At 45.1% G+C, this 966,471-nt stretch overlaps 2 protein-coding genes across 8 annotated transcripts; one reads left to right on the forward strand and one right to left on the reverse strand.

The window, feature by feature from the left end:
• Positions 1–26,448: 26,448 nt before the first annotated feature.
• Positions 26,449–35,249, reverse strand: POLR2L (RNA polymerase II, I and III subunit L). Of its 2 annotated transcripts, none has more exons than XM_014604191.3 (3): positions 35,090–35,249; positions 32,433–32,540; positions 26,449–26,894 (listed from the first exon to the last, which is right to left on the reverse strand). In XM_014604191.3, exons 2-3 carry the CDS (start codon positions 32,525–32,527, stop codon positions 26,786–26,788), a joined length of 204 nt encoding a protein of 67 aa, XP_014459677.1. In that variant the 5' UTR covers positions 32,528–32,540; positions 35,090–35,249; the 3' UTR covers positions 26,449–26,785. The 2 variants fall into 2 exon arrangements, with proteins under 2 accessions (XP_014459677.1, XP_014459676.1); XM_014604190.3 differs by having other exon boundaries at positions 35,138–35,245.
• Positions 35,250–35,404: 155 nt separating this feature from the next.
• On the forward strand, positions 35,405–913,426 carry TSPAN4 (tetraspanin 4). 6 transcript variants are annotated; one of them, XM_059722559.1, is made up of 11 exons: positions 35,405–35,445; positions 66,037–66,129; positions 196,959–197,046; positions 353,498–353,577; positions 527,995–528,074; positions 771,198–771,389; positions 811,838–811,912; positions 885,068–885,169; positions 901,195–901,326; positions 904,469–904,552; positions 908,216–913,426. In XM_059722559.1, exons 4-11 carry the CDS (start codon positions 353,553–353,555, stop codon positions 908,282–908,284), a joined length of 759 nt encoding a protein of 252 aa, XP_059578542.1. In that variant the 5' UTR covers positions 35,405–35,445; positions 66,037–66,129; positions 196,959–197,046; positions 353,498–353,552; the 3' UTR covers positions 908,285–913,426. The 6 variants fall into 6 exon arrangements, with proteins under 6 accessions (XP_059578542.1, XP_059578544.1, XP_059578541.1 ...); XM_059722561.1 differs by lacking the exon at positions 353,498–353,577 and adding an exon at positions 443,834–443,881; XM_059722558.1 differs by lacking the exons at positions 35,405–35,445; positions 66,037–66,129; positions 196,959–197,046 and adding an exon at positions 292,041–292,135.
• The last annotated feature ends 53,045 nt before the right edge of the window (positions 913,427–966,471 follow it).

A 966,471-nucleotide genomic window follows, 5' to 3' on the forward strand; every position in this document is an offset into this window, starting at 1 on the left:
CTGACACCCTGCTGCCGCTGTGAAGTGTTTAAGACCATGGTGGGAGGAATAGTAGCAATGATGATGATGATACCTTCCAGGTTGCTATAACCATAACATCAGAAGTGGCATCAGATCTTCTCAGACTCTGACAAGTTTTCAACCTGACCCACCCCAGGGCCCATGTTCTTCATATTCCAGCGGGGAAAGCAGGCTATGGCAGCAACACACAAGTGCCATGCTGGCTGGAGAGGTGGGCAGGCAGGGGAGGGGAGAGATGTCAGTAGCGGAAGCAGCACAACTCAGGGACTATTATAGGCTGGCATTGTATTTCCTAATTTGCTCAGAATTGCCTGACCAATTTTCCCTCTAAAGTAAAGCTTGTCATCATAGAAAACTGCTTGGCTTCACAGACTTGCTGCCCCTGGCTGGGAAACAGACAATCCTCTACACTAGTTCCCTGGGAGTTTGGGCTGACCTTTCCTTACACCCCAGCCATGGCAGTGCTTCTATCCAAGATGCCTACACCATGAACAAGGGCAGATACAGGATTTGGCAAAAGGGATGTGCAGGGGCAGTCACCCATGCTGCAGGGGTAGCTGTACTCCACTCCCAGCCTCCTCCCCTGACCCTCCATCCACTGGTGTGGGCAGATCCTGACACTGGAGCCTCTGGGAACATTTTTTAGGTCCCCAAAGCAAGTAAGAATCCCTGCCTTTCCATTGGTACTCAGAGAAAGGGGGAAGCCCGGTTGCCCATTGCCTTTACTGCTGTCACTTTTCTTAGCTGAGCCCACCCCAGTATAGCATAGCTGTAGTGGGCAGGAATGACTTTGAAGTTTCCCAGGCCCCTGGAACAGTGTAAAAAGCAGTAGCAGCTTGTGGGGGGAGGAGGGGGGGGAGGGGAACCTGCCTCTGAGAAGGGACGGGAAGAAGAGGGATTCTTACATACTTTGGAGACTTTAAAAAAGCCCCTGGGGCTCCTGGGGCGTGATCCAATCAACTAGGGCCACTGCATCCCTCTGGATCCATCCCTCACTGTGAATATCCAGGCACCTGGGCAGCTTATTCCTCTGCACAGAGTTGCCCTGAATACATCCACTTTTGGATTAAAACCATTGCTCTCATTATTCTCAAGCCCTATAAATAATTTGGCCAATACTTTCATATTGACACCTCTCTCATGTTGGCAGGCAGGTAATCACAGCATTGTGCTTCCATAACCTCTATGCCTGGGAGGGTTTCAGAGTAATTCATCAGCTGCTACTGAGGCTCACAACAGCTTTATTACTTGTATTTGAAAATGGGGAAACTGAGGCACAGAGTGAGCAAGGATATTATCCAGGATCACCCTACATGTCAGTAGCAAAACGTGGAATAGATACCAGAGATCCTAACTCCCCACTGGGTCCAGGTTTTTTTTATAGGGACTGTTTCTACAGATTTCTGGAATCTAATTACTGGCTCTAAGTCCCTCTATGCTCCTGCTACAGCATCCTAAGTAGTCATAAAGCTTCACATTCTTCCTCTTCCTTTTCTTCCTCCGTGACCTGCATACTTAATCACTGGAGAATCCTTGTCTCCTAACTGTCTCATCACTGTTTTGGATACTCCAGTTTATCAATGTCCTTTCTGGAAAGTGGGTCCACCAAACTGTAGGATGTGAGGAAAGATGGTTTGATGGGTAAGGACCCAGGCTGAGATGTAAGACAGATGAGTTCAGTTCCTTCCTCTGTCACCTCTGCTGCCCAAATGACCTTGGCTGAGTCACTTAGTTTCTGGTTACTTTAGTTCTCCCATCTGTAAAGGGGTTAATGCACAGTCAAGGTTATAGAAAGAGCAATTCAATCTACAATTGCCCTTGTTTTTTATACATCATAGAAGGGAATTTGCTTTTTCTGGAGCTGTGCCATACTGCAGCCTCTTGGCCAGATTTAACCATTGTTTTTTCCTCCATACACACACCAAATCCTTTACTGTTCTTTACTGCTACTAATTTTTCCCAGGACTCCCTTATTTTATTTGCTTATACTGGCCACTGTCAGGTACTATTTCACATTTTGCTATATCAAATCTCACCCCATTTAAATATTCCCACCTTGTTAAAAATCTCCCACTCACTCTCTTAATTCCCCTGCTTTTTGCACTCCTGTCTAGTCTGGCTTAATCCAGAGATGTGATCTATATTGTAATTTCTTTCCTCTTCCCCTGGCCTTTAATGAAGGTTTTTAATAGTACCCAGTTCAAGACTGACCTGGTGTTTCTTTTGTTTAGTACCTTTTGCTCTGTTGGGGACTGGGGGGAGAAGGGGGGGAAAGTGGGTCCCACTAATGATTCACCTGTCCAGTCTGTTTTATGCCCAGGTGACAATGTGCTCCAAAGGAACATTGCAGTGATTTGTCCAAATTTCAGAATCACGCTATACTGAACCATGAAGGAAGGAGCTGGGCTTTTGTGTTTCAACCAATATTTCTTTAGCCTGGTCCCTTCAAACAGGTTTTATTTAGCTCTGGTTAAGGCACAGGATAGGAATTCAGGACAGCTGAGTTAATTTCCCAGCTCTGTCATGGATTTGGCCAGGTCATTTGTCATAAGATTTTCCCAAATTCAGCTCCCACTTAGGCATCTAGAAGAAATGGCCAGATATTAAAATGTGCTTGACACTCACTGTGTTCTCAGGGGGAGATGAAGAGCATTTAGCACTTAGGAAAATTTGTGCTGAAGTGCCTAGTAAGAGCTGAGCTCTTCTGAAAATCTGGTCTCACTTGTTGATGCTGTCGAGCACTTTGGAAAGATTGAATGATTAATCTCTGAGCCTCCTTCCCCATTCTGTACCAATATGTGGTTAACAATATTTCCTTTGTCTCATCCATTGAGATTGCAAGCTTTCTTTTACCATTTTGTTTCTAAGTTGTGCCTGGCCCAAATGGGGTCCTAATTTCAGTCAGGGCATCTAAGGGTTCCTACAATATTAATAATATTACTCTGAGACAATTATGATCCTGTGAAAATGCTGGACTTTGGTGGCACATTTATTATACTGAATGGTGTGGGGAATGTAGAGCTACTTCTGAATACTTCACATAGATCGGCTTTAGCAAAATTTTTCATTTTTTGTTCTGTGGCAAACATACTCTTCTGTGAACTCAGCTCAATTCTGGTTGCATTATGAATAAGCAGCTCTTGGAACTTGGATGCTCACGTGTATAAACTGTGATCTCTACACCCCTGAAATAGGCCGGCCTGTTTACTGCTTTAGCACTGAGAAGTCTCACTGTGTTAGGTGCTGCATATGCCTACTGTAGCACACTGCTATCTTCTGGATCCTGCAAGTACTTGACAGGAAATAGGTTAGAGGGGAAACAATTTAGGGTTTTTCTGAAGAAGACACTGAATCCATTTTCATCTATCATATTATGGTAGGTGCTAATTTTCATCTATCATATTATGGCTGCAATACGATAGAAGAACAACTTTTCACTGCAACCTGTTTTCTTGAAGCCAGAGGAGAAAGCCATTCCAAACAATTCACTCCCCATGTGAGTTCCTCTGTAGTGTTTCCCCTTTATTTAAACAGAGACTAATTCTTTCCTGGGAGGAAAGAAAAAATTTCCCTACCTGCTTGAATACAAGCTGATGAGCATAATATCCCAGTTGTGGCCTATTCAGGTCACTATCTTGTTTTAAATACTGATGGGTGTTTAGGTCTCCATGTTGCTTACACTGGTTTATTGAAGGGTTAGGGTCTTAGTCTGGAGAAGGGAGAAAGAGAAGTGAGTAAACATACAGGGTAGTCAACTGACCCACTATTTCTGTAGTAGATAGGAGTCCTGTGGAGGGAGAAGAGAAGTAGAAAGGAAAGGGACAATGAAAGTGGGAGGTGATAGATGTAGTTAGCCATGTTAGTCTGAACGCAAGTAGAAGACAAGGTTAATTTGCACCTTATAGCTAGCTAGCTAGAGTGTGTGAGTGTATAGCACACTCAAGTACACTCCTATATATAGCACATGCTTTCAGGAGCTGAAGTCCACTTCAGATGCTGAGAAAGGCCATGCACAGAGCAGCATATAAAGAGATAGAAAATGACAGGCAAGAGAGTAAGAGAGAAGAGGAGAGGGGGAAGGAGGGTCTGTGCTGGGAAAGACAAACAAACAAGCAGTAAACCCATAGGGGGGAAAAAGGAGTCACAAAAACTAATCCAGGTAATGGGATAAGAATCCATAGTCCCTGTGGGAGGTGATGCCAAACTAGCTGTGAGATTTGAACCAACAGTGAGATGTACCTGTGAGGAGAGAAACAGTGTATTGACTCCCCTTGTGAAAACAGTTTGATTATTCTCGGGGTAGGTGCTAATTATGATTTCCCTTCTGATGCCAAGGCAGAGACAGAAAAGAATGGTTCTAATATCTCAGGAAAACATTTCTTGTACAAGGTAAGTGCTATGTAACCAACTCTATTTAAAACAGGGTGTCGGAGAAGCTTTCCTCCGTAGTTGCCTCTCTGTGGTGACTTTGCAGCCAGCCCCTCCTGCAGAAGTGATGAAACTTGCACTGGAATCTTTTATTAAGAATTTATCTATTTCTATGAATATTTCTTCCTCCAGCACTTGATAAAGGGAAACTCTGATGTTTTCTGATTAGAAGAAAACTCATCTCAACCTGTTATCATTCCAAGAGGGACTGTGCCTAAAGCCTGTCTGCATCTAGCTATATTAAATTTATTGCATTCCCTTTGTCAGCTAAATCTGCAATTTTGTCAAAGGAGGTGATCAGGTTTGTCTGGTACAATCTGTTCTTTATGAACCTGAGTTGCTATCTCTCACTGTGTTGTTCTTTCATGAGGTGCTGACATATTGATTCCCTCACTATAGTAGCAGGGCTTGAAAATGCCAGTTGCTCTCAACAAGAGAGTAAAACTGATGGGTAGTTTAGTGGAGCCTCAGTAGTCCTTGCTTGAAGGATATTGGCAGGGAGAAGAGAGCACAGTTTATATGTGAAGCAGGAGGTTTTGCCTCTTACAAACTAAGGAATGAACTGGCTTAGCCTTTGAGAACAAATTGTCATGATCTGTAGTGGTGGGAGGAGAAAAAGACTCTATGACGTGACTTTCTCTTGCAGGGTAAATAGACAGGCAGGAGGGGGAAGGCTTCTCCCTCACCCAGAACTTTGGCAGTGAAAAAAAGCAGAGTGTTTTTTAAATATGCTGGCTCTGCCCCCAAAGAGATGAACTTCCACATGGCTCAAGTTCTAGCTTTGTCTTCTCTGTTTACCAGGGATAAAAGAAGGGGTCTGATTAAAAGCCTGTGCTCATTAATTGCTCGCTTGACCAGGCTGTCTGTTCCCAATAAGGAGAATAGATCCTGCTTGGTATACAGCCATTATGCCTTAAAGAAACCAGATGTTCTGACTTGGAAAAAAAAATAGAACCTGAGCTATTGCAGATGTGTCCAAAGAACTGACTGGGGTCATGTTAGGATAGCCAAATTGTTAATAGACCCCAGTGATCTTAGCTCTATAGTAAGAAAGCCCTGCTCAGGCACACTGAGTCTGAAGCAGGTATTTGGTAGAAGTGCTGCCTTTAGTCCAGAGGCGGGCAATTATTCTGGGCAGAGGGCTGCTTACTGAGTTTTGGCAAGCCATCGAGGGCCGCATGACAGAAAGCCAGGGGCAGATAAATATTAATTTTCTAAATTTTTTGTAGGGGCCCCGCGGGCTGGATAGAGTGGCCTGGCTGGCTGCATCTGGCCTGCGGGCCACATTTTGCCCACCCCTGCTTTAGTCAGTGCTCTGGCCAATCAACGTCTTGATGAAAGGCTCTGAAGCCCCTTCATTGCCTTGTATCAATTACTACCTGGCTGCTCTAAGTAGGTATGCGAGATAGGAAAAAAGGAACAGTTCTCTCTTGAATAGCTTTACCCTACTCCTTCCTTGTTTCTTCTTAGTCTGACCCCAGGGACTACCCTGGGAAAACGAAGACAGTCCAACTGTGCTCAGGGAGAAATGTTCCTAGTACAATTCTATGTGAAAATGTCATTTACAGGCTACTGTGAGTTATGCATCCTCCTGCTAAGCCCAGTCAACAGGGGAGAAGTGCCTTTTGCAGTCCTGCAAACCTCAAAGATTCAAGATTCCAGCTCCAGAAGCTTCCAGTACCATTCCTGATGCCTGCCAAGATGCTAGTGGTCACATAAATGAGGGTTCTTCTGGAATTGGGACTGTGGTAGGGCTCCAATCCTTAGGATGAGCTTCTTTGTAAGGAAGCATGCATCCCCCGGTCAGCATGCATGCCTCTGCATCCCCCTGAAGCGATGGTGTGATAACCCCCAGGTACAGTATCTGGGTCCTTAACTCAAGCTATACAGAGTCAGGATTCAGGAGCAGATTTAGACTAGACATTAGGAAGAACTTCACAGTAAGGGTGGGCAGAATTTGGAACAGGCTTCCAAGGGAGGTGGTGCTCTCCCCTATCCTGGGGATCTTTAAGAGAAGGCTGGACAGGCATCTGGCTGGGGTCATCTAACCCCAGTGCTCTTTCCTGCCTAGGCAAGGGGTTGGACTTGATGATCTGTTGAGGTTCCTTCTGACCCTATCGTCTATGAATCTATGATTTTTGCTCTGGGCATATTGGCCAAGATGGCAGGTTGCAATGCACTAAGATCTGAACTTGACAGCCACTTGACAAACTAGCTATAGAAAAGAGCTGTAATTTTAAAGAGCCCTATGCAGTCCTTATGCCCTTGATTCAGTTACATCTTGTGCTCTTATCTAAAGCAAGTTCCTTGTACAGTGGGGAAAAGGTGGAAGCTATCCAGTCACTATGTTGTGTGGGCTGGTAAAGGGGACACTAGTGGGTATAACTTTACTCCTATGCCATGTTTTCTAGACCTCTAACACTTTTTGTTGCTCTCCTCTACCCCTTCTCCAATTTGTCTTTGGGCAAGGCTCTAAATCATTCATCCCATCCCTGCCCTGGCTTTCATTTTCTAGGGCCTACCCAAGAGTGTCCAGCATGTACAATGCAATGTGGAGGTACCAGAGCCAGCTCAGGTACAGGTAGCAGTGTAGATATGTTAGCCTGGAGCTGGGGCCAATAATGACTACCTGTTTGTGGTGCTTCCCATGAGTAAAGTGAAACTAGGAGTCAGTACTAAGGCAATCAGTCTTTCAACTTTTCCAATTTTGATATACTAACTACAGGATAAGCCAGAGCAACCTCTCCTATTTACGAAGGGAAAGCTTGACTGTACTTCAAATTAATGTTGAGGCTATACCATGCTCAAGCAATTGGTGCTAGAAGGCATCACCAGGGAAATAAAACCACATGCAGTCCTTCTACAACAGAGGTCTCCAACCTTTTTAAGTACAAGATCACTTTTTAAATTAAAGTTCAGCCCAGGATCTACTGCACAGCCCCTGCACCCCAGTCCAGCAGGTCATTCTGTGGGGCAGGGAAGGGGGAGGGGAGGGGCAGGTGGAGCACAGTAGATCCTGGGTTGCACTTTAATTTAAAAAATGATCTCCCTGCTTCTGCATTGAGGGAGGGAGTGGGGCAGAGATGGGGCAGAGGTCAGTGGGGCCTTGGCCAGGCTGGGTAGTGGGAAGATTGGAGCCTGGGTGGCTTTGCCAGGTGTGCAGGGGGACTCCTGCTGCTGCACACACCTTGGCAGAGGCCCAAGGGGCATGTGCCTCCTGATCTGTGCACGGGGCAGAGGCAGCTGCCGCTGTGCTTTGCACCTCGAGCCTCGTTGCAGCTGGCCTGGGAGTGGCCCATTGCCACGAGCATCCCGCCACTGGGCTGAGCTGTGCCCTCTTCCTGCCTGGCGGCAATATGCAAGTGGCATCGGACCCCGGCCTGGCTGGGTGCTGGGACAATTGACTTGTCCAGGGGGTGGGGGGGGTGGGGGATGGGACTCCTACCATTGTGCAGCTCCACGAAGGCCTGAGGGGCACGTGCCCCCCAATCTGTGCGTGGGATGGAGGTGGCTGCCACTGCACTTTGCATCCTGAGCCCTGCTACAGCCGGCCCAGGAGTAATGCAATGCCACATGCATCTTGCTACTCCTGGGGCAGCTGCACTGGGGCTTGGGGTGCAAAGCTCAGTGCGCAGCAGCAGCCACCTCTGCCCTGCACACAGATTGGGGGGGAACATGCCCGCTTGGCTTCTGCTGGGGTGCGCACAGCAGCAGGAGCTCCCCCTGCTCCCATGGATGAGCGGCCCAGGCTCCAATCCTCCCACCATCTGGTGTGGCTGGGGCCCCACTCACCTCAGTCCCTGCTCCTGCCTCTGCTGCACTCCCTCCCTCACCGCAGGGGCCTTGATCTGGCCCCCACCTCTTTCTTCCCTCACAGACTGACCTGCTGGGCTGGGAGGGGGGCAGTGTGCATGCGCATGTGTGAGCATGCTCAACCCCCGTGTCCCAGAGTGCAATAGAATAGAGCACTGTCCAGGTCAATGGTATAATAATCACCAGTATATACCAGCTACCTTCTGCTGTGTTGTCAATCATATCCCTGCCTATTTACAACTAGATGACCTTATATACAGGTGTCTTCAACTGTCAGCATCAAGATTGGGGATACTCTGTTAACAGTAGCAATGGAGACAGTCTTTGTCTTTGGGGAAGCCTGAATGCTGTAAACCTCCATATATAACCTGAAGGAGTCCATATACCTTCAATTCTGGATACTGGAACATTCAGACAAACCCAGATCTTGCCTGGTGGAAGGGCCACTTGAGTAAAATACCAATAAGAAAAGTTTCTATCATTCCAGCACAGGCCCTCATTCATCAGCACTGACAACATGATCTTTCAGCCCACACCATTTAGAACAACTTCAAGATGGAACTTTAGGAAGGTGGACTGGCAGAAATACCGAAGGCTGACCAACAAGAAAGCAAACCAATTAGAGGATCCATCAGAATCCAACACAGGTCAAGGCTACAATACATCTACAAACTGTCTAACTGAATTAGCCTCTAGGTACGCAGAGTTTGGCTACAAAAGCCATTATGTGTCATGCTGGGATGAACAATGTGAACAGCTCTTTAACATCATCAAGCAATGCAATGACCCTGCAACTGTAAAAAGAACTACAGAACAGCTGGCTACCACATTAAACAATATCAAAAAGAAGAGATGGTTTACTACTGAAGAAGGATTGGATATGACCCACTTCAGCAGACAATCCTGGTGTACGACTACCCACCTTACAGGTAAAGGCACCAAAAAACATTATTTCCCTGTGTTGGCAAACTTCATTGCAAAAATACTGTATAACAACAGCAAGTACAGTAACCCAAACAAGCAACACAGAAATGATTAAACAGTGACATCTGACCTATGAACAACTTAAATCATCTAGCATTAATCTTAATTTAACTGCCCCCATCTCTGAGAATGAGTTCAACATGACTAGCAAAGTGATGAAGACTGGCAAAGCTATTAGACCAGATACAATATTTCAAGAATCCATTACCAAGCTTGAAACCACAATGAAAAAATGGCTTCATAACTTCATGTATAAGTGTCTAGAAAACAACAGCCTGCCAAAAATCTGGAGAAAAGCTGACATCATTGCTATCCTGAAACCCAATAAATTACCAGAGTATCCAAAGAGCTACTGACCCATCTTGCTACTCCGTGCATAATCCTTAATAAAATACAGAACATCATTAATCCCCAACTCCCAAAAGAACAAGCTGGCTTTTGGTGTACCACTGACCAAATTATGTTACTTACATGCTGACAAAAACAGATTTGAAATGAAGCAAAACAGACGCGGTCTTTGTCAAACTTACAGCCACCTATGACACTGAATGGCACCAGAGCCTCAAATATAAACTGCACTTTATGATACCTGAGTGCAAGCTATGTGCTTTAATCATAAACATGATCTCCAGCAAATCATTCAAACTTATTACTAGCCAAGGAGAAAAAAAGAGAGTATGAACTCTGAAGAATGGAGTCCCCCAGGGGCCAATGCTAGCGCCAACACTTTTCAATGTATATACCTCTCACTTCCTGCATACATCTAAGTGATACATGTACACTGACAAAGTTGCCGTAGTAGCCCAAGGAATAGATATGACAGAATTGGAAAAGATACTGACATGAAACTCATTGCTGACTATCTCCACAAGTGCTGCTTCACATTGAGTGTCAGTAAATCGATATAAACACCCTTCCACCTAGAAAATCGTCAAGCCAAGAGCATGCTGCATATCAAAGTGGGCAACCACATCTTTCCCCATAAGCAAACCCCAACCTACCTAGGAGTCGCATTAGACTGTTCCCTTGCCTATACACATCACATTCAGAAATTTTCTAATTTTCTCTGAAGTTCTTCTGCATAGCTGTGAGGCATATTTGGAGTTGTGTGTAGTAGTCAGGGGATTGTAGATGTTTAGTCCTCTGGGAATGAAGTTGCGTTTCTTGCAAAGGCTTAGAAAATATATGTCGCTGTTGAGTTTGGCTTCTTTCTTTTTCATGTTGTACAGTTTCCATTTCAGACGGCTGAATTCGATATCTTCCATGTTGCAGGGGTGTAGGTTTTAGCAGAATATTGCACTCCTGTATGGTCCAGAAGTTGTCACACTAAATAGCTCAACACTGTACTTAACAGTGCACTGACACCCATGTCAGGCTGCACAGCTTACACACAGATACACTCCCTGTACCCTTGGGCATTAAATCAAGTCATATCAGAGGGCGGACCCTAACATCATTACCGACAATAGAGGCAAACGATGATGAAAATCACCTGTTTCATCAACTGTTAAGTGCAGACCCAAACAGATGGAGGCTTAAGAGGCTTAGAAGTCATAAACTGTATATGCAGGAAGTCCACAGGCTCTTTGGAAGAAATTGGGGATGCCAAACTAGCCTATGGGATGCAACTGAGTGGCCTGACCACTAAGAAAGTTCAGATTTACTCCTAAAGCACCTTATACCAGCACCAAACAAGTCCCCCATTAGGCACAACCTTAACAGAGAAGCATGGGTCAAGCTGAAAGACTAAGATCTGGATATGGATGCTTCTAAACAACATTTCATAAGATGAACATCTTGGACAGCCCACTGTGTGAATGTAGCATCCAACAAACCACACAGCACTTAATTGAAAGCTGCAATCTCTTCAAATGCCTGGATGGGGCAAATGGAACCCGCACACTAAGCAATAATACTAGACAGTGGTTCAAAGATGTGGAAGTTGATATCTGATGCCTTACGAAAGAGAGAGCCTAGAGCTCAGCCCTGCTTCTCAGCAGGGTAAATTAACCCACGTGAAGATGAATGTTGCTTCCAGTACCTTAGCTAGCCTAGGTGTCTCTGCACCACACTGTCCCCAGGGGAGACTGTACCTGGACTCATTAAAACAGAGAATCAAACCTCTTCTTGGTGACAAGTCTTACCCTGTTGTTTCTTCTGCTTGTTAATCAGCAAATTTGCTGGTAATTAACACCTTCTGTGAGCAGCACCTCTGAGACCAGGTGTTATTAAGGTACCTCCTGTTTAGCTTCCTCTTCCCTTTGTGGCTTACAGGGGGATGTTAACTGTTAATTCTCTTCCCTTTTGTCTCTGTTCTTCTGTGCTGTCATTTTCAATCTATATTTTGTTGCCAGTGTAAATATTTCTCATATATTAGGTTTCCCTGCTCCCTTGTCCTGTTTTATGGAGTGAGAGCTGCAGTCTAAAAAACCAAGCAGCAGGCTCAATTTACAACCTATTGCTGGCTACGATGAGAAACTTTACAGCTGAGGCAACATCTGCAACTGAATTATTAAAGCAGAAGTAAGCCTTCTAGCATGTGTAACTCAGTCATTTGTAATCATAATGCCTTGGCACTGCAAGAAGCTGCTGAACATGCTGGAGCTAGGCTTTTACAAGGGTTTAGCATGGTTGGTGCTGCCCTTCCTTGTATCGCATCCCAATAAAAGCTGCTGAGTGCAGAGGTCTGTTAAATCCAGTTGTTAGTTAGATACCTAGAATGGAGGTTGGTTTCTTCTGAAAACCTCATTCCAATGTTGGGGTGAGCCAGCTTTTGGCAATTTGCCCCTCTAAACACACATGCTGAATAAGGAACTGTTCCTGTCTCTGAGGTAAATAGTTGTCTTCCCTCTGTGAAGCCTGGAGAAGTTAAGGCAGAGCTAGGTAAAGGGATGTGCTCAAAGCAACATAATAGCAGAGGCTGCAGCTGAATACAGGAATTGCTACTCCCACCCTCAGTCTGTTCCCTTCACCTGCTGCATCTTATGGGCAATTTAACACATTTATTTTTGTTAGGACTGCCTTTTCCCCACCTCACCCCTTCCCCCAATCAGCAACGATCGGATACTGGAAAATGTACTACCTAATTTGGTCCTAGCAGCTCCATTGGATTAAATCCAATCTGTAAAACATCTGTCTACAAGTGTCCCAGGGCTCAGTCACATCCTAAAGTAACATTTCCCCATGCTGGTGTAACTCGGTCACTGGCATGACTTTAATACAACTCTTTTTAAGTATGCATTTGTTTCCAGTAAGCCCTTGAGTACAGTCAAGTCCTTTTTATATTGAAATCCAGGATCCTCAATAACATTTGATTATGAGGCTTGCTATTTTTGGAGTCCCTGTTACTCTGTTATGAGCAGGGTACATAACATCTCTTGATATGAAATCATTAAGGGCACAGTAGAGTTCATTACAGGGGCATTTCACTGTATTAAGAACAAATCAATACCACATACTAATATAGCAGCATGATACCTGGCTTGGGTTATGAATAGTACATCTAGAAATGGAGAATGTATTCTCTTGGCCTTTGTGCTCCTCTTCCAATATCTTATCTGTTGGTTTTTCCCCCCTGGTGGTTGTGATGGATTTATGTTAACATGATCCAAAGGATAGTGTGTTTTTCATGATATCACTACATTTTTAAAAAAATATGAAAAAAATGTAGCTAACATACATTTTGGATTTTGCAATGCCCTAGATAGATCCCCATGGACTCCAATGGAGTTTCATAGAAGGGCTCCCATAAAGGGAGGTCAGTGTGGGGTCAGAGTCTAAAGTGCCTTATGGCTAATGCATACACATAGCTAATGCAACTTTCCTTAAGCAAATTAATGTATTCAGGGCTCAGAAAAACCAAGAGTGATCATTCCAGGAGAATGGGTTGCTGCGTTTTTTTTTTCAGGGACGAGGAGAGAAGACAGGTTATAAAATTACTTTAAGTGGCAGAGGATTGCCAGGAGAGCGTTCTCCAGAAGGGTTGCGTTTTTGGAACCACCTGTACCAGAACAAGATCTGTTATTAACTTGAATTCATTGTCTGGCTGGGCAGGCTACATATCCTACCTGTTGGAGCAGGAGGGTGAGCTTTCTAATGGGAAGGTGCTGAGATGGGGATACTGGATATGTGACTGGAAACTGCACAATGAGCAGAACTTACTTTCTGTTGAAATCCATAGTAGAGCTGGGCCCATGACAGCAATAGACTCTTGGCTGTCCTTTGGCTTCCAGCACTTCGCTTTGAACAATGTGTGCCTGCTTGTACCTCTTGAGACATCTGCATACTGGAGCTGAAAACATGGTCTCCATCTCGCTTCTCAAGCTTATCATGGCACACATGACACAAATGTCTTCAGCACCAATTTGTCTGACATAAGCTATGGAGGATGATGGTGTATTTCTACTCTCTTCCCCCACCCCTGAAAACAATTACCCTGCAGTAGAGTTTAATTATATTTGCCTTTTGAAATTTTGCTTAATGGAAAAGAACAGCTATTTGTCAGGGTCATGCTTAACACTGAGCAGCACCAAGGGGGTTGCTTATAGCTAGGCTGACAATAAAAAAATATCAAGCAAGCAAAGTCTGGAGCTGTGGGCCTTCTTCATAATGATCTGAAGCACTCAAGCCATTATTAACTTAATGCTCTCATTTACTAGATTATTCCTGGAGAATGCCCTCCTGGTCATACTACTATTGCAAGTTCAAAAAAGTAAAGTTAATAATAGCTGGAGCTGCACAGCTCATTACTGGGAAAGGCCTACAGCTCTGAATGGTGCTAATTCTGTTTTGTGTAAGGTGGTTTTTTTTTATTAAGTTTCCAGCATAAATTTTAAGCAGAGCCTCTTGTTTTACATTTCTAGTCCAAACATGATTTCATTTACTGTGTATAAAGTCTGTAGGCTTCATGAAAAATGTTACTGGGTTACCAGTTCCCCAGGATGTGGTTAGCTGTGGAGCTTTTCTCTGTTGCTGAATGTTAGCGTGTTGAAACACAACTGGGAAGTGTCATTAGCTGAGATGGTGCTGATGGTCAGTGTAGACAAGTCATTTTTCAGTAGCCCAGGGTTGAACTGATAGTAATGAATGTAACTTGCACTCTTCTTGGTCAACCAGACTGTAATGAGAAGATGAGGCACTAAGCATAATCATTTGAGCAAAGATAACATTTGGTAACCAAGACAAACCTAAGGATAAACACCAAGAACCAAATCATGACAAAACCCTCATGCACCTGCTTTTATAACATGCTGCAATGCCATGTTAGTTTTCAGACCTGTCTCAAAAAACAGTGAGGAGCAGGAGGACAACACATTCACCTTTGCTAACAGTTTCTTGGGGGACTTGTGTCCACTTAGGTGCCTAATGGGTGGAATAGAGTCTGGCCCCAGCAGCTTGTTAACTCGGCTGCCTGCAAGTTAATAACTGGAGAAAGCTAGATGGCAATTTAAGTCTCATCAGTGACTCATAGTTTTTTAGAACCTGGGACTATCACTAGATCTGAACTCTTGCATCTCACAAGACATGGATATTCCAATCCAGTTCCTGTATCGTGCCAACAACTTCTGGCTGAACTTGAGTATGTCTTGTCGACTGTCATCCATTCTTGACTTGGGGACTCTACCGAAGGGCAATCTTTAGTAAGGGAGGTAAGGGAGCCTATGGATAGGGCTTTACTTAAAGTTAAGCCAACTGTTGAACCTACCTGCTGCACTTCTGGGTTGTGTGCACCAATGAACTTCATTGATAAAGTTTTTGTTTCATTGAGCAGGAAGGCATGAGGGACTGTTCAAGGGCTAACCACAACCCAGAGAACTTTGACTTACAATTGCATATGAAGGAAGACCACGTTTAATATTTATTCAGTCTTCTTTGATTCCATGATGGTGCCCTAGGCTTCTGGTTGTGTGCTCCTTTGCCATGTGTCTGCACCACTGCTCTGCAGTCACACTGAGGTGAAGGACAGACCGAATGTCTGCATTTTGTATCCAGGCTGCAAACAAGCTGCTGTAAATAGCATGGGAATGACCTGCCTCTTTCTCATACCCATTGCCATTCTGCAAGGACTTAGCCCTTTTATGCTTATTGGTGCCACCATCAGCCCTGCATGTAACAAGTTGCTTTTTCTTACCCATTAGAGCTCTCTGTATGTTTTTGAGGGTGGTGGCATGTCTCCAATTTTCTGGAGGGGTCAGATGAATTAGCATATAGTTATTACCAGTAAATTCACAACGTGTGGTCAAGATGGCTCATAAAAATGGAATAGCTGTATTTGTTTCTAAACCTATAAGACGTATGGGTCAGCTTCTCTGCTGGACTGCTGGGGCCTCCTTGGGAGCAGTGTAAAGCAAAACAAACATGGACAAGATCCAAATACAAACACTAAAAGCGTGTGCTTCCTGTCTATCATGTCCCTAGAATTGCCATATGAATCTGAAGCAGGTCTGCTTATTTCAAGTGAACTCCAGTCTTCAAAAGGCTGCTTCTATTTATTAAGCCCAAGACATGAATGCAAGCAGATTTTAGAGCTGTTAAATAATTCATATTTCTACCCCTGTGGCACCTGAGAATCCTATATAAGCCTTTGCCACAGGAGGGAGGTATCATTACGTCTGTGTTACAGGTGGGAAAACAGAGGCACCAAGACCCCAAGCGATAACATGAAGCTTGCTTAGGAAATCTGATCTCTGCTCTGTCACTGACTCCCAGCCCAGTGCCCTCCAGTGTTTCCTGCCTCAGGCTGCCCATTTGAACATAGGGAGTTGATGTTGAACAAAGTCTGGATCAATGTTTGGTGGCTTGGACCTTATCTGAAAGCCACAGGCCTAAACATTTTCCAAAGCAACTTAAGATGTTGAGTGCTAGCCTTGCAACTCTAATTTTTCATAGCGTAGGTATTTAGCACTTCCATAGATTTCATAGATATTGGGGCTGGAAGGGACCTCGGAAGATCATCGAGTCCAGGCCCCCTTCCCCAAGGGCAGGAAGTCAGCTAGGGTCAAAGTATCCCAGCAAGATAAGAGTCCAAATGTTTCTTAAAAGTGTTCAGAGTAGGTGCTTGCACCACCTCTGGAGGGAGTCTATTCTGGGCCTTGGGAACTTGGACAGTAAAGAAGTTTTTCCTTATGTCCAGCCTAAAACAGTCTTGGAGGAGTTTGTGACTGTTAGATCTTGTCATCCCTTGCGGTGCTATGGTGAACAGGTGTTCCCCCAGATCCTGATGAACACCCCTGATGTACTTACAGGATATCACCAGGTCACCCCTGAGCCTGTGCTTTTCCAGGCTGAAGAGTCCTGTGGCTCTCAGCCTCTTATAAGGCTTATTCTCTTGCCCTCTGATCATGTGTGTGGCTCTCCTCTGGACTGTCTCAAGCTTCTCCACATTCTTCTTGAATTGCGGAGCCCAGAACTGGATGCAGTACTCCATCTGCAGCCTCACCAAGGCCGAGTACAGCGGGAGGATGACATCCTGGGATTTACTTGAGAAGCATCTACGGATGCAAGCCAGAATTTGGTTTGCTTTAACACCTGTGACATCACATTGATTGCTTATGTTCATCTTGTGGTCAATCATGACCCTCAGGTCTCTTTTGGCTACGGTGCTAGCGAGCATAGCACTGACAAGCCTATAAGTGTGCTGCAGGTTTTTTCCCCCCAAGGTGGAGTACCTTGCATTTGTCAGTATTGAATGTCATCAGGTTTGTATGAGCCCAGTCTACTAAGCTTATTCAAGTCAGCCTGGATCACCAGCCTATCTTCAGGTGTGGATGCTCTAGCTCAAAGTCTGGTGTCATCGACAAACTTGACCAGTCCATTTCTGATGCCAGTATCCACATCGTTGATAAAGATGTTAAACAGAACAGGTCCAAGGACGGAGCCTTGGGGGATGCTACTGGTCACGGAGCGCCGTGATGATTCACTTCCATCAACCATCTCTCTGGGTCTACCGTCAGAGCCAATTCCCCAACCATCAGACTGTGATGTAGCCAAGGCCACAGTTGGCCAGTTTTTCCATGTGGAGATCATAGGACACCAGATCAAAGGCATTTTTGAAATCCAGATATATGATGTCAATCTCTTCTCCCTTGTCCAGGTGATGTGTCACTTGGTCATAGAAGGAGATGAGATTGGTCAGGCAAGACCTACCCGCAAGAAACCCATGCTGGCTGTCTCTCATGCTGTTGCCATCAGCCAGCTTGTCAAGAGTGGTCTCTTTGATAATTTTTTCCAGTATCTTTCCAGGGATTGAGGTCAAGCTGATTGGCCTGTAGTTCCCTGGATCTATTTTCCTCCCTTTCTTGAAGATGGGCACCACACTGGCCTGCTTCCAATCTTCAGGTATTTCACCTGAGCACCAGGAATTTTTTAATATCTTTGCCAGTGACTGAGCTATTACTCCTGCCAGCTCCTTAAGTACTCTGGGGTGCAATCTATCAGGACCAGCAGACTTCAAGGTGTCCAGCCTCTCAAGGTGTTCCTTTACAAGGTCTATACTGATGCTAGGTATAAATTCACCCTTGCCCTGGCCGTCCCGCATCATGCTAGGCAAGGTTCCTTTGGGTTGATGAAAAACTGATGTGAAGTACCCATTAAGCAGGCTAGCTTTTTCCTGGGTGTTGTTTGTCAGTTGTCTCATCTGGTTTAGCAGGGGTCCAATGTTACCTTTGCTTTTCTTACGATTCCCCACATATCTGAAAAAAGATATCTTATATCTGGAGTCTCCAGTTGGGCATCCAAAATTGTTACTGGCTAAGAAATTGTGGTCATAGCCTTTTACAAACACTCTTTTATGCAAGGCAGCTGATAACAAGATCTATTCCTAATGTTTCTAAAAGTACATGAGTGCAACAGCTGATGAAATATTTCCTTTGATCACTATCTGTTCCTGCTCCTGAAAACAGAAAAGAACAGACCATTTTTATTAAAGCATTTACTCTAGTATTCCAGAGGGATAAATGAAGGATTTTCTAGCATAGATTTTTAATTTGGCTCTTAGAAGGTATTATGATGATGTCCAGCACAGCATGTACAGGGTAGGGAAAATAAAAAGTGTCAAGTTATGGAAATCCTGTGTACTATTCTGTGCTGCTGCATCATAGACTTAATTGTATAGAAGGACATTATGAAAGGAGTCATTGGACTGACTGAAGGATCTTATTGTGCACATCCCTTGTTCAAAAGCAGCAGGCCAGATTCACAGCTGGTATAAACTTCTCTACAAAAAGTGTGGTGTGTTTAAAAAAAAAAAAAAGTAAGCCTAGGAATGTTTTCATATTCATCTGTCTTGGAGCAAAGGCAAAGATCTTTAGTAAAAAAGGACTATTTTATATTTTCATTCATCCAAAGTATATGGGGGAAGAGAGACTACACTCTGATCCAGGGGCAGGCAATTATTTTGGGCGGAGTGCTGCTTACTGAGTTTTGGCAAGCCATTGAGGGCCACATGACAGGCATCCAGGGGCAGATAAATATTAATTTTCTAAATTTTTAGGGGCCCCGCAGGCCGGATGGAATGTCCTGGTGGGCCGTATCCGGCCCGCGGGCCCTATTTTGCCCACCCCTGCTCTGATCCCATGTAGTTGGGTGCCCTAGAAATACATCCTTTAGATAAGAAGCATATGTTTGGGGAATTGAAGTCAGAATTAGGCCAGCCATACCTGATTTCCAGCTTGGTTCTATACTTCATGTATAGTTTTATAGGAGAGTGTCAAGAAGGAAGAGAAATGGGGGTTGCAATGAGAAGTAAATGTTGCATGGTCTGTGAGTTGTGGTCTGAAGTGCAAGCATGGGCCCTGAAGCTTTTCCTAGGTGGCCTGTTGGGGGACCATCTTTCTGAATCTCAAGTCAAGAGACAATAACAGAAGTAGAGGTGGAAAAAAGTCCAAGTCTGTACCTACTAAGCATCTGTGTGGAAAAGCTGTTCAAGGTCACCAGACTTCTAATAAGACAGTTTAATTTTGGAGGTTCCATAAGGCTTGAAGTCCAAGGCTCCACATCTTCTGAGCCCAATTTTTAACTCCTACTGCAGCTGATGAAAAGACTCCCACAGATTTAAGTGGCAGTCAAATTGCTATAGAATAGTACTTTAAAGCTGAATTCTCAAGGAATGCCTTAATGTCTCCGTTATGCCAGTCATATTGAGCAAACCCCCCCACAAATTTATCTTCTTATACAAAGAATCAGAAATGGCATAACAGGATCTGGGAACTATAGTGTAAACAAATGAAAGGGAAGTCGAGGAGGGAAAACAAAAACAAAACCAATATCCTTATGACAGCCCATTTAAGACACCCTATCCTAATAGTTCCACTGTTATTACTGTTCCAGTGCTATTACTGTGTCTCATTCAGTGGTAACTGATGTTCAGAACATTAGAAGTGTGCTTCTCCTCCTCTGCTCACACTTGTAGAGAGGCAGTTAGACGGGCCAAAGCTACCACGGAGCTGAGGATGGCATCCCAAGGAAAGGATAACAAAAAATTGTTTTTTAGATATATAGGGAGTAAAAGGAAGGCCCAGGGAGGAATAGGACCCCTGCTAAATGGGCAGAAACAATTGGTGATGGACAGGGGGGACAAGGCTGAACTCCTCAACGAGTTCTTGGCCCCAGTGTTCCTAAGTGAGGGGCACGACAAGTCTCTCACTGGGGTTGTAGAGAGGCAGCAGCAAGGCTCCAGACTACCATGCGTAGACCCTGAGGTGGTACAGAGTCACTTGGAAGAACTGGATGCCTTTAAGTCGGCAGGTGTGGACGAGCTCCATCCAAGGGTACTGAGGGCACTGGCTGATGTCATTGCACAGCCACTGGCGGGAATATTTGAACACTCGTGGCACACGGGCCAGGTCCCGGAGGACTGGAAAAGGGCCAATGTGGTCCCCATTTTCAAGAAGGGAAGGAAGGAGGACCCGGGCAACTATAGGCCAGTCAGTCTCACCTCCATCCTAGGCAAAGTCTTTGAAAAAATTATCAAGGCTTACATTTGCGAGAGCCCGGCAGGACAAATTATGCTGAGGGGAAACCAGCACGGGTTTGTAGCAGGTAGATCGTGCCTGACCAATCTAGTCTCTTTTTATGACCAGGTCACAAAATGCCTGGACGCAGGAGGAGGGGTAGATGTCGTATACTTAGACTTCAGGAAGGCCTTTGATACGGTATCCCACCCCATACTGGTGAACAAGTTGAGGCTGTGACTTGGATGACTACACAGTCCGGTGGGTGGCGAATTGGCTGGAGGGTCGCACCCAGAGAGTCGTGATGAATGGGTCAGCTTCGACCTGGAAGGGTGTGGGCAGCTGGGTCCCGCAGGACTCGGTCCTTGGACCGATACTCTTTAATGTTTTCATCAGCAACTTGAACAAGGGAGTGAAGTGTACTCTGTCCAAATTTGCAGATGACACAAAAATAGGTGGAGAAGTAGACACACTGGAGGGCAGGGAACAACTACAAGCAGACCTGGACAGGTTGGACATATGGGTGGAAAACAATAGAATGCAGTTCAACAAGGAGAAATGCAAAGTGCTGCACCTAGGGAGGAAAAATGTCCAGCATACCTACTGCCTAGGGAATGACCTGCTGGGTGGCACGGAAGCGGAAAGGGATCTTGGAGTCCTAGTGGACTCCAAGATGAACATGAGTCGACAGTGTGACGAAGCCATCAGAAAAGCTAATGGCACTTTATCGTGCATCAGCAGATGCATGATGAACAGATCCAAGGAGGTGATACTTCCCCTCTATTGGGCGCTGGTCAGACCGCAGTTGGAATACTGCATGCAGTTTTGGGCGCCACACTTCAAGAGGGATGTGGATAACCTGGAGAGGGTCCAGAGAAGGGCCACTCATATGGTTAGGGGCTTGCAGGCCAGGCCCTATGAGGAGAAACTGGGGCACCTGGACCCCTTCAGCCTCCGCAAGAGAAGGTTGAGAGGCGACCTTGTGGCTGCCTATAAAGTTCATCACGGGGGCACAGAAGGGAACTGGTGAGGTTTTATCAACCAAGGCACCCCCAGGGGTCACAAGAAATAATGGCCAGAAGCTAGCAGAGAGCAGATTTAGATTGGACATTAGGAAGAACTTCTTCACAGTTCGAGTGGCCAAGGTCTGGAATGGGCTCCCAAGGGAGGTGGTGCTCTCCCCTACCCTGGGGTCTTCAAGAGGAGGTTAGATAAGCATCTCGCTGGGGTCATCTGAACCCAGCACTCTTTCCTGCCTATGCAGGGGGTCGGACTCGATGATCTATTGAGGTCCCTTCCAACCCTAGCATCTATGAATCCTACTCTGAAAAAGGACTTTAGGGAAATGAAAGTTTCTTACTCATTGGATTAACACTCTGAGCTTGAACTGCAGTAAAATCTACTGGCATTACCGAGGCAAAAGAAAACATTTTGTTGTTATTGAAACTAAGAAGGTGATCTGGATTCTTTTCCTATGGGTACCTTATCAACAGAGGCATACAGCTGCAACAGAAGTTATAATCTGTCTGCAGGGTGTTCTTTTGTTTTTGGGAAGGGTTTCTTGAGTTTATCGTGATGAGGCATAAGAAGGGAAAGAAGCCAACTTGACTATCAACTCCCAGGCTGCATTTGCAGGATTGTTAACTGGGGAAAAAATCACGTAAACTAAGCATACCTGGAGTTGCTGACATCATATGTAGACCCTTTCAATACAATGTTTACCAGTCCTGTTTTGCAGAGTAGAACTGCATTTGAAGGGCTGAGGTTACAGATGTAGTGCAGATGTATACTACAAGTATTTTGATTAGCTGCAGATGGGCTAAGTACTGAAATCAAGACTCCTCTTTAACCTCCCCTCTTTTCAAAATAAAGTACACGTGTGTGTGTGCGCGTGCACACATGCTTGCTCTCATGATTTCTCTCTGCTCCTCTCCCTCAACCTTTGGACAATAACCTTTGATGCCTTACTCAAAGGAGAGAGCCATAGTGCTAGTTTGTGTACAAATACCTAGGATGACACTGTCCCTGCCCTGAACAATGTGCAAAGATTTTTCCCTCTGTGATGATGGCAAAAAAGATACTAATCAAGGATCCACAGTGCCTAAAGGAAACTTAAGTTACTGCTGAATGTTTCTTTTTTATTTTGATTCTAGTTTGAGGTTAGTAGTGTCTCATGTGCATCCTTCCACCACCTACTGCCAAAGTTCACTTGAAAACAGGCAGGTAGGTGACTTTACCTGGTGAAATCTTTGTGTTCTTGATGAGTCCTCCTGCTGACAGATTTCTGCATTTAATTTAGGGCTGCAGACACAGTCCACTGATTCCTCTCTCCTTCTCTTTCTTTTTCTACGTTATGTACCTTTCAGTTGGTTAAGCTGAGGTGAAAAGCTTTTTCTTTTTTTTTTTGCTTTTAGGATTCTGGGCTGAAAAAAGTTGATGGCCTTTTTTTTAAGTTTAGCTTTAAAGGTACATATTTCAGCTGTTCTTCTGAGCATCATTCTGGCTCTCCTCAGATAGATTAAATGGCCCAGAAAGTGTAAGTAATATGCTGATGTCTGTGTGTAGCATCTTGCTTAAGCAACAGCTGAGTGATGACTATAGCAAGAAAACCACATTCATGGTTACAAGTGTGTGTGGTGAGAGAGATCTTGGCATTGCTGGGTTCCATGGAAGATTCTTATTGACTTCCCCAGGGTCAAGGTTTCTGGTCTTTTTCTCATTGTCGGGGCCCAACCTTCTTCCAGAGATTTTTTAATGGCAGTAACTAGTATTCAGAAGGATTATTTGCTTAAGCATTTAAAAAAAATCTTGCTTCATGATTGTTTTGTGTTGTCAGACTCCTGGGAGAAAGACAAACAGATTATATGATGCATGACTTCAATTAAAGTAAGTGGAAGCTCCTTATGACAAAGTGACATGATTCCTTTCAGCTCAAAATACTTTCTACAAGACCCCCAAGTGCTCAACACTTTATTTTGCCTCTGGGTAATGACAGTATGCAACAGCCCAATATAAATACGATATACAATAATGATGATGTGCAGGATATTGAAGGTCTTGTAAACACAAAGCTGTCTGCTAAGGCTGATTCTACAAAGAGCACCACATTGTCGATCTGCCTGTGTGGAACACCATCAATGATCATAGCTTTTGCACACATCTGCAATGCTTTGCAATCAGTTATCTGACCAGAGCCAAATGCTTCACTGTTGAATGAATGCAACCTAATGAAATCCAAAGGGTGGCATCTACCAGCCCAGAAGCAGAAATTTCTATCCTGCACCCAGCAGTGGATTTAAAACTGTATTGGAAGAAAGCTTCTCTAAGAAGCACCTTTTTTAAAATAGGAGACAACACTGGACTTATTAAAATCTGTGCTTTCTAAACTGAAGTATTGCTTTGTCCATATGGCTTACATTAAGATTAGTTTATACAGCAGTACAGAAGTCATAGGGGTGTGTTCTGCTTGGCTTTTTAAAATGGCCTCTTTTATATTTTTAGAAATAAGAAGCATGCCTTCAAATGCATAAAATTGATTCTATTGCTTTAACAAAATGAACCAAAGCTGGTTTAGAAACCTATTACATATACAAAACATCCAGAATGATTTTTTTTCTTCTTGCCAGAACAGTTGTATTAGCGATTCAGAGGGTTAGCCGACGTTGTGTCAGAACTCCTAGGCACGTGTGGTCTGTGCTTTTCCACAGGCTTCAGTCCTCTACATACCTAATTTTCTTTTTAGTCTTGAGGCTTCCTCTCTTGCTGTACATTGACATAGCTTCCTTAGTTTGTGGACGTGGGCCAATTTCTGTTAGCTGAAGCTCCATCCCCGACTACCCTATGGCATAATCTTACAATCTGCTGCTGCCTTATGTTGTTGTCTTTCTGTCCTCAGGTGTTTAGCTTCTACTGTACCTTTTGCCTGGGTACAATGCAGGCCTTAACTTTCCTCACAAAAGCTTTCCTTCAGAGGAAAAGGCTACTAACAAAATAGAACATATGCTACTCATCTCTCCGAGTGGTTGAAAACCTATTACAGGACCTTCTTAGATTGTGTATTAAAAGCAGTACAAAAAACTATCTGCAGCTGAAAAGCTGGAGATCTCTATTTTTTCCGCTGCTTATGGATCTAGCCGTATTTCTTAAATACTCCGTGAGATCAGATTATGGGATTAGCCCCATGCTATGAGAATCCAGACTTCTAGATAACTGGCACAATTGTATCCTTCCTCAACCTTAATCCCAAAGTATACAAAGTATAGGCCTGAGATGGAGTTAACATGTTCATTGTGTGCTTAAATACCTACCTGCTCTCTTCCCCCATAATCCATTTGTGTCCCCCTTTTCTGTACCTTCCCGTCACTTGAGCATGAGTGCTAAAGAAAGTGCAAGCCTGTTCTAGTGCATCAAGTGAGGTCATTGTCTCAAGGGTACTCTTCATCATCTGATCTCAAGATATTTGTATCTAGAATGCTACAGAGAGGCCAGAAGACTGATATGGATCAACTGACTGATATGGCATGATCTTTTTGATGTCTGATCATGTGACTTACCATTTCTACCAGTGTTTCCTACAGAATAACCATCCGACAGGATGATACTCATCCTTGAAGCCTTGAGGCAGAACATTCAAAAGATCTAATACCACAGTAGAGCTAGAGAAGCATGTCTGGTAACCCACCAACCCTTCTTCCTTCCAGCCTTTTGAAATAGTTCTATAGCCATAAGAAAAAAAATCACTTCTTCCATTGTTAGTTACAGAAGCTGTATTAGCTTTTACCAAGCAACCTGTAAACAACCATGTGTTTAAATATATTTCCTTTCAGAACAGATCTCAGTTATTCCAAGGTGGGAGTGCATGTGGATAAGAAGTATTTAAAATGGTTCACTTCATAATAGGAGTTAGAAACCAGAAGTAAAACTTTAGTGACTCATACAGTCAACCCCTTTAAACACTGATGCATGATTCTTCTTTATGGGCAGAGTCCACCTTTGACAAGGTACTTTATGTACTTGACAGTATTCCTTTAAAACCATAGCCCAAATAAGTGTTTTTCATGCATTTGCCCAGATAACATGGCAGGCATGCAGAACTTAAGCTATTCAACCAACTGTGAAACAAATGATAGAATTTAATCACTTAATGCCCTTTGTATTAGGAAAAGCATGTAGTTTGAAATACAACAGAGCAGTTTTAAATAAACTGCTGAATATGGGAAAACTTATCTACTGTGTCTGGGTAATAAAGTGAAAAGGATGCTTAACATGTATAGATCTGTGTGACTGATAGTTCTAACTAGAGGCTTAGCATCTTTTCTGTATCTTTAAAGAATTTAAAGGGATATCAGCAAAAATGTAGAGAGGAACTTGGGCCCAGTAACAGCCCTACTTATCAAACAACCTAAATCTGAAAACAAGATTTTATTTAACTCAAATTCTTTGCAGTTTTGAATGTGGGAGAAGAATCTCTCAAACTGTGCCTTATCCTGACAGCTGAAATGCAAGTGCCAAGTGAATTTTGCCAAGGAAAAATGGGACTTTAAATTGATGGATTCTCCTCATTCCCAGTTTGTTTTCTAGGAGCTTGCTGGGCTGTGGGTGGGGGGAGGGAGGGGAGCTGTGTGGTATTTTTTCTTTTGGACCTATATTTACATACAGAATGAAGTTGCATTCAAGGTAGGACCTGCTGGCCCTCTAACTCTTAGTTCTAGGGCATGGTTGGTGCGCAAAGAACTGTTAGGTTTCCAGTCAGTAGTGGATACAGGTACCAGATGTGGCAAAGAATACAGTATGAAGAGTCCTTTGGTTCCAGGAATCAATCCAAGCTCCTTTTGATATTATCTGCTAGTTATGGACTCAAGAATCTTCTGGTCTTGTGGTAGGAAGTCCTGACCACTGCTCAGTCTTTCCATCCTAAAAGTTGCCATGCATTTTGGCCCTGACCTAGCAGAACAATTAGGTATGTTAGCAATACTAAGCATGCTAATAATAATCCCATTGATTTCCGTTACTTTTGCTTGTTTTGCTAGAGAGGCACAGAGTGCTCAGCATGCTGAAGGATCAAGTCCGTAAGTTTAGATTCTCCCCAAACTAATATTGATGCATAACATCTTTTTCTCCTAAGCAATGGGAAAAGAGAAATGCAAGTAACTTGGTGTGAACGTAGCCCTGTCTCTCAACTGAAATAGGATTATGTAGATATCATCCCCCTCTTCCTCCTCCTAAAGTCCTGGAATAAGTTAATGCAGGCTGATTATTTTTTATAACAAAATTTATTCAGAAGCTTATTGCCAGGAAAAGTATTAAAAGTACAGAAAACAACTTCTAGAAGCTGCCTGCTTGACCCTCTGGGATTACTGTAAACAACTGCCATTCAGACTTTAATTAAACTCCAGTTCTTGACTAATGGGATTTCATCTTTCACTGGTTTCCTTGGAAGAGGTTAGTGACTGGGGCAGAACCGTGGCCAGAAAGTGAAATCCCTCCCTGGCTGGTATACAGGTGGCTTGTATATCTTTAACCCCCATAGTCCCATTTCAGGCTTGCTGGTGAAGCTCTGGTCCATTTTGGGTCCAACTACTACTTGCTGTTCATTTCTCCAGAGGGGCATAATTCAAGAGCTTCTCGATTAGATCCACATGGGCCAGCAGCATTCTGCGGCAGCAGTATCTCTTTAAGCCCAGGGCATCAAGGGCATCCCTGAAAGCAAACAAAACACCAACTATTTATACAGTAATAACATTTTTTAAAACAGTTGTATATAATGCACTGATAACTTCTGAACTTGAAAGTAACATGAAGAGAAACTTTAGAGAAACTGGGCTGTTGATTTAAACATTCCAGTTTAGCTATATCTACTGGGTTCAATTCAAATTGTAGTTTTCTTTTCCCTAGTTGCTGTTGACCAGGATGCATAACTAAAACACGCTTCTCTGAGATTAATTCAGCAGCAGGATACAATGCTTTTCGTGGAACTGTGGAATCAAAATGACATGGATGCTCTCTACATAGTTAGTACGGGGTAAGTTTGTTTCATTCTCATGGGGACACAACAGTAATAATTTATACAAACGTAAATATTCAGAAATGCATAATTCTGAAAGTTTCTCTACAGTCTATGAACAATAAATATGAAATGCTGACCCCAGTTATTAATGCACTTGGGTACCCCTTGACAAATGAGCATTCCCTATGGTTGCAAATAAAATTTAGGATATGCCCATGCTGCAATTGTAAGGACCACCTATGCTGTTATTGAAACCAGGTTCCTTTCCTCAACATTGCAATTTGTACAGAGGTAAACCTATGCACAAATCTATCCTCTTTAAAAATAAAGGCACTCAAGCCTTGATAAAAGGGATGGTGTTTTGAAGTTAATACTGTAATAGCATCCATACTACTGTTGGAAGCTTTTGGTATCAGATACTGAACAGTTTAAGTAAGATTATGGTGAAGGAAAGAAGTCTTGTTTACAGCATTAACTTGGGCTGATTCTGGATTAGTTTCCCAGCTCTCCCTATACTTCCTGGTTCAGCTTTATATCTATATAACAGCAGATAAGACTGCCTACCTCACAGATGCTAGAGGGCAAATTAATTAAAGTCTGTGAAAGGTATTAATTTACAAAGATGTGTGACCAAAAATAATGTAGAAACATAGATGAAATCTCAAGCATGAGCTAGTCTTCCACCAAATGCTAGTTCTGGCATATATGAACCCTTAATTCTAAAGACAGTATCCATGAGTTGAACATTACCACAAGCAAATGGATCTAGAAAGACATTCATAAAAGTAACTTGTTTAACTTTCTCCCATACCACCTTACTCAGTGGTATGAGAAGTTCTAGTTTAAATTTAGTTGTAGCTCATGATCTGAAGCCTTTATTCTACCATAAATTCTCATACACATTTTACAAGATTAGCTACAGCATCTGAACTTTGTAGCACCAACCACAGATCTTAACTGTAGCCCAACCCCCTTTCAGAACTACTTTAGCAGCACTAAATATGGACTGATCCTATTAAATGTGACAGACTGTTAGCCTTGCATTATTTAGTGCTGTAACAATTCAGCATTATATTCCAAAATAAACTTCAAACAATGTGATACTGAACAGCAAGCGGAGGGTAATTTGATTTGAGAGTGCTTCTAATCGTTCACATTTTATGAACAGAAGGAAGACTAGAAAGTCAAGTTTCAGTTATCTTGGCTGGATGCAGCAGAACCTGAATAACTCTAAAACTGCAGAAGTTCTGTTAAGTCAGGTAGTCAGTCCTATCTAGCAACAGGATGGCTCCTAAAGGTTCTGTTAATACATCACTGTGTTTTACTACTTTCACAAAACAAAAGCCATTTTCACACAAATGGTATGCTTGAAGTCTGAGGGACAACATCTATTTTTGGAAAGTTCTGACCTCCTGAGTTAAACTGTCCTTTTACAGTCAGAGCTGCAGGATACAAAAATTAGCTAAACTGGCAAATCTGAACACTGTAAGCTCAGTGGAAATAGTATTCAGAAACACTAAGGCCTCAGTTGTTTCCCTCTCTTTCCCTAAACTTCCAACACCTTTGTGAGAGAGGAGTAATTTTTAAATAACATAAAGCAGTTTCTGCCACTATCAACTTTCGGGAACTGATCTGATTGTTCCATTTTTCCAATAAATGTGTCAGATGCAGTTAAAATCATTATCTGGCCAGAAAATTGTAAGAAGGCAGCAAGTAAGTTGGAATTTTATGGTTTCACTGCTGGTGGCACACTGGAGGTGAGTTCACAGAAACCCTCCTTGCAACTGAGCCTCATAAAGGCTAGGCAGTGAAACAGCATGTAAATCGCTGTGCACCAGGGTTCTGTACTAGTTCAGGGTACCTTTATCATCCAAATACAGTATTAAGGCTTCACTTAACTCAAGATTCTGGGTCAATATGCCCTGCTTTTGATCTTAAAATGGTGTTAAGTTGGGGTCAGCAACCTATGGCCCACTGCATAAATCAGCAGCAAGGATAAGGGACAGCTGGGGGGGGGGGTTAAGGCAGCAGCCCTTGGCACAGCAGGCGAATTCAGTGGAAAAGGGGTTGCTGGCCCAGGGCACAAACCTTTACTAGTTATGCCTTTGGAGCAGCCTACCTTTAGGGTGAGCGGTGCTAATTTTGCCCACCACCCCTAAAAGAGTGTAGACCCCTGGTGTAAGTCAATTCACTTCAATAGGGTTGCTCTGAATTATATCGGTGCAAGAGTAGAATCAAGACCACAGTACTGAGCAGAAAACTATCCTGTCAAAACATCACATACATATCTCTGCCTCTGCCAAAATGACAAATGAAAGAGCTATGAAACTGAAGAATTATAATTCAGGATGCTGTCTAGAAGCTGAATGACAATAAGCCGAGTGCCACTGCAAATAGTTATGATGATAAACAGGTAATAAACAGCATTACTAAAAAAATTATTTGAAACTATAATGGTCTTTTCAGGGGCCCTGTAAAGTTTAAACTGGCTAAACTAACAAAATTCATTAGCAATGTTTCTACAAGCCCAAACCCCAAGAAAGCAACAGGATTTACAAAGAACATTGTATGGGTTTCACTACATGTTTATATGCTTACAAAATGAAATGATCTGAATTGCAGGAAAAAAAGTCTTTCTTACAACTGTAGCAATAAACACTGAAGAGGCCAAAGGGTTGGGCTAAGAATTCCTATGGGCTAAGCAAGGGAAGTAGGGTTGAGTTCTTAAAACAAGCTGAAAGCTTCATAGTCTGTCAGAACTAGAACTCCTAAACCTTAAGCCCTACAGACAAATCTTATAAGTTTCTTCATGCTCCTTTTAAAGGGAAACAGTGAAAGTGACAAGATGAAGATTGTTTATATTGTACTTGTGCCAAAACCCTAAGTATCTTTCTCTGATCTTTCATATCTACACCTACTATGCAATGTATCCTGGTAGGTTTTAATATAGAGAAATGTGCTTTCCTGTCCATAAAGATGCTTTCAATGCAGAATACAACACTTCTCACCAGTGTCCAAATAGACATTAGGGAACAGTTGGAATAATTGAGATTTATCATGGAATAACTTTAGAGAAGCCTGCTTAAATTTAAAGGATACTTCTAGTTACCAAGCATACGTGTAAATCAACCAGCAGTAGGATTATGGGCTACATAGGGACACATACTTAATGAGTCATTTAATCTGACCAGTAATACTATATTCTCACCCAGGAATTTGAGATGATGTACAATACTGAGTGCCCACCCTGAGATGCCTTTTAAGAGGCCCAAAGTGGATGCTTGGGCATCCAGCCTTACTAGTCACTTCGGACCATTTTGTCTCCAGCTGTAGTCTCCTCCTGTCTCTCAACACAATTTTTCTGTTGCAGATCCAATATAACCAGCTGGCAAAGTTGAATTTACTCCCTGCCCCATGAATAGTTCAATGAGTAAAATCTGTTCAAGGTCCCAACTTAAGCCTAGAACTATTTCTTGTGTTACATCATCAAAAGTATTATTGAGATGACCTATGGTTTAGCTACTGGATTTCTATCAGACTACAGTTGGGGCTTTTGCCTTGTGATTTTCTCAAGTAGCTGTAAACATATTTGGTCAGGGTGGATTTGATTTAAATCAAATCAATTGAAATCACTGTGCAGGAAGCCTTGAGTTAATCATTGTTTTCTACAAAAAGTGCATTCTTGTTGTTTGATATGACCCTAATACATATTATTCACAACTCAGAGATAGATGTAAGTTTCATTTTAGAAGGCATTTATTTTAAAGCATTGGTTTATTTAGATATTTTGATTTTTTTCAGATTAATTTTTCAGCTGTGTCAGAAAACAGAATTATGATTTAGTTATTTTATTTACCAAAGCTAACTGAAGCAGATACCTGTAAAGTCATTGGGAGGTGAACTACTTCAAATTCACTAGATGAATCATGCATATTTAGGGGATATTTTTGCCACGCAATATTAGGAGAACAAAACCATCACCAAAAACAACAAGTTTATGTATTCTGAATATTTTTCTTCAACAAACATATACAAAACAAGCATATGTATTTTTGAATTTTTAACAATTTTAGTTATAAATGTGAAATGTATTTTTTAACAAAAATTAAATAGATTATTTCAGCCAGGTCAACATGAGAAACTTAAAATATTGGGTTATGCAGCAAACTCAGTCTTCATCTTCCTCTTAGAATTATAGAAACCTTTATAGACTGGAAAAGACAAGCTCAGTTCACAGAGATGCTTAATGGGAACTTCTAGACTAAGCACTGAGTCCCATTGGGTAGAGTGGTTTTCTTTAATCTTTACTAATCTATAAAAAAGCCTCTAGGAACCCCATAAGATTGGGTCCCTAATCTAGTCCATGGCCTGTTGTGACCTATTTATACATTTTTTCTAAAAAGGTTACATGAATATATTGTCTCAAATAGTATGTAATTAGAATTTATAATCCCTATTCCATGATGATATCTTTGAGGTTTAAGAGATCTTAAAGTAAAACTATCTTTATATAGGTTTATTTTTTTAAACTTAACAAAACATTAAAAATATGATTAAATAAAAAAATTTGATTTAAATTTTTAAAAGTCCAATTTTGATTTTTTTTAATCCACCCTGGACTTAGTGCAATTATCTCCAGAATGTCTTGCAGCTTTGATAAACATTAAGGGTGTAACAGGACAGTCTGCAATATAGCCTCCCGTCACATAATAGGAAAAGTTAGGTACAGAGCAGTAACGCTGGGTTACTGAACATTTTTTTATTTCATTAAGTGGGAGTGTCTTGGTACCTCTGGAAAATATCCAGCCATGCGTGCCCTTGTTCACTTTGTAGAGAAGTGAGAGTGGAGTGAGACTGGTGAAAACTACATATCTGGGAAAGATGCAACAGAAGTAGTCAAATAGCCAACTAGCATTCTGATCCTGCAAATACTTGGCTTTACTTGCTGTGTTCAGTCCTGCTAAAGTCAATGCATAAGCACTATAAATCAGTAGAGGCCAACCTCTTTTGCAGGCATACCACAAATTTAAACTCCACACTCCCCCTGAGCAGCACTCTGATACCCTTCACCTGCTTGATCGACTGCTCTACTTTTTGTTCCTTGCATAATCTGCCACTACTATGTGCCCCACACAGAGGTTGTCTGTGCCACAGGATGGACACCTAGGAGGTACATCACTGCAGGATCAGAGCCAAAAAGAGGGTTTTGGTTTTTTTTAAAACAAACTTACCCTTCTGTATATTCTGCTTGCAACAGTCCAAGATATGCCTCCCACTTATTTCCAACTATTTTGCCACAGGTGAAGCATCTGACTGGGATAATCATTCTCCTGCAGGAACTGTCAAAACATATAAAATACTATGAAAATTCAAAGCTGGAATGCAGTTGATGAACCTATACAAATTAACTCTGTGCCTTATTCATGTGTGACAAAAGGGAAGTGGGAAATTCAAGAGAGTCTACTCCACAACGCAAATACAAAAGGAAAAAGAAAAAAAAGCAGGCAGGTGGGGGGGGGGATTTAGTACTGTTACTGTGAAGTCCACTGTCTATTACAGTAGAACAGAAGTACTTTATACTGCATCATCATCAAAACTGATGGCTAAACACAGACAACCATTGAAATTTGGCAGGTTCATCATCTGGGTTATGACTGGCATCAACATAGATTTAGCACAGGCATTTACACGCAAGGTTTAAATGGCAATTAATGAGAATTAGTTGCGACTTCAGAGGCAAAGCATTCATTTGGCTAATCTATAGGTACTTCACATGGGACAATGAGTCTATCCATCTGTCAGGTCTGGGGTAGATTAAAATCTGAATCAAGACTAGGATTAGTGGTTTGAGAGATTATTTCTAGTTCTAGTTCAGAAGCAGTGCTCACTCAAGTGGGGCCAAGTGGAAGAAAGCTGCCAGTTAGGGAAACAATGCAGCAGGCATCCAGCTCAAAGGCTTTTGGTTTCTCGAAAGGAACACGAGGGCACTTTACCCCTGGCTTGTCTCTACCTTCAGGACAGAAGAAGAGTTTTCATAACACTTTTGACATCTCCAATAAAAAGTTTGCAAAGTAGATAGGGATTTATGAAGTACTCTCTTGCACAAAATGAGAACAAGGGGTCACTTGTAGATGAAACTAGTAGGCCGCAAGTTAAAAAGGACTTCCTTGTGTTAGTTTTACACCTGGCATTTCACTCAAGCGTGGAACGTGTTGCCACCAGATAGATGCTGTGGTAGCTGCCAGTTCAGCCAGATTCATGAGGATGAGACAAACTCTTGGAGGAAAGGGGGAGCAAGAGCTAGTGAGCACAGGCATCAGGGATATAGCCGCTGCCTCCAAGCTTCCTCTATCTGAAATGCTGGAGGCTGCAAGTGAGAGAAGAACAGTGGGAACAAAACCCTGGTCATGCCCAGCTCCCTGTCCCTTTCAGCATCTTCTCTCTGCCCCTGTGTGAAACAGGCTTATTTAATGTGCTGTAAGCAAAGGCACTGACTTCGTTTTTTGCCAGTGGGTGCTTTCAGGTGTTAAGGAAAAAAAAGCAGCACTTAAATTTAACTCAGTGCATTCCTGTGCTGAGCCCAGCACAGGTCCAAGAGGCAGCTCGTTACTTCAACCCGGCTCTGCAGTGTCTGTATATAGCCCTTTAGTGGGGCTTTTTTGGCACTTTATCTGATAGCCCAGGGGTGGGCAATTATTTTGGGTGGAGGGCCACTTACTGAGTTTTGTCAAGCCATCAAGGGCCACATGACAGGCAACCAGAGGCAGATAAATATTAATTTTCTAAATTTTTTAGGGGCTTCACAGGCCGCATCTGGCCCATGGGCCGCATCTTGCCCACCCCTGTGATAGCTGATTGAATCAGCTTTAGCTAAAAGCACCAAAAAGCCCTGCTGAAGTGCCTGATCTTTACAAATGCTGCAGAGCCAGGTTGAAGTAATGCGCTGCTGCTTCTGGTTAAGCATTTTTTCTTTTTGGTGTGTGCTTGAACCCTGGAGCACCCAGAGTCAGTGCCTATGGCTGTAAGAGCACGGGCTTCAGCCCATCATGAATTGCTATAAGCTGCCCTTAATAAGGCCAATGCAAGCACATGAGCTGATTTCTTGGGACAAATAAAAAGAAAACAGGAAGGGGGAGTGAGGTTTTAGGTTAACAAGGGAGTGGGAAGGGGATGCCAAGCAGAGCCCACTGGACTGTGCCCGCTGTCCCCAAACAAGTCAGAGCCACTTGTGGATGCTGAGCAGTGAAACTCTGCCCACAGATGTGAGCAGACGATGCCCCGCACATGCCTGCGGTTCTCCCCCACCAGAGCCTCCTTCCTGGTTGTGTAGATGGCCAGCGATCCTGGGGCTTGTCAGGGCCACAAACAGGAGGTTGCAACAAAACGAAGCGGGGAGGGGTAGATGCACAACCAGGCATCAGTGCCAGGGTCTCCCTCTGCCCGGGCGGGGGGCATGAGCCCACTTATAACATTTGCAAAGACACTGCACAAGCGACACGGGCTCCACGCTAAGTGCTCAGCGAAAAAGGAGGATGCTGAAAGTCCGCTACTGGTGCATGTGGCCCGGTGCTGCCAGGGTGCGATGGGAAGTAAAGAACAGGGTTTATCTGCATGCACGGTTTTGCAGCCAACGCAATCGTTTTGAGCTTCCCATTAGATCGTTTCCTACTGAGACCGGGGCAAAGCTGGCATGGCCTCACACCCCGTCCGCAGGGGCAGAGGGCGCTGCGGCCGGGCGGGGCCCAGGCCATGGCAGCAGTTGTGAGCACAGAAGGGCGGTGCAGAGACCCCCTCCCCCCACGCGCCCCCGCGTCTAACGGCCCGCGCTGGCCGGTCCCGTCCCCCCCTCGCGCTGGGGAGGGGAAGGGAGCGGCGGTTGTCCCCTCACCCTTCCCCTCTCCGCCACCATGGGAAGCGGCTCGAGGCGGCCCGTTACCTCGGCGGGACTCGTGCCGCCACGCGCCGCTCCAACCGCCGCGGCCCTTCCCCGGGCCGTACCACTTCCCCGCGGGACGAGGGGGAGGAGGGGAGGAAGGTGAGTTCGCTCGGCCGCCGCGCAAGAGGAGGGCGGGGAAAACGAACGTCTCACTGTCTCTGCTCCTCCCCGTGCCTCGAGATGGTTCATTCCGGGCGGACGGCGTCCCGGCGGGCTCAAGACAGCGGCGCTCGGGGCGGGTTCGCGTTTCGCGTGCGCGGCGGGGCTCGGAGGCTGGGAAGCGGCGGCGGAGGCAGCAGCAGCGCCAGGTACCTGCTCCTCGCGCGCTTGTTGCTGCTGTGCTGCGCTGCCCCGGACTCCGCGCGCGGCAACTGGTGTCTGCAGTGCCGGGAGCCCCCGCGGGCGGGGGTAGCGGGGGCGCGCCCCCATTTCACAGGCGGGAAAGTTGTGCTGCCCCCTCAGCTTCGTCTGCACTCGCGGGGACGGAGGAGGAGGGAGCGGGAGGAAAGGGGTATCGCGAGTGCGGGGCAGCGGAGCCGGCCGGGCTGGAGGATGCAAGTTTCGGGGGTGCCGGCGGGTGCAGTCGTGTTGGGCGAAGGCAGCGCCTGTCGGCTGCGCACCACCGATGTAAAACGCGGCAGCCTTAAGTCCCACCAGCACATTTTTCAGCTCAACCTGAAGCAGGTTTTTGTCATCTCGAGTAATGCCGATGCATCTGCGAACGCGACCCTACCGCTGACGGGGGGTCTGCACCATTGGTGGTGTGCGCACGGTAGGCTGGGAACCGCTGGTCGAAGGGCATTGGCAGACCAGGGTCTGTGGGTCAGTCAGAGACCTTTTTTATTAGACCAGCTCCGAGAGGCAGAAAAATGTTTGTTTCTAAGCTTTTGGGCACAAACGCCCTTCGTCAGGCAGCTGAAGAAAGATCTGTGCTTGAAAGCTGCCAACGAAGAATTTTTCCAACTCTTGGAGTCGGTCTAATACAAGGTATCGGACTGACCCTCAGACCCTGGTCTGGAGGCTGCGAGTGGGGGAGGAAAGCCCTGGGTACCCCCAGCTCCCTCTGCCCGCCAGCGTTGGCGCTCTGCCTCTGTGTGGTGAAGGGCTGGGATGAGCTGTTGCAGGAGAGGGGCATTGGGAGCTCCTGAGCATGGGAGTTAGGGGCACAGCTGCTGAACTGGAGCTTCGTAGACATGAAATGCTGGACGTTTCCAGTGAGAGGAGTTGGCGGCAGGGTGAGGGAGCCCTGGTGATCTCCAGCCCATTCTCCCTTTCCAGCTTCCTCTCTCTGCCCCAGTGTAATGAAGGGATGGGACAAGCTCTTGGAGGAAAGGGAAGTAGCTATTGAACAGGGGAGTTGGGGATAGAGCTTCTGACTACGAACTTCCTTGGTCCTAAAGGCTGGAGGCTGCAAGTGAGGGGGTAGGGAGAGAGGGGAGCCTGGGTCATCCCCAGTTCACTTTCCTGTGCAGCATCTACTCTCTGCCCCTGTGTGATGAAGGGTTGGGACAAGCTCTTACAGGAAAGGGACATTTAGAGCTACTGAGCACGAGAGTTAGGGGCACAGCCTCTGAACTGGGGCTCCCTAGACCTGAAATGCTGGGATATTTCCAGTGAGAGAGGAGCTGTAGGGGGGAAAAAGCTCTGGTCATCCCCAGTTCACTTTTCCTTTTGGCATCCACTCTCTGCCCTTGCTTTTTCTTTAGATTTAACTTCATTTCCAGGGTCAAATCTGTTCTGAATTCAGCTGCAAATTTTGACTGAGCACAGCTCAATCGTTCAAGTCTGTGTGGGTGAGGCAGGGATGGGACAAACTCTTGCAGGAAAGGGGCATCAGGAGCTATTGAACATTGGAATCTGGGATATAGCCTCTGACTTGAACTTCCTGGATCCTAAATGCTGGAGGCTGCAAGTGATTGTGGGGGGGGCAGAGCCTGGGTCATCCCTAGCTCACTCTCCCATGCAGCTTCTAGTCTCTGTCCCTGTGGGATGGGACAGGCTCTTACAGGAGAGGGACACTGGGAGTGACTGAGCATGGGAGTTAGGGGCACAGCCTCTGAATTGGAGTTTCCTAGACCTAAAATGCTGAAGGTTTCCAGCAGGAGGAAAAATTAAGGGTGGGGGGGGTGGGAATGGGGAAGCTCTGGTCTTCCCCTGCATACTTATTTTCAGCATCCACTCTCTGCACCTGTGTGATGCAGGGACAGGAAACACTCTTGGAGGAAAGGGGCATCAGGAGCTATTGAGCATGGAAGTTAAGGGCACAACCTCTGAACTGGAGCTTTTTCCACCTGAAATGCTGGAGGCTGCCAGTGAGAGAGGAGCTGTGAGAAGAAAACCCTGGTCATCCCCTGCAGTTCCCTCTCCCTTTTAGCATCCACTCTCTGCCCCTGTGTGACACGGGAGACCGGGTAGGATGGAGCTCTGGTCTGACCCAGGAAATGGCAGTTCTTATGAAAATCAGACTGTTGTTTCACTTTGGTTTATAGTCAGATTCATTTTTCCAATGTTGGCACTGAATGTCCGGCCCTTGGCAGGTGGGGAATACTGACTTGTTTAAAACAGTTGGTTGGACTGTAATGTAACCCAGATGCAGCCACTTCTAATGATTTCAGCTTTATGGAACTAAAACCAGACCATCAGTTTGATCTGGTCTTGATTTTTTTTTTTTTTTTTTTTTTTTTTGTTCCAGATTTAATTGGCATCAAACCAGGGGTGGGACAATATGTGGCAATTAACTCCAATTAGCCATTCCCAAGAAAAGTGTTAATTGGGAAACTTCAGGGTTGTTGGTCGTAGTGGTGTTGGTTTAAGGACATAGGCAGACCAGGTTCTTTGGGTAGATGAGATATCTTTTATTAGACCAACTAAATAGTTGGAAAGATTGTTCTTTGCAAACTTTCAGACACAAACACCCTTCTTCAGGCATAGTTGTCTGGCATTGTTTTGTGTTTGGGAAACTTCACAGGCTCTTAATGTGGGACAATGGGCTTGCCCCTCTGTCAGGGTTTGCTGCCAGAGGAGACCTGCATATCTGAATCAAGCTGGCCCTCTCCTTTTAGCTCTGAGAGACTTTCCTTTTGATCCGATTCAGACTAGGGTGGTATATTGCTCCACAAGGTCCCGGTAAAGTCCTGCTTGATGTTACTGAAAAGCAAGAGGCAGCTGAAGCACGGGGCTTCCAATTTAGCACTGGTCCACACTGTTCCTGACTTGTTTCCTTGTGCCTAGATGCTGTGGCTCCATCAGACACTAATTGGAAACCCTTATAATATATGGGGGGGGGAGAAACCCAAAGTAATAAATAGAGGTGCAATGATATATTGGACCGGCACTAATGAAAAGAAAATTGCCGTTATTGGCAAATAGCTTTTTTTTGGCTGGTGCAGTCAATAATGTCACTGATAAATGCCTCATGCATGCATGCAGCCACCATGTGTGGCCAGGGATGCAGCCTGGCAGCTTCAAGAGCAGCATCTGGTTGGTAAGTCTGTGAGGGGGGGAAGGGTTGAGGTGGGCAGATTGAGGCCCCCATGGTGAGGGAGGGAATGGGGCTGGGGCAGGGTCAGGCACTGTGCAGCCAAGGCAGGATGTGGGATTGTGCTCAGGGTGGGCGGGGATGGGGTAGGCAGTGGCAGCACTAGGAGGGGGGCTACAGGCTGGGCTACAGTCTCCTGCTGGGAAGAGGCTGGTGCAGCCCGTGGCCTTGAGCCTGCAATGGGCAGCCTGCCCTTGGCCACGCACAAATCCAGGGGGCACATGCCTGCCATGCCTCTTATGGGGGTTTGGATGGTGGTGGGGAGTTGTCATCCCTCCCTGCTCCTTGCGCCCCCACGGACAAGCCTCCCATGGCTCTGTCCTGCACCCTGCCCCGCCCTGGCTGGGCAGCACCTGCCCCTGCCCCATTCTGTTCCTTACCATGGGGGCCTTAATCTCTCCCCCCCACCACAGACTTACCAGCTGGATGCTGCTCCCCAAGCATCTGGGCTGCACATCAGCAATCGGATCAGAAACAGCCATATCGGCCAATATATAATTAGCCAAATAATCATCACTTTTGGCCAAAAGAATCTTTATCGGTTCACCTCTAGCAAAAAAAAACTAAACACGGAGAGAATACTACTGTCCGTTAGGGACTTCAGGACTGGTGTAGTCAAAGCAACAAATCCATCTCATTGTGTACCCCCAACCTTGGAGCCTGTTGGCATTAGATAAAATGCATGCAAAATTGTTGATTTGTTTGTGGATGATGTTTCCTTACACCAAGTTAAAGGCTGGCAGAGAAGTATTGGGAGCAGTGGATCTGTGTTTAGGAAATGCACATAGGCAGCTATCACTGCCAAATCCAGGGGTACATCCTACTTTTTTTTTTTTTTTTCAGGGGGTGGTGTTTCTGGGACAAAAACTGTTGACAGTCCTTGTTTGTTTGCTTGCTGCAACATTAATGAGAGTCAGATTCTGAAAACATTTCCTTTTCTGCCAAAGTGTCAGAAAATTGCTGCAATGCACTGAGCAGAGCTATTAGTTCCCAGCATATAAATACTTGTGACTTAATGCTGATCTTATGTTAATATGCCTTTTCCATTTGTTTTTTTTTTTTAAACCTGCATTATTGACCCTATACATAGACCCTCCAGACCCCCCTTGATCTCTATAAGAGCAAAGACTTCCATTAAAACAAATGGGGGTTTGATATTTGTTTCAAAGTGGTTTTACAATTCTCAGTGCTAATGAAGAGACTATTATTTTGCAGTCCCAGAGCAATAATTATCTTTAGCTGTGAACAGAATGACTTGACTTGGCATTGACAATAGCTCAAAATGCTGTGAGTGGTAGATTTTATGCCAACAGGAACTGTTGTTTTTTCTCCTTTTTAGTTTTTTAGTTTATTTATTGACTTATTGGTGAACTTAAAGACTATGTATTGATACTTTTTTCAGCTCTTTGTCCCCAGAATCATTCTTGTGCTGAACTGTGCAGTGAAAAGTGTTTGCAGTTGGAGATGGAAATCTTGAATTAGAAGTGAGCAAGGAGGGGCTGTTGTTGGGGGTTCATGACAGAGACCCACCATTAAAGGTAGATCAAGATTTTATAATTAAATGGAGGGAATGAAAATGCAGCTGCATATTAACTTGATGGTAACTTTTGGACCTAATTCTCTGGTATTACTTGGGTTTATTACTACTCTGTAGATAGTATTGCTTTAACATCTGTTGTGTACCCCAGGTATAGCCTGTTTTGGTAGGGGAAATAGGTGTAATGATCTAATAGGTCCATCACATATCTCCCTTCCTTGATGCTATGAAATTTAAGGACTTTTACAATCTTTGAACGATAAAGGTTGCAGCATATTGAGACATCCTGCACTGTGTGAGTCCTTTGTTAGGTTAGTATATTTGCCTGCCAAACCTCAACAGGCTGTTTAGAAGATTTGCATGTGTGCAGCATCATAGTTGGTTTATTATGGTCCTTGGCATTTCTTGTTATAGTGATTGTACTTGTTACTGCATGGGGATGAATAACGATGCTGCTTGGAATTTCTGACTTCTAGCTGTCCCCTGCAGTAGTTTGGATATTGCTGACACAACTACTACTCTTTGGCACCAACTTGTGAGGTCTTGTTAACTGGCCTGTTTTGCAGCTACTATAGACCTCTGTGATCTTAGAAGGGCATGTTTCCTGGAAGTGTTTGGTTCTGTCTTGCATGCAACACGTTTTTACACTGTTCTGTTCCCGTCTTCACTTGCAATAAGTTGCAGTCTCCTGGTCTTGGGGACTTTTAAGTTCTTGGACTGTCATGGAAAAGTAGAGGTTGCTTCAGATGGCTTGCGATCAGTGAACCTATCAAAAGGCTCCTTAATGGTGTTACTTAGTTGGTGCAGATTGGGCAGTAGTAAGCTAGCTCCTGATTTTTATATTTTTTTAACTTTATTTTGATCTGGGTATAAAGCTGTTTCTATTTTGGTAAAAGAGCATGAGACTCACTCTTCCAAAAATGTATTGGGGAGGAGTCTGCTAAAGGAAAACACTTCCTTGTTCTTTCTTCCTTTGTGGTATTTTGGTGTGAGATTGCATTTATCCCAATAACTAGCTCACTGATTCGTGTACAGGGTTATATTGATTCTCCTCAAGACATTCACAGCTTTGAAATGCTACTTGTCTTTATCTACTTGTGGGGTTATGTACATCTTGAGGACTGCAGATCTGTGAAGTGCGTCTAGGTTTAGGCATTGAAAATCACTCCTCCCAAAGAGCATTGACACTTCATGCTTGTGTTGAAATGGCAAGTCCTCCTTTCTCCTCTTTTTCCTGGAGTTCTTTTGGCCCTTCCTTCCTTTTCATGTCCTCGTGACAAGGAATTTAGCAGAATTTACAGATTTGTTGGAATGTGACGGGGCCTCACCATGAGCACTTCTGCTATGGCCTGTTCTCTACCTGATCCTGTCTGTGATTCCATTCCTGATATTGAGGGGCTGCTAAGGCCCCTTTTTCATTTGCTCATAGAATGCCGTGGTTTGAGGTCCTAATAGCCACACCATCGACCCAGGGCACTTGTGCTCATCAAAATGAATGTTAGGATTATTCAGCCAATTAAGTGACCTGATTGATTGAACCTTCCCTTTAAGTGTTTTTATGATGCAGAAAGTAATTTTTCCTCTTGCATTTAGACGTGCTGAAAGGCCGTGTCTTTCACGACCTCTTCTGCTTGTAATTTGTGCTGTGGGATGATTTTTAATAAATCCATGCTCTTCCTGCTGCTAATGGTTGAGATGCTGAAGGCCTGTATCTTTGATCTCTTTCCTTTTTTTTTTAATCTCCACTGACTGTGTCTGGGTGTGTTGTCATGCTCCTCTGGGCAAGTGGAGTCTAATCACCATTATTTTGCCTCTTATGGTGGTGTACACCCCTTGCCATCATTTTACACAGATGTAAATGACCACTAGAGGGATGTGGTGGCATGTTAGTTTCTGATGTGTCTCTCTGCTCTGGACTCAAGCCAAAGGCACCCCCTCTCCCCCTACCCCCCATTCTGCATGTGCGTGCATGCATGCATGCATGCACAGTCACATTGCTCCATTGTGTGTTGCTGGCTACAGAAACTGGTGCACCTTAACTACATAGCCTGAAGGATGCTTGACTGAACCCAAAATGACCATTGGTAGTGAGCAGTGGTAAATGCAGTCTACTATGACCTGATTTACCTTGTTGGGCAATTTGGGTCATATATCCATTGCAGCTCCCTTTTTAGAAGAGCTCATTGCCATTTAGATTGGGGTGAAAGGGTTTGTTTTTTTTTAAATGATCCTTTTGGGTTAGATGAAATTTTTGACCTGTTACTCTTGACTGGCCACTAGTTTTTAAAAAGGAGTCAGTCAACTCCTTTTCTAGTTCCGTTTTGAGGCAGGAGATCTGCTTCCTTCCTGCTTCTCTGCTTGTGGTCACTTGAAGGAGCGTCCTTTTTTTGAGGCATCTGGCCTGTCTCTGGGAAACTTAGTGCAGCAGACAAGTCAACCTGAGATGTTAAACATTCATGGTATCTGCTCTGTGCTGTGCTGCTGCCTGTTAAATGGAATGAGGGAGAGTGAGAAATTCTAAAAAGGAAAAATGGGTGTGAATTTTATAACAAAGGATATTTAGAGTAGTGGTGGGGACCTGAAAGGTGACATGAAAAATCTAATGGATAAGACCTGGGGGATGAACCTGTTGCAGAGGGAAGGAATTAAATATTGGTAATATTGGTGGCTGCTGCTTTCACCCCCCTCCCCCCCCAAATGCACAGCCTAAATTCTTTTTAATCCCAGTTATTTTCTAGAGGTTCTTTTACATGCCATGCATCTCCCTGCCTGTCATCCCATCTATGGCATGTGTTTTTCCTCTGAAGTCAGCCAGTGTTGCTGTGCAGAGGTCCAGAAATGTTGCTGTTCCTCTGCCTTTTTTGGTCCTATAAAGCCATTCTGCTTCCTGTTGGTTAAGGAGTGAAGGATTGAGCTGAATGTTTGGCTGCCCCTCTAATGCTGGAGTGGATATCTCAGCCCTGCTTCCCTCCACTTGATGCACCTCCTTGGCCTGACAATGAGGCAGTGGAAGGAAGAGTGGTCTGTCTTCTCTGCTTTGCTTTACATTGGCTAATACCTCTCCTTCCCACCTCCAGTCTGTGCTGTTTAATAGCTGTCCAGGGCACTGGATTTAGAGAAACAAATGTAGAAGCTGCTAAACCAGTGGAAATGTGCCTGTGAGCTAGGGATTGTGATTGCAGCTTTCGCAGTATTACAGATAGGACCAATACTGTTGATTTCATTAAAAGCAGTGCTTGCTGCCTCAAAGCAGGGTTTAATACTTACTGTATTTAAAAAAAAATGTTGACCTTATCTGGTAAGCTGTAATATTTGTTGCAATAAAGAGCAGCTGTTGAATAAATACATACATAATATCTATTGCCAATTCTGAGAGCTATGCTGAGACCTTGACTTGTTTGAAGTGGAGCTGCTATTAAAGGCAGGTGGCAGGCTGTTTATTCTACACCTTGTTAATTGCTTGTTTTTCGCTGTGTAATTGGCTTCCTAATGGGGGCAGAATGAGCTCAGTTTTGCACACCAAGCTTCATTAGTGACCACCGATGGAAAGGATTCAAAGAATTGCACTTATATCAAAATAGATATTGAGTAACAGATGTTCCCTTAAACTTCAATGTTTTGCTAAGATAAAACATGTGGTAGTCCCACAAAGTGCATCCCCAAATGCAAAATAGTTCATCATGTTGCCTTTTAAAATGTCAGATTGGGGGCCACATTTGTATGTGATGTTTTGGTAGGGAAAGGGTGTGTGTGTGTGTTTTTTATGAAGCATAAGGTACCTAAAGCAGGGACTGTCTCCTTGGTCTTGTGTTTAAGTAGTACCTAGCACAGTGGTCTGCTAGTCCATGACTGGGGCTTCTTGGTGCCAGTGTAACTGTATTTATTTTTTTAAAAAGAGTCCTTTGGAGCCTGAATAGAATTGCTGCCCACCTGGTCTTTTTAGTCGGCTTGTGGAGACAAAGCTCCTGGTTGGGTCAGGAGCACAGGTGGGAAACAAGTGGTGGCATCAAGCCATGCCTTAGGCCTGTGAGAGCCTTATCTGCCCCTGGTGTAAAACAGGACTGCTCCAGTACTTCCATAATTCATGCTCTGACCCTCAAGATTTGTATGTGCTTTGGGAAGGGAAGAATGTCTTATGAGGTTGTGATCTGCATAAGGGCTGGACAGCACAGTTGGAGCCAGCCCCTGTGAGCTGGTTTCTGCAGCTTTTCAGAGTTGACATCTTGGCCAGGCCCTGCAGGAAACTGGCTAAGCTGATCATGCTCCCCTTGACTGCATGGTACAGGCTGTAGAAAAAAGGGAGGTGGAACTCTATTGCCTGAATAGCTTGCAGGCTGTGTAACTTCAGTGTTAAAAAGCAGTAACATTCTGATGCAGTGTTTTAATTGGAGTGGTCACTGGATTTGCCAACCAACTCTGCTCCATCCTGCAAGTGTCCTCAGAGGCATTGTGGTCTCTTGGGGGTGATATCTTGGATTCCTACATCATTTTTCCTCCAAGAGGACCCCAAAGTGTGTAGCAAAACATGGTCTTGATCCTCCATGCATAACTAAGAATCCAACCCTATGAACCCTTAGTGCTTTACCCTTCTTCCTCCTTATATCAATAGCAAGTGCAAGAAACTTCTCATACAGAAGTCCTTACCAAGCTTACTGGCACATATAGTACAAAGGGGACAGGGAGGGCAAACATTACTCTTTTTCAAACAGCCACCTTGGCTTTCTGGCCTCATTAAAGTCCAGGGGGAGGAGCAGGGCCTTTGAATTTCTTTGACAGTATTACCTTTGACATTACCCATGCATAATGAGAGCACATCTCAAGAATGAGTTGATCTGACTGATGATGTATTTTGGGCTTTCAGGGAAGACTTGTGATGGTATTGCAAACCTGGTGCATATACATACCTTTTATACTGTGTTCAAATTTTCCAGGAATAGTTTGTCTTGTTCCATTCAATGCTGGATGGTAGTGTTAGAACTGGGAACTCTAATTAGAAGCCAGAGTAAATTATTCTTGTATCCAAGAACTAGTGGAAGGCTATGTTTGGATTCAGGTCACCATGGGTTTTGGGAATTCTGCTAGATGTTATTGCTGTGGTCTGATCAAGGGACTCAGGAAGAGATAGCATTGGTAGGGCCCAAAGCCAGGAATGATTGGGTTTTGTTTTTTTTTCTCTTGGGGAAAAAGGTGTCCACTGGGGCCCTTTGAGTTTGTTGATGTTGGTTGGCTAGAATCCAGGCCACACTGAGTCCTCTTCTACATCTCACTGGAAGGGAAAGGGAACACTGTTCCTCTTGTTAAAACAGCTTATTTCATGGAAGCAAGCAATTCACCTTGTTAAATGTGCACTTGTCCTGCCTAGCTTCAGAAGCTGCATGGAAGCTAGATATTCCAAAGCCACCCAGAATCCTTCCCATTTTTCTATGCAAGGGTATTGACACAACCCTATGATGGGCAGTCTTCTTTCTGAGCTGCCCCTGTTGGTAAGCACAGTCTGAAATCTCCTGATGGAGAGATTGTAGCAATATGCAGGAGGAGAAGGGGGAGAATTTTAAATGCAGAGAATATGATGATATCTCTCAGCTGAAATGGGCTGTTGCATTACCCAGTGTTGTTTCCATCCATAAGGAGCTTTCAGTTTCTATGTTTGAGTGGCTGTTTTTTCTTTAATTAAAAAAAACAAAAAAAACACCCCACCTCCCCAACCAAATGATTCATAAAATATTAACAGGCACTGTTTGGTGCTTCTTGGCTGCTTAAGCGTGTCGCCTTGTGTGTCCTCAGGGTGATAAAGCTGCTCAGCTTGGTGCTTCTCTCACCTTAAGGATGCATTAAAGTAACACGCTTGGCATCACAGGAGATGCTGAACCGATTGCCCAGCACAGCCAGGATCCGTAGGGGTCCCACACTTGGAGCACAGCTCTTCTAATGAAATTTTGCAGAAGGATAGGCAGTTGTAAGGCTGAATCCCTTTTATTATATTAATTTTTTTTAAATTTAACTTTAGTGTACAAAAGTGATGGCTGTACATGCACAGTAAGTGCTGTGCCACAGGATTTTTATTGCACTATGTTCTGTGATGAACCAGGAACAGTAATGTTTTAATGGGTAAGAGAAAAAAGCCTCTAAACCCTTCCAACACCTTTATGAATATGGATTTGGAAGCTGTTTTAGCCTCTAGTGAGACTTGTTTTTTTCTTTTCTCCCTCCCCCTACACCTTTAACGTGCCACTGCCAGCATTTTATTTGCATCAGAATACCAGCACTGGAATAACAGAGGTTTGCAGGTCCAGATATAAGGTGCTGTGGTTGGGCTATGGGGTTGGTATTTATATCTTTGGCTGTAGGAGGGGTCATCCCAGCATGGAGAGTGAGGGGGAGAATACTATAGCTTGAGTAGCATTTGGGGTTGCAGGGCTGGAATAGCAGAGGGCTTTGCAGCATGTATTGAAAGACGCTATCTGCTACGGAAGGGGTGCTTTTACAGGACTTGACTTCACCCTGTGATACAAGCATATTAATGAGAATGTGTGGGACTGGGAAGGTGCTGAGGTATTTATGGTGCTGGTAGTACGTGTGTGTTGTAGCATCCTAGAACACTTAGCCATGGATTGTAAAGAAACTTTTGCCTTGTGAAGTGAATTCAGAACAGAGTTTTAACTTTGAATTTCCTGGTTGCTGTTGGTGTGTCACCCCTTTGAACATAAGTAGCAGTATGTACGACATGTTATAAGTCTTGCATTCCCAGGGTGTGTGATTAAGTCACATACAGCAGCACATCAGGGAACAGTTATTCAAGAGTTTGTTCTGAAGGACAACAGTGACTGTGTCTGATCAGATATGCTGCTCTGACTACACATGCCTGTGGTGAGAGGGAATAATAAAATAAAGTCTTCAATCATACAACCTGATCAGAGCATTGTCTGTAATGATTGATAAGCTCTTTCAGAACAATCGGCTGATAACTAGTTGGGTTGTGCCCTGGAGCTGGGTGTTTTTTTTTTTTTTTTTTTGTTTTGTTTTTCCCTTGCATTCATTTCGAGTCTGAATAAACATAAATTTGAACAAGGTTGCAATTTTGTCTGCTAGCTGCCTTTTTAAATCTGTGCCTGACCAAAAATGATGCAAAGCCTGGATCTCTTTCTTCTCCAAAAGATTTAAAAAATGCTCTTTCAGTTTCACTGAGGTATATTTTCTCCATGTCCTTTGGGACATACCTGGCATTTTGAGGTCCCCTGAAATTTTGATGTTTTAATCTAGCACAAATTGATTATCATTACAAGGCAGTTGTAGGGAGACAGAAATATAGAGGTGGCTCGCTCGCTGAGCAGTCAGATGAATTAGGCACTGGACTGGGAATCGGGATGCCTGGGTTTTGGTCCCAGCCCCGTCACTGACCTGTTGTATTAACTTAGGCAAGTTGCTTCGCTACTTCATCTTAGGTACCACTTTGGAATGATGACATTTCAGATGCTTAGATCTCAACCTTTTTCAGAATCACTAAATAAATACCCATCTTTATATAAAGAGAAGGGTTTTTTGTGTTTGCATTACAAGAAAAAAATCAATGAGAATGCTTGGGTTCCTTCTGTTTATTATTCTCAGATTAAATACAGCCCTAACTGTGACTAGCTGAGCTGTGCAGCAGGTTCCTCCACAGTGTGGCGTGAGAAGGGTTTTCTGGTAAATGCCTGTCAGTCACGTGCGGAGGGTATGCAATAGGATGGGACCTCATTGCAGCTGAAGTGCATGGGGTGTACGTTCTTGCTGGATTAGATTTGAAGTAGACTGGGGAAAAAAGAACAACAAGGTCTTGGGGGTTGGGATTTGTTTTAAGGCAGTGACTCTGTCAACCTGTTTTGGGCACTGTCTGATGAACTACAGATTGTTCCATATCCCACAGTCCTTTGGCTGCAGAAGAATATGGGATTTTGGTCAGAGAATGGTTTTGTTTTTAGTTGTTTTTGGATGGGCAGCTGGCTTTGTACCACAGAGAAGAGAGAGAGGACTGCTGAACAGAGATGTTTCTTTCATAGTACACAGTTCCAGATCACCCAAAGAGTCCAGATACAGGGCTTCATTACTCCTTGGAGCACTGCTTCTGCTCCAGAGCTAAAAGAGAGGGATGTATGGCAGGGCTGTAGTGCACCTTTCTCCTGGGACCCCAGTATTGTGCCCCTGGGTGGGGTGGCCAGACTCCCCTCCGTGCCACTTGTTGCAAGTTGAGCAAACGGCACTAATGCCAAGTGGGGAGTTGGTCATGTGTTGGGTTATGTTTTGTTGTTTTTCCTTTGCAGTGTTTGCATGTTGGAAAGTTTCAGACTGGGCTAAGAGGGTTCTGCTCGAGGATCCCACTTACGCTTTGCTAAAGGGTGGTAGCTGTAGACACTGGGTATCTCATCCACAGTTCCTTAAAATGGTAGCTTTTTCAAGGGGGGGACTACAAAAGGCCACTGGGGAATCCTTAAGGAGCCCAAGGAAAGCATGGGACAGAGGTCAGACTCCCATATGTTCATGGGGCAGCGCTCATAATCCCCATGACAGTGGCTGCTGTGTTATAGGCAGGTCCTTTTCTCAAAATGGCAGCCACAATGAGCCCTTAGCTGTCACAGTGGGTCAGACCTATGCAACATGCTAGGTATTATACAAATGCAGGATAAATGGATATTCCCTTCTTCTATGATATAATTAAGTAAATACTGTTTGTTTTCCTGATACCTTCTTTGTCCCTCCAGTTCACCTGACCCAGGCAAATTATTTATGGATCTTATGTATTGCTATGACATTCAGTACAGTTGGGCAAGTGGAGGCCCTTTTTGTTACAGGAGGTGTTGATTCTGAAGCGGACCAAGACTATACACCAGAGCCGTCTACATGTATTGGTTTACTTGTTTTTTGAAGGCGTGGTAGATATTCACCTTTAGACTAACTAAATATAAAGTGACGTAGCTGTTTATCAGTGTGAAGACTGACACACTTGAAGTCTTTTCTTTTTTGCATTGTTCTCCTTTTGTTCTGTTTAGCAGCTTCCCTCTGTAGGTTTCTATGAGTCGATGTTCACAACTTCTGTGGAGCTTGGCTTGGACCCCAGCCGTTTGGACTGCGTCTTCAAAGTCGCTCCTAGTGCGTTGTTTGCTCATCTGTCTCTCGCCAGTGGGGTGAAGTCATAACTGAGCTCTCTGTCATGGCTGTTAGGAGGAAAAGAGAGGACACAGTAGGGTTTTCTTGCTGCCTGCTTGGGGCTGCCCTCATTGGCATGTTGGATAATGTTTTGTTTTGTTTAGTCTAATTTGGAACAGCCAGAGACGAGGCTTCCACTTTCCTCTGCAGGATGGTTCCCCACCCTAATGGATTTCACTCTTCAGTTGATAAATCATTTTTGGTATCCAGTTCCAATTTGCCTTTCCTTCATGCTTTCTACCACCCATAGTTAAAATCATGGAGGAGCACATGTGGATTAAACCCCCTCCACAAACTAACAATCCCATTACCCCTTGCTTCCCACCCCTCCCCCCCCAACCCTGCAATACCACAGCACATATCATATTTAGGGTGGTTTGAATACCTCATTTTTTAATTTTTAATTTTATAAGCTGGCGCACTGGAATTGCGTGGTTCCATCTTCTCCCTCCATGTGGAGACTTGACTGACTGAGCTGGGATCAAATCCAAGCAAAGCAATGTGAGCTTCCTGGAGGGGAAAAGTGCAGTGTAAATTGGTGGTAGATAAGTCAGCTAAAGCTTTAATCTAGCTTTGACTTTGCTGTCTCTGAATGTGTGCCAGCCATGGGTGAATGGCACTGTGACAAATATTTTAGGTGCTGCTGCACAGGCCAGGGAAGAAAGGTACAGGCCCAAAAAATGCACAACAGCTGCTGTCTGGGGATTGGGGAAAAATTGTGTTTCTGACACAAGGAGGTCATTTCAACCCAGGATTTCACCAACCCTGTGAGTCTCATTTGGACCGTGGGCTCAGTTCTGACTGCTACTTTTCTGCCTTGCCTGCCTCAAAGGTGACAACCAACAAAGGGTTGCTGTGAAATGTTGATGTTTTGTAGCAGTCATTTGAAACATTTAAGTTCAGAAACCTTGTTTTGATTGCAAGAGTTTGAATGCTAGCTTTCCACTTAGGGTCACCATGGAGATAAAGGAAGCATTTGATCCTTTAAATGAATGTCAGTAGCAAAGCCATAGGATACAGAGTTGGCTTCCTGTTGGCTTCCTGTATAAAGCACCGGTGTGTGAGGCACAGATTGAGAACAGGAAATAGCAAAAAAACACTTGGGAAGTCTATCATAGAAATAAGCCCATGTTATCTATGAAATCTGAGGGGATGCTGTGTGTACTGTGGAAATATTGGGGATAGGGCAGGAAAGGGAAGAGGGAATTGAAAGTTGTGGAGAATGCACCAAACCAGCCTTTAATTGTTCCCTGTGGGTATGTGCATGCAAACAATAAGAGCAGAGTGCGTGCTTTGCTTTAAAAAGCCTGGATCCTAACTGGGACAGTCTTGTGCTATTTGGCTCGCAGTCGGCATGGCTTAGAAGGGGGGAGAATACTGCTGCTCACCTGCCTTTCCCTGACTTGCATGGGGACCTTTGAGCTGTAAAGCTAGTGTGTTTTACTGGAGTGCAGTGCATTTTGATCTCATTCCTTTTAGCCCCTAATATGCTTTCTATGCATCATCAAATGGGCCAGGAGGAAGTGGCATAGTGCCAGCTTTCCATCAGCAGAGAATCCGCTGCATGGCTTGGGAAAATGCCATGCCTGCTTAGGACAGAAAAAGTTTGTTTAGGACCAACAAAAGGAACTCTGTGATGGTCTGTTGGGCAAAATACCCATAGTGGGGCTAGGATTTGGCCTGGTTTAGAAACCCAGCTGGGACTACCTGATTCAAGCTTTCTCAGGGAACTGTGGAGGCTGGCTGGTTTTAATAATCTGAGGGTGCCAAGAAGGTGCAGTGCAAAACAGGAAACCTCCTGTCTGAGGGCATCCTATACTGCCAATGGGGCTGGTGGGGAAATTGCCCTCTCTCAAGTGTTCCGCTGTCAGGGAGGAGATTGGAGTAGTGTTTCCTTCTCAGTTTATACCAACAGAAAGAGATGCTGACAAGTCGTCTTCCCCACCAAGGACTTGTGTGGTGCCATCTACTATATAAGGCTGTTGGTCAGTGCTGTTAAAAAGCAATCCCCTTCCATAATATTGGAGAAGTTGGGAATGGCATGAAAGCTGGTTGGTAGGGGCAGCAGAATTGAGAAATTTCTGTAACTCAGCCTTGTTGAAGGAGATCTTCCACCTCCCTTCATCACATTTCCACTCCCCATCCCCCCGGCAGGGACAGCACATCCCCCATGCCTCCCCTGTAGCATGTGCAGCTTGGAGACCATCTGTGGTTTTTTTTCCATTGGGGAAAGTGGTATTTTCCCTGCTCTACTGGAGACAAACAATGCAAAGAACAGGGCTCTGGTGAGGTGTTTGTATTAAAAAGTTTTCTTCTGGCCTCTTCTTTACTGCCTGCATTCCACTGGCACGCATGTGCTTGTGTATGTGTGTGTCTCCGTGCTGCAGCTCCGAACAAGTGCCTTAACTTTGAGTCACGATGGGATGTTGATAGAGGTGACTCAATGGAGGCCAAGCCAAGGAAGTAAACAGAGCACGGAGGAATGGGAGCAGTGAACAGCTGGAAAGGGAAGAGCTGGGCCAATCTAATCTCAGACCCTGTGTATTTGTGCTGTGCTCTCAGGAACTGCAAAAGCAGATTGGGTGTGTGATATAGGAGGGTTGAAAGGAGATGATCTCTCAAATGCCGTCTCGTCTTGCTTCAGAGAAGACTCCCTGTTAAGTGACCTCAAGAGGTCTGGGTTGGTTGTTTATGTTTTCTCTGCCATCCTGCTTTGGAGTCATGTGTTCACTTGTCATGATGTAGCTTGTTTTTTAGTTTCTTTCCTTTTTTTTCCTCCCCTCTGCTTCAGTGGCCCCTCCTCCTCTGTATTTTCTTGGATTTATACAGTTGGTGTGAGTTTTCTTCAGAACCCTGTACTCTTTCTTCCCTAGCAGAGGCGAAATGAGTTTGTACAGGGAAGAGACGTAAAATCCCCAGTGATTTATCTTTGTTGTCAGCCAGGCTTGGTCAGTTCATGCATTAAATGATGATCCCCACCTTTTTATATAGGACTTCTCACCCATGGATCAAAGCATTTTGCAAAGAGAGGCAGTATCATCATCCCATTCTGTCTACCTTGTGTGGTAGCTCACTTATTTCCTTGTGATATGTGAGTTAACAGTGGGATGAATGCAAACAAAATACTGTGGTGTTTTGGGGTTACTGAAGATATTGTACTGTTCAGCTTTCTGGCAGGAAATGAAACCATTCTTAAATCTTCTGATAGAAGGATCACAGCAAGGTCACTGATTCCCATGGTTGTCTTTGTTCTTTAACTCAAATGTTTATCCCTCACTGTGATGCAGTTGCTGTTCCCAAAAATGCCACTTCCCTGGGGAAGTGACCTTTCAGTGCTGGAAAATGTGAGTTTTCATTGGTGAAACTTGGCTACAGGTCAGATTTGCCTCCAGATAGATGGCTCAGGCTTAAAACAAAGAATGCTTTTGCTTGCAGACAAGAAAAAGCTGCAAAGGGTATTTGGAACATGTAAGGTACTTCTGTGCTTATCTGAAGGTGAATGGGAATGACCAGGGCAGAAAAATCTGAGCAGAGAGCAGGGTCATTTGGGCTTAACTAAATACCCAGTCTTAGTATTTCCGTGTTATGTTGGTAGGTTGCATGCAGTCTAGCCACTCTAAGGCACATTGGGCTTGATACCGAAAAGTACTTTAACACCTACTCATCCCAGGAGTGGCCATCTCATCCTCCTGGTGGCTACTCAGCCCCTGCTTCTCAGGCTTGCTCCACTTCACCCTGCCTACCACACCTTGTTGTTCTTAGATCTTCAGAAAAGGGGGCTGCCCCAGGGATCCCCTATCTCAAGTTGGCATCCAGATGTCTCTACTTTTGCCTTAGGGGCTTATAATGTGGCTACAGCTACCCCTTACACCATGGCCATGCCTTCAGATGTTGTCGATCATATTGATCATCAATCCCCTTGGGCCATGGCTTCAGTCCCTATGACTGGGCCTTCTTGCCCTGGCATTTCACCTAGCTTGACTGCTCCTGAGTGTAGCTTCCAGACTTGCCTTCTCACCTGGACACTTTGCCTCTTGCAGCTACTCCTTAGTGCAGCATCTCAGCCTGCACTCCCCACCTGTGCACTTTGTCTTAGTGCAGGGGAGCTCTGCCATGAGGCCCCAGTGGCCCCAACAGAAGCTGCTACTGCTGGTGAGTGCAGGGCTTTTTTGAGTCCTGGACTGCTGGGGCCATTTGGGGGAGGCAGTGAGGGGTGGTGCTCTGCCACATGGCCCCAGAGCCACCATAGCCACTGCTATTGCTGGTGAGCACAGGGCTTTTTTTTTCCCTTTTCTTTTTTTTTTTTTAAAGTGCTGGGAGGCTGGGGCTGAGTCAGGCAGCCATCAGGGGTTTGGAGGTGCAAGTGGGGGCTGAGTGATCTTCTGTTTTAGTTGTGGAGGAACATAGATTTTTTTTATCAGGGATTTTTCAGTTTTCAAACAGGGAACACCAGAATTCCTGCTAGGGAGGCAAGTGGCAGGACCCAGGCATAGGAGCCTGCTTAGAGCTGGCACCTTGGACCCAGCTGTAGGTGGCTGACCTCCTGGCCAGTTGGGGCCAGGAGGACATGCTTTGACAGTTCAAAGCAGGCCACCACACTGGGAACATCTTCTGGGTGATAGCTGCCCAGATAGCCCGGTGTGGGGCACACATGGGTTATAGGGGTGGGCCAATGAGAACAGGATGGGGTTCAACACTGACAAAGGCAGGGTAATGCACCTGGGGAGGAAGAACCAGTGGCACACCTACAGACTGGGGAACTCCCTTCTCGCCAAAGTTGAGACACAAAAGGATCTTGGAGTCACTGTTGATGCCACAATGAACATGGGCTGACAAAGTGGGAATGCGATCAGGAAGGCCAACCATACCTTGTTGTGCATCCACAGATGCATCTCAAGCAGGTCCAAGGAGGTGATCCTCCCCCTCTATGCGACACTGGTCAGGCCGCAGCTGGAGTACTTCATCCAGTTCTGGGCACTGCACTTCAGGAGGGATGTGGCTAATATGGAGAGGGTCCAAAGGAGGGCCACCCTCATGATCAGGGGTCAGCAAGGCAGGCCCTACGAGGAGAGGCTGAGGGACCTGAACCTGTTCAGCCTCCAAAACAGAAGGCTGAGAGGGGATCTAGTGGCAGTCTACAAACTGGTCAAGGGGGACCAGCAGGCATTGGGAGAGTCCCTGTTCCCCCAAGCACTCTTGGAAGTTGCAAGAAACAACGGGCACAAGCTAGCGGAGGGTAGTTTCAGGCTAGACATTTAGGAGGCACTATTTCACTGTCAGGGCAGCTAGGACCTGGAACCAAATTCCAAAAGAAGTGGTGCTGGCTCCTACCCTGGGGGTCTTTTAAAAAAAAAAAAAAAAAAAAGCTGGACGAACATCTGGCTGGGGTCGTTTGACCCCAGTACTTTTTCCTGCCATTGCAGGGGGTTGGACTAGATGATCTCTTCAGGTCCCTTCCGACCCTACCAACTATGAAACATGGCAGTAGTGCTGCACAAAGGCCAACTCTGCAGCCACTGGCAGCTGGCCCAGAGGGGCAGATGCTTCTACTGGCTGTGCAGTCCCATCCAGGTCTGGCAGGTGTGCAGCCTTGGGGCCACATGCTGTTGCAGGTGGCAGCAGGTCACAGCCAGGCAGCAGCCCCCACTGCCAGACTACTGCAGTGGGTAGAGGGTGCAGCAGGGGTGGGCAAAATGCAGCCCATGAGCTGGATGTAGCCTACCAGGCCATTCTGTCTGGCCCATGGGGCCCCTAAAAAATTTAGAAAATTAATATTTATCTGCCCCTGGCTGCCTGTCATGTGGTCCTCTATGGCTTGCCAAAACGCAGTAAGTGGCCCTCCACCTGAAATAATTGCCTACTCCTGGGGTGCAGGGAACTCTCAGGGCTGCCTCAGCAGATCAGCTGGCACAGGGGGTAGTGTCCCCAGGTACCAATTGGCTGAGCCCCAGAAGCTCCTTAGAGTGAGTAGCCCTGAGCTACTTGCCAAGGCAGCTTTTTGTACTGATGAGGCCAGGGCAGGGCAGCTTGCTAGCCTCAGGCCCTAGCTCCCCAGCCTGGCAGATCTGGGAGGAGTTGGGCAGGGTTATTTTGCCCCAAGTGGCACAACTTGCACCACACCAAAGGTGTATGTCTGGGCTCACGTGGTGAGGCAAAAAGCTCCACCTGAAATTTGCATTGCTTCTATTTCAGCTGCTGCAAGTGCATGTGCCTGCATGTGTGGACATGCCCCAAAGCTCCAATCTCTGCCCCTGCTGGGCTTCAGGCCCATGGCCCAGATCTCTGGGCTTCCTTGCTCTGTCAACACCACTCTCTGGACTACAGGTCCTCTGACCCCCTCGGTCTCTAGCAGTGGTCCCTGACCTTCTGTCTCTTCAGACCCTGGCCTTGTTCCTAGGCCAGTTGAGACTATGGGCATCCAGCTTGCTTTGCTTCCCAGCTCTCTGGCATTTTGCTCTCTTGCCCCTCTCTGGGCTACTGCCTCTCTAGCCCTATCTCCCAGGCCTCTCTGTCCTTTCCCTGCCCTATTTCCAAGCTCTGGACTTTCTCCCAGACCTCACTATTCTGCCTCTGCCCTGTTCCCAGGCTTATTGGGACCTCCTTTTCACTTTCGGAACTTCTTTAAACCCCCACAGTTATTTACCCTAGCTCAGATGTTAATCAGGAGCCCGACTGTAGCCCTGCTGTTTAGGAGCTCCTCTCTGTAGCTCTCAGAGTTAGCCTGCCTGACCAGCTCTTATATGCTTCAAACCCAGCCCTCTTCTGGTCAGGTGACTTTCTAATTGGCCCCTGCTACACCTGCAAAGCACCCTGTCACAAATACAAAGGTGTAACTTAGGGTGTGGACACAATTACTGTGGAGTAATTTACTGCTGGAGTAAACTTACCTGTAATGGAGCGGGCACGCTACCACCTCTTGCGAACCCCCTGCCTATGTAGACACTCTTATAGTGCCAGGCTGCTAGGTGGTTGGTTTGCAATGAGCAACCCCCCCAGGATAAAATTATCCAGAGCAGTGTCACTCAATGTTCTGGCCTCATGGGTTTAAACAGTGATGCAGTCTGGCCCTGTATGACCCCGATCCAGCATGCTGGGCCACGTTATCCAGTTTGAAGGGTTCCTCATGGGTCCGTTGGATATTTGGCAGCTGGAGCGTGGCAATTAACAATGCTACTGTCCCTCTGCTGCCAATTTTCTTGGACCCTTGGGAAGCTTCACAGGCCAAATGTTATGGCTCAGTGGGCCAGATCTGGCCTGCAGGCCAGGGTTTAAGTACCCCTGATCTAGGGGAGTCTACACACAACTGGCACAGAACATAACTAACAGCCACATGTGAGTTACCCCTCACTTTGAGCTATAACTTTTTATCCTAAAATTAAGTGATGTTCATCTATGCCAGGCTGTACATCATCTGCCCACTCAATTTTTATTGAGGTAAGCCTGATTTACTCTGATAAATGTAATATACATCCACCCTTAATTTAGGTGCCCAAGTCCAAAAGCAAGAGCTACAAAAACCTTACCTATTGCCTAGCCACCTGTAGGTTTTGCCTATAATACCTCTGTAGTGATCCCTAGACTGCTCCTGGGAAATCATGTCTGCTTTCCATGCAACGGATGGTGCTCTGAATTTCAGAGTATAGAATGGGAGCAGGTGAGACTTGGTAGAGGAGTTATTTCAGGCACCTGCAATACCTATAAGACCTCTGTGGTGATTAGTAGGTTGTCACAGTGAAGTAACATGGTTGCCTAAAGCTCCACCACTGCAGATGCTCACAGGTGCTGCCATCCTGGCTGAGCAAAATATCTTGGTGCCTATCTTGCACCTAAGCTCAAAGTACCATGAAGGGCCCAACCATGCACATTCTAGCCAGGTCTGCTAAACATGTATCACTTGAGTGCATTCAGCATTGAATTTGGCATGAGGCACAGCAGCCGTATGCACTTTCCTACAAAACACAGCTGGTAGAACAGTTGAGGTAGTCATGGTGCTCACCTTATTACCAGTATATAATAGTCTAGGTGGGGAGCGGCTGGAGCCGGCAGTGCTCAGCGACAGTGGCAGAGCTGGTGGTGCTCGGCAGAGGTGGTGGGGCCTGTACAGCACTGTCCACAGGGCCCCACAAAGCGTGAACCCTGGGGCAGTTGCCCCAATTTGCTGCCCCCCCCCCCCCCCCCCCGGGGGGGATGGCCCTGCATATAAGAAACCTGGCTTCTAGACCTACCTACAACAAGAGAGTGCCTTAACCTCTGGATTCCAAACTAGATTGGATGGGGCAGTCTCTGCTCCTCCAGTGCATCAGTGTAGCCAAAAATGCAAGAATTTTCACTTGTGAGGAGAGGGAGCATGACTTTATTGCAGTAATAGGGACACTTTGGGGTGGGGGGGGTAGAGTCCTGGTTTCCTGTCTCTACTTCTAGGACTATTTTTGTTTTATCCTATGACTATATAATAAAATAGTCCTGGGAACATGGACCAGAAGTCAAGATTTGTTTTCCCTCTTGGCCTCTGTCCCTGATGTGTTTTGCCCCTGAATTACCACATCTTCCTCCTCTTCCCCCAGCAGAGAAGGCATAAGATGGCAATGAGGTGATGGGGGAAGGGGGGGATTGCAAGTAAATATACAGCAAACTGTAGCATTCCATTGTTTCACAGGAGAGGAGGAGCATGTGTCTAGATGTCCTAGACCTCCCAGCTCCAGAAAACAGAACTGTGCTAGACCAACCCCAGAAAGTTGCTCACTATGCCACTCAGGGAAATGTCCCAAACTCATCAAAACGTTACTAGACAACAGGGCTGGGCCAAGCTTTGGACAGAGCTTCGGATCTGTAGAAGCTTCAGATGCTTCGGGGTCTGAAGCAGCACACTCGGGTCAAAGCGCTGGCCTCGTTTGGCTTCCTGAAGTGGTTTGGAGCTCCCAAAGGGCTTTGGAGCTGCCTGGGAGATCTGGCCATAGGGTATAATGGGGAAACAATAAAATATCTATAACTTTGTTTTTTGTCCGTTTTGGATGAAATTTTCAGGGGTGGTAGGTTCTGCAGAGAGGATGAAGCCTACCAAGTTTCAGGAAGATCAGTGCAGGGGTTTGGAGGGAATGGCACCCCAATTCTTGAAAGCAATACTCATGTCAAGTCTAGACGTTACAACATAGTGGGGTGAAAACTGCAGGGGTGGTAGCTCTTACTGAGGCCACAAAGCCTGCCAAGTTTCAAGAAAATTGGTGTAGGGGGTTGGGAGGAACAGCACCCTGAATTCTTGAAACCAAAACTCCTGTCATGTTTATGTGTCATAACTGCAGGGGTGGTAGCTCTTACTGAGGCCACAAAGCCTGCCAAGTCTCAAGAAGATCTGTGCAGGGGTTTGGGGGGAACTGCCCCTCAAGCTGCGGACAAGCAAAACTGGTGCCATGGGTGCTGTGGGACTGACTGTCTCTGTCTTGGGGCGGGGAGGGGGGAGACTGCTGCAGGCCTGGCTGTTAAGCTACTGTGTTACCAGTTACCAATCTGTCAATCATGATTCACTCAGGGACCAGGGACTCAGGACCAGCTCAATACACAGGACCTAGCTACTACATAACAACTTAACGAGCATCAATTAGCACCTACAAAACCAGGCTAAGGAGAGGAAAGACTCAATACAGACAATCCAACTGCCCCAAGACAGACACAGCCTTGGCAGGAGTTTTGTCCATCAGCAGCTAGGGGTGCAGGGCCCCAGAACCCTCCTGCACCAATCTCCTTGACACCTGGCAGTCATCACAGCAGGGATCACCATTGCTGCAGCTGTCACCCTGCTACTCCTTAATACACACAGTGTCACCCATGGCACGAGTTTTGCTTGTCCACAGCTTGAGGTGCAGTTCCCCACAAGCCCCTGCACCAATCTCCTTGAAACTTGGCAGGCTTTGTGGCCTCAGTAAGAGCTACTCTACCAGCGCTGCAGTTTTGACCCCGCTGTGTTATTATACACAGCTGTGATGAGTTTGGCTTTCAAGAATTTGGGGTACAATTCCCCCCAACCCCCTGCACCGATCTTTCTGAAACTTGGCAGGTTTCATGCTCTCAGCAGAGGCTACCATCTCTGCAAGTTTAATCCAAATTGGACAAAAAAAACAATGTTATAGATATTTCATTGATTCCCCATTATACCCTATGGCCGGATCTCCGAGGCAGCTCCAAACCTTCAGAGCTGCTTCGGCCAGATCAAGGTGGAAACCCGGTCCAGAGCTCTGGATCAGATCGCTGCCTACTCGCACAGGCCTACTTACTTGATAACTTATCAGGTATTGCATGTGGGAAACTGCTACAGGCTTTTAAATGGATGTTTTAATGTTGGGAACCACAAGACAAAGTCATTAGATGTGATGAAAAAAATCTCATTTGGTATGACTGGTAGGTGGGGATGGAAGAGGTGGGTGAGGGTCCTTAGACCCTGCTCTTCAATTATGTTTTATACACTTCAACCACTAGGTGGCTCTCCACTGTCTATAGCTCCACCGGGCTGTAGTGCCTGGTAAACTGGGGCTCCTGGCATTTGGAAAACTTTGTGGCTGATTCATAGATTCATAGATGCTAGGTTTGGAAGGGACCTCAACAAATCATTGAGTCTGACCCCCTGCCTGGGCAGGAAAGAGTGCTGGGGTCAGATGGTTGTTTTGTTTAATAAGCGCCTCCTGTTTAAGAAAGTCCCTTATTCTGTATATTGCAACCTCTACCCTAGAAGCCCAATGTGGCTCCAAGTATTTCCCCATTGCATGGCAGGGGCTGGGATAGCTGGGGCTGAGCAAATAACCACCCAGCCCTGGACATTCTGAATCTGTCCACTTTCCTAGCTCTGTTGAGAGGAACACGTATTGCTGTGCCTTGGCTTGGCTTTATTGTAATTTCTGAAAACAATACAGACTTCTAGCATGAAGGACTGCTGAAGGGCCAAGACAGTGGAGGGTGAGCACAGTGCATCTGCTACCTTGCTCTAATTGATTGGCTCTTTTCTTTCTCTTTAAGCTGTGACAAGCTTACTATTGCATGCAGACCCAAGTAGATAATTAATCTTTCTTTCTCAACAGGGCTCAGTTGGCCACATTATTTTCCTTGATTGCCTGGAAAGCGAGAGAGGCATTTCTTTTTTCTTTCTTTCTTTTTTTTTTTTTTTTTTTTTTTTTCCATCACAGAGTAGAAGGCTGCCTGTTACAAATGTCCTATTCTGTGCCTTAAAAGTGCCACAGTGGAGACTGAAGCTTTTGCTACAGATGCCTGGCTGAGTTTGCACACTTAAGGCAAATATCACATGCACTGAACTGCAGCTAATTTCTCATTAAAGATGGGGGAAGGAGTCTAGCTGGAACTGGCATTGTTTTTGTGTTCCTGTGTTCAATCAGTGCTGTTTCCTGTTGTGCAAAGTGTACAAGGAAGAGTTTGATTCTCGTCTCTTTGCTTGCCAGGAGGAGCTAAGGTGAAATCTCCCACCTGTGCTGTAGGCTCTTTCACTCTGATTTATGTAGATGTTTCAGGGCACGTTCACCATAACTGCAGAATGAACCTCGGTACTTTTAAGCATCCACGTTGGTGGCTTTTTCTGCTAGTAGTACTTGTGAATTAACACCTAGCATCTTGCCTAACATTTGCTGCAGCAGTTCATTCTGGGAAGATCAGGGCTGTTCCCTCACAGCGCCTCTATTGAAAATAGAATCCCTGTAGGAGATGTACAGTGGATCCAGGAGTCCAGTCTAAGTTGTCATTGGGAGAGTCTGTCTGAGATATCAGAAGAGGTGTGCAGGGCTGATGACAGAACTTGGGCAGATCTTTTTTAGATTCATTGGTAAGAGAGATACAGGCATCATGGTTCCAGAGTTCCCATGGCAATATGCAGCCACATGCATGCTTTAGTTTTGGCCATGTCAGTAGCTTGCTGCCAACACAGTGAAAAATTGTTCTGTGAACAGAGTCAAACTGTTTGGATTGGATAAGTGACTGCATGGCTTAAGTGTTGCTTTTCTGTCTTTATCTGGGTGTGGAACAGACTCGCAACATGGCGCAAATAACTATATGCTAGGGGTTGTCATTCCCCTGTTGCTCCCACGTTACACAATGAGGAGGAGGAATGTTCCTGCCTATGTGAGGTTGGAGTGCTTCTGAGCTAGTAGAGGTTGGCTAATACATTGGTCCTATATTGGATCAGCACCAATGTAAGGATAATTGACATTATCAGCAGTTAGTCTTTTCTGGCTGATGTGGCTTATAATGTTGCCGATAAATGCCCTGTGCATGCTTGCAGGCAGCCAGGAGTGCAGCCTGGCAGCATGGAGAGAATCCGGGTCCAGCTGGTAAGTCTGTGAGGGAAGGGGTGTGGTGTGTGGGGTGGGAGCAGATAGAGGCCCCTGTGGTGAGGGAGGGAATGGGGCAGGGGCAGGTGCTGCACAGATGGGGCGGGGTGTGGGATGGAGCTGTGGCTCATCCAGGGAGTGCAGGGGGGGATGGTGGCTCCCACTGCTGCGTGCACCCTGGGGGGGTCGGCTCCATGTGCCCCCAGATCGACATGCAGAGTGAGGGTGGGTTTCCACTGTGGGCTGGGATCGGCACAGGGCTCTTCCTAACGGAGGATTAGGCTGGGTTGCACTTAAGGTGGGCAGCATTGGCACTGGGAAAGGGGGTATGGGGGGGGGACTGCAGCCACACCAAAATTTGCCATAGCTCCTCCTCCCAGTGCCACCGTTGCCTGCACTAAGCACAACCTGCCCTTCCCTGCGCACAGATCCAGGGGCATATGCCCTTCATGCCTCCCCTGGGCTGTATGCAGTGGTGGGAGCCACCCCCCTTTCCTGCCCCGGCTGTGCAGCACCTGCTCCTGCCCACTCCCTCCCTCCCTCACCACGGGGCTTCCTTCTTCCCCCACAACAGACTTGCCAGCCAGATGCTGCTCTCCAAGCTGCCGGGTTGCATATCAGCAGTCGGATTGGTATCGGCTGACTATCTCTCGTTAAAAATTGGCCATCAGTATTGGCTCAAATCTGTTGGTGCACCCCCTAGTTAAAACGACTGGCCAAAAACAATGTCCCTCAAACTTATTTCCTTTTCACTGTGGACAAAGGTCTTGTTGTGGATTCCTTTTAATCAGGGTTCCTGCCAATCTGTGCCCGTGTGTGGCCACGCACGCTTTAAACCATGCCGTGCACAAACTTATTAATGTCGTGTACCCTCCCGGAGAGGAGCTGGGCTGTGGCTTCCTCAAGAGGAGCTGGGCAGTGAGCTGGGCACGTAGCATGGTGGAGGCACCAGGGTTGGTGTGGGATGCTTACCGGAGGTAAGTTCAGGCAGTGGCTCCTCCCCGAGGCCATGTGGTCCCGGAGCTGAGGTGGGGACAGGGGCATGGGGGCTGGTGCTGGAAAACTGCTTTGCTTCCCAGCCCTGACGCCATGTGCCTTCTCATTCCCAGAGGCATGGCGAGGCGGGGACAGGGGCTGGGGGCTGGTGTGGGCTGCGCCAGCTCCAGGGAACTCCTCCGCCAGCTTAGGGGAACTACCCCACGCCCCCGCATCATCTCGGGCAGTGAGAAGGCACATGGCATCAGGGCTGGGGAGCAGAGCAGTTCCCTCAACCTGGCAGAGCCCACAGAGCAGTTCCCTGGAGCCTGTGCCAGCCCCTGCCTTGCCTTGCCTTGGTGATGAGCTGCTGCCTGCCCCATGTAAGGACAGAGGAGCTTACCTTTGGTAAGTGTCCCACGCCGGCCCCAGTGCCTCCCTTCCAGTTCTGTTAATTGATTGTGTCTGGCCCATGGCTGCCCCACAGCACTCCACTGTGCTGCTCTGGGCAGCAGTTAGCATGGAGAAGGGTGGTGGGTGGGGCCCACAGTGCTCCATGTAGGGCCAAACCCTGCCCACTCCCACCTGGACACTTACTGTGGGACACTTACTGGCGGACTGGGCTGAAGGGGGGAGGCAGGACTGAAGCGGTGTGCTCACAGACTGCTACTCCTTAGAGGGAACATTGCTTTTAATCTTTGTCGCATACATTTCAGGAGGGCCAACTTCTGTAAGCTAAGAAGGTTAGTAGGAGAGGCATTGGGGTCTCAGAGCTTCAATGAGATGGGAGTCCAAGACGGGTGGTTGTTCCTCAAGGAGACGATCCTCCAAGCTCAAAGGGAATCAGTCCTGATGTGCATCAAGGGGGGCAGGAGTGCCAAAAGCCCCCATGGCTCGGCAGAGACATCCAGGGATGCCTGATGGCAAAAAAGGAGGCGTACAAACAGTGGAAGCAAGGGGCTATCACCAAGGAGGATTACACCTCTGTTGCTCATGACTGTAGGGAGGCTGTTAGGAAGGCCAAGGCAGAGATGGAGCTAGGGCTAGCGACCAGAATTACGGATAATAAAAAGTCCTTTTTCAAATACATAGGTAGTAAGAAGGCACTGAGGAATGTGGGGCCCCTACAGGATGGGCCTGGCAATCTGGTGATTGCGGCAAATGAAAAAGCTGATCTCTTTAGCAAATTCTTTGCCTCCATATTCCTGAACAGTGTTCGGGACATCTCTCCCACTAGAACTGCGGATAGACCCAGGGGAGGCACCACCATACCTAGGGTCAGGGACGACCTAGTTAGGGGACGTTTGGAGGTGCTGGATGTGTTTAAATCAGTAGGTCCAGATGCTCTTCATCTGAGGGTGCTGAGGGAATTGGTGGGAGTCATAGCGGGGCACTCATGGGGCACTGGCCAGGTACCAGAGGATTGGAAAAGTACCAATATGGTCCCCATTTACAAGAAGGTGAGAAAGGAGGACCCTCAGAATTATAGTCCAGTTAGTCTCACCTTGGTCCTTGGGAAGACCTTTGAGAAAATTACCAAGGAGCACATCTACAAGTGCCCAGCAGGGGAGGTAATGCTCAGGGGCAACCAACATGGGTTCATTGAGGGCAGATCCTGCCTGACCTAATTTCCTTTTATGATCAGGTCACAAAGTCCTTGGATGTGGGTGTTGGGGTGGATGTCCTCTTCCTGGACTTTAAGAAGGTCTTTGACACGGTTTCCCCCTACGTTCTCTTAAAAAAAAAACTAGATGACTGAGGCATTGATGCCTACACAGTCAGATGGGTGGAAAATTGGCTAGATGGTTGCACCCAGAGAGTGGTGGTGGATGGGTCATTTTTCCACTGGAGGGATGTGGGCAGTGGAGTCCCCCAGGGCTTGGTCCTGGGGCCTGTGCTATTCAACATCTTTATCGGTGATTTGGAGTTGGGTATGGAAAGCACGCTGTCCAAATTCACTGGTGACACCAAGATGTGGGGTGAGGTGGGCACACTGGTGGGGAGGGACAGAATCCAGCTAGATCTAGACAGGTTACAGAGGTGGGCAGATGAGAATAGGATGGTATTCAGCACAGACAAGTGCAGGGTGCTGCATCTAGGGAGAAGGAACCAACAACACACCTATAGGCTGGGGAACACACCCCTCTTGTCAAAACAGTGGCAGAAAGGGATCTTGGAGTCTCTGTTGACTCCAGGATGGACATGAGCTGCCAATGTGAGGAAGTGGTCAGTAAGGATAACCACACCTTGATGCATCTGTAGATGCACGACACAAGTAGGTCTAGGAAGGTGACCCTTCCCCTCTATGAGGTGTTGGTCAGGTCGCAGTTGGTGGAGTACTGCATCCAGTTCTGGGTGCCGCACTTCAAGAGGGATGTGGCTAGCATTGAGAGGGTCCAGAGGAGGGCCATTTGCATGGTCAAGGGGCAGCGGGGCAGGCCCTACAAAGAGAGGCTAAAGGGCCTGAACCTATTCAGCCTCCACAAGAGAAGGCTGAGGGGATCTGGTGGCCATTTAAAACTCACTGGGGGGACCAGCAGGAATTGGGGGAGGCTCTGTTTCCCCAGGCACCACCTGGGGTTACTAGGAATAAAGGCCACAAATTGTTAGAGAGCAGGTTCAGACTGGACATCAGGAGACATTACTTTAAAGTTAGGGCTGCCAGGCTCTGGAATGGGCTCCTAAGTGAGGTGGTACTCTCTCCTACCCTGGGGGTCTTCAAGAGGAGGCTGGACAGATATTTGGCTGGGGTGATATGACTCCGGCACCTGTTCCTGCCTGGGGCAGGGGGTCAGACCTGATGATCTGTTTAGGTCCCTTCTGACCCTAAGCACTATGATACTATGATACCTTTGCTATGGAAAATCTTTACAACTGATTGCACAATTGGTTGCAGAATGTCTTGCATTAGAGGTTTTCAAGAAGAAGCTGGACCATTCATTTGGGATGGTTTAGGGATGGTATGTTCTTTCTGTGCAGGGGATTGGACTAGATCAGAGCTGTCCAACTTGCAGCCTGGGAGGGAATAATTTGTGGCTCCCAAGTTCCTGATCTGCCTGCTGCACCTTCTCTCTCCCCTCAGCTTCTCCATCTTCTGCTTCCTGTCCCCACTTCTGGGGCCAGGGTGGTACAGTGTAGCCAGGGAGCTCACAGCTTGAGGGAGTCTGGGGCCCTTGTGCATCTGGGGGCTCTTGTGAAATGTAGTTTGAGGCATCTGTGCAGCATAGCTTGGTTGGGGGGACCAGCAGCATGGTGGGGGAGTCTGTGGCCTAGGGTCCCCCTACTGCTCTAAAGTTGGACAGCTCTGCACTAGATGATGATGACCAAATTCCCTTTTCAACCCCAGGATCCTGTGAAGCAATGATAGCTGGGCTGAAAGTGACTTGCTTGGTTTCCTTCTCTCCTCATTTTGAATCTGCACTGGTTATCGCCTTACTAGGTATGAAAGATATATTAAAACTTTATTAGTGAATGTTAAATGTTACACTAGATCCAAGTCTCTCTGTCTGTACATGTTGACCAGTCTGAAGTGCAATATTTATAAATAACTGTGTGTCACTACTGTCTCAACTAAAGAAGTATTTCTGCCATTGAAAAGTGTGTTGAAAGCTTGTTAAAATGTTGGGTTTGTTTAGGTGGTTGGAACACATTACCTTGTGAAAAGAGATTTTTATAGCACAATCCCCTCACCCTCCTCAATTGATTCTTGCAGCACCTGTCAGATGCACAATGACAGTAACGGAGCTGAAATGTTTGTGTATGTATGGAGATTCAATGCAACCACCTTAGCCTATACTGAGACAGAAAGAAGGAAGCAGCAAGGTGGAGGACAAAGGAAAGGTGGTGGTTTTCTAGTTGTCAGGGTGCAGTAGATAAGGATTCCACATACAACAGAACCAGCTGAAAAAGTCTTTCAACTGTTCTATCACATGTGCTTTTATCCATCCCTATCTAGCAAAACACTTCAGGCTATGTTTTTAAAGGTGTTTTAAGTGTCTCAAGATACAGCTAGAGGCCAGTAGGATTTTTCTAAAAGAGCCTAAGCAGGTTGAGTGCCTAACTCCTACCGGAGTTGATGAAAATTAGGTGTTCAAACTGCTTTGATTCTTTTGATGATTTTTTTTTTTTCTAGGCACCTGTCTTCATCTTACCTTTTGTCAGGCTGGTCTGTAAATACATGCTAGCATCAGTCCATGGGTGTGGACACAGGAAGACTTGGAGCCCATTCAGAATGGGGGAAAAGGGGAATGTTTCACAAGGGCAGCAGCTGGTACATCTAATTGTTGTGTGTGAATGAGCTGAGCTGAGAACACTTCAAATGCAGCATGCTTACTCCAGCTTTAACACTCCAATCTCATCCAGGGTTGAAGTTGGAGCTGGCTTGCTGCTTTTGAATCTTCTCAGCTGGTTCACACACAATTAGAACCTACCAGCTGCTGCCCTTCCCCTTTTTGAGAGGACTCTAAGCCTTTGTGTTCACATCCCATCTGTAGCATTTCAGCAGGTGCTGAAACATTTTTCTGAGTGGGGACCCACCTGGGCAAGAAGTTCAGTCCACAGATTGCAAAAAGAGAAAGAGCTATAAGTAAATGGGGTCCTTAGTTTCACTGTGCCCTTCATTGTCCACATAGAGAAAATAACGGGATTTTAACAACTGGTCCATTATTTTGCCAGATAAGGCTGGACTACTGAATCAGGGTCCTGGAGCCCAATCTAAAGTCCTGACTGGGCTTTGGATCAGGCCCAGGGGGCTGGTATTCTTCAAAGCACTTGTTTTGGTACAATGCGCGATATCATGGGGCACCTTTAATGATTGATTTCTGTTGTTATGTTTTAAGCCTGGATGAAGAGGGAGGTGCTTGGTGGATGACATAGTGCATTTCTGAGTAGCGTCTGTCTTGTTGTGGAGCAGAGCAGGTACAAATGCTTCAGATCGCATCCGAATAGTCTTAGCTGGTGAAAATTTCTGTTTTATTCTTCTCTCCACTGTTTTCTTCTAAACTTAGTTGGTCTGTTTACTTCATCAGTCACGTACACTTAATGACAGCTTGTAGGTTTGTACTGCCAGCACCTTCTTTCAGTAGGTGCTGCTGGTTACTTTGGACTGCAGTGATACCCAGAGGTCTCACCTAAGATGAGGCACTGGATTCCCTGCTCTTGAGACTACAGTCTTTGAGACAGAAGGGAAACAGAGGCACAGAGAGATGATGTGACTGACTGGTAGAACTGGGAATGGAACCCAGGACATGCAATTCTTAGTCCAATGCTCCATCCAGTACCCAGTGCTGCTAAGTATCTGAGGCATTCACAACTGTTAACCGGGAGTTATGGACAAGGTACTGGGGTAAGGTTGCCACTTCTGCTGAAGTCATTCCTAATAATCATCCAACCTGAAAATTGTCTTGGGCGGCCCTAAAGCCAAGCTGAGTGCAGCATTCACCTGGGAACTGCTCCTCCTGCAGGAAACTGGAGTGCTGCAGGCATCTGTGCCCCTAGGGCTGGTTCAGCATTTGCACTGAAGATGTTGCCCTGTCACTGCTGTCTGTCACTCGTCCCTGGCACCAGCCCCAGCAGCTCTGCAACCAAGCTGGAGCCTGAGTCCCTCCTCCAGCTGAGTGCTAGGGTCCAGTTCCTGTTATCGTGCATTTGGGTCAGGTGTCCAACCAGACTCCACACAAAGAACCCCGATTCCCAGGTTGTTTGAGTGACAACAAGATGGGTAGCAACCTTATGTTAAGGGTCATCTTGCTGGTGGCAGTCGCCAGCCAGATGAGCTTGGGTCTCTGCCCTTTTTTTATATTCTCACTCTCAGTGGGTGTCTCATGGCCATGAACACTTTGTGGGAATGAGCAAGAAGATTGGTGAGCCAGGGTCTGCAAATAAGAGTTAAAATAAATAAGACTTGATATTACTTCAGGTCATTTCTAGAACCTGGGCTTTTATCCAGATGCTTGTGGGCGTTCTAAGAGTTCACATGAACAAAGTTTTGAGGAGAAATGTTTACAAATGTCCTGCTGAGATTTCAAGAAATGTGGTAAGCTACAGATCTGGTTGCACTTAAGAAATGCCTTTCTGCATTTACTTCCCATACAGAAGGGTCATTAGGGCAGCTGAAGTCCATTTACCTCAAATCATGTAATTAGGGTGAAGAAAACCGGATCAGTTCTATAACATGGAGAGAGAGATCATTTCACTTTGCTTGTTTGACCAATGACCATTTTTCTGAAAAGCATTAGCAAGGCATTTGGGATCAGTCACTTATCCCAAGATGGGAGGTCTTGCTGCTGCTGGGTTTTATTGCTGGATGAGGCCACCTGGAAACAGCTTTTATCAGGAGCATCTGCTCCTTTTGCTGACAGTTGGGCTTCTCCACCATCTCTCAAGGGTGACTTGCAGCTATCCTTATATGAGGGACTTAGAGCTTTGGGTAACAGGGGGTGTGTTCATCCAGCAGTACTTCATGTATATTCTGGGATCCCACTGTCTCTTAAAAATTAAAATAGAAAGCATCGTTTGCATCTGAGGCACACTGGGCAAGAAATTCTAAAGAGCCATGTGCCTAGTTAAACACCAAAGTGGATGGAAGAGCTTTGTAAGATTGGTTAACTGTGCTGTTTTGGAAACCTGGCCATGATGGTTGTGATATTGGGCACTGAGCACTTTTGAACATTGTGGTGTAATTACCTGTTTACCAACTGTGTAACACCCTGGAGCAGATTCTTTCCATGGATTTTTCATTGGCATTAAACCTGGCTGAGATTATTCAGGCTAGTTTTGGAAACTTTAAAAAAACATTTTGCTTTCATTTTTGGGGTTTTTTAATAGGCAGTGCCTTCATTTTTATTTGATCAAAACATGAATAAGAACCCAGCCTTGGCTTAAAATAACAAGCCATTTTTGGCAGTTTGTCCTGTAAAGAGCCCAAGCAATGCATCCAGTCAGACAGCAGCCAGAAGACCAGATTAGTCTCCATGTATATGAGAACACAAGTCTTTTGTGCTTTGTGACTAACACATCAGAGACCGGGGACCAAACGCTTATTTTTATTCAGCCCATTTTTTGCTCACTCATCTCTAGGCAGTTGAAAAGGACATGCTTAGGTAAGAATTGTCTTTCTCAAACATACTTTTTCATGTTTGGTACCATTTATGTAAATTGTTTCCTGAGCTTGGACAGTAAAGCTATATTAATCATTTTAACTTTTCATGGTCATTCTTAGAAGAAATGTACAACCTCTTGTGGCTTAGCTAGAGGTCAGTCTAAAGCATTGGTGATGAGCATGAAATTTCCAGCGGTGGCCAGTTCTCCTACGCGTGCCTCCTGTCTTTCCCCTTTCTCTGTGGCATCTGGTTTTGGCTGCTGTTCAAGACTGGAATGCTGCACTAACTGGATTGTGGCTCTGATGGCAATCCCTGTATCCACTACTGGCTGCAATGAGCTGTCAGAGGACTGCAGTGTCTTTGCTATCACTTCAGGGCAATGCTTAAGCATAACAGTTTGTTTTTTGCATTCATATAATTTTTTAAAATAATTATGTTGGGGATAAGTTTTAATTAAAACCTTACAAAGTGTATAAGCTACATATGTATGCCAGAAAGAATCATTGCTACACTGAAGCCAAGATATCAAGAGTTTTATTTAGTGTGCATGTTTACATTTTCTTTTAACATGCACTTTTTTGCCTAAAACAAACATACAAGAAAATCGCTAAGTTAATATAGGCCATGATTTTACAGTGAGCCTCTGAGGTTGTGGCTCCTTTTCCAAAATGAAGCTTGAGGCATCAACTTGATATAGCAGGTGTCTTGGATTTAGTAGGCAGTGATGAGAGAGAGAGGGGAGAGTATGCTGTGTGAGCATTATTGCAGTAGGAATGTCTTCATAACTGTTAATCAGAAATTAAGAGGCAAAACATTCTTATATCTCCATAGCAGCGTTTCTCACTGAGAATTACCACCTCACTGCAGTTTTTTAGCAGGAAGACCTATCTAATTTTAGATCAAAGAAATTCTTCTCTGGGGTCAAAAGTATGAAAGGGGCTTGAGGACTCTCATGGCTGATGAGATAAAAAGGAAAAACATCCAGCTTCATGAGTGTTTAGAAAGGTCGTGATAGGCCAAAATGCTTTTATTGGTGATGTATGAGGTCATCAATAATAAGGTCTTTGCTTTGTTAACAAATCATATAATCTGTGCAATTTTTTGTATCTTGAATAGCTGCAGTAGAATTCACCCACTGAGTCAGAGTATATGCAAATCTCTTCTTCCTGGCTCGCTCCTCAGAAGTGAATAATGTATTTTCTGTTGGGAGCCTACAGCTCCCATGAACTATCACGGATTCCTTCATTAATAGCACTGTTTCCAAATTATTTTTATTCAAATAAAATTAAATGGTGTGTTTCAGGGAGGAGAGACCTAGCTGAAGGCTTTAGGACTGTATTTGTGGGCCAAATGATCTTGTCTGTTACACCATATAATTTAGGCTTACACAAATGAAACTGAGAAGAATTTGGTCCATTAACTTGTTACATCCAGTGTTCTGATATCTGTAGTTTCTTCAGCTAATGTGAGTTTCCAGATCACAGGCCCTGGTTCTCATGGGGTACTTCAGTCTCTCTGAGAAGGCTGATGGGGGATTTATTAGCAGATTTCCACTACCTGAAGTGTGGTTACGAAGAGGGACAGAGCTTGCCTGTTCTCAGTGGTGGCAGATGACAGAACGTGGAACAATGGTCTCGGGTTGCAGCAAGGGAGGTTTAGGCTAGATATTAGGAAAAACCTTGTTATTAGGAGGGTAGTAAAAGTACCCAGAGAGGGTGTGGAATCTCCATCCTTGGAGTTTTTTTATGACCTGGGTACATGAAGCCTTGGGTGGGATGATTTGGATGGGGATGGTCCTGCTTTGAGCAGGGGGATGGACCAGATAAACTCCTGAATACCTCTTCAACCCTAATTTTCTGTGATTCTATGAAAATACATGTTTAGGGTTTGTGTACATGTGCATTGGTTCTCTGATCTAGATGGAACAAGCGGATCTATATAGTCTGTTACCTTTTTTTTTAAATCTTTCTGCTCATGAATTTAGACCTAGAGATGTGGGGCAAAGTAGCAGAGAGGCATAATAATATACAAGATGCCATGTAGGATCAGGCTACAGGGCCATCTAACCCAGTATCCTATATCTCACACTGGCTAAGAGCAGATGCTAAGAGCAAGAGTATTTATGCAGGGGCTACCCAGCCTGATCTGTTCCCCGCCCCTCTGTTTTTGTCCATCTGCCCCTTCCTGCTGTTTTATTTAAATGAAATTGAAGTCTCTTTGTAATCACCCATGGTTCTGGGATAAAAGTAATCCAGCACGAACACAATTGCTTTCTGATTAAGTGATGTGTTGCTTGACTTGCATGGGGCCAGTTAAACCGCACAAGTCATACATCTTTCACCTTCTTGCAGCTCTTCATCCAGGTGGTACTTTCTTGCCCTCAGTAATATCGCTTGGTCTCGAAATACAGCTCCAGCCTTAGTGCGTAGAAGTCAATCCTTCACTGAGCTATTGGGCACTGCATTTTTAATCCCTTTTTAGTACTGTACATATAAAAAGGCTAGGCCTGGGGCACTTAAAACATTTATAGATGTTCTCTGTGGGGCGCTTCAGTTAGCAAGCTGCACTAATTAAAAACATCCACGCATCACATGTATTGCCGTCCCCACTCTGAAAAATGGCAGCGGGGTGCTTTGAACTAAAAGTCATCAAAGCAGCTTTAGTTCAAAGCACTCTGCTGCCACTTTTTCCGTGCGGGGATGCTGATGCATGTGATGCTGAAGCGTGTTAATTTCCAGGCTTCAGCAGACTCGATTAATCAAGTCTGTTCCGATGCACTGGATTTACAGCACATCGGAGCAGGCTTGCTCCATGTCTATGAGAGAGACCTGGAGTGTGGTGAGGACTTTGAGCCTGTACCTAGGTTGTGGGGGAGGTGTCAGACACTTTCCCTTGAGACTCCAGCTTGTTGTATTCAGCTGGGCCTTAACTTTTTTTTTTTAAGTTTTTTAATTTTAAGACTGCTCAGTTGGAGAATGCAGGACCCAGATCTGGGAAATTAAAATTGGTACATAGTGAAAGAGCCTTTGTATTTGAGGGTATCCTGCAAAGGAAAACAAGTAGGGCTTTTGCACTCCTTTTTTTCATGATGAGATTCTTTCAGACTTCTAACACTTTGAAAAATTAAGAAGCAAGTCTTTTCTTGCCTGTTTCTTCTTGGAAGCCTCTATAGATTTTTATAGATGACAGGAAAATCATTAGAATTTAAAACTGGAGAGGCAATGCAAATGGTATCTTATTAATTGGAAGAGGAAGTGATCTTTATGTTAGGTTCTTCAAAATGGTTTGGTTTTTATTAACATCTGTTTTCCCTCTAGTGCCTGAGGAATGCTTAAGAGAAGAAATTTCATTGTTAAAGATTTAATATCACTGCCTCTTCAGTTGAGAGATCAGAGGGCTTCCGACTTGCATCTCTGAGACCTCCAGTAATATCATAGGAGAAGAAACTTGACACTGCTGATATTTTTAAGGTGAAAAATGAGTGGGAATTTTTTTCTTAAAAGAAGCCTGAAGTCTTAAAGGATCAAAAAAGGCCCAAGTCCAATTTCTTTCCATCTGTCAAGTGTACAGGGGGGCTATGTGGTTGTGGGTCATTATTTCCAGGGGGTACCAAAGTATACTTTAAGGACATGCACCTTTGAAGAACTACAAAAAATATCCTGGTAGACAGGAATTTTTTGCTTGATAATTTGACCCTCTTTTGGTGATGGAAAATAAGGAGCTATGGAACTTGAAGAGTGCAATTTCAAGTCAGTTTAGTGCAAATGAAGGTGGCCAACCGCTTTATCCTCTTATGCTGCCATGAGATAATGGGGATGGAGCAATGTTAATACCCACTGTCATTTACAGTCTCCATTGTTTAAAGTAATTTTTAATGTGCATGGTCACTGGAGCTCATAATTAGAAAATAGGTTCCTTTTTAGGAGCATGGTATAAAGCAGTACAAAATTTTAACATTCCTGGAAGGTGTCATTCTGTGTACCAGTTAAACAAATATGAGGAGTTGGCCATTGTTTACTTTTTCTTACAGTGATTGTTTGCTATTGTGCTGTTGTTCACCCAGTGGCCCCTTTAAATTGTCAGCCTGAATTTGACCCTTGTAAATGACGTGTCAGGACTGCAAAGATGAATTGAGTAATGCTAATGTTTTATGCTATGAAAAGCATTTAGTTTCTTAAGCTGATCTCTCTTTAAAGGACCCAATGTGCTCATTCTAGTGGCTTGAGCCAGCAGGGATCATTTTGTGCAGAATGAAAATGAGCCAGTTTAACGTTCTCATTTCGATTAACCTGCTGTGTAAAGATGGATACCAGAATGCAGCATGTTGTTCCTCCCTCCTTCCTCTTCTGTTTACCATCTTTTAATAATGTGACATGTGCTTTAGTGACCAACTCAATGACATAAGTGGTGATGGGTGCTCAGGGGCAGCTGTTATCTTGTTGGTTTTGTACATGGCGGGCCTGTTGAGTTTGTTTCCATTTACCTTGGTACTTCCATACAAATATGCTGGATTTTTTTTCCACTCCCAACATCTCCATTGCCTCCACTGAACAGAGCCAAAGATGTCACAAGGGACTTGCTGGTATGAAAGGATTTTTAACTTCCTATTGTAGGACTGCTCATAGGCTGTTCCCCTCGCTTCCAATGATGGCAAAAGACCAGGTTTATTTTAAGGCTTCACTGGTCAATTAATTTTTTCTTTTTTCTTTTTAAATTGGAAGCTAATTGAGTGCTTGCAAAGAGCACCCGATTAAATTCTTTGTCTCTGCTTAGATTGCCAATGAGGATGCTTCCTCCTCCACCCCCCTTTCAGTGTTGCATCTGCCTGTGAGGAGCAGGACAAACTTAAAGCTATTTGAATTTTTTTATCGAGATCACTGTCCAAATCTTGACTTTTGCTTTAAAGGAGATCCCAAAAATTCTGCAAAAGCTTCTGTGTGTTTTAAGGGAAGAGGATTCAACAGCTTTTATATTAACTGGAATTTTTCCACAGGTTTGAGTTTTAATAAACTACTAAAATCACACGTGTGCATTTATTTACTTTAGTGGACTGACTGACTGACTGCTGCTCAAAGCCTCTGTACAGTAGCTGCTAAATGGCTGTTCAACAATGCCTTGTAGTTATTCACTCAGTCTGGTGACTCCCTGTCCCATTAGCACTCTTCAGAGCCAGTGTCCTCTGCAATGTGTTGGAACGTGGGTTAGAGCTGGAGAGGAGCTCTAGCTCATGGGCTAGATTTCATAGACATTAGGGCTGGAAGGGACCTCGGAAGATCATTGAGTCCAGCCCCCCACCCAAAGGGCAGGAAGTCAGCTGGGGTCATAGGATCCCAGCAAGATAAGCATCCAGTTTCATCTTGAAGGTATTCAATGAAGGCGCTTGAATGACCTCCGGTGGCAGGCTGTTCCAGACCTTGGGGGCTCGGACAGTAAAGAAATTCTTCCTTATGTCCAGCCTGAAATGATCTTGTAGTAGTTTGTGACCATTTGACCTCATCATCCCTTGGGGCGCTCTGGTGAACAAACGTTCCCCCAGATACTGGTGGTCACCCCTGATTAACTTGTAGGTGGCCATCAGATCACCCCTGAGCCTGCGCTTTTCCAGGCTAAAGAGCCCCAGGGCTCTCAGCCTGTCATCGTAGGGTCTGCTTCCCTGACTTCTGATCATGCGCGTGGCTCTTCTCTGGACTCTCTCAAGCTTCTCCGCATCCTTTTTGAATTGTGGAGCCCAAAACTGGATGCAGTACTCCAGCTGCGGCCTCACTAAGGCCGAGTACAGGGGGAGAATGACGTCCCGGGATTTGCTTGAGAAGCATCTATGGATGCAAGCCAGCGTTTTGGTCGCTTTACTAGCCGCAGCATCGCATTGCAGGCTCATGTTCATCTTGTGGTCAATGATGACCCCCAAGTCTCTTTCTTCCATAGTGCTAGCCAATGTAGCACTGCCGAGCCTATAAGGATGCTGCGGGTTTTTTTTCCCCAAGGTGGAGAACCTTGCATTTATCGGCGTTGAACACCATCAGATTCTCCATCCGCCCACTTGCTGAGCCTGTCCAGGTCAGCCTGGATCATCCGCCTGTCTTCTGGTGTGGATGCTTTGCCCCAAAGTTTGGTGTCATCTGCGAACTTGGCCAGTCCGCTTCTGACTCCAGTGTCCACATCATTAATGAAGATGTTGAACAGTATGGGTCCAAGGACAGAGCCCTGGGGGACCCCACTAGTCACAGGACACCATGATGAGTGACTTCCATCAATTACTACCCTCTGGGTCCGACCCCGGAGCCAAGTTTCCAGCCAGTGGATCATGGAGGACCCAAGGCGACAATTGGCCAGTTTCTCCAAGAGACGATCATGGGACACCAGATCGAAGGCTTTTTTGAAGTCAAGATATATGACATCAATCTCATCTCCCTTGTCCAGGTGATAGGTCACCTGGTCGTAGAAGGAAATGAGATTGGTCAAGCAAGACCTACCCGCAACAAACCCGTGCTGGCTATCCCTTAAGATGTTGGCGTTGGCCAGTCCATTAAGGATGGCCTCTTTAATAAACTTTTCTAAGATCTTCCCCGGGATAGAAGTCAGGCTGATGGGCCTATAGTTAGCCGGATCCACTTTCCTCCCTTTCTTGAAGATAGGCACCACATTGGCCTTCTTCCAGTCTTCAGGCACTACACCAGAGCGCCAAGAGTTTTCAAAGATCCGCGCTAGAGGCTGGGCTATGATGCTCGCCAGCTCCTTGAGTACCCTGGGGTGAAGATTGTCAGGGCCGGCTGACTTGAAGGTATCCAGCTTCTCAAGATGTTCCTTCACAAAGTCAGCATTAATGGAGGGCAGGGGATCACCCTCACCCGGACTTCCCGGCCCTGTAGCGGGCATGGGCGTCCCATGGGGCTGATGAAAGACCGACGCAAAGTACCTATTTAATAGGTTGGCTTTTTCCTGGGCATCAGTTGTCAGTTGCCCCATCTGGTTCAGCAGGGGTCCAACGTTGCCCCTGCTTTTCCTCCGGCTCCCCACGTACCTGAAAAAGGACTTTTTATTGTCCTTGATGCTCAAAGCTAGCTGGATTTCAGTTGCAGCCTTGGCTTTCCTGGTCAGCTCCCTACAGGACCGGACCAGTGCAGAATAATCCTCCATCCTTTGTAGGCCTTTGTTTTTAGCCTCAGGAGGTCTGCTAGGTCCCTGGAGAGCCAGGGGGGCTGCTGTGCCCTCTTGCTGCCTTTCCTCCCAGATGGAATAGACTTAGTTTGTGCATTGAGGATCGCTCCCTTGAGGAGCAACCACTCTTCTTGAACTCCCCTCTCCCTGTGGTCACAGTCCCTTAGGGCCTCACTGACAAGCCTCCTGACCTTGTTAAAGTCGGCTTTCCTGAAGTCAAGGACTTCCGTGTTGCTGACTGACTTTCCAGCTTTTCGGCAGATGGTGAAGGTGATCAGCTTGTGGTCGCTGTCACCCAGCTTCCCATCGATCACTAGGTTGCTGACTAGGTCATCCCCAGTAGCCAGTACCAGGTCGAGCAGCGCTTTGCCTCTCGTTGGCCCATAGACCTCTTGAGTCAGGTAGAGGTCATCCACGCACGAGAGGAAGCTCTGCGACTGCTCAGATTTTGCTGAGCGATCCTCCCACGAGATGTCCGGGTAATTGAAGTCACCCATGACAACCATGGTCCTGGAGCAAGCCGCCTCAGCCAGTTCCCGGGCAAACTCCTGGTCAAGCTCAGGACTTTGGGTGGGAGGTCTGTAATAGACTCCCACCATTGTGTCCCCTGTGCCATGTTCCCCACAGATTTTAACCCAGAGGGTCTCCAGCCGTCCACCCTGGTCGCCAATATCGGCTTGCAGGGACGCATAGCTTTCCTTAACATAGAGAGCTACACCCCCGCCCCTTTTCTCTACACGATCCCTCCTGTACAGGGTATAGCCATCTATCCCCGTGGTCCAGTCATGGGTGGAGTCCCACCAGGTCTCTGTTATCCCTATGACATCGTAATTGTTTGCACTGAGCAGGAGAATTAGTTCCTCCTGCTTATTCCCCAGGCTCCTGGCATTAGTGTACAGGCAGGCAAGTGCCCCCTGGGGGGCTCCTTCCTTGCCCACAGATTTTACCAGGGCTGGGGCTGGGGTGGGCTCCCTTGAGTGCCGTGATCCGCTGGCTTTGCAAGGATTGCTCAGCGGGCCAGCAGTGGCGGTAGTCCCCCTGTCCCCCAACGGGCTTAGTTTAAAGCCCTGTGGAGCAGGTCAGCCAGTCTGGCTAAGAAGAGCCTCCTCCCTAGGGGAGAGAGATGGAGACCATCTCTTCTCAGCAGCTCGCTGCCTCTCTCGCCAAAGAGCGGGCTGTGGTCATGAAAGCCAAAGCCTTCCTGACGACACCAGCGCCGCAGTCTTTGGTTGACCACATAGATCCTCCTGTCCCTTCTCAGCCCATAGCCTGAGACTGGGAGGATCACCGAGAACACCACCTGTGCCCCCAGACCCTTTAGCCCCACTCCCAAATCCCTGTAGCGCCTCATGACCCAGCTGGGAGTGCTCCGAGCCGTGTCATTGGTGCCCACATGAATAAGGAGCATGGGATAGTGGTCTGTGGGTTTGAGGAGCTTGGGGATCCTCTTAGCAATGTCCCGGATGCGGGCCCCTGGGAAGCAGCAGACTTGCCGGGCTAAGGGGTTGGGGTGGCAGATTGGCCCCTCCGTCCCCCTCAGGAGGGAGTCTCCCACAACAAACACCTTACGTTTTGTCTTGGGGAGAGCAGGGGCGGGAGCTGCAGTTGGGCCCATGTTGCCTGTGGGAGCTGGCAACTCAGCAGACTCTGCTGGGGCGGCAAGAGGTGTGTACCTGTTGCTCAGTTCTGGTGGGGGAGGGGCCTTGGTGCGGCGGGCCTTAGGGCCCTTGACCACCTTGGTCCATGCCCCTGGCTGGACAGAGCGGGAGGTCCCCGAGTCCTCCTTTGGCCTGGAGGGAAACTGTGGTCTACCCTCCGCCTCCCGGGGGAGAAGGGCCTGGCAGTAGGAGTCTATCTCCTGCTCGCAGTCCCTGATGGCACGCAGTCTCTGGACTGTGGCCTGGAGCTCCTCCAGCTGGTGCACCAGAGACCCCAAAAGGGAGCAGACCCCACAAGGGGAGGTCGCCATGCTCCCAGGCCCCAGAGCCTGAAAAAGGGACAGGCAGCCCCCGCAGCCGAGAGCCAGGGGCTCCGTCTGTGTGGAGCCCGGAACCAGGGGCTCCGTCTGGGTGGCCGTCTCTGAGGTGCCGGGGGGGGGGGGGGGGGGGCCGTGGAGCCCTCGGGGTGCGGCGTGTGCCCATCCGTGTCATGCCTCTGGTAGGCTGGCTACGGCTGGGGCTGTCTACCCTGGGGGGTGCGCAGGCAGGGTCCGGCTACCTCCCGCACACCCTCCTGCGCAAACTCCATGCTAACTCACGCGCCGGCAGAGAAGCGTGCCTGTTTGCGCAGCCTGTTCGCACGGCTCCGGTCGCGTGGCTCCCTGGGGGGCTGGGCGAAGTAGGGGCCTGGGCGGGGCTTGACCCGGCCCGGCTCCACTCAGCCGCCGCCGCTGCCTCACACACACACACACACACACACACACACACACACACACACTAAGGGGTTAGCCCCCTCTCTCCACGGGCCCCGCTTACCCCGGCTGTGCTGGGGGTCAGTGGGGGGCTCCGTGGCTGCTGGAGGGTTTCTGGGGGGCTTCGGGGGAGCGGGGCGCAGCGAGCTTTCACCTGCGCGTCTCTCACCACTCCCGCGTCTCACTGGGCTTTTTCCCGGTCGGCGGGCCCTTTTAAACTGGGGGGCCCTTTAAAGATGAAGACTTTTAGTTCATTTTTGCTTGTTTACTGGGGTGAAGATGAATAATTCCAGACAGCATTAGCATACCACAGCAGGCTAGTGAAAACCAATACTCTGTTTTATTATAAATGAGCTCCAGAATGAATTCTGCAATAATGAATAAAGTTTGGAGGGCATTTTAGTTAAGTGACAATGACATGTTTAGCAAGTGTCAGCCTTCCCCTCCCCCAGAGTAAAGAATGGAGTTTCTTTTCTTCAGAGGTTCTCTGATCTGCATGTATTCCAGCCCTTGGAGCAGGGGAGGACAAAATATGGCCTGCAGGTTGGATTTGGTCAGGCAGGCAATTTTCTTTCTTCTTTTTATCTGGCCTGTGGATGGATGACTACCAATTCACTGTGTCTGGCTCAGCCCTTGGCCTCCCCTGCTGTGCTTGCGTGGGGCTGAGTCTCGTTCACTCCTGCAGGGGCAGCGTGCGCTGTGCTCCTACTCTCACCTGCAGGACGGCTCTGACCCTTGCCCTGCAGGTATGAAAGCGGTGGCGAGCAGAGCAAGTGGCAGGGCGGGCAGTTGGGAAGGTAGGGAAGCAGCAGGGGAAGTGGCGGCAGGGTCAAGGGGGTTGGTGGTAGGTGGGGGGGGGGTGGTGGTAGGCAGGACTGAAGTGGGAGCACAGGGTTGGGCCAGGGTGGCAGGTGTGCAGAGCTTGGGCCAGTGAAGGTGTAGGGTATACCTGGCTCCATTGCACAGGCTTGCATGCAGTTCCCAGGTTCTCCACCCAAGCTGCGCGGTGGGGAGCCCTGTGCGATGGAACTAGTGTCCTGGCCCTACTCACTGCTATGTGTAGGTCATGGGGAACAACAGGGAGCTCCACACTATGGAGTGGTTCAGGTTTGCCCCTCTCCCTGCTGCCCTGGCCCAGCCCCATGACCTGCACCCCTGGCTTCATTGCATGGGGCTGGGTGGTAGGTCAATTGGAGCCCAGGCAGCTTGTCGGGGGGGGGGGGGGGGGAGGGAATCCTGCCACTGCGCACCCTGACAGAGGCCCAGGGGGCATGTACCCCCTGATCTGTGTGAGGGGCTGAGGCGGCTGCCGCTGTATACCGGGCTCTGCATGCTGCTGCCAGTGCCACTGGCCCGGAAGTGGCATGATGCCATGTGCGTCCCGCTGCTGCTGGGCTATGTTGTACCCCCCTGTCCCACCATCTGGCCTGGCTGGGGCCCTATTCACCCCTGCCTCACCGCAGGGGTTTTGACTTGCCCTCCCCCCAGAGACTTACCTGCTGGGTGGGGGGAAGGTGCACATGTATGTGTGTGCACACACTCAGCCCCCCCACCCAAATCATTTTTTCTCCCTCTGCCTATTCTGCTACCTGCCTCCCTGCCCCCCGCCCCCCCAGGTGTGCCTGATGAAGTTGGTGCAGTAGGGCACTGGAGTGGAGGCAGCAGGGTTAAGGAGTTTAGCAGTGCAGAGTTGAGTAAGGGTAGGACACTGCTGAGAGGAGGTGTTGCCTCCAAGAACCAGGTTAATCCTTCCTTGCCCTGCAATCATCATAATATTATATACCTAGCAAGGATCCAAAAACCTTAATTTGACAGCAGCTGTGGAGTTGAGGAAGTCTTAGCCTGGCTCTTGGTAGTGGCACTTTCTCTTGCAGAAGTGTCTTGCTGCCTCTCCACTCAATCTGACCAGAATCTTGAGCCCCAGAGCCTCCATTCTAGCATTCCCTTTACTGAAGGCAGGGTAGATATGCACCTTTTATAGAGTAACTAAATAAGGTATTGGAGCATAAGCTTTTGTGAACCTGAGTTCACTTCATCAGATGCTGTGAATGGAGATGCAGAAAGCAGGGTTTAAGGAGGAGAGAGGAATTAGAATACAAAAAACAGGAGAGAGAGATTGGGGGGGGGCGGTGCTGTAAGGTAGTGCTAGGAGAAAAAAGCAAATATGAGTAGTAAACCCACAGGAATGAAGTGGGTGGGTCACAAAAGCTAATCCAGGTAATAGGATGCGAATCCATAGTCCTTGTTTAAACCGTACTTAACACCATCTAGTTTTGTGGATGACGTCTTGTTCCACAGTCTCCTGTTCAAATCTGTTGTGAAATGTTTTTTATCTAAGAACAGAAATCCTGAGGTCAGTGATGAAGTGTCCAGGGACTCTGAAGTGTCCTGCCACAGGCTTCTGTGTCTGGCTTCAGCTGATTGTCAGATCAGTGTTGATTCACTACACATAGAAAGTGAGAGTCAACAGTCCAGTCTGTCCAGCAGACACAGAAGAGGGGCATTGTAAGCAGGTGATGGTGTGTAAAACACTGGTAGACCCCTTTTACTGAGCACCCAGGGCTCACATGCCATACACAGCAGCTGCCTGTGGCAGCTCTGTTTTATTGTTTTGCATAGCTTGGGTTAAATATTGGAAAGAAAAATGAAGTAAAAGAATTTCTTGTAAATATTTTAAAGAAATGTGGAAAGCAGAGCTGTGCCCTAGTCCTGAAGGAGAGGTTTTGGTGAGGGAATTGGGGTGGGGGGGGGGAGAGGGAATCCATGTTCTTTATCAGCTGGGATAGCTTTATCTTATATCCATAGCTGTAACACATCTTTAGAAGGCAAGATAGATTTACGTCTTTTATAGACTAACCAAAATGTGTGTGTTTGGGGGGGGGGAAGGGGAGGGAATGAAATAAAAGTATATACAATTTCAAGCTTTTGTAGGCTGAGGTTCACTTATTCAGATGTTTTGAAAAGATAAGTACAAAAGCATTGTATAAGGAGAGAGAAATATGAATACAAAAGGGAGGAGGGAGAGGGGCAGTGTTGGGATTAGAAAAACAAGAAAGCAATATACCCATAGGAGCATTGGATTCACCAAAGCTAATTCAGGTAATGGGATAAGAATCCATAGTCCTGTTTTTTGGTTTTTGTTTTTAAACCATATTTAACACAATCCAGTCTGGATGATTTCTGGTTCTGAGTTTTCCATTCAAATCAACTTAAAGATTTGTTGCCTAAGGACAAGTGTCTTCAGCCTGTGTCACCCTTAGCTGAGGCACCCTGTGAGGCTGTTTCTAAACATATTCTCAGTGATGGGTTTGCCATGTATCCAGTGACTGCTTCAAGGGCTCATATTTCCCATGGGACAGAAGAAGCAGGGCCCTGCCTTCCTGACAGGGTGCTGCCTTCAGCACAGTATGCTGTCTACCAGGTGGTGCCTCCATGTCAGGTTGGAGCAGCACTCAAATCTGCAGAACCTCATGAGATGGCACCTTCAGACCTTAACACTGACAGAGCACCTTGCAAAACTGTCTGCCAGAAGATGCCCACATGGTGTCATTGGACTCCTTTGGTGCAATCTGTTTTTCTTCCCCTTGCCCCCCACTACTGGACAGCCCTTTCAGTGGAAATTTTCTTAATTGGGGTTGCCCTCTGTCGCACCCTGAGGGCCCACCTGGGTGGCATCCTCAGGGTCTGGGTCAGGAACAGGCAGCCCCTGGCATACGTGGCATACAGAGACATTTTGCTTGGCATGCATGCCTCAGGGGTAGCCAGTGGGGGAGCTGCAAGGGGCTTGATGCTGGTTGTGGCAGTGTAGCTCCAGTCCCTTCCCCACTGTCTGCCTCAAGGTGTGTGTGCACCGGCCACTGGCAACTGGGGCTCCACAGACCCTGGTGCAGCTGCTTGCAGCCTCCTTGCCACTTGCTGTAAGCAGCCTGGGCTCCATAGCGGGCATCAGGCCTGCTCAGAGTCGGCTGGCTATGCAAGTGGCTGCATCATGGTCTGTGGAGCCCTGGCCCAGCTCGTTGCTAGCAGCGGGTGTACACGCAACTCAGGGCAGATGGTGGGGAAGGGGTCTGGGGTGCCCTGCTATAACAAGGATTGAGCCCCTCATGGTTCCCCTGCCACCTGCCCCTGGCACACCAACATCTTCCAAGATGAGGCTGCAGGTGTTTTTTGGCACTCTGCCCAAAAATGTTGCCGACCCCTGGTCTGGGTGGTTGCATGGGGCAGTAGGATAAGGTGTGCTCAAGTGCTGGCTTTGGGGCAGTGCTACCCCATGGCCTCCTGGAGTTGACTTCTTGCGGGGCAGTAATGTTGTAGAAGAAAGCCCCCTTTTGTACATTTCCCTTCTGGACATTGATATAACAGAAGCCCCTTCTTGCCTGCAACCCTCCATTTTGTGCATTTCTTTTTCTTTCTAAGTATCGGCAGAGACCTAGCACACTCATTGCATGGGTGTGGCAGGGCTCAGAGCAAGCCAGAAAGCTCAAGTGGCTTTCTGCAGGAGAAACCTACAAACTACATCTACATATATATCAATTAAGCCCGCTCAGTGCAACTAAAGAAAACAAAAGAACTAAAATATCCCCTTCAAAGACTGTAAATATATCCTGGTGCTAACCTAACTCACTCACTGTCCCCAGTAGCCTTTGATCCTCACTTTACTTTTCATTCCATCCAGGAAGAGCACACACCAACTGCAGAAACTTGCTCAGTCTGACGAAGGGTTTTTGAACCCCAAAGCTTGCCTAAAAAAATATTTTTCCAACTATTTAAGTTGGTCTAATAAAAGAGATCAGATTCACCCAAAGAACCTGGTCTACCTACTACCTCACATTGCATTTTTATATATTTCTCACAGTGTATTTTTATATTTCATCTGTCTCATCTTTACCATGGCATTTTGTATTTTATATTTTATACTTTTACCCTTAAGGAATGTACTTCCTGTAGAACGAAGTTACACCCTGGACCATTGTTAAAAACTGTATTGAAATTGTAATTGTAAAGTGATAAAATCTGCTATATTGGGCTGGTGCCCCTTGAGTAAATGTGAGTATGTATGATGATCAGTAGGTAATTAAATGACAATAGCCTAGCCAGAGGAATTTACTATTACACAACTCTATGCTACAAGCCATTTTAGGCTAATCAAGCCAAGGAACTGATTCCTGGGACTGAGCACCCACCCTATTGACTATTCCTGCAATCTTTAACAATACCATTGTTAATTAATCAAAATCACAAACTGACTTCTGAAACTGCACTATGGGCAGGCAAGACTCCTGTGACTAACAGCTGTCAGGCAGTACTCAAGACCCACGTGGGACAGCGACCTCTGGATTGGGCAGCCAGAATGATGCTGAGAGATTACACAAGTCTACCAGAAAGGGATAAAAGGCAGTGAAATATGACTCTCAGTGGTGCCCTCTCATCCAGCACCTGACCTACAGAGACAAAAGGACAAGCAGGCGAAGCTGACCATCCACAGCAGACTCCAGGGCCTTGGATAGATTCACCAGTGCTCTCACAATCGCCACAGCAGCTACTATACTCTATGCTACGTGGGTATGAATGAACGAATGAGTGTGAGTGTTAAGGTGACCAGTACACCTCATAACTCAATGTTTGCATTTATGGGTTTTATTGGTAACTTCACATCCTGTACAATAAATTATAATTTATTATGATCCTGTGAGTTAGTTCTTTGTAGCCAACAATGTTGGAATCCTGAGTCTGGGTGTAACTGGGGTGCCAAGGACAGAAGGCTCGGTGCAGAGCATTAGCAAGGCACATAGGGCTGCATGATGGGTACCATGCCATGCTTCTGGGGACACCTATCATGGAGGGTATGGCAAGGGGCAATGACAAGGCCAGTCTCATTCATTCTGGGCTCTTTGCACTTGGATTGTATTCTGGGCAAGCAGATCTTGGTCTGGGACTGCCAGGCCAGATTGGGTGAGGGCAGGGGTATAACTAACAAGTTCTGCACCCTGGGCAGCTCCCTTCTTCCCCCTCTCCCTGTCCTGGGGTGGTGCATGCTGAGTGGGTGGAAGGAAGGAGGATGGTCAGTCTTACCTGTTTGGAGGAAGCAAAGACTCTAGCTGCTGCTGTGTCTTGTACCCAGTTCCTCTGGGCAGCTTGGGGCAGTTCCTACCTGGCTTCTGTGGCTGGGCTATGTTCTCCACAGTGCAGATGAGTGGGGTGAAGTGGGTAGGACAAGCCCTGCCACCCTGGGCATTGCAGGCCTACCAGCCAGGGCAATATAGGTCTGGCAAATGGCAACCCTCTCCCTCCAGGCCTTCTCCATCCCTCCCTTCTGCTCCCCTCTTGCTTAGTCTGGCCCCAAGTTCTGCACTTACCCTGCTTCCAACCTTCTCTTCTTCATCCTACCAGTCCTCACATGCCACGTACACCATATCTGCTGCTTTCCACGTGCACGTCCCAGGTTGGGCTCTCCTCTCCTAGATATTGCGGCTGCTTCCATTCAGTCTTTAGTGAGCTCTCTGTTGAAAAGTCTTCTGAGTTTAAGGGCATGTTACTATGGGACCAGAATTCAATCACTTCTGAAACAGAAATGTAACTTTCTTTCTTGTTCTTCCTTTCTAATGTTATCATCCATTCCTCTTTTTAGTTCTGACTGTCAATTCTCTGGAAGAAGGAAGAAAACATGGCTAGATTTTTTTTCAGGATCTAAAGGGTTGATGGAAAAAGATTTTCTCTTCTTTCCCCAGCACCACCATTTTGTGCATATATTCAGTCTCCTACAATGAGGGCTGTCGAATTACACTATGGATCTCAGGAGACATGCAACAATTAGATTCCTTTATGCAGTATTTTCTCTCTTTCCCCACTAGCTGCATAATTTTAAAATTTTAATCTTTTTTGCCTGTGTGCTAGATAGGAAGTCAGGACTTCTATTTTTTGCTGTATCTGATGGAAAGCATTAACTCTATTGAATGTTTTATGATTACTTTATAAAAAGTTTGAAAAGATTTCTGCAGTTACTTTTTGCTTTGGGATGAAACCTGTGAGCCTGGATGAAAAGGACCAGCATCATCACATCCTTCTTGCAAATCTACACCAATTGCTACACCATCACCTCCCCACCAAAACCGTAGTTTTTAACAAAATAGTTATACTGAGTTTCCTTCTCCTGCATACCCTAAAAATTTCTGGGCTCTACCTCCGGTTCATAGATTCATAGATGCTAGGGTCAGAAGGGACCTCAATAGATCATCGAGTCCGACCCCCTGCATAGGCAGGAAAGAGTGCTGGGTCTAGATGACCCCAGTTAGATGCCTATCTAACCTCCTCTTGAAGACCCCCAGGGTAGGGGAGAGCACCACCTCCCTTGGGAGCCCGTTCCAGACCTTGGCCACTCGAACTGTGAAGAAGTTCTTCCTAATGTCCAGTCTAAATCTGCTCTCTGCTAGCTTGTGGCCATTATTTCTTGTAACCCCCGGGGGCGCCTTGGTGAATAAAACCTCACCAATTCCCTTCTGTGCCCCCGTGATGAACTTTATAAGCAGCCACAAGGTCGCCTCTCAACCTTCTCTTGCGGAGGCTGAAGCAGTCCAGGTGCCCCAGTCTCTTCTCATAGGGCTTGGCCTGCAAGCCCCTAACCATACGAGTGGCCCTTCTCTGGACCCTCTCCAGGTTATCCACATCTCTCTTGAAGTGTGGCGCACAAAATTGAACGCAGTATTCCAACTGCGGTCTGACCAACGCCTGATAGAGGGGAAGTATCACCTCCTTGGATTTGTTCATCATGTATCTGCTGATGCACAATAAAGTGCTATTAGCTTTTCTGATGGCTTCGTCACACTGCCGACTCATGTTCATCTTGGAGTCCCCTAGGACTCCGAGATCCCTTTCCACTTCCGTTCCACCAAGCAGGTCATTTCCTAGGCAGCAGGTATGCTGGACATTTTTCCTCCCTAGGTGCAGCACTTTGCATTTCTCGTTGAATTGCATTCTGTTGTTTTCTGCCCACTTGTCCAACCTGTCCAGGTCTGCTTGTAATTGTTCCCTGCCCTCCAGCGTGTCTACTTCTCCACCTATTTTTGTGTCATCAGCAAACTTGGACAGAGTACACTTCACTCCCTTGTTCAAGTTGCTGATGAAAACATTAAAGAGTATCGGTCCAAGGACCGAGTCCTGCGGGACCCAGCTGCCCACACCCTTCCAGGTCGAAGCTGACCCATTCATCACGACTCTCTGGGTGCGACCCTCCAGCCAATTCGCCACCCACCGGACTGTGTAGTCATCCAAGTCACAGCCTCAACTTGTTCACCAGTATGGGGTGGGATACCGTATCGAAGGCCTTCCTGAAGTCTAGTATATGACATCCACCCCTCCTCCTGTGTCCAGGCGTTTTGTAACCTGGTCATAAAAAGAGACTAGATTGGTCAGGCACGATCTGCCTGCCACGAACCCGTGCTGGTTTCCCCTCAGCATAATTTGTCCTGCCGGGCTCTCGCATATGTGAGCCTTGATAATTTTTTCAAAGACTTTGCCAAGGATGGAGGGGAGACTGACTGGCCTATAGTTGCCCGGGTCCTCCTTCCTCCCCTTCTTGAAAATGGGGACTACGTTGGCCCTTTTCCAGTCCTCCGGGACTTGGCCCGTGCACCACGAGTGTTCAAATATTCCTGCCAGTGGCTCTGCAATGATGTCGGCCAGTGCCTTCAGCACCCTCGGATGGAGCTCATCTGGGCCTGCCGACTTAAAGGCATCCAGTTCTTCCAAATGACTCTGCACCATCTCAGGGTCTACGCATGGTAGTCTGGCGCCTTGCTGCTGCCTCTCTACAACCCCAGTGAGAGACTTGTCGTGTCCCTCACTTAGGAACACTGAGGCAAAGAACTCATTGAGGAGTTCAGCCTTGTCCTCCCTGTCTGTCACCAATTGTTTCTGCCCATTTAGCAGGGGTCCTATTCCTCCCTGGGCCTTCCTTTTACTCCCTATATATCTAAAAAACAATTTCTTCTTGTCCTTTACTTGGGTTGCCATCCTCAGCTCCATGGTAGCTTTGGCCCATCTAACTGCCTCCCTACAAGCACGAGCAGAGGAGGTATATTCGTCTTTGGTGATCTCTCCCTGTTTCCACTTTGTATGTGCTCCCCTTTTGGCCCTTAGGCTGCCCTGGATTTCTGCGGTCAGCCAGGGAAGCCTCCTGGCCCCTTTCCCTCTTTTACCCCGCACGGGGATTGTCTCGCTTTGTGCCCGAAGTATCGTTTCCTTAAGGCACAGCCACCCTTCTTGGGCTCCCATCATTTCAAAACTCCTACTCTGCAGTGCGTCCTTGACTAATCGCCTGAGTTCATTGAAATCAGCTTTCCTAAAGTCTAGCACTTTCACCCTACTAGTTACCTTACCCACTTGACGTCTTATGGTGAATTCTTTTATTAGGTGATCACTGTCCCCTAGATGGCTACCAATCTGTAGGTCCCCTACCGTGTCATCCCCCGTTGCCAATACCAGATCCAGTATGGCATTCCCCTTAGTGAGACCATGTACCTCCTGTGTCAGGTGGAGGTCCTGTACACAGGTTAGAAACCTGTGTGAGCGGTGGGACTTTGCTTTCTGTGACTCCCAGCAGATGTCCGGGTAAGTTAGGTCCCCCATGACTACCGCCTATTTCTTCCCCTTGATGTGGGGTCTGTAGCAGACCCCTACCACCTAATCCCTTTCTCCTTGCCCCCCATGTAGCCTAACCCACAATCCTTCTACTTCCTCATCCTTGGATTCCGTCTTGATGAGGGTTGACATATATTGCTCATTGACACAGAGCGCAACCCCTCCCCATTTTTTCCCCACCCTGCCCTTTCTGTACAATCTATAACTCTCAATATGTACTGCCCAGTCGTGGGACGAATCCCACCAGGTTTCCGTTAGCCCTACTAAGTCATAGGTGTTTTGTGCAAGCAGGAGTGCTAGTTCATCCTGCTTGTTTCCCATGCTCCTAGCATTAGTATATAGGCACTTGAGCCCTGTGACAGGTCCCTTTGCTGCCCCCTCGCTCTGAGTCCCAAGGGGCCCCTTATTTCTTACCTTCTTGTTTCTTACCTGTGCTGTAGTGCTGGTCGCCCCATGTCTTGCAGGTTCCCAATGTTCTCTTTCTTCAGGCTGGGCTGTCCTTGTGGGTGCCACATGGTTTGGTGGTTCACAGCTTCCCCCGCCCTCATCTTCCCCTCCCCCTGGCGAGCCTAGTTTAAAGCCCACTGGAGGAGATCCACCAACCTAGAAGAAGACACACGCTTACCTTTGGGGGACAGGTGAAGCCCATCCCAACTGAGCATGTCCCTCGTCGTGATGTGCGGGTCGTTGTCCAGGAAGCCGAAGCCTGCCTTGAGACACCACTGCCGAAGCCGCCATTTGGTCTCTCGGATGCAGTTCTCATGCCGTCTTCCTCATCCGTTCACTGGTAGGATGGAAGAGAATACCACCTGTGCACCGAACTCCCTCAGCACGCTGCCCAGAGCACTGTAGCCCACCATCAGGTGATCGGGGGTTCTCCTGGCCACATCATTAGTACCCACATGGACTAGGACCATGGGGTAGTAATCAGTGGGCTTGATCCTGGCCTGGATTACCTCCATCACATCCCGAATCTTTGCTCCAGGCAGGCAGCATACCTCTCGTGTTGAGGGGTCCTGGCGACAGATGGGCCCTTCCGTACCTCTCAGGATGGAGTCGCCTATGACGAGCGCTCGTCGCCTCCTCCTCTGGGTCCGCTTGGATCTCTTGATCTGTTCGGAGCGTGAAGAATGTGGTGTTTCTTCCTGCCCAAGGGTTTCCTCCTCCCCTTCCATCTCCTGCAGGGTCGCCAGGGCCTCGTACCTGTTCTCCAGTTGGACTGGAGGAGCTGGTACCTGTTCGCTGTGAGCAGCTCCAGTCCTGGATGTGACCGTCTGCCACTCTGCTGTGGAGGGCATTCCCCGGTCTGCTTCTTCCTTGGGTGCCTGGGCCTGCAGGGAAAGGAAATAACTGTCAATTTCATCTTCCAACTCCCTGATCCCCCTCAGCCTGCTAACCTCCTCCCGGAGCTCCCTCACTTCAGGATGAACTAGCAGGAGTGCTAGTTCATCCTGCTTGCTCCCCATGCTCCTAGCATTAGTATATAGGCCTAGCATTAGTATATAGATTATGACCTTGGGCTTTGGAGTACTAGGTTCCCCTCTGCCTACGCAACCAGTGAATTTCTATCTTTGCCTCCCAGTATGTTCTGGGCACCTCACATCTTTTAAGTTAAATTCTGGACTCTTCCTCTTCCTCCTCCTTCTAGGGATGCACTGAAAGGCCCCATCCTTGCTATTAATGAATACCTCTTTGCAGGTCACTTCTTGCTGGCTGCCATTCTGAGCTCACAGAAAGGGTCCTAGCACATAGGCCACTTTTCTCAATTTTCTTTTCTCCTGGGGAAAGCAGTTGTGGCACATACTTCCTTTTTTCCTTTGTTTCCCTCCCACCCCTCCTCTCCTGAAACTGCTAGTCTTTCTGCTGCTTACAGGGGCAAAAGGAGAGAATCTTGTGGAAAAAAGCTGAACTCTTGGCATTGTTAGGGGTTGGTTTGTATGTCTGGCACCATTTTGTTGAGGAACAGAAATTCTGCTCTCAAAGGTTGGTCCCACAGGGAGTGGGTTCACTGGTCACACTATTAGTTAGCAAGAGACTGACTTTCTTTCTTTGCCTAGGTCTGCTTTTTGGTCCCTTTTTCTAAAGCAGATGTAGAACAGCTCCTTATACTCCTCCCTGTTAAAGGAGCAGGAAGCTGAGCAGTTCTATTGTTTGGTTTGTTTTTTCTTTCAAGGGCCTAGAGCACCACATATATAATTTCTCTTTTTAGAAGAGGAGAAGAAGTATTAGAACTGCCCAACTTGTGGGGAGTACTGCAAAGGGGCTACAACATGACTTCAGTGAGGGAGGAATGGATGAATGTTTGTTTGGTAAAAAGGAGTCTGCTCCATTAGCTCATTGGCAGGAGACTGCTTCAGAGGAAACTGTTTCCTAACGTGACCCAAGATAAGTCAAGAGTTGCAAGGGACTTTGCCATCTGGACCAGAATAGAGAAGGTTTTCTGGAGAAGTTGACAGCATGAGGCAAACTGAGAACATGATAGAGAAATAGACCTTCTTTCATAGATTTCATAGACATTTGGGCTGGAAGGGACCTTGGGAGATCATTGAGTCCAGCCCCCTGCCCCAAGGGCAGGAAGTCAGCTAAGGTCAAAGGATTCCAGCCAGATAAGCGTCCAAACGCTTCTTAAAGGAGTCCAGAGTAGGTGCTAGCAGCACCTCTGGAGGGAGACTATTCCAGGCCTTGGGGGCTCAGAGAGTAAAGAAGTCTTTCCTTATGTCCAGCCTAAAACAGTCTTGGAGGAGGTTGTGACCGTTAGTCCTTGTCATCCCTTGGGGCGCTCTGGAGAACAGGCGTTCCCCCAGATAAGGCCTATTCTTCTGCCCTCTGATCATGCATGTAGCTCTCCTCTGGACTCTCTGAAGCTTCTCCACATCCTTGTTGAATTGTGGAGCCCAAAACTGGATGCAGTACTCCAGCTGCGGCCTCACAAGGCCCAGTACAGTGGGAGGATGACATCCTGAGATTTATTTGAGAAGCATCTATGGATGCAAGTCAGGGTTTGGTTTGCTTTACCAGCTGTGACATCTCATTGATGGCTCATGTTCATCTTGTGGTCAGTCATGACCCCCAGGTTTCTTTTGGTTATGGTGCTAGTGAGCATAGCACAGCTAAGTCTATAAGTATGCTGCGAGTTTCTTTTCCCCAAGGTGGAGTACCTTACATTTGTCGGTATTGAATGTCATCTGGTTTGTATCTGCCCACTTTTTCAGCCTATCCAAGTTAGCCTGGATTACCAGCCTATCCTCAGGTATGGATGCTCTACCCCAAAGTTTGCTGTCATCAGCAAACTTGGCCAGTCCACTTCTGACACCAGTATCCATGTCATTGATAAAGACGTTAAAGAGAACAAGTTCAAGGATGGAGCCTTGGGGGACACCTCTGGTCACTTCCGTTAACCACCTTTCTGGGTCCGGCCTCTTCTATATCTCTAATTTCTTTGTTCAGTCTATATGACTTGCAGCATGCAAGAGTTCACTTGTTCCTTCTCTTCATTTGACAACTGCATTCCTCCTTCTCCATTTGTGATAGCGCAGTTGGAGACAGCAAGCAAAGGTATTGGGTGATAATGTTAAACATAGATGCATGATGGCTGATCCTGGGTCGCCATCCCCATGTAATATTGACGCTGCAGAATAGCATTTTTTTTTATTTCCTTGGGGCAATATTTATTGTAGTGACTAGCAGCTTGTTTATAAAGACTTTTACCGACACATTCTTAGATCCCTCTAGCCAGCTGTTTTACATTTTAGTGGTTTTATTAGGTCAAACACCACATTCTTGTATTCTCTCAGTTGCACCTGAGTAAACTCAATGGAAGTAACTAGAGCTGCAACTGTGTAACTGAGGTCAGAATTTGGCCACATTGTATGTAATGCTTTGTCTCCTGTGGGGAATTATGGTTATGTCAAGAACAGGAATCCTGAACAGAATGGCTAGTGTTTGTACTAACATAATGTTTAGCTTCATGGTTATTCTCCCAGACAAGCTACTGTATGCAGTCTGACCACTAACTCAGCAGGGGAAGCTTTGTTGATAAGTTATTGATAGCTATAGAGAGGAAGACCTTGTCAGTTGCATTGAATTATAACCCCAAGGATGGAAAAACTTGTGTCTTAATATACATGATGTGGGCCTGGCTACCCCTACTAATGCAACTGAGGTTACAATGGCACCACAAAAATGAATGCTGGTTGAGGGTGAAAGATATGAAACTAGAGCCTGACTTCACTGGAGCTCTTCATGTACTTAAGGACTCTGTGCATATAATCGTATTGCTGAATAACAAGGGAAGAGGACTCCAGGAAAGCCAGAGCAGAAATGGAAACATACATTTCCCAGTTTTAAAAGATTTGCTTCTAGGAATAAAATAATATAAGATTTACCAATAAAGCAGGAGAGATGTTCAGAACCTCATTTTAATTGTCCTAGTCTCTGAGTCATGGACCCATTATAAAAGGGACCCATGTCCTCTCGGTTGTTAAGCAGTCTGAAATCCTTTGCTTGCTTGCATTCATAGGAACCATATGTAAATATACTTGTTGCTCTTACAGTTTGAGGTGCTTAGCTGCAAAGTATTCCCAAGGGTGGTTAATACTAATGGTAAGTATGTATGTTAGATATAACACAGTATGCATATCTGAAAAATACAAGGAATCAAATGAAATGCTTTTTTTTAAAAAAAGGAAAAAAAAGAAAAGGGCTTGATTTGCCAAGGTCACTTTTATCCTGAGGTGAGAAGTGTATCTCCATTTTCTTAAACCTGCAAAATGTTTGTTGCTTTCCTTGTGGCTTTCTTTTTAGTTATTCTCCTGTTTTTGGTCTGTATTTCTGGAGCCCAAGCCTATAAATTGTGATATTGCAACAAACTACAGAGAAATAAATTACATTTGGGGTCATAACCTTGTCTTTCCTTCAAGTGGTTGGCTGAGAAAATTACATTTCTAGGGATGGTTACCTGAAACTGCAGGAAGGCTCTTATTTTTTTGGCCTGGCTTCTTTTGAAGCCATAGTGTCTGTAGAGGGAAAACATTGTTTTTTTCCAACAGATTATTCCTGAAACTTGTAGGTAATTTCATTTCCCCTGATCCAGCGGATTAATGTGATAATCATTCTATGGAATCATTACTAACCAGAGGGCTTGGATTTTGCTCTTATGTCTTCCCTTTAAAAAAAAAAAAAAAAAGCTGCGTTGGTGTCCACATCATTCACAGTGAAGTGGTTTAAAAGAGTACTTAATTTTCCAGGTGTGTTTTTGAAACATTTCAAGCTGTTTAAACAGGCTTACAGAATTGTATGCCTGTCCAGTAGGGCTGTGCAAAACGGCTATGTTTTGATTCAGTTTCAGATTTGGTCATTTCGGGGGACGGTGATTCGTTCTGGTGTTTCAGATAAAGTGTCCCATTTTGTTTTTGCCCAAGTCCGTTTTGGAGATTTGGCTCTGCCAAATCTCCTCCAAATCTGTTTCAAATGGGCTGCAAGGGAAGCTTTGCACAGCCCTACTGCCCAGCCAGCCGGGCTTGGGGCCCCAGTGGGGAGCAGCACAGGGCTGGGGGTGGCTCATCGGGGGGAGGGGAAGAGCTGTTCCATGCAGGTGAGGAGCCCCCCATGCAGATCTTTGATCCCTGTCACACAGGGTTGTGGGGCATGCAAGCAGCACAGAGTGGTGAGCAAGCCTGCTGGTCCCTGCTGCACAACTTGGCTTTGCGGGGAGCTGAGATTTGTGCCGGAGGTCTCCTCACCGCTTCTGCCCACCCCACGCTGCCCCCGTGACGGGGGGCTGTGTGGGGTGGGCAGCGGTAGCAAGGAGACCCTGACATTGATCTCTGCTCCCTGTGGAGCCAGGTCACATGGCATGGATTCCCCAGCCCCATTTGATTCCCCAGCTCTCTGATCATTCCCCCAGCTCTTCCTGGGGGGTGCAGGCCCCCAGATGTGCACGCCAGGTTTCAGTAGGCTGCTGCTGCAGGCTGGGGCCAGCGGCAGCACAGTAGTTTTTCTGGCGCTGGGTGCAGGCTGCGTCAAGTGGCTGCTGCTGACCCCAGCCTGCAGCGGCAGCCTGCTGAAACCCCGGGTGCAGATCGAGGGCCTGTGCCCCCTGGGAAGAGCTGGCAAAATGATCAGACAGCTGGGGGAAGCAATCAGAGAGCTGAGGAATCAAACTGGGAGCTAGATGTCGATATCAGAGCAGTCCTTCCTTTGCCCACTTTCTTAGTTTTTGTTTCTAGGCAAGTCCTGCTCTGAAACTCCAATATTCTCCAAAATGTTTCTGAAATGTTTCAGAGCCTTCCGATTCATTTTGGAACTGTTTCAGAGACTTCCGTTTAGATTTGGTGTTTCAGGTGCCAAAATGGCCTGAAACACCTCCAAAATGAATGGCTGCCAAAATTTCGAATAGCCCTACTGCCCACTCCAGGTTTAAACTGCATTTAAACTCATCTGGGTGTCACTTGTGTCCGTACTCACAGATGCATGTGTTTAAGCTGCTGTGGCTTTTTTTAAATAGTTTGATAGTATCCCTGAAAATGATCCAAGGAAAATGCTTGTCCCGTTTACATGATAATACAGCTTCTCACTTTGCAAAGTGTTTTGTGTGTAGAGCACTACTGGAACCCAACTTCTCATGCAGTGACAAGCAACAACCAACTAACTAGATTTTAGCCCAGTAGTGATTGAACCAAAAGGACTTCGATCCAGAGTACCAAGGTTACATTTCTGGCCTGCTTCCTGCATAGACAATGCTGGTTAAATCTCATTTTACACATAGGGAAGGGAGGGACCTCCTGCATCATCACACCCAGCCCCCTGGCTATTGCAGGTACCTCATCATATAATCCATTTCACAGACTTACCATTCTCTATCTTAAAAACAGTTGGGCTTTTATTTTTTGCGCTCTACCATTGTGCAAGCCATTCCAAAACCAAATTGTTCAGATGGTTAGGAGCAGCCTTATAAATTTCTTCAGTTCATGCCCATTTGCTTATGCCAACATAGTCCTTTAGTTTTAAGTAGCTCTTCTCTCTTCATATTGTTTACCCCTAATGAATACATAGATGGCAAGCACGTTCCCCCTGTCTTAATTTTGCTAAGCTAAACAAGCCAAAGTGTTCTGTCTTTTACCTTTCAACTGAAAGGCAGGTCAGCATGACATAAATTCATAGATGTTTGAGTCAGAAGGGACCTCAGCAGATTATCGAGTTTGATTTCCTGCCCCGGCCAGGAAAGAGCACTGGGGTCAGATGACCCTAGCCAGGTGCTTGTCCAGTCTCCTCTTAAAGACTCCCAAGGTAGGGGAGAGCACCACCTCCCTTGGAAGCCCATTCCAGATTCTGGCAACCTTTACCATAAACAAGTTTTTCCTGATGGCTAACCTGAATCTGCTCTCTGTCAGTGTGTGGCCATTATTTCTAGTTACTCCAAGGGGTGCCCTGGTAAACACAGCAAGGCATAGGAGTTGCTCTCCCCCACTGATGAATTCATAGATGGTCACAAGATCACCTCTCAGCCTTCTCTTGCGGAGGCTGAAGAAATTCAGGTCCCTCAATCTTTCCTTGTAGGGCCTTACCTGCAGGCCTCATACCATACGAGTGGCCGTCCTCTGGACCCTCTCAAGGTTATCCACATCCCTGTTGAAGTATGGTGCCCAAAACTGGACGCAGTACTCTAGTTGCAGCCTCACCACTGCTGCATAGATGGGAAGTATCGCCTCCCTAGAGCTGTTTGTGATGCACCTGCTAATGCATGATAAAGTGTGGTTAGCTTTACTGATCACTTCATCACATTAACTCATGTTCATCTTGGAGTCAACTCTCACTTCAAGATCCCTTTCTGCTACAGTGCTGCTGGTGTGCTATAGACTGAGAGGCATGAGCTGTATAGCCCCCATGTCCCTCAATGTTTGTTTGTCCCCTTCAACTTACCTTTGTCTCTCAGAAGTGGCCCCTCTTTTCCCTATCCACTGTGTTTAAATTACCTTATCATTGTATTTGGTACCCCTGCCCTCTGCAAATCCATTCATAGCATCTGATCAAGGGAGAGTTCATGCTTCTGAATAAGTTAGTCCCTAAAGTGCCACATTGCCTGACTTCAGACTAGCATGGCTAACTACCCTTTTCTTCTGGTATAATAGGCTCTCCATTCCTCTCATTATCTCTGTAGCCCTTCCCTGTGCCTACTCGTTTCATTAATTTTTCTTGAACTTTACAAAATAATCCTAATGGGGTCTTGCAGATGCCTTATACAATGGCATCAATACAAGCACTTCCCTATCTCTACTGGAAATACATCACCTGATATATCTTAAGACCATGTTGGCCTTTTTCATGGCTCCATCATGTAGGCAGCTCATCCTCGTTCTGTGACCACTCAGCTAGTACATTGAGTGCCTTGCAGCCAACTGATAAGCTCTGAGCTTAAAATGTAAGTTATTGGTTGCCAAGTATGTATTTGTATTTTATACTATTAAATTTCAACCTATTTCTATTGCTCTAATCCTTACAATCATCCTGTTCTTTCTCTGACTTCCCTAACTTCCTCTGTGTAGAAAGTTGAGGGGAATCTGCACATTTTCTCAACCACCTGTACTCTATTTGTGCCATGTCTGTTAATAAGGGGGCAGGGTGGGGGGAGGGGGAAATGGTTGGTCCTAAGAGTGATTCTTAAATGCCCCTCTAGCCTGCCACTTCCTCCTCCATCCTAGTCATTGCCATCTTCCCTTGAACAAAGCTCTACGTAACTCTTTACAATTCCTTTATTAATTCCTATCTTTTCTAGCCGAACTAACAGTTTCCCATGTGATGTTGTATTAAATACTTTACTGTAGTCCAGGTAGAGAAGTTCCCAACACTTGAATGCCTTGCTGATGCAGGCAGCCGTTAGTCAGGAAAATGGTGCTAGTAGTGATTTGCAATTCTTGTAGATTTGTGGGTGTGGCCTTACCTTGTTAAACCTGCTACCTATTTTGGGCAGACTAAATTATTGGTACTTTGCTCTAGAGCAGGGGCCTGGCTTGTGCTACTTCAGGGCTGGCCAACCTGCAGCACCGGTGCCACAAGTGGCATGGGCAACCTCTGTGTGTAGCACACAGTAGATCAGGGAGCCCAGTGGTAGATAGGCAGGGAGCAGAAAGCAGAGCTACAGATCAGGCAAGGCAAGGGGATTAGAGTGGCACTCAGGAAGGGTGTGAGGCTAATTTGTGGTATGCCTATCAAAAAGATTGTCCCCCTCATCCCATTGTGCTACTTTATTCCCCTCCTTACCTCTGTTTTACTTTTAGTGACCTTATTAATTGACTTGGTAAAGGAGTAATTACAGCAGTTTCCTTGTTTTAGTTTGGCTTAGTCTGTATAGCAATCATTTGTTTTTACTGTCCGCTTCACATAGTGGCCTTATAGTCATTAACTCAATGGTTCCATTCTAAGCTGAGAGGACTGTACTGCATTTCCTTTGAGTAGAAAATTAGTTATCTGATTAGGCTGGCATGATTTACTTTTGGTAACTGTTTCATTTTATACTATTTTCAGTTTGCCTCCATGTCTTTAATTAAATCCTGTCCTGCAGGGTTTGTTCTAAAATCTTACATGCTATTGAGGTCAGGTATACAGGTCTATCGTTGTCTAGATCACTTTTTTTTCTCTCTCCCTTCTTATATATATTTATCATTCTCTAATCATGTGGTAACACCTTTCACTTGAAAATTTGATTTAAAATGCCTGAGAGTGCACTTGTAATTTTCCTGTGCCAGGTCTTTTGAAATTCTGGGATAGGGAAGTTCTGGTGCCCTTGGCTTGACTCCATTAAGCTTCTTGAGTGTGCTTCCATCCCAGTTGTGATTTATTTCCATTTCCTCTTTGCCCTTATGAAAATCATTGGGCATTATTGAAAATTAGGGGATCTCTTCCAACCTCAAGTTCAGAGCTGAGATCGTTGCTGCTGGCAAACAGCACCTGGAGCTATTCTTTGGATCCACTCTAGTGACAGCCCATCTTTTAAGAAAACAGGGAGTCCCTACAGACTCGCCTGCTCGTGGGATTGGTGAGGACTCTGTCCTTTCCCTTCTGTGGATAGATCCTCCTTTCTGTTCATTCTCATGGTCTTTGGCATGTTGTCCTGGTTCCTCTTTGGGCTCTGATCCCTGGCCATGTCTGCTGTTTGTTTCCTTTCTCCTCTGGGAGCTAGCTGTTCTGCTTTGCTTGTTACACGTCATCATCTTCTGCCTCTTTCTCATCTTCATTCTCCAGTGCAGCAAACATGTTCTTCAGCTGTTTTTCTTCTACTAGCCAGACTCCTCCTCTGACATACCCTCCTGGTCCTGTACTTCCCTGGCCTACTTTCCTTGTCTAGGGATGTACTGTCCCAACCCTCTTGTTCAGTAAATCCTCAGTTTGCACATCCTTACCTATCTACACTTTGATTGTTTCCCCTTCTGAGCTCCAGCTTTGTTGCCAGCTGCTGCTTTGATTCTTGGTGCATTTCTTCAGAAAGCTCTGTCAAAGAAGATTTTGTGTGTACCCAATCATCATCACGTTCCCACTCCAGGATACTGTTATTCCAAAGCTGCTGCTTTCAGCCGTTTTTGTGATCTCTGCTGTTCTTTGGGTCTCCTTCATTGCTATTGCAGTTACCTCCGTTAACTCCCTTGCAGTCTTCCTCAGATTGCTGTATCATTCACAGGCTTCCTGTTTTTATTGCCTGCTTGGCTTTTTACCAGATTAATCTCTGTCCCCTTATTAGACTCGGGTGAGCCCTGAATTAGCAAGATTTCTATCACACTTGCATTACACTACACTCCCGCTCACCCAGACACCACAAACTGCACCTAAAACACCCATCAGATGGCAGATGTGCAGGCTTGCTATCTGCCTGAGCCCCTGATGAACAAGAGTGCCCCTTCTTCATGAAGGACATCTGACAAATGTCCCAGTTTGCTGCCCTGCCTTAAAATTAACTTGATTTCATATATGAGCTACACTTACTTGGATCAAAATTATAGGAGAATTATCTTCATATATTAGTCTTCACTTTCTTCTCCATCTTTCTGAATGTGCTACCTGCCTCCCTCTTACCCCTTGCCCTCACTACAGTCTTTTACAGCAGCCTCAGCCAAGACAAGCTTGGAAGGCCTCCTCCTCATGAATGGTAGAGGCATTTGCAAGTGCAGCACACAATGGGCTCATTTTGTCATCCATGAAAAATCAGATGGTTACTCACGCTGGACCCCTGTCATGTAGAACATCTGCTTCCCACCAGAGCTGGTTCGGTGCCTCTTTGAGTTTAACAGCTCCGGGCAGAGTTCTTGGCCTTCAAGATCTCCAGCTGTTTCTGCTGACGAAGCTAGTGACATTCACAGCATCTTCACCTGCATCTTCACAGTGAGAGCAGATGTGGTTTGGTGGACATTTTGTTTTGAAGTTGAGTCAAGTCTTTACATTTTTAATGCCCATGTGTTCTTTTAAGGAAGTGTCCTATCTCTAAAACTGCATATGGAGTTCAAAATGTATCCTTTTTCGGAGCATGGTTGGGGTGGTGAAGTAGCTGTAATGGTGAGGAAATACGAGAGGCAAGGGTTTTTTTGGTGATTGTCTTTGTGAGTATAGCCTAAAACGTTTTGAAGAACCTTCTTACAGGTTCCAATGTAGAATGACATGCAACAACCGGGGGTGGGGGTTTTCTTTTTATATTGTAGTCAGTTAATGTGAGATATTTAGGTGATTCATTCAAAGACACTGTTTTTCAGCTGGACTGTCCTTGCTGGATATAGGTAGTTTTCAGGTTGTTGAGGTGGATGTCACAAGTAGTCTCCTTGGAGCAGAGCCAGTCTGGCAGGGTCTAATATGCACTCTGTACCATGGACAGTGCCCACAGTACAGGTTTCCTTCGCTTTATGTGGGTTCTGTATGTGCGAACTCACTGTTATGTGATGACACTTTTTATACCAAAAATTTGTTATATGCAAGGTAAATTCACTCTTTTGCATTCGGTGTTATGGACTCCTGCAGTCTGCTGCTTTGTGCGGTGCATTGTGGGAGTGACGTGCACCAAAATATAGTCTCCCATGTGGATCTCTGCTCCTCGCTCATTGTCTGCGACACGTGTGTCTGTAGTTGTCATCCTCATTATGACAGTAGCCTATGCTAGTGTGTGCTGTCTGCTGTTGGTGAGTACCAAAATTGTCTTGTAAAAGTGGTAGAAATGGGTCTGGGGGTCAGTACAGTCAAAGTCTTGGAACGTATCCCTATTTCTTAAATTGTAAAGTGCTTTCCCTTTATGTGAATTCAAATTATGTGCCGTTTTCCAGGAACACATGTACAGCATAAGCGAGGGAAACCTGTACAGGGTCTGGCCTGCAGGCTGCAGGCAGTGCAAGCCCTGGAGTGGGGCCAGCATGTGCTGCATGGAGCAAGCAGGTTGGATCTGGCACTGGTGGTGCTGCATGCAGCACAGGAGGCCCGCACAGAGTGTGCACTGCATGCTGTACCCCTGGACCATCCCTGTGTGCTGGCTTCAGCATGACTTGATCCAGCCTAACCCCAGAAGTCAGGCTGCAAGGTGGTCCAGTGTAGATACCACATCCAGCACATGCCCCAGACCATCTCCCCATGCCATGTGCAGCACCTGCAGCACTGGTTTCAACCTGTGTGCCAGGCTGGCTCCATGTGCCTCATGGGTCCAAGACCTGTGAGTCAGATATTACAGCATCACAGGCTGGATGTGGCCTACAGGCACGTGACAGCCCTGATCTGGTACATCTACTTGATGCTTGCAGGAGCTTTTCACAGGCTGTCATTTTCAGGGCTGGGAAAACCTAAATAGTCAAGAAGTGGTTAACATATACTTTTTTCCCTAGGGTAAAATTTAGATGTTTTCATTGAAAATTGAAAATGCTGGGTTGGAGGCAGGAAACTTTTGATGTTTGACTGTACACCAGAATATTTTTGGTGTTTTGTTTGTGTTTTTTTTCTCTTTTTTAAGAGAAAAAAAAACCCTTTTCCATGGAAAACAGACTCTCTGTGAAAATGTTTTAGTAAAAAATCCAATATTCTATTGAAAGACTACTTAGACCTGTGGTTTTCAGCCTTTTTAGACTCAAGGCACCCCTTGTTAGACTCAAGGCACCCCTTGGAAAATGCTAGCTCTTAGCTTTTGCTTGGTTTTTGAGTATGGAAAAAATAACAGAGCAATTGTATTACAAAAAACTCAGCCCACAGCAGGTCAGAATGTTTTTGATGCTATGGATTCTTATTTGAAATCTCTTGGTTTATCTTGTGAATTACCTAGGTGTTTGTACACCTAGCAGTGCTAATATTGGGCAGCACCCTGCAGCATGCTGGGTCTCATGGCACCTTGGTTGAAAATACTGGCTTAGATGGAAAATATTTGCTCTTTTCTACTGCTCGTTTATTGAGAAGACTTGTCTTGTGCACATCAGCAGCACAGGTACTAAGAGCAGTTTGGCCACATCACTCATTGCCAGTGTTAAGAAACATTTACAAGCTCTTCAGAACCAGCTGTTCTGTTTTCATAGAGCCAAAATGAATTTCCATTAAGGTTTTTAAGCAAGCAGCCTTATGGCAGTGCAGTTTCCATTTTTCAAACTTTTTATTCTTTTACTTGCTATTCTGAGGATTTTAGTGCAAAGACCCATCGAAAACCCAGGCTTGCGTGCACAGCCTAGGACACAATCAAACACTTCTTTCAAGTTTTAAGAAGCATTATATGCTTGTCTGCCTCAAGCATGGGTAAGAATGTGAGCAGACAGGATGCTGAGATGAAGGTGGATAAAAGACAATATTGCAGAGGAGGTGGGAGGAGGAAGGTTCTCAGTCAATGAGAATGGCCAAGTTTGGTGCCTGTGAGAGGGGAGTGGAGTAGAGGAGTTGGAGAGTTTATAGATGCGAAATTAGTTTTGTTGTAGATCATGGGGAGCCAACCTGTCACAGGTGCCACAAGTGGCACAGTCAGCCAGTGTGTGCGGCATGCAGCAGACTGAGGAGGGGATAGGCAGCACAGCAACAGACAGGGTAGGAAGTGGGTAGGAGATCAGGCAGGGAGTGCAGAGCAGAAAGCAGCGTGCCAGAACAGGCAGGGGAAGGGGGTAAGACTGGCACTCGGGGAGGATGAGGGGCTAAATTGGGGTACACCTGCCAAAAATATTGGTCCCCACTGTTATAGAATATTTCCCTAGCCCCTTCTATTCAAGGATCCCAAATCACTTTGTAAGCCCTTTATAAACATGGAGCGTTTTGTACTACATCATCCACGCGTAGAGAGAGGTAGTTAGCAGTGTTCGTCTTAAGTCAGGCAAAAGGCAAGGCAGCTTACGGACTAACTGGTTCAGAGCGGCATAAGCTTTTGTAGGTGCCAGTGAACTTCATCAGATACTAATGAAGTAGATCCAAGGAAGCAGGTTGTCGCTTACGAAAGCTTATGTTTCTCTGAACTGGTTAGTCTCAATGATGCCATATGGCCTTGCCTTCTGCCTGTGCTAAAGTAAAGTTGCAGGGGGAGAGCTATGGCTGACATCTCTGCTTTTTGAGCCCAATGGAACGTTTACCACAAGTGTCAAGCATGTCTCAATAGCAGACAGTGCATTCTTGGACAGGGCTAGGCTCTTCGTAGAAGAAACTGAGGGCATATCTCACCAGGGACCCTTCTTTTGACCGTCTTTCTAATGGAAGCATAAGGCAGTTTGTACCTTTAAAACCACAAAACTTTTTCAAAACTTCGTGTCACTTTGCAGACAGTCCTTCATCACCAGGAGAGGGAAACATGCAGATACCTGTTGGGGCCGAGGGGCTGTGGCCAGCAGCCCAGGCATGTGGGCTGGGGAAAAGGTTGGCACGGCGAACTAGAATTAGGCACTGACACGTAGAGGTTGATTAAAGATTATTTTACTTACACCGTAGGTGGTCGCGGTGCAGGCAGGAAAACTTTCTTGAGTTGTAGTTACAAAAAAAACCACACGTGGAGTTTGCTAGGCTCCACAAAACGAACACAAACAGAGCTCTGGATACACACTCACGGAGTTTGCTAGGCTCCGTGGACCGACCAAAATGAGAGTCCGAAAGGTGATTCTCCACGAGTGCGCAGGGTAGGGTACGTCGAGGGATCCTGCGGCGACGGGGAGAGGCTAGAGGTTGATCCGGCCCCTGTATCCTCCTCTAAGGCACACGCGGAGTTTGTTAGGCTCCACAGCGCGCTTAGAGTTCTTCACGAGATGGATGTGAAGTCCTCCAACTTGGGCGGAAACTGCTCAAGCCTCTTATACGGCTAGCAAGCCAATCGCTAGCCGCCACATGGGAATAATTTAGAAACAGCCAATAGTGGGAAACAAATTTATATACGGGTGGCGGGAACTCCTTTGCACCAGGGTTTTCTCTATGCAACTGAGAATTGCACCCTGCAAAGAAAGCTCCTTGTGGCGGGAAATAATTCTGCAGTGCCGAAGCACACACAAAATCGTACCCTTTGGGTCATGACAATACTCTCTGCCCTGCCCCCTCCTCTGCCCCCCAGATATTAGCCACTGGGCTTGATGTATCCACTGGAAGGTGTTTGGATACTACAATGATGTGGGCTGTATGAAAAACTTGGTGAAACAGAATACAGATTTTGAGCCAGCGGGTAATAGGATCTGATTGTTATGTATGGTATACCTCTAAAGCAAGTGTTGGCAGCCTACAGCCTGTGGAGCCTTTGGATCTAGCAGTGTTTGGCAGCAGAAGGGAGTATGGCGGTGGGGGGGCTTTGCCTGTGCTGCACCATGGCTTAGTGACTAGAATTGGAGGCAACCAAGGTGCACCTTAGGCCTGAGTTGGGTTGTTCTGGCCCGCCACTGGAAAACATTTGCTGACCCCTGCTGTAAAGCACAGATGCATGTAATCCCTGGAGCAAGGCACCTATGCTCAACAACCTGCATCTTCTCTGGGTATGTTTTTTCAGCTCAGAAGTAGGGCAAAACTTGTAGGCATTAAATCACAGGGAAGAAGAGAGAGTTGGTTGCAAAGTACCCCTAAACAGGTAACACGAGCATAAGCAGACTGACATAGTGCTGCCCTCCCCATCATGTATAATTGTCTCTTACCTGTTATTTTCTGTGCCTAAAACTACATTTCCTTGCTTTAAAGGAGCCTGTGGGAATTAGGCACCCAAATTCCACTGACTTTCCTTGGCGTTTGAACACTTGGGTTTTGAAAATCCTAGCCATCACAATTTAATGGTGTAATATCTCTTCTATAGCATTTTTTTCATTTTAAAGGCCTTGGAATGCCGTAAAAGCTCTTCAGGAAGCCGAAGTTTTAAGAAAGATATATAGCTCACTTCACCTATTGCTGAAATGTTGTTTTTTCTTTAGTTGGCTATAGCAGCTGAGCAACAGTTTAGAATAAACGCTGAAAAAGACTATATCTAAATTGGGGCAGGAAGACTTGTGTATGCAGAACCTAATGACTAGGGCTGGAATTTGTCCACGATGGTGAAGATAACATCTCTTTATAATAATACTCCAAGATTTTGAGTGATCACAGGTGGTCAGGACCTGTTCTCTGTTGAGTGGATTGTTGTGTAGTTATCTTGGATAATGTTTGCATATTTAAATTAAAACAAATTGTAGTTCTGCATGTATCATAGTTTTCTATGCTTGTTTTGCCAAACCAGCTCCACCACATTTAATGGTTGCTTGTATTTTAAATCAGTTTTAAACCTGGTTTCTTGATTCTGGGCTTAAGTGTTATTTTTTTTTTATATTGTAACAGTAACGGCCTGATAGTTCAAAAGTACTGTGTGTCTTCCGTTTCCATTTTTAAGTTGGTGGATTTGACTTGCTCAGTGCATTTGGAAAAAATGGCCATAACTGTGTTTGCCCAAGCAGCATTTATATATTACTTATATAACTGCTGCTCCGAACATTTTTGAAGGTGCCATTTACGTAGGTCCTTTACAGAATGTTGAACATATGCCATCTTTGCCCATGAACTGTGATTGTGACCTACCTGCTGATACCTAGGCTGTGTTGGTTCATATCCGTTTATCACATCTGTTCCATCTGAGCTTCTTGTGGCGTGTAAGGGCCCAGACTTGCTGTCATAAATCAGGTACAGAAAGAAGAAATCCCCCAGTACTCTTTCTACAGTGACGTTTTGTCTGTCTCTGGTCTCCTAAAATGCAATGGCAGTTTGGTTCCTTTCCTGATTGGCTTCCAAGGGCTTGTGTTTATGAATAAATTGTCATGGTGAAAGCAGATGGGGAATTACTAGGCATCAGCTGCTCTGCAGTAAATGCCCATGTGCACACCCATACTCTGCAGTTAAATCAAAGTTGTAGTTTGCTTGTAGTGCAGTGATGATCAATGAATGTGTCAGTGCCATGAGATCCTTTTAAGGATGCTGTGGGGTGCTACTTAGTATTAGCTCTGACAGGTGTTTAAATGCATACACTTTATTCACAAGATAAGCCTAGAGATTTCAAACTGGAACATAGCATCAAAAGGATTCTAACCTGTTGTGGTTTTTTTGAGCTCCTTTCAACAGGAAAATGGCACTATTTTTCCATAATTAAAAAATGAATGAAAGCTGAGAGCTGGCATTTTCCAAGGGGTGTGCCTTGAGCTTAGTGAGGGATGCCTTTAGTATAAAAAGGCTGAGAACAACTGCCCTAGTGAAAAAGGGTGAAGCCAAGGCAGTTTCTTTTTTCATTTACAACAGGGTAAGAATATGCCCATGGGCAGTAAGTTAGCACTTGATGGGCTCATCTACACGAGATGTTTACTGTGGAGCTGCCTAATTAGCTCTATAATAAATGTCTCTGGGTCTACCCCTCTGAGGACACATGGAACTAATAAACTCTGGAGTAGGCTAGTACTTGTAAATACAAGTACTAGCCTGCTTCGGAGTTCTTTTGCACGCAACAGCTCACTTATAGATGTTGCCTGACGGGCTGGGGCATGAGGGTGCTTCAGTGTGGGGACTGCCTGCTGGGTAGCCCCATGCTGAAGCACCTTCATGGCCCAGCCAGCCCCACCACAGCACACTTGAGCACAGTTGGAGCTGGGGCTGCTCCAGTCGGGCTCAAATGTGCTGTGAATGAATAAGCTCAGGAGTTTATTTGTGCACATTCATTCCATGTGTAGACACCCCTGATGTGTGCTACATCCCCCTTTGACTGTGTGGTGATTTTGTTTTTGGGTAACACCTTACAAGCGAACATACGGTGCAGTTTTTGTGGCCAGAAGTTGAGATTTTAGGACAGTAATCCTGCCTTTACCAACAAAAAAACCCCCAGTGGGCTTTGGGCCAGTCATGTTACCCCCCTGTGCTGCCTCTTTCCCCTGTCACTCCTTTGTCTCTCTAGTCTTGCCCTGAAGAGCTTTCAGTACAAACAGAAGTTGCTTTTACATACGTGTACGAACAAGGCTGAATACAATGGGATCCTGATCCCAGACCCTCCAGTAATACAAATGTAGTAATGGTGTCTCAGCAGTTCTGAATTATTGAAAGGTCTTTAAACTACCAACCAGTCCCCCTTCTTCCTCCACCATATATGTAGAAAGAAGGCAACAATATAGATCTTAACTACTTTCTGCTTTGTGTGCCCCCTTTTTTATGGAACTCCTTATTTAAAGGTCATGGTCATGAATTCGGGCTGGGAAATATGGAAAGCTGCTGTGCTATACTGAACCACAGAATAAAAATGACAAAAGTGGCAAGATGACACAGGGTGAATGAGCTCCAGAAGCAATAACTGGTAAATCTTTATATAAGATTTCAAGCGTTAAAAAAAAAAAGGAAAATCATTGTGACAAAGAATAGAGTTCTTTTTTTAAAAAGTGAATGGAGAATTATGTTGGTAATTTTTATAACCAAGTAAAATATCACGCTATGCCAAAAATGGAGTGTCAGACATAACTGCCGCCTCCTATCTAAATTGGCATCTGTTCTTAGTCACCAAGAGAAACAATGTTTGAGGGTGTTGTTTATATGGATTGCTTTTTTATCATTTGAGAACAAAGTGGTGTTTTGAAAACCTCAGTGATCCATAATGAGACAAACAAGGTAATTCCAGAATAAACTCAGCTCTCTAGAGATCAAGGGAATATTCCATATTACTATTTATTATTTGTACAGAGGTAGCTGTAGAAACCATCGTCCCATCCTTCTAGAGCAGTGGTTCCCAACCTCAGGTCACAACCCAAGTGAGGGTCATAGGGGAATACTGGCAGCGCTGCACACAAAGGATGAGCCGCACCATGTGCCAGGAGCTCCCCTGCACCCAGGCCATCATGGCAAAAAAAGGTTGGGAACAACTGTTCTAGAGCATAAAGAGCCCAAACAATCCATCAAATACTTTTTGAATCCAGAATCTGAGAGTCACTTTTCCGGAAGAAAAGTCTTGTTCTTTATGGAAAAAATCAAATAATTTTCAGCAGAACTGTGACTCTTCATTCTTTGTCCAATGGACTCTCTGAAGGTAGCAGGTTATCAAACACTGGCTCATGGGGGCCAATCCACTATTGGGGTTACCATGTTTGAGGGCCAGAGCTTCAGAGACAGGGCTGCAGAGCTTCAGAGCTGAAAGTCAAGATCAGGGTTTAGTGAGCAGAGTCCCAGAGCAGGCTGGGTCAGGAGACAAGGTACTGGCAGGAGCACAGCAAAGGCTGAGGAAGAGCCCTGTATTGTCTTGCTTGCTTCCTGTTCTTCTATCTTCCCTTAAATTGAGGCAGTGGGTGGTCAGATTCGCTGGTTGGCCAAGTGCCTACCAAGGAGAGGCCAGAGCCTCATATACTAAGTGGGGGCTTAGGCAGGTTCTGTGTACTGGCTCATAGCTATAGTCAGGAGGCAGGCCTTGGGAAGTTGTTGCTCTGGGAAGACCCACAGTCTCAAGTTCAAGTCTGGAGTGCTAATACATTTCAGGTTTTGTGCATAGGAGATACCCTACTGCCGCAGAACACATTCAAGCTACTACAGAGTATAACACCCCAAAAGCAACTAGATTGCTGCTCCTCTACCATAGCTGTATGGATTGTCTCAATGGTTTGGCCTTTTACAGCAATCACCTCCCATCTCAGTATAGTGGCGTAAAGAGTGTCATGTGAATTAATGATGTGTTCCAACTAAACTGTCCCCATCATATCTGGATCCTTCCCTATAAGAGCTGTTTGAATTTAATGCTTTTTTGATTTTTCCAGTGACTCTACCCCTACCCCCATGGAATTTTTTGCATGACCAGACTTTTTTTCAATGTGCAACTGAAAAATCATGAGAACAAATTATTAAGATTTCAGGTGCAGTTCTCTACTCTGCCACAAATTTAGTATGTAATCCTGAGCAAATCATTGCATGTCTGCCTCATTTCCCCATTAGTAAAATGAACGTGATTATCCTTAAAAGACTCTAGGGATTAATACAAGAGATTGTGAAGTGCTCAGACACTCTGTTCCTGTGGAGGGGGCGAAAGTGTAGGAGTCCATGTGAAAGACATATATAGGGTATTTGAGTAACAAAAATGGTCAACCCACTGTTGTGGTAGCTGCACAAAAACCGAGACATGATATGGAATAAACAGCCAGCTGTCCACTTAGTCCATTTTTAAAAATAATTAAAGTTTCAGTTGGAAACATTTGAAAAGCACAAATATTTTTTCCCTTCCTTTCAAGTACAGATCAGCTTTCAGTTTCTAGGTCCCCACCATCTGCTGGGCTGCTGAAGGATTGGGAGGAGGATAAGGGAAGGGACACCAGGAGAAAGAGGGGGAAGTAGCTTATTCTTCCATTTCACAACTCAGTCTGCATTTCCCAGTTGTAGTTATAAGAGGGTGGGCAAAATAATGCCTGTGGGCCAGATCCTGGCCCACTTGGCCATTCTGTCTGACCTGTGGGGCCCCTAAAAAATTTAGAAAATTAATATTTATCTGCTCCTGGCTGCCTGTCAAAGATAACAGGAGACAGGGGCAGTAGGACCCAGGGGGAGCTGTCAGGACCCAGCAACAAGGCTGTCCTGGCCCGGCCCCTCCCCTCCCCTCCCCTCCCCTTCCCTCCCCTCCACCCCCCCCAACCAGAAACCTCTGCCTGCCCCAGCTTTCATTGCTTCCCTGCATGCCTGCTCCAGCACCATGCAGCCCAGGGGCACATCGCCAGTACCCTGGGGCCTGGAGAAGGAGGGTGCGTGTGTGTGTGTGTGTGCACGTGCGTGCGTGCAGTGAGGGAGGGAGGGAGAGACAGAGTGTGTTCATAGGGCGAGTCCCACAAGTACACCCTGTCATACATGCAGAACCTCACCCCACACCCCCTCACACACCCCAGCCACCCTTCCCCCACACCCCACATATCCACACACACACATGCTCTCTCACCCCACACCCTCCCTGACACCCCCACATATTCACCCCCCCCCACAGTATACAAGGGTAAGACTTCATTTTAAACTATTGTGCAATCACCTCTATGCACACTGCACAAATGCATGTAAATCTGGACAAAAATATTTTTTGAAATCAATTTAATGAATGTTGTAGCTGTTTGATTTTTAGAATAGAATTTGGAATTTTTCTGGTTCTAAGATGGCAAAACCACTTCCTGAAAGAAGTACTAACAGGGGAAAGGGGAGGGACTTCTGGTAGCAAAGGTCAGGGGTTAGTGGGTGGGACTGCCCATCCCAAGATGGTGACCAAGGGGTGGGGCACCTGTCAGGGTGTGGGGCTACCCATTGGCTCTTGGCAGCTTGCAAAAACTTGGTAAGTGGCCCTCTGCCCAAAATAATTGCCCACCCCGGGGCAATGTGTCATGGAGTGCAAGGGAATTGTCATTTTGTACAGTGGCAGTGCAGTTTGCTGCTGGGGGAGAACTGACCCTCACTTTTTGCTGCTGAAATCAGCGTTTCTTTTTTTATCCTTCAACACAGACTGCAGAGGCAAAAAAGTGGGATAAACACTTCTACCCCCTGACCCTGCTCCCCTACCCCACCCCACCCCACCCCACCCCACCCTACCTATTCCAGCAGCAGCAAATTCCATTGTGACAATACCTCCCACTCCATGATGCACATTGTCTGTGTGCCTGTTTGCTGCTACTTCTGCTTCTGAGTTTTGTATAGTGGTGGAAGGATGGGAGAGGACTGAGAACTGCTCCAAGCACTTTTCTCACTGTTAAGTCCCTGGGAGCAGGGAGTTCCCCTAGGAATGCTTACTGACCTAGGACACAGAGCAGCAAAGAATAGTCAGGGTGGTGGGTGGGTGGGGGTGTGTGTGTGTGTGCATGGCAAGGAGAAAAGGGAGATTGGACTCCCTCTCAGTTAGCCTTAGCAAATCAGTTGCTCCAATGAATCATGGTTAATTCCACCTGGAGCCCCAAGTGCCTGTTTGACTTATGGAAAGCATTGCACACAAGTGGCTTCGAATCTTGTACAGGGCATGCAAGCCAGTGATTCTCAGGCAAGGTCCTGTTACACCTTGAGTTGCCTTGAGATTGTTTCAAGGATTCCACAGAGTGCCATGTAGTGTTACCACTGTTAGGTGTGCAAACATAATTCACAAGATAAACCCAGATATTTCAAATGGGAACCTATAGCATTAAAAACATTTTGACTTGTTGCAATCTTTTGAGTTTTTTGCAACAGGAAAAATAGTGCTGCTATCTTTCTGTAGTAAAAAAAAAAAAAAGTGAAAACTAAGAACTGGCATTTTCCAAGGAATGCCTGTAGTATAACAAGGTTGAGAACCACTGATGTAAGCACTGCAAAGAGCCTTGATGGAGCACAGAGTAACTCGAGTTCAGTACAAAAATTGCCAGAAATGTGATTTATTTTCTGAGTGTCTAAGATAAAGCTTCCTTCCTCCTCCACTTGTTTTTGATGGATGAATTGGATTTCCAGAGAGCTTCTCAACCCAGGCCCATAACTGTCCAAGCCTGTCCTTCTGCTTGTAGATGGTGCCTTTCAATCTCTAAAGGGCTAATTCTGCTTCTCTTGTAGATAAGTTGTGCTGAAGCTGCTCTTGGTTACCAGCTCTGATTTCCACAGGGGAATGGTTATTAATGTGCTCTCATTTTTAAGCTTATTATAACTCCTTCAGTTTGATTAATTTCATTGTGAAGCCTTTTATTATTTTTGCTCTGCATAAGATTCAAGTATGATTGGTACAAACACTTCTGTTGTCTCCCTTGCTCTCCTTCAGGGGATTGAGGCTAAAGGACTATTGATTATATGTAAAACTGAACCTGAGCCTTAAACTAGGGCCTGATCCAAAGTTTGTTGATCTCAAGTTTTAGCACCATAAACACACTTTTAAGCAGCACTTTGGACATCTAGTTTGATATATCACAAACTATAAATGAGAGTAATCCAAAACCCAAAGGCTTGTGATCTACCATACAGTTCATTGGGCTGGGCCCTACCTGAGGCAACAGCATTTCAAGCCATGGTGATCCCATAGGTCAGCATTGCTCAGTATGTGTGTGTACTCCAGATACTCCCCGCAGAAGACCCATATGCTAATTATGCTGCTGCTCATGACCGGAACTGGGTGTTCTTATCATGAGTGCTGGGGCGCTCCAAAAAATTATATGTAAATGAAGTGCAGAGCAACCTGGTTGGGCTGCACCTCACAGAGGGCAGTACCACACTAATCATATGCACCAGGCTGAGACAGGGGGTAGCAGAGGGATTTTGGGTGAACTGTTTGGAGCCTTGTTTCATGATGTTTGCTAGGCATTTAAGTCTGGTGAAGACATGAGAATAATTGAAAATGAAAGAAAGGCACATCTCGGCTATGGGAATGAAGAGGATGTCAAGCTGTATGCAGCATTGTGGCTCACCATGACTTGAAAGAGTCGACAATGAGGGGGACTGCACTTAATGAACGCTACCCTAAGTTTTATTCAGTTGGCCTTTACTACCCTGTTTTCAGTAGGTTCCCTTCAGCATGTTTGCCCAGTATGGGCCATGTGTTTTAGTAAGGTGAGTTTTGACATTATTAAATCAACTTCATAATTGGTTTCCACTGCTGAGCCCATAGTGCTTTTGGTAGCACTTTAATGATAAATAACCTATTTAGTTAGTTTTCCTTGTATGTGATTATAAGACAAGGGGCTTCCCCCCACATTGATGGGTGGAGGGGGAAACTTTGTCTTTTATTTAAGTAAATATAGTATGTGTGTTTAAAGAAATTAGCTTCTTGTCTCTGCAGGCTTTTTAATGAGCCTGCTTTTGAGGCATTAATAATATATAATAATCCCCAGGGATCATTGTATGGAAACTGGGACGAGGGGGACACTTGATGAGTAGTGACATGGAAGTAAATTTGAGGTCTAAAATGAATGACCTAACTCATAGTAAGGACATGCACCTTTGTAATTATCTGCTGCAAGATGGACCAGTGCAAAACATTCCTGATTTCTTTATTTCCTCCTTATGTCCTCTGATTTAAACAGTGTCCCAGATCAACTAGGGATTGGTTGTTTCCCTAATAATGAATCATTTGAGCAGTGCTTCAGGGTTGTATCTTTCTTAGGCGTATCTGGGCCACAGAGGTAAGCTTTATCTGAGTAGACCACTGTTACCATCCTGTGCCTCCAGGACTTACCTTGTTAGCTTCTTCCTGCGGAATGTAGACACCAGGTTCTTAGCTGGAACAAGTTGTCATAACTTCATTTAAAGTCAGTGGAGCTGTGTTGATATCTGTCAGGTGAGGATTTCCACAGGAGTTAGGGAAAAGTTTTTTATATAAGATCTCAGGTGTTTGGAGAACTTGTGATATGTATATAAAACTTGGATAAGTGTGTGTGTGTGTGTGTGTGTATTAAAATTACAGGTGTTTAAGACCTTTGTAAGCCTGATCATCATCTCCATGTAGAGACTAAATATGAGAAGATACTAAAATTTGAGATCTGGAGTTTTATACCGTCGATGTTGTTCCTCAGACTTGGCACACTCTCAGAATAGTTTGCATTCAGTTTCTAGAGAATGGGCATAAAGAACAGTTTGTCTTACATTATACAGTACACTTTTTATAAGCTAAGGGAACCAAGTGCTCATACACAGCATCACTGATAAATGGAAGTAGGCTTGCTATGAAATTATTTATCCATTACCTTTTGCTTAAAGAATATTCTTGCTTTCTTACTCACACTCTCTCTCACAAAATTGCATATAATTTTGTTCAGAGTAATACTGAACATGTAATTATGTAAATAGCTTTGGAACAGTGGACAGAATAGGGCTTTGAGGTTGGTTTTCAGTGGTGTCCTACTTGTTCCTGTAATACCCACTAAGTGCATGCAGGTTTAATATTATTCTTCATACTTGTCTGTGTGAATTCCATTTACTAACCTCAAGGAGACACTCTGGGCAGTGGATTTTTGAGGGTCTTACCCTTTCTGAAGAGGCTATAGTTATTCCAGATACCAGTGTCTTGCCTTTTATAACAACCTGGAGTCTTTTTCTAAGTGTGCAAAATGCACTAAATGTAGCATGGTATTGTTTGTTTAAAAAGCACTTAAGACTGTTCAGCAACTTGATGGATAGTCCATTGAAACCTGTCATTAGTTAGATGAAATGAGAGTCTGCAATGAGAGCTGCTGCTGGGAGTGAACTGGGGAAGGGGACGAGTGGGACCTCACCCCAGAACGTTTTAGCTATGTGTTGCCTGTCATGCGTTGCCCAAGCTCACAGTAGCTGTTCAGGTGTGATCATTTTGGGCTTTTGAAGGCTATCAGTTTCTTCAGCTTGGCTCGTCTTCCATGAGGTTTGGCTACAGGCTTTCATAGGATCCTTGGCCATGTTTCTAGATGGAAAAAGACAAATAATGTGGGTGGTCTGTCCCTGGCACCATCCATCTGTAGCATCAAAATGAGGGCTCACAGCATGTTTTGTAGATGTGAGGCCCCTTCTCCTTTCTTATGTGAGGAATGATATAGTTGGTGATGGTGACATATATTTACATTAACGTTATTAAACATTATTAACAATTATCTAATTGAAATGAATGGGACGGTTCATCTCTGGGTGCTTTTGTTTCTGCCTTTTTGTAGCCTCTGGTAGATACCTCTGCATTGCTTTACATTCAGCTCACAATTTTGCAGTTACAAAAAAGCCCTTCAAAAGCTAGTGACTATTTCGTCCTCTTCAGTAGGCTTAGACTCCTGAAAGCTTGAAAGAGGTAGCTGGTTATGCTGATTTCTCCCCCTTCTCTCCTCTCCTGCCTCCACCAGTCCCCCCAGGATGGGGTAATTTGAGCTCTGAGTTAGAAATTAAGGGCCAAAATTACAGAAGCTTTTACAAAGACAGTTGTGTAGGTGAGATGCAGACACTTGGCTTATCAGCGTAGTTTTTAAGAGTGTATCTTGTGGGATCACCAGATGAACCTATGGGTATGCACAAACAAGTGGGCTGTAGGGAGAGCTCACAGCAGCCTCTCTGCAGAACTGTGCAGTTGCTCTGCAAAGTTTATTTTCTTGCAGGAGAAACCAAGTGGAAACCTGCAGATGCCCTTTGTGCTGAACTACTGGAGTCAGGCAGCCCCAGCTGTGTTGGGGAGGGACTGAGGAGCAAGCAGCAATGCTTAGCTCCTGGAGAGCAGTGAAGCAGGCCTTCCTGGGGACCTGGTGCTGTGTCTGGTCTCAGGATCTCTTTCATAGCCCCCTTCAGTTACCTGAATGAATCATATGGCCTGCATTAAGATTCACTTCATCTCTGAACATGCTGGCAGAGTACAGCACTGGAAGCCTTCCTAGCTAGAAAACTACTGTATCTCACTTCATCCTGAGGCACACAAGACATCAGGGGGTCGCTGAATATATATTAGTCAAGCTGGCTGGCTGCCAGGTGAGTGCTGCCAAATACCATTTACTATTAAATACAGTTGTATAAATATTTCTGTGTTGCTAACTGGGCTCCTTTCACTCACTGAATATAGACAGAGGCTTCTTCATACTCCCCTTGCTCATGACCCCTTATAGTCAAACCCTAGGTCTTCTTTCCACTGGAAGAAACTTCAGCTGCTTTATGAACTACCAGTTCAGTGAGGGAAGGAGCACTGGCATGCAGAAGACGCAAGGCAGCTCCCAGCTGGCCTACATGTGGCACTATTTTCTACTGCAGTCACTGCAATGCCTGGCATCCTCTTAGTGTTCCTATAGTCTATATTGATATGTGATGGTTTTGTGTGACCAGGGCCAGCTTGCACATGGTAATTTAGAATATGTAAATGTGACAGAAAATGTTGTAGCTGAGAAATCTTGAAAAAACAGAAAAAAATACTTGGCTTGTCAACAGCTGCAAAATACCATCATCCCAAGCAACCTTGTAGCACTGTCTACTTTGAAGTAAAATGGTAGCGTGTCTCTCCACTGTACCTGTGTGTGAGAACCCTGTCCTTATCCTCAGAAGACATCCCCTGGGCAAAACCTGGTTGAGCAGAGACTTGTTTGGGAAGAGGCACATGGGAAGAAGGATTGGACTTTATTTGTAGATCACCAGCCAGGCGGGCTTGACTGATTATGTGCCCTGAGGGAGGTGTTATCATTTCATAATACAGAATGAGGAGCCCTAACTAGTGCATCATATTGAGAGGCTTGGAGTCAGGTGTGCTGCATGCTGCCTTGTCTGTAGTGCTGACCCAAAAAATGTGGTCCACAAATGGCACTTATATCCAGCTACTAGTACAAAGGGTTGGAGGTGGGGAATAGCTGAAAGTAAGGGACTGAAACAGTGGCTAAGCCAGCATAATTCATTGTCAGGGCAGCAGAGTACTCCCCAACATAGACCTGTAAAGAAGCCAGAAAGGACCTAGGCAGCCTGCTGCTACCACTATTACCCCATGCAAACTCTTCTGGACTCTGGGTTGTCAGCAGACATAGTTTATAAGAAAAGTTCTAATGCAGCAGTTTTCAACCAGGTTGCTATAGCACCCTAAGGTGCCTTGAGGTCTTTTCAAGAGTGCTGTGGGGTGCCACTGTTAGGTGAGCAAACATGGTTCACAAGATTAAACCCAGAGATTTCAAACAGAAATCCAGTCTTTGGGGTTTTTCTGAGTTCTTTGCAACAGAAAACACTGCTCTATTCCTTTTCTGTAGTAAACAGAAGTGAAAACTAAGAGCTGGCATTTTTCCAAGGGGTGGCTCAAGTCTGTCCAGAGTGCTGAGAGTACTTTGAGTCTCTCCAATCACTTGAGTCTAAAAAGGTTGAGAGCGACTGTTCTTGTGCAAAGCTACTAGGTTGTTTGTGGACCTGAGTGAGGGCAGCATGACTCAGAAACACAGTGCCAGACACAACTGTGGTGTTTCAGGTGTGTATCATGTGTCTGAAGGATAACATAGCCTCCATTTCTACCAAATCCTATTACAAAGATTTACAACATCTCCCTTGTTCACACATGTGTCAGTTATGCTGTTGAACACCCATTCTAGAGGCTGTGAGACTAATATGAAGTTTAGAGGTAAGTGCACATGAACTGATAGTAGAGAGGTATGTTGTAATAAGGCACATCTAGCCTGGCTCTTTTCCACCTTTTAGGACTTACAACTTTCAAATCTGCATATGATTAAACTTGATTTGAATATCTTAATTTTTCTTCCCCCTCTACCACCTCCTTCTGGGTGGTGAGATGCTGCCGCCACCACCAGCACCACTCCTGCCACCATCCCTTTCTCAGGATAATAAGTCACTAGAGAAAGAGAAGGTGGGCCCACCAGCATGGGTGGGAAGGAGTGTTTTTAGCTGAAGGGAACTCAGAAACCTCTTCTCTCACCCTCATGCATTGTGTGCAGCCAAAATCTCTGAGAGTGCCTGCAGAGTTGCTACGCTCTGTTCTGGCTTAGTTTTCCAGTTATCAAAGGGTGCACACAGCTCTTTAAAAAATAGATTTAGTCCTGTAAGGTCTGGTGTGAGCTGTGGTAAGGTTCTTGGATAATTTGGCCCCAAGTGACTTGGCTAAGGTCAAGGCAAGTCAGTGGCAGAGCTAGGAATAGAATCCAGGTTGTCTGACTCCCAGTCCTCTCTCTGCTAAACCATATATTCATGAAATCTTTGCCAGTCAGCTTATGAATCTATACATTTACTTGGCATTTGGATAAGTCTGAGAAACATTTACCTGTGGCTTACAGCATTCATACATCATTTGTAATACAGAAAAGAAACAAACATGGGAAACCTTATAAATATATGATCAATGTTTTCCCTTATACTTAATACCTGCCATCTAAGCAACACTTCTTTTTAAGAATAGTATTATTCTTTCAAGCATTTAATGACTAGTATTGAATTAAGTTATATAGTAGCAGAGATCCTCTTTTTCCCTACTCTCCTACTGTTTACAATGGACATCTATTTGCCGTGGAAATGTGCTTGAGAACAGTGTTGCAAATCAGTGTTTATGATGATGGTATGCTTGTTTAAAAATGGGAAGTGGAGAAAAGGAAACCACAACATTCTTGTTTTGTTTAGTTTTTTTTTGTTTGTTTCCTTTCCCCTATCTTTTCTTTAACTTGGGGATAAAATGACTTTTTCCGTGTACAACCTTTCCATTATTTTATGTGCCAACTTTTCTATGATATAAGTATTAATGAAACTCTGCAAATATTTCTTGGAATCATGTGATTGTCAAAATCAATTTGTAGGTAATGGTTCCTGAATACTAATGTAGTTTTATAGCTATTTTTGTAGTGCAAATGTAAGAAACTTCAAAATATATTCAAGAGCATCATGGTCAGGACATTATCTTAGAAAGACAATGTCAAAATTAAAGGCAATATATTTTTAAAAACATCCAAAAAACCTTAGCTTTCTTTCCAATAACTCCTTAGTTTCTACAGAGTTTGAACTAAAGCTCATTAAATACAATAGAAAAATTTATCCACTTCATTTTTTTTTCAATCAGGCCCTAACATAGGAATGCTATTTGCGCTATTTGTCATCTCATTCATTTTGGACAGTGAAATCACATAGGTCAGTTGAACTTTTTAAAAACAAATGTGCTTTGTGTAAAAACCTTCTCTTTTTCAGGCTGAAGAGACCCAAGTCCCTCAGCCTTTCCTCATATGGTTTGCTTTGCAAGTCTCTGATCATACGGGTGGCTCTTCTTTGGAGTCTCTCAAGCTTTTCCACGTCCTTGTTGAAGTGCAGCACCCAGAACTGGACGCAGTACTCCAGCTACGGTCTCACCAGTGCTGAGTAGAGCGGAAGAATCACCTCCTTGGTTTTGCTGGAGATAAATTGTTTGATGCATGCCAGAGTATTGTTTGCCCTACTGGCTACAGCATTGCACTGATAGCTCATGTTCATACTGTGGTCTGTTATTACCCCTAGGTCCCTTTCAGCCATGGTGCTGGTCAGCTTGGCACCACCAAGCCTACAAGTATGTTGGGGATTGTTTGTCCCCAGATGGAGCACTTCTCAATGTTGAACTTCGTCTGGTTCTGATCTACCCAACTTGCCAGCCTGTCTAGGTCCAGTGAGTTCTTCACCCCCCCCCAATCATTGATAAAGATGTTGAAAAGCACTGGACCAAGCATGGATCCTAAGATTTCTCATACTCACTGGGAACCCATAGCCCTACATCCAGCCTTGAACTCACAACCTTTGCTGTGACAGCTCAGTAAACAAACCTCTGAGCCAGGAAACAAGGTCAAACCTATAATCAAGCTCAATAAAAACACTTTTTTGGTTATTTGTACTGGGGGGGAGAAAGGTGGGGGGGAAGAAAGGTGTAGCATTAGAAGTTGTTATAATTTAAGAACGGTGCCTAACTAAGGAGACCTTACCTGCATAGCTTGTGTGGATCTTCTTTTTAGAAAGCTCCTGACCATGGGATCACCTGTAGGAAGTAAGCAAAAGACTTCTACTTTACCTGGTTAGGGAAGATACCATTAGAATAATGTGCACTAAATGATGTCCCAGTTGAGCCATGCCCTTAGATGTCTGCTTAATTATGAAAATAAAATGCTTTACTGAAGTGAGACCTAAATGACTGATTACATTATCTGGCAGACTTTATGGAAGTCTTAAGGACCTGTTGGATCTGTTAAATGGAGACCGGTTACCTTTTGGGTTCAACGACAGTCTTATTTGTAGGAAAAAAAGATCAAAGATGAAGTCTTGGCTCCATTAAAATCAACAGAAGCTTTTTCTATTGACTTCATTGGGGCCAGGATTTCACTGGTACTATTTTTTTCAAAACGTGTGTGCGCTGGCTTACTGTATAGGTTAACATATCAGTCATATCATCAGTCTCTGAGCTTATTCCAATCATGCATAAGGATGATAGTTTAATCCAATTTGAAAGGGGATTGGAAGCATTCACAGGGAAAAGACACACCAGTAGACACTGACCACGGTAGAGAGGGATGCATCCTTTTAATCAGAATCTGCTAAACGTTTGAATGATGTCAGCTGCAGTAGGAGAGAAACGGGTGAAACTGTGGACATGCTCTGTTTACCCTCTTTCTTAACATCCATTCTCTACAACTTGTGAAATGGGATATTGGATTAGATGAACCTATGGCCTGACCTAGCAAATGGCAGTTCTTACCTTCTTAAGCAGTGTGGTTTAGTATGTACTGCTTATGGTTTGTGCTGTTGTCTTTGCTGTCTGAAGTTAATAGCAGATAGGGCATGTAGCTCCTTGGACCTCACAGTGCTGATTGCTGGTGTCCCCTCTAGCATTTGCTTACCTTCTCCCCATGACTGACCTTGTGTTTAAAAAAAACAAACCTCAGAACTCCTCAGGGGAGGCAAGAATGTCAGCAGTGTAGAGTTAGTATTCCCAACAGGGACCAAAAAAAAGTGGAAGTATACCTTGTGAACTTCTTAGAGCGTGTAAACATATCTTTGAACATTGGAGATTATATTTTGTTTCTGTTGTACATCGGAGGTGAACATGACCTTTTTGTGAATAAGTGAGCTTGAATGCTTGTCCTAAGCATCTGATCACTTCATATCTCTATAGCTGACATTTAATTTAAATGCAACTCCATAGATCTAGCATAAGCAGTTGCACACCTGCTTAATTTTAAGAGAGTGTGCATGTGTGTGCTGATGGGCTTTAGTGTTTTATTCTGTGAGGAAGTGGCTCTACTTATTCAATTTAAATTCTCCCGGGAACTTTGGTAAGCCTGTGTGAAGAATTGATTTCTTTTGGCATTTTAATTATTTAACATCCATTGTAGCAGGGATAGAGTGGCCTACATATTTGGCTTATTAAATCTGTCTTTTTATCTTGGTGAATATGATTTTTTTTCTTTTTTGGGGGCAGAATATACCAGTTTCAACAGGAGTGACTAAGATCCAGAATACTGTGAGTGGCTCAGTTGTCAGTGTCCACTCCTAGGAGGCAGAAAACCAAGTAAGATATCTGTGCTGAATCCGACAGAGAGGGGGTTTGAACCCATGTTTCGTACATTCCTGTTGAATGTCCTAAGTGTGGTGCTGTACAGTAGGGGGGGGCAACCTGCTGCACACATGGTATGTGGGGCGCGGGCGGTCTCTGGGTGGCGCACAGAGGGGACTGGCAGCACAGCAGCTGATGAGGCAGGGAGCAGAAAGAAGACTAGCACACTAGGTGGGGAACACAGGGCAGAGCTGATCAGCAGATTGGGCAGAGAGCACGGGGAAGGAAGCAGAGCAGCAGATTGATCAGGGACAAGGGATTGGAGTGGCACTTGGGGAGGATGTGAGGCTTATTTGTGACATACCTGCTAAAAAAGTTTGCCCCCACTGTTATAGGGCATGTGGGGAGACACTGCCTCTTCCACCTCTAGTGAACTGTTTTAACCTTCCTGCATTTTCTTCTATTTTTTTTATTGTTTCTTCAATCAAAATTGTTTGGCAAATCCAGCACACATTGCAGTACCTATTGGTTGACCCAATAACTTTTTTTTTTGGCAAGCAGTTTATTATTAACTGAAGAAGAAAAATTCTTTCAGCTTTAAACTTAAGATGTTAAATAACATCTTCAATGCAGACTAAAAAGCTGCAGTGGAGGGAGTGATTGTCAGGGAAGACACAAGGGAAATAAATCGAAGTAACAGGAACCCTTATCTTTAGCTTTTGATGTAGACGGTTGAGGCTTTTCTCTTTCTTCATGAGAGATGGTGGAAGCTAATCTAGACAAGCAAGGGAACTGACAGATGTGCTTGAAGGTGTGAAAGATAATACCTATGTAAACACACATATATATCATACTTAACTTATTCTAATAAAAGTATAACAATAATAAAGTGAAGAAAAAGTGTCTTTGCTCTGGAAGCAGAGTTACTTTTCCCTAAAAAGTGAAGATAACTTGCAACTTTTTGACAGAATGACCCCATCTGGATGGGTGGCTGTGTGTGTAGTGGGAAGGAAGGGTGTTGTAGCATTGGAGTTTTTAAATTCAGGAATAAAGCTATTTTATTTCTGCTTTTGGAATATGTGAGAATTTACAGATTTAGCAAGCTGCCCTGACCTGTATTGAAGGGTCTGGAGTAATGCTTGAGTAAGATAAATTGAGCTTGTCCAAATGTCTAAGAAAGCATTTCTCTGCACTGCTTTCTTTTCTTTTTTCTTTAATCTCAAAGAAGAACGTTGGCATCTGTGGTAGGGAGCTGGCAAACCTCTCCCTGTGAACAACTCCCCACGGATCTTTGCTTCTAGAGAAGGCATCAATTCTGATGTTCTCTCTCATGAATGAAATGGGCAGCAAGGGTATGTTTCCTTTATATCTGGCTGGCCATCCACTATGTTTTTTCTAATTGGTTAAGGCAAGACAATATTGTGCTATTGCTTGACACATGTGTACCTGGTAGATATGAAAATTGTTCAGTGTTTTCCAAATTCCACATCAGTTTTCTTAAAGTGACAAGAAATCGATAAGTCCTAACTGTTGAGAGTCTTGCTATTGCTTCTTAGAGAACAAACACTACTTCCCACTGTTAGAGGAGAGGCTAGCTGTAGTGTTTGGGTTGAAATACAGCTCAGTCAGCCAGGGTAGACTTCTAACTGACTTCCTCAGCAGGATAGTGATGGATGGAACTGGCAGGGGGAAGCAGCAACAGTGCAATGAGATTTTTCTTTTGGCTGATTTTAGTTGCTGATGAAGAAACGCACCATGAACAGCCAACCCCTTCTCAGAGCAGACCAAGAACTTTTCTAGGTCAAAGACCCACAGTGTGCATCTTGGCAATATAAAGAGCAAGATGAGCAATTCAAAGCTAGAGAAATAGGGTCAAAATATTGGGTGGTATAAATTGACACATCCCTTTGAAAACCAATGGAAATTACAATACTTTAACCAAGGATCTGGCCTGCATTTTGGATTTAATGAAAAAAGGACCCTAACCTCTAGGTACTGTTTCTCTTTTTTAATCTTTTCCTCTTTACAAATCCAAGATTGAATTTAATGGCAGTGATTACCTAGGTCAGTCAGCTTTTTGACACTATAGTAGTTGTATCTGTTGCTAATGAAATCTGGAGCAAAAAACATATTTTTAATTTTTATTTTTTAAAGGAGCCTGTTTTCAACAGCACCCACCGCTGCTATAACATTAATTTAAGCTCTCTAAGCCTTTGTGCAGAACATAGGCTGGTAGGTTTCTTGTCAGTGCTTATTAGATGAGAACAGCTGGGTATCTGAGAACACAATTTGTTACCAGGGCTTCTCTAAGTGGTGAAAGGCTATGACTGTGCCCCTTGGCTTCAGTGAAGTTCATTACCAAACCAGACATTGTTATATAATATGCACAAGAACAATCTTAAAGAGGAAGAGATCATTTCCAGATCATTAACCATCTTCCCCATTGCTACTCTTCAGGGTGACAAAATTTTTTCAGGAGACTGGAAGCCAAGCATAGTGGGTTCTGATCCAGGCTGATAGAGCTCTGGCCTTACAGCACATCATTGGTGCCTATATTAACGCAGCTGGAAAAGAAACAGCAAGACCAGTGCTGTAAGACATTTTCTTCACTGGAGTTGAGCTCTGTCAATAGATTCATTTACCAGAATAACTCCCAAACACTTTAAACCAGGGGTGGGCAATTGTTTTGGGCAGAGGGCTGCTTACTGAGTTTTGGCAAGGCATTGAGGGCTGCATGATAGGCAGCCAGGGGCAGATAGATATTAATTTTCTAAATTTTTTAGGGGCCCCGCGGGCTGGATAGAATGGCCTGGCGGGCTGCATCCGGCCCCCGGGCTGCATTTTGCCCTCCTCTGCTTTAAACTATGCTTTCTGCCAGAGGTTCTTTCTGGTATGATTGTTTTAACAAGGTTTTCTCTTGGATTTTGGCCAAACTTGGTACTGTCGAATGACGAAAGTTTCTTGGACCTTCTTGGGGAGCAGTTGTACAGGCCTAGACAAGGATGTCCATTGGTCTCATCCCATATGGCATTTCCCATGTTCCTATGAGCTGAAAGGGGTAGTTAGCTATGTTAATATTAAGTCAGTCAGAAGGCAGGGTAGATATGCACCTTTGTAGACTAACTATCAATAATGAACTGAATAAGGTGTATATATATAAATAATATATCTTAGTTTATAAAGGTGCATTTATATATATAAGAGAGACAGCGAGCGCATTTATCAGAGCATGTGCACACGTTTTCATGAGCTCTGAAGCTCACTTCATGAAATGCTGTGAAAGGATTTACAGAAAGCAGTGTATAAGGAGAGAGAAATTAGAATACAAAAGGCAAGGGATTGGGGGAATAGAAACAGATGGACAGAGGCCCCCACACTTTCCCTGCCCTGCATGCAAATATAAGGGGGCATGTGCCTCCTGTGCACCCCCACCCCCCAGGGGGGTGCGTGCAGCGGGGAGCCACTCCCCTTTCCCCCAAACCCCCACTCCACATACCCCCTGACTGAGCCACCTGTGGCTTCATCCCGCTCCACACCCTGGGCCCTGGTTGCATGTGCTGCCCAGGCTGGGTAGCACCTCCACTCCCTCCCTCACCATGGGTGCCTCAAACTGCACCCCCCATACCCTCTCTCCTCTCCCAGGGAGCTGCTCTCCACACTGCCTGGCTGTATTCCTGGCCACGTGCATGTGTGCAGGCACGCACGTACAGGTGGCACCTCCCGTGTGTCCTGCTTTTGGCAGCCCCATGAAGCCCCTTGCAGGCTAGAATGCTGCCAGTCTGCAAGTGGAAACTTGCCATTTCCTGATCCCTGCACAACACTACGAATCTGGGACAAACGCTGTCCTGGAGTCATGCAGCCCATGACTGGGACTTGTGGTTCCCATTCTGGGACTTTACCCCCCCCACACACACACACAGTAAGGATGGATGTTGTGAAGAAATCCCCCAGGCTTGAGGGTGTTCCAGGAAGTGGGACAGCTGGCTATAGGCCCTCCCAGGGGAAACTCCTGAAGTGTGGTTTTGGGTCTGGCACAGTGAGGCACGTGGCTCTGTGTAGTATGGGGTGGGAAAAATATGGCTGACGGGCCAGATGCAGCCTGCCAGGACATTCCATCCGGCCTGCGGGGCCTCTAAAAATTTTGGAAAATTTATATTAATTTACCCCTGGCTGCCTGTCATGTGGCCCTTGATGGCTTGCCAAAACTCAGTAAGTGGCCCTTGGCCCAAAATAATTGCCTGCCCTAGCATAGTAGCACTCTCTACTGTGCTGCCATATGGTCAGCCTGCTTTCCTGCCTGCTCCCTGCCCCCCGCCCCCCCGGGTGCTGTCTCGAGCAGTTGCAAGGATGGGGAGCGTGACCCCCGGCCACTGCTGGTGCTGCAGTTCCTAGTGAGTGCAGCCCCCAAGCTCCTGTCTACTCCGGCTGGGCTACTTGGGAGCTGTACTCATTAGGAACTGTAGCAACAGCAGAGGCCAGTGGTGATGGTCTGGTTACATACCCTTCCTGCACCTGCTCCTGGGCTGGCAGAGAACACTTGGGGAGAGTAGACAGGGATGGGGAAATGCGCCTGCCTATTGTCAGAATCCTGAGCTGAGCACAGCTCTCAGGCAGTCCAGCTGGAGTGGGTAGGAGCTCCCCTCCCCTCCCCTCCCTTCCTCCATATCCTCCCAGTGGCAGATAGTCGGGGAAGAAAGGGGAGGGGACATGTCTTTTAGTACAGAGGGGAAGGGAGGTGGGGAAATGCTGACCTTCTTTGAGACTTAAATCCTTGACTGCTTATCTAGCAGCATGGTCAGAAATGGGGTGTAGGTGTGCCACTGCACCCTCTCTGGATCTGCCCTTGGATTGGCATTTATTCATTCTTATATGCAGAGATCACCCTGTCTGTCTGATGTAGACAGTAGAGGGGCATTGTAAGCAGGTGATGGCATATTCGATGTTGGTAGAGTTGCGGGTGAATGACCCTTGAATGTTGTTCTCCTTGTTATTAGATCCAGCGATGATGTGGTCTGTAATGATGTGGGGGCACACCAGGCATTTGGGTACATTGCAAAGCCTGGTGCCTCATTGAAGACAGGAGTTCATTAGTCTGTTTGAGATGCACCATTTGAGGCTGGGGCGCTCTCTGTAAGCCCACATTCCTAATCGCACCAGATGATAGTGATGGGTAGAAAGCAGGAAGGACAACCTAGAATGGATGGAGGGTCTTCCCTACCTCTTTTGGTAACAGTGTGTGCCCCACGCTTGTCCAGGGCAAGGAACCTATTTAAGTTTTTATTTTTTTTATTTCTTGCTACCCAGAATTTTATTGAGCCAACATGTGAATTCATTCTTGCTAGTGCCTTCACTATAGGGCTGCCACTTTCCTGTATGACTTCTTTTTTCCTTTGAATGACACACTTGCATTGCAATGCTGCAAGTGTACCTGAAATTCACCTCCTCATATCAGCACGGGATGCTGTCTGCTTTGTCATGACAAGTGTTGCTGGTTGACACCACATCAGTATCAATGTCATCCTGTTGTTGTGGTGTTTAATGAAGGGTAACACGAACTCTGGACTTACATACCATGACTTGCAGGACATGGGGAAGTCCTGCGAACATTGGAACCAACTAGCCAGGAATTTTAATTTAAAATGACTAAGTTTCAATGGAGGCAGTCACTTCTCTGTAGCTCTTGGTCTTTATGATCTCTGGGATCTGGCTCACCTGTTCCTCCCATATGGTGCTGGCTTGCAGTCCCACTGAGTGCATCTCTCTGGTAATGTTTTTAGTTTAGTATTTCACAAAGCTCGTTCATTCCTCAGTCCTGCAGGTTACTGTACATGGGCGCCAGGGTCTGCCTGTTCTGTGGAGTGTGCAGGATGGGGACCTAAATAAAGCTGGGGGTGAATTCATGATACAGTATTAAACAGAATTGGGTCCTTGTTTAACATGATCACAAAGCTTGGTAACACGGCTGTGACATGCATTTTGTGCTGGATGAATTCAAGAAAATCATAAGTTTCTCTCGTGCTTTGCTGCAATCACATTTTGTTGCATGCTCCCAGCACGCACCCAATAACATAATGGCTGGAATTACTTGGGCCTTTGATGGGATTAAAGTTGCTTTAATATTGCAGGATTTCTTCCACTGTGTTTGCGCTAATGCGCATCAGCACAAAAGGTCCTGGCTGAAAGGCTGTTATTGCTGTCCTAAGGCCTGTGTAGATTGAGGCATGAAAGTTGTTATAAATATGATTTAGTATGCTAACAGCAGGAGCTCCCCAGTCACTCCAGTATTGTTAATAAATAAATAAATGAACAAAGCCCCTCTAAGGGAACTTAGGAATGATGTATATACAGTGCAGGCGGATTTTGTGCTTGGCGTACACTTAGATTGATCTGATTCTCCACATCCTCAAAATTCCTTTAAAAATACTGGCTTTATTTATGAATGTTATTAAAGTGCTTGCTTTGGAATGTTTGAATGAATGTGCAGTTTAATTTAATTAACCTTCAACAGTCTTTCCCTCTGCATGAAAGGATGACCTTTATAAAATGCCAAATACACAACCCTGGAGCCTGCCACTTCTGGTTTTTGTGTTAAAAAGGGGGAACATTTAACCAGGCAGTTATTACCCCACTGTGTGCACGTCAAGGCTGTGTAGCTGAGTGCTTGGTGCTGCCCACAGGTCTACATAGGGAAAAATGTGTGTCCAACAGAAGCTCAGATCTTCAAAATATCTCTTGATCAAATGTACAGCAGAAGTGGGGAGAGAATTGGGGGTGTGGCTTGAAAGCCCAGGCTTACATCTCTTGGGGTCCAGAAGTCTTAGGGCACACCAGAGCCAAATGTGCTAGTCATTCTGTGTGCATGCATGTACAAGTGCACATGCTTGTACATGTACACTTTTCTCCAAGGTTTGAACTTGGGATTTTCATATTAAGAGATTGACATGCTGCCTGCTGTGCTAACAAAGCAGCTAAACAGGCTGTCACTTGGACAGGAAGTTGCACCTTGGACCCTCAGATTAAAGTCTGAATCTCTGTTGACTGAGCTATCTGGCTTAGGTTAGATTATGAGATTTTTTGACTTTTTAAATCTTTATTATACAAATATTAAAAACAAAAGGCAACAGTGTTAAGGTAACACTTGTTAGTGACAAAAACTGCCATGTCACTGGAGATTTGAAGTCCCCTCTCCCATGCCTCTTATGGGGTTACACATGTAGGACCAGCTGTCCATCCTCCACCTTGTAGAGGGCCCTCTTGATGGTCTTGTGTGATGCAAACTGGTCCATAATTTGCTGCAAGGTGAAGTGTCTAAATCCAAATGTGACACATTCCTGGACCAAGAAGCAGAAGAGTTGGAGGACATCATAAGTGTGGAAGAGTCTTTTCTACCACCTCAGAGAAAGGCCAGGCCGCCAATGCCACCAGTTCCAAGTGGTAGACAAATGTGCCTGTCACTATAGCCCCATGCAGCAGCCAGTCACCAGTTCTTTGCAATAGGCAGCTTGTACAGGGCATACCAGACTTGTTCTGGTGTTGTTGCCACCAGGGCTTTGCCTCCGAGTGGTGTAAGGGAAGTGATGAGGACATAGACATGATGCACTTTGACTGTCCATGTGTACAGTGCTTTTCCAGACAGGATCTTAAAGCAGACTACGCCACTGTTCTTGTTGGGCAAAGAGAGGCACAGCAGGGGTACTGAGCCTATCGCAGTCATTATTTTCCATGGCGGACAGAGTGCAGGCCCAGCTGGTCAGCTAGGGCTTTGACTGAGTCAGGCAGACGAAGCTAGGTCAAAGAGGTGGGACAGCTTGATGATTATGCAACCAGACCAAGTAAGCAGTGAGGCTTAGGGAGGGTCAGATTGCTGCCCCTTGCTGCAAGGCCAAATTATGGACCAAGGGCTTCTGCAGCAGCTATGGAAATTGCAGGTGCCTTCTTTGAGGTCTTGGTCAGAAGTAGGCCTGCCAGGCCCAGGAAAGGATGTGATAGAAAGGCAGCAAGATGTCCCAGCCGAAGTGATTTGGATCTGATGGGAAAAGTTCCTGATCAAGATTGATATTCCCCATCCAGTGCAGGAAGACAAAGACCAGACATTGCTGGGGAAAGAGTTCACCAGCAAAGAGCAGGCCCTGAAGGTCTTGCAGCTGGAAGGCAGCCCCCCTGTTTGACAGGTTGATCAGATCCTGATCGTGCTCTCCTTCCACTCTCCTGCCCTGTTGGTCAGCAGGTAAAGGACAGCTGGCTGCAGCCAGTGGTCTCCATTCCAGAAGAAGTCCATGAGGAGCTTCTGGAGCTTTTTGAGCAGGGTCAATGGTGTGTTCAAGATGACACACCTGTGCCACAGAGTAGCACTTGCCAGGTTGTTGATGACCAGGACCTGGCTACGGTAGGAGCAACATTACTGTAGTCATGCCTCAACATTTTCACTGACCCTTTCCAGTTTTTGGCTGGATAGGTCAATGGGCATAAGGAAATGCCTAGGGCTTTATGCCAACACAGCACCGGGACAAACCTCCAGGCAGGTCTGAGAGTTGGGTGTTGATGCAGTGAGATCTTTTTCCAAAGGGCTTATAATCTAATGAGACCAAACAGACAAAAAAGAGGTGAAATGGAGGCATGGAGAAATATGGTGCCTGGCTCCAAAGTCATGCCACTTGGTGGCAGAGCTGGACGTTCAACTTTTTCTCTTGAGTCTCAGTTGACGGGCTTTTTGTGGCGTCTTTGCTCCTGGATTAACCAGTGACTCCTATGTGTGGTTTTCCCTGAATAGTTTATCCTGGGGACTTTTCTCAGCTAAGATATGGGAGTATGATAATGCTACTTCCTTAGCTCAGAATGGTCCATAGTACCTGTTAAGTGTTCCCTATATAGAAATGGGCTCACAGTTCGATTTCAACTGTATTTAGGTGCTTGAAAATGCCAATAGGTGTCTAACATAGTTTTCAGAAGCCCTTAAATACTTGGGATCCTTTGAAACCTCTTCTTGGGGTGAGTCTGTCTGCAAACAGACATTGCTTTTGTGTTCAACAATTTCTGAGGTGGCACAAAGCAAAAGCAAACGGATCTTTGTGACCTTCATTGCACCATAAATACCCAAATTTGACTGCAATGACAAGTGGTGTAAATTGATGCCACTATTTTCTGGCGGATTCCTGTTTTAATGTGTCCTGAGCAGGCACAGGGAAATTTCTGGGGCATGTAGGATCTGGCCTCTGAAGCCCTGGGAAGGCCTGTCCAGATTTCCCCACTTGCAGAGGTATGCCTGGTGACTCTGACTGGGGGTACAGGGAAACATAGGGTTTCCCTGTTTGTAGAGGTGCATCCTGAGTGTTATCCTGCAGGATCAGGCCTCTGAAGCCCTGGGAGCAGCAGGGGCCCCAATCCTGCCAGATAATGGGTGTTGTCTTTTAAACCCAATGAATCACATCAGCAGTGGACACATCCTGGCACAGCTGATCCACTTCATTTGCCAATGTCTGTTTATAGCTTGTGTGTCACCTGATGTCTAGACAAGGTTCCTTGGGTGAATTTGATATCTTTTATTAGACCAACCCAAATGGTTGGAGAATAGTTATTAAGCAAGCTTACGGGTTCAAAAACCCTTCGTCAGGCTAACCTGATGTCTAAATATTTCTCCAAATTCTTAGAGCAAGTTGTATGAAGTTCTGAGCCTGGCTGTCCTCAAGTGGGATCAGAGACCTCTGCTGCCTTCCGCTCTTACTGTCTGTAGTTTTGGATCTGTGTGCTTTCATGTGTGCGTTTGTTTTACTCTGTTTAATTTAAAGTAAGCAAGCCTTTACTAATGCAGTAGCATGGAATTCTCAGTGCACCTTTGGTTTGAATGTGGCCTTTTTTTGTCAATATCTACCCTGGTGAGGAGAGGAAATCTCTTGGCATTCCCTGTTGAGAACTTCCCTTCTTCAGGTTCTCTGATATGACAAACACTTACTACAATGTTTTGAAGCAATTCCACTGGTTTTGGACTCATACTTTTTATGCACTTATGGCTTCATTTCCTTCAGTCAGTTGCAGGGGAAATGTGGTCACTGGAAACATATTAATATGCTTAAATGTGATATTATAAGTTGGGTATTTCTCTCTCCCTGCATCTCTAGACCCATGAGTATAAATAACTGATGTTGGAGTGCGATTGCAGAGCTGGTATCAAAACTGCACTAATCCATCTTTGAAAACAACCCACCCATGACCTGCAAAGAGCTGATCTTGCCAGGTGGGGAAGCTAGATTGCCCTGTGTCTGCTAAAATAACAGCTCAGCACTGAGTTTGTGGCACACAATGTGCTATTAATAAGTTCAGGTGGAAGAGCTGGGTGATTTCTTTTTTCCCCACAGTGAGGGTTCAGTTTGACTACCTTATTTTACGTGTGTTTGAACTGCTCCTTTTTAGAACCTCACCCAAAAATTGTTGTTTTCTATAGGTTTTGGATAAGACCATTTAGAAGTCCATGAGAAAACATGGAAAAGAGAGTACTGCAAGGGAAGTAAACATACTGAAGTTTGATCTGTTAGCTGGTAAACTGGTCTTTTACATTATGAAGCAATAAGGAAGACACATCTCATCTTAGAAGCAGCACCATAGCTAAGTTGCCTCCCTTATTACTTAATACAAAATGATTTTCTTTCTCCTTCAATAAATTAATGAGGATGAGGTCATCCTACTAGGGACACTGAGAGAATTTAAACATATACATTTGTTTAGAGCATGTTTGAGGGGGTGTCCAGCTGTGAACTGCAGAGTGATTTCATTTATTTATTTATTTTAAATGGTGGCATTAAAGTCTGAGATGTCAAACAGCAGTTTTTGTGTACATAAATCTACTTTAGAAAGATAATCCACCAATTCAATTTTGCTTCAAGAACCGGTTATATTGTGTTTTTGTTTTTGCATTTCACTGGGGTTTATATATGCAGTGAAGAAAATAGCCATCAAAGCCATGCAATAAAACCCTGCAAATGATAAAATGATTGCTGCGAAATAATTGCCAATGAAATTTGTACTATTAGTTAATTGTATTGTTTGTGACATTTGCTCCATCATGGCTTGGGAGCATTTTTTGCTGGAATGAAATTTAAACCAAGTCGCTTACACTAAAAAGTAATGTCATCTCTTGTCTAGAATATGTGTAATTACCAGAGGAGGAGCCTTTTCATGGAGATTGAGTTGAGTGACACTTGAACCTTTATTATTACCAAAATATGAACCCCTCATTGTTGAAGGGGAGCACCACTATCTTCCTCACAATTTTGCCAGTATGTCCTAACCCAGGGGTGTCCAACCTTTTTGAATGTGGGGCCAGATCATGAACTTTTTATCACCCAGTGGGCTGGCAAGCCATATTCAAAGACCTCACAGGAAGCGGTATCACGTCAGGAAGTGATGTCACGTGACCTTTGACACCAGTGAAGTAAGTGACAATGAAATGGGTCTGGAAATGTGGTTTAAAGTCCAAAATAAAAACAATATACAAGCAACAATGAAATAATACCAAACAGTTGACTAAAATAAATATTTTTGCTTCTACTCATGTGTCAATGAATGAAAGAAGCATAATGCAGACTTGCCCTGGGACACCTGGGCGTACAGCACCAGGTAGAGGAAGCTGTGGAGGAGCAGCAGGCTGTTGGCCTCCAGCAGCAGCAGTGAGGAGGAGGAGGAGGAGAAGCAGCGCCTCAGGATGCTGCCCGGCTCCATTGGGGACAAGGAGCCCGGTCTTCACACATGGCCACACGCGTGCAGCCCACCTCCCTCCTCGCCCCTGGCTCCCATGGAGGAGGAGGAGCAGAAAGGTGCGAGTGTGACCTTGTGCTTCCTCCTCATAAACACATGCACGTGTGTGGCACCCCCGCGTGGGCTCCTCAGCATCCCACCTGGGGACGTGGCACTGCTAACAGCTGGGCAGCCATGTTTCACGCTCACACACTCATCCCGTCACCGGACCATGCTGCCCCTTCTTGGCCCCAGCATGGGGCTTAAAGGAGCCGTGTGATGGGGGCGGAGGGGCACCTGGGTCCGGGGCCTGGGACCCGCCTGGTGCGAGCTCATCTGCCCCAGCCTCCATCCATGGCTGCGGTCAGGGGAGCTGAGAGAGGAGAGGGTCAGCAGTCACCGGGCAGCCAACTTGCCTCGTAGTCCATGTTCACCGGTCACCTGCTGAGGGGCTGGGGGAAGGACAAGGGTTGGGAACAAAAGTAAACAGTGTTTAATTTTGTTTCCCATCGCAGCACCTCAGGCCTCAGAAAACAGCTTGGAGGGCTGCATGGTGGCCCGTGGGCCGCATGTTGGACAAGCCAGTCCTAACCTTATTGTGCCTTAGAAGGAAGAACATCTCTGCAGATAGGCTTGCTAACCTAGTGAGGAGGGCTTTAAACTCAGTTTGCTGGGGGATGGAGACCAAAGCCCCGAGGTAAATGGGGAATTGGGTGACCTGGAGGAAGCAGAAGCAGGAGGGGACAACAAGGGAGGCTTCATTGTTCCTGAGAAGGTGGGGCAATTGGCTAGTCACCTGAGGTGTCTGTACATGAATGCATGGAACATGGGAAATGAGAAGGAAGAATTGAAAGTCCTTGCACAGTTAAGAAACTATGACATGCTTGGAATAACAGATTTGGTAGGATAGCTTGCATGACTGGAGCACTATCACAGATGGGTAGAAACTGTTCAGGAAGGACAGACAGGGGAGAAGAGGAGGAAGAGCTATGCCGAATGTAAAAGAGCCGTATGATTGCTCAGAGCTCCAATATAAAACTGGAGATAGGCCTGATGAAAGTCTCTGGGCTAGGGTCAGAGGGGAGAGCACCAAGGATGATGATGATGTGGTGGGTGTCTGCTACAGACCACCAGACCTGGAAGAAGAGGTGGATGGGGATTTCTTCAAACAGCTAGTGCAAGTTTCCTGATCACAGGCCCTGGTTCTCATGGGGCACTGCAAGCACCCTGACATCTGGTAGGAGAGCAATACAGCAGTGCACAGGTAATCCAGGAAGTTTTTAGAGAGTGTTGAGGGCAGCTTCCTGGTGCAAGTGTTGGAGAGGCCAACTAGAGACCATGTTTTTTTCTACCTGCTGCTCACAAACAGGGAAGAATTGGTGGGGAATGTAGTAGTGGATGGCAACATGGGTAGCAGTGACCATGATATGATTGAGTTCAGTAATCTGAGGAAAGGAAGGAAAGCAGCAGAGTAAGGATCCTGGACTTCAGAAAAGCAGACTTGGATTTACTCAGGTAACTAATGGGCAGGATCCCCTGGGAGGCCAGAATGAGGAGGAAAGGAGTCCAATCGAGCTGGCTGTACTTTAAAGCAACCTTATTGAGGGTACAAGAACAAATCATCCCTATGTGCAGGAAGACTAGCAAGTATGGCAGAAGACCAGCTTGCCTTAGCAGGGAACTCTTCAATGAGTTAAAACACAAAAAAGGAAGCTTACAAGAAGTGGAAACTTTGACAAACAACTAGGGAGGAATATATGAGTATTGCTCGGGCATGCAGGAATGAAATCAGGAAGGCCAAAGCACGCTTGGAGTTGCAGCTAGTAAGGGATGTTTAGAGTAGCAAGAACGGTTTCTACAAGCATGTCAGCAACAAGATGAGGTTCAAGGAAAGTGTCAGTGCCTTATTAAATGGGGGAGGCAACCTAGTGACAGAGGATACAGGAATGGCTGTAGTACTTGATACCTCTTTCACCTCACTCTTCACAGGCAAGGTCAGCTCCCAGACTACTGCACCTGGCAGCTCAGTTTGGGGAGGAGGTGAGCAGCCAACAGTGGTGAAAGAACAGATTAGGGACTATTTAGAAAAGCTGGATGTGCACAATTCCAAGGGGCCTGAGGGAGTTGGCCGATGAGATTGCATAGCCACTGGCCATCTTCTTTGAAAAACTCCTGGCGATTGGGAGAGTCCCCAGATGATTGGAAAAGGGAAAATATAGTGTCTATCTTTAAGAAAGGGAAGAAGAATGATCCAGAGAACTATAGATTAGTCAGCCTTACCTCAGTCCCTTGAAAAATCATGGAGGAGGTCCTCAAGGAATCTGTTTCTAAGTACTTAAGGGGAAGAAGGTGATGAAGAACAGTCAGCATGGATTCACCAAAGGCAAGCCATGCCTGATCAATTGCCTTCTATGATGAGTTAACTGGCTCTGTGGATGTGGGGAAAGCAATGAGTGTAATATACTTTGACTTTAGCAAGGCTTTTGATGCCATCTCCCACAGCTTACTTGCAAGCAAGCTGAGGAAGTATGAGTTGGATGAATGGAGTGTAAGGTGGATAGGAGCTGGCTGGATTGTCAGACTCAATTGGTAGTAATCAATGGCTCCATGTCTAGCTGGCAGCCAGTATCAAGTGGAGTGTCCCAGGGGTTGGTCCTGGGGTTGGTTTTGTTCAATATCTTCATTAATGATCTGGAAGATAGGATGGATTACATCCTTAAGAAGTTCACAGATGACACCAAGCTGGGGGGTGTATTAGATACTGGAGAATAGGGCTAGGATATAGAGCAACCTAGATAAATTGGAGAATTGGGTCAAAAGAAATCTCATGAGGTTCAACAAGGACAAGTGCAAAGTCCTGCACTTAGGATGGAAGAATCCCATGCACTGATACAGCTTGGGGACTGACTGAGTAAGCAGCAGCTCTGCTGAAAAAGACCTGGGGGTTACAGTGGACAATAAGATAGGTATGAGTGAGCTGTATGCTCTTGTTGCCAAGAAGGCTAAGAGCATACTGAGCTGCATTAGTAGGTGTGTTGTCAGCAGATCAAGTGTTCATAATTATTCCACTCTATTCTGCACTGGTGAGGTTGCATCTGGAATAGTGTGTCCAGTTTTGGCCGCCCGCCCCCCCCCCCCCCCCCCCCCGAAAGGATGTGGACAAGTTAGGGAGAGTCCCGTGGCGAGCACTGAAAATGGCTAAGGGGCTGGGGCACATGACTTCTTAGAGGCTGAGGGAACTGGGTTTATTTAGTCTGCAGAAGAGAAGACTGAGGGGGGATTTAACAGCAGCCTTTAACTACCTGAAGGGTGGTTCCGAAGAGGGTGGAGCTAGACTGTTCTCAATGGTGACAACGACAGTGAGGAGCAATGGTCTCAGGTTGCATCAGTGGGGGGGTTAGGTTGGATATTAGGAAAAACTTTCTCACTAGGAGGGTGCTGAAGCACTGGAACAAGATACCTAGAGAGGTGGTGTAATCTCCATCCCTGGAAGTTTTCAAGGCCTGGCTTGACAAAGCCCAGGCTGGAATGATCTAGTTGGGGATGGTCCTGCTTTAAGCAAGGGGTTGGACTACATGACCACCTGAGATCCCTTCCAACCATAATTTTCTATGATTGTCCCTCACCTTCTGGTACCTTGCGTCATTGGAGACGGAAGTCTGCTACTTGTGCCATTGCCTGAAAGCCAGTGCTTATTGCACTATCGTTTCATCAATTTCAGTGAGCTCTGGCATAAGACCTAGGGTAAAGTACAGTTAGTCAAAAAGCCTGAGGTTGAATTGATTCGATCTTTGTAGGTTAGTTTAAGCTGTGTAGATTGAACCAATAAGCAAGTGAACGGACATTAATTTTTTATTCCAGAAATGCAGCCACATGCCTGCGTGAGGTCAGGCTAGAAGTTGGGGTTGTAGGGGCATGCCTCTCTGGTCAGCTAGAACAGACAGCGTGGGCTAAAGTTAGTGATGAGGGTTTTGTGAGGGAGGTGCAAAGCATCCTGGGATGCTGAGGGGCTGTGAGTTGATTTGAATCTGGAGCGGGTCTGCGACAGAAGTTCAGTAATCAGATTTAACCTAAATCAGTTATGTCTGATACTATATCCATCCAGGCTTATCTTAAACTGGTTTCAGCCTGTGGCAGAAATGCCACCGTCGGTGCCCCTCTCCAGAGATCTGTCTCCACCAGCCTGTGAGCCTGGTGTTGAATCCCTCAGGGCGGGGATCTCCCACCTTGTCTACATGACAAAAGCCTGGTGCCTGGGAGGCGGATGCTCTGGTCACCTGGACAGGGGGGAAAGACCTGGCCCTGTGCGGGCCCAGGTAGCCACGGATGCTTGGGAGATTGGTCGGCTTGTGGCCAGTATTGGCAGCTTCGATTGGACCGGGCTGCTGAGGTCAGAGAGGTTATTTAAGGGCTTGGTCCAGGAAGAAGTCAGTGATTAGCCATGCTGTCATCCAGGTGAATCTGAACCTGGCTCTCTCCTCATCACTGCATGCTCCAAGAGTGCCCTGCCTCCAGAGGAAACAACAACCACCTCTGGATGATGTGAGTGAGTAAGCTACCAGAGATCCGATTAGATATTTAGCTTCAGTAACTCAGATGCATGTTTAAACGGCTACCTCAGCCACCCTGGTTTGCTCTATGGATTCCTTTGATATTCCTGTAATATTTCTATGATATTGCTCTACCTTTTACCCTGTTTCCGCCCTACCCTGTAATCAATAAAGTTCTCCTTTGTGACCGGTGTGGGAGACTTATTGAGGGGTGGGTCTAAATTATGCCAAGGAGGCCCCTTAGGTCTGTGGACTAAGGGAGGCTTCCTAATAAGCCCCTGACTTGGGGAAGTGCCCCAAGTGCTGGTATTGGGTCTAGGACCCATTGGACGATCAGGCCTGTGTTTTCCAAGGTGCGCAGAGCCAGAAGTGAGTCCAGAGCCTTGGATGGTGGCAGCGGGAACCCCAGGCTAGCGGCTGTGCTCCAGGGAAGGGGTTGGCCAGACGGGAGGCACCCCAGGGAGGCACTTGGAGCCTGGAAGGTGGTCGGGCGCAGGGAGGTGGGCGGCTCAACGCAGGAGCGCCCCCTACTGGCCCGCCACACAGCCACTTTAAAAGCAGTTTATGTGCATTAAACTTCTGTTGTGTTACAGATTTGAACCAGTTTCTGATCACTTTATACCAGTTTATATGCAACTTCTGTCCCTAGCCTTCAAATGGAAACTAGAATGAGGCTATCGTACTCATTTTGGACTTGTTATGGGATGTATAACTTGAACCTCTTCCTCAATGATTCTCAACCAGGGTGCTTTGAGGGGTGAGGAGATAAGTGCAAGCTCAGGTTCTTCTCTGTGTGGCTGCTGCCCTGCCCTCACTGAGCAGCCCCTCTGCAAGGAGGTAAGCACTGTAATAAATTTCATTTTTGAAATTTTAATGTTGTCCAATCTACATGTTATGAAGTCAGTGAAGGATGCCTCAAGTCTAAAAAAGTTGAGATCCACTGGTCTAGCTCCTGATGTGAATGTGTTCTCTGTTACCCTCTGTTGCTACTGAATGTGTTCTCTGCCACCCAACCCTTGCTACTGAACTATAAGCTAAATAAAACAAACCGATTTAGCCTTGTATGTATGTTAAAACATGTGACTGTTCCTCGAGATGACCGGGATTAAATGTAGGAAGCTATGGTTTTTAATCTGGTGGGAAGGAAGGGCCTTAATATATACCAACAGAGTGAGGACTACAATTTGGGAGACAGGGTAAATATTAACATACAAGATAATTGGGTCCTATCAATGTTGTGCAGGTATGTCCGTGTCTTTAAGCTGCTCTACTATTTCACTGAGGTGAAGGGCACTACTGGTATTTTCTTTGTGACCACAGTTCAAGAGATCACTGTAGTCTTCACTTGTTTCTGGAGTGTAGGTTGCAGCTGTGTTGGTTTGAGGACATAGGTGAACAAGGTTCTTCGGGTAAGCTTGCTAAGAAGAATTTTTCCAACTATTTGAGTTGGTCTAATAAAAGATATTGGATTTATCTAAAGACCTGTGTTCATTTGTTTATGGCACTTTGGGTAAGCTGCCTTTTGTGGTGCTAGCAGTGTCCTGGGTTTTCGTTAGTAAGAAATTTTTGTGCTGCAAGCAGGCGTTGGTCATTGAGAGACTTGTTTGGCTAGAGCTTGAAAAGGCCTATTGAGTCATCTAGTATTTACAGTTGCCAGTGCAATTCTTTCTCCTTGCTTGTTTTCTTACTCTTCCAGTCTTATTTTAAGCAGCTCAGGTGATGGACCTTCTACTTGGATGCTGCTTTCAGTCTCTGGGGCTAGGGACAGACTCTACACATAAACCAATTTAAGTGATCAGAAACTGGTTTAAACCTGTAGCAGAACAGACGTTCAGTATACATGAACCAGTTTGAAAATGGCTGAAACCAGTTTCAGATAAACCTGGTTGAATGTACTGAATGAACTGATTTGGGTCAAACCAGTTTATGCAATGTCTGTCCCAGACCCCTTCCTGGTTTAAGTTAAACCAGACTCTCCCAGCATGCTCTTTGGGCTGGGCAGAGTTCTGCTCCACGGCAGAGCTGGTCCCTCCCCTCTGCTCCCTGCCTGCAGCTCTGGCAGAGACTGCAGGCATCTGCTTGGCTTCCCTCTGCTCTCCCACCTCCCCTCACCACTCCCTGCTTAGACCACATGCTGGCTACGGCCTGTGGTGTGGGAGACTGGGCTGTTAGCTTAGGGCTTTTTGGAGCTAATCAACAGGTAGTTGGTAACCATCCCTCTATTCCTTCCTTGGAAAAAGTTGTTTAAGAAGAGCTTGAACTAATAGAGAAGAACATTTGTTTTCTTCGTTTTCTTAATGGGCTGATAAACACTGAGTTAGGCGTGATATAAACACTGTATTATCAACTGCCTGCGGGGCTGCTTGGCGGGGGGGGGGGGGGGAGGGGGTTGGGGGGGAGACCTCTCCCTAATCAGAGGGTCCTGCTGGGGCCTGGCCATGCCCCCACCCCCAGCCTGAGCCACTACGGGCATGTACCTGCATTTCTGGGATGTCTGTATGGCTACAAACCGGTTTAACCTAGCCAGGTTAGACTAACCTGCAAAGATTGAATCAATTCAGGCTCAGGCTTTTTGAATGTCTGTCCCTAGCCCAAGAGCAAGTACCCTGTAGTCTGTGTCTGTTTTCTACTGTTGACTCTTTTCCATTCCAGCTCTGCCACTGACCTACTGGGTGAGCTTGAGCAGGTTGTTTTGCTTCTCTCTGTCTCTGTTCCTCCACTCACCATCTTCTCTACAGCCAACTAGAGGAGCCCCCTTTCTTGCATTTTAAATTCCAACTTTACATCCATTTCACACAAGATTTGTGTTGATCCTGTGTTTTCTTCAGTAATAGGCATTTTGCATCTTTTTATTCTCATGCTCCCTGCTGTGTTGTTTTTGTTGTAAGATACAATTGAAAGCCAAACCCCTAAATCCTCATGCGTTAGGCTAGTTGCACAGTTGTCTTGTTTCCTTTTATGATGGGCTGTGTCTTAAAGCAATAAAGAAGCATGTGGTGCTTATTAAATATTTCTCAATAGGTCAACAACAGTCCAGATTCTCTTGAGAACTGTGGTAACAAATGGACCTTGTCAAATTATTGGTGGCTGACAAAGCTTGAACTGTTTGTAGAGCGAGAAGGAGCCAGCTTCTCCTGCGCAATGAAAAATTCAGTCTGCTTTAGTGCCTGATTTTAAAAAGTACCGGTGATTGAACCTCATCAGAGCCCTGTCTATCCTTCCCTTCAGCAAAAAGTTGCTGGCTGCAGTGCAGAGCAGAGGTCAGTATTTCAAATCGAAGTGTTTGTAAAATGGCAAGTTTAATTGTAATCCAAATCAGCAAGCAGGAAACTGGCTTTCAGTAATCCAATTTCATGTTGGTCTGGATATATACTTCATAGTTTTGTTTTTCCTAAAAAGGTTCATTCTCACAGGTTGATATAACAATTAAAAATGTATTATCTGCAACCGAAGAAAGCCTTTGGTACTACTTCCTGTCAACATATTTGTGCACATTTATTTTAGTAGTTAGGTAGTTTAATAGGTGTTCACTGAGATTCTTAATTTTTTAGTTCTATTAAAAATGTAGAATTACTCATTTATTAGCCGATATTGTTGGTATTTTTTTACTTGTAATTTGAGACCAGATGCATTTGGATGAAAATTGGAATTCAATTAAAATGCCCCAAACCATTATTTTAAAATTGTTGTTTATTACATTTAAAAAAACCAACAACTTTAAATATGCTGAATACATAAAACTCTTTTGTATTTAAATATAAAAGATTTAATACCTGATATGTTTAATAAGTGCAGCTAGTAAACAGACCTCACTGTTCCAGAACACCCTAGGACAGAGATTGAAAGGCGGCAAGTGGCATGAGCACCTGAAGACACAGATAGGTATGTATCTAGAAATCTAGTCCCATGTCCTTCAGTCTTTTAGAATTAGTAGATCATGGCCTGTCCTACCTTTTTATTTGCAGACTGTAAAAGGAAAACAATCTTATCTCCATTTTTAGTTCTGAATTTGTCATCTGATGCACTGATGCTTGAAAAACTGTAAATATAAGCATGTGGTCCACTGTAAAGGTTGGAAATTTTAAAGGGATTAAATGCAGTACTTGACATTATGCCATGTTGATGCAACTTGACTTTACCTGGAAAGCTAAGATAATTTCACCCCCCTCCTCACCTCTACAACTACCCTTTTGCAACATCCTTAAACATTTAAACTTAATAAAGGATCCTTGAGGCAATATACCTTTTACTTTTATTTAAATAAATGTAATAGATTATAGTAAAATTAGGGTGTAACATTAGGTTGACTTGACTTGATGCCAGTTTAATAGCAAAAAGCTTAATTTTTAAAAAGTATATATATTGTATTTAAATTTTATCAAGTTTGGTTTGAATTAACGGTAGGGATGGTGATGGGAACCAATGCATTAATGAGCTGATGATGAATGCCTCATATTTAAAAGCTTGTCTAGCTGTATCCCAACCATGTGGCTGGTCCAAAAAAAGATATAACCCACAAAAATCCTGACCTTTCAAAACATGTTAGATGTGGAACTTCAGAATGTTCTACTGCTGCAAAGCCAGTAGGGGGAATGCAAGTTAACTAATGAAATACAGAAGTTGCCGCTGATTTTTCTGCAAACAAGGAAGTAAAGGGAATATGGCAGCATTCAGCTTGCTTACTGAAGACTTTGAGGTACCTAGGATATGAAAGAAATGGTATGTTAGTAAATTCAGGAGAAGTCTCCTGTATTTTCAGATTCTGTTATGAAGCACGGGAAAAATCCAAAACTGCAGTGTGTGCATTAGTGGTAAAAGGGTATCGGTTGTAGCCGTGTTGGTCTAAGGACATAGGCAGACAAGGTTCTTTGGGTAAATCTGCAGATGCTTCCTCAGCCTGACCAAGGGTATTTGTACCCAAAAGCTTGCAAAGAAGAGTTTTTCCAACTATTTCAATGGTACAAGGCACTCAGTAGGGAAGGAGTTTCTCCTCCAGGCTTCTGAAAGCACATCAGAAACCATCGCTTTGGCTGCAAGTGGCATGAGCAAGTGGTTTGTACTGTTCCTTTAATGGAACACCTTTTAAAGGAATGCCACTAGGGTTTGTTTAACAGGTGTATGCTTTAGTCTAAACCTCTGTTCCTTGAGTTCTTCCAGCTATTGCTTAAGTCCAAGAGAGCAAAAGCTTAGCTTCTTTTGAAGGGTTTGTTTTGTGATGACCATGTAAAACCTCTAGTTCCCTAAGATGGTGGAGCAGCTGGAAACCTGGTAGTAGTGTGAAGTAAAGGTGTACTAATACATCAGTCTGATATCGGTTTGGTACCGATACAAAGCAAATTGACTGTATCAGAAATTGGCCTAATGTGGCTGATAAATGGCCTGTGCATGTGTGTAGCCACAGCGCAGCATGTATGAGGCCAGGAGCAGAGCCTGGCAGTTTGGAGAGCTGTGTGCAGCTGGTAAGTCTATTGTGGTGTAAAGGGAAGGGGAGGAGGAAGGGAAGGGGCATGGGGGGCAGATCAAGACCCCCATGGTGAGGGAGGGAGTGGGTCTGGGGCGGGGTGTGGGATGGAGCCATGGCTCATCCCAGGGAAGCGGGGAGGAGGGGCAGCTCCCACCACTGCACACACCCCAGGAGGGCACATGAGGGGAGGCTATGCGCAGGGCCCCCCAGGTCTATGCACAGGGCTGGCTATGGGCTGGGGCCAAGGCTGCACTGGGCTCTTCCTGGCAGGGGCTGGGCTGCCCCCCCGCACCCTCCGGACAAGCTGCGGCTTTGTCCTGTGTCCCAACCTAGCGCCTGCCTCAGCCCCTCACCGCAGAGCCCTTGATTGCCCCTTCCCTCCCTCCCCCACCACAGACCTACCAGCTACATGCAGCTCTCCATGCTGCCGGGCTGCGTATCGGAATTCAGATTGGTATTGGCCGATATGCCTCCTTAAAAATAGGCTATCAGTATTGACCCCAAAAATCTCTATCAGTGCATCCGTAGCGTGAAGTGAAAGAATCTCAGTTAAAAGTCATATTCTGCATTCACCTGTGTGGCTGCTGTCCATTTTATTGGAGCTACCCAATTATATGGAAAGAAGTACTGTAGACTCTTGACCTTCTGAATCAGGGCATTTGCTTCAGCAATGCTTTCTGTACAAAGTATGAAAAGGAGAGTCAAGAGAGGCTTTAGAAAATAGAGAGATGGGGTCCGTTCTGTTATACAAGGCATACCTGGCAGCATAGTCTGTGCTTAATTGGGCTGAGGTTTCCTCCGCTGAATCAGACCTGGAAATTATCAGTCTTACCAGATGTGTGAAAATGCAGCAAAGCATTGTTGAAAAGGTGCTGGCTTCAATCATCAACGCTTTCTTTGATCCCAAGCGTCATAGCACTAACTTCATCCCACCTGGCACCAGAAATAACTGTGTTATGTGGAAGTGAGATTAAGCAGAGATGGGCATAGACATCTCCAGAATGAGGCTAAAACATGATTGGAAGAACAGTAGTAGCAGAGGAGCAATTGGTTAAAAGCCAGATGCAAACATACCCTCTGCTGATGGCTCAGCTGCCTCCAGCAGCCCAGCCACTGATGGTGTCCTGCGTGTTGCCACTGCCCAGGGTACAGACATATACCTCTGGGGTTGTTATCCCATTTGCTGCCTGTTGATCAGTGGGGAATTTGCTTTTGATGATGACTTGGGGGAGTTTAGAAGGCTGCCTGAAAACCAGGGGCAAATGTGCTAGGAATATTTTTTCTCAAGGTCTGATCGTTTTCAACTATAGGCTGTAAATGTGTTATGATCCTTCTTATTGCTTGAAGTGTGGGGTGGTTGATGACAACCAAGGGTCTGTGGTCAGGAAAGGTTTTCTGTTTGTGTTGTAGTAGGTTGCTGTGGGATATTTGAGTGGCTATTTCAAAGTTAAGATCTATTCTCTGCTGGTATGTCCTTCCTGGATAAAGGCAATTTTCACCTTGGTGAGGTATTTTTTGGGGGGGGGGGGTAGTGGAGGGCTGTGGTCATGGCAGCTAACTTCTTTGGGGCTCAGGGCACCACTTATAAAAGTGGAAAAGTTGGGTTTGCACCAGAAGTGAGATTGTAAGCCAGCCAGGACCAGAAACAGGAGCCCAGAAAGTTTGGGAACTGCTACTTTAGAGGCTTCAACCAAGATTCAGTTTCCCATTATGCCCAGCACTGGGCATATACATAGAGGCAGTCCCTGCTTGGCCTAGAAGAGCAGAGATGCAAAAGGTGCGAGAAAGGGGTTATGATCTGTACTGAGGGGATGAGGAATGGAAGGATAGGGAGATGGAGGCCTGGTACATGGTAGATGCGCAGAAAGCGCTCTACAGCAGTAACTGAACAGATGGTCAGGGCAATAGAGCACTGTAAAAATGGTGGATCCCACTCCAAGATAACCCTGTATGGATGTGGTACCAGACATCAGTGCTGTAATGAACATCTGTACCACATCCTATCCTGACTTGCAGTTGGTCGCATTCTGCTAACATCCCGTGGAGCATTGTGGCAACCCACTCATCCCTCCCTCCGCTCCCTCTTGTCTCAGGGCAGTGGTTTAGCCTAGGCCACAGCTAATCTCCTCTGCCCAAGCGCCGGGCCAGCCCCACTCCCAGGCTGTCACTGATAAGAGTCAGAGAAGCCTCTGCCCCAGGCCTATCCACATCCTCCCTCAAGGTAGCATAGATCCATCCGCACAAAGAAAACTGCTTATTTGTGAGTTTCTCTTATTACATATTGTCATAGGTGCAGGTGAGCAAGTGCTGAATGTCAGTCTGCTGCTATTTTCTTTCTCCTCAAGAACTGATTGATCTGCACTGATTTCTGGCAATGGGCAAGTTCCCTAATAGAAGTAAAAAATGTACTTGCACATGCCCAAAATCTATATCAGCACACCTACACATAATAATATGCAGCATTACTGCTTTCTGACTTGCCTGGGAAAATCAAATGCATGTGTAAAATGTATATTGTGAGAAGCACTTATACCACCTATACTAAGTACAGGATGCAGGACCAAAAACCCATGAATCCAGCTCACAGACACGAAGTCCCAGAAACCTTGGATGCGTTCAGTGGCCCATAAAGAAGCACAGAGCATTTCTCTGTTCTCATGTCTTAAAGCCAATTTCTAATAATCCCGATCACTTGAGTAATGGTTTAGGCCCATGTGTCCTTGATAAAGCTGGTTCAGACAGACTGTTACAGAGTTTGAGGTATGCTGCTAGGAGTCCCATAGATATGTACGTAGGGAAGCTAGCTTTATTTTTGTCTAGCTCCCAACAGTTACCGTTGTTCAGTTGTCATTTTTTCCTGGCTACATGAATAATAATATACAATGGTCTTGCAAGCTTTAATGTAGTGTTCCTTCCTAGAGCAATACTCCCCACCTCCTCCTCCCGCCCTCCCTTCAAAAAAAAAAAAAAAAAAAAAGCCACCTCTGGAGCACAGCGTCTATGATGTTCCCTTTGAGGAAAAAAAACTAACGTTCTTCAATGAGAGGAGAGGAAACTCTTTCCCTACCTTTCCAGTCTGCTGCCTGAAAAAGAAGCAGTGATTTAATCTCCCCCCACCTCCCCCCCAACCCAGGAGACTTCCTAAAATGTGTATAGAATTTTGCAAGCCACCAGACAAACAGGGTCACTCTTCTGAAAGCCCTAGTGAGTAGAGGTAGTCGCATCCCATTTACTGGATCATGCCCCAGAAAGGATGACTTAAGATCACCAGGTACTTGGTACTGTCAGGTTTCCATCAGTTCTTTTTTTAATTGTCCAATTAGCTGGAGCCCTAACATTACCAGCCACTCAAAGGCATTGTGTATTTGCAGGCCAGGCAGTGGAGCCTTGATCTCAGGGCCCAGGATGATGCATTGTTTACCAAGAAATTGTTCAAAGGTTTTAAAAAAGCATTGAATGTTTGTACTCAGGGCAATTACACTTTCAGGTGTGTGTTTTCTAAAGTGGTCTAATAGATAATGCAGTGAACTTGGGGGAGGGGGATTTTTTTTTCGGTTTTTAAAGTTTATCACACAGTCCTTCAGTCACATGCACGCTTTTGAAATATAGTAACACTGAAATCTGAAATTGGGGTAACTTTCCCTGGATTTCAATTGGAGCAGGATTTGCGTCTTTGTTACTGTACCGTTTTACTCTGTAGCCTGCCCCTGTTTTATCTCCTTACAGTGTATTAGAGAAATTGCATAAAGTGGGTTATCACCAAGAGCAGTTACAAGTATGCAACAATTTTACAGTTTGAGGGAAGGGGGAAGAGGGAAGACAGCTCATTTAGGGATGAACGAAGCTAACTAAGGCTTATCAGGTGAAGGTGCTGAGTTCTATACAGCTGTAAAGAAAATAAGAATAAGAGCCAGTTGTGTGCGTGGGTGTAGGAAGCGAGATCTTGCTTGAAATATGTGAATAGCACTCCACTTTCTTCCTCCTTCTGAAGGCTTTTGTGGGGAAAAAAAATAACCAAAAAAATTGTATTTCTTGTTTTTGGTACCTACAATCCATTATATCTACTTTTACCATCTTGCATTCTCCAAAGTGATTTCAGACGCATCTGATGCAGTAAGTGTCTGCTTACACTCAGGAGTATTTTGTAATGTCTTGGTGCCAACAGTGTCTTGTCAAACCAAGTTTGTTTGCCTGAAACTTTGGTTGGTTCTCAACTCTGAACCAAGAACTCCCTGGACTTGCCTAGTTCATTCAAAAATTACTTCCACATAAAGGAGGGCGTCTCAGGGGGACACAAACGGAGGTCCTTCAGCACCATCTCACGGCGGGACCCGAGGCAGGACTGAGCTGCCTGAAGAAAGGAAAAGCCAGCGGCAGGGAAACAGGGATGGGGGCAGCCATGCTGGAGCCAGAAGGTGAAGCTGCTCCCCAGGCTGCACAGTAGCAGGGTTGTCAGTGCAGCAGGGGGCCAGACGAGGACCCACAGGAAGGGTCCTGGCTTCCCTAAAAGGAATACCCATCCAGCTTGGCAGGGCAGCCGGGTCAAGGAGGATGGCGTCGAGAGATCCTGACCGTGCACGCAGGATCTGTGCGTGGCGCAGGCTGAGGACCATACCCCGACTGTTTTTTTTCTTTTCTCTTCTTTTCTTTTATCATTTTTGGAGGGCACACAGAGCCCAAACCGGGGAAAGCATCCCCAAGTGCCCTTCTAGGTCAAGAGGAGGAGCGGAGTCAACACCATGGACAGTGACGCCTCAAAAGGGGAGAGAGCAGGTGATGAGGCGAAGACAGCCCCGTTATCACCTGGGGTAAAAAGACATTGAGGGACGGGCAAGAAGGGATGAGAGCAGGAAGGAACACCAGAGAGACAGGCCAGCAGTCCATCATCTGGTTTTCCTGAGGGCTGACATATGGATGACGTGTAGGGGAGGAGGAGCCCCAAGAATGCCCACAAAGGGCAGCGTCCAATCTGCGAGATTCCGCAAGGGGCAGCCCCACCACCGAAGAAAGGAAGATCAAGTTGTGGCAGGTGTGTGTCGGGGCCTCCCTCAGGGGTGAACACAGCCCAACCTACACCCCGTAACCAGAACCGGGCATGCGCTCTTAGGTAGCTAAAGAGAGCCTATATGAGACCAGATGGGTGCAAAGGGATAAAATCTTAAATATGAAATTTCAGTTTAGGTGCATGGAGGAGTGTTTGCATTAGAGTCTTGGATCTGAGCCTGGCATATGATTTTGGTTCCAGCACTGGAATAGTTCTGCTTATGTCTCTTCTTGAAGGCTTACAGGTCTGGATGATGGAAAGTAATGAGAGGAGATTATTTCTCTTTTTCTGTGTCACAGACCTCCTCTGTAATCTTCTTCCTTTTAAAATCACATGGCTTTCTATACCACATCTGCCACCACAAGTCATCCCAACTTTCTACATTGATCTGGTTTATGAACTACATATCTAGAAGTATCTATTTATTTTTTTAAATATAGGAATACATTTGTAATAATGTAAAACAACCACTGGACAGTATGGTTGTGGCCTTGTTCCTTTTCACTTGTGACATCTATGTTTATATTGAAATTTCTTCAAAACAGGGACTTTTTACAGTACCAGTTATGGGATGGGGAAATAAAGGTGAAAATGAAAAACTGAAATCTAATAAAATTTGGCAACTACTATTTGGGGTTGAAATTCGTAACATGCCAGTAATCGAATCCACTACACTAAAGTCCTCCATATTATAATGTTGTAGTAAGGGTGGTTGAGTTGGGCCCTAAATATTTGCCACCTCCCTCCCCCTTTTTTTTCCTCTTGGAAGGAAGGCTCCTGCTATATCTTTCATTCTCATTCAATGCAGATTGACTCCCCCTCTTCTTGATCACTGATCAGATAGCTAGTAGACTATCAACTAGCTTGAGTGCATGGGGGATGTCATGGGGAGGCACTGAATCTCCAAGCCAGGGTAAGCAGACAAGCACCCCTGGAACCTTCAGGAGTATGTGGGACGTGGCCAGCCATTCCCTTGATTGGGGGATGAGGGCCCTTGAATTTTATAGCTTGGGTGGGGTGTGTGGCATTGCAGAATCTTGGGGCACATGCTTGAAAGCCCCTGGGAATTTTAAAATTGTGGAGGTGGCCTCTAGCAGCTAACACAAGTGAAGCAGGAATAGAGGTCACAAGCCTCTGAAGTGAGAGTGAAAGTCATGCACTCTGAACCACACCTTCGCATCTACCGCTGGTTCCACCCATCCACTTATCCATCCATCCATCCAACCTTCCAGCCTTCTACCAACCCACTTTCAGCCAGACCATCACCTACCCACAGAAACCAAGACCTCAACAGAAATTGCCATGGATCATTCACTGCCACCAGCCAAACCCAGGCACAGAACTGGCCCTATGGAGAAATAAAAGGTCTCATTGCCATGTGAAGTGAGGAGGACATCCAATGCCAACTCCAGATAGTGCATCGAAGCAGAGATGTCTTCAAGTGCATCGCCTGGCAGGTGCAGGCAGGGGGTCACAACAGAGACTAGGAGCAGTGCCTCGCCAAGACCACATCAGTGAGGAGGCATTGTGACCACATACTTGATGCGTGGTCTGAGGGCCGAGGGCAGACCGTGCTGTTCTACAAGGGCCTGTCCCATACCCTTGTCAAGAACAGGATAGACTCCACCCCCCTCCCTTCTGCCTTCCCCTCTACCTCCTGCCTACAGGACCAGGGGTCTTCTGGAGGAGTTGCTCACAAGGAACCCACATGAGGAGGCAGAGGCAGGTCCTATGACACTGTTCCCCACACAGGGGCAGCTGCTGTGGACCAAGTCCTCTCACAGGTCTCAGCCTCCCCAGTACCAGTGCAGTGACCACTGCACTGGCATGACCTGCAGGACCCATGACTACTGATGAGTCAGGTCACATGTACAAATGCAATGCAATCTGTGATGGCAAGGTTCACCCCAGGTCCACACAACCATGAGGGGGACACAGGCCCTGGGGGAAATGCAGAGTCCCCAGGGGGAAAATGAAGGGGGAGAAGAAAGGGGTGGCAGGGGCAGCAAAGGCCACCATGGGTCACCCACTCTGGCCAGAGCCCTCTCAGGCCATTATGGCCAAGAAGCCCGCTGAGGGTTGGGGCTGGATGGCGGTGAGGCTAGAAAGCTGGGGCATAAGGGGAGGGCAAATCTCCTGCTTTCCCCCCACTGCCGCCCCCCTTCCCTAAGCCTGGAGCCCAGTTAAAGCACCAGTTTTGTGACAACTCACTCCACCCCACTTGATTCACAGAAGTTTAGGGCTGGAAGGGACCTTGTGAAATCATTGGGTCCAGCCCCTCTGCCCTGGGCAGGAAAGACTGCTGGGGTTAAATAACCCCAGCAAGGTGTGCGTCCAGTCTCCTTTTGAAGATCTGTAGGGTAGGTGCTTGTACCACCCCCGCTGGGAGTCTATTCCAGAATATGGTCACACAAACCATGAAGAAGTTTTTCCTTATATCCAGTCTGAAACCTTCTAGGAGATTATGACTGTTGCTTCGGGTTTTCCCAGGGGCGCTTTGGTGAATAGTTTTTGCCTAGACCCTGATGCTCACCCTGATATATTCGTAAGCTGCCACAAAATCCCTGCCCCCTGCAAGTCTTCTCTTTTCTAGGCTGAACAGTCCCATATCTGTCAGCCTTTCCTTGTATGCCTTGCTCTTCAGGCCTCTAATCATACGAGTGGCTCTTCTCTGGACTCTCTCAAGTTTCTCCACATCCTTCTTGAAGTGTGGCGCCTAGAACTGGACACAGTACTCCAGCTGCAGCCTCACCAATGATGAGTAGAGTGGGAGAAATAGCTTCTTTAGTTTTGCTTGTGATGTGTCGGTTGATGCATGTGAGCATATTGTTTGCTCTGCTAACTGTAGCATCACATTGGTGGCTCATATTCATTTTATGGTCAGTTATGACCCCCCAGGTCCCTTTCAGACATGGTGCTAGCTAGCATAGCGCTACTGAGCCTGTAAATTTGTTGAGGATTTTTCCTTCCCAGATGGAGCACTTTACACTTCTCACTGTTGAACAGCATCTGGTTCTGGTCCACCCAGCTAACAAATCTGTCTAGGTCTGCCTGGATCATCGGGCTACCCTGATGTGTGGCCACATTTCCCTACAGCTTAGTGTCATCAGCGAACTTTGCCAGTGCTTTTCATCCCTGCATCCAGATCATTGATGAAGATGTTGTGCCCATGACACCCCGGGGGGGGGGGGAGTGGGGTGGAAGGTGCCCTTGTGTTTGTGCTCAAGCAGGACACAGAGTGGGCATGTGGGTGACTCATGGTCACGAGGGTGCATTCCATGAAGTGCTGCTGCTTTATCGGATTCAGGTGGGTGGCTGTGATGTTGCTGCCAGCCAGTCAGGGACAGTTTGGTTGTTCAGCTCTGCTCAGGAGTCTTTGGCAGCCCAGGGAGTCTGCAGGACACCAGGTCACACTGGGAGGCATGCAGGAGCCCCCTCCAACCTGCTGGGCTTGGGCCGTGCTTGTAGGCCAGTTCCAAGGGGCCCCTCCCTTCCATCCCTGCCCCCCTCCACAAGGGCTTCCTCCTGACCTAACCTTGGGTGCTTAGAGTAAAGCTTGAAAGTTAGAGCGCTTCCACTGTGGGCTTTTTGAATGCTTGTACAGGCAGTCCTCAATTTAAGACGTTTCGAGTTGCAACGAACAGCATTTATGACGTTTATAAATTGACACTCTGTTTTGACTTTCTGGCGTCAGTTTCGACTTTATGACGCTTGATCTGATGCGACGCCACACCAGTGAACAAGTTCACTGTGTCACCCATGTCCCTGGAGAACATCTGTCCAAATTTCCTTGGACAATTTCTTTAAGAAAGCAGTGAAGACTCCAGAAAAACCTGCAGCTAAGACTCCTATGACTCCAGTCAAGTACCCTTCAAAAAGTCCAGGCAAGAGCCCTTCAAAAAGTCCAGCAAAGTCACCTCAAAGAAGTCCTTCCAAATCAGTATGATTGCTGTTTACAATATAAATACTTTAATGTAGCTATATTCCTCATCTATAATTGATTGAGTACAAAATTCTGGGTTATTTCTGGTGAAAATATGGTATCGGGCCTTGGTTCAGGAACCAATCCCCGATTCATTTATAACATTGTTCCTATGGGAAAATCGGTTCCGAGTCATGACGTTTTGACTTAAGGCATGGTTTTCAGGAACTAATTGTGTTGTAAGTCTGAGGACTGCCTGTAGTTAGCCTAAGTGAACCAGGATTTGCTGAATCTGAGTTTGGAACCTTTTCAGAGCTGCTTCCCTCTTTGAGCCTGTGGGCTGGAGAAGGTTGGATCTATCTTCTTCCTTTCTTAACTTGTCTTCTTTTGGTCCCTGCTCAAACAAGAGGTTTTTTGGGTTTTTTTTAAGGTCTTAGGTAGAGCAAACCTTTCTTGCCCTTTGCCTTTCATGGGATAAAAAAGGATCTTGTTCTCTTGCTTTTGGTGTAAAATTAGTGCTGGAGAAGTCTGTGATACTTCCAAAACTAATACAGTTTTAAAATGGTGTGTAAACGCTGAGCTCCATAGGGAAATCCCATGATGACCAATAACACTATTAATACTAGCGAGTCCATCAGGATTCATGTTATTACCATAAATACTAGAGGAATTAATCATGATTAGGTCATTATTTTATAGTTGCTGCTGCGCCTAATAGGTTATTGATGTGAATAGAAGGGAGACTGTTAAAGGTGGTGGATAAAAAGTATGCCTTATTTCTGAAAGTTTCACAAACCTGTTCAGAATGTCTAACTAATCCCTTGAACAGTATGTGTGCGAGTCCTTTTTTTTTTTTTTTTTTAAAGTGTCAAGCTTCAACTGTGACTTCCAAAACAGAATATTGTCTAGCACTAACAAATCAGCACACAGTGTAGATCTCTGTTTGTCATCTCCACCAAATGGTTCTTACTGTACACCTGGATTTTGAGGCAGGGACTGTCCTTGTTTTTCAGGGATATGTAGAGGAAGGATGATCAAGTAGTAAGCGTTTTAATCTGGGACTCTGAAGCAGTGCTAGCTTTAAGGATACTTATCCAAAGCAGTATCCTGGAGGCCCCACTAAGCTGTGGTAGATCACAGCTACACAGTGGCAGCACAGGTGAGGAAAAAGATTTTAGCCATGCCTTCGCTTCTGCCCAGACCCCTTGTGGGTCAGACATCAGTTCCTCTTAGCTCTGTTCAAGTTACTGCTGCAATACAGACTCCCCGTGTGACCTTGGACAAGTCAGTCAGTGCCAGATCCTATCCTGTCTATTGGGCTCCTAAATGGACAGTAGACATCTACATGTAATCCAGTTCCATCCTGCTGCAGTCCCTGAAAAATTGTTCAAGTGAAAACTGGGTGGATCCTTCTCTTGCTTACTTTTTTAAGGCTCGGATGATAGTATGGTACAACACGCCCCCCGGGCGAAAAACAAACAGATGCAGCGATGGGTATTCAGGGGTTCCAGCAGGGTGGAACAGGGCTGCATTTAGGTGTCTAAATAGGTGGAGTGGGATATAGCCCTCAGTCAGTGTTCCTCAGTTCCCCAGCTTTAAAGTGAAGATAATAGATCTGTCCTACCTCACAGGGCTGTTGTGAGGAAAAAGTAGAATAAGGTTCTGAGTCACCGTAGTACCATGGTCATGGGGTGGGAGGTCTTATGAATGCCACTGATAAGCATCATGCTTACCACGAGGAGACCCTGACTGGGACCTCTAAGCAGTACTGCAGTACAGACCATCAGTGTTAGTTAGGTTGTATATAACAGCACCCCAGTTCCTCATTCCCATCTCGTTGTACTGATCTTCTTTACTCTTGTAACAAAAATAAAATGATAGAGATTGAATATTAAGAATTAAAAACTGGGCTCCCCGTGGTACATCACACTTTGTGTCCATTTAATTTATCAGTGGAGCAGCCCCAGGACCTTGTTATTTTTGCTAAATGTTGTATAGACAGAAGAGATGACAATAGCTCTCCTCACTGGATCTGTTCTGAGTCGATTTTTTACACAAGTGGGTATATCATACATGCAAGGTCCATATGAGAACCTCTAATTATATGATACAGATTGATTTTAAAGTATCCCTTGTTCAGTTAGGGAGTAAGTGAATAGTCCCACAAATAGGTTTTCCCATTATTCCTCATTTCTACAGCTATCCATTCAAAAAAGAGTTATCTGGGAACCATGCTATAATATGTATACAGGTACTCTCTGGATGCCCAACATATATACTGTAATACAATGGAAATAAAAACAAAAAACCCCATCTGCACAACAAAAAGTGTTTCATGAGAGATAAGTTATTAAACCACTTGAAAAGACCATTTGGGTCTCCAGAGGGGAGGAAAGTCAATTTCGACTTCACCGTGACTTCACTTATTGATCTTACAAGGGAAGTGTTAACAGAAAAGAGAAATTAATCTATAATGGAATTAGGCTTTCTGTCTAGTGGAATGTACCCCTACAACAGCGGTTTTCAACCTGTGGTTTGCAGACTCCTGGGGGTCCACAGACTATGCCTAAGGGGCTTACAAAAGATGACTATGACCAATCGAAAGTATATGAATACACTTACAATTCAGAGGGGTTCGCACCTCCATTCAAAATGTTTTAAGGGTCCACAAATGAAAAAAGGTTGAAAACTACTGCCCTACAATGATTCAGTGAGGGATGCATGGTTTGTTTGTTTGTTTGGTTTGATTCCTTGTTTGTTTTTAAGGGGAACTAAGCCTGTAGGCAGAAAACAGGTTACCATGTTGTAATCTAGGGCAGCGTTTCTCAACCCGTGGGTCGTGACCCAAAAGTGGATCACAAGAATATATGAAAGGGTGGTGAACAAACTTTAAAAATGGATTCTCCTTTAAAGGAGAAAAATGTGGGAAACCGCAGCTTTTCCTTTGCAGGCTGGCAGAGTGCAAGGGGCTGCTTGGGGTCTTCTCTGCCCCACACACTGGGGAGCTGGGACTTGTGGGTGAGGGGCAGGGGGTCAGGAGTGAGGGGCACTGGGTCAGGACTGGCTACTGCTGTTTACAAATGGGTCCTGGTACAAAAAAGGTTGAGAACCACTGATCTATGGTGTGAATTTAGATTGTCATCTAGTCCATCATAACGGTCGGTAGGCATTCTCCCACCCTGCTGTAAATACGATGTGGGTTCTCTCTCCAACCAAGTGGAGTAAGCCATTGCTTATTTACTGCAGAGTAAGGGTACGTGTGGGCAGTTACCATGGGTGGCTGTGCTGTAAATTCACACCCTAGTTTACCTCATGGTAACTTATTCATATGTCCACATCCTGAGGTATACCACTCTTACCTTCCTGTTTGGGGAGTGTAGCTGTTCAGCATTCATTTGGCTTACCCTGAACACTTCAGAACATGGTGCTGGTGGTTATATCCGTGATGTATCACTGTGTTTTATTCTTTATGAAATGGGTGCTGCAGAGCCTCACTTGGGCTCTGCAGCACCTATTTCACAAAAGCTGTGCAGCTCTTGCCAAGGTCAGTGCACCTATGTACCCATGTATCTTAGTCACTAGGGAAAGATTAAGCTTATACTGGCATAAAGCATTTTTATTTTTGTATAACCGTGCCTATACAAAGGGTTGTAACTATAACCTTTTTCTATTTTCTGTAAAAAAAAAAATAAATAAAAATAAAACAAATTACTCACCCTAACTTGCATAGTTGGACTTCTACAAAAATGTGTGTGTAGAGGATGCCTTGCCAATTGTGTATGTAATTGGAGGTATTGCAGTCTTGTTGTCCTGGTTAAGCTCACTAGGGAATACTTTAATGGAAGAGCCAGCAATTAGGTGGAGGAAAGGGGAAGTTTTTCCTATTTGTTAAATGTCACCCCGTTGAGCCCTTCCATTTTATTCCTCTTTCTCTAGTTGTGAGCAGATGCTTTTTATACAATCTATCATGTGTCTCCTACCACATGGAGTTAATTGCTGTAACCAACAAAGTTAGGAAAGTGTTCTCCCTTGTTCCTCAGCAAATCTGGCCAAGACCAGCTCCCTTCTGTGTTAATTCCCTGCCAGGCACTGGTGAGCAAACTAAAAAAAAAATTCTGTTTTATTTTATAATTGAAAAGTGGAAGAAGCCAGTAAACTGGTCTCTGTATTATTCTGTGTCCTCAGATTGGTTTGTAAATAGGAGTCTGTGTGCTTTGGGCCATGGGCAAACCTTTTTCCCAGCATGAAAAGCTAGTGTACAGGGGCTCAAGGGCTTTTTCACAGAAGAAAACCAGCTCTTCCATGAAAAAATGATAGCACTTAGTACCAGCAACCTTTTTTTTGGAAAAGTTTTCTAGTGTCACCCTGAAGGGCTGTACACTTCTCTTAAGGGCCTCAGTATCCCACAGTCCTCTACTCTGCCTCCTCCTTCCAAGGAAGATGGAAGGAGGGAGGGAGAGCATTGGCTCTCTGATGGCTCGCCTGGTGGTAGGACTCTGTGGCTGTGCTTGAACAATGCATGCATAGGCTGTTCAAGCTGCAGGAGTGATTCCTGCCATCACTTGAGCACTCCTGGAGAATCCTAGGACTGTTCATGTGTTGGCACTGATGCTCCCAGCCACTGAACAAACCTTGGTCCCTGTAATGGGGGCCTTCTCGGGGCCAATCTACCAATGTCCCGCCCACCTGTTCTTAGCCAACCACCTGCCTTCTCATCTGCCACGCCTTGACAATATTTAAGTAAGTTGTTAATTAGGCAGGAGGCTGCCCATTTCTTGCCCTGATGCCAGGGGGCGCTATTTGCAGCTCCGTTCCTCCCCTACACCGCAGCCCAAGCCTCACAGATGGCATCTATAGATGTTAACCTCACCGGCTCCACATTGGGCCCCAGAATCCTGCCGTCCGGACCCCAACCAGATCCTTCCACTCAGGCAGCCTACTCTGCCTTCATTCGGGGCTGCCTAGCTCCCTGAACCATTTCCCCTCTCGGGCATGGTCCCCCCAGGACGTTTGGCCACACAGGCCCTGACCTCGCCTCCAAGGCCAGTTGGGAACCCCAGGCTCTGGGTGTCCCTCACGGTGGGCCCCCAGCCCTTTTGACCGTTCTGGTCCTGGCCCCAGCATTGACCAGTAGAGGGTTCTCTAAGTCAGGCCTCTCAGCCTCTAACCCACTCTCTCTCTTGGTCTGCCTTCTTGGCCCTACTAGGTGTAACCCACCCGGTTGTGAGAGCTGGGATTATTAAGGTGCCCTGACCCAACTTTCACCGGGGTGGTAACTGGCCTGGTATTTCCTGGAGGCTCCTGTGCCACTGAGAGCCCCACCAGGCCACCCACTCCCAGCAGGGTGCAGTTTTAGGTCATGCCAAGGACCAGGAGCCTCCAAACCATCCCCTACAGCTCCTGTCCTTACCTCCAGATGTTACATGCAGCCTTGCAGCCAGGTGATATTACTGCCTGGCCTGCCAGCAGCAAATTGCTCTGTTTATATAGTACTGTCTTACAGAGGAGTTAGTTAACTGACAGTGGCCTAATATAGACGTGTAGACGGTAACACTTTGCTGTAGAGTGAATTAGTCAACTTTGCAGTGAAGCACACATGGTCTGTTTAAGTATGAAAGGTATTCTCCTTCCCCCGGGAGATGCAAGACACTCTTTCATATGGCGGCACTAGTGTCCCCACTACTTCCTGCACACATCTTTTCCCCTTGCTTATGCTCTGTCAATCAGTAGAGCAAGCAGGCATAGGGTAGGTGGGTTTAAGGTTGAGGAATAACCCCTGTCACTTCGCAAGCCCTAGCAAGAGCTGCGAGATGGAAGGGGTGGGAAGAGCAGTTCTCGTTGCCCCTGCTATCTCTACAGGGTAAGGAGCTGGCCTTGTCAGCTGTTGTTTTTCTGCAGCTTTCAGCTGCTTATTGACAGCCTGCCCCTTTTCCCCAGCAGGGGAGAGGGGAGGCTGTCAATCATTCAGCTCACCTAGGGGTTGGAAATCCAAGGAGCAACTCTCTAGACTCCTGGCTGGAGAGGTTTTCTTTGAGGCATCTGTGTAGCTCTCCAGCCAGAGGCCTGGACTGCCTGTACACTGCCAACACCAGCCTATTTTTACAATGCTAACGATCTCCTTGAAAATCTTAGTGCTAGAGCTCAATGACTCTCCATAGCTTGGGTGTGAGGGTCAGGACAAGAAAAATCTGAATTTAGTTCAGACCCCTGGATGAAACAAAGGAGAAATTGTGTAGTGGCATGTGATGTGTAAACATTCTGCTTTATCACTTGTTTTCCTGAAAGAGAAAGATGTTGAATGAGAACCTGGTATAGCTAACCCCTTGCCATAAGCACCCATTGAGAGGCTAGCAAGGAGACCAGAGTTGTCCCATCCATCCTCTTTTTGCAACCTGATCCATATACTCTTTTCTTTAAAAAATGTCTCTGTCTTTCTCATCTGTATGCAGGTACAGAGAGAGCAATACTCAAATACCAAAGTGAGGAGCACATTACAATGTGTCTCAATAGTTTAGAGGTAGAAAGGTGGCAGTGTCCAGGGTGCTTTGAAGAGAAGTGCCTACTTCAAGGGTGGGCAATTATTTGGGACCAAGGGCCACATAAGCTGTTTTGGTGAGCTGTCATGGGCCAGGTCAGCACCCTGTACCCCTCCTGCACCCCTCCCTCCACAACAACTTGCCAAAACTTTGCATGTGGGATGGGGCCCCAGACAGCAGTGTTCAGAAGCAGGATGGGCAGCCATGGGTTCTGTAGGCAGGGGCATGTAGGGAACAGATAGCATCTCTGCCCTGCCCTGGCCCTGCGCTATCACTGCCCCACGATCCTGGTCCCTGCACACCTGTGCATCCCACCTGTGCAGCTCCTCAGTGGTGGCGCCAGGGCCTGGATCTTGGGGCAGTGACAGGGCAGAGCTGGAAGCCTCTGCTGGGCCTTGCTAGGGTGCCGCAGCACCCACGAGGGGGAAAGGAGGGCTGCAAGTCCCATGTAGGGCACTCAGAAGGCCAAGTGGGAGAGGCAGGGGCAGGGGATGACCACGTGTCACTGCTGAGCACACCAAACTGGGGGAAAATTACCTTCTCTCCCTCCACCCCTTGCCTGTCCCCTCCCCCAGCCCGGGGTGCACAGCCTGCAGGTAGGGCAGGAGGGAGGTGGGTGGACCTGGTGGACCATGCACAGCTGGGCAGGGAGCAATGCCTCCATGGAGACTGGGCTCTGGCTGCAGACACAGTGCCCTCTCTGTAGCTCTTGCTGCAGCCCCCACACCACTCCAGGCTGAGCTGGCAGGGCTGGGGACTGCCACCGCTGCTGTGCAAGCAACCTGGATCCTACTGTGGGCTGACATAGGATGGGGTGCCCCAGTGTTGCCTGCCTCCTGGCTGCTGTTTCTGTAGCTCCCTGCATGGCCTCCATGAAGACTGGCCCATTTCCCTGGTCCTGGCCCGAGCCCCAGACTCAGTACCCTCACTGGGGCTCTCACTGCTGCTGCTGCCATTACTCTGTTTCACCCCATGCTGAGCTGTTGGGGCTCAGTGTCCCAGTGCTACCCAGCAGGGCTGAGCAAAATCACTCCATGGGCTGGATCCAGCCCATGGGTCATATTTTGGCTATCCCTGGCCTACTCCATTGAAGCAGGCTGCTCTGCTTACATGATGCCCCTGTTAAAAACATTGTTGGCACAGCAGTGAGGAACCAGAGCTTCAGTTGAAACACCTCGTCCCTCTTGCAGCTTTTAACCTTGCACAGGTATTTTGGTAATGGAAGCCTCTTCTTAAGCAACTGACATTTGGCACAATCTGAAATGGAGCAAATGCTTACTCAACTCTATATCCTATACCAGTAAAGTAGCTTTGGTCTCATAAGGATCATGCAGCTTCCTGTTACATCTGTACTAGCAGCCTAATCTAACAGATGCTCAGGTTTATTTTCTTGCTTTCTGTATTCTTCATCCAAGATGTTATAATGCCTGCATATTGTTTTGGCTTCTGCATAAATCCAGTACTTGCTTTCCAATATTATCTCCATCTCTACCTCTGTCTGTCTGGGCATGGGGGGGCAGGGGTTGTCTTTTGACTCTGGGGTTATTGTATTTTGTAAAAACACAGTAGCAGCAGAATTTCCTTGGGTGGGTGGGGGTGGGGGGAAGGGGGTTATCAGTCAGGGACCATTCTCTCCTTCCATCTCCCATCCACGTTCTTTGGTATATTTAGAGCAGTGGTTCTCAACCTTTTTAGATTCAAGGCACCCCTCAGGAAATGTCAGCTCTTGCCTTTCACTCATTTTTTGCCTATGGAAAAATACTAGAGCAGTCAGTCTGTTGGAAAGAACTCAGAACGACCACAACAGGTCTGAATGGCACAATGGATTCCTACTGGAAATCTCAGGATTTAGCTTTTGAATCATGTGGAGGTGTTGGTATGCCATGCATGGCACAGTGTGGCACCCTGGTTTGAGACTCACTGGTCTAAAGGAATGTAGATCAATGTGCAACTCTAGTCCATTAACTCATACCACAGAGAAACAGTGAAAATTGGAAGGTCTGTGACTTCTTTGTGAAGGCAGGAAGTTTTTTGCACTAAACTAATCCTCTGGAGGCCTTTTTACTGTCAGTCTGTCTTCGATACAAGTGAATCAACTACTTAGTTTATTGCTGTGGTGTGCATTTGTCCTGCATTGTCGTAGGAGGGTGTAATATGGGGACCCAGACCCTGTTACTTGGGTGTAAGAGAAGGGGAGGAGAACTGTGGCAGGGAGCCAGGAGGCTCCTGCCAGTCTAAGAGGATGTGGCAGGCTCAGCCGGTTATGTGGGGATACATCTGTGGGGGGTCAGGCTGGCCCTTCGCTGACAAGGGGAAACCTTGTGCAGACCTTGGGGTGACCAAAAACGGGCATGGTTCCAGGTTTATAAGCCCAGGACCTGAGTCAAAGCAGGCAGTCTAGTCCTGCATGTTGAAGGGAGAGGAACTCCTAAGCTCCTGTAGCAGGTGGACTAAGTTGTTCCCTGGAGCTGCCCAGAGGGAAATTAGGGGGAACTGCTGGCCTGAATGAGGGGACAACCGAGAGCTGGGTTGGCTTTTAGTTGGGGAAACAGTGTCTTGCATTTATGTTGTAATTTAAACTTTAGACGAGTGGAATGGGCATGGCTATAATGGGTGAAGCGGAGACCACACAGGAGTTACAGGGGCAGCCCATGGAAAGCCTTGTCTGGGGTCAAGGATGCCAGGGGCACCTGAGGTGAACAGGAAATAGTCTTGCATTGGGTCAGGGCCACCAGGGTGGCTGGGCAGAACAGAGAGCAGCCTGGCCCTGGGTCATGAATGCCAGGGGGGCTGGCAGAAGGTAGCAGCCTTGCTCTAGATCAGGGATGCCAGGGAGGTGGTGCCAAACCATGGGAACTTTTACCTTGGGCCAGGGATGTTTGGGTGGTGGGGGGGTGCTGTGGCAAGCCACAAGATGGAGCCAAGGGGCCCCAGAGGTACAGAGAACAGTCAAAGTTGAGGCCAAGAGCTCTGGGCCTGAATCAGGGCCAGGCCTGGAGGCCTGCAGCCAGAGGGAAGGGAGGCTAAAGCCAAGAGGGCTGAGACCTCTAGAAGAGACACAGTGGTATACAGAGTAACATCTCCAAGACATGGGTGTGGTTGTAGGGGTGGAAGTAGGCCATGAAGGCATGTGGGACTGGAGAGACCCCACACATGCCAGGGAGGTGTGGGGCTGGAGAGAGCAAATACAAAGATAGGGTGGAAGGGGACAGAGAGAGAGCGTACACCTAGGTTCACCAGCCTCCAAGGGCAGCCTCTCCTCATTACTCCACTCCTCATTAGTCCTTATTGCCTTTTACAACAAGGCATGGCAGGCAAGGAAGCAGGACAAGACCCCAGGGGGCTGGAGTGAGAGCTTGGTGGGACTGATGTGGCCACTAGGGGCATCACAGCAGCCCTCAGGCACCTCACCTGTTATAGAGGGATATGAAGAGTTTTATATTTTCCTGATACTTTAGGGGGGAGAAATTGTCCTGATTTATGTGTATTTATGTAGTGTATCTAGAGGCAATAGCATAATAGCTCAAAATATAGTCTTACTCTTGTATATTGTGTGGGGGGGGAGGGTAAGAGGGTGTATGTGGTGGGGTGGTTGGGGAGTATGTGTGTGTGGGAGGGGTGGAAGGATGTGTGGGGGCTGTGGGAGGGTGTGAGGGTATGTAGGGTTATGAAAGGGGGTGTGGTATGTGGGATGGTGCAGGGGTGTTCTTGTGTGAGGGAGTGGGACTTGCACCCTGGAGTGTGTGAGTTCCTGGATCTGCATGTGGTGGGAGCTATTGGGGGCCAGCCCCGCCCAGCCCCATAGCGTGCAGCTTCCTGCGCTCCTGCAACATGCAGGGCAAGCCCAACATGGTCCTATAATATGTTGGCTCCCCACATTCCCGGCCACTTTTCCCTCAGTGGGAGTCCCTGGCCCCAGCCCAGTGGGACCTATACCTGAATTCCCAGGCTTACATGTAGTGGGGCTGGGAACAGCCATGGGGTGACCAGGTGCAAGCTCTGCCTAGCAGAGGCTTCTTATCTCCACTGCCCCCTGGCTCGGGGCTGGGGCGGGTCAGGCCAGGCTGGGGTTAGGGTGTGGTTTATGAGCCACTAGAGCTACACCTCCTGCATGGAGGCGCTGGCTTGCAGAGGGGCAGTGAGGGCCAGGGCTTAGAGATCTTATGGAAGGGCCGTGCAGACTGGACGGAATTGCTCGGTGGGCTGGATGCGGCCCATGGACTGTATTTTGCTCACCAATTCCTTAAGTGGTAAAGGATTTGGAAGCATCTGAAGCCCCAGGTTGGGATGGAGGATGTTTGCTGGTAGTAGGGCCACATTTGGTTCATGAATGACTCACGGATTTGGAATGAATTTGGCTACACACAAAATTTTCCTTAAAAGAAACAAAAACAAAAAACCCCCCAAAAGACAACTGGTACAGCTCAACTATAGTACAATGTCATGTAGACTTATGATCCTGTTTTTCCTCTGTAGTTCAGACTAAACTCAAGGAAGACATGCTAGTCTCATAATTCATCTCTGAGATATGAAAAGCCCATTATTTTCACCTTTGAGTTAATAAAAAGACTGTTTTGTTATGCATTAAGCTACATCAGGGGACCACAGTCTTAAGTTTTATCTTGGACAGGGGGCCTTTTTTGGTTCTGGCATTGTAGCCTGAGTCACAGCATTGACCTGCATGCTTTCTCTGTGGTCTAAGGTTCAGTGGAAATCAGGGCCTGTTGAATAGCCTGCCTTCATATGTTCTCATTACAGCAGTTTGCCCAAGCATTGTAAAACACTGAGAGGCATTTTGTTTTCATTAGGACTTTGTGTGTGTGCAAGTTTTAATGAACAGGCATTAACCAAGCATTCTGTTTGCAAGACAGCAGGGCACTCACTATACCCAGTTAATCTCAACAATCAGCCCAAGGAGATTCAAACAGAGAAGCTTTTTTGGAACAGAGTAAGGGTGAGTCAGTCTGGAGATAAAACGGGGAGGAAAAGGCAAATGACAGAAACTGCTTGGGGGCCAGCTCTGTTGCAAGAACTGTAGAGGTGGCCAGGAGTTAACAAGAAACACACTATCTCACAATACTGCTATTAAAATACCAGATGACCAGTGAGTGGCCCTTATCCTTTCATCTTAATCTCTACTCACATTGTCTCATCTCCTTGGCTTGCACTTCAGTGCTCAAAGCAAGCCCTCAAGATGAAAGACAAATAGAGAGATGCAATGCTTTATTTATCTATTTAACTTGGATTGTTTTGAGAGAGCAACCACTTTTCCTTGATTCTTGGCACTGTGCATTTTCATCAGTCTTGGGCATTGTGTTGATAGCTCTCCCTTTAGTTTCTGGAGCCCTCAAAGGGATTTTTCCTTTTTTGTCACATACAGATGGAGTGGATTCCTATTTGCTCTTTTTCTCTCCCTCCATTTATTACAACCATTTACTTTTATTTTTGAATTTGATTTACAGTAGTATCTAGAACCCTGCAACTGACATCAGAGGCTTATTTTGCTAGGCAGCATTCATACATGTAAGGAGAAACAGCCCCTACCCCAAAGAATTCACAACCTTGGTCTCACTCCGGACACAGGCATTATCCCTGTTTCATAAGTGGGAAAGTGAAGCACAAAAAGATTAAGGCTGTGGTTCTTATTTGGACTGCTCTGGCAATAGAAGAAGGTCTTATAGGAGGCGCGTGTTTACACCTAATTTTTGGGTGTTCTAGGTGACTAGTGCAATGGCCTTTATATAAATGGGATTTAGAGTCAAGCTTTACGAAGAAGAATCCAAGCGTATTAAGGATTCAGGATCCTAAGCCCTTTTTAGATACCTTTTGCAAGTGTTATGTTCAGCCCCCAAGTGACTTGTCTGGATGTCCGTGATCTCATGGCTTTGAGTCAGCAACTTAACATCCATCTGCAGAGTTCCCAGTCTGGTGCCTTAGGTCTCAAACCAGTCTACCTCTCTCTAATTAAATGTTGGGACCCATGGCTCTAGCCTCTTTTCCTGCCTGACTGAAGAGGACCTCTTTGGTTTCCTTGTGACCTCAGTGATGATAAATATGCCATGAGAGCACATCTGTAAATATTTTTTCCAGCGTGGGAGTTACTATTAACACATCTGTTTTGGGACAGCAGGTGATGTGGCAGTGTTGCATGCAGCCACTTTAGAATATTGATACTGACCAAGATGCTGCTTTGGGGATTGTAAGTATGGAAATTGTTGTTGATTCTGTTTGGAAGATGATAGTCTGATATCTCCAGAGGCCCAAATACATTTCTTGTTATCCTTCTCAGCCATCTACAGCGAGAGCCATTTGTCTTATTGCAGCTGACCATGTGTTTGGGAAGTGAGAGTTACCCAAGGCAACCAGACTTTTACAAACCTTGAAGAGGAAATGGTGACAAGATAGCTAAGTCCAGGGAACATGCTGTAACCAGAGGAATAATTGCATGGCCTAGGGGGGTTAGCTAGGAGCAACCTGAACTTGTCTGCACTTCCCAAAAGAAGGTCATGAGGCCTTAGGGCTTACAAAAGTGCCTGGTGGTGGTGATTACCAGACCGTCAGATTGTTGCTATCATGATGCTGGCTAGCACTGCTTTGACTTGGCAGAGGCTTGCAATAAAGTGTGTATTTATTTCCCACGGGAGTATAATAGAAATCTGTGGATGAATCAAATTGATTGGTGAAAGCTTTAAGAACCTGGGGGTTGGGGAGAGGAGGTGGCTGCACAGGGCCCCTGAAAACAGCAGCTCAGGCACAAAATTGACTTAACTGAAGCTAAGGGCCTGATCTAGTGCCACTTCATCTGTGGCAAAATTCTCATTGGCTTCAGAGCTGGCCCTTTGGCAAAGCATCATTTGTTTCTTCATTATCATGAAGCCTGTCAAAATTTCAGTCCCTTCAGGCAAATAACACTAAGGTAGGTTGGCGTAAAAGGCATTAAGGGGTAGTTTTCAGTGGGGCTGAGTATCCATACCTCCCGTTGATGTGAGCTGGAGTTATGGGTGTTCAGTACTTCTGACAGTCAGGAGACATGCACTGTTCCATACCATGGACCCTCTTGGGGTCCCATAGGCATATCTTACTCTGTACTATTTGTTACTGTTACAGGATTAACTCTAACTTCACCTTTGACCCTAGCTAGTCCCTTTGACTGCAACTTTCTTTTTTAATCTCAGGCTCCCAGCTGTCTTTGAATGAAACTGTGCGGTTCTCCCACTCCGTACTGGGCAATAATTGCAGCCTTCTAGGATTACTTCAGCAGACCTGAGAGGTGCAGTTTCCATCCAGGAGCAATGACAGGGGAGTCCTGTAACTACATATCAAAGTGTTGGTTAAAACAAAAGCATTCCAGAGAAAACCCATTGTAAAACAATACATCGGCCCATATGCTTGTCTGCTTTTCCCCCGGAGGTGTGCCATTCTCTGAATTAGAGATGTCCTCTGACAAGCGTCTCTATATCCTGAATAACTCCTCAGAATTGCCACTTTCCCTCCCCTGAAGGCAGTTTTAAGTGTTTATTGATCTTTAGGTTCCCTGCCTTTTGTTTGGAGATGATACAGGATCCTCAAAGCTAATAACTGCTTTTCCCTTGTCTTTCAAGTTGTGTTTTGGAGATTGCTTTAGCTAGAGAGCTAACATGTTGCTTTCCTGCTTGTTCTTTCTACAGCACCTCTCTTGCATTAGAGCCGGGGTAGGCAATTATTTTGGCTGGAACACTGCTTAACGAGTTTTGGTGAGCTGTTGAGACTCGCAAGGGTACGCCCCCTGTCAACTGCTAAGCCTTGTCCCTTGTCAGGTGCCTTGCCCCATTTTCATCTTGGGACCAGAAGTCAAACCCCTGACTTCTGCCACCAGAAGTCTCCTGCCTTGCCCCAGACTACTCCTTTTGGGAGGGGGGGTGGTTTGCCATCTTGAAACTGGAAGTCTCAGCCCGTCACATGGTCCATGACATAAGGAGGTCCACCTCTTGACTGAGAAACACGGCTCATCCACAGGGCCTGCACTCTTGGTGCATGGCCAGAAATTCTGCCCTCTGGGCCACAAGATGTCAGATTGAGGAGCTCCAGGCCACAGTCCAGAGACTGCATGCCATCAGGCATGGTGAGCAGGAGATAGACTCCTACTGCCAGGCCCTTCACCCCCTGGAGGCAGAGGGGTAGACCAAGGTCATCTTCCAGGACAAGGGAGGACTTGGGGATCTCCTGTACTGTGCAGCCACGGGGTTGGACCAAGGTGGTCAGGGGCCCCAAGGCCTGCTGCATCAAGGTCCTCTCCCCTCTGGGGCTTTGCAACAGGTACGAACCTCTTGCAGTCCCAGTAGAGCCTGCAGAGATGCCAGCTCCTGCAGGCAAGGGAGGATCACCCACACCTACTCTCCCTAAGACGAAACGCAGAGTGGTTGTCATGGGAGACTCCCTCCTGAGAGGGACTGAGGGGGCAATCTTCAACCTTGACCCCCTAGCCCAGGAGGTCTGCTACTTCCCAGGGGCCCGCATCTGGGATATAGCAGAGAAGATCCCAAAGATTCTCCAGTCCTCTGACCACTACCGTATGGCTCCTTATCCATGTGGGCACGAATAACATGGCTTGGAGCAATCCCAGCCAGGTCATGTGAGACTACAGGGCTCTGGGAGTGGGGTTTAGGGGATTGGGGGCACAGGTGGTCTTTTCCTCGCTCCTCCCAGTTGTGGGTCATGGGCTGAGGAGGGAGAGATGGGTCAAGGTAGTCAACTAACTACTGCAGCACTGGTGTCATCATGAAGGCTTCAGCTTCCACAATCACAGTCTGCTCTTTGGTGAGAGAGGTGGTGGTCTGCTGGGGAGAGACAGCCTCCACCTCACTCTGCTGGAGAGGAGGCTCTTCTCAGCCAGACTGGCTGATCTGCTCGACTGGGCTTTAAACTGAGCCTGCCGGGGATTGGGGGGATTACTGCCACTGCAAGCCCGCTGGGCAACCCTTGTAAATCCAGCAGCCTAAGGTACTTAAGGGAACCCACCCCTACCCTAGCCCCAGAACAATCTGTGGGGAAGGCAATGGCCCTCAATGGGACACTTGCCTGCCTGTATACCAATGCCAGGAGCTTGGGGAATAAACAGGAGGAACTGGTCCTCCTGCTAAACAAGAATGACTACGACATCATAGGGATAACAGAGACCTGGTGGGACTCCACCTATGACTGGGCCACAGGTATAGATGGCTATACCCTGTACAGGCATGATCGTGCAGATAAAAGGGGTGGGGGTGTAGCTCTCTCTGTCAAGGACTGCTACACATTCCTGCAAATTGACATTGGCACCTAGGAAGGACTACTGGAGTCTCTCTGGGTTAAAATACGTGGGGAACGTGGCACAGGGGACATCATGGTAGGAGTTTACTACAGAACTCCTAACCAGAAACAGGAGCTGGACCAGGAATTCTCCAGGGAACTGGCTGAGGCTGCACGCTCTCAGTGCATGGTTGTCATGGGAGATTTTAACTACCCAGACATCTCATGGGAAGAGCACTCTGCCAAATCCAGTCAGTCACAAAGCTTCCTCACGTGTGTGGATGAGCTCTACCTGACCCAAGAAGTCTATGGGCCGATGAGAGATAAAGTGTTGCTGGACCTGGTACTGGCCAGAGGGGATGATCTAGTCGGTGACCTAAGAATCAATGGAAAGCTGGATGACAGTGACCATGAGCTTATCACCTTTACTATCCATCGCAAAGCTGGCAAGTCAGTCAGCAATACAGAAGTCCTTGACTTCAGGAAAGCTGACTTTGACAAGCTCATGAGGCTCACTGTCGAGGCCCTAAGGGACCATGACTTGACAGGAAGAAGAGTCCAAGAGGAGTGCTTGCTCCTCAAGGGGGCAATCCTGACAGCACAAGGGATGGCCATCCCATCTCAGAGGAAGGGTAGCAAAAGGGCACAGCAACCCCCTTGGCTCAGCAGGGAACTTGTGGACCTCCTATGCCTCAAAAGAGAGACTTATAAAGGATGGAAGGATGGAAGTACCACCAAGGAGGTGTACTCAGCGCTGATCTGTAATTGCAGGGAGTGGATCAGGAAAGCTAAGGCTGTAACCAAGCTCTATCTGGCTTCACATATCAAGGATAACCAAAAGTCTTTTTTCAGATATGTAGGGAGTCGGAAAAGAAGCAAGGGTAACATTGGATCCCTGCTGAACCAAACGAGACAGCTGATAACCAACACTCAGGAAAAGGCCAAGATGCTCAATGGGTACTTTGCATCAGTCTTTCATCAGTCCAATGGGACAACCCTGCCTAGTGAGATGCAGGATGACCAGGGTGAGGGCGTATTTATACCCAGCATCAGTGTTGATCTAGTAAAGGATCACCTTGAGAGGCTGGGCACCTTCAAGTGAGCTGGAGCTGACAGATTATACCCTAGAGTACTCAAGGAGTTGGTAGGTGTCATAGCTCAACCATTGGCAAAAATATTTGAAAATTCGTGGTGCTTAGGTGAAGACTGGAAGAAGGCCAGTGTGGTACCCATCTTCAAGAAAGGGCAGAAAGTTGATCCCGGGAATTACAGGCTAATCAACTTGACCTCAATTCCCGGTAAGGTCCTGGAGAAAATTATCAAGGAGACTGTTCTGGATAAGCTGGCTGAAGGTAACATCCTGAGTGATAGCCAGCATGGGTTTGTCATGGGTAGGTCTTGCCTGACCATTCTCATCTCCTTCTATGACCAGGTGACATATCACCTGGACAAGGGAGAAGAGATTTATGTCATATATCTGGACTTTAAAAGAGCTTTTGATCTGATGTCCCATGACCTCCTCATGGAAAAATTGGCCAACTGTGGCCTCAGTTTCACCACAGTCCGATGGCTGGGTGATTGGCTCTGAGGTCAGACCCAGAGAGTAGTGGTTGATGATAGCGAATCATCAAGGCACTCTGTGACCAGTGGCATCCCCCAAGGCTCTGTCCTTGGACTGGTTCTTTTTAACATCTTTATCAATGATGTGGACATTGGTGTCAGAAGTGCACTGGCTAAGTTCACAGATGACACTAAATTTTGGGGCATAGTGTCCACACTGGAGGACAGGCTAGTGATCCAGGCTGACCTGGATAAACTTAGTAAGTGGGCGGATACAAAACTGATGACGTTCAATATAGATAGGTATAAGGTACTCCACCTCAGGAGAATCCCCCCCCAGCATGCTTATATGCTTGGCAGTGCTACGCTTGCTAGCACCACTGCTGAAAGAGACCTGCAGGACTGTTCTGGGGATGGCACATGCGGGTGCTGTGTGTGAAGCGGTGGGGGAGTGTGTGGTGTCACTGGGCACAACTCTGGTGGTTCTGAAGCTGCTGTTGCAGGCCCAGTTTGGGGGGGTTAAGCCCCGTTAGCCCTGGCCTTCTGTCACCTATGGTTGTAACCCCTCTAACAACCTGCCCCATCACCCTCAATCAATCAATCGGTGAGGGTGGAAGTTGGTTGGGAGCTGGAGCTGGAGCCAGAGCCCTACACACTGGGGTAGGAGCTGCCTGCCTGCAGCTTCCCCCTTACCTGCTGCTGCTTCCCCACCCTGCCTGCTGCCTGGAGTGCTGCAGCAGAGACAGGAGGAGGAGCTGCTGGAGGCAGTGGAAGCCAGCATTTTCCCTAGGTAGCTGCAGCAGCAGCTGCCCCAGGAAGTTGTGTGTGCTGGCCATATTTTGCCCACCCCTGTGTTAGAGCAATACAATCATGCAGAAAGTTCTAATAACCACAGTAATTTTACCTCAGTAACCAGGATGTACGTACTATTCACATGCCACTATTATGCACTGGTGTTTTTAGATTGTTGTATAGCAGCTCCACACCCATCATGCCATTTATCAGACAGCCATCGTCATAACTGAGGTGACATGCGATTCTAGCCTGGAGAGAGATGTTTTTCCAAATAGGTGTCCAATGGGGTAGTATGTGATAGTGCATCACACAGCCCTACAGGATGCCATTCGCTCTTTGAGCAGGTGGGGTCAGAGTCATGAAGAACTCTCCCCCATTGGTTTTGGGGAAGTGGGATCTCTCTGCCTTGTGTTGTTACTGTGGCAGCTTATGCTGGCTCATCTTGGAGGTTGGCAGTAAGGGTGTGTGAAGCGGGCCATATTTGATTCAGATTCAGCCCAAATCAGGGACAGTGATTCAATTTGTTGATTTGGATCACTGTCCCCGCTTCAATTCGGCTGAATCTGAATCTGAAGATTAGATGCTGATTCGGAGAATCAGAGATTCAGACATAGACATAGCTTTAAATGTTTTTTCTACATACCTCAAAGTACCAGGCACGGCTCGTGAACACTGCAATACTGGGGTGGATGGAGCATCCCACAGGAGCATGGAGGGGGCCCACGTGCTCGGAGGTGAACTCAGATGTGGCAGAAGTACTTTCAGCCCACTTCTGGGTCAGCTGGGGAGTGCACAGGGGGCCCCCTTATGCCCCCCTGGCTCGTTGATCGGTCGTGGGGGGACCCTGGATGCCTCCCCAGACCCAGGAGGCACCAGTCACCGAGCCGGGGGGGGCCCCTGTGCGCTCCCTGGCAGACCTGAAAGTGGACCAGAAATGGTTCTGGTCCACTTCTGGGTCTGCTGCCAAGCATGCTGGGGAGGCACCCATGCTCCTGTGGGATGCTCCATGCACCCCAGCATCGCAGCGTTCATGAGCCGCCTGCTGCCTAGAGGTATATAGAAAAAACATTTCAAGCTGTGACTATGTCCGAATCTCTCTGAATCAATTTGTAGGGTTCCGATCCGATTTGGAGAGATTAAAGAGTCTCCTGATTCGATTTGGATTTAGAGATTCGGTCACCGAATCGGGCCGAATCTCCACCAACTCGAATCAGGGACCGAAGCTTCTCACAGCCCTAGTTGGCAGGTTTCTGTATTGCTCCATCAAGCTGGAGGTATGCTGCTAGGTGCCATATCTCTGCAGCAAGGATGGAGATAGAACAGTCTTTGCCTTGCTCCCTTTCCCCAGGGGGTGTGCATGCATGCGTGCACGTGTGTGGCCACTACTGAAAATCACTTCAGTGCAGTTCACCACTACCAGGAGCTTTCTGTCCTGATAGGTAGTCTCTTTGTACTTGATTTGCTGCTCTAGATACAGTGGGACAATACCTGTGCTCAGTTTAATATGAGAAATGGTTTGTAAAGGTAGAAATCTTGTCTATCAATATCTTTGGGAGGTTAAATTCATAGAGGGCAACATACTGTCTTAGCTCAGGGGGACCAGAGGAATTAGGTGTCTTCACTGGAGATCAGGGGAAGTCCCCATAATTTAAGCTCTCTTTTACCCCTCTGTAAGTGTCTCAAATTGCACCTGTTCAGAGCTCTGTGTAGTCACTTTTCCTGTGTGGCGATATGTAGTTTAGTTAGCTGATTTCTGGTAATTTTATAAGAGCCTGATATCTGGCTGTAAAGGAATGAAGAAGTAGCTGCCTGCATGCCACTCTTTTGGGCTCTTACTGTCAGGTTTCTTGTTTCATAAACATCTGTGTTCACAAGGCTGAGACAGAGTAGTGTCAATTAAAGATACAAGTGGGAGGAGGTTCTTGGCTTGGTTTAAATTTATTTTCTTTAGGGTGACAAACAATCCTCATATTTTGCTCATCATGCACATTCAAGTAATTTTAGATATGCAAATCCTGGATTACAGTTTGAGATTTTTCCTTCCCCTCTCCCCTTTCTCCCCACCCTCCCCCACCGAATCGAAAATCATAAATTAGCCTCAACTAACATGCAAAGTCTGGAAAACTTGGTAATGCATTCAGCAAGCCTGGGTTGAAATGTATTTTTTTTAAAAGAAACAAGCTAACAAAAAAACATGTAATGACTCCCAAAGCCAGGAAGGACCACATTGATTATCTGTTCTAACTTCCTGCATAAAACAGACCATAGCTAGCATGCAGCCATGCCTTTACTGATCTCCCAAACTTGTGGATGAGCTAGTTGAGAGGAAGGAAGGCTCAATTTTAGGGTGGTAGGCTGGGACTTTGGGAGATGAATTCTACTTCCTTGTTCTGCCACAGACTTTGCAACTTCAGGCAAGTGTATTAAGCCTGCACTTGCAAAATTGTTTAGGTGCCTAATTAAATGAAATCAGTCAGCCTCTGGGGATGAAGACCTTAGTCCCTTTCTGCCTCAGTTCCCTCTCTGTAGTGCAGGTTCATTATACTTCCCAATCTCTTCCCAGGGGAAGGAACACCTGGAGAGGCTGGACACCTTCAAGTCAGCTGACCATGACAATTTACACCCTAGAGTACTCAAGGAGCATCATAGCATGGATCCTGGCATGGATCTTTGAGAGCTCCTGGTGCTCTGGTGAAGTGCCCAATGATTGGAAGAAGGCCAGCGTGGTGCCTAATTTCAAGAAAGGGAGGGAAGTGGATCTGGCAAAGTACAGGCCCATCAGCCTGACCTCTATCCTGGGGAAGGTCTTAGAAAAGATTATCAAAGAGGCCATTCTTAACGGACTGGCTGATGGCAACATCCTGAGGGATAGCCAGCAGGGGTTTGTTGTGGGTAGGTCATGCTTGACCAAGCTCATTTTCTTTTATGACCAGGTGACCTATCACCTGGACAAGGGAGAAGAGATTGATATCTTGACTTTAAAAAAGCCTTCGATCTGGTATCCCATGATCACCTCCTGGCAAAACTGGCCAACTGCGGCCTTGGGTCTACCATGATCCGCTGGCTGGGGAATTGGCTCCGTGTTCAGACCCAGAGGGTAGTGGTTGATGGAAGTCAATCGTCGTGGTGCCCTGTGACCAGTGGGGTCCCTCACTGCTCTGTCCTTGGACCTATTTTGTTCAACCTCTTCATTAATGATGTAGACATTGGAGTTGGAAGCAGACTGGCCAAGTTCGCTGATGACACCAAACTTTGAGGTAAAGCATCCACACCTGAGGACAGGAGGGCAACACAGGTTGACCTTGATGGGCTCAGGAAATGGGCAGATGAGAACCTGATGGTGTTTAACACTGAAAAATGCAAGGTTCTCCACCTTGGGAGGAAAAACCCGCAGCATGTCTATAGACTCGGCAGTGCTACGCTGGCTAGTACTATGGACGAGAGGGACTTGGGGGTCAGGATTGACCACAAGATGAACATGAACCTTCAGTGTGATACTGCGGCTAGTAAAGTGAGCAAAATGCTGGCTTGCATCCATAGATGCTTCTCAAGCAAATCCTGGGATGTCATTCTCCCCTTGTACTCGGCCTTGGTGATGCCGCAGCTGGAGTACTGTGTCCAGTTTTGGGCTCTGCAATTCAAAAAGTATGTGGAGAAGCTTGAGAAAGTCCAGAGAAAAGCCACGTGCATGATCAGAGGTCAGGAAAACAGACCTTACAACAAGAGGCTGAGGGCCATGGGACTCTTCAGCTTGGAAAAGCGCAGGCTCAGGGGCGATCTGGTAGCCACCTATAAGTTTATAAGGGGTGTTCACCAGGATCTGGGGGAACATCTGTTCACCAGAGCGCCCCAAGGGATGACAAGGTTGAACAGTTATAAACTCCTGCAAGACCATTTTAGGCTGGACATAGGGAAGAACTTCTTTACTGTCTGATCCCCCAAGGTCTGGAATAGCCTTCCACCGGAGGTGGTTCAAGCACATACTCTGAGCACCTTCAAGAGAAACCTGGACGTTTTTCTTGCTGGGATCCTATGACCCAGGGGGGCAGGGGGCTGGACTCGAAGATCTTCCGAGGTCCCTTTCAGCCCTAATGTTTATGAAATCTATGAAATCTCACAGAGTTGTTATGGTATTAAATGTATTAAAGGTTGAAAAGTACTCTGTTACTATAGAATTGGGCCTTATTTTAGACGATTTACAATAAGAACCTATTTTTTAGGAAGACATTCTCCCTTGTAAAGCCTTGCTAAGTGATGGATAACTTAAGTCCAATGGTGCCCTGTTTCAGGCAATCGAGTTACTTTTGTTGTTTTTGGGAGGGGGATCCCTCCATCCATTTCAGTCCTGCTGCACTACCTGGAAACTTCCCAGTCCCACTTGCCAGCTACACCTTGCTGGAAAAAAAGTTAATTTGGGAGGTATCTTTCCTCTGCCCAAAGCAGAAAGTGGAAGGAATCCTAGGGCAAGGTTTCACTGCCTGGTGGGGCTCTTGCTGTCTTTTGGTTCTCCAGTTTTCTGTTCTGGTTGTCATCTCAATGGAGCCCTGGCTGCTCCAAGCCTTATTTCTGGGGCTTCCCAAACCACTGTCTGTCTTTCTCTCTCAGTCCATTCCGTCTTGGGCTCTGAGCTGTTCCCAGGCTTCTGCTCCTCCAGTGCTAGAACTCAGGGCCTTGGGCTTTGCAGCTGGTCTTTCCAATGCCTTATGGTACCAGCGCAGGTGCTTTGGCCCTGACCCTACATTGGGTCCCTGCCCTTGGATTATCTTGCCTGTGGCTCTGGCTTTCCCTGTAGGAAGGATAATAGGCCAGGTTCTGGGACACCCTGTTATGCAACCTACACATCTCCCCTTACAACCGCTGCCAGTCCACCAGGTACCTGTTAGGGGTGCACCGATAAAGGTTTTTTAGGTCGATATTGATGACTGATTTATTCACAGATTCACAGAAGTTTAGGGCTGGAGGGGACCTCATGAGATCATCAGATCCAGCCCCCCTGCTCTGGGCAGGAAAGACTGCTGGGGTCAAATAACCCCAGCAAGGTGTGCATCCAGTCTCCTTTCGAAGGTCTCCAGGGTAGGTGCCTGCAAAACCCCTGCTGGGAGTCTATGCAGAGTCTGGTCTCACAAACCATGAAGAAGTTTTTCCTTATATCCAGTTTGAAACCTTCTTCTAGGAGTGTATGATCGTTGCTCCTGGTTTTCCCCTTGGGCACTTTGTTTGCCTAGCCCCTGATGCTGTCCCCAGATATATGTAAGCTGCCACCAAATCCACCCCCCCCCTAAAGTCTTCCCTTTCCTAGTATGAACAGTCCCATATTTGTCAGCCTTTCTTTGTATGACTTGTTCTTCAGGCCTCTAATCATACCAGTGGCTCTTCTCTGGACTCTCTCAAGCTTCTTCACATCCTTCTTGGAAGTGTGGCGCCCAGAACTGGACACAGTACTCCAGCTGTGGCCTCACCAATGCCAAGTAGAGCAAGAGAATAACTTCCTTAGTTTTGCTTGAGATGCATTGGTTGATGCATGCCAGTGTATTGTTTGCTCTGCTAACTGTAGCATCACACTGGTGGCTCATATTCATTTTCTGGTCAATTATGACCCCCAGGCCCCTTTCGGACATGGTGCTAGGTAGCATAGCACCACCAAGACTGTAAGTTTGTTGCAGATTTTTCCTCTCCAGATGTTGTACTTTACACTTCTCAGTGTTGAACAGCATCTGGTTCTGGTCCACCCAGCTAACTAATCTGTCTAGGTCTGCCTGGATCATCAGCCTACCCTGATGCGTGGCCGCATTTCCTCAGAGCTTAGTGTCATCAGCAGACTTTGCTTTTTACCCCCACATCCAGAGCATTGATGAAGATGTTGAAAAGCACTGGTCCAAGTACCAAACCCTGGGGGACCTCACTGGCCACTTTCCTCCAGGTCGACACAGATCCGTCTATTAGTACTCTCTGGGTCTGGTCCTGCAGCCAGTTTCCCACCCATCTGACCATTGAATTGTTGAGCCCATGGTCCCCTAGTTTTACCTTGAGAGCCTCATGGGGCCCCAAGTCAAAGGCCTTCCTAAAGTCCAAGTAAATGACGTTGACCTCATCTCCCTTATCCAGGTGCTGAGTAACCTGGTCGTAGAAGGAGATGATTTTAGTCAGACATGACCTACCTGTGACAAAACCATGCTGGCTGTCACTTAGAATTTTGCCTTCTACTAGCTTATTGCATATGGACTCCTTGAGGAAGTTTTTGAGGATTTTTCCTGGGATTGAGGTCAGGCTGATTAGCCTGTAGTTCCCTGGGTCCTCTCTCCTCCCCTTCTTGAAGATGGGCACAACATTGGCCCTTTTCCAGTCTTCTGGGACCTCTCCTGAGCACCACAAATTCTCAAAGCGGTTTGTGATGACTTCGGCTAGTTTATTCAGCACTCTTGGATGGAGTTCATCCAGTCCTGCTGACTTATAGATATCCAGCCTCTCTAGCTATTCTTCCACCAGCTCTACATTGGCTGTTGGTAGGTGATTATCCCTACTGTGACTATTCTGTGTCATATTTGCATTCGGAGGGCTATCGCTCTTAGACAGGTGGAATACAGATGCAAAATACTCGTGCAGGGGTTCAGTTTTCTCCTTGGTGTTGGTGATCAGTTGACGAGATGTATTGAGCGACGGTCCCATGTTTCTACTGGTTTTCCTCCTGTTATTTACATAACTATAGAAGGACTTCTTGTCTTTGATTTTGGTTGCTAACCTGAATTTGGTCACCGCCTTTGCTTTTCCAATCTGCCTCTTACAGGTGTGGGCCAATCTTATGTTGTTCTCCTTGGAGTCTATTCCTAGCTTCCATCATTAGTAAGCCTCCCTTTTTTTCCCCCCAAAGATCTGCGACTTCCCTGTTGAGCCAAGATGGCCTCCTGGCTCCTATGCCACCTTTTTTGCATACAGGTATGGACAGCTTCTGTGCACCAAGGGTCATGTCCCTGAGGAATGACTGCTCTTCATGCATACTCTTTCCCTATGGTCCATGATCCCATAGGGCATTGCTCACTAAAGTCCTTAGCTTATTGAAGTCAGCTTTTTTAAACTCAAGATTTTGTACCTTCCTGACAGATTTTCCAGCCCTATGACAGACAGTGAAAGTGATAGTGTCGTGGTCACTGTCACTTAGGTTACCCTCTATTGTTAGATCACTCACCAGGTCAGCCCCCTTGGCCAAAACTAAATCTAGGAGGGCATTTCCTCTGGTTGGCCCATATACTTCCTGAGACAAGTAGAGCTCGTCGATACAAGCCAGGAATCTATGCAACTGATCAGATATGGCTAATTGTTCTTCCCAGGAGATGTCTGAGTAGTTAAAGTCCCCCATGATGACCATATCCTGTGCTCTCACAGCCTCTTCCAGTTGTCTGGAGAATTCCAGATCTAGCTCCTCATCTTGATTTGGAGGTCTGTAATATATTCCTACAGTTAGGTCCCTTTTGCTGTGTCCCCCCAGTATCTTGACCCAAGGGGTCTCAAGTCGCCCTTCCTTAGTACCAATTTCAGGTTCCAAGGAGGTGTACAGGCAACTCCCACTTAACGCTGTTTCGCTTAGCACTATTTTGCTATACCGCTCATTTTAAATCGATACCTGATTCCACTTAGTGCTCAGTGAGTTTCATTATAACGCTCATGGTCACCATGTTTGGTTATTAAAAACACTTGCAGTTGACATCTTGGGTTGTCAAAAATGTTCGTTTCGCTTAACGCTAGTTTCGCTTAACATTCGGTTTTTCAGGAACCAATTAAGAGCGCTAAGTGGGGGTTGCCTGTACTGCTTCTTTACATATAGAGCAACACCTACACTCTTTTTCCCTATGAGATCCCTCCTATGCAGGGTGTAGCCTTCTATAACTGTGGTCCAATTGTGGGTAGAGTCCCACCAAGCCTCTGTTATCCCTCCGATATCATAGTCCCTTCTGGAAAGCAGGAAGGCCAGTTCCTCCTCTTTGTTCCCCATGCTCCTGACATTTGTATATAGGCATTTGAGCCCGCTGCTGAAGGTCTTCAGTTTCCTGTCATGTTGAGGGAGCTGCATTCCATATTAACAAGCCGTATCGGCCAATACCAGTCCAACCGCCGATATGCAGCCCAGCAGCTTGGAGAGCAGCATCCGGCTGGAAAGTCTGCTGGGGGGAAGGGGCGTAGGGGATGAAGGGGTATGGGGAGGGGCAGATCAAGGCCCCGTGGTGAAGGAGGGTGTGAGGTGGGGGCAGGGGCAGGCACTGCCCAGCCAGGGTGGGGCGTGACAGGGTGTGGGATAGAGCTGCAGGCAGTGTGTCTGGGGGTTGCAGCTCCCGCTGCTGCACTCACCCCAAGGGAGGTAAGGTGGGCATGTTCCCCCCCTGGATCTATGTACAGGGCAAGGGTGGACTGCCTGCTGCATGCTCGGGGCCAGGGGCTGTGCCAGCCTCTTCCTAGCAGAGGGGCTAGGCCGGGGCTGCATTTGGGATGGGTAGTGGTGGGGTGGGTGGCAGCACTTGGAGGGGGAAGTTGGGGGCAGGGCTACAGCCAGCCCAAAATTCGTTGTAACCCCCCTACCCCCTTCCTGCACTATCGCCACCCTCCCCAAGTGCATGCCTGGCCCAGCCCACCCCCCACCAGGAAGAGGCTTATGCTGCCCCCAGCCCCAAGCCCACAGTTGGCAGTCCACCTTCACCTCATGCACAAATCCAGGGGGCACATGCTCTCCATGCCTTGTCGGGGGTGCACCGCCCGGCAGGAGCTGCCCTGCACCCCCATGCCACCCAGATGAGCTGCCCACAGCTCCGTCCCATGCTCCACCCCACCCCAGCTGGGCAGCCTCAGCCCCATGTCCTCCCTCAGTGTGGGGGCCTCAATCTGCCCCCCACATGTCCCTTTCCCCCCACCGGCTTACTGGCCAGATGCTGCTCTCCAAGCTGCCCAGCTGCGTTCCTGGCCATGTGCATGCTGCATGCTTTAGTACTTTTGGAAATACTAAAGCATGGCTCAGTAATTGCCCGTACTGCTCTGTACACACAGTGCATGATTACTTTTAGCTGCTACTTTGCCATAGTGGTGCGCTAAAAGAGGGGAGAGTACTGCTATAGGAAAGTAGCTGGTAGTAATGTGTAGATGCACATGATTGCTATGAGGTAGCACATTGCTACAGGTCTTTACTGACCCTCTCCCTCTTCTAGGTAAGATTTTATCTATCTGGGCCACTTCCACCTTCTGGTGTTCTGGGCTACTCAGCTGCACCTGGCCCAAAAGGTCTTGGGTTTAAAGGGGTCAGGTCCATTTTTCATCCTTTTTTCCCCATTCTTCGTAACAGGGGCTCAACTCCCTGTTATAGGAGGCAGATGGGAGGCGGGAGGGAGAAGGAAGAAGGACAGGGTTTAAGTCCTTAGTACCAGGGCTGCTGATGATATAGAAATGTATATATTTTAACTGGCAACAGATTGGAAAGGCCATATTAATTATAAGGTGAAAAAAGTTGATGCAACTTAGAAACTATACCATTTTTTGCTTTACAAATTTAATTTTATCATAGAATCATAGAAGAGTAGGGCTGGAAGGGACCTCCAAGGGTCATCTAGTTCAGCCCCCTGCTTGTTGCAGGATAATCCCTGTTCAAATCATCCAGTACAAATCCATAATCTAAACTCTACATAAGACTACTGTCAACCTGGACACAACACAGACCTAACACCCTAACCTGCCACAGGTAAAGCAGGGGAGCCATGGCAACCAAGGTCCTGCTTCTATGAAATATTGTCAATATACGCTCAACAGGTCCTGGGTAGAGGGCCATGCCCCCTGCTACAGAGGAAGGCAAAAATGCCCACAGTCCATACCAATCTGACCACAGGGTAAAATTCCTTCCTGACCCCAAATATGTTTTTTGGTTTGTTTGGGGGTTTGTTTTTTTTAGTGTGACAACTTCATATTATGGTATACACTTACTATAATCTAATTTAAGTAATTACATTATACCAATTTGTTTGCTGGCAAATCATTTTTAAAAAGTAAAATGATTGAATTAGTAAATTAACTGGAATGAGAGTGCTGCTGAAGTGCCCACCTTGTTTTTGACAACAGTAGCCTGTGCTGCAGGGATGGTGAGAATATCATCCTGGATGAATCCAGAATGGCAGCTACGGGGCTGTGGGTAGCTCCTTGCACATGCTTCACACAGCTGAAGAGGATGTGGCTGCAGCTTCTTGCTATGATCCTGGTTGCCAGTGAGGTCTTGGAGCTCACTGGCATGTCTGGCCAGCTCCTGCCAGAGCTCTGTGTGCAATATGAATTCACAGCCAGCCTAGAGCCCTGGCTTTCAGCTCTGGAGCCTGCTGCTGTTTACTCCGTGCACTTCCCACCTCCCAAATTCAGCAGCAGGGGGAAAGAGGGGATGAGTGGTGGTTGCTGGTCCCATGGCTCCCTCAAAGCAAGGGTGAGCATCCTTGCTGCTGCTGTTCCTCCTCCCTTCTTTTCTCCTGCTGCTGAATTAGGGGTGAGGGGGTGGGGTGAGAAGGCAGGGGGAGACCAAACAGCAGCAAACTCTGGAGCTGCTTGAAATCAAGGATTTTGGGCAGACTCACCTGGGTGAGCACATAAAACTTGCCGTATGTGTAGAGCTTCCAGCAGGAGCTACGCTGACACGCTGGTGAAGTCTGAGAACTCGCTGTGCACACAGCATACAGCCAAAGCGGGGTGCAACTATGCCACCATATCCTTGCTGAATCAGCCCCTGAATATCACCCTAATTTCCATTTTTTTTCAACAGGATCAATTGAATAGTTGGCACTCATTCAAAGCTGAGAAACCAGTTGGGAGCTTAAAAAGTAGGAAATCTTGTTTCCCTTCTCTAACCTGTGAGATCTACCAGTTGTGAAGTCTAAAAGGACACAGAAATGATAAATAATCAGATTAGTCATCTCAATATAGGTAACATTTCCTGTCATAAATCTGTTTTACATGCAAAGCATATTTTGATAAGCCTTTTGTTTTCCTCGTATGTCCAGCATATTATAGGTAGCTAGTTAACCTATAAATAATTTCATAATGCTCTATTCTGTGGGTTTTTAATTGAATTCTCAAATACATCCAACAGGACTTGACATATCACAAGACAAAAATAAACCTGTACAGTTATTTTAAAAATAAACTGTAAAAATTAGGAATCAGAATGAATCTTAAATTTTATACATGAATTTAGATAAGCAATTATATTAGTGTATTCTTCTGGTTAGTAAAATATGCCAAATCTACTGTAAAGGCTATATTTAGTTGATAGTCAACATGTTTTAATGGTTTCCATCCACTGAGAATCAACCCTTCTTGGAGGTCTACATTGATTATTTAAGTCACTCTGATTTTTTTTATAATGAATACAAACTGATTAATCGTGAAAGGTAAAGCTATGAATTAGTTATGCAATCCATCATCTCAACCACTATAACCTGTATATTACCCTATGCCATCATGTAGTCTGTCTGGGCTGTTTTTAAAGAACAGCTGCTTTTGCCGGTTCTTTCTTTGTAACCACACGGCATAGAAAACAAGGCTCCCTCAGTTCTATGAATCCAAATGTACTGGCCCCAGGGCAGAGAGAAAAATGATTCCTAATACTGTTTGGAAACTTTTGGAAACAACTTAGAGCACAGTCACAGGACTGTGACTGTTAAGATTATTTAACAATTTCTGGCCCCAAAGTGGCCCTGTTTTTCCCATTACCCTCACTGGTTTCCCTGGTTTCCTGATTTGGATGAAAAGAGAAGGGTGGCCTCTCCAAGGCTGATGAGAGAAAACAAAGGTCTGATACAGACAGGAGAGAACCTAACATTCCTCAGAGCCTATGCTATGCTTTCTTATCAGCTAAAAGAACTTTTCTATTCCATTGTATTAGAGCTGCTTAAATCCGGCCCAAAGGAGATTTCTGGGATAGTAAACCTGTTCACCCATCTGGAGGGGCTCCAATACTGCATCTGAACCAAGCACCATAGGGTGAAAAAAGCCTACCATCCTACTTGACAGAAAAGATTACTTAAATTTGGGGAAGGCTTTCTCAAAGACCACAGTTCCAAGAGTATGGATGCTAGCAAACTGACAGTTTACCCGTGTCCAAAACTCAGTGTATTTGCTCATTCCAAAGCCCTGAGTATCTTACAAGGACCTTGACCTAACACTTATACATCTAATCCATTCCCTTTCTAGCTTGTAAAAAAGGGTCATAAACAGTTGACAATAGACAAGGAATCATTTGCAGAAGGAATCTTCTCCAAACATACAGTCTAGCCAACACTGAGGGAACTACTGCTGATGCTTTGGTTTTAGCTGGCCATTGCTAGTGTCACCCCTTCCATTCCTGAGCTGTCGATTTAGGGGAGCTAGCTAAAGGCTAGAAGCACTTCCAACTGAAGCTAATTGTCTAGATCAGGACTTTCCAGCTTTCAAGCAGCCAAGGGCCACGTGCCTTGTGGGCTGCACAACAGCAAGCCCTGGGCAACATGGGTTCCCTTCTGCTACCATGTGCACCTGTGCAGGCTGCTTTCACCCTCTCCCTGCTCACATCACATGCTCTTGCAGCCCAGGATTCACCCTTCATTTCCTGTGCTGTGTGCTGTACTATCCCCTCGGGTAGGGATAAAAAGTAGAAGCCAAAGGAAGGAGGAGGCCGGAGGCCCCCACTGCTATTGCTGCTGGAGAGGGATGGGGGGAGCAGCAGCTGAGCAAGGGCTTGGGGACCACAACTTAATCCCTCATGGGCCACTTGCAGCCAACATGCTGCCAATTGGACAGCCCTGGTCTAGACCTAGCATAATCTGGATCCAGGATAATCTGGATACCTCTGTATGGTAAGGGTAAGGCTCGTCTGTGCAGGAGATGGGACTTGCTTGGGGGGTAACTCTGAGGCTGTGTAATAACTTCTCCTCCCTGAGCACTGAAGGCCATCAGCAATCTCCTCACCTTAGTCTTCAACTGTAAAACACTTTTTTGTCCTCTAACATAAATAGAAAGCCAGGGAAAAAATTCCCTGCATTTTAGCAAACCAAGACACTTCAATACATATGACTCTCTGGAGAGATGATGAACAAAAGGTATGTGAAAAATGTTAGTAACCTTGGTTAATTCACTGAGGGAAGGCACTGAGATCTGCTGGGTGATGATGAATAAGTATCTATATGGAATAGCAGTAGAAGGTCAGATATCCAGCAATCTATCATGGATGTCGCTCTGTCTTGGGCTAGCTGCTTTTGAATAAGCGGCAACAGTAATCCATTCATATACTTCTGTCACTACATTGCAATAAAGGAAGGCTGGAAGAAGAATATTCCTTAAAAACTATTGTGGCAGACTGTAACAGGTGAGGTGCCACGGGTTGCTATAATGCCCCCTACTGGTTGCCTCTGCCCTGTCTGGCTCTTCCCACCCTGGATCTTTGCCTGTCACAACTTATTTTAAAACTTGATGAAGGGAGGCTGCCATCAGAGGCTGGTGAGCCTAAGGTGCTTTTTCTGTCTCCATACCAGTTTCTTATGCCTTACTCGCTTTAAGGGATAAATTTGTGGCCTCCTTCTGTCCCTGGAGCCATGCCCATGCTTTGCAGATGTTATTCTGTACATCGTTCTATCCCTTGTAGAGGCACCAGCCCTCCTGGCTTTAGCCTCCCTTTCCTCTGGCTGCAGACCTCCAGTCCTGGCCCACTGATTTGGGCCCAGCTCTGTTTAGTTCCCTCTCAGCAGTTCCAGAGAACAAATCAGGCACTTGCTAGTTTATTCACTGCAGGCGTCTTGTTCAGGAGCTCCTCACAATTCAGCATGCAGGGCCTGACTGTCTGCTTTTGCTCAGGTCCTGGGTTTATATACCTAGAAGCCATGCCCTTTTTTGGTCATGTGCCTTCCCCAGCTTTGCACAGGGTTTTCCCTGCCAATCAAGGGCCAGCCTGCCCTCCTGCAGCTGTGGCCACAAAGCCAGCTGAACCTGCTGCATCTTCTAGGGGCAGGAGCTTCCTGGCTCCCTCCCACAGTTCCCTCTCCTCCCCTTCCCTTACACCCAGGTAACAGGGTTTGGGTCATGTGCTACAGTGTCAGAGTTGCACATTTTATTACATGTAGATTTCCCCCAAACACGTTATGGTTATACTGTGCTCATAACTACATGAAATAGAGAGGCAGTCATGATTTTGGGGAGGTAGCTGTGAATTTCAGGAACCTTATTAAATGGACTGTTTCCTAGTGTCTTCATCTAGTGCCTGTTGAAATCAATGAAAGGTCTTTCCATTGCCTTTGTGGATGTTAGACTGAGCTCCTACTTCACATGGTTGTATACAGTGCAAGTGAGTACTCACTGCAGATCAATACTTTGAGCAGTCATCAGCTGTTGGCACCAAAACTTTAACTCCACTTCTACTTTGAACTATAGCAGTATTCCTGCATGCAGCGAAAGATCACCGACTTGTTAGTTGTGAAGTTCAACAATCTGGAGGCCTTTGGAGACGCTGATGAAACAGGTGTGGATGGAATCCAATACTTTCAGTGCTGGAGCAGATGAGGACAGAATGTGAAAAACAAGAGTTCAGAAAGTCCAGGACATTGTGAAAGATGAAAGCATCCTGAAGGCTAAAGATTGGAGAACCCTAGGGAATTATTTGAGTGTTCAATCTGGAGCGAGACGTCAGTGAGAGACGGCTCATCTGCCAGCTTTGGTGCCAGTTCTGTAGTGCATGCTGATGGGGAAGGATTGTCAGGTAGTAAAATGTGTGCGTGTCTTAACCTTTTGCTGGAGGGAGGTGACATTTTGCAGTAGGTAACTTTTAAATAAATGAGATGGAACCAAAAGAATGTCGTTTGAAAAATATGTGCAGACAGCAACATGTCCCATAAAATCAATGAAGTTTTTGGTGGACTTCCCTTAAAATAAAAAAAGAAAATCACGTCATCAGATTATCTGTACATTCCTCTCAACTCCGTTTAGCAGGGCTTCCCAGAATATGCTTTCACGTATGCTCCACGCACTGTCTCCTGCAGGTTGCTAGGGGTCTGTGCCCAAATTTTCTCCCATGTGTTAATATAAACATACTTGGACAACACATCAGGGCAGAGTCCAAAATGTGGTTGTGGCAACAAAGCTGGACACAAACTGAATCACACTACTTGCAACTAGCCAAGATGTCTGTGCCTGATCTAGGGATAAAAGATTACATGTGTGTGTGCATACGTGTGTGCATGTAAAATTTGATCATTCTACCCATTAGCTTGCCCTACAGATTATCTTTGCTGACCTGGTATTTAGGCCAGTAGGTGTATAGTAACTGTCAATCCCTGTTCAAAATCCTGGGAAGGAACTTTGCTTTACAAAGTTTGGGCCAAGACATGCTCTGTGAAGCAGTAAGTGAGTGCATTAGCTCTCCCCTCCCCTCCTTCTGGGGTCACCACTAAATGCTTTTGGTGATCTCATCTTGGTCAGTAATGGATTTTTGCTTCCTAAAATCTCCACCCAAATGGGTGCAACTTGTTTATTTTCAGGCAAGGCCAGAGACTGTAATAGCTGGGAGGATGAGGTTATTTGCTAGTCAAGATTAGAATGCATTGCCAGAACTCAGTGTAAGGGAATCTTGCCCAGCACAAGCATGTGCTATGTCTGGCTTTTAATCATTGCCAAGTTCACCCCTTGCTTTAAGCAGTCCACTAAACAGCAGCAAACTACTGGATGGTGCTGGAGATCATTAAATTGTGCCGCAGTTGGAAACCATGCTGTTCATCACAGGATAAAACAATCAAAGATTTTTCAAAGAAAGGGAAAGAAAAAAGACAGGTAGTAAGAATCTGTGTCTAGTTCCAGGTGCCCCAGTTCCCTGAGAACTGTTGTCCGTGACAAGTTTGTAATCTGCTGGCTTGAATTAAGGTGCTGGTGCTCTATTTACCATCTGACTCCAAGATGTAATTCCCCACTCCTGATCAGGTCAGGGAATAAATAAGTGAATAAGTAAATGCCTGTGAAGTGAGCCTAAAGGACTCTGCCAAACAATTTGGGATTGTTAGCGGTTTTTTTCCATTAGAGGGACTGTAGTTCATCTGCAGTACATGCCAGAAAGAACCCAGGAAGCTTTCTAAAACAGGCCAGGACCAAAAAATAAAGTACTGCTAGTCTATAGAGTGAGCTGCATAATATTGATAGACTATGCAAAAAACTCTATAGCATCAATCTGAGTTATTGCACAGTTAACGTTCTTCATGATACTAGCAGTGTTATAGAAGCATTTGGAGACTACCTTGTTTTGAGCTACCGTATAAGTATATAATAAGAGCAGAAAGGAAAAAGGTAGGTGGGAAAACAGAGGCATGGTGAGATGAAGCCTCTAGTTCAGACTCCTGTGGCAAATTATTACTAGAGCTGGCTGTGGAACTTGTGTCTCCTTACTGTAAACCCCAGAAATTTATTTCTAAGACCCATTGCCTTTCTGATGGACACAGCCATAGCTACTGCAAGATACCCTCTGGCACTGTGTCTAAATTCAGCAAAGCAAACTATGATGGCAAGTGCCTTCACAGAAAATGGTCCCAAAATGGCTTACAGGCTTTAGCAAGAGGTTTAAGAACAATTATTGAAATCAAGGTTCTTACCATAGACAGGCTGCCACCTCAGGAATAAGTACTGCACCACAGGGGAATACGAGAAACAATGGACACAAACTGCTTGAAGTTTGCTTCAGATCGGACATAAGGAAAAATTCTTTTATGATTTGAGTGCCTAGGGTCTGGAACAGATTCCCCAGTATAGTCACCTACCCTGGAGATCTTTAAAAAATGACTTGATGCGCAACTTGCTGGGGTCATCTGATCCCAGTAGTTTTTCCTGCCCAAGTGCAGGGGGGCTGGGCCCTATGATCTCATCTGGTCCCTTCCATCTCCTAATATATATGCATCTATCAATTTTGTTTGGAATAAGTGGGGCCAAAGCGTCAAAGGTGTCAACATGACCCTGTTATTCTACAGCAGGGGTGTCAAACATATGACCTGTGGTCTATGGGGCTCCTAGAGGGGTCAGGAATTTGGGGAGGAGGGGAAGGGGGGAGGAGTCTGAGTGAGGGCAGGGTCCACTGCTAAAATCCAGGATACAGAGCTCCATTGGGAGATGCATGTCAGTGGCGGGGGGTGAGTGATGGCCATATTAACACCTGTGGCTCCCTGATGCTGTTTGCCACTTTGCTGCCATGTCCACATTTGGCCTGTGAGGAGCCCTGTGATCTGGATCTGGCTGAGAAGACTGGGTAAATTTACCCCTTCTGAACAACAATCAACTGATAAAGAAGGTTCAGGGTCTCAAGTACAGAGACCACAGCTTGTCTCTGCCAAGTCACCTGAAAAATCTTTTATTAAGTTACAGAAAAAGGAGGAAAAAAACCCTTATGAAACATTTAAAATATAAAGTATTAAGTAAGTCTTTCATTTTTAACAATATCTCTTATTCCCTTTAGGGACAGAGGTTTTTAAAAGGAAAAAAAAGTATTTTGTTTGACAGTCTTTTGAAAGGCATTAAAGTTGGTAATAACTATTCTTTCTGAGGAGAAGACATGAGTTAATTGAGATGGGCTGGAAATTTTACAGCAGGATTTGATTCTGTTAAAGACAAAATAAGACACAGTGAGAGCAAGTGAGAGAGAAGAACAGAAAAGATAGAAAATGCAGCTTTAGTTTGCTGCTGTCTCTTGCCGGCAAGCTCACTGCTAGAGAGAGAGCCACTCTTGAGAGTTGGCTAACTTGTACCGGCTTCGATTTTAGAGCATTTGAGATGTTTCTTTTAGCTGCCTTTCTGGTCATGGGCAGTTATGTAAAAGTTGCAGTCTTAGCTGGCTAAGCTTAGACTAAACAGAAGACAAAAAGACAGAGAGGAAAAGAGAAGAAATAAGGGAAGGAAAGAAAAGGACACAGGAGGGAAGAGGGAGAACAGGAAAAGAGTCCTCCCATTCTGGGTAGTGGTTTGAATCTAGCTGAAGATGTTGGGGTTGGGAGCCATGATGTTGAAGCTTGTTCCCCTTAGTCCATCTCTTTTCCTGGCATCATTGTCAATTTTTTTTTCTTCCTGGCTGGATCACCAAATTAAGACATCTTCCCTCCCTCCATCAAAAAGACTATGGCCTGAATAGTTCATTGGCACCTTGTATGTTCCCTGATTAGGCCTAATTTCCAGTACACAAATTTTGGTCTGTTGATTTCCACTCTTTTTCAATTCTTGCATCCAGCCATGATTTTGAATACCATCCTTGGTATGTACTAGGAGACCACTCTTGTTAGGGATAATTCAGTCTTTTTATTGTTTGTTGATGTTTTATAAACAGCTTTATGTACGAGACTGAGGTGGACTTTAATTACTGTGAACAACTTAGTGTGTGAGCTTGTTCAGAGTAAGGATTGGGCTAAAAGAAATCTAATGAGGTTCAACAAGGGCAAGTGCAAAGTCCTGCACTTAGGACAGAAGAATTCCCGTGCACTGCTAAGGCTTGGGACCAACTGGCTAAGCAGTAGCTCTGCAGAAAAGGACCTGGGGGTTATAGTAGACAATAAGCTGAATATGAGTCAACACTGTGCCCTTTTTGTGAAAAAGCCTAACAGCATACTGGGCTGCATTAGTATGAGCGTTGCCAGCAGATTGAGGGAAGTGATAATTTCCCTCTCTCATGCATTGGTGAGGCCACATCTGGAGTACTGTGTCCTGTTTTGGGCCCCCCACAATAGAAAGCATGTGGACAAGTTGGAGAGAGTGCAGCACAGGGCAACAAAAATGGTTCGGGGGCTGGGGCACATGATTTCTGAGGAGAGGCTGAGGAAACTGAGTTTATTTAGTCTGCAGGGCCAGGGACAGAAGTTGCACATAAACCTGGTCTAGTAATCAGAAACTGGTTTAAAACTATAACAGAATAGAAGTTCAACTCAAAATCGCTGAAACCAGTTTAAGATAAACCTGGTTGAATGTAGTATCAGACTTAACTGATTTGGGTCAAGACTGACCCGATTCAGCCTCGGACTATTATACTTAGCCCAGAAGAGGAGGCTGAGAGGGGAGTCGATAGCAGTCTTTAAGTACCTGAAGGAGGGTTCCAAAGAAGATGGAGCTAGACTGTTCTCAGTGGTGACAGACAAACCTCCCTTGCTGCAACTTGAGTCTACTGCTCCTTGTTGTTAAGTTGGATATTAGGAAAAACTTTCTCACTAGGAGGGTAGTAAAACTCTGAAACAGGTTACCCAGAGAGGTTGTGGACTCTCCATCCTTGGAGGTTTTTAATGCCCGGCTCAACAATGATCTAGTTGGAGATGGTCCTGCTTTGAGCAGGGGGTTGGACCAGAACAACATTTCTCAACCCATGGGTCGCAACCCAAAAGTAGGTTGGAAGAATATATGAAAGGGTTGTGAACAAACTTTAAAAATGGATCAACAAACTTTAAAAATGGATTCTCCTTTACAGTAGAAAAACATAAGAAACCCTGCCTTTTCCTTTGCAGGCTGGCAGAGCTCCAGCCTGCAAGAGGAGGTGGGGGGATGGGGCCTGTGGGTGGGGGGCAGTAGGTCAGGAGTGAGGGGCACTTGGTTGGGACTAGCCATTGATGTTTACAAATGGATCTTGGTATTGAAAGGTTGAGAACCAGTGGACTAGATGACTTCCTGAGGTCCCTTCCAACCCTAATTTTCTATGATCCTAAGCAGTGCACAGAAGGTGAAGCCTCAGTGCAGCTGGAGAAAGAATTCTGGTTTGCAATGATATCACTGTATAGGGTATGGAGAGATGCTGATGTGGTTTGGAAATTGTTGTTGTGAACTTTCTTTTGGGACTCATTTCCAGCACCAGTCTTTTGTAGTAACAACTCTGAGATACTTAGGGTGTGTTGTGGGGAGCCTTTGGCTCTGAGAGAGATTGTGGAGACAGGAAGGTGTGATATAAAATGTGTTATATGTGTAGGATGCCCATAAGTATCTGAAAACTGGGACTGCTGAGGTTCTGGAGGTGTACTCTAATGTCCCTGTCAGTTTATTTTTTTTTAAGTCCTTGATGGTTTTTTTAACCTTTGGGTTGCTCTAGCTACCAGAAGGTGTTCTTAGAGAGCAGGCTGGTGACATCAGCAGGCTGGATGAATGCAAGTGGGTCTTGCAGACTTCCCCCACCAAGCCTGTGTCCTATGACAACATACTCCATTCTTTACAGGTCTATTAGGGGGGCCCCCATTGCACCACCCATGTCCTTGAGATGTCCCTTCCAGCATGAGTGTGAAGTAGGGCTGTGTGAAATTTCGACAAGTGTTTCTTTCGAAGCTGTTTCAACACATTTCAAGCTTGAAACAGTGAAATTGAAATGAAACAAAAGGCTTCAAAAAAGCTTCAAAATGAAATGAGGGCACTTGAAATGTTTCAAACCGTTTAGAGTTTCAAAGCCATCCGGTGGCAGGAGGTGGGGGAGAGCCAGGGCTGCGCTCTGAGCGGCTCCACCAGCCCCACAGAGCTCAGCCCGGCAACAGGAGATGGAGCGCAGCCCTGGCTCTCCCTGCCTTCCACTGCCAGGCTGAGCTGTGAGCGGCTCTGCCAGCCCCATGGAGATGAGCCTGGTGGTGGGAGGCAGGGGAGAGCCACTGGCCAGGGCTGCACTCCAAGCAGCTCTGCCACTGGCTCTCCCACTGCCAGGCTCAGCTCCGTGGGGCTGGCAGAGCTGCTCAGAGTGCAGCCTGGCAGTGGGAGGCAGGGAGAGCCCGGGCTGTGCTCCAAGCAGCTCCACCAGCCCCATGGAGCTCAACTTGCCCTCCCAGTGCTGCTGGACTCCTCCTGGGGACACGGGCCCCCAGATCTGCATATGGGATGACAGGAGGCTGCTGCTGCTGCCTGGGGCCAGCGGCGGTACTAGTCTTCCTGGCATGGGGTGCAGGCTGCGCCCAGTGCCGGTCCCAAGCGGCAGCGGTAGCCTCCTGTCATCCCAAGCACAGATTCGGGGGCCTGCATTCCTGGGAGGAGTCCGGCACAATTCCACAGCCCTCCCAGGGGTGTGGGCCCCCAGATCTGCATGTGGGATGACAGGAGGCTGCCGCTGCCAGCAAGTGACACGAGTTCTGCATATCAGCACCTTGGGGTGCAGTTTCCAAGAAACCCCTGCATCTATCTCTCTGAAACTTGGCAGGTTTCATGCCCTTGAAGGGGCTACCACCACTGCAATTTGCATCTGAATCAGGCAAGAAATGACAAAGTTATAGGCATTTTCATGATTCCCTATGATAGCCTATGGGTGAAACGTCAAAATGCATTGAAACAGCAAAACAGTTTTGATGAAACTAAATGAAATGATGAAACGAAACACTGTCCCTTCGAAACAGCAAAACCTAAGTCAAAACAAAATGGTGCTGTTTTGCACAGCCCTAGTGTGAGATCCACAGGGAGATGCAGAAGCCACTTTACTGAAGGAAAGGGAGGAGTAGACCCATATTCCTTCACTGTCCCAGGATTTTTTCTTTGTCTTTTACACTGCACTGTGCACCCTTTGCTGTCCCATCCCCCTCACCAGTCTTAAAAGATGTGCAGTAGGGTTGGCCTGCTCATTCACTTGCAAGAGTTCAATACAGTAGCATCAATACTAATTTACACTCTTCTGAAGAAAGAATTGGGTGCAGTGTGTTCATGAGCTAATTCATAGATTCATAGATTGTAAGGCCAGAAAGGACCTCAGAAGATCATTGGGTCCGGCCCTCTGCACCAAGCAGGAAACATAACTGGGGGTCAGGTGACCCCAGCAAGGTGACTGTCTGGCAGCATCCTCTTGAAGATTCCCAGGGTAGGTGATTGTACCACCTCTGGAGGGAGCTTCTTTCACAGTCTGGACACCCTGACTCTGAAGAAGTTTTTCCTAATGTTGAGCCTGAATCAATCTTCCAGAAGTTTGTGGTCATTACTCTTGGCTTTTCCCTTGGGTGCCCTGGTGAACAGTTGCTCACCAAGCTCTTGATGTACTCCCCTAGTGTAGTGGTAAGCTGTTACCAGGTCCCCTCTCAGCCTTCTTTTCCTCAGGCTGAAGAGTCCAACATCCCTCAGCCTTTCCTCGTATGGCTTGCCTTTTAAGACTCTGATCATATGGGTGGCTCTTCTTTGGACTTTCTCAAGCTTGTTCATGTCCTTGTTGAAGTGTGGTGCCCAGAACTGGACACAGTACTCTAGCTGTGGTCTCACCAGTGCTGAGTAGAGCGGATGAATCACCTCCTTCGTTTTGCTGGAGATGCATTGATTGATGCATGCCAGAGTATTATTTTCCCTACTGGTTACAGCATCGCACTGCCAGCATTCATACTGTGGTCTGTTATTACCCCCAGGTCCCTTTCATTTGTGGTGATTGTCAGTTTGGTGCTACCAAGCCAGTAGGTGCATTGGGGGTTGCTCGTCCCGAGGTGGAGCACTGTGCATTTCTCAACGTTAAAATTCATCAGATTCCGATCCGCCCAACTTGCTAGCCTGTCTAGGTCCGCCTGTAACTGTAGCCTATCTTCAAGCATGACCACGCTTCCCCATAACTTGGTGTTGTCTATGAAGTTGGCCAATGAGCTCTTCACCCCTACATCCAAATTGTTAATAAAGGTGTTGAAAAGTACTAGACCGAGCACCGACCCCTGCGGGATACCACTGCCCACTTCTTGCCAGGATGACACAGATCCATTCACTGTGACTCTGGGTCCTATCCTGCAGCCAGTTTCTCCCTACCTGACTGTCTTGGAGTTAAGCCCACAATCTTCCAATTTTCTCATGAGGACATCATGGGATATTAGATCAAAGACCTTTTGGAAGTCTAGGTATACAATGTCAACCTGCTCTCTCGTGTCCAGGTGGTGAGTTACCTGGTCATAGAAGAAGATGAGGTTGATAAGACAAGACCTACCCATGATGAAGCCATGCTGGCTGTCATTCAGAATCTTACCTTCTGCAAACTTATTGCAGATAGACTGCTTGATGAACTTTTCTAGGATTTTTCCTAGGATGAAAATTAGGCTGACTGGCCTATATTTACCTGGGTTCTCCCTCCTGTCCTTCTTGTAGATGGGCACAACACTGGTCCTCTTCTAGTCCTCAGGGACTTCTCCAGAGCTCCACGAGTTGTGGAAGAGCCAGGGGTTCCACAATGACTTCGGCTAGGTCCTTCAGCACTCTTGGATGAAGATCATCTGGTCCCGCTGACTTGTATATGTCTACTTTTTTAAATTGGTCATACACCAATTCTATAGCAATAGTAGGACAGCGATTATTCCTACCGTGCTTATCCTGTACTGTACCTGGCATGGTTTTCCCCTTGGTCCGGTGAAAGACCAAGGTGAAGTAGTCATTCAGGAGTTCAGCTTTTTCCTGAGTGCCAGTAACCAGCTCTCCTGAGTTGCTGAGCAGTGGGTCCACACTCCCATTTGTTTTTCTCCTGTTCCCTATGGTTCTAAAGAAGGACTTCTTGTTGTCCTTGATTCCCGTTGCTAATCTAAATTTGGTTGTCACTTTAGCGTACCTTATCTGTTCCCTGCAAATGTGTGCCATCGTGGAATAGTCCTCCTTGGGGCCTGCCCCAAGGTTCCATTGTTTATAAGCCTCTTTCTTAAGAGGACCATGATTTCCCTGTTTAGTCAAGAGGCCTTCCCAGCCCTTCTGTTACCTTTTCTCCGCATGGGAAGGGACTTCCTTTGTGCTTCAAGGATTGTGTCCTTAAGGAACACCACTCTTTGTGCACACCTTTTGCCTTCAGTCCCTGCTCCTGTACCACTTGCTGTACTAGTGACTTAAGCTTGTTGAAATTTGCATTTTTCAAGTTCAAGACTTCAATCCTGCTATCCGATTTGTCTGCTTGACGTCGGACAGCGAACATGATGGTATCATGGTCGCTGTCCCCCAGACTTCCCTCTATATTTAAGTTGGTCACCAGGTCATCTCCTTTGGTCAGGACCAAGTCTAGCAGAGCATCACCTCTGGATGGCCCATGAACCTCCTGAGTCAGGAAGAGCTCCTCAACACAGGTCAGGAAGGATTGCAACTGATCCAACTTGGCCAAGTGTTCCTCTCAGAAGATGTCTGGATAATTAAAATCATCCATGATGACCATGTCATGTGTACGTGTGGCCTGAGTCAATTATTAGGTGAACTCCAGATTGAGTTCTTCCCCCTGGTTTGGTGGTCTGTTGTATACACCTACAGTTAGGTCTAGCTTCACCTTCCCCGCCCCCCCGCAACTTGACCCCAAGGGTTTCAAGCTGTCCATTTTTGGAGCCAACGTCGGCCTCCAAGCACGTGTACTGCTCTTTTGCATAGAGAACAATGCCTCCACCTTGTCCTGAGAAAGATCCATCCTGGGTTTGTTGCTTTTGAAAAAGTGGGGGCAGAATTAAGGTGGCCCTGGCACTCCCATTTAAAAATAAATAAAAGCAAGGAGGAAGACATTACTGCATATAGGACTCCGATGACACTGTCCTTGTTCTGTGGGTAGAGATCCCATTTACCAGGAACCCAGGGTATGTAACTGGGTACCTAATCCTTCCCTGATTACTGTGCCTCTGCAATGGCTGTACCTACCCACACTGTAGTTCCTTTTCAGTTCACAGCACTGAGAGTTGCAGTAACTGCCCCTCCGGAAGGGGGTGCAAGAAGGAAGATACAGAGAGAGGTGCAAGCTTTACTGCTGAGCCTTGACAGCGCATCCAACTTTGTCTGTGTTCATTTAAAGCTGCCCTTCACAGGGACAAAGTCCTCCTCTAGATACCTAAAATGTTGTAAAAAGAAGGAATTTTTTTCTTAGCCCTCATTATAAAGGCCTTGAACTCCTTCTTGCTGTCATTTAGTTTGTTTTTACAGCAAGGCACTCTGCCGTTATGACTCATGCAGGCTTAAAGCTTAGACTTGGTGTTCAGCTGCCTTCTGCCTTAAAAGGTGATGCTGCTCCTGGTTTTTGTCATTTTAGGATATATTTTTTTTTCTTTTAAATTTTCCTAAAACTTGTCAGACAGCTCTATCTTCTCAGGAAACACTTTATCAACTGTGCTAATTCTCAGTTTCAAAACTAAAATAAAGCAGCCTGTGTGGAAAGTATTACTGATTCTCCTCTGGGCCAAGTTGATTTATGTGCCAGTAAAATGTCAGACAGAAGCACTCCTTCACATAAGGAGGATCTGAGCACTGCCTGCTTTCCGTTGTGTTGGTTTCTAGACCATCTGGAAATTATTGGATTTCGGCACTTGGAGCCACTAGTTGCAAGTGTGGGTTCACTTCTGCTTAAACCAGCCTCAGTGGTTTGCAAAACAGCTGTCTGTTAAACAAGATGGTATATCACAATTTTAACCGCTTGTGGCCAGTGAAGTTGCTGTGGTATTTTTATAGGCATTTTGACCTTGAGCAGATTATAGTGAAGCTGAATGCTTGCATTTAACTTAAATCCTGCTGCAGCTCCAAATGCTAGGGCAGGCATGTACACTGGTAGTGTTCTTGGCCAGGTGTATAATTCACTACCTGTTATAGCAATGATGGAAACTTTAATGTAGAAACAAGCAATGGGGAATTTTGCCAAGCCCTGCCTATAATGAAGTTCCTATTGCTGTTGCCATAGGTATAACTCTAACAATGGTGAATTATACGTGCAATTATTTTTGTAACATCAGGTGCAGCTTTCCTACCCTTAAATGCTGTTAAGTGTCACTATACAACTGTTGCCATATTTTGTACAGAGAATGACTGTATTTCATTAGTGCATATTCTCTGTGAAACCTACTCACACTTTGCAGGCTTAATTTACTGATGACAGGAGTAGATCCAGGGGTGTGTGGCAGGGTAGTCTACCCCCCTTGGTTGCATGCTGCATGCACAGTGAGCTTTCTGATCCCACCAGCATGGCAGCGTGGGCTCCTGCTGGGAACTCCATGTGTGCTGTGGGCCCTGATCTCACCAGCTGGGTATTGCAGGTGCTGGCTGGAGACCTTGCTTTCACACAGCTCTGGAACACAGATTAGCACTGCTGATGTTTTGTCATTCCTTCTTTCTCCTGCTGAATATCAGCCTGGACTCGGGAACAATGTGAAAACAGGAACTTGTGTTAGCCCCTGTGCTGGCCAGCTGGTGAGCTCAGAGAGTTCACTGGCATCCAGATCACAGACAGCAGGTGAGGCCGCATGCACAGTGGATAGCACTCACTAGGGTGATTAGCTTTAGAGAGACTGGAATAGCAGTCATTTGGAAAACTTGAAACAGTTATTGTGATTGGCCTTGATTGTTCCCCTAGAAGGGAAATCATTTTATACTTGGGCTTCCCTAGAGGGTTTTTTTTTTTTTAATCTAATATTTCCTGGGAACAGGGGACACTCATGTTTTGGAAGGAGGGCAGAGAAAAGTCTATGGCATGACTTCTGTGTTCAGGGGTACACACCTGTTACCTCCCTCTAATCCACACCCCTTTCTGTCATTGCCATAGTTCCATGATAGCTTTCTTATTTTCTTTGAGATTTCCCTAGAGAATACTGCTGTCTTCCCCCTGACTGATAATCTAGAAGAAGAGACCTTTCTTCCATCCACTTGACCCAACATGACTTTATCATATTAATTTGACACTTGTTGTTTTGTTTTAGTAACATACTTTTCAAAGACTTTTAAGGACATGAGGATCAGGGCAAAGATCAACGGTGGGGATTATTTGGCAGGGCTTTATGGCTCTGGAAGGTCTGGATTACAATTTCATTTCTCTCACTTCCATTATTCCTGAAGTGTCTTCTGAATCATCTTCTGTTGTGTTTGCTGATAAATGTGGTATTTGTCTATTTTACAGTGGCAGCACTGAAGGACCATTATTGCTGTGCGACATCCAAGCCATATCCTGGTCCATCCTTGTACCGTCAGTGAAACCTCCAGCCACAGTGAGTTTCTAATTTTGGGATCTTTTTCTTCCACGAGGATTCACGAAGCGGAAAACATTTTTGTTCAAACAGCCTCTTCTTGGCTATTCCATATGGAATAACTGGGTACAAATTCCATCAGTTGGTTTCTGTATAAAAAAATTGTTCAGTTTACTGATCCAATGCTCAACATGATGTTTAAAATGCCTACATTGTGTTCTTTTCTGACCACGGCTACATTTTGCATTGAGGCCACTTCAGAGTGGGGTGCGGGGGGGGGATTGAGAGTTTAATCACTCTTGCTGGCAAAGACCAGCATCAGTCAGGAAACTTTTCATCCTGAGTAATGCCTTTATCTTGCTCCATGAGATGCATTTTAACTGATTTGAGGAGAAGAGAACATTGGTGGGAAGAACTGTGATCAGATGCCTCATGATACTGCTTTAAGCATAGATTGGATCAAGCACTAGGGAAGATATTGGAGGAGAATAACACAAGATGTGTAGGGAGGGCCTAGATGTTCCAGTAGGGGTTTCTCATTTGACATTCCTATACTTGAGTTAATGCTTTTGAAATTGCAGACTGAGATATTCAAAGGAGCCTAAGGGAGGTAGTTGATTCAAAGGGGGTTGGATACCAGTCTCACTCCCTTTAGATTCTCTTTTTTTCTGGCAATCCCAGCTAACAACACAATGAATAAAAAAAAAACTTGATTTTTTTTCTTTTAAATCTCCGTTGTCAGTGGAAATGTTCCATTGGCTTTGTTGCAAATATTTTTGTTCTCTGCCATCAATAATCCAATAGGACATGCTCAGCTAAACATGGCATTTAATACTTTAAAAAAATATATTGTGTAATGATTATTTGCAATGGTGTCTCTCAGAGTTAGTAAATTAGATACCTGCATCTCCTATGTTATTCCAGCTGGGAGAACTCAATACACCTTTTGCGAATGACTCATTATACCTTGTGCACCCGTGTTAGGGGCAGAGGCAGAGCTAGAAGAAGCCTGTGCTTGCCTAAATGTTTGGGGTTTTTTTAGGTAGGACTGGAGAACTTCACAGGTAAAAGAATGGATGCTTTAGAGGAGATAAATGCCACTGAATTTAAATGGGACTCGGATACTAATATCTGGACCTTCTTTTTGGGGTCATGGCCAAGAGAATGGAAAGAATCTGTGTTCAGAAAGCTGTTGAGCATTCCCTAAGTAAATGCAATAAATTAGGTAGGAAGGGATTGAGGGAACCCTTGGCTTTGCACCCTTAAGCCAAGAAATCTAAATTGGAAAGATGCTGAATAAAAGCACAGGTGCACTACATATTTCTAGCTTTGGCTAGTATTGCTAATACATAAGTAATGTATGAATTATGGAAGCAAAAGGAGATGGCTTTTGCAAATGGCTGACATCTCTAGTGGGGAGAGAGTGAGTTGTGGAGTATGTGGCAGAGGATGATGCCATACCTGTCACAAAGGCCTTATTGAGTGAAAGTAATTGCTTTAATCATGAGTAGTTAAAACAGACACACAGGGGGAAAAGCAGTGCAGCTCTCCAGCTTGAAAGCTGGTTCCAGGGTCATGCACAGAGCTCAGAGCCAATATGTTATGGATATGAGGAATATTGATCTGGGCTATGGCTGCTTGCAGTGTTTCACCCTTTTTCCCAATCATCATGACTGGGATTTCTGACCTCTTTAACCACTACCATTTCCTTTTCTTTCACAGTCTCTTATGTTATAACGTGATGTGTGCAGGAGTGAGGGCTTGGGTGGAGGGAGGGGCTTATTGTTGTGTGTATGGCACTGGGAGCTGTTTATCTGGGCACTTGCTTCCTTTGACTTCATCTTGAACAACAGTAATTGCTTTATCCACAAGGCATTGAAAAGGAGGCTCAGGCTTTGTTTCCTGTCAAGCACTCTTTGAGCTCCTCTAGTATGCACAGAATCCTCCCTTGACATCCTCTAGTTATGCACATGGGTTTTGCCTTTGCAGGAGACAACAGATTCTTGTCATGGATGCTTCCTTTTCTTCCCTCCTTGTCTAATCTCTCAAATTCAAGTCCTTTCCTGCAGAAAATTCATTATGAATAAATGGAGGTTACTGTGGATCCTGTGGTTAGGTTGGGTGTGATCCAGCAAGTGAGGAGAAGGGTATGAATGAGAAGGATCCTTTTGCAGAAGATGTCTCCTGGGGCAGAGGTTTTCTCACTTCAATAACCAGCTCCTCATTTAGTGTAAATGAGTGCTGGTCCATCTGCTTCAGTGGAGTGATGCCAGCTTCCGTCATCTGAGGATACGGCCCACAATTGGTAGCTGTCCAGAAGTGCTCTAAAGAAAACTCAGAATAGATGGAGATTGTGATCATTTACAGGCTGAAGCGTGAGGGGATGTGCTATATCAATACTGGTTACTGATTTGCTACTCCCTCCTGACTAAAAGCCTTCAGCTGGTTTTTGATGTTGGGTGGCTGTGTGGCTTCCAGTACAGACAGCATTTTCACTGCTTCGTGGTTAGCTTTGTGCAACAATTGCCCTCCTGGGGGCCCTGCCCTTGGAACCTGTTTCCTTCTGCACCAGGATGGTGAGGTTTTGGGAAGCTGTTGTCATCACATGTGATGCATATTTGACAAAAAACCACCCCTGGAGCCAAGAGCTTGGAGGTGATGGGAGCCAAGAGCACAGGCCCAGTCTGTGCTGTCAGGTCTACCTCTGCTAGCCCTGTGAGGAGGCATGCACATATTGCATGAAATCATTTCCCACTGGGAATAGACACAGAATGGTACATGCTCTGAGCAGAGCTCCTTCCTCTGGCAGCTGGCAAAAGTATGGTGCTAAAGAGGCCAGCACGAGCTGTTTCAGCAGTTGTGTCAGTGGTGGCTGGTCCTACCAGTGACCCAGAGTGTGTTGGATTACTCTTCTGTGCTTGAGTTTTCATTGTTCCCCTGCCCTAGTGGCAGGTAGTCACAGAGGAGTGATAAAGTAGCTGGATGCCCAGGGCAGCAGTGATGTGCGGAGGCAGCAGGGACTGCCAGCTGCTACTGTGCTGCGTGTGTGGCCATTTTCCACCCCCACCATGTTGGTGCTTTGAGCTGCTGCCCTCATCACCCCACCTTAGTTATGCTACGGACTAGTCATATGACTGCTCCGTGAAAGTATAAGCTGGGCTGTTTGTATACAGAGCAAGAGGGTGGCACACTGGTTAGGGGATGTTGGAGACCTGGCTTCAATTCCCTGCTCTTCCTGTGTGAGCATGGGTAAGTCATTTAGCCTCAGTCTTCCCATCTGAAGAATGGGGATAATAGCACTTCCCTTACTCTGAAGTGCTGTGAGAATAAATGTGTTAAAGGCTGTGAGAGGCTTGGATATGGTGATACTGTGGCTGTGTAAGTGCTGTGGGTGGAGTATGCTTTTTCATCCTGTTCTGCTTCTATAACAATTTGCTGTGCTGCACTGTTGGTTTCCCAAGCTGTTTTTGGATCATGTCTCCAAAGAACCCTTTGTTTGAGCAGTGCCTCAAGCTGGCTGAGAAAAGGTAAACGGATCTGGGGCAATGAGGAAATACAAATATCCTAGCTTTGTATTACTTGGCTGATGCCTTGCATGTGGTTCTCTTGCATCGCTTTGCTTCGTGCAGTCAGGCTTTCTTATTCAGCTGGCCTGTTTATTTTGTATTGGCCTTCAGTATTGGGCAGTTTGTCAAGGTGTCATCATGGGGATCAATTTTACTAATATTCCAAACATCATGGGGCTAATCTCCTCTGTTCTGTGCATGATTAGGGTGCTGTAGCATAAGCTCCCTTGAAAAAGCCACTTGTTTCAGGAAGGTGGGTGCATAGTACCTTCTCAGGGTTTCAGATGTGAAATTTTGTCTTGGCCGTGAGGAAAGCAATGTCTTTCCCCCTTTCCTCCTAATTGCTCAACTGCTGCAGCGCCCACCCATGACATGTCTTTTAACTAAGTGATACATAACACCAGAGTGGTAACTCTGTAGCACAACAGAATAGCACCTTTTGCTGCATCAAGGTCTGGGAACCTGCGAGTAAACACAGACAAAAATGTACTCAAGGTAAATGTCACTAGCTTTCTTCTATTCTAGATAAAATAGCACTAGTAAATCTTCTGCTATTATTTGAGTTCTGGCTGTGGTTAGCCTTGTGGGAAGGGAGCAGAGGGAAGTCAAGTTAGGGCTTGAATATTCAGATTCCAGTGGTATTCTCTGGGATTTAGCAATGAAACAGGTTGAGTACATCACTCAGGGGACTAAATTAATAGAAGAAAGTACATTTGGCTCCATGCTGCAAAGAAATCTCACTTCGGATTCCAGCTGAGATATAGCTGTATAACTGATCACCTCTTCCTTGATGTCCCGTTTATGTCTGGGGAGAAATATAATGGTTGTGGGCACTCTTAGTGGGACTGAAGGAGATTACACTGTCTCAGTTTCTCAAGTTAAAGAAGCAAGGGAATGAAACATAAATGGAGACCTATTCCCCTTGTCTAGTTTGTGTGTTGGCTCAGGGACATAGGGGGGTCACCAAAAGGATCTTGTACTTTGAAATGTAGGAATGGCAACATGTGGTCCTTCCAGTCTAGTATTCTGTCTGACAGTGGTTAGTGCCACCTGTCTCCAGGGCACAATGCAGGGAACCCTACAGTTGTGGAGATAACCTATCCCTAGGGAATGCTCCTGCCTGCTTAGTAGTTATAAAATGTTATTAAAAAACTGCACAGAGAAGCTCCATAGAGGCTCAGTGGTTAGATTAATAGCATTTTTGTTTCACATAGTTTATTCAAAGCTTTGACTCTTTAGAGGGAAAAGGACTTTTGAAAAGGACTTTTATTTAGCTTTATATTAACCCCAAATGCATTTCCATTTGGGGAATAAATCGGGTTTGGAGGAAGGAAAAAAGGCACAGATATTAGTTCAGTAAATCACTTTTAAGATGATCAATACATAATTCTGCTCTTAGATGCAGTCCTGAATGCCCCAGAATGTGATTGTCTCCCCATTCACTTTCCCGAGAGGGGGAAGAATTGTGCTGCTGAGATCTCAGGGCTCCTATACACGTGTGTGGAGCCTGCTCTGACATGCTGGAATTGATTAATCGAGTCTGTTGGAGCACAGAAATTGATGCACTCTGGCAGCCTTCCACGTCACGTGTATCAGTGTCCCAGCACGCCTCTGCGCTGAGAAAATGGCTGTTAGGGGCCAAAATCAATTTAATTTAACTTTTAATCCAATGTTAGCCACCCCACGGATGATGGGCAGGGAAGAGCTGGAGGATTGGACCCAAGATCTGGCATCTATCAACCAGACACCCAGACCCTTCCTAAATGAGGGACTACACACGCTGTTTAAGGATGAACGAATCTAACAGTTTATTTAACATCTGACAGCCAGTTACTAGAAAATCAAAATACCTAATCCTAAAAGAACACTATACTATAGTACATATACATTGTGGTGGTATCGCTTATGTTGGAGGTCTTATTTTATCCCTTATTTCTCAGATTGTCTAGCCTTGTGACTCCTGCAGTATATTCTGTCTCTCCTGCCACGTCTTGATTAATTTGGATGTTATTAGTTGGGAAGTGTTACTTAAATTTCTTTTCCACAGTCGGACACTGGCAATCCATGTACAGATTTATCTGGGTTATCAACTCTCCTGTACCTCTCTTGGCTAATACTCACAAATCATGTCATCAATTGAATCAAAGTCTTATTTGAGTTATGTGGTTTTCTTTTATTTATTTATTTACATCTATAAACAGTTCACAGTCAGACACATCGCGGTTATTTCCCACTGGTGCGTACAACTCTTAATTTTTGCTTTAGGAATACTTCATTGGATCTAGATTCAGATGACATACTTTTTAGGGTAAAGGTAACTGAAAAGTTCAAACGCAACCAGGATATTTTTTCTTTTTCGTATCTGTAGTTTCCTTAGAATTCCCTCTATATCCAGGTATGATCTGTTCTCATTAACTCCCTTGGAACATTCTCGTTTGTTTGTTTGTTTTTGTGGGGTTTTTTTTTTTAAGGGTTAGGGATTAGCCGTCACTCAGGCTCTTTCTCTCCTCAAGTCCCTTAGAGCCCGATTGGCTCAGCTCAATGTTCAAAAATACACGAAAAGAAACAACAGGGCCAATTTTCACTCAGACCTGATGGATAGCTGCTGTTCCTCCTTCTCGCAGCTTTGGCTGACGTGCTTTTTTTCTGCAGAGTATTTTTTTTTAATGAACTTACTTCACCATTGTCTTTGTAATGGTATCCAGTTGAGTCCTCTTTTCCACCTGGGTCAGGTTCCAGGGATTCTTCGCTCCCAGCCATCCTTTCCAGTTTTTTTTCTTCTCAGGCATCTCTCCGCATGCCGCGCCACCCCTCTCAGGGTTTCTCCATCTTAAAGGAGCAGCAGCTCTGGAAGCATCGTTCTCCCGCTCTCGTCACATCTCTGCTCCATTCAGTCCCTTTCCCTGCGGTAAGTATTTTATTTATGACCTGTCCCTCATCACATACATACAATTAAGTTGCCTACTACTTACAACACTATATAACATGTGGGTACATACAGACATAAAACACAAGGAAAGAGGGGTGATATTTACCTATAGGGACTGCTGGGTCATGCTACTGGGGAAAGGTAGGGACAGATAAACCAGAACGACCCTCACACAGTTTCCCTCTCTGCAGTATGCTAGTAGTGTTGATCTATTTTGTATCAGTGGTGGGAAACTTCAGCTTCAAGTAAGTATCCTTTGTTTTTCAGCCTCACAGGCTCCATGTCTCAGGCACACTCCCAACCAGAAATCCCCTTAATTTACCACCTCCCAGGTGCTCCAGACTCACTACACACTCAAGAGCTCTCACAACCACCTCCCAGGCACACCAATTGAACTCCAGATACTCAGGCACTCCCCAGGCACGCACCAGCTCTGAGGGGAAAAATTCCTTTTATATTCTGTCTGCACACCACACTTACTCTTACACACGGCACTCGTACAGGTAACTTCCACACGGCACCCAGGTATTTTCCACATGTCACACCAGATTTCTTCGCATGGCACTCTAATCTTTCCAAGGGGTATGCTACTCTCCTATACCTGCTGGCCGCAGGGTCACTTAAAGTGCAAACCAGGTTCTCAGTCTTACATGGCAGTGGGGTGCTTTGAAATAAAACATGTTCCATGAGCTTTAGTTCAAAGTGCCTTGCCACCATTTTTTCAGCCCAAGGACGCTGTTACACATGATGCAATTTTAATTAGTGTGGCTCACTAATTAAAGCACCTGGCACTTCATCCCACAACACACGTAAAAATGCCCTCAGTGAGGTTGAGTTCTCTCCTTCCTTGCCTTTGCTTGCTACCTGCATTAGCACTTGTTCAGTTCTTCCTGTGGATGTTCAGTGTCCCGCCAGGGAGGGTTTGCTTTCTCCTTGTGTGACGCTTGAGATAACCATGAGGGAACTCCAACTCCCTGAGTGCACATCATATTCCAGGATGCAGAAAGGATGGCATTAGTTATTTGTAGCATAATAATGTCTAAAGGTCCTGCCTGAGATACCCATAATGCTAGGCTCATATACTGACCTTAGCAACAATAACAAGGGGTGGAGGAGAGATGGGGGAACAGTACTATGAAGGGACTTGCTCAAGTTCACAAAGCAGGATAAGGGCAGAGTGGGGGAAGGAACTCAGTGCAATGCCTTATCTGCTAAGCCAAGGGTTGTCAACCTACAGCTCATGGGCTGAACCCAGCCTGCTGAGCCACTGGATCTGGCCCATGGAGTTGGACTTTTGGTGTTATTAGGCAGCTCGGGGCTTCTTCCTGTGCCAAAGCAGTAGAAAGCAGTGGCGGTCAGCACTTCCCCCTGCACTGTGGCAAGGAGAAGGGGTTCTAGTGCCTGCCCACCTCATGTAAGCAAATTGTCCTGATTGTAGTGGGATGAATGATCCTAGTTTTCCCTGATAAAAAAAATCACAAATTCTCTTATAAAAAAATCGCAGCTCCTTTGATAAAAACCCCAGAATCCACAATTAAAATGAAAACCACTATAAATATAGATATCAATTAAACACAATGTTTTATTGATATATTTACAATTTTAAAGCAATTTGGAAGCCTATCAGTGTCTCAATCACTATAGTAAAATAAATAAAGTACCTATAAATTTTTGTATTTGATTTTGGACTTTTAACATGGAAAATCAGCTCCCCCCTGCCCCCTTAGCTCACTAGGATGCAGGTCCAGGCTCCTCACTCCCAAGCCACAGCCCCCTGGCCCTGCTGGAGCCCTAGGTGCCAGGGCTATGGGGCCAGGGACCTGGGTCCACAGCCTCCAGCCCCCTGCAGCAGCACCCAAACCTGGCTTCTCCCCGTGCCCTGTGGGCTGTATGGCTGGAGCAGAGCCCATGGGGAGGCAGGTGTGGGCTGCCTGCTGTGGGCTGGTGTGGGGGCAGGGTCTGGCTCCCCGCTGCTGTGCGCACTCAAATGGGGGGCAGGGGGACCTGTGCCCCCTGGATCTGTATGCAGGGTCAGGGGCAGGCTGCCTGCTGCAGGCTCAGGCTCCCCACCCTGCTGCCCTCCCCTGGGGCCTCCACAGCCTGGCGGGTGGGACCCTGTGCAGCAGAGCAAAGCGGGGTCACATGGGGAAGCTTCTTGCTGCTACTGCAAGCCCTGTGCTGCCCTGGTGAGGTGTCTTCTGCCTGCCTGGCAGCAGTGGGGTCAGCAGCTCAGGGTTTTGCCCCTTGCTGCTGCCAGGTACGTGTCGCCAGCATGGTGCAGGGCTCACAGTGGCAGTAGTGAGCTTCCCTGCCTGACCCTGCTCTGTCCTGCTGTGCCAGGCCTCACTTGCCAGCCCCGGGGGAGGGCAGCAGGGCAGGGAACCCAAACCTGCAGTGTGCAGCTTACTTCCGCCTCATGCACAGATCTGGGGGCACATGCTCCCCTGCCCTCCTGGGAGTGTGCATAGAGGTGGAGAGCAGCTCCTGCCCCCACCCCCCGATGATCTGCCTGTGGCCCCATCCCTCTCCCTGCCAGGGCCCTGTGGCTGTGCATTGCACCGCCCAGCTGGGTAGCAGCCCCAGCCCCAGCCTTGCACTGCCCAACTCCTTCCCTCCCTATGGGGGCCTCAATTCGCCCCCCCGCCCCACGACTTACCTGCAGGAGCTGCTCACCAGGCTGCCTGGCAGCCATGTGCATGTACATGCATACAGTGCCCCCTGCCTGACTGCGCTCCTCCCGCTCCCCTCAGCACCCTGCAGGCTGGAACTCTGCCAGCCTGCAGATAGTGCTTTGCAAAAGAGCAAAATCTGCCTGTTTCTCTGTTAAAATGAAAAATCTGCGTTTTTCTTGGGTAGAAGGAGAACCCGCTGTTTTTTATGTTTTCCCGTGCAAAATGGAAAACCCAAATCCCTGATGATTACATTGCAATGTGCCCTGTGCAAAGGGCAGCATGTAGTTTGGGGTCAGAGCAGAGACAAACATGCTGAACTCTTCCTGCACCTTATACTACTCGGAGGCCTTCAGTTGGAGTATAGTTTCCACTCTGTGCTGGCTCAGTTGAAGTGTGGGAAAGGCTCTGGCCTCCCTTACGTAGGCATAGGAGGGAGAGAAGGAACCTTTCCGGTTGACACTTTTCTCTTCTATGTTGTGACCTGCCATTCAGGAAAGCCATGCAGGAGACTAGAGAGGCTTCTCACAGTCTGCTTTCTGGGTCCATAGGTCTACTCTGGGTGGAGCTCAGAGTGATTTCTGCTTCCTTCCTTCCTGCCCAATTCCCCGCTCTGTGCTCTGCTGGTGCCATCTGATGACCTCAGGTGAAGAATTCTTATATGTTCATGAAATAAAACGCTGCTGCTGTTTAAAAAAAAAAAAAAAAAAAATCCATCAAAAACAAAACACCAACCCACCCCAAAAACCTAAGAAAATCCTAAAACAAATTAAGAAAACAAACAAACAACACCCCCAACCTCCCCAAAAAACCAAAAAACACCCCTCTACCTTCATTAGTGTTCTTCCTTTTTCCTTGTTGGCTGCAAAGTTTGTGTTTTTTATATATCAGGAAGAGCTGTTGTGATTATGCACTATCCTCCTACCATGATACAAGCCAGGGTATCTCGCTTGATAACTTCTGCCCCAAACCTGTAACTTCGAGTTGAGTTACAGCGTGTTGTTAAGAAAAATCATCTCCTCTTGCTTTCACAAATGAATGCTGAAGAAGCCATCTCCACCCTTGGAAAGTTGTTGCAATGGTTCAATTACCCTCACTGTTAGAAATCCCACTGTTAGACATGTTTTGGCTGTGAATTTGTGTAGTGTAGCTTTTAGTAAGCCTTTGTTGGCCAGTTTGAGGAGCCTTCTCCTAGACATCTTGTCGCTATGTAGACACTGTTCGGTTAGCAGAATACACGAAGCAAGATGATAAATATATAGCTGAGGTTTTTAGAACGACTAGTGATATTTTGAGATCTGCATCACTTCCCTCAACTGCCCTGTTCTAAGAACTGAATCTTTCTGTCACCTTGGGCATGTTCTTAAGGGCCTTGGGAATAACAAGCATTTAGAAAATTCTCCTGTTATTGGTCTGATCCCAGCCTAACTCCCAAAGTGCTAGTGAATGAGGGGATGCACTCATAGTTAAGCTACTGGCCTGGAGTGCAAGAGAGAGGGGTTCAATGCCCAGGTCTGCCACAGGCTTTCTGTGTGACCTAGGATGCATTTTTTAGCCTTTCTATACTGTTCTTTGCCTGCCCTGCATATCCAGACTGTGAATATTTCAGGCCAGGCATTGTCTATGTACAGTGCCTAGCACAGCCAAGGCTCCTAGGTAGGGCTCTGCGAAATTTCGGCAGCTGTTTCATTTCGGAGGTGTTTCAGCCCAAAATACCAAATCCGAAACGAAATGGAAGGCTTGAAAACATCTTTGAAATGAAATGAAACCATCTGAAATGTTTCAGAATGTTTTGGAGGTGCCCCCCAGGAATAATCTAGCACAGTGCCGCAGCCCTCTTTTTAAAGTGCCAGGAGGCTGGGGCCAGGCAGCCATGGGGGCTTCTCCCACGGCTTCCCTGCTGGGGCAGAGGCAGGCACAGCCAGAGGAGCCATGGGAGAAGCCCCCATGGCTGCCCTGCCTGGCTTCATCCCCTGCCCAGCCCCAGCCTCCCAGCATTAAAAAAAAAAAAAAAAAGCAAAAAAAAAAGCCCCACATTCACCGGCTGCAGTAGCAGCAACTGGGGCCTCTGGGGGCTTGTGGCAGAGCCCCCCAACACAGTGGGGGGCAGCAGGCATTGTCCCTCCTGCTTGGCACGCATGCGGCAGCTGCTCCATGGCGTAGGTGCAGTGAGGCTTGGCAGGGCACTGCATGCTGTCTGGGAGCAGGGGCCGCTGAGGCAGAGCGGTGCCAGGCTCTGGCTGACTGCTGGAGCCACCCTAGCTCCCAGACAATGTGCGGCACCCTGCCGAGCCATGCTGCACCTGCGCCATGGGGCAGCTGCCGCATGGCTGCCAAGAGGGGGTGGGGTGGGAGGCAATCCCTACAGCCCCCCACTGCCCCATGCTGCATGGAGGGGCTCTGCCATGAGCCCCCAGAAGCCCCGATTGCCGCTACTGCAGCCAGTGAGTGTGGGGCTGTTTTTTGTAAGTGCCAGGACTAGGCTGGGGCTGGGCAGGGGCTGGGGCCAGGCAGGGCTGGTATGGAGGCTTCTTCTGTGGCTCCCCCACCAGGGCAGAGGCAGGCACAGCTGGAGAAGCCACGGGAGAACCTGCAGCCTTCCGGCTGTCTCTGCCTCTCCCCGGCCGATCCAAATTGCCGAATCAGCACCGAAACTCCAAAACAGATTCGGCTGAATCGAAACGGAATAGTGATTTGAAACACTGAAATGAATCACTGTCCTCTGAAACAGCTGAATCTGAAACCAAAATAAAATGTAGTCGTTTCACACAACCCTGCTTCTAAGCACCACTGTAATAGCTGGACAGGTAGTGAAGGCAATCTGCTGAAAGTAAAAATGCTTGTGTTGTGTGTAGCCTGTGGCCAGCAGCCAAGTTACATGAGCGTCTGTTATCTTAGCTAATATCACTTCTTTGTTACTTCTGCTTTTCCAGTCTGAATTCACCCGTTTTATTCACTAGACTGTCAGCTCTTTCCACAAAGGCTCTCTGTATTATGCCTGTACAGCGCCCAGCATAGCAGAGTCCTGGTGTGGGCTCTTATGCCCACACTTATGCTCTTAATGTTCTTAAGACCTGGGCTTTTATGCCTTAAAATAATTATGCAAAATAATTAATTCTAGGCCAACAGGGCAATAAATCGTCTGTATTCTCCATGTAAATGTACCTTTACTGCTGGGGGCAGGGAATGCAAATGAGCCGCGTCCAAAATTTCAGCTCAAAAAATGTAGCTGAAAAACAAACTACTTTATCCTTCTCCCTTGGTTGGAGCTATAATCTAGGGCTAAATACTTATGGCAAATTGCTGTTTAAGGAATTTAACTTCCATACTTGTAATTTCATTCTTATTAATTAAAAGCCCCCTCTCAGTTGCAGTTTGCTCGACTGACAGCCAACTCTGGGTTGCTGCACATCCTGCATATATATTTTAACAAGCATGCACATCCTTAAATTTTACTTTACTTATTTATTTAGCTTTTATGAGAATAGCATCTAGCCATCTGCTCTGGCACCTTTGTATCATTTAAAATATGTCCTAAAAGCAGCAATCAGAATAACTTGCCACAAGTCTTCCCTTCCCCACCTTGAATAATTCTCCACCCCTTCAATTACAGTTCCTTTTACCCAATCTAGTTTCAAGTGTCTCCTAGGGGGAAAAAAAAGCTTCTATTTGAAATGTAGATTTTTTTCTGTTAGGTAAATGCCTTGCATACAGTGTATTCAAACTGACATGTCTGTCATTTTTATTTCAGTGGGCCCACTTTTTTATATGTCTTGCTCTGTCCCCAAATCAGGAAAGTGTGGAAATTCTTGTCCTAGTCGTCGTCATCATCATCATTGGCAATCCCTTGCAGTCTAGGTTGATTTATTTTTCCCCGTGATTGCCATATCTATGGGTCTGAAGATGGCTGACAAGGCCAAATCAGGATTGATGGGTTCTATTGCAACTGGGGTATGTGTTTCCATGAGAGGTGGGTGGCTCTGAGTTCTTGGTTTGGTCCATGACATGCTGTTTCTGCCACTCCCACCTTTCCATCTGCTGTTGGCATGAGATTTCAAAATACTGAGATCCTTGCAGCAGACTCTTCCTCCATTCGGAGTGGTCCTGGGCATTAGTTGATGTCAATGTTGCATGAGTTGATGTCGACGTTGCATTTTTTCAAGTTGGACTTGAGGACGTCCTTGAAGTGCTTTCTCTGCCCTCTTCTTGAGCATATGCCTTGACTGAGCTGGGAGAATAAAACTTGCTTCAGGAATCTGGAGTCAGACATCCTCTAGAAAGACATGGGCAGCCCAGCAAAGTTGATGTTAGCTGATCGTTGCCTTGATGCTCATGGTGTTTCTGTTTTGAGAGGATGCTAATGTTGGTGCATCTGTCTTCCCACTGGATTTGAAGGATCTTCCACAGGTAGGAAGGTACTTCTTCAGCGACTTGAGGTGTCTCTTGTATTTTATCCACATCTCAGCTCCATTCAGTAAGGTAGTGATTGTAACTGCTTGATAAACCATGAGTTTGGTTTTGAGTCTGATGTCGCGATCTTCAAATACCCATTTCCTCAGGTGTCTGAAGGCTGCACTTGCACATTTGATGCAACGTTGGATTTCTTTGTGGATGTCAGCCTTCTGTGAGAGATGGCTGAAACAGCAAAGCTGTGCTGCTATCCAGTGCATCCATAGGTGGTGGATACTGGAATGACCTGCAGGGAAAGTTAGGTCTGAAATAAGCAGGGGTGACGCTGATGACTAAGTAGTTGTGAACCTTTTCTAGTACTCCATACTTTATTCAAGGCATATAGCAGATATGGAAAGTATGAGTGATTTGTTTAAAAAAGTGAAAAGTGAAAAATGTTGTGTAGTTTTACCATCCAAGATATTCCTGGGGTCCTATGACCCTTAATTGGGAAGGGCTGGCTTCAGAAGGTAAGAATGTAAGGTAATAAGTTACTGCTTTCAAATCCTGCATGAAGAGACTTTCTTGTCATCTGGTCTCTTACTAACCTTTGTATACATAAACATACATTTGGGACAGCTAATGATCTCTTATTCAGAGGAACCTTGATTTTAGTCATTATCATCATGGTGGAAAATGGTGGCATCCAGGTCCCTTGGTTACAGATCAGAACAGGGCCTTGCCATGTTAAGTGCTCTGCAAGCCTAGAAGGCTGCAGAGAGCCACAAGCCTCAGAGAGAGCAGGCAGTTTAATGAGGTCAAATTCACCACTGGTGTAAGAGAATTGCACTTCTCTTTTAGCAGAGGACCTGCACTATCAACTTCTGTATAAGCAAGGACAAAATGGATCCTTTTTTCCAAAAAAATAATTAAGTATCCAAAGCTCTGTTTTCAGCAAATTAGTGTTTGTATCTAATTTCTTTCTCCGTCTCGAATGCCAATGCATTCTACTGAGGCCGGTCACAAGCTGAGAGCTGGGGAATGGCTCAGTCAGTATGAATGTCCCAACCCTGAATCCAGAGCAGTGAAATATGGTTAGTTTGAAGCTGAGAATCTTGTTAACTTTTTCTGTTGTAGCTTGTTGGAAGCTCTGAATGGCATTACTGAAGCTTACCTGTCTTCAAACTCAGGAGGCCAGCCTTGCATCAGCTCTTACATTTAGGTTAAGAAGGTTATCAACACAGCTATAAGGATTAATTTGTAATTCATTTTGCCTGGAAGCATAAATGCTGTAGCTATCAATGTCTAAGATACATACTTGACCAGGGAGAGTTTTTCATGCGTTGTAGGTGAGTAGTTTTTCCAAGCCTGCTTCTGTCTTCTGAACTCAAAGAAGGCTCTAGGACCCAAAGTGCTTCCAGTTGTTTGAATTACTCTTCCAGAGCAGTCTATAGCAAGTGGCTGAGTTTCATTACCTTTATGAAGTGAGGAAGAAGGTAGGGCGGGGGAGCACCTTAGAGATTATTCGATTTAGAGAGTCATGAGCTTCTGTAGGCAATGCCTTGTTGTGTCAGATGTTATGTTCCATGAAGTGTTTTCTATCTCTAACTTTTATTTTCCCCCTCCTTTTATTAATTTATCTCTCTGTGGTTCAGTCAGTCAGTACTGATGCTGCAGAGAACAGGAGCACCTTTAATGTAGCAATAACTTTCCTCCATTCTTCCTAGTCTTTTGCAATCCTTGTACAATCAATCAGTTTTAATCCTGTCCAGTCTTTGATATTGGTGGTCCAGCTTGTCCTAGGTCTTCCTCTTCTTGGTCTGTCCACAGCACCTTGCAGGATGGTGTTGATAAGGGTGCTGGGCCTTCTTGTTACATATCCAAATCTGACCTGTGGCAGGATAAATCTTGACCTGACAGGGACATGTCTAAACTTGACTTGTAGTTTGGACATGTCCCTGTCAGATCAAGGTTTATCCTGCCACTGGTACCATGTAGCCAGGTTGCACTGGTCTCATGGTTGGGTCATCAATGACTAAACCGGCACCCCTGCTTGGTCTGATAGGTGAGGAGGGTGTATGGAGACCCAGCAGGACTAAAAACAAAACCTGTTGTAACCTGGGAACGCCCAAGGGCATGCTCGTTTTCAATTGGAAGGGATAGATGAGGCAGGTGACAGTGCTGTGAGAGGGACACTGGTGATTTGAGCTCGGGTCCCTCTTTCCTCTATAGAGTCAACTCCATGCCAATGCTCTTTACTATTTCCAGTTTATTGAATTATAATATACATATTATTCTTATCCAATATATATATATATATATATATATATATATAGGTAAGTATCCTAATAGGTATCAAAGGAAAGCTTCCCAAAAGTATTCTTAATGATATCTTTTAACAACACCAAAGGTATACAGATAAATATTTACAATATAAGCCAGAACCCATTATACAAAACTAACCCAGTTCCATAACACATTGTACAACATATTTATAATTATGATAACCATTACACAAAATATGAGGCACAGTTTTACATGGCATAAGGCACGTTTACCCCTGGATCCCAGCTAGCAAGGAATGCTTCCCCTCCTGTGGGTCTAGCCGGGAGGGAAACTTTCACTCGGGGCTTCCCTCTGGGGCGGTGGGGGGAGGATGCCTTGTTTCAGGGATGCCTTCCCTGTGGTACCTGACTCTGCCAGCAACTTACAGTTTCCTTTGAGGAGTCGTTGACCGGGCCTCAGGGCCCTCTGCTCAATCAGAGGCCCCCCCGACGCTGTCTGCTTCACACGAGACCTCCCCTCCTGGCCCCGTGTCCTGCTTTGGGCACCGAGGTTCTTCTAGCTCTCGGGGTGGTGGTGGTGGAAATCTAGCTGCTGCTGGCTGGGTTTACCTAGCCTTATGCCTGGGTCTCCCCTTCCCCGGGCCCTGCTCTAGGATCCAGGGCTCTTTTAGTTTAATGCGGAGGTACACTGAGGGCTCTGGTTACTCAGCCTAGAGCCCGAGCTAACTTGAGCAGACTTGAGCAGCTCCCAGGGCTGACTCTCCATTCACTGACCTGCGCACCATGTGGGGACCGAGCAGCCTTGAGCTGCTCCCAGGGCCAGCTCTCCGTGTGTCAGACTGCACACCCTGTGGGGCCTGAGCAGCTTCAAGTTGCTCCCAGGGCTGGCTTTCCATGTGCCGATCTGCACACTGCTTTGTTCAGTCCTCTGCTGGAGATGCAGGCTTGAGCTGTCTCAACGTGGCTCCCAGAGCCTGAGCCCCGTGCGCTGGTCTGCACGCTGCTGGGGCAAAGAAGGGATCCTGGTGGAGGCTCTTCCCTCTCCAACATCCCTTGCCTTGCCACCCCATGCGGCTCATGCTGCTCCTCTTATACTCTCAGGGGCTCCATCCCCTGAAGTCCAACAGACCTAAAGCTTGCAGGTCCAAACTTGGTCCAGGGCTCCTCGCCCCCTCCCTGTGGGAAAGGGGTGGCGCCAGCTCCTCCTCACTCTTCTCTGATTGGTGGATGGGCTCCACCAATCAGCATTGAGAATTCTCAAGCCCGGGGTGCACCAGGACTGGAGCATGTAAGTCTGCCACACTGTCAAAGGGTAGATGAGCTTACGAGTCAATGGTCAACCACACCTGGAGAGGAGGTATGGGCAGCACCAGGTTATTTCTGCCCGAAGAATCACCAATGGTGCAAAGTTACTCTGTGTTTGTTTTGTGGAAATTCTTATACCATGATAGCCATTTTGTCCTTTTAGAAATCTCTTTATCTCTACACTTACTGCTGTATCTTTCCACCAGCGTCAGTGCTTTGCTTATCCATCTTAAAGCTAGATTAACTTCAGAAAGCCAAAGAATGCCTTGCGTGGAACTGCAAGGCACATTTATTTCTTTGACCAGTAAATCGGTATTATTGTTCCCTGGGGACTGAGGTAGAGGTATTATTCTGGAGTCTCTGATTCCAGGTCTACTTTTGTGAGCACTAAATTTTCAAAGAAAAATATAAATCTTGTGTTGCAAAGGAGAAACTGTATGAAACACATATTTCTTGGCCCTTGTTTTTTTGCGCATAGGCTTTATGCCCCCCAAGATCTATACAATAGACACTGTTACTTTTTTGTAGAAGTGTAGCTTCTTTTTTGCTTTATGGAACAAATTTGTATTCAGGAGAATCTTTATCCTGTCTCAAAGCCAATATTTTGCTGCTTTGTAATGCTAACCTTCCTGGAACTCTCTAGCTAATATTTTTTTCTTTCTGTTTTATTGAAACTGTGTAGTGCATTGTTCAGTATTTTCTGCCTCCCCTCCAGCCCCCCAGTAATTTTTTTCTAGTTTTGCATTTTATGTTCCAGCTTTATTCATGACCGAGTCACACATTTTATGGAGAGATGAAATCCACTTTAATAAGAAAGTGAAGGTCAATGCAGGGGATGCAAGGGAAGTGACAGGAGGAAGGCTTGAGGTTCTCAATTTTTTCAGGAACATTTTGTAGAGAAGGCTTAACATGTGATGGAGAGAGAGATAATTGTGTAATTCTACCATCATGGGGAACAAGATGCAAAAACACAGCTTCATCTGCAGAGGGTTTCTTGAATGGAGCTAAAGCATGCTAGAGGCAGTGATGTTTGGTGTATGGTGCATTGGATTAAGAATCAGGAGAGAAAGGTTCAGTGCCTGGCCCCGACCTGCTCTGTGACTCGAAGCAAGTCATATTGATTCTGTATGCTTCTGTTTCCCCACCCATTGCTTATCCATTTAGATTGTAAGCCCTTTGGGGCAGGGAGGATTTTCTGGGTATATGAACAGAACCTTGTACAATGGGGACCTGATCTTGGTTGTGTTGCTCGCCACACTATTTGCAGGGAAGGTGACACAGCAGTATTAGAAAAGGTGTGTGAGTGCATGCAATGATCTCCATACTTTCCCTACTACTGTTCTACAGGCCTTTTCCCCTACCCCAGCTCCAGAACCCTCCATATTTCTGCTGCTCATAGATTACCCAGACATCAGAGAGACTTATTTGGCTGGGTTTTTTTTAAAGTAGCAGGGCAATGGAGGCAGTTCCACTTCGGCAGTATCCGAGAAGGAGGACAAACAGCAGCAGAGTCATTACTTCTCTTCCTTTTTCCTTCCCTACAACTGCTGCTGTTTCTAACATTATGAACAGCAAAAGAATACGGTGAAAGCTAAGAGAAAGGCAGAGCTGGTCGCACAAATGTTTTATTGTTCTCACAGGGGAAAAATCATTACAAAATGAAAAATAGTTTTCATCTTAATATTCCTGGGAAAAAATAATTTATTTTTGGTTGGAGATTGTTTTGGCCCACACTCCCAAAAATTTGCCTTGGAAGATTTTGTTGCAGTGCTTATGGGGATTGCAATTTGAATGCCTTGTGCCTCCATTCTTTACTACAGACTGGTTGGTCTATGTCTGCAGTGACATACCAAGTTCCCCTCTCTGCAAGAAGGAAGTTAGTGCATCATGGAAATTGGAGACCAAACAAGGAGCCCAACCCACAAAGGACAGCTGCAGTACTCAAACTATGTTTCCTATGAGACACTGTTGCAGCACTTCCAGTTTTAAATATTTTGGGCTTTGGGCTATTCAGCTTTCAATGATGACTCCATGTTTTCTGCAGAAATCGGACACTTGGTATATTTTTGGTCAAAAGCTCAATTTTCCAGGGGTGGGGATGGGTTGGGTGGAAATTTTTTTGTTGAGCCCTACAATTAAAAAATCCCTGTCCTGAAACAGCTCTGTGTTATAGTCCCTGCATGTTTCCCTGGCAGGAGAAAGAGAAGGCAGCTGATTTGGTGGCTTCCTTGCTTGATCCAGTTTTATGCTCTGCAGTCTGAGCTTTTAGGTGGGAGCTGGGGACTTGTTTCAAGGCTGCCAGGGTGTCTGGATTCAACAACCTGGTGCTCAGTGTTATACGGATTCAATGTGACCTATTAAAGGGATTGTTGTTGGGAGGAAGTATGTTAGTAGTAGCCATGGTCTCAAGTTGCAGCAAGGAAGTTTTTCTCACAGGGTAGTAAAACACTGGAACAGGTTACCCAGAAGAGGTGGGGGAAGCTCCATCCTTGGAGGCTTTTAAGACCTGGCAGACAAAGCTTTGGCTGGGATGATCTAGAGGGCCTGGTCTTGCTTTGAGCAGGGGGTTGGACTAGATGACTCCTGAGGTCCCTTCCAACCCTAGTTTTCTATGATTCTGTCTTTCTTTCTATGGGAGTGAAGGGAATGGAAGAGTTCTGAGTTTTTTTAATCTCTGCCAAAGCACCTCGGTTGTGACCAACGTTCAGCCATATATGCTTTTTGTTTATGAGGTTGATCTAAAAGAAGTGCAGAATTATAAGTGCTCAGAGCTTGGTGATGCTTTCATTCATTGTGTATTTTCTCTGCTTAAACTTATTAAAGGAAGTGTGGAGGGGGACAAGTAGCAGAGTGGCAGGGGAGTTAAGGCTTTACAATGAGGTCACCAAACTTGCTGTCACTTGGGACCCAAGCGAGAATTTTTACTCAGCTTTTATAAAGCAAATTGCTGGTTTTGATAACAAGTTTGGCCCCAAAGACAAGAAAGCTTGTCTCCCCCCTCCCCCCAGCCCAGAGGTCTAGCTTTGCTGCTGGTGTGAATCTGTGAACTGATGGAGTGCAGGTCTCTGCTGACTTGCACCAGCTGAAGGGCTGGGCAAAGTCTCTCAGAGTAGGATCCTGGCTTCTTTGAGAGAGAGAGACTCACACCATTGGCTTGCATTTCCCACCCAGTCATGTATCAGGAAGAGCAGCATCCCAACTGCTTTTGTGTGGTTGTGTAGGATAGAGATTTCATTCACCCCAGCAAGTCTTAACAAGGCTCTCTGCAGCTGCTCAGGATTCAGACAGCCTTCCAAGCTGTCAGGCATATTGATCCTCTGCGGGCTCATCTTCCTTGCTAAAAAAGCTGTGCGTTTTACCTCGGGGTAACTACCACATGTCTACTATCCTGCGGTGAAAACACGGTGACAATAAAGCCCTTTTGTCTTACCGCGAGGTAAACTTGCTGAGGTCAACTCAACAAGCTTGCCTCATGGTAAAACGAGACTGAAGTGCCTTGTCTTCACCGTGTTTTTACCTCAGGATAGTGCGCACATGCTCAGCTTTTCTAGCAGTGAGGACAAGCGGAGAGAGAGAGAAGGTGGGAATAGGGAAAAGTGAAAAGTTGATCTTTTTAGAAGAGGCTTTAATTTCTGTAGGGTACAGAAAAAGGAAAGAGGAGCAGAGATTGGAAACAAGTCATGAAGATCCTGGGAAGAGGGAAGGAGAGTAATGCTAAACATGACCAGCAAAATAATCTGCTTCATGAACAAATTCCATTTAAATGTAAATTACCCCAAATGATTTTTTTTTCCAAGTAGAATTTTTAGCAGTGTGGTAGAGGAAAAAAGTAGTCTTTTTCTTCCTGTTTAAATGTGTGATGCAGACGTATAGCTGCAGATAGCTATAAACATCCCTCTGCCTCTCTGTCTCCTTACACCTACTGCTTTCCTATAGGCTCCTTGGAGCTGTTCCCTGCAGCAATGCCTCCAGGTGGTGACAGCAAGGCTGTTGGCTTCAGTCACCAGAGCTCCATCAGTGACAATTAGCATCCTAATGACTGGCGCGTACCATCTTGATAACGTTCAGCACGCTCTTCCCACCAGGGAAGAACCCATCTTTAAGAATCCATCCCTCTGACCCACATCAGCTCTGTAGACCTGATACATTTTTTTTCCCCAGGGAACTAAAAAATCTCTATATATAAAAAACGAAAAAGTCATTCCCTCTTCTGAGTGTTGGTAGTTTCTGCACAGAGAATATACAGAATCCTTCCCTTTCACTGAAAAATGAAAAAGCATTAAACGGTGGGGGGTGAGGGCTCTACTGCATGTCTCTGGTGATCCATAATGGAGGCTCCGGGGTCTGAGCATCAGCGGATGATGATCATAGCAGCTCTGATGATTTTGGTAGAGTTGCACTAAATTAGACCAGCATTTAACCTCTTAGATGCTGGTCCAAGTTGCAGTCAGGTTTCTGGTGTTCTAAAGTTACTGCCATGTGTTGTTGCCTGTTCATTGCAAAATCAATTTGGTCTTAATCCATTTTCTTGTGGACAGCATTGCTAACTGGTACTTAATGGGGATCCCCCCCTTTGTCAGTACTGGGTCAGTCAAAGGTTTGAATGAGCTCGGCCCATAGGAGCATAGGACTGGAAGGGGCTTCCTGGGCCATCAAGTGAAGCCCCTGCATTCCCAGAAAGTCCCCTAAATTGGGAGTGCTCAGCCTCCAGCTCACAGACCAAATGCAACCTGCAGGGTAATGGCATCCATCCCTATGTGTTGGGAAGTTTGGTGTCTGGGGAGTGGTGGCAGTTAATACTGCAACCCTCCACCACTGCCAAGCCCTGTGCCATGGGTTAGGGCTGGGCCATACCCCCTCCCCCTCTGTGGCTGGAGTGGGGCTGGCCATGTTCCCTCCACCCCAATCTGTTGGATTGGGCTGGCCATGCAGCCCCTTCCCTCCCACAGCTGGACTGAAGTCAGGCCCTTCCTCCCTGTAGCTAGATCAGGGCCAGGCCACACCACCTCTCCCCCTCCACCCCCCACCATGCAGTTGGGTTGTGGCTGGGTCAAGCCTCCCTGTCTCTCCCCCTCCCCTCCCCTTATCCCCTGCCCACAGGGATGAGTTGGGGTTAGGCCACACCCCTTTCCCCCATGCATAGTTGGGTAGGGCCCTGCAAGGACCACCCCAGATACCAGGTCAGGACCATTGGCCAGATCTGGCCTGCTGATGGACCAGGTGCTGCCCATCCAGCCGGCTGGCCAAAAAAAGTTGAGCAGTACTGCCCAGACCACCATTTTAAACCCTGCACTATGAGTACAAGGAAGAATGTTTGGAGGGAGTATTGGAGAAACGTCCCAAAGGAGCATGATGTGCAATATGGAGGTAGGCAAAAATCCCACAGTCTGTGCTAGTCTGATCAAAGGGAAATATTTTCTTCCTGAGACCAGTTTTTGTGATTTATGTGACCCTGGGTGAAACAGCAACACCCTCTAGCCAGGAGCTGTTGGGATTTCTAGGTATTGGCTGGAGCATTGACTCACCTCAGTTGCAAACACCCAGCCTTAGATGGGGCCAGTGTCCCAGGACCTTAGAGGCAGAAGAAGAACCTCCCCCCTCACCCCACTGCAAGTCTAAAGCCCGTATCAGTCATAGAGAAAATATTCCTTCCTGGCCTCAAATGATGACCAGCAAAAACCATTAATTAAGCCCTTTTTGCATTAAGAGATCATTTCTGCAAGAGGATGTTAGGCACAGTGTTGAAGAGGTGTAGGGAAGCTTTCACTGATGCTCTGTGTATTCAGTGAATAATTTGGACTCTAGAGGTGTCAATTCATCAGTCATACACCTTTCTTTATAATTAGAGTTCTCACAGACCTGCACCCTGTCACTGCTGAACTGGAGGAGGAGTGCTGGGCTCCATCTCTTTGTGATGAAATTCACTGCGACTCCCTATCTGTGGTGTAAACACCCCATGGAACTGCCAGTGCTTTTCTTCTTTTCTTTTAATGGCAGGAACGGGACAGACGTCTTAAAGCAGGTCATTAGCAAATCCCAGCCTTTACTCCAAAAAAAGCGTAGTCTCTCCTTGCTGTAGAATCCTTGATGCCTTGCCCTGCCCTGACTACTTATGGCTCATGTAGGTATGAGTAGGGTATTGTCAGTCTCATTCCAGTTGTCCATTGTCTTACAGCTGCATTGGACATCCTCATGGGTGGATCCAGGATTTTGTGAAGTGGGGTGCAGTGGAGGAGCAGCAGCTGGTGCTGCAGAAGTGGTTGCACCTCTGCTTCCAGCTCCCTACTCCCTCCATCACTTACTAAAGCAAGCAAAGTGGGGACTTTTTTAATACCTTAAATTGGGTAAGAGTTCTCTTCCCCTCCCCTCCATCCTCAGCACCATTTCTCCTCCTTTCCCATTTCCCCCCTCCCCTGCCTGCCAGTGTCCCCAGCTGATGGAGCAGGAGGAGTGTTCAGGAGCCACTCCTGCCCTACTCCAGCTGGGAGCAGTGGCAGCACTGGTGGCAGTAGGTGGGTTCTTCTTCTCTGCCTGGTTCCCCAGGTGCTCCCATGCAAGCCCAGGAGCCAGCCCAGGGTGCGCAAACCCACCTGTCACCACTGCTGTTGTCCCCTGCTGAGCCTGGCTGCAGCAGCCCTATAACTTCTCCCAGCTGAGAAATTAATTGGGAGGGCTGTGAGGGGAAGAGATGTAGAGTCACTGTAGTTCGGCTCAGCAAGGGACAACGATGGCAGTGGCGGGTGACTTCCCCCATCCTTGCATTTGCTCCTGGGCTGGTAGGGAATATCTGGGGAGATGGAGATGAAGCAGGAAAGAGAAACATGCCTACTGCCTCTGCTGTTCCAAGCTGCAGCAGGGCAGGAGCAGCTCTGGAGCACCCCAACCCCATCGGTTGGGGACATCTGAAGCAGTGGGTGGGGAGGGAGGGACGGAATGGAAGAGGAGGCAATGTGCTGCTGAGGATGTATGGGAAGGGAAGGTGTGCCAAGAGCAGCCTGGGTTGGGGGGGTGGGATGGGGATGCAATTCTTAACCTGCTTTAGGGGCTTAAAAAAAAAGTCCCTGGCTGCTGTTCCCATGGTGTCTGAAAGGGGAGTGCATCTGTGCCCCTACACCTCCTGTGGAACCACTCCTGGATACCTTCACCAGCTATCTAAACAGAGGGGCCAAAGAATTGTTCTGCAGGATTGCAAGGGGAAGATGGACTGAGTCATTGTAAAACAGGTCACTGACCTGTTGGACTGCAGAGTGCAGGAAGCCAGAGCTGTGTCTGTTTATGATTAAACAAGGGAATTTAGTCTCCAGAGCGGTCAAAGTGGCACCTTTTACTGGCACTACATTAACATTAAAATATGTAATGTTTGAAAGGATACTGTCAGGATATTTAAGGCAAAAAATATTATCTTCCTTGTAAGGGAAGGTAAATCCCAAGTGTTAATCCAAGAGGCAGAGAGAGCAAGTTTTTTGTTTTTTTTTAAAAGAATTTAACAGGTTTATTTTAAATATGATCTGACTTTGAAATAAAGGTCTGGGAGACTTTAGCTGTTAAATATATAAAGCATTTTATAAATAGACCATGCACTTTGCAGACAGGTTAGCATTACTGTGAGGCCCTTAGATTTCATTCTTTTCTACTTTTTGTGTATGTGTTTTCACATTAGCTGTCTTAATGTTGTAATAACCCTGTCATTGCTTTTTAATTGTATTGTTACGTGTTTTGATGGGATCTTTTATGAGGACATAAACCAACGGTGGTTGTAAAAATTGCCGGTATAGTTCTGACAGGAATACTGTTGTTCACAAACTGGCTAGGCAAACTGTGCATTTCTCTTATGACTTTTGAACCATGCCATTTCGCCCTTATATCTTATCATTTTTGGGTGGCATTTTTGTCCTTGTTAGGATGATATCTTCTGGAGGCTGAAACTCTCATCTATCCTACTAATGCTGCCCCAAGCATTCTGAAACCAGGAATTAGGGATCCCAAAACTGTGACATTTAAAAGCAAATTAGGGATTCTTTTTTTGCCTAATGGTTTCTGTGTCTTTTAAATGTGCATTCACATTTTCAAGTTTTCAGTTTCTATGTTGCAAACATGAAGGCTGGAATCTTGCATTGTTTTAAATGAAAGGTAACATTTCTCTATAATGATTTTTCTCAAAGAACTGGGGATTTAAGTAAAACATCAACCACAGACAAACTTGTGAAAAAATTGCAAAACTTGGCAGCAGTGGTATAAACAGATGGGCAACAACAGGACATGTTTCTTCACATTACTCTGCTGATGTGACCAATGCTAACCTAGAGTTACTTCCTTGCCTCTCTAGGGGAAGAAGGAAGTGCAGTCTCTCTAGGCTATTTAATATCTTGGACTCCTCCTGCAGCTGTCAGAAAATATCCCAAGTGTTACAACAGCTTTCTTAATGTAGAATTTGTTTGCTATGAACAGGCTAAACGAAGATCTTCATCCTGAAGCAGTCATTTGGTAAAAGCATTCAGAGAAGGGATGGTTTCATATTCAAGAGACTGGGCTAGTGAACAGTTCTGGGTTTTTTCCCTGCCCTTGCCACAGGTTCTTTGGATGACTTTGTGGATGTCTATATGCTTTATTCAGTGGTATTTGGGCATCTAACTCCAAATGATGTCAATGGGAATGGTGCAGGTAAATAGGAGTTAGGTATCTAAAATACTGCTGTAGACCAGTCTTAGTGTCAGTATATGATCACCATCTGTAAATGAGGATAATAATTCTTCCTTTCTGCATATTTTTCTTTTGGCTGTTTAGAAGAGCAATGGGTTTTTTCTACGAGTTTGTACAGAATTCAGAATAATGGGATCCTGATCTCAGAAAGCACTGTATCATAATGCAAATAATACCTATTTACCTGTGTTAAATTTGAAGTTAAACCCATTTTCTGTCATCAGCATCTTACATTCTCTGTACAAACAAGTGTTAAAAAGTTCTGGCTGTCAGAGAGACTGTAACTCAAAATAATGTGCGGTCAAGTGAGTAATGTGAGCAATCTGTAGTTTTTTAGTGCCTAACAGTTTCTGGAAAAGGATGAAAATTTGAAATTCTTTCCAAGGGAAGCAAAACCTGATGCTGTCTGATGCAGTCAGACATTTCAAATGGTTATGCAAAGACCTGCAAATAAATGTTTTCAAAGCATAAATTTTCCATGCAGCACAGATCCTAACTAAATGATGAATTACTTTAAATTGGAAAGTGAAGTGAACTGCTCTCCCAGTGTCAAGATGGATTGTAATCTTAAAGGTGACTTGCAAAAAAACCCCCAAACCAAACAAAAAACCTAACAACGACAACATGCTGGCTTTTTGTCTCCCACCTCCTCCTCCTTTTTATGACATAAAAAGAGATCCTTAAAAATATTGTTTTAAATGAGACTTATAGCTTGGGGGATATTCTGTGACTGTAAAATTAGTGCAACACCAATGTCCACAAGAGCCATGTATTTCAAATTTGAGCAGTTTTTAGAGGGAGTGGGATTTCTTTCTGTCCCTCCCTCCCTAGTTTGCATCTATTTTAATTAACACTTTAGTGAAAGACCTCTTTACGTAAAGATATAACATCCCCTTCCCTTCCAGTTAATGTATAAAAACTCTCAATAAACATCCTGAGAGGCACAACCACTAGGAAAGTTTTCAGGTATCAGAGGAAAGTTAAAAAGCTAGGAAATTTAGCAGTTAGGTTTAAACTTAAAATTCATCCACACTCTTGAAAGCAAGCTGCCAGCCATCCAACTATCCAGTTTCCAGGGTCAGGTTAACCCAATAGCATATAGTCATGGATCTATACAATCTACAATCTGCTTATTACCCAACTTCATTACTATAAGTTAAAATTACAAACCACATAGCACCTTACTTGCATAGAATTAATCTTTTTTGTTCTTTTTTTCTGCTATGCAGATGACCTTCTGTTCTCCAGCTATTCTATAGCATGTATGCAAAGGACACAGCTGAGGAATCCTTATTAAGCTATACATATTAAAATTGTGCAGATAAGGCATAACAGAATGAGGGTTACATAATCATACCTCTATGAATGAACTGTAGGGTAAACAGGGAGGCAATAACTGATATTCTGGGTTATATAATCATATTTACCTGAATCCAGGATGACTTCAAATTTAAGACAACCCCCCAATAACTAGATTCTACATATGGAAAGTGTATGAATTTGTGATAATTTTTCATGCATTGCATCTAATTATCAGACGGTCATCTTAAATGCTACAGCAGAGAAAGCAGCAACAGGTGGGCATGTAATGGTAGGGGCTGGAGGCCCCCTTGTCTCCTGTTCCCTGACCAGTTGCCCTTCCCGCAGCCTGCCCCCTCCATTGGCACCTGAACTATCTGCACCCCCTTTGATGCCTGCCCCAGCTCCTGCTTCCTGCAGCCTCTGTTCTCCATCCTCCCCTGAGTGTGATGCCTACCTGCCCCTGCCTTGTGCTGCCTGGGCCCTCTCATCAATGCCCTAAAGCCTCTGCCTCCCACAGCTATAAAGACTGCACAGAGCACTGAAGTGGACTGTTATGTTTTTGACTGTGGAAGGCTAAGGCTTAACCTACTATGGAACCTCTGTGGTCCGTAGTTAAGTCTCTGGCTGATACTGCAGATCAGGGCTGTCCAACTGGCAGTCCATGGGCCCACAAGGGGTTAATTTGCAGCCCCCGAGCTCCCACTTAGCTGCCCTACTCCCTGTTGGTCCAGATGCAGGAGCAGCTGGGGTCTCTAAGTTCACTCTTCCTCCTTTGGCTTCGTGCCCCCACACTAGAAGGTTAGTTAGTGCGGTGTAGCACAGTCCACGGTGCTGTGGGAGTTTGAGAGACGGTGCCGGGGTGGCACAGTGCAGCTGAGGAGCCCATGGCCAGGAAGCTGAATGTGGGGGCTGGAATGCCCAGGTGCACAGTGCTTAGAAGCTGGACAGCCATGCTGTAGGCTATAAATACTGCCAAAGGCTATAAATCTTGCCATAGCTGCAGGGGAAGTAAAATTAAAAAAAAAAAAGGGCTGTATTGAATCAAATAAGTGTCACAGCCAACAAAATAGCCCCTGTATGTTATTTCTTATGGTCTTAAACTCCACTGACTTTACCCGCTGGCTTTGCTACCTTCACTTTTCAGTTATTCATGTACAAATCTTCAGAAGAGTCCAGTGCAAAGGCTTGTGGGTGTGTGTTTAGGTATGTGTGGTGGTGGGAGAAGTGGGCAGTCAAAGGGAGGACAGGTTGGGGATACTGGAACCTTAAGTAGGCACACTGGTGGTAGGATTGGTACGTGACCTGGATGTTTCTGCTGTAAGGCCCCACGGTAAAATGGTTAGCAGCATTGCATGTAAATCCCAGTCTTTTGATTTCCATGTTAATCACCATTTAGGTGGGACTACTACAGCAGATTCTTCTTTTCCTTTTTTGCACCCTTTGTGCTATCTAATGACCCTAGTGGGGACTCCTGTGGCATGGGGGAAAGTACCTCCTCTGCCTCCTGAAGCCCCAGTGCACCTATAGAGTAGAGCAGCTTCAGGTAAGAGAAATGGACAGAAAATGACCCTCAAGGACCATAGTCAGAGGGATTCTTATCCTAATCGTCTGTCTGCTTGTTTCCTGGGGTGCAGCTCCAGCTGACAAGATCTGCTTGGGTCTCAGGTATGTACCCGTCTTACGTGCTACAGGTCATTCTGCACAAGGTGTAGAACTTGACTGTAGACCGTCTTCATTGGATTGGCGTTCCCACGGTACCCTGTTCCTACATTGTCTGCTCCATCTGCACACTTTTCTCTCACTCCCTTCCCCACTCAATGGAAGCTGAATAGCACTTTGTATTGCCTCACTTCTCCTTGTGAGCTGCTCCAGAATTCTAGTTAACTCCTGCTCTCCCAAGCCAAGGAATTGGCTGGTCCGTGTGTGCTTGGCTGGCTAGAGACCTACGACTTAGTAGGGCTAACGGAAACCTGGTGGGATTCGTCCCACGACTGGGTGGTACATATTGAGGGTTATAGATTGTACAGAAAGGACAGGGTGGGGAAAAAGGGGGGAGGGGTTGCGCTCTATGTCAATGAGCAATATACGTCAACCCTCATCAAGACGGAATCCAAGGATGAGGAAGTAGAAGGATTGTGGGTTAGGCTACATGGGGGGCAAGGTGAAAGGGATTTGGTGGTATGGGTCTGCTACAGACCCCCACATCAAGGGGAAGAAATAGATGTGGGGCTTCTGAGGCAGCTCTCGGAGACCATAAAAGCTAAAGAGGCGGTAGTCATGGGGGACCTAAACTACCCAGACATCTGCTGGGAGACACAGACGGCAAAGTCCCACCGCTCACGCAGGTTTCTAACCTGTGTACAGGACCTCCACCTGACACAGGAGGTGCATGGTCCCACTAGGGGGAATGCCATACTGGATCTGGTATTGGCAACGGGGGATGACATGGTAGGGGACCTACAGATCGGTAGCCATCTGGGGGACAGTGATCACCTAATAATAGAATTCGCCATAAGACGGCGAGTGGGTAAGGTAACTAGTAGGGTGAAAGTGCTAGACTTTAGGAAAGCTGATTTCAATTAACTCAGGCGATTAGTCACGGACGCACTGCAGAGTAGGAGTTTTGAAGGGATGGGAGCCCAAGAAGGGGGGCTGTGCCTTAAGGAAACGATCCTTCGGGCACAAAGCGAGATGATCCCCGTGCGGGGTAAAAGAGGGAAAGGGGCCAGGAGGCTTCCCTGGCTGACCGCAGAAATCCAGGGCAGCCTAAGGGCCAAAAGGGGAGCACATAAAAAGTGGAAACAGGGAGAGATCACCAAAGACGAATATACCTCCTCTGCTCGTGCTTGTAGGGAGGCAGTTAGACGGGCCAAAGCTACCATGGAGCTGAGGATGGCATCCCAAGTAGAGGACAAGAAGAAATTGTTTTTTAGATATATAGGGAGTAAAAGGAAGGCCCAGGGAGGAATAGGACCCCTGCTAAATGGGCAGAAACAATTAGTGACGGACAGGGGGGACAAGGCTGAACTCCTCAACGAGTTCTTTGCCTCAGTGTTCCTAAGTGAGGGGCGCGACAAGTCTCTCACTGGGGTTGTAGAGAGGCAGCAGCAAGGCGCCAGACTACCATGCGTAGACCCGGAGATGGTGCAGAGTCACTTGGAAGAACTGGATGCCTTTAAGTCGGCAGGCCCGGATGAGCTCCATCCGAGGGTGCTGAAGGCACTGGCCGACATCATTGCAGAGCCACTGGCGGGAATATTTGAACGCTTGTGGCGCACGGACCAAGTCCCGGAGGACTGGAAAAGGGCCAATGTGGTCCCCATTTTCAAGAAGGGGAGGAAAGAGGACCCGGGCAACTATAGGCCAGTCAGTCTCCACTCCATCCTTGGCAAAGTCTGAAAAAATTATCAAGGCTCACATATGCGAGAGCCCAGCAGGACAAATTATGCTGAGGGGAAACCAGCACGGGTTCGTGGCAGGCAGATCGTGCCTGACCAATCTAGTCTCTTTTTATGACCAGGTTACGAAATGCCTGGACACAGGAGGAGGGGTGGATGTCATATACTTAGACTTCAGGAAGGCCTTCGATACGGTATCCCACCCCATACTGGTGAACAAGTTAAGAGGCTGTGACTTGGATGACTACACATTCCGGTGGGTGGCGAATTGGCTGGAGTGTCGCACCCAGAGAGTCGTGGTGGATGGGTCGGCTTCGACCTGGAAGGGTGTGGGCAGTGGGGTCCCGCAGGGCTCAGTCCTTGGACCGATACTCTTTAATGTCTTCATCAGCGACTTGGACGAGGGAGTGAAATGTACTCTGTCCAAGTTTGCAGATGACACAAAGCTATGGGGAGATGTGGACACGCTGGAGGGCAGGGAACAGCTGCAGGCAGACCTGGATAGGCTGGACAAGTGGGCAGAAAACAACAGGATGCAGTTCAACAAGGAGAAATGCAAAGTGCTGCACCTAGGGAGGAAAAATGTCCAGCACACCTACAGCCTAGGGAATGACCTGCTGGGTGGTGCGGAATTGGAAAGGGATCTTGGAGTCCTAGTGGACTCTAAGATGAACGTGAGTCGGCAGTGTGACGAAGCCATCAGAAAAGCCAATGGCACTTTATCATGCATCAGCAGATGCATGACGAATAGGTCCAAGGAGGTGATACTTCCCCTCTATCAGGCGCTGGTCAGACCGCAGTTGGAGTACTGTGTGCAATTCTGGGTGCCGCAATTCAAGAGGGATGCGGATAACCTGGAGGGGGTCCAGAGAAGGGCCACTCGTATGGTTAAGGGCCTGCAGACCAAGCCCTACGAGGAGAGACTAGAGAACCTGGACCTCTTCAGCCTCCGCAAGAGAAGGTTGAGAGGCGACCTTGTGGCTGCCTATAAGTTCATCAAGGGGGCACAGAAGGGAATTGGTGAGGATTTATTCACTAAGGCGCCCCCGGGGGCTACAAGAAATAATGGCCACAAGCTAGCAGAGAGAAGATTTAGATTGGACATTAGGAAGAACTTCCTCACAGTTTGAGTGGCCAAGGTCTGGAACGGGCTCCTAAGGGAGGTGGTGCTCTCTCCTACCCTGGGGGTCTTCAAGAGGAGGTTAGATAACCATCTAGCTGGGGTCATCTAGACCCAGCACTCTTTCCTGCCTATGCAGGGGGTCGGACTCGATGATCTATTGAGGTCCCTTCCGGCCCTAACATCTATGAATCTATGAATCTAAGAAGCTTGTATGCACTAGTAGTGAATAACTGGAGTGAGTGAACCCAGAAACCAGTTTTTTTTCTGCAGTGCCAGGAGCATGCTTGGCACCTCAAGTCCTCCCAGTGGAAGTTAAGAAATGGAAGTCAGGTCTAGTGATACCTGTGCTTCATGGAGCTCAGCAGGGTTCAACATTTCCCAAGATGCAAGACCCACTGCCCATTCTTATAGGGGATTGCCTTTGCAAAGAGGAAGAAGCAGAGAAAATTCTTGTGGAGAGTTCCTAGTGCCAGCAAAACCCTCTTCAAGCTCCTGATCAGGCACAGACCTCTGCATAGCCACAAATAAGCATGTCTTCCCCCACAAGTTCTTAATCAAACACAAAGGACTTAGCTGGTCATAGAATCATAGAAGTAGGGTCGGAAGGGACCTTGTAGATCTTCAAGTCTGACCCCCTGCCTGGGCAGGAGAGAAACTGGGCTTAAGTGACCCCAGCCAGGTAGGCATGAAGCCGCTTCTTAAAGACCCCCAGAGTAGGGGCCAGCACCACTTCCCTTGGAAGTTGGTTCCAGATCCTAGCGGCCCTAACTGTGAAGTAGTTCCTACAGATGTGTAATCTGAACCTACTCTCCAACAACTTGTGGCCATTATTTCTTGTTATCCCGGGGGGCACTGGGGGAAACAAAGTCTCCCCCAAACCAGGGGAGTCCTTGCTCCCCTACCTTCTCCAGCACGCTATCACAAACCGCAGCATATTCTGGAGGTGGAATGATCAGTTGCTCCTTGGGACTTGGACAGCTCCAGCCACTGAGAGGGACTAGCTGCCCATATTCAGGCAATCAAACCCTACACAGTACATCAGACCAACAAAAAGAGGCAGGATAAGAACAGGAGCAGCTGCTGTTACCACTGAAGCTACTGCAGGTATGGCTTTTTCTTTTCACTTCAGCTGTATTTTTTAATATGTACTTTGTTTTTCAGATTGCATCTTCCAAATGTGCTTTTTATAACTGTGAAGCATCTCATTGGCAGTCAGCAGGTCTTGCTGTAGTATCTTTAATTTTTTTCTGGATGCTTGGATTTTTTTTTAAATAAAGTTTTGTGTTTGGGTTAAATTTTTGTTGCTGTTGACTTTAAGCGTAAGAAGCGAGTAACTGCAGCTATGCTAAACAGTTTTATTCAAGTGTCAACCCCCCCCCAGCAAGCAATCTACACAAGCCAATTAAGTGGCACCTTGCATTATGAAAGAAACAAGCACAGAAGGTTACACTTAAATTGATATTTTATTTGGTAAAGGAACTAACACTCATCCAGTGCAAGCCAAAAAAAAAAAAAAAAAAAGAATTGAATTGGGCACAAGGTTTACCCCATACAGAGCAACAGTCCTATCGTTCTAGTAGTTTAAAAAGAAAAAGCACAACAAGCTCTTTAAAATCCTGTAACAGTATGCCTGTTTCACAATCCACAGAACAAGCCATTCATTAGCAGTCGATTTATGGTCCATAGGGTATTCCTAATTTTCCTCGTCTCCCTTGAGCCTAGGACAGTTCTCATAGAATCATGGAAAAATAGGGCTGGCAGGGAACTCGGGAGGTTATCTATTCCAACCTGCTGCACAGGGCACGACTGACTGTATCTAAACTGTTCCAGACAAGTGTTTGTCTAACCTGTTCTGAAAAACTTCTGAATGATGAAGATTCTACAACCTCTCAAAATAACCTGCTTTTTTTTTTGCTTATGGGGAGCATTTTCCAGTAGTACATATCAGCCAGGGATTTTCTCTTTGCCCATGATCTGTTCTTTTGGTAAATACTCACCTTGCTTCTTGCTGCCTTGGGGTTCTGCAAGGGAGTAGCAGGGTGCAATTGGGCATACAGAAGCTACAATATTTGCATCTAAATGGTTTTGGAGGCAGTGCCCTCTGGCCTTTAGCCATCCCAATGCATGCTCCACCAACAGTCTGAAACTGCTAGCATGCAAGAGGCTTTTCTGTTTGGCCCAATGTTGTTTCTGGGTATTGACTTCATAAGCTATGGGATCTTTTCAGAATGCTGGCATCATGTATATTGCCAGTGCTTTTCTCATTGATATTAATGAGCCAGCTCTGCAGAGCAAAGGAATAGTACTACTTACAGTTTCCTGGCTCCCTCAGGGGCATAAGCTATGGGCACTGCTATCAAGGGCTTCAGTGCAACTTGGAAATCTCTTTCACTAAAAGCCAGCTATTATTTCAGGCACATCCCTGTTGCATGCAGCCTACAGATAAACAACTTTAATAAAACCTCCAGAAGCATCCACAGCAGCAGCCCAACAAATGACTTGCTAATGCCAGACTGGTGAGCTGTGGACCTGTAGCAGTTAAAGATAGCTTTTTTTTTTTTTTTTTGACGATAATAGCAACCTGCTTCTGTACCAACATGGGCTTGCTAATTTGCTTCTGAGGTGCTAGAATATATAGTTGTGGCATGTGCCTTGCCCAGGCCCTTGAAGGTCTACTAGCTCACACAGACATTCTGGAGCCACTGTTAGTCATCCTAGGTCTGCAAAATATGATCTTACCTGGAGGTGTTTTCCAGGAAAAACTGTGTGCTCATGGGGAGTAAGGTGGAAACAACAATACTGGCCACTTTTTTCTCTCTCTGTCTTGTATACTTCTTCCATGTGTAAGCACTTTAGTGTATTTCTGTAATTCCTAGGAGGATCTCTGTCATCTCTCTGAATGACTGTTTGACTTTATTAACAGTTGGGTGGCAGTCAGGAAGAGCTCTAAAACATCCCTGGGTCTGATCACCACTGAAAATCCACAAAATTGAGCAGTGTGCCGAGTCAACAAAACTGCATGCAAAATATCTGGTAATGGAGCCATTAGGAAAGCCAAGTTGTCCAAAAGGCACTACAGAACAATACCCAGAATGGCTCAGCTCTCTAGGGCTAGGGGCAGATGTTACACATAAACCTGTTTAAGTGATCAGAAACTGGTTTAAACCTGTAACAGAGCAGAAGCTCAGTGCACATAAACCAGTGTCAAAATGACTGAAACTGGTTTAAACTTGGCTGAATGTAGTATCAGACTTAACTGATTTGGGTCAAACCAGTTTATAAAACTTCTGTCCCAGACCCCTTCCTGGTTCAAGTAAAACCAAAGTCCCCCAGCATGCTTTCTAGCCCTGGGCTGGGCTGTCTGCTCCAGAGAGCAGGGCTGGCTCTACCCCTCTGCTCCCTAGCTGGAGCAGTGAGGGCTGACTGACAAGGGGGTGGGATGGGGGCAAGCCCAGCTGGGGATGTAGCCCAGTCTGCAGGGCGGGGGCTGCCCCCCAGCAAACCCCGGCTGGGGCTGGGGAAAGGGGTTAAACACTCCTTCTTCCACTCAAACTTACTGTTGGCTGCAATTGTGGACTATAAATCCCAGAGGCACCTGGAAGAAGGAAGAAGAAGTGATGAGCAACCCTGCAGAGTCCTGCTGCTGCAATTCTGGACTGTGAATCCCAGAGACCTTGGGGGCAGCAGGAAGAGGAAGTGAACACACAGACAGAGAGCCATGCTCTAGCGCTGTCCTACCCAAGCTTGCGGCCTGAGCTACTGTAGGCATGGGGCTGCATTTCCTGAATCAAAGGTAAATGTCTGTTCATTTCTGTTTCAATTTAATCTGTGCAGTTTAGACGAACCTGCAAAGACTGAACCGATTCAGCCTTGGGTTTTTTGACTGTCTGCACCTCGCCTAGTTCACCAGTGAATTTGAGAGATGCCACCACAACTTGTAGTGGTGCATATGAGTATCAGTGAATGTGGCATGGATATAGCTAACCAAGGCTTGGAACACACTGGGCAAAACAACATGGGCAGTGGAAAAGCAGTTCACCTTTCTTGTTGTTTGCTGGTAGACATATATAGTTTTGATACACAAAGGGACACCATTAACTTGGGGAATAAAACTATCAGTAGGATAGATGGGAGCAGGGGGAATTTGCCCTTTTCAAGGACTTTGCTCCAGACTTTCTGTTTGCATGCATAGGTAGACAACGCTGCATTATTTTATGCTTGGAGTTGCATCTAGAACAGGGGTGGGCAAAATACGGCCCGCGAGGCCATTCTATCTGGAAAATTAATTTAAATTAAATTTCTATTTAGAAAATTAATATTTATTTGCCCTTGGTTCCCATAAAAAATTACAGGACCCAGGGGCAGTAGGACCCAGGGGAAGCCCTGGTGGGTTCCTGCAACAGCAGGGCCCACCCGACCCGGCCCCAGACCCCCGGCCGGAAGCCCCAGCAGGGGCTTCTGGCCTGGGACCATGTGGCTGCACCATGCCAGAAACTCAGGTAAGTGGGGGGAGGGCATGGGAGGACCCCAGGGAAAAGCTGAGCATGGGGAAAAGTGGCCTTTCCCCTGCCCCATTGCTGGTGTTCCCTGCTGCAGCTGCTTGCAGCCTGCATGGGGTTGCCCTGAGCAGGCACAGGCACTCCATGTGGGCTGTGAGCAGCTGCAGCATGGGGCGCCAGCCATGGGGTGGGGGGGGGCCGCGCTTCCCCCCCTGCACTCAGCACCAGTTTATAACCCGCCCCCACTGCCAGCCTGGGCCCTGCATTGGCTCCAGGCTTGCCTGTCGGGGCTGTGTGTGGCAGCAGCAGCTGCGGCCTCCTGGCTTGATGCGCCGGGCAGGGTTTGCTGCTGATGCCCGCTCAGAGCTCATGTGCTGGGCAGCACAGAGGCGGTGGTGGCAAACACTGGCCGGCGCAGCAAGCAGGGGGGGCCGTTTTCCTCCGCACCAAGCAGCTGCTGCCACGGTGCGCAGCCCCGATAGGCAAGCCTGGAGCTGGCATCAAGCCCAGGCTGGCAGTGGGGTGGGTTACAAGCTGGTGCTGACTGCAGGGGGGGAAAAGTGGCCCCTCGCCTGCCCCATGGCCTGTACCGTAGGGCTGGTGGGCACTAGGAGTGAGTGGGCGGGGAGCCAGCAGGAGCACAGGGCCTGCACCAGTGTCCTGGGGCTAGCACTGGTGGGACCCAGAGCAGGGCGGCAGGGGTACAGGGTCCTGGCTGGCAGGGGATCTATGGAAGCAGGCCAGCTCCCCTTCTCTCTGCTGGTGCAGCCCAGCCTGGCTCCACAGACCCCTGCCAGCCTAACCCCTGCTTTGGGCCCCACCGGTGCTGGCCCTGGGACATTGGTCCCAAGATGGTGACCAGGGGGCAGGGCACCTGTCAAGGGGCGGACCTACCCATGTGGCCCTCGACAGCTTGCTAAAACTGGGTGAGCAGCCCTCTGCCCAAAATAATTGCCTGCCCCTGATCTAGAAGGATTTTTGGGCAATCAAGTTGCCTACTTCTTTTGTGTTAGAGAAAGCTTGCTCTAGTGCACAACCTGAATATTCTATGTGGGACACATTAATATATTTAGGACCTGAATGCAGCCAGTGGACCAAGTGTTTCATACAGAAAGATGGCTTAAAATATTAAATCTTCTGAGGAGAGATTATAATTTATCTTGCTTGGTATTTCATATTGCCTTTTCTCACTTGAAAATTGAATCTGCAAATATTTAATAGACTAATTGATGTTTCCTAGCTGCTTTGGCTTTGGTCATAATATGACAGATATTCAAAATCATGAATCAGACTCTCAAAATCATAAGATTTGGTTTTTAAGAATAATGTGGCTTGGCTTCTTTTTAGTTGACTTTTTGAGGGGTTTGAGCCTCTGGACATAATATTTTCAATCTTTCCTTAGCAATCAGGATAGCTGTAAACTTAGTTGTACATGTTACTGTAAAAGAAAGCTGAAACTCTCAGGTAATCAAATGATTCCAATGGCTTGAGTTCAGCACCGTACCTAGACTCCTGGCAGCAGCCTCAAGTGAACTTTTAGTATTGGGCCCCCTTTGCCAGAGATAATGGTAATAATAATAAAAAAATTACAATTTTTGTGCCCCCTTTCTGTCCGGGCACTGAGCGGCTGCCCGGTTTGCCCATGGCTGTGTCCAGCCCTGCTTGAGCTTTAAGAACACAACATGTTGTAATAGGACTCCTGATAAAAATCACACAAGTTGACTGACCACCTGTAAATGTCTCGGTATATTTTGTTTCAAGTCTGATTTGAAACACCCTTAAGAAAAGAGCTCCCAGTGAATTGCAGTGCATATCAATCACTCCAATTACTCGGAGCAATTATACTTACAAAACGCGTTTCTCCCAACTTTTTTGAAGGCTGGAGGCAAAACAACCCAAGAAACAGTTTTACGCTAGGATTAGAGCAGTCTGCATGTTGATTGTAACACATTTGGATCTTAAATATGCAGGGATTCAGGGTTCAAGAATTTGAAGAGCAGTCCTGCTAAAACCTTGGAAACAACTTCCGGTGCACCAATTACTCCATAATCACCATATCAACATTTTTTGCATTTTTCTGTAAATCATTTAATACCAACTACTTCTGAGGGAAGAAGGCAGTGTGTAGGGATGAAATTAGAGCCTCAATGTGCTAGGCATTCTACAAACACGGTGCTTGCTTTACACTCGGTATCTAGTTTATTGTTTTGTGTAAGTTTATATACTTGGGAAGTATTACCAGCAGGGTAATAAACGACTGAGCAAAATGTTATACATACAAGTATATATTTTTGTCTGGATTTTTTTCTCCAGGTCTCTTTATGGCTGTATCTTGCTGTTGTTGTTGTTGTTATGAACTGGCATTTTGAGGCATCTTAATTCCGAGGAGAAACCCACCAAGATGCAGTAATAAGAGTCTCCACTAGTTGTCACTCAACCCCTATTTTAAAGCCAGTTTTGTTTAGGAAAGGTTGAAGTTCTTTTTAGCTTCTGCAAAGCAGTGCTCAGACTCAGAAGAAAAAATCTCTCTCACAAAAGTTGTTATCAGGCCTTTCCGAAATGGGTCTAGGAGGTGGGACAGCTCTGGTTCCAAGATGTCAGTTTCTGCTTAGTCTTGTCTCTAAGGTTCTGGGTTGCTGGATATTCACGTTAATTTATGTTTGTTCCAGTAGTGCCTCTGGAGCGGGCAAGACTAGGGCTCTCTCTAAATGCAGAGCAAGAGACAGTCCTGTCAGTAAGTAGATGACAATCTAAATAGACAAGACAGATTGAGAGAAGGGGAACGAGATTGAACATACAAGCAGAACGATCAGTCTGATAGCTTTCAAATGTCTTTATGATAGGGCTGCCAACTCTGACTGAAGCTATTCCGGGAGATTTTTTCCCCCAACATGACAAAATGTCATTAATTGTACTGTTCAACCCATTCACAATATCAATCTCCTGGGTTGCTTTCAATAGTCACTGGGAAATCAATGCCGAATCTGGTAGGTGCCCGGCCAATCCGGGAGGGTTGGCAACCCTACTTTACGATGCCATGGTTTTGTTGTTGTTGTTGTTGTTAGGTTTTGGGTGAAGTTTTGTTGGAAGAGGAGGAAAGAGAGGATGTGGAAGGGAAGGGATAGGAAGAACAGAGTAGTAGGGAGTAGATAGTTGGTTCACACTGTTCTTTCTCTGTTTTTCTCATGAACATTATATATTCACTATATGTATTAACTACTATATGTATTAATGATTCACTTTATTAACTGCTGCTGCTGCTACTACTACTACTACTACTATTACAGTAGAGTGGTTTCTTTGGGTGAATATGGTATCTTTTATTAGACCAACTTAAATAGTTGGGAAAAAAATGTATAGCAAGCTTTTGGGTTTAAAAACCCTTCATCAGGCTGAGGAAGTCTCTGTAGTTGGTGTGTGCTCTTCCTGGATGGAGTGAATAGTAAAGAAGCCAGAGGCTGGGCTGGTATGCAGGCAAGACAGGCAGTCAGTGAAGATGTAGATTGAGGAGTCAGTGGGTGAGAGACAGGCGGAGGGGAAGGGGGGGATGAAGGTAGCAGTTAAATAGTGGAGAGGTACCTGGAGAATCAGATGTCAGGCAGGTTAAAATGTGCTATAAATCCAATGTCTATATTGAGTCCATGGTTTTTTGTATCCAGGAGGTTGATGAAGTGGAGTTCATAAGCTTGTCTACTATTACTGTTGCATTTATGTCTGAACTCTGACAATGTAACCAAAAATAACAGTTTGCATTTAAAAAACAACTTAATAGTTGTGGTAAGCTTTGGGAGTGCTGAAGGTCATCAGTCAATATCTGCATCCTGTTGTGTGACGCATCCTAAGGATAGAGCAGGAGCCTCCTGCTGTGACCAGCTTACAGTTTAGGTTGGCAATATTTTCTGGCTGCAAGCTGGAATGACCCAGTTTGGGTTGATGATCCCCTTTACTTTTTCTGCAAAGTCTGTAGGTCTGACAGGGCCTGTGCTATCCCTTCAGTACCATATGGTTGCAGGGACTGCTGGCATTTCTTCAGAGAGCAAGTAGGTAATGGGCAGATATCATTGAGCAGAGCCAGGCCCTACAACATGAAATCAGTACATAGTCAAGATGTGGTCTCTGTCTGAAGCCATCTGCATACTACCTGCTCCTAAATATTATTGTGTGTGTTGAGCCACCCATTTCAGTCCCAAACACACAGTAGGAAAATAAATCCCCACCCCCCTATCTTACATCTGAAAAGACTTGGAATATTTTTTTGGACTTTTGTTGCAAGCCTCAGAGATAGGGGGGATGGAGGGGTTGTTTTTTAAAAAAGATATTTTTCCTGGATTTTTGAAAAAGTATTTAGATTTTGTTTTCACATTTCATTTCCCATGCATATTTTTTATTTAAAAGAGGTTTGGGGTTTTTCAAAAGGAAAGCATTTAATGAAATTTAAGAAAAAATTTAAAAAATCATTTGATAAAATATTGGTTTAATGTAAATCATGCATCTATCATTAAAAGATTTAACCTTCTCTAAAAAGAATTACTTTGTTTCTACAAGAGGTCCCTCCACTACTGTCCTGAGGGACATGGATAGGGAATTCTTGTACTCTTCTCCTTTGGTTCCCTGCAAAATGAGTGTTGGAAGAACTGTTAGAGCAAAACCCCATGGAGAGGACTATGGGATGATGGGAACAGATAGCACATTGAGTTCACATCAGTGTGCAGAGCATGTGTGCTCATATCCCACTACTTACCAGGATTCATTCACTTCCCAGTCTCAAATTGATTGAGACAGGAATTTTATCAGCTCTTTTATGAACTGTTTTGCATTAAAAATATATGCTGCAACTTATAAATCTGTCATACCATGCCATTATTTGCTTTCTTTGATGACAATTTACTGCACATTGTTTATTGCTTGTCCTATGTTTTGCTTGTTCTTTATTTTTTTCAAAGCCAGTAACCTTCCCCAACCCTAGTCCTATAATAAGGTGTTTTTTTTTTTAAATGTGAAAAGATCAGAAATAAGCAGTAATGCTCTTAAAGGGCTTGTTACATTTCTGCACTTAATTAAGTTTTAATATTCCCCATAAAGAACATCTTTCAGGAAGGATTTTAATAAACCTTTCACAAGCAGTTGTCGGTACATTATGAAACTCTAGGTAGGTACTACTTTGGCAAAGAACATTTTCATTATGCAAGTAAATGGCACAGGACATGGTTTGCTGCTATGCTTGCATATATGCAAGCCTTGGGGAAGCTGTGGAGCAAAAGAGGGAAAGCCAGGTGTAGGCACCATCTAGGAAACACGTTCATGGTGCCAGAGCAGCACAGCCTGGAGGAGATTACCGAGCTCATGAAATGACTGTTTTAATATCTCCTGCTTACATAGCTGAGAACGTTTAACAACCAACTGGACGGTTTCCTTGATCCAAGCCATTTTATAAATAAGACATACTAGCCAGTGACTTTTTTAAGTGCTTAAAGATCATGCCTCCTGTGCTGGTACATGGTTTGAGATGGCGGTTCAGTACTTTGTATTGCATAATGCATTTTAAACAGCATTATCCTCAAGGATGAGAGGAAAATGGGGAAAGATGGGCACTAGAATTGGACTATGGAGATCTGGGTGAAGTTCTGACCCTCATCTTCTGTAAAGTGGACATGCTGCTTCCTTTCTCTTACCCTTCACTTGCCTTTGCTCTTTGGTTTTTGAAGCTTTTCAGGACAGAGACCATCTTTCACTGTGCTTGTGTTGAGGGCATACACAGTGGAATGCCTTCATACTTTACCAGGATACAAATCATAAGGTATATGGCTCATCACAATCTATAACAAGACAAACTGGGAAATTTCATCTGAGGCAAAGTTAAAAGATAGCTGCTTAACTGAGACTTCGAAACAGATTGTATTTCGGACTAGGCAGTTTAAGGAGCAGTGAAGTTGCACGAGTGAGGCATATAAGAAGAGAAACTAGTTATATCAGGTATCAGTAGGATGGGTTTCAGTTTGGGCTGCACCGGCCCACCCCAGGACCCTGGACGTTTATTTGATATTTGAAGCATAGGATAACAGGCTTTGTTGCTATCAGTAACTGAAGTAGCTAGATTAAAGCTGGCTTTGGTATTTGTATGTGGGCTTCAATTACACTTCCAATTTCAGCATAGGCTCTTCAATCGATAAGACAGGCTAAATTATTGGTATGTATTAGAAGATGATACTAGATGTGCTTTAAATTAAGTAATGACCCAAATAACTGGCATAGTTGAAAAGACTAGAATGGGCATGATAGTACATGTGGGATGTTTCAGTAACTCAACTCACAAAGTACTTCAGAATATAAATGAAAACAGCCATCCTTGCTTTAAGTCTGTCTGAATTGTGTATTGGAAGCCAGCACAAACATCCCAAGACTGGAGTTGTACACGGTGCTATCTCAGCCCTAGTTGATATTCCTGGTATTCAATTATGAATAAGCTAGAGTCTGCCAATCTGTTCATCAGGGAGTCTAGCAAATGAGGAACTACAGTAATTAAATGTTGATGTTGTGCAGTCCTTTTGAAAATGCATACTGTCTTTCATCCAAGCATCTCAAAGTATTTTACAAACATTTAAATTTCCCAGTTATCTACCCAGTTTGTATCCTAGGCAAGTAGCATTATCTCATATCTTACAGATGTAGAAATTGAAATATGAGTGGCCAAATGACTTTCTTCAAAGTTGCATATGGTGAGTTGTGGTAAAAGATGCAGATGACAGTACCTTCTCACATACAGAAGCATTTTATGTAGTGATAAAAATTTCAATTTAGAGATACTCCCTAATTTAAAAAAGTTGGGGATTGGGAGATGGCCCCTCAGTTAGTTGGAGAGAGACAAAGGGTCTGCAGAGGGTTGTCTGCTGTTTCTCAATAAAGTTGTTATTTAGTTCTTCTCGTTCATGTCTGACTCTTAATGGAACCGAACCCACTGATCACTACTCTTTATTCCAAGACCAGCCTTATGGACATCAGTGATCGTGTTGTTGGGCACCTGTACATGTGTTGGGCCTCTCTTGTATGTGCACCTATACATGTGCCTGATGCTTGCTCTGACACGTTCTAATTAGAACGTGTGATTAATTAAGTCTGCTGGAGTGTGCTAATTAGCACACTTCATGGCCTCAATGTCAAACGAACTATAGTTAAAGTGCTTCTACCGCCAGTTTGAAGCGCAGGACGCTGAATACACAAGATGCTACAGGTGCGTTAATTAATTACAGTGGCTCTTGGGAGCCTATCTAAAGTGCCACCTCCTCTACTCCAACCCCATTTAAAGATGCCTGTAATGAGCAGGGGAGAAAGGGCCAGCCAGCCATGAGAAACCAAAGAACTTACTGCTGCCACAAAAGGCAAAACTGCTTTGGATATAAATGCACCTGTTCCTGACACAGGAGTTTTCAAAGAGGGAGAGCAGAACTGATGCAGGTAGGCTTTTGAGGGGAGAAGACTTTCTGAATCAGAACAATGAGGACATTTTTGTTTTTGAAGGTAGGGTAAATCTTTGCTTAGGGAGCACTTATGCCCTACTGTACTGTATAGTTTATTGGAGAAGAAAGGTGTTTGTAAGTGGCAAGGCCAGTAATATACTGTAATAGACCAAGCTCTGATGGAAAGTGGTAAAATAATGGCAACATATTGTAAAATATTATGGGGTGTTCCAAGTTATTGTAACAACCTGGAGTTCTTGTTTATGCTCTGGTGCAGCTCAGAAGTTAAATAAAACATCCAGCCAAAGCAACTGAAGGCCTGCCTTTATTCTATTGAACCCTAGCTTTGCAAAACTCAATTGCAGTATTATTATAGAATGTATAAAATTGCTATATTGAACTTCCAGCAAGTTGTGTCTCAAGATGAAAGCTCATAGCTAATGCCCTGAAATGTAATATTTTTTCTTCAGCCAGGAAATTGTTTGTGATATACCTATACACACAGCCCTTGTACAATTGCATATTACATATATCAACTGACAACTATCAGTATTTTCTATTCATTGGGATTCTGAAAGAAATATAGCATTTGGTTACCCCAGAATGGAAAGGCAGTCCCCTCTGAGGTGGACCTTGATGGATATTTAAATACGTATAGCAAAAGTTCACAGCAGGTTGTCTCAGGAAGTGGAGATGATTATAACTATTTGTAACTGCAAGAAGTATTTTGGTGCAATATATCTGATGTACTATGCATGACACATGCAGCAGTCTGACTAGGAAACCAGTGAGGTCACCTGTATTATTATAAATAAGGTGTGGGTGTATGGGTGTGTGTAAATACATGGGTCCAGCTCAGTTTTTAGTCTCCTTTTAATCCCTGACCCATGTATTCACACATGCACACATTTACACACGAGTGAGCATTTACACAAACATACTAACATATGTAAGTCATACAAAAGTCATACAAAAACTCCTAGATGGTTGACTATAAAGAGATTTCTCTTGCCCTTTAAAGTGTTTGGTATGGAAATGAGGAAATGTGTGACCAGGATCCATTAAGTATAGTAGCTACCTGAAAGTTTTTGACAGATTCAGTCGGGCTTTGAGACTTAGTAGCATTTTTCTTAACTGCAGGTCAACATCCTTTCCATCTTGGCTGAGCTATCTCCTTTCACTAAGTAACAATTGGTGCCAGACCAGTCATTCAGAAATGATACCAATTTTGATATCAGTGGTGAGAAAGTGTTTATTTTCTTGTATCTGATGGGACTTAGTAATGTTTCCTGCAGACCTGAAAGGCTTAGGTTGGGAGCCCTCTGCTGAATTTGGTGACCACCTTAGAATGATTGGATACTTTATCCTCCCCAAATATTGCTTTTCATAACACAAGAGAATTTGTTGCTCATGAAAGTGGAAACACTCATGGCATTTCCTGTCTGGGGGCTAGTGCAGGCAGTCACCTGCCCTGCACATGTCTCTGGCTTGGACCTCCTGCCTTGAGCCTCACTGGAGTCAGTATGGCTCCATGAAGGTTGCAGAGTCTGGTTTGCATGCTGAGAGCCAAAAGCCTGTGCATTCCCTCCTCAGCTGTCTAGCAGAGGGATCTCCTCTTCCTGTGCTGAAATATCATTTGCTATTGCAGAACTTGCCTCCCTTTCTCACAGGGTTTTTAATACACTTCTTTTAATGGGTCTGCTTTCTGGCTAGTGAGTACTTACTCCATTACAACTCTGCCAGTGCATCTTAGTACTGAAGTCCTTATGTAATTCTGATAGTCCTCCTCCTGTTATTTTCACAGCTTCCTGCTGTTGTGGTTCTGAGGTGGTTCACTGCTTTACAAGTGCTTCTTGGCTCTCTCCTCCACCTCCCAGCTTCATGCTTATGGAGATGTCTATGTGTAATCACAGAGTGGGTAATATATCAACAGTAGCAGTATAACAGGAGTGTCAAACTCATTTGGCCTGAGTGGTGTGGAACCACATTGCAGGACGGATTGGGTCTATAAGCCCGCCCCACAAGCCAGATCCAGTCTGTAGTGCCTGGTAGTGCGAGCACTGCACGCAGCATGCAAGGCTGTTCTTCTTCAGCAATCCCTCCCAGTCAAGGATGATTGTCTTTGAATGATTATCTGTGGGTCTGAAGATGGCTGATGAGGCTGATATGGGATCAATAAACTCTGCTGCAACTTGGGCATATACTTCTGTGTGTGGTGGGTGGCTCTGGATTCCTCATTTGGTTCACGGCACGCTGTCACTGCCACTCCCAGTTTTCCATCTTCTATTATCATCATGAGGTTTCAAAGTACTGAGATCCTTGCAACAGACTCTTCCTCTGTTTGGGACGGACCTGGGCGATAGTCTCGGGCGAGTTGAAAAAAATGCAACATCAAGGACATCCTCAAGGTCAACATGATGTTGAAGTGCTTTCTTTGCCCTCGTCTTGAGCATATGCCTTGACTGAGCTGGGAGAATAAAACTTGCTTTGGGAATTTGGAGTTAGAAATCCAGAAGATGTGGCCAGCCCAGCAATGTCAGATGATCATTGCCTCAATGCTTGCGGTGTTTGCTTGTGAGAGGATGCTAACATTGATATATCTGCCTTCCCACTGGATTTGAAGGATCTTTTGCAGGCGGCATTGATGGTACTTCTCCAGTAGCTTCATACGTCTCCTGCATGTTGTCCACATCTGAGCTCCATATAGTAAGGTGGGGGATTACAACTGCTTGATAAACAATGAGCTTGATTTCGGATCTGATATCATGATCTTTGAACACCCATTTCCTCAGGCCTCTGAAGGTTGGACTTGCACATTTAAGGCAATGCTGGATTTCTTTATGTCAAATTTCTGTGAAGATGGCCTGCGAAGCACAGAAAATACTCAGCGTGCTTCAGAGTCTTACCGTGAATCTGAATGACCGGAGTTGGAAACGACTCATTAAGAGCTTGTTGATAGAGGACCTTCGTCTTCTGAGTGTTAAGCATCGGTCACATTTTGTTGCATGCCATGGCAAAGCTGTTAGCAATTTCCTGAAGGTCTTCTTCCAAGTGAGCATAGACTACAGCATCATCAGCATACTAGAGCTTGATGATTGAGGTCAAGGTGGTCTTGGTTTTGGCTCAAGGTCAGCTGAGATTAAACAGTTTACCATCCATTTGATAGTTTAGCTCCACTCCGGCTGGAAGCTTGTTGGTGGTCAGATGTAGCATTTTGATAAGGAAGATCAAGAAGAGTAACTGAGTGATGAGACAGCCTTGCTTAATTCCCGTCTTAACCTCAAAGAGATCTGAGAGAGATCCATTACTGAGGACTAGCACTCTCATACCGTCATGGAGCACACAAAGAATGGTGAGGAATTTCAGTGAGCATCTACCAAAGGATAGTGCACGAGGCTTGTCGGCTGACTGTTGAGGACTTTCAGGAGGTCAAAGAAGGCCATATAGAGAGGTTTATGCTGTTCCTGGCATTTTTCCTGCAGCTGGTGAGCTGTAGAGATCATGTCAGTTGTGCCTCTTGATGCCCTAAACTCGCACTAAGATTCCAGGAGGAGCTCTTCAGCAAGTGGAAGGGGAGATGGTTCAGGAGCGTTCTTGCAATGATCTTTGCTGTGGTGGACAAGAAGACGATTGTGACACTGGGAGCCACAGGCTCTCTTCCTTTAAGCAACAGAGCAGCCCAGTGAGGGGGCACTGCAGGCCAGGCAGGGTGCAGCAGCTGCAGGCTGCTGGAGCAACAGGCCAATGAGGTTGATTAGCAAGCACCTGGAAGCAGCTCAGGCAGTCTGCTGACTGGAAGGGGGCAGGGTCCTGAGAGGATGTAAGCCTGAGGCTCAGGCTGCAGCTAGTCTCTCCATGGCTGTCACAGGGTGGAGAGCTCCCAGCAGCAAGGCTCCTGGAGGGACGCATGGATCCCCAGTGAGGCTAGGGGAACTTGCTAGGATATAGCCCAGGGCTGGGAGGCTGTCCTAGCTGAGTGGTGAGGGAAAGTGTACCCTCTTAAAGGGCCAGAGGGCTGCTTCCCCTTTGTGTTTGTTATAGCTTGGGCTGTGCAGAACAGCACCGTTTCATTTCAACTTCTGTTTCGATGGGACAGTTTTTCATTTTGAGTTTCATTTAGTTTCAAAGCACTGTTCTGTTTCATTTTGTTGAAACTGGTTTGCTGTTTCAGCACTGTTCTGAGGTTTCACCCATAGGCTATAATGGGGAAGCACGAAACCACCTATAACTGTCATTTTTTGCCAGACTTGGATGAAAGCAGCAGGGATGGTAGCCTGCCAAGTTTCAAGGAGATAGGTGCAGGGGTTTCTGGGAAACGGCACCTCAAAGTCCTGAAAGCAAAACTCACGTCACTTGTAAGTGTGAAGGCATGGGGGGTGAAAACAGCAGGGATGGTAGCCCCTGCTGAGGCCACAAAGCCTGCCAAGTTTCAAGGAGATAGGCATAGGGGTTTCTGGGAAACTGCACCTCAAGCTGGTTACAAGCAAAACTTGTGTCACATCTGTGTGTTAAGGTACAGCAGGGTAAAAACTGCAGGCATGGTAACCCCTGCTGAGGCCACGAAGCCTGCCAGCTTTCAAGGAGATAGGTGCAGGGGTTTCTAGGAAACTGCACCTCAAACTACAGACAAGCAAAACTGGTGACGTGCGACTGTGCGTGTGTTAAGGCGTGCCCTCTACGTGACCTGGTAGTGTGCCCCAATGAAGCCTCCTCCTCCCCTACAACATCAGCCTGGTCCACCACTTTAAATGACAACAGGTAAAATAATAACTTAGTGACCAGCAGCACAGTAGCACTATCAGCATCCTGGGCAGCCAAACTGTGACAGAGCCCTTCTTTTCTCTCCTACAGGAGCTGCTTCTCCAGCGCGTGTGTAAAGGCATGCCCTCAGTGTATCCTTCCCCACTCTTTCCATTCCCTCTCCTTGCTTTCTGTTTCTCTGTAAGCAAGCCTAGCTTCAGCTTCAAAACTTGAAATATTTCAAAGCTTTTGAAATGTTTAGACTGCCCTCATTTCGTTTTGAGACTGTTTCAAAACCCTTCTTTTCATTTCGATGTCACTGTTTCAAGCTTGAAACAAGTCAAAACAGCATCGAAATGAAACAGCCGGCAAAATTTTGCATAACCCTAGTCATAGCCTGCGGGCTTATTGTTTATGTTACAGTTTACACCAGTGGTTTGGGTTGGGACTATAGGAGCAGTATACGGAGGTCCCATTAGTGCCTGAGGGGCATGCGATTGCCTTGGGTGCTTCCAGCAGCAGGCTCAAGGCTTGAGTGACTTTTGAGTACAGAGAGGGGCAAGGTGTGAGGCCACAGAGTCAGCCAGGGGCCCGTCACTCAAGAGAGGCATAGCCATATGGGCCAGGGGCCCAGTGCCTCAAAGGGCCAAATCAGAACTAGTGCTTTAAAGCCAGGTCCAACGTAGTGGGTCCAGGCTAGAAGGCCTAGCTAGAATAAAGGGGTAGAGGCCAAGGAGCCCAAAGCCCTGACAGGAGAATATCATTATTGTAACACCTGCAAGGCTTGGAGTGTGATGTAGGGCGTGATTGGAGCCACATAATTAGCCCCTAAGGCTTTAGGTGTCCTGCAGGGGCACAGTCATAGAGAAGACCAGCAAGGGGCCTGGGAGCAGTAGAGGTCACTGGGGGTCCAGGTGAACTGGGGCCACACAAAGCCTGTGGGCAGCCTCCCTATTTATTATTATTACATCAAGGTGTGGAGGGTGAGAAGGGAAGGCGTTCTAGGGCTGGAGTGGGGCACAGTCACGGAGTCACCATGGTGCATCATGGCCTCCCCTGGGACCCTGACATGCTACAACGATTCCTCTGTAATTTCCACAGTCAGACTTGTCTCCTTTCCTGAAGATTGTCATAATCAATCAAGGGCTGTTCTGGCGCAGTTCCTGCATGCAGCATGCAGGGCTGTCTAGTGCAGGCAATGCAGGGCAGCTTTGCACAGTGCACGCACTGCATGCAGCTCACACCCTGGACCAGCCCGCATGCTGCTTGCAGTGTGTGCTGGGTTCACCCTCGCGCATTGCGTGTAGCATGCATAAGCCCCAGGCTCTGCATATGGGGCCAGGCCCGGACATACTCTGCATGTGGAGCCCCCACCAGACTGGTCCTGTACTCAGGATCCAACACATGTGGCCAGTCTATGATCTGGACCAGCCCCAAATCCAGCATGCTTCATGCCCTGGACCCCAGCCCCAGCCCCTATGCCATGTGTTGCCTGTCTCAAGGTCCATGTGCTGCGTGCAGCATGTGGGGCCAGGGCTGGGGCCAGCACAGCACATGCTGCATGGATCTGTGGCAATCTGCAGCCCACAGGCATCACTGTGGGCTAGATGATAGAGCTCCACAGGCTGGATCCGACCCACAGGCCTTATCTTGTTGCACAGGATTCCCACAGAGTATCAGTAGCATTTCTGAGCCTTGTTTTATGGGAGCTACCTCTGTGATGTAAATCACAGCTCACTTTTCATCCTTTTAATCCTTGATCCATGTGGTGAGAACAGAAATTAAAATGGATATTCCTGTGATGTGACACAACCTTGTATTGGGAGAATATTTTGCATAGGTCTCCTGGTGAGAATACTTTTACTTACGTATTGGCAATAAGCTATGTTTAGACTTACATAAGGTGAATGACCTCTTATCTCATGACTAACCTCCTGTGCAGTCCTTCCAGCACTCATTTTTAGGTTGGTTTTTTTTGCTTAAAATAAATCTTGCAAAATAACATAAATTTGCAGAAGGCTCAAGCCAAAGAATGTGTCTTCTCACAGAGCCCACAGCAAACATGAGGCATCTCACCAGACACCCTCAGGAATTAGCAATTGATTAATTGTCTCTAGTAATTATCTTTTCAGCCATCCAAAGTAAAAAAAAATGATTTGGTGTTGATGACTGGAGTTATTTAAAGAAACTGTGTTTAAAACACTAAGCCTTTGGGGATTGTGTTGATTAAGAGGGAAAATTGCCAGCTGTTTCAGGTACAGTAGATGTCGAGAAGGGATTAATTAATATTTTGGATAAATATGTATTTTCCAGAAGCAAAGCCCCCATATACTGAAAAGTCAACAATTCCTAGTGTGAAGGGTTAGAAAGAGAAAGCGTTGCTGAAAATATTATTAATGACTTCAGCCAGCGCCAGATTTCTCACACCAGCACATAGTGAGTGAGTTTTCAGGGAATCCTGTAAAATGGCCTGATGTTTCCCTGTGTTATTTCCTGTTCTGTCTACCTAAAGTACTTGTATGGTCCCTGGTTGACAGTTTGACAGTACTATTTGTTCCTTAGTGCAGTTGTGCTCAACCTTTTGGCTCTATGGGCAAGATAAGTGGCGCGGGGCGAGTATGTGGGCTAGATCGAGCTCCGTATTCCAGGATTGGAGCCTGGGGGCCTGGCACTGCCCCCTCCAGCCCTGCACACCAGGATTGGGCTCTGAGAGCCTGGCGTCACCCCCTCCCACCCCCGCCTGCTGGCACGGAGTCTCGAGCCAAGCACTGCCTACTCTTGTCCTTGTGCACTGGGATTGGGTCCTTAGGCCTGGTGCCACCACTGACCAGTCCTGAGCTCTGGTATTAGGTGCCCAATCCAGTGCACTGGACCCAGGGATCCCCATGGATCCAGAAATTTAACACTAGGGGAGCAGGGCCCCATTCTTCTGCAGGCCAGTTGATGTGGCTCCATGGGCTGCATCTACCTGCAGGCCAGCAGTTGAGCACCCCTGCCTCTGTGCATTATTCCTGCAATGCCCCAAGAAGGTAGGAAAGTATAGTTGTGCATATTTTATAGATGGGGAAGTGAGGCACAAAACGCAAGAGGCTTATCTCAGGTCACACAGGAGGTTTATGGTGGATCAGAGACTTGGTTCTAGATTTCCCAAGTCCCAGAGTATTCCTCTAACTACGCTGTCCTCCTAAGTTTATTTTGGGGCATGTCATGATGGCCTGTACTGCCTCCTGATATCCCTTTCCATCCCCATTAGTTGGGTTCTGGCGTGGACTCGGAGAAATGGATTTTTGCACATGCTGTGTTTGAGGCAGGCAGCCTTTTGGATGGCTGCTATGTTTCTGTATAGACAGTTGAGGAATTTGTGGTCATGCAGAGTAGCTGTGATTTAAAATGTGCTGCTAGAGCATTCACCAGGAGCAATCTCTGGGATAGAGGGACTGCTGTAGGACACTAGCAAAGACATCTGAACTTTAAATCCAGTAGATAAGCTTACCTAGTATTTTTTTTAAATCTATCTTCTTCTATGTGAAGCATTCTCATTTCACAGTTGCCAGCTTTGTTTATCTTGTTAAACGTGACGTTCTTCCTCTGAGCTTTCACAGTCTGTTCAGGTCTGGGAAAGTAGTACATGGGCCCTCTTAGGCTTTTGAGTCTAAACCATACCTCTTTTGTATGAGGTATCTTGTATATATTACTTCCTTGAGTCCAGTGATACCATTTAGTAAAAAAATCATCCTTTGATAGTAGATTTCCCAAAAGCTACCTCAGTGACCTTTAGAAGCTGGCATTACGTCCCGTCTCTTTGTCTCTCTCTCTCTTTGCCTTGAGTAAAATGACACAAGGGAATATTAACTAAAGCTGTGCAATGGATAAAAATACCATTTCACACAGGATTTTGAAAATTGGCTCCATGCCACATCAGAACAAAACCTGAAACTCATGAAATTCTCTGCAAGCAAAAATTATATGTGTAGTTCGGAGCAGGGGGGAAGAAGTGTTAGCTTTTGGTTGCAATCAAGACGTTTGTTTTCAATTCTGACCTTTTAGAACATTTTGTAAATGAAAAAAAATTATTCGGAAAATGAATTTGCCAAGGCTGGTATGAAAGAGGGTCAATGACATCTATGCTTAGTAACTTATCTTTCTATCTGGCTTATTGTTCCAGGCCAGAACTTGGCAGTTTTAGTTGTACTTGGCTTTGATTCTCTCACCTGAGAGTCATAAGGCTATTATTTTGATTTGTCTGCCAGTAGTGGGGATGGCAGGGATAAGGCTGAGTTAAGCTCCTCAGAGTAGAGGACCATCATCTCAAGCATGCTTAATAGTTACTGTCTTTTCAAAACATTACAACTTGTTGAGCACTGTCTGTCTTGACTCTGAAAAGAGGCACTGAGAGGGACTGCATGGGTTTCTTCCACCTTTGGGAAATTATCACGAGCGCTGAGGTACATTGGTTGTGTCAGCGTAACACTACTTTTACATGGACTGCTGAAACTGTACGTTCTATGGAGACAGAAGACATCAGTCTCCAGGAATTATCTGTCTGGCATCCTTCTGCATTACAAAACCTTATTCAGCTGCTGGAGTTTTTTTCCCCCGTATGAAAAGCTTATCTGACCTGGACTTTCATACATGTCTAGCTGTTTTTGTTAAGCAGAAGGCAGCACGACACCTTATAGGCTAACTCATTCAGAGAGGCATGAGCTGTGGCCTGTGAAAGGAGTTAGTCTGTAAGATGCCACATTGCCCTGACTTCTACTTAACTTCAGACTAACACGGTTAACTACTTCTCTCTCATTTTTGCTAGGCATAGTTTGGGATGTGGTTGTGGCTGTACTTGTAAATATGGAACAAATGATGTTTTATTTAGGTTCCAAAAACTGCTTTTGCTTGGGGCTCAGTGTGGAACTTGCAAATGTGGAGAAGTTGATTGAGGTCTAGGCCAGAGAAGTAATGTTCAAATAGGGAAATAACTTGAGTTTTGATCGCTCATAACTTTTGGAAACATAGCATTCAACTTCTGTTTGCTTATGCAAGTGTTCCTACAGTGAGAAAGTGCTCTAGGTGTTAACCTATGCCAAGCTGAAATATTTTTACATCATATGCAAATAGGTAAGAAAAGTCTTGCTTGGAGATCAGATTTTTCAAAGGAAAATGTAAACTGCACCAGAACTAACCAGCCCTCCCTCTTTTCACGGATGTTGGTCCATACCAAATGTAGGTGTAAAACCCAATTAATGCACAACATTGCAGAATAACATCCCACTGCAGGTGCACTAACCTCACTACAGATAGTGAAAACATTATGCCCTGAAAGACAATTCGTAACCCTTATAATTTTTAGCTTAGCTGGAATAACTGTGGCTGCTTTTCTTATTCATATAAATGTTACATGCCACCAAAAGAATTATGTGGTGTCATAAATATATACTTTTGGGCAGCTATGGTTACTCATTGTATAATCATGTAGAACTGTAACAATTTGTATACAACCTTATAATCACTATTTCCAAACTCTGCCGCTGTGACGGACCTACCTATAATAGAATTGCTTTCTTTGTGTTCCCTGAGATGTGTACAGAAGGGTTCTGCTAGGAGCATGCTAAATTGCTAAATAGCACTCCATGAGCTAAATACAGTTGCTGTACTTGCTGACACACTTAACTAGAAGCATTTACATGATGCCTGATTTTAATAGTGTCTTGCACATTTTCCATCCCCGTTTTTAATAAGTGTCAGTTTGTTGTTGCTGTTGTTGTTGAAAGTGCTTTGGAGTTTTATAGCATTGTCAAATTGACTCTGACTGGGTGTGTTGGTGAAGGTCTCTTAATGCAATTAGAATTAATTGCAAAATGATCAGGGAAGCAGATTCCTGGAATACCCAAATAGTCCTAAAGGTACAATTCTTAATATAAGAAGGCCTAATTTCATTGTAGCTCTTAGGGACTGTTCTATCATAACTTCAGTTGAATATTATTAGTATTTACATTATACTATGTTGGAGGAACAGTCAATCTTGTTGTTTTGAGCTCTGCATAAACATTTAGGTAGGAACCCCAACTCCTTTGGTCTATAAAGAAAAGACAGAAAGTATTAGCTTCTTCCTTTTACCAATGAGGAACTGAGGCACAGAGTCATTAAGACACTTTGCCAAGGTCAAGTTTGTGGCAGGGGTAGAAATGAGACCCCAGACCTCATGAGTCCCAAGCTGAGCCCTTACCCACAAGACCAGGTAATAGCACAAAGGTGTGTGGTAGAAGATTTTGCAAACGAATCATGGGTACCTCATTGAACATGACTGACCAGTGATTAATAACTGATTACTGTTGTTGGTTTGGTTGGGGCCTTAATGATAAGACTAATGACTTGTGTTTAGTGTAAGTGAGAATGAAGGAAGGAAGGTGCAGAAGGTGATGTGATTGAAACAGCAACCCAGGTAATGATCCTTGTGACAGCATGTTGACAAGATGGGACATAATAGCATTTGCCAAGGCTAGAGAGAAGTAGATAGCAGTAATTGAAACACACACACAGTAGACAGTTAGACCTTTGCCAGGTAAGTGTGCAGATATGTGCCTTTTTGTGCAAAGAAAAGTGTATTGCCTCCATAAGTTGAATTATTTTAGCTGTCAGTGAATGCTTAATAATATAGCGATCTGTGCTCTGGAGATTCTCTCTTCATATTAGTGTTCTATTGCCTTCAATGTTGAGGCTAGACAGAACTACTCATCTTCACCTTGCAGTCCCTTATGGACTAACTTAACTTGCTCATGAGTGGGCAATTAAATAAGAAGAGAGATCTTGTCAGCTGGAAGCATTAATATAAATCTCAGTGTTCTGTAATACATTTACACGCCTCCCTAAGGGTCCCTCTAGGTTTATAATAGACTCTCATTCATAGCTTCTCTGGGATACAACTTCTCAGTTTTGCTTCACAGTCTCTTGAATAAGAGCTTGGCCTGTGAGAAACTGCGATACAGTTTTGCTGACAGGCATTCAAACATAGACACCATCATCACCTGGTTTATCAGGGGTGGGCAATTAATTGGGCTGGCAAGCCACCTAATGAGTTTGGTGACCTCTTGAGGGTGTACCTCTCTCTCCATCTCCTCATCCCCTCCCTTCCTCCTGGCGTTGTGACCAGCATGGAAGCCTGAACCTGCCCACAACTTTAGCATGCTCCCTCCCACCCTACTGTGGCCAGAGTCCACCTGTCCACAGCCTTAGCGTGCTCTGCCAGCCCTGCTCCCCCACCCCCAGTCTTGACCTAGCAGCTACTGGCTGCATCCACAGCTGCCCAAATGTGGCTGGCAGCTTCCAGGTTGAGGGGTATGCTACACCTGCAGGCTGCGACCAGTGCAGAAGCCTGAACCCACTGACAGCTGTAATGTGCCCTGTTCTGCAAACCTCCCCACGCCCCCCCCAAAGCCCCAACCCAGGGCGTGCTACAGCTGCAGGTCAGTTCATGCTTCCACTTCCATGCTAGTGGCAGCCTTGGCTCAGAGAGAGAGCGCATGGCATGCCGGGAGCACATGGCATACTAGGTCAGACCAATGGTCCATCTAGGCCTGGCTGCCCAGCACCACACAGCTGCTGGAGCCGCCACCCACCCATGGGTCAGATCCATTCACTTTGCCTGCCTGTGGGCCAGATCCAATCAGTTGGTGGGCCAGATACAGCCTGCGGGCCATGTATTTTTCCCACCCCTGTGGTATATACACACTGTTGCCTCACTTCCCACGTGAAATGCCAGTATTTCAGGTAGGGGAATAATGAATCATACAATAGAATGGGTTTTGGAGTCCTTTGTTCAGAAGGATATCACTTGGATTGCAATTAAAAATTCACTAATGGATAGCTCTCAGAATAGCTTCAGTCAGAGTTGGCAACCCTATTTGGGGTAAAAGCTCTACCAGTTTAGCTCTCTTGTATGATTATAGGAGCATGCACACATAACAGCTGATATATGCTCCTGAATGGCAACTTGTCCTCCCCTTTTAAAGTGGTTGTGGGTTACATCTGTCCACTGCCTCAGTTACCCCTCATTCATTAAAAAAGGTTCCTCCAGCTCAATATGCAGATACATTGAAGGGGAAAAGCAAAGGGAAGATTGTACTTGCTACGACTTGCATCCTAGTCTTAACATAGATAAGCAGCAGGCTTCTGTCTTCAGAGGTGGCAAAGCACTGCCATTAACTAGCACTAAATTGTTTGTTTAAAAATAAGCGGAGGCTGATAAAGAAGCCTGGCTTAAGACTGATGAGTGGGGTTTTTTTTCTGAACGTTAGGAATCACACATGTACAATCTGTCAGCCAGCTCAGTCTCTTCATTGCTAAAGAATGAGATTTCCTTCTCCATCATTATGGAGCAGAGCCATTCAATCAATTTCTCTTCCTGTTTCCCTCATGTTATTAAGAAGGCACCAGGGGTTAATGTTACAAACAGCAAGAGGTAGAGAAAGAGGGGCCAAGTTTTGACCCCAGCTCTTCAGTGAGGTAGCATATTTTGCTGCTGGTGCACTGATAGATGGGCCTTCTGCTATTCATTTTTTAAAGCAGACTTTGCTTTTAAGACTTTTTGTCCCTAAAAGTGGATATCTTGGTATGATCCACCCAGCAGAGCATGTATGTGACCACATACATGCATTTTAGTGAAGCTGGCTTGTGAAATCAAAATGGGTTTAAGGGATAATGTCAGCAGAATTGAATATTGTCAGAGGATAATATCCCTGCAGCTAGATAAAAGCCATTGCAAAGCTTCAGTGTTTATTTTTAAAGCAGGAGGCATTGATCCTGTGACAGCATTCTAGTAAGGTGACTTTATTTCTATTATACCAAATGACTGGTGCACACTTCTTCATTTCAGCTGATGAATGCTGGTGCAGGGTAAGAGCCTTCCCACTCTATCCTCATTGATCTGCTCTGTTCAGACAAGTTTTGAGAGCAAACTTATGGCAAGCTGCAGCCAGTTACCGACTTAGCTGATCATGGCAGCATAAGCTCCCAAGATATATGGGAGAGAGTCAGCTCCTGATGGGTTTTTAAATGTAACTTTTATCAGTGACTCAATGGTCAGACATCCATCATTCTGTGCAGCTGGCGCATACAGTCTATATCCCCGTGGGTTAAGTTCTGCCCTGGCTGTATGCACAGTTCACTAGCAAGCTTGAGAGTGGTGTAAGAGCAGGATTGCCCCTCAGATTTGAGCTAAAATTTACTCTGTGCTGAATGGGGGCAGCTAGTGATTTAATGGGAATGGCCTCAATTGCCTGGATTCTATTACCAGAATCGCTTTGAGTTTGGTATGTCCCCTCATCCCCCTGCATCGATTCCAACTGGAATAGTGATAGAAGTGCCACATATGATCTGTTAAAGCTTTTTCAGAGAAAGTGAGAGTGGGAGAGAGAGGAAGGGAGAAATTGAAGAGACTGCAATATAAATTTGGGGCACAGCATCAAAGCCGGAGACTGTGCCAGTTGATAGAAGATGTATGTGTGTGTGTGTGTATATATTATATATCTATATTCTATATATAAAGATAGATGGATGTAGCTTGATGGATTGGTATTTGTTTTCTATGCAGTTTGGCGGGTGTGCAAAAAATAGCTTCTGTTTCTGTTGCTGCCTAGACAATATTTACATCTGAAAACCTTTAATATAACAAATCTGTAATCAGACAAGGTTTCATGGCGTTGCTTGATACTTCCTTCCACAATTGCATGGTAGTCCCAGGAATAACACTCTTTCTTTTGCTTAAATAACTAATGCTTTAGGTCAACTGGGATCTATTTGGATTGTATCAGGCCTCTGATACACTGTTAAACAACCAAATCTTTGAATTTTGTCTGCTGTTTTATCATACCTTCCCTCCTTCCACCCCATGAAGCTCTTTTCTTTTCCTTTGTGTGAGTTGTGATCTTTATGCTTAATTTTTTCTTACATAGGGACCACTTGTGCCCTGAGAACAGTGATTCTTGCCCAGGGTACTGGGGTACCCTGGGGTAATGTCAAATCCTTTTGAAGGGTGCCTCACGGTACAAGGAGATAAGCAGATAAGCGCAGGCCCAGGCTCATCCCTGCCTGGCTGCTGCTCCCCACCCCCACTGCCCAGGCCCTCTGCAAGGAGGTAAGCACTGTAATAAATAAGTTTGTTTTTGAAGTGGGGTGCTGCTTAGTTCTAAAACTTATGGATAAGTGTCCTGAAAAGTTGAGAACCACTGCCTTAGAGTTTGGACAGTGGAGCTGCAGGTTGCATTGAAGTTCCAGTGATACTGTGCTACTTCTACTTGCATAAGGTGATCTTGGTTTCTAATTGGAGGTGCTTTCAAATGCTGGATTATAGTGGATTCTTGTATATTGGAACATAAGAAGTGCCATACTAGGTCAGACCAATGGTCCATGTAGGCCAGTAACCCGTCTTTGACAGGCTATCTGGCCTATAAGTAACCCTAACCTCAATATAAAAAAAGGTTCAACTCAGGTTAATGTGAACTGTTAACTAAAATATGCATGGAACATGGAACATAATTTGTATCTGAAGAAATAAGAAAGCCTATAATCTTTGACTTGCTGTCTGAAGATGTACAATGGAAGAGGGTTGGGTGGTCCCATGGCATGTGATGCCCTCTAAACATCCCAAGCAGCTGTGTATCTGCTAGCACCTGCCATAAGTTTCTTAAAGAATAACGCTTGCTTGTCTGCCTTGGAGCTCTGTGGCTGCATTTCCTGAATCAAAAGTGAATGTCTGTTCGTTTGCTTCTTGGTTCAATCTTTGCAGCTTAGACTAACCTGCCAAGACTGAATCAATTCAGCCTCGGGCTTTTTAACTGCTTGTACTTAGCTTAAAAGACCATTATTAAAGTTGAAAAATGGAGCCCTTGGCCGTTAAGAAGTGCCAGAATTAAAGTTAGCTATGGTGCCTTACGCACATGCACAGTGATGCAACTTAATGACACAATCCCAAACTGCTGTTTCCAGAAGCTGTTGCCTCATTCATTTCACAGAATAGATGGGATTCACTTAGTGTATGTTTGCTGGCAGTCAGGAGGAGAGACTGCAGCCCATGTAGGCGTACATGAGCTCACTTTCATGTAGTTCCCTTAGAGAATTATACCAGTAAAGATGGGTCCTTGTGAGCTTCAGGGCAGGCTGTACAAGTCTGAACATGCACAGGATAGCTACCCTGCTTTGCCAGCCGTAGCTCATGTTACTGTGTTAACTAGATTACAGTTAGCCAGAGTTTGTCTACTGTCCTGCAGCCACACCTTTGGTTGCTCTATGCAGACAGCCTGTTAGGGAGCAGTGGTTTGATCTTTATTTTCTCTTTACTGTTTAATATGTGCCCCGTGCCTGCCTTACCACATGCTATTCAATCCCTGCTCTACAAGACCAAATGATCAGTTTCCTCCTGGGTTTTATAGGGGGTTCATCACAGCATCTGAATGCTTCACAAACCTTTGTCATTTACGGACTCTGATTTACATGCTGAGCATCCTCTAATGAAGCGTTGGGAGAGGCAAAGATAGAATCCACTTCTCTAGGGTACCATTGACCTGCCTTGACTGACCAACCTTTCTTTTCCTGCAGTCCTGTCCCTCATTCACTCTAAACCTTTCAGCTTAGTTAGCAAATAAAGCAGAGTCTTACAGGCGAAGTCTGCTTCATTATATTGCCTCAAGTCATCTGGAAGGCAGGTCCACCCTAGCCACTCAATGCATCTGGGTCCTGGAAAACAGTATATAACCAGGTAATTAAAGGCTGTGTCATAATACATATGCACAAAGGGACCAAGAAGGTTGCATAAATCATTTTACCGCTGACATTTCCTGGCTTTTGAAGGCTTGAACTTGCAACCATAAGGATCTTTAGACATGGAGGTGTTTACTCATGTGAGGTTGGGGGGTGGGGGAGGTGAGTGGTTTCCTGGATTAAAAAAAAAAGCAAATTGAATAAATGATGATTTCATTCTATAGCATCTTATTGACACCCACATGGTTCTTTAGACAGGTTGAAAGCTGTGCCTTTACCACACACACTTCTGTCACTTGAGCAAATGGAGTACTTGATAGCAGTAGCAGGTTGTCATCCTCTATCGATCAGCCCTAGGAGAGGATGAGACAGTTGCCAGAGGGTTTTCTAGATGCTCGTTGAGAGCATAGCAATGGTGAGACCCAAGTACCATAGGTTCCACTCCATGCTGCACAGGGAAGTGTATTCTTGTGGTGGACCTTTTTGCCTGTTACCTCCCTTTCTGCCCCCCTCTCTCCCTCCCCACAAAGTGCAGTCCCTTCTGTCCTGGCTCTGTAACCCTGTTCTGCTTGTCCTAGTCTCATTCTCATCACTCCCAGTTTTCAAGCATTGGGCTTCTCATTACAGTCTCTTGCTCAGGCCCCTGCCTCCTTGTATATGTTTGGATCCTCTCTCACCCTGTACTCTGGTTACTTATCCTCAGTTGTCATGCTAAACTGGCCCCATTTCCCATGCCTCCAGCTCCTCACTTAATATGTGTTTTTCGCCTTCAGCCAACCTCTTGTCTACATGCCTCATCTCTATGTCCTGAGAAGTGTCAATCTCAGCAACAGATATTGCTACCAGCCTGTATTGCAAAAAATCAGGATGGTCTTATAATTAAGGGGCTGGGCTGGAGGTGCCTTATGGTGAATTTCTGTGCATCTCACAAGCTTTCTTAGTAGCTCTGACTCACATATTTCTTCATTTCTTACATCTAATATAGTGGTGAAAACTTTGATGGGTTCTTGGGGGTGCTCCAACATTATGGAAGTGAAGAAGACCACAAATGTACATGGAGAGTGTGAATAAAAACCTTAACTCAGTCCCCATTTCTGTTCTTCTTTCCTTGCTGTTCTGCACCATATCTGTTCCTCCACTTGGAGTACTGCACCCTCCTTCCTCACGGCACATTTCTGGTCCTAAAGTCAACTCTTTGCTTCACACTTCCATTAAAGAAAACATAAATTCAGAAGCATATATGCACTATATTGATGCTGGAACAGCACAGTACATCACTAACTTTTGAAGCCATTAGCAGTGAGCCTTGGAACCCATTATCTCCTTCCCTTTACCAGCTGGGAAACTGAGGCATAGAGCGGTGAAGAAATTTTGCCCATGATCACAGAATTTTTTTCTTCTCCCTTTTTTTCACTACAGTTAAATGAGGTGATGGCATGCTAGCCATTCTGCTGCAAGTGATGACCAATGCAAGGCTGGGCTCAATAGTTAGATCTGCCAGGGACAGCTGAGCAGGAGGAGCTTTGAGAGTTTAAAAAAGAAAAACCCTAAAACTGGTGAACAGAGCTTACAAGAATAAATTAGGGAGCAGGGGAAAGGGTAGGTTTTGGGGGTTTTTTTGTTTTTTTTGCAGCTGGCAAGAAGGATAAGCATTCCATGTCACCCCACTGCCCTTTCTGTACTCTGGTAAGGGATGCAAAATCAGAAACAAATTTTTGCATCCCTGGCTCAGATTCAGGCTTATTCAAGATGCAGGGACGAAAAATCAGATCCGTAGCTAACGTCCTGCTGATTTACTGTAGGGCTTGTCCCTCAAGAGTTGAGGATTTAGTTTTGGAGCAGGAGTACCTGATCTATTCCACGTGGTATTATTTCACGTGCAGGTCTACCAGAGCAGCACCGAATCTCAACAGACATGTGTTACTGACCAGCAGGCAGTTCTACGCTGAAGACTGTTTGTTCTTTATTATTACAACCAGAAGTATTTCTCCCGCAGATTCCTCAGCTGAGTGAGTCAACAGTGACCCTTGGTGGTTAAAAAGATTCAATGCCTGCTGGTTTTCCCTGAACAGCCTTTCCTTTATTTTCAGCCTGTATCTCTCCCTCACAGGAGTCCTATTACTACAAACACTAGTTCCAGCACTGATCATTTTGTTTCATAACAGATCCAGGCTCAGACTGAGGATTTAAAAAAAATCCCTGCCCCACTCTAGTTTATGATAAAGAGCTCAATTTTCCAATGAGGTCATCCTAAGTGGACACTTAAAACTTGCTTTTGGACATTGAGAGCAGAATGTTGCAATATAAATGGCCTTTGTGCTAACCTAAGCAGAGATGCACAGCTTATGTCCCACAAGAAAGACTTTATATTTGAAAACCATCTCTAATACCACAATAAATATTCCCGATCAAAAAAAAAAAAAAGTAACATGCAAGGGTTTAGAAAGAGACTTGCACCGTTCTCCTTAGCGCACGTGTTAATTAGGAGCGATGAGGTCCTGAAAGTGCAGCATCCACCTGCACCCTATTGTCATATGCAGCATGCTTTATATCGCTCCTGGTGCTGCACCATGCATTTTCCTGTCTCTGAGTCTAGATGAAACTGAAAACCATAGCTCATGATGAGAAATTATGATGATTGGTATAATTGATGGTGATGATGTGGTGTTTTTATGGTTCAGCCTGCATTTGTATGTGTACTTGAATGAGGGCCATGATTCAAAATAGGATTAAAAGTGGAGTCGCCACCTGTTCATTTTTCAGCCAGACAGTCTGTTTTTTCGTGTTTTTGTTTTTTAATAAAAAAGCTCATCAGCAGAAGTCAATTTGTTTCTCTGGCTGGTGTCCGACTGCAGCCCCGTTTTCCAGCCAAGTGATAGCTCCTCTTTGGATTTTTGCTTCCAGCTGTTCCTTGTAAGGTTGAGGGTATGAAGTGGCATCGCTGGAAGCTGTGTGTAAGTCATTAGGGGCAAATCAGAGCAGTATAAGAACTAGACTAGTTTTAAGGAGATGGAGGGGAAATGTATATTAATGAAATAAATCATCAACTTTATCCCTTCTTCTGGCTTTTTGCTAAAATAAATTGTTAATATATCCCATAGCATATGCATTTCATAAGCATACATACTCACGTGCATATATGAACATGCACATATGTACTGCCTAATTTTCAAAATGACGGATTATCCTAAGTGACTCTGTTTTTGGGTGCTCAAATAGTCAAGGGGCTTGATTTGCAGATAGTGCTGAGCATCTCATCCCTTCAAAAATCCACCCACCAAAATGTGGCCCCTTTTAAGGTGTTTCAAAGTGGGTACCCCAAACCACTAATCACTTTTGAAAACACAGGCCGTATTGTGCTAATATGTACTTTGGGAGGGGGCTGGACAGGGTGATCTCATAGGTCTCATCCACTCTTAGCTTATCCACCTGATTCTGTGGCTGAAATGGTTATATATCAACTCTTGATTGATATAAAAACAAGTATGGACACGTGTGAGAGTAAGAGAGAGGTGTTTAAAAACTACTTTGAGGCAGGTGGCTATTAGAGTAATGTTTTACAGAGGTCTCCCTGGGTCTTCTTAGGCCCTAGGGCCTTGGCACTTTATAATTTGCACTGGCCTCTATTATTTCTGTTTGCATGGTTTCTCAGTCTAAATTGTCTCTGCTGGAACTGGCTGCAGTAGATTGATTGCTGGAGAAAATTATGAGTTTGGGGATTGGTTTCTTGAGATTTGTATAGCTAGCTGCTGTTTACAGCACCCCATAAAACACAGGCCTATTTCATGTGACTCTGAAGTGGTGGTCTGCAGAGGGCTCTGCACATGTAGGGTCCTGTGTTGCGTCTCAAACTGTGCTTTCCAGCCTAGTCACTTGGAGGTTATAAATATTTTTTTATTTATGTGATGCTGTCCATATAATAGGAAAACACTTGCCCCTTGCTGAATGCTTTCAAATATATCACCTCAGAGAGGTGGCACAGGAGTGGAATTAAGATGGGCACGAAATAATGTGCTTTCTCTTGAAATTAAAGAAGATGAAATTTAAAAACCCCACAGGTGGCATCAGATGAATGCTCCCTGTGTGCCACAGAGACATCATTGTCATGTTGTGATGCGAAAAAAGCTGTTATGAAAGGATGCAATATGTTGTTAATCCCTTGAATTTAAACCGCAGCTGTGGTCTGGGGATCTATAGGCACTTCACAAAGGTGTTGAAGTATTATTACCCCCATTTTACAGAGGGGAAAGGGAAACAGCAGCAGGCTGTACCTTGCCCAGGTTCACACAGCAAGTCAGCAATGGAGTTGGGGCAGTCAGTTCATCTGATTTGGCTCCTTACTTTGAATGGTATCTTAGATTCACCTGACATCAATGGTTTGTGTTCCCCTGCCACAGTACCTCCCCAGCTATAAAACGAATCCATTTAGGAGCTCTGGTTATGAGTGAGCAAGTAGCCAATGTAACATATGTCAAATGGGATGTTTAACCTTCAGACACCTATGTGTCTCATCCTGGAGCTTTTGAGGATCCGGATGAATGGCTTTGCAAATCATACAGTTGAGGAAAAATCACTAAGCTGACCTCCCACATCCAGAATCTAATGCATGAACTGAGGAGCACTACTGTAAAATAGATAGTGCCCTTGAGAGGTCACTGAACTTGAGGATGAGAGGACTTGAAGGGTTCCTGTTGACTCCCAAGGTCTTCAAAACGAACATGGCTGGAAGAGATATGGATTAACTAGAAGTCCCTTAGGGCACCATTTATGTTTATTGCAAAGTACTGAAGTATGAAATAACAGTATTATAATAATCTGTAAGTGAATTGCATACTTAGGTGAACATTCATAAGCATTTTATAACAGGAGACATGACCTATAAGATTGCTCCTGATCAAAATAAAGCAATAATCCACAAGACATTATTGTTTTTTGGCCCAGATTTTCACAAATGATTTGCAGTTTTGGATTCCTTGGTTTTTGAGGGCCCAGCCGGAGACACTTTTTAAAGGATCCACTCTTTAAAGATCTGGCCCTTTTCAGGTTTCTTAAGGTAGGCACTCAAAATCATTGATGCTAGCTCCTGAGGAAGATATAGGACTTTCATCTTTACATGCTGTGACTTATTAAATGTTGGGATATAAACTAGATTTCCTTGAAAATAAAGATGTAAATGAATTATATCCAACCATTCCATAAACATAGAACCGGGCTGGATCTGACAGCCATCCATTAGCATATCTGGCTACAAGAATGAGGTGTAGAATAAAGAACTAAGAGGAGAAGGTAGTGTGTGGGAAGGAAATAATCAGCACTCTGTCTAAAAAAGCATTATTCAGTGTACCAACTGAAGTGATCATCATACAGCTAAGTGCCATTCTCAGCTCATTGCTCCTGAGCCATTTGTTGTTGCACTGACCCACTAAGAGGAAGAGAGAGGCACAAGAGAGCATCCAGCAGTGTAACTTCTAATTAGCATGTTGATGCGTCAGAAATGGTGGTTACACTGGTTGTTCTGGACACTTAAGAAAGGATATCACAATATCAAGAATGGAAAAGGAAAGCCGAACAAAGCAACCACACGTCGCTGTACTGCATCCCCCTAATGAATTAGCCCTTCCATGATGGAACAAAGCAGCATTTCTCTTTCTCTGGCCCTTTGCGCTTTTCTGTCCACCCCCAATGCACATATGATAAACTAAACTCTTTTGTCCACGCTCATGCCTGCTGATCCAACATATCTTTTCTTTGTCAGCAACTATAGCATTCTGTGTATGCTGTTGCACTGCAGCACACCTTTACTTGTCCCTTTGTGGAGCTGAAGTCTTTATTCGTGGTTTCAGAAGCTCAGAATACACACCCAAATCTTTTCCTTCTAATGTCCCCTTGGCTCTTAATCTCCTTCACCTACCCAAACTTTGATTTCACCGCAGCCAACTCAGAAACCCCTTTTTCCCATTCCCTAATTTCCAGCCAGCAGAAAAGATCTCATCTCTTTACCTCAGAACCCCCTGCTCTTCCTCCAGGCTCAGAACCTACCTTGCATATTTGTAGACCTGGAAAAGGAAGAGCAGAGGCAGCTAGAAGGACTGTATTAGGGAAACACATGCAGGGAGTCCTATGTCCCATCTCCATAGGCTGTTCTGAACTTCACCTTATGGAGACCTGGACAACTCACTCTTACTGCTCCATCCTCGATCTGCAGCCCATGCACTGCAAAAACTCCAATAGGGGTATAGAAGTGCTCTGGCCTTCTGGGCCAAGTACAGACAGCCAAAAAGCCCGAGGCTGAATCAATTCAGTCTTTTCAGTTTAGTTTAAGATGCAGAGATTAAACCAGGGGTGGGCAAAATGCAGCCTGCGGGCCAGATGCAGTCTGCCAGGCCATTTTATTCGGCCTGCAGGGCCCCTAAAAAATTTAGGAAGTTAATATGTATCTGCCCCTGGCTGCCTGCCTGTCATGCAGCCCTTGATGGCTAACCAAACCTCAGTAAGCGGCCCTCCACCCGAAATAATTGCCCACCCCTGGATTAAACTGAGAAACTTCTGGACAGACATTCACTTTTGATTCAGGAAATGCAGCTACATGCCTGCAGTGGCTCAGTCCAGAAGCCGGGGGGGGAGGCAGTGCTAGACCCTGGCTTTCTGGCACGCAGCCAGCATAAGCTATGCGTTCGCTTCCTCTTCCTGCTGCCCCCAAGATCTCTGGGATTTGCAGTCCAGAATCACAGCAGTGGGACTGTGCAGGGTTGCTCTTCACTTCCTCTTCCTGCTTTCAGGTGCCTTTGGGATTTGTAGTCCACAGTCGCAGCCAGCAGTAAGTTTTTAGCAGGGCAGGGGAGGGCAGGGCAGCTCTGTACTCGGGGGAAGGGAAATTTAACCCCCCTTCCCTGGCCCCAGACCCCAGCCAGGGTTTGCCTGGGGGGGAAGCCCTGCCTCTCTCTCTCTCCCCCCCCCCACCCCCCAACCCTTCTCTGCTAGAGCAGATAGGACAGCCCAGTCCAGGGCTGGAAAGCATGTTGGGATGATGGGGGACTGTGATTTAACTTGACCCAGGAAGGGGTCTGAGACAGAAGTTTCATAAGCTGATTTGACCCAAATCAGTTAAGTCTGATACTACATTCGGCTAGGTTTATCTTAAACCAGTTTCAGTCATTTTGAAACTGGTTTATGTGCACTGAGTTTCTGTTCTGTTACAGGTTTAAATCAGTTTCTGATCACTTAAACTGGTTTGCGTGTAATGTATGTCCCTCGCCCCAGTGGCAGCCTAGTGTACTGCACCCACTGTGATGCCCAAGGATAAGAGAAGCTCCAGCTCATGCTGAACTGAACCCAGTTCTCACACCTCCTAAATTATCTTAGTTTCTGATCCACTTACAGATGTGCTTTGGACCATGAGATTAGGATTTGCCACATGAGGTCAATCTTTCTCTCTGCCTCTCTTCAACGTGGGAATTTGTGTATGGATTTTTTTATTATTATTATTTCTGTCTTCCTTTTACATTTACTATGTGGCATATATACTACATTGCATATTTATGGTAGCAGAGGCAAGAAAAGGAAAGTGCACTTTCATTCACAGTGCAAGGTCCAAAGCCAGTGTTAATTGTACTCATGATCATGCTGACTGCTTGGCGTCTGGCTCCCGAGCATCAGTCATTTCAGTGGAACTATGGGAGAGTCTTACTTTTCATCTGCCCGCTCAGTGCCTGACTCTCACCTACACTCATTGTTTCTTCATTGCTAAATTCTTTCAAGAATGCTAAGACAGAAAGGGTGATGGTGATTGTGGTGGTGGAAGGTTGCAATGCCTTTAAGCAAGTGAATTCCCTACAGTAGCATTAGATTTATTACTGCTGGAGCGTCTCAAAGAGAATGTAAGTCAGAGCAAGGTTGCTGAAGACGAATAAATCAACCAGTGACACTGGAATTTATGGTCCACCACAGAATACAGAATGGGAACCATGATTTATATATTTATTTACTTTAATAAATAAAAAAAATAAAGTGTGACATTATTTATAGGGGGCTCTGGCAGTGAGCGATGACAGTTCAATTTGTTCCTGTCTACCCAGTAGACAAGTCTTTCCCAGGAAGGAGCTCTCATACAATGGGCAGCATTTTAAACAGACAGTTTGTCTAAAATATTTTGTGCCTCTATGTGTGACCGTGTATGTACACACACACGTGCATGTGCCTGTGTGTGTGAGAATGTGTTCCGAAGGAGGAAGTGTGAGTGAGAGGCAGGACCAGGCTGGATCTTGAGATAAGTCTGTCTGTTGCTCGGATGTGAGCGTGGCTGGCCCCCTACCTTCTGTGTCTGCTGGTCCCTTAAACTCCTAAAACACAGAATTGAGTCACTTAAGTAGCACATGCATGTCTAATTAATGACAAAGCAAAGGGTTATTGGGAAACCATACCAAGGACAATGCCTGCTTTGCCAGTTACCACAAGAACGTCAACTCTGTTCAGGAGCTACCACACACATTTTTTATGATGTGCACCAGCCATGGTAGAGAAGAGAAGAGATTAGGCCATGGTGCATGGCATGGCAGTATTATAGTAGTTGTGATGTGTCATAGGAAGATGTGCTCCTCTTTGCAGAGGACCAAACAGTACGTGCTGTGAAATGGCTGAACTCTTTAGTTTTCTTGCTTTTGTCTCGAGTGTATTATGTGGGCAGCAAACTTGACTGTTATACACAGGAGCTTTTGTATTTGACTTCTTGTAGAAGACAGTCAACAAGAAGGCCAGTAGTATGTTGCCTGGCTTTCCTTATCACCAGGCTATGATTGGAGGAATCTGGATGATATTGTACCATATCACCAGTAGACAACTGCAGTTGTCTTTTGGTGATTAGCATTTTAGAAAGCTATTTCTTTCATATCCTCTTCCAATTTTGTTTTGCAATCAGCGGATTCAGCAACTCTGTACTGTATCTTTCCAATTGCCACCTATGTGCTATAGTTAATTTAACTTCTGATACCCAGGTAGCACAGCAAAGATTACTAGAGGTGCACCAATACATCAGTCCGATATCGGATCGGCACCAATATAAAGAAAATTTACTATATTGGAAATTGGCCATATCAGGCTGATAATTTGGCTGATAAATGGCCTGTGCGTGCACACAGCCACAGCACAGCTCAGGCAGCGAGGAGTATAGCCCGGCAGCATGGAGAGCTGCCTCTAGCTGGTAAGTCTGGTGTGGTGGAAGGGGAAGGGCGGGGGGGGGCGTAGATCAACCCCCACTGCGATGAGGGAGGCGTGGGGCTGGAGCTGGGGCTGGGGCAAGTGCTGCCCAGCTGGGGGAGGACAGGCGTGGGACAGGGATGAGGCTTATAAGGTGGGAACATGGGGGCAGCTCCCACTGCTGTGTGCCGTTCAGCCAGGAGCCACTGGTTTGGTGGCTTATCGGGCACTCGCCTGCTCATCCTGTGGCTCCTGCTGCTGCTTCTGCCACTTGTCCGGGTGGCCCAGATCTGTGTGGGGCAGGGTGGGGCGGGCTGGGCTAAGGCTGTGCCAAGTTCATTCCCCGTCTCACCTCAGCCCCTGCCAGGAAGACCTTGGTGCAGCCGCGGTCCCAGCCCACCCCACACAGATCTGGAGGCAAATGTTCCCCCACTGCACCCTCCCAGACGAGCAATGGGAGCAGTGGCTGGAGCCACAGGACAGGCAGGCGAGTGTTGGATGAGCTGATGGACCAGCGGCTCCTAGCCGAGTGGCGTGCAGCCATGAGAGCTGCCTGCCCCCCCTCTCGCACCCCCCGAATGAGCCACAGCTCTGTCCCATGCCCGCCCTGGCTGGGCAGCCCCTGCCCCAGCCCCAGCCCCATGCCTCCCTCACCTCAGGAGCCTTGATCTGCACCCCCAATGCCCTTTCCCCTCCCTCCCTTCCCTTTCCCCTTTCCCCTTCCTCCTCCCCCACCTTCCTCCACACCAGACTTACCAGCTGGAGACCGCGCTCCATGCTGCCAGGCTGGTAATGGAAATCGGATCAGTATCGGCCGATATGCCTTCTTAAAAATCAGCTATTGGACGCAAAAATCTCTATTGGTGCACCCCTAAAGATTACTTAGTACAAGTTTTCCTATTTGCTATAGCTGACTTTACTTCTGATACCCAGGTAGCACAGTAAAGATTACTTAGCACAAGTTTTCTGAGCTATTTGCTGTACTAATAGGCAGGAGGCTGTAGCATTTCTTTTTCCTAATCCATCTTCATGTCTCTTGTCTCAGAGACATAGGGGAAGGTTGAGGAGGACCAAAGCTGCATAAAGCAGTGGGATCTTGGGCCTGAAGCTCAGCTGGTGTAAATCAGCATAGCTTCTTTGAAGTCAGTGAAGTGACGTTTTTTTATACCAGTTGGCAATCTGGTCCCTTAGGGTTAAAGAATACAAGTATCTCTGTCCCTCTAATGGCGTGGCTCTTTTGATTGAAGCAGGAAAGGTTGAGAACTTAGGGTGCTTGTACACGTGTGTGACAGCTGAAAAGTGTGCCTGTGTGATAAAGGTGCTTGCTGAAGGCTCTATGAAGATTAGACCAAGTGTTTTTCTGTTTTTGTTTAGATATTAAGCTATATGTTGTTGCTAAAAGCCTAATTCAAGTTTAAGATGTAGTGAGGCCTTGTATAATGTAAGGCCTAGTAAATTTAGCAAAGCCTAGATGTAGTAAGGCCCTGCGGCGCAGTTAAAATTACTTTATCAAAGGAATGCAAGGCTTGTACTGCTAATTGGTCAGTCTAAGAACAGTTGAAGTAGAAGGAATCTGAGTGGTCATTCGTTATCAGTATCATTCAGAAGCTGTAAATGAGCTGGAATATTTGGAAACCATTCGGAAGGAAGGTACAGCTCTGTGAAAAGGATTAATTAGCTGTTGCCTGGATCAGCGGGCCCGTGGACCTTTAGGAGCCCAAGGACTGCATTCCAGGGTCCTTCATGGCACCCTTTGGACAGTGTCGTTCAGGGACGCCTGACTTCGCTGAACTTTGTGGAAAAGAAGCTTGTTGTGTATCAGGCATCAGAGGGGACTGCCGATAAGTTGCCGATGCGAAATCTTTTGTCTGTCATTGTTTGTTTTGTTACTACACGTAGTTGTGTTTTTGTTAAGCCAATAAATCTTTCTTACCTTTCTACCCCCGACCATACTCTCAATCCCGAACCCTCCACAGGCTGTGGCTGGGACACACGTGACGCCATTACCATGTATACAAGACAAAAATATCACTTTGTGTGTTTTAATGATGTCACATTGCACACATGTAAGAGTTTTGGGGGTTTTAAATAAGTTTGCATCATCGCAAACTAAGTTACATCCCGATGTAGTTTAGTTTGCAGCACTGCAAACTGCAACGATGCAGCTATCAGCTCGCTCTCCGGCCATGGGAGAGGCAGGCAGCTTCTGCAGAAAAAAATGATCAGGCCCCTCTCCATTCCTGCGGCCAGCAGGACAGCTGGGGCTGCCAACGATAGGGCTGGCTTGCTCCTGGGGCAGTGCGGGAATGCGACATGAGGGCAGCTGGGTTTTCTGGTGGCTAGAGAAGGCAGCAGGGATGTTGCACAGGGCACTGGAAGGAAGAATCCACAAGGAAGAATAGAAGAATCCACAAGGAAGAATATCATAGGGATTCTGCCTCCAACAAGGAAAGCCAGGCAACATACTACTGGCTTTCTTGTTGACTGTCTTCTACAAGGAGTGGGTTGCTAGTTGTCTGGGTGCTGCCCAAGCTCGGAGGCGCCTGATCCAATGCTTGCAGTCACCTTCCTGCCACCTTCTTGTACTGTCCGAGGAGCAAGCCAGCCCATTCTTGGACAGCCCCAGTTTTCCTGCCAGCCATAGGAGCCTGCTAAAGGCAGAAGCAGTGAGGAAACTGATCCTTTTTTTTTTTTCCCGGCAGTGCCTGTCTGCCTCTACTGTGACTAGGGGATGAGTTTCTGGTGGGGTGAGCAGCCCCTGAGCTGCGGGTGACCCTGGTCCTTCCCTCCATGGTGGTGGCACCTCCTGTGGCTGTCTGGGTGGGCTGCTAGCAGGCCGAGGGCTGTCCCAGCTCAGAGGCAACATCCAGCCTGATCCAATTGCCCTGAGCCCATCCGCTGGAAGCCTTCCGGGTATTGCTCCCTGGGCAGGCTCAGAGAAAAGTTGGATTGGGCCGGGTGCTGCCTCCAAGCTGAGACAGCACCTGGCCTGCTAGCAGCTTGCCCTTGAGACTCCGGGGGGTGCCACCGCCACAGAGGGAAGGACCAGGACCCCCTGCAGCTCAGGGGCCATTCAAAAATTGAAATGGTGAGTTTCAATGAAAAACCTACCATTTCTATTTAGGGGGCATAAAATAAAACCCTGAGGACTAAACCCTTAGTCATGTGTACAAGCGCCCTTGGTGTCTTTGGCTAGGAGCAGTCTCCCCCTTTGACTTTTATTTTCAGGCAGTGAGCACAGCAATCCCCTTTGAGCTGTTTTCATGTGGCCCTTCTCAGAGAGCTGCTCATTATGGGTGATTTTCCTCTGAGTGTCTTTAAGCAGAGAAATGAAATAGAGTAACATGTGTAGAGACTTTGCAATCCTCCAGTTGCTAATACTCTGCTGATATGGTTCAGTGGCAGGGCTGATATAATACTTAGCCCCATGTCTCATTCAGAACATGCAGCAGGGGAAATGCAGCTGTTAATTAGCAAACAAGAAGGAGGGATTGATACTTGGAGAAGAAACCATCTTGTGGGGGTGCCTTCTTTCAATTCTGAGTCAGACTCCTAGCCCTTGTATGCCAGCAGCAGGAACAACACTGGCTTTATCACAACACTCTGTTTAATGCGTGCAAGAGATTAATGTCTCTGGCGTTTTTTCCCTTATATTTTTCCTCTATTGCCTCTCAGTGTTCTTTTTCTCCAGCACTAGGCACTGCTTGACTTGTTGGCACCTCTTGAGCTGAAAGGGAGAAATCTCCATTTCCTGTTCCTCTTGGATAAAAGGCATTCATAGAAGAGGTCGTTTCCTTTACATTGGCAGGAGCACAGTTGAAGGAGGCGAGATGACAATATGTGATGCTCACTGAATTGTCACCTTTTCTTAAGCTGAGTGACTCCTGTGAGATGTTAAACTTATGGCACAGACAAAAGTTAACAATGAGGACACATCCATCCTTTCTGTCCATGCCCAGGCTGATTGTACTGCCTCTTTCTTGCTCTACATTTTCTGATTACCAGTTGTTATTGCTCTCATAACTAGTAAGGCAGTTGGTAATTAGAAAACAGTCCTGTAATCCTTTTTAGGGCATAGGTATTTTATTACATATTTGACTAATTTGCGTAGGGAGAGGGAGAGAGAAAAGGACACCAGAGTAGTGCCCATATTCAGGCAGCTTAAAGTCAGAGCTCAGCAAATTTCTGAAAATCCTTTAAGGTGCTCTTCTACCCTGACCAGCCTAGCCTCAAATCAGTGAATGTAAAATTTTAGGCCCTCTTCCTGACACTGAAGTGCATGGGTCATTTTACTCATTGGAGTAGTCTTGTGGAAGTATATGTGATGCAAGAGACATGCTTAAGTGCTGGTAGGATTCAGGTGTTTGTGGCCAAAAGCTTGCAAAGAACAATTTTTCCAATTATTTAGTTGGTTTACTAAAAGATATCACATCTACCCAAAGAACCTTGTCTGCCTATGTCTTTAAACTAACACAACTACATGAGCCTGCAGTGCGATGCTGCGGCTAGTAAAGCGACCAAAACGCTGGCTTGCATCCATAGATGCTTCTCAAGCAAATCCCAGGACGTCATTCTCCCCTTGTACTCGGCCTTAATGAGGCTGCAGCTGGAGTACTGCGTCCAGTTTTGGGCTCCACAATTCAAAAAGGATGTGGAGAAGCTTGAGAGAGTCCAGAGAAGAGCCACGCGCATGATCAGAGGTCAGGGAAGCAGACCCTACGAAGACAGGCTGAGAGCCCTGGGGCTCTTTAGCCTGGAAAAGCGCAGGCTCGGGGTGATCTGATGGCCACCTATAAGTTTATCAGGGGTGACCACCAGTATCTGGAGGAACGTTTGTTCACCAGAGCGCCCCAAGGGATGACGACTAGGTCGAATGGTCATAAACTACTACAAGACCGTTTCAGGCTGGACATAAGGAAGAATTTCTTTACTGTCCGAGCCCCCAAGGTCTGGAACAGCCTGCCACCGGAGGTGGTTCAAGCGCCTACATTGAACACCTTCAGGAGCAAACTGGATGCTCATCTTGCTGGGATCCTATGAACCCAGCTGACTTCCTGCCCTTTGGGCAGGGGGCTGGACTCGATGATCTTCCGAGGTCCCTTCCAGCCCTAATGTCTATGAAATCTATGAAACTACAACCAACAACCCTAAGGCACGTGCCTCTACACTTTACTCCTTTCCTGCCTGCTTTAGCATCTTCTACGTTGTTCAAAAGGTGGCTTTTAAAGCACATTTTCTTTTGTGATGCAGTTTGGAATACACTTATTCTTTTTTAAATTTAAATCTTCCTCATTCAGATGTTCACAGCTTGACAGCCTTGCTCCAGGCCAAAAACCACTGTAAAAGCTTAAGTAAACTTAGTGTAAGACAAATTGGCTTCCTGTCTGGTGACGGATGCGGCCTTTATATGTTGGAATAGCGAACACAGTCTAAGATCCTTGTTGCCTTCAGGCATCTCTTCCAGATCTTCCATTTTCTTCTCTTCTCCTCTGTATGGTGCCCATCCTTGCTGTCATCATAGCTTGAAGTATTGGGTAACTCCTTTATGCCTGAGGGTGGGAACCCCTTTGTTTAAGGATTTATCTGTTTTCACTACCAGCCCTGGGCCAGGTGGCAAAGATCATACATTCCTTACATTTATGGTATAAAGCATTATGAACTATGAGAGAGGTTACTGCAATCAGAACCTCTTTTTAATGAGTACTGTCCCAGGGATCTTGCCACCAGATAAGGTCCACCAGTCTGAATACCTGATTCATGTTGCCATTAAGATTGGTTGAGGTAGGAGGGTGAGAAAAAATTGAGGTGCTTTTCAAACCATGGAAATAGTCTAGAGACTGTTTTAATCTTTCTTCCATTTAACCATCATCTTATTCAGACCCTTATGGGAAAGTTCTGTGGAATTAAATAGGGTCGACTCTTATATGGTTCTTTAGAAATAACTCTAATCGCTCCAAATCACTGATCAGTAATGAAAACCTTGGCCAGTGTTTTTAAATAGTAATTACTCTAATTGCTCCAAATCACTAATCACTAATGAAAATCTTGGCCAGGGTTTTTAAATCATAGTAATCATCCCTTCCTGCTCTCCCTACGTTCACAAAATAATCCATTGTATAAGATTATGCCGTACTCTAAAATTTTACACTTTTCTTTTACGTACTTTATACACCTTTATTTTACAAATGCATGGCCTGTGGCATTTTTATAGCACCTCAGGGTGCTCTTGAGAAAGCTGGCAGCTGTCTTTGAATTATTTTAAATAACTGAACAGATGCACCACTTTGCTGTGTGTCAGCTTGTCCCTGCTGCATGGCATAAACTTGGAGACTGTGGGGATAAAGCCTAACACAAGACCTTTCCTCCTCCTCTTCATCTTTGCTAAATTCTACTCACCCAGAGAGAACAACATTTTGATAGGTGAATAAAGTATCATTAACTTTCTCATCATCATCAATCACTGTGACAAAGGAGGGCACATAGTCTTTGTACCTGGCTCAAATGTTTTGCCCCTCATGTAGTCAGCTATGCCAGTGCAAAGGAGGTGCATAATGCATCAATATAGCAGTCTGTATGTGTGGATAATATCAAGGCAGTGGGAAGTAGAGGTGTGTTGTCAGCATCCAAATTTTCTTGGTAGTTTCTTTATTACTGTTACTATCTCTCCCCTTCCCTCAAAAGCAGAATTGTCTGTGTGTAGAATCTGCTATCCACAGTATTTACAGAGAAATTGTAAAAAGGTGGTGGGCAATATGTGATTTATCCAAGGTCCTACAGCCTGATGGTGGAATCATTAGGAATTGAATCCTGACCTCCTGATTTATAGTTGCGTGCCTTAAAAAAAAAAAAGCCCTTTTGTGCAGTCAGCTAACCTCAGGGATTCCCCAAATAGGTTTTCTCTCTGGCTTTTAGCTTTCAGGAAATCAGTGTGAATGTAGGATTTTGAAGCCTGGCCTTTCTCAGGGAGCAATGTGCACATACATGCAAAGAGAAGCATTTCACCCTTTCAGCCCTGACTTAATATTTTCCTCCTGAGCAACCATCTCACTTTGCTCTTAGTGCAGCTTTGTCTTCAGGAAACCATGACAGTGACAACTGAACATTTATTGCAGTGGTATTTGCTACTCCTCCCTTGGAGGCAGTTTGACCGCTCGCTCCTTGGAGTGATCACCGAGTGATGATAACATTCAATCTGGTAGAAAAACAAAATGTCACGCTTCCTCAAATTTCCTCCTAGGCAGCATTATTTGTGCTTCTCAAGACTATTAATGTGCACAAATACTTAAGAGCCCATGTGGCAGAAAGAGCTTTTTAAGATACCTTTTTCTCAAGAATATGTTAGGTTTCTGGGCACGTTTCGATGACCAACTGCAACACACTCATGCCCTTAGCAAGGAGTCACTGTTTTTCCAGGCACATGAGCTGCTTTTAACTGTGACTGCAGCCTTTTTCTGTGCTAAAGGCCACATGTGAAAAGACATCTTTCCATAGTAGCTGGGAAAATTTTGTAGAGCAAACCTGGAAAGGGTGAAGGAGAAGGAGTGTGATCCAGACGAAGGAAACGATGAATGGTGTGGAGAAACTAAACTGGAAACCGCTGATTACCATGATCATCTGATCTCAGCAGTCTTTCCTGCCCAAGTGCAGGGGAGTTGGACCCGATGATCTGTAAGGTCCCTTCCAGCCTGTATCAACTATGATCTTCTAACCCAAGGAGAACGGGATAGACTATGAAATCAAAAGGTGACAAATGTGAGGATAATAGAAGAGGATACATGGTCATGAAATGTGCCATGGGCCCACAAAGCCTTGGTACAGGACGGCACAGAACTCACGTGCTATGCAGGAGTCCAAAAGGGTTTAGACATGTGGCTAACAAGGACATCCAGGCCAAGTCACTATGGTAAAGTGCCCTCTGGGAAGCAGGGCACTTTACCATAGTGACTTGGCCTGGAAGCAGCACCTTCAAGCATTCTGCATTGCTCAGGATGTGGGCTGTCTTCAAGCTGGGAGTGGTGTAGCTGTGTCTACACAGTGCCACAGGTATGCTCATTTATCTGGGGATGGCCAATTGGTTCTGTCACCCAGAAGGCCTAATTAATCCTCCTGCAGCGCCATGCAGGGTCAGCTACCCTGCTTCTAGTTTTGGAGGCAGCTGGAGCAGCATAGTGTGCTTGAGGACAGCCTGGCACAGTAAGTTTACGCTGTGTAGCTATCAGCAAATTCGATAATAATTGCAAGATTGTGGAAAGAGTATAAATGTTCACACACCAGGGCTTAAGCCAAATTCCTGCTGTTGTGGATGAGACTCATAGAAAAGAAAGGGCTGGAAGTCCAGAGGTATTCTAGTCCAACCGCCTGCATGAGGCAGATTTATTCCTAATTACTATTTTATTAGGAGGGAATTTATCCTGAGAACAGATTATCTATCCCACCACCACTGTCACATGGTTTCTAAAGTAATTAGTGCTGGCCACAGGCAGAGATGAGATGTTGCACCGTAGGACTGGCCACACGGCATCAGAGCAGCAGGGTGGCCATTCCTACAGTCCTATGTCTGTCAGCACAGGTGAGCAACAGCATGGATACACCTGGGAATACCTCTCACCTTTGCCCAATGCTGACTGCTGGAATCTGGCACGTTGTGCTGGATGCTGCCAGCATTCCCTTTCTGTTGGTCTCTATCTGCTGCTCAAGCTCTCTTACGACTTGCTAATAAACCAGCTGAGGCTCACTAGAGCTACCAGACTAGATCAGGACAGTGCAGTATCCTGCCTCTAACAGCAACCAGCACTTGCAGCTTGTGAAGAAAGTTCAAGGAGCCTTGCACTTGGTAGTTATTGAGTTACCTGCCCCATGAAAAGTTCCCTCTGAGTTCCCTAAGAGTTGATTTACACCATAAAACTAGAGCAGGGGTGGGCAAAATGCAGCCCGCTGGTCAGATGTGGCCCACCAGGCCATTCTATCCAGCCCGCAGGGCCCCTAAAAAATTTAGAAAATTAATATGCATCTGCCCCTGGCTGCCTGTCATGTGGCCCTCAATAGCTTGCCAAAACCCAGTAAGCGGCCCTCTGCCTGAAATAATTGCCCACCCCTGAACTAGAGGGTTTACATCCCTTATTCTGTGTATGTCAGCCTTGGAAATGATCCTTGGCATCAAGGATCTCTTGAGCATGCCAGAAAACCAGGTCTTTCTTGACCACGGTGTCCAGGGGTGCCCCCAGGACATCTTCCCCACCTCACTTCTGAGGAGGAGCCCGTGCTGCAGATGGGCAAGTGTGTGTCTTGTTGCTCCATGGGGAGATCTTGTCACCGCTGTCTAAACAAAACCTGTGAGGTAGGAGGGGAGTGGGAGAGAGATCATTTGATCTGTTTTAAATTTGCCTCCTTTCATTATCATTTGGTGTCTCCTTATTCCTGGGTATGGCTAATTTGACTTGCTGCCCTTATCAGTTTGTTGCTGCTGTTTTATGACTGAATGTTGATACTGAGGGAATATTTAAAAGCTAGGGCTCCATTGTGATAGATGCCTTACATACATACAGAAAATGGCAGCCCTGGCCAGAGATGTGGGTTTTCCAGAAAACTTTGAATTGGAAAAGTTTCTGGACAATTTTCCAAAGCCCTAAATAGCTCATGATCTGATTTAGCATGTTTATTTGACTTATATTTAGTAATCAAAACTAAAAAAGTACCCCTATGTTAATTTTATGTCCCAGTAGCCACAGCTATTTGAACTGAAATATTTTTTCCTAATCAAATGAAATACAGCACACTTAATATGGTTTAAATGTTAAATTCAAACAAATTCAAAGCTTTATGTGGAAAGAAATTATTTTTATTGGAATACTTGTAAAAATGCAAAGACAACGCACAATAGCATGTACTTCCCTTACATTGTTTGTTTAAATTTAAGAAAAAAAAGGCACTGAAAACTGTTGACACACTAATGTTAGCACACTCAAAGAACTGTGCATGATATGCCATGGTTGTCTACTCATCTACTTCAACAGAGTTTAACTCTCTTCCACTGAGGTCATTGCGGCACCTCCAGTTTCACTGTCACTATCTGTGGAATCGCTTGCACCACTTGTTAGTTCCACTTCAGATTCAGATTGAGACGAATATGATTCATAACTATTTGAGCCACATTCTCTTTTGCTAAAGGATGGTTTTACCAATGAGTCTATGGGCAAGGGCAACTTATTATCACACTGCATCTTCTTCACTAGTTGTGCTTCTGAGTGATTCTCCAGAAGCAAGAGATTTTGAGAAACAAGTAGGGATGTGCGAAACGTGCTGTATCCGATTCAGATTCGGATTCAGCCCACATCGGGGACAGTGATTCGAATTGTTGATTCAGATCACTGTCCCTGATTTGATTTGGTTGAATCGAAACCTGAAGATTCAATGCTAATTCAGAGAATCAGTGATTTGGACATAGACATTGCTTTAAATGTTTTTTCTACATACCTTGAGGTACCATGTGTGGCTCATGAACGCTGTGATGCTGGGATGGATGGAGCATCCCACAGGAGTGCGGGGGTGGAGCCTACCGTGTGCTCGGTGGCGAACCTGGAAGTGGACTGGAAGTACTTCTGGTCTACTTCTGGGTTTGCCAGGGAGTGTGCGGGCCCCATACCCTCCCCCTGGCTCAGTAATCGGCCACGGGGGACCCCTGGTGCCCCTCCAAACCCAGGAGGCACCAGTTGCCAAGCCAAGGAACACAGGGGGGCCCCCTGTGCGCTTCCCCGCGGACCCGGAAGTGGACTGGAAGTGCTTCTGGTCCACTTCCAGGTCTGCTGCCAAGCTTGGCGGGAACCCCGCCATGCTCCTGTGGGATGCTCCATCTGCCCCAGCATCACAGCGTTCACAAGCTGTGCCTCGTACCTTGAGGTATGTAGAAAAAACATTTAAAGCTGTGTCTATGTCCAAATCTCCGAATCTCTCCAAATTAATTCAGAGGGTTCCGATTTGATTCAGAGAGATTAAAGGGTCTCTTGATTCGATTTGGATTCGGAGATTCGGCCCCCGAATCGGGCCAAATCTCTGCTGAATTGAATAGGGGACCGAAGTTTCACGCAGCCCTAGAAACAAGCTTAGTGGTGAGTTCATTTGTTAATCTATTCCTCTTTTTTGTGTTGATTGAGGTGAAAGCCTTCAAGTTCCATTCATTGTTACTAATGAATTTTATGAAACAATAAATTATTAGAAATGGAAAATTTCTCATGGAAAAATAAAGCACTAGAAAATTTTCTGTGGAAAATTTTCCACCTCGCATCTCTGGTCCTCACTGAAAAGGGGAGTAGGGCAGGGGGAAGCCAGGCAGAACCTGCCAGCAGACTCTGCTGTTCCTGCAAGTCTCTGCCAGAGATGCAGCTAGGGAGCAGAGGGGAGGAGCCAGCCCTGCTGTGGAGCAGAGAGCCCTGCCCAGCCCAGAGAGCATGCCAGGATGCTGGGGGAGTCTGGTTTAACTTAAACCAGCAAGGGGTCTGGGACAGACATTGCATAAACTGGTTTGACCCAAATCAGTTAAGTCTGATACTACATTCAACCAGGTTTATCTCAAACTGGTTTCAGCCATTTTCAAACTGGTTTATGTGCACTGACCATCTTTTCTGTTATAGGTTTAGACCAGTTTTTGATCATTTAAACTGGTTTATGTGTAACGTCTGTCCCTAGCCTTTGAGATTTATTTCCCTCTTCTTGCAGCTGTCCCCCAGAATTCCCCTGCAGCTCTCTACAACTGCTGCATCTCTCTTGCAGTATGTCAGTCAGCTATGTCCTTCCAGAACAACTCTCTGTTCCCCAGTTCTGCTAACTCAGGCTTTTTTTTATGAGAACTGATTAAAAAAAATGAGGGAGGAAACCTATTTGCCTCTGGAAATTACTGTTGTCTATAAAAAGAATACGTGAATAATTGTGGCTGAAAACAGAGGCCCAAGAGATCTGTAATTGCCTGCAGAGTGTTAATTGTGGAGCTAACTAGTGCACATATTTAAATTCATGTTTTTTCCTAACATTAGATGGTAAACTTGGGGGAGTTATCTGTTGCTTTTATGTCAGGATGACATGTAAAAGCAGCACACCAGATCCTGAAATGAGTAGCATTGGAGTAAAGGCAGAATAATTATATTCAGACCAGTAGAGATACCTTACTAGAAATGATCTGAAAATATAGCCATGTATATTATGACCAACATTTTGAATTTTGAGTGCCCAAATTAGGCACTGACTCTATCAGGAGCAATGACTGCTTAGCACCTTTGAAAAATTAAGCTACGGATTTAAGTGCCTAAATATGGAGTTGAGGACCTAATTGCAGGCACCTGAGTTTAGACATTCTGACCCATCTTTCTGCATCATACTGTGGAAAATAAATATCCCGCGGTCCATTTCTTCTATGACAGCAAACTCTGGTTCATGCAGCAAATCATGCAAGGCAAAATACATGATGTACTCTCAATATGTGTCATGACAGAGTTTTGCTGATGCAGATCAGTATAATCGGCCTTTCAGGACCTTGCTTTCCTCTGGTATAACGGAGTTTAATACACAGCAGAGAAGAACTAGTTTCTCAAAAACAATTCGAAGGAAAAATATTGGCCTCACTGGAGGTACATGTTCAGTGATTGCAGTCATGGCTTAGACTGGATATCTGTTTAGCCCTTTCTATGTGTGCACCGGGGGAAGGCTTGGCAATGGTTTTCCTGCATTGAGATTCTGGACCAGGCTCACAGCAGTTGCAAATGGATGATCCTAGTCTCTGTCTGTGCTGGCAATGATGAATTGAAGCCCTTGAGATATGAGACTGAGCAAATTCAAGTGACCTTAACTGACACAAAAATGAAGCCTTATCTGCATCAAAAGGGGATGCTCAGCTTGTCATCCTCTGTTGTTGTATGACAAGAGAAGAAGAGAGAGCCAGAGAAACTAGCACAGGTAAAGGATGGTGCCAGAAAGCAGCTATGACAATGCCTGACCAATCATTTATTTGGGCACCATCAAATATTTAAAATGTCACAGTAACTGCTGAGTACTTGCTTATTGTTCTATCAGGCATCCTCTCCTTATGGATATGCTGTTTGGGCCATGATTCACATGCTTGGGTTTTGCACTTTCCTTGTCTTCTTCTTTACTCCTCTGCACTTTCCAGTAGTTGCATTTGCATTGTATTCTCCTTTAACCTTAGTATTCATTTGGGACATGCTCTGAAATCCATTTGTGATTGGAAGAAGCCATGGGCATTTATCCTGTAGCCTAAGTGATTGGTCAATTAATGCTGAAAGCTGAGGACTGCCTTTTCTTCATAGCCTTGAGAAAACAAACTACCCTCTGCCACTTTGTACTTACTTTTACAGGTCCCATTTGGAATTCATGTCTTTTCAGAGCCTTGGGAACTGATAGATAGTGCTTGAGCTCTAGAAGTGATGTTGTATTAGAAATAATAAGAACCAATAAAGCTGCCATCTCATTATTATGGGCTTGAATAATGTTCTTCTCTGAGATTCAGCTGGTTTTGTAGTGTAGAAGAGTATGTGCAGCAAGGCCGAATTTTAGGAGGGAGAATAGTTAGGCTTATGATGAAGGCAATGGATTGGGATTTGGGAGACCTGGATACAAGTTCTTCCTCTTATCCTGGGCACTCTGTCAGAGTCCTTTAATTCCTACTCCCCCATCAATTCTGTGTCTGTTAGAAGAGACTAGCAGAACTTCCTTTCTCTCACCCTTTTGTCTGTTTTAGCTATTTAGGGTGTGTCTGGACAGTGCCACAGAGTGGTGGTATGAAAATGCCCCCTGCCCATTTGCCTCTCTCCCATGTGTGCTGCAGGCATGTCATGTTGCTGCTTTTTATCTCCCTCCCAGGGCAGGTCTAACAGCACACTTGGTCTCAATCATGCTTCTGAGAACAGTGCTGGAGGGGACCAGTGCCCCTCTAATGGTGTCTGCATGACTTTTTATTTTATTTTAGCCCATGGACAAGTGGGACTGAGTAGGCAAGGGGATTTTTTTTGGTGATACCTCCTAGCACTGTCCTAAGTGGTATGGAGAGACCCTTGGATGGGAAGCTCTTCAGGGCAGGAATACTTTCTTGCTTTACATTTACAGCAGAATATAAAGCTGATCTTGGTGGGAGACTGTAGGTACTAAGGTAATAAACCCACAAATAGTATCATCAATTAGGCCAGGGTCCAGGTCTGTTGCTAATCATGGCCCACGTGTTTCTAGATTTGAAGCTCTTTTTTCCTCCATTGCATACTACCGTTAAGCCTACAGGGAACTGAATTAGGGAGGTGGGCCTTTCATCAAAACAACCAAGAATTACTGATGATTAATGCTTTAGTTCCTTTGCGTGTACGTGATGGAAGGAGCATTATCCAAATATAAACCCCTGGAAGGAGCATTATCCAAATATAAACCCCTGCACTGTTAACTCTAGGTAGCCCCATGACCTGACTCAAGTCTTTTTGTGTGCTTGTAAGTAAGGACAGACATAAGTGTTTGCAGGAACGGGCCTTTATTTAATGCTCATGGTGGAAAGGCGCAGTTTAATTTGTACGTAGATCCATAGCCCCTGTGGCTACAGCAGAGCAGTGTTTCTTTCCTTGATAGCAGTGGCACAAACAGTGCTTTCTTGTGTTTTCTTGATTGATTGGCCTAACTGCCAAGCATTTCTGTGTAGAAATACACAGAATACATAGATTGGCCCTGTAAAATAAGGGTTTATTTTTTTCTCTCTCTGGAATGGGCTGTACCCAGAAGCCAACTGTGGTTTCCAGCTAAAGGCTGGGGGATGGGAGAAAAATTAGAAGTGAACAAAACTGTGCTTGAAATTTAAAATGTTGTGGGAATGTAAGTGTTAGGGAAAAAAAACACTGTTTCCCCCAATGATTGATTATTCTCCAGAGCAGAAAATCCAAGGACTGCATCTCCTTCCTATAATAGTGGCACTGTGCACCATGACAATACCTTTTATCTGGGGATCTCAAAGTCTGGTGAGCATACGAAGAAACTAAACCTCCCTCATGGGGGAGCTAGTGTCTTTTAGATGGGGAACCGAGGCAGTGAAGTTCAGGGGCTTCTTCGAAAACAATTTGATTGAGGCAGGACTGGAGCAGGAAAGCTGACTTCCTGGCGTGTGCCTACCAGAAGCTCCTAGTGAAATCAACTGGAGCAGCGGGAGCTCAGCTTTTGTGACTATCAGACCCCTGAAATGTGAAGGATACTATATGATGATCACTTATGACAGGCTTTTAATCCATTTGGTGTCTCTCTTAAAGAAAGGTTACAGTGTAATAAAGAGAAACATGATGCTGTCATTGCAGGAAGTAGGTTTTAAGATATGCTGTGGGAGAGGAGAGGAGGGTCTTGGTGAGCATTAGAAAGGACATTTAGGTGGCATAAAACCAGGATCAGACAAAAATGATAGGCAGCAGTTGGGGGAGAAGCTTGAGTGGAGCATAGGGAGAGAACTGGGAAAGGAGATAAAGATGATGAAAGATGCAAGCAGGGTATTTATGGAGGGGAGAAGTTAGGCCTTAGTAGAGAAGAGAGAAAGAAGCCAGTGTAGAGATTCAGGAAGCGGGAAAGGAAGGCAGTTGCAAGCAGCAAGGATGAAGTAAGAAGGAGTTTAAGAGGTGGCTTGGCCTTAGGGATAGGCTAGGAAACTGGGAATTTGAAGACCCGGGATTTTTTCATCCGTCTGCCTGCCACTGACCTGCCGTATCATTTTGGACAAGTCCCTTAGCCTTTCAGTGCACAGCGCAGTGGGGGAGGGAAGGGGCTGATCTCAGCTGAGTTCTTTTGCTGCTGCTGTAATGATAGTAATTTCCTGTAATCACTAAGCAGCCAGCTAGAGTCAAGATTAGATTTACCCAACATCCTTTTCAATTGGAGATAAAACATTTAATCAACATCAACAGATGATGTGCCAAGCACATGTTTTAAATAGCAGGGTGTGTATTGTTACTGAGTGACAGGGCTTTGGCTCAGAAGGTGGTTTGCCATTGTCAGTGGTACAAAAAACAATAACTTTTTGGTGATTATCTTTTACTTGACCACCTGCAATAGTCAGGAGAGAGGTTTGACAAGTTTGGGGGCACAAAGTGCCCTTCTGTGTCATCTAGACCAGTGATTCTCAACCTTTTTTGTACCAGGATCCATTTGTAAACATCGATGGGCAGTCCTGAATCAGTAAATAGTTTAAGTAGACAACAGCCCCCTGGCCCTGCTAGTGCCCCTCACTCCCAGACCACAGCCCCCCACCCCCAGCCTTGCTGTTGCCCCTCACTCCTGACCTGTTGACCCCATCCCCAGGATACAACCCCCGCACTGTATGGGGTGGAGGGGGGTATGGGGCACACAGGATCATGTACCCTCCCAGTTTTGTGCACCCACAGCAAGCCTGGGGCTAAAGCCTAGCTGGACCAGCATGAGCAGAAGCCACCTCCATGGCCCAGTGGGCAGGACCTGGCATGGCATGGGAGAATGGAGCGTGGTGGTGAGACTTATTGTTGCCCCTGCTGCCACCAGGACCCCCGAGTCAGCCTTGTCACCAGCAGTGCAAGGAGTATTGGATGGGGGTGGGCTGTACTGCCCTCATCTCTTCCTGCCACCAGCCACTCATGTGTCAGGCCGCAGCTCTACCCCATCTGTGCTGATCCATACCCTCCCCATACCCTCCCATTCATTACCATCACCTGTGCCCCCAGCCCCTCCAATACATCATCTACGCCTCCACTCCCCCGTCCTATACACTTACCTGCGGGGAACTGCAGGAGCTGCTCTCCATGCTGCCTGGCTGCCATATGCATATGTGATTGCATTTGTACGTGGAATGTACATTGTAACAGGGATGGTCCCCAGACACCTGAAGAGATTGATGCCCCGCCTCCCCCATTTAGGGCAGTCTGCCATGCTCTTGCCTGTCATACCTTTTATGTCAAATGAATAGATTCAATGCAGGAGGCTGCCCCCTTTGCGGCCCTGGTACACTGGGCCAAACACACAGCTCCAAGTTGCTCCTACATTGTGTCCCATGACTTGCAGATGGCATCCAAATCCACTACTCCCCTGGCCCTTTACTGGGCCCCTCTTGGCCTCTGGCCCACTCGGGCCTCAGGCCCCAGTCAGTGGACCTTGCCCCTTGGCCCCTTGCTGGGCCACACTCCGACCCCTCACTGGGCCACACTTTAGTCTCTGTAGACCTCAGGTCCCTCCCAGTGGACCTTGGCCCCAAGCCGTTCTCCTCTATGGGGTGATTCACAAGGCAGTGTGGGCTGAGGCTTTCTGGCACCCCATCCTCACTTTTCACTGGGGAGGCACAGGTGTGGCATTTCCTGGGGGCTGCCCCGCCACTGGCAGTCCCGCCACACCAACCAACCCCAGCAGGTGCAGTTTCAGGTCCTACCCAGGACCAAAAGGAACCTCCTCCATCCCCATAGTTCCTATCCTATCCTCCAGGTGTTATAGGAGTGCAGTCTTCAAACTGTGCAATGTTCATTTGCAACCCTTTCATATATTCTTGCCACCCACTTTTGGGTTGCAACCCACAGGTTGAGAAATCCTGATCTAGACTAGGGATCCTTTTATAGCTCTTGTGACCTCTGACTGTGTTGTGGCACTGCAGGACCTCTAGCCGTTCCCAACCGATGTCCAGACCTAGGAAGAAGCTTGCTGAGGGGCCAGAGTGATAACATCATCTTACAGCTCTGTAGGGTTTGACGCAAGATGGACAAAATATTTAAATCGATTGATTCTTTCTGGTGAAAGAACAGACTCTGGGGGATGTGGAGAAGAAAAGAGAGCAAAGGTTGTACGATACAAGAACTGAGTGGAAGCATTTTGTCTGTAAAGGTTTTTACAATCAAAGTTTTACCCCAAGAGCAATACAGAAACGAATCTTTGTCAACTAACATAAGTTACAGCAAAGAGTTGCATGCAACTTAGGCTGAAGGAGAAAGGGTGGCCTAATGGGTAGGTGCTGGCTTAGAATGCAGGGGATCTGGATTCAAGTCCCAGCTTTACTCTATAATCTTGAGGGAGTTGTTTTAACTGTCTGTGCCTCAACCTGCCCATCTGTAAAATGGAGATAACAACATATGGGGATTGCATGACCTGGCAACAGGGATTGTAGAAGCACTTTATCAAGATGTGTGTGCCCTGCCGTCACTAAACAGGATGTCTGGAGCTGGCAGAAAGGCCTCTGGAAGAAGAATATGGAGTATTCCTGCCTTATTCAGATCTATGCACATGTTCTCATCCTTAAAAATGTAGATGGAGCTCATGTACTATGGTTTCACTTCTAGATATGTGGGTTCAAATGACAGCACTGTTTGCTGTGTCATCAGGATGATAGTCAGGAATCTGGAATGGCAATCAGGAGCATGGGCGACTGCTGCCTCCTGGCTCTGGGGGGGGCACCAGCTGCCAATCGCCGAAGATGGTGGGGGTCCCCTAGTGGCCAATCGCTGCCACTGGTGGAAGTGCTGGTGGCAAACCAGAAGCTCTGGCAGCAAACCAGAAGTGCCACTGGCGCTTCTCGGGGGGGGCGGTACCAGCCGGCGCTCCCCACTGCCCGGCTGGCAAGGGCCAATTTTGGGGGCACATCCCCCCCTCCCCTGTGACCCTCCTGCACATCGCCTATGACTGGAAGTGTCAAAGGTCTGTGTGTGTACAGACTCACACAGAAATATATATTATCTGTTTAGAGTGTAGGCTGTAGGAGCAGGGAGGACTGTGTTTTTATACAGCACCTAGCACACTGGGGTCTTGATTTCAGCAAGGGTCTCCAAACATTTCTCTCTTACCAGTAATGATAGGAAGAAAGGAAAAAGAAGCCTCTCCCTACTTTTGAGTTATTCATGTACTGTGTTCCCCCCGCCCCTTTGTTTGAAAAGGAAAAGTAAGTTGGTATCTTTTATTCTTTTCAAAAGAAATGAGGCTTGACAGGTCTGGAAATCAGTTTCCTGCAGTTATTCAGTGCACACAAGGGCCATGCAGTCTCATTTATACACCCACATGCTCCACAGCCCAGACGTTTCATTAGCTCGGCGTATGTCTTTTGTATGCTGTGACAGACACTTGAAAGTACAACAGGAATGGGGACTGGGATAGACAGCAGGGAGGGAAATGTTGCCTCTTGAAAATCCCTGTCTGAATGTTTTCTTCCCTAACTATTCTGAACAAACAGAATCCATTATTCTCCTCTTTACTCTTATTCTTGTTTGTTTATGGTTCCTCTCATGTGGGAGATGCTAGTACAGCCTGAGATGGTTTTTCCCCCAGCAAACAGGCTGTGGCTTGGGCTGGTGATTGTGCTGTTTTAGCAGGTTTCTCTCATTTTCTCAAGAGGAGGAGAAGGGGGAGGCCAAGGAGTTAGTAATAAGCAGGGGATCATCCTGCAGGCCAGGAAGTGGAGTGTGCCTGAGAGATGATGTTAAATGGGAAGTGTTTGTTCAAGCCCCCATAACTTTAAGGCCCCGACTTCCCATTTTTCCAGTAGCTGGGCTTGTGGCAGAGATGTGGAGGGAGGGAGTAAAAAAGGGAGGGTGCATAGCTTCACATCATGTTTGTACCTTTCTATTCCACGTTTGCAGACCTGCTGTAAATAGAGCAGTCTTGAGACTTTTCTGACTCGTACACTGTTTCCAGTAGCCTGCTCTGTGTCCTGGGGACCAAGGGGCCCTTATATCTTGCAGACAAAGGCATAACATGAATCAATGGCAGAAAGCTGAACCTGGACCCATTCAAATGGGAAATAAGGTAGAAATCTTTGACAGTGAAGGTGTTTGATTAGAACCAACTGCCAAGGGAAGGCAACTTCTTCACATTTTGATATCTTCAAAGCAAGGCTTATATGCCTTTTTGGTAGATGTGCTTTAATCCACATCCTTTCCTGCCCATGGCAGGGGGTCGGACTTGATGATCTGCTTAGGTCCCTTCTGACCCTACCAACTGTGGAACTATGAAAACAAGTTATTGGGTTCAAAAAAGGGATGGCTGGGTAAAATTGAGTGTCCTGTGGTATACAGGTCAGACTAGATGGTCCAGTGGTCCCTTCTGACCATGAAGTCCATAAATCAATGAGAGCAAGTTATTTTATTCCACTCTGATCACATAAAGGGGTCCTTGACATGGATAGAAACAGTTCCCTGAGAACCCTCCTTTTACAGGGCTCATCTGCTGCTAGAGTATGCTGAGTATAAGGGTTGTGTGTCTGCCTAGATGGGGCATGCTGGGATAGATCAAGACTTAGGGGTAGGTAGATTGTAGCATTTGCTTTCTTAGTTCCTTTTTCTTCTGTTGCTCTCTTCATATCCTCCTGACTGCTCTAGCTAGGCTCCAAATGAGAAGCTTTCTTCTAGGATGTGAGAATCTGTGGGGCTGGAAGCAAAGTGCTCCTGTCTCGTCCTTGTCCCGTCTGCCCCTGAACATGTACTTTTCAACTTGGCCACTTATCCACTTAGGTGAGGAAGACCTTCTGCCACCTGCCAGCTCCTCCACTATGAACTTGATGCCTCTGTAGCAGGAGCAGTCTGCTGGGGAGCGTGCATGTGAGCGATCTGAATTGCAACTGATTTAAAAAACTGAATAATAGATTCACCCCCGCCTCCCCACTCCTGGCCTTTCACTTCCTGCCATCCTGACCTGGCTCCCATGGGTTCTTCATTCCCAGTGTCCTTTGAGGTCACTGCCTCACTGACAGAAACCTGACTAGTCACTGATGGTGGAAAAGCAGTGTTGGTGTTGGTTTTTCCTTCCATAGTTTCCTGTGCTGTGCGAGTTTATCTCCCAAGAGCCTGAGTGGCTTGAGTCTCTAAGAACATCTTGGAACAGCTGTGGCTGTCATCCCTGACCTGCTCACCCTTGTCATACGCATCCCCCTTGCTTAGCTGAGAATGCAGTCTGTCAGAGCTAGGCCTGTTGCCAGTGCCCTTGCCCTGCTCCCTTTTCTCAGGCAAGCCCTCAGGTCCATCAGGCAGAAGCTAACAGATGTTTTGAGCTTTTGCTTCTGTCCTTACACTGCTGTCCTGGATATGCAGGGGGGAGGCAGGGGTTGTGGGATGGGTAAAACATAAAATGAGGGGCCACATGGAAAATAGCAGTGCTCCTCCATCCCTGTCCCACCCCAATCTGAGATGCTGCAGTGTGGTGCCCATGGGCGACTGGTGCCACCTTAGTTGGGGGGGCACATGCCCCCCCTGTGACCAGTCCCATTGACCGGGGAGGGAGGTCCACCCACAGCCAATCTCTTTGCCCGGGGGAGGGCCCTCTGCAGCCGATCCCTTGACAGCTGATCCCTGCAGCTGCTTCCGGAGCGACAGCAGCGATCTGCTAGTGCTTGCAGGGGGGGCACTGGTGCTCCTGCCTACCCTCCCTGTCCATTGCCTATGTGGCAAGTGCGGCCAGTTGGGGATGCACTAGTGCTCTCAGGGGGTGCATGTGCTCCCCCGTGCAGCCTGTATGCATCACCACTCATGGTGGTGCCACAGTATGTCAGGCAGATCATCCTTGTGCCACCTGCCTTGCATGCTGTGTACATGTTGGCACTAACTCATTATCCTGCCCCCTCTTGTATGCTGTGATGAGTCATGAAATAGTTCATAGCGCTCAACTTTTAAACAGTCATCTTTAGGCTTCAGGGTCAACCCATCACCGAGAGGAGCTGGGATAACGTGCACTTCTCATGGTCATTGGGATGATGGCCATCTTGGTTAGCATTCAGAGCTGACCATCCAGAGCTGAAGTGTCGTTCCCCTGCAGCTTGAGTGAGAAAGCTGTTTTGTGGCAGAGATTTGAAATCATTCCCTGGATTGGGCTCATAGGGGGAGAGGTGACATGCGTTGGTTCACACCAACTTGAAGGTTATTTGGTGCCATTGTTTTGTTGCCTTGAAGTGTGGAGTCTGGGTTCTGAGCCAGTGGGGTGACCTGGGACTGCGTTTTCTGCTGTCCTAGTCCCTCCTCCTGTTAACAGCAGAGCTTTGCATTTTTTTTAATCTTGCACCAATACGGGAATTAATAGATTTGTTATATGTGCAGTGCCACAGATTATTTAAAGTGGTAATGCCTATTTAAAACCATTGGTTAATTGAATGCCAGAGAGAGTTATAGGTCTGATATGCCATCCTCAAACAGTTTAATGGTTTTTCTTTATTTTGCTGGTTTAGATCTCTGCCTCTAGTAGCATTTATTGGTTTAGTGACTCAGTTTTTTTACATGTGGTAGTTAATTCCCTTTACTACACTGACAGCAGTAGGGACAGGGGGATTTTTAAAATACCCCTTCCCCACACTGTCTCTCTCCTCTTGTGGCTACCAGAACTCCTTATTTTCTCCGTTAAAATCATTGCTGCAGAAAAAGCATGTGCTGAAGATTTTAGGCTCTGCTGGGTTGTACAGCTGCCTTTTTGTACTTTTTCCTCTTTTGAGTACTTAAACCTGTGCATCAAGGAGAGATTTTCAAAAGCACTTACATGATTTAAGAGCACAAACTCCATTGGCTCTCAATCAAGCTAGTGGTTTTCTGTCTTTTCAGGTGTTTGTGAAGCTGTTCCCTTCTGCCATGTGTTTTTCTGCATCTTTTTTAGGTATTTACATGTCCCCCATTACCATCATACCCCAATGCCTCACAGCCTGTCATGTATTTAACACCACAACACCTCTGAAAGACAGGGAGGAGCTGTATCTCAAATTCATAGACTGGGAGCTGAAGCACAAAGAGTAGAGGTGCACCGATACATCGGTTTGATATCAGATCAGTACTGACATAAAGAAAACTGGCTGTATCAGATATCGGCCCAATAAATGCCCATGCTGTGTGCAGCCACAGCACAGCACGCAGGCAGGCAGCAAGGAGCACTGTCGGCTTGTGGGGGTGAGGAGGAGGCTCCTGCTGCTGCTTGCATCCCAGGAGGGCACGAGTGGGCATGTGCCCCCTGGATCTGCGTGGGGCTTGTCTTGGCAGGGGCTGGGCTTGGAGCGGGTGCCAGCAGCGCTGGGAGGATGCTGCATCCACCCCGAATTTTGCTGCTGCTCTGCTCCCAGTGCTTCCCCGGCTCTTTCCAACATGTGGGTGGAGGCGGGGCATTGAGCCAGGCCTACAGCTGGCAGCGGCAGTGCTGGGAGCGGAGGCAAAATTTCAGGTGGATGCAGCCCAGTGCTGCCGGCGCCCACTCTGAGACCAGCTTTTGCCAAGAAGAGCCCCACGTAGTCCCAGCTGCAGCCCGACCCACCCAGATCTGAGGGCACATGCCTCCCCTGCCACACAGTCCCAGGGTGCAAGCAGTGTCAGGAGCCATTCCCCCCAAGAGCTGTGGCTTCGGCCCCAGCCCAACCCACCTGGGCAGTGCCTGTCCCTGCCTCTTCCCTCACTGCGGGGAGCATTGATCAGCCTCCCCGACCCCAGGCCCCTTCCCTCCCCTCTCCCCTTCCACACCACACAGCTGGATGCACCTGTATCGGAAATCAATCGGTATCGGCCGATATGCCTCCTTAAAAATCGGCTATCAGTATCAGCTTAAAAAAATCTCTATTGGTGCAACCCTAGCAGAGAGACTTGATCAAAGTTATGTGGGGTGTTCTGAGGTAGTAGGGACTTTAAGTGAGTCCTGAGCCCATTCCCCTAATGCACTGGATCACTCTGCCTCTGGAGGAGCTGAATGAAATACGTTCTGAAGTGCTCTGCTGGATTGAGACCCTACTCTACCTAGCAGCATTACTCTTTAGGCAAGTGGCTGCCAATATGCCTGTGTTATTTTGTTACAAACAAAAATGATGAAAGCGGAAGTGCTGTGGGACTGGATTCTGATCAGTTCTTTACTGTCCTGAGAGAAGGGACATGAGGCACAGACAGAGCAAATTCATCATAATGTCATGCTTCACATCTGCCATTCATTGCTTGACATGAGATGTCCTATGTAAAGAGTAAACACATGTATAGTACAAAATCCTGCTGATATTAAGCTGATTTTCTTAAATCTTGAGAGTGACTGAAGAGGGATGCATTAGAGTATCTTCACCAACTTATTTCCAGGTTTGTAATGTGGCTTTGGATGTGAGTCAGTGAGTGGGCAGCTAGGGAACAGTATGGCTTCTGTTATGCTGTTGTAGACATACCCCAGGTGGGCACAAAAGTCCACATGCACGGGGAAGCTGTAGGATAAGGGCCCTAATAGAGTAAGAGGGGCAATTTGAGGGATTTCATATAAGCAATGAATCACAGAATCATAGAAAATGGGGGCTGGAAGGGACCACAGGAGGTCATCTAGTCCAACCCCCTGCTCAAAGCAGAACCATCCCCAGCTAGATCATCCCAGCCAAGGCTTTGCTTAGCCGGGTCTTAAAAACCTCCAAGGATGGAGATTCCACCGCCTCTCTGGGGAACCTGTTCCAGCACTTCACCACCCTCCTAGTGAGAAAGTTTCTCCTAATATCTAACTTAACCATTGCTCCTTGTTCTGTCATCTGTCACCACTGAAAACAGACTAGCTCCATCCTCTTTGGAACCATGCTTCAGCTAGTTAAAGACTGCTATCAAATCCTGTCTTCTCTTCTGCAGACTAAATAAGCTCAGTTCCCTCAGCCACTTCTCAGATGTTATGTGCCCCAGCCCCCAAACCATTTTTGTTGGTCTGTGCTGGACTCTCCCCAACTTGTCCACATCTTTTCTATAGTGGGGGACCCAAAATAGGACACAGCGCTCCAGATGTGGCCTCACCAGCACTGAATAGAGGGGAAGAATCACTTCCCTCGATCTACTTCTACCAATGCAGCCCAGTATGCCGTTAGCCTTCTTTGCAACAAGGGCACACTGTTGGCTCATACTCAGCTTATTGTCCACTGTAACCCCCAGGCCCAGTCACCAGCGTGCAGTGCGTGGAATTATTCTGTCCTATGTGGAAGACTTTCACTTGTCCTTATTTGAACCTCATGAGATTTCTTTTGGTCCAGTCTTTGAATTTGTCTGTCTTTCTGAATCCTAGCCCTGCCCTCCAGCCTATCTAGTACTTCAGTAGTCAGTTAGAAGATCTTTCTCCTGGAAGGTATAGTCAGTCAGTCCCCAGGCTGTAGCAGTGCATGGGATTCTTCCATCCTAAGTGCAGGACTTTGCATTTGTCCTTGTTGAACTTCATGGCTAGGGACAGAAGTTACACATAAAGTGGTTTAAGTGATCAGAAACTGGTTTAAACCTGTAACAGAACAGAAGCTCAGGGCACATAAACCAGTTTCAAAATGGCTGAAACTGGTGTAAAATAAACCTGGTAGCCTGTAGTATTAGACTTAACTAATTTAGAATTTATGAAACTTCTGTCCCGGACCCCTTCCTGGCTCAAGTTAAATCAGAGTCCCCCACTATCCCAGGATTTTGCAGCCCTGGGTTGGGCTGGGCTGGGTGTGCTGTCTGCTCCCAGCTCCTTTGCTCCCTAGCTGGAGCAGTGAGGTCTGGCTGACAAGTGGGGAGGGGGACAAGCTCAGCTAGGGATGCAGACCAGTCTGTAGGGGGGACTGCCACTCCCCCCCTGGCAAAACCCATCTGGGGTCGGGGGGGGGGGGTTAAACATCCCTTCCCCCGCTCAAACGTATTGCTGACTGCAACTGTGGACTACAAATCCCAGAGGCACCTGGAAGCAGGAAGAGGAAGTGATGATGAGCAGCCCTGCAGAGTTGTCCTGATTTTAGCCTGCAAATCCCAGAGACTTTGGGGGCAGAAGAAGAGGAAGTGAACACACAGCCAGGAAGCCATTCTCTAGTGCCCCCAGCTTCTGTCCTGAGCCACTGCAGGCATGTGGCTGCATTACCTGAATCAAAGGTAAATGTCTGTTCACTTCTGTTTCAGCTTAATCTGTGCATTTTAGACGAACCTGAAAAGACTGAATCGATTCAGCCTCAGGCTTTTTCACTGTCTGTACTTAGGCCATGAAATTTCTTTCGGTACAATCCTTCAGTTTATCTAGGTCACTCTGAATCGTAGCCCTACCTTCCAGTGCATCTATTACATCCCCCAGCTTTCTGTCTTCCATAAACTTGCTGAGGGTGCAATCCATCCCATCTCCCAAATCATTTATGAAAATATTTCATAGATTTCATAGACATTAAGGCTGGAAGGGACCTCGGAAGATCATCGAGTCCAGCCCCCTGCCCCAGGGGCAGGAAGTCAGCTGGGGTCATAGGAACCCAGCCAGATAGACATCCAAATGTCTCTTGAAGGTGTTCAAAGTAGATGCTTGAACCATCGCCTGTGGCAGGCTATTCCAAACCTTGGGGGCTTGGACAGTAAAGTTCTTCCTTATGTCCAGCCTGAAATGGTTTTTCAGGAGTTTATAACTGTTTGACCTTGTCATCCCTTGGGGTGCTCTGGTGAACAAACATTCCCCCAGATCCTGGTGAACACCCCTCATAAACTTATAGGTGGCCATCAGATCGCCCCTGAGCCTGCGCTTTTCCAGGCTGAAGAGTCCCATAGCTCTCAGCCTCTCATCGTAAGGTCTGTTTTCCTGACCTCTGATCATGCATGTGGCTCTTCTCTGGACTCTCTCAAGCTTCTCCACATCCTTTTTAAATTGTGGAGCCCAAAACTGGATGCAGTACTCCAGCTGTGGCCTCACCAAGGCCAAGTACAATGGGAGAATGACGTCCTGGGATTTGCTTGAGAAGCATTTATGGATGCAAGCCAGCATTTTGCTCGCTTTACTAGCTGCAGCATCACATTGAAGGCTCATGTTCATCCTGTGGCCAGTCATGACCCCAAGTCCCTTTCATCCATAGTGCTAGCCAGCGTAGCACTGCCGAGCCTATAAGGATGCTGCAGGGTTTTTTTTCCCAAGGTGGAGAAACTTGCATTTTTTGGTGTTAAACACCATCAGGTTTTCATCTGCCAATTTCCTGAGCCTGTCAAGGTCAGCCTGGATCACCTGGATCACCGGTATTAAGGAAAACCAGCCCCAGGACTGACCCCTGGGGCACTCCAATTGATACTGGCTCCCAGCTAAACATTGAGCCTTTGACTACTACCCATTGAGCCCGACAGTCCAGCCAGCTTTCTATCAACCTTACAGTACATTCATCAAACTCCTACTTACTCAGGTTGCTTGCAAGAATTCTGTGGGAGACGGTATCGAAAGGCTGGCTAAAGTCAAGGTATAGTACGTCCACTGGTTTCCCTGCATCCACAGAGCCAGATATCTCATTATAGAAGTCAGTCAAGTTGGTCAGGCATGACTTGCCCTAGGTGAATCCGTGCTGACTGTTCCTAATCAACTTCTCCTCCAAGTGCTTAGAAATGGATTATTTGAGGACCTGCTCCATGATTTTTCCAGGGATTGAGGTGAGGCTGACTGGTCTGTACTTCCCTGGATCCTCCTTCTTCCCTATTTTAAAGATGGGCACTATATTTGCCATTTTTTAATCATCTGGGACCTATCCTGATTGCCAACAGTTTTCAAAGATAATGGCCAATGGCTCTGCAATCATATCAGCCAACTCCCTCAGGACCCTTGGATGCATTGCATCTGACCCCATGGACTTGTACACATCCAGCTTTTCTAAATAGTCCCTAACCGGTTCTTTCATTGCTGCTCACCTCCTGCCCAAACTATGCTGCCTAGTGCAATAATCTGGGAACTGACCCCGCCTGTGAAGACTGAGGCAAAAAAGGCATTGAGCACTTCAGTCTTTTCTGCATCCTCTGTCACAAGGTTGCCTCCCCATTCAGTAAGGGACCTGCACTTTCCCCGATCCTTCTCATGCTACTGACGTACTTGTAGAAATCCTTCTTGTTACCCTTCATGTCCCTTGCTAGCTGCAACTTCAGTTCTCCTTTGGTCTTCCTGACTTCATCCCTGCATGCCCAAGGAATATTGTTATACTCCTCCCAACTTGTTTGTCCAAGCTTCCACTTCTTGTAAGCTTCCATTTTGTGTTTAAGCTCACTGAAGAGTTCTCTGCTAAGCCAAGCTGATCACTTGTCACATTTGCTATTTTCATGCATATCAGGATGATTTGTTCCTGGTCCCTTTGTAAGGTTTCTTTAAAATACAGTCAGCTCTCCTGGACTCCTTTCCCCCTCAGCCTGATCTCTCAGGGGATCCTGCCCATGAGTTCCCTCAGTGAGTCGAAGTCTGCTTTTCTGAAGTCCAGGGTTCATGCTCTGCTGCTCGCCTTTCTTCCTTTTGTCAGGATCCTGAACTCAATCTTCTTGTGTTCACTACTACACAACTTGCCATTCACGTCTACATCCCCCACCAATTCTTCCCTGTTTGTGAGCAGCAGGTCAAGAAGAGCGTGGCCCTTAGTTGGTCTCTCCAGCACTTGCACCAGGAAGTTGTCTCCAGAACTCTCAAAAAACCTCCTGGGCTGCCTACACACTGCTGTACTGCCCTCCCAGCAGATGTCAAAGTGATTGAAGTCTCCAATGAGAACCAGGGCCTATGATCTGGATTCTGCTAGTTGTCTGAAGAAAACCACATCTATTTCATCCTCCTGCTCTGGCTATTTAAAGCAGAGCCCTGCCACAAGATCACCTTTGTTGCTCTCCCCTCTATCTCCAGTTTCATAGTGGAGCTCTAAGCATTCCTGCAGTTCTTTTACATACAGCAAATCTCCTCCTCCTCTTCACCCCTGCCCATCCTTCCTGAACAGTTTATACCCATCCATGACAGTGCTGCAGTCATGCGAGCTCCCACCAAGTCTCTGTTATTTCAATCATGTCATAGTTCCTTAACTGTGCAAGGACTTCCAATTCTTCCTGCTCATTTCCCAGCTCTGTGTGTTCATGTACAGACACCTGAGGTAACAGGCCAATTGCCCTACTTTCTCAGGAAGAATGAGACCTCTCCTATTGCCCCCTCCTGCTTCTTCTTTCTTCAGATCCCCCACTTCCCCACTTACCTGAGGGCTTACTTTCTCAGGAAGAATGAGACCTCTCCTATTGCCCCCTCCTGCTTCTTCTTTCTCCATATCCCCCACTTTCCGCCACTTGCCAGAGACACCCATCCCCTGACAAACCTAGTTTAAATGCTCCTCACTAGGTTAATGAGCCTATCCACCAAGATGCTCTTCCCTCTCTTTGTCAGGTGGATCTTGCTAGCAATCCTTCTTGGAACAATACCCCATGGTCAAAGAAGCTGAATCTCCACTGGTGACATCACCTGTGCAGCCATGCATTGATTTTCAGGATGTGTCTGCTCATGCCAGAGCCCTTCCCTTTTGACCAGAAGGATTGAGAACACCACCTGTGCCTCTGTCCCCTTCACCCTTGTACCCAGAGCCCTGTAGTCACTCTTGATCTGTTCAGGGTCTCCCCTGGCGGTATCATTGGTGCCCATATGGATGAGCAGCATGGGATAGTAGTCAGAGAGTCAGACGAATTTCAGTAATCCTTCCGTGACATCTCAGATCCAGGCTCCAGGCAAGCAGCACCAGGTCAGGCTGGCAGATGGATCCCTCTCTCCCTCCCAGGACAACAGGTCAAGCTGGTAGATAGATCCCTCTGTCCCCTGCAGAAGGGAGTCTCCAACCACCACCACCTCTCGCTTCCTCTTCATGGCAGTGGTCTTGATCCTCCCCACCATGGGGATTCCTGGCCTCTTCCACCAATAGACTGTGCTCTTTCTTCCTGCTCGGTTGCTAGCACTCCATATCTGTTCTCCAGATATGGCACTTCATTCCCATCTCCAGGCAAACCACTGCATGTGGGGATGATGACTTCTTCTTGCTGCCAGAAGATGCAAGCTTCTGGCTTCCACCTTACTGAGAGTCCATGCTGTCTTCCTTTTCAAACACCACATCTGGCAGTCCTTCCTCCATGGTCCTTCTCCAGCATGGAATTGATGAAGTCCTCATGGAGGATGCTTTGTAGCCTTGCTATTTCCTCTTGTAGCTATCTTGCTGTCTCCCTGAGAGGCACCCCCAGAAGGTACCCCTCACATTGCAGGCACTCACCTACCTGCCTGATGCTGGACAGAGTCGGCAAGCCTCCGTCTATACAGCACCAAACCAGGACCTAAGTGGAAGCCTCAGCGGTGTGTGGTCCTGCCTGGACAGACACCTCCCAGGTGGAAGCAGAGGAAGAGCTGGAAGTGGCAGTGGCTCTGGGATTAGGACATCTTTCAGCTATGTATCTGGGTCTTCTAATCTGCTGCCTCTCACTTTGTGCCTGTTTTTCTAAGTGGACCTTCCTTAGCAAACTCCTCTGTTGCTGGCCTGTTTGCTCTTCCTTGATCTAAAGGGTTCCCTTTTCCTTGCAGCCTCTTCCCTCTCAGCAAGCTTACAGTGGAAAAATGGGAGAGAGAGTTTTCAAGCAAACTCTCCCTGGTTCTGGACTCAAGGTAAACAAGGGACTTAAAACTCAGCAGCTAGACCAAGACTTAGCTACTAAAAAAACACTATGTAATTAGTCAGTCTTAATTACATATAAAAAAAGGGATCTTGCCTCTCAGGCTCCCCTTCAAAGAGAAGGGCAGCAAACCCACCTGTGAACTGAGTAGTGAACTGCTTGCATACTGTCCTGATAATTATTTTTTGTAATTGCAAAATGCGTCCTCCCACCTCGAAGCAGAAAAAAGGGGCAACCCCCCCCCAAAACCAACCTCTACCTCCCCCCCAAATCCCACAACATTTTGGAAAAGTAATTATTTTCAGAGGGGTTTTTTTTCCAACCATGAATGAAAAGTTTAGCCATTCAGATGTTAATTTTTATTTTTTGATCAGTGATGCTTTCTTCTTATTTGTCTGTCTTGGTCTTCTGTGTTCAGTCATGCTTTCGTGTTCTTTTCTCTCTTGTCATTGGTCAGATGTTTTGTTTTGCATTAGCTTGTCATAGTCATGTGTCACAGGGTTCATGTGATTCATAAGAAAAGTAGCATAGTGGAACAGGCCAAAGGTCTATCCAGTTTCCTGTCTCCAACAGTAACAAGCAGTGGCTGCTCTAAAGCAGGGGTGGCCAACCTGTGGCATGCATGCCACAAGTGGCGTGGACAGTCACTGTATTTGGCATGCTGCAGATTGGGGAGGGGGTAGGAAGTAGGGGGCAGAGTGGCACTTGGAGAGGGTAAGACTTAATTTGTGGAATGCTTGGACTTTAACTTGTGGCACACCTGTCAAAATGGCTGGCCACCACTGCTTTAGCAGAAGCATAGAAGACACACAGGGGCATGTTCTGACTGATCCATTCTGCCTCATAACTTCCCAGTTGTCAGCAGTCACAAGTTTACGGGATGTCCTGAGCCTGAGGTTATATGTCTGATTGTTGTGTTTAATGGTGTCACAACCCAAGGGTGTGATTTTTGTTTGTGTGTGCTTCGGCACTGCTAAATTATTTCCCGCCACTCGGAGCTTTCTTTGCAGGGTGCATTTCTTGGTTGCAAAAAGAAAGATGCACGCTGCAAGGAGTTCCCACCATTTGTATTTAAATTTGTGCCCCACTATTGGCTGTTTCTAAATTATTCCCACGTGGTGGCTAGCGATTGGTTTGCTAGCCGTATAAGAGGCTTGAGTGGTTTCCGCCCAAGTTGGAGGACTCCACAACTATCAGGAGGAGGAGACTTCACGTCTCGTGAAGATCTCTAAGCACTGCGGAGCCTATTGGACCTAGCGTGTATATCAAGAAGGCTACAGGGGTCTGATCAGCCTCTCGCCTCTCCCCGTCGCCGCCTAATCCCTCGACGTACCCTTCCCTGTGTGCAAGTTCCTAGCAAACTTCGTGTGAGTGAATCCAGAGCTCTGTCCGAGTCTTTAAACTGGGACTTAAGTGAAGTTTTCCTGGAAGTTTTCCAGCCTGCACCGCGACCATCTACGGTGTAAATAAACAATCTTAAATCAACCATTAAGCGTCCGTGCCTAATTCTAGCGTGCCGCCTGCCTTCTCTGACCCGGCGTGTCTGGGCTGCTGGCCACAGCCCGCCGCGCGAAAAAAGGGCCTCGGACCGCTCCCGGCCCACACATGGCGATGAGGATGGGATCAGGGGAAAGTACGCTGGAGCTAGAATTAGTTAAGAACTGCCCTTGGCGCAGTGGAAAACGCCAAGTAGAAAACTTTATGGAACTGGAGGCGCATATCACTTATCACCAGGCGGGCGGAATGGGTGAGAGATTTATCAGCGGACGCCTTTCGCTGAAGGGAGAAGAGGGAGCTTCCGAAGATGGAGCCCAGAAAGAGAGGGAAGTGTATCTGCACCCCGTGGCATTCAGGTGTATGATGAGCGATGAGTGGGTCCTGTTCAGGCCCCTCGACACTGTGTTCCTCGCCAGAGTCAACCCGGCAGGCGCAGTAAACCCGACCCTCACCCGGGAGTGTGCCCGTTGCCTAAGATATGCTCGGGGGAGTGAAGAACCGGTGCCAATCGGCCGGTTCTCCCCCTTCATGGTGGCGTCTAGACTAAGGGGTCACGAGCTTCCATCCGAGCTCCGTGAAGATCTGGAGATGGAGGAACGCACCACAGATGAGAGGGTGGCCCCACAATACGACAAAGGGGGAGTGCTAACTGCAACTTTTCGCACTGTAACCGATCTAATGCAAAAAAATGTAAGTTTGAAAGCCCAGCTGCGTATGGCTGTTCGAGCGGTCAAAGAAGCGGCTGAGAAAAAGAATCCTGAAACGCCATCCCAAGATGGCGCTGAGCAAGAGGGAGACCGCGTAGAAGAACTGGAAGAGAAGGGTGGAGCTTCGGAGAAACCCACGAGAGTTCGGTCAGCGACTCCGCCCACCGACGCAGCGTCGTTTCCGGCAACCCCGCCCACTGACACAGTGTCGCTTTCAGCAACCACGCCTTCTTGCCGACGAAGGGGAGAATCGAGCGGAGGAGTGCATCCGCCCCTCCTGCCTGAAGCAATAACAGCAGCGCAGCAGCAGTCCAGCCTACAATAACAACTAACTGAGTTGCTACTGCCTACTATGCTCACACCAGAACTGAACTACAGGATTTGTGCAGAGAGTCAAGAATCCAACCTGAAGAAACTCTAGCTGTACGGTTGGGACGTTTGGTCATGGAACTTGGATCCGACCTGCTGAACCAGGAAGAAGCAAGCTTCTTAGTCAGACAAGCTTCGTGGAGTAGAGGACATGTCACTGACATCGACATGATAGCAGTTAACATTCACTGGCCTATTCCACTGCCAGCGCTTGTTGCAGGACTAATTGGTCAGAAAGCCCACGTATGGCATGACTGATGGCCAGAACATACCGGCGCAGAACATCTCATGCTAGCAATCATTGGAGTCTCGTACTGTGCCTGGAACCCCAGAGCATGTGCGCTGGGACTGACATCACTCCAGCGAATAAGACCATGGCCTCACCGTCATCTATGAGATCCTGGAACCGTTCCAGTAACCATTCACAGCATAGATAGTTGTCTTGAGGTTTATGGGCGAAAGAACATCGCTGTCCTCCTGATTCTGCTCAACCCAATGATGAACCAACCTGTGAGTAACCTCCTTCGTCAGTTGTCCCGACTGCGTATCCTGATGGAGCCAAGATTTATCCGGTGATCGGGAACGTCGACACCCGACCGAAATTCAAGGCACAAGACATCACAAATCCGATCTTCCATCATTGCCACAGAGAACACCAGAAGAGCGATACATGTTTGGATTTCTCCTACAGTGTTCGGGACTCAATAAGCGGCAACTTCGGATTTTACGGGACGCAGGCCAATGGCAACTGTCCTATGAGTTAGGTTTTCATTATCTAGAAGAATTAGACGACGGCTCCTCGATGATTTCATCTAGTTGAGTGTGCAAGAGAGGGTAGTTTAAAGTAGCAAACACTTGTATTATATAGAAATAATAGTATAGTTCCATGGAAATTTTGTAAATATTTTGAGATAAGTTAACTCATTTTTTTTTGAGAGTTTTATTTACAGATCCGGAACTCAGAGTGCGTGGTGAAGAGAAGCCCCAAGAAGGATAACATCATCGAGAAGTGAGGGCTTGACACGCGACTTCGCCATGACACCCACTGAAGCCCTGATCGTGCAGCTTTTTGTTATGAATCTGATTATGTGTATATGTATTTGTGTTGGTTATTATTTGATTCGATCCCTAGAGGACGAACTTCTTATGTTAGCGAATTTTGTGTTTACCCGTTTAGTTCGACGACCTGTGATAAGAGCTCTTGATCACTCGAGTGATGAGCGTGCAGCATAATTCAGCTGTGCCTTCAGCAAGGGGGGATGTCACAACCCAAGGGTGTGATTTTTGTTTGTGTGTGCTTCGACACTGCTAAATTATTTCCCGCCACTCGGAGCTTTCTTTGCAGGGTGCATTTCTTGGTTGCAAAAAGAGAGATGCACGCTGCAAGGAGTTCCCGCCATTTGTATTTAAATTTGTGCCCCACTATTGGCTGTTTCTAAATTATTCCCACGTGGTGGCTAGCGATTGGTTTGCTAGCCGTATAAGAGGCTTGAGTGGTTTCCGCCCAAGTTGGAGGACTCCATGACTATCAGGAGGAGGAGACTTCACGTCTCATGAAGATCTCTAAGCGCTGCGGAGCCTATTGGACCCAGTGTGTATATCAAGAAGGCTACAGGGGTCTGATCAGCCTCTCGCCTCTCCCCGTCGCCGCCTAATCCCTCGACGTACCCTTCCCTGTGTGCAAGTTCCTAGCAAACTTCGTGTGAGTGAATCCAGAGCTCTGTCCGAGTCTTTAAACTGGGACTTAAGTGAAGTTTTCCTGGAAGTTTTCCAGCCTGCACCGCGACCATCTACGGTGTAAATAAACAATCTTAAATCAACCATTAAGCGTCCGTGCCTAATTCTAGCGTGCCGCCTGCCTTCCCCGACCTGGCGTGTCCGGGCTGCTGGCCACAGCCCGCTGCGCAAAAAAAGGGCCTCGGACCGCTCCCGGCCCGCACAAATGGTTCCTGGTGTACCTGCCTCCATAAACTTGTCTAGTTTTTTGGGGGCCTCCACAACACCCCGGTGCAATGAGTTCCACAAGAATGAGTTGTGGAGAAAGGTGCTTCCTTTCATTTCATTTTTGCCGTGTTGCTAAGAGTTGTTTTGGGTGCCTCCTACTTCCTGTGCTATGAGAAATAGTGAATAACAGTCCTCTATTCATTATCTTTCCACCCTTCATGATTTTATGGATTTCTATCATATCTCCCCTCACTCATCTCTTTTCCCTTTTTGGTCCCTTTCCTATTTCTATTATATCCATTGAGTCAGGGCTGCCAAAGGTACCCATGGTACTCGAGCCATGGGTGCACTGTAGATTTACATGCTAGCAAAATTATGTTTTGTTCTTTGATTCCAACCTCTCAAAATGATTCCAACCTTCTGTTTGCCTCTGACTGCCCCTGCACATTAAGCCAATATTTCCCTGAGAAATTTCCACAATCACCCTAAGCCTCTTTTCCTGAGTGGTAATGGTTAATTCAGAGCCCATCACTGTGGATATATAGTTGGGGTAATATTTTTCCCTGTGCATTTTCGCACGTATCAGTGTTGAATTTCACCTATCACTTTTATTGCCTACTCAGTCAGTTATGTGAGATCATTCTCTAACTCTTCACTGTCTGCTTTGGGTTGGACTGTCTGGAATAATTTTGCATTATCTGGAAACTTTGCCACTGTTCAATACCCTCTGTTTTCCAGAACACTTATAAACATGTTGAACAGTGCAGGTCTCAGCACATGTACTTGTGTGACCTCGTGATATACAGTAAATTCACAGAAGTTTAGAGGCTGGAAGGGACCTGGTGAGATCATGAGCTCCAGCCCCCCTGCTCTGGCAGGAACTTTTCTTAAAAAGTACTTTCCACTATTGTGGAGGAATGACCCTGTAGTTCTTCCCTTTGTATTTTTACCTTTTAACCAATTTTAACTAGCCTAGATAGATTCATTTTTCTTGGGCTTTTTGGGGGGCCAGAGGTGTGGGGGAGGAGAGGGCAATAGGGATTGGGTGGTGGCAGTGGGTTGTTGTCTTTAAGATTGCAAATGCTGACTGTATACTTGGATGGTGGGATATTTTCCAAGTTAAAAGTGTTTGTTTGTTTTTTTAAATTACAATCAAAACTTTTCATTTTTTCAATCACTGATTTTGAAACAGAAAGCAACTGTGATAACAATTCAGCTGAAGTAATAAAACTGTAGTCTTTTCAAAGAGCCAAAATACTTTTGCTATGTTAAAACCCCTCAGAATGGTGTTTTTTTCCCCCACAATCAGCTCTGCGTTAGTTAGTTCAGACACAGAGCACAGCTGTCTGGTGGCAATGACTTTTGCTTACATCAGACTGGGTGGGACTTGCTCAGATACACCTATGCCAACTAGCTTTAAATGATTTATCTCAGGTATTGCTAGCAGTGCAGCTGTAGTGGAAGTCTCAAAACAAGTGTACGCCTACCTTTTTCAGATAAGTTTTGCAGCCTGCACTGAGCTGTTATGCTGCTGCAACTAAATTCATAGTAATGCCCAAACTAGCTCATTTACTGCTCACCCAAGTATGTCTACATGAACTGCTATCATGGCAGCGACTTCAGTGTAGATGTGAAAAGTTTTGTATCTCACTGAGCCAAACAGTCCTTTTTTCTCATGAATCTTCTGCGCAACTCACTCTAAATATGGGTTATCACAGGAGACATAACTGCTGACAAAGCACTACAAACACAATAGACAGAGGTAAGAGGGTGTAATAAGTAGGTAAGAATGGGGAAAAGGAAACAATCCAGAAATTGGACACACTGAATGAGTGGGGGATGTGGCAGAAATTGCTGGTGATGGCTTTAATAGAAATAGCGTTCTCTTCACTTAGGAAATTAGTCTGAATTGTGCCCATCTGGATGGAAACCTAGTGCTTTTACTTGCGTTCCCAGTGAGGCATCCATTTGAAGCTTATAGTTCTTAAGCTTTTACTTTGCCTTCAATTTTACAGACTGCATACATGAGGTGAAACCTCCAGCATGCCAGCTCCTCTCCAGGCATGTTTAAACAGCTTGTTCAAAAAGGTATTTGAGATGGAGAGCAAAAGGACCATCAGTTTGTTGTATTTATTAAAGCCAAAGCTGCTTTTATTCCTCAGCACAGAAAATTGGGAAAAAATTACAAAAAGAGGAGAGTATTTTCAGAGCATTTGGATTTAATGTCTATCATTGCAGTTGGGAACCAGAGCTCCTTAAATGTTTCCTGGTTACTTTAAAAAAGAGATTTCTGGCTCTCCCCACATACAAGGAGAAATATTATAAAAGGCAAATGAAGAAAATAAGTAGTCCAGGGTCTGGCGCACAGCCATCCCATGCCTGATTGTCAGGATCAGATAGGGGGAATAGCTCTGAGTCTGAACCAGGACTGGGACTGCCTGGTGCTGAATCCTGACACTCAGCTGAGCACTGGGGTCTGGCACAGAGCAACCCTGGAGCCTGGTACAAAGCCACCTCCTGCCCCGTTGATGGGATTGGACTGGGAGTAGCTCTGGATCCTGAACCAAGATGCCCCCTGCTCTATCCCAGAGGGTGTGAGGCATGCAAGTAGGGAAGAGGTAGCTTCTCTCATTCCAGCTGCAAGTGCTGGTTTAGAGAGGTACCCTGCACAAGCAATGGGGGATGGGAGAAGCTCCCTTATCCTCAGCTGCTTGTGCTGAGCGGCTTTTTAAATGGGGGAGTGTACTAGTCTCCCTATGTTTGAAGAAGGGTGTTTGTTCCTGAAAGCTTGCAAAGCACATTTTTTCCAACTATTTAGTTAGTCTAATAAACCATATCACATCTACCCAAAAGAAGCTTTCCCCATGCCTGTCTGCACATCCCCTTTAGAAAGGGGGGATGTGCCCCTCATGAGCAGCTGGGGAATGGGGAGCTTCCCCAGCACATGCCCAACATGTGCAGGGGGGATAGGGAAAGATCCCCTATCCCCAGCTGCACTCACCGATTTAAAGAGCTGCCTGGTGCTAGCAGCTGGGAATCAGGGAGCTTTCCCATCGCTTGCTGCTTGTGTGGGCTCCTCTTTACACTAGTATGTGCAGTGGAGGATGGGCGAGCTCTCCCATCCCCAAATGCACCATGGGGGGCACCCTGTGCCTGATATCAGAGAGCCTATCTCTGATGCCAGGCTTACAGTAAGTGCTCTGGAGCATAAGCAAGCAGGCAGGTATTCAACCAGGACTTCCAGCTGTACACTCGCTTTTTAATGATCCAAGGCACTGTGTGCCCGATATCAGGGAAAGGCTCCCTGATATTGGGCTTATGGCACCCTAGACCTTTAAAAAAGTGGGAATGCAGCTGAGAGCCCCACCTGAACACCCACCCACTTTTTTATGTTCCTGGGTTCCCTTGAAAGTGTCACCTGTGGGGTGGGAAGCTCCCAGCCCCCTAGATGCTGCTTCCACATTTGCAGGGGGTGCAACTGGGGAGCAGAGAGTCCCTAGCTGCAGGTGCTACCTGGGCTGGTAGCTGGAAGATGTCCAATTGGAATCTCAGGAATTTTATGCCCCATTCCCAGAACTGCACAATCTGCTGTGCATGCCTGGCATGGCAGATCATGTGATTTGGGGAATGAGATGTAAAATCCTGGGACCCCAAGTACATGACTGCCTTGATGTCTGCCAGCAGCCATAGAATTCTTTTAGTTCTGTGCAGAGAGAGTCTTGTCCCTGAAGAGCTTAGAGTTTGTTTGCATGGCAAAATGAAATGCTGTGTGGGCTACCTAGCTTGGGGGGTAGCTGTGTTAACACTTCATTCCACTTGGTGTGTTAAATGAGCCTGGGTATCTGTATGTGGTATTGCACATCTGAAACCTTGGGCTTTACTAACTATCATAGAGCGGTTCAGCCATGAAGCCAGGTTTCTTTAAACCCAATTCAAGGTCTAGGCCATTAAAACAGTGGTTCTCAACCTTTTTAGACTCAAGACACCACTGTTAGACACAATGAACCTCTTGAAAGATGCCAGCTCTTTCATTTTTTTTTGTGTTTTACTATGGAAAAACTAAGCAATTCCATTGCTGCAAAGAACTCAAAGACCACAATAGGTCAGAATATTTCTAATGCTTTGGTTTCTGTTTGAAATCTCTGAATTTATCTTGTGAATCATATGTAGGTATCTGCACGCCTAACAGTTCTAATACTGCGTGGCATCTTTAAAAGGATTGTAGAGCACCCCAGGGTACTACAGCACCTTAGTGAAAATCACTGCACAAGGCTACAGAGCCACTCAGCCAGGATTGTCTCCGAACTCCTAAAGCCATCAGTTACCCAAAGAATTTGGGAGTGACCTGATCACATGGTGCTTCCTGGTTTCCATCTGAGAGATGAGATGGGGACATACAAGTATTGTCCTGTTGTTTTTAATTTCTCCCCACTGCCAAGCAAGACTCAGTACTTCATGTTGAAGATAGCTCAATCCTCATTAAACATTTTCCTAATTTTGATTTTCCAGATGCACTTTGGCATTATACTAATTATCTGTTTTGCTCTGTTACCTGAGCATTGTGAGATAATAATGATGCTTGGGCAGGTGAAATGCAAATAAACAGCGTACCAGATTTGTTGTGGAAGATTTGGTTGAATGTTATTGATTTATAAAGATGCACTTAATTAGTAGATCCTGTCAATTTATAAAAATCTATTTCTATAACAATCGATTTCTCTGTCTCTTAATTACTAATGTATGGAATATAACATTCTTTTGGCAGTAATGTAACCTTTGGGGTGAAGAATATACATCAAAATGTTATGGGCTGGTCCTTACTTGACGTAAATCCATATAGCTCCATTGACTTTCATAGAGCTGTGCTAACTTACGTCAACCAAGAGTCTGGTCCTTTCAGCTGAAGTTTACTCACCCTATAATTTTAAAAACAGAACCAGATATAATAGATTTCAAGCCCAATAGAATCCCATTACAACCCACTATTCTGACTTGCTGCGTAATGCAGGCACTAGATTTTCACCCCGCAGTTGCTGTAATAAGTCTGTAATTTCTGGTTCTGCTCCAGTGCATCTGTTAGAAAGGCATTTTTTCCTAAGGTAAAGATTTCACATCTACTGTCTCCCCTGGTAATTTGTTGCAATGGTTAATTACCTTCACTATTAAAAAAAAAAAAAAAGAAAAAAAAAGGTGTCTTTTTCATTCTCAGTGTATCTGGCTTTAATTTCCAGTCATTGGTTCTTGTTATGTCTTTTCTGCTAATTTAAAGAGCTCTTTGAGCAGAAGTCTTCTGCCCATATAGTTACTTCCTTGCTGTAAGGTAGGCAGTTTTTACCATCTCCAACAGAATGTAGCAAAGGATATAGAAACAGAAGTCCCATTGATTTCCAGGGGAACTGGTAATATTTAAAGCCTTTCAGATACTTTTGGAAGCATCTCCCTTTGGCTTCAGGTGAGGTGGACTACTTGAATTCTGTTTCTGTGGATTTGAAGGTCATTTTTTACCTCCCCCTGGAGACTCAACTGAGACTGGAGCAATTATCCACCCACAGCATATGTGGCCATTAGGGAAGTAATGCTGACTGAGCACCCCTGGTTTTGCTCAGCATAGCCACTATTGCTGGAGGCTATTGAGGATAAAGCACCCTAGGTGCCATGATATTTAATGGTCTGGCTATTTTCAAGCCTTTGTGTGCAGACAATATTCCAGGTCTGCTCTTTCCAAATGGAAGCAGATATATGGATGGGAACTGTGGGATGGAAAATAAATCTCTTCAACTCCACATGCCCCATTCTGTGCTGGGAACTTCCTTAGTTATTTAAAGTCATAAAGCCTGACAGCTTATTATATCATGTAGAGTCTTCTCTGTCTTTGCTTCCTCCTCCTCCCCCCTCCCCCATGTGACATTTTATAATTATTACCTTCCCTGGAAAACTAACAAATGTCACCTGGTTTCCTTCACAGTCTCTATTAACTGTCAATGCAATGCAGTCTCACTTAGAGTGAGAAATCTATTCCAAAGGGAATATGAGCTTCTTTAGTCTGGCATTGTTTTTTCCTTGTAACCCAAGACTTCAAAGTGGACATATTCATGTTGTTTGCCCCAATCTGTCAGTGCTGCAGAGATGCTTAGGAAAGCAGAGCAGACAAGTGGTGAGATTGCTGGAAACTGACATTTTGTACTAGAAAATAGGCATAACCAATGCCAGGTGGAAAATTTTGGATGGGATGGGAAGGAGGTTTAGATCTAGGTTCTCAACCATGACTGAGCTCCGGTTTGGAGCAGAGAAGTGCAAGGGGGCAGATTACAGAGGATCTAACTATGGCTGGTTCTGGTGGAAGTTAAAATGCCTGAGAGGCTGCTCCAACTCTGCCGTCAAAGAATGAGTATGGCCAGCCTCCACTCCACTATGACTTTAGTCTACCCTTGCCGGCACTCTTCCCTTTGCATCTGACAAGTTATGCTTTGACTGGTTCAGGAGTAGATTCTCCCAGCTTTATGCCAGCAGAAAGTTCTCCCATGGCTGGTTACTGCCAGAATTCTCCAGTTTTCAAGTATCTAATAAATGTGGTATCTTCATTTTTGGTTGCCCAGTATCTGAAACCTATAAAGCTAATGCCTATATTTTAGAAATACTGAGCACCCATGATTCCATAAGTCCATGATAATTGCAGGTGCCCTCAATGCATAAAAAGCTGGGCACCCCAAAATTGAGACTCTGAACTTTAGCACATGCTTCTTTTAAATTTTGACCCAAACTCTTCTGAGCTTTTGTGTTGAAGTTCTATTTGTAAATAAGGAGAAATAGGAAAATGATGCTCCCAGCTTAGGGCTGATAAGAAAGGAGAGAAATGTATTAGTCAGACATCTGGGGTATTCAGCAGCATTTTCGTTAGTCTTCATTTTGCCCACAGCAAGATATATTTTGCTGTTGCACTGGAAGTCTGATAAGATTCCTATCCTGGAGAGTAGAACTTCCACTTAATTCACACCTTGGATTAGAAGTCTTGGTTTGATTAGCTGGCCAGTGAGGCAGCAAGAAATGTAGAACATTTTGTTTTTGAAAACCGGTGTTGAAACTGTTACATATCTCCTAACCTCTTTGAGTGCCAACTCCCAGTTTAATGCTGATTATGGAGAGGTGAACAACACTGGGATTCTTATTGTTATTCTTATTCTTAATTAGAAATAGCTACATGAGTAGGAAAATTCTGGTGAAATTCAGATGCCTTATTATGTTTTTAAAGCCCTTTTGGGAAAGGAAGCAAAATGTACTTCCCTGATATTTGTGTTGGGGAAGCAGGCACAGGCCACAGGTGTGATGGATGTAAGCTCCATTGTGCTAGGTGCTGTCTAAATGCATACTAAAGAGATATATATGTCTCCACCTGGAAGAGCTTATAGACTAAGGCAGGGGTTGGCAACATACAGACTAGGGAGCAGCTGCACCAGGGCTGGGAAGCTGGATGCTGTGCCCACATCACTGCCTGTTCTTTCCAGTCCCTCATGCGGCATCCCCAGGGCAGCAGTGTGAGCACAGCTTCCAGCTGTAGCAGAGCTGTGCCATGACCATGCTGTCTTGGGGAGAAGTGGCAGCAATGTGGAAGCAGGTTCTAGGTCTTAGGCCCCAGGGTAGGTAGCTTTCCTCTGGTGAAAGTTGCACTCTCACTCCAGCCAAGGAGCAGGGGGTTGAGAGAAGGGGTGGCAGTGCAGGTGTAGCTCCCAGTGACATGCTCTGGTGGAAACACAGGGAAAGCGCACCTGCCACTGATGTGCCAGTGAAGCCACCAGGTCCATGCTGGACTGGGGCTGGGTTGTTTCTTAGCCCATGGCTTGAAAAAATGTTGCTGGCCTCTGGTCTAAAATTCTAATTTAGAAAGTACTTGGTAGCCATGTTGGTCTGAGGCAAAAAGACATACAAAAAGCTAGAACGCTTGGCTCCAAAATGATACCTTTTATTAGACCAACTGGAAAACGGCAAGTAAATTGTCCTTTTCTACAAGCTTTAGGGATCAAAGTCCCTTCGTCCCTGCCTGCCATCTGACACCTCCAGGGAAGGAATTCTACCTGATCAACACATCAAAGAGCTACTCAGCACAGCTCACAAAGACACTCTCCCGGACCCAGAGGGACAGCCTTCCATCTTCAGCTCCCTCTGTGCAAAAATGAAGTTTATTCCCTACCTATGAGGACTTTTTACCGTCTTGTACCATCTACACTTTTCCCAGAGCCTGACAAAGGGACTTTGATCCCGAAAGCATGCAGAAAAGGACAATTTTCTTGCCATTTTCCAGTTGGTCTAATAAAAGGTATCATTTTGGAACCAAGAGTTCTAGCTTTTTGTATGCCTAATTTAGAAAAGCACTTAAAGCACTTGCTTAAATCGATCTCTACAATTTTAAACAAATCCTTAACAGATGCCCTAGACAGGGATGCTTCCCTAAACTGGTGCCTGCACAGGCAAGGGAGGGAGGGTTTTCAGAAGCACAGAGTCATGCAATAGGTGAAAATGGTGGGACTGGAACTGAGGATTCTTGCATCCCAGTAAAATATACTGTCCATTGTACCATGTTGCCCTTCATTGGCACACAGCCTGCACTGCCCATCCAGGCACACAGCCTGCACTGCATACCTTTCAAGGGGTAGAGGGTGCCTGTATCCCAGACTCAGGGGCTGCCTCCTACCTGGTAAGCTGTGTCCTAGACCCTCCTGAACATATATGTCCTCTGTCCCTTGAACAGCAATGTGGTACAGCCATACATTGGGGAATCTGTTCTTCCCCAGCAGTTGCAGAGGTACGATGGAATTTGAATAATTTTATCCGGGATCCTCATGCACTTCTGGCATGGCAGGATGCCTATTTTTGGAGATCTGAGATAAAATTTCATAGATCCGCTCCTGTGATTAAATTAACACACAGGACCCTTATTTTGTAACAGGGAGAGCTTTTGAAAGGGTAGTAGAGAGAGAAGGGGCTTGCCATCTGGCATGGTGCTGCAGAGGCAGCATGCTTAGAGGACACTCCTTAGAAAATAAGCCTTACTGGTGGAGTGGGTGAGAGAAGAATGAGAATTAGGTAGCAAAGTTCATAGAAGATTTCAATGCCTGGATAAGACCTTTCATAGGTTTCTCTCCCTTTCTCCCACTGGAGAATGAGCACCAAAGGGTAGCTGGGTTAAACATTTCTTAATCTTTCTTCCTCTTAAGGGGGTTGGAATCCTCACTGCCCTATTAAGACCCACATTTAACTTCCTATCTAAGAGTTTTAGTTACAGCAACAGCAGGAGGAGCAGTAATGGTTCATTTCGTTCTGCCGAATGGATTTAGCATTAGATTGACAGTCCCTGTCAGCATGTAATTGCAGATTAATAGGATGCAGTATGTCATGGCAGCTCAATAGCACGAGTTGTGGAGCTGCACAAAAGTACTCTGTTTCATTTCTCATTGGGTTGGATCACTTTGACCAGGCTGAGACCTGCATTTTCACAACCCTTCCTTAGAGCTGTGGTGAGGAAGAATAACACATTTACAGCACAGATACTCAGTGGTGGTAGGAATATGTTGCATGAACAGACAGTGTGATTTAAGAAGAATCAGGATGAAACCGAAATTGGAGTGACAGAATCAAATAATTCACTGTGAGGTGTCAAATGCATTCAAACCGTTTCTTGTTTCAAGAGGCTTATCATTTTGATATGTAACTTCCTTTGGTAGATGCAGGGCTTCAGGTTATTATTGTTTTTATCCATGATAAATAGCGTAGAGTAATTTGGGAACTTTGAGTTGTGCAGACTGGATCATTTAGCCAGCAGAGGGATCAGATCGACACATCAGCAACTGAAGACACTTCACAAGTGGATACCAGTTAGTGGTTTATATTTTGATTGTGGAGTGGAGCTGCATTTGTAGGGCTGTGCTCTTTGCATTGCATGACACTTAACATGTTGCCCTCTTGTTGCTGCAGTTGGGAATCTAGGTCAAGAGGGTTCAGCTCGCTTTGTGCACCAGCCTGGATGCAGTTGGGCCCCGAGTGGTGGCCACTACAGTGGCAGATACAGTAGTAGCAGCGGCAGTGGCCACTGGGGTGGTGGCGGGCATAGCAGTGATGGTGCCCACGGTGGCCATTACAGCTGTTTGCTGTGGTAGAGAGCACAAATGGCTGCAGGCCAAGAAGCTACTGGGCAAGCGAGGGCTAAGCCTGCACAGACCTCTCCTGCCTGCCTTCTGGGTCCTCAGGACGGAAGATTCTGCAGCAGATCTTACTCTCAAAATCTCTGGACCACTTGTATCCTGGTGGGCTGGACTGAGAGGCTCCATGAGCCAGACCTGGCCTGTGGGCCATATGTTGGATACCCCAGTCAAGATGATTCAGAGCTGATGGAGTCTTTGTTTATCTTCCACCCTTTGGTACATCCCTGTCCTGCATTTCCCAAGTGGTTGTTGTAGCCCCCCTCTCTTTTCAAAATCTTACTTTAAATGATTCTGGGTTTGAACTGGTGAATATAGGTACATGTGGCTAGAAAGGGCCTCTTGGGCCATCAAATCTAGTCCCCTGCATTTTCAGGCAGTCATTAACCAAAGGTTAACTCATAAACCCTAAGCTGCTGTTTCAGCTTTTTTGTGATTCTAAGCCAGTGATTTTATACTTCACATAGTATGGTTAGAGTTTAATCTAGACCTAGCTGATGGGGGGGGGGGGGGGGGGGGTTGTTTTTGTTTTTTTAAGGAAGTTTTTTTGTGTCCCAAGTCAAATCAGCCAAATTGATTCCAAATCTGTGAGTCATTCAAAAACTGTATGTGTCCTTTCTACTGGCAAACATCCTCCACCCCTGCCTGGCGCTTCAGATGCTTCCAAATGTTTGGGCGGACATCCTATGTGCAGGCCTAAGCCCGGAGGCTTGGGGTTTGGATGCCCCCAAATTTTGCTTGTCCTTAGCTGTATGGCCACAGAAGCAAGCAAAGGAGGAGCCTCCTATTTCCATAAAGTTGGCATATAGCCAAGAGCTTACACTGATAGTGAAAGTGGGAGATTAACTATCCCTTACCTCGGTCAAGGTACTATCCCCTGCCAAGACAGTGGTTTTCCCCTGCCAGTAGGAAAAAAACACCTTAGTGGCTGATTTTGAGGGTGTTCTTGGTAGGGGCCAGATTAAGGCATCTTTATTAAGGTGAAATATCACTGTACATCAGGGGCCGTCTCACTGAAGTCAACAACAGTTAGTGGTGAGCAAGAGATTACTTATCACCAATAACTGGTATTTACTCCCTAGATGAGGAACAGGGTAATTCTTCTTTCACATGCAGCAGTTTCTGTAAGACATTTCATTGACACCTCATGGCTCTGGAGTGTAATAGGACCCCACTAAAACCAGGCTTTGGTCTTTATTTTCCCATTGTTTTTTGGAGAGCAACTCTCTGGTGATGTACTGAAGAAGGTTGGACCCAGTGCATCCTTGAGAGCAATGTGCTTTGGGTGACCCCATTGCTGACCAGTTGATAATTCTCATTGGTTTGCATGATTGTTAGGCAGGAATCATTGCTAGGATGTGCCTCCAGAAGCAGAAAGGGTTCATTCAGGTTGCATTTACAATCTTGGCAACTGTTATGACCCTCCCCAGTTGTGGCATTGACAAAACAATAGGCCCACCATGTATTGGTTTGGGGGTCAAAAAGAGAGCTCCCTGTGCTCCATGCAGTCATGTTTCCTGATCACAGTGATCTCTTGGTCCCTAGTCGCTCACGTCCCTCTTCTGGAAAATCTCCATGGCTAAGAAATAGTGAGGTATCAGTAAAGTCATATACACCAGAGTTGAGATGGGGCAGCAAGGAGCAGAATTTCAAATATTGAGCAAGCTTTGTTTTAATGTAGATGTTTAAAATTTGATATAATCTTTAAAAAATGATAGAACTTCCTCACCTGTCCAGAAGTTTTTGTTGTATTTCAGTTTATTAAATAGTTGTTTCAATTCAGTTGACTCCCATGCAGTTTGGAAAAGGCAATCAGGACTCATCGTAGAGATGATATCTTTTATTAGACCAACAAGATTTATGCAAATATTTTTTTTAATTGCAAGCTTTTGGGCACAAATACCCTTTATCAGGCATTGGAGAAAAGATTGCAAAAGTTCTCCTGGGTAGAAATGAATGCCCAATGAAGGGTGTTTGTGCCGGAAAGCTTGCAATTAAAGAACATTTTTTGCATAAATCTTGTTGGTCTAATAAAAGGTATCATCTCTAGTACGAGTCCTGATTGCCTTTTCCTCCAGACCAGTACAGCTACAATTTGGCTGCAGTTTGGAAGCAGTTTACACAAACTCCTAAAAACAGTGAAGCTAAAAACAGAAGATTGGTTTATCTGGGGAGGGAAGGAGGTGAGTGGGTGGGGGGAGACTTTTATCCTGTGATCCTACAGATCTACAAGCTCATTGTCCTACTTTAAGTACCTGTGAAGTATCCAAATTAACACTTGGCCCTGGGGACAATCAAGGTTAATTGGAATTAATTGCCATTCACACTGCCTATGTAAATGATTGTCCCAGCCTGTTCTGATTCAAATCAAAACTCAGGACAATCACCCCTTGATTGTCTGTTTTTAGCCTGGGAGACCTATAAAGAACAAGGTCTAGCTTTGGTAGCAGACTAACTATTCTTGCCCTGCCTTGACCAGCTGTTTGTCTAGGCCTTCTCGCAGCACCTCTACTTTCTTCCATTGTTGCTCTGCCTTGTCCAGGAAAACCCATCATAAATCAAAATTCATAGCACTGCCAACATGTCCTTGATTAAATCCTTCCATAAAAGTTACCTGTACCATGATGCCTACAGATTGCTCCCCATAGTATTAGTTGAGGCATGGGGTGAACTCAGCCTCCTGCTCAGATGCATTTGTTTTGCTGTTGCTTTTTCCTGACACCTCATCCCTTCCTTGTCTATTTTGTCCACCCATTTTCCAGGCTAACATATATATTTCTCCTTCAAAACAGTTCTGTGAGAGCAACGGAAGATACTCAAATGGGGTGGGGAAAGAATGGAAACCTGTTCTTCAAAGTTTTGTGCCTCGACACAATAGCATCTTCAATACTGCTTCACTGTGGATCCAGCCAGCTTGATCCAAATATGAGAGAGAGAGAGAGAGAGAGAGTGTGAGAGTAGTTCATGGAATGCAAGATGAAATAAAATGGAATCTCTTCTCTAATGAGGTAGAAAAAAATATCTAAAGTGGAATTGTACAGAGAGGATATTTATATATCTTAGTTTGATCTGGTTTGAGTGGAGGAAATATTGGGTTTCATAGGATGAAAGAAACAGATTTTATTTTATACAATGGCCAGCTCAGGACTATATCTTCCTTGACAAGTTTCAATGTGGCAGTTATTACACTGGTGGAAAAAAATTGAGAAAAAAGTAAGAGTGTCTGTAGCTGGGACTTTCAAATTTACACAACAGATCCTTGGGGAACTTTTCCTCTTGTTGTAAAAATGTATGGTCCTTGCCATGCTTGCTTGTGATGTAATGGTTATTTATACACTCTTCCTGATGGTGGCATAGCCACTGGGATAACTATTTTATATCTGAGAATGACAAGAAGAGATATGTTCTCTTTCATTGAAAACTGGATGCTGGTAGATTTAACTAACATTTACCTAGATCAGAGGTGGGCAAAATATGGCCTACAGGCTGAATCTAGCATGTTGCAGGACTTTGTCTGGCCCATGGCAGTCCTGTGGTCCAACCTAGCCCAGGTGCCTTCCAGGCCATGGCACAACCTGCTGCCCCCAGGCACACAGTGGGGCTGGAGTGACTCCATGGCTAGACTCCATTTCAAGGCAGCCCAGGTGGTGGGAAGCTCCTTCCAGTTGCTGTTGCTGCTGCCGCCAGCCCCATCCCCATGGAGACTGGTGGGGGCCCATGTGCATAGCCCTGGCCCGTTCCATGCCCACTCTGGACCTACCCTGACTACAGCAGACCAGCTCTGGAACAGGCGGGACAGCCCTGGCCCCAGGCCACCTCATGCCCGCTTCAGACCCACCCGCCCACATTGAGCAGCAGCAGCGGTGATAGATGCTGTGGCAACTGGGCAGAAGCTGCTGCTGGGCATGGAAGAAGAGCAGCTACCTCCTCCTCACCACTGCTGGGCCCTTCTTGCTGCAGCTGTCTGGAGCCTGCCCCTGGGATGCCCTTTGGCTCCTGTCCACCACCGTCACCAGCGGCACCATCGTTGGCTCCAAGCTGCCCAGAGGAGCAGTGGTGGCAGTGGAGAGGATCCACAGGGCAGCCCAGGCATAGGCTCTGGGCAGCTGCAGCAAGAAGGGCCTGGAAGTGGTGAGGGGGAGGTGGCCACTTTTCCCCCATGCCCAGCAGCAGCTTCTGCCTGGCTGCTGCTGCTGCCACCACTGCTTATTGTGGGTAGGCTGGTCTGGAGCAGGTGGAGGGTGGCCTGGGCCAACTGGGGTTGTGTATGTGGGTCCCAGCTGGTTCACTCTGGCTGGGGTGAGTCCAGAGTGGGCGTGGGGAGGGCTGGGGCCAAGGCTGGGGTTGTGTGCTCAGCTGCTGCTGGGTGCTATTGGCAGTGGCATGGAGGAGCTGCAGGGCACACAGGCTCCAGGCTGTAGCAGGGTGGGGTGCTGACTGGCCTGCGACAGCTCCCTAGAACTGCCCATGTAGCCCATGGGCCCAAATAATTGCCCACATCTGACCTAGAGAATACCAAACCTGTTGCTGATAATGCTGAGTTAGAGAAGCTTGAATTACTTGCAGGCAGCAGAAATCACCTTCTGGGGTACTAATGGGTCAGCCTGTGGTCCTGGCTGCACTAGAGAAGATAAGGAGCCTTCTGCTCTCATATAAGACAAATGTATCCCCAAGAGCAAGGGTGGGCAAAATAAGGCCTGCGGCCCAGATCCAACCTGTGGCAGGTCTCTCTCCAGCCCAAAGAGGGTCCCTCAGTCTCCTGGCCCAGGTACAGTCCTGAAGTGGTGCATCCTGCCACCCCCTGGGCACTCAGTGGGGCTGGGGGGACTCGGCAGCTGGATTGCCTTTCTAGACAGCCCAGGTGGCAGGCGCCCTCTTCCAGCTGCCGCTGCTGCCAGCCCCAGCCCCACAGTACCAGCAGGAACCCGCACTGCACAGCCCTGACCCTGCATGCCTCATGCTTGCTGCAGGCTTGCCCACCCAGGTTCAGCAACAGCGGTGCAGGCAAAATATGTTGCTCAGTGTGGGGGGAAAGCGGCCCCTCCCCCCTCCTGCTGCCAGCAGTTCCTTGCTGTAGCTGCACAGAGCCCACGCAGGGCTGCCCTGCATCTCCGCTGCCATCACTGCTGCCTCCGGGCTGCCCCATGGGGCAGTGGTGGCAGTGCAGAGCAGCCGCAGGGCAGCATGATGCAAGATCTGAGTGTCTGCAGCAGGGAGCTGCCAGCAGTGGGAGGGGGAGGGGTCACTTCCCCCCGCACTGAGCAACAGCTTCTGTCCCTCATCACCGCTGCTGAGCCCTGGCAGATGAGCCCGGAGCAGGCGTGGGACACGTGGGGTCACGACTGTAGTGCAGGTCCCCACTGGTACCGCGGGGCTGGGGCTGGCAGGAGCCAGCTAGAAAGGCAGTCCAGTGTAGAGCTGCCCCAGCCCTGCTGCCTGCCCAGGGGGTGGCAGGACATGCCACGGGTGGTCAGTGTGGAGCACGTGTGGGGCGGGCTAGGTCAGGGCTGTGTGCAGGTTCCCATAGGGGTGAGTCTGGAGTGGGCGCATGGTGGGCTGGGGCTGCGCGCTGCTGGCGGTGGCGGGAAGGCACCATGGGGTTCATAGGATCCAGGCTGTTGCGGGGCAGGGGTGAGTGCCGACTGGCTTGGGGGTGTGTGTGCTGTGGTCCCATGCTCATCCTACCATACCCACAAACCCTCCCCCGTAAACCCTACAACCATACCCTCCCCAACACACAATCACACACCTGACAAATACCTGCCCCCACAAACCCCACACCCTCTGCCACATGCACCCCCCCCACGCAACCATATGCCTCTGGGGGAGCCCTGCTCATAGTTACGTGCACACACCCCACCACACACAGACCCACACCTCCCCACGCACACCCCACACTCAATCCCCCACACTCCCCCAGCAGCCCTCCCCCTTCACACACCCCACAAACCCCATACCCACCCACACACTTCCCCACAAACACTTCCCCCCACAGATCCGCCATACCCACCTACCCACATCGACATCCTCCCCCATGCCCCCCCACACCCCACATCCACACATGCACATCCCCCCACAGACTCCATACCCACCCCTCCATACCCCCACACCTCCACCCTCCCCTACAATATGCAAGAGTAAGACTTAATTTTGAGCTATTGTGCAATCACCACACAAATCAGGACAAAAATAGTTTAAAAAATAAAAACTTAAAAAAAAATTAAAATATGTTATTGTCAATGTTTGATATTTAGCATATAACTTGTTTTTTGTCTGGTTTCAAATGGCAAACTCCCTTCCCAAGAGGAGGACTTCTGGAGACAAGGGGAGGTACTTCTGGTGGCAAAAGTCAGGGGTTAAGGGATAGGACTTCCAGTCCTAAGATGGTGATCAGGGGGTGGGGCACTTGTGAAGGGGCAGGGCTACCCTTGCAGTCCTCAACAGCTTGCCAAAACTCATTAAGTGGCCCTCCACCTGAAATAATTGCCTGCCCCTGCCCCAGAGCATCACAGTGGGAGAAGGTCATTTTTGAAGCTTCTGTTTTCTGTTTTACACATGGGCATGGAGAGAGGGCAGACCACAGGGTGACATGTGATAGCTAAGACTCCTCTCTTTCCTTGCTGGCCTACACATCTATACTGGTTCACTGAGAAAAACATGCTGGGGTACGAATCTGTCTGATGTGATTTCTCCTGTCTTTTTGGAGGATGGTGGGTGCATCTATACGTGCGCTTTAATGCACAGTAGCCTATTTTACTGCACATTAAAGCACCACCTAAAAAAACATGCAATTATACTAATGTACAGTTGTCTACTGTGCATTAAGCATTACTTAAAAGGTGTGCTTTCAGTACTGTGGGTTATGGCTGCCTAATGCACATTTATTTAGTACCTTATATTGGAGGTACTAAATTTAATGCACATTAGGAAAAGTGCATTAATGCATGTGTAGGCATGCCCAGTGCATAACTTTACATTGGTTTTGTACACTGGCGTAAATTAAACCACTGTCTGAAGCAGACAGATGACTAGCTATTCTCCGGGAGGTGCCCACTGTAAATGCTATTAAGGTGCTTCAGCCCTACGTGGTATAAGCACTGGTAATAGCTTAATTCTCATTGAACAAAGAACTACCCCAAGATTAAATTAATTGGATTGGCACAGTGTAAATTTGTTGTGTGTCCATACATTGAAATTCATTTTTAATATTTATTCTCTCTTCATCTGTGTTCTGCCTTTTACTTGGGGCACGGGACAAAACTATGATCGAGCTCAGTACTTGTGCATATATAGCACTGCTTCTCTGAGTAGAAGCTATTTACTTTCAAATAGATCAGTATGAGGACACTAAAGAGTAAGTGAGCTACTTAGAGAAAGAATTGCGCAAAGCTAATAATCTCTCCACTTAAAGGGGACAAGGAACAGATTCATCTTTAGAATTGAGGAAAGTATTTATCATTAGTATCATGCTGCCAGAGTTAATACGATGAAAATAACGCAAACACTGTCATCTGTAATGCAAATGTTGACATCTGACTAATAGAGAAAATAACACGAGCAATTAATCCACTGGGGAATAGATCATTATAAATGCAAATTAGATCATCAAAGGATAATCCACACAGAAATAAAACTACCCAAAAACATGATTAATTATTGAAATCCCAGTAAAAAAAAAACGGCTTTAACAATAGGTTCCTTGGGGGACAGTGTCATGTGCTTCATCAAAATTCTGAGCAAGGTTATCTCAGAATCCAAAATTGATTAGCTTCATTATAGATATAATGGAGACATTTATCTCGCCCAAGATAGCATGTCATTTTAAGGAATGGAACACAGCTCTAGCACTAAAATGACTCAGATCTGACGTCACACTCAGTTTTTCTTATTGGGTCAGGTTTTGCTTAGATAAGTCAGCAAATGTCTGAATGCATTTTTAGGAAGAATATGTAGACTATATTAATATTTCTTTTGGGTTAAATATTATTTTAGTCTTCTAAGGGTATAGAGGAAGGGTTGTCTTGTGGGGCATAGAACTGAGTATCAGACTTGGATTTTTGTTCCTGGTTTTAAACTTCTTGAGTGACCTTAGACAGGCCACATTACCTCTTTGCATTTTAACTTCTCCATCAAAGGAAACTAAAAGCCAAGATGTTTCAAAAAATTACAGGTGATTTTTGAATTTCTGGGTGTCAGAGTGAAAGACTTCTTAAAAAGGGGCCTGCTTTTCAGATCATGCTGGAAACCTACCTTTGTTTTAAGGCACATCATTAGTCACTTTTAAAAATAGCAACTGTAGATTTGTTAGGAAATAAACTATCTATGGTCAAAATTTTTAAAGTAAAAATATTGCATTAAAAGAACACTTGAACCCATTTTCAGTTACTCCTAATGGAGACAACTGATATGGCCCCAAATATTAGCCTAACTGCTTGGGTTAAAAAGGGGGAATAGCGTGAAGCTTACCTGATCTTAGACGTAGCTTTTGTGTCTTGTCAAACAGGGACGATCTCTTCATAACACCAGTTAGTGTGTATAGCACCTAGTGCAATAGGTCCCAGTCCCTGATGAGGGTCTCTAGGTATTATTTCAGTGTAAGTTATAATAGTACCATTCATCTATAGCTGCTTCTTTTCTATGGCCTGATCCAGTGCCATTCAAATCAACTGGAGACTTTCCTATTCAGGATACCTGCTACTGTATTTTACGGTGTATAGGTTGACATGGTGTTTAAGTTGACCACATTTTTCTGATCCAAAAAGTTAAGCATTTCATAGATCCGGTGTACAAGTGAACTTAACTTTTTGGATCAGAAATGTGGGGTTGACTTATAGCAGCCCGTGTGTGCCCTCACTGCAGGCGAGGCACCTGGGGGTGGACATGTGCCACAGTGCTGCTCACAGGGGCTTGGCTCAGTGGGAAATGGGGCCCAGCTTGGTGCTCAGTTAGCGCAGCCTTATCCAGTGCGAGTGGCACTGCCTGGGCCATGCCAGCCAAGCACCAAGCCTGGCACTGTTCACAGGGGTTGGGACTGTACCAGCCGAGTACTGAGCTTGGCCCTCTTTGCTGCAAGTGGCACTGCTGAGCCCCGTCCCCAGTAAGTGGTGCTGGGCTTGGCGTATGGCTGGCATGGCCAGGCTTAGTGCTTGGCAGTGCCGCTTGTAGTGGGTGGGGCCAGGCTAGGCACTCAGCTGGTGCGGCACAGACAGTGCCACTTACAGGAGATGGGGCTGTGCCAACCGAGTGCTAAGTCCAGCCCCGTCCCTGGCCCCGTCTCCATTGCTGTCCCCTGTGAGCAGCGCTGGACATAGAGAGGGCATAGCTGATTGTGACCAGCCCTTGCCCTGCCACCTGGGGAGGAACTGCCCCTGAGCCTATTCACCCTCTATGACTTTGGTGTTCCCGGTACCTCTGTGATTTTGCTCAATGGTTCTTACCACCTTAAGAGCACTTTACTTGGTGCATCTTCTGTGGGTCTCGTCCTCCCCTACACCCCACCCCTTTCCACTCAGATGTTATCACAGATCCCAGGCTGTGCCTTGATGTCATCACAGGCTGTTTTATGTGCCAGTGGGATGAAGCACAAGTGTCACAGGAGCTTTCCACAGTTGTGTCACGCTTTGAGAAAAAGGCTAACACAAGAAACAATGAAACTCAATGTCGCTCAGCCTAAGTGGTGGGCAGGGCACCATTGCCCCTGCACCAAGCTGCTCGATCTTGAGCTCTGGGACTTAAGGGTCTGCTTCCCCAATACTTCCTTCTCCCTCTTTTACTTGGCCTTTTTTCCCCCCTGCTTTTTCTGGTGGTCTCTTGGCCAGGTGTCCTAGGGGCTCCTGTGTTCCCTGCTGGGCTTGCTTGTGACCAAATGTGGTTGATGCCCCTTGACAGCGCACTTTGGGCATGTAGTTGGATTTCAGGGAGGCTTGGGGGGTTGCGGGCCATCCTTCCATAGTTCCCCCATGTTAGGTGCCCTCAGGGCCCACCCGTACTGCTCTCTCCCATCTCTGAGCAGGGACTGGGTCTGGTTCTAGTTCTGGCTCTAGTGCCTGGACACTTTCCCCTGGCTTCTGGCCTCCAGGGCACTTCTTTGCATGCAGCTGCGAGGCTCCGGGCCAATCTGGAATAGACCCTTTGGTCGTGGCATGCCAGCTATACTGGTTGTGGCCCAGCCACCTGGGCTCCAGTGCCAAAATAAGCCAGGCAGGGGTCTGTCGCACTCATTTTAATCATCCAGATTTCCAGAGAACTTCTAACACTGCAGTTACATATGAGACTCAGCATCTCAGTCATGGTCTGGAGATTTTCTCCAAAAGTTTGCTGCATTTCAGATCAGATCTTATTTGTTTTTATTGCTTCAGAGCAGTACTTCCATTTATGTGGGTTCACCTTCTGTAGTTCACACTGCAGATACCCTTGTGCTTGCTTTGTGGGACTCTGTGACAGAGGAGACTGCTCAGCATTAAGTATTTCTGCTTTTTCCTACTCTCAGATGGCTTTTGTCTTAAGCTTTCTTTGCAGGAATTCAGTGGAACATTGTATTGCACACCTTTGCTCATTTGGGACTTACCAGCTAGATTTAACCGCTGTTGAACATACAGAGATCCTAAAAAACGAGAACAAAATTCCTACCCTGAAAAGGGAGCCAAACATGCTCGAGTCAGTTCTGGATCCTGTAGCATCTTACAGAGGCTAGCCCTCTGGTTTAGTCCTTGGGTTCAGTGCTGCCCTAAAGGGAGATGTAAGTTTGACTTCTGACGACGGCTTCTTATTCTGAGCATCTGGGCCGTGGGGGTGCGACTGAAATACTTCACCTCCTGGAGTACCTAACTTTAAAGAGTGACCCTTATATCTTCTTACAGAGAGAACCCCTCTAAGTTGGCCTTAGCTTGAAGGGTGGCTGGTGCAGTTCAACATCCTCACAGCCTGGCAGTCAAAAGAGAGGGGAAATGATGTGTTTTCGCTTGGTTCTCTTAGGACTGTACAGAACCCCCTTGGGGGAAAAAGGCAGCCAGGAGGGAATGAATCTCAGGAAACAGCACTAAAAACTGGCAGAGAGGGAGATATATTAGTGCTGGATAGATACACCTGTTAAGTGAAGGAACAAGCTGTGAACCCAATTTATGTCTGTGCCATGAGGAATGAAACGAGAAAGGTGGCACTCGATAGATTCCCCCAGCTCCTCGTAAATTTCAAAGTGGCTGCGTTTCCTTTTTTTAGTAGGCTGTAAAATATAATCCTGGGACCATTAGAAGATGCTCTGGTGAAGGTGATAGGAAATGGGAGAAGAAATTTCCCGGCCTTCCTTCCCCAGATTCTTAATGACTTCTCAGTCAATTAACTGGAGGTCAGATGTATCTGGAGGCTGTTAAAGCATCACACTCCAGTAAACTATGTTATCAAACCCTTCTGGTCCATGTCTGTGGAAAGAGGGGATGGGTGGCAATGATTTTTTGGAGGGGTGATGTCATGTTGTGGGTTACTGACCTCCGAGTCATGATCTATGTAGAAAGATCCCTCTTCTTTTTAATTAATACATTTTTTTAAAATATAGCTGCTGGGAGCAGTTGCTGTTAAAAAAATAAAATGAAGCTGACTAATTCCTGGAAATCAGCTTCAATTAGAGGGGAAAAGAGAAAAGGAAATGGATCAGTTCTTCAGTGTTCCCACTGTGATCAACTGAATGAGTGGCTAGGCCAGCTGGTGTGTTGTGATGCTGCTTGTGACTCTTATCATAACGATCACAAACACTGTCCCCTTGGTCTGCAAAGGCTTTAGGGCTAGGGCCATCTTTTAACCAGTTGAGCACACTAGGGTCCTGATTTCTGACTGAGGATTCTAGGTGCTTCTGCAAAGCAGGGAATGAGTAATACCCATAAGCTACTCCTAGGCACAAGCAGTTGCTTCCCAAAGCTTTGCTAATCCTAGAAAGATCAAATTACTCTCCAGGCTATTCACCAGTATATTTTTCCTTCTTGTTTGCAGCCCTATAAACACTTTGATCTAGATTCATCCTTGGGAAGTCTAATTGATTTTTAGTGGAGTTACCCCAAGGCCAAATATGGCCTCTTGCTTTTGCAAGGTAGCTCTGCCCCTTTGTTGCCAGAAGTCCCACCCCTAACCTTTGACCTTTGCCAATAGAAGTCCCTCCCCTTGCCCCCTGGAAGTATTCCTATTGGGAGGGAGGGTTGCCATCTTGGAACCAGAAAAAAACCAAATCATATGCTAAAAGTCATTATAACATATTTAATTTTATTACAAACAATATTTTTGTCATAATTTGTGTTTGCGTAGTGTATATAGAGGTGATTACATAATCAAAAATATAGTCTTACTCTTGTATCTTGGGCGGGGTTTAGTGTGTGGTTGGTGTGTGTGTGTGTGTGTGTGTGTGTGTGTGTGTATGGTGGGGGGTGTGTGTGGGGAGGTTGTGAGGAGCTGTGGCTGTGTGTGTGTGTGTGTGTGTGTGTGTGTGTGTGTGTGGCAATAGGGTATGTTGTAGGGTGTGTGTATATGTAGGGAGGTTGTGGGAGCGGGGTGTGGGTGTGTGGCATTTGTGGGGTGTGAGTAGAGGTGTGGGGACCCCTCACACACTCCCCTCATAGTGCACAGCCTCCACTAGTGGTGGCAGCAGCAGGCGACAGTCTTCCTACCTTTCCTCACACCCACACCCTGCCCATCCGAGCTCTATGCTCCTGCCACCCCCCTGGGTGCAGTCTCCATGCTGCCACCAGCTTCAGCCTCATGCTCTGTGCTCCCACCCAACTGCAGCTCCCCCACTCCCTGCTCCTGCCACCCCCCCCTGCCAGTTGTGCCAAGAGCAAGCAGGACTTCTGGGAAGGCGAGCAGGTTCCCCAATGGCTGCAGCAGTGATAGCAGCCCTGCCTGGAAGTTGCGTGCTGTATGGGCTCGGCTTTTCCACTTACAAGGGTGGGAGAGAGGCACGTGAGCTGGGTGGGGTACAGTTAGGTGGTGGGTGCCCACAGGCCAGATGAAATCGCCTGTTGGGCCATAATTTACCCAGCCCTGATTTATAATGTATACGTACCCTGGCAACTTGAGTGTGATTACCTTTAGCCACTCTTCACATTCGAGTTAGAGGAGTCCTTAGCTTTTGAGATCCTCTTCCCATATTGTCATCGCTTGTTTTAGGAAACCGTTTTACCTAAAAGCCTCTTGTAAATGGTTTCTGCTAGCCCAGTCCTACGAGGCATACTTATCTACACTGGGTAGCAGAGATTGTTTTTTTAAAAGCCTGAATTGAAAGTAATTCCCTAACATGAGGGGAAAATGAAGTGGAATCATTCAGGAATGGATCCAGAGGACATGTGGTGACACATTCACATCCCCGCCATTTGGACCTTGCCCTGGGTGCAGCATCCAGGAACTTTACATCGCCAAAGCATATAAGAGTCCTTCTTTTTCCCTCTGTGCTCAGCAGCACACCCTCTCCTCCCCCATTGCCCCTTCCTGCACCGACTGCTGCTGCTGATCCCAGGGGAGAGAGCTCTAGAGCTGCTTTTGCCCCTCTCCAGCCTGGGCTGTGCAGGAGCTGGGGACAGCAGCAGCGGTGGGCAGTGGATGGGTTCTTTCTCCTTGTCTGGTTTGCTTGGGTATTCTCTACCAGCCTGGGAGCAGGCTCAGTGAGGGGGGGACCTGGCCACTGTTACTGCCACTGTCCCTTGGCTGGACTCAGCCGGAGTAGGGCAGGAGCAGTTCTGAAGCTGCTCAGCATGGAGGGGAAAGGAGAGGGTGCTGAGAGGCAGGAGACATTCCTACCTGCTTTGGGGACTTAAAAAAAAAAGTCCCATGCTGTTGCTCCTGTAGTGCTGTCTGCCCACCCTGTTGGGCAAGGGGAAAGGTGGGAGCAGGGATTCAGCAACCTCTGTAGTGCCAGTCGCTACTCCCGCAGCTCCTGTACAAAATCCTGGACCCTCCCAGAGAAACGTTGCCTGAATGCTGTTGGCAACAGTTTGAGCCAGTCAACTTTTTGTTATAATAATAGCTCTATGCTGTTGTGTTTGTGAAACTATATTGGTTCCGCTTCTGACTGTGGAGAGGCACAGACAATGGCACTACATGGTATTTGAGGTATTGGATCAAAACCCAGGTCCCACTGAAGTCAACAACAAAACTCCTATTATTTTCAGAAAAGGAAGAATTAGTTCTACATGCTGTTATTTTGCCCCAACCATGAATTGTTTGTGGGGGTCTCTTTTAGTGCTCTGTGGCATGCTTTGCTTCACTCAGGAGACCGTTTTGCCTATACCATGAGGAACAAAATGAGAAAGGTGGTGCTCAATAGATTCCCCCAGCTCCTTCACAGGCTGGCATCTGGGAGCTCAGTGGGAAAGAGAACAGAGTCATTTTCATGTTATTTGCTTAAGGAAGAACATGTACATTTGCCATGTAAGTGCCAATATGTGTTGTAATTGTAAGCAGAGGACTGCCCAGAATAGTGTTGACAAGAGCTTTGGAACATGACAGATTTGGATGTGATCTTGTGAGCTGAAAACAAAAGAATAAAGCTCATCTGAAAAAGATCAGATATCAATAGCAATGTGCACAAAGGCTGGACATTCTGGAGATTAGCCCAGAATAATCAGAGCTTATCTAATGTTAACAGCAAAAGTATGTAAGCGAATAAATAAAGTTTGGCAGGCCTGGAAATTAAACTAGTTTGTTTAGCTCTAGGATAGGTACCGTACATGTGCCAAGAGCACAAGTTTCTCTTACTCCCCTTCCCATGTTCCTTGGCTACTCAGGAGTTTGGCTGATTTTATCATTGTTGTCTTTGCCAAATGCCAACAAGGATGGTATGGCAGGGCTGGCTTCCACTGTGCCCCCTTGTGGCCTGTTGTGTCACTATTTGCCCTACCTCAGGGCTTGTCTATCATGTAGGAAAATTAATCTGAATTAATTTTTAAAGTGGATTAGATAAACGCATCAAACCAGTGTGTGGACACTAGGGATGTGAAAGTTTAAATAATAAGTATATTTATACAGGCAGTGCCTTACCAAGTGGCTCAAGTTGGTACTTGGATGACTACACAGTCCGGTGGGTGGCGAATTGGCTGGAGGGTCGCACCCAGAGAGTCGTGGTGGATGGGTCTGTTTCGACCTGGAAGGGTGTGGGCAGTGGGGTCCCACAGGGCTCGGTCCTTGGACAGATACTCTTTAATGTCTTCATCAGCGACTTGGACGAGGGAGTGAAGTGTACTCTGTCCAAGTTTGTGGATGACACAAAACTGTGGGGAGAAGTGGGCACGCCGGAGGGCAGGGAACAGCTGCAAGCAGACCTGGACAGGTTGGACAAGCGGCAGAAAACAACAGAATGCAATTCAACAAGGAGAAATGCAAAGTGCTGCACCTAGGGAGGAAAAATGTCCAGCACACCTACTGCCTAGGAAATGACCTGCTGGGTGGCGTGGAAGTGGAAAGGGATCTTGGAGTCCTAGTGGACTCCAAGATGAACATGAGTCGTCAGTGTGACGAAGCCATCAGAAAAGCCAATGGCACTTTATCATGCATCAGCAGATGCATGACGAATAGATCCAAAGAGGTGATACTCCCCCTCTATCGGGCGCTGGTCAGACTGCAGTTGGAGTCCTGCGTGCAATTCTGGGCACCACACTTCAAGAGGGATGTGGATAACCTGGAGAGAGTCCAGAGAAGGGCCGCTCGTATGGTTAAGGGCTTGCAGACCAAGCCCTATGAGGAGAGACTGGGGCACCTGGACCTCTTCAGCCTCCGCAAGAGAAGGTTGAGTGGCGACCTTGTGGCTGCCTATAAGTTCATCACGGGGGCACAGAAGGGAACTGGTGAGGTTTTATTCACCAAGGCGCCCCCAGGGGTCACAAGAAATAATGGCCAGAAGCTAGCAGAGAGCAGATTTAGACTGGACATTAGGAAGAACTTCTTCACAGTTCGAGTGGCCAAGGTCTGGAACGGGCTTCCGAGGGAGGTGGTGCTCTTCCCTACCCTGGGGGTCTTCAAGAGGAGGTTGGATATGCATCTAGCTGGGGTCATCTAGACCCAACACTCTTTCCTGCCTATGCAGGGGGTCGGACTCAATGATCTATTGAGGTCCCTTCCGACCCTAACATCTATGAATCTATGAAGGACTGACTGACCTGTGAGAGGCATTCCTTCAGTGGAGCCAACTGTTTCCAGATACCAAATCACAACATGCAGTACAGACTGAATACGGGTACTGAATGCAGGTTACCCATGTATGAAAGGCTCAAACACTAATCCCCATGCAACGGAGGCTGGAATGGATGCAGTACAAATAGAGTTACATTATGGTCATGTCTTATGGCAGAAACAAACCAACCAAAAAGGTGAAGTTGGGCACATTCTTCCTCCAAGTGAGGGCTTCCCATTCCTCTCAGTAAGAAATATAAATACTGCATGGATGAGTAGCTGTGCAGGGAATCCAGATGCCATATTATATTACAGTTCACGACTGACAGACATGAGGTGCTTTTGTTAATAAGTTACATACATTGCAGTCTGTGCCCATTGTGGGTGTTCCTGCCTAAGGGAAATCTCATCCAGAGAAGATCTTATTAACTGGATACAACAGTCTTGTGTTTATGCCTCACCAGATCTACTTCCATTATGGAACATCTCTGTGTTTCATGGATTTTTCTGGATGTTATTAGATGGAGATTGTCCCTCATTTGGGGATGAGAAGAAACTCATCTATGTAAACTCTTCTATGAGTTTCTTCTCATAGAAGAAGACGCCTCTATGCCTTCCGACCTTAACATCTAGAAGACCCCCTCTATGCCTTCCGACCCTAACATCTATGAATCTATGAATGCCACAGGAATAGAAAGGCAGCAGGGCAGGCAGGAGGGAGAAAGAGAGTGGAAGGAGCCAGGAGAGACTAGTACTCATAGCTTATGAGGTCGAAGAGAAAAACAGCAGGCGGCCTAATGACTTGTGAATTAAGCAATTAGGTGTTCTTTCCCACATGTTCCCTCCCAGTCTGCCTGTAGCTGCAGCAGGCTGGGAAAACCCCTCTCCTGCTGCTGACCCCCCACAGCTTCATGTGGGCTGTATTGCCTGGTGGGGCTTGCCACTGCCGCTTTCTCTCCCTGTCAGAGGCCCTGGGGAATAGCTCCTAGCAACAGCCATGTCTCAGCTGCTTTGTTGAGCAGTTAACCATTTAACCGATATAATTAGAGGAAGCTAAACAGGTAATGTTTTTAAATGATATTTACATCCCTAGTGGACATTCTTATTCAGAATGAAAGTGGACTTGATTTGCTTTTGCTCATTTCCTTTCCAAAATGAAACAAGTTAAGTTGAATTAAGGTCACTTAGGTTAGGGGCAGACATTACACATAAACCGGTTTAAGTGATCAGAAACTGATTTAAACCTGTAATAGAACAGATGTTCAGTGTACATAAACCATTTTGAAAATGGCTGAAACCAGTTTGAGATGAACCTGGTTGAATGTCGTATTAGATTTAATGGATTTGGCTCACACTGGTTTACGCAATGGCTGTCCCAGACCCCTTGCTGGTTTAAGATAAACCAGACATCCTGGCATGCTCTCTGGGCTGGGCGGGGCTCTCTGTTCCACAGCAGGGCAGGCCCCTCCCCTCTGCTCCCTGCCTGCAGTTCTGCACAGACATCAGTGTCTGCCTGGCTTTTCCCTGCTAAGCAGGGATTATTCCCTCCTCCCCTCTGCCTTACGCAGACACCTCAGCATTAGCTAGCAGACCACACGCTGGCTAAGGTCTGTGCTGTGGGAGAGGACCAAGGCAGACAGACTTTTTGGAGCTAATCACCAGATGGCTTACTGTCCTTCCTTGGAAAAGCTGTTTAAGAAGGGCTGTTTGCTCCCACCCTCCTCACCACTTCCTGCTAAGTAGGAATTCCCCCCTCCCTTCTGCCCTGTGGAGAGGTGTCTGTGTATTAGCTAGCAGACCACATGTTGGCTATGGTCTGTGCTGAATCAACAGGCAGAAACAACAGGTAGCTGGTAATGTCCCTCTATTTACTTAATGGGGTGATAAACACTGAGTTAGGGGTTATAAATACCGTTATAAATTCTCTGCTGGGCTAATCAGAGCATCCTGCCGCGCCTGGCCATGCCACCCCTTAGCTCAGTGCTGTACAAGGAAAGTGAGGCTGCGCTAGTGTCCTCCCCAGCTTCTAGCCTTAGCCACTGCAGGCATGTGCCCACATGTCTGGGATGTCTGTACAGGTACAAAGTGACTTAACCTAGCCAGGTTAGACTAACCTGCAAAGATTGCATCAATTCAGGCTCAGGCTTTTTGAATGTCTGTACCTAGCCTTAGAGCCTGACTGTATGAACAGGTTACTACTACAAGTTAGGTTAGGATGCAAATTTATAGCATGTTGATTAGTCTGCTGTAACTGCATCTGTGCATATGCTTACTCTAGGGTAACTGTAATAGATGACCCACATTCACCGAGGGATAAGCTACCTTATATTTACCATGGGATAAAAGCATGCACTTCAGCTGTTACAGTGGAGTAGCTGCTGTGGTATAACTCCATAACCAAACTTAACTCAAGGTAACTTGTTTTTGTAGCCATATTCTTGAATTCAGCATATGAGTTTTCACACACACGGGTTTAACTAATCCATTTTAAATTAATAGTTTATGATTAATTTACATTGATTGTCTGCAGTATCTTTATATAGGTGATCTCTCAGTTTCTCTCAGGGCCTTCAAATAACCTTTTTGTGGGTCAGAGTACTTATAGTAACATTCCCCCTTTGATCTTGTTATTAAGTTTTTACTAATTACAGTCTGTTTTGGCCCATGTAAATTTCCTGGTACTCTACTGCTACTCCCATTCCTCCTCCTCTTCCTTCTATTACTTCTTCAGTTATGCCATTTTATATTAGTTGTGGAGATGGGGGTGGTTTTCAGTGAAGTGGTGAGCCCACTGAGCCTACTTCATGCAAATGCAGATCTTTTAAAGCTGTAAAAGTTAGCCCATTCAACTTTAATGCACCAACCCCTTAACTTTTTGAAGGTGAAAGTCTTGCACTGCTTGGAGATTTTTATGTTGAACTTTTAATAGTTTTGTAATGAGGTCTTGTAAAATTCATCAGGTAATTGATCTGTGCACAGCCCAAAATGTCCCTAGCAGGGTATATAGGTGAACAACAATCACTACTAATTAAATGATTGTTTCCTTGAAATCAAGTATAATGAATAGAACACAGATGATATAGTGAAGAGATAATTTGCAAGTTAAGTTAACCACTTGTGGGACTTGATGCAAGTTCCAGGTGGTAAAGAAATAATGATGATGAGCTCCTAGCAAGCACCACAGATGCAGATGGGTGTCCTGTAGTTGGCTGCTGTAGGTATTTTTATCACAACTGCATGTGTAGGTGAACATTATTCTAGTGATGAGATCTTGTTGCATCCCTTGAAGGTCATGGGATGGGGTGTAGTTTGAGCTGGTAGGAAATGGTTTCCCCATTCTGGAAAACTTTGAGGATAAGAATTTCCCTTGCTGAAGCCAAGACTTTTGAAAGGTTCCCTCAGAAACCAAGAGACCAACCTTAGATTAGCTATAGTCTGTTGGTTAGGGCAGTGTCTGTGTTATTGGACAGGCAAGTCAATTTCCTGCTCTGACTCATTCAGACCTGGGACTTAAAACTGGATCTCCCAGTTCCCAGGTGAGTGCACTGATTAACAGGCTATTGTTTATTCTGGGATGAGTTTGCTTTCTTAGTCTCGTTTTGACCCAAAATTCCAGGCTGGAACTGCAGAAATTTTGTTGAAACCGGCATGTTCCCAGTTTCAAGTTTCAACAAATCCATGTTTTCTGACCAAAAAAAAAAATTTTTGCTGAAAAATTCTCAACTGGCAATAGTCATGGTGTATCATCATTGGAAATTGTGATGACAATAAGCCTGCAGATGTTCACTGCAATTCTACATCCCATAAAAATGGCATTAAATTGTATCTCAAAGCTCTTCTCCACTTTTCCCATGCATGGACTACAATATCCTCACCATCTAGTCTACCTTTTTTTTTTTTTTGAATGGTGTTGTAAGCCTTAGGGCATGGACAAATGAACACAAACCCTGTTTTAATTTCCATCAAATTTGTACATTGATGCAAATTTCACTGGGAAGTGGAATGGATAGGTGTGTAGTATGTGGAGGTAGCTATTACTGTCTGTTGTTGCTATGCAGCATGGGGGGAAGTAGTAGCCTGTTTGCTTTTAGGAAATGACTACCCCAAAACTTAAACTGGTGTAACTTACACTGGAAGAGTTACCCTTCACTGTTTTACGGGTAGTTCTCCATTGAATTGGTCAGAATGAACCTAGTTTCAGGTTTGCACCAAGTGTCTGCTACTTTATTCTATGGTGTTGCAGTGCCAATTAGGGTCTAGTTATACATTAACAATTAGCACATGCTAACTTTTAGGAATGTTAGCCTGAGTTAAAGTTAGCACATCCTGTGAGCAGTTGCACATTAAGGGTTAATTCCCTCTCTAACATGCACTGCTTTGAGCTGCCTGTAGAGGGCTGGCAAGCAAGGGTGTCCCTGCTCTCCTGGGACAGCACCCCAGGAAAGCAGGTAGGGGGGACTTGGGGCACATAGGATGGAGGGTGAGTTGTGAGAGCTGTGGGGGTGGAGTATGAGCCCAGACAGGGTGAGGCAGGAACCCCAAGGGATGAGGGAGGATCAGGGTGAACCCTGAGTCATGGGTAGGGACAGGGGGAGCTGCAGGGGGATGGTAGACACGTGGAATGAGCCCAGAATGGGAGCAGAGGGGAAAGCGGCAATTATTATTTTTAGGGCTCCTCCGGTTGTCCGCTCCTCTTGTCGCTGTCACTCTGGGGGAAGACAGAGCGTCTACCTGGGGATGGCTGGGAGCAGTGCCTCCTGGGGTGCTGGAGGACCACTCACAGCTTGTCTTGGCCCTGTGAAGCATCCTAATGGGACTGCAACACTAGCTGCCCAGGAGAAGATAGAGGTAATCCTCACTGGAAGAGGATTTTCCCTGAGAGGCTCACAGGACACTTAGTTTGTTTTCCTGCCCTAATGGGTGGACACTACTATTGTTTTAAGAGCCCTTAACACATCTGAAGAGTAATGTGTAACAACACTCTTACAGTGGTGTAAACATTTCATCTGTCTGTGTCCCTAGGCAAAAATACATTGTCACAACCTATCTGATCAAATGTTTTAAGCTTGAAATGGTGGTATCCACTCTTAGTGTGTACAAAAAACACCCTCAAAAGTCCAGCAAGTAAGCCAGGGGTTGTTTGCAGTTCTTAGAGTAGAAGTGAACCTTTGTCTCAAGTTTGGCTGAACTAGTGCAGTCTACAAGAATGTCTTTCCAGTGCTGAGATCTGCTTTCTGTTTGGAGAATTATGTAAAATACTTGCTGTGGACTGTTATCCTGGGTACTATCGGCTAGATACCTCAGAATGTATTGGTGCCATCACTGATGTACGTGGCCTCCTATAGATGTGTGGGGAGCCTGCGCCGACATGCTGGAAATCTAGCACATCAGAGCAGACTCAATTAATCGAATCTGCTGGAGCACAGAAATTGAGATGCTCCAGCAGCCTTCCGCGTCATTGTGTATCAGCATCCCCGTGAGTCCCTGTGCTGAAAAAATGGTGGTGGGGCGCTTTGAAATAAAACGCATTCAATGAGCTTTAGTTCAGAGTGCCCCACTGCCATTTTTTCAGTGTGGGAATGTGGATACACATGACGTGCAGGCGCTTTTAATTAGTGCAGCTTGCTAATTAAAGCACCCGGTGCCACGTCCCAAAACGCATGTAAAAATGCCCACAGAGTTTAGTTGTACCAAAAGGGTTTCTGTGTGGAGACTCCAAATCAGTGTTGGGAGAAGAGGTGAATCTTTCTACACTGGTTTTCTTACTTAGGTTTTCCTATATATTTCTGTCTTTGGTTGGCAGTCTGAAATCCCAAAGATGGGGCAAGTCTTGTCTGCCTTACCTGCTCATTCCAGACTGCTTTTAAACATCAACTAACGTCTATGCTAGATAAACGCTAAAGTCTGCACTAAATCAATCAGTAGTACTGGCTAAGCAATAGCAAGGAATGGAATTGCTTTGACATTTTATAATCTTTGTGTTTGCAAATGTCTAATCCTTAAAATATATTGCAAAAGACTCTTGTCATTTTTCAGATGATTGTTCAGCTGCCGCAGTGAAGCATGCTGCAGTTATTCAGGGAGCAGTATCTTAGGTTGCTTGCAGATTCATTTCTGTATCTGGTCCCCTGACCTTCAGGGTGTGTGATATAAGGTTCTTTTTCTCTCAGGACTGTGCTGGCTCCTGGCTGTTTGGGCATCTGTCTAGGGAATATGAAAAGATCAAATAAGGTTTAATTTTCTGAAACTGCTCATCAACATGAGATGTGTAAGGAGAGAGCTGAGTGACTTCTGAGTAGGCCTAATTAGCCATTTTTGTTTATCAAGCTATAGTTCTTCTTTATTTGAAGGAAGAAAGAAGTAGTTAGCCATGTTAGTCTGAAATTGGAAAGAAGGCGGGGGGGCAGGGGGTGGCACCTAACTGGTTCAGTGAGGTATAAGCTTTTATAGGGCACATCTGACAAAGCAGGCTACTAAAGCTTATGCCTTGCTGAAAACAGTCTCTAAATTGCCATCTTGTCCTGGCTTCTGTTTGAAGGACTTTATTGTTTGTGCATTGAATTTGGCAGCCTCAGTTTTAAACTTGCTTAGTTGTCAATAGCCTACAGACATGTTTCAGGACCAAACTGCTATCTGGAGGAAGGGAAAATGATGGTTGGGATTAGCTTGGCAATGGCACCACTCATGTTTTCACCCACTGTGTTTCACTGAGAGAGCAGATACTGGGCTAGGTTGACCAAGGTGGCATTTATGTTCTTGGCAGTTTTTAACAGCTTTGTAAGATGGTTATTGCAAAAGAAAGCTTGCAGCTTGGCCTTGTGATGTCATGGAAGGTGAGAAATGTGTCATTGCTTTCTGTAATCTCTTTGTATGACTCAAAGGAGTATTTCAAGAGCTCTGTTGTGCCAGCTTGTGCATTTCTCCTCTGATTCTTCCCTATATCTAAGATGAGTTGGATGCAGGTTCTGGCTACAGCTCCCCAGTCTGTGGTCTCTGGGTCATAGATTCATAGATGTTAGGGTTGGAAGGGACCTCAATAGATCATCGAGTCCGACCCCCTGCATAAGCAGGAAAGAGTGCTGGGTCTAGATGACCCCAGCTAGATGCTCATCCAACCTCCTCTTGAAGACCCCCAGGGTAGGGGAGAGCACCACCTCCCTTGGGAGCCCGTTCCAGACCTTGGCCACTCGAACTGTGAAGAAGTTCTTCCTAATGTCCAGTCTAAATCTGCTCTCTGCTAGCTTGTGGCCATTGTTTCTTGTAACCCCCGGGGGCGCCTTGGTGAATAAATACTCACCAATTCCCTTCTGTGCCCCCGTGATGAACTTATAGGCAGCCACAAGGTCGCCTCTCAACCTTCTCTTGCGGAGGCTGAAAAGGTCCAGTTTCTCTAGTCTCTCCTCGTAGGGCTTGGTCTGCAGGCCCTTGACCATACGAGTTGCCCTTCTCTGGACCCTCTCCAGGTTATCCGCATCCTTCTTGAAGTGTGGCGCCCAGAATTGCACACAGTACTCCAACTGCAGTCTGACCAGCGCCCTATAGAGGGGAAGTATCACCTCCTTGGACCTATTTGTCATGCATCTGCTGATGCACGATAAAGTGCCATTGGCTTTTTTGATGGCTTCGTCACACTGCCGGCTCATGTTCATCTTGGAGTCCACTAGGACTCCAAGATCCCTTTCCACCTCTGTGCCACCCAGCAGGTCATTCCCTAGGCTGTAGGTGTGCTGGACATTTTTCCTCCCTAAGTGCAGCACTTTGCATTTCTCCTTGTTGAACTGCATCCTGTTGTTTTCTGCCCACTTGTCCAACCTATCCAGGTCTGCCTGCAGCTGTTCCCTGCCCTCCGGCGTGTCCACTTCTCCCCATAGCTTTGTGTCATCTGCAAACTTGGACAGAGTACATTTCACTCCCTCGTCCAAGTCGCTGATGAAGACATTAAAGAGTATCGGTCCAAGGACCGAGCCCTGCGGGACCCCACTGCCCACACCCTTCCAGGTCGAGACCGACCCATCCACCACGACTCTTTGGGTGCGACCCTCTAGCCAATTTGCCACCCACCGGACTGTGCAGTCATCCACGTCACAGCCTCTTAACTTGTTCACCAGTATGGGGTGGGATACCGTATCGAAGGCCTTCCTGAAGTCTAAGTATACGACATCCACTCCTCCTCCTGTGTCCAGGCGTTTCATAACCTGGTCATAGAAAGAGACTAGGTTGGTCAGGCACGATCTGCCCGCCACAAACCCGTGCTGGTTTCCCCTCAGCATAATTTGCCCTGCCGGGCTCTCACAAATGTGAGCCTTGATAATTTTTTCAAAGACTTTACCAAGGATGGAGGTGAGACTGACTGGCCTATAGTTGCCCGGGTCCTCCTTCCTCTCCTTTTTGAAAATGGGGACCACGTTAGCCCTTTTCCAGTCCTCCGGGACTTGGCCCGTGTGCCACAAGCGTTCGAATATTCCCGCCAGTGGCTCTGCAATGATGTCGGCCAGTGCCTTCAGCACCCTCGGATGGAGCCCATCCGGGCCTGCCGATTTAAAGGCATCCAGTTCTTCCAAGTGACTCTGCACCACCTCAGGATCTACGTATGGAAGTCTGGCTCCTTGCTGCTGCCTCTCTACAACCCCAGTGAGAGACTTGTTGTGCCCCTCGCTTAGGAACACTGAGGCAAAGAACTCGTTGAGGAGTTCAGCCTTGTCCCCCCTATCTGTCACCAATTGTTTCTGCCCATTTAGCAGTGGTCCTATTCCTCCCTGGGCCTTCCTTTTATTCCCAATATATCTAAAAAACAATTTCTTGTTGTCTTTTACTTGGGTTGCCATCCTCAGCTCCATGGTAGCTTTGGCCCGCCTAACTGCCTCCCTACAAGCACGAGCAGAGGAGGTATATTCATCTTTAGTGATCTCACCCTGTTTCCACTTTTTATGTGCTCCCCTTTTGGCCCTTAGGCTGCCCTGGATTTCTCTGGTCAGCCCTGGAAGCCTCCTGGCCCCTTTCCCTTTTTTGCCTCGCTCGGGGATTGTCTTGCAGAAGTTAGAGGTACATGGGGACTATAACCTCTTGCACTGACATATGGCTCATAACAGCCTTTATATCACTAGAAGAGCGGGTAGGTAGGAACTCTGTTCTACTATGTTCCCTCCTGTCTGCTTAGTGCTCCCCATGCATGTTCTCTCTTATGCTGGGGGTGGTGAAGGATGTGGCTGGCACAGGAGGCGGTGGAGAACTCTGTTGGCTTTCTCTGCTATACATCTCCGATGCACTTAATGTGCATTGGCAGACCAGCATTCAGCGTCTTTATGCTTGTGTGTGTAGGAAAGTAACTTTACAAAGATTCCTGATATGAACCCCCTGGCCAGTCTTTAACCTCTCTTTTCAGGGGGCAGGGGAGGAAGAGAGATTGATTTAAGACTTTGTGTAATTCTAGGTTCAATTGAATTTGTGATACCTCAGGCTTTAAACTGTTTCCTGGTCCAGAAATAGCACTGGCTGATATAGATGCTGCTGCTCCTGGCAATAGGCAACATGGTATAGCTTTTATAACAAACATTCACCCTCCTTCAGTGCCAATGCCCATCAGGTTCTTCCATCAAAAATGGTCTTTTTTTGGAAACGGATTATTTTATTCTTGAGAAAATGCACAATATTTTAATTGGATGTTCATTCAAAATGATAATGAGCTTCTGCAATGAGAAGCTTTTTTATTGACCAAAAAGGCCTGGTTTTCAATAAAACAGCAGGAACAGCAACCATAGTAGAAAACGTTTCACAAAAATGGATCAATTTTATAATCTATGAAAATAAAGCAACTTGGAAATTACAGGTTTTTTCACAAAATGGTTTTGCGTTTTGACCAGTTCTACCCTGGAGATGGATGTTAGTTGTGTTTCTATAGAATACGCCCTGTTCTTTGAGATGCATGGAAGCCTTGACTCTGTTCAAACCACATTAGGTTGCTGTGGTCTTAAGTGGACTACCATGAAAATAAATCCAGAGGCTGCAGCTATCACTTTTTGCTACCTTCAGTAGGAATAGCAGTGTTTGTTGTATCTGTTTTCTATGGCTTATGAATAATCCCTATACAGTATATAGGAATTGATCTTTTTTCATCTGTTGGAATGGTTCCAGGGTGCTGTGAGTTCTTCCTTTGTGGGAGACACATTTTCAGAATAAGTGTTTGCTTAGTTGTAGATCTGAAGTGGTCTGTTCTTTATTTTGGTTTCAGTATTGTTAAAATTTTACTATATACCCCGTGGACTCTGATTCATTAAAGTGCCTAAACGTAGGCTTAAAATGCCTATCAAGGGGCACTTTTTCAAGATGTATAAAATTATACCTTTCAATCCATTTGTCAAGTCACCTAGTACTCACATTTCAAGATAAGCAAGCCTGTAATAAACACCACGCAACTTAACCTGATCATACAGGCACTTACATTTAAGTTTACCTTTACTGACTGGTGTCATTTCTTTGGTTTCATCTGGGCCCACCCTCAAATGCTAAGGTAGGCAATTAATTGCAGGAACTGGGCCTCAGTTTGGATTGAGAATATCTGTAATACAAGTTTGAAAATGAACACTGTGATCGTCAAAGGTGCTGAACCTAAGCAGCTCCCACCGACTTCAAAGCTGGGCAGAACTCAAGTGTTTACATTTCCCAAGTGCCAGACTATTTATCAGTCTACTCTGGAGTGGGGCTTACACCTGGATAGACAGTTTTTACACTTTATTATGGTGGTTCTACTTTGTTTCTCTCCCTTTTATCAGGCATCCCCTCCTGTGTTTTGAAAAGTCTCTGCTTTATTCCTTTATCAAACCAAGGGCAGATTTTGCAAAAGTGCAGCACAAAGCTTATACTATGAAGACCTATTCTGAGAACTTAAGTGGGTCTTGAGACTTGCGTAGGTGGCTTTGATTTGGCTCTTTGCATAGGGGTGAATTTGACCCTTGGTAGGCTGCCCCAGGGCTTCCCAAATTGCTGGTGATCCCTGCCTTATGGGCTAATTGCATGGCTCCCTTTCTTCCCTACACCAAGCCCCATTGGCTTCCTTTTATATTCCTAGTTTATCAAAACCTCAGCCCAGAGTTGCTGATGGTCAACATTTGGATGCCCTTCCCTGGTCCTCTGACCTAAAGGCTCCACTTGTACTGTTGTTGAACCCGTCTCTGTTTGCTGAAGAGAATCTTGTTGCAAACAGACCTGGCTTCTTGGCTTGGCCCCCACAGCCTTTGAGCCCAATACTGTCATGCTTTATTATTAGCTGAAATATCCAAAGGTAGGCAAAGACTGCCTAGATCGTCAGTGGTTCACTCTTTCCTCTCAAAGATTATAGGACCTTTTAATATTGCACTGTACTTAAATTGTTTTGACTATCCAATGGACTTTCTCTCTCATTGAGAATGTATTAAATAAGGAGAATGTCCATATTTTATCCATCTGTCTGCCTAATTTAATTAAGATATGTTTGATAGTATCTTTTATTGGACCAGCTGTATAATTAGACAAGCTTTTGGGCAGAAAATGCTCTTTCTCAAGTCTGGGAAATAAGCAGATGCAGCCTGAGCTAATCTGTTTCTTTCCCAGACTTGAGAGAAAGGACTTTGTGCCTGAAAGCCTGGCCCCAGGCAGATATTATACTTAAGACATGCTTAACCTGTTAGTTGTGTCTTAAATTGTAACCTGACCATATGTTCAGGCAATTAATGGCACTACAAAATGTACAAGCAGCCACAAAATTATTCACCAAATGTGTAATAATTTTTCTGGCTGGATTCCATTGTGCCTTAAATTGAATGCTGGCAGAGTCCCCACTATGCAGCTGGATGCTGTCTGCACAAAGGAGCTTGGTTGACAGCTCCCCCAGCCCTGGGACTGCAGTGGAGCCTCGAGCAGCTCCCATGCAGTCCTGATGCTTAGACTACAATCAATTTTATTGTTGGTCCGAATTTCTAGCCCAGCAGCAGGCTGGGCAGGGAAATGGGAAAGCAAAGGTCTTCCCCTGCTGGGGACCATAGACTTCATGCCGGGCAGTTCTGGCATGGGGGGGAAGCCTTTGACTTCCTCTGCTGCAGATTTTAAACCCTGCATTAGGCAATTGTGGCCAGGCTGCAACATGCCCAGAGCTGTCTGGCACAAGGCTTAAAGTCCTTGGCAGAGGAAGCTGAAGGCTTCCTCCTGCCAGGAGCCTCTGGTCCCCTGTGCTGGGCAACCCAATCAGAGCTGCCCAATGGGTGGTTTTAACAGTTAGCTGATTGTCTGCCCTAACAACCCTGGATGAAACAGACATGGGCCCCACTTGGATTGCCAAGCAGTAATGGTGCTATCGGGATCCGAGTCCCAGTCCCAAAATCATGCTTCCTGCCAGGAAAGTGTGGTATGGCAGAAGGTGCATTTGTTGGGATTGGGGATCAGATCCCATCATGCCAGTAAATGAACATGTAGCAGGGACCCATGTCTATTTCTCCCAGCTATAAGGTTGTCCAATAAAAGGTATTACCAAGAAAACCTCATTTTTTGCATATTCCCTGGACCATTGCAGCTCCAATAATACTACCAACCTACTACAAACCTATTAATTTATGTAATAAATACAGTAATTGTAACATACTGGCCTTTTCCCTAAAAGTAAGAGATGGTTGTCATTCTAAGTGGTTTTCTTTCTTCTGTGGAGCTCATCTGTTTTGAACAAAAGATCTCCAGTGTTGGAGTCCTCCTCAGTTAAGAGAGATATTTTAAGTTCACACTTCCATGTGACTTTGAACTGAAAACAAGGAACATCTGAGGCCTTCAGGGTTCCTAAAAGAGTTAAATCTCATGGTCTCCCTTGTTACAGAGAGGCTGTTAGGTTAAAGCTTCTTTTTTTTTTTTTTGAGGATTAGCCTGAATTCTTAATAGTTCATTATTGATGGCTTCTATCACCCTGAGTGCTCTAATCTTCCTCTGTACAATAACCATGGTGTCAAGCAGTATGTTTGCACTAATTTCTCAGCCTTTCATGCCACTATCCTTTAATGTTTTTCTATGAGAAACTTTCATTTCTAAGTGCTATGCTTCCTCCATAAATAGGGGAGTAAGGTTTAAGGAAGTCAAGGATTGCTATTGCTTAGGCTCAGCCATTGATAAATCCCTGATTTATTCTTGTGTGGTTCTTGTGACCACATCATCTTGTCTAGTGAGAGGATGGTAGGGTCACTAGGTCCTGTTCATATTAAGTCTTGCAGCTAACAGGTCTGTGGAAGATTGATCCCAGGCTTTCTGAAGTCTTTTCAAGAGATATCATCAACAAGCAACACCAAATGTTGTCCAGTATGTGAAATATCATTGATATTTTTCCCTATATTCTACCAACAACTGAGCATGTGTGGGTGTAATGTCTGTCTGTCTGTCTAGCTAGAAACACATACTGATAGCTAGACAGACTGATAATTGTAACAGTCAGGCTGTCTAGCTATCAGTCTTTGTAAAGTATATGTACATATGAATATAACGTGTGCCTATATATCATAAAAACCCCAAAATAATAACAATTGTGTGTTTAAGTATGAATATATTTATGTACCTGGGCAATTAGAAGATGAGAGGTAAAGTATATGACTGAGGTTTTTAGATGGCCTTTAAACTTGACATCTTATTTAAAAATGGTTTGCTTATTTGCTTTTGTATTTTTGTGATATTCTTTGTGTTGTGTGTACAAAGAAAAAAGAGAGATGGTATGCACCACTCATAGCAAGGGGAGTGGTATGTGCAGGGGAGAAGGGTTTGGTTGTACACACAGATATGTTTGAGAGAGAGTGTAAGGCATACATATTTATCTGCAGAAATAATAATAAAAAGTGTCTACTAATACAAAGCACCACAAACCTTGAGGTGTGTGATTTTTTTTTCCCTTCATCAGAAGAGGGATTGAAACACAATATTGCCTGAAACGTCTCTATTCCGTGGGTAGAACAATTCATCACTAGTGCATAAAACACCTTTTATTTATTGAACTACACCCACGCATTTTGCTCATTTTTATCCTAGCTGCTTCAAGGAATATTTTTCACCTCCCGCCCTCCTGCAGTTACTTTGACTTTGTGAAGTTTGCAGTTTGTTCTCCTCTTAACCCCCCATACACTTCATACAGTTATGCTTCCCTTCTGCACAGTACCTTCTCAGCATTACCAATGCCTGTGGTTCTCTGAAAATCTGACATTTGTATCTTTTAAGAGCCCTCACACCTGGAATCCTGCATCTTTTGTTTCTGAGTATATCAGCTTTCTTTAAATAAAAAGAAAGTTTACAGCATGTATGATTGTGGGAAGAAGCTGCAAAAGACCCCCAAAGGGCTCAAAATCAGAAAACAAATAACAGAATACAACAATTATTATTTTTGAAAAAAATCTCTTATCTTTTGGGGACCCTACTCACAACGCTTGAATGTTCTGGGTTGGCAGTTTGTTGTCCGTGGCAGTATTGACTGCTTCTTTTTGGAGGACCAAAGCCTTTATTCAGATTGATGGTTTAATACAAATAAATCTGATAACAGTTTAGATTTTACCTATAGTCTATCTAACCTATGTAAAGTATGATTAAGCTTACGCAGAGCAGCTGCCCACTTCAGGGCAGCGTGTGAATGTCTGCTTTCCTTTTGAGCATGTAGGGTGATATTTTCAAAAGCACGAGCAGGGCCAAGGAGTTCAGCCCTATTGAAAGCCATTAGAAGAGTAAAAGTCTGTAGCGGGTTGGTTCTTTATTTTTCCTGGGCCAAACTTGTCGTCCCAAGGAAAACAACACCCACAACAAAGCAAGTACTGAAACAAACAACCATACAATCAACAAAGGGTTAACTCAGAGAGGAGAGAGGACATTGCAGCTTATCTCCTGCACACCACCCTCTTCTCTCTCTCCCTGAAGCTCTACTTCCTGGGAGCTTTTAACTTCCTCTGGGCCAGACATTGGCTACTGTCAACTGGCTCCCTGCTGCGCATACCGGCTATCACTTTTAACCAACCAAAGCTGTGCTCCTGTCCCTGAACCTTGCACCCAGTTACACATCCCCCCCTTCTAAGCATGGAGTTGGGGACATACTCTTCTTTCCTTTCTTCAATCCCCATCCCTCTCCAGAGAAGTAGTTCACACTTGTGCGAGCAGATCCAGACCCGGTGCACTATCATAAAATCAGAGGTTTGCAGAGACAGCTACCACATTGTCAACTGGGGGTTAGTCTTTCTCATGGTATTGAGCCATGGCAGTGGGGTATGATCAGTAACCAAACAAAACCAGGCCCCTGGGAGATAGGAGTGGAGGGCCTCAACTTCCCACAGAATTGCTAGGCACTCCTTTTCAATGACTGCATTTTTCTGTTTCCAGAGAAGGAACTTCATATGAGATAAAGGATGGGGTGTTCCACATCCTCAAACTCTTGGGAGAGAACCTCCTCTGAGCCTTACTCTGAGGCATCGGTTTGCAACATGAATTCTTTTGTTAAGTCTGGGCTACGTAGGATCAGTTTACTACAAAGTAGTTGTTTTACTGTCCCAAATGCTGCCTCACCTGGGTGCCCACTGGACCATTTGCAGCATTCCCTTCCACAGCAGGTCCATTAGTGGGGCAGTGATGGCAGTGAATTGAGTAGAAATTCATGCCAGACAAGAAAGCTGATATTTTTAACAGTTTCTTTGCCTCTGTTTTCTTGAACAGGGACCGGGATATCCCACCTACCAGAAGTAGGGACAATCTTGGGGATAGCTCTATCAAGCCTTCAGTCAGCGCAGATGTAGTTAGGGATCTTCTGGAAGGGCTAGACATTTTTAAATCTGCAGGTCCAGATGCCCTCCACCCAAGGGTGTTGAGGGAGCTGGCAGAGGTCATCGTGGAGCCCTTGGCCTGGCTGTATGAGCATTTGTGATCATCTGGCCAGGTGTCGGGGGATTGGAAACTGGCTAATGTGGTTGCAATTTTCAAGAAGGGGAGGAAGGAGGACCCAAGTAACTATAGGCCTGTAAGCCTCACCTTGATGCTCGGGAAGATCTTGGAGAGAATCATTATGCTCAGGGGCAATCAGCATGGGTTCATCAAAGGCAGGTCCTGCCAGACCAACCTGATTGCCTTTTATGACCAAGTAACTAAATCCTGGGATGATGGTGTTGCTGTGGACGTAGTCTTTCTAGACTTTAAGAAGGCCTTTGACACTGTCTCTCACCCCATCCTCATCAATAAATTAAGCGACTGCGGCATTACTGCCTGCACAGTTGGATGGGTAAAAAATTGGCTGATGGGGCGCACCCAGAGAGTAGTGCTGGATGGGTTGTACTCAACCTGGTGAAATGTGAGCTGTGGGGTACCCCAGGGCTCGGTCCTGGGGCCCGCACTGTTTAACGTCTTCATCAGCGACTTGGACGAGGGGGTGGAAAGCACATTGTCCAAGTTTGCTGATGACACTAAGATGTGGGGCGAGGTGGACACACTTGAATCCATAGCATACATACAGGCTGGGGAGTTCCCTTCTTGAAAGCACAGAGGCAGAAAGGGATCTTGGAGTCATTATTGACTCCAAGATGAACATGAGCCGCCAATGCCAGACCGCAGCCAGCAAGGCCAGCCATACCTTGTCATGCATCCAAAGGTGCATCTCAAGCTGGTCCAGAGAGGTGATACTCCCCCTCTATGCGACTTTGGTCAGGCTGCAGTTGGAGTACTGCGTCCAGTACTGGGCACTGCACTTCAAAAGGGATGTGGCCAGCCTGGAGAGGGTTCAGAGGAGGGCTACCTGCCTGGTGAGAGGGCAGCAGGACAGGCCCTACGACAAGAGACTGAAGGACCTGAACCTGTTCAGCCTCAGGAAGAGGAGTCTGAGGGGGGACCTGGTGGCTGCCTACAAGCTCATCAGGGGAGATCAACAGCAAATAGGCAGAGTCCTTTTCTTCCCAGCACCACCTGGGGTGACAAGGAACAATAGTAATAAGCTGATGGAGAATAGGTTTAGGTTAGAGATCAGGAGGCAATATTTTACAGTTAGGGTGGCCAAAATCTGGAACCAGCTTCCCAGGGAAGTGGTCCTCGCCCCTACGTTGGGCAAATTCAAGAGGAGGTTGGATGATCACCTGTCTGGGGTCTTATGAAACCAGCATTCATTCCTGCCTGCGGCAGGGGGTCAGGCTAGATGATCTGTTTATCTGTTCAGGTCCCTCCTGACCCTAGCTACTATGAAACTATGAGTAATAAACTGCTGATAATAGCTTGCTAAGCACAGAAATGATTTCACCTGTCTTTTGGTTGTGGGCACTGGTGATTCCACCAAAGCCTTCACTTTCATAGAACTATAGAAAATTAGGGTTGGAAGGGACCTCAGGAGGTCATCTAGTCCAACCCCCTGCTCTAAGCAAGACCATCCCCAACTAGATCATCCCAGCCAAGGCTTTGTTTGGCTGGGTCTTTAAAACTTGCAAGAATGGAGAATCCAAAGGTTCTCTGGGTAGCCTGTTTCACTGCTTTACTTACTACCCTTCTAGTGAGATAATTTTTCCTAATATCTAACCTAAACTTCCTTTGCTGAAACTTAAGACCATTGCTTCTTCTTCTGTTGTCTGTCACCACTGAGAACAGTTTAGCTCCATCCTCTTTGGAACCACCCTTCAGGTAGCTGAAGGCTGCTATTAAATGCCCCCTCAGTCTTATCTTCTCCAGACTAAAAAAGCCTGGTTTCCTCAGCCTTTCCTCATAAGTCATGGTTCCCAGCCCCCCAACCATTTTTGTTGGCTTCTGCTGGACTCTCTCCAATTTGTCTAAATCCTTGGGCCCTTTGAAGGGCCCAAATCTGGACACAGTACCCCAGATGTGGATTCATCACTGCTGAATAGAGGGGAGGAATCACTTCCCTCCATCTGCTGACAGTGCTCCTACTAGTGCAGCCCAGTATGCCATTAGCCTTTGTGGTAACAAGGGCGTACTGTTGGCTCACATTCAGCTTATTGTCTACTGTAACCCCTAGGTTCTTTTCTGCAGAGCTGTTGCTTAGTCAATCCATCCCCAGCCTGTATTGGTGCATGGGATTGTTCCATCCCAAGTGCAGAACTTTGCACTTGTCCTGGTTGAACCTCATAAGATTCCTTTTAGTTCAATCCTCCAATCTGTTGAAGTATCTCTAAATCCTAGCCCTATCTTGCAGTGTATCTACTACTCCCCCCAGCTTGGTGTCATCTGCAAACTTGCTGAGTGTGAATGCCATCCAATCTTCTAGGTCCTTGATGAAGATATTGAACAAAACCAGCCCCAGGTTCGAGCCTGGAGTACTCCACTTTACACTGGCTGACAACTAGACATCGTGCCATTGACTACTGCCCTCTAACCCTGATGATCCAGTCAGTGTTCTATCCACCTTATGGACCATTCATCCAACCTGTAGTGTCTTATCTTGCTTGTGAGAATGTTGTGGAATACTATATGTTGTGGGGGTTGGTCAGGCAGGACTTGTCCTTGGTGAATCCATGCTGACTGTTCCTAATCACCTTCTTCTCCTCCAGATGCTTAGAAATGGATTCCTTGAAGACCACTGCATGATTTTTTCAGGAACTGAGGTGAGGCTGACCAGTCTGTAGTTTCCTGGATCCTCCTTCTTCCCTTTCTTGAAGATGGGCGCTATATTTGCCTTTTCCAGTCATCTGCAACCTCTTCCAATTGCCATGAGTTTTCAAAGAGGATGGCCAGCGGCTCTGCAGTCACATCGGCATCTTTGGGTTGATTGCATCCAGCCCCATGGACTTGTTAACGTCCAGCTTTTCTAAATAGTCCCTAACCTGTTCTTTTGCTACTGTTGGCTGCTCACCTCCTCTCCAAACTGTGCTGTCAGGCTCAGTAGTCTGGGAGCAAACCTTGTCTGTGAAGACTAAGGTGAAAAAGGCATTGAGTACTTTAGTCTTTTCTGCATCCTCTGTCACTAGGTTGCCTCCCCCATTTAATAAAGGACCCACATTTTCCCTGATCCTCCTCTTGTTGCTGTCATGCGTGTAGAAACCCTTCTTGTTACCCTTCACGTCCCTTGTTAGTTGCAACTCCAGGTGCACTTTGGCCTACTTGATTTCATCCTTGTAGGCTCGAGCAGTACTCATATACTCCTCCCTAGTTGTTTGTTCAAGTTTCCACTTCTTGTAAACTCTTTCTGTGTTTTAGCTTACTGAAGAATTCCCTGCTAAGCCAAGCTGGTCTTCTGCTGTACTTGATAGTCTTCCTGTACATTGGGATGGTTTGTTCCTGCGGCCTCAGTAAGGTTTACTTAAAGTACAGCCATCTCTCCTGGACTCCTTTCCCTTTCAGACTGGCCTCCCAGGGGAACCTGCCCATCATAGATTCATAGATTCATAGATGTTAGGGTCGGAAGGGACCTCAATAGGTCATTGAGTCCGACCCCCTGCATAAGCAGGAAAGAGTGCTGGGTCTAGATGACCCCAGCTAGATGCTCATCTAACCTCCTCTTGAAGACCCCCAGGGTAGGGGAGAGCACCACCTCCCTTGGGAGCCCGTTCCAGACCTTGGCCACTCGAACTGTGAAGAAGTTCTTCCTAATGTCCAGTCTAAATCTTCTCTCTGCTAGCTTGTGGCCATTGTTTCTTGTAACCCCCGGGGGCGCCTTGGTGAATAAAAACTCACCAGTTCCCTTCTGTGCCCCCGTGATGAACTTAAAGGCAGCCACAAGGTCGCCTTTCAACCTTCTCTTGCAGAGGCTGAAAAGGTCCAGTTTCTCTAGTCTCTCCTCGTAGGGCTTGGTCTGCAGGCCCTTGACCATACGAGTTGCCCTTCTCTGGACCCTCTCCAGGTTATCCGCATCCTTCTTGAAGTGTGGCGCCCAGAATTGCACGCAGTACTCCAACTGCAGTCTGACCAGCGCCCTATAGAGGGGAAGTATCACCTCCTTGGACCTATTTGTCATGCATCTGCTGATGCACGATAAAGTGCCATTGGCTTTTTTGATGGCTTCGTCACACTGCCGGCTCATGTTCATCTTGGAGTCCACTAGTTCCCTGAGAGAGTCAGAGTCTGCTTTTCTGAAGTCCAGGATCCATACTCTGCTTGTTCTTCTTCTTTCTTTTTCTCAGAATCCTGAACTCAGTCATCTCATGGTCACTGGTGCCCAAGTTGCCATCCACTACTATATTCCCCACCAATTCTTCCCTGTTTGTGAGCAGTGGGTCAAGAAGAGCATGGCCTCTAGTTGGTTCTCCAACACTTGCACCAGGAAGTTGTCCTTAACAGTTTCCAAAAACTTCCTGGATTTCCTGTGCATTGCTCTACCAGCAGATGTCAGAGTGATTGAAGTCTCTCATGAGAACCAGGTCCTGTGGTCAGGAAACATTTGCTAGCTGTTTGAAGAAATCTTCATCTTGTTCTGGTGGTCTTTAGCGGACACCCACCATGATGTCACCCTTGGTGCTTTCCCCTCTGACCCTAACCCAAAGACTTTCAACAGGCTTTTCTCCAGTCATATAGCTCTTTTACCTAAAGAGCAATTCCCCTTTCTTTTCTCCTCCACCTGTCCTTCCTGAACAGTTTATCGCCATCCATGACATTATTCCAGTTATGCAAGCTATCCCACCAAGTCACTGTTATTCCAATCATGTCATATTCTGGGACTTTGCAAGGACTTCCAATTCTTTCTGCTTGCTTCCCAGGCTCCAGGCATTCATGTACAGACACCTGAAGTAACTAGCTAATTGCCCCACTTTGTCAGGAAAGAATGAGAAGGCTTCCTCTGTTGCCACCTCATGTTTGCATTTCCTCCAGGTCACTCACTTCCCCTCTTACCTCAGGGCTTTGGTCTCTATCCCCCAGCAAACCTAGCTTAAAGCCCTCCTTACCAGGTTAGCATGCCTGTCTGTGAAGATGCTGTTCCCTCTCTTTGTCAGGTATATCCCATCCTAGCAGTCCTTCTTGGAACAACATCCTGTGGTCGAAGAAGCCTGCACATTGATCTTCAGGATGCTTCTCCTCCTGCCTGTGCCCTTCCCCTTGACTGGAAGGATCAAGGAGAACACCACCTGAGCCCCCGCCCCCTTGCACCCAGAGCCCTGTAGTCACTTTTGATCTGCTCAGGGTCTTCCTTGGCAATATCATTGGTGTCCACATGGATGAGCAGCATGGGGTAGTAGTCAGAGAGCCAGATGAGTCCATGACATCTCAGATCTGGGCTCTGGGCAAGCAGCAGAACTTTCAAGGCAACAGGTCAGGCCAACAAACGGATGTCTCTGTTCCCCATAGAAGGAAGTCTCCAACCACTATGACTTTGTCTACTAGTGACCTGATTTTTCCAGTGCCTAGGACATATCCCAGATATTTTGTTTCTGTGTAACCCTGTTGTCATTTAGCCAGGTTAGCTCTGAGACCCTCTACTTGTACTGATTGCAATGTCTCCTTTTTCTGCAGCAGGTGGTCTGCCCATGTGTTGGTAAATATTACCACATTGTCTAGATAGGTAGTAGCATATACCTGGTACAGACAGCAGACTTTATCCATTTAATGTTGGAAAGTTGCTGGGGCACTGTGTAAACCATTAAGAGACAAAAAAGTAAGGTCCTGAAGTGATGTAGTCCCTAGGATGTTGTGAAGGCTGTGATTTTCTGGGACACTGGGTCCAAAGGAATCTACCAATATGCTTTGGTCAAGTCCTGGATGATTAAATACCTGGCATTCCCGATTCTCTCCACCACTAATCTATTCTGAGCATAGTTATGTATCACATTTTGAAGCTGTGTTGATTTTGCAAAAGTCCCTGCAAAACTCAGACAGACTGGTCAGGCTTTGGCACCAACACAGTTGGGCTACTCCACTCACTGGCTGATTCCTCAATTACCTGCAAGTCTAATATTTTAATCACTTCTTGTAACACTTCTTTAAAGTCTTCCAAGAGGTTTTAGATCTCAGGCCATTGAGTTGGGGTCAAATTCTCCCCCAGCATGAAGCCAGTTATTGGATTTTGGAGGTGATCTGTACTTCCCTAGTCAACTCCCAGTGAATGTGTAGAAACCAGACGGGCCTCACAGATAATTTGTGAGCCTGACATTTTACCACTAAGTGGACTTCATAATTCATCTGGCCAGCTGTCCACAGGATCTCAAAATGACACTGCCACTTTGCCAGTAACTTAGGAGCAACAGTAGGACCAAGTCTCCTGGCTGATAGACCTGGAGTCGAGCATTTTTGTTATATTGTTGCTCTTGCTCCTGTTGGGCTACCTCAATTTTTCCTTTTGAGGGCCCCCACTAGGTCTAACCTTTCCCTCAGCTTCAGTACATACTAAACTATGTTTTGGGTTGTTATCCCCTGGTCCTACCAGGACTCTTGAAGGAGGTATAACACACCCCAGGGTTGCCTCCTGTATAGTAACTCGAAAGGAAAAAAGCCTGTGGAGGCCCAGGGTTGTGGTTCTCTCATAGGCTGAACAGTAGGTAGGATAGCAGTTGGTTCCAGTTTTGAAGTTCCTCAGAGGCAGACTTCCTCAGCATCCCCTTCAGTGTTTGATTAAATCAGGGGCATGCAAAATCTGGTCCATGGGCCGGTTTGGGCCCCCACAGGTTCCATTTCCCAGCAGTCTCTGCCCACATTGTTGCACCTAGTTTCCATGCAGACCCTGGCAGCGCTGTGATAGCGCTGGGCCAGGCATTCCATGTAGACTGGCCCCAGCAGTACTGGGAAGGCATGTGGCTGGGCGGGGAACTGCTTCAGGACTGGGATTTTGTGGCAGTGACAGCATGGTCTGGAGCCATGACAGAGCTGTGATCTGCTGCTCGCATGCAGGCAGCGGATTGCATGTGTGCCCCGACTCCAGACCATGCTGTCACAACTGCAGGATCCTAGCCCTGACTCTGGAGCAGTTCTCTGCCCAGTGATGTGTCCTGCCAGTGCTGCTGAGGCTAGTCTCTATGGAAAGCTTGGCCCCACACTATCACAGTGCTGCCACTGCTGAGGTCTTCATGGTAAGCAGCCACAGCAGCGCAGGCAGGGGCTCCTGGGAAATGCTGTCCATCCACCAGCCAGAACCACCATTTTGCCCACCCCTGGTTTAAATGGTTTGACCAGTCCATTAATTTGGGGATGGTACACTGAAGTCCCTACAGAATGAACTTTCAGTAAGTCCCAGACCTCCTGTAGCAACCAAGACATGAAAGTCGTACTCTGGTCCATTAAAACCTCTCTAGGGATGCCCACCTGGGAGAAAATCTGTAGCAGCTCTGTGGCCACCGTTTGTGCTGATGCTGAGCAGATTGTAGCAACTTCAGGGTAGCAGGTAGCATAGTCTACCAGGATCAGTATAAACCTTTGTCCTCTTGCACTGGGCTCTAGTCCCAGCAAGTCCACCCCAGCCTGCTCAAATGGTATGCTAACCACAGGGAAGGGCACCAGTGGGGCCATATGGCTGAGCTGCATCCCAACTAGCTGGCACTCAGGCAGGGCACACAATATTATTTAACTTTCAGATATATCCCAGGCCAAAAAACCTCACTAGTATTCTATCTTGGGTCTTTTCCACCCCTAAATGGCTCCCCCGATGTGTCATGTGCTAGTTTCAACACCTGGTGGTGGTATTGTTTCAGGGCCAACAGTTGGGATCTCAAGGTTGTCTTTGGTCACCTTCATCAGGAGGACCCCATGTAGATCAAAATGGGGGTCTTGAGCTGCTAAATGGGCATCTATTATAGCCCCATTGGCCCATCCCAACTGGCCATCCAGAGGGGCATATACCAGATCCTCTCTTTGATCCCAGATGATCTTTTAGCCTTCTCACTGATCTAATCTGCTCTCCTGGTGAGTGCCAGAGGTTTCCTGATCCTTTACTTCCTTTGAAGGAGGTTTAAGATCACACTGCACCCTGACCACTTTTCTGGAGCATTTCTTCTGGCTGGTGAGGGCCTCTCACCTGATTTGCTGCTGATATTGATGTGATCAGGGTTGTGGTCCAAAAAATCTTGGTGTGAGCAGGGAAATAGCTCCTCTAGTTCCGGCTCTGCAAGACTGGGGTCCCCTAGAGGCTTATCCATTCTCTGGGCCAGTTGGATTAACTTGGCCGTTGAGCCCCAGTCTCGTGCCACCACCATGGGGTAGGCTAAATGCAGGCCATTGCTGCTGGTATGTGCCCCTCCTGTCCCCTGATGGTCAGGCTCTTGTTGGCTATGGGGTAGGATTGGGTGTTCCCACGAATACATGTGATGTATGCTGTGATGTATTCACCTACTGGGATGTTTGCTGGACTCACCAACTGCTCATATACAAATACTTTACTGGAGCCCAAGTCTGAGTCTGAGTCCCACCACTTGGATATCCCTTATCTTTACAGGGACCACATATCCTCTCTGGTCTGGGTTCTCCTGTCTTGCCTTTGAGACCAATGCATGGGAATATTCACAGTCCATCTGTGGGCATTCCCAATATCTGTGCCCTTTCTCCCCATGTTGGAAACATGTCATCTGCACCCCCCTTTCTCCACCTGGGCTGTGCAGATGTCTTAGATCAACAGCTCTCCTCCTGCCTGAGGCCTATGGGAAGACTAAGGTAATACCTCTATCCAAGACCTCCCTAGACCACTGGCTGATTTACCCTGGAGCCCTGGCTTCCTCGGGCCTGTAGGCTGCCAGCTTCCCTGGGGTTCCTGGCAGTCTAATTTTGCCTTCAGGAAGTCTTCTACTGTGTATGTGGATTCTTCCAGGCTAGCCACCCAGGCAGTACACTGACCTCTGGGCTTTTATTGGGAGGAGGGTGCTGAATTATTCCAATGCAACTAGTTTCACCTCTTCAGCTGACCAGGAGTCCAGATTTAGCCACCAAGTACATATGTCTTTTAGCCTCTGGGCCTTAACCTGGTGCCACACATTCACGTTCCAAATCTCCATATGGAACTGGCAATGATGATAAGCCTCCCCCCATAAATCTCAGCTTGTCCAGTATGGCTGCTTTGAAGGACCTATAGTACTGAGCTGGTACTAGTCGGCTCCCATGGCCCAGGAAGTGGCCTGGGCCTCCCCAGTGAACAGGAGGGCCACCCTCACAGCCCATGTGCCCCATGATCACTGATACCTCTGACACCCATTCAGACATGGCAAGAAAAGCCTCCAGAACATCTGTCAGTCCCATCTCTGTGAAGGCTTCTCTGTCTAAACTCTGGGAAGCTGGTGACTCACCCATGTGGGAAGGGGTCCATCTTACATACAGTTGCTGTTTCAGGAACTCCTGCTGTTGTCACTGAAACTGCTGTAGTTGTTGCTGCTCTCTATGGAACTCCTGCTGCTTGGTTTGGAGCTGCTGAAATAGCTGCTACTGTTGCTGCAGCCATGCAGCTCCTCTAGCTGTTTTAACAGGGTCCAGGTCTCCATGGCAGACACTGGGTTTTAGACTGCCCACATTCTCCACCACATGTGGAAGGTTATCACTCAGTTCTTTATTTTTCCTGGGGCAAACTTGTCCTCCCAAGGAAAACAGCTTCCATAACAAAGCAAGTTCCTAAACAAACATACAATCAACAAAGTGTTAACTCACAGCTATGATCCTTCCTCAGACCTAGAGAAAGGACACTGTGGCTTATTTCCTGCACACTGCCCTCTTCCCTCTCTCCTCAACAGCTCAGCTCCCTGGGAACTTTTAACTTCCTCCAGGCCAGACACTGACTACTGTCAGCTGGACCCTTGCTGAGCATGCAGGCTATTGCTTTTAACCACCCACAGCTGTGCTTCTGTCCCTGAGTCTTGCATCCAGTTACAGTCTTCCATTGACTTCAGTGCAACTTGGTACAGGCAGGAGTGTTATGATGAACTGGCCAAATGAGTGCTTTTGTCTCATAGAGGAACTTTTGTGAAAACCTTTTTCAAGGTTGTTTATCTAGAGGAGCTTGATCCAATGAAGTCAGTGGGAGTTGCCCACTGGGGCACTGGACTGCAGTCCCAGTCCTTCCTTTCCAACATGGAATCGTTAGAGGTTGGGTAGCTTTCCTGTTTTTCAAATTTCACCTTGCTTCTCTTTTGCAGAGTGTCTGTCAGACCAGCTTTCAGGCAACCTCATCCTTGCGAATCTCGTCAGTTCATGCCAGCTTGGATCCCTGTGTCAGGTACTGTTTGTGTATAATTTACAGGTCTAGACTGCATTCTATGTGGGTACCTGTGTCTGGACTGCAACAAAAATGAAGTTTTCTAAAGAGGGAAACTTCAATCCCCATAAAGCCATTAAAATTCATATCATGGGTCAGGCTAGTAAGTTAGTGTCACCGTCCACTGCTATTCTAGAGGGGCCGAGCATTGATTTTCTGTCCTGGATGCTCTCTGCCTGAGCTGGATAGTGCTTGTTAGTACAAAGAAGGCAGTGTGGTCAATGCTTTGAGCAAGTGAGGGCTGGCTGAGTGGCACCTCACAGCACTCAACTATGATTAAAAGATGGGTCACAAAAGGGGTGGCATGGAATTGTCATGAAAAGTGATGACAGCTGCAACAGGGTCCGAATGTTGGAGTGCTTAAAATACAGCAATATTCTGGACCTCAGTAGATATACAAATACCCCACCCCCAAAATTCCCCTTCTGCCCTCAAAATGTAGTATTGTTTCTAGACAGAATGGCAAAATCGTGCAAGCTGCAGTTCTACTCTGTGGTGGAAAGTAGGAGTTCCTGCTCTTTGTGGGGAGGGATCCAGTGGGAACCTAAGATTCTATTCCTTCACCTCCTCAGCAGTTCTGGCAGAGGTTTAACATTAGCCCTAGCAGACAATCTATTACAGATAATGTTGTTTTAGGGGAAAAGAGGATTCTGGGGGCAAGTGGTACTTTTATACATGCAAAAGTCAGGAGGTGTCTGCAGTTAAATATGAAAGGAAGTGCGAGCTTTGGCTGAAAAGTTTGCACAGAAAAAAAATCTCCCATCAAGCCCCCATCTTATTTCTTGGGCTGGAAGAGAGATCATGTACACCTCACTCAGAGGTGATGTTAACCAACCAGAAAATCCCAGCGCTTGGTTAAGAAAAAGGAAGAACTAAAGAGTCAAAATAGTGGGTATGGTGGCAGGTGGGAACTCAGAAGACCACACAGGCAGGTAACAGGGAACATCTCTTCCCCATTCTCAATGTAGAGTATTTACTCAGGGGACACGTGTTGTTGCTTGTTAGTAGAAGAACACATACAGTCTGCCTAATTTATCCCATCCAAACTCGAAAATGTGGACTCCATTAGTGCTGAGAAAACACACACCAAAGGAAAAACAAAACTAGGGATTTAGTGGCATGACTACCATTTTAAATATCCATGCAACTCTTCTGCCCAGCAGCCTAAGCCTTTGAAAAATGATGCTTCTTAATATTCCATTGCAATGAAAAACTTACAATTAATGCTGCCTAGAAATAGATGCATGAGTATTATCCTTTCTGAGGGTCTTTATGATTTATACATCGTACCCTATCCACCTCATTGTTTTCCTTCTTTTCCTTCTTTAATCTTATAGATTAAACATGAATGAAATAACATATATTAAATAGAGAAAAATCTAATCAAATCCAAACAGTCATGTGATTAGAAAGGTAGCAGAAGTCAAAGGGAGCAACACTGTAGTTGTGGAAGGGTAAACAAATTAAAAGTGAGATGTTGTTGGTATCCAGCAGAGTTGCTATAAGCCTCCTGTTGATCTTGTTGTGATAGGCAACTATGGTGGCTGTTTGTATGTAGAGTAATCTTATGGAGCAAGAGGTTAGACAATGAAGTTTACATTTAGTCCTCTCCAGTATTCTCTAGGTCAATGAGTCTCAACCAGGGTGTTGTAAGATCCTCCTAAGGGTGTAGGGGGATGCCACACAATATTAGCACTGAAAGGTGTGCAAACATCTACACGATTTGCAAGATAAACTTACAGATTTCCAATAGGAATCCATGGCATCAAGGCCATCTTAACTTGCTGTGGTCTTTTTGAGGTCTTTGCAACAGAAGAATTGCGCTATTATTTTTCTGTAGTCAAAAAATGAGTGAAAGCTAAGAGCTGGCACTTTATAAAGAGGACCTTGAGTCTAACAAGCAGCATGTTGAGTGTGAAAAGCCTAAACTCCACTGCTGTAGGTAAAAATATTCATCAGTGTTCTAAATGAATAATACTAGAAAGTAGTTGGTGAAACTCTCAACTAGAAAGATCTGAGCAACGTGACCTGTAGAGAGAGAATAATATTAGTCTTCCTCCTTTCTGTATTAAAATAAATGTTTCATACTCTGCTCTTCCTTAAATGTTCTCAAAGGATATGCTGACCAGACAATAGGCTCCAGGTTAAGGATAGATTTTACCAATGCTCTTGAAGGGATTGCTGAGAAAATTTGCAGTGGAATGGAAATGACAATGAGGACAGAAATGAGAAGGAATGATCTAAGTCACTGAGAAGAAATGATTTGGTTCACTTGGTAAACTAGTCAGAATTCAACCATGCATGGTTTAATTGGGTGACTCCTAAGGACATTCATTTAGGAACAACAAACATAAACCATGCTTACTGAATGGGAGATTGTGTTCTGGAAGGCTGAAAATGACATAGAGGTCATTGTAAAGAACCAGCTGAACATGAGTTCCCTGTGCAGAGCTGTAGTGATATGGTGCCAGTGCCTTGATAGGGACATATTCAAAGGTGTTGGTGAGCTTCAAGTGTGATTTGTGATCTAGAAAACTTGCTGCATAGTGATAAACTAAAGGATCTCAACGTATGTAGCATGTCAAAGTTTAACACATCACTGGTCATAACTGGTAAATACACAGGCTAAACATACCTGATCTTAATAGGTGCTTGTCCACATAATTGGAATTTACCCACTAAAAATCTTCCTGGTTTAATTTTCCTTTCTTAGTGTATGATGGTTAAATAAATAACATGGAAGTGATCGACCATGTAAGGGCTTATTATGCTATAACTAGTAAAATGCACTAGGGGACACATCAGAACAATTTTACACTCCTGCCCTTTCAGTACTACTTTACTGCCAAATGGCACTTTAGGACAAGAAATGCCCTGCCACAGCATTTCTGCCACTCGCTTTTCCTACGTGCAAGTTGCACAGGGTACTCAGGGGTCTGGGGCATGAAATCTTTCTGTGCAAAGCCCTTCAGGGTACATAAGCAATGCACATATTCAAGGTGTGGGGGGGTACCCTTAGGGCTGCACAATGTTTCCACCAGGCTCTGGGTGCAGGGTACCCTTTGGGCTACCCAAGCATCACCTCCTGCCCTAGCTTGGTGGCCCTTGCTTTTCCTGGGTGCAAGTTGCAAGTTGCATGCTTTTCCTTGGTGCAAGTTGCATGGGGTGCTCGGGGGTCTGGGGCATGCAGTCTCTCCATGCAAAGCCCCACAGCGCTCCCCAAGTGTACACAAGCATCGCACATACCCAAGGCTGGCCAGGGGGGTGGGGGGCAGGGGAAGAGGGTTTGGGGTCCGTACAACTCTGGGAAGGAGCAGGATAAAAAGTTGAGGGTGACCAGGGCCAGTGGCAGTGGGGGGTGGGGGGGAAATCATATGCCACTGTAGGGAGAAGAGAGTTGCACGCTCTTGGAGAGGCTTGAGTCCTGCAATGCACCCAGCTCTGGGTTGTAATGGCCACATATAACAGTGTATGGTGCAGGCTGTGCTAAACTGTTATATGTGGTTGCTCTACCCAGCGCTGGGGTGTATCTCAGCCCTCCCCATATACTATTATATGCAGCTGTTACACCCCAGAGCTAGGGCCACCCTGAGAGTAGTGAAGGGGGTGAGGGGCACGGGCAGAGCTAGGGGGCAGTGGCTTGGCTGTAAAGCATGATCATGTTTTCTGTGTGCTTGTTGTATATTGTGCCTCCTGTAGGACTGGAGAGGACCATTTCCAATCCCCCCTCAGACCATTACCTTAAGATTCCTCAACAGGATCTGTAAAACCAATTGAGTGACTCTGGCCAAATCCTGGAGTGGTGACCTCCTTTGACCACCTGTAACCTGAGATCCTGCTGCTGCCTTTGTCTATGGTAATTTGCATCGCCACAACCTCACAGAAGACCTGAGGCTTTTCACTGCAGGTCAGGTTACAGCTCTCTCCTCACCAGTCTGTGCCTTGAGGCAGACCTCAGAACCTGGCTTTTCAGGAGCTTGAACAGACACCAGCCCAGTTCAGTAAACCATATAATTTCCTCTGCTAGAAGCAGATTTCTGTGATGTGACTCTTCTAGAGCCACCAATATTATTGTTTTCTTGTCGCTTGCCCCATTAGGAATAGAGGAAGCCATGCCCTAGCAAGCAGTCCACAGAGACAGATCCCCATTCCAGCATTACTCTCTGGTATGCCAAAGGCCTATTCCATGATTAATTACTCAGAGCTACCCGACCTCTACCACATAGACCCAATGCTACAGGTTAGAGTTTTCTCCCAGAACTGGCAAAAGCATGCTTAGCTGTGACTTTATTTGCTCTGTTCATCAGTCAGCCACCCCCCACATTTCTGAGGTCCCAGGAACATTTCACTTGCAAAATTCCCTGCCAGTCCCCCCTCTGCCCGGGCCTGGGGCTGTTGGGGACTCCCTGCTTGCAGTGAGTGACCTGCTCTCACCATCCACTGTTTTGGGGACTCTCCTGGACACCTCTGCCCAGAGTCTTGCATGGCCCAAAGCGTAGCCTGATTGACAGCCCCATGCACACTGTAATAAGTATATAGGCTCAAATAAGGAATTTCTTTTGGGCTGGGATTAGAGACGGAAATCCTTCTTAGGCCCCCCTACACCATGACTCTCTAACACTGGGAGACTCTCCCAGACATCTCTGACTAGAGTCTTGCCTGGCCCAATGTGCTGTTTGTTCATACCAGGCTGCCAACTCACAGCCCCCCCATGCACACTATACTAAGTATATGGGCTTGAATAAGGAACTGGTTTTTGGGCTGGGATGACAGCTGGAAATTCTTCCTGGGCCAGCCCACAAGATCAGGGGTGTCCAGGAGAGTCCCCAGTGCCAGAGGCAAGGCATGGGGTGGCCCTAGCTCTGGGGTATAATGGCCACATATAACAGTGTATGGGGAGGGCTGAGATACACTCCAGAGCTAGGTGCAATGGCCACATATAACATTTCATCAGAGCCTTCACCATACACAGTTAGACATGGCCCTTACACTCCAGACATACCTGAGTTAGTCCTGGGTCAACACGGTTGTGTCCGGAGAGATGAAACAGTACCATAGTCTGCTACTGTGGTCAGTGTCAGGGGGAGCTGTCCTGGCAATGAGGGAATTGCCTGGGTGACCAGTGAGGCCACCCTAAAACCAGCACCCCAGCAAGGCTGATAGATGAGGTGTGAAACCCCTGGTGTGCACCCTCATTGGAAAGCCCAATGGGTTGCAAGGTGCTAAAGGGTGCGGGGGCAGTGCTGGCATGGGCAGCTTCCCTGTCACCTAGCAATGTTGGCAATTCCATTAATCTCCAAAGTCTGTGAGGGAGCAAGAGTGCCTAGCTTGAAAAGAACCCCATTTTGGGGCTTTAAAATAGGTGCTGTCAAAAGGGGGGTGGGAGGGCAGGCAAGAAAGACCGGAGAAAGACTAGGCTTGGCAATGGTTTGGTGGCCAGCCAGGGCAGGGTGCACCCCCAACTTCCTGTCCATGCCACTACGGGACTGTCCCAAAGAACCCTGGCCACAGTCCTGCCTGGCCCAAAGTGTGGTTTGTGCATGCTAGGCTGCCAGCTGACAGCTCCCGCATGGGCACTGTACTAAGTTTATGGGCTCGAATTAGGAACTGGCTTTTGGGCTGAGATTACAGATTGAAACCCTTTCTGGGCCATCTGACACCATGCCTGTGTGCCACCAGGGGACTCTCCTGGACATTCCCGGCCCAAAACACAGCTTGGCTGTGCCAGGCTGCTAACTGACAGCACCCCAGCCACAGTGCTAAGCATATGGACCCAAATAAGGAACTGGATTTGGAGCTGGGAGTATGGCTAGAAATCCTTCTTGGGCCCACCCCATGGGATACCTCTGTGGCACTGGGGGACTCTCCTGGACATCTCTGGCCAGAGTCTTGCCCAGCCCAAAGTGTAGATTGTGTGTGCCAGGCTGCCAAATGTCAGTCCCCCCATGCCTACTGTACTAAGTATACGAGCTCAAATAAGAATTTTTTTTGGGCTGAGATTAAAGATCAAAATCTTTCTTGGGCCACCCCATGCCATGTCTCTGTGGTTTTTCTAGTTTTCTGGTTTTCTTGGAACTGAGCTACGTGGGAGATCTGGGTTTGATTTCCAGCCAGGTCACCAGAGGGTTGAGTTACCTGCAAAAGGGAATCCCCAGCGGGGAGGTGGGTTCCCCTCACCTCTTTTACCCCACCCCACCGGGTGCCTGTGCCTCAAATTTTGTGGGATCTGCACCTCATATTTTGGGAAACCCTGCATCTTATATTTTGTGAACCCTGTGCCTCAAAATCTGTTGTTGATTTGTCTCTGTTATATGTGTATGTTCACCTAAAATCCCTTTGACTCCCCTGCTTCCCTGGTCCCCCCTCCCCCAGGTGCCTGTGTCCCCTTGCCCCCCGTGTATGTGTTATATTCTACCCTGATCTTTCCCTATTAAACCCATATATGGTTAAGTTGCAGTTGGTCTCAGCTCTACTCTATAGGGGATAGGAAGAGAGTTGCTCCCCCATAAGCGGCTACCCCTCCCATAGTGCAATAACACCTGTTAAATCCCTTCAACTGGAGAGGGGGTACCTCATGTGAGTACCACCTGGGTTACATTTACCACCTGGGTTACCCCTACCCTCCCAGCTCTGCTGGTCCCCCTCACTCCTGACCTGCCCCGCCAGCCCTGTCAAACCAAAAACCCAGTCCAACAAAAAGTAATTTTAATTAACCTGAGTCTTAAACTGCCTGATCCATAACAATTTGATCTTTGCCACAAAGTGCATGCGAACACAGGGAACAATTTTTTTTGGAATCCAAAAAAGTTGTATTTTTCATTCATCTGAACCTTGAACTAAATCACCAGGAAAAATGTGTAAGATTAGCACCTGGAGTTTTGTTGAAGTATTGCAATAGAGATTCAATGGTTTCCATGGATTACCGAGTGAACCCAGGTGGCACCTGGTGGTGTAATAGTTGGAAAGCAGAGAAAATCACGTTTTCTGGCGTAAGTCAGATCCACGTTGAAAAATTAAAATGATAAAAAAAACCCTTGTGGAAGAAATTCAAGAGCTAAAAATAAAACATGTTGGTGTTTTAAATTACCACGATAAAAAAAAGTCTAAAATGATAAAACCAGCTGACAGTGTGGATACACAGATGCTATTTAGCTAGCTTAATGGTGATTTTTGTCATGTGAACACAGGAAAAGTGTAACGTAGTAACAGGAGAGGTATAACGTGGACAAGCGCCCAAAGAGTTCTTTAATTCATCAGACAAAGGCATAACTAAATCTAGAGACCTGAAGTTGAAGTAATCAAAGTTCAAACTAGAAATAAGATGCCAATTTTTAACAGTGACGGTAATTAACTGTTGGAACTGATTGCAACAGAATGTGGTAAACATACTATCACTGGGAGTCTTTGAATCACAATTAGTTGTCTTTCTCTGAGAGAGACTGTAGTTCAATCATGAGTTATTGGTCTTGAAGTAGCAATTGCTGGATACAATTTTATGTTTTGCGAGGGAACTTGGGTGCCTTCTAATGCTCCAGCCACCAATATGTTTCTGTCCATTATTGGAGAAAAGAGCTTCTCTGAGCTGTTTTAATGAGGTTCTCAGTTTCAGTGTAATCTGGCTCATAGCATACTTCCAGACTGGGGCTTTTTCAAAACAGAGCCTTTGTACTTAACTGTTCTGTATATACCTTCTGAGAACAGTAATTACAGGTAAGTGATTTTCTTTTACCTCCTTTGTCAGGGTGTTGTGAGAGCTAATTAGTTAATCTTGTAAAGTGTTTTGAAATGAAAAGGGACTTATGAGTGCTAGGCATTGCTATTATATAATATTCCATTGCAATTGTCTGTGTCAAATAAAGTATACTTCATCTAAAGTGAAGTTAGGCATTTTCAGTGAATATTTTTTTTGGAAGCAACATTCAAACAGTGCTTGTATAATAAAGCAGTTGGCACTTCATTTGCTCAAAGCGTGAGATTGCCACAGCTTTTCAGCATTTACAAGTACTTTTTTTCTTTAGAATACAAATTCTTGTTCTGTTATGTAAACTGTTAGCACTTGGACCTAACACTTAGTTGCTGTAGATCAGGGGTGGGCAAAATACAGCCTGCGGGCTGGATCCAGCCTGCCAGGCCATTCTACCTGGCCCAAGAGGCCCCTACATTTTTTTTTTAAATTAATATTTATCTGCCTTTGACTGCCTGTCAAAGATGATAGGAACCAGTGGCAGTAAGACCCAGGAGGAGCTCAGTGGCAGGACCCAGTGGCAGAAGCAGCAAAGCCCACTTGGCCCCAGCCCACCCGCAGCTTCCAGCCAGAAGCTTCTGCCCTAGCAGAGGCTTCTGGCCTGGGACCTGAGGCTGGTCCCCACCTCCCTCCACCCAAGAGGGAAATTCACGTAAGAATGGGTGGAGGATGGGGAGTCCCAACACAACCGACATTGGCATACAATGCAGAGCCCCTGTGATAGAGGTGGCTGGGTAGGCTGTGCTCCTTGCCCCCGTGCACAGCACTGCCCAGAGCTGCACCCGGCCGGGCGCCAGTGCCTGCACCAGGCACACGCTCCTTGAGTGCTCCTGCCTGCTGCTGCTGCTGGCAGCAGGGGCTGCATGCCATATGCTGGGGTCTCCACATCCCACAAATCTCACACACCTACACCCTGCCGCCACAACCCCCATCGACATATACACACACCCCAACATACCCTGTGTCCCCTCACCCCCCACCATATACCCCCACATGTACAATATAAAAGAGTGAGACTTTATTTTTGAGTTATTATGCAACCCCCTCTATATACAGTACACAAACATGTCATGACAAATATTTTTTGTAATAAAATTAAAATATATTATAGTAGGTGTTTGACTTCTATTGTAGGATGTGTTTTTTTTCTGGTTCTAAGATGGCAACCCCCCTCCCAAAAAGAGTATTTATGGGGGGCAAGGGGAGGGACTTCTGGTGACAAAGGTCAGGGGTTAGGGGGCAGGACTTCTGGTCCCAATATGGCAACTAGGGGTGGGGCAACTATCAAGGGGTGGAGCTACCCATGCAGTCCTCGGCAGCTCACCAAAACTTGTAAAGCGGCCCTCCAGTCAATATAATTGCCCACCCCTGCTGTAGATCACCATAACTTCATTGTCTTCCGCAGATCTATGCCAACACACATCAGCTGAGGATTTGACCAGTGATTTCCCATTACCATCTGTAGTCATTAGTGGATTTGAGATCCTGTACTTCAAATTAAACATGGCTTGTGAGCGAGAGTTAGAAGAACTAGGAGTAATAGGTCTGAAGCAGAGAAGACTGAGAGGCAGATTTGGTAACATTCTTCAAATATCTGAATAGTGCTTATAAAGGATGGTGGGACTAGATGACTTGCTTGAGGTCCTTGCAGCCCTTTCTGCCTAGGATTCTAAGATATGTGGCCTTGTCTTCTCACTTAGTTGTTCTCTCACTTTCTGTAGTTGGTGGGTATCATGAATGTATCAACCACCACATCCTGGTTTCTTCAGTAGGCCCAGTTATCAGGAACTGTAAGTCTAGTAACTAGAGGAACATTCTCCTTCATTTGTATTTGCCATTTCCATGTTGGCTGCAATGGGAATTAAGCCTTGCAGGAGTTCTGCAGTCTGCAGCTGAAGCTGTTGTGTCCCAAATGAGCCGTATTTTCTGAGATGATCCTTATATTCTGCTGTTACCAAAGCTTCATCTGTGGAATACAGAAAGATTAGGGCCCCTCAGATCTCCTAGCATAAGTAGACATTGTCATAGTCCAGTAGTTTAATGGCAAATGAAGCAATGGGACGAAGGAAAGCCAAGCTTCTGTTCTTTTCTCTGTATGGGCTGGTTAGAAGGGCGGCATAAATTCTTATAACTTTCAGTTTTAGTCTTTGGGCAACTGCACCAACCATTTCTGCAGGTTGCTCAAGTTGACCTGTTGCCTTTTGTAAATTACAGGCAAAGCATTTGGGCCTGTAAATGCGGATTGGGAGATTTGCTAACAATATGTTCCCTTTACATGTGGCTTCTCTTTTCATTAATTTTCCATTGTTTCTGGGAGGCATGTTATTTTTGGGTGCCTCAGAGCTTTGAGACTTCTGTTCAGCAACTCCATGGCAACCTGGGAATACAGGTTCTGCGAATCTTTTGGGTTAGCAGCAAAGCTGTCTGAAGTCAGTCCCCAGCTGAGAGCTGTATAAAATGGTTGTGTGAAATGGTTCTGACTTGCTGGTTGGAGTTTGGACAGGAAGTCGCACCAAAAAAGGATGTTTTTTCCTTGCTCCTAACCTGCAAACAAAGTAGGAAGAAACAAAGATCTTCTCAAGAGCGTGAATTCAGGTACAGTTATTCCTCTCATTAGGCATCAGGGTGAACATTGGATAATTCTCCAAGGCATTGGAAGAGAATACATGTTGCAGTCTCTTGAGGGCACCAAGTCTAGGTAAGACTTCTGTTAGCCATAGGTGATTGTAAGTAGCAATCATTTGTATCTAGCAGGCAACTAAGTAAACAAAGTATTTATTACGTGTTTTATGCAGGAAATAGTGTTCTTTTGATTTTTCAGTTCCATCTTTGTTGTACTTATTTATCCCAAAGACCTATGTTAAAAAATAACATTGCATCATTTCATCTCTCTTTACTTCGCAGTGGCTCTTAAAGGTAAGAAGTATGGTATACTGCAATCACTTTCTCTTTGAGTTCCTTGCAACTGCACTGTACAGTCAAACAAGATAAGGGTTAATTTGTCGATATAACTTAGGCTTTGACAAAAGCAGAATTTGTGTTTAACTTACGCTTTAACAAAATCCCTGAAAATTCTCCTTAGTAAATTTGGCTTCAGAGTCTGAAAAAGAAGGGCCACAGCCTTCTGAAGCAGAGAGATTGCAGAAGCTCAGAATGGGTTTCTTTCTTAAAGTTGATAGCTGAAGCAGAGCTGCCATTTCAGGAAACGTATGCCATTAAAGCTTTGATTTTGTTTTCTAAATTACTTATCAAATTAAAAGCAGTTTTGCCTTCTCTTCTGAAACGGATGGTAGCTTTTTGGCTAAAGAGCTGCGGTCTTTCAGTGCACGGACTGACCCAATTTTCTGTGTTGGAAGCGGATGTTTTGTTGTTGTTTTTATGTGATTATATGCTTAATTCAAGCTGAGCCTTTGCCAACCAGCAAAAATACGGGAGGCTCTAAGAAGCTGGCTCTGGCGAATGTGACTGAGCAGGGTGACCATTTCCATGTCATGCACGCACACAGTCCTCTCCTGGGGGGATATTACAGAGCAGTGGTTTTTGGAACTTGTACATAAGGCCATGTGAGAGCTCCCCCTCCCTTTTCTTAAGGCTCAACCAGGCATCTTGCCATCAGAATACAATGGCAGCAATTTCAAGCTTTCCAGCTCGGAGGGGTAAAAAGTCATGTTCCCTCACCCCATTTCTGTAAAATTAAAGCTGATAGTCTAATGAAATCGTACAGGCTTACATACCTGGTGTCCTAGACAGGTGTCAGAAGGACCAGATGAAGGCATAGGCATTGAGTTCAAAGAAAAATATTTTCTATCTTCTGCCAGGGATTGTCTTTATTTTTGACATTTTCCATTTGTTCACGTACAGAAAAGATCAGAAAATGGGAGTGTAGGGATTTGAAGCAGCTTCACTCAGTAGAAATGAGAAGCATTTGAGAGGCACATTTTAAACCCTACCATAAATATCACAGTACCATGGTTTAGATATTCTTCAGTCTAGACACTTGGTGTGAATCATCATTCTTTAATGAGAGATAAAGCTTATGATTCAGGCATGGGTGCAACTAAATGGCTGAAGAGCATTCCACATAGTTATTTCCTGTGGCAAATTCCAGTGTTAAAACCCAGAATAAATTATACTGTCCACTTATTTTTCTACCATCCACATCATATGCTGTTTGAATACAAGTATGGATCAATTTATAATTGTGTCAAAGGCTTCTAGTGTTAGGATGCAGGCACCTAGATTGAACATCCAGATCCTGCATATGGCTGTCAAACAGGCATTTAGATATTCCAACACTTGTCTTAGAAGCTTGATCCAGTGCCCAATGAAGTCAATGGAAAGGTGGTTTTTGCTCTAAAGTGAAACTGGATCTTTCTTCCTGGTGTCAAGTACTCCTTTGAGCACTCTCATATGGTATTTAGAAGCTGAATTCAAGTTTGAAAATTGGATTCTCTGTGTATCTGAGTTTTCCTCTTACCTTTCCTTAGCAGCTTGGGACCCTTTAGAAGACTAGGAAAAAATTGCTGTTTTAGTAACACTTGGTAGAAAAAAAGTTATTCCCAGTAAGGAGAAATCTCTCCCTCGCCTTCTGTGGATTACTGTTCCTTCTTGTTGCATCTTCTTTTCAGTTAAGGCACAAATTAAAAGTTAAGAACTGTCTCTTTGACAGATCTTGAAAAATAATTGTCAGTAGGGGAGGTTTTTCTAGTGAGCAGGAGTGATTAAACCCAAACCTATTCAACATTTTCAGTTTGGATTCCTTTTTGAAATCTCTGGACTTATCTTGTGAATCATGTTGGCACACCTAGCAGTACTAACATTGTGTGGCACCCTACAGAACCCTTGAAAAGATCTTGAGGCACTGGGTCACTGGACTAGATGATCTAAGGATCCCTTCTAGTCTTAAATTCTATATGTCCCCATGAAATTAAGCACTGTATTTCAGCAGGTAAGGATAAATCTTATCGGTTTCACTGGAATGGAACTACTTATGTGGGCAAGTTTATATAGCTACTTAAGACTTCTGATTTGCAAGCACTTATCACTTCCATTGATCTCCAAAGATCTTCCTTTGATTTGGGTTCTTAGATTATAAGCTTGTTGTGTTTGTGCAGTGCCTACCCTGAACAGGGTATACCATAATACAGGAAAAATAATGAATTGCAACAAAAGCTACATGGTTAATACAAGAGTTTCAAGTATTTGATTTCACCTGATGAGATTTTAGCAAAAGAGAGAATTTAACGCTTTGGAGGTTTGGTTTATTTTATTATAGTAAATTACTCTTTAACTTTACTGTCTAGTTCAGATCTGAAGCATTCTGGACTAGAGCCCAGAATGCTTACTTGTCTTTCCAGCATTGTGCTAATCAATACTTCTGTATAAAATATATGTGAGGATAGATAATCTGTGAGAAATTTTTCTAAAAAAAAAAAAGACATTTATTTCCAGGCTTCCTGAAACTATTGTCCTAACAAGCTTAGCAGAAATACTTTTTCATCATTGGTATCAGGGGCCATTTAGGAATTAGAGATCTATATCAAAGTTCTGTGTGAGGCCATAGTGCATTCAACCAGTGATCTGCTCCCTGCACATTACTTCCCAAACTGGGAGGAGTATATAGTTGTATCTGTGATACATTGCAGGTAGGCTAATTAGCGATGCTCAGAGACCATGCTAATTAGTCCAGTACTACACAAACACAGTTACACTGTTTCTGGTTTGGGAGGTAGCTTGTGTGGAGCAATGCTAAGTGGCTTGATCGTGATGTTACCTAGCATAAGCTTCCAGTGCCTAGACTGGAACATCTTAAGTGAAAGATCAGGACACTTCTTTGGGTTGATGGTAGATGTAACTGAGATTGAATTATGCAAATGTTCCTAGATTGAACTTTGACATGTGAAATTTGTTTCAGAGAGAGAGCAAGCGAGCGTTCCAAAGAGGATACTATTATTGGACACAGGCAGTATATAATTTCCCCTCAAATGTTACAAGAGATACAGTTTACCTAAAATGGTCAGAGAATGCCATGGAGATAATGGAATAAGAATTAGAAGGGACAGGTGAAAAATAGACACTTTTTGGAGAGGGTGTGAATTTTTATTTTCTTTCTTTGGGAAGGTGTGCATGAGAGAGAGGAAGAGAGTACCCAATGCTTAAGCACAAATAAGCAACCTAAACTAGCAACTGCCAAGGTATACTGTACCTATTAGAGCTTAAGTGGGTCTTGGGAATGTATAGAGACCTTCTGCCCACGTGTAGGAGTGATGAGAGTGGAAGCTCATTGTCGTGGAAACACACACAGAGTACTTTTGGGTCAGGTCAGCAGAAGCTTTTATTCAAAAGAAACTACAGCTGTAGGGGGAGTTCCAAAGTGACATGGATTTCCCAAGCACTTGGAAGGGGTCCCCCCCCAAAAGCAAAATCAGGAGGCTTATATACTTTTTAACAGTTGCTTACAACTCACGTGATCATATAGTGAAATTAGCATGAAAAGCGGCTATAATATTACTTCATTATTTCTTTGCTGTTATCAGGATGGGAATTATGGGGGAGATAGGGTTAGTTCACAAACCTCCTTCTTGCACCTAGAAATCTACTTTGTACATACTTTTTTTTTTTTTACCTTCAAGGCCGCGGTGAGCGAAGCATTTGCAGAAGAGTTACAAAGAACAAACACTTGCCCTTATCTGTTCTACTGTACCGAGCCAGCAATTCTACACAAAGCGGTTATGTCATCTTATAACTAAAATAATCAAAGTTTAAGGCATATATTTTTTCTGATTCCACACTCATTTTGCAAGGAAGCGATCTGCTGCTCTCCCACTGTTTCTCGCTTCTCTAGCCCTTCCTGTCCCACTCTCTAGCTGCTGTTGACAGGCTAAATGCCTTGTGGCTGACAGGATGGAGGGATTTGCAGGCTCATTTGACAGCAGCAATCAATAAGAAGCAAAAATCTCACTTGACAATCCTTTTTCAGTTTAGAAAGGAAAACAAAAACTTGGGAAGGTGAAATACTGATTGGAGAGAACACTGAAAATATATGAGCTGCAATTTGAATCCAGGTAAAAGCTTTGAGAAGTAATTGTTGCTCTCTGCTTTTCAGCAGAGCATTTTGGTGCCTCCTGAACCACACATATATTGCCATAAACACTAAATACTATTAATATAATGTTTTATTGGACCAATTCTATAGTTGGGAGAGCTGTTGGACATTTTTTGGGCCATTGAGTACCTTTCCTCAGTTCTCAGAGCACTTGATGCCTGAAAGCTTTTGCAACCACTCTCTTAACTATCCAGTTGGTCAAATAAGAGGTACCAGAAAACCTCATTTAGTCCAACCTCCTGATCAAGGCCGGGTCATCCCTATCCAAATCCTCCCAGCCAGGTGTTTGTTTAACTTACTCTTAAAGGCTGGTTGGAGTTTCCTCTCCAACCACCTCCCTGGATAGAGATTTCACAGCTGCTGTAGCTAGTCTGTTCCAGTGTTAAGAGACCTTTATCATGGGGAAGTTCTTCCTTGTTGGCGACTGTTCTTGCTTTTCCTGCCCCTGTGACCACAATGAATAGTTTATCACTAGCCTCTATCTCACCACCCTTCAAGTATGGTTACATGCTTCATTGACTATGACAGAGCATCCTCTTGGGAAGGTCCTAATGTTGCCCCAGAAAAAACATTGAGCACCTTCAGCTTGCATAGAAGACAGTGAGAAAGGAGGAATCGTTTCCTTAAACTTTACAGCTTTAGTATGCAACAGAGTGAACAGAGTTAACTTTTTAGCCTAACAAAAGTACATATGCCTGCTTTATTTATTTTTAGGAACAAATAAATTAATCATTTCCACAGAAGAAAATAGTTATTCTTTTCTGAATAGATTTCATTGCCAGCATGTCTTTATAGAAAATGAGAATAACAACTTTTAATTATGATTAAGGATGGACTGAAATTCCCATAGCACCTGTTTAATCAAAAGTAGATGTTCTCTGTGCAGTGCAGTGTTTTCATGCTGCGCTACAGTGACAAAAGCAAGTTATTAACAAAACATAATAGGAAAAGTTGTGTCTAACTGATACATTCTTGTTTCACGAGGTTACAAGGTTGACTAGCTATTGGTATTGGCTCATATTATCATCTTTCTGCTGTAATAAGCAATCAAATAGAATAAACGTGACTGCATCTCATACTGCTGCTATCCCCACTTTTCAGCCTCCAGTTTGGTTGTGGCTAAATTCTGTTACCATATACTCTGCATGTTTTCGGGTACAATCACAGGCTGGTTCATAATGATGAAAACACCTAACTCTTGCATAGGCAGACAACCTACATCCCTGCAACTCTTGCATAGCACTCTTCCCTGATAAACTTCAAGGTGTTTCAAAAAACACTACCAACCTCCTTGTTCCTTATTGCAACTGGGGCATGAAGGGGTACACTTGTCCACTGTTGCACAAAAGAATAGACCTCAAGCTGGGAATAGAGCTTGAATCTTCTGCGCCCCAGCCCAGTGCTCTTAGCTGCTAGAAGACTTGCCTCTATTTGGGGTTCATTAATTAAGCTGTTCCTTGTGCTTTTTGCTCTGTTGATGTGCAAAGGGTATTAGCTTCCAGTGACGACAACCAGGCACCTTTTTTGTCAGCACGCAATTCATTTCAAATTTGAGATATAAAAACATAGGATTTTTTTATATTGTTATCATACTGTTCCAAGTAGCATTTCTTTTACATGAATAAAAATAGGCAATTAATGACAGCCATAAGAATTATTCTATTATGCTATTTTGATTTGAAAGTAGATTGACATTTTATTTGCTTGTCTTACCTTTGTAAGGTACCTTACCTTACCTTACCTATATTTTGTTTTATTACCCTCAAGGAGAGTGTTAAGTAAGAAATATATGTTAAGTAAGAAATATGAAACCTTCTTTCATTACTCTTTTTCATAAAATGTCAACTTCTGGACTGAAGTGTTAGGTCTGTTTTGGAGTATAAATTTGGTCTTGCAGCTGAGGGACAGGGAAGGTGGAGAGGCAATGTAGATTTAATGGTTGGCTTTGGCCATGATCAGGTTGGTTCTGGCCATGATCAGGCATTCCCCAAGCCTGCTCCTTGCCCCTGGCAATTTTTAAATCACTGGTCCACTGCCCAGGTGGGCAGTGGGGGCAGCAAAGGGAAGCCAGCAGAGCTAGGAAACAGGATTGGGGATAATCTCCCTGAGCCCACTTCCTGGATCCTCCATGGCTCTCCCTGCCATCCACCTGGCAGTCCCTGGTTTGGGAAAGTGGTGGGGAGCAGAAGCAGCTCCTCCTCTCTCCTCCTCCCCTGCACTGGTCTAGGAGGGAAGAGGAGCAGTGGGGCAGAGACACCAGCCCCTTCCCCAAGCCAGTCTGGGAAGTGTGGGGAGCATGGCCACGCTTGCTTGCCTCCTTTCCCGGACCAGGCCAGGAAGAAAGCATACAAGTATTCATTCAGGTGAGAATTTCTCTCATAAAGGAGATAGAATCATAGAAAACTGGGGTTGGAAGTGACATCAGGAGGTCATCTAGTCCAACCCCCTGCTCAAACCAGGACCACCCCCAACTAGATCATCTCATTTGAGGCTTTGTCTAACTGGTTCTTAAAAACCTTGAAGGATGGATATTTCACAACTTCTCTAGTTTCAGTGCTTCACTACCCTCCTTGTGAGAGAGTTTTTCCTAATATCTAATCTAAATGTCCCTTGCTGCAACTTGAGAGCATTGCTCCTTGTTCTGTCATCTGCCAGCCTTCACCTAGTTCAGTGGTTGTCAGCCGGGGGTACATGTACCCCTGGGGGTACTTTGAAAGGTCCCAGGGGGCACGCGGGGTGGGCAAGGATAGAGTGCTGACACCCCATGCCACTGCCTCACAGGAGCAGGGCCGGACTGGGGTAAAAGCAGGGCCACACAGATGCTGTGCTTCCATCGCTTGCCATGCCCCTGCTCCGCATCTGGCCACTCACCACGCCTCCCCACTCTCAACATCTGGCCGCTCGCGCCCCCCCCCGGTACACTTATTAAAAAAGGTTGAAAACCCCTGACCTAGTTGAACATTGTTCTTGAATCCCCTCTCAGTCTTCTCTTCTCCAGACTAACTAAGCCCAATTCCCTCAGCTTCTCCTCAGAAGTCATGTGCCCTAGCCCCCTTACCATTTTCATTGCCCTCAGTTGGACTCCTTCCAACTTGTCTAAATCCTTTCTGTAGTGGGGGGCCCAAAACAGGACACAACACTCCAGATGTGGCCTTGCCATTGCTGAATAGAGGGGAAGAATCACTTCCCTTGATCTGCTGGCAGTGCTTCTGCCAGTGCAGCCCAGGATGCCACTAGCTTTCTTTGCAACAAGGGCACACTGTTGGCTCACACTCGGCTTATTGTCCACAGTAACCCCCAAGTCCAGTCCCCAGCCTAAACTGGTACATGGGATTATTCTGTCTGTTATGGGAATGTTTGGGAAAAGCACCCAATTTGTTGAGAACTTTCTGTCTGACCCGTGAAACTGGGCAACATATTGACTGTTCGCCCATCCAGGATGCTAAATATCTGCTATGGACTTTGGCGAAGTGCCCATTACTTGCTGACCATGATGAGGTGCTCAAGCAGATTGAGATAACTAAAGTCTTAATTGCCAATTAAGTCTTCCCAGCTGGTAATGGACAACCGGAGATTGACAACAGCCGAGTGGAAACATTGTATAAAGGACTGTCTGTGCGATCACCTTTTCCCTGGAAGGGGAAGAGGAGCTGAGGCTTTAGATGCCAGAGACGGCAAGCAGCCTGCACGGAGGCGCAGGCGATGACAGAGAGATTTGCCAAGAACTTCCTGTTGAAGTGGTGAGTGTTGGGCATCCGACCTTGTTGGAAGATGAGTTGCTGATTCAGCTGGATGATTGCAGCTCCATCCGGATCTGTGACAGGGACTTTGCTGCTGTGAACTGATAAGTGGGGTGGGCTTGCAAATGCCCACCCGCTGAGTGTTTATTGTGGGACTGATGCATGAATTGGGAACGTATAGGGAGAGCCAGCTGAGGGACCTACAGCTGGCAGCTAGCCGAGTTGCACTCCTTGTGAGCGGGCATTGTTGATGCTCGTTATTGAAACTAAATGAGCACTCTTCTCGTGAGGTGTACCCCCTTTAATCACTCCCATCAAAGTTGTGGCAGGCAAGATTGACACCGAAACAAGGGAAAACGATACTATAACATCTTGTTGTGTGTCTTAGAAGAAGAACACGCTCACACTGTCCTACATGGAAGACTTTGCACTTGTTCTTATTTGAACCTCATGAGATTTCTTTTGGTCCAGTCTTTGAATTTGTCTGTCTTTCTGAATCCTAGCCCTGTCCTCCAGCCTGTCTAGTACTTCCGTAGTCAGCTGGATGATCTTTCTCCTGGAAGGTGTATGTTTCCCTCAGGAGAAATTGAATGACTGCTTATACACTTGTAGCTTCTATTGGTAGAGGCAGACAAGGTTATTTGGGTAAATCTGATATCTTTTATTAGACCAACTCAACTAATTGGAAAAATTCTTCCAACTAGTTGAATTGATCTAATAAAAGATATCAGATTTACCCAAAGAACATTGTCTGCTTCTGTCCTTAGACGAACATGGCTACAACCTATACTACTGGGAGGAGGGTCATTTCTCCTGGTAAAAACGTAATGCCTGTATGTGGCTTCTGTCACTGACTCTCCTTGCTAAAAGCAGGATAGATTTGTAGTTTATAGAAGAACCCAAGTAGGCATGGGTGAGTATACAATCCCTGCTCTGTATACCAAAGTATCTGTGTGTGCGTGTCTGTGTGTGTGCCTACACATACATATTTACACTTGTACCTACTTTTGTGTAGGAAGCAGGGATTTTGAGATGTGAAAGAGAGAGAGAGCAAGAGAGAGAGAAAACAAACTTTCATGGCGTGAAGCTCACTTCATCAGATGCTGTGAAAGGACATACCCTGCAAAAAGCAGAGTGTAAGAAGAAAAAAACCACAACACCAAAGATGAGAGACGGAGAGGCAGGAGAGAGAGGAGTGGACAGTGCTGGGAGAGACAAGCAAACAAGCAGTAAACCCATAGGAGCAATGGAATCACAAAAGTTAATCCAGGTTATGGATTAGGAATCCAAAATCACTGTTTAAAACATATTTAACAGAATCCCGTCTGCAGATGATTTCTTGTTCTGCGGTTTTCCATTCCATTCAAATCTATTTTTAAAAGTTTTCTGTCTGACAACAGCTACCCTCAGATCAGTGATGGAGTATCCTGGGAGATTGAAGTCTTCTGCCACAGGCTTGCATGTCTTTGGGTAGCTTATGTCAGAGCGGTATTCATTCATTCTGTCATGTAGGGATTGCCCAGTCTGTCCAGTGTAGACAGCAGAGGACACTGGAAGCAGATGATGGGGTATATGACATTGGTGGAGTTACAGGTGAATGAACCTCAGATATTATAAACCATTTTATCTGAGCCAGTGATTCATAGATTCATAGATGTTAGGGTCGGAAGGGACCTCAATAGATCATCGAGTCCGACCCCCTGCATATGCAGGAAAGAGTGCTGGGTCTAGATGACCCCAGCTAGATGCTCATCTAACCTCCTCTTGAAGACCCCCAGGGTAGGGGAGAGCACCACCTCCCTTGGGAGCTTGTTCCAGACCCTGGCCACTCGAACTGTGAAGAAGTTCTTCCTAATGTCCAATCTAAATCTGCTCTCTGCTAGCTTGTGGCCATTATTTCTTGTAGCCCCCAGGGGCGCCTTGGTGAATAAATACTCACCAATTCCCTTCTGTGCCCCCGTGATGAACTTATAGGCAGCCACAAGGTCGCCTCTCAACCTTCTCTTGCGGAGGCTGAAAAGATCCAGTTTCTCTAGTCTCTCCTCGTAGGGCTTGGTCTGCAGGCCCTTAACCATACGTGTGGCCCTTCTCTGGACCCTCTCCAGGTTATCCGCATCCCTCTTGAATTGCAGCGCCCAGAATTGCACGCAGTACTCCAACTGTGGTCTGACCAGCGCCCTATAGAGGGGAAGTATCACCTTCTTGGACCTATTCGTCATGCATCTGCTGATGCATGATAAAGTGCCATTGGCTTTGTTGATGGCTTTGTCACACTGTCAACTCATGTTCATCTTGGAGTCCACTAGGACTCCAAGATCCCTTTCCACCTCTGTGCCACCCAGCAGGTCATTCCCTAGGCTGTAGGTGTGCTGGACATTCTTCCTCCCTAGGTGCAGCACTTTGCATTTCTCCTTGTTGAACTGCATTCTGTTGTTTTCTGCCCACTTGTCCAACCTATCCAGGTCTGCCTGCAGCTGTTCCCTGCCCTCCAGTGTGTCCACTTCTCCCCATAGCTTTGTGTCATCTGCAAACTTGGACAGAGTACATTTCACTCCCTCGTCCAAGTCACTGATGAAGACATTAAACAGTATCGGTCCAAGGACCGAGCCCTGCGGGACCCCACTGCCCACACCCTTCCAGGTCGAAGCCGACCCATCCACCATGACTCTTTGGGTGCGACCCTCCAGCCAATTCGCCGCCCACTGGACTGTGTAGTCATCCAAGTCACAGCCTCTTAACTTGTTCACCAGTATGGGGTGGGATACTGTATCGAAGGCCTTCCTGAAGTCTAAGTATACGACATCCACCCCTCCTCCTGTGTCCAGGCATTTCGTAACCTGGTCATAAAAAGAAACTAGATTGGTCAGGCACGATCTGCCCGCCACAAACCCGTGCTGGTTTCCCCTCAGCATAATTTTTCCTGCTGGGCTCTCGCAAATGTGAGCCTTGATAATTTTTTCAAAGACTTTACCAAGGATGGAGGTGAGACTGACAGGTCTATAGTTGCCCGGGTCCTCCTTCCTCTCCCTTTTGAAAATGGGGACCACGTTGGCCCTTTTCCAGTCCTCCGGGACTTGGCCCGTGCGCCACGAGCTTTCAAATATTCCCGCCAGTGGCTCTGCAATGATGTCGGCCAGTGCCTTCAGCACCCTCAGATGGAGCTCATCCGGGCCTGCCAACTTAAAGGCATCCAGTTCTTCCAAATGACTCTGCACCATCTCAGGATCTACGCATGGAAGTCTGGCGCCTTGCTGCTGCCTCTCTACAATCCCAGTGAGAGACTTGTCGTGTCCCTCTCTTAGGAACACTGAGGCAAAGAACTCATTGAGGAGTTCAGCCTTGTCCCCCCTGTCCGTCGCTAATTGTTTCTGCCCATTTAGCAGGGGTCCTATTCCTCCCTGGGCCTTCCTTTTACTCCCTATATATCTAAAAAACAATTTCTTGTTGTCTTTTACTTGGGTTGCCATCCTCAGCTCCATGGTAGCTTTGGCCTGTCTAACTGCCTCCCTACAATCACGAGCAGAGGAGGTATATTCATCTTTGGTGATCTCTCCCTGTTTCCACTTTTTATGTGCTTCCCTTTTGGCCCTTAGGCTGCTCTGGATTTCTCTGGTCAGCCAAGGAAGCCTCCTGGCCCCTTTCCCTCTTTTGCCTCGCTCGGGGATCGTCTTGCTTTGTGACCGAAGGATCGTTTCCTTAAGGCACAGCCACCCTTCTTGGGCTTCCATCTCTTCAAATCTCCTACTCTGCAGTGCGTCCTTGACTAATCGCCTGAGTTCATTGAAATCAGCTTTCCTAAATTCTAGCACTTTCACCCTACTAGTTACTTTACCCACTCGCCGTCTTATGGCGAATTCTATTATTAGGTGATCACTGTCCCCCAGATGGCTACCGTGATGATGTGGTCTGTATTAATATTGGGACATGGAAGGCATTTGCCTCCATTGCAAGGCTTGGTGCTTTGGTGAGGCTGGTAATTAAGTAGCCTGTTGCTTGAAAGGTGTCTTTTGAGGTTGGGGGAGCTGCTTGGAAGCCAGGACTGGTTTATCCTCCATGATTACTTTGAGATGGTCATCCGTTTCCAGGAGGGGTTGGGGGTCTTTAATGATATGTCTGAGGTGTTCAAGCTGGGTACTGTAGGTGACAACCAAAGGGACTCTGATTGTAATGGTCCAGATAAAACACAAGGAAAAGTGGACTTTGAGATCAAACCACATGGAGTCTTAGAGATCAAAACCACCAATTTGAATTGCAGCATGAAACAGTTTGGAAGCTGTGGCAGTCTACCAATAGCAGGTTTTTGTTTGACATTAGGTGAAGTTTCCAAGTGAAGTTGATAGGGTGCCTGTGATCTTCAAGGAGACTGCTCAGTAATCCGATCTGTGAGTGACAAAAACATTCAATAGGAGAGGTCATGAGCTGGCTTCCTTAGTAAATGACAAATGAGCTCTTGGGTATGTCAGTTTCCTTGGAATTCAGGCTTCTGTATCAAATCTGTTTAGAGTACAGACCATAGCCAGATTTTCCAAATTAGAAGCCTAATGTTTAGCTTTTCAATCTACAATCAGGTATTTAATTTTGTGGCCTGGTTTTTAAGTCTGCTGAAAGGGGAAGTTGCAAAGTTTTTGAAGTTGATCAGTAATTTTCTAGCTGATAGTTTTGTCTCATGATATGCATGATCCTGACAATGCCACCGTTTAGCAGACCTAGCAGTGCAAACGTGGTTGTACATAGGATGATGAAATCATTCCAATTTTAGGTGATAGGCTCTAAGACTCCCCAAGGCAGTGTTTCACAGACTTTTGATACCTGGGGGACACTTTCTTCTGAACTAAAATTTGTGGCATACTTCACTCTTATACTCAAAAAGGGTGGGGGTGGGGAGGTGTATGTGCTTGTTCAAAATGTATAACATACTACATTCCCCAGCCAGAGGAAATCAAACCAGTACCGTTAAAAAGCTGACACCAAATACATCGGTCTGTAAATGAAGGATTAGTCTCTATACCAGTGGTTCTTAACCTTTTTAGTCTGAGGCTTCTGTCCATAACTCTTCTGAATTGTATGGCACCGGGTTGAAAATTGTTGAGATAAATTTAAATTCTGAAAAGATATTGGGCGGTGGTGGGGGCTTGATGCTAAAAAAGTTGAGAATTCCTGATGTAGCTGATGGGGGCAGGACCTCACCCTGTTGCGCCCTGCTCTTTTCAATGTCTGCCACTTCCCAGCCCCTGGTGTACAACTCAGGATCCCCCTGACACTCAGCCTCCCCCTGACCCTTCCCCCCACCCCTGCTGAGGCTGTACCTGCAGGGTGTCATGCTGGTGACCACCCCCAGGTATGCTGACCCTGGAAATGTGGGAGGAATGGAGGAGATGAGCCAGGCTGCCAATGGTGGCTCCATCTGCGCATCCACCTGCCTGCCCACTCATAGCAATGTGTGAAGAGGGCTGGTCCAGAGGCTGGCCCGGGGACAGGGAAGAGCAGAGGAAAGCAGCAGCAGCAGTCCCTAGAGGAGCAGGTGCAAGCATGTAGTAGCTGCACCCTGTGCCTGCTGCAGTAGCTGGGGCAGGCACAGGGTGCCAGATGATGGAGAAGAGCATTTACCTCCACTTACAGGGGGATCTCATGCTGTGGCACACCCTCTGGGAATCACTGCTGTAAGGGAAAAATGGTTGTACCACTGAAATTCAGCTAGACAGCATTAACTAACAGGACATCTGATGAAGAAAAATCTGTAATAGGGGGCCCTGCTTAAGTGAATACTTATTAGAACTCCCCTCCCTCTTCCTCTCCACTCCACTTTTCGGATAACTTTGAGGACTCAGTTCTCATGCTGTGCCCATCACTACGGTGTCTAGGTGCTTTATAGTAGTGTAATGTGACTAGCATCTCTCATGTGAGGTTATTTCCTTTCTTCCTTCTTACTGTGGGAAATTCCACATGTGAAGAGAAATATTTCTCTCTCTCTCTCTCCACATGTGAAATTTCCCACAGTAAACATATTATTAGAGTCATTATTTTCAGGGTTCTTTTTTAAATGTACACATCCTGCACTATGTGCTCTTATCTCTTATTAACAGAGGCTGGATTGTTATGGTGTTTCTTGGGTCCTGCGATACTATGGGGATCTTGAACCAGCTCCCAAGAACATGAGGAGCATAGCTTTATGATTGGAAACTGCCAGATGAATAAGACAGACATCACTCAAATGCAGAGGGCACATATTTCCTAATTACTGATGTTATAAAAGAATAAATTCCCATAATTGAGCAAGCAAGATTGACTTGGTGAAGTTCTGCCAAGATGCACACTTCATCTTGTGAATTACTAGCATATCATTAAAGGAGCTTTTATGCCCTGATCCTGCAAAATAATTTTGCATTTTCCTGACTTGACTACATGCCTCCACTATGGTTACTCACCTGTCTAACTTGAAGTATACACTTGTTGAGTTGGGAATTTTGTTCCCATTTCTTTTTTGTATTGATCCCCTCAGCACTACTGCTTCTATGCAATTCTCCACATATACCTTTACCTACCAACCATTGCCTTGGAACTAGGAATGCTTTTTTGTTTTCTTTTCCTTTTTAATCCAGACCTATTTCAACAGCCCTTTTCTGGGTCAACTGATTTCATTACAGACTTGTTCATCACAGTCAGACTGTCTTTCAGGAGTGGTGATAAAATGAAGATGGACTCAGGCTTTAGATTGCCATGGTGACAGACAGTTTTGGCACTTGGAGAATAAAGAGATTGGAGACAGAGACACTTTATATTGTCAGAGATGATAGTAAACACCTGCTTTCTGTCCCTCATTCCTGCCTTTCTCCTTTTAGGTCTGAAAAAAACCTGTGCGTTTAAGGAAAGTCCATAGAAGAAAGAAACAGAAATTAGCAACCCAGTTCACGGCTGAGCTGTCTGCAGATCTGCTGATCCAGAAGTTGTGCCGTGCCTACAAAGCTTTAACAAGTTTAAACTGCATCACACTTTTTTTCATGTAGCTAGAAAATCATTTAGTCAACAGGTGTAGGTCCTGGTTGTCCATTCACATGCTGTGGTGTAAATCTAGAGTCACTTGAGTGAAGTAATTAGTGATATAAATCCAATGTCAGTGAGAAAAGTATGAGTCTCCAAGGGCCAGATTTTCACAGGACCTCAGCATGCGCCTAAATATGTGGGCAGATTTTCCAGGTGTTGAGTTTACTTCTGGGTGCTTGAAAATATCTAGTTATTGGTGTCCTCAAAGCAGCTGCAGGGTACTAAGACCAGTTGGAAACCTGTCTCTTAGTGAAATGTCCAGGTGGCAGCTGAACTTTTCTCAAAATCCAGCCCCATTTGTGAGGGATGAGCTGTTTGAAAAACATACGCTGTGGTGCTGAGATGCAGGATGGGAGGGCACTGAAAGGCAGGCTTCCAAAACCTCACTTTCCCAGACATATATCAGTTTGTCTGGGCTAACATGGCCCCATTTGTTATTCTTGTTATCTCCCCACCATTCAAATTCTACATATCCTCCTCTGCTGTGTGTTGGCACTAATACACCAGCTACCAGGTGGTGGTTTAGGGCAGACTTTGAATTAAAGTAACTCCATTGTAGCTGCAGTGTGGTCTCACATTGGTACTACAGCACAACAATTGATATGTGCTAATCCTCTGAGCCTCCTCCACAATCATCCTTTCCCCCTCATCCTCTTACCCTCTGCTTCCCTCTACTCCCCAGAAGTTACCTGTCCCTCATATATGGGATATATGATATATGGGAGATTATATCTGTCTCTGATACTTCATGTAGGCTGCAATGGGCATGCTTACAACCCTGACAGCCATATTGTGAAAAGATTTCCATTCTATTGAATGCAGAGGCTGATTTAGCTCAGTGTTTTTCAGCACATGGATTGCAATCTCTGGCATGGTTGTGAAAGGTAACAAGGGGGATTACAATGCAATGGAAAATTTATTTCAATCTGAAGCAAAGAAAATCGATCCCTGTATATCCTAACACTTCGAGGTCAACCCTTTTCTCCCATCTGTTCAACACAGACAACAGTAAATTAGGCAGTCTAATTGCTGCTATTGTTGATAATGTCTTATGTTTAATTTTATGGCAAAAAATAGGGGGAGGATTGTTTCAAACAAGGAGTTGCAATCTGGACAAGGCTGAGAAATGCTGCTTCAGCTTAATGGGTCTAAAAGTACTGACATAACCACTGTGCTAGTGGGTTTCCCACTTTCTGAATTCAGTAAAGTATCAGAGCTATGAGATAAAGAACCTTGTCCATATGGAGAAAAATGACATCAAGTGTTTGTCATCTGGTAGAAGGAAACAAGCTATCAAGAGGTGCTTATTAGAATGACCTGTCTTTCTCTTTTGAAGCAGCTGATCTGTATTCCTTCTTTCCTGCAGTTTATTGGCAGTTGCCTTGGTTTGAGTTTGTAAAGGTGGTATTCAAGATGAGAAGGTTTTCTTTACAAGATAAGACATTAATTAATGTGTTGCTGTCCTGGTACAAGTAAGTAGAAGAGAGTTCCTGCTCTCAGCTCATTGGATTCCCAGACTGGAAGTGGGAATGGCCTGCTAATGGAAGATGGGAAGGAAACGTCAGCCTTCTTTTCTCTTTGACAGTCTGCATTGACTGCACAGCTGTGGAGAGGAACCTGTCTAGGGGCCCAGTGCAAGCTCCACTGGAATCAATCAACTATCTCGTCTTCAAAGGGTTTTGAGTCAGGTCAGCTCCTGTCAAACCAGAGTGTTATGTTTGCCCAGGCATTCACAAATAAATGACTCCAGCCACAGGCGTAGGGCAGTGCTCTCAGACTGGCAGGCACAAAATATACTGTACACAGGAAGTAAAACTATATGTGGATTGGCATTAGCCAATTCAACAGAGAGAAACTTAAGATTCACACAAGCAGATTCATCGCATTCACATCTCTCTCACACTGCACAACATCATTGCCTGGTGAGTCTAGAACAAAAGAATTTTTAAAGTGACTTGAGCGTGGTCAGTGCCAGTCTGTTTTTTACATGTAGGATCATTAGAAAAATGCTTAGTGGATTCTGGTTTCATATGGGCAAGTGCTGTTGTCAGGTCATTGGTTAATGCAAGAGCCAGTGAGGTACAACTCATAGAGAGAAATCCCTGACCTCTTCTTGGCTTGGGTAAGCAGTGTCACCTTATTACTCCCTATCTTCTATGACTGGTATGGTGAGACTCTCTCCACCCCTCACTTCCCACTTCAGCCTACTTTGACCACTGTATAGTGCCACTGTAGATGGTATTTGGGGAAGCAAAACTGCATGAGTCCTATTGCTAGGCTGACCATGAGGACATCTGGGACGTTCCCCCCCCCCCCATGCTCTCACAAGTTGGTGGGGGTGGGGCGGGGAAAGTTTGCTGGGCAGGCAGTGGTGCCTGCCTGTCTACCTGCCTACAAGGGGCTCCTCACCTCTCCAAATCCCCGTCAGATGGTTCCCTGCACCCCTGCATTTCCGGGATGCTCATTATAATTCTCTGAAGCTAGTTGGGACCATCCTCGGAAATCTAGGACTGGCTTAACTAAACTGGGACATATGGTTACCTTACCTATTGCTCATTCCCCACAACAGACACTTCTGTTGCACTGTTTTTTCTCTGTGGCATTAAGAATATGTGATGTAACACAGACTACACTAATAGGTAGCAAACACTGGGAAGCTGCAGGTAGTTTTGAACCATGCTGCAGGCAAAGAGAATTGATTTTTGGAGGGGGGGAAGTTCTATACGTAATAGGCCAAATCCTAAGGTCTCACCTGCGCTTGCAGATTTACCAAACTAGGTATTCTGGAAACAGGGAAAACTGAAGCAGAGAATTGCAGAGCCACGTAACTAGTCCACAGCAGAACCAGGACCATGTTAGTGTAAGTCCCCCACACAGAATAACTGTATCCTCACCAGGCTTGTCCTGGAATAATTATTTCTAAATAATTTTTCTACAGCAGCTGTCTTTGCATATTTCCATGCCTGGACAAGACAGAAACTGGTGTAAACTGGCATTGTTTCCATTGGGACTGTCTCACTAGGTTCCTAATCCTTCCCAATCCCTTTATTTGAGGTTGGCAGGAACAAAGAATCCTTCCTCCCCACCCCCCAGTACACAAACTAACAGTTTTAAACACTCCTTGCCTTTCTGTGACCCTCTCCCAAGCTTCCACTCAAGTTTTCAGCCCATTCACAACAGTGTTGTTTAAAAACAAGACTGTCTCCTGAATCAGACAAGGATCTTCTGGTTTGTGAGATTAAAGAGGTAGAGGGCAATGAGTTACATGAAGCAGAATGAAAAGGGGTGTGATGTGTGTAATGGAAAAGAATGGAAAGGGGTGGAGATAAAAGAATCAGACAAGGGAAGAATACAAAAGAAACCAGGAGAAGAGAGGGAGTGAATTAAGAGAAAAGGCAGAACCATGGCTGAAAGGTCCTGATGAAATAGAAAAAAGGTCACTTTTAATACATGGGAATGCCATGTGAGATCTGATGGGCACAACACTCTGTTGGTAAAAATGTATGGAAGGAAATCTATTGACTCTCAGTACAATGTTGTCATTTGACATCAGCAGGGAATTTGGACCTTTTCTTATTTTGCTGCTGCAGCCTATTGTAGATGGTCACTTGTCTGTTTTCTGTGTGTTTGCGTGAGTACACATGCACGCTATTGGCACATTCTTTTTCTGTAGAACTGAACACCTCCTGATGCATGTTTCTTTATAGAGAAAGCTGGAATGGGTTATTCATTCCTGGGTTGTTTTTTTGTTGTTCTGCTGAATTGCTTTGGCTTTCATGAATGCTTCCCTTTTCACTCACTGAATAGCACATCAACAGCAATAGTTTCCTAAGCTTGAGGGCTCAGCTGTGCATTCAGGATGGATATCTCACCCTGTCCTTGCCTGAGGGAAGCTCAGTAATGTTACCAGCTTAAAGGAGGTCCTTTGGGTTGCTTGGTGTAGCTGATGCTCTTCTTTTGGTTTGTAGCAAGCATCAGAGTAGTGGTATATGTAGCTGAAAAAAATAAGAGCTATTTTTTCCTCACTTCCCTCATGCCCTTCATGCAAGGATCTGTGAGAACTTCACAGGGTTGTTAATACATTAATGCTTGCAGTACCACTGTGAGGTAGGTCACCATTATTGCTGTCATTTTCTAGGTGGGGACAAGGAGGTGGAATGAGACAGACAATAAATAAATGTCAGAGCCAGGAACAGGGTTCCCCATCCCTCTGTCCCATCCATTGAACCGCACTCCCCTGTGCTAGTCTCTAAATGTTACTACACACCAAAGGATCCACTATTTGTTAGCCGGCCTGAGCTGATAAGCAACATTGCTTTCACAGTGTGTTATGCTGTGACTTCCCTCGCCTTCCAGAGGCATTGCTGCTTTCTCCCACCTCATTGCTTCCAGTTCTGCTGAACCAGCCAAGTTCTGTTAAACTAGAGCTGAATGGGCTCGTGGCTTTGGTGGTACCTGTATCTGAAACCGAGTGGACCTGCTATAACTCCAGACAATAGTGCCCTCTACCCAGAGAGCTGGGCTTGAGTCATATGTGCTTGTCCTGGAGAGGATCATGATGGTATCAGAAATGGTGGTGCCTTTAGACTTCAGTGGCAGCAGGGTTCAGCCAAGTACCTCATCCCTTTCTGTCTCTTCCTTCCCTCTTCCTACCATCTGCTAACTTCATCCTGGAGAAGAAGTCAGGTACTCTCTCCCTCTTGACTTGGGGGGTAATAATTTTGGTAGCTTTGTTTACTGGCCTGTCACCCATAAAAGTCTTGTGCGTTCTGTGATTGGCATCTTACTTGTGAGATGAGCAGGATCTCAGAGCATGGGGGATTTTGGAGCTTCACTACTGGTGATTATTACCTAGTGTAAAATCAGATGTCATCTATGGCCTTACTGCCTGGACAGAAGAGAGTAAGGAGAAAAATAGATCTGCTTTTGTGCATTCCCAGTAATTTCGAGGAGCTGCAAAGATACTATGATGATGGGTGTGATATGAAGACCTGCAGTGTAGGTAGGAAGTGTTAACATGCTAGGAAGTCTGGTTGTCACACCAGATGACAAAGCTAACTTATTTAACAATTTCTTTGCCTCCATTTTCCTGAGAAGGGATCGGGTCACCCCTCCCCCCCCCACCGGGACCCCCATAGGCCCCCGGGGAGGTGCACCCAGACCTAGGGTCAGTGAGGTTCTAGTCAGGGAACTTCTGGAGGGACTGGACATATTTAAATCAGCTGGTCCTGGCGACCTCCACCCGAGTGCTGAGGGAATTAGCAGAAGTCATTGCGGGACCCCTGGCATGGCTTTACGAGCACTCGTGGTGCTCTGGTGTGGTGCCAGAGGACTGGAAAAGGGCCAATGTGGTTCCCATTTTCAAAAAAGGGAGGAAGGAGGACCCAGGAAACTATAGGCCAGTTAGTCTTACCTCAGTCCTGGGTAAGCTTTTTGAGAGAATTATCCTGGCACGTGTCCACGAGGGACCACAGGGGAGGTTATGCTTAGGGGCAACCAACACGGGTTCATTAGAGGCAGGTCCTGTCAGACCAACCTGGTGGCCTTCTACGACCAGGTCACAAAATCCTTAGACACAGGAGTAGCAGTGGACATAGTCTTTCTGGGCTTTAGGAAGGCCTTCAACACTGTCTCTCACCCCATTCTCATTAAAAAAATAGGGGACTGTGGCGTCGACACCTACACAGTCAGATGGGTCACTAACTGGCTAGAGGGCCGCACCCAGAGAGTGGTGGTGGATGGGTCTTATTCAACCTGGAGGGATGTGGGCAGTGGGGTACCCCAGGGCTCGGTCCTTGGGCCCATGCTGTTCAACATCTTCATCAGTAACTTGGATGAGGGGATAAAAAGCACCTTGTTCAAATTTGCTGATGACATTAAGATGTGGGGGGGATGTGGGCACACTAGAAGGGAGAAATAGGCTGCAATTGGACCTAGACAGGTTACAGGGGTGGGTGGATGAGAACAGGGTGGGTTTCAACACTGACAAGTGCAAGGTGCTGCACCTGGGGAGGAAGAACCCGCAGCATACCTACAGGCTGGGGAACTCCCTTCTTGTCAGTGCAGAGACAGAAAAGGATCTTGGAGTCATTATTGACGCCAAAATGAACATGGGCCGACAGTGTGGGGACGCGGTCAGGAAGGCCAACCACACCTTGTCATGCATCCATAGATGCATCTTGAGCAGGCCCAAGGAGGTGATCCTCCCCCTCTATGCGACACTGGTCAGGCTGCAGCTGGAGTACTGCGTCCAGTTCTGAACGCTGCACTTCAGGAGGGATGTGCACAGCATGGAGAGGGTCCAGAGGAGGGCCACTTGCATGATCGGGGTCAGCAGGGCAGGCCCTACAAGGAGAGGCTAAGGGACCTGAACCTGTTCAGCCTCCACAAGAGAAGGCTGAGGGGGATCTAGTGGCCATTTACAAACTAGTCAGCGGGGACCAGCAGGCACTGTGGAGTCCCTGTTCCCCTGAGCACTACCAGGAGTGACGAGAAATAACGGTCACAAGCTGGCAGAGGGTGGATTCAGACTAGACATCAGGAGGCGCTACTTCACAGTCAGGGTGGCTAGGACCTGGAACCAACTTCCAAGCGAAATGGTGCTGGCTCCTACCCTGGGGGTCTTTAAGAGGGGGCTAGATGAACACCTTGCTGTGTCATTTGACCCCAGTGCTCTTTACTGCCGTGGCAGGGGGTCGGACTTGATGATCTGCTCAGGTCCCTTCCGACCCTACCAACTATGAAACAATGAAACTATGAAACAAGCTATGAATGGGTGCATCAGATCTCAAACTTTTGGTTGCAATTCGTGGCTTAGCTTAACCTCATCACAGGAATGCTATAGGATATGGCAGTATGGGTACAGGAGTGCTGCAACAGCTGTGAAACAGTTAAGTGGATAATTACAAACTTGGATGACTTCACCCTCACCTTTCCCTTATGCTAATGCTGAGCTATGATACATATGTCACAACGTGTAATACTGATGAAAATAACTATAGCACTTCACACCCAATGATCCAATCTGATGAAAGTGCCAATCTGTTTAAATTATGTTTTCGCTGTGGAACTAATCCTCTAAAATTGAAACAATGCAACTGCCAATAAAATAATCAGATCAAGTTATGGTTATAGATCACTAGCTCTGCAAGGCCAGTTGCTAAACTGGGAGAAGATGGCATTGCTTCATTGAAGTCAATAGAGCAATACTATTTTATACCATCTTATGAACTTACTCATAATTTAAAACACAAAGAATAAAATCATACATAATATCAAAATACTAAAACCTCTCTTACTGTAACACTGCAGCAGGGGAAATTTAGTTTGGAGATTCGGAGGAACTTTTTGACTATGAGGATGGTCAAGCATTGGAACAAGCTATCTAGAGAAGTTGTGGAGTTTTCATCCTTGGAGGGTTTCAGGAGCTGGTTAGACAGGCACTTGGCTGGGATAGTTTAGTCAGAGAAGACCCCTCCTCAAGTAGGAGCCTGGACTAGATGACCTTGTGAGATCCCTTCCAGCCCTATTTTCCTATGATCCTCCTATGGAGGTAAGGAAGGGCACTAGAGATAAGCCAGGAGCCAATTGCATTTCCATTATTTTCTAAGTTCATGTCCACCATATTATTAAAGAAAGTTAATGGGCTGGTAATCAGCCCATTAACTATCAGTCCAAAGTGTGAGTGAGTGTTACATTGCTAGTTACTTTTAACAGCAGTTAACTAAGTAAAAGTGTGAATAACCCATCCACTTACAATTCCATGCACTGGCTTAGATGGAGCTTTCACACAGCTGTGGCTGACCTGTACATCTGTCCAAATTCTGTGAGGTCTTTATTCAGTTCTCATCAAAATTCACTGAAGATGCCAAGACCTCTGTTTTCAAAAGCAGTTAGAGAAATTGGAAGGGAATGTACAAAACCAGTTTGTTTGGTGCATGTTATAGAGAAAGTGATTTTGGGGTGTTCAGTTTGTTTTAACATACTTGATTATCAGAAAGTGTTTTCAGGAGCCCCTCCATTTGAAGTTCCTCAGGCTGAATACCCCAAACCAGTAGTTACTCTGGGAAATATAACCCCCTGTCACTTTAGTGGGAATTGACTCAAGCTCAAAGTTGCTATTGCCAATCAACAAATCCCAATTCAGCCTTGGTTTAAATGAATGTGACTCCTCATGAAGTCATTGTAAGTTAAAGCAACTGAAAAACGACTCGCTGTTTGCTTGCCAACCCTACTTTTTAATCTTGCTGTGTTATTATATCCGGTGCTGAATATCTTCGGTGCAACCTTTGTAAAGAACTACAGGGAATGCACCGTATGCAACTGTTGTTTTTTCTTTTTTAATTGTGTATGAGTGAGAATTTTTAAATGAGATGGAGAGTTATCTTGAGTTTGAGCATGTTTTAAATTTTATCAAGGCTTTGTTACAAATTTTGTCTAGCAAAGATTAAATCTTTGCTGTTTTGTATTCCTTTAAGTCTAGTAGTTTCTTTCAGCTTTAACATGTACTAAATCTAAAGAAGCAAGCATGTCACTGTAAAATTGAAGCAGAGACAAGGAATAGGCATTTGTCATTTGGTAGAATTTCAGCAAGTTTTATTTCATGCATCTCTTTTAAAAGCAGACTTCTGAGATGAACAGCAGCAGATGCATTTTACTTAACAGTTGCTGACCTCTTTCTCTCTCTCTTTTTTAAAATTTTTGTAAAAAAGAAATGTAATGTTCAGATCTGAATACACACAAACTGCGAGCTTGTTGAGAAGCTCTTTGTTATAAATAGTATTATATAAACCATGCTAAGGAGCAGGGTCCAGTTTAGTGCAGCCACTCTTTCTGTTATACAGTTTTGTAGCAAATTCATGGGTAGGGGGGAGAGAACCACACGTGGCAGATGTTAGTCCTGTCACTGCACTTTTGAAAAGTGCTGAGCCCTTGCAGTCATGGACCTGAATTCAGGTAGCCATTGTCTATCCTGTGGCATGTTGGTGGTCATCGTGCTGTGCATGCCATGACTGTTCATGTCTGCATGCTGACACCAGGGAGAGAGCTCAGAACCCACTACTCTGCTTTTTAGTTGCTACTAGTTGTCAATATAATACAAATTATATCTGGAAGCCCTCCGCTCCGCTACTCTGAGCTCTGGGGATACCAGTGGTGCTATACAAGCTCCTGTCCCAAAAAGCTTGCAGACCAAAGCTGCAGGGACACAAAAGGGTTTGCCTAAGTTTTACACTGCATGGCAATTGCAGAGCTGGGAATAGAGTCCTGTCCATTATACCATGGTGTATCTTATCTACAAGAAAGGGCTGGACAGAGGGATGACACAAAACTGGGAAGGATTGTGAGGACACTGGAGAACAGGAGTGTAATTCAGAAGGATCTTGACAGATTGGAAAGCTGGGCCGGAGCCAACAGGTTGAAGTTCAACGCTGACAAATGCAAGTACTACAGTTCAAGAACAATAATAAAAAACACAAAATGGGTGACAACTGGCTTGATGGTGTCACAACCCAAAGTTGTGATTTTTTGTTTGTGTGTGCTTCGGCACCGCTAAATTATTTTTCCCGCTAAATTGCAGCTTTCTTGCATGGTGGAGTTTTCTGCTGCAGAAGAGAACCCCGGTGCAATGGAGAATTTCCCGCCAATTTGAAGCTTTCTTTGCATGGTGCATTTCTTTTGCATCCAAGAAAAGCATGGTGCAAAGGAGTTCCCGCCATTTGTATGAAGATTTGTGCCACATTATTGGCCAATTCTAATACATGCACACGTGGCGGCTAGCAATTGGCTTGCTAGCCGTATAAAGAGCTTGGGTGGTTTCCGCCCAAGTTGGAGAGAAATGAGTTGGAGAGAGAGCAATTGGAGTTCGAGGGGGAGAGCGTGAAGATCTCTAAGTGCTGTGGATCCTTACGGACCCAACGCATTTCTTAAAAAGGCAACAGAGGCCTGAACAGCCTCTAGCCTCTCCCCGTCACCGATAAATTCCTAGACGTATCCCTTCCTTCATATTAAAGATACGAACCCGCGGAGCTTCAACAACTCCGGGGCCAGAGAACCGAACTGAACCCACGGAGCTTCGACAACTCCGTGGGAGAGAAATTACCGAACCCGCGGAGCTTTAACAACTCCGGGGCAACAGAACCGAATTTGTCGTAGTCCTCCAACGAGGATTTAAGCGGAGCTGCACCTGGAAACTGTCCAGCCTACACCACGACCATCTTGGGTGTAAGTAAATAATCTTTCAATCAACCATTACGCCTCTGTGACTAATTCTAGCTCGTGCCCGGGCTGCTGGCCACAGCCCATGTGCGCAAAGACGGGCCCGGCTTGCCCCTGGCCCGCACAGATGGCAGCACTGCAGCAAAGGTTCTAGGAGTCTTGGTGGATCACAAACTTAGTATGAGTCTGCAGTGTGAAGCAGCCCCACAGAAGGTAAACGCTGTTTTGAGCTGCATCAATAGGACCATTAGGTATAAGGAAAGTGATAGTGCCTCTACTCAGCGCTAGTTATGTTTAGGCCTCATTTAAAGTATAACTTTTAAAAGGACATGGAGAAGTCAGAGTGGGTTCAGAGGCAGCCAACAAAAATTATAAAGTCCATACAGAAGTTGCTTTTTTTGCTATTTAAAGTGCGTTATTGCTGTGATGTACCAGAAGCGCACAGCTTTACTGCCCTTTAAAAATGGTTACGGTGCTTTAAATTAATTGTTGTTAAATGATGTATTAAATTTGAAGCATTGTATTTTACAGCACTTTATCAACCTACAGCACTTTAAATTACTTGTGCATGCTGGTAAGATTTCTGGCAATTCCGCCAGTATCCCCATGGCTTTGTGAGCTGGTGCCCAGCCCCGTGGCAGACGGTGCCTGTTCACGGGGTTGGGGGGGGGGGGGGGGGAGAAAGGGTCATGCTGCAGGTGAAATGGCCACATGCACACGTGCACCCACACACGTGTGCACACACGCACATGCACACACCCTGAGACCCTGTGTGGCTCCAGGGACCAGACGCTTGGATAAGCATGTGCATGTGTGTGCATACATACACACATCACACACACACTCTCTGAGACCCTGCATGGCTGGGGGAGACCAGATGCTTGGACATGCCACAGGTGGGACTCACACACAGCCCCCCTGAGACACTCTGCATGGCTGGGGACCAGATGTTTGGAGCTGGGCTATCAGACTGGGTGAGAGCTGCCTTCTTCACTGGTCTGCTGTTGTCCACAGTGTATTGCAGCTCAAAGAGGCTATGGATTGGAGCACCCCCTGCTCCCTAGCCTGGAAAGTGTAGGGAGGCTCAGAGGCACCTCCCCCACCCCCACACTGCACTTCTGGCATGTTTAAAAGCGCTGTAAGTTTATAGTGCAATAAAAAGTGCTCTAAATTACAATGCTGTAAAACGTGCACGGAGCACTTCTGTATACACCTATAAAGGTCTTGGAAGTCAAGTCATATGAGGAGAAGTTAAAGGAAATAGGTATGTTCAGCTTATAGACATAGGCACACAAGACATGATAGCAGTCTTGAAATATTTGAAGGGTTGGCATAAAAATATGGGGGAACACCTTTTCTCTCTAGCTATACAGAGTAGGATGTGGACCTGTGGCTTGAAGTTGCAGCAACGTAGATTTAGATTGAATACCAGGAAGAGCTTCTTCACTGCTAAAACAGCGTGGCAGTGGAATAGACTGCCTAGGGAAGTTGTGGAATCTCCATCATTGGAGGTGTTCATAAAGAGGTTGGATAAGCATTGATCAGGGATGATGTAGGAGCAGCTAGGCCTATCCTTAACTATGGATATTTCTCATTCTTCTGGGCTTTATCGGTTGCTGCATGGGGCTGGGAAGCAATTTTCCCTCCTATTGCTACATGTATCAGGGGCTGCGGGATGGGGGTTGCCTTCTTCAGAAGCACTGGGTGTTAGCCATAGTTAAGACTGGAAAGTTTGACAGGGGTATGCCAGTGCTCCTGCTGGGACCAGGTCACCCATGTAGTTTTAGTAATAGGTTAGACAAAGATTAGACAAAGATTTGCTTGGCATGGTTTTGATAGGGACGATCCTGTCTTAGGCAAAGAATGTTGGACTAGATGACCTCCTGACCTCCCATCCAGCCCTACTTTTCTATGATTCTAGGTCTGACTCCATCCAGTAGCAGGCAATACTTTACATACAAGTCAGTCAGTTCTTCGTGACACTTTTGCATAGCACTCCAAAAAAGGTCAAAATAAGAGGTGAAGAGTATGCACAATATCCATAATGATTTTTTTCCATATAGCAGCCAGTTTCATTGTCTTCCTTGGGCTTAAGGAAGTGACACCTTACCACATAAGAAACGCCTACCGTTCTTACTTCTTTCTGAAAAATGAAACACCATAACCAGAATGAAATATGACTTCATCCTGCTTGCTACCAAACAACGGCGAGGTAAACAGACTATTCCAACTTTTTGCTGAGCCTAATCTGCATATAAAATGGACTGTTCCAAACAGGAGATTTTACCACACCTTCAACTCTCCTATGAAATATGAACTTTCATTTCTACCCAGGAGAACTTTTACAACCTTTTCTCCTATGCCTGAAGACGGGTGTTTGTGCCTGAAAGCTTGCAATTAAAGATTAATTTTTTTTTTGCAAATGAGTCCTGATTCCTTTTATGTATATATTATACATTTATAAGGTTTGCATATTCCCTGTAAAATATATAAAGCATTTTCCCAGCACAGAAGTGTTTGAGGTTCTGAACACCAACCCTAAAACAATTTCTCATGAACTAAAAGTACCCCTATTTCAATTGGAAAAAGATTGGCAAGCAAAAACAACAAAAGAAGCAATGCAGCAACAGTAGTAGCAATTTAATGGTACCACTGGAAAAATAAGCATTGAAATGCTTTTTGGAAATGGAGATAGAGAAAGTGAGTTGGATTTTGGAGGAAAGTAAGGTTTACCTTGATTGGGCCACCACAGCAAAAGCTCAGTCAGCAAAAGCTCAGTCACCTCCTGACTTCACACATGACGGTGATTAATATGGGAGTTTCTGGGGGAGACTCTAGAAAGTGGTCTTGAGATAATCAGAGCTGGTTCCATTCAGAGTTTTATATGTTAGTCCTGCTAAATTAAATTTAATCTGCCTCATTGTCAGCAGAACTTAAAATTGTTAGCTAACTTAAAAATATGCATAGGAAGCTGAAGATGAGGATGACAGCTTACACCTTTTTGTACCACCTGCATTGTGAAAAAGCTGCATGCTGTGGATCAGCCTTTCCAGTAAAGCAACCAAAGGGGAATTGTGGCAGTTGAGCTTAAAGGAGATAAGAAAGTAGATCAGTTCAACTTGTCAAAATGATCCTGGTTCAACTACAACAGGTTTGTCTTCCCAGGGTTGAGGGGTGCCTCAAAGCATCCACATCTTACTTTTCACCAAGCTGCATGTCATTTGGTTTCATTTTAATTGCACAAGAGAACTCTGATGCATCCAGATTTTGCAGTATTGGTCAGAAATTCCTCCAGAACTGAGGCTGAACTCACAGATTCCACCTATAAGATGTATAGCTGAGTATCACAACTTACTGATGGCACCTCATGCCTATTTGATGATGGCCCCAAGATTCATCTTATGCACACTAAATAACAGGTGACAAGAGATCAACCCTGGTGTAGGCCATACCTTATGTCCCTTGGTGATGAGAGGCAATCGTCCATCATCACTCTTGGACACTGCTCTTTCAAGTAGGACCAGAACCACTGAACAGGAGTTCCAGGTGCACCAAACACTTCTCCCTCCTGGTAAAACAGTGTCCCAGGACCAGCCATATCAAGAAGACAGTGGAAGGTATGGTACGATGAAAATAGCCTCTCTGCAATAATCTAACATAAGCAGGAAATCCTTCAGCCTAGTCCTGATTCTAGAGGAAGACTGAAAACCCAGACTGAAACCTACCCAGAATTACATTTAAGGTCAGACACCTCTGAAATTGTGGGACTGCCAGCTACTCCATTTCCTTCCTCAAAAATGGAATTAATAATAAATGGAATAATAAAAAATACTTCTCAAACTGAACAATAATTGGCACCCCAGTATCAAGAAAGGTATTCATGAAGAGTGGGTAAACTTCCAAACATTTCTGAACGGTTAGTACCCTCTCCTTGCTAAGCAGGCATTGATAATGGCCATCAGCCATGACTACCATATCTGAGGTTTTTCTTAAATATCCATGATAGATGGGAGTTAGGACTGAAGATGATCAACCTTGGGGAATCCAGAGAGTTGAAGACATTCCCATCAGGGACTAATTGCAACTCAGCCAAAATGTAGCAGCCCATCAGTATCTTATGGCTCTCGCATTGCCTTACTAGCATGGATATTCTGCTTAAAAGAGTTTCTTCTCATCCCCAAATGAGGGACAATCTCCATCTAATAACATCCAGAAAAATCCATGAAACACAGAGATGTTCCATAATGGAAGTAGGTCCTGTGAGGCATAAACACAAGACTGTTGTATCCAGTTAATAAGATCTTCTTTGGATGAGATTTCCCTTAGGCAGGAACACCCACAATGGGCACAGACTGCAATGTATGCAACTTATTAACAAAAGCACCTCATGTCTGTCAGTGGTGAACTGTAATATAATATGGCATCTGGATTCCCTGCACAGCTACTCATCCATGCAGTATTTATATTTCTTACTGAGAGGAATGGGAAGCCCTCACTTGGAGGGAGAATGTGCCCAACTTCACCTTTTTGGTTGGTTTGTTTCTGCCATAAGACATGACCATAATGTAACTCTATTTGTACTGCATCCATTCCAGCCTCTGTTGCATGGGGATTAGTGTTTGAGCCTTTCATACATGGGTAACCTGCATTCAGTACCCGTATTCAGTCTGTACTGCATGTTGTGATTTGGTATCTGGAAACAGTTGGCTCCACTGAAGGAATGCCTCTCACAGGTCAGTCAGTTCTTCATGCAGCACAGCTACCAACTTGGATTTGCATTTCTGGTTCTCCAGTTGATATGACATCTCTATGGGTTAAAGCTACAGGTGCATATCACCTCTTAATATCACCTCTACCATAAGTAGAGGTGTTATATCGGTCACATATTGGATCGGTACTGATATAAGGAAAATTGACTATATTGGCAATTAGCCTTTTTGACTGATGTGGCTGATAATGCGACTGATAAATGATCCATGCATGCATGCAGTCAGAGCACAGCATGCAGGCGGCCAGGAGTACAGCCCGGCAGCATGGAAAGCAGCCTGGTCTGGCTGGTAAGTCTAATGTGAGGGAAGGGGTGGGGGTGGGGGGCAGATCAAGGCCGTTGCGGTGAGGGAGGGAATGGGACTGATGCAGTGGCAGGCACTGCACAGCCAGGGAGGCGTGTGGGATGGAGTGCAGCCTGGCCCAGCCCCCTTGCTGGGAAGAGCCTGGCGCAGCCCCTGGCCCTAGCCCGCAGCAGCAGCCTGCCCTTGCCCCACATGCAGATCTGGGGGGCACATCCCCCCCATGCCCTCCCAGGGTACATGCAGCAGCAGCAGGAGCTGCCTCTCCCCCCCGCCATGCCTCCCAGATGAGCCACTCACCTCTCCATCCTGCACCCTGCCCTGGCTGTGCAGCACCTGTCCCTGCCCCACTCCCTCCCTCACCCCTTCCCTCACAGCAGACTTACCAGCCAGACGCTGCTCTGAAAGATACCAGGCTGCATATTGGCTCTTGGATAGGTATCAGCCCAGAAAATCTCTATCGGTGTGCACTCCAAGTTAAATCCCCGATTTAATCAAAACACCATGAACAAGTACATAACTGTAACCATGGGCTTAAGCCTACCCTTATTCAGCAAAGCATATAGACATGAGTTGAACTTTAAGAACATACTTAAGTTTCCTTGATCTCGAACTTAAATGTGTGCTTCAGTGTTTAGTTGAATCAGGACTCCAATTTAGAGATTTGGAGTGTCTTTGATTTTCACTGGCTTCGGCATCACTGTTCTAAAAGTGCTTTGTTTTTTTTTGTTGCCATTTTAATTGAAACATTATACATTTCAAAATGCTCCCCATGCTAGAAAATTTCTGCTTTTTTTAAATGGCTCTACCTTATGTTGCATTTAATTTTGCTCTCTGAGGGAAGGGTAACTTTTACATCTTCCACTGCAGGCTTTAGACTATAATGACAGAATCCTTTAGTCACAGTGAAGTATTGGCAATTTAGTTCCTAGCTCTTGTATTCTCCTCATGTCCTGTTGTGCTCAATACTCTGGATAGTGCAGAAGCTGCAGTATAAATCCTTGACTTGGCAACAGAAATTCCATCCAATTATCTCACTGACTGGTCTTTATTACACTTCATCTAGTTTTCTGATTTCATTTCAGATTTGCTAACATCTGGTCTGCAAGTGGTAATGACAGGCATAGGTATTTATAGCTGTACTAATACGTGTGTGTGTGTGTATATGTGTGTGTATGCACACGTGCGTGTGTATAAAAATGTATGCACATGCTTACGTTAAGTACATATTCATGAATATTTTATTGTGTGCCTCATATCTCTGGGAGTGGGCTCCCACTGCTTTTCTATTGTACCAGTTCACAAGGGGGCTAAAATAAATAAATAAATGAAAATAAATTGATTCAGAAAGCATACATTCCTGCGATCGTTCAGAAGTGAACCGGTTGACTTGACAAGTTCAATTCTGAAAGCAATCTTTTTCAGGGTACGGAAAGATAACAAGTGAGAAATCCTGCACAGGAAACAAAGGAGACTCAATTTACCAACTGTCAGACACATGGCATTAACTTTGAGCAAAACGAACACCAAATCCTCTCATGGTTGAGGTTTCAGTGGAACCAAAAGTCAGGTGCATGTGATGGGAGGACAGAAAGGAGAGCCTAGAGGTTGTCAGATTGTGATGATCTCCTTTAAAGAAATCCCTCATAAAGATGACTTTTCTCTCCCAGAAAAATTTACAGCCTAGACAATTGAAACAAACTTGTTAGAAACTGTGGTAGGTAATGAAGCTTAACTAAAGACATTTCTCTTTCTCTTGCTAAAACCTCCTAGTGAACTGAAAGCCTGTTTTGGTCTAAATACCATTCCCTTCAGAGAAAGCTTACATTTGCTAATTTCTTCTGGCTCTCTTTGGTGGGGAAGAGGTGGTGTTCTTTGTTACAGTTCTTCTCTGGTTTACCGTTTTCAGTTCCTTGAATATGAAAGGTCTGAAGAAAAGTTGGCAAGATTCACAAAACGGGTAAGCTGCTCTTAGGCTTAAGTACAGGTTTCACTGCATGAAACAATTAGACCAAGAACTGGTAGGAAAAAAATAGTGATGGAAGTTTACAAAGCAGTCCTGTGGGATCAGGATGCATCTTTCATTAACTTTACTAGGAGATAATGCATTTACCTCAAAAATCTCATTCAGCAGTGCTAATTCTGCTGACTGCATCCCTTGGGGGACAATATTCACAAAGAACTATATAAAGTAGTATGATATTTACACATGCAGGGCCAGGCTCCTACCTGCTGTTAAGTCGGCATTATATTTATTTATTTATTTATTTATTTATTTATAAATAGCCCAGTGATTGGACTGTTTATATTAGTCCGGTGATTGGATGTCATTTTATACTAGCTGAAGATCTGGTCTGAAAACTCTAAGAGCTGGGATGCTACTATCCATATATAAATGAACCGGTCCTTTTACCCACAGTACGCATACCTTTGGTTTGAACTTGGATAATGGTTTGAAAGTGGCATTTCTAAAGTTTAGTAGATTTTTGTCCCAAAAGGTAGGGAAATAAAGAGAGCAAGGAGAAGAGGCATTAAACGAAGGCTGAGATTTCACCCAAACTGAAAACTTCGGGTGTAGACCTGAATATCATTTGAAGTGCTTCAGAGGATGAGCAGACAGATGTACATACCAGTTGAAGCACTCCTAAAATAACCCTGTAGGCAACACCTACTATTTAGAAGTGCTTCAAAATATAGTGTTTACTTACGTGTGCACAATATACGGAGCATGGCAGTGGAGGGCCCTGTCCTCCAGCATCCCCCCAACGCTTTATTTTCCCCATCCCCATGGAAGGAGGGGTGGGAGAATGGAGCAGACATCTGTCACTCCTATATGCTCTGCCTCCACTCTCCCAAAGTGCTCCTCTCTTCCTTCTCCCCCTGCCACTAGAACTGAGAGACTGGATGCCCTGTGTCCCCACCAGAGTGGAGAGACCCCAGAATCAAGAGACCAGAGCCCCTTGTGCCTCTCCTGGTTCCAGCGAGGGATGTATGTGCCTCTAAGAGAGCAAAGGCAGAGCTTATAGGAGAGCTCTCACTGACAGTTGGCTCCACTTCTCCACCCATCCATGGGGTGGGGGAGAGAGTGGAGCCACATGAGACCAGCAGTAGGCTGGGAGAATGGGGGGATGCCGAGTGGTGGGGTGCACTCCAGGAGAGTGGAGACAGAGCGTACAGGGGACCACTCATTGCAGAATAAGGCCCACAGAGACTGTTCATAGACACATAGATTGTTAGGTGCTGGAAGAGACCTTGGAATATCATCAGGTCCAGCCCCCCTGCACGAGGCAGGAAAGACAGTTGGGGTCAGGTGACCCCAGCGAGGTGACTGTCCAGTCTCCTCTTGAGGATTTCCAGGGTAGGTGATTGTACCACCTCGGGAAGGAGCTTATTCCATGGTTTGGACATGCTAACTGTGAAGAAGTTTTCACTGATGATGTGCTCTGCTCCCCTGGCCCTGGTGGAGGCAGGAAAGCAGAGCCACCAGGCACAGCAGCCTTCTTTCATGCCATCTGATTGAAGAGCACACCACAGCATGCAGCTGAGAGTTTTTGAAGCACTCCATCTGAGGGGTGTGTCAGCGGCTAAAGACTGTCCTCAGCTGAAGCACTCCATTTTTGAAGGGCTTGAAAGCACAGCTGCAAACGGTTATGCCTGTCCCTACCCTTAGGCAGCTGTTCTCACTGGGGAAACCTTCCTATTCACAGTGGAGGGAAGCATTTTTCAAACCTTTCACTGCATGTTGTCAATCTACGCCAGGCAGCATTATGGAAATTGCTGGAAACTGCAATGGGATGGAGAAAAAAAATTACATAGGTGAGACTCATCTGTTCCAGTGAGCAACGTACAAAACCAAAATGACATGCAGCTTGGTGAAAAGTAAGATGTGGATGCTTTGAGGCACCCCTCGATCTCCTCTGCAGCAGAGATTATTCCTCAAATCCCTGAACTTCTGCATCCAGTCATATTGCATGGATTTTTGTTCCTCTTAGCATTTAACAGCAACAACAGATTGTGCATCTCCTCAGCACAATAGCTATTTCCTGCTTTGGTGCAGAGGCACAAATTACAGGACTGGGTTGTTGGATATGTGTTAGGGAGGCAGGATGAGGGGAAGAGGAGGAGAGTTATTCATTTGTAATAAGCGGAGAGTGGTTTAAAGAGTACTGTGAGAGGCGATTCACAAGCAGTTATTTATTTATTTATTTCCCAGGAAGTCTGCTCTACACTGCCAGGATAGGGAGCAGCCAGAACAAATCAGTGATGAATTCACAGCAAGATGAAAAAAGTTCATTTTTTTTTCTGCCCACTTCTTAATACAGGTTTGAGTGAAACACTGCAGTAAGTGGAAGAGCAGGAGTTTGGAGTTTAGGCAAACAGCGGTAACTCAAGGAGCATGCCATTTCGAAGAGCTGCTGTTGATATTTGCATATGGTGTTGCTGGAAAAAATCCTGGGTTGGCAGGGAGAAGAACAGGAGTGTAGGCTAGGAACCTATATACAAACTAGAGGTTCTTTCCTCATGCACAGCCTTTGTGTCATGGTAGCACTCAGCTCCCAGCTGAAAATAAGACCCTTGTACTATAGGCTAGCTACTCTACAGAGAAAGAGAGTCCCCTCTCCAAAGATCTTACAGTTGAAGCTTTTTCAAGCTTTTACAGTTGAAGCTCTTACAGCTTACCCAGAGAGGTGGTAGAAGCTCCATCCTTGGATGTTTTCAAAACCCAGCTGGACAAAGCTTTGGCTGGGATGATCTAGTTGGTGCTGGTCCTGCTTTGAGCAGGGGATTGGACTAGATGACAGATGACCTCCTATAGTCCCTTCCAACCCTAACTTTCTATGACTCTATGAAATAGGCCAGGGGCATTCAACCTTTTTTAATAAGTGTACCCTGTCGCAGGGCACCTTAGTGCCTGCTCCTAAGAGAGGAGAAACTGCCAGGGAGAGAGAGCCCTGGCCTGACATAACAAGCCCAGCTGAGGCTTGCTCAGGTAATGAGCGCAGCTGCGGGTTGCCGGAGCAACCAAGCGGAGCCAGCTGCCTGTAGGGGGCAGGGCCTGGCCCTTATAAAGCTCAGGGCTGAGGCCAGGCTGGTAGTTCTCTGCCAGCAGCCGGAGAGGCAGGAGCTCCCTCAGCTGAGATATGGAAAGGAGCATGACTCGCAAGTACAGCTCGTGATAGCCCTGAGAGGATGGGCACTATGGTTTAGCCAGGGGGCTTTAGGTTTGTGTTATAGCCAGGAGGCTCTAGTTTACGTTTGGCTCTGTATATTACACCCGGAGGTTTGGGTGAGGCTGTAGGGGTGGAGGAGGCCTCAATTATAGGGACCCCAGAGAGTGTGGGGTGCCCTAGCGCCAAGAGGGCGCGTTATTGTTATAGTGCTAGGGAAGGCGCAGCTCGCACGCCAGTGCGTGAGCAACTGGCGGCGAGGAGCGCGGCCAGTGGGTCGCGGGCGCAACCCATAGGTTGCGGACGGGGACCGAGACCCCAGGTTGCGTGTGGGGGAACATAGCCCCCGGCCACAGGAAAGGGGCGGTATTACTGAGTAGCCCAGTGTGGGCACAGCGAGCCCCAGAGAGGGGGGAACGCCCTTGTACAGTATTGAGTAGCCCAGTGTGGGCGCGGCGAGCCCCAGAGAGGGGGAACGCCATTGTGCTTTGTTGAGTAGCCCAGTGTGGGCGCATGGGCATAGTGAGCCTGGCCGCAGGCTAGTGCGGCAATCCCCCTCAGACCAAGGCAGGGCACTGCGGTTGCCCCTGAGAAGACAAGGAGTAGCAGCGCGGTGAGCCAGAGTCAGGAAGGGTATCCGTGCGGTTGGCCCATAGGACCGGAGGCCCGCTAGAGAGTCCCGAAGCAGAACCACACCGGCAGGGGAGGCCCAGAGTGGGCTAGATGAGTCCCAGCAAGAGGCTGGGCATGAGAGAGGGAGCCCAGGGTGGGCCACATTAGAGAGACAGACCGGACAACGTCCATTACATCTGCGAGGCTTGGGGCGTGGTATTAGGGGCTGGTAGGAGCCACGCATAGCCCATAAGGCTAGGGCGCTTGGGTAGCGCTCATTGTACGGGGAGACCCACGAGGGGTCCAGGAGCTGACAGGCCCGAGGAAACGCAAGGTAGCCTCCCTATTAGATATTCCATCAAGACGTGGCAGGCGAGAATGGAGGGTGCCCTCGGGCCGGAGTAGCGCGGTGAGAGGGCCTCGAGGAGATCACGGCCCTCCGTGAGGACCCCGCCGTGACATACCCCTTCCCGTGGCCGGATGCGGGGTGGGGGGTGCTCGTAGATGGGGGAGGAGGGCAGCTCGCACATGGCGACTGCCGTCACCTACCACCCCTTGCTGTTGTGCCCTGCTTTCCCATGGCCAGTCACATGTGTGGCTTTGTGGGTTGCTCACAGGCCTTGTGCCTAGCCAATTGCGTGCTGACCATTAGCAGCCTGCAAAGCTGCCAGCCTGATGGCACCTGTGTGGCCCATAGAGGGACGCCACTGCCCTCAACCCCCCAGCCCCTGCCCTGCTTCTGGGAGATGGTGGTGGGTAGCGGTGGCAGTTGCCACGTGCGAGTCCCCCTGCCCTACGTCCGTCTGCAGAGGGGCACCGCTGCCCTCACCACCCCCTGCCCTGCTCCATCCCCACCTGCCCATGCATACCCCCTATCACCTTTCCAAGTACCCCTAGGGGTACGCGTGCCCCCAGTTGACACCCCCTGAAATAGAGAAAGGTAACATTTTCAAAAGTGAGGAAATTTCATTGGCTTTTAGTGTGCTTTTGGCTCTGAGGTACCTTTTGAAAATCAGAGCTGTTCTCCTAAATCAGCTGGTAGTTCTGAAATTTTTACCATTAATCTGAGAGAAATGAAAGCACAGAGAAGCAGAATGATGTGCATAACGTCATGTGGCACTTAAGCAGAAGAGGCAAAAGCATGAGAGCCCACTTCAGCCTTCCTTTTCTCCTCCCCCCTAATTTTCATGTAGGTAATATGAAATATTGGAGCTTCTGGGATGAGGGGCTATGGTAATCCATTTTCAATGCTGTGTTGTGCAGCCAAAGTTTCAGTTCAGCCATTATGCTCTGTCCTTCCCTCCCCTTTTCCTCTCATTTATTTTAAAAGCTATCCTGTTTGAGAGAGAGGGAGAGTCCATGGCTCACTCAGCCCCATGTTGCAGCCATGCATAGAAACCTGATGATATATATTGCCACAAAGGAGAGGGAAAAACTGTGGAAGCTGACAGTCACACTGAGGTGTGAAAGCACCTCCATGCCTCATAAATATAGGATTATTATTAGCTGGCCGAGTTAGATTGCAAAGTGTCACCTGAGGAAACTGGAGAGTCATTTCACCGTAATCCTTCTTTGCTTTCCCAGGTTAAAAACAGAACCAAACGAAATAGGGGCTGATCAACAGTTTTGTTTAATGACTAATTTATTCATTGTTTTTTTAAAGAAACAAAGAGTAGGATGTAGAGAAAAAATGCATTGTCATGCTAGTATAAAAGTGAACAAGACTGTACCAAGGTCAGCTAAAGAGATTTTTGTTGTTGTTAATGTTTATCAACATTATAGAAGTAAAAGAAATCCTAGCATAGACATCAAGATAGAAGAGTGCAAAGTCACTGTTGAGGTGAGAAGTTATATGTGTTTGGTATACATTGGCTCAGGATCCACAGTTTTCTTTGTTTGGCTTTCAGACCAAAGACCCTTTTCTTTTTTCCATTAAATGAACGTGGCTAGTGTGTGACAATTTTGACATTGTTTGGTGAAGTATAGCTCTCCGACTTCTAACCTTGTCTGTGATGGGGAGGAAAAAAAAAATCCTGCCTGATTTATGTAAAGAGAGCCTTAAGCGGTAGGTGACATTAGCAATGAAAATGTCAAGCTCTGTAGCGTGTAATACATGAATGTGCTGCAATTTCACTGTATTTAATGTTATAGGACAATAACCAGGGCTTGTGCACTTCTGCATAGCCATTTGCAAAACACAGATTTTGTAAGATGTGCTGAAGCTTGGTTTTCATAGAGAACAAAGCCTCACCTCTGTGACGTTTGTCTTCTATTCTTGGGCTTCAAGAGTCAACAGGACTTTCTCAGTTCTTGTAGGATACCTCTAAATGTATGGAGTTCTCCTTCCAAAACATTAATTTGATGGTTTCAGCATAGGCCCCCTTAGGAGATTTGTTCTCAGTATCTTTGGTCAATGACCTACTGGAAGTATCTCTTGTGCAGGGTTGCCAAACTAAGAAAAAAGTATTTTACTGACACTCTGCAAGCTTTTTACTAATAGCCAAATTATGTAACTATAATTATTCTGCCAGGCTCTGCCCTGCTGCTAGGCCCCAGTTAGAAGGGCTGACCTGAAATTTAGTGATTTAAAATCAACCATAGTTTTAAAAAAAAAGTTAAAAAAATTGGTTGTCAGTAAAAAGCTTGCAGCACATGGCTGAGAGAACACCAGGTGGTGCTGCTGTGCTTTGTGTGCTAGAGCCTCGATCAAGCTGAATCTGCTTTCAGTTTTTACTGATGGCTAAAGTTTTTTTTAATACCTTAACTGACAGCTATTTTTAACTTGATTTTTTTTACTGATAGTCAGTAAATTTACTGACAGTTGACAACCCTGCTCCTATGTCCCTCTTTTCCAGGGACATCACTCAATTTAATCCAAAAGTTACCTGTATTCTGTACAAATGTGTTATGCTTCCCTTTTTATTGCCAAAAAATTTGCACATTTTGATTCTTTCATTTCTCTTATGCCTTTGCAGGCTGAGGGGTAGGCTTCTAAGTATTCCTGGTAACATCCAGCTGAGATTCATCTTTTGAGCAAAGCAAATCTATGTTTCTGCTTGAAAGCACTCTGTGTTCCTCAGCAAACTCTTTTTCTATGAAAATTTGGAATACCTGGCATAGAGATAGACAATGCAGTCCTTCATAAGTTTTATAGAAGACCATGATTGAATCCTGTATGCTTCAGCTATTTTGCTTCTGGAATTAATTCCAGAAAAGCTGGGCATATTCAGTAGAAAGCTAGTTCTTTATCTGCAGTATTGAGGGTCAGGCCTTCAAGTGGTATAACCTGGTATAGATCCATGGAAGACCATGAGGCCAGAAGTGCTTTTTTTTAAAGCTTAATAGCTCATTTTGTCTCTTCAAGATGTTCTTTACACATCACTAACCCAGATCCAGAAAAGAGAAATCTGGAGGTAGTGTAGTCACATGATTTTCTTCAAGCTCAAAAACAAGGCAGATGCTCTGGAAAATAATCCTTTTAAGAACTTTAACTGCATCAATTAGGCCTTGTCTACATGAAAAGCTTATTTGTGGGGGATTGGTTTTTTTTTTGGGGGGGTGGGATGGTTTCCATAATAAGTTTCAATGTGTACATAAGTAAATGGGATTTTTTGCTTTATCTTTTCTCATATTCAATTATAAATCATCTGCTGTGAAAGCAACATAACTATTTTGGAATGAATTATACCACAATAAAATTCATGTTCATATATCCCCTTTCAGATTAACTGTTCTTCTCAAGTTCTTCCTATCTAGATTGATTTGGTGAGGCTTAGGTCTGTAAGACTTCTCCATTGTTCTGGGGTCATCTTAACCAGATATTCTTCCTTTATTTAAACCAGTGGCTCTCAACCTTTTTTAGACTAAAAATGACCTCAGAAAATATCGAGCACTTGAATTTCACTCGTTCAGCCAACTAGAAGAACATAAAATGTGTTTTCATTTCCAGAAAATAATTGATGCCTGCTATGTAGATTTGCATCTCCTTCTAATCCACCTTTAAAAAAATGGATTACCATTTTAACTGCTACAATTTATGAGCGCTCAGGCTGAAGTAACTTAATGGTACTTGATATTTAGAAAGTGGTTAGTGCCTAAACTATGTAAATCTGGCTCTGGTAAGGTGTCTCAACTCAAAGCCACTAGTCAGTTTTGAAAACATTAGTCTCTGAAGGATTTTCTACATCTGCTGTGCTTCTGGTACTGTTTTTTTTTTCCATCTTCTGGGCTAAACTATATTTACTATGATTCCCTTGAACCAAGAGTCATTACTTATGGCAATAAAGTATGTGAATGTGCACAATCTGCTGTAGATAGAAAACTTAACAAAATTAACATTTTTCCTTAAAACCAAAACTATAAAAATGTCTTGGGTAAGAAATGAAAGTCCTTTACATGCAAGAGCTCCATGTTGTTTTCCTTTGTGATTACCCTCACTGCATTTCATGCGCACTTTCACCCCCAGGCTCACTTGCAGCTCACCCAGCCATGCCACGCCACAGTGCCCTTCTTCCCAGGTGGGGAGCCTGTAGACTCCAGCTGTTGTTGCTGTTAGAGCAGTGTAGGGAGTGGTGCCTGCATGGGGGTTTGGGGGCCATGACGTAATCCTTAATGGGCTACATGAGGCCCATGTGCCTCTAGTTGGACAGTCCTGTACTAGAGAAAGATTTGCTCATAATTTTGAGCCTTGAGACACATTTTGTCATGGAATAGGAATTCATCAGAGGACATTAAAATATTATAATATTAATTAAATACAATATAATATTAATTATTAATTATTAATATTAAAGGTAATATTAATTAAATCAAATATAATTAAAATATTATAATATATCAATATTAAAATATTATAATATATAATAAATATTATAATATATATCAGAGGACATTAAAATATATCTGTCCTAGAGAAATATGGGGCCAAATTCACACAGGAATAAATAGGTACTACCTCTATGGAAATTTCTATGTCAATTCCAGGGATAACCTAAAAATGGTGTAAACTGTAGGCCATGGGGAGGTTGATCAGAATATTGCTGCAAGTGGCAAAGTAGTCTTAGTTGTATTTGCTTTCATTGGGTGGACAAAATAAAGTACCATCCTACTTATTGGTGAGGCAGAAGGGGTGCAAGAAGCACACTCCCACAAAAGTATAAATTAATACAGGGAATTCTTGTTTTAAATTGTATCTGTACCAAACCTCTTGATTCTAGGGTAAAGTCATTCTTGGCTTGCTCGGCCACCATCCCAGGAACTCCAGATGCCAGCAGCTGCAGGCTCCCTCAATGTTTGGGACCTATACCATCCTGACTTGAAATGAATTGTGCCCAGTGGGTAGTAGATGCCATCTAAGTTCGTCATACTGTTTTGCAACTCTGAACACTTTTCTGGCCAACTCAGACCCAGCATGTAACTTTCACCATCATTAGGGTTGAAGTGCTGTTGTAGTTGTGATGGTCCAGGAAATGTTTGAGAGGCAAGGTGACCTGAGGGATGAGAGTTTGTGCCCATTGCCTGTCCAGCTTCTCTTTCAACTATACAATTGGTCCTATTAAAGATATCACCAAAATAAAGCAAACACTAAGCATCGTTAGTGTCATCAGTGACTTTGGGTCACTGTCACCTAAAACCAACAGGGGTTGGAAAGGTGTAGCTCTTATTTAAAAGAAAAAAAAAAAACCCAGCCTGTTGAATATGTGGAAGTTCCTAGTTAAGATGAAAGTGTTGTTTTTGTTTCCCACTGCTCTAGAAAATTCTAAAAGAAGATAGTGAGGACTTTTTGGCTAGGGACAGACATTCAAAAAGCCTGAGGCTGAATTGATTCAATCTTTGCAGGTTAGCCTAACCTGGCTAGGCTGAATCAGTTTGTAACTGCACAGACATCCCAGAAATGCAGGCACATGCTTGCAGTGGCTTAGGCTAGAAGCTGGGTAGCACTAGAGCAGCCCTCCCTTCACTTTACAGTGCTGAGCTGAGGGCGCGTGTAGCCAGGCCCTGGCAGGACACTCTGATTAGAGAGGGGTCCCCCCTCCCCCTTCTGAACAGCCCAGTAGGGAATTGATAACAGTGTTTATCACCCCTAACTCAGTGTTTATCACCCCATTAAGAAAACAATGGAGGGACATTAATCAACAGAGGGACCTGTTGATTCTGCCTTTGTCCCATCTGCCACAGCAGGACCATAGCCAGCATGTGGTCTGCTAGCTAATTTTGAGAGGTGTCCGTGTAAAGCAGAGGGGATGTGGCAATCCCTGATTAGCAGGGAGAGGAGGAGGGAAGCAGGGGAAGCCAGGCAGACCCCCGCAGTCTCTGCTGGAGGTCTGGCCAGGGAGCAGAGGGGAGGGGCCAGCCCTGCTGTGGAGCAGACAGCCCCGCTCAACCCAAAGAGCATGCCAGGATACTGGGGGAATGTGGTTTAACCAGCAAGGGGTCTGGGACAGACGTTGCATAAATCGGTTTGAGCCAAATCAGTTAAGTCTGATACTACATTCAACCAGGTTTATCTCAAACCAGTTTCAGCCATTTTCAAACTGGTTTATGTGCACTGAACATCTGTTCTGTTACTGGTTTAAATCAGTCTCTGATCACTTAAATCGGTTTATGTGTAATATCTGTCCCTAGCCTATGAGCCTGGATCTGGCCTAATTCTGCTTGGTGCATAGTACACAGTCAGGGCATAATATAACCCAGGGCTGTCTAACTTTGGCATGGCTGGGGACACATGGAGAAACACTGTGAGGGTCATCCTCTGGGATCCTCCCTTGCTATGCAGGCTGTGGTGGTGGTGGTGAGTGGTGCCCCTTCCCCCCCAGGTTCTCCCTCACTGTGCAGCAATAGGAAAGGCAGCTGCAGGGATCTTCAAGGCCATCTGTTAAGTGCTGTACAGCTCTGGGACACATTCTGCACAGGCCCCATGTCCCCTGACCCCCCAGCCATGGGCTCCCTCAGCCCCATAGGCCTTGTCACACCATGCTGCCTCCAAGTGCAGGAAGAGACAATGGAAAATGGTGGCAACAGCAGGAGAATGATGGGTTAAGCGGTGCCTGGGTGGAGTTTTATTGTGCAGGAGCTGCTCTGTGGTAACTGCCCATGTGCACACTGTTATCTTGTGGTGCTTAAAAGCTTATGTGGGGCTATTAAACCCTCTTTTATGGAAGGTGTATCTGTTATGGGAAGTAACTGTGGAGTAGCTGGAGAGAAATGAACTGCTGCCTTCCTTTGCCTCTCAGTAACTTGTTTGCTTGCCTATGACATGTAACAGTCAGTAGTGTCTCTTTAGGGCATTGTCTAGGGCTATATAACTACTCTAGGAAGGTTCAGCCAGGCTCATTTTAAAATTTCTTTTATTAAGGAAGCATTCTGTGTCACTGTTAGATTTGTTTTTTATTCCCATCTCTCATTTGTATATTAAAACATCAAAATGCTCCTTTAGTTCTTTGTATTCATTAAATGCAAATAAAAGCCGGGGGCTCAATTCTTCCCTGGCACAGTAGTGAGCTTGGAGGGGAAAAACAACTTAGAAACCAATTTGTTTCAAGCAGCCAGAGGACTATCATTAAAAAGAGGAATTAATAAGGAATGAAAAATGACTTGATGATTCCAAGTACATAACATTTTCATGAGTGTTCAAGTGACTCAAGTGCCCAAGTCCTATTTTTCCAAAATGAATGGAGGCCAGATTTAGAAAAGGTGTTTAGTGTCCTGCAGCTGAAAATAGGTTTCTAGTAAGATCTGCAAAGATGTCAGTGTTGTTGAAAATCAATGGAATATATGGCCAAGATTTAAAAAAAAAGATTTAGTAATTTGGGCTCCTGTGACTCTTTAAATCAAGGGGGCCAACTTTTTGCAGGAGTGCCACAAACTAGCCTCAAACCTTCCCCAGGCACCACTCTGAGCCTGTGCCACTTGTAGCACACCTGTTAAGGTTGGCCACCCCTGCTTTAAAGAGTGTGCATGGCATTTTCTGAAATCAAGTTCCATTCAGTTTGATGCTAATTAGAGGGTGTGAGCTTTAAAAGGGGAAGGGAACTGCTGCTCACTGAGTATATCGGGTGTTATGGTCTAATTCAGGGATGGGCAAAATGTGGCCCACGGGACAGGTGCGGCCCACCAAGCCATTCTATCTGGCCTGCAGGGCCCCTAAAATATTTAGAAAATTAATATTAATCTGCTCTGGGCTTCCTGTCATGTGGCCCTTGATGGCTTGCCAAAACTCAGTAAGCGTCCTCCACCCAAAATAATTGCCCACCCCTGGACTCTAATTGCTATGTCTGCACAATCCTGTAGTAATATATGCTAGTTATAGCACCTAAGTTTTGACCCTGCACTTGTATCACTATGGTTATGAAGATGTAAAACAGTTGTATTATTAACAACTTGTATTGGTATCCTTTGATATTGATTAAATTGTTATCTCTGCCAATACCACCAGCTCATCCTTTTTAGACCCCAAGCACCCCTTGGAAAGTGCCAGCTCTTAGCTTTCACTTGTTTCTTGACTGGCAAAAAAATAGAACAATTCTTTTGTCGCAGAAAGCTCATGAAGACCACAGCAGATCAGGATGTTTTTGACACTATGGATTCCTATTTGAGATCTCTGGGTTTATTTTGTAAATCACGTGTAAGTGTTTGCATACCTAGCAGTGCTAATATGGCATGGCAAATGTTGTGGTATCCTGTTTGCTTGTCACTAGTCTATACCCTAACTTATTTTTTAAAGTGAGATTTATGGTCTTAAAGCACGTAAGCACATTTGAAAAATTTTACCCCAGGACTTTAACAGGACCAGGCTTAATCTCAAGGGGAAAACTCCCATTGATGTCAAGGTACCTGTGAGCTTCAGATACTGGTGAGACTGCCTCAGCCTTCTGCCTCTAGAATGCTTCAGTTTTCATTACATGAAAGCAAGTGGTTTTTTTTAATTGACTGAAGTGAAAGATTGAGAGCTTTTTCTTTTTAGCTCAGAATAAGCAGCAGAGTTTCCTAAAAGTGAGTAGAACAATATAAATGAAAGAGGGCCCTGTTTTCCCTGCAAAAAAAATCCAGTCATCTCTAAGTAGTAAAAAAAAAAAAGAAAAAAAAGAAAGAGAAAGAAATAAAGGAGATTTGAGAGGTTCACTGGAGCATCCAACAGTGAAAACCAATCAGTTTGAACCAGGCTCATAATATAAAAACAAACCATCAAATTTTAGAGGGAAGTAAAACAGAAGCTGCAACATTTGCAGAGAGGAAGGGGAAATTGGGGGGAGGGAGGACGGGGAAGTACGAGTAGATTCATGGGAACATTTTAATGTGATTTTTCTTTTTTTTTTTTTGTCTATGTGTGCATATGCTTTCATTGCCAGAGTAAATCCAGTCTATGAAAATTAAATTTATATTACCCTGTAGTAGTGAAACTGCAAACCATATAGAGGGAATTGTCTGGTGGGGAAAAAAAAAAAAAAAAGAAAGAAGACACAGATAAGAAGTTGACATGGCTGTGTTTTGTTTCTAAGGAGGCCGTTTACATGCTATGTGGTTACGAGCAAATCACATAGGGTTAGATCCAAAAAGTGACCTAGTCATTTGGTGACTGAGGAACTTCTGACAAGAACAGAAGAAGAATCAGGTTGAACAATGAAACGTCTGTCAGTTTAGGTGCTTTGGCATTCTGCAGCACCTGAGCAGGGGTTTTCAGAATCACATTTTGGGATTTAGGTACCTAGAGTGTCTGTACATGTGCTCTGGGGGTGGGTTGTGGGGGGGAGGGTGCTTTAATTAGAGCATCTTTGAGACCCACTCTAATTAAAGCACTCAGAGCGTCCCATATATCAGCGCCCCCAAACTTCAAAATGGTGGCGGGGGCGCTTTATCCAAAGCTCATTTGATGAGCTTTAGATAAAATGCCCCCACTACCATTTTGAAGCTTGGGGATGCTGATACATGAGATGTGGAGGTTGGTTGGAGTGCAGTAATTAATCAAGTCTGCTCTGACATGCTATATTTACAGTTCATAGAAGCAGCTTTCATGCTCGTGTACAGCCACCCCATAATTCTACTCATGCCCAAATTTCTGTGCTTAAATACTTACTGGATCTGTCCCTTAACATTTCTGTTCCAAAGTTTACCTTACTGTTTAGTGGTGGTGGATAATCCTTAAATAGGGCTGGATCCATAGCCCATTGCAGTCAGTAGAAAGATTCCCAATGGCTTCAAGAGGCTTTGAATCAGTTACTTAGTTGAGAAGACCTTAACACAAATTAATTGAAAAGCTTCTACAGATTAGGATAAGGATTTAGGATCTATAAAGCACGTTGAGATCATCAGAGCTAAGTACAGGCAGTCAAAAAGCTCGAGACTGAACTGATTCAATCTTCGCAGACTAGTCTAAGCTGCGTAGATTGAACTGTTAGCAAGCGAATAGACATTCACTTTTGATTCCGGAAATGTAGCCACATGCCTGCGGTGGTCCAGCCCAGAAGCTGGGGGTGCTAGATATGCTTCCCTGCGGGGCTGGAGCAGACAGCTTGGGCCAAGGCTATCCCAGCCACCCTGGGGGGGTAAGGGAGTGGTTGTGAAGGAGTGCAAAGCATCCTGGGATCTGGGGATCTGGGACAGAAGTTCAATAAGCTGATTTAACCTAAATTAGTTAAGTCTGATGCTACATCCATCCAGGTTTATCTTAAACTGATTCTGGCCATTTTGAAAAAGGTTTATGAGCACTGAACTTCTGTTGTGTTACAGATTTGAACCAGTTTCTGATCATATGTACCCATTTATGTGTCATTTCTGTCATTAGCCCAGATGACAGGTGTTTTCTAGGGCTGTGTGAGCCTAGTTGGGCTGACTCTCTGCCCTGCGTCCAAATGCAGTGTGGGGGGTGAGGGAGTGAGCCCAGTTGGGCTAACTTTCCACCCCCACACCCGATCGCAGCGCAGGGGGGTGGGAGTGAGCCCAGCTGGGCTGACTCTCCACCCCAACCCCTGCTGGATCGCAGTGCCCCCCCGATAGATTGTAGCGCTAGGGTGGGGAACTGAGCCCAGGCTCAGTTCCCTTCCCCTGCACTGTTATCGGCTTCTGGCAGCAGGAGACTGGGAGAGCCAGGTCTCTGCTTCCGGTTGGTGCTGGGAGCACAGCCCTGGTTCTCCCCTGTCTCTCACTGCTAGCTTCGAAACTTGAAACATTTCAAAACTTTTGAAATGTTTCAACTAGCCTTGTTTTGTTTCAAGGCTGTTTCTAAGCCCTTCATTTCGATTCAATCTCACTGTTTTGAGTTTGCAATTAGTTGAAACAGTGTTGAATCAAAGCAACAGGCAAAATTTCGCACAGCCCTAGTGTTTCCATGCAGCATGGCTGTAATATCCTCCTGTTATTATTTTTGCTGTCAAATGAATAGAGATGCATGATCCTATGGGAAACCAACTTTAACAAACCAGTGGGAAATCCACTTGAGTTCCTGGCAGAATTCAACACAGTAAAATGTATAGTCCATATAGCAGTCTCTCTGTTGAGGAACCCTTTGCTTCCTCCTCCAACCAGGGTTCAGAAGCTTAGACAGCCTGTCCCTCAACCTGATGCAAGTCATAGCTAGTTACTGCCAGAAATCCAAGCTCCTGTTTGTTCCCTGTTGAGAAGCATCATGCACAAACTTCCCAGTCACAAGGCTCTTTGGGAATATAGCATGGATATTTCAGCTGTGCCTTACCTGTCATTAATAAACCCTCAAAGGCAGCCCGTCAGCCATATTGCTGTCAGACTCAAGCTTCTCTGTTTTCTGAGATCAGTTGGATTCTTTAATAAAACCCATCTGAGAAGTATTTCTTCACTTACATCTGGAGTTACAGGGATAACTGACTCTTTTTACTTGATTCCAGTGGGACTTCATTTAATGAGTAGTATTCATTAACTAAGGACCTACTGAATGTTTGCCTTGTAGTAATTCTTAGACTATTAGCATTTGTGCTAGAAAACATTTAGTGCACATCTTTAAAAGCTAGGCATTATATCTTAAAGAACTAAATTTAACCCATTGTCTACATGTCTAGGTACTATAGTGATTATTGCTTTCAATAGGTTCACTCAGATAAATTCACAGTAAATTGTGTACCTTCCTTTCCTCTCCTACATGAGGAATGAAATGGTTAACTTTGTCACTTAAATTATAATCACTAGTTAACCCCTCACTGAAAGAGACTGGAGAAGTGGACACCTCTGTGAGTTCTTGTTTCAAGTTGTCTGTAGATCCATCTTTACATTCAACTCACATTTTAGAGTATTTTTCCACAATAACAACAGCTAGGTCCCCTCTACACATGCAGGAGGCCTGGCTGTGTGCATAATGCATTAGACCCAATCACGCCCTATTGCCGGTGTAGGGGAAGCCAAATCCTGGGCTCCCCCTGCATCAACAAGAAGTAGGCACCCACAGCTGGGGAGCCCCCTTTGCTGAGGGGACTCCCAGCTACAGAGGCCATGTACAGTCAGGATTGAGAAGAGTCCTGCATCTGATAAGGCTCTCCATCTCAGCAATGCCACATGGGCAAGTGAAACCAAGAGCCCTGTCAGATGTGGGATTCTTGGTCCTGGTAGCCCCTGTGACAGCCAGAACTAAGAGTTCAACCAGGTGTGGGACTCTTGGTCTTGGCTGCTTTTGTGGGCCTGGGGGTTCACATCAGAGGTTGTGAAGGTACTACAAGAATTGTGGATTTGAATCTTCTTCTAGGCTAAGTACAGCCAATGGGTGAATCAGTTAAATCTTTGAAGGTTAGTCTAAGCTGCATAGAATGAACTGATAAACAAGTGAACAGACATTCACTTTTGATTCTGGAAATACAGCCACATACACGCAGTGGCTCAGACCAGAAGCTGGGGGGCACTAGAGCACACCTTCCTGCTCAGCTGGAGCAGGCAGTTTGGGTCAAGGCTAGTTTGTCAACCCACTGGGGGAGGTGGGGGGAGTTTGTGCGGGAGATGCAAAGCATACTGGAGTGCTAGGGGACTGTGAGTTAACTTCAGTCTGGATGGGATCTGGGACACATGGTGGCCCAGTTGGTGCTGGTAGCAGGCAGCCTGCCTTCTCCACCCTCTTCCCAGGGCAGGACAGGCCAGGCACATGGTAGCACCTGCTGCCATTGCTCCAGGCCTCGCTCCTCCCACTTTGTCCTTGAAGGCCAGCTGCTCTGCTGCACTGCTCCCCAGCCCATGGCATCTGGGCTCAGAGGGCACGGGACTCCCGGATAACTGGGGTGAGGGGCTGGCTGCATCTCCACCCTTCCCTCTCCAGGGAGGTGCCATGGGGCCAGCTGCTTATGGCACCATTGCTGTACCCTGAGCATGCCCTTGCTGCATGTGCCCTGGGCAATGCATGATGAGCTGTTTGTGCAGGTGGAGGAGTACCCGAACCACTATGCCCTGCTGCTGCTGATCTTTCTGGTGCCCTGGGCACACCTGCACTCCTGGTTTGGGACCCCGAGCTGTGACAGTGCAGGGGGCAAGACCAGGGTGCCCCACAACCTTGAATGCCACCTGGAGGGCTACCTGTGGTGCACTACACACCTCTGCCCCCCACTGCTGAGAAGGACATTGACACCTTCCTCAGCATGTGAGAGGCCTGTGGTCACGCAGCTGCAGGGGCACAGGCTGCTGAATAAAGTTCTAAACTGTGTTCTACCTCCCTGTGTGCTGTGTAGGGGCAGGGATTAGGTGCTGGGGCCAGGGGCAGGGGCGGGGCCTGGGGGGACCCTCCTCCAGTATGGGACTTGGCATGTGTCCAGGGCTAGCGAAGCTGGCAGCTTGGCACAGGCCTCCCTGTCGGCTTTGGTGTCCAGCTGCTCCTGGTGTCCGCAGCTCGTGGTGAGTGGTGGGCTAGTGCCCAGCTAGGACTCTCCCCCGCACAGGGCTCCCTGAGCTGCCAGTGAATGTAGCAGCCAGGAACGATGGCAGAGAGGGGCACTGAAGGCCTGAGATCCCCCTTTCCAGTGACATGTCATTGGAGGTGTCTGGGTGGGGTGGTGCTTGGGCAGGCCACTCCTGCTGGTGCCACTTGCAGGGGTGCTGTCTGTCTCCCAAGGCACCAAAATGTGGGCTTCCGCATAAAGACCATGAACTTTTGGGCATGACCAGACCAGTGTTTCAAGTCAGTCACAGCCATCCACTGTGCTCACAAGGCCTTGACCTTTATGCAGCGCTGCCATGCTGGCCAGGAGTGCCCTTGCTTCTGCATCCCGCCTGACAAGGCCTCATAAACATGGGCATTTGAGCACCCACCCTGCATGATCTGCCTCTGCATATTGGCACAGCCCCAGAGTGCTATGAGGTCACTCAGATCTTCCTGGATCTAGTTAGGTGCTTGGTCAGTTGGGATAGGTGTGGGCACACTTGTGGGGCTGGGGCTTGGTGGGGAGGAGGACAAGGATGACATATTCATTCCATGCCAGCTCTCTGGGCCCACATGTGACTGTCCCTCTGTGGCTGGCCCTGGATGGCTGCCAGCAGCATTCAGGACAGGGGCACAGTCAGGGACTGGGAGCTGCGTGGCAGAGGCACTTCACCACAGCACCTGGGGGTAAGCAGCAGCAGGGAGCAGGTGCTGGCCCGGCTGCCAGAGGCAGCCAAGCAGCAGCCCTGGGGCTGCACTCAGGGCGGCCCCCTAGTGGCAGGGCAGACCTGGCACTAATATTAGTACTGGGTCGTGTCTACATGTATGTTACCATGCATTAATTAATTGCAACTAAATTTGATACCTGCATTTGCAGATGCAGCCATATTGTGCATAAATTTAGCCTAATGCGCATTAACTTGTCTTGTATAGACGAGCTCGGTAACTATTAATTTGGGATGCCTCTGTTTTTGGGTGCCCTATGTGAGATGCTTTTCACAGGCTTGACTTTCAGAGGGCCAGTGCTCCATACGTCCTGAAAAACAGAAAAATTCTTTCAGATGAATACACAATATTGTCAGTTATTTTTGTTCTTTATGTTGCAACTACCTATGTTGCAACTATGTACAGCCACATAGCTTATGTTTTTGGTTCACATTGAACATGAGTGATACAGTTTTGTGGTTGAGTATTAGGTGAAGCTAGTGGACAGATGGACGTTGATAGCTATTCAGAGTTTAATTTTTCTAAGGTAATTATTAGAAACCAGGTAAGTCAGAGTTTATGATTTCACAACCAAGTTTCTTTCAACTTAGCTTTTAAATGTGTTCATGGGGGTTTTGGGGGTTTTTTGTTTTGGTAATTATGCTGTTTTAATAATGTTGTTTTACTTGAACTGTCATCCATTTTCAAGCATCTATATTTCCAGGAAGATTCTTGTTTTAGAATATGATAAAAGTCTGTAATAAACAGGAAGTGTTGTTAGCCAGTATTGAGTATCTCTCACAACACTGAAAATATGAAACTTGTGAGTCCTGAGAATTGTCTTTGCATCATGTCATTATTAATGCCTTATTCTTGCATACAGTTTTAATGGGAAAGATTTGTGTTTTCTTAGAGCCGATATTTCAGTTTCTGTTCGTACATTTTCCATTGCCTGAAGCAGTTAAATACCCTGACTGGAGGCTCATAGTGCTACTTATCGGCAATATTGGAGAAATCCTGTAGTTCTGTTTAGGTAAACACAATACCAATTGCCTTTGAATGCCTTGGCAATCTGTCAGATCTAGGTAAATAAACTAACTACATTAATTGCTGCCGAGTCTCCTGAGTGCCTCCACTCACTGGGATGTGCAGTAATGTTAATGTACTATAATCCATTACTATCTGCAAAATTAAAATTTTCTTCTGGTGCATCAAGTTGCCACAACTAATTCAGAACTTGTAGTAAATGCATTAAGAAGGAAGTAATAAGCAAAAGGAGGGTTTCTCTGGGACAATATAATGCCAGTTTTCCTTATGCCACTTTTTTGGTGGGTTGGAAGAAGACTTAGCGATATATGTATATAAAAGACCACGTGGCCGAAGGAAGTCACTGAGGTAAGGTAAAGTTGTAGTAGCTGTTGTCCTTAGGTTTAGGAGAGTAGGAAGGATAACTGCAGTGATGAATGGAGGTCATGCATTGACATTCCTCCTAACTAGTGGGCTTTGTCTGTGTTTGAACAAAGACCTACTTAGTGGGGGATGTTGGATTAATCATTCCAGCAGTCAGAAGACTAGGTAAGGAGAGAGAGAGCCCCAAGAGCAGAGGGATACACCTGGAGTAAGGAAAGAGGGACTATCAAAGGGCTAGATGTGTAAGAGGCCTGAGACCTGTTATGCACAGCTCCCCAAAGTTGGCTTGAGAGGAAAGCAGCAGCTGTATCACCATTGTGGAGTTGACCACTCTGTGCTTGTCTGTACTGCATCAGAGCCCAGAGCAGCCTGACTAGTGACCTGGGGCAATTGAAGCATGTCAGGAGCATAGGTAAGCAGGATGTGTTTAGCCAGATCCTCCCTGAGACCTGGTACTGATGTGGCCCTGCAAAGTCCCATCTCTCCCTGCTGCATCTGGATGCCAGAGGGCAAGAGCAGGGAGCCAGCCCTGTGCTCATGCTAGGGCACTTAGCTGAATTAGTTCCCGGTAATTGACTTAATTAGTAGGGAGAAGGGAGTGTGAGGGAGAGAATAAAATATGACTAGGAATACAGGGCATAAATCCAAATCAAGGCATGAGAAGCAAGGAGGGAAAACGTGGAACGAAAGGACGGGGGAAAGATAACAGAGACCCAAGGGTATGTGGTAGGGAAAGCAGGACAGGGGAAAACAGTCAATAGAAAAGGGAAGGTGTGAAGAGCTGGCAATCCTATTTGAAACCATTTCTCTTTGGGCAAGGAGGGACTTTGACAAGAGAGGTTAGGCAGAAGGCAGGCTATGATAGCATATGTACTAACTTGTTCAGAGAGGCATGATGCTTCATCGGCTATAGCCTGCTTCGTCAGATGCTATCATTGGCAGATTAGAGAGAGGGGGTGAAAGCAAAAGGCAAAAGAATAAGAGAAGGAAATTAAGAACCTAAAAGAAAGTCACAAGGAGAGGAGTGTATCACTGACGGGAGGTGGTATGTTTTATTAACCTGTGTTTATATCTTTCTAGGGAAACCTACAGAAATCTGTCAGTTTGGTTTGAGGAAGGTGATAGTTCTTCAGCACCTTACAGCCAATGAGACTTTAACATAATTAGAAATATTCCTGCTGTCCTCTTTTGTTTTCTCCCCTCTCCCCCTACAAGGTCTCAGTTTCCAGTGTACTTCCCAGAAAGATGTGGAGCCCTAAAGCAGGACATCCAAGTGTCCCCTGTTCTACTCAGCAGTTTCTCTATCAAAATCCTGAAGTTGCACATCCTGCCATAGATGTGTGGCACGGCAGGGGACACAATGGTTGGTACTCTGGATCAAATCCCATCACACCATTAAATGAACATGTGCCAAGGGCATGTGTGTGAGAGCTAGTCAGAGAGGGTTGTCCTTTAGTTTGGATGTTTACACATGCAAGAGTGCCTTGATTTGGGTTGCTGTCCATTAGCCGAGAGAGAGGTAGCTAACCTTGTTAGTGTAAAGTCAGGCAGAAGGCAAGGTAGAATTGCACCTTATAGCCTAACTCAATCAGAAATGCATAAGGTTTTGTAAGCAGCGGCTTACTCCACCAGATGCTAAGAAAGGACTGAAAGAAGCAGAGCTTCTAAATTGAAAGCAGTGACAGTCTTCACATTGGTCAGGGACTCTGCCTCTAGCATGCTTTCTAGAAAGGGACTATTCAAATCTAGAACTCTTGGAATACCTTCACAGCCTTTGACAAAAATGTAACAGACTGGTACAATTTTTCTGCAACACTGAAACAGTTGTAATGAAAGAATAGAAGTTCTTTAGTTACAGAGACCTAGAGATTACCTGTTTCTAGGTGGGTAGGGATCCCAGTTGATTTTGTTACTGTCACAACCCAAAGTTGTGATTTGTTGTTTGTGTGTGCTTTGGCAACGCTAAATTATGTTCCCGCTAAAATTACAGCTTCCTTGCATGATTGAGTTCTCTGCCACAGGAGAGAACTCCGGTGCAACGGGGAATTTCCCGCCAATTTGCAGCTTCTTTGCACGGTGCATTTCTTTTGCATCTCAGAGATGCACGGTGCAAAGGAGTTCCCGCCATTTGTATTTAGATTCGCGCCACATTATTGGGCGGTTCTGAATGAAGGCATACATGGCGGCTACCTATTGGCTTGCTAGCTGTACAAAAGGCTTGGGTAGTTTCTGCCCAAGTTGGAGAGAGAGGAAAACTGGAGAGAGAGAGAACTCGCCAGGAGGAGGAGACTTTGTGCTGTGTGAAGATCTCTAAGCGATGTGGACCCTTGCGGACCCAACGCGCCTTTCTTAAGCAGGCAACAGAGGTCTAAACAGCCTCTGGCCTCTCCCCATCGCCGAGCGCAATCCTAGATGTATCCCTATCCTATATACCCAGTTTTCGAACCCACAGAGTCTTAACAGCTCCGGGGGCCTAGGAACCGAACAGAACCCACGGAGCTTCAACAACTCCGTGAGGAAAGAATTGCCGAACCCGCAGAGCCTTAACAACTCCGGGGCCAAAGAACCGAATTTGTCAGAGTCCTCCAACGAGGATTTAAGCGGAGCTGCACCTGGAAAACTGTCCAGCCTACACTGTGACCATCTTGGGTGTAAGTAAATAATCTTTTAAATCAACCACTACGCCTCTGTGACTAATTCTAGCCCGCGCGTGCCTTGCTGCCGTGCGGTTTTCTCCGGCCCCGCGTGCCCGGGCTGCTGGCCACAGTTCGCGTGTGCAAAGACAGGCCCGGCTCACCCCCGGCCCGCACAGTTACAACACGAACATTTTGTTCAACAACATTTAACCTTGTTGCTTCATTGAAATCTGTTATGGGAAGGGTTTGGGATAATTATCCACAAGCGCTTATGGTATCTATTGGTTCAAGCAGGCAGTAAACCCTTATGAGTTACTTGAATGAAAAATTGTATGCAGAGCAGTCATTTATGTCCTGCTTTTTATAAGTTGATTTGTTCATCTTGTGCATATGTTGGATTTAAGGCTGTGTTGTAGTTTGTCAGACTTTGGGAGAGTGAGTTGTGGAAGGAGGCCAATATCAGATAAGAGTAGTAAGTTTTGTACTGACATAGGTTTAAAAAAGGAGGAGTGTTTGTTGATTTAGACTGGATATTTGTCAGCTTTTCATCATTTAAGAAAAATGGGATTGAAATAGAATAATTTTAAGTAACAATAAACAAAGTTTATCTGTATGAATAAGGTAAATATCTGAAAACAAATAGACTGTAATGATGCTCAAAAAGTGTTGATACAAAAATATACACACATTTTGCTATTTATGTCCTGCATTCATAAAAACATCAAGTGTTGCTGGTGCACTGTCATGAACATCTGTTTCCTGAGATTTCATTAGCAGATGCTGATCCACATTTAGTTATTTTATCGTATGTCTCACTTCCAGAAACATTAGATTTCTGCTCCTTTGAAGAATGAACCAGCAATGCTTTTGATTTCAGCTCTGTGCTGTGCAGTTCAACACTCGTCTCTCCACCATCCATCCCCCTGTTGCGTATACTGGAAAATTAGTCCCACATGCAACAGCTATGCTTGGTTAATATATTATATAACCTACATAATGCATATATAGCTATGCATATATGCATATCTACATATATATAATCTACAGAAATCTGCATAATTGTGTGTGTGTGTTTAGATTTTTGTAGGTAGAGGAAAAGCATAAGAAAAAAGAGGTTCTAATTCGCAAAGTGACTTCTAAAAAATGATATCCAGGACTTCATGTTTATTATTTGTCAGTGACTTCTCGGTTTCTACCAAAGACATTGGGCTTGATTCTCTACCGTGCCACTGTTTTGCCAGCATAACTTCATGGAATTGAGCAGTGTTATATTGGCTTAAAGTTAGTGCAACATGGTGGAGAATGAGACCTATTGTTACTGTGTACCAACCCAGGAAGAGTAATATGCAGTCTCAGTGGAAGTACATACATGAGACACTTTACTGTGTATTGGACTATTCTAAAGTGATCTACACATCTACATGTGTGGAGCAATTACTGAGCATTAGATTAGTCTAATGCACCATTTGCTAATACCAATACATACAGGTACTAGAAAAACAGTGCATTAACTAATATTTGGTCTCGCCTTCATTGCCAGTGCCCCCGCAGGGTTGCTCCAGGGGAAGTGATTTCCCACTTGATCAACTCCCCTCCCTAGGGGATGCCACGGAGTGCAGGGCCCACCCTGGCCTGCACTCATGAACAACAAAAAAAAAAACCCCTTTGCAGAAACACAGCATATAGCATGGCGGCACCTGAGTGTTCATAGCAGCGAGGCCCTTGGAAGGTGGCAGAGCTTCAGCAGTTGCACGGCTGGAGGTGCTGGGGGAGGGAGATCCCTGATTGCTTTTGCCCCTTGCTCTTGCATGGCAGTGAACCTTGTAAGCTGGGACTTGCCCTCCTCCCGCCAGCCACAGAGCAGATCATGTCAGAGGTGAGTGCACATCAAAGGGCAGAAAATTCAGGTGCATTAATTGCACATGTAGTTGCGCCTGGTGTCAGGTTGGCCTCAGCCTGGTTTACTAACCACAAAGATTCTACAGTTGATTACATGCAAGATGGACTAGGATACAGCATGTTCTCCCATAGCTGTGAGGGTGCTACAGGGGTAACAGGAATAAAACCCAATTTTAACTTGATAAAGTCAGTAAATGCAACAGTGAATTCAGAACAGAGATCTGTTTTTTCCCAATAAGATGGGACTATATTTAGATAGTCACTTTTCAAATAGACTCAAACTTTAATTTTTTTTTTTTTTTTTTAGAGTGCACAGTTTGTTTCAGCCTAGAATCCATTTTGGATGCTGTCTGCTATATTGAGCAAATATGCTCATTTTTCACTGCTGAAATATAGTTATTTAAAAAAAAATGATCAAGAAAAAGTGCAGAAAACTGTTCACAGGATCTTTGGTGAAACGTCATTTAACCCTTTTTCTTGCATCATGGAGATTTCAAATAAATATAAATTTGCCAGGGGCACCTACAGTGACACATTTTCAGTCAGAAGTGATCTCAGTGTAGCACAAAAAATAGACTAATTCTGAATTTACCATCCCATGCAAACATGTTTAATTTTTAAAAATTTTGCATGAAGTTCTGCTCCTATTCAAGTAGGTGATAAAAATCTCATTGACTTCAGCTGAACTAAGATTTGGTTTCAACCCTGGACTTGGATACAAATGAAAATTCAGATTGGTTTCCATTCAGTCCCCTAGGACCAATTTTTAAATATGTATACAAGTTTTAAACTAATGCAAAATTAACATAACTTCTTTGGCTTTGTTGGAGCTGCACAGATGCGACATTTGCATAGTGTATTGAAGAATTAGACACTTATATGACAAGTTATAAAACGACTTTGGTGTATATATCATTGATGTTACTATAGAACATAAAATCATCATGACAGCGGGCACTAATTGAATGTCACCACTTTCTGCGTAGTCTCAGAATAAGGCAAGAAATGAACTTAATAGGTTGAATAGCCTTGAACCCCCAGAGGAGTCCTTTGAGGTCATGGTTGAGACCATGTTTCTAGGGTGGAATGAGGGCATTTAAAATATTCTTCCAGTGTTATATATATTAGGTGGATAAATAGGATAATTTTTCTTGAGAGTTGTCTTCAACTGCAGAAAAGTATCTCTCAAGATAAATGAATTCATTTTCTAAAGGATGGCTAGAACATATAAAACCATCTTAGGTTGTTTCACTTGGTGCATTTTATTTGCTGGTGTGGGTTGGGATTTTGCTGGGTTATGTGCAACATTCCATAACCAGGAGATAGATCCGCTAGTGTATTAAATCCTGTTGTGTTCCTATGTTGATACGCATTTTATCTACGGTACAAAAGTTTGGCTTTTAAAAATACCATGAGAGAGAGAAGGAGGAGGAGAAGGAAACTGTGTATTTGCAGATCTCATCCTTTGGTCATGTATTGCTTTGGGTCCTGATCAGTATTTTGTCTGGGTGTATCTCATCCCAGAAAACACTTGGTCCAAACCTACTCTAGAAATGTGTCAATATAGTAGAGTTGGTTACAGGGGTGATTTTTATTTTTTAATTAAAAAAAAAAAAATTATACTGGTAAAAGCCCTAGTATAGATGAAGCTATGCTAGCAAAACTGTTTTTGACTTGCTGAACTGGTATAAGTTATATGGGAAAAGCTGGTATAAGCTGTATCTACAGTAGAAATCTTCCTGGTATAGCTGCACTAGTAAAATGCTACTGGTATAGCTGTCCTGGCAGGTCATTGGGAGTACAGACCTTGCCTGAGGCATGTACTCAGTTTATGTTTGGTGGATAGTTCCTCTCACTTCAGAAATTACCATAGGTAAAATTCTGATGACATTAATCGCCCTGAATTTAACCTGTTTTACAAATAGGAAGAAAACCTATAAAATATTGCTTAAAGTCCTATATCTGCTCTTTTCTCTTGTCACTCCCCCATCCCCACCCAGCTTCTTCCTTTTGCTGTTCCAGTGGTGCCAGGCCTGCTGCTTAGTTTTGTTTTTCTCCTGTTTTCCTCTTTCATTTCTTCACTGTATAACTAGTCCCTGGAAGTCCTAGTCATAGACTTAGGACCCTTCTGTTCTAGGTGCTGTTCAAAGACTGAACCAAAAGATGATCTCTGCTCCCAATACATTTATACAAACAATACAGGAATCAACAGGCTGATAAGAGCACCCAAGGAAACAGTATGGGTCATCATGATGGGCTGCAGTCACTGTACATTAGCAGGCTAATTGTTGTCAAGGTCTTTTCTACATGTTACAGAGAAGAGGAGATTTAAGGAATGGTATGCAAGATGATATTGAGGTAGCTTGGAGGACTTTTACAAGGACATTCTCCCAAGCATGAGAGGTAGCAGGTAGGAAACAGGAAAGGCCTTGCTTGAAAAGCTGCCAAGTGAATGATGAAGGCTGGTAGCCAATCAGAGGTGGGTGCTGTCTGATCTGAGACTGAATGAGAGAAGATGGGTAATGTTGGGGTTAGGCTATGAAGGGCAAAATAAGGGGTGGCAGCTTATGTCTGCAGTAATAGAGAAGTTGAAGCCAGTGCAACAAGGAGAGAAACAGTGTAGTCGGAGCAATGGGTTAGGAGAACACAGCTGCAATCTGCATGGCTACCTGCAGGGCAAGGTTTCATCCGTAGAGAATTGAGATGGGAGTTGATAAGAGCTCAGCGAATGTTTTAGCTGCATGTCTGGTTGGAAGGGCTCTGCCTTAGAGACGCTTATGCATAAACTAACTACAAGACTGTGGCACAGTCTATAAATGAAGACTAGGGAGTAGTAAGAAATGAAGATGGTACCCAAATCAAGGACCTGAATGGCAGGCAGGATGATGATGTCCATGGAGGGTAGATCTTCCAGTAGAAAATTAAGAGCTATCTCTCTTTGGCCATGTTGAGCCTGAGAGAGCCAACTATGAACAGATATAGGCAGCTAGGCCAATATTTTAGTTTAGACAGAGGGCAAGAGGTCTGGAGTAGTCAGGTCAATTTGTGAGTCTTAAGTGTAGAGAAGGTAGTTGAATTTGTGTTTGTAGATAAGAGAGAAAAAAAGAAAATTAAGGGCAGAGCCCTGTGGGGTTCCCCCTCAGAAACCCTGCAGGAGCAACAAAGAGTATGCATAAAAAACATATGGAAAGAGCAATTAGAGAGACAAGAGGGTGATCCAGGAGTTGAGCATGTCACAGAAGCTGACTCTGCCTGGCTAATAGTATTGAAAGAGGATGACAAATCAAGGATGATAAGGGTAGTGAACCAGTCTGTGATTGGCTAAGAGATCATTGTATGCCATGGCAAAAGCAGTTTCATCAGAGTGCAAAGGGCAGAAACTAAATTAGAGAAGGGTCTAGGTAGGATGAAGTTGGAGGAGAAGAAGTTGGAGAGGGTAACAAGGAACAACGGCCATAAGTTGACTGAGAGTAGATTCAGGCTAGATATCAGGGGGCATTACTTCACAGTCAGGGAGGCTAGGAGCTGGAACAAACTTCCAAGAGAAGTGGTGCTTGCCCCGACCTTGGGGGTCTTCAAAAAGAGTCTAGACAGTCACCTAGCTGGGGTCATTGACCCCAGCATCCTTTCCTGCCCATGGCAGGGGGTTGGACTTGATAATCTGCTCAGGTCCCTTCCAACCCTACCAACTATGAAACCCCAGCTAACCAATTGTAGACAAAGCATCCAGAGAGTTAAGAGATGACACATGGAAGAGAGATAGGGTGGTTGTCTGAGAGGCAAGTGGAGACCAAGATGGGGAGTTCTTTCAGAATAACAGAGATTTTTAAAAAAAGTGTAATATGAGGGGGAAAAACCAGAGGAGTGTGAGAGATTCAGAGGAAGAGTAAGGGAGGGGAAGAGAGTAGGTGTGAGGGATGTCTGGGAACGGAATGGGATAAAGTCACTGGAACAAGTAGTGGGATGAAAGGAGGAAAGCAGACAAGAAATCTGTATCTGTGACAGGGAGGGGAAGGAGAGAGGTGTAGGAGATGAAGGGAAGACAAGCTGAGAGGAGGGCAAAGGCCACATTGTTTTTTATTGCTTTTTCTCTTGGAAGAAATGACAAGGTTCTTGGTGGAAAGGGAGGTAAAATGAACCTCCTGTTCCAGTGTGGAAAACTGCTGTAGATAAAAACCTTTCCTGAAAGTTCATTCAGTTTGAGATGCTTATATATCATAATCCCTGGTAATTCCGTGCTATTCACCATTCCATTTTAAACAAAACCCAGAAGTTTGGAGTTACCGCCAGCCTCTGTCTCCTACTGTGTTCTGATGTGATTGCCATCTGGCTGCTAAGACTTGGTCCTTGGGGTGAGGCCGTGTCCTTTCTTTACTTTGCATAGCTCCCAGCACACTCTGAGCAGCTGTTTATCAGCTAAAAAGCCTGTCATTTACTGTCTTAGAGGTGCTTTATTCCCTAACAGTCTGAGTTTTACAGCAAGTTGTACAAATAAGAAAGCTGGAGTGAAAAGAGAATAAGCTTCAAGTGTAAGATTAGTGCACAAACTGTGCACATCTACATGTATGGGAGACATGTGCAGTACTGGCTTATGAAAGGGATGCATGTATGAACCTAGTTTCCCAAGACGTCTCTTTCAATCCTCTGTTTGATTTATAGTAGAGGCATACAACTTTGGTGAAAAGCTACAGCATTAAATATAACTTAAAGTGACTAAATGCACCAGTAATGATAATAAAGTCTTATAGTGTATTCTATGTTTTACCATTTTAAAATGTGATGATGTAGTCTTTAAAAAAATGAACCTGCAACACACCTCTGACTAGTATGTAAAGATGCCAGGACAGAAGATTGAATAAAAAAATGTTTGATGCTACAAGCCAAACTCTGAGGTAAGATAAATGTAGCTCCTGGGACTTCAGATTATATCCAACGAGGATCTGGCCCTATGAACCTCAATCCTTTGCATGCTCTATTTTGAGAAAATGCTCATACTGGTAGTTGGAATGGATGGTAGAAATGTACCCTTGAGCCTTGGGGTGGAAGAGGGGTTAGAGCATAGATGTCATCCATCACATATCAGATAGGGCTTTCTGAGCTGCTGTAAATGCCACCAAGAGCTAACCCATCTGGGAGTCATTCCATTCCTCTCTGGTAGCTGAGGCATGCATTCCTGCCTTAGGAAAGCATGCTGGCCCTGCATCTCAGAGGACATGTGCTCTTGAGCCTTCTCAGTTAGTTTCACACAATCTCTCTGTTACTGTATCTTTGTTGCAAATTGTATTAGTTTTTCTTTTTTTGGTCATCCCATTTTTGATTTCACAGTTATTTAGTCATTGATCTCACCACCTCCTAATTTATTCAGCTTGCCTTATTTGTACATGCCAGCTGAGGCATGAATTAATACTGATACAGATGGGGACTTGTTGAATGATGTTATAATGCAAGTAGTTTCAGCTAATTGGCACCTGTGTTTTCTGTTCCATTTCATTTTCTCCAAGTGAATGCCATAATGGACTGTCTCCGAAGGTGAAGCAGGGAGAATTAAACAGTGAGTGCCTCCCTCCTCTGCGTCCTGGTGTGAAAATGCAGTGGCTCAGTTCTGCTCTTGTTGTGCATGTTCAACTCCCATTAGCATTAATGGGAGATAGCCATGTGTCTGCTCGTGTGAGCACTGTGCTCAGAGTACAATGTACCCCATAGCCTCTGGGTAATAGAAGCCTTATCTTTCATTTCCATATTGCCAGTGTGGAACAAAAAGGCATTGTAAAACAAATCCATCCTTTTCCTCCATGGGTGTTTTCCCTTGCTCACTTCTCTCTGGATGAGAACTAATTTATAATGAGGCAAACCAGGGCTAACAGAGGAGATGCGTTGTGAATTTTCTGTCCACTGAGAGAGAGGAATAGGCTTCACATCCCTCACACCACCATCTGGATCCCTTCCGGTTTTATCTCCCTCATCTGCAGAGTCCATAGCGTAAAACATCAGCTATCCTGAAGACTCCGTATGGTTTCTGTATAATGAACGTGCCTGTCTGGATTAGATCACTGGTTCTCAGTTTATGGAAACTTTGCCTAATATAGCTTATTTCAGAGTATTCTATATTCTGCAGGGCTTTCATGTGTTAGTGAGCATTGGGAAGAACAGAAACGTGACTGTAACATAATGCTACATAGTTCTATGGAGCAATACTAATGGCATCCTAAACTGCAGGGCCTCCTGAACTGAGGACTGTGTACCAGTAGTTCCTAGAGACAGATTTACCGTATTTACTTGATTCCAAGATGAGGGTTTTTTGCCCCTGTTTGGCCTAGTGGAAAAGCCCTTTGTCTTGGAATCAGGTACAAAGTGATTTTGTGAGGCATGCAGCTGCTGTGGCTAGGGGTCAAGGCAGATACTGCAACTGCAGCCTGCTCCCCCATGGCCTCTACACCCCCTCCCTCTCCCCACTGCAGCCTTGGTCCCCTGACTCCCCTCCTGCATCTCCTGCTCATTCCTCTTCTCCCCCATGTCACTTTTGCCCTCCCCCCACAACCTCAAGACCCCTGTCCCCTTCTCCTATCTTCCCCGTGACAGCCTCTGCCCCCCATTCCCCTTTCCCCCTCCCCTTTCAATGCCCCCAGCTGCTTACTCTTGCTTCGGCAGCAGCAAACCCCTGTCCCTGCTTCGGCCTGGGGCTTGGCCCCAGTATGGAATGCAGAGTCTTTTGGCACCGGAGCAAGGGTAAGCAGCTGGGGGGATGAGGGGACAGGTGGGGGTGGGAGACAGACTGTGTTGGACAAAGAAGGTGGGAAGGTGTTCAGGGGCCTGAGACGGTTGGACCCAGAAGTGGAGTGGAGGAGAGGGGGTGGCAGACATGGGGCAGAGGCTATGGGGTGTGAGTAGAGGTGATGGGGTGGGGGGAAACAGGCAGCAGGGGTCAAGCTTCCTGCCCCCCACCCTGTGCCCTGCCTGCCTCCTCACTGCTTGCCCTTCCACTGTCTTTCTAACCAGATGCCTTCCCATTAGCCTCTACCATTTGCCCCCTTACTGCTTCCCCCACCACTGCTTTCCCCACTGCAGTGGTAGGGATGAATTTAAGGCAATCCTCCAATAATTAGATTCTGTTCATAGAAAATTATAACAACTTTATAAATTTTCCATGTATAGAATGTAATTATTGGGAGGGGAGGGGGTTATTTAAATTCAAAGTTGTCTTGAATTTGAATAAATGTGGTAAAACCCTAGTCTTGAACAGTATTTTCTTTGTTCATTAAAACCCAGCCTCTTCTTTTGGCTTCATGATGTTTTGAGTACCTTATTAGGTTACTGTTGCAATAGGTCTGTGTGCCCCCTAGTGGTCACAGTGAGACAATCCCATTATATCGACAAAGGTCCCTGGCAGTCATGCATGGCACCTTTAAGACCACAGGTCCTCATAATGCCTTGTCCCTATAACTTTGCTTTAGGTAGGTTGTGAACTCTTCCTCTCCAGGACCTAAATCCTGAATAGCTATTGGGGACATACAGGCAGTACGTTTCCCCTTGTGTAATGTTAAGACATGAATCAAAATGATAGTTTATATAACAGCTATTTAGTTAAGAAAGGAGGGAGAGAAACAAAGAAAATGATTTACTCTTATGCCTTTGTGCATATCTCTGTGGGAAACAGCTGTATAATGGATAATAAAATATAAGTTAAAAAGGCTAAATGGTGGTAGCTATAGTCTCATATGCAAATCCACCAATTTGCATTCTGCTTGGGTCTTTTGCAGCCTTCCAATTCATAGGAAACTGTTCTGGGAGGATCAGGGTTTTCTAATCTCCCCAAACACCAGTCATTAAGCCCTATCTATATGAAAGTTGCTTTCTATTTATTTTGTTCTTCTTGTTGTTTTCCCCTTGGAACCTTCTGCTCTTGGTCTCACAGTGAATTATCTCTAATTCATGTTATGCAAGCATGTCTGGGGGTGCCTGTAGACGTGTGGGATGTCTGCCCTGATGCACTGTAATAACAGCGTGTTAGAGCAAATGTGATTAATTTAATCTATTAGAGCATGCTAATTAACATGCTCCAGCAGCCTTGGCATCACAGACATTTAGCATCCCCACTCAAAATGGTGGTGGGGGCACTTTAACTAAAGCTTGTTGAACAAGCTTTAGTTAAAGTGCCCCCACCACCATTGTGAAGCACAGGACACTGAATACATGAACTTTGCTATGAGCTATTTTACTAATAAATTGGAGGGGTTTTTTCAAAGCAGACTCTCTAAGGGTATGAAGGTGAGAAGGAACAAATTCAGGATATCTAAACATGCTCTGGAGGTGGGATGGTGGGGCAGGGAGTTTTAAGCTACTGGAATTAAAGTGCCCACAGTGTCACATGTAGTCAGTGTCCTGTGCTTCACAATGGTGGGAGAGGCGCTTTAACTAATGCTCGTTCAACAAGCTTTAGTTAAAGTGCCCCCACTGCTATTTTGAGTGGGGATGCTAAATATATGAGAGCTGCAAAGTTCATGAGGTTGTGAGTATGCAGACAATGCCAATTTATGTGTTTTAGTTGTATCCATCCATGATGGATACCTTAACAAGTCAAGAGGATGTACATCTCCAGCAGTTGTCTATGAGAGTGTAGACTGCTTCTTAAATGCATGTCAGTTGTCCTGCATGTACTCTTTCTGCAGCGGTGCCAGTTTTTATGATTTCATTGCAAATCTTACAGTGTTGAATATTTCATTTATATTCCCAGGTCGTGGATATAGCAGATTGCATGAGATACTCATATTATACCTACAACCCCCCCCCACACACTCCCAAACCAAAAAACAACAGTCAAAGCCTTTTATTATGGCTAATTAAACAAACCCAGAATTTCTTTTTATGATTCTAGGGATCCTAACTCATGATTTTTCTTAATGTTGGGTAGGGAGGGGAGCAAAATAACCAATGAACTGCTTGTAAACAACAACATAGTGCCCACCTTCCAACTTTAAATTTTTAGCATCAGGGTCTATCCTTCATTACATATGAGTGTGTGTACACGTTACCGAACAGAATATGATTCCGGTCCCTGACTGATGTCACTGATATACAATAATATATGGCAGTGGTCACCAACCAGTGGATCTTGATCCAGCAGTAGATCTTGGAGCCTCTTGCAGTAGATCTCAGAGCCTCTTGGAGTCGATCCGAGGCTGGGGTGGGAGGCTGAGTGCCCGCGTGGATGCATGCACATACTCTGGCCCAGCAGGTCAGCCCATGAGGATGGGAAGGGGTGGAGGCTAGATCAAGCCCACCGTGGTGAGGGACAGTGCTGCAGAGGTAGGAGCAGGGGTAAGTTGAATGGGGCCCTGACTAGGTGGGGCTTACTTGCTGGGGAGGTGCGCCCCCAAATAATTTTTTCTCCCTCTGCCTTGATCTGCCCTCTACCTTCCCTCCCCACAGACTTACCCCCTGGGGGGTGGGGAGGAGGATGGCAGCGGCGCACGATAGATCTTGGTTGCTTTTAAATGCCAAAGGTGATCTCCTACTTTAAAAGTTTGGAGACCATTGATATATGGCAATAATAATCCTATCCACATATAACAGTGTGTGCATGGACCGCACCTAATACAATTGGGCCCTGATAGGAGCAACTGGTGCTTACTGTGGTAAAATAATAATTATAATATTTAAGAATAATGGGTGGTGTTTTTAAGTATAGATTTGCACAGCACTGTTGTTTGTAACAGCACATCTCTTGGGAATATTAATGTAGCTGCAACCTGTAAATCTTGAGAAGTGCCTTCTTCATGGAAGACCTGTAAAAAAAAAAAAACAAAAAAAAACAAACAAACAAAAAAACACAAACAAACCAACCCCTCCCCAAAAAACCCAAAACCCCCCCAAAAAAACAACAAACCACTAAGGGGATTTTTCCTGAAAAACAAATTACAGTAAAAGCTCTGTTATCCAGCATCCCCTGAGAATGGGGGATGCCAGATAACAAAATATGCCCGTTAATTGAGTGGCCCTGGCCGCCGCTTCTCCTGCCATGTCTGGGCTGTTCCTCTGCATTGCTGCCCCTCCCGCAGGCCCTGTGGGACAGGGAGGTGGGCCTCACACAGCCTGTTGTGCCCCCAGGTCGTGGTGGCTCGGCAGCACAGCCTGCTTTGCCCCGAGCCATGGGGCCTCGGAGAAACCAGAAGTGCCACAGTGGGCACATCTGGTTTCACTTTATCTTACAAGCCAGCAATGCCAGATAACAAAACTTTTACTCTATTTTATTTTTTGCTTCATCTCCAAATGTTATTGCTATGTTTGCAGTGACTGAAGACTGGCTCTGTAATTACAAGTTCACGGCCCAGTGGAATTGGAACATTAGCGGTAGATTCCATCTTTCCTCTTCCCACTTCTACATTTGCCTGCCTAGCTACACTGCTTAGCTGCTTATCCTTCTTCAGGGTTCTTTGCAACTATTTTAGGATGTTTCCACCTTTGAGTTAAGAAACCTGTTGCGAATCAGAAGATGCCACCTTACTGCTTTTCTATAGGTGTTTGGCAATCTTTGTCAGAAGGAACTTAAAATTGATGGAGTAAAGGGAGAATACTTCAGTGGCAGAGTAACTTATTCAGGCAGGTTTAGGGAAATTAGAATATAGATGATCAGTGCTGTAGCAACAAAGTTTGGCGCCTGGGGCAAAGCCCACAGTGGCAACATGTCCTCACCCTGTGCACAAATCCAGGGGTACCTGCCCCTGTGCTTGTCCAGGAGTGTACGCAGTGGTGGGAGTTGCCTTACCCCTGTCCCCGCACCCCCCAAAATGAGCCTCTCGTGGCTCCATCCTGAGCCCCACCCCAGCTGGGCAGAGCCTGTTGGCACCCCTTCACTCTAGCACCTGGGGTGGTTGCCCCACTCACCCTCCCTTTGCTATGGCACTGTAGATGATTGGGTTTTAAACAAATGGCAATCCTCTCCTCAGCCCACCGAGCCACAGCAGATTCTGTAATAAGGTCCTAATACAGAATGTGCAATTAGATCAAAATGATGAATTTGAGCAACTGTATGTGCTATCAGAGATGCAAATTTGGGAGGACCCTTGCAGAGTAAAAGGGGTAAAGTCTTTGGGTACTGAGTATTAATATTGAATTATTTGTAGTACAGTAGTGCCACAAGACCCCAGCGAAGAACTTGGGCTCCATTATGCTAAGTGCTCTACATTCATCTAGAGCAGACAAGGTTCTTTGGGTAAATCTGATATCTTTTATTAGAACAACATCTGTTTACTACATTCTTCTATTAAGGCCCTGGCAGACATTATACTTAGTATGATTAATTTGCTAATGGAGCAATAAACTGTATCATGACATACATTCAAGGACCTCTTCCTTGTGAGAGCCAGTGAAAACGAACACTCAACATGACATGCTTTACTTGCACACAATAAGAATGTGTTGGGAAGAGAGGAAAAGCACATACAAGATGAAGAGAAAGGAAAAATATGTATAGAAAATCATTGCCTAAGGTGTCCTGAAGGGGGGTTTGAGTTTCACTCTTTGCATGGACCTTCCCTGCTCTGTGTAAGGGGTGAGAGAGCAATTCCTTCACCCAGGGGGAGCTGAGCTGGTAAGCTCAGAGCTCACCTTTCATTAGCAGTACAGCTGAATGCAGGATGTGGGAATGGGGCATGACAGCTCCTGCCAGCAGCTCTTCAGCTCCACTTGCTGGTGAGAGCTGTCAGAGCAAGTTTGCAGGGTGCTTTTTTTCTGCTCTGGTCTGGTTAGCTTATCCTGTGGACAGGAACCAGGACTGTCACGTGGAGTGACAGTTTCCATCAAGTACTATTTCCTGTTGCTTGATGGAAATAACATCTGTCAGGGGCCCAAAGGACTGCCTCTGATCTGAAAAAGCATACAGTGCAGATAGCCGAACAAGGGATAAGTGTACATCACAGACTGCAGTGTAGTGTGCAGGTATCTGACTTAACTTTTAAATACACTACCTGACAAACTGGAAGCCCCCTAGCCACAGCAACATGAAGGGCAATTTAGCCCACATAGAGTTCTGTTGCTGCCATGAGTCACCTGCTTGTGATACTAGAAAAAGTTTTGGCTTAATCTGTGTTTTGCTGCAATCACACCCAAGGTGTGTGAGAAAGGAAGTAACATTGTCCTCAAATTGACTTGCCCTGGCTCACTTGGGAAGCATATCAGAGCCAGTCATTGAACCCAGATCTATTGTCTTAATTGTTCTCTCTCTCTCTTAAATAGGAGAAACTTTTGTTCAAACAGGAAGGGCATTAATAATGATAATTGTAGTAATAGTAGTCATAATAGCAATAATAGTCATAATGATGACATAGGGGAACTCTGACTGACCAGGTAAATAGAGCTATGAGTAGTTTTTATTTTGAGGCTTGTTCCCCTGAGTGCCAGTAGTTGTGAACATTCTCTTTCATTAAACTTCTACTTAGTTTCTTAATTAAAAGTTGTTATCTCAAACTTTGCAGCACTCCCACATTTCTCCTGACAGCCTGGGCTGAGAGGCAAAGACAAGTTAGGATGTCTTCAAATGTCAGAAAGTGCTTTTCGTGTGTGTGTGTGTGTGTGTGTGCACGCACATATATATATCCAGACCTTCAGGCAATTGTCAGTGTCTTTACTGAGTCATACAAGAAAATGGGACTGATGCTTAACATTCAGAAGACTAAGGTCCTCCGTCAACAAGCTCTTAATGAGTGTGACAGGGGGCCTCCTGGGGCCGACCTCAGTGGCCCGCCCGCCTGTCACCGTGACAGCAGGCCTACTCAGGACCGAGCTCTTCATGGCCCGCCCACCTGTCTCTGGGCAGCCACCCGCTCATCTTGCCCACCATGCCTTTGATGATAATGAGTTCAATTAGGATGTTAATTAAGCAGGAGGCTGCCCTTCGACTGTCCCAATGCCCAGGGGCGCTCTGCGGCTCCGACCTCCCCTAATACCGCAGCCCAAGCCTTGCAGATGGCATCGTGGTGTTCAACATCTCACCAGCCCCACACTGGGCCCCAGAATCTTCTACGCGACCCCACTATGGTCTTCCCTACTCAGGCGGCCACTCCGCCGTCATCTGGGCTACCTCACCCCCCCGAAGCCTTGTTCCCCTCTCGGGTGTGGTTCCCCCGGAACCTTCGGCTACCTAGCCCTGGCCCACCTCAAGGCCAGTCAGAACCCCAGGCCCCCGGCTCTTGGGCACCCCTCGCGGTGGGCCCCCAGCCCTTTTGACCCTCACTGGTCCTGGCCCCAGCATGGGCCAGTCGAGGGGACTCTCCCCTTCGGGCTGGGTCTCTCTAGCCACTCACTAACACCAGGCCTCACCGTGCCACTACTCCCTTCCTCCTAGGAGGAACTGCGGCACCTCGCCCACATCACTCCCACTCTCGGGGTCCGCCCTCTCTGGGCCCCTCACCAACACAGGCCCTCTCGGCCCTCATAACCCTGACCCTCTCGGCCCTCATCCAACTCAGGGGTCACCCACCCGGTGGTGGTGGGAGCTAGGGGTTAAGGCACCCCAACTCACCTTTCACCGGGGTGATAACTGGCCTGGCATTTCCTGGGGGCTCCCATGCCACTGAGAGCCCCACCAGACCACCCACTCCCGGCAGGGTGCAGTTTCAGGTCATGCCCAGGACCAGGAGCCTCCTGCCAACCCCTTGCAGCTCCCCTTTACCTCCAGGTCATACACAGCAGCCCTAAGGCCAGGTGATATTGCTGCCTCACCTCCTGCAGCCAAACTGCCTGGTTTATATAGGCCTCAAAATGGCTGCCCTAATCAGGCACCTGGAGGCTGCCAGCTCCAGGCCCTTAAAGTGGCAGGAGCACCCTGTGCTCTGCCACAATGAGCAATTGCCAGCTCCGGTAATTTAGATTCATGGTGAGACTCTGGAGAACGTTGAGTATTTCCTGTACCTCAGAAGCCATCTCTTGCAGAAGGCTAACATCAATGAAGAAACCCAACATTGCCTCAAATGTGCAAATGCAGCTTTCCAGACGCCTGAGGAAATGGGTGTTTGAAGATTGCAACATCACATCTAAAACCAAGTTCATAGTTTATCAAGCAATTGTGATCCCCACCTTACTGTATGGAGCTGAGATGTGGACAGTATACAGGAGACACAAGTCATTGAAGAAGTACCATCAACACTGTCTGCAGAAGATCCTTTGAATACTATGAGGAGACAGACACTAGGGCTGTGTGAAGCTTCAGTCCTTGATTCAATTCGGTGGAGATTCGGTCCAATTCTGTGGCCAAATCCCCAAATACGAATTGAATCAGAGGACCCTTTAATTTCTCTGAATCGAGTTGGAGAGATTCAGAAAGATTCAGCGATTCAGACATAGACACAGCTTTAAATGTTTTTTCTACATACCTCTAAGCAACAGGCAGCTCATGAGTGCTGCGATGCTGGGGGTGTGTGGAGCGTCCCACAGAAATGCAAGGGGCTCCTCAGAGTGCTCAGCAGCAGACCCAGAAGTGGACCAGAACTACTTCTGGTCCACTTCTGGGTCCCCTGGGGAGCACGTGGGGGGCCCCTCTCCCCAGCTCAGCAACTGGTGCCTCCTGGGTCGGGGGGGGTACCCAGGGTCTCCCCATGGCCGATCGGTGAGCCAGGGGGCACGCGCCGCCCTCCCCCCCGGCACTCCTCAACAGACCTGGAAGTGGGCCAGAAGTATTTCCAGTCTGCTTTCAGGATCGCCTCTGAGCACATGGAGCTGAGCCTGCCCCCCACCGTGGGACACTCTACACGCCCCAGCATCACAGCATTCACAAGCCGTGCTGGCATCTTGAGGTATGTAACAAAAATATTTAAAGCTGTGTCTATGTCCAACTCGCTGATTCTCTGAATCAGCATTGAATCTTCAGATTCGGATTTGGCCGAATTGAATCGGGGACAGTGATCCAAGTCAAAAAATCGAATCACTGCCCCTGATTCAGGCCGAATCCAAATCTGAATTGAATAGGGCCCACTTTGCACACCCCTAATAGACACACTGACATTAGTGTCCTCTCAAGCAAACACCATGAGCATCGAGGCGATGATCATCCGACATCAACTTCTCTGGGCTGGCCATGTCATCCAGATGTCTGACTCCAGACTTTCAAAGCAAGATTTCTTCCCCTAGCTCAGTCAAGATGTATGCTCAAGAGGAGGGCAAAGAAAACGCTTCAAGGGTGTCCTCAAAGTCAACTTGAAAAAATGCAACATCAACTCGTAGGAGACTATCAGGACCACCCCAAATGGAGAAAGAGGCTGCTGCAAGAATCTCAGTACTTTGAAATCTTATGACAAAAACAGGTGATACAAGCAGGAGCAGCAAAACAGTGCGTCTCAGACTGAACTGAGAATCTGGAGCCACCCACTCTGCATGGAAACACGTGCCCTAGTTGCAGCAGAGTCTGTTGATTCCAGATTGTCACAACCCAAAGTTGTGATTTTTGTTTTGTGTGCGCTTCGGCACTGCTAAATTATTTTCCCGCTAAATTGCAGCTTCTTTGCACGGTGGAGTTTTCTGCTGCAGAAGAGAACCCTGGTGCAACGGAGAATTTCCCGCCAATTTGTAGCTTTCTTTGCATGGTGCATTTCTTTTTGCATCTAAGAAATGCTCAGTGCAAAGAGTTCCCACCATTTGTATTCAAATTCGAGCCACGTTATTGGTTCACGTTAAATTATGCATACGTGGCGGCTAGCAATTGGCTTGCTAGCTGTATAAAGAGCTTGGGTGGTTTCCGCCCAAGTTGGAGAGAAATCGGAGCGAGAGAAAGAAAGAAAAACCTTCACCTTGTGTGAAAATCTCTAAGCGCTGCGGATCCTTATGGACCCAACGTATTTCTTAAAAGGCAACAGAGGCCTAACCAGCCTCTAGCCTCTCCCCATCGCCGATAGATTCCTAGACGTATCCCTTCCTGCACGAGAAAGAGACGAACCCACGGAGCTTCAACAACTCCGTGGGAGAGAGCAAACTTGTCGTAATCCTCTAACAAGGATTTAAGCGGAGCTGTGCCTGGAAAACTGTCCAGCCTACACCACGACCACCTTTGGTGTAAGTAAACAATCTTTAAATCAACCACTACGCGTCCGTGACTAATTCTAGCTCGCCCCCGGTTTTCTCTGACCCCGCGTGCCCGGGCTGCTGGCCACGGCCCGCGTGCACAAAAGGGCCCGGATCGCTCCCGGCCTGCACACAGATAAGCCTCATAAATCATCTTCAGACCCACAGATAAGGTAATCATGGAAGACAATCGTCCTCGATTGTGAGGGATCGCCGAAGAAGGATATGTCAGTGTATTATCAAGTAAAATAAAATTCGGCAATGTGATAGAATAGATTTCTTTAATTGCCTTCACTCTTTAAGATGAATTTATGACTGTCAAGGGAGATTTGCACTTTCAGGAATGCCAGAAATCTGAATCATCCTGTCTGAAAGGAAGGCTTTTCCAGCCCTTGGTCTACCAACCTGTGGTACATGTTTTGGAAAATTGCTGGTTGTAGCAGGATTTGCTGTGGAATGTGTTATCTTGCCTAGTTAATTATGTATGAGGAATTAGTTCATTCAGTCCTTTATTTCTCCCTGTTTTTTTGTCTTGCCATTGTGATGCAATGGTTATAGAAATAAAGGACTGATATCTAGGATTAGTGATAACAGTAGTGTCCCAGGCTCTGTGCATTTTTCCCGTTCACAATGCATCTACTGATCTCTACATACTTATGTGGCACCCAACACTACTGTATTTCGTTATCATGAGTAGGGAGAGGTAGTTAGCTATGTTAGCCTGAAGTCAAGCAGAAGGCAGAGCAGGGGTGGCACCTTAGAGACTAACTGGGAGACTGTGTATCATGAATATACAAATGAATATATCTTTACCCTTTTAGGGGTGTAAGTTGTAGCTGTCTGTGTTGGTCTAAGGACATCAAGGCAGACAAGGTTCTTTGGGTGAATCTGATATCTTTTGTTTAGACCAACTTAAATAGTTGGAAACAAATTTATTAGCAAGCTTTTGGGTTTAAAAACCCTTTGTCAGGCTGAGGAAGTATCTGCAGTTGGTGTGTGCTCTTGCTGGATGGAATGAATAGTAGAGAAGCCAGAGGCCGGTATGCATGCAAGAAAGGCAGTCAATGGAGATGTTCTTCATCCTTTTGACACAGGGAAGCCTTGTTATCCCTATTTCAGAGATGGGGAACCAAGATAACCAAGGCCTTTCTTAGACTAGGATTTTGAAGGTGTTACCAAGACTCTGTTAATAGCCTGGACCATTTTATCACTTGATAAAGACACTCTACAGTAGGTTGTTAATGTATGTTATTTAATCCCTGCCAAATCCTGGCCAAGACAAGGACGCTAAATAACCTGTCCAAGGAAGTAGGTGACAACTGAGAAATTGGACCAAATCTCTTGATCCCTGTCTCTAGTTCCTTTCATACAGTCCAGGTTTCCTCAGTCCTACCGTGATATAGCCCCTGGTATTTAAGTCCCAATGAGCAGAGAGAGGTACTTAGCCATTTTAGTCTGAAGTCAGTCAGAAGGCATGGTAGATTAGCACCTCATGGGCATGTCCAGATGAGTAAGAAATTGTGTTGCCTGGGGAGGTGCCCATGCCTTGCATGCTTTGGCATGTGGCAGGTTACCCTGGGTGGAGTAGGGGAGGCTGGGGCCGGCAATTATGCTGCCCCAGCAACCTTGCTTGGCATCCTGGGGGGCCTCAGGGAGCTGCAGCCATGCCACTCCTGCATCAGGAAGTGTGGCCAGCAGCTGGAGTGTAGCTCCAGCTGGCCAGGCTGTGGTTTTGGGTGGTGTGCGCTGCCACCACATGCGTGATCCCACTTTTTTTTGGCATGGATTTTTTTTTACCCTGGGATCTCCCAGAGTCAACCTCCCCCTCCCTTCCGCCACGGCTCCCTTGCTGCAAAGTAGCAGCGCAGGAAACGCCTGCATGTCCAGTGTGTGGCACCATAGATGGGTCTGCGACGCCACATACCAGACGTCCATGCTCATTGTGGGGCTCCCCAATCATTCCCCCAGCTCGTCTGGCTGCTCTCCTGGCTGCCCCCCTGCCAGGGTGAGGCAGGCAGTGCTGGCAGCCCTGGGAGAAGCCACGGGACCTGGGGGAATGATTGGGGAGCTGGGGGATTGAACCAGGATCTGGGAAATCAAACTGGGAGCTGGGGGGAATGATTAGGGACTGGGGGAATGAACAGGGGCTTCCCCCCAGGTCCCGGTATGATCCCCCAGCTCCCAATCACTCCCCCAGCTCTCTGATCATTTCCCCCAGACCCTGTGGCTTCTTCTGCAGCTGTCAGCACTGCCTGCCTTGCCCTAGCAGGGGGGTAGCTGGGGGAGCAGCTGGACGAGCCGCGGCTTCTTCTGGGGCTGCCAGCTCAAGCTGGGGCTCGTCTGGCGGCTCTCCCAGCTGCTGTCACCAGCACTGCCTAGTGCCTGCCTGTACAGTTTGTGGCCAGATTTCCAAATCTCTCCAAATCTCTCTGAATCAAATTTGGAGAGATTAATGGGCCTCCTGATTTGATTCGGATTCAGAGATTTGGCCGCTAGCTTGGGCCAAATCTTCTCTGAATCGAATTGGCTACCAAAGCTTCGCACAGCGCTACTATTAGTCTATCCTGACCTTTTCATTACAGTCCCAAGCCAAGGTTCCCAACTGTGCAGAGTCTGTATAGCTAATGTTTCTTTTGAGGCATAATAATGTTCATTGGGACTAAGCTAATTTTCCTTTGTGACCAGGGATATGGATTTGAATCCAGGCTTCTAGAGGGCAAAGGGTAGCATATCAACTCCCTCATCTCCAGTAAATTACATTCCCTAATATTCTTTAAGGGGACACTGCCATTTAGTATAAATACAACCCTCCCCCTGCTCCAACAGTTTGAATTCAATGGGTTATAATATCAGAGTATAATTATATTTTTGCATCTATGGTTTTAGCACCTGCTATGGATATTAAGAACAGAACAATATCCTACATTCAGATGGGACCTGTATAAAAACAGATGACTTAAAGCACTGGCTATATTAGAAAACCTAATATTTGCTGAATAAGAAAGGCCAAAACAAATAAGTATGTCATTTATGTTCAGGCATTTTAGAGGGTAATAAAACAATAAAAACAGAATGGCAAAAACAAACAATAAAGTGCAGGTAATGTCTATTCAATATTTAATCAATTCAGTTATTTTTACACTAGCCAGAATGAAGAGGTGGGTTTCAAGTCTAACTTGCTGGCAGTTGTGTGGGCATAGGGGTATATGGTAGGAGAAGCTCCATCGTAGTGTGAAAATGAACGTATTGAGGATTAAAAAGGTAGAAGGTGCAGATTTATCAATCTTGCAGTGCCAATATATGTTTTAGTTGTATTGGGGAAGCCTCTGTGACAGCACTTCTTTATTCCACATTATAGTTGCTCTATAATTTGAGGCTATCTCATGAAACAGTCATTTCTCCTACTCTTTACTACTGGGTTTGGCAACACCCCTCCCCAACCCTCCTCCCCAAACCAACACCTTTCCCCCTTCTGTTACTGTTGCTTTAGCATTGTTTTGCATATTGTGTATTGCATATAGTGTAAGAGTGACGCTGTAGCCATGATGGTCCAGAAATTGTGAGCAGCAAGAATTCTTAATGGTAGACTCTTTGCTGGATTCTCTCCCTGCATTAATAATGATGATTATTGGGCGGAGGTGTTATTGCAATGCTCAAGTTGTGGATCCACCGGTCTCCCAGGAACCTGAGCAGAAGAAAGTAACAGTGTGCTAGAGCAGCTTCTTGGTTTAAAGAGTGCAGGGTCTTATGAAATATTTGTTAAACAAAAGAGCTGTTACTGGTATTTTCTTAAGTGAAGGGCTGGAGAGTGGTATTGCCAGCATGCCACTTTGACCTCCTTTTTTTTTAAATAAACAGTATTTTCGATGAAATTCCAAAGTCTCCTCGGTGATTGAGAAATCGTTTGGAATTGGGTATATGAACGAACCAGGTAGCTTTGAAGATCCCAGTCTTTGTAAGAAAAGTACCCTGGGTACTGTCACTAGTTTCTCTGTAGGGGAATACCAAGCTGCTGCAGTGCCCAAAAACATTGCAGTAGCATGTAGAGAACTTAAACATGTCCAGCCCCATTGTGCTAGGAGCTGTACAAACATAAAGCAGACAACAGGCCCTGACAGCTTGAAAATAACATCCAAGAGGCAGATGAAATGAACACAAGGGCTGATGAGAGAAAGAGAGGCAACTAACACAAGTGAAAGTGTGTTTTATCAGAGATTACTTTGCCCATTGCTTTGAAAGCTCATGGCTTGGGTTTCTACACACCTGCCCAAGGCCAGAGTAGAAATACGGAACATAAAGCATTGCAGCAGTAGCCACCAATAAAGGCTTTGTTTTTGCAGGTGGCCAGGGTTATGATGGGCTTGAGGTTTCATCAGGCATCAGGAGAGCAGGGGTAGTTGATAAAGACACTCCTTTGCCAGATGCGATCATCAGCTGGTATTTCTGACTTACCATCTTGGAAACAGTTTCAGGGAGGAATTTTATAGATTCTTAATCAGAGCATTGTGACTGGAATGATGAAATACTTTGGTCTTTTTGTTGCTCTACACTGTTGTGAATTGGACAGCAGTACTCTATCTGAGCCAGTGGCCAGACAGATCTTTTGATGAACCAAAGACATGATGGTAGATGTGGGGGTTGTAAGCTTTATTGATGAACATTATCTATGATGGCCCTGTTTCTGCATTTTTGTTCTTGTTTTACTAGTGATCTATCTTCCCCTTAACCAAGCTGTCATCTCCAGAGTCCTTTTCCTGGTGTTTCAATCAATCTGGGTCCAGGAGATCCTGCAATACAGCAGGGTCTATATCAGAGCTGATGTAACACCCCACCCCTGCCTTTCCCTCCAGTCACCAAAACAAGACACTTAGGCTCCATTTGGACAAAAGACAACATTATTCTTCACAAACTAGTGCAATCTTACTCTCTAAATGGCTACCAGTCTGTTGCAAAAGGATCCAACTGTTGGATCTTCATCTGGGTCTCAGGCACAGTCGGCAAGCATAGACCCTGTATCTGGCCCATTTGAGGAGTACAGACATTGTAGTCCAGTGACATTGACCTTAGAAGCAGTTCCACATCCTTCCTAAGCTCTTCCATTTGTTCAGTTGTGTTCTCCCTCAGTGTTCACTGGCTGAGGAAACTTTTATATATACCTTCCAAGGACCATGCAAAGGTACTTAAACATATTTACTTAAATCAGCAGCACAAGATACTGAGAGATCTAAAAGCAAAATCCATGAAGGTAGTTCACTTCCACAGACCCCCTCATCCTTCCTGAGTGTGTTTTAGGGTTTGGTTACTGTCTTTCAAAGGGACTAGGACCCCCTTCCTGCTTAGACTTCTAATTTTGGTCACAAGGCAATCCCCCTGCCTTCATTAGAGTATGTGTCTTAAAAGCAGTCTGTATTACTTTTTCCTGCTTCTTATACTGGGATTTTCTAGGATTCAGTCATGGCAGAAGGACTGATGGCAGCAAAATGTTTTGAGTCAGTAGCTCTGTCTGTATCCCAGCCTCCATTTCATGCACCAGGAAGGAACTGTTCAAAAAGGGATGGCTTTTTGGTGGCTTTCTTAAGAGTGTTGTTGCAATCCAGCATGGCAGCTACAGTATGCAGGGAAGAACATAAACGGGGTTACCCTTTCAATCAGGGGTGGGCAAAATATGGCCCGTGGGCCAGATCCAGCTTGTCAAGGAATTTTGTCTGGCTCATGATGGGTCTCTTGGCCCTGCCTGGCCCAGGCTTGGGGGGCAGCTTGTGCCAGGGTGTTTTTGCAGCTGGTTCTGCCACCCCCTGGTGCACAGCAGGGCTGCTAGACTTGTTTCTTGGCAGCCCGGCAGTGGCAGATTCTTCCATCTACCACCGGTGCTGGACTGGCTCTGCTGCTTGGACACCCCTGCCTGTCCACCTGGCACCCACCACCAAGGATCCACACAGGTAGGGTGTTCAGCTGGGTAGATGGGATGAGGCGGTGGGAGAACGAGGAGCAGTATCCAGGAGTGGGATGAGTGGGCTGGCCTGGGATCACAGGGTGGGATCTTGGGGTAGTGACAGTGTGGGGCCAGGGCTCAGGGAAGAGCTGTGATCCATTCCCTGTATGTCCCTGCAATGGGCTCTGGTTCTGTGGGCAGGGGCATGCGGGAGCAGATTGTGGCTCTGCCCCAGGACCCAGGCCCACGCTGTCACCACCGCAAGATCCTGGTCCCATCCACTTATCCCGCTCCTGGATGCAGCTCCCTGCCTGCTCCCGGCCCCATTCTGATTGCATGCCTTGCGTGCATGGGTCCCGGCCCATCTCCATGGGGACCCAAGGATCACGGGGAGGTGACAGTGCAAGGCCAGGGCCTGGCTCAGAACCGTGTCCTGCTCCCCGCACATCCCTGCCCTGGCTGTCACAGGGATGTGTGGGGAGCAGATCATGGCTCTGCTCCAGGCCCTGGCCCCACACTGTCAGCACCTCGAGACCCGACACCGTGATCCTGGCCTTGTTTGCACGCCCTGCTCCCAGACACTGGTTCCCGCTCTCCTGCAGCCCCATCCCATCTGAGCGCTGAGCAGAGCCACTTAGAGAGTTTTGGTGAGCTGTTGGGGTCTGGGATAGTGCAGACCCAGCCCATGACAGCTCACCAAACTCCCTAAGTGACCCTTGGGTCCAAATAGTTTCCCACCCCTGCTTTAAATGGAGGCTGAACTATAAGGCCCTTTTAATATAATACATCATAATATGGTAAATTGTGATTTATCTCCATGGGACCTCTTCTCTGAATAACAATAATTATCCTCACGTTTGACCTTCTGTGGGCTAAATTCCTTTTTAGGAATGGTATTTATTGTGCCTGTGGAATTTGAGATCACTTTCTAGGCATTCTTTTCATGTCTGAAATATATATTATTTTTGTTCTCTTATAGCATTTTCATTTTGTAATGCCAAAATTTGGATAATATTCCCCTCTCCTTCCCAACCAGGTTTTCCCAAGGCACATTGAAAGATACATACAAGCAACATAAGTCCAGGTGAGTGTCTTCTCTTTTCATTGATGATATATTCTTTTCAAATCCCGTTTTATTTTTGGACTGCTTTTCATTGGTACTCATCTGACATAAAGCACTGCACCAGCATCTCATATATTGTGATAAACCAGTGTAATGTAAAATCTGTCTTGTAAGGCCAATTTGAAAATGTAAGATAAGATCTGAAAATACACATCTCCCATGTACTAGGCACCTGTAAATAATGTGGAATATACTTTGTTTCCACAGCATGTTTATCTTAATCAGGAATCCATGGTTACAGGAAAGCAATCAGTGAGGTAGGCATGGCTGTTCCCTTAATTGCAGTCTGTAGATGATGTCATAGTTATGGGAACACAGTGGATAACCATTGCCATTATTTAGGGCTGACATTCATAATAGGAAAATTGGACTGTACATCCAAATACAATGGTATATTGTGCAAGATCTACATAAATCCATAACCTCAGTAAAAGGCCTCACAGTTAGGCTCTGCAGTACTGGAGGTAATGGACTGGTAATGAGTAGAGCTAAAGCAGTATGCAGAGAAGCAGTATGTGTAGTGTCATTGCTGTGCTTTTGTCAAACCTTGATAATACCGTGTGCACTGGACTGAAAGAAGCTTGTGATAGTAAGCAGAGCTGACAACAGCAGGGGTTGTGCATCAGGTGGAGGCATGAGATTAAGGAGCAATTTCACAAGATGCCCTCAAGTGCTAAAAGACAGCTTTTATTCTGAGTGTGTATTGTGCCCAGGTATCTGCACAACTCACACCCACTTGAGTTCCAATCACTTTGTGGAGGGTGGTGGCATAGCTATGAATTTGGAAGAGCTAAAATTTCTGCTCTGTGCCTTTGTATATTTCTGTGAGCTTGTGCAGCGTCCGACTGGGCCATCTGTTTAATATGTGGCAGAGGAAATGATGTAAAAACCATAAATATAATGCTGTGGTAAAAAATTGTAGACTGATCAGTTGAAGGGAAGAGAGCCTATATTGCTGCACAAAAAGCTAAGAGTGCTGAAGCCCTTTTAACGCCCCTTCCCTACCCAGTGCTGCTTCACCTGAACTTCACCCATTTTCTGGGCCTTTTTGTTAAATGTTTTGTCTTTCTACATCAGTTTCTTCAAAAAGGCAAATAACTTTGCTGATAATGGTCTGCTAACCAATTCAATCTTGGAATAGCCGTTGATGATTCTGATATTAAGAGGTACATTTTCCAGCAGAGATGACTTAAGCTGATGTTGAGTGGTTTGTGACAATGTCTAGAGTGACAATAAATGGAGGGTTTTCTGTGTATTTTTACATATGGAAGCCAATCGTTGATGGTGAAACCTGTGGTACTAAGTGGAGTGTGATAGGAAGAGGAGTGATATTATCAGGTTTGACTGTACATAACATTATAGGAAAAGCATGGGAAAGGAAGCTGTGTGACATACAGAGGCAAGTTAAAGCTACAGCGAGATTGCTTATCTCTTTTTTAAATATTGTTATATTAATAAGCAATGTCTGGCCCAGAAAAACATTGTCTATACTGCCTGTTGTTCTAGATAATTTTTCTACTTCTCTTTGTGATATTTTCTTTTATTTATTACTTGGTATCCTCTTGTATACTACTTATAGCTGAAACTACACCAGCGTTGGTCACAAGAGAAGAGACCAGAACATCAGCTCTGACACTAATTTCTTCTACCAGTTTGGTGTGAAAAAGCTCAAAGCTCTTCTCAGTCTTAGCTCTCTCAGTGCCACTGTTTGGTTACCAGTATAGTTACAAAATTATTGTAGCTTTTGCTCCAGGGTAAGGGAGAAGATCTTTGAATGGCAGCTGTAGATTTTATAGTAACACGACTGCAACATCTTTTCAAAGTTCTTTGTAGTTAGAACTTTTTGAGCTAGCCATTTCCCCAGCTAATCAGTTTTCCAGGTAGAAACTTCTTTAGAAGTAGAAGCTATGAAACAAATGACAGCTTTAGAGTGTCTTAAGTTTGCGCTGTGCTTATATAGGGGTGACCTGTTATACCTTTGTTCTCTTCCATAATTAAATAAGAGATCACCTCTGATTAAAATGCAGCCAGAACTACAGATGCTGTAATAATAATAATGACGTTGGCCTCTACAAAAATAGATGTCAAATGGGGAGTAAAAAACTTTTCGCATTTGCTTGAAATGGAATGAAAATGGAGCTGTCCAGTATATAATGCTAATGAGCGACTGTAACTCTAATATTTTACAATGCACTGGGTTTATTTAGTGTAAGGGAGCTGAATGTTGGAACAGTTTAATATAAACTTTAGGAAGCTTTAAAAGTGACAGAGCATAAGATAAAATGTTTTCACTTATTCTGTGTGCAGGAAGCTCTTTGGCAACTTTCTTTACATTATTCCTGTGATAATTTCCTATGTTTTGGCCTGGTACCTAGCTGTCCCAAGAAACATGGTTTTGCTGCAGGAATTACTGATTGAAAATAAATGAGCCAAATCCTCAGCAGGTTCAAACAGGTTGAGCTCCATAGAAATGAATTTATGCCTGCCATGGACCTGATCTTATGAACCTACCCTGTATCATTTACGTTAATCATTGGCCTTATAATATCAGGTATCTACAAGGAATCTGGAGCATATAAGTTAGCACTGAACTATAAAGAAAGGCCAAATGCTGTAGTGTGCCCTTTTTAAGAGATTTTAAGTCATTCTAAGGAAATTTGAAATATATACCAACCTCTGTGATAATGATGAAAGAATATCAATTTTGAGAACACACAACACTTTTTTTTTCTTTCTCAAGGTAAAATGATGAGGCTTGATGACCCAGGGTACACACAGTTGGAAGGCAGGTTCATCACAATGCAATCATGATCTCAATTTGCATTGTGGCTATCTAGCAGAGGCTTTAGTACTGATGCCTCAAACTTTCAATAATTGTGGACACCCTTTTTTCCCTCTCATTTCTGACAAATAAAGGAGCTTCAATTCCTTGCCATACTTCCACTTCCAATCTTTCATGTACTTCAGATGTGAATGGACAGATGAGTATGGATATTTGTTTGCTGGTCTAGGAAATTTTTGTTTTCCTTTTATGCTACCAAGCTCTGGCCAGAATTGTAATCTGAGGAAAGAAACTAATTTTAATGAAATGAAGAACTACAGGGAAACCAGGGTCTCCTGTGTCTGAGCTTCATCCAGAACTGAGCTACTGAGTTACTAAGAGTTCTGGGTGCCCCTACAGTACAAGGCCCAAATAATCTTTCTATCACTTGATCTAGAGGAGACTCTTTTTTGGCAATCATTTTGATAAGATGCAATATCCTCCTTCATAATTTTGGATATTCATATTTAATTTGGGAGGACAAATTGCTCCTTATGTAAGACTTGAACAGAGGGGCTCCCGTCTCTGGCCCTTTTCTAGCAAAGTTTTTTAGCATGTGCTTAAAATAGAGCTATTCATGTGCTTAGTTAAGTATATGCTTATGTGCCTTGCTGAATCCAGATCTAAACTTACTAAAGCTTTGTAAAAACTTGATACATTCTAAATTTCCCTGGAAAATATCCCTTTCCAGAGGAGACCAGACTGTATCCAGTCAAAGCAATTAAGAGTGTATTTATAGGCACTGACAGACATGCAGCTTCCTGGTCTAACTCATGGCACTTTATAGAAAGCGCCATGAGTTAAACTGGCCCTCCCGAACCAACAAATGTTTGCTCTTGGATTGGGGGGTGGGTGATTGAGCTTCATTTCAAGCTGATTCGGAGAGAGAGGCTACAGGTCTGCAGCATCTGTTTCCTATCCCTGGCCCCCTCTCCAAGTTCTCATGCTGTGTTTGGATGGGAGCGGGGGGAAGGCAGAGGAGGGAGATCCATTTGGGGCTTTCCCCAGCCTGCTCTGGAGTTGGGGGAAAGGTTGGAGCCCCTACCTTGGGGGGCTCCAGTCCATCCAACCCCACCCTCCAGTGTTGGCTGGGCACCCCCAAACTGAACTCATTCCCTTCTCCCCCTCCCATTTTGAAGACAAGGCCAGGAGCACAGCTGGGCTATGGCAGCCTAGTTCTGCTCTCGCCTTGTACTGACGGACGTTTATGAACACACTGTACTTTGGAGCACCTTCATCTGAATCCTCATGTAATGAAGGTTCAGATAGTCGCACAATTGAACATTTTTCTCAGTGCATAGCTGTAGAGTGCTTTTGGTGGCCAATTGCATGAAAAACCATCATGTCTGTCAGTGCCCAATTTCACTAAACACTGACCATTGGATTTTCAAACATGTCTAAGTGGGTTACAGGGATACAGCCCATTGTTTAAAATCTGTTCCTCAAATGATTATGTTGCAGACAATGAATGCTTGGAAGATGAGAGGGGAGCAGGCAATTACATGCAAATATGCAAAAAGAACTTTCAGCCTTAAGCCAGTTTACGCAATTACATCTAACTGGGGACTGATTCTCATACACATAGAAAACAGTTTCTGTTTCTTTCTCTGTCGTCCCTGGAGGTGTTGAAAAATGTCTTATCGAGGGCAATGGTTTCTGAGGTAAATTTTGTGATAAAGGAGACACATGCTGCTATTCATTTGTATAACCAAAGAGGCTCTTCTTTTACACAATGTTCAAAATATAATTAAAAAATCAGAGAAAGTAAGGGGAAATTATTTTGCTGTTGTTGAATGCTGTTTTGTGCAATTCCATTTAGCAGCTTTAAAATACTGAACATCTGCATTTAAGTCTAGTAGATGTAATGTATGATCATCCTGTTTCTACTAGTTTGTTTACTAAGGGATCTGACTGGGAATTTTTACATTACTCTAGGAACGCAGAGATTATATCTTTCAATAGCTGCCATGATATGATTTATTTATGTTGCTGTGCAAGTTACTGCCATTTCAAAACCATGAATAGAGATAAATTTGAATTTCCTTTTCATGCTAACAGCAAAGTCTGTCTGAGGTTTAGTGATCACTAATGTTTACCAAGGGATTCTCAGGGCAAAGGCCAAGGTAGGATTCTTGATATTTTGGCTTCTTAGGGGAGCTTGACCTATACAATAAGTCAGTAAGTAGTAAGTGGCACAGCTGATTTGTTGTGTATTTCTGGTGCCAGAACCTAGAGAGGAACAAAGAAACCCTGGGCATAGGATGCTATACTTCTTCTTGAGTTACATTGCAATGGGCATGGCTTAGGCATCATGACTGAATAAATTAGGAGGCCAGATACATCCAGAAATTGGCCTGAGGCATGTTGGACAACCACCCGTGCTCCTGTATTACTTGAGGACACAGTCCTCCCATTCTGTCATCATTCCTGTTCTGGTCACATGCCTTCAGGCCTCATTGAATCTTTTCTGGAGATCCTACCTTTACCTGCAGATAAATGGTAACCTCTGGGTGGAATCTACAAATGCTATTGCCTCTTCCTGCCCTGGTAATTCTTTGTGTCCAGTAAATTTTTCTCACTGAATGTGGTGTGAGTGCATCACAGAGCACAAAAAAAATGAACCTTGGATGCAGGACTGTGACAATCAGAATGGATGAGGAGAGAGAACAATGAGGGGAGAGGTGAGTTAGGTTGAGGAAGAGCATATCTGAAAGAATGTGTGAAGAAATCCCAGTTTTCACTGCATGTCACATTATCTGATGAACAATACTCAGTGATAGGAGGAGGTCAAAATTGAAGGCAAACCCACTGGGAGTAGAGTTATGTTTGAGTGTGAAACCTAAACTTTTGGGATTCTTTTGAGGCTGATTCCCCAGATCTAACATTACATTAAGGCTAGGATTTTGGTGCTTTTGTTCTACATGTAATAGAAAACTTTGTCAAGTATATGGGTTCATATACTGCATCTGCAGACACAATCCTTAGATTTTCATTAAGGATAAATGTTTTAGTGCGCAAAGAATGTTTTGCCTATGATATTGCAGAAGCAATTATTAATGATTAAGCATCTGCTTGCACCTTCAAAATAGAGAAATTTAAATTCCAAATGACTCTGATCTTGCAAGGATTTAAGAATATTCTGAGAGGTATTGAGTATTTCATCTGTATTTGGCATTTAGTGGCAGTGGCCAGCACCCAGTTTGATGGCATCAATATAAAATGAAATGCTGGTTAAAAGAGAAACAATTTTCAACTTTCATCCTTTTAAGAAATGAAGCTTGCTCAATGGGAGTTCAATTTCCCCCTTTCTTTGCCTATGCTGCAAGTGACCTTCAGTTGAAGTACACCTATTCCTGGTTGAATCGGGGCTAACTCCAGATAGACAAAATCTTTTAGAAGTCATTTGAGAGCTGAGGGTATTCAGTCTTTTTTGGACTGGATTCAGTAATTACACCTTTGCAGGCACAAATGCCTATGGCGCTTAGGCAGTCCAAGGGCCTGATTGCATATTTGGTCCCTTGTGTGTGTGTTTCTTATTCTATTATGCATAATTTTTAGATTGGCATTGGGTCTTGAGTACACCATCCATATAGGAAAATGAGAAATAAGTACCTGTTCATGTGTTCTTACTCATGTTTTACATTTGCATGCTGATGGAAAGCAAAGAAATAACAAAACAATTAACTTGGGGACTGAGCATGGAATAAACCACCTGTGTTGGATTCTGTTGTAAGTGTACGTTCCTATGGGAGATTCTTATGCCATCTCCTCTGGGCACTGCCAGCAAGAGGTGGGAATTAGGGCAGCTGTCAGATCTTCCTTCATTTCTCCCTTATAGGCAGAACCACAGTTTTGCAGTGCATCTTAAAGAGTAAAAAAACCCAACTGAACAACTCTCAGTGTTGTGGTATTTAGTAGGCGTACACCAATAAAGATTTTTTTTTGGTCGATAACAATGGATTATTAACCAGGCTTATCTGCTGATACCGATCTGATAGCCAATATGCAGTCCCGCAGCTTAGAGAGCAACATCCAGCTGGTAAGTCTGTGGGGGAGAAGGAGCATGGGGGAGGGGGAGGGAAGAGGCGTGGGGGTGCAGATCGAGGACCCTGCGGTGAGGGAGGGAGCAGGGCAGGGGCAAGGCCAGGCACTGCCCAGCCAGGGTGGGGTGGGGTGCGGAACAGAGCCATGGGCTCATCTAGGAGGCATGTGGATGTGGCTCCCGCCTTTGTGTGCATCTCTGGGGGAGGCATGGGGAGGATGTGCCCCCTGGATTTATGTGCGGGGCAAGGGTGGGCTGTCCAATGCAGGCTCGGGGCCAGGTGCTGCACTGGCCTCTTCCTGGGGGGGGCTGGGCTGGGGCTGTGCTTGGGGTGGGCAGCAGTACCGCTGGGAGAGGTGGCTACAGGAGGGGCTACACCCACCACAAAATTTGCTGTAGTTCCCCTATGACCCCCCCCTCTCAGTGCTGCTTCAACCTGCCCTGCCCTCGCCCACCCTGAGTGCAGCTCTGACCGAACCCCCACACTGGGAAGAGGTTGGCACCACCCCCAGCCCTGAGCCCACAGTGAACAGCCTGCCCTTGCCCCATGCACTAATCTGGGGGCCACATGCCCCCTACCTTCCCCGGGGGTGCACAAAGAGGTGGGAGCACCCCCTCCTTCTGCCTCTGCGCCTCCTGGATGAGCCGCCTGCCCCATTCCCTCCCTCGCCATGGAGGCCTCGACCTGCCTCCCCACACTTCTTCCCCCCCCCGCCACAGGCTTACTGGCCAGACGCTGCACTCCAAGCTGTTTAGCTGCACTCCTGGCTGCATGCATACTGTGGCTGCATGCATGCACAGGGCATTTATCAGTGACATTATCAGCCATATCGCCCAAAAAAAGCCAATTGCTGATAATGTCAATTTTGCTTTTATTGGTGATGATCCAATATGGACTGATTTATTGGTGCACCTCTAATATTTACATTATGTTGTAATGGCTGAAGTTTGCATTGCACACAGAAAATTAGTAAATCCATCTGAAATTCTCAGTATGTGGCTTCCTATTTGTCCCTAAATCAGTGATGTTCACAGTTTTGGCCTCAATGGACAGGTGAATGGCAGCAGGGCTGGTTTTCAGGCTGGATTAGGCTGCATACCAGGCCCAGGCCCCAAGGCCCTGTTCTGCCTCTGCTCAGCCAGAGCCCAGTTATGTTTGGGTGGGGACAGTGTGGGGCTTCCAGAGCTCAGTTCTGGCCAGGTCCCATGCTGCCCCCATCCGGTTGGGATCGGACTCTGGGGAGATCACGCTGCCCCTGCTCAGCCCTGTGGGTCCCATGCTTCCCCTGCCTTGCAAGGATTGGGTCTTGCCACCACCCTGTGCATTTCATCTAACACACAGGACCATCCCCTGTAGGACTCCCCACAGATCTGTGGGCAGCACTGTACCTAGACTCTTGGTGGCCCCAGGCGAACATTTAGTATTGGGCCACCCTTCACCAGAGATGATGATGATGATAATCATTATTTGCACCATTTTTAGGCCCCCTTTCTGTCCAGGCCCCAGGTGGCTACCTAGTTCGCCCATGCTTGTCTCCTGCCCTGTCTGTGGGGAGCCCTGCAGGCTAGATGACACAGCTCTGGGGGCCAGATCTTGCCGATAGGCCAGGAGCTGAGCACTCCTGCCCTGAATGAATAATGGTTATTACAGAATATTTTATAAGGAAGATGCACTGTTTCATCATATGTCTCCCCTCATAAATCATTATACAGACAACATTTTTCAAAAGTTTCTAGTGATATTGAATGCCTCCGTTTTTTGGTACCCAACTTGAGAGGCCCTAAAAGGACACAATTTCCTGAAAAAAATAGATCCCTTTCAGGTGTCTGGAGTTAGGCCCCCAAGTTACTTATTTCCCCTTAGGCATTTACCCTACTATATTACAGTCTTCTTCAGAAATCGTCTTACTGAATTATGTTTGGTGATTTGTCCCTCTTTATTTGGAGACTTAAAAGCTTAGGGAAGATGTTGTGTGTGGGGAGTTGCACATCTGAGGGCTTTTTGTAAACCTTGCTTCTAAATCTTTGCTCTCTAGTGCTTGGATTCCAGATAAGTTCTTGGTGAAATGAGCTGGAATAATAACTGTATTTCACTAATACACCTAAGCACTACTTCATTTTTAGTAAGGTATAAAATCTGCAAGGGGAAAAGATTTGCTTTTAACTTGTAATATGTAACATAGTACTTTTACTTTTCATTTAGAAACTGATAAACTTTGGGAACAGCTTGTCTGTGAAAGCCACAGGAAAGCTAAAACCACCATTGGTTTCACCCTACCCTCCTACTGCAGGGAATATGATGGACAAATGTTCTCTAGGGCAAATTGCTCTTGAGTACCTTGTTGGTTTAGTGCTTAGCCATCATAATACATTCTTTGCTGCTATCTCTTAACACTTTCCCTGCTTTGCTGCTGTTTATTTTTTGGATTCATAGCTTTGCACACAAGCAATCTTAAGTGAGAAGTTAAGTCTCAATCCTGCAGTGGGAGCTGCTTGCAAAGAACACTTTGTCCATGTGGGAACTCAATGGGATTTTGGAGGTTTGAATTTCAACCAATTTTAAGATGTCACTACAACAAAAATTATGGTTCCTGGTCAATGGGTGCTGCAGAGGTCATGGATTAGACATATTATCATTGCATTGAGCTATTCAGAGGGTGGGGCAGGAGGAAAGAGGAACAGGGTTTCCACTAAAGTATTTCTGCATTTCTTGGTGGGGGGCTGGGGAGAAAGGAGGTGAGGCGGGCAGGTATCCTTTATGTATTGCTGGAAGTATACAAAATTTAGCCACTAATTTAGCCATGCTATGTGATGTCTCAGAATTTTCTCATGGTAAAACTAAAATGCTAACTGTACCTGGGTATCTCTAAATATCTCCAGAGGGGAGATATTAATATAGGGATTCATTCATCACTGCTTAATCCAGTAATGTCTCAATAGTACTTCATCAGTTTAAATGGGGTTACACCGGGGTCTGATACACAGCCCATTGAAATTCATTGGTTCACTTTCAGAGGACTGAATTAGACCAAGAGATTAAATCAGACTAGCCAATTGCTTTTTCTTTGCCACATTAGAGTGAAGTGCCAGCTCTGCAATAGTTAAGGTTGAGAGCCCATTTCTATTTATAGGCCAATTCTTCATTCTCTAAAATCCACCTTTGCTCTCTAATTAGGTCTGCCTAGTGGTGCAGGTTGGGGTTGCTGTTCCAGATTTGGTTCCACTGAAGCAAGGTGTTGCTTAGATACAGGCCCCTTCCCCTCACCGCCTGCTTTCCCCCAACAGCTTTTCTTGAGATTGATAGATCTTAAGTTTTTTTTCTAGCGTGGTTTGTCCCTCTCTCCCCAGACCTGGGGTCATGGCCCAGTTTGTGCCCAAAATGCTCTCTAGCAGCTTGCCATTCACCCCTTGGCATCTTTCAAGAAACAACACTGAAGGAATAGTCGAGCAAGAGCTTGCCTCACAGTATATGTGTGACTCTAATGCAGATAGATCACATGCTACATGCACATGGGGAGTAGCCAGAAGCATGTCCAGTTTTCACCTTGGGTTGCATAGCTCAAGGAGATATGCAGCCGCCATGATGCTATTCTCTGTTCAGTTAGCATTAATTTGAACCCGTGACAAAAATCTAGATGGGAAGGAGAGGAGAATCTGCCTCTAAAAGCTTTTATGTATTTATTTTATTTGGGGAGACTGTAATCTGAGCATAGCAGAAAACCCACAAGGAGTAGGAAGAGGACAAGGGGGCAGGTCAAAGGGAAGGATAGGAATTAGGAGCAGTTTGAGAAGGCAGAGGCGGTGTGTGGTGTGCAGACAGGTAAATTGGCAGGATTAGGAAGAAGGGGGACCTGTCAGTCCCACATTCTCCTTACCTGTATCCATTAAGATTTAAGGGTTCCCTTTTCTGTGGGAGGATATAATCCCTATTATTGTTCTCCTTCATGAAAGCTGGTGTGTGAGGGATTTATCTCCCCATCATGGACTGATCTGCAGTCTCTGTTCCCACCCTGTGAGCTATCCTCTGCTTCTGAGTGCTGACCGAAGAATAAAGTGTGCTGGGAGCCTGCGCCCACTGTGCTGAAAGTTGGGTGAGAGGTGGAAAGTGGGCATGTGATGCACATAAGAGGCTCTCAGACACTGGGTCCTGAAGGCGGTGGGAGCTGGGAGGACGAGAACACCCATGGTGATGAGTGGAGCAGTGTGTAACTCAGAACGATTCCTCTCCATGGGGAGTCTTCATTCCACTGAGAACTTCACACTGAAGTTAACAGGTCATTTCACATCTTTCTGAAGAACCCCTTTTCTGTTTGAAGATTGCCTTTCTAAGCACTCTTAAATCCATGTGTGGACTCTGATTGCCTTGAAATATGCTGTGGAGAGTGTAGAAGGGAAGAGTCGGTTAGCTACATGTGGGCTCATTTGAGCCAGAGGGTCCTGAGATTCAGTTTTTCCCCCTCCATAACTCTCCCCTGACTGTTTCTTAAAGGCAACAGATCCTATCATTGCTGTGTTGTATATTTTCGTGTATAGCCGAGGAATTGAACCATGGCTTCGATTGGGATCCAGAGGGCTTGTCTGTACTATTTCAGTGACATTAAGGAGGAGTGTCTGAAAACACCTAGCCCACCCAGATCAGTCCATCTACGTGCCTCATCACCAGAAACTGTGAGGCTGCTCTCCCACCTGCTCTCTGGCCTGCTGCATACCAAGAGCACAAGAGTGGCCATGGTGTTGAGTGTGGGGCAGCCCTACTGGCTGAAGAACTAGAAGAAGGCACAGAGAAAGGCAACAAGGATGATTAATGGTATGGAGGGGCTTTCATACGAGGAGAGACTAAAGTGGCTAGTTCTATTCAGTTTATAAAAGAGACGCTTTGGCAGGACATGATAAGGCTTTACAAAATACTGAATGGGGAAGAGAAAGTTTGTTTATTATTTAGTACCTCTCACAATACAAGGCCTAGGGGGTCATAAAATGAAACTAGTAGGTAGTATGTTTAAAACAAACAAAAGAAAGGTAGTTTTTCCCCCCACACAGTATGTAATTCAAGTGTGGAATTCATTACCACAAGATGTTGTGGAAGCTGACATTTGGGCCAGATTCAGAAAGGGATGGGGCAAATTCTTGGAGGAAAGATACATCAGTAGCTATTGAACATGAAAGTTAGGGGCGCAGCTTCTGAATCTGAACTTTCTAGACCTTAAATGCTGGAAACTGCAAGTGAGAGAAGAAAAGTAGAAAAAACCCTGGTCATACCCTGTGAACTTTCTCTTTCAACATCCACTGCCTGCCACTGTGACACAGGATACTGAGCAAGATGGACCTATGGTCTGACCTAGTAAATGGCAATTCTTATATTCTGATTTCTGGCTCTGGACTTTTCAGCGGACATGGGCATAGGGGTTGTGTGGGCAGGTTCCTCCTCCTAGGGACCCAACACCAATGTAGTGTAGACAGGCTCAAAGAGTCTGGTTTGAGTTACTTAGTGGTTACCCCAGTTAGTGCACAGCAACCTCTGCTCATTAGGGGAAGTGCTGTTGGGCTATATGATATTGAACATAGTATTCAAAAAAAAGTTAAGCTCTATAGATAGGCAGGAACCATCTCCACAACTATCATATCCAGGATCTCTGAAGGCCTTGCTCTTCTGGAAAGCCTAAGTTCTACTCCCTGCCTTCTGTGTATGTGCTGGTATCTAGGAAGACCATGCTCCCTTAGTGTGGTACAAGCAACTCTTCCAACCCCCTCTGCTGTGCTAGTGTGGGGTCAAGAAGGGTAAAGGTAACTTAGATTTAAATCTTTTACAAATGCATACAAACTTAATGCACATGCCACCCTTCTGTATGATGGAGATGGTGGAGGAGCTAATAGAGGTGTGGAAAAGGGTAAGCTTAGGGGGATGACTAAGTAGATCAAGACCATGACTGGAGAAAAAAAACAGGAGAAGAGAGACCAACTGGATGGGTCATATAATGTGGCATGACACATGGCTCAGTATACAGCTCAGGCTACATAATCAAGGAAGCACGCAACCATACAGTAAGCAAGCTGCTGCTTGAGTTGCATGTACAAGGCAGCAGCAGGCACCATCCAACAAGGAACAATGTTTTACATGTTAAAGCCTTCTGAAATATTACTGGCTAAATGGGATGAGAAGGGGAGAGTGATCAGAAAAGGGTAGCAAGATAGGGAATAAGTTGTGAGAGTCACTGAAAGAGAGAGGTGGAAGAGAAGGACCCACCGGTTGTCCCTCACATGCTTCAAGTCACTGTAACTCTTGTTTTAATTAAACTGTTTTGATTATGGGGTCTAGGCCATGCCTGTGATTCCTTTTACTGGCCCTTATCACACTACATACTTCAAACTTTTCAAAGTATAACCGCAATCCCCATTCCACTATAACAGTGGTGCTCTACCTTTTTGTTTCATGGGCTGGATTAGGCCCAGGTGCCAGGATCAGCCCACATGCTGTCTCATCAGGATTGGGCTCTGCACTGCCTCCACCAGGCCCAGTGTGTACCAGGATCAGGTCAGACTGCCTCCACCTGGTCCAACGCATGCTGGGATTTGGCTTGCATTGTCTCTGCCAGGCTCTGTGTGCCCAATGTAGCACACAGGGCCATGAAACATGTCCTGCAGGGTTCCCCACTAGTCAGGAAATTTGGTAGCAGGGGAGTGGCAATTGCTGCCACTGCTGTTCCACTGCCGAGTTTCCGGACTTATGGAAAGCCCCATGAGCTGGATGACAATGTTTCTTGAGCACCCCTGCACTATAACACAGTGTACAGAAGTCTGTCCAACCCATCTCACAGGCCCTTCACCCTTATGTACATAAGGCCATCTAACATTATATTTCCATTTGCCCTTCATGAAACCACAAACCACACTCATCTCCACCTAACTGCTGTCATTCTCTGTCAAGAAGATCTCTTTACCCTGCTACTGACATAACAACACAACACATCACCAAAACAAGATATAGTGAGCCTCTCAAGGTATATAGACACTGTTATTTTGATCACAGTCATACATTGGCCTTTCCAGATCACATCACATTATATAAAGAGCACTGTCTGTCTTCCCCAGCTAATAACTCCATGACTTATTACAGCTAGACCTAGCACAATAAATGCAGCTGTGAAGAGCTTGCATAAAACTCATTGTTTCTAGCCAGCTGCAGTGGGGTGGGAAGGGGCAGAATTAAGTTGCGTGCATATGTACCTTAACTCTTCCTCTCCGCCCCCCACTCCCAAGTTTTCAAACATCTGAATGTTATTGAACTCGCTATTCTTGTTAGGGTAAGATACCACCAGATGGCATGAGCTCTATGGGTGCAGACAGATGTTAGGGCTACAGATGCTAGGGTTCTGCTCTAACTTATGTTGCTGTACATAAAGCACCATGAGTTAGTGTTCCCATCCACCTGCGACCCAACAGACATTCACCTGTTGTGGCGAGAGGGTGAGGAGCTGGAGCCAGCCTACACAGGCCCAGGCCAACAGGTGGGGGCACTCCAGCAGCCTCCTAGGAGGCTGCCAAACCACCCTTCTCCCCCCCCCCCCCCCCAGCTCTAGGGCTGTCAGCAAGACAGGAGGGCAGGGCAGGGCAGGGCAGGGCGTTCCCAGCTGCTGAATGGCCAGAGGTGAGGGGGGGAGGCAGGAAACAGGTTCCTTTCGCCTCATGGCCCCCCAGCTACCCTGGCTGGGGTATTGGGGGGAGCCAGGTTAGGCCTTCAAGGCGAGGGAGCTCCATTTCCCAACCCCCACCCCCTCAGGTTTGGCCATTCAGCAGCTGGGAGCAGCCAGCACAGAGCTCTGGGTTGTTGAGTGGTCAGATCTGAGGGCAAAGGGGTGGGAAATGGGGCCCCCTTGCCTTGCGCTACCCCAACTGGAGTATTGGGGGGGCCTGGGCAGGCCCATGAGGTGAGGGGGCTCTGTTCCACACCCCTCTGCCCCCCAACTCTGGCCATTCAGCAGCCCAGATCTGGGAGGGCATGGAATGGAGCCCCTTGCCTCAGGGGCCCGACCTGGCTCCCCCCAGTACCCCAGCCAGGGTAGCTGGGGGGGGGGGCATGAGATGAGGGGACCCCATTCTCCATCATCTTCCCCGCAGCTCTGGCCATTCAGCAGCTGGGAGTTCCCTCTTTCCTCCTGCCACCCCTGGGGAGAGGGGGACAGCCCAGCCCAGCCCAGCTCCCACATGAAAAATTAACCCTGGAGGAAACACAAGTTCCCTAAGGCACTCTTCTTTTGAGTGGCTTAATGTAATACCTGATTTAACCAGGGTTAATTTTTCACATGATTGGCTATTTAAAAAGTGCTCTGTAGCTGTGCGCTGTGGTATAGCATGGCTGCAGAGCACTTTCAAGGGCCTAGTTGCTCAAAAAATGTCACCTTTGTCTGCACCCTGTGTTAACATTTTAGAACCCCAAAGATGCTGCAGGATAGAAATTGGTTTTGTTTTATGGTCTTTTAAAAAACTTCATATTAGTTGTAAAAAGCCAATAATTAGAGATGCTGTTTATGACATCAAGAAAACCTATGTAGTAGCTGAATACTAAGAAGCCTAATAATTCTAACACAAAGTATAGAGAGGTGGAGGTTATTGTAAAGCTAGGCATGTAAAGTCTTTTTGTCAGCCAAATGTATACACCTCTGGAATTCTGCAGCTCATTGGGTTTCTGGGGGTTCATTGCAATTTAGAGTGAGTTCTGGAGAGTCAGCTCATTCATTGCAGAAATAGCACCAGTGGGCTCACTGGGAATCATCCCTCATGGAAACACAAATTTACAGTAACAGCATTTCTTCCACTTTATTTTCCACAGCACTAGGTTAAAACAGCTCAGGCTTCAGGACAGAGCTATCTCATATTGTTTCTTTATTTATACAGCATGTTTTTCCGAGCTCCAGGTCCTTGAAGTCAGGTCCAGGGCATACTTAAGGTATGGCTCATGTTCTCAGCAACAAAGCTTGATTGCGGTGCGTTCATTCCCTGAGGTGCCGCCTGTCCTGCTCTCTCGTATGCCCGCTCTGTACTTCCTTAAAAACATTCTGGAAACACACAGTGCTGGCGTATAGCATTCCTGCGGTAGACCTGTGTACAATGGACACGTCTTTCTTAGCTGCAGACTCATTTGATCTGGTGCTTGAGATAACCTGCTGAAGAGCCAAGAGGGGCATCCTTTTGAGACAAAGCATTATTCTTTTACATTTTCATAACTGGATTGTCTTGCAAAGTTTCCATTTCCCTGTGTTGAGTTAAGGCTGCATTATAATGCTGTGGGATAGCTTTCCATATCTTTACAACAGGGCAGTGTGGGTCACATTGCAGCTGCTTGTTGAAGGGACCCATTAGGGTTGTGGCACTTAAAATTGACGGAGAAAGCTGGTGGTTTGTGACAGCTGCTTATTAACGCTAATCACAATTGCCCCTCTATTAACTTGTGCTTTCCGCTTTCTGTTGGTTGTATCCATCCCCATCTTTCATCCTATTAAAAGCAATAAGAAGGGTTTTTTTCTAACCTGTACGTAATACAGTTGAGGTCTGACCTCTTACTGGGGTCTCCAGATGTTTCCATAGTAGAAAATACTAGTGTTAATTTAATAATAATTGATCTTTACTGATAAACATCTCACAGGCTTGCATTTCATCTTACACATTTTAACTGTACATTCCTCATAAAATGCCTACAGATGTTTACCATTGCCTAAAACTATACAGGAGCAAATCCTGTCCTTTGAGTTATTGGGCTCCTGGTGGTGAGTTTGGCCCACTATGCGTGTGTGTCCAGTTGTGCACTTGCCTGTTCATACACTATCTTTTGCTGAAGTACTTGTGCACTGGTTTGATTATAGTAAAGTTTGCCATAAGTTAGGTATTAGCTTTCCTTTCTTCTGTATTTCCCTCTACAGCCAAGGTATTTTATTTTTATTTTTAGTATCTATTTACAGTCATGCAGGTTATACTAGCTACCAATGTATACTCTTAGAAATGGTCAGGGAAATCTTTATGCCCTTGTAAAATCCAGGTCTGAAGGGGGGTAGATACTGATCATTTGGGACAGTCCACTATAGTCAGTAACTTTCCACATAAAAAGACTGGTGAATTCGTGGTTCTCGCCTCATTTTTATTGGATTCATATGGGCCTCATGGCTGGGTTTTCCTTAAGAACAGAGCTAAGACATGGAGTGCTTTCATCTGAGACTAGAATCTGACAGTCAGACATAGTTGTTAGTACATATTTGGAAAATGCAGACCATGTGCTTGGTGATGTACAAGACAAACAGTATAAGGCAGTCCCTACTGCAAGTTAATCTTATCTCCTGAAGTGAAGCATTGCTGAGGAATTTCTAATTTTGACAAATGGGATCAAATGTTTGACTTCTGAGCGCTGACAATAATGCTGGGGTGTGAACTGCTTTTTCCTGTCAATAGCAACTGTGCAGCATAAAAGCCACAGTAAATGCCAGGAAGCCATAGGTCTAGAGTTAGGGTGTGTGTGTGTGCACGCTCTTAGGGAAAGGCTTTATCTTTCGAAATCTTTATAGAACAAAAATCCTGTGGCTGGTCAAGGATAAAAATAGGCCTGGGTTTTCTGTGACTGCATTCCATGGCTGAAGCCTGAAATCCATGTATCAGGGCTCAATGATCAATCTGTGTGAGACCAATCAAGAGAACTCTTCAGCCAGAGGGAGAAGGAGTTGCAGCTAGCTGAGATGAATCTGACCCCAGCACCACTGATACTTTGGGAGGGACCTGTATTGCTCGTACAGTCCCCACAAGGTACTGTATATAAAGATCTTGGATTCTGGTGCCTGAATTGCCTGACTGTCGAAGCACAGGTTAAGCACAATTAAAATTGTGCTTAGCCACACAGAATTTTTGTTGAAAAGAGACAGCAATTTTTAAACGCTATTCTTGTGTGAGAATTCAGTCTGTGTGAGACCTGTCGCTACTCATCTTAAAGGTGCCTGGCGGTTTGGTTACTATGCCATTCCCATCAGGTGAGTATTGGTGGGTATTTATTCACCAAGGCACCCCCAGGGGTTACAAGAAATAATGGCCACAAGCTAGCAGAGAGCAGATTTAGATTGGACATTAGGTAGAACTTCTTCACAGTTCGAGTGGCCAAGGTCTGGAACGGGCTCCCAAGGGAGGTGGTGCTCTCCCCTACCCTGGGGGTCTTCAAGAGGAGGTTAGATAGGCATCTAGCTGGGGTCATCTAGACCCAGCACTCTTTCCTGCTTATGCAGGGGGTCGGACTCGATGATCTATTGAGGTCTCTTCCGACCCTAACATCTATGAATCTATGAATCTATGAATCAGAATATAATTTTGATCGCATATATGTGCCTGTGGCATTTGGGCATATTCTTTTTTGCTGGGCTTCAGATTTTTCCAAATACCATTCCTTGAAAGTGCTCCTGTAATGATGCCCACTCAAGGACCTTCTTTAAAGACTAAAATTCTGTGATGTCGCCATATATGATTTATATGTGTGGTCCATGCTTGATTTTGCCTGTTCTGTAGAAAATATTAAACTCATTAAACAGGAAGGTTGATGTTCTCAGAGAAAGTGCTATTCATTCATTACAAAGGCTGCAAAGGTCAAAAGCAACTTACACTGAGGTAAACAAGGTCAGAGTTTTGCATCACTGGACCTGCCTGTGTGTATCCACTTATCCCACGGTAAGTGAAAGCTAACCTGTGCCAACTTACCCCATGCCCTAAGATGCTACTTAAGTTTTAGTCTTGAACATGTTGTATGTGAAAGCTCTTTTTCTTTATGAGATGTTTAACTCACATGCCATCTAAAATAAAATATCTGTGTTTAAGTTTGCTATAGTGCCAGGTGTTTGTAAATGTCCTCTGTTGTTTTAGTACCACGGAGAAAGCCATGAAAATCTATTATCCACTAGCATAGCAGACAAGCAAAACAGCTAGGTAATTTAAGTGCATTATCTTCTTACTTTCTAGTCCCCTTGATACAGTTGTGCACCTGTCTGATACCTTAGGTACATATGTTCATGCCTACCTTCTCTGTGCTAGGCTTGTATTCCACGTACATTTGTTCACAGGAACCTTCTACATATCTGACTCTAATATGTTAAGGGCATGTCTACACGTGCCGATTTAAAGTGCATTAACCATTTTTAAGGCGCATTAAAAGTGCAGGTCTACAAGTGCACACCCTTAACGTGCCTTAAAAATGGTGATTTTAGGCTATTTGCACCTAAATTTAATACCTGCAAATGCAGGTATCTAATTTATGCACGAATAGCTAAAGCACCTTAACGCATGTGCAGATGCATTAAGACACATTAATGCTGTGTATGTCGACTGACTTGGGACTAACTTGAGTCCCAAGTTGCTTTGCACACTGCTTTAATGCACCTTAGTACACGCATGTGTGGAAGCGTGCCTAAATTGCCTTACTGTACATTAGGCAAATGTGCATTAAGTAAGCACATGTAGACACCTCTTAAGAGTAGCTTTTTGCCAGCCATGGTCCCATGGGAGTTCACTTTGGGTTTGTTTCTGGGTCTGTCTTAACTGGGTTCATGGTGTTTTGCTGCTTGTTAGCTTGGAAATATGGTGGAAACTGTTGGTAGGTAGGCTAGAGTAATAAAAGTGAGCAAATAATCAGAATCAAACCGAGACATGAGTTACCTTCCCATCGTCTCAAAATGTGTGCGCGAGTCGGTGTTCCCTCTAAGCTGTGCATGTGCACAGCTGTGCACAATAAAAAATGCCACACAATAATTTTTTAATGCTGTGCACACAGTGGCTTACCAACGGCGGTGTGGGGTTGGGGGGCCATGACCCCTGGGCACTGGCCTGGGGGGGGGGGGACACCCAGTGCTGTAGCAAGGCGGTGCCACCACTCCTCCTGCTGCCACTGGCTTGGCATCCGTCCGCTCACCACCCGCCCCAGCCCAGCCACAGGCTGCTGCAGGAATGGGGACAGGTGCGCACACTGAGATACCCGCACATTCCCACCCAGCCAGGATTGGTCACAGATCGCTAAACCTTAGGGGGAACATTGGTGTGTGTGTTTCTTAGGTTGGTTCCAGCCAGCATTACATTGGGAAGTAGCAACTCTCTACGTGGTTATGGATCATGAGCTAAATCCATCATGTGAGACACACCATGATATGTTTAAATACAAGGCTGGCAAGTAGAGGACCTTGTTCCGAGGTGAAATGCCCAGAAGTGAATATTAAAAAGCAGCCAAATATTTCTTTTCTCATCATAGATAGTTTTCCCTGTTGGCAGGTGAGTTAATGGAATTTTAAGTTGGAAGAGAGGAGCTTTTGTTGTGAGACGGTGGATAATAATGGTGCTGTGGTGAATCAATCATATTTCAGTTTTTGGTTGCAAGGAAAATTGAAAGTTGACATCATTTTGTGAAAATTTGAGGCAGGTTCCTCTCAAATTGGGATGCTCAATAATCAGATCCGTTCAAATGAAAGATTTTACTGCTGTGAAAGATCTGTCGGAACAAATGTGGTGGCTTGGTTTTCTTGTTCTTTTTGATTTATCATCTGTTTAAAGTATACTACATTTCCATTCAAAATTAATTATGGGAACTGGCTTTTAAAATTCAAATGTAAATACATTCTTCCCCATTCTCCCTGTTTGAATACTGTAATATTCTACAAGGACATTTTGATCTTTTTTGTTTTTTAAGCTGCTCTGAAAGTATATAATGCAAAGCAAGTGAGAGGAAAAGTGTGCCTGTGGCACTTCATAGAGCGATGCTTTTTAGTTCACCTTGTACATCTGTATCCTTAGCAGCAGGTGCCTCTGCCAGACAGCTGATCTATGTTGGTGTGATTTCTGAGATGCACCAAAGGTACTTTCTGTCCCCTCATTGCTGTGGGAAGGGTGCTGAAAAAGCACACCAGAACAGGGGAGAGCAGATCACACTGACAGTTAAGCTGGAAAGATGGACCCTTCAACTTCACATGTTGAGGAATAAACACAAAAAGACAAAAAAGTGTCTCCACTTCAGCTCACTATAGGGAGTCAGTGCAGGACACCTTGTATCAGAAAGAGACAGGAACACAAGTTCACAGTGGAAGAGGGCCATCTGGTAACTGTTTTAAAATAAAAAGAAGGAAGGGATAGGGGAGAGGAGTGAATAGGGACTATTCCAATTGAGAGGCTGTCAACTTAGCCACACTGTCAGCAGAGATTGTATGTTTGAGAGATTTTATTGTATGTTCTTTCCTTAGCAAGCATCATCAGCTTTAAAAAAATACAGTGCGCCTGGTTCTTGAACTATATCAGGCAACCATGCCAGTACATCCAGCTAAGACTTTGGTTTTTACACACAGTGTCATTGGCTCCTCTTAATGGGTAAGCATTCTAAGCCAGGGATATCAAACATATCTGGCCTGTGGAGTTTCTCTATTTAGCCCACTGGGTTATCAGTGGGCCACCGAAAGTTTTGGGAGGTGAGGGGGGCATGTCCAGCTGTGTAATTCCAGTGGCCCTGTTGGCCACTAACATCAGCAGCGAGCACTGTCACCACTTCTGGACTAATTACCATTGTTGGACCCTTCCCACTGTTGGTAGTAGACTCTGGACTTGTTGCTGAACCCCAGGCCCATTCCTTCAAGACCCCTTACTACTGCTATTGCTGGACCCTCCACTGCTGTCACCACAGTAACCAGCTGTGTGCCCTGGTCTGGATCTGGCCCACAAGGAGTCCTGTAGTTTGGATCTGACCTGTGGCCCAGGTGAGTTTGACACTCTTGCTCTAAGTGATCCAAGGCATATATTTTTCCAAATGACAGTCTCACATTTGGAGACCAAGATCCATGGTAAATTAGATTATGCTAAATTGCATCCCAGCGAAAGCAAGATGGCAGATTCAGTTATTCAAATTCCTGGTGTATTTGTATGGGGAATATATGCACCAGTGCCAGAAAGTCACTATTATAATACAAACAACTGTTGCTTTGTTGCTATCAATGTGGTAAGCAAAGTGTGCCTTCTTTTGTCCAGGATATGGTAATATGTTAGGGAGGGAAGAAAAAAGAAAACAACCAAAATTATCAAAGCAAGTAACTAAGAGGAACAGCGATTAATTAGATGGAATTATTAACTAACTGTTTCTCCTACAGCTAGTTCAGGGAACCAACATCAAAAGATGGTATTATTGATAATTGTTGTGTTTATTCAGTCACAAAGATGCCTTTTCTTATGCTTGAGAAGACACCACCAATATAATAATAATAAAAAAAAACGACTTGGACAAATAGGATTTTTAAGTAGTTAAGATAACAAATGGAAAGCATTAAAATTAACGAGTCAGTAGAGATTGGGCAAATTAGTTATACCACATAAAAGGAAAGGTAAAATAAATGAGAAACACTATGTAGTAGGTCTGAAATGCTGATCGTCCAAGAAATGCAGTGCATTGATACTTAGAAAGTAATATTTTAATAAATTGGGTGGACTGAGCTGTTGGCAGTCAGACTATGTGGAATATACTAGGTCAGGAGGTCACAGGTGGCTGTTGTCTGCTCTGGACTTAAAAAAACTTAAACAGGTAGAGCCCTTGTCTTGTAGCCTTTATAGATTACTCTGATTACGTCTAGCTGAACCAAAGTTTATTACATAGGGAAGATGCTATTCAATTGTTTAAAAAGGGGCCAGCAACCTACATCTCACAGAGCCATTGGACTCAGCCCACAGAGCTGTGAGCCTTCAGCAGTATTCATGGTGGGGTGGGGGGCTTTGCCCACACTGCAGTGTTATCAGCAGGGAGTAGTGGGTTCCAGTGTAGCTGCTTTGGGCACAAGGTAGGTCATTTTGGTTCACTGCCGGAAAATGTTGCCCATTGTTGACTTAAAGCACACAAACATTAAAGTATGTTTTCATTCAGTTGAGCTAGGTGGCTGTTTAAGCCTCATTAAGACAATTCAGTAACTACTTAAGGAAATAGTACCAACTGCACTATAGAAAACCTACCAACTGAAGTAAAATGGACACAAATAACAGGACAGCTTTGGCTAGAAGATCCCTTAAACTGAAGAAAACAGTCAAAATATGAATTGGTAAAGTAGATAGGGCAATAAGCCATGGTATCCCAACAAAGCTATGTAAACTGACTCTTAAGTCCTCTTTGTACCATCATGGGAAATGGTGTTTCTAGGACTAAACAAAGAGAGAAGCTTTAAAATCAGTGACAACTCAAGGTTATACAGTATCCACATAGACATCCCTAGCTGAAGACTGTTAACAGCAAGGTAAAAGAAATGAAAGAAAAGTGTGTTCAATAACCATTTACAATATGATTGTTACCTTAGCAGTGCAGACCAGAGTAGGGTAGCTCTGTTCTGATATGGAGCTGGCATAAATTTAAAACGGTGAAAGGAAAGAAGGCGGTTCAGTCAAGTAGCATATAAACTGAAAGGTAAAATTGTGTAATGTGAACAGCAGAAAGATCTTACTTGGATGTAGTAAGATGCTTATTTCATCCAAGTTCATCTGCACAGCATGTTTTTCTCTCTCTATTTTTTAAACAAAACATCTACCAAAGTACAGTGTAAACAATGGCAAAGCACAATGCTCTTGATATTTAATCCAGATAAAAGGTAAGGTGTTTAAATTAACCAGCTTGCCTGCTGCTGTCTATCAGTTATCTAGGAGCATGGTCCAGAAAAGCTTTGTGTTAGGTGCTGTACAAAGCAAAAAGCTGATCCTGTCCCAGAGAACTTCTAATTAAAGTATAAGATGGAACAATAGAGGAATACACATAATAGATGGTTACTGACAGATGGAAAGAACAAATAATTGTTGAAACTATACTAATCAACATAATAATAACCACGGTCAAGTTCTTTTGTAGGTAGTATGGTAGAGGGGAATTTTAAAGAGGAGTTTGAAGTAGAACAAAGAGCTTTGTGGATAAGTAAGGGTGCTCTTTCCAAGTATGAGAGGTAGCATGGAAGAAAATATAAAGGGACTTGTTATGTGGGAACAGTCCTCTGGCTATTAAGTGAGAGGTGATAGAGGTAGAATAAAAATATGCTATGAAGAACTTTGAAAGTGATGACAAGTATCTTCTATTTGATTCAATGGAGAAAAGGGAGTCGGTGGAAAGGGAAAGAGTGAAATGGTCAAAGCAAGACAAGGTTCTTGGGTAGATGTGATATCTTTTTTTAAACCAACTAAATAGTTGGAAAAATTGTTATTTGTAAGCTTTCGGGCACAAACATTCTTCTTCAGGCATACAGAGAGTCTGCTGGTGAATTGTGCGATGTCATGGGTAGAATAGAAGCCAAAATGCAAAATGCAGGTCTGCAAAAATGCAAATGCCTGGCAGAGAGGATCAGAGGGGTGGAAGACAATAGGTGACCAGCAGACTCTCTATATGCCTGAAGAAGGAAGTTTGTGCCTGAAATTCTGTTCCATCTTGGAGGAAAGGCAGCAAGAGGGCACAGCAGCCCCCCTGGCTTTCCAGGGATCTAGCAGACCTCCTGAGGCTAAAAAGTAAGGCCTACAAGGGATGGAGGATGGGATTTACCTCCAAGGAGGAATATTCTGCACTGGTCTGGTCCTGCAGGGAACAAACCAGGAAAGCCAAGGCTGCAGCTGAACTCCAACTAGCTTTGAGCATCAGGGACAATAAAAAGTCCTTTTCAGATATGTGTGGAGCCGGAGGAAAAGCAAGGGCAACATTGGACCCCTGCTGAACCAGATGGGACAACTGACGCCGAGGATAAAACCAGCCTATTAAATGGGTACTTTGCATCGGTCTTTCATCAGTCCCATGGGACGCCCATGCCCGCTACAGGACAGGGAGGTCTTGGTGAGGGAGCTCCCTTACCCTCCATCAATGCTGACCTCATAAAGGAACACCTTGAGAGGCTGGATACCTTCAAGTCAGCCAGCCCTGACAATCTACACCCCAGGGTACTCAAGGAGCTGGTGAGCATCATAGCCCAGCCTCTGGCACAGATCTTTGAGAACTCCTGGTGCTCTGGTGTAGTGCCCGAAGACTGGAAGAAGGCCAATGTGGTGCCTATCTTCAAGAAAGGGAGGAAAGTGGATCCGGTAAACTATAGGCACATCAGCCTGACTTCTATCCTGGGGAACAGCTTAGAAAAATTTATTAAAGAGGCCATCCTTAATGGACTAGTCAATGCCAACATCCTGAGGGATAGCCAGCATGGGTTTTTGCAGGTAGGTCTTGCTCGACCAATCTCATTTCACTTTATGACCAGGTGACCTATCACTTGGACAGTCATATATCTTGACTTCAAAAAAGCCTTCGATCTGGTATCCCGTGATCACCTCTTGGCGAATCGTGGCCTTGGGTCCACCTCGATCCGCTGGCTGGGAAATTGGCTCCGTGGTCAGACCCAGAGGGTGGTGGTTGACGCAAGTCAATCATCATGGTGCCCTGTGACCAGTGGGGTTCCCCAAGGCTCTGTCCTTGGACCCATATTGTTCAACATCTTCATTAATGATGTGGACACTGGAGTCAGAAGTGGACTGGCCAAGTTTGCTGATGACACCAAACTTTGGGGCAAAGTATCCACACCTGAAGACAGGAGGGCGATCCAGGCTAACCTGGACAGGCTCAGCAAATGGGCCGACGAGAACCTGATGGTGTTTAACACCAAAAAATGCAAGGTTCTCCACCTTGGGAGGAAAAACCTGCAGCATCCTTATAGGCTTGGCAGTCCTATTCTGGCTAGTACTATGGAAGAAAGAGACTTGGGGGTCATCATTAACCACAGGATGAACATGAGCCTGCAATGTGATGCTGCAGCTAGTAAAGCGACCAAAACACTGGCTTGCATCCATAGATGCTTCTCAAGTAAATCCCGGGACATCATTTTCCCGTTGAACTCGGCCTTGGTGAGGCTGTAACTGGAGTACTGCATCCAGTTTTGGGCCCCAGAATACAAAAAGGATATGGAGAAGCTTGAGAGAGTCCAGAGGAGAGCCATGCACATGATCAGAGGTCAGGAAAATGACTGACGATGACAGGCTGAGATCTATGAGGCTCTTTAGCCTGGAAAGGCGCAGGCTCAGGGGTGATCTGATGGCCACCTATAAGTTTATCAGGGGTGACCATCAGTATCTGGAGGAACGTTTGTTCACCAGAGCGCCCCAAGGGATGACAAGGTCAAACAGTTATAAACTCCTGAAAGACTGTTTCAGGCTGGACATAAGGAAGAATTTCTTTACTGTCCAAGCCCCCGAGGTCTGGAATAGCCTGCCATCGGAGGTGGTTCAAGCACCTACATTGAACACCTTCATGAGTAAATTGGATGCTTATCTTGCTGGGATCCTATGACCCCAGCTGACTTCCTGCCCTTTGGGCAGGGGGCTGGACTCGATGATCTTCCGAGGTCCCCTCTAGCCCTAATGTCTATGAAATCTATTAAATCTATTTGGACAGAGCCTACATGTCCTAAAAGGAGGGTGAGTTGAAGGTGATACTATGAGCATGGGCCTGAGTGACAGGCAGGAGTGTGATGGTGTCTACTGTGATTGAGAAAGAGGACAATGAGTGGGAAAAGATCAAGAACCCTTTTTTAGTCATGTTGAGGTTGGAATGGCAGTGATAGAGCTATAATTAGATGCAAGAGAGAGAGAGGGGGAGGCTAAAACTGGACAAAAGCAAGCAGTTCTGGAATAGGGAGGGCAGTAGGTCTTTGAGTCATCAGCACAGAAATAATATCTAAGTTGTTTGTGGATGATGTTACAAAGAGGTAAGGTGCACAAGGAAAAGAGAAACAGGCCAAGGACTGAGCTCTGCAAGATCACAACAGAAACTGGGGGGAGGAGAGAAGAGTCAGAGGTTCAGGGATCAGAGTAAGTGTGATGAAGATGAGGCAATGGCATAGAGTTAGCAGGGCAATTGAAGGATTTGGAGGAGGAAAGCTCATGAAAAATTTATTTGTTTATAAGTGGGGAGAGTAACGGGTGGATCCAGGATTTGCTAAAGGTGGGTATGGCACTGCCTCTGTGTGCTGCTTCCTCGGTCCCCACCGAAACCAGTTACCTATTCAGCAGCTCCCTGCATCCCATAGCTGGAGTGGCTATGGGGCTCCAAGTGCATGTGAGACCCAGGGACAGCAGGGATGGCAGTGGGTTCTTTCTTCCAGTGCCTGCTCCCAGCCAGTGAGGAACTTCTTTGTGGGTGGCAGGAAGCAGGTATAGAAAGAGGAAACTCACCCACTGCTGCCAGTGTCCCCAACCAAACCCAGCAACCCATGCAGCTACAGCCTGCAGCTCGAGTGGGACAGGAACAGCTCTAGTGCTCTCCCAGCTTCTGGGTTAGTCAGGAGGAGTGGTGGTGGCTGCACACCCCTGAATCCACCCCTGGGGAGAGGGAAGTGAGAGCTTTAGTAACAAAGGGGAAGGGAAGGTGAACATTGGAAGAAACTGGTGCAATCTCATTTGGAGAGAGAACCAGAAGGACAGAGTCAAAGAGGGCGAGAACGTGACTGGTATGGCTAGCGTGGGATTCAATTACATTGGAGGCAGAGCAGTACAAAGCCAGAGAGATGGCAGAATCGAAAGAGGAGAGAACTGATTGAAGTGAAGAAAATCAGCAGCTGCTGGGTGGTGTTGAATGAGACCAGCTGATGGGAGAGAGGGGAACTGAGCAATAGAAAGACTAGAGCTATAGCAGCATCTGATTTATTCAAAGAGAACAAAACTTTGCCAATAGAGAATGACAATTTGTTTACTTCAAGCATTAACTAGAGCTATGTGAACTCAGCTTTAGTTGATAAGCATCATTTATGACCTATCCATGTGTGCTTTTAACCATCTGTGAAAGCACGTCTTGTTTGAGTTGGTGCAGAAAGGCTTGATTTACAGCAGCCTGCTTTAGTGGGTGTCTGTGTATCTCTGCAGAAGATGAATTAAACCATCAGTTTTGAAATTAAACATATCTTGAGATGTTTGGTGGGTTACAGCTTATTTAAAGTTTTATTAAGGTGTTAGTTCAATAACAGAACTCTCTGAAGTGCGCAAGGGGAAGTTTGACAAAGTAAAGGAGGTGGAAAAAATAGATTGCCCTTTGTTTTTCAAGTAATTGGAATGCTTTTAAGGCATCACAGAAAACATTTGCCTGTTCTCCCTCCCAGCAATATATTTCTCTCTGTGAAAGTGACAGATAAGACTCACCTAGTTATAAGGTCTGTAGCTCAAGATGTAGGAAAAACATAAAAAAACTAAGAGTAGGAGCATTCAGAGTTCATCTGCAAACAACCTTGCTTTAGAAGATCCGGTTCTTTTTTTCAGTTCAGTAGAAAAACATGGACTCCAAATCTGTTTCTTAATACAGCTGTCTTTACCTTCCAACTAAAACAATATACACATTGCAGGATCAGAGCTCAAAAAAAGTCAGTTCAGGTCCTACAGAAGCCAGAAAGGGAGTGGTAAGCTCTTCTCCCAGACACACAACAACTATGCAGACCAGCTGTATAATTCACTCTTCCTCTTATTCTCACAGCTCTTGTCAAAGGCTTGGCCCTGAGAGGAACGCAGAAGCTAAAACCACCAGTTATGTAAAGGATTTGGACACATCAGTTAAATCCCTCATTCTCACTAATTGAAATTGATGACTGGAAATAGTGGAATGGCAATCAACACATTCAGAGGGCAACAAGTGAAACAGAGTTTGGAGATTTAAGTTAATTTCTCTAGTAATTTTTTAAAAAAGAATGCATAAACCAACAGCCAAGCCCCACAATCTAGTTCACATGAGCCCAGCAGATGTTTGGCAGGATTCAGCAAGGCGGGCATTCAGTCTGTGCTTATCATAGACCCAGGGCTGTATGCATCAATGCCACATTCTTCAATTTCCCTTCATCTCAGGGAAACTAATCTTGTCAAGAAAAGGAAAGTAGGAGGAGGAAATGTATCATTCCGACACACACTGGATAGAGTTCTGGTGCTTGATGTTTGTTAGCATAGGGGAAGGCTGGAAGAATGCCTTATATCTTGCAGACAGCCTATTACAGATATGAATTTCAATATGTCTGGTTTTATTTTTTTTGTACATATGTATGAATTATAGGGCTGTTTTCCTCTACGCACCAGAAACTGAGATGTTTGAATTCCAAGCCTCACATCTTTTGTTCAGGGTACCTTTAAGCCACTTATTAACTGCCTGGCCATGACTTCCCTTTCATCCTAAACAAAGGAGAGAAGAGGGAACATTTGGACACAACCTGAAACAGGCTGTTCTGCCCCTTTAAAATGGAAATGACAGCATGAAAGCATTGGCTGTGGAAGTGGTTTTCATGTAGCTCTTCCTTTTAAATGAAAGTGTTTGAATCTGGACAATAAAGTGACATAGTGAGCATTAGTACAGACAGTGTGACTTTTTTGCTACTCCTTGCTATATATATATATCTGGATGAATTGCTGGGGTGATTGGGGTAAATGGTAAATCTTTTCTTCCTATCAGAAAGACTGGGCATGGAAAGAGTGTGTGCGCAAAATGCTTTAGTAGAGTGCTGTGGAGGAAAGGTGGACCTCCATCCATCTGCAGAATGATTCCGACTTGAATCTAGGATGAAGTGTAGGAAGTTTATTGTTGATATTACAATGGACAGGCTGACACAATGGTCATGTTGTGTGCCAGTGAGGCTCTTAGGTACTCACTTGAGAGGGAAGGTTTAGTTGTAAAAAAAATCCAAAAAAACTCGAAATGAAAAAGTAATGTTCTGCTACATTCAGTGGCTATTGGAATGACTGAGTATGTGGAACTCACAGTTGGGATTTTCGTATGGTTTTTGTCATTGTCCTAACTCTTCTCTCATTGAAATCAGTACTAAAACTCCCATTAAATTCAGTGCTGAGGATTTTGGAAATTCTGCTTCTTAGAAATTTTGGCTCATATCACCGTATCATCTATGACCAAAAGTAAAAAATAAATCAAGTAAACAAACCATTGTTACATTCCTTGGCTCTGAATGTGGAGGAGACTATCTGAGCCAGTAGGAACAAGGGAGGACTCTTTTGTAAAACCTGAAATACTTTGTTTTTTGAAATGAAAGTTTTCCACATCCTATCCATTTATTTTATATCTTTACCAAGTTGCAACCACTCCATTCCATGAGGCTTAACAGAAAGACTTAACTTTTCAGAAAATTAAACTCTTCAGTATTGCTGTGGTAGCTGTCAGGGTTTCATTACAGGAGCAGGCTTATAGCCTATGTAATGTAGTAACTACCTCTTGCCCTTCTGTGGATTTTCTAATCATTGACTAGCCTCAGGAGACCAGTTAACTGCTCAGGTGTTACCTGTAGAGCCATGGTGTGTAGAAGGGTGAACAGTCTGAGTGCAAGGCTCCACTGCCTATGCAAAGTTCCCCTCCTGGCATGTAGAAAAGTGATCTTGATATCAGACAGGCAGGTGAGGATGACTTGTTTATGTAAATTTAGTAGGAGCCTTGGGCTTCTGGGAAATAGCCTATGCAATCTTTTGTGCCCCCAAAGTTTGGTGTCTTTTGTGATGCACTAGAGGCATTAACAGAAGCTTATCTTGACTATTGAGTTAGCAGTCTCATGTGTCAGGGCCCCTGGCAGTTTCATTGTATCAGAGCTCCACCTTCAGCATTGCATCTCCGAGTCTAATGCATCAGTGGTTCTTGCCGCAGCGGTACTGAGTCCCTGAGGCTACTGAATGAGCCTACCTGCAGTGATTTGAATGCCTGATTAAAACTTGATTTGAGACCGCTATTTGATCTGAAGATTTAGCTAAGAATCCAAAAAGCCCTGGTGGACTGATAGGATGGAGGATATTTCTAAAGGGGAGGGAAAAAAGGCAGCTGTCAAAGTGCCCATCTCTTCACAGCAACTTGGAATTGCTGCTTAAATTTACTATAATTTCCAACCTTAGAATAATCTTTTGCACAACTAAGATTAAGCAATAGTTTCTGTGTAGTTGGGAAGAGTATTGCCTTTGAAAGAGATGTCATCATTTTTGAGTGGATGGAAAGGAAGTTGTGCTGTGGGTTCAGAATGAGAGATGGCAAGAACTGGGTAATACACAAAGCTACAGCACCGGGATATTTTAAAAAATAAATATAATGATCCTTTTTATTTAGAAATGTTTTAACCTACTAGGCTTGATGGCACAATTTCTTGACTTTGTTTCCTCTCAGGTGGAAGTAGATTTGTTGTATTTTATATTATTTTCCCAAGATAATGTTATTTGTATTGATTTTTGAATGTAGAATACAAAGAGAGTTTTGTATTTAATATTAAAAAGACACTGTCAGGTTCAAATCATACATTAAAAAAAAACCTAATTCCATTATTTTGCTACTAGTAACCCAACACATTGATTCAGTACTAAGACACTTTCAAAATCTAAATTTTCTCATGACTTTTAGATAAAGAGCTTGGTCCTGTTCTCAATCACACCAAAGCCTCTTTCTTCTGACGGAAAGGGCCTTTGAATAGTGTATAGTCCATAGCCATTTTCACTTTCTGACTCATTCTTTACTGCAGCATTGCAATGTTGGGGGTGCAAACATCCAAACAGGTCAAAAGAAAACTCTTTTCTTTGATTTTTTTAAAAAGAAAAAAAAAGCCATGAAAACATTTCTGGAGGTTTTAAAATTTATAGACTTGTGAGTGTTCATTCTGCCTTCTCTCAGAATGAACATTAGAAATGGATAGAGGTGAAAAGACAAATCCTCAAACTTCCCAACAGAAGCAAAACAGGAAAGACAGAGTGAGGGCTCAAGGGGGCTTCCAGGTGTGCACAGAGGAAGGGAAGAGTTTAGATCAGGGGAGGGCAAAATATGGCCTGTAGGCCGGATGCAGTCCGCAGCAGGTCTCTCAGTCCCCTGCCCCAGGCACAGTCCAGCCATGGCATGTCCTGCTGCCCCCTGGGCACACAGCAGGGCTTGGATGGCTCCGCAGTGGAACTGCCTTTCTAGGCAGCCCAGGTGGCAGGCGGCTTCTTCTAGCTGTCCCGCTGTCACTGGCCCCAGCCCTGCGGTACCAGCGGGGACCCATGCATGCAGCCCTGACCTTGCACGCCCCATGCCTGCTCTGGGCTCGCCCAGCCAGGCTCAGCAGTGGTGGCATGGCACAAAAGCTGTTGTTCAGTGCAGGGGGGAAGGAAATAGCTCCTTCTTCTCCTGCTACTGGCAGTTCCCTGCTTCAGCTTCCTGGAGCCCGTGTGGAGCCGCCCCAGCCTGGCTGTGTGCTCAGGGGGCAGCAGGACACGCCACGGGAGGGTGGTGCAGAGCAGATGCGGCTCGGAGCGGGCCAGGTTGGCGCTTGTCACAGAGCACTGAGGTGCCCTGCTCCCAAAGAGGGGGAAAACTGCTAGGGAGGAAGCCCTAGCAGGAAATAAGGAGCCCAGCTGTGGGTTGCCGGGGCAACCAGGGAAGGTCAGCTGACCAGACAGGGCAGGGCCTGGCTCCCTTATAAACCCTAAGGGCAGGGGCTAGAGGCAGTTCCCTGCCAGCTGCCAAAAAGGAAGGAGCTCTCTGCCCTGGGAGAGAGGGGAAATCTGATGCAGGGCCTGCATCTGAGAGTTAAAGGGTCACTGGTAGGACCGAATGTTGTTTGGGCTGGTTGGCTTCTGTTTTTTGTTATAGCCGAAGGGCTTGTGTTTATGTTGTTGTTTGTGACTGGTGGTTTGGGAGAGGCTATTAGGGGTTGGAGGAGGCCTCATAGGGAACTCACAGAGGAGTGTGAGGACCCCAGTGCCAGGGAGGGGGCAGTGTTCGGTGTGCATAGACCGCAGCCCTAGAGAAGGGCAGTTGAGAATCCCCAGAGAAGGGGCATTTACTGAGAGGCCCCAGTGAAGGCCTGGTGAGCCCCAGAGAGGGGGCAGCCTTATTGAGAAGCCCAGTGCGGGCATGTTGAGCCCAGAGTGGGCGGCTTGACAGAGAAGACCCAGAGAGGGGGCAGCAGTATTGAGGAGCGCCCTGAGAGGGGGCAAAAGCCCAGAGAAGGGGGCAGTTACTGAGAAGCCCCAGTGCAGGTGTGGTGAGCCCTGGAGAGGGGGCTCCACTACCGGGGAGCCCCAGAGAGGGGGCAGTTGCCGAGAAGCCCCAGAGGAGGGGGCATTATTGGGGGAGCCCCAGAGAGGGGGTGGTGTAACTGAGGAGGCTCAGAGAAGACAAAAAGAGCATAATTAGGAACATCTATTCCATCGGCAAGGTGTGGACTGTGGTGTAGGGGAGGAAATGGAGCCGCAGATAGCGCCCCTTGGCAGCGGGGCAGTACAAGGGCAGCCTCCTGCTAATTAACACCAATTAATTAATTAAAAACAAGGCATGGCAGGCAAGTAGGCGGGCAGTTGCCCCCCAGGAACAGGTGTGCGGGCCACGTTTACGTTTTCCCAGATCGTGTACCTGTCACCGTGCTGTACATGGGTTCTGACTGATCCTCTCTGGCGGGGGTGAATTTTGAGCAGGCACTGGGCACACTGGGGTTGTGTGCTACTGGCGGTGGTGGGGAGGCACCGCAGGGTGTGTGGGCTCTGGGCTATTTCATGGTGGGGGCGGGTGCTCACTGGCTCAGGGGGGTGCACATAGGGGTCCCATGCACACCCCACCATACCCACATACCCTCCCCTGCAAGTCCCACAACCCCACCCTCACCCACACACAGTCACAAACCCCACAAACACTACACCCATCTACACCCTCCCCCACAAGGCCCACACCCCCACACGCATCTCCCCCTCACACACACACACACACACACACACACACACACACACACACACACACACACACACACACTCATTCCTCTGGAGAGAGCCCTGCTCGCTGTTATGCAAACACACCCCACCACACCCACACCCACACCTCCCAAAGCATACCTCACACCCACCCCGTCACCCTTCCCCTCCACATACCCCACAAACCCCTACCCACCCACACACACACCCACACTTCCCAACACCCCCCCATAACCACCCATGCACATCCAGACACACCCCACATATACACAAATCCACACACACAGCCCCCCACAAGCCCCATATCCACCCCTCCATACACCACCACCCCTCCACACTCCCCTACAATCTACAAGAGTAAGACCTCATTTTGAGCTATTATGCAATCACCTCTATATATAGTGCACACACAGACATACACACACAAATCAGGACAAAACATCTTTTAAAAATAAAATTAATATAAATTATTGTCAATATTTGATTTTTAGTATATACAGTAAAAGTTCTGTTAACCAGCATCTTACAAGCCTCTTACTTAGCTTCAGGTTAGAGGAGGGTCGGGCAGAGGCACTATGGGTCAAACTACAAGGTGGGTGTGGCGAAAGGGACCTTACAGTGGGGTGTCTACTACAGACCACCCAACCAGGAGGAAGAGCTGGACCAGGACTTCTCCAGTCAGCTTATGGAGGCGGTTAGGTTAAGGGATGTTATTGTTATGGGTGACCTAAACTACCCAGACATTTGCTGGGAGAAGCAGACAGCCAGGTCTGACCGCTCGCATAGGTTCCTGGCTGTATTACAGGACCTTCACCTTATCCAGGAAGTGCACAGCCCCACTAGGGGTAATGCCTTGCTGAACCTGGTCCTGGCCACGGGGGATAACCTGGTGAGGGGGCTGCAGGTCCTTGACAACCTGGGCATATAGCGATCATCACCTGCTGGATTTCACTATCCAACGCAGGGTGTCAAGGGCTTACACTAAGGCTAAAGCCCTTGACTTCAGAAGGGCCAACTTCAATGAGCTTAAGAGACTAGTGGGGGAGGTAGTGAGGACCCAGAAGGTAGAGGAGATGGGAGTCCACGAGGGATGGTCGTACCTTAAGGGGGCGATCCTCCAGGCCCAAAGGATAACAGTCCCTGAGAGAAGCAAGAGGGGTAAGAGTGCTCAGAAACCCCCTTGGCTCTGCAAGGGCATTCAGCAATGCCTGAGGACTAAAAGGGGGGCATACAACCAGTGGAAGGGAGGAACTATCACCAAGGAGGAGTACTCCTCCTCGGCCCGTGAATATAGGAGGGCTATTAGGAAGGCCAAGGCAGAGATGGAACTCAGGCTAGCATCCAGGATTAAGGACAACAAAAAGTCCTTTTTCAAGTACATTGGGAGCAAGAAGAGGGCATCAGGCAATGTAGGGCCCCTGCAAGATGCAAAGGGTAATCTTGTGGCTACGCCAGACAAGAAAGCTGATATTTTTAACAGTTTATTTGCCTCTGTTTTCTTGAACAGGGACCGGGACATCCCACCTACCAGAGGTAGGGACAATCCTGGGGATAGCTCTATCAAGCCTTCAGTCAGTGCAGATGTAGTTCGATCTTCTGGAAGGGCTAGACATTTTTAAATCTGCAGGTTCAGATGCCCTCCACCCAAGGGTGTTGAGGGAGCTGGCAGGGCTCATCGCGGAGCCCTTGGCCCAGCTGTATGAGCATTCGTGATCATCTGGCCAGGTGCCGGGGGATTGGAAACTGGCTAATGCGGTCCCAGTTTTCAAGAAAGGGAGGAAGGAGGACCCAAGTAACTATAAGCCTGTAAGCCTCACCTCGGTGCTCGGGAAGATCTTGGAGAGAATCATCAAGGAGCACATCTGTGGGGGGCCTGCAGGGGAGATCATGCTCAGGGACAATCAGCATGGGTTCACCAAAGGCAGGTCCTGCCTGACCAACCTGGTTGCCTTTTATGACCAAGTAACTAAATCCTTGGATGACGGTGTCGCTGTGGACGTAGTCTTTCTAGACTTTAAGAAGAACTTTGACACTGTCTCTTACCCCATCCTCATCAGTAAATTAGGCGACTGTGGCATTGATGCCTACACAGTTGGATGGGCAAAAAATTGGCTGATGGGGCGGGCCCAGAGAGTAGTGGTGGACAGGTTGTACTCAACCTGGCCAGATGTGAGCAGTGGGGTACCCCAGGGCTCGGTCCTTGGGCCCGCACCATTTAACATCTTCATCAGTGACATGGATGAGGGGGTGGAAAGCACGCTGGCCAAGTTTGCTGATGACACTAAGATGTGGGGTGAGGTAGACACACTTGAAGGGAGAGAGAGGCTGCAACTAGATTTAGACAGACTACAAAAGTGGGGAGATGAGAATAGGATGGGGTTCAACATAGACAAATGCAGGGTGCTGCACCTTGGGAGAAGGAATCCACAGCATACATACAGGCTGGGGAGTTCCTTTCTTGAAAGCACAGAGGCGGAAAGGGATCTTGGAGTCATTATTGACTCCAAGATGAACATGAGCTGCCAATGCCAGACCGCAGCCAGCAAGGCCTGCCATACCTTGTCATGCATCCAAAGATGCATCTCAAGCCGGTCCAGAGAGGTGATACTCCCCCTCTATGCGACTTTGGTCAGGCTGCAGTTGGAGTACTGTGTCCAGTACTGGGCACTGCACTTCAAAAGGGATGTGGCCAGCCTGGAGAGGGTTCAGAGGAGGGCCACTTGCTTCGTGAGAGGGCAGCAGGACAGGCCCTATGAGGAGAGACTGAGGGACCTGAACCTGCTCAGCCTCAGCAAGAGGAGGCTGAGGGGGGACCTGGTGGCTGCCTACAAACTCACCAGGGGAGATCAACAGCAAATAGGTAGAGCCCTTTTCTCCCCAGCACCACCTGGGGTGACAAGGAGCAATAGTAATAAGCTGATGGAGAACAGGGTTAGGTTAGAGATCAGAAGGCAGTATTTTACAGTTAGGGTGGCCAAAATCTGGAACCAACTTCCCAGGGAAGTTGTCCTCGCCCCTACCTTGGGCAAATTCAAGAGGAGGTTGGACGATCACCTGTCTGGGGTCTTGTGAACCCAGCATTCATTCCTGCCTGTGGCAAGGGGTCAGGCTAGATTATCTGTTCAGGTCCCTCCTGACCCTAGCTACTATGATACTATGAAGCCGGGATGCTCAATTAACCACATGCCAGCTTGTAAGATAAAGTGAAACTGGAAGTGCCCATCATGGCACTTCCAGTTTCTCCAAGCCCCATGGCCAAGGGCAAAGCAGCCGCGCTGCTGAGCCCCCACAGCCTGGGGGCATAACAGGCTGCGCAGGGCTGTTCGGAGCCCGCCTCCCTGTCCTGCAGGGCCGGTGGAAGGGCGGCGATGGTGTGGGAGGGGCGCGGGACACCCCAGACGCGGCGGGAGAAGCGGTGGCCTGAGCCACTCAATTAACTGGCAGATTTTGTAATCTGGCATCCCCCATTCCCGGGGGATACCAGATAACAGAGCTTTTACTGTGATTTGGTTTGTTTTCTGGTCCCGAGATGGCAAACTCCCTTCCCAAAAGGAATACTTCTGGGGGTAAGGGGAGGGACTACTGGTGGCAAAAGTCAGGGGTTAGGGGCAGGACTTCCAGCCTGAAGATGGTGACCAGGGTCAGAACACCTGTCAAGGGGCAGGGCTACCCTTGTGACCCTTGACAGCTCACCAAACCTCGTTAGGCAGCCCTCCAGCAAAAATACTTGCCCGCCCCTGGTTTAGATGCTGAATGGGGGAATGAAGAAAAGGAGCATGGGGTCAGGAGAGTTGGTAATGGAACGGATGGGAGGAGGCAGTTGGTGTGCTCAGCTGTGAAGACCAGGGAGCTGCATTAACAGAGAAGTCTCCCATGTCACTAGCATCTGTGATTCTGTAAGTGTGGAGCTGAGGGGAAGCTGGTGAGGGGTCTGGAGATGGGATTCCAGGAGAGTAGCAGGAGCAGAAAGTGGGAGGTGTAGATTAGCCTGCACTGTTGAGGTATAGGCAGCCAGCATGTCTTGCAATATGTTTGCTTGCCCTCAGCATGATGCACTGACCCCAGTCCTAATTTTCCTTTCCCCTCTGTCCATCCCTTCCTCTTTGCAAATGGGAGCCCACTCTCATTTTTCTTCAACACACCCAGAAGCTCAGATGCTACTTTTTCCTTCTGCCATAGCTAAACAAAACAGGACCCTTTCCCACCTCTCAGTGAGAAGAGGGCAGCTGCCAGCAACTGCAAAGGGCTGGCTTTGCCCTGGGTGCCTGAAAACGACAGGCTCAGTGCCATTTCCTTTGATCTTAGCTGCTGATGTGCATACGTGCCACCTCCCACTCTGGCACTGGACCATGCTACAAAAGCAGCTGCCCATAGCTCTGAATTGCAAACAGGAGCTCTTCTGTCCTCCCATCTTCTTCACAAACCAGGACACCCTACATGGAAGCCCCAAGCCTGGAGGCCTTGGAGTTCAGATGCCTATTAGTCTTGCTTGCCCCTAGCCAAAAGGCTGAAGGAGCAAGCTAGGGGAAAGCCCAGAAGCAATCCCCCATCTCCATAAATTGTGTAGCCAAGACTCTCACATTTGGAGGCATTTGTAGACTCTCACAGGGATCAGCCTACCTGCAATGCAAAGGACAGGCCTTCGCTCTCTAACTACACTTGAGTCATTCAAGGCTGAGAAGATGGTATCTCCTCTGCATATCTGAAGTCCCAGACTGATGAGTCTGGGAGGTAGGATACTTGCCAGTAGTAGTGCCACACAGACTTGAACAGTTGAGCTCTGTTTGGTTGAAATTTGGAACTTAATTTGGAACTGATTTGGCTCTGGAAACAACATTTTATTTAAAAGAAAAGGGAGGGGACTCGGCTTTCTACTCTCTAGTACAAGGCAACAGCCGAGTTAAGTTAACACTATCCCTTAGGCGCGGTTGGGACCTGACAGCAGGAGGAAGCAGATGTTGCTAAAAGATCTGTGGTGCAGAAGGAGACAGGGCTGGCTGGGCTTTGTTGATCCCAAAGAGCCTGCAGTCCAGTGAGCCCTGCTCCTTAACGCTGCACCCAAGAGTGGGCCTCCCCAAACCCAGTGGAAATTGAGCTGTTGCCCCAGTGGCAGACATCCAGCAAGGGACAAGTTTCTGCTGAGTTAAAAGGAAAGTTGGAACATTACTCATGGTGTGTTGTTTGTGAGGAAAGCACTGTACTTCAAAGATTCATCATAATGTTGTTGTGGAAAAAAATGCCAGGCCTTTGAAGCTGATATTGGGGAGCAAACAGTTAGATAACTTGTATCTTTACAACCTATGCAGTTCAGGCCATGACAGCCCCAGTTCTTTAGTCTTTTTATGCCAAAGCACTTTCTGAGTATTGGCTCCCAGGTCCCTCCTATTCAGTCTGCTGTAGCCAAAAGATAATACTGCCAGAAATTCAGTAAGCTGGAGCTGAACAACCCCCCTGCATATGGCTGGCGGAAAGGGCTACGGCTCTAGGTGAAATTCTATGACACCATTAGCAGTGAGCCGAGAACACAGTGTCCAAGCTGTGATACTGTTAGCTTTCCAGAGCCTGGGGGCAAGGCCAGTAATTCACTGCTGAGGATGAATTAGTGACATTTGGCAAAGCCTACTCCAAGGGTCATGTCAAACATGATGATCCCTGATAGCCTGTACTGGAATATCTCAGCCAGCAGGGCTGAGAGTTTCTGTTTCCCCTAGGAACTTAAAGCACAGTTCTCTTGTACAATGTGGCACTGTGGCTTTAGGCACTAAAGGGTCATCATCATACCTTGTCATGGCCTTGCAGTGCAAGAGCAAGGACAAAGAGTGCATTGATGGCATAGATGAGCCAAGAGGCTATTTCCTTAACTCCTGCTGGTCCCTTCCAATGTGTCCCTTTGCTTCCATCAGGTGGTGAAAGTAGCAGATGGGCTGCCCTGCTGATGACACATGGTTGCTGGCAGGAAAGTGGAACTCTTGCTCCGAGTCCCTGGCGGGAGCACTGCCACTGCTAGCAGGCAGGCAGCTCTGTCTCTTGGCAGCAAGCCTCCAAGAGCAGATTACTTTGTCCTTGTTCTTAGCTCTACTTGCCAGGTTCCCTTCTGATTGCCAGACTGGTAATGCATGGGGGAGATAACCCTGGTTCATTGAGCAGCAATTCAGGCTGTCATTAAACTGGAAATGCTCAGGCAAAATTCACAGAGCCATGTGCTCAGCTAATTTGGTACCAGGTTTGTGGGTGATTTTATTTATTTTTCTGGGAGATATTTAAGCTGGAACTCTTTCCATCCCTGCTGTACTGGTTCACAAGGGAAAAGAAGACAAGCTCCCCAGGCCTGCTCCTTGCACCTCATCTACAAAACAGGCTTCTTGCTTCTGTTCTCACGTGCAGCAGAGCATCCCAACTGATTGAGTTCTTCCTCCCCCTTGGTCCCCAAGTGTTGGAAAACTGCTTGTGCTCCCATTGCTGTGGCTTGCTATGAGATTCATAGATGTTAGGGTCAGAAGGGACCTCAATAGGTCATCAAGTCTGACCCCCTGCATAGGCATGAAAGAGTGCTAGGTTCAGATGACCCCAGCCAGATGCCTATCTAACCTCCTCTTGAAGACCCCCATTTTGGGGTGCTCTTTGCTTTTCTTCCCCATCTCATGTGGTGGGCAAAAGAGATGATGTATATGATAGTTGTGAATTGGCACACCTCATAGGTGTGGCCCCACGTTCAAGAGGGGGAAGCGCCTTCTACCACCTGTGTCCCATCTACTTGGACCTCTCACCTTCCTGAGCTTGCTAGTGATCCTGGCTAGGCCTGTGAGCAGCTGCTGGTACCAGTATGTTTAATTCCCCAAGAATCTGGACTTAAATTACCCAGGATGGATTTGTGTATTTCTTCTGACCTGTATCTGTCAGGTCTTTTGGCATCCAGGAAAGCAATTACTGTGCCCTGCAGGTGCTGTTAGACTTCAGCAGTCTTAGGAGCAGATTTCTGCAGGCTTTATTAATTTAATAATTTGATTTATATGCAGCCCTCCCTAAAAAAAAAAAAAAAAAAAAAAGGCTCAGGGTGGCTTACAATAAAAACAACATAAATTATTAAAACAGATAAAACATAACAATAACATAGTAGGTCATGAAATAGCTCCCCAAACGATGCCCCAGCAATACCCCAAAACCTAACCCAACTAGCTAAAAGCCTATCCCAAGAAAAAGGTTTTACACTGCTCTCAGAAGATGTTCAGGCTTGGGCTCTGATGGCTTCAAGGCAGGAAGGAGTTCTGGAGCTGAGGAACCATCTCCCACCTATTTTCAACAAACTTGGCACAGAGGGTATTTGCAGGTCATTACTATCAGCTGGCCAGAGATATCATGATGGAGTGCAAAGGAGGAGGCAGTCCCTTAGATATGTAGAGCCCAGGCCCTTTAGTTTTAATCCCAAATATAACCCCAAGCCTTTTAAAGAGGGATTTCTGAACCTATCCAGCTGAGCAGGGCCAGCTCAGTGCCTGCGCCTTCCTTTTGATCACCATGTGTAAGGCACTGATTGTTCCTTGTCTTCCTATGGCAAATACCAAATGCCTAATGTTTATGTAGTATTCCTTTTATGAAAAAAAAAAAAGGGTTCAGTACATACTCGCCCTCCGTCCAACCTGGCAAATGCAGCATGTGGTACAAAGGCTAACTCATACTTACAATGCAGTTAAAATATATTACCTGATTAATGAACTGATTATTATCTTGCTGGGCAGATTACTCAGTACAACCAGCATGAAAAGATGTAGAATAACCATGATAGCAGCACATCAGGGGTTTACAGTACAGTCAGTATATAAAGAAGCATGTTTCTCTCTTTTTCCAGTGGTTTGGTTGAAAATCCAAGATACACATTTTCACTGGCATTCCACTTTAAGATGCTGTTTAGCCAAGTTTAAGTTCCTGAAGCAGAGATCTTTCTTTCACCCCTCAGCCTGAGGTCTGAAAATCCTCATCTGGCATATCAGTACTGACTGCTGGAACATGACACGTACACTTGTTCCATCACAGTAACTGGCCTCAGTAGCATTCAGTGAGTTCATGTCATAGACTCCTCATCCACCACTTACAATGCTTGTTTGTAGATGTCCAGGTCTAGCAGTTGATTTACCAGGGGTGTGCTCAGAGTAGAAAAGAGCAAATGAAGGACATAGCATGATGGGTCTGTGGAAGAAATCAAACTTCGCGTTGTGGTTGTATTAGAATTGTCAGAGTCATCTAGGTTTATTTAAAACTATACAAGTGATCACAGGGAGAGCTCTTAAAGGAACTCTGACCTCTACAAGTTTACAAGCATATTTATACTTTAGACAGCGAAAAAAGATGCAGGGTTCAGACAAAGCAACCTTGAGAGAAACAGAAAGATGTTGATCATTTGTTTGTCACACGTAAGCAGTCTACTTATTTAAAAAACCCCCACTATGTTTTGGGAACAGTTATCAGCTTCTAGTTTGGCGGAAAGGAGAAGGTTAACATCTGCACACAGACAAAACAAGGCATGAAGGTTTTTTCCTTATCTTAGAACATTTTGAAACACATAGCACCAGCATCTTCTTCTCTTCTCTTTCTCTCTTTGTCTCTCTTCCTAGCCAAGTAAGAGGCCTGGTTAAACTTACTTCCACAGGTCTAAAATGTTTGTAATGGCTACACCAGGTGACAGGCAGGAGCGGGTCTCCAGAAAGAGATGGTTATACCATTGCAGCTGCCAATTGCATCCTCCCAGAGAATCCAAAGCAGGGTAGAAAACTCCCAGTGCCCTTTACCCTCATGGCTGCTGAATTTAAAAAGGCAACACAATCAGTCACTTTTTAAAATATGCCTACCATGTATATAGGGATACATGACGTTACTCATACAGTATTTCTGTATCAAAGCATCTTTTGCCCATACAGCTCTCCATGCATTGACAGCCTAATAGTTATTCTTTTTGTAACTGTTTCATACTGGGTAATTGAGATTTTCTGGTGCTGTTAGCAGCAGGATCCTCAGACACACTGGTCGCATCCAGATGAGCGCAGCTGTGCGATATGTGGCACTGCAGACATGTCTGGGGTGCCACATACTGCACATTCAGCTAGTTTTCACATTGCAAGGAAGCAGCATGGGGTTTGTTGTTTTTTTTTTGAACCCTGGACATTCAGGGATCAAAAAATCTCTCACAAAAAAAAAAAAATGGAGTGGCGCTTGCAGGGGCAGTGCATGCTGCTCAAAACCGGAGCATGGCCAGCCGGAGCTGCACTCCAGCTGCCGGCGAAGCTCCAAGCAGCAGGATCACCACTGCTGCAGCACCAGGAGGCCCTCAGGACCCCAGGTAAGGCTGCTGGGCCCAGCCTCCTCTACTGCACCTGGGGTAACCTGCCACGCACAGAGGGCGCATGGCACAGGCATTCTCCAGGGTCAGCTAGCAGCAGCACAAGGTGTACTACTGCTAGTTGTCCCTGGGGAATCAAATGTCCACGGTTGTGTGACATGGCCACTGGGATCATGAGTTTTCACTCCACCCTCCATCTAGTAGGCATTACCCTCATATACCCAATACACAGTGATACATAATAAAATTCCCCTTGGGAACAGGATCCCTTTTAGCCAGTGACTTTGCTGTTTAGGCTCAAAAACAAATGTAGCAAATGAACCAGAATCCTCTCCTGAAGCATTGGCTATATTGGCTCCTGGTGGCAGAGCTGTACTGCTAGCCAGCACATCCACAGGTGGGAAGACAGATGCACCAACATTAGCATCCTCTCACAAGCAAACATCAGGACCGTTGAGATCTCAGTACTTTGAGACCATATGGCAACAACAGGAGATGGAAAAATGGGAGCAGCAGAAACAACATCACAATCCATAGCCACCCGCCTCACGTGGAAATGTGTGCCTGAGTTGCAACACTGTCAGTCCTGGATCAGACTCATCAGTCATCTTTGGACCCACAGTTAAAGCAATAGTGAAAGACAACCATCCTCAACTGTGAGGGATTGCTGATGATATTTGGCTCTTATTAATGCATAAGAAAAATACTGACCACTCGAAGCCGGATTGAGCAGAGTCTGCAGAATGCTATTTTATCTTATAAAAGTGGACATTTATGTATGTTGTATAGTGTTGATTTGATTAATTCCAGTCAGAGAAACCCCAGAGCACTGGAGTCCTCAGGCTGGAGAAATTGGGTGTTCTCACCTTTGTCAGTAATGGTTTGTTTTCCCTCAAGTAACTTGCTATCTGTTATCCCTTGAAGCTACTGTTGATTTGCTGTCTCCATCAAGCTATTCAAGGGTGACATAGACCTATCGTTTTGACAATGACCTTAATCTGTTTGTGCATCTCAAAAGAAAGTCTCTGTCTGTGGAAATGGATGGGCTCAGTCAGTTGATAATGAGATATGGAGCCTTTCATTTCAGCTGGTTTGGATCCAATACAGATCAGCAATGGCTGAAAGTTGTTACATCTAATAGCTTTTCAGAGGCACATATGAAATAAGGTTAGGAGTTTCAGACCAGTGTCCAGTGAACTTGACTTCACATCACAAGACCTAATATTCTGGGCCCCCTTTTGGGCACTTGCAGCAAACAAACCAAGGACTGAATAAGCCAGGCTTTAACTTGCTTCTCATTAAGCAGGCTTGTAGCAAGTTATTAGATGTTTTAGTGGGCAGGAAGTTTACCCCGTACCTGTCTGCACTGTCTCTTTTTTCTTCGTAAACACAGAAACTAGCTGTGTTACGTCTGAACTCGCACCTTTACAGTACTGCTCTGAGCTGTGTTAGGTGGACAGGGTAGTTAAAGGATAGTTTATAATAGTTCTTCCACTGCTGCTTCAACTGGTGAAGCTGCCTCCCTGGTACTGACTGCAGTGTTGGAGAATGTGATGAAAATGCTAATCAAATCCAGGGCTGTCATTCTGACATCTTTCAACAACAATGCATTGAAATTAAGTGATTACAAAGCCTGACCTTTTCATTAAGTAGCAGGGACTTGGAGGAGAGGCAGGGTGAGTAGGGGAATTAATATTCAGAAGGCTGCAATACCATTAAATTGGGTAAGGGAATGTCACAGTTTGACTTTCATTGTTGTTCATTGTCTGCAGCACCTAAGCTCTATAGGTCGATGTTTCTTGTTCCTCAGACAACAATTATTTCGAAACAGGCATCCCCATAGCACCAACTACCTTGGAACCAAGATGTAGGGTTCAGTGCAAATACAGAGAGACACTAATAAAAGGCAGAATCCATCATGGAAGGTAGTTATGGACGCTTCAGAAAGTGGCAATCTGCAGGTACCTCAACGCACAAGATTTGTCTCACCTGCAGGTACTATTGGCAAAATCAGCTTTGTGTTTTCCTTCCAGATTTCTCTGAAGGCCCAGGTTATTGCCATACCCTGTAGGATACCCAGTTTACTGGCCCAGTGACCTGATGCAGTCTGACAAGCAGTACTGACCCCAAATCACACCAGCTTGCTTCCTGGCTTTGACATGTAAAGATAGGACTTCCTGACAAATTGCCCAATTGGGCTTATTTCATCAGAGTGCTTGAGGGCCAAGCTCTGATAGAAAATACTCTTAATTACATATAGGCTTTTGAAGGCTTCATTTAAATCACACCCTTATGTAGTAATGGTCTGCTTTCCTGTTTTCATTTCACCCTTTTGACTTTAGCCATTAGACTTTTACAGCATTTCTCTTCCCATTGATGTTATATCAAGCAGCTGCTGTCCTTCACAGGAATGTGAACACATCATCTTCCCAGCTATTTATCTTCCTGTAGTAACACTGAAAGAGAAGATAGCTGTGGCCCTTCCTAGATGCCACAAACCATCCAAGAGTTCTCTTCATGGTGATGACCCTGGAGCTGCAGGGCTGGCTGCACATGTTATGGTGATTTTTAGATAGAGGGTGATTCTAAGATGTATTAAATTAAACAGAGTATGCAGTCATGTACACAAACACCCAGTGTCCTCCTAGTCCTTTGTTTGGCTTCTTGACTTCAAAGAAGTCATGTGTTAAATAAAAAAATCCCTACTGTGGGAAGAGAGTACAGTTGACTGGTGCACCTCCTCTCCCTAGTAAATTCTCCTTCTCTTCAAATGCTAAAACTCCAAAACATCCCTATGCTCTTCCCTTGTTGGCTCAAACTGTGTTCAATAATTTGAATGTGGGATGAAGCCCTGGCCTGGACTTCTTTACAGTAAGCTACTAGTATTTGTTTTGAAGAGTCTACATTTTCCCCTAGTTCAGATTGTTAATTCTTTAATCAGCAATGACGCAGTGGATGCAAATGCTGTGAATGGCACAATCTTCTTAATAGTCACCTTTCTGCCTACCTGCATCAACTCCTATGTCACTTAAAAGTTAAGTTCTCCAGTCAAAGTCATCTTGCCTGTAACAATAACAGTGTCCTTGTGGAGTGTCTATTATTTTCTTCTCTCATCAAAGCAGAGAGGACTTCTTGTGAGTAGCTCCTGCTAGTATCTTGAAAGCTGCTTATGTAAATGGACCATGCTTTGATGGGGGAGTAGATCTTAATCAGAGGAAAGCATCTGCTTTGTCTCATGAACTTGAGAAGATCCTGATATACCATGGAGGTGGCACTCAGAAACGGCAGGTATTGGGGTTATAGAGAAATCTGCAGGTTGAATGAACCTTATTATCCACACTTTTCACCCTCCCCACCTCCAAACTACAGCAGTTCATGTTGTGTCACATGCCCCTTTTGAGTTTATTGTACTGCTGGGTACTCCTATAATTCTCTGTTATGGATAATAAAAACATAAGAGAGCAGTCTCCAAATTCAGGAATACAATTTAATGTCTTTTTAAAGGTTCTGCTTCTTTTTTGAGCTTTACAAGTAAAGCTATCCAATTGATGAAACTTTTTATGTGCATATTGCTAGTAAATGCACAAAACAAAATAAAGACTACTGTAAACGTGTTTCATTAATCTACTTCATTTAGATGCTGTAATGATAGGAAATGCAGACTTTTGGATAAAATGACATTTTGAGGTTGTCGTCCACTTGCAGAAATCCCACAAACATTCAAAAGCATGGAAATCTGCAGATAATACAAATTCAATCTTAATTTTACCTCTACAATGTGGTAATAGAGATAGGTGAAGACATTTCTTGGATAACTTCATTCTTGCAATATTTTTTCTTCAATGACAAAGTGAACTGTTTTAAATTTGTGTAACTATAATTGCCCCATTTTCAGCATCTTCTGTGTGCTGTTACCCTTTTCACAGGAGGCATTTAACCAATTTCTGATTGTCCAGATATCATGCTAAAAGCAGTTGTTCCTGTCTTTAGTATTTCACATGCCACCAGTTACTGAAGTCTTGTTAGACACATAAGGTTCTAAATGTCCTAACCATAGATCTATAATGATTATGGTGTTTTCATGAAAGAATAAAGATTAGTGTGGCAGCTGGTTTTATAGTAAATTTTGGAGAGCTTTATTTGCTAGGTTAGCTATAAAAATTCTATTTGACATCCTGTTTGCAGTTCAGAATGCATTGTCATCCCTTATCCTCTGTCATGGTGTTCTAGCTTGGCTCCCTATGCCTGTGTAGTATCTTGTTGAGTGCTAGTGTGACCCATATATCCACAAGCTTATACTTTCAGCTCGCAATAAAGATTGGGTCTCTAAAATCTGTATTCTCAGGATGAAATCCTGCTCCCACCAGAGTCAGTGGGGATTTTATCATTGACCTTAACAGAGTCAGTTTCACCCTTTGTCTAAAATACTCTAAGGCCCCATCTATGTTACACTTAAGGCATGATTAACTGGTTAATCACATCTTAAATTGTGACCCAGCCCCATGTTCCATCAATTAATGGTATGACAAAAAAAGGAATAAACCACAGAGTTATTCCACAAAATGTGGAATTGCGTGGCCAGGTGCTTCTCTGTGGCTGGGAGGCTCATCAGCTGATGAGGCTCCCAGCTGCGAGCCCTGCAGCTGACAAGGCTTGCAGCCAAGGGAACTCATGGAATGCTGCCCCCACTGCAAGCCTCGTCAGCTATGGGGCTTACAGCTGTGGGAGCTTGTTACCTGCTGGTTCAGGAGGAGCCTGGGATCATAATCCCAGATTCCCCTGCACTGGCAGTAAGGTGAGACTGGATCTGATGCTGGATCCCATAATCACGCCTTCCATGTGGCATGGGAAGAGGCATGATTGTGCGGATCATACATCAGATCCTATCTGAGGTGATACTTCCCCTCTATCGGGCGCTGGTCAGACTGCAGTTGGAGTACTGCGTGCAATTCTGGGCACCACACTTCAAGAGGGATGCGGATAACCTGGAGAGGGTCCAGAGAAGGGCCACTCGTATGCTTAAGGGCTTGCAGGCCAAGCCCTATGAGGAGAGACTAGAGAACCTGGACCTTTTCAGCCTCCACAAGAGAAGGTTGAGAGGCGACCTTGTGGCTGCCTATAAATTAATCACGGGGGCACAGAAGGGAATTGGTGAGGTTTTATTTACCAAGGCGCCCCCACGGGTTACAAGAAATAATGGCCACAAGCTAGCAGAGAGCAGATTTAGACTGGACATTAGGAAGAACTTCTTCACAGTTCGAGTGGCCAAGGTCTGGAACGGGCTCTCAAGGGAGGTGGTGCTCTCCCCTACCCTGGGGGTCTTCAAGAGGAGGTTGGATATGCATCTAGCTGGGGTCATCTAGACCCAGCACTCTTTCCTGCCTATGCAGGGGGTCAGACTCGATGATCTATTGAGGTCCCTTCTGACCCTAACATCTATGAATCTATAACACTTTATGTCATGACACTGTTGCTGTGTCTTCTTCAACAACCTAAGAGATATTTTAAGTTGCTCTTTTCATCTTTCCTCTCCACATCTTTTTCCCCATTTCCACCTCTTACTTCTCCATTCCTTCCTTTCACATATCCTTTAGCAGTTTACAGCATACCCCTAGGCTGCACATGCCCCTGTGTGAGAAATAGTGTAGTAAATCACTTCCTCATGCAGGCTGGAAGCCCCTGAGTGTACATTTTAGATTGCATTGGAGCTAGAGACCATATCACCCTGTCACCTGATACACACTCAGCGTGCTCTTTAAGTTTGCAGGGCACCACTCCATGCTGCTGGACAGCTGGACTGAACTGTAAGTTCTTTTCCCTCAAACCCTACTGATGAAGGGGCAGAGTAGACTGGCTTAGGAGTGTTCAGGCTCCTGTATGCTTAAGATCAGATCTTCATACACAGATATTACATTTTTTTTTCTTTTCTGGGCATGTGGTGTAAAGGGCTGGGCAGGAAGAAAGACCCAACAACCACTATAGAGATGACATTCCCCACACTTGCAGGGAACAGATAAGAAAGGCTAAAGTGGCGACTGAACTTAGATTAGCAATGAGAATCAAGGACAACAAGAAGTCCTTTAGGTACACAAGGAACTGAAGGAAAACAAATGGGAGTATGGGGCCATTGCTCAACAATTCAGGAGAGCTGGTTACCAGCACTCAGGAGAAAGCTGAACTCCTGAAGGACTACTTCACCTTGGTCTTTCACCGGACCAAGGGGAAAACCATGCCAGGTAGAGTACAAGATGAGCACGGTAGGAATAATCACTGTCCTACTATTGCCATAGAATTGGTATATGACCATTTAAAAAAATTAGACATATACAAGTCAGCGAGACCAGATGATTTTCATCCGAGAGTGCTGAAGGACCTGTCTGAAGTCATTGCGGAACCCCTGGTGAAACTCTTCCACAACTTGTGGCGCTCTGGAGAAGTCCCTGAGGACTGGAAGAGGGCTAATGTTGTTCCCATCCACAAGATGGGCAGGAGGGAGAACCCAGGTAACTATAGGCCAATCAGCCTAACTTCCATCCTAGGGAAAGTTCTAGAAAACTTCATCAAGGAGTCTATGTGCGATAAACTTACAGAAGGTAAGATTCTGAATGACAGCCAGCATGGCTTCATTGCAGACAGGTCTTGCTTTACCAACCTCATCTTCTTCTATGGCCAGGTAACTCACCACCTGGACATGAGAGAACAGGTTGACTTTGTATACCTACACTCCCAAAAGGTCTTTGATCTAGTACCCCATGATGTCCTCGTGAGAACATTGGAGGATTGTGGGCTTAACTCTGAGACAGTCAGGTGGGTGAGAAACTGGCTGCAGGATAGGACCCAGAAAGTCATAGTGAACGGATCTGTGTCATCCTGGTGATAAGTGGGCAGCGGTGTCCCACAGGGGTTGGTGCTTGTTCCAGTACTTTTCAACATCTTTATTAATGATTTGGATGTGGGGGTGAAGAGCTCACTGGCCAAGTTTGCAGACAACACCAAGTTATGAGGGAGCGTGGTCATGCTTGAAGATAGGCTAGATACAAACAGACCTAGACAGGCCAGCAAGTTGGGTGGATCGAAACCTGATGAAATTCAATGTTGAGAAATGTAAAGTGCTCCACCTCAGGATGAGCAGCTCCCAATACACCTACAGACTTGGCAGCACCAAAGTGACTAGGACCATGAATGAAAGGGACCTGGGGGTAATAACAGACCACAGTATGAATATGAGCCAGCAGTGCGATGCTGTAGCCAGTAGAGCAAATATTATTCTCACGTGCATCAATCAGTGCATCTCGAGCAAAACCAAGGAGGTGATTCTTCCGCTGTACTCAGCGCTGGTGAGACCACAGCTGGAGTACTGCGTCCAGTTCTGGGCACCACACTTTAATAAGGACATGGACAAGTTTGAGAGAGTCCAAAGAAGAGCCACCCGTATGATCAGAGTCTTAAAAGGCAAGCCATACGAGGAAGGGCTGAGGGATTTGAGACTCTTCAGCCTGAAGAAAAGAAGGCTGAGAGGGGACTTGATAGCAGCTTATAGATGTACACTCGGGATGTACATCAAGGGCTTGGTGAACAACTGTTCACCAGGGCACCCAAGGGGAAAGCCAGGAGTAATGGCCACAAACTCCTGGAAGATCAATTGAGGTTCAATATTAGGAAAAACTTCTTCACAGTCAGGGTGTCCAGACTGGGGAATAAGCTCCTTCCAGAGGTGGTGCAATTGCTTACCCTGGAATTCTTCAAGAGGAGACTGGACGGTCACCTTGCCAGGGTCACCCGACCCTCAGTTATCTTTCCTGCTTGGTGCATAGGGCTGGACCCGATGATCTTCTGAGGTCCCTTCTGGCCTTACAATCTATGAATCTATGAATGACTACATCAGGCCCCTTCCCCCGAAGAACACAGAAGGAGAAGAGGGGCTGTGCTGCACTGATAACACTTTCTTTAGTGCATGGGACCCCATTGGTCATACAGCAGCCAGGCCCAGGCAGTAGCATGTTAATTTGGGTTATAAAGGGAGGGGGGAAAGTGTGTTTATTGCTCTGGCTACTAGGGAGCCTTTTGCTATCAAACACGTGGTAGTCCCTCTAAGGAGGGCAGCAGGTGGGGGTACAAGTATGGTGATGGGTGCTTGGATATGCGGCGTGAACTGTGTAATGGGTTTTTAGTGTGCTTTGAGCTCCCAAGTGAACCACAGGGGCCACTTGGCAGAGTGTTGGAGGTGCAGATATATATATATATATATAACCTGTTCTCTCATGTCCAGGTGGTGAGTTACCTGGCCATAGAAGAAGATGAGGTTGGTAAAGCAAGACCTGTCTGCAATGAAGCCATGCTGGCTGTCATTCAGAATCTTACCTTCTGCAAGTTTATCGCAGATAGACTCCTTGATGAAGTTTTCTAGGATTTTCCCTAGGATGGAAGTTAGGCTGATTGGCCTATATATATATATTTATATATATATATATAAATGTTTTTGCAAAAAAACCAAAAACCAAAAAGACTTGATGAGCAGCAGTGATGAAAAATGTCCACAATCAAGTGGGAGACAGCACAGTGAAGCTTGGTTGAAATGGCAGTTCTGAAGAGCCCCAAGGATGTTTCTGTCTGCCTCCATCTGCTTTGTCGTGTGATGATTGATTAAACTGAGCATGGCCTGCTTCCAGGCCACTGGATGGGGACACAGAAAACATGGATTTAGTTCCCATCTCTATTATTGGTTTCCCAACTGCTGTCAGGGACCTCACTGTGCCTCAGTTTCTTCATCTGTAAAAGGGGGATAATGTTATTGGCCTTCTTTTGTAAAGGTGTTTGAGGTATATGGATGAAAAGTGCTATATGAGACCAGACCACCACAGGCCAACGATCCAGTGTGCAGTCTCATATTTTTCTTATAGCAAATAAGGTATGTACTTCAAAGGGCGATCTCCAAGAGGTATTTAGAGGGTTGATTCAGAGAAGTACTCAAAGTTTGTCACATAAATCTTTACAGTGAATTAGTTTGTTTTTTTAGGAGGGGGGTGGACCTCAGTGTTTGGGCAGCCACCTTGGGCCACCTTAAAGTTGTCAGCAACATGTGGGTGGCACAGTGTAGAATTTCATCCTAAATTTTACTGTTTCTTACTTCTGTTTCAACTCATGGTTCATTCAGGGAATTTATATTAAATTCTGTTCTGTTATTTCTGAACAAAACCGTGGAAGGTTTTGCAGGTGTAACTATAATTTGGCCTGTGGAATCTTTTATAACCAGCAGTGAGGTTATAGGAAAGAAGCAACACAGCTTGGCACTTAGAAAACCACTGTCAATTTGCAGGAGTTTATTCTTGCAAACTGGTTACATTCTAGTTGGAATTCTTCTAACAACAAGAAGCACAGAACCCCTTGATGCTGCTTTTAGAGTAATTTTTCAGAACCACACTTTAAGTGAACTTTAAAAAAAAGGGTTTGGTTTAGGGTCTTATTTTTTGGAATAGCTCTAGATCACTGGTTCTCAACTTTTTTAGACTCGTGGGAACCCACATTAGACATGTGACATCCTCAGCAAATGCCAGCGCTTAATTTTCACTCTTTTTTGATTATGGAAAAATATAAGACCAGTTCTTCTGTTGCAAAGAGCTCAGAAAGATCACAACAGATCAGAATGTTTTTAACACTATGGATTCTTATTTGAAATCCCAGGGTTTATCTCATGTTCCCATGCCTAACAATGCTAGCATTGCATATCATCCTGCATCATCCTTGAAAGATCAAGACACCCCAGGGTGCCACTCTTCCAGATCTATGCATTGAATGTAGTGTTTCACTCGTTATTCCAGGAATCTATTGTGAGGAAACCCAGGAGAAGCTTTAGCGGTTTGAGAAAAGTTTGACAGTGTAATAGCATTGCAGCTGAGGAAGATCTTGTTGATTTGTATTAGAGGGTTTCTTAGAAGATGATATTCTCTTGCTTCACCAGTACCTCACTTACTAAAAGGGAAATGGTTCATAAGTGCCTTGCTCTTCTTCTATTTAGGCATCAATTTCTTCTTTGCTTCCCCATTTTTTTTGTTAGAAAGCAACTGCTTTCCAAGAGTGATGCTAATGGCTGATGATTATAGGGAGTATACAGAGAAGCTGGAGTGGAAGCAGAATTAGGTTGGTCACTGTGGGGCATCAGGGCCTCCTTCAGGGGCTAATCCTGGTACACTCCCAACTATAAAATTGGTCCAATAAAAGATATCAATGGGGAAACAGTCCTTGCCTCTTGTATATTTCCTGGAGCATCAGGGCCACAATAACAGTTCAGCGCACACGCACACACATGAAGGAGGCTCTATCTTTTTAGCAGGTCAGGCTTCTTTTGCATTCTCCCTTTGGGAGATACCCTGAAGTAAGGCAGCTTGAAAACTATTATCTTCCTCCAATCTATGTGTTTCCACCAAGCCTTATCTTGAATGCTAAGACTAGGGATAGAAGTTACACATAAACCAGTTTAAGTGATCAGAAATTGGTTTAAACCTGTAACAGAACAGAAGTTCAGTGTATATAAACCAGTTTCAAAATGGCGGAAGCTGGTTTACGATAAACCTAGTTGAACGTGGTATCAGACTTGATTGATTTAGGTCAGACTGGTTTATGAAACTTCTGCCCCAGACCCCTTCCTGGTTCAAGTTAAATCACAGTCCCCCAGCATCTCAGCATGCTTTGCAGCCCTGGGTTGGGCTGTGTTGTCTGCTAGAGCAGAGCAGGGTGAGACGTGTCCCTCTGCTCCCTATCTGGAGTAGTGAGGGCTGGCAGATGTGGGGGTAGGGGTGAGAAACCCAGCTCTCCACTCAAGCTGCAAACCCTGAACTCTCCTGCTAGCTACAGTAGCAAGTTAGATTCATTACTCACATTCAGAGAAAATAGTTCACTGTATCTTTTGTTCCATCCAGCCCAAAGGTTTTCCCTTCAGATATTCTCCCCTTCAAAGCCATTCCCTTCTCCAGTGTTACTTATTCTTTTCTCTGCCCTCATTCACCTCTTTTCCAGCAGGTTCCCTTTTTCCTGTTGTGTTTCAGCTTTCTGTCTCCACTCTTACTTGAACTGGCATCAAGCAATCGGATCCCAGTGCCTTGTCCACCCACAGAGGCAGAGTGTGAGAGGCAGCTTTGGTTCTTTGGGTAGATGTGATGTCTTTTATGAGAACAACTAAATTGGAAAAATGGTTCTTTGCAAGCTTTAGGGCATTGGGGGAGTTTGTTGGTGTTTGTGTGCTCTTCTGGGTAGAATAGAAACCAATATGCAAAACACAGATCTGTGAAAATGCAAATGCGTGGCAGCGAGGACCAGAGGGAATGAGAGACAATAGGTGTGAGACAGGTAGGTGATATGGGGGAAAGGGAGAATGTTGACCTGGTGCTATAATATAGTTGGTAAAGTGCAGACTGGTTACCTGGGGTTATCAGATAGTAGCCTTCCCCTGCTTTAAAGGGACAGGCACATTGCAAAGGCCGCAGCCCCTCAACAGCGTCAAGTCTACCAGAGCACATGAACACAGCTGACAGCCCCGGGGCCAGTGCACTGAGTCAAGGAAGGGTGGAGAGGGGTCAGACCCCCTTCCTGGCCCCAGACCCCAGCTGGGGTTTGCAGTCCCTCTCAGGCTGTTGCCCCCACTTACCCAGTCCCTGTTTGAGGGGGTGTGGCCATGCCCCCTCCCAGTGAGCAGGGAGGGGGGAAAAGCCTTGGAGCTTCAGTCCCTCCTCTTTGGCAGTGGCTGGCAGGCTGGGAGGCATGCTCTGTGCTCCTCATCCCAGCTTCTGGCCTGAGCCACTGCAGGCATATGGCTGCATTGCCTGAATCAGAAGTGAATGTCTGTTCACTTGTTTCTCAGTTTAATTTCTGCAGCTTAGACTAACCTGCAAAGACTGAAATGATTCAGCCTTGGGCTTTTTGACTGTCTGTACTAGGGTTACTGTATTTCCAGGTCCAAAAAAGAGGACACCTGTCACAGGCAGGGGGTAGGGGGAATTTGATTGTCGGTGGGGTGGGGGTGGGGGGGCAGTGACATGCTGGTGCCCTGCCCCTGCCCATTCTGTTGTCCCTCACTGACAAGCCACATCTTGTCCCCCACCCCTCAGCCCTGCTGCTGTCCCTCACTCCAGACCCTGCCCCAGCCCTGCGGGTGCCCCTCAGTCCCGACCTGAAGTCCCCTGCTCGGCCCTGCCCCCCAGCCTTGTCAGTGTCCCTCATTCCCAACCTGCAGCCCCTGCCCCTCAGCCCTGCCAGTGTCCTGCACTCTGGACCCGCAGACCCCTGGCCCTGCCAGCCCTGCTGCCCAAGCAGCTCCCGCATTGTGTATGCGCAGGCTCGCTCGCTCGCTCGCTCTCTCTCTCTCTCTCTCTCTCATCTAGGAGCTTCCCAGAGCCCCGGTGGGGAGCATGTGATCCCTGACAGCCAATCACTTTGGGAGAGCATGTGACCCCCCCCAACAGCCAATCACATTGCCTGCTGCTCCCAGCACCAGGCAGCCAGCCAGCCTGGGAGAGCAGAAAACGGGAACATTTGCTCTTATTTTAAAAACCCACTGGCGCAGCACAGGGGGCCAAAAAAGAGGACATATCTGGGAAAACCTGTATATATGGTAACCCTATAAACTCAGCCCAAATGCCTGAGGTGGGGGAGAAGGCCAAAGGGGGTCCAGAAGGAAGGGGGGTAGAATGTCTTTTCAGCATGTCCTGAGCTGCTTTGGACCATGCATATGAACAGAGGGCTCCTCGCAGAAAATACTCTGACAGCAGACTCACCTCATTTATACCAGTGGAGCTTCAGTTCATGTGCATCATCTGATATCATTTTGTGGTGCAATGGTATGAGTGTGGAGAGGCAGTTGCTGAAGATAAGTAGTTTGTAAGCCATAGTTATGGTGCCAGGCTGCACTTCGGGCTATTACAGCAATGTTTTAATGACTGTGCTGCAGGTCCATGTTCAGTGACATTATGCAATAGCCCATCACTGTAGCAGGTTTCTACAGCACATCTTTCTTTTTTCAGTAAAGCTCAGCAGTAGCTGCAAGCCATTGCTGGGTCTCACCACAGGGTGGTGACTAACTTGCCTTCCTGTTGCTGGTAAGAAGGCAGACAAAGCACCTGCATGGAAAGCAAGAGGCCAAAAAAATATAATTTTGGTATTGATCCTAAGGGATTCACAAAGGTTAAGACTTTATCTGGCTCCCTCCCCAGTGAACCATACATACATGCATACTATCTCTGTCTGTAATTCACCTGCTTGTGTAGGGACCTGGTAGGGTCTGGACTTTTGCAATTATTGCTTAAAATAACAAAGGCAGTGAGGATAAGCCAGGGTGGAAACAATAGGTGTTAGAAAGAGTATCAAAACTGATTGTCCTCAAAATGATGCATCTTTCTGTGCCAATTTCCTTATGGAGAGTTAGCACCAGGACAGAATTCATAAGTAGACCAATAGGTGCCAGCAATGGGCTTTTAAAAAAACCTGACTTAGCTATTCATTTGTCTTTGTAGCAGTTGGAGCTTTATATATAATTACTGTGCAAAACTAATGTCAGCCAATCAGATTGCTAGCTTTGTAATATTCTGATGCAAGTCTACAGACAAAAAAAACCTAATTAAAAACTGACATTAACAGCCAAAATCCAGGTGCTGAACTGAAGTGCAGAGTATCATTAATAAAATCTTCCTTTCCAAAGGTTTATGCATGGTAGAAGAACTGGGCAAGTGAATGTATAGATCAGTCAGAATGGAATTGGAGGGAAGTTTGTCGTAGCAATTTGAGTAATAGGCAGAGGAGAAATAGGTAAGAAATCCCTACCTGCTCCTTTCATTCTGTCAGTGCTTGTTGACATTGATCAGCGATGACCCTTGGTAGTCTAAAAGGCAGGATCGGTGCCCTTTAAAGTGTGTGCCTCAATCTTCCCCCATCACAACCACCCACACAGTTTTTTCCAGTGGACATAACCTCTGATCTCTACTGTGCTCTGTGTACTACAGCCCTTTCCTACTATTCCCATCATGGCTTCAAGCATAGCTATAGCAGGGAACTGTAGCCCAGCCCTGCAGTCCCTCTACACTCTGCTCCTGTCCTGTACTCCTTTATAACTTCATCAGTGGTCTTCTTGATCCTGAACATATTCCATACCAGAGCCTCTCCTGAGCAGAACTTGATAGTTGGGCCATAATATGTGTTGACTTGTAAAATAGGATAAATGTCCAGTAGGGTCACCTGGACCTTTTGGCCCACGATATGTCACTCATATGAGACTCAACTCAGTTGCTTCTGAGCGAATCAGTATTGTTTTTAATAGGATATTTCAGGGTACTGTGTATTACCTGTACCCTCACAGATTCAAGTTTGCGCTGGTGTTAGAAGAAATATTAGCTGAGTGCACAAATGTTCAGCAGACAAAATTCTCATTATAGGAATGCTTGGATATTGTAAAAATATCCACATATAGGCTATGTACTAAAGGTTATAGTAGAAAGTAGATCCTTAATTCTCAAAAATTTCTGGGAGAGCTATTGAAAAAGGTAGTGTTGGTTACTGGGTAAATGCTCAAATGAAATAGAAAAGGGGTGTCAAACATATAGCCTGCCAGCTAGATCCAGCCCACAGAGGTGGGTCATCCAACTTGTGGACTGGATGACCTACCTTCAAGGGCCAGATTTGGCCTATGGGGCTTGTTGCTGCAGCTGCTTGTGGCCACCTTCACACCCTGGCTTCCAGAACTGTGCTGATTCAGTGGCTTCAGCAGCTGCAGGGGTTAGTGCTGCCACCACCACCACCAGTTACAGGTCATCTGGCCCACAAAAAAGTCCTGTGATTCTAGTCTGTCCTATGGGGCTAAATGAGTTTAATACCCCTGCAGTAAATCATAAGAGCATCCATACGGTAGTTGCAATTCTGGGGTCCAAGCCACAGTCAATGGGTGTCTTTCCACCTGCTGTTGAAGCCAGTGGATAGCTTTCATCCAATTTCACTGGATTTTCAGTCAGCCCTTTATATTGTTTTCCCACTGAGGATCTCAAAGTGCATGAAAGATGGTGAATATGTCTCAGAATGACTCAGTAAAGTCTAATGGTATTGGACTTGAGTAAGACTGGTTTACCACTTGCTGCTTCAGTTGCACAGACTATTCAGCTCCATTTGGAGAGTAGTTCCTATTTTACCTCCCCCATGTAAATCAGATTTGTGGTCAGATAAGATTTATGCTGTCAACTATGATTTATTAATGAGGGTTGATATAGTAGATAGAACAAAATGTTTTTGGAGCCAAGTACATATTGATTTATAATATAAGTGTCAGAAGCAAAGAAGAAAAAGATGAGCTGAAGGGTACATTTTAGTGACGTATCTTTCATGTATATTCTGTCTGCCACAATACCTACTAACACAATCTGCCAGGGATCTGCTTCTATTTCAGTGGACTCCTGTGACAGAACCTTTCTGTGGCTTTTTGAAAGTGCAGGCTTGTTAGCAAATGGTGGTTGGTACTATAGCACGTGTACTTTGTTGGTGCATGCACTCAGAGTGTGCTAGCCTCAGATTAAATACTTTGCAGATCTTGCAGTCCTAAGCTTAGTTACAGATATCCAGGTAGTGGAATTTGGGTGGGTGGGGTTGCTCAGTAGCATAACTAGGGGTGGACAAGTGGGGCACCAGCCCTGGGCACTGATTTAGAGTGGGTGCTAGACTGGCAGCACCAGCCAGCAATGTGCAAGAAGCCCATGTTATGGCATCAGCAGCTCAGCACCTCTCCTGCTCCTGCCAAGGGCACTGGAAATGCTGGTTACATCTCTGTGAGTGTGGTATAAATCTTCATGAGGCATACACAGGGAAGCCCTTTTTCCATCAAGATTTCAAATAGCATCGGCATGCCTGCATATTCCCCCGTTTTAATGTGTATAGAAAGGCTGCTCAGAGATCTCTCCATGTGGTGACTTGCTTTCACATTTTGTAGGAGGAAGTAGGTGAGAGTGAGAAGAGGGATGGTGATGGGAGAAGGCTGTGGGGGGAGGAGGGAGGAGAGTGTAAAAGAAGGATGAGGAGCAAGGTATTTTCTTCTGTCCCCTGGGCAGAGGCCAGATGCTTTCTCTTTCTCCAGCCAGTTCCTCTTCCTCTTCATTTTATTTTTCTATACCAGGGCTGCCCAACTTTTCAGTAGCTGAGGGCGATGCTCATGAGCAAGTGCATGGACTGTCTGGCTGGCCCTCAGGACTTCTCCCTTTGTGTTTGCAGCAAGTTGCCCCCCCCCAACATATTCCCCCCTGTCTTCCTTCTGTACTACACGGGTTGTGGGCTCCTGGGGCCACCTCTCACTGCACTGCCCCACAGAATATAGAGGAGGGGAGGGAGAGCCTGAAGACCCTGGTGCCACAGCAGTAGGAGCAGTGGTGGCATCCAGGTGGGAGCCTGCAGGCTGTGATTTAATACGTTGTGAGCCACATGCAGCTGTAGGCCACCAGTTGGACAGTCCCATCCTATGCCATCTTTATTCAGAAGTGGGATCATTCTTCCCACTGCACGGCTAAGATGATTTAGAGCAGTGCCAGGACTACCAGCACTGTAGAAGGCCTTTGTTTCCATTAGCTGATTTGTCCCAAAAGGATTGGGTCAAGGGGTATGTTGTAGGTCATGTCATTCAAGTAGGGATGAACTTTCATCCAGTTTTTTCTGCTGCTCCAGTCAGTGTACTGGACAAGTACAAAGTAATTAATGTTGGGGTTACACGCAACATGAAATTGCTCTCCTGGTGAAATCACCAAGCGCTGTGATTAAGGCTGTTACTCATTATAATGGCAATTAACAGTGAAGCTGACCTTTGGCTCAGGAAAGCCCTTTCCTGGCACCTGTTGGTACTATTAAAAACCATAGCTTCAGAATGCTGTTTTCCACTGGCAATTTGCCTGCATGATGTTTGTGACTCAGGACATTTGGTTCTGCGCCTACACTAAAATTCCAGGTTCCTAATGGTCCTTACTATTATTAATGATATTATAGTAGTGCACAAACTACAAAAGACTGTGCATATTATACAAATGCAAAGAGAGAGACAGCATTGTTGCATTCACACAGGGGGTTGGGCCAGATGATCCTTGAGGTTTCATCCAACCCTATGATTTTAACCTCAGCCTCTGGTTTCTGGATATTCCCCAGGATAGAGTGCACAAGAGAATTCTCATTGATGATCTGGCCTGCTGTCCATTTATAGCGAGGGATTTCAAATGTGAGAGGTGACAGAGACTCCACTATTAGCTTTAGGCTTGCAGAGTTTCCTTCTTCACAGGGTTTTGATTATGATTCAAATTAATGGTGTCGCTTTCTATGTTATCTGGCCCAAGTATGAAGGCACTCCTCTCTAGGAAGGCATATTGCTTGTGCCAACTCTTGGGACGTGAGTGTGAAGCTTGTAATATTTTGGGTTTCTCGAAGTCTGAATTCCCATTTCTTTTAAAGTAAGTTTCAGAGAAAGGATGAAAAACAAAAAGGCATATGGAAAAGTATCCAAAATGTATTGTCAAGAAAAAAAAACATCTTGAAGCCAGTCTGGTGGTGATTTTTTGGGGAAGGGGGGAGGGACAGGAAAACTGACTCATGATGGTTGAACTCTTGGTATAGCAATGCTGCAGATCATAGAAAAGTAGGGGTAGAAGGGACCTCTGGAGATCATTTAGTCTAATCCCCCACTCCAAGAAGGATCTTTCCTATCCAAACCTCCCCATACAAGTGCTTGTTTATCCTGTTCTTAAAACTATACAATCAACCTTGTTGCATAACTACAAGGCATGTTGTTATAGACCAGGAGTGCTTAACCTCTGGCCCATGGGTCAATGCAGCCTGCAGAGCCTTGGAATCCAGCCTACAGGGCTCTGTATGGGTTGGGAGATTTGGCAGTAGGGGATCAGTGGCAGGACTGCTGCTCCAACACTCTGCCAAAATTTCAAGCCCTGTAGGGCAGGTCATAAGTGGGCCATGACCCTCCCCACAACATGGCCAGATTGGAGCCAAGCTGCTCCCCCTTCCCTCCAGGAGGCTTGGCTGTCCCCTTTCTCTCTGAGGGGCTGGGCCATGTCCCCTTCCCTTCATCCAGCCAGGTTGGGGGCAGGATACACCCCCTGTACTGGGGGGCTGGATTAGGGCTGTGCCATGCCCCCTTTCCCCATGGGGCTGGATTGGGGCAGGTTGTGGTCCTTCCCCCCACAAAGCCAGGTTGGGGCCAGCCCAAGCCCCTTTCTACCACGTAGCTGGGTCAGGGCCAGATTGCCCCCCTTCTTCCTCTGGGCAGCCAGATGGGGCTCTGCTGGATCTGGCCTGCCAAAGGATCAGGCACTGCCCATCTATCCCAACAACCAAGAAGGTTGAGCACCACTCTCGTAGACGATGGCACACCATTAAGAAAGAGAAGCAGAACTAAATTAGGATGGTCTTGCTACAGGCAATACATTACCTAAGATTATTTGTGATTGTATTTGTAAAGGGAAATCCTAAGGCATGGGCTTTTTTACATATATCTCAAAAGTCGCTTAAGGTTGTGAAAAATTTTGTGGTAAAATTCTGATAGGTATCAGTGGATGGAGGATCAGGCCCACACATATATTGAAAAACAGATTATTGGTTGCATTCTGAAATAGATTCTTCTCCAGTGAACGCTGCAGCTTTTTCACAGCCATGAGTTCCTCTGTCTTTGCTTCATGAAGCCACCATGTTCCCTTCATTCTCTCCCTCTTATCTGCCTTCCTCTGGCCGCAACCCGGTACCACATTCCAGTGCTCATCCCATCTGGGTCTCTCTTATGGAGGCTTTTGCTCCAGAAGGTATTATCCCTTCCCCCTACAACCTCCCCCCCAGCCCCCCAAAAAAGTATGAACAGCTGAAAATCCTGACATAGAATAAGTGGAGTGTTTGGTAGTGAGAGAGAGGATACAATAAAAAATGTGTTTAGCAGTGGTGTCCTGCTTCCCATTGCTGCCTAGAAAGAAACAGAAAATATAAAACGTATCTTCTGTAATGCAGCTGGCTTGCACTGTATGGATTGGCAGGCAGGAGGTAAGTGAGGTGACCTCTGTCTCCATTGGTTGCTTGCCCTGAGGAAGGAGAGGGCCAAACTTGGTCAGAGTTGCAGCACAGGAAGAGGAATGAGTCAGGAGTCTCACAGGGAGCCATCTGATGTTCCTTTGGATCTGTTAAAGCGGAATGAAATGTTGCTGCTGTGAGGCTGGCTGAAGTCTGAATCCTTAGCCAGAAAGGTGGCAGCACACAGGAATGATGCCTCACCTGTCTCTTCTATAGCAGTGCAAATTGTGCAAGTCAAGCCTTGGCACACGCAGCTAAATTGAATCAGGGAATCCAAAGGAAGAGAAAAGTCTAAATGAATCCCAAACTACCATAAAGAAATGCTGCTGCAGATGCTTCTCAAAGTAGTAGCAGGAATGAAAAAGTGTACACAGGGAAATATGTGTTTGCAGGATTGTTGTTACCTGCATTGCTAAAGCCTGAGCAAATTGAAAGGCCACTAACTAGATCCTCATCATGTATAAAACTGCGAAGGTCCTTGGATGCCCATGGAGGAGTTGTTATGCATCTGCTCAGGACCTGGCCTATAAGCCAGAATCAGATCTGGGAAATGTGTGCTTCTGAGCAGTTTCAATGCTTGATGTTGAATCAACCTTTGGAACTAAATGCAGATCAGATTGAAGTGAGCGCCACTCCTCTGAAGTCTACCATCCCTTCAGATTGGTACTTGGTCCCCATGATGGTAGTGTCAAGAGATGACCATTTATTTTGGTCTATATCTCCAGTGAAAGTCAACACTCTGCCTTGCGCAGACTCACAAATACATTTTATTCCTTTTTACAAATGTGTCAGTGAAATTCTGTTCATGAGAATGCCTATATGTATTTACAAAAGTATTTGTGCTGAAAATATTCACATGGTCATTTTGAAACCTCCTGATGGGTTAGAGAGCTGGCCAATTTGAGAATAGGGAAAAGATAACTATGTAACGTCAATGATCCTCTGAGGTAAGAAGAACAAATTGGAAACCGAGATTTGAAACACCACTCCCTGTGGGACTGAAATTTGTCCAGAATTGACCATTAATCAAATAGAGGGAGTTGTCAGAGATGCAAAGGTCAAATTGGCACTCAGCTCCCACTGAGACCAATGCAAGTTGGGCATCTAACTCCCACTTCTGCAGTTGGAAGCCTTTCCAAATAATTTTTAGTAACAGTACATATTAAAAAAGCTCAACATTGCCCACACGTGATTTTCAAGCCCCAACAGAAGATACATTTATTGTCTGAATTAAAGGTCCACTTAGGGTATGGACAGGCGTGCATTTGAAGCACTCCAAATCCTGGAGTGCTTCAAATTTGGTGTGCTTCAGCAACATGGCAATATGCTTCTTTGCTCTGCAGTCAGGGGCCAGCGAGCAAAAATCCTTACATGCCTTTTGGCCTCTAGTCTCTGGAAGTTCCCAAGGGTAGAGTGCACAGGAGAAGGCTCATTGTCTGCCCCACTGCCTCTTTCCTTGTCCTTTGGAGTGGGGTGGGGAGGAGAGCGCTCTGAGATGCCAGAAGCCCCCTGGAACATTTGTATCATTCAGGGAGGGCTTTCAAATGAAGTGCTTCAGTGATGTTCCTCTTTTTTTTTAAAGGTCAGTCTTGAGGTTCTTCAGACATTTTTAAGTGCTTCTTTTGCCATTTAACATCCACACCCTCATTATTTGGAGGGCTTCAAAGGCCCTTTCATGTGTTTCAAACAGCACATCTGCCCATGGCTTAAATTGTAGAATCAATTCATCTTTATTTTTCTCTTTTATTTTGCACATCAAAACTTCCTCTCTTCTTCTGTGCCCCCCACAAAACAAGTGTAATGACAAGGTTCACTTTTTACATTCTGTATGTTTAAGTCCATTTGGGGATTTTCATCCCGTCTTTCTTGTCACTTGGTATCTGCTTCCTTTGCATGGAAGAAAAGTTTTTTGAGAGAATGTGGGAGTTGTTTTCTTCAACAAAGATGCCAGGTTTATGAGACTAAAGTATTGATTTCTACTAGCATTTCTGCTCTGCTCAGCCAAAGAGGGATTTCTGTGTACTCTGTGGTTACTGCTAAAGTTATTTGCCAAAAGTCTATTAGTTGCAGCAGGGAAATAGCAGCACCTCTGGCTATTGCTGCTAATGGACATTGAACAAACTATCACAGCTGTTTTTGAGAGGAGTCAACAAAGTTTCCTCTAAAGCTACAAGTAATGGGAGATTTGGAAGTGAGCCTATGGCAGGGTGGGTTGGGGAGCATGGTGATTGCAGAGTGATATGCTTCATGTGAAAGATGTCCCCAAAGTCTGTGGTATTATGAATGTTTACTTATGTACCCTAGCCTGTACAGATCTGCTGCAGGCAAAAAAAAACCAGATAGAAAATGAGGTTTTAACCCCCTGCAGAACTGTTTGAGAGCCAAGTTCAGCCCCAGTGCAAGCTAGTGCTTCCACTGATTTCCATAGAGTTGCAGTTGCTTATACCAGGGATCAATGTGGACTGGGACAGAAGGGGAAGGAGGTGGAATTTGGGCATATTTAAACCTCTCCTTTCTCTACTGATTTTTTTTCATTGTTGTTGCTATCACTGGGCATCTAATATCTCTTTCTGGTGATCTTTTAAAACCCAAGCTCCTAGACAGTTTTCTTAGCTATTAGCACTTATCACATCACTTAATTTTTGGAAGGTTCAGACAGAGCTGGGACAAGGGATATTGGCCTGTATAGATTCAGTGGAGGAATCCCTTGGGTCTATATCACCCTGCTGCAAGATGGTCCTCTGGGCTAGGGACAGAAGTTGCACATAAATCAGTTTAAGTGATCATAAACTGGTTTGAACCTGTAACAGAGGAGAAGTTCAGTGCACATAAACCAGTTTCAAAATGGCTGAAACTGGTTTAAGGCAAAACTGGTTGAATGTATTATCAGACTTAAGTGACTGAGATCAAACCAGTTTATGAAACTTTTGTCCCAGACCCCTTCCTGGTTCAAGTTAAATCACAGTCCCCCAGCATCCCAGCATGCTTTGCAGCCCTGGGGTGGGCTGTCTGCTCCAGACAGCAGGGTTGGTCCCACCTCTCTGCTTCCTAGCTGAAGCAGTGGTATTAAAAGCTGGCTGACAAGGGGGTGGGAAACCTAGCTGGGGACCTAGCCCCTGTCATACTTTTCCCCACTGGAGGAGGCAGGAGCAGGGCATGGGGTTGGGGGGGCAACAGCCTGGGAGGGATGCCCCCTGGCAAACCCCAGCTGGCAGTCTGACTGCTCAAGGGTAAGAGCTGGGTCCTTCTGCTCATCCAGCTGGGTGGGTGGGGGTGTGTGTGTGGAGGAGTGCGGAGGAGGTGTGGGTGTAAGTGTGTTGGGGGGGTGGTGTGTGCATCCAAGTGTGGGTTGTAGGGTTACCATATTTCCAATTTCCAAAAATGGGCACCTATGGTGGGGGGGGGTATATGATTGTGGGGGTGGAAATGATATCCCCCTCTGCCCTGCTGGTGCCCCTCACTTCGAACCCGCAGCTCCTTTCCCTCATACCTGCTGGCTGGTGCTCCTCGCTCCCGACCCGCAGCTCCCTGCTCCCCTCCGGTGCCCCTCACTCCTGAGCCACAGCCCCTATCCTCCCAGCCCTGCTAGTGCCCTCTCTCCCAACCCACAGCCCCTTTCCCACACACCTGCTGGCTGGTGCTCCTCACTCTTGACCCACATCTCCTTGCCTCCCAGCACTGTTGGTGCCCCACAATTCTGACCCCCAGCCATTGCTCCCTCCCAGCCCTGCTGGCCAAGCAGCTTGCTCACACACACACACACACACACACACACACACACACACACACACCTTCCAGTAGCTGCTGGGGCCCGAGCAAAGAGCATGTGATCCCCTGATAGCGAATCAGCTTCCCCGCTGCCCCCAGCCCCAAGCAAAAGCAGAGGGAAAGCAAAAACCCGGACATTTTCTTTCATTTTAAAAAACCTGCCCGGGCGGAGGACAAGGGGCCAAAAAAGAGGACATGTCTGGGAAAACCCGGATGTATGGTAACCCTAGCCTAGAGGCATGTGTGTAAATGCGTGTCCAAGCGTGGGTATGGAGGGGTGTGTGTGCTTGCATGTGTATATCCACACCCACTCACATGGCTGAAGTTGGCAGCATTCCCTTTTTAACAGTGTTCGACATGGAGGAGCAGCTGAGGCCAGGGAAAGATCATGCCAGGACTCCTAGCACTGATAATTGTATTGGAGTTGTGGAGGTAAAAATCCTTAGAGCTGTTTTCCTTGGGAATGCATGGATGGCAGAATTTGGGCCCTAGGTATGTTGATCCAAAGGAGTATCGCTATATCAGAGCAAACTTTATCCTATGAAGTTTTTTTATTGTTTAGGTCAGGGGTGTCAAAATTCCAGTGTGATATAGGTCACAGAGCTGATAGAGGAGCAGAATATGTGGGGAAGGGGCTTTCTGCCAAAATCCAGGGCATGGAGCCCCATTCACAAGGTGTGTTAGTGGCACAGGGTGAGCAATGACTGCATTGACCTCCCTGGCCCTGGCTGTGTCTCCATCTGGATCATCTGGATCCAGCCTGCAAAGTGCTCTGTGGTCTGGATCTGGCTGTATGGGGAAGGGTGTTTGACTCCCTAGTTTAGGTGATTTTTTTAAAGGGTTTGTTTCTTGTGGCTGTCTTGCAGGGCAAGAAGTCATGATAGCACATTCTCTTACATCTGGCAGAAAGGGGAGGGGAGCCTATAGGGCTCCTCTGGGACTGTTGTCAGTTCCACACTGTTGGCAAGCCAGCAAAGGGTACTCACAGAAAACAGTAAGGATTTCAACCCCTTCTCCCCTTTTAACTGTCTGGTTTAAAAACCTGTCACATCTGTCAGGTCTGTCTGATCTTCACTAGTCTTATACACAAGCCTCATACCACAGAAGGCAGTGGAGCCCCGAGACTCATTCCCTTTGTCTCTCTGTCATACTCAGAGGAAAACTTTTGTGGTGGGTGGCTTGCATTTAGTCTGTGCTTAAGTGGAAATTTTGGGAGTAGATCATGGGCAGGCCCAGTGAGACAAAGAATGCAGCTTCCATTCATAACCATTTAACTCCAGAGGAACCATTAGGGTCTTGTGGCTGTTATTAATCTAATTTTACACTCCAGCAGTTGAATCCCAGTCTATGTTTATCCCATGCCACTCACGGTGGTACCCAAATGAGTATCACTGATGTCATAAAAAACCATGGAGGTTCTTCTAATGTAACTGAGCTAAGTGGATGGCACACATGCAACTGAGGGTAGACTTGAACACGAAGGTAAATTGAAAGCCTTCTACTAACTTCAGTCCTTTTTTCATCGGTTGGATAGCACAGCATGCTGTTTGCTTTCTGCAACTATCACAAATAAAACATTTGCTTGGCTTTTTTTGCTCCCTCCTACTCTATCTTGGTCCTAGATTCTTGAGAAAACAGAAAAGGTACATTCCTGGCATCACTGTAACTGGCTTCTGTGAGAAGTGGAAGTAGGGAGGAAGTCTTGTATGCTGATGTTTTGCCTTGCTTGTTTCCAAATGAGAAGGAGGCAAACAAAGATGAATGTATGCTGTTTCCAGATGGAGTTTGGCCAAGGAATTCCCATCCTACTGGTACTATCTTTAGTACTGTGTCTCCTAAAAATGCTTTCAGCTTTCAACATAACAGATCTCCTTCCATGGATTGGAGACAGCTGTAGTTTTATAGTAATTTACAGTTGCCCAAGATAAAGTGGGTTGACATTAACAAATAGTAATTTAAAATAAGCGTGTCTTTCTCCAAGCACATGTTGGGACAACACTCATAAAAGGCTATAAGGCATTCTAATTAAAGATTAATAGGTTTGCAATTATACACCATTTTAGAGAAATAGTAGTAGTAATATTATTAGTAGACCTGTGTAGCAATTTAGCATAGCTTTCAAATGTCTGCAAATGGCTATACATATTAAGCATTCCCACAGAGGTCTTTTTCCCTTCAGAATGAGAGATCCTGTCTCACCCAAATGAAAATGCAAGGGGGCACAGTAATAAGATAATTAAAAAGGTGTGTTGTTCATCTGTAATAGAAATCACTATCTTGGTGCCTATAGTTCATAAACCAGATGGACATTTTAGATACTCTTTTTAGATCATTCAGAATTTTATGCCCCCACCTTCATTAACTTCAGATTAATTCCTCCAAAGTGCTTGAGCTGAGGAGTTGTGGGACAGAGGTAGCTCTACAACCATCTTTCCATTTTCTTAATCCTGGGGCCAGTCAGAAGGTGAAAGGCCCCCTGGCATACACTAGAGCAGCTGGCAGGCTGCTATACTTAATGTTGACAGGAATTGCAGTTATGAGCCATGTTTGACAGAGGATCAGCTGGAACACTGTGTATTCTGGCCTTTCTTCTGCCCTTGTCACATGTTACACTTAGGACATGTTAACTGCATTTAAAATGCCAGCATCCATGCATTCAAGCAGTAAAACATGCTAAGTGCCATCATATTGTAGCAAAGTTAGTACTTTTCACAAGAAAAGTATCTCACATGGTATTGGTATTAAGTAACATGTGTTCAGCTATTTTGGGACTGCTCCACAGACATAGTATGAGTGGTTCTCACCAGCTCCAGTGTGGTGTCGGCATTCCCAGCCATGGCACCACATTAGAGCTGCTTCAAGACTCTGGTGGGGGCTGGGACTGACAAACAGCTGTTTGTTGACTGCACAGCTGCTTCCAGGGCAGTCCAGATTATAGTAAGCATTACCATGAAACTACTCTGAGCAACTTCTAACTCACAGTACTGTTTACTATGATGTAAATAACTTCTTTCCACTTACCCACACCCCTGATACATTTATGCCAGGACATAAGAAAGTAAGTGGCCTAGAATAAGCTTTGCCATCTTAAGAAGTTCCCACAAGGGTGAATTTTTGCAGTCCTAACAGCACAGTATAAATTGATGTGATGTCACAGGGTGGCAGTTTTGTCCCACAAGGAAAGGGGAGAATGTTCCTTCAACTAGTGGTCCAACTGGCTGAGTGCATCTAGCCCAGGGGTGGGTAATTATTTTGGGCAGAGGGCTGCTTACTGAGTTTTGGCAAGCCATCGAGGGCCGCATGACAGGCAGTCCAGGGCAGATAAATATTAATTATCTAAATTTTTCAGGGGCCCTGCGGGCCGGATAGAATGGCCTGGCGGGCTGCATCTGGCCCCCAGGCCACATTTTACCCACCCCTGATCTAGCTGTATGGTGCGCAGACAGAAGTGCAGCTCCCTGGATGTAAATCATGGTGCTTTGCAGGAAGCTGTTTGCTGTTGGTTCAGCTGTTCGATGTTCGCTGTTGGGTCCCGGGGATTGAGAGATCAAGCTGCAGTTTTGAGTGCCTGTGTCTTTGCAGGGGTTTAGGTTGTAGCCGTGTTGGTCTACGGATATAGGCAGACAAGGTTCCTTGGGTGAATTTGATATCTTTTATTAGACCAACCCAAATGGTTGGAGAATAGTTATTAAGCAAGCTTTTGGGTTCAAAAACCCTTCATCAGGCTAAGGACGCTGCAGCAGTTGGTGTGTGCTCTTCCTGGATGGAATGAAAAGTAAACAAGCCAGGGGCTGGGCTGGGCTGGGGAGTCAGTTGCCAGGCCAATTGTAATGTATCAAAAATCCAATGTCTATGTTTAGTCCCTGATCTCTAGTATCCAGCAGGTTGATGAAATGGAGCTCATAGGCTCGTCTCTGGGATGTGTTGTGTAAATTTCCCTTGAGGATCAGGACTGAGAGATTGGAGAGAGAGTGGCCCTCCTGTGAGAAATGTGCCCCCACCGGTAATTGGGTGTTTCTGTCTTTGATGGATTTCTGGTGTGCGTTCATTCTAGTGCGCAGTTGTTGTCTGGTCTGTCTTTGCAGCCACTCTTCCCCAGCCTCACCCCTCTCCCCTTCTAGCCCCAGTGCTGCCTTCAGGATGGGAGGGGAGAAGGGAGAAGAGGGAGCTCCAGTCCACCTGCCCCACCCTCCAACGCTGGCTTGGCAACCCCCAGAACAAGCTCCCTCTGCTCCCTTTCCCCCTCCTCCTGTTCTGAAGACAGTGCAGGGAGCAGGGCTGGGCTGTGTCAGCCGAGCCCTGTTCCCAACTTCACTGATAGGTGTTAATGGAGGTGCTCCGCTTTTTGGAGCATCTTCATCTGAACCCTCATATAATGAGGGTTCAGAATGTCATGTGATTGGGCATTTTTAAAGCGCTCTGCAGCGGTGCACTTCTGTCGGTGCATGGTTGTAGAGTGCTTTCAGTGGCCAATTGTGTGACAGACCGTCATGTCTGTCAGTACCCTTTGTTTTAAAACCTTAGGCTCTAGGAAAAACCAACTTCCAAGCACAAGCAAATGCAGAAAAATCTTAGACTTAGGTTCTTTGAAGATCTTAAAAGTTCTTTAAAGATCTTTAAAAATCTTAGGACACTTTCAAGACACACTTGGATGCTATCTTGCTGGGATCATTTAATCCCAGCTGACTTCCTGCCCCTTGGGCAGGGGGCTGGACCCGATGATCTTGTGAGGTCCCTTCCAGCCCTAATGTCTATGTAATCTATGAAATCTTTGGGTCAAAATCATGAGGAATCATGGAATCAGTTATGCCATCTTGCACCAGAGGTAGATCTGACCATGTAAGTTTTAGAGCACTACAACACTGTCTTGGGTGTATATCTTTCTGTGGGAATATTGGGAGGCTTCATAAATAATTGATATTAAAAGGAAAGGACAAATGTTAAACATTAAAGAAGTAAAGGATGGTCACTGCGTTCTTCAGTCTCCATTTCCTGCCAACCATGAAAATGAAAAGTAAATACAATGGGCCAGATTCCAGTCCACCTGTTAGGCATCTAAGTGGTCTTAGGTGACTAAATGCAATTCTATTCCTGCCCTGTTCAAATATCCAAAAATTGATTTTTGTAACACACTGTAATCTGACCCTTAAGATCAACTTGCATAAAAGCAGCAACAAGGCAGAGGACCCACACACCTTCTGCATTAACTTCTTTCCAGGGACTCATGCAGGCTTAATTAGAGTCTCATTTAGAGTAGAAATAGATATCACCACATGATCAGCTGTACCAAGGTATGTTCAATGAAACACAAGATGCCTGTTTTCCTTCCCGTTGATGCTCTACGCCAGGGCAACAGATAACATGTTCTCCCAGGGCTTGAGGGACCTGTTCCTACACTCCCTGGGATTTCCCACATAGGATTGGGACCCTCAGTTCCAGGGAACGCTTGCTTAGCTTTTCCCACATACCTAGATGCACCCCTGGTATCTCCAGGGCACCTTTCAGGAAGCAGGGAAGCCCTAGATCCCAGTGGATGCATCTCAGTAGTGGAGAGAGCTGGACAGCTGTTTCCAGGACTTGAGGGGCCTGATCCTGCCTGGGAATTTCTGGGGTGCACAGGATCAGGCCTCTCCAGCCCCTGGAGCACCTGCCCAGGGCAGCTGGAGATCATGGGCAGCTCCAGACTGCCCATACGTTTGCACCATAAATTAAACAGATATTCTCTGCTAAATACCAGCACAAATTAATACCTCTTTTGTAGGCCACTATTTATGGTGTGACAAAGGGTATGAACATCTGCTGGCTTGGCCATTAAAAAATTTATGGCAGCACAAGGGCAACAAAAGACAACATATTTCCACCCTTAGACACCCAAGTGCATTTCCATGCCTAATAGATGGAATAGAATATTTCCCAGTATGTCATTCTTATGGGAATAACCCTAAGCATCTCATTTGACTGAATGATCTGAGGAAGAAAGGGTTAAAAATATCTACATACAATGGCATGAGGGTTGGAATGTGATTGTGAGATTGTAGAGGTTTAAATTAAATACATTGTGTGGTTTCTATCCAAATCCAGAATTTCTGCAAATACACAAAGCAGAGGACCACCTTTAAAATCTATAAATGGGTACTTTTTTGTGACTATTTGTTAAATAGTCTATCCTTCTTCATCAAAGTATTAACCTACCTGATTTAATCTCATTGATGTCTATTGAATGTAAGGTCACATTTAAGCACATGCTTAAATGTTTTGGTGAATGTGGAATTAGGTTTGTTTAAGATTCTGTGCTAGCATAAACACTTGTATGCAGATTCTTTGATTTCAATGGAGCTGGGCCCATTTATTCTAGCAGAGAACTTGGTTCCTATTAAATACCTTTACCACAGCTAAAAAAAAAGTCTCTTATGAATGTTAATGTTTGCTTTTAAGGCACTTACTGTGTGTAATGACCTGCAACATTTTATGACAAAGTTTCTCTTGATCCTACTCCTCACAATAGATCTGAGATCTCATTGTTCTTGTATTTCGCAGTGGCAAGTGAGAAGACAAAGGTTTATGCCCAACCTTGCACAAAAGATCTCACAAGTAGCAGAATTGTCCCCCTCCCTCCCGCCCTCATTTAGCTTTAGTACGCTACAGAGATGTCAAAGAAAAAGAAGCATTGCTGTTTACTGTTGGTTTATAGGATGATATAAGCCCCCATGGTTTCTTATAACATCAAGAAGAAAGGATAATGGCTGCTGATGAAGCGTAAATCTGGCCAGGCACATTTTTCTTGAACAGGTGCATTCCCTTTTCATCTGATTATTTCAGAGTCACCTCATGTTTTTCTTTATAATTCCCTATGAAATACTCTCTTTAAGCCATTTAATTTGCTGCTGTCTGTTTCATATTTCAGTTTTAATTTTAAGTGCTCTCTGGTGAAGCTTGCTTTATAAGGATTATATTTTGCATACACACTGCAGAGACTCTGTGGCTTAATTTATTATAAAAAGTAATGTTCTTTTGCCTGGCCTTTGAAATTATCATCTTTTAAATATTTTTTTAAAACCCCAAAACAGACTTGAACAAAACTGCTGCCTGCCCCCCTGTCCATCTGTCCGTCTGTCCGTCCCCCCGCCCTACTGATATTTGTGTTTGGTCTTTTTCAAAAACAGGCATTTTTGTCTGTATTGGCTGGGATTTTCAAAGGGACCTAAGGGAATTAGGTGCCAGTTGAGCTCTTCAAATAATCTCAACCATCAACCCCTAAATATGGCTCTGAGCCAGTAAAGGATTTCATTATGTGCTTGGCTTTAAGTACGTAAGTCCCAATGAATTACAAATTAAGTGCCTATACTGAATTAGGGCCTAAGTGACATGGTTTTCAGAAGTGCTGAACACTTGGTTGCTCCTGCTGAAATCAGTGAGAACTGCCAAGGACTCATAACTTCTGCAACTTATCCTAAACACAGATGTAGAAACTTACCTGTAGGCTTTTATTTTTGAGAATCTTGGCTCCAGTTTGTAAAGACATGAAAAATAAAGCAAAGGTCCATTTTGAAGTGATCATTTTGAAGCTGCAATATAGAGATTTCCAACAAAAATCAGAAACCTGATATTATAAATGTGTTATAGAATCACAGGAGCTCAGGAAGCCATCTGGTGCAGCCAGGGTGAGCCTCATCTAAACCATCCTAGACAAGTGTTTGTCTAACCTGCTCTTAAACTCTTCCAATGATGGAGATTCCACAACCTCTGTAGGCATATTTGTTCTTGTAACACCTCCACACACTTGGGGTTGTTGTATATTTTGTTTTTATGTAGGCAGGATGGCCCTTGATGTTCTGGCCATGTGCTCAAACACATGACAAGTGGGTACCTAGATTTGGGCAAAAAGTGTAAAATCCTCTGGATTGACTGGCCAGAGGAAGCAGAAAATCCTCCAGGTAGATTGGTTGGGAGAAGGATTGGACTGTGGCACCCCCTCCCTGGACAAGGCTAGGGTGATGTCATGCAGGGGGATATAATGTGAGGTAGGCTGGTTTGGGGAGGGGGAGAAGCTGCTAGGGGCTGCTGAAGTCTCCTTCAAGGAGAAGGAATTTGCAGATAGCAAAAAGGGAAACTCGGGTAGAGGAGAAAGTGAGAGAGAACTGGCCCAGTGTCTGGGAACTCTTCTCTCCCCATTTTCTCCTCCTCCCTCTCCCCCTCCCCCCCCCCCCTTTTTTTTTTTTTTTTTTTGGTTTTAAGAGATTAATACCGGGGAAGAGACTAGTATTCCTAGTAGTAGGAATTAGGCCTGGCAGTTTTAAACAGGGTGGAAACCTGAGTTTCTGATCCTGCCAGTTTTGGTCCGGGGTTGAAGTTTGCAACTTTTTGCTCCCAGTGCAGCTGTGGTCCTAAACTACCTGCAGCCTTGGCCTTAGAGGGCAGGCCTGGCTTTTCCCCTTTGCATGTATACCCTATGTGCATGTTCTAAGTGTATAATTTTTAACCTCAGCAGATATCACAGGTTGGAGGATGCAAGCTAATTTTAAGAGATCTTGCAAATAAATTGCACTGACCCTGCAAAGAGCTGCTGGCAGTGCATAGAAATGACTGATAACGATACTCTTTGGGCAACAACTCGGCTTATACACAGCACTGAGCAAGTTCTTCATTTCTGTTTCTTTGTTTTCTGTTACTGAAGGCAGTGGCAGAAGAACAGGACTTCCGCTTCTAAAGAGTTCATTTGCTCAGTGGGCCTGTTTATTCCTCATCTGAAGCAATAATTGTCTCTGCTCAGGACTCAAAAAATAAAACACTGATTTCTAGGTAAATTGTGGGAGTCCCTTTGCTTGGCTCAATTAATATGAGAAAGAATGAAGCAGTACAAAACATAGATTAAATATCCCCCATTAGCAGAAAAGTGGGTAACAAGAACTGAAAGGGCCCAGTATGGAAAAGGAGTTCTCTAGTTGTACACGCAGAATTCTGGGCCTAAACCAAAGTCCTCTGTCAAGGAGACTTATTTCACTGATTTCAGAGGATTTGCACATATACACACCTATGTATATATTTTCATTGTACTGCCGTTTAGGTGTGCTGCTGCTAGGGTATCTGGGAGCAAATCCCATAGGCTCTGTTGGGTCTTATGGAGGTAAATTCTATCACAAGTGAATGTGCCTGATAGGTTCCTCTGCTTGTAGGTGGCTGTACACAGAAAACAGGAAGGTTTCTGAATGTACAACTTTTGCACACATGTAAGTAAAGGTCACTATAAATCATGCCCTGATATCTCTCCTCTCTCTGATTCTGTTATTTCCATAGCAACTAACTATGCTATGAACCAAAGATCATGACTTTAGGTGACATGTAAGCAGAATAAGATGAGCTATTAAGCAGCAAAGATCCTTTTTCATGCAAATTTCCTTATCAGGAAAAAAAAAAAAAAAGGAAAGGGATTAAAGAAAATATGTCTGGAATTGTGTCTCAATGGAATATTAACTCTTTAAATAAAAAATGGATAAGGCTGTGGACAGCAAAAGGCCTATGAATTCAGTAAATTGGGCAAATCCCTACTGTTTATTGGCTGCCCTTCCCTCCTTATCTCCCTCTGTCATAGTATCATTTGAGTTCCTATATCCTGGTGCTCAGTCCCAACTGAGTGTAGTCTTTAAAGTTGCTGAAATTGCTAATGCCAAAACAAAGACCCTTGAAAATAAAATGGGAAGGACTGTGTTCAATTGGACTAAACCAATTTAAGGCAAATCCCTAAGACCTTCTCATTTAACTTTGAATCCAGTTTTTCATTGAAGTACTACACTGGTTTTAAGCGTTTTTGGTGTTTTTTCAGTGGTAAAATGCTTTTAAAATAATCCTCATTTAAGATGTCACCTCAATGGTGATAATCCAAAACAATGCTCCTTAAGCAGAGGAAGCCTATGGTGACAGCCCAGAACAAAATGAAGAGGTAGTTGTGTTTGCATGCCCACCTCATCTTGGGCTTTTTGGCTGTATCTCACTTGTAATCAGGTATTATATGTGTGTATATGAATACCATAACCAGACTCAGGCTACTTTTGTATGGAGCTCTGGACCTGATAACCACCGCTGACTTCTGCTACTTCATTCCCATTCCTTCCTTAGGGGGAGGAGTTACAGGGAGGACTCAGGATTCAGGGGCAAGAAGGCAAATCGCTTGATCTCAGTCTTTCACCAAATTCTTAGGATTTTACCTCATCAGGTTCAGCTTACATTTTCTACCATTGGGACTTTTCCAACCCCCATCTCCATTTGGTGTGGAGTGTCTTGAAACCAAGAAGAACAGCATGGGCAGTGGGGTGGGAAGGACTACTGGAGGCTGGCTTGTTGATGGTCAAGGTAGCAGACAGTGACAGTGACTCATCAGATCGTCTGCTCATCTTGTGGGTAGGAGTGCTGCTCTGCAAAGGCATGCAGTTAATAACCATTTAGCTTTCTGTCAGCGCTCCAGAATTGTTCCATGCTCATGTTTAAAGACAGCTGTCTGCTTTTTTGAACAAAGAAACGCCTGTTTCACAATTCCAGCATGACACCATCAAGCTAAATCATAGGCCTGATGCTGTCTTGCTATACTCATTTACACCCATGCAAAATGAGTGTGAAATGTTACCAGATCAGAATATATACTTTGGTGCAAAAATCATGTCAAAGATTCTTGACTGTATCATTAATTGCTAATGAAAATGAACCCCTGGGCCCAATCCTTTGTTTTATCACACGAATCAAATGAGATAACATTTCTGTTTATCTAGGCATTTTTGTGTTCTTCAGTTGCAAGTGTTGTGGAGAAAGGGTAAAAAGAGTGCTTACTAGTTAGGTAGCTGAGGAAAGGGATAAGTAGTACAATCAGTTTAAGGGGTATAGGTTGTAGCCATGTTGGTCTAAGGACACAGACAAACAAGGTTCTTCGGGTAAATCTGATATCTTTTATTGAATTGGTCTAATAAAAGATATCAGATTTACCCAAAGAACCTTGTCTGCCACAATCAATTTAATGCTTTTATGTAGAAGTCTCTGTACATGTATTTAATTAAAATGTTAAAGGATTTGGTATATATTAATGAACCTATAATTGTTGATTTATTGTAATCCTCCCGTATGGAACAGTCATGTTAACTCTAGAAACAGTTACACTCCTGTAATAGTATGAGGTCATATACTTTCTGTAGTTTGCAGCCAGCCGCTGTAAGACAGGGTGAATTCTCACACAAGCATACTCTTAAGAGCACACACGTGTGTACTCTTTAGCAGGTGTCATATTACAGCCAGCAGAGTGCAGTGTTGCACATTCCCATGTTGGAAGAAGTGTGTGACACATAAATATAGACTATTTATTGTGCTGTGTCTCCTTTATTATATATTTTTTCTTCCCTGTGACTATCTTGCAATCAGTACCACAACATAAAAACATTTTGGCAAGAAAGAGCATGGAAGGCACCTTATAGATGAAAAAAGGAATTTTGGAATATATCATGTATAAGAGGCAGTGTGGAAAAGTTTGTGAGAAGCTCACAATCAGGCTGTTGAGGGTAGGGACATTTGCAAAGCAGGTGGCAGGTAATGCAAAATGGAACCTCTTGATTAGGTATGGAAAGATCCTTACAAAGAGCTTTGAAGATGGTGATGAGAAGTGCAGTCTGGCACCAGGGAAATTACTCAAAGATCAAACTGATGGAGGAAAAGGATGAGTTAAGCAGGTGACTTTTGTCTGCAAAGAAGGGGTTGATGGTAGGGGTCATGAGAGATCATGGTGGAGGAGGAAGCAATAATCAAGGTAGACATAATGCGGGCCTAATACAAGGCACTTTGAACTGAAGCCCACTGATTCCACTTGATATCAAGTCAGGCGTGGACAGATTTGGATACAGTAGTGGGGTTGCGTGGGAAGGAGAGCAGACCTTGGAGCTGTTGCGGAGGTTGACTTAGTAGAATCTGAACACATCCTGGACGAGTGGAATAGTAGAGAGGGAGAGGCCAAAATTAACCCCAGACTACAGGCTGAAGTGGCAAGGGGGAATGGTAGGAAAAAGTTTGGAGGTAGGGGGAGTTGAACAACACTGGGGGAAGAGTATAAGGAGTTTGTTTTTTTTCTTGCTAAGGGAAGCTGAAGATGAAATGGTAAGGCAAAAATGTCAGAGACAGGCCAAGCTAGTGTTGGATGGAAGGAGGCGGGTCAGGAGTGAAGAGGTAGATTTGTGAGCCATCATCATGGAGATGATTGCTAAAGCCCTGTGAATGGATGGGATTGCTCTGAGAGAGGATATAAAGGGATAATGGACTTGTTAGAAATCTGCCTTTAATATCAAAACCTGTTACAGTCTCGATCTGGTGTCAAGGCTTAGCTCGGCTTTATTACTTCGCAATCTCTTCTGTTCCATAGGTCAGATTTTGTTCAGCATATGTACTGTATCATGACATGATACTTGCATTCACACTCCTGAATAGGGCTGTTACAACATAAATTGAGCGTGGAACTAATATCTACACAAATGAAGCTTCTCTTAGTGAGAGCGCATGGTGCTTGCTTTTTTACTTATGGGAATCCAAGGGAACTGGCCACAGGCTAGGAGTGTACAGGTGTGGTTGGGAATGTGGAAAATGGATGATGGGCAATAAAGATAAATGGGGCCTCATTTGTGAATATAGGCTCAACTGTTAGCAAATGGGTGCATACCAGCTGTGATATCTTTCCAGAAGCCTCTGGGAGCGCTGTGACTTGCAGATACCATTTCTTCTCTGTTCTTTCTATACTCCTGGGGAGCATTCATGTATTGTTGGCCTGTCTAGTACTGGTTCAGTTGCACTGTCTGATGATCTGGTTCTACCCACTTTTTGAACCCTTCTCTCCCTCCTTCTCTAGGAAGGCAGAAAGTGGGTAAATAGTTTTGCTTACTTGTATACACTGGGGCATACAACCCAGGTAACCCTTATAGAGATGCCAGAGAGGTTCTTACTCTAATGTGCATATATACATTTTCCAAGTCAGTATTTAGCCCTGTGGTACAACACTGTTTCAAGGGCTTGGCGTTTAAGCATGCCAAAAACTTCCTCCCCTTCCCCCTTTCTTATGAAACAGTTTTTAATTTAGAGCATTAATGATTGATGATTTTAAAAGAGGTGGATTTTGAGGGTGAATCTTACCAGCAGCTCAAATTATTATATATCACAAATTAGCTCTTCATAGATATGAAAGAGAGATTTACTATGAAGCTCCTTGCTAAAAGATGCCCATTAGGGAATTGGCATTACTACAAGATATATACCACAGGTGAGGTGTTGAAAGGCCTCTGCCTCTCTTCTTCCCTCTCCCAGTATAGATATCCTGTTGTCTGAAAGGTAGACACTACACATTGTTGTTTATTATTCATTCTGGAGCCACTTTAAGGCATTCCTTTCTTCTGCTTCACTTTATAAATAAATCTACCCTTTGCATTGAGGACTGAGTTTCTAGCAAGTTTAAATAATTTTGCACTTCCATCCTCTCAACTGTCAGGTTACTTCTGGTTCCTTATGATCTTCAGTGCAGGTGGTTGAAATGAAAAAGAGGAAGTAAGGCAAAAGAAAACTGAGAATTCACTGCTTATTTTCAGTGGGAATTGATGATTTGCTACCTTAAGAGAGCATCAGATCTGGTGCTTCTGCCTCTTCCTTCATCTGGATGCCGGCAAATATGGATTAGTTGTAGGACCCTCAGGAACAGGATTTACAATGGAAATGCTGAATTGGCCTCTGTTTTACTTCAGCAACACTGTAGAGCACCACAGTTAATACCAAGTGGTCAACTGACACTATTTCAACATTGTCTATGTGCAACATTGTCCACCAATTAATGTATGCTCATGGGCATGGGCATTTTTATATGCTCACAAAGGGTGTTTTACAAACATGATTCACCACCCACACAGATTATACATCCTGAAGATACAAAGGAATTATGTTGGCACCCGAGAAATGTCCTGCTGGTTATCCATTTAGTAATACTACTCTATTATTTCATTTCACCAGTTCTTTCTCTGCAGAGATATAGCCTGCAGTATCTGAGTGTTTTGAATCAAAACTAGTGACAAAGGTGATACCTTTTATTAGACCAACTAGATATTTGCAAAAAAAATGGCTTTATCTGCAAGCTTTTGGGCACAGGCACCCTTCACCAGGCATAGGAGATTGCAAAGATTGTAAAAGTTCTCCTAGGTAGAAATGAAAATTTATATTTCATATTGAGTATTTTGAAGGCATCAATGAGTTTAATCTCACAGTACCCCTAACTGGTAGTGTTGTTACCCTCATTTTACTAGACATAAAGGCTAAAACCACCAAATTTCTCCAGGGACAAAACCTTCTACTCTAGAATCCTACAGAGGGAAGAGCCCATTGTTCTACTTTTAAGTACCTGTGAAGTACAAAGAAAACTGTCTCTCTGCCCCCCTTCTGGACTATCTGGTCTAAGTGGAGTTAATTGCCTTTCAAGCATGTAAGTGACTGTCCTACACCCATTTTGATGGAGTGAAAGCCCCAGACAATCATACTGGAGATAAAGCTGACATCTGCTTTTAGCCAAAAAGATGCTTTAAGGCAAGGCTGTTCAGGGAGTCTATGATAGATTAGGTGGGAACTCATATGCCTCTATTTCCCAGGCACAGGGAGGAATCAGAGCGGGGAAGTGACAGTCACAGGAAAAGTAAAGGGTGAATCAGAAGCCCAGGAATTCTGTTTGTTTGGGACAGTGCTTGTACCCTGGAAGACAAGGACTTTATTTTTGGGACTGGGTTTGTACATCAGAGAAAAGGGAGGGAGCAGATAGCAGGTGTGGATTGTAAGAGCCCACCTTGTGAAAAATGCCTCTTTAAACAGAATGAGGAAACTGAGGGATGGGTGAGTTGTAGCTCACCCAAGGCTCAGAGGCAAGTGGGATCAGAGCCACACTTAGAATCTGGGAGTGCATAGTTTTTCTTCCTAATGGGAGATAGGCTGCAAAAAAAAAAAAAAGGGGGGGGGGGGGGGAGACAGGCTGCACTAACCCACTGTGGGGAAGATATTTCATCATGACCAGGGGGAACATCATGACCATTAAGGCAGTTTTCCTACTTGCAGGGGAAAACCACTTTCTTGGTGGGGGTAGGACCTTGTCCAAGGTAATGTATAGTTGACCTCCCACTTTCTCTTCCAGTGGGAAGGTCTTGGCTTTACACCCGCTTTATGGAAATGGAAGACTCCTTCTGTGGCCATATGGCTGAGGGCAAATTGAAACTCAGGGGCATCTGAACCCCAAGTCTCTAGGATTGGACCTGCATATAGGATACTTGCCAAAGGATTTAGAAGCATCTGAAGCCCCAGGCAGGGGTGGAGGATGTCTGCTGGTAGCAGGGCCACATATGGTTCTTGAATGACTCACGGATTTGGAATTGATTTGGCTTGGAAGATGAAAAATTTTCCTTTAAAAAAAAAGAAAAAAGGAGACTCCTCCCTAGTTTGCTTCAGGCATACGGCTGAGGGCATGTAAAACTCAGGGCATCTGAACCCCAAGCCTCTAGGTTTGGGCTTGCACATAGAACACCTGCCAAAGGATTTGGAAGTATCTGAAGCTCCAGGCGGGGGTGGAGGATACTTGCTGGTAGCAGGGTCTCATATGGTTCTTGAATGATTCACACAGATTTGGAATTGATTTGGCTGATTTGACTTCGGACACAAAATTTTTTCCATAAAAAAAAGATGCTAACAGCCTGTGTCTGGTGAATTCTTATCCTGGAGAGAAGATGAATGAGAACCATTAGACTCTAGCATAGCAGTTTATAAATGAACTGAGTGAGAGGATGGTTTGCGAGAATGAACCATGTGAAACCACCACATCTCACTTTCTCTAATTTGCTCTCTAATTAATTGATGTCTGTGTCTGTGTTGATTTGTGTTGGTGCCGCTGTGATGGCTCTTATGAGAGACCTGGTTTCAACTTGATTGTTTCTTTACCTGAGCAAGCCATTTAAAAACACCAGCTAGCTAGTAGCTACCTCTTCACCCTGCCCCAGGGAAACAGTCAGTGACAGTTGCTGCCTCCCAACCCTACAATCCAAATTAACATGACATTTAAAGGAGGGGAGAAAGGAGATAATAATGTTCCTATTTTACAAATGGGGGTGTGAGGCACAGGGGGAAGACTAAAGACTTGTCCAAGGTCATATAAGAAACATACAGCAGAGAAGGGAATTGAGCCTAGCTCTTCTGAGGCTCAGCCTATGCATGTAACCATAGTCCCAGGCTCCCTTTCTGAAGAAGTTCTACTGCAATGGGGGCTAAAAAAAAATCATAGGAAATGAGGGATGGAAGGGACCTTAGGAGGTCATCTAGTCCACCTCCCTGCTCAAAGCAGGACCATCCCCAACTAGATATTTTGTGGCAGGCATGTCACAAATTAACCCCACATTTTCTCTGAGTATAACTCTGATCCCCTCCTTCTGCCAGATCATCTGTTCTGCTTTCTGCTCCCTGACCAATCTGCTGCTCTGTTTTGTGCTCCCTGTCTTGTCTGACACTGCGCTGTTTGCCCCCTCCCTGGTTTGACAAGTGCCACACAGAGGCTGCCCATACCACTTCGGCATCCCTGACACAGTTTGGCCACCCCTGTTTGACTGCATGAGAGATTGTAGACTGCTTGGTGAAAAGGTGGTTGAAATGTCAGTGTGGTAGCAGCCAGTTTGAGAATGTGATACCCCCACATGTCAGTCTAGCAGGCTACAGGACAAAGACAGAGACAGGTATGTTGGCAGAGAGGCAAATGAACTGACAGAACTTTACACTGAGTAGTGTAACAATATAACAGGAGAGTGCCCCCCTCCTTGATAGACTTAGTACACAGGTTGAGCTAGCCTTTTTGACAGACTTTCCTACAAAACACATGTGCAAAGGATGCATGATTTTTTTGGTCAAAATTCTGATTGTCCTATGTGATCAACACTCCCTGTACGAGTGTGAATATTTCAGTCTGTCATATAGACATACTCAGTCCTTTTAAGACCGATTGCATTTCAGACTACATCTGAATTCAGTTGCTCCTTGCTAAAAACTAAATCTCAGGAGCTGCTAGCAGCTGGGATGATTAAAACTCACCCCATGTTCCAGTGTATATTGGACTGGTGGAGAATAGAATTATCCAAGGGAACGGACCTGGTGAAATCTAAAATACATGCTGTGGTCCCTCCACCTGCACGCTGATTGGTTAAAAGCAGCTCATGCTGGATTTGCTAAGAAGAAACCAAGGGGAGGTTTTATTTTAAAGAAGGTGGGGGTGAGAGAGTAATATTGTCTGAGGATAATTTTGATTGGCTGGGGGAGGGCAGGAGCCAGCGAGAGTGCTGAGCCTGCATTCATGAGATACAGTAAGAAAGCTCATTCTCTCTGCCTCTCGCTTCAGATGCAGGGATGGACCACAGAGCTGTGACTGTATACTAGCAGAGAGCATGATTGGACTGGAGTCTCAGAGGAGTGTCAGCAGCACTGTGAATGAAGCTCCGTGGCTCACTTACCATAGGCTCTGTCTGTGTGAGAGGAAACAGGGATCATTAAAGTGAGCGGAGCATCTCAGGGCAGAGCAATGTGGCTAAGAGCAACGGGGCATGGGATCTGTTCACCTTTTGGATAATTTCTGTTCTCGCCCACAAAGCTGTGCAGCGTCCCCTATGCAAGTGGGTGGCATGTGGAGCCAAGGTTTTATATGGCATTTGTGATAAATGCAAGATCCAACTTTTTTCTAAATTTTGTTGCTTTGGGTACAGTGTCTCTCTCTCTCTTTTTCGTTTTTGGTAGCGGGCCGGGCCGGGGGGGAAAGTGTGACACCGGAGGGAATGTTTTCTTGTTCAGAAATCTCTCTCACGCGGAAGCACGCTGTTCCCTTACTCCTGGCTAAGCAGACTTCAGTTCACCAACTTGCACGCTTAACTCCTTGACAGAATGGCAGGCCAAAGAACAGCTGTTGCAAAGCAATAGGGGGATAAGGAAAGAGGAAAATAATTAATAAGCCTATCGCCCCCGCCGCCAACACTCAGCAACTACTGCATCACTACTAACCACGGACCGCTCGGAAGTCACCATGCGCAGGTCTAGCACCGATGAATCGACCTATCACAGGAGCCCTTCTTTGGACAGCAAGGATTACAGTTTTCCAAATGGCGCCTTCCGTCGCTACAGCAGCATGTACGGTGGCCAGTTTGGAGCTGCCAGCAACTCATTTTTTGGATTCCACACCAACCCAGGCCCTAAGGCCACCAAGGCTAAGTACACGTCCCCCAAGGGAAACAAGTACGTTGTCTTTTACCTGGATCTCTCATTTATTTTTCTCCTAGAACTGAAGAGGTGCAGCATGGCTCACAACTGTCTCCAGTGCATCAAGTACCTAATGTTTGTCTTCAACCTTCTCTTCTGGGTGAGTACATGCTACAAACCACAAGATGTTTGCATTTGTGTTTATTAAGTTTGTGGTGGTTTGTAAAGTTGTTTGTGGTGCTTTATAAGGTTATTGTTTCTTTTACGCTTCCTAACAGCTGAAAATCGCATGTAAGTGAGGTCTAGGCCAGTCCTCCTTTGGCTATGCTTAGATGGAGCCAAGATAATATGCGTGGTTCTACAACCCAAACAGTAAGACCCTGATATAGGGCAAAATACACTGTATGCAAGGTCACTTGTATAGATGTTCTTTGGTACCTGGAAGTTGTATGTTCACTGCATGGCCTTGATTCTTCACTAGTTCAATCTACACCTAACTTTGAGTATGTGAATGGTCTCATTGGAATCAGTAGGACTATTGTGTGCTTAAAAATAAGCAAGTGCTGAAGTGCTCTGCTAGACTTAGGACAATGTGCTAAGTATCTTACACTATTCAGTTGGTTATGAGGAATCTGCAGATAATTTTTCTTCCCCATCATTGCTGGCTCCCTGTGTAAGTATTTCCTCTCAGAGTTGTATATCTAAACTGAAATCCAGTGCCTGTCTCACCTAGTTTGAATTATTTGAGGTGGTTATTTCATGGCCTGAATTCACCCGAATAGGAGGTACTCATGGGCCACCACGGCACACAGGACAGGACGTATCTGCATGCATCTCTATGTCATTTTAATAGATTAAGCAGTTGGCAAAAGCAGGCAGGTGGGTATTTCTCTGCAGTGAGGGTCCTGAATGCTGTGATCCATGTTAAAATGAAATAACTTGATTGGTAAGATGGTAGAGAAAGGGAGTTCTTGTTGAAGGTAGCCCACTGCAGTTCCCAGTGTGGGAGGCTCTCTTAATAGGGGCCTGTCTTCAGTTACTTCATTTGTGTTGCCCCCAATGTGGACCATCAGTGTGCTAAGGCAGAAGGGAGTGTCCTGGCAGCTCTATATTGGTACAAGAAAGGACATGGGGTAGGGGGGAGTGTATTGTAGCTGAAATTCCTTGCTTGCTTACTACAGATTCTCTATGCTATCATGCCTTGCCAGAGGTGAAAGAAAAGGATGTGTGCACTAAACTGAAAGAGTATTTTTCCCCCTTGTATTAAGCACTAGAGTACAGCTGCTAAAGCCATGCATGCTGCAGTGTCTTGTGCATCAGAAAGCACTACATGTAGGTAAGTTCCACTGGTATGAGTAACACCCCAATGCCAAGGGGTCAGGATGTAATAAACTAATATGCATCCACTGAGTGTCCTGGTTCAAAGAAGGGATATAAAAAAACAGGGAGGGGGGCCTTTTAAAGCCCCAGATAAGCTGATAGAAAGTGTCTCCATGGGACTGCAGCTTGTCTTCCAGCTCTGATTTTCACATGCTGCTGGGGTCCCATAAGTCGCCTGATGTTTATCCCAGCTTATTCCAAAGCTTCCTGAAAAAGAAAGGGATGCTGGTTCTTGCTCTTTTAAGCCTTTTGCTTCCTCTTAGACAATCAGCCGCCTCTGACCAAGATTATGGAGCAGTCGGCAATCTGAATGGTGTGCTAGAGAAATCCGATGGAGTTCTGGCATAAATAGCCCTTTTAAAAACTATGTTTGGCGGTGCCACAAAGACTGTTCTCCCTATGCTGCTTCCTTTTATTCCATTCAGCCTGAACCGAAGCTTATGCATATGTTTAAAAATGTATTGCTGCGTGCAATGTGCATGCATTTACAATGGGAAGATGCCAGGCTATTTCCTCAGAGTGTTTCACAGTGGCAAAGCTGTAACAGTTTTTCAGTAGCAGGGGTGAGGGTTGGAGGGGGAGATTTTCTTCCACTGAAACCATGAACGCTTGTCCCAAGCATTTGGGGGGAAAGGGCTGGTTAAAATGAAAGAAAATATGCATCATAACAGTGCAGGCACAGGGAACGGGTGGTGTCAAGTGCTGCAGCACGGTCTCTACTTTGTTTCCCTTTGACATGCTTCGTGCACAGCAGGAATGATTGATGATGATCGTGTCCAAATGAGGTTTGCACGGTGTGTAGCTGGAACGGACGTGGATCTTCACCTTCTCACATGGCAGAGAGTAAATCCAAAGAAGTTATTCGAAGGTACTGGCTTAAGTGGATCCACATTAAAGAAAAATACAAAGGACTTATTTCTAATGCTTGGATCATACTTTGGGGTTTTGTTTTTGCTTTTAAAAAGTTGCTGCCAGTCACCTGGCTTGTAATATTGGCTGAGAAATGAAAGGAAAAGAGTTTATAGAGTGCTCAGGAGAAGCAGGGTTCTTCTTTGACTGAATACCTGCCAAAGTATTTTGCTGTCCTCTTATCCTGTTCTAACTCTGTACCCTGCCCAACCTTTCCAGATGACAAAAGAAAGCAAAAGGAGAAACAGTTTTTTTCTAGCCTATGCCTTCTAAATACAAACAACAGAAGTTGTCCGTCCCCCCCATAATGAGCAATCATTACATTAAATGTGAGAGAGCCCCTGCTCCCACAGCCTCTTTTTGCTTTGTGCCTGGTTATGAACAAATGTTTGGATTTTCTTTTCACAAAATGTAGTTCTCTTTTGCTCTGCCTCCCCTATTGAACAGCTTCATGTATATTTGTGGGCTTCTTCAGCCCATTTCTGTGCATGGATAGCTCTCCCTCATCTAAAAAGGGGGGACATCAGCATACTCCACCGAGGACTAGCTCCTGTGGGTGGGTCACTGCTGCATTTCTGAGGAAAAATCTTGGCTACAAGTATGGTAAATTTATAAGTGACACAATCCCAAAGGCCTTGATTTTAAACATTTCTGGCAGGCTTTATTGCTTTAGGTGTTGTACTTGTATTGTAAAATTTTTACAAGCTGTCATGCAGCTTGTGAAATTAGAGCAAAAATATCCTCCATTGTCTTGCAGCTGGGTCAAACACAAAGAGTTTTTGCAGCCGTCAGTGGCTGAGGTATCTGACCAAATGCAGATCTATCCCCTGGTAATGCATGCCATAAGTCACTGGCTTAGGGCAAGATTCTCATCACTTTCTATTCCTTGAGTAGCTCCCTGCTCCCTAAAGAGTCCTGTTTGAATTCATTATTCACTCTTGGAGTAGCGTGCTCCTCAACTCAAGTATGAATATCAGAATGTGGCCCATAATTGTTAGAAGGCAGCACTGTATGTCTAACGGGACTTGTCACAGAGATGTCATTTCCCGGAGAGTCACCATATGCAATATTCATTGTATTGCTATGTTGGCTCATCAGCTCCCTAAAAGACTTCCTTTGCCTGATGTATAAGGCGTGCCTAGGATTGTTCAGTTATACAGCCTTTGATTTTCTTATGCTGAATCCCTCTAACTCTGGAGATCTCCTCACCTGATCACTAAGCAGATATTCTCCTTGAGAAATACCCAGGGAACACAACCAGATTCTTTCTACCTTCCATTGTCTTTACACGCACAGTTTCCTTGAAACAGTCGCTGAAATTAACAACTTTATTTTTGTGCAGAGAACTTCAGGCTCTGCTGAGCCTACTTTTGTTGGTGGGGGTGGCACTTTACCAAAGTAGGATTAAGGTCCCAAAGGCAGCATGAGTGTTACACAAAGGTAAAGAGCAACTCTTTGTTTTACCTTCTATATTTTCCCAGATTTATCTATATGCTCCCACGTTCTTTGACTGTTAATTCAAGAACCACCTTTCTAAAATACAGAAAAAGGAAACAAGGTAGATCATACTTGTGTTTCCTTTATCTCTTTCTTTCTCACAGAACCGTGTGCTGGAAGAAGCAGGAAATTAGTTATTAACTCTTACAGGTTTTTTTTTTTTAAAGGACATTTGTTTGACACATCAGATAATGAAATAACCAACAGAAAATATGAAAAAGGAAACAATCTCCTGAGCGGTGATACCCTAAGGAACAGATACTGAAAACTGAAGAGGGCACAAGAGGCAAAGTAGAGCAGTTCAGTCCAGTGGCAGATCCCAAGGGCGGGAGTGCAGTGGTGCAGTTGCACCCCACTTTGATTTCTGCTGCACCCGAAGTTTAAAAACTGCCTAGCCATGGCAGCAGCATTTCTATTTAGGCAGCAGTGAGGAAATCAATTGACTTCATGGCTCATTGTAATCTACCTAATTCCTTCTAAACTCTTTATTCCACAGTTGTTAATGATCCTCACTCATTTTTAATGATCTTGATGTTCCACTAATTAAGCTATTTTTCTTTCTGCCATTATGCTGTCTGCTACTGGGTCCTGGTAGTGGACCTCCTATTTCACAGTCCTGTAGACTTTTTTTTAAGTCTGGCTAGAAGTGTTAACTCAAGTGAACATTAACTCAGGTGTGGAAATAACTTTCAGTGAAGCATTGCATCCACTTCCAATATGTTTAAGAAGGCTAGGTTTTGTTTTATGAATTTGAAAAAGAGATGTATATTTATTGCTAATGGCTGCAGAGCTAATGAAACAACTTTTGATTATGTTTGCCTCGTTTGTTTTCTTATGAGATGATATAGCAAATTAATGCACCTTTCAGTAAAGTTATATTTGTTTTTGTTTCAATCTCATTAGTTAAACTTCTCATTTCTTTTTAACAGGAGAAAAGTATATATTGTGTTACATGTGATGATGCACCCACTAACAGCACCCTCCTCCCTTTCAAAATCCTAGATCTGCCCGTGGTTGGGTTAATTCTCATTGCTCATCTCTATACAAATGTTGTCTTCTCAATATTAAAACATATTAAAATGGTTTTTAATGTTAGCACGTCAAGCCTTGGAAGGGATCTGTGAACATATTCTTTTGTGTTGATGAAATCACTGGTTGAAAAGGGGGAAAAATTGTCACTCATGGCTTTTTGATTTGCCAGGTGCCATCTGCTTCGTATGTCAGATGTAGGATGAGTAACCAAGAAGGCTACTTTCTTCCGTGCTGGTCTTAGAGCCAATGTTGCATAAACTCTCCTGTTGTTTCATCTTTCAGCCTGTATAAAATTCTTGACAGCTCTGAAGTGTGACACTGCTGCACCTTGGCTTCCAAGGCAGCTCTTTTACAGGCTCAGCTGCAACAATCTGAAATACAGGTTCTAAGGTTTGGTGTACAGACATTGGGCATTAGCATGGTGTGGGAGGCAGGAAGATGTTCTCTACAAAAAAGAAAGAAAACCATGTTTTAAGAAAGGAAATAAATATTGGTTAAAAGTTTTAGGATGGTACCACCTATCTCTCTTTGCTGGGTTATTACTTATAAACATTTTTCCTTTGAATAGATGAGATCATAATTTATATCATAAGTACAAAAAATACTTGACATCAGCACCTCGTGCTTAGGGGATGATACCCCAGGTCATCAGTAAACAGGATTTAAGGCCAGTATGTGACACTGGCTGTGCTTCTGCATTAAGTTTTAAGATCTTTCCCTCAGTCCTCTGTGCAGGGTATCTGGAGTTTGGCCCTGGGCATCCATAAGTAAAGTGCAGTACATGCTTGGAACTCTCCCTTTTTTTCCCACACACATGCATACATACTGGAAGTTAGGGAATGGGCAGGAAGAGGCAGAGAACAGGTGAAGGCTTGGTTCTGTCTTCAGAAATGCATTAGTCAGCCTGGTGAGTTGGTGCACCAGAGGCATTGCCAGTACTGAACTGCAACTCTCTGGAAATAATTGAGGGGAAGGGAGTGGGAATCATTGTTCTCTGAGAGATAGTTCCTCCATGTGCTGCTCTTAGAGACACAGTGGTACATCACCTCTCATTAAAGGCTGTATCCTAAAGCCAAAAAATCCAGCCTTTGGCATGCAAATTCTAAAAGAGGAAAAGACTCCCAGTGCACTGACTCTGCAATGTACTCCAAACAGCAGGCATGAGGCACAGGCTAATCTTAACGTGTCATTGGGCAGCTGCTTCATGAATGATTCAGTCCTTGCATGCTGACCTCCCCTCATTATGACCACTGGGTGGGGGTAGAGGGACATCTCTCACCTTCTTATCACCCCAGCCAAACCTGCGGAACCAATTAACTATTGAAGAAGAGCTTCTGTCTGACCACATGTTTGTTCCTATAAAAGTGAATATTTGTGGGGGGCAGGGATGGTAGGAGGAACCTGATGATTTTGTTGAAGCAGTTTCATCCCCCTTCATATGCATCAGTTTACTAGATTGGTCTGAATACATCTGGCAAGAAATCTCATTGAGTGTAAATGGCTGAGGATTGTCATCCTAGTTGTTCAAGGGATCAAACATTTAATCAGTAGAGACAACACTTCAGTAGGTCACTGAACTGGTCAAAAAGTTCCCCCTTCCCTCAGCAACTTCAGTTTAGACCTGGTGCCAGGGCCAGATTAATGCATAGGCAGAATAGACACATGTCTAGGTCCCCAAGTGAAGAAAGCACCCAGTTGTGCTTATTTTACATACTATAATTATTGAGTGGACACACATACACACACACACACACACACACTCACACACACACACACAGTATTGAGTAGGGGCCCATGTGTTTGTTTGCCTAGGGCCAACTAAAGGGTTAATCCAGTCCTGTTTGGTGCCTCTATTCTCTTTCCTGTAGTACTAAAAGAGGAAAAATGGTGCTACCTCTGCCCTTGAGTGGCTAAAGAAGCAAAACGTGGTGCATACTAGTTTCTTCTGCCTGCATTTCTGAAGTGAGGATGGAGGTAACAGGAGCGGGTAGGAAACTAAGGGCTGAACTGTGGAACCCCCTCCTCACTTTCACAAACCCTTATCTAAGAAGGCCCACTGGCTTCAGTATCCTGCTTTGTGCAAGTGCTCATTTGGAAGTGTTGTGTATCCAGGACCCTGTTATCAGTTAGGACCATGCCTTCTCTCTTGGAAGGGACTTGGATGTACAGGCAGTTCTCGACTGACAACATTTCGAGTTACAACGTTTCACACCTACAACGTTTATAAATTGACATCCTGGTTCAACTTTATGACATCAGTTTTAGGTTTACAACGCTTGATCTGATGCAATGCCACACCAGTGAACAAGTTTGCTGCATCACCCATCTCCCTGGAGAACATCTGTTCAAACTTCCTTGGACGTTTCTTTAAGAAAGCAGACAAGACTCCAGAAAAACCTGCAGCCAAGACTCCTGAGAAGACTGCAGCCAAGAACCCTTCAAAAAGTCCAACCAAGAGCCTTTGAAAAAGTCCAGCAAAGTCACCTCAAGGAAGTCCTTCCAAATCAATATGATTGCTATTTACAGTATAAATACATTAATGTAGCTACATTACTCATCTATAACTGATTGAGCACAACATTCGGGGGTATTTTGGGTGAAAATAGGGTATCGGGCCTTGGTTCAGGAGCCAATCTTCCATTTATAACATTGTTTCTTATGAGAAAATTGGTTCCAGGTTACAACGTTTCGACTTAAGACGCAGTTTTCAGGAACCAATTGTGTCGTAAGTCTGAGGACTGCCTATATATTTATCACCTACCCAAAAGGGAGACTTTAGGATAAAAAATAATTAGAAACAAACCAAGCTTTTAATAGAAAAGAAAAATGCATCTCAGACTAATTTTTGTCAGGTGCCTTCTCTATATGCCGAACAGCTGATGGAATGAACCCATAGAATATGGTGCGTTTTGGTCATGAAGAAAATTACATTCCTAAAACACTTAGTACAGTCATAACTGAGTGTTCCTTGTTTGGGCCAGTGGAAGATGATAAATTCAAAATAGTCATACCCCAGTATTGCATCATTTCTAATACCTTCTCCCTGGCATTTTAACTTGAAGAGTTTAAAGGTTTGCCTATCCTTGCTTCTCTTGCATGACTCACCATCAGTAGAGCTTGTGATCCATTTGAGAGCAACTAATGCGATGTAATTCATTTCATTTGTGTGTCATGTCTCTTTCCCCTGCCATGTGTCTCTTTGGATTATTAGCTCTTTAGGGCAAGGATTGCCTGCTATTCTGTATTCATGCAGTGCCTTGCACAATAGGTCCTATTTTCAGATGGCCCTTAAAATTAGTAATTAGTTAATAATAGCATTGAACTGTGATTACTTTCTTTTTATTGAACATAACTTCTGGAACAGAAAGGAAATTTGTGTAGGACACAATGGCTGCATAAGACACTCCTGAATTGAGCTAAGCTGATAATATAAGCACTGTTTGGTCTGCAAAAAATGAAAATGTAGAGTTGTATAGTAAAGCTATCAAATGAGGAATGCTCATGGGGGTTTCAGCTGGCAGATTATATTTCTTAGCACTGTCCTGTAATTGTTTCTCCTGAAAATGGTAAGCCATCACAAGATGCTACAGAAATAAATGTAATTGACTTGCAATCTGTAATTGGACTGTCATACTATAATGCATCTAGAAATCTCTCCTCAATAAAGAAAAAATACTACTTTGAAATGTACTTGTACAACTAGATCATACGCTTCAACATAATTCAAAACAATTGGCCGAGGCTTTCTCTGGAGACACAGTGTACTTGAAATAGAAAGGGTAGGGGGCCAGGGGGCTGGTATGTTAGCACTGAAGAGCTGTGATTTAACTTTAGGCATTTCTTCAGTACAGTGGCACCTATACATGTGCTCCAAGGTTGGGGGGGCAGGAAGTTTTAATTAGAGCCGCTCTTGAATGCTGTTGTAATTAAAATGCCCACAGTGTCTCGTGTAATCAGCATCCTGCATTTCAAAATGGCGGTGGGGCGCTTTAACTAAAGCTCATTTAACAAGCTTTAGTTAAGGTGCCCCAGCCACCATTTGAAATATGGGGACACTGAATACATGAGATGTTGCAGCATGCTGGAGCGTTCTGATTAGAATGCTCCAGCAGATTCAATTAATTGTGTAAAAGTGCCTATTAATGTTTCAGGCAATCTGACCTTTCCTTTTTACCCACTCTCCAAGTACTGTTGCATCTGAACTATGATTCTGCACAGTGACCTTGCCTCCTTTCAAGTCTATTCAAAATATTGCTGCTAAAAACATCTGGCTCACTGCTTTCTCCACTTCAGATACCAGCTTCTTCTTGTCCTTACCTGCAAGAGCCTTCCTGATTCAGACACACCCAGCCTATCTATCTTTTCTGTTATTTTCTTGCAATATCAACTCTTGTCTACTCTCTGGCCTTGATCTGCCACTTTTTTCATGAGCATACATTAATTTTTATTTTTATCTCATCTCTCATGGGGAAATGTCTCCATCAGACTCCCCTCCCTGTAACTTTGCCCTGTCTATCCCTCTTTAAGACTTACCTCTGCTGTAGTGCCAAGTGCTACCATGTTTCAACAATATCGCTACTGATAGTGCATTTATCATGCACATTGGTTGCACATACTGATAATCTGTGCTAATTCGTGTTATTTGCACCTTGCTCTCTCTTCTCCTGCAGCTCTCACTTTGTTCCATGTTGCTTGCTGATTGTAGACTTTTCCAGGCAGGGTCACTCTTTTCTCTGTATATCCTTCCTGTACCAACCCTTACAGAACTCCAACATTGCTGAGGCCTCTAGGCATTACAGTAATACAAACAGCATTGCAGCAAACTCACACTTTGTTGCTTCTCATTTGGCGCTCACAGTCAGTGTAGTTAGCTCTTGGCTTTCATTAATACTAAATTCACATGCACGAAGTGCTTCTGTTGAAATAAATGAGTCTTTCCTCTGACATCAATAGGATTTGGTTCCCTTGGGCTTTGAGGCCAAGAAAAAAATAACATGGGGGGGATACTTAGAAGGGGAGGGGGGTGTTACACACTCCTAGGTATTAGAGAGGTAGTTAGCTATGTTAGCCTCAAGTTACAGAAGGCAGGTCAGGGTGGTACCTTATAGACTAACTCATTCCTACGTACTAGTTATCATACCGTGGACAAAAGGTAATGCTTTTTTAAAGCAATGCCCTAAATCCTATTTTTCACAACAGATGCAGGGACTTAGGAGCCCACATGTCACAAAGATTTAGAAGCTATCTAAGACTTAGGAGGTGCTTGAGATGATTATTACAATGTGTAGCTGTCCAGGGGCTGGTTTTGAACTAGCTAGATTGAGGACAGAGAACAGTGTAACCACTGCTTTTGGTCCTCAATCTAGCTAGTTGAGAACCAGCCCCTGAACAGCTACATGTGGAGGCAGGGACTGTAGCAACCCTGTGTATTCAGGGTTCTGGCAGGGAATAAAGCTTGTTCTGCCACAGGTTCCCTGCTATCAGAATCTGAGCTAGCTAATTTAAAAATATTTTTACACAAGATGCAGCCACACCTCTGGATTAAAGAGTTACCCTTGACCTCCCTAACAGTAACTAAAAAATGGAAATTACCAGTACATGCTTAAAAAAAAAAGTCATCCAATACCTTCAGCTGCTTAATGTTTACACTCTGCTATGTGCTTTTTAAGTACTCAGGAACCTTGTAACACCCAGGTAAGGCATTCAGTTATGTTACTAAACTTATCACAAATGCAGGCCAACGTTTTTTTAAATGTGTCCGAAACCTTTGCAATCTTTTTCTGAGTTTGTATCCAAGCTGGGATTCGAACTCAGGAGTCCCTGGCTCCCAGTTTTGTGCTTACACCACTGTGTCTGTTAACAGTAGTTTTTTAAAAATGGGAATACAATTATGAAAGATCACACTCTACTTCTTAAAAAATTAAATGTTTATATAAAAATGTTAAGGACTTGTGTGTTACTGTTTACAAGTGTAAGACTAGGTCTATACTAGAATCTCTTTCTGGGATAATGAAGTCAGGTGGGAGTATGATTTGTTACAATACTTTTATACCATCAAAAAGCTGTTCTGTATGTATAGCATCCATGGCAAAATTATCCTTTTCCAGTAGGAGTTTCATTCAGAGAACTGATAAATTATGCTGGCAAAAGAAATCTTTTGCCAGTACAAACTGTCTTTCAATTAAGGGGATTTGCTATAACTACTAGCAAAAACTTTCTAGCATAGACAAAACCTAAAAAACACCAATGCTATCTTTATGCCTTCTGAGCAGCCCTGAATTTGAAGAAATAAACTGGAGCAGGTTGTGTGGGGTGCAATTGGTGATATGTTTATGCTGTCTTGATTTGCTTGATGTTGAAGAAGGATTCTTTTCTGTGAATGTAAAACTCTGGTCTGGTCTTCTGCCAAGGCCACTTTGAGCCCTTGGAGGTTTTTGCATATCTGAAACTTGGAAGTGTGACTTTAGGAGTTATAAATTAATAGGGCACATCCAGACAATCAGGAACATGCAGTGTGTGGTGCCGCAGCCCTGTCTGTGGTGCTACATACTGCATGCACTGCTTATTCAGGCATTCCCTACGCTGCTAATCTGTAGCACGGGGGTGTTTTTAAACAATGAGAAACCCGTACCCAAAAAAACCAGGGTAGCGCATGTGGCAGCAGCACACGCTGACTGAAACTGGAACCTGGCTGGCTGGAGCCACACTCTAGCTGTGGCCAAGCCTCCTGCTGCTGGGGGCAGAGAAACCTGCAAAATTAAAGGTGCTGCTGTGCACACGGTCAGGAGCATAGCCAGGCAGCCAGCTCTCTGCAGGTAAGGCTAATGGGGGGAGAAAGTGGGGAAGGGGCGCAGATGGAGGCCCCCACAGTGAGTGAGAGTGGGGCAGGGGCTGAGGCAGGGGCAGGTGTTGCTCAATCAGGGCAGTGAATGTGACCCCGGGGCAGGAGTGGGATGGGGCCATGGATGGCTCATTCAGGGGATACAGGAAGGTACGGGGCGGGGGGGGGGCAGCTCTCCATCACTGTGTGCACCCCCAGGGGAGGGGGGACTGGGCCAGGGCTGGACTTGGGGTGGGCTCAGCTGCACAGGGTGGGTGGCATTGGTGGCACTGGGAGGATTTTGGGGGGCTATAGCCACCCCAAAATTCCCCATAGTCCCCCGGTAGACAACTTCTCTAGACAGTCTATTCCACTGCCTCGCTATTCTAACAGTGAAGAAGTTCTGGATAGCCAGTCTAAACTGTGCTGCAACTTCAAGCCACAGGTCCACATCCTCCTCTTTGCAGCAAGAAAGAAAAGGTGCTCTCCCTCTTCTTTATGGCATCCCTTCAAGAATTTGAAGACTGCTGTCATGTCTCCTCTTAATTTTTTTTTCCACAAGCTGAACACACCCAGTTCTTTTAGCGTCTCTTCGTATGACTTGCCTTCCAAGCCCTTGATCATCTTTGTTGCCCACCTCTGGACCATCTCTAACTTTTCCATAACCTTTTTAAAATGTGGAGCCCAGAATTTCCCACACTACTCCATAGTTTCATAGTATCATAGCTGGTAGGGTCAGAAGGGACCTGAGCAGATCAAGTCCGACCCCCTGCCATGGACAGGAAAGAATCCTGGGGTCAAACGACCCCAGCAAGGTGTCTATCTAGCCTCCTTTTGAAGACCCCCAGGGTAGGAGCGAGCACCACTTCCCTTGGAAGTTGTTTCCAGATCCTAGCTGCCCTGACTGTGAAGTAGTGCCTCCTGATATCTAGCCTGAATTGACTCTCAGTCACCTTATGGCCGTTATTCCTTGTTACTCCCAGTAGCGCTCGGGGGAACAGGGACTCCCCATTGCCTGCTGGTCTCCCTTGACCAATTTGTAGACAGTCATCAGATCTCCCCCCCTTCTCTTGCAAAGGCTGAACAGGTTCAGGTCCCGTAGTCTCTCCTCGTAGGGCCTGCCCTGCTGTCCCCGGATCATGCGGGTGGCCCTCCTCTGGACCCTCTGAATGCTGTGCACATCCCTCCTGAAGTGCAGCGCCCAGAACTGCACGTAGTACTCCAACTGTGGCCTGATCAGCGTCACGTAGAGGGGGAGGATCACCTCCTCTGTGGATGCATGACAAGGTGCGGTTGGCCTTCCTGACTGTCCCCACACTGTCGGCCCATGTTCATCTTGGAATCAATAATGACTCCAAGATCCTTTTCTGTCTCTGCACTGACAAGAAAGGAGTTCCCCAGCCTGTAGGTATGCTGCTGGTTCTTCCTCTCCAGGTGCAGTACCTTGCACTTGTCCGTATTGAAACCCATCTTATTCTCATCCTCCCACCCCTGTAACCTGTCCAGATCTAGTTGCAGCCTGTCCCTGTCCTCCAGCGTGCCCAGTTCTCCCCACATCTTGGTGTCATCTGTGAATTTGAACAAGGTGCTTTTCACCCCATCATCCAAGTCACTGATGAAGATGTTGAACAGTGCGGGCCCGAGGACCGAGCCCTGGGGAACCCCACTGCCCACATCCCTCCAGGTTGAATAAGACCCATCCACCTCCGCTCTCTGGGTTCGGCCCTCCAGCCAATTTGCGATCCATTTGACAGTGTAGGTATCGACACCACAGTTGCTTAATTTCTTAATGAGAATGGGGTGAGAGATGGTGTCGAAGGCCTTCCTAAAGTCCAGAAAGACTTTGTCCACTGTGACACCTGCATCCAAGGCTTTGTGACCTGGTCATAGAAGGCCACCAGGTTGGTTTGACAGGACCTGCCTCTAATGAGCCCTTGTTGATTGCCCCTAAGCATAATCTGCCCTGCTGGTCCCTCCCAGATGTGTTCCTGGATAATTTTCTCAAGAAGCTTCCCCAGGACCAAGGTAAGACTAATGGGCCTGTAGTTTCCTGGGTCTTCCTTCCTCCATTTTTTGAAAATAGGGACCGCACTGACCCTTTTCCAGTTCTTCGGCACCTTGCCAGTGCACCACGAGTGCTTGTAAAGCTGTGCCAGGGGTCCCGCAATGACCTCTGCCAGTTCCCTCAGCACTCTGGGGTGGAGAACATCAGAACATGCTGATTTGAACATGTCTAGTCCCTCCAGAAGTTCCCTGACTAGGTCCTCACTGACCCTGGGCCTGGCAGCGCCTCCCCTGGGTCTGTCGGTGATACCGGTAGGGGGGATGCTCTGGTACCTGCTCAAAAAATGAAGGCAAAGAAATTGTTAAAGAGGTCATCTTTGTCATCTGGTGAGACCACCAGATTTCCTAGTGTGTCCTGCAGAGGCCCTACGTTACCCGGTAGGCCTCCAGATGAGGCCTACCCAGTGTCAAGTAGAGAAGTACTGTCACCTCCCGTGTTGCGACTTGGTGGCTTTGGCTTTGAATACTGGCTACATAAAATGAAAGAGGGTGTGTTGTTTTTGTTAGGTGCTTGTATGTTTAAATTATTATGCAACAGCAGTAGGTGGCACTACAAACTGAGCCATCAGCACAGATGCCTTTCCGAGTTTCTGGCTGACAGTTAAAACTCTACAGAATGATACTAGCTGATGGCTGAAGCAAAATGAGGTAATGGCACCAGAAAAACTGCAAAGATTTGTATATACGGAGGAGGGGTGAGAGGCAGAGGTCTGATTTCTTTTCTGACTCCTGAGCTGCAGGAGATTTTTGAAGTGGACATATGATCCGTTTGCAATGAAAAGACAGTGTTGAAGAGGCCTTCAGGCACAGCTGTAGCACAAAACAATTTACTTTCTTGGCAGCCCCAACCAAGCCCCAAACATCCCATTTTTATTGTTTTGCTAAAAGTGAAAAACTTGACACTCAATTTTTCACCACTTTCTGACACTGGCCTTTGCTTCTTAACAAACACTCCACAAAACCTTTTTTTTTTTCCAAGGCAAAAAGCTATTTTATTAGTCTAAAGTAGTATTGTTCCAACTACATTGATTTTTGTGAGCAGAAGGAAATACAATGATAATCTAGTCTGGGCTTCTGTGTCAAACGGGCCGTAGAATTTCATTCAGTGACTCCTGCAGTGGAGGGAATTATTTTTTCCTGCTCTGTTATGAAGCCCAATAACTTGTTGATTGAACTCATTTGTTTAATTAACAATTATTGTGTCCTCACAGTCTGCACAACATTAAGAATATGAGGAAAGTTCACAGGAGCAGTTGGATTCCAGATAACCGTGTTTATTAACTACATGCAAGTATCCAAGACCTGACTGTGTGTGTGCACGGTTATTCTGGGTGAGCTGCTGATGGTTTCTGCAGTAGGAAGTTTCTGCTCCACTTTTTAAGAAGAGTAGGAAGTCCACTAGAGCAGTGGTCCTCAACCTTTTTTGTACTGGGACCCATTTGTTAACATTGGCCAGTCCTGACTCAGCGCCCTTCACTCCCAACCCGCTGCCCCCATGCCCCAGCATCCCAGTGTGTGGGGCAGGGGAGGCCCCAAGCAGCCCCTTAAAGGCTGGATTTGTGCCAGCCTGCAAGGGAAAAGCCACAGTTTCCCATGTTTTTCTCTTTTAAAGTTTCTTGATAGATTTTTAAGGTTTGTTCCATGCCCTTTCAGATATATTCTTGCGTCCTACTTTTGGGTTGTGACCCACGGGTTGAGAAACACTGCACTAGAGGGATCCCAGACTACTTAAAGGGGCATAGCTTCTATCTGTAGATTATTCAATTATCCTACTTTAGTTTGAAAGGGTCTACAGAAAATTACAAATAGATTACTATTATAACTATAAATAATTCACCGTATCGTGCTCATTAAGTCTGAGGGATGGTTTACATCTTCATTCTGGGCAACAGCTTATAAGCATCACTGCAGTATCTGGAACAGTACCTGCAGTTTCTGATATTTCCAAATCACCAATGTCTTCCTGCTTTGTAGCACTGAGGTCATTTATAGCAGAATCAGGGAGAAGGGCTCACTATCACTATTGGAAGTCACTGTCTAGGCTGTATTGTAGGCTCAGTATTTTCAGTAGACCTCCGTGTTAGAACTTATTGTTGCTCTCATGCTCAGAAGCTTGCTTATGTGTTTGCAAGGAATCATAAAAAATGAGGGTTGGAAGGGACCTCAGGTGGTCATCTCATCCAACCCCCTGCTCAAGGCAGAACCAACAAGATTGTCCCAGTCAAAGCAAGGTATAGCCGGGTCTTAAAAACCTCCAAGGAAGGAGATTGCACCACCTCTCTGGGTAACCTGTTCCAGTGTTTTACTGCCCTCCTAGTGAGAAAATTCTTCCTACTATGTAACCTAAACTTCCCCTGGTTCAACTTGAGACCATTGCTCCTTGTTCTGTCATCTGCCACCACTGACAACAGTCTAGCTCCATCTTCTTTTGAACCCTGTTTCAGGAGTTGAAGGCTGCTATTAAATCCCCTCTCGGTTTCCTCTTCTCCAGACTAAATAAGCCGTTCCCTCAGTCTTTCCTCCTAAGTCATGTCCCCCAGCCCCCTCACCATTTTGGTTGCCCTCTGCTGGACTCTCCCCAATTTCTCTACATCCTTTCTGTAGCGGGGGAAGGAGGGCAACTTTTTCTCTAGCCTTGGGTGCTGCTGCCTCTGTCTAATAAAATGGAGCACTGGTCTGTGATGTAATCACTTCAGGTTTCCATGCTCTAATTTGGGAATCATTTAGTAAGACTTCTTTTCCATCCTACATGAAACTGCACTGTCAGGCATGGCTCTCTCTAGCCATTTGCCAGTTTCTTTCTAATGCCCTTCTGCAGGTTGGGATTTAAGAAATCTGGGCAAGACTTTAAATTATACTCCATAAGCAGTGTCTCTGGCATCTGATTCATAGCGGCATAGAATGCATTCCTATAGGTAGACAGAAAAATTGCAATCTTGTGTTGTAAGCTACATTGGTCTGGGGTTGTAGTGCAAATTGCTTCTTTGAATGCCTGAATAAATCTTTCTACTAATCCATTTGTGGCAGGAGCTGATATGACATGTTTGATATAATTTTGTTTAACAAACAACTGTAACTCTTCAGATGTGAATTGAGTTCTGTTGTCACTTACAATCTGTTCAGGAATTCCAGTGCTTGAAAACCAGAGTCTAAACACACCCACAAGCTGTGTGCTGAACTAGTTGGGTTCACACAGAATACCATGGGTCATTTAGAACAAGTATCTACTGCTCTCAAAACCAGATGCCCCATAAGTAGCCAAGCAGAGTTCCTAGACCAGTGGTTTTCAACCTGTGGGCCCCTTGGGGTCTGCAGACTATGTCAAAGGGGTCTGTGAAAGATGACTTTGACCAATCAAAACTTTATGACTACCCACACTTACAGTTCAACGGGGTCCATATCTCCATTCAAAATTTCCACAGAGATTTGCACTTCCATTTTAAAGGTCTGCAGATGAAAAAAGGTTGAAAACCACTGTCCTAGAGATTTACTGCCACTCTCAATGATTCGGTAGAGCATGTTTAGGCATGTGCTGCGTCATTGACAACTTTGCCATGGTGTCGCTGTTTCTGTTACAAGTGTACAAGTCACTGGTGACTCTGCACAGTTCCTGGCCAGAGCTTTCATTTTTCAGTTCCCAAATGACATTCATATAGTTAGTAGAATATGCAGGACTGAGCTTCATGGAATAATGATCCTTATGCTACACGTTAAGCAACCTTGATAGACTTTTAGCTGTTCTTCTCCAGTAAAGAAACCTGGAAACAGTTGTTTGTGTGCATGAATCCATCCATACATTGTAATGCCATATCCTTCAGCCAGCACAGGTTTCTTTTTAGATTTGCAGTGTGCCGTGGCCTTTGGCAGTTGCAAGGGTTCAGATTTTACTACATAGAACATATTGACAGTCTCTGGTTCCACTTTAGTGTCCTCATCTGCCTCTTTTGGCAGTAGACTTAATAAACCTACATTTGATTGGTACGTTTGAGTTCATTATCATAGTAGTATGTATCCAAGAATATTGCTCCTCTCTGTAACTCAGCTGCAGCCATTGCTGATGCCCCTTTCTTTGAGTTAAAATTTGAAACTAGAGCTTGACAATCTCTTATCAAACTAAATTGCTTCCCACAGAGGTAGTGGTGAAACTTTTTAACTCCCCAGACAACAACTCAGAACTTCTCTGTCTTTTTGGACATAGCTATATTCTGTCGAGGTAAGATATCTGGTAGCAAAGCCAACAGACCTTTCACCTTGATATTCTATTACACGTGAAATTACTGCCCCCATTCTGTATGGGGAAGTATCATGAGTTAACTTTTATAGGCATTGTTGTGTGCAATGATCCGTGCAGATGATACGAGTTTCCAGGCTTCATCAAAAGGGTCATTGCACTGTGTAGGCCAGCACCATTTCTGAATGCTGTGTGAAACTCATTCAGGAGCTGTAAATCTGTTGCTGTGTTAGGTAGGTGCTTATGGCAATAAGTGACCAGTCCCCAAAAGGAGGATAATTGTGGCATATATTGTGGTGGGGATGGCTTCACTTTTTTTCAGGTATTTAATGCAAAGCATTTTGTTAATGATGTAGTCATAGGACAGTTGAACCCTGGAAAAAATCAAATTTTCCAATTTGCTCTAAGACCATATTTGGTTATCTGTGTGAGTCTATTCAAGTGTTCCTCATCACTAACTCTCATGGCCAAAATACTATTCAAGTAACAGCAGGTGCCAGGAGTGCCCTGTGATACCCTGTTCTTGTTGCCAAATGGGAGATGCAAATGCTATTGCAAATGCTAGGCCTTTGTATTGAAACAAGCCTTTGTGTGTGCACTAATTGTGAAGCACCAGTAGCACAGCTCAGAGGGTGGGGCGATTGGGGCAGTACTGACTTAGACAGGGTGTCAGTTAGTATGGCTCCATTCCCCCAGAAGTCTTTACCACAGCAGGGGCAGCCCTGCTGGCTGTAGGAGCAGAGCAAGCACAGCTCCATGCCCAGTATAGTGTAAAAATTGAGGAAGAGAGGGGTGGAATGATGCCCCCTGGAAGGCCTTGTTATGGGAGGCACAGGCCTGTCCTGGGGGATGGCAGGGAGTGAACAGGGCACCAGGAGCAGCCGCTGGGGAGCCTGCACCTCTGTCTGTCCTCCTAGCACCAGCAGCCCAAGCCTGCGCTGCTGAAACAGCAGCCACTGCAGTTAGAAGAGCCTCTCTCCTGAACCCTTCCTCTCTCTCCACTGACTAGCATTATCTCCTTCCTCCCCCACTTCTGCCACAGGCACTGGAGGAGCTGGCCATTCTTTTACAAAGCACTTCTTGTCACTATCCTTAATTTCCATTTGTAGATAGGCTTAAACTCCATCAAACTTGGAGAAATGCTTACACCCTGTACTAAGGCAAGCAGATCCTCTATTCTAGGTTCCTCCTTTGTGATCCTGAGTTGCTAGTAGCTCTGAAATCACCACAAATACAGACTGCCCCATTTGATTTAATCAGTAGTGATTGGTAGGGGGTCCATTTACTCCAGTTAACATTGGCTATAATTTCAGAGTCCTATACATTTTTTTTTTTACCTTTGGCTGTATCCCAAAGCTTGGTAAGCTTTGCAGAATTTAGTAATTAATAATTAATTGTCCTCTTCAAGCATAATTTTCTCTTTTATATGTTTCCTGTGTTTCTGATATGATCCTAAAAGATACCAGCTGCCAGGTCCAAAAGTTCACTAATTTTTGCTTTTGTCTGGAAACATTACTTTATTTTGAAGCTTTCAGGCACCTTATGCTTTGCAGGTCCAGCTTAAAATCTGTTTCAGCCATTCTCTCCCCAAAAGTACGTGACCTCTTGTTTCATAACATAGCAATTTAGCAGAAGCTGATAGAGTTATATGTCATCTTTCCTGTAATATTACCTGAGGGAGTGCGGATTTCCCTAGTTTGTTTTCAGAAGTGCTGAAGTTTTCTGACACTTCACCTTTTAACTGTCTCCCACAACATTCTCATCAGTAAGATAAAGAAATATGGTCTACAGCATGAAACTACAAATGCATAACTATAAAATGGGAAATGACTGGCTAGACTGCAATACTACAGAAGAGGATTTGCGGATTATAGTGGACCACAAGATGAATGTAAGTCAACAGTGTAATATTGTTGCAGAAACACTATTAGATTTCTGGGATGTATTAATAGAAGAATCACATACAGATCACAGGAAGTACATTTTCTATTATATTTGGCCCTGGTGATGCCTCACCTAATGTATTGTGTCCAGTTTTAAATAATACGCTTGCAAGAAAAAAACAGATAAATTGGAAGGAGTTCATAGGAGATCAACAAAAAATGCTTAGAGGTCTTGAAAACATGACAGTTGAAATAATTGTGATTATTTAATCTGGAAGAAAGAAGTCTGATGGGGGATCTGGTAACAGTCTTTGCATACCAAAAGGGCCGTGATAAAGAATTTAGCAATCACTTGTTCTCTGGGTCTTTATGGAACAGGTTAAGAAGTAATGAGATTTTGATTGAATAGTCTATGAGTATGGCTAACTACTTGATATGGTATGCTAGTGAGGTAATGGGATATTTGACATTAGAAGTTATTAACAGCAGGTTAGACAAACATTAGACTGGAATGGTGTAGACATGGATGATCCTTCCTTGAGCAAAGAGCTGGACTATATAACCTGAGGTCATTTCCAACCCTATTTTTTCTATGATTTTATAAGTACTCTGTAAATCCCAATATGACATTACAGAAATAGTAGATCTGTATCAAACTTCCCTTTAAGTCTCATTTTTTCGCTTGTAAATTAATCCAAACAGTTGCTAGTATTTATTGCAGACATCATGGGTGCTGACAGATATGCAGATCCCCACTGTAAATCATGGCACTTTCCCCAGAGTGGAGGGAGCTTGGCCTGGGGTTTGCCCAGCCTACACTGGAGAATGGGGTGGGTGAATGGGACCCTACCCCCACCTCGAGGTGGGTGGATTGGAGACCACCACCTCGGATGGAGGCGGGAGTGGGGGGCTCCAATCCACACACCCTACACCTTGCGCAAAACGGGCAAACCCCAGACGAAAATCCCTCCCCTTCCTTTTTCCCCCTCCCATTCTGAAGATAGCACTGGGGGTAGGGATGAGCTGCTTCAGCCCAGCCCTGCTCCTGGCACACTCTGACAGATGTTAATGAATGCCCTCTGCTTCATATCACTTTCATCTGAACCCTCATTGAATGAGGGTTCAGATTGTCGCGCGATCCGGCATTTTTAAAGCACTCTTCAGCTGTGTACTTCTGTCAGGGCATGACTACAGAGCGCTTTCAGAGGGCCGATCGCACAACAAACTGTCACTTTTGGACAAACTGCTCATCATGGTGCTCTGACAACTGTTTACCATCTTTAGTTGCAGTCTCCATTGGTACAATAATTTCCAGTACACAGTTTAAGGTTAAATCAGCTACAGTCAATAATTGTTTTTTGGATTGCTTCAGTTTATATTCCACAAGCTAATCAGCTCCTTTAGTGCATCTTTTAAACTTTCGCCAAACTGGCAATGCTCTGTTAATTTCCTTAATCCAGCCGCATGTTTAGGATTTGTTTATTTTCTCTTTGATTACATCTGTAAAAGCGGGATCTCTTTTCAATCAAAAGTAGCTTTGGGGATAGGTGACTATGCAGAATTTCCACACTGTCAGCAAGCACTTTGTCTACTGGTTTAATAGGAACTATTAGTTACAGTGCACACCATAGGTGGTAGTCCTCATTACACCTGGTAACACCATCACCCTGATCACTGATATCAATAGCTATTATATACTGTTCTAGCCACTTGGCACAGGTGACAAAGTCCTTAACTGAGCAACCTAGGAAATCCAGTTTTCTCAAACTGCAAACTATTTTTAACCCTGTTTCTGTCCATAGGTGGTTATTCTCAGTCCCAGTACTGCATGCTGTAATTGCAGTTGTACTTTTCCTGAGATCTCTGTAGTAACACTCCACTATATTTCTGGACTAAGATTCCTTTCTTGTCACCAGTTGTTGTGCCCTTTCTCTCTATACCAGCGATTCTCAACTATGGTGCCATGGCACTCTGGGGTTCTCCAGGAGTACCACAGGGCGCTATGCAACTTTAGCATTGTTAAGTGTGGAAAAATGATTAATAAAATAAACTCAGAAGATTGCACATAGGAATCTACCATGTCAAAATCATTCAGATCACTATTGTCATCTTTCTGAGCTCTTTGCAACAGAAGAATTGCTCTGTTATTTTTCTGTAGTCAAAGAATGAGTGAAAATGAAGAACTGGCATTTTCCAAAGGGTGCCTCAAGTCTATCTTGTGGTTCCTTAAGCCCGTTGAGCGGTAATCTGTGTCTAAAAAGGCTGAGAAACACTGCAATATATACTATGGGGAGAACGCTCAACCACGCCACAGTTCAATTCCAGATAATAACTTATATTAACTACATTCTAGTATTTAAGACTTATTATCTATGCGGTGTTGCTCTGGTGGGGTCCTGAAGTCATCTGCAATACGACGCCCGTGAGAGGAGCCGTAACTGTTTAAAGGGATATTACCAAATTTCCATATGCTGCAGAAATCACCAGCCCTTCAAAAGGAGTTTGTGCCTTTTGGAAATAAGGCATTCTTACAGCATTGACGTTAGGAGGCCGGATATTGCTTCTAAGAAGCTGACTGTAGCAGCAATGCAAGAAGAGCAGAGACAAATGAAATTTCCTATTTGTAGATGTGCCCAACTAATGAAATTAAACCAGCTGTAAAATATACTTGCCTTCTTGTGCCCCATAGGAGCACCATCCTAGGCCTCCCTTTTTTTCATCCTCTCTAGGCAAAGCAGGGAGAACAGAAAAAGGTCTGCTTAGACACAGTGGAGACTCCAGGGTCCTTTGGCTGACACAGCTGAGATCAGAGCACTTTGTTCTGAGCCTGGAGCTGAATTTGCCTTTCCCGCTCAAGAGGCTTGATTCATTTCATTGATTTGACAAATGGTTTGGGAAGAGAGTACTGTTCCATCCTAACTCCAAATAGGACAGAGAGCCTGCTGAGCTAAGCTTGCTGACCAGGCTCCTGGAAGCTACTGCCCTTGTCAGTAAGTATCAGTGCAATCAAGGGGCAGAGCTGTCATGGTTTGCAGGGGATTACTGAAGTAGTCAAGGCAAGAAAGGAAGAGTAGACAATAAAACCAATTTGGAAAGACAGCACAATGGAAGGAGCCTTGATCTAACGTCCCGCAGAGGCCAGATGCATTTCAGTAAGCAGCTATGTTTTCCATGCTCTGACTCAAACCTTTTAGCATGCCACCCCTCCTTTTCAGTAGTGGTGCCAGCCTCAGCTACCTCCAGACCAGTTCGCCCTCACACTTCCTTGCTGTCTCTAATGTAACACTCCCTGATGCATGGGATTGGTTCCTTTAATTGATCCCAAACATCCTCAAATTACATTGTACCTAACCTTGTGTGCGTGTATCCCTTTTCCTCACTATCTGTCTGCTTAGATCATGTGTTCCACACTACTTCTGCCTGTGTTGCTGTAACAGGGTGCCATCTTCAGGGGTGGCCACGAAGCCCCTGGAGGCTGAGCAAATTCCTTAGACCCTGTTTCTGGGGCAGTCCATCCTTCTTTTCCCCACCATGCCTTGATGTAAATGGTTATTAAAGCATGGGAGCAGCATAGGATACACCAATGATCTATGGGTGTTTGGGGTCACGCCATCTTAAGGGCTAAGTGTGTGGCTCCATTCCTCCCCTACACCATGCCCCATGGTGATATCACTGATATCAATAGCTATTATATACTGTTCTAGCCACTTGGCACAGGTGACAAAGTCCTTAACTGAGCAACCTAGGAAATCCAGTTTTCTCAAACTGCAAACTATTTTTAACCCTGTTTTTGTCCATAGGTGGTTATTCTCAGTCCCAATACTGCATGCTGTAATTGCAGTTGTACTTTTCCTGAGATCTCTGTAGTAACACTCCATTCCACTATATTCCTGGATTAAGATCCCTTTCTTGTCACCAGTTGTTGTGCCCTTTCTCTCTATACCAGCGATTCTCAACTATGGTGCCATGGCACTCTGGGGTTCACAGAGTTTGAGTCACCCATCAGATGGGGCACTTCTATCTTTGTTTCCAGGGCTCTCCTTTAACCCCTGCTCTGTTGGCTGCTCGTGCTATAAAAACTCCCCTTAAAGGGGCCACCCTGCTCTCCAGTAACAGAGCCAGGGCTCCCTGTTACTGTTGCATATACAGTCATCACTGGCAATTCCTTGAATCAAGGATGTTCTCTACCACAACTCACTAATGGGTCTTGAGATGACTTAAGAGTCCAGTCCTTGAGCCATAGATCTATCCAGAGAAGTTGCAGGTCTTTCTGCAGGAGAGAGTAGGCTGCATGCTGGGATTCTTCTTCTTTTCCTTCCTTTGCTCTTTCTTCTCTGCTTCAACAGCAAGATGCTTTGCCTTGAAACAGGCTGCTTGCTGCTTGGTTGAAGTTCATAGATTTCATAGATTTCATAGACATTAGGGCTGGAAGGGACCTCAGAAAATCATTGAGTCCAGCCCCTTGCCCCAGGGGCATGAAGTCAGCTGGGGTCATAGGATCCCAGCAAGAAAAATGTCCAGGTTTCTCTTGAAGGCATTCAAAGTAGGTGCTTGAACCACCTCTGGCGGCCGGCTATTCCAGACCTTGGGGGCTCGGACAGTAAAGAAGTTCTTCCTTATGTCCAGCCTGAAACAGTCTTGCAGGAGTTTATAACCATTCAACCATGTAATCCCTCGGGGTGCTCTGGTGAACAAATGTTTCCCTAGGTCCTGGTGAACACCCCTGATAAACTTATAGGTGGCTGTCAGGTTGCCTCTGAGCCTGAACTTTTCCAGGCTGAGAAGTCCCATGGCTCTCAGCCTCTCATCATAAGGTCTGTTTTCCTGACCTCTGATCATGCATGTGGCTCTTCTCTGGACTCTCTCAAGGTTCTCCACATCCTTTTTGAATTGTGGAGCCCAAAACTGGACGCAGTACTCCAGCTGTGGCCTCACCAAGGTTGAGTACAACGGAAGAATGACGTCCCGGGATTTCCTTGAAAAACATCTATGGATGCAAGCCAGCATTTTGCTCACTTTACTGGCTGTGGCATCCCATTGCAGGCTCACGTTCATCTTGTCGTCAATCCTGACTCTGAAGTCGCTCTCATCTGTAGTGCTAGTCAGCGTAGCACTGCTGAGCCTATAGACGTGCTGCAGGTTTTTCCTCCCAAGGTGGAGAACCTTGCATTTTTCCGTGTTAAACACCATCAGTTTCTTGTCCGCCCATTTACTGAGCCTGAGCCTGTGGTGCCATTGGAGCTGATTGGCAGCCAGTTTCTCCCAATTCCTGATGTCAACAGCCATTTTCTTTAGTTATGCCTTCAATATGTATTTATGGTAGTTCTTCTGGCTACCAGGAGATCTCAGTCCATTGCTAAGCTAGGAGTAGATCACTTGTTTTGAGAGCTGAGAGTTGGGCATCTGCACACAATGACTGACTCAATGCTGGGAACATTGGCTTCAACAAGGATGCTTGTGTTTGTGTGGCAGTCTTCCTAGTTGATGTGAAGGACTTTCTGGAGCCATCGTTGGTGGTACCTCTCTTGACTCTTGAGATGATGACAGTAGGTCACACACATTGCACATCTGTAGAGTGTGGGGATGATGACTGCATTGTAGACCTGGATCTTGGTGTCTTTCTAGATATCACTATGAACAAAGACACACTGAAGCAATTTTGCAAAGGAGGCACTTGTACAGCAGATCCTATGCTGGATCTCATCGTTAATATTCACTCTCTGAAAGAGGTGGCTACCAAGGTATGGGAAGTGCTTACCTACCTCCAAGGTCTTTCCCTTGATGGTAATTTGGGGAGTGAGGTTACATCCATGGCCTGGGCAGGCTGATAGAGCATTTTAGTCTTCTCAAGTGTTGAAAGTAAATGGTACATAGCTCAGTGAAGCTGTGTAGGTCCAAACTGAAGCTTCTGGATGCCATTGATAAGCAAATGGTAGTTTGCCCCCACCTATAGAGAGAAGACCCTGGGTGCTTGCTCTATTTTCATATAATTCAGTGACATCCATCACCAGTGTAAGACTCCATTTGGGTGCAAACTCACCCAACCTGCTCCTTCTGTGCAAACAGCACATTTGGCCTCATGGATGGTAGCACAGAGTATTTTCAAGAGCTTGTTGCCATTTGAGTACCTGATCCAAAGCCTAGTGAAAGTCCTTTGGAAGGCTGCTTTTGCACCCAACCCCAGAATGTATTGGAAGGGATATAAATGTGTGTGTCAGTGGGCACTGGGTAATTTGAAAATGTACTAGGTTGGTGTACTTGCATGTGGAGGTATATTACTATGTGCCCGCAGGTATACTGGGGTAAAGCTGTAATATGTAATAATTTGAAATAATGGGCAACATTTGAAAGGTTTTCAGAGGCTTGGAGTCTCGTTTTAGAACTTGTTGGAACCTCTTGAATCTGCCAAATTTCTGTGGAAACTGAGCCAGGGCAGGCTTTCTTATTTTTCTGCTTTTGGTTGTCTCCAGAGCCAAGAATAGCAGAAGCCTTAAAAAAAGAAAAAAAATCAGATTTTAAAAAGAAGTGGGGTTCAACTTGGCTGTTTTTGTGTCTTATGCAAACCACAGGGTCAGTTGGTTGTTTTATCGAAATGGTTTTATCACTTGTGTATGAGAGAGAACTTGGTTTTTGTGAGTGGGTGTTCAATTTTGGCTACCAAGGTTCTGTTTCAATTAGAATTCTAAATAACAAGTGACAGCTGTAGGGCTTAGAAATGTGCCAAGTTTGGAAGTTATAAGATTACATAAGAACAGTAAGTGAATATATTGAACAGGATTATTTTATCCCAGGGGAAAAATACATACATCATATTGCATGAATATTTAGGGACTTGAAAAACAGGTTCATTTATTCTGCCAGATAAATATAGCTAGGTAAGAGGCACAAGTTGAAAGACACGCTGTACAAAGAGTAACTTAATGAAAATCATTAAATCTTCCAAGATCCCTGGATCATAAAATAGAAAACTCTGTTGACTTTTTTCCCCAAGATATCAGTTGGAGAGATAATTCGTCAATCAGACTGTTTATCTTTTGCAGAACTCTATTTGAAAACTTTTTTTTGATAAATAGAACATCTCTAATATTGTTGGGGAGCTCTGGAAAAATCTGAAATCCAATGACTAAAAATCTGAAATCCTTTAACTATCCAGTGAAAAAAAACCAAACTCAGAAGTAAACTCATTTGTGCTCAGAAACCCACTTGAGCATCCAAACAGTAGCATTAAACAAGCCCTCTTTTTCATGCACCTATTTTATCTCAAATTCTTTAGGGCAAGGTCCTGGTTGAGATTGTATTGGCAGAGTTGTATACGTATAGTTACACTTCATACAGCAGAATGCATTGTATAGGCCTGTATATCTGGTCCTAGCTCAGGCTGCAACAAGAGTCTTGCTGAAAATTTACTGTACTAAGAGCTCCTACTTCAGAGGTCAAACTCACTGTTTTTGTCACACAAGGTGCATGTATGTCTGAGAGAAAGTATCTTTTTATGCCATTTTATTTATTTAGCTTTCTTCTAAGCAATGCAAGCATGAAGTAGAAGGATTTAAGGCCATTTTGTGTGAGCCCTGCATAATAATAGGGACAGTAGTTACTGGAATGAATAATCTGGTGGAATAAATTAATGGAAATCCATGAGATTATTTCTGTATGTGAGTGCCCACTAGTGGAAGCAATGGAGTCATGCTGTGACCTTTTAATTTAAGGGGATTTGTGTGTGCATGCACTTATAAGCAAGCTTCATGTTCTCTGTCACAGACTATGGTGTGAGGTTGACTTCTGACATGATATAAATGGGTTCAGTTTTTAAAGGGATTGCAAATGACTGAGATATATCATCCATTCTAACTTGATCCTGCTCCTGTTCAAGTCAACATGGGGATTCATCATTGGCTTCAATGAGAGTGAGATCATACACTTAATTTGGATGGTAGCTTTATTGGGAAGTAGCCCAAATACAGTACTGCCTCATTATAACGAGCTCCCATGGGACCAGGAGGAAAGTTTGTCAAAAGATGATGTTCAGTGTGATAGTGTTAGTCAATTTGCTGCATTATAATAATGAAAACTTAGGCTTTGGCTTTTGGGAGTGTTAAAAGTAGGGGTTTCTTAGAAATTAGTTTTGCTACAATGAGATAGAACTATGCAAAATGCAGCTTAAAGGGACTTCAGGCTGTCAGCCTAGAAGTTGTTCTCCTGTCTAAAACTTTTTTTAGTATCTGTGGTTATAATCAACACTGAATTTTACTGTTAGTAAAAAATTGGGGGAAAATATGTTTTTTCTCTGTCTTTTTTTTTACCTAAGGCATTTGTCAGCAGTGTGTGTACAGACAGTTTTGCTATTTTGTACTGTGTTGTAGTCTGTTATTTTCCTTTGATGCTTACATGACTCTTTTATACAGCAACAGCAGAGAAAACTATTAAATAAAAGAAAGCTGTGATTGTAAAAGAAGCAATAATTGACAGAGAGGCCATAGGGCAGGGGTAGTAGCTGAAATTACTGGTGAATGACCTTGTTTGATGCCCCAAACTCCAATTTCACAGTTGTTTTACAAAATGGGACTTAACAGCCTGGGTGCATTGGAAAATTTTAACTTTTTGTATATAATTCAGCCACATTCTAAGCTAGTATTCTGCTAATGAGAGTGAATGATCACTTCTTAATTAGGACAGTGTTAACAAGAGTACCATGTAATGGGCCTACATTTAACCCATATCCGTAGATGAGGTGGCATTTAATTGCATGTGAAATAATGTCAGATTCTGCAATCTCATCTTCTGATATGAAAATTACTAAGAGGAGGGAAAAAGTGGTGGTGGGTGTGTGAAGAAATAAAGATTAAATGTAATGTATAACATTTTTATTTTCCACATCTCTTTCTTCAGTTAAATCTTACAGGCCTTTTTAAAAATAGCCTTTTCTCTTGATTCTGCTGATCAGGGCATTACCATGGGGTTTTTGTTTTTGGGTGTCTGTAATTAACAAGATTCTACCCTTCAAAGTAGCTACTGCAAAGGAATACTAATGCATTTTAATAACATATTTAAGTGTGCATTTTGTAAACTCATCCTAGCTATAAGATGTGCTATTAAACAGCTGTTATAGCCTTTTAATAAACAATAATTCTTTACATATATATTTATCTAATTTATGCCATTCCAGGCTATTAAGTACTTAATAAGTACTTTAGAAGGCAAAATCCTTCCAGATACATGTTAGCTGGTGGGTGAATGAATTTGGAAGAAGCTGTGTCTTGGGTCCCTAGGATAAACAATGCACATTTCTATATTCGGGGAACAATGGAGTAGGTTAGATAGCCAGGATGTTTGGTAATAGGAATATGGATCTTCAATCTCTAGTTACCACTTAAAATATATCAGGCCGATGGTGACCAAGCCACCTGTGCTGATGTAAGTACTTAGGTTTTTTAAAGTCCTTAAAGCTGGAGGTATCAAGGGAACCAAAACATCTTTGGTATCCACCCTCCCCTCCTTGAATTTCAGTGGGAGTTGGGCATCTAACTCCTTTCATTTAGGCTCCTTGGAAAATCCCACCCTGAACTATACAAGTATTTCCCCCTGTATATTCTTGAAACAGTTACAGTGTCTTCCAATATGTGGTATCTGGCTTTGTCCACAGGCACTCTGAAAAGCCATTGTGCTCTGAAAGGGGCTGGTGAGATGGATGCAGGGGTTAGTGTCTGTGCCTTAGTCTCTGAGCCAAATTATTCTCTTAGCAAATGTAGAGTTGGAGCAGAAAAAAAGTAATCATGCTATATACAGTGTTATAAATTATAAATTAAATCATGCAATATGCAGTGTATAAATTAGGTGGAAGGCAGGAGGTTGAGATGGTTTCAATAACCTAACTCTAGATTTGTCTGTAGTCATCCGGGTAAGTGAAGCCTCAGCAATGACAATCCATGGCATGACTTTGTATAGTGCTGCAATAATCTTTCTGTAAATTGCATTCAGTTTGTTTGTCTGCTGGCCCTGGAAGTGCTACAACACCTTCTTATGTGCCGAGTTTTCTTTATAAGAACAGGGAGAGAGATATTTGCTATAAGAATGCCCGCTTACGTTTTCAGCCATGTCTTTGCATATCTGGAATAATTTTAGCTACATCTTTCTAATATAGAGAAACCACTCTGAGATCAACATAATAGTTTTTTAAATTGACTGGAGATTTTTTTGGTGCCACAATTTTTAGGGCCCAAGTACAGACATCATAATAGGACCAGAATTTCAGAAAATGTTGAGTACCTACCCTCTGAAAATCATACTATCAGGCACTGAAAATCACTCGTTGCTTCTAAAAATAGATGCCTGACTTTTTTTTTTAAACAAGGACCCAGGCATGAGGCATCCACAGAATCTTCCACATTTGTTTTCCCTTTCTGACAGTCTTGCGAAAGACTTATGATTCATTTTTCTTTTAAATCTAGCATACAAGGAATTAATTTGCTATGTTATAACGTGTGTGTGTATATGTAAAAAGTTTGGAACTGAAGTCTACTTCATGATAGGGTAGACTGAGCTCTTTAACTCTGATCAGCAGCCGACTTAGGAGCCACAGCCCCAGGAAATGGACAAATGGGTGATCTCCTTTGCTCGGACAGCTCCTGCAGCCAAGCTGGTTCCAAACGTACTGGCGCTTACTTTTCCTTCGGGTTGAACCAGCGAGGCTGAAATGGACTTCAGCTTTATCCTTCAAGCAAGGATTATGTTCAGTGAGCTGATGTTTCGGTGTAATTCTATGGTCTCACGAGACAGACAGATGCCTACTTCTACAGGGAATTGCACTGATCAGCCAGGTTTATCGTCAGAAATGAAATGAGTTGCTGTTTTCAAACTCTGTTCCTAAATAAGATGAGACAATGAAGATTCAAGTTTAACACCTTCAGAAGATGAAGTGCAATGATGCAACATAGACATTGCAGGATCTTTCTTGAATACTTTTTCTCTGCTTTCTGGCAGTGCTTTTAACCCTTTCTGAATATTTTGTTTAAAAGTTACTGATGCTGTCCAGATAGTTAACTCTGGCCTTCGGTGTCAGGGCTGGCCTGGGCAAGTCTGGTACCTCTAATACAGAAAGGAATGGGCCAGGAGTTCTACTGTGTGAAAGCCATGGTGAGAAGAGCACGGCACCTGGAGCCCTCCTGTGAGACAAACACTGTTCCAGTTTAGTTCCACCAGGGTATTGGGAGAGGATATGGTCTCATCCATTTCTTCACATGGTTCAATACTTTATCCATGAAGATAAGATAAATCCTGCCCACAGCTGTATTTGCACTTATACCTCCTTGTATGGCCCATCCCCTTTTCTGTGGCTTATTTTGTCACATGGAAGTTCTTACTATTTTGGTAAGAGTAAGCCCTTTTGCCCAAAAAAGACAGCACTGTTTTCACTTCTTGTTATGTCCCTGGAATCCCAACCTTTAAATGCTGTCTGTTAGTGAATGTAGCATTTTGGTGGAGTTTCTTTTTTCCATTCTTTTTATTTGCCCTGCGTTTACCTTCTCTGCATTTTGATAAGGCTTTCAGAGTAAGGGGTCACGTGAGCAATGGACAGGCATATCCTCAGAGAGATTTAGCTCCAAGAAAACATTTTAATGAGTTGTCTCCAGGTGTCTATGTCTGGTTGATCTTACTCAGCTGCACCTGCCTCTTGACTGGTGGCTGCTCATTTTGGGAAGTCCTGTTTTCTAACAGCACACAGTTGTTTGCCTTCTTTGGAAACTTTGTTAATTAGGTATGGTGTCTTTGTGCTGCTTTGAACTTTGTAGCTACCCTTCGTTGTTTGGAGGGTGTATGCAGTGACCTGACCATTGTTTATATGGAGCAATGTTTTGTGCTTAATAATCCTTGAATCTGGATTTTTGGCTGTTCTCTCTAATAAGATGCTCTGTGAGCTTGACAAAATGACCATATCACCAGGAGAGCTGATTTTCCTTCTGTCAGACAGAGCTGAACAAGCTGTTAGGGCTGTTTGCTCATGTATTATGACCAATTTCATAAAATTTGAAAGTAGCTTTATATTTGCGTGGGGAAGGTCAGACTAGCATTCGTTTAGCAAACTCATTCCCCGCTGCCCACTTCAAATGCAGTGTTTCCAAGGGTAGCTGTTTGCAAAATAATCTGCCATTGAATTGATGTTCCTAGTCTGCTGAAGCTGGTGAAAGATCAGAGGAAGCAGCCTTGCTGTATCTAGTACTAGTATCTCTAATGGATGGTCAACCTTGACCCCTCAGCAGCTCTTGACCTGGCAGACAACAGGCTGTCTGGTGCTTCTGCAACCGAAGAGAGTTGGTAGTGACTGTAATTATAACACCCACAGCCCCTGGTAGGCACACTAACTGCAGGAAGAGAAGAATCGATTGCTTGTGGTGGATTACTGTTCGTCACTGCCAGGGGATTAAAATACAGATTCCCTTAATTTTCTCCTTGGCTGCCTTATGGCTCTGAAGTTTCTATGAGGGACTGTCCAGACAAGAACATCAATTGAGCTGTGATACATAACTGGATCACTTCAGCTCCTTGGAACCTGCACATCTGGCCTCTGGTATGGGAGAAGCTATCACTGTCTGGGGTTGCTGGGGCTGCTTTGTCCCCAGCAATGGTAAAAGGAGAAGGCTCATCACTGGGGAGGGATTGTGAGTAGGAGGCCACTACTTCCTTGCCAAAGGGATACATTTGGAGTTAGTGAGTCAGGATAAGAAAGCCAATGCCACTTTTTAATCAAAATCTATGGGTATCAGCAGGGATCCTGGTTTCCTTTTTTAAAAAGCACAAATTCTCTAATTAAAAAAAATATTGGACGCTGGTCCCTCAATCACTATAATAAAATAAATTCTAAATACCTATAATTTTGGTATTTGATTTGGGGGTTTTTATTATGAAAAATCAGAGCTCCTCTTGCCCCCTTTGCTCACCAGGATGTGGGTGCAGCTGAGGCTGTCCCCCACACCTCCTGCTTTGTGGCACTGAGCAGCCCTGATATGCCAATTCCCTGCCCATGCCCTTGTCCCTCACTCCTGATCTACATCCCCCAATGCTGCTGGTGCCCCTACTCCAGCGCACCACTCAGTCGTGGTGCTGAGCTTCCCTGTCCCACTCTGCCCTGCGTGCTGCGTCCTGCCTGCTGGGCCGCAGAGGGCCTGGGGGGAGGGCAGCATGGTGGGGAGCCTAAGCTCATACCTGCCCCCTCCCCACATACAAATCTGGAGGGTACGTGCCCCACATTCCCCCCCAGGAGTGAACACTGCGGTGCAGAGCCAGTCCCCCTACCATCCCCTGATTTCCAACACAAGAAATAGCATCCTGGATCAAACAAATGGCTTGTCTAGTGTAATGCCCAGTGCCTAGGAATAGATAGTACCAGATACCTCAGCAAAAGATGCTGGTCGTTCTTCCAGTTCAGATATTGTTAGTGCTCTGTCTTGGCTACTGGCTACACAGTTAGATTTTAATTACTGTTTTTTTGAGATTTAGAAGGTGTTTGCTAATGTTGAGCAGGACCCAGATGGCTTTGTCAGAGATGATGCTTTATCAATAAAAAGCATCATCTCTGTCCACATGTTTTGATCTGCTTCTACCTGGCCACTAGAAGCTATCCCCTGTGTTAGTAGATATTTCATCAACCCCTAACTGGCCACCTGTTTTTTATCAGGCCCAGAAGCTGGTATCTGAGGTAAGAAGGTAGCAGGCACACATGCTGTTTGATTTTATTAATCATAAGGTGCCTGACCTCTAGACTGAAGATTTGAGACCTGTTTTGTAGTGAACTCTGCAGACTTGGGATTTAAATTTAGAAAGATTTTTTTACTCCTCTCAGGGAGGACAATCCTACTTTTCCAGGCTTCACAACTAGCTACAGCAGATGTTCTATCTGGATCAGCACCACTATCTGTGTCACCTGGTGTCGTCTTTACCAGAGGTATCTTGTCTCTACATTTACTGGTCTAAGAGTCATTTTTTAAAATGCATACCTGACCCTATTGTCATCAGAAGCAATTTTCTTTGCCCTAATCTGTAAAAGTAAAAATATTGTTGTAGCATTTTTTAATCCAAGCACTGATGATGTGTTTGGTGCTAGGAAGTAATTAAAAGCGGCTTCTACACAAGTTACTTAAAATCTAGCGAAGCCACTTGTACACTGTGTTATCACCCAGCTACATACATCTCCAAGTCCCTCCCTTAAACAAGTATTGCCCATGTTTACCCACCTCAGCATATATCCTATTAAGTATGTTCAGTGAAGTTTCATATTTGGTAAGGAAATGAATTGCTAATAAAGCACAGAGGTGTGAATCTCTGCAAAGCTCCAAGTCACAAGAAGGCGACGAGTCCCTGTAACAGCAACCCACATTCTCATTATAGCCAGATGCCTTCTGTCTGATGCTTCTGCAGTCCCAAAGTGCAACTCTAGAGCCTCTTTCATTTTGCCAGTGGCAGTCATCATTGTACCTCAGCCTGTCATGCATGTGAGAAACTTGGGCTCCAGAGTGCACAGGAATATTAGGAGGAATGTTTGAAATTTTACAGGGCAAATAAATCCCATTAGCAGTAGAGCCATCTGTAACCTTGACAGGCTGAATAATTAAGGGTCCCCCTTGGGTGTTGCATTCTTGTTGCTTTCTCCACAGCAGCAACACCTCTTCATAAGAAAGTTTAGTCCTCTTTCAGACATTTCTTACTTACATATTCCCAGCAAGGTACAGCTGCATGCCACCTACTCTATTAAAATATGCCATAAATGTATAAATCCCAGATGAAGCGTCATAGTAAGAATTTGACTTCATTTGTGGGGCTCAGTGCTGCATGCTTATTCTTTCAATGTTTATGCTTGTGCATAAAACAGATAGCATTTCACGTGCACTACTGTAAAAACTCAGTTTGCATGGAAGACACACAGGATTAATCCTTGTTTACCAGGAATGTGTTTTACGAGATCCAGGAAAAAGCTATCCTCTCCTTTTCCTCAGCTTAATATCTGCAAGATGACCCAAGAAAAAACTACCAGATGCTTGCTCCATTAAATAAAGAGCTTTCTCTGTGCATTTAAATCACCTATTGCACACTTTTTATGATTCAGTAGTGAGTTATGTTCATTTTACCTTTTGTAATTAGAGGGCGGAACAGATGGCAGAGCCTCTATTTAAAGTGATGTGCCCATTAAAATAACCCACGGTGCAAGCTACTTGGTGTCTGCTCAGTAGGATTTGCAAGTTTTTCTCTCCTGAAATTCTTTAGAGAGAAACACAGATGAGGAAAATGCTTACACAACCTCAGTTAGCACGGTACTACTGTGTCCTCCTCCAGCTCCTACCTTGTCTTACAGTCTTATCATGTGTCCTAGGTAGGGTGGCTGTCATAGAGGACATTCTGGTTTTCTGTTACTCTGTCCTCTGTCCTCTATTGATACAAAACCCAACACCTTTATGTCCTCTATTTTTTTCTTCAAGAGAAAAATAGAGGACATAAAGACGTCCAGTTTCATATCAATAGAGGACAGAGGACAACCGGACTGTCCTCTATGATGGCCACCCTAGTCCCAGGTTCAACAGGGTTTGGGCTAGGTGAGGAGAACTTTCAGGAACATCTGGATGCTGGTAAAGGTGATAAAGTGGGAGGTACTGTTCTTCCTTCTAAGATGATGCTGAACCACTGGCTTAGCCTGGCATTAAGGCAGTGATTCTCAGCCAGAGTGCTGAGGTACTTTGGAGTGCCATGGGATCCTTTGAAGGGTGCCATGTGGTGTGAAAAGATAAGCCAGGTGTGAGGAGATGAGCAGAGAAGCACTAACTCGGGCTTGTCCCTGCCTGCCCATTTCCTTGCCCTCACTAGCCAGCCCCACTGCAAAGAAGTAATCATTGTAATTAAATACCAGTAAGTTAGTTTTTGTCAATTCACAAAAGTTATGGAGGTGTGCTTTGAATCCAGTGATGGGTGCCTTGAGCCTAAAAAGGTTGCGAACCACTGCATTAGGGACGGCTGTGCTGCTGGAGGTGAACTCTTGCAGATGAGACTGGGAACAAAGTTTCAGAGCATTTGGAGTCACCAAAAATTTGATGACGCTTTTAGTAACAGAACAGTGTCAACCCTGGTAACTTGGTTACATTTCAAGTCACAGTAATTAGTCAGCCTGCTTACGATTTCCCCTGCTGTTTCAGATGGATATGGTATTCTTCATTCTTGCTTCGTGCTACTGAGCTGTGTATTGCTTTGTGTCAAAATGTCATTGGTTGGGAACTGGTTCAGGGTGCAGACACATGTAACATCTGAACCATTCCCAAATGCCACTGATTAAGAACCGGTTCACAGTTGCATAAAAAGTGCTATAGCTCTGACACCAAGGGGTGAGAGTGAGCAGCTAGCCCAGCATGCCTTGTGGAGGGCAGTGCCTGTAGCCATGCTTTGTGGGTATCGGGGGGGGGGGGTAGGTGACTTGTGGGTGGGGTGCATTGTCACTTTTCTGCTTTCCCTTTTTTCTTAAACAGGAGTTCAATAAACTTCAATAGCCTGCTATCAACCATTGTCTGCAGGATTGCTTGCCTGGCCCCATGCATTTTTGTTCCCAGGGCCTGGGAAGGGGTGCAATCAAATAGGGAGTAAGGACACACAGCTAGTTGTTAGAAAGATTGCTTTTATTGAACATCCAGGGAAAAGGTAGCAAAACTGCCAGCTAGATAGGTTTTCAGATAATACCTACATGTTTTTCCATTTAGACTAATCAGGAAAAGGGTGTGGAAAATAAGTGGAAAGTACATCTGCTGTAGACTTCTTTGTGGGATTTCTCTCACACATCAGCCATTCTGGGAGAATTTATCTGACTTTTGCCCCTGGTCTGGACAAGTGCAGTCACCAGCTGAGAGGCAGAAATCATTACCGATGACACTCATGCATTCAGAGTTCACCTGTGGGACGCAATGAAGTACAGTGCAGAGCTCTGCTCTTTCTGTCTCTTTGAATTCTTTAGTTTTTCCTGCCTGTCCTAACATTAATTTGACTGTTTTACCAATCACCCACCTATTCCCTTGTCTATGCACTTTGGTTTTCTCAGCAGCTGCAGTTCTTTAAAACACATATAGGAGCCAGGATGAGAATTCAGAATGAACCAATGCTATTTTCTTCTAATTTTTTCTTCTCTTTCACGTTGCTGCTCCTTCGTTAGTTTATCTTTCCTTTTTTGCCTCCTCCTCCTTTCCCCACCATGCTTTCAGTTTTTTATTCTTTAAGAAAAGTTTGCATCCACTGAAGATAATTCATTTTTCTTATCAAGTCTATCACAAAAAATGTATCTGTCAAGGTCTCCTAACAGTGGTAATGACTATCCCACTATATTTAGCAGGATTTACATTTTTAAGTTACCATACTGCTGGCAGTAGAGACATTTTTTAGAGCTACCTGAAGAGTTCAAGCCCAACTCATGTATTTATTTAACATACATAACCCCCTAGCACAGCTGCAGATCCTTGATGAAGCATGATGTGAGCATCGTTGGCTTTTGTCACCATGGTACTGGTTTTCTTTCCATTGTGGTGTCCTTTGTTTATATCTCTGGCCAAAATTTAGTCCAGACAGCATTGGCATTATGAGTTCTGACTCATCCAGAATCAGAAATTATGATGACATTGACTTGTCTTTCAGCCACAGGCCCATACACTTACTCATACTGGGCATGGCATGTCTACACGTGCATTAATGCACTTTTCCTAATGCACATTAAATTTAGTACTGCCAATGTGAGGTACTAAATAAATGTGCATTAAGCTGCCCTAATGCACAGTACCAAAAGCACATTTTTAAATTGCTAAAAGTGCAATAGCATAATAGCACAATTTTTTATGCGATGCTTTAATGTGCAGTAAAATAGGATATTGCGCATTAAAGTGCACATGTAGACGCACCCACTGGGTTGCAGTCCACCTGTTAGGCAGTCCTATTGATTTTAGTGTATTTTCTTATGGAATAAACTACTAATCAATGAAGAAAGGTCTTAAGTTCAGCACTGAGAGTGGTGAGGGCTCCTTTTTCCATGGAACCAAAGCGTAACAGTGTTTCCCTCTAGTTCTCATTTCTTTGCCTCCCCCCAAACCCAAAATGCTCACCATGGCTGTGGTTATGACTCTCCAAAAGAATTCTCAGCCAAACACAACTCATTCTTGTTACTTTACATTCACATGCTACTAATTTAGCACCACTGTTGTCCTATAACAATCTGTCCTCAAATACTGCTTTACCTTTGGACAGAAACCTTCAGGAAGACACTTCTGAAAGTGAATATACACTGTATTGGAGTAAGTTGATTGACCCCATGCTCCCCTGCCCAGCAGGACTGCAATATAAATGCCTCGGTCCTGTGCCTGTGTGTTCCTGTGTTGTGCTGCTATTGCCAATCAGATATGCTTTTCCCCAGCATCCTTGCATTTACTGTCCTTTCTCTATTTTCTGGTGTAGCAAGGGAAAAAGATTATAGTAGCATTTCAGACTCACATTCAGGCTGCCTTAAGAACTATGTTTTGTCAACTATTCTCTGAGCTCCAATCTTTTTACATAACAAATCCTCAGGTTAGAGGCTGAGGGAGAGAAGAGTATGTCAATGAGTAATACCACTGTTGGACACCTGAATGTCAGATCCTAACTGCAGATGAGATAAAAAAAATAATCCTCTGCTTTTAAAAGAAGAATAAGAAGGAAGAGTTAGAGCAGCTTTCTGCAGGATTCCCCTAAGGGCTGGGGGCTGAGTATTTAGGTGTCTGTCAGTGCAGGTGTGTGCCTACTGGGATGTTTAAGCACATCTTCAGGCATCAAAACAATTTTAAAATCAGGGTGGTTTAATTTTTTTTTCATTTTAATTCTTTTGGAAGCAGTTTATACTGTTTAGTTGCCAAATAATTTGGTGGTGCTTTTGGCTTAAGAGAAAGCTACTTCCCGGAGTAGGAAAGAATTGTCAGCAATCTCTGATTATTGCTATTAAAGCAGCATCACAAAAATCCGGATGCTGACAGTAAGTCCATCCCTGAGCTATGTTAATCCGCATTGCACCAGTAAAATCAGTGGAGCTCTCTGCCTGTGTTTGCTGAGGCCCTTGCACACAGCACTAGTGAAAGGAAGAGATCTGTCCAAAATGACACCTTGCAGAAATATGACAGCTTTGTTTTATATACTTTTTGTGGGTGTGAGTAGAGGACCAGAGAGATAGGAAGCAACTGACAGGTTCACATTTCCTTTGTACCTTGGCAGATTCTCTAGCAGTAAGAGAAGAGGGTGAATTTGTGAACTCCTAGAATCGTACTGCTTCCCTTGGCAAACCAGCAGATCTCTTCACTTAGCCTCCTGCACATACACACATCTCTACACATGTGCTTTACTGCAGAGCTGACTAATTAGTTCCTCAGAAAAGTGTCACTGTCTACATGTGCGCCAGTATTAGGGCGCAGTAAATTAATTAACTATGCTGTAAGATAGTACTGGTGGGGACGGTACTATCCTATGGCAGAGTAATCACATGCACTGAAATACACGTGTAGATAGTGACAGGGGCTGGCTGGAGCACAAGGGTGCACTTTAGCACCCTCGTGCTCCAGTCAGCCCCTCCGCTGTCCTCCACTGCCACCCAGAGCCTGGGGCTGACCTCCCTGAGTCCCCTGTCAGCCAGGGGCTGTTTCACCCTGCTCAAACTGCTGTGGTCTGGGGCTCATACAGACACTGCATCTGGGAGAGCTGACTGGTGTGAACTGCCCCAGAGTTTATCATGTTACCTTAATGACATATGTAGATGCACCCTCACAGTGTGGAATCTAATTCCTAAGCCCTAATCCTTTTCTTAGGTACATCAGTGTAAATCCAGGGTAACTCTTTTGGGGTTATTAGAGCCACTCCATATTTCCATCAATGTAAATGGGAAGATAATGTGTCCCCCTTACACTGCTTTAGTTCTGCTTATACTTACTGGGCATGTGTACTAGTGAAACTTAAATGTGAAGGACCGGGGAGGAGCGATAAACTAAAACAGGTAGGACAGTATTTTAACAAAAACCTCCTCCTCTGTCAGTATGAAGCTATACCAGTTTATAGTCAGGAGACAGGTGTAAGAAGCAGTAAGGGGAGCAGAGTAAAATGATATTATTTATGTGGCCATACATATATCATCCCTAAACTGGATTCAGAGTGGAATTTATTTAACCAATATGCATAGTTTCATTTTCCATTCTAATTCTTCCTTTAGTTTTGGACTGGCTCCCTGGGTTAATAGGCAGTGTTACTAGAAAGAAAAGGAAATGCAGAAACAAGGGGAAAAATAGGATGTGTGACATGAACCCAGTTACAGCCTACATACTTCAGTGTTTCTCCTGTGGCCTCTCTCCCTAGGACACTGCTGTTTAGATGAAGCTGAGCTGCCAGACTTAGGATAGCAAACCTCCAAACAAGTTCTCAAACCTTTGGCAGAGAGTTTGCAATTTGTTCGTTTCTTTTTCCCTTTTGTGTGTTGTTCATTTCTTTTTCCCTTTTAATAGCATAGCTAATCTTTGCATATCATCAAGCTGTAATACACTTAGGAGTTTCTGTTTCCCCATTCCACACCCATACAGAGCTGTTCACAGGTGGGAATAGCAAAACTGCTATTTCTGCAGCTTTGAATGTACACAGATGTACAAGCTGCCCAGTTATCTGGAAAGCCACAGTTCTGTGCCTCATTAATTCATTAAACTTCACTGTAGACCCTGCGCTCCTGCAGCAACACTACAGAATCAATACCATCCTGCATATCCTCTGCTAAGATTCATCTTCTGAGCTCTGGCTCACATATAGGGTAACACTGACCTCATCCTATGGGGGAAGAGATAATTAACCAACCCCTTCTCTATCCTACCTTCTCCACCCCTTCTCATGAAAAAAAATATTTGCAGGTTAAAAAACAAATGTAAATGGCATTTCTCTTGGGAATTCAGCTGCTGGAAATTGGGATGGGAACAGACTTTTATTTAACCTAGCCTCGCTGCATGTGGAATGCTGGACTTCTTGATTTGTTAGGGCTCAGGCCTGGCATTATCCCAGTATTCATCCTTTCAAGCACCAAACCTCATATATAACTGGAAAGCTCTTCATTGCCATGATAAATAATATGGCCCACAGGCTAGAGTTTTTCCCTCTCTATCTAATAAGCAATCTCTTACTGCTGATGACAGAAAAGCTGCCTACAGAAATTGATTGCTGATGTGTGCACCCTTCTTCAGATGAAGGCAGCAGCAAATACAAAGGAAAAGGGTGGGATTTCCCTGCAGGGAGAGCGGTCTTTGATGTGGAGGGAATTTATAGTGGGCATGAAATGGACATGTGCACCTAGAAAAGAACTGACTTGACAGATGTTATATGCAGTTTAATCTTAGTAGGTGGAAGGGGAGGAGAGTAAAGCAAATATAAGAGGACAATGTTGGCTTGAGTATTTTACCAGTATATAGATGATGCCATATTTTATTTGGGGGTCTTAAGTTGCAAGTTGGTATCTGTACTTGTGTCAGTGTAAGGGCTACCTGAGGTCATTGTTGAAGTTACTTTTTGGCTGCTCTAGCAGGATAGCTGCCAGCTCTTAACCTGTTGACCCATTTATCTCCAGGGTGTGGTTGTCTGTATAAGCAACAGCCCTTTCAATGTTCGAGAGGCTACTTAATAGGCGTGTGTGAAGTGGCTAGTATTTGCTTAGGATTCGGATTTGGCTGATTTGGGGGACAGTAAATTGATTTGGTGATTCGAATCACTGTCCTGAATCAATTCAGCCGAATCTGATTTGGAGTTTCGGCCGCAGCCAAATTGGCTGAATCTCTGAATCGGCCCCATCCCCTGCCTGTTCTCCCAGCCCTGTCAATGGCTGCCCCATCCAGCCCCAGCTCCCAGCACTTAGAAAAAAAAAGCCTGGCACTCACTGGCTGCTGCCAGATGGGGGGGCGATCCCTGCTGCCCCATGCCAAGTGGGGGGCTCTGCCACAAGCCCCCTGACCCCTGCCTGCTCTCTCAGCCCCCACCCCACCATAGCTGCCTTGCTTGGTCCAGCTCCTGGCTCTTAAAATTAAAAAAAAAAAAAAAAAAAGGCACCTTGATTCACCGGCTGCTGCCAGGCAGGGGACGATCCCCGCTGCCCCCCACTGCCCCATGCTGTGTGGGGGGGTTCTCCCATGAGCCCCCAGAAGCCCTAAGGTTACTGCAGCAGCTGATGAGTGGGGGCTTTTTTTTTTTTTTAAAGAGCTGGGAGCTGGTGTGGGCAGGGCAGCCATGGAGGGGGGGAGTGGATGGGGGCTGGGGGGCTCATGGCAGAGCCCCCCATGCAGGGTGGGGCAGTGGGGATTGCCCCCCCCACCTAGCAGCAGCTGGTGAGTGGGGGCGGGTGGGGCACCCATTGATGTGACTGGGAGAACAGTCATGAGTCGGGAGGCATACAGGGTGGCTGTGGAAGCAGGCAGGGGATGGGGCCTGGCAGGGGTCCCCCCATGGTCTCCTCCTCCAGCGCCCCCTCCCCTGCCCCCTACTTATGGGGTTTGGGTCCAGCTCCCTGCTGCAGCCAGCCGGGACTGCCCAAATTACCAAAGCTCTCTGAATCTTTTCCAAATTGATTCGTAGAGCTTAGAATTGATTCGGACCTTTTAATTGGTTTCCTGATTTGATTTGGATTCGGAGATTTGTCCGCCGAATCGAGACGAATCTCCTCTGAATCGAATTAGCACCTGAAACTCGCACAGCCCTACTACTCAACACAGATCCTTACTCAGCACAAATCCTTCCCTCGATAGCTACTCTGTACCTAGCCATGCTCCAGTTAGAAGCCAGGAGTAGGGAAGCAAGGATCTGGACTTCCTGTTTCTTGACTGCTGACTCCTCTCTCCGGACTCCAGTCCAGGAAGGTATTGAGTTTGAACCTGAGGAAGTACAGTCCTTTATTTTTAACTGTGGTATTCAAAACATTAAAGATCTAAATGTTAATATATTGTGGCCTTTACAAATCTGTGATATCTATTGAAATAATAGTTCAGTACTGTTAAGCTGTAGTCTGAGAAGCAACCTTCAGCTCCAATTGGGTTATTTCTATTGATACTCTAGTTATTTCATTATTTCTGACTGCTTGAACATTTATTATTGTAATAGGGGAGAGCCCTTTATTTCTAGCTTTCTGTTCTCCATGGAAAGATGTACTCAAATGTGCTTCCCTTTGAAATGATCCCCATCTGTACCTCCTACTACTCCAATCTCTACTTCTTTTTGTTCCCCTTCCCTTGTGGCTTTGTGTCTCTTTCCCATTATTTCTAGTGTTTTCTTCCTTCTCATCTCCGAGCCATTTCCTTTCTGCTCATCATGCCTAAAAACGTTATTGTCCCCTTAAGTAATGATTGACTTTCTTACAGCTAAATGTTTTGTAATACTCCACAATGAGGATGTTCTATAAAATTAATTGTATTTTGTACTACAGTGTGATTTTGTGTGTGTGTGTCCCTACAACTTCTTTTTTCCTTCACCTTTTCACCTATTCTGTTGTAGAGAAATAAACACCCATGTGAATACTCCACTCCAGATAAGATAATGTGGAATTTCTTTATCTCCTACAAACTATTGTTTCTTTCTTTCTTTCTTTGCAATGTGGATTGATTTTATTATCTTTCACTTGTCTTCTAGACTCCACCTTGACTTTGGGATCAATCTTATCTCCTATACCTTTTCTGGTACTCTATATTTTTTTCTAGGAGTTTGATTAGATCTGACTAGGGCATTGTTCTACAGTGATGCACTGTAATTCCATACTTTTTTCAGACACAGCATAATTTCCTGTGAGATCTTGCAAGTGGTTGCCTTGCTGTGAGCCAGTAATTCATCTGGAAGTAAGAATGCCCCAGGGCTACTTTAATTCACAGCAGTGCATATTTTAACTACCAGAAGGTCTCCTGATGAACAGAAAATTTTCATAGAAATTTCATCAGATCTATCTTAGATTTTCATTTTGTCTTGCTGGCTGTGATAGTAGACATAAATATTTCCAACCACCTTGCAATAAGCTGGTGCATGAACATATGGTATGATTGCAATATTAGGGTTATCATATTTCCAGTTTTAAAAAAGAGGACACCAACTGGGGGATATATAATTGTGGGGGGGGAGCGATATGCAGGTGCCCTGCCCTTGCCCATGCCATTGCCCCTCACTCTTAGGCCACAGCCCCGCTCAGCCCTGCTGCTGCCCTTCACTCCCAACCTGCAGACCCCTGTCGGGGCCCCTCACTCCTGACCCACAATATCCTGCCCCCCTGAGCCATGCTGGTGCCTCTCACTCCCAAACCACAGCCCCACATCCCTGCTGGTGCCCTTCGCTCCTGACTTGCAGCCCCCTGGCATTGCCAGTGCCCCACACTCCCAACCCACAATCCCCTACCCCTCCTGGTGTCCCCCGCTCTCAAGCCACAGCCCCCCCAGCCCTGCCAGTTCCCTTCACTTCCAACCTGCAGCCCCTTGCTCCCCGCAACACTCCAGTGTCTCCTTGCTGCCCTGCCCTTGCCCCTGCCTCTGCCCCTGGGAGCAAGGGCAACAGGCCCAGTACCACCAGCCCAGCCACACAGTTCCCTGCTGCTCCTGAAAGGCCCCCTGCACCCCTTCCCCTAATGGAGGGGTAGGTGCCTCTTCCCCTATGACCCCTTGCCCTGCTGCAGCCCCAGCTCCTGGACAGCTTCCCTCAGCACTGGCAGGCACTTGCCCCATCTCACACCCCATCTCCTCCACACACCCCTGCAACACACACACAAACTCACATTCACATACACACACACGTGCATACAGACTCACATGCCCCACACAGCCCCCCTGGACAGTCCCCAAGCTCTGGCCCTCCAACCTCCGCTTCCATAGACTTACCTGCATCCAGCTGCTAGGGCTGTTCCTATCACCCTGCCTGGCTGCATGTTAGCCACATGTGTGTGTGTGTGTGTGTGTGCACATGCATGTGGCATCCCCTATCTCTAATCACCCTCCCCTGGCTTCCCCCAGCTCCAATCAGCTCCTTGCTAGGACAAGCTGGGAAATGCTGGGAAAAAACATTGAGGCTGAGCAGAGCAAAATCCTGGACATTTGTTCCTTTTTCGAAAAACTGCCTGGACAGAGATCAGAGGGGCTACGGGACCTTAACCTGTTCAGCCTTCGCAAGACAAGGCTGAGGGGGGACCTGGTGGCTATCTATAAACTCACCGGGGGGACCAGCAGGGTTTGGGAGAAACCTTGTTCCGCCTAGCGCCCCCTGGGGTAACAAGGAATAACGACCACAAATTGTTAGAGAGTAGGTTTAGACTAGACATCAGGAGGCGCTACTTCACAGTCAGGGCGGCTAGGATCTGGAATCAACTTCCAAGGGCAGTGGTGATGGCTCCTACCCTGGGGGTTGTTAAGAGGAGGCTTGGCGTCTACCTGGCTGGGGTCATTTGAACCCGGTTTTCTCTCCTGCCCAGGGCAGGGGTCAGACTTGATGACCTACAAGGTCCCTTCCGACCCTACTTCTATGAATCTATGACCCAAAAAGAGGATATGTCTGGGAAAACCTGGACATATGGTAACCCTATGCAATATGGGTTTAGTGACTGGAAATAGTTTGGGCTGGGATATCAGGTTACATAAAGTGTTTAAGGCGGTTTTAAGTTGAGATGCATGGGGCCCTCAGGTTTGGCTGTGTTGTGTTTGGCTCAGATGATAAGAAGTGCTGAGGAGCATGTATTCCTTGTTAGATCATTCTTTCATTCTTGCCAGGGGTATGACTTAGTCATGGGCCATCAGGGCTTGACACTAGAGTTACTAGTCAGGGATTCAGGAGAAGGCAAAGTTGGGAAGCAAGGTTTTGAACTAGAGTCACAAATCAGGGAGTCAGGAGCTAGAAGCCAGGATCCAGACTGGAGTCACAAGCTGGGAGCTAGGAACCAGGAGCCAGTGGTTTGGAAACTGGACTGGAGTCAAGAGCAAGGAATTATCAGTCAGGAAAAAAAGATCCCAATTGGGACATGGCTAGGTACAGAATAACTGCCCAGAGAGGCATCTCTGTTATTGAATAGCCCCTTGAGCACTGAATGGGCTGCTGCTTATACAGATAGCCATACCCATGCAGCTAATTAGGCCAGCTAGATATAGTCAGGCTCATTCAGGTAGTCAGGGCCAGCTGACTGTTAGTCAGCCTGTCTGTTGTCCTGACTCCTAATAGTTCTCAAAGCTCCTCTAAAGAGGGTACACTCGGCTGACAGGGGTTCTCCTGAAGGACTAGAGCAGTGGTCTCCAACCTTTTTAAGTAGATCACCTTTAGCATCCCAAGATCTGCCATGCGCTGCTGGCACCCGCTCCCCACCTTATTGCTCAGCAGGTAAGTATGTGGGGAGGGAAAAGGGGGGTAGATTGAGGCAGAAAAATTATTTGGGGGTACACCTCTGCAGCGGGTAAGTCCCATCCAGCTGGGGCCCCACTCAACTTACCCCTGTTCCTGTCTCTGTGGCACTGTCCCTCACTGCGGGGGCCTCAATCTAGCCCCCTTCCCTTCCCCACAGACTGACCTGCTGGGCTGGGGCTCACACGTGCATGCATGTGGGCACTCAGCCCTCCACCCCAGCCTCGGATTGATTCCAAGAGGCTCCGAGATCTACTGGTGGATCAAGATCCACTGGTTGGTGACCACTGGTTTAGAGCATAGCCATACTCCCTCTAGCAACACTCCCTTCTCCTTGGCCACACCCCTTTTTGCATAGGGGAAACAGGAAATATCATGGCAATAAATGACCTTTCTATTCTTTTCTAAGTGATTATCATGACACCCATTTCAAGAAAGGTGATAGCAATAATGTTCTTCAAAATAGAGACCATCTGCTACTCTTGCATTTGTCCAGTCCCCAGCACCATGAGGCCTGGGTTTGGTTAGTCCCAAGGCATTGCTGTCACAGATATGATTATTAATAACCCCATTGTAGGTTGGAAAGACACTAATTCATTTCAGTAGCTTTGGATCAGACCTTTCTTCTGAATCCAGAACTCTAAGTAAAAAGCTTGGGAGGAAGGGACCAAACAGTGCAGTGGTTCCTCTCATTTCCTCTCTTTTCCTTTGACAGCTCTTTGTGATAGTAGGACTATTTAGTTCTCTAATCCTGACATTACCTTCAGAATTATTTACTGGTCATGTGCTCTGCTAGGTTCTTTAACTACCTAAACTAGGCTTGGAATAGCTTGCCATATCTGCTATGCACCTGGACTGTGACGCAACAGTAGCTCCCATGAGAGAAGTTTCTGGGAGTAAACGTCCTTGCTTTCCCTCTTGCTGATGTCATGCTGCAAACCCTGCACCAAAGACCTGTATTTGTTACACTGGTTTCTCAAGTAAAGGAATCCTTCTCCCCTTTTTTATTTTTGTGTCAAATCACTGGCTGAAACTCTATCTAGCAAGTCAGTGCAGTACTGAAGTATTTGGGTAAAATGGATACCGAAGGAAATGTTGTAGAGCCTAATCCTGCATTGATGAAATCAATGAGAGGTTTACTTTGGTTTCAGAGAGAGCAGATACAGGCATTAGCTCCTGATTCACTATTACTCTGCACTGGAGGGGTCATTTACACAAAGTAGATGTAAAATGCTACCAACTCCACATGGCAATGGTTGATGTTCATTTTGTAGTGACATGAATGGCTACACCCAGTGTTGAGCAGGGTTCGAATTACACTTTGACTTTTGTTGAGGGGGGTGGGGGCCTGCAAAAAAACCCAGTTCATTGATTAAGAAGTCCACCTAAGTCAGGGGCGGGCAATTATTTTGGGTGGAGGGCTGCTTACCAAGTTTTGGCAACCTGTTGAAGGGCGCAAGGGTAGCTCCACCCCTTGACAGGTGTCCTGCCCCCTTGTCACTATCTTGGGACCAGAAGTCCCACCCCCTAGGCCCTAACCATTGCCACCGGATGTTCCTCCGTTTGCCCCCGCTCCTCCCTGAAGTACTCCTTTCAGCAAGGGTTTGCCATCTTGGAACCAGAAAAATAACAAATTATATTCTAAAAGTCAAACATCTATTACAACATTCATTAATTTGATTTCAATTTTTTGGTCCTAATTTACATGTTTTTGTGTAGTGTACATAGAAATGATTGTATAATAGCTTAAAATGAAGTCTTACTTTTGTATATTGTGGGGGGGTGGGGGGTATGGGAAGTGAGCATAGGTTTGTGAGGAGCTGTAGGTGTGTGGGGGAGGGTGTGGGTGTGTGGGGGGTTTGTGGGGTGATGGATAGTGTGGGGTGTGTGGGTGTATGTGGGGTGGGGAGCATGTGGATGTGTGTGGATATGGGGGTTGTGGGGAGCTATGAGTGTGTGGAGGGGAGGGTGTCTGGGAGCATTGTGGCATGTGTGGAGTGGGAGGGTTTTCCCCACAGCGTCCCTCTTCCCCTGCCCCCCCCCCCATGGCAGGCAGAGCCCCTGCCAGCGCTCCTGCTAGCCTGGGTTTTGCTCTCCTGCTGCTCCTGGCCCTGGGGCACCAATGTAGCCCTGTGCTTCTGCTCGTAGCTATTTCCCCCTCCATCTGCCACTGCTGCCCTTCTGCCACTTCCCCATTCCTCCCTGCCACTCGCTGCTCCAGCACCACATCCCAGCTGCATGGCCAACACTGCAGGATGCAGCAGGAGCTGAACTGGCCTGGCTGGCACCTCATGGAGCCAGCCAAGAATCAAAGAGGCTCCTGCTGACTCCTGTGGCCTAGTGCTGCAGCCAGGAAAATATAGTGCTGGAGCAGTGGGTGGTGGGGAGTGGAGTGGAGCAGCAGCAGTGGCAGGCAAATGGCTGTGGCAGGCAGGGGGGAGTGGGAACAAGCGGGCACATGGAGCACAGCAACACCTGGGTGGGAGTGCAGGTCCAGGCCCATGCACCAGAGCCAGCGCCGGTGGGGTCCAGAGCAAGGTGGTGGGAGCATGGGGCACAGGTCAGCAGGTGCTCTATGGAGCTGGGTTGGGCTGTGCCAGCAGAGAGAGGGAGGAGCTGACTTGGCTCCAGAGCCCCTGCCGGTCTGGGCCCCATGCTTCTGCCACCCCACTCTGGGCCTCAGCTGGCTCTGCTCCTGGCACACTGGTGTGGGCCCTGAGCTGCTGCTCACCTGTTGTTATGCTCCATGTGCCCACTCGCTGCCCTTCCCCCCCCCCACCTGCTGCTGCTTTCATTGCTTCCCTGCCTGTGGCTACCACCACTCCTCTCCATACCCTTGCTCGCCACTCTGGCACCACATGGTTCCTGGCTGCAGTGCTGGGACCGCAGCAGCTGACCAGACCCTGAGGACTGGGGTGATAGCTCACAGTCCTCCCCTGCCTCCCCCCCGCTTCTTATCTGAGTTTCCCTCTCCAGTGGATGGAGGCAGGAACAGCATCAGTGTTCCAGGCCAGAAGCCTCTGCTAGGTACAGGCTTCCATTGGGCAGGAGCCTGGTGGGCCTTGCTGCCATGGCTTGGTCCTGTTGCTGGCTCCCCCTGGGTCTTACTGTCGCTGCCTCCTGTCATTCTTGACAGGCAGCCAGGGGTAGATAAATATTAATTTTCTAAATTTTTTAGGGGCCCTGAAGACTAGATAGAGTGGCCTGGCAGGATGGATTCAGCCTGTGGGCCATATTTTGCCCTCCCCTCACCTAAGTGAAGAAACAATCTGATTGGAGACCCCCCTGGGTTATGATTTTAAAATCTTACAGGGGGCTATTGTCTCTTATGGAGGAGCTCCGTATCCCTGAGCTTCCCCTTAATTCACACCCTGCTGTTGGGTGATAGAAGACCAAGCATTTAAGGAATATTTGGGGTGGGATTTGCAGAAGCGCTGTGTTGGGCTCAACCATGTTGCCATTAAATTCATTGGTAAGGGCAAGGTCAGTGTTGAATGATTTTGAAAAATTTGAGCTCCTCCCTCCTTTCTCCCAGCATGGATACATTTAGGACTAGATTCTATTCCACTTCTGGGGTCTCTGTGTGGGCTTTGTCTAAGGGCAATTCTGTTCCACCCTATTCAGGTCACTAAAAACCATATTGCATCTACTTTTGCAACACATCATCATCTGATCCTTAAGACTATATCATAAAAAAGCAGTGAGGAAGAGGAGGACCCACCTATCTTTTGTATTAGCAGTTTTTCAGGGACTTAAGCAGAGTGGAATAAAAGCACACGTTACATGTCCTAGGGGTTGGGGGGGGGGGGGGACACTTTAACTAGAGCGGCTCTGAGAGTTGCTCTAATTAAAGTGCTCACAGCATCTTGTGTATCAGCATCCTTGTACTTCAAAACGGCAGTGGGGTTGCTTTAACTAGAACTTATCAAATGAGCTTTAGTTAAAGCACCCCTGCCGCCATCATGAAGTCTGGGGGTGCTGGAAGCCCATTCCAAATTTTGGCCACCCGTACTGTGAAGGAGTTTTTCCTGATATCTAGCCTAAATCTGCTCTCTGTCAGTTTGTGTCTATTGTTCCTTGTTACCCCAGGAGGCGCCCTAGTGAACAGAGCATCTCCAGTTCCTTGCTGCACACCGCTAATGAATTGATAGGCAGCCACAAGATCACCTCTCAGTCTTCTCTTGTGGAGGCTGAAGAGGTCCAGGTCCCTCAGTCTCTCCTCATAGAGCTTGTCCTGTAAGCCCCTAACCATACGAGTGGCCCTCCTCTGCACCCTCTCAAGTCTATCAATATCCTTCTTGAAGTACGGTGCCCAGAACTGGACTCAGTACTCCAACACTCGGTCTGACCAATGCTGCATAGAGGGGAAGTATCACCTCCTTGGTTCTATTTGGCCTGCATCTGCTGATTCATGATAAAGTGCGGTTAGCTTTGCTGATTATTTCGTCACATTGACGACTCATGTTCATCTTGAAGTCCACTATGACTCCGAGATCCCTTTCCGCTTATGTGCTGCTGAGACGGTCACTTCCCAGCCAGTAAGCGTGCTGCATATTTTTGTGCACTAGGTGCAGTACTCTGCACTTGTCCTTGTTGTACTGCGTCCTATTGTGTACTGTCCACTTTTCTAACCTGTCCAGGCCTGCCTGCAATCATCCCCTACCCTCTGGAGTGTGCATTTCACCCCACAATTTAGTATCACCCACAAACTTGGACAGAGTACACTTCACACCCACATCCAAGTCACTGATGAAGATATTGAAGAGTAGAGGTCCAAGACTGAATCCTGCAGAACCCCACCCCCCACATCCTTCCAGGTTGATACCGACCCATCTACTACCACTCTCTGGGTGCTGCCAATAAGCCAATTTGCCACCCACCGGACCATGTAAACATCTATGCTGCATTATTTTTCCCACTGGACTCCCACAAACATGATCCTTCATAATCTTTTCAAAGACCTTTCCAAGGATGGAGGTCAGACTGGCTGGCCTGTAATTACTTGGATCCTCCTTCCTCCACTTCTTGAAAATAGGGACCACATTGGCTTTTTTACAATCCTCCGGGTCCTGACCCGAGCGCCACGAGCGCTCAAACAGCCATGGCAATGGCTCTGCTATGACACCGGCCAATTCCTTTAGTACTCTTGGATGCAGCTCATCCGGGCCTGCTGACTTGAATACACCCAGTCCATCCAAGTGACTCTGTATCAAGTCAGTGTCGACATTTGGTGGGCTGGTGTCCCTCTGATGCCCATCTAAGAACCCATTAGGAGACTTATCTTGACCCCTGTTCAGGAACACTGAGGCAAAAAACTCATTGAATAGCTCAGCCTTGTCCCCCCTGTCTGTCACTAATTGCTCCTTCTTGTTCAGTAGGGGTCCTATGCTGCCCTGCACCATCCTTTTACTCCCTACATATCTAAAAAAAGACATTTTGGTATCTTTAGTTTGTGTTGCCAGCCTCAGCTCTGTAGTTGCTTTGGCTTTTCTAACTGCCTCCCTGCAACTGTGGGCCATTCATAGATGCTAGGGTTGGAAGGGACCTCAAAGGATCATCAGGTCTGACCCCCTGCCAGTGGCAGGAAAAAGTGCTGGGGTCATGTGACAAGCCAGGTGCTTGTCTAGTCTCCTTTTGAAGACCCTCAAGGTAGGGGAGAGAGCACCATCTCCCTTGGAAGCACATTCCAGATTCTGGCAACTGTAACCATGAAGAAGTTCTTTTTGATGTCCAACCTAAATCTACTCTCTACCATCTTGTGACCATTGTTTCTGGTTATTCCAAGGGGTGCTCCTCATTCCAAGATGAGGAGGCTGGTTGGAGCATGCTAATTAGCATGCTCCAGCAGACTCTGCCGAGTCTGCTCTGATGTGCTGTAATTACAGTGCATCAGAGCAGCCTCTCAGCACGTTTACAGGCACCCTACAGGCACCTGAATCTACTTATATGCCTAATAGGTAGAATAGACTCTGACCCTTAATGTCAGATCATCAGCTTGTGTAATGAGGCTGTGCCAGTTTACACTCACTGAGAATCTGACCTTTGGTTTGCTTCACATAGGTACAACATATCAAATAGGGAAATAGCATTTACGGTTATCTACGTGGCTGACCCAATGTGTATTGCCACTGAAAAATTTAAAATGAAATGCTTGGGATGGAAGTGTCAGTTTATTTCAGATCTAGTAAAGAGCTAGGATGCAAGTTGTTTTCAGTGGTTTGCTTTTAGCTTGTTTCTCTTTTTTTTCCCTGACTTTTTCATGTATTTCTATTTAGTGTCTAAATCACTTCCCATCACATTTGCTCAGTACTAAGTTTTTCCAACATCTGGTTTGGTAAAAACCACCTTGCAGTTGACAGTCTGGCCGTATTCTTCTTCAGTGCATTATGCTTGGAAGCATTCTTTTTATCACCATTGCTGTGTGTGGTGCTTTGTGCTTGGAAGCCCCAAGATCTCTGCTTTGTTGCTTGGACATGCAGCACAGGAGTTTCAGTTCAGTGGGGCTTATGGTGTCGTCTCATGTGTGGTCATGCCCAAGGGACATGTATCAGAGGTAAAGCAGTCTTACTGAACAATTCAGAATCTATCCCCCTGGCACCTCTTAATAGATTCATAGATTCATAGATGTTAGGGTCGGAAGGAACCTCAATAGATCATCGAGTCTGACCCCCTGCATAAGCTCTCTAATACTAAAGCTCACAAGAGAGTCCTCAAGATAAACCCTACAGCTGTGTTCTTCCATAGTGTCTGTGCTTGGGGACTCCTTCCCTGGCTGAATTTAGTCTCCTTTTATGCCAGTCAAACCCTTCCTGAATGTAGAAGCATCTACATAAAGATCTAACCCCTGCCTTGGAGACTTGGAGACAAGTTACATTATATTCTGCTATGGCTATTTCCCAGGTGTCTGGGTGTTTCTGGTTGCTGCATTGGGCTGGGAGGGAATTCTCCCCCTCTCCCTTCGCCCCCCCCTCAATACATGTCAGGGGTTGTTTTAAGCCTTCCTCAAAGACACAGGGTGTTGGCTGCAGCCAAGGATGCAGATTATGTGTTGGGGTGTGCCATTTCTACTGCTGGGACTTAAATCCAGAGGTTCCTGGTTAGCAGGTCCTGCCCCTTTCTGCTCAGGATCAGACTAGTCATCATGTCTGCGGGCAAATTTTACTCCATGGTCTGATTGGTATGGGCTGTGGGGGTTTTTGCCTTCCTCTGTAGTGGGGGGAGCAGTGTAGTGGGGGATGGCCCTTCTTGGGATCTCTTGAGCATGCATTAACAACCTTTACAGCAGCAGAACGTTGGCCTCTGTCATCCCCCTGCTTTACCTGTGGCAGATCAGGGTGTTATGTCTTGAGCTGTGTCAGGGTTGACTGTATAGTTTTGCCAAGTGATTAGACAATGGTTTTGTATAAAATGGTTTGGATAGGGATGATCCTGCCTCAGGCAGGGGTCTGGACTATATGACCTAAGAAGGTCCCTTCCCGCCTGACTTCTCTATGATTCTGTAAGTGTTAAGGGTATCAACAGGTATAACAACTGTACTGCTACCAAAGGATATCAACACAAGCTGTTACACTGGAGCTGCTACCGCTAAATGATTCTATAGGGAACAAATGAAGCAAAATTCTCCAACTTTAACCCTGCTTTGTCCAGGGTCAGCTAGGGCTATTTATCTCACTTGTATGGCTACAGGCTCATGCAGATATAATAGTGATGGCATAACAGTTGCTGTCTGCTCCTGAGCAGCAGCTCCTTCTCCTCCCCTTGTGAAGCCTCTACAAATGTACATTTGTTCTTACCCTTTGTAATAAAGAATGGGGAGGAGGGGTGCAAGAGTAATAGGATCATTTTGTGTACACACATTTTGATGACTCCCCTGTTGTTGCAGTTTTACTTAGATGGTTCTATTCAAACAATAATAGTAATAAGGATGCTGCAGTCAACTCAGCTGATAATCTGTTGGTGATATGTGAGGCAGTGGAAAATCCACTTTACTCTTTGATAGCTGTACTTAGCTGTGTGGTGCTAATAAATAAGGATTTGCTTGTGTCAGGGAAGTAAGCATATATGCTTTAAAGACACATGGAACAGCTATGTGGAGTGGTTTCTAAGAGTAACTGTGAAGAAACTCTCCAGTGAAAAATGTGTATGATAATGATTTTCAGAATAGAGAATTGCATGCTTATTAGAAGAGTATTAGCACTCTAGGGGCAAATTTCTATACCCGTACTCATGTAGGGTAATACCAACTGTAAAATAAGTCTTATAAATTTTAATGGGCCTTGTGGATATTTAATCGGAAGCTTTTGTAGGCAGTAGCACCATAGCATGACAAAGTAGGCTGTTGCCTGAGATAGCTTATCTCTCTCTGAACAAGTTTTCTCTAAGGCACTGCTCCATCCTGTTTTCTAGATGTGTTTTGGGACATAAGAGAAGGACACCTGATGAACATTAACACAATTTTAGCTCTGCTAGAAATGCTCCACTGCCGACAGGTACAGTAGAAGGCTGTTGTAGATAAGCTAAGTGAATGTTTTCTCTGCTACCTGAGGACTAGTTCAGAGATCCTAAATATGACCAAGAGTTCCCTTAACAAGAAAGGATGACTGAAGAAATAGCTATGGAAGAGTTGTCTTAGAATTACTGCTAACAGTCTTTGGCTGTAGGTAGATCTAAACCAAAATTTTCCAAGGTTTCCATCAAATTCCCAGGGGCTGTTGTGACTGCTTAAAATAAGGTAAAATCAGGTTAATATGCACTGTGCATAAGTTTTAAACACCTAATTGCAATACATGCTTAGGGTGAAGTTGCACATTACACTTAGACCATACTAAATCTGTGAAAGGTTAAATGCTGTTCAACTTCGAACGTGCTGTGAGCAGTCATGCCTTAAGGCAGGGGCAGGCAATTATTGTGTCTGGAGGGCCGGTTAACGCGTTTTGGTTAGCTGTCAAGGGCAGCATGGATAGCCCCACCCCTTAATAGTTGCCCTGCCCCTGGTCACTATCTTGAGAATGGAAGTCCCACCCCTAACCCCTGACCTTTGCCACTGGAAGTCCCACCCCTTGGTCCCCAGAAATACTCCTTTCGGGAGGAAAGGGGTTGCCACCTTAGAACGAGAAAAAAACCAAATCATACACTAAAAGTCGAACACCTACTATAACATACTATAATTTTATTACAAAAAATATTTTTGTCATGATTTGTGTTTGTGTACTATATATAGAGGTAATTGCATAATAACTCAAAAATACATTTTTAGTCTTGTATATTGAGTGGGAGGGGTGTGGTTTGGTGTGTGTGTGTGTATAGCGGCGGGTGTATGTGTGTGGTGGGGTACAGGGGAGTGTGGCGGGGTGTAACTTCATTCTTACTTACACTCCCCTCCCCCCGCCAAGATGGGGCTGTAATGGACAAGTTTGATCAGCTTTAGTTTTCTGTGGAATTTCTTTTTGGAACACCAGGCATCCAGTGGATCCTAAAGGACAGGGTTAAAGGGTATGAGTGTGATCAACAGGAAAGACAGGAGTGGTAGGCCTAGGCAGGGGAGGCTGTTGATTGGTAGCCTCTGCTAAAAGAAGCCTGTGGAGTGAATACTGCTTGTAGATGGGCAGGAGCCTTTTCACATAAAGGAAGCCCTCATCCTGCTGCTTAGAAACAACAAATTGTGTCTCTTTCAGGGACTTGCTGATGGAAGTTAATTATACCACTGCATAAAATGGAATGAAAAAACTCCTCTTAAGTGGACTTGTTTGCTGGCAATTTGCTTTGAAATCAAGGGACCAACAACAGCTGATTACACATTTTTCTTTTGAGGGGTTTTCTTTACTTTTAAAAGATTAGGAATGACGAAATGCATAATATAGATTTCTGGCATCATTAGCTCCTTCAGCTTTATTTTCCTTGTCACTCTCTAAGGCATAATGAACTAGGCTACTATTAAATCCGGCTTAACAAGCTTCTGCTTTTTAAATTGCCATTGTTGCAGTGCGTCTCTCTCTCTCTCCCCCATACATATATTTAGTAATTTTAAATAAATCCCATTTTTGCAGCTGCCTTCCTGCTTCCCAGTAAACCTTGCCTAACATTTGCATTCACACCACTTGAAGACTTTGCAAAGACATGCTGATTAGACCCTGTGTGTTACCTCATTCCATCACTCCAGAGTAAAAGGCATTCTAGAAAATTAAAGGGCAGGAAATGTAGAATCAATGAAAGGAGATACTGTTCAATGCAGCACGTTGTCAGTCTGTGACAATCACTGCTGCATGAAGTTATGGAGTTAAAGCTTCTAGTAATATTTTAATTGTGAAAGCTAGAATAGCAATAAGGATAAGCAGTACCATCAGGCATAGAGGGAAGAAGGATTGCCACTGCTTTGACTTCTGTGCAATTGTCTGGAAAGATTAGATAGGGTTTGTTTACTCTCCTTCAAATTTCTCTCTGGTAGTTGTGCACTGGGGTACTGAACCATTGGTCTTAGCAGTGGGGAGGTCTATTCTGAGATGAGTGATGCAGATTAGTAGAGTCACAAGAAGATGTTGGGGAAAAGTAAACATGGCATATGGAGACTGCTTCGATTGTAGAGGCGATTAATAAGAGGGGCACATAGTGGAAGGAGAGGGTTATTAGGGTCTCCTGTTTACTGTTTCTCATAACACAAAGGCAAGGCACATTCAGTAAAACTGAAGTATCACATTTGTACCCAGTAAAAGGAAGTGCCTACTACATGCTTGTGATCAACCCATGCAACTCATTGCTGTAAAATATCAACAAGGTCAAAGGTCACAGTTTTGAAGGTGCCCGTGTAACTTAGGAGCTTGCATCCTAATTTCAAAAGACCCTAAGGAACTGAGGGCTTCTCAGTTTCAAAGTCACTTTCAGAAGTTCGGCATGGGTATTTTTGAAGCTTTTATTTCCAGATCTCTTCAAGTTCCACAGTTGCAGGCAAAAGAACTCTTACAAAGTTACGGATAAAGCTAAAAAATTTCCTGTTTCACATCTTAAAATAATCATGGAGGTTGGGAAGAAGTTTCTTGTCTGAAGCATGTCTTTTTATAATTGTCCACTCTGTGTTTTTTGGTACCTTCTTCAAGCATCTGGATTAGTGTCAGAGACAGAGCTAAGGGATTTGTCTGATCTGATACCTCATGTTCCTATCTAAATTAGTTATAACAAGAGTATGAAAAATCTTTAATCTGCTGTGTATCTGTCATTCAGTCTCATGTAAGGCTTGGTGCATTCATGGCCAAGACTTTCAAAAGTGACTAATGATTTTGGGTGCTTCCATTTTTTACATGCATAAATTGAGCCCTTTTATAGAGGCCTCGTTTTCAGAACTTGTGGAGCTCCCACCTTCTTGTAATTCAACCTGCATGTGGTGTCTCAAGTCAGACATGCAAACCTGAAACCTTTCAGATCTTGATCCTAAGATTGTAAAAGGTCAGATCTCGAATCCAGATCTCGAATCTTTATCCACCTTGAGCAACACCTTTCTAGTAGGATAGATCAGGAAGCAAGCTATTACTTGACATGAGGACAGGTATCAGAATATGGACCCTAATCTGGGCAGAAAAATAGAATAGTTTATGCTAAATAACAGTGTGACATGAGTGGCATCATCTTGTTCTCCATATGAGCATATGAACAATCTCACCTAAAAACAGTTTTATATGATAGAGCTGAATGGTTTCAAAGAGGAGTCATTACAGTTCACTGAGGAAATAATACTCATTTAGAGAGAAAAATCAGAGCTTGAATCGATATTACCTGATGGTTTACTACCTGTAGGCAGAGGAGTGCTTATTCTGTCAGGCTGCCGGCATTTCTGTCAGATTACATTTTTTTTCTATACATACTTAAGTGATCAGATTGAAGACTTTGCACAAAAGAGCTCTTGCAGGTTGAGGTATTTGTGTGCTCTCTGATGCCACATCACACTTCAGTAGAAATATTTTTTGAGATATTTTTACTGTCTTCAAAATATTTACAGCAGAAATGTTTTCTTTTCACATACAAAGACAAACATGAAAGAGGAGGGTTTGGGTTGTTGTTGTCATTTGAGAATTTCCTGGGATCCCTTTCCATGCTAACCATTAGTCTCTCGTAGTTGAATATTGAGTCTAGTATTGAGCAGCCTAAACCAGTAGTGCTCATCCTCCAGCCCATGGGCCAGATTTGGCTTGCAGGGTTGTGTTATCTGGCCTGTGAGGCTCCCCAGGGGTCCAAAAATTTGGCAGTGGGCTAAGCAGTGGCAGTATTAATTGCCACAGCTTGTAGACCTAGCTGTGGGAACTAATACTTCCTCTGCTACCCCGCCACCAAATTTCCAGGTCCCTGTGGAGCCCTGTGGACCAGGTGATACAGCTTTGTGTGCTGAATCATGCCACTGTGCAGGGTCATTCTGCATCCATATCCGGCAGGGCTGAGCCGGGACACTGGATTACATTCACAGACCCCACACTACATTAGGCCCACAGATCCTGCCCATAGACCAGCCCCATGCCACACATCTAGCCTGTAGGTCTGGAAGTTTGAGCACCACTGTCCAAAATGACAATCCAGATGTCTAGTGTCTGTATTCAAGGCTGCTCAGAAACAGCAGTGCTGGGGAAAAAGGTGCTTTGACTGAAGGTTTCCTCAAGGTGGTAGGTCTTTGCTGCTGCTAAGACTTCACTTTTCAAGGAGGACAGGGTAATAAAAAACTTTTAGCAGATACCTGAGCCTTTTGTGTTTTGATTTGATTAGTGGGAGTATAGTATCCCAGTGCTGCATTGTGTGTAAAGAGGCTGTGAAGGTTAAAAACTTATGTAAACTGGTTTATAGCTATTTATTGTTATTATAGTAAAAGTGACATATTTTGACAGTGATTTGGGGACCCACTGTGCTAGGTGCTGTCCAAAGAGAGAGTCTCTGCCCAGAATGTATGTTCAAAATGACAACAAAAGCAAAATTGGGTCCTGAAAATAGCGTCTTGAGTCTGAACATAACTTGGAACCTATTTTTCCCATAGGAAACAATATTATGAATGGAGGATTGGTTCCTGAACCAAAGCCCAATACCTTATTTTCACCAAAAGTAACCCAGAATTTTGTACTCAATCAATTATGGATGAGTAAAGTAGCTACATTAATGTATTTATATTGTAAATAGCAATCATACTGATTTGGAAGGACTTCTTTGAGGTGATTTTGGTCGATTTTTTTGAAGGGTTCTTGGCTGGAGTCTTCTCAGGAGTCTTGGCTGCAGGTTTTTCTGGAGTCTTGTCTGCGTTCTTACAGAAAGTATTCAAGGAAGTTTGGACAGATGTTCTCCAGGGAGATGGGCGACACAACAAACTTGTTTGCTGGCGTGATATCGCATCGGATCAAGCGTTGTAAAGTTGAAACTGACATCATAAAGTTGAAATAGGGTGTCAATTTATAAACATTGTAAGTGTGAAACGTTGTAAGTCGAGGACTGCCTGTAATTAAGAGCTAGATTTTATACAATGTATACTCAACAGAAAGCAAAGGCAAGTTCTTCTTGTTAAACATTAGGCATTTGTGTGCAGATAGTACTGGGCTTTTACCTTTCTAAGGACCTGAATTCCTCGGCTGATCACAAATGGTGAGCTCTGCTCAGAACTCCCAAGCATGGAATAGCAGGAGTTGCAGCAATTCTGGGTCAAGGCACATCCCCAGCACTATGGGGAGAAGGCAAATGCTTCCCAAAGCCCCGAGCGAGTCCCATCAGTGCAATCAGCCTGTAACTTTCCAGACGCAAGTGCTCACCTCAGCAACACACAGGTGCTGCCAAAACAAAAAAATATATATGTAAAACAACCAAGAATGACAAAAATATTTTAGCTTGGAGGCTGCCATGTTGCTGGCAGAAACAGTCTAAAAAAATTTCTAGGCCATGTTAGATTGAATGCAAAAGTGCAATCATGCCTCTGCGGGATAACAGTGAGAGCAGTCTGTTGTGTTGCTGCCCAGGGAATGCAGGAATGCTGCTGCCACAGGAAGCTTGAGATGCACCCCAGGTTCATGATGAATCCTCCGGTCCTTGTTAGGCTGCATCTGCTGTACTGTAATTATAGAGCAAGCTTTCAGTGTTTTTCTACCCCTCACAGTCTCCCATTGTCACAGGGTTTCATTGGCTTTTATGTTTATTGACTTCTGTACTGTGCAAACATTTAGATGTTGGTGCACTCACTTCACCATGCTGCTGTCCCCAATGAGTTACTTGCTATATTTCCATGGGTTTTAAAGCCCTGGAATATACATTTTAGAGGGAGTTTTTGGTAAAAGAAATTACTCCTTTTGGTAAGAGAAACAACTCCAACCTTATTCCAGAACCCACGCCAAGTGTGCTTTCAGTTCATCTGTTTATTTTAACAAATACAGGTCTTTACACTGCTTCTCCCGGCAGAGCCCATAAAACTGTGGAAGAATGACCTGGATTCTTTTATGCATTGCATGTCTTCTAAGTTAAATCATCAGCTGAGTCCTCAATGTGGGATCATGGAGTCTTTATTGCTTAAGGTGCTGTGTGAGGCAGGAGGATTGTGGCATGTTTATTTTTTCCAGTTGTAAGGTTACACAGCATGACTTTTATATACTCCCTTTACTGTTTGCTCAGTGGTGCTTTGGGGACGCAAAGATGGAGATTGGCAGTGCAGGTGCTGCAACCAAAGCCCAAAGCACTGTATTGTCCTTGTGTAACTTGTTTGCAGTGTTTGCTATGGCTCTGCAATCTTCCTGCTCCTGTGGTCAGGACAAGTAGGCCTTACCCTTATGTCAGTGCTTGGGAGAAGCGAGAGAAGCAAGATCCCCCTTGTGCTTTTTCTTCATTCCCACCATGCTGGAGACTATTTCAAATGAGGGTTTTGGTTCAGATTGCTGTAGACGGAAGGCACATTTATAACATGCTGATGTAGCTTCTTAGCCCACTCGTACATCTTAGGGGAGCGCGATCTGTGCTTCTGATTTGGATCCACCTTAGCTTTCTGTGAGGGCCAGGATGCTTTGTTCTGTGTGAACAGCAAACTAGTTTAGGGCCAACAGCATGTTTAAGGCCATAGCTGCCTGAGATTTTAATGACAAGCACTTGCTCTAATTCAGCACAATGCTGCTTTAGGAGCTACTTGTCCTGGAGACTTAATGGAGACTGGGAAAGGAAAGGTTATGAAGTCATAAATCTCGTTTTCAAGCAGAGGAAACTCTAGACTAATTGGGTGTTTATACATGTGCTCCAGGAGGTGGAGGGGGGGGCAGGGAAGAGAAGGGAGTGCTTTAATTAGAGTGGTTCCAAGAGCCTCTCTAACCTCTCTAATTAAAGCACTCGGAGCGTCACATGTATCACTGTCCTGGCATTGAAAAATGGTGGTGGGGGTGCTTTAACTAAAACTTGCAAAACGAGTTTTAGTTAAAGCATCCCCACCACCATTTTTCAGTGCGGAGAGGCTGATACACGTGTTGCTGGAGTCTGCTGCAGCATGGTAATTAATTGAGCGTGGTTAATTGAGGCTGCTCCAACATGCTGTAATTACAGTGCATTTGAACAGCCTCGATGCATGTGTACAGGTGCCCGTTGAGAGTATCTGGTGTTGGGATGTTAGGGCAAAGCAGTGTGAGGTGAACATAGAGAGGGGCTGCTTATTTTATTTTTACCTATCTGGTTACTTCTGCTTTGTTGGCCTACTGGATCACAAGCTTCTCAGTTCTACAACGGATTGGCAAAAAACATATTGGTTTGGCAGCTCAATTAACATCTTGCCCACCTTTCCAGTGCAGAGGTTGGCAGCTACCACACCAGAGGCAAGCTGGGTTTAATGCCATGCTCGTTTGTTAGGATTTCTCAGCACTTTTTCAGAGAGTCTGCAGACATGCCCAACAGACCCGTTAGGTTTCAGAACAGGAGTGAAGTTGACTCAGTGCTTCTGATTTAAAGAAACATCGGAAGAAAGGGAATTGATTTAGGTTTGCATTAGCTTTTAGCAGTGAAATGCAAAAGTGGATACAATCACAAGGATTGGGCTTCCACAGATGAGATTCCTCCTTTCCCCCTTGCTTTTTTCTCTTCTATTCCACTGAACCAATGCTATACAAGGGAGTTTTCTAGAGCTGGTCAGGGAACAACCTTCTCCCCTGGAAAAAAATCAGCAAAACCAGAATTTTCTTCATGCTTCTGCTGAAATTTTTTGTGATTCTGATAAAAAACAGACTATTTCTGGGTGTTAGCAGAACCCTTTTTTTGCGGGGGGGGGGGAAGGAGGTGGTAACAGTCACTAAAAATTTAAAAGTATTTGGGAGTTTTGGGCCCTAAATATTTGGGTTTCTTTTGAAATTTTCATGATGATGTAAGGGTATTTTAGTCCAGAAAATTCAAATGAAAAGTTTTTATCATCTTAAGGCAAATCCCAGTCCCATGGCTATACTGTCACTTCTAATGGAGCAGAAGTACTGGCAGTGTTTAGGAGCTGAAAAAGTCATGAGTTGGGGCCATCCCAAATTATGGGTTTGGGTTTGAAAGACAGAGTTACCAATAATTAGTTTCTTTTTGGCTGAGTTATGGTGCCTGAGCCTTGAGGGTACACATTAGCTACATTTTCAAGCTTCATTCTACAACCAATAACTACTCAAAATGAGAAAGGGAGGGAGAGGGAGAGGGAAAGGGAGGGAAAGTCTCATGTAGTCACAGGATTCTGGGAGCTGGGACTTTGAGAAGCATCCCAATGATCTTGAGACTCGTGATAAAAGCAGAAGAAATTGGCAGTATTGTTGAACTAAACATGGAAAACACAGACCTTAATGAAGTGTGATGCTGAGATTCTGCCAGAATCACCAGAGTATTACTTTAGAAGATTATTATTGTCATTTGGAGATGCTGCTTAAGTGCAAGAGATTTGGCGTGGGATAAATGAAGTTAGTCAATGGGGACTCCATTTTATTATAGTGCAGGAATAAAATGTCAGAGAAAATCGTACAGTCAGATGCACGCTTGTAAATGTATGCTTGTATTCTCACTCACTAACACACCCACCTTCATATGAATCCATCCACCTACATATATCGACAAACTATGGAAGTTAAAAAGCAGGGAAGCCCATGAGGCTAGCAAGTTAAATAAATATAAAATCAAACTGCTCTTTATTTCTTTACCCTTACTTACAAAGTTACAAGACCAGCAAAGCATTTAGGCATGTGCTCATCTTTCAGCACTTACGTTCTTTGCTGATTTAGGATACTGGGTATATATCATATGTTCTCTACAATTTCTCTCCTTTACCAATGTTAACATACTCTATTGCCTTAATACTCTTACCTCTGTATTTTTATGAACACATGCCCATCTCCTGTACTTATATAAATGCATGACTTATGCAGACTCCAAACCATACCTTACACTTGATAATCCCTTCGTCCACACTCTGCCTCAGGGAGATACTTTAAAAAAACCCGTCCCCAGAAGGAGGATAACATTCCACTGGCAGGTCTCCAGTCTCTTGCAATCATTAGTGCTAGTTCAACAAAGCAACCTGTTCTTCACTGATGCCAATAAACGCTATTAAACTTCTGAAAAGAGGGAAGATAAAAATGGAGGCCAAGGTTTTCCAAAGGGGCTTCTGATGTTGGGTGCTCAATTAAATATAACTTAAGCTTGATTGTTCACAGCCCCAAACACCTGCTATTCCCATTTGCTTCTTTGGGAGTTACAGATACTTGACCTTTTGGGCCCTTTATGTGTCAGTTTTAGTACTCCAGATATGCAGCTATTTTTTACTATTCTGACCCATTAATATCCTGTGGTTAATGGGATAACCATTTCAAGGGTTAAAGAAAAGAGTCCCATGCTCAGATCCTTTCAAAAGCAGCTACATCGAAAGCCTTTCCTGTCTGGTGCTTTGCCGATCGATTCCATCTTCTTATGCTGAATGACACCAGGTTAATTGATGTAGTGATATGGTAGACCTTCCAGGAACACTGTTTAAAAACAGAGAACACCATCCCCAAGGCATATAAAGGCCATAGAAGTCTCATATTCTCATAAAAAGAGTCTGTATCTTATCAAAGGGATGCCTATGGACCCATTCTCATTATATCTCTATTCATTAACATTTTTATTCTCACAACACAGTTCCACTATCTTGGTTTTACTGGTGGGGAATGGAAGTACAGACAGATTAAACAACCTGCACAAGGCAACAACTCTTTAGAAAAGCAGGGCACTGAACATGAGGCTCCCAAGGCCACGTCTAACACCCTAAGCCACAGGCCCATTCATGCTTTCTATAGACTTTGCCTTCTTGCTATATCCCATTGTAACATGGTCAAGTAAAATGCATAGGCCTGCTTCAGTAAGGAAAAAAATGAACTTGAAAGAGGCTGTGGAGGTAGCCTTTGGGTGAATAAGTGGATGCAGGTTGCCTCTGCATCATCAGTATATGCACAGTTTTAGAGTAATACTTACCTCATTTTGTTAAATCCAGGAAGTGGGCATGACAGCAAGTCATGCAGCTTGCCTTGGGGAATTGACTAAACATTTGAATGAGCTTTCTGGGTTGACTTACCTCTTGACTATGGAAGACAAAGTGATCTTTGACGGGACATACTCATATTGTGTGATAAGTATTTCAGGCAACTTTGGCAGATGGTCTCTGGAAAGAAGTCAGTGACACCTCTTGCTTCCTGAAGATACTGGGGTGGGATGCTCAGTCCCACTGGCCTCTCAGGCAGGTTGTTGGTACAAGATGGACAGAAGGGGCAGGATTATCTTTAATGTGTGAAGGGTTGTACCTGGGAATTCAGATTGGTGCTAACATCTGTCTAACTTAATGAATGCCAAAATACCATGTACTCTTCCTAGCTTTTAATTATATATACCCCACTGAGAGGAGGGGATGGTAGGGGAGAAATGAAGCATACCTGTGCCACTGCTAGAGAAAAACCTGATAGCCATAGTTCAGTATATTTACATACACAAACAAAATTATAATTAGCAAAATTTGTCTAAAGGAAGGACTTTCCCTGAGTAGGATCCATTTTTTTTCATCCATTTGGAGATGGATGGTATCATTTGAAAGCCAGTAACATGGCAATGTTCATTACTTCAGTTGGGGGACTTCAAGCACTTTCCTCATCTGTGGACATACCTGTATCTTGCTTTGCTTTGTTGCTTTCTCTCCAGTCTGCTTTCTTAGCCTGCAGCATCAGCTTAGATGTTACAATCCCATTTCCTGAACAGTGAGCTGAGCTGTTCATAGTGAGGGGAGAATCAGAGAGAGAGTTGAAACACTAGAGGGACAGTGGCTGCTGGGAATACCTGAATTTTATCACTGGCACCAGGTACTATATTTTTGCCGGTTTAAGGTTTCAGTCTTATTCTTAGGAGGCTGATATTATAAAACCAAAAAAGCAGGGTATCCTTATTTGTTTGTTTTTTAGAAAGTATCAGCCAATTTAATGGCAAAATTAACTGAAGTCTCTTTCTTGCCATTATTGTGTATTAATTATTATTGGATTATTTTACATTGTTATATCTTGGTAACATCTAGAAGCCTCAGTCCCGTATCAGCATACCTAAGTTGCTGGGAGCTGAGTACACATGTAACGAATAGACCTGCCAACTTAACTCAGAGGTTACAGACAAGAAAACAGGGGGATATGACAACTAGATGGGAGAGTGTGCAAAGCAACAGTGCAACAATTAAAATTAGCATAATAAGCAAAGCATTGGGATTACTGTAATGCTTAGTAATTACAACCAAGTAAGAGACTGATAGGTGGTGAATTTTATTTTCTGCTGGGAAAATTATAGTGTTTTTTCTTCCTGTGGCTCTCTGCTGCCTACATGCAAAAAAGTATTCATCTGTGGAGGCATTTTCAAAGCCCCCCTCCCCCTCTAATTTTCTGTGCCTCACAGTTTGGTCTTGATTTCCAGAGATGCTAACTACCCAGCTTAGTAACAGCCTAGCTGTACCTTCCCAACTTAATAATGGCTTGAGCTCTCTCAGTGACCAGAGGAAATACTACAAGGACACATTGAAGACAGACCTGAAGAAAATGGATGCTGACATCAGGAGTTGGGAGGAGATGACTGCGGGCTGATTCCAATGGCATTGTAACAAAAACCAAGCAGCAACCTGTTTGGCAATAAAGTATCTTGTCCTCAGATCAGCGAAGAGAAAGCAGTAGAAGGAAGAGGCGAGCAATCCCAGCCTGTAGCCTACTGTCCCCTGTGGAAAGACCTGAAACTTCTGCAAGGTGGATCTGTGGCTCAAGGATTGGACTTATCTCAAGGTCATCTCAAGACCCATCAGTGAGCCATGGTAGAGATCATCCTTGAACTGAGGGAATGCTGCTGCTGACAGGCCATAATTTTTTTCATGCTCCTCATTCTAATAATTTAGCAGTAGTGTAGCTAAAGGGGGGTGACTGGGGCACCTGCCCCAGCTGCTGATTTTGGAGTGGGCACAAATAGCAGCCTCTACCACTGTTCTCCTGGCCACTGTGCCACTGCCAGCAGTCCTGCTAGAGTCGCTGTCCTGCATAATACTTCTGTCCTGGGCACAGAACTACCTAGCTATGCCTCTTTAATTTAGTAATGGTAAATCCATGAGCCCTTATTCCAACTGACTAAATAGGTAATCATCAAAGCTGCAGTGGGCAGCAGGTCCATGCTGCATGGTTTATGTGTAATCTTTCCCTCTCATTAATATTCTGGTGTCTCGGTTCTGGGTAAGTAGGACAGTGCTCAGGTTTCAGTTGGATTAAAAAAGAAAGAAAGGGACACATTTTATATGTAAAATTCAAATAAGAAGCTATAGGCAAGGAGTGCTGACTGACACTAGAAGTTGGTAGGGAAAAGGTCTATCTACCTGTGCACTTTAGTTTACAGAGCCGATTAATTTTCTGTAGAAGAGAAAAGCATCCATCAAAAGTTTTTCAATAATCTGGAAAGCGTGGTTAAACTACTTAGATGATTAAAGCAGCTGAACCCACTGCTGAAATGTTGAAGGTCTTATCATACTTGCAGACAGGCAGCGTTAAATAGACATTAACCAGAAACCCTATCATGTCAGGTAACCAGGGCCGCATCCAAATCACATTGAAGTAATTGGATAAGGCTTCTTTGGATTTCAGTGGTTCTTGGAATCAGGCTTCTTATGTCCCATCCCTATTCTCCTCTGCAACATGTTATGAAATATGAACCTATAGATGGAAGGCCAGGTTGGAGCTAGTCTAACTTCATTAAAGTCAATAGCATCTGATAAAGTAGGCTGTTGCTAATAAAACCTTATGCCTTTCTCAATTAGTCTGTCAGGTGCCACCCTGCCCTGCCTTCTGCCAGATCTGTACTGGTTTGCAGCAATGGAGAATCTGACCCCAGATACTTTTGGCTATTCAAGGTATATAGCATATAGCTTTCTAGTATGACACGCTGCATAAGAGTTGTCACTTTTAGCCTTTTTATTTTTGATTGCACTCTTGTACAGTTGGCTAATAAGTCCCAACTTGTGCAATTATTATACCAGAGACCCACACAGCTGGAACCTCTGACAGCCATTCAGATTCTGCTCTTCAGAAAAAGGAACATTTTCTAAAGTTCAGGAAAGCCTTAGGGACCGCAGGGGATCTGTAATGAAGCCACATTGTCTCCAAGGCAAAAGTGATTTTTTTTGTATGTTGCTAGCATTAGAATTGGCCTTGACTACAGCCTCATCAGTTCTTTCCAGCCCGAATGCTGGAGATTTCTTTGTTGAGTGGTCCAGCAGTAGATGCATCTCAGGACAGAGTTATGCTAAACTTTTCTACTAAAGCAGAATTCTCCTGCTTGTTTCAAACACGAATGCCTCTCCCCCTTTCACTACAAATCTCTGTTGTCTATTCAGCTTATGGAAATCTCATGGGTTTAGAGAAAATCAGGACCCAATTTACCTTGGCAAAACTACATCCCAAAATGGAGTCTTTGTACTGCCTTTGTACCAGTATAAATGACTATATGAAGCTTGATGCAAAAGAAAACCAGGGCAGAGCAGCAGAGAAGAGCACATAAGAGAATAAAAATTTTGCATCCTGAACTGAAAGATATTCCTGTGTGTGATTTGTCTGTTCATCATAATTTCAAGGAAAGAGAAGTAGAGGGGCCCTTTTTCTCTGTTTATATTTTCTATTCAAAACTCTTCATGTGAACCTTGCTCTAAGCCAGACAAAGTCAACCTTGTAAAAGAGGTGACTGCTTTACTGCTGGAACACTTATGGGGAAAAATGTGCTGTATTTTGTTGCATATAGTATGTGATGGAATATAATAAGCAACCTGTTTTTGAAAGGCAGAATGAAGAGAAGATTTTTCAAGAGGTATGGGACAGGGCTTAATCTTCAGCTGACTCACCCTCCCTTTCTGCTTAGACTTTGAAATAGGAGGGGACAGACCAGGAACATCAAGCAGACAGCAGATTTCCCTATGAAAGCTTAACTTGATTAGTGAGACATTAAAACTATTAAAAAGGAAAGATTATAAACACCTGTGAAGTGAAGAACAATAAGCCCTTAAGTCAATTGACTCTTTTAGCTGCCTAAATCTAAATGCCACTGCTGCTGCATTGTTAAACAGGAATCATAGGAGGGTGCTTCTCTCTCAGGGAACAAATCAGTTTCCCTGCTTACATGTACCCCAATTTTGGGGGGTTAATTTTGGGGGAAAGGCTATGTGCTGTATGCGACAAAATATGGCATTTATATTCTTGCAATGAATGGGAGATTAAGCTCCAAGGTACCCCCTTCCTTTCCATCCCCCAAATTCTGAATCATGGTGCTTGTGCCAGTTGGCTTTGAAGACTGACAGGTTTTAAATGAGCCATCCTACCAAATCACAGTTCTTCAAAGCATTCTGCGTCCTCTGGGCTTATAAATGCACTCCAGTTCCCCAGAGTTTTATAGATCTTTGAGGAGGAATTGGCTGTGAATTGCCTGATTTGTTCAGTGTAAACTTTTTGAACCAGCTTGGAAGAGCAGGGTTGGGTGTAGAGAGTGAGGAGCAAGGGAGCATGCTGTAGAGTTATTGCAGCAAGGAGACACCTCGCCCTTTTCAAGACTAAAATGCCAGCTTGCATTTAGTTCTACATCATTCAGGAGCTACCTGCATGACTTGCAAGTACACTGAGGGGAAGAAAGCTGCTGGCAGACAGCTGACCTTGAGAGGGTCAGGTGAACATCTCTCTTCACCCTTGCCAACTTCAAGTTTGTTGCTGGATCACAATTCCGTCTTATCCTTAAGAATAAAACCTATTTTCAAAGGGTCACCCACAGCCTTGAATTGGCCTTGAATGCTGTCTCTGAGAGTGGATGAGCAATGTCTAGGAGAAGCTAACCACTCTGTCTCCATCTGTCTAGCTACCGAAGTGTGGAGGGCAATTTGATCATTGAGTAACGTTAGAACCAGCAAACTTACTTAGCCTAAACCAAGTGATGTCCCTCATGAAATGACACCAGTGAACAATGACATAATATACCAGATCCTCAACTGGTGTAAATTCTGCTTTAATTAAAATGGATCTACCTGTGCTAAATGACACTGCTGAGCATCTGGCTAATTTCTATGTGTCTGTGTTATCTGAAGTTCTTGCATGGTGGCTACGCACAGAGTTCACAGGGTAAGTGACCTATAATAATAAAGCTATTTAGATTAATTTAAACTTTAAAAAGCTTGTCTGCTCACTGGGGTGTTCTGGGTCCTAGCAGGAGCCATGAAATTCTCTTTTTCTCTTGCTGTTTATTTTCCATGCATCAGAGTTACTGCTCACAGCCAGCCAAGGAGAGCCAGAGTGTATTGAAAGTATTGCATCACAGCAGCAGTCTGCCACCAGTATAAGTGTTTTGATTTATGCAAGCCTTAAGGAACAGTAGAGCCAATACAGTCTTCTACCAAATGCCAGCACCCTCCTCTCCATCTCTCCCCATTAAAAATACTTAAAAAAAGATACTGCTAAGGAGTAGTTTTTAAACCAGGGGTGTCAAACTCACCCCAGGCCTCTGGCCAGATCTGGACCAGAGGGCAACACCTAGGCCTGATCTTGGGGACCAGCGGCCACTGCAGCACGTCCAGTGATGGCCCCAGAAAGAGTCTTGCAGCTCTCCAGGGGCAGAGATGGGGCTCCAGTATTGCAGCCATTGCTCATCCCCTTGCTACCAATGGCCATATATATCAGATCGCAAGGGGTCCATATTCTGTGGCTAGCCACATCCTCCAACGTCCATGAGCCTGGTGGGACAGATATAAATTTGACGTCCCGGTTTTCAGCCCTCTATCAGTATTTCCCACCCTCCTCATATGCATGTGTGAGCACACACATCTCAGCCTTTTTCTGTAAAGTTGGTTAGAGATGCTGGGATCCTGAGGTTCCTTGTTTGTCTGGTGTTTTTTATCCGTAAAGAAAAGAAATGTTGAATGATGCATTTTAAAAATGAATTGAATCCCTCAGAGAATTAGCACGCATGCTCTGGCAGGGTGAGAATTAAATAACCTCCTTACAAATCCCATGTCATTTGGGTGGATCTAAAACTGCTGTTAAAAGGGTGACTGTCACTATTCTTTCAATAGTTAAGTAAGGGCTCAGGGCTTTTGTGGTGCTCTCTGTCCATTGGCCATAAAGCTTCTTATAAAAAACTTTGTTGCCTGTGGTTTACAGATGGGGAGATCCAGGGCAAATCAGGGTGAAAGGAGTTGCTCCAAGTCACCTAGTATATCAGTGGCAGAGACTGGAATAGATTGCATTCCCCCCCCCGGTACCCTGTCCCATGCTTTATCCACTGGGATGTACTTCTTGAAGAAGCTGTACCCAGTACCAAGTTTATAATCTTTTAGCCCCTAGTACTTTTGCTGAAACTTCCATCAGGGTTGCTGTAATGGGTTTTGCGATGTGGACCCTTGTCAGGTAGAAACCTGACCCAAACCAGCAAGTCCTTTCCTGTGCAAAGCACTGCAGTTGTCACCTGTAAATAACAGACACACATCGTCCAGGGTGTATGGGTGCTTGTTTCCTCTTTCAGTGCCTAACTTCCCCTGACAGCTACGGAAGTTAAATTCTTATGTACCACTTGAGATATGGGTCTTCATCCCTACCATTGCAGACTGCATCCTAATTATTGAAACCTGTGAGGACAAACTCAAGGCTTGGGAGTTTGCCCATTAATATTTGTGAGGCCAGGATTTCACCTTTAGTCTCTCATCACTAGTATCCAGTCCCTGTGAACATAACCTTCCTATTATAGTGGACTTACTATCTTAGGGGAGAAGTTGCCCTTGATGAGAGTTACCTTCAGAAATAGGTTTCGCTAAACCTAAATACTTCTTTCCGTAGTCTAATTTGGTTTTGATTAGATATGAAGGCAGAACAATATTATCCCTTTACACAGTAAAAATTAATTCCAAACTGCATGTGGGGAGAGTTTGAGTAAGGATGGGTTTATACTGTCTGTATTCCATCAAGCCTGTAGCTCTTTCTTGGCCAGCTAAGTAATTCCTTTGGAGTTTGCTTTTATCATGGGTTCATGCTTCCAAATGGCTAACTGTTGCACGCCTGTTGGCTTTAAATTGCCTGATTGAGGATGGCAGACAGGCTCTTCAATGTCCTCACTCACCATCCTGGGAACAGATTGACTCTAGACTTTAGTTTATTAGGAATTTTTGTTGCTAACAGACTATTTTGCTGTGCTAGCTTTTACCTAAGGAGAAAATCAAGATGCCCTTTCCCCAGGGGCACATTTTACCCTTGTCCACTAAGATGATAGAAGTTCGAAAGGAGAATGCTTTTGACACACTCAAATGCAAGGATTTTAGATGACCGTCTTCCCTCTGATATCTGAAATAAACAAAGGAAAGATTAAAAGAAGACAAAAAAATTTTGAGTAGCTGCCAAAGAAGGTGCTGCTCCCCTTGGTAAAGTGTAGGCATTCTGTGTTTACGGGGGTCTCCACAGGTATAAAATTAAGTAGGTTCAGCCTTTGGTTTTGGAAGCAGAAGTAGTAGTGGGGCTTATCAGTAGAAAGGCTGCATCATTGGAAAAAAAAACCCTTCTTTAATGCCTCAATGATACTGCAAAACACATATTAGACAGTGGCTGCTGTGGTGTGGTCTTTCCTACTTTGTAGCATGTCATGTTAAATTGGATGTTGAATTCTTGACCAAACGTATGGGGATGTTTCTGTGACATGTCCACCACTGCAATAACTATTAATATCACTATGGAAAATGACTCATTTTATGCATGGATTGCTATGAAGGTGGCTTAAGGTTTCCCTCACCTTATACAACGGAGGTGTTAAGCTGTCTCTGATGAAGTAGGTTGTTGCTTGTGAAAACTCATGCCTCTCTGAATCACTTAGTCTCCAAGGTGCCACCCTCCCATACCTTCTGTTTCACTTTATATGGGGAAGGGCAAGCTACCATGGTTGTTCTGCAATGGCCCTTGGTGCCTGGAGCCAGTTTCTGGGAGGAAAAGAAAGAGACAATGTTATGCTGTGTTTAGACATTTTTGCTTGCAGCGTCAAGGAAGCTACGTCTCTAAAATCATGGACTGAGATATAACATTAATTTCCACTTCAGACTCTGTCCTGCCTGCTACTGAGTGCTCTGGTCCCATCCAGTAAAGCGTTTTAACCTAAAGTGAATGAATGGTCCTGAAGAAGTCATTGTCACCACTCTCATGGATATAGTTAAGCAAATGATGTATTGTGAGGGCTAGAGGGTTTGGCCCCTTATAGATTTCAAGCTTGCATCAAATTCCCATCAGACAAGGGCTTCAGAACTCTTCATAAATATTAACTAAGGCCCACAAGATCCTTGTGAAGTAAATCTTATGGATGAGTAAACTGAAGGACAGCGAGGCCTTAGAGACTTGGTGACAGAGCTGTAAATGTGACCGGTTCCAACTTCCATTTTCCCCTTTCTGGCCCGTAGGAAATAACTGGAAGAAGGGGCTTTTAGCAACACCACTGGAATAAAGAGCTTGGTGAAATATAGGAAAGGGACATTTAGCTGTTCAAGGTGATTCTTTGAATCAATCTGTGGACAGCACGAAGATTTGTTTCCTTCTTGGCATCCTTCCCCTGTTTAGTTGACACACTCAAGGTCATTGCTGCCTGCCGGATGAAACGTTATTAAAAACCACTCGGATATAAATAGAGCACAATGAGCCAAGACTCCCTCTGTTCATCTAACAGTGTGCCCTACTTCCACCTCTCACTGGCAGCTGTCCTTTTCCTTTTAATTAAAACTTTTTTTCTCCCATGGATTTCATTTCCATACCACAAAGCTGAATTTCTTCTGGGCTTGTAAAAATAAAGAGTTATTTGCTGGTGCATAGTGATTTCCAGTGGCCTTGATGAACTGCAGTCAAGGTCTGATGTATTTGCTGAAGTTTCTGTGCCTTTGTTGTGTTCCTGGAAAGTTGTTCCAAGAAACTATGTACGTGGTTCACAGGGAAGAGTTAATACAATTCCTCTTTTTGCATTACCTCTATTACTTAGCATGTAGTGAGAGGTGATGTCATCAGCCAGTTACACTAGTAATGCACTGTAACAAAAAATTACCTGGTTTAACAAAAATAAACAGGACTTTCTCAGCTATAGCAAATAGTCTTAGCTCAATTGACTTTAATGGACTATACAAGTACTTCAGGTCTTTTAGGTGGTATCAAAAACAAGACATTGGGATTGTAACATGCTGTATCTGTCTTGCAGCTAAATGCTTGGTACAGCACCTCAGGCAGGCTTATCTGCAAAATTAATTGTAATTCGTTTGCATGTGAATGTGGTCACTTGGACTGAGAACTGGCCACAGAACCAGTTGAAATAATAAATTTCCATTGCCTTCAATAATATTTTTTACCAAAGACTTCTGGCAGTGATTCTCAAACAGGGTGCCTTGAGATCCTTTCAAGGGCTCTGTGGTTTGACAGGGTCAGCTCTGTTAGGTGGGCAAACATCATTCACAAGATAAACCCAGGTATTTCAAACTTCATAGCTGTCAAAGCATTCTGCCCTGTTGTGGTCTTTCTGAGTTCTTTGCAACAGAAGAATTGTTCTATTATTTTCCTGTAATAAAAACTACTGAAAACAAGTGAAAACCTAGAGCTGGCAGTTTCCAAGGGATGCCTTCAGCAGGGTGCCTTGAATCTAAAATGAAGGGTGTCTTGACTTAGGATGTAGACACATGTAACAATTGAACCATTCCAAAAACATCATTGATTGGTTGCCAGTTCACGGCTGTCATGGGACACTGAGGGTATTTATACACACGCTCTGGGAGTGGGGCATTTTTCAGTGCGAGGATGCTAATACATAAGACACTGATGTCTGCTGGAGCGCAGTAATTACTGTGCTCCAGCAGACTCAGTTAATCGAGTCTGCAATGATATGATGTAATTACAGCATGTCAGAGCAGCCTTGTTGCATGTTTATAGGTGCCAGGACTTAGGATGCCACAAAGATTGGTCTTAAGGCATTGTCTTGTCTCATACCTTTGTTAGTTAATTACAAGAAAGAGGCAGTAAATATAATATTAATTTAAATTTTCATTTGATACTTGGAGCTTGTCAATACAGTTCATGAAAATGATTCTGAATTAACTAAGAAGTGCATTTATTAAGAGTGTCCACATAGAGGACGCACACTTATTCAGAATTTAAATGGCATTGATTTGATATAGTTTAATTCACTTCGGAAGTGAAGTGAGAGAAACTGAATTTAGGCTTCTATAATACTAAATAAGTGGTGACTATACAAGGGTTTAATGCAGTTTTACTGGTCCACTTAAAATTTGTGCCTTTTGTTAATTTGGATTAATTTTCTTGACTGCCCCTGAATAAACAAGCCCTAAATTGTGAGGTATTGTAAATTCCAGTAGAGACAGAGAAAAATGAAGGAGGAACCTAAAGAGGTTAGATGTAGGAGTCAGAAGTAAAACAAAGTTCAAGCTTAATATAGCTAAGCTTCTTCTTTCTTTATATAATTCACACTGGTATTTGATGGTAGGAAAGCATTTGGAAAGCTGTTGCACTGGAGCGAGACTGGTCCACATCAGATTATGTATGTTAGCAGCTGATCTAGTAGTAGAAGTGCCAGCGTGAGTTGGACCTTTGTCTTATACTGGATGTCAGGAAAATGGCAGTGTCTTGCACATATAACTCAAATCTGACCATACTGATGCATCACATTTGGAAACTGAATTTGAGTGGATTCAAGTCATGTACACAAAACAGGAGGAAGCAATCAAACGTGCACACCTGCAGGTGTGAAAACAGACTGCAAATATCTCAAGAGCCCAGTTACAAAAGAGGAGGAGGATTTTTTTTTTTTTTACAAGTAAATGAATGACATCAAGGAAAGACCCATTGCCCATCAGGAAAGGTTTCCATTTTTAAGTGGTAGAAGTCCTGTTGCGTGAGACACAGCACATAACTTTAGACTGGACCATTAGGAAAGAAAGCATCCATGGATGAGCCATCCTGTGATAGCTGGGGAGTCATTTTGAACAGGGGTATCAACTATACAGCTCATGGGCTGGATTCAGCTCACAGAGCCTCTCTTTTGGCCCACCGGTCTACTAACAGTTGCGGAGCATGACCTGCAACAGAATGCAGGGACATTTGTCCCTACTGGCCATGGCTGTTATCAGCAAGCCTGGCTTGCTGCTGCATCAAACCCTGAACCCTCATTATGCCTGCAGACTCCCACTACTGCAGGAATCTTGTCCATGGCCTCCTTGCCATCTCCAGACCTGCTGCTACCAGACCCTTCACTGCCTCTGGACCCACTGCCATGGTTGCCACCACTATGGTGCCCACAGCAACTGCTCCCTTCCTTGTGTGCATCTGTCCCATGAGGAGCCTAACAATCTTAATCCGGTCCAGGTCCCAGGTGAGTTTAACACCCCTGATCTAAATAAAGGGTGTTAAACTCATCAGACCTTGCAAGGCAGATGAGTGGTGCAGGGCCAGTTCATGGTCCAGATTGGGCTATAGACTGGCTTTGCACATTGAATTCAGCACACAGGGCCATTTGATTCAGTCTTTCAAATATGCATTTTGAAAGTACAGTAAAGGGATTAAAGCATTAGGACATGTGGCTACATAGAGATGAAGGATGTCTGAAATTTTGTATTGCTTCCTACTGAGAAAAACTGGCTCTGCTTTCAAACAAAGTCCTGAATTTGACTTTGGACCATAGTTTTGCCTTTTTTTTTAACAGGCGGTAGTAATAATTGTGTAAGATTCACTAACTGGTCTTTAAAATCCAGTCCTTTCTTCCACTCTGGCATGTTCTTCAACCACTTTGTTTAGATTTGACAGTTTAAAATGACTTTCTTTATTGTGGGGGTTTTTTTTGGTACTGTCCTTGGCTAGGAGTGTAAAGCCCCCATAAGAGATTCTTGTTGACAGACTAGATGCAGCATGTTAGTACTTGCATTGATCTGGAGCACTGACAAATTTTAATGCACTGGAAAGTATCTAAGGAGGTGTCTTTGTACTGCAAGCTAAAAAAATAAAAATCCTCTTTAATAAAAATAGATGATGTGTTCCAGCTTTGCTTCAGTGATAAACTTGCCTTTCATGTTTCCTTGTTAGTGTTATTTACAATGAGTGCAAAGAGAAGTAATAGGATTTGCCATTTTGTCGTTATGCCCTCTGTGGAGATGCTTTTATGTTTATAATATTCCATCTAATTTTCCTTCTCTCATGTACAAAGAGCAAAATCCTGCATTCTGCTTTAGACACTGTGTCCTAAGAAGGAAATAAGGATGGCGTAAGAAATTTACATTTTGGGGCTTGATACATATAGTAAATGGAGGGGGTATGATTACGTGGCACAAAGCAGTGATGGATAAAGGATACCTCTGAAGAAACTGACTTCATAGCTTCATAGTTGGTAGGGTCAGAAGCGACCTGAGCAGATCATCAAGTCCGACCCCTGCCATGGCAGGAAAGAGTACTGGGTTAAAACGACCCTGGCAAGGTGTTCATCCAGCCTCCTTTTAAAGACCCCCAGGGTAGGAGCCAGTACCACTTCTCTTGAAGTTTGTTCCAGATCCTAGCTGCCCTGACTGTGAAGTAGTGCTTCCTGATGTCTAGCCTAAATCTACCCTCTGCCAGCTTGTGACCGTTATTTCTTGTCACTCCTGGTAGTGTTGGGGGGAACAGGGACTCCCCCAATGCCTGCTGGTCCCCGCTGACCAGTTTGTAAACGGCCACTAGATCCCCCTCAGCCTTCTCTTATGGAGGCTGAACAGGTTCAGGTCCCTTGGCTCCCAGGTTCAGGCTGAACAGGTTCAGGTCCCTGGGAGCCAAGTCCCAGGAGCTCCCTTGGCTCCCAGGAGCAGTGTAGTTCCATGGTTGATATCCATAGAACTATGTCAGTGTCTACCAGCTGATGATCCAGGCTACTGTGTTAAAAATGAATGCTGTATAAAAATGCTTATTAAAAAAAAACAAAGTTACCTACATTTTAAATAGTGAATTTTCTGCTGTATAGTGTTGCCTTGTATGAAACCAAGGTTTTTTTTGTACCTATGACATATCCTCGTGTTAACTGCCCCAGGCATTATTTTTTTGAACTTGCAGTAGGAAGATCATACATTTAATATCTATGGATACAGCAGACACATGTAACAGTTGAACTATTCCCAAATGCCACAGGTTGAGACCTGGTTCATAGTTACGTAAAGTGCTGTGGCTCCATCACCAGGATGTGGGAGTGAGCACCCAGCTTAACATGCCTTGAAGTCGGCAGGTCAGGGGAGGAATGCTTTCACGCATGCTTTGAAAGTCCCAGGGGGTAGGTGACCTGTGGCTGGGAGCATTTTTGTATGCTTTCCATTCTTCCTAAACTTGAGTTCAGTAAACTTCAATAGCTTACATTTGACTGAATTCTGCAGTATGATGGCATGTCTTGTTGGGGGTGAGATGGGGGAGTGCTTGGACCCATGCTTTTGGGTTCCCAGAGGCTGGGAGAACATGATGAGGGGCTGCAGTGAAGTAGAGAGTGAAGACACAGCTGGCTGTTAGAAAGATAGCATTGCAAGGAGTTTGTTGATTAAAAAGTTTCAACAAACAGGGAAAAAAGGGGTGCAGTAGAGTTCTGCCTATGTACCAGAGCAAGCAGTTGAAATACTTGGGGCAGGTGGTAAAGAGCAATGCAGTATGGGATGCCTGGAGAACCCACCAGACCTGTGCCATGGAACACTTGGTGTGCACATGCAACAGTGAACCAGTACACAGTGAACTGGTTCAGAATAATAGCTGATTTTCCAGGTACATTTTTAAAACATTCTAGGCAGTTTTAAACTGCTTCAACAGGCTTGTACATCTGTTGCTTTAGGTTTAAATCACATTTAAACTGGTCCAAGTGTTATATGTTCTCATTCCCTACTATTATAAAAGCCCCAGCATCTCTCAGGGCTAGCGCATTGAGAGTCTGACACAAGGAGGAGCTTGTTTTAATGATTAATGAAACCAGCTTCTTTCTTGCCTTTCTATGGGGGCTGTTTTGGGCTCTATTTGTCTATCAAATCACTGAAAGTTTTGCTGTTGATTACAGTGGCAGCAAATTGCATTTTTTTTTTTAAATTTAGGGGCAAAACCCAGGTTCAAAATGAAATCATCAATAGAGTGTTCATTGATAGCAGTGGATCCAGAAATGAGCTTTGAAAGAATCAGGTAACCTCAAGGCCTCGTTCAATGCAAGCCACTGCTGTGCTTGTCTCCAGCAAGTAACTGCACTGCCATCATCAAGCTGATTGCTTAGGGAAGGCATACTTTAGGTTACCTTGGATATGAAAAGAACAATATAACGTAATCAAATTATGTTCTGTTCCTGTTCTGTAAATGCACAGGAATAAAAAGTGATACTGGCAGGGAAATTTGCTCCAAGATATCTGAAAGCCTAAATGAGAATGGATTGACTTTTCTCCCTCTCATCATTTTCTGTTAAAAAACAAAAAGTAACAAGCTGGCTAGGAGGCATTGGGAAATGTCAGAATATTATTACCTTAAGTAACTTGTTGCTGTGACTTATCTTTCTCTGTCATATCATTTGATGAGGGTGAGAGAATAGGCTTGAAAGATGTTTATAGTCAACATTTTTCTTTCCCTCCCCCAAAAATAAATTAATGCTAGGAAGAATGGAAGCGTGTTTTTAGGCTAATGGAGGTGAGAGACATCCTATTCTTAATCCTTCCAGGAAGTCCTGTGTCAATTTAGGCAAGTCAGTTTAATTCTCTATGCCTTAGTTACCTCATAGATGAACAAGTCTTGTTGAGGGTCTTGTGAAGATTACCTTGTTAATCATATATTAATAGAATTTAAGGAAGAGACCATTAGACGAGTCAGTCTGAACTGTACATCACAAGTCTGAGAATTTCACCCAGGAAAAACTGCATTTAAGCTTAATATCTCACTTTTGACTTTGAGTTAGTTGTGAAGTGTCTTGAATAGTATGGTTGAAATCACTGTAGAAGTTCTAAATACTCATAGCTTTAAAACTTACCTGGGGGTGGTTGGAGACTCCCTCCTGCGGATGACACAGGCATCCATCTGCTGGCCTGACCTCTTGTCTCAGGAGGTCTGCTGCTTGCCTGGAGTCTGGATCCGAGATGTCTTGGAATGAGACTCATGTTACTGAGACTCATCCAGCCCTCTGACTACTACCCCACGCTTCTTATCCATGTGGGCACCAACGATACTACCAGGGGAGACCCTGCATGGATAAAAAGTGACTACAGGGCTTTCGGTGTGAGGGTGAAGGGGACGGGGGCTTCTGTGATAGTCTTCTCGATCCTTCCAGTCAAGGGAAAGGGCCTGGGCAGAAGCAGGCACATTCTGCAGATCAATGCATGGCTGTGCAGGTGGTGTTGCCAGTAGGGCTTTGGTTTCTTTGACCACAGGATTATGTTTCAAGAAGGATTGCTAGGAAGAGATAGGATCCATCTGACAAAGACAGGGAAGAGCATCTTCACAGACGGCCTTGCTAACCTAGTGAGGAGGGCTTTAAACTAGGTTCACTTGGAAATGGAGACCAAAGCCCTGAGGTAAGTGGGGAAGCGGGGGACCTGGAGGAAGCACAAACAGGAGGGGGCAACAGGGGAGACCTTCTCATTCTTCCTGACAAAGTAGGGCAATCAGCTAGTTACCTCAGGTGTCTGTACATGAATGCATGGAGCCTGGGAAACAAGAAGGAAGAATAGGAAGTCCTTGCATAGTCAAGGAACTATGACATAATTGAAATAACAAAGACTTGGTGGGATACTTGCATGCCTGGAGAACTGTCATGGATGTGTTCAGGAAACTGTTCAGGAATGACAGGCAAGGGAGAAAAGGAGGAGGAATTGCTCCTTATGAAAAAGAACTGTATGATTGCTTAGAGCTCCAGTGTGAAACTGGACACAGACCTGTTGAAAGTCTCTGGGTTAGGGTCAGAGGGGAGAGCACAAAGGGTGACATCATGGTGAGTGTCTGCTTTAGACCACCAGACCAGGAGGATGAGATGGATGAGGATTTTTTCAAACAGCTAGCACAAGTTTCCTGATCACAGGCCCTGGTTCTCATGGGGGACTTCAGTCATCCTGACATGTATTGGGAGGGCAATACAGCAGGGTGTAGGCAATCAAAGAAGCTTTTGGAGAGTACTGGGGACAACTTCCTGCAGCAAGTTCCGGGGCAGCCAACTAGGGGCTATGCTCTTTTTGACCTACTACTCACAAAGAGGGAAGAATTGGAGGGGAATGTAATAGGAGATGACAACTTGGGCAGCAGCGACCACATGATGATTGAGTTCAGGATCCTGAGGAAAGGAAGGAAGGAGAGTAGCAGACTAAGGACCCTGAACTTCAGAAAAGCAGACTTTGACTTGCTTAGGGAACTCATGGGCAGGATCCCCTGGGAGGCCAGTCTGAGGGGGAGAGGAGTCCAGGAAAGCTGGCTGTACTTTAAAGAAGCCTTACTGAGAGTGCAGGAACAAACCATCTTGATGTGTAGGAAGACCAGCAAGTATGGCAGAGGACCAGCTTGGCTTAGCAGGGAACTCTTCAGTAAGCTAAATCATAAAAAGGAAGCTTATGAGAAATGGAAACATGGACAAGCAACTAGGGAGGAGTATAAGAATATTGCCTTGGCATGCAGGGATGAAGTCGGGAAGGCCAAAGTGCAATTGGAGTTGCAGTTAGCAAGGGACATGAAGGGTTACAAGAAGGGTTTCTACAAGTATATTAACAGCAAGAGGAAGATCAGGGAAAATGTGGGTCCCTTACTGAATGAGGGAGGCAACTTAGTGACAGAGGATGCAGAAAAAGGTTGAAGTACTCAATGCCTTTTTCACCTCACTCTTCCTAGGCAAGGTCAGCTCCCAGACTATTGAACCTGGACAGCACAGCTTGAGGAGGAGGTGAGCAGCCAACAGTGCTGAAAGAATAGGTTAGGAACTATTTAGAAAAGCTGGACATATAAAAGTCCATGGGGCCAGATGGAATGCACCCAAGAGTGCTGAGGGAGTTTCATAGTTGGTAGGGTCGGAAGGGACCTGAGCAGATCATCTAGTCCGACCCCCTGCCATGGGCAGGAAAGGATGCTGGGGTCAGACGCCCCTGGCTAGGTGTCTATCTAGCCTCCTCTTAAAGACCCCCTGGGTAGGAGCTAGTACCACTTCCCTTGGAAGTTGGTTCCAGATCCTAGCCACCCTAACTGTGAAGTAGTGCCTCCTGATATCCAGCCTGAATCTGCTCTCAGTCAGCTTATGGTCGTTGTTCCGTGTTATTCCTGGTAGTGCTTGGGGGAACAGGGACTCTCCCATTGCCTCTTGGTCTCCCTTGGCCAATTTATAGATGGCCACCAGATCCCCACTCAGCCTCCTCTTGTGGAGGCTGAACAGGTTCAGGTCCCTTAGCCTCTCCTCGTAGGGCCTGCCCTGCTGCCCCCTGATCATGCGAGTGGTCCTCCTCTGGACCCTCTCAATGCTGTCCACATCCTTCCTGAAGTGCGACACCCAGAACTGGATTCAGTACTCCAACTGGGGCCTGATCAGTGTCGCATAGAGGGGGAGGATCACCTCCTTGGACCTGCTTGTGATGCATCTGTGGATGTAATTGCAAATATAGTGCCCATCTTTAAGAAAGAAAAAAAGGAGGATCCAGGAAACTAAAGACTGGCCAGCCTCACCTCAGTTGCTGGAAAAATCATGGAGCATATCCTCAAGGAATCCATTTTTAAGCACTCGGAGGAAGAGAAGGTGATTAGGAACAGTCAGCATGGTTTCACCAAGGACAAGTGATGCCTGACCAAACTGATTGCCTTCTATGATGAGGTGTCTGTTTCTTTGGATGTAGGGAGACCAGTAGATGTGATATAACTTGACTTTAGCAAGGCTTTTGATATGGTCTTCTACAACATTCTCACAGGCAAACTAAGGAATTATGGGTTTGATGAATAGACTGTAAGGTAGATAGAAACCTGGCTGGATCATCGGGCTCAGAGTGTAGTAATCAATGGCTCAATGTCTAGTCGGCAGACAGTATCAAGTGGAGTGCCCCAAGGGTTGGTTCTGGGGCCAGTTTTGTTCAATATCTTTATCAATGACCTGGATGATGGCATAGAGTGCATCCTCAGCAAGTTTGCAGATGATACCAAGCTGGGGGGAGTAGTAGATATGCTGGAGGGTAGGGCTAGGATTCAGAGGGACCTAGAGATATTGGAGGATTGGATCAAAACAAATTCTTAAGAGGTTCAATAAGGACAAGTACAAAGTCCTGCACTTAGGACAAAACAATCCCATGCACCAGCTCTGTAGCAGCTCTGCAGAAAAGGACTTGGGAGTTACAGTGGTCAATAAGGTGAATATGAGCCAGTGGTATGCCCTTGTTGCCAAGAAAGCTAACAGCATACTGGGCTGCATTGGTAGGAGTGTTGCCAGCAGCTCAAGGATTATTCCCCTCTATTTAGCGTTGGTGAGGCCACATTCGGAGTAGTGTGTCCAGTTTTGGGCCCCCACCACAGAAAGGATGTGGACAAATTGGAGAGATTTCAGCAGAGGGCAATAAAAATGGTTAGATGTCTGGGGCACATGACTTCTGAGAAGAGACTGAGGGAACTGGGCTTATTTAGTTCAGAGAAGAGAAGACTGAGGGGGGATTTGATAGCAGCCTTTAACTACCTGAAGGCGGTTCCAAAGAGGATGGAGTTAGACTGTTCTCAGTGGTGACAGATGACAGAACAAGGAGCAATGGTCTCAAGTTGCAGCAAGGGAAGTTTAGGTTAAATATTAGGAAAAACTTTCCCATGAGGAAGGTAGTGAAGCACTGGAACAGGTTACCCAGAGAGGTGGTGGAATCTCCATCCTTGGAGGTTTTTAAGACCCAGATAGACAAAGCTTTAGCTGGGATGATCTAATTGGGGATTGGATTAGGTGACCTCCTGAAGTCCTTTCCAACCCTAATTTTCTATGATTCTATGATTTTTCTGGGACATCTTTAGAACGCCAGGTGTATGTCATCTCCTAAGATCCTAAATACAATGAGCATTTTGTTTTTCTTGCCCCTCTGCGCCCAAAGCTAACTCTCTTTGGAAATGTTTTAAAGTAGATTTCATCCCTGGCCCTTCCATGTTTATCTTTCAGAGTTTGCTGGCGATTTGGGTTCAACATACAAAATTTTTCTTTAGCTCTAAAACTGGACTATTTAATTGAGAAAGGGCGAAGACTGTTTTTATGGATTCAAATGCAGGACTAATTACATGTGCATGATTTTTCATACTTTTGGTAAACTCTCAGTTTGACAGGGACTTGAGGCTTAAGGTACTGGCTTAAGAGAGATATGCCTATACAGATGCCTAATAATACCAGTTTCTGACAGGTAACATAAGACATACATGTGCCATCTGTCACCATGATTCTGGTTAAGAAATGGGAGACAGAAAAGCTGGTGACGTGCCCTGCTAATACTCAAACAAACTTTAGGTACCAAGTGTTTCACTGTTTGGTATGGGAAGAGGATTCAGAGAGTGATGTGAATAAAAAAAGGAAGACTTTAATTACAACTGCAAGCAAAACAAGCAAACAAAAAACCCTTGAGCCTGTCTCTATTTGATCTCTCTTGAAGAGCCCGCCCCCCACCCCTCCCCTGAATTTAATTTCTAGGATTCCTTACCTTCTGCATGATGAGGTTTTTTTCCCTGAGATTTATGTTTAAAATTAGCTTTTGCTTGTTTCCCCGTGTGTATTCAGAGAAGAAAAGATATTTAATGTCATGGCTGCTGATATTTGATCATGGTGAGGATTCAGAAATCTTTATGTAGTTGGTCTGATTTTTTTTTCCGGTGCCTTTTCTCAAATAATGTCAAATTCTCATACCTACAGGCACACAATATGTTGGTGAATGGGAGGTTTCACCAGGGATCACGATGGAATAGGATCAAATTCTGCATGCTAAAGATCCACTGTACTGCAGCTCAGTTAGCTGAAACACTAGGGTAATTCAAATTCAGATCCGTTTTCCTGTCCCGGCCACCAAAGGTAATGAGAGAGAAGATGGCAAAATAGATTTTATAACAGGTCTGTGCCTCTAGCTCGTGTAGCTTCTTGGAAGTTGGTTATATTCTGAAGAGCAGCTATATAAAAATAGCACTGCTTTAGTTCTCTGGATTGCTCCTTGTGCATATTCAGAGCCTGATACACTGAACCAAGGGCAATTAGACTTTCCTTTTTGCTCCTGTTTGCTCTAGAGACCTTGTATAAAGAAACAGTTGCTGTATCTACACAAGATGCTGAGTGCACAGTAACTTGCATTACTGCACAGTAGTGCCGACAGATGGCTTTTTTGTGACACTGACTGCACAGTAGCCTGAGACTACTGTGCAGTAGCATCACATCACGGTTTCTGCCACATGACACTACTGTGCAGTAGTCTCCGACTCAGTAAGGGGAAGTCAGAGCTGTGTGTAGACCCTATGGCATTGGGGCATTAAATGGGCAGCCTCCCATTTATTTCATCTTGTATTACTGATCAGAAAGTCGTGACAGGTGAGACAGAGCTGCACTGCAACTGGCCATGTGATCTTCCCCCTGTCACAATGTCCCTAGTAAGGGTATGTCTTGTGTATGTGTGTGTGTATTCCTCTTTTACTATGTAATACAATCAACATACTCCTTAGTAAACATGCTGTGTCCATACCCTGAACCTTGTAGGCACACAAATGACAATTTAGTCATTAGGGCTGCTTGCAGACATTCATAAAAAACAAAAACAAAATGGCACTTTACCTTAAACTCCATGAGCTTCTGTGCCAAGTCCAGCACATGCCCACAAGAGGCAGCATGTTAGTTGGACTGGGCTTGACCAATGTCTGTACAGATTGAATGCTTTAGTGGGGCTTTTTTGGTACTTTTATCTAATAGCTGATTGAATTGGCTTTAGCTAATAGTGCCAAAAAGCCTCACTGAAGCACCCAATCTATACAGATGCTGTAGAGCTGGGCCAAAGTAGAGTACATTTCTCTTCTCTTCTCTTCTCTTCTCTTCTCTTCTCTTCTCTTCTCTTCTCTTCTCTTCTCCTGGTAGAGTACATTTTTTTTGGTTTTTTGGGTTTTTTTAACGTCTGCAAGCAGCTGATGTGCATATGTCAATGCACAATTTTTTACCCATATTTCAAAAACCGGACTTTGTAAACACTAGTCTGCAGTATGCAAGTAGATGTCAGATCAGGTTTAAGCTAATAGCAAACTACTTAAATGCAAAGCTGCTTAATAGAAAACTCAAGTTATTGTGTAGTTACAGTGAATCATTTGGCACTAATTTACAGGCATCATTATGACTGTCATAATTATCCATGGACATTGACACATCTTTGCATTACTATATTTGAAATGTTTTTTTTTCCCATTTTAAATAGTTACAGTTTTATCCTGGCTAACTTCATGCCCATAATGTTTTGTTGCCTCATTAAATTTCATGAAATGGTATATTGAACAAATGGGAGAGAGCCTCCTGCAAATCTGCCTTTGTTTAAAAGTAGGCCTATATTCACAGAAAACCTTGTCAATGTTAAACCACAATTTCATATTATTTGGCTAGGAAGTGGATCTGAAAATGGCTTATTTTCAAAAGGAAAAACAGAATAACAATGTTTAGTGTATTTTGTGAAATGGGGTGTTTTTCAATTATATAGTAGGATGTAAGCAACGCATGTTTTGTAGATATTTTCAGCTTCTTTGTAAGAATGTTGCACAGCTCTATTGGATAAATACATGCTTTCAGTATTGCCCCATCCAACAGGGAACTTAAGCATTTCTATAATTTTAACCTGCAGCTGGTCTGGTCCCAGGGCTACATGTTCAAAGACCCCTGGTCAGTGTTTTGCTGGGTCAGGTTTCTAATTTCTCACTTATGGGCAGGGTGGTACTTTAGAGACTAATGGGTTCAGAGGCATTGGTCTTCATAGGCAACAGCTAATACATTTCTGAACCAGGTAGTCTCTAAAGCTAAATACAGACAGTCAAAAAGTCCAAGGCTGTATAGATTCAATCTTTACAGGTTAATCTAAACTGTGTAGATTGAACCAATAAACAAGTGAACAGACATTCACTTTTGATTCTGGAAATGCAGCCACATGCCTGCAGTGGCCCAAGCCAGATGTCAGGGGGCATTAGGGGGCATTAGATGTCAGGGGGCATCAGGGGGCATTAGAGCACACCTCCCTGCTGGGCTGGAGGTGGGAGGGGGGAGGGGGGTGCGGGAGAGGTGCAAAGCATCCTGGGACGCTGGGGGACTGTATTTAACTTGAATCTGGAGGCGATCTGGGATGGAAGTTCAGTAAACCAATTTAACCTAAATCAGTTAAGTCTGATACTACATCCATCCAGACTTATTGTAAACTGGTTTTGTCTGTTTTGAAAACAGTTTATGTGTACTGAACTTCTGTTGTGTTACAGATTTAAACTGGTTTCTGATTACTTATACCTGTTTATGTGTAATTTCTGTCCCTAGCCCTAGATGCTGACCCTGTCCTGCCCCTGCCTGGCTTCAGACTAATGCAGCTAGCTACCTCTTTCTGTTCCTTCTTTTTCTTCTGCTAATCTGTTTGTTCCATTTATAGTTAACCAGAGACATCCTTTATGTTTCATCCTGTGAGCGGGCAGTATGCCTTTTATACTTGATTTTTCTTGACTTTAGCCACATTCGAATTAAACCACATAATAAACTTTGTCCTGCCTCTCCTTTTCTACCATGTGCTCTCTGGCTCAGGGTGAAGTGTCCCAGAGCTGTTTTTGATCTCAGAGAGAATGGTTTGGATCCCTGAAAGTCATTAAAACAAATTAATCTCTTGGATTAACAACATGCCTTGTTGCTTTTGTCCTGCCTCAACTAACAAGTTTTGACAAGCAAATTATTGGGTCAGTAGCCCTTGTAAGATGGGGTTGGTTTGGAAAACTAGAAGCTGCTGTGAAGCACAAATGGTTTATTGTCACAAGAAACAGAGCAGATCTGCAGGGACGCTGAACCCAATTATCCATACTCTCCTTGGGTAATGCCAAGCTGTTGCAGGCTAATTACCCAGAGTTTGGGCCAATCTGTGTATGAATTTTGTCTAGTTCTAATGAACTTTTTTCATTGGCTTTGCTAGTCTCAAATGCAGTGAATTTCACTTCTGAGCTAGCGTTGTTTTTTGTTTTAATTACATTGCACCAGACTAATTGGCTGGCTCGGGACTGGATGATTAATAACTTGATATTGCATGTTATTAGTGCTGTCATTTTGCTTTAGGGGATAAGGAACTGTTGTTACTAAGCAGTTGGCTTTTGGCATTTATTCATCAAAGAGAATGTCACTTGGGTCTCCCCAGCTTTTCCTCAAGTCTCATGTCACTTTGTGCCTGATCCAGCTCTGTATAAATTCTTTAGAAAGACCCACTAATTGGAACAGGGGCTTTTACAAAGACAGATTTGGATCCAAGTCTAGCAAAGCACTTAAGTACATGTTTAAACTGCTTTTCAGATCAGTTGGACTTAAGAATGTGCTTAAAATTAAACATACGTTTGGGTGTTTTTGTTAGAATGCATCTTAGAATGCATCAGATATTCAAGAATTCTTATTAGGAAAAGGGTTTTTTCTTACAAACAAAAAAGACAAGGTAACCTTGTCATAAGTAGATAATAAATACTTCTGGGAAGAGTGGGCTTCCATTGTGGTCTTGTATCTGCTTGCTGTTCATCATCTCCACTCTTGCTGGAAGTAGCGATTAGGTGAACATCACAAGTTCACTTGCAGCTTGAAACCACTTCATCTTCCATTATCTTGCATTCCTTGGGCCTGCTTCTCTGAGAAAAAACTTTACGATAGTTTTGCACCCATAGAATGATGTTTCAGTCTCTTGGATTGAAAGGCAGTTTTGTCATTTATTTTAGTCATGCCAAAGTTACCAGTTTCCCTGGAATTGTTGCTGACATCTGTTGAAAGCAGAATAGGGCCACTTTGAACAATCAGTCCTGTAATGTGCAAAGCTACTTGCTTCTGTGGAAGGTTGTCTTCAGCAAAGCAGTTACACTTAGGGTGGCTAGGATCTGGAACCAACTTCCTAGGGAAGTGGTCCTCGTTCCTACCTTGGGTAAATTAAAAAAGAGGTTGGATGAAGACCTGTCTGGGGTCATGTGATACCAGCATGTGCTCCAGCCAGTGGCAGGAGGTCAGACTAGATGATCTATTTAGGTCCTTTCTGACCCTAACTACTATGAAACTATAATTATGCGAAAAATGAAACACATAAGCAACTCCATAGAATCCAATGGGACTATTCACATGCTAAATGGGAAGCACTTGTTGAAGTGTCTTGCTAGATGGGGCCAAGTACTTAACTCTTGGAAGAGCTATGTTCCAAACCTGTAAAATAGTTTGGTAATTGCCTGGGAGTAGGCCTTCGCCTGACAATCCTGATTCTTGCTACTTCTAGTCAAATGCATAATCAAACTTTAACCAAATGTTTTCATACCTTGAGCTGTAGTTTGTTCTCACTTTTAGCTTTAAGTGGTGGAGGTTCTTCCCCATGCTTGGTCAACCTAAACTATTTCTGCTGTCCTGTGCCTCAGTCAAAGTTTTCCTCACTTACCAATAAGATCCAAATATTATTTACACTGGCTTTGTTTAGCCTTGTGGCTTATGGAACTCTTTGTGCAATCCACCTTGTTCAGAGAGCATTCAGACTTGGAAAAATCCCTGGGCTCTATTCCAGTCAGTTAACCTGCATCTCACATGATTTGTCAGACAAACCTTTTCTCCCATCCCCACCCTGGCACTCAAGTTCCTTCTCTTAGGCTAGGGACAGACATTCAAAAAGCCTGAGCCGGCATTGATTCAGTCTTTGCGGGTTAGTCTAACCTGCAAAGCTTGAACTGATTTGGAGGTGGATAGACATTCCCTTTTCATTCCAGAAATGCAGGCGCATGCTTGCAGTGGCTCAGGCTAGAATCCAGGGGGCACTAGAGCAGCTCTCCCTTCCCTTCCACAGAGCTGAGCTATGGGGGGGTGTGACCAAGCCTGGCAGGATGCTCTGACTAGCTAGGGAGCCAGCAGGGAGTTGCACAGCATTTACTTACACAGCAGGGAGTTACACAGTATTTATCAGCTGATCAGCAAAGCCAAAGGCTGTATCGTTAGTTCAAGCTCTTTTTAAACTACTTTTCCCCAGGAAAGGATGGAGGGACATTACCAGCTACCTGTTGATTAGCTCCAAAGAGCCCTAAGCCAACAGTGTCCTGTCTGCCTTTGTCCTGTCTCCCACAGCACGGACTCTATTCAGCATGCGGTCTGCTAGCTAATGGTGAGAGGTGTCTGTGTAAGGTTGGGGAGGTAGGGAGGAATTCCTGCTTGAGCTGGAAGTGGTGAGGGGGATGGGGGGAGCAGGAGGAAGCCAGGCAGACCCCGCTATACCTGCAGTCTTGCCGGAGCTGCAGCCAGGGAGCAGAGGGGCGGGGCCAGCCCTGGTGGGCTGAAGCAGAGAGCAGAGCCCTGCCCAGAATTGCAAAGCATCTGGGCTGCTGGAGGATGCTGACTTAACTTAAGCCAGGAAGGTGTCTGGGACAGACATTGCATAAACTGGTTTGAGCCAAATCAGCTAAGTTTGATACTACATTCAACCAGGTTTATCTCAAACCAGTCTTAGCCATTTTCAAACTGGTTTATGCACACTGAACATCTGATATGTTACAGGTTTAAACCAGTTTCTGATCACTTGAACCAATTTATGTGTAATGTCTTTCCCTAGCCCTCAGGTCTTTATTTTTTTGGTAGTATTTTCATTCCTGAGTCAGTGAATTATGTAACACTGCTTTATATTAAACCAGCTAAAATAAATTCTGCATGTAGTTCTTTTAGGACAGTAGTTTTTAACTAAAAGGAGTAGTATAATAACAATGCTCTGTTAGGCCAAATCATACAGTGCAATGTTGTGGATCTACATCACATCCAGGGCAGTATCATAATTAATATTTGGCATTCAGTTGCTCTCTTTTGAATTCATTTGCAATCATATTTGTGCTTGGGAACTGCATTTTAAATCTCCTGCAGGATTTTGCTGATTTATATGGATGTTGTGAAGATAAAAATCATTTAGTTAAATTCCAGGATCATGATCCGAATGACTGGGGTTATTACAGGTTATTAGGTTATTACAGCAGAAAGCTGTTCCTGCTGTTATTTTCACACTTTCAGTATTTGGTCTAAGATGAGAGTGTAAAATGAATCTATTTCTCAGTACTGTTTTGTGGATTATTTAAAAAAAACCCTGTAAGAGAAAAAAGAAGGAAGTTTCTCTTCTCACTAAGATGCTTACAATTTCTCTTAGATCCTCACCTGCAGCTCTCAGTGCAGGATACAGGTTGAAACCTAGCAGCATACAAAGCAGGTTTTTGACATTCTCTGTGCTCTTCCACTCCTTGACATAAGCTAAATTTTTACCTAAATGATCCCCATCATATGTGACCAATGCTTTAATTTATACTGGTTGCATTTGGATCAGTTTTGCCAAGGGTTCAGAACTCGAGTCTGGACCATTGAAACTATGAGACCTTAAAAATAATAAATGGGTGGAGGTATTCCCCTCTGATTTCATTCTTTTAACTTTAAAATTCTCCCTTTCAAGCTTGTCTCTGAAACCATGAGGACAAACAATTTACATTTTTTTAGAAACCAAAATTTTCATGCTTTTACCTGACTCCAGGAGCTTTAGAAAAGCAACAGGTTGCATGGGACCTGAAATAAAATCATGCGAGCTGGCAATACTGAGGAGCCCCAAATGATTGTAATGCCTTGGAACTGGAAGGGCATAAGGACATCTCTCATATACCAGCTGATGTCTGTTTGAAGACTTGCATCGAAAGTACTACACTAGGGCTTAGTACACTGAGGTGACTCTTCTGTGGCTGTTTACACTGGTATTAGGGCTGCTTTCTGTAAGTGATATGACCTGAATACAAGAAAGAATGTGGAGCTTTTATTTGCAAGCATACGTTTGGGACATACACTACTTGATAATATCCTTTTCATGCAATAATCATAATGGAGCGTGTAAATAAGGCAGGCTTGCAGACACCTGCAGGTGCTTCCATTCTCATCTCCAGCTTCCCATGATCAGATGATGCTACAATAAAAAAGCAATTGCACCAAGCTGCCCCCAGAATGGTGATTGAGCATTAAAGATGATGATTTAGCATTGTTTTTTAATTCCTCACAGAAGTGCATAAGAATCTGGTGAAAACGAAATGTAGTGGTGCACTGCAGAGTTACTTGTAATAGGAGGAAATGGGAAAGATCAATTAAAAATACATAGCCAAAATGGGCTTCTCAGACATCTCTCAACAGGATTCATCAGTAAGAGTGCAAATAAATTTGGGTTAACTGGTAATCCGTAGATGATTGTATGGGGCACGGAGCAAATTTATAATGTAGGAAGGAAGCAACTGCAAACCCACAAACATCCAGCTGTTAAACTTCCAGGAAGCTGTTAGTTCAGTGTTGGGTAATTACATGAACAAAGGGGCAGTTAAGCACTCAGGTACAAGCGACCTGTAACAACTGTTTGTCGGTATCAGAAAAACTATTGCACCCAGTATACCCAAGGCTAAAAACAGGGCTATTATGTGTTAAATTGTAAAGCTATACTGGCTGCCAGTTCCACAAGAGTTAAGGTTGAAAAGGACTAACTTTTCCAAGGGTGTCTTCTAAATGCTGTCAGATCTTCAATAAGCAGATTGCCATGATATTTGGTGGGACTCATTGGTTTGTGAGTTAGTGATCCAAATTTTAGACCAGTGAAATTAGTGGTTCCTAAAGTACAGATCCCCTGGAAAAATGGACGTTATACCAATACTTTTGTGTGCACAGCTGGGTCTTAAAACCATGGCTCTGACTGCTCCCCAGCAGATCTCAGTTCCTTAACATTTATTACAGATAGTATACAGGGCCCACAGCCCCTTTAAGGCAGCAATATTGGAAGTGTGATTTAAAAAGGATCTGTGCCCTCTGTGTTGGTGCATGCTTGAGGCCCTCTCTGCACATGCAGGTAAAGGCACAATAGGATCTAATGCTCAAATAGCAGGAGGTGCAATTGTGGGATTGTGCAGTAGATCCCATCTTACCACATTGCTGGTGGAGGGGGAGCCTGATCCTGATCCCAGACTCCCCCTGCAGCAGCAAGAAGCAAGCTTCCAGGGCTGGGAACCCCATGCACCCCAGCTGAAGGGTTCCCAGCTGCAGGGATTTCACACACCCCAGACTGGGGAATCACCCCTGAAGCAATCCTTGTGCCCTGGCTGTCCACATGCACACCCAGGATGGGGAGATTGCCACAGTGGCAATCCTCTGACCCCAGGGGTTTGCCAAGAGGCATACTGCAGGGACCCAGCCTCTTCAGCACTGGGACTGAGTCCTCAGCAGCTGTGCAACTCATAGCCTGAGCTGAGTAAAGTTCGTCCCTGAGGCTGAGAGCCCTGTCAGCTGACAGGGCTCCCAGCCACAGGGGAGACCCTGCTACATATACAAATTAAAGCTCAATAGCAACCAGCTATAAAGTTCATACATATTTTTGAGGTCTAACTTATAGATGGTTGGAGCTTTTTATTGTGTGATAACTTCTTTGCATGAGTAGCTGATCTCAAGGTAATTGCAGAAGTAACCAGTTAGTTGTACAATACATGTAACATGTAGAGGGGACCTGACACTCCCATATCAAATGGGATATAATGAGGATGTGCAGAAAGACTAGCCAAGAGGGTTTCTAGTCAGTTAGGTTTCATATGACCTGGTTGTTCAAGGGGAACAACCTCCCTCTCTTCCTCTTCCCTTGTATTTGACACCTTCACCCCTATGAGGTTTTGCCCAGGGAACAAATCTTGCTAGTTACACATGTGGATGAAGTGTTGTGTCTAGATGAACATAAGACTATAACAGAATCAGGATTATGAATGACTCCAATCTCCTGAGTTCTGGGTGAGCCCCTTAACTACACAACCATACTTCCTATCACTGCAGTTTGCTTTTTGTTGGGTAGAAAACTTCAGGAGCACTCGCCGTGTTAGCAGAATGTATCATCAGTGGGAGAGGAATCTCCCAGATTTTTCTTTGTTGTTGTTTAGTATCTCTCAAAGTATAGTGTTCTGAAAAAGCAAGGATAACTTTCACAGTGACTGCAAATTCACTCCTATTGTTTTATATTTTATTCAACCATAATTACTAGTAAACTGGGGGGTGGGAATCAAACCCTCTTCCTACCTTTATATTTTTTACTTTACAATCCAAACAGCAGTAGCAAGTGTAATACATATGCATTGGCATTGGTATTACAAAAAATCATTTTTGAAACAAATAAGCCACCAGGGATTTCATGCTGGACTGCCAATTCTATAATTCTGAGGCTGCAGTTATTCTAAATTAAGTCAGGTTTGTTCATGGGGCTTATTAAAGTAAAATATAGAATTGGCCTTCTGTGCAGCCTCCATAGCTTGCTACTGTTTAAGAGGCAGAGTAATTATGGCCATAAATATTACAGGTGATCCTACGGTGTGTGAAAGGAATAAGGAAGGGTCAAAAAGAAAAGGTTTTCAAAGTATTAAGGGATGAAACCAGTTATGATTTGGAGACTGAGGTTCTAATCCCAAACCTAGTCAAATCAACCTAAAAGCTTTCACCATCTTCAGTGCATTTCAGATCACAGACCTCGAAAGCAAAAACCTAAATTGTATTGAATCTAATTGTTATATTGTTGTTCCTTCAAGTTTTGGGGGTTGGTTTTGGCAGCAATAATTTCTTTGGCTGGCAGTAACAAGAGCTTCTGATTTAACATTTTTAGTACCAGCATCTAACCAGATGATTAGAACTAAAAAGAGACTTTGGTCCATTGGATGCAGTGGCAATATAGTTATTTGTGAGATCTGCATTGAGATCAAAAATTAAGTTTTATGCTCCAGGCCAGTTGGCACAGAGAGTGCTGGGGAGCTGTGTGATTAATTTAGGGAAGCTTTTTGGAGCGGTGGAAACAGCTGCTGTCCAAATCTGTGCCTAAAAGAGCAATGATTCTCCTGTTCTGAAGTAAACACATTCTATCCTTTATTTGACAGAGAGAAGTTCACTGCAACATGCTTAATTTAAAGATGTGGCAAGAAAGACTGGGAAAAATAAATCCTAGGTCTTTTGGGATTGTTCTTTAATAGAATGAACACATTTATCATCTAGCAAAATAGTAGAGAAGAAATGTGATACTGATGGACTGAATTGTCTGTTGTGTCCAGACATAGCATATGTTAGGGAGTGATGTGTAAAAGAATCATGCATTTCCTTAGTGTTCCACCATGACCCAGGAGCTGCTCTGTGCGTGGTCATTCTCCCTGCACAATATTAGAGCATTCTGAATGAGATCCAATGTGAGAGGTGTTGAAACACCTCTGGAAGATGACTTGCATTCAAGAATGATCCTTGCTGCACAAATTTAAAGTCAAATTATTCTGGAGGACCTGGCTGTATAAATAAAAAATTACAGCAGATTGGATGACCCAGATGAGGGAGGTCTTGGATTCCTTACTTGTTTCCCATTTCAAATCCAGCCTAGGTCATTGGGGATCATAAGATGGATGTTAATTGAAATGGGTTAGTGGTCTCAGTTCAATTGATATTTCACTCTAGTGGAGCCAGGTTAAGTCTCCTTCTCCCATGCAGCTGGATCAGGGTGGGGCTGCTCCCCCACCTCATCCTCATGCTCATCCTCATCCTCAATGACCAAATGGGGTTGTGTCGCACCCCCCCCCCCCCCACCAGGTACCAGACCAGGACCACAGAGTGATGGATGGACTGGGTACTGCTTATCTGGCCTGCTGGGCAAAAAAGGTTGAGTACCACTGGACTAATACATGACTAGTTGAAATGGGTTTATTGTTGATGTTTTTGGCCAAAATAAAAATTTTTGTCAAAAGACACCTTTGTCTCTAAAACAAAATTTTACCATTTTAATACGCATTTTACAAAAATTGGGGTGCCTTTTTATTAAACTTTATTGAAAACATTTTTTTTTACCAAACACTAGAATTTTAACAGATGAAAGTTTTTAATACTATTTATATGATTTTTTTTTTTTAGTATTGGCTAAAAAAACTGTAGAGTAAGGGGCAGCATTCCTTAGTGAATAGGACTGAGAATCAGGAAACATTGGCCTGCTGGGTGGTCGTAAGAAAGTTGCTTTATCTCTCTGCACCTCAATTTTCTGCTTACATTAAACAGGGATAATAATATTGATCTCCTCTGTGATGCTTTTAAATATCCAACTAATGAAAAGTGCCTGTGGCAGGGCATTGTTGGTGCCTGCCACTTTAAGGGCTGGAGCTGACAGCATCTAGGTGCTTGATTGTGGTGGCCATGTTGAGACACAGGCTATATAGGGGAAGCAGCAGTTTGCTGCTGCCTGCTGAGAGAGACATCAGCTGGCAGAGCTGAGGCCAGGAACAGCTTGGAGGTCTGTGGGCTGGGGCTGGGACTGGGACTAGAGGAGGCTTCAGGTCCTGGGCATGACCTAAAACTGCACCACTGCTTCATGGGTGGCCTGGTGAGACTGCCAGTGGTGCAACAGCCCCATGAAAGGCCAGGCCAGTTGTTACAGTGCTATATAAAAACATGTATTATTAAATACATCAAAACATCAAGATATTTAGATAAAAACAGGCTCATTTCAAATACTTTGAAGTGCAAGCAAATGAAAAATTCGAGTATTTTTCACAAAATGGTATTTCTGGCCAGCTCTGTCCATGCCACACATTTGCAGATAATCCCTCTGTGATTACACTGAGCTCTTCTTGGGAGCTGAGACATGTTTGGCTTTTGATGGGTTTCCAAATATAGTGTCACATACTGGAAATGACATAATAACAGATGGATGATGCTGGTGCTCTACAGTAGGGCTGTGTGAAACTTTGGTCACTGCTTCGATTTGCCAGAGATTCATCTTGATTCGATGGCCGAATCTCTGAATCCGAATCAAATCGGGAGACCCTTTAATCTCTCTGAATTGAATTGGAAACTTCTGAATTGATTCCAAGAGATTTGGAAAGATTCGATGATTCAGACATAGACACAGCTTTAAATGTTTTTTCTACATACCTCAAGGTACCAGGCAGTTCATGAATGCTGAGATGCTGGGATGGATAGAGTATCCCACGGGAGCATGGGGGGGGGGGTCCCCAGCGCACTTGGCAGCAGACCCAGAAGTAGACCAGAAGCAGTTCTGGTCCACTTCCAGGTTCACCATGGACTGCACAGACCCCTCTTCCCCCTCCCCCCCGGTTTGGCATCTGGGGACGCACCTGAGGTCCCCCTGCATTTGATTGCCGAGCTGGGGAGGGGCAGGGGGGTCCTCCATGTGCTCAGCAGTGGACCTGGAAATGAACCGGAAGTATACACTTCTGGGTTCGCCGCCAAGCATGTGCCCCCCCCCTTCCCCTCCCACACGCTCCTGTGGGACACTCCATCTGCCCCACCATTGCAGCATTCACAAAGCATGCCTGATACCTCGAGGTATGTAGAAAAAACATTTAAAGCTGTGTCTATGGCCGAATCGATGATTCTCCAAATCAGCATCGAATCTTAAGATCTGGATAGGGCCAAGTCAAATTGGGACAGTGGTCCGAATCAACGAATCGAATCACTGTCCCTGATTTGGAACAAATCTGAATCCGAATTGAATACGGCCTGTTTCGCACACCCCTTACTCTACAGTGTAATATCATCTTCAGGAAAGCAAACACCTCATTCAGACATAGCTGATGGCAACAAGTGGAAGTACAGAGCAACTAATCCAATAACTACATTTTGCTGTAGTTACTTTTGTTGTCAAATTTTGAACAGATTTTCCCAACAAATGGTAACACATGTAAAAGTAACCCCCAGAAACTTTGGTCTTACTCTAATAATAAAATGGGAAGTAATTTTAAAGTGTCTTCCCCCCCTCCCCGCCCCCCCCAGCCCAGGCTTTACCTGAATTCTCTAACTAAAACTTCCAGGGTGCTATGTGTCCATGTGTGTATTATTGTTAATAGCTCAAAAAAACCTGCTGGAATTAACTAACCAAAGTTCACCTTTGTAAGGCTCAATGAAAATCAAGTTTAGAATATGTTAGTTGAACATGTTTGCAGATGGGACTGTATATATACTTCCAAGACACAAATTTTTAAAAATTGGCTTCAAATCAGGTGGGGTTAATGTTGCTTTTGTGTTCAGCCTCACTTTCTGCTCACCAGTTGGTAGAAGTGCTTATAGAACCAAAGATCTTTATCGCTTGAAGGTACCAAGTGCTGTCATTGTTCTTCATGCTATTCAACTGCACCAGATGCTTTGCTCTGATGCTATTGATTGATTTCAGAAGAAAGCTTTGTACATCCAGTTGCCACACACACAGGAGGAGGCCCTTTTTCTTGGGTCTAGGAGCATCTATGGCATGGCCTGCCAGGCGGCCCTCTAGACCCCTTATCATAATTGTGTCTGATTGTTGGAGAAGGAGCAGTTTGTCTTTATGGGTTTTTATTTTCTTGTTCTGTTGTTCATGTAGTTTTGCTGTAGCTGGACTTTAACAGCAGTATCATTGCATGTACCTTACTCCTACATTAAAGATGCTTTAGTTTGAGTAGTTAGTTTGACAGGAAGCAAAGGCTCTGCATATTACTAATATAATATGGGAAGTCAAGGAAATTGAGAGGGAGAAAAATCCAGCCCCCTCAACATGCCTGCTGTGTTTTGGTTTATTTTAATACCAACCTCCGGCTTCTTCACTAGGATTCTGATCCAAAGCCCGCTGAATTTAATGACTTCAGTGAGCTTTGAATCAAGCATTATCTACTCATTTAACTAAACTGTGCCTATTCATCTCCCTAGTTTTTCTTTAAAGTGTTCTTTCAGACCCGCTTCCTTAGTAACTTCATGTGTGTTTATTGCTGTCTGCAATGCAGGAGAACATTTTTGGCCTGTTCCTTTTTTTGTTTGCTTATAGCACATCTTGTGAACTGAAACAAAAACCCACCCCCTAGTTGAGTCTCACTCACAACAATCATGTTGACTTGTTGTTCATGTTCCCTACCCCATGTTCTTTTCAAAGCAAAGATAGATATTAGGAGATGTTTTGGCAGTTTCTAAGCTGTGGAAGGAATATTTTGGCCACAATTGAGATACCTCAGTGCTCAGTTTTTAGTATATTGGGAGATTAAACACTTCCCTCTTTTTATTTGCTTGGACTCTGGAAGATGTAAGGTGTAGCATTCTCTTCATCTGAGTTCAGAGAGTTGTCCCCATTTTTTGCTTATTTGCTCTGTTACTCCTAGGTCTCTTGGATGAGAGACTGAGCTTCTCTTCTTGAGTTAAATAGGCATAGTGTAGGCTAGGGTAGGCAACTCCTAGTATGTGTGCCAGAGCATGGCACATAGAGGCATTTTGCTAAGCATGCATGCCTCTACAAAGGTGGTAGAGTTGTGCTGCCACAACAAGGGTTGGGGCCCTCGCAGCTTGCCCACCGTCCACTCCTGGCATGCTAATATCTTAAAAGCTGAAGTTGTGGGTGTTTTTGGCAGTCTGCCCAAAAACATTGCTGACCTCTGGAGTAAGCAGAAACTGGTCAGGCTTTCCCCAGAGGTTTCCTTCCAGGATGCATCCAATTTACTTTCAAGGTTCTAGTAGGACCCTTCAGTCTGCTCATTTAGAGCCTGATTCAAACCCCATTGAAGTCGAAAGAAAAACTCCTGTTGGTTTCAGTAGCTTTTTGATCAGGATTAATCTCTGGTAGCCAGACTGCAAACAAAGGTGCTCATTTTCTTTCTTTTAATCCTTTCATGTGGAGCTTACATGCATTGATAGTGGATGCCTCTGAGATGAGGTTAACTTACTGCCAGTAAAACAATGTGATGCCAGGTCTCTTAAGAACTGAATCCACCAATTCATTTCACATAGATTGCTAAATACCCTTCAGCGGATAATGACTTTCAGCCACTATGGAGCAGAGCTGGTTTTGAACTGGTGACCTAAAGATGAAGGACTTCTACTTCCCTTAGTTTGATTCATCCAGTCCCCTTAGGCGTTTTCTAAAAGTGATAGAGCCACCTGTCCTTTTTGCTCTTTCTGATTGAATGCCTCCAGCTTCAGCTTGTTGATTCTCTAATCCTCTGCTGACTGATGAGACCATATTGTGCTGGATGTTTTTGCCTAAAGATATATGTGGCTAACAGTAAATAGCTAAGTTATAAAAGCAAGTAAATAGAGAATTACCAAAACAATGCTCTGTCTTGCCATGTTTTTCGAGAACCAACTGCAGATATCTCCAAATATCAGCAGATATTTACAAAGAGGAACTTTCCATGTAGCCATTCAGATCCCAAAAGAGAAATGTCCCTGAACCAAAGCAAAAATCTTCCATAAGCTGCTGTGTGGCAAATTGTTAGTGACATTGTCCTGTCCCTGAAAACTTGTTTCAAAGTACACACCTTTGAAGGGCAACTTCTTCAAGGCATAAGAAGGTGAACAGCTAGAATTCTAGTTCGGAGGCTTTGTTCTTCTATAGGGCCAAGTACCACTATTTAGGTCTGACCAGGCCAGCATCTTACTGGGGCCCAAAATGTTTTGGTTTTTATATCTGAAAATGCAAATGACTGCCAAGGATTTTCTGTGAGATGCCCTTATGGGCATGAGCTAGCTCTGACAGTGGTCTCTCATATATCCAGCAGAGAGCCTATTGGTTGCCTGGGGCAAAGTGAGGTCATGAATAAAAGCAAGCCAAAACTCCATTTTTTTCCTCTGCTTCTTTCCAGGTGTCCTGTAGTTGCTGAGGAAATGCTGGTTGCTGGGTCCATCAGGTTACTGCTGACAGGGACATATGAGGGATGTAAGGGAACATGAAGAGTGCAGTGTAGGGTCACCTCAAGCCCCATTCCTTCTCAAGCCATCATCTCCCGATGTCTATTTTTACTTGAACCCCTGCGAAGGTCTGAAGCTTATTCTCCATTTTCAGTCTTGGATGGTCTATCCAGTCTAGCTAAGCTCTGCATGCCCAGTAACAGATGCCTCTATCTTGCTAACTGTGGACTGTTTTTAGTTATATGTACTTTCCTATCCCATCAGTAGCTGGTCTGCACGAACCTTGTCTCTAGTGCACAAGAAAGAGGAGAACAAACTCCTTTGCTCTGATAAAATGGGCTGCCATAAACGTTCCAAGAAATACTGGATTAAGTACTGAACAGCCCAGGGTTTTAAAGCATCACCCCATGAAAGCAAGAAATGCTAGCACTTATATTTTAAGTGACCTAACATCAAACTTGTCACCTTTAGAACGCTAGTGGAACTAACAGAGATGGAGAAAGAGCAGTTAACCCAGTGTTTGGGAGTATCAGCATGAAAGACATGGTCCAACAGAGCTCTCTGGTCTTTGCCTAAAAGAAAAATCAGAGGCTGTCTCTGGAAATAATGGAATCCAACCAGTTCAGTCGTCCTCCTGGGAACTTTTATTTCATGCTGAAGAACCTTGTGCTATTAGTTGTGTGAAGTGCGGAAAAGATGCGTTACTAGCCTGGGGAGCCGGCATCTCTTGTTGCTTGCCTGGGAGATGCATAATGTCATTTTCCTCCCTGAAATCAGCATTTAAATGTTTCATTAGGAACAGTCAGAGCTTGCCATGCTCTGAGCAGCTCCCCACAGCCACTGTCCTCTGCGTAGCTGTTTGTGCTTGATTGCCTGTCATGGTTACAGATTTACTCAGACCAAGTCAGTGGCATATGGATTGAATACATGCATATACCCAGGGCAAAAGGGCAAGGACTTCCTTCCTGATTCACAAAGGGTGGAAAATGATTTTGTGTGCCAGTGAGTGGTAGTGCATGGACCGTTCGTAACATAATAGGGGAGAAAAAGACGAGATGGCAGAGTGGTTTTACTCAGAGGTGACAGAAAGATTTGTCTCCTCTGCAGATCAAAGTAAAGTATGTCTTCCTGATTTTCAAATTCAAGTGCCTAGTTGGGCATGGGGTTCAATGTTTATAAATCCAAATGTAGAATTTCCTAAAGACGGATGTGGCATGTCTCCCTTCAGACTACGGCGGGGATGTGTGGGTAAGGCTTGGCTGGAACTGGTGGGGGACACTAGGGAGCTGCACAGGAAGCAGGCACAGGAAGGGGGTGGTACCCACTAGGGGTGTGCAAAACCCTATTCAATTTGGATTTGGATTCATCCCAAATCAGGGACAGTGATTTGATTTATTGATTCAGATCCCTGTCCCCAGTTTGATTCAGCTGAATCCGAATGTGAAGATTTGATGCTGATTTGGAGAATCATTGATTTGGTCATAGACAAAGGCTTAAATGTTTTCTCTCAAGGTACCAGGTGCAGCTCATGAATGCTGCAATGTTGGGATGGATGGAGCATCCTATGGGAGCATTTGGGGGGGGGGGGGGGGATTTGTTCAGTGGCGAATCTGGAAGTGGACTGGAAATACTTCCAGTCCACTTTCAGGTTCTCTGGGGAACACACAGGGCCCCCCCCCCCCCCCCCCCACGCCCCCTTGGCTCGGCGATTGGCCGCAGGGGGACCCCAGGTGCCCCCCCAGACCCTGGAGGCACCAGTCACCAAGCCGGGGGGGCGCAGTGCTTCTGGTCCACTTCCGGGTCTGCTGCTGAGCGCGCTGGGGAGCCCCTCACTCTCCTGTGGGATGCTCCATCTGCCCGACCATCACAGCATTCACGAGCCGCCTGCTACCTAGAAGAATGTCGAAGAAACATTTAATGCTGTGTCTATATCCGAATCACCAAATCTATTTGGAGGGTTGCAATTCAATTTAAAGAGATTAAAGGGTCCTCTGATTCGATTTTGACTTGGAGATTCGGCGACTGAATCGGGCTGAATCTGCACCAGATCAAATCAGGGACTGAAGCTTCGCACAGCCCTCGTACCCACCCATTGCTGCTGCTTTTGCCTGCTGACTTGGGCACAAGGTGTGGAGGGAGCCCCAGAGCTGCTCCTTCTCCACTCCAGCTGTGGGCAGTGGATTGTGGGATGCTGTGTTCAAGCATGGATGGTTGTGGTGGTTCTTTCCAGTGCCTGCTCTCTACCTCTACCTTATTCCTCCCACAAGAGCCTTTCGCTGACTGGGAACAGGCAGTGGCAGGAGGAACCTGCTGGCCACTGCTACTTTCTCTGGATGAGCCCCAGCATCCTGCACAGCTGCTCCCCACAGCTGGAGCTTGGGCCAGAAGCAGCTCTGAGGCTCCCCTCCTGCTTATATTAGCTGGGAACAGTGGCAGCAGGGGGCCAGTTTCTCCTTCCAAAATCTGTTCTCAGCCAGCAGGGATAGTGGTTGGGGAGTGGAGAGGAACAAGCACTGGAAGGATGAAACCTACTTTCTGCTGCTGCTGTTCCCGGTAGAGCCTGGCATTCTGCACACCATCTCCCTGCATTCTGCTGCTGGAGTGAGACAGGAGCAGGCAAGCAGCCCTGGGGCTCCTCCTGCACTGGGTGACCAGCAGGAGTGCAACTGTATCACCAAACCTCCATAGATCAGCTCCTGAACCCAAATTAAAATGGCCTGAATTGTTTTCTAATGAAGTTGATTGTCCTCTGACCTCAACCTGTCTAAAATGTATTTAGATGCTTAAATAAGGGATGGAACCCAGATTTGGCTTGGTGGTTTGGGGAAAATTGAAAGAAACAGGTAACACCTTTGTGCTCTGTGATTCCAGGGTTGACTTCAAAAGTAAAGAAATCACCAGAGGGACAAATTGGGGACAGAAAATGGTAATGATTCATACTAAGCAAAATTCTGAATTTCCAGCCTGGGGGAAAATTTGGTTTCCTCTCAAATTCCGATGACATTTTGATACTTTGAAGGTGTTTGGGGAGTAGATATCCAAAAACATTCATTTTTTTTTTCATTATCAGTCAAAATAAAACATATTGATAATATTTTGTTCCAGTTTATGGTTCTGACATGAAATGCTTCATTTTGGGTCAGTTTAGTGCTAGACTGCATTTTCACATAGTGATGCCTTACCTAATGCAGGAGGAGAGTGGTAGTTCGGGAGATCAATGTCCCATTCCCCTGACATTGCAAACTGCTTGGCTGATCACATAATGTCCCTAATCACATACTTTCATGCTATACCTTGCAAATCAGTTGAGAGTGAGATGTGAACGTGATGAAGGGAGATGTTCATGATGTTTTGCTGCTGGAAATATGGTAACCCTAACTAACCTATGGCAGAATTATTTACTCTGCTGTAAAGCACTGGTCGATGCTGACAGGGCTTGCTGGGGCATGAGGGTGCTTCAGTGCAGGGGTTGCCTGCTGGCTAGCCCTGCACTAGAGCACCCTTGTGCCCCAGCCAGCCTCTCTGCATTGCATTTAGCTGGATTGGAGCATCCCCAGGCTGGCAGGCAAAGAGCAGGCAGCCTAGAAAGGACCTGTTTGGGCTTCTTATGGCTTCTAGGTCATATTAACCTTACTAAGAGCTTCACATGGTCATTAGAAAAGTCACTCATATACCAGACCCATAGGGAAGAATCTGCAGACATCTTACTTGGGAACAATTACTTAGACACTTTTGGATGGTAACAAGCTGATGGAGAATAGGTTAGAGATCAGAAGACAATATTTTACAGTTAGGGTGGCCAAAATCTGGAACCAACTTTCCAGGGAAGTGGTCCTCGCCCCTACCTTGGGCAAATTCAAGAGGAGGTTGGATGATCACCTGTCTGGGTTCTTGTGAAACCAGCATTCATTCCTGCCTGTGGCAGGGGGTCAGGCTAGATGACCTGTTCAGGTCCCTCCTGACCCTTGCTACTATGAAACTATGAAATTCCAGTCTTGCTATCTATTATTAAACAGGATAGTAGTCATTACATGGGCAGAGGGTGGTGAATAGAAATCTTAAGGGTGCCTTTCAGACTGTAGTAAGTGATTAGGATGATGCTTCCTCTAACTAGCTGCTATATCCTGGCAGCAGTCTGAAGCAAGAACCCTTTTTCTGAAACTAGTTTGCCAATGACAGCATAAGAGAGCTTTACATTGAACTTCAGGGGTGTAGGTTGTAGCCATGCTGGTCTAAGGACATAGGCAGACAAAGTTCTTTGGGTAAATCTGATATCTTTCATTAGACCAACTTAAATAGTTGGAAAAAAGTGCTCTTAGCAAGCTTTCGGGTTTAAAAACCCTTCGTCAGGCTGAGGAAGTCTCTGCAGTTGGTATTCCATCCAGGAAGAGCACACACCAACTGCAGAGGCTTCCTCAGCCTGACGAAGGGTTTTTAAACCCAAAAGCTTGCTAAATTTTTTTTTCCAACTATTTAAGTTGTTCTAATAAAAGATATCAGTTTCACCCATTCAACATTGACATTCTGCATTGTAGTCAGTGCAGACTCCCTGCTTTGTCAGTCCTGTCTCTATTCTAGAAATATGAGCTCCAGTAATGCCTCCCAGTGACTGCTATGTGACAGGTGTCCTTACACTTTGTGGCTAGTTACTTTATTTCAAAGTTATTCAAGGTCACTATTTTCATAGATCAGCTCAAGTTTTCCTCTTTCCTCTCTTCTCCTCCCTTTCTCCATTTCTCTGTCTGCCTTAGGAAAGATAATAAGTGTCTTCCAGGGTCCACAGTCTGGGTGGCAGGAGCATAGCAGGAAACAGAGGTTTTGCCACATTGCATTAGATGGTTGGTTTATGCAGGGCATGTCCCTACCGTTCCAGCATAGTTCCAGGGATCGCCATGCAGAGACACAGCATGCTGCTGTGCATGTGTGACTTTCTGAAACGGAAATAGTACTGCAGCCAATTTATTCTGGTGCTGTGCACAATAAGCTGTGCCTCTCAGGAAAGATGGAAGGAGAGTTTGATGTGGTGGTGAAACACTTGGAGCTGGGGACCTTCAGAAATGGAACTAATGCTTTTCAGTGCATGTTTTCGATACTGTCTGTATAAGTTATACGAGTACAATGCCTCCTCTAAACTCAAGATGTCTTAAGACTTTTTTAAAGCTTTATGGAAAGACATAGAAGATGGGAGGATGTTTATGGTATGACTAGAGAACTAGTACAGTGTATAGAGCAGGGGCAGGCAACGTTTTTTGGTGGGAGTGCCGAAAACCCCCACAATGCCGACCTTGGAAGGTGCCAGAGTGCTGGTATGCCAGAAAAACAACATGAGGGCAGGGGGTAATATGGCAGGATGCTCTGTGTGTGCCCCCTGCCCCCCACCCAAAGCCCCTGCCCCCCAGCCCTGCTGCACCTGCCCCCCAGCCCAGGCTCTGTAGTTGTCAGCAGCTACCCTGGCTCTGGATAGCTGCTGGAGCCTGAGCTGCTCCCAGCAGGGCTTGTAGCATTCCAGCTGCCTGCTGGGAGCAGCCTGGGCTCCCGGCTGGAGACTGCAAACAGCTGTGCCGGGCTCCGGAGCCCTGGCATCAGCTCTGTACCGGCGCATGCACTTGTGCATTAGAGCAGGCGGTGGGGGAGGGGCCTGAGGCAGTGCAACCCCGGTCTCTCCCGTGCTCCCAGCACAGAACTGGTGGCTGGGCTCCAGAGCCCGGCACAGCTGTTTGTAGCCAGCCTGGGCTCAGGGCAGCTGCAGCAAGCAGCGGGCAGGCTGCAAATAGATGTGCTGGGCTCCACAGCTCTGGCATCAGCTCTGTGCTGTTAGAAAAAGTCCCTGAGTCCAAATTAGCATGGCCTGCAAAACAGATATGATGCAAACAAAGAAGAGAATGCTAGGGCCTGGTGTTGCTGCAGTGACAGTTAAATGTGTCTTTGTCTGGGGAAATTGGAGCAATTCCTTAGTGACACATATTTTGGTTGCTCTTAAATGTAGCCTTAATTCCGAATTTTCTAACAGCTATGGGTTATTTTGGTAATTTTAAATGGTTTTGTGCATTTAACCCTCTTAAATTAGCATACTGTTAATCTGTCATTCCAAATCAGTTAAGGCTTCTTGTTTTGTCTTTAAAATGTGAATAATAATAGTTTGCACTTCTGTAATCTGAGAATGTTAAAGTGCTTTCCAAACAGAGATTAAGTGTCCTGTGTAGCTATTATATTACATTTATAAATGAATAAATAGAGAGACAACAAATAAAAGACTCATGCAGGGTGACACAGGACTAGATCCACAGGAGACAGGTGCCTAAGTTCTTCCTAATTACTACTTCAGTTGAAAATTTAGATCCTCTAAACCAAGGTTTTTCAACCTTTTAAAATAAGTGTACCCCTTCTGACTCAAAGTTTCAATTCCTGTACCCCCTTCTATTTTGTTCTTGTTTTTAAGTGGGGGGGTGCAGATTGAGACCCTCACAGTGAAAGAGGGAGTGGGGGCAGGTGCTGCACAGCTGGGGTGGGGCGGGGTGTGGGACAGAGCCACGAGTGTCTTATCTGGGAGATGTGGGGAGGGGGGGCGGCTCCCACTGCTGAGCGCACCCTGGGAGGGGCATAGGAGGCATGTGCCCCTGGATCTGCATGTGGGGTGGGGTGGGATGCCCCAGCAGTGGGGGAGGGAGTGGGACTGAGGCAGGGGTAGGGGCTGCCCAGCCGGGGAGGGCAGCTTCTGTCACTGTGTGCACCCCTTAGAGAGCATGGGGACAGGGGGCATGTGCCCCTGGATCTGTGTGCGGGGCAGGTCAGGCTGCTGGCTGTGGCCGAGGCCACCCTGGACTCTTCCCGGCAGGGGCTCGGCCAGGCTGTGCTTGGGGCAGGCAGCAGCAGCAGCAACAGTGGAAGCAGGGTTTGAGGGGGCTATGGCAAATTTTAGAATGACTGTAGCCCCCTCCCCATAGCCCTGCTCCTATAGGCCCCTGTGGTGAGGGAGGGTATGGGGCAGGGACAGGCACTGAACAGCCAGGTGGAATGTGGGACGGAGCTGTGAGCTGCTCATCTGGGAGTTGTGGGGCGGGGGGTGGTTCCCACTGTTGTGCACACCCCGGGAGGGTATGGGGGATGCGTGCCCCTGGATCTGCACATGAGGCAGACTGGGGCAGGGGCAACAGTGGGCTCTTCCCAGTGGGGGGGCCGGGTAGGGTTGCGCTTGGGGTAGGTAGTGGCGGTGCTGGGAGGGGGGCTATGGGAGGGTCTGCAGCTACTCCAGAATTCACTGTAGCCCCCCACAACTCCCCTCCCAGTGCTGCTGCCACCCACCCTGAGCACAGCACGGCTCAACCCTCTGCTGGCAAGAGCCCAGCACAGCCCCGGCACCAGCCCACAGCAGCAACCTGGCCGGCCCCTCACAGATCTCGGGGCACATGCCCCTCATGCCCTCCCACGAGTGCACGTAGTAGCGGTGCTGGGCAAGGGGCTGAACAAGGGGTAGAGGGCTTGCACGTTGTGGCCACTGCTGCTGCCTCCGCTTGGCCACTCACTGCCCCGCTTTACTATGGCTGGTTGCACATGTGGCTCTGTGGGCTGCTGATGGGCCTCCTGCCTGGCCAATCGTGTGCCACCGGGGTTGGGCACAGAACACACTTCCTCCTCCACCATTCAGACCCTCGTGACTCTGCGGGAAGGGGGTGGCTGTGGCGCCTCCTCACTGTCTGCTATTGGCTGCGGGTAGCGGCCCAGCAGCCAGTCAGGACAGCAAGGTTGGGTGGGAGGTGGGGAGGCGCCATGATGTGCTGTGTGGGGTTGGCGGTGCCTAGAGTGTCCCTCCTCCGGGTAAGAAGCTAAGTGTGGGAACGTGTCGGGAGAGATGCCACCACCACGCCCCGGGGTGTGCTCTGTCCCCACCCACCCACCCGCCCACGCATATGCCCTATGACCTTCTTAAGTACCCATAGGGGTACGTGTACCCCTGGTTGACAGCCCCCCTGCTCTAAACTCCCACCTAGTTGCTGTCTTACCTTAGAGCAGTGATTTTCAGCTATGGTGCTGCAACAGTCTGGAGTACCATGAGATGCTTTTAAGGGTGTCATCCAATATTAGCATTGTTAAAAGTGCAAACAGTTAGTTACACATGATTGACAAGATAAACCCAGAGGCCACATCCCCATGAATGGGAATGTGTTTCTCTGGGGACAAATAGCAATGGTACACTTTATACCGCTGCTACTTGTCCCTGGGAAACACAAGTGCCACACATACTCCTGTGTGCAGCAGGTTACCCTGGGTCAAGTAGGGGAGGCTGGGGCCAGCAACTGTGCTGGCCCCAGCAGCCTTACCTGGGATCCTGGGGGGCTTGGGGAGCTGCAGGTGAGGCACTCCAGCAGGTGCAAGAAGAGGAAACCTGCTTGTTGCTACTGCTATCCACTACATAGTTGGCATCCCACACAGCCACAGCCCCTAGCTGGAGGGGGCAGGAGCAGCTCTGAGCCCCTCCCTGTGTCTCATAGTTTCATAGTTGGTAGGGTCGGAAGGGACCTGAGCAGATCATCAAGTCTGACCCCCTGCCATGGCAAGAAAAAGTACTGGGGTCAAATGACCCCAGCAAGGTGTTCATCTAACCTCCTCTTAAAGACCCCCAGGGCAGGAGCCAGCACCATTTCGCTTGGAAGTTGGTTCCAGATCCTAGCTGCCCTGACTGTGAAGTAGCGCCTCCTGATGTCTAGTCTAAATCTACCCTCTGCCAGCTTGTGACCATTATTTCTAGACAATCCTGGTAGTGCTTGGGGGAACAGGGACTCCCCCAATGCCTGCTGGTCCCCGCTGACTAGTTTGTAACAGGCCACTAGATCCCCCTCAGCCTTCTCTTGTGGAGGCTGAACAGGTTCAGGTCCCGTAGCCTCTCCTCGTAGGGCTTGCCCTGCTGACCCCGATCATGTGGGTGGCCCTCCTCTGGACCCTCTCAATGATGTCCACATCCCTCTTGAAGTGCCGCACCCAGAACTGGATGCAGTACTCCAACTGCAGCCTCACCAGTGTCGCATAGAGGGGGTGGATCACCTCCTTGGACCTGCTCGAGATGCATCTGTGGATGCATGACAAGGTGTGGTTGGCCTTCCTGACCGCGTCCCCACACTGCCAGCCCATGTTCATTTTGGCATCAGTAATGACTCCAAGATCCTTTTCTGCCTCTGCACTGACAAGAAGGGAGTTCCCCAGCCTGTTGGTCTGCTGCTGGTTCTTCCTCCCCAGGTGAAGTACCTTGCACTTGTCAGTGTTAAAACCCATCCTGTTCTCATCCGCCCACCTCTGTAACCTGTTTAGGTCCAATTGCAGCCTATTCCTCCCTTCTAGCATGCCCACATCCCCCCCACATCTTAGTGTCATCAGCAAATTTGAACAGAGTGCTTTTTACCCCCTCATCCAAGTCACTGATGAAGATGTTGAACAGCGCGGGTCCGAGGACCAAGCCCTGGGGGACCCCACTGCCCACATCCCTCCAGGTTGAAAATGACCCGTCCACCACCACTCTCTGGGTGCGGCCCTCCAGCCAGTTAGCGACCCATTTGACTGTGTAGGTGTCGATACCACAGTCCCCTAGTTTTTTAAGGAGAATGGGGTGAGAGACAGTGCTGAAGGCCTTCCTGAAGTCCAGAAAGACTACGTTCACTGCTACCCTGCGTCTAAGGATTTTGTGACCTGGTCATAGAAGGCCACCAGGTTGGTCTGACAGGACCTGCCTCTAATGAACCTGTGTTGGTTGCCCCTAAGCATAACCTCCCCTGCAGGCCCCTCGTGGACATGCGCCAGGATAACTCTCTCAAAAAGCTTACCCAGGATTGAGGTAAGACTAACTGGCCTATAGTTTCCTGGGTCCTCCTTCCTCCCTTTTTTGAAAATGGGAACCACGTTGGCCCTTTTCCAGTCCTCTGGCACCACACCAGAGCACCATGAGTGCTTGTAGAGCCATGCCAGGGGTCCCGCAATGACCTCTGCTAATTCCCTCAGCACTCTGGGGTGGGTTGTCAGGACCAGCCGATTTAAATACGTCCAGTCCCTCCAGAAGTTCCCTGACTAGATCCTCAGTGACCCTAGGCCTGGGTGTGCCTCCCCTGGGGCCTGAGGGGGTCCCAGGGGGTGGGCTGGTCTAGTCCCTGCTCAGGAAAATGGAGGCAAAGAAATCGTTAAATAAGTTAGCCTTGTCTGGTGCGACAACCAGATTTCCTCATGCCTCAGTGAGTCTCCCCTGTGCCTCAATCAGCAGTGATGGAAGGGAAGATGCAAACACACCACCATACACTGCTGGATCTGCCCCTGCCTCCAGTGTCCTTTTAGTGATGTAGCCCATGGTGACTGAATAAGAGGCACAGCCAGAAGAACCCAAGCATCCTAAACTCAAGCCCTCGTGTTCTAATGGTCACCTTGGCTGACCATGTGTCTGTACGTTCTGTACGTTGTGTAGTACTGTTTCAGTCTTTTTTCTGGTCAATAAAGAGGGGTGGGAGTGAAAGAGAGAGTTCATGTAAGAGTGCTACTGTAATTTAGGTAGGAAAAAAGAGATTAATAGCAGAACCTTAGCAACACCCCTTTTGAATCAGCAAGCTTGTTGGTAGTATAGGAGCTTTAGAAATGATTATTTCTAAGTGGTTACTTACATTTAATGCTTTGTGCTAATTTATCATCTCTGTTATGGAAAACTGATTATTAAATTGAAATCTTGCTCATCTCTTCTCCATCACCACCTTTCTGCAGCACAGGGCTTGAAACAAAGACCTCTTGCAAGATTAGAATCCTGTTCTCGGTTAAAGAATTCTGAACAATATCTTGGCAATAATTGTGGTTTCCAAAAAGAGAAGTAGCAGAGCACAATTTCACAGGTCTCTGAAGCTATTCCGTTCTGTTTTGTCCTCTCCAGTGTGTACAAGTAGCTTCTCATAAGACTATATCCTGTTATCACAGACATAATCCTTCTGTGCTTGATTGGTACAGTGGATGTGTGCGTATGTATGAATGAACACACTGTAACCCACAGTATAACAATCAAGCCACAAGAGGGAATATGCCTGTGACAACAGTATATTGTCTTGTGCTAAGTTATTTGCATTCAGTGGCATACACTGGAGAATACATATATCTGCTTAATGCTGTAAGCTGCAAGTCCCAAATTTAATGTGCTTTTATTAAGCTGGCATTTTGTGTTGGGTAAGTACTCCTGCCAACTGGCCATGAAAGACTGGATATTCGGGGAATCGTTTTCTAAAAATCCATGGGGAAGGAGTGGAAAGAGGGCATAACTGGTTTCATTTTCCTGAAGTGGGGACATAGTTGTTCAAAGTTCAGGAAGCACTCTGCTGATCTCTGCTCCTGAGGTCTTGTTGGACATTTTCCCTTTGATGTATATATTAAAAAAAGGAGCTAATAGGATGTCTTAAGTAACAACACATATTTCAGCCTTTTATTTCTCTGCCTCAGCCCTAAGTTTTGTCACACAATTATGACTCATCTAAATTAGAGATTTTGGCCTTTCGTTTCTTGTGAGTTTGCTGATGTTTACAGTCTTCAGTAGCCTCGGGCATGCATGGTTGTGCCACAGCTCTATTCCTGGGATGGCCAGAGACACAGGGCAGACTCTGAGACTAATTTTATGTCACACATCTCCTGCTGTGTACTTCTAACATGCTCCTATTCAGCCAAGAGTGACCCTTGTTGTTAATGCTAAACCCTAGCCCCTCCCTTCCTCTTTTCCTCCATCTGAAAGCTGTTTAAAATGCCTCTCATCTGTTGCTTCTGACAAGCATCTCTGACACCTTAAGGCATCATCTTCTGAGAGAGAGAGGTTCAGGTGCAGCTGTCTCTAGCATCTGACTAATAGCAACATAAACTTGATACAAACCCTGGAAAGATAGCAACCATCTTCCCATCTCCCGTTCTTTCCCTCCCCTCAGTCCGTTCACCAATACCTCCCTCTCATCCCCTGCAGCTTTCTTACTGTTTTATGGAGCACTGGATCTAACCAGAAAGGGCCTCTGTGCAATTACTGAAACTCAATTGCTCTTCTCTAATCCAATCCTATTTTGATTTGATTTAGCTGTGATAGTAATGGGGAACAATAGCTTTAACAGTAGGGAAGCATTTGGCTCCTAGCCACCTCTGCCCATCATTGCTGTCCTGAGGAGGAATGACTTTGGAATATTCCAAGGGATGAACATTTTCCCTCTAGTTTTTACATACTGTGACTTGTACATAATGGAGAATGAAAGGGCTCCTATGCTAGGAGCATGCATGGCCTTTTTCCTGGGACATGGTTTGCCCCTGTTTGTCTCAGAGCAGAAATATCCCAGGATTGGTGTGTACACACTTCACCCTTCTAAGCAGGATTGAATGAGTTACTGAATGCACTGTGGCTTTTTTGCTATTGATTCAATGATGCAATCCTGGGATTGCTGTTCAGATGTACTTTGCAATATCCCAGGATAGGCTGTTAGAACTTATCCTATGACTCTTTTTAGGATTTATCCCAGGACAACAGACATGGACAGCTGAATGATTGCTAGATAAATGCAGCATCTGTTTATAGACTTTGTTTGTGGAGCATGGTTGAGATAGCAATGAAGGACTGTGTTTTTGGCTATAATAGAAACGGTATCTCGGCGTATATCTATTCTCTGACAGCACCTACCTCTGAGAGGTTCCTCTGTCATGCAGCCAATGAACAACTGAGTCTTTGCAGTGGCAGTTTCTAGAGTGTAACTTTTGCTGTGCCTGCAGAGCTGTCTTAGCTCACCCCTTCATGCCGTTATAGGGCCTCTCTATTATTATTAAGATATATTTTTACTGTGGAATAAGATAGAAAAACCAATAGAAACCTCATTATGCTAGCATCTATAGTGGGATGTAGGTTCATATAGTAAAAGAGAGGCAGACAAGAAGACAAGATAGTCTAGGTTCCAGCAGGATTATTTTAACAGGACTTTTAAAATTGCATTTTATCTTGCATGCTATAACACCTTAAAAGTGATATGGGCCAGATTTTCAAAGGTCTCCAAAACTGTGCCTGTATTGCTGTTGCTATTGTTTATGCTAGCATCCAGAGACTCCAGTCAAAGTGTCCCATTGTGCTAGGTTGTAGACAAAGGCCTGTTCCTTGGCCATAAGAATTTGAGGCAACACAACAATGCAAGTAAAGTGTCTATGATGATCGTGAGTTCATGTCTTGTTATTTTAACTTAATTTGTGATGGTGACAGGGGTTGGGTGAAAGACGCAATGGGGTAGGCAGATGGGAACAAGACTATAGTAAAAAGGAAGACTGAGGCAAAAATCAATCAATCAATCAATAGAAGTTGATGTCCTATGTCAGTGGCTCCCAACCTTTTTTTTCCTGCGGACTGGCATGGGAGCAAGACGGGGTGCACGGAGCCGGCTGCCTCCCTCCAGGGGCTCCCCTCCCACCCAGCATGTGATTGCTGCTCACCTGGAAGCTGCTTACCCAGGCGGACAGATAGGGGTCCGTGCGGAGGGGCTCGTGCCATGACCAACTCTTCGTGGCCCAGTTGTTGGGAACCTCTGTCCTATGTGATCAAGCAAATAAGAGTCTTTCAACATGGTCTCATGCATTATCCTGTTGTGGTGTCTGTGGCCTTATGGGTGATACGGCTTGTCAGTAAGGTAGCCCCTCCCCTCAACTTTCCTGCCACAACTTTGCTGTTAAATTATCAAGAGAGGGTTTCAGTGGAGATCTTCTCAGAAGGGGCTTCCCGACAACGGCTGTACTCACAGTTGTTAGGCACGATGTTCCACGGGGCTCCACCTCCCCTACACCCCGTCCACTCACCAACCGCTTATGTGTTGGACTGATCTTGGCCTTGGCCTTGCGGGCTTGCCCGCAGTCTGCTTCGGGTGGAGGGAAGAGCACTCAGCTGAATGGCTCTGTCGGCTCGTGTCCCTTCTTTCTATCCCTTGGACTTTCCTCCGTTCTTTTTTTCTGTCTTTCTGTAGTCTTCAGAAATAATATTCTTCTGGGGAGGAGCGGGATCTGGAGCCGCCTCCTCTTCCCCAGCTGTCTACAGGGGTTCAAAACCCCTCCCCTGCTCTACCTCTTCCAGGGGGTGCGTCTGCCTCTCCTGGTCAGCCTCTCGCAGGGAGTGGCAGTACTTCCCCTGCTCTGTCTTGGGCGGGGGCTCAAAGTTTTCCCTTACCCCTCTTGCCGGTGCTGCGCCGGCTACATTGTGCCTGTTCCCAGCGGGAGCCTCAGCACGCCAGACGTGCTGCCTGCCAACTCTCTCTCCCTCTGGCTCCTTCTCCTCCCTGCAGGTTCTGTCGGGGCTTTTAAACTTCCCCACAGCTGCCATGCCGGTCACCGCGATTGGTCCAGCTGCTCCCTGCGCTGGGAACAGCTGCTTAAACAACTGGCATAATGCTGGCTTGTGCAGCTGCAGCTGTGACTGCGGCTGCCACCACGGTCCTGGCTCCTGCGCTGCCGAACTGGATGGAGGTAAGTCCCTCCCTCGGGGGGTCTGTCTCTGGGTTTTGGGCCCCCCGGTGTTCTCCCTCACCTTTCGAGCCTGTGGGGGTGTGTCGCCGCCACACCTATGAAGGTTGATTTATGTTAAAGGAGCTTCATGGAGTGTAAATATTCGGCTCTGGCTGTATTTGGGTACATTGTTCCCTTATCTTCTTTGGAAATCTTAGTCCTGAGCAAGAACTTTGATTTGCAAACCCTCAGTAGTCTCACTTTGAACAACACTTCCACAGCATATGTATCTTATATCATTGTTTGGTAGTGATTTTATTCCTGCTGGTTCAAATGTGCATATGTTATATGACCTACATGTTGGTCTGTGTTGATTGTTGAAATCAAAATAACTTTCTTCAGGATGAAATGCAAATTTCTGCAAGGCAAATGGCCTCTTCAAAAGACAAACAACTAAATCTAGTGAACCTACCATAGATTAATTATGGTATTGCAAAAAACAGACGTTTTGTTTTATATTGATGCTGAATGTCCTTCCCATTTTTGTCTTCAGTCTCCTTAACTAGATTGCTAGACAAAGAAATACAACTTGAGCAATTTACTTTGCAAAATGAGACATTAGCAATTTACTTGATTAATGACGTGCTACTTTTTGCTCAACACCTGAAATACTTACCGTATAAAGAATTTTATCTCTTTTTACAATTAGTCCTTAAATAACAAAGGAAGCTAAACCAGAAGAATTTATCCTGTGTTGCTGGGAGTAGGAGGGTCAAAGCAAGTCATGTGGTTTCTGCTTCGGTCCAATTTAACTGATGGGATCTGCTAAGCACAGTGTATTCCTACTCTGTGATAAAGTGGCTGCTTTTTTACATGCTTGTTTTCATGATAGAAAACATCACTATCATTTTGTTGATTTCTTGGATGCTGATGGACTTTCCCCACTATTGAGTTCAGTGATAAAGACTCACAAAGAAAGAAGATTGTCCATGTTATTAAGCTCACATTTGTGTAGTTTTCATAGGGATTTTACTTCCTCCATCCTCTTTGCATCCCAAGGATCTCTAATCGGCAAATAAGACAAAGCAGGAAAAACTTAGAACATACTATTTTACATATATAAACATCACACTGAAAATACATATGGCTTCAAAAATACCCCAGTGTTTTCTGCCAACCCTCAGTTTCCCAGGTGGAAACCTTGGGTGCCTACTTCTAAGAATCAGGCAGAAGTGGGTACATGCCTATTGGTTTGCCATATAGCAATGAAAATAGCATTGGGTTGATTTTTTTCCCCTTAGATGCACTTCTGTTATTTTTCTTAGTTAGGACACATTCCAATTTTTCAAATTGCAAGGCAGCATTCTGGAAGAAAAAGCTTAGTTTTAACAAAGGAGGGATTTTACTATTATGAAGACAAATGTTTTATCAATTCCTTATGAGAGGGACCTGTATTTTCCCTTGTTAAAACCAGTTCTAGCTGTTAGCTAGTTTTTCCTAGCTCTCTCTATCTCAGGCCATACACTCTTATGGACAGGACTGGGTCAGAGGCTGTTTGTTTCTGCTGTTGCTAAAGATGTATTGCATGACTGTGGGCCAGTCATTTCTTTGCTCTGTGACCTTTTCTTCATCCCTCCCATTCCCTCAAAACAGTTAGTCTTTCCTTTATGTTTAAACTGTAATCCCATTGGCTGAGTCCATATAAGCATGGCTGTGCAATATGTGGTGTCAGACATGTCCATGGCGCCACATGCCACACATTCAGTTGTTCTCCATACTGCAAAGGAGCAATGTAGAGCTTGTTTTTTGAGGGTTTTTTTGATCCCTGGATAGTTTTAAAAAAAAAAAAAAAAAGCAGGGTTGTGCATGTGCGGAAAGTGGACACCACTTAAAACTGGAGCCTGGCCAGCTGGAAGCCACGCTTTAGCTGCTGGCCAAGCTCCACACAGCAGGATTACTACTGCTGCAGCCCTGGGAGGTCCCCAGGACCCCAGGTAAGGCTTCTGGAGCCAGCCCAGTGCTGGCCCCAGCCTCCCCTACTCCACCTGTAGTAACCTGCTGTGTGCCAGAGCACGTGTGGCACAGGCATTCTCCAGGGACAACTAGCGGCGGCAAAAGGTGGGCCACTTCTAGTTGTTCCTGGGGAACCAAACATCCGTGCACATGTGGACGTGGCCTTTGAGGCTGTCTTTTACTGTGCCTTCCTATAGCGTCTCCCACAGTTGGCACTACTGTAACGCAAATAATAACTATCAAGGAGAAAATTTTTCAAGAACAGGAGTATTGGATAACAGAAAACTATAGCTTCAGAGTTAGAAGCCAAAGCAGCAGTCAGGGTTGATGAGTAGAGTTCAGGAGCTAGCCCTGTGAGGAACCAGATAGTAAGGGAAAAAAATGACTTGTAGGAGCACAATCAAGGCTCAGAAGGAGCCCTTTAGTTGCCTGTCTTACTTCCTGTTCCCCTTCATAGCATTAAATCAGAGAAGTGGACCATCAAGGATGGCTGGTCAACAGAGTGGAGCTCGGCATGCTAATGTAGAGCTTAGACAGGTCCTGTCCATCAGCTGGTAGCTGCAAATGGGAAGGCAATCCTGGGAAAGCTCTAGGAAGATTAAGGCCTCAGGTTCAAGATTGCAATCCAGGTGTAATTGATCAAGAAGAAATTCTGCTACTATTTACTGGTTTTAAGTAGTCCTGTATTCTGTGAGTGGTACCTTTGAGGTCTATGAGGATAGCTGGCAGGATTTGGTCTCTAATGTCTAGAAAAATCCGTTCTGCAAGAAGAATTGCCAGGGTAGCTGTCCCAGTTTTTACCCCTACATATTTGCTTTTTTTAATGTCTAATATAACGTAATTCCCACAGGATTTGCATTCCAGTTTTAAAATCCTCCTTCTTCATCCCAACCATTCAGAAAAATATAAAGTCCTTTTTTTCTAATGCTTTAGTTATCTTTGAAAAGTCCTAGAGCTCCCTAGGTCTTTGAACTTACCAAGGAACCTCCATCTCACAAACAAATAAAAGCACCATTGCTTAGCAAGGTGTGGCAGAGTACAAGTTGTGTCTGCCACCTTAAGAGGTTTAAGCAGGCTGTGGAGTAGCTGGCAGGTGGGGTTAGGCCCAGTTAGGTGGTAACATGACCCCAAGGGGACCACTGGATTGGATGAGGATTGAGTAGCCAAGGTATAAGCCCAGGCCCTAGGAGTTGAGCAGCAGTTGCATCTAGGAAGCCAGTGGAGCAGCATTACCCAGCCTGAGGAGAGTAGCTCCTGGAACACCTGGAGGTCAGGGTAGGAACTATGGGGATGGAGGAGGTTCCTGGTCCTGGGTAAGACCTGAAACTGCACCTGCTGGTCTGAGGCTGCCTGTGGTGGGGCAGTCTCCAAGAAATGCCACACCTGTCTCCCCGCAGTGAAAGGCGAGGATAGGGTTCCATAAAGCCTCAGTCCCTGATGCCTTGTGGGTACCCTGTGGAGGGGAAAGGCTAGAGGAGCACACCCCAACAGAAAAGCGCAGGGTCCAGGCCCATAGAGTGAGGCCTGAGGCAAGGTCCAGGCCCATAGAGCAGAGCCTGAGATAGTGGCCAAGGCCCACTGAGTGGGGCTTGAAGTCCAAGGGGCATACAGCCCTAGGAGTAGTGGCCCCAGTGACGGAGTAGAGGCCCATTAAGGGGCAGAGGGTTGCCTGAAGGTCTGCACAGGCTCAGGCCTGTGTGTGTGGAGGATGTAACCCAAAGGTCTGTGCAGAGCAGGGCCTGGGTGGTCCTGAAGGACTATGTAGAGTAGGGTGGAATAGTGTGGTCTAGAGAAGAGGCCAGGAGGTCCAGACCCACAGAACAGGGCCTGAGGCCATGTTTGGGCCATAGGCTGAGTATTGGATGCCATCTGCGAGGCATGGGACACAGTGTAGGGATGGTTCAAAGCTGTGTATTTGGCCCAGCATGCCAGGACTGCAATTAGGGCAGCCTCCCACATGTAATGATTGTTATGGTAAAATCAAAGGTGTGGTAGACGAGGCAGGGTGGACTGCCCTGGGCAGGGGGCAGGTCAATGATATGTGTGGCCCGAGGACAGAGCTTTTAGTCACCCCCCTGTCACAGAGAGCTTTATAATAATGTGTCCAAGAGATGGCACCTTTAATATTACTAAATTCTGTATCTCTTTAACTTTATCTGTGGTGGAAATGGCTTGCGTTTTTTGTTTCGGGTGGCTTTTTTTCTCCTTTTTTGTCATTCATTTTAATGACAAAATGTCCTTTCAGCAAAGTAAGACAAACTAAGTGCCTCCACTCTGAAAATCAATAGCAAATCTTGAATCTCATCAGTGAGAGGCTGCTGTTGCTCAAATCACTTTTATTTTCACCTTTAATGAGGTAGAAAGTAATTCAATTGATATATTGTGACCTGGCCTTCTCACAGTAATTGACCTGGCCATTCCTTAATAAATCTGTTGTTTGAAGGATGGGGGGAAAAAGAAAATTTGTTTGGTCTAGATCCGTTTTTATTTCCCTGGACTCCCTCACTGGTAATTTCAAGGGCCTTTGTGACATTTTTGGTTCTTTGTTGGCTGCGTAGTTCAAAAGAGTGACCAAGGTATCATTTTATTTGACATCGGAATGTCTTTCTGTACACGTATTGTCATTTAAGACCAGCCTGAAATGATATCTTGATGGTGTTGTGAAGACCCTTGTCCTTCCCATGTAAAGCCATATATGGGAGAGGAGTTCCCCTTAAATATATATATTCTTTAGGCATTTTCCATGCACATAGAATTTGTAGCCCTGATTGCAGCACTCCTTATAGAAGACAACATTTTGGTCCATGCTGCCCTGACCAAGAATTCAGATGGGTTCAGGGGCCATTTGCATTTTTCTGAAATGATCTTTGTTTAGTTTGGGTCACAGTCTCAAGTCATCTGGGCTGTGATGAGCCATGCTTTAGGAAGATGAGAGAAGCCACATTGGAAATGTAATTGATCCAAGGACTACATTTTGTTCTGGTTTGGACTGTTGGTCTGGGAAACAGCAAATCTTTCCCTGTCCCTCAGCAAGGAGTAGCATTTTCTCTCATAAATGCTATACAGGCAGTCCTCAGACTTACGACACAACTGGTTCCTGAAAACCGGATCTTAAGTCGAAATGTTGTAACTCGGAACCAATTTTCTCATAAGAAACACTGTTATAAATGGGGGATTTGTTCCTGAACCAAGGCCCAATACCCTATTTTCACCAAAAATACCCCAGAATTTTGTACTCGATCAATTATAGATGAGTAATATAGCTACATTAATATATTTATATTGTAAATAGCAATCGTATTGATTTGGAAGGCCTTCTTTGAGGTGACTTTGCTGGACTTTTTGAAGGGCTCTTGGTTGGACTTTTTGAAGGGTTCTCAGGTGGAGTCTTCTCAGGAGTCTTGGCTGTAGGTTTTTCTGGAGTCTTGTCTGCTTTCTTAAAGAAAGTGTCCAAGGAAGTTTGAACAGATGTTCTCCAGGGAGATGAGCGACACAGCGAACTTGTTCGCTGGCATGGCATTGCATCGGATCAAGTGTTGTAAGCCGAAACTGGCATTGTAAAGTTGAAACAGGGCATCAATTTATAAACATTGTAAGTGCGAAACGTTGTGACTCGAAACATTGTAAGTCGAGGACTGCCTGTACTCAAATAACCAAAACTATCCTACTAAGGGAAAATAAATTGTTGAGAAATCAGACATCTGAATAGGAGTTGTAGAGGTCTTAGAACTTTTGAAAATCAAGCCAGTCACCTTGAGATAGCTATATTATCTTGAGATATCTATATTTGATCTAAAGAGTGTAAACTGTAGGTAAAAATTACAAAAGTGCCTGTCACTGAGGGACTGACATCATTCATACTTAAAAAAAAAATTCCTCTCATTTTTAAAATCCTTACTGTATGCGTGTTCATTTGTGCATGTAGTCTTTCTAGGTGTATGATGTTAGAACATGGCTGTTCATGAAAAGTCAAGTGCTGAAAAATTAACTCAGTGCACTTGCAAGTGCTCATATATTCCGAGACCATATATGCCCTCAGAAACCCAGGAGAGATTCAACAACTGCAGCGAAGTCAGAAGCTTGGTCTGTGGAACTCTAGTGCTCTTTAAGTCCCTTCTGAAAGCTAGCATCAGTAAGTCTACTGTATTTTTTTAAGCAAATGTATAAAAGACAATTACAGGATATGACATTTTTATTGTTTCACACTTTCTGCTTTTATAATAGCTTTCTGCAGTTGTCTTTTGTAGCAGCTCTAGGTGTAAAAACACTGAGCGTCTGAGTGCATGTGGCTACTGGCCAGCACTCTGGAGGAATCAGGCACCAGACACTGCCAGATGAGTTTGACACACGCTTTCAAATTCTATGCATGTAAGGAAGAGACCTGAGATCTCCTGAGTCTCCAGCTAGTGTTGAAATCACCGGGCCATCCTTCCTATGTTCAGTTAGTTTTTCAGATTTGATGAGATCCAGAACACTACTGACATGCAGATTTTTAGGTGATGCTCCACAACATAATATTAGACCAAAAATCCTCTAATTAGCACAATAAAGCTCCACATGAATAATGTAAATCTTGATGTATCACTTACACATACATGAAAGATGTATTAAGGTAGTAAATTCAAGCACTCAAAAGATAGGAAATGCCAGAATTAATGTTGTCTTTGTCACAACCCAAAGTTGTGATTTTTTGTTTGTGTGCGCTTCGGCACTGCTAAATTATTTTTCCCGCTAAATTGCAGCTTCTTTGCACGGTGGAGTTTTCTGCTGCAGAAGAGAACCCCGGTGCAACGGAGAATTTCCCGCCAATTTGAAGCTTTCTTTGCATGGTGCATTTGTTTTGCATCTAAGAAATGCTCGGTGCAAAGAGTTCCCGCCATTTGTATGAGAATTCGTGCCACATTATTGGCCAGTTCTAAAATACGCACACGTGGCGGCTAGCGATTGGCTTGCTAGCCGTATAAAGAGCTTGGGTGGTTTCCGCCCAAGTCAGAGTGAGAGAGAGAAAGAAAACCTTCGCCTTGCGTGAAGATCTCTAAGCGCTGTGGATCCTTACGGACCCAACGCATTTCATAAAAGGCAACAGAGGCCTGAACAGCCTCTAGCCTCTCCCCGTCGCCGATAGATTCCTAGACGTATCCCTTCCTGCACGAGAAACTACCAAACCCACGGAGCTTCAACAACTCCGTAGGAAAGAACGAATTTGTCGTAGTCCTCTAACGAGGATTTAAGTGGAGCTGTGCCTGGAAAACTGTCCAGCCTACACCATGACCACCTTTGGTGTAAGTAAACAATCTTTAAATCAACCACTACACGTCCGTGACTAATTTCAGCTTGCCTCCGGTCTTCTCCGACCCCGCGTGCCCAGGCTGCTGGCCACGGCCCGCGTGCACAAAAGGGCCCAGGTCGCTCCCGGCCCACACATGGCGATGAGGATGGGATCAGGAGAGGACACGTTAGAGCTAGAATTGGTTAAGAACTGCCCTTGGCGCGATAACCAACGCCAAGTGAAAAGCTTTGAGGAACTGGAAGCGTGTATCGCTTACCACCAGGCAGGCGGAACGGGTGAAAGATTTGTAAGCGGACGCCTGTCGCTAAAGGGAGAAGAGAGAGTCTCCGAAAACGGAGCCCCGAGAGAGAGGGAAGTGTATTTGCTCCCCGCGGCGTTCGGGTGTATAATGAGAGATGAGTGGGTCCTGTTCAGGCCCCTCGATACTGTGTCCCTCGCCGGAGTTAACCCGGTGGGTGAAGCGAACCCGACCTTCACCTGGGAGTGTGCCCGATGCCTATGATATGCTCGGGAGAGTGAAGAATCGGTGCCAATCGGCTGGTTCCCTCCCCTCTTGGCGGCTAGATTAAGGGGTCGCGAGCTTCCATCCGATCTCCACGAAGATCTGGAGACAGAGGAACGTGCCGCAGATGAGAGGGTAGCCCCGCGGTACGACAAGGGGGGAGAGTTAAGTGCAACTTTTCGTACGATTACTAATTTAATGTACAAGAATTTAAGTTTAAAAGCCCAGCTGCAGATGGCTGTTCAAGCGGTCAAAGAAGCGGCTGAGAGAAAGGAGCCTGAAACGCCAGCCCAAGATGGCGCCGAACAAGAGGGAGACCGCGTGGAAGAACCGGAAAAGAAGGGTGGAGCTTCGGAGGAACCCGCAAGAGTCCGGTCAGCGACTCCGCCCACCGACGCAGCGTCGTCTCCGGCAACCCCGCCTAGCGACGCAGCGACGCCCCTACCGACCACGCCTTCCTGCCGACGAAGGAGAGAGTCAAGCGGAGGAGTGCATCCGCCCCTCCTGCCTGAAGCAGCAACAGCAGCAGTGACTCCCGCGGCAGCAGTTCAGCCTATAATAACATCAACTCCCGAAAGAGCAGCTTTCCCTACAACAACGACTAATCGAATTGCTACTGCCTACTATGCTCGCACCAGAGCTGAGTTGCAGGATTTGTGTAGAGCATCAAGAATCCAGCCTGAAGAAACTCTAGCTATATGGTTAGGACGTTTGGTCATGGAACTTGGATCCGATCTGCTGAACCAGGAAGAAGCAAGCTTCCTCGTTAGACAAGCTTCGTGGAGTAGAGGACATGTCACTGACATCGACATGATAGCGGTCAACGTTCACTGGCCTATTTCACTGCCAGCTCTTGTTGCAGGACTGATTAGTCAAAAAGCCCACGTATGGCATGAAGGACGGCCAGAATATACCGGCACAGAGCATCTCATGCTAGCAATTATTGGAGTCTCATACTGTGCCTGGAACCCCAGAGCATGTGCGCTGGGACTGACATCACTCCAGCGAATAAGACCATGGCCTCACCGTCATCTACGAGATCCTGGAACCGTTCCAGTAACCGTTCACAGCTTAGACAGTTGCCTCGAGATTTATGGGCGAAAAAACATCGTCGTCCTCTGAATTCTGCTCAGCCCAATGGTGAACCAACCTGTGAGTAATCTTCTTTGTCAGTTGTCACGACTGCGTATCCTGATGGAGCCAAGATTATCTCTTGATCGGGACTGTCGACACCCGACCGGACTTCAAGGCACCAGACGTCATGAATCCGATCTTCCACCACTGCCACGAGAACCCTAGAGGAGCAATACATGTTTGGATTTCTCCTATAGCGTTCTGGACTCAACAAGCGGCAGCTTCGGATTTTAGGGGACGCAGGCCAATGGCAATTGGCCTATGAGTTAGGTTTCCATTATTTAGAGGAGCCAGATGATGGATCCTCAACGATTTTGTCCAATTGAGAATATAAGCCATGAAAATTTTGTAAATCTGTTGAAGATGTGTTAACCTATTTTTTTGAGAGTTTTTGTTTACAGATCCGAGATTCAGAGTGCGTGGCGAAGAGGAGCCCTGAGAGGGATGACATCACCGAAAGAAGTGAGGGCCTGACGTACAACTTCGCCATGATGCCCACTGAAGCCCTGATCGTGCAGTTTTGTTATGAATCAGATTATGTGTTTGTGTTGATTATTGTTTCTTGATTATTATGTAACTCAATCCCAGGACAGAGAATTTTATGTTTGTTTATTTGTTTGTTCGCTTATCTGTTCGTTTGACGACTTACGACAAAGCTCTGGATAAGTGTATAGCATAATTTAGCTATGCCCTCAGCAAGGGGGGATGTCACAACCCAAAGTTGTGATTTTTTGTTTGTGTGTGCTTCGGCACTGCTAAATTATTTTTCCCGCTAAATTGCAGCTTCTTTGCACGGTGGAGTTTTCTGCTGCAGAAGAGAACCCCGGTGCAATGGAGAATTTCCCGCCAATTTGAAGCTTTCTTTGCATGGTGCATTTGTTTTGCATCTAAGAAATGCTCGGTGCAAGGAGTTCCCGCCATTTGTATGAGAATTCGTGCCACATTATTGGCCAGTTCTAAAATACGCACACGTGGCGGCTAGCGATTGGCTTGCTAGCCGTATAAAGAGCTTGGGTGTTTTCCGCCCAAGTCGGAGTGAGAGAGAGAAAGAAAACCTTCGCCTTGCGTGAAGATCTCTAAGTGCTGCGGATCCTTACGGACCCAATGCATTTCATAAAAGGCAACAGAGGCCTGAACAGCCTCTAGCCTCTCCCCGTCGCCGATAGATTCCTAGACATATCCCTTCCTGCACGAGAAACTACCGAACCCACGGAGCTTCAACAACTCCGTAGGAAAGAACGAATTTGTCGTAGTCCTCTAATGAGGATTTAAGTGGAGCTGTGCCTGGAAAACTGTCCAGCCTACACCATGACCACCTTTGGTGTAAGTAAACAATCTTTAAATCAACCACTACACGTCCGTGACTAATTCCAGCTCGCCTCCGGTCTTCTCCGACCCCGCGTGCCCAGGCTGCTGGCCACAGCCCGCGTGCACAAAAGGGCCCGGATCGCTCCCGGCCCACACAGTCTTTACAACAATGTTGTGGCTTCCATATATATGTATCAATTCAGTAAAAGTCTTTAATGACACGATTACACGTTATCTTGTTGGCAGGATATCTGCCTCCTTCAGTGCATAGGCTGAACGCAAGGGCTGCGCGAGGCTTTGGACCGTTTTTCGGATCCGGAGAAGCTTCAGACACTTTGGCATCTGAAGCATCATGTCCGGATCAAAGCGTTGGCTTTAAGCTTTCCGAAGAGGTTTGGAGCTTCCAAACTGCTTTAGAGCTCCTTCGGAGATCTGGCCATAGGGTATTATGGGGTATCAATGAAATATCTATAACTTCGGTTTTTTTGTATGATTTGGATGAAACATGCAGGGGTGGTAGCCTCAACTAAGAGCATGAAGTCTGCCATGTTTCAAGACGATCGGTGCAGGGGTTCGGGGGAAACTGCACCCCAAATTCCTGAAAGCAAAACTCATGTTACACGTATGTATTACACCACAGGGGGGTGAAAACTGCAGGAGTGGTGGCCCCTGGTGAGGCCACAAAGTCTGCCAAATTTCAAGAAGATAGGAACAAGTGGCAGCAGCAATTTCCTTTGGTGCTGGGTGCAGCCTGTGCCCATTGCTGGTCCCAGGTGACAGAGGCAGCCTTCTCATGATTCCCCATTATAGCCTATGGGCAAAAGGTCAAAATGCGTTGAAATAGCGGAATAGTTTTGATGCAACAAAATGGGACAGTGCTTCAAAATGAAATGAAACGACGAATCGAAACACTGTCCCTTTGAAACAGCAAAACAGACATTGAAACGAAACGATGGTGTTTCACACAGCCTACCCCCCCCCCCCGCACACACTTAAAAGTATTATAATTTTTGCATGCAACAAGCACCTTTTCCACCAGAACCAGACCCCAGAATTGGGATGTGCATTAGGTGGGGAAATTGCTTCCTTCGCTAGAAAAGAAGCACAACTGGAGACAATGTATATGTAATGCAGTTGCCAAGATGGCTGCCACTTGTGTCTGACTTAGCAAGCTGAAGGGACAGAGCCCCATGTTACCTGTCACAGCCATAGCTATTGGCTGAGCACTGTAGCTTGTGTCTGCAGTAGGAAGTGAGATGCTGGGAACATCTTGTTGAGGCTTGTGATGCAGAAGCACTTTATTTACAGGAACTTACCTAAAGAACTACTTATAGTAAAGAGCTAACAGTCTTGCTCCTACCCTTGCAGAGGTCTGGGGCCTAACTTTGCATGACACAGAGTATGTCCTCCTAGGAACACTGAGTGTACAAGAGGTTTGCAATCCCAGGAGAGAGTCTGAGAGAGGGAGCAGGAATTTCCTGCCACACCCAGCAGGATGTCGCACAGTCAGCCAGGAGTGGAAAAATCTCTTTTTCTACATTCCACCTTCCAAAAATAAGCGAGTTTTATTTGCAGGGGATATTGTATGTGAGAAAATACAATATATGATTTTGATGCTTTTAAAGTGAAGGACTAATATTACTAACTCGATATATAGACCGATATTACAAATTTATCAATAGTAAAAGAATAGGATACTAATATAAGTGTAACTGCTTTATCTACATGATTGTTGTAGTACAAGTGTAGCAAAACTTCTGCAACTTTAACTGTTTCATTGAGGGCTGTAGTTGGAGCAGTTTAATTCACTAATGTCAGTATAGGTGCATCTACTTGTTGCCCTACAGTGATGTAGCCATGCGCTACATCGCCATACAGCGCTCTACGGTGATGTAGCGATCATGTGGATCTACATGTGATCATCAACTATGTCACCGTAGCAACGCAGTCCCCTGTTCTAGTGCACTGCTACAGTGACGTAGCAGCAAATCTAATCTAACACGTGGTTCAGTATAGGCAGTTACTGTGCTGTGCTTTACTACTTCCAAAAGGAAGTACTAAAGCACGGTGCCGTACCAACGTTGCCATGTGGCGATGTGTAGATGCGCCCTACAAGAACCACAAACATGTAACTGATTAGATTGTAAGATTTAATGCAAGCTCCCAGGCAGCAGCTCCTTCTCCTCTTTTAAAGCAGTTAAAATGTGTCCATATGCCCAGGGTTCTTTGGCAATCCCTCGCAGTCGTGGATGGTTGTCTTCCATGGTTGTCTTATTCATGTGTCTGAAGATAGCTGATGAGGCCTATCTAGGATTGACAGACTCTACTGCAGTTTGGGCATGTGTTTCCATATGGTGTGGGTGGCACTGGATTCCTGATTTGCTCTGTAACATACTGTTTCTGCTGCTGCCACTTTTCCATCTCCTGTTGTTGTTGTGAGGTTTCAAAATACTGAGATCCCTACAGCTGACTCTTCCTCCATTTGATGTGGTCCTGGGCAATAATCTCCGTTGACATCAATGTTGCATTTTTTTAAGTTGGCCTTTAGGATGTCCCTGAAGCACTTTCCCTGCCGTCCTCTTGAGCGTATGCCTTGGCTGAGCTGGGAGAATAAAGCTTTCTTTGGGAGCCTGGAGTCAGACAACTGAATGACATGCCCAGCCCAATGAAGTTGATGCTAGATGCTCATTGTCTCAATAGTCATGGTATTTGCTTTTAAGAGGACACTAATGTTGGTGCATCTGTCTTTCCGCTGGGTTCAGATGTTCTTCTGTGACCAGCATTGATGGTATTCTCCAACAACTTTAGATGTCTCCTGTATTTTGTCTGTGTCTGAGCTCTGTACAGCAAGGTGGAGATCATGATGACTGCTTGATAAACCATGAGCTTGGTTTCAGATCTCTTGTCACAAGCTTCGAGCACCCGTTTCTTCAGGCATCCAAAGACTGTGCTTGCATATTTGAGGCGATGTTAGATTTCTTCACTGATGTCAACTTTATGTGAGAGATGGCTTCCAAGGTACAGGAAATACTCAATGTTCTCCAGAGTCTTACCATGGATCTGGATTACTGGAGCTAGGGACTGTTCATTCAGAGCTTGTTGGTGGAGGACCATAGTCTTCTGAATGTTAAGTATCAGTCCCATTTTCTTGTATGCCTTGGTAAAGACATCAAGAATTGCTTGAAGGTCTGCTTCTTAGTGAACACACAGTGTAGCAGCATCAGTGTACTGGATCCAATAATTGAGGTCAGAGTAGTCTTGATTTTGGTTTGGAGTTGGCATGGAAACTCTTAGATACCCAGACCTGAACTACACCCTGATTCTTTCTGCTTTTTCTTGGTTCTTCTGGACACATTACTGATGCCAGTTATCTTGAGAGTCAGCTTGCTAGTGCAGACATAGCTTAATGAAGCTGAATGGGTTTTAGGTAAAGTTGTTACTTATCCTTCTGCATGCCTCTCTCAGTATCTGAGGCTAAATATCACATTACATTTTTAGAAAAAAGCTATCGTTTTGGCCTTTATAAGTTCTTTGTTCCCAGGAACATTTGCTTAGCACTTGACAGGCTGAAGGTCTAATAGAGGGCATGGGCAGTCAGTCTGGAATGAAAAGGCAATATTCCAACCAAAGTGCACCATTCATAATGGATTAGTGCTGATGGTTTTTAGGGGTTTTTACACAGGACACTTAGTGCACATTTTATGTAGATTACGGTCAGTATTAGCATGTCATATTAAAAGTTAGAATGTGTTCTGAGCAGTTGCACATAATGTTTACAACAGTTTCTAAGTGTAATGTGTGATACAGTGGAAGACTGCATAGAATCAGTTCTAGGCTGCATAGAATTAGTGCTATGCAGGGGTTGGGCCAACAATCAGTTGATTTTTGGTCCCAGTTCTAGCACTGCACCAGAGCCAGTTCAAGACTCCAGTGTGATGCCAGGGCTGTGGCAACAAACAGCAGCCTAGGTTGGGACCAGCAACCAGCATTATCTCCATGGAGCAATTAAATAGGGTAACTATACGTCCAGGTTTTCCTGGACATGTCCTTTTTTCTGCCCCCCTGTCCTCATATCTGGGTGGGTTTTTAAAATGCAAGCAAATATCCAGGTTTTTGCTCTGCTGCTGCTTTTCTGGGCTGGCTGCTTGGGGCTGAGAGCAGTGGGCAAGGTGATTGGGTGTCTGGGGTCACATGCTCCATGTGCAGGCCCCAGCAAACTCCCAGGTAAAGAGACACTCTGTGTGTGTGTGTGTGTGTGTGTGTGTGTGTGTGTGTGCAGGCAAGCATGCACACGGGAGCTGCATGGGCAGCAGGGCTGGGGGGCAGGGGGCTGTGGGCTGGGAGTGAGGGGCACCAACAGGGCTGGGGAGCAGAGGGCTGCAGGTCAGGAGTGAGGGACCCTGGCAGGTCTGGAGTGGCAAGGGCTTAGGAGTGAGGGGCAGAGGTAAGGCATGGGCATATCACTGCCCCCATCATATACCACTCCCCCTCACAGGTGTCCTCTTTTTTGATACTGGAAATATGGTAACCCTAAATTTAATGATGACTGAACACTTATTACTTAATACAGATTGGAGATGCTTCCTTCCCAAAAAGTCCTATCTTTTCTACAGTATGATCATGTTTATCACAATACAGTTGCACTTAGCATTTTTACTCCTTGAATGAATGGACACTTGCATTTTATGTGCAGTTAACACATTCTAAGTGTAACATGTGACAAAGCCCTTAGATACCAAAGCTCTAAGCTAGTGAAAGGACAATCATAACTATTAAGAAACAAATTAATGTTCTTACTACCTTTCCACTCACTTTATCCATGCATAGAACTACATTCTCTCTGGTTCTTTCCCTCTCCCAAGCATTGCATTCCAGTAACTTTGTCTATCTCCTGTTCTCCTTCTGGTCTTTTGAGAGTCTTAGGCTTCACTCATCTCCAAGGGATCTGGCTTATACAGTGATATGTTTCATTAGGGAATTTAACTTTTGTTATATTAGTATTCATTCTTAAAATTCAGCTCTAGTGGGGTTTTTTCTTATAAAATGCTCTGAGACTTTCATATGAAAGAACCAGTAGAATATACATGTTAAGGAAAGGAGATAGTATTTGTGGGAGCCTTTTGGTAGCAGAAAGTTATAAGTTCACACTGTTCATCAAGAGTAGGGCTCGTAGCCATGTTTATCTTTCTAGCAGAATCCTGAGTGCCTCTTTGGGCTGCACCCTTGCTTGAGAGTAACAGTTTTCAATTATACCAGTCAGTGTGGTAGAGGCGATATCTTTTATTAGACCAACTCAGTAGTGTAGCTGTGTTGGTCTAAAAAGCGAAAGGAATCAGTGGGGTAGAGGCAAGCTTTTTCAGCTATGTCATTTATCAAAACAATAAAGAAATTACCTAGAATCTATCCTCACAAATGCTTCTCGACTCTCAAGGAAAAAAAAATTCCCATTAACATCAGAATCTTCTATATGGTTCCTTTGAATTCAGCTGAATTAATTTCTGTGAAGTGGGTTAACAAGTCCTCAAAACAGATATTATCTGGGATTTGGTGGTTTATAAGTCTTGTGTTGGCTCTTCTGCAGAGGAGTGGATTCTTTTTTCATGAATTGAGGATGTAACATAAGAAACGCATAAGAGGTAGCACAAACAGAACCAAAGGTGTACAAATGGTACTGTAGATGATGCTGGGTCATTTAAATGCTGTGTAAAATGGCTACCACTGACCTTTACTCCCAGTTCTCTGCTTTGGCTCACAGAAGGTTGCATAACAACATTATTTCCAATACTTCCAATGGAATTTGTATTGAAACACCAGACTGGTTAAAGCAACCTTGTGGAGCAGTAATGTTTATAAAACGGTATCCATGAGGTGGTAAGAACAATATCACAGGGAAAGTAAATCATAGCTGGGATGTATTGTGGGGAAAATCCATAGTTAAATGGCTGTTAGAAACTCTATTGTATATGGACAGAGAAATCCTAGATAGATTTAAGGCCCCTGGCAGACATTACATTTAGCCAATTAATCACATCTTAAAATACTAACCCAGCCACATGTTCGTTCAATTAATGGCAGGATAAAACAGAATAAACCACAACATTATTACATAAAAAACATATAATGGCCATGGGAGTACATGGAGCCCCTTGGCTCCTTCGAGACTCCCATGACTGGGAGTTCCCATGACTGAGTTCCCATGACTGGGAGCACCAGTCAGCTGATGGGGGCTCCCAGCCACTGGAGCACTTGGACCCTTGGCTCTGATGTGGCTGGAAATGCATCAGATCCCAGGTCTCCACCTGCTTCCATGGCTGGGAGCCCCCATCAGCTGACCAGCACTCCCAGCTGTGGAAGCACTGTTTGCTAGTATAGGGGGAGCCTAGGATCGTGATCCTGCACTTTGTTTGCACCGGCAATCTGCATCTGATCCATGAGCCCACAGTAACGCCTCCTGCTATACATGTATGACAATTATTGGGATCAAATCCTATTATGTATTTAATTGAATGTCTGTCAGCAGCCTAAGGCTGACTATAGACGTGCTTGTTTGTGTTCTAATTAGAATGCAAATGAGCAGGCTTGATTAATAAAGTCTGCTCTGTGTTTTAATTAGAATGTGAACTAGTTGCCTTGCTGTCATATGTGTTAACCCCGCCCTGTATTTTAAAATGGCCATGGAGGCACTTTAACTAAAGCTCATTGAATAAGCTTTAGTTAAAGTGCCCTCATGGTCATTTAAAAATGTGTGTGTGGGGGGGGGGAGGGGTCTTAATACACGTGACAGTGAGCTGTTTTAATCAGAGTGGCCATTGGGGAACCACTCTAATAAAATGAGCCCTTCTCACCCCTGAGCAGGTGTATAGGCACCCTAAGTGATTGTGACCGCAGCATGCCAATGTAAATGCTGCACAAATTTAAATGGAAGATTTTTATTGTTACTCCTCTAAAAGAGATATAATATCATGATTATTAGGCCTGTGCAAAGCGGCTAGCGTTCACTTTGGATTTGGCTGATTCGGGGAACAGTGATTTGATTCGGTGATTCGAATCACTGTCCCGAATCAATTCGGTTGAATCTGATTCAGAGATTTGGCTGCTGCCGAATCAGCCAAATCTCTGAATTGGACAGGTCCCATCCCCCACCCGCTCTCCCAGCCCTGTCAATGGCTGCCCTGCCCAGCCTCAGCCTCCTGGCTCTTTAAATAAAAAAGCTTGGCACTCACCAGCTGCTGCCAGGCCGGGGGGGGGCAATCCCTGCTGCCTCCTCCTGCCCTACGCTGTGTGGGAAGCTCTGCCATGAGCCCCCAGAAGCTGCAAGGCTGCTGCAGTAGCCAGTGAGTGGGGGCTTTGTTGTTTTTTAAAGAACCAGCAGCTGGGGAGGGCGGGGCAGCCATGGTGGGGGCTGGGAGAGCAGGCAGGGGATGGGGGCTCGTGGAAGAGCGTGGGGGAATGTGGGGGGCAGTGGGGATCCCCCCTCCCCCCTGGCAGCAGCTGGTGAGTGGGGACTTTTTTTTTTTTTAAATAGCTGGGAGCTGGGGCCAGGCAGGGCAGCCCTGGGTGGGGGGCTGGGAGAGTGGGCAGGGGTCAGGGGGCACTCAGGGAGGTTGGGGGAGCAGGCAGGGGATGGGGCCTGGTGAGGGTCCCCCCCCATGATCCCCTCCCCGCTTCTCCAGCCCTCCTGCCCCCACCCCCTACTTACTAGCATGGAGTCCAGGTCCAGCTTCCTGTGGTAACGAGCTGGGACTGCCCAAATCTCTGAAGATCTCTGAATCTTTTTCGAATTGATTCAGAGAGCTTTGAATCAATTTAGACCTTTTATTGGTCTCCTGATTCAATTTGGATTTGGAGTTTTGGACACCAAATCTGGCTGAATCACCTCCGAATCAAATCAGCACCCAAAGCTTTGCATAGCCCTAATGATTATACTGCTTTGGCAGAAGTCATGTTTTTATAGTCCTTTGGCTATAGCATTCAGTTTCCAGGGAAAACCAAGGTTGTTCTTTAGATAAAGAGAAAGATATACAGGTTTCCTTTAGTTACAGATTTGTATTGCTTCTTCTGTTTATAGGCAGTAGTTGCTGTTTCTAAGAGGCATCCTCTCAATATTTTATAACTTTTTCTTAAGAATTAATGCAAGGTAACAGATTTCTTCAAATAAATTATTAAATAAATATTTATGTAATAAATAAATAAAATAAAATCTTTCTTAAAATAAGAAAATATTGTTTATGAGAAATAATTAAAAGTAATCAGTCTCTAGAGCTCAAGAATGTAAAATATGAGATTATTTTTATATGCTGCTTTTCTTCATAACAACGGGAGCATCCTTAATCTACATTATCAGTTGAATCCAAATTCTAAATACTTTTCAACTGCTTTTTTTAAACATGAGGATTACTCTGTGTTTTGTTATTTCATTTTTCAGTTTATTTTCTTCTCTCTGCTTCCCGACATTCCAGATAATGCTGGAGACAAGGGAGGGAGCCAGAGTCTCAGCTTGTGTCCAGTTGTAAATGTTTTATAACAATTATTACTTTGCTGAATAATAGCACATAGCCTGTTTTGGGGTAATGAAGGCAGTTTTGTGGCATCATTGCCTATGTAACATGTGGGCACACAGTCTTCATAAGCCATCAACGTGTTCTCAGCTGGATTTTGCCCATTTTGTAGTAAATATGCTGTACATGAACGTTTTCATAAAACTGAATAGGCTTGTTTTGGGAAATAAATATGAAATTTACAGTGTTATGTGAATCTACATTTTAAAAGTCAGTATGCTAGTGATTTATAACCAGGGCCTTCGATTAGTGTTTCATACATTTAGTTTATTTATATTTGTATGATATCTGTGTATTGGTAATTTACTAATTCAAAGTCTGAATTAAGTACAAAAATGTTAAATAATAAACTATGGATTTTCAGTATGCTAATGCTGTTAGTCAGATTGTGGATTTTTGCATGTGTTAGCACTAGGGCAGTAAAGGGAGGGCAGTAAAGATTTTGCTCACTGCATCGCCTGTACATTAGAGATGATGATACCTCCCCACTTTGCAAGGATGCTGAGTACAAACTAACCAAGATATATGAAGTGCTCAAATTATGACAAGGATGAGAGCGATATAGAATCCTAAATGTTTTCTACAGAGTAAGGGTTGAATAGTGGGGAAATAAATGATTTCAAAGGTTATGTGTTGAACAGTGATGATTAATAGAAATATTAATCAACTGCCTAGCTTACACAGCTTAGGGCCTTGTTACATGGTAATTTTGAGCATCTGTAACACCTGGACTATCTTCAAATTAACACTTGAGACTAGTTTCAAATAGGGATGCACCAGTAAAGTTTTTTGGCCGATACCAAAGGCCGATTATTAATGAGTCATATTGGCCAATACTGATCTGATAGCCAATATGTAGCCTAGCAGCTCAGAGAGCAGCATCTGGTCAGTAAGTCTGTGGGAGGAAGGGGCATAGGAGGAGGGAAGGGGCATGTGGGGGGGAGATAAAAGCCCCCATGGTGAGGGAGTGAGTGGGACTAGGGCAGGGCAGACACTCAGATTTGTGCACGGCTTGAGGGTGGGCTGCCCGCTGTAGGCTCAAAGCCAGAGGCTGTGCCAGCCTCTTCTCAATGGGTGGGATTGGGCTAGGGCTGTGCTCCAGGCAGGTGGGGGTGGGGCAGGCAGCAGCAGTGCTGGAAGTGGGGCTACAGGGCAGGCTACAACCACCCCAAAATTCAATGTAGTCACCCTGTAGCCCCCCTCCCAGCACCACCACTGCCTGCCCCACCCTGCCAGAGAGCACAACCCTGGCCCAGCGCCCCCAACAGGAAGAGGCTGGCACAGCCCCCAGCCCTGAGCTTGCACCGGGCAGCTTGTCCTCACATAGTGCACAAATCTGGGGGTCACACATACCCCATCCCCTTCCTGCTCTCCCCCCATGCCCTCCAGATGAACTGCCCACAGCTCCCTCCTGCACCCTGCCCTGGCTGGGCAGCGCCTGCCCCAGCCTCATTCCCTCCCTCACCGTGGGGGCCTCTATCTGCCCCCTGCCCCACACCACTTCCACCCCCCCTCCACAGACTTACCAGCTGAATGCTGCTCTCCCAGCTGCCAGGCTGCATTCCTGGCCATGTGTGTGCTATGGCTGTGCACATGCACATGGCATTTATCGGTAACATTATCAGGTACATCGGTCAAAAAAAGCCGGGTGCCAATAATGTCCATTTTCCTTTTATTGGTGCCATTCCAATATGGACCAAGGTATCAACGCACCTCTGGTTTTGAGCACTTGTTATGCAGCTCAAAGTTATGCCATACCAGGGTAGGATTATTTCTCATCCATGTTATCCAGCTTGTGTACACTGAGGTATAGCCACCGTAGGCTACACCTTAGTGTAAAACCAGACAGCAGGAAAGTTAACTCTTTCCTGCCTTCTCCCATGGGACAGACAGCACAGGCAGCCACAAGTAAGCAGGGAGAGGGGGAAATGGGTAGGAGGGAACCCAGGGGCAGAGAGAGGGAAAGGGGGAAACTCAAGGGGCAAGGTGGAGCCCTGCGGGGCAGGTTGGAAGCCTGGAGTCGGAATGGGAGGGATTCTTACCTTTCAGTCTTCCCCTGCTGGCCTGAATGTGTGACTGCTCCAAACTTGAGCTAGCACTAATGCCCATCAACATTTGTGCAGCTCAGTGTTTGGTATAACAAGTCCCTTCATTTATTTGCTGCACTGAATGAGGGAGAGGTCCTGCAAGAAGCATAGCACCTAGTAATTTCATAAAAATCTACTGCAGTGTATGTGCACAACAGGACCATTTCAGCCTAGTACAGGCAAGTTTCACTTTTTCATGTTCTTGCCTTCAAGGGCTTCACCTTGTAACCACAACATTCCTTAAATGTTTTGTATGGAATTTATATGTTTGCTCAAGTCATGGCTTACATTGTGCTGTTGTAGTAGTGTTAGAGTGATGTTGTAGCCAGGATAGTCCAGGAATTATGCGAGAGGCAAGGAATTTTGGGTGGTAACTTTTATTGGACCTGAAGAAGAATGCTTTGCAGTTGAAAGCTTGTCTAATTTTATCTCAGTTATACAGTTGGTCCAATAAAAGATATCACCCCCGAAAATCCTTCCCTCTCATATTATTGTGTCATGTGATTTTGAGCTTGCTTGTGCAGCCACAAAAGTTTACTCTAAGAGAATATTTTGTAGTTATTTATGCTATCTCCCTCTTACAGAGTGTCTCACCATTCAGTTCTGTGAATATAGTTTAAACTAGGGCCAGAGGGTTGTTTTTTTTAAAGCTGATTTCATGTCATTGTTTAAGATTAGCAATGGGGTTCCTTATGGAGCCCCAAAAGGGCATTTAAAATCCACTTACTTCAGACGTCCATCTTCACTAATGCTGATTTTGATTAAGAAGACAAATAGTCCTTAAAGTAGATGCTTTCTTTGTGAACCTTATTAATTGTACCCTGTTTACACAGCTTATCCTGTCACTTTTTGGAAGCAATTTTGCCTACCTTTGGTTAACTCTGGAATGTATTTATTTATTTATTTGAACTAATGTATTAACAACAAGACTGTCTACGCAGGACCATATACATCTGTCAATGACAAACTATACCATTAGACAGAACAAGGGCACTAACAGCTGCATTTGGCTTCAGCATCACCTTTCAAGGTGATAAATAAATGGTCCCTTTGGAATGTGATGGTAACGCTGGAATTGCCCCTTCCAAGTCATACATTATCTAGATGGATGGCTTTAGGCACTTGAAAAGCTTATCCAGTTCAGAATGAACCATTTCTCCCCTGCCTTGTGCCCCCTCAACAAGAGAAGTTGTATTCTTTTTGGCCGCATTCCCTAAAGACCTATTATTCAACATTGGTGGGGCTGCATAATGGCAATGCTGTAAGACCTATGTTCATGTTATAGAATGCCTTTGGCTGGTGCAGGATCCTTAGTGGTTGTTAAAATATCTCCTTCTGCTCACTATGTTGTATACCTTAGGTAATATTGTCCCTGAAGAAAATGCCCTTTGCAAATATACCCGCATATTCTGAGAGAGAAACTGAAAGTAATGTGAAAAAATGGTAAAGAGTTGTTTCCATCCCAGAGCATAGTTACCTTAGCATGCACTATCCCTGTTACCTTTTATCTGAATTAAACTACAGGGTGTTTGACTTTCTACCTTTCATCGAGACTCCAAGCAACAAGGATGAGACCCTTTCTGAGGTTCTGTGGCCTTGCCTAGGAGCAGAGGTACATAACAAATTCCCTCTCTCAAGGCACTAGAGACCAACCTGTTCTGAAAGACCTGTTTGCAGGAAAGATAACCAGGGCATCTCCATGGTAAAGAAGCCCTGTTTAATGGTACTGTTTCAGCAGTTTTTGTGCATTAGTATTTTTATTGCACTATTTCATGAAGTAAGTGCATTAGTGTGGATCAGCAGTTTTCAGTAATACTTGTGTTTTATGGGGGTTATCAAGTCAATGTGTTGAAAGCCTGGTTGATCTGGATCAGCAAGTCAGTGTATCAGTGGTTCGTGCAAACACCTAACCTCTAGAATCCAGAGAAACTAGTAAAGCGTTGCTGTGCATCATCAATCTGAGGATTATTTTCAGCCACTTGTTTGAAGTCGAGGTTCTGAACCTGATGGTTATTGATTATCGGGCAAAAAGTTATTTTCTGTGTAATGTGTTTGATAGAGAAAGAAGAAGAGAGAGGGCAATGAGCTAGTTTTTTCTTTTCCTTTGAAATTTAATTTATTAAGCAGAGAAACTTTTTTGAGGAGGGTAGAATTGAGTTCAAATTGTGGCTATAAAATTCCACTCAGCTTCTAATGACCAATATATTGCACAGTTTCAACTCTAATGCAGAACAACCCATACAAGGAAGTGGTGTTTACAGGCAAGCAAAGAAGCAGTATGGAATAAATTAACTCCTGGTGCTTATCTCTATTGTCTGGCATTTTTGGCTGTACACTACAAAGTTCCCTTCCTCCCCCAGCCCTGTGAGGGGTTGCCATAAGCACAATAGGAGACATCTTGGCTAGGGACAGACATTACATATAAACCAGTTTAAGTGATCAGAAACCAGTTTAAACCTGTAATAGAGCAGATGTTCAGTGCACATAAACTGGTTTGAAAATGGTTGAAACTGGTTTGAGATAAACCTGGTTGAATGTAATATCAGACTTAACTGATTTGCATCAAAGAGGTTTATTGAATGTCTGTCCCAGACCCCTTCCTGGTTTAAGTTAAATCAGAGCCCTCAGATGCTTTGGTTCCCTGTGCTCCCTGGCTGCAGCTCTGGCAGAGACTGCGGATCCAGGGCATCTGCCTGGCTTCCTCCTGCTCCTCTCCCCCATCCCCAATCACCACTCCCTGCTCAAGTAGGGATCCCTGCTCCCATCTGCTATACATAGAGACCTCTCAGCATTAGCTAGCATACCACATGCTCGCTACTTCCATGCTGTGGAAGACGGGACAAAGGCAAACAGGACAGTGGCTTAGGGCTCTTTGGAGCTAATCAACAGATAGCTGGCAATGTCCCTCTGTTCCTTCCTTGGAAAAAGTTGTTTAAGAAGAGCTTGAACTAATGAGGGATCCTTTTGTTTTGCTGATGGGGTGATAAGTGCTGTGTAAATCCCTGCTAGCTCCCTCGCTTACCAGTGAGGGGGAAGGGGGAACACCTCCCTAATTGGAGCATTCTACTGGGGCCTAGCCACAGCTCAGCACTGAGGAAGGGCAGGGAGGGCCGTTCTAGTGCCCCCCCGGCTTCTAGCCTGAGCCACTGCAGGCATGTGTCTGCATTTTTTTCAGTCCAGAGGGGATGTCTGTGCCGTTACAAACTGATTCCACCTAGGCAGGTTAGGCTAACCTGCAAAAATTGAATCAATTCAGGATCAAGCTTTTTGAATGTTTGTCCCTAGCCCAAGAAGCACAAGTCTCTTTGTTTAGCTGTTCAGATTTATGTCTTCTGACTTTTCTTGGTGCAGCCACATTTTCATGTCTCACTAGAGGTCAAGGGTGTGTCAGAAGAGTCACTGAACAGCAGCAAAATATTGGGTCCAAGTGGTAATGTTTTCAGCTTCTCTGATTTGGGTATTATTATCTTGTGGGGGTGGGGGTTGGAGTAAGAGAGAGGCTCTGCTCAGGGTTCAAAGGGGCACAGAGCAGGAGTGAAAAGTGAGAGCAGAGAAGGTTCTTTTTTACTATCTGAACATGTCAACAAGTGGGGAATTAGAGGAGATGAGGCTGAAGGCCTCAGAAGGGAGAGAAAATCAGTAAAAGAAAAGAGAGAGAAGTTTTTAAGTTTGGCAGGAAGGACATGCATAATTAGAAAAGAGGTTAAACCTTGGGGATGAGCAGTTTAAAGGTGTCAGGAAAGGCAGAAGAGAAGAAATTTTCTGAAGCTGGGGGAGTGGTGAGATGACAGGGAGAAATGGGTCTCATCTAGACAGGCTCTAAAGAGCCCTGCTTTGATTCACACCTAGGATGTGATAATTTTCTGATTCCACAATTTGTGATCTTTTCTCTATTTTCAAATATTACAAATAAACCTATGAAGAGAGGGGCAGAAGGTTGCAGCCTCTTCGGTCCATGTATATTGTCTAATATAAGAGGTATGATGCATTAAAAAAAAAATAATTCAGCAATGTGCAAAGCTAAATTCTGTCACTGGATGTAGACATGCAGATCCTATTGAATGGAACACCCTTATACAAGAATGACCCATAGGTAATTAAAATTACTTCATATTGGCACCATGTATCACTTCAGAGTAATGAAGTCAACTAAAAGGTCACTTATCATAAGTAGAATTTTAAAATATTGGCAGGTAAGAATATTAGAATTTTGAAGAACAGCCAGCCGTGTGCTTTGCTAGGTTATTTTCCATTTATATTTTCCTGAATGAAATCTTCACACTGAATTTGTTTCTAAGAACATTTTTGGGCATGCTGTATCTAGATCCAAGCTGGACCAAGCCTTTAAAATCTCAACATTAACTATCATCACTAAAAAAGTAAGTTTTCTACTTATTAAATGCCATTGCATTCCTGTTTTTCAGCCAGCTCTATTATCCTGTCATACAGATAATATATAATAAAATATAATATATAATAAAATACTGTCCATACAGTGATAGTTAACTTAAGTCACATTTCACTTTCACAACATAGCAGTAGGCCCTAAATCAACAAATCATTTGAACATGTGCTTAAATCCCACTGAAGTTATGAGATTGAAGTAAGAGTTTAAATTTAGCCATGTCCTTTAGTATTTAGCTGGATTGGAGCCTTATTTAGCTGCCCCCCTAAATATTTCTTTCCCTTAGTTACTCTTATTTCCTTACTTCCCTTCAGAACCTAGGCAGAATGGTACATACTGTTTCACCTGTTGTTTGTCCATATCCCTTGATGTAGACAGATATCAATGCTCTGATTTGTCCGCTGATACAAGTAAAATGAAATTTTTGAAGAAGACAACAGAGAAATCAAATAGGACATATCTTGAAATGTCTGGGTCAATAGTGATAACTCTTTTGCAGGGTCTGATCCCTACAGCTACTAACTGACTTCATGAACCATCAAATAATCAGTCAACTATAAATTCACCAGTTTTACTGGGAAATGGGTATATAAGGTACTTTAGTTTACCTGGATCACTCAGCAATTTGCTCATTCTGATGCCTTGGGATTTCAATGCTTTGTGTCTTTCTGGGCTGCAGAATATGGATCCATATCTTCACTTGAGAACTCCAAGTGACTGTCATTTTGTGTGCTGTTACTTGCCTTAGTTATCACTAACCATGATGAGCAGCTGTGATAGAGCAGCAACAGCAGCATCACTTAGTCTCCTTTCTCACACACCCTTTTTGCTATGCCTGAATTTTTTTTTGAGAGGTGTATTGGGGAATGGAAAAGGACAATATTGCTGTTGGCTTTGTATTACCCAAAGGCAAGCTGATCCGAGAGACTTTCCTCTCTGTAATCTGTATCAGTTGGTTGCCTTTTCTCAAGATGAGTGGAATAAAGAAAACAGTTTTATCACCTTCTCTTGTTTTCTTTCACAGCTGTTAAAGCTTATATAAAAGCCCAGTCAAAGTGACTGATCACAACACTAATTATTTTAACTTGTTGGTAAATTCTTTCCATCAGCCTGAAAGCCTGCCTATTGGACCATGCTAGGAAGCACTTCACTGAAGTACAGTCCACCAATTCCCCATACTATGCCTTAAACCAGTATAGAATAGCCACATCATGTTGCTATGGCACTGCCAGTAAGCATATCCAAGGCAGTGAGTGTGTGCACATATGCTCAGTGCTGTACTAAAATGGTTATGCTACAGACACTTGAGGGTGTAGAGAGCATGGAGTGGATGCTCCACATACCCATTGTACCTATCACAGGTTCTTGGATTGGTGATGTCATGTGTGAATAGAGCTGTGTTCCTGCCTTGTGTAGAGGAAGGGAGAGAACTGGGCCAGAGAAAAGGCTTTCTAAACACTATTTTAACAATTGCGGAATGGGGATAACGCTCCCTAGGAAAATTATGTCCAACAGTTCCCATCATTTGTCAGTAGCCAACAGCTTGCCTGAAAAAATTAATTGTGTGGTGGGATCAAGACAATATTCTTATCCATTCTAAAACACTCTAGTAAAAAACAGACAAACAAGGATATCTGGTGACACAACCAGTTGCTATTGTGGAAGGCTGTAGCAAACATTGCACCCTATTTGTGATTGCATGGCAGAGTAAACAGGGATGGTTTGGGAGGTCTGTCCAGTGGTTTCCTTTCTGGGAGAGCTATTTACACCTGCATTCACCGCCTGGGATTTACACACCACCTGGAAGAAGGAAATATGTCTGATTTTTTTTTTTTAACCTAGTGCAGTGGTTTTCCATCTGTGGTCTGCAGACACCTGGCCTGTGGATAGACATTCAAAAAGCCTGAGCCTGAATTGATTAAATCTTTGCAGTTTAGTCTAACCTGGGCAGGCTGAACTGGATTGAAACTGGACAGACATTCTCTGGACTGAGGAAATTCAGGCACATGCCTGCAGTGGCTCAGGATAGAAGCAGTGTGTCTCAGGCTAGAAGCAGAGCAGCCCTCCCTTCCTTTTGGCAGGGAGCTGAGCTGAGGGGGACATGGCCAGGCCCCAACAGGACTCTCTCATTAGGGAGATCTGCCTGCATTGTCCCAGGCTTTTCCTTGCTGGCTTCTCAAGGGGTGGAGTGTTGGCAGACCTCAGCCCTGGCCTAGCACTCTGAGGCAAAGTGGGGCAGTGCATTCATCTGTTGATGATACAGAGCTTTTCAATCTCCTTCCCTGCTTTTGTCATACTATCTGCAGCAATCTCCTTCCCTGCTTTTGTCATACTGCAGCATACTACCATAAGCCAGCTGCGGGGGTGGGGTGGGGGGGCTGATAACAGTTTTTATCACCCGATTAGCAAAACAGTAGCCTCTATTAGTTCCAAAAGCCCTAAGCGGTCACTGTTCAGTTTGTCTATCCCAGTGAAATGGGACACGCACACAGACACCTCTCGGTATTAGCTAGCTTACCACATGCTGGCTATGGTCCGTGCTGTGGCAGAGAGGAGGAAGGGATCTCTGCTTAAGCAGTGAATGGTGAGGAGGGGGGCAGGGGGAAGCCAGCAGACCCTGCTGTGCCTGCAAGTCTGTGTCGAGCTCCAGCCAGGGAGCAGAGGGAGGGTTCAGCCCTGCTGTGGAGCAGAGAGCCCTGCTGAGCCCAGAGAGCATGCCAGGATACTGGGGGTGTCTGGTTTAACTTAAACCAGCAAAGGGTCTGGGACAGACATTGTGTAAACTGGTTTGACCCAAATCAGTTAAGTCTCATACTACATTGAACCAGGTTTATCTCAAACTGATTTTAGCCATTTTCAAACTGGTTTATATGCACTGAACATCTGTTCTGTTACAGGTCTAAACCAGTTTCTGATCACTTAAACTGGGTTATGTGTAATGTCTGTCCCTAGCCCAGAGGTGGTCCACAGACTATGTTTAAGGGGTCCACAAAAGATGAGTATGATCAATCAAAAGTATGTAAATACTCACATTTACAATTCAATTCAACTGGGAGGCAGTGGTGCTCTGTACCCACCCACATACCCCCTAGGACCAGTCCGAGTACCCCCGGGGGTACACATATTCCCATTGACAACCCCTGCCCTAAGGCATAGAAATGACTTTTCTTTGTTGCCACCCCATAACACACTGCAGTCCTCAAAATGCCATTTCCTTCATTTATTTTTCATGCACAAATTTATGTTGCACAATTTCATGACTCAGTTTCTTCATTTGTACAGTGAGAGGTGGTTACTGCTAAGTAGCTTCATGATTGAAATCATGGTCTCATTAATTGATCCACATCATCCCAGGGGTAGCTGGGAATGGGGGAAGGATGGGGATCTAAATGAGTCTATGATAGTGAAAGCCAGTGGAGGGAAAGAACATGGAGTGACTGGGAAGGGAATGAGGAAGTAAGGCTTTGTGGTTACTAGAAGCCAGTGCAAAGAGGGACACATGCCAGTGCATGTAGAGTCACAGGCCTGGAGAGAGCCTGCAACTTGAATGCTGAGTGTCAACACTTTAGCAAGAATCCTTCTTTAGAGTAAGATCCCAAAACAGATTACCTAGAGAAGTGGCCCAATCTATGTTACTAGACATTTTTAAGTGCAGGTAAGACAAACATTTGTTTGGGATGGTTTTGACAGGGATGCTCTTGCCTTGAGCCAGAGTGGGGTTTGACTAGATGAGCTCCTAGGGCCTTTCCTTCTTTACTTTTCTGCTTCCATGAAAATGGGCTAGGGAGAGGGAAACCTGAAAACACAGGTCTGTGGACTGGAGGTAGTCCAACCTGGGAAAGTCCTGGACAAGAGTTACATACTCCAAATAAAACCAACCAGAATCAAATCTCAGTTGTGCAGCTCTGGTGTCACTTCTTACATCTACACTTGTGGTTTAGAAATAGAAAATGCGGTGTGTCCTATGGCTCAGGGAAGTTTTGCAGGCACTAGTTGGTGGATATTTAACTTACCTAGCTTTGTAGTTTATCTTTGCTACCATCTGTATCCTGGGTTCTTTCTCCCTACCTAGTTTCTGATGAGGAAGAGTTTTGCCTCTTGTAGCAGATAACCCACTATTTCTGGAAAAGCTGATCCCCATCCTGTGCTGGGTGACTCGCCTGCGTTTCTGACACTGTAGAAATGTCAGCATTGCAAAAGGCACTCTCTGGAGAGCTCTCAAGGGAGAGAGATCCTGCTGCCCAGCCTCTTTGAGGGGAGATTGCTGCCAGGCACTTTGTCACAAGGGAAATTGTGGCGCACAAAAACGTTCTTTATAAGAACGCACATCAAAAGAAGTTGGCAGCTCGACAAAACGTGCATGAAAAGCGACACTTTAGGCTGTTTCTTTACTGCATTAAATTTATCTGCACAACTCCTTTTTCACTCCCCATCTGGCTTCTCTGTGAGAGTTTTGTGTTGTTTATTTTGGCCCTATATGGAATACAATACACCCAGCTGTCAATCAGATCACCAGCCTGATGTAAGGGAATTGTGCATGCATGTGTGTGCATACATATGTGCACACAAGTGCATACGCACACATGCACACTTGCAAAAAAGATAAAAATAAAGCTCAAGGTCGTAGCAAAGGATTTTATAAGGGCAAAGAAGAGTTCATCACTGCCAATAGATCAAAGATTGCTGTCATGCTGCAGCCTGCTGGTAGTGGTTCTGACCACATGCTACTCTAGAACAACAGCCTGTATAATTGTGTGGGCCTGACAGACCCGTGTAGGGAGCCAGAGTTGGCATTCATGGGCTAAAGAAATTAATATTGATCTTCAGCTTCTTTAATTCTGATTTCTTCTTACATTTATCTCTAACTGACAGAGGAGGATAATATTCCCCTGCAGATTTTTGCAAAACTTAAATCTTGAAGCAATGGACCCTTAGAGCATGAACTAGAATCTTTCCTAATCTCACACAAAGTAGGCTGCCTCTACTCCAAGCAATGGTTAAAGGCTCGGGTACGGCTGAAATAGCTCTGCCTCAGCAGAGTCTCTTGTCTTTTCTCAGTATTGTCAGTCAGCAGTAAATTGACCTTTAGAACTGAAGCAGGCAGAGACACCGTTACAAAGAGCTTAACAAATTGAAACACAGCTTCAGAATTGCTCTCAATGCTCCAGAAACCCTGGCTCTGCTATAAAGGAAAAGGTGTTTTCAAGAAATATTACCATAACTAATTTCATCCTTTGTGTATTATGGAGCATTCATTTTATCAGGCATTACAAGTTGAATACATTCTCATGGCGATGATGGGTCATCCTTGTGTCAAATTATTTGAATTATTTTTAACTGTTTTGTTGTTTCTTAGAGTCTCAGAGCAGAAGGGATCATCCAATCTAAACTCCCGTAGACTGCCAGATTTCACCCAGCTATCCGTATGTTGAGCCCAGTGCCTATAGATCGGGAGCAGGCAATTACTTCAGGCGGAGGGCTGCTCACTGAGTTTTGACAAGCCATCGAGGGCCACATGACAGGCAGCCAGGGGCAGATAAATATAAATTTTCTACATTTTTTAGGGGCCCCGTGAGCTGGATAGAATGGCCTGGCGAGCTGCATCCAGCCCACAGGTCACATTTTGCCCACCTCTGCTATAGATAGACTAAGGCCCCAGGCACATGTTTTATTTCTGGCAGGATTAGAGTGTTAATTATGCCAGAAATAGCAACTGACCACAAGTTCATGCAGTTTATGGTACCATAAAATCACAAACCAGCCACAAAGATATTACCCCCAAAAAGTGTAACATCTTTGGCTGGTTTGTACAGCACCATAAATTGAACATGTGGTATGCCATCATCTGATTGTTGGCATAGGCATATAGATTTGCCGGAGCCTGGCACCTTAAAAGAGACTGAAGATCAGAGAGGGGACAGGTCTGGATCTGAATTGGGATAGAGCTGCCTAGTGCCAAATCCTGACCTCCACCTCAATGTCAGAGTCTGACATGAGGTAGCCCTGGGGCTGGGACAAAGGCACCCCTGCCCAATGGAATTGGGTTGGGGCAGCTCCAAGTTTCAAATCCAGCTGCTCCCTGCTCTGTTTCCAGAGGGTACCGGGGACACCATGAGCTCAACACTGGGGAACTGATGACAGGCTCTTGGTGCTTGGGACTGTAAAAAAGCAGGCAGGTGTTCAACCAGGACTTCCAACAGCACACCTGCTTTTTAAAGATCTGGGGCACTGTAAGCCCAACTGTGCCCCAGACTGTTAAAAGGCTAGTGTGCAGCTGGGAGCCCTATCTTCATGCCCTTTTTTTAACATTTCCAGTTACCAATGGAAGCTGCACCTGGAGAGTGGGAAGCAAAGTGAAGTGTTTGCAGCCTTTGATTCTGCCTGCAATGTTTCAGAGTACTGCATCCTCTTTTGGCAACAACCAGGGGGTCCTAGAGCAGGCTGCTGTGATGGGAAGTAGAGGTAGAGGGGGAGGGAGGTGTCAGGGGCTCCCTAGCCCTGCCAATGGGAATCTGACTGGGGGACTGGGGCTGCAGTGCCCAGTGGCAGGGGACCCCAGGATTTATCAGGAGCCTGCCAAGTGGGCAGTGGTGGGGTTGAGTCTGGCAGGGATGGGGGTCCCAGCTGGGACCTAGCAGCACACCAGAAACTGGAGCAGGATCCAGTAGTTGGACAGCAAGAAGGCTGCCCATGCCATTCTCCCTCCCTCCCTCCCCCTGCCCAGATACTCCAAAATAGCACTTTGTGTAAACAGGTTACTATTTTGGAATGTATTATAGAGCATTTCAGAGGGCTTGTGCATGTGTCTAGCTGGCCCTTTAAAACAAGATATTTCCAAGATATTTGAAGTGGTTTAATTGTTATGTGTGTCTTCAGCATTTGTCTCACTTCACCTTCCTGCCTTTGGATCTTGTTCTGCCTTTTTCAGCAAGATTGAAAAACTTCCCCATCACTATTGTTTCCATATGCTGTTATCTCTGTACAGTGATCAGGTCACCTCTCTACCTTCTCTTTGACACACTGTATAGAGCAAGTATTTTAAACGTCACATTCTAAAACTTGTTTTTCAGTCTCTGGATCCCTTCTGTGGTCCTCCTTTGCATACTCTCTAGGTTTTCCATCTCCTCCTTGAGGTGTGGACACCAAAACTGGACACATGATCCTAGTTATCACTGAGGTGCACAGAGGCCAGATAACTTCCTTCCTTGTGCCTGACATTCCCCTTTGTATAATCTCAGAATTTCCATTAAATCATTTTGCCCGGGTCTGGGCAAACAACTTTGGTCTGGGAGGTCATGTGGAAGCAGTTATCTAAAACAATCTCTACATCTTTCTCTGAATCACTAGTTTCTGAGAGTCTCCCTTCCTGTTGTATTTACAGCCTGTATTTTTGTTTCCACATATGCTGCCCTGCATTTAATTATATTCAAATGCCTTTTATTGGATTGTGGCTCAGTTCACTCTATAAATGGTTTTCTCTATATTCTTTCTATATGGAATTCATTAAATAAAATAAAACACCAATGTGTATGTTGTTCTAGGTCCTACATATGAAGAAATCTGTATTTTATAATGATTAGGAAAACTGTTTTCTAGGCTTTGCCTTTTAATTAATCTTTCAAAAATGGGTAAAATAGTGTGAAAAGGTTGGATGAAAATCCATAACCATTCTTTTTAAAATGAAATATTTCCAGATGTAATTGGTAGGGGAAATAATCAATTCTTGCACTGACACTGGAATTTAATAGTGGCCAGTGAAAGGAAACTGCTGATTTTTCTGGTTCTTCTAAAAAGTGGCTGCATAACCTGGTGTGATTATCTGCAATAAAATCTTGTTGGGAATGAGGTTTTATTGGATATTAGGTCAAATGACAATGAATAGTAGATGAGCATTGGCATAGATTTCACTGTGTTTCTGCATGCTCCTGCAGCCTATGTTCCACTCTGCTTCTTTCCTCAGGGAACAGCCCATGAATGAGATAGCAGAGGCTGCAGAGTCCTCTGACTGAAACAGGGGAATTGGTCATCTTTTCAGGAATGCTGAACATCAATTAGGCATGTGGAATTTGGGTGAAAATTAGGTTTAACTTGAAAGGGTTTATATTTGGGGGGCAACTGAACCCACTAACCTATGGCAGAGGGTTAAAGGATGCAGGTTGAACAGGGGATCTTAAGCCCAAATCAGCCTATTAGGATTGTGACTTGCTGTAAATTAATGCCAAAGAGAAGGCAGGGTATAGTTGTACCTTACAGATTAACTAAAGTAGGTATACATACCAGTATATAGCACAGGGATGTACTTGGTAGTCATGTTGGTCTGAGACAAAAAGACATACAAAAAACTAGAACTCTTGGTTCCAAAATGATACCTTTTATTAAACCAACTGGAAAATGGCAAGAAAATTGTCCTTTTGTGCAAGCTTTTGGGAGCAAAGTCCCTTCGTCAGGCTCTGGGAAAAGTGTAGATGGTACAAGACGGTAAAAAGTCCTCATAGGTAGGGAATAAACTTCATTTTTGCACAGAGGGAGCTGAAGACAGAAGGCTGTCCCTCTGGGTCCATGAGTGTCTTTGAGCTGTGCTGAGTAGCTCTTTGATGTGTTGATCAGGTAGAATTCCTTCTCTGAAGGTGTCAGATGGCTGTCAGGGAGGCAAAAAAACTTCCTTGTTGTTCTGCAGTGAAGTTTTAAATCCAAAATCGGCTAAAATTCGGCATCTTCCATGTTTCAGGGGTGTACTTGGTAGCTGTGTTGGTCTGAGACAAAAAGACATACAAAAAACTAGAACTCTTGGTTCCAAAATGATACCTTTTATTAGACCAACTAGAAAATGGCAAGAAAATTGTCCTTTTCTGCAAGTATATAGCACAAGCTTTCATGAGCTAATGTTCAGATCATCAGATGCTGCTGCTGATTATATGGCATTAGGGGCTTTGTGGTCTCCTTCCAAGTCCTCCTTTTTTCCACCATACCACTGCCACTCAGTGTTTACATGCAAGTGTGTAAGATTCTGCCTTGATTCTAGACTTGAGATCTTTCTGCCCCTGTATCACATGATGGAGATATCAGGAAAAAAAGGATTTCTAAGTTAGGGACATATGCTTTTACAGGGACCAGAAGAGAGGTATTTTAGTTCATAATGGGAGCTCTCTCCCTACTTCAACCCAAATAGTATGCATTTATTTAGAGTGGATTGTACTACCAGGGCTGTCCAACAGTTGCTTTTTAAAAGGCCCTGTTTCCAATGTCTAGAATTTAGCAAAACTTCTAACTACCATATTTACTTGATTCTAAGATGAGGTCCCCTCCCCCCCACATAGGGGGAAAGCCTTTCATCTTAGAATCACATATAGGGGGGAAGGCGGCTGCTCTGGATTGGGCTTCAGCCCCTACCTGGGGTTGGGGCCATAGCCACAACTGCTGCTTGCCCCCACCCCACCTCTGCACCCTGCCATCTCCCCCCACCACACAGCCTCTGCTCCCCCACCTGCCCCTCTCCCTACCCCCTTACCTTTGCTGTATGTCGGTAGGCTCTATCTACTCTGCAGCCTGGGACACTGAGCATGGCCCTAGCCTGGCCTGTAGTAGTAGCGTGCAGCCCACATAGATGCTACAGAGGTTGGGCTGAAGGCATGCTCTGTGCTCCAGGCTAGAATGGGGATAGAGCTTGCCAGTGTAGAGCAGAGACTGCTGGGAAGGAGGGAGCAAAGGCTAGTGGGGAAATAGGGACCAGAGGCTGGGGGGAGAGCAGGTTGGGGGCAGAGGTGGCAGGGGGAGAGACCCAAGCAGGGGCAAGCTGCTTGACCACCTGTTCCCCACTGCCTGGCCTTCCTGCAAAAGTGGGAGGGATGAATTAAAGTTGATCCTCCAATATTTAGATTCTATCTATGCAGCATTATAACAGATTTATAATTTTTCCATGTATAGGATCTAATTATTTAGGGGGGGTGTCTCAATTTCAGGGTCATCTTAGATTTGAGTAAATGTGATATTTGGGGCAAAAATCTTCCATGGTGGGCATTTGCCTAAGGCTGTTTTCGTGTTTCAGATAAAATGGTTCCACCATTTTAGAGCATGAAGTTAGGGAATGATTTTTTGTTTTATCCATGATAAGAAGTATAGAACCACTTCATTGTGAAGCTTTGGTACCTCTGAGTATTGCACCAGGGATGTGTAATGAATCCCAGGGACACCTTGATTTGCCCATTGTTGTTCCTGTAAAAAATTGTCCAAATTCAGCAAGTTGTATAAGGAGTGTTATTCAAAGAAATGCATCCATGACTGTGACACACACAGATGCTATTATGAAAATCACATAAAGAGGGGCACATGCAGAGTGTAGAAGGTGAAATGAAATATTGATTAACTGTACATTCACTAAATGAGGCGTGAATTCTGTGGAAAATGTAGTGTGTGACAATGTACCATATAAAGCACATGCACTATAACAGTGGTGCTCAACGTTTTGGCCCTGTGGGCCAGATGAGTGAAGCGGGGCTGGTCCATGGGCTAAACTGAGCCCCACATGTCAAGATCTGGCCCTGAGCCTGGCAATGCTTCCTCCTGCCTTTGTGTGCCAAGATTGGTCTCCAGGGGCTGAGCAGTGCCCCCTCCTGCCCCAGTGCCCTGGGATTGGTCCCCAGGGACTTGGTACCATCCTGTCCCATCGTCTTGGTCCCCAGGGGCCTAACACCACCCCTTCCTACCACAGCATGCTGGGATTAGGTCCAAGAGGCCTGGTACCACCTGCTTTTGACCTTCATGTGCTGGGATTGGGCCCTGGGGACTGGCACCACCCCGACCTGGCCCTGTATACTGGTATCTGGTACCTGATCCAGCACACAGGACCAAGAGCTCCCCACAGGTCCAGAAATTTGGGGGATCACTGCCATTGCTTTCCCATCTCCAAAATTTTGGACCCACACCATAGGCTGTATCTGGCCTGTGGGCAGGGGTTTGAGCATCCCTGAACTAGAAGGCAAATTAAGGTTGCATAGACAACCTAAGTCGTTCTTGGCTTTGGGACTTTAATATTCATTTAGTGCAAGGGTTTTGTTTGGGGGGGAGGGTTCATTTTAATATAATAAAAATATTGCGGCTCAAATTCATTATTTGACAGGAAGCAAAGACAATTATGTGATTGGTGCCTGAGGCAGGCCAGGTGCAGCTGGAAAAAGGTGTTATTTCTTTATAAACATAAAAAGTCATCAAGGGAGATTACTATACCTAGTGTCATTCAGCATCAGTGCTGCTGCCTGATGGAATGAATAACACTATTTATATCAATAAGATTAGAAGCAGATAGGCTCAGTGTTTATTAATAGCATTATTAGCAAATCTGAATTTGTATCAACATTGTGGTTATCTTCCACATTAGTACGTCATTAAAGCTGTTGCTGTTATCAATTGGGTGTCTGGTGCTGATTCAGTGAAACATCTGCCTCCCTATGTAGTTAGTTAACCAGCTGCATTTAAGCTTACAAGTGGACCGTTTTCTTTGTCTGATTTTTAGTTTGCTTTATTAAGACACTTTTTTGGGACAGTGCTACACAATTTTGATAAGATGAACCAGATTTCCACTGGAATCACCTACCTCCTGTACCTTTTACCTGTTTGGCCATTAGGGTGACTGGAACATTGCTTGAGGTGATTGAATCCTAGGGCAACATGATTATTACATAGTACAAAGTACTAAGGTTTAAGGTAGAATGATGTTTTAATGCAGGACAAACAGCAAAAAGCTGCAACTGCAGAAAAGGGATATTGCTTATAGATATGAAGGTAAGATGAAAAGAGAAGAGAAAGTAAACATCTTATTCATTTAGAACCCAGTCCAGCAAGTGTGCGTTTAAACAATTTAAACACCTGCTTAAATTTGAATATACATTTGAGTGGTTAATTGAAGAAGGTACATTGAAGCCTATACTTAAATGTTTGGTTGAATTAAGACCCTAATGCCTTCTTCCATCTGATATAAGGAGTGGAAAAGGCACAAGTGTCAGAGGATATTGCCTGTGCTGTGTTTGTGGCGTAAGCTAAGAAGATGTAATGGCAGCCACTACAGATGGCACAACTTGGGAGAGAGAAGGAACCTGTGTAAATAGCCTATGCTGGAAGAAGGAGAGGCATTCCTCAAATACTAGAGTTCTGCATGCAAGGTATAGGACCAGAAAAAGGTCACTTGGATTGTCTAGTCTGGTGCCAAGGATTTTATTCCCTGCATCTTTCCCACTAATATATGATTTTACCTGTTCTTGAATATCTGCAATAAGGGTGCCTAGGTTACTTCCTCTGACAGTCTGTTTCCCTTTCCTATTACCGTTTTCCTAATTTTCCTTTCACCTTACCTACTAACTCCTGAGACCTAAATAATTCCCTTCTTTCATTTATACATTTATGTTGTTGCCTTGAAGATATTTATTGACTGTGATCATATTCCCCTTGAGTTCTCTTTTTCCTAGACTACACACATTGAATTATTTCAACTTCCCCTCATATATCTGTTATTTATCTAGTTTTCTGGGACAGTGAAAGAGGACAGGAAAGACTGTAAAAGGTGTACACAGCATGGGTCCAATTTTGTTAAGACACGGCTGTGAGATAACAGGGTTATTGTCACAATTTCCACACCCATTAAAATTGACAGGAAGACTGTCAGTGACTTTAGTGGCCATTGATTCAGGTCTATAAGTCTTAATTTAGTAAAGAAAATAATTATTCAGTTAGGACTTTGAACACATGCTTAAAGTTTTCTTATTCAGCAAAGCACTTACGCCCATAGTATTAAATGGGTGATTAAGTTCTATTTGAAATGCTTTGCTGAATAGAAGTGCACTTAAGCTCATCCTTATGACTTCAATTCAGCAAAGTTTCTTAAACACATGACTGATTTTAAGATTTACCCTTTGATTTTAGGGTATGTCTGTACTCAAGTGATAGAAGGTATTGTAGCATAGGACAGACATATTAAAACTAGCTAGATTGGATATCAGGTACTAGTCTGTCATGTTGCAGCTTAAACCTAAACGTAGACTAACTACTTTGAAGCATAGGCACACTCTTGGGCACGTGGTTAGTATCTTGTTGAACTGGGAGACTGAATGCTTTTCTGACCAGGGATATTATTCTGGTGGAGATAGAAGGAGATTAATTACCTTGGGAAAAATTCAATTTGATGAGCACATACTCATCAAATGTCTTTACTGAACTAATCTGATGCACCCCTCAGTAGATGTGTCTACATGAGACAATTTACTGCACAGTAAACTAATATACTACATGCAAAGGAGCTAATGTGTAGTAGATTAGTCTACTGCATGGTTCTCTGCTGCCTGTAAATACAGGTAGTAGATTCACCATGCAATAGCTACCGCAAAGTAGTGCGTGGTCACATAGCTTCTGGTCAGCCCAGGCAGCAAGGGCTGGAAGAACTCTCTCCTCCCACAGCCAGCTACCTGCTTCCCAGGTTGGACATTGTCCCTTGTCCCCAGCAGCTGCCTGCAGCTGGGGCTGGCTCCAATCATGGAGCCCAGAAAGAGACAATGTCCCCTTGCCCCTACAGCAGGCAGCTTCTCGCCCCAGCTTTGAGATCAGAACTGGGGCTTGGACATTGTCTCCTGCCCCTAGCAAGTGACTGCTTTTGGGGCTGGTTCTGATTGCGGAACTCAGGCAGGGACAATGTCTTTTTGCCCCGCACCAGGCAGCTCCCAGCCGTGGCTGCAAGATCAGAGCCAGGTCTTGGACATTATCCCCTGCTCCAGGCAACTGCTGGCTGCTGGGGCCAGCCCCAATCTTAGAGCCAGGTCCGGGAGCTGACTGCTGCAGGGGCAAGGAGACATTGTCTCTTCCGGGGTTCTGAGATTGGAGCCCATCCACCAGCAGGCAACTTCCCGGGGCAGGGGTGCAGAGGGAGACAGCTGCCTCAAGGCAGGACAGCTCCCCCTGCCTCCTGGAGCCCAGGCCTGACCCTGGTACTCCTGCCAGTCCAGGGCTGGCATCCAAGGGAGCCTAGAGCCATATGGTAGGAGGATACCCCTGCCCTGAATTGCTCCTGTTGGGAGCAGATTTGCTCCCAGTGTGCTCACATATAGACATGTTCTCAAGGAAAGCTTACTGTGCAGTATTTTACTGTGCGGTAAGCTTTCTGTGCACTAATTGCATGTGTAGACGCACCTAGTATCTCCTCCATTGCATTCCTGTACACCCTTCCAAATCCTTCCAAATGGAATAAAAAGAAAGCTAACTTTGTTGTCCTTTAATAATAATTAAATGAATGCCAAGGAAATAGAACAAACAGTATATATATCAGAAATGCCATTCCTGCTGGATTATGTGGATCTGTATTTGTCAGAACCTGTCCAGTTTCTGGGTAGCTATGGGGTATCATATATCATGAATTTTCCTTAGGTTGGTGAATTCCAGTTTTGTGTATATCCTTACACGGTGCTGCTCGGGCAAATGCAACAGTATAGTATGATGGCACAAAGGAGATGAATCTCTTTTGGGATACTACTGGACAAATTCCTGCTGTAAATCAGATGTATTTTTTGCAACCCTCCCTACTTTACCTTCCCTCCTATTTTCCTTAGTTCTAATCTGCCTCTGCAATACAGTCAAGCAGTAGTTTATCAGACAAGTAACAGCTCATGGTGCACACTCAGTCATGCTGTGCTTTCAAAATGGCTGACTCAGCACATGGGGCTTTGTTTAAGAGAAATCTCCAAGTAATATTTACTTCATATTTATAGCAGAGGGTGAAATAACTTCTTGATCCATGGCTGTGCAAACCAATTCTTGCGCTGCAGAAGAGTTATCTCAGTTGTGTAATAATCAGCTTTGGGCATTATGGGGTATCATAATCTCAGTAGTTACAGTATCCCTCAGGCAAAAACAGCTATCGCTGTCAAAATCACTCACAATCTGCAATACGTACGTAGAATAATAAGTGTTTAGTAACTGCCCCAATAAACTATAAGGAAATTGTTTAATGGCTGCAATTTAAAATAAAAGACCAAGACTCAACATGCTGAAATAAACACAGTTGATTTTGTCATCTACTTATTTTACCACTTTGCAGGTCCTTGGTATTTTGGCAGACAGGCCTTTCCCTCCCCCACCTGCTCTTATGGCCTCATGACTCAGTGAAAGTCCAGAAAGGGACAAATTTCTCTATCTGTACAGCTGTTGTGATTGGTGTTTTATAACTTCAGGTAGAAGGAGGGGAGAGGGTATATATAAAACAGAACAAAAGCAAGAGTCCTGCTAGTATACCGTCAATGCAGGGATGTCAGATATGATTCAGTGAGAAGAGAGTTGGGATTTCAGCAGGTATAGAGAGGTACTTACAGAAACTACAGTGAAACTAGAGAACCTCTTGATTCATTAATCAAAGTACTAGCTATTCCCACTTCAAGGCAGGTGTGACACTGTAATCCTGAGCCAGGAAAATCAATCTGCATCTCCAAAACTGGTAATAAATAGGATGCTGCAAAGAAGAACTACCTTATATCCTCTTGAACAATCTTGTAATAGAGCTTAGTTTTAACTGAAGCACTGATCATCATTTATTTAGGGTACACAAGCATGGGCAAGTGCAACTGCAACTGCCAGTGTTGTCATAAGCACATCACTGAACATAATGAAAATGGTATCCAAAGCATACATCCAAAACAAGCGTAACAGTTGTCCTCTAGACTTCCTCTATCCAGAACACATTCCTTTTCTCTGCTCCGGTACTGATTACAGATGATACCTCATAGTAGTTCTTCCTTAGGAAAGGGATCAAGGGTGACAGGATGCCGCAGAAAAAGTCCTACTAGCAACACACAAAAGAACAAGCCCCCCTTACCCTCTGAGCATGTGTAACACAATATAATGTAACGTGTTGCTCTATAACGATATGAGGGGCAAGGATTTTTAGCATTATCTCTGTATAATGATATTCATACAAAAGTGTCACAACTCTTCAAAGGTGATTAGGTTTTGTGCCAGCATTTTTTTTTTAATTTATATCTTTTTTTAAAAAAGCTGTAGTTTTATGAGGATTTTAATCCTTCTACTTACCTCTTAAAATACATCAGCAAATAATACCAGTATTAAAAGTTCACACATTTTGGTCTCACCTAATCAGGATTAATATAAGACTACCATCTCTTTAGCACCCCTCCTTTATTCTCAGAAGTACAGGAAAATAGGTTTTGTGGCATGATTCCGATTCTCTAGCACAGGGGCTGGCAAAGTCCAGCTTGTGGGCCAGACTGGGCCAGGTTTTCCATGAAGACTGACCCAAGAAGTGCTAGGAGGGCACGTGGCTGGGCAAGGAGCTACTCCAGGGCCAGGGCCAGGGCTGGGGCTGGGATTTTGCCGCGGTGCCAGCATGGGCTGGAGCCAGGGCAGAGTTGTGATCTGCTGCCCACATACCCTGGGCAGGGGCATGCAGGCAGCAGATCATGGCTCTGCCCTGGCTCTGGACCACACTGTTACCACTGCAAGATCCCAGTCCTGGAGCAGCCCACTGCCCAGCTGCATGCCCTGCCAGTGCTGCTTGGACCAGTCTCCATGGAAATCCTGGATCCCCGCTGTCAAGGTCCTGGTGCTCCTGGGATGTCCATAGAAACCAGCCACAGTAATGTGGGCAGGGGCTGCTGGGAAATCAAGTCCAGCCACCAGCTGGATCCACCATTTTGCCCACCCCTGCTTTAGCATTACGGTCAATCCTAGCTTCTGCAGTCTGAGATGAGGAGAGCAGTTATCTTTAATGTTGCTTGTAAGCAAAGTGCTTGGGGTGTTATACTTCCAAACTATTCTGCATCCAAACTATTCACCTAGAGCACAGGTGTAATGGGTTCCATGCAGAAGCACACTAACTAGCCAGCAATTTCTTTCTTAATGAATGGAAATCTCTGAATAGTTTTCATGTACCACTATCGGAGGTCCTAATGAGCAGCCTAGCCCTGGCTAATTACCTAGGCAACCACACCTACCTAGAGTCGCTAGCTGATGAGCCATGCCCCAGCGAATTAACTGGTTGGCTTTCTGATTGGCTGCTGGGAACACAGCCTACCTATTTAGTCCCAGCTGTGGCAGTAGACTCCAGCTCAGCCAGCAGTTCTGACAGTGTGGGCTGGAGCCAGGGCACAGCTCCTCAGTGCTTTGGTTAGCCTCCTTGATCTGGTACTCCTGGTTTTTGACCATAGCTTGGGTCTGTTCCTGGACTCTGGCTTTGGATTTCCCCTTGGATCTGTTTCCTGCCCCTGCTTGGCTCACTTATTGGACTTTGGCATCTGATTCCCAGGCTCTGACTCTGGCCTGTGTTTTGGACCCTGCCCCTGGATTCTTCTTTGGATCTGGTAATTTGACTTTCTAATCCTAACTCACCTCCTGGTCCCTGCCTTCCTTGAGTGCCCTAAGTACTTAGCCAGACTACCCATGACCTAGTCCCTTACAGCTGCACAATGCAAGAATACATTCTTGTAGTTCGCTTGCTTACATTGGACTGCATGCCAGGAGTATTGCATGTGTGGAATAGCAAGGAGTACAAAGGTCAGTGCTCCTGGAGAATGCCTGACTACTTGAGAAGCTACGGAGATGGCTAAAACAATGGTCAACCCTGAAAAATTCACATCATGTATGAAGCAAATGTGTACTTTGGAGGATTGTGTACTTTGCACAAATGTAGGCCATTCTGGTATTTATCAAGGACTGCATCTAATTTCCATATAATGATGCAAGTTGTCCAAGTTGCAGCAGGTCTCACTTTTAATGTGAAGGCACAGTCTGAGGGCAGGCAATATTCCACAGCACGATGTTTCATTTTGATTTAAGAAGGACAAGAAACTTGGATTCACATAAAGCACTTCAAGTTGGAAGTGCCACACCAGTCCCAAGATGCCTAAGGGGAGACCTCAGATAATAGTAACACACAGTGGCTGCACTGATTGAGCTGTGACATATTGGTAATAAACCTCATACGCACAACACCAACCCAATGATCTGCATTGCTGCAGTCACCCTCATTCCTAAAAAATGATCCCCATGTGTTATAGCCAAGGAGACAGGGCTACTGATAAGGACCAGGTGAATAAATATTTGGAAAATGTGAACATCCAAATCAGTCATTCTAAATGCTATATATGCATTGCTGGACATGCGACCTAGAATTCTCAGCTACATCATACCAATGAACAGTGAAACCAGGTACCATTGCTATCTGATGTCGGAGATATGAATGATATTTATACTTAGTGATTCCTAGAAATCTAAGACAGAAAAAATGAGAGTGGTCCATTTTTTGAATGCACATTCACAGCAGCTTTCAACATTTTGGTGACCTTTCTAGTGCTGAGTCTTCAGGCCACAAAATCCAACACTCTGCTGGAAAATAAGAGTACAGACAATGTGAAAAATTAAGACCTCTGTGTATATATAGGTTTGGGTAGAACAATGTCAGGTGCATTCTGCTTTGTTAGGGCTGACTAGGAGAGGCAAAGAGTTTTAAGTTTAGTATTGATACTGCATAATAGACAAAAAATTAAAAAAGATACAAATACTTTTATGCCATCTCCACAATCACATGCCCATGAGCACTTGAGGGCTGTCTGTCTATCATTCCTCTGGTTTGTACATAATTTATAGATAAGGTAATGAATTGGAAAGAGAGTGTTCTTGTGAGCTGAGAGCACTTTTATGGCTCAGTTTATCTTTAGAGGGCACTGGCTTCTGTTGGATTATGTCAGGATTTGGTGCCCTCACCTCTTCTGAAACAGGTTGCAACAGTACAAAGTACTTGCCAAAACTGGGTGGAGGCTGATGGGTGCAGCAATAAAATGAGGAGTGTTGGCTGCAAAGGAGGTTATTTAGGAGGTCCCTAGACAGGATGTGCCATTTCTGTGTGGTCTGCATGTAGACTATTAACTCCTAGACTCAGTTGAAAGTATCTTTGCCTTGACAGTAGCTCTGACAATAGTCAGAGCAGTAAGCCAGCCACATGTACATGCACTCTGCCAGAAGACATGAATTAAGGCTGTTTGTTTTCCAAGCAGATGAAACTGTTTGGCCACTTTGTCACTTTGTTCCTGCTGCCTGGTCCAGAATTGCCCTTGTTTTCATACAGCCCAGTGTTAATGTTTCCCAGAGTTGCACCTTACACAGAGAAATACCCTGCAGTACATTAGCAGCATCAGTGTATAACACTAAGTAGCTGTATACATAATACAACACGGTCATTAGCCAGCTGTGTGTATATAGCATCAAGTGGTGGCAGAGGATGCAAACCCAGGGTCTTGGCTCCAAAGGCAGAAACTTCTGCACAATGGGCTAAAGAAATGACTCTCCTGTCCAATCTGTTATAATGCAAAGCACTGCGACATGGGCCTATCCATTCCAAGAGTATTTTATCCTGGCTCAAATGTCTATAAGCCACAGTCTAGCACTGTAAGAACAAACTAATTGCATAGCAGGCAACAGCTCTTGTGTGATAATCGCAGATCCTTTGGCCATAACAATTTTAAACCCCCTTGACTTACTGCTAGTTGGATTTTGACTGGTTTATGTCTTGTAATGCATCTAACTTAAAAATAGAACTCTCTCATAGTGATATCTTATGTCTAGATCTACCGGTTCATCATATTATTTTATTTCTAGATAATTAGAGCAAGAGAATATTTGATGGTATAGTATTAAAGGTTTTTATTGGCAAAAGTTTTATGGCCATGACTTTTATTGGCAAAAGTTTTATGACTATATCAAGTTATGTATATCATCCCAAACAAGTGCTGAAAAAACCTTTATTCAGTACTATAGTACCCTATCATGTATTCAGTACATACCTCGTATTTTATTGGGGAATCATTTTAGAACTCTGAGCCAAAAAGGGTCCTTTTTCATGTAACTGGACCCACAAATACTGGGACCATAAATAGCATGAATCAAACTATACAGACCTGAACTTGGCCCATCCCTCTGTGCCCTGGTCTGGTAAGAAAAGACCTCGGAAATATCTGATGACAATTTGGTTGCTCAGTTCTGAAAGGCAGACAACACTTCCAGCCTATTCATTTTACAACTAGTCTCAGACCCTAAACAAAGATAGCAGGTGGGTTTCTCTCCAAACTTCCTCCCCAAGACCACGGCCTTTCCTGTACTGTCTGTGTCTCTTCATCCAGTCATTTCTTTAGGGGAAACACCTGACATGGGACTAGTAGTTGCTTTAAATGATTCCCTTAATGGCTGGTCCATTACTCCTTTTTGACAATTCCAGATGCCCCATCATCAGCAAGTATAAGTTCTTCCTTTGCTGGTTGATGATAGCTTTTGGAGAATAAGTTGAATTGCCTTAGAATAGAAAATCAAAATGCTCACTGAAATAACCAATCAGAGTGCTCTGCACAGACAGACACACAGACAGATGGGTGGACACGGGGTGGGGGATTTCTTGGAACTCTCAAGCTTGGAGGTGGCAGCTGTGCGGGACGCTGGCCGAGCGGGATGGAGGGGTAAGCTTCTCCCCAACCCTCTCCTGGGAGGCAGCAGCGGTGGTGCAGGGTGGTAGGTGGCAGCGCTCCATTTCCCCTTTCCCCCCCAGTCATTCTTGATGGGCAATTCACTAGCATGTATATAATCCTCATGGAAGTCTCAACTCTGGTCACTCAAGCTCTGTTGACAAGCCTGATTCTCGGCAGGTGCTGAGTATCCACAGTTCTTCTCAACTGCTGTTGGAGTTATGAATGCTCAACATTTTAGGAAATCATGTCCAGGTTGTCTGTTCCTATGAGAAGACAGAGAAGGAAAATGCAAAATTTTCAGACAAATTCTCCTGATTGCTTGCAAAAGATATAAGTACTGGCAGTACTTAAAGACCTTTCCACCTTATACCAGTCTTGTAGACCCATGTGTTGTTTTTTTTTCCCCATTTTCTTCCTCTGTCTGTGATGCATGGTCTGCAGTAGCTTGCAGTGAAACTAGTTTCATAAGTGAAGAACTGTTCATGAAGTGAAGCATCTGGGAAATTACATGTGTGTTGCAGAGAGAAAAAGAATACTTGCTATTTCTCCCACGTCCTTGTACTTTACAAACAAAGAGCAGTGTAATAACAATAATTAATGGTAGGAGTTATTAATTTTAATACATGCAAAGAGTGGTAGGAGTTAATTAATGTTAGGAATTACAGACATTATTATTACTTTGTGTTGTATTGGTCAACATGGCTGATGGTCCATTACAGTGTGATAATCTTTTATTGTCTCACTGAGTTGGAGCATCTTCTGTTGAAGCATTATTAATATAATACCAGGATCTTTTTCTTATGGTTTCATTTTCTTTATTTTGTTGATAGGGAAGAAATTCTTTCTAAGCTTTATGAGAAGAGATGCCCAAGGATTTGGGTTTATTGTAGTATCATAATATTAGCTGGTAGGTTTTTGTTACTGTTGTAGATGAATAAGTATTTATGCCTTGATCCTGCAAGCCTGTAAGAACACAATAATACTACTGGCACTTAATAGAAAGTGTTTTTTTGTGTTTAGAGTTCATAATGCATTACAAAAGTCCGTATCATTCCACCGTCCCCCCAACTTACAAATTGGAAACTGAGGCATGGTGAGGGTAGTGACTTACTCAAAGTCACCCAATAGGCCACTGACAGAGTTGGGAATTGATAACAAGGTCTAACGGCCATAAAATCCAGGAAGGCTGATTTAGACCAGACATAAGAAAAATGTTATTTACAGTTCATGTGCCCAGGGTGTGGACAAACTCCCCCCAGAGGTGGTGCAAGCACCTACTCTGGACTCTTTCAGAAAATAGGTGGATATATTTCTTGCTGGGGTCATCTGGTCCCAGCTGACTTCCTGCCTATGGTGGGGGGGCTGGACCCAATGATCTCATGAGGTGCCTTCCAGACCCTAATGTCTATGAAATCTATGAACCCAGGCATTCCGAGTTGCAAGCCAGCGCACCACTATCTCTGTATGTGAATAGCCCAATCAAGTTTGAGGGACAACTCACTTACATACAGGTATGAACATGTGTGGGTGCTTGCTGATTCTAGGGCTTAGATTGCTTTAATTTTGTTACATATTTTAATTCAGGTAAGGGATGCTTAAAGGAAAGGTTCCTTTTTAAAAGCACTTATAAATCTACATAAGCAAGTATTTGAATTGGTACATGGGATGCGAGCAGAATCTGGTTTGTGTGCTCCTGCAGCTTTTAATTGAGGTGCTAATGCACTGCGGTTGGGCTCTCACTCATTTGTTTCTGTAGCATTACTATCATAACCAGAATGTGATGCTTCCCATTGAGAGAAGTCATGGAAGGAGTTGTGTGGTGGAAAGGACTGAGGGAAGCAGCCAGTGACAGGAAAGAATGGCCTTTAGCTACTTACCACAGTGCCTGTGGACTGGGCCTAGAGGAGAGGGTGAGCCTGGCTTTCCCTTTCTGTTCCTGAAATATAAGTGAGGTTCCTAGTATTATACAGTCAAGGACTAGTGAGCTTATGGAGGGGTCCAGGACTCAAGTGTACAGTACTCTCTGGACTTGGAGGCTTGAATTAAACTTCCCAGGTAACCCAGGAGGGGTGATCCCTTATAGTAGTCAGACAGAGACAGGTATGAGCAAAAGAAGAACTGTTATGGGAGGGCATGGATGCTGGCTGAGATTTTTGATAGCACATGTTTTTTAACTATGTATTAGTTACAGTGGACAATAAGCTGAATATGAACCAGCAGTGTACCCTTGTTGCAAAGAAGGCTAATGGCATACTGGGCTGTATTGGTAGGTGTGTTGTCAGTAGGTCAAGGGAAGTGATTATCCCCCTCTATTCAGCACCGGTGAGGCCACATCTGGAGTACTGTGTCCAGTTTTGGGCCCCCCACTACAGAAAGGATGTGGATAAATTGGAGAGAGTCCATTAGAGGGCGACAAAAATGGTGAGGTGCCTGGGGGATATGACTGAGGAAACTGGGGTTATTTAGTCTAGAAAAGAGGAGACTGAGGGGGGACTTAATAGCAGCCTTCAACTACCTGAAGTGGGGGTCAAAAGAGGATGGAGCTGGACTGTTCTCAGTGGTGACAGATGACAGAACAAGGAGCAATGGTCTCAAGTTGCAGCAAGTGAAGCTTAGGTTAGATATTAGGAAGAATTTTCTCACTAGGAGGGTAGTAAAACACTGAAACAGGTTACCCAGAGAAGTGGTTGAAGCTCCATCCTTGGAGGTTTTCAAAACCTGATTAGACAAAGTCTTGGCTGGGATGATCTAGTTGGGGATGGTCCTACTTTGAGCAGGGGGTTGGACTAGATGACTGCCTGAAGTCCCTTCCAACCCTAAAATTCTATGAGTCTATGATATTTCTCGCTGCTTAGAACCCAATTAGACCACTGTTGCACAGTTTAAGTACTTTATTGCCAGTATAACTAGTAAAAAACAGGAGGGATAGGTGCACCCGGGGGGGGGGGGGGGGGATGCAGGAATGGGTTCTTCATACATGTGTATAAGCAATAATGGTGGACAAAATTCTTTGTGGAAGTGGAAGGTTACTGCAGTACTGCAGTGCAAAGGGCTGAAAAGTCACTGAAGGCATATGGTATAAAGGAGTGACAGTGATTTGATGGGATCTGGGATCTTGCCCATAGTGGGTAACGATTACAGCTAAAACACTGTAAACTAGACAGTAGTCTAAGTAGCAAACTTCAGATCTAGGGCTCTGATAGCTTGGAACTTCTTCCACACTCCTCTTTGTTGCATCATGATATGTTGGTTTATATGAAGGGTGGAAAAACCACAATAGGAAGTAGAATGGCATGAAACGTAGCAAGGAATAACAGTCTGCCATATGAGTATTCCAACACTGCAGGTGCTTCTCTTCAAAATTTGAAGGATCAGCTGTTAGAAAAGCTTGTTGGGAAAAGTTCTAAAACAGAGGAAATCCATGATAAGAGGTTTTTTTGCAATAGCCGTGTCTTTAGGTTGACAACTATGTTTCTTTAATAAAAACTGATGCAACTTTTATCTTAAGTATGTATTGTAGTTAGCAACCCATCTTTATATCCCACTTATATATTGCTCCATTTTAGCTTGATCTTATGAAAGATTTGTGCATAATGTCCCTAATAGCTGCATAGAAGCCTGGAATGAAGTGTACTAGGTTCTCACTTTATTTTCAAGTCAGCCATCTCTTCCCTAAAAAAATTAAAATAATGCAGGCAGCAGAAAACAGCTTTATGGTAGGATAGCTGCTGTGCATGCATAATGACAGAAGAGAAAGGCAATCAGTAAGGGAGGAAATTGGTTTTGACTTTAAGCTTGCAACGTGGTTGTTATGAGCAGCAGCAAGTAAAGAAAAGTTATTTTAAAATAATGAACACGGCGTTCTTTGATAACTAGAATCGTTTTACAAAAAGAATGTTTCCAAGTTGAATATGAATATTCCCCATGGAATGTACATGACTAAGATTTAGGCAGAGGTTTCAGCTCTCAGGAGTTTGTACAATTTTTATTTATTTATTTATTTATTTATTTTACTATTGCTGCTTTATTTCATTGCCTGCCCTAACCTTTCTTCCCCCATCTGAGCTTTTTGTTTCATTTGAGAATAAAAACTCCAATTTGTGACCAAATCTGAACAACCAAACACAAATCCATTGTACATAGTGATAAATCAGCCCAAGTCCTTTCTGTTGGCTTGTTAGGTCTTGTAGATTTAAGTAAAAATTCCAAGCCTTGAAATGAACCCAGAAAATGAGGTTCTTGAAAATTCTTCTATATTCAAATTACTCTTTTCTTCTTTTTTCACCAAAGTATTAAGCAGGAGATCCCTATCAAAGCAGAACTAATCAGTATGTTACTTTTAATCATTTTGAATTTAAATCATTCCTAAGTGGAAGGTTCTATAGGCTCTTATCCTCCCCTTCCAGAAGGGAAAGTTTGTCTATAAGAAACCTATTGCAGTAGAACTTATCTGGTAAGATAGGGATTTTGAAGGTGCCTGGACTCTATGCCCCTCATTGAACCAGGTCCTCAAAGGAGCACCTAAAGGAGGACAAAGAGGAGGAACAGCCAGGATGGATTCACCAAGAGAAGGTCAGGCCTGAGCAACCTGATTTCCTTCTATGATAAGGTGACAGACTCTGTGAATGGGGGGGAGAGCAGTGAATGAAACCTTTACTTTTACAAGGCTTTTGACCTGGTCTCCCATGACATTAAAAGCTAAGTAAATGCAGACTGGACAAAAGTCCTGTAACATAGGTGGATCATTATGCTCAACAAGTAGTCCTCAATGGATCAATGTCTAGTTGGCACTTGCAGGAGGTATCAGGTGGGGTTCCCCAGTAGCCTCAGCCTGGTATTATTTAATATCTTCATTAATAATTTAGATGATGGCACTGAATATGCTTAGCAATTTGTGGATGATACCAATTTGGGTATAGTAGGCACACAATGGAGGGCAGAGCTAGGATCCAGGATGACCCAGAGAGACTTAAAATATAGTCTGCAATCAATCTGATGAGATTCAGTGGGGACAAGTGCAAAATTCTGTACTTGGAATAGGGATAATTGCATAAGCAAGTATAGACTGAGAATGAGTGGCTAGGCTGCAGTACTGGAGAGAAGGACTTGGGTGTTACAGTTGGTCATAAGCTGAATATAAGCTAATAGCGTGTTCTTGCTGCAAAAAAGAAGCCACCAGCCTATTGGACTGCATCAACAGGAGTGTCACTTCCAAATCAAGGGAAGTGATTTTTCCACTCTATTCTTCTCTGCTGAGGCGTCACCTGGAGTACTGCATCCAGTTTTGGGCCCTACGCTTCAAGAAGCATGTGGACAGATTGGAAAGAGTCCAGTGCGGAATGACAAAAATAATTAGGGCCTGGGAAATGAGACTTATGAGAAAAGGCTGAGAGGACTAGGGTTATTTAGTCTGGAGTAGAGAAGACTGAAGGGGGATTTGTTAACAGTCTTCAAATACCTGAAGGGTGATTGTAGAGAGGATGGAGGTGGGCTTTCCTCTGTGGCTGTAGAGGACAGGACTAGAAGCAATAGCCTCAAGTTCCAGTGGAGGAAATTTAAATTGGGAAGAGAAGGACCTTAATGAAATCTTCATCCTTGGAGATTTTCAAGAGCAGGTTGGACAGAAACTTGGCTGGGTTTGTTTATTCGGGAACTATCCTGCCCTGAGCAGGGACCTGGTCTAGATAACCTCATGAGTTCCCTTCCAGGTCTACTTCCCGATGATTCTCTTATTAAGATAACATTATAGTTAGTGACTGGGGAGATGAAGACCCTGGAGCTTCTTCAAGCATAGCAAATCTAAAGCTGCAAAAGTTTTGTCTCTTTTTGAAAGAAGAAGGGAAATAACTCAGCCAGGATTTTGTTAGGCATCCCATTGGAATAGCCTCTGAAAAAAGGGACTGTAGAGGCAACTAGTACAGGAGGTGAGACTTCAAAGGAAAAACCATGTTCAAAAGGCACGTAATTCATTTATTTACCCAGTATCCAACCACTAAAGGATAAAAAGGTCTCTTGTAGCCCTGAATAGAAATGTGACAGGGAGAACACCCCTCTGTTTCTTCTCAAGCCCGCAGAGTCTGTTAATTCCTTCCTGGACACTGGTTACACTTCTCCAAGCGAACCAGCTGCTGCTAGTGTTTCAGCTTATTAACATTGTTCCATGCAGACTGTATATACATTGCACGCTTACTTCTGGTTCTTACTCAGGTTTCTGAAGTCCTCTGACCCTTGTCACTTATTCCTAAGCTTATAGGAGCTTTGAACCCAAGCTCACTTGCATGGCTCAAGGTGTGGCCTAAAGCCCAGATTTCTCTTCAAGGCAGCCTCTGATCTGCCCACTTCACAGCGAGGACTTGTTTAATATCTGGGAAGCAGACCTGAGCTTTGCATGGTCCTGCTGAGGTATCCCACAGTTTGAACTGGACTTCTATCCACTTGCCTCTTACATACACAAGCTGGCTTATAGACACATCTGGTCAGTGTTTATCTCATCATTTCATCTGCTGCTCCATTTCTGTAGTATTCAGCTCAATGCTTCCAAACAACGTTGGATGATGTTGTCCCAGTATATTGTTATTTAGCCATAAGAGTGCACCGGGGTTCTGGTTAACCATTAAGGAACATCTCTTTTAGACCCACTGCCACCTTCTGAGTGTTAGAAATTGGATTTGATATGCTCTCCAGTGTCTTCCATACCATTTTACTGTATCTTATATAAAAAATAGTGCAGCCACAATCGAGAGCAGCTCATTCACTCATGTTGGATCCATAGCTTGGAATGGACAGAAGTTATGAGTGTCTCAGTTAAATGTGTTGGCAAATTTAGAACAGTTTTGCAGAGCAGCCCAAGAAGAATAGACATGTCCCGCAACACACAAGGAACCAGATTCCAGAGAGGTTCAAATTAGTCAAGTGCTAAGGTCAATTTGGCTATGCCTGAAAAAATCATCATAATGCCAAACGTCTAACTACAGCATCAATATGGAGGTGACTCTGAAAGTTTAGTTGTATGTGGCTCTGCTTTGTCAAGACTGAGAGGCAGACTGAAAGCTTGTATAACCCTTCTGCTGGGCACTGGTTGGCAGCAACAAGGTCTGGGTTCAAATTTCAAGGTGCTAAATAAGCTTTCACTGTGGTTCAAGTCCTCACCCAGAAATCCAGGATCACTGAATTTGGCTGGGGTGTCCCGCATATACAAAACCCCCTTCTTGCAAGCAGAATAAATGCAGAAAACAGATTTATTATAGGAAACAAAGGCAAGGAAAACAAAGGAAAACACAAAATGCAATTTAAAACATGACCAACTACAATGTACAGTCTCTAGTTTGACCCCTTTTGGGGAGACTCCACCCATGCCCAGACAGTCTGAGACATGGGGAGGAGCTCACCCAAAGGGTTAGTTCCTGGGGGCCTGTACCCCTATACCTGCTACTCAGCAGGAGAGTCCTATAAACTGCTCCTTGGATCTCACTGTGTCTCGGGGACCTGCTAGTGAGTGTGGATCCTTCTGCTGTGCAAGGGACCCCTCATTGCTCCCTGGGAGCTATAGAGTGGCAATCTCCATTTCTACATAGTGGCTTTGGGGAGGAGGGTGACCGCACCCAGAATTAAGGGCCATTGCCCAGTTTAACCAGCTGGGATAGGGGTCTGATGCCTCCTGCTTATGTGACTGACACCCCCTATGCCCTTTTATTTATAGTACATAACAGGGAAATCCACAGACAATAGGTCTAACAAAAGCCACAGGTATCTGCCTACGGGCAGTATCTCCTGTCCCTTCCCAGCTTCCCCAAGAAAGGGAGAGAAAACAAGGTACTCAAATATAGAAAACATGGGTACATGCAGCAGGAAATATATATATAACAATTATATTTAACTAAAACCATATGCAACAACACACTTTGCAATACAAAATGACTTGTACATATTGTGTGGGTTATGCCTGGGTGTGCTGGCCCAGGGGTCTGGGTATAGGGACACTGCATTTGTAGATTCCCTGTACTTTAATTACCATGGATGGAGCTCCATCCTTTTGCCACCCTGGCAGCCCTTGCAGAGCTACCTGGCTATAAAGAACCAGAGGTTCTAGCATCCTATTAATCAGGTACTCTGTGAGATCAAAATAACCCTTGTAAATAGGCAGAAAGCTAGTTTGTAATTCAAACTAGCTGGTGAGTTCTGGCCAATGCACCTTGTGTCCCAGGGCTTCTTTTCACTTCAATATTAACTCAAGTATTGCCCCAAACTTGAGTTCAGGTTACATACAGAAAGTCTTAACTCAGTGGTTGCATTTTTAGTTGAACTGACTGGCCCTTCAGGAGGTATAGGTTAAAACTTGAATTAGCACAACCTGTCAGCCACCAGCAGTCACTGCAGTAATCTAATTGCTCAGTCAAGCTTGAGTATTAGTTCTGAGTTAGGATGCTCTGATGTACTAGGCTAATTCAAAAGGAGTTGTCTCATGTAAACTCTGTAAGGAAAACACATAGCCTCAGTGGAGATGACAGTCCTCGGGCTAGCATTATCGCTATAATGCGGTGTTGTGAAAATGGTCACATACAAAACAGCATGCAGACAAGAACTGCATTGGAGTCAAGGTTGAGCACAGATGAACTTCAGTGACTTAGGGCAGAATAGGTTAGAAACATTGCAATTATCTTCCAGTGCAAGCATTATAAAGAGTCATTATGGTTGAACATAAGTTAACATATTTGCATTTATCTTATGGAAATGCATTAAGTGTTAGGAACCCAGGAAATCCTAAATGTATTACTGCAAGGTGCTTTTTGTGGGGAAGATTGTCTGACAGCTTCAGGGGTGGATCACCAGGAGCAGGTAACTCCAGTATTCCAAGGTCTGCAGTGGCTCCCAATAGGTTTCTGGGTGCAATTTAAGGGGCTGGCTTGGGCCCCAAGTGTCTGCCTTCTTCCTTACACCACATCACAATCCCTTAGGTCAGCTGAGAGCAACCTTTTTGAAGTACCATGAATTCTCCAAGTCTGCTTAGTGAAAACACAGGAGAAATTATTTTCAGTTGCTTCCCACCTCTGGAACTCCTTCCCTCTTGAGGCCACATAGAGCCCAAGCTTGGACCATAGTAAGTGCTGTAAAATCTTCCTATCTGGACAGGGATTTAGCAAACAAAGCCAGGTTGAGAAATGTGTGTGGAAGTGGCGGTGTCTCTGCTTCATGCTATATTCAAATTCCTATTGAAGTTGTTTTGTTGTTCTCTTGTTTCGTAAGTATTCTGTTTCTCTTATTGTAAGTTGCCTTGAGCCTTATTGGGAAGGGTGGTATATAAATCAAATAAATAAATAAATAAAAATGTCTTCATAGTAAGGGCACCTTGAATAAACTGATTGAGGAATTATAGTATTTGTAGTATCAGATTAGATCAAACTGAACTTGTAGAGATTTTTAAGTGGTGTCACTGCAAGGCACATCCTTCCGTCCCGTAGTAATGCTGTTGAGTTTCTACACAGAAAGCTCTGAAAAAAAGAAAAAACATACTTTATAGTGGTAGGATTTCTAAAAACACAGGGGACAGGTAGAAGAACTTGGCTGTCTGTTTGCCATTTGTGCCTTTGAAAATGTATCCTTAGAAAAGATAATACATTTTCTATGGATTTTGCCATACGGGCCAGACTCTATAGTTCTGAAACTGTCCCAGAACAGTGTTTTGTGCTTCTCCAGCTGATGCTACAGGAGCATTGACTAAATTCAGCACAGACCTTTTGTAATCGGAGGTGCCAGTGTGAACCAAAGCAGCCTGGCAAATTTCAAATTCTGATTTTGTGGGGTACAGGAGCAAACTTGGTGAAGCCTTATTTTTTTCAATCTGTTTAGGGGCTCAAAACACATGTTTAGGTCCTCCCTTGATTAGAATGAGAGGGAAGGAAAAGGCTCAATGTGAGAAATGAAAATAGGTACGATTATACCTAGGATAAAGAAACTAGGTCTTCAAAGCTCTGACTACCAGGATCCATGTATGTTATAGCCCTCTTGGAAAACATTGAACAGGGAGTCTTTAAGGGCTCCTACAGATGTGCGGGAAGCCTGCCCTGATCCGCTGGAAATCTAGCATGTCAGAGCAGGCTCAATTTAAAAAAAAAACGATGTGCCTTCCACGTCATGTGTATCAGTGTCCCCACGCTTAACAAATGGCAACAGGATGCTTTGAAATAAAACACATTCAATGAGCTTTAGTTCAGAGCATGCCACCACCATTTTTTCAGTGTGGGGACACTGATACATGTGATGCGCGGGTGCTTTTAATTAGCGTGGCTCACTAATTAAAGTGCCTGGTGCCAAGTCCCAAAGCACGTGTAAAATGCCCATGGGGTAAGTCACAACGGACAAGTGCTTGGAAGGCTTTAGTAACTGAGATGTGATTCCTGAACTTGTTGTTTAAGGAAAAACCAATGCAGAGGCTTAGTGCTGGCACTTTGTCTTCTACAGATGTAATAAAAACAATCTATAATCTCAGTTATCCATGCCATTCCTGAGGCGAGTTAGCTGACAGTGTTTTGTTTTAAAGCAGCCTTCATCAAATCTATGGTTTCTGATGAGAACCAGAATGTGTTTAGACAGATAGGCCTTTGTCATTAAATCAAGTTCTGCATGAACAGGGACCTATCAGTCTTGATTGAATGAATAGTCTCCTTTTTAAGAATTATGACTGTTACACCATGTCATGTTCCTCCTCTGATATAGTGCCAATGCACAGGGTTTCTTTTCTGCACTTATACCAGGAATAGTGTTTCTGTAGCTGCAGAGAAAAACCTTTCTGTGTTCTGTTAGCACTTTTAATTTGACCCTCTGGGAATGACAGAGGCAGTATTCACATACTTTCAAAGATTCACAAAGTATGGGGCTTCTGTTCTGTTCTGTTTTGTTTCAGAGCAATGAAAAGCAAAGGATAAAACTATTGCTAAGACAGACTTCATCTGCAGGCATAACCTCAATGAGCAATTCATATCAAATGGACCTTTAAATCTTATAATGCCAGATATGCGGGGGGGGGGGGGGGGGGGGGGACAGAGGCTGAAGGCGAGATGAAATGTCCAACATTTTAGATGTTACAGCATCCTATGTTTCATTTTCTTTTCAGAAATGTTCTTGTTCTAAACGTGACCAAACTTTTTTTTTCCAGTAAGTTCATGGATGAATGAATATAGAGTTATACAAATAACTGAGAATTCAGAATCAATGTATATCTGTAAACAAAGACCAATTGCACTGCATATGTTAGTGTATTAAATGATTTGATTTCCCTATCTTTCCATTGCAAATTCTGTATAGTGTTAGAGGGTCTGATCAGAAGTCCGTGAACATTAGTGAAAATACTCATGTTGGCATACATGGGATTTAAATCAGGAAATACATAAAGGACCAGCAATGCTGAATAACCCCCAATATATATGGAATGAGTTTTAAACATTGGAGGAAAGGAGACTGATAGAGGATAAGTGTTCTCCTTCACTATTTCCTTCGTGGGGTGCCTATCCACAGCTGGGTCAAAAGTGAGTAACCTGTGCCAAAAGTGACATGGGCAGCTTCTGTGTGTGAAACATGGCTGATGGAGGGGACAGGCAGCATAGTAGCAGAGCAGGCAGGGAGCAGAGGGCAGAAAGCTAAGCAGCTGCTTGGTCAGGGAACATAGGGAATGGAGCAGAAAGCAGAGCAGCAATTTGGGCAGGGGCAGGGGATCAGAGTGGCACTTGAGGAAAGTGTAGGGTTAATTTTGCCAAAAAGGTAAATTGGATTAGACAACAACTAGGCAGTTGGTATACTGAGACGTGCCTTTTTTGCTGACCCAGTCTGTCGGTCTGTATATTGTCTGTGTTGCCTTCTTGCCTTTTAGTTAGATTTTAAATGCTTTGGGGCAAGGGCCATCTTCTATTCTGTGTTTGCACAGCCAGCCCCCAGCGGGGGGGAAGGGAGGGCAGGGCGGACATAAAGGGGGAAGAGGGGAGCAGGGTTCTAGCCCATGACTCATACTCCTGAGTGTTGCCACAAATATAAATAATTAAGTGGAAGTATAGAAGGTCTAACTGGCACATTCAGGAAACAGTGGAGGTGGCAATAGCAGCTAGGAACAGTGTAGAGTAATAGCACTCAGTAGTCATGTTCAGCAAAATAGAAGATCCAGACTGACATTTCCAGTTGCTCTCATTTTGTAGTGATCTCACGTTCCCATTCATTGGGTTCCTGCAGTAATGCAGGAAGATTCTTTTAAAAAGAGCTACTGATGCTGATTCTTTCTCTCTCCTCTCTCTCTCTCTCTCTCTCTTTCTCTCTCTCTCTCTCTCTCTCTCTCTCTTCCCCCAGTCTCCCTTTTCAGGATATGTTCCTTGCCTGTTCTAAGTAGGTCTAGTTTAATTGACAACATCAATGGGGAAACTAGCTACAGTAGAAAGAAGAGTGCATCCATAGAGCAGCAAGGGCTTTTTTTTGCTTGGCACCAATGCACAGGAGATAAGATACAGGGAACTATTATAGTCTTATAGGAGTCTAGCAATAAATATCTCTTTAGGATATTGTTTTTTATGGGATGTGAGGGGGAAAGATTATGCTGTAATAGCTGGCTAAGTCATTTCAGAGATGGGGGAGGGAGAAATCTTTATCCCAGCGGCCTTGTTACATATTGATTTTAGGCAGCTCCTGGAGCTCTTAACCCTGGATTATCCACACACCAACACCTGAAATTAGTTTTAAGTACACTTTAAGTGACTTAAAATTACACCATGCCAGGGCAGGTTTATCTCTGATCTGTGTTACCTAGCTTGTGTTCCATTAATGTGTGACCATTCCCCACAGATGAGCCACCCAAGTTGCAGTCCTCCAGTATCCCAGGATGCAGTGTCCCCTCCCCTACCCTCTTGTTTTATGTGGACAAACTTTTCACCCACTGAACCCTACTGCCCAGGGGGCAGTTCTGGCACCAAGCCAACCCCCCTGCTCCCATCTCCAGAAATGTGACCTTCACACCCCCAGGGGTAAAATCCCTTGCAAAAAACTTGAAGAGCATATGCTGACTAGCCAGGTTGCAGGAAGTCCCAGAAAAACCCGCAAAAGCTCAGGTTTCCCCTTGTAGGCTGGCATCCCTGCTTGGGATGATTGGAGGCAGTGGGCACATGTGCATTTGTGCATGCAGATGCACATGGCCAGCATACAGCAAGGCCAGGTTGTGGGAGCAGCCCCAACTGCTGGACGCTGGTAAGTGTATGGGGAGTGGGGGATGGAAGTCCAAGGGACTGTCTGGAGGGGCATGTATGTGTGTGCACATGGGTGCTGGGGATGGTGGCCAGATGCAGGGCTGCAGCAGGGCAGGGGGAGTGGTGAGGAGAAGGCATCTGTCCCTTCAGCAGGGGAAGGAGGTGGGGGTGGTTCTTCACAGTGGGGAGCTGTGTGTCTAGGTGGGTGGCACAGGGCCTATGCCCATACATGCCGGGGCCCACACCCACTGCTCATGCTCCAGCCCAAGCAGGATGGGGGCAGGTAGCGGACTGCAGATCAGGAGTGAGGGGCACCAGCATGGCCCGGGGGGAATGGGGGACAGGGCGCTGTGGCTTGGGGGTGAAGGGTGCCAGCAGGGCCAAGGAGCTGTAGCTTGGGGGTGAGGGGTGCTGCCAAGGGACTGTGGATCAGGTACCAGCAGGGCCAGGGGGCGTCTGGGTTGGTACAAGCCATTGATCTTGGCAAATGGGTCCTAGATCAAAAAAGGTGGGGAACCACTGCTCTAGTGGCAAGTCACAGCTGTGTATGTGCGAGAACAATTAGAGAAGGTTTTTAGCCTTAAGGTGCGACTGCTCCAAACTCCAGCTAGCATGAATACTGATCAACTTTTGAGAAGCTCAAAGTGGACTGTATAACAAGGCTTCCTCTTGGATCTATGAATGAGGGCATAAGGCTTTTCAGTGTGTGTACTCTTATGTTAACAGTGTGAAAATGAGTCCTGTGAATAATGTTTAACATTGCAAGCAGCAGCATATGCTCTTGTTGCAGTACACAGGAAGGCGCTCGCATGTGAGAGTGCTATTTTTTAAGAGGAATTGCCTTGAAAGCCCAAGGTTGTCCTTGTAAATTGTGCATTTACTGAGACACATGACTGATGCACCTTGCATGATGAATATTTAAAATGACATATATAGAATCCTTTGGCGGCTTCACTTAGACTGCAGATGGGCTTAGAAGTGCCTTTGAGTTAAAGTACCCTCCCCAACTGTGGCACACAGCATTACAGAGTACCAAACCACTGATAAAATACCAAACCCAGTGACAGAAAATTTTTGCCCCTAGTCACTTACTGGTTTTGTGTAATGTGAGTAAAATCCAATCTTCCTTCCTCCTCACCCATTAAAATGTTCAGAGTTACAACAATAACAGAGGTGACTGGGTAAGACTAGTCACTGGAACATGCCAAAGATCTCGCTATGGCACCTGCCACATTTTATACTTCAGGCATGATTAACCAGTTAATCATATCTTAAGTTGTGACCCCGCCATACATTCAATGTATGGTATCATCACCTGAGGAATAAGCCACAAAATTATTCCACAAAAAACATGTAATAACTTTCGTGGATGGTTTCTATCACACCATTGACTGGTGTGTCTCTGTGTCTGGGAGCCCCCTCAGTTTACTACTTGCTGGTGCACGGGGAGCCTGAGACCATGATCCTAGGCTCCCCCTGGACCAGCAATAAGGGATGATGGGATCTGAAGCATAATCCCACAATCACACCTCCTGCCACACAAGTGTGGCTTGGAAGGAAGTGTGACTGTCTGGATTGCACATAAAATCCAATCATGCCATTTTACCTGCATGTCTGGCAGGGGCCTATGTCCCTGAGAGCTGGTGAAAACAATAATGCCTGGCAGTTGTGAAAGAGTTGTTCCTGGAGTTTTTATGAATAAATTAGTCATACACTTGTCTAGGATGATTTAGACAAGGAGGATAGTGCCTTGAGCAGGTGGTTAGGCTAGATCATCTCCTGAGGTCCCTTCCAGCCCTGGTTTTCCATGATTCTATAAGTTCATTAAACTTTAAGTATGTGCAAAATGCTTTGTAGTGGTAGGGGTCAAAGTGCTCACGTTGCTACAGAATCTCACCCGTAGCCCTTCAGGTTTAGACACTCACTGCAGCAACCTTGATACCCCACACTCAGAAGAAACAATACTGCAATGAGGCAGGGTCCAACACTGTAGCTGGTGGGGTCTGAACAGGTATCCTTTAGATCAAGGGTGGACAAATATTTCAGCTGGAGGGCCACTTAACGAGCTTTGGTGACCTGTTGAGGGGAGCATGGGTGGCCCCACACCTTGCTGTTTGCCCCGCGCCCTGGTCACCAACTTGGGACCAGAAGTCCCACCCCTGACCTTTGCCACCAGAAGTTCCTCCCCTTGCCCCCCAAAAATACTCCTTTTGGGAGGGGAGGGTTGCCATCTTGGAACCAGAAAAACCCAAATCATACACTAAAAGTCAAATGCCTACTATAACATATTTTAGTTTTATTACAAAAAATATTTTTGTTGCGATTTGTGTTTGCATAGTGTATATAGAGGTGATTGCATAATGACTCAAAAATAAAGTCTTACTCTTGTATATTGTATGTGTGATGGAATGTACGGTGGAATGTGGCTTCTGGCTTATATGGTGGAGTGTGGTAGTGGGTGGTGTGTATGGTGGAGTTTGGCTTCTGGTAGCCCAAGATCAAGGTCATGAATTATACTGCATGCTGGTAAACCAATGGAGAAGGCCACGCTAATTGGACTGAAACACTTGGTCAGCTGTATTTGGAGATTAAACAAGCCTTATCGATTATTTATTTGGATTTTTGGTGATCTTCATAATTTGACAGTCTTTATAAGCCACAATAATAAATAAACCTATCAGGACGCTGTGGGAGGAGTTGGGGCTGATCCCACAATGATTTAATTATAACTTTGATTTTATGCTACATTCAGCTGAAGTATAGGGACTGCATGTCATTGGGACTATTTGTAGGGTGCAGAGTTAAGTACATGTGTAAGTCATTGCAGGATCAGGAGCACTGAGGATGGAAAGGCTACCATGGTGTTATAGGATCAAGACTTGAGTGAAAACCCTAGTAATCTTCCTATTGTTAAGGAGTATACTGGCCAGACACACATCTAAGGTTTCAATGTACTTTTGGAGCTGCTGGCACTGCCATCATTTGGGAAGAGTTCTCTGCACTGTGCTCTTATTAAGGAGCTTGATTATATCCCATTTGTTTCATGGAAACACTAAATGTTGTAGATACGAGAGAAACTAATTCAGATTTAAAATGCAAATGTATTAATACGTGCTAAGTCTACATAATACAGACAAGATTCTTTGGGTAAATGTGATACCATTATATTAGAGCAATGAAATAGTTGGAAAAATAGTTCATTTCAAGCTTTCGGGCACAAACACCCTTCTTCAGGCATAGGGAGTGTTGGCTGTTGTTTTGTGTTCTCCTGGATGGAATGGAATCCAGTATGTAAATTCAGGTCTGTGAAAATGGAGTAGATTTATGAAGTGAAGTTCATAGGCTTGTCTACAAAAGGTGTTTTGTAAATTCCCTTTGAGGATTAGAATGGGGATTGGAGAGAGAGTGTTGAGAAGTGTGCACCCATGGGTAATTGGGTATTCTTGTCTTTGATAGATTTTCAGCGTGCATTCATTCTAGTACACAGTTGTTTGGTTTCTCCTACATATTTTCCGTGAGGGCATTTAGTGCACTGAGTGAAATATAGTCCATTTCTGGAGATGCAGGTGTAAGATTCAGGAATGGTGATGGTTCTGTTGTGGGGTGTACTTATTGTGGGAGTGGTACAGATTTGTTGGCAGGTTTTGTATTTCTTGTCATGGTATGGTCTGGATCCATTCAGTGGGCCATAGGATGTTTGCTTCTGTTGATGAGGTTAGCAAGGTTCGGTGCTTGTTTGAAGGCTAGGATGGATGGTTCTGGGAAGCTCTCTTTAAGAACTGGATCTTCTTCTAGTATGGGTTGCAATTGTTTGAAGCTTTTCTGTATAGGTTTCAGGGAGGGGGTGATATGTCATAACTAAAGGTGTGCATTTCATGGGGATTTTCTTTTTGTACTGCAGCAGTTCTTCACGTTATATCCGGATGGCTCTTTCAAAAGTGTGATCTATCTCTCTGGAAGAGTGTCCTTGTTGAGTGAAAATCCTTTTGAGATTTGTGAGAAGATGATTACAGGCGTATTCCTCAGTGTAAATTTGGTTGTATCAGAGGGCTTGGCTGTATATTACAGCTTTCTTGGTATGTTTAGGGTGATTGCTGGTTCTGTGTAGATATGTCTGTTGGTCCATGGGTTTCTTGTATATGGTGGTTTGTATTTTACCATTCTGGATATTGATCATGGTGTCTAAAAAGGAAATGTTGGTGCTGCAGTATTCAAGCGATAGTTCAGTTCTTTCCTATGGCTGATTTGGGAACTTAAGAGTTGGTTTTGCGGATGGGGGAGATCAAACTTTTACGGTTTCCTTTTCTGTTTTCCTTCCCCTAAACTCCCACCTGTAGGGGAGATTTCCATCCTGCTCAGAGATCTTCTGGTTCTCTGATCTACTGTGACATAAAAAGGAGTGTAGCTGTTTTCAGTAAGTCCCATGAGACAGAACAGAGCACTTAGACTGCAAAGTTGTGCTGTTTTAAATTAAGGCAAAAAGCCAAGTTAAACTGACAGTTTAAGTGCTGAGAAAATAATAAACTAAATGTAGATTCTGCATCCAACCTTCTCCTGCTTTTGGTCTCCAGTGCGACACATTGTTCCAATGCCCTTGTTCCATTTGACTTTGTAGCAGGGGAACTGGAAAGCATCCAACATTTTAAATTACCTCAGCTTTAATTTATCCTGCTTTTGATGTTCATGCCACCACATATCTCATGTGCCACAAGTCTTTTTCCTGCTTTTTGAGACTATAATTTACCTGCCAAAGTGTCTTAAATGCAGCCAAAGCTTACCTTATGTATAATTTTAATATCCATTTGTTTTTAAAACATATGAAGTTTGAGGGGTTAGATGGGGAAAGGGAATGATATATGTTTCATGAGTATTTCCAGTCATTTTAAAAGACAAATAAATTTCGCTGTGACAGGGGTGTATTTTTAGCAGAAAGGCTGCAAGGCATTCAGCATACTTAATGTAACCTATGCTTGGCTAAAAATGAACAATCTACTCTGCCTTAGGATACAATAACAAGCTCACAGAAATGGACATTATCCAACTAAATGCCTTCCATCTTTATGAAACAATTTTTAAAGGAAGGAACTTTTGGGGCAGAGGCAGGGGAAGAGAAAGGGATATGAATTAAGATATTCAGGATTTTAAAACGTCAGAATTTAGAAAAGGGAGTGTAAGAGTGATATTGAAGCAATATATTTTACCTGACCCCTGAGTTCTTTCCATATACAAGAGATGAGAATGACCCTCCTCCTTTTTGATAGGCCTTGATCTCCTAGTAATTGGCTTCTTTTCTTCTGCTAATTGTGTGTCTGCTACCCCTGGGAATTTGTCTCACCCCCTCCCACAACTGTTTACTATGCTGTGTCTGGTTTATTCTACTCATACCTGACAAAGGCATCTTTACATATGCTCCAGGGGTGGGGGGGCATTTTAATTAGAGCAGCTCTTGGGAGCCACTGTAATTAAAGTGCCTGCAGTGTCTCATGTATTCAGTGTCCCATGCTTCAAAATGGTGGTGGGGGCAACCTTGCCGGGGTCGTTTGACCCCAGTACTCTTTCCTGCCATGGCAGGGGGTCGGACTTGATGATCTGCTCAGGTCCCTTCTGAAACTATGAAACAATTCAATGAGCTTTAGTTAAAGTGCCTCAGCCACCATTTTGAAATGCAGGGACACTGAATACATGAGACACTGAGGCTGCTAAGCACACTCCAGCAGACTCAAATAATCAAGTCTGCTCCTACACACTATAATTACAGCACACCAGAGTTGGCATTCCACACGTCTACAGGTACACAGAGTGTCTTGCATTTGAAAGCTTGTCTAACTCCATCCCAGCCATACAGTTGATCCAATAAAAGGTATCACCCTAAGAACTCTTTGTCTTTTGTGGGATTTAGAAACATCAGAGCTGGTTCTTGTTTCTATAAAGACACTTTTACGCTATCTTGGCATTATAAAGGGAATTTTAGTGGGAGAAAAATACAGCTCAGAGAGACAAATCTGAACATGTCCTGTAGATTGTAGTGCTTTGAAATGGAGCCACCATCCAGGACTTGTTACTTCTTTGCTGACTTGTTGGGTTTTGTGGCTTTCCCTGACCATCTGTTGAAAGCAATCTCTTCCTACATCTACCAATAGTGTAACAAGCTGTGGGTAACCAGGGTACCAGCCCTGGGTGCCCACTTAGAGGGTTAATGAATGGTAGCTAACACCAGCACAGTCACTACTGCCACCCCTGTTGATGCTGCCACCCAGGGCACAGACCCAGCTATTATACCTCTGGTATCCATGCATAGTATCATCTCCACATGCTCTTTCTATTATCTAGGACAGTGGTCACTAACCAGTCGATCGAGATCGACTGGTCAATTGCACGCATGCACGCATGCATGCACACACTTCCCCTTCAGGTCAGCAGGTCAGTCTGTGGGGGAGGGAAGGGGCAGGGGCCAGATTGAGGCCCCCGCAGTGAGGGAGCGACTGGGGCACAGGCAGGAGCAGGGGCTGGGGGGATTGGGGCCCTGGCTGGGCCAGGTGGTGGACAAATGGGGGTCTGGGGGGCATGTGCCCCCCCAATCTGTGCGTGGGGCAGAGGCAACTGCCACTGTGTTCTGGGCTTTGAGCTCCACTGCCCCAAGAGCTGTGCAATACCACATGTATCTCACTGCTGGGCAGACAGGGGGCACAGGGCAGCTGCAGCAGGGAGCAAAGCCCAGTGTGCGGTGGCAGCCACCTCTCCCCAGCGCACAAATCTGGGGGCATGTGCCACCCAGGCCTCCGCTTGTCCCACCACCTGGCCTGGCCATGGCCCCACTCATCCTAGCCCCTGATCCTGCTTGCGCCCCACTCCCTCCCTCACCACTGGGGCCTTGATCTGTGCCCCCACCATGGCCCTTTCCCCTCTCCCTGCCCCTTTTCCCACAGACTTAGCTGCTGGGGGGAAGGTGTGGACACACATGAATAATTTCCCCCTCAAATAATTTTTTCTTCCTCTGCCCTTATCTGCCCTCCCCTTTCCTCCCAACAGACTGACCTGCTGGGCAGGGGGAGGGGGTAGTGTGCAGTAGATCCTGGGTTAGACTTTAATTTAAAAAGTTATTTGGTACTTAAGAAGGTTGGAAACCACTGATCTAGGACTTACAAAGAACAACCTCAATTGAAAAGATTAGCCAGCCATCTGTAAAGCATGCTGATATTGCTCTTCCCACCCATCTACCACTTTTAAAGAAGCTCATCTTTCCTTACCTTCACCTACAAGAACACACATAGGCAAAGCTGAATATTTTCCTGCATACAACACACCTTTTTTCCTTGGGGTGCACATTATAAACAAAGATATACAGTAACAGCAGTTTCTACCACTTAAGCTTCTGCCAGTTAAAGCAAAAGTAACTCTGCATGTGATGCATGAAGTGTGGAACAATGATCAGACTTGGCTTCCTAGCTGCTGATATTCAGTTGCAACAAGGAAAGATTTGTATTCCTTCATTCTGCCTTCCAAAAACAAAGTACATCTCTTATTCTGGGGCATGTTGTATGCAAAAAAATGGTATTTATTTATTAGATTTCTGTACCGTCCTCCCCAGAAAAGGCTTAAGGCAGCTTACAATAAACAAAAAATTATAAAACGGATAAAATATTAAAATATAATAATATGTGATAAGAAACAAACTCACCAAACAGTGCCCCAAAGCTTCAACCCTTCTGCTGAAATCCTACCCAGATAAAAAGATGGAGATGTCTAGGCTTAAGGCTCTGACAGGCCTGAAGTGGGAGAGTTCCAAAGCTGAGAAGTGACTATCAAAATATAATTCCTTAAAATCAAGGGAGTCATACAGATTTGCACTGAAGATCTAGCCTATAGGCAGAAATAGAGTGGAAATAAGTGAATCCAAGACTGCCGAATAACTGAAGCACAACTCTGTAAAAGAATGAAGACCATATTTTATCCAAAACTCCAGTCTGTGACTTGATGCAATCAGTTAATCCAGAGACAGAGAGGACTGACTTCTCTTTATTGTCCATAAACAATGACTTTTTTTAAGCGAATGGACGTGCAGAAAAAAGTATCCATGCCTCTTCTGAAAGTATGAGTCTCATAGCCTAAGGAATCATTGCAGATATAATAACATCCAATGTAATGCTTATGTCTCTCTACTGGGTCTGTTGTCGATTTCATCTTCCTGCTCCTTATTCTCTTTACAAAACAGGAGATGATTTAGATAAACTCCTGTTCTCTTATGCTATTCTCTCCTGTTCTCCCACACTACACCTATGAGACAGATTCTCTGATAGGTGTAGTGTGGTGGGGATTTCCTTGTCTACAAGGTACTGCAGACTGTTCTCCACACTGCAAGGGAGCAGCGTGATTGGGGTGGAGGGAAGGGGAGTGGCAGGGATTGACCCCTGGATATCTGCTGCTTCTTGTCCCCAGGGAAGCAAACGTCCATGTTTGTGTGGAGGTGGCTATGGAGTTCAACCTCCATCAGTCACAGGTAGCTACAATGGTTCCTCCAGCCTCAACTCTTCAATCCCAGATTCAGGCACATCCTTTCATATGAGCAGCAGCTCATTCTTATTCTACTAAGCATCATAAAGATCGCATACTCAGGTCACTCCCTAGGCCCAGCCCAAGCTCAGGCCCCTAGATCATAGTAACAAGATGTGGCTTCTGCAGAGGTATGGCCTCTTCTGAAGTGGCATCTGCATTTTCCTATTGTAAGACAGCAAGCAGCAACAAGTGAGAGGCTCTAGCAGATGTAGGTTATCAGTACTCAGCAGGACTGAGAAGGCCCTTTCTTTTTCTGCGTCCATGCCCAACTAGGCAGGGGTCAGGAGGAAGATAAGGTGCCATGATGCAGCTAATACTTGTATGTTAGCCTATGCCTCACAGCAAGCACCATAAGGGCTGTGACATCTGCACTCTATTCACCAGAGATATGCCAATGCCTGGCTAAATTTTCCAGATGTTTCTTATGGGTTTGATTGTATATACACCAATCCTCCATATTCCTTTTAGGAATGGGGTGCCTAGAAAGGGTTACTAGAGAGTCTAAGACAGACTGGGGCAGCAGGTGGTGGGGCTGGAGATTGCTCTGGGGAGGCTTTAGAGCCACAGGGTGAGACACACTATGGAAGGAGTGATGTGAGGGGAAAGGCTGGCAAGCAGGGAAGGTAGGACAGCTGAGGAAAGTATGGAGAGGAAAGAACACTCCTCAGGTGCTTAACATGGGGCCCCTGGGGTGGACCTCCATGGGGAAGGTAGGACTGGCTTTCCCTATCTCCTCTGTCCTAAGGAGGAAGAAGTGTCAGCCCTGGAAGTTACAGGGGCATGGAGTAATGACACCCAGATGGAGGAAAGACCCAAAGCTTAGGTCTTTGGATTTTGGGATATGATTTCAGATTCTGTTCACTTGAGAAAGTGAGACCTTTAAGCTGCCTGCACAGAAAGGATGTGCTGTGCCATGCAACAGTACTGTGCTAGCCTGCCATTCTCATTTTTGCTCTCTCTATGAGCTAGCTCAGGTACAGGAGGCAGGATAACTGATCATTCAGTTGGGCTCATCCTGCTTCTCTGAAAGGCTTTATGAACCTGGGTAGAGTACCATCCTATACTGTTTCTGATACCAAGTTAACCCTGATTTCTCTGCATGGCACTGCACTGAGCTGTGTAGACGTATACAAATGATCATGGGAGTCAGTGGAAGAGAGAGGAGTAGAGCCCAGCTTTCTTAACTCCTAGTCCCATGCTCTTCCTGGACAAGCAACTGCTGATGGAGTTTTATATATTATCCCTAAGCATATAATAGGGATAGCTAGCGTAACACCATTCATGATGCATCTCATTGGGTATTAATAAATTAAGTATAGACTGAGTTCTCAACTGGACATACAGGGAGGAAAAAAGTTAGGTTTTCATGGTCAGCTTCCAAGTTGAAGTGCTTCTATTGTTCTCTTAAAAACTAGGGTAAAGGCTCTTGCTGTTTCAGTAAGCAGAGAAACTAATTGCAAAATATTTTCTACTTGGGCTTGTGTACAGTCAAGCGTGTGCTGCTTGTTTTGTTCAATTCGTATTAGTTCTTAATTGTTTCATTACCGTTAAATAAATGTCACATTATTTTTGTTGCTGACAGCATTGGTGTTCCCTGCGTTATAGGAACATTTCTTTCAAGTGCTCACCCAAATGACAAACACATAAAGTGACACAGTGTGCCAGGCAGAAATTGAGATATTGTCTCTATGTGGGGTCAGTTTTGCTTCTTCTCACTAGTGGCCAGTAACAAATAGATCTGAAGCAGTACAAACCTTAAGTGTAAACACAGAAAGATTTTTTTCTCTTTTTTTTATACCCATGGAGACTGTTTCTTATTTCTTATGGAGCTTTATATTTGCGGAGCTTATTTCAATTTTTGGCAAGATGAACTGGAGAACATTGCTGCTTTCCATGTTTATTGTTGTTAAAGACAGTGGCACTTGCTGAGTACCAGTGGTTGAGTCTCAAATGTAGAGAAAGCCATAGTGTATGGACAGGATGATTACAGTGCTTTCTTATATTCTTTCACCTGGGAAATGCTGTTTGATTTCTGGAATTATACTAGAGGCTTTTCTAGCTTTCAGATGTGCTAGTTCAAGTCAATTTGCAAATCTGGTGATACTTTGGAAGCCATTTTAGTTTTCTGCAATAAAGTTACCAAGTTTCTCTAAATCCTTAGGAGACAGAGTTTCTTTAAATTCTTAGAAATGTTATGTCTCTCTTTCTTGCATTCAAAGTCATAGATTACATTATGATACAGCCTTTAATTACACAACCATTTACTAGTATTTTCCTCACTGGACCTGTCTCTCAGTCATTCAGCACATAGAATACACCTTTTCTGGGGCTGAATCAGGAATGTTGTGAAGGAGACTGTGGGTGCATTTACACATGCACCTGGCTGCACAGTTGTTACTGCACAGTCATTTAATACTTGATTTAGCAAGTACTAAATGGCTGTGCAGTAACTGCCAATACTGCGCAATCCTGGTGCTGCATGGGTCATTTCCGACCCTACTGTGCAGTAGCGGCTGTGTCACGGTTCATGCCCACTACAGTGATGTAGCATCTTGTATAGACATGCCCTGTCTGTAGAGCCCTTGTCTCTCTTTTTGCAGAGTTGGAAGTTGTGAAATGGGTGGGGAAGGGTTTATAGGAAAAGAAAAAGCAGTCCCATGGGTAAGGTAGGTGTGTTGTGGCCAGGAGAACTGGATTTTGTCATTGTCTCTGTCCCAGTATTCTTATGTAATACTGGGCAGGTCACTGAGGCCATACTATTCATATATGATTACAAATATATTTGTTTTCCTAATTTCCTGGGTGTCTAATCTGAGATTCAAGGATATGGTTGGCAAAACTGCTGACCTGTCATGATTGCAAATCAAGTTGATGGAAGTCATGCTTTGACTAGAGAAACTGCTACATGACCTCTGAAAAATCAAGTTCTGTGCCCCAAATGGGGCATCCAAAAGTAGTTAATACGCTTGACCTTAATTTCTCCGTGCCTTACCTTGCATCTGTAAAATGAGGATAATAGTACCTCTTTGTCTTATAGGAGTGTGCTGAAAATAAAATAATTAATGTAATGTCCTGAGTCACTATACTGATGAAAACTGTGGAACAGGCAAGGAGGAAATGAATAATTTCTTATCTGAGCATGGTTTGAATAGTATATGGTAAATAAGCCATGGGACTGTGCTTTAAACAATGAAGAGAAATCAAAACCCTGAATAGCTGTTCACTGAATGAGGCAGGAGTCTTGTGGAAAAAAATTATTAACTGATCACATAATTAAAAACTATTGTAAAGCAGAGACACAATCAGAATGACTTCGAGCCTTGTTACACATTAATTTTAGGTGGCTCTTGGAGCTCTTAACCCCTGGACTGTCCACACATTAACACCTGAAGCTAGTTTAAAGCTCACTTTAGGCAGCTTGAAGTTATACTATTCCAAGGCAGGCTTATCTCTGATCCATGTTATCCAGCTCATGTTTCATTAACATGTGGCTGCTCCCCACAGATGAGCTGCCCAAGTTGCATCCTCGGATGCTGAAAGACTGCAGTGTCCCCTCCCCCACCCTACTGTTTTGTATGGACAAACTTTCCACCCCATGAACACTACTGCCCAGTGGGTGGTTTTGGCACCAAGCTAAATCCCCCTCCCACTCCTGAGTGTATGACCTATGTCAGAACTGGATTTATTATGCAGATAGCTTGTTCCAAGCAGACCCAAACCCTCAGACCAACCACATTTCTCCATTCAATAATAGGCTAATTCTATTGATACACAGTGATAGCAGATAAGAATAATGCAAAAAATTCTATATCTACCAGTCCTAGAGTTGTTATCAGAGGGAAGGTACATCTGGCAAGTACACATGCTTGACCCTGAGGTTCTTTCTTGAATGTCAGATATCAAGGGCCGAGACCCACCCCTCCAATAGTGGGGTGAGTTAGATGGGTTGGTGGTGTGCCCTCTGTCCATGGTGGTCTTGGATTCCCCTATTGGAGACCCTTTTCTACTCTGAAATCCCTCCTTTTTTGTATTCTTTCTCCCCTCTGATATCTCTTCATACCAGGCATTGTTGATTGGTTTCCCTGTGGTCAGCATACTGTCCACAATCTGTTCTGTCAGCGTATTTCTTTGCTTCGTACAAATCCATCATGTATACACATCTTAATTTAGTTATTTACTGGTGTCTTAATTTGGTCTGATCACCAAAACCAGAAATCCTAAGGGCTCTGCAGTTGGGCATTGTGACCTTATGCCACCTTACCTCATGTCATGGAACAGTGTGGTATATGCCTTTAATTTTCCAGCCTACATGTCTGCTGGCTTCCGACACAGTGGAACTGGAGGGAAACTTTCTCACAAACAGGCTTTTAAAAACCAAGTAACCCTTACCATTCCCCCAGGCCATTGTTCTAATGCAATATCTACTTTACCTACAAGCCACTTCCTAAAAGCAAACATCTAAATATCATTTTTTAGCCATCAACCGAGTTGGCACACGCCAACTAGCCAGGTTGCAGAACATGAATGGATGCATGACTGAGGTCAGGGAAGTATAGAGGGGGAACAAGGTAAGGAGCTGGATTGGGTCCCCATTAGCTGGGGCTTCCTTTCTGGGCCAGGGGCAAGAGTAGTACCTCTCCCAAAAGCACCTTCCCCCACTGCTTTCACATCCTAGCCACCCTGGGAAGCATGACTAGTACCCCACACCTCAATTTGTTAAAACATGGAACATTCTTTAATTTACTTCCTCTTTTATTTCTTATTAAATTATTTTCTTTATTTACTTTTTATTTTACCCTCCAGTGGCTGACTTCTTTCACTTCACCACCCTACCCCTAACCTCCATTTCCTTTCCACCTTCCATTTCATTACCTGCTCCGATCCCATTAACTTTCCACCTCCAAGCTTCACATTCTTGTTCCCTTCCCAGCCCATCTGTTACACCAACACCTAGAGTAGGGATAGAGGCCTATCCTGGCTCACCAGCCCTGTACTGCCAACTCACCTCTAGCTCCTAGTCTGGTCTCTGTTTGACAGCCCTCTAGTGGCAAGCCACAGCTCTGCAAGTATGGGGACAGTCAGATAAATTTTTATCCTGAAGGTGTGACTGATCCAAACTCCAGCTAGCACTGACACTGATCAACATTTGAGCAGCTCAAAGTGCAACATGTAACAAGGCCATTAATGCAGCACAGACTACCTTAATTCTGGCATTCCCTGACTGTTGAGGAACTGATTTTGCAGCCCTTTGTTTTTTTGTGTGTATAGACCAATAAACTCTCAATTATAAATAACAATTAGCATCAATTGCCTTCCACACACAGGGTATGTCTACACAAAACACAACATCACCTTAGTGATGAGCTACTGCACAGTAGGGTCAGAAACAACCTGTGCGGCACTGGGACTGTGAAGTACTGATGGTTATTGCACGGTCATGTAGTACTTGCAAAAACAAGTACTGCGCAGTAACAACTGCACCATCGGGCTCATCTGTAGATGCACCAACAGGCTACAGACAGACATTGCATTTGTCCTGGAAGAAGCCTGGGGCAAAGTGTAATCATTCAGATGTCCATGTCTTTTGTCCCAGGACAAAACCTGAAGAAACTCATAGGATATGACATACTAATGATTTGTCCTGGGACATTTCAAAGTTCATCTGAACAGTTGTTACAGGATTTCTTCATTGAATCGATGGCAGAAAAGTGGCAGTGTATTCAACCATTCACTAAAACCTTATTGGAAGGGCACACATGTACATGCCAAACTCATATCCTCCTCAATGAAACTGATATTTCTTGGCAAGGTATCAATGAGACTAAAACATAGGACAAATAATTTTATCCTGGGGCCCGTCATAGGTACATTCTTATTGTTCCATTTATAGTACCTGTGAAGTATCCAAATTAACACTTTGTCCTAAGACAATCAAAGATCATGGGAGGTAATTGCCATTTAAGCTGAATGTGTAAACAATTGCCAGGGGCCTGTTTTGATGCAAGTCAAAACCTAGGCCCATCAGCCCTGGATTAAACTAGTCCTCTGTTTTTAGCCTGAAATATTTGAAAAAGAAAACAGTGATTTTGTGTATTACTTCATAGAGGTGGTCTACTTACGTGGGGCAACTTGGGGGGAAAAGAGTGAAAATGTTATTGTAAAAAGAGACAAACAGGGAAAAGGAATCTAATCTGGCATGGCATGCAGAATTCATTAGCTTCCATGGTTTGGTTGGGTTTGTTTTGAAGTCGGAAGGGACCATTATTACCAGCTAATCCAATGACCTGTATAAAGAAAGCTACCAAAACCATCCAGCATTGGTGACACATAGTGGGTACATGTGGGTGTACATACACCCCCTGAGCATGGTGGTGCACCCCCCAAAAAGGCACCGCCAACACTGCTGGCGGTGCCTGCAGGTGGTCGACCCCCGCACCAGCGACACTACTGGCGGCGTCTGCAAGTAGTCGGTGACTGCTGGTTGGCACTTGCCCCCTTGCCGCTGACACTGCCGTGGCCACCTGTGGGAGCTCCCCACTTGCCACCGCCAATCTCCCACTGCCAACAGCACTTCCGCCATCTGTGGAAGCTCGTCATGCCCCCCCAGCCACTGGGGGCATGCAGCATTCATGCCACCTAGTAATGGCTTTCCTCCAGCTGCTCCAAAATGGCTGGTTAATAAGGCACAGGTGGTATTATTCCTACAATCTAAACTATAGTAGGCACTTTGGTCCATATATGCAGATAAGGGGCCTGACAGATCCACTGACAAGACACCCAGCTGCAGGAACACATGCTGCAGCTCCCAACACCTGGGTTTCCCCTGTGCCAGCAGTAAGGTGTAATGGGATTTGATGTTTGATCCTGTCATTACCCAAAGGTCTGATTTTTGTGTGTGCTTCGGCACTAAGAATTATCCCCGTGGGATTACAGCTTCATTGCACGGTGGAGTTCTGCTGCACAGAGAACCCGCGTGCAAAGGAGAGAGTTCCTGCCACTTTGCAGCTGTCTTTGCAGGATGCATTTTCTTTGCAACACAGAAATGCACGGTGCAAAGGAGTTCCCGCTCTTCGTATGCAAATTCGTGTCCCGCTATTGGCTAGTGCTAAATTATTCCCACGTGGCGGCTAGCGATTGGCCTGCTAGCCGTATAAGAGGCTTGAGCAGTTTCCGCCCAAGCCGAAGAGGACTCCACATCCATCTCGTGGGGACTCTGGGTGCGCGGCAGGGTCATAGATGCCCTGTGTGTTATTCAGAGGAGTTTGGCGGCCTGATCCACTGCCCACCTCTTCCCGTCTTCGAGCGGAACCTTCTATAAGACGTATCGACGAGTTTTATGCGCGCTTGTCCTGGACATCCGGAGTTCTGTCTGCGTGGAGCCTAGCAAACTCCACGTGATTGTTCGTGTTTTCTGTTTGTAACTGCAACTCAAGCAAGTTCTCAGCCTGCACCGCGACCATCTCGGTGTAAGTAAACAATCTTAAAACCAACCGTTAAGTGTCTGTGCCTAATTCTAGCTCAGCGCCCACCCTCTCCGACCTGGCCTGCCCGGGCTGCCGGCCACAGCCCGCATGCAGAGCGACGAAAGGGCCCGGGTTCTGGCTCGGCCCGCACATGGCGACGAGGATGGGATCAGGAGAGGTCTCGCTAGAGTTAGAATTAGTTGAGAACTGCCCTTGGAGAAGTGGGAGGCGCAGCGTAGCAAGCATTGCAGAACTGGAGGCGCACATCGCGTACCATCAGGCGGGCGGAACGGGCCGGAGATGTGTCCGTGGACACCTTTCACTAAGGGGAGAAGAAGGAGCTTCCGAAGTCGGAGCCCTAGAAGGGAAAGAAGTATATTTTCACCCCGCGGCGTTCGGGTGTATCATGGGTGATGAGCGGGTCCTGTATAGGCCCCTCAATGCTGTAACCCTTGCCGAAGTCGACCCAGCGAGCGCAGTAAGCCCGACCCCCACCCGGGAGTGTGTCTGTTGCTCGCGGTGTGCCCGGGAGATGGGAGAGCTGATGCCGATCGGATGGCTTTCTCCTTGCATGGTAATACCCAGACTGAGGGGTCGTGATCGTCCGTCTGAGCTCCGCGAAAACCCGGAGACGGAGGACCACGCCGTAGATGAGAGAGTGGTCCTACGGTGCGACAAGGGGGGAGAATTAAATGCAACTTTTCAGTCTATGACAGATCTGATGAATAAAACTTTAAGTTTGAAAACGCAGCTGCGTATGGCCATTCGGGCGGTTGGAGAAGCAGCTGAGAGAGGGGATCTTAAACTGCCCCAACAAGATGGCGCTGAGCAGAGGGAAGACCGCGTGGAGAAGCCGGAAGAGAGGGATGGAGCTTCGGAAGAGCCCGCGAGGGTTCGGCCGGTGACTCCGCCCAGCGACGCAGCGTCGATTCTGCCGACCACGCCCCTCTGCCAAAGGGAGGGGGAGTCAAGCAGAGGAGTGCATCCGCCCCTCCCGCCTGAAACAACAACAACCCCCACTGTAACAATGACTACAGCTCCGACAGAAACAGCAACAGCAACAACAACTCACAAAGAAATTGATCAGCCTGCAGCATCAAGCAGCCAAGTCTTCAGTCCGCAGAGTGCAGTTCATGCTACCACCTATTACGCTCGCTCCAGAGCCGAACTGCAGAATTTGTGTAGAGAATCCAGGATCCGACCCGAAGAAACTCTGGCTGTGTGGTTGGGACATCTGGTCGTGGAACTTGGGTCCAATCTCCTGGACCAGGAAGAAGCAAGCTTCTTGGTGAGACAAGCTTCATGGAGTAGGCGACATGTCACCGACATCGACATGGTGGCGTTCAGTGTCCACTGGCCTATTCCAATTCCAGCGCTTGTGGCAGGAGTGATCGAACAGAAGGCCCACGCATGGCACGACGGACGACCAGAGCACACCGGTGCAGAACAGCTTTTACTGGCTATTATCGGAGTTTCGTATTGCGCCTGGAACCCATGAATATGTACGTTGGGACTAACACCGCTCCAACGAATGCGACCGTGGCCTCACCGTCACCTGCGAGACCCTGGAACCGTTCCAGTGACTCTCGACAGCATAGATAGTTGTCTTAAAGTCTACGGGCAACGAAACATCGTGGTTTTGCGAATTGTGCTGAACCCACTGGTCGATCATCCTGTGAGTAGTCTCCTTCATCAGTTGTCAAGACTGCGCGTCCTAATGGAGCCAAGACTGTCCAGTGATCAGGAATGTCAACGCCCGACTGAGGCTCAGAACACAAGATGCCGCGAATCCGAACGTCCAGTATTACGCCAGAGAACGCAAGAGGAGCGATACATGTTTGGATTCCTCCTACAGTGTTCTGGACTTAATAAACGACATCTTCGGATTTTGGGAGACGCGGGACAATGGCAGCTAGCCTACGAGTTAGGTTTTCACTTTCTAGAAGAAGGCGACGATGACTCCTCGACGATTTCGTCGAGTTGCTGAGTGTGAAAAGAGAAAGAACTGTCCAGTATAGAATCGTGTTTACATATTTGTATTTAATAAGTGATAATAAGTTTAATCGACTGCATTATCGTGCGGTCCTGTGTGATTTTGTAAATAGTAGTGGAATAACCATTTTAAGAGAGTTCTTTTACAGATCAGGGATTCGGAGTGTGTGGTGGAGAGAGGCTCCGAGAGGGACAACATCACCGAAAGGAGCGAAGGCCTGACGCGCGATTCCACCATGACGCCCACTGAAGCCATGATCGTCCAGTTTTTTGTTATGGATGTGATTCTGTGTATATGTGTGTGTGCTGGCTATTATTTGATTCGATCCCTTGAGGACAAACTTTTATTGTTAGCTGATTTTGTTTTTGCTCGTTTAGTTTTGCGAACCATTGACAGAGCTGTTAATAACCCGGATGATAGGTTTGACGTATAATTCTATTGTGCCTTCAGCAAGGGGGGATGTCATGACCCAAAGGTCTGATTTTTGTGTGTGCTTCGGCACTAAGAATTATCCCCGTGGGATTACAGCTTCATTGCACGGTGGAGTTCTGCTGCACAGAGAACCCGCGTGCAAAGGAGAGAGTTCCCGCCACTTTGCAGCTGTCTTTGCAGGGTGCATTTTCTTTGCAACACAGAAATGCACGGTGCAAAGGAGTTCCCGCTCTTCGTATGCAAATTTGTGTCCCACTATTGGCTAGTGCTAAATTATTCCCACGTGGCGGCTAGCGATTGGCCTGCTAGCCGTATAAGAGGCTTGAGCAGTTTCCGCCCAAGCCGAAGAGGACTCCACATCCATCTCGTGGGGACTCTGGGTGCGCGGCAGGGTCATAGATGCCCTGTGTGTTATTCAGAGGAGTTTGATGGCCTGATCCACCGCCCACCTCTTCCCGTCTTCGAGCAGAACCTTCTATAAGACGTATCGACGAGCTTTATGCGCGCTTGTCCTGGACATCCGGAGTTCTGTCTGCGTGGAGCCTAGCAAACTCCACGTGATTGTTCGTGTTTTCTGTTTGTAACCGCAACTCAAGCAAGTTTTCAGCCTGCACCGCAACCATCTCGGTGTAAGTAAACAATCTTAAAACCAACCATTAAGTGTCTGTGCCTAATTCTAGCTCGGCGCCCGCCCTCTCCGACCCGGCCTGCCCGGGCTGCCGGCCACAGCCCGCCTGCAGAGCGACGAAAGGGCCCGGGTTCTGACTCGGCCCGCACAGATCCCACAGTCTCATCTCCTGTGATGGCAGGAAGCACGATTATGTGGATCATGCTTAAGAACCTATTGTGCCTTTACTTGCATATCTGGCACGAGCTTATTAAAGCTAAAAGTAAAACTAAGAGGTGGTTATAAATCTGTGGTACTCTTCCTGAGTGCATGGGCCTGGTTCTGTATGTGTCTGGCAACATCAGATTTCAGACAAGGCATCTTCTCAAAACATCATTTGCAACCAAACAACCACCATGCATTACAGCTTCGGCTGCCCAATGCTGTGTCATTCATTCTTATTTCTCGTCTGTCCCCTGTCATTCTGCCTTCACCCTGGCCTTTCACCTTACAATTGCCAGGACACACCCTGCCCCCTAACGCATTTGTTGAAATTGGAAATTGAGGTAGCCAGTGAGCTCCTTAAAATGCAGTTATCCTATTCACTTTTCATGGGGAACTTGTATTTTATGGCTAACTTTTATGTAGAGAAAAGAACTAGGGAAGAGAGCTTTGCACATTAGGGAACCTGATGAATTATGCATGAGGCACAGCAGTCTGGTACCAGCAGTGCCTTTTTTATGAGAGAAAGAGAGAGAGATTAACAATTTGCACCATGCACTTGCTCTAATTTTTCATAGTGAAGCAGTAACATTGACTGGTAGGCTGAGAAGAGCAAAGTTTCTCCTCCTTTTTTGGTCCCCTAGGGGCCAAGAAAAGGTATTTGGCAGCAGGGAACAAAAGACCTGTTTAAGCATTAAGTGGAGGAAGTGAACAGGATGCATTGGTAAGTCATTGACAGAGCTATGCTAACGGGCAATAAAGTTCAAACCATAGTGACAGATCGGTGCATGCGTGTATTAATTCCATTCGTTCAATGGGCCATGAGGCTGACAAATCAGCACATAGATATGCTAAATTCGCCCATGTCTATCAGACCTGAAAGGCAAAGCAGAGGCAATAAAAAGGAGGGAGAGAGGAAGCAACTGCTAATAGGGGTCATTACAGGGGATGTCAATTTAAAGAAAACCAAATTGAGAAAACTCTATAGAGATTTTCTTTGGTAGCCATGATCTTGTGTGTGATGACCCAATTGCTGGCAGATCCTGGCTGCTATGGAGTTTGTTCCTTATGGAAGATGGTGAGATGCTCCCCTAAGGTGAAGCTCTAGGAGTGTAACTATTCTAGAAAATATACCAGAAGATGGCTGCAAGTTCTCTAGTCCTTTGTTGCCCAAGTCTCTTGTGGCTCCAATTCTATCAGTTTGTGACAACCTCTTGGTTAGCCCAAAGAGAACCTTAATGAAATGACCCTCTTGAACAGCTGTTACCTGTCAGGCAAGTTTTACTGAGAAATGCTTCCTAAGTTAAATCAGTTTAGCTATACAGATGATTGCAGAGCATTCATATATGCAATTGTATGTGGACTTTTCTTGTGGTGCTTTTTGTAGGACATGTCTAAAGCCAATTTCTAATTTTAACAAAGTCTTCACCCTTCTAGTGGCATCACTTAACATTTTCATATAGGGAACAGCACTGGTGGTGTCACAAGTCCCCTGCTTTGACATTCCAGAGCTGTGGTCTCCTCTTCTGCTTACTCTCCATCCCTACCTAAACCACAAGGAGCAATTCATCAGTGAGAAGGTGCAGTGTCTTCCAAACCAAACGGCTAATTTACAAGTCTTTCAGCAAACTGCCAGGCTGCACCTTGCCACATGATAGGCATTGTTTATGATAATGTTGACAGCAAACCAGAACACTTCTTACCAGGTCTTGTTTGGTTTATGGGAAATGAACCTACCTACCAAACTTACAGCCTGTTGCCAGTACAAGTGGGCGTGAATGTAATTTTCCATGTAATTTTTCTTGTGTCTGTTCCATGAAGGCAAGCTCCTGTCATCATTTACCTTATGGATACTTCTAACCAGTGGTATATCTTTTGGGGAAGGGCAGTTCTTGGTGTTCAAAGAAGTTTTTGCCATTGAATTGCACCTATGTATTTCGGTGATAATTACTTGGTACTTTCATAGTAGCTCAAAATGCTTTACACACAGTAGTTGAGCTTCAATCTGCCCTTCATGGCAGTGGAATATAATTAAATTCAGCATATAGGTGGGGAGACTATCATGTAAAGTTGAAGGCCAAGGCTTTGAAAAGCATTAACTGATTCTTTTAGAAGCTACAGGTTTTTAAGGCACCTCAAGCTAGGTATGTAAAGGCCTAGTTTTCACGTTCCATTGCCTTTAACTGAAATGCCTGACACTGAGAAAGCAGAAAATGTCCGACTTTGGGTACATGAAACATAAGCCAGGCAAAAGTCAGAGGCTGTTCTTGAACACATTGGCATAGGTGGACTTCTGCAAGCCAAGGTAATGGATGGCAACGCTGGACACTGTTCTGCTTCCTCCTCCCTGCTCTAACTGATACAATTCAAATTGTCCTTTATAAATGCTATAATATTCAGTATGGCATATTTCCTACATAATGAACATTGTGTATATTCCATTCTCCACTATCTCTACCTGTGTTCCTTCTACTTACTATGGGAAGTTGGGTATTAGTATGTGTCTTCATGCTTTGTAAGAATTGTTCTAACTACTAAAGTCCTGAATGGCACAAAATTGATCAGGTTTCCTTTGGTTTCATACATGACACCCTGATGCAGGGAAGAAAAAACCTGTGAAGAAACAATCACAGTCATAAAGTGCTCTTTGGTTTTATTTGGGTTCTTGCAGAATTGTAATGTGTAGCCTACCTTAATATTAAATTTCTGATTAGAATTATTATGAACTGATTAAGAACATTCATCCAATTAGAGCACTTTATTGGCTTTGAGTTAGGAAACCTTTGATTCAGGGATATAAAGTGCTTCATTATTGTATTTCCAACCCAGGCTCCCTGAATTGTTTCACTTTACATTTACTGGCACATATGTATGTGAAGAATTAAACCAGCCTCCTTAATTATAAACAGTAAACTACATATTGTTCTGTAATTGTTTTTCATTTTGGCAAAATGACTTTATAATATAATTAGGCATGTACCCACGGGTATGTGGGATTGAATTATAGGGTGTCTGTTTCCCAACTCTCCCACCTCTACTCAGACATACCCTAATTCAATTATATATACCGCATGGGATTGACACAATTATATAAGTGTAAGAATGCAAAAGTTATTTCAAGATGCATACTTACCTCCAGAGCTGTTTTCTTTGTCAGCTTTTTTCACTTCTTTCCAAGACTGAAGTAATCTAAATCCTATGAATATAGATACCAGTTTCCTCTGAAGTCTATTACTAATATAACCTCCTTCTTCACACCAAAACTAGAGAGACAGAATTTGTGAATATTGTTCCTATGGGTAGTGAATCACCTGTTCTGTGCCAGCAAGCTGGGGAGGGAGTGGGAAGAGCATGGAAACGTTAGCTAAAATGAAAACTGTAATGTCTGTGCAGAGATTAAGGGCTCTTTTAATATTCAACAAATCACCTTCTTTGTTTGAGTGTGGTGTATGGTTGTGTGTCTTTCTTTAAATTTCTGCATCACTGTATAAAGGACTCAAAATGTGTGTGTGGGTGTGCGTGCGTGCGTGCATGCGTGTGTGTGTGTGTGTGTGTGTGTGTGTGGCATCCTAATATAAATAGTTTCTTCCAGAGTAGAAACTAAATCTTAGGTCACATACAAAGGTGTCACAGTTTAACCAGAAGCATGGTTTTTTTTAATTAAATTAAGCAGAGGAAGAACTCTGCTTGGGCTCCCTCTATTCAATTCAGAAGATGTGACTTATGCAGGCATTTATAAGCAAAGCTTAGAGATAGTGGGCACTTATACACGTGACAAAAATTGACCGTTTTTGCAGTTTCATTGTCACGCTGTACATATGCAGGGTTTTTTTATGATTTAAATGAGTTTGCTATGTTGCAAACTAAACCATATCTGCATGTAGTTTACTTTGCAACATAGTTATTTGTAATGTTGCAGCCTTTGACAGCTTGCCCTCCTGCTGCAGGAGAGGCAGGCTGAAGGCGGAAAGCAGTGAGGGGCCTGATCCTTTTTTTTTTTTTTTTCCCACGGAGCCTGCTCACGTCTCTCACAGCCAGGGGGTGAGCTGCCAGTGGTCAGAGTAGCCCCTGAGTTGCAGAGGGCCCCAGTCCTTCCTTCCATGGCAGCAGTGACACCTGGAGTTGCCCAGGCAGACTGCTAGCAGGCAGGTGCTGCCCCAGCTCAGGCTGAGGGAACAGTTGGATCAGAAGCTGGAGCAGCACCTGCCCACTAGCTGCCCACTTGGGAGATGTGGGCAGACCTGGGGGGGAGGAGAGGGGAGGGGAAAGGATCAGGCCCCTTGCTGCTATTTTTCCCCCTCTCAGTGGAGCCTGCCCGCATGAGCTGCCGGTGGGCCATACAGCCCCTGAGCTGCAGCAGGTCCCAGTCCTTCCCTCCATGGTGGTGGTGCCCCCAGGGTTGCCCAGTTTAGGTACTAGCTATGTAGGTGCTGCCCCAGCTCACAGTCAGCACCTGCCAGATCTAATTCTTCCCCGAGTGTGTGCACTGGAAGCCTGCCAGGTGCTGTTCTCCACATGGGCTTCTAGCGCACGGGCTTAAGGAAGAGTTGGATCCGGCAGGTGCTGCCTAAGAGCTTGGGCAGCACCCATGCAGCTAGCAGCCTGCCCAGGGGATGTCGCCGCTGCAGAGGGAAGGGAAGGGCTGGGTCCCCTTAGTTCAGGGGCTACATGGGCTGCCAGCAGCTTGCATGGGCAGGCCCTGCTGAGTGGGGGGAAAATAAGTGGTGAGGGGCCTGATCCTTTTTTTTTCCTCTCCACAGAGCCTGCCTGCCTCTCTGATGGCCAGGGGGCTAGCTGCCCGTGGGCCCTGAGCTGAGGGGGGGCCTGGACCTTCCCTCCATGGTGGCAGTGTCCCCGAGATGGCATCTGCCCACTAGCAGCCCCCTCAGGCTGCCACAGAGGGTGCTGCCACCGCCAAGAGAAGGACCAGGGGCCTCTGCAGCTCAGGGGCTGCTCCATCTGCTGGCAGTTCACCCCCTGGCCATAGCAGACATGGGCAGGCTCCTTGAAAAAAAAATTAAAGGATTGGGCCCCTCACGGTAATAGTGACAGAAGCCCCTAAATTGAAATGGTGGGATTTTAGTAGTTGCAATTAAAAACCCAACATTTCAATTTAGGGGACTAAATCCCTGTCACATGTGCAAGCAGCCAGTGTGTCTTCATGGAGACTTAGAAGGGGTGCGCGAAGTGGGCCCTATTTGATTCAGATTCGGCCTGAATTGGGGACAGTGATTGGTGATTTGGATCACTGTCCCTGATTTGATTTGGCTGAATCCGAATCTGAAGATTGGATGCTAATTTGGAGAATCAGCGATTCGAATATAGACACAGCTTTAAAAGTTTTTTCTATATACCTTGAGGTACCAGACGTGGCTTGTGAACGCTGTGCTGTGGGACGGACCATGTGCCCCAGCATGAGTGCGGGGGGCCCTCCACATGCTTGGCGGCGAACCCAGAAGTGGACCAGAAGTACTTCCGGTCTTCTTCTAGGTTCACCGAGGAGCATGCTGGGGGGCCCTCCGTGCCTTCCCAGCTAGGTGATCAGCCACAGGGGGACCCTGGGTGTCCCCCTCAGGCCCAAGAGGCACTAGTAACAGTCCCCCTGCGCACTCCCCAGCAGACCTGGAAGTGGACCGGAAGTGCGTCTGGTTTACTTCTGGGTCTGCTGCCGAGCACACTGGGGAGCCCCCCACACTTCTGTGGGACACTCCATGCGCCCCAGCATTGCAGCACTCACAAGCCCTTGCTACCTAGAGGTACGTAGAAAAAACATTTAAAGCTACCTCTATGTCTGAATTGCCGCATCTTTCCAAATCTCTCCAAATCAATTTGGAGGGTTCCAGTTCTATTCAGAGAGATTATATATGGTCCTCTGATTTGATTCAGATTTGGAGATTCAGCCACCGAATCAGAACGAATCTCTTCCGAATTGAATCAGGGACCAAAGCTTCACACAGCCCTAGTTCTCAACCTCTGAAACTGAGCCAATTCATCTTTCTCCTGTAGTTATTTGCACTAGTGTCAAACAATGGTAGTACATTGCAGTTCTGCTACTGCAACGTGAATATAACCCATACTTTCTGCTGAAATGGAGAATGGCTAAGTAAGAGTGGACTCAGAAGCATGGTGGTATGCAGATCAGTGTTGTGTGACCGTATTAGGGGCATTTCAACATGCTTATTTTGTCTCTGTCCAGTGGGATTCACAGCTAGCAGAGGGGAGTTGTTGGGGGACGGAGAGGGGTGAAGGGATTTCATTTCCCTCAGGGCTTCTCATCAGCTTTTAAAGACCTTAGTACTATCTGTATGCTTGAAAAGCTATGCCCAGAGAAAATATCTGGTTATAAACAATATCCCTGCATTTTACTCAGCTGCATTGATAACTTGGGCTTTTGTGGTCATCTAGTCAGGCTCAAAGCCAATGTCATCTAGTCAGGCTCAAAGCTCTCAGCCAGGGTGACAGGGCACCTGGGGGCCCCCTTTGAAGGGTGCTGCAGAAAATATGAGGAGATAAGCGAGGTGTGAGGAGATAAGCAGACAAAGGCAAGCTCAGGGTCTCAATTCCTGGCTCTCTTCCTGCATCCACTGCTCAGCCCCTCTGCAAGGAGCTGAACACAGTAATAAATAAAATAGTTTTTGAAATTTCGGTGCTGCTCAATTCACAAAAGTTATGGAGGGGTGCCTCAGGTCTAAAAGGGTTAAGAAACACTGGACTAGGCAAAACTGTCTTTCCAAGGTCTAAAACCAAAGGTCTTCCATCTTGGCAGTTACCATGTGGGTAGACCCCTCTGCATGGGTGACTGGTGGCTCCTGAGCCTGCGGTGGGGCGCCCACAGGTGCAGCCAGCAGTGGTGGTGGTGAGGCCAGAGCTGGTAAGCACCTGCAGGCGCCAGCGGCGGTGGCCCTGTCAGGTGGACGTGTCCCCCCCTTCGTGTCCCCTCCCACGCATCGACTATGCCCCTCTGAACGCGTAAAGCTATCTTTACATCACGTAGACTGCGCAATTTGAGGCGTCAAGGCCTAAAACACTTTCATCCCATTCTTCCCCATATATAAAGGCAAGGCAAGGCAAGGCAAGGTAAAGCTTAAAAAGATAAAGAAACAGACTCTTCCCCTATCCTCTGCTGTCCTATTTCCTTTATTCCCTGGCTTACGAGGCAGTTCCTATTCCCTGGCTCTGGACTTAAAGTTTTTCATGGTCTCCTGGCTGGTCCTGGACTTCTGTAGACCAGAAAACCTGAAAGAATATGCGTTGCAGGGTGCCACTGGTAGGTGACCCCAGGGGTTCCATCCGCTACTGGCCCCATACTCTCCTTTTACTTGCCTGCCACACTTTGGTGTTAAATAAGTGGATTTAGAGCCAGGTGTCACCACCCTGTCCTTATCTATATTGCTGCTGACAGTGGCTGGGTCCAGGCCCTAGCTAACAGTCCTAATTCTGTCCCTTCTGGGTTTCCACTGAATGAATCTGCCAGGGCAGCCTTTGCTGCCCTGGCAGATCCCAGGCCTCAAAGCAAGCAATCACAACCCACTGAGAGTTAATTACTGCAGGGTCCCACTGCTCAGTACTCTGCTATACAGCCTCCACCTCCGCAATCTACCAGCTCAAAAGGTCTTCCTCACCTTAAAGGGAACTAGCACTGTGGCTTTGTCCCACAGGTTTTCCCCAGGAACAGGGGTGCAACCCTCTGTCTCATACATGTGTGTAGGAGGTTTTCCCTACTTGAGTGATCCCAGCCCTCAATTCTAGTGTCTTTTGACCATGCCACCAGTATTTAAGGCAAAATGGGAATGCATGGCTGTAAGCCCTGAGGTGAACTGCTCTGAGGAACAAACATACCCACAGGCCATATCTTAGGAAACTTCTGTGTTCCCCATTAGCAGGGAGCAGTTTCCAAAGACAACCATACATGTTGCATGCTGTAGAGCAACTTCTTCCACTTTCTATTATCTGAATAAAAAGAAGAGAAAAATGATTTGCCTGAAGAGGTTTCCTTTGTTTGTCCATCCCACCCTCCCCTCCAAAAAAATAATTGCCATATTCTCCAACTAAAACTTATTCAAACAAAAGAAGTCCTAAATCCATATTAATCACTTGCACCTTTAATTTTTCAGCTGTGGCTTGATTAAATTGCTGCCTCGACTCGTGTTTTGTACGATAGCGACTGGTGAGTGCTTTTGCAGTGAACTCAAACAGAGAAGTAATAAAGTGCTTTCTGTCACAGGCACTCCCCAAAGCACCAGACACAACACAAGTTATTAAAAGAAATATCAAAGCAAGTGAGCTGTGCTATATACTGTGCAGAGAGAAGAAAAAAATATTGTCCAGGGAAGGAGGAAAAGATTTAAATTTCATATCCACAATTACAAAGGCAAATACATCTGCATGGAGGGTATTTCAAAGTCGAGAAGAAATGTATGATGTCACGTGGCTGGTACTGGGTCAATATCTGACTCTCCAGGGGACATGATAAAAAATAACCACCCCCAGGGTTACTTCCAGCAGCATTCACTGGACTGAGGTGTCTGGAATGAGTGGGTTAGCCAAACTCAGCAGTCAATTTAATGCACTAGCCATCTGTTTTTAAGTTGTCACAATTTAGAATGCAGTTCATACACATGCCTCTTCTGACAATTCCTTCTTGAGGCTTTTTCAAGAAACACACACCAGTTTTAACTGAAGATGTATGTTTGTTTGAGTCGATCTAGTTAAACCAAGGAAAACTCCCCCATAGATTCTCTTAAAGCATCATAAATATGGTTTATATTGATTTAGCTTCAGCCTTCTCCCCACTAGACAAAAAGGTTAAGTGGGTATGGGTTTCCCTTCCCCCTCCCTTGTATAAGCTAATACATAGTCAATAATGTGAGATAACATTTCACTGACGACAAAGCAGTTCTGTGGACATATTACTATGTATTAGCTATGCAAGGAAAACCATGAGCTCCTTTGTAATCTTTACCTGGGCCTGCTAGCACATGTGGCAACTTTAAACCACCCTATCTTCATTAGGATGTTACTGCATGTTAGCTAACAGTAAGACTACTCCTTCCTTTCCTTAGTATGCCCCTAACTTCAATCAGTAAGAAAGCAACTTACGCTAAATCACTGTAAGCCAAGTTCAAGCCAATTTAAGAATATCCACACAGGAGGTAATACAGATTTAACTGAACTGATTAAAAATCAGTCTTAGTTAACTGATACTGGAAGGCCTTACTTTCCCTCCAGCTCAAGTCCAGGCCACCATGGCTAGCAACACACATTACACATAAACTGGTTGAAGTAATCAGAAACTGGTTTAAACCTGTAACAGAATAGATGTTCAGTACACATAAACTGGTTTGAAAATGGCTGAAACCAGTTTGAGATAAACCTGGTTGAATGTAGTATCAAACTTAACTGATTTGGGTCAAACCAGTTTATGCAATGTCTGTCCAGATCCCTTCCTGGTTTAAATTAAGCCAGAGCCCCCCCAGCATCCCAGATGCTTTGCAGCCCTGGACTGGGTTGGGCTGGGCTGTCTGCTCCAGAGAACAGTGCTGACCCTGCCCCTCTGCTCCCTAGCCAGAGCTCCGTGGAGACTGCAGGCACAGCAGGGTCTGCCTGGCTCCCCTGGCCCCCTGCCCCCTTGCTGCTTGCTGCTCAAGCAGGGATCCCCCCCCTTCCCTCTCTCACAGCATGGACCCCAGTCCCATGGCCCCTAGACATGTGGTTTGCTAGCTAATGCTGAGAGGTGTGTGTCCAATTTCACTGGGACAAGCAGACAGAACAGTGTCCATTTAGGGCTTTTTGGAGCTAATCAACAAGTCAGCTGGTAATGTCCCTCCATTCCTTCCTTGGAAAAAGCTGTTTAAAAAGAGTTTGAACTAATGAGAGAGGCATTTGTTTTGCTGATGAGCTGATAAACTCTGTGTTGTCAGCTCCCTGCTGGCTCCCTCACCTGTCAGGTCTGCAAACAGTATAAAGAATCAGGGAGAGGGACATTGATGATACTGAGCTTTTCAACAGATGCATGTACTACATACCCCCTCTTTGCCTCAGAGGGCTAGCCTGGGGCTGGGCTCTGGCAACACTCCCACCCCTTGAGCAGTGAGCAGGGAAAAGCCTGGGATGGTGCAGGCAGGGTGAGGGTTTACACCCCTCCTTAATCACAGCATCCTGCTGATGCCTGGCCATGCCCCACCTCAGCTCAGCAGTATGGAAGGGAAAGGAGGACTGCTCTAGCACTTCCTGGCTTCTAGCCTGAGCCACTGCAGGCATGTGCCAGCATTTCCTCAGTCCAGAGGGAATGTCTGAGCAGTTGGAAACTGGTTCAACCTAGGCAGGCTAGAGTAACCTGCAAAGATTGAATTAATTCAGGCTTAAGCTTTTTGAATGTCTGTCCCTAGCCCAAGTGACCTTGCATGTAGCTGTAACATAACCATAACCTAGAGTAACATGCTTCCTGGTCACCACAAGGGCCATGTCATCTAAACTGCTTATTTGAAACTAGTATTTTTATGGATACCAGGGAAGCTGAATGTGTTGTGTGGCAACCCATTTTATTGTGAGAATTCCCACTTCGTTGAGGAGGAGATTGGCCTTCTACTTAAGGCACAAGACTAGTAGCTGGGAGATTTGGGCCCCCATTCCTGGTATTGCCTGCAGACTCCCTTCAATATCTCCTCTCTGCATCTCACTTTCCCATTTATAAAAAGGAGATAGTGATACTGACTTCAGCTGTTTGGCTCAATTTGTTAATTCTTGTAAAGCTCAGAAAACTGCAGACTTAAAAGTATGGCAGAATATGCTGACTCTTGATTTACAGCTGCTAGTCTGTTGCAAATCATAGTGCAGCACATTAGCAATGCCATGCTAACCCCCTTATCCTTTTTCAATTCAGGTCAGACTTTTGGAAATCCTAGGGCTGTGCTTGGAGTTATTGTGACTTAGCAAGGGAGTTCCATTTTACAAAGGGGTTGACTTCCAATTCTTTAAGAAGTCCCTTGGAACTTCACCTCAGCAAGGATTGCTTCTGCTTAATAGGGACATCTTTCCAATATGTAGCCTTACATCCCACGTGCCCTTCAGTGCTTTTAAAGCCCTCTCGGTGTTGCAGTACGTCCCAGTGCCATTCTGAATTAGAGAAACAGGGTTGTCTCCATGAGGAGTTGAGGTTTGCAGAATGTGGAATTGGGTCACCTCACTGAAGCTTCTGCTTTCTAGCATTTATCTGTTGAAACATTCAGGGGCGAGGGATATTTTTAGACCAGGTTATTTTATAAAAATGCAGACAAGTGAACTGGGCAACTTAGGCTGCATTTATTTTGTGCTCCTGAACAAATGTAAACCATAGGCTCTGGTTTTTCCCCATAGCCATTTTTCCAATATGCAGTTTACCATGACCGGCAGGCAGTTCACAGATATGGAAACCAGAAGCTGGTGCAAATGACAGCTGTGATGTCTTATGCTTTTGTAACATTTGTGCACAACACTTCACTGTAAAGAACATGTCTCCTAATGTACCACAGGGAAACCGAACGAGCCACAAAAGGCAAGAACACTTTTAAAACATTTAAGAAAAAACTGTGCATTACATTTAAGGCTTCAATATCCCATTTTTCCAGGACAGCCAAGGGATTACATTCCTGACTTCAGTGGTGAGTCTGGAGCATTGGTGTCAGGACCCTTTTTGTTCTACAAGTACCTTATAATAAATCTGGCTTCCTCCTTTGCTATAGAGAGCCGTATTAGTCTGAGGTCCTGCAGAAGGGAAGATAGAGGTACATCTTGCATGAAAGGGAGTGAATTGTACTCTGTCAAAGTTTGCAGATGATACAAAACTATGGGGAGAAGTGGACACGCCAGAGGGCAGGGAACAGCTGCAGGCAGACCTGGACAGGTTGGACAAGTGGGCAGAAAACAACAGAATGCAGTTCAACAAGGAGAAATGCAAAGTGCTGCACCCAGGGAGGAAAAATGTCCAGCACACCTACAGCCTAGGGAATGACCTGCTGGGTGGCACGGAAGTGGAAAGGGATCTTGGAGTCCTACTGGACTCCAAGATGAACATGAGTCGGCAGTGTGATGAAGCCATCAGAAAAGCTAATGGCACTTTATCGTGCATCAGCAGATGCATGACGAACAGAACCAAGGAGGTGATACTTCCCCTCTATCGGGCACTGGTCAGACCGCAGTTGGAATACTGCGTGCAGTTTTGGGGGCCACACTTTAAGAGGGATGTGGATAACCTGGAGAGGGTCCAGAGAAGGGTCACTCATATGATTAAGGGCTTGCAAACCAAGCCCTACGAGGAGAGACTAGGGCACCTGGACCTCTTCAGCCTCCGCAAGAGAAGGTTGAGAGGCGACCTTGTGGCTGCCTATAAATTCATCATGGGGTTGCAGAAGGGAATTGGTGAGGCTCTACTCACCAAGGTGCCCCTGGGAGTTACAAGAAATAATGGCCATAAGCTAGCAGAGAGCAGATTTAGACTGGACATTAGGAAGAACTTATTCACATTCAGAGTGGCCAAAATCTGGAATGGGCTCCCAAGGGAGGTGGTGCTCTCCCTTACCCCAGGGGTCTTCAAGAGGAGGTTAGATAGGCATCTAGCTGGGGTCATCTGAACCCAACACACTTTCCTATATATGCAGGGGGTCGGACTCGATGATCTATTGAGGTCCCCTCTGACCCTAACATCTATGAATCTTATAGGCCAGGGGTGGCTACCCTCCAGCACACATGCGACAAGCAGCACAGGCAGCTTCTGTGTGTGGCATGTGGCAGACTGGGGAAGGGACAGGCAGCATGGTGACAGATATGTCAGAGAGCACAAACCAACACCAGATTGGGCAAGGGACACAGGGCAGGAAGCAGAAAGCAAAGCAGCCAGTCAGGCAGAGGAAGGGGATCAGAGTGGCACTCTCAGAGGGTGTGGAGATATTTTGTGGCACTATGGAGGCAGGGGGGTCTCCACTTCCCTCATCACTATGGCACTGCATGTGTTCACCCCCTTCTCAGCTCACTGGCCACTTATGTGCTGTCCTCTTGTACCAGGCCATGGACTTCCCCAGCACCTTGCCACACTGTGTCACTTCCTGGGGTGGGTGCAGGAAGTGGAAACCCAGAAACCCTGGTCGTAGCACCAGCCAGAATGATGGGGGGGGGGGGGGGGGTTGCCATGGACCTCAGATCAATCCTTTACTCCAGTTGGATAGCCCTGAGTTAGTCTATAAGGTGCATCTCTATCTTACTTTCTCCTTTACTGTACTGTTGCTAAGTGCTTCTGCATTTCTACTTTACACACTGGAGTTTTTATTAAAGTGTGTTGTTCTCTTGGCCATTCCCGTAAGGGCTCCAGGGTTCAGCCCTCATGAAGGAGCCAGATTGCATTTTACAAATGTCAGCCAGAACACTAGTGAGCTCACCTTCATTTTCTGGAAAGTGCAGCTTGCCATTTTTAATTTCATCTGGTTCCCAATGGTGATCCAAAGAAAATAAATGATTAAGGATGGCAGTTCTCTCTGTGCAGCGCATCCCTGTTGGGTACCACAGCACAATGCCAAAAATGCTGAGGCTGGTGACATGTTCATTGCACCATTGTACTATGCAATTATTTGAGCTTTTCATTTAGTAGAACCTTTATTTCCAGTGAGTGGAATGACTTGGGCTACTGTCAATCTTGAGACAGGTGTGAGATTAACTTTTGCTGCCTCTGTAATTATGTAAGAAAATGGAAGCTTTTTAAAAGCTCTGGATTGCAACTTTTTAAAACAAGTAAACAGCTTCACTGGGGGAGGAGAGGATGCAAATATATTCTATCAAGTTGGTTTTTAACCTGTTGAGGGTCCCACAACATAGTCAAGCGTCCTGCTACCAAATAGAAGGTCAAAATAAAACTTTGGTGGAATGAAAGCCATCAGCTTTATTAACTCCCTGGGTCCATCTACACATGCATAAATGTGCTTTTCCTAATATGCATTAAATAGATTACCTCTGGGCACTTTTGCACATGCTCCAGGAGGTGGGAGGAGTGGTGTTTTAATTAGAGCGGCTCTAAGAGCCGCTCTAATTAAAGATTCACAGCATCTCATGTATCAGTACCCCCACACTTTAAAATGGTGGTGGAGCACTTGAACTAAAGCTTGGCAAACAAGCTTTAGTTCGAGCACCCCCGCCACCAGTTTTAAGCATGGGGATGCTGATACATGAGATGCAGCAGGCTGCTGGAGTGCGGTGATTACCATACTCCAGCAGACTTGATTAATAGAGTCTGCTCTGATACACTGGAATTACAGCACATTGTAGCAGCCTCCCCATTCATGTGCAGGCACCCTCCAATGTGAGGTACTAAATTCATGTGCATTAGGCTGTGCTAATGCGCAGTAGCCTATTTTACTGTGCATTAGCATAATAGCATGGTTTTGCATGTGCTGCTTCAATGCACATTAAAATAGGCTATAGATGTATTCTAAAGAACTGCAACATGGCACCAAAAAAATGTTTCCTTTAAAATGGAACACTTGGGTGTTTCATCCCTTTAGACCAAGACATGTTTGGTTTTCTCTTTTGGTATGGCTAGTAGGTAATTCTAGAGAAGGAATGAAACTGGTAAGGTTCAGTTGACCCCATCAGACAGAACACAGAGATCTGTGAATTCCTGTTTATCATCCAGTTCCCCTCCTGAAATATGAAAGTAACAAGTACAGGACATAGTGGGTAAGTCGTTCTTTCCATGAAGTCATGTGGATCCCACAGGTGTAAAAGAAAATTCTACCAAGATCATTTGGGCCAATATGATATGGGCCAGAGGTGTTAATAATTCCATTTACCACAGCATAGCATTAGCAAATAATAATGCAAGACAAGACCTGTTGCCTCATCTGCTCCCCTTGAATGGCGATTTTAGGGATAACATTCTCTTAAATTGCCCATGATGCATAACACAGAAAGCACTATGCAGGGGTGAGCAAAATACAGCCCGTGGGCCAGATCCGGCCAGCCAACAGCTTTGATTCGGCCCACAGGTGGACAGCCTCCAACTAATTGGATCTGTCCTATGGGCATTTCCAGCCACTGCATGATGCTAGGCAGGCAGGCAGGACTGCTTCCACCCAGCAGCCTCAGCCCTTGATATTGCCGCATCAGCTGTGGACCCAGGCAGGAGCTTCTGCCATGCTGGGTGTGCAGAAGTCCCCATTTGGGCCCACAGCTGAGCTTTGGGGCTCCTGGTGAACTGCAGCTCCAACCAGGTTCTGGAGGGGAGGAAAAGTGGTGGGGCAGAGGGGGCATTGAGAGAGAGAGATAAAGGAGAAGAGGAAAGAGACAGGGAGAGAGACCGAGAAGAGAAGAGACAGGGAGAGATGGATGTGGCTCTCAACAAGTCCCCAGAACATACTAAATGGCCCTCCAGCTGAAATAATTGCCCATCCCTACACTATCATCTTTCAGGTTTGATTGCAGCTGCTTTTATTGCTTTGTTTCTATACAGTAGACTGTGGGGTTTTTTTTCCTTTCATATTTCTATCTCACACATGAGGTTAAAAACAGTCAAATATAGCAATGTTGGTTAGGGGGGAGATTGTGAAGGTAAAAAGGAGGATGAAGGAAATTCCTTACTGCATGATTGCTTACTTAGTAGGTGCCATAAGTGCTCTAGAGGAGAACATGACCCTTGTTTCAAGTGGCTTCCTTTGTAATTGCAACAGACAAGTGTTATTGAAAGCACAGCACACAGGGTAGTTAGATGAGGACCCTATCATACCCATGCAGATGATTTTTTAAAAACAAACAAGCCCATATCTTCTCTGGTGGATAATAGTTGAAGGGCTTTGGCGAGAGAATGCTTCTTATGGATGGGTTCATATAAGGAAAAAGTTGGGAGCTGAATATGTGAAGAGTGAGGAAAGGTATAAGGTATGGTGGAATAATATGCAGTGGTCTTTTTTGGTGGAGGAGGCAGAGCTGAGGTAGACACAGTTATACCTTTCTCAGAGATACACTAGAGAAGAAACCCATGGATGATTCAGAGACGAAGATGATGATGATTATGGGATTTATTTTAGGCAGGGGTTTTTTCTGTCTAATAGATGAAGAATGTGAGATATGGGAAGCCCATGATAAAGGTGGCAAGACCATACACAGATCCAATGAAGTCTGTCGAGCTGTGGCATTTTATGTGCTAAGGATCTGTCCCATATGTTTCCCTATTTTTCTCTTTGTGTTTTCTGCACATAAGAAACACCTGTTTGTATTTATAGTATCATCCTAATCCTATTTATTTTTATTTTTTATTTTTTGCTTTAATTTTACTTTCCATTTTCCTTTAAATGATTTTTAAAGGATATATCAATTACCCTAATATAGGTACAGTAGATTACCACAGTGTGTTATCAGACTTCTCGAATACACCGCATTTAATATCTAAAACAGCAGTAGAGAATTTTTAATGAGACTGTCAGAGGAGTCTTTGAGTTTAGTGGGTCGTTGCATCTTTCTTTTCTTCAACCCAGCTATGCTTGGAGCACCCTGCTGAAAGATATTCAAGGCTTCAGAAACAGCTGACAAAACTTGTGCATGCATACGAAAGGAGCTGCATCTCCATTCTCATTCTGCTGCATCCTGTTACTGCTTTATTTTCTTGTAAGGTACTTTGAACTGCTATTTTTAATAAAAATGTCATTATTGTGACAACACAATGAAAACCCTTGCCTATTGGGTTCTGTATTTTACAGAAGGGAAATGAGACCCAGAACCAACAACAACCAAAAAAAAATACAACCATGATAATAAGACAAATAATTTTTTCCATCTTGCTTTTTTCTTTCCCACTGAACAAAAGTAAAGAAGTCAAACAAAAGGGAAGCAGACTCCTTCCTATGGTGAGGCTGCACAGCAGTGTTCAGCATGAATCCACCTATAGAATACACAATACAGAAGCATTTTGCAACAACTGAGAATAAACACGGTCCATCAAACAGTTTCCTTTTGAAAGATGCAGTTAAACTACTTGGGAATCATAAGGAACCTAAGGGCAGTGTATATGAACGTGAACAGATTAGCCAATTATTCATAATAAAGAGTGCAAGACACACATTGGGTAAAATGCTCAGCACTGACTAATGATTTTGGGGAGGCTGGCTTGCGAAATTGGAAAGGAGCCTGTCTTTCAGAATATGTAGAGCACATGCCTTCTGAAGACTGGTTCTTGTAAGGTCTCTGAACTGGGAGCCTAAAATAGCTACTTGACAGTTTTGCAGATTAGGGATTAACTGAGTGTGTCAATGATGGTGGAAATAACTAGAGACAAGCAATTCTACTACCCAAAATTAACTATAGGGTGAAGTGGAATTAGCATTTTTTCTGCTAATTGGAGTTCCCTTATGAGTGCCATCCCACCACTTTTAATGTTGTTTTACACTAATCTAGGCATCAGGAAGGCATTATCATTAGGGCTGGCGAGCCAGTCAATTGACCAATTGGGCCAGTCAAATATTGTCAGTTGACTGCATATTTTTCGATTGGTCATAAATTATAGCACTTTTACAAAAAACTACATTTTTTGTAGTTTTCTTGACAGAAATGGTTTTTAATTGTTTTTGACACATTTCTTAATGGAATATTTGTGCTTTCTGTGTGTATTATTTGGACCCATTGGCAATTTTTTACAATTTTTGACTAATATTTGACCAGTCCAATACCTAACCCTAATTATCACTGACCATACTAAGGTTTAATGACTGACAACCTGTGTCAAGCCAACAGAAGTAAATTTTTTGGACCAGGCCCAGACAGTGGCATGGTCTGAATCTTGGCTAGGAACTTGCAACTTCTGAAAAATCATCTAACCTCTTTCTCCAGCTAGAATATTGGTCAGACAGCTCTTATGGGGAAAGTGAATGCAGGGACATGGTGGCTCAGTTTCCCCATTTATAGACTATATTGGGGTTGCAAGGATTACTGTCTGTCAAGTAGTTTGAAGGGGAAAATAGCTGTAAGAATGCCACTGTTGCCATCCCAGGCAAAACCAAATCCCCTTTGTCATAGGCCTGCTGTGCAGGTCAAAGTATATGTATACATAATGTTACATTTCCTTTCCTGAATTTTAATATGACTTATCAAACACTCAATGACAGAAGCAAAAGAGAAAGAGAGTAAATCACTTTCTTTCTACTAACTCTCCCTGTCCTGCCTAATAACATCATTCATTCATGCATTCATCATTCCAAAGCAAGGCTGGCTGTTCAGCCTCTTGGCCCAAGCAGTGTGGGAAGATGACAAAGAAAGGAGAAGCCTACCAGTACAATCCTTTTCTTTTGTGCCAAGTCCTCGGTCTAATCAGAGCAAGCTCCTTTCAAAAGGCACAACTTCATAAAGATCTCGACTCAGCTGTGTCTCTGCACCTCCATACATCTCATGTACAGCTCTGCCTCTCCTTTTAAAAGGACAGTACAGTCAATTGAACAAACATAGAAATAAGGTGGCTGTTTAAAAAGGGAAAATAAATGAAAATCACTTAGCTTCATTAGTTTTTATACTCCCACTCAGAGCACTCTAGAGAATCTGTTTTTTTTTTTCAGATGATCTTTTTTCTTCTTACATGAAGGGCTGTGCTTTGGCTTCAGTGGAAGTAGGATCAGATCCTAAATCAGTGATGTTAAAAGCTCCAGTTTGTCACCAACATTCTGCTGAATGTTTCTTGCTGATCTACAAAGAGCTCGCTGGTTACATGGCATCTCCCACAATGAAATGTAATTAAAGATAGCTCAGTATACATAACTACTGCTTTTCTGTGCAAATAACTGCTGTGTTCCATGTAATGATGCTGTGCCATCCCATTTAAAACAGGGAAGTGGATCACATGATAAGACTCTCCAGCCCAAGCCTTGACATCTCTTGGGACTACTGTAAGACCTTCCTATATGGGAGGCAATTAGAAAACAAAACTAGGCTGAGATATTGTTTGTGGGGGGCAGGGTGTCTCTGTTTTATGTTGATATTCTAGCTCTCTTTTAAGTTGTTTTGTTCTGCTTGTCACTCTCCCATTTTATAAGTTATTCTGTTTTCTTATTGTAAAGCACCCTGAGCCTTTGTTGAGAAAGGCGGCATATAGATTGAATAAATAAATTATATAAATAAATCCATTGCTATATGCTGGCATGGCTCCACTGCAGTCAGGTGGGGTTTTACTGAACCCCATGTGGTAAGAATGTGGCCCCACTACTGCTAAGTTGTGGTCTGTGCTTTAAATTTTGGAGTGGCTACATTACTTCAGATTTTGGGGCCATGATCTCTGAGTGTGAATACTATAGTCTCCCTTTGTGCATCTGTGTAGGAAGGTGTGCAGGTTTTCAATAGATTTGCTGTTTTAGCAATTCCTGTCCTTTCACCTTAATACTTACTGCATTAAATGTGACATTATCTAGTATGTTCTGTAGCATGGAAGACACTGTAACTAGTTTTGTTTCTTTCTCTCTCATGTGTTTTGGCAGACTGCAAGCTTAACTCATTATAATGGGTGGACAGGAGAGACTATTTGTAGCAGATCAGGATTGAATAAACTTTCCTTGGGCACATTTCGATTCCATCACATATCCATTATAAAATAGCTGTAAGCCCAGGGAAAAGGCATTTTCATTGATCAAAGTCTAACTAGTAGGCTTTCAGGCTTGTGGTATGTATCTATATTAATGCCACAATGTTGGCAGCTTATTGTTAAATCTAAGCAGAAGATGTCATATGTGAATGCAAAGAATCTTTCATAAACAAGTCATTTGAAGTCAGTCCAGGGAAAGGGATGGTGGGGAGGGAGAAGGGGACATATAATGCTTAACTGCAAGCTGTCTCCAATTTGTCCATGAATTACACACTTCTAAAATACTCTCTGACTTTGGAAGGATGAGTTTCATATGATGAGCAGAAAATTACACATCAGTGGTTTTTCCCTCACAAGCATTTCTGTTCAAAAACCAATGCTTGCCTTAATAACTGACTACTCCCAAACCTAAATTGCTTGAAAAGTCTCATCTGGGATCAGTGGAGTTGGAATGGCCGTGAGCACCTCCATATCTGTCACCTGGCTAATATATTCTCCAAGTCGGTGCCAGAAGGAGATTGGCTCTTCTCGCATCAGTCTGTTCCAGATGGACTAGATAGCTGGGGGAGGCATTATGATGAAGTCCAACTTAGCACTTGGTTTGCTGGCAAATGCGTTCAGTTAAAGGTGCCATGTGCATGGCAGGAGGCACAACTGTGGGATAGGGGATCTGATCCCAATCATGCCATATTGCCAGTGCAGGGGGGAGCCCAGGTTCATGATCTCAGGCCCCCCTGCAGCATCAAGTGGCAAGCCAGTCAGTTGATCCCTTCTTCTCACCTCCAGAGCACATCAGAATCAAGGGCTCCAATGTGCGCCTCCTCCCCGAGGCCGGGAGTACCAGTCAGCTAACTGCTGCTCACAGCCTTGGGGGTTTGCAGGACCCCTTGACTCTGATGTGCCCCTGCGGCTTGGAGCTTTGATCAGGAAATGCCATGCAAATTAAGGTGTGATGATGGGAACCAGCCACAAAGTTATTACACCTATTTTGTGTAATAGCTTGTGGCTTATTCCTTGTTTTATTGTGGAATTGCATTAACATGTGGCCAGGTTACTATTTAAGACATGATTAACTGGTTAATCACATTTTAAGTGTAATGTCTGCCAGGGGTCTGGGAGTCAGATGTTGCACATGGGGTCAAGAAAATGGTCCTATAAAATCCCTTAAAACAGTGGCGGGGCCAACCTTTTTGGCAGTTATGCCACAAATTTGCCCGTCATGCTTCCAGAGTGCCACTCTGATCCCTTTCCCCTCCCCAATTATCTGCTGCTCAGCTTTCTGCTTCTTGCTCTGTGCTTCCTGTCTGATCTGATGCCATATTTTCTTCTCCCTGCCATTTTGCTGCCAGTCCTCTCCCCAAGTCTGTCATGTGCCAGACACACGGGCTGCCTGCCAGCCTTGCCCTAAAAGTTCAGGAATCTCTCTAAGTCTTGGGGAGTGGCTGCAGTCCTGTGGCTTACTCCAGCTTCAGAGCTGGGATAGCCTCCGCTTTCCAGAGCTTCACACTCCACTGAAGTCAATTGTCGATACCTCTGAATGGTAGCAAACACACCAGTGCTCTCCTACCTCTAAGCCTTTATCTTTGCATCTCCAGGAAGGCCCCCCCAGAGCACAAGGAGCATACACTTCCTCTGTAGCACCTCAAATCCTGTATCCTTCCCCCTCTACATCCTCATAATAGAGCTACGCAACATCCAGCATGTTTGGGGCCCATGAGATGGGGGGGGGGGGGGAGGATTTTTTCTTCACTGCAGATGCTGAGCACACCTGTTCTCCATATAAATATTGTCATTGTTTTGCAGTGAGATGTGGCAACAAAAATAAGATCCCTGAGTAGAGAGTCTCAGGGGGAAATGATTTTATGCTATTTCTTCTCTTGCCCACAGCAAAATTTCATTGTAAGTCAATTGTATCCATAATAAAACCAGCTTTGTTGGGGCTGTGCATGCTTAGGAGATAGGAAAGTTTCCCTGTGAATCTGTTGTCCCTTTGTCAGAGTTAATTTTCCCTTTCCAGCTGGCTCTGAGGTAATGGTGTGCTTGTTTTGTCAATCTGCTAGGAAAAGAGAAAGAGAGAAGCCAAATGCTTTATTTGTCAAAACCCCTTTTGGGAGGGAAAGCCCTGCAGAGTGTTGAATATGGTAGCTGACAAAAGCTTATTGTGCCTCTGAGTTGCTGGAATTTTTTTGGTTTATTTTAAATACCTACACTCGCTACACTCTGCATAGTTGGTCCCAAGGTCTGTTGATTTAAGGGGAAATGATCCAATTTTGAATGAATTAAAAGATGACAGGAACAGTGAAATGCCTAAAGGAGCTCTCTGATTCAGTGTGAAAGGAAGCAGCGCTGTGTCCACACATAGGCAAGTGGGTACCAGGAACTGGAATGGAGAGAGAAGAATCTGGACAGATTCCTTCCTCCCCCGAAGAAGTCATTATTTCAAAGAGGAAATTATTTCTGAGCAAATTAATAAAAGACATTTCCTTCCTTCTCAAGTATCTGTTTAACACTGAGCATCCATAAAGGAGAATTTAATTCCCCCTCCTTTTCAGTATCTTCTCTTAGCTAGCCTCCTTGAGTAAAATACATTAAGTGTTAGAAACCCTTCAATATTGGTGTGGTATGCTAATTCCAGTGCCTGTTCTTGCCTCTGTGCTTTCTAGCACTTTGGCTTTGTCTGTATTCAGCTTGGGAGAGTTGGACACAATGTAATATATAAGGTTGACCTGGATGGAGGCATGACATGAATTGGAGACAGACAGAGTTGTTGCACTTTGATCACAGCTCCTTGAAGATCCTCCCAGGAGCACTTATTTGTCTCTCTCAGCATTTCAGAACCACCTCATTTAACCCTAAGTGCTTGCATCAGGCGTGGCTGTCACAATTAATGATATTCTTTGTAAGAAATGGGCTTTGTGGGCCAGAGTGAATTTGCAACATGTCAGTAACACAGAGATCTAAATAGGTTTTGAGGACTTCCTCATAATCGTTCATACTAATGTCAGGCAATTAAGCACATCCCACAGCTACCTCTTCCAGAAAAAAGGGAGAAAATAGATGGGTTTTCCTTAAAAAAGGAGAAGGGGAAGGGGAAGGGGAAGGGGACATCTGAGATTTGTCAAACCAGGGAGGAAGCCATTTCTATGGTTATAAAAGGGCAGGTCTGCCTTGCATCTTGGTCTCTCCATTTTTTGTGGACTCTTCCCTTTTGAGTCTGCTGAGTTTACTTGCTAAGCTTTTAAAATTCAGATGTAAGTGCTTAATTTTAGGCCAAAGTTTTTGAAAATGACCAGTTTGACTAGGAATCCAAGCTGAAGAGCCTTAACACCCATCCTCTGAGAACAGGACCTTTGAAAGGCAGGCGTGCATCAAAATTCACAAGTCACTCTTCAAAATCTTGGTCCTAAATGCATATGGCTAGATAGCTAATTTGAGTCCTCTGAATTCTTTGAGATGCCAAGTGCTTGCAGATCCCATTAACTTCAGTGACTATTGTGGATGCTCAGGACCTCTGAAATTCAGGACAGAATTATTCACTTATTTTATCCCAGGACATTTTTAAGGATTACTAATCTATTTTTGAATTCCTTTGCGCCAAAGCACAACTTAGTCTTTGTTGTTCTTTTAGCAGTACCAGTTACATAAATGTATACCCTATCCTGAGCTGTCTGCAGAGAGGCCGGCATTTGGCTTTTTTTCTGTTAGTTCCCTCTAAATGTCGCCATCTTTTTTTTTCTTTTCTTTCCTTCTTTTCAGCCTCTCTCCTTCCATCTTGAGCCAAAATTATATATGTTCTCATTTTGTTAGCACCTGCAAAGTGTTGATCAAGGAGCAGAAGTCATCTCTGCTTCCCACTCGGTAGCTGATTGGTACCCACAGAGAAGTGCTTAGTATTTTTACTGAGCATTATTTGAGAAGGGGGGCAGATTTTTTTTTTTTTTTGACAGAGGGGCAATCAGTGAGAGTGAATGATTGCTTGCAGTGGCAATTTGAGCCTGGGCTCAAATAGAAAGAGTGCCTATTAACAACTGAGCGGCAGGTTCTTCTACCCTGTCTAATGGCACTTTTGTGTCATCTTCTACGTAGGGTAGATAAGAGACCTTTGGAGCAGTTTGAGTGATTTCTGGCATCTCTGCAGTGCAGTCAGTATGGAGACCTTGGAAAAAGAGTAAGAAGATCACTTCTTCACAGCCCAACTTTTGCCAATTGTTTTCCAGCTTGCAAAGACCTAAGAACCAAACAGAAACATTTTATGGACAATCTCAAAAAGGAGAACTGGTCATGCAGGACTTGTTTTAGCTTTGAGCTTTTTCCTGTGATATTGCTCTATTGCCTTCTTTGCACAAATTGTTGATGATGAGGTCTGTGAGCCACATCTTGGGTGGACACAGCAGAAAGACTCAGCTAGGTCATTGAAGCAAGGAATCTAGCCAAGGTGAGTAGGCCATGCACACAGGAGAATTTCAGTTGATGTTTCCGTACCTGAGATTTACTCTTATTTGAAAGTCCTTGTACAGACCAGAGGTTTACAAAACAGCCAGGTGTCCAGAGCATTTGCCACGCACAGTGGCAGTGATGACCTGTGGTTGTCCGTGCATATAAGTGTGATCATGAGGCTGTGACTACAGCAATATCTGCTCTTTTTTTCACCCTTCCTCCCAAGTCAGTACCCAGGGCGTTTGCCCCAGTTGCCCGACCCTGATGATGCCACTGGCACAGATTCCTGCTCACCCTTACCTCTCACAACAGTTGACCCACTCTTTCTGATTGCCAACCTCTCTCATCTGCAAAAAGGGCCTTTTGAACAGGAGTCTCATTGAGTACCTCAGGTAGGAGGGTCTCTTACTTTTTCTTCTCCTCCATTTCCCCACAGGCCCAAATACTTAAACCGACTCCTCCCCTGTTATCAGTTCAGTCTGTAAAGCTCTGAGCAGACAATAGATCTGTACCAATGCTTGGAGTTGACAATCTTTTCCTTGGGTCATTTTGAAATTTCAGCAACCCTTTCTAATCCTCCTCTTCAGGCTCTACAGCCTTCCCAATTCCAGGCATGTCTGATCTTTGTGCTGGCTGTTCTTTACCTCTCTGGTTCCCAGTCAAATAACCCTTCACTGTTCATCTGTAATACTCATAGGGCTCATGTTCTGATTGGGTAGGACTTGCCTTGTTGACAGCTTCTTTGCTGCTCTCTTGGGACCAGCAAAGAGTCTATAGGATCCATCACAAGGACTTAAACTGCAAAAGGAAAGGAACTGAAATGATTTGGAGCACCTGAAAACTGACTGTTCCCTCACCTCCTCCCCTGCCCCCACACAATTCTTTCTCCCTAGTTACTAGGGCTGTGCAAAGCTTCTGTCCGTGATTTGATTCAGCGGAGATTTAGCTTGATTCGGTGGCCGAATCTCCAAATCTGAATCAAATCAGAGGACCTTTTAATCTCTCCGAATCAAATCAGAATCCTCCGAATTGATTCTAAAAGATTCAGAAAGATTTGGCAATTCGGACATAGACACAGCTTTAAATGTTTTTCTACATACCTCTAGGTAGCAGGTGGCTTCTGAATGCTGCAATGCTGGGGTGCATGGAGTGTCCCACAGAAGCGCAGGGGGGTCCCCAGTGTGCTTGGCAGCAGACTCGGAAGTGGACTGGAAGCACTTCTGATCCACTTCTGTGTCCACTGGGCAGCACAAGAGGGGGCCTCTCATCACCCCCAGCTCAGCGACTGGTGCCTTCTGGGCCTGGGGGGGCACCCGGGGTCCCCCTGCAGCTGATCACCAACCCAGGGGGTGCAGGTGAGGGGGCCCCAGCACATTCCTTGGCAGACCCAGAAGTGAGCCAGAAGTACTTCTGGTCCATTTCTGGGTTTGCTGCCAAGCACGTGGGTCGCCTCCCCGTGCTCCTGTGGGATGCTCCATCTGCCCCAGCATCACAGCACTCACAAGCCACGCCTGGTACCTTGAGGTATGTAGAAAAAACTTTTAAACTATCTATCTCTGAATCAGCATTGAACCTTCAGATTCGGATTCAGCCGAATTGAATCGGGGACATTGATCCGAATCAACAAATTGAGTCACTGTCCCCGATTCAGCCCAAATCCGAATCCAAATCGAATAGGGCCTGCTTCGCACACTCCTACTATTTAAGCCCTAGCTCTTGGGAGAGAACTTAAATTAGCTAGCAGATTTTGCTATTATTTGATATCTGACTTGTCCACCTTTGGGAGAGCAGGCAACCTTTCTCTCAATCAAAATGCTGGTCTCTTGTTGCACAGCGTATAGTAATTACCACAAAGCCAGCGATATTTAAAGATTTTTTTCTTAAAGACCCAGACAAGGTATTGAAGACGGTGTCCCTGTAGGGACTGCCCCAGTCATCTGAAGGTGAATTGGTAGAAGGAATGGTGTAAGAGCTTTTCATCCTATTACTGTGGTTTTCCTGCTAAATATTAATGCAGTTGGAATGGAGACCTTTGAAACCAGGAGCTGTTTTCTCATTACTGGTTGGCTCATTTACAATGTGAAATCAATCATATAGCATTAAGTGGCTAAGGGTCATTAATTAGGAGCAGGTTCTCCACAGGGCTGCTGCAGACAGTAAATGGCCAGATGATGACGTATTTGTCAATCGGAGGGGATGGCTTGCCTTGGTTTTCATGTTATTTTTTTGTCCTCTTGTCAGGTAAGAGGTTACATGCAATGAGTTCATTTCCTCTTTGCATTTTCTCTTGTGTAAGGATTACCTTAATGCTGAGAGACCCTTCAGTCTTCACTGATGGAAATTATGGTGTTTTGTTTTGGGGATTTTGGGGGGAAGAGGGGGAGGTGTTTATGTGGTTGTCTTTTTCCATAAGACACCCCACCCCGTCACAGTAGGGTATGTTAGCATTCTGACATCTCTTGTGATGTTGAGAACAGTGATTTTTTTTCTGTTGGGTGGATATTTATTAATATTGCACTAATACCTAGAGAATCTAATTGAAATTAGGGTCCTTGTTGTGTCATACAGACAAGGAATAAGGGACAGATTATCCATTTAGTCTGTAAAGAGTGGGCTAAAGGCAATGCTACTGTAAATGTTTTATAAATGTGTATGTACACAAATGTGGAAATGAGACTGAGCAAGCTGTAGTGATTTGGATGGTTACCCAGTGGGTGCATCTATACGAGATGTTTGCTGCAGAGCTGCCTAATTAGCTTTGAAGTTAATATATCCGCATCTACACGTGCACCCCTATTAGGGTGCACAAAACTAATAAACTCTGGAGCAGGCTCATACTCATAAATACAAGTACGAGCCTGCTCCAGAGTTTTTTTTTTCATGCACAGCAGCACACATTTAGACATTGCCCAACTGGCTGTGGCATGAGGGTGCTTCACTCAGGGGCTACCTGCCAGCTACCCTGCACTGAACTACCCTCATGCCCCAGCCAGCCTCTCCTCAGCATGTTGAGCCTGGTTGGAGCAGACATGAGCTGCTGCCAGCCAGGGCTGCTCTGACCAGGTTCAATGTGCTGCGCATGAGTAAACTCCAGAGTTAATTTCTCTGGAGTTATTTGCTCCTGGGCACATGTTCAAATGGTGCCCAGGAGCAAAAAAACTCCAGGGCAGTTAGCTCCAGAGTTTATTCTTGCACATGAATTGCACATGTAGACACACCCAGCTAGTCTTTAGAAGAATGTGAAACTAAACCCAGATCTTCCAAGTCCCAAACCAACACCTTAACTTCAAATTTTGCCTTCCTTCTAAGTCTGTGTATTGAAATGTCAATTTGAAATGGTCTTTTTTATTTATGGCTTTTGAAAAATAATCTGTGGATACTCTATAAATACAAACACAGCCCTTACAGAAAGAGTAGTGATGTATTTTCTTGAATTGTAATTATTATCAATAGCATGGGAATAATGCTAACTTATATGGGAGCAGTTTGCGTTACAGATCTCCCCAGATATTATATGTGAAAAAACTATAAAGTGTCCTATAAAAACTTGCATTATATGGTTTATTTTCAGGCTGTAAGTGGTTATTATGATGTTCCAGTGAGTTTGCTGCTGTTTCATTTGTTTGGATCTAGAGCACAGTATGGTGCACAGGACTTTACTCAATAGAAACACTCATATTGCTTTCAGGGAGAGCTGAATCAGGCTCTTTAATAGAACTAGAGCTCTCTCAGAGGAAACCCCACACTTCATTGCTTCAGACTTCTCTTATTTTCCTCCTGGTTTTTTTGTACTTAGTCCTCTTTAATGCATGGCCATGTACATATCTCAGGGCATGGATAAATGTATGCTTGGAGTGTCTTCAAGGGAGATGGGGAGCTGCTGCTTAGGAGCAGGCAGTAGTACCTGCTTGCATGGTCCTATACAAATGAGTTGCCTTGGCTTTGACCCCGGATGAAGTAGAGTTAAAGATGAAGCAGTTTTGCTATATTCTTATGGCTCCAGGATCAAGCACATGCACCATAGGGCATAACAGCTGCTGCACTGGTCAGAACAGCAGCAGCACTCCTGCTTAAGCTGACAAAGCCTAAATGACTCAAGGTATGCTATCATTCTCTTTGGAAGCTGTTTTATTTGTCCATACCCACTGTTCATACAAAAGAATCTGGTCTTTGCCTGGGACTCAGTTTTAGTTTGGTTCTTAAACAAAACAATCTAATTTGCACCAAAATCTCCAACCCTTTTTTCTATTTTTGGGGTCAGCCTGGGATCATAAGACCTTTCTACAAGTTGCCTTATCTTTGCTGACAGCTGTTGTCTCTGTATGTAAAGCATTTTATTTTTCTTTCTGTGGCATCTAAATCATAGCATACCTTGAAGCATTTAGGCTTTGTCAGCTTAAGTATTATTAAGCTGTAATAATTTAACATTGTTGGCAATGGCAATGATTTTATGCCTTTATTCCCCCCCACCTTAAACAGGTATTGCAGAACATTTATTGGTAAACTGCTGTGAGCTTGCAAAGACTTTAGATATATAACTTATAAAGTCATATTTATGTAACGCTACTTTATGATAGGAAGTCATGCTGACAAAGCACTTGAGGTGTTGCTTTATTTTCAGTTGGGCTGGAACTCTTCATTTCTATTTCATATGAGGCTGTGGCACAGAATGATTGAGGATCTCCAGAAATCCCAGTCCTTTTTTTCTTCCCTCTGATGGCAAAGGAGAGCATGTAAATAAAACTGAGAAACATAAAAATGTAATAAACTACAACTGCTTCATGAATTTATAAGAGAAGGGGGCAAAGTAATAAAAAAATCCATGAATGAGTGTCAGTCACACTCCTTTATTAAGCAGTACTCAGCAGCGTGCAGATTCAGTATTAAAGAACATAAACACATTCCATAGGTACAAATTGGAAAACTCTGATTAAAAACATACAGAACTCAAATTCCACATCTACTATACATATACTGTGCTAAAAAGGGGCTAGCATAACATCTATCAAATGCTCCGTTCCTATTGCAAAGAGAAGAAGAAAGCTTTCATGCTAACTTGTCCACACTAACTTTATTATGAGGCGTCAAGATATGACTCTAAAAATGGCATTTGCTACGCCACGATAACTTGTCATGGAATATAATGTATGTCGCAAGATAACTTGGAAGCTAATCTGTGAAGCTTTTGTGGTGCAGATTGTGATGTCAGTTATTTGGCTAAAGGAATGATTGTTTGGTTCAAGCTGCTTGTTTGGACAAACTCAGTGAAGATCTATACAGATTTTACTTCAGGGATTTTAGGATACTCCTAGCAATCTACTCAGTTCTCCACTTCCCTCCCCACTTTCTTCTTCCCACAAATAAAAGAAAAATGTCCAAAAGACAGTCTGAAAGTGAACACCATACATGATTGAAGTTGCTGATGAATAATTTGTTTAGTTAAATATATTTACTTGAGGGCAGTGGAACTACATCCATCCAAGCTATTTGGATAGTGATGAGGTAGAGTAAATTCATTCCTTTGAGGTTAGCAAGCACAAAAAAATAATTATTTTGGGGGGGTGTGAGTGTTACACTGCCCACACGGATAGATGGCTCAGGGTGTGGGCCATTGTCCACAAATAGCACTAAGTGTGCAGCACAGCTTCAGATGTGTTGTTGCACAGCAGAATCCAACATAAATATGGTACCATTAAAAATAAAGTGAGGGAGCAATCTGTGATCTCTCTTGCTCACTCTCACCCAAATAAAGTAGTTTTGCATGCCAGACACTTTGGCTGTAAATCCAAGAGATCATATTCCAGTGACAGAAACAGTTCAGGATTTCTTCATATATTGCCATTATTTAATCATAATAATAATGTTCATATGGGCACACAGATAAGGATTCAGTAAAAAGAGACCCCCCCCCCAACAAAATTCTGATCTAACTCTGTTCAGCCCTCTGAATTTCAATGCTATCAGAGGAGACTTGAGCTTTGTGACGTGTTTCTTGCTTGTTATTAGAGTGTGATTATTGTTCACAAGGCTGCTATTGATCCATGGATCAATGCTTCAGTGTGCAGGTGCCCAGCTTGCCACAGTTCACAATGTTATGCATTGATTGATGAGTACATTTAAAAACTGACTCCTCATAAAAAGCAAGTTCAGGGACAGAGAATTCCTTCTCCTTCCCCCTCCCAGTAAAGGGCTAAGCTTCAGAAATTGAAATCCTTGTCTGCATCCTATTTTATTGCATGTATTTTGCTATTATTATTATTATTGATGCTTTTGGTGTATTGGTTGTCCTGCATGGATTTATATACACATTTGTATCTCTGGGTCCTTGCTATCTGAGGTAATTTAGAAAAACATGTATGCAAGCCTTGGGCAGAGGGCTGGGTTATGTTTAATCTTATAGAGTTATAGTTTTTTATAGGTGGGAAATATAGGATTTATGCTGTGGGGGGCAGGGAGGCGAAAAGAGGGCAAGGAGAAAAGTAGAAGGCAGATGACTTCTGTAGCAGTCTTCCATTGTATTTTACTAGATTGACTGGGACTCTAACCCTTTCACTTAGGTCTCTGATTTTGACGTGGTCACTTTATTCTCAGTACTACAGAAAAGGAGAGAGTAAATTATGCCTGATACTTGGATTTAAGATTTTGTTTCTGATTTAGTTTTCCCTTTATTGTTGCATAATTCACTGAGATATGAATCAGAATTTATCTGTAGGTTTGCCATAAGCATGACTCTTAATTCTAGTAAGTGTCAGACTATCAGCAGTGGCTCTCACAAAACTGAGAGCCCCTGCTAAAGCAGTTTCATTTGGCTCCTAGTTTCCAGGGACTGATGTGGTGAGCAAGCTGTACACCTTCTTCCCCAAAGTTCAATGCTGTGTCAGTCAGCAGGGTTGGGAAGGGTGGACTAAGTTCCTTTATGGAAAGGAATGTCTGCAATAGTGATGGGTGAAGCTCTGAAAAGAATGAAGGAACAGTGGGCGCATTGACGCGTGCTGATTTAAGGCGCTTTAGCTCAGTTTAAGGCACATTAAAGCCACGTGTCTACATGTTCGCACCCTTAATGCATCTTAAAAATGGCAATTTTAGGTGCAAATAGCTAAAGTGCATTGATGCATGCATAGACGCATTAAGGTGCATTAATGCTGTATAGATACTGACTTGGGACTAACTTTATTCACATCAGTCTTTGCACACAATGGTAATGCGCTTTAACGCGCGCATGTGTAGACACGAGCCAAATCACTTTAAGGCACATTAAACTAATGCGTATTATATTTAGGCATGCCAAAATGCATGTGTAGACATGCCCAATGAATGGAAATTTCCTGTTAAAGATCTATCACATGCCCCAGTGAAGCTGGTGATAGAGAACGAGATTTAACAATTCTGCAAGAGTATGAAGTCACTGTCAGCACACAGCACACAATCAAATCAAGGCAGCTCATTCTCCATCCCATATGTGGCTGTATCATGTGCAGTAGGCTTTGTCTAACATTAGCATTTCAACTTGACCCTGACTCTTAAACCCTTTTTGGCTGCCCAGGTTGCTGGCTTAACCGTTTGCATTTTGCCTGATGGGTAACCTCCATTGGCAGGGTGTTCTTTCAAGCAGTGCTTTGGACTTCCAAGCAAGCTAATAAACTCCTGGACCTGGAATCTGGAAAGGGGAATGTACAAGAGCAGTATTTTTATTACTGGTAAATGAGTCAGAAAAGCCCTGTTAGATTGTGAAGCCCATATCCTTGCAAATGCAAATAATTTCCCTGTAAGGAAGAATGTACAATAATTAAATTAAAATGTGGCTGAAACAGGATGGATGATCTAGGGTTTAGAGGCTCTTAAAATCATGGGCAGACTATTGAAGATTAAATATATGGACAGGAGTTTAAAAAATCCTCGTTTTCCAGACTTAGCAAGCAGCCTCCTCTCCTTCCCCTATAATTCATGACAGCATCTGATGAAGTGAGCTCTAGCCCACGAATGTAATATATGCTATGTAATATATCTTTACTTAGTTAGGTTATAAGGTGCAAATCTACCCTGCTTTCAATCTAAGTCTGCTTGCAAGAGACTCTTCTATTCAGATATCTTTGCTATTCAGTCATTGATTTATATTTAACGTGTGCATGTGTGTGTGCTTTTTAAAAGCTTTTTGAGGGAAGGATTTCAGACATTGGCTGTGTATTCTTTATAAGGTCATTATCTTTTTTATATTTTTAAAATTAATTTGCTTTTAAATTTTTATCCTCTCTACATCCATTATGGAGTTTTCTACAGCCCCCAGCTCCATCAGATCTCAGTAATTTTGGAAGTTGGTTATACAAGCAGCACAAATTAATATTTCTTTTATTTGTTCTACATCTGCTGCCTCTTCAACATAATTGAATAACTTACATGTTTGTGCATGGATGAAAAGGAAAGTGCCTTGCTCATACTCTGAGTTTTTATTTTACTTCTTTTTTAGTATTTTGAGAGTTTCCTTTTCTCCCCCTCCCCTTCCTTCCCCCAACCATTATCCCTGCATCTCAGCACTTTGCAGACCCGAGTCTATTTATGCATCACTTCTGTGGGGGAATCTACACAAGATGCTTTACTTTGAAGTTTGTTATCAAGGATAACAAGAAATCCTTTTTTAAATACATAGTGGGTAAAAAGAAGGTTCTGGGTAATGTGGGGCCTCTGCAGGACACGCTAGGAAATCTGGTGGTCTCACCAGATGACAAAGCTAACCTATTTAACAATTTCTTTGCCTCCATTTTTCTGAGCAGGGACCAGGTCATCCCCCACACCAGGATCCCCGATGGTCCCAGGGGAGGTGCTGTTAGGCCCAGGGTCAGTGAGGACCTAGTCAGGGAACTTCTGATGGGACTAGACATGTTCAAATCAGCAGGTCCTGATGATCTCCACCCCAGAGTGCTGAGGGAATTAGCAGAGGTCATTGTGGGACCCCTGGCATGGCTTTATGAGCACTCGTGGTGCACTGGCATGGTGCCAGAGGACTGGAAAAGGGCCAATGTGGTTCCCATTTTCAGAAAAGGGAGGAAGGAGGACCCAGGAAATTATAGGCCTGGAAGTCTTATCTTGGTCCTGGGGAAGCTCTTTGAGAAAATTATCCAGGTGCACATCTGCGAGGGGCCCGCAGGGGAGGTTATTCTTAGGGGCAATCAACATGGTTTTCATTAGAGGCAGCTCCTGTCAGACCAACCTGGTGGCCTTCTATGACCAGGTCACAAAATCCTTGGACACAGGTGTCATGGTGGATGTAGTCTTTCTGGACTTTAGGAAGGCCTTTGACACTGTCTCTCACCCCATTCTCATTAAGAAATTAGGAGATTGTGGTGGCAATGCCTACACAATCAGATGGATCACCAATTGGCTGGAGGGCCGCACCCAGAGAGTGGGGGTGGATGGGTCATTTTTGACCTGGAGGGATGTGGGCAGTGGGGTCCCCCAGGGCTCGGTCCTCTGGCCCGCACTGTTCAACATCTTCATCAGCGACTTGGACAAGGGGGTGAAAAGCACCTTGTTCAAATTCACAGACAACACTAAGATGTGGGGGGATGTGAGCACGCTAGAAGGGAGGGACAGCCTGCAATTGGATCTGGACAGGTTACAGGGGTGAGTGGATGAGAATAAGATGGGATTCAATACTGACAAGTGCAGGGTGCTGTATCTAGGGAAAAAGAACCAGCAGCCTACCTACAGGTTGGGGAACTCCATTCTCATCAGCACAGAGGCAGAAAAGGATCTTGGTGTCATTCCTGATTCCAAGATGAATGTGGGCCACCAATGTGGGACATGGTGAGGAAAGCTAACCTCACCTTGCCATGCATCCACAGATGCATCACGAGCAGGTCCAAGGAGGTGAGCCTCCCCCTCTATGCGACACTGGTCAGGCTGCAGTTGGAGTACTGTGTCCAGTTCTGGGTGCCGCACTCCAGGAGGGATGTGGACAACATCAAGAGGGTCCAGAGGAGGGCCACTCACATGATCAGGGGGCACCAAGGCAGGCCCTACGAGCAGAGGCTACAGGACATGAACCTGTTTAGCCTCCACAAGAGAAGGCTGAGAGGAGATCTGGTGGCTGTCTACAAACTGGCCAAGGGGGACCAACAGGCAGTGGGAGAGTCCCCGTTCCCCCAAGCACTACTGGGGGTAACAAGGAATAATGGCCATAAGTTGATGGAGAGTAGATTCAGGCTAGATATCAGGAAGCACTACTTCACAGTCAAGGCGGCTAGGATCTGGAACCAACTTCCAAGGGAAGTGGTGCTCGCTTCTACCCTGGTGGTCTTCAAAAGGAGGCTAGGTCGACACCTTGCCAGGGTTGTTTGACCCCAGTACTCTTTCCTGCCCATGGCAAGGGGTCAGACTTGATGATCTGCTCAGGTCCCTTCCGACTCTACCAACTATGAAACTATGAAGTTGATTAATTAGCTCTGCAGTAAAGTGTCTACATCTACATGTGTGATACTATTAGCCTGGAGATAATGAATTAACTCTGTTGTAGTATAATACTGTGTTACACAAGTACTATCCTATGGCAGAGTTATTTACTCTGCTACAATGCATGTTTAGGTGGTAACTGGGCTGGCTGGGACACGAGAGTGCTATAGTGTGGGGCTGTCTGCTGGCTAGGCCTGCACTGTAGCACCCTCATGCCCCACCAGCCACTCCACAGCATGTTGAGCCAGGATGGAGCAACTCCGGGCTGGCAGGCTGACCCCCCCACCTTCCCCCCAGTCCCTTCCCAGCTGGGGCTGCTCCACTTACTGTGATCCTGGGCAAACCTTCAAATGGCAATTCCTGGGAGCAAAAAACTCTGGCATGAACTGCACTGGAGTTTATTCAGATGCACTAATTTCATGTGTAGATGCACCCTTGTGATAGTGAGAAGCACGGTTGTATAAATGCCACTGCATGGCTTGCCAAGCAACATTGAAAAAGCAGGAAATTGAACTGGGTCCTCCAGAATCCCTGGGCAGTGCCCCACGAACCTGATTTTCTCTCAAAAGCCCACCAAATACCTTTACTAAGGTACCTCGTTCTCATCTCCTTTCCAGGTATCAAGCTGCTCACGTTATATGTAAGTCCATCTCTGACCTTAAAATATATTGTTTGCTTTTTCTCTTTTAAATCCCACTATAGCTTTCTTAAAGTTTGAATGACTAGAATGTGGTTTAGATTTCTATGCATGTCCTTACTAGTATATGTGATGGTGTCATTAAAAAGTTTTGTATTAATTGTTAGAGACCACCTTTCAGAGAATAGCAGCTTCACTGCACAGTCTGTCTCCTTCCATTCTTGATTGGCTTTTCAAAACAGGTTTAAATTCATCTGCTAGATTGTGATTTTGGAGCTTATGCACATATCCTTCTTCCCAACTGTATTGATTTCATTATGATCAACCCAGGTGGATTTGGAAATGACATTTGAGGAGTGAATGAATACGCTTTAACATTTTCAGTTTGGCAGGAGTTAAAATTAGAATCTGAAGCAGATGTATAATCTCTTCCTTGAGTTGTATTCTCCACCCCCTCCCCTCACACACATACAACTCTCTCCAATAAATGCCTTTGCTTTGCATTTTCTGTTAAAATCTCATTAAATCAGTGACTTACTTATAATCCCCTCTGTTTGAAGTAAAATGTGGGCAAATTTCCAAATTAGGCACTTGTTGCATTAATAATCAATTTTAAACATTCTGAGGTAATTCTTAGTCTGTTATCTATGACACTGTCATTGCAGGCCATCTTCACTATTACCGTTTTGACATTTTTATGTCCTCGGCCAGTGATATGGCTTTCTGATATGGTTTAGTTAAGCATATTACTGAAACTACTTATTAAAGTCAATGGTACTTAAAAACATGCTTAAGCACTTTTCTCAATAAAGGTAGACTTCAACAGTTTGCTTGCTTTACTGAATTTGACAGGATGAGTCCAACCAAGAGTACTTCAGTGCGTTTTCACTTGGGGGGAAAAATCATTTAAATTTTAGACTGAATATCCTTAGGTCACAACAATTGGAGTTTGGTTTTGTGTCAGCTGTGATTCACATAACAAATATAACTTATAGAAATATGCCTACCTTAAGGGAATGCTACTAATGCAACATCAGGCATCAACCTAATAACTTTCAGTTCATTTCCCCATTGGCAATATGAGCAAAATATTCCCATTTTCTTTCTTTTATTTTGATGCCATCATTTTTTACTCAAGCACACTTTGATTACATTGAAATGCAATTTGAAAGGTTTAATTAGGTAGAAGAAGAGTAATGAATGCCCAAAAGAGATGCTAGTTAACTTGGGGAAACTGGAAAAGCACAATTTCAAATATTGCTGCTGTTTTCAGCAAAACCATGGCCTTTTTGGGGATCCTGCATCTGAATCATGCCTGCCCTCTGACAGCAGAATCTTTTGTAGAATTCCTATAATAGTTAATGGATCTTACTACAGAGTGTTGCCCTGGAAAATACCAAAGGCACTAAAATAAAGCCTATCATATAGGTTAGAGCAATGGTTCTAAACCTTTTTAAATTCAGAGTACCCTCCATAACTTCTTTGTACTTGGCAAATCCCTAGTTGAGCACCACTGTTGGGCTGCCTCAGCTTTTCTCAGTGGTTCTCAGCTGGGTGATGCTGCTTCTACCACCACCACGAAGCTACTCCATACTCCTTATGCACAGCCAGATAAATCTAAAGCAGGCAGGAATGTCTGCTATGGCCTCAGACTTTCCTAATCTGTGCCCCCACCCCCAATACCACCGTGCTTCTCTTGGAAATAGAACAGTTTCACCTGCCCCGTGCACTCCTGTTTCTGGGAGATGCCGTGCAGTTTCCGATCAGAAAGGGCTATAGCAAGAGCAGGTGCTCCTGCCTGCTTCAGACTATCAGATAACCCTAAGACAAGCAGGAGTCCATGATTATGCTGCAGCCATTCCTGTTCTGGCTGTGCACCAGGCATACAGGACACTTTTATCTGGCAGTAGTAACAGTCAGGGGCCTGTGCTACAGAATCGTGATTGAGAACCACTGGTTTGAAGATAAAGGTAGCAGTATAAATTTATGACTTTTCTTGAAATAGTTGCCAGCAGGATCAGCAAGACTAGTGGTAGGTTTGTGCTGACCAACAGGGCAATGGTTCAGTCACAGAGGTCATTAGTTAGACTGGGACAACGCATCTTGTAGGATAGCTGGTTTCAGAACCATGGATAATGACATTTGACACCACCTTGATAAATAATGTTCAGTACAACGGACAGCACAAGACTGCACTGTGGTGTGTGTAATCCCAGAGGGAAACAGGAAAGGCAGCATATCATTTTGTGCTAAAATAAAGTTCAAAACATCACTATGAGCCACATCCTCATCTGGTATAAATCAGCATAGTGAGTCCAGCAAAGCTAAGTTGATTTCTTTCAGCTGATAATTCAGTGCAGTAATTTCTGTAGGAATTTGTTTGCTGCTTCTGAAAATAGCAGCGCTCAATTTTGTCAGCATGTCAAATAGGAGCTTTTGGGGTTCTTGCAAAATGTGTTTAAACCTAGAAGAAAAGGAAGTGGCATGGTAAGACCAAACAATTAGTCTTGCAGAGCTTTAAACTTTTAATCACCATGTGCTGTTTATTATCTGCAGAGCTGCAAGGAATGGCAGTTCTGTCCTTTGGAAACTTCTTACTAGGGCTTGTGATAAATCTCAGTGAGCGAGGACAAGAGAGAAATCACATTGCAACAGAATAAAAACATATTAGCATCAATGAAAAGGCAGAGAGGAATAGATCCTGCTTTTAACATGAAGCTCCAGACATGATAGTAGGACAGTATCTGCTTTGCAAAGCATTATTGTTAGAGGGACAACGCATTGGGTAGAGTTGGCACTCATTCAGAGATGAGTATGAGTATCTTGGAAGCAATGAAGCTATAAGAGCCAAAATGAACTTGGTGAGGGATGGATTGCCTGAAAGTGCTATGCAGCTGCACTGATGCACCTTGTTGCAATCCTGGGCTTGAATAGATTAGAGAGATTTTTTGGTCTGGTTGTGCCTCTGAATAAATGTCTTCCAGGAAGTATGTGGAGACTACCAGATTCATTTTTACTTACAAGTGCAGGTGGATTTCAGAGTAGAAAAGGTAGGACATTAATCATTGTGCCCCACCAGGTCTCTTGCCGCATCCATACCCACCTGCAGATTAACATCTTTCTAGCAAGAAGCTGTGCCATGTCCTTGCAGTTATAAACAAGAGCTGGGATTATTATGATGACCAAGACTCTTTGGATGCATTTCTCATTTATTTTGATGGGAACTGTAGATCAGATTATCAGGTCTGATGGAGCTATAATAGCTAACATCTGCTTAGGATATGCTCCAGGTATGCTTGAATATCCTTGCCATAGTGTAGCAGAAGGAGAGATCCCTGAGGATCTCACAGGGAAGCTCTCTGAGGATTGGAAGAGGGCCAACATTGTGCCCATCTTCAAGAAGGGGAAGAGGGAGGACCCAGGCAACTATAGGCCAATCAGCCTAATCTCCATCCCAGGGAAAATCCTGGAAAAACTCATTAAAGAATCTATGTGCAATATTCTCTTTGAATGTAAGATTCTGAATGACAGCCAGCATGGCTTCATTGTGGGTAGGTCTTGTCTTACCAATCTCATCTCCTTCTATGAACAGGTCTCCCGCTACCTGGACACAGGAGAGAAAGTCAGTATTATATACCTTGACTTCTAAAACGCTTTTGATCTAGCATCCCACAATATTCTTGTGGAAAAATTGGAAGATTGTGGGCTTAACTGCTCAACAGTTCAGTGGGTGGAAAACTGGCTACATGATAGGATCCAGAGAGTTCTCATGAATGGATCTGTATCATCCTGGCAAGAAGTGGCCAGTGGTGTCCCTTGGGGGTCTGTGTTTAGATCGATGCTTTTCAACATCTTTATCAGTGATTTGGATGTGGGGGTGAAAAGCTCACTGGCCAAGTTTGTGGATGACACCAAGTTATGGATGAGCATGGCCATGCTAGAAAATAGATTGTAGATACAGGCAGGCCTGGACAGCCTGGAGAGTTGGGTGGACCAGAACCAGATGAAGTTCAACACTCAGAAGTATAAGGTGCTCCATCTGGGGGAAAACAATCCCCAACATCCCTACAGGCTCAGTGGCAACAATTTGACTTGCACCACGACCAAAAGAGACCTAGGGGTAGTGATAGACCATTGTATGAACATAAGCCAGCAGTATGATGCTGTGGCCAGCAGGGCAAACAACACTCTGGCATGCATTAACCATTGTATCTCATGCAAAACAATGGAAGTGATACTTCCACTGCACTCTGCACTGGTGAGATCACAGCTGGAGTACTGTGTCCAATTCTGAGTGCCACACTTCAACAAGGACATGGAAAAACTTGAGAGGGTCCAGAGAAGAGCCACTTGTATGATCAGGGACTTGCAAGACAAGCCATACGAGGAGAGGGTGAGGGACTTGGGCCTCTTCATCCTACAGAAGAGAAGGCTGTGAGGGGACTTGGTAGCAGCTTACTGTTACATCAGGGGAGTACATCAAGAAGTTGGTGAACCGCTGTTCACCAGGGTACCCCTGGGGAAGACCAGGAGCAATGGATACAAACCCCTGGAAGGCCACTGCAGGCTCAATTTCAGGAAAAACTCCTTCACAGTCAGAGTGTTCAGACTGTGGAATAAACTCCTGCCAGTGGTGGTGCAGTCACCTACCCTGGAAATCTTCAAAAGGAGACTGGACAGTCACCTTGCTGTGGTCACTTGATCCCAGTTGTCTTTTCCTGCCTAGTGCAGGGGGACTGGCCCCAATGATCTACAAGGTCCCTTCCAGTCCCTAACAATCTATGAATCTATGAATAAAGAGACTGTAGGAGAAAGGAGGAGATACCATGTTGGAGGGTTGCAGACAGAAAATCATTTTAGTTTGTTCAATACATCTCTGTTTCCATGCAGAACACATTTTGTGCAAATTTCATTTGTAGTTCAAAGAGTGACTTTCAGAATGAGGGAAATAATTGGAATTCATTTCTCCTGAGTAACTGGTCCAGGATTTGCTTGCAAATGTGACAGGTCAAGAATGCAAAAAATCTAGCAAATGTTATATAATAGGCTAGCAGAGGACTCCCTTAGATTTGGCAAGATGAGCCTAAGTAGGAGTCTTTGCCCACATCAATAGAGAGATGGCTTATAAACCTAAAGGATCTAAGGAACACATTTTGACTTGGGACTTCTCTTGTTTGAATTAAGAGGTACAACAGTAAGAGCCAAGTGACAACTAACTACAGAGGAAAATTAGGAGACCTATCTGATTCGTTGCTCTCCCTGCCTGCATACTATTCTGTCCCTGGGAATAGGCTGGTACTGGACAAATTGAAATCGTAAGTTATAAAGCGGGGAGTAGGTATAGGAGAGAGAACTGGTACCATCACTTCTCTCTGCAGTGGGAATTGTTATTATTTTCAAATACCAAATGCCCAATTCAGTGAAATGACACCACTCCATGCTGCCTAGGGTTCAGGGCCATTCTCTTAATTTCCCTGGTTTTCCCTAGATATACTAAGTTACATAGTGTTTAATGTCTTGAAGGCTCCTCTTCTAAATCTTCCAAATATTGTGTCCAGGTACAGTTATTTTAGTAAATAATTACTCAATGTGGGAAGGAAAGAATTCCTGTCTTTTAATGTGGTTCATTTTATCAAATAGCCTGGGTGCTTTGTAACGGGGGGGCCCGAGGGACAAATTTATTCAATTTACTTGAAATGAGCACAGCAAAATTGTCTCCTTCTAGAGTGCCCCAGATGCCTGCATGTGTTGTACAAGCATCAATCCTCCTTATTACCTCTGCCAAAGTATTCTGTTCATGTCATGTGCCACTTGATGCTATTTCTGTCTTAGATCCACGTGGAAAAAAGAAGCACCAAACTATGTAGTGATTTTTTATGGTGTGAACAAATGTCCACAAGGATATTACACTGAGTCTACCATACCTGGCCTACTTATCCTTTATTGCTACTAGAGCCTAGATTCCCAACATTGGTTGTGTGCTCTTCTCGCCAAACACTAGTTTTCTAAAGTAAATAGTCAATAAAATGTGGCTAAACCACTGATAAGTCCCTTGCATTTTCTTCTCTAGCAACCTATGCTCACTACAATACAAAAAAACTGTTTTAGTGCAGGATATTCAGTGCTTTTGCAGCTGTCAGTGTGTTTGACAAGCAAGAACAGTTGGAGGAATAAAAGAAACAATTGTTTAGGTATCCATTAGATTACTAGGATAATTATTACTGTGATTTTGTTAGTACCATGACATTATTGTTCCATTGTCTACTTTTATTTGGCTTTGTACTTGGCAATGGCATATAGTATGTATACAGGAAATTAACTTTTTAGCCAGTGTGATTGTAAGAGCTTAGCATAATTCTTGTGTTGGTCTAGAAATGGTAATTAAAAAAAAATACCTTTGAATACGTGAATTAAATTTGCTGCAATATGAAAGAATCCAAGTGTAATGCATTACCAATATCAGTAGATTTTTTTTTTTTTTGGTAGAGGACAACAGACTATATCTAAATGAGAAGCTAGGGTGTAGGAATATTAATCAGATATAATATTAGAATCCTTGATTAGATGCACTTTCTATGTAATAAAACCAATAAAAAATCACTTAAGGATACCAAGATCATTATAATGAACAATGAGGCAATTTCTCCTGCTCTATTGTAAGTGCGTAGCTGTCGCTGCATAATTAATTCCTCCAACTGCATGTGCATATTGGGGGCTGTTTGGGATTACTTTGTTTACAATGTTGTAAGATCAATTTTAAATGTACGCACTGCAGTCTGAATAATTTATTGGCTAAGCCATTAGAACAGTTCTAAAGATGTAATTCTATGAGCCATTTTTTCACCAAAAGAGTGTGTGTGTGTGTGAGAGAGAGAGAGAGAGAGAGAGAGAGAGAGAGAGAGAGAGAAAGAGAAACTGTTCATGAATAGATTGCCACCTTTACTTTTGGACCCTGTTACAACTGTCCAAAGTTTTATGACCACCAGAATAAACTACTGCTATATTCTGTACGTGTAAATAACTATGAAGACCGCTTGAAAACTCATTTGGAGGAAAAATACATTGGCTTTCTTAAAGCTCATTTGTGCAGGAGAAAGAGACATAAAGATCCCCTTTTTCTGTTGTATAAAGCACTTGTTTAGAGGGCAAAGTATTCACTACCAAGTTATTACTTTCCCTCATCTTTTCCTCCAGTTACCTGGAAGTGCATTGTCACAGTTGGGAAGTAGACAGTGCCTTGGTCCTGTTCCCACATAATATGACAGCTTGTACACTAGCATTAGTGTAGAAGTAGAAGGAATACATCTGTGCAGAAGGTTTGGCACAGATTCCTGGAGTCACAATACGACCCTTGCTTTGCTCTTAAGACAGTGCAGCTGTATGCTTCCCCCATCTTCCACAAGCCATATTGCAAAGCGCCAAAGCAGCCCTTAGCCATGATTCTTGTAGTATTCCTGTACACCAGCAAATGCCTTTGCTGACAGCTTGTTTCTTAGTGCAGTTTTGAGTATTCACTTTAATGGGTTTCAGTACTGGTTATTTTGTAAATCCAGCGCTCCTCTCCCAACTGTTTAGCCAGATAGTTGCAACGAGCCAGACAAGAAATTCCCTAGGTTTATATGAATATGGGCTATGGACAGGGCAAGTTCGGCGGAGGGCCCCAACTTCCCTATGGAAATTGTTCTCATAAATGATATATATGTTTATTGTGTGGATGTGTACTGTTGGGTGTGAAATGGAAGATGTGCACGTAAAGACACCATGGAATCTGATGTGCTGTCCTCACAATCATGCTTCCTGCCATGCCACATGTGCATGGCAGGAAGTGTGATTGTGGGGTCAAGTATCAGGTCCCATCACACCTTATTGCCAATGTAGGGGAAACCTACAATCTGGGAAACCTACAGTCTGGGTTCCTCCTGCACTGGCAAGTAGTAGGCTCCTGTGACTGGGAGCCCTGTCAGCTGATGGGTCTCCCAGTCACAGAGGTGCATCATGTGCTTCTGCTGCTGGATTGCTCCTCCAGCTGATCCAGACTTCCTGTGGCTATAGGGCACACCTTGGTCTCACAGCTGGGAGTTTCCAGCCACAGGGGTGCATGGTGCAGCTGGGAACCCCATCAGTTGACAGGGCTTCCAGCCACAAGGTCACACTCCATGAGTGGGAGCTCTAGCCTGGCCACACATTCAGCTAATGATGTGATAGGAACCAACCACAAATATATTATGCATTTTTATGTGATAACTTTGTAGCTTATTCCTTGTTTTATCACACTATTAATTGATTGAATTTGTGACATGTAACAACTTACCACATAATGAACTGGTGAATCGCATCTTAAGTGCAACCTGTGCTAGGGGCCAGAGTGGGGAGCCTCAGCTGGGATAAGGCAATCGTCTTAACTAAATCCTGAAGGTAAAGGCATCTCACTTCTGATGGTGTATATAGAGAAAGGGAGTTGGCCATATTCCAGATTCCCAGCAAGAAACTTGACTTCAGTTGTTCAGAGTGAAAAAAGTAAAATCTAGGAAAGGGACTTGACTTCTTAATTGATTTTTTTTTTCTGTGCTGGTTCCACCCCCTGCCCACAGAGATCATTTACCTCCAGTTCTACTACAGACTTTCAAAGGAGAGAGTACATCCGGAGCCAACTCAAAGAAGTCTGGTTCAGGCACAAATAATAAACTCTTGCCTCTGTTTTTGCTTATTCACCCAAGATGTAAATCCTTTTCCTCTTTGTTCTCTTCAGTTTGCTCAGTACAGAAGATTCCCTTGTACAAATATTCAGGGCCTATTTCATTTCTCTTCCAGGTTCATCTGATTCTGATAGAGCTCCATTTAATTCAGCACAATTGTTTCTTAATTTGATGGGTCTCCCCATGATTTGATACGCACACTTTCAGCTTGTATTCAGTCTCCCAGTAGCTGTCTTTGGAAAGATAAGCATGCTTTATATTGTCTCCATGCAAAGACTCCTTGTACAGACACAACATTCCCCATGTTTCATGAACTAGATCTGATTTTTTACTATTTATCTAGCCCTCTATATGTATGCTGCTGGAAAGAACATAATGCATGCTGTGGTTCATAGATATACACAAAATCAGATTCTACCTGGGCAAAGATAAGTGTTGCATTTGAGGTCTAAACATGGCTGAGATCCTGAGGCTGCTTGGAGGAGGTGTGCTCTGTGTATTAGAGAATAGGGACAAGGAATCAGGACACTTTAGCCGAATTCTGATCATGCTCACACTGGTGAAACTTGGCTGTTGTCAGTGGAGCTTCTCTGAATTTATTCTTGGTGTGAGAACAGTTTTGTGCAAGTAGATTCTTTCTTGAGGGTCTGCCACTGAGACTTTATGGGACCAAGCATGCATTACTATGCTCTCATTTATTCATAAGGATAACACACACACACACACACACACACACACACAGACACCCCCATCTGGGCTAGATATTTATTATTTGTTGTGATATACTTTGTTGTTGTTATATGGATTTCAGTGGTGCCTATGGGATCCTTTAAAGATCAGGGCTCAAATATGTTATGCATTGTACATATCCCTGCTCTGAAAAGCATATGATCTTTTATAAAAGCAGACAAGGCAGACAAAGGAATGAGTGTTTACAGATGGAAAACTCAAATTCACAGGAATACAGCTATTTTGATTTGCATCAGGAAGTCTGTGGCAGAGTCAAGAATCTAATCCAGAGCTGTTGAGTCCTACAGCAGTATTTTAATGCCAAAGCTATTCTCTTTCTCTGTCCCACTGTTGACTCTCTGAAAGAAAGTTGCTATACAAGGATAAAATATCTACTAATATTGAAACAAAACATTGGTATAAGGAGGTGTGATCAGCTTCAGACCTTGCCTTCAGATTATTTTGGGGATATCATTGGCAAAGGAGTAAGATACCAGAAATAACTGGGCAAAACAGCATTATGAATTTTTCAATTCAAAGAACAAATACTATTGTCATCAGTGATCTGGCAGAAGGTGTCATCTTTGATAAACAGGACCCAGCTCTCTCACACCACATGAAATCAATGCAGACTTGTACTTATTTGCCAATATATCAAGCCACTACTGCAGTCTTTCTGTTGCTCTTTTGTTTTAGTGATTAGTGTCTGCTATCACTGTGACAATTTGGGGGCCTTCTTGAATGCAGTAAAGCTATCAAAAGCAGCGCCATTAGTGGTTTTGTTTTTGTTTTATTTCACATTGCAGCAAGCTCTGAAAGCTGTCAGGAACTATCATCTCATCACTCTTCCGCCAGCTCCTTGGCACAAACAAGCAGAGGGAGAGAGAAAAAAAAAAGAGGCAAAGAACAGCATAAATAACTGAGTAAAATTATCCATAAATTGGATCTTCTTAGGCATCAAGAGAAAGAAATCAAAACAGACAGGCAGGCAGCAGAGAAACAATGACAACATTTTTACACTCGGTTCTCATTGCTCCAAAATCACTAATGTAAATAAATGAGACCTGTCTCAATCCTGGAGTCTTTGGTTGAGAGAAACAGCACTGGTAAACTCGGAGACTGGTAAAGAAGGGCCTACTTCAAGTTACTCATCATTGGTTCATTTGGTCAATGGAGACTAGATACTAACTCTGCTGATGTCAACAGAAAGACTCCTAGGCCGCATCCAGAAGAGCGCAGATGTGCGGTATGTAGCACCACAGACCACTCTGTGGCACCACACACTGCGCATGCAGGCATGCACCACACTGCTACCTTGCAACATTTGGGGGTGGAGGGGAAGGGGGATTGAACCTTGAGAGATCCTGAGGTCAAAAAGCTCCACTCCATAAAAAAGCAGAGGTGGCAGCAAGCGCTGCCCAAAAGCAGAGACTGGCCTGCTGGAGCCACACTCTCAGCTGCAGGAACTCTGCAGCTGCAGCTCCCCAAGCCCCCCAGGATCCCTGATAAGGCTGCTAGGACCAATATAGTTGCTGGCCTCAGCCTTCCCTACTGCACCTGGCATAACCAGCCGAGTGCCAGAGTGCATGTGGGTTCTCCGGGGGTAAGTAGCAGTGGCACAAGATGTGTCACTGCTACTTGTCCCCAGGGAAACAAACAGCTGTGCTTGTCTGGACACGGCCCTATTGACCTTGATGGACTTTGGCTTCCTTGGGCTTCTATTCAGGAAAATACTTAAACCTGTGCTTAAAAGTTTATTTCAAGTTATGTTTATAAAAGGGGACTTAAATGTGTCTTAAGTGCTTTGTGACATCCACACCTGAAAGAGTAGTATGGTTGGGTCTGATTGGGAGTCCTTGCCACTCCAGGCAGAACTTAGTAGATGGTGATTTCAATGTGGGGCCCTCAAGGAGGGAGTTGTAATTCACGGAAAATGAACATAACTGAATTAAGACAGTATGGCCGCTGTTCCGTGTGATGCCATTTCCAGCTAGAAGCACTTTCTGTGATCCTCTGGTATGAGTCAGGGGGAATGAGTTGGGCTTGCTTGCTGAAAGAGTCATTTCCCAAGACACTGGAATGCTGTGAGAAGTGTTTGTAGACTGTCAGCCTTTGATCAATCAATGTAATGAACAGCTCCACCCTTCCCTTTGAAGACAATGGGCCCAATCATCAGCTGGTATACACTGGTGATACCCCGATGCTAACAAACTGGCAAAAACTTCTGAGCTGTGGGCTGACAAATTGTAGTATTTACATAGACTGTTCTCTCTTCCTTCATGCAATCTTGTGAGATTTTACATGGCTGTTGGATCTGCAGTGATTGACCTTTTTTTTGACAAACAAAAACAATATGCTAACAGCTAAAATTTGATGTTAGAAAGGCTCTGAGGCCCCTGTGGAATTAAATGCCAGTTTGAGGAGAGGAAGATTACCCTGGGGAAACCTACTATCCTAAGGGAAATCGTGTTTGGATGACTTTATATCTTAAGATATCCTTTATATCCTAAAAAATTAGCAGGTATTACAGAAGCCAGGATTGCAGCCTGTTTAAGAACAATTCTAGTTAGCGAGATGCAGCCCATATTCTACAAAATATAGTTGGATGCATTTAGTATCAGACAAAGCAATTAAATAACAATGACAACATTAAAGGAGTTGAAATACCTTGAGTTGTATTGGTGCCATCAAATTGCTTCATAAACACCATGTGAAAGATGCTAGCTGAAGGTTTTGAAAATGGAGATCTCTGTTGCTCCTGGGCGTCTGTACTTGGGAGGCCTAGCTGAGACATTTGTGTTGCCTTAGAGTGCCCAGGGTTCAGAGGCTGATGCTGAGACATAAAATAATGAAATTCAGAGGGAAAAAAACCAACTGCAAGGTCTTAGCATTTATTTCCACTGCTAGTTGAGGATTTTTCCCAGGAGTGGGTTAGCTGATATTTTGACTAGTCCTAACTCCTGCCCTTTCATCTGGTCTGACTCCACTTTTCCTTAGATGTTGTTCTACAGTTGGATAGGCCTTAATTCTTAAGATTTTTTTTCTAGATGGCAAATTAGTGTTTCCTTTGCTCATAGGATCACAGGAAAGTAAGGCTGGAAGGGACCTCACAAAGTCATCTAGTCCAGTTCCCTGTTCAAGGCAGAATCATTCCTCATTAGACCATACCAGTAAAATGTCTGTCTAACCTGCTCTTGAAAACATCTAAGGATGGAGAATCCACAACTTCTCCAGGGAGCCTTTTCCAATGCTTAAGCACCTTCATGGTCATAAAGTTCCTTCAAATATCCAGCCTAATTTCTCATGCTGGAGGCTGAGGCCATTGTTCACTTTCATTGCTTCTATTAATAGCTTTTCAAAGTCCACTCATCAGTTCTTGGAGATATGCCCATCAGAGCAACTTCAGCCCATTTGTTCATAAATTAGTCAAATTAGGCATTCTGAGAAACCTTGGTGATGCCAACATGTAGCAGGATATCTTTGAGCTAGCATGAGTTAGAGTGTCCCTGGTGCTTGTCCAGGGCATGTTGCAGGAGACAGGACATAACGAGCTCTCTGACGTAGATGAGTTCCATATAAGGGCCAGGAATGAATCCAGTTTTGGTACTTGTATTCCATTTCCTCTTTGTGACACCAATTCAATCCCAAAAGGCTGGCGTAAGGTATTGGTCACAACTCTTAAAGCTTCCTGCAAAAATAGGCTAACTGCTGCAAAGGGAACAGATTAAACTATTGGAAAATACATTTAAGTTTATGCATGCTCCCCTTTATTTCTGCTTTGAGCTCTGTGGCTTGCCTTGCCTTTTACTGGAATGGGGTGAAAGATAAAGCCATTGCAACAGTACAGACCATCCCAAACAACTGATGGGAGCAAGAGGCGCTTGAGAGATACGTTTTCCTTGGTTTTCTCTTCCCTGATCCATTTTCAAGGTCTGGTACCTGGGTTTCATACTAGCTGTGTTTCTTTCCCTTGTTTTGGTTCATAATCTTCTTGTATTCATCCATTTTATGCAGACAGTTAAGTGATGTGCTCCTACATGTGACTTATTACTTTATGAATGCGATTTCTTTCTTAGCATTTAATAATTTGAATAATGAAGTGCAATTATAAAGCTCCATAAAAATTGTTATTTTAAGAAGAAATAATGAAAGAAAGAAAGCTAAGTGATGCTCTGCTGTGTGACTATTATAATGCAAAATTCCCCTTTGGTTTAATTCTATTTAATTGCTCAGCATTGCTTGAATTGTTACCATTCTGCAGGCTTTCTCTAAGTTGTAAGCAGCAGGCTAATAAATGTGAGCATTTTTAAAAAGCTCCCCTGTGGGACATAGCTATCAATTCTATTTCCCTACCCTTCCCATGATGGCTGCACCTGCCTCTCAGTCAGGCCCTTCTTGGCATTGCAACCTGGGAACCATGTACTCTTCCATCTCCCCTTGTGCTTTCATAGACCAAATAAGAAGTCTTCATATTCTCCTCAGAGAACCAACCTGACAAACTAACTAAGCCACAGTACGAATGAGTGTTATTACCATTTGTAATACTAGAAAGATGGAGAATTTTCTTTCCTCTTATGGCCCCTTCATGCTATAAACCCTCATTCCTTGGATCAAGAAAATTTCTCTGACATAGGCACTCATTAGGACAGAAGTATGGTGTTCTGATGCAAGTCTTTTTTAAATGTGTACAAGGGTTGGAAGACATGTCTAGGCAATAGCTTGTGTGGATGTAGTGTAGAGGGTAAGGTCAGCTCTTAGAGTTACCTAAATTGTACCCGTATCCTTTTAGCCTCCAACCAGACCACAAACCACCTTTGATTCCTGAACATGTTTTTTGCTCCCTCAAGAAGAAGAAAGGAAGTGCCTGGTTTTTTGGTTAAGACAAAGAATTAGGACTTACTAGTTGAACCCATTCCTCACTGTGGAAGATGAATTTGATTTTTAAATTTTTTATAACCTTTTGTCATAATCATCATCTTCACTTTACGGTTTATGCATCATTGCCTCTTCCAACTTCAAAAGTTTTCAGACCATCTTTTCCATCTGCTTTCTTTTCTTGTAGACTGTAATTGAAATTTTTGATACGGGTGAGCTACCTACCCCCCATGATCTGGCCTCTGAATCTGGTCTCTGGAATAAGAGATTTAAGTTACAGATATTTCTATGACTGACTTTGTCGCACACTCAGTGAGACCTCTGTCTTTGTGACTGTCTCTGTGCCTGAGTGTCCTATCTATCTTTAAAGCTTGGAAAATAAAGGTGCCCTCCTCTACCCTTTGTTTGCTGAGGCTGAACGCACTTTAGGCTTGGGATCTCTTAGTGTGTATATATGCAGACCCTAGCCCAGTGGGACTGCTAGCCACCACTGGGATATAGAAAATGGTGATAAGAATTGCCTGGATGCTATGACTGACCTTACTTGTTTCTTCCTTTTTTCTCAGCTTGGTGGTTGTGGGATCCTTGGAGTGGGCATCTGGCTGGCTGTTACCCAAGGAAACTTTGCTACCCTCTCCTCCTCTTTCCCATCCCTCTCGGCTGCCAACCTGCTTATCGTCACAGGGACTTTCGTGATGATCATCGGCTTTGTCGGCTGTATAGGTGCCATCAAAGAAAATAAGTGCCTCCTGCTGAGTGTGAGTATAAAAATACTGCCTAATCAGCAATGCTACCAGTTGTCTGAGTGTTGTTGCAATGCATGAAGAGCAATGTACAATTTTTAAACAGTGAATTGGTCAGTTTTGATCAAGGCGGAGTGTGGGTAACCACCACCTTATTCTTGCCTGACCAAACCTGCTTCTATTACACTCTTCCGCTGAGGATAAGAGACTCATGGAAAAGTTAATAGGGGTGGGGCTCCCTGGTACTGTTGGGAGCATGAAGGATTTATATAGATGGCTTTTGCAGCATGACTTTGAGTTCCTTATTTTTGTTCCCTCAGCTTTGACAGCTTCATCCTTCTGTGGCTACTTTGGTGGGGGAGGGTGATGTGATGGCCTAGGACAGGGAGCAGTGGAGACAAGGGAGGGAGAGCATTTTGAATTTAGCCTAAATGGGATTGGCAGTAGTTAACAGTGAAAACATGAGATGTCAGCAGATAAAGGTCCCAGCATAATGACTGATCTTAAATGAAACATTAGTAAGGTCTTTGTGATTTAGCATGTGTTACCAAAACTCACTTTGATGCCACTGCTACACTTGCTTTGTTGCAACTGGTGCTGATCGTGATCAGTGATGGGTGACTAATTCTAACAGTCAGAAAGCCAGCCAGGATGGTACCTTAGCGTGCCTGTAGACATGTAATTACAGCGTGTCAGAGCAGAGTCAATTAATCAACTCTGCTGGAGTGTGCTAATCAGCACGCTCCAGAAGCCTCCACATCTTGTGTATTCAGTGTCCCTGAACTTCAAAATGGTGGCAGGGGTGCTTTAATTAAGCTTGGCAAATGAGCTTTAGTTCAAGTGCCCCCATCGCCATTTTGAAGCATGGGAAGCTGAATACATGAGATGCTGAGGACACCTTAATTAAAGTGCCCCCTCCCACCTTCTGGAGCACGTGTAAAGACACCCTTAGAGACTAACTGGTTCAGAGAGGCATACACTTTTATCAGCAACAATCTGTTTTGTCAAATGCTAGGTCTGTTCTAATGGGATCAGTAAGGTGGTGGCATTATGAACTTGCTGTTTATTCATCCTGAAACGTAGAAGGTTCTTCACCTCAAAACTGGATTGAGGACAGTAAGGTTAAGCTCAAAAGGGGGTAAAGCTTGGAATGGGTCTGAACTGATCCCCCAGCTATATTGTAAAATCTGTGCAGAAGAATGCAGGGGTCTAAGACATGTGGTTACTAGCTCAGTTCAGCAGCACTGTGGCCTGGCAAGGTGCTGAATCTCTTTCATACCTGAGGTTAAGCACCAGTTTAAGTTCTTTCCTGCATCAAGGGTAGGATGGATCTCAGTTGTTAGCTACTCTTGATCTCGTGTGTTAGCACTGAGCTAACGTTATGCTGTTAGGTTGTGTAGCAATAAGCTAGATTGATATTATTGCACATGATTCAATAGTGCAAGCCCACTAATCTGTGTGGGTTGAGATGATATTTTCTTTTCAGTCAAATGGCACAGCTACAGTTAGTGAAAGCAGTCAGGGCAGTACCTCAGTGATACTCCTGTGGAACAGGCTTGTCCAGCTAGTGGCCCACAGGCCATTTGCAGCCTACAAGGGATTAATCGCAGCCCCTGGTATCCCACCCAGCCTTTGCTCCCCCAATTGCTTCAAGCGTCCACTTTCTCCATCTTCTCTGTCCGGTTCCTGCCCCAGAGGACTGGGGGGCCTGCAGCCTGGGGTGCTGGAGTCATTATAGCACACAGGGGGAGCTCATAGCCAGGAAGCTAAGGGTGAGCGAGCAGCAGCGGGGAGGGGGGAACATAAGATGCAGCCGTAGGGTGCCCAAGTGTGCAGTGAGGAGGCACCCTGCATGTAGTGCAGTGGCAGAGGTGCTTGGGTGCGTGGTGCAGCAGGGAGGCATACAATGCAATCAGGGGGCACCCAGGCACGTAGTCTAGGCAGGGTTCATGCAACTGCTGCTAGTGTGGCTTGAGGGGAGTGCAGTTCCTGGCAGCTTAGAAGTTGGACAGCCCTGCTCTGGAAGAAACCTTACCTTTGGATCTTAATCCACCAAACCCCATTGCAGAAAACTGCCTGTATTTGTTGCCCTCAGGACATTATGCAGACTGCCAGTTCACTCAGGCTGGGATTTTTACAGGAGTAAAATGTTGGGCTTCTTTACTGGGGGACGCTCAAACAATCATCCTAACTAGTTTTTAAAGTGGATTAGTTAAACTGCATTAAACCCTGGTTTAGATTTATTTAATCAGAATTTTGAAAAGGGTATTACTTATTTGACTTGCTTCATCTCCAGAGTAAATTCAGATCAATCAAATTAAGGCCATTTTAATTCTGAATTAGTGTCCACACAGAGGTTCAGTGCAGTTTAATTAATCCATTTAGATTTCATGCTTTAGATCAGTGGTTTTCAACCTTTTTTCATTTGCGGACCCCTAAACATTTTTGAATGGAGGTGTGGACCCCTTTGAATTGTAAGTGTGAGTTCACATACTTCTGATTGATCGTAGTCATCTTTCGCAGACCCCTTAGATATAATCTGTGACTCCCCAGGGGTCTGTGGACCACAGGTTGAAAAACACTGCTGTAGATAATCTTGATTAAATGAATGCCGTTGTATAGATAAGCCATTAATTACCAACCGCTACTGAATGTCAATGAGATCTTGAACTATCATACATTACTTTATTATTGCTTCCCCAGGATTCAAAGGAGGGAAAGGGACAAAGGGCATCTTATGGGTCTATTTCTACTATTCTTATATGTACGTTCCAGTTCAGGCCACTGGTTTTGTTTGGCTTGTTTTGAAATAGTGCTTTTAAAATCATGGCTGATGACTGGAGAACTTGGAACCAGGTGCTTTGTATTATTCCCCCTCCTCTAGATAACTGAGTACAATGCTGTTCATCCACACATGTGCAGACACCAGACAAAATCACCCTTTCCTGATCCAGAAGTCCTTTTTCATAGTTACTTCCAACCCTGTATTCTGCCAAAGAGGGCTCCTGCTAGGATCTCTCTGGGTGTGTTGTAAAATTCTGGGTCCTCTGCCCCCAAGTGTACAAAATGAGTTTTGGTTTATCTTCTCAGTAGCTGGACCGATGCAACCTTTTACTACTAACTTTTTATTCAAATCAGCAGAGTACCAGGATGTAAATTTGGTAAAGGGAACACTTAAGAGTTGGCCTTCTTGTCTGCATCAGGTTTTTGATTAGCATTCCGTACAGGGATGGGTGCTTAAACACCACTTAAAAATGAGCCTTATTTCTAGCCTCAACTTGGATTTCTATTAATTGTATGCCTGTGATTCCTGGAGATGGTCATTTCTGGATAATAATGAGACATCACCACAGGAAGTGACTTTATATGTCCACATGTAGAGTCGGTGCCAAAATTTTAGGAAGTAGACAACACAGTAGAACTTTTTTTAATAGCATCTCTCCTGCTAACTCTCTATAAAAAATTGGGAAGGGATTTCAATGGGAGTCTGAGAGATTTATACATCCAGTTCCTGTTGAAGTTCAATGAGATGTGAGCACCTAACATCCTTCATCTCTTTCCTTTAGAAATGCCAACCTTAAGAATTAGTAGTACTGGGGGAGGGGACAGAGGTCTTAAGTGGGGTTCAATGAAGATGGTGCGTTGATGGTGACGGTTTAATAGTATAAATTGAAAACACTATTTGAGGAATATCATCCCTTGCTATTGGACCATGTATTTAACCAACTTTTTTCTAGTATTCAACCAGATCTAAGGCTCACATCAGTGAGAAAGCTTCTGCTAGACAAGTGTAGGAAGCAGGGAAAACACCAGAGATAGACAAAGTCTCTGAGGACAGCTGAAAGCAAGTCTCTGATGAGCTTCAAAGCAGGGAAGTTACTAAATGAAAGGTCAAATGGAAAAGGAAAACAGGGGGGTAGTTTGAAGCAGAGGGTAGTGTCATCGCAGAATACATCAGAAGCAAGTTCTGCCGATGCTGGAATCTGCTGAGATAGGATTTGGGGAAGCTGTAAAGGAAAAGAGATGCTGTAATTAGAACCTGAGGATTATTTCCAAGAATGTTGTAGTGGCATAGCATGTTGGCAGGTGTACAGATAACACATCCATTGAGAGATGCTGGTTCCACTCAGCAGAATGCCTGTGTATTTCTGGATAGTGTATTTCATTTACCCACTTCTGTTCTCCCCTTACTACTGTATGGGAGGAAGATGAGATCATGAAATATTAACTGTTACTAGCAGTAAAGCCCTCCTGATACTAAAATCCGCTTACCCTCCTGCTGCTTTAACCATAAAGTGCTCTCCTCTAAACTTTTCATTGCCTTCCTCTCATTGTTCTCCATCAAGGTCCAGGTCTTGGAATGTTTTTCAAGACCTCTCATAGCCACAGCTGTGGACAAGATGGGGATTATGCTGGGGAGTATGTGCATGGTGATCCCAAGCGACACTTGGAGCTGTTGTGGGTGCTACCTGCACTTCCTGTGCCTAGAATGGAGCAGCTGCTTCCTTCACCTCTTGCCTGCTAGCTGCCTCTAAGCTTTCAGAGAATGGAGAGAACTCCAATAGTCCTGGGCAGAGGCTGTCAGCCCAGTCCCACAAGTTCCCATACTGGTGTTCAAAAGTGAAAGAAAGGCGAGGAAACAGCTTGTAGGCACTGGGCAGAAAGTAGGGAAGGAGTAAGCAGGGATGCAGTCTTTGAGTGCTTGAGAAAGCAAAAATTGGAGTGGGTGGTGCAGGGAACCAGGAAAGTGGAGATACTAGGAATGTGGGAGCTAGAAGGGGATGGAGTGGGGAGCTGGAGGTGGGGAGCAGAGGAGCAAGGGAAGAAATGCGGGGTGCTGGACCTGGTTGTGTGTTGAACGTGCATGGTGGTGGGCACCAAATGCTGTGTATCTGGGTGGGGGTTCAGAACTTGTTCCTCAAATGTACTAAAAAGAGGGAATGGTAAGATCAGAGAGGTGTGTCAGGGGGAAGTGGTTGAAGTATAGGGGAAGTGAGCAGTAGAGAAGAGAAGCAGTGATAGTGGAGAAGAGGCATATCCAATCTGTTTTTATTATCATCTATGTTGGGCCGGAGTGGGAGTATATGACCCGGGGATTCAGTTTGTCAGAGCAAGACTGTGATCTCCTGAGTGCAAGGACCCTGTGGTTTTCTGTATAAATAATAATAATTGCCTGAGTCTGGCAGGGAAGAGGGGAGAGGAAGTCCTTTAAATAGCTGGGGAGAGAGGGAGCAGACAGGCATAAGCAGGAATTAAATGTGTTATCACAAGTAGGTTCTGCATGGCAGGGTACTGTAGTCATGAACCATTCGTGCTAATATGCTGAGCCAGATTCCTGTGCTGGTCTAAAGCAACACCACTTCACTGACTCCAGTGGGGCAATTTTAATTTATACCAGCCCATTTTCTTTGTTCGTTGTCCTGATCAGTCATTGTCACCACTTCAGTGGTCTCAGGAAAAAACAGACCCATTCATAAGATTCTTCTGCACTATGAAAACTTAAAATAAAGTGTGAACAGCATTTTAGGTGAATCCAAGGAAATTTAAGGAAACGGCTGTGCACATTCGGTGTTGATAGGAGTGAGGGCAAGAGAGAGGAACTGGGCAGAGGCAGGAGACAGAACAAGAGCAGGGAAAAAAAGGCTAGGATATAGCCAGAGACCAGGCACAGCTGTGGTTCTGTAAAGTGTTCAACCACCAGAGTTCAGCTGGAAGGACTGGGTTCACAGCAGATGTAGGCAACCCCTGGCATGGATGCCAGAACGTGGCATGTGAAGGATTTTTGGTTGGCAAGTGAGCCTTGGGGTGGATTGTGGGGAAGGGATGTGCTGCCAGAACAAAGATCAGGCCCCTCACAGCTCCTCCCTGCCATCTGCCCTGGCATGCCAACATCTTACAAGTCGAGTTTGTAAGTGTTTTTGGCACTCTGCCTGAAAACATTGTCAACCCCTGGTATATAACTAGGGTCTGGTTTAAGTCATGGGTCCAGCTCGCAGCATGGCAGCACCTTTAATCTAAGAGTTCCCCGCCATGTGCTCCCTCACTGCTGATTGGCAGAGGGGCTCCACTGGCCCCTCCTCTTGCTCCTAATAGCTGGGAGGTGAAAACTGTGGCTATAAATATGCTGTGGTTTTTGCCTCCTGTCACTTCCTGCTTACTGAACAGGAGGCAAAACCAGTGGCATATTTAAAGCTGTGGTTTTTGCCTCCTGGCCATCAGGAGCAAGCTGCGGGGCCAATGGGGCCCCTCTGCCAACCAGTGGCAGGGCACACACAAGGGGAACTCCAAGATTAAAAGAGCTGCCACACCACAAGCTGGCCCTGCAATTTAAATTAGGCCCTGTTTATAACAGATCTTGGATGCATGCAGCCAATAGGACTAGGGTCAGACATTACACATAAACCAGTTTAAGTGATCAGAAATTGGTTTAAACCTGTAAGAGAACAGATGTTCAGTGCACATAAACCAGTTTGAAAATGGCTGAAACCAGTCTGAGATAAAGTCCGTAGTATCAGACTTAACTGATTTGGGTCAAACCAGTCTATGCAATGTCTGTCCCAGACCCCTTGCTGGTTTGAGTTAAACCAGAGACCCCCAGCATCCTGGCATGCTCTCTGGGCTGGGCAGGGCTCTCTGCTTCACAGCAGGGCTGGCCCTTCCTCTCTGCTCCCTGGTTGCAGCTCCAGAAACTCCCCCTTTCCCCCTCACCACTCCCTGTTAAGCAGGAATTCCCTCCTTCTTTCTGCCTTGTGGAGAGGTGTCTGTGTATTAGCTAGCAGACCACATGCTGGATATAGTCTGTGCTGAATCAACAGGTAGAGTCAACAGGTAGCTGGTAATGCCCCTCTGTTGTTTTCTTGATGGGGTGATAAACGCTGAGTTATGGATGATAAACACTGTTGTATCAATACCCTGCGGGGCTAATTAGAGTGTCCTTCCCAGGCGTGGCCACGCCCCCTGCCCCCTCAGCTCAGTGCTGTGGAAGGGAAGGAAGGGCTGCTCTAGCACCCCCTGTCTGCTAACCTGTGCCACTGCAAGCATGTGCCTGCATTTTTGGGATGTCTGTCTGCTTACAGAACTGGTTTAGCCAAGCCCAGTTAGACTAACCTGCAAAGACTGAATCAGTTCAGGCTCAGGATTTTTGAATGGCTGTCCCTAGCCTAGAGGGATTGGGCACAGTTGAACTGACTCAAGAGACAGCTCTCAGCAGGCCCTAAGCTGGGTGCAGGCCCTTAGCCCTAACATGTCTGTACTGGAGTTTCCTAACTTCCAGTAGGATTCATGGCTGTAGAAACCATTACCCCAAATGTAGTTTTCCTTTTAAGAGTAGGCAGTGGGCTCACATAGTGGGCTTCTGAATCTGGCCTTGGCACATTTGTGTTGGAATGCTCTAATATTAACCAACTTCTATCTTTCACCAAAAACATAATAAAAGGAATATCCTTCAACATTCCCAGGGCCGTTTCTGGTGTCCACATTGACTGCAGCCAGTCGGAACAGTGGGAGTCATCATAGAGACTTTCACTTATATCTGTTTGCCTGCTAGCACCTAACTGCACTGCTCCACCTAGGATTCATCTGTGGCACAGGCAGTCCTGGTGTCCCTCCACCCCTCTGTCATCTCACATTAAATTAGTTGCATATTGTGGTTCCATTGAGTGAATTCCACTGAATGCACACTATGTTTACACTCATATGATTGCCTTGATACGCAGCTGGTGCAACAGGTTGTATGATCACAAAGTTAATTTGCTGTGAGGAAGAGACAGCTTCCTGGTGTGTGGCCACTCAGCAGCTTGCTTTTTTGTTCCCTGGTTCCAATCATTGACTTCCACAGTCAGTGCACTTCCACTTTCTTTCTAAAATGGTCAATGATATTTGGAATCAGTCCTCAGGGGTTGGTTTGGGGCTGCTCCTCCCACAGCTTAGATTGATCCGCCTCATCACTGTAAGGAGGACACTTAAGCTGCCCTTCTGGGTCCCTTGTTGGGGCCACTTTTGTCTGGGTCTGCAATCCAAACAAAACCTGGTGTCTGCAAAAGCATCTAGTCATTTCCTTTTGGTGGACACATCCCCTTAGGTCTCAAGGTATTAACCAAGTTAGTAGATCCAGGGAGCATGGCTTTATATACAGTAGCTCATAAGCAACATTTTTGATTCTCGATCATTTCCCCATATTCAAGTTAGGCTACCAAACAGAAGTGTGGATGGGACAAACATGTTAGTAAGATCTTCAGCTTGCATCACATTGGCAGAAAAGCCTGTCTCCTTTTTGTGATTTTTCCTGAGTATTGAAATGCTGGAAGCAAGGTCTTGCTAACCTTATGACACCAGTAAACTCTTGATTAGTATTAATTTCTCTTTAATATCTATAGGGACCTACCTAAATCATGGTTTATGGTGTGTATAATCAAAAAGCATGGTGTGTGTAATCAAACAGGTTCTTTAGTCTACCTGTTCTCCCATCACAGTTAAGTCACAGTACACAATGGAAATGTAGGTTATTTGTGCTGAGTCTGATCCAGAAAACCTATTGAGGAAACTGCAATGATAATCTTTCCATTTTCTTCAGTGTGCCTTGGATCAGACCCTTAGTTACTGCCATGAAATTCCTAGAGATGTGGTTTCATCCAAAGACAGTCAGTGAAATATACAGTCTTTCTGTGCTCTTTTCTTTCTTCCATTCCCCCACCCCATCACCATTTCTGACAATATATACTTCTCAGGCATTGTACTCCCATTTCAGGTACAATACTAGTCGTTGCTTTTGCTAGGTGGAGCTTTTGTCACCAAGAAGAAGAATGTGCCAGTCATCAGACCACTCACTTGGGCTGTAAAAATGTAGGACTTCATTTCTGTCTCTCCACAAAGCACCCTGTGTGATCTTGGGCAAGTCATTTAGGCCTAGATTCCCAACAATATTTAAGGTTCCTTCCTCTGATACTGGTTTCTATCAGTGCCAGTTAGGCTTAGACCAGGGGTCAGCAATCCCCCCAGCATGTGTGCCAGTGTGGTATGTGAAGACATTTTGCTTGGCATGCCAGCCCTTTGGGTGGATGACGGGGGAGCTGCAAGGGGCCTGATCCTTGTGGTAGCACAGCCCTGGCCTCTTCCCTGCCATCTGCTGCAAGGCACATGTGCACCTGCCACCAGCAGCAAGCTGAACTGGGGTTCTGTGGATTCTGGTACAGCTGCTTATAGCCTCCCTGCCTCTTGTTGCAAGCAGCTTGGGCTCCATGGTGGGTGGCAGCGGCATTCACAGAGCTCAGGTTGGCTACAGCAGGCAGATGGAAGACTGAAAGTAGCTGCACCAGGGTCCACAGAGCCCTGACCCAGCTCATTGCCACAATGGGTGCACATGCACCTCAGGGTGGATGGTGGGGAAGGAGCTGAGGCTGTGCTGCTACAACAGGGATCAGACCCCTCCCTGGCACACCAAAATCTTACAAGTAGACGCTGCGGCTCTTTTGGCAGTCTACCCAAAAACATTGCCAACTCCTGACCTAGACTGTCAAAGGTATTTATGGACCATAGTCTCTGTGCCTCATCTGTAAAAGGAATATAATTGAACTTCTCTACCTCACAAGCGTTTTGTCAGGATAAATACAGAGATGCTCAAATGCTGTGGGGCTTAGAGTGAAATATAAAGACTAACCTCAGTTTACCAGCTGCTGGTAATATAAAAGGTCAAATGAGGGGAGGTTTTCTTTCCTTGCTAAATATTTGAACAGGTCTTAGTCAGAACCAACCAAGCACAGCATTCTCAGATACATCGCCTCCACTTCCTTCCCTCAGATAGAATAATTATTCTGCTCTTGCTATACAATAATAATCCTTCCTCATTGCCTTAAGCAAAAATGTTATTGGCTCTGTTTAGGCCTAAAAGTGAGATGACGAGGTAAGAAAGTAATTTCTCTTCACTTCCTTGTGTGGAGCACAACACTGGTGAGGAGGAACCAATGGGAGCTGAGGATATGGGGCAAGCACACAAGAGAAGGGGCTGAACCCAGTGGGAAGAGATGGTTTTGTTTCCCTAACCTATGTGCAAGAATCATCCCAAGGGACTCAGAGGATGGAAACAGACATCACCTGATCCTGAGGGATAGATACCCAGTTCCTGCAGCAGCATCACTTAAAAGCCTAAATTATGTCTAGAAGTAGATACCTGATGTACACCTGTAATAGGTATCAAATGTGCATATTAAATAACTGATCCAGCTTCCCTAGTGAGAAGCCAAGGGGCAACGAAAAAGGAGTCTGGCAAATGTGAAACTTCTATTATCTGCCAGCAATAATTGCTTTTTGTGAAAACTGAAAAGTTGGCAAATTCAGAAGAACTTGCTGTTGGACAACTGCAGACGGCAGGCGGCACTTCCTGTTTGCATGAGAGAGTCTATATTTGGTTGCTTTAGATATTCCTGGATTAGCTTGTGTCTGTGTACATGGGCACTTGGCTAGTAGCTTGCAGTGACAGACTCAATTTGCAACAGCCAAAATTGAATGTGGAAGTGACATTTTTTTCTGAAAACCCAAAATTCTTTCTGGAGCTGAACATAATAAAAGAAAAGCTGAAAGAAGACTGAATAACTTAAATCCAAGTCAAACATTTAAAATTTCTAAAATCAGCTAGCATCAGAATTTTCTAATTGTGAATGGTCATCCCAACCAGAACATCTATATTCCTACTTTTGTAACCAGCCTTTTTAATAAGGAAGGTTTTATTTCTTCTCATAGTTCTGATGGGTCTGACAGAAGAAAACAAGAAGAAATGTTGTCACTACAGAGGCTTTTCTATGTGTAGATATGGATATATCATTGAGCAATAACAACTTGATGCAATTACAGGGGCTGAACAGAGAAAGAAACTTTTGAGCACTGCTGCTCTGAGAGAACCTACTAATTGTCAAATATTTGATGACAGAGTTTATGGTGTTTGGCTTGTCTTCATCAGTGACTTGGACGAGGGAGTGAAATGTACTCTGTCCAAGTTTGCAGATGACACAAAACTATGGGGAGAAGTGGACATGCCGGAGGGCAGGGAACAGCTGCAAGCAGACCTGGACAGGTTGGACAAGTGGGCAGAAAACAACAGAATGCAGTTCAACAAGGAGAAATGCAAAGTGCTGCATCTAGGGAGGAAAAATGTCCAGCACACCTACAGCCTAGGGAATGACCTGCTGGGTGGCACGGAAGTGGAAAGGGATCTTGGAGTCCTAGTGGACTCTAAGATGAACATGAGTTGGCAGTGTGACGAAGCCATCAGAAAAGCCAATGGCACTTTATCGTGCATCAGCAGATGCATGACGAATAGGTCCAAGGAGGTGATACTTCCCTTCTATCGGGCACTGGTCAGACTGCAGTTGGAGTACTGCATGCAGTTCTGGGCGCCACACTTCAAGAAGGATGCGGATAACCTGGAGAGGGTCCAGAGAAGGGCCACTTGTATGGTTAAGGGCCTACAGACCAAGCCCTACGAGGAGAGACTAGAGAAACTGGATCTTTTCAGCCTCCGCAAGAGAAGGTTGAGAGGCGACCTTGTGGCTACCTATAAGTTCATCACGGGGGCACAGAAGGGAATTGGTGAGTATTTATTCACCAAGGTGCCCCCGGGGGTTACAAGAAATAATGGCCACAAGCTAGCAGAGAGCAGATTTAGATTGGACATTAGGAAGAACTTCTTCACAGTTCGAGTGGCCAAGGTCTGGAATGGGCTCCCAAGGGAGGTGGTGCTCTCCCCTACCCTGGGGGTCTTCAAGAGGAGGTTAGATGAGTATGTAGCTGGGGTCATCTAGACCCAGCACTCTTTCCTGCTTATGCAGGGGGTCAGACTCGATGATCTATTGAGGTCCCTTCCGACCCTAACATCTATGAATCTATGAATCTATGAATTTCCAACACATGGAGGTTGCCCAGCAAAAAAGTACAACAGTCATGCATTATTTTAACAAAACATTAGCAGATGGAAAGCCTGGTGAAGAGACATCTCTTGACAGAAATGCCCAGGACCTTTGTAATGATCTTCAAGTCTTTGGCAGGCAGCTAACACTTGGAACATGCCCAAAAGCCACATTTGTAGTTTCTCGGCAAAAAAATAAGCTATTGTCCTTGTTTCCAAATGTATCCGTCATGACAGGATTCTATTAACCTTGCCTGCATCTGTCACAAGACACAATGCACTATTTTTTAAAATTTAAGCTTATGAAGATAAGTTTAAACTGTTGGTGACTCAGTGTTAGTAGTTAGCTCTTGCTTTAATTTCATTTGGAAGCTAAATTTCAGGGAGTGTTTATCTGAAATATGCCTGCCATAAGTTTTCATGTATTAAAGCAGGAAAAGTGACATTCTCTAAAGATGCTAGTGCCTAGTCCCAAATCCTTGTGGGGTTTTTTGTTTTTAATAAAAGGTTTAAAAAGCCTGGTTTTCACATTCTTCATTTTGCTTCACACTTGAATTCTCATCAGTGATCAAGAGTGATATATCTAATTCTCTGAATACTTCATTGGGAGGTTAGCAATTTAACAGGGGAGGGCAAAAAAGAATAACCTTGGCTTCCTTAAAACACGGGCAAACATTAGCAATGCGTGTGTATGTGTGTGTGTGTGCATACATGTGTACCTGCCCGTGCATGCATATCAATAGTTGCTCTCTGCTAAAGATATTTTTGCTTGGTCAGTTCTGGTCATCCTGCAGTGGCTAGCCTACCAATTAGTGACAGGTAATAAAATTTCTCCCTTAGGGTAACTGCTAAAGATCTGCCTTTTAAGGAGTTGAATTGTCTACATCCTGTCAATGCTTTCCAGATCTGTAGCTAGCAGGAATCTATGATACCTGATGGTATGCAGCCATGAAGTAATTTTACCATCCTAATACAGTTGTAGTTTTTGAATAACTACAGATTATATCATTTAATAAGTGTATTACAAGTGTGCTGAATAACATCAGAACTCTAGTGCATGAGATTCTGTGCCAGATCATAGTGAGAGACAGCCCTGGTCTGTGCAGCTTGCTATCTAAATAGATAAGACAAATGGGAAGTATCATAATCCACATTAGATAGATGGGGAGCTACTGCACAGTGAGAGTAAGTGACTTGCTCAGATCACAGAGGGCATTTGCAAAACAGCTCTCAACTGAGCCCAGATCTTTTGAATCTCTGTGTTCAGTGCCTTAATCACAAGACAGTTCTTCTTTTGAATATGGAGTAATGAGTTCTGGGCTGCCCAATATAGTGCACTGAGTTTTAAATTTATAATTAATACATGTTTTCTTTAAAAGACAAAAAGAGAGAGAAGAACAATGACAAATATTTTCATGTCTCTTTGAATGTTTTAAAGCTAAATTATGAGTAAATATCCCAGAGCAGAGTTAGTTCTTGCTTTTATCTTGCTGAAAGTACCTAATTGGCTCAATTAGCTTGCTGCCATGAGCTCCACTGCAAGCTGTCTCTACTAAGCCATCCTCAATTAACAGTGAAACAAGAGATTCAAAGAAGCCTTGTGAAAGAGCTTATGAACATTGTGCAATGCAAAACCTTTGAAAATAGGAATCCAGGGCTAGATCTAAGTCATTAAAATCAACAGTAAACTTAAGGTTCTGGCATATGGACCAAGGAAACAATTAACCCATGCTTAAAAAGGGCTTGTGGAAGAAGGAGGGAATTCACTATATGTAAGTTAATTTGCAATAATCTTTTTGTGTGTCCACTCTGAGAGGAGGTAGATAAACTGGGTAATATAGCAGCTGTTTCATTCAGGAGTAAACTGCCCCAGCTTACCTTGCCATGGTCTAGAGCCATGGAATGTGTTACCAGGGACCAGCAAACACATGGTGAATTTCTACCCATGTCTTTAACTCAGCTTAACTTTTTTATCTGTTCATACCTTTAGTGAGGGAAGGTGTTGTGTAGTTATTTAAGTCTAATTGCCTGTGAACATGCGTCTACAGTGGTGCTTGGAGCCATTTTTGTCTTAAATACAAACAGTAACTTGTCTGAAAAAGGAGGCAAGGTCGTTTAGCAGATGAATCTTTCTTTCACTCTCCTCTTTCAAGTTGCCTGGATTTTCAGTGCACAGAAAACTGAATCCTCTGCCTCAGGGCTGAGAGCAGTAAGTTGATCTGAAAGGACAGGAGTCTGCCTGTGTACAAAGACACTTAACGCTGGCATAGCTGGTTCTATATCACCAGCTCCCTCCTGTCCCCATCACCACCACCTGAGGATGTGTTGGCGGGGGAGAATGGGGGTGGAGTGGCTTCAGGAAGCTTGGTGTGGTGGGGAGAGGGAAATTGGGAGAGCACTCTATGTAGAACACTTATCCTTATCTCTAGTGAACTACTTGAGTCACAGCCTGAGTTATATCACAAGTTTTGGAGTCCCCAGTTAGATCCAGGATGAGGGAGTCAGGAAAAAGACTTAGAACCATCCTGTGTCCCCTTGCCTCGAGTTGCACGTATGTGGGTATTTCACCCAGCTTAAAACTGAGCACAATATATCCTGGAAAATGTTTGCTCCTCCAGTGAGTTCTGGTGTACCTACATACGTTGGTCACATACATTTAAATGGTGTTTCATTTAAAACAACTACTTTCCTTTCCTATGTCCTTGTGACAAGGTATTTAGCTGAATTCACAGATTTGTTGGAATTTGACAGGTTGCATTGTGAGTGCTTCTGCTTTGGCCTCAAACTTGCAACCTCTGGGTTGTCAACCATGAGCCTTAGCACCTGGGCTCCTGAGACCCACACAAAATTGAATACTATTGAAGGGATTACTGGAACAAGGGTAGATGATGAATTGTTAATTAGGAGAGGAAAATAGAGAAGAGTTGTTAAAAGATGGAACCACAGGTCCTGTTTTCCAGACAGGGCGCGTCTGCATGAGATGCTAACTGCACAGTAGTCTAATTCTACTGCGCGTTAGCATTAAGGGCAAAAAACCATGTTAATATGCTAATGCGCAATAGTATTAGGCTACTGTGCAGTTAGCATCACTAAAAAGCCATGCGCTGGCGCTACTGCACAGTAGCACCAGGTACTGCACATTGATTTAGTACTTAATTATACTAAACTTTAATGCACAATAACTACAGTGCATCAATGAACATATAGACTTGCCCACTGTGAATTAATCCATTAAAATCACTGGTATAAAATCAGTCCTAGATATTGTTTAGTCAGCATTGATTGTGGAAAGATCCTAGACCAAGAGGCTTACAAATGTTGTCACATAGCAGAGGATCTTATTTATGGAACTGGCTCTGGGGAAATTGAGTGGCACAGAAGGTGCTCCTTGTGTATTTGAGGCTTCTCTGAATCCAACCACAAAACTCATGTGACAGAGATAGAGATACAGAAAATAAGAAAGTAAGTTAATGACTCAGGAAAAATTAAAGAATAAAAAATATTGTTTTCAGCAGCATCACTGTGCCCTATCAAGGAAATGACAACTGAAACTCTCTTGACAGAGAATTTATCTAGGGTCAACTAAACAGGGGGGCAAAACAGCCTGATGAATGACTTCCTCTCAATAATTTTCTGCCACAGACCAAGTAGTAGATATTGATTCCTGTCTAGTGTCTCAGCATCTGTTCTTTTAATGATCTGAGACAGGCAGCAGAAGGAAAGCTCGGTTGCAAGCAGGACAATTGGCAGGCAAAGACTATCAAATGATCAGGAAGAGAAAAGGGAAACAAATCTGTAGTCCCAAATGTAACCTTAGTATCTCTTAAGTTCTGCATAACTTCTGTCTCTTCTACACAATAATGTCATATTTTCTTTCTTAGTATGGATTGATGTACTATTAATAGTGCTTGTTATGCTTATAATTATAATATGAATACTGAGGTTTCTTTTATTGATAACCAAATACACCAGTATTGTAATATATATATGTCAGTGGAGCTGTGCTAGCTTACACCAGCTGACATCTGGACCTATCTGTGTAAGGCAGGGGCCAACAAGCTTCTGCAAGCTGTGGGCCAGAACAAACCAGCTCTAGCCCAATGTAGGTCAGATGGCTTCAGTAATGTGTCAGGGGCAGGGGGCTTTCCCCACACCCATGCCTAAGCTAAGCAACTAGGCAGTGCACCCTGCTGCCGCTGTATTTCTCAGCCCCTGCTCCATAGCTATGGTGTGGGCACAGCTTCCAGCTGGTGGGGAACTGCACTGAGACCAGGTCTCTGCAAATTGTGTCTGAGCTGCTGCTGCTGTTCCCTGCTCCCCCTCTCCCCCTCCTGGCTGCAGCACAGGTACTGATCAAAGCTGCCTGGTCCCAGCACAGCTCCCCTAGGGCTGGAAGCTGCACCCATGCTGCAGGATGGGGAGAAAGGAGGGAGAAGTGGTGGTAGCTCTCTGGACCCAGCATCATTGTGGGGAAAGCCCCTGCCATGCAGGCATGGGCATGGCCATGGGCTTGGTCCCAGCCACAGGCAAAGCCCTCCAGCCCTCTGTGGACTGGATCCAGTGGCTCTGTGGACTGAATCCAGCCCATGGGCCATATGTTGCCAGTCTAAGGGGTTGTTTTGATGTTTCTGTGTTCCTTTAAATCTTGGGAATTAAATTAAGATAATCCGCTTGCTCTCAGTTGCTGGCAGTCTCTTGTTTTAGTAGGCTCCTAAAACACCCTGAACACACTCAAAGGCCTCAGTGCTGACTGCAGTCAAAGCAGGCCAGTCTGTACTAGTTGAAGATCTGGCCCACACCTTTCTCCTAATTAGAAAGTTCTTCCTTATTTTTGTTTAGGTACTAACTTCACAATGGGCGACTGGTGCCTCCCGAGTCTGGGAGTGTATCAGATTGCTGGCGAGGGGTTCCCCAGTGGCTGACCAGGGGGGTCCCCTAGTGGCCAATTGCTGACTGGAGGAGTCTCCTAGGGGCCAATTGTCAAGCCCAAAATCACCAGCGGCAAAACTGGAAGTGCACTTCCACTGGCACTTCCGGTTTCGTGGCTGGCACTTCCAAGGGGTGCACATGCACCCGTGTACACCCCCTACACATTGCCAATGAACCTCACTATCACTTAGTGCTGTGTTAAATTGGAAACCTGGGCCCAGCTCACCTCAAGAGGCAGCACAGAAACCCAGCCAGATCTTGCCCCATAACTGTTTACCATTTGTGCCATGTTAGAACTACTTTAAAAACTATGGAAAAACATTCTCTCTCCTGTCCAAGCATCTGAATGACCTGAGCTGCAGAAGGCTCCTGGGAGCTGGGTAAATACTGCTGTTTCTGCAGCTGAGAAAATTGAGGTACAGACAGGGCAAGGTGTAAGGTCACCATGGACAGGCAGACTGCTGGTGAGGCCAAAATAAGCTACAGGGAGAACTTCTCTATGAGAAAATGCTTCCCTGCATGAAAGCAGATGCAGCTAATAGAAATAAGCTGCTGTCACTGGCTTTTTTTAAGCTGCTGCCAGACTAACTGTTCCCTTCCCTATACAGTGCTCCCTGAGCAGCATATTTGCAGGAAACAGCAAAATATAGGGAACACAATTGTGTTAAGGAAGAACTAACACTGCTATGATGGGACCTGAATTTGCATGTTGACAGAAAATGCTCCTTCTCCCAATACCTCTTTCCACCTACCCACTCACTTACTGCTTTCCTTCACTTACACATATCACAACCACTACTCCTAGGGTCTGTTTCCACAGGCGGTGTGTTTCTGGTTGATTCCCCTCATTTTTTATAATTAGCAGGAAACTATTTTGGAGTGTTTAGATAGCAGTGGTGTAAATTAATATGGAAAGCTTAAGAGTTGGAGAGCCATTTTTCTTTTTCAACTCCTCTCGCTCTGTTTTTTCATGCTGTCAGCTGAGCAGCACTCTCAGACCTTTTTTCCAAGAAAATTAGAGTTGTTGTAATGGCTCTGCCTTTCCTGACAGAGTGGGTCAAGCAGGTGTTAGAACCATGTTTAAAGCTGCTACAGCTCTGCAGCTGCAGTAGCTCCCAGTGGACAGAGCAATAGGGCATAGCTCAGTCACTGCTCTCCTGCTTCCTTAGGCTCCTGCAAAATCATTCCACTTCCTTTAGCTTGGGAGCTCCAGATCGGAGGGAAACCTTGGGAAATCGTAGTAGAGAGAGGAAGTTCACGTTGAAGTTCATATGGTGATATTTCTCTGAATATCCATTAAAGGGTGCGAGTTTGGACACTAAGGGCACGTCCAGATGAGCCCATACGTGCTTCTTGCAGCATCTCAAACCCCTTGCAGACACTACAAGAGGCATGTACAGGAATAAGAAAATGTTCCCCGGACTGCAAGTTTGTAGCGCGGGGGCAAAACTAGAGCCCTGGATATTCAGGGGTCAAAAAATCCCACACAGAAAAAAAATGGGGCAAGGCATGGTCCCAGACCATGCCCTGAGGCAACCGGAGGCTGGGTCCTCCATGGAGGCACTCTGGCTGCCAGAGCATCTCTATGGTTAGCCTTCACCCTGGTGCTGAAGCACGCCGCCTGGCAGCGTGCCAGCAGCAGGGAGCTGAACCCAGGCTCCACTGCCAGTAAGTAAGGGGTCGGGGGGCTGGAGGAGCGGGGAGGGAACCACGTGAGGGGACCCCTGCTGGTCCCATCTGCTCCCCCAGCTCCCTGGTCCCTTCCCCCCCCCCCCCATCCCACTGAGCCCCCTGAACCGTTTCCTGCCTGCCTCCATCCCTCCATCCCCCTGGACCCCACGATCCCTTCCTCACCCAACCCCATCCCCCCTCATCCCCCTGAGCCCCCCAATCCCTTCCCTGCCTGGCCCCACCCTCCTAACCCTGCTCATCCCTTCCCTTGCCCACCCAGCCCCATCCCCCCCATTCCCCTGGGCCCCCTCAATTCCTGCTCCCCACACTCCAGCACTGGGAAAACCCCCCCCGCTCCAAAAAAACCCAACCTCTGGCACTTACCAGCAGCTCGAGCTGCCATCTGGGTCACTGGGGCTCCACCCACACAGTGCAGGGCAGGGTGATGGCCCCAGCTTGGGCTCTGCTGCCCCCCACTGCCTTGTGCTGCCTGGGGGGGGCTCTGCGAAGCGGCCCCGGAGCCCCCCCAGCCCCTGCTCAGTAAGTAGATCCTTTTTTTATTTCTTTTTTCTTTTTCCTTTTTTTTAAAGTGCTGGAGGCTGGGGTTGGGGGGGGCATCCATGCAGGGCTGGGGGTGCAAGCCATCTACACAATGGTTGGGGGGTGGGGCTGGGGGGCAGCCATCCGGGGGAGCTGCAGGAGCTGGCGGGGGATGGGGGAGGTGGGGGAGCAACCCAGGGGCTGGGGAGCAAGCAGGGGTGGGGCGGGACATGTGGGCCCCTGTGGAGGGGCCGTAGCCCCTGAGAGGGGGAGCTGTAGCCCCTGTGGGGGGCAGCAAAATATATATTCATGTATTCATGAAATATGTTTTTAGAATTCACTTTATTATTATGATAGACACTGGTAGTCTTCCAAATTGCTTTAACACTGTAGATATGTCAATAAAACATTGCCCAACTGATCACTGTCTCTCTGTCTCACTCTCTCTCTCTCTCTTTATACTGGTCTTTTGTTTTAATTGTGGATGAACAGTGATTTGGGGGTATTTTACATAGTGACTTTGGGATTTTTTTATCAAGGATTTTTCAGTTTTCCAATAGGGAACACCAGAATTCCTGTTAGGGAGGCCAGTGGCAGGACCCTGCCTGCTCAGAGCTGGCACCTTGGACCCAGCTGGTTGTGGCTGACCTTCTGGCCAGCTGGGGCCAGGAGGACATGCTTTGACAGTTCAAAGCAGGCCACCACACCAGGAACATCTTCCAGGTGATAGCTGCCCAGATGGCCGGGGAGGGTTCACACATGGCAGTAGTGCTGCACAAAGGCCAACTCTGTAGCCACAGCCCACTGGCAGCTGGCTCAGGGGGGCAGATGCCTCATTTGGGTTTGGCAGGTGCACAAAAGGTCACAGCCAGGCAGCAGCCCCCACTGCCAGACTGCTGCAGTGGGTAGAGGGAATAGGGAACTCTCAGGGCTGCTTCAGTAGTCCAGCTAGCACAAGGAGCAGTGTCCCCAGGTACCAATTGGCTGGGCCCCAGAAGCTCCTTAGAGTGAATAGCCTTAAACCTACTTGCCAGGGCAGCTTTTTGTACTGATGGGGCCAGAACAGGGCAGCTTTTATAGTCAGGCAGGGTTATTTTGCCCCAAGTGCTCCACAGTAAAGTGCATGTCTGAGCACGTGCGCTGAGGCAAAAAGCCCCAGTTCAAATTTGCACCGCTTCTGTTTGAACTGCTGCAAGCACATGTGCTTGCATGTGTGGACACACCCTAATTGAGGATCTGTGTGCTCAGTTAAGGACGGGTATTGGATTCAAATAGAACCAGGGGCTTTCAGCTGTATTGTGCCTTTCTCTTAGTCTGACTTCTCTGGTGGACTGAGGCAGCTGCTGTTTCATTACTGGGGCATTCTTTGTGCCAGATTCTGATCCTGTCACTTGTCTTAGGTAGCACTGTATTCCACCAGTAGTTTCATGGATTTTAGCAGGGTAGGCATGGTGCATCACAGTACTCAGTGGGCATGTCTACATCTGCAATTAATGCACTTCAATTTCTTTACAGAAAATTCAGGCACATTAAATTAGGCCCCTGCACACATCTGAATGTGGGCCTATTGAGAGCAAATTTGCTCCTGACAGGAGCAGTTCAGTTTAGGGTTTCTCCTGACCTGCTCTGCCCCTCTGCAGCAGGCAGGCAGGCACCAGCCCCAGGCTGGCAGGGGGCACAGGAGCAAAGGAGAGCTGTCATGGCTGCTGGGTAGCTGCTTCCTAGCCACATGGAGATTGGGACCCATCCTGATCTAGTTCTGGTATCAGGAGGTCAATACTAAAGCCATAGCTACAGGTCCTGATACAGTTCGAGTATCTACATATACTGAAAATGGCACATTAGACCAATCTAGTATGCAGTAATTGCTGCACATGTGTAGACACTGATGCTTTACTGCGCGGTAGATTAGTCTAATGCACAGTAAAGTGTCTTGTGTAGATGCAGCCAGTATGAGTAACTTCATCAGACTTCTGTTCCTAAATGGTTCGGTCCAGAATTTTGGGTCTAAATTTTGGTCATGATGGCTTGTGTCGCTTCCAGCAAGTTAAGATACTGGGTTCCTCACCCAGAGCCTACTGCTCACTACTTGCCTCACTGCTGCCTTCCTCTATGACATGTCAGCATGGGCAATGTGTGCCATAGAGTGCAAGGTATTCTGGAAATCACAGTTTTGCAGAACAGAACAGCAGTAGAGTTTGCTGCTGCAGGGTGGAGGGAGAGCTGACCCACATTTTTTGCTGCTGAATTCAACTTTTCTTTTTGTCCTTGGGACATAGGCGTCAGTGGCAAAAATAATAGGTTGAATATTTCCTCCCTGGCAGCATCAAACTCTGCTGTCAATCCAGAGAACTCTGATTCCCAGAATGCCTTGCACTCCGTGACACTGGCCAGCTCTCTGCTTTCTGCTGTTTGTGTTCCTGCAATTGGATGTAGGATGAGAGAAGTGGCGGAGAAGTGTGAGAGATGGCTATCCTGAGTGCATTTTGTCCAGCCTCTGCCCATCTTTTTTTCATCAATCCTTCCACTTGGAATAGGCTCTTGATTACTGTTTACCTGAGGGCCATATCTCTGTTACTCTGTAAGAAACTTTCTGAAACTTTTTTGTCCTTCGCTGATAATTCCTTTGTCTCTCTCTTGTCTTACCCAATTGCCCCTTTAAGATGCTAAGATCCTTTAAGCAGGGGTTTTCACTCCTTTCTGCTTAATGTATTTTGCCTATTCCCAAAGCATCGTGCACACTCAAAATACCATAGGGCCAGTGTTATAGACCCCTCCATACATGAGACCATCTATTGATTTCAGTTAGAGTTTCAAGTCAGAGGGTTTCCAAGATTGGGACCAATGTCAATAACAACTCTGCAATTATAGAATTCTTACAAGAACCATATTAACTTATTTCTAGGGCTGTATTCTTAGCAGGTAATAAATAAATACAGGTCCCTTGACTTCCATGGAGCTACACAAATTTTCAGGAGATAAAGGTCTAGCCCTTAAATGTACTTATGGAGCTGTGCTGCAGATTCACCATAATTAAGGCTGTGACACTTTTTTATATAAACTGTTTTTTCAAAGTACTATAAATCCGTATTTTTCACTAAAATTCAAGGATTTCCAAAGAAGTCTTAAAGAGGAAAACAGCCAGATTCCACTTCTATGGGACTTTGACACCTAATTTTGTAGGATCATTTGAAATTTTGATTGTGGAAGTGTTGGATGGCTGCACATATGCTAGCCAGTTACAGTAATCAGGACCAGGAGTTTAGAAATACAGTTGTGTGCATGATAGATGGTGGGATTTTATTAGATAGAATGAGCATGCAAATCTAGTCATATTATATTGGGACATTCCCTCAAGGTGATGGAAGTGATAACTGCCCCCCACCCCCCACTCCCACCCCCCAAGTCAGAGCCCAGTGAGATCTTTTAAGCCACACTCTTATATTCTGGGGTTAGGTTTAGCTGAGATTGTGTGAAGCCTGCACTTGCGATATGACAGGGATACATGACTTTGGTATTTTATGATATTTCATTGATTTGGAGTCAGTTTTTACAAAACTCATAAATGACTAGAAATGCCACAAAATGCCAATTAAAACTGCTATGATGTATGGTTCAAGAGACCACACTCTTGACTCCAAATTGCTAAACTAATAAGACTGGCTGATTCAAGTAGAAAGTACAAATGAGACTAGAATGGAAAGCTTTCAGATATATTACATGTTCTTTTCATCTGAGTCTTTCTCTTAACCCCTTGAGTGCTGGTGTGTCTTGCACACTATTGTCTGCTAAGTTTGCCATAACCAACTTTTAGGGAAGCATAATGCAGTCCTTATTCTACAACAGATGACCCTGTTTATGGATTTCATTCCAGACCTTCAACATCTTCCCTTCTTGTTGCTGTCCCACACTCAAGTTGTACCTGGCAACACCTCAGCTAATCAATCAATCCCTGACCTTTTTTGATTTTGCAATATGGACAAATACCGTATTTTCTCACATTTGCTCCTCCAAATAAAATGCACATTTATAATGCACACCCAGTTTCCAGCAGCTAAATTTTGGAAAAAGGGTAGATGTTTTTTATGTGAGAAAATATGGTAATTAGGGTTATATCTGGGACACACAAATCCAGGTTTTCAGACATTATACACAACCATTTCTATGCGCAACTTAGATAGATACATAGTTGGAATACCAGAGTCCCTGATTAAATGAATCATATTGTCTTCTCTGTTTAACAAGGGAAGGCAACTTTAGTGACTGTATTAATAATTTTGTGGACTGTACAGAAAAACATCATTCTTCATTTGATATCTTCATGCAAATAATTATTGCAGATTCAATTCAGCCTTATTGATCAGGAGTGTCTGTGCATGTACAAAATATATAAACATACACAGAACTGTACTGTACATCTAGCAGGTACCAAGCATGGACATCTTTTGTCATGATCTTAATGGTTTAACTATTAAGGCTTCTACAGAATATTAGTGGATGAACCAAATTCAGATATATGCTTTTTCAATAATGGAGTTTTTGCTCAGAGGGTTTGCCCAAATAGATTACTGCGTTTTTACAGTTTATGAGCAAACATCATTTTTATGCTGCAAAAATGATCAGGAGGCTGGAGAGATTTACTTCTGAAGCAAAATTAAAAGAGCCAAATATACACAACTTGACTCAGAGAAGGTTCAGATGCAACATAATTTCATAAATTATGTTTAGGCTTCCCTGGCTGACCAGAGAAATCCAGGGCAGCCTAAGGGCCAAAAGGGGAGCACATAAAAAGTGGAAACAGGGAGAGATCACCAAAGATGAATATACCTCCTTTGCTCGTGCTTGTAGGGAGGCAGTTAGACGGGCCAAAGCTACCATGGAGCTGAGGATGGCATCCCAAGTAGAGGACAACAAGAAATTGTTTTTTAGATATATAGGGAGTAAAAAGAAGGCCCACGGAGGAATAGGACCACTGCTAAATGAGCAGAAACAATTGGTGACGGACAGGGGAGACAAGGCTGAACTCCTCAACGAGTTCTTTGCCTCAGTGTTCCTAAGAGAGGGGCGCGACAAGTCTCTCACTGGGGTTGTAGAGAGGCAGCAGCAAGGCACCAGACTTCCATGCGTAGACCCTGAGATGGTGCAGAGTCACTTGGAAGAACTGGATGCCTTTAAGTCGGCAGGCCCGGATGAGCTCCATCCGAGGGTGCTGAAGGCACTGGCCGACATCATTGCAGAGCCACTGGCGGGAATATTCGAACACTTGTGGCACACGGGCCAGGTCCCGGAGGACTGGAAAAGGGCCAACGTGGTCCCCATTTTCAAAAAGGGGAGGAAGGAGGACCCGGGCAACTATAGACCAGTCAGTCTCACCTCCATCCTTGGCAAAGTCTTTGAAAAAATTATCAAGGCTCACATTTGTGAGAGCCCGACAGGACAAATTATGCTGAGGGGAAACCAGCACGGGTTTGTGGCAGGCAGATCGTGCCTGACCAATCTAGTCTCTTTCTATGACCAGGTTACTAAACGCCTGGACACAGGAGGAGGGGTGGATGTCGTATACTTAGACTTCAGGAAGGCCTTCGATACGGTATCCCACCCCATACTGGTGAACAGGTTAAGAGGCTGTGACGTGGATGACTACACAGTCCGGTGGGTGGCGAATTGGCTGGAGGGTCGCACCCAGAGAGTCGTGGTAGATGGATCGGTCTCGACCTGGAAGAGTGTGGGCAGTGGGGTCCCGCAGGGCTCGGTCCTTGGACTGATACTCTTTAATGTCTTCATCAGTGACTTGGACGAGGGAGTGAAATGTACTCTGTCCAAGTTTGCAGATGACACAAAGCTATGGGGAGATGTGGACACGCCGGAGGGCAGGGAACAGCTGCAGGCAGACCTGGATAGGTTGGACAAGTGGGCAGAAAACAACAGGATGCAGTTCAACAAGGAGAAATGCAAAGTGCTGCACCTGGGGAGGAAAAATGTCCAGCACACCTATAGCCTAGGGAATGACCTGCTGGGTGGCACAGAGGTGGAAAGGGATCTTGGAGTCCTAGTGGACTCCAAGATGAACATGAGTTGGCAGTGTGACGAAGCCATCAAAAAAGCCAATGGCACTTTATCGTGCATCAGCAGATGCATGACGAATAGGTCCAAGGAGGTGATACTTCCCCTCTATCGGGTGCTGGTCAGACCGCAGTTGGAGTACTGCGTGCAATTCTGGGTGCCACACTTCAAGAAGGATGCGGATAACCTGGAGAGGGTCCAGAGAAGGGCCACTCGTATGGTCAAGGGCCTGCAGACCAAGCCCTACGAGGAGAGACTAGAGAAACTGGACCTTTTCAGCCTCCGCAAGAGAAGGTTGAGAGGCGACCTTGTGGCTGCCTGTAAGTTCATCACAGGGGCACAGAAGGGAATTGGTGAGTATTTATTCACCAAGGCGCCCCCAGGGGTTACAAGAAACAATGGCCACAAGCTAGCAGAGAGCAGATTTAGACTGGACATTAGGAAGAACTTCTTCACAGTTCGAGTGGCCAAGGTCTGGAACGGGCTCCCAAGGGAGGTGGTGCTCTCCCCTACCCTGGGGGTTTTCAAGAGGAGGTTAGATGAGTATGTAGCTGGGGTCATCTAGACCCAGCACTCTTTCCTGCTTATGCAGGGGTTCGGACTCGATGATCTATTGAGGTCCCTTCTGACCCTAACATCTATGAATCTATGAATAAATATTTGAAGAGTATAAATACTATGGTTGGTGAGAAATTATGCAGAATAACAAAGGGTTATAAGCAGGAGCAGTGGCATGGAATGAACAGAGGGAAACTTTAAACTGAATGTCAGCAAAATGTTTCTGACAATCAGGTGTGGAACAGGCTTCAAGGGGAAGCAATGGAGTTCAGCTGCCTTTTCTCCTTTGTAGTAAAGTGCATGTCCCAGTCAGTAGGTTGGGCTTTAGTAGCTGTTGACAATAATTTTGATTATTGTTCCTGTCTTGGGCATCCCCATTTAACGTATCATGTACTGATTTTTTTTTTTCTGGAAATTTTCTAGACTACAGTGGAAGGTATATTTAAGATGCAAGGAGAACACCTGTTCCTTCTCCTCCTCTCTACCCCTAGGTACTTATAAAATATCAAAGACAAGTTAAAGATGTAAGACATCTTTCATGATGTTGCTGTTCTCTATTAATATAACAGATCAAGATGCCTTCTGGGAATTATACAAAATAAGAATTTTTTTATGAAACTTAGCAATGTATTAAATGCTTTTGCTTTAAAAATGGTAAAAGTTAGAATCACTCACAAAATCGTCACACTACACCACACCATTCTCTATTCTGCTTATGTCATGTACTGCTACATTACAAAGAGCTACTTAATGGAGCTTTAAAAAATCATCAGGATGGTTTTTATTTCTCCCTGTCTTTAAAGACAGAGCCAGTATTTTCAAGCACTAGTCCCTAAAGGTAGGCACATAAATTGATATTTAGGATCTGATCCAGTGCTTTGCAAAGTCAGTGAGACTGCTTCTATTGATCTCATTTGGTGCTGTTTTGGCTTCTTACATAAGCGGTCTGATTTCCAGAGACATGAAGCACATATGTAATCAGGGACAGTTGTCAGTGCGTAACACCTCTGAAAATTTGACCATCATAGAAGTCACTTAAGAGCCAGAGTCAAAACTTCTGTTGATTGGTGCTATGGAAATACACAGCATACGGCGCCCTGCTCCACAAAGTTTCTAATCTAAGTAAAGATCGCAATTAGACAGAAGCATCAAGTTCTTTTTCTTTTTGCAAACAGTTGTGGATAATGAATGAGTAAACCAGGCAAAAACCTCCTTAAATTGCTGACTGGTGTTCTTGCATACTGGCTACTATCCCATCTAGGAAGAGCACACAACAGCTGCAGGCACTTCCTCTGCCTAAAGAAAGATGTTTGTACCCAAAAGCTTGCAAAGAAGACTTTTTCCAACTATTTTAGTTGGTCTAATAAAAAATACCGGATTTACCCAGAGAACCTTGTCTACCTTAAAGAGTTTATATTCAAGAAGACAAATTTGGGTAACTTTTTGGTGACCTCTGTGGGAAAGCTTGTAATTGAAACCAGCAGTCTGAGGTTTTAGCTCACAGTAAATGCTTTCACTTACTAACTTGTATCTCACAAAGGAATCTGAAAGGTTGCAGTTCTGTTAAAAAAGCTAATGATCTTTAGATGGATGGAGAAAATGGTGAGTTCAACAGAAAGCTTCTGAAATCAGTGCACAATGCCAGTCTGTTCCCTTCTTGGTCATCCAAGTGTCAAGTTTTGGTCCTACATAGCATACTTTGTCATCTAAGTGATAAAAAATGACACATATGAACCGATAAGAATTCAATGTGCATGTACAGACCAGGCATACACACTGGCAACAAAATGGTGCTAGACCTTCCTATCTTTTGCTTCCAGTGCCTAAGACACTCACCTGGGAAGCCAGACCTGGGTGCTAGGGCTGCCTCACCCGGAGGGCATTTGAAGCTGCCTGTCCCTGATTTCTCAGCATAGTGCTCTAATTACCACACCACACGTCCAGCATTTTCCACAGTTTTTGTTGGTGGGGGTTTTTTGGAGTTTGTTTTTTTGGGGTTTTTTTTAAGTTGGTAACCATGAGATGGAGATAGATATGGTCAGGAGAATACGCCATAGGGTAAATGGCTCAGTGAGGTCCTTATTGGTCTGGCAGGGAGAGGGCCAGGTTTCAAGTTAGGCATTTGCTTCTTGTGAATCAGAAGCTTCCCCATGCCCCTGTATTACCCACCATCCATTTTCCAGTGACTGGCTAATGTAAGTGACAGTGGCTCATTCTCAGAAGGAGCAAGAGAGAGGGGGAGTGGGTGATACCTAATGTGCAGTGCAGTGGCTAGAATAGTGTTTTGAGAAGCCAGAGGCCCAGGTTCAAACTCCCTTTGCATGAGGGTTGACTATGTTTTTGAGTCCTAGACAACACTCAAAAGGTCCATGTATGTCCCTGGCTATATATCCAGCCAGTGCATAGCCTACTGCTTATGCCCAGTGGGCACACATATGAAATTATCTTCCAGGAATAGAATTCTTTCGTGCTTGTAAGTTGTATTTTTGCTACTTGAATGACCAAATATGTCATGTAGACAACAAATTTGGACACTTAGATGGCCAGGAAGGCAATATAAAAGTATACCAACTTGTCTATATTTTAACATATATTCAATCTGCATGCATTTTTATTTAGTTTATTTTACACCTTTTTTTGTGCTACATGGCTGTGTGTATATTAATTTTTATTTTTCAACTCATGCGTAACGTAGAAATACATCAACCAGGCACTTCAAACCATAAATTCTCAATATATATCATGCTTAAGCATAGGCCTTTTCAGGACTGAGACCTTAGACTGCAAGTCCCCAGGCCCAGTCCTTTAGGGTGGAAGGGGAATGAGCAGAGCTTCCAGCTCCGTGAATATGCACGCACGCATACACACACAGACATCCTACAGGACACCTGAAAATAGCCTTGGTTGGGCAGGAAGGGAATAAAGAGAAGTGGAACAGGAGACCAGCCTGACTAGACAACAACCTCTTCAATCAGTTGAAACTCTACATAAAGTAGAAATTTGTTCATATTGCTGTGGAAGTGTATGAGAGTATCACACAGATATGCAGGAAAAAAATTAGGAAGGCCAAAGTACAATAATTGAGATGCAACTGGCAAGAGATATAAAAAAGCAGTAAAAAGAGAATCTACAAGTATGCCAAGAGTAGAAGGAAGACCAAAGGATCTGATTACAGATGATGCAGTGAAGGCTGAAGTATATAATGCCTTTTTTACTTCAATCTACCCAAATAAGGGTAGCTACCAGATACTGAGTGAAGTTTGCAGCCAAGATATGGAAAGAGACAAATAGCTTAGAGTAGTGTAAGAGTAGGTTAGGAATTGCTTAGAGAAGCTAGATGCTTTCTAGTTGGCAGGGCCAGGTGGGACACATGCTAATGTACTAAAGGAAGTGGCTAAGGTAACTTTCTTCTTGGAGGACTTGTGGCATTGTGTGAGGTCCCAGATGACTAGAAAAAGGCAAATATAGTGCCTATCTTTAAGAGAAGGAAAAGAACAATCCAGGGAATTACAGACCAGTCAGTCTGACTTTGTTACCTGGAAATATCCTGGAGCAAGTCCTCAAGGACTCTACTATGAAGTACCAGAGGAGAACAAGGTGATCAAGAATAGCCAACATGGATTCACCAAGGGCAGGTCATGCCTGACCAATATGATTTCCTTGTATGATAAGGTAACAGGCTCCATGGATAGGAGGAGAGCAGTGGATGCGATATACCTTTATCAAGGATTTTGATGCCATCTCCAATGACATTCTCATTAAGAAATTAAGAAAAGGCAGACTAGATGAAACTACTGCAAGTTAGATATATAACTGGTTGGATCATCATGTTCCAAAGGTTCAATGGCTCAATGTCTGGTTGGGGGAGGTATCAAGTGGGATTCGCCAGGGATCTGTCTTGGGTCTGGTATTATTTGACATCTTCATTAATGATTTGGATGCTGGGACTGAAAGGTTGCTCGGGCACATATCACACTGGAGTTTATTGCTCCCAGACATTGCATTTATATGTGCGTCTGGGAGTGCAGCACATTGAGCCAGGGAGGAGCAGCACTGGCTGGCTGGGACCCTCGGGGGGTCAGTCTACCAGCCCAGTGCTGCTCCTACCCAGCTCAATGTGCTGCAGAGGTCTAGCTGGGGCACAAGAATGCTGCAGCGCAGGGCTAGCCAGCAGGCAGCCCCCGCACGGAAGCACCGGTGCCCCAGCAAGCCCCATCAGCATTTACACGTGCAATGCTGCACACTAAATAATGCCAACATAGGCTAGTACTTGTGTTTACAAGTACTAACCTACAGCGGAGTTAATTAGTTTCCTGCAGCCTAGTAGGGCTGCATGAGTAGTCACCGAGGACATTTTTACGTGTGTTTCTGATGCAGCGCCAGGCGCTTTTAATTAGCAAGCTGCACTAATTAAAAGCACCCAGTGCTGTGCTGGGAACAGTGCGCGTCAGTGCTGAGAAAATGGCGGTGGTGCGCTTTGAACTAAAGCACATCAAACATGTTTTAGTTCAAAGCTCACCATCACCGTTTTTTCAGCGCTGATGCATGCTGCACCACTGATGTATGTGATGCATGAGGCTGCCAGCACACATCAATTTACATGCTTGAGCAACCTCAATTAATCAAGTCTGCTCCAACGCTGAGCCCATGATTCAAACTAGCTCCTAATTATAGAGAGGATGGAAATTAGTCTTTTTTCTGCAGTTGTAGGGGACAAGACTAGGAGCAAAGGCCTCAAGCTGCAGCAGAGGAAATTTAGGTTGTAGATTAGGCAAAATTGCCTGACTATTAAAGGGTCAAGCAGTGGAACAAGCTACCTAGAGAAACTGTGGAATCTCCATTCTTGAAAATTTTCAAAAACAGGTTAGCTAGACACTTGACTACGGTGGCTTAGTCAGGGATGATCCTGCCTTGAGCAGGGGGCTGGGTTGGATGCCTTCTTCATGAAGTCACCTCCAGCCCTACTTTCCGATGATTCTAAGTTCTTTGAGTCCGAGTCTATGCTGTCAGTTTGCACAATACCAATGTTATGGAGCATCAGACGTGTCAAAGCTGGTAGGTGCTGTTTCAATATACAGTGAAACCTGTCTAAAATGGAATCGCATCAAACTGGGAAATGGTTCCAGCTTAAACAAGTTTCCCTTGTATAAGTGAAGCAGAGTTGCCTATTTCCCTGGGCTCTTTTATTGCCTGCTGAGCAGTGAACTGTCAAGGAGTGCTGCCCCTTGCCCGGTCCTACTGATCAGCTTCCACACTGGGGGCTGCCTCCTGCCTGGTACCACTGATTATCTAGGGAGTATGTCCTGCATCTGTATTCAGGGGCTGTGGGCCCTACTGGACATTGCCATCAACAGCTGGGGACAAAGGAGACCTGTTGTGACAACCTTGCTTTCCCTGCAGCTGCGTGGCCCACCACAGCTGGACCCCTGCCACTGCCACTTGGTCCTCTACCAGAGCTGCTGTGCTTTTCTTTATCTTCTACCATTGGTTACCTTCATTTTATGGTTCCCATAGTTCTGTTGGGTGCAAGTCCACAATATTACAGAGAATGTGTAAGTCTAGGGATGCCTTATTTAAATGATGAAAATATTGCTCTTCATATCTCAAAATATTTTTATAAAACCTTGTTGAACAGAATATATACTTTAGGCCTAAAGTATTGGAAATTGTCCATTTCCTTTTTTAAGAATAAATGCTAAGAAGGACATCATCCACTTCCAGACCAAGGAACTTTTCATTTCAGCAGCCATACTTGTTTTCTATGCTTGATCTGAAGGCCAAACAGATTTTTAGCACCAGGGATAGTACTAACTCTAATATTAGGCAGCATGTTCCATGTAGTGTATCAGGTGTATATTAGTGTATTTAAATGTACGATTGGTGGCTGGGATGGTGTGGGTGCGAAGGCCCATGGTTGACAGCCCAGAGGTCACAAGTTCAAGGCCATAGCAGAAGTGCTTACAGCACAGTCTGTCACCTTTCTACAAATCTGTGAATTCTGTTAAATATTTTGTCACAAGAGCACAAAAAAGGAAAGCATGTATGAATGTGAATCCTGGATGGTGAGGAACTTTGCATAGAGTAAGAATGTCATCTTGCATATGGCTCGGGAACCTTGCAAAGAGTAAGAATGTCATCTTGTGTATGGCTGAGAGAACTGCAAACCACACATGAACAACTCTGACATGAATCTGGAAATAAAAGTCCCTGCATACCACTGGGCAATGTGTTCCCAGCTATGTGTACACATCAGGATAATTAATACTCAGCACAGCCCAGTGAAATTGGTGGGTACTTTAATTAATAGGGGAAACAGAGAGTAAGTGAGTTGCCCAGGCCCAAGCAGCAGTAAACCAGTGGCAGAACCAAGATTACACTGCAGGTCTCCGAAGCTCTGTTTCTGTCCTTGCCCAAGTAGATCATGCTAGCTCTTTATTAAAGTGAGCCATCCATTTTCTTATGAGAGAGTACTATTGACTATTTTTTGATTGCCTGACTGAGCTAACATTTAAATTTAAAAAAAAATCACCCAGCTTCTGTGTGCTTTTCCACCGCAAGGCAAAATAAATTCCATTCCAGTTAATCAAAAGAACTGTTTTGAGAGCTTATTTGAAAGGTTCGGATCATGTTATCTGCAGATAGAAAGTTTTCAGAATTCCAGAAGTGTGCGGGGTGCTTGTCAGCTTAGGTATCAGTAGTAGCAAACACAACACTCAAACTGGGTAGTCGCAATTTGTCTATTCAGATCAGTTCACAAGCTGCTCTTAGCCTGGATTTAATGGGTTAACCCAGGAGTAGCCAACTTGCAGCATGGGTGCCACAACTAGCATGAGCAGCCTATGTGTGTGGCACATGGAAGATTGGGAAGGACACGGGCAACACAGTGGCAAATTGGGCAGGGAGCAAAAAGGAGAACATCAGATTAGTCTGGGAGAACAGGGCAAGAGGCAGAAAGCAAAGCACCGTATTCATTAGGAGAAAGAGATTGGGGTGGGTACAGTGCTAATTAGCGGTATGTCTGCGAAGAAGGTTGGCCCCCACTGTGTTAATCCATGGTGTATAAATCTCCTTTCTTTTTTCCTTGCTGTGCAGCTGCCACAGGGCAAAACTGTTCTCCCTCAGCCCATTTAACTACTTGCTAACTAGATCAGTGTCAGAGTAGCACCAGACAACATTCATTAATTTGTTTTACAACCTCTTTTGTGAGGCCAGGGAGTATTATCCTCATTTTATAGATGTGCTGTGAGGTCTAAGATTAAGAGTATGTCTTCACAGCATCACCTCAGCTTGTGTTGACGTACCAAAACCAGCTTTGAACCCACCAGCTTAACCACTGCTAGCAATGGATGCCCATGGTAGGCCTTAGCATCAGCAAGCCACCTATGTATCTACCCAGCTTCTTGGGAGAGTTGTGAGGCCACGCAGAGCCCTGTGGATGCAGTTGGAATTGATGATGCAAAGGTTGGGGTCTGCTAGGTGAGGGATAACCACACTAAATAGGGAGTGTTTCCCTTTCCTTTCTTTTCTACTAACCCTCCTCCACACTGGGAAAACTCAGGTTTCAGAGCAGGCTCTGTAGCCCATTGAAAAACTCCCCTGTGCTTCCTCACAGACTGCTTTGCAGGAAAGCATTGGGAGCACCATATGAAGGTAGGGAAAGAAGGAACTGAGAAACTGTACTGGGGTTAGGCTAGAGCTTGGATAGCAGCAGCATGTGGGTGAGGACATGTCTTTTCATCTTTTCCTTATGGTCATTGCAGGCTTGGACCCATGACACATTACCACTGGTGTAATGTACTTTGTTTTTTGACACTGGTATAAGTTATAGCAAGATCTGGAAGGGACAGACAGCCAGTTATCCCAGGTCACCTGCTGCAATATGTACTATTACTGTGCTTTGCCACTAGGTGGGGTAGGGACTAGTTTTTTTGGTTAGCATCAGTGGCTACCCTGGGATAAGTGCATATATTATGGCTATATTTTTCTATTTTTACTAGTCACCAGATTCTAGTAAGTTATGGTGTTACGTATTATGTGCCGTTCCTTTTTCTTATACCAGTGTAACTGTGTTCTGTGTCCAGGCCTTGAGTCATAGCATCTAGAGGAGTTGTTTTGGCTTAATCCTTGGACTGCTACCCAGTACTCCAGCAGCAATGCGGCATGCATCTTTCCTTGTGAACCACTTCCTGGTAGCCTTCTAGCACTTGACAAGTGCTGTAGTAAAGTGTCTCTCAGAACAGGGTGAGATTAATCTTCTTTATGGAGTTCTACGTGAATGCCTTGCTTTGGGATCATTGTTTCTCAATACATAAATCTTTATTATATCAACGCCCTGCAGTCCCACTGAACCACAGCAAAAACTCATTTTTATTCTCTTCTCTATTTATCACACAAGTTTGGATGCTCACTTGAAAGGAAGTTGAAAAAAGCAGTAGTGAGGATTTTCAGTGGACAAGCTGGGGTCCTGTTCACCACTTAAACCATGGTTACCTTTGGTGGTCTTGTGCCTCTTCCACTTAAATTTGCAGTTACATGTCAAGCCTGCCATGGCTCCTAGGTCTGACTTAATTTCACCTGGAATGGAATGAAAATAGATCTGTGTGAAGAGCAAGGAAAGGGAAAGACACAAAGGAGCAGATTTATATGAATGGGCTCTTACAGTCAATAGGTCCATAGGACAGGACTGTTCCCAAATATCACTGCAGCTAGGGGACATTCAGATATATCTTCACTGCTTAAAAAGGTGATGGCTGTTGTTTTTACAATGAGAAAACACTGTCATGAAAAGGATCAAACTGCCTGTTTTCAAGGGGAAAGGGTAAGATCTTCCTTGGGACTCTGCAAAGAAGCAGCCTTATTCCATTTCCCTGAAAGGATCCTCTGCAGCCAACTCTAGCGTGGCTTCACCAGGGGAAAGCCTCTGGCTTTGAGACTCTGGCTCTTTTCAGTTCCTGGCTTTCCTGGTGACCCGTAGCATCCCCACCTCTGTGAGCAACTTTTTTCCATCAGCTCCCAGGAAAGAGGGATTTTTTTTTTCTTTTAAAGATGACGAGCATCAAAGAGGGCTGATGGTCTCTGACAGCGCAACAGACTGCTCCACAGCAAATAGTCTTTATTGTGCCATTACAGTTCCCTCTGTCCTCACTCAGAGGACTTCAGTCTGTCCTCCGTGGGACCATTTCTTTTCTCCCAGTCCATCCTCTGGCTCCCATTTCTTTCTCGGTCTGCCCTAGGAAAACTCTCCTTGTTAGCACTGGTACCATCTCCCCCTGCCCAGCTCTTTCGGAGCCTCAGTCATTCTTCTCAAGCCGAATTAGTCATATTTGCAACAAAGCAGTTACAAAACTATAGTCTTGAGGCAGGACAACACTCACTCAATACAATGTGACATTATGTCATGGGAAACCAGTCCAAAAGCAGTCTCTGTGGTTTGGCGTCAGGCTTAGATTGCCATCTGCCCTTAGGGGAAAAAGGGCATATGGATGTACTACTTTAGTGAACTCCTCACATACATTATTTACAGTAAAGCCTTCCCACACTGAGCCCCCAAAATGTTCCCCACCAGAACTATAGGCTAGAATCCAGCTCACCTTGTCTCCTTCATCACAGACACACTAAATAGTTTCATCTCTGGGAAATACTAAGCAAAGGTGTAATCAGTACTGGTCCTATAAACACCTGGGAGTTGACCTTTTCTACTTTACCTAACAGTTAACCTGCAGTGACTTGTCTCCATTCTCTTTTTACAGCTGGATCTCTGATGTGTGTTTGTTATCTCAAGGTAAAAAGCTCATCTTTTTTGTCAGCGAAGACAAGCTGTAAGAAGCATAAGGCAGAAAGTTTTTTTAAAAAGCCCTGCTGCTCTTCTGTGGCAAAAGGAAATGATCTTTTGCAGAACTTTTTGGCTTCAGGATGGAGAAACTTCCCCATGGAACATTGTATATTATGCTTCCCTCATCACTGTATTATTTGAATGTCCTGCTTGAGATCATGGGGCCTAATATATAACTCTTGAGCACTTATAACTGCAAATAACAAGGAATTTTCATTAATTGGAGCGGCCACCTCTGAAAAGGTTTTGTGTTGTTATGGTGTGCTACCAATTTCTCACCTTCTGCAAGAGCAGAAGCAGGGAGCCTACAAACATGAGCCTCCTTTACTAAACAACCAGAGAAAATCCATCTTTTGCACTGAATAAGGCAGGCTTCCTATTGGGGGTATGGAAAATAGTATGGGATCACATAATTAAAGACCATCATAATACGTAAGTACTAGTAGAGGGACTTTAAATCTGATGTTTTCTGACTTCTGAGTTCTTGACTTTGCAATTTTAGATGCTTTTTTGTTTGTTGTTTTTTAAGCAATCGCTTGTCTCTGTGTGCTATGTATGCACACATGCACACAAACATGCTCTCCAAACTCTTTAAAAAAGCAAACTGGGAAAAAAAATCACGATTTTTGATCATATGGCATTATATTGACAGTCTTTCAGTTCATCAGCAGCATTGGTACTTTTACAACCACACTTACAGACCAACCCCACTGCTACTTGAACTACCAGAGTAACCAAAATCAATAATTGGTTGTCATCATCAAGCCAGATCCAGGGAGGGGTACCTAGTGCACCTGAACCCCCTTTGATTCCTGGTCCACCTGAAGTTTAAAATCTACAGTCTGGCAGTGGGAGCAGCTTTTCTAGTCAAGTATTGCTGAGGGAGTCAATTGACTTCATGGCTCATTATGATCTAGCTGATCCCTCCTAAACTCTTCATTCCAGAGGTGTTAATGACCCTCACTTCTTTTTAATAGTTTTGATATTCCACCAGTTAAGCTATCCTTTGTTCTGCAATTCTGTTGTTTGTTAGCTACTCTTGATAATGAAGCTCCCATTTCACATCCCTGCAGATATTTAAACTCATTCCAGTGAAGTTATATTTGTTTTTTGCTTCAATTTTAAACTGCATAATACAGCCCTAGCCCCCTAGCATTTTAGTAAAGCTTCTACTTTATTTTTAACTGGAGAATATGTGTGTTGTTTTGTATGTGATGATGCACCTCGACATCTGCACCTCAAATTCTGGATTTGCCCATGGTTGTTGTACTCTGTGGGGATCAGCACTAGATGAGAGGGAAATGCATTTTGCTAGTGAATTTTGAGTTGTACAGATGTCTGGTGACAACAGAGGAATGGTGACTCTCCAGGGCCTTTGGTTCCCTTCAAAGATTTTGAGTTGAATGTGGACTACATCTCTATTGAACACAGAATCTACCTGTTTCCCTCAAGCATCACTGCTTTTGTATAGTTCTTTCTAACCAGACTTAGTTATTTCTCTTCCCTGCCCTGGCTTTTTATACCAATCCCATTCTCCTTGCTTATACTGTCCCCATTTCTGGACTCAGGCTTCTCACTCCAGTCAAAGACTCTCACCCCTCTCCCACCACTGGCTGTCAGTCCCAGCCGCCTTTCCTAAGCTTCTCCTTCTTGATTTCCCTGTACTTTGCCTGGCTACTGCTTCTGTTTCTTTTTTTCTTTTTTCTTTTCTTGCAAAGCCAGGCCCAGTTTCCTCCCCTGCACCCAGTTTCACGTCAGACCTGCCTCTCCTCTCTTCCCGTTTCCTCTCACTGGTTCTTAGGTCCATAGGTGACTGGTAGGGGATGCACGTGCCGGTGTCCCCCCGACAGCTGACACTGATGCTGTCAGTAGGGCTGGTGCCCCCCCCCCGGTAGGGCCGCTGCCATCGGCGGCTTCTGTGGGTGCCCCTCCAGATTCAGGAGGCACCAGTCACTCATGCTTAGGTCCATTCTCTGTGTCCACCCAGTCCTTTACCTTCCCCTTTCCCCTCCTCTTTGTTTCATCTCTTTTTGCCTCCCTTTCCATTCAACTGGCTACTAGCTCCACTTCTTCACTTTCACTGGTTTTCATCCCAACTAACCTGTCCTTTTACTCAGTCTAGGTCTTTCCTTTCAGTTGGTACTCACAGATCCACTGCTCATTTTAGTCCTAGTCTCACCATGCTTCTTGTTCCAATCTATTCTTTTCCCTCCTCACTGGCCAAGGATTTGTCCCATCTACATTTGAATCATGTGGCTTCCTCTTTCCAGGTCTGAGCACACTAAAAATGGGCTGTCTCGTCTTATGTCTGGCTCTCAGTTCCACTCCATCTCAGAATAGCAGTTACATGGAAAGTCTTCCTGAGTCCTTGAATCCTAGGCTGGAGGTCATTTGCTCTGCAGAAAGGATAAATATGCATTCTGGTCAGATGTAGGAGCTGAGAGGGTATGGAGGGTGATTAGTAGCTCTATGGAGATGGCATATGTATTCTTGTTGGATATAGTTGTGTCTTGTCGGATATGGCATGCTCAGTGGGGCTGGAATCTTTGAAGAGATTAGCAGTGAAGTTCTAGCAAGTCTCCACTGAATATGTATGGAGAGAGAGAGAGAGAGAGAGAGAGTGTGTGTGTGTGTGTGTGTGTGTGTGTGTGTGTGTGTGTGTGTGTGTTTTGAAAAGGTGCATGACTTGATCATATACGGGTGGATTTACATGAGGACAGAAAATGCATACTTCTGACGCAAAGTCATCCTCTGACAAATTGTAGGTCCTTGCTCCAAAGCATTAGGTGTAACAGGACTTCAGTGAAAGTCACCAGATTTTTTTAACATGGGCAAAGCATCATATTCTTTCCTCATTCCTGCAGGTGACTGAACTGTTTTTCCTTCAAACTTCTGAAAAACAGTAAGCCTATCAGGCACTTGACTTGACACCTCCAACAGTTAGTTTGGAAAAGTTATAAGTAGCTGAAAACAGGGACTTACAATGGGGAGTGTTGGCAACTTTAAAAATAGCAGTGCTACCAGCATTTTCTATCTTATGTATGTACCAGGTTTTGCCTTAATGATCCCTTACAGTCTCAAAGGCAGAGTGCAGTTTATGTATAATTTATGGGTATACCATGCATCATGGATGAAGGGTAAGATCTCCAGTGAACCTAAAAGGACAGGGTGCACCTATAGTACCACATCCCTGCACATGGTGATATACTGTTTCTGCCTCCTTGAATACTTGCTCAAATCTAAAAGCATAGGCTGTTTGCACCTGGGCCAGTATTCACCATCATGCAGAGAGCCACTTTGGGATGGTAATGACATACAAGCGAACCAGGGAGGTCGCTGTCATGTATGGGTGGCCGTGAACTGGAACTGATGAGGGAAATAGGTTTCAGTATTACAGTCACATTTGTCTGAAGATACCAGTGAAGGAGAATTGAAAGTAAACCTTAATTTAAATCTCTGAGGTCCAAATGCAATAAAATACGTGGAGAACATAATTGTGATGGAGGAAGACTCTTCCACCTGTTCCGATCTTTTGCCCTGTATTTTATTACAGAAATTTGTGGGTTCAAGGGTTCAGTCTCCACTTGTCAGGCAAGGAGAAAGCTCCGATAAGGCTTCTTGCCATTAAAGTTTTATAGGTTTGTAGCTGAGTGGCTAAAGCAAAAGGAGCAGTAGCTTTTTCACCCCGGGACTGTGGTTTCAATCAAATCAGTGTAGCTCAGTATTAAAATTCTAGTCTTACATACAAGTAGGGGCTTGTGTGTCTGTGTTGTAGGGGACGGGGGAGCCTGTGAGCAATCTCACATTCTCTCTTGAACCTAGCATTTTCCAAAATGACCCTTTCTTCCTCATCCACCTTTTCAAAATCTGGTTTATGAACTGTTCAAATAGTAGGGGCTGTTCCAAAGTTCATGGAAATCAGTAACTGTCCTTCTGTTGGCTTCAGGGGACTCTGCGTCAGACTCAGGTACTGTAGGGAACCATCACGCATAATGTATACACATCACAGAGATCGACAAAGATAGCCTACTACTAGCTCTCTTCGATCTCTGACTGCTACTGCGCTGTTCAGCTGTAGCTGTGCCACAGACCCTTCAAAATTTTCACAGCTTAGTTTATTTTCCTAACATCATAAAACACAAGAGATGAGATTTCAGAAGCATTCAGCACTGGCCCTTTTATGTTCTCACTGAAGTCAATGAGAGCTGAGTGCTTTTGAAAATTGTATCTAAAATTCCTAATCCAGAAACTCATGGCTAAAGCAGCTTAATTACTACTGGGATGAATTTAGATGTTTCTCTACTCAGAAACAAGGAACAGACCAATTTTGCTCTTATGCTAGAAATACAAAGGAGGCTTCTTCCAATTTAAACCTCCAATTTCAACTTGTTCACTGTATAAAGGATCCGTCAGACTAACATAGGGTATAAACAATTTAACTGCTCTATTCCCCGGCTAACCAAAATGACCTCCAGCTGCACTGTTCCCCACATGGAAGTACTCTCCACAAAACAAGAAGTCAAACTAGAGAAGTCAAAGCCATTTTATTAACTGTAAAGATTTGGTTAAACACAAGGAAAAGTCAATATGCTTGAGATCCTTGAGGTGTTGCTATCAAAGAGGGCAGCTACCAAGGCACCAGGATTATACATTGATTTCAGGGCCTAATAAATGACTGCTGCTGTGAGGGCTGATTTTGCTCTCACTGAAGTCAGCAGGAACAGAAGCAGATCCCGTGTGTGTCTGGACACCCAATGTGTCTGACTGGCCTTTTACTTATTTTCATGTGTTGCCTAGCACATATGCCCAGCTTGGCTATAAGTGGCAACTCAGTACCATGCTAGCTATGAGACAACAGCTGCCTTTTTTGCATGCCCTATTGAATGTCATTATTGTGCAGCCAGAATAAGCTGAAACAGATTTTGATGCTTCTGGGTTTTTGTTTCTTCCCCCTGTCCCCTCTTCTCTTGACAGTTTTTTATCATGCTGTTAATTGTATTCCTGCTGGAGCTCACCGTTGTGATTCTGTTCTTCGTCTACACCGACAAGGTACGTATGATTTTTTCTCTCTCTTCTTTCCCCTTCAGGAAGTTTTTTATGCCCCTTCCCTTATAAATAAATCATGAAGCTCTTGCCTTGGTATGCACATCATGCTTCCCTCTTCCCTGAGACACCCCTCTTAGAAGAAGTGCTCTCAGAATACATAAACAACCTTCCAGGACACAGGTTCTCTCACGCTCGCTTGCTCTTTTGTACAATTCAAGGTCAGGGAGATTACCAATACAATCACGATTTAAGAAAAAAAATCCCAAACCTCACCAGGGTGGGAATAAAAGGGAGAGAGAGACCTAATAGACAGGTGCTAATCACAGCAGGATGTTGAGCAGCTGAAATAAAAGGAGCAATAGACTGTTTTGAGTATATTCACATTTCAGAAGTTCTTTTGGGATTGTTAAAAAGAACGTATGGCTGGGAGAAGTATAAAAGGCAGAGGTAAACAGCATCTTCTGTCAAACTTCTTTTTTTGGATAAATTAGTGTTGTAAGATTTAGATAGTGTCACAGGCCAGGGTGAAAGTGCAGAAGAACCTTTCACCTCTGGGTTCAAATATGACCTGGGTGTACCACTGGTCTGATCCAGTATGGCCATCCCTTTGTTTCTATGGCAAACTAGGACAGCTAGTTTACGGGCAAATGTCATCTCCTCAGCATACTCAAATTCCTTTAAAAGGCTTTAAAAATAGTCCAGGAAAATCATCAGATATCATTTCTATATGTATCCAATCAGCTTCTAATAAAATATGTTACCATCAAGGAAATGTAGCTGTAACAGAATCAGTGGCAGGTTCTCAGAATGGAAAAATGTTAATATCCAGGTTCTTTGACCTGGTGCTGCTCACTAAGTTTAATAATAATCTACAAATAGAGAGAATAACAAAGTGGCAACATGTCTTTTCGAATCCCCAAACTGTTTAATTGGTAAATAATTACTAATTACTTTAAGAGAGTCTCAGAAAGGAGTTTATTGGACAACAGTATGGCAGATGAAACCCTTCAGTTGACTTGGAAGATAATTCACATTATAAAGGACTATTTAAAATCACTTGTATGTAGTGATAGATTCTGAATTAGCTGTAACTGCTCAGGAGAAAGTTCTGTTGGTTTGAGAGGACAGCTTAATAAAAACATCTGCTTAATGTGCAGTAGTACTCCAAAAAAACAAATGGACCACTTGGGTCTATTAAGAAGGGGCATCAGAAAAAAATAAATGCCATTATGTAAATTGATAGAATGGCCTCACTGAATTGAGTGCTTTACTCCGATCTCTTTATCTCAGAAAAGGGCAACCAAAAATATTTGAACCAATGGGAGCGGGGACTTCCATATGAAGAAGGATTAAAAAGACCATCATGATTTGGTATGGGAAAGGTGAAATGTTAAGAGGGGAGATCATAGCTATCTAAAATAATGAATAACATAGTGAAAGCCAATGATAAAAGCACAAGGGAAGGAAGTACTTGAATTTTTAAAGTAGCATGTTTAAAGGAGAAAAAAATACTTGTTATGCTATATGCAATCAACCTGTAGAATGCAATGCCATGAGATATTATTGAGGCTAATAATTTAATAAAATATGTATGAGTGGAGAAGAAGGAAAAAAAGCTTGGATACTTATGTAAATAAAGCAAGCCATGCTGTTATGTTGCTTGGGATAATAATTACCAGGGCTGTTAGTCCTAATTCTTCAAGCCAAATGTGGTTGGAAACCAGGGTCAAAAAGAAATCTCAGTTTCTTGTCCTCCTCTGCACATGTCTTACAGAATTTTTTGGTTGTGTTATTCCTGAAGGCAGAGGGAGAGCTCACCTTCCTCTAAGTTATCTCCTGTAGGCCAGCGGTGGAACCGATAAGGTTAAATTCAGGACTGTGCACATTTACATGAGACGCTTTACTGCACAGTAAACTAATCTACAGCGCAGTAAAATGTCATCATCTACATGTGTGCATTATTTACTGTGCAGTAAATTAGTCTACTGCATAGTTGGCTACTACCTGTAGATACAGGTAATTGATTTACTGCACAGTAGCTACTGCACCAGTAGCAAATGTGTTGACAGCCAACTGGGAGCAAATTGCTCCCAGTCAGTCTAAGCAACAGGGAACATGGGTTGGGAAGCAGACAGCTGTCTGGGGTAGGGGACAGGGTCCTAGCCTCCACTTTGACCTGCCCCTTAGAGTAGGGCTGGGAAGCAGGCAGCTGCCTGGGACGGGATGGTGTCCCAGCCCTCACTCCTATCTGCCCATCAGGGTGAGGGGCTAGGAGGTAGGCAACTGCCTGGGGCAGGGGACTATTTCTCAGACCCCCACCCCTGTTGATTGGGGTATGGGGCTGGGATGCAGGCAGCTGCCCAGAGCAGGGGACTGTTACCCAGCTCCCACCCCTGTCAATCAGAGCATGGAGGCAGCTGCCCTGGAGGCGGGAGAGCTCCCCTGCCTCCCCAGAGCCCTGGCCTGACCCTGGTGCCCCCTGCCAGCCAGGGCTGGCACCCAGGGGAGCCTGGAGCTCCACCTGGCTTCTATAGGGGAGGAGAGAAGGCAGGAGTAGCCCTGCACTGAACTGCTCCCATTGGGCGCACATGTGCATATGCTCCCAGGGAAAGTTTACTGTGCCAGTAGGCTTGAAGCACATTAATAGCACTTACAGATGTTCCTACTGTGTCTTACTCTAAAACCCATGCTGTATCTCAGGGCCATCCAACTTCCAGGCACCGGAGGCTGCTCCCTCCCATTGTGTGGGCTGCCCAGTATCCCCTTACTGCTTGCACAGCACAGATAGTGCTGCTCCCCTCCTCTCCCAGCCACATGCACCACATGCAACATCTCCCTCCTGCCATCTACAACTCAGGCAGTCCCCTCTCCCCATCATGCATGTTGCAATGCCACGCCTTTTGGCCATGTGTGCCACATGGGCAGGCTCCCCCTGACAACACAGGCAGTCCAGCTGCTTCTTGCTGCATGTGCAGCCCTTGTTCCCCCTATTCCAGCACACGCACCACCCACCTGCAGTATGTGGCAGGCCACTTTCTTCTTTGCCACAGCTCAGGCACTCCAGTCCCCTCCTAGCTGGGAAGGCAGGAACAACCATGGGGGACAAGTGTGGCAGCAGGCTAGGCAGTTAGACAGTTCTGTTTTAGCTCAACCCCAGGTTATAGGGCTCGCTACTGGAATCACTGGGTGAGGTGGCATGGCATGGCATGTGCAGCATGCAAGTGTTCCAATAAGGGTCAGATAATGATCCTTTCTGACCTCAAAATATTTCAGTTTCAGATGCTAAATTAAGTGAATCAATTGTCTGCATATGGGTTTCACTTCCTGTGTTTCTGCCTTGTACCGGACGTGTTCAAACATAAGTAAACAGCAGCAGCCTAAAACTAATATTTCCCGATAACATGTTTAGATTTGTGTGTCAGATCTACTGATCTGAGAGAAAAATTTGCTGCGTTTGCCAGTGTGAGGAACGTGGCTCACCCAGACAAGCCTGCATCTCCTCGCCAGGGTTATCCAGTTAGTGCTGCTCCTTGAAATATTTCTAACTGAGCTAGTGCATGAACACCCACACATCAAAAGAAAACAGCATTAGCTTTGCATGCCTTTTTCAAAAAAACAAATCAGACTCAATAGGCTCTTGTGTACTCAGTGTTCAGAGATCACCAGGTCTCTGTAGTACCCACAGGCCGTCTGTTGATTACGTGTGCGTGCATGTAAAATTCTTCTCAATATAGAATGGGAAATGATCATTATTCCCTGTTGCTATCTCTAAAGAAGGAGTGAATAGTTCCCTGATGAACCTTCTGCACCATGTGCAAAATTAGTGAAGCAGGGGCTCTCTTCCTTCATTACAGACTTTAATCAATCCTCACAATCCTCTGTGAAGGAGGCCAGTATTATTATCACCAATCAGAAAAGGAGACTGAAGCAGAGCAGTTGCCCTGGGCTACAGAAGTAGTTGGTGTCAGCACAAAGTTTAGAACCTTGTGCTTTGACTTAATCATAAGATGTAAGAAAGAAAAAAAATCCTGCAAAAGAGTGGAAAGACTGAACTGAGCCAGTTGCAGTGCTGTTTCCCGTGGCTGATTTAAGAATGCACGTCCATGGAATGAAGCCTTCCAGAGCAGAGTGTGCACAGTGATAAACTACAGATTGTGGTGCCTTTTGAGAGACGAAGTGATGCTGCATTTGGCTGCACGTTGACATTAACTTACAGTTGTCTGCAGGACTACAGAGCAGACTGTTTCTACGTAAATCACCATGACTCACAATTTAGCACCATGTTAACTGTTAAATAGCAGCAGGGAAATCAAATTCACTCTCAATCAGATTATTTTGGGGGCAAGAGCTGTCTCTCTGTTGCTCTGGGAGTGAATGCTGCTATGCAGATGAGCAAGACCAACTTTTGGAGTCCTCAGCATCCAGGATGGCAGGAGGGGGGAGGTAGTCAAAACATAGTTTTCTTTCCACCCTTGTTTGACAGGGGAGCCATGCCTCTCTGTGTCTTCTGTTATTGGGCAACCCCTAGGCATTAGGATGAATATCTTCCCCCCTTCCTCTGCCTCCCTTCTGTATGGGAATATGCCTATCTCAGTCTTAGGTTGGGTGAAAGAAGTATTCCCCTTTGCTTTATGGCCCTCTCCATGAGATGTGATGCTTGTATTCCTTGATATGTGATGCTGTAAAGCAAGAGAGACTCATAGAACAACTCATCAATACATAGCTTAGGAATTAAAGAAGAAGAAGAAACTAAGGCGTTAATGTCTCCTCTTAGAGCTGCACTGCGTATTTCTCTTGCAGAGTCTGAGCTCATTCCTCCTGTACCATTTCTCTTGATGGCCTATTTAGTCACCTACATGACATTAACCCCTTGAGTGGTTCCCATAAGGAGGAGGAAAAGAATGCTGGGCTAGGTTGGAGAAAAGCACAGTGCAATTCTTCCATCTGATTCTGGGTCCAGTTCTGGGCACTGCACTTTAAGAAGGATGTGGCCTGCCTTGAGAGGGTTCAGAGGAGGGCCACCCACTTGGTTGGAGGGCAAAAGGGCAGGCCCTATGAGGAGAGGCTGAGGGACCTGAACCTGTTCAGCCTCAGCAAGCAGAGGCTGAGAGGGATTTGGTGGCTGCCTACAAACTCGTTAGGGGAGATCAGCAGCAAATAGGAAGAGCCCTATTCTCCCCAGCAGCACCTGGGGTGATGAGGAACAATGGCCAGAAGCTGCTAGAGAATAGGTTCAGGTTAGAGATTAGGAGGCACTATTTCACTGTCAGGGTAGCTAGGATCTGGAACCAACTTCCTAGGGAAATGGTCCTTGCTCCTACCTTGGGTAAATTAAAAAAGAGGTTGAATAAACACCTGTCTGGGGTCATGTGATCCCAGTGTGTGCTCCAACCAGTGGCGGGGGGTTAGACTAGATTATCTATTCAGATCCCTTCTGACCCCTAACTACTATGGAACTATGAAAAGCAGCAAAGAGATTGCTTACCAGTTCTGCTCAGTAGTTGCAAATGTATGTTGAGGAGTGAGCCTGCAGGGAACACCCCTTACTCTTGGGACATCCCTGCACTGGCAATGGCATTTCTGTATGCTCTCTCTCTCATACACGCAGTCACATAACATCAGTTATTCCTGCTTTAGACACAGCTTTAAATGTTTTTTCTACATACCTCAAGGTACCAGGTGCAGCTCATGAATGCTGAGATGGTGGGGCAAATGGAGAGTCCCACAGCCCCCAGGAAAGAGAGGCAGTTTTTTAATTGCTCCCCCAGAGCACTGGGACTGGAAGGGACCTCAGGAAAGGATGACAGTCACTGGCCAGCTGCACAGTCAATAATGACAGCTCTCCTTACTTTAGTTTCTGTTTCCTTGGAGGCAAGCCCAGCCTGAGCTTTGAAACTCGAAATGTTTTGGAAATTTCAGAACGTTTTGACTTGCCTCATTTTGTTTTGAGGCTGTTTCGAAGCTCTCTGTTTCGCTTCGATTTCACTGTTTTGAGCTCAAAACGAGTTGAAACAGCCTTGAAACGAAACTGCTGGCAAAATTTCTCACAGCCTTAGTTCTCAACCTATTTAGACCCAAGGCACACCTCATTGTATTTAAGGCACCCCTCTTTAACTTTTGTGAATTGAGTACTACCTAATTTCAAAAACTAATTTATGTATTACAGTGCTTACCTCCTTGCAGAAAGGCTGGGCTGTGAGGGTGGGGGATCAGCCAGGAAGGAACAAGCCTGAGCCTGTGCTTATCTACTTATCTCCTCCCACCTCACAACACCCTTCAAAGGATCTGGTAGTACTCCAGCATGCCATGACACTGTTTGAGAATCACTAAGATTCATTTTGCGTCAGGATATAGCAGGATTGGATCTATTGGACTCATTGTTATGAATTAGCCTTTATGATGTGTAGGTATTGATGAGAAATCTGTGAAGTAGTGAAGAGGTTAAACTTCAAAGTTTTACAAAGGAATTCATTATGGCTCAATCCAGAGAGGTGCTCATGGGTTGAGCCCCACCAACTCCCAACAGTGCTCAGCACTGTAGCAATTGTACCTTATCAGAATGTAAATTGTGCTAAAAAGATGCACAGTGCTTGTACTGGTTATATCTTATTCATTCCCCTTATTTTAAACATCTGAATTTATTTTTACTGTGATCATTCTCCTAGAGGCATAGAAAGAAAATCCTGATTTACTCTTTTGAACCATGATATATTATTTTTTCTTTGTTTTGTTTATTCAAATGTCCCTATTTCTTTTGATTTGTAGGTAGAACTGTGGTGCCTCTATTTAACACCCACAAATGGAAAAACATGACTAAACAAATGTAAGGGTTTTTTTTCTGAATGTCAAACTAAATAATACAAGCCATTTTAAGGCATAAAAACACTAAAAGATCATTGGATAGGGAAGCTGATTATATGAGAACAAGTAGTTCCATTGGGAACTGATGGTTAAGGTTAGGGGTTTTGAATGAGAGGTTTGCACTTAACTCCTCTGGGTCTCTTTTTGCTTCCGTGACCCATTAACTGCAGTGAAAATTATCAGCAGGAGCATAAAAGTATGTACTTGAAAAATAATGGTTGCTTCTATGTTCAGTAGTTATCATGTGTAAATGCTTTAATTTTCTACTGTTCCAGTAAATCGTAACGATTTCATCTATAATTTTTATTACTCTAGTATAAAGAATATGGCCTGAAGATTGACATGTTTTCTGACTCCGTATCTTTAAAGATTAACAGTTTTAATTCCTTATTGTTCTTGTTCCCCTTGGAATTACAAATGCCAAGAAGAAAATTTTGCAAGGTGGGGGGAGGGGGCAAGAAGAGGGAGATGGGGGAATCTATTCTTATCTGCAGATGTTAATCCAAAATAACACCTGAAACACACAGCACTTAGTGGTTACTCCATACACTACCAGGTCCCAATCCTCAAACACAGTCTGGCCACAGTACAAACTGGCCTTCTGGGTGTATGGCTTTATGAGCAAAGAGTCAAGTTATGAATTTCTTATTTAAGTGGATGAGGAATAATTTTTTCATCTCAGGCTGATCTCAGCTTGTGAGGAAGGGTTTGCACTCAAAACCAAAGAAATGAATAACGCAATAAAGTTCAGTTCATGCCTTCTCAAGCTTGGCTCTTCTCCAGTTTCCTTCGTTCAGACAGCCTAGCCTATATACTGGAGCCTCTCTCTAAATAGTCGCAGCTTCTATATACCTGCACTGGAGTAGTATGTGAGCTATACTACAAAGTCAGCAGAATCAATTTTCCATTTCCCAACCATCTGAAGATCCATTCATTCCCTTGCTTTACCTGTGGTAGGTTAAGGAGCTATTAGTGTTTTTGACAGGATTAGTTGTGGAGTTTTAGGCATAGTTTAGACAAGCACTTGTGTGGAATGGTTTGGATAGAGATGATCCTGCTTTGGGCAGGAGGTTAGACTAGATGACCTCCTGAGGTCCCTTCCAGCCCTGCTTTTCTATGTTTCTATGAACTTCTTTTCACAGATGGGCAGACTGAGATTCATTAAGAGCTAGGCCATGCTACTAGCACAGAAACTTGCACAAGAGTTACAGTTACTTGGAAAGCATTCAAGTTTCCATACAGTTCCTAAGGCATCATCCCATTGGGACAGATAGCAGTTGCCTCACTGTAGAGTGGACAGAACATATGAACGTCAAAATGTCCTGGGAGCCCTAGAAGAAGCCAGGAGAGCTTGGTCACTGTCTTACTCCCTATATTGTACACCCTGTCTTTCCTACCAACTTGTCCCCACCCCAGCCTAGCTCCTGAAATCCTGGCAAGGCCTCGTCTGTGTTGGCATCTTCAAATCTCTACCTTCAATAGCAGTGGTGAAAGCACTCACTCAGACCAGCTGCTAGTGCCTGCTGGCATTTTGATCATAATGCCATATGTACATACTTAAATTGTATTGCGGTAAAAACAATGGAACCTTGTCAGAGCTATCCCTCCTGTTGTTTCTACAGTTGGTGTATCTTCATCTGCTGTCATGCAGTGCTGGGGATTATTTAAGAAAATTACTACAGTGGGGAATACCTGGGTTCATCAGAGTAGAGGAGGAGACCATGGGGATGACTGCTAGCCAGGCCATCCTTAATTCCAGTGCGTGCTTCTGCCTGGGTTTTGCTGTAGTAATACAACATCTTTACAACTGTTTCTGATCATTCATGTTTTAAAACCAACACATTTAGATGGTTTCTGAACAGACTGCTTATTCCTTGGCAAATGCATTTATTTCCCAGTTAAAAGCTCCACTTGATTTGCATTTAAAGGAGTTCTTTGTACACTCTGAACAGATTGTAACATAGAGCTGTTGCCTCTCTTAGCAGCATTCTGAAATGAGAGAACCAAGTAAGTGCTGATATCCAGAACCTCATGGAAGTGTCCATTATAATGGAGGAGTAACTTTTCAAAAAAGCAGGTTGGTTTAGAGAGAAACTGTGTTTTGAGTCCTCCACGATTTTTGCATTAGAACTTGATCAAGAACCTCCTGTACTTCTCTGACCAAAAACAGAATTATAGGGATGACATGTTTGAAATAGAAATGACAGGAAGAGTTGCCTGTATGGTTTATTTTGGTTGGTAACATTATCAACCTTCATCAGTTCATTTGCATTTCATGGGTGATGCCACTCAGCAGGAGTTGCAGCAGTGTTGTCATGAGCAGTGAGCTGTAACCTAGTCGTTTTGTCTCCAGTTCAGCACAACATTTAACTGTAGTTTTTTAAATCCATCTCTACTTAGCAAAGTACTTAAGCACATGCCTAAGTCCATGTGATTTAACTTTAATCTTTCATGCAGGTCTCATCAAAATCAATATACTCATTTACATGCATCACAGAACTTGGACCTTATTGAGGAAATGCTAGTCATAGTGACTTGGACATCCGAGTGAATGGGTCACATATGTAATTCCGTAAGGAATCTAACAGCATTTAACACATTTTCATTTATTATAAAGCACTTAAGGGATGAATAGCTAATAATACTAGCAGCATAATGCTTGGAGTCTTGAAACCTTAACATAGGATTTTAGGGTTTTATTTTGAGGCTGGGGGAAGCTGTTGCCTGCACGTTTGAAATACCAAACATAATAAAAAAATCTCTTAGTTTCTCTAATTCATTTGTCACAGCAGGAATTGATAGAAAGTTCCACTGCAAAATGCTATTAGTATTGGTCATTGAGGATAGCAAAGTACTGATGACAAGTATTAAGTGCACACTCATAATTAGGTGTTATTCCAAAACATACACACAAACAATAATAACAAATAAAATGCATTAGGCCTCCCTTCTGGGAATTCCTCACCTGTTGTGCTCAGGATCAATTGAATTTTAAAATAAAGTGGTAGAGCGCACATACACATACCATTCACCACAAAAAATATCCAGCTCTTCAAAGTAAAATAAAGCGTAACTCCATGGCTAATACTAGTGTCCAGATTGTTGGCCTTGGCTACTACAGTAGCCAGTCACCTTTATAGGCCTAAATGGCAAGTCAAAATGAACTTACCTGTCACGTCCAAGTTACCACTGCATATTTATTGATACTGCCAAAACACTAAAACAGTTCAGGCTCCCCTTCTGCCCATAAGACATCAGACTAGGTGGTTAGAAGGTTAGTTACTTCCAGCATTGTGTAGGGAAATATTGCATAAATACTATTTGAGCTATGTGTGGCTTGAGCTATCATGATCAAGTCCTTACTTTCAGAAAGATTAAATTTACTTCAGGGTTTTGTTTGAGTACCAATCATGATCAGACAACAGAGACTGACCCTCCTATGCCATCATCTTGCCTGGCACGGATTACTTGAATAAAGCATGATCTAGGGAGAAAAGCACCTTTTTGTGTTTTTATCATGGGAGCTTTCTGTAATTACATTAAATGGTTCCTAGATGTGTACCTTGCACTGGAGGTTTTCCAATAGATACTCCTTCAAAGGCAAGCAGCAACTATGCTCAAAGCCACATGTCTTCAGTTGGCCTCTCCCAAAGTTACTTCTGCAATATGATAACAATAATTAATATTTTGCACTAACACACACTGTTTATCCAAGGTTCTCAAAGTATAGATGGGTGCATAAATGTATTCCATTTCACAGAGTTGGGAACACAGGAATAAAAAATATTGTTAATGGCTAGATTTCATGAGATACCTAATACCTACGAATAAATGCTGAGCCCTCTCAATTGCCATCAAGGCCAATGTGAGTTAAGAATTCCCCATATTTCTTGGGAGGCACTCAGTGGGTGTATCTACACATCCACTTAGTTGCACAGTAGAGTAATTTGCTGCAGTGTAAAACATCATGGTCTACAGTTGTGACAGTATTAGACCTCAGCAAACTAATGTCTCAGGGACAGTACTAGCTTATTGTGGTGAAAATAACTGCCTAAATGCATGTGTAAACACTCACGTGGGCATACATTGCACCCAGTCATCACCCCTGCTGCCTTCAAGCCACAGGGCTGTGCATGCTGGGGCACTCTTGTGTTCCAGCTAGCCCCAGTGCCACCCTCTGCCGCCTCCTGGAGCACAGTGTTGCTCTGTCCCAGCTCAAACTATTGCAGTCCCAAGCAAAGCATCTCCATGTGTGCCCTGGAGTGCAGCAATTTAAACATCTATACATGCCATTAAGGCACTGTGATAAACTCTGGTGCAAATTGTGCTGGAGTTTATCATGTCACCTTAATGGTACATGTAGATGTATCCAGTAGTGCTGTGCGAAGCTTTGGTTCCTGATTCGATTCGGCGGAGATTTGATCCAATTTGGTGGCCAAATCTCCAAATCCGAATTGAATCAGAGGACCCGTTAATCTCTCCGAATCAATTTGGAACCCTCTTAGTCGTTTGGACAGATTTGGCGATTTGGACATACAGACAACTTTAAATGTTTTTTTCTACACACCTCTAGGTAGCAGAGGTTAATGATTGCTGTGGTGCTGGAGCAGATGGAGCATCCCACAGAAGCATGGGGGGCTCTCCAGTGCGCTCAGCAGCAGACCTGTAAGTGGACCAGAAGCACTTCTGGGTCTACTGGGGATTATGCTGGGGGCTCCCCCCACATGTTCCCCTCCCTGGCTCAGTGACTGGTGCCTCCTGGGTCAGTACTAGCTTACTGTGGTAAAAATAACTGCCTAAATGTATGTGTATTTCCGGGTTCACTGCCAAGCACACTGGAGAGCCCCCTGCACTGCTGTGGGACACTCCATCCACCCCAGTACCACAGCGATCATGAGCCGCACTGCTACCTCAAGGTATGTAGAAAAAACTTGTAAAGCGGTGCCTGTGTCTGAATAGCTGATTCGCCAAATCAGCATCGAATCACCATATTTGGATTTGGCTGAATTGAATCGGGGAAAGTGATCCAAATCAAGTGATTGAATCACTATCCCTGATTCGGGCCAAATCCGAATCGAACAGGTCCCGTTTCGCACACCCCTAGTATCCAGGATCTTGTGGGATGGTTCTTTAAGTGAGTCACCTCTGGTTACCTAATACACCAATTATGATCTCTGGGTAGAACAAGAATAGAGTGAGTGCACTATATTATCATCTGACTGATCCTACGTGATTACTTAAACCAGTTCCTCTTGCCTCTAATATTCTTTACTTTAACTTCCGGGATATGCTGCACCTCACTTTAGCACTGCACCTGAGAAGCAAAGGACTAGTTAAAAGGCAAGATAGATTTCTTAAAGGCTGATAAAATAAATAATTGAGGTAGAGCCAGTTATTTAAAAATAAACTGCATCAAATGAAAAGGAATGACTGGGGTGGTGTATTGAAACAGACAGCACATTTTTTATTCATTCTAAGAACATTTTTGAAGTGTCACTATATATTTAAGACAACATTATAACCTGACAGTAAACTAAATGTTTAACATTTTATATATACCAAAGATGGAAGAAAATGACTTTTTGTGTTACCTGACTTTCATCAGACCAATGGAATGCACTACTCGTCTGATATCTGTCAACTGCCATTGAAAAGAATGCTATGAATAGACCACTTTATTAGACATAATTTGTAGATGACGTTCTTCATCGTCTCCCTTTTTAACTCAGCGGTGATACACATGGATTAAATTCCAAATGAAAAGAGGGAATACTCTTCACCATGCATTTCTCAAATCATCATTAGCTTCTTTGATTCTTATAAGTGGAGGTGTCAAAGGATATAAGACCATGAGAAGAAGCCAGAAAGCTAGAACATGGTAGGGATATCTTATGTTATCCAAACTCCCTTTTACCCACTAGATAAGAGCTACACCAGATCTTGCAAATAACCACATTACAAGATACTTTGCCTTTGATACGTATACCTTGGAACATAGAATCATAGAAAATGAGGGTTGGAAGGGAATTCAGGAAGTCATCTATTCCAACCACCTGCTCAAAGCAGGACAATCCCCAGCTATATCATTCCAGCCAGGGCTTTGTTGAACTAGGCCTTAAAAACCTCCAAGGATGGAGATACCACCACCTCTGTAGGTAACCTGTTCCAGTGCTTTAGAAACTTCTGAGTGAGAAAGTTTTTACTAATATTCAACCTAAACTTCCCTTGCTGCAACTTGAGACCATTGCTCCTTGTTCTGTCATGTGCCACTACTGAGAACAGTATAGCTCCATCCTCTTTATAACCACCCTTCAGGTAGTTAAAGGCTGTCAAATCACCCCTCAGTCTTCTGCAGACTAAATGAGCCCAGTTCTCTCAGCCTCTCCTCAGAAGTCATGTGTCCCAGCCCCTTAACTGTTTTCGTTGCCTTCCACTGGACTTTCTCCAACTTGTCTACACCCTTTCTGTAGTGGGGTGCCCAAAACTGAACACAGTGCTCCAGATGTGGCCTAACCAGTGCAGAATAGAGGGGAATAATTACTTCCCTTGATCTTATGGCAACACTTCTACTAATGTAGCCTCATCTGTTATTAGCCTTCTTGGCAACAAGAGCACACTGCTGACTCATATCCATCTTACTGTCCCAGGTCCTTTTCTGAAGAGCTGCTGCTTAGCCAGTCAGTCCCCAGGCTGTAGCTTTGCATGGGACTCTTCTGTCCTCTGTGCAGGTCATTGCACTTGTTCTTGTTGAACCTAATGAGATTTCTTTTGGCCCAATCTTTCAATTTGTCTATGTCACTCTGAATCCTAGCCCTACCCTCCAGCATATCTACTACTCCCCCCAGCTTGGTGTCATCTGCAAACTTGCTAAGCAGGCATTCCATCCCATCTTCCAGATTGTTAATGAACATGTTGAACAAAATGGGCCCCAGGACTGACCCCTGGGGCACACCACTTGATACCGGCTGCCGACTAGATATTAAGTCATTGGTCACTACCCATTGAGCCTGATGATCCAACCAGCTTTCTGTCTACCTTACAGTCCATTCATCCAACCCATACTTCCTTAGCTTGGTTGCAAAAATGCTGTGGGAGACTGTATCAAAGCCTTGCTAAAGTCAAGGTACACCATATCCACTGCTTTCCCTGGCATCCACAAAACCAGGTTGGTCAAGCATGACTTGCCTTTGGTGAATACATGCTTACTGTTACTGATCATTTTCTTCTCCAAGTGTTTAGAAATGGATTCCTTAAGGACCTGATCTATGATTTTTCCAGGGACCGAGGTGACACTGACTGGTCTGTAGTTCCCTGGATCCTCCTTTTCCCCTTTTTTTAAAGATGGGCACTATATTTGCCCCTTTCCAATATTCCAGGACCTCCCCTGATTACCAGAAGTGTTAAAAGATAATGGCCAGTGGCTCTGCCATCAGCCAACTCCGTCAGCACCCTCAGAAGCGTTGCCGCATGGACATGGACATAGACATGTGCAGCTTTTCTAAATGGTCCCTAACCTGTTCTTTCACCAATGAGGGCTGCTCACCTTCTCCCCAAACCGTGGTGCCAGGTGCAGTAGTCTGGGAGCTGACCTCGCCTGTGAAGATTGAGGAGAAAAAGACATTGAGTACTTCAGCCTTTTCCTCATAATCTGTTACTAGGTTGCCTCCTCCATTTAGTAGGAGACCCACACTTTTCCTAATCTTTCTCTTGTTGCTGACATATTTGCAGAAACTGTTCTTGTTACCCTTCATGCCCATTGCTAGCTGCAATTCCAGTTGTGCTTTGGCCTTCCTGATTTCATCCCTGCAGGCCTGAGCAATACTCTTATACTCCTTCCTAGCTGTTTGTCTAAGTTTCCACTTGTAAGCTTTCTTCTTGTGTTTTAGCTCATCGAAGAGTTCCCTGATAAGCCAAGCTGGTTTTCTGCCATGTTTGCTATTCTTTCTGGACATCAGGATAGTTTGTTCCTGTCCCCTTAGTAAGGTTTCTTTAAAATACAGCCAGCTCTCCTGAACTCCTACGCAGCTCAGACTGGCCTCCCAGAGGATCCTGCCCACCAGTTCTCTGAGCTGATGTCTGGTTTTCTAAAGTCTAGGATCCATACTCTGTTGCCCTCCTTTCTTCCTTTTGTCAGGATCCTGAACTTGATCATGGTCACTGCTTCCCAAATTGCATTTCTACCTCCCCCATCAATTCTTTCCTGTTTGTGAGCAGCAGGTCAAGAAGAGCAGAGCCCCTAGTTGGTCTGTCCGACACTTGCACCAGGAAGTTGTTCCAGCACTCTCCAAAAACTTCTTAGATTGCCTGTGCACTGCTATATTACCCTCTCAGTGTACGTCTGGGTGATTGAAGTCCCTGATGAGAACCAGGGCATGTGGCAAGGAAACTTCCACTAGTTGTCTGAAAAAAAACCCTCATGTACCTCATCTTCTTGGTCTGGTGGTGTATAACAGACACCCACCATGATGTCACCCTTTTTGCTGTCCCCTCTGACCTTACCTCAGAGATTTTCATCAGGACTATCTCCAGTTCCATGCTGGAGCTGTGAGCCATCATACAGCATGTGACAGCACAGTAGAGGGTGCTACTGCACAGAAACACCCACCTCACTGTGCCAGGCACAAAACTTTGCTTTAAGAGTCTCCCTCAGGGAGCCTACAGCCAGCTGTCCCACTTCCTGGAGAACTCCTGGAAGCCTGGGTTAATGTTGCCACCACCCGGGCACTGGTCTCAGGGCTCTGTGCAGCCCACGGCACACAGACCCCATGAACCTAGGGGATGCTTTGCCCACACTAATATTTCTGAGTGGTTCTTTCAGCCCAAAGTATCCCAAGGTAGGGTAAGGAAGGACTGAGGGAAAATAAAAAGACAAACTTTGCTGGCCAGGCAGGGAGTGAAAGGTCTCTCTCTCAGTGCCCAACAATTTTCTTGACTGGGGAGGGAGGGGGTTTGAACAAGGAAGTCAGAATACACTTTGAGCAAACAAAAGCAACTTGAGTCTTTACAGAGATTGCATAGAGGGACCCTTTTAAGACGCCACTTGCCTATACATATTTGCTAACTCCTGGCAGGTTTCCAGGTTTCTGCTTACAGAAGTCATCAGGCCATTGCCTGGTGTACTTGCTTGTAGTTTTTAAAATGCCCACCAGAAGGAAGAGGAGAGCTGCTCACTCCTCCTAGGAATTTTATCTGGCCAGGTCACCTAATTGACCAGTCTGATCCAAGAGGAGCAGGGAGAGAGAGGGGTCACCTTGGCTGACCCAAGTGAGGGTCAGAGAGAGGGGGAGAGGATTTTATTACACAACTCTTTTACATATGGCACAACTCTTCCTCCTCTTTTCCCCTGCCTGTCCTTGAACAGTTTGTACCCATCCATGACAGTCATGCAAGCTATCCCACCAGGTCTCTGTTATTCCAATCATGTCATAGTTGCTTGACTATGTAAGGACTTCCAATTCTTCCTGCTTGTTTCCCAGGCTGTGTGCATTTGTGTACAGACACCTGAGGTAACTAGCCGATTGCCGTACTTTGTCAGGAAGAATGAGGAAGCCTCCCCTGTTGCCCTCTCCTCCTTGTGCTTCCTCCAGGTCTCCTGCTTCCCCACTTACCTCAGGGCTTTGGTCTCCATCCCTCAGGTAACCTACTTTAAATCCTTCCTCACTCAGTTAGTGAGTCTGTCTGTGAAGATGTTCTTTCCTTTGTTTGGCAGATGGTTCCCATCTCTCCCTAGTAGTCCTTCTAGGAACATCAGCCCATGGTCAAAGAAGCTGAATCCTTCCCACCAGTGTCAAAGATGGGTGGAAGACATCCTACCAGCCCTCTTGAAGTGTGAGGAATCACACTAGCTGCAGATGGTGGCAGAAGCAAAAATTGTGGTGCGTAGGGGATGTAGCCAGCAAGATTGCAATTAGGCACATCCTAAATGGCATTTGATATGGGCAAGTTACTTTGGCTCAGTTGAGTCAGATACATGTATCTTTGCAGTATTTTCAGGGCTCCAATTTGGAAATGGCATGGTGGAACATGCATGATAACATGGGAGGGATTTGTAGGGTTTTGATATAAGACTTATTCTGGAGAAGTATCTTGATTTTTTTTTTCTTTTTTTACCTGTATTTGTGGATTCTAAGCATCCCTGAAAATCAGAAGAATAGTATCCTATAATAATAATATCCTATTATAATGATAATATCCAATACCAATAACAATAAGAATATCTTACTATAAAATATGTATTTGACAGATCAATAATATAGTAAATATTTGCAGCAATGTCCTGGCTTAGGTACTGGATGAGTTACCACCAAAGTTAATTTTCAGTTATCTGGTGAAAACATGCCTTACCACTACTTATGCTATATGTAATATATTACCAAGGTGGTATATACCCATTATTACTCCTTCCATCACAAAAAAATCCTTCCTTAAAGTTCTTTTTTTTTTTTACATGCCTAGGTTTTGATTCTATGTCATCTGATTTGCAAATCATTCATTTAATTTTCACCCTCTTAATTAGTTACTTTTCTATCTCCAAGATGATCTCTTAGTCTCTTCAGCCAGTGACCAGTTATTTAATCAAAATATTCATTTGTATACAAGTTTTTCTCTAGCATCATTTAGGGTATGTCTACACTGTTTCCATTGCACTCCCAGAGAATGGATATTCTTGAACACACTCCCCTGCACCTGTTCCCACTCACATGGACCAAGTTTGGAGATACAGCCATAAAGTTGTTCAGGGCCACTCTGTGGCTACACTCAAACACCCTGGAAACAGAAGTCTCAAGAGCAGCTACAGGGGTTGCCCTTGAAGCAGCTGCAACACCATTCTTTTAGGTTTAGCGTGTGTGAGTGGAGATGGGTATATGGGACATACTCAAGGAGCACTACAGAAGCAGTATAGAGACATAACCTTAGTATATTAATGTCACATGGAAAAAAAATGGTTACTCCATCAGAGATTTTTTTTTGCCCCAGTTTTATGCCTCCAAATCAAGATGTAATGCTGATATTTTTCATCTGTTCACTAAGTCCTGACCATAATACAATATATTCTGCTTTACTGCACATTGACTGTTTATATATATTTGGTTATTTGCATACTTTCTCATAAAATGAAAACGTGTACTATCTATTTAGTTAAATTTTGTCCAGTTGTTTGCATATTGGTTGTTAGTATATGTCAGTTGATTGCACAAGCCAAATCTAGAAAGGAGTGATTAATTAAACAATGCAAAGTTTGAATAGTTCACAGAAAGATTTATGCTCTCAGAAGATAATTTCTCATAATATTTCAAATTGTGAAGCATTTTTATAATCTGGTTAATGATTATATATGGCTTTTTGTTGTTTTAAATTAATAAACAATTTTCAAGGGGGGTTTATGCATACTTATTTACTGTCATTAATCACCATACATACTGGTCATATTAAATCATTCACTCAATGTCCTGTCTAAGAAAAGGATAACTGATTTGTTACATATAGAATTTTCTTTTCATTATTCAAATAGATAGAGTGACATGAAGTGTTATGTCACATTATGATCAAGAATTATGCTACCAGTTTCCAGTTTTTTTTCTCCTCTTGTTCCACTGACTAGTATAGTCCATTTATTTGCATAGTTTTTTGGAGAAGACAAAGAGCTATGCAGATAGGAGGAATCTACTGTGAATCACTTCTAGATTCTCAGTTGGATGCACCTGAACACACACAAATTGAAGTATTAAGCATAATAGATTGAAGAGAAATGGAGACGAGTCAAGATGCCATTTATGTCACCTAGGAAAACAACAAAAAGTCTTTCTCTTGAGATTAATGGAAGTGAAAGTCATGAAACACATAAGAGAAAAGATTTTATGACCAGAAGTGTGATATTAGTTAGATTCCTCACGTAAGGTACAAAGTCTTTGCTTCAAAGGTTTGGGACCAAAAGAGTTACAATAAGACTTGAATTAGCCAAAACCGTTTAAGGAACAGTCAAAAGTGAGGCGCACCAGCAACATTCCCTATACAACACTAGGAAAAAATGGATCATGCAGATTCTTTTCAGGTCCACCTTCTTCTTGATGAATAGGGAGTGTATTGTAGTTGGCAGAAGAGCAGCTCAATACATTCAAACAAAGCAAGGCAATGGGCTTTTCAAGGTCAGGCAGCTTGGGGAATGAAGGAAATTGATTTTCTTTTGGGGGCCATAAGGAAAACAGAAGGAAAATGTGTGTCATGCACCTCCAAATCTGTTGAAAAGATCACCTGGTATTTAACTGAATGTCAGCGGGCTGCTCCCACTGCTACTGCTGACAGTGCTGGCCATTCAGCAGTCAGGTGCTAATTCAGATGGCAGGATGTGCTCAATGGAAAGCTGGCTCATTGTCTCTGGAGGTTAGAGCTTTGTTTGACACTGATTTATGTACAAACGGCAGAGGAAGCCTTTCCATAATGACCGTTGTTATCACAGATGAGCACTGAGCAGCGAGTGAGGATTGCTTTGCTGATAGCTGATCATAAGTCTCTTGTCTCCCCTGACTCCAAGTGTCAGTTTATAGGTAAAAGACAATTACAGGAAGAGGACCAGGAGACCAGAATGGTTCTGTGTTTCTTATTATGACAGCAGCTGTATGGCATTCATTTTAGTACAGCCCTAGGTTTCACTTTCCAGGTACTGTCAGGTGTCAGTCTTCAAGGAATAAACAAACGGGACAGACAGACATCCCCTTTGAAATAAAGTTCTGGCCCCAGTGAAGTCATGGAAGTTTTGCCTTTGATTTCCATGAACCCAAGATTTTATCTTTAAGGCTTACTTTCCCTACTTAATTTGGCCTCTTTCCACCTTCTCTGGAATTCTGTGGCACTTTCTTAAATGCAAGACTGTGTATTAAGTTGATAAGAGTTCAATGTTCACAGTACTGTGGCAAGGTGTTAATCTGTCCTCAGCAAAGACCAAGCCACATCTTCTTTGTCACCTGTTGATAGAAATGCTAGGTTTCATTCTGAATCAGTGGCTATGGAGTGTGCAGTGACGATTTCAGTAACAATGTGCCATTACAGTTTGCCTATGAGTTGGTTAACCAGCTCTTTATTATGTTAATGCCATTCTTTTTTTTTTTCTTTAAAAAGAAAGAAAAAAGCTAGTTAATTTTAGAAGTCATATAGAGTGAATATTTCAAAGATCGCTAAGTGAGATGTCTGTGGGGAAGACTATGGGTTTGGGATGCGTGGTTTCTTAAGTGAAGAGCAGGAAGTTTAATCATCGTTGCCAGCATTCACTATCTGTGGGAGCTGTTCTGTCCATGATGCAAGTCAGTAATAACTGAGCAAAGAAGTCCAAATGACTGTATTCATTTGTGTCGTGTTTATCCTCTTGTGTGATAAACTCTTAATGTTGCACCGTGTTACTTGTTCGAAACTGCCGTCATCTAAAAAGCTGTTTGAACTCTTGCCAGAGGCAAAAATAAAATATGTCTCAAGCTTCAATTTTTACTTTTTATTTAGGGCACTTAAGGGCAAGAAAATATTTTTTTCAGTAGCATGTGTGTCATGAATTCACAGTTATTGGGCAGGGAGAGAACACAAAAATTAGAAACTTTCTTTGTGCATTCTGTTTGTGTGGTTTGTTTTTTCCTAACTAATCTCATTCTCCCTTTTTTCCTACCTATTTTATGCATTTGTGTTTTCATTACCAGGGGGTTCATGCCTTTAGCTGTTCAAAGGAGAAATGGTTTACAGCTGTACCCACTTGGTGTTGGAGTATGTGAGGATTTTATTGATTGTTCTGCTCACATTTATTGATTTGTTTGTTTTTTTGTTTGCAGTGGAATATGGATACATTGTTTTGGCTTTCATATTCATACTCCCCAAAGCCAGATGTATTCAGTTGCTGCTATGTATGGGCAGCCAGAGAACATGATCTACATGCTCCCACTTTCTTGGATCTGTGGCCATGTAGATCCATGTCTGGGTCAAATTCTGTGTTCTGTTCTGGACCCTATGCACTGCTCAGTACTGTAAAGAGAACTCACAGCTAGAGAGAGAGTCCTGGGGTGTAAGAAGGATTTATTGGGCAGTGTGAGACATTCAGAATCACTGTTTGGCTCCCTGAGGTTGAGCTAATCTGTTTAAGGGGTCAACCCAACCTTTCTTCCCTTTCTCCCCCGTATGTTCTCCAGGACACACAGAAATGCAGATATGACTTAAAGGACTTTTCCCACTAGTGTCTGTTTCTCAGTTGAACAACAAATCTGGACCTTTGAGGTACTCCAAATGCCATCTGCTTGGCATTATCTCATTCTGCACTCAGCGTGAAAAATCTTTAGAGGGGTCTTCATGGCAGTACCCCAGTATGTAACTTTTGATGTTCCTTGTGCAGCAGACAGAACATTTTTTAATTACTTCTGGTCATTTTATGTCCATATAAGAACCTTAGGAGTGAATTCAAAGCAAATACTACATTTTCTCACACTCAACATGCCTCAAGATAAAACATACACCTTAGTTTTAGAAGGCAAAATGTGGAAAAAACATAGATTTTTTACAGGGTCATGGCTGACTGGGTGCATTCACATATGCAATTAATGCACCTGAATTTTCTGTGTAGAAAATTCAGGCACATTAAACTGAATGCATCTGAACGTGTCCCTGTCAGAAGCAAATTTGCTTTAATCTAGGGACACTCCTGCCCTGCTTTGCCTCCCTGCAGCAGCCAGGGGAAGCTCCAGGCTCCTCCGGGTGCCAGCCCTGGCTGGCAGGGGGCACAGAGGCTGGTCCTAATCTCTGTGGTGTTGTGGAAACACACACAGAGTACTTTTGGGTTAGGTCAGCAGAAGCTTTTATTTAAAAGAAACTACAGCTGTAGGGGGAGTTCCAAAGTGACATGGATTTTTCAAGCACTTGGAAGGGGTCCCCCCCCAAGAGCAAAATCAGGAGGCTTATATATTTTTTAACAGTTGTTTATAACTCACGTGATCATATAGTGAAATTAGCATGAAAAGCGGCTATAATATTATTTTATTATTTCTTTGCTGTTATCAGGATGGGAATTATGGGGGAGGTAGGGTTAGTTCACAAACCTCCTTCTTGCACCTGGAAATCTACTTTGTATATACTTTTTTTTTTTATCTTCAAGGCCGCGGTGAGCGAAGCATTTGCAGAAGAGTTACAAAGAACAAACACTTGTCCTTATCTGTTTTATTGTACCGAGCCAGCAATTCTATACAAAGCGGTTATGTCATCTTATAACTAAAATAATCAAAGTTTAAGGCATATATTTTTTTTGATTCCACAGCCCCCCCCCTTTGAGACTATTTAGTCTCACTTTAGCCTTAAATTTTTATTCTCATGAGCCCCTCTATTTTATCATGTAGCCTTTTATGTTTTCTTTTAATCTGCTTACACTTTTGTAACACCATTATTTTAGACTCTGCTGTGGGTTTTTTTGTCTTGCTAAAGCTTTTCCTGTTGGCTTTTACGCAGCAGAGGATCAGTTGCATTAAGACATAGAACATTATCAGAACTATCAAGACAAACAATATTCTATACAGGATTTTTTTGCCAAGGGCCCCGAAATCTGGGAGCCAGGAGGTTAGCCAAGGCCACATTTTTTTTAGACCCCAGTCAGTATTTTCTGAGGCCACTTGATGTAGGACCCTTAACTGATTTTGGATTTTGCGAATGTTAGTTTTGATTCGCATGTCCTGATTGACATAGACACAACAGGTGGAGTTTATTAAGGCACATATTCCTCCCTGGGATACCAATAGGTAATCTAGGGCTATGCGGTGTTGTATAGTTATTTGTGAGATCTGGGAGATCTCTTTTTGTAGAGCCTGAATTGCATCCACAGTGGCATTTTTTATAGCTTTTATTGTGGCTGAAATGTTAATTATGGCTAGTTCCAATTTTTTTATTCTAAGCCACGGTATGAAGGTTTTTATAAATCGATGGAACCCTGTGTTTCTGGTAGCTAAGGGGTTAACCGCCCTTTTCATGTGATGGTTGAAATTTTTTATTTGTTCCAGATATATTGCACTATGTATTTTGAAACCAGGGATAACACGTTTAAGAGTGCATGCCCCCACCCAATTTCAGGGCAAGATTTTATGAGCCCTGTTTCCGCAGAGCCAGTAAAGGCCTGGGGCAGAAAGGGTATTCAAATCTCGACAGTTGTTGTGCCCTATCCGGCACTTTTGATTGATATGTATCGTATAGGACGGTTTACGTTTAGCTGCTATCCTGCTGGACCGAGATATATTATAAGAAGTAAAATTGGAGTGAATGTAAAATTTTGATCTGTTTGCAATGAGAGCAACATGAGGTTTTTTAGAAAAGTTGTAGACCATGAATCCTGTACAATTGAGAGAGGGTACGTTATCCAACAGGATTCCACTGGTGTTACTAGGGCTATAATCTAGAGTAGTTAGGCAATGAGGGTAGTGTCCTACAGGTGTGGCTTTATTATAAGCTCCGGTGTTGTTGGATCTGTAACAGAAAGGCGCCTCTATTCTTGGGGAGATTATTCAGTTAGCAGGGGCGGCCCTCCATTTTTTAGGAGCGGACCGATGGGCAGCTAACGAGTAGTGTCTAACGAAGCCGCCGTTTATTGTTTTCCATTGCTGGAGGGATATTGGTACTCCGATCATTGGGATTTCTTGGTGTAGGTGTGCTGGGCTGTGAGAGCATATCCAGCAGTTACTTTTATTTCTAGCTTGAGCCACCGCATGGGAGATCTGCAAATACAAATTTTTTTCCCACCCCCCTTGGGTGATACTGAGATATCCAAGTGTGATATATAAGGATATCAGTGTCATTTTTAGATACAGGAGGGACAAAGAATCTTAACAACAAACATAACCAGCACCAGTAAGAAAAAGAACACTACCAGCCAAACCCAGGATGGCAGCCAAAGTTTTTTTTTGTCCTCTGGGCTCAAGTTACCTAAAGGACTGATAATGTCGGCTCTTGGTCTTGATCGAGGTGGTGATCTTCCGAATGGGAGCATTTACTTTTTTTGAGGCCGAAGATGATATCTTCGTTTTTTAACTGATGAATCCGGCTGGGCTGAGGTGTTGGGTGCAGGGGAGAGGTTACTAGCACTTGCACCCTGATGCTCCTCACTTGCCTGAGTGAGGTCCTGAGGGTCTTTGTCCTTGGCCTCAGGGAAAGATCCCAACCTTGGTTGGAATACAGCTGCTTCGGGGTCCAATGGAGGTGATACCTTTTTGCAGTGCGAGGCGTGAGTCACGTTTGGTGACCTTGGCAACGAACAGCAGAATTAGTGGTTAGAAGTATCTGGAAAGGTTTTTTTTATCTGGGTTGAAGTGCGTTTTTTTGTTGATAGACCTTTATGTAGATCCAATCCCCTGGTTTGAGGTTGTGACAGGGAACATCCGGTGGTTGAGGTAAGGCTTCTTGGACCTGTGAATGAACAGACCTGGCATACTTTATTAATGTCTTGTAATAATTTAGTACAGTTTTATCAGTTAATTGTAGGTCTGTTTGGTGAGGGGCAACAGGTGGTGTAGCTGGCATCCTCATGGGTTGTGCCATGAGTATTTCATAAGGGGTTAGGCCATGTTTTCTGTTAACAGTGTTTCTAATGTGCATAAGAGCAATGGGCAGTGCATCAGGCCATTTGAGGCCTGTTTTAGCACAAATCTTCGAAATGCGTGTTTTTAAATCAGAGTTTTTACGTTTTATAGCACCACTTGACTGTGGATGATAACTACAGTGTAGGTGTTGCTGTATGTTGAGTGCTTGGCAGATGTTTTTTACTATCTGTCCTGTGAAATGGGTGCCACGGTCACTATCTATTGTGAGGGGCAATCCAAATCTAGGGATGAATTCTTTGAGCAATTTTTTTGCTACAGTGATGGAATTAGCACGTACGCATGGGTAGGCTTTTACCCATCCAGAGAACACATCAATAATAACAAGAATGTATTTATAAGAACAGCACTTAGGTAGCTGCACAAAATCAATTTGCAGATTTATAAACGGTCCCCATGGAGGGGGATGGGCTGCGGGTGTTGTTTTTACCCGTTGCCCAATGTTGTGAGCTAAGCAGATGGGACAGGAGCTACAGTACTGTTGTGCCATGAAAGGAAAATTTGGGGCAAACCAATTTCTTTGTACTGTAGCAATCATTCCTCCTTTGCTCGTATGGGCCACAGAGTGGGTTAAACGAGCAAGATGTGGCAAAAGCTCTCTAGGCGCCACCAGGCGGCCGTCCGGGGAGCGCCAGAGAGAGTCGGGGTGCAGTGAACATCCTGCACGCAGCCAGTTATTTATTTTCTTTTTTGGGGCCTGATTTTGAAGAAGGGCCAGACTTGAAAGGCTAGCCAAAGGAGACTGGTTTGCTGAAAAACAAGCAAAAACAGAGTTAGGAGCCTGTGGGCCAGAAAGGGCCGCATTTCTGGCAGAACGGTTTGTCAGATCATTTTCTCATGTGACATTATCAAAGGGTTTTTCATGAGCTTTACATTTAACAATAGCAATAGCAAGAGGCAATTGAACAGCTTTTAAGAGCGCTTTTATATAACAACCATGACTGATTTGGGTTCCTGATGAAGTGAGGAACCCTCTTTGTTTTTAGATTTGTCCAAAATCATGAACAACACCAAAAGCATATTTAGAGTTAGTATAAATGGTTGTGGTTTGATTTTTTGCAAGAATGCAAGCACGTGTTAAAGCAATGAGTTCAGCAACTTGAGCAGAACGAGCTTGGGGTAAAGAATAGGCTTTTAAAACAGCATACTGAGTGCATATTGTATATCCCGCAACTAATTTGCCTGCATCATTTCTAAGACAGGAACCATCAACAAACAAAACAAGGTCAGAGTTCGGGATAGGAATGTCCTTGAGGTCAGTTCGAGGGGTTAACAATTGAGTTGTGATAGACAGGCAATCATGAGGCTCACCATCAGAGGCAATAGGCAGAAGTGACGCAGGATTCAGAATTGAACAGCGATTTAAGGTTACATTTGCAGCTGACAGTAGAAGTTTCTCATATTTAGTAAGACGGGAATTGGAAATGTGCTGAGTTTTGCCCTTGAGCAGAAGGGCCATCACAGCATGTGGAACTGCAACGGTTAAAGAGTGTTCCAAAACTAGAGAATCTGCCTTTTCAACCAACAAGGCAGCAGCTGTAACTGAACGGAGGCAAGGAGGAAGTTTTGTAGCTACGGGATCAAGGGCAGAGCTGTAATATGCAATTGGGCGATGCTTTTTACCATGCAGCTGAGTGAGTATTTCTAAAGCGATTCCTTCCCGTTCATGACAAAACAAGGTAAAGGGTTTCTTATAATTAGGAAGTTCAAGAGCAGGAGCAAGAGTGAGGGCTTGCTTAAGGACCACAAATGCTTGTTCGGCTTCAGGAGTCCAAGGGAGGGGTTCCGGGGTGGTATCATGAGTGAATGCTTGCAAGGGTTTTGCGAAAGCAGCATAACCCAGGATCCACTGTTTATAATAACCCGTTGCACCTAAGAATCCCCTCATCTGTTTTCTAGTCATAGGTTTGGGAATGTTGAGGATAGCTTCAACTCTACTAGGGGAAAGGTGTTGTTCTCCTGCTGAGATATCATGCCCTAAATAATGTACCGTAGACTTGCAGAGCTGCAATTTAGATTTTGAGGCCTTGTGGCCTTTTTGAGCTAAAGCTGTGAGGAGTGTTAAAGTATCTTGCTCACAGGCCTCTAAAGTGGGTGAGGCTAACAATAGATCATCAACGTACTGAACAACGGTGGACCCCCCTTTGAACGTGATAGGATTTAAATCTTTTTTTAGGATCTGGGAAAACAGGGTTGGGGACTCTGTATATCCCTGAGGGAGTTTTGTCCAGGTATATTGAAATCCCTGATAAGTAAATGTAAACAGATACTGGCTATCCTTATGAACGGGGATAGAGAAAAAAGCAGAACAAAGATCCACTACTGTGAAATATGTAGCATCTGAAGGGATACAGGAAAGAACAGTGGCAGGGTTAGGGACCACGGGGAAAGTGGGTAACACAGCGGCATTTACAGCTCGAAGATCTTGCACAAAGCGATACGTATCTTTACCAGGTTTTTTGACAGGTAGGATAGGTGTGTTGCAAGGGGAGCGTATTGGGACAATAATCCCTTGCTCAAGGAGTGAGGAAACGACAGGCTTGATCCCTTCCTCAGCTTCCTTTGAGATGGGGTACTGTGGGACACGAGGGAGTGGCTTGGCAGGGTTCAGGATGATACGCACTGGTTCAGCACTCAGCATGTGCCCCACTTCATTCGCATGGGTGGACCACAGCTGTGGAGGTACTCGTGTCAACAGTTCCTCTTGCAAGAAGGAAGTGTCAGGATCAGAGTACTCCTGGGTTAGCAAAGCCACAAGCTCGGTTTCCCTATGTTCCGGTACCTCAAGGTAAACACCATCTGGGCTACAATAAATCACGCATCCCAATTTACACAGCAAATCCTTACCAAGAAGGTTGACAGGTGCACAGGGGCTAAGAAGAAAGGCATGATTTTCAGACAAAGGGCCAATAGAGATGGAGACAGGTTTAGAGACGGGATGTGGGATAGGTTGTCCGCCTATACCGACAGCATTTACAGTTTTAGGAGAATAAGGTAGAAAAGGAAACTCAGCAGCCTTTAGCGTGGAGCGGAACGCTCCGGTGTTGACAAGACAGGAGACAGGTTTACCAGAAATAAGGCATTCAACAAACGGACCAGATTGGTCAGTAGCAAGCAAAGGAGCAATGATGTCAGTGTCCCTCAGGCTGTCCTATTTAACACTGGGAAAATTGACAGGAAGTGGAGGTGGGGGCTGGGGTTTGGGTTCTTGGCCAGGGCAGTTGGGGCATTTTGATTTCCAATGTCCTTCTTGCTTGCAATAATGACATTGGTTTCCATAGCCTGGGTTTTGTGGGCTCAAGGATCTATCTCTTTCCCTGAATCTACCCGGGCCTCCCCTTCCCCGTCCTCGTCCCCTTCCTCTACCTGGACCCTGCAACTGAGAAATCTGTAAGGCCATTAACTTAAACTCGGCACTGTCTTTAGACCGTTTCAATTTGTTATGAAAATGGTTAGCCGCAGCAAGGACTTCAGTCAAATCTTTAGTTTCCCAGCCAATAATTACTGTTTGAATTTTTTCAGCAATTTTAGGGTTAAGTCCCTGGACGAATGCTGTCACTATTGCTTGTTTAGCATTTCCGACTGGGTTATCCATTCCTGAGTATCGTTCAAATGCCTGTTTGAGGCGTTTTAAATAGTCACTGGGGTGTTTATTTTTGTTTTGTTTACAGGTATTATTTTGGTTTAGTCTGCCTTTTTTGGGCAAATTGTGAGAACTGCCTGAACCAAAGCATTTCTCTTGTCAATAAAGTCTTGGCCAATCCCTGGGTTTTGATCTGGCCAAGTACAGGCAGCGTACAGACGTAGCATAGTCTCCTTGGGCAAAATGGATCGCATGAGCTGATTAATGTCAGCCCATGTTGGATTATAACAATTTATAACAGTCTGCAATTCTTCCTGAAATTTTTCTGGGTTTTCCCTGATTTTTGGGAACTTTTGAGTTAAATTGTAGAGATCACCTGGAGTCCAGGGTGCATGCACAGTTATTATATTTTGTTCATCGGTGCCAATGCCTGGCATTTGTCTTAGGGGGTAAACTTGTGCAGTTCGGGATCTCAGATTGATGGGAGATCTTTCCATGCCTATTCCCATTCTTTTAAATACACCTGTGGTGGGTTGTGACCCAGGAGTAAATTGCCACACTGGTGATGATTGAGTGGCAGATATGGTGGATGAGTCCGGACTATTAAGCTCCGTGGATGGATTTATTGAAGGAGCTTCAGCTAATGGGTTATTAGCCTGGGCTGCAGCCTGATGTTGAACCGGTTGTTGCTGATGTGGGAGTCCCAGGAGAGCAGGGTTCGAACAAAGGTCAAGGATATCCTCTGCTGGCTCCGGTGGTGGGGGCGCCCCGGGCAATGCTGGATACATCGGAGCGGTGGCCAGCGTGTAATTTGGGGGAGCAGCCAATTTCTCCCGAACAGCTTTTAACTGCTGTTTTAATTTTTCTTGAGAGTCTTTTAGGCTCCTAGTTTGAGATTCTGTCCGCCTTTTGGACATTTCATCATACCAATAAAAGAACGCGTCCCACTGGTTTTGTGGTGTTTTGGATCCACGGGACTCTAACGCCCCTCTCAAGTGCACTATTTTATCCTGATCAAATGTTCCTTCCTGTGGAAAATGTTTCACAGGATCATCCCTAGTATACCAGTTCCACTTATCCAGGTACTTGCAAGTCTCGGGAGAATAGTGTGTGTACATAAAGTACGCCGGAGTCCCCTTAGGGGGGACAGGAACCTGTTTAGACTGACTTGTTTCCATTTTCAGTCACACAGGGAGACGTAGGAGAGGCTTATTTAGGATGTCCGGGCCGCTCAGTGCCTTGCCCTACAGTTTTTTACTGCCCAGACAAAAGGCTTCTGACCCGACACCGGCTCATAAAATGGAAATGGGGAGGGAAACACTAGAGGGATTCTTTCACTCCTGCTTTCGGCAGAAGCTACTGGGACGAGGGGTTTGGAAAAGACAAAATCACTCAGACGCCCTGTCCACTGGGTCACAAGGTTCCAGTTGGGTCCCCTTGCTTTTAAAACTGCCCTGTCAGGCAGAATTGGGGCGGCTGAACCCAACCGTAGTCTCAGTCCTGGTCAGTGGCTCATATTTCTAAATACACACACACATTCATTCAATAAGCCCTGTCCACTGGGTCACGAGGTTTCAGTTGGGCCCCCTTGCTTTCAAAACTGCCCTGTCAGGCAGAATTGGGGCGGCTGAGCCCAACCGTAGTCTCAGTCCTGGTCAGTGGCTCATATTTTTAAATACACACACACATGCACATTTATTCAGTCAGCCAGACCTCCTACCCCACACCGCCTTAGTTAATTAACTACAAGCCCGATGTGCTGTTGGATGAAGGTGCCTCAAACAGTTTCTCCCTAAAACGTACGTTACCAGACACAAAATGGGATCCTTTACCAGACAGAAAATTTTAGCTGGCAGTAAGGTTCAGACTGACCTGTTTTAACAAGGTTCAGATCCAGTTACCACGGCCAAGTTGGGAGCCTACAGGCAATCCTCCTCCGAAACCCCAATAGAGATTTTGAATTAGGTCTCTTACCTCTCAAGTTTGGCGCCTCAGGGTTCGGGGGGGGGGTAGCCTGCGGTCCTCCTTCCTCAGCCTGTGTTCTGGATCCGAGTCACGGCACCAGGAATTGTCGTGGAAACACACACAGAGTACTTTTGGGTCAGGTCAGCAGAAGCTTTTATTTAAAAGAAACTACAGCTGTAGGGGGAGTTCCAAAGTGACATGGATTTTCCAAGCACTTGGAAGGGGTCCCCCCCCAAGAGCAAAATCAGGAGGCTTATATATTTTTTAACAGTTGTTTATAACTCACGTGATCATATAGTGAAATTAGCATGAAAAGCGGCTATAATATTATTTCATTATTTCTTTGCTGTTATCAGGATGGGAATTATGGGGGAGGTAGGGTTAGTTCACAAACCTCCTTCTTGCACCTGGAAATCTACTTTGTATATACTTTTTTTTTTTTATCTTCAAGGCCGCGGTGAGCGAAGCATTTGCAGAAGAGTTACAAAGAACAAACACTTGTCCTTATCTGTTTTATTGTACCGAGCCAGCAATTCTATACAAAGCGGTTATGTCATCTTATAACTAAAATAATCAAAGTTTAAGACATATATTTTTTTTGATTCCACAGTGGGGTAGGGGAGTGCTGTCCCAGCTGCCAGGCAGCTGCCTGCCAGCCATCTGGAGACAGGAACCTGTCCCGATCTCCACGGGGCAGGGAGAGCTGTCCTGGCTGCTGGGCAGCTGCCTCCCAGCCACATGGCAATTGGGACCCATCCCACTGCCTGCCAGCCACCTGGGTGGGAAACAGCTGCCCGGCAGCCAAGACAGCTCTCCTTGCCCCGTGGAGATCAGGAGAAGTCCTGATCTCCATGTGGCTGGCAGGTAGTGTTCTGCCAAGCAGGGACAGCTCTCTCCACCTTCTGTGGCCCCCTTCTGCTTAGGTTGACTGGGAACAATTTGCCCCTGTCAGCATGTCCACGTGTGCTTCAGTACATTGGTTTAATGCACCAGTTTCTAGTACCTGTATTGAAAATATAGCACACTAGATTAACCTACTTTACAGTAATTACTGTGCATGTGTAGACAGCGATGCGTCACTGTGCATGAGATTAGTCTTGTGTAGATGCACCCTGTGTGACATAGATTAAGTGCTCATGGGAACATAGAGAGTTCAGAAAGGGTGGCACCAGTAAGCTCCTGCTGCCAACTACCTCACTTAGATTCTTTCTTGGGATGCCACACTTCCTGGACACTCTTATGTTTCCAGGAGGACTTATTTTGTGTCATACAAGGTCAGGCCCCAGACCCTTGCAAAGGCAGTAGCAAAACTGTTAGTTCTTTACTATAAGAAGTTCTTTATATGAGTTCCTGTAAATCAAGTGTTGTTTCCACATCAGAAGCCTCATCAGGATACTACCAGCAGTTCACTTGCTGCTTCAGGCACAAGTTACAATGCGCAGTCAATAGCTAGGACTGTGAGGGGGTTAACACAGGACTCTGCCATCTCCGCATCCATGGAGGAATACCTCTCTTCCTGCCTGTCTCTCTGATGTAGGGCTACAGCCTAAAACCCCCCACTCTGGTTACAAACTCTGGCTGCGGGAGGCACCTGGTCTCCATGGTAGCAGGGTTGCAAATTCCTGAGGGAGCGGGGAGAATTTGCTCATCCTCTGTCCTGTGTAACCCTAAACTCTCACCTGAGGGTGCTGACATTTTTTAAACTGACCAACCAATGTCAGCCATGGTCTGAGAATACTAGTTTATGATTGGTCCAATGAATGAGGTCAGAAAGGTTACTTAAGGGCCCCTCCATCTTTGGAGAGGAGGAAGAGGCATCTTGAAACTCACTGACACACCATGAACTGCCTGCCTCCAGGGGAAGCTCAACCAGCCTCTGGATGATACTTGTGAGTAACTTATCTGAAACTTATCTAAAAATATAGCGTATTGTAATACAGAAGTGTATCAAATGGTGACCAAGCCATATTGCTTGATTTGGGTTATTCTTTTGATACTTTTCTGACTCCTACCCCTCCCCAAGCCTACCCTTTCTACGCAATAAAGCTATCCACTATAGCAAGCTGTGTGGTACATGTTTGGGAGGGAATGGGCACACCTTGGCTCAGCTGACTAAGGTAGGCTACTTTCTGTGCTTCAGGCTAATAGAAGCACTCCAAGATCCCAAGGTCTAGAGGGCCTGTGTATCCCAGGTGGCACAGGGCTCAGAGAAAGGCCTGAGTCCAGGTGGTGGCAGCGGCACCCCAGGCTTGGGGGTGAGCTCCAGAAAGGGGGTTGACCAGAAGTTGTTGCCCCTGGGGAGGCATCCAAAGCCAGATTTTTGGTGAGGCACAGTGAGGTGGGTGTCTTGGTGCAGGAGCACCCCTTACTGGCCTGCCACAGCATCCATCTTGACAGATGCATGGCATACATAGTCTCTCCAGGAGTGCTTCTTTTCCAGCAAAAAAAACACTTCCCTGCTTAAAACATTCACCCTGATTTTGCAAGGGGTGAAGGGTTCATGTTGTATGTAAGAAAATGTGGTAAGCAAGAAGAAGTTTAAATCAAGTATTTTACAGGCCAGGCGTATTTATTTCTTTTCTGATTATAATGAATTTAGCAAGATACTACAGAGTTATGGCAAATCAAGGGTCATTTGTTGAGTCCTTATCTACCCTGCAGATTTTTTGTTACAAGTCTTCACATCTCATTGATGTTTTTTTTTATTGCACATTAGATTCAAGGTTTCCAAGTTTTATTCTATTTCTAGGGTTTGCTGGCCAACCCTTGCCAGAAGGAACTCATTTATCACATCAGGGTGAGAAAAGGAAGAGAAAACAAAGCCAAGTATCTATGCTTGGTGTAGGTACTTTTAAAACATAATGTCAAGATTTGTGACTTAGGAACAAGGATGATAAGAGCATAAAATACTCTGCATGAAGTTTTCTTTGATCATAAAGTGAGTTGTTGTATTCTGTTTCTTTGAAGATTTTTTTTTGCAAGCTTGACAATGAATCCACAGGATTAGATGTCATGACTCCCTAAAAAGTTGTAGTGTACCATTTACTTTAATCCTTGAGCAGATCAAAAAGAGTATTAAATAGCAGAATGTCCCTGGGTTATTTCCTATTTGCAGATCACCTTGTTATCTTTGATTAAATCCCTAGAGTTCTTGAAACACTACCCAGGTAGCAATCTTAAGAGGCAAGTAGGCACATTAAAACTTACATTCTACTTGAATGTGGACATGTAATGGTAAGAATTAGAAATATATCAGTGATAGGATCTACATACATTAACTAATAGTGTTATGAGTAGGTTCAAAAAAGATGATTAAGGCTAGGTACAGACATTACACTTTTACCAGTATAAGTGATCAGAAACTGGTTTATACTCATAACAGAACAGAAGTTCAGCACACGTAGATTGGTTTAAAAATGGTGGAATTCAGTCTATGATTTGCCCCCCCCCCCCCCCAAGAGTGAATGTGTATTCTGTTCACTACCAATCTAAACTACACCACTTACAGAAAACTACATAACTTGCATCGATTCTGCCTTGGGGTTTTTGAATGTCTGTGCCTAGCCTAAATGAAGAGAGGAAACAGGTTAAGTAGGAGTGAGGTTAATTTAGAAGGATGAACAAATATCTATTTTCAAGCTATCCTTTTTAAAGTGACTGGTGATTTGGGGTGCCTTAAATTTTAGTTCTCCATCTTGAGACATGTTAGAAGGGTTTGATTTGCTTGATGGGTTCTGAATATTAGGTCCCTTCAAGATATTTAAGGTTAGACACCCAAAATCACCAGTCAGTTTTGAAAATCTGGGTCTGCGTTCTCATGATATGTATTGTGTTATCTCTCTTTATGGTTCCTTCCTTCTCAGGAAATTTTGTGAGACAAGGTTTTCTGAGTTAGTAATGGATCTGAGGAAGTTCCTTTTCTGGACACAAGTAACATAATGGATCCTTTTTTGTTAGGTCAGTGATCAGCGGGCACATCTACATGAGACTTTTACTGTGGAGCTGACTAATTAGTTCTGCAGTAAAGTCTTGGCATCTACACGTGTGGACTTATTAAGCCACATTAAACTAATAAATGCTGCTATAGGATAGTACTTGTAAACACAAGTACTATCCTACTGTGGTGTTATTTAGTGTACCACAATACATGTAGATGCTGATGGAGCTGGCTGGGGCATGAGGGTGCTTCAGTGCAGGAGCTGCTTTCCGGCTAGCCCCACACTGGAGCACCCTTGTCCCCCAGCCATCCCCTCCACAGTACGTTGAGCTGGGGGAGAGCAACCCTGGGCCACTAGGCTGACATGCTGCAGTCCCAGGTGCAGGTGTAAATGTGGCACCTGGGAGCAATAAATTCTGGTGCAGACTGCGCCATAGTTTATTGTGTCACATTAATATCATGTGTAGATGCACTCAGTAATAACAGTGCCAAGTCTTTGGAGTGTCATTATGCTGTAGGAAAGCTTTATAGAGAAATATGGTCACAGTAGTTAGTATACCATTTTGGGCCACTTGTTTTACAATTTCTTGAATTCTCATAAACTAACAGCATGCCCAGTGCTTTTGGAACTGGTTTTCCTCAGCTTCAAGCAGAAATAAAAGAATAATGTAAGACAAGTCAAATCCTTTGACAAGACAGATTTATAAAGTCAGGGAGTGAGTGAAGGGGAAAAAAGGTGAATTGTACTGGAAAACATTAGGAAGGCCAAGCTGCCCACCTGAACATACAAGTGCAAAAGCAAAAAATGCCCATCCAGTTTCTTCCACTTCCTAAAACCAGTAGATGTGCCCATGGTGACAGTTGGCTGGACTGGAAAAGTGGAGGCTAGTACATGAGCAGATCCAGGATCTTGTAATAGGGGGTATGGGAGCAGTGACAGGGGCTTCAGGGGTGCATCCTCACTCCCAGCTTCTCCCCCAGCCAGGATGGCCAAACCATGCCACAGGAACAGCATCCAGGGATATGTTTTAAGCTCCTGATCAGGCATGTCTCATCCCTGCCACACACACCCACACCCTCAGCACTCCCTCCCTTTTCCTCTATGCTCAGAGATATGTCTCCCACCTGCCACTGCCACTGTCCTCAGGTGATCTCAGGATAGAGGGAACTCCAGAGCTGCTCCTACCCTACTGCAGCTAGGCTGCACAGGGACCCGGGCTTCACTGAGGACAGTGTCAGTGGTGGCAGCATGCAGGTTTCCCGTCACTGTGCCTGCTCCTGGGCTGGGCAGGAAGGAGGAACCCTTGGACCACTGCTGTCCCTGTTGTCCCAGCTGAGATTGGCTCTCTGTGCAGCCTGGCAAGAGCCTGGCTCCCTGTGCAAGCCTGGAGTGGGCAAGAACAGCTCTGGAGCTCCTCCACCCATAGATCAGCTGGGAACAGTGGCAGCAACAGGCAGTGGAGGTGGGAAATGGAAAGGAAGGTTAATTGTGTTCATGATCTTGAGGAAAGGAAGGAAGGAGAGCAGCAGAATAAGAACCCTGGACTTCAGAAAAGCAGACTTTGACTCAGAGAATGGATGGACAGAATCCCCTGGGAGGCCAGTCTGAGGGGGAAAGGAGGCCAGGAGAGCTGGCTGTACTTTAAAAAGAAATTTACTGAGGGCACAGGAGCAAACCATCCTGATGCAAAGGAAGACTAGTAAGTTTGGCAGAAGACCAGCTTGGCTTAGGAGGGAAGTCTTCAGTGAGCTAAAACACAAGAAGGAAGCTTACAAGAAGTGGAAACTTGGATGAACAACTAGGAAGGAGTGTAAAGTATTGCTCGGGCATGCAGGGATGAAATCAGGGAAGCCAAAGCATAATTGGAGTTGCAGCTAGCAAGGGACATGAAGGATAAGAAGAACAGTTTCTACAGATATGGAGCAACAAAAGGAAGGTCAGGGAAAGTGTGGGTCCCTTGCTGAATAAGGGAGGCAACCTAGTGACAGATGAGATAGAAAAGGCTGAAGTACTCAATGCCTTTTTCTCTTCAGTCTTCACAGGCAAGGTCAGCTGCCAGACTACTGCACTGGGCAGCACAGTTTGGGGAGCAGGAGAGCAACCAACAGTGGTGAAAGAACAGGTTAGGGATTATTTAGAAAAGCTGGACATTTACAAGTCCATGGGGCTGGATGGGATGCACCCAAGGGTGCTGAGGGAGTTGACTGATGTGATTGCAGAGCCTCTGGTATTATCTTTCAAAACTTATGGTGATTGGGAAATGTCCCAGATATTTGGAAAAGGGCAAATATAGTGCCTTCCTTTAAGAAAGGGAAGAAGGAGGATCCAGAGGACTACAGACACTGGTCAATCTCACCTCAGTTCCTGGAAAAATCATGGAGCAGGTCCTCAAGGAATCCATTTCTAAGCACTTGGAGGAAAAGATGATGAGGAAGTCAGCATGGATTTACTAAGGGCAAGTCATACCTGACCAACCTGATTGCCTTCTATGAAATTGAGTGAGTTAAAAAATACAAAGAGAAAAACAAATCCCCTGTTACCTCTTTTTGTCCTCCCCTACTCTCCCAAGCTCTACATTTATTTCCCCTATGACTGTTGGTGTATCCTGCTTTTATAACTTTGGCTTCTATGGTGTCCACAACCTACCTGATCTCTCCTTCCCCCTTTTTTTGTTTATTGTGCTGCCCTGAGACCCATTCAGACTGCCTCCAAACAGAGACCTGGAATCAGGTCTGAACATTCTTCCCTCTGCGCTTGGCACTATGTCCTAAACCTACCAATGTGAATGGTATTTTTGCTGTAAACTTCAAAGACTTCAGGATCAAACAAACACTCTGAGATGGTCATAGGGAGGTGCAACACATCCTGAAAGAGTCATGATATGCTCTTTGTTGCATTTTAATTTGAGTTATTTCTCCTGCTGCTGTACTGCATGGATACCAAGGTGAAACACACTTTGTACATCCCAGGTGGAGTGAAGGGAAGGCAGCCTCAAAACCTGTCCTTTATTTTGGGAGTAATTCCAAACTGCATTCAGATGAGTTTTTGTTTTATGATAATCACTTCCATTTGTCCTTAGCAGCCGTCAGTATAACCTCCGATAAGTAAACTGGAAATAATGCAAATTAACGTAATACATGCTGTTGAGACTTTGTTTGCCAGGACACATGAAAGGTGGACTCCATTTGTGCTTCAAGTGCTAACAACCTGTTATCTCCATCTATGCAGACAAAAAAAGCCACCAACCTAGGGATGCACATGTCTATAGAGGCTGAGATCCAATTAGCTGCCACAAAAGCTTTAGGATGTGCAGAGGCAAATCAAAGTAGGGAAACAAGCCACTTCCATTGTAAGAGCTAATGACCGTTGTGCAATAACATATTAGGTGGAACAGTTTCACTAGGAACATATAATCCCTTGCAGGTGCTATCAACTGGAAATGAAAAGACTGATAGTTTACATGTGGAGACAAGCACTTGGCCACTTGCCCACAAAGCCATTTGATGGAGCCGTCCCATGGGATTAACCTTCACTTTGCTGATTTACATTATTCATTATTCATTCATATATACATTTATTTAGTTTAACAGGAAGTGGGAAAACTTAAAAAAAATAAAGCTGAGTGGAGGGCCATTATGCTAAGATTCTACTGCAGAAAAGATGGTGGGTCAGGGCAGCAGCTGGTGTAAATTACAAATACATTACAAATATATTTATAAACAGATTACTGAACTTCCTTTCCTCACTAAAGCCCCAGCTTCAAGATTTAGGCTCTGCTGATGGGGGATGTAATCCCATCAGAATCAGTGCAGTAACACCATGACTACCTTTGTCCTTGTCAGCATTTACTGTGCCAGTGATGGTTGCATCCTAATCTGAGTTGGGAGGCAATGGATAATGTGCCTGCAAGCTCTTAGGTATTGGGGAACACTGATGAGTATTGAGCTGTGTCCCTTCTGTCTACTTTTTCTTGAAGCATATCAGATACAAATTTGCTTTAAATCAGCTCTAGCTCTGTAAACCAGCCCTGAAGCCTTTTGGCTTTCCTCTCTAACAACTTCATAGTACAAGGCAGAGTAGATTTGCACCTTATAGACTAACTAAATCAGAGGGGTATAGCATAAGTTTTTGTAAGCATCAAATGAAGTAAGCTGCCGCTTATGAAAGATTATGCCGTACATTTCTTGTTTAGTTAGTCAATAAGATGCAGATCTACCCTGCCTTTAGACTAGTGTGGCCAACTACCTCTCTCACCTTCATAGTAGGTAGTAAAACCAACACTGTTACAGTCAGTGATGCTGCTTGAATTTATAACAGTTAAGGATCTCTCAGATAATACTTGTAACAGCTCAGATATGGTTCCACTACCCCATGCAGAAGATCGTTAAAACTTCCGACTCCAGAACAACATCTCAAGCAACTTCACCAGGAACTATTGTTAATATATTTCATCCAATATGCAGTTGCATCTCAGTGGTGGATTGTAAATCTCATACAAAGAGATGCTTGTAAATTGGTCTGTAAAACACTTTGGGATCCTTGTAGATAAAAGGAGCTATATAAACAAAAGTCACTGCTATTAAATGTCCCCCTTGCTTTAATGAAGGGAGACATTATGGCTCTTCACTTCACTTGGTAGAAAACAAGATTCTATCTGGAAGAAATGATTTAATTTTCAGGCACTGAAAATGCATCAACTAAGTTGCCATTATTCAAATGTTTTTTCTTATTATAGTTTCATAGTTTCATAGTGCTTAGGGTTGGAAGGGACGTAAACAGATCATCAGGTCCAACCCCCTGCCCCAGGCAGGAATGAGTGTGGGGTCATAACACCCCAGCCAAATATCTGTCCAGCCTCCTCTTGAAGACCCCCAAGGTAGGAGAGAGTACCACCTCCCTTGGGAGTCCATTCAAGAGCCTGGCAGCCCTGACTGTAAAGTAATGTCTTCTGGTGTCCAGCCTGAACCTGCTCTCTAACAATTTGTGGTCATTACTCCTAGGAACCCCTGGTCATGCCCGGGGGAACAGAGCCTCCCCCAATTCCCGCTGGTTCCCCCAGTGAGTTTGTAAATGGCCACCAGATCCCCTCTCAGCCTTCTCTTGTGGAGGCTGAATAGATTCAGGCCCTTCAGCTTCTCTTCGTAGGGCTTAACCCGCTGCCCCTTGGCCAGGCAAGTGGCCCTCCTCTGGACCCTCTCAATGCTAGCCACATCCCTCTTGAAGTGCAGTGTCCAGAACTGGATGCAGTACTCCAACTGCAGCCGGACCAACACCGCATAGAGGGGAAGAGTCACCTCCCTGGACCTGCTTGTGATGCATCTGTAGATGCATGACAAAGTACGGTTAGCCTTCCTGACCGCTTCCTCACATTGGCGGCTCATGTTCATCCTGGAGTCAACGATGATTCCAAGATCCCTTTCTGCCACCTTGTTGACAAGAGGGGTGTTCCACAGCCTGTAGGTGTGTTGCTGGTTCCTTCTCCCTCGATACAGCACCTTGCACTTGTCTCCATTGAACTCCATCCTATTCTTATCCGTCCACCTCTGTAACCTGTCTAGATCTAGCTGGATTCTGTCCCTCCCCTCCAGCATGCCCACTACGCCCCACATCTTGGTGTCGTCAGTGAATTTGGACAGCATACTTTCCACACCCACATCCAGATCATTGATAAAGATGTTGAACAGTACAGGCCCCAAGACCGAGCCCTGGGGGACTCCACTGCCCACATCCCTCCAGGTCAAAAATGACCCGTCCACCACCCCTCTCTGGGTGCAACAATCTAGCCAATTTGCCACCCATCTGACTGCGTAGGCATCAATGCTGCAGTCACCTAGTTTTTTTCAAGAGAATGTGGTGGGCAACCATGTCAAAGGCCTTCTTAAAGTCCAGGAAGATGACATCCACCTCGACACCCTCATCCAAGGACTTTGTGACCTGGTTGTAAAAGGAAACAAGGTTAGTAAGGCAGGATGTGCCCTGAGTGAACCCATGTGTTTGCCCCTGAGCATTACCTCCCCTGCTGGTCCCCTGCAGATGTGCTCCTTGGTAATTTTCTCAAAGGTCTTCCTAAGGACCCAGGTGAGACTAACTGCCCTACAGTTACCTGGGTCCTCCTTTCACCCTTTCTTGTAAATGGGGACTACACTGACCCTTTTCCAATCCTCTGGTACCTGGCCAGAGCCCCACAAGTGCTCATAAATCTGTGCCACGGGCCCTGCTATGACCCCTGCCAATTCCCTCAGCACCCTCAGGTGAAGAGCATCTGGACCTACTGATTTAAACACATCCAGCCCCTCCAACATTTCCCTAACTAGGTCATCCCTGACCCTAGGTGTGGTGGTGCCTCCCCTGAGTCCATCCATAATCCTAGTGGGGGGAGTGTCCCAGTCCCTGTTCAGGAATATAGAGACAAAGAATTTGTTAAAGAGATCAGCTTTTTCATTTGCCGCAATCACCAGATTGCCAGGCCCATCCTGTAGGGGCCCCACATTCCCTGTGCCTTATTCTTACTTCCTATGTATTTGAAAAAGGACTTTTTGTTATCCCTAATTCTGGTCGCTAGCCCCAGCTCCATCTCTGCCTTGGCCTTCCTCACCGCCTCCCTGCAGTCCTGAGCAACAGAGGTGTAATCCTCCTTGGTGATGGGCCCTTGCTTCCACTGTTTGTGCACCTCCTTTTTTGCCCTCAGGCATCCCTGGATGCCTTTGCCGAACCATGGGGGCTTTTAGCACTCCTGCCCCCCTTGGTGCGCAATGGAACTGACTCCCTTTGAGCTTAGATGATCCTCTCCTTGAGGAACAACTGCCCGTCCTGGACTTTCATCTCATTGAAGGTCATAGTATAACAGTACATTTTAACGTGCTGTTAATTACACCAATTATAAGTATAATAATATCAGGAAAATGGAAACTTTCCATCTACCTCCATTGTTAAAAATAAAAATTAGGGGGAAGCTGGAAATGGTATGGGTCAAGGTGACAGGCTGGGACTGGATCAGTACATGCAGTTATTTCTCCAAGACATTAACTGGGACAGGTGGCAATTTCCCTTGTGGGCAATAGTTTGGAAGAGACAGTGGTTTTCCACCCAGAACAGCAAAATGAACTAGGCCGCAATTCCCTATGCAGGAGAAATGGTTGGGGGCGGGGGGCAGCATTTGCTATGTAAACAACAGAAACCATCCTAAGAGGGCAGCGAATGTGCCTCAAAGGATCAACTTTGAAAGGGTTGAGGAAAAGGCCAAATATCAAGCTGCTACTTCTGAAAAGAACTATATTCCAGAATGTGACATGTGCGTCTTATGGTTGCCAAACACAGTTGCAGTTTGGCTAGAGGTTTGGCACCCATCCCAGAGAACATGAAAGGGGAGCAGCAGAGGGCAGCCTCGGTACCCCCTGACAATAGCAGATGCTGTGTTTAGAATTGCACGGGGTAGGTGCCAACTCCGTTTGTAATTGCTTCACTGTGTCGACAGCAATGCACAGCCTGTGTGTTTAGATATCAAAGTCAGCATTTGTCATAGAGGCAGGGTTCAGCTATCTCTTCACAGGGGTTCCAACAGAGAGACAAGCTGGTGTGAGGTTTCATAATGTGTAAAGATACCGTGCAGCTTCTGGGTCTCAGCCAAACAGGAGGAAGGCACAGGGGGAAAAGATACAATCTGGTGTTAGGAATCTCATCCAACAACAAACAACTTTGTTACACAGGAAGAGGAAACATATTGACTTAAAAATGATACCGTACTTTGCCATTTTAAAAGCTCCCCCCTCACCCCTTGCTGAATTTGAGCATTTGCAAAGGGCACCAGCTTGACAGCTTCGGAAACTGAAAGCCTGTGTTTTGCAACAAGAAAAATACAGCTCTCAGCCAAGGCTGGGAAGCTTCTCTAATTTGAACCCGAAAGAGCTACCTCTAGGAGCAAGCAGAGAAGTTTGCAATAAAGAAAAGCCTGGTAGTGTGTGGCGGAGCATAGGGTGCTCCTGCCACTTTAAGGGCCTGGAGCTGGCAGCCTCCAGGTGCCTGATTGCAGCAGCCATTTTGAGGCTTATATAAACCAGGCAGTTGGGCTGCAGGAGGGCAGGCAGCAACATTGTCTGGTTGTAGAACTGCTGTGGCTACCCAGAGGTAAGGGGGAGCTGCAAGGGGTTGGCAGGAGGCTCCTGGTCATGACCTGAAACTGCACCCTGCCGGGAGTGGGTGGTCTGGTGGGGCTCTCAGTGGCGCGGGAGCCCCCAGGAAATGCCAGGCCAGTTACCACCCTGGTGAAAGGCGGGTTGGAGCACCTTAACCCCTAGCTCCCACCACCGGGTGGGTGACCCCTGAGTTGGATGAGGGCCGAGAGGGCCAGTGCTATGAGGGCCGAGAGGGCCAGTGTTTGTGAGGGGCCCAGAGAGGGCGGACCCCGAGAGTGGGAGTGATGTGGGCGAGGTGCCGCAGTTCCTCCTAGGAGGAAGGGAGTAGTGGCACGGTGAGGCCTGGTGTTAGTGAGTGGCTAGAGAGACCCAGCCCGAAGGGGAGAGTCCCCTCGACTGGCCCATGCTGGGGCCAGGACCAGTGAGGGTCAAAAGGGCTGGGGGCCCACCGCGAGGGGTGCCCAAGAGCCGGGGGCCTGGGGTTCTGACTGGCCTTGAGGTGGGCCAGGGCTAGGTAGCCGAAGGTTCCGGGGGAACCACACCCGAGAGGGGAACAAGGCTTCGGGGGGGTGAGGTAGCCCAGATGACGGCGGAGTGGCCGCCTGAGTAGGGAAGACCATAGTGGGGTCGCATAAAAGATTCTGGGGCCCAGTGTGGGGCCGGTGAGATGTTGAACACCATGATGCCATCTGCGAGGCTTGGGCTGCGGTATTAGGGGAGGTTGGAGCCGCAGAGCGCCCCTGGGCATCAGGGCAGTCAAAGGGCAGCCTCCTGCTTAATTATCATCTTAATTGAACTAATTATCATCAAAGGCATGGCGGGCGAGATAAGCGGGCGGTTGCTCAGAGACAGGTGGGCGGGCCATGAAGAGCTCGGTCCTGAGTAGGCCTGCTGTCACGGTGACAGGCGGGCGGGCCACAGAGCTCGGCCCCGGGAGGCCCCCTGTCACATAGTGTCAAATGGATTGTGGTCATCACGAACTGGACCAAGTCAAATCATGTAGTCCACCAAAAGTTGCCTCTAAATGGCTCCCAATTCCCATCCCTTCTGAACCCTGGGCTGCATCTAAATGAGGGTCCTTGCTGAGGAGGCCTGCACTGGAGAGTTAACTGACTACCCATTAACTAGAGCAGGGATCAGCAACTATGGCCCATGGAGCTTACCCAGCCTACAATGCCTGGATAACAGCAGCATTTCAGCAGTGGGGCAATTTGGCAGCATTTAATCAGAGAGAGGATTCTGCAGCATTTGATGGTAGCCAGGTTGCGTGCATGATTGTGCCAATTCAGTGGCTTGGTTGGAAGCCCCAGCCTGCTTCAGATCAAGCTGTCTTATGTTGGTCTACCAGTCCAAAGAGATTGCTAACCTCTGACCTAGAGGTATTGATGCACTTGTAAAATGTTGCCTTGCCACTACACAAAATATTTGCAATTCACTTCTAGGATCCATCTCAAGCAATAATTATTTTGGCAAATGTATTTTGGGAGTGTCCATTGTTGGCTCACACAGAGGTGCAAAATGATTCAAGTAGCTGTTGATCAGTCAATTCAGAGTTAAAAAGCATGCTCTCATGCAGCAAACACCAGCCGGTAGTTCATGGGTGATGCATTGCCTACAAGACCACCTGATTTTCGTCATAGGTATGGGAAATTAAGTACGTAGTAGAAACTGAGGTTGACAGGAAGATAAAAGTACAGTGTTGCCTGTGGGGCGTTATTTGCTCAGTATTGTTGCCTGTGGGATAGCAAAGTTTGGGGAATATACTGCTTGAGAATACAATCCTAGGGGAAAGCTTACGTGTCCTTTTAGCAGTCTCTGAACTGTTCCATTTCCCCCACACCCTATTTTTAATTCATGCCCTAAAAAATTCTCCTGACTGGTGAGAGCACTACTAGCCTTTCACTCTGAGTGGGATATGCATCTTGACATGGAAGTGATCACAGAGATTATCCCAGGCTTTAAATGTTAGTTTCCACACACAGTTCAAGTATTTCTGACTTGGGGAGGAATCTGGCAGTGCCATTTATTGTGTTAAGCCTACAGCAGTCTTTTTCTTAGCTTCCTCATTAGCTTTACAAAATGCACAGGAAAGATTTTGAGGGACTTTGTGCAATGAGAACATTGCCAGATATACCAGGCTGACTGATCAAAGCAATGAGGACTCGGCCTGTCAAACACCATAGGCATCTCGCCAGCTATATAAATTCTGGTTTGAGAGCTCTCAAACTACCTCCTCCCAATCTCTGTTAGATTTTCCATAATGGAAGCCAAATGTGCAGATTCCATGGCACCTTGGAAAGGAAACATTTCATGACACTTTCATACATGTCTGTCATGCTATAATCCCCAAACAAGCTGTTTCCTTTCAGCAACAAGCCAAAAGCAGAGAGGTGACCCAAATTAGTAGAAGTACAAGTGACAAGTTTAGGGCCCTGAAGTGTCATAGGTAGATGAATTCTACATGCTCCTTCTGGGCTCACCTGTTGCTTGTAATAACTGCTAATACTGCATGCCTGGCATACTCCTCACTAGTAGATATCTTACTGTTCTTAATGAAGAAAGGAAGAAGAAATGGACTGACATAAAATACAGAAAACCTGTCTGGCAAAACTCAGGCCACTGTTTCTCCTAAAAGTTTCAAGTATCAACAACTAGTTCTTAGAAACTTTAGGTGGTAGTGGGGAAAATACTAGTAGCCAATAAAATAAAGAGCAGTTATAGTACAAATTGCATGATGAAGTTATATTATTCCTGTTTCTGGGGGGGGGGAGGTTTCTCAGAATAGTTTTGCAAATAGTTTCCATTGGCAAATGGAGCCCACATAATCAAGAGATGAGAAAATAGATCCTCATGCTGGGTCATATGTGGATGACATCAGCACACCCTCTATCCTTTATTTGGAAGTACTAAAGCTTTCATCTACAGGCAAATGACCTCAGGTCTAACAAACAGAGAGATGCTTGTATGATCACCTGCAGTACCAACAGAATGGAATTCACAGGCACCATCTGGAAAATCCCATTAGAACCTGGCATCAGGAAAAAGAAACAGGAGGTACATCTGCTATTATAGAGAAATAAATGGAAAAAGAATACTGGTATTTCTTGGATGTCTGTGCTGAAATGGGGAAGTACATCATGCAGTTCTAGTAGTAGTAAGGCATAGAGAACTACCAGACTCTCAAAAGTAACTCTACACTTCTTGACACATTCATATTGCTCCTGCTGTTTTCCCCCATAAGTGTGTGTGGGAAATTTTAGATAGCAATAAGCTTTGTTATGCTTCCTCTATACTAGTCTTTACTCCCAACCAGTAGTAGGGTGCATCTACACAAGCCATTTACTGCAGAGCTGCCCAATTACCTCCACAGCAAGCATCTCTGCTTCTACATGTGCAGTGTTATTAGGACATAGTAACCTAATTAACTCTGCCATAGGTTAATACTTGTAAAAACAAGTACTATCCTGCAGCAGAGACTTTTGGTGTGCAGCAATGCATGTGTAGCTGCTGATCTGGCGGGCTGGGCCACAAGGATGCTTCAGTGCAGGGGCTGCCTGCCTTCTAGCCCTAAACTGAAGCACCCTTGTGCTCCAGCCAGCCCCTCTGCATCATATTTTGCTGGGCAGGAACAGCCCTGGACTAGCAGACTGAACCCCTGGGCCCCTGCCAGCCAAGGCTGCTCTGACCCAGCTCCACATACTGTGGTTCCAGGTGCATGTTCAAACAGCATTCCCAGGAGCAATAAACTCTAGTACAAACTGCATTGGCATTTATTGCTTTGAATTAATTGCAAGTGTATATGCACTACCACATGCAATGTGTCATTAACTCCTTGGGTGCTCTAGGGCTCAAACATCCACTGAAAAAGATTAGCGAGTGCTCAGCACCCATGAGCCATGTCAGGAGAGTCGGGTTGAAATAATGCACTTCCTCTTCTGGGCACAATGAGAATGCAAAAAAAAAAAAAAAAAAAAAGCACCCACCAGAAAAAAACTAAAGTTGGTACCTATGTAATGTGCCAATGGGAGAGGAGGTGCACAATTAGGGTACTGTTGCATTATAGCTATCCCTCCCTGACTAAGAATTCCCCAGGGAAGGGAAATCAGATGAAGTGCACAAACCCAGACATGCATTATGGGCTTAATCTTCCCATGCTCTGCATTCACTGTGCCCTTTTATCCCAGTGCAAAATGTGGGAGGTAAAACACTTTTTTCTAGGTTGGAAGTGCTTTATGCCCACTTTGCGCTCTTGAAAACAACTACATCCACTACTGCAGCAATGTCAAAGTGAGCCTCCATCATTTCAAAAGGATGTTGTCTTTGCCTAGGGTAGAATACTTGGACCCAGTGTTGTTCTGCCCGTTCAGTTCAAGTATCACACCTGGAAAATTGCACTGAATAGATTCCAATGGTAGTCCAGGCAGACTGAAACACCATCAATTATGATCAAGTTTATTCAGAAATGGTCTCTGTCACAAATGGTGAGTTATCTCATCACTCACAGATGAGCAGAGACTGAAGAAAAGGCTAGATCTGTCATGTATGACAAGGGCCCTGGGAACTCCTCCATGGATATGCACTATACATGATTGCTTCAGGGTTGTTTGTATTTAATTGCTTTTTCTTCTCCCCTTTTCATAATAAAACAAGAAGCTGTTCCCTTCTACTGCTGCACAGAGAAAATAGCTTCTCCACTAATGCAGATGACAGGGTTTCTCATCAAAAGAACTGTTGAGACCAAAAACATGGAGAGACGAGATTATGTGGAATTTACAGAATAATGGGAAAGTCTGTTTCACTCATGATAAAACCCAAACAAATGGGAAGACATGAGTATGTGCAAAATTAAAAACAACAATAGTGACAAAAACTTTCTACACACACATTTATAGAATCTTTGCTGGCATTTACCAAAATCTAAAAATATGGACCCACAGATCTCTGTGAGGTAAGCTAGGGTATGTGTTTTCCAAGTGGCAGCGAATGGGCAGGAACTGCCCATGTGCATCTTCTTACCCAAAGGTAAATGCAAGGATGTTTATTCCAGGAGGGCAGGTTATTTTATATTTCCCATGTTGTAAGAGCACAACTACAGCCAGCTGCCATGCTGTAAATGTACATGCTAGTCTTCCTTAGGCTATGGGCATATGAAGAAGAACCATAAGGAGATAAGTGCAAAGCACCCTGTGAAATTCAAGCCCGTCTTAAAAATCACAGTTTCATTCTCAATCCCTGATATAAGATGTGGAGATTTTTTTTTTTTTTTTGTTAACAAACTAATTTATTTGGTAAGCTCAAAAGAAGTACTAAAGCACGGCGCAGTATGGCATATGCTTAGATTTTGCCACTATGCCTTCATAGCTCGTTAGTACATTGTCATAGGGTGATGTGTAGCTATGCCCATATATACAGGGTCTTCATAAAGTCCTTGTGCACTTTAAACTTTAATAACTTAGGTCCTGCACAAGGACTTTATGAAGATCCTGTACTGATGAAAACAACATCTTAAACCTGTTAAGGACCCTTAAGCCCATCTTAGAGAATTATAATATCAGAAGGTATGGACAAACATGCATTTGGAGCCATTTCAAAAAGGGAATGTTTCAAAAGGGCAGCAGCTGTTCCCTTGTTATTGCTACATGTGGACAAGTTGGGAACAATACGAATATAGCAAAACCACCCTGACTTGAACACTGTTTCATGCAGTATTAAAGGTGGAGTGGCTCTGCTACATTTGCATTACAGCTTGTCTGCACATAACAATTAGAACATAACAGATGATGCCCTTTTGAAACAGCTTCAAACATGTGTATGTCTGTACCCAGAGAGACTTGTTTTATAATTGTTGAGGGGGTATGTGTGACCAGAACACAAGACCAGGAAGGGGAAGGAAAGCCCACATGTGGGATGGCAAAGTTAGGCAAATATTAACTTTCTTGCGCCTTAGGCAAACCACTTGGGAATGGAGGTTAAAATTATGTTGTCAGTCAATACAAGCAACTTCATCCAAGATGGACTTTTCTGGAGAAATGAGTTACCCATCCCCACAGCCGTCAAAGGGGAGAATGTAATTATGGCAAGCAGCAAATTGTAATTCCTTTTGAAAAAATAAGGAATTCCTGTATGACCACTTCTGATTTGACCTGATACATAACTTATAAGCGGGGGGGGCAAAAATCCACCCTTGAAATTACTGTGGCCCTATAGTTTTTAACTGTCAGAGGCAATTTCTTTTAAATCTAATTCATGATTTGCAGGCTTCATTAAGTTTTTGCAAGTAATTTTAAACTTAAATCACCATTGGCAAATAGATAACTTACTGATAGAAACATTACGGCTCTAATGGAGTGTGACTCATAATAAAATGAGATAGAAAGGAGTGAGGGTGGGGAAAATTCTCCTACCAAAGGTGGGTGACCTTTTTTGGGAGAATCAAGCAGAGAAAGCCTTTGCTCTTTCCATTGGCATTCAATGCAGAGCTTCTAACTATTTAGAGCCGCCTTCTAAAATCCAGGCATTCACACACAAATCCAAACATAACTCAATTTAGACTGGACATTAGAAAAAAGTTCTTCACGGTCAGGGCTGCCAGGAACTGGAATGGGTTTTCAAGGGAGGTGGTGTTTGCCCCATCCTTGGGGGTCTTCAAGAGGAGACTGGACAGGCACCTGGCTGGGATCACATGATCCCAGATTTGGTGACCCTTTTCTTGCCTGCCAGGGGCAGGGGGTCAGTCTAGATGGCCCACTGAGGTCCCTTCTGATCCTAGAATCTATGAATCAAGAAAAAGTGGAAATAGTAAGGTTTTATGATGGAGTTTATGAATAAGAGGACTGAGGTGAAAGCCTTCCTCTCCTAGAAAAAAGTAAATAAGAACCCCCAAAGTCAGTAAAATAGGACATACTGACCAACATATGTCATTCAATCTCCTTGTAGTCTTTAGCAGCCCCATATGAATTCAACTTAATTGAGGCCCCCTGATCTGGGCAGGAGGTATATCATGGTTAGAAAAGGGAATAAATGCATTATTATTTTAGAATAATTATATTGGTACCTGAGAGTCCCCCATGTTCATGACTTCCAAAATAATGTCAGGTAGTTGGCCTTCTGAGAGCCTCCAACATACACAGAAAGCTCACTCATAGTCCATATGCATCTAACACTAGGCAGGAAGTCTTCAGATGTTTCCTTTATTCTCTACACCCTATGCTTCTCATAGCTACAAGTACCTAGGAAAAGAGGATTTAAAAAGGTCAGGTTGCCAATCCTAATCTTATACAACTTAATTTACAATATTGTTATGCAGGTTGTCCAGCAGCTGTTGTATATTCTGACAAGCTGTTTGAATGGGAATGATAAATAATATACTTTATGGACAGCTAAGTTACTCTGAAAAGAGCTAGGGTAGTTGTCTTTATGAGGTGAATAGCCCTATTGTCTAAGAAAGGAATGAGGGATTAAAAAACTGCTACACTGCCCTGGCAGAAGTCTGCTTTCCTCTTTGTGGTGATAGAGGGAGGTGGCATAGAAGAAAAGAAGGTTAACACCATCATCAAAAACTTAGTATTTGGCAAAGTAATCCTCTATAGCAGTCAAAAGGCAGCGGCATGTACCAGATTCACAGGTGCCATTTAAAACTGACTACAAGGAAGATTAGGGCAGAGGTGTCAAAGATACAGCCTGAAGGATGGTTCCATCCCATGCAGCCCCATCATTTGGCCCACTGTGCTGCACATAGGTCTTGGACTGGGCCTACACACCACATGTGGCACATGCCAGACAAGCCCTGTGCACTGCACAGGGTGTGTAGGGCTGGATCTGTCATGTTCCTCATGGTAGGTGAGGCCCATTCTGCCATGCACATAACATGTAGCACGCAGAGCCGGGTTGGGGAGCTTGTGGCCTCTGCACCAGACCAGCCTTATGTATTGGATCCAGCACATAAGGCCAGTCTGTGGACCTGATTGGGCCCATGGACTGGTCCCATGCCACTCATCTGGCTTGTGAACCAGCCCTGTGCAACTCATCTGGCCCACTAGGCAAGATGAGTTTGACATCCCTGGGTTAGGGGAAGCTGAAAAGTGGCTATAGCTTGCTACACTAATATAACATCAAGAAACAGAAGACTGAAACCTATGGGTGTTTGGAGTTAATTAAAAACAGAAAAAGAGAGGCTAGAAAACTGAATAGGCTCTGTTCAGGTGAAGGCTTGAACCCTTGAAAAGCACTGTTGACCTTAGTGGAACTGCCCCTGTTTGTACCTGAGCTGGGCTCATGACAGATATGGTCTTAAGCCACTGATGGAAAAAGTTGCATCTGTTTAGTCAGTTTATTTGTTTTTTTGTGATTAGAATATTAAAATAAGTTGCTGTGCCATGCATTTTAAATAAACAAACAGCAGCTTTTTCCTTTTTTGGATCTATGATATGCAAGGTAAGCACATTTAGAAAGCTTGGGGCTAAATTTACCACTGGGAGCTTCATGGGCATGCTGATGAAAAATTCACATGCACCTGTTGTGTCCATGTAAGATAGTGTTTGCACATAAAGACTACTGTTTTGCATTCACTTGTCAGCTGCAAAAATATATGTGCTTAGTACATACCATTAAAAGGTGAGTTAGGAAGAAGTGACATATTGGCAAAGTTCACAGTCTGGCCCTTATTTTAAAGTATAGAGGTCAATTTTACAGCCTACGGAATGGCTGTCACTCAAAACCCTTCATTCCTTTTCTAATAAATGCTGTTATGAAGTTTTCAGCATCATCAAATGCTGTTACATTTTATGTTTGGCATGCTAATCAATTTAGCACAGGAATTGTGATATTAGCAGCACTTTGTGCTGCTGCCTTCATCATTTCTCATTATTACAATGTACAAGACAAACAAAGGCTTTTTAGGGTTGCCACATAGATTCATTTTTATCTCAACATGAAGGCTGTGCAAGATTTGTAGCTTCAGTCTTATAACTAGTGATAAACCTTCCCCTCCCTCCTCTTTGCAAACTAAATATATAAAGAGAGTCTTTAACAAAATTAATTGCAAAACTCAGCATTCATGAATTTCAGTGCTCATGTAATTCATTTCCCTGAATATAGCAAACCTAGAAGACGCTCTCTTGCTGCCAAGGTTATGGGATTTATGAGCAAACCTGCTTGGGACTAATAGGGAAGATGTAAAAAATCCTTGTTGCTCCTTTCACTGAGAGCCAGTTTTTAAATGGCACAAAATTACTTGTGCTGTTGGTACACATTTCTGGCAATATAGGGACAGTAATGTAACTAATGCTGCCTTTTTTTATCCCAACTGGTTATTTTAAGCTGTATTAGTGTGCATGTGGGTGTGAGTGTTTGTGGTGAAACTAATATTATGAAGCAAACTAAAAGTTTCATTCTCAGCTTGGGAGTGGTTCATGCCCTAATTCTGCTTGTCCAAACAAGGGAGCATGTGCTTCACTCAAGTTCCTTGTTCATTCTACTCAGTTGTTTAGCTACGATGATGGGGGCAACCCCTGCTAACCAGGGACTCTCCACTGGAAGCAGGCGGGTTGAATTTCTGCTCAAGCCTCAATAATCACTGGCCAGAGCAACTGACAATGTAGAATGAGGGCAAGCGAGCTACATCCTTCAAGGGACCGCAATAACTTGCTTCCTTTTCAAAGAGGGGAACATGTAGACATTATGAATGAATGACGACTCACCTAGGGGTGCTTGTGGGGTGGAGCAAAATTATGGCCTGGCCTGTCTTAGGACTGAATCCAGAGGCTTAGTTTAGCCATTTGTAAACCCAAATGAAGGCTTACACTGAATATTGTACATATTGCTTAACTAACTTTCTTTCATATAGCGTATAGAAAGAACAGTCATTGCTTCTTCACCCTATACCCTAAAACTTTGAACCTCTCTTTTTGTAAGACTCATAGATTCATAGATGTTAGGGTTGGAAGGGACCTCAATAGATCATTGAGTCTGACCCCCTGCATAGGCAGGAAAGAGTGCTGGGTCTAGATGACCCCAGCTAGATGCCTATCTAACCTCCTCTTGAAGACCCCCAGGGTAGGGGAGAGCACCACCTCCCTTGGGAGCCCGTTCCAGACCTTGGCCACTCGAACTGTGAAGAAGTTCTTCCTAATGTCCAATCTAAATCTGCTCTCTGCTAGCTTGTGGCCATTATTTCTTGTAACCCCTGGGGGCGCGTTGGTGAATAAATCCTCACCAATTCCCTTCTGTGCCCCTGTGATGAACTTATAGGCAGCCACAAGGTTGCCTCTCAACCTTCTCTTGCGGAGGCTGAAAAGGTCCAGGTTCTCTAGTCTCTCCTCGTAGGGCTTGGTCTGCAAGCCCTTAACCATACAAGTGGCCCTTCTCTGGACCCTCTCCAGGTTATCCGCATCCCTCTTGAATTGCGGCGCCCAGAATTGCACGCGGTACTCCAACTGCGGTCTGACCAGCGCCCGATAGAGGGGAAGTATCACCTCCTTGGATCTATTCGTCATGCATCTGCTGATGCACAATAAAGTGCCATTGGCTTTTCTGATGGCTTCGTCACACTGCCGACTCATGTTCATCTTGGAGTCCACTAGGACTCCAAGGTCCCTTTCTGCTTCCGTGCCACCCAGCCCGTCATTTCCTAGGCTGTAGGTGTGCCGGACATTTTTCCTCCCTAGGTGCAGCACTTTGCATTTCTCCTTGTTGAACTGCATTCTGTTGTTTTCTGCCCACTTGTCCAACCTGTCCAGGTCTGCTTGCAGCTGTTCCCTGCCCTCCGACGTGTCCACTTCTCCCCATAGCTTTGTGTCATCTGCAAACTTGGACAGAGTACATTTCACTCCCTCGTCCAAGTCGCTGATGAAGACATTAAAGAGTATTGGTCCAAGGACCGAGCCCTGTGGGACCCCACTGCCCACACCCTTCCAGGTCGAAACCGACCCATCCACCATGACTCTCTGGGTGCGACCCTCCAGCCAATTCGCCACCCATTGGACTGTGTAGTTATCCAAGTCACAGCCTCTTAACTTGTTCACCAGTATGGGGTGGGATACCGTATCGAAGGCCTTCCTGAAGTCTAAGTACACGACATCCACCCCTCCTCCTGTGTCCAGGTGTTTCGTAACCTGGTCATAAAAAGAGACCAGATTAGTCAGGCACGATCTGCCTGCTACAAACCCGTGATGGTTTCCCCTCAGCATAATTTATCCTGCCGGGCTCTCGCAAATGTGAGCCTTGATAATTTTTTTCAAAGATTTTGCCGAGGATGGAGGTGAGACTGACTGGCATATAGTTGCCCGGGTCCTCCTTCCTCCCCTTCTTGAAAATGGGGACCACATTGGCCCTTTTCCAGTCCTCCGGGACTTGGCCCGTGCGCCACGAGCATTGAAATATTGCCGCCAGTGGCTCTGCTATGATGTTGGCCAGTGCCTTCAGCACCCTTGGATGGAGCTTGTCCGGGCCTGCTGACTTAAAGGCATCCAGTTCTTCCAAGTGACTCTGCACCATCTCAGGGTTTACGCATGGTAGTCTGGCGCCTTGCTGCTGCCTCTCTATAACCCCAGTGTGAGATTTGTCGTGTCCCTCGCTTAGGAACACTGAGGCAAAGAACTCGTTGAGGAGTTCAGCCTTGTCCCCCCTGTCCATCACCAATTGTTTCTGCCCATTTAGCAGGGGTCCTATTCCTCCCTGGGCCTTCCTTTTACTCCCTACATATCTAAAAAACAATTTCTTGTTGTCCTCTACTTGGGATGCCATCCTCAGCTCCATGGTAGCTGCAATATTTCTAGGAACTCTGGAAATCATTCCATGCTGCCACCTCTTCTTCCACTTTCTGCTATGTGCCCAGGAATATAGAGCATTTATACACATACTTTTTCATTCTGCAATGTGCTGGAGATCCACTGCATCAGAGCAGACTTGATTAATTAAGTCTGCTCCACACACAAGCTGATGCACACCGTGCAGTGCCGCATGCAGTTTTATAAGTGGTGAAATGCACATCAGTGCGCAGAAAATGGCGGCAGTGCACTTTTGAACTGAAGCACCTCCGAGGTGTTTCAGTTCAAAAGTGCGCCACCACCATTTTCTCAGCGCTCACATGCATTTCGCCACTTATACAACTGCAGTGCTTGCATGTGTAAAAATGCCCTCATCTGCAGTGCTGAAGCAAGAGTGCCACACCCACCATACAATTTGTCATTGGATCCTCCATACCACTCACGAGATGACAGCCCCACATCATTGACATCTAGAATACATTGAGCCCATCACATATATTGTATGTCCTCAAGTTATCTGAACCCTTTTTCTGATGAGCCATTTAGGTAACTGAATTCATTTGAATAAGCGAAGCAGTCACAAGATGCTGTATCCAACTTAAGAGCAGAGATACAGTATTGTATTAAATACAGTTTATAAAAGAATATTATACAATACCAACAGTTACAGGTTATATCACTGTATCAGATGTAAGAGTAAATATGTAGTACTGGATTGAAAGGAAAAGAAAGAAAAGGGAAGGGAAGTTTGAAAAAATAACAATTTGTTACACAATACTACTAGTCACAAATTGGATAAAAATAATAATAGTGCCATTTGGATAACCAAGCATGTCCTTTCTAATGCCTAGCCTGCCCTACCAGACTGCCTGTAGAGCTATACATTTAAAATGTATGATGTCTCCAGGTAGCAGTATGTAGACTCATTGGAAAAAGAGGTAAATCTAAAATGCCCTGTTGGTCTCTTTGGCATGTGCACCACAAGAGGCAATGGAATCGGTGCACTAGCCCATGGGAAGATCAAAAGGGAGTGCAGTGGCATGGTGATACGCCTTTTTTCAGACTACGCTGCAGAGGCAGCAGCTGGGGGCTTTTATTTAAGTCCCCAAAGCAGGTAAGAATTCTACTCCCTTTCCTTCCATGCTCGACAGCAACTCATGGTCACTGCTGTCCAAGTTACCATCCACTAGTATATTCCCTACCAATTCTTCCCTGGTTGTGAGCAGCAGATCAAGAAAAGCATGGTCCCTAGTTGGTCACTCCAACACTTGCACCAGGACGTTGTCCCAGCACTTTTCAAAAACTTCTGGATGGCCTGTGCACTGCTGTATTGCCCTCCCAGCTGTCAGGGTAATTGAAGTCACCCATGAGATCCAGGGCCTGTGGTCAGGAAACTTCTGCTAGCTGTTCAAAGAAAGCCTCATCCACCTCATCCTCCCCATTCTATTAGACCCTTTTCATTTTCCATTATCCAAGTAAATGTAAATGCCATTTTGGTTCTTTTCCTCCCAGTCAGCTTCATATTAGTTCTTTTCTGAATCAAGTGAAAACAGGCTTTATTATTTGAAAGTCTCTGGGTAGAGAGCTTGTATCTGCTGAGGACTTCAGATATGGAAATATCTCCCCGTAGAAATAAACACAATATCAGTTCTTCAGTATAAAGGTCTGTCCTATTTGGTTCCTGGCATGTCTTTAGTGGTATGACCTGGAAAGGGTGATGCATATAGTAAATCATCTCCATGGTATAAGAGGCACAGTATAAATATCGGTGTCCTGTATATATTGGCAAAGGGGATAACAAATATCAGCGGGTGCCAGTGAACAGGCATTTGCCAAGCAGTTTTGACAGTTATATCTGGGGCATCAGAGTTCACCCCTGAATTTAGAAAAGTATCTGATGAAAAGCGTTGCCTTTTTTCCCCCAAAATAATAATTTCATATCATGGTAACATCTGAGCATCACAACCAAGTTCAGGAGCTATTTTTTCTGGCTAGAACCGGATGGGAAATGTTTTTTTCAAACTTGTTTTCCAATTCCACATTGTAACAAAACAAACAGCTTTTGAATTTTTTTCTGAACCACTGGAGACAGAGATATATCCCAGGTTAGGCAGGAGCCCAGTGGTTCACACATCCACCAGGAATTTAGGGGACTTAGGCACAAATCCCAGCACTTCCTGATTCCAAGCAACCAACATCCCAGGCAGTGCCCCCATGACAGGCTCTTGACTGTTCAATGACTATTCTGCTTTATTTCTTTCTCTCTCTCTGAAAAATACATCCCATGAAAGCTCTATACAAAATGTTTTTTTTCCCCTCAAAAATTAGATGCAGCATCTTTTTCCAAACAAGAAAACAAAAAGCTGCTGGTCTAAGTAGATGAGAGATGTTATCCATATTTTGTAATGAGATTTAGGTCCTTGACTTTCCCTGACTTCAGTGGGAATCAGACACCTAAATACCTTAAAAAATCAGGCCATTAAGGTTTCCTATGCTTGGCGGTGGGGATGAAGGGGCGCGGGTTTAATTAGAGTGGTTCTCAGAGAGCTTCTGTAATTAAAATACCTCACTGTCATGTGTATTAATCCCCCATGCATTTAAAAATGGCTGTGAGATGCTTTAACTAAAGCTCATTCATGAGCTTTAGTTATAGCACTCCCACAGCCATTTTAAAACCATGGTTCAATTCACACTTCGTAATTCAGCTCATAGTGTCTTCTGAGACAAGTTTCCCAGGGTATAGGACAGAATCATAATAGATTAAGGGAGGGTCTTTAAATCTTTGGCTTTTGAACCCTGTTCTGAAAAGGGCCAGAGAAAGATCAAGTCCTGCAAAGCTAGTTTGCTAGTCCTCAATAACATAAATAACTGGAAGGACCCTGATGGAGTGAGCAGGGAAACAAGTGAGATGTTGCTTTTATCCCAGCCCCTCACCAGATTATATCATATGATTTGGTGAATAACCTGAAGAAGTCTTAGGGAAAACAGAAAGGTAGCAGTTGCAGTGATCTTTGGTTTGATCTGTTGGGGTGTGAACGGGTATTAAGGAGATGACTGATAAAGCTCAGGTTAGGAGGCATCATTAAGGTGTGGTACTGTCAGAGACTGAAGTATCGGAGGAGAAATTCCTGAAAGAACGTGGTAACAAGTCACCAGGGAGCATGAGGCCTGAGCCACGAGTAAGAATACATTAAGACGGTTGATCTACCAGAAGATTAGAGAGGAGTAAACATTGTACCTATATTTTGGAGGGAAATAAACAGTCTAGGGGTGGTTCCTGAAAGTTTAGACCAGCAGGCTGTATACCTGTGCCTAGTAAAATGATTGTAAAGATAATGGAAAATGGAGTAATGAAGCACCTGGAAACTAGTACGTAATAAACAGTTTCTACACAAGAAAACAGTGTTTTACTAGTCATTTAGGATATTGTGATTCAACAAAAAGCTGCTAAATAGAAACAAAATTGTAGCTTGAGAAGCAGAGCAGGAGTAAATGATCTTTTTACATCTTGGCAAAAGGTTAATGGCAGGGTGCCTCAAGGTGTTTTATTAGTTCCAATGATGGGTGAGCTAATCATAAGTGTGCTGGGAAGCTGAGCTGAGAGAAAGCAAAATTTCCAGATGACAAAGTTGTTTACATTCGTCAAACACAGAAAGGACTAAAGTGAATTTGAAAAGGGCTTTAAGTATGTAGGATGAATGGACAATGCAAGGGCAAATGAAATTGTGTTGTTAAATGCAAACTAATGCATAGGAGTGGGGGAAGAATTAAGCTATTTATTCATCTTACTGAAGTGTAAATTAATTGTGCCAGTCCAAGAAGGGGACATGGGTGACATTGTAGCTAGCTCAGTGAAGGCTCGTCTAAATGGGAATTTATGATGCACTACCTATCCTTTACTGACTCTCTCTGGGAATCCTCTTCAATGTAAGGAAGTGCAAGGTAGCTGACTACACTGTCAAAGCCACCTCATACAAAGGCATTTAAATACATCCTAACAGGGTCTGTCCAGGGTGTCAGTGTGGAGTTCCTACATCACGGTAAATTCACACTTTAGCTGACTTCACAGAACTTGCCATATAGACAAGTCCCCAGTCAAATATGCACCAAAGTCAGAAATGCAAGCAAGATGTTAGAACAAATAAGAAATGTGATGGAAAGTCATTCCAAAAAAAATCATAATGTCTTTATATAAATCAATGGCACAGTCTTATCTGAAATATTCTGTGATCGGGGCCTGGAAAAATTGCATATGAAGAGAGATTGAAAAGATTAGGTTTACCTTGGAAAAGAGATGACTAATAGGGGACATTATAATAATACATAAAATTATAAAGGTGTTTGAAACTTTTCTCTCACAGCACAAGAATAAGAGAATAATCAGTGAAACCAAAAGGTGCCATATTCAAAGCAGGTAAAAAGGAAATACTTTATTCACTAACTGGCCGTTTGCATGAACAAATCCATTTTTGGAGCGGTGTAACTCAAGAGCTCCACAAATTAACACATCTCCGAGTAGTGTTAGTTAAAGGTGCTAAATGGTGCAGTGGGAAATCCTGGGTCATGCAAACACAAATGCAGTTGCGTCGATGTAAATGGGAAATATTGTTTCATCTACACATGCCCTAAGTAATTAGATTTGGTATTCATTGCAACAAAGTGTCCTCGAAGCCAAAAATTTAGGAAAACTAAATTATATGGAATGGTTTAGAAACTACAAACATAAGAGTGTAAAAACTGCCATTTACAGAGTCAGACTATCGGTCTCTCAAGCCCAGTATCCTGTCTCACAGTGGTGGAGTGGGGGGGGGGGGGGGGGCATGTTCAGGACCCTCCGCCTGTTTCTCTCCCATTTCAGCTTCCAGCAATAAGACTAATGTATTGAGTAATGCATGAGGCAGGTTGGACTAGATCATGGGTTCTCAACCTTTTTTGTACCAGGACCCATTTGTACACATGGATGGCCAGTCCCAACTCAGTAAATAGTTTAAGTAGAAAAAAGTCCCCTGGCCCCTCATCCCAAACCCACAGCTCCCCACCTCCCCAGCCCTGCTGATGCCCCTCACTCCCAGCCCACCTACCAAACCTCCTACCTCCAGGCCCCAGCCTCCCTCTGTGTGGAGCAGGGGGTGGTGTGTGAGATGGGGGAGGCACCTGCCCCCCCAGACTTGTGTGCTCACAGCAGGCATGGGACTGCAGCCTGTCTGGAACAGTGCAGGCAGGAGCTGCCTCCACAGCTCAGTGGCCAGGACCTGGTGCAGGAGGGCAGAGCAAAGTGGCGAGACTGGTTGCTGCTGTTGCCAGGATCCTTCCACCAGCCGCACCATCAGTAGTGTGAGGACTAACAGACGGGGTGGAGGCAGCACTGCCCTTGCTGCCTCCTGCCTCCAGCTGCTCACGCATTAGGCTGTGGCTCTATGCGACCACCATAGTCCAGCTGCCATCACTGCTGCCACTCCCCTCAGGCCACCCATGCTGGCCATCACCCCACCTCTCCGGGGTAAAGACATAGGCTGAAGGGAGTGGCAGTGGTGGCTGCAGCTGGCCCATGGTGGTGGGATAGAGCTGTGGCCTGGTGCATGAGCAGCTGGTGGCAGAGGATGTCAGGGAAGTGCGTGCCTCCCACCCCTGTCCGTTATTCCTCATGCTGCTGGTAGCATGGCTGGCACGGGGGTCTGGTGGCAGTGGTGAGTGTCACTACCTCACTCTGTCTTCCTGTGCCAGGTCCCACCTGCTGGGCCATGGAAGTAACTCCTACCTATGCCAGGATGCTGCCCTATACCTGCTGTGGCTGCATAAATCTGGGGGGCATGTGTGGGGGAACTTACCTGTAGGGAACTGCAGGAGCTGCTTTCCATGCTGTCTGGCCTCTACGTAATATATGTACATGCACGTGCCACCCCCTGCCAGATCACCCTTCCCCTGCTACCCTCAGCCCCAAACAGCCCCTTGCAGGCTGGAACTCTGTCAGCCTGTAATACAGGGGTGGGCAAAATGCGGCCTGTGGGCCAGAGGCAGCCTGCCAGGCCATTCTATCCGGCCTGCGGGGCCCCTAAAACATTTAGAAAATTAATATTTATCTGCTCCAGGCTGCCTGTCATGCGGCCCTCGATGGCTTGTCAAAGCTCAGTCAGTGGCCCTCCGCCCAAAATAATTGCCCACCCCTGCTGTAATAGGAAATCCACAATTTCCCATGTTATTTCTCCTTTAAAGGAGCAAGTCTGCATTTTTCTACAGCAAACGTAAAGCCTGGATCCTTGTTTTTAAGTATGTACAGCATTAATATATGGTGAAGCGCAAGCAGCATCTATTTTTTTAAAAAGGATGCAAAATATGATCCATTTTTAAAGATTGTTCACAAATCTTTCATATATTCATGTGAACCACTTTTGGGTCACAACCCATGGGTTGAGAAATACTGGACTAGATGAACCTTAATGTCCCACCCAATCCTATGATTCTCTAAAGAGGTACTGGGCATCTCTCTAGATCACAGTAGCCAGAGTTCTTTCTTGTTATTAATACAAAAATAAAAAGGGAAAGAAGTTGAAGGAGATAGATTTTTATCTTAACCCTGGTGCTTAACCTCTGAATTTTAGGATTTAGAATGAAGTTGTGGAGGGCACAAACAGAGTTGTTTATCTTCTTTCTGGGTTTTGTGCGCCTTTCTCTGAAGCACTTGGCATTAGCCATAGGATACAGAACTGTAAGGACCACAGCTCTGATTTAACATGGCAAGTCCTGTGGTTGCTGTCTTTCTAGAAGTGGGATACAAGCAGAACTATCTCTAGTTCCACCATTCCTCTGTAAGAAAAGGCCTAGGAGTAAAACCCCATCTCATATATGGATGGTTTACACAGGGTCCTCTTTGAATATATCCTGAAAACTCCTTGCAAGGGTTTAAGGAGAAAAGCCATACTGACTATTTATGACCAAAGGCCACAAAGCACAGTGAAATTTTCAGCACCAGCAAGGCAGGTAAATGACGTAGATTTGTTATTCCAGTTCATGGTAGGAAGATGGATGGGAGCGTGTATATAATAGCTGGACCATTTCTGAAATGTAAGATAAGAAATGCTGTAACCTTTGATTTAGAGCTAGAGGGTGCAATACTGGAGTATCAAGTAAGATTGATCATACCCATATATCATGAGTGAGCTATACTATTGAACTGACCGTCATCAGAGTGTAGTTGGAGGCAGGTGTGTTAAATGGACTATGCTGCATATGTAAATGCTAATTCTTGTATATGTTCATGAGTAGTATGCATGTATACATAAACTGGAGGAAAATTATGCAAAAAATTAATTAATGAAAATCATATCAGTAAAGGGCAAAGTTGTAGCACTCCATTTCCCAAGTCCAAACCGTTTCTTGTATAAGTATAGGCAAATGCTAAAAAAAGAAGCACCTGTCCTTGGAAGAGTCTATAATTAATATGTCAAAAGTTAGATAGGCAATGTATACTGTTAATTTATAGACTATATAACTTCCAGAACCTCTTAAATGCCCTAGTCATAATAAACAATTTTTTTCCAACCAAAAACCTTAGAAACCATAGTTTATTTGCAATATACTGGATCAAAATCAATATAGTAGATCAAAAACCTAAAGCAGGTCAAATTTCATTCCTTATGTGACATCTATTGAAGAATAAGAGGTTAAAGCAGTGACCTTAATAGAAGGTGTATATTATTAATCACTTGTTAATGACCCCTAGCATACTCAGACATTCCATGGACGGGATGGAAAAATTCCTAAGGCGTCTCCTAACAGCCTGATCCAAACACAAATTAAGTTAATGCAAAGCCTTTTATCCACCTCAGTCAGTGCTGTATCAGGCCCTGTGTGATTAAGGAGGGTTTCAGTGGCCAGAACATAGTGCAATCCCTATTGCAGAATAATCCCCTCAGTTTTTCACTGTCCCAGCCAAGTATGGATACTAGATTAAGTTATATCCACTTTATAATCACCCTTATCTGTTAGTACAATTGATCTCATCTTTCCATAGCAGGCAAGAAGCCTCCCACAAATGACCTTCTAGATTAGGAACTTTCTGTTTACATTCAATTTCCCACTCCCTGTTATTTGTAGAGAATGATTATCAAGGCATGAAATTTAAAAGTTGCGCCCAGTGGGAAACAATTGGATATTTTGTCATTTCCTTACTGCTTCTCCTCCTTCGGTGGGGAGGGAAAGATGTAGAAAAGCAGTCACCAGAAAGGTCAGTAGTGTTTACTCACCAATATTGAAATGCTGCTTAGTGGTTTTGTCTAGTCTGAAAATTACTGTTTGGATTCTCAGTGATTTTTGGTGGGCTAGGTGGGTGGACTGTTTTGTTCATGATGCTGTAGGGAGCAGTGAGGCTTGAAATTAAAATTTCCTGTTTCCTTAGGTTTCTAACCTGCAGGTAATGCTGTCAGCCAGCTCCATGGGCACTTACCCTAAAGCCTTGTCCAGGACTCTAGCACTGACTTAAGTATTACATAATGGGGTCTTATACACATCTCAACATAGGACTCCCCTCACACAGTAGCAACAGACCTTGCCCTCTTATTTGTTTACTTCAAGAGTGGCAGGGACAATAGTGTGAAGAATTCAAACTAAGGCTGTTCAGCGTTTTTATAGCAACTACAGTTAATCAACTCCTGACAGTATTGGTAATAGATCATCCCTCTGCAAACAGGTATGGCAGGGGTAGGCAAGCCCTGGCATGGGTGCCAGAGTGTGGCACATGAAGGCATTTTGCTTGGCATATGCACCTTGGCACACGTACCTTGGTGGGGAAGGAGCTGGGGCTGTGCTGCCACAACAAGGGCTCTTTGGGACTCCCCTGCCATCCGCCCCTGGTAGGCCAATATCTTACAAGTCTAGGTTGTGGGTGTTTTGGGCACTCTGCCCAAAAACGTCGCCGACCCCTGAGGTATGGTATGCTGGTTTTGTCTTTTTTGTTACCCTCCCTTTCTGGAGTGACAGTTGGGGTTATTCTCTCCACGGGGTAAGACAGGAACCCACCCTCCTAAAGAGCCACCCAGACAGTCAAAAGTTATTGACTTGGGGTGGGTGAGCCAGCTGGGTCCACCGAGCGCATCTGCTGCTGCAGAGAGACCTCTGCTTGGGTGGTATTTGTGCAGCCTTCCAGGGCACTAAACTGTGGGGCTGACCATAGAGATGTCTGGCCTATCTCACACAGTAATTATATGGAGATTCTGATCCAAGATTTTCTTCCTACCTCTCCTTCCAAGAATTGGGCAGTCCTGAAGCATCTAATCCAAACCTCATTGAATTCAGCAAGGGTCTCTCTTTTTATTCCAATGGTATTTGAATCGGATGAATGTTGTTTAGCATCATTATAGTGGCTAGGGCTGTGCAAAACTTCAGTCGCTGATTCGATTCAGTGGAGATTCAGCCCAATTCAGTGGCTGAATCTCTGAATCTGAAACAAATCAGTCAATGCTGCGATGGTGGGGCAGATGGAACATCCCACAGGAGCACAGGGGTGTCACCAGCACGCTTGGCAGCAGACCCAGAAGTGGACCAGAAGCACTTATGGTCCACTTCTGGGTCCACCAGGGAGCACTCTGGGGGGCCCCCGGCTCAGCGACTAGAGCCTCCTGGGTCTGGGGGGGCACCCAGGGCCAATTGCCAAGCCAGGGAGCTGCGGGGGGGGGTCCCACCCACGCGCTTGGTGGTGGACCAAGTACTTCCAGTCCACTTCCGGGTTCATCACTGAGCACATGGGCCCCCTCCCCACACTCCTGTGGGATGCTCCATCCAGCTCAGCATTGCAGCATTCACAAGCCGTACCTGGTACCTCGGATTCAGATTTGGTCAAAGAGGATCGGGGACAGTGATCCAGATCAACTAATAGAATCACTGTGCTCGATTCGGGCCAAATCTAATATGGCTCATTTCGCACACCCCTAATAGTAGCTATACTTTATCAATTCCTAATGTGTTATGTACTAGAAAAAATGGTAATACCTGAATTGCTTTGCAGCTTGTTCAGTTTCTTTTGACCTGAAGAGCTGCCTTTGGCTTCTGTTGTCTCATTTGGAGTGATAAGTGGGGATACAGAGTTCTTTGTGGAGTAGTATATCCCCCACTTCGTGCGACAGAAGGAGGTGGCATGATCAGGGACTTTGATGGGTCCATTCTTTCAGAGAGAGAGAAAGTAAGCAAGAGAACTGAAAAAAAGTCTGTTACTTCAAGAATGTAGTATCTTTGTTTCACAGAGTTCTTGCCATGTTGTGTTTCTACAGCAGTTCGAACATTGCTGTGTCAATGTTAAGCAGTTTTGCTGTCACATAGCTTTTTCCTGAGCCTTGACAATTCCTAGACATTTTTATTAAGGTATCCAAAGTAGAGTCCATCAGAACCTGGGCTGAAGCAACTTTTTATGCCAACCTCCGTCAAGTGCATTTTTGAGCAAGAGATGGTTAGATTAGGCTGGACTGACAAAATTGTAGCATCTTTGTCTGTTTTGCTTACACAGTGCTGAAGGCACTAAAGAGCTCTGATAGCTGGACTCATGCTTTGATCTGAGCTTTTCAAATGTCTTGTTTCCCCTAGGACAGCCCTGCTTCTAGAGTGTAACTCTTATTGGTAGTTATTCAGCAACTATCAGTGGATACATCCTGAAAGTAAAACAGATGCTACATTGCTCTACAATTTAAGTACCTGTCTGGTGGAAAACGGGAGATCTGTGAAAAAGCTGATCCTTAATTTGGACTGAATTAATACATGAGCTTATATAAGATTTGGTACTGCATATTTTTTATTGGCCATCGTGTCATACCAATGGTCTCTTCCCCAACCTTTTGACTTGTAAGTCTGCTTTCCAGGCCTCTTCCTGAACTCTGCTTAAATTACTTAGTACTCCTGCTGCATCTCAGTCCTAAAGGCCTCCTATGGCAGTGTTTCTCAACCTTTTAAGTAGCAAGTACCCCTTGACTTCTGAAAATTTTAATAAGTACCCCAACACTCAATTTTCCAGGGGATTTTATATTTACAGACTAATGTGTGCCATATGTTGGAAGAAGGGCTGTGTATATAAGGCTGCGTGATATGACAGATATCTGATCTGGTGCAGGTAGGTTTGCCACCTTTTACACCATGGGTGCACAACTCAAGTATGTACCTGGGCTACAGGTGATGTTGGCCAAAGCTAGGAGGGCTGAACCAACCAAGGGTTGGCCAAAGCTAGGAGGGCTTTGCGCAGCATGCCAAATTATTACTGGGGAATTCAAATTTAAAGTGCTGCACAATGTGTGGCACACCAAATTTTTTGCTATAGTTTTGAGAGGAGGAAGGGGTGAAAAAGAGAGAAAAAGAGGGCAAGAGAGAGAGTGTGTTGGGGTATCCATGTACACCTTGCCTGTATCTCGTGTACCCACAGGGGTACGCATACCACAGGTTGAGAAACTATGTCCTGTGGCATCAGAGAGACCTCATACTAGTTGCTTCCTACTGCTTAGATTTCTACCTACTTTCCTTAACTCAGATACCACTTTTTTACTGGCACTGGATAGGGCCCATCTGGCCTGAAATTTCATGTGTTTTAGAAAGTGTTTCTGAAATAGGAAGTCAGTGAAGAATTGACATTGAGTTCAGTGGCAACAGGATCTGACTAAGTTCCTAGTGACATGACTACCCTACTCCAGGAAGTGATTATCTGCTCTGACCCACAAAACAGGCAAGCCATATCTAACACAGGTTAGCAGGAACTGCTTTGAAATATGGTATCATCCATTGATATGGGTATGACTCCCATGCAAACTAATCCAGAGTGGTTGTGGGAATTCACATTTCTGATTTGGCCTTTGCCTGAAATGGATGTCTGATCCATTGCCTGATGAATCCCAAAGAGACAATTTGTCTCTATTCTAGTGCCAAGGTGATGACAGGTGCACTCATCTTATCCATTTCTGAAGCTATATTTCAGCTAAGGAAATCTCTGGTATTCCACACTGCTAAAAATAGGTATCTCATTTAAAATCTCTCAGCAGGCAAGCCAGTATTTTATTCTGCTTCATTGTGTCTCGTCATTAAGTGGAGTCATGTATTATAAAAGACATGACTTGCCTGAGGGTGAACACAGTGGATTCAAAATGCCGAATATTGAATGCAGTACATTCAACCTTTGGTTTGTGGTAGGCATCTTTCCTAGTTGCAATTATCCAGCACACACATGAAGCTGGCAGACTGGTGTATCTCGGGTGGGCCATTTAGCAGTGGGATGGAATGATCTCTGCTATAGCATTTCATCTTCAATAAGTTAATTCCTGAACAGTTCAGATCAAAAGCAAAAAAGAGGCATGCACTACAAGTTCAAGGTTGTTGTAAATCCTTAATTTAAATAAGATGCAATTAAATTCGATATGGAAATTCGAAAAGGCTTCCAGCATTCTAAAAACATTTTCTGGAAGGAGACAGGATTTATATTAGCATGAAATTAAATAGAACATCTTGGCAAACATTTACCCCCTCTATTTTCAGTGGGCATGAGTTTGTCAGATGGCATCTTCTGTCAAAGTCAGTGGAAGACACATGAGTAGAACCCCAAGTAGCACTTCAAAATTTAGGAGGAAATCATCAGACAGATAATATATCATGTGGTCAGAGCAATAGTTATAGTATGGGTGAAACAGTAGAAATTGTATTTAATATCTGATAGATGCTGGTAAAAGTGCAAGGGTCCTTATTCATCAAGATCAGAACAAGAAGATCCATGAATTAATGCAGTATTAGGTAGTGGGCCAGACTTAGCCTGGATTAATGGAGCCATGCAAGGGCAAAAAACAACACGTCTTCCACAAGCCTGACTCACAGGGAAACAGGATCTGTGTAACTTGTCCTTACATTAGTAGATACCCACTGCCTTCAGTGAAGGTGCACAGCTGCAAGGAAAGGCAGAATTTGGCCCTTCACCACTGTTGGCTTTGCTGTATTAACAGGGGTAGTAGTGATAAACTTAGTTTTGTCACTAAGGGGTCATGTCTACACATGCAGTTAATGTACATGAATAAACTCCAGAGTTTATTGCACCGGAGTTTATTTTGCGTACAACATGTGGAGCCCAGTTGGAGCATCCCGGGCTGGCAGGGGACCCGGGGAGTCAGCCTGCCAGCTCAGGTCTGCTCCGAATGGGCTCCTTTTGCTGTGGAGCAGCTGGCTGGGGCATGAGGGTGCTTAAGTGCAGGGGTTGCCTGCTGGCTAGCCCTGCACTGGAGCACCCTGTGCTTCAGCCACGTGGGCCAGCATCTACATGTGCACTGCTGGGCACCAAAAACTCTGCAGCAGGGTATTACTTGTAAACACATCCACCCTGGGTGTGTCTACATGAGATGTTTACTATGCCATTGAATACAAGTACTACCCTAATACAGAGTTTATTAGTTTCATGTGCCCTAATAGGGGCACATGTGTAGATGCTGAGATTACTGTGCAGTTAATTAGTCAACTGCATAGTAAACGTCTCATGTAGATGCACCCAGGATGAGCAAGTTGCAGAAGCTGAATGAACATGAGGAGGGGATTGGACAAAAGGATGGTGTCATCCTTTCATCTGAAGACTTTTCAAAGAACAGAATCCATGACTCATTCCTGGTGACAGAATCTCTCATTAGAGTGGCAAACTCCAAGGATTTACTAAAAGTATATACAAACACACATGCTGGCACAGGCATTGGTAAGTGGTTCATTGCAGGATTAAAACACGTGCACTAAAGTTTCAAAATTGCAGAAGAATCAACTTACTGATGGCAGAACATAAAGGAGCACAGAGTGGACTTCCCAAAGCCATTGTTCACAGAGAAATTCTTCTGGAGCCTAGCCAGGGACCCAACTGGCTGCAGTGCATTGCACATGACAGACATATCACTTGATATTGTTCTAAGATGGGCCCTTGTCTATCAGTGTACATCAGTGTACAGTAGATGGAACTACCTGAAACCATTATCAGTGAGTACTGGGTGACAGTTAAATAACCTGGAAGCTTCTAGTGTGCCAATGGCTGTGCAGAAGAGCACCTTGGAGGGGGGTTCTAGTCCTACCCCAGCGGAAATGCTGTCCAACAGTTGTAGAACTGAAATCCACTTCATGATGGGGTAGAATGGGCTCTCTAACCTTGGTTGGTAGCCAGTCTAGGAGTGGAGCCCTAATAGAGGATGGACAAATAGATGATCTCCTTTACTTTGGTACCTCCTGTGGCCAAGCTGGTACACTGCTGGCACCTGCCTTTCCTTTGAATTAAACCAGCAAGACTGAGAGGTGGACACTGGTATATGGGTAGCTTAGTGTCTCGATATACACTGCCCAGGCTTTTGTGCCATGGAGAGGTCACTCCAGCTTCACTTTATCTTTCAAGTGAGGATTACGTTCAGTCTTGCTTGGCATAATTCTATTGTCTTGCAAGACAGACAGGTGCTCACTATCACTATACAGTTATTAATAACATGCATCTATCTACAATCTGATTTGGTATATGTTAATGAAAGATGTTGATCATGAAGATCCCCCTTCCCTGCTAAGTGAAGATTTTATGATAAATACTTAAGAACTATATAACTAGGATGGCCTCAGATGTTATGATTTAGCATTTGACTTTTAACAAGTGCTATTCCTTATAGTAATGGGGTTTAGTTGCTTTGTTTGTGTGACTGATGTAAAAAATTTAAGTCAGTTCTTTCATTGTTAACATTATCAAAAACATGGAATCTGACCTTGCAAGTTTATCTCTTGACAAGATTACCCAAAGTTTCTTCTAACCGTTGTATAATGGAGGCTGTATTCAAGATGAATGCACATATGCCCAGTATGCCAAGGCCTCTAATGTGCTCTTTATACTTAGGGGGTACTTATCCCACAGTATTTGAGCTACCACTATTGCCACCAGGCTAAAGAACAGTAGAACAGTTCTGCTTTTTGGGGGTAGTGACAAGCCAAGGACAATACGAGACAATATAAGATCACCCACAGACAACATGAGATCACAAAAACACACTTATTTGTCTGATGAGAAGCAAACAGGCACCTTCCTTTAATCCAACTGATGGTGGAAATAACCAAACACACAATATAGATACATTTTGGAGTGGTCACAAGTCTCTTAGTGGGCACACCTCTGTTTCATCCACCTTTCAAGTGCTGAAAATAGGGTGTCAGTCAGGTTCATAGTTTCCAACTCTCAGGCTTCCTGTCCAGGGGGAAAAATGGCGCTCAGACAAGAAGCTGACCTCTGTCTTTTCTTTGCTTCTACAAGTTGAATATTAGTGAATCTGTTACATGTGAAATGTTGAGCAGGAATGCATGGTTAAGCAATCTATTATGATAAAATGAGAATGTGTTACAGCACACGCAGACTAACAAAATATTGCTGCTGATCCTTCAGGCACTTTATAAATGTTGACTGTGGGTTATCAAAAATTATTGATCTGAAACAGGGCATGAAGATTACATTAACCAAAGCAATGTCTGAGTCCTGGTAAAAGAGATTATCATACGGCACTACTGTGTCAAATCGTTTGCAAAGGCAGATATGTTTGAAGAAAAGTAGGCTTTGTATTTTACAACATTCTAATAGCACATCACTTGCCTTTCAGGTACAACACCACTTGTTCATTTGACCCACTCATCATTGTTCCCGATTAGTGGATATAAACTGCAGGCTGATACACTGGTTTCTTGTTTAGGCTTTCAAAGTTACTTTTATAATTATCCAATGAAAAATATCTCCTGCAGCACCCTGGGAGAATCCTTTTAAGGATGCCATGCAATACTAGCATTTTAGGGTTGCAAACACTAACGCATGTTTCACAAGATAAACACAGGGTTTTTAAATAGGAGTCCATAGTGTCAAAACCATTCTAACCTGTTGTGGTCTGTCTGAGTTCTTTGTAACAGAATTGCTCTATTATTTTTCTGTAGTAAAAAAAAATGAGTGAAAGCTAAGAGCTGGCATTTTTCTAGGGGTGCCTTGAATCTAACAAGGGATGCCTTGAGTCTAATGTGATGGAGAACCGCTGTAGTCCTTCCTTTCTAGTCTCCAGAATAACAAGCCTGCTTTCCAAAATGCCTTTCCGTACCCTATCTCTCTTTGAAAAATAAGTTTCTTCCTCCCTATTACTACTTCTATGGTAAGCTTTCCAGATGAGAATTCAGTCTGTCAACAATTAGTTCACACCTCCCATCAGCCCTGTAAGGTACAAAATAAAGCACAATATTTTATCAACCACCCAGCTGATCAACTACATATTTAGTTCTATTTGGTAGCTTTTCCTCCATTTTACATTGCCTGTGGTTCAACAGTAGGAAATGACTGTAAGAGAACAGAAACCTAGCATCATCTAATTTGAAAAAGGGATAATGATTTGATCCCAAATTTATTGACCATCTTCAACTTTAGTTCCCTCTTATAATTAAATAGCATATCAACTAGGTTAAGAGCCTCTAACCAAAATCACAAGCTGCTTACATAATACGATGGAGTGTACAGAATTTATTACTTAGGATACTGACAAGATACAAAGTGTTAACAGGGCAGTTACAGTGATTGGAATCACTGTACAAGCAGTTACAGTGACTCTTTGCTATCCATATCACAGTGGTCTTTGATCAACGGCTCAAAGGAATATGTAGTACATCTTGGGTGCATCTACATGAGACATTTACTGTAGAGCTTAATCAGCTCTGCAGTAAATGTCTCAGTATCTACACATGCAGCCCTATTAGGTCACAGTAAACTAATAAACTCTGCCGCAGGTTAGTACTATCCTGCGGTGGTGGAGTTTTTAGTGCACAACAATGCATGTGTATCCTGACGGGGTTGGCTGGGGCACAAGGGTGCTTCAGTGCAGGGGTTGCCTGCTGGGTAGCCCCACACTGGAGCACCCTTGGCCCTAGCCAGCCCCTCTACAACATGTTGAACTGGGTTGGAGCAGTCCTAGGCTAGCAAGCTGACCCCCTGGACTCCTTGGCAGCTGGGGCTGCTCCGACTCAGCTCAACGTGCTGCAGTCCTGAGCACATTCAAATGCAGTACCCAGGAACAATAACCTCCGGCACAAAGTACACTGGAGCTTATTGCTTTGAGTTAATTGCATGTGTAGATGCTCCCCTTGTGTAGGTAAGCAAGTTTGTTAGCATAGGAATAGAAAAATAAGAGAAAAAGGAATGACGAAGTGTGGCCCTTCTGATGAAGGATGTGCTAGACCTTCAATGTCCAATTCAGTATCAATGTAAATGCCACCAAATAATACTTCTCCCCTCAAGCCAGGGGGAACCATCTGCACCCCTTTTATTCAAGTGGAAGTGAAAATGTAGTTAGCAAAGCAATGGAGAATCACAGCCTTGGAGTGGTCAAGGTATAACACCTGTACAATCTGTGGTAACTAAAAACTAGCAGTCCCCTCAGCTGGAACAAATAAGGTTGTGGGGAAATCTCAAAAGTGTAGTCAAGACAGGACAAAAGAAGGACAATCCACGCAAAGTATGTTACCTTGTACTGTGTCCATGCAGATAGTCTTGATCTTATGCTGGTGTTCTTGTTGACAGTTCTAGCAAAGGGATTCCAGAGTGACTAACTAGTTACACTGAAGTATCCATCCCTCCTTCCTCTCCCAGAGATAAATGCTATTACTGATGGTGTGGAGTAACTGTTCATTCTTCGTGTTGTTCCAACCTTATACCTGAACAACCAGTTCCAGCTGCAAGTTCCTCTAAATCAGAATCTGCCACTTGTGTTAAGACTATATAAATGCATCCATTCTGGTGCAACTTCCAACTTGCAGTCCTACTGCTGACTAATTTGTATAAATTCACTGAGTAAAAACCAGAATATCCTTACTTCTCTGTCAGTTAAGGGATCCGGCCAATGGACAGATGGGGGTAGGTTTAAAGGTACATGGATCTGAAGTCTTTCAAAGACCTTTTTATGCACATTATTCCTTAAATAATCCAATCACAAGTTAATATGCACAGAGTAGATGCATAGACACATTTTTTGATTATGTGTTTACTAGCCAATCAGAATATTGACTTCATATCAGGTGTGCGTCATTTGACATTTTAATACTTGAAACTATTTTCACATTCTACATTTTGATATGTCATTAATGTAATGTATTTATTGCATTCCTGGCTTATCTTGTTCCATATCAAAAATCAGGAACAGGTTTTTGGAAATGTAATTCTTTCAGGCATTTTCCATATATGGATTAGTACATTACATACTCTGGGGGTGTCTGCACAAGATGTTTACTGTGCAGTAAACGTTTTGGCATCTACATGTGTGCCCCTATTAGGTTGGAGTAAACTCACTCTGCAGCAGGATAATACTTGTAAATACTCTGTAAAAAAAAAAACTCCACAGCAACACAGGTATAGATGCTGCCCCAGCTGGGGAAGCTTCAGTGTGGGGGCTGCCTTTCAGCTAGCCCTGCACTGAAGGTCCCTTGTGCCCCAGCCAGCCCCTCCAAAGGACATTGAGCAGGGGGGAGCAGTCCCGGGCTGGCAGGGCAAAAGTGCAAATAGCAATACACTCCAGGGTTTATTGTTCTGGAGTTTATTGCTCCCAGGCTCACATTCAAACAGTGTGCCCAGGAGCAATAAACTCCGGGACAATAAATTCTGGAGTTTATTCCTGCACATTAACTGCACATGTAGATGAGCCCTCTGATACATCAAGACCTTGTTTCTACTGCTTGGTTCAGTTTTTACTTAAATGTTAGGGACTTTCGGAAGTTAACCATTTCTGGTATTTTAAGTTATTCATTTAGGTAGCTTAGCAGCTCCATTTGGCTACTGCACCCCAGTGTCCTATTCATCTACAATCTTTCTACATTATAGTTTACCCTCACAGCCTTACCACCAGTCTACATCTTTCTCTGTCAATCCTGCTGTCACAAATAGGTGCACTGGCCACTCAGAAGAAGGAGCAGCAGCTTCCAAATGTGCTTGAGCAAACACATAGGGAATATAGGAGTATATTCAGTAGGCCAAATCCAAACCCGTTAACCTTAGGGATGGCTGAGAGAGAGGAAGAGGAAGGCTGAGACATAGAAAAGGACTTGCTTATCAGCCATGAGTTTAATGATGTACACCAGTTCTAAATGTAAGGGCAGCACCCCGTTTTCTCAGGGGCTCAAGTACCTAGTACTGAAGTGGAACATTAGCAGTTTTGTTCCTGGTGTAAGTTTGGCTCAGATCAGTAGAAGCTCACTACCTGAACTCTCATGCAGAGATCATCCTGATGGTGGGACACTGAGAATTTTAATGTTCTGTATGTTCATATTCAAGGTCATTTCTTTTGTGTTTAGATTGATAAGTACGCTCAGCAGGATCTGAAGAAAGGACTTCACTTGTACGGGACAGATGGAAATATTGGCTTAACTAATGCGTGGAGCATCATTCAAACAGATGTAAGTCTGGAAAGTAATTTTGTTTTTCCTCTTCTCTTCTTTCTAGTTTCTGAAGTGGTTTGGTCATTCGTATGCTAACCCAGGAATTTGCAACACGGAGTCAAACATAAGTCATTGCACTGTAGGCTTTTAGTGGTAGAGATTTTGATGTTTGTCCCCTGCCTAGCAGCACCTGCTATTCTGACTATTTATATTATGATGGTCTCTGAAAGGCAATCAATACAGCACCCCATTGATTTGGGAGTTTTAGAAACATGGAAAAAACTGTCAAAGGCACAGAGGGGAATGAGGCAACAAAACTTCCACATTATATGAATGGGAATTGGGTGTCTAAATCTTTTGTGCCCTTCAAAAAAAAGAAAACTTTTTATAAGAAATATAATGTAAAAAAGTACCTGCACCAAAGAACTTTTAAGAGGGCAAGTAATCTAGCTGGAGTCTTTTGACACTGCAGCAGTACAGATAGCTACAAAACAACTGAGGGTGTCACTTAGCTCAGTGCCATTCTGGGATTGGGTTTAGTAGGTAGATGTTTGCTTCTGAAGTATCTGTCCAAGGCAGAGGTAATAGTCGCATGGAATGCTTACAGACGTAAAAAACTCCCCGCAAATGGTGCTTCACTAGAAACTCCACATGCTCCTGCATCGAGCCCAGTGCATGACCAGAAGAGGCATCACATTAATCGAACCCACATCTGTATAGATTGGATGCTTTAGTGTTGCTTTTTGGGGCTTTTATCTAATAGCTGATTGAATCACCTTTATATAAAAGTGCCAAAAAACCCCACAGATGCATCTGAGCTATACAAATGCTGCAGAACCAGGTCAAACTAACATGCTGCTGCTTTTGGTAAAGCCTGTTTTTGGTATTTTTCATGTCTGCCAACAGCCAACATGCCTTCATGATATAGATGGTGCAGTTACATCTTCGGATGTCATTGCTCTCACCCTCCCTCAGCCCTATCCTTTCTGTGACTGTAAACCATGTTACATTCAAAACACCTTTCAGACTCTGAACAAAAAAAAAGAGGAAGCATAGGGGGAAAAGAGAGAGACATGATTTTCTACTTTCGACATATCCCGCAAAAGAGAATGGAAACCTCTTAGCTCAGTAGCAAAAAACTGTCAGTGAATCTGATTGAAAGATTCAGAAGTGGATTCTGAATGTCCAAATATATTTAGAAACAAGTCAAACATATCTTAGTTCGTCCTCACCCATCCCCTTGATGTTTCAGCAGTGTTCCCTATGGTATGTTCTCCACTACTTGTTACAGAGCGGCTAACTAAATTTTTAATTTACTTCTTGTTTTATATGATTCTTTCCTCACTTCCCCTAGGAAACAACTTGAGCATGTATAATGGATCCCTGCTTTTCTAGGTATTAACTTTTAACTTTCCCTAGCTCAACTACCTTCCCATTAATCTCCTTTCTGTAGTCTTGAAAATATCTAAATGCTTCCTCTCTTGCTATATGGTATGTTATGGTGTCACCTAGCCACACCACACAGTCTGTTTAACTTCTGATAAACTAATTCTTGACAATTTCTGTTGGTTCTGTGTGAATACTTTCTGATTTTGTTGGCGTTTTTATCTATCTTTGAGACAGACCCCTAGCCCTACTCCAGCCCCTTTGGGTACCTGACAGGTTTAGAAAGCTGCCTTCAGCTTTGTGCCAGGAGATTCCTCTGAGGCTGATCTAACTTGAACTAGATGCAAAACTGGCACTTGGTTGCTCCCAGGATTGGATTAGGGGTTTCACAGTTACCTTTCAGTATGCCATAGTTGTGGCCTTTCGTCTTTAGTTACACATTCAAAATGGCCTGTAATTGGAGTATCTTTCTGCTACTGATGTGTATCCTTTCAAGCCATGCTCTGCAGCCATGAGTTCAAGGACTGTATTTTTTCTGAAGGCTGAGATTCCAGTGTATTCACAGGACTCCAGGAGCAGGCAGCTTGATAGTTAAGAAAAAGAAAAATAACTATCTCTAGTGACCTTGACAGCATTTGAAGTCATAAAATCCCCCCTGCAGATTCAAGAGCATGAGATACTCACCCATCTCCATCCTAAATGGTTATGGACTACTGCTTTCTTCAGTCGAACAACCAAGTCATATTCAGTTTAGAAACAGGCACACTTCAATGGTGAATGATGTTTTTCCTGCATAAATAGTTTATAAAATGCTCTGGAATAGGTTTAGATAAGTACACTAGGAAATGCTAGATTTCAGGTGTCTAGTTCTGTGGAAGGACCATAACCCATATATCACAGTACATGGGGTTGCACTTTTAGCAAGGTGGAAGGTTAAAGCACCTTAGAAGACATAATAATTAGGATGCAGCAAGGCACTGTTCTGCAATACTAAGTAAGCAAACATAGCCAATTTGATAACTCCTCAGTTCTATCAAGCCTTTTTCTCAACAACACTAGTAATATCCTTGTGGCCTGGAGCAAAATGTTTTCATAAAATAAGGATGGTATGAATTATATGTTTTGCAACCTCCCTCAGCCATACATTTGTCCTATTGCAGGGCAAGATTATACCCTGATCTATTACTGAGGGCCTAGGGCCTGCTCTTCACTACGTCACCAAGACCAAGGTGCTCTCTCAGTCTGTAATAACTCCCTATCAGTACTTGTCATGTAATGGTTGATTGGGCTACTCTCTGTGTGGTTGCCTCCCTTTGGCCTCCCCCTCTAGCTCATCAGGGATGGTATATCTCTTGTTATCTGGGTTCACTAGCTCCACAGTTTTCCTTTCCTTGTTCTGTTGCACATCCATTCCATCAATCTTCTCAGTATGTGATCCATTCAATTTGATTTCCCTGATTTTGCTGAATGTTTGCAGCTGCATGATCTCTCCACCTTGTCTTAAGTGATAGAAAGAAATGCTCATATGATGGCAATATCTGCTATACAAAAGCTAGGTGGATAGCAGTCAGGTTGCTTTTAATGCAGGTTTTCATGGCCTGGTTTTAATAGACATGCAAAACAGTTCCCTTCTGTTCCCTTGTTCCCCCAAAGGAAAGCCTAGTGGGACCTACTCTTTATTCCCTAACAGCAGCAACACCATGAAAGGCTCTTTAGACCATGTTTTCTAAAGATATTGTTGTCAAAATTGAATCCTAAGGGATGGAAAAGGAACATCTGTACATGAGCATAGTCCGGATTCTCCTCTGCTTTTCTTTCCTAACTGCACATCCAAAATTCTCCAGAGGTGTTGGCCAAGCGTGGCAGAGTACCTTTGGTGCCTGCCACTTTAAGGTTTGAGAAAAGGCAGCAGGGCAGCTGGCAGGTGTGGGTTAGCCTTGATGAGGCTATCACATGACCCCAGGAGGGCCTCGGGATTGGACGGGGGCAGAGCGGCCTCCATTTTAACCCAGGCCCTCAGATCTGGAGCAGCAGTTGGCTGCTGGCAGCCAAAAGAGCAACACCCAGCTGAGCTACTCCTTGGAACATCTGGGAGGTAAGGGCAGGAACTGTGGGAATGGCAGGAGGCTCATGGTCCTGGTATGACTGAAAACCACAGCCTGCCAGGAAAGGGTGGCCTGGTGGGGCTGTTCATGGCCGAACAGTCCCCCAGAAATGCCAGGCCAGTTATCTCCCTGGTGAAAGGTTGGTAAGGGCGCCTTAAAACTTCAGCCTTCACATCCTGGTGGGTTGCCCCCAGGTAGGGACAGGCATGGAGCCAGGCATAAACTGGAGAGGTACCTGAACCTATAGGGTGAAAGACCCTGATGGCATAAGGTCAGGCACACCTAGGAAGAGTTCCCTGAGCCCATAGGTTCAGAGACCCCAGTGTTGTGGGGTGGGGCAGACATACTTAGGAGAAGCACCTGAGCCCCACTGACCCCAGTGAGGGGGCAGAAGTACATGTAGGCCCACATAGAGTTGGGTGTATGCTGGCAGCCTGAAGTGCTGTGCGTGAGAGGGGCCAGCGGCTGAGTTCAGCCCGGAGTATGGCATAAGGCTATGGGTCATGTAGAGTAAGGTCTGTGACCGGATGGCCTGAAGTGCTGCATGCACCCTGGCTGGAGAGTGAGTAGGGAAGCCTGAAATGCCATGTAGAGTAGGGCCCAAGGGGGACCTGAAGTGCTGCATGGAGTAAGGCAGGTTGAGAGTGGCCCAGGAAGGGGGCAGTATGTGAGAGGCCTGGTGAGGGCAGGCAGAGTACAAGAGGCCTGGTGAGAGAGGGTGGTGTGAAAGAGGCCTGGTGGAGGGCACTGTGTGTTTGCTGCATGTTAGAGGCCCTACAAGGGGCAGAATTTGGCCCGGCTGTAGGCCGGAGCTATTCATTAACTTAGGTTGTCATCTGTGAGGCATGGGACACAGCAAGGTGAGGTTGGAGCTGTGTATAATGCCCTTGTCACCAGGGCGAGCAATGGGAAGCTTCCCACCTCAGTGACATCTATCATAAGTATTACCATCAAGGCATAGCAGGAAAGGAAGGCAGGTGGTTAGCCCAGAGACAGGCGGGCAGGCCAACATTGTGATCTGGTCCTGAGATGACCACCTGTCACACCAGGACTTAAACATAATACTTCCCCCACCTCCCCATGTGGACTTTGTTCCTCTTTACAGTATTTTCAGATTTGCTCAAAGGGCCACTGGCTGTAAGGATGAAGTTCTTCCCCTCAAGATTGTGTGAGCTGATGGATGAGCCCATCATATTTTTTCCCTTTGGTACCCAATCAAACTATACTGTGATAAATCAGCCTTTTCACCCTTCATTCTGCTTTTGACACTGAGTTGACATCTTGAATTATGCTCTTTTTAGTTTAGTCTCTGTTTAGGTGCACAGATATTACACCATACAGCAGAAGATGTTTGGCAAGCCTGCTCAGGAAGGGCCTAGAAATGGCTTTTCTGAGCCACATAGTGAGAGTAAAAACAAAATCTGAATTGCTGTAAGAGTGAACTGGGAGTTCTTGGTTCAAAGATGTGTGCATGATATATGAAGTCAACCATTTGCAGTCTCTATGTTAGACACAGGGGTGCTGACAGATGTACAGCTCCCCATTCTAACTCATGACATTTCACATAAAGTGCCATAATCTAGAGCACCCCCTCTACCATGCCCCCCACAACTTTCAATGTTGGGTCAGGTGGGGAGGGAGGAAGAATTGAACTCCACTTTGGAGCCAATCCAGGAGGACCTGCCTGTCTGCAGACTCTCTCCCCTAGCCCTGCTCAGCCCCCCGCTGCCCCACTCCGGTGCTGTCTGCAGGGTGGGAGGGGAGGGAGCTCCAGATTGGGGTTCACTTAGTGTGAGGTGGAGCAGGGGGAGGGAGGGTTTCAGGCCTGAGTGCTATAGATTGGCACTGGCAGAACTGCATGGGCAAGAAGCTTGTACAACTCCAGAAAGATTCTCACATAGCCAGTGTTATAAATTTCTGACTTTTTCATGAATGCTAAAATTCTCATCTATGTTCCAAGAAAGTTCAGTAGTCTTCTAAAAGTTTGCTTCCTACAGTCATGGTACCTGGATCACAAGTATCTATATTAGTAAACTTCATATACAGTTTCAGGTTCCAATGTTATATGACTTTGAAGCCAGTCATCTTAAAAATATATATAATTAAGCAAGTTTAATTGCAGTAACCATTTCACTTACTGTTCATTTTTTTCCTGGCAGTAATAGCACATTTGGAAAAAAATACAATTTTACCCTATTACTATGAATCGGCTGTCTAGTTACAAATATTTCATTGACTCTTGGTTTAAATAAAAAAAAACAAACCAACACATACTGAAAATATAGAAATTATATTTCCTGCTGGTGTGATTATCTTCCTCTGTGTGTGTTGTTGTTGTTCTCCTCTTCAACCCCAACAATTCCATATGAAAGGGTCATTCTGTTTCTGTTAAGATGATCTCAGCACTGTCTATGCATTAATGATCAAAAATGGACTGGATATTAATTGCTTATTGGGTAAATACTGCATGGGTTCCCAGCAAAATTCAGTAGGAGGATTAATCTGTTTGAAATATAAATATTTTTGAGGTCTATTAAATTTAACTGGGTAAAACATATAATCTAAAGAATAACATGATATTTTTAAATATCAAAGAGAAGTTATTTGTTTCCCCTACTAATATTAGTTTTTGTGGTGAAAGGTAAATTGTCTGCAGTGTCATCTGAAAAAGCATTAGATGTATGTTGAGGGTAGGAGAAGGAATCTTTTTTAGTGTTTTAAGTTTGGTACAATTAAAAAAATAAAGAAGCAAATCCTACTATACGTATCAAAGAGGAAATTAAGAGATGAATTAATTGCAGTCTTTAAGAACCAACATTGGTGGGGTGAAAGCTTCTGAAAGCAGAAAGTTCCTTAAACGTGGTAAACAAAGTATAACAAGATCTAGTGACTGGACGCCCAAGGTGACAAAATTAGACTAAGAACAAGGTGCACATTTTTAACAGTGAGGATAATTAACTATTGGAACAATTTAAATAGGGATGTGTTGGAGCTTCCATCACATAATGTCTTTAAATTAAGACCAGAAGTGTTCTAAAAGGGATGCTGTAACTCAGCAGGTTATGGGCATTATGGAGGACTCACTACTGAGTAATGCTGTATGGGCTGCATTGTGCAGAAGGTCAGTATAATAGTCCCTTCTGGCCTTAAAGTCTAGTAAAATGTGAAGAATAACTTGAAATCTTTAGTTGAAAGGTTTACTAGGTATTAATATTTAGGGAAGGAGCCCAGAAGATAATAGAAAAACTCCATCTTACACAGCAAGACACAATAGTGTTAAATCTCTCATTTTCTAGCATGGTAACTGCAAGATTCATGTGCATTGCTTTGGCCATGCTATAGTTTTTAAATGTGCAGCATCTCAGTGCTGGGCAGAGGGGAAGATGATAAAAGGCTGCCACAGATCAGCTTTTACTGCTCTACTTAATTGGTTTTCACACTTATCCTTCAAAACTATTTAGTAACAGGCTGTTGCAGTGGTATAGCAAGAGCAAATCCCAATATAGTTAATTATGTAAAACACTTTGCAGATGAATAGGACTATGTAAGTGCCAAGTTTCTTTTTTTTCCCTTGAAGAGTAATTTGTACCCCTGACTTGCCTAACCAGTGGACTCTAATCACTTATAGAGGAATTAGGAATATGTAGCACTTATTGAATAGGAGATCCCAGCCCAGGCATACTGTCTGCCTAACAGTAGCCTTGCTGCTCCTTAGGGATTATTGACAGAAAATCCATTGGAGTCCATCATCATGCCATGTAAGAGATGAGTTCTCAGCATTCCTGTTTTGATGGAGCCGGAGCAGTCAGTCACTGATTTGGCAATATGCTATGAACAACCAAGGATGACAAACATCAGCCTCAGAAAAGACATGAGCATTAGCAGGCACCTTTATTGCACCCTTTCTTCTCCCTCCTCACTCTCACTCACTCACATTCATTGTAACAATATCACACAGAGTTTGAACAGAAGGATGATCTTGTAGGATCTTGCCAGGAGAGGCCTGGAGACATCTAGGCTTTCCAACATTTCTTCATTTTTCTTATCTTTTTTTCTAGGTTTAGACAGCAAACTCAGGACAGGAAGGGTTCTTAGTAGGAGTGTTTATAACACCTACCAGAACAAAGGCCTTTCTATGAAATGGCATGATATTTAAAGCAGGAAAAACTAGTTTTGCCAGAAACACAAACCCATCTAGTGGCTGCTAATCTGGAGTCTCTGAATTGGCCAATCCCAAATTAGAAGGGAATGTCCTTAGGCAATGAAGATTTACCATACAGATGTAACAGCTCCTGAAGGGTGGTGATTACGATTTTTTTTTTCTCAAGTGTGAAAACCCTGGGCAATCTTGACATAAGTTATCAAGTTCTTTCTTTTTTCAGAGTAGAAGGGGGGAAATATCAGAAAAAGTAATAAAATATTCATGCAGCACAAGAGGTGTTGCTATATTTATTCTATGGTTGTTTCCTATCTTTAAGATGAACTAAAGGCAGATTGGGTTTCTAGTGGGAAACCTAAAGGCGCCTATATACATGCACTGAGGCTGGTCTCACGCGCTGTGCTTACAGCGCATTGGAGCAGACTTGATTAATTAAGTCTCCTGGAGCATGGTAATTACTGAACATTCGAGCTTTAGTTAAAGTGCCCCACCACCATTTTCAGTCTGAGGATGCTCCATGCACTTCAATTAGAGATGTGATACTCTAATTAGAGATGTGATGCTCCCGGCACTTTAATTAGAGCAGCTCTTGGAGCCTCTCTAATTAAAGTGCACCCCTCCCCACCCCACCTCCTGGAGCACCTGTATAAATCCCCTAAGTGACCCAGATCAAAATAAATCTTCTGCTGTAGATGTATAATAATCACAGAGTAGTACTGACTTACACCAACCAAAAATAGGATAAAAACCCCCAAATGTGGACATTACGGGATCACATTTTAAATGTGAGAAATAGATCCTGACAGTTTGCATACTAGTGAAGAGACATATGGACAGCTGTAGAGTCTGAATTCCTTTGGTAATCCAGGGAAAATGAACACCACAGGTAGCAGCAGTGCAAACATCACCTCAGTTTGGGCTCTTTTCTCCAGTGCCTTGTACTGTGAGCAGTCACTTACAATCTTGTGCAAAATATATACCAAAATCAGAATTGTCACATTGCCCTTCCTCTTTGTGTGGGTGTGAATAACTCTAACAAGAACAAGGCAAAGGCAACCTTCCTCCCTTCCTTTCCAGTCTCTAGAAGTGAAATGTTAATGTTTCCCTCTGGTTTGTTCAGCCTTGATGGGTCTTTGTGATATAGATACACTAGCAAATTGCCCGTCACAAATGGATGAATTAAAATAACAAAAACAAACAGATTTCACTTTTAATTGGGGATTACTGTGTAAAACAGTGATTTTTCAAACAGGGTGCTGGTACCCTGGTACACTGCAAGATCCTTTGAAGGGTGCTATGAGGTCTGAGGAGATAAGCAGGTAAGTGTAGGCTCAGGTTCCTCTCTGTCTGACCACTCACCCTTGGTCCCTCTGCAAGGGTGGAAAGTATTGCAATAAATAAAATAGTTTCTGAAATGGGGTGCTACTTAATTCACAAAAGCTTTAGAGAAGTGCCTTGGGCCTAATGAGAGGTGCCTTGAGTCAAAAAAGGTTGAGAGTAAAATATTGTTTCCTGGCTCGTATCTCTTTTGAGTGCCTGTAGATGTGCGGGAAGGCTACTCCAATGCGCTGTAATTACAGTGCATCGGAGCAGACTTGATTAATCAAGTGGAGTCTGCTGGAGCGTGCTAATTAGCATGCCTCCAGCAGCCTCCATGTCTCTTGTATCAGTGTTCCCATGCTCCAGAGTGGCGATGGAGATGCTTTAACTAAAGCTCTTTCAACAATTTTGAAGATCCGGGACACTGATGCACAAGACTCTGAGGGTGCTTTGATTTAGAGCAGTTCTCAGACCCACTCTAATTAAAGCGCCCCCCCACCACCACCCTTGGAGCACATGTAAAAACACCCTTTATGTTCTTTATGAGACATTTTGTGTTTACCTAACTAGTCAGTAATTAAACTGTTTGAGAAACATGTGGGGAAATGCAGAAGGAACTGGATTCAGCTTTTACTGTTGTTAATCCAAAGTAGTGAAAATCCACATTTATATCAGCATGAAAGGTAAAAATTTTGACCCTCTATAGTTTTCTGTTGTGTAGTTGGATACCACATATGCATGCCAAAGATAACTCAGACTGCCCATAAACAATATGTGATTTAATAAGGAATGTTGACTTCTCAAATATGAAAACCCTCTCACTGACACTACTGGCATTGCACAAGGAAAGCAACTTGCAGAATGTCTTTGTTCTGGCATCCAGTCTTGAGCAGAGCTTAAGCAAATATACTGGGTTATCATGAAGGTGACAATGGAGAAGAATTGGGGACAGTCTGCTTTTTCACTTGCATTATTGAGGCCATATCCTAGCCTGGATGATTTTTAGCGGGCATTTGCCATAGAGACTATGACTTTGCCAAAGAATTTTTTTTAAACATTGGTTCCACTTTGTCTTCCATTCTAGGGTAGCCAGTAAAATAGATACAGGCCCTGAATAATAAGTGTACACCTTCTTTATGTTTCATTTCAGTAAGAAGCATTGTGTTAGTTTTAATTATGAGTGCTAAATATCCTATGCTAGGGCAGCAGTTGCTTGTTAGCTTGGAAACAAAGTTATCTGGGAGAAATGCTGCGTTCTATAAATACGTCATGGAAGCCTCAATGCTTTTTAAAGCTTGTTGGTTGGCAAAGCTCTCCCTAACAACCCACCCTCTAGACAGCGTATTGGGCAGCCTCCTGCTGTTTGGAGCTCCTAGATACTGATAAAACATTTGGGAGCTTTCCCCTACCCAGCCAGACAAGCAGTCAGTGTGGGGGTGTGATTGGTGTCTCTTTAACAAAGGAGAAAAATTGAGTGTTGTGGTTTTTCAAGAGATGGAGCCTCCCATATGAAGGAAATCTTTTTCATTAAACAACAAATATATTTATCAATAGGGATATAGATCCAGATACCCAAGGGTGTTTAGGCACTGTTCCTAATGAGGCAATTAGACAATAGAGTGATACCTAAATTCACTGTGCAGGTGCCACTGATATCCACTGCTTTAACTCTACACCTACTGGAGAACATGGACACATGACAGATTTACACCGGTGTAAACAAGGAGTGGGCACATGATGTATAGATCTATACTGATGTAACTTACTTAAATCCAGTGTAGTTACTCTAGCAAAACTAGGAGTGTACCTAATTAGCCACTAAATTACATCAGCGTAAGCATCATCTGTTCACAGCTTAGCTTGAGATAGCAGTCTGCCCAGCACTGACAGGCAATTATCCTAAGACGGTGGAGCTCAACTTTTTTGCCCCAAGGGCCAGATGGCCGGTGCCCGGTCAGTCCACAGGCCAGATCTGTCTGGCAAAGTCTGATCTGACCACACGGAGGGTGGTAAAGGGCAGCTCAGCCTTGACGCAGCCACAGGGGGAAAGGGGCATAGCCCAGCCCCAGTCTGGCTGTGTGGGGGAAAAGGGCATGGCTTGGCCTCAGTCTGGCCACATGGGGCTTGGTAAGTTGGCAGCCGAGAAAGGTTGGCAGCAGAGACGACCTGAGCGGGGTCCAGGGCAAATCAGCCTGTGTGGGGCCAGATGTGAAGCCAGAGTGCGGAGTTACTGCACCACTCTGCTTGGCTCTGTGGGGCCCCCCAAAGCATGGGGTCTGGGGCAGTCACCCCGATTCGCTCCTCCCCTCCCCCCCCCGGAACGGCCCTGGTTGACAGTATCAATTGCCACTGCTCCCTCCTGCCAAATTTCTTGTCCTATGGGGAGCCCCATGGGCTGGATGCCATGGTTCTTGCAGGCTGGATTTGGCCCACAGGCAGGGGGTTGAGCACTCCTGTCCTAAGACAGCACCTACTGCATGCACCTAGCCCTGGATTCCTTCCACTCTGGTTCCTTACAGATCTGCTGTAAATAAGCACAAAGTATCATCTATACAGGCCCTGAGTTTCTGCCAGTGCCAGTGCATGTTACCTGGACACAGATGCCAACACACAGCTAGCTGAACATGCTCGGACTTTTTTCTGAAAATTAGCCTCCTTTTCAGATGGAGCTAAAAATTACAGCATGGAACTTGCCTCTCCTTAGGACTCCAGACCCTTCCTTTCACCGGCCTTGTAGACTTCCACCACAGCCCCTTCGCAAGTTCTGTGCTGATGGTCTGCCCTTTCCCTACACATTTTCTTGCCTTCACTGTCTTCGTTTGACCTGCAGCCTTTGTCTGACTCGCCACCCTACCTCATACCCGATCACCCCTGATCTTCACCAAGCATTGCTCTTTCTGGTTAATCTGTTTCTAAGGTTCCCTGCTCCTTGACTCCCTGTCCCTCAGCCTAGCCATGACTTCTGTTCCACCAACACTGATGACTTCTCACCAATTCTCCTTTTCTTTCACTCGGGCGGTTGTCATGTCTCCCACTGTTTCATTCCTCTATCCTTGATTCTTTTGCCCTTTAGCAAGGCCTGCCCTACTAGCTCCCAACCCTGGGTCCCCTCCAGCACCTCCCTTCTCTGCTCCTGTTCTCATGCTACACTCTCTGGTGAGAATTCCATGATCAGGCTGATTTTCTTCACTTCAAACTTGTTTTCCTCTCATTCAGTTCAGCCATCTCCCTGGCTATTAACACCACTTTTCCAAGTTAATTAAATCCCGTGTACTCAGTCCCAGTTGCCCTTTTCACTATCTTTGATTCACTCCTTGAACTCTCCCACTTTGCCTGCCTCCATTTCTCACTTCACACAGTTGCTCACAGATTTCTTCCAAGAGAAAGCAGCTAAATGAAATCACCCTCCCTCCTCTTCCTCCATCACTTTCCCTTCCTCTCCTTCCTCTTTTTCCTTCATCAGAAGTTCCTGTTTGCTCTCCTCTAATCCCTTCACTTAACCCAGTGATGCCCCATCCCATCCCTCGATCTTCTTCATGCCCATTCTCATTCCCTCCTGAACAGGGGACTGTTATGGAGTTTCTGGCATGGGTAAAACTCCCCCTCCCTGCTCTTAAAACCTGTTTTTTCACCCTCCTTCTGTCCTGAAGGGTTTGCCCAGTGAACCAACTCTGCTTGTTATGCCCATGCCTCTGCTCAGCCTGTCTCTTTGATGTCTCCTCATGGATGTATAGCTATCACTTCAAGCTCAACATGGCCAATAGAGCTGTTCAACATCTTCCCCAAGTCCCAGTCCCCTGCCTCCTTTCAGTTACAGTGGCTGTTTCCCTATTGCCTCTCACTCGTGTGCATAATGTCTCTCATCTATGGCAAGGACTTTTCTAGAATCTTGTATTCTGTCTGTGTTGTCCAGATTGTTTCTTCATAACTTTTGAAAGATATGCCCTTTCCTCTCCAGCATCACAGTTAAAACTAGTATCCAGTCTCTCATCTTATATCCATAATTAGGGCTTCTAGGTGGCACCATATTATAAATAATAGGCCTTTCCAATTGTCTGTTCTTTTCCCATCTAGAAAGCTAGGGCTCCTGTTCCTTGTATTTCTTTCCTTCAACAGATAAAACATTGCTCTTTCCCTAGTGCCCATCTCCCTTGCCAGCAGAAAGGAAGTCCTCCATTTCTATGATCTCTTTTCCCCAAATGCATCATAGCTACAACAGTGCTTGGAGTTCTTGATCACATAGCCCCTCCCTCTCTTTGGTACAGAAATATGACAGGACAGTTTCCCTCAACTTCTTTAGGATTTGGGGAGAAAAATAGAAAGGAAGCTTTCGAGTTAAATGATAGACTAGCATGCTTGTTTCCCTTTTTGTTGAAAGTCCTCTAAAACCAAAGAACTGTGTTTGGAGTTTACTTAGCCATCAACTTAAATAGGAAAAGATTCATTTAAATCTTTAGCAGAAACTTTCCCTTGCCCATGTATTGCTCAGATATTTGAGTCAAATAGTTAAAAAAAAAAAATAAAAAAAAAATTAGACAGTTTTAGGCCACCCAATTAAAAATCCCTTCCTCATTCAATTACTTGTTTTATAGCATCGTAAACCAGTCCCTCTAGCTCTCTTATCCCTAGGGGCTAAAAAAAAAAAGTCCTTCCGTTTCTAATATAAGCCAGGCAGCATAAGTATAATTAAACTACTAAAGAAAAAGACAAACATGAGTACCAAAGGAAAAAAGGAGCAGAAACCATATAAGGTCCATTTTGGGGGGAGAGGCTCTTTTCTAAGCTCACATTTCAAGCTAAGGATTTCCAGCACTGGCCAAAAATCATATCATTCTGAGTAAGATCCTTAAAGGATAAACTGTCGTTAACAGTGTTTCTGATTCTTTTTCCTAAGGGGAAAAATATGTTATGTTGTAAGAATGGTGAAATATTGCATTGATTATGAGTTTCTGAAAATGAATCTTGTGATGTTCAGGTTACTATGTGACACCTCTGCCCTCTGTTGGTTTGGAATGGCAGATCTCCTCAAGTGCGGGTTTTAAGACCTGTACAGAGGTACCTCTGCACAGTCCTGATGAGCTCTAATACTATTATACCTAAAGGAGAGTCCCCTTGCACTCTCAAGTGAGAAGCAGGATCTGAAATTTGTCATTGCTTATGATCATGGAGACACCTGGGTGACTATGAATTTGTTACAAACCATATGAATATCCTGTACACACTGTGTTAAAAAAAAAAAAAAAAAAAAAAAAAAAAAAGGCCAGTGTAAGGTCCTATATTAAATCAACCTGAAAATTAAAACCTTGATAAATTATCACAGGCATAGACTAATTAGCAGCTCTTTGTACAGAGCTTTGAAAAGTGTGAAGTGCTGAGTATTTTCATTGTTAGATTATAGTATTGCGACCTGTGCTTGCTAGGGACCAATGTTTGTGAATGAGTGCAGGGTATTTTGTTTTATTCATACAGGTTGTAGCTGCATTGGTCTAAGGACATAGGCAGACCAGGTTCTTTGGGTGAGTCTGATATCTTTTATTAGACCAACTTAAATAGTTGGAAAAAAATTTTTTTAGCAAGTTTAAAAACCCTTCATCAGGCTAAGGAAACTTCTGCAGTTGGTGTGTGCTCTTCCTGGATGACATGAATGTTTTATTCATCGTTTTAGTCATAGGCACTCAGCTTAAAAACAGATGCCACACCTATGGGTTTAGCACGGGAGGTGATGAATGGGCAATAAATGCAAGTGAGCCTTAGCTTATAACTGGTGTGGCCCAGGAAGGTATTAAGCCCCAGAGGGGAAAAGTAACTAAGAGCCATTCCTACTGTTAAACTTTATACATTGTCTTAATTGTCATCTCATTACCTAAACGTAATGAACCTTTCATTGTGGCATCAATTTTTCATTCATTCTGAGCTTCAGCTTTCATTCATTCTGCTTCAGTGGTATCATAGGCCTGTGCACATGACTTCATTTAGTGGCATCCAGCTGTGACATTACTGAAGAAATCAGGCCTGAGAAGAAGGGAAAAATAAACTTCAAATGAGGAACAAAGATGCCGGGGCAGAAAGCAGGGCAGGGTAGCATCTTCAAAAGACTAACTGGTTCAGAGAGGAATACACTTTAATACACAACAGCCTAGCTTGTAGTTCCATGCCCTGCTGTTGGCCTAAAAATCTTTGTTCTTCAGTTAAAGTTTATTTTTCCCTTCTTCTCAGGCCTGATTTCTTCAGTAATGTTACAGTTTGATGCCACTAAATGAAGTCACACCCATCCACAAGTCTTATGTCACTGAAGTAGAATCCATTAAAAACTGATGACTTCAGACTAACCTGGATAACTACCTCTCTCTACTCCTAAAAGACTTTTAAAGTTGATTAATGACTAACACAGGAAGACATTTGCTTCAGTGACTTGGGGCAGTACACATGCACTCGTATAAGTGGTGAAATGCATGTCAGCGCTGCAAAAATGGCGGTGGTGCGCTTTTGAACAAAAACACATCAGAGGTGCTTTTGTTCAAAAGCTCACCGCTGCCATTTTCTGTGTGCTGATGCACATTTCACTGCTTATACAACTGCATGCACAGCAACACAGCGCATATCGGGTCACATGCAGAACAGGCTCAATTAATAGAGTCTACTCTGACCCGCCAGATCTCTGGAACATCCCTGCACAAAAATGTATGTGCATAAATGCCCATGGTGTCCAGTTGTGACTCTGCCTGCCATTAACTGTCAGTACAGAATGCAGTCTCCTCACTGCTTGGCATCTCAAGCTGCATCTAAGATACAGGTATCTTGCACTCATGACTCCCAGCAGCAAAGGATAAAAGGCAAGAAGGCAGAAAACAATGAGAGGTTTTTATGTAGGTAATGGCAAGGACACAGCTGCCTATTAGCCTAATCCTAAAGCAAAATAGGAATAAAGCTATTGTTTGTGCCTAACACAGTGTGTGAGAGGTTCTTCTTCCACTTCCTCTAAGTAAACATGTGGTATTATTTAATTAAAGATGTTCTTGTCTTTAAACCCTGGGGCACACTCACAATGTCAACCTGGCTTTTTACTCTTCCAGTTCAGATGCTGTGGGGTTTCAAACTACACTGACTGGTTTGAAGTGTACAATACTACACGGGTGCCAGACTCATGCTGCCTGGAATTCAGTGAGAACTGTGGACTTCATTCTCCAGGGACCTGGTGGAAAGCTGTGAGTAACTTTCTCTGTCAGCATCAAGGGCAATTGCTGAACCTATGTTTTAACTCAACTGACATAGAAATTGGAATGGGAAAGGGGCTGACCATCCGCAGAGTTGTCACAGACATATATAAGTTGTAACTCCAAAAACTTGTCAATAATAAAATGGCCTTAGAGTGCAACCAAGGGCCATAAGATCATCTTGTGACATGATGAAACCAGCATCTCAAACAGTGTTTTCCAGGGGCCTGAGACTTCTTATGCAAGTGAACTGAGCTCTGGAGTTTGGGTGTACCATTCCAGACACATGCCTTACTCTGACACTGGTCTTGTGAACAGGGGCATAAGCTGACTAGAAACAGAATAATGCCTTTCAGTTGAGTGTCACACCTATGGAGGTGTACCAGGACACAGGCAAACCACGGACCTTAATGAGTATGCAGGCCCTGGTGCAGTATCCAATAGGAACAGGTTTGTATGGCATGGATAGTCACTAGGCATAATGACTGCAATAGCTCCTGCCAGGTTGTATTCTTGACAGAGGCCCTCATTTTAGGCCCATTAAAGGCAACAAGACTTTCTACTGCCTTCAAATGGTGGATCCATGGGGTGCATTGGTGTATTTGTACCCACCCACCTCTGATTCCTGTTCCACCCAGAATTTAAAACCAACTGCCTGGCAGTGGCAGCAGCGTTTGTAGTCGGGCACTGCTAAAGTAGTCAATTGACTTCATGGTTCATTATAATCTATCTGATCCCTTCTCAACTCTTTTTTTGTCCACAGGTCTTAATGACCCTCTCTTCTTTTTAATGGTCTTGATGTATCACAATCAAGTTATCCTTTGTTCTGCAGTTCAGCTGTTTGTTAGCTGCTCCAGATAATGAAGCTTCTGTTTCACAGATCTGCATATTGTTTTTAACGTGGTCTAAGGAAGATAAATTTGTTTTTGTTTCAATCTTAAATTGACTAATGCAGCCATAGGCCCTTGCATATTAGTAAAGCTTCTAGTTTATATTTAACTGGACAAATATATGTGTTGTTTTATATGTGATGATACACCATCACATATACACCCCAGCATCTGCATCCCCCTTTTCAAAATTTTAGAACAGCTCATGGTGGGCCTTACATCAGGCGCAGCATTTCAGAACCCAGCACTGACTTTCAGGGAACAGAAAGGAGTGAACACCAGCAGTTCCCTTTAATGAATCTGAAACCTTCATGTAATAACTTCTTCCTGCTCCTTCCTCTACTCTAGACCCCTATTAAGCTCTTTCCTGGGAATTTAACTAGACCCTACCCCTCTCCTGAATAAGTCTTGGGACTTTTCTCCTATTGCAGGTAGCTCTTGTGAAGGCCATAGGCAGGGGTAGCAACTGAGGAAGAAAAAGGGAGTTTGGACAGTTTAAGTTGCAGGTATAAAACCCATCTTGCGGGTCACTTTCAGTGAACTTTCACAAGTATGGCTTTTTCTTTTATTGGAGTCCCATGGGTATACAGGCTAACAGGGCTAAACTCTTTAGTCACAGCAGCAGATATATACTTTTTTCTTTATACATATTGAAAAACCAACAGACTGAACATTTAACAGATGCATGGTCTCTCAGCTGTGGGGCTGGCACAGAGTGAGTGTAACAGTCACTTTGGTGAAAGCCATTAAGTAAGGCCTCAGGACTTTCCTTTCTACAAACCAACCATATGTACTAAATCACTCTCTGTGTCATGTAAATAGCCAACCAGCAGGGTTTGTAGAGAGTAGTGGCTGAGGAGGCTCCAGGGAATACAGGAAGCGGGGAGAAGCTCTTGGAGGATGCATCTGCACTGGAGAATTCTGATGGTGTGTAGATGCCTATGCCATGGAGCATTTCCTCTTGTAGCCTCCTTCTGCAGAAAGAGATTGCTTAAAAGTATGTACCTGGATGGCATTTGTGCTCTTGGGTAACTTTTAAGTGGAATTTTATGCTTGCTGATTTTTGAAAATGTCACTCAGTGCTCATATTCCATCTCTAAACCTAGTTGAAATGGTCCTGACTGCCACCATGCTCTTCTGGCTGCTGATGACAAATCTTGGAGGGTTGTTTACTTACAGTTTATGGCAGTGAGGTAGAAACAGAATTGTACTTCAAGGTAAACCAGGAGAGAGAGAGATGTGCCCAGTCAAGTGTGAGAGGGACTCCCATTTTACTTAAGTGTCCTGCATAATTTAGGTCTAACTCAGTGAGTCTCAACCAGGGTGCCACATCTCCCTGGGGTGCTTTGATATCCTTTTAAGGGTGCTGCAGGATGCCACACAATACTAGGGGTGCAAACACCAATGCATGATTCATCACACAAACCCTGAGATTTCAAAGAGAAATCCATAGTGTCACAAGCATTCTGACCTGTTGTGGTCTTTGAGTTTTTTTGCAACAAAAAAATTGCTCTGTTATTTTTCTGTTGTCCAGAAATGAGTGGAAGTTAAGAGCTAAAATTTTCCAAGGGGAGCCTTGATCTAAACAGGCTGAGAACCATGGGTCTAACTACGCAGTGTAGCTAAAGGGACCTTTTTTCTACTTAAGAAGAAACCATCTCACCAAAAAGTCTTAACCTTGGGAAAGATTTTAGTGCCAATTTTAAACTATAAATCCCCAAGTAAAATTCAACTGTGATATAGTACTTTCCCTGCCACCTTTCTAAAAGCTTAATAGTAACTGAATGTTTGGTCTGTGAAGAAGTGAAGACATTTCATCATGGAGATACTTAACTGTTTTTCTTATACTACATCAATTCAGTCTTTTCACCTTTTCCCATATTCCCAGGTAAAGAGTAAGATTTTTTTTGTTTAAGTTCCAAAAGGTTGATGCTTAGCTTCTACATGGCAATAAAAGTGCCAGATATCTGCACTTGGTCACTTTATGGACTGGAGTTGCACTTTTACAGAGCAGCACTTTTTTATATGGCCTTCTGAATTGCCCAGCCTTCTGTGTCATTGCAATCAATTCTACACTGCAGAGGCTCCATCCAGGAACACGCCATCTTTGTTACGATGCTGAAATGGCAGTCCAGGCTTTTTAATAGCTTGGTTTGACCTGTCTCGTTCCTATCTGTGTCTTTGTATTCCCAGCAGACTGGAGTCCTACGTTTATAGCTAATGCAATGCTCTCTTTTTCCTAGCCTTGTTACGAAATGGTAAAAGTATGGCTCCAGGAAAACCTGCTCGCTGTGGGGATCTTTGGATTGTGCACAGCTTTGGTTCAGGTACTCTGATTTTTATTTCTTTGCCTGGGTAATGCCAGTTAAATTACTAAGGGCAGGAAGAAAACCTGGTGCCTGAACTATTTCTTTCCAGCCTATTTTAATAATTTCCACATTTTACATGAAGCTCTATTAAGCCTCTCTAGCTTTTTATTATAACCTAGAAATCAGAATCACATTGTCATAATAAAAGAACTGCATACAGGATGCATAACAGCTCTGAGTAGTTCACATGCAGTTCCCTTTAGCTAATGCACTAATTGGCATATTTATTTAATTAATACAATATTTACTATTCTTTGTTGCTCAGTATAGCTGGTAAAATAGGCAGGTCGGTTTCATCTCCTGCTTCTGTCCTAGCACAATACTAGGTTTAGTTTTTGGGGAGGGAGAGGCTTACACAAGGGAAGGTTCAAACTGAATGCATTTGAATTAAGGCTCTAGTTCCACAAATCCCTATCATGCACTTAATTTCAAATGGGGTGTGTGTGTGTGTGTGTGTGTGTTTGGGGGGTGGGGGAAGGGGTTGCAGGATTAGGGCCTGCATTTGTATTTTAAATGTGATTTTTTTTGGAGGAGTAGCTATAAGTGAACAGAAACATGATGGCCTGTATTTAAGTCTATACTGTAGCTCAGTGGTGGCTAATCTTTTTGGCAGATGTGCCACAAATTAGCCCTGCATCCTCCCTGAATGCTACTCTAATCTCTGCCTGATCTGATGCTCTGCTTTCTGCTCCCTACCATATCTGCCACTGTGCTGCTTGTCTCCTCCCCAGTCATCTGCATGTCCCACACAGAGGCTGCCCATACCACTTGTGGCCCCTCTACTGCAGGTTGACCACCCTTGCTGTGGCTCAAGTTATCATGGGAGCTTGTACAAATGTGCCATTTAATAGGACCAATAGTAGCAAAGGTGCAGCAGCATGGGTTTTAGCTTCCAAGTATGTATCCAGGATCCCAAGTAGGCTCACGTAGACTGCACTAAAACTCATGGTGCCGCAGTGTTAGTGTCCAAGCTAGCTGGATTGAAGATCTCAGATCTATCTTAAGGAGCTGCGATCACACCCCAATTGCAGCGTAGACATAGATTTAGTTTCTCCTACATCTCATTCAGCATGTGAACTGAAAGGCTGATTTTTTTTTTTTTTTTTTTTTTTTTCTAAATTAACCATACAGTTATGGCAGACTAAGTTGGGGTTTTGTATGCCATAAAGTACATCAGCACCAGCCTGAGAGAGGCTAGAATCAGAACTTGGCTCATGGATGGTCTCCTGATGGAGTAGACAAAATAACTTTTTAAACTTTGTATGGGATCGGTAGTTTATGGTCCCGGTTTGCAGATACCTAATGATTTGCTGGATTGGAAACCTGTGGGGGGGGAGCATTTACTTAGTAAACTAAGCAGATATGATCTTAGTGGGAGAAGTTTTTAGAAAGCAGATAAGTACAAGAGATAGCTTGGTAGAGGGTGTTTGAGACTTCCTGTCTAATCTATTACTATACTTAAGAGGGTGAATGTTGGGTAAAAGAAGTAGCATTTAGGGAGTCTTTAAAATATATATTAGAAATCCTGTGGACCATTACAGCATCCCCCCAAAAGACACTGATCATAGTTAAAGTATTTAAAAGCTCATTTTCTACATTTGATGAATTTTAATGACTCTTTTCCATTAGGAAACAATTTTAGACCATTTTTTAAAAGTCTATTTGTATTTCTAGTAAATGTTATGAAATTCACAGAAAGCGCTTCAGAACTCAAAAGCTTTTGCCAAGGGGCTGTTTCCAGATGTGCTTTGTGACTGAACCTAATTGATGACGAAATGCTCGATCCATTGAGAGTTGATGGGACTCTCTCCATTTATGTCGGTGGGATTTGGATAAAGCCATAATTACATGAAAGCCTTTTTTTTGTTTAAGGCTAGGACACTTAAAGTGAGAGTCTCATGGAAAGTAACCTTTTAAATATTAAACAAAAGGACATGTTCCATATGCAGAAGAAGAATCTTCTCAGTTGGGACACCCTAGGGCCTTCATCTAGACACATACACAAATTAATTAAACCTTTGGGATTCTGCCATACAGCCACCCTCCTAAGTGTTCATTTTCTCGGTGTCAGGAAAAGGTCAGTGGTTTCTAATGGTTATTAAGGGGTGCATCATTCAACAGAAGGCTCTTGGTATTAAAAGACAAACCAAAACCTGTGGTTTTAGTTCATTATAGACGGTAGAGAGAGAAAGAGCCATATTACATTTAACCTAAATATTATGCAACTTTGTTCCCATAGAGCAAAAAAACATAAAGTTACCCTGTCTATTGTTCAAGCACCATGGAAAAAAAACAATCTTTGTTGTGAATCACCATTTAGGCAGGGTACTATATAGTTTTTAAATAGCCAAATTAATCGTTTTTAAAATACTGTATGAAGAAGTCCTAAACAATAAACACTTACCTAAACAATAACCCACAGCAAATGATTACAGCTCAGTTAGGGAAGAAAAGACGATAGCACTTAGCTCTTTTTTCAAAGTACTTAACAAAGGAAGGTGATTATCACATCCCCATTTTACTGAGGGGTAAATGCAGAAAAAGAGATGAAGTCAGTTATCCAAGGCAACACAGCACATCCCTAGCAGAAGAACTCAGTTCCCCTGACTCCCAGCGCAGAGACATCCAGCTGACCATACAGTGCTTCTCCTGGCAAGCCTCTTGAGTAATCTCAGTGCTTTGCTCAGACCTACAGGGCGTATCTATGTGCATTGTTCATGTGGCCAGCTTTGCACAGGTGGTCCCTAGTGACTGCAGTCTTTTCCCATGATTTGTTCATGAAGCTGCATTGATAACATTACATGAAAAATAATGTGTGATCCTTAAGATTGAGGATAAAAACATTGTCTCAGTACCTATCACTCTGGGAGGCAAATACCGACCTGAAACTGCTGGGGGAGCAGGAGAATGATGCTGCTGTAAAGTAAATTCAATTCTGCTCAAAGGAGCTGCTTTGGCAGCCTCTCTCCTATGCCCTCACTGCTTCTCGTGAATGCTGAGAATGAGGATTGTGACAAAGTGGACCTGGGAGCAGAACAAGGACAGGAGCCTGTGAGAACTGTAATATGTGATCATGTAATTAAAGACTGTATCATAATGCATGTGTACTGAGGGTGTGGGGGAGAATGAAGGTTGTGGCAATGGTGACGCCCAAGAAGACAGAGTGGGTTGAGTGTGGTGCTGTCCGCACATCACCAACAGCCTGCCTGCTCTCCTTGGGGAAGGGGAACTGGGCAGGCTGTCAGTGACTGGTGGACAGTGGTACCTGCCTCTATGGAGGCAGCAGGGGATAAGCAGAGCTATAGATCCCAGAGTGGTCAAGAACAGCCCACTGCCATCCCCCCATGAGTCACTGAGCATGCTGAGCTCCCAGGCCGCACTGAATAACTGCTCCCTTCCTCCCGTAACTGTGCACACATTACATACGGTACTACAGAAAGGTTCCTAGTTCAGCCAGTGCACGTGTGCGTGATTCAATATAACTTCTATCCATGGCCTAAGTCACTTTAATTCTGGCACTTCTGAACTTTTGAGTACCTGGTATGTAATATAAATAATGCTGTTCTAAGTTGTTGTTTTTTTCTTTGTACTTCATGTTTTGATATGGGTTTTTTTTTTTAGATTCTTGGACTGACATTTGCAATGACGATGTATTGTCAGGTGGTCAAGGCAGACACCTACTGTGCATAGAAACCAGTCCCAGTTTTCAGATTCTCCTCTAAAGGACACAGGAGAAAGCTCCTTCATGCTCATTCATCTGATCTTCCCCCTTCTCCCCATGTAATATAAACTGTGTATAATCCTATTTCTCTGAAGATTTTGTGAATCACCCTAGCTTTATGGAGAGAGGAAGAAAAGAAAGAGTCAGTGTTTGGACTGGCATAGGCAGGAGGAAATATCTTTATCATTCAAGAAAAGAGATGCTCCAGTATTGGGTCCTTTACATGGATTATGGCAAGACTGAAATGGCCACTTAAGAGGAACTGATTTGCAAGCTGATGTAAGAACAGACTGTAAACAGTAATGAGAGCTTGGTGAATCCAGCAAGATTTCCTTCCCAGATATTGCAGTATTCATTCTTGGAGAATGAAGACTCTCCGGCACGGAAATATTCTTCGGTGTGGGAAGAGAGGGAACAGAGTTGCTAGCATTGAATGGAATTGTCATTTTACTACAGCTTGCCTTTGTGTGCAGCTAAATACCCAAGCAACCGGCCTGGCTCCAGAGTATCTTCAGAAGCCTATGTGACCAGGAGCAGATCTTCTTTCTGCAGAAGTGTGTTTTATTTTAAAGGAGTGTTTTTAATCTTGTGTGCTGTGAAGTCAGGTGTTAATCAATCAGAATCTGTGCTATGAGATCTGGCTGGCAAGGGAAAAGTCTTATTGGACATGGTTGCACTTACTAATTCTCACAGGTACATAACAGCTGGTATATGTATAATGTCAATTTAGGCACACGTATCATTGTGGTGGGAGAAAAAATAAGCCAGCATCTAATAGAAGAGGGGAGCTTTCCACCCATTTTACATTCCAAGTGAAATAATGGAGTATTATTTCTTGGAGACACAATCATTTATACCTCTGGGAAACAAGCAATTATGTTCAGCTGTATCTTCATCTCAGTAAACAACTTGTGAGTGGGCTTTCTCTGTCACTCTGCTATGTTTTTACTTTTTATCATTCCTGTTTCAAGTTAACCTGCCAGAAAATATCACTCATTTCTGCACTTGAAGATCCATAAAGAGCTGTCAGCTGTTTCTTCAATGAATGTCACCACTTCATTAATTTACTCTGGGATAATATTATCCCATCAGTATGATAGGGATCTCCATGTTGCATGCTGCTCAGTTTGCTTAGCCTTATTGTGACTTCAGGTGCTTCCACGCTTACCTGCCTGTTTATAACAGCTAAGGCCATTTTGTCCCCAATTGGAATTGGCATCAGCTCAAGGTCCTAATTTTCAAGCCTCCTTTCCCCAGGGGAGCGTGGTAGAAACATTTGGCCCTTCTGGAATTTGCAAAACTAGAAGCAAAGTTGTGACTCAACTCCTCTTCACAGAAAAGTAAAAAGTCAACAGTTGTCTAATTTCCTTTCATGTTCTTCCCCGTTGTAATAACTGGAGTCAATCGGAGTAGCACCTCTAGAGTGAAATTTCAGTAGGGTGCAAGATAATTTTTTAGCCAGCAAACTTCTAAACACAGACAGTCCCCTGGACCCTGTCAACCTTATGGCACTGTATAGTGCAGTTCGCTAAGGCAGCCTTGAGTGACTAACTCCTTAGTGCCGTGCTTCAGTTTGGTCTGGGTGACCAGACAGTAGGCATTTGTTTTCAAGGAGTGCTATGCTCTCTGCTGCTTTATGGAAATACCGTGCAGCCCTCATGCTCTGGCACTTTATCATGATGTGCCTAATATGATCTAAAGGAAGCCTCCACTTCAGTAAAAAAACTCAGATGATGCTGGTAACACTGTCCTGAGCTGGTATAGGATACTGGATTCTCATAGGATACTGGTAACACTGTCCTGAGCTGGTATAGGATACTGGTAACACTGTCCTGAGCTGGCGGTATAAATTCTCAGAGCACTCAGGAATCATGAACAGGGTGGATCTAATTGAAAGGAGAACCTGTGCATGAGGAGGAACAAAGAGCTAAATTAGACCTCTTGAATTGAACCAGTCCCTCTCCAGTCCTTCCTGGCTGGAAATCTTTTGCTATCTCCTGCTCACAGGCTGAGGGTAGTGGCAGAATCATGGAACCAGTGCAAAAGCAACTCCATGGTGCTGAGGCCAACTGATGGAGCAAAGGGAGCACTTGCAGTGAATCTGCAGCAAGGGCAAGAGAAGCAGGGAAGAGTTTTGGAAAGGGCTGTATGTAGAGAACTAGGTCACTTGCTTTCCTTTCCAGTGAATGAGAAGAATCAAGGACGATGACGCTGTGAAGTCATGCACTGTATGTTGGCTAAGGAGCTCTCTGGTGTCTCATTTGCGCACATCAGCTCATTCTGTCAGATTGCTTGCCAAGGCACCTTCCACAAAGGTATATGGTGGTGTACAGGGTGTTGGTTTTTTTTAAATAACTACTTGTTTCTCTCTTTTTCCTGGGGAAAAAAAAGTAAATTAAGTGGTGATTTTTTTGCCTTGTCTGCACAAAGGCAGTTTTCAGGAGAGCATTTATCGCCACTGGGGGATCCTGCTGGAAGATTAAACAGCTCTTAGGGGCCCACTTTCAGGTTCATAACTAAGAAAAAACCCATTTTAATTCAAGGAAAAGGAATCCAGTGTGCACCCCATTACATTGCAGGAGGCTGGACGAGGCCTTGAGCTTGCCAGATGGGTAAATGTGTCTCCGTATCCAGATTATTTTTTCCTGAGTAACTGCGATGGCAGTTTCTGTGTATCCCTATTTCATTTTCAGTGGAGAGGTATGTGATGTCCTGACCATTGAAGTAAATGGCTATTCTTTCCTATCTCAGAAACATGGTCCATAACCCCATATTCTAACTATATCTCTAAGCAAAGCAGAGAGTAATTTAGATGCAGCAGTGCCATAGCCAGCCCTGAAAAAGATCAAGCACCCAATTGCTAGTTTGTTTCTACATTTATTTAAACAGCAGTGGATTTTTTTTGAGCATTTCCCTTTCTCCTCTTCCCCCTGACCCCTGACTTTTTTACACCTGGAGAAACGACTCCAAAATTAGACATACAATTAGCAGGGGTTCTTGCCACAGTTCATTACAACAGTTGTACTCACAGGTGTTCCTGCTGACAGCTCTGGGTTCCCATCTCTGAGGAGCAGAATAACAGAGTGATGAAGACATTAATAAAACATGGATTTTAAAAAGATAAAAGATAGACAAGGCTATTTGTAGAGATCCCTTCCATTAATAATTAATGTGCAGGCAGCAGGCCTGATAGCTCAGCGGAGAAGAGCGCACCGTTTTGTGGCAGAACTGTGTTGGAGGCTACTCTCATCTTCCCACATGATGGTCTCAGAAGTAGTGAGGCCAACCCATCCCCTCCTGTGAATTCCCTAATTGTGCTGCCAAACTCTTAAAGAAGATTGCTGCTTTTAGTTAAGCCTATGGAAAGAACCACCATAAAATAATAGGAGGCTGGGTAACTTCTTTCGATTCTGGTTGTTTGCCACAGTTTGTCATAAACTGTCACTCTGACTATTCATTTCCTCCAAGATAAGGCATCTGGGTATGAGAAATCCTCTTCAAAACCCAAGTGGTTGGAGCAGCTCAAAGCAGTGAAGGTGTTAAAAACCCAGCTGGGTTGCTGTTAATAGCTATTTGTTTGAACAGGCTCTCCCAGCACAATAACACTGCCAACTTGGATGCTAGGGTGGATCTGGGTAGCTAGTTCCAAACGTACTGTCTTTGTATTCTGTTATTGACTTTTCCACCAGGCACCAGACAGATGGGACAGCTCTTTCAAGCACTGCTAACACAATCCCATTGTGACCCACTGCCCCATGTTGCAGACAGCAATGCAATTAAGAACCTCAGATTTTTTAAAAATCCTACATAAGTGAGCTTATTTGATGATAGGTCTCTAACATAAAACAACACAGCTGGTAAAAGACATATCTTTTTAAGTCAAGTAACTTTAGACTGAATAGGTCCAGAATAATCACCTGTAATACAGTATAGTAGACTGTAATATATGTATCCAGAGCAGCACAGAAGAAATCATTCCAGTGTCTCTTCGGAGTTTTATAACATTTTCTACGACATTGTTTCAAATCACTCACATTTCCTTTTATTTACATAGAGATGAAGGCTTATTACAATTAAAGAGAGGACCAATGCAACCAAATACAGAAAAGATGTCCCTAAGTCAAGACCACAAGGCCAAGTGTGGTCCTGCTGACATCATTGAAACCAGAATTTGGTTTTAAGTTTCACTTTGGTATACTTTTGGCTTTGTTTTCTTCATAACAGTCTATTTACACATAACAGTATGTGTTTTATTTCTGGTACAGCAGCTGTCAGTAGCGGCCATGTTTTATTGCCTGTACAAAGACTGCTTAATTTTACATCTTATAGCACAGAATCAATAACATTCACTTCAGTTTCAGTTCCATGCATGTTATTACCCGCTTGCTTCCCCGTTCCAGAAAAAAAACCCTGATCATGATTTTTCTTGAATCCAGCAATATAATTATCATTTGGATCTATTCATGGATAATGTACAATAAGGACAAGACTGAATTTCACAGAAGTTGTATGAAAATATATTATCTAGTGTCTATAATATGGTTGCTACATAAAAGACTCTCAAAAATGAATTAAAGATTGTACAAATGCATTTCAGTGGTTTGTGACCCCCAGCCCTATCCCTCCTATGTTGCTAAATAAAGACAAGGCTTCTAGCTAGACAGAAGGAAGCTCCCAGAGTGGAAACAGTTGAAAGCCTTTGGCCAACATAATAGCTTCCTATCTGTGCTGTGAATGTGGCACCATGAGTAGGCAATGGAGAAAAAAGAAAAAAAAAAATCGTTGTAGTGTTGTTCTTTAAACTAGTTTAACTCTTATCTTTAATCCAAGAGGATTCACAGTAGATTTGATTGATCTTTATACAGACTATATTGGACTATTCATAGTAACAATGTGAGTCAAATCTTGCCACAAAAAATTTTATTCAGAGTTCAATTGTGAATTCAATCTGACTGACATCTGTACCGTATCGTATTGGACAGTTCTCCCTGGTTACTTGGTTTTACATTGCAGCAAGAAGATTGATATGATCTTGTGAACCCTGTGGAGAATGGCGCTTAAAATATACATTTATTTTTTAAAAGTTATTAAATATTCTTTAAGATTTACAACTGAATGTCTTTTGTATTCTTTATAATGTACATGCATATACAGTTATTGTTAAGTGTGTGTATACATATCAAGAGATGTATACATATACAACAAATGTGTGCACATACACAGACTCACTCACACATTAGGGCTGTGTGAAGCTTTGGTTGCTGATTCGATTTGGAGGAGATTCGGCCTGATTCGGTGGCCGAATCCCTGGATCTGAATTGAATCAGGAGACCCTTTAATCTCTCTGAATCAAATTGGACCCTCTGAATCAATTCAGAGAGATTTGGAAAGATTGAATGATTTGGACATAGACACAACTTTAAATGTTTTTTCTACATGCCTTTAGGTACCAGGCAGCTCACGAACATTGCAATGCTGGGGTGCATGGAGTGTCCCACAGGAGTGCGGGGGGGGTCCCCAGCACACTTGGCAGCAGACCTAGAAGTGGACCAGAAGCACCCAGGTGAAAGCACCCAGAAGTGACCCCCCCCCCCCCCCCCGACTCAGCGACTGGTGCCTCCTGGGTCTGGGGGGGGTACCCGGGGTCCTCCTGCGGCCGATCGCTGAGCTGGGGAGAGTGTGGGGGGGCCCCCCTGTGTACTCGGTGGCAGACCTGGAAGAGGAAGAGAAGTACTGGTTCACTTCCAGGTTTGCTCCTGAGCACGCGAGGGGGGGGCCGCACTCCTGTGGGATGCTCCATCCACCCCACCATCACAGCATTCACAAGCCATGCCTGGTTTCTCGAGGTATGTAGAAAAAACATTTAAAACTGTCTGTGGCTGAATCACTGATTCTCAGAATCAGCATCGAATCTTGGGACAGTGATCCGAATCAACTAATTGACTCGCTGTCCCCAATTCAGGCTGAATTCAAATCTGAATTGAATATGGCCCTTCTCGCACACCCCTATTACACACGTGCATGTACACACACACACACACACACACACACACACACACAATTATGCAATAAAAACTGCATGGCATTCTTCACTTCTGTCATTTCCCAGACACTACCTTGAATTTTAATCTACACTTCTCCATTCTCAGGTAAATGCATAGTGTTTTTCCTTGCTTAAGGGACCTGAGATGTAATATTATAGATTTTAATATTCCTTAAAAAAAATTACCTCAATTTCTTGCTGATAGAGCAAAAAGAAAAAAAAATATACACTGATATGAATCTTTTATTGTCTTTTTATTCTGCCTGATTTAAGTTTAGTAGGACTTGAATACATGATTGTTAATTTTGTAAACAAAAGGAAAAATAGTAGCTTGGATTCAAGGAATAAAGAGAAGACACAGATAAACCTTGTGCATTTGTTTGTTAAACTAGAACATTGGAATTGTTCCAGCAAGTCAAAAATTGAAGTTCATATATTCAGGTCTCCTGCCTGAGGTCCTGTAGTGAAGCTCATTCCACCCTATTAGCTACTTCTGTATAGGGACACTTTTGCTGGTATAACTTTATCTAATCTAGGGGTTCCTGTTGCACAGCTACATCACTTAGGGATCTCACCTCTTCATATGCTGACAAGTATGTAGTGCAGGCAGGCTTGGCCTGGGAGCAAACTAAATGTTTCAGAAGACGTTGTGAGAAACCTTCTATTGGACAATGCTGTCCTCATTTGAAAGGTTCAATGGCTGGTTTATGCCCAGACATGGGAAGGTTTATATCCTCCAGAAATTTTCTTTACCCTACCAGGTATTCCACTGGAGAGTATTTAGCTATGACAAATTCTAGTATTTTTTTTGGCATTTAACAAAGCTGTTGACATCAGTCAGTGCTGTCTCATAATTCTCATTATGCATTATTATAAACTTGTTGCCTTTTCATGCCACTTGGTTCTAGGCTTTGGAAACTCCCATCTCATAGGCACCTTACAGTCCCCTCACATTTAAAGCCTAATCTGTTGTTCCTGGCTATTACTGAGGTAATAGAGCATCCTATTGATTTGGGAAATTGTCTCATGTTTCAAAATCCCTATTATGTCAAGTATCTCCTCCCCCACCAGCTATTCCAGTTCACTGATTTTTGCTATGAAACTTTAAGTTAGCATAGGTGGTTCTGATTTAATCAGCTCTGTATGCATTTTTTCCTGCCATCCTACTACTTTTTTAAAATGTGCCTGTTACTGCAACCTTCACCCCTCTACAGCGCTCATCCAATCCTGGCCCAGTCCTTTGCTAACAGATCTATTTACCTTTGCTGCCAGTGCCTCTGCTAGGGGCCACCTTGTCTGACCCTATATTAACTTGGGCTCAGGGTCTTTAAATCAACTAAAATATGTCAAGTTTCCTTGAAAAGGATTCTACACATTCAACTCCTAGAACCCAAGCTATTACTGATGCTTATTGCTGGAAGCCTACATCCAATTGGCTGTTAAAAGTAAACATGACATTAGAGATGTTATCACAATTCCTAATAGCTATTTCTCACCATGGACTGACTGTATTTCTCTACACGCACTGACTGTCCTGACAGTCTTTTCCCAGAGGTGGTCTGAGGTGGCAGTAGAGTAACTAGGTAAGATTTAATGACAGAGAAGAGAGCAAAGGAAACTGCACCTGACTTTCACCAGTGTTAAGGTTCATCTTTCCAAAACACTCTTAGGATTGTGGTAACTTAAAAATATACTCAGACATTTGATTCAACATGAGGGGAGAAATCCCCTCCACACAGACCTATTTTTACACTGTATTTTTCAAATATAGATATGATCATTAATAGACATTTATTTAAGTTAACCTTATGGCATTATTAGTCTGATATTACTCTCTTACTGATTTGCCAGTTATATTCTCTAAGCTTACCAAGTTGGACTGAGCTCATACTTTTATCGTAGCAATGGCGCATGCCAACTGGTGTCTGATATTCAAGGCACATGAAACATCTCTTTGTATAACACCACTACTGGTTAAGGATATAACTCTTACAAACTACCTGGCAATACTGGATTTCACCTATAGCTGACATGAAATATGTAAAAAAGACTAAACAAATACAACACAAGCAGCCTATATATTGCACTGGGTAATTTTTCACCCAGTGCGCCCAAAATGTAGGCCTTTACAGTAAAAATACAAGGTGCAAATAACAGAATCTAGATTTTTTTTGAATTGCTTGACTTGTAGAAGAACCATGTTGTTAGATCACTGCCTTCCAGATGCAATTTGAAAGGCTGCTTTTTTTTGGTTCACAGACCATACACACATGCCATTCTTATACCCTGTTTTTCTTGTCCATTGCTGTGTTTTCTTGTTGTATAAGCATTTCCATATAAAACCAATAGAGGTTATTCTATCGAGTAGAAACCCTCCTAGATGAAAAGCTTAGGTTGCACTCCCTTCCATAGGCAGAGAGCTGGCCATTCATTAGGACTGATCTCACCAATACCTGCATCAATGAAAATTGCAATATAGTCACCAATTCCCTTTAATATATGCAGCTTCATTGGGGAAGTGGTTTGTCAGTAAAGTGGTCCCCCCATCAACCCACAAGTTTCCTTTCTTTCTGCAGGAATGGTTGGTACTGTACATGGCTGAGTAGAACTTCGTTATTACGGTGCTTTGTGGAGACTTCCCTGTATTTGGGGATAAAGGAATGAATTGTGAATGGAATCCTTATTCAATATCTGTTATGTTCTTCTGGAACTGTTAGTATGTAACTTCCTTCAAATGACAGCCAACAAAAAATATAACTGTATATAATTATACATATATATATATATAAACAAAATAGTTTTTTGTACAAGGTACAACATAAAAAAAAAAGAGAATGTTAAAATGTATTGTTGTTTCTGTATTTATTTTTCCACACTGGTAGTGATAAAAGCTTTAGGTGTAAAAGCACTCATTCTGGCAACTGTGACAGAAATAAAGAGATTTCAGGAACTGGCTTGTGAGTCTATTCGGATGTGCCTTGTCTGGCTTTTCCACAAACACGCTGTTTCAAAATTACTGCCCATCCTCCTATGCCATTTCCTTCACACGAGTGGGGCCATCTAGTAACCACAGGCCCCACCTGGCCTACGTTGAATGATCTCACTTCCTACTGGTTATAAATTAAGTATCGAGTATTGCTAACTAGGATCAATGCTTACCTTTCTCATCAGAGATTAACAGAATAGGCACCCTCTGGTCAGCTGAGTAAGCTGCCCTTCTACTGTATCATCTATATTTGCAATTAACCTGTTTGGAAATTACGTCATGACTTGCATAATCAGCATCTGGGATAAGGAAAAGCTGAAAACCACCACAGATCAGATAGGAGTTCCCCCTCCCCACCTTGCTGTTTTGTTTCACATGCCTCCACACATGCATTTGGGATGGTGTTCCTATCACCAGGTTGTGTTCCTGGCCACACAACTTGTAGCAATAAAAGGATTCTGCAAAGAAAGCAGTTTTCATCTGGCTTTCAAGTTGTCAAGTTATTGATTAATTTTTGCCTCAGAGGGTTCAACCCCATTAACAGAATCAATTAAGATAGAGTGGCCACAAGTCCTTCAGGAGAAAAAAAGAGAGATAAGAAGGAGGGCCAGCTCTTTAATGCTGTCACAGTTTCCAGTGCTTTCTTGGAAATCCACCACCAATTCTAGGAGCATTCAAGACAGATGATTTATGACAGCACAAGTCACAAAGAGGTTTCCTATATCCCCTGAGGAGCTACACATTTCCCACTCTCTACCTCCACCTCTATGACAAATTCAACTTTAAATTTTAAAGGTTGGCACCAGGGAAGCAGAGAGACTATAGGTGAATCAGAGGGCATTTAAATCCATTTGGGGAGACATTAGACATAGGTCTCTGAACTATAAGCTCAGCTGCATGCTTTCAGCATACAGCTATGCTAGAAGAAGAAAACGATTAAATTCTCCCCAGATGTCATGGCTAAGAAATGCTTGGGCTATTAGCCATTCCTCTGCTCACAACCGCTGAACTATACTGCCTTGGCTTGTCAAAACAGAGATGGTCTCGGACACTACCACATTTTGATCTTATGTCAAAGCAAGCATACATTTATGGCAGAAATTTACTCTTGTACAAAATGTGTGGGGGTAGATTGGATTGCTCTAGTGTGTCTTACCCAACTCAATGCATCAATTGTACTTGTTTATCAGATTATGCACATATTTTAACAAACTACATCCTAGCCTTGCAAAGGCAGGACATAGACAGTATTTGCATCCCCTGTTATACCTGTGTGAGGGTAAAGTGTTTTTGATGTTTTGGGCATTATGCCTGCTAAAATGCACGAGGGTTGCTCCTCTGTGTGCGTGTGCGTGTGCGTGAGTGTGTTGCTGAAAACTTGCTACCTGCTTTTAATTCACCATGAGCTTTTAAATTAACCTTAAGGCTTTCTGGAGACTTCATGAGAGTTTATATTCTTCTCCGGTACACATTTGGCTGTGTAACAAGCATCACTTCCGAGCCAAGTTGCGGCCCGCTCACCTGTTCCTGCGGCAACCGCCTGCCTTCTTGCCTGCCACGTCTTGATGTTAATTAATTAATTAATTAGCGGGAGGCTGCCCATTATAATGCCCCGATGCCGGGGGGGAGGAGGGGGGGGGGGGCTCTGCGGCTCCAACCTCCCCTAATACCACAGCCCAAGCCTCGCAGATGTAAGTGCTGTCATCTCTCTTCTGCCCCCTTTCGGAGACTCACTATGCTGCCCCCTTTTTGGGGCTCCCTATGCCCACACTTGGGCTCCCTATGCCCACACTTGGGCTCAATCGCCCCTCTCTGGGGCTGGGGTCTATGCCCCTATAAACTGCGCCCTCACTGGCGTCTGGCTGTGCCCTGCTTGGGCTTACAAAATGGCCCCCGTCCTGGGAGCTCGCCCCGCCCATGCTGGGGCCTCAGAAATGCCCCTCCCTAGGGCTGGCTCTAGACACCCCGTATGCTGCGCCCTCCTGGGTGCTGGGGTCCCCGCACACTGCTGCAGGTCCCTATAAGTCCTATGCCCCCACTTGGGCTCAATCGCCCCTCTCTGGGGCTGGGGTTTATGTACCCCGCACGCAATCCAGGGTCTCGGTTCCCCGTCTGCAACCCACCGGTTGCGCCCGCGACCCACTGGCCGCGCTCCTCGCCACCAGTCACTCACGCACTGGCGTGTGAGCTGCGCCTTCCCTGGCGCTATTCAAATAATGCCCCCTCTTGGCGCTAGGGCACCCCACACTCTCTGGGGTCCTTGTGATTGAGGCCTCCTCCAACCCCTACAGCCTTGCCCAAGCCTCCGGGTGTAATAACAGAGCCAAACAAACACAAGCCTCCTGGCTGTAACACAAACATAAAGCCCCCTAGCTAAACTTTTAGTGCCCAATCCTCTCAGGGCTATCATGAGCTGTACTTGCCCCTCAGACTTCTCCCCATAGCTGGGCTGAGTGAGCTCCTGCCTCTTTGGCTGCTGGCAGAGAACTGCCAGCCTGGCCTCAGCCCTGGCCTTTTATAAGGGCCAGGCCCTGCCCCCTTCTGGCCAGCTGACTCCCATTAGTTGCCCCAGCAACCCGCAGCTGTCCCCCTTATGTTCGGCCAGGGCTCTCTCCCAGGCAGTTTTTCACTCCTTAGGAGCCAGGCACTGACGTGCCCTGCGACAGGCTGCTAATTTCCTGGCGCACTCCACAGCTGACAGGTCTGGATACAACTTTATTTGGATTTGGTTGGATATGGAAGGATTCTTACCTAGAAAAAAGAAACAACCCAAACAAACAACCTTTATTTATGGTATAAGCCAGCCTTATCTCTTATAAGCAGAAACAATAGCTCATGTAAATTCCAAATCTACACGTTTACCCTTTTCAGAACTAGTGTGTTCAAATGCACTTTGCTTGTTATGGACAATAAAGCTAGGGACACGCTGCATATTAGGGCTGTGCAAAACAGCTGTGTTTTGATTCAGTTTTGGATTCGGCTGTTTTCGAGGACAATGATTCGTTTTGGTGTTTTGGATCACTGTCCTGTTTTGTTTCGGCCGAATGTGTTTCAAAGATTTGGCTCTGCCAAATCTCCTCCGAATCTATTTCAAAAAGGCTACAAGGGAAGCTTTGCACAGTCCTACCCAGCCAGGTGGGGCTTGGAGCTGGGAGTTGCAGGACCCCAGTGGGGAGCAGGACAGGGCCATGGGTGGCTTAGCCAGGGGAGGGGGGAGGGCTGCTGCCCTCCATGCAGGCGAGGAGATTTCCACGCAAATCTCTGATTCCTGTCAGGCTGGGTCGTGGGGCAGGGAAGCAGCGCAGAGTGACAAGCAAGCCTGCTGGTCTCTGCTGCGTAATCTGGCTCCACAGGGAGCAGAGATCCATGCCAGGGTCTCCTCACCACTGCTGCCTGCCCTGTGTAGCCCTGGTTCTCTGCTCCCTGCAGAGCCAGGTTGTGTGGCAGGGACCAGCACTGCTTATCACGCAACCTGGCTCTGCATTGAGCAGAGATCTGCGCCGGGGTCTCCTCACTGCTGCTGCTTGCCCCATACAGCCCTGCATTGCCAGGGCAGCATGGGGAGGCAGCAGCAGTGAGGATACCCCTGACATGGATCTCTGCTCCCTGCAGAGCCAAGTTGCGCAGCAGGGCAGCAGCATACACCTGTTTCCCTGCAAGCCTGGCTCTGAAACTACGAAAATTTCCTAAACATTTCGGATGCCTCATTTCATTTCGGAGATGTTTTTGAGCCTTCCATTTCAATTCAGATTCGGTGTTTCGGGCATCAAAATAGCCTGAAACACCTCTGAAATGAAACAGCTGCCAAAATTTCACAGAGCCCTAATGCATATGTGTTTTAGAAACTGATGAAACCTAACCAGAGCAGCAGCGCCTGTACAGTTAGGCCTTGTATCTTACTTGCTTGCTAAGGCTTTGTGTTTATCTAGTGAACATCCGTATTCAGAAACTAACCTCATGTGTGCTGTTTCTTCATACTGCTTTGAATGTGAAAAGGCACCAAGCTCAGTGAAGTGGTTTAAGCACAATACATCTTAAGGGGCACACTTGTGAGGCAGACAGGTTGGTAAACAAGTACATTCCTTTTCATTGTAAAGTTTGAACTGAGGGTTCAAAAAAGACTGTGCTTGGCTGTATGAGCCACAGTAAGGATCATCCTTGAATTGAGGGATTGCCATCGCCACCATCGATGATGCTGGGCTGCAATGGTAACTCGGGAATCCTTAAAGCCAAGATCCTGATCTTTCTGTGCTATACAGATGGGGAAGGGAAGCAAGGCATTGGATAAGAGCTGTTAAAAAAAGAGTGTATATAGGGAGAGGATAGGTGAGGTAGATATAGGGTGCATCTCCATGTTTATTAATGCACTGTAGTCACTGTGCTTTAATACTTGGTTAACCAAGCACTAAATCAATGTGCAGTAACTCATGCTACTGCTCAGTAGTGGCTGGCGCACAGGTTTTTAGTGACGCTTATTGCACAGTAGGCTAATACTATTGCGTGGTAGCATATTAGCACAGTTTTTGCCTGGCACACTATTGTGCAGTGTTATTAAGCTACTGTGCAGTTAGTGTCTCGTGTAGATATGCCCAGTAAGTAGAAAGGCAAGGAGAAGAACAAAATGGTACCTGAGAGAAGAGACAGTAGGGGGAGAAGAGGCAAGATGAAGCAAAGAAAATAGACAGCGGAGGTAGAAGTGGTATAATGGCAGGATGAGGGAAAGATGTAGCAGAGTGAGTTCAGACAAGTGTGTGGAAAGGGAATGCTGTGAGGTGGGGGCACCCAGGCTGGAGGGACGATGGTTATGAGGAGTGATAGTGTATCACAGAGAGAGTGCTAACTGGGAAGGAGTGGTGGTACATGAGGGAGGTTTGTAGTCAGAAGAGAGAGGGAGACCAGATGGGCAAAATAACCAGACAGGTGCTACTGGGGAGGATGGAAATGTAGGAGGGAAGGACAGGAAGAACAAATTTCTCAGCACTGGTGCCCTCAAACCTTCCATGATTTTTTTAAACCTTTGGTAAACTCAGGAATAGCAGGTCCCTTAGGCTTAATGCAGAAGCACTCCTCCCATTGTGCACCATGCACACATTCTGGCATCTGAACATCCTCTAATTCAGAACCACTCAATGTCAAGAGCAGTGATATGCTCGGGGAAGTGCCCTGGTATGCTAGTACTGGAGTCCAAAACAACTAATCCATTGACTGCAGTTGGCAACTCATAAGGGGCAATGAAACATGACTTGGAAAAGAAGCATGCAACATGGAACATCTTTTTGGCAAAAGTTACACACCATGTCTATGGTGTACCTATAAAAGGCTCTGCACAAAAACATCAGCTGCAATATTGCTTCTTCTGTCCACCCTGCTTTCTTCCTGCTGCAACTTCTTTGGTATCCTCCTCTCTTTAATTTAAGACTAGTCCCAGTCTGTTCTTCAATGCAGAGATGACAGAAATGGTTACCAAAAAGTCAAGGGCACCGAACTTTTACACGTCTTACTGTCCACACGTGTCTAGTGTTTCCACAGCAGACAAAGATTTGTGTTAAATAGAATGGGATCTAGGGAGCAATGAGCATGATTGGGTGTAAGTTAAGCATGAGGGGAAACTCTTGGGCTACAAGACATTTCAGAGAATGCAGTACATGGTAGAGAGACAGCCCTGTCATGGGTTCACACACATGCATGAAGTACAGGGATCTTGCAAGCTAAGGGTTGAGCAATCCTTGCAAAGCCAGCAGGCCAAGGCACTTAAAGGAGCCTACCCCTGCCCCAGCCCTAGAGCAAGCTGTGGGCAAGGCAAGGGCCCCCAAGGGGACACTTGCATGCCCGTACACCAATGCCAGGAGCTTGGGGTATAAACAGGAGGAACTTGTCTCCTGCTCAACACAAATAATTACAATGTCATAGGGATAACGGAGACCTGGTGGGACTCCACCCATGACTGGACCACAGGTATAGATGGCTATACCCTGTACAGGAGGGATTGAGTGGACAAAAGGGGCGGAGGTGTAGCTCTCTATGTCAAGGAGAGCTATGCATCCCTACAAGCTGACATCAGCACCCAGGGTAGACGACTAGAGACCCTCTGGGTTAAAATCCAGACCTGGGTTTACTACAGACCTCCCTCCCAGAATCAAAAGATTGACCAGGAGTTCGCCAGGGAATTGGCTGAGGCCGCACGCTCCCAGTCCATGGTTGTCATGGGGGACTTCAACTACCCGGACATCTCATGGGAAGAGCACTCGGCCAAATCTGAACAGTCGCAAAGCTTCTTCACATGCATGGATGAGCTCTATCTGACTCAAGAAGTCTAAAGGCCAACAAGAGGCAAAGCCCTGCTCGACCTGGTACTGGCAAACGGGGATGACCTAATTAGTGACCTAACCATTGAAGGGAAGCTGGGTGACAGCAACCATGAGCTGATCACCTTCACCATCTGCTGAAAAGCTGCCAAGTCAGTCAGCAATACAGAGGCCCTCAACTTCAGGAGCAGTGACTTTGACAAGCTCAGGAGATTTGTCGGTGAGGCCCTAAGGGACCATGACCCCAAAGGGAGGGGAGTCCAGGAAGAGTGATTGCTCCTCAAGGGAGCGATCCTTGGTGCACAAGCTAAGGCTATTCCATCTCAGAGGAAAGGCAGCAAGAGGGGAGTCAATTTACTCTCCAGGGAACTAGCGGTCCTTCTGCATCTAAAAAGACAGACCTACAAAGGATGGAGAACTGGATCCACCTCCAAGGAGGAATATTCCGCACTGGTCCAGACCTGCAGGGAGCAAACCAGGAAAGTCAAGGCTGCGACTGAATTCCAACTGGCTACAAGTATCAAGGACAATAAAAAGTCCTTTTTTAGATATGTGGGGAGCTGGAGGAAAAGCAAGGGCATCACTGGACCCCTGCTAAACCAAAAGGAAGAACTGACGTCCAATGCCCAGGAAAAAGCCAACTTGCTAAATAGGTACTTTGCGCCAGTCTTTCACAAGTCCCATGGGACGCCCCTGCCCATTATAGGACAGGGACGCCTAAGTGAGGGTGGTTCCTTGCCCTCCATCAATGCTGACCTTGTGAAGAAACAGCTTGAGAGGCTGGACACCTTCAAGTCAGCTGGCCCTGACAATTTACACCCAAGAGAACTCAAGGAGCTGGCTAGCATCATAGCTCAGCCCCTGGCATGGATCTTCTAGAGCTCCTGGCACTCTGGTGAAGTGCCTGATGATTGGAAGAAGGCCAATGTGGTGCCTATCTTCAAGAAAGGGAGGAAAGTGGATCGAGCAAACTACAGGACCATCAGCCTGACCTCTATCCCGGGGAAGGTCTTAGAAAAGTTTATTAAAGAGGCCATTCTTAATGAGCAGGCTGACACCAACATCCTGAGGGCTAGCCAGCACAGGTTTGTTGCAGGTAGGTCATGCTCGACCAATCTCATTTCCTTTTATGACCAGGTGACCTATCACCTGGACAAGGGAGAAGAGATTGATGTCATATATTTCGACTTTAAAAAAGCCTTCGATCTGGTATCCCATGATCACCTTTTGGCAAAACTGGCCAACTGTGGCCTCAGGTCCACCATGATCCGCTGGCTGGGGAATTGGCTTCATGGTTGGACCCAGAGGGTGGTGGTTGACGGAAGTCAATCGTCATGGTGCGCTGTGACCAGTGGGGTCCCTCAAGGGTCTGTCGTTGGACCTATTTTGTTCAACCTCTTCATTAATGATGTGGACACTGGAGTCAGAAGCAGACTGGCCAAGTTCACCAATGATACCAAACTTTGGGGTAAAGCATCCACACCTGAGGACAGGGGGGCAATCCAGGCTGACCTTGACAGGCTCTGGAAATGGGCGGACGAGACCCTGATGGTGCTTAACACCAAAAAATGCAAGGTTATCCACCTTGGGAGGAAAAACCTGCAGCATGTCTATAGGCTTGGCAGTGCTACGCTGACTGGCACTACGGACAAGAGGGACTTGGGGGGTCAGGATTGACCACAAGATGAACATGAGCCTGCAATGTGATGCTGCAGCCAGTAAAGCGAGCAAAACACTGACTTGGATCCATAGATGCTTCTCAGGCAAACCCCAGGACATCATTCTCCCCTTGTACTCGGCCTTGGTGAGGTCGCAGCTGGAGTACTGCATCCAGTTTTGGGCTCCACAGTTCAAAAAGGATGTGGAGAAGCTTGAGAGAGTCCAGAGAAGAGCCATGCACATGATCAGAGGTCAGGAAAACAGACCTTATGACAAGAGGCTGAAAGCCATGGGACTTTTCAGCCTGGAAAAGCGCAGGCTCAGGGGCGATCTGATGGCCACCTATAAGTTTATAAGGGGTATTCACCAGGATATGGGGGAATGTTTGTTCACCAGAGCGCCCCAAGGGATGACAACATCAAATGGCTATAAACTCCTGCAAGACTGTTTCAGGCTGGACATAAGGAAAAACTTCTTTACTGTCTGAGCCCCCAAGGTCTGGAACAGCCTGCCGCTGGAGGTGGTTCAAGCACCTACTTTGAATGCCTTCGAGACATTTGGATGTTTCTCTTGCTGGGATCCTATGACCCCTGCTGACTTCCTGCCCCTGGGGCAGGGGGCTGGACTCGATGATCTTCCGAGGTCCCTTCCAGCCCTAATGTCTATGAAAAAAACAGTAACATAAGCAGTATTATAAAGCATACCAGCCAGTTGCCAATCATGAACGATGGAGTGTTAAGGGAGTGTTTACATTCCCTCTCCCCACCCCCCCTGCCACCTGCTCACCCTTCGGAGCTGGCCATGTAGGCAGTCACTCTGCCGCTGCCGTCTCCTCCTCCAGCCTTCGGCGCGGTGGGTCCTTCCTCGCTGCCCGCTTGCTTCTACCTCCACCTCCTCCTGTTGAGTAGCGGGGCTTCCCCCGCAGAGGAGGTGGTGGTGGCAACTCCCTCCCCTCCACCTGCCTGCCTCTGCCTCCTCCCATGGAGCAGTGGGGCTTTCCTCCGCCTGAGTGGGGGCGATAGCAGTGGCGGCTCCTCCCCACCCCCACCTTCCCACCTCTGCCTTGGCCTCTGTCTCAGCCTCTGCCTTCTCCTGCGGAGCGGGGCTTCCCTCCACCTGAGACGGCAGTGGCGGCTCCCTCCCCCCAACCTGCTCACCTCTGCCTCCTCCCACAGAACAGCGGGGCTTCCCTTCACCTGAGGAGGTGGTGACAGTGGCTGCAGCAGCTCCTCCCTCCCCCCAACGACCACCGGCCTTTGCCTTCTCTTGCCTCCTTGCCTGAAGTGGCAGCAGCTCCCTCCTTGCCTGAGGAGGCAAAGCCCCAGCAGCCAATTGCCGCTGGCCCTCTGGGGCTTCCCTCAGCCTGAGGCGGTGGTGGTGGTCCCTGCTCCCTGCTTGCCCGCCTCTGCCTCCACCTCCCACAGAGCAGTGGGGCTTCCCTCCGCCTGAGTGGGGGCAACAGCAGCAGCTCCCTCTCCCCTGCCTGCCCACCTCCACCTCCACCTGCAGAGCAGTGGGGCTTCCCTTTACCTGAGGCAGTGGCGGCAGCTGCAGCAGCTTCTCCATCCCCCATGCCCACCTGCCTCCATCTCTGCCTCCTCCTGCAGACCAACGGGGCTCCAGCCTCCCTGCCTGAGGTGATGGCGGCTCCCTCCCTGCCTGAGGAGGCAGAGCCCCCACAGCCAATCACTGCCAGCCCTGTAGGAGGCACACACGCAGTTGCCCAAAAGTGTTATGGACAGACAGACACACAGAGACAGATTAAGACCTTTATCATATTAGAATAAGACTGTTCAGTCAGCCCATCTGATCTATTAATGACTGGTTGAGCACATTAGGTCCCTTCTACATGTTACATATATTATATAATTAACTGGTTAATTGTGCAATTACTTTAGACTGGCTACAGGTGCAAAGTAACTATCACTCAAAAAAAAGTCCATCCAGCTATAAAGTTAGAGCTGGAAAATGTGTAATAACTTTATAGCTGGTTTCTATCAAGCTTTAATTTGCACATGTAGCTTCTTCTCCCCCCCCCCCCCCCAACTTCTGGGAGCCCCACTAGCTAAAGAGGCTCCCACCTGCCGGGGGTGCACTATGCGCTGTAGTGGCTGGGGGGTCCTTCGACTGACAGGACTCCCTATCCTAGCAGTCCCCCATGCCTACTGAGGACTCTCAGCTCCAGCAGTGCCCCAAGGAGTCTGGTCTTTGTTGGTGCAGCAGGAGCCTGATCCCAGGCTTCCCCTGTACCAGCAACAAGCCATAATTGAATCTGATGCTGGATCCTACAGCCACACCTTCTGCCATGCACATGTGGCATGGCAGGAGGCACAGCTGTGTTGATTATACATCAGATCCTATTACACCTTTACCTGAATGTCTAGAAGAGCCCTTCAATTCTCATGTATAGCAGCAGGTGTTGCAGCATGTAACAGAACTACAAGTTGATATTCTTGTCACTAGTCCTGAAGGCTCAAGTTTATTCGATTTTCATTTAGTGAGCTCTCACTGACAATGAAAATGGGCCCGTCTACTTTATAGCACAGGAAAGGTGAAGTGGAAGTTAAACTGAAAGGAGATAATCCCTGGAAATATGTGCTTGTACTCCCCCCTGCTGTAAGAGGGTCATTTTGCATAATAGTAAGTTCTCTTAAAAAAAACAAACCCAAACACAGTGAAATAGTTTGACATTGTTCACACAAAGGGATCCTGAAATGCATTTTGTTGGGTGCATCTACACGTGACACTACGTCACCGTAGCAACGTGCTATGGTGCCATAGGGTCTGTGGGCATCTACAAGTGACCAGCAGCTACTTTGCTGTAGCGATGCGCTTCCCTGGTATGGTGCACTGCTGCAGCAAAGTAGCTGCTAAAAATAACTGTGCACCATGTACACAGTGCAGTATGGGCTGTTACTGCACTGTGATTTAGGTCTTCCTTTTGTACAAAAGGAAGTACTACATCATGGCGCAATAACACTATTGCCATAGTGACACGTGTAGATATATCCACTGTAATCACATTGATACCATTGTGGGGGCTAGTATTGTTTGAGACTGAGAAAAAAATATGACACTAGACTACGTGAGTGAACTGAAATGCGCCGTAGAATTTCAGGGAGTAAAAAAGGGGACACATTTTAAAAGGCAAGTTAAAACTCATTGTCATGCTGAAGGCCACTTTGGCTGGGTTATTGGGGGCACACATCTCTCAGTTTAACTTCATTTTCATTTTAGCTTTGCCTTCACCTTTAATATTTCCACACAGCAACGGCTGTTCATTTTAACGTGTCAGCAAGTTCTCGAGTCAGGAAAGAAAAGTTGCTCATCTCTACTCTGCAACTCTTTTGGGTCTCAGCAAAATCGTTCTTGTGGCAATCATCTAATACGAAGAGAAAGTACATGAGGTGAAGGTCTAAATTTACAGACATACCCAGGGGGAATCCAAACACCAATAGCAAAGGTGCTCCAAAGAAACCATGCCAGTCTGGGAAGTTGTAGTGAAGTTTCAGTTGTGCCTTAAATGTGGTTCCTGAAGCGGAGGAAGTGATGATTCCCTGAGGGGACTTCAGAGCCACAATGCCTAAGCATATTTGAAGATTATCATTCAGGGCTTTTAAATCCATAGTTATGTTCCCATTAATCCAGTGAGCTGCCAGCCCAATCTCACACTGGCAGACTCACTTTTTCTCTAACAACATAACTTATTAAATATTAAGGGCTTAATCTTAAGTACTTCTGTATGACTGAAAAATAGTGCGAAGAAGATAAACATTTTCCAAGTAACCTCTCTCCCACCAAAAAAAAGATCTTTTTGCGAGAGATTAAATAATGGCAAACATCTCTTAACTAAGAGGAAGGCTGGGTAATTAATCCATTGAAAAGCAGCTGCTGTGTTGCCACAGCTCGGTCCTCATCTGTCTAGATGCAGTGCCCATTGACAGGTATCTGAAGGACAAAAGCTCACAAGTCTCTTGTCTTGGAAATACCAGCTCTTTAGTTGGACAGAGTCTCACAGTTGGACCCACACGCATTAATGGTGATGGGAGCTCTTGGACAAGAACAAGAGAGAAATTGCTTGGTACAGAATCCAGGGAACAGTGGCAGGTCTGATGATTCTTCAGCACTACCCTGTTATTACACGGTGCCAGTGTCCCGTTGAGATAATGTATGATTTATAAGCGAAGAGAAACTCATGTGCATATGCCGAATGTATATTTCTACATTTAATGTAGCCTGCTGGGGAAGCTCCTGTGATTGATGTCTTTTTCCCCCAACTACCAATGGGGAAGAAAAAAATGTTAGCCATATATTTTACATTCCTCTCTGTTTTTCTAACCAGCTCCTTTCAAATCTAGCAGGACTCTGAGATGACTGGGGAAAGAAGGCTCTAGGAAGATTTTTGGCTTTTCGCAGTGTGAACTGTTGTTGCTGCTTGATCTGACAGTGAACGCCTTGCTCCAGTGGGAAATGCCAGCCTTAGAGGTGGGACCCTTTGCTGAATCTCCTTGGAATTGTTCCACAGAAAGTTGCTTGGGTTTAACCCAAAACAGATTGTGTATTTGTGGCCCCTATGTCAACATACCTGCAGAAATCCACTGAGCAGGGCCTGTGCCTCCAGCCAGCCCTCCACCTCCCCAGCCTCCCATGCTAGCACTGTTCCCAATATGAGGTCCTTGCACTGGCTGTTCCTCCCAAATGCCTTAGTTCTTCAACTTCCTTTGACCTTCATGTGTTTCACTGTGAGGAGGGTCTCAGATCTCTTTATCAGAAGGACATGGAGGGCCCATGGTTGTTTCCTTAGTGGAGAAATCTGAGCAAGGCTCTTCTTTCACTCTATCACTTCAAGTCCAACACCAAGGGACCTAGCCACTGCCTGCCCTCTGCATGGCATCTGCAATCTCTCAGCAGACAACAGGTTTAAAACCCTTCGCCTAGAGCTCCTGCTGCACACATTGGTTTAGAGAGAGAGCTGTCTGGCATGAGGAGCAGGGTATGTGGAAGTTCCCTCATCCCCAGCTGCTCATGCTGGGGACCTTTTTAAAGGGACACATGCAGCTGGGGGTAGGGAAAACTCCCCTATCCCCAGCTGACACTATGGATTCCTACTTGATTTGTCTGGACTGATCTCAGCTGCATCACCCTGGTTGAGTATCACCGATGCAGACAGATGGTTTGTGTGCTAAGGCTGCTGGCAGACCTGGAGGTAGTTATGTGACTGGGGCCTGAGGAATTTTATGTACTGTCCCCCAAATTGAATGACCTACCATGCCAAGCATACATGGTAAAGCATGCAGTTCTGGGAATGGGACATCAAATTCTTCAAACCCCAATCACACGACTGCCAGCAAAGGAGGTGCCTGCAGCTGGGGGTTGGAAGCTGTCCACTCCCCAGCTGCTCCCCCCCCACAGACACACACTAGCACCAGCTGCAGAGCCTGGAGCTATTTACTTCCAGGGAAGCCTGGGGATATATAAAAACAGCTGGATGTTCAGCTGGGGCTCCCAACTACAAGTCCATTTTTAAAGGTCCAGGACACAGTGAGTCCACCACTGGGGAGCCTTCATCTGATGTGCCCTGTGCCCTTTTTGTGTCCCTAGCCACTGTAAGTCCAATACTGGGCAGATACTCTCCAATGTAAGGCTCAAGTACCCCTTACAGTGCAGCTGGGGATGGGGCAGCTCCTTCAGCCTCTGCTGCACACAATGGTTTCAAGCTGCCTTGCATGAGCATCAGGGTATGGAGAAGTTCCTTCATCTTCAGCTGGGCACCTTTTTAGAGCAGGGGGATGGGAAAAGCTCCTTTTTTTAAGAAGTGCCCCAAACCCTCTGTGGCTAGAGCAGGTGGCAGCTGGATTTGGGACCCAGAGCTGCCTCCAGCCCAATCCCAGCAATTAGGCAGTGGGCAGCTTTGTCCTGGCCCCCCAAGGCTGCCTGGTGCTGAATTCTGACACTCAGCTGAGTGGACAGCACCAGTCCCAATTCAGACCTGGGGCTGTTCCCTGTCTGATCCTGAAGATCAGGCTGGGGGGGGCAGGAGTGGGGCTGTGTGCCAGACCCTGGAGCTGCTCCACGCCCTGAAGCTTGTCAGGATCCAGCACCTTAAAGAGTGTGTTCTGCAGGGAAACATATGAAAAACTAGAACTCTTGGTTCCAAAATGATACCTTTTATCAGACCAACTGGGAAATTGCAAGAAAACTGCCCTTTTCTGCAAGCTTTTGGGATCAAAGTCCCCTTGTCAGGCTCTGGGGAAAGTGTAGATGGTACAAGATGGTAAAAAGTCCCCATAGGTAGGAAATAAACTTCATTTTTGCACAGAGGGAGCTGAAGACGGAAGGCTGTCCCTCTGGGTCCATGAGAGTGTCTTTGTGAGCTGTGCTGAGTAACTCTTTGATGTGTAGATCAGGTAGAATTCCTTCCCTGGAGGTGTCAGATGGCAAGCAGGGAGGTAAAACATCTTTCTCGTTGTTCTGCAGTGAGGTTTAAAATCCCAAATCTGCAGGGAAAGTTTCTTTAAGGTGCTGGGTCCTTGTGAGCCCTCATTCCAATTATGTTAATCTGTGATTATTGGCACTGGGACCAGGGCAGCCGCCAATCAGGGGATGACCCAAAGTGTGTGTAGTTGTGTGGCTACCTTCCCCCCTCTCTCTTTATGATGAGCTACCAGAAGCTGCAGCCCAAAACTTTTTTAAGTCCCTAAAGAAGTAAGATTTCCCAGTTCCCTTCCCCTCTGTGCTCAGAGGCGTGGGCCGTCCCCTCCCATTCCCCCATCCCTGCCCACTGTCACTGCTGTTCCAGGGTGAGGGGAGCTTCTGTCCCACTCCAGCTGGGCTGCACAGGGGCTTAGCTCAGCCCCAGACATGGCAGAGTTCTCCTCCCTGCCTGGTTCCCTGGGAGTTCCATATCAGCCTGGGTACAGGCATGGGCAGGGAGAACCTGCCTGCCTCCACTGCTGCTGATGTCCTGGGCTGAGCCTGGCTCCTGCGCAGCCCAGCTGGAGGGTGCAGAAGCTCCCTTGACCCCAGTGGCAGTGGGGACAGTGGCAGCAACAAGTAGGAAAGAGAGGGAATGGGACATGCCTCTGAGCAGGGAGGGAAAGGGGGATAATTCATATAATTCTTACCTGTTTGGGGGACTTAATGATGCTCCCATAGTGCAGTCTGCTCACCCGAGGGCGGGGCGGGGGGAGGAAAGGAGGCTGGGAGTGGGGTGCAGCCACCCTCGCAGCACCAGTAGCTGCCCTCATACCACTCTCTGTAAAGTCCTGGATTTGCTTCTCATGACAATCAGCTAATTGTTGTCATTGGGATAATACAGCATGCCACGTGTTCAATTTATGAAGCCATATAAACCAGCCACAAAGATGTTACATTCATTTTGAAGCTATGTCTTTGTGGCTGGTTTATGATGTCATAAATTGGATGAATGCGTGGCATGTTGCTATTTATGCCAACATAAATGTGTTAATTTAACATGTGGCGAAGGTCTAAATTGCCCAAGGCAGCTAGTCCACATAGAGCTGGACTGGTATTTGCAACAATGATGCAGACAGGTCTTACCATGAAGAGTTACACCAAGAATGATAAGGAACCCTGGTGACGAGAGGTTTGGTGTTGGTATCAGCTTCATGTTGACCTGAACTGTGTGGCCTATGTGTCTGATGAATACCCATGCTTGATATGGCCTAAAGAAATAATTTCATGTTATGTATAAGGAAAAGAATGAAATTGTCATAAAAATGTAAATCATCTATATTTACTGAGGCTGCTAGGACGTAAGGATATTCCAAAGCGCAGAAAATACCTAGGGCTTCAGACGCCTAAGGTTGTGATCAAGATTGGAAAGAATTCAATAACATTTAGGATTCTAGAAGCATTTTGTTCCTGTAAGGCATACCCCTTATGAAAACGTGTTAGGGCAATATAATTATATATGCATACCCACACCTGACTGCTTTACTTAGGAAATTCAACCTTAACTACAAAGACACTACCTGTTTCCTCTGTCACAAACACATGAATGCCTATATACTATATGAACATTTACTACCAGGTTTTAATTTATAGGAGTGACAGGGGCCACAAAGATGTCATATCTGGGGTTGTATCTGACCATCACCCTTCCCAAGAGAAGGGAGGGTATACTTATTTTACACATACCAAAAACACATGGATTTAAAACTTTTTTCTACTGCTAGCCCATGCGATCATGCAGTCCACAAGCAGTACTATTAGAAGTGACCAATCTCCAGGTTAATATGAATGAACGCTATTCAAGATCAACTGTGAGGTGCGTGGGTTAGCTTCTGAAATAAGTAGAAGCTGGCTTCTAAAATGTTTGTCTTTCCAAGCATGTTAGCTCATCTCAAATGTTCCCTTTGAGGATATTGTACTCCATATTTAGGGCAGCAGTACATGCACGCACACACAAATCAATTCCACATCAGTCCTTAAAATATTGACTTCAGTTATAACTAACATGTTTACAAATATTCCTTCATTTAGGTATTGAAAAAAGATAAAAACTTGAATTACTTTTATGAAGAAAACACTTGGAGTGTGAAATGGGTCCACAGAATTGCGTTACTTGTGTAAGCACGGGAAAGCAATTACTTTGATAACATAGCTCTGCTGAACAATCCAAGATACATTAAATACAATGAGATAAGTGTTTCAGCCTTTTTATGGTATTTCAATTATTGAACCCATTTCTAATCTACTTTCTGGATAGGAAAGCCAAGTTTGCCTTGACACTGCTTCTGTTTGCTTCGACACAAGGTCTGAGACACCTTTCCTGTCATAATTTAATTCCTTCCCTTATCACACTTGATTTTCAAAGTCTAATTTTGCCTTGACAGAAAAAAACCCAGCAAAACAGAACAAACACAATGAAAGAACTCCACTCAAAGTGGGGAGTGACCTCCACTACAGACCCACACCCTTGGAGCAAGCCTATGCTCCAAATGCACACCTACAAATAAAAAGGATTTGCTTTCCAGCCACGAAAGGACCGTTGGCCTCCAGACTGTTGCAGTCCATACTGAGAGCTTAGTGCACTGCATGCCAGAGACTCCCCACCTCATCATTTACACAGGAAGCTCCAATTGTATCTGCTTTCCTCCATGACTGGTTTCACAACATTTATTTTTCTTTTGACTTCGGCTTTACGTTTTCAACCATGAAAGTGAGCAGATGCTAAATCTATGCAGAAAATGACAAAATTGAATGCCATTCCTCAGAATGAGGCAAATTTGACTGGCTTACAGCATATTGTATGTCCACTGAACAATGTTGACTTAAAAAATGCCATTTTCAAATGAGAGATATTGGTGGTCTCTTAGCAGAGAATTTAGCATGCTTACCAATTACTGTGCACTTTCAGTGCTGGTCTTTCCATCTAAAACTAGTTCGAGTTTAAAAAACATTTTAGCATGCACTTGGCAGGCCTATTATCCCACTCTGTTGGCAGGCCTGATCATTCTAGCTGACAGTCCCTTGTCACCATCAAGGAGGCAGTACAGATTTAAGTGCTTGCTATGTGTCCTGCATTGTACTCATTGCTATGGAAAACAGTTTTGCTTTGTCCTAAAATTTAGAAGGTAATTCTTTCAGACTCAAAAATGTTCTGCCAAAATTCCCTCAGAAGAGTTATTAAAGTGATGATAACCAAGGTGCCCTAAAAAGGAAAGGAAAAACAGAGCTAAGAAATATAGCACCATCACAAAAAATTGATTATTGTTCTATAACCATATAACATTAACTTGATAATGAAGTGTGTTGCAAATGCCCCCTTCTTATGCTAGATATGTGCTGCTTATATGTATTCTGAATTGTCTCTGTTTTATAAAAATAACATGTTCCTGTTTTTTATTCCCGCTAGCACTTGTAAAGCCAACAAAACTAAGGGGAGGTGAGTCAGATTCTATTTTAGCTACAGATTTATCAACAGTTGCATCAGCAGATTTTGCTTTTAGCTATGCCTGTGCAAAACCATTGAAAACAACAAGGTTCCAGATGTGTAACTGAGGCTTACATATAACCTCTGGGATCTTCCAGTGACTATGAAGTATGAGCACTCCTCAGTAAAATGTACCTGAAAGTCAGATACCTACAAACACGGAACACCATCACAATGAGACTTATACAGTCACTTTTCAGAAGATTCATAGTTTCATAGATTGTAAAGCCGGAAGGGAGCTCAGAAGATCATCAGGTCCAGCCCCCTGCACCAAGCCGGAAAGATAACTGGGGGTCAGGTGACCCCAGCGAGGTGACCGTCTAGTCTCCTCTTGAAGATTTCCAGGGTAGGTGATTGCACCACCTCTGGAAGGAGCTTATTTTAGAGTCTGGATACCCTGACTGTGAAGAAGTTTTTCCTAATGTTGAGCCTGAATCCGTCTTCCAGGAGTTTGTGGCCCTACATATTAAAGGGCCAGCTCCCTATTCAATATTGTGTTTAGTTTTATATGACGACTAAAGATTATTGAATATCCTAAACAGGACTGATGAACTTCAGTGCCATTCATGGCCATAAAGCATTTTTTTTCTCAGAAGGTAATGCAGAAAATACCAAGAATACCAGTGGAAAAAAACACTGTAAACATTGTGCAAGTAGTAGGGTCTCTTTTCCCCTCACCCTGGCAGTCATCCAGCTAACAGTCTAAAGAATAAAACTTGATTATCTTAAAGCACAAAACTTCAAGGTGGGTAATCACAGACTTCATTACTGGTCAATTATTCAGCCCTTTTTAATATCCAGCTGCTGTCTTTGACACTATGACCTTTTGAGTTAGTTAATTCCTCTGCCTGATTGCACACTGTGCAAATAAGTATTTCCATTTATCCTTTGTAAATGTATTTGTCATCGTTTCCAGTCAGCTATCCCTCCTTGTATTATTATATAGTGGAGAAGGAAGAACGTACTCAGTTTCATTGCATCTGTCAGGACTTAAGTATGTTTATTTTGCACTATTCATACACACACCTGTATGCGCGCACACATACATACAGAGGAAGGTTCAGTATTGCTGAGATTCATTTTCAAGCAAAAACTGTACGATAAGCACAAAGCCAACAGAGCTCAGAGGGGACTAAACCTACTTTGATCTAGTGGGTCTAATGGGCAGGGTGTAGGATGGGGGATCAAGAGACCTAGCTCCTGTTCCTGACTGCTACTGGCTATCCTGTGTGATTTTGGAAAAGAAACTTCACCTGTAATTCTCCTTCATCCTTCGTCTGTCTGGCCTCTTTCAACTGTAAGCTCTATGAGGCAGGGGGCTGTCTCTTACTGTATGCTTACACTCCATTTCATTTGGGAAATCAAGGTATCATTGCAAAACTGCTGTTACTTTTAACAGAGAAGACCCAGATCTCTTAGCTGCAAAAATCTTCATATATACATGAAGAATTAGCTTAAACCTTGCAAGCTTTTGAAGCTCAAATTGCACATTGGCACGTGTAACCAAGAAAGTTGCTAAAAATGTACAACATTCACTTTGTGATCGGCCTGTTAGATTCACTCAGTAGTGGCTTTGCTCTCTGCTGAAAAGCATCAGACTCTTCATTATTACTTTGCACAGATGTATTGGGCACTGGTGAGGTGCACAATGCTATCCTAGCAAACCATTTGCTCTTCTTTGGCTCCCTGAATGGAGAGGCTCAACAATGCAGGAGGAAGCTGCTGGGAATTCGGAGGGTTTTTTTTAGGAGGGGTACTGTTTGTTTGTTTGTTTACTGTTGAAGTCATATCTCATACTAAACTCCCATGTGGAAGCTGAGAGGACAGCTGTCAAGGTGACAAGTGCAATGCTGTCTCTCCCTGGGGAAAAAGAAAAAAACCCATCCTCACAGTGTTTTGAAGAGTTTGTGCTAGTGGTAAAAAAGCACAAAGGAAAAGAGAGACAGGACATAAAAACTGGGGGTTTGTCACACTTGAAACCTCAGTTTCTAGAATACATGAACCATCAAAGGCAGAATGCTGCACACATCCTCTGGCTGCGACCTGTTCTTAAGACCTAATGAAGGATCAAAAAGGCAGCCCTGCTCTTCTTGGGTTTAAGCCTTTGGCCAGCTAAGAGGCTAGGGACAAAAATTACACATAAACTGGTATAAGTGATGGGAAATTGGTTCAAATCTGGAACACAACAGAAATTCAGTACACCTAACTGCTTTCAAATTGGCCAAAACCAATTTAAGAAAAGCCTGGATGGGTATAGTATCAGACTTAACTGATTTAGGTTAAATTGGTTAAATAAGTTAAATTGAACTTTTGTCCCAGATCCCCTCCAGATTCAAGATAACTCACAGTCCCCAGCATCCCAGGATACTTTGCACCTCCCCCACAAACCTCCCCTACCAGGGTGGGCAGGCTAGCCTTGGCTCAAGCTGTCTTCTCCAAATGAGCAAGGAGGCTTCCTCTAGCAACACCCACCCTCCCCCCACCAGCTTCTGGCCTGGCCCACTGTAGGCATGTGGCTGCATTTCTGGAATAAAAAATGAATGTCCGTTCACTTGCTAATCAGTTCAATCTTTGCAGTTTCGACTAATCTGCAAAGATTGAATCAATTTGGCCTCAGGCTTTTTGACTGTCTGTACCTAGCCATAAGGACAAAGCCAAGACATTGCATATAATACAAGCCAAGTTAGGACCTTCAATACAAGATGAAGCAGCAACAGGGAAGCTGTAGTGGTCTTATCTTACTAGGGCCTATCCACCTATCAGGTGCCTAAGGCTAGAAAGAGACCTCACCAAATGAAGCGGATAAGCTGGGGATGGGCAGCCCAGGAATAGCCATGCACGATTGGGCCCTTGAACCCTGGGAGCACCTGCCTAGCTTTTCCCACTTTCCCCCCAGGATCTCCAGGGCAATTTCCACAAGCAGGGAAAGTTGAGGTTCCCTCTCTTACTGAGATATACCCAGAGATTCTGGGGGTACATCTCAGGAAGCAAGGAAGGTCAGGGTTTCTCCACTTACCCAGATGCATCCTCTGGATCTGTGGGCATGTCTTGATAAGTGGGGAAACCCCAACTTTCCCTGCTAAATAGAAACACAGATTGATACCAGGATAACTGTGGCCACAAATTGTGGGCATTTGGTCATCAAAAAGGGGTATGGATATCTGTTTCCTTGGCCTTTTATGGTGGCACAAAAGCAATGAAAGGCAAGATCAAGTGTGATTGTATTCTGCACTGCTCCAATCCCTGAAAACCCCCCCACTAAAAAAGGTGTGTGGGCCTTCCTCCTCCTCCTCACTGTTTTTTATGACTTAGGTTCAGGGATAAGAGGATAGCTTATTATAAAAGTAGACACAGTAATGGTTTTTCAGGATCTCACTTAGGCACTTATATCTACTTAGAGTGTGTTTAGACATGCATTTGATCTGGAACCAGTTTACTTGTGAGTAAACTACTCATGAGTAAACGCCCCTAGGCAGATATCTACAAATGCAGGGACATGGGAGCAGATTTGCTCCCACTTCCTGCAGCTTTGTAATAGGCCCCAACTTCCACCAGGGGGAGCCTGAGGCTCCAGTCGCAGGTGCTAGCAGCTGGCAGGCATCTTTGCAAGGCAGCCCCACTTCTTGCTCCCTGGTCACCCATTTTTGTGGCCAGGAGCAATGTGCAGAGGCTGGAGCCAGCATGAGGCAGCTCTGTCACCACAGACTCATCCTTCCTGCATCATGGCTACTCCAGCTCCTGCCCCTGGCAGTGACGGTCAGTGCCCCGGGCTCCTGCTGGCCCCAGCAGCGCCCCCCCCGCCACCCAACATTGTGGCCCCAGGCGAGCCACACACCTTCCAGTGGGCACCAGGGCACCAGGTGCAAGAGATGATGCCCAACAATCTCATCCCAGACTCCGCACTGTAATCTACCTGCACAGCCACACACAGACCCCTCACTCCATCACCCATCCCCAACACCACGTTCATTGTGGACAGCTCTCCAAAAAACACTTTACTGCCTTCACAGCAAACAGACCCCCTTCCCTCCCCAACAACAGAGACCATCCCTCCTCCTTCCCCAACAGCAAAGCCCCTCCACCACCAATCCAGGGAACTACAGACCAGTCAGCCTCACCTCAGTCTCTGAAAAAATCATGGAGCAGATCTTCAGGGAGTCCATTTCTAAGCACTTGGAAGAGAAGATGCTGATTAGGAGCAGTCAGCGTGGTTTCACCAAGGGCAAGTCATGCCTGACCAACCGGATTGCCTTCTAAGATGAGATGACTGGCTCTGTGGATGCAGGGAGACCGGTGGATGTGGTGTACCTTGATTTTAGCAAGGCTTTTGATATGGTCTCCCACAACATTCTCACAGGCAAGCCAAGCAAGTATGGGCTGGATGAACGGACTGAAGGCAAGTATGAAGGTGGATAGAAAACTGGCTAGAGCATTGGGCTCAGAGAGTAGTAATCAATGGCTCAATGTCTAGTTGGCAGCCAGTATCAAGTGGAGTACCCCAGGGTTTGGTCCAGGGGCCAATTTTGTTTAATATCTTCATCAATGACCTGGAAGATGGCATAGAGTGCACCCTCAGCAAGTTTTCAGATGACACCCAGCGGAGGGGAGTAGTAGATATGCTGGAGGGTAAGGCTAGGCTTCAGAATGACCTAGACAAACTGGAGGACTGGGTCAAAAGGAATCTCATGAGGTTAACAAGGCCAAGTACAAAGCCCTGCATTTAGGATGAAACAATCCCATGCAACAGTACAGGCAGCTGGGCAGCAGCTCTGTAGAAAAGGACCTGGGGTTTACAGTGAACAGTAAACTGAATATGATCCAGCAGTGTACCCACATTACCAGGAAGGCTAACAACATACTGGGCTACATTGGTAGGTATCTTGCCAGTATGCCAAAAGAAGTGAGTATTCCCCTTTATTGAACACTGGTGAGGCCACATCTGAGTACTGTGTTCAGTTTTGCCCCCCACCCCGAAAGGATGTCGACAAATTGGAGAGAGTCCAGCAGAGGGCAACAAAAATGTTGAGGGGCTAAGGAGCATGACTTATGAGGAAAGACTGAGGGAACTGGGCTTATTTAGTCTAGAGAAGAGGAGACTGAGAGGAGACTTACCAGCAGACTTCAACTACCTGAAGCGGGGTTTGAAAGAGGACGGAGCTAGACTGTTGTTAGTGGTGGCAGATGACAGAACAAGGAGCAATGGTCTCAAGTTCCAGCAAGGGAAGTTTAGGTTAGATATTAGGAAGAATTTTCGCACCAGGAGGGCAGTAAAACACTGGAACATGTTACCCAGAGAGGTGGTGGAAGCTCCATCCTTGGAGGTTTTCAAGACCCAGCTAGATAAAGCTTTGACTGGGACAATCTAGACAGGGGTGGTCCTGTCTTGAGTAGGGGGTTGGACTAGGTGTCCTCCTGAGGTCCCTTCCAACCCTCACTTTCTATGGTTCTATGACTATGAAATCTTACTAAGAGCTGGCAACTCTATTTATATCAGCACTTAGGGAATAAGGAACAGCAATCATTGGTGAAATCTGCTGTAATTTAGGGCTTGTATTCCATACCATGGAAAACATGTGAATGATTGCTTAATAACTGTGATTTTTTAGCTCAGAGTTCAGATCACAGACCTAGACTACATAACAGTGAAAACATCAGCAGGCTGTCTATGCAAGCACTGGCACTCCCACTCTTGCAAGCATGGGTTGGAGCTGCTACATGAACAGCAGGTGAATTCTAGAAAATCATCAGTGAAGATACAGTCCAAATGAATGCTGAATCAGGTGGCAGAGAGAGGAAAGAAAAGCTAGTGGGGAAGTACGACTGCACTATAAGGTGGGATGACTGCATTAGAAGAGAGGGGAGGCTGGTTTGGTGCTTATGTACTGAGCAGGACTGACTGAATCAGCATGTCACTTCCTGACTGGTGGAGTAACAATAGCAAGAGAAGAGACTTAGACTGATAGCATGGGAGATAGAAGAATGGTTAGCCACATGAAAGTGATAACAGTGTGGGATCAGGTATGAGTATAAAGTTTTCTGATGTTCCCTGCTTATTGCTTTTTCCCCCTCAAAAACACATCGGTTACCATAACTACCACAACCATGTCCCAAACAGGTAGTGCTTATAAATACATTGCGAGGCACGGATTTCTTAGGGAGGTATCTTTTATTAGACTATGTAGTTGGATAGAGTTAAACATGCTTTCGAATGAAAGATACTCTTCATCAGACAAGAGTATGCTTATTGCTGTCCAGGAGACCCTAGGTTCTGTCTGGCTGGGCAGGGTGTCCCCCACTCCCTGCATGCCTAGGGAGAAGTGTAGGGGGGATTTCCTCCCCTTCTGCCGTGCTGGCTGTTGCCAGGGAGAATTCCAGGCTGAGCTTGTCTGCTCTGTCTGCGGGGGCCATGGGTGGAATTTTTCCTTTGCTTTGGGTAAGGGAAATGAACCTGGAGCTCAGATCTGTGCTGGGGCATGGGTTTCCTTCTGTTGTTTTCCAGGAAAGTTTACACTGGAGATGGAGCAATGCACCCTGGGATACTAGAGGACCGGCAGATAGCTATTGCACAATGCATTCCTTGCTAGACCTGCTGTTAAAATTGGATAGAAACCAGCTATAACATTAGTAGATATTTTTTGAGCTCTAAGGGCATTTTTACATGTGCTCCAGAGGTGGAGGGGGTGGCAGCGCTTTAATTAGAGTGGTTCTGAGATCTGCTCTAATTAAGGCACCGCAGTGTCTCATATATCAGCAGCCCCACACTTCAAAATGGCAGCAGGGGTGCTTGAACTAAAGCTTGTTCAACAAGCTTTAGTTCAAGCACCCCCACCACCATTTGGAAATGGGGGGGGACGCAAATACACAAGACACAGGAGGCTACTGGTGCACGATAATTACCATGCTCCAGCAGACTTGATTAATCGAGTCTGCTCCGACACACTGTAATTACAACGTGTCAGAGCAGCCTCCATGCTCATGTACAGGCATCCTAACCTTTACAGCTGGTTGGACCTTTTTAAGGTGTTTGGTACTTTGCATATGTCGCTGGTCTCAGTTAATCATGTAATACCTGCAACGTGTAAAGTGGGCCTTAAACAACTATAAATACATTGACAAATTTTGACTCTTACATCATTTGGATATGAAATAGAAAAACTGTTCCTACAAGGGACCCGACTCTGGACCCCCTCGTAGAAGTGAAGTTGAGGGACATTTGTTCTGTACAGTTTATTTCTCATAGTTCTATGCAACACTTAACTCCTTGGCTGGATGGACGTGATGCTCTGCAATGGTAGAGAACCCCTAGATCTCAAAAGCAGAGACCCAGCACCTGCAGTATAGCTAGCATAGAAACAAACCATCATGTAGGAGAGCTCCAACACAGAACCTTGTCCTTTAACAAAGGGTCAGAGGCCTGTAATTCAAATTTTTTAAATAGATTCCCTCTGCCAAGGACCGCGAGTATAACTTAGACAAATCTTTTTATATTTAACAGAAATCCTAGAAAGCATACTAATGGTACTCTTAATCATAGCATCCATTTGAGATTTTATAGTAACAAAAACAGAATTAAGTCACAGAAGTACAAGTTTACTAGCAGCAAAATGATATAATTCCTTTCTGTGCATGAGTACACTCTAGCATACCTCATCTAATGTTTTATTCATACTCTCAAATCTTCCCTTATAGTAAATATACACATCCAATCTCATTTCATACTTGCAGAAACCATTATGATTCCTTTTTAGACATGCAACACACCTATCATAGGCTACATTGTCTTTCTTCTTTTCAGTACAATGCATATTTTCTTCCTGTTTTACTTGTCAGATGCTGGCAACCTTTGTGGCTGGAAGGCTGGTGCTTGTGACCTAGCCACTGCCATGGTCCATTGATCTTTTTTTCTGCTGCGGGAAATTCTCCTTGTTCTCTCTCTCTCTCATGAATGCTCTGCAGCCTCTGCTTATGGCCACCATGAAGTGCTGGAGGATTCATGTGGCTAATGACCATGCAGAGGGACAAATTCAGTGGCAACAATAAGCAGAGGATGAGAGCAGGGAGGGGAAGGTAAAGGCAGAACACGGCACAGGAACACTTTGGTGCCCCACTGCCACATACTGCCAATCCCTGCAGCCACTATAGGCTCAAGTTCTCTGCCAGCTAGATCTGGCCTATAGACTGTAGGTCAACAACTTCTGATATAATGAATCATTGCTTCCATTAAAACACTATATGCATGTGTAATAAATGGAAGTGAGGGAGTCTGTTAAAAGATATGTCTATCACTATTGCAGCTATTTCTGGTCCTATAGTGAATACTTAGCATATAGCTCAGCCTTCAGAGTTCTAAAATAGTTAATGTACTTCTTAAATTGTGCTCTCCAGGTATGAGATCAGCCAATCTCCTCTGTGGAATTGAATCCTTGTATTCAACCACGTCTCCAGGATCATTTTAAATAAAGAAAAAAAGAATTAAATTAAATTTGAAACCCTGTTACATTACTCGATGAAGAAGGCAATTCCAAACCAATAGGAAAAGTCATTTAATGCTAATAAAAAGTTTTGAGTTAAGAAGCGTAAGCAGTATGAAAAAGCAGATGACCATTTAGTGCTGCTATTTTATAAGGGTCATTGAATAAAATACTTGGCAATTTTAATTTAATCTAATAATATCAGCAGCATTTTGAAATAAACCATTGATCTTGGGTTTTAGCTGCAATATTCTTGCAATTGCATCTTCAAAGAGTACTGAAAGTACACAGCAGGGAAGTCTACATGTGCAAATAAGCATGACTAAATTTAATACACATTAAGCTAATGCGCATTAAGTGATTTTTGGCAGGTGTCTACATATGCAAGGACTTGGGACAAAAGTTAGTGCATTTGGGCGCGTCCACACGTGCAGGCACATGCACTTGCAGCAGCTCAAATAGAAGTAATGCAAACTTGAGCCAGGGCTTTTTGCCTCAGCGCACGTGCCCAGATATGCACTTTGGTGTGGTGCAAGTTGTGCCACTTGGAGCAAAATAACCCTGCCTGGCTCCTCCCGGATCTGCAGCCAGGGTGAGCTACAGCCTGGGGCCAATACCTGTGCTGGCCCCACCAGTGTAAAAAGCTGCCCTGCCCTGGCCCCATCAGTACAAAAAGCTGCCTTGGCAAGCAGGTCAGGGCTACTGCCTCTCAGGAGCTTCTGAGGCCCAGCCAATTGGTACCTGGGGACACTACCCCTTGTGCCTGCTGATCTGCTGAAGCAGCCCTGAGAGTTCCCTGCACCCTCTACCCACTGCAGCAGTCTGGCAGTGGGGGCTGCTGCCTGGCTGTGACCTGCTGCCACTTATGACAGCATGTGACCCCAAGGCTGCCAGATCCAGATGGGGACTGCACAGCCAGCAGAGTGGGCTGTGGCTGCAGAGTTGGCCTTTGTGCAGCACTACTCCCATGTGCCCCCTGCCCGGCCATCTGGGCAGCTATTGCCCGGAAGAAGTTCCCAGTGTGGTGGCCTGCTTTGAATTGTCAAAGCATGTCCTCCTGGCCCCAACTGGCCAGGAGGTCAGCCACTTCCAGCTGGGTCCAAGGTACCAGCTCTGAGCAGGCTCCTCTACCTGTGTGCTGTCACTTGCCTCCCTAGCAGGAATTCTGGTGTTCCCTATTTGAAAACTGAAAAATCCCTGATAAAAAAATCCCAAAGTCACTCTGTAAAATACCTTGAAATCCATGCTCTTCCACAATTAAAACAAAAGACCACTATATATAGAGAGGGAGCGAGAGACAGAGAGACAGCAATCAGTTGGGCAATGTTTTATTGATATATCTACAGTGTTAAAGCAATTTGGAAGCCTACCAGTATCTCTATAATCATAATAAAATGAATTCTAAATACCTATATGTTTTGCTGTTCACCTTTGGTTTTCTTACCATAGAGCAGTTAGAGCTCTTCCTGACCCCTTTACTAACCAGGATGTGGGGACAGCTGCCCCTGCAGCCACAGCTCCTGCCAGCAGGTCTCATCCTATCTGGCAGCTGGGCATGCAGGGTGTGTGCTGGAGGGATTTGGAGTTTGTAGGAGGGGGTGGAAAGAGTTTGCAGGAGGGGGAGTATATGGGTGGCTGTGAAGGGATGTGAGGGGCTGTGGGGTGTGTGCATCATGGGGGAACTGTGCAGGGGGGTGCTGCTCAGGAGGGGTAGGTCCCCTGCTCCCTGCAGGGTGCAGTCCACCTGCACAGCTCACAGATTGCCCCCCCCAGGGCTACAGCCCCCCACAGAGGTACAGCCTCCCCAACAGGGGCCACAGCCCCCCCAACAGGGGCTACTAACCTCCCCTGAAGGCCCAAGTGCCCCACCCTCACTTGCTCCCCCAGCAACCCAGAGTGCTGCCCTACCCAGCCCTACCCCCCACCAGCTCCTGCAGCCCCAATGGCTGCCTCACCAGGCCCCACCCACGCTTGCACCCCCAGACCCCCCAATGGCTGCCCCACCCAGCCCCAGCATGCCAGCACTTAAAAACAAAACAAAACCCCACACTCACCGGCAGTAGCAGCAGCCATTGGGGTCACTGGGGCCTCCTGGATGGTAAGCAGGGGGTGGGAGGGGCTGGAGGAGGGGGGAGGGGACCATGGGGCGACCTCCACAGGCCACATCCTCCACCTGCCCCCCGAGCCTTCCCATTGCTACCCCGCCCAGCTCCAATATCCTGGCAATAAAAAAAAAAAGCAAAAAAAAATGCCCCGTACTCACCAGCAATACCAGCTGCTGTCAGGGTCACTGGGAACTCATGGCAGATCCCCGCTGCACAGCATGGGGCAGTGGGTACCAGCCCCAGCTGCCTGGCACCTATACTGCCACTGCCTCATCACATGTGTGTGGCCCAGGTTGGAAGGGCGTTATGCAGCTCTGCATACTGTCAGGCAGCTGGGGCTGCTGGGCTGAGTGGTGCTGGGCCCCGGGTGACAGCTGCAGCAACCCCAGCTACCCAACAGTGTGGGGAGCTGTGTGGCACCCTGCCGATCCAGGTCGCATCTGCGAGATGGGGAAGTGGCAGTGTGGGTGCCAGGCAGCCGCCGCCCCCTGCTGGGGGGAGGGGCTCTGCCACAAGGCCCCACTGACCCTGAAGGCAGCTACTACTGCTGGTGAGGGGTTGGTTTTTTTTGTCTTTTATTGCTAGGATGCTGGGGCAGGGCAGGACACCGATGGGGGCAGGGGTTCAGGGGGCAGGTGAGGGATGGGTCAGGCAGGATAGCCATCAGGGGATGGGGGAGTGGGCAGGGGATAGGGCCAGTGGGGGTTCCCCCATGGTCCCCTCCCCCAGACCCCCCCCACCTCCTACTTACTGGCACAGAGTCCGAGCCCACCTCCCTGCGGCTGGCATGCTGCCTACCCTGCATCGGTAGGCAGCGTGCTTCAGCACCAGGGCAAGGGCCAAGCATAGAGATGTTCTGGCTGGCTACCAGAGCATCTCTGTGAAGGACCTGAGCCGTTGGTTGCTTCAGGACACAATTGTGTCCTCCCTTGCATATCCAGGGGTCTAATTTTGCCCAGTGGTTTGGGTGAGGCTATTTTGGGGAAGGAGGAGGCCTCATTGGGGGCCCACCACAGTGCAGGGACACCGGTGCCAGAGAGGGCGCAGCATTTTGGGTGCACCAACCCCGGCCTCACCCAAACCACTGGTTGTTAACATTAAAGAAGGGGGCAACATGCCTGCTTACTTTATATAATCATGAGGATGGCTCCAGGCATAGCATAGTCTTCTGACAGAGACTGCAACCACAGCACCATAATCATTGAGAACCCGCCTCCCTTCTGCCCCTCTGGCCTTCTCCACTCACCATTTGTAGGATCCTGGACTTCTTTCTGTCACCTGACCAGCTGGCAGGGCTTGAGCCTTAACCCGTACTTGACCGGCTGGCCGTGACTGGAAGGCTGTGGACTTAAAGGGGCCACCCTGTCTCTTAGAAACAGGGTTAGGGTTCCCTGTTACACAGAGATATGATGCTCTGCATCAGAGGCTGTGTGGTGCCTAGCCTCCGCTTGGGGGTCAGCCGTGTATGGGTGCCCAGGGAACATGGTAAATCGGCAGACCTGGGCCCTGGCAGACACCGGTTGAGTCCCCTGTACCCCCTTGTGCCCCTGGGGGCTGGTAGCCCTCTTGATACTGGCAACAGGCAGCCTGCCTCCCCCACCCCCTTCCCAGGGTGGGCCAGACCAGGCTGCTGGCAGCACCTGCTGCCATGGCTCCAAACCTCACTCCCCTCCCCACCTCCAGGCCAACCACTGTGCTGCATTGCTGCCCAGCCCACAGTGCCCAGGCTCGGTGCAGGGGGGGCTCTCAGACAACTGAGGCAAGGGACTGATTGCACCCCTGCCCTCTCCACAGGGGTCTTTTTGGGGGAGGCACCCTGGGGCTAGCCCCTGGCTGTGCCACCACTGTGCCCCAAGCATGCCGCTGCTGTGTGTGCTCTGGGTGGTGCACAATGAGCTGTTCTTCCAGGCTGAGGAGTGCCTGAGCCACTATGCCCTGCTGCTGCTGATTCTGCTGGTACCCCAGGCACACCTGCACTCCTGGTTTGGGACCCTGAGCTACGACGGTGCAAGGGGCAAGCTCAGGATGCCCTGCAACCTCTGCTACTGCCACACATCCTGCCCCCACTGCTGAGGACATCGCCATTGGCATCAATGCCTTCCTTGGTGTAAGAGGCCTGTGCCCACCCAGCTGTGGGGACGCAGGCTGCTCAATAAAGTTCTGAACTGTGCCTGTCTGTGTGCTGGGGGGGGAGGGGGACCCAGGGCCAGAGGACTGCAGGTGGGCCAGGCACAGAGTGAGGGCAGGGGCAAGGCCAGGGATTGGGAAGGCCCTCCCCAGTCCAGGACTTACCATGTGTCTGGGAACGTCAAGGCTGGCAGCTCAGCGCAGGCCTCCTCATCAGTGATGGCTTTGGGCTGTGCCTGCTGTCCACGGTCCATGGTGTGTGGTGGGCTAGGGCCCAGACAGGGGCATTCCCTGGAGAGGAGATGGTGCTGCTGGTGGCTGGCTGGCAGTGGCATGGCTGGCTGCTCCTCATGCTGGGGTCTGGGGGTGCACCGAGGGTGAGGCAGCCACTGGGCAGGGCTCCCCGAACTGCCAGTGGATGCAGCAGCTGGGGAGGAGGATGGAGTGGGGTGCTGAAGGCCCAAGGTCCCCTCCTCCAGTGTCATGTCATTGGAGGCATCAGGGCAGGGCAGGGGCTCAGTCAGGCCACCCTGCTTGTGACACTCGCAGTAGTGTGGCCTATCTCCCAGGACACTGAAATGCACTGAAGAGCATAGACTGAAGGGCATATACTTTGGGGCATGACTGGACTGATGATTGAAGTTGGTCATGTCCATCCACTGTGCCCTCAAGACCTTGACCTTTATGCAGCACTGCTGTGCCAACCAAGAGTGCCCTTACTCCTGCATCCCATCTGACAAGGCTCTTTCAATGTGGCAATTCGAGTGTCCATCCTGCTTGAGCTGCCTCTGCACATCGCATGGCCCCAGAGTACCACAAGAGCACGCCTCCTCCCAGGTCCAGTTGGGGGCCCTAGTGGTTGGTGCAGGTGTGTACATGCGGGCAGGGTCAGGGCTCGACAGGGAGGAGGACAATGACAGATGTCTCATGCCAGGTCTCTGGGCCCTTGCATGGCTGTCCCTGCATAGTCGATCCTGGACAGTTGCCAGCAGCACCCAGTGCAGGGGCATGGCCAGGGACTGGGAGCTGCATGGCAGAGGCACTTCATCACAGGACCTGAAAGCATAGGAGACAGCTGGGGATAAGCAGCAGGGAGCATGTGCTGGCCCTGCTGGCAGAGACAGCCAGGCAGCAGCACTGGGGGGACCTCAGGGCTGGGCAAGGGGTGCAGCAATCTGCAGCCCTTTGGGACAGGCCAGGCAGAGGCAACCAGTGGCCTGTCCAGGGCGGCACAAGGAGCCTGCTGGGCTCCTGCACAGATCAGCAGTCTTGTGTAGGCTCCTGCTGTGTGTGCCCCAGGGCACACAATGGCTGCTGGCTTTTATAGCCTGCAGCTAAGGGCTGCCAGAAAGCAGCCCAGCCCTGGGGGAGAAGCAGCCAGCCAGGAGCCCTAGGGCTGGGCTCAGGCTGGCCCCCTAGTAGCCGGGCAGACCCAGCACTAAAGTTCGTGGTGGGTCGTGTCTACATGTGCATTAATGCGCTGTAACTAATCACACCTAAATTTGATACCTGCATTTGCAGGTATCAAATTTAGGCATTATTAGCCTAAATTTGTCATTTTTAATGCACATTCAGGGTGTGCATGTGTAGATGCACATCCTTAATATGCATTAAATTAAGCTAATGCACATTAACACAGCTCGTGTAGATATGCCCTGCATGTCCTTACATAAAATTGCTTGAAAAGGGAAAGACAGTTGCTGACACCACTTACAAGCCATCATGTATGAGGCTCATCTATGCTAATTATTCTGGAAGTCTCTAGCTGGGGAATCTCCATCTCTGGTGTCAGTGCAAGTACAGATACACCATGGGGTCTTAAACTCTGATTAGTCCAGCGCTGCTTACAGCAGGCTTTGAGAACAGCAAAACAAAAAGGCTGAAGAGGCTGGTCTATACTAGTGCTCCCACCACTGCTAGAAAAGTAGCAGAAGATATGCAGAAGATATGCAGAAAAAATAATCAGCATAGATGTAGCCAAGTTAAGCTCAGGTGATGCCTGCATATTGTCAACCCCGTGATGGTACCATTGCTGTATCATGGAGACAGGGAAATCAAGGCTGACAGCCGCAATGGTACAATTAGCCCTCTCAGCGTAGCTCCACAATGCTTCCATGCACACTTTCCCAACAGCTTGAACAGTATAGAGGAGCTGGCACTGTTACCACCAGGCTACTTAACTGGTTGCTGCCTAGAAGCCTGACCACCCTGAAAGTGGTTGATGGATGAGCTCTATTTTCTCCAGCCCTCAAATTGCAGCTGAAAAAAGGAGGCCACAAAAATATCATAAAAAATGCAGTTTTGATAAGATCTCCTAAAAACCTCTCAGATCTTTTGTCTCCACAAAGACTCACCTGAAAATCAAAGGAACACAAGCAGTGGTTAGATGAGCATGGATGCTTCACTTCTAAACAATTAAAGAAAGACTGCTTGTATTTGCCTTCTTCTGTAGCTGCATGGTGGGGAGGGGGGAGAAGGGGTGCTCTTCTTCCTAGGATCCCTCCAATGTAGTTTAACAACACTTGGGGCAGGAGGACATTGACAGTGCCCTCATTCCCTTGCTTCACTTGTGGCAAGTTAGGGTGTTCTTGGGGATTTGGGGCAATGCACTTTGCAGTTGTGGGACAAGGTTATTGTATAGTTCTAGAAGCAGTTTAGACACACATGTTTATGGAATGGTTTGGATAGGGATGGTCCCACCCTGAACAGGGTGTTGGCTTAGATGACCTCCTGAGGTCCTTTCCAGCCTTTTCTATGATTCTATTTCCTACACTTCTAAGACTGAAGAAAGATAATTAATTCATCTGAGTCATACATCAAGGCTATTTGTGGTCACTTCTACCTCCCTTTAACAGCAGTAAAATCATTTTACATGGGTGCCTAGCACCCCTAAAAACCACTGGTCTTTTATGGAGCAATACACTTGTTCCAAAGCTTCACTGCCTCCAGGAAGGGAAAGGAGATGAGAAAAGGCTTTATCTAGACCAGGGTCAAGTGTGCCACAAATTAGCCTTGCACCCTCTTCAAGTGCCATTCTGAATCCCTTCCCCTGCCCCATCTTCTGCACTTCTTTTCGCTCCTAGCCCTGTGCTCCCAGCCTGAATTTCTGCTCTGCTTTCTGATTCCTTCCTTGTGCACTCCACCCAAAGTGCTGCTTTGTTTTCTATTTCCTGCTCTATCTGGATGCTTGTACACCTGCCGGGGGTTTAGTTCCCCTACATTGAAAACAGTGGGTTTTTAATTGGTGGGGTTTTAATTGTGACAGTTAAAAACTCACCATTTCAATTTCAGGACTTCTGTCACTGTTATGGAACAGTGATGGCCTGCCAGCGGCTCATTCCCTCGGCCGTATGCAGTCTCTGCCAGAAAAAAAAAAGTGGCAAGGGGCCCAATCCTTTTTTTGGGGGGGCTATGAGCTGCCGGCAGGTCCTGAGCTATGGGGGGCCCCAGTCCTTCCCTCTGCAGAGGTGGCAATCCCTGGGCAGCACCCACCCACTAGCAGCCCACCTGGGCAGTGCCAGTCTGCTAGCAGCCTGCCCAGGCAGCCCCGGGAGGGGGGACAAATTGCCATGTAGGGAAGGTCCGGGGACACCCTGCAGCTCAGGAGCCACTGGCAGCTCACCCCCAGGCATGGGAGAGGCAGGTAGGCTCTGTGAGAAAAAAAAAAATCTGACCCCTCACCTTTTTTTTTTTTTTGGCAGATCCTGTCTGTGCAAGCTGCCACCAGGTCATGCAGTCCCTGGGCTGCAGAAGGGCCCAGTCCTCCCTTTGCCATGGCAGTGCCCCCCGGGGCTGCCTGGGCAGGGTGCTAGCTATGTGTGTGCTGCCCCAACTCGCAATCCAACAGTGCACAGAGTGCTGGAAGCCCAGGTGTTTTCAGGGAAGCTTGAGCTTGGCAGGCTTCCAGTACCCTCTGCACTGTCCCTGCCGCCTTCCCAGTGCCTGGGGTTGCCCAGAAATGGCTTGGTTTGCCCCTGGGGCAGAGCAGAAAGGCAGCAGGAGGGCGGCTGGATGTGCTGCTGGCTGGAGAAGGTGGTGGGAATGGTGGAAGCAGTGCTGGAAGCTCACCAAGCCCAAGCTTCTGTGAGCCCACCCAGGTTTCCAGTGCCCCGTGCACTGTCCCCGCTGCCTTCTCCAGCCAAGAACGCATCTAGCCACCCTCCTTCTGACTTCCCGGATATGTACATGTGACAGATTTTTTTTGTCTACAATGGGACAATTTGCCACAACCAAACTAAAATACACTGGAGGTGGTCTAAGTTGCCACACACAAAAAAATGTTGACATGAAAAAACTTCATGCATGTGTACATGGTGACACCATTATGCTAATCAAATGGTGATGTCTTCTCTTTTTTTTGTCATGTACATGGCCACATCATCACGTATACAAGTGCCCTCTGCCACTGTGCTGCTTGTCCCTTCCCACATCTACTGTGCCATGCACAAAAACTATCAGTGCCACATGTGGCATGCAGTGCCACAGGGTGGCCACCCCAATTTAGATGATGAAGAAAAATTCAAGAGAACAAGAAAAAACATTAATGAATCTTAACACCCTCCCTGCCTCAAATAACCATTCCTAATCAAGCTTATTTTCTCAAGCAACATGCATGCTGGTGTTAATTATTAGGTGTATGTTTCCAGATCCAAGGATGTTGTTGATCCAGATACTATAGCTTATGGCAGGGCAAAGACACAGTCACTGAGAATTCTCATACAGCGAGGCAGTTTGTAAAATTCATCGTGTCCTGTTTTTCTACACGAGACAATTGTGAATTTATAATACCATGCTTGAGACATTTCTTATAATACAACATACTGGTTGAATTAAAATAAAAACATTTGCATACCACGTGTAGGAAATTTACCAGTAGATTCTGTCAACTCCAGATACTGAGCGGTATATCCAATCAAAATACTGTTGCCTAAGGGACTGAATTCTAATGTTTCCCATCAATGGGCATCAGTATCAATCTCTCACAAGTTTTAATGGTAAGGGTCAATCAGCTTTCACGGATAAGCCTGTAGGTCATCTGCTTTCATTTCCAGCCTGGATTTTGTTAGTGGTGGAACTTTTGTCAGTTCTGCACAAACTGCAACTGTTCTTTGGTCAGAAATAATTAATAAATAAAATAAAAAAATAAATGCATACATAAAGTAAATGGCAAGATACATTTCAACAAGTAGCCTGAGAAAAATTCCTATTGAAATATTAGGTTCCAATCTTCCCCATTTAATAATGATGGTTCTGAAGTTTGCTTCCAGCTAACTGTAAGGATAATGAAACTAGCCAGGCCACAGTTAAAAAATTATTAAACTGATGCTTAAGCTTGACAAATAACAGAAAGAAGTAACTCGGGATGCTATGAAACCAGCAAAGATTTATTTCATCGATCACAGTTAAAGAGCCCTTTTCCAATTTTCTATGAAAAAGTTGCATATATTTTTCTGTTAAAGACTATATTTATTTTCTTTACTTATAACTATTAAATATTTAAATATATGCATAAAAAGCAAGTAATGCAATTGGCAGCAACCCAGAACAATTCATAGTTTTCAACCATAACACAATACATAATACGTATTTTTGTGAGATGATATTTTGTAATAATGTAAGGCCTATTTTTTAAAGACTAATAATGGAACTTCCATTCCACTGTGTTAACCACATTCTGTTTTAGTTCACCTTTTCCTACTGGAGACTTTCTTGTTATACAGGAGATAGTTTTCTCCCAACATGGCATATCTTAGGATGCTACTTTCTGTTGCCTTTGTGCCACTATAACATTTTTTATAGAGGCACAAAGTGGCAGCAAATAGATGTCCATACCTTTCGTCACATCACAACAGGGCCATGACACCTTACTGTGTCATCTATTTGTATTATGGTGGAAGAGTGTGGGCAGCTGGAGCTGCCCACACTCTTCCATTGCCCCAGGCAGGACTGAGGCTTAAGGGACCCCAAACCTGCACACTCCAGGAATTCCTGCACAGGCTCAGCCCCCCTCAAGCCCTGGGAGCACCTACTTAGATTTCCCTGCTTCCACAGATATGTCCCCAGCAATCTCCAGGGTGAATCACTGGAAGCAGGGAAACCTTGGGTTCCTTGATTCCAGAGATTGCTGGTAGCATATCTCTGTAAGCAGGGAATCTGTACTACCCCATCCACTGCCATGAGCCAAAACCAGGTATGCAACTGGGAGTTGGGGGAAATAAAGGATCTCATCGCCATCTGGGGCAAGGAAAACATCCAGCACTAGCTCCAGATAGAGCATCGAATCAGAGATGTCTTCACACACATTGCTCAGCAGATGCATGTGGAGGGGCACAACAAACACTGGCTGCGCTGTCTCACCAAGACCACATTGATGAATAGGCAATATTTCCACCTGCTTAATGCTAGAAAGCAGTCTGTGGACCAGAGGCAGAGTATGCCATTTTACAAAGACTTGTGCTACTTCCTTGCCATGAACAAGGCAGTTGACATCCCCCACATCCACAGGATCTGGGGTGTTCCAGAGGAGACGCCTGCATTGGACCCTGCCAGAGGAGGAGGAGGCACAAGGAGGCTCCAGGACACCATTCCCCACACAGGGGCCGGCTGTTCCATGATAGTAAGATTTGCACCAGCTCTCTTGCTGAAGGCCTGGAGCCCAGCCAAGGCACCAGTTTCCCCTGCCTCCAGTCTTGGGTGCTTAAGAGAGCATTTCCTAGTCAATGGGATCATAAACCTGCACAATTGGCAGACCCTAGCTATTTCTCCCAGGGCCATGATGTGCCCCATGGGAGACTATAGTCTAAGCACAGATACCTCAAGCACTTATGTGTAAAGAGCTCCCCCTCTCCCAAAAGCACTCACAGAAAGGCATGGATAGCATTTATTGAGCTCAGCAGGCAAATGTATAAGCAGCAGTTTTGGCAGAGAAAACCCCCAGGTCAGGGACAGGACACAGAACACAGCTATGTCAGACAACCACTGCAGTCATGGTGCAGCAGGAAGGAGAAAAAGATGACCTCTTGTCAAAAAACTCCCAGACCTCTCTCCCACTCCAGGAAAGGGACACATGTGATGGGAAGATTTCTGCGTGGGAACTGTTATCTTAGCCACTCAACTCTTGTTGCCAGGGTGACTTCTGGGCTGTGTACCTGGACAAGTTGGCAAGAGGTCCAACAGTACTCCTTTTCCTTCTCCAATCCATCGGTGAAGTGCAATGGGCACTGGCTAATTATAATTCTCACAGCACAGGCACTCACTTATTGACCCATCAGGGCAACCCCCTAGCCCCTCCTCCAGTTGTGGCCCCATTCTGGCCCCGGATCTGCTCCCACACACCAACTCCTGAAAACTAAGCAATGCCTCCCTTTGTCTGGTGCAGAAGACCATCTTGTGACAGACGGCATGATTGGTTTAGAACTGGCTGCTGAACATCTGCAGAGTGCAGGAAAGATGTGCGTATGAGGCACCAGTGAAATAAAGAAGCAACTTTACAAGCTCCAATTGCAGCCTCTGAGGTCTGGAAGCACATCGTAGGCTCCTGGGCCACAGGTTGTGAGACCAGGACAAGGAAAGAATCGGGATGTGTATGGGGGAAACAGACAGGTCACGGGATGCTTATACTTGGGCTAGTGAGTTGCATGGCCATGCCAAGGCCCACTCCAGGAACTCTTCCCTGGGGGACAGGAAAAGGGGTCTCAAGCAGGGAGGGGGTACCTCAGGATGGTGGCTGAGAGGGAACACTCCCCACCATGCCTTGACTGGGAGATGTGGGGGAGTAAGGGGAAATTGGGACAGGAGATGTGGTATGTAGGAGCCACTGACCCATGGTCCAAGAAGGCAGGAAGGTGTCCAGCAGGGCTTGCTCTGGGGAGCAGTGGTGGGCAAGTGGAGCAGCCCTGGGCTGCCCAAGATCCAATGTTGGTGGCAGGAGGAACACCACCCTCTTTCCAGACACAAATCACTATTCCTGAGTGCTGGTGGTCATCCCAAGTAGTTCCAGGTCAGTCCCAAAGGGGTGCAAGAGCACTCAGAAAGTGGGGAGGGGAAAAGTGTCGCCCACCAGCATCTGAAGCCCCAGGCAGGGGTGGAGGTTGTTTGCTGGTAGTAGGGCCACATTTGGTTCTTGAATGATTCATGGATTTGGAATTGATTTGGCTGATTTGACTTGGAACACGAAAATTTTTTCCTTAAAAATAAAAAAAAATTAAAAAAAAAAAAGAAATAAAAAGTTGGTCACTAGGGCAGCTTCTGCCAGTAGAGCCTAGCGGGTCCAGCTTGTCTATCCCCTTCCCCTCCCTCCCTCCGCACCACAGGAGCTCTTCTGCTCCCCATGGTCCCACTCCTGGCCCAGGTCCTGCTCCAGAGCAGTGGCACAGCCTTGGGGAGATAGGCAGTCCCCGACTGGGTCAGCTGCCTGACATGACCCTCAGGCATTGGTGAAGGCCATGTGTCCAGACCCCCTCCCCCTCAGACAGATATTAGGTCATGGGATCACACAGCTCTCTAGCTCCTACATAGAAAAGTCCCTGGTCTGGACTTCAAACCCCTGAAAGTATTGTACCAGGTCAAAACCCCCTTACCCCGTGCCTCCCCTCCAAGGTTTCATGTTTTTTGAGTTCTTATGTCAGATGCATTACCCCTGATCTCAAACCCTCTTCTAGGTTCTGTTGTCCCTTTTTCAACCCTCTCTGCTCCCTTCAAAGGTTTGCTGTTTCATGTTAATTGGGAGGAGGGACTAGGTTGAGACATGGGCAATGTGCAACAGGTTTTCCTTATTAAACACAAGTTTGGCAACCACAACATTTTAAAGCAAGGCATGTCTCTTCCTCATACTGCATTCCTGCACACCCCTATGTGTGTCCTTGGGGACAAGGGTGGGAAAGGAGAGGGGAAAGGAGATGGTGCCTGGTTATACTGGGTTATGGGCAGCACTGCCTGGGATGCAGAGCCAGAGGAGCCTGGGGCTGGAGACCCATAGCCTAATGCCAACACAGGGGCACTCAAAGGCCTCCAGCTCTGTTCATTTGGGGAGGGCTCCTGGTCCATGCGAGTGAGGAGCTAGTCGGCTAGGGCTTCATGGATCTGGACAGCCTGCTTTTGTGCGGGGCTGGAGCAGGGGAATACAGGCATCTGGGACAGACAGAACACAAACACACACACACATACAACTCAGGCATCCAAGGCCTGCATGCATGCACTTTGTAACAGGTTGCAAACCCACTGGAGCGGCTGTGACACCTCTTAGCGGAACTGCAGCTCCTGTCCAGCTCAAACTCTACAGCCTCTTCCTCTAGTTCACTTGCCCACCTTGCCTTGATCTTACTATTAAAGTTAACAAAACCAAGGCCGCTTGCCTGTAAGAGGCCGCTCTTTCGTAACCCAGGAAACCTGTCTCAGTTCCCAGGTCTGCGGAGTCCTCCACCAGAAACCAGGTACCATCAGTGTAACACAGCTGCCCTGCAGCAGCTCCTCTCTGCAGGGTGGCTGGGAAGAGACTAGTGATGGGTGCAGACTCTGGGTGTATATAGCTCCAGTCTGAGCCCTCTTCAGTCAGTTGAGCCCTTCATTAGCTCCCCTCTGCCACCTGCAAGCAATCTCTCAGGCTGCTTGTTTTCTTAAAGGAGCAGGCACCTCCCAGTGTCCTGTTACACACACAGACACACACACACACACACACACACACACCCCTAGGTGTCTGGGGTGCACGTGCACACACACAGAACCCAGATGATACACACACAAAACCCAGGCATACAAGACATGGGTGCGCACACATGCACACACACACACACACACGCAACCCAGGCATCCAGGACCCTGGTGCACACACATGCACACACAGAACCCAGGTATCCAGGACAAACACGCACATGCACACACGGAACCCAAGTGTCCCATGCATGCACGCACGCACACACAGAACCCAGGTGTCATAACAGCAGGGGCTTGGTGGTGTGGTGGCTCGTGCCCAGCAGCCAAACAGTGGTTGTCTCAGCCATTCAGCTCTGCTCAGGAGCCTTTGACAGCCCAGGGAGCCCACAGAGCAATTTGGTAGGTGTGTGAGAGCCCCCCCCTCCCCCCCCCCCACCTGCTGGGCTCAACCTGAGCAGACAGGCTCCAAGCCTTGCCTCACAGAATTGCTAATGTTTGTTGTATTTGGTCCGGATGTAACCTTGGGCACTCAGAGTAAAGCTTAAAAGTTACAGTGCTTCTGTTTCAGCCTTCTTGAATGCCTGTACTTAGCCACAATTATTGTCTAACATTAATATCAGAAATTATTCAAGAGTTTGCAAGTTGAGGAATCAATACAAGAATTGATTCCTTCCTTAAAAAAGAGAGAGCAGGTAATATCGAGGCTGCAGAAGAAGAATCTGTCTACTTTACGCTGCCCTTTGACAGAAGGCATGAACACCTGCTCTGAATATTAACCTTCCACTTTCAGAAGAAAGTGTAGTTAAATGCGATGAAATATCATTAGCTCCATGTAGAGAGGAACAGCAAAAAAAAGCAGAAATAGTTGAACACAAATTGTAAAAGCGATTCCATGGGTAACATAAAACCAAAATAAACTACAGCCATTTGACTGGAAAGTGGTTTGAAGGCTTTTACCTTTCATTACCCTTCACTTCATTTTGCTTCCTTACCCCAAATTGGTTACCTAGAATCTACTCAGGAAGAAAGGTTTTTGGGTTAGTTGTGCTGGCCATTAATACTATAGTTTGAGACCTATATACAGTATTACAACAAAGGAGCTGTATTACTTTGAAACTCTAGCCCTAGACTAGAAATGCCTCACCATACCACAGGGTGTAATCATCTTCCACTATGCTCTTTTGAACTGCTTCACAATCACAGAGGTTCTGCTGAGGCTCCAGGTTTTGAGGTAGATATGCCTGACACCAAGGATGGGGCTTTCTTTTGATAATATGAAATGGTCCCAGTAATAATGGCAACTTAATATCTTCCAGGTAATCAGATAAGCCTTTTCTGCCTTAATAAGACAATTAGTTGTATACAGCGCTGAGAAAACATAGCTTTGCTTACTACTCAAAGTGTGTTTCAAAGTGTGAAATGGAGATAAAGTTGTTCACTCCATATTTAGAACCGATTGCAGCAGACCCAGCTGTTATCTCTCTTCTCCTAAGCAAGATTGTAATAAGCCTGCAGGAAGTGGTTTTTCTCTTCATGGCACTTAAGATTACTCCTAGGAAGAGGGTAACAGACAGGTAGAAGAGTCAGCTTTAACAAACCTCTGCTTGCTATCAAGACATCTCCTTTTTAGCCCCCTCAAAAATTCTGTGGCCATCCCTACATTGTATGAGATGTGAGCTTTATTACCTCACATGGTGCAAAGTGAAACATAATAATATATTCATGATGTCTGAAACCTGTGAACTGACATATATTCTTGCAACAGATTTGGCTATGGAAGCACTGATGTTATGAAATGTATCTCTGGAAATTGAACAGATGGAAGGCTCCATGAGAAAAAATACATTTCCACTTTAGCATTTGCAGAAATAGCCGGTAACAGGAATAGAGGATTTTCCTGCTGGATCAAATTACTGGTCATACAGGTCCAATAACTTTGGCTGCATTGAGTAATAACCTTTCTTACTCGAGTACTAATGTGAAGGAGAACCATGTTACAGTCCCATACAAAGTATGCAGCCAAATCGCTTACATTTTTACCTTTGGAGGAAATGAAATCTCTCTGCAGCATTATAAGTCAGTTTAATTTGTTTCCTTTTAAACAAAAGGGTGAAGAATACTTACCTGAAATTAAGAGTTCTTCAAGATGGACCCAGCATATTCTAACTCAGAGACCCTACCAGTGTAACTGAGGTGGAGAAATCTTTTAAGAACAGTGTCCTTGAAGCAATCATGCCCCTCTTATGGCAGACCCTCACTGTTCCTAACTACTATGATGGTAAGGCTAAAAGGGAATTGAGTCTCCACTGAATCACAGACTGGTTTTATAAAGCTCTGAGAAACAGAAGAAGGTGGGCGGGATGTGTGAATATACAGAGTCCATCTCAAAGAACTTCAGGTTACATGTAAGTAACCCTTTTTTCTTTTTTGTGTCTTCCACATATTGCCATCATCCTTTAACATGGGGACCTAATTAAGCAGAGACTAATATACTGCTTGTCAAACCGAGCAACTGATCTAGGACACTAGGTTCAACGAGTAATGTTTTGTGAAATACTTGCAGATCTCCACATGGCAGTCTTGCGGATCTTTGATTGAAGCATGTTGAAAGTATGCCAACTGCTCTCAAATGAACAATGATTGGTGCTAACAAAAGGCAGAGAAAGTTATTCTTGCATCCACTTTACAAATCCAGCTCACATAAGTTCTAGCTGACAGCTGGGTTTTTCGGGGTTTTTTTTGGTTTTTTGTTTGTTTTTTTTTTTTTTAGAGTTAAGCAATGCTTGCTGCAAGATCTTTCAAGATCTTTGAGGTCAGTTGGGACCAATATTTTTTGGAAGGCACACCACAAGTTGGCTCCTCCTTTTTATCTGCTGCTCTGCTTTCTGCTCCATGCCCTTTCTGCCACTGTGCTGCCTTCCCAATCTGCCACATGCCACACACAGAATCTGCCTGTACCACTTGTAGCATTCATGTCACAGGTTGGCTACCCCTGTTTTAGGCCTTATGCACACAGTAAATTTGCCATACCCCCTAGAGTGGTATTCTCAAGCATGCTGCCCTACTCCAGGAACTGGAAATAGTGTAGCTGTGTCTGTTTATCATCGTAGGCTGGGTAATTAGTTTAGGCACCCTGATCTGTGCTGTCACTCAGCACTGTTAATGATCACCCTGCTGTCACTTTCCCCAAAGCATCACCTGGATGCCATTGCACTGCTTCTCGTTTATGAAGTAGTCTGCCCAGAATAGTGTAGTGTGCTTGAAGATGTTGTTCCAGGGTATACCAAATATCTTGTGTAGACCTGGACTTTGCCTCCTACAGCTCATGCAGTGAGATGTGGACTACAGAATCTGCCTTGCTTTCAGGACAGGAACTCTATAACACTGAGAAAAGTCTAAGCTTCTTTAGAAAGCTACAGAAGGTCTGTGTACCTTTGTTGACCCAGATACTCTGGGGTAACTCAAATCACTTTGGCCTTGTCACATCTTATCTTTTGGGTTATGGAGAAAGAATGGGGCAAGTCTTCTCCCGAGTACAGGAGAAAAGCTTCTGATATGTATAAGCTGTTTCCTTTTCTGTTCTTAGGCAAAACAGGTGACACTTCAAGATTGTGTCTAGCAGCAAAGAGAGCCAGCTAGAGAAATCCCCAGTGGCTGAAGAAACGGTTTATCCCTTTATTCTTTGCTAATGATATCTCTTGGCCACAAGGGAGATGTCGTTTTGGATGCATGAATCCCTTGACTATTTCTTTGCCTGATCAGGAGTGCCCTACTCCTTTGGTTCAATGAAACAATACATCTCTGTTATGTGGTCCCTGGGGACCTTAGCTTCTTTCAATTCATGTGAGATGGGAAAGATCTGAGAGCTGGACAAATTGCTCTAAGTTCCAGGATATTTAGATGCAACCTTTCTTCGTGGGACTTCCAATGGCTTCCCATTGTTAGGAAGTCGCTAAGTGTTCCCCAGCTGCTGCTGGAAGCGTGCTATGCTCTCTTTAGAACAGCCACGCTCTGTCTGCTATGCCAAGGAAAGCAGTACATCTCGTGGGATAGTTAACAGTTAGGGGTGCATGTAGTGGGCAGTATTCGATTTGGATTTGGCCCGATTTGGGGGACAGTGATTCAATTTGTTGATTCGGATCACTGTCCTGATTTGATTTGGCCAAATTGGAATCTGAAGATTTGATTCTGATTCAGAGAATCAGAGATGCAGCCATAGACACAGCTTTATGTTTTTTCTATGTACCTCAAGGTATCGGGTCCAGCTTATGAATGCTGAGATGGTGGGGTGGATGGAGCGTCCCATGGGAGCATAGGGGGGTCCCCTGTGCGCTTGGCGGTGGCGGAAGTGGACCAGAAGTACCCAGGTCTGCCACTAAGCATGCAGGGGACCCCTCCCCAGCTCAGCGATCGGCCATGGGGGGACCCTGGGTGCCACCCCATACCTAGGAGGCACCAGTTGCCGAGCCAGGGGGCGGGGTCCTCCACCAAGCACGTGAGGGACCCCCCTGTGCTGCCATGAGACGTTCCATCCTCCCCACCATCTCAGTGTTCACGAGCCATGCCTGGTACCTCAAGGTACATAGAAAAAACATATAAAGCTGTATCTATGGACGAACTGTCGGATCTCTCCGAATCTCTGAGTTGATTCGGAGACTTCCGATTCAATTTGGAGAGATTAATGGGTCTCCTGATTTGATTTGGATTTGGAGATTCGGACACCAAATCAGGCCGAATCTCCTCCGAATTGAATCAGCGACCGAAGCTTTGCACACCCCTATTAACAGTTTTTACGGGCTATCCGTGCTTGGTCTGAAGTTCATTGACAGTCAGTTTTGCAGGATTCTTTCCTGAGTTTCATATAAGGTGCGACATAAGCTGCTAAAGTTGCTAGACCCACCAGCACTAGAAAAAAGCCTGTCTATACACACTAATGGTGAAGCACCATTATAAAAGATTGAAGTTTCAGAAACCATTCACATGAAAGAAAAGCTCTTCCTTCCTGAGCACCCTATAATGCAGATTTTCTGAGATGGAATTGAAATACTTTTATTATCAGTCCCCAACCTCAAAGAGAAAGCATGTAAGATTTCTCAAAAGCTCTCAGCTCATTTGCCTCCACAGAGATTCACCTGAAAATCAAAGGCACTCAAGCAGTGGTTAGATGAAGATGGATACCTATCTGACAGAGGCTGCTTGTTTTTGCCTTGCTCTGCAGCCAGGGTTGGCAAGAGGGAATGGTCCTCCTTCTTGGATCTCCCCAGTGTATTTTAACAACTCTTGGGGCAGCAGGACATTGACAGTGCCCTTGTCCCCTTGCTTTACCTGTGGCAAGTTAGGGTGTTCCTGAAAAGTATCTTGCATGACTTAAATTTGTGTAAAATGGTAATGCACTCAGAGTGGTCAAAAATGTCTCATCTTGTTAAATGAGCGCTCATGATGGAAAGGCACTTTCTAAAACTCCTGGGAGCAGCAGACAGCCCAAAAGAAAAGCATTTTTGCTGGATGAGCTGTTGGCCTACTATAAAATGAAGATACTTTCTGTGACATGGATCAGCAAAAATATGAAAAAGCACCCTTTAAAATCAAAAGACTGCAAATCAGCTTGGGGTAGAAAGGGAAAAAATGATGGACAGAAGCACCAGCATACAGAAAGGGAATTTCCTTGTCAAGATAGTGAGATTTCTTTGATTTGGAATTGGACCAAACCCTTCACTTTTCTTTGGTATGAGGAAATATCTGCAGTAATAGCCTTGACCTTTGAATGCCTTTTCTTGGCATCTCTCACTTGTAACTGATCTTTTAGTCATGTGAGAAGGGTCTGAACAGGGATGAGTGCCGGAGGTCTGAATGGAAGTACGGTCTCAAACTGAACTGTGTAGACATTTTCTATTATCTTCTCTGGAATCCATTTGCCTAAATTAGGATCAGTATTGATAGAGACTGGTTTTGACCTGCCAATCTTTCCATCAAATCTGAGGTCTGTGGTTTGAACTAGATGTTGAAATGCAATACTGCTTTCTTTTCATTCAGCATTTCACATTTTTTCTCTGCTGTGTCAAAGAAGTAGACTGCTACTGAGAAAACTGAAGTCTGTTAAGAGAAATTATAAGAGGGTGACACTGGGTGCGTCTACACAAGATGCTTTACTGTGCAGTAGAGCTAATTACTGAGCAGTAAATGTCCATGTCTACATGTGCAGGCTCTTACTGTGTAGTAATTGGCTCTAATCATGAGTAAATTTGCTACCTGCAAATGCAAGTAGTAAATTTACTTATTACATACTGCGCAGTAGTGCACATGTAGATGTCTGACCATAAGGAAATGTGCTCCCAGTCAGTTGGGGGCAGGAGATTGCTCTCTGCTGTTGGGAGCTGCCTGTTGCCAGGGCAGGCTCCTCCATCAGAGCCCAGTGGAGACAATGTCCCCCTGCCCCAGCAGCAGGGAGCTCCTAGCACTTGCTCCGTGATCATGGGGCTGGGATATCAGCCCAAGTCCCATGGTTGCGGGGCCTGGGCTGGGAAATCCTTTTCTCCTAGCTCCATAGTAATGGGGCTGGCACTGGGAGATCTTTATGGCCCAGCCCAAGTCCCATGGTCAGGGCACTGGGGCTGGGAGATAAGGATCTCCCAGCCCGGGTCCATGATCATGGAGTGGGAGCTGGGAGCTCCCTGCTGCTGGGGCAGGGGTACATTGTTCCTGCCTAGGCTCCAGTGGCAGAGCCCACCCCAGCAGCAGGCAGCCTCCAGGGGCAGGGAGCAATGTCCCAGTCCCTGCCAAGATACAACTGTCTCTTGCCCCCTGGGCTTGCACTGAGGGGGAGCCTAGAGCTCCTCCTGGCTGCTGCAGGGGCCCATTGCAGGGCTACAGGGAGCAGAAGTGGTCTGCTGCTAGGAGTAGCAAATCTCCCACATCCCTGCATGTGTAGACAAGTGCTCGGTAGAGTTTACTCTTGAGTAGTACATGCACTCACTGTTGGATAAAATTGTTCTGGTACCTAAATGAAGGCCCCAAGACTCCTCCTTTAACAGACTAAAAAGTACCTAAATGACTAGCAGTTGATCACACGTACTCCTTTTTAATTTATGTTTTCTCCATATTATTGCTATACAATCCATTCCCTTCAAAGGAAGATGCCCAGGCCTTTTATGTCTTTTGCCACCTTTCTCGGCACTGACTGAGATGAATTCAACAGCCCCTCTCATCTTGTCATCTTGCGCTCTGATCCTTTACAATGCTTAGATCTTCTTTGCCACTAAAAGCCAGCCCAGGAGAGCTTACCAATGTCCTGATGTTCCTTGTGTGATCCCAGTATGAAAGTATTGCAGACAGGATATCCCAAAAGACAGTACCCTCCAGAGACGTGCCAGAAGGACTGCCATACATGATGCACAATTAAAATATTTTTCTCACTTCAAATCTACATAATAACTGTAGATGGTACCAATTCCCAACAGCTAAAACTAACAAAAACTAAAAAAAATTACCATTGCATTTACAGGACACTAAGCACTAAAACACAGTATGAATCACTATCTTCTTTGAGAAAAAGGGATATGGAGAACTTAATTTTTGTCTACTTCTGTGGCTGGAAACAACTGCAGTAGCAGCAGATCCCCCCAACATGTTTGAGGGAGTAGTGATGTGTGTAAATGCTCCAAGAGCATTCCTGTGAGAACATTTTACTATCTAAGCTGCAACAGTCAGCGCAACCCACAAGTAGAAACATGGAGAGGGCACGCAAAAGACATAATTCATTCAACTGCAGTATATGGAATACTTCAGTACTGAGGAAATGTTCATGCTTTTGGCATATTATTTAGAAAGTAACAAATATTCATAGCACCTAAGAGATAAAACAACATTCCTAGCTTGAAGCATCTATACTAGAGATGGTTCTAACTACACAGTGTACCTCTCTGTTATTTATTCTTTATGAAACGGCGGGGTTAGTTTGATCTTTTTAGCAGAGAAGTATTTGTTCCATCTGTAAGGACAGTTCATCAAAACATACATCTGTCTTCCAGGTGATTTACAGCACTTAAGCTGCTTCACAGTGAAAAAGGCATGGAGTATAAAAGATAGTAATGATGAAACAAGTGGGAGAAAAGACTATATAAAACCATGCATTTTCTGCCCACTGTGAGCTAAGATGAAGTTTTCTTTTCTTCACCATCTTCCAATTTTGAAAATACTAATAACCAGTATAAAAATGGGTGTGCATCTTAGATCACAACCTGTTAATTTTTTTTTTCATTTACCAAATATACTTTCAATCCTACTAGTTCAGTCATTTGAATGTAGGGAGAAAAAAAGAGTAGAATGTAATTCTTGGGTTATTTTAAATACCATTGCCAAGGTTACTTTAAATTACTTTCCATTGAACCTAAAAGTTCAGGTTAATTGAACAGGAGGATTCACATAGCAAATTACCTCACTCCTAATGGCATGGAAGAAAGGGACCTGATTAGTAAACCCTATTAGATACTTTACAGTGTGGAGCTGTGAGATGTCAGAACTAAATCAGAGAGGTGAAAAATCAATAGTTCTTTAATCAGTGGTGGATTATAATGGGATTTATTTGCTTGAAACCAACAGGGGTAGATAAATTCCCCACTGAGATGAATTACTGGGAGTGCTGGGCGCAGGCTAAGTTGAAAAGATATCTTTGTGAGAGCTACAAGTGGGAATAAGAACGTCCATAATCTATACTGTTACTGCCTGGATCTCTCCTAGTGATCCAGATGCTCACTTAATATTCCCAGCATGCTCTCCTTAATTTCATTTTAGTCAATACTCTGCCAAGTACATGGAACTTAAGAAACTAGTAAACGTGAACACAAGAGGCGAA

Source organism: Alligator mississippiensis, chromosome 2, assembly GCF_030867095.1.
Source record: "Alligator mississippiensis isolate rAllMis1 chromosome 2, rAllMis1, whole genome shotgun sequence".
In the NCBI taxonomy this organism is placed as follows: domain Eukaryota; kingdom Metazoa; phylum Chordata; order Crocodylia; family Alligatoridae; genus Alligator; species Alligator mississippiensis.

Bases quoted from the DNA above. Each gene is read 5' to 3' on its own strand.
- TSPAN4 (XM_059722557.1), top strand. From the start codon at position 527,742: ATGCGCAGGTCTAGCACCGATGAATCGACCTATCACAGGAGCCCTTCT. The intron at 811,913-885,067 runs GTACGTATGATT...TTTTGTGTTTAG, and splicing joins TCTTCGTCTACACCGACAAG to ATTGATAAGTACGCTCAGCA. The intron at 885,170-901,194 runs GTAAGTCTGGAA...TTACTCTTCCAG, and splicing joins GGAGCATCATTCAAACAGAT to TTCAGATGCTGTGGGGTTTC.
- POLR2L (XM_014604191.3), bottom strand. From the start codon at position 32,527: ATGATTATCCCAGTCAGATGCTTCACCTGTGGCAAAATAGTTGGAAAT. The intron at 26,895-32,432 runs GTAAGTTTGTTT...GTTTGCTTTCAG, and splicing joins CAAGCAGAATATACAGAAGG to GGATGCCCTTGATGCCCTGG.